At 47.2% G+C, this 1,093,915-nt stretch overlaps 3 protein-coding genes and 2 pseudogenes across 5 annotated transcripts; 3 read left to right on the top strand and 2 right to left on the bottom strand.

Moving 5' to 3' along the window:
- Nucleotides 1-73,251: 73,251 nt before the first annotated feature.
- On the bottom strand, nucleotides 73,252-647,134 carry BCAR1 (BCAR1 scaffold protein, Cas family member). Of its 2 annotated transcripts, none has more exons than XM_086945218.1 (6): nucleotides 646,991-647,134; nucleotides 503,704-504,411; nucleotides 495,790-495,900; nucleotides 400,762-401,766; nucleotides 76,508-76,603; nucleotides 73,252-76,102 (listed from the first exon to the last, which is right to left on the bottom strand). In XM_086945218.1, the coding sequence occupies exons 1-6, from the start codon at nucleotides 647,000-647,002 to the stop codon at nucleotides 75,656-75,658; spliced, it is 2,379 nt and encodes a 792-aa protein (XP_086801344.1). In that variant the 5' UTR covers nucleotides 647,003-647,134; the 3' UTR covers nucleotides 73,252-75,655. The 2 variants fall into 2 exon arrangements, with proteins under 2 accessions (XP_086801344.1, XP_086801345.1); XM_086945219.1 differs by having other exon boundaries at nucleotides 646,880-647,109.
- On the top strand, nucleotides 632,191-636,490 carry LOC147676790 (uncharacterized). Its single transcript, XM_086946473.1, has 2 exons — nucleotides 632,191-633,425; nucleotides 636,463-636,490. The coding sequence occupies exons 1-2, from the start codon at nucleotides 632,191-632,193 to the stop codon at nucleotides 636,488-636,490; spliced, it is 1,263 nt and encodes a 420-aa protein (XP_086802599.1).
- Nucleotides 647,135-830,407: 183,273 nt separating the features above from the next.
- On the top strand, nucleotides 830,408-944,777 carry TMEM170A (transmembrane protein 170A). The gene is made up of 3 exons (XM_086945220.1): nucleotides 830,408-830,620; nucleotides 930,155-930,325; nucleotides 943,396-944,777. Exons 1-3 carry the CDS (start codon nucleotides 830,515-830,517, stop codon nucleotides 943,524-943,526), a joined length of 408 nt encoding a protein of 135 aa, XP_086801346.1. The 5' UTR covers nucleotides 830,408-830,514; the 3' UTR covers nucleotides 943,527-944,777.
- Nucleotides 834,091-835,484, bottom strand: LOC147676792 (syncytin-2-like; annotated as a pseudogene).
- A 70,581-nt stretch (nucleotides 944,778-1,015,358) lies between the features above and the next one.
- On the top strand, nucleotides 1,015,359-1,016,754 carry LOC147676793 (CCR4-NOT transcription complex subunit 6 pseudogene; annotated as a pseudogene). Its single transcript, XR_015302564.1, has one exon. The product of XR_015302564.1 is annotated as a CCR4-NOT transcription complex subunit 6 pseudogene (transcript).
- Nucleotides 1,016,755-1,093,915: the final 77,161 nt, after the last annotated feature.

Genomic DNA, 1,093,915 nt, shown 5'->3' on the forward strand with positions numbered 1-1,093,915 from the left:
CAAACAATCCAGCAATGAATTATCTGTTAAATCATCGGGGGTAGAAGGAGGACAGTGTATAAGCACTTGTGTTTTGGTAGTATTGGGGTTTGGGGTCTGATCTGGGGTACGGGCTGTCGCAAAATGGCCCATAGACGATCTTTTTGCCATTGCTAAGTCTTGCGACACGCGCCGTTCCTTAAGGACTATTCCTTGATCTATAACTGAATTCGCTCTTATTATGAAATTGTCCAAAGTACCCGTCAACATAGCCCCAGCATTCGCAGTTTTGCTTCTACTTTCACATGTAGACATGGTGACAAGTAGGCTAAATATTAATTTAGGAGTTCCACAGCCTAATTAACAAGAAATGAACATATTTCAACTAAAAGAGTTCAGAGAATGGGCCTGGTCTGGTCTCTTACGGTCTCAAACGGGCTACAACGGGCCCGCCCTTGGCCAGGGCTTTGCCCGGCATGCGCCTGCGCACGTCCCGCGGGTCCTAGGTATGGGCGTAGCTAAATAAGGGGAGGTGGGGGCGGGAAGAGGCCCCAGGTGCGGCACATGGAGCACCGCAAAGACTGCTGGTCCTCAAAGTCCCGTGCCCGAAGGATGTCACCCAGCATCAGCCCCAAATACGGCAACAATACCAGGTGTACAAATTAAAGTTTCTGAAATGGCAGGCAAAGATTATGAACACCCAAAGTCCACGACTACAAGCGGCTCCCGCGGAGCGGGGGCCGCAAGTCGTTAAGTAGTGCTGGGAGGTGGGAGCGGGAAGAGGCCCCAGGTGCGGCAGATGGAGCGCCGCAAAGACTGCTGGTCCTCGCAGTCCCGCGCCCGAAGGATGTCACCCAGCGTCAGCCCCAAAATCGGCAACAATACCAGGTGTACAAATTAAAGTTTCTGAAATGGCAGGTAAAGATTAAACACCCAAAGTCCACGACTACGAGCGGCTCCCGCGGAGCGGGGGCCGCGAGTCGTTAAGTAGTGCTGGAAGGTGGGGGCGGGAAGAGGCCCCAGATGCGGCAGATGGAGCGCCGCAAAGACTACTGGCTACAACGGGCCCGCCCTTGGCCTGGGCTTTGCCCGGCATGCGCCCGCGCACGTCCCTCGGGTCCTAGGTATGAGCGTAGCTAAATAAGGGGAGGTGGGGGCGGGAAGAGGCCCCAGGTGCGGCAGATGAAGCACCGCAAAGACTGCTGGTCCTCAAAGTCCCGTGCCCAAAGGATGTCACCCAGCATCAGCCCCAAATACGGCAACAATACCAGGTGTACAAATTAAAGTTTCTGAAATGGCAGGCAAAGATTATGAACACCCAAAGTCCACGACTACAAGCGGCTCCCGCGGAGCGGGGGCCGCGAGTCGTTAAGTAGTGCTGGGAGGTGGGAGCGGGAAGAGGCCCCATGTGCGGCAGATGGAGCGCCGCAAAGACTGCTGGTCCTCGCAGTCCCGCGCCCGAAGGATGTCACCCAGCGTCAGCCCCAAAATCGGCAACAATACCAGGTGTACAAATTAAAGTTTCTGAAATGGCAGGTAAAGATTAAACACCCAAAGTCCACGACCACGAGCGGCTCCCGCGGAGCGGGGGCCGCGAGTCGTTAAGTAGTGCTGGAAGGTGGGGGAGGGAAGAGGCCCCATGTGCGGCAGATGGAGCGCCGCAAAGACTACTGGTCCTCGCAGTCCCGCGCCCGAAGGATGTCACCCAGCGTCAGCCCCAAAATTGGCATCAATACCAGGTGTACAAATTAAAGTTTCTGAAATGGCAGGCAAAGATTATGAGCACCCAAAGTCCACGACTACGAGCGGACCATTAAATACTGGTTTAAAGTGTAACATGGAAATATTTCTGTTAAGTGTATCTCTTGTAACTACAAATTGTCTGAGGTTGTGGGGAGTCATAAGGTTTGTGTTCCTAAATGTTTTTCATATTGAATATTGACTATACACGTCATTTTTAAATTTAAAAGTATTCATGTATGTTCAATTACAGCCCTGATGAAGTCCTTCTCAGGAAAAAAAGCATTGGTTGGAGAGCGATGTTTGATGAACATAAATAAAACTATCATGGATACCTGGTTATGGCTCCAGCTTCATGATGGACTAAATAGAAGAAATAATTATAGGTCAATTACAGGTCAATCCAGCTACAATGAACATTTGTACTATCGAACTCTCTTGAACTTCATAAGCATTCCCTCTCTTGTTTAGTTTTATGCCTATTGGTTCCTGAGCAGTGGAATCACAAGCGGTTGAGCGCTAGCTTTCTACATCAAAGTATTGACACCAGGGGGCCATCAAGGACCAGCAATGCTCTTTTTCCATGAATATGTTTAATATACACTCTCAAGAGAATACTTCACGCACTTTATAAGGCATTGGCACTTTAGAAGAAATATGAGACTGTACCGCCCGGTAAATGCCTTAGCACTTTTTCAATCCCTCATTTCCTGACTTTCTTTATCGCGCACATATTTCCTTGTTATCCATTGGTGTCTCAGGACATCCAGAGGTAAAACAACAGATAAACTGTATTTCTAAATAAATCTTGTCATTCAAAGATTGTGAACAAGAAACCAGAAATTAAAGTCATTATCTGCAAAAAATCAAGATCATGCTGAGATTACATTTCTTGTATTAAGATCAATAAGCTTGTATATAATGAAATGGTAAACAAATCGAAATGTGCTTTACAATTATTTGCTTAGTGATTAGGTCAATGACAGTAACTGCCTATAGATTTAATACGTAAAATAGAAACATTAACTTGACAGCTTTTTCACAAAAGCATAAATGTTTTAGTTGTTTTTATAATGGAAAGTGATGATAGACAAACATGTATTGTCACTTTAAAAAGACTGCTCATGGGGACTCTATGATCCAGTAGAAAGCGAAACGTGTGAGCCATCTTTCCATAATTTTGCACTGTTTGTGAATTATGAATAAAGGAAATTAAGATTATCCTGTTGGCAAATGGTAGTGCTTCTTCCTTTTGCAGCCGTGAAATATAGATATATTACCTACCGGCAGTCGCCAGTAGATAGTTATAGTTAGGACATTGTTTCTATTCAAAATGCGTTTTTCTTTTGACAATATCTTTCGCGCCATTTGACGAATCTCTGCGAAATTTTTAAAACTAAATCCCTGCTCAGGTCAATTCTTGTCTTGAAAGTTTTAGGGTGATTCGTCAAGTAGGGGCCGAGAAATAAGGGAGTCCCAAAACGGATTTTCTCCACTTTCATTTCCATAGGAACCTTTAGACAAGGCTACAGCACGAACTGCTGAACGGAATTACACCAAATTTGACAAAAAGGTAGCGCTTGGTTCAGAAAGCAACCTTTTTTTAAATGGTGTAAATCAGTTCAGTAGTTATTTTAAAAAATATTAGTATCTGGTGACCGCAGTGGATCCGCGAACCCTCCCGAGCACGAGCTGACTTCTGATCGGCTGCCAACATTTGTGCCATCTTGTGACTCTGTTGAACCGAATCACAAGAAAAAAAGGAATAAAGAAGAAAAGGGGGCAGGGTAGATATAACCTAACACCCTAGGGCTGCTCAGGGGGTCCCACAGTACCCTGAGGGCCCAAAAAAGCTTTTTTTTAAAAAGATTTCAGCGGGATTCACGTAGAATCCGCAAATTTGTTATAAAAAATGAAGTGCATTCTCCCGCACTTTATTTTCTTGAAGTCCCCAGGTGAGCCAGGTCCTGGGGGCAATATTGAATTATTATGCGGGGGCCAAGGGGGGCCTGAAGCCCCGGGGAACACCACTGTGGCTTATTATTAAAAATGCACTGCACCTCTTGTGCTTCTTTCAGCATCCCTCTTCCCTCTTTCTGCACTTCTCTTGCCTGTTTCTGCACCTCAGTTCCTTCTTTCAGCAATTATCTTGCCCCTTTTGCACCCCTCTTGCTACTTTCTGCACCTCCGTTTCCTTCTTTCGGCAATTCTCTTGCCTCTTTCTGCAATTCTCTTGCCTCTTTCTGTAGTTCCCTTGCCTCTTTCTGCTCCTCTATTACCTCTTTCTGCATCCTCTTGCTTCTTTCTGTACCCTCTTGCTTCCTTCTGTATCCCTCTTGCCTCTCTAGGCACCCCTCTTGCCTCTTTGTCTACTTCTCTTCCCTCTTTCTGCAAACCTGTTCTCTCTCTCTTTCTGCACCTCTCCTGTCTGTTTCTGCATGTCTATTGCCTCTTCCTGCATCTGTTGCTCCTTTCTGCACCACTTTTGCTTCTTTCTGTACCTCTTACTTTTCTCTGCACCCCTCTTGCATCTTTCTGCAACCCTCTTCTCTCTTTGTGCACCTCTTTTGCCTCTTTCTGCACCTTTCTTCAGTTCTCTTACCTCTTTTGCTTCTTTCTGCTCTTCTCTTGCTTTTTTCTGCACCTCTCTTGCTTCTTTCGGCATCCCTCTTTCTCCAGCTCTTTTGTCTCGTTCTGGAATTCTCTTGCCTCCTTGTTCACCACTGTTGCTTCTTTCTGCACTTCTTCTGTCTCAGTCTGCACCCCTCTTGCCTCTTTCGGTACCTCTTCTACCTCTCTGGTCCTCCTTTCTGCACCTCTTTTGCCTCTTTCTGCACCTCTCTTGCCTCCTTCTGAAGTCCTCTCACCTCTTTCTGCACCTCTTTTGCTTCTTTCTGCACCCTTCCTGCCTATTTCTGCACCTCTATTGATTCTTTCTGAACTGCTCTTGCTTCTTTCTGCACCTCTCTTGCTTCTTTCTGCACCCCTTCCCTCTTTCTGCACTTCTTTTACTTTTTTGTGCACCTCTCTTGAATCTTTCTGCAATTCTCTTGCCTCTTTGTACCCCTGTTGTTACTTTCTACACCTCTGTTCCTTCTTTCGGCAATTCTCTTGCCTCTTTCTGCACTTCTCTTGTTTCTTTCTGCACCTCTCTTGCCTCTTTCTGCACCCTTCCTGCCTCTTTCTGTACCTCTATTGATTCTTTAACTGCTCATGCTTTTTTCTATACCCCTCTTGCTTCTCTCTGCACCCCTCTTCCCTCGTTCTGCACTTCTCTTACCTTTTTGTGCACCTCTTGTTTCTTTCTGCAATTCTCTTGCCTTTATGTACCCCTCTTTCTACTTTCTGCACCTGTTCCTTCTTTCAGCAATTCTCTTGCCTCGTTGTGCAGTTCTCTTACTTCTTTCTGCAGCTCTTTTGATTCTTTCTGCTCTTCTCTTGCCTCTTTCAGCACCTCACTTGCCTCTTTCTGCACCTCTACAGATTTTTTTCTGCACTGCTCTTGCTTCTTTCTGCACACCTCTTGCTTCTTTCTGCACCCCTATTCCCTCTTTCTGTACTTCTCTTGCCTGTTTCTGCACCTACGTTCCTTCTTTCAGCAATTCTCTTGCATCTTTCTGCACTTCTCTTGCGTCTGTCTGATCCTCTATTACATCTTTCTGCTCCTCACTTGCTTTTTTCTGCACCCCTCTTGCCTCTTTATGCGCCCTTTTTGCCTCTTTGTGTACCTCTCTTGCCTCTTTCTGCACCCCTGTTCTTTCTCTTTCTGCATTTACTGTCGGTTTCTGCATGTTTCTTGCCTCTTTTTGCTTCATTGTTGCTCCTTTCGGCACCCCTTCTTTCTGCTCCCCTCTTGCCTCTTTCTGCACCCTTCTTCCCTCTTTGGGCACCGATATTGCCACTTTCTGCACCCCTCTTGCCTATTTCTACACCCCTCTTACTTCTTTCTGCACCCATCTTGCCTCTATCTGCATCCATTTTCCCTCTTTCTGCACCTCTTTTGCCTCTTTCTGCACCTCTCTTACCTCTTTCTGTACCTCTTTTGCTTCTTTCTGATCTTCTCTTGCCTCTTTCTGCACCTCTAATGCCTCTTTCTGAACCCTTCCTGCCTCTTTCTGCGCCTCTATTGATTCTTTCCTGACTGCTCTTGCTTCTTTCTGCACCTCTCTTGCTTCTTTCTGCATCCCTCTTCCCTCTTTCTGCACTTCGCTAACCTTTTTGTGCACCTATCTTGCTTCTTTCTGCAATTCTCTTGCCTCTTTTGTACCCCTCTTGCTACTTTCTGCACCTCTGTTCCTTCTTTCAGCAATTCCCATGCCTCTTTCTGCACTTCTCTTGCCTTTTTCTGCACTTCTCTTGCCTCTTACTGCAATTCTCTTGCCTCCTTCTTCACCTCTGTTGCCGTTTTCTACACTTCTCCTGCTTCTTTCTGCCCCCTCTTGCCTCAATCTGTACCTCTCCTACCTCTCTGGTGCTCCTTTCTGTGCTTCTTTCTGCACCTCATACTTCTTTCTGCACCAATCTTGCCTCTTTCTGCACCCTTCTCTTACCTCTTTTGCTTCTTTCTGCACCTCTCTTGCCTTTCTGTAGCTCTATTGATTCTTTCTGCACTGCTCTTACTTCTTTCTGCACCTCTCTTGCTTCTTTCTGCACACCTCTTCCCTCTTTCTGAACTTCCCTTGCCTGTTTCTGCACCTCCGTTCCTTCTTTCAGCAATTATCTTGCCCCTTTTGCACCCCTCTTGCTACTTTCTGCACCTCTGTTCCTTCTTTCAGCAATTCTCTTGCCTGTTTCTCCACTTCTCTTGCCTTTTTCTGCACATCTCTTGCCTCTTTCTTAACCCTTTATTTCCCCCTTTCTGCACCTCACTTGCTTCTTTCTGCACCCCATTTGCCTCTTTATGCACCCCTCTTGCCTCTTTCTGCACTTCTCTTGCCTCTTACTGCATCTCTGTTGCTCCTTTCTGCACCTCCGTTGCTCCTTTCTGCAAATCTTTTGCTTCTTTCTTCACCTCTTACTTGCCTCTTTCTGCAACCCTCTTCTCTCTTTGTGCACCTCTTTAGTCTATTGCTGCATCTTTCTTGCCTCTTTCTTCAGGTCTATTACCTCTTTCTGCATCTCTTTGGCTTCTTTCTGCTCTTCTCTTGCTTCTTTCTGCTCTTCTCTTGCTTCTTTCTGCACCCCTATTCCCTCTCTCTCCACCTCTTACCTCTGTCCACACGCCTGTTCCCTCTTTCTGTATCTCTTTTGCCTGTTTCTGCACATCTCTTGCCTCTTTCTGCACTTCTTGTGCTTCTTTCTGCACCTCTTACTTCTTTCTGCACCCTTCTTCTTTCATTCTGCACCTCTTTTACCTCTTTCTGCACCTCTCTTGTGTCTTTCTGCAGTCCTCTTACCTCTTTCTGAACCTCTTTTGCCTCTTACTACATATCTCTTACTTTTTTCTGCACACCTCTTGCTCCTTTCTGGACCTCTCTTGCATCTTTCTGCACATCTCTTGCCTCTTTCTGCACCCCTCTTGCTACTTTCTGCACCTCTGTTGCTTCTTTCAGCAATTTTATTGCCTCTTTCTGTACCTCTCTTGCTTTTTTCTGTACCCCTGTTCTCTCTCTATCTGCACTTCTCCGGTCTGTTTCTGCACGTCTCTTGCCTCTTTCTGCACTTCTCTTGCCTGTTTCTGTACCTCTGTTGTTCCTTTCTGCCCTTCTTTTACTTGTTTCTGCACCTCTTACCTGTTCTGAACCCCTCTTTCCTCTTTCTGTACCATTCTTCTCTCTTTGTGCACCTCTCTTTCTGCTCCTTTCCTGCCTCCTTCTGCAGTTCTCTTACCTCTTACTGCACCTCTTTTGCTTCTTTTTGCTCTTCTCTTGCCTCTTTCTGCACCCTTCTTGCCTCTTTCTGCACTGCTCTTGCTTCTTTCTGCACCCCTCTTCCCTCTTTTATACTTCTCTAACGTTTCTGCACCTCATTTCCTTCTTGCAGCAGTTCTCTTGCCTCTTTCTGTACGTCTCTTGCCTTTTGTACTGCACTTCTCTTGCCCGCCTTCTGCTCTTCTATTACCTCTTTCTGCACACCTCTTGCCTCTTTCTGTACCTGTCTTGCCTCTTTCAGCACCCCTGTTCTCTTTCTTTCTGCACCTCTCCTGTCTGTTTCTGCATGTCTCTTGCCTATTTCTGCACTTTTCCTGCCTCGTCCTGTTCCTCTGTGGCTCCTTTCTGCACTTCTTTTGCTTCATTCTGCACCTCTTACTTGTTTCTGAACCCCTCTTTCCTCTTTCTGCATCCTTCTTCCCTCTTTGTGCACCTTGTTTGCCTCTTTCTGCACCTCTCTTGCCTCTTTCTGCAGTTCTCTTATCTTTTTCTGTACCTGTCTTTCCTCTTTCTGTACCCCTGTTCTCTCTTTCTCCACCTCTCCTGTCTGTTCTGCATGTCACATGCCTCTTTCTGCACTTATCTTGCCTCTTTCTTTACCTCTGTGGTTCCTTTCTGTACTCGTTTTGCTTCATTCTGTACCTCTTCTTTCTGAACCCCTCTTGCCTTTCTGTACCCTTCTTCCCTCTTTGTGTAAGTCTGCACCTCTCTTGCGTCTTTTTGCAGTTTTACCTCTTTCTGCACCTCTATTGTTTCTTTCTACACTGCTCTTGCCTCTTTCTGCACCTCTCTTGCTTCTTTCTGCACCCCTCTTCCCTTTCTGCACTCCTCTTACCTTTTTCTGCACCTCTGTACCTTTTTTCAGCAATACTCTTGCCTTCTTGTACTTCTCTTGCCTTTTTCTGCGTTTCTCTTGCCTCTTTCTGCTCCTCTATTACCTCTTTCTGCACCTCACTTGCTTCTTTCTGTATCCCTCTTCCCTCTTTCTGTACCACTTTTACCTGTTTCTGCAACTCTCTTGCCTCTTTCTTTACTTCTCCTACCTTTTTAGCACCTCTGTTGCTTCTTTCTGCAATTCTCTTTCCTCTTTTGTACCCCTCTTGCTACTTTCTGCACCTCTGTTCCTTTCAGAAATTCCCTTGCCTTGTTCTGCACTTCTCTTGCCTTTTCTGCACTTCTCTTTCCTCTTTCTGCTCCTCTATTACCTCTTTCTGCACCTCTCTTGCCTCTTTCTGCACATCTCTTGCCTCTTTCTTTACCCCTCTTGCATCTTTCTGCAACCTTCATCTCTCTTTGTGCACCTCTTTTGCCTCTTTCTCCACCTTTCTTGTCTCTTTCTGCACCTCTTTTGCCTCTTTTTGCACACTTATTGCCTCCTTCTACACCTCTATTGATTCTTTCTACACTGCTCTTGCTTCCTTCTGTACTTTTCTTGCTTTTTTCCTCACCCTTCTTCCCTTTCTGCAACTCTTGTGCCTCTGTCCAGACCCCTGTCCCCTCTTTCTATAACTCTCTTGCCTTTCTTCAGTTCGTGCCTCCTTCTTCAACTCTGTTGCTTCTTTCTGCACGTCTCCTGCCTCCTTCTGCAGTTCTTAACCTCTTTCTGCACCTCTTTTGCTTCTTTCTGTACCTCTATTGCCTCTTTCTGCACCCTACTTGCCTCTTTCTGCAACTCTATTAATTCTTTCTGCACTGCTCTTGCTTCTTTCTTCACCCCTCTTCCCTCATTCTGTACTTCTCTTGCTTGTTCCTGCACCTCTTTTCCTTCTTTCAGCAATTATCTTGCCTTTCTGCACTTCTCTTGCCATTTCACTGCACTTCTCTTACCTCTTTCTGCACCTCTTTTGCTCCTTTATGCATCTCTTACTTCTTTCTGTACCCCTCTAGCCTCATTCTGCAAACTTCATCTCTCTGTGCACCTCTTTAGCCTCTTTCTACACCTTTCTTGCCTCTTTCTGCAGTTCGCTTACCTCTTTCTGCACATCTTTTACTTCTTTCTGCTCTTCTCTTGCCTATTTCTGCACCTCTCTTGCCTCTTTTTGCACACTTATTGCCTCTTTCTGCACATTATTGATTCTTTCTATACTGCTCTTGCTTCTTTCTGCACCTCTCTTTCTTCTCTCTGCACCCCCGTTCCCTCTCTCTGTACCACTTTTGCCTGGTTCTGCAACTCTCTTGCCTCTTTCTGCAGTTCTATTACCTCCTTCTTCACCTCTGTTGCTTCTTTTTGAATTTCTCCTGAGTCTTTCTGCATAATTTTTGCCTCTTTCTGCACCTCTCCTGCCTGTTTCTGCACATCTGTTGCCTCTTTCTGTACCTGTCCTTGTTACTTTCTGCACCTCTCTTGCTACTTTCTGCACACCTCTTCCCTCTTTCTGCATCTCTCTTGCCTCTTTCTGCTCTTCGCTTACATCTTCCTGCTCCCCTGTCCCCTCTTTCTGCACCTCTCGTGCCTCTTTCTGGGCCCCTGTTCACTCTTTCTGTACCTCTCCTTCCTGTTTCTGCACCTCTTTTGCCACTTTCTACACCTGTTGCTTCTTTCAGCACTTCTCTTCTTTCTGTACCTCTCTTGCTTCTTGCTGCACCCCTCTTGACTCTTTCTGCTCCCTTCTTTGATCTTTGAGCACACCTCCTTCCTCTTTGTGCACCTCTCTTGCTTCTTACTGTATCCCTGTCCCTCCTTCTGTACCTCTCCTCCCTGTTTCTGCACCTCTGCTTCTTCTTTCTGCACTTCTCCTGCCTCTTTCTGCACCGTTGTGTTTCATTCTGTACTTCTCTTGCTGCTTTCTGACTCTTGCTTTTTACTGCACCCCTCTTGCCTCTTTCTGTACCTCTCTTGCCTCTTTCTGCACATCCCTGCCTTTTTCTGCATCTCTCTTGCTTCTTTCTGCACCTCTCTTGGTTCTTTTTGCACCTCCTATTTCTTTCTGCACCCCTTTTGGCTCTTTCTGCACCCCTCTTGCCTCTTTCTGCACCCTTCTTGCCTCATTCCGTACCTCTATTGATTCTCTCTGCACTGCTCTTGCTTTATTCTGCACACCTACTTCTTTTTGCACACCTCTTAATTCTTTCTGCACCCTTCTTCCCTCTTTGTGCACCTCTTTGTGCACTTCTCTTGCCTCTTTCTGCAGTTCACTTACCTCTTTCTGCTCATCTGTTGCCTCTTTCTGTACCTCTTTTGCTACTTTCTGCACCTGTTAGGTCTTTCTGTACTTTTCCTGCATCTCGCTTGCTTCTTTCTGCACCCCTCTTGCTTCATTCTTTACTTCTATTGCCTCTTTCTGTACCTCTTGTCTTTCTGCAACTCTATTGATTCATTCTGCCCTGCTCTTGCTTCTTTCTGCACCTCTCTTCCTTCTTCCTGCACCCCCTTCCCTCTTTCTGTACTTCTCTTGCTTGTTTCTGCACCTCTTTTCCCTCTTTCAGCAATTCTCTTGCCACTTTCTGCACTTCTCTTGCCTCTTTCTGCTCCTCTAATATCTCTTTCTGCACCTCACTTCTTTCTGCACCCCTCTTGCTGTACTTCTCTTTTTGTACCGGTCTTGCCTCTTTCTGCACCCGTTCTCTTTCTGCACCACTCCTGTCTGTGTCTGCACATCTCTTGCCTCTTTCTGCAGTTCTCTTACCTCTTTCTGCACCTCTTTTGCTTCTTTCTGCTCTTTTCTTACTTTTTTGTACACCTCTCTTGCCTCTTTCTGCACTTCTCTTGCCTTTTTCTGCACTTCTCTTGCCTCTTTCTGCGCCTCTATTACTTCTTTCTACACCTCACTTGCTTCTTTCTGCACCCCTCTAGCCTCTTTCTGCACCTCTTTTGCCTCTTTCTGAAGTTCACTTACCTCTTTCTGCAGTTCTCTTACCTCTTTCTGCACATCTCTTGGCTCTTTCTGCACCTCTGTTACGTCTTTCTGTACTTTTCTGCTTTGTTCTGCATCTCTCTTGCTTCTTTCTGCACCCCTCTTGCTTCTTTCTGCAACTCTCTTCCCTCCTTCTGTACCTCTCCTGCCTGTTTCTGCATCACAGTTGCCTCTTTCTACACTAATCTTGCCTCTTTCTGTACCCCTCTTGCTTCATTCTGTACTTCTCTTGCTATTGTCTGTGCCTCTCGCTTTTTTCTGCACCTTTCCTGGCTCTTTCTGCACTTCTCTTGCTTCTTTCTGCACTTCTTTTGCTTCTTTCTGCATCCCTCTTGCCTCTTTCTCTTCCCTTCTTCCCTCTTTGTGCACCTCTTTTACCTCTATCTGCATCTCTTTCCTCCTGCAGTTCTCTTACCTCTTTCTGCACCACATTTGCTTCTTTCTGCTCTTCTCTTGCCTCTTTCTGCACCCTTCTTGCCATTTTCTGCACTTTTCTTGCTGCCTCTTTCTGCTCCTCTATGACCTCTTTCTGCAGCTCTCTTGCTTCTTTCTGCACCCCTCTTCCCTCTTTCTGCACTTCTCTTGCCTGTTTCTGCACCGCTGTTCCTTTTTTCTGCACTCCTCTTGCTACTTTCTGCACCTGTTGCTTCTTTCAGCAATTCTCTTGCTTCTTTCTGTACCTCTCTTACCTCTTTCTGCACGCCTGTTGTCTCTCTTTCTGCACCTATCCTGGCTGTTTCTGCACGTCTCTTGCCTCTTTCTGTACCTCTGTTGCTCCTTTCTGCACTTTTTTTTGCTTCTTTCTGCACCTCTTGCTTTTCTGTGCCCTTCTTCCCTCTTTTTGCACCTCTTTTGCCTTTTTCTGCACCCTTCTTCCCTCTTTCTACACCTCTTTTGCGTCTTTCTGCACCTCTCTTGCCTATTTCAGCAGTTCTCTTACCTCTTTCTGCACATCTCTTGCCACTTTCTGCACCTCTTTTGCTACTTTCTGCACCTGTTACATCTTTCTGTACTTCTCTAGCTTTTTTCTGTGCCTCTCGTTTTTTTCTACACCCCTCTTGCTTCTTTCTGCAACACACTTCCCACCTTCTGTACCTCTCCTGCCTGTTTCTGCATCTCAGTTGCCTCTATCTGTACCCCTCTTGATTCATTCTGTACTTCTCTTGCTTTTTTCTTCGCCTCTCGCTTTTTTCTGCACCCTTTTTGCTTCTTTCTGCAACCCTCTTCCCTCTTTCTACACCTCTCTTGCCTCTTTTTGCACCTCTGATGCCTCTTTCTCTACCAGGCCTTGCTACTTTCTGCACCTGTTGCTTTGTTTAGCAATTCTCTTGCCTCTTTCTGCACCCCTGTTCTTTCTCTTTCTGCACCTCTCCTGTCTGTTTCTGCACGTCTCTTGCCTCTTTCTGCACTTCTTTTGCTCTTTCTGCACCTCTTACTCTTTCTGCATCCCTCTTGCCTCTTTCTCTTCCCTTCTTCCCTCTTTGTGCACCTCTTTTACCTCTATCTGCACCTCTCTTTCCTCCTGCAGTTCTCTTGCCTCTTTCTGCACCGCATTTGCTTCTTTCTGCTCTTCTCTTGCCTCTTTCTGCACCCTTCTTGCTATTTTCTGCACTTTTCTTGCTGCCTCTTTCTGCTCCTCTATGACCTCTTTCTGCAGCTCTCTTGCTTCTTTCTGCACTTCTCTTGCCGGTTTCTGCACCGCTGTTCCTTTTTTCTGCACTCCTCTTGCAACTTTCAGCAATTCTCTTGCTTCTTTCTGTACCTCTCTTGCCTCTTTCTGCACGCCTGTTCTCTCTCTTTCTGCACCTATCCTGGCTGTTTCTGCACGTCTCTTGCTTCTGTTGCTCCTTTCTGCACTTCTTTTGCCTTTCTGTGCCGTTCTTCCCTCTTTTTGCACCTCTTTTGCCTCTTTCTGCACCTCTTTTGCGTCTTTCTTCACCACTGTTCCTTCTTTCAGCAATTCCCTTGCCTCTTTCTGCACTTCACTTGCCTTTTTCTGCACTTCTCTTGCCTCTTTCTGCTCCATATTACTGCTTTCCTGCACCTCACCTGCTTCTTTCTGCACCCCTCTTGCCTATTCCTGTAAAAGGAAGACCTTTTACATAGACAGACAGAATCCCTTACGAGAGGTTCACCCAGTTAGAGATAACGCAGGTACACTTCAACGAGTATTTGTTTATACACCCTTAACAAAAATGGAATTATTGGAAATGAAAAAATTACTACCCTGTCATGATAAAGATCCAGCAGGGTTCCACCGTGAATTAAAAGACATGCTCCGCATGGAAGAGTATACATATGCTGATACGATCAAAATGTTAAAAGTCCTGTTACCTGCAGGCTTTTACAAAAAACTCAAAGAAAAAGAATGGGAGGTGGGAGAGAAAAAGATTAACTGGACAGAATTAGAAGACGAGGATAATGCACGAACTCCAGGTACTGGTCTCGGGGATAAGGTTAAAAAATTACCAGAGTTATTGATACAGGTTCTGCCGAGACTATTGACAACTAAAAAGGAGGATTGGGATGCCATTTCAGCCTGCAAACAGAAACAAGATGAAGACACTAGTGATTTCTATTCTAGATTTGAGAAATGTTTTATTATTAACAGCGGCCTAAAAACAAGTAGTGAATCGTATCCACATCTGTTTGTGTCCAAACTAGTAGAGAATTCCTTACCCCTATTAAAAATAGAGTACTGAAGGTTGAAAGTACCTGGCAAGCCAATAGCCCTTCCCAAATGTTACAGATGTTACAATACCACCAGAACCGAATTAGAGAAGAACAGGAACACGAGAAGAGACGCATGAAAGACACAAAAATGAAAGTATTAGTTGCCCAATCAGTTCCAGCCGCTGATGGTCAGAGAAAGGGCGTGCCACCTGTAAAAGGGACCTGTAACTACTGTAAACAGCCAGGTCACTATATAAATGAATGTACTGTCCTGAAACACAATATCGCTACAGGCAAGATGAAAGAAAGACCGCGTCCTCCTAGACAGGAACACATCCCGCAGAACACGCAACCTCCACAGAACGCACAACAGACAGTAGCTGTACCTCAACCTATAGCTGCCACACAACATGTCACGCAACAAATGTACCAGTATGCGCAGTCTGACTACCCAGATTATCAACAGTATTCATGAAACGGCCTAGAGAGGGAGGTTGGCTTGCCCCTTATTGAGGTTCCTGTGGATTAAGAGGGTCCCTATGTGCATAGTCGTGTATTAGGGAAAGACAGAAAATTTCTGATTGACACGGGGCGAGCAGAACTACCATCAGTCATGAGGAGGTTCCAGGGGCACCCCTCTCAGGCTCACAGAATATTTCCCTGGGATTTTCCGGAAAGCCTATTGTTAACGAAGTGTCAAAGCCAGTTTCCCTAGAAGTTGGTCCATTGTCCCGCACTACAGACTTGTTACTTACGAAATCATGTCCAGAAAACTTGCTTGGTATAAAAACATTGAAAGAACTAGGAGCAGTGATTTGTTGTTCTCCGGAAGGAGTGAGATTGTTTTTACGTGATTTTAAGGGACATTATGTGTTGAGAGATTTTGATCCAAGACTTCAGAATGTACCACAGCATTTATGGGCACAAGGTCCGACTGATGTAGGTTACATGCACATTACACCATACCGTGTCACCCTCAAGCAAGGAGTTGTACTGCCCCGAATCCGACAATACAAGTTACCACCTGAGGCTGTAGTGGCCTTACTGAAAATTGTTGACGAACTAATTGCACAAGGAGTGGTTGTAGAAACTGACTCCAATGTATGTAATTCTCCTATCATTCCGATTCTTAAACGAACTGACCCAAATGCACCACCGGTCTATAGACTGGTGATTGACCTTCGAGAATTAAATAAGTGTATAATACCCCAGTACCCAGTGGTCCCAGACATCTCCTCTCTATTGACTGCCATTGATTCTGAAGCTGCGTTCTTTACTGTAATTGATCTCAAGAACGCCTTCTTTAGTGTCCCCATCCATCCGGAAAGCCAATACCTTTTCGGATTCTGTTTAAATGGCCGAAGCTTCAAATTTGCAAGGGCTCCTCAAGGGTTCACAGAAAGCCCTAGTATTTACAGCCAAGCTCTGAAACGAAAACTAGACAGTATTCACATGCCTACTGATACTGCCCTGCTCCAATACGTTGATGATCTATTGATCACAGCGCGGACAGAACATGACTGTGAACGTGCATCACTGACAGTCTTATATTTCCTGGCCGAAAAGGGGCATAAAGTGTCCCCTTCGAAGCTGCAATTCTGTGCCCAGCAAGTGGTTTACCTTGGACACTTGCTGTCCAAGAGGGGTAGACAGCTGACACCAGACCGTATTCAGTTAATTGCACATCTCCCACAGCCCAGGACGCAAAAAGAAGTACGGGCCTTCATAGGCCTCACCTCTTACTGTAGACAATGGATTCCCCAGTACGCATATCTAGCCAAACCACTCATACAATTGACAACACAGGAGGCAGCGACTTCGACTGTCCTCCCTTGGACTCAGGAACATACACTTGCTTTTGATGAACTGAAGAAAGCTCTATGTCAAGCACCTGTTTTAGCGACACCATATTACAGCAAACCTTTTACACTTTTTGTCATTGAACGCGATGGCACAGCATTATCTGTTCTTACACAAGATCAAGCAGGAAAACACAAGCCTTGTGCTTACTTTTCTAGTACGTTGGATCCCGTGGCCCAGGCTCTGCCTGCGTGCCTGAAATCAGTTGCAGCCACAGCTCTAGCTATCAGACAAAGCGATTCCATAGTGTTAGGACATCCCCTGACAGTACAGGTTCCACACTCAGTGGAAGTTCTCTCGAACAGGACACAGACACAACACCTGACCATAGCAAGACTGACAGGATATGAATTGACACTGTTTCAGCCACACATAGAGATCAGACGTTGTAACATATTAAACCCTGCTACACTTTTACCCTCAAGTACATCAGATCCTGCACCGCATGACTGTGTGGAAGTCATTAACACAGTGACGAAGCCAAGACAAGACTTGACAGACATCGCATTGCCCGACCCAGACCAGACACTTTATGTGGACGGTTCATGTATGAGGACAAACACAGGAGAGTTAGTGGCCGCATATGCAGTGACCACCGATACTGAAGTCATAGAAACGCATCGTATTGACACCTTGTCTGCCCAAGCAGCAGAGCTCATTGCTCTGACCCAAGCCTGTATACGAGCCAAGAACCTGAAAGTAAACATATACACAGACTCACAGTATGCATTCGGAGTCGTACACGACTTTGGAGTCCTCTGGCAAGAGAGAGGTTTTTTGACCTCCCACGGTGCCAGGATACAGCACGGTCCCCTCATTCAAGCTCTGTTAGATGCAATACACTTGCCTACAGCCATAGCCATCATGAAGTGCAAAGCACATACGAAAGTCACTGACACTATTTCCCAGGGTAACGACCTGGCAGATCGAATAGCCAAACTTACAGCACAGACTCATACAGATATTCCAGCTGACATGACAAAGACTGAAGTACCATCACTGACGAATTGCATGACAGTCAAAGATCCCACACAAGATGTACTCGACATACAGACACATGCCACTTCAGACGAAATTAAGAAATGGACTGAACAAGGAGGGGTCCAGACAGATCAGGGATGGATGAAAAAAGGGAAAAGCCACATGGTTTCTCCCCGATTCTATGGTTCAAGCTATTATTAATACAGCACATAGTCCAGCTCACCTAGGAGAAAAAGCCATGTTAGACAGCATACAGACCATCTGGTCCAACAAACACTTACGTGCAGCAGCGAAACAGAAAGTACGTACCTGTATGATCTGTTGTCAGTTCAACCCAGGCAAAGGTATTCCCGTGGAACAAGGTGGATTTCATCCTCCTGACCACCCTTTTGAAGTCCTCCAGATGGATTATATCCAGATGGACCGATGTCAAGGATTCAAGTATGTCCTCGTAGTTGTATGTGCCCTATCCAGATGGACAGAAGCGTACCCAGTCCCAGATTACACTGCTGTGACCACTGCCAAACAGTTGGTCCGTGAATTCTTCCCACGATACGGCTTGCCCCGTGTCGTGTACTCAGATAATGGACAGCCATTCTCATCTGAACTTATGAAACAGGTATCGCTCCTATTAGGGTACCAGTGGAAGTTCCATTGCGTACGACACCCCGAGGCAGCAGGCCTCGTCGAGAGACACAATCAGACTCTAAAAACACGACTAGCGAAGGTCTGTGCAGAAAAAGGCGTGGATTGGATGGTAGCACTGCCAGTTGCCCTCTTTTACATGCGTATGGTAGCCCATTCCAGAACCGGACTATCTCCTTATGAGGTTGTGTTCGGTAGACCGCCAAACATGTGGGGTACGCCTATGCCTAGGAAAATTACCGATGTCGACAGTAATATGCTGACAGATTACCTGGCTTCCTTGATGTCTGCACTACTCTCTTGTCGTTCACAGGTTGCCGCCGCTTTTCCAGACAACACCCAGGTTAAAGATCACGCTATTGTTCCAGGTGATCTCGTCCTTGTGCGCAATTTCGACCGGTCAAGCCCCTTGGAGCCGCGTTGGAAGTCACCGAAACTTGTGCTGCTGACGACGAGGACGGCAATCAAAGTGGAAGGACAAAAGGGCTGGATCCATGCCCACCACGTGAAGCGATTTCATGGACTTGGCTCAGATTCCAAAGACTGTTTCGCGAAAGCTTCTGAGAACATTCCTGATACTGACACTAAACTCCCTTTTCTAGAAAAAACTCTGCAACAGGAGTATCGTTCCAAGCTACGGTCTAGTAAGTCAGGCAGCGTTTAATTGTTTAAGTCCCCCTCGGGTGAAGCGGTTAGACAGGTTCCTGATATGTATGAGACTGTAGACCCAAATAGTGAGAGAGATAGACAGAGAAAAATGAAAGTCAAATATTGCAAAATTCTACCCAGCCGGTGCATAGTCACTTTACTCATTATGTTTTTTCTGAGTATTACAATTATATGTATAAGCTTGACGCTACATGTTTTCTTTCCTCCCCTTGGTTCACATTCTTCTTTTAATGATACTGTAGAGCATACATTCAGCGACCTGCCACCTCACGAACTGTCCTATCGACTAGCACTGCGTAACAACACTTTCATCCGTATGTTACATCATTCTCACCAGACCAGCAACGTCACGAATTGCTGGGTATGTGGCCGACTCCCACCCTACCAGAAAATTAAGGGAACTCTGCCCCTTTTTCCTTATCCGTTTTCACACAATGGTTCGTGCGGAGCATGGTTTGCTTTAATGTCATCATTAGACAGTAAGTCCACAGTTTCCCAAGGCGATTGGATATGGGGAGATCTAAACACAGTTATGAATAAGGCATGTTTCCCAGACAAGGACGGTCTTCCCCAAAGGACAGGGACTGACCTAGAAAATGAAGTGTACGAATTAGGAAATTTTTCCCTTAACCTCATGATCCTAAACGTCCAGTCTGAGACTAATACAGATTTGCCGTTTATAACCGTCTTACCAGTAAAAGGTGAATTATGCATTAGAAAAAATGGTTCAGTGCACTTAGGAGACAGTGATTGCAATACTGTGGTTGAATTCAGTGATAAAGGAAAATCTACTTTCAAAGCTTCCCGCCATTCCTATTTTATTTGTGGTCAGACAGCTTATGTACGTCTGCCCTTGGATTGGGGTGGAACGTGTTATATTGCGTTCCTATTGCCACCAGTTTTCCTAGCCCCATCCGATTATCATCGAGATTCCTGACTCGTACATGTAAGACATAAGAGGGAGATTGAGTCCCCAATTGTCGATCAGACTGAGACAACATTGGAGCAATATACAGATTTCAATAAAGGATTTTTTTTCTTCATAGGTCCCATTCAAAATAGTAAATTAATACGTAGATTAACCAGAACTTTGGAAGCAGTAGTGAATGAGACTACTTCTGCCCTAGGTAACTTAACGGAAGAGCAGTCTGCTACGAGACTTGTCGTTCATCAGAACCGCCTTGTTCTTGACGTCATCCTGGCCGATAGGGGCGGAGCTTGTAGAGTGATCGGCTCCAGTTGTTGTGTGTTTATTCCTAATAACGCACCGTCAGTGTATTCAGCAATAACAAGGCTCCATAAAATAGCTCACCAGATACACCAGAATCCTGGCACCTGGACTTGGTCCGGTTGGCTCTGGAGTGTGATATCAGCCTGGGGATGGAAAGTATTGTCATTCCTGGGAATAATACTGCTCATAGTATTCAGTTGCTGTCTCTGTCTGCAATGTGGTCCAGCGATTTGCGGCTTGTGCGCCACTGCCTGTATTCCCAGTCCACGTTCACGTTCCCGTGCTCGAATAACAAGGGACGAGCAAATGATGCTATATGAACAAATAGATGGTCTCATGAAGATAGATATATCCTGAAGGGAACGTAGGGGACAAGGAGGGAATGAGGAAAATGGAATTTTATATGATCTATGTATCCCCTACGTGTACCCCAACGTGTATATATGCATGACATCCATGCACTTTCCCTCTTTGGCCGAAAATGAAGACGCATTAGCTTTTGCGTCCAACGTTAACATGTCATCTACCAGGCCCTCCATGAACAAAACGATAATTCAGCCTCAAAGCCTACGTTGCCAATGCATTTACATGGTATACGTTTTAACATCGAAAAGCACACGTTTTTGTGGCTCAGCCGAGCCAGGCCCTGAATTCAGGCTCTGAGCTTCTTCTGTCTCTGAAAGCTGCAGTTTAGGAATGCATCCCTGACCTCTACCCTACTCCCTGCCCAGTCGAGCGGTGCCCGGCCCGGCCTGGCCTGCCTGCCAAGACGGTATTTTGCCTACAGTCATCTGCTCAGCCTCCGCAAAAACACATTCCAGTCTAGTGAAATAGGTAAACATATTTCCGCCTGCAGAGCATAGGGCCCAGCCTTCCTGTCTCCATGCAAGTGATTTACTGAACCCGTTGCCATAGTAGGCATACGGTCCTTTTCATTGCACGAAGAAATATATGCACTCACTAGCATTCAGTGATGAACGGCCTCTGTCCAAGAGACCTTTTACTTCAGATAATACATCCTCCAAACACAAGATATCAGATATGCCAAAGGTGCAGGTCGTTCTGACATCCCAGACTCCAGTCTCCTCTACTAGTGCTAATGTCAAACCCCCCAGCTCTCCCCAGTTACACGTCAATCTCACGTCATGTTCAGTTGCGCGCACATGTAGGGAAAGGGTTTCTGCTGACCCCGCAGATTTTCTCTATGCATCCACCCACCTATGACACCTCTGTGACTCATCTGGTACACACCTCCGTGTACGCCTCCTTACACGCCTTCTTTTACGCCCATATGTCCTTATCTCTCTCTACTTTCACTTGTTACACCTACTGTATTCATTTCAATTGCACTATTTTACTATATATAATGTGTGATGTTAATAAAACGTTGGATATCCCTTCCTGAACCTTAGTGGTGATGGAACCCGATTCTCGTTGACTCGAGTCATCTTAATTAAAGCCCGTATGACTCAGATACCACGGACTCTGGCTCTCATTTTATGAGCTATTCTTATTGTTATTAATGTATGGAAAAATAGTCCGGTAATTTTATTTACCACAGAGTGAAACAGTAGGGAAAACGTTGGATAGCATAGGGGTAAAAATTACTATTCCCACTCCAGAGAGTGCAACAGTAGGGAAAGCATTGGATAGCGGGTGGGTAAAAATTACTATTCCCACTCCAGTGAGTGCAACAGTAGGGAAAGCGTTGGATAGGGGGAGGGTAAAAATGACTATTTCCACTCCAGTGAGTGCAACAATAGGGAAAGTGTTGGATAGCATAGGGGTAAAAATTACTATTCCCACTCCAAAGAGTGCGTCAGCAGGGAAAGCGTTGGATAGCGTAGGGGTAAAAATTACTATTCCCACTCCAAAGAGTGCAACAGTAGAGAAAGCATTGGATAGCGTAGGGGTAAAAATTACTATTCCCACTCCAGTGAGTGCAACAGGCGGTAAAGCATTGGATAGCGTAGGGGTAAAAATTAATATTCCCACTCCAGAGAGTGCAACAGTAGGGAAAGCGTTGGATAGCATAGGGGAAAAAAACTTACTACTCCCACTCCAGTGAGTGCAACAGGAGGTAAAGCGTTGGATAGCGTTGGGTTAAAATTACTACTCCTACTAGAGAGAGTGCAAAAGTAGGGACAGCGTTGGATAGCGTAGAAGTTAAATACAACATACTTATAAATAATTGTTGTATTTAAAATAATTAATAATTAAATTTTTACATAACTCTACATCATTTACAAATACCCATTAATAATTATTAAAAACATAATTACAATTGAATCATTAACAATAAATTAACAATAAATACCAATAAATATTAATTAATAAATATTAGTTACCAAATAATAAAGATTGAACAATAAAATATTTTTTATAACAAAAAACATTAATTATTAAAAATGTATTAAATGAACATTTTAAACAATAAAATTATTTTTTATACCAAAAAATACTTTTTATGAAACATTAATTACCAATTAATAAAATGTAATTGCCAATTAAAAATATTAAGTGGCAATTAAAAGAATTAATTACCAATTAAAAAAATTAATTATCAATTACAAAAATTAATTACCAATTAAAATGATTAATTTCCAAATAATATTAATTAAAAATAAAATAATTATCAATACCAATAAATAAAAATAAATCATTAGTTAATTACAATTAAATTACTTCCCACCCAATTCCCCTATAAACCCACAGTCCGCTACAGAACTAAAACGCACAAATTAATTTATAATTCCTAAAAATTAATAATTAATTTAGTATAATTAAATTACTTCCCACCCTATTCCCCTATAAACCCACAACCCACTGCGGTACTAAAACATAAAATTGACTTAAAAATAACATTATTAATATATAAAAATAGTACACATATAATTTAAAACAAGTAAAATACTTAACAAAAAACATAACACATACATATTAAATACACAATAAAATACATAACAATATTACAAATATCGATATTAGTAACATCGAGAATAGTAACATTGATATATTTAATATCAATATTACTTACATCGATATAAAAAAAATCAATATTACTTACCTTAGGTCCGATATTCTGTCCAACGATATTCTTGACCTCAATATTCTGTACCTTCGATATTTCCAACTCGATATTTGTGTAGGTCGATATTTAGGAATCAATATTTAGACTGTACACCTTTCGGCACACCTCTTGCCTCTTTCTATAATCCTTCTCTCTTTGTGCACCTCTTTTGCCTCTTTCTGCTCTTCCCTAGCCTCTTTCTGCAACTCTCTTGCCTCTTTTTGCACCCTTATTGTCTCTTTCTGCACCTCTATTGATTCTTTCTATACTGGTCTTGCTTCTTTCTGCACCCTTCTTACCTCTTTCTGCACCCCTCTTCCCTCTTTCTGTACCTCTCTTGCCTCTCACCGCACCCGTTTAATCTTTCTGTACCGCTTTTGCCTGTTTCTGCAACTCTCTTGCCTTTTTCTGCAGTTTTCTTGCCCCCTTCACCTGTTGCTTCTTTCTGTACTTCTTCTGCCTCTTTCTGCACCCCTCTTGGCTCTTTCTGCACCTCTCCTGCCTGTTTCTGCACCTCTGTTGCCTCTTTCTGTACCCATCCTTGCTACTTCCTGCACCTTACTTGCTTCTTTCTGTACCCCTTTTGCTTTTCTCTGCACACTTCGTCTCTATTTCTGCACTTCCTGCTTCTTCGGCACCCCTCTTGCTTCTATCTGAAACCCTCTTCCTTCTTTCTGCACTTCTCTTCTTTCTGCATCTCTTTTGCTGCACCCCCTGCCTCTTTTTGCACCCTTCTTTCATCTTTGTGCACCTCTCTTGCTTCTTTCTGCACCCCTGTCCCCTACTGCCTGTTTCTGCAGCTCTGCTGCCTCTATATTCACTTCTCTTACTTCTTTCTGCAGCCCTCTTGCTTCATTCTGTACTTCTCTTGCTTCTTTCTGCGCCTCTCACTTTTTTCTGCATCCCTCTTGCTTCTTTCTGCAGCTCTCTTTCCTCTCTTGCTCTTCTCTTTCCTCTTTCTGCAAATCTCTTACATTTCTGCACCCTTCTTGCCTCTTTCTGCACCTCTATGGATTATTTCTGCACTGCTCTTGCTTCATTCTGCAGCTCTCTTCCCTCTCTCTGCACTTCTCTTGCCTGTTTCTGCACCTCTGTTCCTTCTTTCAGCAATTCTCTTGCCTTTCTGCACTTCTCGTGCCTCTTTCTGGTCCTCTGTCACCTCTTTCCGCACCTCACTTGCTTCTTTCTGCACCCTTCTTTACTCTTCGTGCACCTCTCTGCAGTTCTTGTAAATTTCTGCACCACTTTTGCTTCTTTCTGCTCCTCTCTTGCCTCTTTCTGCACCTATATTGATTCTTTCTGTACTGCTCTTGCTTCTATCTGCACCTATCTGCTTCTTTCTGTACCTGTCTTCCCTTTCTGCACTTCTTTTGCCTTTTTGTGCACTTCTGTTGATTTTCTGCAAATCTCATGCCTCTTTTGCAGCTGTCTTGCTACTTTCTGCACCTCTGTTCTTTCTTTCAGCAATTCTCTTGCCTCTTTCTGCACCCCTTTTCTGTTTCTACACCTCGCCTGTCTGTTTCTGCACATCTCTTGACCCTTTCTGCACCTCTGTTGCTTCTTTCTGCACAACTCTTGCCTCTTTCTGCAACCTTCTCTCTTTCTGCACCTTTTTGCCTCTTTCTGCACCCTTATCGTCTCTTTCTGCACCTCTCTCGCTTCTTTCTGGACCCCTCTTCCCTCTTTCTGTACCTCTGTCCGCACCCCTGTTCCCTTTTTCTGTACCTCTTTTACCTGTTTCTGCAACTCTCTTGCCTCTTTCTGCAGTTCTCTTGCCTCCTTCTTCACCACTGTTGCTTCTTTCTGCACTTCTCCTGCCTCTTTCTGCACCCCTCTTGCCTCTTTCTGTACCCATCCTTGCTATTTTCTGCACACCTGTTGCTTCTTTCTGCACCCCTTTTGCTTTTCTCTGCACCCTTCATCCCCATTTCTGTACCTCATGCTTCTTTCTGCACCCCTCTTACTTCTCTCTGCACTTCTTTCTGTACCTCGCTTGCTTCTTGCTGCACCACTCCTGCCTCTTTTTGCACCCTTCTTTCATTTTTGTTCACCTCTCTTGCCTCACAGGTCTGTCAGTGTCAGACAGAGAGTGGGTGGAGAAGCATGTTTTTTTACAAAGAAATAAGCACATTTTTAAGGACCGTACCCAATTATTGAGAACACTCAGAATTCAAGGACTTTGGTGCGCTGGGTTTCCAGAAACTCCAACCCTTGAGAACACACAGAGGCGAGAAAAGTAAGCATGCTGTGCCCCTCGGTGATCTGACATCAAAGAGAGAAGTTGTTGCGTTATTTATGCGATTGTTACTCCTCAGGCTGAAATGCCAATTCTTTTAAATTATATTTTAAACCACAATGTCCACGTTACTTGGGGACGAAAGGGCAAATCTAATATTGCCAGTAAGCTCAATTTCACACAACCTGACCGTGAGAAGGGAAGCGCATGGACGGGGTCACTACCTGACGTTATGGATCCACACTATAAAAACGCTGTCTCTTGTGGAGCTCAATCCCCGAGGATTGATTTTCTGGAGGCAGGAGCTAGACGCAAAGACACACCCATCGGTCCTATGTCCCTACAGCGGGACCGCGACTCGAGACCAGAAGTGGGAGGAGATGACATCGGAAGTAATTCCCCGGTTCCAATGAAAGGAAGACGGCATGAAGGAGGGGCATCGATGACCAACGGTGGGGTAGAAGGAAGCAGGAAGCGGAACGAGGAGAAACTGAGGAGCGAAGACGATGACCGTACCGAAGAAAAGGACGAAGACCCAGACGAGCGGTAGAGTGAGGAGTGGTGGTGTCCACCGGAGGAGGCTGGGGAGCGGCCACAACTCAGGAGTTGCGGCGGAGCCAGTGAGTGACAGCTGCTCTGGGGACAGTGAGGGAGGGTACGAGGGAGGTAGGAGGAAGGACAAGCTAAAGGGTACGGGGTAGAAGGGTATAAGAATGACGAGCACTGTTTCTACTCCTTGAAATACCTGTGTGTGGCACAACTCTCTCTTTTTGGTGCACCTCTTGATTTTCCCATCCTGCCGAGCACGGTTTATACTACTTTTCACAATCGTCCGTCTTATCGTGCTTACGCCCATCGTTTCCCTTGTATTAGTTAGTTGTTTGGTTTGAGGAGTACACCCCCCCCCCTTTGAACATTGAGTCGACATCACTCTGGGTGTGGTGACGGGTAATTCCTAATTTCACTTCCCCAAATCAAACAGTGATTGACAGCTTCCTTTTTCTCCTCTCCTATGAGCCTTCGGGGTAACACCAAAGAGACGGAAGAGACAGATTCGCCAACACCCAAACCACATCCAAGCTCAACGAAGACGGGCCAAGAAGAAGAGAGAGAAGGAACCTTATCCATAGCCTCTACTACCCCAATCGCTGATAATAAAAAACGCACCTTTGGAAAATACATTCAGCCTCTGCGTCTGTTTATCCGACCTGCCCTCCTACACTGACAAAACAGAAACCAATTAAAGCACATTTCTTGCTGGCTGTCAAGCAGCTAAAAAGATGAAGTGTCAGAGGATAAAGCATTTTTTGTGGAGATATCTGCACTGGGATTGGCTATGTTGGGTTATGTGTTCAGGATATCCTTTTTTATAATTTACTGAAAATGTGAGAAAAGGTAGCCTTTTGGAACCTGCTCTAATTAATAAAAGTGAAGCATAGGTCCTCTATTCCTGACACAGAACCAAATTGTATGCTCCTCTCATTTCTTTGTCAAATTTGTTGATTGGCATTTTTCATTTCCCACAAACAGTACAATGCACATACATATTCATCCAATACATTACTGCAGTTACATTTCGACTGTCAAATACTTGAGCGCATTATGTCTCTTAGGTACTGCATTGTATTGTGCAAACATTCCCGTAATTAGCAATTGTGCCCGAGTGTATCCAAATTCAAATAAAGGGGGGCCCTATACGACCCAGCACCAGGTACAGAAATGAGTTATATTTCCAAACAGTAAACTCTTAACTTTATTAATGCAACCAAGGGGGGCGTACTGACCCATTTCCGTGCTCAAGTGGAGTAAGGCAAGGGTGCATCCTTGCTCCCTTTTTGTTTTTGTTGTATATCAACGATCTTGAGAGGACCCTTGTATCCCAGAATGTAGACTGCCCCAAAGCAGGAACGCGTCAAATTCCGGTACTTTTGTACGCGGATCCTGCTTGCACGAACATCACAGAGTCTACAACACCTCATTGATGGATTTGTGAAGTTCATGGACAATTTAGACCTGTCGGTGAATCTGAGCAAATCCTTCGTGATGGTGGCTGGTAAAAAACCCTCTAAGAAATTTGTGTTTAAAATAGGGACTCATACATTAAACACTGTAATACCTTTCCCTACTTGGGCCTTCTTTTTGATGGCGAAATCCAGTTTAATTCCCTGATTGAGGAACATTGCACAAAGCTTGTTTCTTCAAACGGTGCAATATTAAATTTTGCCCGCAGGCTGGGTCGCTGGTGTCCCGAACAAGTAATGAGCCTATATGGCTCGATAAGTACAGCAAAGGCCTTGTATGGTGCTTAGGTGTGGGGCTTCAGGGATGCCAAACAACTACAGATAGAGGAAGATAAATTCCCTCGCAGAATCCTAAAGATCTCACAGTCCACCCCAGCTGAGATAGCGCATGCGGAACTTGGGACCCCGTATATTACAGATCAGGTGAAGATGAGGCCGATTATGGCATGGATCAGAACATGGGCCAACCCTGAGGTAGAATTGAGCAGGGAAATTGTTGTAGACTGTCTGCAAAGGGATAAGGGGTTACAGATTCCCTGGCTGAAATACGTTAAAAGTTCGCTAGAGACTATAGATCAACACACCCTTTTTAGCAACCCTGACTCAATTTCTACCAGCTGTAAACCAAGAATTAAAAAGCTGCTGCTAGAAAAATTGGAAACGGTCAGAGTAGATCCTGGACCAATAAAGCAATCAGTAGTAGCTCAATGTTTAGTTCACAATGGGGAGGGCATGGAGCCCTACTTATTTCTCATGCATAACCAGCAGGATAGGTTTTTAATGTGTCGTTTTAGGCTCAATTTGTTACCTAATATTTTAGCTTATCCATCAGGTTTTACTGTAACTATTGAGCAGAAGGGTGCCTGCACCTGGGACAACAGGTTTCCGCAGGACACCCTACACTTTGTACTTTTGTGTCCATTTTATCGGAATCCACGGCGTAGTTTTTTGGTCGACATTTTAAGAGAGAAGGAATTTCGTCATGCTAAAGTTGCACTACTGTTTCTACAAAGAGCTAATGATATGCGCACTTTATGCTCTGTTATAAGCTTTTTAAAAGTAGCAGTAAGGTTAAGGAATACAAGAGACTAACTAATCATGTATATAATATTTATTCCTCTCTATGAATTGTATTAGCTTTGCCTCATTGTTTTTAATGTTTGTTTTTTAATAGAGTTCAGAAATGTAATTTAATGAAATATTTATTGTATAAACTGTATTTTTATGATGATTTTTAATCATCGAAATAAAGATTTACTGAACTAATGCAACCAAGCACAGTGCGACACGGTCTTGAGCATACAGTCAATGTTGTCCCCCCCCTCGCTTCCGGTACCCACCCCGGTCTCCCTCTCCCCCCCCTCCGCCCGCTCAGATGTCCTCCCCCCATCCCCACATGTCTTCAGCTCCCGCCATTCCCCTGCTTTGCAGCATCACGCATTGCACCCTGCAAGTTGCCATGTATGGTGTCCGCTGCACGTGTCCCCCGGTCAACCACAGTCCCGGCTAGCCCTCTACCGTTCCTTCATCAGCGGCTATCCCGGCGACTGTAGGGTGTGAAGCATACGCTCCCAGGTTTCCGCCATAAGCTCCCTACGGAGTCCCACTGTTTCCTCCCGCCATATAGCGGTCCATTCCACCCTGGCTCATGCTGAAGGGACAGGGTCCAAGCCTGCGCGCTGGGTGGGTCCCGCGCCTTCCACCTCTTGGTGGGGAGACACACCGCCACCACCAACCCCAAGTCTAGGAACCGGGACGATGCTTTATCTTTCCGGGGCCTCTTAAACAGATGTAGGAGGAATTCAGGCCAGTTGCATATGTAGTTGGAGAAGCCAGGGTGCCAGGATCACTCTGTTGGCCTTGTAGTATTCGGCTGGTAGGCCGTCGGGCCCCGGGGATTTCCCTGTTGCCAGGGCCTGAATCGCTTCCCGACCTCTTCTAGGGTGAGCGGGGCACAGATTGTCCCGTTCTGGGCGTCAGTGGTATTGGGCAGCGCCACCAGGTCTAAGAACTCCTCCAGCGCGTGCCTGGAGCCAATACCCCGGGCCGTATACAGGTGCCTGTAATGCGCAGTCATCGCCTGATGGATTTCGCACTGCGTGTAGACCATTTCCCCTCCCCCTGTACAAATGGCTCCCACCAATGCTCCCCGGTCCGATCTTTGCACCAGCCAGGCCAGCAGCCTCCCAGCCCTGTCCACCTTAGCATGTGTCCTGGCCGTATGCGCCGCATAATTATGACACCTTAGCCGTTCCATTAAGGCCGCATGTTCCCCTCTCAGTTCCCCCAGTTTGATCGAATGCCTGCCGGCTCCCTCGCCCTCCCTCTCATATCGCAGGAGCTCTGACTCCAGCCTGGTCAGGGAATCGGACACCGTCTTGCGAATGTTCCAGGAGGCGGCTATACAGTGTCCCCGAATGGTCGCTTTATGTGCGTCCCATTCCAGCAGGGGATCGGCCGTCGTCTCCGCATTATCCTCAAAGTACGACAGAATGGCTGTGCCCAGTCAGGAGCGAAACTCTGCGTCCTCAAGGGCGGGCGGCTGCAACCTCCACATGGGTACTGGCGGCCGGTCTGCGTCCCAGCAAATCCAGAACGACAGAGGTTTATGGTCGCAGTGTGTTCTACCTAGGTATGCCGTCTCGGCCAGGAGCGGAAGCATTGACTGGGAGCCCACTATGCGGTCTAGGCGGACATGCAGGCCATGAACTGCTGAATAATATGAGTATATTCTATCGGTGGGGTGTTGTACCCACAGAGGTCATATATCCCCCAATGGGTAAGCCAGTCTTGCAGCGCCTGCGCATTTGACGCCACCGGTGTAGAGCGTAGCGGGGGGAAGGATCGGTCTAGGTGTGTGTCCAATACCATTGTAAAATATCCGCCTAATAACCATGGGAGTCCCGCGTATGAGTGGAGGACTTGATTCAGATTTTCCAGAAATGATTGTTGACCCGCGTTGGGGGCGTATAAGGAACCCAGTAGCACCATCTGCCCGATGAGTTTCCCCTTTGCCAGGAGTACCTGCCCTCCTGATCCGCCTGCGCTTCTTCACATACAAACGGAACTCCGGCCCTTACCCAGATTAGCCTGCCCGCGCATGCGCTGAGTATTCCGTGCCGTATATCTGGCCTCTCCATCTCCTACGGAGCTTCCCAAGTTCTGCTCCGGACATGTGCGTCTCTTGTAGCAGCGCGATCCCCACCCCGTGCCGCTGCAGGGAAGAGAAAACAGAGTTACGGCGCGCTGGGGTGTGCAGGCCGCGGATGTTCCACGTTATGATGTTAGTGTTTGCCATTTATAGTATTGCGTTGCCGCAATGTGGGAGTCATGGGGGCGGGAGGGGCACCAAGCGAGGCCAGCGGGCCGGTGCTCAGGGGATTCGTCTGTATGTCGCTTTTGCATCTTGTAGCTAACTTTTAACAACAGAACATGTGGGGCGATTACCCAACGGGGCATTTGTCCAAACGAACAGTGTGTCTGTCACTCAGTGGGTCGTGTTCTCAGCGCAGTGTTCGCACTGTGGGTTGTGTAGCCAGCAATATAATGGTGTTGCTCCCATGTGTGGGGCCTGTGTGCGTCTAAGAGGTGCTCAAGGATGACTAACGCGCTGTTCATGCAATACACATGATAACCCCCTCCCCCCTTTGTTTGCTCGGGCCCGTCACTTGGTCAGTTGCTCGACACCCGGGACCAACTTTGCCTGTCCGCCTGCTGGAGCACTCCCCCCAGCTTCCAGGTGACGCCCCCTCACCATGCAGCACCCGTGTCGCTGGGTCAGTGTCCCACCCTAACAGCTCTTGCGCAGCAGTCAGGCGAAGGATATGATGTTCAATGTTCAATGGCTGACAGGCGATGACCTCCAGTTCTGCCGCAGAAACTCTCTATCATAGTCACATCAGGAGGTTCGCTGTCTGCGGTGTCACCACTGGTAAGTTGGCGTCGTCTGACAGTACTGTGGACGGGGAGGACGAACTGCTTACATCCCCATCGCTCAGCTGCTGGGCTTCTATGCGTTCAGTGTTCTTGGCCGCTCCCAACGTCGCGACTGCCGCCAGCGCTTCCTGTCTCTCCCGTCTTATCCGCTCCGGACTTGGGGCAGCCTGGCCCGGATCCACGCTCTTTCTGCCCCTTTCCTCTCCTCCGTCTCCTGGACCGTTGATCTTGCCAGCCTCCGACCTCCGGGCCAGTGGGCCTCACCCCTGACCACAGCCCAGTCTCCTCCAGCCAGTCCCAAACTTCAGATGGGGCCTCAAAGAAGCGCGTGCCCTCCTTGGTAACCACCCGGAGGCACAAGGGGAACAGCAGGGAGTAAGGTAGGTTAATTCCCGCAGCTGCCGCTTCACGGCCATGTACGTGCTCCTTCGCTTCTGTACTGTCGCTGTGAAGTCAGGGAAGAACATCACTCGGCTGTTGCCCACCTTGAGATCTGTCAGTTTTCAGGTTTCGCGGGGCACCACGTCACGGTCCCGGTAGTTAAGGAGCTGAAGAGGAATGGGCGAGGCCATGTCCCTGGACGCTGTGCCTTGCCGGCACTCTATGCGCTCTCTCTACTACAAAGTGCGCAGACAGCGTCCCAGGCGGCAGGAGCTCCCTCTAGCCACCGCTCTGTATATTTCTCGGGGTTCTTCCCTTCCTCTCCCTCCGGCAGTCCAACCACCCTGACGTTGTTTTGCAGAGAGCGCCCTTCCGCGTCCTCAGCACGATCTTCTAGCGCCTGGACCCTATCCACCAGATCTTGTAGCGCCGCAGCTTGACTCGCACCACGGGCTGCAGTTCTTGGACCGACTGGCGCTGGACGACGACCTCCTCTGACAATTTACGATGATCTGTATGCAGCAGCATGAAGTCCCACGTGACTTTGTCTATCCGCGCTTCAAGGATGTCTTGGTTTGCGCCAGGGTGGTTCCAATGCGTTCCACCGCCGCCAGTACCGTGTCCATCTTGGCAGCCAGCATCATCGTGAGCTCCGAGTCCTCTCTACTCCTCTCCTGTGTTGGGCCCACGTCTCCCGCTGCCTGTTGCTGCTGCTTCGGCTTGTCCCTTAACCTCCCCTTCGCCAGCTGCTGCGCCGTGGGCATTAATGTACAGGATCGGTGTGCCAGTCTGCGAAGAAGGGGGGGCTCCCGGCTCCGCCGTCGCAGCCGCCTGAGGGGATCCACTCAGGACCAGTCACCCACTGCCGGCCGGTCAGCTCCAGTTGACCGCTGCAGGTACTTCCGTTCTGGCCGGCACAGTCGTTATTATCCTGCGCTCCCCCCGCCCCCGCTGCTCAGCGCCGCTTTGCTAGCACTTTTGCTGTGCGTGACTCACGCCTGCTCTCCGGATATGTGTCTGGCTGATTGATTGGCAAGAGCTCCCCCCTCTAGTTGTCAGCTCAGTCCTGGGGCAGGGGTGTGTGGTGGTCTCTTGTAGCTCTGAGACTGTGCAGGGTGTGGGGCAGCGCTGGCCAAAGCTGCTCACGTTTCGCTGTGCGATGCGCACCCAGTGGAAGTGAATCGCCGCCGCTCCTTTTATACCTTAGCCCACTGGCTTCTCCGCCACTCAGTTGGCTCTGGCCCAACTTGCCCAAGTCATGCTGATGCTTCGCCGCCATGGTCTGCGGGGATATGGGGGGAGGGGCGCCCCCTAGAGTAAATTTTTTCGGCCTCACAGTCAGCGCCCCGGGGGGCGTGGGGACGTGCACAGGCCGCTCCTCCCCGGCCTCGCGTGGGGGCGCACTCCGAGATCCGCGGCGGCACCCCAGTCAGCCGCGCCTCGTCACCACCGTCTGCTTGCACTGTACCGCCTGGGATCTCGCGCCTCCTCGCTCACCTCCGCTCCACAGGATCTCCGGCTCTCCGCAGCTGCTTCAATGCGCGGCGGCTGCCATTTGCTGAGCGCGGGCGCCAACAGATCCGCAGCAGGTCGCCAGGTCCCCCGCCGTCACCAGCGTCGATCCGCGCTCAGCTTCGGTGTGCTCAAGGTCTGGGGGGGCCCTCCTCACCTCAGGAGCAGCGCCTGAAGTGGATGAGTGCCAGGTCTACGAAGGATGGGTGTGGGGTGTCACCTGAGAGTCCCCCGCCAGTCGCAGGTGTTAGCACGCTATCTGCTGCCAGTTTCAAATGAGGAGCGGGCAGTGTGTGTCAGTATGTCCGCTGGCCCCCATTTTAGGGTCAGGCAGGGAGGAATCACCGGGAATTGCAGCTCTTCTCAAATGGGGTAACCCTCCTCCTGCGCACCATCCAGGGCCCCTACCACCATTCCGCCGTGTGTCCAGTGTGGAGCCCCGGGGCCGAGGAACCTGCCGCTCCAGCCTCCGGCGGGTCAGGGATGCAGCGCCATGTTTGCGGGGGCCGCCCCACTCAAGACATCACTCTGTGGGTGATCGCGAGCTACAGGCACCTGCCGGGAGTCTCAGGGTTGGGGCAGCTCTTGTTTTTAAAAATTGCTGTGTTAGACGGACCGGGAGGGTCGGCCGAGGTTACGGGGAGAGGTCTCCAGGGAGAGCCGTCTCCAACGACTGTACAGGTAAGTAACTTCCCCCCCACAGACGGACACCACACAAGGTTGAAGGTTAACGAGACTTTATATGCAATTCTTAGGTTACGTTGGTATGATACAAGGAGGTCTGGACTCAGGGGTCCCCTCGATTCTAGTCTTTGGTTGAGGAAAGGGGTAGCGGGACAGTCTTAGTTACCAATGAGTACAAAATAGCTCTCAATCCTCGAGCTCGGCGTTCTAGGTGATCGGGCCGTGGAGGAGCCAAGCAGGTCCCGAGATGGATGAAGGAAGGACGACGGTCCGCGGCGGAGCCTGCAGGTCCCGGTGAAAGATGACGGTACAACGGTCCGCGGCCACGCCAGCAGATCCCGACGACGATGAAGGATGAAGGTTACGACGGCTGTGGCAGCGCCAACAGGCAGGACGATGGTGCACAGGACAGAGCTATGGCAGCGCCAGTAGTCCGTCCAGGATGAGTTCCTCTTTACGTCTCTCGACTCCAAGATACAACTGCCTTCCTGCTCTGGAGCTGCCCCAGTTATAGGGCTGGTGTGCTTTGATGTCCGGACCCTCGCACTTGGAGGTCGGGAGGTCCGGGATGAGGGAGTCCAGACACCCAGCAGGGGGGTGGAGCCAGCGCCCGGGGAGGCGATGGGCGAGCGGCACTTGGCGGGGGAGAGCCATCGGCACCTCTTTCTCTCATTGACTTGCCAAGTAGCCCGCTCACCTCCTGGGTGGAGGGTGGTGCCGGGATGTCTGAGGCCGGGCTAGGCCCAGGGTTGAGGTCGATCGGGGGCCAGGCGGCCTCGTGGTGAAGTGTCCAAGATGGCGGCCCAGGCTGGGCGCGTGGGCCGGCAGTGGATCGGACCCACGAGGTTCACGTGCTCGAGGGCAGGGGTCCCTGAGGGGACGGAAGACGTGCAATGGTGGTGTGTGGTACTTGCGTGACCGGGCTCGGGCCTGGTTGGGCCGGGGGAGAGCGGCCCTTCATGTGGCCTGTCCAACATGCGTCCCCCCCAGCTGAAGGCGGGGAGAGTTACCCATCCTCTTGGGGACTCTCCTCGTCGAGGCGGAAAAACCGGGACAGGCCATCCGCGTTGGCGTGATCTGGCCCAGGCCGGTGTTCGACTGTGAAGTCCATACCTTGCAAGGAGATGGACCAGCGTAGCAACTTTGGGTTTTCCCCCCGCATATGCATCAACCACTGCAGGGGTCGGTGGTCGGTCTGCACCCGGAAGTGGGTGCCAAAAAGGTAGGGCCGGAGCTTCTTGAGGGCCCATACCACAGCGAAGGCTTCTCTCTCTATGGTGCTCCAGCGTTGCTCCCGTGGTAGGAGTCTCCGGCTGATGAAGGCCACCGGTTGATCAAGGCCTTCGGTGTTCACTTGAGACAGGACCGCCCCAATGCCCTGGTCAGAGGCGTCCGTCTGGACGACGAACTCCCGGCTGTAGTCTGGGGCCTGGAGCACAGGAGCGGAACACATGGCGGCCTTCAACTGTTCGAATGCCGTTTGACACTCTGGGGTCCAGTTCACTTTCTTGGGCTGATTCTTTGACGTGAGTTCTGTGAGAGGCCCCACTATGGTACCATAGTCTTTCACGAACCTTCGGTAATAGCCCGTGAGGCCCAGGAAGGCTCGTACCTCGGTTTGGGTGATGGGGGGCTGCCAGTCCTGGATGGCGGCAATTTTCAGCTGTAGAGGGGCCACTAGGCCGCTTCCCACCTGGTGTCCGAGGTAGGTCACAGACCCTTGTCCAATTTGACACTTGCTGGCCTTGATCGTGAGGCCAGCTCGCTGAAGGGCTTGCAGCACTGCTCGGAGGTGGTGGAGGTGCTCGTTCCAATGGTGGCTGTACACAGCGATGTCGTCTAGGTAGGCGGCGCTGAACCCTTCGAGCCCCGCCAGGACCTGATTGACGAGCCGTTGGAAAGTCGCTGGGGCATTCTTCATGCCGAAGGGCATGACCGTAAAATGGTAGTGGCCATCGGGGGTGGAGAAGGCAGAACGTTCTTGCGCTCGGGGTGTGAGGCCGATCTGCCAATAACCTGCTGTCAGGTCGAAGATGCTGAGGTAGCGGGCAGCTCCCATTCGGTCGACCAGTTCATCTGCCCGGGGGATGGGATGTGCGTCTGTTCTGGTGACTTCATTCAGGCCCCGGTAGTCGACGCAGAACCGGAGTTCTGGTGTGGTTCCGGGGGCGGCTGCTTTGGGGACCAGTACGACCGGGCTGGCCCATGGGCTGTCTGAGGGCTCGATGACCCCGAGCGTGAGCATCTTGGCCACTTCCGCCTGGATGCAGGCCCGTACCCGATCAGGTACGCGGTAGGCCCGGTGGCGGATAGGAGGGCTGTCTCCGGTGTCCACATCGTGTACACACCAGGAAGTGACACCTGGGGTGAGGGAGAACAGACTGGCGAACTGTGACAGGAGGGCTTGGCACTCTTGGCGTTGTTCTCGGGTGAGGGTCTCCGAGAGTCGGACCCCATCCACGGAGCCGTCTTGCTCCTGGGTCCGCAGGAGGTCAGGGAGAGGCTCGGAGTCGTCTTCAACCCCATTGTCTGTGGCCATCAGGAGGCTGAGTTCTGTTCGTGCAAAGTGGGGTTTCAGTCTGTTGGTGTGGAGGACCCGGAGTGGGTTCCGGGAGGACTCCATATCGATGAGGTAGGTGGCAGGACCCTTGCGCTCGATTACCTTGAAGGGCCCCGTCCATTTGTCTTGGAGAGCGCATGGCTCCGTGGGGGACATTACCCATACTTGTTGCCCCGGTTCGAATTCAATGGATGAGGCGTTCTGGTCATACCATTTTTTCATGTCCTCTTGACTGGCCTCTAGGTTGGCTTTTGCTAGGTCTCTGAATCGCCGGGACTGGTTGCGGAGGGTGAGGAGGTACCGGAAGACATCTGGAGGGTTCTTGGCCGGAGGCATCTCCCAGCCTTCTTTGATCAGGCTGAGCGGCCCCCGCACTGGGTGCCCGTATAGCAGTTCAAATGGGCTGAAGCCTAGGGATTTCTGTGGGACCTCTCGGTAGGCGAAGAGGAGGCACGGCAGCAGCACATCCCACTGGCGACGGAGGGGCTCCTCCAATCCCCCGATCATCCCTTTTAGCGTGCGGTTGAACCGCTCAACAAGTCCGTTCCCTTGGGGGTGATAGGGGGTCGTGAATCGGTAGGTGACCCCACACTGTCGCCAGAGGGATTTCATGTATTTAGAGATAAAGTTCGTGCCTCTGTCGCTGACGACTTCTCGGGGGAACCCCACACGGGAGAAGATCCCCATCAGGGCCCGGCCGACCACTGGGGCTGTCACGGTCCGGAGAGGAACAGCCTCAGGGTAGCGGGTGGCGTGGTCCACTAGCACCAAGATGAAGCGATGGCCTTGTTTTGTGCGCGGGTCCAGGGGTCCCACAATGTCTATTCCGACCCTCTCAAATGGGGTCGTGACTACTGGAAAAGGTTGCAAGGGGGCCTTTAGTTTGCGGCCGCTCTTCCCACTGGCTTGGCACGTGGGGCAAGATCGGCAATGCTGGTGCACATCGTTCCTCATTTTGGGCCAGAAGAAGTGGGTCACTAGGCGACTGTAGGTTTTATCTTGTCCCAGGTGCCCTGCCAGGGGGACATCGTGGGCCAGGTTTAGCAGGAAGTCTCTAAAGCGGAGGGGCACTACTAGTACTCGGTTGGCCCCCAGCTCGGCGATTCTTTGCTCGCTGTACAACAGATCATTGTCCCAGTAGACCCAATGAGTTCCGGAGGTATCTCCTGCGCTTTGGGCGAGCGCTTGTTGGCGGAGTCCTTCGAGGGAGGGACAGGTCTTCTGTTCCTGGCGAAATTGTTCTTGTGTGGGCCCCCCCTCTTGGGCCCACTGGTCAAGGTTATCGAGGTCGGAAGGTTGAGCAGGTTCGAGGGGGGTGTCATGGTCGGTGGTCTCGGCTGGGGCGACCGGAGGCGGTGGCGCCGGCCATTCTGGTTCTTCCGGGTGATGGTTGGCACGGACGGCCATGGACCGGGTGGTGACGCACGCCCAGTCCGGGACGCCTAACATCCCCAAGTGTTCTCTTCGCTCCACGGCTGCCCACGGGGAGCTCTCCAGGTCATTTCCGAGGAGGCAGTCCACGGGGGCGTCGTCTCGGACCGTTACCTTCAACATGCCGGAGACCCCTCCCCATTCAAAGGGGACGCAGGCCATCCGACACAGACTTTCCGAGTTGTCGGCTGATCGCACAGGGCAGAGAATGTTCGGTAGATATTGTTCTGGGGTCACCAGGTGACAGCGGACGGCTGTTACACTGGCCCCGGTGTCTCGAAGGGCTTCGGCCCGTCGTCCATTGATGCTCACCCATTGGCTGTACTTCTGGGTGTTAGCGGGTAGGGGGACCCGCGGGACCATGTCTCTTTCCCCTAAGCACGCGAGAGTCATGGCGGCTGGCTCCCACTCTTGATACTCTTGCTCGTCTGTTTCTTGTTCCTCGGAGATCTGTTCTTCCCCTAGTGCCGCGGCGGCCACTTGGCGGGGTTTTGGACTCTGATACTGCGGGCAGCTTGGGTCGTTTGCATAGTGGCCGACTCGTTGGCATCGGTGACACGTGACATTGGCTCTGTACCCCGGTCGCGCCGGGGTGCTGCCCCGGTTGGCCGGGGGGGTGGCGCTGGTAGCGGGGGCGGCCGGAGTGTTGTCTCTTCCTCGTCCTTGGCCTCCTCCTCCTCCTCTGGGTCGGTGGTGACCATTGTTGTTCCTGTTCTGCTCGTAGGACCCATTCCGGCCCACTCTGGTGATCTCCCACCGGTCAGCTTCGGCTGCGAGCTGCCGGGGGTCGGTTAACTTGCTGTCGAGGAGGTGTTGGCGTAGTTCAATGAAGCAATTGTTGGACAGATGCTCCCATACCATCAGATTGAACAGCTGCTCGTAGGTCGTGACGTTGTTTCCTTTGATCCAGCCTTCGAAAGCTCGGCTAAAGTACGTTACATAGTCCACCCAAGTTGTACCCGGGATGCGTGTGCAGTCTCGGAACCTCTGACGGTACATCTCGGGCGTGAGGCCATAGCGGGTGAGGAGGGCCGCTTTCATATGGTCGTAGGAGGTCATCTGGTGGTCTGGGAGCTGTAACAGGGTATCGCGGCCCTCATTGAGGAATCTCCCCCATAGGCCGGCTCCCCAATCGTTTCTATCGATCCGGTGCGCAGTCATAGCGATTTCATAGGCCTTAAACCATTGCTGGATGTCGTCCTCTCGGAAATATTCTCGGACAACATCCTTGGGGATGTGTACTTTTTTCTCCGTGGTCCCTGGGGTGTGTGGTCTCTCAGGCACCCCTAACTCTTTATTCTGCTTGCGCAGGTTGATCTCGGCTAGGTTCCGTTCGTGCTCGTACGCCAGTTTCTTTTCCTCGAGCTCCCTTTGTCTCTGTTTCTCCTCTCTTTCTTCTCGGAGACGCAGGTGCTCTAAGTTGATTTTTTGTTCGGCCAACTTAAGTTCAACGTCCATTTTAAGTCGGGCCATTTCTAGTTCGTGTAGTCGGGTTCTTTCTCTTTCCTGGATCTCGTCTTGCGAGAGACCCGTTCTTTGCCCTTCAGGGGCCGTGGTCGTTTTTTCTACGGTGCTTTGATCAGGGGTTCCGGCAGCCCCGGTCTCTGCCCAAGATTCTAGGGCATGCTTAAAATCGTCCTTGGTACTCAGTCCGGTGGTAGCGATACCCAGTTCGATGCAGAATTGTTTTAGTTCACGATGGTTGTACTCCTCCAATTTCTCCATTTGGAATTTCTCGGTTGATCCGCTCTCTTTCGTGGTCATTGTGACTTCGTCGTGGGGTGAGCTACTCTCTGTACGTTTATGCGGTGATTCGGATCGCGCCGCTGGCCACCAATGTTAGACGGACCGGGAGGGTCGGCCGAGGTTACGGGGAGAGGTCTCCAGGGAGAGCCGTCTCCAACGACTGTACAGGTAAGTAACTTCCCCCCCACAGACGGACACCACACAAGGTTGAAGGTTAACGAGACTTTATATGCAATTCTTAGGTTACGTTGGTATGATACAAGGAGGTCTGGACTCAGGGGTCCCCTCGATTCTAGTCTTTGGTTGAGGAAAGGGGTAGCGGGACAGTCTTAGTTACCAATGAGTACAAAATAGCTCTCAATCCTCGAGCTCGGCGTTCTAGGTGATCGGGCCGTGGAGGAGCCAAGCAGGTCCCGAGATGGATGAAGGAAGGACGACGGTCCGCGGCGGAGCCTGCAGGTCCCGGTGAAAGATGACGGTACAACGGTCCGCGGCCACGCCAGCAGATCCCGACGACGATGAAGGATGAAGGTTACGACGGCTGTGGCAGCGCCAACAGGCAGGACGATGGTGCACAGGACAGAGCTATGGCAGCGCCAGTAGTCCGTCCAGGATGAGTTCCTCTTTACGTCTCTCGACTCCAAGATACAACTGCCTTCCTGCTCTGGAGCTGCCCCAGTTATAGGGCTGGTGTGCTTTGATGTCCGGACCCTCGCACTTGGAGGTCGGGAGGTCCGGGATGAGGGAGTCCAGACACCCAGCAGGGGGGTGGAGCCAGCGCCCGGGGAGGCGATGGGCGAGCGGCACTTGGCGGGGGAGAGCCATCGGCACCTCTTTCTCTCATTGACTTGCCAAGTAGCCCGCTCACCTCCTGGGTGGAGGGTGGTGCCGGGATGTCTGAGGCCGGGCTAGGCCCAGGGTTGAGGTCGATCGGGGGCCAGGCGGCCTCGTGGTGAAGTGTCCAAGATGGCGGCCCAGGCTGGGCGCGTGGGCCGGCAGTGGATCGGACCCACGAGGTTCACGTGCTCGAGGGCAGGGGTCCCTGAGGGGACGGAAGACGTGCAATGGTGGTGTGTGGTACTTGCGTGACCGGGCTCGGGCCTGGTTGGGCCGGGGGAGAGCGGCCCTTCATGTGGCCTGTCCAACATGCTGTTTCTGCTTAGAGGGCCTCCGCGAGTCGCATCCTGCCGTCCAGCCCCCCTCCCTGGGGGCCTCCAGTCCACCTCCGGACTCGGCCTCAGTTTCTCCCGTAGTCCCACGGGGTCTCTCATAACGCCGCCTGCCCCGGGGACTTTCACCTCTGTGCGCGAGCCGCACTCTCCAGGTACCTGCAGCGCTGGTTCTGAGTCGGCTGCGTCCCTCTTGCAGCGGAGTCCGCCTCGTCTCTGGGACCTCCTAGGTGGCCAGGCCGCGACCAGGCCATGGGTGCTTTCGCACCTCTGGGAGCTCCGCCGCCGCGCCGCTTCTCAGTCCCGGCCCCGTCGCCACCGCTCCTGGACACAACGGCCTCCTGGTGTTTCGTCACTTTAGCCCTGCTCTGTCCCAACTTCACAGGAGCACCTCTAGAGCATTTGTTCAGGATAATTAGCGCCCCGTGATCGGAGCCTCACCGAGACACGTCCGCCATGTTAGGCTGCTAGCCATGCCCCCCTTGTATGCTCCTCTTTCATGCCAGTACAATAGTATCTGAGTTTTTAATGTTTTTGCTGCCATTTTTCCACTGATGAGATACAAATCCAGATCTTTGATGCCCTACCTGCCGCTCAGAAAGGGAAATGGTAGAGCATGTTTTGTTCTTTTGCCAAACATATCTTTTCAGCAGGAAAAAGTGGATTATTTTAATCTGTAGGCTCCTGGGTGTTAGAGAATATAACAGTGCCCATCGCATTTTAAGGTTTGATGTAAGCCAACATTTAGTCTTTGTTTATCACCCTCCGTGCTCTCAATGTGGAGGCTGAGGCAAGTGGCAAGTTTTTCATTGGCCATCCCTGTCCCTTGTATTCCCTATGTTTTAACCAAAAGTATTTATTACTTGGCTCATACATTGTGGCTGCATTGTAAAATGTTTTTCCACGTTATCCCATCTTCAAGTATTCTTAATATGTACCTTGACATCACTGTAAGTGTTATTCTGTTTTTAGACACGTATTAATTCAGAAACTGCAGATGGGGCTTGTGTCAGCTTGCCATGGGGTCCTTGAATGTTGTGTGTAAAAGATTATTGTACCTTTACTATCGGAGGGATCCCGATTGGTTTCTTTATGCACTCTGTTAGTGTTTCTGATGTCTAGACTTATATCTAATATTGTTTTGTTTTTATCAATTGTATTTTAGATTTTTTTGTTCATCCAGCGACCCGGTTACTGCTAACTGAAATGTCAATGCATATTTTTACCAACTGTATTTTAGGCGTTTTAACTCTGTGATCCTGCCATTTCCTAAGAACTGAAAAGTTAATGTATATGGCTCATCTACACTTCTATTGTCAAACAACCAAAATAAAGTTTTGAAAGAAAAGATCTTTTATGGTATATCCTTCAATTTTAGGACTCTGCTATGTTTGATTTCTTTTCAGAATGTCTCAGACAAAAGAGCCACAGAACCTAAACGCGGCAGTGAAAACAACCCGATATGAATCAGGATTCATATCGGGTTGTTTTCACTGCCGCGTTTAGGTTCCGCATTCATTGCCCGACCCACGCTGAGACAGCAGACTCCCGGTAACGGCATTAATTCCTGATTCACTCAGGTCTTGCCAGTGCCTCACGCTGCTCAGATGGAAGCCTCACCAAGTACCCCATGACGACCGAGTCTCTATCAAGGATTGAAATCACATCGTCCTCCCAGAGCCTAAGTCACTGTTCTCATCGACAACCCAGTCCTGATGAGGATCCCAACCAACCGGGATCGAAACGCCGTCGACTAGACAGCTCAAATTCCACGACGCAATTCACGTTTTGTGCTCCCATATCAATTAATGTGTTTCAAGTAATGCTTACTTGTCTCTGTTGGGGCCATTATTTGATGTTTATATACTGATTGATGCGTCGCTTATGCTGTTGCTTTTTAAAACACTTGCACACTCACTTGTCACAGTTTTTGTATATAGCACCTGCACCAAGTGTCACCGGGTTGTCACAAGATCCACTCTGTACAGTGCTGCCTTAACTGTATTGAACCTTGAAAAGCTTTCCCTTCAACCTTGAAAAGTTTTCCCTTGTTTTGTCCTATTACTTATGGAAATAAGACTACCCTTTCTCAAAATCCTTGACTCCTTGGTTTTTCCTTTCTTGTAATGCATATTGCATACACTCTTGAAACTGTCTATATAAGATACTCTGAAGACGCCACTAGTGAGGTGGGCAAAAAGTCTAGCAGACAAGTATTACCATTGAAGAAGCTCTGTTGTTTCTTCCCCCACATAGCATTGTCAGTGAGGCAGGTCTAGACACCTCATGATTTGGTGTGTACTTGGCCAGAGGCACTATGGCTTCTGAAGCATTTTTCAACTGAAGCAAATTGGGAGATATCCTCTGTAGATTGGTATGTATGGCAGTCTTTCTTAGCAGCATTGCAACAGTCCGAGAGAAGGGCTGCACTCCTCCTGAGAAGATAGGGTAGCTTCTTGCACTTACTACCAGTGTGCACAGTAATTGTTCGGAAAAGTAAAAGTGAGCTAGACACCATTTTTTTTTATTACCTGCCCTTACCATTGAGGCTTCCAACATGTCAAAGTACTCTCTTCAGATGGGAGGCGCTAGGGGGCGCACAGCGAAATGGCTGGTTAGCTCCGCAGCTCCGCCAGTCAGCCGTAAACAAAAAGGCCAACCAACTAAATGCCCTCCAAATAACCATTGGAGCACAGCAATTTAAATGGGAAGGTATCGCGGGACCAATGCGACGCTTTCCCACTAACAGGATTGCCGATTTCACGAGACTGCAGCAAAATGCCTCTACGGGAGCCAACAAGCACTTAAGATGGCGTCGCCCTAACGGACACCTTATGATCGCGGAACAGACGGTGGGTGCGCTAGCATGATCGTTATGTGCTGACCTGTTCGCCCTGCGCCCATAGCGGAAATCCCGGTACCACTTCACTCCCTAATGCAGAGTTCTAACGCAAGACTGAGCGGAGCGATGTGCCTAGAATAACCCCGGTATGCTAATGCAAAATGCCGGCGCCTGTTGTATCGGAACTGTGATAACTGCCAATAAACACCGCAGTTAGCTCCAAGATCGAACTGTAGTGTGTGAAACATCATTACTTAGCGCCCCTGTCACAGAGCCTAATGCAGGGTATATATTACGAAAACGTGCGATTCCTGGTGACACCGAACCTGCAACGTGGTGTGAAGCACGGGCACGAAAACGTGAACAAAACACACAGCGTTCGATGTCACACGCTAAGCGAAAAGCGCTCCACTGATCTGCCGCTCTTCTGAGTCAATGCATCCTGATTAAATTGGAGCGGATCGTCACCTCGCAACAACGTAAAGTGCACTCGGCATATGCATTGCTGCAACGCATAGGCCTCACTTCAGAATAACCATTGGGGTGAGCCAAGGCACAGTACCGTTAGCGCTACTGGACATGACTGCCCAAAATTGGCGCTCAAAACCTATCATCTACTGCACCTACGACAGGCGCTGTGCTGCTTCAACATACGCCCGACCGCTCTGAGGCAATTGGCTGATATAATACCATTGTATAGACGGCGACAAGCACACACAAGATCAAGATCACGACCACCATCACCGGTCCAGTGTCGGCACTCTCAGCAGACATTTCGAAAACAAAAAAGCGCCAAAAAGCACTGAAGAAATGGCGAGCACCGCCACAGGGGCAGAACATACACCAACCAACAATATGGAAAAGATACTACTAGCTATTCAGTCGAACTTGCAGGACATCAATGGTAAGCTAGATAACCTGACATGCCGCGTGGATAACATGGCGGCCAAGTTGGAGAAACATGGCGAACGATTGGAAACGGCCGAGACGCACATACCTGCAGTTGAGGAGGAATCTGATACTACCACGAACAGATGTGCCGGCATGGAACGCGTTTTAGATATCATCAAAGCGAAAGCAGAGGAGTTTGAAGCGCGCTTAAGACGTAACAACGTACGCATCGCAGGTTTATCAGAAACGACGAACACTGGCCGTATGGAATTGTACGTGGAACAATTATGTAAAGAAATATTCGGAGCAGAGGCACTGTCGCCTATATTAGTCGTGGAAAGAGCCCATCGCTCACTCGCGCCCCGACCACCACCAGGAGCCCCGCCACGACCCATAGTTGCCAGAATATTGAATTATCGGGATCGTGACACTCTTCTGCGACTAGCACGTGAAAAAGGCACTATCACTCAAAGGGGAACCACTTTGAGTTCTACCCGGACCACACCGTAGCCGTCCAACAAGCGCGGAAGGAATTCTCGGCTGTGAAGGCGAAGTTTCGTGATCTGCACATAACTTATTCCATGTTATACCCGGCCAGACTGCGGGTGTTGTGGGATGAAAAGGCGGTCATACTGTCGAATCCGAAAGCTGCGCAAGAGTTCATTAAAAAAGTGGCGAAGCAGAACAAAGAATCGGCGCGCAGAGAACAACAACAAGACTCTGAATGAACATGAGCTGCTGATCTGGCAAGGTTGATGCCCACGCGGCAGTAAGGCCTTCTTATCTTTTTCTTTGCTTGAACCAGGTGCTGAGGCATGGTAACCTCCTACTTTGGCGCCATTCTGACTATCTGCGCCCTGTGCTATTGGCAAAGGAACATTCTTATCTAAATACTACGTCCCTATCTTTTTGTTTCATGTACTCGCATGCCAGCTGTTGACATGGGCGCGATGTGGCGCAACTGAGACTCACTCCCGAACTTTATGAGGGGATTTGACATGTTTGTACTGCATAACCGCAAGCTATGCCTTATGCGCTGATGATCGCAATGAGTCCCCAACATGATCTACATAATTACGACTGATATTATATTTGTTGGAATGGCACATGTTCACCATGTTCTAAGGACATAGCACGACAGAGCGCCCTAAGTTGTGATGAATAAGCTTTTACCTTGCAGTTTATGGTTTCTTCCATAGCATTGTCGACTCTGTTTGACTGTATGGCTTATATTCTCATCGGCGACTGTTAAAGCCAATGAGATTTTTGGGGTACTTGATTCAAAGGTGGTTAACTATGAATATTAAGAGATTATGTGATATGTTGGTTATCCCTGCAATGTACGTTCAATGATGGTGATGTTTAGAGCTGTCCACATCCATTAAGTTGGATGGCGAGATGTGTCCCAAGCGGACCTCCACAAGGGTGATCCCCAAACTAGTTATGTTATTGGGAGTTGTTCTGATGGGTAATAGGCTTCAGCAAGATTGGGTTGCTGGAGTGGGTGGGAACGGGTGGGTGCACTGGGTTGTTAGAGTTCATAGACCAAGTCAATTGAAATATGTGATACAACCTCCAATTACGACAAAGATTGTACTGATATCACATGTAACACCGTACTACCAAAAGTCCTGTGGTTCTGTTCTTGTAATACACCGCCCTAGTATTTATGGATACTCTCCTTCTCCATGACGCAAATGACACGCAATACCGGTAGACCTCATGTAAACATCCTTACGTGGAATGTTAGAGGCTTCACACAACCTAATAAAATCAGACAGATGTTTGCCTATCTGAATAGATGGGCCATAGACCTAGCATTCCTACAAGAAACACATATTGCTCCTGGCACACATCAGACTATAGGCAAACGCTGGGCGGAAACAACATACGCATCCACTTACTCGTCTTACTCTAGAGGAGTAATTACGCTAATTCGTGAGGGCACAAATTTTACAGCCTAACAAGTGATAACAGACCCTAATGGTAGATACGTTACAGTAACAGGCATACTGCGAGGCCAAAGAGTGACACTGGCTAATATTTAAGGTCCAAATGTGGATGCCCCAGAATTTTTTCAGGGGATATGGGAACACATGCACACATTACTAGACACACAGATCATATGGGGTGGTGACTGGAACGTAACGCTGGTGGATAGAACAGACCGATCCTCTAATTCCACCGAACCACACAAACGTGCTAGGGCAAAACTTATACATATATTCAATGATTTATCACTTACAGATCTGTGGAGACACAAACACCCAAATGTACCAGGTGCGACACATGTTAACGTCCTACATAATAGTTGGTCACGTATTGATTACTGGTTAGGCACAAATAGCATTGCACTATGGCTATCGGATATAAGTGTTCTTCCCAGGACACTATCAGACCACAACCCTGTTCTATTGAAGCTCACAATTCCGAACTACACACCACCCCCTTTTCATTGGAGATTCAATTCGAGAGCACTGACAGACAAAGTTTATGCTGACACTATTCTTAAAGCGATCAAGGAATATTTTCAGATTAATGAACCGGAGACGGATGACCCGTTCACTCTGTGGGAGGCGTTCAAGGCCACTATACGGGGGTGTGTGCATGAGCATCACGGTAGGCGTCTTGAGGGACATAAGACAGCAAATACAAAAACGAGAAGAGCGCATGAATGATCTTGAGTCAGCCTTTGTAAGCACGCACGACCTTTCATTACTGGGTGAATTACAACAAGTACACACAGAACATCAAACCTTCGTCGAAGATGAGATGAAATACCTTAACAAGACACACGTGGCCAGAGCTTTCGGGGAGGGTGGCAGACCCGGCAGAGTACTCGCAGCTAAAATATGTGAGGGTAAGAGTCACACAGCAATCTTGCGTGTCAAATCCGCTGATGGCACATTACACACACAAGCGACAGGTATTCTGAAATGCTTCACCGACACATATAGCGCCTTATATAGATCACAGAAGACGGCATCGGCGGATGGCACTTTCGCCTATCTAGAGGACGTGGCATTTGCATAGTTATCGGACGGACAGAGGGAATACCTAGCATCCCCTATAACAGTTGAGGAAGTCACCGATGTGATAAAGGCCTTACCAAACGGAAAAGCACCTGGCCCAGACCGGTTCACCAGTGAATTGTATAAACAATACGTAGACGTTCTAGCCCCTTATTTAGTTGCACTGTATGGCGCGGCTTTTGAGCAGGCAGAACTACCCCCAACACTAAGGGAAGCCGTAATTATAACCCTCTTAAAACCCTCCAAGGACCCGGAGGCATGCGACTCATACAGGCCGCTGTTGCTTATCAATGCAGATTCCAAAATCTTAGCAAACATACTGGCGATTAGGTTGAACCCATTGATAACACACCTGGTACTACCTGATCAAGCAGGCTTTATCCCGACACAATCCACATCGCACAACACGAGGACTCTATTTGCCCTCTCCAACTATCTCACACCTACCACAAGAGACGCAGCAGTGATGCTGGACGCCGCCAAAGCGTTCGATTCTATAGAATGGCGCTACCTAATCACTATAGTACATAGAATGGGCTTTCCAAAACGCTTCGTACAATGGGTATCCCTGATATATACAAAACCACGTGCCAGGGTTAGAGTCAATGGGTACGTTTCGGACGCTTTCGACATTGAGCGTGGCACCAGGCAGGGATGCCCACTATCGCCCCTGCTATTCGCTCTTGCCTTAGAACCGCTAGCCTGCCGGATCCGACAGAAGTACAAATCATCCGCTTTGCAGTTCCCATCTAGACCTCTCCATATCTCCTCATATGCAGATGATAAGTTATTGTATGTTAGGGACCCCACAGTGCATCTGAACCCGTTGTTGAGAGAATATATTAAATTTGGGGGACACTCCGGCCTAACCATTAACTGGTCCAAATCATCAATAATCCCTCTTACCAACACGACTACCCCACACGACTCTGACTTCCCCTTAGAGTGGCAATCGGACCCCATAAGCTATTTAGGAGTCTGGTACCACAGGGATCCAGAGGTAGTAATCCGCTCAAATTATGGGTGCACCATCTCCAAATTAGAAGACAAAGTGAAACGATGGACGCAACTACCGTTATCACTGGCGGATCGCATCGCGATGTAAAAATGAACATCTTACCCAAATTCCTTTATCTCTTTAATAACATACCTATTCCTCCTCCTGGAGAGGTGTTCCGGCGCATAAAATCACTAGTGTTACAGCTCATATGGGCGGGTAAACAGGCTCGCATAGACCTCAGAACATTAACTCTCCCATATGACAGAGGGGGGTACGCGGTGCCAGACTTCCTATTGTATTATCTATGTGCTCAGGCACACTATGCAGCCTACTGGTACCATGAGATACCGTATCTCACCCACACTGCTGTAGAAGAAGGTGACGCCAAACCTATCCCATTTTCAGCCATTTTAACACATGTGCGGCATCCCCTACCTGTGCGCGATATAAATACGATCAACACCACAGGGAAAGCATGGCGTAATCTAGGACAATTAGCGAACAAACTCCCGCTATACGCTCCAGAAATGCCACTACACCACTACCAGGCGCTGTCGGTCACAAGCGAAAATGTAGGAATGTCGCTACTGCGTAGCGTAGGCATAGAAAAGATGGGGGACCTGTTCACCGAAGGGAAATTTGGGAAATTCATCTTGAATACATACAAAACAAAACACAACTATTTTGCTTTACTCATTACAGACTGAAGAGAGCCCTGAAAGAACTTTTTCCTACAGTCCCCAATGAACCAGACTGTCTAAACACGCTGCAACTCATACTCCAAACTCAAGAATTATCACATTTAGTATCAAGGCTGTACGCCACGGCACAGGCAGAAATACCATACACCACAGACAAGGCTAAGACTCGATGGGACGCGGCACTAACAGACCCATTGACAGAGCGCGAGTGGCGACATACCTGCGCCTTAGTACAGATACTCACACCCAACGGAAATCTACGTATCATTCATTACAAGTTCCTCCATCAGGCGTATTATACACCTGCCAAAATGTACAAATATGGGTTGCAAGATGAAGACAGATGTAAAAGATGTGGTGGTGAGGGAGCAGATTTCGCACATCTAGCTTGGTACTGCCCGTAAATTCTCGATTTTTGGAGGGAGGTTGCGGCTAAACTGTCTGTCATGATTGGCGTTGAGCTGGAATGCGAGATACGGTCCTGTGTACTTGGTATCACACCACACGTAAAGGCTACTAAACGCACATTTAGTGCTGTATCATTACTACTTGCAAAAAGACAAACTGCGCAATGCTGGAACAGCAAAAGGGTGCCCACGACCCTTCAATGGTTGTGAGATATGGCAAGCTGCAGAGATAAACTGCTTACGTACGAGGAAGAACTACCACTGGGGTCCAGGTCAAAAGACTACTGGTCTTATTTTACAGAATATATGAACTCACCGGATGACGGGGCGGAAACATGAGCTACCGGAAGAATTGTACTGTATCAACCTACTACATTGTCTATGATAACATTACAGCGCTGTCAGCGCAGGAATTCTGGAGGTCATGCATGTATCATTGATATCAGTTTTGGATTGTACTGGTCGTAATGTATGTTTCTATTGCACTTTCTTTTACTGTTGTACTGTAAGCAGAAAACTAATAAACAAATAAAAAAAAAAAAAGTACCCTCTTGTGGACGTGGGGGACTGGCGGACCGGAATATCAAGCGCGGAGGCCGTATGTAGTGGGCAATGTTTGTTTATTTTTCTCCCACTGGATAAACAGAGTACGTAAGGGTCTTTATAGAATGAACAAAAAAATAGCTCCTCTGGGTGATGGATGGGCTCTGGTCCGGGACACGCGGAGAGCTGGTTCCTCCGGAGTTCGGGTCTGGGTGGTCCTCGGAGGTTCCGGGAGAGAAAACAAAAACAAAGGAGCCGTTAGTCCCGCCGGACTTTGTAGGTTAGAACCGTTAACCAGCACCCGGGTACAAGTGAGAGGGAGGAAATGACAGTGAGGAGGGGAAGGTAGGGTCGGGTCAGGATCGGGAAACAGGACGGAAGTCGAGAGGCAGAATGTGCACTGAGTGATAGGACGTGAGAGGGAAGGAGAGTGCTCTATCTACAGTGCTATACAGGGCTAGGAAGTGCTATACAGTTTAAATACAGTGCTACGGGTGATTGCGTGATTCTACCGGAAGATTTACAAAGGGAGAGTATTTACAATGCACCTAATGTGCTACAGGGGTGTTTCTCGGTCACTCACCCGCTCCGCCGCAACTCTCCTGGTTGAGTTGCGGCCGCTCCCCAGCTACCTCCTGCGGACTCCACCAGTCCTCACTCCATTCGTCTTCTTCCTCGGTCGCCTTCTCCGTCTCCACTCCGGTCTGGGTCGCCTGCCACGAGCTTGATCCGACGTCCGTCTGGTTCCTGGTTCCGGCTTTTCCAGCGTCCGGTTCCTGCATGGGGGAGGTACTTCCGGGGTCGTGATGGTGTGCTTCCGGGAAACGGCTGCTCCTGATTGGCTCCTGGAACAGAGGACAGAAGGTTGGGTTTCTGGTTGGCCGGGTTGTTGCTAGGGACGCATTGGGTGTGGTCTCCATACAACTCGAAGGTCCGAAGAGACGCGGCCCAAGGGAGGTAAGGGATGGCGCCGCATCACACCTCTTCAGATACACAACCAAACTAAACAAGATACTCCTTCTATATAGTCTTCCTTCCAAAGATTTTAACTCTGAAAAGGCTAGCTCTAGGACTTTTCCAAGCTCATTAAGGAATGGTCCTGGGCACCTAAAGTATTTAATTCATGAATTAAGCTACAGCATTTTGTTTTTTTCAGTAGTGCCCACTGGAAGAAGCATGACGACCAGAAGCTAATTGTAAGCGATTTTTGCAGCTTATCAGCGGAATCTTTACTGCCATTGAATGGCTTAAAGACGTGTGCCAAACAAAAGGACAAGAGCCTTGAGGGTGGTGGACATTAGCAAGGGCAGGGCTTGGTTTCATAGAAGACACCACTTTTTGTCTTGTTTTGGCTGCTGTTGTCTGTAATAGACCACCTATGGGTTCCTCGGTACAGATGTTACAACATTTACCACCTATTAAATACATTTTATACACTTTATTCTGGCAGATGACCGCAATCTTAACCATGCTGAGATTTTAATCAGAAATGCCTGTCAGCACTGCAAACAACAACAGCGTTATTAAGAAGTTAAATGAAATACCATTCTGCTGCAGGTTACAGGATCTTCTGATCAATAAAAGTAGGAAATCAACAAAGAAGTCAGTATTCAAACGTACACATGAGATGTAGAGATATTGCAGCGCCAAGAGACCCTCTTTTTTGGCTGTACGCTGCAATTTTATAAATAGACATCTAGAATTGAAATGACAGAATAGGTATATTGGCTGCTCAGGATGGATTGTATAGCTACGTTCAGATCAACTGCTCTAAGTGAAATATCTTTTCCCTTATTTGCTAATATACCAATAACTTAGAAAATCATTAATTAGGGGAATAAAACCCACTCGTTCCATTGCTTGTGTTGTGTGTCTGGGAAAGATTCAACATTGTCTACAAAATAATAAATAATAATAAAAACAGCTTGTATAGCGCCTAGTTACACTAGGAAACAGTGTGTCCCAGCGATGTGTAGACAATAAAGTGAGCCATATTAGAGAAATTACAAATGACTGGGGTCAGTCACAGGGTCTCACAATTTCGGAAAAAGATGTGTTTTTAGTTGTTGACGGAACCTTGTCTCCGATGGTTCCATACAGAGTCCATTGGGTAAAGCATTCCATTGTTTGCTGGCCAGATATTTAAAGGACCTTCCCCCCATACGCGCCCGGTAGATTTTGGGTACTTGGAAAAGCATGCTACCCAGAGATCTCAACTGGCGCTTGGGTTGATACTTGGTCAGTAGTTTTTGGAGATAGATTGGCCCCTTCCCTTGCGCAATACGATGAGCCATACACATTGTTTTGAATACAATGCGCTCACGAATAGGCAGCCAGTGAAGGGTTGCTAAGGCCCGTTTCCCTGAGGACTTTCTAGATAAGTTCAGTGCCAGTCTGGCAGCTGCGTTCTGCACACACTGTAAACGATGGAGACCTTTTTTACTCAAGCCCATATACAGTGAATTTCTGTAGTCTAGGAGGGGAGTCACGAGGGTATGAATCAAAGTTCTCCTACTGGTTGTAGGGAGGGAGTCCAGGGTTTTACGCAGGGTTTTCAGGATGCTGTAGCATTTACCTGCTACCCCTCTAATGTGGTGTTCAAAGGACAGATTAGTGTCCAGTCTGACCCCAAAGTTTTTCACTTGTTCCGAGGGTAACAGGAAGGAGCCTAGTTCCGGTGGCCACCACGCGGAGGACCAGATAGATGGTGCTTTCCCCAACACAAGAAGCTCCGTTTTATTCGCGTTAAGGCGTAAGCAGTTATTATTCATCCAGCCAGCTAGTTTGCCTAGACAGGCCGAGAAATTTGCTGAGGCTTCTTCGGAGGGCTGGGACAGTGTCCCCACCAATTGGGTGTCATCCGCGTAGGACACTATATCCACCCCATAAGTCGCTACTATCTTGGCAAGGGGCTCCATATATAGGTTAAATAACGTAGGGCTCAAGATCGAGCCCTGCGGAACCCCGTGCCTGAGTGATCGTACTTCCGACTTATAGGGGGACAGTGTACTTGAAACTGTCTGTCTGCAAGAAATGAGCGCATCCATTCATGAGCCAGACCCTCAATCCCTGCTTCACTGAGACGAGAGAGCAGTAGGGGGTGCGAGACCGTGTCGAATGCCGCGCTAAGATCTAATAGCAGTAGCGCGGCTGTCTTCCACTCATCTACTCTTCCTCGTAGTAGTTCTGTGGAGAGGAGGAGAGCTGAATCCGTGGAATGGTGCACTCGGAAGCCAGACTGCGAGGGGTGAAGACAATGGCCCTCTTCTATGTGTTTCATCAGCTGAGCATTAACTATCTTCTCCACTACTTTATCACAGAAAGGCAGAAGTGAGATGGGACGAAAGTTGTCTAACAGCATATTCTATTTATTTTATGGAATCGAAAGTATTGTAACTGCATCAACATTGTATTTTTTTCATCACTGTAGGAGAGTAGGGTCTGCAATCCTATGGTCACCCCCGATTTTTGCTTTTTGCTTCACTGGTTTATGACTTCTCTGGCTGTGGGCCTGCTAATCAGACCCACAGCCTAGCTGTGCTCTCTCCACAATTGACAACCATGTACCTTCGGTGCATACCCAATTGGATACTGAGTCACCTTATCAGTCCCTGTACAGTGTACGTTAGGTACCCAGGGCATAGGTGCACCCAGGGCCTACCAGGGGCTGCAGCATGTATTATGCCACCCCTGGCTGGCCATCCAAATCTGACACAACTGGCTGATTAATCAGCTGGGGCAAGGTGGTGTAATCACCCTTTGCTTTAGATATAGTATCCCTATATCTAACCCTAAAATGGACACATATCCTCCTATCAGTCACTCCTATGGCAGGCCTTATCAATCCTCAAGGCAGAGTGCTTGGAATGATGTGAGATGGTGCTCTGGCATGAGTTGAGCCCGTTTGCAGCTTGCGGAACCAAGTCCTAATAGCTGTTCCATGATAACGCTATACCATATACTCTTAAGTGCATTATGATCCTCGCGGTCGAATGCTAACTTTGGTATAGCATTATTAAAACATGTCGAGTAAGGTGTCATACGAATTGGAATACTACCCCCTCGCCAATTCTGGCGACGTGGGTAGCATTCCACCCTTCTAGAGGGACGCGACATGTATGTAACTGTGAACCCCGGTTAAAGTTAACACAAACCTCAGCATCACAAAATGGATACTGCCACCACAGACACAAGTCTGACCTCCTGCTGCTGGGAGTCCTTCCAGCGAGGGAGGCTCGGACAAAGGGTTTCCTGCCTTGGGAGGTGCTAGCACCACCCCAGACAGGATTATGTGTATTAGGTAGGCCAGGGCTGAAAGGAATGAGACATGCCTGGGGCACACAAGGTGTCCCTGTGCATACACCGGTCTAAACCAGTTCCTGGGGCACTCCAGCCCCAGAGCTGGCGCAAGACCGGACAAAGGAAAGGGGGTGTAACCACCCCCCTTCCTGGTCCCACCCAGGGGAGGGACCTAGTCGTAGTGCAGCCCCCTTTAGCTGGATAAAGGTAGGAGCTGGTCCCATTCCAAATTAGATTATCCTGAACAACTTTACAAGAAGAAACTCTGGACTTTGACGTTCTGCTCCACAGAAGACTGAAGAAATCTCCCTTGTGGGCAAGGAGTGTACACCCTGCACAAGCAGGCACCATCAGCGTACCGCAACTTCCCTTTGTCGTCTTCCTGCAAGGATCCAGACTTCAGAGCCCGACGAGACCCGGATTCCCAGACCTCTCCGACCTCTACCTACATCTGCAGCACAGCTGAGATCCGTGGGTGCGACGAGACACGTGGGACCGGCCATCTTGAAAGAAGCAGCACTTCGCTCCAGCACGACTCCTAAGGTATCCTCATCCAAGTGCTCCGGGGACTGAGAAGCCCCGGCCCCGAGCAGCTCCTGCACCAAAGACCAGCCCTCCAGCCTCCACGAGATCTGCGTTGGGCCCTTCTGCTTGCCTGCTGCTCTACGCGTTGTCTGGTCACTTGCCGGCTGGCTTGTGACCTCTTAGACGACGAACTACGAAATCTTCACTGCTGGTCTGGTTGCTCCAGACTGGCCCTTGCTCCCTTCCAAAAGAGGAGCACCCCGGACCCTCCTGGTCCACTCCAGACGCCGTTTCCACTCACCGCGTGGGTTGCCTTTGCCAAGGCCTGTTGAACCCGAATCCGGAGACGTCACCGCCGACAGCGAGAGCCTGCGTGGGACAGCTCGTGCCTCCATCCTGGTCGTCGAAGACACCACCTGGTCCATGTGGCTGCAGAGACAAGCGTCCACCTTCACCTGATCGCGACGACGACATCTGGTTCTACTCCTGGTTCCACCCCAGTCACTGGCTAGTGACTTTGAACATTGTCCCCTCGGCTTTCAGGTTCCTCTCTTCACCAATCCACCCTTGGATTGCACCGGACATCTTCCTCCTGGTCGCCTGCAGCATCTTTCTTCAAGGCTCCATAGACTTTGACGCGGAAACCCGAAACAACTTCGCACCTGTGCACCCGCAGCCTGTGGGTGAGGTAACACGAGCATTTCGGTGCTCAAGGGTAGCTTGACTCTCCTAGTGTCCAGTTCCATTGTCATTTTTATCCTATCTAGTCAGGAACGTCCGTACTCACCTTTTTCTTAAACTGTACTGTCCATAGACCTTTGTACGTATCTCGCGTGTGAGTTCACACTCTGCACACGCGTTCCGTGGGCCTCCTATTACCTACCTCAAGTTAGTATAGCGTGGTCCCAGCGATCCTACAACCTCTGGATAGCTCCATTCCTATTATCGACTTTCACATTCCACTTACTTAGTATATGGTTTGTCGTGTCCCTAGGGCACCATTGTAAATCGTGCAACTTAAACGTATTTTTCTCAAGAGTTTGTCATGTGCTTAGCCCTCTGACCTCATAAAGAGTTCAGGGGCGTATGTTAGTTAATAAATACCTGTTTATTTTCATAACAACCTGTGTGGTGTCCTTTTCATTTGGTATTCAAAGGTTATAAGTGGTAAAACAGCTGGCTTCACATGCCATTCAGAGTTTAGCCTAAAGACTGCTTTTGTCCACGCTACTAGGATAGCTGGTCTATAAGGCTGACTTTACAACCAATCACCATAAGGGTTGTTTGGACTGATACAAGGTGATCACTAGAACTAGTGAGCATCATATATCAGGCCAACTTCTCACATTGGTGTGCAGCGGTTGGGATTTGAGCTTGCTGCTGTTTTTACCAAATATAATCTGAGATATCATTTGAAAAATCACATAAGGTACCATAGGTACATATAACAAGCTTAGAAATACTCTGAGTTCTACTGAACCAGCTGTTGTAGTAGAAAGGGAGTAGCACACCCTGACTACAACTCTTAGCAAGGGATCAGTAGGTAAACCCATAGTGTAGGTAAGTGCACCACTTACACCTCACTAGAAAAGCATGTCTGACACAGAGGAGAACACAGTGACTCCCCTTGTGGCAAGTGACCCTCCACAGGTCATATCAAGATATGCAGCCCTTAGCTTCCAGGAGATGAGACAATTGTGTACCTCCAGGAAACTAAAACAGGGTTCTAACCCTACAAGTAACTTCCTGATAGGTCTCTTAGAGGCATTTGATGACAGAAGGTTCTAAGCCAGTCTGATCCTACAGAGGAAGACATACCCCCACTAGAAGGGGACTCCAATATCCCTGAAACTGATGAAGTGGAGGGAGATGGAGACTCATCTGATGGTGAGGTAAACCATGGTCAGGGAAGAGTCAGCAGGCTTACCAGGACCAACTTATGCATGCATGAGAATGGTACTGGGGGAGCCCCAGGCCCATCCTCAGGCAGGCTTAACCTTGGGAATAGACGAATTAGATCTCTCTCCAGAGGCTCTAATAGATCTATTCACACCCATGTCTCTCAGGCATCTTCTCAGAGAGGGATGACATCCCCCCAGGGAAGAGAGCATGAAGCTAAGATGAGGGAAGTCAATCTGAGGATTGAGAGGGAAGAACTTGCCCTTGCCAAAGAAAGACTTGCCTTTGCCAGAGAGCAGAAATTGAGTGGGGCAGACCCCACTGGTGGCAGCATTATCCTTAGAGATAAAGACAGGAGTTTTGATACTAGACACCTGAGCAAAATAGTGCCCCCCTTTAAACAAGGGGATGACATCCACAAATGGATGACTGCTTTGGAGAGGGCCTGCACTGTACAGTGCGTCCCCCAGAGTCGGTGGGCAGCTATACTGTGGCTCTCCTTTGAAGGTAAAGGTAGAGCTAAGCTCCTCACTACTAGAGCTGAGAATGCTAACAATTACCAAGTCCTGAAAAATACACTGATTGATGGGTTTGGCTTAACAACTGAGCAGTACAGGTTGCTGTTCAGGGACACCCAGACAATTCAGTCTCAGGATTGGGCTGACTTTGTTGATTGTGTCACTAAGGCTTTTGAAGGCTGGTTACAGGGAAGTAAAGTTACTGATTACACAGGATTGTACAATCTAATTATGAGAGAGCAAATCTTAAGTAATTGTCAAAATCAGTTGTTGCATCAGCACCTTATTGACTCCGATCTGACCTCTCCCCAAGAATTGGGAAAGAAGGCAGACAGATGGACAAGGGCCAAGCAGCAGAACCAGAACCAGGGTGGTGGCCAGAAGAAAGCAGACCAAAAGGGTAATGAGAATAAGCAAAATGACCAGTAGTCTTCAACAGGGCCCCAACAATCTAAAGAGGGTGGGTCCCAGAATTCCCAAAAGAAGAAGAATAATGGTCAGAGGAAACCATGGTGCCAATACTGTAAAAGTAATACTCACTGATTTAGTGAGTGCACCAAGAAAGGCCAATCTTCTACCACTACTGCCCCTAAGGCACCTGCAACCCCTAGTTCAGCTAGTAGTGGTAGTGTTCCTCCAAAGGCTTTAGTGGGGTTGACCTTGGTATCTGAGGCAGGCTCTGACTTAGTCAGGGTACCTACCCAGGCTGTTCTTGTTTGTACTGGGGACATGGATTTGGCCCCTACAATAAGTCCCAGTACTCTGGGCAAGTACAGGCAGACGCCTTTAATCAATGGAAAGATGGCTCAGGCCTACAGGGACACCTGTGACAGTGTCACTATGGTGACACCAGCATTTGTGGACCCTGGACAGGTAATACTAGGTTCAGACTACCTAGTGACCAATGCTAGCAATGTCACTACCAACCATAGTATGGCACTTGTTAATTTCTCCTGGGGAGGGGTAAATGGCCTCAAAAGGGTTGTTGTTAGTTCAGACCTCCCAGTGGACTGTCTTTTGGGCAATGATTTGGAATCCTCCCTATGGTCAGGTGTGGAGTATAGGACTCATGTGGAAATGTTAGGTTTGTCAGCACATGTCCTTGCTGTGACTAGGTCACAGGCCAAAAAATGCCCAGCTGAACTAGTGCTGGATCCTGGAACAATGGACCAGACACTAACCAAGAGTAAGAGCAGTAGGGTTAAGGCAGTGCATTCCCCCTTGCCTCAAGTAGATGTTCAGCCCTCACAGGAGGCTGACCTACAGACCCCAGAAGGAACTGTCCTAGAAGGGGAACTTGAACCTGAACAGGTTGAGTTCCTTGGGACAGGGGGACCTTCCAGGGCAGACTTGAGTCAGGCGCAATTAGACTGCCCATCTCTTGAACCCCTCAGACAGCAAGCTGCTGCTGAGGCTGCAGGGAACGCCACAGGTACCCACAAGGTGTACGGGGATGATGGACTCCTTTACTCTGAGGCAAGAGACCCCAAGCCTGGTGCTACCAGGAGGCTGGTCATCCCCTTGTCTCTGAGAGGTTTCCTTCTTACCTTGGTCCATGAGATTCCCCTTGCAGGTCACTTAGGCCAGAACAAGACTTGGGAAAGACTTGTCTCACACTTTCACTGGCCTCATATGTCTGAGGACACCAAAGACTTTTGTCGGTCATGTGTCACCTGCCAAGCCAGTGGCAAATCAGGTAGCACAACAAAGGCCCCCCTTATACCACTACCTGTGGTGGGGGTACCCTTTGAAAGAGTGGGGATAGACATTGTTGGACCAATGGACCCCCCACCAGCATCTGGGCACAGATATATACTGGTGATAGTGGATCATGCCACCAGGTACCCAGAGGCTATTCCCCTTAGGACCACTACAGCTCCTGTTGTGGCCAAGGTCCTACTTGCAGTTTTTACTAGAGTGGGGTTTCCTAAGGAGGTCATCTCTGACAGGGGTGCAAACTTCATGTCAGGATACTTGACTGCCATGTGGAAAGAGTGTGGAGTAAATTACAAATTTACCACACCCTATCATCCTCTTGGCAAAGGGCTTGTGGAGAGATTCAACAAGACCCTAAAAGGGATGATAAGAGGATTACCAGAAAAGCTTAGGCGAAGATGGGACATCCTTTTTTACCCTGTCTTCTGTTTGCTTACAGAAGGTCCCACAGAAGGGGGTTGGCTTCAGCCCCTTTGAACTTCTATTTGGGCATCCTGTAAGAGGACCCCTATGTCTAGTGAAGGAAGGATGGGAGTTACCTCTCAAAAAGCCTAAACTTGACATAGTGTACTATGTACTTGGTCTCGCTCCAGGATGGCAGAGTACATGGAGAAGGCATCTAAAAACCTGGAGGCCAGCCAAGAACTTCAAAAAGCTTGGCATGACCAAAAGGCTGTCCTGGCTGTGTATCACCCAGGACAGAAGGTGTGGGTGTTGGAGCCAGTGGCCCCAGCAGCTCTCCAAGACAGATGGTCTGGACCCTACACCATTATTGAACAGAAGGGAGAGGTCACATACCTGGTGGACCTTGGAACTCCCAGGAGCCCTCACAGAGTACTTCATGTGAACAGGCTCAAGGCATTTGTTGACAGGGAGGCAATGAGCTTGCTCATGGCCACAGATGAGGGACAGGAGGAAGAGAGTGACCCTCTCCCAGACCTGCTCACTCAGAACCCTGATGATGGGTCAGTAGATGGTGTGATATTTTCTGACAGCCTCTCTGAACATCAGCAAAAGGATTGCAAACAGGTTCTTCAATCCTTTAGACAAATGTTCTCTCTGACATGCAGTCCGACAAACTGGTGCACCCATGAGGTGGACAGTGGTGACAGTCTGCCTATAAAGAGTAAAATCTACAGGCAACCTGACCACGTCAGGGACTGCATAAAACAAGAAGTACAAAAGATGTTGGAATTGGGAGTCATTGAACCCTCAGAGAGCCCTTGGGCTAGTCCTGTAGTTCTAGTGCCTAAACCTCACACCCAGGATGGTAAGAGAGAGATGAGGTTTTGTGTAGACTACAGGGGTCTCAATGCTGTCACTAAGACAGATGCCCATCCAATACCAAGAGCAGATGAACTCATAGATAAATTGGCTTCTGCCAAATTCTTGAGTACATTTGACCTGACAGCTGGTTATTGGCAAATCAGGTAAGCTAAGGATGCCAAGGCCAAAACAGCATTTTCTACCCCAGGAGGTCATTACCAATTTGTGGTGATGCCCTTTGGTTTGAAAAATGCACCTGCCACTTTTCAAAGGTTGGTGAACCAAGTTCTCTCCGGTCTGGATGACTTGTGTGCAGCATATCTAGATGATATTGCTGTCTTTAGCTCCACCTGGGAGGATCACCTGATCCACCTAAGGAAAGTTTTGGAGGCCCTGCAAAAGGCAGGCCTCACTATCAAGGCTACCAAGTGCCAGATAGGGCAGAGTCAAGTTGTATACTTGGGCCACCTTGTAGGTGGAGGCCAAGACCAACCTTTGGAGAGCAAGATACAGGCCATAAAGGACTGGGCTCCTCCAACCACCCAGACCCAAGTCAGAGCTTTCTTGGGCCTGTCTGGTTACTATAGAAAATTTGTCAGAAATTATGGAACCATTGTGACTCCACTTAATGACCTGACAAGTAAGAAAATGCCAAAGAAAGTTCAGTGGACAGTTAGCTGTCAAAAGGCATTTGATGACCTAAAGCAGGCCATGTGCACTGCACCTATTCTCAAGAGTCCAGACTACTCCAAACCTTTCATTGTTCAAACAGATGCTTCTGAGTTGGGTGTGGGAGCTGTTCTATCTCAGCTGAATATTGATGGTCATGACCAGCCCATCGCTTTTATAAGTAGAAGGCTGACCCCTAGAGAGAAACGTTGGTCAGCTATTGAGAGGTAGGCCTTTGCTGTGGTTTGGGCCCTGAAGAAGTTGAGGCCATACTTGTTTGGTACTCACTTCAAGATTCAGACCGACCATAAGCCCCTCTTATGGCTAAATCAAATGAAGGGTGAAAACCCCAAACTTCTTAGGTGGTCCATTTCCCTACAGGGGATGGACTTTACAGTGGAGCACAGACCAGGGACTGACCATGGCAATGCAGATGGTCTCTCCAGGTACTTCCACTTAGAACAAGAAGTCTCACCTGGTAAAGGTTAGTTTAATGTCCCTAAGTTTGGGGGGGGGGGTTATGTAGGAGAGTAGGGTCTGCAATCCTATGGTCACCCCCGATGTTTGCTTTTTGCTTCACTGGTTTATGACTTCTCTGGCTGTGGGCCTGCTAATCAGACCCACAGCCTAGCTGTGCTCTCTCTAAAATTGACAACCATGTACCTTAGGTGCATACCCAATTGGATACTGAGTCACCTTATCAGTCCCTGTACAGTGTACCTTAGGTACCCAGGGCATAGGTGCACCCAGGGCCTACCAGGGGCTGCAGCATGTATTATGCCACCCCTGGCTGGCCATCCAAATCTGACACAACTGGCTGATCAATCAGCTGGGGCAAGGTGGTGTAATCGCCCTTTGCTTTAGATATAGTATCCCTATATCTAACCCTAAAATGGACACATATCCTCCTATCAGTCACTCCTATGGCAGGCCTTATCAATCCTCAAGGCAGAGTGCTTGGAATTATGTGAGATGGTGCTCTGGCATGAGCTGAGCCCGTTTGCAGCTTGCGGAACCAAGTCCTAATAGCTGTTCCATGATAACGCTATACCATATACTCTTAAGTGCATTATGATCCTGCCGGTCGAATGCTAACTTTGGTATAGCATTATCAAAACATGTCGAGTAAGGTGTCATACGAATTGGAATACTACCCCCTCGCCAATTCTGGTGACGGGGGTAGCATTCCACCCTTCTAGAGGGACGCAACATGTATGTAACTGTGAACCCCGGTTAAAGTTAACACGAGCCTCAGCATCACAAAATGGATGCTGCCACCACAGACACAAGTCTGACCTCCTGCTGCTGGGAGTCCTTCCAGCGAGGGAGGCTCGGATAAAGGGTTTCCTGCCTTGGGAGGTGCTAGCACCACCCCAGACAGGATTTTGTGTATTAGGTAGGCCAGGGCTGAAAGGAATGAGACATGCCTGGGGCACACAAGGTGTCCCTGTGCATACACCGGTCTAAACCAGTTATTGGGGCACTCCAGCCCCAAAGCTGGCGCAAGACCGGACAAAGGAAAGGGGGTGTAACCACCCCCCTTCCTGGTCCCACCCAGGGGAGGGACCTAGTTGTAGTGCATCCCCCTTTAGCTGGATAAAGGTAGGAGCTGGTCCCATTCCAAATTAGATTATCCTGAACAACTTTACAAGAAGAAACTCTGGACTTCGATGTTCTGCTCCACGGAAGACTGAAGAAATCTCCCTTGTGGGCAAGGAGTGTCCACCCTGCACAAGCAGGCACCATCAGCGTACCGCGACTTCCCTTTGTCGTCTTCCTGCAAGGATCCAGACTTCAGAGCCCGACGAGACCTGGATTCCCAGACCTCTCCGACCTCTACCTACATCTGCAGCACAGTTGAGATCCGTGGGTGCGACGAGACACGTGGGACCGGCCATCTTGAAAGAAGCAGCACTTCGCTCCAGCACGACTCCTGAGGTATCCTCATCCAAGTGCTCCGGGGACTGAGAAGCCCCGACCCCGAGCAGCTCCTGCACCGAAGACCAGCCCTCTGCCTCCACGAGATCTGCGTGGGGCCCTTCTGCTTGCCTACTGCTCGACGCTTTGTCTGGTCACTTGCCAGCTGGCTTGTGACCTCTTAGACGACGAACTACGAAATCTTCACTGCTGGTCTGGTTGCTCCAGACTGGCCCTTGCTCCCTTCCAAAAGAGGAGCACCCCGGACCCTCCTGGTCCACTCCAGACGCCGTTTCCACTCACCGCGTGGGTTGCCTTTGCCAAGGCCTGTTGAACCCGAATCCGGAGACGATACCGCCGACAGCGAGAGCCTGCGTGGGACAGCTCGTGCCTCCATCCTGGTCGTCGAAGACACCACCTGGTCCACGTGGCTGCAGAGACAAGCGTCCACCTTCACCTGATCGCGACGACGACATCTGGTTCCACTCCTGGTCCCACCCCAGTCACTGGCTAGTGACTTTGAACATTGTCCCCTCTGCTTTCAGGTTCCTCTCTTCACCAATCCACCCTTGGATTGCACCGGACATCTTCCTCCTGGTCGCCTGCAGCATCTTTCTTCAAGGCTCTATAGACTTTGACGCGGAAACCCGACACGACTTCGCACCTATGCACCCGCAGCCTGTGGGTGAGGTAACGCGAGCATTTCGGTGCTCAAGGTTAGCTTGACTCTCCTAGTGTCCAGTTCCATTGTCATTTTTATCCTATTTAGTCAGGAACGTCCGTACTCACCTTTTTCTTAAACTGTACTGTCCATAGACCTTTGTACGCATCTCGCGTGTGAGTTCACACTCTGCACACGCGTTCCGTGGGCCTCCTATTACCTACCTCAAGTTAGTATAGCGTGGTCCCAGCGATCCTACAACCTCTGGATAGCTCCATTCCTATTATCGACTTTCACATTCCACTTACTTAGTATATGGTTTGTCGTGCCCCTAGGGCACCATTGTAAATCGTGCAACTTAAACGTATTTTTCTTAAGAGTTTGTCATGTGCTTAGCCCTCTGACCTCATAAAGAGTTCAGGGGTGTATGTTAGTTAATAAATACCTGTTTATTTTCATAACAACCTGTGTGGTGTCCTTTTCATTTGGTATTCAAAGGTTATAAGTGGTAAAACAGCTGGCTTCACATGCCATTCAGAGTTTAGCCTAAAGACTGCTTTTGTCCACGCTACTAGGATAGCTGGTCTATAAGGTTGACTTTACAACCAATCACCATAAGGGTTGTTTAGACTGATACAAGTTGATCACTAGAACTAGTGAGCATCATATATCAGGCCAACTTCTCACAATCACTAAATGCTCTTAGTGAACATTTCAATTGAACTTGGTAAGTTACACATGAAAGCCGAGCATACAAAGTTACATTGCGCAAGGCTCTCACCCCTTTAGCGGCATGATTCATCACTCCGATAGTTATTTCCTAGAGTTGGGCACGGTTTGCCAACAAGTTGTTGTCCGTCTCAAAACGTTTCCATAAACCTTGCATGTTGATGCAGAAACTGAAGCAACTGCACACCAAAGCCAGATTGTTTTCCTTTTCTTAATTGAATCTCTCCCCTCTCAGCAAAGGCAGTAATTCAAATGACTGCAATGAATTTAGAAAGCAAAGAACGCTACAATTTGAAATATTCCTCTGCTATGTCTACCAGTTCTTACTCACTGCTACTCACAATTTGAAATATTTTTAATACCATTATTGTCTTTATTCCGATAGGCTGTAAAACATCAAATAATCACTTTGACATTATCTAGGTTCCATTCTGCTTTTCCACAACGGAACAGGATGCCGCTTAGGCAACAAAGGGGACAGCGACCATTGGTCTCAGGAAGTTTCATTCCAAGCTATTACGCATAAATTTACGTTCAACTTAGCCGACAGGCATGCATGTACCACAATAAAATTAAAACAAATCAAGTCATCCCTAGTGAACTCCGGTGAGGCTCTCCGGGCTGCTAACACACTGCTATATGATCATACTAATTCCACTGACAACCAAATTAGCATATGGGAAATTTTCACAGCCACACTCGCAAGTGCCTTTTTAACTATAGCCAGATATACCTCACCTAACGACCCAATCAACTTGGGGAGGGCCTCGAGCACACAGCGGATCGAATTGGGTGCCGCTCGTAGTCGTGGGTGTCTAACACGCTGAGGAGCTTTACCTGCCCGTTCCTGCACTGCTAAATCGAACTTTGTCCAGTAACCTGGGAGCCCGTGTGCTCGGTTACAATCCTTGCTGGGTGGTGCTGAAGGGAGAGACTACGCCTACGGGAGCGGGACTGCGAGGACCAGAGGTGCTTGCGCCAGGACACCGCGCGCACCTGGTGCCTCTTCCCGCCCCCTCCTCCCTTCAGGCTTCATAACGACTGGCGGCCCCCGCTTCGCGGGAGCCACTCGTAGTCGTGGGTGTCTAACACGCTGAGGAGCTTTACCTGCCCGTTCCTGCACTGCTAAATCGAACTTTGTCCAGTAACCTGGGAGCCCGTGTGCTCGGTTACAATCCTTGCTGGGTGTTGCTAAAGGGAGAGACTACGCCTACCGGGAGCGGGACTGCAAGGACCAGAGGTGCTTGCGGCAGGACACCGCGCGCACCTGGTGCCTCTTCCCGCCCCCTCCTACTACTTAGACCAGCCCAGTGACGTGAACGCGGCGGACGGAAGCGCGGGCGAAGACCGGGCAAAGAGCGGGCCGTTTGAGGCCGTTAGAGACCGGTGGAGACTGAACTGGGCTATTCCCCTTGGCCTCAACTCTGTTATTGTAAATCCACCTGTCAGAGGTGCTCGCAGAAGATAAGGTGCTATGTCCACGCGTGAGTACAGAAGTAGGGCAGCCAAAGGGAAGTTGCAAAATGGGACACTTGATGATTTCATCACCAGGACTAATACCGCCATAGATATGGAGATCAATAAAATGCAGCATAGGGTCTCCTTTAAACTTGATGCAGCTAGAAGGTTATCCCAGGAGCTGGCCATGGCCAAAAAATCCTCGCTAGGTCACTTTGCCCTTGCCAAAACACCTGACCGCTCAATGGGCCCAGCTCCTATTTTAACGCAGGCAGTTATCCACCAGCCAGCAGTCGTACCTTCTCAGCCCCAGCACCGATGGTGGGGTCCCCACGTGCATCCCCCCCCATTCTTAGTCCATCATTGGGTGGGGTGGCTGGGGTTGAGGTCAGGGTTGAGGGGGCTCCTTCAGAGACGGTACCTATTGTTAAGCGTAAGGTAATGAGCGGGAGGATTTCCGTTACCCCTCAAAAGGGTGCCATCCACAAACGAAAGCGAAATAATACTTCTGCCTATTCTAGGAAAAAGGCTAAGGTTGCAAAGGCTCAGTTGCCCATTCAAGCACTACCTCAGGCATCCCACGCATCCCCTCCCATGGGAAATAATTGCCCCTTAGTATTAGAATCCAGTTTAGTAAAATCGGTGGGGGAATATGACAATCTTGTAATAGAAAGTGAGAAGGGTGGGGTACCACTCTGCACGATAGAAGGGAAGGATGTGGAATTCTTAACGATTGTTTGGGAAACGCTAAAAAAACTCTTAACCCCCTTGGAAGTTAGACTCTCGCGAATAGAAACCCAGCTCCTTGAGACAGAAAAAAGCATCCTAACTTTAGCCACCCTGAGCATACCTGATAATAAACCTACTAGCCCACTAGTCGTTACTCATACCCCACCAGCACCTGCTGTTATTCCACCAGTAGCTCCGGTGGTTAAACCCATTCCGAAACCTCGGCATAAGGTCACTACAAGCACTTCCGTTAATAGAGTAGCGGAGGATGCAAATCAGCTGCTGGCTCAATCTGCACCAGCTCTGAAAGCCATGGAAGTCCCGAGGGTTAAAGATCATAACACTTACCACTCCACTACACACAGAATAAAACCTAATAAAAATTACTATAGGGGTTATGTTGATCTTCCCCCCAGATGTAAGACCATATGTAGTTGTGTTAACGGGGGTGCCGGAAATGCCATACCAACAGCAGGAAGACTTTGGGTCATTAAAAAACAAGGTAATCCATTGGCTTAATGTAAATAGGCCGATACCCAATCACCTGAGAAGTTAAAATTCTTATGGTGCGACGGGTCCCTTGGATAGGCACCTCGCACAAGTCTATCACAGGTGATTGCGTTATTGTTTCTTTTGAAGACCCCAACACTGCACACCATATTCATTCATGGAACAATTATGGAGTAAATTCGTCCATAACACCTAGACCCCTAACTTATTTTTATCCCCCGCGTCCACACTCTAATACGGGGGGAAATTGGAATTGGATTGCGGCGAGAAACTGTGCACAGGGTGGGCCATCCAACTATTGGCAGATACACATGGCGGGTGGAATGGGGCACCCACTCACAACAGATGTGGGTGCCTTGAGGATGTGGATTGACTTTCCCATAGGGTTACTGATACACTGTCCTTGGTAGACTCATACTGTTCTCTGTCTTGCTCTTCACCGCGCTCTGCTTCTTCACTATCACAATATCTCCCTGGAAACTGCAATCAAATTACAGGCGAGACTAGGCACACAGAGGGGGATGTTGTTGAACATCGTGCGGGTGGCACATTCCCTGAGCTAATAAACGATAAAATTACCCACCTAGACCTAGCTGGTCAAAACAATAAGGTTAACCTCCTTCCTAAGGCGCCGTATGTAATATGCACGCTGGCAACAGAGGGATTGTCCTGCCCCAAGCACAGTCAGTGCAGGGCAAGCAGGTGTATCCCGGTAACTAATACTACTGTTAAGGCGGGGATCCCGGCGTAATCTCCATACTTTCTTGAAACGTTGCCGGGCTGGCCAACAAACTAGATTCCCCAGAGTGGGCGGAACTCATTGAACAACATGACATATGCTTGTTCCAGGAAACGTGGGCCAGGGAAAAACAGTGCCGCACAGGGTACGCTTCTTTTAACATTCCGGCCAAATGGGGTGGGAAGGGACGACCGTCTGGTGGCCTGTTGATTTGGGTAGGTTCCCACCTCGGATGCAGGGCGAAAAATCTTGAAACCAACTCAGCGGACTTTCAGTGCGTTGTTTTGGAGTGGGCATCTGGTTCGAGTGTGGCATTGATAAATGTATATTCAAGACCGGTTGGGATAACAGGTACTTCGGGGACAATCGAGGATCTAGCTTTGTTCCTCGACTCTGTCACCCTCTGCCCTTCACTTATAGTTGGGGGGGACTTTAATATTCAGTACAAGCCCCTCCCGGATCATCTGGAAGGGGTAACTAGCGAAGAGGATGACCTTTGGGAGATACCACCCTGCCGGGCCCCCCTGTAAAGTCATGGTCACCTCTAGTCACCCAAATAACATCCTTCACTTTATCCCACTCACTGAGGGCCTGTAATGGGCGGCTCAAGGGAGATATTCCTCCTAAGCCCACCTTTAATAGAGCAGGGCAGGAGTCATGGATTGATTATATCCTGGTTTCAACAAAGGATTGGGCTAAAGTGAGGGACTTTGGGATAGTCACAAGGACTGACAGTGACCACAATGTACTATCATTGAGGTTTGCGGTCCAGGGAATGCCCATTGGTACCGCAGAAGAAAATTTAGCATTTTCTGTGGGTTTAGTCGCAACTAGCAACAGACGTAGAATTAGATGGCCAAAACTCCTGGAGAACCCTAATGATATTCAGAGGCTATATGCGGCTGTGGTCCCTGCCCTTGAAAAAGTTGTGGATCTCATCCCTCAGTTGCCCACCCCTGTTGAGCTTACTGTGCTTGGGGATATTCACTCTGAGCTCTGTTCTAACTTAGCAGAAGTACTGAACCCTGTGGTCAAGACGAAAAAGGCCAAGGGGAGAAGAGCCTCATGGTTCAATGCTTCTTGCAGTAGAGCAAAGGCCGAGCTTTTGGAGTCCCTTAAAATTCGGGAAACCCCCAGTACGATCAGGGAAAAGCGGTTGGCCTATAAGCTTATTCTTCGCAATGCTAAAATGGAATGGGACCAGGATAATTGGTCTGAAATGTCGGCTGCTCTCGCACTACGAGATGCCCGAAAATTCTGGCAGATCGTCAAGCATGGTTCTGCTGAACCTATTGCGGCAGTAGATGCAAATATTGCATCTGCTGTATGGGAGGACCACTTTAAAACCCTGTATAGTACGCCCGATTTGGACCAATTGGGGAACCTACCCGAACTAGCAATGGCCCAACCCACTGAAAGTATAGACCCTATGGATGGGTTCACTCTGGAGGAGCTCACTATGGCGATTATGGGCCTCGCTGCTGAAAAGGCGCCTGGCTTAGACAAGCTCCCTGGTGACCTCTACAGGCATGAAGTTAAGATCTGGGCCCCGTATCTTAGGGTGCTGTTCAATGCGATCTTGAATGGCATGACGATCCCCCCAACTTGGCTGGGGGCAGAGATAGTCCCCATATTTAAGAAGGGCTCGCCTCTGCTCCCAGCCAACTACAGGCCAATAAGCCTGATAGACATTTCTCAGAAGCTTTTTACTAGGCTAATTCTGGATCGTCTATCGAAATGGATGACGGAATATGACATTCTGAGCCCATTCCAAGCGGGGTTCAGAAGGAAGGTCTCCACCATAGACCAGGTCTTTCGGCTCGCCCTTATTTTTTGGAAACAGTTGGAGGGTGGCAGCCTCTAGACTGTATTCGTGGACCTAAGGGCGGCCTTCGACCTGGTTCCCCTTAGAAAACTCTGGGAGGTGTTGGCCAAACTGGGGGTCCCTAAGGGTTTGCTGGAGATGATTATTCGTCTCCATACTGCAAACTTTGCACAGGTAAGGTGTGGCAAGGAGGGGGCGCTGTCGAACAGGTTCCCAGTTGACAGGGGGGTAAGGCAGGGCTGCGTGCTTGCACCGACCCTGTTTTGCCTCTACGTCAACGGGGTAATCTCCCACCTGAATGGGGTTGACAACTCTGACGCTCCTAAGCTGGCAGGCAGCAGGGTGCCGGCGATTATGTTCGCTGACGACACCCTGCTGCTTTCAAAGTCTCCGATGGGGATCCAGCGCGTTCTTAACGGCTTTGTGGATTTTTGTGGGGAACATGCTTTAGAAATTAACACTCTAAAGACCAAATTTATGGTCTTCAATCCCCCACCAAAATTCCGCTCTAGCCCTAACATTGGGCAAAGTAGACTCGAAAGGGTGCGAACCTTTGAGTACCTTGGAGTTATGTTAAATGAGAAAATGTCCTGGTGCACACACCAAGAGAAAGCACTGCTCAAATTGGTTCAGTACTCGGGTGGGATTATGAAGCTCGTGGGAAAAAACAGGTCAACCATCCAACCCGTTGGTCCACCTCTCCAGATCTACAGGGCACAGGCAAGGGGGGCTGCCATGTACGGTTCCGAGCTCTGGGGCCACGCAGTTTCTCCAGACCTGGTGAAAGAGGAGAATAAGTTCATCAGGCGGGTGGTAGCACTTCCCTCAAGTACGCCTCTTGTTCCACTAAGGCTAGATCTGGGGATGCGACCTCTTGATGAAGAACTGGCATTGCGTCCCTTGGCTTATTGGCGTAGGTTGTGGGCAGTTCCAGAATTGATTAGTTATAGGCAGGGGCTACAGGAGGTGCTTGCTATGCCTAACACAGGGAAAATCAAATGGCTTAAATTCATTAAAACTGAGTTGGAGGGCCTAGGCCTATCGACCCTACGGTCTGACCCCTTATCCACTTGCCCATTAATTCCCAAAAAGAGACTGACAAAGATTTATCACGACAGCAAAATAGCAGCACTCTGTCGTCGACAAAATCTTGGGACATTCACGGAATCATTTTTATGTACCAAGGACACCTACAGCTTTGAACCAGCCTTGGACAAATTATATCCTGCCTTACTCAGGAAACTCTATTTGCAATGGAGGCACGGGACTCTCCCACTTCGAGCCCTTACTAGCAAGTGGAGCGAACCAGCCGTCAGCTTATGCCCAGCTTGCAGAGTGGCCAATGAATCTGAGCTGCACATCATTTTTTTCTGCCCGGCTTATACCGTGTCTGGAAGAAATGGATTGTTCCTATATGCAGGAATTTGGGGTTTGCAGAGTGCCTGGCCGCATTCAGAGTGCTGAAAACTGACCTGTCGGAACACATTGTTTTTGCCGTGGCTAAATACCTAGGTTCAATGTGGTCTCTGAGAAGACAGTGCCTTAAGGCCGGTCCCTGAACTCTACCGTAGTAAAACTGTGATACCCTGTACCACTGAAATATTTTTATGGAATCCGATGGATGTTGGAATGTTTTAATGTTTTAATCTTTAATAATTTTTATGAAATGTTTTTCAATATCTTTTATGGTGATAAATTACCGAAATAAAGATTTATGAATGAATGAATTGAAACTACATACAAAATCTGTAAACAAACTTCTCAGATCAATAAGGCTTTACCCCGGAGATGAAAACTTAAATTTACTACTTTGTCAGCGGAAAGGCATAATCAAAAAACTCATGTGGGACATCAACAGGTCGAACGAAAATGCATTTTGGGCAAAACTCTACCATGACTCGCAAGCAATCAACAGCACACGATTTTGGGCTACTGTTAATAAAATTCTGCACAGTAAGGTTTGACATCACACAAAACAGTGGACTCACGGACAATCTTTCTGGCATCCCACTTCAATCAGCAAAGGCCTGGATCAAATGCAAAGCCGGATTACCAAAAAGCCCCCCCTACCCAAAGTGAATGGCACCCAGAGGAAGAGGATAAAAAAACTGGCAGAGCAACTATTATGAAGCAAATTCCGAACGGAAGGAGAGAAGGGGTTCCGGGGACAAACGGGATGCCACCTGCCCTTTTTAAACAAGATACCGAGTACTGGTCAGAAATACTGGCCCCTCTCTTTCATAGCGTCAAACAGCCGGGGCACCTACCAGCTTCATGGAAGGGCTCTATTATTTCCCCGATTTATAAATCCAGCGATATAAACCCCACCAAAAAGTATTGACTGGTTGCACTACTAGACATAAAGGCAAAATGCTTCGCTGGTACTTTACTAACAGAGCTCCAGGACTGGGCAAAAGAGAAGGAAATAACCCGCCTTATGAAACAGGGTTTTGTAAAGACACATGAACCTCAATCAACATATTAACCATGTCATTGCTCATCAACATGGCAACATCGACCAAACAGGCGATTCACTTTTGTTTCAACGACTTCAAGGCAGCCTTCGATAATGTTAATCGAGTAAGATTGTGAAAGAAACTGGCGCTTGGGGAATTCCGTCAGCTCTCTTGAACCCTCTAATATATCTCCACACTAACACATGCATACAGGTAAAATTAGGCAATGGCTCACATCTTTCGAGGCGTTTATCAACCGCTAAAGGGCTCAAACAGGGTTGTCTGCTCGCATCAACATTGTTTAACTTGTATACAGCAGATATGAAATCAGTTTTAGGAACCTGCAACTTGCATCCCCCTCGACTCTGTGGTAAAAGCCAGTTCCAGTGTCTTGTCCTGGGAAACAATACCCAAGTTGGCTTGCAACGCTTACTCAACAAAATGCATGAGTACACTGTGGAAACCACCTAGAAGTAAAACTCAACAAAACAAAACCCCTGACAATTAAAAACGGCAAATGATGGTCCCATTCTTGGTACCTGGAAAAAACACCATTTCCGAATACCCTTGCCTATGAATACTTAGGGGTAACCATCGACGAGGGAGGTCAATTTGACAAACAACTTGAGGCAATCAGCAGGAAGGGGATGGCAATAGCAATAACATTAAGGCAGTTAAAAACAAAATTCACAGGCCCTATCCTTTCCTCCCTCCTCCGGGTAGCCCAAGCTAAAATTCTAGCCACCATCTCCTATTGCATTGAAGTACTTAGTGGCAGGGACGCTAAATTGCTGGATACCACCATGACCAGGGCCTATAGAGTTATGCTCAATCTTCCAACGTATGCCTCATCAGCAAGATTCGGCTAGAGTTTGGCCTAACCAAACAACTTCTGGTAAGGCTCCTACATAACGTGCTGGCACAAAATTAAGAACTCTTCCCCGAATGCACTGAATCATCAGCTCTGCCAAGAACTTTGCAATACATCCAATTCGCTGGCCAGACAGTACTTGGAGGATTCACTGGTCACTACCAGGCTATCTGACCTGTGGGAAACTCAAACTACCCATTCAGTCTTCAAGCAAGTAGTAAAAATAGTAACAGGCATATTTTAATTTGGGGTATTCCAGGAAGAAAAAAAGAACAATTCTTAAAATACAGGCTAGGAATGCTGCCAGCTACTCCGCACCTCCCTATATGGCAGAGGGGGAAATGTGCCAGCACTTATTAGACTATGTGGAAAAGGTACAGAGGACATGGCACGACTAATCTGCACCTGTACTAATATAAAGGAGGAAAGGTTAGGTTTACTCAAAGCGCACTTTAATGAGCAAGGTATTCAAACTCGGAGACAGGCTGTGATTGCATGCTTCATCTCCAAGGACCTGCAGCTAAATGGGAAACTAGTGACATTTCTGTCACTAGTGGAAACTAAGCAAGGAAGTGAAGTGCTCCTTGCAAATGCATAAAAAGGTATGAAAAGGAGCTTCATCTCTTACAATCGGAAACTTTAAACACAGTCATTCGAATTTCTTCGGAACATGCCGAGCAAGGTGCCTTTACAGTTGAGACTGTTGTGGTTTTTAGAAACATTTTCAAAATAGCTTTTTTCGGTTTTTAATATTTTTCCTCTCTCTTTACTCGTCATAAAAAAATGAATTTTTAAGTGTATTTTTGTAATGGTTTTAATTCATCAAATACAATAAACTATTACTTACTTACACTTTAACATTATGAATAAAAAATATTGATTTTGTAACCCCGATTCAGCCCATTTCTGCTATCACTGTTTTGTGTGATGTCAAACCTTACTAAAAACAAAGTATTATGAACAATCTTCAAAATATTTTCTAAACAAGTGTAATTGAATACATAAATATTGCTCCTCTGTGATGGCTGCACAGGTGTTTTAGTTCTCAGGTTGCATCTTACTGTATTATGCTCAAACCTTTCGGGACCCCACTGCATAGAAGTCACAATAATACTTCAATTCAAAACCACATAGTGAAAACAAGCATACAATTATAAACAAGTCTTTTGGCAACACAATCAATATCTCAAATCCATAAGATCCAGAAATATCGAGCAGGGAGCCTTGGAGTACCTTCTCAATTTTTCTTTATTTGTAATAATAAGTGACATGCATACACAGCCTAGCCAACGCGTTACGTCCAACATGGACTTCCTCAGGGCTGAACAAACAATTTAATGTATAATTTTTAGTTTTCCTCTATGTACAAAAAGATCTTTTATAAGTTACCTAAGACTTATAAAACCAGATAGACATACAGAAACTTGTCACATATACTTCTGAACAGACAAGTTATCAAATATCACCTCTTTGTGTGCGACCCCCAGCCTATATACATTCTAACCGTAATATCTTAGTGTCAACAATCATTGGAGATGCAGATAAATCTATTTTATTGAGTGGACGGTACTAGCATCGGACTACACTGTTTCTTTTTTATTTTTCAAATAATCAGAAAAGCAACATATCTCTGCTTAAACACGTTCTTTACCCCTTATCAATTGTGATCCTCCAAATTTATCCACGGTATTATATATTTACCATAATCAGATAAGCGCATGTAACAAAAATTATTTATAATTTGTTATGGGCCGCAGTGGTGAAGATCCAAGTGAAAGCTATCTTAGATCCAACTATTGAAGCAAAACCCCAAGGGTTCACAAACATTACACTATTATCTTCAATTACCGGGAAGTGCTTGTAAATTCAAAAAAACATTCAAAAGCTGCAAGGACGAGTCAAAGGCATAATCGCCACTCAATAAGAAACCCTTGAGGTGCTCCCAGCTCACTTGCCATGTTCCATGTTCTAGTCCAAATGCTGTTCCGTCTATCTGAGTAAACCTATCTATTTTGGACCTGATATTTTACTTACAAGCACTTCACGGTAATTGTGGATAATGGTGTAATGTTTGTGAACCCTTGGGGTTGAGCTTCAACAGTTGGATCTAAGATAGCTTTCACTTTGATCTTCACCACTGCGGCTCATAACAAATTATAAATAATCTTTGTTAAATGCGCTTATCTGATTATGGTGAATATAGAATACGTTTTGTCATATTATCTTGTTTGATTATAGATCGGATAAGAAGTCAATCATCCTTATATTATATGAAAACTTGGATACTTTGGGAAATCCCAGCGCTGAATAGTATTGCGGTAGAGAACCAAAACGCCAGTTACCTTGAAAGATTTACCCAAGTGAGTTCCTCATATGGCGATTTGTTTTTGTTTTTTCTTGATATATATTGGTTTAGAGTTTGTTCTATTCACTCCCCTCTTAGATGTAGTTTGCCCCTTTACATATTTTTGCGGTCCGTGCATAAATTTAGAGGATCAAGATTGATAAGAGATAAAGAATGTGTTTAAGCAGAGCTAGGTTGCTTTTTTGATTTATTGAAAAAGAACAAAGAAACACAATGTAGTCTGATGCTAGTACTGTACACTCAAATTGATTTATCTGCATCTCCAACGATTGTTGACACTGATATATTTGGGTTAGAATGTATATAGGCAGGGGGTCACACTCAAAGAGGTGATATTTGATAACATGTCTGTTCACAAGTATATGTGACAAGTTTCTGTATGTCTATCTGGTTTTATAAGCCTTAGGTTACTTATAAAAGATCTTTTTGTACATAGAGGAAAACTAAAAAGTATACATTAAATTGTTTTTACAGCCCTGAGGAAGTCCATGTTGGACGAAACGGGCTGGCTGGGCTGATGTACGCATGTCACTTATGACTACAACTACAAATAAAGAAAAACTGAGAAAAGATACTCCAAGACTTCCTGCTCAATATTTGTGGGTCCTATGGATTTGAGATACTGATTATATTTGACATAAGAATTGTTTATAATTGTATGCTCCTTTTCACTGTGTAGTTTCTCTGTCATGCGTGGCAATCCCTCTGCAGTGAGGTTTGTAGGATATTTCTTTTCTTTTACTTCTGTTGTTCAATCTGTTTCATCATTTCTTAATTAACTAGAGAAATCGTGCGTTTTTACTAGATATGTAGCAAATGCCCCATGGTGGTCAGCTCCTTCACATGGTAGCCAGTTGCCCTAATAATACCTGGAACTGGTGTGTACCCCTTCCGAGTTCTTTCATACAGTCCACCATGTCCTTTGCAGCAGACGGTGAAGGGTACTGAATGGCCGCCATTCTTGTAGCATTCACAATCTCCTTTAGCATGTCACACAGCAGGTTGCTATAGTGCGTGAACTCACTGCGAATGCCCTGGGCTTTGGCTTGGCGGGACAAGGTGTCTCCTATAAATACTAACTTGTGGGCACTAAGGATGACAAACTTGCTGTTAGCCACAAAGATCTTGGGAGGTTGATTGCTGATGACTGAAGTGAAGAAGGCATCAATGGCATTGGTAAGGGTTGTTACGTTGGTTTCACATTGTTTCTGATAGAAGTGGAGCAACTTTTTGTCTGAGGAATTCAAAGGATCGTTGCTGATGGCCAGCCACTCACACTCCTTCATCTAAAGAAAAGAAATGTATTTAGTGCATAGGACAAAATATGATACATTCTCAGAAATCAATTCTTACTACTGCGAGCCACTGATGTTTGGATTTTTAATTTTTTTAACTGTTACTCTGCTATATTATTCACATACAGTTTTAGGGGAATTCACTGTGGAAAGTAAACTGCTACAGCATCACCGCAGTAGAATCCTCTCAAACATTTCACAATCTTAAAGACAGAAACCATACAAGAGATGCAGCAGATCGGTTGCTTACTCATCTGGCATTGTTTATAATCAATGTTTATATGTGTTACAATGTTTACATTTAAAAAAATATATCTATATTCCTTGGAAACAGGATTCTAAAATCCCAATTACTCTTGAGCATAGACACTGCTATAAGGAAGTATCAACACTTGCTTTTTCCAGCTCTTGGTCCAACTCCCCTTCGCTTTGCCTCTTAATCTTTTCTTTTGCTAACAGATCTTCCTCTGTTTTGTCAAACTCTCTCATCACCTAAAAACAAAACACAGAAAGACAGAAGTTAATGTGCCAATTTTAAATAAGGAGGGAAAGTCATACCTCAACATCATAGAAAGGTAATCCTCCCTATATTATCAATTATATTAATATTACTGAACAAGCCTAATTCGAAATTAATAAAAGAAGACCTAAAAATAATATGGAGCGTAAATAAAATACCCTGAATGAACAGTGTCAATCAAAAAATGTGGTGCCCACAAATCATACAAATGAACAAAAATGGCCATAAACAACAACAACAGACCAAACCAACCAAATTAAAGATACTTAAAATATCTAGCTTTGAAAAGAAATATATCATGAAGCAGACAATGCCAGGTGTCATTCAACAAATGTATAAACATTGCAAGGGCCTGGTACTCACCATGTTTATATGAGAAGTATCCCACTTAGGTTGCATACATGGAGATGGCTCATAAATGACCGGGCCATTTCTCTGCCTTAATGCCCAGAATCATATTTATCTTTCTTAACGTAAAGGGTAGGGTATTTTAGACAAAAAAAATGACCCTGCACCCGAGAACAACAGTTATTGTTATGTATGGATGGCCTAGTACATCTTATTTAAGCAAAAACACAATGTATTAATAAATAGCTTCCCAGATGAACAAGACAGATGGTTGCAATACTTGATGGGTAGGGTATTTTAGACTGAGCCCGGGGGACTGTCTGACAATGTACTTTTAAAATTATTTTATTGCTGAGAGTTCATTACACAGTTATTCGTAAAAACAATAAAGTGCTTTCAGTATCCTATAGCCAATATTCAAACCCCTCTACTGGCTATGTTCCCCCAAAACAACAGATTTAGCGTCCTGGATGAAATAGATTGACGGTCGAAGAGCGGCCAGCCCCGGCTCTCTTATGTTGTGGACCAGGACCTGGGTCCGCCAGTACAGTAGTTAAGGTAGGCTCTGAGGTAAATGATTGTTCTACTATTTCACCTAGCCTGCAAGGGGCGAGTGTCCCCTGGAGGCTATTAGGGGAATTGGTATGCGGGGCAGTGGGAGTAACTATGTAGGTGCACCGTTTGGTGTTTTGTCTCTAGCAACAGAGGAGGGGGCAAGCAGGTTTGCAGTTCCGATGGTAGTGGGAGCGGACAGTGACAGATCTGGGGGAGAAAGGGCCACATCCTAGTAGGGGCGGGAAGTCTTATGTTAGGCCATCTGCTGTGGACACAAACAGTATTTTGGTACAGAAGGAAATCCAGGGGGGGAGACTAATGGAAATATAAAGATTCTCTCTTGGAATTTGGCTGGGATAAAAAATATACTAATTTGCCCAGATTGGGGTCTGTTTGTAGAGAAGTGCGACGTCTGCCTAATGCAGGAGACGTGGGCAATGGTAGATATGCAGAGGCGAGGCTTTGCCACTTTTAGTATATTGGCTACAACGATGGGTAGGGGTAGACCTTCGGGGGGATTAAGCATCTGGGTGGGTATGCACCTGGGTGCTAAAGCAGTGCAGATACCAACTAATTCTCCCAATGTACAATGTGTCCTCCTAACGCTCCCTGATAATATACAAATTGCCCTATTTAACATCTATTCAAGGCCAATGCAGAGCGGGCAAGAGTCTGTAGAAGTGGATGATCTGAGGCAGTTTATTTCGACTCTTGACCCAGCAGTTAGTATAATAGTAGGGGGCGATTTTAATTGCCAGTTTGAGCCCCTTACCAATGCAACTATAGATGGCCTAGATGAAGAGGACCAGTATTGGCATATTCCGGAACCTCAGATTCCACCAGTTAGGGCATGGACGCCGCTGGTCCTCCAAATTAATTTGCTTACTCTTTCATCATCTTTGAGGGCATGCAATGGGAGGACAAAATCGGACAGACCGGGCCAAGAGACCTTTAATAGAGAAGGGCATACCTCTATTATAGATTACATTTTGGTTGAATGTAGAATTTGGGATAGGGTTCAGGTTTTCCAGATCTATCCAAGGAAAGATACAGCATGCCCTGGTTATGACATTGAAACCAGGGAGTTGGGGCCTGTCCAATCCCGCACCAGACCCCAATACATCACAATATCCTCTTGTGCTAAATAACAACAGGCGGGGAGTTAAATGGCCACATACACAAGGTTACCCAAATAAATGAGTGCATATATACCAACTGGTAGTGCCACACCTTAGAGAAATGGGAGTGGTTGGTGATAAGGACATGAATTTAGGCATAGATGATAGGCCACTGGAAATACACAAACAGTTGACTTCTAAACTGTTTGATGTGTTTTACCCGGAAGGTAGCACAAAAGCAAAATCCGGTGTGGCCCATCCCTGGTATAATGCTAACTGCCGGAAAGCCCAAAAAGATTTGCTAACTGCTATCATAGCTAAGGACAAGGATTAGGCTATGTAGGCTCAAATATAAACGGGTCACCCAGAAAGAAAAGAAAGATTGGGAAGCCGATAAATGGGAAGATCTTAGAACTGCACTCAAGTGCAAGGATTCCATATCTTTCTGGGCAATTGTTAGCTCTGGGGGGAGGGAGGGTAGGTCGGCGATTGAACCTCATATAGCGGCAGTAGCTTGGGAAGCCCACTTTCGAGCTTTGTATGCATATTCGAGCGTTCCCGATTCTTCAACCCCAGTCCCAGACCTCCTCCATGAGCACCGATTGGAGGGGGCCTGGGAGATCACTCTCTGTGAGGTCGAAGCCGCCATCGCTAGACTACTGCCTAATAAGGCGCCTGGTCTAGACAAGCTTCCAGGGGATCTATTTCGGTCTGAACCGAAAATCTGGGCACCATATTTAAGTGTTCTTTATAATGCCATACTAAAGGGTATGGATCCGCCGGATACCTGGCGTGGTGCAGAGATAGTTCCTATCCACAGAAAAGGCTGTCCTCTTCTGCCGTCCAACTACAAGCCTCAGTTAGATAGATATTACACAAAAACTGATGGGACGGATTATTTTAGATAGAGTCCAGGGTTGGATTGAGGAAAATGGGATCCTGGGCCCTCTTCAGGCTGGTTTCAGGATGTGTACATCGACTGTGGACCAGATTTTCAGACTTCAGGTATTGTACTGGAAAACGGTGAGTGTGGAGGGTGGCAGCCTCTACCACATCTTCGTTGACCTGAGGTCTGCATTTGATCTGGTCCCTAGGGATAAACTGTGGAGTGTACTGTTTGATCTTGGTATACCACCTTATCTCCTGGATGTGTTAATGAGGCTTCATTCTGAAACCTACGCTCAAGTTAGGTGTGGGAAGTACGGAGAATTGTCAGCTCGCTTCCCGGTGAAACAGGGTGTGCGCCAGGGGTGTGTCCTGGCCCCCACCCTGTTTTGCCTATATATTAATGGCCTTATAGACCATTTACTTGGGGTCAAGGACACGGATGCCCCGAGGCTAGTCACAGGTCGGGTGCCCGCATTGATGTTCACAGACAACACTTTGTTGTTGTCCAAGACAACAACAGGCATCCAACGGACCTTGGACGGCTTTGCCAATTTCTCTGCTCGGAGGGGTTTGGAGATAAATTTAGCTAAAACTAAATTTATGATCTTCAATCTGCCTAGGCAGACACGCCCAAACCCATTTTTGGATGGAATTCCATTGGAGAGAGTAAAGACCTTTGAGTATTTGGGTACTACCCTCGCAGAACATCTGGAATGGGATACTCAGCTAGCAAAGGCTGCTCTTAAGTTAAACCAAGTGGCGGGGTGGTTCAGAAAATGCATAGAGTGTCTGAGTTTAAACCAGCTGCCCCTGTTATTGAAATTTATAAATGACAGGCCAGAGCGGCGTCGTTGTACGGGGCGAAACTGTGGGGGCACCAAAGGCCTTTCAACCTGATGAAGGTAGAACATACATTCATGAGGAATATACTGAGCCTACCAATGAGTACTCAGTTGGTACCCCTCCGTATGGATCTTGGGCTACTCCCCATTGAGGAGGAAGTGGCACTACGACCACTCACGTACGGGAGAAGATTATGGTCAGTACCGGAATTAGTTGCCTATAAAAAAGAATTCTGGGTGGAGGAGCCTAACCTGAATCCGAGATGGCCGCCTGATCCCTCGGCTCCGCCGATCCCTCCGCTTCTCTCCCGGCCCGTGACTTTTTCTGCTGCCCATCCTGTTCTTACACTGCATCCTCGGGACCGGGAGACGATTTGCCATCCAGCGGTGTGCTTCCCTGCTCGCTCCGTGGAGTGGAAGTACCGTGACGCCCTTGTCTCTTCCTCGGCGCTGGCGGCAGCTGGACGGTTCCTTTGTTCACGGCATGACCGGCCATCTTTACACTCTCCAAGGACACGCTGCGGAGGCGCTTTGACCGGCAGAGAAAGACAGCAGCGCCGTGTTCAATGCTGCGGGGCTTAGTTTTGCCTCGATGGATATTGCGCTTCGATACATTTGGAACCGGTAGTGTTACATTGTATCTGCGCCCTGGTTCATTCTCGGCGCTGTTGGCTCGCTACCCTCCGAAGGCGGAAGAGTTGATGCCTTACTTAATTGTGCTCCTTGCCCCTGAGATTTCTCCGGGCTGCTGCCAGCGAGATGCCCTGCTGCTCCTACTGCGTTGGCGCCGTGCATGGCGCCGGATTGGCGTGCACTGCTTCTGTGCTCCACGAAAGCACGTATCCTGCACCCGGACTACACGTCTATCCAGACGGGAGAGACGGTGATGACCAGCCTCGCGAGCTGCGACCCTGCTGCAAGCCCATTGAGCGGAGATCTGATGCCCGGTGCGCCTCTGCGATGCCAGTGAGTTTGAGAGACATCATGCGGGCGTTGAGCTCTCTCCGATCTGAAGTGCTAGACAGTGCCCGGGACTTAATGGCTCGCCTGGATGCTTGCGCTCCCCATACTACTCCGGATGTCTCTGATGGCGCCCGTCCGCAGGACGCTTCTCCGCCTCCTGACCCTACTACAGTGGGGAGCCTACCCAGTTGTGTCCATATAGCCTGAGAGTGAGTGAGACTGGTGATGTTCCGGCACGGTTTGATCTCCGTGAGCGGCTACCTGTGGACGGGGATTCTGAGGTGTGGCTGGCGAACTATCCTTGGACGCCATGCTTGGTTCTTCCTCTGTGTTCAGCTGGCATCGATCGCAACTCTCCCCTGATGCGGATGGCTTTGTTCTGGCTGACTGATTCGAACGCTCTGCACCAACAGGGGATCCCCCTTCCTGTCATCGTTGATCGCAGGACTTTGCTGTGGACATGCTCTGCTGGGCGACGTTGTACTATGTCAAGATTGCTCCGTCTATCTCTTCAGTCCACCATGGCCACTGTACAGCCGGATCACGTCGGTGCCCCAGATCGTAGGGGCCAGGGCTGAAGATGCTCTTATTATCCTGATCTGCGGTAGAGTGTACTGTCGGGGTTGTAGGACATAAATTGTGGAGTTGGTTCTTTGTGTTTCTCTGTGGTTCGAGGTTCCGGGTGTGGGTGGCTGAGGGTACACCAGCTGGTTGTTTCCTGACAGATCCTGTTTGTTGGGGTGGAGGGTCGGTGTGGGTTGGGGGGTCAGTGATTAGGTGGTGCTAGCCCTCCCCCGATCTTGGTTGTTCTATGGGAGGTTAGATTAGGGTACTCTTTGCTTCCTCCCCTCATTTCAGGTATGCCCTTATGGACCTAAGTATGGTGGACAAAGGACCTTTTAACGATAGTCGGCGGCCATTTTGGGATCCTGCTTTGTCTTCTACTTTCAAGCGGCCATACTGTCCTATTGTGCACAGGGGGGAGGGCTCTCATGGGAAAGTATACTCAGAGTTGCGTCCACGGTCGGGTCAGGGCTAGGCTGTTTTTTGTCAATAACTGCTTTGCTGGCTGACTGGGATGGGGTTGGAACTGATTACACATTTCATGGGCACACATCGCACGATGGCTTTCTCCAACTGCATTGCAATAGCTGATTGACTCTGTGCCGACGCTTTAGTAATGGACGATATCTTCGCTGTGGGAGTCTGTGGAGGGCCGAGTTCTCCGGGTGACCTGATATCGAGTGGGCTCCTCCCCACCTTTTTCTCTTTGGGAGTTTAGGTTGATTTACTCTTTCTTACTCCCTATATTATAGGTGTTAATGTTATTCTTTTTCCTTTCTCTTCCTTCTTCTTTCTTGTCTATATTTCGGGTTCTTAAAGGGCGACAGGCACTCTGTGGGGGGGGGGGGGGGGGGTAGGCCGTAGCCTCCACAATGTTGCAGGGTGGGCGGGGTAATTTGACGATTTTTTAGTTCTATGGGCCTCCTTTTTCTATTTTCTGCGCTTTCTTAATCTGATTCGATTCTGGGTCCGGGCTGGGGTTGGCAGGGAGGGAGCGGCGCTGGTTGGGGTGCGTAAATGATGGATGACGAGTTGCCGTTGTTTTGCACCGCCATATTATACTTGATGTTAACCTCCATTATTGTTTTCAGCTATAACGCCGCTTACCCATGTTGTGAAGTCATTGTGCGGACTCGAATCTTCTTAGTTCTTATTCTTCACGGACTTATATTATGATGAAAACACAAAAAAAAACTTAAAAAATTAACCTTCAATTCTCCTCTTCCCCGGTGACATGATTCTTCCCAGTGTAACGCTCATTGATTGCTGAACTTTAACTATTGTTGCTGGGGACCTGTATTGCTTGCACCTGTGCTGACGAAGTATCGTGGCCGGCCTGACGGTTGTAGGCCCGTATTTGTTCTTTTATTCATGCACAATAAAGGTTTTCAAAAATTTAAAAAAAAAAAAAAGAATTCTGGGAGGTTTGGGCTGCACTGAAAACAAAGAAAATCCCGTGGCTAACTCACATTAATGCAAAAACCACAGTTGATGGTCAGAATGCAGAACAATGTCATACATTCACCCCAGTACAGAGATCTGGGCCTAAATCCATCTTTTTTTGCACTCCACACCACCCCAGTTCAGACATGGCCATATGCAAATCAGTCTGACCCTGTGCTTCAAGGGAACAGTCCAGCCCGAACTGCCAAGCCATGCCTTTCCTGGACCGGAAACAAGCTTCCGAGGACCGGTTTCTGGCATTCCAGCCGTCTTCAGCCCGGCTTGCTTGAACCCAGTGGTGTGGAGTGCATGGGACTCACGTCTGAGCATACCCATCCCACTCGGGGTGACAAATGCAAAAACCACAGTTGATGGACAGAATGCAGAACAATGTCATACATTCACCCCAGTACAGAGATCTGGGCCTAAATCCATCGTTTGTTTGCACTACACACCACCCCAGTTCAGGCATGGCTTGGCAGTTCGGGCTGGACTGTTCCCATGAGGCACAGGGTCAGACTGATTTGCATATAGCCATGTCTGAACTGGGGTGGCAGAGTGGGCTAAAGAACGGTGATGGATTAAACCCAGATCTTTTGACTGGGTGTGAGTGTTTGATTGGTTCAGATGCTCCGTCCATTACCACCCCCTTTTTTAACTCACATTAACTCACATTAAGGCAACTACTATTAAGATTGGCCTACCCGAGCTCTGGGAAACACCTGATGTAGCTTGCCCAGAACTAAGTAGGGCGGATCTGGTTCGACACTTCAGGCACCATAATCTATTGTCCCTGCATGCAAGTTCCACAGTTGGAAGACTGACAATTGAGTTTCTTCAAGTAAAAGAAGAGTATAAAAAGGAAGATTTTTTAGATTTGATCTACCCATCATTAGCGAGGAAACTATACATACAATTCAGGATGGGTAGTCTTCCGCTTAGGGTGTTTACTAGCAAATGGGACACCAATAAGAACACAGAGTGTCCAGCTTTCAAACACAACCTTGAAAATGAAATTCATGTCCTGTTTTTCTGCCCTGTTTACCAGGCCGTACGGAAACGGTGGGTGATACCAATTTGCAGAAACTTAGGTTTTATACTCTGTGCTCAAGCTTTTAGAGTTCTAAAGTATGACACTCACCCCCTATCGTTTTTGCTGTTTCACGTTTTTTTAATGGGATGTGGCATAAACGCAGAAGTTTTATAATGACTTAATTGGACAGTAGGAACAGTTGCACAGAATGCAATGATTTTCTTCGATAACCATCCTAATGTTTAATTCATTTTTATGAGGATAGATAACTCCTCTGTTTTATCTTTGCGATTAATGTGTATATATATGATTCGGATTGTGTTGTAGTGTTCTATGTTATTTAACTATTTTTATCGTTTTTTTATGATGTATTTTATCTGTACTTTTATGGTCGTTTGTGACCGAAATACAGTTATCGATTGATTGATTGAATGACACATGTCATCTACCAAACATTGACGTACAATAAAGTGCATATTTAGATGTATCGCTGACGTTAATACTTTATAAAAAAAATACAGAAAAATATATATTGCTCATTTCCCCTTAATAACTTAACGTTGCAAGTCTACTGGCTAGCTTCCTATGCACTTCCAGCGTTTCTCGAACTTTGTGTACGAGCCCGACCTTAAAGCAGATCGTCTCTCCAGCTATTTAACTCTATATAGTTTAGACTGCCAGTTATGAAAATATCTATTGTCTATCTGAGGATAAACTCTATGCAGAAAGGATGGAGTCCTATATATCTGCCATCTGGTGTAAAATTGCATTCTCCTGAAATTAGCTCCTCTTAATAATGTTGTGTTGAACTTGTTAATTCTATTCCAGACCGTTCTTGAGATCTGTAGGCCCTCCTTCTCTTGCCATTATTCTCGGTCTTTTTCGCACAACTTTACAGTTTTGTGTTTTTTTTATTATTACCCAACTGCTCATTGGTCTCCATCCAGTTGTTTTTAGTAAACCCTCACTGAGTTCTAGACTTGCAGTAAGTTAGAACAGATCAACACTTTCTAAAAGATGTCTTATTTGAATACAAGGCCATTTAAGTATATCCTCAGAATGACTCAGTCCACTCTATTTCTGGCCATTTTTTCCAAGTAACAGAACTGAGAAAATCTCTCACATAAGTATATCCATTCACCTCCCATTTCTATAAAATTTTAGGTTGAATCAGTCTATACTCCTTACCCTCAAGGTTGGCCAAACACGTAGAGCCATTTATCATAGGTATTTGGAAATACTTGAATAGTTGGGCTTTTTGTTTTAAAAACCAGTGGAGGTACTTATAGCGTACTTTTTTGGGGTTCTTCAACAACCTCAAAGGATCTCAAATTTTGCATTCCTTCAGGGTCTTTATTATAAAAAAGTTATCCATACTTGAGGGACTAAGATGGTTAAAAAAATCTATATGTGGTGTGTGCAAAATTTGGATAGTAGTATGCCCTCAGGTTTGAAAGGGCAAGCCCTACCTTCTCATGTGGGTTACTTGAAGTGACTAGTGCTAACCTCGGTACCTTGTTGGCCCATATAAAAGTTGAGAATAGACCATCTATTTATTTAAAAAAAAGAAATATGCAGTGCACATGGGATTGCTGAAAAAAGAAAAAGAAATAATGGTAAAATAGACATTTAAATTAAAACTGCACGTCTATTGCGATTGAGAGTTGATTCCATTTTGTGAATAAGCGCTTGACTTTCTGCACTAGGGGGACATAATTCAGTATATATAGTTTGTTCACATTTTCTGACACATATATGCCCAAGTATCTCATAGGCCTCGAATTGTGTAATCGCTGAAGATCAGGTATTAATGTGTGGCTTAGGCAGTTACAAAGTAACACTTCTGCCTTAGATTTGTTTATTATGTACCCTCCCGGTGCTTGAAACTCTGAAACAATTGCTAACATTTCTTTTTGAATGTTCTCCCCAGACCTAGGAAATAGAGCAATAACGTCTGCATATAGTTTTATATTGGACATGCCTTGCGATGGTGCTGTTTGTAATGCTTTCTGCCTGATGGCTGCTGCTAGAGGTTCTATAAATAGGGCAAACAAGGTGGGGGATAGAGGACATCCCTGCTGTGTCCCCCTATTAAATGTACAGCTCCCTACGTTTCTCAAGTTAATAATAATTTGTGCCGAACAGTCTTCATAAAGCTTTGTCATAATGAGTACACATTTTTCCTGGAAACCAAATCTAGCAAGAATTAAAAAAAAGAAAAAAAGACATTCCCAGGACACCAAATCAAACGCTTTTTCAGCATTGAAAAATACCACCTGTGCCTCTATATTGTTCTGGGTAAAAGAGTCCAGAGCTTCTATTAAGTACGTTGGGTTTGAGGAGAGCTGTCTCCCTGCTACAAAACCACATCGATCCCTATGGATGATTGATCCCACAATCTTATTGAGTTTATTGGTAAGTAGCTCTGCAAAGATTTTATAGTCGACATTAAGAAGGTGTGGTGATTACACTGAGAAAGGTAAGTATAACAGCACTTCGTTTAATGACGGTTCATCTCCACAGCTTCCAGGGACTACACAAACTGCCCCTTCATATTCAAACCTTCCATCACCATGACAGTGACATCATAAACAGTGATAAATACAGCTGTAGATAATGAATACAGCAATAGGAAGACTACTACAGAAGGCTAATAGGCCTATAGGAATTGATGTTTTCCATATTTTTGTCTTTTTAAAAAAGTTTGACAATGTAAGTTTGTTAGATTACATAACGTCACTGTGCTTACAGTAACAACCTAAGTAAACATCATAACCAAAAAACATAACATAACTTTTAATGTAGCACTCTGTGTACATACCTTTTCACTTTTAAGTACTCAAATAAGCAAGGTTCTCTTCTAATTCTAGTTCATCGTGGACCACCACGTGGCATACTGGAAGACTAAAGAAAGACATTTCTCTTTTTGGGGTAATCTTAAAACCGGGGTCAATATAAGGAAAATATGTTATGCCTTTTATTAAAGCGCACAAACAAAAGCCCTGATAATTGGTTTCTAAAAAGAGGGAAATTAGGCAGACAATGGGAAAGGTAGGAAACACACAAAGAGAGGAATTTGACACACTTACTATATGTCAGACAAGCTACTCAAATGAAACCAAATGAGTGTAGAGTCATTGGAGAATCCATCCACAAAGTAAAAGGAAATGTCACTTCTAAAGGTAGGTCATCTTTGCGATTATCATTAAATGAATAAGCAATACACCCTTCACCCTGGCATTTCAAGTGTTTGCAGAAAGGTATGCTGTCATTTGCTACAAGAGCTTTATACAAAGTCCGCTCTCAAGACTTTGAACTTCTCCAAACGGACAGCGAAATTCAGACCTCACAATTGTTCTCTTATGACCAACTCCAACATGTCACATTTGTATTTCCCCTGCAACTTAGCAGCGCTTGTTGAATCAGGATAAGATCTCAAAAACAAAACAAAACAAGCATTTGCAATGCAATAGGTCTCGCATTAGGAAAGTTTGAGCTATTGGTATTGTAAATGACACATTCTTTATTTAGGTTTTGTTTTTGAAAATAGCTAAATTAATAGCTTTGTCATTTACAATGCCAATAGTTATAACTTTCTCAAATGTGACACCTGAAGCATTTGTAATGCAATATGTGTTGTATTTACGTGCCTTACATGTATTGATATTACAAATAACAATGGCTTTTAATTTTTTTAAATGTTTAATACTTAAATAAAAGTTATTGTAATTTATAATGGCAATAGCCTAAACTTTTGTAAATAACTTTTGCGAAGATTATGTTCAGTGTATTTTATTGTGACGAAAATCCAAGAACAGAACTGAAATATTAACATCTTTTTGTTACATTTGTAATAAAGCTTGAAACATTGAGAGAACATATTTTAACCAGCTGTTGTTAAATAGTTGCACAGATTGATGCTGTGGTGGCGCTGAGTGATGTTGTGATGGCGAACGAGTGATGCTGTGGCGTTCAGTGATGCTGTAGTAGCGCATAGTGATGGTGTGGTGCCCCTGAGTGATGCTGTGGTGGTGCTGAGTGATGCTGTATGCTATGCTATGTTTTGTTTTTGCTATCCTATGTTTTGTTTTGTTACGCTATGCTATGTTTTGCTATCCTATGTTTTGATTTGTTATGCTATGCTGTGTTTTGTTATGCTATGCTATGTTTTGTTATGCTATGTTTTGCTAAGCTATGCTTTGTTATGCTATGCTATGTTTTGTTATGCTATGCTATGCTATGCTTTGTTGTGTTTTGTTATGCTATGTTTTGTTATGTTATGCTATGCTATGTTTTGTTTTGCTATCCTATGCTTTGTTTTGTTATGCTACGCTATGTTTTATTGTGTTTTGTTATGCAATGCTATGTTTTGATATGCTATGCTTTGTTATGCTCTTTTGTTATGATATGCTATGTGTTGTCGTGTTTTATTATGCTATGCTTTGTTTTGCTATGCTATGTTTTGTTATGCTATGCTATGCTTTGTTGTGTTTGGTATGGTATGCTATGCTATGTTTTGCTAGGCTATTATATGTTTTGTTTTGCTATGCTATGTTTTGTTGTGTTTTGTTAAGCTATGCTATGTTTTGTTATGCTACGTGTTGTGTTTTGTTATGCTATGTTTTGTTATGTTATGCTATGTTTTGTTGTGCTATGCTATGTTTTGTTTTGCTATCCTATGCTTTGTTTTGTTATGCTATGCTATCTTTACTTTTGCTATCCTATGCTTTGTTTTGTTATACTATGCTATGTTTTGTTGTGTTTTGTTATGCTATGTTTTGTTGTGTTTTGCTATGCTATGATTTGTTATGTATGCTATGTTTTGTTATGCTATGCTATGTTTTGTTGTGTTTTATTATGCTATGTTTTGTTATGCTATGTGTTGTTGTGTTTTGTTATGCTATGTTTTGTTATGTTATGCTATGTTTTGTTATGCTATGTTTTTTGTGTTTTGTTATGCTATGCTACGTTTTGCTAGGCTTTGCTATGCTTTGTTATGTATGCTATGTTTTTTGTGTTTTGTTATGCTATGTTATGTTGTGTTTTGCTATTTTGTTATGCTATGTTTTGTTATGCTATGCTTTGTTTTGTTATGTTATGTTATGCTATGTTTTGTTATGTTATGCTATGTTTTGTTGTTTTGTTATGCTATGTTTTGTTTTGCTATGCTATGTTTTGTTGTGTTTTGCTCTATGTTTTGTTATGCTATGTGTTGTGTTTTGTAATGCTGCTTTGTTATGTTATGTAATGTTTTGTTATGCTATGCTATGTTTAGTTTTGCTATCCTATGCTTTGTTTTGTTATAATATGCAATGTTTTGTTGTGTTTTGTTATGCTATGCTATGTTGTGTTTTGCTATGCTAAGCTTTGTTTTGCTTTGCTTTGCTATGCTTTGTTATGCTATGCTATGTTTTGTTATGATATGTTTTGTTATGCTATGCTATGTTTTGTTGTGTTTTATTATGTTATGCTATGTTTTGTTATGCTATGTTTTGTATGTTTTGTAATGCTATGCTATGCTATGCTAAGCTTTGTTATGCTATGCTAAGCTTTGTTTTGTTATGCTATGCTGTTTTGATGTGTTTTGTTATGCTATGCTATGTTTTGCTATGCTTCGCTATGCTATGTTTTGTTATGAATGCTATGTTTTGTTGTGTTTTGTTATGCTATGCTATGTTTTGCTATGCTTCGCTATGCTATGTTTTGTTATGTTATGCTATGTTTTGTTATGTTATGCTATGTTTTGTTGTTTTGTTATGCTATGTTTTGTTTTGCTATGCTTTGTTATGTTATGCTTTGTTTTGTTATGCTATGTTTTGTTTTGCTATGCTACGTTTTGTTGTGTTTTGTTAAGCTATGCTATGTTTTGTTGTGTTTTGCTATGTTTTGTTATGCTATGTGTTGTGTTTTGTAATGCTATGCTATGTTTTGTTATGTTTTGTTATGCTATGCTATGTTTAGTTTTGCTATCCTATGCTTTGTTTTGTTATATTATGCAATGTTTTGTTGTGTTTTGTTATACTATGCTATGTTGTGTTTTGCTATGCTATGCTTTGTTATGCTTTGCTTTGCTTTGTTATGCTATGTTTTGTTATGATATGTTTTGTTATGCTATGCTATGTTTTGTTGTGTTTTATTATGCTATGCTATGTTTTGTTATGTTTTGTAATGCTATGCTATGCTAAGCTTTGTTATGCTATGCTAAGCTTTGTTTTGTTATGCTATGCTATGTTTTGTTGTGTTTTGTTATGCTATGCTATGTTTTGCTATGCTTCGCTATGCTATGTTTTGTTATGAATGCTATGTTTTGTTGTGTTTTGTTATGCTACGCTATGTTTTGTTGTGTTTTGTTGTGCTATTTTTTGTTAAACTATGCTTTGTTTTGTTATGTTTATTTATTTATTTATTTATTATAAGTTTTGTATAGCGCTGGCTGGACCCAGGGGTATCAGAGCGCTTCACAACAGGTACAAAAATGTGCCTTATCAGCGATGGGAGATTGATAACTGGAGAACTCAAGGGGGTTGCAAAAAAACAAAATCATACAGATCATAATGAGTACAAGGGTGAGGGGTACTATGAGCATCCCCTTACAGTTCAGGTGGCTTCCAGGAAGAGGGCTTTGAGTAAAGTCTTGAATTTTGGGAAGTGGGAGGTCATTCTGATGTGAGGAGGGATGGCGTTCCATATCCTGGGTGCATTGCCTGCAAAGGATTTACTTAACGTTTTGCGTTTCTGCGATTTCAACGGAATGAGAGGAAGCGTGTTGGAGCTTCTGAGGGTCCTGGACTGGCCAGCCCTTTTGAGTTTCGCAGCCAGGTATTCTGGTTTGCCTGTGTGGAGGGCTTTGTGTGTAAGACATGCTGTTCGAAAGTTGGCTCCTTGTTCAATAGGGAGCCATTTCAGATCCTTGAGCGTGGGGGAAATGTGGTCGAATTTCTTGGCTCCTGTGACCATTCTAGCCGCAGCATTGAGGGTGGTTTTCAAGGGGCCTAGGTGTGATTTGGCAGAGCCGGTCAGGGCTGCGATTCCATAGTCAATTCTGGAGAGCACCAGTGCTTGAGTGGCCTGTTGTAGGTCCTTGGGAGGCAGGAATGGTTTTCTTTTGTAGAGAAGTTTCAGATTGAGGAAAGCGCTTTTGGCAGAGTTCGCAATGTGTTTGTTCATGTTTAGTTTGGGGTCTAAGGGGATACCTAGCGATTTGACCGAATCTTTCGGCTTGAGGGTGCCATTGAGGGCGTCGATGGCTTTGAGCCATTCTTCGATTTGGGGGGTTTCGTCTCTGTTGGAGATGAGTAGAACTTCAGTTTTTTCTTGATTAAGCTTTAAGTGTTATGCTATGTTTTGTTATGTTATGCTATGTTTTGTTATGTTATGCTATGCTATGCTTTGTTATGTTATGCGGTTTTAGGCGGAGTCATATTAAATAGATAGGCGGCCTGGACAGAAGAAAATACGATTCTTTCTGATATTCAGTATGGGTTCCGCCCAGGTCACTCTACCATGGCACAATGTCTTAATCTCTATCTGATCCTCGGAAAGTACACTGTTGCCTGCCAGGGGACAATCTACTTGGCCTTCATGGAGCTTTCCTCCGCTTTTGACTGTGTCAATCGGGGGAAGATGTGGCAGTCCATGAGGGCCATGGGGGTGGAGGCAAATCTGGTGGACTTTCTGATGGATTTGCATAGAGACACGGCAAATATCAGATTCGCTCAGGACTTGAGGGTCACTAGGGACTTCAGGACAGAAAGGGGTGTACGGCAGGGGTGCATTTTAGCGCTATTTCTCTTTAATCTCTATATCAACGACTTAGATAAGACCTTGATAGAAACTGGGGCTGACTTTCCATATATGCGACGCAGGGGCCTGCCCGTCCTGCTTTATGCAGACGATGCAGTTCTCCTGGCACGTACCCTTAAAAGCTTACAGATTTTGCTCGACACCTTTCATAGGTTTATGGCAGAGCGAGACCTGGCCATAAACAATTCAAAATCCAACGTAATGCAAGTCGGGTTGCGCCCCAAGAGGCAGTACACCTTTAAGGTGAACTGAGAAAAAGTGCCTGTAACATCAACTTTCTCCTACTTGTCCTATTGGATGACCGTCTGGATTGGGGCCCTCTACTTAAGAAGAAAAGGGGGGAGGTGTCTAGGACTAATGCAGCGATTTTTAAATTCGCTACTAAAATGGGCAAGCGCCCAATAGCGGCGATGTTAAAAATGTATCAAGCAAAGAGTGTATTGATTGCCAGCTATGGCAGCGAATTGTGGGGTTATACAGGTTTGGAGGGTATTCAGGTGGCAGAAAATAATTTTTTAAAACAGCTGCTGGGGGTTCCTAAAGGGACCTCGAACTTAAAAGTTCATGAAGAGACTGGACTAACATTCATTTGCGATATTTTGGCTATGAGGCCATTGCTTTTCTAGCTCAAATGTTGGCTGAATGAAGATCTTGGCCTTACTCGAGAGTTACTGAAAGAGATTTTGAGCCTGGACCATATGATTGAAAAACCCTGGTTAAAGTATTTAAAGGGTTGCTTTAGAGAGTTGGGCGTCCGGACCTTTTTTAAATACCTGATTGTATTACTAGAGCAGATGTGGCTTTTGTGAAGCAATCTTTTACTTTGCGAAAGAAATTAAAAAGAGATGAGATGGAACTGTCAAAAAATAGCATCCGAAAGCACGTGATGCTTAAATCCACCTTAGATATGGAGCCATATCTCTCGTGGCCTTTGTCGGCTCACAAGCGCTTTTTACTGATCAGGTTCTGCTTGGAATATTTCCATCTTTTACTTGCTGCACCGAAGGGGAGCCACAAAGGACAAGTGTTAGCACCCTGTGGCTGCGACAATATGTCTCCACAGGATCTGCTGCACTTTGTGTTTTTCTGTAGTTTTTATGAAGCCCCTCGGAGGCTCTTTTTAAAATCACTTTTAAAAAAGTTAAATTTTTTAAATGTTCGCCCACTCTCTATTTTTTACAAATATTAAAGCCAGAGTGTGTCCCATTTGTGGTTGGTTTCCTGAACTGTTCTCTAAGGTACAAAAACTGTTTGGAACCCTAAAAGTTAGACGCTGTATTTTATTAATTAACTTTTTTAATTCCGACAATGTGGTGTCCTTATCCTTTTATAATTTTTGTATATAAATTGGGATATTTGTATAGTATGTCCAGCTATGTATACATGTGTTTTGTACATTTTTAAGACGAACTGTAACTTTTTATGGTTTTCTATCATGTAAACCGAATAAAGTATTTTGAATGAATGAATGCATGTTATGCTATGCTTTGTTTTGTTATGCTATGTTTTGTTGTGTTTTGTTATACTATGCTATGCTTTGTTGTGTTTTGCTATGCTATGTTTTGTTTTGTTATGCTATGTTTTGTTTTGCTATCCTATGCTTTGTTTTGTTATGCTAGGCTATGCTGTGTTTTGTTATGCTTTGCTGGTGGGGGTGAGTGTGTGAGGGTGAGGGTGGTGAGGGTGAGGGTGTGTGAGGGTGGTGAGGGTAAGGGGGTGAGGGGGAGTGAGGGTAAGGGTGTGAGGGTGAGGAGGTGTGAGGGTGAGAGGGTGAGTGAGGGTGTGTGAGGGTGAGAGGGTGAGGGGGTGTGAGGGTGAGTGAGGGGGTGTGAGGGTGTATGAGGGTGAGGGTAAGGGGGTGTGAGGGGGGTGTGAGGGGAGTGAGGGTGAGGGTGTGTGTTAGGGTGAGGATGGGTTGTGAGGGTGAGGGGGTGTGAGGGTGACAGGGGTGAGGGTGACGGGGTGAGGGTATGTGAGGTTGAGGGTGTGTGAGGGTGAGGGGTGTGAGGGGGTGTGAGGGGGTGTGAGGGGTTGGGTGAGGGTGTGAGGGTGAGGGGTGTGAGGGTGAGGGTGTGAGGGTGAGGGTGTGAGGGTGAGAGGGTGTGTGAGGGCGAGAGGGTATGTGAGGGTGAGAGGGTATGTGAGGGTGAGAGTGTGTGAGGGTGAGAGTGTGTGTGAGGGTGAGTGAGGGTGAGGGTGTGTGAGGGTGAGGGGGTGAGGGTGGGTGAGGGGGGTGAGGGTGAGGGAGGGTGAGGGGGTGAGAGTGTGTGTGAGGGTGAGAGTGAGGGGGTGCAAGGGGGTGAGGGAGTGTGAGGGTGAGGGTAATGTGAGAGGGTGTGAGGGGGTGTGAGGGTGGGTTAGAGGGTGTGTGAGGGTGAGGGTGGGTGAGAGGGTGTGTGAGGGTAAGAGGGTGTGTGAGGGTGAGACAGTGTGTTAGGGTGAGAGAGTCTGTGAGGGTGATAGGGTGGGTGAGGGGTGTGAGGGTGAGGGGCTGTGAGGGTGAGGGAGTGTGAGGGTGTGTGAGGGTGAGGGGGTGTGCAGCTGAGGGGGTGAGGGAGGGTGAGGGGATGTGAGGGTGAGGGGTTGTGAGGGTGAGTGAGAGGGTATAGAGGGTGTGTGAGGGTGAGGGTGCGTGTGGGGGGGGGGTGAGAGGGTGTGTGAGGGTAAGAGGGTGTGTGAGGGTGAGAGAGTTTGTGAGGGTGAGAAGGTGGGTGAGGGGGGGTGAGGGGCTATGAGGGTGAGGGGCTGGGAGTGTGAGGGTGTGTGAGGGTGAGGGGGTGTGCAGCTGAGGGGGTGAGGGAGGGTGAGGGGATGTGAGGGTGAGGGGGTGTGAGGGTGAGTGAGGGTGGGTGAGAGGGTGTGTGAGGGGGTGAGGGTGAGGGAGTGTGAGTGTGAGGGTGTGAGGAAGGGTGAGGGTGGGGGTGTGTGGTGGTGAGGATGGGTGAGGGTGTGTGAGGGTATGTGAGGATGAGTGAGGGTGAGGGGGTGTGAGGGAGGGTGAGGGGATGTGAGGGTGAGGGGGTGTGTGGGTGAGGGTGTGTGAGGGTGAGAGGGTTGTGAGGGTGAGGGGGTTTGGCTGTGCGAGAGTGAGGGGTGAGTGAGGGGGTCTGAGGGAGGATGAAGTTGAGGGGGTGTGAAGGTGAGGGGGTGAGGGAGGTTGAGGGGATGTGAGGGTGAGGGGATGTGAGGGTGAGGGTGTGTGAGGCTGGGGGGGTGTGAGGGTGAGGGTGTGTGAGGGTGAGGGTGTGAGGGTGAGTGAGGGTGAGAGGGTTGTGAGGGTGAAGGGGGTGAGGGTGAGGGTCGGTGAGGGTTTGAGGGTGTGAGGGTGAGAGAGTGTGAGGATGGGGTGTGAGGGAGGGTGAGGGGATGTGAGGGTGAGCGGGTGTGAGGGTGAGGGTGTGTGAGGGTGGGGGGGTGTGAGGGTGTGTGAGGGTGTGTGAGGGTATGTGAGGGTGATAGGGTGAGTGAGGGTGAGGGGGTGTGAGGGGATGTGAGGGTGAGAGGGTGTGAAGGGGTGTGAGGGTGTGTGTGGGTGAGGGGGTGTGAGGGGGTGTGAGGGTGGGTGTGTGTGGGGTGAGGATGGGTGACGGAGGATGAGGGTGTGTGAGCATATGTGAGGGTGAGAGGGTGAGTGAGGGTGAGGGGGTGTGAGGGAGGGTGAGGGGATGTGAGGGTGAGGGGGTGTGAAGGTGAGACGGTTGTGAGGGTGAGGGTGTGCGAGGGTGTGGGGGTGTGAGGGTGAGTGAGGGGGTCTGAGGGAGGGTGAAGTTGAGGGGGTGTGAAGGTGAGGGAGGGTGAGGGGATGTGAGGGTGAGGGTGTGTGAGGGTGAGGGTGTGAGGGTGAGTGAGGGTGAAAGGGTTGTGAGTGTGAAGGGGTGAGGGTGAGTGAGTGAGTGTGTGTGAGGGAGTGAGGGTCTGTGAGGGTGAGGGTTTGAGGTTGGGTGAGGGTGTGAGGGTGAGGGAGTGTGAGGGTGGGGGTGTGAGGGAGGGTGAGGGGATGTGAGGGTGAGCGGGTGTGATGGTGAGGGTGTGTGAGGGTGGGGGTGTGTGAGGGTGTGTGAGGGTGAGGGTGAGTGAGGTTGGGAGGTTTGTGAGGGTGAGGGGGGTGAGGGTGAGTGTGTGTGAGGGGGTGAGGGTGAGGGTCTGTGAAGCGGAGGGTTTGAGGGTGTGAGGGTGAGTGAGGGTGTGTGAGGGTGTGAGGGTGGGTGAGGTTATGTGAGGGTGAGGGTGTGTGAGGGCGGGGGTGTGTGAGGGTGTGTGAGGGTGAGGGTGTGAGGGTGATTGAGGGTGAGAGGGTTGTGAGGGTGAGGGGAGTGAGGGTGAGTGAGGGTGTGTGAGGGTGAGGGTGAGGGGGTGTGAGGGTGAGGGTGAGGAGGTGTGAGCGCGAGGGGGTGTGAGAATGTGAGGGGGTGTGAGGGTGATGAGGTGTGAGAGCAAGGGGGGTGAGGATGTCAGGGTGTGTGAGGGTGTGAGGGTGAGTGAGGGTGAGAGGGATGTGGGTGTGAGGGTGAGGGGGTGTGAGGGTGAGGGTGTGAGGAGGTGTGAGCGCGAGGGGGTGTGAGGATGTGAGGGGTGTGAGGGTGGGGGTGTGTGAGGGTGTGTGAAGGTGAGAGGGTTGTGAGGGTGAATTATGGTGTCTCAGGGTGTGTGATGGTGGGTGAGGGTGTGTGAGGGTGAGGGGGTGTGAGGGTGAGGAGGGGTGAGGGGGTTTGTGAGGGTGAGGAGGTGTGAGGGTGACTGGGGTGTGAGGTTGTTTGAGGGTGGGGGTGTGGGAGGGTGAGGGTGTGTGGGTGAGTGAGGGTGAGAGGGTTGTGAGGGTGAGGGTGTGTGAGGGTGACTGAGGGTGAGTGAGTTTGTGTGAAGGTGGGTGAGCGTGTGTAAGGGTGAGAGGGTGTGAGGGTGAGGGGTGTGAGGGTGAGGGTGTGTGAGGGTCCGAAGTAAATGGTGGCAGGGCACACAAATGTTAAGATAACAGTGCTCGAAGGGGTTGTGAGAAGGTGGAAATTGGATTAAAGGAGAAAGGATGAAAAGTTAAGTAGGAAAGAGGCAAGAAAGGAGACACAAAGGAGTGGAGTGTGTGGGGGAAACAGGGAAAAGCAGAAAAGAATGAAGATGGATCCGAGAGGGTGCAAGTAGGGTCACATGGGGGAGAAGGAAGACTCATTAGGAGAGTGTGATGAAGCTCTCGGCATTGCTGTGGCGGGGTAGCCGTTCCTTTGAAGGCTGATGCGGGGCGGGGAAGCGGATCCCTTTGAAGTCTGATGCAGAGGCTTGTGGTGTGCTTTGGGCATGCGCCTGGCTCACATGAACTGTACCAAATCCGCATCAGCTTGGGTAGACTTTTGAAAGCCTCACTATAATCTCGACACAAACAAGCAATGCTAAAGCAATGCTGTAGGTCGAGACCTAAAAACAGAATCCTTTGCATTACCATTTGTATGGAAGAGAAGATGGACACTCTATGAGCCATGCTTCCCGACTCACTGTTTAGCCAACGCCATTCCACTGCTAACTAGACAATGGTGGGAATTGGTCAATCTAAGCTTTGTGCCAGACATAGTGTAGAGTATGTGCCAAATAGGAATTTGTAGAAGAGAAACCTAAGACTTTTCCATGCCACTGACCCTCCTTAAGTTTGAGCGTGTGCCCACATTGTCCATTTACTTGTGGCTCGTTCCTACACATTATGTAGGAGTGCCCAGTTGTCGATCTCTGTAGTCAACAGAGCTACACACCCCAAGTACATTAGTGACTTATCTGTGTCCATTTTGATCTCAGACTGTTCAGTCAGAGCTCAACATAAGTTTATGATATATTAATACATTATATTATTAAGTACAACGATCACTGGGCTAAAAGGGCTTCAGATAAACCCCCTCCCCGACCGTGGTGTAACACAATCGGGCCTCTTCAGCTGATACGTGCTCTGGGCAGGGGCGTTAAGACAAGCCTCATCCAAAGTATTTAGCATATCTTCCAAAGGGTGTTTACAGGCAGAGCAGGATTTTTTCGTTTTCATAGTGATTTTCGTGATGCCGATATCCCTTGACTTTGACAGACAATTAGCCCACTTACAAGGTGCCAATTAAAATACATGATAAGCCACTTAAGGAGCGGTTAGGGATCGACTGACAGGGATGAAAGGCCTTGCTATAATATTTCATCACACCCAAAAACACATAGTAGGGTATAACAAACATTCAGAATACAAGATTCCTTCAGTAATTACGTAACAGAGCAAGGAGGAGAGATATGGCAGAAACAGATTGAGAACAATTTTGCCATCCAAAGAGAAAGTACAAAAACGTGTAATAAATTAGAATGGATTTTTTTATTGTTATTTAATGCTTTGAAGCCATTCTTAACAGACAGACACTATTTCAACCGAAACTAAGTGAAGAAAATGTTATATTCTGACATCAGGTTCTAGCAGCGATTCTAATTAAAGCCCCAGCTGTCTGAACTTGTCTCTCCCCTGATCCCAGGTAACAATTGACTTAAGCAAAATGTACAGTGGGTGTCATAAGCTCTGTTGTGCTATGCCCTGCCTGCGCCCTTCCCCTTCCACAGAGGCTGTTTTGGGGGTGAATGGGTGAACTCTTGGGTCTGCATTACTGGGTTTGCACATCACAAGGGTTGCACCCTCATCAATGGGCACTTTACAAGCCCAGTAGTCAATATGGTTCAGACTATATATACAGAATAGTCCAATGATGGTAGCCCTGCATGACCTCATCTATCCTCACATTTTTCTCCTACACCCAAAAGCAGGTAGGGACACATGCTTATTTGTGACATGGTTTGAGCAGTTTCAGTCATACACACACAACATAGGAGAGAGGATGCGGTCCGTCCGCTAGACTGCCCACTTTGGTGCTGGAAAAAAAGGGGTCGAGCCTCGGGGTCGCGTCCACATCCTGTGATTCTGGGCTAATCACTTAATCTCCCTATGCCTGAATGTGTAATGTAAATACGGTGCTCATGTAAAGCGCTCCAATACTTTCGGGTCGAGTTCGCCCTATATAATATGCAAAAAAAATCAAGCACTTCAAACACAGGCCACACTGCCTTTGAATACTTCATGTTGAGGCTACCAGTCATTCACACCTTTTCACTTCAAATTCATGCATAGACACAGGGATAAAACATGATAACAGTACAGATATTTTGCTCACACACAATCAAAAGACTATATGCAGACTGCACGACAAACACACGTTTACATCCAGATATTTCCCACCAAGTAGCATGCTACCCATCCACAAAATGCACGTCAGCACCTCATTAGGATTAAGAAGTGTTATATAAACACTGCCACAATATAATGTACTCAAATCTAGATATGTTGCAAGGCATTAATAATGGCAAAACAAAGCGGGGTTAATCTCTGTTACCATAATCTATAACTGCATTCTTTAGCATTAGACTCTACTTAAGCCCTGAATTCCTGACTGGAGAGTGCTTTCCATCTGCAAGACGGCGGGCACTGAAGAGTGGGCTTTACCTCGCCTACCAGAAGTAGGCCCACCTTGGGGATGTTCTACTTTTTTCTGCCTGTCTTCTGGCAGAAAAGGGAGGGAGACAGGAAGGGTGCCTGCTCCTGATTGCAGGAGAGGCTGGGGACAGCTTTGCAAAGGTAGCAAGACCTTTGAAGCTCCCCTGCCACAGATGGTTCTTTCTGACCTAAGGTAGGTAAATACCTCCGCCCAGGAAAGGATTTGTTTCTGGGCCCAGGGAGGGAAGGCTCCCATCCCAGGGCTTTAGAAACTTGTCTCGTGGAGGCAGGCTGGTGTTCACCAGTCAGGAACCCACCAGTGTTTGGGTTGGTTCAAGGGTCCCCTCTAGAAGGAACACATGAGTGCATGGAATAATAAATCTGACACTGGAATCAGCACAGGATTATTATTTTGATTTGTTGTATACCAAACATTCCAGGATTCAGTGAAGCCATTATGGTGCTAAGAAACTTGTAATGACCAGTATGTAGACCATATACTCGGTATGGCTTTACTGTGCACTTATAATATCTAAGAATGGCCTTAGATATTATATGGGCCTGTATGCTTATGCAGATAGGTCCTCATATTAGGTATAGTGTACCCTGCCTTAAGGGTGACTTACCTATGCCTCATGCAGTGCTGAGTAGGCATGGCACACTGGGAATTAGAATTCATTACATGCATAGAAAACATATTTACAGTATAAAAAGGATCAAGGTGTTTTATGCTTAGTATTCAATATCTACTAGTTGATGCCTCTTTGTCCGCATGGCTAATAAATACTTGGAAAGTGCAAATACGATAAGTCTTGAAGTATCTGTCTTTAGAATTCTAAAAGCATGTGAACAAATTCTAACACCTAAGTTTCTGCAAAGTGGTACAAGCCAATACTTCCTGGACTTAGTATAAGCAGGGAAGAAGAGGACATGGAGTTCGTTCTCTACATCACTACTGAAACCCGGACAAGACTTGTTGGTAGCGTTGGACCATTTGCTTGTGAAAGCTTTGATTGGTAAGGTGCCATGTCGCCATTGAATAAAAAGTTTCCTCGCTAAAATTGGGTAAACGACATCCATAAAATCCTCGAACAAATAAGAATTTTTGAAAACTAAAAAAGAATCGGTCAGAGAGCCAGCATTAGGGGTGCATAGATAAAAGTTCAGTTTCTTTTCCTTGTAGATCCTGGTAAGGGACTTATGTGATACCTCAAGACAGCCACTTTCCGGATTATCCCACATTTCAGGCAGGCCTAAGCTTAAAAATTCCCGCTATATAAACGCCAACCAGGGAATTTTGGCTGCACCATTCAGAGTTAGGATCTGCTTCAGCTCTTGCCTGTAATGGAGCAGATCTGTTGTTACCCATATCCGGCGCCAAAACCTTAGCGGTTTCAGAGCTAACTCATCTTCAATAGAAGTCAGTCCCAGGTCTAGCCTAAGGGGAAGGAGCGGGGTACTTTGGGGGAGAGTCAGCAAACGTCTAATAAATTTTGATTCAATCTTGGCAATCTCTGCCCCGTGAGAGTGTTCCCGCAGCTCTCCGCCATAGAGAGCTGCAGCCCGTGCTTGGGTCTTGTAGATCTCTAGGGCAGGGCTCACTGGCTTAAGAGTTGATGTGTTTGAAATTTTGGATATGCCACCCACCAACTGTGATAGTTTAAGTTGGGATTTTACTTGTTGAGGTCCCCAGGAAAGATTTTAATGGAGTGTGACCCCACGATATTGAAATGTAGTGACCCTTTCCAACCTCACACTGCCCAGAGTCGGATTAGAACGTGTAGATGCCGAAGGATTAAATATCATGAATTTTGTTTTATCGGCATTTATTTCAAGACCGCGGCTTCGACAGAAGTCCCCAAAACCATTCAAAATTTGCTGAATCTCCATTGGGGTTCTGGAAAGCAGGAGGGTATCATCTGCGCACATAATCGCCGGAACCCTCCTGCCAGCCAACCTTGGTGCGTCGTTGTTGGGGACATTATCCAGATAGGAGATTACACCATTTACATAGAGGCAAAACAGGGTCGGGCCAAAACACAACCCTGCCTCACCCCTCTGTCTACCGGAAACCTTGATGACAATGCCCCATTCCTCCCGCATCTAACCTGGGCAAAGTTACCTTCATGTAATCTCATCAGTACATCCAGAATTCCGGGCGGAACGCCCAGATCCTGGAGGACCCCCCACAATTTTCCCAGTGGCACTAGATCGAAAGCGGACCGGAGGTCCACAAACACCATGTAGAGGCTGCCACCCTCAATCTTTGCCGTTTTCCAATACAGAAGATCTGATGCATGGTGGATGTGTTCCTCCGGAACCCTGCCTGAAGCGGACTTAGTACTTCATGGTCCTCCATCCATGCCAGTAGATGGTCGAGGACAAGCCGCGCAAAAAGGGACGTCGATAAGACTAATAGGCCTGTAGTTGGCTGGGAGCAGAGGTGAACCCTTCTTATAAATTGGCACTATCGCCGCTCCCAGCCAAGTGGAAGGAACATACATACCCCTCAAGATTGCATTAAAAACGATAAACAGGTAGGGGGCCCAGATCCCTGGTTGGTGCCTAAATAGGTCCCAAGGGAGTTTATCAAGTCCCGGGGCCTTACCCACTGCAAGTTTTCCTATTGCGTGGGACACCTCCCCCAATGTGAACTCTAAAACCTCATGCTCAATATTTAAAAGTAGAGGTGCCGCTGTATTATCCTCCGCAGGTTCAACTGAGTATAAAGCTTTAAAATGGGATTCCCAGACTGAGGCATCAATGTTGGGCTCTATTGCTGATATTGGTTCCCCCGAGCCTATATTTACTAGTGACCAGAATCTGCGGGCGTCCCTAGTTTCCAGAGCAGTGGTTAAGTTAGACCACCTATCCAAATCCCACTCGCTCCTTGCATGAGCCATTACTTTTTTATAATGCAGTCTGAGTTCACAAATTCTAGTTTTATCTTTCCCAGACTTGACTTCCTCAATCAGCTCGGACTTGAGCTTTCTGCAGGCTGGGTTGTACCAGGATGAAACTAGTGTTCTCTTTTTCCTGTTTGGACCCTGGGGATTAAAAACCTCTTGTAGGCAGGAAATTAAATCCAAGGGGACATGCCGCAGATCCGTATTAAAATCTGGGGATATTGGCTGGGTAATTAAGTTGTCTACCTGCAAGAGTCGAGGGAGAACCAAATTGTACAGTTTAGCCAGTTCATCCTGGGAATCTGCTATTTTACCCCACTTTACCCTGCGTCTATTATTTGAGAGTATCAGCCCAAAGTATTTAGCTGTACCATAACACGGGGGTTGCAATGGCAGTGGTGCAGGTTTGTGGTGAGAGGACTCTGAGGGTGGCATAATACATGCTGCAGCCCTCAGAGGCCTTTCTCTGGCTACCATGCTTTTGGTACCATAGGTAGCCCTCTTACAAGGGACTTACAGGTAGGCCGGGGTTGTGCCAATTGTACAGTTTAGGGAAAAGAACACGGGCCCTTGCAACCTGATTGGCAGGGACTCAGAGCACAATCAAAGTGCATCATCAATCTGGCAAAAGGGGGGGCGGGGTTACGGCAACAGAAACACACTTTCCTACAGAACCACCCCTCAGCCAAAAGGCCAGGAGACTCAGCCAAACCTGGGAGAATCTTCTTAGTCTTTCAGGCGAGGAAGAGTAGGGGCCTACCTCAACAGTTTCAGGACCTAATTCCCAATGTTCCTTTCCTAGCACTTTAGTGTCTTTACCCCATCTTTTTCGTTTGGGTTCAGAGGTGACTACCTCTGCAAATTTTAACTTAGCTAGGGCACAACCCAGCTTACCCACAGAGATTACCCATATCTTGAGTAACCCCACCATGACCAAAAGGGTCAAGGGGCCTAACTTGCTATTTGGCATGGGGCTAGACCATCATGCCAAGAATAGTGCTGCCATGAAGGCTAACACCCAGCAGAGGCCACTGACAGCTGTCAGTGCCCAGAACCACACCTTTAGCTCTTCACTGGTGGGTGAAGGGGCTAATTTACAAGGCTTCTTTATGTGGTTCTGGTTGCCTGTCTGCTGTTCTAGGGTAGAGGGCCACTTCACTTTGTAGTGGACACCCTTCTTCCACCCTCTGTTCTGTCAGCTGAGGAGCCACTAACTCAGGCAGGACAGTTGCCAGACTAGTCAGTTCTTGTTGTGGGCTAGGGAGGACTTCACAGGAGCCAACTTTGGAGTTTTCACATGTTGGGATAAAATCTCACTGGCCCACTGGAACTGTGGCTAACAGTTGTCCACCTTTCCTACATGTTCTCTCCTCTCTCTTTTGCTGCAGGTTCAGCCCCTCAGATCTGGGTGAAGTCTGGCACTGCACCAGTACCTCACTTTGGCTCAGACCAACCTCTGGGTAGTCATTCTCAGAGAGACAATCAATGGGGAGGTCATTATTGACAACCACCTTTTTCCAACTCAGGGACCCAGCTATGTCTAGGGGCACTACTGCCACAGGCCTAACAATGACCTCCCATGGGATAGCCCTTACTCTTTTTGTCTCCTCTGGGACAAACTGGTTTGAGAATATACCAACCTGTTATGCACCATAGTGTGGCTGGCACAGGTATCTCTCAGGGCAGTGGTTGGGATTCTATTCACTAGTAGGTGGTGAAGTGTCTACTCCCCTCTGGAATCTCCAACTCACCGTTTGGGCCTATTTTCCAGTTGAGGGCTATGTGAACCTCCTCATCTGAGAGACTACCCTCATAGTCTTTGTTTTGTTTATAGGACAGCTAGGGTGTGGTGTCCTGTCATTTGACAGCTGTGACACCATACCTTGTTGGAGTCCCAATTCTTACACTGGTACCCAGTTTTAGGCTGTGAGGTGTCTTTGGGCCCACTCTCCTGGACAGGATTTGGTGGGGCTACCTGGGACTTCTTTTTATCTTCAGGATGAGCACCCTCTTTCCCCTGGGAGATTGTGTAACACCTTTCCTTTAGTCAGCTCTAGTGGAGGTTTTGGTCACCCTTGTCTTGACCCAATGGTCTGCCTTCTTTCCCAATTCTTGGGGAGAAATTAAGCCTAGGTCTACCAGATACTGGTGCAATTGTTCATTAGTTAACATGTGTTCTTTCATCAGGTGATTGTAAAGCCCAACATAGTTATGCACATCACTTCCAGTTAACCAACCATCTAGTGTTTCACTGAGTAATCTATGAAGTCAACCAGGAGTGGCTTGGGGTTTTGTGAGCCCCCTGAATCTAATTCTATACTCCTCAGTTGTGGGTCCACAGCTCTCAATCAGCATACCTTCATGAGGTCATGGGACTCTGCATCTGGCCCAGTGAGGGTCAGTAGTCTTTCTCTGCAGCTACCAGAGAACAGTTCCCAAAGTAACCCAGTGGAACTTCTTTCCTTGCCTCATTCCACAAGCCCTCTCAAAGGCTGTGAACCATTTAGTAATGTAATCACCTTCCTCATATTTGGGGACAATCCCTTTGGGGATTTTAGGGTCCGCAGGTTTGAAATTGCTACCACCATTGATGGGCTTAAGCTCATTTCTAAACTTTCTTTTTCTAAAGCCAGGAGTCAGGACTCTAGGTCTAACCTTTTGGTCAACATTGCTAGAATGCAGTTACCAAACAGGGTCCCTGCCCCAAGACTTGATGTTGGCCTCAGTGGTCGTCATCCATAAGCAAGGCAAACCAGTGATGAGATGTGACTCGTATCGCCGAATCTCATTGTTGACCGCTGAAGTACATAGTACTTGTTACCCCTAATGGGGTGTTGAAGCACTTTCTTGGCGAGTAGCACACTATTCCGGAACCCATAAGGATTAGTGGCAATTAGTATAGTGAAATATGAAAGTAATTTGAGTGGTGGATATTAATCAGTTATTTGGATTGAGAAGGATGGCGGAGGGATAGAAGAGAGAAAATGTTTGCATTTATATAGCGCTTGTTACCCCTGATGAGGCGTTGAAGCTTTTTTTGGAGCGGAGTAGCTCACTACTCCAGAACCCACTAAAGGATTAGTGTTCAATTAGTATAGTGAAATATGAAGAGTAGTTTCTTGCACAGCTTTGGGCAGCATGTGGTGCATATTTAAAAGAAGGGAGTTGATTTGGCAGATGCATAGGAATAGGAAAGCTTGAGAAAAAGTCTATGTAGTGCATGTACCGTGGTCTCCATTAGAATATAGAAGGAAAGTAGGCCAGTTTAAACAGAAGTGTTTGCTTAGGAGCAGTGATTCCAGTACTGAAACATAAAACTCACATAAAACAAGTGTAACATACTTGGCCTTGTGCTTGCTTCTGCTAATATGTGCCTGGTACTGCTCCGTCGAGTTGAGAATAATGTTGCAGTCCTCACAAGGGTATGTCTTCTGATATCCAGCTTGTACAGATCAGCAACTCAATTCATAAACTCCAAGTGATTTAACGATGAAACCTCAATATGTGCCTACTATGAATGCCGATGGCAAAGGTGAAGGGTATAACAGCCTTTTAGGGTTTACCCTGCACCTGCAAATGTTTAAAACCCTTAAGTGTAGCGGGTACCCTCAGGAGAGGTTCTGTATCATTCAATCTAGCTAACTGTACAGCATTTTTGCCCATCTATCAACACTTTCCTGACTGGGATTCCCACAAGGTAATATTACGAAAGGTCTTAGTGTTACTCCCCCCAGGATTCCTGTTGGTGTGGATCATGAGGTTTTGTTCAGCTGTCACTGCTCTCATACTGTATGAAGTGGTGTATTCACCTTTTTACAAAATGAAGAAAAAAAAACATAGAATATTCTGCTTTTATGGAAACACAGGATAAGGCTTCTTTTTGGGCTATCCATCCCCTCATCTAGATGCCTTTCAAGTATTTATTTATTTATTTTTGGAACTAATACAGCGCACGGCTACCACCAGCGGAGGTGTCCTGACGCTAAGACAACATATCAAGCATTGGCACAAGAAGAGGGCTAAGTCCGATTGAATAGACAAGTCTTCAAGCCTTTCCTGAAGGCAGATTGCGGTTCCGTCCTTCGAAGACAAAGAGGCAAGGTATTCCAGAGATTTTCGGTTCTAACCACAAATGCGCTGTCCCCCATCCTGGTTTTACGAAAGTGGAGGATAGCGAGCAGGTTCAAGTAGTTGGATCGCAGGACCCGGTCGTGGTGGTAACTTTGCAATCTGAGTCTCAGATATGCTCGGCCCGACCCCTGGTGGCTCTATAAGCTAGTGTGAATGCCTTAAATTCAATTCTCCAAATGACGGGCAGCCAGTGAACATCCTGCAGAAGGAGACAAATGGAATGACGGAAAGGCACTTTGCAGATCAGCCTCGCTGCAGCATTTTCAACAATTTGCAGTCTGCGAATCAAGTATGTGGGGAGTCCTAGGTACAGACATAGCATAGTCCATGCAAGAGGTTACTAGGGTATGCACTACAGTTCTCCTGCAGTCCATCGGGAGGAAACTCTGCCCTTGTCAGCAAAACCATAGTAAATTATACCAGTCAGTAGGAAAATTTTGCACTCCTCTGCTTCCCTATCTCCCAGCACTGCCCTGGCACGTGAAGTACTACTGGCAGAATAACTTTCTCGGCCTCTGTAGATGGCCTTTAATTTTTGCGATATGGACCATTCAAATGAATACTGAGAGACCTTCCCTGTGTGACGAGCTGTGGCTGACGTGGACCTGCTGACGAGCTAACGCTGACGCTGAGGTCGAACGCTTGATGGAGAGAGAGAGAGCAGCGCAAGCAGAATCGAGATGCGGAAGACAAGGTGCGGTAATCAGACTAATCAGACTCGTACCAGGCTAAAATCGCGGAAGGTGCCGTCCGGGATTACAGTGGCCTGCTCGGCGGTACATTGATCACGGTGGAAACCGCTACCGCGGCCGAGGGTCTGCCCCCTGCCCGAGTCCTGCGCTCTCAGCAAGTAGGGCCAGGTGGAGGTGTCAGAGTTTGCGGGCCCCCGGAGCAGGGGAGAAATTCTGCTGGAAGTTGCTGTTGCTGGAAGTTCCCCACCCCAAAACGAAGGCATCACAGTTACCGATCTGCACCCCGAGAACACCGCAACCCCAGCGTAGGAGAGAAACACGGGCTTCTCCCACGAGGATGCCCGAGAACGAGAAAGAAGCCGGCTCCACGAATTAGACCTGGCTAGACTCCGCTTGGATGGGGAACTGCAACTGGCTGAAAAGAAGATAGCCCTTGAGCAACTACGACTACAGGGAGACCTGGAAGAAAAAAAAGAGGCAGAGGGAGCTGGAGGAGAAGAAGCTCGCATACGAGCATGAGCGCGGGTTAAAAGAACTAGAGATTAATTCAAAACACGGGGACACCGGCGTCTCCGGGAGCCGGAGCACCCCTCCCTCTACAGACACCAAGGTCCACATCCCCAAAGATGACGTCCGAGAGTACTATAAGAACGACGACATCCAGCAATGGTTTAAGGCCTACGAGGTAGCCATGACCTCACACCGTGTACCGCAAAAAGACTGGGGTGCCGGGTTGTGGGGAAGATTTGTCAATGAGGGGAGAGACGCCCTGCTACAGCTCCCCGACGCAGAGATGACCTCATACGAACATATGAAAGCCGCCCTCCTCACTCGCTACGGGCTCACCCCCGAGATGTACCGGCAGCGATTCCGAGACTGCAAAAGGATCCCCGGTACCACCTGGGTAGAATATGTGAATTATGTGAACTTCTACAGTAGAGCCTTAGAGGGGTGGATCAAGGGCAGCCAAGTCACCACCTACGAACAGTTGTTCGACCTCATTGTATGGGAACACCTCTCCAATAACTGTTTCATCGAACTCAGGCAGCATCTCCTCGACAGTAAACTGACCGAGCCACGTAAACTCGCCATCGAAGCTGATCGATGGGAGAGCACCCGGGTCCCCCGGAACTGGATGGGAGACCAAGGCCGAGCTCACCAGGGGTCCCACCGACCGCGAGGAGGAGGAGGAGGAGGCCAGGGCCGGGGTAGGGACACCGCCACGGTGCCCCCCACCAACACTCCCCCTTCCTTGGCCGGGAGAGGGGCCCCCCCTGCACGGCAGGGGCCCCGCTCGCACGTTATATGCCACAAATGCCAGCGACCCGGTCATTACGCCAATGACCCCAACTGTCCCCGAAACCAGCCATCCAACCCCCCAGGTCCGCAAAACCACCAGATCACCGCCGCCGCGCTGGGGGAGGAACAGGGCGAAGAAGAAGCAGAAAACTATGAATGGTACCAGACCGAGTGGGAGCCCGCAGCCATGTCCCTGGTATGTCTGGGCAAGAGAGACATGGTCCCCCGGGCCCCGATCCCGGCCAACACCCAGAAGTACAGCCAGTGGGTCACCATTAATGGACGACGGGCCGAAGCCCTCCGCGACACCGGAGCCAGCGTGACAGCCGTCCGTTGCCACCTGGTGACCCCGGATCAAATTTTGCCCAATGTACTGTGCCCAGTACGGTATGCGGATAATTCCGAAAGCCTGTGCCAGATGGCCCGCGTCCCCTTTGAGTGGGGAGGAGTGTCAGGCATGCTGAAAGTGACTGTCCGAGACGATGCCCCCGTAGACTGCCTCCTCGGGAACGACCTCGAGAGCTCCCCCTGGGCTGACGTCGAGCGGAGGGAGCACCTGGGGATGCTTGGCCTCCCTGAATGGGCCTGTGCGACGACCCGATCCATGGCCGCCCGAGCCATCACCCCCACCGAAGAACCAGAGTGGCCCGAGCCACCACCGCCCGTCGTCACCGAAGACACCGACCCTGAACCCGGACCACCGGGGCCCCACGGTGAAGAAGTTACCCCCCTCAGCGACCTCCCGCAACTGGGCCAGTGGCGCCAAGAAGGGGGCCCCACTCGAGAACAGTTCCGGCAGGAGCAAAAAATGTGTCCCTCTCTCGAGGGGCTCAGACAGCAAGCAGCGGCCCAGAGCACAGGGGATGCCTCGGGGGCCCACTGGGTCTATTGGGACAATGAGCTCCTTTACAGCGAGCAGAAGATTGCCGAGCTAGGGGCCAGCCGGGTGCTGGTGGTCCCCCTCCGATTCAGAGACTTCCTCCTGAACCTGGCACATGATGTGCCCCTCGCCGGGCACCTGGGGCAGGACAAAACCTACAGCCACCTGGTGACCCACTTCTACTGGCCCAAGATGCGGAACGATGTGATCAACCACTGCCGAACTTGCTCCACCTGCCAAGCCAGCGGGAAGAGCGGCGGAAAACTAAAAGCCCCCCTGCAACCTTTTCCAGTCGTCCACACTCCCTTAGAGCGGGTGGGAATAGACATCCTAGGGCCCCTGGAGCCCCGGACATCGCAAGGTCACCGGTTCATCCTCGTCCTGGTGGACCATGCCACCCGCTATCCCGAAGCCATACCTCTCCGGACCGTGACAGCCCCCGTGGTGGGCCGGGCCCTGATGGGGATCTTCTCCCGGGTGGGCTTCCTCCGAGAAGTCGTCAGTGATCGGGGCACGAACTTCATCTCTCGATACATGAAGTCCCTATGGCAGCAATGCGGGGTCTCGTACAAATTTACGACCCCCTACCACCCCCAAGGGAATGGACTGGTGGAGCGCTTCAATCGCACCCTCAAGGATATGATCATGGGCCTAGAAGGGCCCTTACGACGCCAATGGGACGTGTTGCTGCCATGTCTCCTCTTCGCCTATCGGGAGGTCCCCCAGAAGTCCCTGGGATTCAGCCCCTTCGAACTATTGTACGGGCACCCTGTCCGGGGTCCCCTAAGCTTGGTCAAAGAAGGATGGGAGGTGACCGCCCAAGATGCTCCCCCCGATGTGTACCGGTACCTCCTGACCCTCCGGAACCAGACTCGGCGGTTCCAGGAACTTGCCAAGGCCAACCTCGAAGCCAGTCAAGAAGATATGAAGCGTTGGTATGATCAAAACGCCTCATCCATTGAGTTTGAGCCGGGACAACAGGTCTGGGTCATGTCCCCGGTTGAACCATGTGCCCTCCAGGACAAGTGGACCGGGCCCTTCAAGGTGGTGGAGCGCAAGAGCCCCATCACCTACCTGGTGGACATGGAGTCTCCCAGGAACCCCCTCCGGGTCCTCCACGCCAACAGACTCAAGCCTCACTTTGTCCGCTCAGAACTTAGCATCCTGATGGCTATCGACAGTGGTGCTGAAGAAGACTCCGAGCCCCTACCAGACCTCCTGAATGCCCACGAAAAAGACGGCTCCGTGGAAGGCGTCAACCTCTCTTCCACCCTGACCCCAGTATAATGCCAAGATTGCCAAGAACTATTGAGACAATTTGCTGATCTATTCTCTCTCACCCCCGGGGTCACTCCCTGGTGCCTCCACAATGTCGACACCGGGGATAGCCCGCCTGTGCGGCACCGGGCCTACCGAGTTCCCGATCGAGTGCGAGCCTGCATCCAGTCGGAAGTGTCCAAGACGCTGGCTCTGGTAGTGGTCGAGCCCTCCGACAGTCCATGGGCCAGTCCGGTTGTCCTGGTCCCCAAGGCCGTCGCCCCCGAACTCAGGTTTTGTGTGGACTACCGGGGTCTGAACGCCGTCACCAGAACAGACGCTCACCCCATCCCCCGGGCTGATGAACTGATTGACCGCCTGGGGGCGGCACGTTACCTGAGCACCTTCGACCTGACCGCGGGATACTGGCAGATCGGACTCACTCCAGGCGCCCAGGAGCGATCCGCTTTCTCTAACCCCGATGGCCACTACCACTTCAAGGTGATGCCCTTCGGAATGAAAAACGCCCCCGCCACGTTCCAGAGACTAGTGAATAAGGTGCTGGGGCTCGAGGAGTTCAGCGCCGCCTACCTGGACGATATCGCGGTGTACAGCCTCTACTGGGCTGAGCACCTCCAACACCTCCGGGAGGTCTTGGTCGCCCTCCAACGGGCCGGACTAACCATAAAAGCCAGCAAGTGCCAGATCGGCCAAAGTTCCGTGACCTACCTGGGGCACCAAGTGGGGAGTGGCCAGGTGGCCCCTCTACAACCCAAGATCGACGCCATCATGGCCTGAGAGCCCCCGATCACCCAGACAGAAGTCCGAGCCTTCCTGGGGCTCACTGGGTATTACCGGCGCTTCATAAAAGACTACGGCAGTATTGTGGGCCCTCTCACGGAACTCACTTCCAAAAGACAACCCCAGAAGGTGCACTGGACACCCCAGTGTCAGACCTCCTTTGAGACCCTAAAGACAGCGATGTGCACCGCCCCTGTGCTCCAGGCCCCCGATTACAGCCGGGAGTTCATAGTTCAAACGGATGCCTCCGATCACGGCGTCGGGGCAGTTCTCTCACAAGTCAACACCAAGGGAATTGATCAGCCGGTGGCCTTCGTCAGCCGGCGCCTGCTGGCCCGAGAACAGTGCTGGAGCACTATTGAGCGGGAGGCCTTCGCTGTGGTGTGGGCCCTCAAGAAACTCCGGTCCTATCTCTTCGGCACCCACTTCCGGGTACAAACTGACCACCGACCTCTGCGGTGGCTAATGCAGATGCGAGGGGAGAATCCAAAGCTGTTGCGTTGGTCCATCTCCCTGCAAGGGATGGACTTCACTGTGGAGCATCGCCCAGGCAACAACCACGCCAACGCAGACGGCCTGTCCCGCTTCTTCCGCCTCGGCGAGGAGAATACCCAAGAAGATTGGTGACTCTCCCTGCCTTCAGCTGGGGGGACGTGTGTTGGACCCGGCCTCGCGGCATGGCCCCACTCTTCCCGTATGGCGGGTCCCTGACTACCTCGACCCCTGTTCCCCGGCCGAGAGCCGCACCATCCACCCTCCACGAGAGCCGCCCCTCCGGGCAGCCACCAGCTCTCCCCCGGTGGAACTCGACAACCTCTCCTCAACACCCTCGGCTGGTCCGAACCCTATCCCGGACCACCCTCTCAGACCCGGACTCCATCTTGGACTCTCCACGACCAGGCCCCGTGGCCTCGGCCCGACCCCAGCCGCAGACCCAGCGAAGCCCCGACATCGAGGCACCACGATCCGACCAGGGGGTAGAGAGACTACTTGACGGATCAATGAGAGGAGTTTCAATGGTCCTCCATCCGTCCCCCGATGCTTGGTTTCGATCGCCCCCAGCCTCCCTGGGAGCTGGCTCCACCCCCCTGCTGGGTGTCTGGACACGCACATCCCGGACCCTCCGACCTCCAAGTGCGAGGGTCCGGACATCAAAGGACGCCAGACCTATAACTGGGGCAGCCCCGGAACAGGTCTGCAGTTGTATCCTGGAGTCGAGAGACACCGAGACGAACTCATCCGCGTGGAACCCGTAACCACCTTGGAGCCCTGCTGGCGCTGCCGCGGCCCATCTTCGTGAAACCATCTTTGGAGTCCTGCTGGCGTTGCCGCGGCCCATCTTCGTGAAACCATCTCTGGAGTCCTGCTGGCGCTGCCGCGGCCCATCTTCGTGAAACCATCTTTGGAGTCCTGCTGGCGCTGCTGCGGCCCATCTTCGTGAAACCATCTCTGGAGTCCTGCTGGCGCTGCTACGGCCCATCTTCGTGAAACCATCCTTGGAGTCCTGCCGGCGCTGCTGCGGCTCATCTTCGTGAAACCATTTTTGGAGTCCTGCTGGCACTGCCGCGGCCCATACCGAAGAACCCCCCAGCTCGAGGATTGAGAGCTGAGCGCAGGGTATCCCTGTACCAAGCTGGTACTAAGACTGTCCCGCTACCCCCTTCCCACAGAGACTAAGCTTGAAAGGATCCCTGGATCCCGTTATCCCTGTATCTTACGATAACCTGCCTAAGAATACTGATAAAAACCTAAAAGACCTATCTTTGTGTGGTGTCCATCTGTAGGGGGGGGTGATTGCTCATCTGTACGATCCTAGGAGAGGAACCTCGCCAGGAGGCCTCTCACACCTGCTCGGCCATCCCTAAGATCCCCTTCCCAACATTCGTTATTCCCTGATTCTGGCACAAGAAGCCTAAGCCCAGGGGAGTCGCCCGATTAGGGGCCCCTGTGAGGACTGGGCAGGTTTAAGGCAGGTTTAAGCCAGCACAAGAGAATCAAAGATCAGCCTCGGTCAGCCAATCAGCTCACAGGGAGGGTAAGTGGTTTTAGATTTGATTTTAACCTGTTTTAATCATTTGGATTAGCGTGGGAGTAGGTAAAGTGAGGGCTGCTGAATTCGCAGGATAACAAGGGAAGGCAGCCTGTGTGGCCTTGACATAATCCACGGAACAGGTGTAGCTTGGATATGGCCCCTAGAAAGGCAAAGCCAAAGGAAATATGCTTAGAGCCACTGGAAAAAGCTGATGAGTTCGACGTGACATCAGTCGCGGAAGGGCCCGAAGAGGCTATAATGAATCCCTCCGGGCTAAACGATAAAAAGGAGGTGAAAAAAACTGCCAAGAAGTCCTCCATGGAGAATAAACTGCAAGGAAGCGAGAAAGATGGCAGCCTTGTGTCTATATCCATAAAAGACTTTGTGGGGAAGCATTTCAAGAGAACACCCACCCCAGGAAAAGGGCTTGCCCAAGCCCAAGAGTTTAATAAGGAGTTACCAAGCGTTGAAGTAGAAGATGTAGTGGAGATTGTGGACTCCTCACTTACACAGTGTGGTCTAAGCCACAGGATGCTCCCCCTTGAACCAACACTCCCATCTTCTCCTCGGATCTTTTCTTCGCCAATGGCAGAGGAGGAAGGCTTGACAGGTCTTGGGTCCAAAGATGTGGGGGACTGTTTTAATATGTCAAATCCAACGGCAAAAACTATATTTGACAGAAGTGTGGACCAAGTCGGGAACCAAAGCCCTAAACCTCTAGATTCTCTAAATGAAATATTACGGAATGGAACTTTGGGCATGGATATTACATCGTCATCCTCTGCCTCGATGTTTGACATTATGTTGATGCTACAAAAAATGCTGCAAGGACTGCTAGAGGTTTCTGTGTTAAATAATACCCTGTTAAATAATCATGAAATACAATTTAAGGAAATCATAGAAGAAGTGCAGGGGATAAGGGGACTGATGCCTACAATGGTCAGAACAGTACAGGACCCAGCGACAGATGGCCAAGTTGAAGAGAACATAGAGCAATTAGTGGAGGGTGGTCCCCTGAATAACGTTTATATTTCTTGATGGCCTATGTTGGTAAGGAAGTGGAGAGAGACCTTTGGGCACCAGAACTTCAGGTATTCCCATAAAAGTCTTCCCCACGTTCAGGGTAGACAGAAGGCCCAAAATAAAGTGAAGGGTAAAGAAATGCAGGCTAGGGTAATAACTAAAGAAAATGTCCGGCGGAAAAACATAAAAATGGAAGGAAGGGAAATAGGGAGGCAATCTGTCCCTGTAGGTGCTGTGGTTGAAGTAGAAAGGAAAAGGGAACCACGAAAAATCACGTATAAACCCACTGGGGAGGTGGCGAGCTCCAAAAACATTAGTAACAAGTTAGGGGAGAAAGCACCCCTAAGAAGCGCAATGGTTGGAGGTAGCATAGCAGACACACTCCCTAGAATAAATGTACAGGAGGGAAGAGGTGGCTGGGATTCAATATCCTCAAATAAAAGCAATTACAATAAAATGTGGATATACTTTAAATCCAAGGAACAAGTGCCTGGAGGGAAAAAACAAAGAAAGGTAGTGCCACTAAACCGTTCCCATCTTTTATTTTCGTTTGCAAAATGCCCGTCCCTAAAAGAAATTGGTTCAAAGGACCTGAGACAGATAGGGTTCTGCAGTGACAACAATGGTGCAGAATATGCAAAGGTACTAGTCTACTCAGGGCTTGTTAAAGCGGCAATCCAGAAAGCCGAAAAAGAAATCTTAAAAGAGGGTATAAGGATAATCCGGGAAGAAGAAGTAGAAGTAGGGAAACAGCAAAAGGGAGGCTTTCTGAGGTTTCACTCATTATTGAGGGAAAGGCAGGTGAGGTGGGTAACCAGGGGTCGGGGGGAGAAGGCCAATATCACCATAGCTGTAGAGAATTCGAAGCTTAGAAAGGACGTGGGTTGCTAGGACATGGATAGTAGTGCTTGCTCATGGGGTCTGAATGAGTCAGGGTGTCTCAGCTAGATCGACTAGGTTACTGTGTTGCCGCATAGCCTGAAGTTATTTCATGGAACATAAACGGGTTGGGAGGTATAACAAAGGCAGATAGTTTAAACCAAGTTGCAAAGTGGGTAGACATCATTTGTCTACAGGAGACTTGGTATGCGGCAACACCCAGGTAGTTGAAGGATTTGTTCATTTTCATAAACCAGCAAGTAAAAAGAAAAAATTTGGACGTCCCTCAGGGGTGATGATGACTCTTGCTTCAACCAGATTTGTGAAAGAGACCAAATTAATTAACTCACTATGTAAATGGTTGTTGGTCTGCAATGTATGTCAGTCACCCAGGCACTGAAGGGAAGGATGCCCATTTGATTATCATACATGTATATATTCAATGGGGGTCTCAAGAAGAATATGATATAGAATTAAGCCTCTTTAAAAAGGACATAATTGACCTGACAGAAAAGTATGGGAATGATACACTGATGATAATGGGTGACTTTAACCACAAACTAAATTTTGGAAAGATTGATTACTGGTTCGAGGACATGCGGAGTGCCTATAACATAGGAGCAGCAATTTTTCCCATTGTGTTTAACCTCTAGCCAGGACGAAGCCCTTGGGAAGTAATTGGGTTCCAAGGGTCTAATATGTTTAAATGGCAGGAAGGAACCGGATCGACGGCGACACAGACCTTTAGAGTAGGAAACCAACAATGTCCAATAGATTATATATTCACCCAGGCATGGAACTATATACTGGTAAAAAAGTTCCACGTAATTAAGCGCAGGGATAGCGATCACAATGCCCTGTTTTGTGAAATTGTAGGTGGGTCATTAAGTAAACGTGAAAGGGTGATCACCCAAAATGTGGAATATCCTAAGCGCATAACTACAAGATTGACGGATGAGTATGTTGAGAAATTGGCATGTTTTCAACAAAACATATTGAAGGATAAGATCGAAGGGCATCAGGTAGCATGGTACGAGGATACAATAGTACAGGCCGTGCAGTGTCTAAGAGTATATCTAAAAGATAAGAAAGACGCCAAGGTAAAAACACAGCTCAATAAAGGGAAGCCCAGGTGGTTCAATCAAGAATGCATGAGTAAAAAAAGTGAGATACGGAGAATAGAACGACGCCAGAGGAATAGTTATGACCTAGGGAACTTGGAACTCCTACTCAGGCTAAAGAAAGAATACAAATATTTAGTAAGGAAGCAGAAAAGGATCTTTAAAGAAGAATGTTGGGCAAACCTTTTAGAGACCATAGAAAATAAAAACATAAAAGCGTTCTGGAGGGTGATACAGGATGCTACAGGAAGGGCACCGGGTATGATGAGTTGTGTTGTGGAAGAGGCAGCTTGGGTAAATTACCTAAGTAACCTATATAGTGCTAAAAGGACCCCGGTAATCGTGAAGAATAAATCAGCTTGGTCAGGGGAGGTAGAAGGATTAAAATTAGACTTCGCAGTAGAGAAAGTAAAAGAAACCATTAAAAAGCTGAATCTATCACGTGCTGCAGGTCCAGATAACCTTCCCGCCGTTTTAAGAAAAACTCAGATAGATTGGTGGGCAGGATTTTTTTCTCACATGTTTGCAGCAATCCTGGACTCAGGTCATTTTCCCAAATCCTGGAGAGGGGCCATAATTAGACCCTTGCATAAAAAGGGGGAAATGAAGGACCCTAAGAACTACAGGCTGATCAACTTGCTGGATATTAGCGAAAAGATTTTCTCAAAAATTATCCTTGTCAGGTTAACGGAGTGGGCGGAGCGGCAGTCAATAGTTCCAATAGAGCAGGGTGGCTTCAAGGAAGGGCACTCTACTGTTGATCACTGCTTCGCACTGTGGGCTGCGAGGAAGTCCATGGAGCAGCAGGGCAAATTGTTTTGTTGCTTTGTTGACTTTCGCGCTGCTCTTGATTTGGTGGATAGGGACTGTCTGTGAGAGACATTGAGAAATTTTGAGGTTCCTGCCGACCTTTTGCTGGTAATCCAAGAACTGCACAGCCAAAATTGGGCACAAGTAATCAAAGATACCTCTGGCGGCCTTACAACGGAAATAGAGATAAATAATGGGTTGAGGCAAGGCTGCGTTTTGGCACCGTTGCTCTTTGCCATATTTTTAGCAGACTTGCCTCCTCCCCTGGGCACAGCCAGAGGTGCAAGCCCAAAAATAAATGGTAAGCACCTGTCCTGTCTGTTGTACGCGGACGACCTTGTAATAATGGACCAAACAGAGGTGGGGCTTCAGAGGAAGTTAAATGTATTTAATGAATATTGCATTGCAAAGCGTCTTACAGTAAACATGGATAAAACAAAAATTCTATGCATCAGGAAGAAGTGTACGAAGTTTAGCTGGTACTTGGGCCAAACTAAATTAGATACTGTAAGCGAATATAAATACCTCGGAATATGGTTTACAAGGTCCCTGAGGTGGGAAACCCACTTGGAAGCTCAGAAATTAAAAGGGCATTTAGCGGTATGCAGGCTGAAAAGATTCAACCATAGCTATGGCGATATGTCACACAAACCTCTATTGACTGCCTTTAAGGCTATGGTTCCTCCGCAATTCTAATATGGGGCAGAAGTAATCTGCATTGACGGGAAAAGCTCTTGGGATAAAGAGGAGGGGAAATGTTTAAAATCCCTTCTGTCTCTTCCTGGGTCGGTAAAGGTCCAGGCAGTTAGATTGGAAGTAGGCCTAACCGCATGGAATGTCCAGGTGCAGATGAGTCTCCTTACATTTTGGAATCGTCTGGGGCAGGGGGAAGTTACAAAGGTGTCACAATGGTGTATGAAAGAAATCCAGACCAGTGAGTTAAAGTGGGCCATGGCAACAAGAAGTAAACTCCGGGCCATTTGTGACCACCTGAATGTGAACATTGACCCTCTGACACTCCAAACTAATGTAATAAAGAGTGTACTAAAAGCGCAGGGAAAAGAAATTTCAAGGGGCACAGACCAAGAGTATTTGAGAAAGAAAGACTCCGTGAAATTTATGAGCCCAGGTTGGGAGAAAGACTTAAGCTTTCCATATATAGATTTGCTACCAAACTGTTGGTTAAGGATAGAAGTTCTTAAGGTAAGAATAGGTATTAACCCAATATTTATAAATAGTGCAATTAAATCAGCTTTAACGCATCCTGATGGCAAATGTGTGTGTAAGTTAGGAATGAAATGTAATATTTTGCACATTTTATTGGATTGTGATATGTTTTTAAATTTACGTAAATAGTTCCTTTGTCCGATATTTTTAAAATAAGTTGTTGAGGTGCGTTCTCAAGCACGGGAGCTTCTAGTTGATATGGAAAACTTAGACATCGCGATAGCCATCGGGAAATTTATGCAGGGTGTTTATAAGTTCCCGGTTTGGCAGGAGGCTCAAAAACAGCAAATAGCTTTATAATCCAAATGAATTCTCGTTTTAAACTGTATAAGGTCGTTTTTAGGATAATTTGACTTTTTATTGATATGAATATGAAATTGTGATATGTTGATTTTATATGACAAAGTAGGAACTCTGGTTTATAGATCAAATGATCTAAATAAACTTTATTTTTGACTTGACTTGTCTTGAATACTGAGAGAAAAATCTTCCTAATTGTCCTACAAAATCATGCCATGCAACTTGCATGCAGATAAATGTACTCTTTCCTTCCGGATCCCTAGGTTTAGTTTCCAAATGACAATATTTTTTAATTTCAAGCTATCATTTACCAAGGATAATTGAAAAAAAGCCACACCGGGTCGTTTTTTCTCTCCTTGTGCTGATGGAAGTGAAACTGAAGTCCATGGGGGAGGCAGGTTTTTGCTACTTGTGTTTTAATTTCTGCTGCAAACATTCTTTCAAGAAGAACGACACAGAGGCCAATGCTGAGAGATACTTTGGGGGATTTTGGGGGTTTGAGAAAAGCAAACACCACCTGCTTGATTTCTTTAGCAACGTATCAAGATTTATTCTTTTGCAATTATTTTTTGCTTTGTTTGGTACACAATTTTTCAGTGAAAGGAGAAGCCAACAATTTCATATATACAATAAAAACGACAGTGAAAAAACAAGAACATAGGCATTTCAAACATTCAGTCATACATGGCCGTCCAGTCATACACAAACATTCATACACATAACAACAATGATCATTAAACCAAGAGAAACAAATGGATCCACGTATCGGTCACAAATAGATTGGAGAAAATCCCTTTTTGGAGATGCAATTTAAAAGTCTTTTAGTGAATTAACACCGGGAAAGCCTTTCTCTCAAAGTTAGCAAAGGTACTCTGTCCTTAACACGGCAACTAAAGACCTGATACGGGGGTAGAGTGGTCGACGCGTTTAGAACCCCACTTGTTATGGGGGGTTCTCCTCAGGACCAAATGGTTCTGAAACAATAAATAAAAAGGGGTACTTAGGGAGGGGTTCTCACACAAAGCATCATAATGAGAGACTCGACAAACCCGTGAGTACAACAGCCTACCTTAGCCAGTAAACCAATCAGTCATCAATATTCATAGGCAGCGAGTAGTTTGAAGGTAGAATGCTCACAGTGGCTGTAACCAAAAAAGAAATAGCCGTGCTATCTTTAGTGTCACGCGCTTACTGTCATTCATTCAGTCTATTCTAATGTGCAGCTGGGCGGGGCTCTTACCTGGGCTTCGACCGGCTACTTGCTTGCCGGCGCCTCCATACTTCTCCTTCGTTCTGTGGGAAGGATTTCTTAGTTTCTGTAAAGGAGGGAGGAGGGACGGTCAGTAATGGCTTAGAACTGATACAAATGCGCCAGCGCGTGGATTAGTAACAAAGCGTCCGCGTCAGACTGGAAACATACCGATGGGAGGAAGGCATCTGTCCTTGATCCCGTAATGCGAGTTGTGAAGAAATTCGCCGTTGGTTAAAACTTGAACTTCCTGTTTTATAGCCCCAAGGCGTTATGGGACTTGTAGTTTGTTTAGGACCAGCAGACAAACAATCATAGAAAATGCCGAAGGCATATAAACTGAGCTGATCTAGGTGGTATTTTTATAGATTTCAGCAATCTCATTCAAGCCTTTTAGGGCTGTATTAAATTTCATAATGAGTAAAGCCTCACGTTGAGATAGTTTCGCGTCCAAGTCTCCTCCCCTTGGATCTTTTTCAATTTTTGAAAGTACTGTCCATTTCAAATCAGTTTGGTCATGTTTCATCCTGGCCCAATGGTTAACCAATGGGGCATTTTCCACTCCTTTCCTGATCCTGGATTTGTGCTGGGTAATCCTATTTCTGACTTCCTGTGTGGTTTTCCCAATATAAACCAAAGGGCACGGGCAAACAATGGCATAAACTACATTTTTGCTTTTGCAATTTGTAAATGTGTCATGCTTCCAATGGATGTTGTCGACACTGAATAAAGAATCTTCGATTGTTTCATTGCAACAAGTGCAAGTTCCGCACTTGTGGTGGCCCTTGGTTGGCGGGAGTCCAAATAAGCTTTTCAATGTTGGTGCTTTAGTTTTAGGGAGGGCAGCTCTGACTATATGATTGGCTATACTCCTTTCTTTTTTGTACGCGAACAGTGGGGGTGCCACGAAATCCTCATGGAGGTCTTTTAGTAAATGCCAGTTAGATAAGATCAGTTTCTTGTATGGATTGGCCGCTGGACAGAATGTAGTTACACAGACCAGTCTTTTTAAGTCTTGTCTGACTTTCTTTTCCAATTGTTTGATGTCATCCAAAGAGGCTTTGACGAAGGATTTGTTGGACCCAAGGAATTATCTTTTTTACAAAATAAGAACCCTCGAACCCCGGTATTTTATGCTCTCCCAAAACTGCATAAAGACGAGTTCAATCCACCAGGTCGCCCTATAATATCTGGTTGCGAATCCCTCTTTGAACCGGTGGCAAAATATATCGATTTCTTTTTGAAGCCCTTTATTGATACGATTCCAGCCCATTTGCGAGACACCACCTCATTTCTCAATCGACTAGGTAACACCACTTTTGACAGCAGAACACAGCTATTGGTTACCCTTGACGTAGTGTCGTTGTACACTCAAATACCGCAATATCAAGCTCTGGAAACCTTAACTTTCTTCTTGGATAGTCGGGAAAGACCAGTAAGGGTCCCCACAGAATTTATACTGGATCTATCTCGCTTTGCATTGCAGAAGAACTTTTTCACATTTGATTCTGAGTTCTTCTACCAGATAAAAGGAGTAGCTATGGGCTGCCCCTTTGCTCCAGAGCTGGCCATAATGTTTATGGGATTATATGAAGAAAAATTCATATATAACAACAATCCATTCAGTCCCCGCATTTCCAACTATATGCGGTATATAGATGATGTGTTCCTGATCTGGACAGGAAACCAGGAGGAACTGAATCAATTCATTGAATGGCTGAACTCTAGAACTGTTGACATCCAATTTTCAGCCACAGCCTCTAACGAATCGATTACATTCTTGGACGTGAAAGTAGAGTCTACAGCACAGGGACTTAGAACCACCCTATTCCGCAAACCATCTGACAGGAATAAGGCGCTACATTTCACCAGTAATCACCCGCGTAATATGAAACAAAACCTTCCTTACGGACAATTCCTCAGGATCCGCCGTAATTGCTCAGACAAGGAGGAATACTTCAAACACGCTGGTGAGCTGAAGGAACGCCTCATACAAAGGGGTTACCCCAAAAAACTTTTAAAGAACTCCCTCAAAAGAGCCTGGTGGACTCCCAGAGAAACTCTATTGGAAAAGAAAGTCAGACAAGACTTAAAAAGACTGGTCTGTGTAACTACATTCTGTCCAGCGGCCAATCCATACAAGAAACTGATCTTATCTAACTGGCATTTACTAAAAGACCTCCATGAGGATTTCGTGGCACCCCCACTGTTCGCGTACAAAAAAGAAAGGAGTATAGCCAATCATATAGTCAGAGCTGCCCTCCCTAAAACTAAAGCACCAACATTGAAAAGCTTATTTGGACTCCCGCCAACCAAGGGCCACCACAAGTGCGGAACTTGCACTTGTTGCAATGAAACAATCGAAGATTCTTTATTCAGTGTCGACAACATCCATTGGAAGCATGACACATTTACAAATTGCAAAAGCAAAAATGTAGTTTATGCCATTGTTTGCCCGTGCCCTTTGGTTTATATTGGGAAAACCACACAGGAAGTCAGAAATAGGATTACCCAGCACAAATCCAGGATCAGGAAAGGAGTGGAAAATGCCCCATTGGTTAACCATTGGGCCAGGATGAAACATGACCAAACTGATTTGAAATGGACAGTACTTTCAAAAATTGAAAAAGATCCAAGGGGAGGAGACTTGGACGCGAAACTATCTCAACGTGAGGCTTTACTCATTATGAAATTTAATACAGCCCTAAAAGGCTTGAATGAGATTGCTGAAATCTATAAAAATACCACCTAGATCAGCTCAGTTTATATGCCTTCGGCATTTTCTATGATTGTTTGTCTGCTGGTCCTAAACAAACTACAAGTCCCATAACGCCTTGGGGCTATAAAACAGGAAGTTCAAGTTTTAACCAACGGCGAATTTCTTCACAACTCGCATTACGGGATCAAGGACAGATGCCTTCCTCCCATCGGTATGTTTCCAGTCTGACGCGGACGCTTTGTTACTAATCCACGCGCTGGCGCATTTGTATCAGCTCTAAGCCATTACTGACCGTCCCTCCTCCCTCCTTTACAGAAACTAAGAAATCCTTCCCACAGAACGAAGGAGAAGTATGGAGGCGCCGGCAAGCAAGTAGCCGGTCGAAGCCCAGGTAAGAGCCCCGCCCAGCTGCACATTAGAATAGACTGAATGAATGACAGTAAGCGCGTGACACTAAAGATAGCACGGCTATTTCTTTTTTGGTTACAGCCACTGTGAGCATTCTACCTTCAAACTACTCGCTGCCTATGAATATTGATGACTGATTGGTTTACTGGCTAAGGTAGGCTGTTGTACTCACGGGTTTGTCGAGTCTCTCATTAGGATGTTTTGTGTGAGAACCCCTCCCTAAGTACCCCTTTTTATTTATTGTTTCAGAACCATTTGGTCCTGAGGAGAACCCCCCATAACAAGTGGGGTTCTAAACGCGTCGACCACTCTACCCCCGTATCAGGTCTTTAGTTGCCGTGTTAAGGACAGAGTACCTTTGCTAACTTTGAGAGAAAGGCTTTCCTGGTGTTAATTCACTAAAAGACTTTTAAATTGCATCTCCAAAAAGGGATTTTCTCCAATCTATTTGTGACCGATACGTGGATCCATTTGTTTCTCTTGGTTTAATGATCATTGTTGTTATGTGTATGAATGTTTGTGTATGACTGGACGGCCATGTATGACTGAATGTTTGAAATGCCTATGTTCTTGTTTTTTCACTGTCGTTTTTATTGTATATATGAAATTGTTGGCTTCTCCTTTCACTGAAAAATTGTGTACCAAACAAAGCAAAAAATAATTGCAAAAGAATAAATCTTGATACGTTGCTAAAGAAATCAAGCAGGTGGTGTTTGCTTTTCTCAAACCCCCAAAATCCCCCAAAGTATCTCTCAGCATTGGCCTCTGTGTCGTTCTTCTAGTTTATTTGGGCTCAGCCTCGCTGAGTTAGGAGTCTAGACCCTGTTTTGTTTTTTTGGCAAACATTCTTTCGGCACCAAGAAGCTATCCAGATCACTGCCCAATTCACAGGGCCAACTAACTCTGGATTTAAAAGACCTCAGGAGAATAAAAAAATACAAACCACACACCACCATCAGCCCCTTTTCACAGGCCAACTGCCGGCTGCAATGCAGTTGACATATCCTGTAGATGTTGGATGTCTTTCTGGTACACATGCAATTGGAATCACAGGCTAGTCTGGGTTTCCATGGCAGAAAATGAACCGACTACCAACAGCCCTGCCAAGTACCATGCATCAGGAGTTAGACTAAGGCATTTTTGTGTGGTGGTCTGCATAACCACACTAAAATGCAAAGCACGCATTTATACGGCCTCCTAAAGTTGCAGACAAGCGGGAGATGGGAGTGCCACTATTAGCAGTCTTAACAAAGACTGACAGACCGCACGCTGCGATGGCAGCCACAGAGTATGTGACTATACTGTGCAGTGCACTGCCCTCCTGGTGTTCAATTTGTACTTAATTTTACATCCTCTGCCTGTGTTCAGTTGCACCGGCCAGGCTGGGCTCAGCTGCCCTCGCTGGCTGCAGTACTACGGCAGCATTCCCGTCAAGTGACAGCAACATTGTCCACTTATTTGCAGAGAGAGGTCTTAAGCCACTTGTGGGTGGGGCCTGAACACGTTATGTTTTAAAGTCGTTCTGCAGCCCGCTGCTACTTGCATCGCTGCCTGTGCCGTCTGTGCCTCTCATGATGCTACAGTCATTCTCAGGTCTGTAATCAGACTGGATTAATGAAATATATTGAATTTTAGAGCATCAGCCTAAACTCGCAGCTCTCCACAGGCTACACTGGCGCCGAGGTTGGAGGCTGCAGCTGCACTCTGCTCTCAGCTGACATTGAGAGACAGGGACTGGCTGAAGGAGTAAGACTCGTTGCAGCCGTGGCTCAAAGTCAGGTCTCTCATCCTAAAATATATTTAATTTACAGAGTCAGCCATAGCCTGTAGCTCCGTGCTCTCCTCAGGCTGTGCTGGAGTGGTGATGCTGCGGACTGGGCTGCGCTCTACTCAGCTACAGCACATCAGTGACTTAAACAATGATTAATTATAGCAGCTTAGATCCACACTGCCGCCTATCAGCCTGGTTGGTGGTGAATTAGTGAAATATAAAAAATAATTTGAGCGATGGATATGTTAGTCTGTTATTTGGATTGAGAAGAATAGTAGAGGGATAGAAGATGGAAAAGGTTTGCATTTATATAGTGCTTGCTACCCCTCATTGTAATTATAATTACATTTATATAACGCTTACTACCCCATACGAGGTGTCAAAGCACTTTTTCGCCGAGTAACACGCTACTCCAGAACCCAAAAGGATTAGTAGTTGTTTGAAAGTGGATTAGTAGTAGTGGCAGATACGCATTTACCACTAGCAATAATACCACTAACACAATATAGTGCTCAGAATAGGTCTTAGAAAATTATTCCCATGCTCAACCCTTGGTAGCTTGGCAGCGAGCAGGCAGGCTTAACTTCACAGACACTTATGTAAAGCATTTAAAAACAGCAATTCAGTAAATAATTAAGACACAACACACAATAAAAATCCAACACCAATTTAAATTTAAAAAAAGGAAATACTTGTATCTTTAAAATGACACCAAGGGGCGTGGCCAAGATGGCGGCGTGAGCAGACGTACTGCTCCGGAGCTCCCGCCGACGGCTTAACACAGCACCGGCTTTCGGGCCGTTCCAAAGACAGTTGGCCTAAGAGTTCGAGGCAACTTTGAACCTGCACGCACAAAGAATCGTTTTGGGTCGGAGGCGGTCGTTGAACTGCAGTTTTTTGCCCACGGCTGCGAGTCGACCTGCCTCGCGGCCAACAGGAGAGGGGAGGCCCGGAGGACTGGAGCTGGGCTGCGCGAGGCCCGAGGAACGGTGTAGCAACCCTACTGGGCCGGTGAGCAAGAGTAACGACTTCAGAACGCCGGCTTGGGCTGTGCTCGCTCGGATGGCGGTGGACTGGCAGACCACCCGTGGCTGCGACGCAGAGTAGGGTGGGGAGGTCGGGCCTGGGCCGCCTTTTTGTGCAGAGCGCGCCCGGACAGACACAGCCGGGAGTGTGGATCCACCGGGGGCTTCAGCGCCTAGAAAACCCTGGGCAGTGCAGTAGATGACGGCCCTTGTGATTTGCCCCACGACAAGAACGACACAGCAAGTGTGACGACCCGGGAAGGCGATGGAGTGCAAGGCCGCAGAAGACGAGTTACAAGGTGCGGAGCTGCGCGGGCCCGGGATTGGGCCTCCCGCCTGGACTGTCTGGAAGCAGATGCGGATGTGGAGGAGTCCGCGGAGTGAGGACAGTGTGCAATGCCGGTGAGTGGGGCTGCGGACCGCCTGGTGACAGCAAGAGAGTATCGGCGACTGGCGAGCCTGGAGTGAGAGGTGGCGTGCCTCGTGGTGCGGCCTAGGGCGCCCTCTCAGCGACGCCGACTGGGGCTGGCTGGCGGATGGTGCAAGAGGGAGCTAGCTGCAGGCGCAACTCCTGGCAGTGCGGCGGAGTGGAGCTGTGGAACACCGAGCAAAGCGCCAGGTAACAACCCAACGGACTGACCCGCCGGTCCTGCGGGGCGAGGCTGTGGCCAGCAGTATTGTTTGAGGTCCCCCCTAGAGCGGTGACGGCCCCGTTTCGGCGTTTCCAGTGTACCTGGGGGAGTGGCTGGTGGTCGCGGGGACAGTCAGCTGCCATCTTTGGCCTGTTGGGTCTAAGACACTGCAGAAGGAGCAGGCCGCACCCGTGAAAGGACCCACTCTCCGGTAGGCCTGGGGGTGCTGAACAGTGGAGATGTGGGGACGAACTGGGAAGCAGCATAGCGGTCTAAACAGCAGAAGATAAGCAGTGCGACAGTCGAGCCCTAGTAGTAGGGTGCAGCACCTTAGGGAACACGTAGCACCCTACCCCAGGAGGAACGGGAGGCCCCTTTTGAGTTTCACTATACGGGCCTCAGCTGACAGGCACTGAAAGAGTTCTGTGGGACCTACCTCGGGGGAAGATTGCCCTGCACAACACAGAGTGACTCTTGTGTGCCACAAAGTAGAGGGAGCAGAAGCGCCACAGAGGGGCCCAGTACGCCCTCCGGAGAACGGTGGAGCATGGCTTAATGGCGTTGGTGGGGGTACGGTGCTACAGGGAGTGGCATATCGGTGTAGCAGGAAGGGGGAGCACTACGAGCCCACAACGGATTGCAAGAACTGCATAAGGTCGCTCTCGGACAGGGCGGAGTGGCAGGTCTAACCCAGGATTGAGAGGGGCACATAGGTGCCCGGATTGGCTCCCACGACACAATCCACATTGGTGGTTACTCCTCAGGTGGGTTCAACCACTGCTGGTGACAAGCGGATGGCCAGGCCTATTGCAGTCGCTGAAGGGAAGCTGGGCTGTGAATGCGTTGGGTTTGCGACTGTTGCGGTGTCCGTAACGCGCAATGTCCACCTCCAGGGGCCGTAAGGATAAAACTGTGAAGGATTTGTTTGCCAAGGTCCAGGCGAGGCAGCAACTCAACAATATGGCTGTGAGTTCCACCCAGCCCGCCTCGGAGCAGGCGGACAGATCTGAGCCCATTACCAAAGCCTTTTTGAGTCACTGTTTACTACATTGAGGGAGGACATCTACACACTAAAGAAGGAGTTCACAGAGGAAATAAAAGAGGTTCGCAGAGACGTGGATGGAATAGGCGAGCATGACGCCAAGCTAGAAGGCAAGAGCGATGGGAAGGACACAGAAATAGCAGCGTTGCAGCAGGAACTCCTTGGGATTCACGATCAACAAGTCGACCTTCAGACACATCTCGAAGACCTGGAAAATCGTTCCCTGCACCACAATGTCTGGATTCGGGGAGTGAAACTGACTGAGGATACAAAGGACCTGTTAGGATACATGAGGGAACTCTTCAATCACATCTTGGGGCATCCACTGGAGTCAGAACTCAGTCTAGACAGGGCTCACTCATAGGGTGGGCCCCGGCGTGCCGCTTCGGCTCCACTGCCAGACATCCTGGTATGTGTGCAGGACTACCGCACAAAGGAAGAGATCCTCCAAAAGGCTCGACGGCTGCACCCACTGCCCTTTCGAGACCAGTCACCAGTCCTGGTTCAGGACCTGTCAGCCCTCACTCTGCAGAAACACAGAACCTTCAAACCAATCACGGCCCATCTACAACAATGTAACATTCCCTACGGCTGGAACCATCCGTTCCGCCTAGTGTTCAAAATAGATAACAAACTATCAGCTGAGATCTCTGTTGGAGGCCTGCTGCTTGTTGGGCATTGACTGTTCTGAGGAGCGCAACTCAACTAGCCATGCTACGGTACCGGATGACTCCAAGCCCCGATGGCGCCAACAGGGTAGACGGCGACGCGTAAAGAAACCTCCTGCAGCCGAGATCACGGAAAGGCCAACGGGTCGCAGTGGAGGTGGTCTCGTCAGATCTGACCTCGTCCCAACCTGGCTGACTCATGATTTTCTACGGCCGACCGTTTGTTTGTTCTATTCTCCAGGCCGTTGGCGGGAGGGGGGCTGTTGAAAGTTAGATTAGCTACATTTCCAATCACCTACGGATGATAGACAATATGTTTGTGCTCTACTTTCTTATTTTTGGGGGTTTTCTTTGGGGTGGAATAGTTTTGGGGGGCTCCAGTGTTCCTTGTCCACCGAGCGCCAGTAGCTGTGATAAATACACCCCGCCTGGGCTTTCTAGAGAGGAGCGACATCCAAGGTCTCAGGTCTCTTTCTCACAGAGTAGATGCCGGCTACGGAGCTTAAAGTACTCAAGCTAAATGTGAGAGGGTTGAATAACCTAGTAAAGCGCAAATCAGTCCTCTTATGACTAGAGCAATCCCATGCCGATACCTGCCTCCTACAGGAGACACGCCTTTTACAGAAAGATTGCCACGCCTCCGGTCTCGGAAGTTCCCTTTTCAGTTTTTCTCTTCCAGCACAACTAAGACAGCGGGGTGGCCATTTTAGGGGCCCAGCGGTTCAAGGGTAAGGTCATGCACAAAGAGGCCGATATAAAGGGAAGGTTGTTGACCTATAGGTTCTTCTTAGGTGATTCCACGTTTACTATTGGCTCAGTCTACGCCCCCAATGAAGGTCAGGAAAAGTTCTTTCATTCAGCCCTCACTTAAACTTCAGCCACACCAGACTGCCACATCCTGTTGGGGGAGATCTAAATTTGGCCCTTGACAACACCCTAGACAGATCATGCCAGCGCACCTCCCAAGCTGGTGCTCTTTTCTCGGAGAGATTGTCCCATTTAAGTGAGTTAGGTTTCAAGGACTAGGGTGGAGATGGGGGTCGCCTCCCTCTCTGACCACTCCGCAGTGACAGTTGTCCTTTCCCTTCCACCGACCCAGCGCGCGCTGTGGACTTGGCGCCTCAGGGAGACATTATTGTACCGCAAAGAGATGGTTACGCGGGTACAGAGCGTTATTACTGCCTATCTTTCTCACAATACCAACACAGACACCACACTCGCGGCACAATGGGCAGCACTGAAAGCCGTCATAAGGGGAGAGTTTATAGCAATTTCTGCCGCGGATAACGTCGAGCGTAAGCAGGAAGAACTCACACAGCAGACTAAGGAGTATGGCGACGGGGGTGTGGCCGAACGAGCAGCGAGATGGCCGCTTAAGTAGCGAGCTCCGCCGGTTGCATCTGAAATCCTGACTTAATCCTGGCTGTTTTTGGCAGCACATGCCAAATTCCAGTACGAAACAGCTCCCTGAGACCTGGGGCGCACTCGACCCGAAATTCATCCTCTGATCCCGCGAAGAACTGATTTTATAGGCCCCGGAGCTTCAGATCGGGACAAGGTCGTGCTGTGGCCTGACTGCGCTGGAGGTCGGACTGGGTGTCTGCCATCACGAGAGTCCGGGGATTATCGGGCCTGGCGGGCTGGAGAGCGAGACCGCGGGAGCCTGCCCACTACATGCACGCAGGGAGGCGGTGTAAAATCATTGCTGTGGCCGGAAGAGGACTGGATAGGCATATTCCCTTTATGGCACAATATGAGTACTGCGCAAATTTGAGGCCGGTCTGGAGACATCGGGACAGTGTAGTGCCGCCATTTTGGATTGGGCTTCACTGTTGTGTGTGTGGGAAAGCATGCGACCTGACTGAGCGCCTTAGTCAACTGGGCACAAGGTGTAAATAAACGGCTAGACTGCATTCTTTGGAAGACTGACCCTCGACGCTGGTGTCTGGGCGGCTGGGCATCGCCGCTGTCGGAGCTGCGCGCGTACGGTGCTGGAGCCGTGCGCGCCAGACCCGACCGAGTGAGCTGGAGGTTGGGAGTTGGCGCTGCAGGGGAAGTCGGACTTTGCCCCGCTGCTGGGAACCGTTTCCTTTATGGTGAATGCTGCTCTAATCCCCTGCAAATAAACTGCGCTATCCTCTGCAGCGCGCTGCGGGTATCGGGGCTCCCCTGCGCCCGGCTGCTCACTGGAGCTCATTGACACTGCTGCGGGGCCTGCGGGCCTTTGGCCCTGGTGTCATTCAGCGTGCGGTGGCCTTTCTATCCTATCGCACAACTGAGGCGAGATGACGTGGGCCTCCCTGCTGAGAAGGCACATTACAGGGGTCTTTACCCATTGGCAACCGCAGGGGTGAGATGAACGCTATTATGGAGCGGTAGGAGGTGTCTGGCCTGCCTGTACACCCCGGGGCGCGCTGTGTCCCACTCTGCACCCCTGGGAGCGCGAAACTTGGTGGGGTGCAGTCTGCCGAAGCGCTAGTGGCGGTGTCCGATCCGGCCACTAAATCATGGGGAAAGGGGACCCCCGCCAGCCAAAGCTCACATTCGAGCAGAGCCGACAATCCAAGCAGGCGGAGCAAGAATCCATGGCTTCGGGGGACCGTCCCAAGAGGCCCCTCAGGAACTAGACGTCACTGCACTGATGCTGGAGGTACGCTCAAGCCTCAAAAGTATTGATGCAAAACTGGATGCAATGACGACGCAGCTGGACAATGTGAGTTCTCAGGTTGCCACGCACGAAACACGCCTCGATAGCCTTGAAAATCGGCACACGGAGTGCTGTGAGTTCCAACAGGCTACAAAATCCCATGTAACCAATATGGAAAAGAAAATTGAAGCACTATGTGCCAAGGTGGACGATTTGGAAGCGCGCTCTCGGAGGTGCAACATTCGCGTCACAGGAATTCTGGAGACCACAGCGATGGGGAAAATGGAGGACTTCATCACAGAACTATTGCATGACATTTGTGACCCTAACCTATCCCAGGTATTCAATGTAGAGTGTGCGCATAGAAAACTGGGGAAAAAGCCACCTGTTCGGACTCCGCCAAGACCGATCCTAGTAAAACTGCTCAACTACCGAGACAGGGACTTAATATTGCTCTTAGCAAGGGAAAAAGGGAAAATAACGCATAAGGGCAATAACATTTCGTTCTATCCAGATTTCACACAACTGGTGCAGGCGGCCCGCAAGGAGTTCTTGCCTGCCAAGAGACTGTTGCTGCAGGCAGAAATTCCATACTCCCTCATGTACCCGGCTAAACTGAGAGTAGTCCATGATAGTACAACACATCATTTTCATGATGCAGGGTCTGCTCTGAAATTTGTGAAGCATGTGAGTGGGCTGAGGTCTAAGAGGAAAGCTCTCACTGCGGTCGAGGCCGGTGGCCAAATGAGTGACAATGACTGATGATTAGATGATCTGATACGCTGTCTCCCACGGGTGAGATGCGCTCGTTGGTGGTATTGTAATGGGGGACTCACTATGATTGTTGCCTTTTGCTCATTTGCTATACAATGGGGCGTCGCTTTCTTATGGATCACAAGGTGTGTTTTGCTTTATTAATTGATCATTGATGCACTGCTTTTCAACAGTCATGTATCCTTCTAGGCTGAGAGTTGTTTTCTTCTTAATACATGTGTAACAGCCTATAATAATGCAGCACCCTGTGCGAGCAGGGTTGTACGCTCGAGATGCCGCGCCTCCGAGGGGAGTCTCTCGCAATTCAAGAGTTCTATTGTTCTGACGCCACTGGCGTTTTAAGGGGGGTATTGACACAACCTAATTGGGGGGTTGGTGTGGGAGGTGGGAAGTGTTGGGAATGGGATGTTTGGCAAGTCGTCAGATCTACATGTATGTGCATACTCTTGCAGCTGTACGCAGTACTAATGAGGGTCAATCGAAAGATGTATACACTGCTTCGGTTAGCGGACTATGGGGGTAACTAAAGTTCTGACATGGAACTTAAGAGGCTTGAATGATGGTAGAAAGTCACGGCTGATACACAGCTATTTACTCAGGCATAACATAGACGTTTGTTTCCTACAAGAAACGCACATCAATTCCACATGCTCGCCTAAACACTCGAGGTGGGGGTCCACATACTCAGCTATTTTTTCTAACTATGCCAGGGGTGTAACTATACTTGTGCGTCGTGGTATAGATTGGACTGAACATAAGATAACTTGTGATACAGATGGCAGATATGTAATAGTGCAAGGGGATCTGCTTCAGAAAAATGTAGCACTGGTTGCTGTATATGGGCCAAATGTGGATGATCCGGAGTTCTTCAGGGAAGTGTGGGCGCAGATAAAAATCCTAGAAAGCCCGACAGTCATTTGGGGAGGTGACTTCAACGTAGTCTTAGATGACTCCTTAGATAGAAAAGGCACTTCCAGACAATTACATCCGCACGCCAGCCAGGCACTAAGAGACATAATAAATGAGGGCTTGCTCGTTGACGTATGGAGATCTCGGAACGCATGTAGCAGGGTGGGAACATGCATCTCGGCGCATCACGCGGCCTGGTCCAGACTAGACTTTTGGCTTGTATCTCAGGACGTAGCCACTTGGACTGTTAATGTTGGGATTTTGGCCCGCTCCCTCTCAGACCATGCTCCCTGCCTATTAGAGTTAGAAATTCCAGGGGCCCCCACTAGGGCTTTTACATGGCGACTCCCACCCCATGCACTTCAAGACATGGCATTTACTGACGAAATTAGGAAAGACATTACAGATTATTTTGCTAACAATGAAGGCTCAGTTACTACTGACTCTGTGCTATGGGACGCATTTAAAGTGGTAGTAAGGGGGCAATGCATAGCGCGCAGGGCAGGAGTTTTAAAAGCCATTAGAAACACAATAGCTGGGATAGAAAGTGAACTAAAAACTCTCGAGCTATCATTCTGCCCTTACCCCACACCAGATCTAGCCACACAGATAAATGTTTAACTGTTAGACTTTGCCGAGGAAGCCCAACTTGAGCTAAAGTTCTTAGGTAAACAAGCTGAGGCTCGGAGATATGGAGAGGGAGATCGACCCAGCAGAACTCTTGCTAGTATGATAAGAAACTATGAAACACCTACGCAAGTGCACACGCTCAGGGATGCTGAAGGGGGCGTGACAGTGGGACAAAGTGAGATACTGCAGGCGTTCACTACCTACTATTCCCATTTATATGAGTCCAAACATGCTATATCGCAAGACACTATGGAGACATTTTTGGAATCCATAGCACTTATATGGTTTAACGATACACACAGGAAATACATTGACCGACCCGTCACCATACAGGACATAGCCACAACTATTAAAGCCCTCCCACTGAATAAAGCGCCAGGACCGGATGGTCTCACTGCGGCATTTTACAAAACATATGTAGATGAACTGGCCCCAAGACTACATGCTGTATTTGCTGAGGCCTTAGAGGTGGGTACACTGCCAGAATCTATGAGAGAAGCCCTCATCATAACGTTGTTGAAGCCAGATAAGGACAGTCAAAGCCGAGATTCATATAGGCCTCTGTCACTGATCAATGTAGATGTAAAAATGTATGCGAAAATAATAGCGGATAGACTCCAACCCTTGCTCCCAATGGTGGCCTTACCTGACCAATCAGGTTTTATACCTGGTCGAGCCACCACACATAACTTGAGAACTGTGTTCTCCACACTCCACTACCTACATCCGGATGTACAAGCCGCAGTAATATTTCTAGCCGCCACAAAGGCATTTGACTCTCTTGAATGGCCTTATCTTTTTGCTATACTAGAGCGCATGGGTTTTGGCCGGCTATTCATCAACCAAATTTGCTTGCTATACACTGCTCCTAAGGCCAGGGTGAGAGTAAATGGCATGATATCTGACCCGTTCCCTATCTCTAGACGTACGAGGCAGGGATGCCCTCTGTCCCCTCTCTTGTTCGCAATTGCCATGGAGCCGTTAGCGGCCAGAATTAGACAACACCACACTGCCAGAGGTCTAAGATTCAGCTCCCGTAATTTACTAATCTCGCTATACGCTGACGACGTAACTCTATATGTGCTTAACCCGGCAGTGAACCTCAATCCACTTTTGAGGGAATTTGTTAAATTTGGTGGACTATCAGGTAGCTCTATAAATTGGACCAAGTCAGTTATGTTCCCACTAACTGAGAACACTTCTGAGGTGCATTCCGACTATCCCTTGCGATGGGAAGCCGAAGAGGTCAAATATCTAGGCATCTGGGTCAGCCGTAAACTCCAAGACTTGTGGACTCTGAATTTTGGCAGAGCGATATCATGACTCGAAAGTAAAGTGGCGATATGGTCAAAACTCCCTCTCTCTTTGGCTGGAAGAATTTCATTGGTACAAATGATTGTATTGCCCAAATTTCTCTATCTATTTGCTAACATACCTATTCCACTGACACAACAGTTCTTCACTTGTCTGCGCTCCCATTTGCAGACACTGGTGTGGGCAGGGTGCCAGGCTAGACTTTCATGGGCACTGTTAACATTGCCGATGAGGCAGGGAGGCATGGGTGCCCCGGACATGCAATTGTATGCGCTATGTGCGCAGGCCCAATATTTGCATTTCTGGGCCTATCCTACACCCTTTCAACCGCCTGTGGTGGTCGAGCTAGACATTGTGGCTCTGCTACCCCTGGAGGTGGCGTTATATCTCAAAGCGCCCAGACCAACAACGCAAGACATTGACTCGGCCAACATGCTTCGTTGGACGTGGCGTGAGCTGCAGAGGCGTGCTGACCTACCCCTGTTATACGTGCCTGCTATTCCCCTTAAACAGAACCCCATGCCCCCATGCCTGGAAGTGGGAGGTGGAGATGTATCTATTGCCGGATCCACACTACACACGTTCGAAGATTTATATCCGGATGGCACGTTCCGGGATCTACAGATTGCGGAAGATGGCCAGTCATTGTCTTTCAAAAACAGGTTTGAATACCACAAACTAAAATCTACATGTAAGGCATTGTGGGACCATTTCCCTGAGGAGCCGCCACACCTACATGTACTCCAGAACATATTAGCGAGGGCGTCCCGTAAGAAACTGGTGTCACGCTTATACAACTCCATGCAAGAACAATCCCCTATTGTGGTGCCCAAATCTTTGCAATTATGGAACAAAGAGCTCGAGACGCCCCTGACTGAGGAACAGTGGACGTTCTGCTGTAGACAGCTGTTGGAACTCTCCCCAAACTATAAACTCCGACTCATACACTTTAAGTTCCTCCACAGGTTCTACCGCACCCCACTAGCTCTACATCGCATGGGTATCAGGGAAGATGACAAATGCTGGAAATGTGGGGAGGAGGGTGCTTCCTTTCTGCATGTGGCCTGGAATTGCTCTGCTCTGTTTGACTACTGGTCGGAAGTGTTTGTTGCTTTAAACCAAATTCTGCATAGAACAGACGTTCCTTTCCCGCTCCTCGGCATCCTGGGGTGGGTGGCGAGCACGGAGCCCAAAAGTCGTAAGTTGCACGCTATATTGCTACTATATGCGAAGCAGCAGGTGGCGATGAAATGGGGGCGCAAAGTCCGGCCTAAATTTGCAGACTGGCTATCTGATGTGACATATGGCCAAACACAATTAAGTACATATTGGGATCTAATGCCGACCGCTTCGCGGCCAAGGGATATTTGGGAGCCGTTCTTGCAGTGGTCACGTGACAGAGAGGGGTCCCCCCCCCATCTGAGCCTGTTAGCCCGAAGACATACATCCGAATTATCGAGTTGAGATTGCCTTAAAGTTGGATCTGTGCAGCTGTACCACTTTAACACCAAAATGGGAATATGATAAGATTTGCCAAGCCTAGAATAGTATGCGCTCCGCCTCAGCGTTTTGTTGATAGCAGATGTGGACACCTGTGTCTGCTGAAGGGGGTATACGATTTGTTCGCCAAAAGTAGATTGACTCCATGTGATATGCTTTTTTATCCTGACTCTGTAGAAAAATGCTAAAATGTCAGATTTCATTCATGTATGTACTGACGATAGCCTTTTCTTGTTGGTTGTTGTTATGTGGTAAAATCGATTACCTATACTTAATTTGCTATCAATAATCAATAAGAATAACTCAGAAAAATAAGAGGCAAAATCCGGGATATTGAGGTTAACTCAAAAGGGTTTTATTCCTGTAAAAGGAATTGGGTTATTGGCTCGAGCCAAGGTGGCATAACCATTCCATCACCACACAGGTTCAGGAAGGGCAGACAGACAACATATTGTTTACAGAAGTACATATATATAGTCAATGCATTACAATGTATGAGCATGTAGTAGGCGTAACAGCTGGAAAAGAAGAGATAAAACATGGAAACGTCATCAAAAAGGCGGTACAATGGGCGTGCATGAAGGCGTGTACTAGAAACGTCATTAATCATGAGGTCACAAAATGGGTGGATACATAAGAGAATCTTGCAATGTCAGCAGAAATTCATGGCAGAGATGCGTGCGCAGCAGATTGACGTGAATCTGACGTGTTACTGGAGGGTGAAGGGGACTTGACACTTAGCACTACAAGTGTAGACATAAGTCTGAGATGTCAGATCAACCTAATCCCAAATCATGTCTGATATCATATGTTTAAGGAACTGTAGTATCTGGAAGGGAAAAGGTCTCTCGGGCGGAGACTACTCTATACTGTCTGCGTGTATATGCAACTACGTGTCGGCATGCGGGGTGAGGGGGCATGGGCCTACCATGGCAACGGAGTCTATGAATTACTTGCACGGAGACAGAAGAACCGGGCCCTCTGCTCCTGCAGCTGGAAGTATGTTTACTTGAGCTACGAGACAGGAATGTGTTTTCGAGGAGTGGAGCAGATAATTCGAAGGTTGAATACAGTCTTGGCAGGCAGAGGTTAGGCTATGCGCCGGAGCCGCGCAAGGAGTAAGGTGGGGGCCACTGGCACAGAGGTAGCTTGGGCTGAGGCCCTCGGAGTCAGGAAGCAGGAGAAAGGCTCGAAAAAGCTCGATGGCATGATCTGGGCCTACTTCGCCAGAGCTGAAAAACGTGAAAAGTGTACCACAAAAAGACGGTGGCACAGCATACATAGGAACTGAATATACATTCCGTTCATGGCGGATCTGAAAGAGGACATGTTAAAGATGGACGCAAATGTATTTGCGTCTTCGTAGCAGACACAGGAGGGAAATCACATGCACTGCAAGCTAGTACATGGAGACGGTGGGGTACTCGCTGGGGAACACTACTCGATCAAAAATTATATTTCCTCATTCCCTCCTTGTTCCCCACGGACCCTTCATGATACATCAATTCTCATCAATTGATCAATCTGTTCACTTAACATCAATTGCTCTTCTTGCTTCTCGTGTTTTGAGTGGGAACTTGGACGTGGAATACATGAAGTGGCACACAGGCCGCAAATCGCCGGTCCACATTGGAGACACAGGCAACAACTGAGTACTACGAGAAAGCCAATACCTAGGAGGGATAGGATCTTCCACCCCCAGGCCGATAGCGTTGTCCAGAACCAACCGGACCAAGTCCAGGTGCCTGGAGTCTGATGAATTAAACTTGCAATCTTATGGAGACGTGTAATAGCTTTGTACACGGTTGGCGCGTTATTAGGGATGAAAATACAGCAGCTTGACCCGATGACCTTACAAGCTCCACCCCTATCTGCCAAGATGACGTCAATAACAAGACGATTTTGAAGAACAACAACCCGCATAGCGGACTGCTCCTCCGTTAAGTTACCTAAGGCTGAAGTGGTCTCAAGCACCACTGCTTCGAGGGTTCTGGTTAGTCTACGGATTAGCTTACTATTGGAAACAGTACCTAAGTAGGGGAAAAAACCTTTATTGAAATCTGTATATTGTTCCCATGTGGTTTCAGTATAATCGACAAGTGGGAGATCTCGTTGATAACGATGCTTAATCAGGTTAGTGTTTCTATGATAGTCAGGAGGGGCTAGGAAAACAGGTGGCAGAAGGAATGCAATGTAACAGGTACCATCCCAATCTAGAGGCAAACGGACATATGCAGTATGGCCGCAAACAAAATAGGAATGACGTAAAGCCCTAAACGTGGATCTACCATGATCACTGAATTCGACTACAGTAGTACATTTACTATGACCTACGTGTACAGAACCATTCTTGCGAACACATAGTTCACCAGTAACTGGCAAAACTGCCATAGCAGGTAGAACAGGAGCAGCTTCGGATTCGACAGATAAGATCATGAATGTAACTGTGTAATTATCTAATCCATATACTTCATTTTCTAGATCGGTTCCAGTACCAACGGGGAGTCCCTCCTTGTCAGGGTAACATACTTTAAGCAAGGCTGAGTTCAGGTTTCCCCAAACCCAGTTACCTTCGTAAATAGCAGCATCAGAAACTAGGGCATTGAGCATTTTAAACCATGCGCCACATGTGCCATTGTGAGTGAACGGGTACGGAAAAAGGGGAAGAACTCCCTTGTTTTCTTGGTAGGGAGGGAGTCGACCACATATCCAACAGTTTGTAGCATTGGTAACCTGATGGGAGTGATGTAACATACTAATGAAAGTGTTGTTGCGCAGCGCAAGCCTATAGGATAACTCGTGTGGGGGTAATTCACTAAAAGAATGTTCAGCAGTAGCATTATAAGCAGATTGTGCACGCTTGAATATCGGATAGTATATATGTAGTAGAATACTGGCAGTGATAACCAGCAAACATAGAAAAAACATAACAAGTAGTGTCACTATACAGCGACTACGAAGTGATTTGCAATACGCCTTTTTCTTATGTTGTCTTTGTCTATCTCTCTCTCTATCTCGATCTAGGGGATACATGTCAGAAACTAATTTAACCGATTCACCTAGGGGAGGACTTAAACAATTAAACTGTCTGACTTGCTAGATCGTAACTTTTGTCTGTAATTTTCTGAAGCAGTTTTCTCAACCAAAGGGAGTTTCGTATCAGTTTGTGGAGGAGGGCAGGGCTTAGTGTCCAAGTCCGAAGGAAGTCCAAAGAATTTTTTAATATGACTGGAATGCAGCCATCCCTTCCTGCCCTCTATCTTAACAGCTGTCCTCGTCGTGAGCAGAACCAACTTCGGCGATTGCCAGCGGGGCTCCAGTGGGCTCTTCCGATCAAAATTCCTAACGTAGACGTAATCGCCAGGAACCACCTCATGGGGCTTCGTCTCGGTGTTGTCGGGAAAGGCTGCAGCTACCTGTGAACGACAAGATTGTAGTGCAGACATCAAGGAGGCAAGGTAATCTGTCAGCATAAGACAATCAACATCAGTTATTTTACGTGGAATAGGCGTCCCCCACATATTCGGTGGCCTACCAAAGACCACTTCATACGGGGATAGCCCAGAACGGGAATGGGCCACCATCCTCATATAGAAGAGGGCGACCGGCAAGGCAACTATCCAGTCTATACCTTTATCTCTACAGATCTTGGAAAGTCGAATTTTCAGTGTTTGATTATGACGCTCCACGAGACCTGCTGCCTCGGGATGCCGGACACAGTGGAACTTCCACTGATAACCTAACAGAAGTGTAATATGTTTCACAAGTTCGGATGAGAACGGCTGACCATTATCTGAGTACACGATACGGGGCAAACCATACCGCGGGAAGTATTCACGAACCAACTGTTTGGCAGTGGTCGGAGCAGTGTAATCGGGAACTGGGTAAGCCTCTATCCATCGGGAAAGAGCACACACGACTACGAGGACATACTTGAATCCTCGACACCGTTCCATCTGGATATAATCCATCTGGAGGACTTCAAAAGGGTGGTCGGGAGGCTGAAATCCACCTTGCTCTACGGGGATGCTTTTACCTGGATTGAACTGACCACAAATCATGCAAGTACGCACTTTCTGTTTGGCTGCTGCCCGTAAGTTTTTATTGGACCATATGTGTTGAATACTGTCTAGCATTGCCTTCTCTCCGAGGTGTGCAGGACTATGTATTGTGTTAATGATGACTTGTACCATAGAATCAGGGAGAAACCATGTAGATTTTCCCTTCGTCATCCATCCCTGGTCTGTTTGGACCCCTCCTAGTTTAGTCCATTCCTTAATTTCATCTGGTGTTGCATGTGATTGTATGTCAATTACATCATGTGCGGGATCCCTAACTGACATGCAGTGTGGTGGTACCGCTATTTGTGTCTGGTCAGTTACATGAGTTCGATTCTGAGCAGTTTGCTTTGCTGTTCGGTCTGCCAGGTCGTTACCCTGGGAAATGACATCAGTAACCTTGGTATGTGCCTTACATTTCATGATAGAGATTGCAGTAGGTAGATGTATTGCATCTAACAGAGCTTGAATGAGGGGACCATGCTGGATGTTGGCACCGTGAGAAGTTAAGTAACCTCTCTCTCGCCAAAGGACTCCAAAGTCGTGAACGACTCCGAAGGCATAACGTGAATCAGTATATATGTTGACTTTCTTATTTCTGGCTTGAATACATGCTTGTGTCAGAGCAATAAGCTCTGCGGCTTGGGCTGACAAAGTGTCAATACAATTGGTTTCAATAACTTCAGTATCTGTCGTGACAGCATAGGCTGCCACTAATTCACCTGTCTTTGTTCTCATACATGAACCATCCACATAAAGTGTCAGGTCTGGATCCGGTAACGGAACATCTGTCAAGTCTTGTCTGGGTTTTGTTGTGATAGTAATAACTTCAATACAATCATGTGCCAATGGATCTACTCCGTTCACTGGCAATAACGTGGCAGGATTTAATGTGCTGCAGCGTCTGATTTCGATGTGTGGTTGAAACAATGTCAGTTCGTAACCTGTCAATCTTGCTATAGTCAGGTGTTGGGTCTGAGTTCGATTTAAAAGAACTTCCACAGAATGTGGAACCTGTACTGTCAATGGATGCCCTAACACAATAGAATCACTCTGTCTGATTGCTAAAGCTGTTGCTGCAACTGATTTCAAACATGCTGGAAGGGCTTGTGCGACTGGGTCTAATGTGCTAGAAAAGTAAGCACAAGGCTTGTGTGAACCTGCTTGTTCCTGAGTGAGGACTGACAAGGCAGTACCCTCACGTTCTGTGACAAAAAGTGTAAAAGGCTTATTGTAACATGGTGTTGCTAAGACAGGTGCTTGACATAAGGCTTTCTTTAAGTCTTCAAAAGCTTGTGTATGTTCCTGAGTCCAAGGGAGGACAGACGAAGTCGCTGCCTCTTGTGTTGTTAACTGAATGAGTGGCTTTGCTAGAAATGCATATTGGGGAATCCATTGTCTGCAGTATGAGGTGAGGCCTATGAAAGCCCGCACTTCCTTTTGCGTTCTGGGTGGTGACATGTTTGCAATTAACTGAATGCGATCAGGTGTGAGCTGTCTCCCCACTTTGGACAGCAAGTGACCCAGGTACACAACTTGCTGAACACAGAATTGTAGCTTCGAAGGAGACACCTTGTGTCCCTTGTCGGCCAGGAAGTTCAAAACAATCAGTGATGCACTCTCACATTCGGGCTCGCTTCGAGCGGTGATCAGCAGATCATCGACATATTGAAGCAGAGCAGTGTGAACTGGCATGTGGATACAATCAAGTTGTTTTTTCAATGCTTGACTATAGATGCTGGGGCTTTCTGTGAATCCTTGAGGTGCACGGGCAAATTTGAAAGATCGTCCATTTAAACTGAATCCGAACAGATATTGGCTCTCCGGATCAATAGGGACACTGAAGAAGGCGTTCTTGAGGTCTATTACAGAAAAGAACGTCGCTTCTGAATCAATAGCAGTCAGCAATGAAGAGATATCTGGGACCACAGGGTACTGCGGTACGATACATTTATTCAATTCGCGCAGATCAATAATTAATCGATAAACAGGTGGAGCATTTGGGTCAGTACGTTTAAGAACAGGAATGATAGGAGAATTACACACATTGGAGTCGGTTTCTACAACCACTCCTTGTGCAATGAGCTCGTCAATTATTCTCAGTAAAGCCACTACAGCATCTGGGGGCAGCTTGTATTGTCGGATTCGTGGTAATACCACTCCTGCCTTGAGTGTGACTCGATATGGGGTAATGTGCATGCAACCTACATCAGTGGGGCCCTGCGCCCACAAGTGTGCAGGGACGTTCTGTAGCCGGGGATCCATATCTCTCGATACATAATGGCCTTTGAAATCTCGCAAAAACAATCGTACTCCCTCGGGAGAACAACAAATAATGGCTCCTAGAGCTTTCAGTGTTTTTATGCCTAATAGATTTTCTGGACATGACTTCGTGAGCAATAAATCTGTAGTCCGTGTCAGAGGACCTACTGCAAGAGGGAGGGGTTGTGATACTTCATTAATAATGGGTTTTCCTGAAAACCCAAGGGACACGTTCTGTGAGCCTGAGAGGGGTGCCCCTGGTACCTCACTGTGGCTTATCGTGGTTCTGCTTGCCCCTGTGTCAATGAGAAACTTTCTGTCTTTCCCTAATACTTGACTATGTACATAAGGACCATTCTGATCTACAGGAACTTCTATAAGGGGCAAGCGGAATTCACTCTCTAGGCTGTTTCATGTGTATCGTTGGTAATCAGGGTAATCGTTCTGTGCATACTGATACATTTGCTGTGTCGTGGTTTGTGTTGCAGTAACGGGTTGTTGTTGGGGTATCGCTACGGTCTGTGTAGATGCTGGCATGGGTGCAATATGTTGTATATTCTGGGGTACTTGTTGTGAGGTCTGATCTTGTCTAGGAGGACGCGGTCTCTCTTTAGTCTTACCCGTGGCGATATTGTGTTTCAGAACTGCACAATCGTTTATATAATGACCTGGCTGTTTGCAATAATTACATACACCCTTTACAGGAACTGATGAATTACTAGATTGATTCGCACCCTTTTTCTGACCATCGGCGGGAGCTGACTGAGCAACTAACATTTTCATTTTTGTATCCTTCATACGTCTTTGTTCATGTTCTTGTTCTTCTCTAAGTCTATTCTGGTGATACTGTAACATTTGTAACATTTGTGAAGGAGTATTAGCTTGCCAAGTACTTTCTACTTTCAGTACTCTATTCTTGACCTGGGGTAAGGAATTCTCGACTAATTTCGTAACAAAAAGATGTGGATATGACTCGCTACTTGCTTTCAGACCGCTATTAATACCAAAACATTTCTCGAATCGTGTATAGAAATCACTAGTGTCTTCATCAGGTTTCTGTTTGCATGCTGAAATAGCACCCCAATCTTCCTTTTTCGTACTCAATAAACGTGGCAACACTTGTACTAATAAACCTGGTAACGCTTTAACTTTGTCTCCAAGCCCTAGGCCTGGCACTCGGGTATTCTCTTCATCTTGTAATGCAGCCCAATCAATCTTTGCGTCTCCCACCTCCCACTCTTTTTCTTTGAGTTTCTCGTATATGCCTGGAGGTAGTAGTACTTTCAGTATTTTCATAAGGTCTGGATAAGTGTAATCGCCCATTAGTAACATATCTTTTATTTCGCGGTGAAAACCTGCAGGGTCTTTATCGTGACTGGGTACTAATTTCTTCATTTCCAACAATTCAATCTTTGTTACAGGTGTATACACGAATACGCGTCTAAGCGTGTGGTCTGCATTCTGTACGCGGTGCACTTCTCGTAACGGATTCTGTCTATCCATATAATACATGGTTTTTCGCTCCATAACGGGTGCTGAATTGATCTGCGGACATAGGAATGTACTATACTTGTGACGGTGTTCTAGAATTACTTTAATTAGATCAGTACTTAGACCTTTCCATCTGTTCGTGACCAGTTCTATTAGTATATCGCGCAGGGGACCTGGATCAGAATGTTGGCTTTTATACAATAAGAGCAGATGTTGTATCATGTACATACCAGCTAAACGCTGCTCACTCGGTGTCAAGTTCAGGAACGTATGTGCTAACGCATCATCACCATATTTCTCAGAGCTGTCAGCCCATTGCACGGCTGACCTAGCTAATTCTTGTTCATCCATAGAGTCAAGTGCATGATACCCCATGCGCTCTTGAAGTACTCTGTCAGTGGCTTGGAATAAGTGTTCGGGAGTTCTAGGATTACACATGGCTTCCTGATATATTCTTTTACATTCTGGGCGCACTGGGCGCATCGAATTATTAAACGGTCTTCCTTTACCTACATACGCTATCATTTCTCTAACTGGCAACTGTGCTGGTGTCTCTGGTTCTTCCTCTGCCTCCTCCACTGTGAATCCGGGTGCCCCCTCCACTGTGAATTCTTGTTTATCTGCATCTATGTCTAGTGCGGCCTGTCTTTTCTCGTGCATCTTAGTTATTGAAGTTCTGATTCTTCGGTACATGTTATCTATACAAGCTTCTTTGTCATGCTGTCCATCGGCTATATGTCGGCCCCATTTGTGGAGTGCTTTCAAATCTTCCGGGTTCGCACCCGGCCTATCTGCTTCTCGAATAAAACAGTTTATAAGAAACCGTAATAACTTGGCTTTAGTATCCACTTTTTGATGAGCCATGGCCTCCTTAATGCTTTCAGGCCCTACTCCTGTCTGCACAAACTTATATATTCGATCCATATGTTCTGTCATTTCAGGTAGTGTCATTAGGAAGTTCGTGACTCGTCGTAAACGTACTGATGCAAGTAACATATCCACGTCGTTCTTTTTACCAGGTACTGGATCATATCTACAATCTGCAAGGCGATCTCCATAAAATGTAATATCTGTTCTAGGTGTACGCTGTTGCGCTATTTCTCTAAGACTCAGGCGATGGGTTGGTGGCGGAGTCTGGTAACCTGCCCCTCCGGCCGCGCCTCCTGAGGCACCGGCTCCGAAAGGGTTAGTCAGATCTGTATCAAGGGAAGTAGGGGGAGGTAGATCAGGAGGAAGATTCCGGGGAGGAGTAGCTTGTCGGGGAGGAAGAGCATAAGGATTCTGACCATTTGGCGCAGGCACTGGCGCAGGCAAGGGCGCAGGCAATGGGGTATTAACATAGGTGGGAGCAACATCATCTAAGTAGGAAGAAAGGAAAACGTCCTTTGCTGTCCTCTGGTGCGTGTTAGTCGGGAGCAATGGGGGTGGTAGGTCCTTCGGTACTTCTGGAGAGGCCTTTGGCAGGCCTTTTGACAGGATGGGGAACATGCCATTCATAAGTGTATTTCGCTGTCTGTCTACTTGTTCTAATTTTACTCTGATACCTTCCTCAACTAATGCGTCTTCTCGGACCTTGTCGGACTCCTCTTTACTCTTTTCTTCTAATCTGTGAGCTTTTTCTGTGCGTCTATGCGACTCTTTACGCCATAACTCGATGGCATCTTTCTGTGACTGTCTGGCTTTCTTTTTCCATAATGCTTCTTCTACTCTCATGATGCAATCTGCATCCCATGTCCCTGCAGCGGGCCATCTCTGATTCTCTGACAGTTCTTTAGTGTAATCCACCCATAAGTCGAGAAATAAAACAGCATCTAGGCCGTGCTTATGGTACATAAAGTACCCTGGAGTGTCCCTAGGTGGAACGGGAACAGCTTCTTCTAGAACCCCTTTACGGGTTTTTATTTGTCTTAGTTTGGAAAACAACGGCATTCTGAAATCTGGCTACTTGGTTCTTACTTAGATATGAACACACTACACATAAAACACATATAAGCACAATAATGAAGATCGGACATTCACTCATACCACAACATTTGAATGACACATTAGAACATTTCAAGAACGAACCACATTAATTGAGTACAATGACATGTAACAGGATGTACCGCTAAACGGCACAGATACACCTTGTGCGGGTGCAAACTAGATATACTGCTTATACAGTACAGATACACTGCTAAACAGTGCAGAACAGGCTCGTGTACCCGAACCCGACTTGACCGGCACAAACTAATGCGCACGTCAGGATGCGTCCCTAGCAACGGTACTCACCAGGAAGCACGGAAACAGAAGGCCTCGGAAACTCTGGACTGGACTGGGCTCGGACTGGATTCGGACTCGACTCGCGACGTAGATACTTCGGAACTTCGGAATCTGGTGGGCCTCTGTATACCTCGGATCTTGCTCTCTCAGCTAGGCTCAGGTCGGGATCCTCCGCACTCCTCACCGCCTCGTCTGGGTGTCGATCGCAGCCTCAGTCACCTCCGTTGGCCTGAGGGAGATACAGGAAATCCTGCGGGTACGCGTAGTTGTCCGTCCGGCTGTGGCAGGGGGCTAGGCCTGCAACGCACCTCCGGCGCGTGGGGTGGGGGAGGGGTCCCTGTTCGGGCGCCAGAACTGTGGTAAAATCGATTACCTATACTTAATTTGCTATCAATAATCAATAAGAATAACTCAGAAAAATAAGAGGCAAAATCCGGGATATTGAGGTTAACTCAAAAGGGTTTTATTCCTGTAAAAGGAATTGGGTTATTGGCTCGAGCCAAGGTGGCATAACCATTCCATCACCACACAGGTTCAGGAAGGGCAGACAGACAACATATTGTTTACAGAAGTACATATATATAGTCAATGCATTACAATGTATGAGCATGTAGTAGGCGTAACAGCTGGAAAAGAAGAGATAAAACATGGAAACGTCATCAAAAAGGCGGTACAATGGGCGTGCATGAAGGCGTGTACTAGAAACGTCATTAATCATGAGGTCACAAAATGGGTGGATACATAAGAGAATCTTGCAATGTCAGCAGAAATTCATGGCAGAGATGCGTGCGCAGCAGATTGACGTGAATCTGACGTGTTACTGGAGGGTGAAGGGGACTTGACACTTAGCACTACAAGTGTAGACATAAGTCTGAGATGTCAGATCAACCTAATCCCAAATCATGTCTGATATCATATGTTTAAGGAACTGTAGTATCTGGAAGGGAAAAGGTCTCTCGGGCGGAGACTACTCTATACTGTCTGCGTGTATATGCAACTACGTGTCGGCATGCGGGGTGAGGGGGCATGGGCCTACCATGGCAACGGAGTCTATGAATTACTTGCACGGAGACAGAAGAACCGGGCCCTCTGCTCCTGCAGCTGGAAGGATGTTTACTTGAGCTACGAGACAGGAATGTGTTTTCGAGGAGTGGAGCAGATAATTCGAAGGTTGAATACAGTCTTGGCAGGCAGAGGTTAGGCTATGCGCCGGAGCCGCGCAAGGAGTAAGGTGGGGGCCACTGGCACAGAGGTAGCTTGGGCTGAGGCCCTCGGAGTCAGGAAGCAGGAGAAAGGCTCGAAAAAGCTCGATGGCATGATCTGGGCCTACTTCGCCAGAGCTGAAAAACGTGAAAAGTGTACCACAAAAAGACGGTGGCACAGCATACATAGGAACTGAATATACATTCCGTTCATGGCGGATCTGAAAGAGGACATGTTAAAGATGGACGCAAATGTATTTGCGTCTTCGTAGCAGACACAGGAGGGAAATCACATGCACTGCAAGCTAGTACATGGAGACGGTGGGGTACTCGCTGGGGAACACTACTCGATCAAAAATTATATTTCCTCAGTTATATAAAAAATTCTTATCCTTCCGAAATATATGGCAGCAGAGCCTATAATGTTTGATTCAACAGACGGACATGTGATAATGCAATATGTAACTGCTGTATTTTACTATGCAATCTTGAATAAGCACATTTAAAAAAAAAAAAGGAGTATGGCGACAATTTAAATCGGATCAGCAACAACTAGCAGCTCTTGACCAGGATAGGGCGGAATTTGCAGCTTTACGGCTGCAGCACGCATATTATACTGGCGGGATAGGTATGGGATTTGCTCGAACCACAAGCTGCGCGAAACAACAGAAAGTGCAGGACATCACGTGTGCTTTCAGCGATTTTTACGCCGATCTTTACACCAGTTCCCGTGTGGGGGACGTGGTTGGAAAGGTGTTTCCTAACTCCGTCCCCCTTCCGGCCCTTACGAAGGACCAGGCAGACCAGCTCGAGCATGACATTCGACCGGAGGAAGTCATTGCTGCCATCTCATGCCTTAAAATGGCGAAAACGCCGGGACCGGACGGCTTCCCCGCGAGCTTTTATGAGACATTCTGTTCCCAAGTTGCTCCCCTTCTCAGGTGTCTTTTAATTCCTTCTCAGAACCAGGGACGATTCCAGGAGATCTCCTTGCGGCTTCTATAGCAGTCATCCCTAAACTGGGAAAGGATCGGTTGCAGTGCAGGGCATACCGTCCTATCTCTCTCTTTAATGTTGATCTTAAATTATACACAGGGATACTGGCTGAATGACTTGCGCTCCACATGGGAGATTTAGTTGACCCGGATCAGGCGGGTTTTATCCCGGAGCGCCAAACCACTGATAATACTAAACAGGCCCTACACCTTATTGAAAAGTCTACACGCACGAAGGGGGAATTCATGATGTTGGTTATTGACGCAGAGAAAGCGTTCAATAGGGTTCACTGGCCCTATTTAGAGAAAGTCCTAGTGAAGGTGGGACTGGGAGTGAAGTACCGTACGTACTTCTTGAACAACGGCCACGGTTCGGGTCAACGGCTGCACATCCCCCCGATTCGATATTGAGAGGAGTACGAGGCAAGGGTGTCCTTTGTCGCCCCTCCTCTTCGCCCTCTACATGGAGCCGCTGGCACAGAGGTTGAGGCTTAATCCGTGGGTAATGGGGATCAAGTTCGGGGGCTACGTCCACACGATTAGTCTCTACGCGGATGACGTCCTGATCTCGTTGTCTCACCCGCAGGATTCACTGCCCGCATGCCTTGAGGATCTGGAGCTATTTGCACAAGCGGCCGGGTTCAAGGTTAACATGAGCAAGTAGGTAGCCCTCAACCTGTCCCTGGAGAAACCCACTCAAGACCTTTTGCAGGGTTCGTTTCCTATCCAATCGACGACAAGTGCGCTCCCATATCTGGGGATCCAGCTGGCCCCCTCCTTGCTGGACACAGTTAGCATTAATTCTGCAGAAACTGGGGTGGTGGAAACATTACCCTTTGTCTTGGCTGGGCAAAGTTGCGGCGGTCAAGATGACCGTTCTCCCCCAGATTTTACATTTGTTCTGCACTATCCCTCTCCGGCCACCACCGGGCTGGATACAGCAAACACAGTCGGAATTAGCTCAGTTTATATGAAATGGGGGGGAACCCGTGCCTAAAGCTGAGGCTGGCGACGCTTCCCCCGGAAGGGGGAGGACTTGTACTCCCAGATTTGATACTCTACTTTCAAGCCGCTCAACTGCGTCTCCTGGTGGAGTGGAGTAGATGGGAGTCTGAGAAGCATTGGCTATTTCAAGATCAGGCGGCAGCCTGTCGACCCCTACAAGAAATTCCATTCCTCCGTAAGCAGCACAGACCCCCCCCAATTTATACGCCTCATATCACTAGGGTTACTAGCGAAGTTTGAGATGATGTCATTTGAGACGTCATCAGTGATGATATCAGTGATGTCACTGACCATGTCATGAATGATGTAATATTTGACATCATCAGCAGTGCATTTTTTAAATGCTAATTTCTAACTATAACGTGCCTGAAACCTATGTTTTTTCAGTGTATATCAAAAGCTTTTTAAATGCTAATTTCTAACTATAACGTGCCTGAAACTTATGGTTTTTCCAGTGAATTTCAAAGGTTTTTTAAATTCTAATTGTTAATAAAACCTTTCTTTCTGTATTTTTAAATTATCATCCCATTCTCAACCTGGTGAAAAGTGCAAATCTCACCACTTTTCCATCGATATCTTCCGCCCAAAAAATTGCCACAAACGAGAGCCACAACTAACGCTAATAATATGAAAGTAGGCGTTCCATGTGCAAAAAAACCCACGAAAACACCACTTCCCCATATTTTCAACGACCAGCCAAATCTGCAATGCGATCCAAAAAGCAGGCGATAGCTGAGTCAGCAGTAACAAATTAACATCAACCTTTAACTGGTGTAAGGAGGTCGACTATCTACAGCGTGAATTGGACCCAAATCACAGCCACATCTAAAGACCAACACGTGATAGAACTACTGATCATGCAGCTCGGACACCCAACAAGGCCACAACACCCAGCGCCACCACTACCAGAACCCCCTCCCTGACCACCCCCCCCTCCTACCACAGAGGCAGCGCAAAACAGGACAGCGGACCTTCCCAAAACGCCATGGCCCCTCAGCCGCTCAATAGCTGAATGTTGGGCGATTTGGCAACCAACTATGTATGAAGGAGGCAAGTCACCCATCAATAATAATGCACACAATGCCAAGTGTAACGCTGATGTGCTGCACAGACCTCACTATGCAAACTATTGATACTTGTAGGGTTGTGCACAGTGGACGCAACCATATTACCTCAGGCAGTGGGGAAGATTTCGGTCATGTAGCTGTGTTGTCCCCCCCTGGAAGCGGAAGCGGAGTGGGCTAGTCCAACGTACGCCACTCCACTGTAGGAATATGAATAAATAGGCCAGGCCCTGGGTGTGGTTCACTTGTGGGAAGACCAACGAGTCTGCAAGAGCGTCGGTCCTCACCCTGGCACGTGGCTGCCACCATGACCGCGGGCCTCCTCCACACAAGCCCCCTGCATACCCAGTGGCATAGCACCACAGACTTATGTCTGTACCGACTACTGCCTTCAATCTATACTGTGGACAGAAGGGCTCACAATTCAGATGCAGTGGCGATTGCAGATGACGCAGCCCAGTACGCAAGACATGTTGCTCCCAGTGCGGCCCGCACAGACCACGCATGATGCTCGCTGCGCACACACTGTGTGCTGCAGGTTGCCACTAACTCACTGCACCATAAGTCATCGCCACGTGGCCTTATCACGGCGGAATTCATTAGACAAAAGACATTGCTCCCAGTGTGGCCCGCCAGGACCACATATCATCGCAGGGAACGCACACGCTGAGCGCCAAAGGTACTACTAACTGTGCAGCTCAACTCAACGCCACGTGGCTGTGCCCCCATCCTGACCGCTGCCTCCGCCCTACACTGGGGTTAGCACGGTTCACAATTCAAGATTAGTAGCAACGCTAATTGTGTAAGAGACTAGAATGGGTTAAGAACACCAAATGCAGCCAATCTGTGCAGCTCAAGTCAACGCCAGTGGCTGTGGGCCTTTGCTGACCGATGCCTTCGGCCTACACTGTGGAAGACCAGCGACACGTGGTGCCAACTAACCCTGTTCAACACAAGTCGATCCCACATGTGTAACTGTGTCCTGAGTGCTGAATGGCAGCGACCACAGCACCAGACTCCTTTCGATCAGCATATGGAAGGCCGGCAACACGTGCTGCCACTAACTCTGTTCAACACAAGCTGATCCCTTATGTGTAACTGTGTCTTGAGTCCTGAATGGCAGTGACCCCAAGTCCGTGGCAGTGACCACTGCACCAGACTCCCTTTGATCAGTGAGGCACATTTCCATCGGCAAGGCCAGCGACATGTAGTCCCACTAACTTTGTTCAACACAAGCAAATCCCACATGTGTAACTGTGTCCTGAGTCCTGAAATGCAGTGACCCCAAGTCAGTGGCAGTGACCACAGCACCAGACTACCTTCGATCAGTGAGGCATATTTCCATATGCAACAGCGGCGACACGTGGTGCCACTAACCCTCTTTAACACAAGCCGATCCCACATGTGTAACTGTGTCCTGAGTCCTGAATGGCAGTGACCCCAAGTCCGTGGTAGCGACCACAGCACCACACTCCTTTCGATTAGTGAGGTATATTTCCATATGCAAGGCCGGCGACACGTAGTCCCACTAACGCTCTTTAACACAAGCCGATCCCGCATGTGTAACTGTGTCCTGAGTCCTGAAAGGCAGTGACCCCAACTTCGTCGCAGCGACCACAGCACCAGTCTCCCTTCGATCAGTGTAGCATATTTCCGTATGCAACTACAGAGTCCAGTAGGCAAGTAACTATCACAGTCCTACACCCTACATAATATTCTTTCAATATCCTTGCTTCAAGAACTTTTTTATATCAGTTATAGCTTTACTACAATGACCAAATTCATCTTCAAGTGCAAACCAACACTCAATAGCAGTCTACACTGCGGGCAGTACAGTCCACAATTCCAATTTTAAATGCTAATTTCTAACAACAAGATTGTACTAAGAAAATACAACACTTCGTCGGTGTATTCTATACTTATTTCATCTTTTCATGATACGCCTACACTGCACTGTCGGGCTCACAGTTAAAATTATTTCTTCATTCATTAACTACAGAGTCTACTAGGCAAGTAACTATCACAGGCCTCAAATCTACATAATATCCTTTTAGTATCCTTTCTTCTAGAACATTTTTATATCAGTTATAGCTTTAGTACAATCTCCTAAATCATTTTCAAGTGCAAACAAACACTCATTAGCAGTCTGCATTGCGGACAGCAGATCTCGCTATTTGAATTTTGGACACCTGGTGCCAACTAACCCTGTTCAACACAAGCCGATCCCACATGTGTAAATGTGTTCTGAGTCCTGAATGACAGTCACCCCAAGTCCATGGCAGCGACCACAGTACCAGACTCCCTTCGATTAGTAAGGTATATTTCCATATGCAAGGCTGGCGACACGTAGTCCCACTAACCCTCTTTAACACAAGCCGATCCCACATGTGTAACTGTGTCCTGAATGGCAGTGACCCGAACTTCGTGACAGCGACCACAACACCAGACTCCCTTTGATCAGTGAGGGGTATTTGCATATGGAAGGCCGGTGACACATGGTGTTACTGAACCTGCACTACGCAGGCCGGTGAGACCACCAACGAATGCACGTGGCTGTGGGCCCTTCCTCACCGCTACCCCTGTCCTATACTACGGTCAGCAGGCCTCACAATTCAGATAGAGTCCCGATTGCACATGACGCAGTCCAGAAGGCAAGACATATTGCTCTGAGTGCGATCGGTCCACAGCAAGCATCATCACAGGCTCATACAGTCTCAATGCTTCTGGTGCCACTAACCCTATTTAACACAAGCCGAGCCCACATGTGTAACTGTGTCCTCAGTCCTGAATGGCAGTGACCCTACCTTCGTGGCAGCAACCACAGCACTAGACTTTCTTCAGTTTTATTTGTTGTTGTTTTCTTTAAATAACATTTTTATAAGTAAATATATACATGACTAAGATTCTTCTTTGTCCAACCGCACAGGGACACTTCCGGCCCCAAGACGGTTGTTGGGGGTAAACTGGTAATGTGGGATGAGGGTGCGTTACCTGCTGATGTGGGGAGAGGCAGCGTCAAAGGGGTATCTCTCAAACAGAAAAAACTCCGGTATGTTTTCACAAATGCCTCGGACAGATGCTAACTGACGGACTGAAACACAAAATGATTTTTCAATACTTATGTAGTGTGAGTTATGAACAGTTCGCACCCAGGCTCGCAGAGGGGCAGCTGCGGCTCATCCGCTCGACTCACAGACGCAGTACTACGAGCCGTCCGCGTCATTGTGGCTATCCCTGCCCTGTTCCGTCGTACGCCACGCCACTCCGATTCCGTTCTGATGTTGGCCCCACATAGCTACCTGTCGCAGGCATACTCGCTATTGGTGTGCAGGTCAGTTGTCTAGTTCTCAACATCTCACAGCCACTCCCTGAGGGCAGGTTTGCACACACACCACACCCATCTGGCACATGCATCACCGGCCATGTGAGCACGCAAATATAATGGATCAACAACATTACATCCTTTATTTGCGGTGGTGTCTGCATGGCGGACGCTCCACGGGTCTTGAATCATAGAGTCCATGAACAGTTGTGCAGAGGGTTAGTCGCACCATGAGCTGTATGGCCATCAGTGGCGCGGACTTGAGATGCAGAGCGTTAGTGCCACACAAAGCTGATGTGGCCATCAGGGGCCTACCACCACGTGGCGCGGACTTGGGATGCAGAGAGTTAGTGCCACCCGAAGCTCATGTGGCCGTCAGGGGCCCACCACCACGTGGCGCGCACTTGAGTTGCACAGGGTTAGCGGCACCAAAAGCTGATGTGGTCTCCGCCATTGATGACTCAGGACTCAGCGACATGTGTGAGATCTGCTGGGCCGCGGAGAAGCTGATATGGCTTCCGCTATTGACGACTCAGGACTTAGCGACTTCTGTGAGATCTGCCGGGCCGCGGAGAAGATGATGTGGTCTCCGCCATTCATGACTCATGACCCAGTGACATCTGTGAGATCCACAGAGAAGCTGATGTGGTCTCAGCCATTCATGACTCAGCGACATCTCTGAGATCCGCGGAGTGTTGACAGGCACATGGAGTGCCCACTGCTGTACACTCCGGTGGCACCAGGTAATTATTTTCCATGAATGTGCGGGGGCGGCAGTGTCTCTCTCTCTCTCTCTTTCACTTCGCTTTCTTCACGCTCTCTCTCTATTCATTCCTTTCCTTCTATCTCTCTCTCCCTTCCTCACTCCCTTTCTTTCCATCCCTCTCTTTTTCTCCCTGGCTTTTTTTCCTTCTCTGTTTCTCTGTGTCTCACTCCTTTGATATGCGCATTACACATCTCCTTTTTTTGTGCTTTATTTTCCAGGCTCTGTTGTCGACATCCATGGCCCCCACAGGAGTGTTCCGCCTTGTTGTTTTGTATTATTTTTGTTAAATTTAGTTTATTAGTTTATATATATGTTTATAAAAAAAATAAGTTTTGAAAAAAAAAACAATTATAATGTTTTTGGTTGTTTTCTTAAGTGCTGTGTGACTCTTGTTCTTATTACTGTTATTTGGTGGAATCCACCATGGTGTTAAATTTTGGGGCAGTTATCGCGGGAATACTGGTGATGTCTGCAGTTTGCACCAACTTCTGAATAGTGTGTTAGATTTATCTCAACTTTAGTTACATTAAAGAGCTGATAATGAAATGCAGAGTAGCTGTTCCCGTGCAAAAAGACACGAGGTGCACCTTTGCGATTTATTCTAAATACCAAAATCCTGTATTGAATTGCACTGTGGTAGTCGGTGCACTTACAGTGTACATAAAAAAATCAATGAAGAAATCTCATTTTATTTATATTGAATGGGAATAGTGGGTCAGGTGCTGGATCTTCACGGGATACACTGCCCAGTTCGTTTATTGTTCTGGACACAAGAAAATAACATCACAACTATCACAACAACTGCAATGCGAAACAAATTCCAGCTATAAGCCGCGTTAGCACCAGGGATTTTACACCTGCTTTCTGCTGGTGTTAAGCAGGACGACTACCTGCAGCATGAAAGGGAACACAGCCAAGAGCCACACCGGAACCCCTACAGGTGGCATAGAGTCAATGAGCATGATACAGGGATACCCATGAGGGCCACAAGACTCATCGCAACAACCCCAGGACCGCCAACGCCCCTCAAACCCACATCAGAACAAGCCTGTGGTCATTGTGTTAGCATGATAGGCACAGGCCCTGCAACATCACAGTGTGCTGTTTTCACCAGACGTTACCATGTCACCTCACCGTTGGCAGTGACCCTGGACATGTAGCTACGCACGCATCCTCCTGCATGCACAAGCGGTGTGTGCTGCTACGTCGTATACAGGTCAGCGCAGGGGTGTGCCTATCCGGCAAGGGGAACGGGGTGTCTCGGACATGTCCGTGTGCAGGATGTGCGGTAAATGTGTCTCTGTTTTCTGGTATGGTCTGCCACAAGGGCCGCAGCAATCGATGTTGTACAGTGGCATGCACCACCTCCAAACGGCACTGTCATGGTGTGGTTGGAATGCCGCAGGACATGCTCAAATAGGCATTACAATGGGTTTCCGTAGGAGTGCACGGGATACAACACTGCACCGTACAAAAGTGTGGGGGCTTGTGGGAGGGAGGAACCGCTGTTTGGCAACGTAACACACAGTGAACCCGCCCATGTGCCACTTGCTGGGCATCTCATCCATAATGACCAGGGTCGCAGACATCCCACAACACCCACGACCTGCCTTTGTACACATCCTGTATAAATGCAGCTGAAGAAGTTACTGTAGGGATGAAAGGTTCTTTGTCTGAGCTATTTTGCGCTAGCACATCTGCTACTCCGAGAAGGAACTTGCAAGTGGCCAGGCCCCCTGACAGATACGATAATATTTGTATCCGTCTCCGACACTACACGCTGCCCGATTTGAGAACGAGTACACATCCCACACTCAAAAGTCCTTTGTCGTAGTTAGCTTGCGTAAAATGGCCTTCTCCCACCACACCCCTGCCCTGCACCCATTGCACAAACACCCGGCTCATTACACCAAGCTGTGCCATTTCATCCACAACACTGGCACACGGCAAGCCAGTGCAGGGACAAGCAGAGCCACTGACGCAATGGCAGGGCATCCCGAACACATGGTCAACTCCATTCACGTCCACCGATACCTTGCACGTCTGCTGCATGTCCTGGGTGCACTGCCTTTGGCAGTACTGCGGATCACTTACCGGCTGAGCTTCCGCATTGCGGACGTCACCTGTATTCAACCTGTATTGCAATGTCGCACATGCCTATCAGAGTGGTGCATGGACGTGTGCCTCTCCAACGAGTGGGTAGCTGACATGGATTACGACGGGTGTGTGCGCCCCCTGTTGGCCCATGACCAGGAGTGTCATGGTGATGCCTGTTTATGATATGCATGGATGTTTGGCATGCATGTTGGGAACTGGGACTGGGAGATTGCAAGTGTTGTAGTATGCAGTGACCAAATTGACCCACTTCCCGATTCTGCTCTGGTGCACATTAGGTACAGTGGTTGGAGTCAGAACATCTGTCCTGGTCACCTGATGGATTAAGTTGACGGCTTGTCAAATATTGTGGCCAACGATCACTTATTAGAGATAGTGGCTTACGCAGCTGCACTTGCGTTCATGGACGAGTGTCAAGGTACCTGCAACCATGACTCGATGTGCCACATTACACGTGTCCTGCCGCATCATTGCACGTTGTACATCTGGTCACATGTCCCAAAACAGTGGACATGGCTGCATTGGCGTGCAATTATGCCCGAGGCGCGGACAACCAATGCTGCTTGACATTGACGTGTGTTGGTGATGGACTACCCAGAGGTGAACATGGACGTTTTCCTACGTTCCTTATTCAGGCATGCTGCTGCATTTGTCTGCATATCGTGGCACTACTCTTGGCCGTACTGACACACACTTTTTTTTATAAAGTTTCCACATTTTCACTTGTCTCCAAATGTGTTGTGTTTTGATTTGTATGCCAATGTGTGTGTCACGCACTCTCTGGCTGCCTGCTATACGTGAATTGCTACCCCATACGGTTTGTACCTATGCATTCTCATGTGCCTCTTTCGTACTGACGCTTTTGGACGCTTATCCGCCACAGGTGAGTGCACTTGTGTCCTGTGTACGATTGTGCGAATGTATGTATTTGGACAACATTGTGTTGGATGTTGATGTACTCTGATTTTGTATGTGTGTGTGCTGCATTATGTTTGAAATGTCCCTTAATGTGAGTTTTAGTTCACCCTTCTCCCTTTCAGGCAGTGTGGTTTTCACTCCTATGCTTGTTCAGTGGTGTGATGTTGGCGGGTTGTGTGACTTGTGCTCCTTGTTGGTGTGTTTCATTGTGGCCATGGTTTGTCTATAGTTGTGCTGTACTTAATTGTGCATGTGTGCCTTTGTGCCCATCTCCCCCAGTCCCCCCACTCGCTGCTTCTTCCTCTTCCTGGTGCTGTTATGTCTGTAATTTTATTGCTCCACACATAAATACATGTAATGAACAAATTAGAAAAGTTCCTTGATTCTTTTAGGTTTCAAAACTTCTCTTTATTTTTATTTTTTATTTTCCATATAAACAGTTTTTAAAATATTCAAACACACATAGAAGTCTGAAGTGCAACGTATTCTATCAACACACTCTCTAGAACATTCTACAACATGTGCAAGTTAAAAGTTCATCAATGTTTTTAAACCTAACAATATTTTTTTGCAACATTTTCTCGAACATTTAACGGCACGTGCAGGTTAAAAGTTCCCGATTTTTTGAAGTTCTAACAGTGCCTTCCAAAAGCAAGTAGCAGGTGTGGTTGAGTTGAGCAAATTTTATCCTATGATATGTACTCCACGTTGAAACTGCTATTTCTTAACCAATTACAAAGATGCTTTTCCACAAAATGAATGTGCACCCTACTTTTAAAAAACAATGCTTTTCATCTCCCAATCAGGTATCGTTTTGTATGGCAAAAAAAGTAGTTCCCCATCTTTAAACATATCTCTTATTCTATGGACGGACTGCATGAGCTACAGACAGCTATCCATTCCTCCCAGCCATACCATCAAAATGCTAGAGTTGATCGTAGGACTTAGCTATGTTTTCTGGTGCAAGAGGTATGCAGAACAGAGACGTATTGACTTAGAGCTAGGTTTACAAAATGTGGACATTAAATGGTTTGGACAGAGAGGACTGAAGTTTCACCAATTGTTGCCTTTGGTTAAAACCTGTTTGCATCTCCAACACCCTGACCTCATGATTGTGCACTGTGGTGGAAACGACCTAGGCAGATTGACTGGGGTAGGTTTGGAAATGCTAATGAAGGACACCTTTCGACAATTGATGTTTCTTTTGCCTCAAACTGTCTTTGCATATTCCAATATATGCCAAAGACAGAAGTGGAAATGGTCAAACCAATTTTGGGCTCAGATTGAAAAATCTAGGAAGAATGTCAATAAAGTTGTGTCTGCATACCTCAGAGACCATAGAATGGGGTCGATCTACAACAACAACATACGTTTTGATATGGCTGATATCTACAGAAGTGATGGAGTACACTTCACAGATCAGGGAAATCGAGTTTTTCTGAATAACCTGAAGCTGTGCATCCGCACTTACATGTAGCTCCAACTCATAAACACAAGGGCTCTTTTTAGAGCCGCCTTATATTCCCAATTTCGGTTCGCAGAGTGACAGCTGCGATCTGACTAGCACAGGAAGACCTGCAGCCTGTCGGGCAGCCTCGCAGAAGGACACCTGCTGCCCATCGGCTCATTTCGCACAGTGTGAGCTACGGCCGTCAGCTCGCAAACACACACCAGCGTGCTGGCTTGCAGAGGGAGAGGTCGGCTCTAACTCGCAAAGGGACAGCCCCTCCTACACCATTCACCCCTAAACTTTTAATATCGGGGCAAATAAAAAAAAAGAGAAACTTTTTGGATAATTTCATAAAGATTCGTCATACAACGCCAAAGTTACAAGCACATAGAAGACTCCACGAGGGGGGCCACGCAACCCCCCTCCCAACATAAGTGAAGCCCCGGGTCTGCGCGGACCTCAGCGGACCCCCACAACCCCTGTGAGCCCCTCCTATTATTTTTCAATAAATACCCCCAGAACCTAGCCCACCTAAGGGCCTCATTACAATGAAACGCGAGAACCTGCGACCCCAGCGCGAGTTTTTGCCGATTTCTTTATTTTTTATTTTGTGGGGCCTTGGGGGTCTTTCTGGGACCCCCTGAGCAAACCTAGGGGGTCAAGGGTTTTTCTACCCTAACCCCTTCTCTTGTATTATGCCTTTGTTTATCCGTTTTCGGGTGACTCGCTTCTAGCAAAGCCACAAGATGGCTGCCAACACTTCCTGGTTTGGAGTGCTAGCAGCCAATCACAGTGAAGCTCGCGCCTGAGATCATTTAACCACCTAGACAACACAAAACATTTCGACCTATAGTTACTAAGCCACTTCCAACGCTCTTCGTTGTAGTCGAAGTCATCGAAGAAATCAGATAAGCCCTACAGACAAAAGAAGTCAGATCTTAGACTTCACCACGTCCATTAAAGTCATCTGAAAAGATGAAGGAGCATTGGAATTTGAGGCCTATCTCTCTGGTGGAGCCTGCATCTGGGCCATCTCTGCACCTCCCACAGTTTGCAGGAACTGGAGCCCCCCCTTCCCCATCGGCCCACGTACAAGACTTTTATGAGGCCATTCGCCACAAATCTGGACTGCCTGTCCCCAGTGGACCCCTCAGGCCCTTTTGGCTTGGGAAGAACTTCTCTGGTGTTCAGATGGTGGGTTCCCCCAGGGCACCAGTGAGCCCCTTGGATCCGTTGATGGATCTGGAACAGTGCTTGTGGAGCTTCTCGACCTTCCCTCGTACCTGCTCCAGTGCCGAAGCCCCATGGCTGCATCATACTTGACTCGGACATTGAGATGGACGGCAACCGTCCGACGCCAGCCCCAGCGTTGACGGGGCAGACCTCTCATGTCGGCGACAATGCCTTATTCTTTTGATAGACCTGGACTTTGGGTGTAAGTGGCGCTTCCGATTCTTAAGAAGCACCCTATTGGGCCTTGTTTATGTGATGGTATATCCAAGCAGAGCACCTTGCACTTTTTATTGTTTTGTAAACTGTACATGAATTTTCGTACTGCTTATCTGAAACCAATGTTTGTTAAATATGGTGTACGTACAGTTAATCAGGCTATGAGTTTAATTTTTAACCTGCAATCCGCCGATATTTGTTTTTATACTGCCACATTTTTACATCAGTCTATCAATGCCAGGAAAAGTATGTGTTTTTAAGAGTTATGTCTGCTAACTCTCTGGTTGTCTTTTTATTCTGAAATTTATTGTATGTATTATTCATGGTATTTTATCCTTGTGCTTTTATGGCCATTTATATGTGCCGAATAAAGCTTCATGAATTGAATTGGGTGTAAGTGGGAGGGGTCTGAGACATCTATGTTTTTCAGTACCCTGCATAAGACGTTGAGGAGAACTGGTATGAGGAATTGGCAGATGCCAATGGTTTAGATACTTCCCCATACACTGACTAGGTCTCTCCCCCTACTGTGGTTGCAGAGGAGGGTGCCTGCGAGTTAGGCTCCACCCAGAAATCAAATCTTTTATTTTATAATTACTCAGCAACTACTGAACGGATTTACAACATTTTTAAGAAGGTCGCTTTCTGACCCACGCACTACCTTTCTGCCAAATTTGGAGTAATTCTGTTCAGTAGTTTCGGCTGTAGCCTTGCACAAAGTTTCCTATGGGAAAATGATTTTTTCACTCTTATTTTTTGAATTTCTAAAAAACTACTGAACAGATTTACACCATTTTCAAAAAAATGGTCACTTTCTGAACCAAGCTCTACCTTTCTGCCAAATTTGGGGTAATTCCGTTCCGCAGTTCACGCTGTAGCTCGTCGCAAAATTTCCTATGGAAATTAACATGGAGAAAACACATTTTGGGACCCCCCTCCTTATTTCTCAACCCCCACACTTTAGGGATAGGAGCTGACCTGGATAGACTTTTTTTAGGGAGAATTTCAGGAAGATTCGTCAAACGGCGCTAAAGTTATTAGCAAATCGAAAAAATGCTTTTCCTATGGAAACTAGGTTCTAACTAGAACTACCTACTGGCGACCGCCAGTAGGTAATATATATATATATATGTATAATATAAATGTAGCCCGACATTTCGCGGAACACCATAACAAAGATATAAACAAATTGCGATTCTTTGGGATAGATCATGTTCCATGCAACCCACGGGGAGGGGACAGACTTAGGAGGCTACGACGCCTTGAATCAAGGTATATTATTGATCTGTCCACTAAGTACCCGAAAGGCATGAATAGCGGGGAGGAAATGGCAGTACACCTTGGCAAATAATGAGTAACAACTATAACATCCCTAGTGTACTGAATTAGGCGACTTAGATGTACCATCTTGCCCAACCTTGGCTGAATTACAAAGGGAGTCTAACATGAAATCAAACATATATCTTTGCCCTTGATTATGATGTGATCATTTGCTCTGCACCAATTTTTGATGTATGAAGGGATCTTCTTTGAGTATCACTACAGTTTCTCTGGCGTATCGATTTATCATTTATTGATAATGAATTATTATTATTTTTCAAGTCCCATTGATGAAATTTCGAAAATTTGAACATGATTATGAAATGTGTTTTTTATCCTCTAATTGCCCTTCAGAATCTGTGCTTCTCTTTTTACAGTGTCAGTGGTATGGTAGCTTTCGCTCTATGACAGACATTTCATTATTTGTAATTATTTGTAATCTATGACTGTTTTATTAATGAACTTCATTAATGATGTTATGAAATGCGCTGAACACCCGTATGCAGTTCCATATATCATATTATCTGTATATATTTGCTACATGGTATCCATCTGTATAGGGACACAAGCCGATCCACGGCTTTATTGTGTTGAGACCCTTCTTTCTTGTGAATACTCCGATTCTCGGGGGTATTCAACATGTTCCAAGATGGTGCCTATTTTGGTGTTTGAAGGGATAGTCCCTTGTTGATGTTTACCACTGCTAGCAAACTTGCATTTAAACCGGAACTGCATGGTATCGGTAAGAAACACCGAGGAAGGCTAACGCCGAAACGTTTGTTTGCTAAATAAAAACACTGTGACTGTCACTGCCGGAGTGCTGTTTCCTTTCTTCAAAGGAGAGGATTGCGAGCGTCATATATAAATATATATATAAATATATATATATATATATATATATATGCATAAGGAAGGTAATGTATGTAGATTAAAGTTGTATTTAAAAAAACTCAGACTTTCAAGTGTTGTTCTACTTTAAATTAATTTATTTGTTTTTATTTTTTGTAGTTCAATAGTTAAGAAATTGTAGATAGTCATGATTAAAAAAATTACTTATTCATGCAGTCAAATCAAATCAAATATATATTTATTCGGTTTTCATATGATAATAAAATAACATAAAAGATAATTTAAAAAAACAATAGTTAAAAACTATTTTTCATTCTCATTATACAATAAATAGTTTAAAAAGTTCAATTTAATTGAGAAGTTCATAACATCATTATTTGACCCTATAGGCATATCCATTTTTTCAGGAGATACCAATACGCGCTTTAAAAGGAGAAGATAAAAAGACTTATCAACAGGACAAAATTCATAAAAGAAGCGACTTTTGTAGATATTTTCTAAGCCTGATACTGATTTTCAAGAATTGTGCAATGTTTCTCGTGAAGCACTCAGCATCTAACAATTGCAATACAAGATAGGCTGGTCGACATTGTCTCAATCCACAAATTTTTAAAATGGATGTTATCCACTTTTTCCTTGGTTCTTTATAGAATTTACAGAACAGGACCACATGCATCGATGCTTGGGGTGATACCTCAACGCAAGGGCGATTTGATAGATTTTTGGCCCAGTCATTCGTTGTGGGGAAACTAACCAAACCATGGAATACGTTTAGCCTGAAGCGTGTTAGGGGAAACCTATCATGCCCACTTAAAATAAACGTTAAGAAAGGTTGAATAGTGAGGCTACTTTGCATTATTAAATTGTTTTGTACAGTTTGCTTGTTTGCCTCCGCTGCAAATCTAAGCTCCTTCATGTGGCTCATACATTGTTTTTTTTTAATTTCCTGGGGATTTGTGCTAACAATGTAGTATTTTTATAGTAATCTTGTAGTCCCAAATCAAACAGGAACTTTTTTACATACTGGAGCCACCCAATCTTCAGTGCGTTCTCAAGGCCAAGACTATCTTTCAACACCTCCCGATTAAAAGTTGTTTTTTGAGATGACCAAATACGATGCCATAGTAGGGCCGGTTTAATTTTTATTGTGTCTGTGATGTATGGTATTCCCAATTCTGTGTGGCAGATAAACGTTGAGTTGCCTTGTGGGACTGCCAACAAGTACCTTAAAAAGGCGTTCTCAACTTTCTGAATTTCGTCCACCACACCGTGACCCAAGACTCCTGCTCCATAAGTTGCTGTGCTAACACATTTGGCTTGGTATATTTGGAGCATCTCCATCGGAGGCCTCTTACCTAACCTCTGCGCAAAATTAACCAAAGCCATTGTTGTCCTCATAAAAAGTAACTTCCTGGCTTTTATTGCTTGGCGCCGTGAGCCCTTGTTTTCAATTAGGATACCTAAATAAGGGTATGTTTTAGTAAACTCCACCTTGATATTTTCAATGTAAATATCCTTCTGTTTTCTTCTACCTGTCCCGCAGGTCATTCCAAAGGTTTTCTTGATGTTTATTTTTAGGTCTAAGTTGGCCATGTATTTTTGATACAGGTTAAGGGCATGTTGTAACTCTATCGATGTCCGGGCCATAATCACTGCACCATCCGCATAGAGTAGGGCTGGTATTGGATGTTTGTGCAGCATGGGTGGGTCCTGGCACCCCTCCAACATGGCTTGCTCCAAACCATTAGTGTAGAGTGTAAAAAGGAAGGGTGCCAGGACACAACCCTGCCTGACCGCCCTCTCCACTTTGAACAGCCCTGTAAGCTCCCCATTTATACCAAATCGCACCCTTGCAGTCGCATTCGCATAGAGTTCCCTTAAAAGTTAATTATGGGGATCTCCACACCCATTACTTCTGGAGTCTTCCATAATTTGACATGGCTTACACAGTGGAATGCTGCTGTTAGATCTACGAATGCCATATACAACTTTCCCCCTTTCGCGTTTACATATTTTCCCATGAGGAGAGTCAGGTTCAGGCCTTGCACAGTGGTACCCAGTCCTTCCCTGAATCCGAATTGGAGTTCCGACAGTACGTTATTGTCCTCTGACCACTGTTGTAGTCGATTGAGGACTATACGACCTGCTACTTTACCCAAAGAATCTAACAATGAAATGGGGCGGTAACAGTCCGGGTTCTGTCAGTCTCCCTTCTTAAATATCGGGACCAGGATTGATTCGGACCATGATTCAATGAGCCCAGCTACACAGGAAGCTTCTAACACCCTTGTTAATATTGGGGTCCATAGCTCCATGTTGTATTTGAAGAGGTCCCGGGGCCTTTTCCCCTTTACTAGCCTTAAGGGCGAGCTCAACCTCTGTTAAGGTGACATCAAGGGCTATGGGAAAGTTTATCGGGCTAGCACTGGGACTGATGTTAACCGTGCCTGGTGTCTCATAGTTCTCCTCGGTGTGTAAACCGAAAATGGTCTACCCAGTGACTTTCGTCTATAGCAATTTCTATAGACGGTGTGTCCTCGGAAACAGAGAGAAAGGGGGATTTGACCACATGCCAAAATGCGGTGCAGTCCTTGTTAATGCAGCTTTTATGTAGCTTCGCCCAAGTTTCTTTTTTTAATTCACTTTTTCTTGTTTTTACAGCCTGATTATATGCCTTTCTGAGCTGTTTAATCTCCAACCTATCCCTGTCCTTTTTGTGTAAGGCAAATTTCAGATCAGCATATGCTTTTGTACTATTCTTATTGAACCATCCCTTACGCTTATCTTTCCTCTGTTTTAGTTGGACTTTCATGGATTCCTTGATATCGATTGTTATCTCCATATAGCTTCTTAAAACTTCATAATGTGGAGTTAAAGGATCTAAGCACTTCATTATGGAGGTTAAAGATTTTTTTAACTACCGCTTTTGTGATCTCCTGTGGGTCAACTTTATTCCATTTTACGGAGTACCCATTTATTTTATCCATTTCCAGTTTTTTTTGCCCATACCTCCTTTTATGCTTACTTTTACCAGTTTTGTACTGTGAGAAGTTAGCCTGGTATATGATGACCACTAATTCTAGTGAGCACCTTGTACCAGTCCAAACGACCCTTATGGTGATTGGTTGTAAGTCAACCTTATAGACCAGCTATCCTAATGGGAGCATGGACAAAGCAGTCTTAGGCTAAACTCAAGAGGGCATGTGAAGCCAGCTGTTTTACCATATGCAATCCTTTAAATACCAAATGAAAGGACACCACACAAGTTATATATTACAAAATATATGTATTTATTTCTAGAATAATCCACTATACTCTTTATGAGCACAGAAGCACAAGCGTTAAACAAAGAACACAGTATAACATACAATAAGCTGCACAAATATGGCTAGGCCGGGTGGCCACTCAAACCATATATTAAGAAAGTGGTATAAGTACCACGTCACGAACAATGAACAGGCCTAGGGCCTTGGGAATCGCTGGGCCTACACTGGACTAACGAAGGTTAGGACATAGGAGGCCCACAGGATGCGGGTGCAGTGTCTATAGGCAACCGCGTTTACCATACAAGTCAATAGTGCGTAAAAATCTTAAAGTTATAGGTTTAGGGGTCTTCCGACTGGACTAGAACTTAGCCACTTAAAACTAGGACACTAGAGGTGTAATCCACTATAGGAGCACCGGAGTTATATCGTTACCTCACCCACAGGAAGCGGGTGCATAGGTGCCAAAGTGTGTCGGGTTTCGTCATGGAGTTCTATGGAGCCTGGAGGTGAAGATGCTGCAGGCGACCATGAGAGAAGAGTCCGGTTGGATCGAAGATGTATAGTACCTGAAAGCAGAGGGGACAGAGTCTAGGTCACTAGCCAGTGACCAGGATGGAACCAGGACGGAACCAGGCAATGTCGGGTTGCGATCAGGTGCGGTAGAGTAGATTGTCTCCGCTGCCACGTGGACCAGGAAGTATCGACGACGACCAGGAGCTGAACACTGGCTGTCCCCCGAAGGCTCTCGCTGTCGGCGGTGTCGGTTCTCGAATCGGAGTCACCAAGCCTTGGCAAATCCAACCCACGCAGGACTCGAAGATGTCTTTTGGATAGGACCTGGAAGGTCAGATCAGTGGCTCCTTTTCAGGGGAGCTGGGGCCAGTCTGGAGCAACCAGACCAGCAGTGTAGTTTCGATGGTTCGTCGTCACAAAGGCCACTAGCCAACGGGCAAGTGACCGGACAACGCGTCGAGCAGGAAAAGTGCAAAAGGGCCCCACGCAGCACTCGGTGGAGAGGTAATCTTTGGAGCACAGGCTGCTCGGGGCTGGGGCTTCTCAAACCCCAAAGCGCGTCGAGGGTGCCTCGGGAGCTGCACAGGAAGCACTTCGTTGACTTTTCAAGATGGCCGGTCCCACGTCTCACGTCGCCTCCACGGATCTAAGCTTTGCTAGGACTGTGGATCGGGTTGTTGGAAGTCTGGGAGTCCAGGTCTTGTCGGTCTCTGTCGTTCTAGCTCCGGCTGGAGCAACGGCAAAGGAAGTCTCGATGCGCTGATGGTGCCTGTTTGTACAGGGTGGCCACTCCTTGACCACAAGGGAGATTCTTCAGTCTTCTACGTTGAGTAGGATGTCGAAGGGTCCAGAGTTTCGTTTCAAAGTTTCAGTCAGGATGATCTGATGTGCATTGGCACAGTTCCTACCTTTATTCCAAATCAAGGGGCTGGATCACCTGCTAGGTCCCTCCTATGGGTGGGACCCAGGAAGGGGGTGGTTACACCCCTTTCCCTTTGTCCAGTTCCGCGCCAGAGCTGGGGCTGGAGTGCCCCAGCACCGGTTTGAACTGGACTATGCAAGGGAAGCCTTGTGCGCCCCAGGCAGTGTCTAGTTTCATTCAGCCCTCCCTGCCCCAATCCACTATCTCTTGTCTGGGGTGGTGTAACACCTCCCTGTGACAGGATACCATTTGTCCAGGCCTCCCCTGCCGGAGTTTCGGTCAGCAGCAGGAGGCCAGACTTGTGTCTGTGGCAGCAGCATTCATTTTGTGATGCTGAGGCTCTGGTTAGATTTAACCGCGTTTAAGCAAAGTAACATGTCTTCTCCCTCTAGAAGGGTGGAATGCTACCCCCGTCGCCAGGACTGGCGAGGGGGTAGTTTTCCAAAGCGTATGACACCTCACACGACATGTTTTGATAAAGCCAAACCAAAGTTAGCAAGTAACCGCGAGGATTATAATGCACTCGGGAAATATCCCAGAACAGCTAAGGGACTTGGTTCCGAAAGCTGCAGACAGGCTCAGCTCATGCTAGAGCACCATCTCACATAAAACCAAGCACTCTGCCTCCAGGATTGTTAAGGCCTGCCATAGGAGTGACTTATAGGTATATGTGTGTCCAGATATAGGGTTAGATATAGGTATAGATATAGGTGGCAATAGGTGCCTAAAGGTTAGGCTGCGTACTCTGCGCTCAAGGACTGCACGTTTCTGCGCTAACGCTGTGATTTTAAATACTGCTTATATAGCGCTGCATTTTCTCTTCGTGTATTTTAAATTCTAAATTGCTTCTACCTGGTTTGCCATAGCGCTTCTCCTGGCCCCTCACTTGCACGTAACAATTACCTTGCACCGCTGTTTTGCGGGCCCGGTTCTGGGGTGGTGAGGGAGCGCCATATTGGTGTAGCAGCTGAAGCCTGACGCCGCCATATTGGTGCGGGTCGTGGCGCCTGGTTCTGTTCACTTCCGCCGGCCTACTTAAGGCGGAACTTGCTCGACGAATCCTCCTGGCAATAGGTGCCTAAAGGTTAGGCTGCGTACTCTGCGCTCAAGGACTGCGCGTTTCTGCGCTAACGCTGTGATTTTAAATACTGCTTATATAGCGCTGCATTTTCTCTTCGTGTATTTTAAATTTTAAATTGCTTCTACCTGGTTTGCCATAGCGCTTCTCCTGGCCCCTCACTTGCACGTAACAATTACCTTGCACCGCTGTTTTGCGGGCCCGGTTCTGGGGTGGTGAGGGAGCGCCATATTGGTGTAGCAGCTGAAGCCTGACGCCGCCATATTAGTGCGGGTCGTGGCGCCTGGTTCTGTTCACTTCCGCCGGCCTACTTAAGGCGGAACTTGCTCGACGAATCCTCCTGGCAATAGGTGCCTAAAGGTTAGGCTGCGTACTCTGCGCTCAAGGACTGCGCGTTTCTGCGCTAACGCTGTGATTTTAAATACTGCTTATATAGCGCTGCATTTTCTCTTCGTGTATTTTAAATTCTAAATTGCTTCTACCTGGTTTGCCATAGAGCTTCTCCTGGCCCCTCACTTGCACGTAACAATTACCTTGCACCGCTGTTTTGCGGGCCCGGTTCTGGGGTGGTGAGGGAGCGCCATATTGGTGTAGCAGCTGAAGCCTGACGCCGCCATATTGGTGCGGGTCGTGGCGCCTGGTTCTGTTCACTTCCGCCGGCCTACTTAAAGCTCCACCTTTTTCAACGCGCAGCGGTGACGCGCAAGGTGGCGCCTTCTCTGTGCCTGAGTCGTGCCAGAGTCCTGCCCGTCTGCGCCCGTCAGCGTTCCGGCAGCAGACGGGGCAGGACGGCTGGCTGGCACTTTCTTTTGGTTGGTACTTTACTTTTCTCAGTTTTAGCTATGTGTTTCTCTTATTCGTCAGAGACCCTTTTAAATCTCCGTCCTCCGGTAGGTCGCTGCCACTCTGTCTTTCCGGGCCGTCGCGTCCCTAGAAAAGGTTGCACTGATTGTGGTTGGCGCGTTCCTATATGCAACAAACCAAAACTGATCCATCAACCGATCAGTACCACCTGCCTACTCCTTAATACACGTTCTCTAGGCTGTCATGCGCTAGATATATGGAATTTGCTCGATAATTCTGATATATCCTGCCTTTTTCTCACTGAGACATGGCTTAGTGATACCTCGGCCCCTGACTTAGTCAACGCCATCCCACCTAATTATTCCATCATTAGGAGGGATAGAACATCTGGGCGCGGGGGTGGTGTGGCTATTATAGTTAACAACCAGCTGCACTGCACTACCTTCCCGATTGACAATATTCAGGACACAGAGGCGCTCGGTTTCACTCTTCATTTGTCTCCCCATCAAGCATGCACCGGTATTCTTGCATATAGAACTCCCGGTCCCTTAGGCTCTTTCCTGGATGAATTACAGGTAGCACTTTCAGTCCCATGTCTTAAATCTGAACATTGTCTACTTCTAGGTGATTTAAACATACACATGGATGAGGCTACCAATCCTGACACAATGAAACTCTTGGAAGTCACAACAACATTAGGACTCACACCTTTCATTCATGCTCCCACGCACAATAAGGGCCATATTTTGGACCAAGTTTTTTCCACCGTTCCGATTAACGTACTTGCTCCTCAGCCGGTATTATGGTCGGATCATTATTTAATCACTTTTATCCTATCAAGCGCCCCTCCCCCTAGATCTAATCCCACTACCTCTGCTAAACGACTTTCCAGGCCTTTTCATCTGCTCTCTAATGAGATGCTACTACAGGCCATGGCATGTTCACCTTGCACTTTGTTAGGTAATGTGGAAATCGATCTAGCTCATTACACTGAATGGATCACAACTATATTGGCTGATCTCGTGCCCGAGAAAGCCGCTAAACCTGGAAACAAACGTCCTTCCGCTCCTTGGTTCACATCCCAGCTTAGAGAAGCCCGTCAAAACTGCAAGAGAGCAGAAAGAACCTGGAGGAAAGACTACAATCCTCTTGAGAAAGAAAAGTTTAAAAACTTAACTAGATCCTACCACAAAATGATTTGGAGTGGAAAAAAAATCCTATCTTGAACGTCGGATAGACGAATCTGAAAATTCCTGTAAGGAAATTTTTAAAATTGTTAAGGACTTCACTTCTCCATCCCTAGGCATCTCTGCTCAGTCTCACTCAGAACCTTGGCTGAATGAACTTGCACATTATTTTGTAGACAAAATAACATCCATTCAAGCCTCTCTTGCTACTTACTCCAAACAGCCTCAGGATGCTGATCTTGGTGCCCTCTCCTCTTTACAACCCACCCTCTGGGAATTCCCACAGCTAAGCCTCGCTGCTTCATTAGACCATCTGACAGGCTTAAAATCGGGCTCTCCTTTAGATCCCTGCCCGGTCTCCTGCCTCAACAAAATAGCCCCTGTGCTAAATGGCCCCATCAATTCCATCCTTAATTCCTCACTGTCTTCTGGCGTAGTCCCTCAGGCTTGGAAGAGCGCTCTTATCCTTCCACTAATAAAAAAACCAGCTCTGGATCCCATCATACACGCCAACTATAGGCCTATCTCTCTCCTCCCCGCTCTGGCGAAGGTGGCGGAAAGACACGTGCACAGATCTATCTCTGACTTCATCGAGAATGATAACCTGTTGCACACTACTCAATCTGGGTTTCGTGCGAATTACAGCACAGAGACCGCGCTACTGGAAGTCACCACCGCCATCAGAGAAGTTCTAGATACTGGAGGAAAGGCCATGTTGGTCATGTTAGACTTGTCGGCGGCGTTCGACACCGTTCCCCATGATACCCTCCTAACTCGACTCTGGGATTGTGGCCTCCGGGGGACGGTGTGGAACTGGCTCAAATCATTTCTAGCCAGCCGTCGACAAACGATCTGGGCGCCACCTCACTCCGCAGCTATGGCAACTCTGGAAGTGGGGGTCCCTCAGGGGTCTATCCTTAGCCCTCTGCTCTTTAACATCTTTATGGCCCCCTTGCTGAGGTTGCGGAGTCGTTTGGCGCTCAGATCGTGTCTTACGCTGACGACACCCAGCTCTTGTTTACTTACAACAAGAATGAGGTGTTCGATGGGATCCGTATCAGAGGCTGCTTAGAAGCTGTCTTTGATTGGTTCAAAAGACACGGCTTGAAATGCAACTCCGATAAATCGGAGCTGCTCTTTTTTGGATGTGTCTCTGAACCAAATTGGAAAAGTTGGTGGCCACAAGACCTGTTTCCTCCTGCTAATGCAAGTACCAAGGCTAAAAACCTAGGTATTATTGTTGACAACGAGTTAACCTTTGGGCCTCAAATAGCCTGTCTTTCGGGGAAATGCTTTGGAATCCTACGGATGCTCAGGAAATTCCTCCCCTTGATTTCTGTGAACCATCGAAGGGTCATTGTCCAAGCACTTATCGGGTCGCGTTTGGACTATGCAAATGCCCTCTATCTAGGACTCCCTAAATATCTCGTGAGGAGACTTCAGGTAGTCCAAAATTCAGCTGCCAGGGCTATTTATGGACTCCCTAGACGAGCTAGTGCCTCTAACTTGTTGAAGGAACTGCACTGGCTCCCTATAGCCAAGAGGGTTCTCTTCAAAAGCCTGACGCTGACCTACAAGGCCCTTCATGACTCAGGCCCTAGGTATATTAGGAAGCGCCTTGCTCTCTACAAGCCGAGCAGAGCTCTGCGATCTGCCTCCTTGTCTAAAATGGTCGTTCCATCCATCAAGCGAACCAGACAAGGGGGGCGTTCTTTTCATTACCTGGCCCCGCGCGCTTGGAATGAACTTCCTATTTCTCTTAGACAGGCCCCCAGTCTGCTGTTTTTTAGAAAGGCATTAAAAACCTGGCTTTTTACTAGTTAATTTTGCTGTTCCTTTCCTGCAGTTATGTTTCCTTTCCTTAAAGGACTTCTTCGCCAAAGCGCCGGGACACTCCAATTGGAGTAGCCGTTGCGCTATAGAAGAACCCAAATAACATAACATAACATAACATATATTATATCTAAGCAAGGGGTCATTACACGACCTTGCCCCAGCTGAGTGATCAGTCAGTTGTGTCAGTTTGGATAGCCAGCCAGGGGTGGCAAAAGATATGCTGCAGCCCCTGGTAGGCCTTGGATACACCTATGCCCTAGGTGCCTATAGTACACTGTACAGGGGCTGATAAGGTGGCCCAATATCCAATTGGAGATGTACCTAAGGTACATGGAGTTCATTTTACAGAGAGAGCAGATAGCCTGGGTCCCTGATTAGCAGGATCCCAGGCCAACTAAGTCAAAAACCAGCTAAACACTAGGCAAAAAAATCTGGGGTAACCATAGTCAGGTATCCACCTTCCTACACAACCCCCCCCCCCCCAAACGAAAGGAGATAAGGCTATCCTTGACCAGGTAAGCCTATATTGCCTAAGTGGCCATATAAGGAAGTACCTGCACTAGCATGGTTACCCCCGGTCTCATGGTCCAGTAAGCAATCCCTCACCCTAGGGGTATCAGAGGGTCTCCACCATCGGGAATCACTACCTGTGGTGTGTTTTGGCAAAGTAAAAGGCTGGTGTGGGAATGGAGTAATGAAGTGAGGCTCCACTAATGTTGGGCTCAGCTTCCTCCAATCACTATCCACCATGGATGCCTTTCTTTCCATGACTGAGTTGCACTGTGCTCTCAGGGTCAACCTCTGGCTACCTAAAGCTGGAGGCTGGGTCCCTTTTGTTGGATTACTGGAGGGACAGGTCAGGTTTGGGGGGTCCCATGTTTGGCTGTGCCCAACAGAATCCATCCGGGGGAGGCTCCTAACTAAGTGTAAGGAAGATCCCTCAGGAGTTTTTAAAGTTTTCACCTTGCTAGGGCTGCTAGCTTTGATGCCCCTAATCTGCTGATGGGGGTGTTTTATTGGACAGGGGGCCCTTTGGGGTCCACTGGCCTCCTTGACCTCCGCTGCCCTGGGCTGACTGAGGCAGGGTAGAGAGGGGCAGGTTACCTGCTCCAGACTGGGTCCCACCTTGGAAGGGTCCACTGACATCGAAGGCTCTGCCAGGCTAGGCCTGACAACCTCTGGGGCAGTTCCTTCACAAGGGGTAAGATCAGTTCCCTGAGGAGGCTGATCCTTTCCTAAAGTCTGGTGGGAGGGTGATTTCTCTTCCTCCTCAATGCTCTCTGTCTGTGTGGAGTGATCCATAGTTTCAGGCTTCACAACACATGAATCTGTTTGAGTTTGGGCTGTGGCCATCAAAGCCCCACCAACCTTTTCAGGAAGGGAACCAGTTTTGGTATGGGCTGTTACCATCACAGACCTGCCAACCTGTTCAGGGAAGGAATCTGCTTGAGATTGGGCTGAGACTGGCACAGGCCTCCTGACCTGTTCAGGGGGGACATCTCGGAGTGGGGCTGTGGCCATCGTAGCCCCACTAACCTGTCCATGGAGATTTACTATTTTAGAATGGGTTTCTTGTTCTACCTCAGCCCAGGCTGAGATCTCTAGATCATTCCCCAGTATACAATCTACAGGCAAGTTTGAGGATACTGCCACTCTCTTGGGGCCAGTGACACCTCCCCAGCTGAGATTTACTACTGCCATGGGATGATCTTTCTGCACTCCATCTATGTTGATCACCTGGTATGTGGCTCCAGGTAAAAGTTGCCTTGAGGGGACTAGGCTCTCAGTCACCATAGTGATGCTAGCTCCTGTGTCTCTATAGGCTTCAACTTTCAGACCATTGATGAGGGGCTCCTGTCTGTACTTGCCCATAGTGTTGGGACAAGCAGTGAAGTTGGCAAACCCCATGCCATTTTCACAGACAAGAGTAGCTGTGGTAGGGGACCTGGTTAGGCCAGAGTCCACCTGAGTTCCCCAAGTAAACCCAGCCAAATTATTGGGGGCACTCCCACCACCTGGGGAATTACTACTAATAGTAATAGGAGGTGTTGGAGTATTACCTGGAGGAATATTCTTCTTATTGCTGGCCTTAGGGTAACTGCTATCAGTCTTCCAATGGCCAGGCTTTTTACAAGCATGGAAATAAGGCTTTTTCACTGTAGAGGAAGTGTCTTGGGACCCACCCCCATCCTTGGAGTTTTGGGGCCCTGGGGAAGTCTTGTCTTTAGATTTATCCCCACCTTTTTCTTGAGGCTTGGTAGACTCCTTCTTCTGGTCATTACCCTGATTTCTAGGCCTAATCCTGGTTCTGACCCATTTGTCTGCCCTCTTACCCAATTCTTGTGGAGAGGTCAGATCTGAGTCCACCGGGTGCTGGTGTAAAAGCTGGTTTTGACAATTACTAAGACAGTGTAGTTCTTTGCATCCTCATGTCTAACAGTGAGGAGCTTGTCTCTCCCTTTTCCTGAAAAGGAGAGCCACAAGATTGCTGCCCACTGATCTTGGGGAACCTGCTGTACCATGCAGGCTCTCTCCAGAGCAGTCATCCATTTGTGAATGTCATCTCCATCTTTGTAGGGGGGCACAATCTTACTCAGGTTTCTACTATCATAGGACCTGTCTTTATCCTTAGGGATACTGCTGCCACCAGTGGAATCTAATCCACTTAATTTTTTCTCCCTTGCCAAAGCAAGTTTAGCTTGGGCCAGGGCTACCTCTTCCTTCTCAATATGGAGTTGGACAGCTCTCATCCTAGCCTCATGTTCTTTTCTCTGGGGGGGAAGTCATTCCCCTTTGAGACCCCCTTGAGGCATTAGAAAGGTTAGATTCCCTGGAAAGATATCTCTCCCTTCTATTGCCTGGGTTAAGTCTACTATTGGGCCTGGGAAGGTGGACACCTTTTCCATTCCCATGAGCCTTAGATTGGCCTGGCTGAGTCCTCTGACTTCAACCTGGTCATCCCCCTGATTATCTGAATCTTCTCCATCTGCATTCTCATCTTCTGGGGTGATGGTTTCATTCTCTGGGGGGTTTCCTTCTCCTATCTTTCCTGAAGGGCCTGTCTCAGTCTCCTTCTCAAGATCAGCTTTCTCTAGGATAGCTATGAGGATAGGGATTGTGGGGTTATGACCCCTTTTCAGCCCTCTTGAGACGCACAAGGCACTCAAGTCTCTAAAGCCGAGTTTTTCATAACTGGATGGTGCCTTGTGAAGGTCACCCACAGGTAAAGAACTGGATGGTTCACCTGTGCCAGCCATGACTAGTGTGGTGTAAGTGGTGCACTTACCTACACTATGTGTTTACCTACTTGAACCTCTCTAGAGGTTGTAGTCAGGGTGTGCTAGGCTCTTTGGTCTACAACCCCTAAGTTCATTAGAACCTAAGTATGTTAAGCTTTGTTTATATGTACCTAAGGTACTTGATGTGATCTTTCAAATTATATTGTCAAAAATTACAATTGGTAAAACAAACAGCAAACTCAAATCCCACCGCTGCCACCAATGTGAGAAGTTGGCCTGGTATATGATGACAACTAATTCTAGTGAGCACCTTGTACCAGTCCAAACAACCATTATGGTGATTGGTTGTAAGTCAACCTTATAGACCAGCTATCCTAATGGTAGCATGGACAAAGCAGTCTTAGGCTAAACTCAAGAGGGCATGTGAAGCCAGCTGTTTTGCCATATGCAATCCTTTAAATACCAAATGAAAGGACACCACATAAGTTATATATTACAAAATATATGTATTTATTTCTAGAATAATCCCCTATAGTCTTTATGAGCACAGAAGCACAAGCGCTAAACAAAGAACACAGTATAACATACAATAAGCTGCACAATTATGGATAGGCCGAGTGGCCACTCAAACCATATATTAAGAAAGTGGTGTAAATACCACGTCATGAACAATGAACAGGCCTAGGGCCTTGGGAATCGCTGGGCCTACACTGGACTAATGAAGGTTAGGACATAGGAGGCCCACAGGATGCGGGTGCAGTGTCTATAGGCAACCGCGTTTACCATACAAGTCAATGGTGTGTAAAAATCAGAAAGTTATAGGTTTAGCAGTCTTCCGACTGGACTAGAACTTAGCCACTTAAAAAGAGGACACTAGAGGTGTATTCCACTATAGAAGCACCGGAGTTATATTGTTACCTCACCCACAGGAAGCGGGTGCATAGGTGCCAAAGTGTGTCGGGTTTCGTTGTGGAGTTCTATGGAGCCTGGAGGTGAAGATGCTCCAGGCGACCAGGAGAGAAGAATCCGGTTGGATCCAAGGGTGGATCGAAGATGTAGAGTACCTGAAAGCAAAGGGGACAGAGTCTAGGTCACTAGCCAGTGACCAGGATGGAACCAGGCTGGAACCAGGCAATGTCGGGTTGCGATCAGGTGCTGTCGAGTAGTTTGTCTCCGCTGCCACGTGGACCAGGAAGTATCGACGACGACCAGGAGTTGAACACGGGCTGTCCCCCGAAGGCTCTCGCTGTCGGCGGTGTCAGTTCTCGAATCGGAGTCACCAAACCTTGGCAAATGCAACCCACGCAGGACTCAAAGATGTCTTGTGGATCGGACCGGGAAGGTCAGATCGGTGGCTCCTTTTCAGGGGAGCTGTGGCCAGTCTGGAGCAACCAGACCAGCAGTGTAGTTTCGATGGTTCGTCGTCACAGAGGCCACTAGCCAACGGGCAAGTGACCGGTCGAGCAGGAAAAGTGCAAAAGGGCCCCACGCAGCACTCAGTGAGTGTGGAGAGGTAATCTTTGGAGCACAGGCTGCTCGGGGCTTGGGCTTCTCAAACCTAAAAGCACAGCGTCGAGGGTGCCTCGGGAGCTGCACAGGAAGCACTTTGTTGACTTTTCAAGATGGCCGGTCCCACGTCTCACGTCCCGTCCACGGGTCTAAACTGTGCTAGGACTGTGGATCGGGCTGTTGGAAGTCTGGGAGTCCAGGTCTTGTCGGTCTCGATTTTTCGAGCTCCGGCGGGAGCAACAGCTAAGAAAGTCTCGATGCGCTGATGGTGCCTGTTTGCACAGGAGGGCCACTCCTTGACCACAAGGGAGATTCTTCAGTCTTCTACGTTGAGTAGGATGTCGAAGGGTCCAGAGCTTCGTTTCAAAGTTTCAGTCAGGATGATCTGATGTGCATTGGCACAGCTTCTACCTTTATTCCAAATCAAGGGGCTCGATCACCTGCTAGGTCCCTCCTATGGGTGGGACCCAGGAAGGGGGTGGTTACACCCCTTTCCCCTTGTCCAGTTTCACGCCAGAGCTGGGGATGGAGTGCCCCATCACCGGTTTGAACTGGACTATGCATGGGACGCCTTGTGCGCCCCCGGCAGTGTCTAGTTTCATTCAGCCCTCCCTGCCCCAATCCACTATCTCCTGTCTGGGGTGGTGTGACGCCTCCCTGTGACAGGATACCATTTGTCCAGGCCTCCCCTGCCGGAGTTTCAGTCAGCAGCAGGAGGCCAGACTTGTGTCTGTGGCAGCAGCATCCATTTTGTGATGCTGAAGCTCTGGTTAGATTTAACCGCCTTTAAGCAAAGTAACATGTCTTCTCCCTCCAGAAGGGTGGAATGCTACCCCCGTCGCCAGGACTGGCGAGGGAGTAGTATTCCAAAGCGTATGACACCTTACACGACATGTTTTGATAAAGCCAAACCAAAGTTAGCAAGTAACCGCGAGGATTATAATGCACTCAAGAGTATATGGTATGGCAATATCCCAGAACAGCTAAGGGACTTGGTTCCGAAAGCTGCAGACAGGCTCAGCTCATGCTAGAGCACCATCTCACATAAAACCAAGCACTCTGCCTCAAGGATTGTTAACGCCTGCCATAGGAGTGACTTATAGGTATATATGTGTCCAGATATAGGGTTAGATATAGGTATACTATATCTAAGCAAGGGGTGATTACACAACCTTGCCCCAGCTCAGTGATCAGCCAGCTGTGTCAGTTTGGAAAGCCAGCCAGGGGTGACAAAAGATATGCTGCAGCCCCTGTTAGGCCTTGGATACACCTATGCCCTGGGTACCTATAGTACACTGTACAGGGCCTGATAAGGTGACCCAATATCCAATTGGAGATGTACCTAAGGTACATGGAGTCTATTTTACAGAGAGAGCAGATAGCCTGGGACCCTGATTAGCAGGATCCCAGGCCAACTAAGTCGAAAACCAGCTAAACACTAGGCAAAAAAATCTGGGGTAACCATAGTCAGGTATCCACCTTCCTACATGTACGGACAGGATATTAACATACTGATTGGAAAATGGTCGCTAATAGCATTTTTATGCATACTAAAATTAAGCAGGTGGGAGGCGTATCTGCTTGATATTAAAACAAAATCTATGATTGTAACTGCTCCTCTACCATTGAAAGTCTGTGTAAATGGGACTGATGGAGAGAGCAGTTCATTTGCAAAACCTAGTTCCAAGACAAATAGCATCTCGTTTAGACAATCACCATTAACTGTGTGGAAAAAATGGGGTAGGTTGCGTTTTTTCTCATCAATTAAACCAGATGTTAAATTATTATCTGTTCCACACAGGAATAGGTTGAAATCGCCCCCCCAAATGAATAAAACTCTTTGAGTACAATTATTCTGAAGTCACTGATCCAGAGTGCACAACAGAGTGCCCCCTTTCTCCTGAATGTTGAAAGGCTGTAGGTGGGATTAGATCCTTTGGTCGAAGACAAGTATCGCCATTTAAAGCCTTAGGTAACGCTTTTCTGATATCTATCCTTGCATCAGCAAGGGGGCTCATAGTTATTTGGGCAAACTCACTCGACAGATTTCCTGTTGGTGCGTTACCAGACTCCTTAGGAATAAGTCCCGCTGGGCTGCTGCTTCTGAACTTAGAGACGGCTCTGGTGCAGATAAATGCGGAGTTTGCCGATTTAGACACTTAGGTTTAGCTGCAACATTGGGTTTGGCTGCAACCTGGACTAGCATTGGCACTGGATTCGCTGGGTAAATAGTTGAGGTCCCCGATTTTGGGCAAAGATTCGCAGAAAGGCCCTCACGGACAGAAGCATTTGATTTCACTTAATTTTCAAGAATACCTAGGCAATCTTCTATCCGGGACAATCTATACGTTATAAGGGAAAGTAGAGTAGACAAGAGATTTTCGAGCCTTCTCCACATATCCTCATTAATGTTCGAGCTATGAATACCCAGTGCTACAAGGTCAAAATCTGGGGGAATCACTGTCTGCGAACTTGTCGTGCTTGATGGAACTGGTTGTATGTGTCCAACATTTTTACGAGTCCTGGGCGCTTTAGCTGTAGATGGCCTTTTAGTTGGAGGATCCAGCATACATTTGTTGACAGTTTTTTTATTCCTTTCCAGCTATCTAGTTGATGAACGTACAGGGACAGAGGAAACAGTAGGTAGATCCGAAGTTGGATCAGACATAATCCCCTGAATGCTTGATAAAGAGGTCACAGAGATACTATCCTCGTTAATGAATGAAAACATATTTGCATTTACCTGGGGGTTAACCTGGGAAAGTGCTGCAGCAATTGTGCCTTTCAAGGATAGACATTGCCCTAATTATGAATTGGTCTAGAGTCCCCGTTATACCGCCTCCACTAGGGGCTTCTAACCTTCTTCCATCCCGCTTACTCATTTTTTTTGTGATGGAGTAAATCGAACTTTGAGCCCAACAACCTTATAATACACAGATAAAGTAGTAGGACGTTAGAAGAACTAACCTTTGAATGCTTAGAAGTTAGAAGGGGGCCCGGCCCGGCCTGCTCTCTGACGAGAGGCGAAGGAGGTGATAGACTAAGTAGGTGCCAGAAGATGTCTCGAGCAGGCTCAGGTGCGGGCTCTCCACTCTGCCCCCTGGGACCTGTAGTGCACAGCAAAAACGTCCTCCTCTGTGTTGCTAGCGCCTCGCCACTCCTGCGGGAGCCGCATCACCAAGTGGGCGCTAAGTGGGCGCCAGAAGATGTCTTGAGCAGGCTCAGGTGCAGGTTCTCCACTCTGCCCCCTGGGACCTGTAGTGCGCGGCAAAAACGTCCTCCTCTGTGTTGCTGGTAATGCGGCTCCCCAATCACAAGTAGGGGATTCACGAATATTGAAACTTTGGGGGGTGAGAATAGTATAACTAAGGTAGGCTCAGTCAGTTAAATTGTCAGACTTGTCACCGACCCATCATTGCTGCAGAAGATGGCGAAAGCCACGGAGGTCAGAGACGCTGCTCGAGCACTCTGACAGAAGAATCAAGAAAGGAGAGACAGAGAGAGAGAAGAGTTGGAGAGATTGCTGAGGAAGGAGAATCTGTCCATCCAGAAGGGGGAAGAATCAAGCAGAGTAGCACCAGAGAGGGATGTAACGCTGGTGTTGCTCTTAGAAGAGATTACCTGTCCTGTCCTGAACCTGTCCTGTCGGCTCCTGACTACTCGAGAGTCCCTTTTCCAGCTCCTTGGCCAGGGGTTGGTCCTCACACCATTCTAGGTAAATATAATTCTGTGTGGTATGTCTTTGTACCATTTCTTTTTCAACCCGTCCCAGGTACCAACGTAATGAGATTTTACTGAGTCTTTACGATTTACTTGGATCATTCTCCTTTAAAGTTGGTGTTTGACATGTATTGGTATTTGACTCACAAAATTATTGCGTAGATAAAGTTTTTAAAACTCTCCCGAGTCTGTGGTAATTCAAAAAAATAAAGGTAAATTTCATTTATACCAATTATGCTAACAACCTGATCTATCGACCAGAGGAAATTAAGAGCTAAGGGGTTGAGATTTGGTAAGAATTGGTGTACAGGTAAAGATACATTTCAAGGTAAATTCAGGTCCTGATCGCCAGCGAATGATTGCCAGCTTATTGTATGAATGTTTTATGGGCCCAGGTGAGTATGTTGTTTTAGAATAAACTCAAGCTAGTATCCTCGCTGCAACATTATTTCTGGTAGCAGAGCTATGGTTAGGTTTAAGTTAAGATAGGTAGTTATTTGTGTATTGGAATATTGATTTATGTTTTAACCAAAACCCATATGTATTGTTTTGTGTTGTCCAGAATTCCCCAGGGATGTTGAATAGCCGGTGGTAAATGGAAGCCACACTGCAGTGAGGTTACTGGCTTTCATGAAAAAGTGTGGAAAGTTAGGTAGAACTTGAAGCACTGTTTAGGGATTATTTCCTTGTATAAAAGTGAGAGTGACTGGTAGCAAAGGAGTTCGCTGGTGAAACTTTGGTCTTATATCACCTAGAAAGGGTAATACTGAAGGAGTAACGAATATGCTACTTACCAGTATGCATCTGTTCTTGGCATGTAGGGCTGCTGACATTCATATCTGTGCATAGATCGTCGCCAAGTGTTGGGTCCGGATGTTGCACATTGGTGTCCTGGAAGAGTCTTCGAAGTATCACGAGATAGGTGGCTCCTCCCCTGGACTACAGTGCGCATGGGCATCGACTCCATCCTCAGATTGTTTTTAGCCATTGTGGCGAAGATGGAGTGAAACTAAGTGAATGATGACCATGCTAGAAGTATATGTAAATTCTGCAGCTGTTTCAGGCGCCGGGGAGGAGGGTGGGCGATATGAATGTCAGCCGCCCTACATGCCAAGAACAGATGTATACTGGTAAGTAGTATATTCGGTTCGAGGCAGGTGGGCTGCTGAATTCATATCTGTGCATAGAATACATAGCAGTCCCTCCATTAACGGCGGCCGCCCGTGCCAGCTGCAGCAGTCTGGAAAAGTGTTTTTAGAACAGCCTGCCCTACAGCTGCCTGCTGTTTGGAGTGCACATCAACACAATAATGCTTTGTAAATGTGTGTGTGGTAGACCATGTGGCTGCTCTACATATGTCCTCCAAAGGGATATTTCCAAGAAAAGCCATGGAGTCCCCCAACTTTCTGGTGGAGTGGGCCCTTGGTGGAATGGTGAGAGTACGCTTGGCTTTTAGATAGCAGATCTGAATACATTTGACGATCCATCTAGCTATACCAGCCTTGGAAATGGGGTTACCTTTGTGTTGTGGCGCAAAGGCAACAAAAAGTTGTTTAGTTTTCCTAAAATCCTTGGTCCTATCGATGTAATACATCAGGGCCCTCTTGACGTCAAGGGTGTGGAGCATTCTCTCCGCCAATGACTCAGGATTTTGGAAGAAAACAGGCAATTCAATAGTTTGGTTAATATGGAATTGAGACACAACCTTAGGAAGGAATTTAGGGTTAGTGCGAAGCACCACCCTGTTAGAATGAATTTGAATAAATGGCTCTTGGATAGTTAGAGCTTGTAGCTCACTAACGCGTCGCAGCGATGTAATCGCTATGAGGAAAGCCACTTTCCACGTCAAGAATTGAATCTCGCAGGAATGCAGTGGTTCAAAGGGAGGACCCATCAGCCGGGTGGGGACCACATTGAGGTTCCACTCCGGAGCTGGTGGAGTCTGCGGAGGAATGACTCATTTGAGTCCTTCTAGAAAGGTCTTAATGGCAGGCACCCTGAAAAGTGATAGGTGCTGCCTGTTCTGGAGATAAGCGGCCATTGCGGATAGATGTATGCGAATGGAAGCATAGGCCAGATTACATTTGTACAGATGGAAAAGATAACAAATGATGTTTTGAATAGATGCATCTAGCGGGTTAATGTTGTGGTCTGCACAATACATGACAAACCGCTTCCACTTTGCCGCATAGCATGCTCTTGTGGTGGGCTTCCTTGCCTCCCGGATGATGTCCATACAGTCAGGAGGCAAGTGTAGGTAGCCAAACTCTAAGACCTCAGGAGCCAGATCGCCAGGTTGAGCTGTTGTGGATCTGGATGCTGAATGTCGCCATGGCTCTGCGTCAGAAGGCTGGGTGTGAGGCGTAGCCCCTGATGCGGTACCACGAACAGTTCTAGAAACGTGGTGTACCATGGCTGGCGAGCCCACGTTGGAGCAACCAGGATGAGAGTCATTGAGTGCTGCCTGAGCTTGCGTGCCACCAGCGATATCAGGGGTGCTGGGGGAAAAGCGTACGCAAATTTGCCTGACCAGTTCATCCATATCGCATTGCCCTGCGACTGTGGGAACCTGGCTGCGAAGCTTTGGCATTTTGCGTTCTCCCTTGTGGCGAACAGGTCTATCTCTGGATGACCCCACCTTTGGAAATACGGTTGGAGTACTGATGGATGTATCTCCCACTCGTGCATTTGGTGGCTGTGCCTGCTGAGCAGGTCCGCCATCTGATTGTCCTTGCCTGGGAGGTGTTCCGCCATGAGGAAGATGTTCCTCTGGATGGCCCACTTCCACATGCTCTGAGCCAGATGAGACAGCTGCGGAGAGTGTGTTCCTCCCTGCTTTTGAATGTAGTACATGGCCGTCATGTTGTTCATCCGGATCAGCACGACCTTGTTGCACAGATGTACTTTGAAAGCTTTCATTGCCATGAAGATCGCCATCAGTTCCAGAACATTGATGTGCATCTTCCGTTGCTGTGGCGTCCATAGTCCCTGCACAGTGTAATGGAGTACATGAGCTCCCCATCCCTGGAGAGAAGCGTCCGTCGTCAGGATGATCTGTGGCACAGGCTCTTGGAACGGTCGTCCCTTGCAAAGGTTTCGTGGATTCCACCAATGCAGAGAGTTGTATGCCCGACCGCTCACCAACACTAGGTCTTTCAACTGCCCGTGAGCCTGAGTCCACTGACGTGCTAAGCACTCCTGAAGCGGGCGCATATGTAGTCTCGCGTGCGGGACTATGGAGATGCAGGAGGCCATCATGCCTATCAACTGCATGAACACTCTTGCTGGAAGCGAGTGTTGAGGTCTGAATTTTTGTATCAGCGATTGAATGCTGCTGACCCTCACTGAATTTGGCTGTGCTGTGGCCGCCAGAGTGTTTATCGTCGCACCCAGATACTGCCGTATGTGGGCGGGCTGGAGGTGGGATTTTAGGTAATTCAGTGAGAATCCCAGATCGTGCAGGAGGTGAATGGTGTGGGACATGTGGGCGGCACACTGCTGGGCTGACTTTGCCTGGATGAGCCAGTCGTCCAGATATGGGTAGACGTGGATGTTCCGTCTCCTGAAGTGCGCCGCCACTGTCGCCAGGCACTTTGTGAACACCCTAGGTGCCGTGGTGACACCGAAAGGCAAAACTTTGAACTGTTAGTGCTGGTTTTGTATGGTGAACCGGAGGTACTTCCTGTGTGAAGGGTGCAGTGGAATGTGAAAGTACGCATCCTTTAGGTCTAAAGTTGCGAGAAAATCCCCCTGGCTGAGCAACGGGAGCACTTGCTGCAGGGTCAACATATGGAAGTGCTCCGACAGGATGTAATGGTTGAGTGGCCTGAGGTCCAGGATGGGCCTGAGGGACCCGTCCTTTTTTGGTATTAAGAAGTACAGGGAGTAGACCCCTGTGCCTCTTTCCTGCACAGGCACGAGCTCTATTTCTCCTTTTTGCAGCATAACGGTGACCTCCTGCTGCAATAAGTGCAAATGCTCGGCCGACATAGGACGGTGTCTTGGGGGCATGTTGGGTGGAGTGGACGTTAACTCCAGACAATAACCGTACTGTACAAGTTTCCTGACCCACCTGTCTGTGGTGATGGACTTCCAGACTGGCAGGAACTGCTGGAGTCTCCCCCCGACCGGTGTTGTGTGGTCGGGGGGCAGCGACAAGGCGTCACTGTTTGTTGGTGGCAGAGGATCTGGAGCTGTTGTTTCCACGACCTCTGCCTTTGGCGCTGTTACCACGATATCCACCTCGACTTTTGTTGGTGTATGTGGACTGAGTGTTGCCCTTGTAGTACTGCGTGGACTGGGAAAGCTGGCCTCTGGAAACGCCTCTAGTGCTTGAGCGACGAAAAGACCCACCCCGAAACTGCTGGGACTGTAAGGCACCCATGGATTTAGCTGTTTCCGTGTCCTTTTTAATTTTTTCTAGGGTGGTGTCAACCTCCGGGCCAAACAGGTGATCTGGGTTAACCGTTTGATTGAGGATGGTGGTTTGGATCTCCGGCTTAAATCCAGAGATTCTCAGCCAGGCATGTCGTCGTAGCATAACACTAGTGTTGACAGCCCTGGCAGCGGTATCAGCCGCGTCCAGAGCGCACTTAATTGAAGCATTAGAGATAAGCTTCCCTTCCTGAATCAGCATCTCAGCCGCCTCCTTGTATTCATCAGGCAGGTGCTGCAACAGGGTCTCCAGTGTGTCATAGTGTGCCCTGTCATACCTCGCCAGAAGCGCTTGTGTGATTGAAATGCGCCAAATGTTGGCTGCCTGTGCTGCTACCCTCTTCCCCGATGCCTCAAAGACCTTGAATTCTTTGTCTGGGGGAGGAGCATCACCCGTAGCCTGAGAATTAGCCCTCTTCCGGGTTTTCGAGACGACAATGGAGTCCAGAGGCAACTGTTGTTTGATGTAGGTAGGATCAGTATGCGCTGACTTGTATTTCTTCTCAATCCTAGGGTTTATCACCCTCGCCCTGGTAGGTTCTTTAAAGATCTCGCCAGCATGTTTTAACACACCTTTCAGCACAGGCAGAGTCTTAACAGTTCTTTCTGAGACTGAGAATGTATCAAAAAAGAAGTCGACATCCACAGGGTCAGCATGGAGCTGGACGTTGTGATTGTTAGCTGCCCGCTCAATGAGGGCATTGAAAGCTGCAGAGTCTTCTGTAGGAGACGTTTTTGCAGAAAATAGTTGAGGGTCTTGTCCTGATTGAGGATCACTTGGGTCAGCACCAGCGGGCCAGGGTTCGTTGGTATCCTCCGGGTCTGTATAGACAGGATAACTGTACTCATCCCCATCATCTCCCTCTCCAACGTCCACATCAGAGTAAGTGGGCGAAACATCATGAGTCTGTGGGGAAAGTGGTTCCACCAAGACGGGAGTGAAAGCAGAGTCCTTCTTTTTCTTGAGGGATCTTGTAGGACTCCATTGGGCGTTAATGGCGATTTTCCGCTTGTGGAGGGAAAGCCTGCCCGTTTCGGCATCGATGAAGTGTTCCTGATGCCCATCCACTACTGAAGGTCGTCGAGGCTGTGAGCCGGGGACCACCGCTGACTACTTCGGCGCCGAGGAGATCTTCTCGGGAACGCTGGCGACCGCCTTAGGAGCGAAAGCCTTCGGCGCCGTCTTCGGCGGCAACGTAAAATCGATGGGCGTGAACGCCTTAAGCGGTTTCTCCACTGGTTTCGCAGGCGGAGGATCATTCGGACCGACCGACGCGGTCCCGTCCCTGATGCGCTGCAGGGAGTCGTCACCTTCTTGGTGAACGCGGCGGATGGGCGCGCCGGTTCCACGGAATCCCTCGAGGCCTCACCTGGAGTCGACTCTCGGGGTGTGCTGCCCTTGGCCCTGTCCTGTTGACACGGAGTCACGAGAACCTTCGGGTTATCCATCCGTTTCTTCGGGTCACCGAGAGCTTTCTTCGGGTCGCCAATAGCCTTCTTTGGGTCGCCGAGGCCTTTACCGGTGTCGACCGTCTTCGGCGCCGACGCGCTCGGCTCGACCACCTTTACTTTAGTCTTTGGCGCGGCAGACTTCGTCTCGACGCCCTTGACTTGAGCCTTCGGCTCGACAGCAACCTTCGGCTTCTTCGGCGCCGAGGGCTCCTAGGCCTTGGAGCCGACCAAAGCGATGCGCACTTTCGGTTTCGAGGACGGCACCTGCGCAGTGTCCGGAGTCGAGACCGTAGGTTTTACTTTCGGTTTCGTTTTGCCAGGGTGCGGCTCAACAGCAATGTCCGTGGCCGAGCCCGAAGGCGGGGCCGTAGAACCCATGTTAAGATCTTGGGTAAGGCCCGAAGGCGATCCCTCGACCTGAGCCTTATGAATTGGCACGGCCCCAAAGTCAGTTTGAGGAAGCTCCTCATCCGAGCTATCCTCCATGGCCCCGAGGGCCCCGTCGTCGTCTCCTACCTCCTCGACGACTTCTTCGGCCTCGAACATCTCTGCATCCACATCGTAGTCGATGTCCGATGCGGGGTTCGACTCAGTAATGTCCTGGATAGATTCGTCCTCGACATCCCCTGCATCGAAGATGTCCACAGGTGCCGGTGCAGCCTGCTGGGCCTCCTGGCGCGCAGCTCGTCGAAGCTTAAGCGTCTTCTTAGACCTGAAGCGTGAACAAGCCATACACTTGGCTTCATCGTGGTCCGGCGACAGACACTTGTTGCACACTGGGTGGACGTCGATGTGGGGATACTTCGAGTTGCAGACGGGACATCTCTTGAATGGACTTCGGTCCATGATGGGCGGTCGATAGGGTCTGAAGCGTTGACTGGGCCTTCCGCGTCGAAACGACGTGGGTGTAGAGAGTCCGGCTCGAAACCGAGCTGGAAGAACTAAGACCGAACGCAAGACTATACCGACGTATAAGACTAAAGACCTTTTGGTCTTAAGAACGTTTTCTATTGATTCCGACAAGAGGGAATTCAAAGACATCCGAACCCAATGGCGGAAAAAAACAATCTGAGGATGGAGTCGATGCCCACGCGCACTGTAGTCCAGGGGAGGAGCCACCTATCTCGTGATACTTCGAAGACTCTTCCAGGACAACAATGTGCAATCATCCGGACCCAACACTAGGCGGCGATCTATGCACAGATATGAATTCAGCAGCCCACATGCCTCAAACCAGTTTCTTTGATGCTTGAGTGAAGAGTAAACGGAACAGGTTATAATCGCATTGTGTGAGGGATAAACGGAAAAGTTTCACTCGCAGTGGTAGAAATCAACTTTTCTTTAAAAATTTGTAAATTAGGCACAGTAGCGAATGCTTTTACGTTAATTAATGAAATGTGTAAGTAAAAATTGAAAGAAATTAAGTTTCGCATTACCTTGCAAAGGAGGGGTCCGTTGCGGGAGTTGCACTGACGTCACTGAAAGCCGCGCTGGGATTGGGAGAAACAGCGGGCGTGTAACCGAGGTAAAATTGTAAAGGAGGGCTAAGTCAGGAGGAGCGAAACTAACGTCACAGAAAAGGCGCACAAGCATTGGTTAAAATAAAGCAGTAAACCAAACGTTGATTGGTCATCAGAATAAAAGACGCGCTGGTATTGGAGAAGCATTAAAATAGAAGTAAACAAATAACTAATTGACAAAATAGAAGTTTCGGTGTTAATAGACCGTGGGTTTTGTATGTGGAGACACAATCCAACTATAATAGGGACTCGCCCGGGCAGAAGATTTATAGGATTTGCCCACGAGCAATATATTAGAGGGAATCCACATTATATGTACGGAGAAAAAAGAAGGATAAACCCATTAAAACTAGAGAAGGAATTATTATCCCTCCCCCCAAAATACCTGCATCATACATGATGATAGAAAGAGGCTACGACACTTGTGTATAGTTAGGAAATGGGATAGAATACACAAAAGAAGATGGAGTATTAGCATTCCCTGAGTACGGAACATTTAATGGGAGAAATTTACACAATTTGCGAACTCGCATGAATGAGTTAGAACCAATACCTAGATTAACTCAGTATCAAGCCTCAGAAGAATGGGAAACAGGCCTTTGAGCGAGACAGATGACATAGTAACAGTAACATGCGTAGATTATATCCTAGGTTTCCTCGAGAAACTCGAGATAGTCAGATGAAACAATGGAGACAAGCTATGATAGTGGAAGGATTATATCAAGTAATGACTACAAAAGAAACGACAGGAAGCAAAAGTACAGAGAAAACAAAACATTTAGTAACTGGTAGTGGAGACTCAGAAGATGATTATTTCGAAGATATTTTAATGAAAAATCCTCCACCTTATCAGGAAGAATTAAATAGAATTACCTCTAGTGGCCCGATTTTTAAAACACCTTTAGTCCCGCAGGTTGTACATGAGACTACAACGGAAAAAGTACTTCAAGAGAAGGAAAGAGAAGCAATAAATAAAACTAGAAGTGAGCTGATTCAGAAAATAACCCAGTTGAATACAAGTCCTGAAGCACTAACGATACCAGTGACTATAGGTCCTCTGGTTCCCTTATATGGAGATAAGCAAAATTGTCCTAAAACACCTGTCCTGACCACACTGATCACACAACCTAGAAAAGAAAATATAATAATTGACTATCAGACAAGTGAGTGTGAGTCAATAATTTTTTTAATGAATTTGCCAATAAACGATTCATTTAGAAAGGTCACACGGATGCTCTAAAGAGGTACAAATTGAAACACTCACAGGGACAAAAAGTGCTACTGTTGTAACCCCAGAAGAAATAGAAAGGTGGACAAGAGAAATAGAAAAGCCAAAAACTCAGCCAAAAGTATTGGATATATTTAAATTAAGAGTAGAATTGGAAGAAATTACAGCTGGAAATGTTGGGATAGAAAGATTAAATGCTTTCAGTGAAGAGGAGCATCATCCGAAATACAAAAATATGAAAAACTAAGGAATTTGGTTTCGGAAACGTGAATTGACATAAGTAAATCTAAAGTATTGCAGAAACCATATAGGGCAGAATTTTCTGACAAAGATTTAGAAAACATGAATATGTCAGGAAGAAAATTACAGATAAAACAATTCTTGACATTGTTGCAGAAATGGGGAGTTTTGGATAGAAAGAAAGTTAGGTGGACAAAGAAAAAGGAAGAAGCACAGGCAAATTGAACATCTCAATATTTAATAAAAGAAACAGAAAAGGTTGTGTCCAATGAGAGAAGTTCCGGGAGGAGGTTATGTACATGTTCCATGGACCCTGACAAGATATTTTATCATGTACAAATGATTTTCCAAAGCTTAGAGAAAAACCAGTAGAATGTTACAGGCATGTTGAATGGTTTGTTAACTTCTCGAAAGTTTGTTGAAAGATTTAGATTGTTTATTTGACATAGTTGTTTCTGCAGATTTATGGGCAGAATGTAAAATTACAGTAGATTGGCCTAATGATGAGTACCCAAGAGATGCAAAAACAGGAGCTCCGTCAGAAGATGTAATGAAAAAATATCATCAAGTAATCACTTACCTGCAAGCGAAGCCCATAGATAAAATCCTTAAATATGCAAACTATTGTGTGGATGAGATCGACAATAGACTTAAGAATTTAGAAGAAAAGGTAATGTGGGCCCAAGTTAAATTAGCAGAGCAGCAAGAACTTCAGTTAAGTAATCAGGCAGAAAATCTAGGAAAGGTCAAGACAAAAATAGTGGGGGCAAACCAAAAGGGCGGATGAGCAACGAAGAGGCTAAGAAAAAGTTTCCCTGTCACGGGTGAGGAAATTTGGGGCATTGGAAAAACAAGTGTAAACTTATATAGAATAATAATGTCCAAAATCAAAATTGAACTCCTCAGACGCAGAATGAGGTGTTAATGAGGCAACCACAGCAGGTTGTACAGAATCAATTGCCACATGCCCCTATGCCAGATTTTGTGAGTCAAGCCAAGTACAGTGTGGACACCAGATTTCGGGAAGGAAGTGGTAAGAAAAATTCTGTAACACCACAGTTTCTTTTGCAGGATTTATTTTTTTGAGACAGAATTACAATGATGGTGCCTGAGAGGGGATGAAGAGGAATGTGTACTTGGTGCATCCTTGCCGGTAGATCAGTCAGGTCAATATGTAGATGGTAAGGTTGAAGGAAATGACATAATCTTCTTATTGGATAATGGTGCTACCCGTTCTACTGTGAGAACAGCAGACATTCCAAACCTACCCTTCTCGGGAGAAGTGATCCAAGTAGAGAGGCATTTCTAATAAACAAATTAGGACCCCAATTACCGAACTAATGGAGGTATGCATTGGCAACTTCAGAGAAATGCACAAGTTTGTTGTGTGTGACTCAAGTTCCGTAAACTTGCTAGGAAGGGATTTATTGTGCAAAATGAACTGCACAATATTTTGCACTCCGGATACTGCTGCAATTCAAACTCCTGATGAAAATAGAGTATACAAAATCATGTTAGCTAATCATGGAACAATAAGTGAATGACATGTTTTCTATGATGACACCAAATAAGTTACCAGATGAGGTCCTAACTACAGTAGATCCTGATGTGTGGGATTTCACCGGCAAAGAAGTAGGATTAATGGCAAATGTCAACCCAGTAAAAGTAACCATAAAAGAAGGTGCAGTTTATCCAAATGCCCGACAATACAAAATAAGCCGGGAAATTAAAGCTGGTGTAGCAGCAGAAATTGAAAGATAGGCCGCGCAAGGCATATTAAAAGAAATAATGAGTAGCACTTGTAATTCGCCTATAATTGGTATAAAGAAGCCTAATGGAAAATATAGGGTGGTCCAAGACTTGAGGAAAATTAACAAAATTGTCGTAACATGTTGTCCGATAGTGCCAAATCCAGCAGTAATCTTGTATCAGATACCGTGGAATGCGGGATGGTTTACTGTAATTTATTTATGCCATGCCTTTTTCTCCATTCCATTGCATCCAGATAGCCAATTTTTATTTTCGTTCAAATTTAATGAGCATGTTTACTTTTGGAATCGTGTTCCACAAGGGTACATTAAAAGTCCTTCGATTTTTAATCAAATTTTGAAGAAATGTTTTGAATATCTGGTGTTGCCCAGACAATCAGTTTTGGTGCAATACATTGACGACTTACTAGTCGCGTCAAAAACTCAAAGTGATTGTGTTAGTGATTCAATTGCATTACCGAATCACCTGGCTGAAGGTGGACATAAAGTGTCGCCAGAGAAATTACAATTTTGCACAACTTTGGTTAACTGTTTGGGACACCAAATAGAAAGAGGAGTTAGAAGAGTGACCTCAGAAAGAATATCAATAATAAGACATATGCAGTTACCACAGACCCAGGGAGAAAAAAGAATTTTTCTTGGAGTTGTAGGTTATTGCAGGCAGTGGATTGTGGGATTTGCAGTACTAGCAAAACCTTTAATACAAATGACCAAGAAACGAGTAGAATGGGATGATGAAAGCATGACAGCTTTTGTAAAATTACAAAACTGTCTGTGTGAGGCACCTGCTCTAGGTATGCCAGATTATTCAAAAGAATTTTCATTATTCTGTGATTAGAGAGATAATTGTGCACTTTCAGTCCTAACACAGAAACATGGCCTAATGTGACGTCCTGTGGCATATTTTTCTGCTACATTGTACCCAGTGGCATCTGCATTGCCATGGGGTCTGCAACATGCATGAGTCTAGAACAAAGTGAATCCATAGTAATGGGACACCCTGTAACGGTGTACGTCCCACATGCTGTCGTAATTCTGTTAACAAGAACTCAAACTCAGTAGCTGACTAAATACTAGCAAGTTATATTAGGGGCTGAGATTGTAACGATAGTCAGATGTACTGTCTTAAACCCTGCAACTCTGTTGCCGGATCCATATTTTGAAGAAGTAAAAGATGAAGTCGATCATGAATACCTCAACTTCACTGAATTGAGTACCAAGCCTCATCCAGACATACAGGAGGAACCATTAAAGAATGCAGTACATAAGCTGTTTGTAGATGGCTCGTGCATGCGCCATGAGGAAGGAGGATTAAGTGCTGCTTATGATGTATGCACATTGGCTGGAATAGTTGAAGCATCCTATTTACCATGAGTCAATTCTGCACAAATAGCAGAATTGGTAGCTTTAATTAAAGAATGCAAAATTGGGAAAAATTGGAGAGTAACCATTTACAATGACAGTCAGTATGGTTACGGGGTTGTGCATGACTTTGGCCAGCTCTGGATGCAAAGGGATTTCATGACTTCTTCAGGAACTCCTATTAAAAATGGAAATTTTGTAAAAGAATTATTTGAAGCAATTCAATTACCAAAAGAAGAGGCTGTGGTCAAGTGTGCAGCTCCCCAGTCTGGAAATGATAAGGTGACAGTTGGTAATCGTTATGCTGAAAAAGTTGCCCAACATTGTGCTAAATACAAAATAGCAGTAAACAAGAAAATTGATGCATGTGGAATAAGCTGCCAACTTATGCTACTTGTGGGTGTAGCAACATGGGAAGAAGTGAGAGATTTACAAGATGAAGCAGACACAAAAGAAAAGGAAGAATGGGAGAAAATAGGTTGTCAGACAAGAGCTGACGAAGGGGTGTGGATTTACCTAGATGTAAGACCTGTGTTACCTGACTGTATGCTTGCACCCATGGCTAGAATGTATCATGGAGACATACACATAGACAGAGATGCTATAATTAGATTTTTCGACAAGATTGGTTTAATGCAAGGTTCAGGAATGTCGCAGAGAGTCTTTGCCAGAGATGCTTAACTTGTCAACAAATGAACCCAGGCAGGAAAACTGTAGTCTGCTCAGGAAAAATTGGAAAGGCTGAGGGTCCTTTTATAGGACTTCAGATTGATTTCATCCAGTTACCTGCCTGTTGAGGATTGAAATATGTACTTGTCATTGTTTGTTTGTTTTCAAAGTGGGTGGAAGCATACCCGACCAGAAGGAATGACAGCTTGACACCCGCCAAACTCTTACTGAGGGAGCTCATACCACGATTCGGTTTTCCAGTAACTATTGAATCAGATAGAGGGTCTCATTTTAATAATGAAATAATTTGATTAATTTGTGAAGCATTCAAAACTGAACAAAAACTGCACTGTGCATACCGTCCAGAGGCGTCTGGAGTGGTAGAACAATGAATGGCACAATCAAGTCAAGACTGGGAAAGGTGTGTGTATCCACCACACTGGAGTGGCCTGATGCTTTACCTCTTGTCCTGATGGGACTCAGAAGTATCCCAGACAAAATTACAGGCTTGAGTCCCCATGAGGCAAGCATGTATACCAGGACACAAGCTGTTGAATATATCTGATGATTTGGTACTTGAGTATTGCAAAGGGTTGGCTGACCAAGTGCGTTCTATCTCTCACCATGTTGGGGAAGACGTTGCTGCTAGGCAGCCAAACCAAGCGCATGATCTGAGTCCCGGTGACTGGCTAGTAGTGAAAAATCATACTTGAGACTTGTGCCTAGCACCAAGGTGGGAAAAGCCACATCAGGTTATATTGGTTACAACAACAGCTGTAAAATGTGCAGGCTTGCCTAATTGGATTCATGCAAGCCATACAAAGAGAGTGCCAGCACCTGACAAAGTAGATCCACATCAAACTCAAGCAGTTAAGGCAGATGATGGTTGTACAGCTGAAGGATCACAAGCAATAGATTATGAAGTAGCTGATCAAGAACAACCTAGCACTAGCCAGGACAACTGGATCCCACTGGTGGACGTACCTGAAATTATTGTGAGAACAAGAAGTCAAACTCGATTAGAAAGGCAGGACGAAAGTGAGGATGAGACAGGAATTGAAGAAAGCACTCAGATTACAGAAAATACTAACTTCGAATCTGAGGAGGACCAGATAAGGAAGGAGCAATATAATCAGACAGAAGAAAATGAAAGCAACACCTGTGAGTCTGAGGAAGACCTGAGCAGGACCAGTTAGGTAAAGAAAAACCAGTTCTGGAAGAAGAAGGAGAACAAAGTCAAATCGAACAAAATCCTGAACAGGGTCAGAATAGAGAAGAAGAACCCATCCAGGCAGAAACAGCTAAGATAATAAGCCCTGGACAAGGTCAGATAGAGAGGAATTCAGAAGACGATAATAATTGAGTTGTGCCACAAATCAACGAAAACAAAAGACCAATAGAAGAAACTGAAAGCACAGTGCAAGCTAAAAGACTAAGGAAAGGTGATACTTGGCCTAGTGTTATCAAGAGACTGAAATATCGCCTTAAAACAATAAGTGAAGAACCTGACCAAGTAAATGAAGTAACAAGCCAATCTGGACCGTCCACTGAAAAGCCAAGAAGGAGAAGTCCACGATTGCAAAGACTGAATAATAAATTCAAGGGGCCTGAATGGACATATGTAATTCTTGAAGATTTCGAGAATCTGGAAATAAGTGGAGATAGTGATGAAGAACTAAATGCTGATCGAACAGACGAAGAAGGGAGACCAAATTGAAGAAAAGAAATTCCTTAGGTAGTACAAAATTTAAAAAGAGGGCAGAAATCTTCTTAATCTAAAATGGCTGATAATAGAGCTGCTGCAAAACCGAAACAAAATTGTCCAAAAAGATGCTGTAGAATGTGTATATGTAGCCTATTTTTAGTACTTATAGTATGGTTAGGACTGACAATAGCCATTCTCTACCTAATGACAGAAAACAAACAGAATGAGACTAGTGCACATGGAAAGGTAGCTAACATTAAGCAAAAACAGAGTAGAGTTAGAAATACCAGTTGAGACAGACTTACTGTTAGGAATAGGTGAATGAAGAAGCAGAATATGAAGTGCAAAAAATCCTAGATTCCCGGAGATATAGAGGCAGACTCCAATACCTCATTGATTAGGTAGGATACCCCCCGGAAGACAGATCTTGGGAGCCTGCAGAGAACATTCATGCTGCCAGATTAGTCAGACAATTCCACTGACTCCATCCTTCTAAACCTGGTCCTGGGAATAGGCCTTTGGGGAGGGGTACTGTTAGGAATAGGTGAGGCTGAGGCTGAGGCTGACGAGAGATCTTGACATATGTGTTTCGTGCCGGAATCTCCGTCCCGTTATTTTGTCCCCATCCCTAACCACTGAGAATGATAGTAGTTTTCAGACGATCCCTAGCGCGCGTAAAGAGGCGCGTCGGAACGTAGCCAATGCTTGGCTTACTGTTCCAGTACCACGCCCCGGTCCTACTTCCTGATTCCAGAACGCGCTGACCTCGGCGTCTCACAGCTCCCTCTTGGTGTTCCGTGTTCTTTACTGCCTGCATTCTGTTGCCGGTATCCTCACTTGCCCAGTTCTCACCGCGTTCCTTTGGGCGAGGTACTTGCCGGGTGTCGGCAATTTTCCTTCGAAGCTCCCGGGCAAGCGCTGGCTGTTCACCCTACCTTATCCCACGCATTTTGCGGGCGTCTTGCTAAGCCTGTGTCTTTATCCCCTATCTCAGTGGCAAACGGAGATTACCCTTTTTCTTTCCTTTTGTGTACTCCTTCTGAGAGTGAGCGCTCCGCCCTGGTTCTCCTTCGGGGCTGGCTGTCTCACCTCCTGAGTGTGTGACTGCTCCGCTGTTCTTGCCCTGCACAGCCGGTCGGTACACCTCATTCCTTCCTGTTTCTGTGGTATGTTTGAGTGTGTGAGTCTTTGGTGAGTTCTGCTCTTACTGGCCTGTTTATTTGGGCCCCCAGGAATTCCCCTTGAAGCTACAGAACTCATCTTTGCAGCATTTATGACCTTCACTTGGGGTAAGATTTCCTGGTAACAATCACACATGTCAATGTTTTGAGTATTACTTGTATGCCTAAAGTATATGATATATGTAGTGCCTCCTGTTCTTTTTTCTAGCCTGGACCTCCATTTGACGTACTTCTTCCTGACCCCCTCGTATGAGGAGAGTGGTGGACACTCCTTGGGTCTTTCCCTCATACTTTTAGGGGAGAGTAGACAGGAGTGTGTTTCCACTCACATTCTTGCTTTTGTGTCCTGGAGGTAGTGGGATTCTTCTTCGTTCCCGTGGAAATTGGCAACATCGTTAACACTTACATCACAGTATAAATAAGAATGATACAGATTTAAATGTTTTTGCTAACCTATAAGTACATTATGTAGAAACCATGGAAATTAGCGATTGTTATGTATGCATGAAATTGCCGACATCTGTAGCAGAAGGAGTGACATATCATCATTTACCATTGACATATGGTATTTCATGTAGTATTTTAGCTAGATTATTTTATAGAACTGGAAAGTTACAATATTATTATTCTAACATAGATGTGATTTTTTCTGAAGTTCCTTTGCGGAAACACATGAACCCTGTCCTTAGTAGTAAAGATTCACAATTCATGGGTGAATATTTTCTAACTATGAACACAATAGATATAGCTGAAGCAGATAAACACAATTTAACATGTAAATTACATGAAGAACAAAAGATATTTTTGAATTTAGTAGAGAAAAGGAGACAGGATTTCCATAGAGAGGGCTTCTGAACCGAAACCTCAGATCCCTTAGTGGGCTGAGAGAGAAGACTTTATTGCAACTTGCAAGACTCATGCTGCTATGTCCCTGGACCTTGAAAAGAAAGGGAAAATCTGTCTCCATAGGTTAAAAACAGAGTATAACAATATATTTATTGGTTCAAGTGAATGTGAGCACAAGTTTCTGATAATAGGGGATGTGGACTAAAAGGGGGAACAGATCCAGTATTTCCTGGAGTCTATTATGTATGTGGGAACTAACCCTGGGCGCAGTACTACGCTACGCTCGCGGAGTGTGCGTAGTTTGCGTTTCTACGCGAATTGCACGTAGCACATTGCAAAAACGTGTAGCGGGCATTTATTGCTTGCTCGCGGGCCTCAACGTCAAGATGGCGACCGGAAGCGAGCAAAATCAACAGCCCGGCGAGACTTTTTCCTCGTTCACGATCAGCAAGGAGTAGTTTCTGTCCTGTAACTTCAGTTCTGTAGTAGGGGTATCTCTGTTATAGTCATAATCTAGTGAATAGTCCTGCCCATGTGCGTGGAACCCGGAGCAATCAAAAATAATCTCTTAAATTGTCAAAGAATTGCAGAACTGCAAAGACACTTAAGAGAGAATTTAAAGACAGATAATGCAGCCTATATCCACAGGCTACACTGTCCAGTACTTCAACTAGAAATTCCACCAAAAACAAACCACGTAAATCTGTTCGCCACCGCCGAAAACAGCAAATGCCGAGTCTTAGCCTCCAGGTACTACCAGCAGGGGACGTTGGGGAATGCCCTATGGATTGGCTGGTCGAACAGCTTTCTGTACGCTTTTCCACCCATTCCCCTGATTCCGGCGGTGCTCATCAAGCTGTCCCGGTCCAGGGCGCTGATGATACTGATTGCCCCGGAATGGCCCAGACAGTGGTGGTTCACGGACCTGCTTCACCGATCTCTCCTTCCTCACATATGGCTGCCGTGCAGGCCGGACCTTCTCACGAAGTTCGGGGGGCAGATGGTGTACCCGAACCTCTCGTCTTTGAGTTTGGCGACATGGCTCCTGAGATATGGCCATTTGAATCTACCCGAAGATTATATGGACATACTGAAGGAGGCTAAGCGACCTTCCACTAGGACTTCCTATGCTTACAAGTGGAAGAGATTCTGCATCTGGTGCAAGTCCAAGAACTATGACCCTACGACGTGTAAGGAGGATGTCCTCCTTCCTTATCTTCTATATTTGGCGCAGTCTGGCCTTAATTTCCATTCCATTAAGGTTCATCTCGCTGCATTGACTGCCTACAGGAAATGCCCTTCACAGGATTCCTTCTTTCAGATCCCTGTGATCAAAGATTTTTTGGAAGGCTTGAAGAAAGTATTCCCTCCTGTCAGGCTTCCTTCGCCTTCATGGGAATTGAATGTGGTGCTGTCCAGATTGATGAAGGAGCCTTTTGAACCTATTCATAAGGCTTCGTTGCAGCACCTGTCTGGAAGGCGGCGTTCCTTGTGGCCATCGCATCGGCCTGCAGGGTGAGTGAAATTCAGGCGTTGTGTTGCCAATGAACCTTATACTGTATTTCATGCTGTAAGGTTGTTATGCGTACTCACCCTAAATTTCTTCCCAAGGTTATTTCGGATTTTCATGTCAACCAGACCATAACTTTGCCTACGTTTTTTCAGAATCCTTCATCTCCAGCGGAAAGGTCTCTACATTCTCTGGATGTTAGGAGGGTGTTGAAATTTTATCTGGATAAAACCAAAGATATTCGTAGGTCAGACCAATTGTTCATCAATTATGGATCACTCAGGACCGGTCTTGCTACCTCCAAACAGTCCATTTCTAGGTGGATTGTGTCCTGTATACAATTGTGTTACCAAAAGGCTAATAAGACCTTAGGGGGTACACCTAAGGCTCATTCCACCAGGGGCAAAGCTGCCACGACTGCTTTGCTGCGTAATGTTCCAATTGCAGAAATCTGCATGGCGGCCACTTGGAAGTCTGTCCATACCTTTGCTAAGCATTACTGTCTGGACACAGATGCCAACACAGACGCTCAGGTTGGGCAGGCTTCGCTGCGAAATCTGTTCGCACAATAGTGGTGTTACTTTTCTTCTCTCCACCGCCCCTTTGGTGTGGGGATGGGCTTGCCATTCTATTCACTAGATTATGACTATACACAGAAGGAGTAGTTTCTGTCCTGTATACCAGTTCTGTAGTATGGGTATCTCTGTTCTAGTCATAAGCGCCCGCCCTCCTCCCCGGTGGAGAGGAATATTCATGTAGGAATGCTACAGGTCTGGCGTGTTACGCCTTCAAAAAGAACTGAAAGTAAAAGGGACCTGCTGTGCATTCTGGGATACTGAGAGAATTCTGGAAAGTTTTCTTAAAGGCACAGTATCCTGTTCTGAGCCACATAATGGCAGCCTATGGGGCTTGTCTGTCCACCACTTTCTCTATCATTCCAGAGGCTTCTGCTGGTAGGGGAAGGATTTTCTATGTGGAGAACACTGGACAGGCTGTGCTGTTTGTGGTTTGTTTTTGGTGGAATTTCTAGTTGAAGTACTGGACAGTGTAGCCTGTGAATATAGGCTGCATTATCTGTCTTTAAATTCTCTCTTAAGTGTCTTTGCAGTTCTGCAATTCTTTGACAATTTAAGAGATTATTTTTGATTGCTCCGGGGTCGTAGCACATGGGCGGGACTATTCATTAGATTATGACTATACACAGAGATACCCTACTACAGAACATCAAGTTGCCGATCACGAGCATGGAAAATACACCTCCAGGCGAGATTCTCAATGCAAGGCGGTAAGGTTTGTTTCAGGTTTGTTATTGCGAGTGGTCGCGTATGCTCGTGACCACTCGCGATGAGAAACTACCAGTCCGCGCTGAGAAAACTGCCGCTCAAGTACAAATCTACTCAAGCAGCAGAAAACGACCGCTTTGAGGAAATAAAATTGACAATTGTGCCCCATTGTTTCCCTTTTCATGCCTGGCAGCCATTTCCTTCAGACAGCACCCATTTTGCGTAGGTCATCCATTTGTCTCCAGACCTACGAACAAGACACCCTGCACCTGGCCCCTCCGTTCATTGCCCGCGCATTCCTGTGGTTCGGCCGATTTCGAGAACCAACAAGATAGTTCCTGTTTTGACTTGAGTAAGCCGAGAGATAAAAGATAGTTCCTGTTTTTACTTGAGTAAGCCGAGAGATAAACCCCCCGGCTAAGGAAGGGCCTTCAACTGAAAAGGGCACATTTCAACACATCGCATGCACTCTCAAGAGCACATTTCAACAAATCGCATGCACCCTCAAGAGCACATTTCAACACATCGCATGCTGCTTGCTGCTTCTTTCTTGCCTACGTGACTGAACTTGTATAAATATTCTGTTGTGTGAATGAAGTTTCAGACCACTCCTTAACCCGCTTGGTGACGGAGCGCTCCCTTAACTCGAGTTATTGAAATAAAACCCACCTTTAAACTCGAACACCACAGACTCTTCTCCTTATTTTATTTTCGTTACTTGATATAGAAATTTGGTTTATAGAGGTAATACTAATTTTATTTACCACTGCTTGCTAGCGTGCGAAGTGCACTTTGCGTAGCTTCTTATAGCTACACGTAGCGCTACTACGCAAACTGCGCCCAGGGTTAGAGGGAACAAAGCTTACTTTAAGCTGCCTGACCACTGGTCTGGGAGTTGCTATTTCGGAAAAGTATTCCCAAAGGTGTATCATGTAAAAAGAATCACTGGAAGCAATAATGAAAATAACGGACTAACACGCAAGCAAAGAGCTAGTTTTTCAGAAATTGTAGGAGATATATTCAGTGCATTGATACCTTCAGTGGGTGTAATTCTGAATACATAAATTATTTGTAAATTATCTACAGTGGTTGATCGCTTATCGACTGACACTGCTGGAGGATTTTTATTGATCAATACCGAATTAGTTGCGGTAGCAAAAGAGGGCGGAGTCTGTAAAATTCGGAAGGCGTAACATTGTTGCACCTATATTCCTGAAAAAAATTGGAAGGTATGTCAAAAATATCCCAAATTTGGAAGAGGAATTGAAACCACTGGAAGGTGATAGTGTATAGAAGAAACCTACAAATAGTATTTTTTCTATAGGTAGTTGGTTTTCTAATGTAGGAAGAAGTATTATAGGTCAAATACAGATGCCAATAATGAGAATAACACTATTAGACTTAATGGTAATGGTTTGGTGCAAATGCTGCAGAAAAAGAAAATGGTATGGAGTGAATGAAAAGGGAAGGAAAAAAAATATGATGAAATTCAGCTGGAAGAAATAAAAGGAGATATTTACAAAAGAATGAACGGTTTTCAAAAGAGAAAGGGAAAAGGAAATCCCAAAGTGATAGAAGAAATAGATATGGGAAATTGCTAAAGTTGGCATCTGGTTTAGTAATTAGTGATGGCATAGAATGCCATCAAAGAGAGGATTGATGGAGCAAGGTTTCGTTTGTAAGAAACTTGCTCGGATTCAATAATCTTGAATAATAAGAAAACAAGTTACTTACCTGTAACTACAGTTATCCAGTATCGGTATCTTTCATAGATTCACATGCCTGAATCATTAGCCCTTGGTTCAGACTCGTGCCTTTTTGGTAAATGGTGTAAATCCGTTCAGTAGTTGCTGAGAAAATCAAAAATAAAATCACATATATATCTATGGCCGCGCAGGATCCGCGCACCCTCCCGATGACAAGCTGTATGCTAATTGGCTGTCAACACTCCAAACCAGGAAGCGTTGGCAGCCATCTTGTGCCTCGGTAGAACCTAAGCACAAGAAAACAGTAAAACAAACGTGCACAATGCAAAAAGGGGGCAGGGTAGAAGTACCCTGAACCCCTAGACCTGCTGGGACCCCCTGGGCCCAAAATAAACAATAAAAAAAACAGCAAAATCCGCGCAGGGTGCGCTGATCCTGCCGTAAAAAAAAACTGAAGCGCAGCCTCCCGCGCTTCCTTGCTATTTAGCCCCCGGAGGGTGCAAATCCCGGGGGCAATATTAATATTGGGTGGGGGGGGCCCAAAGGGGCCCCCGAGCCCCGGGGACCACCACCCCCGGGGCTTCTGAAAAGAGTGGGTGGGGGGCTCAAAGGCCCCCCCAAGCCCCGGGGACCCCCCCCCCCGGGCTTCTATTTAAAAAAATTAATTTACACCTGTGTGGTGGGCTTTAACACCCCCCTCCCACACTCCCCAGGGACCGCCACCGTCCTGGGACACTAAATAATAAAAATTGGGGGGTCCGTGACAGACCACCAAGCCCCGGGGACCACTACCCCCCGGGGCGTTGTACATGGGGGGAGGTGGGCCGCGCGGCCCCCCTCCTGGAGCCCTCGATGGCCCTGGGGACCACCACCCACCAGGACCGGCAACTGCAGTGTCCTGGGGTGCCCACCCCCGGGATACTGCTGTTTGTTATGGCAGGGCGGGAGCCTCGCGGCTCCCGTCCTGCCATAGCAAACTGCTTTGGTTTTTGGAAGACTGCTCTCTCTTCCAAAAACCAAAGCCAATTGCTTTTCCACACGGGAGCTGCAACTTAGCAGCTCACCATGTGGAAAAGCAACGCCGGCCCCCGCAGGAGGCAGGGTGCCGGCGGGACCGTGGGGGGATTGGGACCCCCCACAGTCCCCAATGGAGAGGGCCAGCCCTGGGGAATGGGGTCCCCGGGGCTATTAGTGGCCAGGGAGAGGGCACACGCAGCCCTCCTCCCCATAGAATAGCATAAAAATATATAGGAAGGCCGGCCCCGGGGGATGGGGTCCCCAGGGGCATAATAGGCCCCCCAAATTATAAATAAATATATATTTTTTTAAATAAGAGAAATGCTGGCCACGGGGGATGGGGTCCCCGGGGCCATAAATGCCCAGAGGAGGGGGGCCACGAAGTCCCCCTCCAAAAACAAAAAACAGAATAAGTGACCATGCCCCGGGGATGGGGTCCCCGGGCCGATTATGGTCTTGGGAGGGGGGCCACGCAGCCCCCTTCCCAAATTGGTGATAAACAAAAAAAAGGGGGTCAGGCCATGGGGGATGGGGTCCTCAGGGCCGATAAAAAAGGAAAGGAAGGGGGCCACACAGCTCCCTTCTTAAAAAAAGGATCCCCTCCCTGAAGCACTCTGCAAGCACGCCCCCTGGTGTATTTGGAGATGGGGAGGTAATTCCCCTTGAATAATGGGGGTCCCTGGGGGCCAACTAGCCCACCAGGAACCTCCAGTATGCGCCATGGAGCTGGGTTGCAGAGAGGCGTTTAGAAGCCACGCCCCTTTGTACACCTCAAAAACAACTTAGCTCTGTGGCGCTTAATGGAGGTAGCTGGTGGGCTAGTTGCATCAAATGGACCCTTAGGATGAAAGGGGACTTAATCCCCCAACTTAAAACGCGCCATGAAGGTCCCTTGGAGCCAACTAGCCCACCCGGTACCTCCAATAGGCGCCACAGAGCTGCGTTTCAGAGTGCTGTAATAAGAGGTGTGGCCTCTGAACACCTCTCTGCAACGCAGCTCTCTGGCGCATACTGGAGGTTCCTGTGGCGCATTTTAACTTGGGGAATTAATTCCCCTTCAATCCTGAGGGACCCTGGGGGCCAACTAGCCCACCAGGTGCTTCCAGTAAGCGCCACTGCGCTGCATAGAGGTAGTGCAGGCTGTGCCCCTTTTTAGGGCTCAGACCTACGTCACACACTGCGAAGCAGTGTGGGCGGAGCCAAGAGTCCTATAATCAGGGTCTCCGAAAAGCTACCCAAACATTCCTGAATGCTCCTCATTTTTCGTGTTTGTTTTTTGCCATCTGCATGGCAATTGGGCCTCGCATGCCTGTCTTTTGAGAAGTCAGCACGCAATAGGCCATAGGCTGTAGAGTTGCTCCGCTTCCTGCATATTCCGTGCAAACACGAGCAGCAGAAGGGCATATTTCATCAATTACAAGCTGTCAGGGGCCACGGTAACTGAAGCCAGATGGTCGGCGCGCATTCACCACTTTCCAGTTACTTTTTTTTCAGCTGTGTGTGCGTGCATGCTGGCTCCCTGCCAAAGCTTGTTTAAAAGTGTTGCGAAACACGCAAACATTTTGGCTTTTCTTACTGCTCAGTGCTCATACTAGGTCGAAGTCCATCATTCAGACCTCCACCCTTTTAAAGAAAATCTTCCTTGCACCAGGGCCAGCTATATATTATATTTCGTCACTGCTTTATTTGTAAATGTGCTCAAATGTGCTTTCATTCAATCGCATTGGCTTCGATGTTCATTATTCAATGTAAATAAATTCTAAAAGTATTTTTTGCAAGGAGAAGTTTACACTTGCCTTGTACACTGAGGTAAAACTGAAATTACAAAGGACATTCAGTTACACGCGGGTCACGACCTCTGTGTGTACAACACGTTTTCTCCTTCATTATCTGCTTGTTATGTCAGCAAATTTTTCGGATCCCCGCCTCCTGCCTTGTCTGAAAGGTGCAGAGGTGAAAGCTTGCTAAGAAAACTGTACTGCGCCTGTCCTCCTCGGCTGTCCGCGCGCCTGCAGTGTGTTTAACGTCCTGTCAGGCACTTCATGTGCTCTTTGTATTCTCACTTTGCATGACCCTATTTAGGTGTAAATGAGAGCGCCTCTCTTGAACCGCCGCCTTTGTTTTGAAGAACATTTCAGGGTTGCAGAGTAACACGCACATGCATACTCAGGTCCATCATTCACACCTCGTGGAATGCTCGGTATTTGTGTAAAAATACGAAGTATTAAACATTGCTATCAGTGACACGTTAGTGAAAGACCGCGGCGGAATGTCCCCAGCAATTCGGGCTTTTTTTCTCACTAGATTCCTTTTCCTGATCTACATTTAATAAATAAGTGCAAGGCACATCACTTCATTCGTCTAATCACTCTACATTCTATTCAAATGCAGGTTCAGAGTGCAGTTTCATAGTGCAGATTGTGAGTGCAGATTCAGAGTGCAGAGTGCAGATTCAGAGTGTAGAGTGCAGATTCAGAGTGCAGAGTGCAGATTCAGAGTGCAGATTCAGAGTGCAGATTCAGAGTGCAGATTGTGAGTGCAGAGTGAGAATGAGTGCAGAGTGAGAGTGCAGAGTGAGAGTGAGTGCTGCAGAGTGAGAGGGAGTGCTGCAGAGTGTGAGTGAGTAAGTGCAGAGTTTGAGTGAGTGCAGTGTTTATGGTTTGCAGCTGAGTGCTGCAGAGTGAGAGTGAGTGCTGCAGAGTAAGAGTGAGTGCTTCAGAGTGAGAGTGAGTGCTGCAGAGTGTGAGTGAGTGCTGCAGAGTGTGAGTGAGTGAGTAATGCAGAGTGTGAGTGAGTAATGCAGAGTGTGAGTGAGTGCAGAGTGAGAGTGAGTGGAGAGTGAGAGTGAGTGCAGAGTGATTGCAGAATGAGTGCAGAGTGAGAGTGAGTGCAGAGTGAGAGTGAGTGCAGAGAGAGAGTGCAGAGTTAATGCAGAATGAGTGCAGAGTGTAAGTGAGTGCAGAATGAGTGCAGAATAAGTGCAGAGTGAGAGTGAGTGCAGAATAACTGCAGACTGAGTGCAGAATGACTGCAGAATGACTGCAGAGTGAGAGTGAGTGCGCGGGATAAGACCACACACATAAGACCACACACCTAAAACCACATACATAAAACCACACACATAAGACCACACACATAAGACCACACCCACTCTCACCACCACACACACCATCACACTCACCACCACACACTCACCACCACACACGCAACCACACACACAACCAAACACACCACCAGCCGTCACTGTACACTTTCACCGGGCACAAACACCACCAGCCTTCAGTGCACGCTTTCACCGGGCACAAACACCATCAGCTGTCAGTGCAGGCTTCCACTAGGCACACAACACCAGATATCAGTGCACGCTTTCACCAGGCACACACACCTCCAGCCGTCTGTGCACGCTTTTACCAGGCACACACACCACCAGCCATCAGTGCACGCTTCCACCAAGCACACACACCTCTAGCCGGCAGTGCAAGCTTCCACCAAGCACACACACCACCAACCATCAGTGCACACATCAATTGTTAACGCATCCACAATTAACTATTGTAGCAATCGCAGTATGGTGCACTTTACTTTTAAACATATTCATCTAAAGCGCAGCATGCCACTATTGCTACAATTCCAATCCAACCCACATAATTCCACTACACACCACATGCATACACTCCATAACACATGGCTAAAAGACATTGCCATTTACAATGCTATTAGCTCTAACTCAAATAAATCCGAGACCTATTGCATTTCTAATGGTTGTTACACCTCTCTGCAATGGTGCTTACTGGAGGTACCTAGTGGGCTAATTTGATCCTAGGGACACTCAGGATTCAAGGGGACTCACTCTCCCAACTTAAAACGACCACAGGGCGTGTTTACACAGTGGGGAAGGGAGGGGACGGGGCCCAGAGGTGATGTGTGCAAACACGCCCTGTGGCGCGTTTTAATTTGGGGAAATAATTCCCCATCAATTCTGAGGGTCCCTGGAGGCCAACTAGCCCACCAGGTGCTTCCAGTAACTGCCACTGCGCTGCGTTGCAGAGAGGTGGTCCAGGCCATGCCCCTTTTTACACCTCTGTGCAACGCTTCTCTGAAGCACTTACAGTAGGTTTCTAGTGGGCTAGTTTGACTCCAGGGAGCCTCATGATTCAAGGGGACTTAATCCCCCAACTTAAAACGTGCCAATGGGCGTATTTCCACACATGTCACCTCAGGTCCTCCCCTCCCTTCACCAGTGTGCAAACGCGCCTTGTGGTGCGTTTTAAGAGGTAGTTTTAATCCACTGCCCTATTATATACTAGGGGCGCACAGAGGAGGTCATGCTAATCATAGTGTTCCCAAGTGTATGTAGGTGTTTTAACTGTATTCTAAGTGTCTTTTAGCATAGCACTGGCTCTAGGACTGGCTAGTCAGAGTCAGTTATCAGCAGTACCCATCTGAAAAAGTTGAGGGTACAGGATGATTTAGCAACAAGGTCTCTTTCTGCTCCTCTGTTTGTTCTTTCTGCTCGTCTTCCTTCTTCCTGCACTTTTCTTCGTCTTTGAGGACTTCTGTTGCTTCTTTCTGCATTTCTTTTGCTTCTTTCTGTGTGTTTTTTCTTCTTTCTTCTCATGTCGTACCTCTGTAGGCATTGGTAGAAACTAGCATTTAAAAAACCTTAGAAATTCACTTAAAAAACCATAGGTTTCAGGCACGTTATAGTTATAAATTAGCATTGAAAAAACCTTTGAAATTCACTGAAAAAACCATAGGTTTCAGGCACACTATAGTTAGGCATTAGCATTTAAAAAACCTTAGAAATTCACTGAAAAAAGCATAGGTTTCAGGGGCGTTATAGTAAGCTGGACATTTCACTCGTACAAAACCATTGAAATTCCCCCATTATAGTTAGTTCAGCTAACAATAACTTGCGCACCCGCAATGCACTGCTGATGATGTCACACATTACATTACTCATGACATGGTCAGTGACGTCACTCATGACATCACTGATAACATCTCAAATGACATCACTGATTACATCATTCTTGTGATAGAGTGGCAGACCTCCTCTCACCCTAATATAACCTTTGATACGCACACTCAAAAATAGAAACTAACCTTTTCAAAACAATGGACAAACCAATACCATTTACAACACACCTATTCATTAATTCCAATATCTACACATATCCACTCATTCACCAACAGTCCTATACAGTCACTCATACATATACTCACTCATCATATGTACTCATACACCTATACATCCTGTAACACACCGCCAATCATCCAGTTACTCACACACATAGTCACTCATGCTAATAAAGAATCAAACATCTATTTACTTTCATATACAGTTATACACACACACACACCACCACACTTACTTCTACAAAAACTTACACATACTTATTCTTTAAAACAATCACTTATAGAAACACATACTTATTCTTACAGGAACTCTTCCAATCTCTCACTCTCACATATACTCACTTATATACACCAATACTAGTTTCAAATATATGTAGTTACTTATAAAGACACTATTGAGACAGTCATTCACTCAATAACAGACCCATACACACACTCATCCACCCATACAGTCCAGCACACATACTGTCTCTAACACATACAAACAGTGACACACTCGTTCATGCATCTATGCACTAAGTAATACCCTCCACGAACCATACAGATATTCATACACTCATACTGATACTCGAAAAACCAAGTAATAACCAATATAGGCACTCATGTAGCTACTCACCAACTCATGTAGTCACTTATACACAAAGTGAGAGACTGATACATATATTTACATATTTAAACATTACTCACTAATGTCATGAGTGATGTCACTGACCAGGTCATGAGTGATGTAATATGTGACATCACCAACAGTGCATTGTGGGCACGTGAGTTATAGTTAGCTGAACGAACTATAATGGGGGAATTTCAATGGTTTTGTACGAGTGAAATGTCCAGCTAAGTATAACGCCCCTGAAACCTATGGTTTTTTCAGGCAATTTTTAAGGTTTTTTTAAATGCTAATTCCTAACTATAACGTGCCTGAAACCTATGGTTTTTTCAGTGAATATATTATATATATATATATATATATATTCACTGAAAAAACCATAGGTTTCACACCAGTTATAGTTAGCGGGAAATTTTACTGATATAAAACCATTGAAATTCCACGTTATAGTTAGTTGGACTCACTATAACTTGCGCGCCTGCAATGCACTGCTGATGACGTCACATATTACATCACTCATGACATGGTCAGTGACATCACTCATGACATCACTGATAACACCATCCAGTGAATGTGTGTCTTTCTGAAAAATAAATATGTTTTATATATGTATATGAAAAAGGACGATGGAAGAATAAATGTTTAAATAAGGGTGTTAATGGATGTTTTATAAAAAAAAAATGATTGGTTAACTGGCTTATTGTTAGCGAGTATTGTTTAAATATTTAAATGTTTGTATCAGTGTTTCACTTTGTGTATAAGTGGCTGCATGGGTTGGTGAGTAGCTACATGTGTGTGTATATGGGTTATTAGATTTTTTTTTAGTATCAGTATGAGTGTCTGTATGGTTTGGTGGGGGTGTTACTTAACACATAGATGCATTAATGATTGACTCACTGTTTCTATGTCTTTTGAAGACAGCATATGTGCAGGACTGTATGGGTGGATGTGTGTGTATATATGTGTGTTAGTGAGTGAATGACTGTCTCACTAGTCTCTTTATCAGTAACTACATATGTTTTAACCTAGTATATGTGAGTATTAATGTATATAAGTGAGTATATGTTAGAGTGAGACATTGAAAGAGTTCCTGTTTAAATAAGTATGTGTTTCTATAAGTGATTGTTTAAGAGAGTAAGTATGTGTAAGTTTCCTTAGAAGTAATGTGCTAGTGTGTGTATAGCTGTATATTCAAATAAATGGATGTTCAATAGTTTATTTGCATGTGTGAGTATGTGTGTGAGTAACTTTTGGATGACTGTCGGTGTGTAACAGGATGTATATGTGTATTACTACATATGATGAGTGAGTATATGTATGAGTGAGTATATAGAACTGTTGCAGAATGAGAGGATGTGTATATAGATGGTGGAATTACTGAATTGGTTGTTGTAACTGGTATGGGTATCTCCATTTTTTAAAAAAATGTTAGTTTCTATTTTTGAATATGTGTTTCAAGGGTTACATTACACTGAAAGGAGGTCTGTCACTCTGTCACAAGGATGGTGTCATGAGTGATGTCATGAGTGATGTCACTGACCATGTCATGAGTGATGTAATATGTAACGTCATCAGCAGTGCATTGCAGGCGCGCAAGTTATAGTGAGTCCAACTAACTATAACGTGGGAATTTCAATGGTTTTATGTCAGTAAAATTTCCAACTAACTATAACTGGTGTGAAACCTATGGTTTTTTCAGTGAATTTCATAGGTTTTTTAAATGCTAATTCCTTTCTATATCGAGTTTCTAACCTATGTTTTTTTAATAAATTTGCTGTTTTGTGTAAGTATTCATTTGTAAGGTTTTTTTTAAATCATTTTTTCCTGGGGCGCTCTGGGTGCGCGCTCCGGTAAGCTCTCCGGAAAGCGCACCCAGAGCGCTACTTTCGTTCGTGAAAAAAATATGAATGAAAAGGTAATAATAGCACAAAACATTTCGTACCATACAAATAAAAGCAGTTTTTTTATAAGGAAATGAAAATGATTTTGCATTTCCGTGAAACTATCAAGATGTCACTTCGGCACGCAGCGTAAGCGCCCCCGGAAGCGCCTACGTTCGTGCCGCATACGCGCCCCGGAAGCGCCTACGTTCGCGCCGCGTGTGCGCACCCGGAAGCCCTCCGGTGCGCGCAGCGTCAGCGGGTGAAGTCATGCGACCTTAAAATAACACTTTTCATTGGTTGCTAACAGTTTTTTTCACAAACAATGAAATCCCCACCCATTTCCTTCACTTCTTCTTTCACTTTTGTGACTGAAAGACCTGTTTTTTGCTCCTGGATCTTTCTTGGTTTACCATGGCTGCCAGAGAATCCAGCAGTGATGAAGAGCCTGAATTCATCAATGAAGAGCCTCCTCAGCCAAAGGTGCAGGAGCATTTTATTTGGAAATTTTTTAAAATACCACCTAACCAGAACAAGCATTTGCAATGCAATGGTCTCGGCATCATTAAAGGTAGAGCTATTGGCATTGCTCATGATATTTCTTTTTTTTCCTTTAAATCAAAAATAAATGGCCATTGTCATTAACATTGCCAATACACAGCACTCTGCACTCAACAGCACACAATGCTCTGCACACTTGCTCTGCACTCACTGCTCTGCACACTCACTCTGCACACTCACCACTCTGCACTCACTGCTCTGCACACTCACCACTCTGCACACTCGCCACTCTGCACACTCTCCACTCTGCACACTCGCCACTCTGCACACTCTCCACTCTGCACACTCGCCACTCTGCACACTCGCCACTCTGCACACTCGCCACTCTGCACACTCGCCACTCTGCACACTCGCCACTCTGCACACTCGCCACTCTGCACACTCGCCACTCTGCACACTCGCCACTCTGCACTCGCCACTCTGCACTCGCCACTCTGCACTCGCCACTCTGCACTCGCCACTCGCCACTCTGCACTCGCCACTCTGCACTCACCACTCTGCACTCGCCACTCTGCACTCACCACTCTGCACTCACCACTCTGCACTCACCACTCTGCACTCACCACTCTGCACTCTGCACTCACCACTCTGCACTCACCACTCACCACTCTGCACTCACCACTCTGCACTCACCACTCACCACTCACCACTCTGCACTCACCACTCTGCACTCACCACTCTGCACTCTGCACTCACCACTCTGCACTCACCACTCTGCACTCACCACTCGCCACTCTGCACTCGCCACTCACCACTTGCCACTCTGCACTCGCCACTCTGCACTCGCCACTCTGCACTCGCCACTCGCCACTTGCCACTCTGCACTCGCCACTCTGCACTCGCCACTCGCCACTCTGCACTCGCCACTCTGCACTCGCCACTCTGCACTCACCACTCTGCACTCACCACTCTGCACTCACCACTCACCACTCTGCACTCACCACTCTGCACTCACCACTCTGCACTCACCACTCTGCACTCACCACTCTGCACTCTGCACTCACCACTCTGCACTCACCACTCTGCACTCACCACTCACCACTCTGCACTCACCACTCTGCACTCACCACTCTGCACTCACCACTCACCACCACCAAGCATTGACAAACCCAATACCTTATGTAGACGAGACCTATTGGCTTTTCCAATGCTTGTTTTTAACTCTGTGGTCGCGTCCTTCTGAATATGTTTGAATATAAACGTTCACATTCTATCGCACGTTCGCTTGAGGGCTGTTGGAATTCACTGTATGCTTTAATCCAAAATGTTGATGCGGGTTCAACGAGAGAGAGACAGAATTTGGCAGTACGGCAAGCGATTTTCTTGCATGAGTTCAATCAATGGGTGATGTAAACAAAGCGTCTTTCATCATTGAACTCGCGGCCGCCCCGGAAGTCAGGCACGGTCGCCTGTGACGGGGCGGGGCCACGTTCACACCGGAAGAGGAGGCAGGCGGAGTCGTAGCGTCTCGCGGCCCGGGGCTCCTGTGAGCGGTGTAGAGCCCCGGGGCCGCGCCAGCAGGAGGTTGGGCGCCGCGTGCTGAGGTAAGGTAAGTTCTGGAGCGCGATTGGTGCACTTGTGTGTGTGTATGCTCGTGTGTGTGTGTATGTATGTATGTGCGCGACGGTGACGGCGGGGGAGGGGGGCTGGAGCGCGATTGGTGCACTTGCGTGTGTGTATGGTCGTGTGTGTGTGTGTATGTATGTGCGCGACGGTGACGGCGGGGGAGGGGGAGGGGGGGCCTCGGTGCACTTGTGTGTGTGCGCGCGCGTGTGTATGAGTCAGGGGTGGTGTCTCTGTATGTATGTATGTGCGTGCGTGCATGGGCGCGTGTGTGTGTGTATGCGCATGCGTGTGTGGTGCTTGCGCTTCCCAGGAGACAGCGCCTGGCCACAGCGCGCGTTCCAGTTACAAATCGCCTGGAAGGATGCGCGTGGCCAGGACTGTCTCCTGGGACTGCTACTCGCTGACATAAGATCTCGGCGGAGACCTAAAAAGGTGAATGCTCCAAAAGTGGAGTGCAGGATCTGCAAACAAGTCCTGTCACGGGGTGACCCCAAAAAAAAATACTCTTTTGGGATCTTTTGCCTGGGAAAGTGTCAGGGCTCTGGCACAAGAGGTTCCCATTGATGGGGCCTCTACATCCACCGGAGGAGCAACTACTTCTGGGAGGGGGCAATCGCAGGAGCTATTTTCTTAGAAAAATGAAAAAGAGTAAGTGAAATGGAGTACATTGATAATGGAAAGGAAAATGAGTAAGAAAGAACAGAAAGGAATGAGAGGAGAAAGGAAGTGAAGTAGGGGGACTGAAAGAAGGTGAGTGTTGGGAAGGAAAGTAAGGAGAAGAAGAGTGAATATGGGGAATGTTGATATTCAAACAAAATGTTGAAAAGGAACGGGGGTGTGGAAGGATAAGAAAAGATGCATTGCTGGAGTTGAAGACTGAAGGCCTCATTTATGAAGTCATGCGTCACTTTAAAGCCACCAGAGCGTCACTTTTTGTGACGCATCAGTGCTGTAAAAAATGCACCTTATTCAGTCATATTTACAAAGTGACGCATCTACGTAGTTGCGTCACTTTGTAAGCCCCTGCGCCACATTATTTCTACGTCAGGTGTAATGTATGCAAAAGGGACGTATTGACGCAAGAAAGGGTCGTAGAAGTGACGCAGTGAAATCTATGACATATCACCGCATTACTTTTATGACGCTGTTGCTTCCAAATATTACGCCTGTTTCACAGCAGGCGTGCAGGCCCTTTCACATGGGGCTTGGCCCCATGTGAAAGGATGCATTGCTGGAGTAGCTTCATTTTTGTGACACACTCCAGCAATGCTTCACTTTTGCACGTACAGATACGTCTGAAATACTAACGTATCTAAAAGAACTTCCAACATAATACGTCATAAATTTAATATGACGCATGAGTAGAAGACTGAAAGACTCATTTATGAGGCCATGCGTCACTTTAACGCCACCAGAGCGTCACTTTTTGTGACGCACCAGTGCTGTAAAAAATGCACCTTATTCAGTCATATTTACAAAGTGACGCATCTAGGTAGTTGCGTCACTTTGTAAGCCCCTGCGCCACATTATTCCTACGTCAGGTGTAATATATGCAAAAGGGACGTATTGACGCAAGAAAGGGTCGTAGAGGTGACACAGTGAATAAATTGGGGGCCTCATTTCTGAAAAGTGACGCATCGCTGCGTGAAAACAGCGATGTGTCACTTTTCAGTGCGCACTCCTTACGACATTCCTGATGTGTCATATTTAATGTATGACGAATCATGTCGCAAGGAGTTACAGATACGTCAGTATTTCTGACGTATCTGTAAGCGCAAAAGTGACGCATTGCTGGAGTGTGTCACAAAAGTGACGCAACTCCAGTAATGCGTCCTTTCACATGGGCAAAGCCCCATGTGAAAGGTCTTGCGTCAGTCTTACGCCTGCTGTGAGGCAGGCGCAAGATTTTGACGCAACAGCGTCCTAAAAGTGACGCAGTGAAATCTCATAGATTTCACTGCGTCACTATTACGAGGCTTTTTGCGGGGGAACGCCCCCACTGCATACATTATACCTGACGCAAGTATAATGTGGCGCAGGGTTTTAAAAAGTGACCCATCTACCTAGATGCGTCACTTTTTAAATATAGCGACGCTGGTGCGTCACAAAAAGTGACGCACCGGCGGCGCAAAACTGTCGCAAGGCCTTCATAAATAAGGCCCTGGATTTTCCCCATGCTTTGCTCCCCGGTGCGCTCCCCAGTGCGCGTACCGAGCGCTCCCCTCGCGCAAATCGATTTTTTTTTTATCAATGCCCCGCGGGACCCTATTTTAGCCCCCACATCAAACCTAGGGGGTCAGGGGGGTCTACCCTGCCCCCTTATAGTCATTTCCCCCTTTTTTTTATGCCACCTCTTGTGTCTCGATCCTACCGAGACACAAGATGGCGGCCGCTTCGGACTGTTTCGAATGTTTACAGACACCCGTGAGCCAATCAGCTTTCCATGCGCAAGTCGCGTAGCACGCCCGGTGCGCTCCCCGGTGCGCGTACCGGGGTGCGCCTATAGATATATATATTTTTTTTAACCTAAATTACTCAAAATCCACTGGAGCACATATCTTGAGACATAGCAAAGGCACATCTGGCTACCAGTCCCTACAATTTTACCAAGTTTGGTGTAAATCCATTCAGCCGTTCGGGCTAAAAGTGAGGTCGACCGCCCTATGGAAATTAACATGGGGAAAACGCGTTTTGGGACCCCCCTTTTATCTCGGCCCCCGCTTGACGCATCCCCCCCAAACTTTCAGGGAAGGACCGGAGCTCGACGAGGCCATTTTGAGGAAATTTTCAGGCAGATTCGTCAACCGGCGCCAAAGTTATTCCAAATAGAATTTTGAGATTTAACATTGTAGAAAATCCTAACTATAACTACCTACTGGCGACCGCCAGTAGGTAATAATATATATATATATATATATATATATATATATATATATATATATAAGAAACATTTCTATAAACTTATAAATTGTCGGTATCATGAATAATGACAGCCATAAATATCATTTAAAAGACAGAGAAGGTACCTGAAACTGACCTCAAAGAAAAAGATGGCATAGGACAGCCTGTCCAACCGCTGCATCATCTTGCTGTGCAGATTGAAGACAATAATGCTTCGTGAACGTGTGGACATTCTTCCATGTCGCAGCACAACAGATATTTTCCAGAGTTACTCCGGCAGACAAAGCTGTAGACGCTGCTACTGTTCTTGTCGAATGGGCCTTGGCTTTTCTCAGCAACAGCTTGTTAGTCTCGTCATTGCAGAAATTAATTGTAGATGCCAGCCATCTGCCAATTGTGGCTTTCTTGACTGCATTTCCAAGTGTTGCCTGGCCATAAGCCAGGAACAGCTGGTCAGATCGTCCGATGTCCTTTGTTTTTTGTAGGTAGAATTTTAAACAGCGTTTAATGTCCAGAGAGTGCAAAGCTCTTTCCGCTGGAGTGGATGGGTGTGGAAAAAAGGTTCTCAATCTTATTGGCTCATTTAAATGAAACTGTGACGGAACTTTGGGGATGAATTTAGGATTAGTCCTGAGGGTCACGTAATCCTGAGTGAAGTGTAGAAATGGTTCCTTGATAGTGAAGGCTTAGATTTCCCTCACCCTTTTTGCGGACTTTAGAGCCAAAAGCAGAGAGACTTTCCATGTGAGAAATTTGAGTTCGGCCTTGTGGATTGGTTCAAATGAATGTTTCATTAACTGCGTTAAGACAGTGTTGAGTTCCCACTCCTGCGGTGGAGGCCGTATTGGAGGGAAGGCTCGGAACATCCCTTTCATGAATTGTTTGATCAAAGAAGATGAACAGAGAGAAGGACACTTAGCACTTTTTCTGAACCTGGAGAGTGACGCTAGATGGACCTTGACCAATGAAAAGATGAGTCCAGACCTTGCTAGAGAGAGCAAATAAGGGAGAATTTGCTCCGCAGGAGCTTGAATCAGGTGAATATTATACTCCTCACACCAACAGCAAAAACGCTTCCATTTTAGACGATAAGTCTTGATAGTGCTCTGGGCTCGAGACTGTGTCAAGATTTCACGACAGTCTTGTGGAATGTTTAGGCCCTTGAATTCTAAGACGTCAGGAGCAATGCGTGTAAATGTAGAAACTGGGGGTCCGGGTGAACTACCTGACCTTTGTCCCTTGACAACATTGTAGTCGTTGGAAGAAGGCGAATCGGCTCTTCTTGAGATAGTAACCGGAGTTCTTGGAACCAGTACTGTCGGGGCCACCGGGGTAAGATCAGGATGATACGGCAACCCTCCAGCTTCATCTTGCAGATTACTCTCAGGATTAGTGGTATTGGGGGAAAAGCGTAAGAACAAATCCCTGACCATTGCATGGACAGGGCAATCCCTCTTGAGCCCTGTTGAGGGAACCTGCTGGCATAATATTGGCATTTCTTGCTCTTTCTCGTTGCGAAGAGATCCAGTGCTGGTTTGCCCCAAGTTTGGACCACCCTATTCACTTGGTCCTGCTCCAGCTCCGACTCGTGGCAGTTTGATTGTGACCTGCTCAGCGTGTCCGCCAGGGGTTTGTGGAGACCCCTGACGTGTTCGGCTTTCAGGGTTATGTTGTGGGGTGTGACCCATTCCCAATATTCTTGAGCCTCTCGTGACAAAGTCGCTGATCTTGTCCCTCCTTGCTTGTTTACGTAAAACATGCTGGTGGTGTTGTCGGCGCGGACCAACACTGATGCACCTGCAATCCTTGGAAGGAAAGCTTGTAGGGACAGAAAAATTGCCCGTAACTCCAGACTGTTGATATGCTGTTTCTTCTGTACTTGCGACCATTTCCCTTGTATCTGTAAGTCTTGTAGAGGACCTCCCCATCCTTCCATGGATGCATCCGTTATCAAAACAAAGCGTGGAATGTCCTGTATGAACGTGAGACCTTGTGTTAAGTTCGTCATCTGTGACCACCAATGGAGAATGTTTCTCATCTGTGGTGTGACTTTGAGGATATCGTCGAAGGAACCCATAGCTTGTTGCCACTGAAGGTGAAGCTCCTCTTGTAGAGGTCCCATTCTGAGTCGTGCTAAAGGGATGAGATTTATTGCCGAAGAGCACATCCCCAGGAGCGGAGCAAACATCCGAACAGAAACTGACTTTTTTTAAAATTAGAGTTGCCAGCTTTTGAAGTCATACTTGCCGTTCGTGAAATAAGAATGCTTTGCATTGGACTGTGTCCAGTAGTGCTCCAAGAAATGGAAGGACTTGCATCAGGCGTAACTGCTAATTGCTCTCGTTTATAGTCAGCCCCAGAGAATCGAAGAGATGAAGAGACATAGTTGTGGCAACCTTGACTGCGTGTTCCGAAGGACCTTTGATTAGCCAATCGTCTAAATACGGGAATACTTGGATTCCCTGAGATCTTAAAGTTGCTGCCACAGGTGCCAAGCACTTCGTGAAGATCCTCGAAGCCGATTTTAGCCCAAACTGGATCACTTTGAACTGATAATGGGTGCCAGCTACAGTGAAGCGAAGATATTTACGATGTTTGGGGTGGATTGGGATGTGGAAGTAAGCGTCCTCCATATCCAGAGAAGCCATAAAGTCTCCTTTGTTTAGACAAACTAGAATCTCTGCAAGTGTGACCATCCAGAAACTTTGTTTTTCGAGGAATTTGTTTAGTTTGCGAAGGTCTAGAATCGGTCGCCATTTCCCCGATTTCTTTTTGATCAGGAAGAAACAAGAATAGAAACCTGTTAGTTTCTGCTGTGATGGAACTTTCTCTATTGCATTCTTGAGGAGCATCGTTAAGGCTTCTTTGAATAATAAGTGAAGACGAGGGGGAGGGGGTCCCTTGGGCGGAGTGGTAGGTGGTTTCCTGATAAATTACAGGGTATGCCCGTTGGTCTGAATGAATTTCTTGCCACATGTCCACAAATGCTGAAATGTTCGCACCCATGGGAATGGGAGTTGTTGTGGTTGGCGCTCTGCGGAAATCACTGTCGTCTGTTGCCGCCTTGACCCTGATTTTGTGATCGTTTTCGACCATCCTGACGAGAGAAACCAGCAATATTGGATTGCCCGTAGGATGACTGGCTGTAAGTCTGTTTATACTGTGGTTGGTACTGCCTGTTCTGCTGGGCTTGGTATACTCCTCTTGAGGAAAAAAACATGTCCTCTTGCACCTCTGAAAGAACCTCGTTTGTACTGAAATGTACCTAACGATCTAGCTGTGTTCGTGTCAGTCTTTATCGCTAAAGGGCTTCATGGATGTGTTTGCCAAACAACGATTCGCCGTCATAGGCCATATCTAAAATCTTTGTCTGTACTTCAGGCCTGAAAGTGGTGGCTTTAAGCCAACCCTGACGCCTAAGTACTGCTGCATCTGCAAGCTGGTGAAAATTAGTATTAACTATGTCAAGTGCACAATCTATGGTCTCAGATGCAGCATGTTCTCCTTCCAGCAAGATCTTACGTGCTTCTTGTCTCCGGTCTTCAGGAATAAGCTCAATAAGCCCCGCCATGTCTGACCACATTTGTCGGTCATAACGTCCAATTATTGCTAGGGAATCAGCCGCTCTAATGAAAGCTGCTGCCATGGTTGAGAATTTTTTGCCTATAAGGTCAAGACGACTCCCTTCCTTGTGAGGCGGTGTAGTAATGGGTGTCGCTGGGTTTTTAGATCTCTGCTGGGCAGCTTGAGAAATGAATGAATCTGGTCGAGGATGGCCAATCAGACAGGAAGGACTGTTAGCAGGAGCAAGATATTTCTTGTCTATTCGGGGAAGCACTGCTGGAATAGATGCAGGCGTCTTCATTATTTTCACCCCTTCGTTCCAGATATAGTCAATGATAGAAACAGCTCTCGTGATCTTTCTGGATTATTCCTTAAAGTCATGTAGGAAGCATTCTGTCTGTTCGACTGTGACAGGAAATTGGAATCTGGTTGCCACTTGCTGTATTAAATTGTGAAATCCCCGGATGTCCTCTGGGGGTGAATCAGAAGGTAGAGGAAGCGGTGGAGAAGGCGCCTGGGAACAGCACCTCTTGACACAAAGAGGGGAAGGAGAAAAACCAAATTGCGCAAACAATGTAAAAATCCTACGGTGAAATGCGGGTGGGAATTAAAGCTTGGGAAAATAAATAAGGGGAGGGAACATAGAACAATGAACCTTAGAAAATGACATTACATTAGCATGGTGTGATGACCTCTCTCCATCCCATTGTCCAATCACAAGTAGGGATTCACAAATATTGAAGCTTTGGGGGGTGGTACATACACTGAGAATAGTATAACTAAGGTAGGCTCAGTCAGTTAGATTGTCAGACTTGTCACCGACCCATCATTACTGCAGAAGATAGCGGACCGGGCCCGGGCAAAGGGCGGGCCCTCTGAGGCCCTCCGGGGCCGGAGAAGGCTAGGCTGGGGCTACCCCCCTTAGTGCATTTTATATTATATCAATTTATTTGGTGTATGTAATAATTTATTGCTGTGGACTCTATGCTGCAGAGACGGCGTTGGAGTAAGTTGTGTTTTCAATCCCCCTAGCGGTATATCGAAGTCAGGGAATATCAAATTGGAGTACAGCCGTTTTTGCTACTTAATTTGTTTTTTAACATTACTGGTTTTAGTGCTCCTAGTGGTGATTGGTATTCTCTGAAATGACTGCAAAAAAATAAGGTCTGGGCGTCTATTAGTGGGCAGAACCTGCTCTAAGACTAAATCAAATCCCCTACGAAATAAGGATACTTTTGTTTTACAGTTAAAGGGAAAATGTCAATTATATAGCTTATGGGAAAGGGGAAAGGACAAGGCTCAGAGTGGGGGTTCAAAACCAGAAGATATTAATGGTAAAGGTAAAGAGGAAGGCAAATCTACAATGAAAGGATATAGCAATCAGGATGATCTGGTACATTCAGAAAAGTCTGTTTCTACTGCTGGGGTGGGTGGTCCCCCAGACCCCCCAAAATTGCAGAAGCAACTAAATCATGTTTCTTGGGAATCAAGCTTAAATAACATTGTGCCTCTTCATGGCGCTATTACCAAAACAGTCGAGGTGCTAGTGCACAACTCCTCTCTTCTCAGGGAAAGGTTTAAATGACTCTCCTGGCCTGTCTCTTCCTCTGGTTACCTCTGGTAATGACTTTACTCTCCCTGATATAGATATTGAGCTCCACAAGAGATATACCAATTAAGAACACAACATGGTTTTAGATCAAGCCAACACTCCAAATGTATTAGCACCCTCAGGGCTTCAACTTTATAGTAGTACTCCCTCAAATAAATCTCAATTTTTCCTTATCACAGGCAAATATTTCTTCGAGCCCTGTCTTTAACATTACTGACACTCATCCTAACCCTCCTATTAGGCTTGATAATCCAATCTCTGATTCTCTAACTTTCTTAGAACACCTACTATCCTCTATCTTATTATTACTGGAAAAATTTGTTGGAGGCTCGGATTGTGTGCTAGAAACTGTAACCCAAATACTTAGGGTTTTATTAAATATTAAACAGGGGATCGAATCTAACTTACATCATGAGTCATCCCCTTTAGACGTGAAAGTAAGGAAAGATAAGAAGCTAGAGAATAAGTCTGAGACTGTCTTTCAAGTTCTAGATTTAGTTCGAATTGAACAAGATGAGAATCCTCAACCTATTGATGGAAAGAAACTAGTTGTTACCCCGGGGAATACCCCGGTAGGTATACTAAAAGCAGCTGCAGCTAATTGCATTCTCGAACTTGACCAAGAAATAGAAATCATGACGGACCCCGAAAAAAGGTTGGATAAGGAACTATTCCCTATTTTTAAACCCCAGATAAATGAAGAGAAAGATGATGCTTCGGACTCTTCGAATGAAGGAAAAAAGGTAAATATAGGAAAACATAAAAAGCTTAGAGGGAAAAAGAGGAAACCAACTCGTAGATTTGCACAAAAAAAAAAAGACAGAGAAAAATTAATTTTGATGATAACATAGATACTCCCATAGGTAAAAACCTCCCCCAAGATTATTTGCTTAATTTATCTCAAGATATAATTGGGCAAACTAAATCAGACCAAGAACTTATGACTATTGAACCAAGGGGGTCCTCTAATAGCATTCGATCTGTTGAACAGATAAATCCCTCTAATACCTTATTACCAGCTCTTAATCCCTTAGCCAAGCCTTTTTCCGATATGATTGGAAGTGAAAGGGCTTCCAAATGGTCAAATGCTGCTCCTGAAAAGGAAAGTATAGATACCTTCCATCTAGATTTCATTCCATTGTTCGATACGGATCTTACTCTAAATAGATCTTCACTCCTCAATTGCTTCCGGGAGATTGAAAGTCTGAAACTTATTCAAACTAACGATATAGATGTAGTCTCCATTTTGAAACCAGAGGTTGGGAAGATAGCAAGGGTCAGATTTTACTCTAAACTTGTTGTACATCATATTTTACAATGGTCTGAAGGATTACAAAGCAGGGGGATTGATGTTATTCCATTTTTTGTGGAACCTCGTAATGAAAGACTTGTAAACATGCCTCTACTCCCCGTTGCAGTTTTAGGCAGTACAGATAGGCCCTCCAAAATTGATGAATTAAAAATGTGTATTTCGAAAAATGAACGGCATGTGATATATATGTCCCCCCCCCTGGCAACCGAGTTCGGCAGAAGAAAGTCTTAAATGGAAGTGGTTGCCTGGTGTTCTGTCAAGCAAATCTATGCTTTTTCCCAAACCTTATTCCTATCTTTAACATTGATTTAAAAATAATATTGTGGAATACAGCTGGAATAAAGAATAGTCCAGAAAAATTACTATACCTGCATACACTAGAAGCTGATGTGATCTGTCTCCAGGAGACTTGGTGTGATGATAAATTCTTTGCGGGAAAGGACTATTATTTGTTAGATGGCAGAGCCATTTCCTCTAGGAGAGGCCATGCTAAGGGTGGAGTGGCCTGTTTACTCTCTAATAAGATAAAATGGAACTTTGCCCATTATTTAGATCCTAATAATCTTTTTCAGGCAATAACGCTGTTGAATCTTGTTAACGGTAACCCACGAAAATCACTTGTATTGATAAATGTTTATATTCCTCCAGATGCACGTTTTAATAAAGGTTTAAAGAAGGTTTTCTCATTCATAAAGAATCTTCTCGATTCTGAATCCCCTCCCCATATCATTTTATTAGGGGATTTTAATTGTAAAATCTCTAACTGTAGTTTAGAGCTGTTTAGGAATAAGCTTAAGGAGGAATCATTACAGATACCGCAAGCTCTTTTCCCAGGTAATATTAAGACCAATAAGAGAGGGAAATTATTTTTGGAGGAATTGCTAGAGGTAGATAGCATCATAGTAAATGGAAGCCTTCCCTCTGATATTCCGGCAAATTTTACACACAAGTCTAACAATAGCGAGTCAATTCTTGATTACGTGGCAGTGGGAAGCTCGTCCTTCTTTCTTCTGAAAGATTTGTCTGTCTCCAACACAGTATTTAGCGACCATAAGGTACTCGCTATTACTGTAAATTTAAATCCACCCTTGACGGACTCGTGGCATATAAATAGCGAACTGGTGAGTTTTGGAGCCAATTCTGGGAGATGTTATTGGAATTTTAAGGCTATCAAGGGCTTGGCAAGTATCCTAGAGGCCGCCGTGGAGAATCTGGTTCAATGGAATGGTTGTGAATAAATATGTTTTGCCGATTTCATGAATGTGGTAACCTCTATCGCAAAAAAACCCTATCCTATAGGAAATCCTAAAATAACTCCTAGCTGTCTTCGATACCTTAATATCGAAATAAACTAATTAGTAAGGGAACAGTACCTCTTTAATCCCCCCGAAAGATACCATAGAATAGTCCTATTAAGGAGGAGGAGTAGGGTGAAGGCTAAAATAAAATGAGAGAATGAAGATACCTTATGGATTAAATTACGGGAAGCGGCACATAAGGGTCAAGTTAGAATATTTTGGTCACTAATTGGGTAGGGCTGTGGAGTAAGATCTAGACTTCTGCCAATTCCCATTGAAGAGCAAACTTGGGTTGGGTATATTGAGAACTTATATGCCAGCAATGGATTGGTGCCTGAATATGGTAGAACACATGTGGATAGCTCTCCATATGGACCACCGTCCAAAAAGGACATTGAAATAGCCATCAAGGGCCTGCGCTCTTCCGGCGCAATGGGTCCGGATGAGCTTCCCATTACGGTCATAAAACAAAACAGTGAGTTGTGGAGTAAAATCCTTTTTCCAGTTTTTAGTTTCTGCTTTTTCTTGTAAAACCGTTCTTCCCTCTTGGAGGGGGAGCATATTGGTCCCCCTACATAAGAGGGGAGACCGTGATGCTCCACACAGTTATTGCCAAATTGCCCTTTTGGACGCCATAGGCAAAGTTTTTACAAAATGCCTCCTTAAGTCGATCAATGATTGGGTGTCCAAGGGTGAAATCTTGGCCCTTGAGCAGACGGGGTTTAGACAAAGGCATGGTACTATGGACAACCTGACGGCATTGCAAGTTATAACAGAAAAATATGTCAAGGTCCGAGGAGGGAGAGTCTATGGAGCCTTCATAGACTTCTCCACAACATTTGACAAAGTACATCGATCTTTGCTGTGGAGGAAACTATCAGACCTAGGCATGCCATCCACTCTCCTGGAACTATTACGAGCTTTGCACACTGACACCTGGTGCAGAGTTTTGTTAGGTGGGGAAAGGGGACTTTCTCGAGTAATTACTACAGCCAATGGGTTAAAACAAGGCTGTTTATTGGCCCCCTTATTATTTTCCCTCTATATAGCTGATCTTCCTCATGTTTTGTCTTTAAGTGAAGGAATTGCTCTTGTTCTGGGGGGTATCCCTATTGTTTGTTTACTGTATGCAGACGATATATTAATCCTGGATTTAACACCAAAAGGACTAAATAATCGTCTACAGGTACTCTATAAATACGCGGAGGCACACCACCTGAAGATAAATGTCTCAAAAAGTAAAGTAAAGTGCATGACGGGAAGGAAAAAGTTGAAATATGCGAGCTTTCCATGGTCCGTTGGTGGACAAAGATTGGAAGTAGTAAAATCTTATGTCTTCCTCGGAAAAGTTATTGCTAGTAATTTAAGTGAAAAGGCTCACATAGCAAACAACACCCGGAAAGCAATTGTCCAAGGTAAAAGTTTACTCTCCCTTTACAAGGCTACAGGTAGAAGGCACTTCGCTATTCTGTAAGAGGTGTATCGTGCTAAAATCCCAGCATCACTACTTTATGGTATGGAAATACTTGATATAAGAAACTGGGGCTTCTTAATTACTACGGAAGGCAAAATTTTGCGCAGTCTAACCATGGTCAATACAGCGTGCTCTATAGCCGCCTTTAGACTGGAATTCGGCCTACGTAGTAGTTAGGTCCAGGGCCTAGCTGGGATAGTGCGCTGGGTCTTTAGCCTTGCTGGGGGAGATCCGGGTACCCTAAGACATCTTATAAAAACTGAGTTGTTAGGAACGTTTAAAGAACACTCGTTAATTGTAAAAAACTTTAGAACCGCGGTTGATCTTTTGCAACTTGATGAATCGGTTCTTTTTACCTTATCTGCATATCAGCGGAAGTCCATCTTGAAGTTGGCCTCTTGGAAATTAAGCTTTAAGATGGATAGGGAAGCATGTACCTTGAAGAAAGGCGTCTCTTTGGCCATTGTTGCCTGCCTAATGAGAAAAGCCCAATTATATGTCACCTGGAACCTCCCTCATGGTGTACGGCGATTCTTGTTTTTACTGAGGCAGGACCTACTTCCTTTGAATATTCTTTTGTCCAAATGGTACAGCTCCTCAGCTATGTGTAATCTTTGTAACGATTCAACTCAGGATATTACTCATGTACTCTTTGTGTGCCCGGCCCTACTTTTGCATAGGCGCAAGTGCTGAGACCAATTTGTCTTCAATTAAGCATTTTCTCTGCCACTTCTTTTCTAGACGGCATCTATAATCCCCCCAATGAAATGTTTTGTTATAAAAATGTTAACTTTTTCAAAAGTTTCTTAGCTATATATTAAAAGGTTGGAAATGTTTATTTTATTCTGTATTTTAACTATGATTGTATGCAAATGAATTTATCTTGTCAATCTTTTATGTGGATCTCATTTGAGTTCCGAAACCATAAATAAATAAACTTGAAACTTGTACCGCCTTAGAAGATGTAGCATATATATAGATCTCTGTTCATTGTAAAAGTGACAGAAGAAGGAAAGATGGAGGTCAGATTGCACAGATAAATTATCCCAAGGGCACTGCATCAGTTCATTATAAGAATACTTTGTAGCGGGAAAGCCCAAGATAAGGGGAATTAAATTGGTACAAAAGCTTAGAAGGATGAACCTGTGCAATAAATTTCTTACTTCTTCTAGGTACGAAAATTCGCCCTCCATTAAAGGCGGGGTCAAATAATATTGTTTTACAGACGATTTTTCATAATACCTTTCCTTCCTTAGATAAGATGGCTTTGCTAAAAATAGAGACTTAAGTCTCTTTTTGGGAAATTTGCAGCAGGAGCTCGGATCGGTGTATAGCTCAGGTACTCCTAGCAAGTACAACCTCAATTTAACAAACTGCAACCAACAATTTTGTGAGCCTTATCCAATGACAGACAGTTTTTTATTATAGTCTGGGTATGGCCCACTGTGTCTATTTTCCATATTTAGTGCCATAAGATGATTGGGGATAGTCTCACATTGTCATTCAGCAGTCTGACAAATGTGGAACTGGAGCGGCAGTAATACAGGCTAGAGCTATATACTGGGACTTACTCACTGATTGGAAAAACAAAGGACTCTTGGAGTGCGAAGAATACCAAATCTCAAATGTGATCACTCTAAATTCCAGATTCTTTCCCTACTGCCAAAAATCCATAAAGACACCAGAGACCCATTGTATCATCTATAGGCTCACACCTGGAGAACACAGACAGATACATTGACCATTACCCTTTGTCTCTCCACTGCCCATGTATATTAAAGACAGTAGGGATCTCCTCACTATCATTGATAGTATATTTTAGGAGGAGTTTGTTACCCTGTGCCCATCAAAGACTTTAGAGATATTCTCACTATCACTGACAATAACTTTTGGGAAGAGGATGTCACTCTTTTGACCTTGGATGTGAGTAATTTATAGATCTGTGTCAAACATGAATTGGATATTCAAACTTTTTGCCACTTCCTGAGAAAATGATCTTTGTCATATTTGGGCTCAACTCAGATGAAGAAACGTATGTACACATGTACATTGAATTTTCCGTTCTATCTAGTTTTAACCTTATGTTTTAGAGCCTCATGGGTGGTACAACATCATTTCTTGATTTTAACACATTTTATTTATTTTCATACCTGGATGGATATCACATTTCTCCAGATCATGGAACGGATTATCTATAGCTAAGTATTTTTTACTTTTCTTGATAGATATGGTTAATGTAAAGTATATTGTTGTTCTGAGCCCCTATATACAATTTGAATAGAGGACACGATTATACCACACACATACTTTTTAAGATTTTCATTTGAGTCTACCTAATATTCAACACACATTTAGATTCACTGCATTCATCATCACCATTTACATATATACCTCTGAACCCTTCTTGGGTACACTCATTAAGGGAATTACAATTTTGCATAATTTTTCAAATATTGATAACCCTCTTTTTCCCCACTTGGGTTTTATGGCCCCTAGGACCATTGTTAAAAAATGCAAAAATAAAAAATCTGTTGGGACTTATATGGTATAACCTTTATATGATTGCATCACATCATAGGGTCTCAACCAATCAGGATTTATAAAGCGTGGATAATCACATAATAGGGTATCCATGTGTCTGCAGGCCCCGGTGGCTTAGTAGAACAGCCAGGTCTTGAGGGCCATTGGGATTCCGGAAATAAGATGATGATCCGGAGGTGCATAAGGAAACTGTTCCAAGTCTTTGCTGCGATGTGGGAGGAGCGTCCTCCATTTGAGTTTCGGCAGATGCGGGGAGTATGGGCAAGTGAAACGGAGGTGGAGCATAGTCTTCTTGATGGTTGGTGGAAGTTCAGGCGGTGGTTAATGTAGGTGGGTCCTTGGTTATGTAGAGCCTTGTGTGGGAGGGTCAACAAATTGAATTGGCATCTCTTCTGCACACTGAGTCAGCGTATTTTCCTGATGTGGGTTCACCAGGTAAGGCAGAGGATGAGTCTGGCTGAGGCGTTCTGTATGGTCTGAAGTCTCTTTAGAAGGTGTGCAGAGCACGGAAGCTGTTTCTCCTCAGTTGAGGTGGGTTCGGATGATGCCATGGCTGCGATCAGGATGGTTTTGGTGCTGTGGAAGCCGGATTGGGAGGCTTCAAATAGCTGGCTCTGCTCCATGTGTGTAATGAGTTGATTGTTGATTTGATGATCTTTTTCAGTACCTTCGCTGAGAATGGGAGCTGGGAGGTTGGTCTGTAGTTTGAGTTTGCTGGGGTCATCAGAGTTTGTTTGAGTTGCTGTCTTACTTCGGCGTGTTTCCAGGCATCAGGAAATGTTGCAGTGGTGATAGAGGTGTTGAGTAGGGTGGTGAGTTCCTGCCCGATCCTTAGTTTTCCGAGGTTGAAGATGTCGTGCCGGCATAGTTCTATGGGAGCTCCCGATTGGTTGGATTTCATGGTAGATGTGGTGTCCTGGGTGGAGGGGATGTTCCTGGGGGTCAGTGTGGTGGTTTGTGTCAGTTACGGTGGTGGCATATTTGTCGAGGAAGTCCGTAGGTGTGGGTTTGAAGTTTCTGTATATGGTTGCGATCTTGTCGTGGAAGAAGTGGGCAAGGTTATCGCACAGCTCCGGTGAGTGTTTGATGTTGTTTCTGCTGGCAGCTGGGTTGGAGAATTCCTTAACGATGTTGAAAAGTTCCCTGGTGTAGTTGCCGCTGGTTTCGATGCGTGCAAGAATGGCTGTCTTTGTTGCCCTCAGCAAGGAGTGGTAGAAGAAGAGAGAGGTCTTGAAGGCTGCCCCTATCAGAGGTGTCCTTACTGGTGCGCCATCTCCTCTTGAAGGAAGTGACCCGCATGGGTTCAACCAGGTCAATAGTATACCACCTCTCAGCCTTCCATACCAGATGAAGAGTCGAATGGACAGTGGAGAATATACATCAAAAACTGTTTATTCATAAACACTCAGAAAGGAGCCCCTTCTGCACAGTCTCTAAGAGTGGTACAGAGGGAACTGAAGATTGGCAAGCACAGAGATACATTATGTACATTTCATGATTAGTTGAGAACACGCCCATACTGGAATTTTCCAGGCAGATGCAGCTGGACAGTAAAATAAAAAATAAAAACCTTTGCTCTCGAAACTCAGCATAGACCAAGTCCGTTGCACCCGGTACTACGAAAAGACTACCAGACAAGTGGGAGAGGCCCTCTATCAAGTGGGAAAGCTAAGCGCTGGCATTAACAGTACTTCATTGCAGAAACGAAAATCAGCAAAGAGCATTTCTCTGAAATAGAAAAGATTAGTTTTGATGGTCTTTAAAATGGCGTCTGAACATAAAATGGTGCAGAGGATGCTAACTTGTAAAAGGCACGGCGTAAGCATTAACGGGCATAATCTGTCCGACCCTCCTTTTAGCATGAGCTAAACACATTCTATAGTGTATATAAAATGTAAAATAGTGTAGACAGAATTATTACAATAGGATCAATTCTTCACAAATTGATAGAACATCCAAATCCAGAAACATAATTAGGAGAACATTATTGGCACTCCTTACAATCAACATTAGAAAATGGTGGAGCAAGAAGGGAAGAATCCTCGAATATCACCACATCAATATTCATCAGCTCATCAATATCAGACTGCATCATCATGGCGGCATTTGTAGCATGGGCTGATAGCTTCTCTTTGGGCATAACAGTGGCACAATAGGAACAACAAGAGGGGAGACATTGTATGAGGTCACAACAGAGTACTAATATCACAATAAGGTAAATCATTTGTGTAAGTATCCAACCCCAATTGCCAAAAATAGACTAATTCCAGTTCCCGCTTTTCATTCCCTGCTCATTGTCTATTATATCCATAGTATGTTGCGTTACATTCTTCTCCAAATTTTTTATACCGACCACGCACTGGTCGCAGACCACAGTACATAAACCACCACTCTTTGCCAAGATAAAATCCGTTACATATCTAGTCTGCTTTGAATACACCTGCATGCTTTCTAACTGGGTAATGATATTGAGAAGAGCTGCTACTGTGGTATTCGATAGAATATGTAGCTTACATCCAAAATATTCATTTGCTTTCCCAACCCTGGCCAGGACGGAAGGAAGGATGTATCAAATGTAATTCCATTACTATAGCTATTTAATTCTAAATCTGCAACCCCTTTGAAAAAATTCCTTTGTTAAAGTTCTTTTCACCCCCTCGTTTTGGGTCGAGCATATTTACATGGAACACCCAATAGCAACACCATCCCAAGAGTTACATCATCAGTACCATTGTAAATATTGGAATAAGCCCATTTGACAGAAAGAACCCTGGGTGTGCATATATTGGTACCTCATAATTCACTGCAGAGGATCTAGAGTTCACTCCCAAATTATTCAAATCATCTTTATTAACCAAGGGGAACGTATGTTAAAACAATATTATCCCAGAACAATTAATGTACAGTGAAGTGTCTGTACTATTTATTATGGGGCAACAAGCAGGATAATATCCAGCCTCCCGGGGTTCTGTCAGCTCCTTGTAATGCCAACCCACCAATTTATATTCTGCACTTCCATATAAAAATGATCACAATATGTATTATTATCTTTTTTTAAATGTTTATTTTATTTCTTGAGCGGGACAAGTATACAAAGTACAAACAATTTATCGCTTGGCACATCATGTAGTATGCAGTAAACATGTACAAACATTTACATAGGGGGGCCTGTGGCACTTATTAGTAACTTGCAGGACCCGACCATCTAGTGATTGCCTCTCGGGCGGAGTGCTTACCCTAACGCCTCCAGGCACAAGCCTCCCCTTCTCCCTTATTATTAATTCCAGATTGTATCCCGAGCGTCTTTTTGGTGGAGTTCCCCCCACCTTCTATATACATTCTGCTTGCTCTGTGCGGGTACATAGCTTTTATGTTCCAAGGGACTCTATCTGTTACTAGTCTGCTCGCCTTCGGTTTTGCCCGTCTCTTTGCCAACTAAGTACCTTTGGAGAGGGCTCCAGTAGTTTTGGGGCGACTTTGAGGTGGCAAGATTTCACTATAGGTGCCTGTCTGAGTGTTGCAATATACCATGTTTGTGTACCATTTCTTTATTGTAGGATAGGGGCCCTTTGCTCAACGCATTGCCACTCTACGCTTGGCCAAGAGCAGTCCAATCGCTACCAATTTCCTATTCCTGGCGATAATCCCCTTATCATACCCCAGCAAAGCGAGCATGGGATCAGGTTCTAATTCTGTGCCTGTAATGTTACCCAGTTCCTGGAACACCCTTACCCAGAACCCAGCGACCTCCGGGCAAAGCCACGAGACATCTAAAAAAGTGCCTATGTGCCATCTTTCGCACTCTTTTGTATCACGTAAACCGTACCTATACAGTCTTTCTGGAGTTTAATATACTCTATTAATGTATTTGAAATAAATTAATCTGTGCCTACCATTCAGTGCCACCCTGCGTGTGTCTGCACAACAGTGTTACCAACACCCACATCTATTGCCCTGTATAAATCCCTCTGTCATTCCAGTCTTGCTTTTATCATGTTTAGTCTGCGTGTTTCCTGCGTATGGGCATATATTTTCGTGACTAGTTTGGCTGTGGAGTCCACCTGTATCAGGGCGGATAATGCTGATATGTCTGAAGGTTCTAGCATCTCTCTCCCAGGACTTCTTGTAAGGAGTGCCTCACTCTAATGTACTGGTATATGATCAAAGACGCAGGAGAAGTGGAGTCCCCCAGAAAGGAATCCCATTCTTCCACCACTCCATTTTCGAATAGGTCTCCCAGATTTTCTACTCCCAGGGTGCGTAGTGCCTTCACCACTCACCCCTCCCGGCTAAGCCGAAGCCAATGGCACCAGCTGAACTTCATGTATGGTGAGTATAACAGGGAGCCGGAATAGTATTCCTCTATCTGATGCCAGGCATGTATTGTAGAGTTGAGCGAGCCAAGCGTCCCATGCCGTCTCGTCGGGGCGCTAAACAGCAGTCTGGGAAGGGCGGTAGGGGCAACAACGCTTCTTTCTATATGCAAGTGTGGTAAGACCTGGGACTCAAGTAGCCAATGAAGCGCTAGTGAGCCCTGTGCTGATCTATAGTAGAGCTCCAGATCTGGGGCGTTGAGCCCCACATGTCATATGGCAGTACTAAGGTGTTCCATCGAACTCTGGCTGCTTCCCAGCCCAGGCCAGTAGGAGCATATGGGCTCGCAATGTATTGAAAAAAGAGCGGGGCAGTGACATTCGGATATTTAGGAATAGGAATAGAAATCTAGGGAGGAACACCATCTTCATTATAGCCACTCGCCCTGTCATGGATAAAGGTAATTTGACCTATCTGTCAATATCTTCTTCTAACTTCTGGACTGCTCTGCCATAGTTCTCCCTGAATACTTGTGTGGGGTCAGTGTGTACCTGTATTCCCAAACATCTGAGCGGGTCAGGCGTCCACTGAAGTGGGTACTCAGCTTTTACTTGTGTCGTAACAGGGGTGAATAGGAACATCAGCAATTTGCTCCAGTTAATGCTGGGTCCTGATAACCCTCCAAACCAGACCACCTCTCTCAGTACCGGTGATAGGTTTACAGCAGGATCTCGTACGAATAGTAAGGTGTCGTCCGCGTTTGTCGATATAATTAAGTTGTAGTTCGGGAAGCATATGTCTCTGTGCCCAAGGTATTCCCTTAAGGAACAGGCTCAGGGTTCTGCAACTATGGCGTATAAAAGTGGCGAAAGCGGGCACCCCTGTCTGGTGCCCCTGTGTAGGAAAGTAGGATATGCCGCTTATGGTTACCCCCACTTTTTGCTTGATGTTACACTGTTTTGGACTAGTCTGACCGGGATCCTGCTAACCAGGACCCCAGTCTATCTCCTTTCGCCCTAAAATGTTATGTCATGCACTTAGGAACCCTCCAAATTGGATACTGGGGTACCCATATAAGTCCCTAGTATATGGGAACATGTACCCAGGGCATAGGTACCTTAGAGGCCTCCCTTGGGCTCAAGCTTGTATTATGCCACCCATGAGGCCATGCAAAATGGAACTACAGGCCTGCCATTGCAGCCTGTGTAAGATGGTGCATGCACCCCCTACTTTAGATATAGGATTACTATATCTATAAGTCACTGCACTTAAAACCTATAAGTCACCCCTATAGCAGGCCTTGACAATCCTGAAGGCAGGGTGCTGGATTTTACGTGAGAGAGTGCCCCTGCATGGGCAGAGCACCCCTGTAGCCTTCGGAGACCATTCTCCCGGGTTGTCGTTCATGCAGTCTGACATATAGGTAGAGGTGCATTATATGCTCGGATAAAATGCTATTTCAAAAATGGCTACAGCAAACCATGTTGTGTTTGGTATCAAAGCAAAACCAAACACATTGGAATCATACCCCCCACGGATTCCGAAGGCTCTGCAACACAGGAGGGGGGTGTCTACGTTCCTTGAGGTTGAGCTGCCCTCTCACCAAGTTTGAGGCCTGCATCCCTCGTGCGGACCGCATAACCTGAACCCCTGTGCACTGCGTACTTTTGCAAGTGCATATGCTGGTAGGTCTTCCCCAACTTCGTGAATTGGGCTGTCGATAGCCCCAACCTCCTAGCACATTTCGTAACAAGGACTTCGGCCTCCTCGCACTTTGAGCCCTGCAAGCTGTTTAATTTGTGAAACTGCTAGAGGTCCCCTTGTAACTCCTGTGCTTTTGGCCTGTGAGTCCATTTGAGAGACAACACTGCTTTTCTTGGGCTCCCCAGGTTGCACCAGGCCTGCCCTGACTCCACTTGCTGTGGTGAGTCTCCTGGTCCTTTCTGGGCCAGACCGTGACTTTCCTTGACCTTCTTCGTGGGTTGCCGCTGCCAAGGCTTGTTGGTGTTCCTGCCGAACACCGGCCCCTCAGCACTTAACATCCTCCGTGGGAGAGCTCGTATCCGGCTCCTGGTCGTCCTCAACGTCTCCTGGTCCCTGTAGCTGTAGAGTCTACTTCTTCACACATAAAGCACCCAACATCAGTGGGCATTCGTCTACCGAGCACCTAGTCACTCCTGAGTTTTTTTTGTTGTTTTTTTTTGGTAATCCTCATATATCACAGATGGAACTCTTGATGGGACACTGGCTCCTCCATGCACTGCTGGCCGTTCTGCACCGACCCTTGTTGGTTTTGGCCTGATGCAAGTTGGTTTGCCCGTACCCTCAAGTAGCCACTACCTTCCCCTCCAAACTCCTTTTCTTTCACCGAACCGTGTGCGCCCTTTGCTACTTAGGAGTACGGGGAACCAGCAGGGCTCCAGACAAATCATTGGAAAACCAATCATCGAGATTGCCATGCCACCAAGGCTGCCCACACATTCGTCATGCTTCTGGGATCGCATGCCACATCTGATTTACAAGTTAACACAATCTGCCTCAGGCAATTAGCAAAGGTTGGGGGAGTTGGATCTTTCCATGCCCTACAAATCTCGCGCCTTGCTAAGAGGATGATAAAAAATACAAATTTGGTGGGAAGGTCATTAACTTGATAGTTCATCACTAGCCCAAACATGACTGTGAACCTTGGGAGTGCTATAGGCATTAAGAGGACTTCTTCCAGAAATTTCTTTATCTTCCCCCAATATTCCGCTAAATCGGGACAATCCATAAACATATGAACATCGTCTGCCTTCAAGAGGCCACACCTTGGGCAATTGTAGTCAATATTTGAGAATTTTGCCAATTTCTTCGGAGTTATATAGACCCTATACATAGTGTATAGGTGATTCCTTTTCAACGCAGCCGGCTTGATTACGGCATTCAACACCCTGAAGGAGTCGCGCCAAGAATCCAATAGAGGCCCGTTAGTCGGGGTAAGGGCGTTACACCACAATTTACTGATTTCAGCCTCAGTCACATCCTCCCCTTCTAACATTGCCGAATACCAAAAAGATATTTGGCTTTTCCACTTACCCCTTCTAGCTACCGCATCAAATTTAGGGTTAGGGGGGTTATTATCATTAGGTATCCCAGATCTCGTTGTCCACCAGCCTGACAATTGGTAGTATTTAAACCGCGTCAGGGCCCCCCTAGTTAGATTGGACAATGCGTCCCAGCTTAAGAGTTGGCCATCTCCCTGCAGATCTCCCCACCTCTGCAGCCCTGCCTGTTTCAAAGGTAGTGACAGTTGATCATTAAGGCAGGCTGGGAGGCCTGGTGAGTCCCATATGGGTGCCTGCGGCGCGTAATAAGTAATGTTTAGTTTAATCCTTACAAATACCCAATTTTTCAAGGCTGACCTTAAGATCTTCAACCTTACTTTTTTAAAGAATTTTGGGTCCCCAAACTTATAAAGAAAAAAACTGGAACCCTGAGGAACCTCCTTTAATAGCACAGAGAATAGCAGCCCCATTGATGATTGGTCCATATGACCCGCCATAATTCTAAAATGCTTAAAATGAAAAGCGTGGCAATACAGCATTAAATCTGGAAAGGCGAGTCCTCCTGTCTTGAGACCCCTTCTTAATTTCTTCCATGCTATGCGAGGGCCTTTGGCATTCCAAATGAATGAGCCCAGTTTTCCTTGTAGTTTTTTAATTAAGGGTGCTGGAAAAGATAATGGGATAGCATTAAATAGAAAAGTAACCTTAGGGAGCACTATCATTTTCAGGAGATTCACTCTCCCGTATATATTTAGAGGCAGAGAGGACCAACGTTGCAATAGAGCAATTGTATCTTTAATGATCCTTTCTAGATTAGTTTTGGGGATTTCATCTATCTCATTAACCTGAGTGACCCAGACTCTGTTCCCTCTGCTTTCAGGTTCCTCCCATCAAGAATCCACATGCGGATTCCACAGGACACTTTTATTCTTTCCAGCAGTGGCATTTCTTTGAAGACTCCCATTGAGAAAGACTGTGGTTTCCGACGCCACTTCAGCTCTATGCACCTGGCTTCCCTGGGATAGGTAACTCTGGTACTTTGGTATCCATGGGTTGGGTGGCTCTCTAACCTTCTATGTTCCAAAGGGTTTCCGCGTAATCCACTGGGAAGGGTCCTAAAACAATAAAACTGCAACTGCAACTCTCCCATTGAATTGCACGTAGCACGTGGCCGTGTTCTCACACTGCACCCGTCCTCCTTGGGGTCCCTACTCACTCACCTTGGGTGGTTCCTTGGGGTCCCAGCGATTCTACACCCTCTAGAAACTGTCTTGACTTGAGTTGTGGTTCTTATACCACTATTTTAGTACATGGTTTGGTCTCCCGCTGGAGCCCAGTGTGTGTTAGTGCTACTTACTATTGATTTTATGTCGGGACCAGAGGCCCAGATTATGCTTTTCTTTCCACGCTTTATTACATATAACAAAAACACAGCAGCCAGAAAAGCACTAAAACAAGTTTTTTGTTCCAACATTATAGAAAAAACCATAAGGAAAAACCAGTGAAGTTCGCAAATGACTGCAAATCCCATCAGTCCATAGGGGGATGTGGTAGCATAGTCCTTCCACAGTGTCAATACTGGATAGAAAGGGCATCCATCTTGTGTAATCCCCCTCTTTCTTCGCTGCTTCGCAGACAGTTAAGTCAATTTTTTCCGTTTCTCTTCATGCAACTGTTTTAGTTTGTGTATGGTTCTGGGTTGAGCAGGGCTTGTTAACAGGCGCCTAGGGGAATGCGCGTGTGATAATTGGTTTTCAGCCTGTTTCTCTTCTTCCAGATTCCCCTCAAGGCCGCAGAAGCGTTTCGTCGCTCTTTACGCGGCCGTCCCACCTGTGGCGGTGTTTTGACGCCGTTAGGGGGAGCTCTTGCGTCTCGCTGCTGCCGCTGCGCGGTTCCGCAGATGAGGAGCCGCGCTGCGTGAGCTGCATCGCCGGAGCCTGTCCCCCTGCCTCCACACCACTGACGCCCTAGAGGTTCCGAATTAATCACCGAGTGTTTTCCTTCACGCCAGCTGGGGTCTGTACTTGCGGTTTTGACCGCATAATCACCTGCGGGCAGGAGTGCACACATTTACCTTCCTGAGGCCTGATTTCAGCGCGCCGGGGGGCGAGTATGCCTTGTCAGTTACCTGAAGGCCAGCACGCTCGTGGAAAGTGCAGCCCCTAGCGGTCCTGTCCCGCACCTAAAAGCATTGCAGGCTACAAGTTTGGCAAAGAACGGTTTAGGCTCAGCCTGTCTAAAGCACATTTAAGGATTTCACTCCCTGTCCTTATTGTGAACTCACCTGTCCACTTGAGTTTCTCCAGTAGCAACGATGGAACAGGGCACTTATGAGGAGGAAGAGTTCACTCAGTACCTTCCTGTGGATGATGATTTTTTTGAAGCGGTAGACAGTTCTATCTACCGGTGTGTCAATGAAGTAGTAGGCCCCATGGAGGAGCGGCTTTCCAACCGCATTGTGGCAGAATGCGCCAAATTGGCGCAGGCCCACCTAGGAGTACCTACTCCCACGACAACCCCGCTAGCAGATGGGGGTCCCCCACCTCCTAAGACGGTATGTAGTGAGGGTGGCTCGGAAGGGGTGAAGGGGTGGACAAGGATGCCTTTGAGCACCTGAAGAGCGCTTTCCTGACTAAGACTGTCCCACCTTCCCCTGCGCCGCTTCCGACACCTGAGCCTCAGGTTTCTATGGCACCTGCTTCCCCATGTAACGATGGGGGTTCCCCAACAGACATGGACGATGATGAGGGGTCTTCGAGTTCTTGGCGCCCAGCCAGTGCGTCAGTCACATTGCCCCAGGATTGTGGCGAGCAGTCTTCGCAAGCCACTCGAGAAAGAGGCAAGGAAGTGTCTCAGAGCAGAATGGTCGCGGCCCACTTTGGAGGGGAAGGTAGTCTTTACTCCGGATTTGGATTCGAAGATGGCTACCTTCCTGGCCAAATATATGAAAGACCCCCCAAGGGGATCAATTGTTCATGCGATCCTTTCAGGTTAAACTCCTTGACGCCATAGGTACCTTAACAAAACATTTGGATATGGCGGAAGAGGCTAAAGTGGCGGGCTCCTCCATATCCCAGTTGTCCTGTCGAATTGGGAGCGGAAGGCGGTAATCTTCTTGGGTAACGCCAACTGCGCCCTATCGACTGAATGCCGACGTTCCCTCCTGATCAAACTGGATCTAAAACAGGGTGACTTGGCCTCTTCGGAGGCAGGCGCGGTGGCCCAAGGGGGCCTGTTCTGGGACCCCTTCGTAAAAGAGTTGGGCAAATTTGTAGCCACCTTTACTTCATTGGACAGGGCCCAGTCCAATGTAAAAAGGGTCTTCCAGACTTGTTTCTCCCAAGGGACCGGTCGCAGTAGGGGCCGTGCGACCAGCCTTGGTGGACAGCAGAACAATAACAGGGGACAAGGCTTCAGGAGAGGGCAGTATAACTCCTCAGCCAATTATACTAATTTTTATCCCACGGGAGGGGGGGGGGGGGGGGGGGGGGGGATCAACGCTTCAGAGGCCGGGGCGGCTTCTTGAACAACACGAGCGGCGGTCAGCCAGGCGGTAAGTGTTATGCCTGCAGAGCAAGTGCACATTGGGGGTCGTCTGCCGGCCTTCCAGGTTGCTTGGGCGGAATTCACGTCAGATGCTTGGGTTTTACAGACCATCGTAGGTTTTCACATAGAGTTTTACGATCTACAGAGGCAGGAAAGGCTTCCACACCCCATTTCCTTTTCCGTGGCCAATGCCCAGCTGATCGACGAGGAAGTATCCGAGCTGCTCAGGAAAGGAGCTATTTGTCCATCAGCTCTGCATCCCAACGGCTTCATCAGCAACATATTTTTGGTGGACAAAACAGATGGGGACAGGCGGCCGGTAATCAACCTCAAAGAGTTCAACAGGTGGTTGGTCTAACGGCATTTCAAGATAAAGGGGATTCACCTCCTTTGCGATGTACTCCTTCCGAACGATTGTATGATCAGGTTGGATCTAAGGGACGCCTATCTGGTGCTTCCCATCCATTCCCCACATCAGCGGTTCCTCCAGTTTTGCTGGAAGGGTCAAGTTTACGAATTCACCGCCATTCCATTCGGCCTTTCATCGGCACCATGGTGGTTTGCAAAAGTGCCTCACCCAGTGGTAGAGTTTTCGAGGAGTCAGGGAGTGCGGATGATAGTGTACTTAGACAACATCCTCCTCATGGCTCAGTGTCCCCAGAAATTGACGGCTCAACTACAACTACAGCAGGCGGTTTCCCTCCTGGAGAGTCTGGGGTTTGTCATCAACGGGACAAAGTCGGTCCTTTTCCCTACTCCGAGTCTGATTTTCCTCGGGTTTGTCGTGGACTCTACCCACTCCTCCTTGGGTCTGCCTTCACGGAAGATGGCCAAGATTCGGCACGTATTGAGACAGACCATTGCCAAGTCCCATACCTCTCTCCATCAGAGTGGTGGGTCTCCTCTCCTCGTCAATTCAGGCAATCTTTCCCTTCATTATCGTGCCTTGCAGCGCCTGAAAGTGCATCATCTCAGGCGGGGTCTATCGTACGATCAAATGGTGCCTCTCTCAGCGGAGGTGAAGGAGGAGATGTCATGGTGGCTGTCCCACCTGGAGGCCTGGGATGGCCAAGCGATCTTCGGGTCAACTCCGGGCTTGACAGGCGGCGCTTGGTCGTTAGAGGGGCAGACGTTGCATATCAACTGCTTAGAGCTCCTGGCGGGGTTCTTTGCCGTTCGCTGCTGGACCAGGGATCAAGCAAGATCATGTCTTACTAAAGATGGACAATGTCTCAGCGGTCCGTTACGCCAATCGCCTGGGGGGCCCTCGTTCCCGGGCCCTGGCGGACCTTGCAAAAGAGTTTTGGGAGTATTGTCTGACTCAACATGTCTCAGTGACAGCGGAGTACCTCCCAGGCCAAGCCAATCAGATGGCAGATTGGCATTCCAGGTATCTGAAGGATTCTAGCCTATGGAAGCTGGATGTTCAAGTTTTCAGGTGGTTGAACAACCTTTGGGGTTCGTTCTTGGTGGATCTTTTTGCATCCTGCCTCGACCACCAGCTTCCACGTTTCTTCAGTTGGAGGCCCGAACCTCTAGCGGAGGCCACAGTCGCGTTTCTCCAGGACTGGAACCAGGAAAAGGGGTATGCATTTCTGCCTTTTTCGATAGTGGTGAGGACTGCAGCTCCGATTCGACATCTGGAGGCCGATTTGGTGATGGTAAAGCCGTGTTGGAGGTCTTAAATTTGGTTTCCGGTTCTTCTGGAACTTTCTTGGGATTCTCCAATCCTACTGCCCCCATTTCCTCACCTTCTTCTCAATCCGGATGGGGAGCAGCATCACCTCATCCTCCAAGGCTCTCTCCGCCTCATGGTATGGAGGCTTTCAGGAGACGCTGGTCGTTCCCAGGCCTTTCGGGATCGGCTCAGACACTCCTGGGCAGGCAGTACCTCAGAACGCTATCAGTCGGCGTGGACTAAGTGGATGCGTTGGTGTCTTTGATGAGACTTGGATCCCGTGGTCGCAGGTGTCGTTCCCATTCTGAATTTCCTTTCGGAATTGGTAACAGCCGATCTGGCTTGCCGGTCCATTAATGCGGTACGTTCCGCAATTTCAGCGCCGGATTGTCCAGATGACGGAGCCCTTGTTGGGGAGCACCTGCTTGTCGGTCGGCTTCTGAGGGGCATTCGCCTGTCATTGCCCACGGAGCCAAGATATTAGGCTCTCTGGGATGTCAATTTGGTTTTAAACTTATTCCTGTCTTGGCAACCTAACATGTAGCTTTCTTTGAAAGAGCTTTCAGCAAAGTTGGCCGTGCTCTTATGTCTGGTTTCCTGTCGCAGAGTCGGTGTGAACCCACCCGTCCCTGAGTAAGTAATCAGTTCAGATAATCCTTTACAGTGGTTGTGAGCTGCTTTGTTCGATGTTTTTCATAGACAATGTGATGGCAGTGGAGTTGATCTTGTGGATTCTAACGTGGTGTCTCTCTTTGAGTAACAGTTCAAACAGGACCAGTAATTGACAGTTCAAAACAGGATCAGTAATCGGATGGCATACTCGTGCGAAGAAAGAGGAGGATTAAACAAGATGGACGCCCTTTCTTTTCCAGTATTGACACTGTGGACGGACTATGCTACCACATCCCCCTATGGACTGATGGGATTTGTAGTCATTTGCAACCTTCACTGGTTTTTCCTTATGGTTTTTTCCAATAATGTTGGAACAAAAACCGTGTTTTAGTGCTTTTCTGGCTGCTGTGTTTTTGCTATATGTAATAAAGCGTGGAAAGAAAAGCATAATCCTCGCCTCTGTGTCCTTAATAGAATTGAAACTTACCTTAACTATGCTAGGCAAATTTGGATTCTGTGCTGCAGTATTGTGTGCTTTGTGTTTAGCTGTGCGTAGCAGATACTGTGAGGTATTTAAGGTGTGTTATAATAATAAATATATATTCTTATAACTACTGTGTGGTTCTGCTTTCATTTAACCAATACAATAAGGTTGCACTCTGGTAAAGCAAACTGCTTAACATTCCTTCAAGACTAAGCCTGAAGGCTGCTCTCCACAGCTACCACTTGGATAGCTTTCTAAGGTTATCTTTGACCTCTTAAATCACCATTAGGGCTATTTGGACTGATGCAAGGTGCCCACTTTAATTAGTGGCCATCATATACCAGGCCAACTTCTCACACCCTGGAAACCTCAATTGGGCAGTCGCTGTGTTCCCCACCCGTACTCTGGCTGTAGGCTCATTGTATAGGATCACTATTAACTTAAGGAATTCCTCTCCCACCCCCACTCTACAAAGGACAGCTATCAAGAAAGCCCACTCCACTGAATCAAATGGTTTCTCGGCATCCAAGAACACTGCTGCAGCTTTCACCTTTGGATCAATGTATTGTATGGTGTTGATGAGTGTTCTCAGGTTGTGTGTCAACATTCTGCCCAGGAAAAATCCCGCCTGTTCCGCGCCCACAACCCCTGGCAGCAAGAGGGTCAACCTGTTAGCCAGGACTTTGGCATATATCTTGGTGTCCAAGTTGAGGAGGGACAGTGGTCTGTATAAAGCGCAACTATCTGGGTCCTTGACTGGCTTAGGTAATGCAAACAATAGGGCCTTGCGCATCGTGGGCAGCATGATGCCGTTCTCCGCCATTTCTTCGTAAAGGGTGACCAGATGTGGGATAAGAAGATCTTGATATGCCTTATAAAAGGCGATGGTTAGGCCATATGTTTCTGGTGCCTTCCCCGACTGCATGCCAGCCAACGCCGCCCTGACTTCGGAGAGGTCCAGAGGCGCCTTGAGATGCTCTCTATGCTCAACAGTGAGCCAGGTCATCTCGATATGCTCCAAGTAATCAGGTGTAGCGGCCTCATCGTGAGCAATATTCTTGCGATATCATTCTCTGTAGTAGCACCGGAATCTAGCTACTATTTGTTCAGTGTCTGTGACCAAGCTCCCTCCCTCATCTGCTATGCTTGTGAGTGCTGTTTGCTCTCTGCTAGGTCAAAGTAGTGCTGCCAATGTGGTGCCACGACGTTCCCCCTCACTGTACGTTCTGGCAATAGAGTATTTACGCAGGTGTTTAATCTCATCGCTAGCTGTGTCATGGTATTCAACCACTTTGGTCTGCATTTCTTCCCATGCCTTTGTAACCCTGGTGCGCTTGCGGCACGTCTCCAAGTCAGCGAGTTCCTTTTCCAAGTGCGACAGCCTGCCCCTCATGGACCTCATGACTCTTGTGGGGACAGTACCTATGTTTCGCGCAAAGAATTCTATTGCCTGCCCCATCTCTGCACTTAATGCTTGATCCGTCAACGAGTGGGGGGAAAACGTCATGTGAACGGGGCCATCCAGCAGGGCAGGAGTCTTATTTCCATGAGACTAGGGAGTGGTCAGACACGGTGCGGCGGAGCGGTCTACATCTTCCAACACGGGAAACTAAGCTGTTGGATATGAGCCAGTAATCTATGAGAGTTTGTATGTTGTGTGCAGATGAGTAATGAGTAAATCCCCCTTCACTTGTATGTTGGTTCCTCCATATGTCTACCAAATCTGAGGAAGCAGCAATGTCTGGTATCGCTTTGGTTGCAGCTGATTTGCGTCTAGGTGGCACCCCGACTGGTTCATGCTTGGGTTTGTTATGCAATTGAAGTCACTTCCCCATATCTGAGGGATGTTACCCCTCTGTATTAGTCTGGCGTTAAGATTGTGGTAAAACTGAGGGTCATCATTGCTGAGCCCATACAATCCCACCAGATCTGCTACCAGGTCATCTTTCTGGCACTTAGCTATCACATATCTGCTGCCTTTATCTGTTTGTATGCCAGTCAAGTGTACTCCTGCCTGATTGTTTGCCCAGATAAAGACCCCCCCCCCCCCGAGCATGCAATGTAAATCCTGCAGCGTGATAATACCCATCACGTCCTCTGCTTGGTCAGCATCTCAGTCCCCTGCGGAAGGTGAGTTTCCTGCAGTATTGGGACATTCATAGCGGATGTCTTCAGCTAATGCTAAAACGGCCATCTGTGGACATCTCAGAAATTACGTTAGCATAAGCTGAAGCCATTTTGTTTGTGGCAGCCATTTTAGTTACACATGTGCTCGCCATGTGCTTCTCCCTTTTCCCTTTTCACTGATGCCTGCCCTTGTATTTCGCTTGAGTCATCAACTATAGTTAACTCCTCAGCAGTGAGCCAGAGCAATGTATGCTCAAAAAGGCCTGTAGCTGCTAGAATGCATTTGTCTTAGTGTATAACTGTCAGGCTATTCCAACTGATGTAAGGGTTTTTGTTACTCATCCCACTCTGTTGACTAAGTGATTCTCATGTACCCTTATATGTGAAATGCTATTCGTGTTTACACTTGTACCGCCTCTTTTTGAACCTCCATAGTTACACTGCCACTATAAGCACCATGATTTCTGTACTCCATGAACTACCTCATACAGTGGCCTAAGGGTACCATATTGATGTAGTCTCCCTCGTGAGAGGTTAATACATTTATCTTCTTTAATATTACAGCTTCTGTGCCAATCTCTCTTTTTTTGGTTTTTGTTGAGTCATTACCTCGGCTCCAAGCAGGACTGGCGCGGACTCCCCAGGCTGGATCTGATGTTCTGGCCCCTCTGGCAATGGTTGTAGGGCAGCAGATAACAATTGGTGGTCAGAACAAAAGATCTTTAGACTAGGCATACTATCAACAGAGAGGATACTCTACTTCAGAAAACTTTGTTAGTGGGGCGCCCCATATATTAGCAGGGCACCCAAGAAACACTTCATCTATCTGAGAGTTAAAAAAACACCCTGGACCTATTAGCGAGTATAAAAGGAAATTTTCGGTGAACTGACAAGAGTAAAGAGTTACAAGATTTGATAGGTTTCTCCCAATCCTAAGCAGCCAAGGAAGTCTACTTATGAACCTTCCACTACTTGTACAAGACTGCAGACACTTCTAAAGTTATTTTTCTTATGTAAAAACACCTATATTTTACACTTAGGCCAATGCTCTCATGTTATAGGGGCGGCGGGAAAATCGAAGAACTGCTAATTTAACAGGGATCCTTATTACATAAATAACTAACAAAACCTCAACATAGTGGGTACATGAATTTCTCCAGCAGAACCTGTTGTGGCAAACAAACTCCTATAAAGCAATATTTTCCTTCAAAATGTTTGCTGAGGATCACAAGGGCATCTTTCCTAACATTGTGAACCCTTGTGCATTCTACTTTTCACGATCTGGATTATGTAACATAATTGTTAGAGAAAAAAACCTATTCACCAACTCTAATAAGGGCTGTCAGCTCAATTATACTAACTAATAAGAGACTAGTAATGCCCTTCCAAAACTGTATATAGCATAAGAATAACAAACAATAATGGTGTTATCACAGACAAGTTTAGAACAAGAACTACTCACATATAGTTCCCCTTAAAGGTCAAATAAGGGAACATCAATCTATTCTACTCATCCTTTCATAATTTCATCAGACAGGATGGGCAGTAACATGGCGTCTTTTTTTATTCATTTTATTAATCTTAACCATTTTAAAACAGTATTACTGAATAGCCAATTAGATGTCTCATGGCCGTTCCTAGACAGCTTAGACAGGCTCAAGAGAGAGTGAGAAAAAGAGAGAGCACATAAATCAAGAAAAATTACAATGTGTTACTTAATTGTGCTTACCCTTAATTTGACCGGGAGCTAGTCTCCTTTCCCTCCATTTAACAGTAGGTAACCGAAACAGGTGACCTCCTGTCGACAATATTTACCCCCAATTTTGGCAGCTTGGCACAAACAAACTTGTAGGAGGTAAATAGCACATTGAGCTAACTAGAAAACATTAATAACCAACTACCAATTCCTTTAGTTTATTGAGCTGTGTAACATAATAGCACATTAATGCAAACTTTATTTCATAGCCTTTTGATCTGGCCCTAGCACAACAATTATGAGTGAAAACCAGTATTTATGTATGCATGGCAGAGCTATTCTTTGCATATGGCCTACAGACACTGCTACCCCTTGATGATGTTATTCAATATGATAAACCCCACCTGCAAATCTACTACACTTGTATTATTTCGCAAGAAAACAGTTATATCCCCATGTGCTCCTAACAGAATATTCAATGTTTCCTTTAGCTAATGTTACCTAAAAAAGATCTGTGGTGTCCAATCTTGTTCCAGGAAGGCTTAATCAAGGCCATAAGTTCATTAAAATAACTAAGTAAATTCTTCCATTTATTAAATGTAGTTAAATTACTATTGACAATATCCTAAATATTATTATCATGAATTGAGAATGAATTTTGACCCTAATTTCCCTAGGCACATTATAGCCTCAGACATCATTAGAGCAAAATGTACATTACCTGTAGTGTTTTACCCTACAATGTTAGAAACAGGAAATGTAATTAATACAAAGAAATCAGTTTATTAAACTACTCTTCAACATTACAAGCTTTCATAGTGTAATGTAGAAATCACACACTTCACAGTGGCTCCCTGCGTGGACATTTTACGTTCAGTAGTGCTGGTCAGTTCTAAATACAGACCTTGGCCTCTGGCCCTTAATCCTGCTGTCCCCTGTCTGAGCAAGGCTAATCCATGCGGCCTTTACAATTCAAAGTAACTCTGGAGAAGCACAACTGAAAAGCAGTCCTGCTCCGTGCCTGGATGCTGATAATTTAAAGATAGGATGCCCTTTTGCTGACTTATTTTTGTTTTTATTCCTGTGGAATGTGCGTTCTAGCACCTAAAGAACTTGCTAAAAATGTCAGTTTTCTGAATGCCATCGTGCACCCAGAATTCTTGTGCATAAAAGAATGCATAAAGGCTTGCAATGCAATTTACTTGTTTGTACAGCTACTCTTTGCATAACTTGTAAGTGCATTTCAGACTGCAGCCAGTAGGCCATACAAGGAATCATATTTTAAGTGTGTCCCTAAGATTCAGTAATATTGTCATTGCTAGAGAAACTAATAGTCACCTTTTTAATTTGGTGAAACAACATATTTTAACTAGTTGGAGTGTAGCTTGGGAGCCATGTGTTATTTACTCAGCTGTGTTTCACAACCAGCAGGCGTCAAATTCTACGCTTTATCAGGAGAAAAACCCTTTGCTGTATTCTAATGTCCTCAAAAAGTTTGTAAACCATTGATTACCTCCGTCTGTTCTGACAGACAGCTTCCTTCGGACAGACAGCTTTAAACAGCTGTTTAAAAGCTCTTTTTCTAGCGCCGGGAATGAGCAAGGTTCCGTCTATTTAAAACCCATGCCTTCCAAGCCAGTCAAAATCTATCATTTTGCATTGTGATACAAAAAGGACGGTTTTATTTTAGCAGCAACCAATTACTCTGATGATGTGAATGCCTTTTAATATTTAATATAAAGCATCTAAAGAAAATACTGTAACGTTTTGTATTGAGTCCTAGTGTAAAACACACAAATGTGTTTTTTTTTTCTCTCTCTGTGAGGCCTATTTGTTTCCCTATTGAGTGTTAATTCTAATGTTTCTTTACCATTGCGTCAATATTCACACATCTATACTTTGTTTCTACTTTACTGTTAATGGTAGAATGCAGCTACTTAGCATATGTACTACAATTTATTCTTTGAATTTATATTGTCATTCTTCCAATGACATCTGCAGAACACAATGACGATAACAAACCAAATTAAGCTCATTGCAGACATTTTCAAGAAGGGGGCCACACACTCAGAACACACAACACTTATTGCCAAGGCAAGTCATTCTTACACATAAAACACAGTCGCTACTCACTCCAACAAGTACTTCACAAGCATCACCAGTGGTGTCAGTCCACAAACCACATTGATGCTAAAAAAACAATCAACCCACAAATCAACACTTAGGACAAAAGTAAGAGACAGCCCACAGACTGTACTCAAAATAAACCATTTGTAAATACCAATTGTAAATCATATTTACAAATGAATAGTCTCTAAAAAAAAAAAGTACAGAGACTACACCAAGACAAGTAGACAACCGAAAAATGTGCCATGTTCAAAAAGGCAGGCTCTAGCCCCAGACCTTTTCCAAAATACACCAAATTACCAATTGAGCTGATGGAACACTCAAAAGCACTCCATATCACCATTTACGAATTTTACGTAGATCAGGATCCTCCTTAGTGTATTTGTTCCACAGTGTACTATACATTATGGAAGAAATACCATATTTAATGTACCTAAACCTATTAGGTATCCCCTCTAGGGGAATCAGTTGAGTACTTTCTAAATCCATATTGGTACCATCAAGAAAGCAACACATTCTACGAAGTGTGCTAGGAGCAGGCATGCCAAAAATATTACAATGCGATGTAATATTATAATCAAAGAGTATTCATCCTGAGAATTATCAAAAAGTAGAGACAAATCTCCTCATTACCTGCCTTTATTTGCTGCAGCAAACAAACAAACAAACCAAAATCTTGGCCAAGTTATTTCAAAACAGAAGTTGCTACAACGACCTTACCAAACCAAAGTCTCCAACCTCCACCTGCCAAGCTCTCTGTAACCTAACAGTCGTTTTTTAAATACTCACGCCGAAGAATATCTCAATCGGGACTGGCCATCACCTAGAGGGTCAGATCGTGAAACCCAGAGAAACACGTCGGTCTGCAAAGACAAAGGGTCTCCTCATGCAGGGTACCTCCTCAGTGGATTCCTGCTTTCCGTCACGACCGCACTCTTGGATTGCCGCGTCTCCGATGATTCAGAAAAGGGGGTGGTGATGGACAGAGTGTCTGAATTAAGCAGACCACTCCTACCCAGTCCAAAGATCAGGGCTTGATCCATCACCATTTTTTAGCTCACTGCACCATCCCAGCTCAGAACCTGGCTACATGCAAATTAGTCTGTCCCTGGCCCAGTGCATCATGGGAACAGGGCAGACCAAACTACCAAGCCAATTCTTATACTGGAAAGGAAACAAGCTTCCGGGGACCGGTTTCTGGCATTACAGCCATCTTCGGCCCGGCTTGCTTGAATCCTGATGGTGCAGTGAGCAAGGGATTCACATCTGAGTATACCCTTCCACGCTTATGGTGGACAAAACGATTCAGAAAAGGAGGTGGTGATGGACAGAGTGTGTCTGAATTAAGCAGACCACTCCTACCCAGTCCAAAGATCAGGGCTTGATCCATCACCATTTTTTAGCTCACTGCACCATCCCAGCTCAGAACCTGGCTACATGCAAATTAGTCTGTCCCTGGCCCAGAGCTGGGATGGTGCAGTGAGCTAAAAAACGGTGATGGATCAAGCCCTGATCTTTGGACTGGGTAAGAGTGGTCTGCTTAATTCAGACACCCTGTTCATCACCACCTCCTTTTCTGAATCGTTTTTGGCCACTATAGGTGTGGCAGGGTATACTCAGACATGTGTCCCTTGCTCACTGCCCCATCAGGATTCAAGCAAGCCGGGCCGACGACGGTTGAAATGCCAGAAACCAGTCCCCGGAAGCTTGTTTACTTCCCAGTATAAGAATTGGCTTGGTAGTTTGGTTTGCCCTGTTCCCATCATGCACTGGGACAGGAACAGACTAATTTGCATGTAGCCAGGTTCTGAGCTGGGATGGTGCAGTGAGCTAAAAAACGGTGATGGATCAAGCCCTGATCTTTGGACTGGGTAAGAGTGGTCTGCTTAATTCAGACACTCTGTTCATCACCACCCCCTTTTCTGAATCGTTTTCGGCCACTATAGGTGTGGCAGGGTATACTCAGACATGAGTCCCTTGCTCACTGCACCATCAGGATTCAAGCAAACCGGGCCGACGACGGCTGAAATGCCAGAAACCGGTCCCCGGAAGCTTGTTTTCTTCCCAGTATAAGAATTGGCTTGGTAGTTTGGTTTGCCCTGTTCCCATCATGCACTGGGACAGGAACAGACTAAATTGCGTGTAGCCAGGTTCTGAGCTGGGATGGTGCAGTGAGCTAAAAAACGGTGATGGATCAAGCCCTGATCTTTGGACTTGGTAAGAGTGGTCTGCTTAATTCAGACACTCTGTTCATCACCACCCCCTTTTCTGAAGCGTCTACGATGAGTCCCTATTCGGGCACCAATTTGTGGAATAAAAATATTTTTTAGGGGCTCACTAATTAGTACAGCATTTAGCATAAATACAGTATACGTGCGATTTTACAACGGGTGCTGGACGGGAGGAGTTAGAGGGGGGGCCCGGTCCGGTCTTACACGGGGCCTGCCCTTCGCCCGGGCTTCGCCTGCGCGCGTCCCGCGTATCGCGGGTATGAGCGTGGTTAAGTAGAGAGGGGCAGGGGCGGGAAGAGTCACCAGGTGCGGCCGATGGAGCGCCGCTGAGACTGCTGGGACTCGCAGTCCCGCTCCAACACCACCTCGCAGCAGTCAGTCAGCCCCAGGGTCGGATACAATGTCCAGATGTCCCGGTGTGCAAGGTATGAAAAACAGGTTCCCCAGGCGTCCACAAAGGCTGCTCCATCCTTGAAATCCTCGACTACGAGCGGCTCCCGCGAAGCGGGGGCCTCGAGTCGTGATAAGGACCTGGGAGGCGGGGGCGGGAAGAGTCACCAGGTGCGGCCGATGGAGCGCCGCTGAGACTGCTGGGACTCGCAGTCCCGCTCCAACACCAACTCGCAGCAGTCAGTCAGCCCCAGGGTCGGATACAATGTCCAGATGTCCCGGTGTGCAAGGTATGAAAAACAGGTTCCCCCAGGCGTCCACAAAGGCTGCTCCGTCCTTGAAATCCTCGACTACGAGCGGCTCCCGTGAAGCGGGGGCCGCGAGTCGTGATAAGGACCTGGGAGGCGGGGGCGGGAAGAGTCACCAGGTGCGGCCGATGGAGCGCCGCTGAGACTGCTGGGACTCGAAGTCCCACTCCAACACCACCTCCCAGCAGTCAGTCAGCCCCAGGGTCGGATACAATGTCCAGATGTCCCGGTGTGCAAGGTATGAAAAACAGGTTCCCCAGGCGTCCACAAAGGCTGCTCCGTCCTTGAAATCCTCGACTACGAGCGGCACCCCGGGGCTCACTAATGCACCGGTCTTTAAACCAACGAAGAAGAGAATGGCACAGAAGCTGTAATATTAAAGAAGATCAATGTATTAACCTCTCATGAGGGAGACTACGTCAATACGGTACCCTCAGGCCACTGTAAGAGGTAGTCCATGGAGTACAGAAACCATGGTGCTTATATACTGTGATAGTTGCAGTGTAAGCATGGAGGTACAAAAAGAGGCAGTACAAGTGTACACACGAATAGCATTTCACATATAAGGGTACATGAGAATCACTTAGTCAACAGAGTGGGAGGAGTAACAAAAACACTTACATCAGCTGGAATAGCCTGACAGTTATATACTAAGACAGATGCATTCTAGCAGCTAGAGGCCTTTCTGAGCATACATTGCTCTGGCTCAGTGCTGAAGCAGTTAACTATAGTTGATGAATCAAGCGAAATACAAGGGCAGGCAACAGTGAAGAGGGAGAAGCACATGGCGAGCAGATGGCTAACTAAAATGTCTGGCACAAACCAAATGGCTTCAGCTTATGCTAACGGTAATTTCTGCAATTTCCACACCATGTTCTCTATACATGTTGTCTCTGCCACTCAGCTTTGGCTTTCAGTATTTGCAGGGTCTTATCCAACTTTTTTTTGCCATGGACTCTGCTGACAAACGCGGAGCTTGCTGCCTGTGGATTGCGGATGCCGGTGTTGGAATATTTCAGCCCCCATTCTAAGGAGCTGTAGGAGCGACAAATTCTCCCGCCCTGCACAGTTTTCTTCTACACGCCCGACACGAGTTTACTCTCCTGTTGGTTAGAAAAGTGGACATTGCACGTTTTTGTGCCCATAAGGTTCTGGGCACCAGTCTGAGAGGATTTGTGCCTCGTGCCCCCCCCCCCATGTGTGGGAGTGGCTGGTCCATCGAGTGTTTACTTGCAAGTACCCCTGTCCTGATGATGCCATGAAAGAGTAACCTCTGGGCCCAACTCCACGAGAGTACAAAATCAAAGGACAGTACGCTATTTTGGCGAACAGTCAAGTCCCCATTTTTGGCACATGATGCCGCCTCTTCCCATTTAGATGTGGCGGTACCTGCTGAAAAATGGGTAACCCATTTTTCCCAGATTTTTGGGGATCCATCACCAACTACCAAAGATAACACACCTGGGGAGGCCCGTACCAACAGTAATAACATCTACCCAATAGACATTCACTTTGATCTTGGAGACGTGAATACAGCGCTAACGTCCTCCAAGGCTGGTAAAGCCCCTGGCCCCGATGGGGTTCCCCTAGATATCTTTTTAAATAACCTCGAATTATGGTCCCCAATAGTAACATAAGTTATGTCCGCAGTCTCTCAGGTTGGGTTAATCGATTCCTGGTCCACCTCTGTCCTTCTCCCTATCTTTAAGAAGGGAGACAGAGACAACCCAGCTTGCTACCGACCAATTTCCCTCTTGGACTCGCTGGGTAAGGTCGCTGGGAGACTCCTCCTGGAACGCCTCCAGGACTGGGCAAAGGAGAACAAGATCATCACAGACCTCCAGTTTGGGTTCCAAGAGGGATTAGGTACGGTGGAACAGGCTCTTAACCTCACCTTACTTATGGGGAAATATGCTTGGGCTAAAGGTGGCAGTCTTTATCTGGTTTATGTGGATTTAAGTTCCGCATTGGACTGCGTGATCCACTCCAAGTTATGGGAGATTCTAAGCAAACTGGGAGTAGACCCTCCAATCCTGAAGTTCCTCCGAGAGCTTTATTCGGACGCCAAAGCCTGCGTGAGGTTTGGTATTAACGGAGAGCTAACGGATTCATTTGGAATCACAAAGGGAGTTAGACAGGGGTGTGTCCTTGCCCCTTTCCTATTCAACATCTATACTAATGGCTTAGAACAAGCGATGCTGATAGGGAACAAGGACCTCCCCTGTATAAAAGCCCGTCCGATTCCAGCACTGCTTTATGCCGATGATTCGGTAATATTAGCAAGAACACCCAACCAGCTCCAGCTTCAACTTAACAAGTACTGCCAATATATGCTCTCCCTTGGTCTTAAAGTCAACAAATCCAAGACCTTCGTAATGCATATTGGCAAGAAAGCCCAGAAATGTAAACCCATCTATATAGAGAACACTAGACTAGATAGCGCCAGGCACTATCCGTACTTAGGAATTCTCATTGACCATCAAATGTCGTGGAAACCTGCTATATCTAGTAGAAAATTGCAACTTCAGCGCACAACATCAGCACTTACCTCATTCTCTAGGAAATTGGGCAAGCCTGCCCCTGCAGTAATACTGCAAATCTATCAAGCTAAATGCATGAGTGTGGCTACTTACGGAGCAGGTGTATGGGGCTACGCCCCTGTTCAAGAGCTCCAGGTAGTCGAAAATGACTTCCTGAAGTACATACTAGCTCTCCCTAGAAGTGCCTCCAATTACGGTAGCCATTTAGAACTCGGTTGGGATTACCTATCTGACACCATAAGGTACCAACCGATTCTCCTGTGGCACCGTATATGGACTAAGGAGCAATGTCTCCTAACCCGATCGTTAATAACAGACTGCCTCACCTTGGCCCATTGGAAAAAGATTCCTTGGCTGTTGTACGTATTTAAATTTCTGAATGATTTGAACTGCCTAGAGTTTTTTACAAACCCAACTTCACTTTTGACCATATCTAGAAAGTCTTTAAAGAACCTATGTGTCTCGCATCTGAGCGATCTTCGCTTGTGCTCTGAAATCAGCAAGCAGTCGACTATCCATCTAATGTCAATCCAATCTTCATATGGCCTGCAACCCTATCTTTCTTTTTATTTGTCTAATTATGATAGATATGTTTGAACCCGTTTTAGATTTAATTCTTTTTACCGCCTTATCTCATTTCCTACGCCCTCAGATTGGTCACGTGAATTGGTCAAATGTCCCTGCGATGACTGTACCCCTCAATCTATGCTACATGCAATTTTATTCTGTACCTTCTATGAAACTCCCCGCAAACGTTGGTTGGTCCCTCTGCTTAGATCACTAGGACTGAGAAGATGCAGACCTGCCCTCCTGGCACTACAATGCTTAGACTCTCCTTATGTTGCAAAAACAGTTGCCTATTATATAAAAGCCTGTATCAAAATTCGGTCTAAACTTGCGGCGTCTGCACAGTAAATATTATTTTTATATACTGTTGCCATTTTTTGTACCAACATAAAGAAAACTGATTTTATGTTAGAACAGACGTATTATTGTACATAGCAGTCAACTACCATAGGAAAAGCAAAATGTTGTAAATAACTGTATATGTATTGTATGATTTACTTTTATGATTGTAGACTCAATCGAATAAAGTTATATTTGATTTGATTTGATTTGAGTCTACTGGCTGAAAAGCGACAGCGACTGCGTCGCCACTCTTGTGTTGAAGGAGTCCCCCTATCTTTATTCGTGCTTGTTTCAATTTCTTGCGATCCCTACTAAAACAGTTTGTGAGAGAATTTAGATCTTAGGCGCTATGAGGATTTCCTTTTAGATTGATATCACTCAGAAGAGGGAGTAAATATTTTAGAAAGGTTTCTATTATCTTTCTTTGGGTACACTGTTGTATATGTTTTGTATATATGATATATGTGTATTGTGTATATATTTACTGTATTGTGTATAGTAGGATTCTACATAATTTGTTTGTTTTATTTTTTGATTATTCGACTGCCACTTTGTCTTGTGATACATTTATATGTCTGTACTAACTTGCGATCTAGTAATTCCTTACATTAATTTGGACTGAACAAGATAATTAATTATTTCTTGTGTCTTAACATTAAATATTGAATTAATTCCTCAGTACCGTTTTTTTCTACCTTTCTCATCTTTTGATGACCCTTGCTCCGGTATGGGAGGGTGATGTGGGCAGAACCCCTTTAGTACTTTCCAGGACAGGATATCCTGGGCGTCGGATACTAGTTTCTCGACTGCGTCTAGTCTGTCCGTGTGGTTACCGAGCCTCTCCGACAATTGGTCCATTTGAAATGTCAACGCATCGATTTTCCCATCTATGTTTGTGAGGCTGCGTTGCATTGACGAGAGAATCTGCTTGAGATCCGGGTCTGCTGCCTGACCTGTAGGGTCCAATTCGGGCTCTGCACCCTGTATGTCAGCCTCTTTTGTCCTAGGTGTTCTGGGGGCCTCAAATGGAAGCTTAGTTTGCTTTTTGTACGGTTTTCCCATTTTGTAAAGGCAAAGCTAGCCTGCATGTTCGTTTCAGTTCCGGTGATATGTTTGTTATTGTCGGCGATCCCCTATTGTACGTGCCCCCTGGATGCACACGAGGAAGAGACGCCTTCTCCTCTCAAACTCGTTGTGCGCAGTAGTCTCAGTGCCAGCGCGCCCAGTCGCCCTTCACAGTAGGTTCCGTTTTCTCCTCTGGCCTAGGGTAATGGTGCCACCACTGTGCAGCAATGATGAGTCCGTGATGTGATGATGCACACCGTTAGTGTGGGACTCTTTCCCCCAATATTTACTGACGCTGCTAAGTATCGCCCATGCAGGGCTGTTGGCGGTCTCAAGTCGTTTGTCCCCTTTACAGCGCTCCTGCTCTGCTACGCTGCCCTTTTGTAGTGCCTCGGTTGCTGTCCGTCACGGCGATTTAGTAATCCTTTTGCGCGGTTGTCAGCTATGGCCCCCAGTATGCTCTTACCATACGTGTCACTTGTGTTAGGGGGAGGGCCATCAGATTCCATTTCCTTTTCCTTTCTTCCCGGGGGTCCAGTCCTGCAGTGCCCCATCCGATGTTATCCCCGGCACGCCGCGCACGAGGCAGCCGAATTTTGCGATCACTCAGCGGCTGCCATTTTGGATGAAATGTCCGCTCCAGGCCAAATGTCGTTTGTGCTTTTGCAGTAAATATTTCCAGAGAGGGTCCCGCTCCATTAGTCACGGCTCGTTCCGCATCCAGGCTACACTCATTCCGTGGCAGTTGCGGGCATTGGGCACAGGATTTTTTAAGGATTGTGCGGTCGGGTCTCGGGAGCTCTAGGCTCTGGCAGCCATCTTGGAGCCAGGCAAGCTCCGCCCTTTCCACAATATGTATTATTATCACAACATGGGTAACTCATTCCTCGTGGCTTTTTATGGTACAGACATGGTCCAGGATAACCATACCCAAACACTCCCTTTAGCAAATACACAAACAGATGGTGCACCACTAGAAGAGCATATACACTGGAATTATGAAGTCTGTGCCCAGAGGTATTCTTCCAAAACGTCCTTTATTTTCAATCAAGTCTCTCCCGACTTCACTGCGTTAGGAGGCGAGACTCGGTAGCGGTGTCCTACTGCTTATCATGGTGTGGGACTTTTGATGGCCCTTATTTGGGCTGCTGTTCTGTGTGCATGACCTCATTACTTTTTCTATTTGGATACCTTCGGAGTCCGGTTGTTATTAGTAACACGCACGATTATTTGGCTTTTTAATCAAAGATATTGAATACAGACTTTGCCATACTTGGTCACACTTGTCTTTTTCCGGACATTGCATTTTATTTTATCAGGAGTGTTTTTGCAATTTTCCCGGATGGTGTAGGGGTACCCTTCCCTGGATTGTGCATCATGCAAATCATACAAGTTTTAACTAAATGTGTAGCCGTTCTAGAAATATTATCATTGTACCAAACTGGGGACAATAATTAACATATGCCTTTTGCAATAGTATGAGCCCGACCATGAGCCATAGTAACCACAGGGAGTAAATATGCGTAAGGCAACATCCATTTCTGTTCCCCAGACTTGTCAATCCAACACCCTACTTCATTTAACTGTGCTGTACTTTCCTGCTATTTCGCTAGTTCTTCTACCGTTGCCTCACTTTGCATCTCTTTCACACGATCAACCATATTTTTAAACATGGTGTTCTCAGGAACCCATCTAGCTGTACCTGCAACAAACATCCTCCTCATCTTGCTTCGAGCCGCTTCCTTTGCTGTCTGATCTGCAAATGTATTCCCACTACCTACATCATCTGTAACCTGTCTGTGGCCACTGCACTTGATAATTGCCAACTTCCTGGGGTGTGCTAAAGCACAAGAGCCATGAGTTCTGTCACCTCAGCAGGCTGATAAGGAACTTGTGATGTTTCCACCACCGTGCACAAACTAGTAATGGCATAAGCTGCAGTAGTTGTGCCATCTGGTAATTTAAAACAATAGCCATCGACATAGTTATCCCTCTCTTGACTCTTTCTACACCCCTCTTCCCTCCTCCTTCACCTCTCTTGCCTCTTTCTGCAGTTCTCTTGCCTCTTTCTGCAGTTCTCTTGCTTCTTTCGGCAACTCTCTTGCCTCTTTCTGCACCCCTGTTCCATCTTTCTGCACTGCTCGTCTGTTTCTGCATCTCTCCTGCCTGTTTCAGCACATCTGTTGCTTCTCTCTGCACTTCTCTTGCGTCTTATGCCCCCCTCTAGCCTCGGTCTGTACCCCTCTTGCCTCTTTGTAAACCTCTTCTCTTCTTCAATCAAAGCGGGGGAGAAGGAAATCGACGATCCAACCAGTTTCCTTAGGCTCAAATCTTTAAATCAGTGTGGGGTTGGATCACTTGTCCTGCCAACCTGGATTACTCAGGTATTCTGTACGTCCCTCTGTAAAAAACCCTCATACACTCAAGATGGAATCGTGGGTAGCGGTATATCTTGATTCTCCGCTGGAATTATCGAGTGTCTGCATAATCACGGGGTTCTTTGGTATGCAGCCTCCGCCCGGAGGTAGTCATCCAAGGTTGTGTGTAGTAGTGTCCAGTGATTTGTGAGAGTGGTGAATTTAAAATAACTTGAAGAGCCAGAGAGTGAATTTTATTATTCTGGGTACGAGTTAGCGAAAGTGAAAATATCCTTGGTATGCGATTTGAGAATTGTTAGGGTTCTCTTCGCTACCTATTTTCGTGGGTTAAAAGGTCGACATGTTTCAGCCCTTGTCCGTCAAAGTGATCGTCGGGCTTTCTTCAGGACCCGGTGAATTGGTGAGAAGGGATCATTAATATCTCCTTCCTTATGAGGTCAACTTTTGTGCCTGTGAAAAAAGGGATGTGTCAGTTTTAGGGAGGGTATTAAAACGGGGCGTTTACTTAGTCTATGTTATGTGTTCAAGGTAAATTATTTACCATTCTTAGCTTCGCCACAATCCTGTCTTGGGTAACCACATACTCAAAAAACTTGCCAATTGAGATCACACTTAAAGTCACAGAGTTACTCTATCATCAACCCTCATTCAGAAATGAAGTTTTTCTTATAGCTGTTCGCAAAAATATCACGTGATTTTTATCGCGTATCTTGCTTAAACATTTAGCATTATCCACTAAGATTTTTTCTCTACTGACTATATATATTCTAAACATTTTACAAAATTGATCTCATCTCGTGTTCAGAATGACTTTTTGTTATTAGCCTAAAGCTGTTATATGTTCCAAACATAGGGCGTGTTCTCAATAGCATGCTCGTTACATACCTCCGCACGTGTTAATCCGTGCTTCCACGGGTGCCTTGGGAGTCTGTTGGGAGGTCTTATCTAAAATTTAAGAAAATTTAAGAATGTTGGAGGTTGGGATTGTTAAGATTCAGCGGGGATAGCTGTACTTATCTGTTTTTTCTGGAGTGATTCCCGCGTTCTGCCTGTAGATCCTCCTCAGCGACTTGTGCTGACTCTGCCATCCAGGACCCGGTTGTGTTACCTAGTTCCTGGTTCCCTTTTATCCTCCCCAATGGATATGGAAAAAAGACTTAAAACTTAGTTCGGGAACATTGTAGTAGCTACTAGTAGTGGATCAATGCTAAAGATTAATTATAATTAAATGAGTGTACATCATCTATTCATGCTGGCCCATGGGATGTTATCATTTAGACCGTGTACATCTGTGCCCAATCGGTGTACCCACCTTTGTTCTTTCTCGAACAGTATGCGTTCCGCATTGTGGTCCTTGGTCTGTAATGTTTCTAGGATCACCCACTGAAGATCATCTACTGTGTGTCCTTTCTCCAGATAATGTGTTGCCATTTTAGTTGTTTCCTTCTTACATCTCACGTTGCTGCGATGTTCGCGGATTCTTGTTTTTGCCTTACGGCATGTCATCCCAATGTAAGTTTTACTGCAGGGACATGTAATCATATAAATTATATGACTCGTGTTGCAGTTTGTGTGGCTCCGTATTGTCCATTTGAAATTTGGCAAGAGTTGTAGTTCTTTTGTCGGTCTCGTGAGTGGACAGACCGAACATGAGCCGCATGGGAAGTGTCCCACAATCGGTGGTAAGTTCCACAGTGTCGTTTCTCTTGGGAGTGCAGCAGGTTTAGGTCTCGTGTGGACTAGTTGGTCTTTTAAATTCCCAGTTCGCTTGTTAGCGAAACGTGGTTTAGGCCATGATATATTTGCTGATGTAAGTATTCGCCAATGCTTGTTTATGATTTTCTTCACTTGATTCGCTATTGGACTGTATGTGGTAACACATGTTAGGAGATCTTCTTGTGGGGGGTTTTCCGTATTCTCCAGGAGTCCCTCTCGATTCTGATTCTTAGCTCTCTTGTTGCATTTATTGATAACTCTCTCTGGGTAGTCTCGTGCTCTCAGTTTTGTACAGAGGTCTTTTGCTTGTGATTTATAATCCTCCTTTTTGCTGCAATTCCTACGTAACCGTAAGAATTGACTATAGGGCAGATTTTCCCTTAGTGGGCGCAGATGGTAACTGTTAAAGGACAGGAGACTGTTTTTTGAGGTGGGTTTGAAAAAGGTTTTTGTGTACAGTTGATTGTTCTCTACGAATATAGTGATGTCTAGAAAATCTATACTCTTTTTATCAGCTGTATACGTGAATTTCAGCCATTCGTCTTGTGTGTTCAGCCATGTGTGGAAATTCACGAAGCTTTCCATATCACCTTCCCAGATTAAAAGAATATCGTCAATAAAACGCTTCCAGAAATGGATTTGGTGATCGAAGGGATTTTGTTGGGTATTGATAATCTGTTTTTCCAGGTTGCTCACGTAAAGTCCAGCCACACTCGGGGCGAAAGAACTGCCCATGGATGTACCATGTCGTTGTCTGTACATGGTGTTCTCATATTTGAAAAAGTTTTCGTAAACCTCTCCTGCCTCTTTCTGCACCTCTTGCCTTTTTCTGCAGTTCTTTTGCCTCTTTTTGCAAGCCTCTTGCCTCATTATGCACCCCTGTTCTCTCTTTCTGCACCTCTGATGCCTGTTTCTGCACATCGCCTGCCTCTTTATGCTGCTCTGTTGCCTCTTTCTGCACCACTCTTGCCTCTTTCTGCAAACCTCTTGTCTCTTTCTGCACACCTCTTGCCTCTTTCTGCACATCTGTTGCTTCTTTCTGCAATATTATTGCTTCTTTTTGCACATCTCTTGCCTCTTTCTGCACATCTCATACCTTTTTCTACAGTTCTCTTGCTTCTTTCTCTACCTCTTTTGTTTCATTATGCACTGCTCTTGCTTCTTTCTGCACCTTACTTGCAAATTTCTGCAGCCCTCTTGCCTCTTTTTGCACCTCTTTTGCTTATTTCTGCACTTCTCTTGTCTGTTTTTGCACCTCTCGTGCCTGTTTCTGCACCTCACTTGCTTCTTTCTGTACCCCTCCTCCTTGTTTATGCACCTCTCCTGCCTCTTTCTGCACCTTTCCTTCCCGTTTTGGCACTTCTCTTGCCTCTGTCAGCACCTCTGTTGCTTCTTTCTGCACTTTTCTTCCTTCTTTTTGCAACCCTCTTGCCTCTTTCAGTACCGCTTACCACTTTCCGCACCCCTCTTGCCTCTTTCTGCACTCCTCTTGCTCCTTTCTGCACTGCTCTTACTTCTGTCTGCACCCCTCTTGCATCTTTCTGCATCCCTCTTGCATCATTCTGCACCTCTATTGCTTCTTTCTGGACTTCTCTTCCCTCTTTCTGCACCCCTCTTGCCTTCTGCACCTCTGTTGCTTCTTTCTGCAGTGCTCTTGCCTCTTTCTGTATTTCTCGTGCCTCTTTCTGCAGCAATCCTGCTACTTTCTGCGCCCTTCTTCCCTATTTCTGCCCCTCTACGGTCCCTTTAAGTACCTCTATGGCCTTTTGCTTCAGTTGTATTGACTTTCTGCACCTCTTTTGCTTCTTTCAGCACTTCTCTTGACTAATTCTGCACCCCTCTTCACTTTCTGTACCTCTCTTGCCTCTTTCTGCACCTCTTTTACAGTTTTCTGCAACTCTCTTGCCTCTTTCTGCAGTTCTTTCGCCTCCTACTGCACCTCTGGTGCTTCTTTCTGCACATCCCCTGCCTGTTTCTGCAACTCTCTTGCCTCATTCTGCAGTTCTCTTGCCTCCTTCTGCACCTCGGTTGCTTCTTTCGGCACACATTTTGCCTCTTTCTTGACCTTGTTTTGCTTCTTTCTACACTTCTCTTGCCTCTTTCAGTACCCCTTGCCTTTTTCTACACCTCTGTTGGTTCTTTCTGCTGTGCTCATGCCTCTTTCTGTACTTCTCTTGCCTCTTTGTACACCTCTGTTGCCTCTTTCTGTACATTTCCTGCCTTTTTGCACCTCTCTTGCATCTTTCTGCACCCCTCTTGCCTCTTTCTACACCTCTCTTACTTCTTTTTCCATCCCTCTTGCTTCTTTTTGCATCCCTCTTGCCTTTTTCTGCAGTAATCTGGTTCTTTCTGCACCCCTCAGGCCTCTTTCTGCACCTCTCTTGCGTCTTTCTGTAACCCTCTTGCTTCTTTCTGCGCTCTTTCGCCCTATTTCTGGACCTCTCTAGTCTCATTCTCTACCTCTCTTGCCTATTTCTGCACCTCTCTTGCTTCGTTTTGTACCCCACTTGCACCTCTATGGCCTTTTCCTGCAGTTTTGCCTCTTTCTGCACTTCTCTTGCCTCTTTTGCACCTCTATTCAGCATCCCTCTTGCCTAATTCTGCACCACTCTTCACTTTCTGTACCTCTCTTGCCTCTTTCTGCACCTCTCCTGCCGGTTTCTGCAACTCTCTTCCCTCTTTCTGCACCTGTTGCATCTTTCTATACCGATCTTCCTCCTTTCTGCACCTCTCTTGCATTTTTATGCACCTCTCTCGCCTAATTCTGTACCCCTCTTTACTTTCTGTACCTCTCTTTCCTCTATATGCTCCTCTGTTGCCTATTTCTGTACCAGTTTCCTCTTTCTGCACCTCTCCTGCCTGTTACTACACCTCTCCTGCCTGTTTCTGCACATCTTGCCTCTTTCTGCAGCCCTCTTGCCTCTTTCTACACCTCTCTTGCTTCATTTCCCATCCCTCTCCCCTCTTTCTGCAGCAATCTTGCTACTTTCTGTGCCATTCTTCCCTATTTCTGCACCTCTACTGTCTCTTTCTGTACCTCTATGGCCTTTTTCTTCAGTTTTATTGTCTCTTACTGCACCTCTTTTGGTTCTTTCTTCCGTGTTCTTGCCTGTTTCCTCACCTCTCATGCCTCTTTGTGCACCTCTGTTGCCTCTTTATGTACATTTCCCTCTTTCTGCACCCCTCTTGTTCTTTCTAAACCTCTCTTGATTATTTTTGGATCTCTCTTGCCTCTTTGTGCAGTAATCTTGCTACTTTCTGCGCCCTTCTTCTCTATTTCGGCACCTCGCTTGCATCTTTCTGCCCCTCTATGGTCCCTTTATGTACCTCTATGGCCTTTTTCTTCAGTTTTTTTGCCTTTCTGCACCTCTTTTGGTTCTTTCGGCACTTCTCTTGCCTCTTTCTGCACCCCTCTTGCTTCTTTCTGCACCTCTTGCAAATTTCAGCATCCCTCTTGCCTTTCTGTACCTCTTTTGACTAATTCGGCACCCCTCTTCACTTTCTGTACCTCTCTTGCCTCTTTCTGTACCTCTTTTACAGGTTTCTGCAACTCTTGTGCCTCTTTCTGCAGTTCTTGTGCCTCCTACTGCACCTCTGGTGCTTCTTTCTGCACCCCTCTTGCCTTTCTGCACATCCCCTGCCTGTTTCTGCAACTCTCTTGCCTCGTTCTGCAGTTCTCTTGCCTCCTTCTGCACCTCTGTTGCTTCTTTCGGCACCCATTTTGCCTCTTTCTTTACCTTGTTTTGCTTCTTTCTACACTTCTCTTGCCTCTTTTAGTACCCCATGCCTTTTTCTACACCTCTGTTGGTTCTTTCTGCAGTGCTCTTGCCTCTTTCTGCACTTCTCTTGCCCCTTTGTACACATCTGTTGCCTCTTTCTGTACATTTCCTACTTTTTTGCACCTCTCTTGCCTCTTTCTGCACCCCTCTTGCCTCTTTCTACACCTCTCTTGCTTCTTTTTCCATCCCTCTTGCTTCTTTTTGCATCTCTCTTGCCTCTTTCTGCAGTAATCTGGTTCTTTCTGCACCCCTCAGGCCTCTTTCTGCACCGCTCTTTCTTCTTTCTGTACCTCTCTTGCTTATTTCTGCGCTCTTCCGCTCTATTTCTGGACCTCTCTCGTCTCATTCTCTACCTCTCTTGCCTATTTCTGCAACTCTCTTGCTTCTTTTTGTACCCCACTTGCACCTCTATGGCCTCTTTCTGCACGTCTTTTTCCTCTTTTGCACCTCTTTTCAGCATCCCTCTTGCCTAATTCTGCACCCCTCTTCACTTTCTGTACCTCTCTTGCCTCTTTCTGCATCTCTTCTGCCTGTTTCTGCACCCCTTTTGCCAGTTTCTGCAACTCTCTTGCCTCTTTCTGCACCTGTTGCATCTTTCTGTACATATCTTCCTCCTTTCTGCACCTCTCTTGCCTCTTTATATACCTCTCTTGCCTTATTCTGTACCCCTCTTTACTTTCTGTACCTCTCTTTCCTCTTTATGCGCTCTGTTGCCTCTTTCTGTACCTGTTTCCTCTTTCTGCACCTCTCCTGCCTGTCACTACACCTCTCCTGCCTGTTTCTGCACTTCTCTTGCCTCTGTCTGCACCTCTGTTGCTTATTTCTGAACCTCTCTTGCCTCTTTCGGGACCTCTTTTGCAAATTTCAGTATACCTCTTCCTGCACCCTCTTCCCTATTTCTGCACCTCTTTTGCCTGTTTCTGCAACGCTGTTGCCTCGTTCTGTACCCGTATTCCTCCTTTCTGCACCTCTCTTGCCTCTATCGGCACCCCTCTTGCCTCTTTCTACATCCCTGTTGCTTCCTTCTGTACTTCGCTTGATTGTTTCTGCATCCCTCTTGCCTCTTTCCACACCTCTCCTGCCTCTTTCCGCAACCCTCTTGCTCTGCAGTTCTCCTGCCTGCTTCACCACACCTGTTGCTCCCTTCTGGACTTCTCTTGCTTCTTTATCACCCCTCTTGCTTAGGTCTGCACCCCTCTTGCCTCTTTGTGCACCTATCCTGCCTCTTTGTACACCTCTTCTGCCTCTTTCTGCACCTCTTGCCTTTTTCTACACCCCTCTTGCCTCTTTCTGCACCTCTGTTGGTTCTTTCTGTACCACTCTTACTTTTCTGTACCTCTGTTGCAAATGCATGCGTCCCTCTTGCCTCTTTCTGCGCCCCTCTTGCCTTCTGCATCTCTGTTGCTTCTTTCTGCAGTGCTCTTGACACTTTCCGCTTTTCTCTTGCCTCTTTCTGCACGTCTCTTGCCTCTTTGTGCACCTGTTGCCTCTTTCTGTACATTTCCAGCCTGTTTTGTACCTCTCTTGCCTCTTTCTGCACCCCTCTTGCTTCTTTTTTCATCCCTCTTGCCTTTTTCTGCAGTAATCTAGTTTCTTTCTGCACCCCTCATGCCTCTTTCTGCACCTCTCTTACGTCTTTCTGTACCTCTCTTGCTTCTTTCTGCACCCTTCTTTCCTATTTCTGCACCTCTTGTCTCATTCTCCACCTCTTTCCTATTTCTGCACCTCTCTTGCCTCTTTGTGTACCCCACTTGCATCTTTCTGCACCTCTTCTGCTTCTTTCTGCACCTCTATGGCCTTTTTCTGCAGTTCTTTTGCCTCTTTCTGCACCTCTGTTGGTTCTTTCTGTACTGCCTGCTTCTTTCTGCACCTCTGTTGCAAATTTGTGCATCCCTCTTGCTGCACCCCTGGTGCCTCTTTATGCACCTTTGTTGCTTCTTATTGAATCCCTTTCTGCACTTCTTTCCTATTTCTGCACCTTTCTTGCCTCTTTGTGTACCCCACTTGCATCTTTCTGTACCTCTTCTGCTTCTTTCAGCACCTCTATGGCCTTTTTCTGCAGTTCTCTTGCCTCTTTCTGCACCTCTGTTGTTTCTTTCTGTAATGCCTGCTTCTTTCTGCACCTCTGTTGCAAATGTCAGCATCCCTCTTGCTGCACCCCTCGTGCCTCTATATGCACCTTTGTTGCTTCTTATTTAATCCCTTCCGCACTTCTGTTGCTTCTTTCTGTTCATTGATTGCCTCTTTCTGTCCTTCCCTTACTTCTTTCTGTATCCTCTTTCCCTTTTCTACACCTTTCATGCCTCTTTCTATACCCCTTGCCTTTTTTCTGTACCTCTGTTGCTTCTTTCTGCAGTGCTCTTGCTCTTTCTGCATTTCTCTTGCCTCTTTCTGCACGTCTCTTGCTTCTTTTTCCATCCCTCTTGCTTCTTTTTGCATCTCTCTTGCCTCTTTCTGCAGTAATCTGGTTCTTTCTGCACCCCTCAGGCCTCTTTCTGCACCGCTCTTTCTTCTTTCTGTACCTCTCTTGCTTATTTCTGCGCTCTTCCGCTCTATTTCTGGACCTCCCTCGTCTCATTCTCTACCTCTCTTGCCTATTTCTGCAACTCTCTTGCTTCTTTTTGTACCCCACTTGCACCTCTATGGCCTTTTTCTGCAGTTTTGCCTCTTTCTGCACGTCTTTTTCCTCTTTTGCACCTCTTTTCAGCATCCCTCTTGCCTAATTCTGCACCCCTCTTCACTTTCTGTACCTCTCTTGCCTCTTTCTGCATCTCTTCTGCCTGCTTCTGCACCTCTTTTGCCGGTTTCTGCAACTCTCTTGCCTCTTTCTGCACCTGTTGCATCTTTCTGTACATATCTTCCTCCTTTCTGCACCTCTCTTGCCTCTTTATATACCTCTCTTTCCTTATTCTGTACCCCTCTTTACTTTCTGTACCTCTCTTTCCTCTTTATGCGCCTCTGTTGCCTCTTTCTGTACCGGTTTCCTCTTTCTGCACCTCTCCTGCCTGTTACTACACCTCTCCTGCCTGTTTCTGCACTTCTCTTGCCTCTGTCTGCACCTCTGTTGCTTATTTCTGAACTTCTCTTGCCTCTTTCGGGACCTCTTTTGCAAATTTCAGTATACCTCTTCCTGCACCCTCTTCCCTATTTCTGCACCTCTTTTGCCTGTTTCTGCAACGCTGTTGCCTCGTTCTGTACCCGTATTCCTCCTTTCTGCACCTCTCTTGCCTCTATCGGCACCCCTCTTGCCTCTTTCTACATCCCTGTTGCTTCCTTCTGTACTTCGCTTGATTGTTTCTGCATCCCTCTTGCCTCTTTCCACACCTCTCCTGCCTCTTTCCGCAACCCTCTTGCTCTGCAGTTCTCCTGCCTGCTTCACCACACCTGTTGCTCCCTTCTGGACTTCTCTTGCTTCTTTATCACCCCTCTTGCTTAGGTCTGCACCCCTCTTGCCTCTTTGTGCACCTATCCTGCCTCTTTGTACACCTCTTCTGCCTCTTTCTGCACCTCTTGCCTTTTTCTACACCCCTCTTGCCTCTTTCTGCACCTCTGTTGGTTCTTTCTGTACCACTCTTACTTTTCTGTACCTCTGTTGCAAATGCATGCGTCCCTCTTGCCTCTTTCTGCGCCCCTCTTGCCTTCTGCATCTCTGTTGCTTCTTTCTGCAGTGCTCTTGACACTTTCCGCTTTTCTCTTGCCTCTTTCTGCACGTCTCTTGCCTCTTTCTGCACCTGTTGCCTCTTTCTGTACATTTCCAGCCTGTTTTGTACCTCTCTTGCCTCTTTCTGCACCCCTCTTGCTTCTTTTTTCATCCCTCTTGCCTTTTTCTGCAGTAATCTAGTTTCTTTCTGCACCCCTCATGCCTCTTTCTGCACCTCTCTTACGTCTTTCTGTACCTCTCTTGCTTCTTTCTGCACCCTTCTTTCCTATTTCTGCACCTCTTGTCTCATTCTCCACCTCTTTCCTATTTCTGCACCTCTCTTGCCTCTTTGTGTACCCCACTTGCATCTTTCTGCACCTCTTCTGCTTCTTTCTGCACCTCTATGGCCTTTTTCTGCAGTTCTTTTGCCTCTTTCTGCACCTCTGTTGGTTCTTTCTGTACTGCCTGCTTCTTTCTGCACCTCTGTTGCAAATTTGTGCATCCCTCTTGCTGCACCCCTGGTGCCTCTTTATGCACCTTTGTTGCTTCTTATTGAATCCCTTTCTGCACTTCTTTCCTATTTCTGCACCTTTCTTGCCTCTTTGTGTACCCCACTTGCATCTTTCTGTACCTCTTCTGCTTCTTTCAGCACCTCTATGGCCTTTTTCTGCAGTTCTCTTGCCTCTTTCTGCACCTCTGTTGTTTCTTTCTGTAATGCCTGCTTCTTTCTGCACCTCTGTTGCAAATGTCAGCATCCCTCTTGCTGCACCCCTCGTGCCTCTATATGCACCTTTGTTGCTTCTTATTTAATCCCTTCCGCACTTCTGTTGCTTCTTTCTGTTCATTGATTGCCTCTTTCTGTCCTTCCCTTACTTCTTTCTGTATCCTCTTTCCCTTTTCTACACCTTTCATGCCTCTTTCTATACCCCTTGCCTTTTTTCTGTACCTCTGTTGCTTCTTTCTGCAGTGCTCTTGCTCTTTCTGCATTTCTCTTGCCTCTTTCTGCACGTCTCTTGCTTCTTTTTCCATCCCTCTTGCTTCTTTTTGCATCTCTCTTGCCTCTTTCTGCAGTAATCTGGTTCTTTCTGCACCCCTCAGGCCTCTTTCTGCACCGCTCTTTCTTCTTTCTGTACCTCTCTTGCTTATTTCTGCGCTCTTCCGCTCTATTTCTGGACCTCCCTCGTCTCATTCTCTACCTCTCTTGCCTATTTCTGCAACTCTCTTGCTTCTTTTTGTACCCCACTTGCACCTCTATGGCCTTTTTCTGCAGTTTTGCCTCTTTCTGCACGTCTTTTTCCTCTTTGCACCTCTTTTCAGCATCCCTCTTGCCTAATTCTGCACCCCTCTTCACTTTCTGTACCTCTCTTGCCTCTTTCTGCATCTCTTCTGCCTGCTTCTGCACCTCTTTTGCCGGTTTCTGCAACTCTCTTGCCTCTTTCTGCACCTGTTGCATCTTTCTGTACATATCTTCCTCCTTTCTGCACCTCTCTTGCCTCTTTATATACCTCTCTTTCCTTATTCTGTACCCCTCTTTACTTTCTGTACCTCTCTTTCCTCTTTATGCGCCTCTGTTGCCTCTTTCTGTACCGGTTTCCTCTTTCTGCACCTCTCCTGCCTGTTACTACACCTCTCCTGCCTGTTTCTGCACTTCTCTTGCCTCTGTCTGCACCTCTGTTGCTTATTTCTGAACTTCTCTTGCCTCTTTCGGGACCTCTTTTGCAAATTTCAGTATACCTCTTCCTGCACCCTCTTCCCTATTTCTGCACCTCTTTTGCCTGTTTCTGCAACGCTGTTGCCTCGTTCTGTACCCGTATTCCTCCTTTCTGCACCTCTCTTGCCTCTATCGGCACCCCTCTTGCCTCTTTCTACATCCCTGTTGCTTCCTTCTGTACTTCGCTTGTTTCTGCATCCCTCTTGCCTCTTTCCACACCTCTCCTGCCTCTTTCCGCAACCCTCTTGCTCTCGCGTTCTCCTGCCTGCTTCACCACATCTGTTGCTCCTTTCTGGACTTCTCTTGCTTCTTAATCACCCCTCTTGCTTAGGTCTGCACCCCTCTTGCCTCTTTGTGCACCTATCCTGCCTCTTTTACACCTCTTCTACCTCTTTCTGCACCTCTTGCCTTTTTCTACACCCCTCTTGCCTCTTTCTGCACCTCTGTTGGTTCTTTCTGTACCACTCTTACTTTTCTGTACCTCTGTTGCAAATGTATGCGTCCCTCTTGCCTCTTTCTGCACCCCTCTTGCCTTCTGCATCTCTGTTGCTTCTTTCTGCAGTGCTCTTGCCACTTTCTGCATTTCTCTTGCCTCTTTCTGCACGTCTCTTGCCTTTTACTGCAGTAATCTGGTTTCTTTCTGCATGACTCTTTCTGTACCTCTCTTCCTTCTTTCTGCGCCCTTCTTCCCTATTTATGCATCTCTCGTCTCATTCTCCACCTCTCTTGCCTATTTCTGCACCTCTCTTGCCTATTTCTGCACCTCTCTTGCCTCTTTTTGTACCCCACTTGCATCTTTCTGCACCTGTACTGCTTCTGTCTGCACCTCTATTGCCTTTTTCTGCACTTCTTGTGCTTCTTTCTGCACTTCTCTTGCCTCTTTCCGCACCTCTTTTCAGGATCCCACTTGTCGAATTCTGCACCCCTCTTCACTTTCTGTACCACTCTTGCCTCTTTCTGCACCTCTTCTGCCTGTTTCTGCACCTCTTGCCAGTTTCTGCAACTCTCTTGCCTCTTTCTGCACCCGTTGCATCCTTCTGTGCCTTTCTTCCTCCTTTCTGCATCTCTCTTGCCTCTTTATGCACCTCTCTTGCCTAATTCTGTACCCCTCTTTACTTTCTGTACTTCTCTTGCCTCTTTTTGCACCTCTGTTGCCTCTTTCTCCAGCTCTACTGCCTGTTACTACACCTCTCCTGCCTGTTTCAGCACCTTTTTTGCCTCCTTGCCTCTTTCTGCAGCAATCTTTCTTTCTGCGCCCTTCTTCCCTACTTCTGACCCTCTACGGTCCCTTTATGTACCTCTATGGCCATTTTCTTCAGTTTTATTGCCTTTCTGCACCTCTTTTGCTTCTTTCAGCACTTCTCTTGCCTCTTTCTGCATCCCTCTTGCTTCTTTCTGCACCTCTTGCAAATTTCAGCATCCCTCATGCCTTTCTGTACCTCACTTGACTAATTCTGCACCCCTCTTCACTTTCTGTACCTCTCTTGCCTCTTTCTGCACCTCTTTTACAGGTTTCTGCAACTCTCGTGCCTCTTTCTGCAGTTCTTTTGCCTCCTACTGCACCTCTGGTGCTTCTTTCTGCACCCCTCTTGCCTCTTTCTGCACATCCCCTGCCTGTTCCTGCAACTCTCTTGCCTCGTTCTGCAGTTCTCTTGCCTCCTTCTGCACCTCTGTTGCTTCTTTCGGCACCCATTTTGCCTCTTTCTTTACCTTGTTTTGCTTCTTTCTACACTTCTCTTGCCTCTTTCAGTACCCCTTGCCTTTTTCTACACCTCTGTTGGTTCTTTCTGCAGTGCTCTTGCCTCTTTCTGCACTTCTCTTGCCTCTTTGTACACATCTGTTGCCTCTTTCTGTGCATTTCCTGCTTTTTGCACCTCTCTTGCCTCCTTCTGCACCCCTCTTGCCTCTTTCTACACCTCTCTTGCTTCTTTTTCCATCCCTCCTGCTTCTTTTTGCATCTCTCTTGCCTCTTTCTGCAGTAATCTGGTTCTTTCTGCACCCCTCAGGCCTCTTTCTGCACCTCTCTTGCTTCTTTCTGTACCTCTCTTGCTTCTTTCTGCGCTCTTCCGCCCAATTTCTGGACCTCTCTCGTCTCATTCTCTACCTCTCTTGCCTATTTCTGCACCTCTCTTGCTTTTTGTACCCCACTTGCACCTCTACGGCCTTTTTCTGCAGTGTTTCCTCTTTCTGCACTTCTTTTGCCTCTTTTGTACCTCTTTTCAGCATCCCTCTTGCCTAATTCTGCACCCCTCTTTACTTTCTGTACCTCTCTTGCCTCTTTCTGCACCTCTTCTGCCTGTTTCTGCACCTCTTTTGTCGGTTTCTGCAACTCTCTTGCCTCTTTCTGCACCTGTTGCATCTTTCTGTACCTATCTTCCTCCTTTCTGCACCTCTCTTGCCTCTTTATGCACCTCTCTTGCCTAATTCTGTACCCCTCTTTACTTTCTGTACCTCTCTTTCCTCTTTATGCGCCTCTGTTGCCTCTTTCTGTACCTGTTTCCTCCTGCCTGTTACTACACCTCTCCTGCCTGTTTCTGCACCTCTCTTGCCTCTCAGCACCCCTCTTGCCTCTTTCTATACATCTTGTGCTTCTTTTTCCATCCCTCTTGCCTCATTCTGCAGTAATCTTGCTACTTTCTGCACCCTTCTTCCCTATTTCTGCACCTCTACTGTCTCTTTCAGTACCTATATAGCCTTTTTCTTTTTTTTCTTCAGTTAGATTGCATCTTTTGGTTCTTTCTGCAGTGCTCTTGCCTCTTTCTGCACCTCTCTTGACTAATTCTGCACCCCTCTTCACTTTCTGTACCTCTTTTGCCTCCTTCTGCACCTCTGTTGCTTCTTTCTGTACCCATCTTGCATCTTTCTGTACCTCTCTTGCCTCTTTATATATCTCTCCTGCCTAATTCTGCACTCCTCCTTATTTTCTGTACCTGTTGCCTCTTTCTGTACCAGTTTCCTCTTTCTGCACATCTCCTGCCTGTTTCTGCACTTCTCTTGCCTCTTTCTGCACCTCTGTTGCTTATTTCTGAACTGCTCTTGCCTCTTTTGGCACCTCTTTTGCGCATTTCAGCATACCTCTTCCTGCACCCCTCTCCCTATTTCTGCACCTCTTTTACCTGTTTCTGCAACGCTCTTGCCTCCTCCTGCACCTGTTGCCTAGTTCTGTACCCGTATTCCTCCTTTCTGCACCTCTCTTGCCTCTATCAGCACCCCTCTTGCATCTTTCTGCACCTCTGTTGCTTCTTTCTGGACTTCTCTTACCTCTTTCTACACCACTCTTGCCTCTTTCTACATCCCTGTTGCTTCCTTCTGTACTTCGCTTGCTTCTTTCTGTATCCCTCTTGCCTCTTTCTGCACCTCTCCTGCCTCTTTCCACACCTCCCCTGCCTCTTTCCGCAACCCTCTTGCTCTGCAGTTCTCCTGCCTGTTTCACCACATCTGTTGCTCCTTTCTGGACTTCTCTTGCTTCTTAATCACCCCTCTCGCTTAGGTATGCACCCCTCTTGCCTCTTTGTGCACCTATCCTGCCTCTTTGTGCACCTCTTCTGCCTCTTTCTGCACCTCTTGCTTTTTTCTACAGTTCTCTTGCCTCTTTCTGCAGCCCAGTTGCTACTTTCTGCAGTTTTGTTTCCTCTTTTTAATTCCCCCTTGCCTCTTTCTGCACCTCTGTTGGTTCTTTCTGCACCGCTCTTGCTTTTCTGTACCTCTGTTGCAAATGTATGCGTCCCTCTTGCCTCTTTCCGCACCCCTCTTGCATCTTTCTGCATCCCACTTGCCTCTTTCTGCACCTCTGTGGCTTCTTTCTGGACTTCTCTTGCCTCTTTCTGCACCCCTCTTGCCTTCTGCACCTCTGTTGCTTCTTTCTGCAGTGCTCTTGCCTCTTTCTGCATTTCTCTTGCCTCTTTCTGCAGCAATCTTGCTACTTTCTGCGCCCTTCTTTCCTATTTCTGCCCTCTACGGTCCCTTTAAGTACCTCTATGGCCTTTTTCTTCAGTTGTATTGCCTTTCTGCACCTCTTTTGCTTCTTTCGGCACTTCTCTGGACTAATTCTGCACCCCTCTTCACTATCTGTACCTCTCTTGCCTCTTTCTGCACCTCTTTTACAGTTTTCTGCAACTCTCTTGCCTCTTTCTGCAGTTCTTTTGCCTCCTACTGCACCTCTGGTGCTTCTTTCTGCACATCCCCTGCCTGTTTCTGCAAATCTCTTGCCTCATTCTGCAGTTCTCTTGCCTCCTTCTGCACCTTGGTTGCTTCTTTCGGCACACATTTTGCCTCTTTCTTGACCTTGTTTTGCTTCTTTCTACACTTCTCTTGCCTCTTTCAGTACCCCTTGCCTTTTTCTACACCTCTGTTGGTTCTTTCTGCTGTGCTCCAGCCTCTTTCTGCACTTCTCTTGCCTCTTTGTACACATCTGTTGCCTCTTTCTGTGCATTTCCTGCTTTTTGCACCTCTCTTGCCTCCTTCTGCACCCCTCTTGCCTCTTTCTACACCTCTCTTGCTTCTTTTTCCATCCCTCTTGCTTCTTTTTGCATCTCTCTTGCCTCTTTCTGCAGTAATCTGGTTCTTTCTGCACCCCTCAGGCCTCTTTCTGCACCTCTCTTGCTTTTTTCTGTACCTCTCTTGCTTCTTTCTGCGCTCTTCCGCCCAATTTCTGGACCTCTCTCGTCTCATTCTCTACCTCTCTTGCCTATTTCTGCACCTCTCTTGCTTTTTGTACCCCACTTGCACCTCTACGGCCTTTTTCTGCAGTGTTTCCTCTTTCTGCACTTCTTTTGCCTCTTTTGTACCTCTTTTCAGCATCCCTCTTGCCTAATTCTGCACCCCTCTTTACTTTCTGTACCTCTCTTGCCTCTTTCTGCACCTCTTCTGCCTGTTTCTGCACCTCTTTTGTCGGTTTCTGCAACTCTCTTGCCTCTTTCTGCACCTGTTGCATCTTTCTGTACCTATCTTCCTCCTTTCTGCACCTCTCTTGCCTCTTTATGCACCTCTCTTGCCTAATTCTGTACCCCTCTTTACTTTCTGTACCTCTCTTTCCTCTTTATGCGCCTCTGTTGCCTCTTTCTGTACCTGTTTCCTCCTGCCTGTTACTACACCTCTCCTGCCTGTTTCTGCACCTCTCTTGCCTCTCAGCACCCCTCTTGCCTCTTTCTATACATCTCGTGCTTCTTTTTCCATCCCTCTTGCCTCATTCTGCAGTAATCTTGCTACTTTCTGCACCCTTCTTCCCTATTTCTGCACCTCTACTGTCTCTTTCAGTACCTATATAGCCTTTTTCTTTTTTTTCTTCAGTTAGATTGCATCTTTTGGTTCTTTCTGCAGTGCTCTTGCCTCTTTCTGCACCTCTCTTGACTAATTCTGCACCCCTCTTCACTTTCTGTACCTCTTTTGCCTCCTTCTGCACCTCTGTTGCTTCTTTCTGTACCCATCTTGCATCTTTCTGTACCTCTCTTGCCTCTTTATATATCTCTCCTGCCTAATTCTGCACTCCTCCTTATTTTCTGTACCTGTTGCCTCTTTCTGTACCAGTTTCCTCTTTCTGCACATCTCCTGCCTGTTTCTGCACTTCTCTTGCCTCTTTCTGCACCTCTGTTGCTTATTTCTGAACTGCTCTTGCCTCTTTTGGCACCTCTTTTGCGCATTTCAGCATACCTCTTCCTGCACCCCTCTTCCCTATTTCTGCACCTCTTTTACCTGTTTCTGCAACGCTCTTGCCTCCTCCTGCACCTTTTGCCTAGTTCTGTACCCGTATTCCTCCTTTCTGCACCTCTCTTGCCTCTATCAGCACCCCTCTTGCATCTTTCTGCACCTCTGTTGCTTCTTTCTGGACTTCTCTTACCTCTTTCTACACCACTCTTGCCTCTTTCTACATCCCTGTTGCTTCCTTCTGTACTTCGCTTGCTTCTTTCTGTATCCCTCTTGCCTCTTTCTGCACCTCTCCTGCCTCTTTCCACACCTCCCCTGCCTCTTTCCGCAACCCTCTTGCTCTGCAGTTCTCCTGCCTGTTTCACCACATCTGTTGCTCCTTTCTGGACTTCTCTTGCTTCTTAATCACCCCTCTCGCTTAGGTATGCACCCCTCTTGCCTCTTTGTGCACCTATCCTGCCTCTTTGTGCACCTCTTCTGCCTCTTTCTGCACCTCTTGCTTTTTTCTACAGTTCTCTTGCCTCTTTCTGCAGCCCAGTTGCTACTTTCTGCAGTTTTGTTTCCTCTTTTTAATTCCCCCTTGCCTCTTTCTGCACCTCTGTTGGTTCTTTCTGCACCGCTCTTGCTTTTCTGTACCTCTGTTGCAAATGTATGCGTCCCTCTTGCCTCTTTCCGCACCCCTCTTGCATCTTTCTGCATCCCACTTGCCTCTTTCTGCACCTCTGTGGCTTCTTTCTGGACTTCTCTTGCCTCTTTCTGCACCCCTCTTGCCTTCTGCACCTCTGTTGCTTCTTTCTGCAGTGCTCTTGCCTCTTTCTGCATTTCTCTTGCCTCTTTCTGCAGCAATCTTTCTACTTTCTGCGCCCTTCTTCCCTATTTCTGCCCTCTACGGTCCCTTTAAGTACCTCTATGGCCTTTTTCTTCAGTTGTATTGCCTTTCTGCACCTCTTTTGCTTCTTTCGGCACTTCTCTGGACTAATTCTGCACCCCTCTTCACTATCTGTACCTCTCTTGCCTCTTTCTGCACCTCTTTTACAGTTTTCTGCAACTCTCTTGCCTCTTTCTGCAGTTCTTTTGCCTCCTACTGCACCTCTGGTGCTTCTTTCTGCACATCCCCTGCCTGTTTCTGCAAATCTCTTGCCTCATTCTGCAGTTCTCTTGCCTCCTTCTGCACCTTGGTTGCTTCTTTCGGCACACATTTTGCCTCTTTCTTGACCTTGTTTTGCTTCTTTCTACACTTCTCTTGCCTCTTTCAGTACCCCTTGCCTTTTTCTACACCTCTGTTGGTTCTTTCTGCTCTGCTCCAGCCTCTTTCTGCACTTCTCTTGCCTCTTTGTACACCTCTGTTGCCTCTTTCTGTACATTTCCTGCTTTTTTGCACTTCTCTTGCCTCTTTCTGCACCCCTCTTGCCTCTTTCTACACCTCTCTTGCTTCTTTTTCCATCCCTCTTGCTTCTTTTTGCATCCCTCTTGCCTTTTCTGCAGTAATCTGGTTCTTTCTTCACCCCTCAGGCCTCTTTCTGCACCTCTCTTGCGTCTTTCTGTACCCCTCTTGCTTCTTTCTGCGCCCTTTCGCCCTATTTCTGGACCTCTCTCGTCTCATTCTCTACCTCTCTTGCCTATTTCTGCACCTCTCTTGCTTTCTTTGTACTCCACTTGCACCTCTATGGCCTTTTCCTGCAGTTTTGCCTCTTTCTGCACTTCTCTTGCCTCTTTTGCACCTCTATTCAGCATCCCTCTTGCCTAATTCTGCACCACTCTTCACTTTCTGTACCTCTCTTGCCTATTTCTGCACCTCTCCTGCCTGTTTCTGCACCTCTTTTGCCGGTTTCTGCAACTCTCTTCCCTCTTTCTGCACCTGTTGCATCTTTCTATACCTATCTTCCTCCTTTCTGCACCTCTCTTGCATTTTTATGCACCTCTCTCGCCTAATTCTGTACCCCTCTTTACTTTCTGTACCTCTCTTTCCTCATTATGCACCTGTTGCCTCTTTCTGTACCAGTTCCCTCTTTCTGCACCTCTCCTGCCTGTTACTACACCTTTCCTGCCTGTTTCTGCACCTCTCTTGCCTCTTTCTGCACCCCTCTTGCCTCTTTCTACACCTCTATTGCTTCTTTTTTCATCCCTCTTGCCCCATTCTGCAGTAATCTTGCTACTTTCTGCACCCTTCTTTCCTATTTCTGCACCTCTACTGTCTATTTATGTACCTCTATGGCCTTTTTCTTTTTTTTCTTCAGTTGTATTGCCTCTTTCTGCACCTCTTTTGATTCTTTCTGCAGTGCTCTTGCCTCTTTCTGCACCTCTCTTGCCTCTTTATGTACATTTCCTGCTTGTTTGCACCTCTCTTGCCTCTTTCTGCAACCCTCTTGCCTCTTTCTACACCTCTCTTGCTTCTTTCTGCAACCATCATGCCTCTTTCTGCACCCCTCATGCCTCTTTCTACACCTCTCTTGCATTTTCTATACCACTCTTGCTTCTTTCTGCACCCCTTGCAAATTTCAGCATCCCTCTTGCCTCTTTCTGTACCTCTCTTGACTAATTCTGCACCCCTCTTCACTTTCTGTACCTCTTTTGCAGGTTTCTGCAACTCTTTTTCCTGCCTCCTTCTGCACCACTGTTGCTTCTTTCTGTACCAATCTTGCATCTTTCTGTACCTCTCTTGCCTCTTTATGCACCCCTTCCTGCCTAATTCTGCACTCCTCTTTATTTTCTGTACCTCTGTTGCCTCTTTCTGTACCAGTTTCCTCTTTCTGCACAAATCCTACCGGTTTCTGCACTTCTCCTGCCTCTTTCTGCACCTCTGTTGCTTATTTCTGAACTTCTCTTGCCTCTTTCGGCACCTCTTTTGCATATTTCAGCATACCTCTTCCTGCACCCCTCTTCCCTATTTCTGCACCTCTTTTGCCTGTTTCTGCAACGCTCTTGCCCCCTCCTGCACCTGTTGCCTCGTTTTGTAACCGTATTCCTCCTTTCTGCACCTCTCTTGCCTCTATCGGCACCCCTCTTGCATCTTTCTGCACCCCTCTTGCATCTTTCTGCACCTCTGTTGCTTCTTCTGGACTTCTCTTACCTCTTTCTGCACACCTCTTGCCTCTTTCTACATCCCTGTTGCTTCCTTCTGTACTTAGCTTGCTTTCTTTCTGCATCCCTCTTGCCTCTTTGTGAACCTCTCCTGCCTCTTTCCACACCTCTCCTGCCTCTTTCCGCAACCCTCTTGCTCTGCAGTTCTCCTGCCTGTTTCACCACATATGTTGCTCCTTTCTGGACTTCTCTTGCTTCTTAATCACCCCTCTCCCTTAGGTCTGCACCCCTCTTGCCTCTTTGTGCACCTATCCTGCCTCTTTCTGCACCTCTTCTACCTCTTTCTGCACCTCTTGCTTTTTTCGACAGTTCTCTTGCCTCTTTCTGCAGCCCTGTTGCTACTTTCTGCAGTTTTGTTTCCTCTTTCTACACCTCTGTTGGTTCTTTCTGCACCGCTCTTGCTTTTCTGTACCTCTGTTGCAAATGTATGCGTCCCTCTTGCCTCTTTCTGCACCCCTCTTGCCTTCTGCACCTCTGTTGCTTCTTTCTGCAGTGCTCTTGCCTCTTTCTGCATGTCTCTTGCCTCTTTGTGCACCTGTTGCCTCTTTCTGTACATTTCCAGCTGGTTTTGTACCTCTCTTGCCTCTTTCTGCACCCCTCTTGCCGTTTTCTGCAGATATCTGGTTTCTTTCTGCACCCCTCATGCCTCTCTTATGTCTTTCTGTACCTCTCTTGCTTCTTTCTGCGCCCTTCTTCCCTATTTCTGCACCTCTCGTCTCATTCTCCACCTCTTGCCTATTTCTGCACCTTTCTTGCCTCTTTGTGTACCCCACTTGCATCTTTCTGTACCTCTTCTGCTTCTTTCTGCACCTCTATGGCCTTTTTCTGCAGTTCTTTTGCCTCTTTCTGCACCTCTGTTGGTTCTTTCTGTACTGCCTGCTTCTTTCTGCACCTCTGTTGCAAATTTGTGCATCCCTCTTGCTGCACCCCTGGTGCCTCTTTATGCACCTTTGTTGCTTCTTATTGAATCCCTTTCTGCACTTCCGGTGCTTCTTTCTGTTCATTGATTGCCTCTTTCTGTCCTTCCCTTGCTTCTTTCTGTATCCTCTTTCCCTTTTTCTACACCCCTCATGCTTCTTTCTGCACCCCTCTTGCCTCTTTCTGCACCCCTTGCCTTTTTTCTGCACCTCTGTTGCTTCTTTCTGCAGTGCTCTTGCCTCTTTTTTCTCTTGCCTCTTTCTGCACGTCTCTTGTCTCTTTCTGCACCTGTTGCCTCTTTCTGTACATTTCCTGCCTATTTTGTACCTCTCTTGACTCTTTCTGCAACCCTCTTGCTTCTTTTTGCCTCCCTCTTGCCTTTTTCTGCAGTAATCTGGTTTCTTTCTGCCCCCCTCATGCCTCTTTCTGCACCTCTCTTGCTTCTTTCTGCGCCATTCTTCCCTATTTCTGCAACCGTCTTACTTCTATCTGCACCCCTCTTGCCTCTTTTTCCACATCTCCTGCCTGTCTCTGCAACCCTCTTGCGTCCTTCTACACCTGTTGCTTCTTTCAGCACCCATCTTGCTTCTTTCTACACTTCTCATGCCTCTTTTAGTACCCCTTGCCTTTTTCTACACCTCTGTTGGTTCTTTCTGCAGTGCTCTTGCCTATTTCTGCACTTCTCTTGCCTGTTTCTACACCTCTATTGCTTCTTTGTGCACCTCTGTTGCCTCTTTCTGTACATTTCCTGATTTTTTGCACCTCTTGCCTCTTTCTTCACCCCTCGTGCCTCTTTCTACACCTCTCTTGCTTCTTTTTGCATCTTTCTTGCCTCTTTCTGCAGTAATCTTGCTACTTTCTGTGCCCTTCTTCTCTATTTCTACTCCTCTCTTGTATCTCTCTGCCCCTCTAGGGTTTCTTTCTGTGCCTCTATGGCCTTTTTCTTCAGTTGTATTGCCTTTCTGCACCTTTTTTGCTTCTTTCTGCACTCCTCTTGCCTCTTTCTGCACCTCTCCTGCCTCTTTCCACACCTCTCCTGCCTCTTTCTGCAACTCTCTTGCCCTTTTCTGCAGTTCTCCTGCCTGTTTCACCACATATGTTGCTCCTTTTTGCACTTCTCTTGCTTCTTAATCACCCCTCTCGCTTCGGTCTGCACACCTCTTGCCTCTTTGTGCACCTCTTCTGCCTCTTTCTGCACCTCTTCTGCCTCTTTCTGCACCTCTTGCCTTTTTCTACAGTTCTCTTGCCTCTTTCTGCAGCCCTGTTGCTACATTCTGTAGTTTGGTTGCTTCTTTCGGCACCCCTCTTGCCTCTTTCTGCAGCTATGTTGCTTCTTTCTGCATCACTCGTGTCTTTTCTGCACACTTCTTGCCTCTTTCTGCACCTCTTGCCTCTTTATGCACCTGTCCTGCCTCTTTCTGCATATCCCCATCCTCTTTCTGCACCTGTTTTGCTTCTTTCTGCAATTCTTTTGCTTCTTTTTATACCTCTCTTGCATCTTATGTATCCCTCTTGCCTTTGTGCACCTCTTACCTCTTTCTGCAACCCTCTTGCCTCTTTATGCACATGTCCTGCCTCTTTATGCACCTCTCTTGCCTCTTTCTGCACCTCTGTTGCAAATTTCTGCACCCCTCGTGCCTCTTTATGCACCTTTGTTGCTTCTTGTTGCATCCCTCTTTCAGCACTTCTGTTGCTTCTTTCTGTTCATTGATTGCCTCTTCCTGTCCTTCCCTTACTTCTTTCTGTATCCTTTTTCCCTTTTTCAACACCTCTCTTGTTTCTTTCTGCGCCCCTCTTGCCTCTTTCTGCACCTCTATTCTCTCTTACTGCACCTCTCTTGCCTCTTTCTGCACCTCTCTTCCTTGTTTCTGCACCCCTCCTACTTCTTTCTGCGCCCATCTAACTTCTTTCTGCACCCCTCTTACCTCTTTCCGTCCCTGTCCTGCCTCTTTGTGCACATTCCTTGACTGTTTCTGCAACTCTCTTGCCTTGTTCTGCAGTTCTATTGCCTCCTTCTGCACCTCTGCTGCTTCCTTCGGCACCTATCTTGCTTCTTTCTGCACCTTTTTGCTTCTTTCTGCACTTCTCTTGCCTCTTTCTGTACCCCTTGCCTTTTTCTGCACCACTGTTGCTTCTTTCTGCAGTGGTCTCGCCTCTTTCTGCATTTCTCTTGCCCGTCAGTTGTATTGCCTCTTTCTGCACCTCTTTTGGTTCTTTCTGCAGTGCTCTTGCCTCTTTCTGCACCTCTCGTGCCTATTTATGTTCATTCCCTGCTTGTTTGCACCTCTCTTGCCTCTTTCTGGACCCCTCTTGCCTCTTTCTATACCTCTCTTGCTTCTTTCTGAAACCCTCGTGCCTCTTTCTGCACCCCTCGTGCCTGTCTGCACGAGGGGTGCAGAAAGAGGCACGAGGGTATCCTTTTTCCCTTTTTCAACACCTCTCTTGTTTCTTTCTGCGCCCCTCTTGCCTCTTTCTGCACCTCTATTCTCTCTTACTGCACCTCTCTTGCCTCTTTCTGCACCTCTCTTCCTTCTTTCTGCACCCCTCCTACTTCTTTCTGCGCCCATCTAACTTCTTTCTGCACCCCTCTTACCTCTTCCCGTCCCTGTCCTGCCTCTTTGTGCACATTCCTTGACTGTTTCTGCAACTCTCTTGCCTTGTTCTGCAGTTCTATTGCCTCCTTCTGCACCTCTGCTGCTTCCTTCGGCACCTATCTTGCTTCTTTCTGCACCTTTTTGCTTCTTTCTGCACTTCTCTTGCCTCTTTCTGTACCCCTTGCCTTTTTCTGCACCACTGTGGCTTCTTTCTGCAGTGGTCTTGCCTCTTTCTACACCTCTCTTGCTTCTTTCTGCAACCCTCGTGCCTCTTTCTGCACCCCTCGTGGCTGTCTGCACCTCTCTTGATTTTCTCTGTACCACTCTTGCTTCTTTCTGCACCCTTCTTTCCTATTTCTACACCTTTCTTGCTTAGTTCTGCACTTCTCACATCTTTCTGCACCTCTACTGTCTCTTTCTGTACATCTATGGCCTTTTTCTTCAGTTGTATTGTATCTTTCTGCACTTCATTTGCTTAGTTCTGCACTTCTCTTGCCTCTTTCTACATTTCTCTTGCTTCTTTCTGCACCTCTTGCAAATTTCAGCATCCCTCTTGACTTTCTGTACCTCTCTTGCACCCCTCTTCACTTTCTGTACCTCTCTTACCTCTGTCTGCAATCCTCTTGCCTCTTTCTGCACCCGCTTCCCCTTTCTGCACCTCTTTTGCCAGATTCTGCAACTCTCTTGCCTCTTTCTGCAGTTCTTTTGCCGCCTCCTGCGCCTCTGGTGCTTCTTTCTGCACCCCTCTTGCCTCTTTCTGCACATCTCCTGCCTGTATCTGCAATTTTCTTGCCTCCTTCTGCACCACTACTGTCTCTTTCTGTACCTCTATGGCCTTTTTCTTCAGTTTTATTGCCTCTTTCTGCACCTCTTTTGTTTATTTCTGTACTTCTCGTGCCTCTTTCTGCACCCCTCTTACTTCTTTCTGCATCTCTTGCAAATTTCAGCATCCCTCTTGCCTCTTTCTGAACCTCTCGACTAATTATTCGCTCCTCTTCACTTTCTGTACCTCTTTTTCCGGTTTCTGCAACTCTTCGGCCTCTTTCTCTTGCCTCCTTCTGCACATCTGTTGCTTCTTCCTGTACCTCTCTTTTTTTTTGTAACATTTTTATTTTGAATTACAGAGAAAAACAAACATGGGGCTGCGGAGGCGCAGCACAGTACCCCCCACAGGGGCCAAATCAAAAGTCACATATCAATAGTGTCCCAAGACAACATAAGCAGATCCATTCCGAGGGCGAAGAACCATGTTACTAAAGTGGTAGTGCAAAAAGTCCCGGAAAGCCTGACATTTGGGCCAGTGCAATGCAGATAGACAGTATATTACCTGGCCGGCCCTCGAACTTGCATATCTAGGTAGTCAGGCTATGCACCCGAAGATTAACACCTCCACAGCCCTGAAACCAACACGTTAAACTCCCCCCCCCCTCCCCTTCCCCCCCCAGGTGGTGACGCCAATCATACCAACATTCATACCGCGACCATACTATACTTGAAAGAGGTGTAGTGACCGCAAAGATGCAGGGCATACAGCCGAGGGTAACCCCTTAGGGAGGAAAGTAACCAATGGACCCCACTGGTGCTGGAAGTTCTTGAATTGGCCAAGGAAGATGTCCGCCAATCTTTCCAAGCTGAGCAGCCTCCAGAGTCGCGCGTGCCACAAAGAGATCGCCGGTGCTTCTTTCTTTTTCCAGGCAGCGGCCAACGTGAGCTTAGCCGCTCCGAGGCAGAGCCACAAGATCTTTTTATCCGCCCTGGTCTGGTATTCAAGTCCAGGTTCCCGCAGTCCTAACAGGACATAGGCCATGGAGTCCTCAATGGGATAAGTAAGGATGTCCCTGATGTGCGAGAGAATCTTCTCCCAATATGGTCGAATCACTGGGCAATCCCACCAGATGTGGCGGAAGTCCCCTAGGAACCCGCAGCCCCTCCAGCACTTATCGGAGGTGGCCGGATAAATGCGGTGTAGCCTGGTCGGGCACATATACCATTGCATGACCGTCTTGAGATGAGCCTCCCTCAGATGCAGCGAATGGTTAAATGTCGTCAAGTCCCGCCAAAGCGCCGACCACTCCACATCCGACACATCCCTCCCCAACATCTCCTCCCATTGCCCCATATAGCGAGGACGAGGCGCTATTGTCGATTTGAGCAGAAGCTGATACAGAAAAGAGATGGCCCCCTTCATGGCAGACGTCCGCAGTATGAAGGCCTCAAAAGGCGTCGGTGGTCTCGTAGCCGCCTCCAATACCCCAGGCGACGTGGCCCAGTGAAGCAGCTGAACATGCCGATATTGCTCGGACCGGGGGACTCCATAGTCCCTCATGCAATTAGCAAAGGTGAGAGTGTCCTGGCCATGGAACAGATGTGTCAAGGCCCTGCAACCCCCCTCCCGCCACACGTCGAACGGCCCCTCTTGCAACGCCGGTGGAAAGGCCGGGTTGAAGTGCAAGGGCGTGAAGGGCGAGGGGAATGTGGTCCGGCGGTCGTCCGCGGCGAGCGTGTCCCAAACCTTCAATGTCGTACTTGTAGGAGTACTAATATACGCGTTGAGTGGGCGATCCTTTTTTGGTTTCCAGGCCAGGTCCCAGATCGACCTGCCTGCCACGCTCCGGTCCATATGCAGCCAATGCTTTTCGGATGTTTGCTGCGACCACTCCACCAACACTCTTAGCTGAGCCACTTTGTAATAGAGCTGCAAGTCAGGAAGCCCAACTCCACCCTCGGACCTCGGCCGACGCAAGACCGTAAAGGAGAAGCGCCTGACCCCCCTGCCACACGAACCGCAGTATCTGAGTCTTGAGCCGCCGGAAAAAATCGCCGTCCAAGGGGATAGGCAGTGCTTGGAACAGATACAGGTATTTGGGGAGGAGAACCATCTTTATGGCATGGATTCTGCCAAGCCAGGACAAAAATTTAGGTTTCCACCTATCCAATTCCGCCCGGGATTTCGCCAGCAGGGGTGGGAAGTTAGCCGAGAACAGTCCGCCCACTGTCGAAGTCAAATGGACCCCCAGGTAGACGATCGATCCGGCGGCCCAGGCCAACGGTGTCAATGACCGCACACGAGCCACCTCGGTCTGCGGGAGAGTAAGATTCAGGATATAAGACTTGCTGTAGTTGACCTTGAAGCCGGCCACCTCCTCATATTTCAAGAGGACCTCCCTAACACATGGCAGTGAACGCTCCGGGTCTGCTATAGAGAACAAAATATCATCCGCGAAGAGCGAGATCTTATGTTGCTCCCCTGTGAATGGCAGACCTCGGATCCCTTCATGTTCACGCACCGCCACCGCCAATGGTTCGATGCTCAACGCGAACAGGAGGGGGGACAGAGGGCACCCCTGTCTAGTGCCGCGCGAGTGCGGAAAGAACGCCGATAAATGGCCATTCACCGCGACCCGTGATCGGGGGCAGCAGAAATTAGCCCTCACCATTTTAATGAATGTCTCCGAGAAGCCGAAGGCCGTCATCGTATTGAACAAGAAACCCCAGTCCACTCTGTCGAAGGCCTTCTCGGCGTCTAGCCCCACAAGTACCGCGGGAATATGGAATCTGTCTGCCTTCTCGATGAGATGCACCACCCTCCGCGTATTGTCGTGGGTCTGGCGCCCTTTTATGAACCCAGATTGATCCGGGTGTATGATCGCCGGCATTAGGTCCTGCAATCTATGCGCCAGGATCGCCGAGTAAAGTTTGGCATCAATATTAAGAAGCGCTATCGGGCGGAAGGAAGCACACTGGGCGGGATCCTTCCCTGGTTTAGGCAGGACTGTGATCACCGCTTCTGCCAAAGAGCCAGCAGAAGAACCGGACATGGTCATGTCGTTAAAGAGGGCCACCAAAAAATCACAAAGGTCGGAAGCGTATGATTTATAAAAAGTGGCGGTATAGCCGTCCGGCCCAGGAGCCTTGTGAAGTTTCAAGTTCCTGATGGCATCGAGTACTTCCTCCCTGGTAATTGGGGCTCCTAACAGCTCGTTCCATTCCTTTGATATCTGTGGAAGGGGCAGTCGCCCCAGATACTCCCTTTGGGCTACCGCATCTAACCCGTCCCCCGCGTAGAGGTCCGAGTAAAAGCGGCCGAAAATGGCCGCCTTCGTTTCATCCCGGTGTTGCAACTCTCCCGCCGCATCGCGGATCCCGCCGATATATTCACGTTCTCTCCTATCGCGTAGTTGGCGGGCCAGATGTCTTCCCACCTTGTTCCCACAAGCGTAGGATTGGCGACCCAACCTCAACAGGGTGTCAAGTCAGTCAAAACAAGCTTTATTCGATTACATTTAAAATCATGAATTCAGCCCTGTTATTATAATGTGCTCTCAATTTCCCCCGTATCGCCGTCAGTGGTCGAAGGGTCACCCTTGAGGGGTTGAGTTTATGCGCCCGTTCGAGGGAGGTCAGCTCAGCCTCCAGGTCTTCCCTTTCCTTGCGTCGCAACCGGTTGAGTTGGGCATTGAGGCCCAAGCACGTGCCTCTGATGGACGCCTTAAAGGCGTCCCAAGTATTGGGGACTGAGGTATCCGACGCTGGGTTGAGTTCAAAGAACTCCCTTATAGCTTTCCGTAACGCCCTATTAGAGGTATCGTCCCGGACCACCGACGCCGGGAAGTACCATTTTCGCTGCCCGTCGCTGGTCGAAGACCAACGCAAAGTAAGCACCAGCAAGCTGTGGTCAGAAACTGAAAGAGGCAGAATGGCAGAGTCAAGGACATCTCCTCTAAGAGCCTGGCTGAGAAATATATAGTCCAGTCGTGAGTATGAGTGGTGCACATGAGAGAAGAATGTGTAGTCCCGTGAGGTAGGATGGGAGAAACGCCACCCATCAACCAGCCCCATCTCCCCCACCATCTGTTGTGACACGGTAGAGAACACACCAGTATCTGCCCTGTGAGCGCCGGAGCAGTCCATCGCCCCATCCCATACCAGATTAAAGTCGCCCATGAGGAACAAGTGCCCGTCAACAAAATCACCCACCCTTTGCAGTAAGCCCTGCATGAACTTATTTTGACCAGCATTGGGGAGATACGCCACAACAAAAGTACACAACCTCCCTTGTACAAGCCCCTTCACCATCAGCCAACGGCCATCCTTATCGGTGCGTATCTCTACAGGTTGAAAGTGCAGTGCAGCGCGGAAGAGGAGAGCTACCCCTCGATGCTTCGTGGATGCAGAGGACCTGTATATTAGGGGATAAGCCTTATGCTTAAGGCGCAGCTCATCCTTGCGCGCTAGGTGAGTCTCTTGGAGCCCCACAACATCCAATTGATTGTCAGTTATGTACTTCCACACCTTCTGCCGCTTTTGTGGAGAATTGAGCCCCTTAACGTTCCAAGTCCCTATGCTAACAGGCATAATAAAACATGAAACAGGAACCATCTACGGACACCTCGTCAGACCCCCCTCCCTCGCCGGAAGGTCCCTCGGCCACAAGCAACACAGAGATGGATCCCCAGACACCCCCCCCTGCCCCGCAAGCCCAATGTTGAAGCAACTGCAAGACCGTCACACGCCTCCCCCACCACAGGGATACCACCCCTTCCTTCACACAGTCATACATCACTCTCCACAACCCATCCGCGTCACCACCTCCGGCACCCCTTCCCCCGCAACTCCCAAAACCGACCCCCCAGGCCCTCCCCTCCCCGAAAACCCCCCAGCACAGTAGTATACAAACCAAACCACACAAGAATGAAGGACCAAACCTCCCGTAACAGGTCAGAAGTTCCAAACAAGTCCACCAGGAGCCGGAGGAGAGACACCAACCGGTGCCTCCCAAAGACCACATACCGGGGTGTCTTCCCACAAAGTACAAATGAACCCACGGTACCTGCTTGGTCGTGTCCCTCCGGCGTCCGTCAGATCACCCTCCTCAAATCACGCCGCCCCGGAACCAAGCTGGGAGGTCGACAGCGTGGCAGAGGCAACCGAGGCCACCGCGTCAACCCTTTCTTGTAGGCTGGTAGTCCTGTCAGGCACCCTCCTCCCCGCCTCCCCCCCCACGCTGTGCCATGAGGGGGACCTCCGCCGTCCCCTCGTAGAAGGGCTCACATCGCCCTGCGAAGATTCCGGCTCGTCGATGCCCAAAAGATCCTTTGCAACCTGGAGGGACCTGATCTGTTCAAGCCTGTTTTGCCATCTGAATATGATGCGGAATGGGTGGCCCCAGGAATAGGCGATGTTGCGCTCCCTCAAGAATGCAGTCACAGGCCGGAACTCACGTCGCTTCCGCAGAGTGGTAGCAGCCAAGTCCTGGTATAGCTGAGGGTGATGACCACGAAACTGGAGTGAAGGAGCCTCCCGTGCTTTCTTCAAAATGCGCTCCTTCAACTGAAAGTCGTGGACGCAGACTAGTATGTCTGGCGGAGGGCCCCCACCACGCCTGGGAAGCCCAACCCTATGAGCCCTGTCCATCTTGATGTCGCCAACTTCGTCGTCGCCCAAAATCTGCTGAAACACCGCTAGGACATAGCCCCTCAGGTCGCCAGACTCCCCGTCCCATGGCACTGACCTGATGCGGATGTTGTTCCGCCTGGAGCGGTTCTCCAGGTCCTCCGCATGCGCCTGCAAGTCCAGATTTTGTTCTGTGAGGCGGAGCACATCCTGTTGCAACTGGTGCACGTCATTCGCCACATTAAGATCATGGTCCTCTAGGGTGGCCACCCTCTCGCCGACACCATCCAGATCCCGTCTGACCTCCCCAAGGTCTGATGTGAGCTGATCTCGTAGTTCGGAAATGTCCGCCTTTATGGATGCAAAAAGCTCTGTCATAAAAGCTTTGGTAGCCGGTGCCTCGTCGTCCTTCGACGCGGACGAAGAACTCGCTCCTGGGGACGGCGGATGCTGAGATCCCCTGGTCGGGCCGTCCTTGCCATTCTTCCCTTTCCGCTGGTTGCCCGCCATCCTGGGGCCTCGAGGCTCTGTGATGCTCCCCTGGTGGCGGACGTGCGTAGCCTCCCCAAGATGTATGAGGACCACAACGCCAGGCGAAGCCCGCCAAATGTGCCGGGGCCGTTCCAGCCGCCGTGTGGGTCTCTCTGCCGTCACACCCAAGCCCCACCGTGTCGCTTCCCAAGTCTCTGCTCGTCGGAGCGTAGGGGCCCAGCACGTGAAAGGGATCCACTTGAATCTATGCCTCCGCCGGTCCTCACTATTGATGGCGCCACGTGCGTAGCCCCCGGCTAAATGCGCGATAGAGCCCAGGCTGCAATGGTGGCTTCCATTCCCAACCCCCACTTCGCAGCAGCAGGGAGGTCGTGGAGGTACCCCCTCGGTAGCAGGTCCTGCCTGTCCTTGGCACTCCTGTGTTAAGGCCACTCGCGGCCGCGATCTGCCATAGGTCCCTCAAGTATGGCTGCCCCCACCGGCACTTCCCACGTGGACAGCCCAGCCAGATCGGAGGTCCGTTCCTACGCAGCGTCCGCTGCGCGCTGCAGGGGCCCCTACCGCTCACCAGGCCGGGGGTGTGTGCTCTTCCTAACCCCTTCCAGGCCGTTCACCTCCGCCTGCTCGGTGATTCCTCCGCTCCGCCGAGCTGCGGTCCGCTGTGGCACACTCCAGCACTGCGGGGCTCCGCACTGCACCGCACTCCAGGGGGGGGGACGGGGGGAGAGACCGCCCCTCAACAGTGTCGCCGTCTCCTCCGGGTTCCGCGCTAGCGAGCGGACCCGGCCTCCGTCCTGGACGTCTGCCGCCGACCTGCACTTCCGGTCCGGCGAGCTCGCCAACGCAAGTCCGGGGTCAGCCAGGCCTTCCCCACCCTTCGTCTCCGCAGCGGATCTCGCCCACCAGACGGCTCCGAGGTGCGTCCGCGGCCGCCAGGAATCTGCCCCCGTGCTCCGGCTCCTCTCAGTAAGCGGAACCGTCGGACAAGATACGGTTCCGGGGGTGCTATTCGAAGCTATTCAGAAGTCGGCGCCGGAGGGACAGCAAGGTGCGTCTCACTCCGTCGCCATCTTAGCCACGCCCCCCCTGTACCTCTCTTGCCTCTTTATGCAACTCTCCTGCCTAATTCTGCACTCCTCTTTATTTTCTGTACCTCTGTTGCCTCTTTCTGTACTAGTTTCCTCTTTCTGTACCTCTCCTGCCTGTTTCTGCACTTCTCTTGCCTCTTTCTGCACCTCTGTTGCTTATTTCTGAACTTCTCTTGCCTCTTTCGGCACCTCTTTTGCAAATTTCAGCATCCCTCTTCCTGCACACCTCTTCCCTATTTCTGCACCTCTTTTGCCTGTTTTTGTAACGCTCTTGCCTCCTGCTGCACCTGTTGCCTCTTTCTGTACCCCTATTCCTCCTTTCTGCACCTCTCTTGCCTCTTTCTGTAGCTCTTGCCAAATTCAGCGCAACTCTTCACTTTCTGTACTACAATCCTCTTGCCTTTCTGCACCTCTCTTGCCTCTTTCTGCACCCGTTTCCTCTTTCTGCACTTCTCTTGCCTCTTTCTGCACCTCTGTTGCTTATTTGGTACCTCTCTTGCTTCTTCCTACCCCCTGTTGCCTCTTTCTAAACCCCTCTTGCCTCTTTCTGCACCATTCTTGCTCCTTTTTGCACCCCTCTTGCTTTTTTATGCACCCTTCTTCCCTTTTTCTGCACATACCTTGCCTCTTTCTGCTCCTCGCTTGCCTCTTTTCTGCATCTGTCTTGCTTCTTTCTGCACCTCTCTTGCCTCTTTCAGCAATTCTCCAGCTTCTTTCTGCACCCTTCTTCCTTTTTTGTTCACCTCTCTTGCCTTTCTGCACCTCTCTTGCCTCTTCCTCTACCCCTCTACCCTCTTTCTGCAGTTCTCTTGCCCACTTCTACACCCCTGTTCCCTCTTTCTGAACCTCTCCTGCCTGTTTCCGAACCTCTTCCTGTACCCCTCTTGCCTCTTTCAACACCCCGGTTGCTTCTTTCTGCACCCCTCTTGCCACTTTGCACATCTCTTGGGCCTCATTCTATACCTCTCTTGCCTCTTTCTGTACCTCTGCTGGTTCTGTATGCACCTCTCTTGCTTCTTTATGCACCATCCTTCCCTTTTCCTACACCTCTCTTGCCTTTCTGCACCTCTGCTGGTCCTGTATGCACCTCTCTTGCTTCTTTATGCACCATCCTTCCCTTTTCCTACACCTCTCTTGCCTTTCTGCACCTCTCTTGCCTTTTTTGGCACCTCTCTTGCTTCTTTCTGAACCTCTCTCACCTCTTTCTGCACCCCTCTTCCCTCTTTCTGCAGTTCACTTGCCTCCTTCTGCACCGGTTCCCTCTTTCTGAACCTCTTGCCTCTTCCTGCACATCTCTTGCCCCTTTCTGACCCTCCTTTGCCTCTTTCGTCACTCCTCTTGCCTCTTTTTGCACACCTCTTGCCTCTTTCTGTACCCTTCTTTCCTTTGTCTGCATCGCTCTTGCCTCTTTCTGCATCTCTATTGCCACTTTCTGCACCTGTTTCTTCTTTCTGCACTTCTCTTGTCTTTCTGAACTTCTATTGCCTCTTTCTGTACCCCTCTTCCCTTTCTGCAACTCTTGCTGCTTTCTGCAGTTCTCTTGCTTCTTTCTGCACCATTCTTCCCTTTTTCTATACCGCTCTTCCCTCTTTCTGCATTTTCTTGCCTCTTTCCGCACCTCTCTTGCTTCTTTCTGCACCTCCCGTCCCTCTTTCCATACCCCTCTTCTCTCTTTCTGCATTTTCTTGCCTCTTTCCGCACCCCTCTTGCCTCTTTCATTACCCCTTCTGCCTCTTTCTGCACCTCTGTTGCTTCTTTCTTTACTTCTCTTGCCTCTTTTGCAACTTTTTTTCTGCACTTCTCTTGCTTCTTTATGTACCTCTCTTGCTTCTTTATGCACCCATCTTAGCTCTTTCTGTACCCCTCTCCCCTCTTTTTGTATCTCTTGTGCCTGTTTTTGTAGCTCTCTTGCCTCTTTCTGCACCTCTGTTGCTTCTTTATGTACCTCCCTTGCTTCTTCCTGCATCCCTGTTGCCTCTTTCTGCACCACTCTTGGCTCTGTTGTATCCCTCTTGCCTCTTTCTGTATCTCTCTTGCTTCTTTCTGCACTCCTCTTGCTTCTTTCTGCACCTCTCATGCTTTCTGCACCCTTTTTTCCTTTTTCTGCACATCCCAAGCCTTTCTGCACCTTGCTTGCCTCTTTTCTGCACCTCTCTTGCTTCTTCCTGCACTTCTCTTGCCTCTTTCTGCACCCCCTTCCCTCTTTCAGCACCTTTCTTGCCTCTTTCTGCAATTCTATTGCTTCTTTCTGCACCTCTCTTGCTTCTTTCTGCACATTCCTCCCATTTTCTACACCTCTTGCTTTTCTGCACCCCTCTTGCCTCTTTCTGTACCTCCATTGCCTCTTTCTGTACCCCTTTTTGCTCTTTCTGCATTTCTCTTGCCTCTTTCTGCATATTTCTTACTCTTTCAGCACTTCTCTTGCTTCTTTCTGTATTTCTCTTGCTTCTTTCTGTATTCAAAGGGAAGTGCACTGTGTCAAGCTTAAAGGTCTGCGTGCTCTCAGGACTGAGGCATATGTCTATTTGAACATGTATTCTCACATGCGTTATGCATCTGAAGATGGTAGCTAAAAATGCAAGGTAGCTTCACCGATAGGTGGTCAGATTTTCTCAGTTCTGCTCTGTCATTCAGTTGCACAGGCAGATATGTCTTATGTATATAAATGTCAGCATTTGTAAAGCGCACAGCTACCTCCGACGGATGTGTCCCGGCGCTGGGGGCCGTCGGGAAGATTAAGCAAGCTATTGCCCAGAGTCACATAGTGCTGGGCTAACCTGCCGCCGGAGCCGGGGATCGAACCGTGAACCCTGTGGTCTGGAGTCAGGCACACTGGCCGCTGCGCCAGACCTCTTCCACATGTAGGCATTAAAGAGCCCCTCAAATATACTATTGAATTCCCATGTGCCATGTATTATGAGCACAAAGAAATACATACACCATTTTGTACACAAATTTACGTACAATATGCTGTTTGAAACACAGGTATTCAACTATTTGTAAGTTTATTTTTTTGTAACTTGTCACTAGGTAAAAGCACAGACAGATGTATGCATACCTTCACAAACTTGGTGAGACTTACCACAGTGATATGGTTAGGATTGCTGTTTTACATTTGGAACGCCTAACATTCTGAGCACTCGATGAATAGCGCCCCTTTAGTAAACCTTCGATAGAAAAGTGAGGTTTAAGACATCTTGTGAGAAGGATTAGTGATTAGGCTACTTTGTATGAGTCTGTGGAAAGGTACAGTCAAAGTAGGCCTATTTCTGAACATCTGTTGCTTCTTTCTGCACTTTCTTGATTCTTTCTCCACCTTTCTTCTTCTTCTTTCTGGACTTCTGTTGCCTCTTTCTGCATTTTTCTTGCTTCTTTCTGCACCTTTTTTCCTATTTCTACACCCCTCTTCCCTCTATCTGCACTTCTCTTGCTTCTTTCTGCACCTTTCTTTCTCTTTCTGTACATGTTCTACCTATGTAGGTATATTTAGAAATGAGAATTTAAAAAACCTTAGAAATTCACTGAAAAAAAGACAGGTTTCAGGGACGTTATAGTTAGGGATTAGTGTTAGACGGGGACCTGGAGGGTCGGCCGAGGACAAGGGGAGAGGCCTCCGGGGAGGGCCGTCTCCAGCGATCGTACAGACAAGTAACTTCCCCCCCACAGATGGACACCACACAAGGATAAGGTTAACGCTCTTTATATGCAGTTCTTGAAGCAAGGTATCACGATACAGTGAGGTCGGGACACGAGGGTCCTCTCAATTCTAGTCTCTGGAAGGGAAAGGGGGTAGCGGGACAGTCTTGATACCGATCTGGTATGGAGGTGAAACGATGGATAGCTCACAATCCCCGAGCTCGGAGTTCTGGAGGGTCGGGCCACGGCAGCGACAGCAGGTCCCTACGATGATGTAGATGGTAGAGGGCCGCGGCAGCGCCAGCAGGTCCCTAGGACGACGTAGGTTGCAGAGGGCCGCGGCAGCGCCAGCAGGTCCCTTGGACGACGTAAGTTGCAGAGGGCCGCGGCAGCGCCAGCAGGTCCCTTGGACGAGGAGGAAGGTTGCAGAAGGCCGCGGCAGCGCCAGCAGGCAGGACGATGATTCACAAGGCAGGGCTGCGGCAGCGCCAGCAGTCCGTCAAGGATGAGTTCTTCACGGTGTCTCTCGACTCCAGGATACAACTGCCTTCCTGCTCTGGAGCTGCCCCAGTTATAGGTCTGGCCTCCTTTGATGTCCGGACCCTCGCTCTTGGAGGTCGGGAGGTCCGGGATGAGGGAGTCCAGACACCCAGCAGGGGGGTAGAGCCAGCGCCTGGGGAGGCTGGGGGCGATCGGCACCTGGCGGGGGGGAGCCATCGACACTCCTTTCTCCCATTGACCTGCCAAGTGGTCCGTTCACCTCCTGGGTGGATGGTGGTGCCGGGATGTCGGGGCCTGGCCAGGCCCAGGGTTGGGGTCGAGCTGAGGCCACGCGGCCTCGTGGTGCAGTGTCCAAGATGGCGGCTGGGCCGGGCAATGGTGCTGACGGTGGCCCGGGCCAGTGATACAGAGATGTCCGGGAGCAGGCGTCCCGTAGGGGACGGGTTGTGGGTTGCTTCTGTGGGTCGTCGGGGTGGTTCTTCTGGTGACACCGGGTGAACCGGTGTCCGGGCTCTGTCATGCGGGGAGGGAGCGAGCCCTTCACGAGGCCTGTCCAACATGCGTCCCCCCCAGCTGAAGGCGGGGAGAGTCACCCATACTCTTGGGGACTCTCCTCGTCGAGGCGGAAAAAGCGTGACAGGCCGTCTGCGTTGGCGTGGTCCTGGCCTGGACGATGCTCCACAGTGAAGTCCATCCCTTGCAGGGAGATGGACCATCGCAACAGTTTGGGATTCTCCCCCCGCATCTGCATCAACCATTGCAGGGGGCGATGATCTGTTTGTACCCGGAAGTGGGTACCGAAGAGGTAGGGCCGGAGCTTTTTGAGGGCCCACACTACTGCAAAGGCCTCCCGTTCGATGGTGCTCCAGCGCTGTTCTCGGGCCAGCAGGCGTCGGCTGATGAAGGCCACTGGCTGGTCGACTCCCTCGGGGTTTAGCTGGGAGAGGACTGCCCCAATGCCATGGTCGGAGGCATCCGTCTGGACGATGAACTCACGGCTGTAGTCGGGGGCCTGGAGCAGAGGGGCAGTGCACATGGCGGCCTTCAGTTTCTCGAAGGCCGTTTGACAGTCCGGAGTCCAGTTGACCGTTTTGGGGTGTTTCTTGGATGTGAGTTCCGTGAGGGGCCCCACAATGCTGCCATAGTCCTTCAAAAACCGCCTGTAGTATCCGGTGAGCCCCAAGAAGGCTCGGACCTCGGTTTGGGTGACGGGTGGTTGCCAAGACTGGATGGCAGCGATCTTGAGCTGGAGAGGGGCCACCAGTCCACTCCCCACTTGGTGCCCGAGGTAGGTCACGGACCCCTGGCCAATTTGGCACTTGCTGGCCTTGATGGTGAGGCCGGCCTGTCGGAGGGCGTGCAGGACTTCTCGGAGGTGGTGAAGGTGGTCTGTCCAGTGGCGGCTGTACACAGCGATATCGTCCAGGTAGGCGGCGCTGAATTCTTCGAGGCCCGCCAATACCTGGTTCACCAGTCGTTGGAAAGTGGCGGGGGCGTTTTTCATGCCGAATGGCATCACTTTGAAATGGTAGTGACCATCCGGGGTAGAGAAGGCGGATCGTTCTTGGGCTCTGGGGGTGAAGCCGATCTGCCAGTAGCCCGCTGTCAGGTCGAAGATGCTCAGGTAGCGGGCAGCCCCCATGCGGTCAACCAGTTCATCTGCTCGGGGAATGGGATGAGCGTCGGTTCGGGTGACAGCGTTCAGGCCCCGATAGTCAACGCAGAATCGGAGCTCAGGGGTGGTGCCCGGGGCAGCAGCTTTGGGGACCAGTACGACTGGGCTGGCCCAGGGGCTGTCGGATGGCTCGATGACTCCGAGTGTGAGCATTTTGGAGACCTCATCTTGGATGCAGGTGCGCACCCGATCTGGCACTCGGTACGGCCGGTGTCGGATAGGGGGACTGTCCCCTGTGTCCACATCGTGAAGGCACCAGGGGGTGACCCCGGGGGTGAGGGAGAACAGGCTTGCAAATTGCAGCAGGAGTTTCCAACAGTCTTGGCGCTGCTCAGGGGTCAGGGCATCGGAAAGCCGGACCCCGTCCACCGAGCCATCTCCCTCCCGGGTCCTCAGTAGATCAGGGAGGGGCTCGGAATCTTCTTCTGCCCCACTATCTGTGGCCATCAGTAGGCTGAGCTCAGAGCGGACGAAGTGTGGTTTGAGTCTGTTGGCGTGAAGGACCCGGAGGGGGTTCCGGGGGGACTCCATGTCGATTAGATAGGTGACAGGGCCCTTGCGCTCGACCACCTTGAAGGGTCCTGTCCATTTGTCCTGCAAGGCACAAGGCTCAATGGGAGACATTACCCATACTTGCTGACCGGGCTCGAGCTCGATGGAGGAGGCATGTTGATCGTACAATTTCTTCATGTCCTCCTGACTGGCCTCGAGATTGGCTTTAGCGAGTTCCCTGAATCGCCGGGTCTGGTTGCGGAGGGTCAGGAGGTACTTATACACGTCTGGAGGGGTCTTCAGGGGGGCCATTTCCCATTCTTCTTTAACCAGGCTGAGGGGCCCCCGGACAGGGTGTCCGTACAGGAGCTCGAAGGGGCTGAAACCGAGGGATTTCTGGGGGACTTCTCGGTAGGCGAAGAGGAGGCACGGGAGCAGCACATCCCACTGGCGACGTAGGGGTTCCTCTAGCCCCATGATCATCCCCTTGAGCGTGCGGTTAAACCGCTCGACCAGTCCGTTTCCTTGCGGGTGATAGGGGGTCGTGAACCGGTACGTGACCCCGCACTGCTGCCAGAGAGATTTCATATATTTAGAGATAAAGTTCGTGCCCCTGTCGCTGACGACTTCCCGGGGGAATCCCACTCGGGAGAAGATCCCCATTAGGGCTCGGCCTACCACTGGTGCTGTTACAGTTCAAAGTGGAATGGCCTCGGGATAGCGGGTGGCGTGGTCCACCAGGACCAGGATGAATCGATGTCCTTGTGCTGTTTGGGGGTCCAGGGGCCCCACGATGTCTATTCCCACCCGTTCGAACGGGGTAGTTACGACGGGGAATGGCTGCAAAGGGGCTTTGATTTTTCGGCCGCTCTTCCCGCTGGCCTGGCAGGTGGGGCAGGCTCGGCAGTGGTTGGAGACGTCGTTGCGCATTTCGGGCCAGTAAAAGTGGGTTACCAGGCGGTTGTACGTTTTGTCTTGCCCCAAGTGCCCAGCAAGGGGGACATCGTGTGCCAAGTTCAGAAGGAAGTCCCTGAAGCGGAGGGGCACTACCAGTACCCGACTGGCCCCCAATTCGGCAATTCTTTGCTCGCTGTATAGTAGGTCATTGTCCCAATAGATCCAGTGGGCCCCTGCGGTGTCTCCTGCGCTCTGGGCGAGGGCTTGCTGTCGGAGTCCCTCGAGGGAGGGACAGGTCTTCTGCTCCTGCCGGAATTGTTCCTGGGTGGGTCCACCCTCTTGACGCCACTGAGCCAGTTCTGGAAGATCTTGGAGCGGAGTGGGCCCTTCTCGGGTTTGCTCTGGGGGATCAGCGTTGAAGGTTGCCTCCTCTGGGCTGATCGGGGGAGGAGGTGCTGGCCATTCGGGTTCTTCTGGTCTGGGGATGGCACGGGCGGCCATGGACCGGGTTGTCACGCACGCCCAGTCCGGGAGGCCCAACATCCCCAGGTGCTCTCTTCTCTCAACGGCCGCCCACGGGGAGCTCTCGAGGTCGTTTCCCAGGAGGCAGTCCACGGGGGCATCATCGCGGACAGTCACTTTTAGCATGCCGGACACTCCTCCCCATTCGAAGGGGACGCAGGCCATCCGACACAGGCTCTCTGAATTGTCAGCTGATCGGACAGGGCAAAGAACGTTTGGCAGGATTTGTTCTGGGGTCACCAGGTGACAGCGGACTGCCGTCACACTGGCCCCGGTGTCGCGCAGGGCTTCGGCCTTGCGCCCATTTATGTTCACCCACTGGCTGTATTTTCTGGTGTTGGCGGGTAGGGGAGCCCGCGGAATCATGTCTCTTTCCCCCAGGCAGGCCAAGGTCATGGCGGCCGGTTCCAACTCGGGCTGGTCCTGCTCGTACTCTTCATACTCTTCGGAGTTTTGCTCTTCTCCTAGCGCGGCGGCCGTGACCTGGCGGGGCACTGGAGTCTGGTTCTTCGGGCAGCTCGGGTCGCTGGCGTAGTGTCCAATTCGCTGGCATCGGTGGCAGGTAACGTTGGCTCGGAACCCTGGGCGCATCGGGGGGTTTCCCCAACCGGCCGGGGGCGGGGTGTTGCTGGCGGGAGTTGCCGGGACGGCATCTCGGCCCCGGCCCTGGCCTCCTCCTCCTCCTCGGGGGCGATGGAGACCCTGGTTGTTTCTGTTCTGTTCACTTGGCCCACTCCGGGCCACTCAAGTGCTTTCCCATCGGTCAGCTTCGGCGGCGAGCTGCCGAGGTTCAGTCATCTTACTGTCCAGGAGGTGCTGCCTGAGCTCGACAAAGCAATTGTTGGAGAGGTGCTCCCAGACCATGAGGTTAAAGAGTTGCTCGTAGGTGGTTACGTGGCTGCCCTTGATCCATCCCTCGAAGGCTCGGCTGAAGTAGTTCACATACTCGACCCAAGTTGTACCCGGGATCCGTTTGCAGTCGCGGAACCTCTGGCGGTACATCTCGGGCGTGAGTCCGTATCGAGTGAGGAGGGCGGCCTTCATGTGGTCATAGGAGGTCATCTGGTGGTCTGGGAGCTGTAGCAGGGCATCGCGGCCTTCATTGACGAACCTCCCCCATAGCCCGTCTCCCCAGTCACTTCGATCAATCCGGTGGGAGGTCATGGCGATCTCGTAGGCCTTTAACCACTGCTGTATGTCGTCGTTTCGAAAATATTCTCTGACGACATCCTTGGGGATGTGGACCTTTGGTTCGGTAGTGCCCGGGGTGTGCGGGCGCTCGGGCACCCCTAGATCTTTATTCTGTTTCCGCATTTCTATTTCTGCTAGCTTGCGCTCGTGTTCGTATGCCAGTTTTTTCTCTTCGAGTTCTCTCTGCCTCTGTTTCTCTTCCCGCTCTTCTCGGAGCCGTAGGTGTTCTAAGTTTATCTTTTGTTCCGCCAGTTTCAGCTCTCCGTCCAACCGGAGCCGCGCCAACTCCAATTCATGGAGTCGGCTTTTCTCTCGTTCTTGGATCTCTTCCGGGGAGAGACCCGCTCTCCTTTCTTCCGTCGGAGAGGTGTTTGTTTCTGGTGCCTCGCGGTTTTGGTTCCGGGGTGCAGCCGCACCCGTTTCTGCCCAAGATTCTAGGGCGTGTTTGAAGTCCTCTTTTGTGCTCAGCCCGGTGGTAGCAATGCCTAGTTCCATGCAAAATTGTTTTAGCTCACGATGGTTGTAATCTTCTAGTTTCTCCATCTGGAATTTCTCTGCGGATCCGCTCTCTTTTGTTGTCATTGTGGTTGAGTCGTGGGGTGAGTTACTTTCTGTACGTTACGCGTTGGTTCGGATCGCGCCGCTGGCCACCAATGTTAGACGGGGACCTGGAGGGTCGGCCGAGGACAAGGGGAGAGGCCTCCGGGGAGGGCCGTCTCCAGCGATCGTACAGACAAGTAACTTCCCCCCCACAGATGGACACCACACAAGGATAAGGTTAACGCTCTTTATATGCAGTTCTTGAAGCAAGGTATCACGATACAGTGAGGTCGGGACACAAGGGTCCTCTCAATTCTAGTCTCTGGAATGGAAAGGGGGTAGCGGGACAGTCTTGATACCGATCTGGTATGGAGGTGAAATGATGGATAGCTCACAATCCTCGAGCTCGGAGTTCTGGAGGGTCGGGCCGCGGCAGCGCCAGCAGGTCCCTACGATGATGTAGATGGTAGAGGGCCGCGGCAGCGCCAGCAGGTCCCTAGGACGGCGTAGGTTGCAGAGGGCCGCGGCAGCGCCAGCAGGTCCCTTGGACGACGTAAGTTGCAGAGGGCCGCGGCAGCGCCAGCAGGTCCCTTGAACGAGGAGGAAGGTTGCAGAAGGCCGCGGCAGCGCCGGCAGGCAGGACGATGATTCACAAGGCAGGGCTGCGGCAGCGCCAGCAGTCCGTCAAGGATGAGTTCTTCACGGTGTCTCTCGACTCCAGGATACAACTGCCTTCCTGCTCTGGAGCTACCCCAGTTATAGGTCTGGCCTCCTTTGATGTCCGGACCCTCGCTCTTGGAGGTCGGGAGGTCCGGGATGAGGGAGTCCAGACACCCAGCAGGGGGGTGGAGCCAGCGCCCGGGGAGGCTGGGGGCGATCGGCACCTGGCGGGGGAGAGCCATCGACACTCCTTTCTCCCATTGACCTGCCAAGTGGTCCATTCACCTCCTGGGTGGATGGTGGTGCCGGGATGTCGGGGCCTGGCCAGGCCCAGGGTTGGGGTCGAGCTGAGGCCACGCGGCCTCGTGGTGCAGTGTCCAAGATGGCGGCTGGGCCGGGTAATGGTGCTGACGGTGGCCCGGGCCAGTGATACAGAGATGTCCGGGAGCAGGCGTCCCGTAGGGGACGGGTTGTGGGTTGCTTCTGTGGGTCGTCGGGGTGGTTCTTCTGGTGACACCGGGTGAACCGGTGTCCGGGCTCTGTCATGCGGTGAGGGAGCGAGCCCTTCACGAGGCCTGTCCAACAATTAGCATCTAAAAAAATCCTTAGAAATGTATTGAAAAAAACACCGGTTTTAGGGACGTTATAGCTAGGCTGACATTTCACTCTTACAAAACCAGGAAAATTCAGCCTTTATAGTTAGCTGAGCTAACTGTAACTCGTGCCCCCGTAATGCACTTCTGATGACGTCACATATTACATCACTCATGACATGGTCAGTGACATCACTGATGATATCACTGATGACATCTCAAATGACATCACTGATGACATCATCCACTTAATATCGGATGCACCTCCACACACCCTAATATAACCTTTTGTATACCCACTCAAAAATACAGACTGCCATTCTCAAAACAATACACACCAATACCAGTTAGTACATACCCACTCACTGTTCCATAGGTCTACACACACATCCACTTGCTCACCTATACAGTTACTCATACACTCATATATACAGCCACTGATATATGCACTCATACACCCATACAAAATCATACACCACCACTCACCCATAGAGTTACTCACACACCTAGTCAGTTACCCAAAGAATCAATCACACTGCCATTTACTCACCTATACAGTTATACACACACCACCTCACTTATTCATACAGATACTGACACATACTTACTCTCTTCTACAATCACTGACACAAGCACACACTCATGCATACAGCCACTCTCACATTCACTCACTCTCACATATAGTCATCACTTATATTCTCCAACACTCACATATACTGCCTTTCACATGTGTAGTTACTCACACGTATACTACTGAGACATCCATTTACTCACCAACACAGCCATATGCATACTCACTGACCCATACAGTCCCTCGTAGATCAAGGGGTTGGGGTGGGTGGTACGGGGGCCAGGGGGTCTGGCGAAGGGCGCGGGCTTGGCACGGACGGGCGTAGACGGGCTTACCTTTGGCGCACCTTCGGCGCGGCCGCAGCGCGTGGACGCTGCGCGTTGGGACATCAGGCACAAATGAAGTTTGGAGGGGGCGGAGCGTGGGAGGGTCAGCTGGGAGGCGGGGTCTGGGAGGAGACACGGGTAAAAGTAAAAACAAACTGAGATGGCCGCCCGGTAAGAAATCGAAACTGGGGCACAGCCGGAGCTTGAGTCAATGTAATCTTGATACAAAGTAGACAAAGAAACGCTTCACCAACAATTACATCAGCCGCTATGCAGTGAATTACAATAAAGCAATGCGAGCAAAAACGATACCAAGCGCTGTGATATGAGCAATGCGCTGTAACAGGGCGGCAGGCAGCAGGTATCAGGGCAGGCAAGGCAGGCAGCGAGGAGAAGGCTTCCGTTTTGCGAGCAGAGTGCTGGGGGAGCGACCGGAATGGAGGGAATCCAGACGGTCATTGAAGAACCCATCGGTCATAAGAATTGGCCAATGCCTCTTAACAATAGACCTAATTTGCCTTTCCTGTTTGCTAAAGGATAAAATTAAGCGAGGAGTGTTATTATTTCTGTCTAACTCTTGTGCTTCAGATCTAAGCAGAGACTCTCTAGATCTTTCTCGGCTACGTCTCAATGCACTTTCCAAAATCTTATCATCATATCCTCTTGCTTTAAGTCTGGTAATAGTTATTTTAGCCTCATTTTCAAAAACCTCTGGAGTGCTGTTAATTCTTTTTATACGCAGCAACTCTCTGTAAGGAATGTTGGCAATTACATGTTTGGGATGTTTACTACTGGCATGCAATATGCCATTTCCAGCCGTTGGTTTCCGGAAAAGCGATGTTGTCACCCTGTTGGTATCTATGGTGATATGTACGTCCAAAAAGTCTGCTTTCACTTTACTAATATTGGAGGTGAAAAAAAGATTTTCCTGATTTTTATTCAAAGCATCAACAAAATTTGAAGCACTCTGTTCATCAACCTCCCATATGCAGAACACGTCGTCTATAAAACGCATCCAGTGTTTAACATGATTGAATCCAGGTGTGTCAATGAGACCATGCCCCTCCCACCAGCCCACGTGTAAACACGCGTAGCTGGGGGAGAAGCATGATCCCATGGCCACACCCTGGATCTGTTTCCAAACCTCCTTTGCAAACATGAAAAAATTATTGTGCAAGCACCAATGCATCAATTCACACAACATCTTATTGTGACTATAGTATTCACATGATCTCAAACCCAAATACTGACGAATAGCTTCAATTCCCTTAGCATGGTCTATGGAGGTGTATAAAGACTCGATGTCAAGAGTCACCAAACACCAATTGTCCTGCCAGTGGATCGCGTTCAATTTATTTAAAAAATCACCTGTATCTTTGAGGTAACTCGGTAAGCTTTTAACAATGTCTTGAAGAAAAAAATCAATATAACGGGAGATATTTTCCCCAATGCTATTAATGGCCGATATAATTGGTCGACCCGGTGTTGGAACTTTCTGTTTATGCCCTTTAGGAATCAAGTACAGAATGGGCAATACAGGATGTTCCACGTGGAAAAAGTCAAATTCTGTTTGTGAGATAGAATTGTTTCTTTTATATGTTAATAGTATTTTTTTGAGTTCGTCTTTCGCTTTTTTGTATGCCATTCCATTAGATCTCATATAACAATTGGCATCATTCAATTGTCTCATCGCTTCGATGATATAGTCTTTTCTCTGCCATAAAACAATATTTCCGCCTTTGTCGGATTTGTTGACCACTATCTCGTGATTTTGACTTAATTTATTCATTAGCATTTTGTATTGATTAAGTGCCACATTGCGTTACTGGTTGTGGGCCTGTGACGTGCGGTGTAGCTTTTTTAAATCTTCAATACCACATTCATGATAAATATCTACCGCATCTTTAGGCACGACAGGCAAAAACGTGCTTACCGGTTTAAATGGACTATCACCGGCTCCTTTCTGGCGAATATCCACATTGTAGAGTTCACGCTGTGTGCTCAAAATATCAGTATTTGTAACATTAGTTGCTGGGGTTCCAGATGGAGTTCCAGATTCTCCCAAATCACAAAGAGTTAGTAACAGCCTGGCGTCACAAGCTGCTGGTATTGTAGGGTTACCGATAGATCTTGCTGCTGAATTATTGCTGCCTTCCTTGTTTTTGGGCGTTGGTTTGGAAGAGAAAAACTTCTTTAATTTGAGCTTACGAATAAAACGGAAAACATCCGCTCTGGTGTTAGTGTAATTGAAGGTGCTCTCAGGACAATAATTTAAACCTAGAGCTAACAATTTTTTCTCAGCTGCAGTCAGTACAACATCTGATAAATTGGTTATAGTGCAGTCTTGCATTACTTCCTTTTGCTGTACCATTGTCTCTTCTTTGCTTGCTTTTGTTGCTGCTGCTGTGGCTTTTCGTTTTTTCCTTCTGGCATGGCGTTTTGCGTTCCGTTTTTTGCATTGTAATTCTTTCGTAGTCTTGGACGCAGAGTTTGCAGCCGGTCCTCCACTAAAAAATCAATCTCTTCACCGAGGTCCAGTATTCGGCCTCCTTGCCTGCCGTCAACGCTGCCGATTTCGGATAACGAGGTGCTTGAAGTGCTTGCTAATGAGATTGCATCCGAATCAGAGTTTTCAGTGTTCTCACTCAGTGGGTTGGCTCCGGTAGGTGCACCAGTCTGATTTGTTAACTTCGTCAACTTCGACTGCTTTGCTTTGTCAAACTTGCGAGAAAAGGTATAAACCTGATCCGTTTCGTAATCTTTAAGGTCCCTTGCAAGTTTATGCACCTTCCTGATTTAATTCGTTCTTCATGTTTGTGGAGCCTATCACTGATATCCTTACGTGTATCTGTTATCATAAGTTTTATCTCCGAATCAGTAATTTTTTCAAGCTGCTCGTCCAGAGCTTTAATTTCTTCCAGCAGCTTTTCCCGGTCTATTGCCGCATATTTGATAAGAACCTTGACCAAATTCATTGAGGCCACAAGATTCACCTCGCCCCATTCTTTCAACATAGCAGGGTTCGGATCCTCGAAACTTGGCGCCAGCATTATTCTTAAACCTCGCGGCACTCTACCCGCTTCCACGTACTTGGTGAGCGATTTATGCTCCCACCACTTTGTGATTTCGGATTTTGTTTTCTTTTCAAGCATTTTGAGAAGCTGCTTGGTGTCCTGCTGTGCACCACTGGGCTGGCTGACTTGCGTGACAGTGTTAGTACTGCTCTGAGATATATTGCTGAACAGAGCCTCTGCCGCATCTTCACGCTCCCTTTCCAGACTTGCTGACATGGTGCTCGTGAGAGGAGTTTCTTACTGCGTACCGCTGGCGTTTTGCCACTAACGGTCTTCTTACCACGTTGCCTAGAACTCAGCACCTGGATTCCTTGAATAACGCCACTTGCTATTGGACGTTACACGATCCCAGCCGGCCTGACCAACCAGCTGATTGCGTGTCCCGTCCGCCGGCACTCGCGGCACACTATCCGGTCCAGGGGGTCTCGTAAATTTCCTCTTCGGAACAAAAACTGCAAAAGTAGCTGTAGGACGAGACCTCTTAATGACGAGTGGGTGCCGTGAACGGAGGACAGCACACCTCCGTTACATATAAACACGAATCTTCACAACCTCCGACCTCGGCGAAATGAAGACACGGACCCCAGGCTGTCGGTAAGGTAGATTTTAATAACCTCTCAGGCGACGTGTTTCGAGCATCAAGTGCTCTTGATCACACACCATACACCTGATCAGCTGTCTATTTAAATACATTTTTTTAGTAGTGATGCTCCACCTCTCTAGTGAGTCACGTGTTACCATAAACACAAACAAAATACTAATAAATAAAATGCAGGAATGCACTCTGGGATCCAAAAAGGGCACTCCTGTGTTTCAAATATATATATATATATATATATACATATATATATATATATATATCCAACACGACAGGAAGCACTGAGAGGGAGGCCACAGGAAGCTTGATAAAGTTCAATTTAATAAATCAAACACTTTTTTTGACAGAATAAAAAACCTCACACTGAAAGCTTCCAGTGGCCTCCCTCATTGTGCTTTCCTGGTTACGTTGGATTTGTGGGGCGTGGCACGCCTAACGAGGGAGTCTCACCAGTGTCAGCGGGCCTGTTCGTGAGTTTGCTGTAACGTCATGAAATTACAGGAGGAAGCGGAGCAAGTAGCAATTCAGGACTGCTGCTTGCCAAGGGGTGCTGTCATTAACTACAAAGCAGGGCAATCTTGCTACAAAGCCCAGCGCTTTCACCCACTTGGGATTAATCAATTTTAAAACTGATGAAAGGAGTGAAGGTCGCACCCACTGAGGGGTTAAAGACTACAAACACCACAAGGCATTGCGAATGCCTCGCCCACTTGAGCAGGTGTTTAAAAGCAAGATCGAAATTGCGGCGCTTCATTTCTGCTAAGCTGCCACTGATGAAAGGACTTTGTTGTTCCTGAAACGCGTCTGGCATGGCATGAATGGAAACCTTGGTTTTGTTTGCAGAGGCTGTCGGCAAGTTTTTGACAGAATAAAAAACCTCACACTGAAAGCTTCCAGTGGCCTCCCTCATTGTGCTTTCCTGGTTACGTTGGATTTGTGGGGCGTGGCACGCCTAACGAGGGAGTCTCACCGGTGTCAGCGGGCCTGTTCGTGAGTTTGCTGTAACGTCATGAAATTACAGGAGGAAGCGGAGCAAGTAGCAATTCAGGACTGCTGCTTGCCAAGAGGTGCTGTCATTAACTACAAAGCAGGGCAATCTTGCTACAAAGCCCAGCGCTTTCACCCACTTGGGATTAATCAATTTTAAAACTGATGAAAGGAGTGAAGGTCGCACCCACTGAGGGGTTAAAGACTACAAACACCACAAGACATTGCGAATGCCTCGCCCACTTGAGCAGGTGTTTAAAAGCAAGATCGAAATTGCGGCGCTTCATTTCTGCTAAGCTGCCACTGATGAAAGGACTTTGTTGTTCCTGAAACGCGTCTGGCATGGCATGAATGGAAACCTTGGTTTTGTTTGCAGAGGCTGTCGGCAAGTTTTTGACAGAATAAAAAACCTCACACTGAAAGCTTCCAGTGGCCTCCCTCATTGTGCTTTCCTGGTTACGTTGGATTTGTGGGGCGTGGCACGCCTAACGAGGGAGTCTCACCGGTGTCAGCGGGCCTGTTCGTGAGTTTGCTGTAACGTCATGAAATTACAGGAGGAAGTGGAGCAAGTAGCAATTCAGGACTGCTGCTTGCCAAGGGGTGCTGTCATTAACTACAAAGCAGGGCAATCTTGCTACAAAGCCCAGCGCTTTCACCCACTTGGGATTAATCAATTTTAAAACTGATGAAAGGAGTGAAGGTCGCACCCACTGAGGGGTTAAAGACTACAAACACCACAAGGCATTGCGAATGCCTCGCCCACTTGAGCAGGTGTTTAAAAGCAAGATCGAAATTGCGGCGCTTCATTTCTGCTAAGCTGCCACTGATGAAAGGACTTTGTTGTTCCCGAAACGCGTCTGGCATGGCATGAATGGAAACCTTGGTTTTGTTTGCAGAGGCTGTCGGCAAGTTTTTGACAGAATAAAAAACCTCACACTGAAAGCTTCCAGTGGCCTCCCTCATTGTGCTTTCCTGGTTACGTTGGATTTGTGGGGCGTGGCATGCCTAACGAGGGAGTCTCACCGGTGTCAGCGGGCCTGTTCGTGAGTTTGCTGTAACGTCATGAAATTACAGGAGGAAGCGGAGCAAGTAGCAATTCAGGACTGCTGCTTGCCAAGGGGTGCTGTCATTAACTACAAAGCAGGGCAATCTTGCTACAAAGCCCAGCGCTTTCACCCACTTGGGATTAATCAATTTTAAAACTGATGAAAGGAGTGAAGGTCGCACCCACTGAGGGGTTAAAGACTACAAACACCACAAGGCATTGCGAATGCCTCGCCCACTTGAGCAGGTGTTTAAAAGCAAGATCGAAATTGCGGCGCTTCATTTCTGCTAAGCTGCCACTGATGAAAGGACTTTGTTGTTCCTGAAACGCGTCTGGCATGGCATGAATGGAAACCTTGGTTTTGTTTGCAGAGGCTGTCGGCAAGTTTTTGACAGAATAAAAAACCTCACACTGAAAGCTTCCAGTGGCCTCCCTCATTGTGCTTCCCTGGTTACGTTGGATATATATATATATATACACACACACACACTGTCGATTCTCGAGTGCATCTCGCATTGAAGACACCAGGTTGTAGCAGAAGATTTAGGCGCGGTTGTGCCGCCGAGATACACCACCCTACGTAGTTAGGGGCCATGGGGGCGAGTATACAGCCTGCCTCTGATTGTGGAGTATCGACGCTGGATTGAGGAAGCGTACGCTGACTGAGGCTCAATTGTGGGCTTAACTTACCAACAGTATTGTTTATGCGCTGTGAAAGGGATGCAAATTTTCCCAGCCAATACCACAATTCTCAGAAGACACGGCGCAGACTCATCAAGAGCGGCCCAATAGTGGGCGCGCCACTATGTGTTAAAAGGGATTGAGGTTGGACAGTGCTAGTTTCCTGATACCACCAGCCTCTGAGGAAGAATGACTAATTCGAAACGCGTCAGGCGAAAGTGGCAGCAGGACTGTGAAAGGGATCAGCTGGCTGGTGCTTCCATATAGTGTTATGAGTGCTGAAGCTTGGAGCTCTCCGTCGGTTCTCAAGTGCATCTCGCATTGACGGCACCAGGTTGGAGCAGAAAAAAAAAAAGATATATATATATCAACACGAACTGTCCTGTCGCAGAGGGAGCGCTTAGCTGGTTGGTGCTGGAGTCGAAGCCAGGACAGGGCTCCGTTAGTTTGTATTTGCCACAAAATAATTATTCCAGCACTCCAACTAATGGAGTGCTGGAATAATTCTTTTGTGGCAAATATATATATATATATATATATATATATATATATATATATATATATATATATATATATATATATATATATATATATATATATATATATATATATATATATATGACAAAAAAGACCACTCTGTAGAAAGCAATCCAAGGAAACAGCGGGGTTTTCAAGTGGGAACCCTTAATTCACAGATTGTGGCATAATGCATTTCGACTGCTCCTGCCTTCCTCAGATGCCACGTACCACTAGTCTGCACCTTCTCCCTCCTGTGCTCTTTATACTGCACTCCCAGTAGTGGGAGATCAGCTGATCCTGCTTAACACTGGGCAGCTGTGATCAAATGTTAGACTACAGCCCCCAGCATGCAATGTGTTGGTGAATCCGTAAGCAGGAATAATAGAACTCTTAGTGAGCGCTAACAATGCCTATTACAGGAAGGGCCATGTAGTGCTAGGTGCAGTCCATTATTGACAGTGTTCAGCATTCCCTCAAGTCCCCAACGTCCAAAGCCACAATTGCGAAACAAACGGGCCGTGGAGAAAGCTGCAATGAGCCATCTCCCCCATATATATATATATATATATATATATATATATATATATATATATATATATATATATATATATATATATATATATATATATATATATATATTCACTTAAAAAACCATAGGTTTCAGGCCTTATATAGTTAGGAATTAGCATTTAAAAAACCATTGAAATTGTAAGTTGTACTAACTATATTTTGCGCACCCGCAATCCACTCCTGATGATGTCACATATTACATCATTCATGACATGGTCAGTGACATCACTGATGACATCACTGATGACATCTCAAATAACATCACTGATGACATCACTGATGACATCTCATTTGACATCATTGATGACATCACTGATGACATCATCTAGTGACTGTGTGTTTCTGTAAAGTTTAAATATGTTTTACATATTGAAGAATGAGTGCATGTATAAGTGTCTGGATGAAGGATTTAGTAGGTGCGTGACTGACTGTATGAGTAAGTGATTAAATGTGTCTTACTAAATGCAAGGGTTAGTGGCTAAACTGTCTGAATGTGTGCATCAGTATGTCTGTTGTTGTGTAAGCTGCTGCATGTGTTGATCAGTAGCTATACGAGTGGCTATATGGGTTATTGATTGGTTGCCCAAGTATTTGAATGGGAGACTGAGTGTGTGTGTGAGTGGGTGGCTGGGAGGTGTGTGGCTGTGCATAGATGTGTGAGCAGTTGATTCACTAGGTGTATGAGTTCAAGAGTGCATGCGGAAACAGCTATATGGGCGGTTGACTGTGTGCATGGGTGTGTTGGTGAGTGAATGGATATCTCAGTGCTACATGTGCAAGTAATTACATATGTAAAACACAGTGCATGTGAGAGTTGGCATATATAAATGACTATACATGAGAGCCAGTTAATGTGCGAGTGGCTTTATGGATCATTGTGTACTTGTATCAGTGATTGTATAAGAGAGTAAGTATGAGTTAGTATATGTTTGAATAAGTAAGGTGTTGTGTGTATAACTATAGTTGAGGAAATGGAAGTGTGATTGATTCTTTGCATGACTGACTAGGTGTGTGAGTAACTCCATGGATGAGTGGCAGTGTGTGAGTGTCTGTATAGGTGTATGAGTGCATATGATAGTGTTGCATTGATGAGTGACTGTATGTATGAGTGATTCTATGGGTGAATGAGTGAATGTGTGTGTAGACCTAGGAATCAGTGAGTGCGTATGTAGTAACTGGTATTGGTGTGTCAATGGTTTCAAGAATGGTAGTCTGTATTTAACAGTGGGTGTATCAAAGGTTATATTACAGTGTGAGGAGGTGCATCGTATTATCACATGAATGATATCATCAGTGATGTCAAATGAGATGTCATCAGTGATGTCATTTGAGATGTCTGGGTGAGTGCGTTACAAGGGAAGTAAACGCATCCTTGATATTGGGCACACGCTTTGGGTTCGTCGTGTAAAGACAGACTCCATGAAAGTTGTGACAATCAATTTATTGTTCAAAGATTTATCATATTCATTGACTTCAAAAAGTTTCTGAATGAATATGCTACTTACCAGTATGCATCTGTTCTTGGCATGTAGGGCTGCTAACATTCATATCTTAGCATTAGATCGCCGCCTAGTGTTGGGTCCGGATGATCGCACATTGTTGTCCTGGAAGAGTCTTCGAAGTATCCTGAGATAGGTGGCTCCTCCCCTGGACTACAGTGCGCATGGGCATCGGCTCCATCCCCAGATTGTTTTTCGCCATTGTGGCAGAAGATGGAGTGAAAAGTGTAAAGGATGTCCATGCTAATGATTGAATACAATAGTATATCTGCAGCTGCGACAGGCACCGGGGAGGAGGGTGGGCGATATGAATGTTAGCAGCCCTACATGCCAAGAACAGATGCATACTGGTAAGTAGCATATTCAGTTCGAGGCATGTGGGCTGCTAAATTCATATCTTAGCATAGAATATATAGCAGTCCCTCCATCAGCGGCGGTTGCCCGTGCCAGCTGCAGAAACCTGAAAAAGTGTCTTGAGAACAGCCTGTCCTACAGCCGCTTGCTGCTTGGAATGCACATCAACACAGTAGTGTTTTGTAAAGGTATGTGGTGTAACCCACGTGGCTGCTCTGCAAATGTCCTCTAAAGGAATGTTCCCTAGGAAAGCCATGGATGCCCCCAATTTGCGTGTGGAGTGCGCCCTTGGGGGTACTGTTAAAGTGCGCTTGGCCTTTTGATAACAGATTTGAATGCACTTAACAATCCATCTGGCTATTCCTGCTTTGGAAATCGGGTTGCCTTTGTGTTGTGGTGAGAAGGCAACAAAAAGTTGTTTTGTTTTCCTAAAGTGTTGTGTCCTGTCTATGTAGTACATCAACGCCCTCCGTACGTCTAACGTATGGAGCATTCTTTCCGCCACTGTTTGTGGGTTTTGGAAGAATGCCGGCAAGTCGATAGTTTGGTTGAGATGAAATTGTGACACCACCTTCGGAAGGAATTTGGGGTTAGTACGTAGCACTACCCTATTTGGATGAATCTGAATGAATGGCTCTTGGATTGTGAGCGCCTGTAGCTCACTAACACGCCTCAGTGACGTAATAGCAATTAGGAAAGCTACTTTCCACGTTAGGAATTGTAGTTCACACGAGTGCAGTGGCTCAAATGGTGGTCCCATCAGTCTGGTGAGGACCACATTGAGGTTCCACACCGGAGCTGGCGGTGTTCTTGGGGGAATGACTCGTTTCAGACCTTCAAGGAAAGCTTTAATGGCAGGCACCCTGAAGACAGAGAGATGCTGCCTGTTTTGAAGGTAAGCTGCGATGGCGGATAGATGTATCGGAATAGAAGTGAACGCTAGCTTGCACTTGTAAAGATGTAACAGATAGCAAATGATGTTAGGGATAGATGCATCTAGCGGGTTTATGTCATTGGCTGCACAGGAAATGACAAAACGCTTCCATTTTGCGGAATAGCATGCTCTGGTTGTATGTTTCCTCGCCTCCTTGATGATGTTCATGCATTCAGGAGGTAGGTTGAGGTATCCAAACTCTAAGACTTCAGGAGCCAGATCGCTAGGTTGAGCAGTTGCGGATCTGGATGCTGAATTTCTCCATGGTTCTGCGTCAAAAGCCTGGGCGTGAGGCGCAGTCTTTGATGCGGTACCACAGAGAATTCGAGGAACGTGGTGTACCAGGCCTGGCGCGCCCACGTTGGAGCAACTAGGATGAGTGTCATCGAGTGTTGCCTTATTTTTCTCGCCACCAGAGGTATCAGAGGTGTCGGGGGAAAAGCGTACGCAAATTTGCCTGACCAGTTCATCCATATCGCATTGCCCTGTGATTGCGGGTGTGGGAACCTGGCGGCGAAGCTTTGGCATTTTGCGTTCTCCCTTGTGGCGAACAGGTCTATCTCTGGACGACCCCACTTTTGGAAGTACGGCTGGAGTACTGATGGATGTATCTCCCACTCGTGCATTTGATGGCTGTATCTGCTGAGCAGATCCGCCATCTGATTGTCCTTCCCTGGGAGGTGTTCTGCCATGAGGAAGATGTTCCTCTGAATGGCCCACTTCCACATGCTCTGAGCCAGATGAGACAGCTGCGGTGAGTGGGTGCCCCCCTGCTTTTGGATGTAGTACATCGCGGTCATGTTGTCCGTCCGGACTAACACGACTTTGTTGCACAGATGTACAATGAAGGACTTGAGCGCCATGAAGATCGCCATCAGTTCTAGATAGTTGATGTGCATCTTCTGTTGCTGCGTCAACCATAGTCCCTGCACCGTGTAAGTGAGCAGATGAGCTCCCCATCCCTGGAGAGATGCGTCCGTTGTCAGGATAACCTGTGGCACTGGCTCCTGGAACAGTCGGCCCTTGCAAAGGTTGTGTGGAGTCCACCAATGCAGAGAGTCGTATGCCCGACTGGTAACCAACACTAGGTCTGTTAATTGTCCCTGAGCCTGTGTCCACTGATTTGCTAAGCACTCCTGGAGCGGGCGCATATGCAGTCGTGCGTGAGGGACTATGAAGATGCAGGAGGCCATCATGCCTATCAACTGCATGAACACTCTCGCTGGAAGTGAGTGTTTTGGTTTGAACTTCTGGATTAGAGACTGCATGCTGTCTATCCTGACTTGGTTTGGTTGAGCTTTGGCCGTCAGGGTGTTGATCGTCGCACCCAGAAACTGCCGGACATGTGCCGGCTGAAGATGCGACTTTGGGTAATTCAACGAGAAACCCAGGTCGTGAAGAAGGTGAATGGTAGTTGACATGTCCGCGGCGCACTGTTGTTCCGACTTGGCTTGAACGAGCCAGTCGTCCAGGTATGGGTAGACATGGATGTTCTGCCTCCTGAGGTGCGCTGCTACTGTCGCCAGACACTTGGTAAACACCCTTGGGGCTGTGGTGACTCCGAAGGGTAGGACCTTGAACTGATAATGCTTGCCTTGGATAGTGAACCTGAGGTATTTTCTGTGGGACGGGTGTAGTGGAATGTGGAAATAAGCATCCTTGAGGTCTAAGGTTGCTAAGAAGTCTCCTTGGTTTAACAAGGGAAGAATCTGTTGCAGTGTAAGCATATGGAAATGTTCTGACAGTATATACAGATTGAGGGGACGGAGATCCAGAATTGGTCTGAGAGATCCGTCCTTCTTTGGAATAAGGAAGTACAGGGAATATACCCCTGTGCCTTCCTCCCCCACTGGCACGAGCTCGATTGCTCCTTTTTGCAGCATCACCACCACTTCCTGCTGCAATAAGTGCTCTGCGGACATAGGTCTTTGCCTTGGTGGAATGTTGGGTGGAGTGGATTTTAACTCTAGACAATAACCGTACTGGATAAGTTGTCGCACCCACCTGTCTGTGGTGATGTTGATCCAGACGGGCAGGAACTGCTGTAGTCTCCCCCCGACAGGTGTTAAGTGGTCGGGGGGCAGTGACCGAGAGTCACTGTTTGCTTGGGGTAGAGGAGCGTGAGTTGTTGTTTCCTCTGCCGCGTCCTCTGGTGCTGTTTCCCCTGTAGCCCCCCTTGTTCTGTTTGGGGTACGAGGATTGTGCTCCACCTCTAGAGAATTGTGATTGCTGACCCATCTGTCCTCTGGTGACTCCACGGGCACCTGAGCGACGAAAATTATTGCCACGAAACTGTTGTGATTGTAGGGCCCCCATAGACTTAGCAGTTTCGGTGTCTTTTTTAATTTTTTCTAGGGTGGTGTCAACATCTGGACCAAACAGTCTATCAGGATTGACTGGTTGATTAAGTATGGTTGATTGAATGTCAGGTTTAAACCCCGATATGCGGAGCCACGCCTGTCGTCTCAGCATGACGCTAGTGTTAATGGTCCTAGCGGCTGTGTCCGCGGCATCAAGTGCACACTTTATGGCCGCGTTGGAGATCAGTTGCCCTTCCTGTATAATCATTTTGGTGCCCTCTTGAAACTGCGGAGGCAGGTGTTGCACAATTTGCTCTAGGGTGTCGTAATGCGACCTATCCTAACGTGCCAATAGTGCCTGTGTATTTGCAATACGCCAGAAATTGGCAGCCTGCGCAGCTACACGTTTGCCTCCTGCCTCTAGCACTTTGGACTCCTTATCCGGGGGAGGAGCTTCACCCGTTGTTTGGGAGTTGGCCCTTTTTCGGGCATTTGCGACCACCAGGGAGTCAAGCGGCAACTGTCCCCGAATGTATGCAGGATCTGCAGGTGCTGGTCTGTATTTCTTTTCAATACGTGGATTGACCACCCTCGCCCTGGTAGGCTCTTTAAAGATGTCCGCAGCATGCTTGAGGACTCCTTTGAGCATAGGCAGTGTCTTTACAGTTATGTCTGAAACTGAAAAAGTGTCGAATAGAAAGTCTTCTTCAACTGGGTCAGCATGCATGTCCACATCATGATTAGCAGCTGCCCTCTCAATGAGTGCATGGAAACCTGCAGAATCCTCTGTTGGGGATGCACGTGCACTGAAAGGCTGTGGGTCCTGCCCCACATTTTGGGTGTCTTGGTCCCCAATGTCATCATATGAATCCGGCTGTGAATCTGGTTCATTGACTGGGAAAGTGTATTGGCCATCTTCATCATAACCCTCACTTTCAGAGTGGTCGGGAGACGGAGTTGGGCTCCGTCTTGGAGGAGGCTGGATAGGTTCCATGAGGCCTGAGGCGTCTTGGGGAAACTTTTTCTTCTTCAGGGGTATGACATAGTCCACCGGCTGTGAAGTGATCCTCCTCTTGTAAAGGGTCAATTTGCCAGTGTCTGCATCGATAAAGCACTCAGAATCCTCTTCTGAGTTGAGTCCTCGACCTGAAAGTGCTCCTGCCGTCGAAGAATCCGACTTCTTTGGCGTCGATTTTGTTGAAAAGGCCTTCGGCGCCTCTTTTGGCGGCAGGAGGAAGAGGAGTTTACTCGCAGGCTTGACCGGAATGTCTATCGCCTTCTGCGGCGATGGCGCCGGCACCGACGAAGCAGAGGCCATCTCCCTAATTCTTTGTATTGAAGAAGCGATGGGGGACGCGTCACTGACAGTGGCCTTTGGCACCGACGAGGAGGCCTTGCCTTCGGATCCGACGTCGTGTTGGCCCTTCTGAGTTTTGGACGATGATGCCGCGTCCGCCGACCCAGAGTCCTTGGACCGATGCGCAGATGTGCCAGCCTTCGATCCGTGTGACTTTGACGGCACTGCTTCTACCACGCGTCCGACAACCGAAGTCCCAGTCGGAGCTGGAGCCGTGTCGCTGGCTTTGGCGGGCTTAGCCGGCGCCGCAGCGCTTGACCTGTGCGTGCCACCCTTCTTAGAGGATCCCTCCTCTGGCGCCGATTTCGACACTGTGGGATCGACAGATTTCTTCGACTTCTGTGGACCGGAGGTCGACGGAGTCGATGAAGCAGCGGGCTTAGTCGTTTTCGCTGGTACGGCCGCCATCTTAGGGACGCTCGAGTCTTTAAGTTTCGGTTTCGGTTTTGGCTCGGCCATTTTAGGTGTAGTCGATACCGTAGGTTTCAGTTTCGGTTTCGATACCCTATGCGCAGCAAGTATGTCCGTGGCCGGGCCTGAAGGCGGGGCCGTGGCTTGCGCTACGGGGTCTTGGGTAAGGCCGACAGGCGATCCCGTGACCCGCTCTTTATGTCCGTAAACTTCGGGGCATAGCTCGTCCCCTGAGCTATCTTCCGCGGCCCCATAAACCTCTTCGACGTCCCCTACCTCGTCGACGTATTCAAGGCCTTGACCCACGACTCCGTCGTCGTCTTCCGGATCTGCCTCGACCTCCGTCTCGGGCGGGGAGATTTGAAGATGATGGCTCTGGTCCTCCTCTTCTCGGTCGTCGAAGATGTTTTCTGGATCCGGGGCCGCTTGTTTGGCCACAAGGCGCACCGCGCGCCGAATCGTGAGTGTCTTCTTTGACCTGAAACTCGCGCAGGCCATGCAGTTGTTTTCGTTATGGTCTGGTGAAAGGCATTTGTTACAGACCGGGTGTACGTCTATATGTGGGTATTTGGACCCACAGAGCGGACAGAGTTTAAACGGACTCCGCTCCATGCTGGAAAGTCGCTGTCGAGTCGCGATGAGAAGGCCTCGATGTCCGAAGAGTGCAAATACTCCGCTGATTCCGGCTCCGAGAGACGGAAGAACTCGAGACCGCACGCAAACAATACCGACGTAAAGAATACAAGGCCTTTTGGCCGTTTAAAGTTATGTTTTCTCGGTTCCGACAGAGAGACGTCGAGACCGCATCCGAACCCAATGGCGGAAAAAAACAATCTGGGGATGGAGCCGAAGCCCATGCGCACTGTAGTCCAGGGGAGGAGCCACCTATCTCAGGATACTTCGAAGACTCTTCCAGGACAACAATGTGCGATCATCCGGACCCAACACTAGGCGGCGATCTAATGCTAAGATATGAATTTAGCAGCCCACATGCCTCGAACTTCATGTATTCCCAAGTTTTTAGTTTGATCACAAGGAAATCATTCTTGAAAATTTCAATACAATGCTCCAATGCATTTCGGGCAGGAGATGCCCTTTGTCTAGGAGCTCTGTGAACACAATAAAACGATTTTAGCATCCAAAACAGATCACAAATGGAATACCATACAAATTAATTGCATTTGCTTAGGTGGAAAAGAACATACGTGAAGTGAAGGTTGTATACCTTATAGACCAATGCAAGTGCATGGAAGGTAAGGGAGGGGAAGGTGGTGGGTCGGGGGTGAAGGTTACGAGGTTCGAGAAGAAAACACTTACGTATCAAGGTCAAGGAGTGTGATCAGGCTCTAGGGGTAAAAAAAAGTTGAGCGATCGGTTAGAAAAACAGTGCGGATCCAACGTTAAGCAATGCTAACGCGGGTCTCAATCGGAGCTCCGACTTACTTGAAGGTGAAGGGGTCGATCGGCTCACAGTTCCACGGCAGAACCGCCGGTGGCTTGCGGAGAGTTGACGAAGTGAGAGGGGTGTTGTGGGAAACTACGCGGAATTGTGATCACGGGGTAGGGTCATGGACATAATGGAAGGACTGGCTGTTAAGAGATGGGTGTCACGGCCATCTTGGAAAGGTGTTTTTCGGTGCAAGTATGGTGTCAGAATGTGAACAATGTGCAATAATTTGTTCTCAAGCTCAAAAAACAAAAGATACAGGGTGAAACATAAGTACCATGGACGGTACTATAGGAAGCAACTAAGTTCGATTCGGTCATTGAGGCCGTATGGCTTCATTGCCTGCAGTCTGTAAATCCAAGCAGTCTCGCGCTGGAGAAGTGTTTTATTATTGTCTTTCCCTTCTTGTTTGCGAACAATTTCAAGCACCAAGAATTTAAGTTGAGCCACATTGTGGTTTAATTCGGTGAAATGCATTGCAATGCTCGATTTTTGGTTGTTGGTGCGAATGTTTGATTTATGTTCATTTAGGCAAACTTTAATTTTCCTGGTGGTTTTCCCCACATATATCACACCACATGGGCATTTCAATAGATATATCTAATTGGTTGAGTCGCATGTCGCATTCACGTGCAGTTTGATTTGGAATCCTCTCATAGGGTGGTTAATGCTGTTTCCCTTAATGATATTGTTGCAACTGTTGCAATTGTGGCACAGACGTGTGCCAGTGTAGGAAGTTTGTTGTGTAGGTTCTCTTGACAAGATTTCTTTCAGATTTTCAGACCTGGTGTATGCAAAGATCGGAGGGTTTTCAAATAGGCTACCGAAGTCAGGTTCAGACGATAATATGCGACAATGCCTAAGGATAATACTTTTGTATGTTTTGCTTGAAGTGGAATATTTGGAGACGAGTACTGTTCTATTCTCCTCTTTTTTTGTTGAGCCTTTTAGGGCTTCTTGGCGTGTGATTGAAGATGCTTTAGTGATGGCTTCAGTTATGGGTTCTTGTGGACACCCTCTGTTGATGAACCTTGTAGCTGTTTCCTTCATCTTAGTAATGCATGTTTCGGGATCTGATACGATTCGTTTGATTCTTAACATCTGACTAAATGGTAAGTTTCTTTTGAGTGATTGTTGGTGAAAACTGGTATAGTGTACTGTGTTATTTCGGTCTGTTGCTTTCCGGAAAAGGTCTGTTTTCAATCCTGTTTCTGTAATTCTGACCAAGACGTCAAGGAAAATAATTTCATGTTCATTGATGTTACATGTGAGGATGATGCGATTGTCTTTGGTGTTCAAGTCAGTCAAGGCTGATACTAGGTTTTCTCTGGTGCTTTTCCAAATGAAAAATAAGTCGTCGATGTAACGGACATATAGCATTAGATTGTTTGACCAGTTGGGGTTGGCGTAAATGTGGGTTGACTCAAATTCTGCCATATAAATATTAGCGTAGGTCGGTGCTGCGCAGTTGCCCATAGACATTCCGGACATCTGAAGATACCACTGTTGTTCGTGTTTAAAGTAGCTATGGTATAGTGAAAAAATCAACAATTCCATGAGGAAAGTTTGTAGGGAATCTGTTATGTTGCTGTTCAGCAAGGCTTTTTCTATGGCCTCAATACCACCACCATGGGGGATGGATGTATAGAGGCTTTTACATCAGCTGTACATAAGATGAGATGTTCCTCTGTGGTTATATTTAGATCCGAAAGTTTTTTAAGAAATTCCGTAGTGTCTTTAATGTAACTCTTGAGGTTCCTTACAATTGGCTGTAAGTGACGGTCTAAGAATGTCCCTGTTGACTCATGGAGGGACCCTCTCGTGGACACAATGGGTCAAAACGGGGGGTCCGTCAGATTCTTGTGGATTTTTGGGAGCATAGTTATGGATGGGCTTTTCGGGTACTCTACAATGAGATATTTTCTAGTGCGTTCATCGATGATGCCATCCTCATGTGCTTTGGTGACAAGGTTTATTAATTCAGATTTGTATTGTTCGGTTGGGTTGCCATGTAGTTGGGTGTAGGTTTCAGGATCATTGATATGTTCTTTGATTTTTGCATCTTACATGCTGGTGTTGAGTACGACTAGGGCGCCGCCTTTGTCTGCTTTGAGACATTTGATGGCTTTGTTGCTTGCAATTCTTTTTAAGGTGTCTTTGTCCTTCGTGGTGATGTTTTGATTGATTTTTTTGGAAAAGTTGATTTTAGATATGTCTTGTTTCACGAGTGTTTCTAAGGTATTGATACTTTTATGACTACATGGTGGCATGTATGTACTGGTAGTTTTTAAGCCAAGTAGTTGATCAGATTTTTTGTCAGTAGTTGGTGGGAGTACGTTTTCAAAAAAATGCCTCAGGCGTAATTTTCGGGTCAGTTTGAAAGTGCTCAATTCTAATTCAAGAAGGTTCGTGGAAGTCGTAGGGATAAATGATGTCCCTTTCTGGAGTAGTTTAGTTTCATGTGCAGTCAGTGTGATATCAGAGATGTTGATTACTAGCGATTCCTTCTCCCCTTGGGTTTCTTTGTGACTTGGGGTTGAACTTCTTCCAGTTCTTTTTCCTGATCTTTTTCCCCGCCGGGGTCGTCTGTTTCTTCCGGGCCTGACTCTAAAAAAGGCGCCGATGTTGAAGGGCTGTCGTTGGTTTGACCATGTTTCTGTTTAGGGTCTCGGGGTACCTTAGATGCAGTGGGTTCAGAGGTGGTTTTTCTTGGTGGGCGATTAGTGCTTTCGCTCCCTGAAGATGACGTATCCGTGTTTGTGTTAAAAGGTCTGTTGCGGCGGCGTTGTGCGTATACATCTGCCCAAGTGTATACCTCCCCTAATTTATAGTCAAGGGTATCTCGACGGAATTTGCAAATTTTACGCTCATTAACTTCCTTAGTGTGTTTGTCGAGTTGTTTGTTGATGTCATCCAAAGTGTTAGTCAGTTCCTCTGGTGTGATGAATTCTTTTAGTTCCTCTTCTATCTCAGTGATTTCTTTGTTTAATTCAAGCAAGATTGAAGAGAGTTCTTCCACGATGAGAAGGATTAGGTCAAGGCTACATTTATTCAAAATCGCATTCCACCGTTCCTGAAATAGTTTAGAATTTTTGCATAATGAGGGCTTAAGAGCGATCCGTAGTCCTCGGGGTATGCGCAGAGCTCGGTGGTATTTAATAAGTGTGTTCGCATGTCATTTTTGGTTAATTCTTCGTTTTGAGAGGTAGAGTAATTGTTTCACACATTGTTCCTTTGTTCGGCTTGAGGTGGTTTGAGTTAGGTCTTAGTTGATAAGAGCGTAAATGCGTTCAGTTTCTTCAGTTCCAAATGCAAGGGTACTAGCTCGGGCTTCAGTTGTTTTCGATATTTCTTCGTACTGCATTGTGCAGTAATATTAGGGGCGTGCTGCCTGCCTTGCGGGCGGTGCAGAAGCTACAAAATTGTTGATGAGTGGCGTGGCGCACAGCTAGTGTTTGTATTAAGTTAATCTATAGTTTTTTTACAAACATAGGTTTTATTTGGATTTCGGGTGCTCCAACAAGTGACGTGACCGTCCATGCACGTCGTGGTTGATTGCGTTACAAGGGAAGTAAACGCATCCTTGATATTGAGCACACGCTTTGGGTTCGTCGTGTAAAGACAGACTCCATTAAAGTTGTGACAATCAATTTATTGTTAAAAGATTTATCATATTCATTGACTTCAAAAAGTTTCTGAATTCATGTATTCCCAAGTTTTTTGTTTGATCACAAGGAAATCATTCTTGAAAATTTCAATACAATGCTCCAATGCATTTCGGGCAGGAGATGCCCTTTGTCTAGGAGCTCTGTGAACACAATAAAACGCTTTTACCATCCAAAATAGAACACAAATGGAATAGCATACAAATTAATTGCATTTGCTTAGGTGGAAAAGAACATACGTGAAGTGAAAGTTGTATACCTTATAGACCAATGCAAGTGCATGGAAGGTAAGGGAGGGGAAGGTGGTGGGTCGGGGGTGAAGGTTACGAGGTTCGAGAAGAAAATACTTGCGTATCAAGGTCAAGGAGTGTGATCAGGCTCTAGGGGTAAAAAAAAGTTGAGCGATCGGTTAGAAAAACGGTGCGGATCAGACGTTAAGCAATGCTAACGCGGGTCTCAATCGGAGCTCCGACTTACTTGAAGGTGAAGGGGTCGATCGGCTCACAGTTCCACGGCAGAACCGCCGTGCCACAATTGCAACAGTTGCAACAATATCATTAAGGGAAACAGCATTCCCCACCCTATGAGAGGATTCCAAATCAAACTGCACGTGAATGCGGCATGCGACTCAACCAATTTGATATATCTATTGAAATGCCCATGTGGTATGATATATGTGGGGAAAACCACCATGAAAATTAAAGTTCGCCTAAATGAACATAAATCAAACATTCGCACTAACAACCAAAAATCGAGCATTGCAATGCATTTCACCGAATTCAACCACAATGTGGCTCAACTTAAATTCTTGGTGCTTGAAATTGTTCGCAAACAAGAAGGGAAAGACAATAATAAAACACTTCTCCAGCGCGAGACTGCTTGGATTTACAGACTGCAGGCAATGAAGCCATACGGCCTCAATGACCGAATCAAACTTAGTTGCTTCCTATAGTACCGTCCATGGTACTTATGTTTCAGCCTGTATCTTTTGTTTTTTGAGCTTGAGAACAAATTATTGCACATTGTTCACATTCTGACACCATACTTCCACCGAAAAACACCTTTCCAAGATGGCCGTGACACCCATCTCTTAACAGCCAGTCCTTCCATTATGTCGATGACCCTACCCCGTGATCACAACTCCGCGTAGTTTCCCACAACACCCCTCTCACTTCGTCAACTCTCCGCAATCCATCGGCGGTTCTGCCGTGGAACTGTGAGCCGATCGACCCCTTCACCTTCAAGTAAGTCGGAGCTCCGATTGAGACCCGCGTTAGCATTGCTTAAAGTCGGATCTGCACCGTTTTTCTAACCGATCGCTCAACTTTTTTTTACCCCTAGAGCCTGATCACACTCCTTGACCTTGATACGTAAGTGTTTTCTTCTCGAACCTCGTAACCTTCACCCCCGACCCACCACCTTCCCCTCCCTTACCTTTCATGCACTTGCATTGGTCTATAAGGTATACAACCTTCACTTCTAGTATGTTCTTTTCCACCTAAGCAAATGCAATTAATTTGTATGCTATTCCATTTGTGTTCTGTTTTGGATGGTAAAAGCGTTTTATTGTGTTCACAGAGCTCCTAGACAAAGGGCATCTCCTGGCATTGGAGCATTGTATTGAAATTTTCAAGAATGATTTCCTTTTGATCAAACTAAAAACTTGGGAATAATGAATTCAGAAACTTTTTGAAGTCAATGAATATGATAAATCCTTGAAGAATAAATTGATTGTCACAACTTTAACGGAGTCTGTCTTTACACGACGAACCCAAAGCGTGTGCCCAATATCAAGGATGCGTTTACTTCCCTTGTAACGCACTCAACCAGCAATCAACCACGACGTGCATGGACGGTGGCGTCACTTGTTGGAGCACCCGAAATCCAAATAAACCCTATGTTTGTAAAAAACTATAGATTAACTTAATACAAACACTAGCTGTGCGCCACGCCACTCATCAACAATTTTGTCATTTGAGATGTCATCAGTGATGTCATCAGTGATGTCACTGACCATGTCATGAATGATGTAATATGTGACATCATCAGCAGTGGATTGCGGGTGCGCGAAATATAGTTAGTACAACTAACTATATAGGAGCAATTTCAATGGTTTTTTAAATGCTAATTCCTAACTATATAAGGCCTGAAACCTATGGTTTTTTAAGAGAATTTGCAAGGTTTTTTAAATGCTAATTTCTAACTATATAAGTCCTGAAACCTATGGTTTTTTAAGTGAATTTGCAAGGTTTTTTAAATGCTGATTCCTAACTATATCAGGCGTGAAACCTATATTTTTTTTCAATAAATTTCAAAGGTTTTGTAAATGCTAATTCTATTAGCGGATAACGTTTATATATGTTAATATCCTTCTGGGACCACCTGAGCAGCCATCTTGTTTCTCAGGAGAAGTGAGGCACAAGAGAGCACAAAACAAGAGTGGAAAGCGCGAAAAGGGGGCAGGGTTGAGACCCCCTAGCCCTTCTCAGGGGGTCCCAGAAGGAACACCAAGTGCAAAAAAAAATTATTATAATTTTTTTAAATCGTGGGGTACGCGCACAGTACGCGTACCCTACGCATACGGTGCGCGTACCCCGTGATTTTTTTGTTGATTTTTTTTTTTTGCCCTTGGGGGTCCTTTTGGGACCCCCTGAGAAGGGCTAGAGGGTTGGGGGGTCTCTACCCTGCCCCCTTTTCATGTTTTCCACTCTTGTTTTGGGCTCTCTTGTGCCTCAGTTCTCCTGAAAAACAAGATGGTGGCCAACACTTCCTGGTTTGGACAGTTTGGAATGTTGACAGTCGACTGCCAGCCAATCAGAAACTCGCTCGCGCACGTAAGGGTACGCGCACGTACGCGTACCGTACGCGTACGGTGCGCGCATATAGATATATAATTTGATCAAATTCAATTTTCTCAACAACTACTGGAGGGATTTTCACCAAATATAGAAAAGGCTCTACTGCATACCTGTCCCTACCATTTTGCCAAGTTTGGTGTAATTCCGTTCAGCCGTTCGGGCTGTAGCCATGTCTAAAGGTCCCATAGAAAATGCCATTTGAAAAATTTCAAATTCAATTTTCTCAAGAACTACTGGAGGGATTTTCACCAAACATAGCAAAGGCACATCTGCATACCAGGCCCTACCATTTTGCCAAGTTTGGTGTAATTCCATTCAGCCATTCGGGCTGTAGCCATGTCTAAAGGTCCCTATGTAAATTAACATGGGGAAAACACGTTTTGCCACCCCCGCTTGACGAATCCCCCCAAAACTTTCAGGGAAGGAGCGGAGCGCAGCGAGGCAAATTTAAGGAAAATTACAGGCAGATCCCTCAATCGGCGCCAAAGTTATTCCCTATAGAATGTTCGGAATTTCCTCTGGTAACTAGGTCCTAACTATATATACCTACTGGCGACCGCCAGTAGGTAAGACATATATATATATATATATATATATTTGAAACACAGGAGTCACCGCCGCCGCACCACTTGCCCTGGGTGCTATCAACGCGGTGGTGAGCCGCAATATTTTAGCCACAAAAAGATGCACTCAAGGGTTTGTTCTTGCTGCTATTTCATTATTATGCGGACCCCCCCCACACCAACGGACGCGTTTCGGCGTGAAAGCCTTTCTCGATGTCAGTATTCCCAAGCCAAAAACTGACTTGAGTACAAGCCTATTGGTGCATGTGACAATTACGTGAAGACAATTGAAATAAAAAACAGTTTGGTGGCCTAAATTCATGGCGGCCATCTTAAGACGTGCAAAATATAGTGACAAATTATAAATAAACCGAAATTAGGTATATACAAATTTCTGGGGAAAGCAATGATGGTACATAATTGTTGATCTTATTCAAACAATACCCGGGAGAATATACTGATTATCAATTTCAGCGATGCACACAGAGATTATACATTGTAATGTATCTGAATTCTTGCTTTCCCTCATAATTAAGCCCTGAATGGCCATTAACCCACCTGATAGATCGTGGTGAGGTAGAGCTAATTTACAGTTATCTAACCCTACGTAATATTTCTTGGACCATGATGACCTTCCTCCAATCATGCAAAAGAAAAAGCTACGCTATTTCTCAAACATCTAGTATGTATTAGCAATTAACTAGGCAGTAGCTATCCTGGAAATCCAGATTCGTTATAGCAGTTATCGGATAATGTATAGATGGTCAGCAAAAAAAAGTGTAGATTAACGTAGGAATAAGAAAATATAATATGATCTAGGACAGCTGAAGACATGGTATGGAGGCCGTGTGTATCACCTAAATGGTGTTATTAGATTTTATAATGGAGTGAAGTAAAGGGGAAAACAGGAGATATTAGTCTAAATGGACCCACATTTCTTCATCCCCATTAAGGCTGTCAGGGGTCATTGTTCAGAGCTTGATGATGTATTTAGACTCCAAGACCCGAAGTTTCCTGATTCTGTCTCCCCCCTCTTGTTGTTTTGTACTTGATCAAGGCAAAAGAAACTAAGTAAGTATCTGTTGCTTTGAAGGGCTTCCTCGAAATGGTGGGCGATGGGATAGTTGTTATCTTTATGCGTTATCGCCCGCATGTGCTCCAGAATCCGCTTCTTGGCGGGGTGGATTGTGCATCCAATGTATCGCTTATTGCAAGGACATACCAAGCAGTAAACAGTATATTCTGAATTACAATTAAGAAGCAGATTTATCGTCCACATACTTTTATGTTCCTTTATTGTTGTCTGATAACTGGAGACTTTTTTACTGAACTTGCAGGCCTTGCATCGCATGTAAAGTAAGAAGCACATTACGGGATCTTTTCTGGGATGCACAGACTGGAAATGACTGTGTACAAGAGGATCACCCACAGATTTCCCCCTTCTGTAGGTGATCATAGGTCTTTTGGGGACATCTCCTCGTAGTACCTGATCTGATTGTAGGATTGTCCAATTTCTCTTAAAGATCTGCATAATCTGAGCTGATCTATTGTTGAATTGGGTGATCCCTAACTGGTTCTTTATTGCCACCTTCAGGCAACCTTTTCTTCCTGATATTAGGTACTAGTAGCTAGGGTCTAGGCACGTTCTTCACTTTTGCTTCCGCAGCACGGACGTTATTGATAGAATAACCTCTGGCTGGGAAGCGATTAAAGGCCTCTACTTTAGCTTGTTTTTTTTTTAAACAAATTTTATTCGTCAAAAGAACACATAGAGTGCGGATCTCTGAATCTCAGAGACAACTGCTGCATGTACCATACAAAGAATATCAGCTTTGACCATTTTACTCATTTAAAACAGAAGAATATAAAAGGTGATACATATAAAATCCCCCCACCCATGCACCATCTCCTCATTCCGGAAAAGCTGATCTTTAAACCAAGCTGCCACTGCTCAACATAAAAAAAAACAATGTTTAAATATCGGCTCCTGACATGAAAATAGGGGCATACCATGAAGGACTAATGACAACAGAAAAGACGAACAGGTCACCCCAGGTCCCGGGTCCGGCCCTCCCGCGTTGGCTCCAATTCCAAACAGCGATTATCAGCCCAGCGCCTCCAGATCTTTTAGTTCTTACAGGGACACCCCTAGCTTCAAAGTTGGGAATCTCCAGACCCATACAAAACTCCAAAACCTTTTTCCAGGCCGAGACCGAGGGAGCCACCACTGCCTTCCAGGCTCTATCTATATCTCTCTTTGCCAAGGTAAAGCCAAGTAGCATAAGGTGGCGTTTATATATGTTGCCTCCGAACCCTTCGATCACATGAAGAAGGACGAGTTTCGGCGAGCTAGGCAGCTCCCACCCCAGAACCTCGGAAAGGCAGGTCAGGACCCCCCTCCAGAAACGTGCGAGTGCCATGCAGTGCCAAATAGTGTTAGCAGGATCCCTTCCTCAAGCCCACAACGTAGACACCCCGGGGAAGCCACCAAGCCCGCCACAGCCTAAGCCTGGTAAAATAGACCCTATGCAAACATTTAAATTTAATAAGCGGAAGGCTTACTGCAATAGCCGCCCCACGCGGGGAGGCTAAGGCCTCTGTCCGGTCCTCTTCCTCCAACTGACCTACATCTCCATCCCATGCCTCTCGCAGACGCTGCAAAGAGGGGGAGCAATGCGTGACTAAGGATTGATAAATTGTAGAAATCGTATGGTCTAGGAGGTCGCCCATGAACCCCTTAGCCTCCACAGGGCTAAATTCCGACAAGGATTCAAGACCCTCCAAACTGGGTGATATAGCGTGTCTAAATTGTAGATACTTGAAGAATTGAGTTTTCTGCATTTGGAAGTCCTTCTGGAGATCCTGAAAGGATTTTAAAACCGTACCCAGCATGACGTCCCCCATAGTGGAAATCCCAGAGTTGTCCCAATCGCGAAACCCGGAGAAGTCAACAGCTGCCATTGTGCCAGAGATGGGTCAGCCTATTCCACCAGCCCATCTTCCGTCGAGCCTGCCTCCAAAGCTGTAACACAATCCGTGTGGCTAACGGCAGGGGACGCCTCATCGGGGCAGAATAAAGGAGAGTATGTAGGGAATGGTCCACCATGCAGCACCGATCCGCAGCATAGGCCTGGTCCACTCTGTCCCCATACCCCCGTTCATTTAAAACAAGCTGATGTGATGAGACATAATAGGACCAAATCTCAGAGGTAGCCATGTCCCCACAATATGTAGATAAGAAGCACGTCCAGTGACCGAGCTCACCCCGCCCACCCAATACCCACAAGATGGACTTTTGAGAGTTCATATATAGACCCGAAGTTTCCCCAAAGATCTGCATAATCTGCATCAATCGGAGCCCCCTGCGTTCAAGATTGGTCAGAAAAAACAATACATCAAATGCATACAAGGCGATGCGATCAGAAAGCCCATGTGCCCACTCAAAGCCAGACACCTGAGCGTCCATCCGCACCCAAGCAGCTAGGTGTTCCATTGCTATGGCAAAGGGATACGGGGAGAGCAGACACCCCTGTCCGGTGCCCCGCCCAATGGAAAAGCTCGAAGAAGCGAAACCCGCCTCCCACACCAAAGCCGTTAAGTCAGTGTACAACAAGGTTAGATAGGACAAGAAGCCCAGTCCCAAATTCAGCCGCCGCAGGAGTGCAAATCAATAAACCCAGCTCAGGGTGTCAAAGGCCCTGTCCATATCTGCCAGCAGAAGAGCCGCCCTCTCCCCCAGTCCCTGGATCGTTGCAACAGCCAAATGAGCCTGCCGAATATTATGGCGAGTGGCACGCTGGGGCATGAACCCAGCCTGGTCCGGATGCACAAGTAGAGCTATATGGGGCGGAGGCGGTTCGACAATGCCTTAGATAATATCTTAGCCTCCACATTGAGGAGGGAAATAGGGCTATATGAGGTGTGATGCTCTGGCAGTCTGCCGGGCTTGTGGAAAACCACTATCTGCGCGTGCCTCCAGTTACTGGGCAGACATCCCTTGTCCCTGGCCTCCTCCACCATCCTACGGTAGTGGGGCCCCAACTGTCGAAAGTATTTCTTACAATATTCACAGGGAAAGCCATAAGGGCCAGGGGCCTTGCCCAAATTCAGCTCCACTAGGGCAGCCCCCAGCTCCTCATCAGTAAGCGGGTCCTCCTGTTCCTCCCGCACCTCATCTGGAAGCGCCTTTGGTGGAAGGTTGTCCAAGAAGCAATCAATAACTTCCACCTGGAGGCACTCCGTGGGGGTATATAACTAAGCATAATACTCCGCAAAGCTGCATGCAATATTCAATGCGCCAGATAAAGGTAGCCGACCCCACGATACCCGGGAGAGCCTGAGGGCGTAGCAACCCCTGGCACAGCCGATGTAACATTTTGCCAGATTTGTCGCCCCACTGGTAAATCCTACTGCGGGTAGCCAGCCAAGCCTGACGGGCCTCATCAAGAAGGATACAAGAATATTCCTGCTGCGTCAGAAGTAGCTGATGGAGAGCCAATCGCCCACCCTCTCCCCTGCCACGTGCCTCCAACTCCAGAATATTAGCCTCCGCCCGGACCAGTGCCTCTCTACGCAAACGTCGGGCCGTTGTGCAAAATTAGATGTCTACCCCCGTATAGTGGGCTTCAAGGCCTCCCAAAGAGTATCAACGCCTGGGACCGAGCCCAAATTAACAGCTAGATATTGATTAATGGCATTGTCAATCTGGACTCCATAGTCCTCCTTCTGGAGGTTCCAGACTGATAGGCGCCAGCGGAATGGCCCACTGGCCCTCCCTGCTCGCACAGTAATGGCCACCGGAGAATGATCGGGGAGTCCTCGCAGGAGAATATCCGCCGCCGTCACCCTATTGTCAAAGGCCTGCGGAACAAACAGATAATCCAGACAGGAAAAGGAACCATGAACTGACGAAAGATATGTGTAGCCTGTGTAATACCATGCATCCTACACCAGGGGTCCACCCAATCTAAGCTCATCACCAAGGAGTATAATTTAGTGGAGAGGCGAGTATCAGACACAATCCCGGGCCTCCACCTATCTCTGGCCACCTCCATCACATCGTTCCAGTCCACCCCGACAACCACTAGGCCCTCCGGCACGTCCGCCCACAGGGTCATAATTTTGTCCGCCAGTCCCCAGGAAAGAGGCGGGGGAACATAAACACTCCCCAGAACCAAAATCTACCCGTCTACAATGCCCTGAACAAATACAAACCTGCCCTGAAGGTCCCCCCTGAGGTGCCGGGTTTTTAGAGACCCGGTGGTGCCAGGGGATCACACCCGAAGACCTCTAGGTTCTCCCTGTTCTGGACTTACAGAAACACAGAGTCTTCTAGTTGAAGTCAGGGATCGAGTTTTATTGGCTGCAACCAAGTAACATGTGTCCTAGAAGTACGGCAGCACGGGCCGTAAGTTCTCAGGAGACTGTTCGTTTTTACAGAACCAGACTTCTCCTTATATACACAAATAACAGCTGTAGGCAAGAATTCTTAAGTTTACGATATGGCAATACAAATATTTCCACAACAATACAAAGAGCGAAGTCATGCTGGTCAGCACATATTTCAGATGTCCAGTTGGTGATGGATTACTCCGCCAGATCCAGAACTCCCATCAGATATCGATGAAACACCAATAAGGTCGAGCACCCTCCCATCATAAACGGGTCATAAACAAGAATCATGGACAGGTGTGCGTGTGTATGGGAAAACAGGGTCTGTATGCAGTGAAGGGTTTATGACATGTTGTGCCTTGATGATATCTGGCTCGGCCACTGGGTGAGGAGTTGCCCAAACAGGCTTGGCTGGAGGCAGTGGAGTCAGCTCGGCCAGGTCATGGGGAAGTCAGCTACGGTGGACGTGTCCTTTCAGATCAAAACTCGGCCTTAATCAATTGATTATATGAGGGCAAGTCATAAGATGGATGCCGTTCACAAAATGGCGTCTGAGGGTTCGAGACGGAAACCACGATTTAAGGGTGTCAGCATCACTCGATCGTGACGCAAATGCATAGGGATGACGTCCTAATCATTACCGGTCCGTCGATACCAAATTCGTCATGTTACGACGACATTTGTGACACGAGTGTGCGGACCCAGAGGCTGGTGAAACAAAAGGGTCCAGAATTGCAGTACCACAGTCCCTCCTTTTGCCCTCATATAAGGCAATAACTCTAATCTGAATCCAGATCTGTATTGACGAATTCGTGGAGATGCTGTTGGAGCATCATTTTGTTGCTCAGTTCGTCCCTCGATACAGGTTTCCTTACACATGAAGTGGCGCAGAGGCCACATATTGCAGGAGCGCACTGCACAAACAGGCAGAACATAAACAGAACGGCTAAGATCATACCAATGAAGATCAGAGTTTTCCATCCCCAGGCAGAGATCAGTTCCCAGAACCACCCAAGCAGAGACCAATCCCCTTTCTCCATGTGAAGGGAATCAGAGATTTTGTGTAGTTTGGAGATGGCCTGGTACACCGTCGGAGCATTATCGGGGATGAAAATGCAGCAACTAGATTGGATCACTCTACATACACCACCACGGTCTGCAAGGATGACATCTAGGGCAACCCTGGGGTACTACCCAGACTGAGGATGATTTCTTTGATTTCTGGCTCTCACTTAATGAAATCCCATACTTGGTGATGTTCCACCTACTGTATGGGGTAAACTCATCTTTGGGAGTTGCTCTGATCGTGTCGATATCTCTACTCATGTTCTTGATTCCTGCTATTAGTGCCTTGTTGTTTGAGTTCTCCCCCCGAACGTATGGTTCAAGGGAAAACAGGAACATGGTCTGGAAAGCCCACAAAGAACCGTAATAACTGAAGGGCAGGACGAAGTAAGTGATACCCTTATCGGTTGTGTGCGGCATGAGTCCACATATCCAACAGTTCGTGTTGTTCATAACAGATTGGTGCTGGTGTAGGAGTAGGACAAATGAATTATTTACAAATTCGAGTCTTCTGGCGGACTCGTGTTCAGGTAGGGGATGGAAGGAGTGTGTGGAAATGGTAGGAGAAGGTGTGAGCGGAGTGTGGTATATGAATGGAACTCGAAAGATAGATAGAGCATAGCCAGTTAAAAACATTATTATACTACACAACATTGAGATGCTCAACACTAGAAAACGTCTCTTTGCCATTATAGTGCATATTTTCTTTTCAAAATTCATACGTCTAGCAGGTCTCTCTACCCTCGGAAACTCCATCCTCTGGTTGCTGCCCGCGGTGGGAGGTTGCTTCTGCCAAGATGTGCGCTCCGTCCAGTCCGGGGTGATTCCCTCAGACTGACCAGAACCGTTGACCTAGGCGTCCCCGGCTGCACTCCTCAGACTTCAACCGCGGCCTTAGCAGCAGAACCGGATGGCGGTTCGAAAATCAAAAATGAGCTAGTTCCCTGGGCGAGAGAGCTGTGGAATCAAAAATAGTTCATGGGAAAAGGGAAGATCGCACTAGTTCGAGTATGTCAGTTCTTTGGTCTTGACCTTAGATTATATCGTTCTTTTCCAGGCACGGTGTGATCTTCAAACAGTGTTTCAGGTTTTGTAGTGTCCAACTGCAGCGACGGTGGCACAGATCCTTGCAGAATGCAATCGCTCTCTTTGTTGGTACCAGTTCCTTTTAGTCGTGCATCGCTGAAGGGGACAAAACGTGGTACAGACTCAGTCTCGAAGTCAGCGACTCCTTGCTGGACCCATCGGTCGTATGGAAGGGGCAACGGGACCCTTTTGCAATGGGCGCCGTGCACCCAATGTTTCTTGCCGTGGACACGTACTGCAGAGCAGGTCGACAGCAAAACCTGGAAAGGTCCGGTCCTGCAAGGCTCCTCGTTCTTCACTCGTCCGAAGTTGCGAATCAGGATCCAAGAGCCAGGTTCGATAGCATGGCCTGGATCGTCAGATGCCGGTGGGGAGGAGCTGTGGACCTGTTGCTGTAAAGCATGCAGTTTAGTCGTCAAGTCGTGCAGGTAATTAAACAGTGCAGGGTACTCTATCTCACTGAGCTTTCTAGGCCTCGGTACTCCCCATATATTTGCTGGGCGCCCGAACACGATCTCGTGTGGGCTAAGTCTCAGTCGAGAATGGACAATCATCCTGGTAGACAGGAGTGCTAAAGGCAGGGCGTCTGGCCACTTGAGACCTGTGCTAGCTTGGATCTTGGCCAGTTTCAATTTAAGCGTGCCATTATAGCACTCTACCAATCCTGCCGATTGGGGGTGGTTTGCAGCGTGGAACTTCTGGCGGATGCCTAGACACTCACACACTCTCTTCATCACTCGTCCCACGAATTCACTTCCGTTATCACTCCAGACAATCCTAGGCATGCCAAATCTAGGGAAGAATTCTCTAACGAGGGCTTTGGCAGTTGACAAGGCAGTGTTGTCCTTAAGGGGGTACGCTTCTACCCATCTAGAGAAGGCGCAAACAACAACAAGTACATATTTCAGGTTGTTGCACCTCTCCATGTGGATGAAATCGAACTGCAAGACCTCGAATGGATACGTTGGAGGTGCAAAGTGACCAGCTGGGGTTGGGGTTCCTCTACCGGGATTGTGCTTTAAACATATCATGCAGTTTCTGACCAAATTCTCTGCACATTTCGGGATACCACTATTCTGCCATACTGGGGCCAACAGCTTACATATTCCTTTCACACTGACGTGTGCCAGTCCATGGGCCATTGTCACCACTGCGAGAACATAAGCGTCCGGTAACAACCATCGCTGGTGTTCTGACAGTTCGACCCAACAACCATTCGCGTCTAATCTACCTTTGCTTTCTCTCCATTCATTCATTTCCCTCTCGGTAGCGTCAGCTTGTATAGTCTTTACACTTTCAATCGTGTCTTCACACATACCCACATCAGGGGTCCATCTAGCAGGGCCTACTACATACATCCGACTCATTGTGTTCCTTGCAGTCTCTTTCGCGACCTCATCGGCAAATGCATTCCCTCGACCAACATCATCTCGGATCTTTCTATGCGCGCTACATTTCACAATTGCAACCTGTAGGGGCAAGGTCAGTGACTCGAGAAGGTCGTGTACTAGCTGTCCGTGTTGAATCTTTGCACCATGCGACGTCAGGAACCCACGTTCACGCCACAATCTTCCAAAACTGTGGGCTACGCCAAAGGCGTACTGACTATCAGTGTACACATTCACTCGTCTTCCTTTCGCCAACACGCAGGCTCTTGTGAGTGCGACTAACTCTGCTGCTTGTGCGGAATTGTGGGGGACGCGAGCTGTCTCTACAATCGTGTGTAATGTTGTCACGGCATATGCTGCAGTCGTATCACCATTCGGCAACTTGAAACATGAACCATCAACCCATAAATTATCATTACATTCAGGGAGAGGAGTGTCCTGCAAATCTACTCTCCCTTTTGTCTCTTCTTCTGTCCTAAAACAGCAATCATGTTTGTCGAACTCATCTGTCTCTGCTGGAATGGGTAATAATGTAGCAGGGTTGAGTGTATCACACCTCTTTATGTGAATGTGACTTGCTAACAGGGTCAATTCATAGCTGGACAGTCGAGCACTAGTTAGATGCTGTGTCTTTGTCCTGTTTAGTAAAATATCTACTGCATGTGGGACCATAACGGTCAGAGTATTATTCATGACTAACCCAGCGGACTGTCGAATACAGACAGCCGCTGCGGCAGTGGCCCTCAAGCAACTCGGTAATGCTTTAGCTACGGGATCTAGAGTCGCGGAGAAATATGCACATGGGCGTTGTTTGTCCCCAAAGTGCTGCGTCAAGACTGATAATGCGCAACCTTCCTTCTCGTGGACGTATAATGTAAACGGCTTGCTGTAGTCGGGGTTGCCCAATACAGGAGCCGAACATAATGCCTCACGCAACTCATGGAAACTCGACTTACGCATTAATGCCAGCAAAGGTTTGGCCAACAGTGAGAAGTTCGGTATCCATTGTCTACAATACGATGTAATGCCCAAGAAGGCACGCACTTCTCTTTGTGTCCTTGGGGCACTCAGTCTGCAATTGCCTGTATTCTTTCTGGGGTCAGTCTCCTTCCCTCCTTCGATAAGATGTGACCTAAGTAGGTTACTTCTTGTCGGCAAAATTGTAGTTTGGAAAGCGAGACTTTGTGCTTCATGTCACATAAATGACACAACAACGACAACGTGGCTTGCTTGCAAATCTCTTCAGTATCTGCAGCGATCAGTAAATCGTCTACATACTGGATCAGAGTCGCTCCACCAGGTAGAACAATCGTGTCTAGTTGTGTTTTCAGGGCTTGACTGAATATTGATGGGCTCTCACAGTAGCCTTGAGGAGCGCGTTTAAAGCGGAAGCTTCGTCCTCCTAGATTGAAGCCGAAGATATCTCTGCTCTCCTCGGCAATCGGGATGCTGAAGAAAGCATTCTTCAGGTCAATCACCGAAAACCAATTGGCTGAGGCTGGAACCATTGTCAATAAGGCAGTAATGTCGGGAACGACTGGAAACTGCGGTACAACGATCTTATTCACTTCCCTTAGATCGATCACAAATCGGTACACAGGGGGCTGTGAAGGATCGGTACGCTTTAAGACAGGCAAAACCGGACTGTTACAAATGTTGCCTGTAGTTTCTTCGATGACATCTTTCGCAATCAGATCATAGACGATCGCTAACAAAGCCTTTTCACATTCGTTTGATATTCGATATTGGGGAATACGTGGCAACCTAACATTAGCTTTTAATGTTATGACATACGGTGCTATCTCTAAAAGACCCACATCGTTAGAACCATTCGTCCAAAGTACATCTGGAAGAGATGACAACTCAGTCGGAATTCTTTCTCTTGACAAATACATCGGGGAAATCACTTTCTTACCAAGCGTAAGTTGTACTCCCGAAGGAGAACAGTACAAGGTCGCATATAGTCTCTTCAGTAAATCCAAACCTAACAAATTTTCGCCACAACCTGTGGTAAGAATGAGGGGTGCTTCTAATTCGCATGGGCCAACAGAAAGGGGCATGGGACTGGAGATCGGGTTCCTAACGGGGGCGCCAGAAAAACCTACTGAAACATTCATTTCGCCAGACAAAGGTGCGCCAGGAAGTTTTGAGTGCATAATCGAACTTTTTGTAGCACCAGTATCCAGCAGAAATGGCTCTGACACTCCGGATGTAATCACCTCAACGTAAGGTCCATTCTGGTCTACTGGAACTGAAACAACTCCCTCTCTTTGTCCATGGCTGTCCTAGCAACTATTACCCTCATTCTCGTTTTCTGCGTAATAGTCATCAGCATAGTACTGAGCTGTCCTGGAAGACGCATTATTCTGTTGGTCAAAGCTATTCATGCAATTTTGAGGAGGAAAAGAAGTGGTGTTCTGGGAGAAATTTCCACGGCCCCTACCTCTAGGAACCTGTTGAACACCTCTACCTCTTGCACCGGAAACACCGCTTAAGCGTCGCGCAAGAGCTTGACAATTACTTTTGAAATGACCCTCTTCTTTGCAATAGGCACATTGATTCGGGCCATACGGAGACCGCTGATGGGAAACTCGTTTCTTTGCGCGTTTCTTGAATACTGCTGTGGCTGTTGATAATTGGGCTGACTAGCCGTGCGAGGCGGATAGGCTTGCTGGAGAAGAACTTTAGTTTTTAACTCTTTAGTCTTCTTCTCTGTCTTATCTAGCTCGTCTTTGCGCCTATTTTCATAGTACTGGGCTGTGGCTAAAATCTGTGCTGACGTGGAGACAGCCCAAGCACTCTCTGAATCTTTCAGTTTATTGCATAGTTCGGGAAGCAGGTTATGTACAAATTTGTCTACAAACAATCTTTGGCCACCCTCGGTAGCCATGTCCTGACCACTATGATCGGTGAAAGTCACCTCAAATCTCGTGAAAAAGTCAGACACATTCTCATCTTTCTTCTGCTTGCATGCGGATAGCTTGTCCCAATTTACACGCAATTCAGGCATTAGCGTTTTCATGTACGCAATAATCCTACCAGGAAGTTCTGCTATTAAAGGCTCGGGTTTAGAACCACCGACTTGTCTAGCGTCAGTAGCGGTAATATTAGCCCATGAATCACCTAGTTCTTGATCATGATCTGCATGACGAATTTTACTCTATAAAGGATGCGGAACAACATTCCCAAACAACATGTCTATGTCTGCTAAATTCATTATACATGAGCTGGCAGTTTGTGATAACTCCTTGTAATACCCTGCAGGATTTTTACGCGGATCGGGTAATGTCTGTTTGAGTGCTAGAACTTCAGATCTTTTCCAGGGGACATGTACCCACACACGCTGGAAATGCGGTGGAACAGGTGGTTGTGCATTCGCATCACCTTCCCTCCATACTGGAGGAACCTCTCTCATGGGGTACTGTCGCGCCTTTTTCCTATCTGACACATCATCTTCATACAATGATCTAGAGACATTTCCCTTACTCCTATAGGATAACAATAAATCTATTGCTTTTTCAACATCGGCACCTACAATCATACCTTCATAGAACTTAAAACGCATGCGGAATAATTCCTTAATTTTACGCTTATTTATTTATTTATTTAAAGTTTTATATAGAGCAAACAAGACCCGTGGGTATCAGAGCGCTTCACATAAAAGTAGTTTAAATATTAACAAGAAGATAACCAATTAAACAAACAAATATATATGAGGTAGATAGTTATATGGCTATAGAGAGTGCTTAAGTAGCTACATTCCACTCGGGTACGTCGGTTATAAAACGAATTTGCTTTACAACGTGAGGTTATGTCATTTGTCCTTTTTGTCATACCTATGAGGAAACGGTTATATAGTTTCAGGATGTGAGATAGTTGTATGAATTAGCTTTGACACGAGGTAGCAATTGGTATACAGTTTAGTTACAATAGGAAAGTCGACAGTATCAGACCATCATTATCTTCCATCTAATTCACGGCAGTCCTTCCCTTTCTGCTAGCATTCGTTCTCATAGTGAGACATAACCTTGTCTATATCAGATATTTACTCATTAAGAAGCTCTTCACTTCTCGCTTAAATTTTGAGGTATTAGGAATCTTCCTAATGCTTGGAGGCAATGAGTTCCAAATCCTGGGGGCCGCTCCTGAGAATGCTCTGTCATAAGTTTTTTTCTTTCTGAATATGGCTGGGCGCAGCACCAACTCTTTGGCACTCCTAGCCGGTCTGTTGCCTCCTGATAGCTCAATTTTCTTGGATAGGTATCTAGGAGTATTGTGGTGGAGTGCTCTGTGGGTGATACATGCTATCTTTAGTTGAATTCTGGCCTCATAGGGTAGCCAATTCAACGCTTTCAGGTGCGGGGAGATGTGGTCAAACTTTCTAGATCCGGTGATGAGTCTCGCTGCAGCATTGAGGCAGGCTTTTAGTGGTGCTGTGGATGTTTTTGGTAGACCTGCTAAGGTGGTGCAACCATATTCAATCCTAGAGATGACTAAAGATTGGATTGCCAGTTTCAGATCTGCTTCAGAGATGAATGGTTTCAATTTTCTTAGGTAGTTCAGGTGGAAGCGGGCGTTTTTTGCCGTTGAATTAATATGAGTTTTCATGTCGAGACTCTCGTCTAAGGTGATCCCTAGCGACTTAGCTGAGTTGACTAGAGTCGGGGTGCAGTTGAGCGCAGTCACCAACTTGGTCCATTCCTTTATTTCCGTAGCGCACTTTGGTGGAGAGATTAGTAAGAATTCTGTTTTTTGAGCATTTAGCTTCAGATGATTGGTAGTTAGCCATTGCATTGCCCTTTTTAATATTTCATTCATTCGCTCAATGTCTTCAAGGGAGGTGATCTTTATATATATCTGCGTGTCATCCGCATACATATGATAAGATACCTGTGAGTTACTGAGAATTGTTGTAAGAGGTTCAACATACAAGTTAAATAGATCAGGGGATAGTGTCGATCCTTGTGGGACTCCGGTTGAGTTAGGGCAGGATGGTGAAATTGAATGATTGACCAGGAAACGTTGTGTTCTGTTCCTTAGGAAAGATTTGAACCATTTCAACACATTTCCAGACACTCCCATCCTGTCTTGTAGCCTGGCCAGTAAAGCTTCATGATTTACTGTGTCAAATGCCGATGACAGGTCCAGAAGAATTAGCAAGCATGCTTGATTTCGATCAAGAGCCAGTAGCGCGTCGTCGACAATATGGAGGATCGCTGTTTCCGTGCTATGTCCTGATCTGAATCCTGATTGGCAATCATCTAGTAGGGAAAACTTGTTGATGTGTTGGCTCAGCTGGCCCTGCACGCATTTCTCAATTAGCTTGGCCAATAGGGGGATGTTGGTTACTGGTCGAAAGTCATTCGGGTCTGTAGGATCTGCAGTAGGTTTTTTGATCAATGGAACAACTTGACCAGTTTTTAGACAGTCTGGGAGGGTCCCTTGTGACAATGATGCATTTATTATTTTGGTCCAGATTGGCACCACAATGTGGCTGATTTCTCTTAAGCATTTCGCAGGTAGGGGATCTTGGTAGTGGTTGTTGGGTTTGATTTTCACGAGCATTTTGGCGATCGTGTTCTGATTGTATAATTCGAATGTGTCCCAGTTTGCATTGTTTTTCGTTGTGCTACACACTGTAGTTGAATTGGGATCGTTCGTAGTCAGTGGCTGAATGGGGGGGTTATTTGCTGCGCTTAAGAGCTCTGTTTCAAGCGCTTTGGCTTTTTCCGTGAAAAATGTAGAAAATTCCTCACTACTTATGGATGTTTTTACGTTTTCATGCGCTGTTTTGGTTAGTTTGATTGTTGTTTCAGGATTTCAAACAGTTTCCGTGGTCTGTTTTTGGCATTATCCAGTTCCGATCTTATGAATTCCTTTTTGGAGTTGATGATCTTTTTGTTATATTGGTTCCTAATTTTTCTGAGGGCTTTCAGCTCGGGGGATGAAGGGTTTTTTCTCCATTTTCTTTCGGCCATTCTTAGTTTGCGCCTATCTTCGTTCAATGATCCGTCAAACCATGGGTTCTTCGTTTTTTCCGTTATTCTTTTTAGTTTTAATGGCATGGTTTTGTTGACGATGTTCCCGATTGAGGTTATATAATGCTCTGTCAACTCGTTTGCATTCTGTAAATTGCTAGGTGGCTTTAAGTCACTCTCACAGCTTTGTACTAGTAGTTCAATATTCGTATCTCTAGTGTCTCTGGTCCATTTTTTAACATTGGCAGGTTGAACAGTCTTGCCCCTTTTCAATATGGGTATCCGGAATGTTATTGCATAATGGTCCGACCAGTCACATGGGGCTATTGAGAGGATTGTAGTATTTTTGATATCTGAGATAATCCAGTCAAGTGTTGCTCCTTTTGAGTGTGTGGGTTCCGTGCATGCTTGGTTGAGTTTTAGCTCAACAAGGAAGTCCTTAAGCGTGTTGACTAGCTTGTCATTGCAGTCGTCCCAATGTAAGTTAAAATCTCCTAGGAATATGTTATTGGCATTCGTGTTAGAGTTGGTCATAATGATCTCCATTAACTGTTCTATGAACTTAGCGTTCTCTCCTGGTGGGTGGTAAAACGCATGTAGATTGCATCTTTGATTCGTTGCTGATTTTATATTGAGACCTAAGTATTCGCAAGATTCTAGGGGGTCAGATTGAATTTGATTGACCTCTATCTCCGATCGGTGAATGCAGGCAATTCCTCCTCCTGTCTTTATAGGTCTATCAAGTCTCACAATGTTATATTCAGGTGGTACTAAGAGATCCATGGTTGGGGATGATGATTCCGATAGCCACGTTTCTGTAAGAATTGCCAGATCAATTTCTTTGTTGATGATGAGGTCTGCTATGTCTGACGCATGTTTTGTAGCCGATCGACAGTTGAGTAGGAGGCATGTCAGTTGTTTCCCAGGGTTCTTAATCTTCAGCGTTTCGTGTTCGGAATTAAGCAGGACTTGTTGTAAGTTGTTATGATTAAGCTTCCTATCGTTCTTTCTTGGTATTCTATTAGGGTCTATCGGAACTGTTTTGATGTTCTCCTCTTCTTCATGATCAGGCGATTCATAGGATTTGAGTAAGGCAGTGGCATCTTCCTTCGACAGGGCCTTCGTCCTTTTTGGTCGGTTGTTCCTATTCGCTAGTGATATGTCAATTTCTTTGCTCTTTCTATGTATGGAGTGTACAAGATCTTGAATATTTGTGATCTTAGCATGGGTGCTTGCTGTCATTTCCAGTATTTCTTTCATCGCTTGTAAAGTACTAATTGTGATTTGTGTCATGTTGCTGACTAGTTTCTGAAGATCATTAGTAGCCTTCTGGTTCCTGATTAGTTTCTTGGGGATGGTTAGCCTGTGTGTCCGGGGGTTGTATGTTGCTTTTCTCGGTTTTCGATCTTTTCTTAGTGCCTCAGTCGTTTCCTGTATATCCTCTGTTTGGTCGTCTGTTCCATTCCTTCTTGGGATGTTGTGTGAGTTGTCTGAGTTATGTAAAGATAGGGGTGTTTTTGTAGGTGAGGTTCTACCTGGTTTTAGAGTAGCATTAGCGGTAGGTAGCGCACGGTTGTTATCTCCTATCATATCTGTTTCTTGGTTTACATCGAGCGGTTCACTCGGCACCACTGTGTGTTCTGCGTGGGAAGGCTCGGTATTTGGGAGCGGTGTCAGCTCTTCTCTTTGGAGTTGGTCTTGTTCTTTATTCTCACGACTCGTCGATCTTCCTGTCCGTTCTGTCTTATTTTTCGATATAATCTCTCCTGTTTCAGTTTTCTTTCCAGGTTTAGTCGCTGGCTCCACGCAGCCTCCCGTTCGATTGATATAAATCTTATCATGAGTGACTTCTGGTGGGGTTGGGTGTATTTGGTGTCTTAAGCCCTCTAGTGATTCTTTTATAGCAGGGAATATCTTGTCGAACTTCATAAGTTCACTGTTCGCTGCCTGTATCAACACTATTCCGGTTTTATATATGGTGATGCATAGTTCTGCTCTGCATCTTCTTGATGGTGAGGTCATTATTTTTGTGCCATGTGGGATGTTTTTCGTACCTTTTATGATGAGCGTTCTTGTGAAGGCATTGCGCCATTTAGCCGTTTTATTAGTGTAAAAGATCAAGTCATGCGTTATAGTGCCTTTATCTGAATTAAAGTATGGGTCGGCGAACAGTGAGTCCGCGTTTTTCTTCAAGGTATTGTGCTTAAATTTTTTGGCTCAGTTTTTAGATAAATTAGATGGATATTTTATGACCTGGGCGTTTGAGTCGTCTCGGTACCTTTCGCCCATATTTGGTTCGTGTAGTCGATCTTATGGTGACTTTTCTCTATAAGTCTCTTATATGTTCCAGGGGTTAGAGTTAAATCGTGGCATGCATAGATATCTCATTAGGTAGATTTTTCTTCAATGGTAGTGTTAAATCCATGTTTATCTTTTATTATTAATTTTCTTCTAATATGGTGGTCATGCCAGTTTCTCTTCCAGTTAATTTTCTTGGCACTTTGTTAGTTGTTCTTTCAGGTAACAGTAATTATACAGCCCTTATTATGCTCTAAAACGTTTAAAAACTGGGTATTGCAAAATGTCCGCCGTTTTGGTGCTTACTATAGGCAGGGGCTTTTTCTCTTTTTACTCTATCTTTCATTTAGTCCATTTTTCGTTTCTTGTCTCGGCTTAGACTCAATTCTAGGCTCCTTCTTCTCTGTTTCGACCCTATTTGTCCTTTTTCCCTTTCTTGCCTTTTGGTTGATTACTTCCCGCTTGGGATCGTTTGTCTCTAAATCCTCACATAGATGTACACACATCTCTTCAAATACGTATCGTTGGGTGGGCGCATCCCATTGGCGGAAAACTTCCATAACAGACTGAACATCATATTTAGCAGTGTCAGTAACCCATTTGCGTGCTAACTCATTTAGTACTTCTCTTTCCTCGTAATCAGGCAGTTGACTACGCAACTGTCTACGTCCTGTTTTAGGGGTCGTTTTGGGCGACCCAAAGAAAGGTGATAATAGACCAGTGACAGTACTTGTCACTCTCTGTCGAACGGAGGGAGAAGCTTGCGGAGAAGCAGATGCGCCAGAAAAGACAGCCTGATGTAAAGAAGAAGTCGAGGCAATAGCAGAGGAAGTTGAAGCAGTAGCAGACGTAGTATCATAGTGAATAGTCGGAGCGGTAGGCAAAGTCGTAGAAGCAGATGGAGTGTGGAGCAAAGGCGGCTGCCCTTGAGAAGGCTGCGCCGGAGAAGTAGGAACCAGCTGAAGAGAAGCTGGTTCTTGTGCAAGAGCTGCTTTTCGTGCGCCAGGGCGCGGTATAACAATACGTCTCGGGGGTCCCACAACACTCGATGTATATGGCGGTGGTGAATTCAATAAAGGGGACATTAGTGGATCTTTCTCGGATGTACCCTTTGAGTCTTGTCCCTCATGTGGTAACATCGGGTAGCATTTATCTATTGCTAGTTTCTTGCTTCTGAGCATTTGTTCACTTTCCTGCTCGTCCTCATTATCCCTGTATGCAATGGCAGCTTGCACCATTGACATACCTCTTTTATTCTTCTTTGCTAATTTCATTTCTTTCTGTTTGGCTTCTTTGCGCCATAAGCGAAAAGAGTGAAACATCGCCGGCCGGGCTTTCATCCTGAACAATTTGACCTCGAGGTTGTCTAATATTTCTGAGTCAAAACTACCATGTTGGGGCCATTTTAAAACACCATCCTTGCGGGTGTATTTTATCCATACCTCATTATACGTGATAGGACCTACTCCGTGCTTTATATATAATTCATATGTTGGAGTTCCAATCGGAGGAACCGGACACGAATCCTCTAATCGGGAGTCCTTACTACAACCAAGACAAAACAAGTTTCCAAGTCTGCTAAGACCAGGCATCTTTGCTCACTAGTCTAGCTTCAAACTTCAAGGGATTATCTAATTATGATGTGGTTGTGAATACACGAACCCCGCGGTTTTGGTGCTTGCAAGTACCAATATACAAACCGTATCTCTGGGATACCAAACTAAGAACCAAACAAGAACCAAACTAAGAACTGGGAGACGCTCCACTTATACTTAACTGAGTATTGAAGATCGGTGACGTCACTAGAAGACTCGTCTATCGTTTCGCTCTACCAAGGATCACTGGGTCCAAAACAGGGCGATAGTCAGGGCAGCAGTCCTTCGTAGCCGTCGGGACGCGGGGAACCTTGCAGCAAAGACCTTCGGAACCACGTCGACATGCAGGGGTCGCTGAAGTGGCTGGCCGTCCTCCGGAATTTTCACACGAAGCTCCTCACGAACATCTGGCTTGGACCGTCACCGCTTGATACCGCCTCGAGTTGGCGCCAACTGAGGTGCCGGGTTTTTAGAGACCCGGTGGTGCCAGGGGATCACACCCAAAGACCTCTAGGTTCTCCCTGTTCTGGACTTACAGAAACACAGAGTCTTCTAGTTGAAGTCAGGGATCGAGTTTTATTGGCTGCAACCAAGTAACATGTGTCCTAGAAGTACGGCAGCACGGGCCGTAAGTTCTCAGGAGACTGTTCGTTTTTACAGAACCAGACTTCTCCTTATATACACAAATAACAGCTGTAGGCAAGAATTCTTAAGTTTACGATATGGCAATACAAATATTTCCACAATAATACAAAGAGCGAAGTAATGCTGGTCAGCACATATTTCAGATGTCCAGTTGGTGATGGATTACTCCGCCAGATCCAGAACTCCCATCAGATATCGATGAAACACCAATAAGGTCGAGCACCCTCCCATCATAAACGGGTCATAAACAAGAATCATGGACAGGTGTGCGTGTGTATGGGAAAACAGGGTCTGTATGCGGTGAAGGGTTTATGACATGTTGTAAGTATACAGAGGATCCCTGGAAAGCACAGTTCATTCACTCCTTCACACTAGAAACAATCATTGGTCATAAACTATTTTATACCGTTCACAGACTTTTTTTATTAAAACAAAAGAAAATATACATAAATAGATAAAACTCAGTACACTACAGAATTAATATTGTCATTTAAAAACACAAGGAAAGAAAACAGTCCATACAGTAGATAAAAATCACAATTACAAATTCATTCACCAATTTATATGTGTAAATCAATATACGGCCTAACATATGACAAGGTATAAACAAATCCTAACCTCAAGCATAACAATTTACTGTAAAGAAACAATGTCAACAGTGTGAATTCGAAATTAAACCCCCAAGAGTCAAAAGCAACCGTTACAGTTAAAAATTGTAAGATTCATATAGCCCTGCTGGTGGTTTTTGAACAAATCTCTTTTTTCTTTTTTCTGTACCAGAGATTTACTGGGCTTGAATTCTATGTGCAAAGAAAAAAGCGTCGACGCGTTTCGGTGTCACTGCCCTTGGATATCGGCACACCTTCCTCAGGACAATAATTCAAGTCCCTTGGGGTAAAACTCACGTATCCTCCTTAAAGAAGATGTATTTCTTTAAAGAAAGTCTCTATCTTCACAGATTATGGAGACCTCAAATCCACACTATGGAGACATCAGATCCACATTGAGCTCAGAATCTTTACAACGTGTGGTCATAAGAGGGAGGATATTCTCTTATATTTTCTTCTCTTTCCTTCTGGTCAAAAAACAGCTCTTCTAGCGTTCCCTCAGGATATGGGAATATACCTTTTTCAATGTAAGGCCCTGGATCCGAGCAACGCAGAGAAGCAGACGTACCCGTGGCGAGCCTAGATGTATACGTAGACCAAGGTCAGGCATCACCCTGGACGAGCCACTCACCACCATTTAAAGGTGCGGGGTTAATCTTCAAAAGGGCGAGTGACGCCACGGGAATAAGGCTACTTAAAAAATTACAGAAAAAAGAAAAAAGAGATTTGTTCAAAAACCACCAGCAGGGCTATATGAATCTTACAATTAATAACTGTAACGGTTGCTTTTGACTCTTGGGGGTTTAATTTCGAATTCACACTGTTGACATTGTTTCTTTACAGTAAATTGTTATGCTTGAGGTTAGGATTTGTTTATACCTTGTCATATGTTAGGCCGTATATTGATTTACACATATAAATTGGTGAATGAATTTGTAATTGTGATTTTTATCTACTGTATGGACTGTTTTTTTTCCTTGTGTTTTTAAATGACAATATTAATTCTGTAGTGTACTGAGTTTTATCTATTTATGTATATTTTCTTTTGTTTTAATAAAAAAAAAGTCTGTGAACGGTATAAAATAGTTTATGACCAATGATTGTTTCTAGTGTGAAGGAGTGAATGAACTGTGCTTTCCAGGGATCCTCTGTATACTTACTGTCTATAGCACCCTGTTCCCTGGAACTTGTGGGGTCTTCTCTCTTGTTGTAAACTTATGACATGTGTGCCTTGATGATATCTGACTCGGCCACTGGGTGAGGAGTTGCCCAAACAGGCTTGGCTGGAGGCAGTGGAGTCAGCTCGGCCAGGTCATGGGGAAGTCAGCTACGGTGGACGTGTCCTTTCAGATCAAACCTCGGCCTTAATCAATTGATTATATGAGGGCAAGTCATAAGATGGATGCAGTTCACAAAATGGCGTCTGAGGGTTCGAGACGGAAACCACGATTTAAGGGTGTCAGCATCACTCGATCGTGACGCAAATGCATAGGGATGACGTCCTAATCATTACCGGTCCGTCGATACCAAATTCGTCATGTTACGACGACATTTGTGACACGAGTGTGCGGACCCCGAGGCTGGTGAAACGAAAGGGTCCAGAATTGCAGTACCACACCCCAGGTCTTGACATGCGTGTAGGCAACTCTGCAATGTATTAAAATTGCAACTCCCCTGGAACCCCTCACAAACTCGGAGTGATAGACCTGTAGAAATACAAAGCGTTGAAAACCTAGGGCCTTAGTCCCCATAAGCTGGGTATCCTGAAACAATAATATGTCAGCACAGGCACTCTTGCCCGATTTTAGGATAGCCCCCTTTTGATCTTTTCAAATGCCCCTCTCATGTTCCAACTGAGAACTCGAAGAAGACCCGGGGCCTCACGTGCACTAACTGGCATTCCTACGCTGTGCTAGTCCCATACAGTACAGTGGCAATAACATAAATCCCCCGCAGAATTAAAGGAAGTCCAGAACCCAGGTAGACAGTGCAACGACCCCACAAAACGCCCCTCAAAAACGCAACCCAACAACACCCCCCACCCTGTACCTCCAAAACAACGAAGTGCCTGTCGCGGAAGGCAGAGCAGGCTGACCCCAACAGGAGGTCCCACCCCTCACCCGCCAATGAATCCCCAAAACACAGCCCATTGTCAATTTGCCTCCTCTCCTGTGGAGCCCCACGGAGAGACTGGCATTCCAACACGCATCTATGAAGAATATTTAAGGTGCCTGGTCCACCTGATGTCAGTCCTCCGATGTGTGTGACTGAGAAATAGACCCTTCCCGGGCCGTGGCCCCCCCAGACTGCGAACGACGCCTGGGCTTGGAGCACCTTCCCCCTCTCCCCTTGAGGATTCCGGGCTGACCCGCCCGAAGAGGAACGGACCTCTTCCCGGGGGAGTGTGAGGGCGCAAGCGCACGGTTTCATCCGTCCAGGTGAATACCTCCTCCGGTGTGTTAAAGAAGTGGGTGCAGGACTGATAAACCACACGCAGCCTGGCTGGATAAAGTAAGGCATAGGGGAGTTTAAGTTTACGCAGGGGGCCTTGGTGGCCAGGAACAAATGCCTGCGCTGCTGTACTAACTTAGTATAGTTTCGGAAATCAAAATTTGCGAGTTGTTAAAGAGCAGCGGTTCCCTCGCTCGGGCCTGCTTCAGGATAATGTCCCTGTCATGGTAGTTGAGAAACCTGGCGATGACACCTCGGGGGGGGGGGGGGGGGGTCGGGGTGTTTCTGCATCAGAGCCCTATGTGCACGCTCCACCACGAAACAGTTCGAAAGTTCCGCGGAGGGATCCAGCCCTCCAGCCATTCCTTAAGAAAGCGCTCCATATTCCCCTTTTTGCAGTCCTCTGGGAAACTGACAAAGCGCAGGTTGTTGCAACACCCCCCCCCCCCCCCACCCCCTCCGTGTCCTCCACTCTCAATGCCAGGCCCCGCTGCGTGGTCTCGAGAAACGATACCTTCTGTTGCAGCGTTGACTCGGTCTCTGTGACGCAGGAGACCGCATTCCGCAGATCCTGGCGCAGGAGCTTCACATTCCGAAAGAGCGCTTGCTACACCATTAAAATAAACCCGCACCTATCCTTCTCAGGCATTCTAATTTACAGACCGCCGGGAAGTGAAAGCAACTTTGTAAAAGCACTATTAGAGACAGTCTGTTCATTGGCAGCCGGAACAGCGAATTTCAATATTCTCGGAGACCTGAACATACACTTTGACTGCAGCAATGAGACAAAAATTACTAATCTGCTTGCAGACTTAGCAGGGTTTCAATTTAGACAGATGGTCCAGGGAGCAACGCACACTGGAGGCCATCTCCTAGACCCCATTTTTACTAACATAGAAGAAGCTGTGGTGTCCTTGCCTATACCTATGACATGGACGGATCACATGCTAACTATTATGTCCATCCCCAACCAGGCTAGATCTCAGCCCAGGCCAATACACAAGATGTATAAGAGGCCCTGGAGGAAACTATGGTTAGAAGACTTTACCAATCTGCTAAAAAAACTCCCGTTATCCCACTCTGACGACACTAACCTATGTTACGAAAATTATTGTAATTGGATAACTCAGGCCCTGGATATATTGATTCCTACTTCCTGGATTCAAGCACGCGCTAAGGAGTCAATCCCTTGGTTTGACGAAGAGCTATTAGCCCTGAAAAAAAGCTGTAAAATAGCCGAACGTAAATGAAGGAAACGGTATGACCCCGGCCTAAAAGCTCAATATAATACAATTCAGAAAAAGTATCACAGGCAGGTCTGTAAAACCTGTGCAACTTTCTATGCCAACGAAATCAATGTAAGTTCTAATCCCTCCAAAATCATTTTTAAAATCCTGAAAGATCTGAGCACTAAAAAAACAGAAGTTAACATCTCTGCATCACAGATGTTCTGCGATAAACTGGCTTTGTTTTTTGTGGAAAAAATTGAAAAAATCTATAATGTATTTCCCGCAAAGCCCATGCTCAGCCCTTCTAAAAACAGAAATTATATCTGAACTTACTAACATCCCGGAGCTAAGTCAGGAGGTCTTTGACGGATTCTGTCAAAAAGTCAAATCAGGTTCTCCCCTCGACCCCCTAAAGCCTGAGCAATTCAGGAAAGCAGATACCACAGTACTTGAACCACTAAGAGGCATTATTAATACATCATTGACAACATCAGAAATCCCCATAAAATGGAAGCAGGCATGGGTGAATCCCATAATCAAAAAACCAAATTTAGATCCGACAAAACCTGAAAACTATAGGCCCATATCTCTGCTACCATGGCCTGCCAAGATCACTGAGTCCTACGTAAACACCATCCTTACGGTACACCTCTATGCCAATAACATCTTGGACGCCTCCCAGCATGGTTTCCGTGCAGATCACAGCACGGAGACGGCACTTCTTAGTGTTACAGAACATCTCAGATCCATCAGAGATTCCGGTCAAACGGCAGCGCTGATCCTGCTCGACCTCAGCGCTGCCTTTAATACGGTCTCCCACGAGGTGCTTCTGTACAGACTGGAGGCAGCAGGGGTGAAGAGCGCAGCTTTGGCCTGGTTTAAAGCATTTCTGTCAGACAGATCTTTTCAGGTAGCTACCCCCCCAATTGTTTCTAAAAAGTGTAACATAATGCAGGGAGTACCTCAGGGCTCAGCGCTCAGCCCGACACTCTTTAATCTATATGTCCAACCACTAGCTGAGGTCGCCAAGAGGTGGGACCTTTCCATCGTGTCATACGCTGACGATACTCAGCTGGTGGTAACATTGAGTGATGACAACGGAGCAGGAGCACTGAATTTTAAGCATGGCCTCACTGCAGTAACTGACTGGCTGACGGCCAATTATTTACAACTTAACGCTGACAAAACGGAGGTGTTAATAGTAGGAAAAAATGCCAAAGCTTGGGGAAAGGACTGGTGGCCCGATACTCTTGGCCCCCCCCTGACCCAAAAGCAGAGGTAAAAAACGTGGGGGTGTGGTTCAACTCAACCTTGAGTTTTGTTGGCCACACAAAAAAAGTAGCTGCCACAAGCTTTGGTATCCTACGCAACCTACGACCTATATTAAAAATTTTCGACCCTTCTACACGTCAGGTAATTATCCAAGCCACAATCTTTTCCCGCTTAGACTATGCTAACTCCTTACTCCTGGGAGCCAATCAAGCGGAAAACAAAACGTCTGCAGCGTGTCCAAAACGCGGCAGCGCGGGCCCTAACAGGGCTTCCCAGGTTCGAGTCTGTAACCAAGACCTTGGTAAAACTGCACTGGTTACCTGTGGAAAAGAGAATTAATTTCAAGGCCCTGTGCTTGGCCTTTAAGATTCTAAAAAAATCCTCACCTCCCATGCTATGTCATCTCATAACGCAGTACACTCCGAATAGAGCTCTCAGATCAGAAGGACAAAATCTGGTCATGATTCCCCGTGTCAGACTCGCCCGCACTGGAGGACGTTCCTTTCAATACATGGCTGCCAAACTATGGAACGCACTACCACTGTGGATCCGAAGTATAAATGACCTTCTTGCCTTCAGAAAGGCATTAAAGACCCACCTGTTCTGCTAAGTTGACCTGATAGCCTGTCTGTATGTTGTGCTCTCTCCTGTCTAGTCCAGCGCCGGGACGCCCCTTCGCTGGGGCAGCCGCCGCGCTATATAAGCAGATGTAACATAACATAACAAAACATTCCGAGCCGACTGCCCCAATTTTGGCGTCCAGGACGTCCCTGGACTGGGTAATGGCAGCCAGGGGGGCCGCGTTATCTGGTACAGCGTTCTGGGATCCCCCGGGCGGACCCACCGAAGCCCCCTGACCCGTGAACTGATCCATAGTACTCTGCTTAGACGAGCTCCCACCGGGCTTATCTCTCGTCATGGTGTCACAGTCTCCTCCCAGGCAGAAATCAAAGAACCTCCAGTAAGTAGACACAAGAAGAAATGGAGGGGGAGACAGAGGCAGAGCCCAGGCATGCACAAGGGCCCCAAATCACGCCAGAACCAGGGAGGGCCCTGTTATATCCTGCTCTTCCTCTCTCTTTGTCCCTCCTTAGTGTTAGTGTCTGCTTGTCTATGTCATGTCTCTGTGATGTCATCCATGATTCTACCTGTTGCTATTCAAGGGATTTATCAGTTACCTGGAGGCTGAGCAGGAAGTTATCTGCTCCTGGTGGGGTTTCTTACCATATTACATTCCTACCTGAATGCTGTACCTTCTATCTAATCTCAAGAATAAATATACTACATGAACATTACAACAAGGACCCATCATCTTTACTTTACTGAATTTAACACTGGCGACGAGGTAAAAAAGGACCCATTTAAAGGAAAAGGAACTTCAGTGAATTCAAAGAGATCATCATTGCAACCAAAGACAAGAAGAGAAACGTTTAAAATTACTTTCCTGCGTCTGGGTGCCCCACCGGTGTCTGGTTCCAACGGACAGTCTCAACCCAGAGCATTGGAATAACCTTTGCTGAAGTAATACTACTACTATATCATCTGGCACTAGAGCAAACTTAAAGGACTCCCTGTTTTCATCTAGTGAGTCAGCGTTTTACGTGAGTATCGTTGCTGCTGCTGTCTGTCCTAGGTGTGCCTGTGCTACTTCTGCAACCTCCTGTTTAAATTAAAGTGTGCCTGTGCTATTTCTGGAATCTGCTGTTTAAAAGATTGTCAGCTCACTTTGTGACTTCAGTTTATTGCCTGCGCAACTTGTGCCAACCTGCTGTTTAAAGGTCTCCTGTTTACAAAAGCGCTACTAACTGGGACCGTTACAACCTGCAATTAAAATTAAAGTCTGCCTGCATCAATCTGTGTGAACTCCATGTTTCGGTACCTTGGAGGTTGTGCACTAGCAGTTTGAGTGAAGAGACGGCTATTCTACTTTGTTATTTGGCTTGCCGTGTGGCCTACGCTGAGACCTGATGCCTATTTCTGCCAATCACGTCCTGAGCATACTCTGCAAACTGTGCTGGAATTCACATGCCAGCGCTTGGCTCTACACCATTTAGGAGTCTGTCTACATGCCTGACTTCGAGAATTGGAACTTGATCTGCACACCATTAATTTCTGACATTACACTACGTTTGGATCTGTAACCCGGGTGAGAGATCGCTCACCGGTGTTTGCTGTTTCATGATTTATTTATTTATTTATTTCCCTTGGAAAAAAAATTGTGTTCTCCATCAAGGTACTGTTTGATTTTCTTTACATTTTCCCATGGACATTTCTACAGAGCTGTTTGTGTCTCCCTTCATTCAATTGACAATGGTGACTACTTTTATTATTTTGATTTGTTATGTTTAAGATGTTGTGAACAATTTTGCATATTTCCTAATTTATGCAATGTGTAGTTAGCGCTGTAATTTACCCTTGAGTGCATTTCTTCTAAGTTCTGTGGTGTGCTAAATATCTATTTATATGCTCAATGCTTAGAACTCTGTTTCTAGGTTATGTATGTATGCTGTTACATGTTCTTTTCTGTGTGGATTTGCAAGTGATACATTTTGAAATAATTTATTCTATTACTGCCTACTTTACTGGAGCCACGTTTGTGCTCAACCTTTGTTGAGGTGCTCATTTGCTTTCATTTTGGTGATGATTTGTTTGCGTTATGCTTATTGGGGTCATTTATGTGCTCAACTATGTTGAGGTGCTCCAATTTGTTTTCATTCTTAGTGATGATGAGCTAGAGTGATGCTCAATATTGATGTTTATTTCTGTTATGAACCACTTTATAGTGCTCTATTGTTAGAGGTGTTCATGTGCTTGCTATTAGAAGCCATAGGGGCTCAATTTTATTGTCATTTCAGATGAACCACTTATAGTGCTCTATGGTTAGAGGAGTTCATCTATTTACTGTCAGGAGCCACAGGGCTCAGTTTTATTGCTGATTTTCGGTTACTTACTGTGAGGAGCTGCATGGGCTCAGTTTTATTCTATTGATAGAGAAGTTGTGCATTTTCTGTGAAGAGCCGTTTTGTCATGAACCACTTTTACTGTGCTCTATGTTTAGAGGAGTTCATGTGTTTACTTTGAGGAGTTGGGCTCATTTTTATTGTGCTGTATTTTAGAGGAATAGAAAATATTCGAATTTGAGGAGTTGATATTTCATTTTCTATCCACGGTACTGAGCCATACTGTACCTTTGCTCATTTGTATTGAGATGTTCAGTTTTCATTTCATTTAAGCTTACATTCTTTTGTTAGCTTACGGTGCTTGTACAACCTTTGTACCTGCGCCCCTTTGATATTACCTCTTCTTTCCATCATGTTGAAGAGGGTGTTTATTGCTGGTGTATTTTTGTTCTTTCTTTCTTCTGCCTTTCTGCTTCTGCCATCTTCTGTTTTATCTTATTCATTTTTTCAATTAATGGAGGGAGGTGTGTTATATCCTGCTCTTCCTCTCTCTTTGTCCCTCCTTAGTGTTAGTGTCTGCTTGTCTATGTCATGTCTCTGTGATGTCATCCATGATTCTACCTGTTGCTATTCAAGGGATTTATCAGTTACCTGGAGGCTGAGCAGGAAGTTATCTGCTCCTGGTGGGGTTTCTTACCATATTACATTCCTACCTGAATGCTGTACCTTCTATCTAATCTCAAGAATAAATATACTACATGAACATTACAACAAGGACCCATCATCTTTACTTTACTGAATTTAACAGGCCCCAATCGCCAATGTGGGCCTCCCTCACAGCCCAGGCCTCGCACACCTCACAGCCCTTCCTCGCCGCGGCCCAGACGCAGAGTCTTGCCGAACTCCCCCCGCAAGTGTGGTCCAAACCAGAGGGGCGTCTGTCCCCCACAGTGCTCCCCGCACTGAGCCTGGCCGACAGCCTGTCGACCTCGCCCAATATGGCAAGATGAAGAGGGGAGGGAGACTAAACAATAAGCAGAAGTGTTCCAGCGGGCTGCCCCTCAATAATTTTCCAATGGCAGCCGGCCGCGTACTCCCCCCTGCGGCTCGATCAAGCCGCCGAACCCCCAGCCAAATAGCTCACACAGAGGAAATGAGGGGGGGAGCAGGGAGCCAGGGGCCCAGGGACAGCGGTAAATGCAGTCAGCCGCCCGGCCACCCGACCATGACGAGCGGTTACTCACAGGACTCAGCTGTCCACTGGGAAGGCTCACGATGCGACCAAGGGCCCCAAATACTCTCTGTAATGTGGCCGGCCCGACGCCTGCACCAAGATGGCGGCTGTCCCCTCCGTGATTTTGCACCGCCGCGGCCCGAAATGGTCACCGAGCCGTCACACATCCCCACAGGAGATCTCGAAATACACTAGTCCCCGGAGATGAGGCACAGTGGTGGGGTTTTTTCAGTGTTTTCAAGTGATTTCAATACCTTTAAGAAACAGTTATCAGTGGTTACACATTTTCGTGCCACTAAAAACAACAGAAAAAATGTTTTTCTGGTGTTTATGGAACATTTTGCTTTCATTATTGCTTGCTCTCTGCACTGATCGAACATGGTATATAGACAGTGTATGTATAATGTGTATGAGGTCCAAATAGATTTTTGCAAATTAAGCTTATTGCAGTACACCATACAATATTTCTTCAGTGAGTCTTTTGTCATCTGCGCTCGCTCTTTCCTACCCATGTAAACTTCTTTGAAAAGACCCTCTCGACATTGGCACTTGAAACGGGCAACGCCAAAACAGCCAGTACACAAATTGTTAACTATGGCCACTGACATAGCTTCCCATGCCCATACTAGTGCAATTGAAGATTGCGATTCTCAGGGCAGGTTCAGCAATATTTGCATTGAGCTGGGCGCTTATGCCCTCAGAATTATTGAAGCCGTCAAAAATTAAGCAGCACTTTTGAAACTACGGAGGAAATTACCCTTTACCGAAGGGATCTAGAACTTGCACAGAGTACCACAGTGAGGTTTCATTGACTTCAAATGCCATTGTGGTGAAGGGACTTTTCTCTGCATCATTACAAGCCATTTCTTATACATTGTAAAATAAACATTCCTGAATTGCTCTCCAACATTGCTTTGCTTACCAAGTGGCAAGCACTCTACCATGGAACATGTTGCAGTGCCAAAGTCACTAAAGGTGTCACCCAGCCAGGAGATGTTTCACATCAACACCAATTATGCAGAACACTTGGCAGACAAGGGTTTTTTCAGACTCTACTTTTTTTATTATTTCCACTACAGCAGTTATGTTTTCTTGTAAAAATCCAATAATGCAGTAAAGTGCACTTTTTTCACATCACTATCTTTATGCGACCAAAAATCCTCACATTACTTGCCTTTAGCATCATCACACAGCAAAAATTCTGTAAATGGTTGCCACATTGATAATATAGCATTCATAGCACCTTGGACTGAGAACCATCAGCAAAGGGACACAGTTGGGATGACTCTTTCTTTGATGTCACACAAAGCACGAAATTATAAATATTTGCGTTTTAGTTCCTGTGCATAAGAAAATAGTGTAACAGAATAAACTAAAAAGTCAATAGCATCCCTCATAACTATGAAGATTGTAAAGATGCTTTCAGCATACCATCTAACAAGTGGCAAGTATCTCCTACAGGGAATCACTTCAGCTCGGGTATCAATTTTGACAGGTATTCACACAACTTTTTCATATACATAGCTGAATCGCTGCAAATATGAACAATATCACTCCAATCTTTGTGGATCTTGGAAAGAACCTTTTTTTGCAGAGCATTCCAAGTGACACTGCGTTCCATGTTTTCCAAAAGGCTGGAGTCATGTTTTCACCATTATCCCAGATTGTTAGTTATAGCACTCTTTATACATATACTTGTCACTATACCTTGCATTGAATGTTTAAAGCCTGAGGTGTTACCAATTCCCCTACTATCAGTACTGACCCACAAGAATCTGCGGGCTGATGTATTAAGGGTTTTTACCCATTCTCTGTGGGTAAATGTGATGACACATATTAAGAAAGATTCTTATAAACCAGCCATTTTACCGATCAGTGAAAAAATCAAACACAGCCAAAATATCAAATATGATTTTGATATTTCCTGATTCTCTCTAGTTTATAAAATAATTAAACGAGACCTAAAACATGCTTCTAAACCCTGAATCTTTAGATCAAAGACCACAGTACTGAAAAAAGCAAAAGAAGAAACAATATTTTAGTGGAATCCCTAAACAACAAAACTCAAGCAGAATAATGTTAGCCCAGTCTTTCTTACTGCTAGCTTGTATAACAAAGTTACATTGCATTGGCCCCTTCAGGAAGAAGAAAAATGACTGTTTCACTCTCTTTTCCTTTCTTTGAATGGCATTTAGTTTGTTATTGTGCAGGTGTTTTTTTCAGTGTTTATATGTTTTCACTGGTGAGGACTATTTTTCCTTCAGTGGGGTTTTATCAGTTATTATAGGTTTAAACCTAAAACCCCCACAGCCTAGGTATATTGGAGGTGAGGCGTCTAAGAATGTGACTTTCTGCACGAAGGGTTGTGTTGCCTGAGGTGGGCTTCCTGTACAGTCTGGTTAAAAGTCTGCTATTCTCAACATAGAAGTCTAAATCCAAGCAGCAGCCTGCTTCACTGCTAATGGCGGCTGTAAATACTAGATTCAACTCATTGTCATTCAACGATTTGACCAACTCCTCAGCCGAGGAGTGGTCGCCTTGCCAAATAACACACAGGTCGTCAATGTACCTTGCCGAAAGTGTGATGTTATTAACCCATTTCTCATTTCTGCCTGCCCAGGCCACATGCTTCTCTTACCAGCTAACGAAGAGATTCGAAAAGCTGGGGGCAAAGCACGTGCCCATCGCAGTCCCCTGTTGCTGTCTGTACAGCTGACCTGAAAAATGAAGATATTATTTTCCAAGCAAAACTTGGTCATGTCGAGAAGTATTTGATTATGCTGTTGGAACTTAAGTGGTATCTTTCCCACGAACCACCTGATGGCCTGCAAACCCTGGGTGTGGTGAATGCATGTATAGAGACTAGTGATGTCTAGCGTGATTAACATCATATTTTCCTCCATTATTATCCCCTCAATGAGTCTCAAAAAATCTTGAGAGTCTTGTACATAGGATGCAAATTCTTTGACCATCGGTGATAGGAACAGGTCAATGTAAGTTGAACAATTTTCCAATAGACTTTGCAAGGATGCCACAATAGGTCTCTCCGCGGGATTTGAGAGATCTTTGTGCACTTTGGATAGGTGGTAGAATGTGGGAAGGACCAGATTTTCACAATGCAGAAAGAGATATTCATCATGGGTTATCATACCATCTGTTTCCCAAGTAGTGAGCATTTGATGGAAAGTACGGATACATTCAAGATATTCAGACTTTGAAATAGGGATATGGCATTCCTGATCGTCCATTGTCTCTAGGCTTCCCTAAAGTAATGTTCTTTGTCAAGGACCACGATGTTGCCTCCTTTATTGGAAGGTTTAAAAATTATAGTATCATCCTCTTTGAGTTATTGTAAAAGTTCCCATTCTTTTTTGGTGAGATTATATTGGTTTGTACTTGAGATCTTTTAGTCCATTAAAAAGTAAAAACCAACATAATTGGCATTTTCTGTCCATTTAATGGACAAAAAGATCCCAAGTAAAAACCAACATATTCTCACCAAAAAAGAATGGAAACTTTTACAAAAACTTTTACAAAAACTCAAAGAGGACTATACTATAATTTTTAAACCTTCCAAAAAAGTAGGCAACATCGTGGTCCTTGACAAAGAACATTACTATAGTAATGTTCTTTGTCAAGGTTTCCCCAGAAATTTGTATATACCTTATTTCGGTTTATTTATAATTTGTCACTATATTTTGCACGTCTTAAGATGGCCGCCATGAAGTTAGGCCACCAAACTGTTTTTTATTTCAATTGTCTTCACGTGATTGTCACATGCACCAATAGGCTTGTACTCAAGTCAGTTCTTGGCTTGGGAATACTGACATTGAGAAAGGCTTTCATGCCGAAACGCGTCTGTTGGTGCGGGGGGGTCCGCATAATAATGAAATAGCAGCAAGAACAAACCCGTGAGTGCATCTTTTTGTGGCTAAAATATTGCGGTTCACCACCGCGTTGATAGCACCCAGGGCAAGTGGTGCGGCGGTGGTGACTCCTGCGTTTCAAATATATATATATATATATATATATATATATACGGGGGAGATGGCTCATTGCAGCTTTCTCCACGGCCTATTTGTTTCGCAATTGTGGCTTTGGACGTTGGGGACTTGAGGGAATGCTGAACACTGTCAATAATGGACTGCACCTAGCACTACATGCCAGTATGCGCCAGGGAGCTGCGTTGCAGAGAGGTGTTCAGAGGCCACGCCCCTTTTTACAATACTCTGCAACGCAGTTCCGTGGCGCTTACTGGAGGTACCTGGTGGGCTAGTTGGCCCTAGGGGACCTCGGGATTTAAGAGGAATGAATTCCCCAACTTAAAACGCGCCACAGGGCATTTTTGCACACATATCACCTCAGGTCCCGCCCCCTACCTTCACCACTTTGCAAACGAGCCCCATGGCGCGTTTTAAGTTGGGGGATTAAGTCCCCTTGAATGCGGAGGTCCCCTGGGGGCCAACTAGGCCACCAGGTACCGCCAGTAAGCGCCACGGAGCTGCGTTGCAGAGAGATGTAAAAAGGGGTGTGGCCTCAGAACACCTCTCTGCAACGCAGCCCCCTGGCGCATACTGGAGGTTCCTGGTGAGCTAGTTGGCCCCCAGTGACCCGTGTTGAAGGGGAATTCGTTCCCCAACTGCAAACGTGCCAGGGGGCGCGTTTGCAGAGTGGTGCAAGGAGGGGGCGTGGCCTCCGGCTGCGATCTCGTTTTTTTAAAATAATTTTTTTTAAGAAGGGGGCTGTGTAGTCCCCCTTCTTTTTCTAATTTATTGGCCCTGGGGACCCCATCCCCCTGGGCCTTCCCCCAATTTGTTTAAAAAAACCATAGAAATCGGAAAGGGGGCTGCGTGGCCCCCCTCCCGAGGCCTTAATTAGCCTCAGGGACCCCATCCCCGGGGCATTGCCCTTTTTTCTATATAATTATTATTTTTGAGGGGGGCTGCCTTGCCTTGTGGCCACTTAAGGGGACCCCATCCCTCGGGCCGGCCTTTGTTTACTATTTTTTTTGAGGAGGGGGCCGCGTCGCCCCCCTCCAGGGCCACTAATAGCCCCCGGGACCCCATCCTCGGGGCCGGCCCTCTCTGTTGGGGGCCGTAGGGGTCCCCAATCCCCCCACGGTCTAACATGCTGCTCGCCCTGTGGAAAAGCAATCTGCTTTGGTATTTGGAAGAGAGCGCAGTTTTCCTGTTCTCTCTTCCAAATAGCAAAGCAGGTTGCATGATAGGGTGGAAGCTGCGAGGCTACCGCCCTGTCATTGCAAACTACAGTGTCCCGAGGATGGGCACCCCGGGACACTGCAGGAGCCTGCCCTGGGGGGGGCGGTCCCCAGGGTCATGACAAGGCTCCAGGAGGGGGGCCACGCGGCCCCCTCCCACATTTTACGTGGTGGTCCCCGGGCCTGGGGGGTCCGTCACGGACTGCCCAATTTGAATATTTAGTGCCCCGGGGAGGTGGAGGTCCCTGGGGCATGTGGGGGGGCTTGAGCCCCCCCCCCCCCACAGGGTATTTTAAAAAAAAGCCCGGGGTTGGCGGTCCACAGGGCCGCGGGGGGCCCTGAGCCCCCCCGCCATTCATTTTTTAAAGCCCCGGGTGGTAGGCGGTCCCCAGGGCTGGGGGGCCTGTGAGCCCCCACGCAATTTAAAGAAGCCCTGGGGGTGGCGGTCCCTGGGGCTGCAGGGGGCTGTGAGCCCCCGCCTATGCTATCAGAAAGCCCTGGGGGTGGCGGTCCCTGTGGCAGTGTGGGGGGATTGCGCCCCCAATACTTTTCTTCTTCATGCCCCTGGGCATGTTTAGTCAGATTCTGGGGACAGCGATGGGCACCTGCTTCGCCCCCAGCTTTGCGTGCCTTTACCTTGGCTGGTGGGAGGAGCAAGTGGTCAGGGTCTTCGAGGCCTATCAGAAACATGTAAAAATCTGTGCCAGGTACATTGATGATATTTTTTGTATCTGGGAGGGAACACAATCAGAGGTTGAATTATTTGTTTCAGTTTTGAATGATAACAAATTGAATTTATCATTTACCAGCCATTTCAGTATGAATAGGATTGAGTTCCTTGATGTGATACTGGAGGCTAAAGATGAAAAGCTTGAAACTACGTTGTATCGGAAGAGTACAGCGCACAATAGTTTATTGCACGCCTTCAGTTTCCACCCCAACAAACTCATCCAGATTATTCCTCTGGGTGAATTGTTAAGGGCAAAAAGAAATTGCAGTACCAATGAGTCTTAAAGCAAGGAGAAAGATGTTATGATTACTCGTTTTAGGGCAAGAGGACACTGCATGTAAGAAGGCAGAGGTGAAAAACAGGGATGAATTGCTAATGGTTAAGACTCATGACATTAAAGGCGAAGAGGCTGAAAAAATAAGATTCATTACCACATACAATAACAAATCGGGTGAAGTTTGCAGGTGTTTGGGCAAATTTTGGAATGTCCTTCAAACTGACCAAGACTTCCAGAAATATGTTGGTGACTTTCCATTAGTGACATATAGGAAGGCCCAATCTCTAAAACATATGATGTGTCCAGCGGTGTTACCTAAAATAAACAGATTGCAGAAAAGTACTGTGCAGGGGTTCTTTGTATGTGGCAGATGCAAGGCATGCTGGCACAGTACTAACTGCAAACAGGTTAAACTATCTGCCAGTTGCAGCATATTCAAAGTCTCGAAACACTTAACATGTGATACCGAATATGCTGTGTATGCCCTCAGATGTCCCTGCGACAATATTACATCGGTAGCACTTTACATAAGGCTAAAAAGCAGGTATTGGAGCAACTGAGGGAGATTACGCACCATGAAAAACAATATCCCATTGCTCGCCATTTCTTTGCTGACCACCAACAGAATACCAGTTTATTGTCCTTTGTCGTTCTTGACTGTGTCCCACGTAGGGAAAGAGGAGGGGACAGATTAAAAGCGTTAAGGTGACTCGAGTCTTGGATGATAATAGGATATCATAGGTGATGAAGCACTTGCAGGTTATTTGGGTTGAGTAACTGCGTGTCTTTCTTGTGAAGTAGCTGCTGAATTTTAACTAATGTTTTTATCCGAAATATTCCTTCTCTTAGCTGTATTGTTTGTGTATGTTGTAAATGTTTTACATTTAATTCTAATTTGTGCATTTTCCTTTAATTTTACAGATTGTCACTTGTCTGACCTCCCTTGGAGGTGATAAAGAGCGAAAGTATCTGCAGTATGATGTTAATACTGTTCTACCATTAACTCGTTATGATATGTTGTAGATTATTTGCCCACTTGGGCTTTACGTATTGTGTGTGTCCTCCGCGTACGTAAAATGGACTTTAGCATATGAATAATTACCCACTTGGGTTTTATGGACCGTACATCTTCAAGTCATTTATAGCAAAATTTAGCTACATTAATGATTACCCACTGAGGAGTGTATAACTTTGGATAACCATTTTCTTTCGTTGTTGCAAGAACAAAGCCCACTTGGGCATGATGTAAATATGTATATAAAAGACGTCATGAATTACTGTGACTGTTTTTGGTGGATATGGTAATGGCAGAGTCCAGGATGTACGGGGCTCGAACACACGTCAACTGGGCATTGTGGTTAGTGTAGTCCTGACCGCCGCAATGCTATTTCTTACAGAGTATGCATTTCGAGTTATGTTTGAATGAAAACGATTGTAATTAGATCTAATTACTATTATCATTTAGGAAAACACACACTGCGACGCTCAAACAAAATTGTATATATTGTGATTTTGTAAAACATTTGAGAAAGACTATGTTTGACGGAAGTCTGTCTTTACTTGTTCACAAGGGTCGTGTCACATGATTTGTATAAACTTTATTGTTTTCACCAACACTGTTACTCGTGATCAAGAAGCTGTTAGCTTCGTAACGCGTTGGGTGGTTTTCCATGTAATAAACCTCACTTCTGAAGCAAAGATGGGCCACAGTGTGTTGTCTTTTTAATGTTGAAGACGACGTTAACGTGGAATATACATATATATATAAAACACCAAAGTCTGCCACTCCTTCGCCTCCTCCTCATGGCGGTCGCAATAGAAGGGCACAAACTCCACTTCAGGTACGCAATAGTCTTTATTACACGTTCAGGCAGTCATAACGCGTTTCGGTAACAGCTGTTACCTTGATCACATGTATATACAAATTCACTGTAAAATAACAGGTGAAAGTAACGTTATAGTTAGGATCCATTTCCCCAAGGCCTTTTTTTCTCTTTTTAAGTAATGGGGAAGGGGGCTGCGTGGCCCCCCTTCCCCAGCCTTATTAGTTCCTGAAGACACCATCTCCCCAGGACCACTTAGTTAAATAAAGAGAAGAGGAGAGCGCTTGGCACCTCCTTCCCAGGCCAATGTTGGCCCAGGAAACCCCATTCCCAGGCTGATTTGGGCCCTTGGGGCCCATCTCCTGGTGTGTTTTTTAGCAGGAGGGGGCATACAGCACAAATCCCCATCCCTCAGGCCCGGTGTGATTTTCAGAGGAAGGGGGGCCCACAGCCTGTGTCGTTACCGGCCCCGGGTTGACCCCATCCTCTGGGGACCTCACAGTTATGCGTGGGAGCCCTGGGTCCAACCCTTGACACCCATCATACTCTTGTTGAGGGCCTCTGCTTGGAGGGAGCAGCTACCAATGCTGCTCCTTCCCGGCGGAAACCGATCACAAGGCTGCTACCACTGGGAGCAGATGTGGTGTTTCCTCCTGGAAGCGAGAGCAAACACAGGTTTCCCTGCCAGTGACGGTGCAGGCAGCGAAGCCACTTTTTCCTAGGGGTGGGGTTCCGTGGCCTAGCTTGTTAGACGGCCTGAGGGTTGGGGTTCTCGGGGCAGAAATCGGTCCGGAGAAAGCGGTCACGTGCCCACTACACCTAAGATGCTGGGCCGGGCCCGAACGCGTACTGGGGCTACATGCCCCCTCATAAACACACTGGGCCCTGGCGGATACAGTTCAGGGGCCTAAAACAGCCATGGGGTGCCCCCTACCCCTTATTAACACACCGGGCCCCGGGGGATAAGGTCCAGGGCCCATAATCGACATGCGGAGAGGCGGGTGCCCCCTTCCCCACCTCAAACACGCCGACCCAGGGGGATCAGCTGCTAGGGCCAAGACTGGCCTGGCCAGGGGGCCCAAGCGCACCTCCACCCCCAAAAAATAAACCTGTTTTCCCCCCAGGCCCTGGCCCACCACAGTGGGCTTATCAAAAATAAACACAGGAGTCTGCACTTTTTTTTGTTTTGTTTTTAACCCCTTCGCTGCTCATGACGAGCTCAGCTCGTCATGAGGCACGGTTGAGCTGTGCTTATGACGAGCTGAGCTCGTCATGAACTATGGGGAAACGTCAAAGCAGCCAAGGTGTTAAACATGTTGCTGCGGATTTCAAGCAACATTTTAAAAAACAAACTTTTCTGCCATTAGCCCTAGGGGTCAGGGAATTCCTACCCAGCCCCTTATCTTTTTATGTTTTTACTTTTTTTAGGACTCAGGGCAGAGTCCAGAGTCCTAAGATGGCTGCTACCATGTTAGACTGTCATGCTTAAGGTGATCTTTCCCCAATTGTTTTCCTGCTTACCTCCACTTTTTGCTTTATCTTTTTGTTGGCCTTAGGACCAGTGCTAAAGTGCATGTGCTTCTTAACATTGTGACATTGGCATACATCCGATTGGCATATTTAGTCCCTTGTACAGTGTTACACCATATACCCAGTGTCTAAAATCTAGCTACTAGCCGGCCTGCGACACAGATTGTGTCATCCACACAAGCAGCCTTTCATACCTGTCTCAGGCCTTCCATTGCAAGGCCTGTGTGTACAGTTTACTGGCACTTCGACTTTGGGATTTCAAACCACATATCAAGCCTTAAAATCTCCTTTTATTACACATAAGGCACCCTAATGTAGGCCCTATGTAGCCCTATGGGCAGTGTGCTGTGTGAGTAAAAAGTAGAACATGTACCTTTGAGTTTTACATGTCCTGGCAGTGACAACCAGCTGAATTCGTTTTTCACTACTGTGAGGCCTACACCTCTCATAGGCTATCAAAGGGAATTCAATAAAACACTTTTAAGCTGTAATTCCTGATTGGAAAGGAGTAGCTAAATCATGTTTCATCTCTTTGGCACAGTAACGTTAAATCCTCTTTAGTGGTAAAGTTGGATTTAACATTACTGTTTCAGAAATGCCACTTTTAGAAAGTAGATATTTCCCTGCTTTTAAGTTAGCTGTGTGCCTGTAGCCAGTCTCCAAAACACAGCTGGGCTTGGTGACAGCTACACTTTGTGCATTACCTCTAGATAGCCACAAACACAAGAAGGGTGGATGTGACAGAGAACTCATCAACATTCATCTGTATTCTGATAGCTTTCTTGGGCATGAAGGGGGAGAGGGAGCTGACATCTGAAAAAGCTGTGCCATGTCCCTACACAAAGCACTGATTACCACCACAGATCGCCTGGCAGACAAGACTCAGATGAAAGGGGACCTGTGCATTTTAAGGAGCTACTTTGAAGTCACATTTACTTCAAAGGCACATTTGGATATACATACTGGGACTTTGACCCTATCAAAGCAGTACACTATTGTATAGATGAAGAACTCTGGCAGGAATAACGAATGCTGTGCTACAAGGATTGCCACTCTGCTTGGCTGACTATTCTAAGGAACTGCTTCACTGCTGTGCTGAGCTGTCCCTGCTTATTTCTGCCCTACTGAGGACAGGTTCTAGACCCATCTCACTTGAACCCAGAGTGACTCCATGGGCTTGCCTCCTATTTTCTGAATTCTCAGGGTCATAAAAGACTTCTTGCAACTCTGCTAATGCTGCTGGACTGCCATCTGCGAGTCCTACCCTTGCCTGAGATGCCACCTCTAGTCCTGGGCCCCAGAAATGGGCTATGCAGCTATTTTGCTACAAAACTGGCGCATCGTCACCACTGCGCCGATCGAAACCAAAGCAGTGCGCTTTGACAAATCCGACATCACTGCATGGCTCTGAAAAAATGCAGTGCTGATCCGAGGTCCCAACTGCGAGGCTTGACTTCGACGCAGTGACCCAACTACGTGAATCGGAACCAACACATCGTACTATCGGCGATGACGCTTTGCTCCACAAAAGGTACTTTGTTAGCGGGACATATTTTAGTTCTATTACCGACCTGCCCTCCACCGCATTCGGCTTGAACTTTATATTTACCACAGTCTAGCATGACCTCAAGTAACCCCTTAGCACTATTGACTTCTAAGCACTATTTTTGGTTCACTGTTTAAAAGTTTATAACTCTGGTTCGACTTATTGGATTTTTATCACTTTGGTCTTGTTTTATTCTAAAAATTATACTCTCTGTTTCTAAACTTGTGTGACGTCTTTTTGTGATGTATTCATTGTTTAACTGTGTGTGTGTGTGTGTGTGTGTGTGTGTGTGCGTGTGGGTGCGTGTGTGTGTGTGTATGTGTGTGTGTGTTGGACAAATAGTTTACACATTGCCTCTTTAGATAAACCTGCCAAGCTACCAGAGGGTGAGGACAGGTTATCTTTTTGTGTATATCTAGCTTACCCTGACTAGGATAGTGGTTCCTACTTGCACATACCTTATACATGTTGCTGCTGATTTGCAATTTTATTTTTAACGTATCTAGCCTAAGGGTTAGGGTATCCCTACCCTGCCCCCTTAAGTTGTTTGGTTGTAACTTTTTTTTTTGGGACTCGGGACTGAGTCCGGAGCCGTAAGATGGCTGCCACCACCTCTTGATTGAGATGGTGGCAGTCAATCAGATCTAAGCTTGAGATCTGTAGAGATCCGCAGAGTCTCCATGTCACCAGATATATAAAGTTTCTGAGCATTAATTGCTCAAAAACTACTGAATGGATTTACACCACAACCAAAAGGCATTCTTTCCGGACTAAGATCTAGCTTTCTGCCAAATCTGGTACACATCGGTTCAGGGGTTTAGGCTGTAGCTGTGTCTGAAGTTTCTATGAAAAAATTAATGGGGATACCGAGTCTGGGAACTTCCCTTTTTTTTCTCAGTGCTTGATGGATCGCCCTATGCCTAAACTGGGCAAAAGAGAACACTTTTTTGGAACGTTTCTTGGAGATTCCTTAAACTGTGCCAAAGTTATTAGCATCACAAAAAATGCATTTCCTTTGGAAACAAGATCCGAACTTGAACCACCCAGTGACGACTGCCACTGGATGATCTATGTACATTCACTGAAAAACATAAACCAAAGGTTACAGTGACGTTATAGTTAAGCTAAATTTTAAATGGAAAAAAAAATCCAGAAATTCACCAAAAACAGTTATTAAATAACTATATTTCGCTCCTCAAGGTAACTATAACTTGCGCCATCGCCATGCACTGCTAATCACCCCATAGTACATCACTCATGGCATCTTTTATGACATCCCTGATGATGTCACTGTAACATCTGAAATGAAATTATTGATGAGAATCTATGCATGGTGGCGGTGCAAGTTATAGTTATCCTTAGGGCATGAATTGTAGTTACTACAGAAAACTACAACTGGTGATTTTCAGAGGTTTTTTTTTTCAAATTATACCTAACTATAGCATCACTTTACCCTTTGTTTTTTTCAGTAAATATATATATTCACTGAAAACACATGTGAAGTCATGCATGAGTGATGTAGTATGGGAAGACACTGGCAGTGCATGGCGAGGTACAAAACTGGAAAAAAAGTTAGTCCCACTAAGGCTCATTTCAAATTCCATTATTGTATGTTAGGTGAAAAGGTGTACAGAGTATGGTAATTCCCATAGAAGGGCATACTGGTGCTAGGATCGGCAGAACACGAAGATTTGGAAACTATGAAAAGTCGAGATTTCCACTTTTCTTAAGAGAAGTGGGTAGGGTGTAAGCCTGAGCTAGGAGTAGAGAGTTTAGTCCAGTTTTTCGTCAAAATAAGAAAAGGCATTTCCACCGGAGTTTGAGCGCTTGTTTGTGGAAATTGTGATAAAAAGAGATTAGTAAGAGCAGAGAGTAAGTACATGCAGGGTGGTATAAATTAGATGTTCTTTCTCATGTAAATGTGCCCTGCTTCGTATACTGCTCTGAGTTAAGCATAAGGATTTAAAGATGGGGCGTTGCTTTACCAGCAGCAAATAAGTTCCCCCTGATAGTGTGTGTAGGAAAGTAGGATCTGCTTTCACTGTTACCCCCACTTTTTCTAGTGTCATTATGTTTTCTGACTAGGATCCTGCTAATCAGGACCCCAGCCTCTGTGCTTTGACCCTAAATTGGACCATGGTGAGTACTTAGGTACACCCCAAATTGGCTACTAGTGTGCCCTTGGAAGTCCCTAGTATATGGTACTAAGGTACCCAAGGCATAGGTACACCAGCGGTCCCCCATGGGCTGAAGCATTTATTATGCCACCCATGGGAGATCACCCAAATTGTGACTACCAGCCTGCAATTGCAGCCTGTGTAAGCTGGTGCTAGCACCACTTACGACAGATATATTTTTCTAATATCTGAGTCACTGCACTTAAAACCTATGAGTCACCCTTTAGCCAAGCCTTTTCAATCCTGAAGGATGGGTGCGCGGTTATAAGTGTGAGGGTGCCCCTGCATGAGCCGGACACCCATACAATCCTCAGAGTCCATTCTCCGTGTTGTAAGTGCATCAGCCATTATGATACATAGAGTGGCCATGTGTCATTATGCAATGGTTAAGTCTAAACTGGCAATAACGAACCCTGGCATATTTGGTATCAAACATGTTGGATTCATACCCCAACACCGTAAACGGAGTTGGAGGTATGATTCCATGCACGGCAGTGCTAGTCCGGGAAGCCTTCAGTGCTCCTGGTACCAGTCTTCCAGACCAGGACCGCAAACTATGGCTTCTGCCGACTAAGTTAGAATAAAAATGTTTTAGCTGTACTGTTTATGCATTGTATGTCTTAAGTTAGCAGTCGCTGCACCATTTTATGTTAAGCCGCCATTTTGAGCCATGATCAAAACAAATTTCTCTCTCTCTGCCCCTGCTGAAAGACGTGGGTCCCGTGCTCACTATGCCACTGGAGTCAAGCTATCCTGGCTGATGATGGCTGATAGCCAGAAACCGGTCCCAGGATGCTTGATTCCGGTCCAGGGAAGACATGGCTTGGCAGTTCGGGCTAGACTGTTCCCATGAGGCACAGGGTCAAGACTGATTTGCATAAGGCCATGTCTGTACTGGGGTGGAGTGGTGAGCAAAATAACGATGGATCAAACCCAGATCTGTGACTGGGGGTGAATGTTTTGCCAATGTGCAACATTCGGTCCATCATCTTGTGTGTTTTCCTGCTGAAAGCAGCTGCTTAAATTTCGTTTCTCCAAGGTTGAGCCTTGCTGTACTAATGAATACACTTTTCTTATTAGCGCATACCTTTACCACTAAATAGGCCTGCTCCCACCTTTAGAACTGTGGGCACAGTCAGAACAACCTTGGTGTTAAGATAGCATGTGCCCGGTCTCAGGATCAAAACTCATCCTTCTGTACCTTCTTTGTCTAGCTGCCTCCAACTGAAAATTTCCGGTCAGGGCGTGTCTTTATTGGTTCTGAACTGTACATATTGTATCACCATGTTTGCTGAAGTCAGTCCCTCTGCAGCGATACCAGGAGGCTGGTCAGACTGGACTCTGCTCAAGTGTACCTGAATAAATATACCTGGTTTATATTCTCTACTGTCTGACCAACTCTTCATGTTTGTGGAAGGCTGAGAGGTGGTCATGAGGGACCTGGGTGGCCCTAGTCGGGTCAGTTCCTTAAACCAGAGACACGATTTTGCCCTCCTGCTGCTGAGCCAAGCTCGAGCAGGACAATAGGTTTTCTGTCACAGTGAGGTGTGACCACCTCCCAGATAGTATGAAAGAGAGGTGGGTGGGACCGGGAGCCTATTTATTAAGCAGGTCCTGCACACTTGGCTCCACGAGAGCGTGTAAAGCAAGGAGAGTGCAGTTCCTTGAAGGGGGAAGGGATGGGAAAGACAAATCTTTTGTCATGTTGCCCTCACACACCCCGAGAGGTGTCATGCTTCATCATTGGGCCTTGCTCCTCGTCGGGCCTGCGCTGCAATGCTCGACGGGCTCACCGTTTCCGGGGCTCTTTGTCGGAGATCTTTTTAGGAAGCCGTTGGGTGTGTGCAGGTGTGGGGGCAGTGAAGATGTGTGTGCACAAAGGTGGTGGTTTAAAATAGGTCAGGGACAGTCCTGTCATCAATAATTTTACTGTTAACGGTAGTACCTGCCTAATTAAAATAAAGTGGATGTCCTGTGGGAATATGATGCTCCCGGTGGACACTCTCTAACGTGAGGTCGACATGTTTCGTGCCTGGTCGTTCCAAGAGGAATCACGTGGCACTTCTTCAGGACCTATGATAGGTGTAGTGCACAGCTAAAGACAGGTTCCAAATTATTTACAGGTAGCCTGTCAATGGGCCCCTAGTAGTCAGTCAGTCAAATACACTTTATTTGATTTATAAAAATCATAAAAGGCATAAAAACATATTTATGTACACATATAAAATTTTTGATACATTTGATACAATTTCATTTTCAGTATATAGGATACAATGGATCAAAAAGGATTAAAAGCACATAAATAGATAACATGATAAAAATTAATTATGCCACAGACCGTGGGGCATTACGCAATTTAATCCTTGAGGCCGCCACTAAAAAATTTGCCACACAAAATGTGATGCGAATGCTACTCAAAGACTGAAGAAAAACCAATGCCGGTCTCACTTGCGTGAAGCCAGCCTCCTTCAAAATAGGTCGCAAGTATTTTTTTCTAATGTTCGAGAAGAGCCCGCAAAACATTACAAAGTGCATTGTGTCTTGGGTTGAGAATTGATCACAAATGCAAGGAGTGGCTAGCTCTGGTTTAACCCAATTGGGTAATGACCCAAATAAAAATGAATAAAATTAAACCTGAACTTTACCAATAAAAACCTATGAAATGGCTTAGTGACGGTTATAAGGTAATGCTCAAGAGAGGTTGAGCCCAAGAGCATATAGGGGATCGCACAGTGGGTTTCAACAGTTCCCTATCCTCTCTAGCTAGAAAGGCCCTTTCCATAAACTGTTTTTTAACCCAAATCACATCCGCCTTCTTGATACAGGATGGTGACAAGAAGAGATCCGGGCGTCCCAGAAGGTCAAAAGATTTTCTCAGGTACTCCAACCAGGGCACTTTGTGGGAATTATGTAAGGACATTACATCAGTTAAAATCACATGGTTGAGGGTTAGTTCCTTATTAAGCCAGAATGTTAATGGCGCCAGGTTGAGCCTATCGGTGACATAATCCATGCCCAACTCCGCGTGCATAGAGAAAGTCGGAGTTGACTGGGGCATGGACAACACAGATCGCAGGAACCGGTTTTCTACCTTTTGAATTGTTTCTAAATTTACATGTCCCCATAAGGCCGACCCATACATCGCGATTGAGATGCATTTAGCATTGTAGACCTTGAGCAGGGCCTTGCCCCCAACCTTTTTGTGAAACCCATGAGTGCCGCGGTTGATCTAGCCACAGATAGACTCTTTGCCCTTACCTGAGGGCCCTAGGAGCCTCTCTCGTCAAAGAGCACACCCAGGTATGGGAAAACAGCTACCCTTGTGACCACCTCTCCCTTACATTAAAATTTTTTTGAATTACCCCTATTTCTGTGAAATCCGACCACCATGGTATGAGATTTATTAGCGTTTACCTTTAGGTCCAGCCTGTCCATTAATGCCCCGAATGCATCAAGTAAGAGCTGTAGGCCATTGCCAGTACGGGCTATAAGGACGGCGTCGTCCGCGTATAGGAGAGCAGGGATCTTAGTTTCTCCTATACGCCGGACGTCCCCACCCACCTCCTCCAGATGTTGTCCTAGGCCATTGATGTAAATGGTAAAGAGGAGGGGGGCCTAAATACAGCCCTGGCGCACTCCACGCATAGATTTAAAGCTAGAAGTGCACCTTCCCTCGTTGGTGACCCGGATTTGGGAGAACAGCTCTTGGTGGAGCGATGCCATAAATTTAACTAGAGCCCCGTCAATGCCAAGTTCCAAGAGAATTGCCCATAGCTTGGCTCTGTTCACCAGGTCGAAGGCCGAGGAGAGGTCCATAAAATCCAAGAATAAAGACCTCTCCTTGGCTACCGTATACCTGGCTATCAGCATGTGCAGACTGGAGCACTGCTCCAGGGTACCTCTTTTCTCCCTGAACCCATACTGGATGTTTGATAACCCCCCACACCCCTCAATGCTGTCCCTCAGCTTAACCACAAGGACTCTGCCTAAGATCTTTATTGCAGAATCTAAGAGGGATATGGGTCTATAACATCCTGGGTCGTCACGCCAACCTTTTTTAAAGATCAGCACTATGATTGAGGTAGCCCAAGAAGTAGGAAAAAGGTTTCCATTACCAGCGTTAAATATATTAGACAGTATTCTAGCCCAGAGTTTTGGGGAATGTTTATAAAAATCTACTGGCACCCCGTCTGGTCCTGAGGCTTTATTTTTAGTTGACTCTAAGATTGCTAGCTCCACATCTACTTCGTTAAAAACTACTGGTCCAGCCTCGGGGATTATCCCTATATAACCAGGGGCTGCTGAGTCCAGATCGCCGTAGACTGCTCTGAAATTACTCAGCCATTTATCATCGGGAATGACACAGTCAGTAACACGATTGTCCGAATCCGAGAACTAAGGCTCATTAATTATTGACCAAAATTTGCTGCTATTCCTAAGAACATATATTGAGAGTAGATTATCCCAAGCCGCTGCCTTTATATCGTCCTTCCTTTGTTTGATAGCTTGCTTGTACTCTCTCCTTAGCAGTGTGATGACCGCCTTGTCTTTCGGATTGTGTTTTAAGGCTGACATGGGTGCTCTGTGTGCATTTGAACATTTGGTGTCGAACCATTGACGATGATTGTTTGCCCCCTGCCCTAGTTTGGCTGTCAGGTCCGAAGAGATATGTGTAGTCCTGTACTGGGTGATGTGGTGACCTAGAAAGGAAACCAAAAAACACAACATTGTGTATGGGAATGGACAAGGGGGGAGGGAAAACAAGTTAGAGGAGAGGGCTGGTAACTAACATGGGCAAGCCTACGTTAGTGCAGTTGTTGTAGCATTGTAACTCATGCTCAGTGAGAGGACTGGTCTGGATAAAAGGCCTCAGAGAGGCCGTGTCCGGGAAGGGGTAGCAACCATGCTACGGTAAAAACTTGCTACGGTTAAAACAAGGAATTCTTAGTGCATACATAGTGGCCACTGGTGCCTAACAAATTTGTTAATATTTGAAAGGAGCCAGGACCAGAATTGACGGAATTACCACTGGGGGATCATAGCTTTCATTAACAGGGTGGTAATTGTACAGGCACATGCTATTATGCTGGTGGTGAACTTCCACTAACCACGTCCAGTGTTAGTAGTACATCTGAAATCCTCACTTTTGAAAAGGCCCAGACAACAGCCAACACACGCCAATACCCTATGGGGATTACTCCCTGTCACAGGCCACTTTCCCTGCGGCCAGTGTGTGGCCTGCCCCCTCACTGCCGCAGCAAATAGACTACAGAAAACCCCACCAAACGTTTAACAATAATAATCAACTCAATAGTCTCAGCAGCCCTCAACCAAGGCTGGATCACCCCACATGAGGCTGAATTCCTCATTCAAAAAAACCAGAAAGTCCCCTACTTTTACACCCTACCCAAAACACACAAAAGGATCCTCCCCCCCCCCCCCCCCCCCCCCCCCCGGGAGACCCATAGTCTCCGGGATTGGCTCTATCCTCGAACCCCTGTCCAAGTTGTGCGACTACTTTCTCCAACCCCTAGTTCGCACCATGCCCTTTTTTCTCCAGGACACCAGAGATGTCCTCAAACTAATTGAATCTACCAACGAACAGGGCCTCCTGCCAGATGTACTACTAACACTAGACGTGGAGGCTTTGTATACAAACATCCCGCAACTCAGCGCCCTAGAGGTGGTGGAGTCTATCTTACACACTTACACCTGGAGTTCCCCGACACCAATTGCCTTCATAATTGAATGCGCCCATATGGCCCTTACGGAAAATTTCTTCGAATTTGAAAACAGCCTTTTTCACCAAACACAGGGCACATTCATGGGGAGTACCTTTGCCCCGAGTCTGGCATGTCTCTACATGTCAGATTTCGAGGGCAAACACATCCTCAGCACCACCAATCCCTACAATACCAATATTCTACTGTGGCGTCGTTATATCGACAACATCCTAGTGTTTTAGAAAGGAACTACAGACACAATCACCCCCTTCCTTGGCTGGATTAATGGTCTCAACCCTTATCTGACCTTCACAGCCCACAGTTCCACCAGTGAGGTTCCTAGACCTACTGATCAAAAGACACCCCAACAAACTAGGAACCATAACCTACAAGAAGCCCACTGACAGCCATTGCCCTTTACAATTTAGAAGTTTTCACCCCAAAGCCCTTAAAAAGAACCTGCCCTATGGGCAATTCCTTAGACTTAGGCGCAACTGCATCGAGATAGAGGACTTCAGACACCAAGCCTCCGAATTGAGCACCAATCTGCATAACCGCCAGCACCCAACAAAGCAGATCAAGAATGCCCGAAGAGGGCTAGGAATACCAACCGACTGGCACTCTTAGAGAAAAAAGAAAAACCCAGGACTCAAGTCCTGACTTGCGTCACAACATACACCCCTGAAACCAACCTCCTAAAAAAAGTGATTAATAAGCACTGAAAGATCTTACAGGTGGGGGATAAAACCTTTGAGAAGCCTAGATTTGCTTTCAAAATAACATCGAAAATCAAAGACATGGTGGTCAATACCAGACCCAGACAACAGCCAACATACGCCAATACCCTATGGGGATTACCCCCAAGCACACAGGCCACTTTCCCTGCGGCCAGTGTGTGGCCTGCCCCCTCACTACCGCAACAAAAACAATTGCATTGTTTGCCACATGGGAATGGACACAAACTAAACACACCAACTGCAACACAAAAAACTGCATTTATCTGCTAACATGCCCTTGTAATCTCCGTTACATCGGTATAACTACCCGCTCCATTAAAACCAGAATCTCAGAACACTGGAGCAACATCCGCGGTAAAAAGACCACTACAAGACTATACACACATTTTACAGAAGCAGGACACTCTCCAAATGACCTTCAATGGACGATCCTGGAACACTACCAAAACATCCACAAAGACGCACTTTTTAAAAAAGAACAACGTTGGGTATTCAAGCTGTCAACCCACAAACAAGGACTCAATGATGACATTCCATGGGCATCAATAATTCACTAATACCCAGTCCCCTTCCACAATTCTGTATCCATTACACCCACCACCTCCGTTGATTAACTTGGACTACTACCGTCCATATGGGCCATTTACCGCCACACCGGCCGATGTATAACCATTAATCAAAACTCGTGCAACCGCCCTTGTCCATTCAGCCAAACTTCAACATAACCTTATTGCACCCTCACCAGTGTTTTAAATCATTGGCGCCTTTAACAGTGGTGGGCACCCCACAGGTCTCACTCACTCCGCTGAGCACCCCGCAGACAAACTAGTACACTGTAATTTGTAATTTTTAATTTCTTCATCATTGCCCCTCACTGGGAATATCCTTAAAACTGCGCATTACTTTTGTACACATACATCAGTGAGACCGTTAAAAGCACAAGTAATTACCAGCCATCATATTCTCTCAGTGGTTCCACTCCCGTAACGTCTGGAGTGTCCTAATAAAGTTGTTATCTTGAGATCACCCACCCCAAGATGGTGGCACCAGTTGCCGGTCTAGTGTTCCACGCGTCATCCTTCAGAAATACTACACTTCCGCGTCTGAAACTCACAGGGAACAGGAGCGAGGGTAGGCTTTCAGCAAGTTGCCGCCACCCTTCGGTGAGTATGCCTGCGACAATAGCGTTACCATAAGCGTTTGCAAGGGCCCCTCCCCGCACTGGTATACGATTACTAAGCGTTACTTACTCTTTTTTGTGAAAGAGTGGAGCAACACCGTGCTCCATCGCACCCCCGTCAGGCTGTAGCCTCTGCTACTCGGGTGAGTGCCCTTGGGATCACCGATCCACTATATCCCTGATAATTTGATTGTTAAACTTGTGGTTGAGGGACACTACTTGGTTCTCTGGCACTCCGTTATAGCGGGGCACGGAACTAAGACACATCGCCACTTTTGCATGCCTGCCACACACCATGCAGCGCGTGCAAAACAAACCTTTACCTCTTCATAATTCCTACGGTCACACTGGGCTATCCACACAGCGCTGTTTTCAATTATGATGTCTGACACGTGGTTAGACAGGCGACCACCACGCATGCCTTTACCTTCAGAGGCTGATTTGTAGATATTACGATGTTGTCCCCTTTTGTTACTAACACGCCACCTCTCTGATCCAGATCTATCTGACAAATCAGGTGGGCGCTCACCACTCTTCGAGCCCCCACTTGGTATGCACTACTGGGCACTGCCCACTTTGATTTAGTTCACCGCCAGCATAAGAGCACGTGCCTGTACAATTACCACCCTGTTAATGAAAGCTATGATCCCTCAGTGGTAATTCCGGCAATTATGGTACTGGCTCCTTTCAATTATTAACAAATTTGTTGGGCACCAGTGGCCACTATGTATGCACTAAGAATCCCTTGTTTTTACCGTAGCATGTGCATGGTTGCTACCCCTACCTGGACACGGCCTCTTGGGCCTTTTATCCTGACAAGTCCTCTCACTGAGCATGAGTTACAATGCTACAACAACTGCACTAACTTAGGCTTGCCAATGTTAGTTACCAGCCCTCTCCTCTTAACTTGTTTTCCCTCCCCCCTTGTCCATTCCCTTACGCAATGTTGTGTTTTTTGGTTTCCTTTATAGGTCACCACAGCGCCCAGTACAGGACTACTAGGGCCCCATTGACAGGCTACCTTTAACTAATTGGGAACCTGTCGTTAGCTGTGCACTACACATATCATAGGTCCGGAGGAAGTGCCACCTGATTCTTCTTGGAACGACCAGGCATGAAACATGTCGACCTCACTTTAGAGAGTGTCCACCGGGAACATCATATTCCCATTGGACATCCACTTTATTTTAATTAGGCAGGTACTACCGTTAACATTAAAATTATTGATGACAGGACTGTCCCTGACCCATTTTAAACCACCACCTTTGTGCACACACATCTTCACTGCCCCCACACCCGCAAGCACCCAACGGCTACCTAAAAAGATCTCAGACAAAGAGCCCCGGAAACGGTGAGCCCGTCGAGCATTGCAGCGCCGGCCCAACGAGGAGCAAGGCCCAATGATGAAGCATGACACCTCTCGGGGTGTGTGAGGGCAACATGACAAAAGATTTGTCTTTCCCATCCCCTTCCCCCTTTTAGGAACTGCACTCTCCTTGCTTTACACCTCCCAGATAGCACTTAGTGTATTGAGCCAGGGTGGGGGCACTTGCTAGCGCCACTAGACTGCTTTGAAGGGCATTTTTGGTGCCCTCCTTGCATACTCCAGTTAGAACCAGTTCAGAGAGCTGTTGGCTCCTGCTCTGGCCCGAAACTGGACAAGGGACATAGGAGCATCCTCCCACTGTCTAGCCCCTCCTGTGGGAGAGACCCATGAATCGTCCCAAACCTTCTTCAGGGTCCTTAGGGCTCATCTGTGGGTGGTTCCTTAGCTTCGTTGTGGGACAAGACTCAGATCTGAAACTACTTCATCTTCAACGGTCTGGACACTTTGGACTTAGTTGGACTTTGTTTGGGAACCAAGACTACAACTGGGAAGACTCCTGCTGCTCCTGGTCTCGTTCTCCTGGCAGTTGTCTGTACTCCATACAGGTTCTTCTACAGGCCTGTGGACATCCAAGACACCAGAAGGAATCTCCCTTGGAGTGAAGGAGTCACTCCCCAGCACTTTCAGGTACCGCAAAGAAGCTGACGAATCTGCTGTTCCTGAGCTCCCACAGACTCCGAAAGGTTCTGCAACACAGGTGGCGGTTCTGCAACTCCCCCGAGGCCTGCACTGTCTTCACAGCAACTTTGAAGCCAGTATCCCTCGTCGGAACCGCTGGAGCAGTACCCTTGTACACCACGTCAACTTGCCACTGTCAAGGCTTGTTGACTCTCTTCTCCAGAGATCTTCAGGCTTCAAGAAGCTCAAGCCTCAAGCATCTCTTGCTAACAAGATCTTCATCCTCACATGATCCTCTGCACTGTGGGCCTTCCTTATTAGGTCTCGACCTAGCGTACACTGCGCAGCAGTGTTGGCGCAGGCCGAGATTTTATGTTAGCACAGTATTGGGGACTTTAATCCGCCCCTTCTTCCATTGGCTAGCTCCATAAATGGAGGCTAGCCATTGGAAGAGATGGTTGTCAATCACTCTTTCCCCCGTCACGACGCAATTCGTGGGCGTTTCTGGGTCTTTTTTTAAGTCCCGCCCCATTTTTCGTCAAGCAGTCTTGCGCGTACTACACCTCCATAAACTTTTCTTACTTTAAAAAAATCAAACAGAATGAGTTGCCTTTCACAAATTGCCCCGTTACAACGGACAGAAACTGTCGTAATTGCATCTGTTTCTGGTTAATTAGGGGCAGGAGAGGGAAGAGAGGCAGTGCGTCTCCGCTGTTGCAGGGTTTGAGACCCCACTGAAAGAGACCCGAAGGTGTGCTCTTCGTTCTGTTTCATTGTCACGGACCCGAGTGGTGCCATTTAAATGTGTAATGTTGTCAACAAGGGGCTTTTGTGTGTCGTTGAAGCTGCGAATATGAATGGGGGTGAGAAGCAGTTCATTGCTCATTACCTGACGGCTCGTTTCCAAGAGGCTGAGGGAGGCCCGGCTGACCCGCGGCCTGTCCCGGCCCCGCGAGGGACAAAGGCCTGTGGCCGGCTCCCTTCCCCTCCCCTCTCCTCTCCTCTGTGTGGCCACCCGAGGTGAGAGGCCCGGTGATAAGGAGAGCGCACGGCGGTGCCCTTCAGAGAGGGTGTTTACCTGCCAGGAACAGGAAGCCGGGCTGGGCCGCTCCCGTGCCCCGCAGAGCTCGCCCCTGCAGGTGTGCGCGCACATACCTTCTTCAGGCATTTTGGCAGTTTTAGCACCCTGCATAAACGTGAAAAAACGCCTTGCGCCGTCCAAGGAGATATGAACAGGCTGCTGCTGAACGAGCTCTCGCAGTCTGGGCTCTACCGGAGGAGGCGGGACCGGCCCGACAGCCAGGGACTCAACGGCTTCTCGGAGGACGGGCTGAGGTGAGTGCGCTCCAGGTGACTCGGACGCCATTTTACTGGTCCTGGGCGTCCATTTGTAGCAAGTGCATTCTGGGAGTTGTAGTTTCTTTTACTTCGGTCAAACCTGTGGAGGAAAGGAACATAACTCATATTTGTAAAATGAAAGGCAGAGACTGGAAAAAAAGGTATTGTGTTGTGCTAAGATGGTTCGAGCTGGTGACCTGAGCCATCTCGTGAACCACAAAGTAGCCCCACGGCAGATGTGAGTAGGGTGTCCACGTCTGTTTTTGTTGCCACTCAGGTGTCCGCAACTCTGCTTTTATAATGGATAAGAGAAGCAGGCAGGTAAAGCCAGGACTTGAATAAGGGTGGTCAGGTGGCTCCATGTCACAGAGTCACCACCATTCCAGCTCTGACGCACGTTTTAATTAAGGAAATTGTGTTTTGGGTACGTTAGTCCTGTCGTTAAGTTTTAAGAGTTGTAAGCTGCTGTGACTGTTATATGGACACCCAGGGCTGAAAATGTTGAACTGCAGCCATCGCAAGCTAACCATGAATGGAAAATGACCCCCCTAGATTCAGGTTTCAAGCCGCTACGAGACTGCTTGAGATGGTTGAACTGCTCTCTTTTACGGTACTAGAGGCGGAGGGGGCATTTGTGACTGTTCTTGGAGCCATCGATGAGTGCACGTTAATTGTAGAGCTGAGGAACTGGAAACAGAAGGGCTTCACAGCTGGCATCAGCCGTAGGCAGGCACCGGCAGGCAGTGAGGGTAACTAACCTCCATCATGAACCCTGTGGAGGAAGAGTCCACCTTTCCTGTGCGCTCTTCGAACCCCCAGCAGTGACTATTTTGCAGTGATTTTTGAGTCCCTCAGTTGATGCAGCTGTAATAATTGCAAATTGCTGCTATGTTACGCTTGGAGAGATGACAACTAATAACATACACACTTGTTGATCCCTGGCGCTGTTAATAGCTGTTATATGATCTACTCATCTTTCATACTTACCTAATTAGCTTTAGAAGGATGACATGCTGCGTTTCTCCACCAGCATTCAACCCTGCTGTTTTTAAACAGAACTTCACTGCAGATGCATTAACCAGCTGAGCTGTCTTAAGCACTACCAGATACGTGGAACGCATATTTTGCGAGTATGTTGGCTATTTTTGTGGGGCACTTGTAACTGCCACCTGGTTTCGGAGGGGTGTGCATGTGTGTCGATCTCTGCGCGGCCTGTTAGATCTTGCTTTTCCTTTTTCCATTGAGGGAATTCTTGGCGATTGAAATGGCTTTAGGCAAAAGAATGCCGCTAAAACACTTGTGACCTCTACAACAGCCCAGCCAAGAAACACAGTGCTCTCTGAAAACTTTTTTGTCAGAGGTTTATTGGATCTTGTCAGTGCTCCTTAAATCAAGCAAAGACATGCCCACGTCAAGTTTGTCAGGTAGTACTTACTATCCGACACTCTTTCATCCTCCGTCTCCGAGAGGGCAGCCAGGAATCTGTTGCAAATCTGAGCGCTTTGCAGCCTCTTCAGGTATTCAAAGCGCTATACAAATTCTAGAGCACACTACTACTGTGCGTTAGCCTGTTTCTAGGCTTTTATATGGACTTTCTATATGTTGCTTGGGAAAAGGCGAGGTCTGCAATGATCACGGCGGATTTTGTCTACTCCCCCCACCTTTAAAGGTGACTCCTCCCCCCACCCTTAAAGGTGACTCCTCCGGGTCCTGCATAGGGAAGAAGTGCAGCATTGATGCCTAAGAAGGGATCCTGTTTCAGTGTTGACAGCAAGAACAATGCAGTGAGGGGTGATTCCCACCCCCCCAGGGGAGGCCAGTTTATTTCTAGCCAGCCAGCCAGCCAACGGAGGGCAGCCATTGGAGGAGAGGGGCATCACTCCGTTTAAGTCCCGTCCTTTTGGGATTCGGGGTGTGTTGATAACTTTTTCTCTTTTCTTTCTCTCCTCTTCCCATTGGCTGGAATTTTACCTTCCAGCCAATGGGAAGAGGAGAGAAAGAAAAACACGCCCCCGGATCCCAAAATGACCGTGCGTTTCTCCGAGGCATTTCTGCCTCGCCTCGGAGAAACGTGGTTGTGTGTCACCCCCTCCTCCGCTTCTGCCTCATCCCGTTGCCCCTCCCCGCCCCCTCTCTCACCCCTGCTACCCTTCATTCACGCCACCCTTGTTTTATTTTTATTATAGATAGATCGGGTTAGATTGTGGAAAGAGGCAACAACCTGATATAATCTAACGGGAGATATGACTTAAATTAAACTCTCGTTCGATGTGATGTTCGAGAAGGGAACCATGTTGCGCATTTCACATTATAGGCTGGCTCAAGCCGCCTCAATGAAGCAGCCCAGTGACTTGCAGCTCTCTATCGCTGCTCCGGCCCGCACCTCTCGGAGCGTGGAATCTTCAAAACCAAATGAAGCCGGATTCAATTATGACTCCGGCATCCGGGGAATAGCTGCAAGGAGACAGATATAATGCGAGGCAGCTCGAAAACGGCGCCCTCAAGATAGGAACTCAGAAACAGTATTTGTATTTGCCATCACGCTCGTCTGCCCCTGTCCCTCAAGGAGCGCAATCGCCACAGCGAGATACGGAGTCCAATTAAAAGAAGGAACAGCAGCTCTGCCAGCCAAATCAAACGGAGTGACCAATGAAATGTGCAAACGCTGGCAAGGGATTTTTTTGTTCAAGAAGTGTCTTCTTTTCTTTTAAAAAAGGACAACTTACAAGGCGCTCAAGTAGTGTATGTCCCAGCTGTTGAAATGCTCCGACTGCTGAACAAATACAGACTAGCACACGCTTACAAGCAAAGGAGTGATCTTCGCTAACTGATGTCATTAAGTGCCAATGCTACCACGTGTTACATTGTCGTTCTAGTCAATAGTTATTTGCGGCTCAAACTGAAGACACGTGTATCAGGATCACGTCATCACGGTGGGCTTTGCAGGCGGAGCACAGACCCGCGCGCCGCAGCATTCTGAAATTACAACCCCCAGATGCCCTTGTGAGGCAGGTCACCATGTTGGAGGCTCCGGCAAAACTGCACATGAACACGATAGGGGCAGGGGAGCAGAGCAAGCACGGTCCCGCCTCCACTCCTTGATTGGGCGCTAGCACAGTAGCCGGGCGACTGGTTGGTTGAGCTGCTCTGTCCGTTAGTGCGTCTCCATAGGACAGGGTGAGAGTGTAAGATGAGTCTGTGCTGCTGGGGACTCAAGTGTGCTGCTGTTTAAAGACATGTAAAGTGCATGCGCTGTTGCATGGTTTCCCTAGGAAAATGGGCGAGGTTTGGAGGGGTCTGTCGTGGGGCGATGCGAGCAGGGGCCTCACATACCAGGGCAAATATGTCAGATTGCATTCCAGTGGGGGCATAGTTGGCCTTAGGGGGTCTCCTATGGTGCTTTACAGGGGCTCTGCAGGTTAGTCCTTTGGAATTTTGGGGTGGGGTGAGCCGCCAGAGAAGACGTGTGCGCAGAGGCTGGGCCTTATGCAACAACATTGGGGTATCTGGTTGTAAGCCTGTGGGCCAAACTGGACATTATAAGATTCCTATAGAGTTCTGAGCTGTAGAAGGGGCTTGTGGTGAGCGGTGTGGGAACATGCAGCATGACAGTTATGGCTGTTTGCAAATCAGACTATAGCTTTCACCTCATGAGTCTCCCCTGGACCCATATCTGATTTCAACAGGAAAGGATTATCTTGAGAGGTTGAATGTGAGTACTATGAGCTCAGGCAGCGTTCTTGTCATGGCCTTTTCCATTACTCATGGCCAGAGTGTAGCACTGTGGATTTAACAAAAGAGCTGCGGATTGTCTGTTTTATGGTCTCTAGAAAAGTAATAATCTGGGAGGGGGATAGAGGTGCATGCCTATGCGAGGGTGTTGCCTTGGCATGTAGAGTTTTAAAGTGGGCACATCAATGCATGACTGTTTTGATAAGCTGCATTTCTGGAGAGGGGCCTCGTGGAGGCAAAGGGGGCTTCAGGCTGCTTTTTAGGTAAGGAACTGATGAGGGCTTTGAGGATATTGTTGTAGCCCAAAGGGAGGAACAAGGTATATAGAGTCTAGTGTAGCATGGCAGTGTTTTCTAACTAAACACAAGGACTGGTTGGGGCTTAAAAGTATTCGGGAGAGGAAATGCATGGTGGGCTGGGTTTGGGATAGTGGTCACTATGCACCACCACATCCACCACCACCACCACCACCACATCCACCACCACCACATCCACCACCACATCCACCACCACATCCACCACATGCATCACCTCCACCACATCCACCACCACCTCCACATCCACCACCACCTCCACCTGCACCACCTCCACCTCTACCACCTCCACCACCACCACCTCCACCTCCATCTCCACCACCACATCCACCACATCTACCACCACCACATCCACCACCACACCCACCACCACATCCACCACCACACCCACCACATCCACCACCACCACCACATCCACCACAACCAGATCCATGTGTGTGTGTGTGTGGCTCTCTGTGTGGGTGCAAATGTAATAGGTCTCCCATTTGCGAGAGATTTAGCTATTGGCATTGTAAATGACAATGCCATTTATTTATCTGCTTTCAAAACCAAACACATAAATAAAAAATGTGTCATTTACAATGCCAATAGCTCTAACTTTTGCAAAGGCGAGACTGTTGCATTGTAAATGCTTGTTGGTGAGCTGCTCGAGATCCTCTTGCGACTCCTATGCCTCCGGCCTGTGGGTCCTCAATGGTCTTCTTTGGTTCCAGTTAGCTCCCCTGCTTGCTTGGGGCCTGCTCTGACTTACCTGCTCTTGGTGAGTCCCCTGGACCTTGATGGTCCCAACACTGCACCCTTTTCATCTGCCACATTTGTTGCAGCTGCCAAGGCTTGTTGGTGTGCCCGCCAGCCACTGACCCCCACTGGCTCTTGACATTCTACGTGAGACAGCTTGTGAATAGCTCCTGGTCTTCCACAGCATCGCCTGGTCAACACAGCTATAGCTCCAAGGTCACCATCAACTCTCCTGCATCTTCCAACAACGGTGGGCATTAGTCTTCCATGCATCCTGGTCAATCCTGAGTGACATAGACTCTGTTCCTTAGCTTGAAGATACTTCTCTTCCTGAAACCACCTTTGGGTTCCACTGGACTCTTTCACCTTCTTCACCAGCGGCATCTTCACTGAAGTCCTCCATTGTGGTCTACGGCGGTTTCCGACGTCACTTCGCACCAATGCTCCCGGCTTCCCTGGTGTAGGTATTCTGGTTCCTGGGATATCCCCGGTTGGGTGAATCTCCAACTTTCCATCTTCCACTGGGTTTCTTCAGGGACTTCTGGGAAGGGCCCTTCTTAAAAACTATTAACTTTTATTGAGCACGCAGGCGTGTTTGCACTCTGCACATGGACTCCATGGGGTTCCTGGGTACTTACCTTGGGTTGTTCCTTGAGTCCCCAGCTCTTCAAAGTCTTTTGGGTCTAGTCTCGACTTAGGTTGTGTTTCACATTCCACTTTATTAGTATATGGTTTGGTCTCCCCTGGAGACCACTGTGTATTTGTGCTTCTTACGTGTTCTATTACTAAAGTATTATGTGTATTGTAATTATATCTCCCGTTAGGAGATATTACAATGTGTTGGTGAGAGTCTATAGTAAATACATATTTTTATAATTACACTGTGTGGTCCTTTTTCACTTAACCTACACTATATGGTTAGTACTGGTGAAAGAAGCTGCTTTGCACTCCTTCTGGACTAAGCCTGAAGGCTGCTCTCCACAGTTACCACTTAGAGAGCTTTCAAATGTTGTCTAAGACCACTAAAATCACCATAAGGGTTGTCTGGATTAGTGCAGGGTGCTACACATAAGTGAACACCGTATACTAAGCCAGCCTCTTACATTGGTGTGCAGCGTTTGGGATTCAAGCCTGTGTTGTTTTACCAGATAATTTAGGTGTGGATTAAATGAAAAACTATCACTAGCATTAGACACATATAATATTTTATAGACACAATTAGTTCCACTGAACTTTTAGATTGCTTGTTAAGGGTCTAGCACAACCCTTTCTCCAATCTTAGGAAGTCTAGTTTCCACTGTGGAGAGGTGTGGCTCACTGGTTAGAGGCGGCAGACCCGAGTGCAGAGAACGGCCCGGGACCAGGGTTCGATTCCCGACGCGGCAGGGTCTTGGACCAGTATCAGCGGACTGATAATTCTCGCATCGGTGCCTACTCCGACCAGGGAGCACACTCGGCAACTCTGGGCATTAGCTTGCCTCATCTCCACAACGGCCCCACACAAACGCCGGGGATGCCTGGTTTCACCTTGGAGACCCCCAGGAGGGACTATCTCACAGGGAAAGCCAGGACGGGTTCCCCAGTGGTCTATAGCGCTACGAGGCCTCCGGGTAGCAGTGCGCTTTACAAGACACAACAATTTACACAACAATTTACTAGGGTAGGTAGGTGCAACACCTCACTACATCTAGTGACCAGGACTTTAGTGGGGATCTCAGTTGGTCTCAGTCTGCTAAGTACAGTAGTCCTAAATTCTAGGAACTAAGGACCCTGTGTAGACTTAGACGGTTAAAGGCAGGTAACAACCTCACTACAAAGTACCTCTTGGAGCTACTTCACCAGGATGACCAGAATCCTGGCGAGACAGAGGAACAGGACACTGTGGATGGGGATGCTCCAGGAGAGAGGCCAGGAGGGGTTCCCCATACTTTCCTTAATTCTGAGTATGGCCAGGAGGAGTCTGGGGACTCCACAATGGCAAATTCTGATCCCCCTGCAAATAGTGCAGATGGCAAAGAGGGTGCCCCTAGAAGTAGGTCCCCCTTTATTAGTCCTAGGAGGGTTCAGAGTAGGCAGAGGAGGTCTAGGTGGGGTATGATACCCATAATTGGATCACTGAAGCAGAAAAACCATGGCGGCGGAGGTGACCAGAAGCAGCAAGATTCTTATAAACCCCAGGAGAAGGGTGGGGAGACGGACAAAGACAAAAAGGAGTCTTCTCAAGGGTTCCAAAAACCAGCATCTGTGGGTGAGTCCCGAAATTCCAAGAAGGGTCAAAAGAAACCTTGGTGCTATTTATGTGAAGACCCACTAGACAATAGATGCTGATTGTTCAAAGGACAAGGGACCTACTACCACTTCCCCTAAGCCAACTGATCCCCCTAGCACCAGTACAAGTGGCAGTACCGCAACCAAAGGATTAGTAGCGTTAACCTTGGGTTCTGAGGTGGGTCCTGGTCTAGTCAGAACTCCAACTCAGGCTGTCCTTGTCTGTGATGGTGACATAGATCTGCCACATTATTAGTAAGTCCCACTAACTTGGGCAAGTACAGACAACAGCCTTTAATTAATAGAAAAGAAGATATGGCTTACAGGGACACAGGGGCCAGTGTCACAATGGTGACGGAGAACCTTCTGTCTCTTGAGCAGATCATACTTGGTCAGTTGTACCAAGTAACCAACGCTTGCTATACCAGGACTGATCATTCCTTGGCAGCTGTGAATCTCAGCTGGGGAGGGATACCTGGCCCTAAAAGAGATGTGGATTATCAAGACCTACCTGTAGATTGTCTGTTGGGTGATCTAGAAACTTCAGCCTGGTCAGAAGTAGAGTTCAGGACACATGCAGAGATGATGAGCATCTCTGCGAGTGCATTTGCTATCACCAGGGCTTAGGCCAAATTACTCAGCACTGAGGAAGCATTGGATCCTGAAATAATGGACCCAATTGCTCCTAGGAGATGGAGCAGGATGGGTAAGGCATTATCCACATCCCAAACTCCCAGTGAGGATCAGTCTCCTGAGGGAGATTAAATCATTCCCTGTGAAGGAACTGTCCCAGAAGAACTTGGGCCTGACCGGACAGAGTTCCTGGGGGCAGGGGGTCCTTCCATGACAGACTTGAGTTTGGAGCAGCAATCCTGCCCCTCTCTTGAACGGGAAGTTGCTACTGAGGAGGCAGGGAATGTCAATGGATCCCATACAGTCTACTGAGAAGATGGGCTTCTGTATTTTGAAGGTAGAGACCCCAAGCCTGGTGCCACCAGGAGTTTGGTAATACCCCAGAAGTTCAGAGGTTTTCCTCTCTCCATGAAATGACATTCTCCTTGTAGGACATCTTGGGCAAAGCAAGACTTGGGACAGTATTGTCCCTCATTTTCACTGGCCCCATATGTCTGAAGACACCAAGGAGTTCTGTCGCTCATGTGTCTCTTGCCAAGCCAGTGGCAAGTCAGGTGGCACTACAAAGGCCCCCTTAATTCAACTTACAGTCGTTGGGGTTCCCTTTGAGATGTTAGGGATTGACATTGTTGTTCCCTTAAACCCCCGAAAGGCATCTTGACAGATTTACATCCTAGTCACTAGGTATCCAGATTTGTAAACAAATGAGGGAACCCTGTGAGTCAGAAGGGACTGAGTGTATACAATAAACTGTAAGAAACAAGGTCCCTATCACACCAATATAGGCAATGTTTTACAGAACAACATAATGATCTGTTCAATTTTTAATCAAACAAGGAATTATTTATTTAGACAAGCAATCAAAAAAGCAACTAATTCAACAAAGTGCAGTGGGTTAAAAACGGGGTTGGAAATCACCAGATTTACAGACCTCAAAATTTTTTAAAAAAATGTAGTGACTTGGCAGCAACTTTTTTTTTTTTAAGAAGTCACATTATAAAAGACATCTTGTTCTTCACATAAATCAAGGCAATACAAATTGGAGTCAAGGAGGTTGTGTTTACGGTGTTTCGATCCCTACTAACGTGGGGATTCATCATCAGGACGGCACAAGTTATCCCTGAGAAAATGCCTGTATGGGGCCAAGGAAAAAGAAAAATAAATATGGAAAAAAAAGGTAAAAAGAAAAAGGGATTTTAGGGAGGTTTGGCGATGGATGAGTACAAACCACATTATAGTTTTGCGGAAAAGTGACTATATGTGGTGAAAAGTTATATAGTTAAATTTTCCAAATTTCTAAATCCTTCTGCAACTTTATCAGTTCTACACAGTCTCATTTTTGATCTTTTCTGTAAGTGTTTCTTCATTGACTTCCCAAATACAACCCTTTATCTCAGGCCCTCTTTTTTCTAGCTAGTTGATTGAAAAGCGTCTCTTCACTTATAGTAGCCCGAGCTATACAGTTCTTCTTCTGATTGCATCTATTCCCAGGAGGCATGTGGTACAGAGACTGACATATTAAATACAGATCTATCTACTACTGTTGTCCAGTAGTCTGCCACCTTGGGGATAGTCCCACACCGGGAGAACTATGTGCTTCTGGTGCACCACACTTGTTCAGAGAGCTGCCAAACTGGGATTAATCCTGTGCCACATCACAGGAGTTACATACCTTCCATGAATGTAATTAGAGTCTGCGCCCCCTATATCTATCGCTCAGTTATCCAAAGAGACCCTGAGTTGGCAAGTCAATGGTTCAGTTGCTAATGTAAACAGCAATAGAGCTTGATGGGTGCCTGTGTCTAGTTTGCATTCTTAGAAGATGGCCCCATTTGTTTTCATCGTCGCCAGTGGGCTTGTGTACAGCAGTTTAATCACAGAGAGGAAGGTGGGCCCAAAATGCATAGTGGTTAGTACCGCAAACATGTAGTACCATGAAATATCGAAAGGATATTTCCATGTCTAACTGTTCGATACTATTTTCTTCTCCCTTCCCAAGGCATTCCTTAGTCTTCTAGTATCAAGCACTGTCCATCTTCCCAATATAAAATCCACAATGGTCACTAGCCACCATGCTGCCCACAATATTTTTCAATCTTTTAGCTAACAATTTGCCCGTCACCTTATAGTTGATGTTCAAAAGTGAGAGCAGGCCATAAGCGTTACAAACTAGTGGGTCTCTCCCTGGTTTCGGATAACAATTAGTAATGCCTCTCTACCAGAACACAGTAGAGCACCCATTTGAATAGATTCTTGGTATACCTTCAGCAATCTACTGGCCAACTTACTGTTATATGTCTGATACCACTCAGCCGGGAGACCATCCTCTTTTGATCATGGATGTGACTCTGGACCTCACAATACGTCTTACAAACACATTTAAGGCATCCCACTGCACACCTCCAATATTAGCAGATTTATTTTTTATGGATAAATAATCTGTTATCATCACACCTTTTGAGGACCAGAATTTTGTATCTTTAGTGATTGAAAGTGGTAATTTCCATGTTGGTATACATCTCCTGTATCTGCCTACTGTGTACTCTGCACATTCTATGGAATGGTCTGAAAATTCCCTTCAGATGTCTTTTATATTCAACATATACTGGACATGTGCTTTGTCTATCAGCACAAAATCCAACCTAGAGCACATATTACGAGGATGTGCATAATGTGAGTATTCCTTTAGTATTAGGTTTCCCTCCTATCAGGCTTACACCCAACTCGGGCCTTTTGTCACTCGTGTTCATGAGCGGGATATTCTATGTTTGAATGTGAGTCACGGTGGGGTTCCATCTAATACACCATTCAGGACACAGTTCATTTCTTCTAGCCATATTATAGCTGTTCCCAGATCGGGGGTCAACTAGTGTCTGAGGTTAGTAAAGAAACTATCAATTACATTTTTAGCTTATATTTCAAGTGTAGTTATCTCTTTGCCATTCAGTGATCCTTATATATAACATATGTAAAGTCCTTATTCAATCATAGCTTATTTTCTGTAAATGGTAGATCTTGAGCCAACCACAAATCCACTCATCTTGCATGCGAGGTGTAGCCTGCTGCGACTAAGTGGGTCTCCTCTAAACACGTGATCTATATCCCATGTCTACACAATTACGCCCCTACTCTTACTCTTTTCACATAATTAACATCCAGACAGTCTAAGTTAGTATTCAGATCTTATCCTTGCTTGTTGTGTATGACAATATATCTGTGTCATGTGATTTAGTCCCCTCTTTATGTAGCCTCCTGCATTGTTACCGTAATTCTGTCTCTCTGCCTCAAACTCTAATGTAGGCCGCATACAGGCACACTACTGGGCACCTATCTCTCCATGTTTACATTGTGCCATATAATTAGTATGATTCACTATAGATAGTGATGTGGTATGGGCAATAACAACTTTAACTTTAAGATTAAAATCATAACAAAATAGAAAAAGTACTTAGGAATTAGGAAACAATAATTACAAGTGTATATTCTACATGCTTACACAAACCCGCTCATCCAACCTGCATGGATATTGGGAAGCATCCAAACATCTGGAGGTAGGTACAAAAGTATTGGAGGGAGCAGAGCCTATATCTGGTACACCTTGTGTTTGTAAGTAGACAGCATGACTTCTCTAGGTGTGGGTCTTATACAGTCACATTAGTTAATTTAGTTAATTTGTTCTACACAGACCTACTTTGGGTGTAGCCAGATGCTTCTGCATCCTCTAGCGTGGGCTGATGTGGTTCATGACAGTAATGGGCATCCGTCTCTTTGAGGCTAGACTGCACTGTAGACAGCCAGCGAGCCAGTCGAGCTGTCTAATCTCTTTTATCTATTTGGTTCTCAAGCCAGTCCCATGCATGACTTGCCTTTGTGAAAAAGTGGCTTTGTCTTCATGAATAAACCCGCCTTTTCACTATGGTCACTCCATATTTTTCACCCATTGCTGGACCCTATATTTTGGCTGGCTTTATAATTCTGTGCTCTTTAACCACAACTTGTGTCAAAGTGTCTATATTTTCCATTTAAACATGGTTGAATTGGCATATTTCTATTGATATATTTACTGTATCCATATATCTAGTATATGGTACAAAAAGCACCCAGGACCTGAAAGTTTACCATCACTAGTGGACTGCAGCACATTTGTGCCATTCACTATAGAGACAGTGTAAAAAATGTCAAAGTTAAAAGTCAAAACAGGCTTAATTTGATATATAAGAAAGTATATACATAAAAGCATTCTACATAACAGAAACAAATCATCGTGAGTTATACAGTTATCAATCAATTTTTCAAGTATACATCCTCCTATTACCTTTTTCCCCCTGAAAAAATATTTTAAAAGATGTCACATGCTTCAATAATATAAATACATCATGGCAATCAATTGGTTTTTCATATCAGCACATGGAACTGCAAAAGTCATAAAATACATTTGAATTATGTTTAAAAAGGCCATACAATTTTTTTTCACATCATAGACTATACAACCTATTCATAAACAAGTGATTCCAAATGGGAAAGCTCCTTTCTTCGCTTGATAGCTATTTGAGTAAAGGCAATTACCGCATTACATATATAAATGTGTTCTAGGTCACAAATAAAACAGAAAACGGTGTTATAGGAGTACAGTCTATTAAAGATAAAAAGTGGGTGTCAAATTGATTACCTTAAATCCCTATAAAAATTACAAAATAGTACAAAATGTACAGTGCATTGGATGGATTTACCAACACATGGACATAGAGGGAGATTTGCGCTCCATTTACCCATCGTTGGGAATGCTATTTGAAAATGCAGCGTACTCAACCTTAATCTAGTTAAATAAAATCTATGTTGCGTGCTTCTGATGAAAAAGTAAGGTATGGCTGAATACCCAATGATAAAGTCCTTTCACGGTATGATCTAACATTTGGTTTAGCACACACTACGTCTTCCATTGCTGTTTCCCTTGATTTAAAGAATTTCCTTTTTAGCTCCCCCTTGCTAAAATTCTCAATACTCATTGGGTGTCCAAAATTAGCGCTTGCATCACACTCAGTAATGAGACTGTGGATATATTTCAACCTGGGTATTTTCTTCCAATGGTCAAGGGTTAAGCAATCACATATGTCCTTAGTAAAATGAGTTTCCTCCTTCGTCCAGATTCGATACCATAATGTTAGAGCAGACATTCTGATCAAGTCGCTTATAAATGGTACATCTGTTTCCCTATGGACAATATAGGTAGCAGTGGAATTAGGGACTGATAACACTCTTCGTAAAAATGTATTTCCCAATATTTGTGATGGGGAGGTATCAGCCATATCCCAAAGGGGTCCGTCATAGCATACCCCTGTTATACATTTAGTCCCGTGTAGTTGTAAAATCTCTCGCACTGGCTTATTGCCTATTTTTTGCAAAAATCTAAAAATAGCCTCACTTATTCTTAAAAATTTCAATTTACATAGGTTAATGTGTGCATTCCATGTACCTTTACAATTAAAAAGTAACCCCAGGTAAGAGAAAGTTGATGTCCTTTCAATCGGTATACCATTGACGTAGTGGGTTCTGCTTTTGACTTTACTTTTTCCACACGTCATAACTAGAGTCTTGGACCAATTAATCGCAACATTTTTATCAGTCATAAAATTTGTGAATTTATCAATCAAGAGTTGTAGGCCATTTGCAGCCCTGGAAATCAGGACTGCTTCGTCAGCATATAATAAAACAGGTGTCACACGTTTAACAACGACAGAGGCATCTGCCTTTAAACTCTGTAATAAAAGATCAACTCCATTGATGTAAAATGAAAATAAAAGTGGAGCAAGGACACAATCTTGTCTGATCCCTCGGGTTACTCTAAAGTGCGTCGTGCATTAGCCGTTCTGTCCGTATCGTATCTTTGATATTAAATGGGCATACATTTGTGACAAGACTGCTAATATTGTGTGGAGTTTGGTTTACTAAATCAAACGCGCTGGAGAGGTCAACAAAGCATAGATGAAGTGAGCCCGCTTTTGCCAGGGTATATTTCCCTATGAGCAGTTCTAGATTTACACACTGCTCAACCGTACCGATTCCCTTTCTAAAGCCATATTGGACTTCAGTTAGAATATTTCTGTCCTTTACCCAACATTCTAGTCTGGCTAGCAAAATTCTGCCCAGGAGTTTAAATGTGGAGTCAAGGAGGGAAATTGGGAGGTAAAATTTTGCGCTAGCTTTGTTGCCTTTTTTAAAAATTGGAACAATCACACTTTCGGCCCAAGTTGTGGGTAGCACCCCGTCAGTGATAGCGTTAAAAAAGTTAACTAAAATGGGGGACCAACGGTCAACATTATAATTTAAAAATATCAATCGGGACCCCATCCGGGCCAGTAACTTTCCTACTTGCACTATTTTGAAGGGCAGTTCCAATCTCATCTGCAGTAATGGTTTCAATTTTACTAATTTTAATTGAAATGATAGTACCATCCAAATCTGTTTAGTTGCAGCGTTTATGGGTTAAAAATATCTTCGAAATGCAATAGCCAATCTTCTGGGGTAACTACTGTTTCAACCCTCACCAAGGAAGTGTCCTTAAACAGGGGTTGATCCATAATTTTCCAAAATAGAGTGGAGTTTTTGGTATCAGCTGCCTGGACCAAGTTGTCCTAAGCAATCTCTCTAATTTTTGTTTTCCTAGTGTTTAGGGCTTGTTTAGAACTTTTTCTGAGGCTACTATTTTTTGCTCTATCTCTAGGTTTAACTTTCAAGGCTTCCTTCAAATCTCTATTCAGTTTCGAGCATTCTTGGTTAAACCAGCGTGGGCAGTAATCTCTTTTATTTATTTATTTTTTTTTAATTTCAGATTTTTAATAATTTCTACTGAAATATTGTTAAAAGCCATAACAGTGTCCATATTGTTAGAAGATGCATCTAAGAAAACTTCTATGTCATGATTTTTGCTTGCAGCCAAGTGTTCCATAAAATTGGCAGGGTTAACACTGGTCCATTTAATTGAAATCCCTATTTCTCCTTGTCTACTGATATCGGCTGCAGAAACACATGCCTTTTCAGTAAAATATAAGCTGGAATTTAACGTTAACAAGAGGGGGTGATGATCACTAAGTAAGCTATGCAAAATGTTACAATTGTTTACAAAAGGCCTACTATTCCTTGATGTCAAAAAGTGATCAATGCATGAGGAAGACATAGCCCCCTCACAGGTATATTCCTCAATAGCTCTATCATGGGCGCCCAACTTCGATTCTTCCAGGCCATATTTATACATGACATAATTAAGTTTTTCGCCAAAAGGATTATGTGAGAAGTGAGTGATATGGTCCCCTGAGTCATCTATATGGCCACATTGATCCATTTTCGAAGACTTACAGAATTCGCTGTTAAAATCACCACCCCGTATCACTATATACTCACTCCCCAGCCTCTTCGAGAAGATATCAAGTTCTTCCTCCATCGCAGTGACTATCCCTAATCTAGTTTTATTAAAAATGTTATTATAGTAGTTAATCACTACAATGTTTTGCTTTCCCTTTACACTAAAGAGTAGGAACTCGAAATGGTGTGAATTAGTAAAAGTTTTCTGTAGAGCCAGTGTCGAAGTTATAGATAATAGCACAGCCTCCACTCGCTCTCCCTGCCTTGGATGGAATTGCTTTGGTAAAAATAGGTTTAAAGCCATTTACGTAAAAGGGTTCTACAAGCCAAGTTTCCTGCATTAGAATCAAATTTCGATTCTGATTGATATTAAGCCATGATGTCGGACAGTTTCTTTTTTGCCCCTGCAACATTTCATGACAGGATTTGCAGTGATCCGGCCAATCGACTACTGGCTGGGTCATTATCAATAGGGTAGCTAGATGGTGTAGGATCGTTGTAGGTGCAAGGTGGCATGACTTCTACTGACAAAGTTTCTGTATTGATAGAATGAGGGTGAGAGTTACATCCTACAGGCACTATCTCAGTACTCAGTGGTCCTCTTATTGGTTGATAATCATCCGTTTGAGAAATGTTTATATTTAGTCAGTCCACCTCACTACATTTTCTCAGGATGTCAAACCTATTTGGCATGGTTGGAATCGTTTCATTCATTTTACAATATTGGACACTTCCAAGTTTGAAATATTGCTCAGTTCTAGGTCTATAGAAATACCTGTGGGGTACTGCGATAATATCAGTATGTTGGTGATGGTATTCACTTGACCATTCCTGTTTTCTTGAGACCTCATCTAGTAAACAGGCCACAAAATTTGGATGTCGAAAATTTACAACAACACAATCCCCCTCACAGGTCTTATCCATGTCACCCACCCAGCTCACTCTCCTTAGCATATTTATTTCCTGGGAGAGAACCCCAGTATTGCAGCAAGTATTAGTAGCGAACCAATGTACCACATAATTTTTCAATGCTCCCGGGGTTTCTATACAGTTTTCAGTCAATGTAGGTACATTTCGTAAAATAATAAGGTTGGGGGTTACCTGGGGGGGGGCAATCAAATTTAAAAAGACACCCCAGTTTTGCAAGCAGAATGTTTTTGTAGTCTTTCGATTCTCCCTTTATGAAGTGTACTCAAACCTGATGTATCAGATGTTCCCACTGCACACTTCACGGCATATGTATCATGGTCGGTCTTCCCTATTTTAGTGTCGGTTCCTTTATTTTTATCGGATGGTAGTGGCTTAACGGAGTCTCTGCTTGGCGCGATATTTATGCGTGTTGTAGGGGTATTTTTTTTTGCTTTAGGTCTGTAATCAGCTCTGTTAATTGGCAGATATCCTTTTGTACTGATTTTATCTCAGTCATGATGCGCCTTTCAATAGTGTCAATTTTCCCGTGAAGTTTCTTAAAAAGGGTTTCAATGCCAAGCATATTTGATGGTAAGTCCCCACGTCTTGACCCTATGCCCCTTCCGTCATGCTTTGGGATATTCCCCAGATAGTTTGGGAACAACTTTCCCAGCCGACTTCCCTTTATTTAAGGCTAATTTTCTTTTCCCCATTTCTGTTTTTGTTACTTCAAGCTAACAAGTTTAAGTGTAATAAGTTTGACAACCCCTTACCAGGATATTTGGCTTCAGAATCACCTCGAAGTCGCTCGGCCAAGAGATGTGGCCCGGCCTTGTCCGTACAGGCGCAGACGGGAGCCCTGGCCGCGATTTGAGCGCCTCCTGGCACTCTCCACCACGTAAGCGGCGTGCTCACCGCAAGGGCTGCAGGGATGCACAAGTTACTACTTGTGTAACGATATATCTGTAAGAGACATTAGTTAGTGATAGATTCCTTACCTTAGAATATCCCCAGGCGTCAGACTGGATCCGGAAACTTTTGCGTAGCAGTACCCTTGCGCGTCGGTAGGCGTCGTCTGCGGCTCCGCGTCCGTCGTCGGCGTCGTGGGCGCCGTGATGACGTCGTCGGAGTATATAGACGCCGCCTCCGCGTGATGACGTCAGTTCTTAGCCAAAGCTTTTCCGCGCCAGAAGCGCAGAGCCATGACAAAAAACCAACACTGGTGCCATGAAACTAGGGCCCTGAAAGGGGATGACCTTAACCCTAGATATCGGTTCACAGAACGGGGAGGATGGGTGGGTCGGTAAGGAATCTATCACTAACTAATGTCTCTTACAGATATATCGTTACAGAAGTAGTAACTTGTGCATCTGAAAGAGACACGTTAGTGATAGATTCCTTACCTTAGAATAGATACCCCAGCAATACCATCCCCGTGGTGGTGGGTCTGCGAACCAATAATCACACCAGAAAGTTCTGGAGGACGGAACGGCCAAAGTAGCCGTCCCTCCGGACTTGACTGTCCAGGCAATAGTGTCTTTCAAACGTGTGCAGCGAGGCCCACGTAGCTGCCTGGCAAATGTCCTGCAAGGGCACACCTCGGCCCAAGGCAGTTGTAGTGGCCGTTGCTCGAGTGGAATAAGCCCTCAGCCCAACAGGAGGATCCTTCTTAGCCAAGGAGTAACACGCTTGGATACACAAGATAATCCACAGGGAAATGGTCCGCTTGTGCACCGCTTTCCCTTTCTTAGCGCCCGCGTATCCCACAAAGAGTTGATCATCCACCCAGAACTGTTGTGTGCTATTCAGATAAAATGAGAGCGCACGTTTTGGGTCCAGACGGTGGAGCCTCTCCTCCTCTCTCGAGGGGTGCGGAGGCGGAAAGAAGGTGGGCAAGGTGATAAGATTGCCCAATGTGGAAGGCCGTGACTACCTTGGGTAGGAAGGAGGGCCTCGTCCGTAACACAACCTTGTCCGGATGGACTGAAAGGAAAGGAGGCTTACAAGATAGAGCCTGGAGCTCACTCACTCTCCTGGCAGAGGTGATGGCTACCAGGAAGGCAGTCTTTAAAGAAAGAAGGCGAAGAGGACAGTTGTGAAGTGGCTCAAAGGGAGCGCACATCAGAAACGTAAGAACCAGGTTCAAGTCCCACTGAGGCCTCACGAAGGGAACCGGAGGAAAGGTATGAGTGATGCCCTTCAGGAATCGATTAACGATAGGGGACTTGAACAAAGAAGGTTGGTCAGGCAGCCTCAGAAAGGCTGAAAGAGCTGAAAGGTAGCCCTTGATAGTGCCCAGAGCAGAGCCCTGCTGGGCAAGAGAAAGAAGAAAGAGGAGAACCTCAGAAAGAGGGGCATTAAGGGGATCCACAGCCTTTGCTGTGCACCATGCCACAAATCTGTTCCACCTGCAGTCGTATACCGACTTTGTGGAGGGACGCCTGGCTGCCAGAATGATGTTACAAACTTCAGGAGGCAAGTCAAATGGCCTCAACTGTCGCCGCTCAATCTCCAAGCATGGAGGTGGAGACTGGACAGGTTCGTGTGGAGGACCGTCCCCTGCTGCTGCGACAGAAGGTCCTCCTGAAGAGGCAGATGAACCGGGGGATCGACTGACATACTGAGTAGCTCGGGATACCAGTACCTTTGTGCCCAGTCCGGAACCACAAGGATGACTTGTGCCCGGACGCGCTAGATCTTCTTCAGCACTCTGGGCAGAAGTGGTATAGGCGGAAAGGCGTACAACAGACCGCAGCTCCACTCGCGACGAAAAGCGTCTCCGAGCGAGTGCCGCCTTGGAAATTCCAACGCGCAGAACTGATGACATTGCGCGTTCTCTTCGGTGGCGAATAGATCTAACCAAGGCTCTCCCCATCGCAGAAAGAGGCCTTGCGCCACGTCCGAGTTCAGACGCCATTCGTGATCCATCGAGCACCGACGGCTGAGTTCGTCCGCCCTGGCATTCAGAGAACCTGCCAGGTGTTGAACCATCAGAGTCACGCCCTAATGTTCCAGCCATTGCCAGAGGCGCAGAGCCTCCTGGCAGAGGGTCCACGACCCCACTCCGCCCTGTTTGTTGCAGTACCACATGGCGGTGGTGTTGTCCGTGAACACTTGCACTACACTCCCTCGGACAGACGGGAGGAATGCCTTCAGTGCCAGACGGATCGCCCGCAGCTCCAACAGATTGATATGGAGCCGGGACTCCGCCGGAGACCAGAGTCCTCGGATCTCCGCCTCTCCCAAGTGGCCTCCCCAGCCCTGGAGGGGCGCGTCCGTCACAACTACGTGCTCCGGTTGGGGAAGGGAGGGGGATCTGCCGTTGACCCAATCGCGGTCCGTGAGCCACCACTGCAGCTGTCTCGCAGTGCCCTCCGAGATCAGGACATGGTCGGACAGGTTGCCCTGATGCTGGGCCCACTGAAACTTCAGGTCCCACTGCAGAGCCCGCATCCGCCACCGTGCATGATGCACCAGAGGGATGCAGGAGGCCATCAGCCCCAGAAGCCGCAGCGTCAACCTGACCGAAACCCGGGATAAAGGCCGGAAGATTGGAATCAGAGCCTATATATCCCGAACCCGCTGTTCGGGCGGGTAAACCCGAAACTGCGCAGAGTCGAGAACCGCTCCAATGAAAAGGAGCTTCTGAGAGGGGCACAGGTGTAACTTCGGCACATTGATGGAAAATCCCAGCCTGTGCAGGAGATCCGCCGTAGTCTGGAGGTGGCTGACGACTGTCTGGGGCGATTCCGCCTTTAACAACGAGTCGTCTAGGTAGGGGAAGACTGACACCCCTAACCTGCGCAGGTGAGCTGCGACCACCGCCATCACCTTCGTGAACACCCGTGGGGCACTCGTAAGGCCGAAGGGGAGCACGGTAAACTGAAAGTGCTCGTGGCCTACCGTGAACCGCAGGTAACGCCGGTGGGCCGGCAGGACGGGGATATGGAAATACGCGTCCTGCAAGTCCAACACTACCATCCAGTCTCCTGGGTCTAGGGCAGCTAAGACCTGAGCCAGAGTCAGCATTTTGAACTTCTCCTTCCGGAGGAAGCCGTTGACGTTCCTCAGATCCAAGATAGGGCGTAGGCCCCCTTTGCCCTTCTTGGGTACCAGAAAGTAGTGGGAGTAGCAACCACGTCCTACTTCTGGCCCAGGAACGCGCTCGATGGCCCTCTTGGCCAAGAGGGCCGAAACTTCCTCCTGCAGGAGCCGCAAGTGATCCCCCGATACGCTGTGGTGTTGCGGTGGCATGGCTTGAGGAGTCGTCTCGAAGGGGAGGGAGTAGCCCCTCCGGACGATCTGCAGCACCCACCTGTCCGAAGTGACAGTGCGCCAGTGAGAGTGGTGATGGCGAACCCTTCCTCCCACTGGCGTCACATAGGCCAAAAAGCACGGACTAGGAGGGCTTAGAGGTGGATGCCGCGGGGGCAGGTGTGGACTGACTCCGCCTGTTTCCCCGACCGCCTCCGCGGCGGTTTCCACGGCCGCCGCCGCACTGGACAATAGTTTGCGGCGAGTGGCTGGCGGCGCGTGTGGGGACGCCCCTTCCTTGGCCACGAAAGGAGCGAAAGGCACCCGGTTGCTGGCGCGGGGCCGAGAGGCCCAAGGACATGGACGTAGCCCTAGAGTCCTTAAAGCGCTCAAGCGCGTGGTCTGCCTTGTCGCCAAAGAGGCGACGGCCATCGAACGGCATGTCCATCAGAGTGTTCTGGACGTCTGCCGAAAAATTGGCGGATCTCAGCCAGGCGTGGCGTCTGACCGCCACTGTCGTAGCCATCGCTCCGCCCAGCGAGTCAGTAGTATTCAGTCCACACCTAATGGAATACTTGGCTGCGTCCCGGCCTTCCACAAGGGCTTGACCGAGTTTGGCCCGTACCTCCAACGGACACTCTGGCAGCACTTCCGCCACCGTCTCCCACAGAGAGTGGGTGTAGCGGCCCAAGAGGCATGCGGTGTTGGAAGACTGCAGTCCCAAACTAAGGGACGAGAATATCTTCTTGCCATAATTCTCGTACCTCTTGGATTCCCTGTCCGGCGGGGCTGACGGGAATGCTGTCTGGGAATTAGAGGCCTGGATGACCAGACTCTCGGGGGTGGGGTGGGAGGACAGGAAACATGGGTCGCCCGGGGCCGGGCGGTGGCGTCTGGCCACGTTCCTATCTACGGGCGAACCCGTAGCGGGCCTGGACCAAGTGCCCAAAAGAACGTCGGACAAGGCCTCATTAAACGGCAGCAGAGGCTCCATGGAGCATGACTGCGGCTTAAGGACCTCTGTGAGGAGGTTAGTCCTGACGGCCGCGACGAGGAGCTGAAGGCCCAAGGCCTTGGCTGCCCTCGTCAACACCACACTAGAGGTAGCTCCCTCCTCCAAAGTCACGGTAGGAGGAGAGACAAATCCAGTGTCTGGAGAGGTGTCCAGGCCACTGGCCTCCCCAAGGTCTCCTGCCCAGTCCATATCAGACTGACAGTCTTTGGTCAGAGGGTCCTCAGACCCCTCCAATCCTCCTCATCTCCTGAGATTCAGGGTCGTAATTGTATGAGGTCGGCTCGTAGAAGGAAAAATCTCCAAAGGCGTCAGGATCGGCGCCGATAGGCGTCATCCCGACGTTGGAACCGAATAAAAGGAGGCATCGGGGACGGCGTCGCCCGAGGACGGCGCCGGAGGTGACACCACACGGACCGACGCCGGGGGGGTCGTAATGTCCACTGGTGACGGTCCAGAGCCTGATGAAGATCCAGCGGCGCCCTGCAGCGCCGGGCCCGAAGGCGCCGACGGCGCCGGAGCCGCTGAACCCTGCGGCGCCGGGCCCGAGGGCACCGGCGGTGTCGAGATCGTGGGGCCCTGCGGCGCCGGGCCCTAAGGCATCGGCGGCGTCGGGGCCGAAGCCCCCAACCCACTAGGGCCCCCAGATGGGTCCGCTGGGCCCCAAGGCGCCGCGGAACCCGTCGGAGGAGAAAGGGACCTCATGGCCATGAGGAAACGCTCAATCTCCTCCGGCGTCGCGTGTAGCCCATGGACCGGAGGGTATGGGGCCGGACGCGGCGTCCGCGACTCCCGAGGAGCCGCGTGGGCGGTGTCACCCGAACCCCCGGCCGCATCGCGCGAGCGTCGGGGGGAGTCAGAAGAGCGATGATGTCTCTTCGACTTCTTATGCTTCTTACCTGACGACTTGGACCCGGAGGAGCGGCGCCGACTCCCGGAGCTGTGACGGCTCCGTCCCCGCGACCTGTCCCTCGACCTCCCGTGGGACCGGGACCGGGACCTCACATGGCGCGGGCCGACTGTCGGAGTTCGAGTCGCCTGCGGGACCGATCCCGCCTGGCCTTCCTCGAAAGGGCCCGACAGTCGGAGCAGGCCTCGTCGTCATGGTCGACGCCCAAACACGTCAGGCACAGGCGGTGGGGATCCGTGACCGACATGGTACGGTCGCACTCGTTGCAATGCTTGAAGCTGTGCATCCCTATGGCACCGTTGGAGTCGTGAAGACTTCGAAAAGGATCAAAAAGATCACCAAAAGTTAGTCAAAAATTGACTGGGTTACTGCTTTTTCCTGATCTGCGCTGGCTGGCGCGGAAAAAAGAAGAACTGACGTCAGCACGCGGAGGCGGCGTCTATATACTCCGACGACGTCATCACGCCGCCCACGACGCCGACGACGGACGCGGAGCCGCAGACAACGCCTACCGACGCGCAAGGGTACTGCTACGCAAAAGTTTCCGGATCCAGTCTGACGCCTGAGGATATTCTAAGGTAAGGAATCTATCACTAACGTGTCTCTTTCAGATATGTAGTTCTGGTCCCCTTCGCTGGTGTCAGCCTGTATTTGGAAACTGCTGGGAATTGGGAAACTCTTCCTCTGTGCAAGAAGCGGTCCACTGTGGATCAGGGTGTGGGTGCAAAGTTAAAAGAACATGTCTTCAATCCATGTAGCCTGACTGTGGCAGTTTAAAGACTGCAATTTGACACATCAAAATAAACCCTTTGACAAGTCAAAACGTCTGTTTTAAATACTAAGTCGCCCCTTCGCAGACCTTGCAGTCCACAAAGCAGCGTGCATGGAATTTAAAAGTAAGGCCTGTGATATTTTATGTTAACATGTCCTTACAGTGACTAGCACCATAAAGCTCTTTTTCACAGTGGCAGGCCAAGTTGTCCTGTGTAGAAAACCAGAGTACAGATTAAAATCCTAATACTGTATCTCAGGAATGGAACTAGTTAGAAAAGTAATTAACCAACTATTTTTAATAGTTATTCAAAATCCAAATCAAGGTAAAGTCGGTATAAAAAAATATTTAGGAAAAATAACTTTTAAAAACATACCTTTTCCCTATTTGAAGTTCCTGGAGGCTAACTTGCATTTGTTCTGAAACTATTCCCAGCCAGGGATTAGCATTTGAATAGCTGTCAAAAAGGCTTCTCTGAACGTCACTGAATATGCAGGGTGGGAGCTGTGAGCTTTCTTTTGTATATTACAGTGTCCAAGCCTTCATGCCAGGTCTGCTGGGTTTTCTCTGCTGTGCAACTGAAAGGCAGAACAGGATGCAAGACAATTCATGTGTATTCTCTACCTGGTTGCTGATGAACCCTGCTTTGTTCTACCAGACTTCTGTTATTGTGGACACAGTGGCTGCATCATTTTAGTCTTAGCTGTGGGAGGACACTAGGATTACCATAGTACATTTCCCAAACATAACCTCAACCCTCAGTGCCAAGTTGAGTGTAGTTGAAGACTTTCACCATCTTGAAAATTCCAAAAGTGGGTAGGGTATGCCCCAGAAACATTTACCCCATTGGTTAGGGTGTGCCCCAGAGTCATTCTACCCACTGGCTTGTGCTAGGCATAAATGTGGCATCTCCAGGCAACCCCTTCCGAACAGTGCTGGACCTGAGGAGGAACTGAAGAGGACTGGCCAACGTCTACATGAGCCCCCTCGCGGCCATCGCACGCCAACACAACCTCAACATAATCTCCTACGCCGACGACACCCAGCTGATCCTCTCCCTGACCAACGACCCCGCCGCCGCCAGAGCCAACCTGCACGAAGGGATGAAAGAGGTAGCCGAGTGGATGACGACCAGCCGCCTGAAACTGAACTCAGACAAGACGGAGGTCCTCATCCTGGGCTCCTCGCCCTCCGCCTGGGACGACTCCTGGTGGCCTCCCGCCCTGGGCACCGCACCCAAACCGACAGACCACGCACGCAACCTGGGCTTCATCCTGGACTCCTCCCTCTCCATGACCAGGCAAGTCAACAACGTCTCCTCGGCGTGCTTCAACATCCTACGCATGCTACGGAAGATCTTCTGGTGGATCCCCACCGAGACCAGGAAGACCGTCACCCAGGCCCTCGTCACCAGTCGACTGGACTACGGCAACGCCCTCTACGCCGGTACCACCGCCAAGCTCCAGAAGAGACTCCAGCGGATCCAGAACGCCTCAGCCAGACTCATCCTCGACATCCCACGAACCAGCCACATCTCCGGACATCTGAGAGACCTGCATTGGCTCCCCGTCAACAAAAGAATCACCTTCCGCCTCCTCACCCACGCACACAAAGCCCTACACGACCAAGGCCCGAGCTACCTCAACAACCGAATCAACTTCTACGCTCCCAAACGCCACCTCCAATCAGCCAACCACGCCCTTGCCGCCGTCCCCCGCATCCGAAGAGCGACAACAGGAGGAAGGTCCTTCTCCTACCTGGCCGCCAAGACCTGGAACTCCCTCCCGACCGACCTGCGCCTGACCCAAGACCACCTCTCCTTCAGGAAGAAGCTGAAGACCTGGCTGTTCGAGCAGTAACGGCACCCCCCTCCCCCCAGCGCCTTGAGACCCTACGGGTAAGTAGTGCGCTCTATAAATGCCTTTGATTGATTGATTGATTGGTCCTGCTGTCTGTGACCTGAGAGGAGTTTTGAAGGACTGGAAGATTCTTATGTGAAGGCATCATTGTATAACTATTTGTATTAAAACATATGCTTGCAGAAAGGGGCAAGTTAGTTATGCCAAATTCCAACAAGTAAAATTAGCACCAAAACTATATTAACTGAATTTCACCCAACAATTGGATTCATTTTAACTTTAAGCCTGTGTGCATTTACCTGTAAATGGACGTAATCATAATCTTCCATCATTCCAGACTTCTTGTCTTCCGAGCATCCGTCGGGAGATTCACCAGCCACAAAGTTTGGAGGCAAAGGCAATGGCCTGGACTGTATGTTGGGTTTCTCCCAGTTTCCAGTTTGCTGGACAGACAAATTATTGTTGACCAACTCATTAGCATTGCGAAGTCCAGTCTGGAAATCAAAAGGGACTGACTTGGAATTTGTCTTTTTGAACAACAAGGAAGCATTCCCACGGAGAAATGATGCAAGTTGTTTGGTATCATCTGGGATTCCCCGGGAGTGCATAATAAAGTGGTCCAGGTCATCTACTGAATTTGACTTGTGGGCCATAAGAATGTTTAAGGACCAGTTGCAGCCATCCAAAGCTTGGCTATGCTTCAAAAGTGTTTGGTATACATCCTCCATCTTCTGGAATTGCTTGCTGAGCTTGGTGTACAAGGTTTGGTCAGCTGCTTGTGTAGCATTCCCAACAGCACCTCGTGCAAACTCAAGAAGTTCTCTCACTGCATTTTGCACACTGACGATGGCAGTCTGAATGTCCTGCAAATGAGCCCCTATCTGCTCAGGACTTCTCCATGTACCACTTACAAAAGACATTAGGTGAGATACAGAGGTGGCAACATTGTGCTGGAGCTTAGCAAGCATGACCATGGCCACATCCAAGTCCAGGTCGAGCATGCAAGGCCTTGCTGACCCTACAGAAGTCTCCTTTACAAGGACAACTGCCTGTAAAGAGGTGGGAATGTTACATGTTGAGCTCCCAGTGCTGAACACAGAAATTGTCTTTTTGTCTGTGAGCTCTTCCATGACTTTAGAATCCCTGTCCTGTGGCAGTGATTTGCCTCCTGGTGCCCCACGGGGAAAGTCATACATGCACTGAACAAACAAAGGCCGTTCTTGCTTCCTAGGGGGTGTATCATACGTGTCCTCTCTGGTGGAGAAATAAGAATTACTCGTAGTCATAGATGGAATATTGTAGATCTGCATAAAGAAAAGGCAACAATAATCACTTGTCTTGCAATTAAATGTATTTTGATATCGTCAATACGTTAATGACATTGCACGTTCTTTTGAACCCACTAACACAGCAACAGTACAAGCGGAGCAGGGAGGCCGGACTCTTTTAAACAGATGGTCAATTGAAAAAAAACTCATAAGGAGGGCAATCCCCTACTTCTATCTGTAAGGAAAATACTGGCCTTGTAATACTCGTATCCTTCGAGAACAATTATAGACCTCGGTGGCTCCCTTGTACACATACACACCAAAGAGACAGAATAATCTCAAGGTGCTCAATTGAAAAGACATCACCCCCATCAAACTAATGAAATTAGAAAACTGTCCTGATGAAGGTGTAAAACATTTACCGAAACGCTGCGTCGACAACTTGTGTTTTCTGTTTTTAATCTTTTTAATATGCCTATATGAATTGACACTGTTTTATTCTTGCTTTATGGTACTTCTGTACAGAATTTGTATTGTTATTGAATAAATCTGTATTTTTAATATCACTGTTTTTTGATTAGTTTATTGTTTTAACTAGTCACTATGGATATGTAATGTTGCACTTTTGGGTTGTGTGAGGTCAGTGGATGCTATATATATTATTTCTTTCTTGTGCAAAAAAACCACATCTAATTGATAAGATTGCAGGGACTACTTCTGTTTTACTAATTGCACGTTCAAAGCACATTCTCTCTCCTCGCCTAAATTTGAAACATTCCCAACACTGCAAAATAAACAATCACAGATGAGACGAATGGATGTTCCAATCACATTAATAAAAAATTATAATATATGCCATTGCCTGCATCATTAGGATAAACCTCTAGAAACAATTCAGAAGGTCTGGTTCTGCAAAATAGAAACTGAATAAGCTTAGACTGAAATATATGATGCCTTATGCAGTAAAACCATTCATTGCAAAAGGGAGGTAAATGAACTTGTAGCACCCTTAAGGCTGAATTGATAGAGAACAAAGGATCGGAAACAGGAGACTGGCAGTTTGTAAGTCTCTCAGAGAAGAAGTGAACCCAAAACGAGAAGCAGGGATTGGCAAACTGATGAGATGACCACAGTGGCACCCAAGCATACTGGACAACAGAATACAGCAGACATTTCCACCAGTGTTCTGATTCAAAGAGCATCTAGTCCCTAGTAGAAGCGCGCAGTCACAGAAAAATTTCTTAACTACTTATCACCTCTACAGATCTATGGAGTGAGGATAGCTGATGACACCTTGGGGGAAATTCGGGGACTGCAACTCATTGCTACAGGGCTCTCTTGGTTCCCTCTGTAAATATTTGCACTCCAAGGGACAACTAGCAAGTGTGGAATACATGTTAGAGTTGAAGTTAAGCCAAAGACATGACCATGTGAGGAATGCTTGATATACTTGGCTCCTACTGATACTGCAAGGTACTAGATGCCGGTATGTAGTGCTCAATAGGTGGGATAAAGCTCTCCATGGCATGAATTACTTGGTTGATCCTCCATAACAGTACATTATATGGTTAATGTTATTTTTTGAAACTTATGTACATTCATTTTGTTGGATGTTAAGTTGGACTATACAGAACATTGTTTACTAGGTTGGTAGACACTTATGGATCCACTCTGTGAGGGTGTGGGATGAAAACGTTTAGTAGGAAAGTTTTAAGAAAATTACGGATTGCACATTGTGATGTCTGAGAGAGTGTTATGTTTATGTATGCAGACCTGTCTGAGGGGAAAGCTTGTAGGTTGAGAGCTACACAACGGTGATGACTGAGGTTCAAACAGTTTCCCAAAGATCTTGGAAAATTCTCCTGTGGGATGTGAAAAGGTTGAGGGATGGCATTAAATGTAACATTGTGACCCAATTCTCACAGAGGAAAATAAAATCTTATCTGGTCATGCTCCAGGAGACCCACTTCACAGGGACTACATGCCAGTTTGTGGGCAAAGGAAAGTATGCATGTATTGCAGAAGGGTTATGATATATATATGAAATACCCCAACATTCACTCTGTCTTTGAAATGGTTAGATGCAATGGGGTGCTAGGAGATGTTCGTGGAGGAACAAGCACATTACCGCACCTTACGTTTATGGCCCCTGAAGACTCCAGCGGAATGTACTGTGTAGGATTTCCCCACTAGGAGGTTTTCCCCAGATGTTATGCTTGTTATTGGCAGAATAACAAACCAGCAGGCCTTGCCAATATAACTCTAATCCTGGACTTGAGTGATAGGTGGCACCAATGTCAAATAACCTAAAGGCAATACGCCTTTCAATGTTGAACCCACAGAAAACACTCTAGGATAGATACATTTTTGGGTCCCGATAATGACTTGATCACATTGAATTAGTAGAATTCCTTGACTGAGGAATCTCAGACCATTCTCCCTTTCTCTTGACTTTAGGGGGGAAGGCCCTAGGAATGAGAGGGATATGTGTCAAATGGATGTTCTGGAATTGCCAACTATACTCTCATCGCACACCTGAACACTGTGACAACTCTCTTTCCATAGGAAAAAGAAAGAACAGGTAACTTTCCGGTTACCTTATGGGAGGCATACAAATGGATTCTCTCAAGACAAGTCATCTGTCATCATTCACAAGAAAATTGTCGGGACAGCAAAGCCGGGGACCCTGAGAGAGTTATGCTTATAATCAAGATGGGTGTGCCCACAAACACTGAAGTGAGTAGCTGTCATCTCCTAGACGAACTGAGCAATGAATACAGGGAACCCCTCACAAATGCAGCTAAAGGCCACTTGATGAGGATTAGAAAGAGGTTATATGAAGTGGCAGAGAAAAAAGCAGGAATGCAGACAGCATGCCAGAGAAGCCCTCTAGATGGACTGGTGAGATAAATGTTACTTTAGGTCAAAAGTTCCAGTGTAGTCACTAAAAGCCTTGGTTAACAAATTTCAGGAGAAAATAGTCGGCATCCAGCAATCTTTATTGAGTGGGTCTAAGAAAACTCTGGCTGCTCCTTTGGGGGTGCAGGAGAAGGCACTTTTTCCGCTTTTAGTCCAGTGGATTTAATTACATCTCTTAGAATTTTGAAAGCCCTCAAATCAGGATCGCCGAAAGATCCTTGTCCGGCTAGGCTTCTAGCGGAGGTGGCTGACACAATTAATGGCGAAGTCAATCTAGTGATCAATCAATCACTTTGCGAGGGCTGGGTTCCGCTACCCTAGAAGCAAGCACTAATCTTGCCCCTTCCTTAAGAAACCGTCCCTAGACCCAATGTCCCCGGCCAACTATCGGCCTATCTCGCTCTTGCCAAGCTTGGCTAAAGTCTGTGAGAAGGTCGTGACATCTCAGCTTACCAACTATGTAGAGGTGGCGGGTCTGTTACACCCAGCGCAATCGGGATTTCATGCGGCCCATAGCACGTAGTCTGCGCTTGTGGAGGTGACAGAGGTGATCCGTGAGTGCCTGGATGCCGGCGGGAGAGTCGCTCTGGTCTTGCTCGGTCTCTCGGGGGCATTTGATACGGTGCCCCACTCTTTACTTCTGGATCGCCTAATGGCAATTGGCATTTCCGGTTCGGCGTTGTGCTGGATTCAAACTTTTTTGGCGGGCAGATCACAACAGGTGCGGTTGCCCCCCTGCGTGTCTACGCCGTTACATCTGGCCACTGGTGTTCCTCAGGGGTCATCCCTTAGCCCTCTTCTTTTCAACATCTATCTGACTCCGCTGGTTTAACTTACGGAGTCTCTGGGGGCTAAGGTGATGGCCTATGCAGACAACACACAACTCTTGTTCTCTTGGAAGAGGGGAGAGGATGCGGTGGAGGCTGTGCAGCATTGTCTAGCCTCAGTGTTTCATTGGCAAGCAAGCGCACAGTTGAAGTGTAATGAAGTAAAATCGGAGATTCTTCTGTATGGTTCATTCCCTGAGGACTTCAGGGCTAGGCTCTGGCCCCCTGACTTTCCATGCCCTACTGTGAGCAAGGGCCTGGCCAAAAACCTAGGGGTTTGGTTCGATGAAGACTTGAACTTTTCTTCTCAGATAAAAAAGCTGGCAGGGACTTGTTTTGGGACCCTTAAAATCTTGAAGAAATTCCTTTCTCTGCTGCCAGTGAGCGCTAAGGAGACGGTGGTCAGAGAAATTATTCCGTCTCGCCTAGATTACGCTAACACCTTGCTGGCTGGCAGTCCGGCTTACTTGACCCGGAAACTTCAAGTAGTCCAAAATGCGGCTGCCAGACTGCTACTGGGATTGCCTCGTAGACAGAGTATTGGAATGGTTTGGGGGTGAGCAGAGTGGATATTCTGCAGTTCTTTGTGATATTGCCAGCCACAAGTTTTGCCATTAATATAAACTGTTTTTCTGTTCACGTTTCCACTCTGCCGAAAGTTGGTTGCACAGTTACTTTCACTCACATATGTAGTTCACGCTTTGCGTTCTCAGAATATGAACGTACAGTTGTAATTAGAAGTATTCTGTTTGATGAAATCTACTCATGGAGGCACGGTTTGGGCATTTTGGGTTGGGGTGTCTGTCTGATATGGTGAACACCCAGCCGCTCCGCATGTTTGTGGGTTTTCACAAACGTTTCGCAAGCCCATTTGCACCTGGAAAAGAACAGAAATGTACCCTAATGAAGCACAGGTGCAAACATCCATCTTACAGGGGAGAAAACACTCACAAAATTGGTGGGGTGCAGGGGAATGGGGTTCTCCAAGGAGATAGATATTTCCTTCAGCTGGGAGAAAACAAGCACTGGCATAACCAATAGGTCTCGCCTTTGGGACCTTATAAGTATTTAGTTATGCAGCATAATATCCTTGGTGCAACCACATCAACTGTTGCATGGCAAAATAATTATACTGTCCCAAAGGTGAGACCTATTGGCTATGCCAATGCTTGTTTACATAAGTATCTGGCACCAACGATTCTCATTTTCTGATTGGAGATGGGATATTTTTATAATCAAGGGCCTTCATGGCTATAAGCTGGGGATAATGGGACAGGTTTTAAAAGCATGTACCACATTTTTTTCTGACTGAACAGTATTTAGTGCCCTGACTGTGGTCCGTGTGTTAGTATTATAAGTTTGTATTTATCAATGGCTGCCATATATGGACGTGTAATAATCTCATGTGCTGTACTTCATTTACTGATGCAAGGAATGTGGCACAAAATGTACAACGTGATACAAAGTATGAAAAGTGATATTTTGGACAAAACGCATATTAGGATACAGTTTTGCATTATTTTCATAGGAGCCAGGATAGCAGGGCTAGCTTTAGCGCTGGTGGTGCCTGGTGCAACAATCTTTTTTCGCGCTCCACCCATAGCCTCCTACCCCTCGGATTCCCTCCCTACCACCCGGGAATAGAGCCCCTCATCCTTCCATAACTCCTCTCACATACATTTAATTTGTTTTAAAGCACTGGTAAAGGCTGGGTTTACTAATCCACTCAGCTAGCTTCATAATATACAGTTCTGTTATTTGCAGCAGGCATATTAACCCTCTGCCCTACTTTATGGCGAGTTAAAACTGCCACTTGACAAAAGATCTCTTTCTCTAACAAGAACATTAATCACAAGAATTATCTTGACATTTGTATTGCTGCCTGAAAGTTGGAACACAAGGAACTCTGCAGTAAGTCTCTTTTAAATCGTAAGTTGTTTCTAAACACAGAGCCCCCCCCTCGAGGTCAGTGTCCAGTGCAGCCCCACTGGTCACATCGTCTTAAAGCAAGCCACGCAAGTTAATGTGGCCCTAGGGGCCCTTGCCCTGCCAATAAAACATGAATGGGGTTTGTTTAACCTAGCCCAGCCAGGCCTCAACTGCTAAGGGCTAAGTGTCAAGACGATCGTGTCTTTGTGTACAGGACACCTCAGACCAGCGTTGGCTCTTCCGCATTGGTTGAGGAGCGTTGCCCCCAACTCCCCCCTACCCCCGCCAGCAGCCGCAAATTCAAAAAATAAAATGATAATAACACAGGTTTTATTATCGTTTTCTTTTTATCACAAACAAGTCCTGAGGGTGGGACAGACAATGACAGGCTGGAGGGAAGTGGTGGGCAGCACTTCTGTTAGTGTACATGTCGGTTTGGCCAGCCATCTCAGGAAGGCCAAACCGACATGCTCATTAAAGCTGTCTTAAACCCAGCTGCGCAGGTGTAGAGACACGCTCCCACAAATTCACAGCGCTCAGACCAATCCTGACCCTGCTTTCAAACATGAGAGCAGCGTCAGAATTGCTCGCAGGGGCGCCTCTGCAGTGCAGCATCATAATAGCACCGAGTTGTCGATGTGGCAAGAGGCAGGTAAATGGTTTTATATTGTTTATTTTTTCGTCGCCCCCCCAACTCTGCACTGATACCAGCCGCTGCTGCCTCAGACAGACAAAAGGAGAACTTTTCAACTACAGGCTTTACTCATTACTGCCAGGTGTCTGTTGCTGTTTTTAAAGACCTTGGAAAAGTGTTAGGTGGACGAACCTGCCAATAGATTCCAGTGGAGGCGCATATTCCACATGGCTGGACCTAAAACCCATCTCCTGCATTTATCATAGTATTAGCATTATCTCTTTGAAGATATGCTCAATACATTTGGCTTAGTCCTTGAAAACAGGCCATTTTAAATTATCAGCCAAGAAAATGTTTTCTTTTGTTTTAAAATGTAGCACTTGGTGGTCACTTTAAAGCTAATTTAAAGCTGATTTGCCCATTCATATGTAGAAACTATAGGAGCAACATTTAAAATAGATACACTTACTTTTAAAAGTCCATTTCAAATTCTACCCGTGAAGACATCTAGGGCCCGATGTAGGTATCGAAATACCGGTCGGAAACGGCCGAAAATACCGATTTTCGGCCGTTTCCGACCGGTATTTGGATATTGATATGTAGGGGCATTTCAAAATACAGAATCGGTAATTTTACCGATTCTGTAAAATACCGAATCGGTAAAAATACTGAATCTGTATTTTGGAATGTAGGTAGCACTGAAATCAGTGCTACAGGGGTGTAAGAATTCATAATTTACCACCAACTAGAAGTTGGTGGTAAATAATGAAAACCCTCTAAAAAGCATTTTGTTTGCTTTTTAAACGGTGCCATGTTGCAGACATACATGCCCTTAGGGCATGTATGTCTGCAACATGTGCACCTATACATAATTGAGGGGTGCAACAGGGTGTCAAAGTGACACCCTGCCACCCTTCAATGTTTCCTTAAATTACCGAATCGGTAAATACCGATTCGGTAATTGGCATTCATTCCTATGGGCCTCCAGGCCCATAGGAATGAATGGCAATTACCGAATCGGTATTTACCGATTCGGTAATTACCGAATCATTCCGATTCGGTATATAATTCGGTAAATATACCTACATCCCGATTGCCAGTTCTTAAATACCGAATCGGTATGATTCGGTATTTAAGAATCGGTAATCTGGGATTACCTACATCGGGCCCCTAGACCGCAGTTGTGCACTGAAGCTAACAGGATTCATTCAAAAACCTGCACAGCTGATGTGCCGGAATATTTATAAACGCATGCACAATTTTTAAATGTGCCCTTATTCACCACCTCCACCTTTCACTGCTGCTTTGTAGTGACAGACAAAAAATATAGTGAGGGGATGTGGAGGAAATTTATGGTTTAAATATGGAAAATGGATGTTGGGCCATAAACATATATTTACATGGATATGCAATTAATATATTGCAAAATTTGGTTTCTGTAGCAGAATTTCGTCCAGGTAAATTTAGAGTCCTGTAGTCAGGGGTTCCTACTTTATACCCAAGGAAGGGTTGGGACAAACTCTGAGGACCCACCTATGGGAGGGTCAGGACAGAGGGGTGGCTACACCCGTGTCCTTTGTCCAGTTTCGCACCAGAGCAGGTGCCGATAGCCCCTGCAACCGGTTTGAGCTGGACAATGCACAGGGACACCAAATGTGCCCCAAGTGCAGACATCAAAGCACCCGCCCAGCCCAAATACACTAAAGCCTATCGGGGATGTGGTCACACTTCCCTGTGACAGGAAACCTATTGTCCAGCCTCCCTTGCCGGTGTTCGTCCAGCAGCAGGAGATCAGACGCATGTCTGTGGCTGGCAACATCCATCTTGTGATGCCAGGGTTGAGGAAAGCTGGTACCAGGTAGACCGGTACCCCACATTAGTGGTTCTACCATGGAGGAATCATACCTCCCACACCAGTTACTGGTGTGGAGGTACGATTCCAAGGTGTTTGACACCAAACATGACGTGTTTCTGGCCAGCCGTTTTAAAGTTAGCATTTGCTGCAAGATTATAATGCACTTAAGAGTATATGGTATGGCTGCATCACAGAACAACCCCGGAGAATAGATTCCGAAGCTGCAGAGGTGCTCTGCTCATGCATGGGCATCCTCGCACATAAAACCCAGCACCCTTCCTTCAGGAATGATAAGGCCTACCATAGGGGTGACTGGAAGGTTTATATGTGCAGTGATAAGGTTAGATATAGTGAACCTATATCTAAATAAGGGGTGCATGCACAACCTTACACAGGCTGAAGTAGCAGACCTGTGGAGTCAGTTTGAGTGGTCTCCCAGGGGTGGGATAATACATGCTGCAGCCCCTGGGAGGCCTCTGGGGTACCTATGCCCTGGGTATATTGTATACCATATAATAGGGACTTATAAGGGTACCCCAGAATCCAATCTGGAGTGTACTTAAAGTACATGCAATCAATTTAGGGAGAAAGCAGATAGACTGGGGTCCTGATTAGCAGGATCCCAGTCAAACTAAGTAGAAAACCAGCAAAACACCAGGCAAAAAGTGAGGGTAGCCATGCAGTCACATTCCACCTTCCTACAAGCAGCGCCTGTATAAAGCAATCTAAACACCAGCGACACTCTAGATCTGCTCACCTCAAATGTCTGCTTTTCTATCAAAGTCTTTATGATAGGATTAGCACAGTGTCATCCACGCCGAGATAGAAAGGGACAAAGTCTTTTGCCATTTCTACAGCAAAGTCTTTAAGCATAGGACTTCACAGTGCTGTCCATGCCGAGCTGTAAAATGACAAAAGCCTTGTTGTATGCTTAAAACCTTTGCTGCAGAAATGACAAAAGACTTTGTCCGTTTCTATCTATATACAGGAACTGTTTTCCACCTAAACTTGAGAACTACCCAGAGTTCTTTGCCTCTTTTTTGCATAATGTATGGGTCACTCTATGCATGAAAGGGTATTGTTTTGACTTATACTGGGTGCTCCCATGTGTCTGGATAAAGCTATACCTCTCTGAAGAGCTCTAAGAAGAGCGAAACACAGTGTCAAGGGTAGCTTTTATTGATTTCAGGCTGGCTTGGTTGGTATTTTACCAATTCAAAGCTCTAATACTGTGCCTATGGCTTTTGTCATTTTTCAGCTCGGCATGGACAGCACTGTGCTAGTCCTATGCTTAAAGACTTTGCTGTAGAAATGGCAAAAGACTTTGTCCCTTTCAATCTCGGCGTGGATGGCACTGTTTCAATCCTATGCTTAAAGACTTTGATAGAAAAGCAGACATTTGTGGTGAGCAGATCTAGAGTGTTGCTGGTGTTGAGTTTGCTCTATACAGGAGCTGCTTTCCACCTTAACTTGAAAACTACCCAGAGTTCTCTGTTTTTTTGTGCATAATTTATGTGGCACTCTATGCCTGAAAGGGTGTGTGTGTGTTGTGTAATATATATATATATATATATATATATATATATATATATATGTAACTGTGCGTTTGAATCTACGAGAGTTCTTCACCGATTGATTTGAAATTTTGACAACGTTTAATTCGAATAAGCACATGTTTATATATACACAGCGTTGGATTTGTATACGCCAGTGTCAAATACGCGTGTGGTTTTAATCTACAGGACGAACAGACCCTATCGATTGGGTTGCTGCGCAACAACTACAATAGATACATAGAGACAAAAATCTACATATATTAGGATGAACAGTTGGTGTCAGGATAACAGACCGGGAAGTGAGTGGGGGGAGGAGTTGGTTCACTTGGCAACATTAAGAAAGGACGCATAGAGACAATAGTCTACATATATTAGGATGGGCAGTTGGTGTCAGGATGGCAGACCGGGAAGTGGGTGGAGGGAGGGGGGAGGAGTTGGTTCACTTTGCAACATTAGCGCGTGTTTATATATACACAACCTTGGTTTCGAATACGTGCGTGTCCTATAAGCGCAGGTTTTTAATCGAAAGGCCGAACAGACCCTATTGATTTGGTTGCTGGGCAACAAATACAAGGGACGCATATAGACAATAGTCTACATATATTAGGATGGACAGTTGGTGTCAGGATGGCAGACCGGGAAGTGGGTGGAAGGAGGGGGGAGGAGTTGGTTCACTTTGCAACCAGAACAAACCTTATCGATTTGGTTGCTGCGCAACAAACACAAGGGACACATATTGACAATAGTCTTCATATATTAGGATGGACAAAAACATATTGTATACCCACAAGATTTGTGAAATTAATTATATTAGAAACGTATATATATATATATATATATATATATATATATATATATATATATATATATATATATATATATATATATCCGAATAAACAAATGCCCTTGAGCTTTAAGTATGTTCAAAAATCGCATGCTTAATTTGGAGAGTTTCAGTGTCCTTAAGTAGGATCCCAAGAGTTGTGGAGATTTCTTTACATCCGGCTTCACATGCTTGGCAGCTTAAACCAGTTTCAATCCGCAGCCTCTTCTGTCCGTTACCCGCACAGCGGTGAGAGAAGGTGGTGCATCCTGACGCGGTAAGGACCCTGAACTACAAATATAAATAAACAAATGCCCTTGAGCTTTCCAGGACACACTCGTGTTAGGCCTGCCATCCAGCTTTTCTGGATACTTTTCTCCGACGACACCCAGGTAAGATGTGGTGCCTGACGCGTTTCAGGGCCTGCTGCCCCTTAATCATAGGCGACTCAGCTTGCGATATTGAAAGGCTCTTTTATTTCATTTGATAGCATGCTTTCAATTGGTTCCCTGCCCTTAGTGGGCTACACTTAGTTTGTGTTCAATTCCGTTGCATGCTGGGAGATGTATTATTTACATGCGTGTCAAAATTAATTAGTTAAGTAAGTTCAAATATCGCATGCTTAATTTGGAGAGTTTCAGTGTCCTTAAGTAGGATCCAAAGAGTTGTGGAGATTTCTTTACATCTGGCTGCACACGCTTGGCAGATTGAACCCGTTTCAATCCGCAGCTGTCATATGGTTACTGCGTTTCTATATATTGTGTTAAGTTAGCATGAGTTTATTAAATGTTTAAACAACATATTTTCCTTCGGCTTCAGTTTGCACACAACACCTAATTGTTATTGTAGCTTTCAACCTAGACGAAAGATGTGATTTATTTGAGAATAATATGTTATTGCTCTGATATCAGTTGTGCTTGGTACACTTGGTACAACTGTCTGCACACTGAGAACTGCACCCTCTAAGAATAACCTAACACAAGGTTGCTGGAGGCCTGATCCTCGCACCACATTAGACATAACACAAATAATGTTGCTGCCAACATTGGGCTCTACGCGCGTTTAAGATAGAGTTACAGGGAATGAATCAACACACTTGATGCTTCGCATGCAGAGAGCCGGTAGCTGTTGATGTGATCTTCTCCTACTGACATTTAGAGGTATGGGCCCGCCCTGCTAAAAACCCAAATGAGACCTTCTTAGATATAATCTAGTATGCTAAATAGGGTGCGCGAAATATAGGTGATACAGATTTCTATAGAATTTGTATTATAATATGCTATCACCTTTTGCTTACTATGGATTAGTGACTATGCTTATAACTCTGATTTTTATAATATGTATTCTGGTATTATATAAGATACTGCGTTTGAGAACCTTGCATTGAAAAATAAATATTTCAAACTTGCACGTGTGTTCTTTGACTCCCAGTTTTGGTTTGAAATGATTATATAACGAAAGAGTGTTCATGTGTTCCACGATACCTGAGGTAACCTAAGATCATGTTCTGGTTTGTCTAAGTCATTGGTCAGTTTGTTGTGACCAATGAGACCAATGAGGCACTGTAGCTAGCTCGGTAAGGGGATTTCTGACACTGAGGTGAGTTTTGGGTCATCCTAATTCACTGAGGTTCTAGATCTCTATGCACAGTTCTGTGGGAGAACGGAAACCCTGCTACACAGCCTCTTCTGTCCGTTACCCGCACAGCGGTGAGAGAAGATGGTGCATCCTGACGCGGTAAGGACCCCGCGCTGCAAATATGAATAAACAAATGCCCTTGAGCTTTCCAGGACACAATCGTGTTAGGCCTGCCATCTGGCTTTTCTGGATACTTTTCTCCGACAACACCCAGGTAAGATGTGGTGCCTGACGCTTTTCAGGGCCTGCTGCCCCTTAATCATAGGCGGCTCAGCTTGCGATATTGAAAGGCTCTTTTATTTCATTTGATAGCATGCTTTCAATTGGTTCCCTGCCCTTAGGATGGCAGGTATATATATATATATATATATCACACCAACACTTCCTCGCACGAGAAAGATTACCACGGTCCGTCGTAATCTTTCTTGTGCGAGGAAGTGTTGGTGTGATAGTGTACAGGGCTTCCGGTGCCCTGACCACGGACCGCCCTGTAAGACGGCTTCTTCTACACCGGAGCTGGGTTGCTGATATATATATATATATATATATGCTATACTATGGCTGTATAGCTTTTCTAGGTATTGCAAGATATTCCTCCCACTAAATAAAGTGGGCAGGATTTTTGTTTGCTTGATTGCAAATCTTGTTTCCCTGTATTCCTGCCTTTATATCAATTTTTTACAGGGGCCATCTTTTGGCATTGTTTAGGTAGGCCACATGGCCTGGTTGAGGCAGCCTATCTGTGTGCCTCCTGCACAGGCCGGTTTTAGCACCAAAAACCCCATTACCTGGGTCTGGCACATATTTCAGTGGGAAGGGAGGCATGCAGCACCCTTCCCTGGGCTGATTATTGCCCCAGGAACCCCATCCCCAGGGCCCAGTGCATTTTTAGGGGCAAAGGGGGCACATGTGCCCCCCCAGTCATTGTTGGCCCCAAGGATCCCATTGCCCAGGGCCTGGCACATTTGGGGGGGGCATGCAGCCCCCCTCCCAGGGCCAATATCTGCTACAGAGACACCATCCCTCGTGGTCCAGCCAACAAAGGGTGGTTGCACTGGTGTCCACCCAGGGCACCCACCATACTATGGCTGGGGCCACGGGGGGAGCCCCAAGACCACTGCGACCTTAGCCACCTCCCCACCTCTAGCAGGAGCAGACACTGCTTTCACCCGCAGGGAGCAGCTAACTTTGCTGGTCCCTGCGGGCGGGAGCAATCTTTTCATCCGTTTCCTTGCCCACTTCAGTGCGGGCAGGGAAATAGATAAAAGCCCCCTCCTAGCAGGTGGGAGCTTTTTTCATGCTCCTGCCCGCTGGGAGAGGACTTGGTTTGCTCCTGCTTGGCGGGAGTTTTGAAATTGCTTATGCCAAGCGAAAGCAAATAGGTTTCCCTGCCCGTGCCAGTGGGGCTAGGGAATCCGCTATGTCCCAGGGGTGGACACCCCAGAAAATAACATGAGCCAGCCCTTGGTAAAGGGGTCCCCAGGTCATTAACAGCTCAGAGAAGGGGGTTGTATGCCCTCTCCCCTGTGTAGCTTTAGCAGGCCCCTGGGGATGGGTTCCCCATGGCCTAAATTGGCCAAAGGAAGCAGCCTGTGCGGCCGGTCCTCCCTATTACATATACAGCCGAGCCCAGGGGATGGGGTCCCCAGGCCGAAGTTGGCATAGGGTGGGGAGCTGCGTGCACCCATCTCTCTTTTTGAATATGGGCAGGCCCATGGGTATGTGGTTCCAGGGACAGAAATCGGCCTGGGAGGGGGGCTGCGTGCCCCCTTCTGACTTTTTTTTAAAAGTTTGGGCCCCAGGGGCCGAAAACTGGGACATGAAGTGATGCCACTCGCGCCCACCCCTATATATATATTATATATATATATATATATATATATATATATTTGTCCCCCCCAGTACATGGCCCACCCGGGGGGCTTAAAAAAAAAGTGCGAGACCTTACTTGTTTTTTGTTTTTTTTTTAATTATGCAGTGATCCTTTGCGAATTTGCTGCCAGATTTGAAGAAAAAAAAAGGTTATGGGGCCACTACCAGGCCTAGGTAGTCAGGATATTCCTACCCAGTCCCCTTGTGTTTTTTCTACCTTTTTCTTAGGACTCAGGCTGAGTCCTAAAACGGCTGCCGCCACTTCCTGGTTGAAGTGGTGGCAGCTAATCCGATCTCAGAATGAAGATCTGTGGACCATCCGCGTCTCTAGATATACATACATCTTTTTGTTGTATTACTCCACATCTAATGATCAGATTTACACGAAATTATAAAAAGCAAAACAAAAAATGCTTATTTTGGGCAAACTAGGTCCTAACTAGAACTACCTACTGCCATCCGCCTGTAGGATACATATATCAGCAGTGAGAAAGACCTTAAGCATATAACATGTTGCTGTTTGTTGCTCCATGTTCTACTTTGGCAATTCAAATGATCGGATGAAGATGGCACAATCTGAATTGTACGCAACATATTCCTATGGACCAATTTGTGATATATACATATACACCAAAGCACATATACAAAAAAGATAGTATTCTTAACTTGAGTATTGGGAGCAGGTTAAGTACAACAAAAGACTCTAGTATGGACGACAGGTGTCCTCAACTGAAGCACTTGTATGCACTGACAAAAAGAACGCATGCATTAGGAGCAAAAAAGATAGACTTACAAATGAGTCTAGAATATTGCTTCATCTGTTAGAAATTAAACCACATTTTGAAAGCACTCCAACCTTCCTTAAAAAATTTTTATTGTGTTTTTCTGTATTTTTGTGAATACATTTTTTATCACTGGCATATTTGCCTACTATATACTTGTTTCTATATTTTTGTGTACTGATTTGAGGTTAAAAAGAAAATTTTAGAAATTGCTTAGGCGAGGATCTCCGGCTTCCAGTAGAGGTTCACTGAGGGTCCACTGAAGCCAAAAGGTTAAGTACCGCTGAAATAAAGTATGGACAGAAAGTATTTAATGTAGCACATAAGGAGTATGCAGTTCCTGTAGGGTGGGAATAGAAGAGACAGAGGCTAGGTAGCTCAATACTCCTACTCAGTAGTGGAGTGTGGGTTTCTCCCAATTTGGGAAGTGGGGCCCTCACACCCCCATTTGGGTGTCCTGCTTCATGATAGGGCTTGCTCCTCATCAGGCCAGTGCTGCAATGCCTGACAAGCACCCTATGAGGGGCTCTTTGTCAGAGATCTTTTACCCAAGCTGTATAGGTGAGGTGCATGTGAGGAGCCTAGTGGTGTAGAAGTGAGGTGATTTGAGGAGAAATACAATGGAGCGAGGTGGTGCTTCAAAATGAATTCTAATCTGCAAGTTCACTCTTCTCAATTAAAACCAGAATAGGGATACCGCCGATTATAATGGTTGGAGGTGTCTATATGTGTGTAGTCATAACATACCATAACAGGTGTATTTGTAAAGCGCACGATTACCCGAAGGTGTCCTGGCGCTGAATAACAGATGTTTATTGTTACTCAACTCAATGGTACTTATTTTATCAACCTCAAATGGATGAAAGGCTGAGTGGACCCGCCAGGATTAGAACCTGTGACCATGAGGTCGACCACAGGCCCCTGCAGTGGCTGCTTTAGTCCATGGAGCCACCAGACCCGGCTATAGTCATGGTCAACATGTTTCTTGCCTTATGTGTGTAAATCACTCGGCAACTCTTCAGGACCTATCTTGATGCACTATCTACACAGGTAGTTGGTTATAGAAAATGAACCAATCACTGTGATGACCTTTCAATGAGGTACCTTAATACTACAAATCATGGGACCAACCTAATGAGATTCAAAACAGAAAGAGAACAAGCATTAAAAATAAAATAGGTCCCACCCTTGTTTAAGTTAAAGCAAACCTGTTTGTAATTAGGTGGCTTTTTAGCTTTGCTTTTATTAGTGCTTTTTCAAACTTTCATGTACACAACATGCATTTATGTATATGCATGCATCCATTAATATTTGTATTTAAATGGATATGCAGATGTATATCTATATGTTTATATATGTATGTATGTATATATATCCACATACATATATATATAAATGCATATGCATATATATACATATTTATGAGTATGTATGAGTGAATTTATAGGTAAGTGTTTAGATGTGTGTGTGGATCTACAAATCAGTGAGTGGGTTTTTAGAACGTTGTATTGGTGTGTCATTGTTTTAAAGATGGTACTCTATATTTTATAGTGAGTGATGAATGGTTATACTAGTGTATGATGAGGTGTATCAGATTGTCACAGGGATGATGTCATCAGTGATGTCACTGACCATGTCATGAATGATGTAATATGTGACATCAGCTGTGGATTGCGGGCGCGCGAGTTATAGGAGGAATTTCAATGGTTTTGTACGAGTGAAATGTCCAGCTAACTATAACACCCCTAAAACCTATGTTTTTTCAGTGAATTTCTAAGGTTTTTTTAAATGCTAATTCCTAACTATAACATGTCTGAAACCTATGGTTTTTTTCTGTGAATTTCAAAGGTTTTTTAAATACTAATTCCTAACTATAACATTTCTGAAACCTATGGTTTTTTCAGTGAATTTCAAAGGTTTTTTCCATGACAATTTTTATGTTTAAAGTATTTTATTCATTCAGTGTGACACATCCAAACTTATATACATCAGTATAAGATCAGCAAATGAAAAGGAGCAAAAGTCCAGCATGTCACAACATCTTGGTACAAACATCCCCCACCACCCCAACGTCCCAATGCCCCACCCAACTCCCCCCCCACCCCCCCCACCCCCCCACTGTCCAGTGCGCTACTGACATGCAGCCTATCTCCCAAGGCTATAGGTAATTGGGGAGGAGGGTCTCATCCCTCTCACTGATCTGGCGCTGGCGGGCTCGTAAGCCGTAGGAGGCGGAGGTACCTCGGACAGGTGAGCTCCCTGAACTCTGTGAGCAGCAAAGAGTGGAATAGTTGCCACAGTTCATTAAATTGCGTTACATCCCCAGCCACCACCAAAGACAATTTCTTCATACCCAGCACGTGCCAAAGTCTGTGGAGCCAGCCCGTTATCGTGGGACTGTGTCTGTATGCCAGTGTATCAACATATTCTGAACTGCAGAGCCGAGTGCAATGGCGATCTGCCTGCCTCTTCTGGACTTGAGGGGATACATTAGATCATTTGGGAGTCCTAGCAGGGTATATGCCGGGAAGTGCGGGAGCTCTATGCCGAAATGAGAATCAATTTCATCCAGCACTTCCTTCCAGTAGTCAGTTAAGAGAGGACAGTCCCAGAGAATGTGCGTGAGCGTACCCCGGTGTCCACACCCCCGCCAGCATGTGTCTGTCTTACTATGGTCAAACTCATGGATCCGCTCAGGCGTATAATACCAGTAAGTGGACACTTTAGTAAAAGTGTCTGTGAGGCCCATATGATAGGCTGAGTGGCGCGCCCTATAAGATATGTGGTCCCATTCCTTGGGGCTCAGTGTCCTCCCAAGCTCCCGTTCCCATCTAACCCTCCCTGGGTTATGGAAGTGTGTTGAGGGTAGATGCAAAAACTTATACAGGGCCGAGATTAGTTTCGAGTCCGATGTACGGGACAACAGCCATCTCTCACACGGTGAGAGCATCCTATCCGCCACCTCCCGCACCTGTGGCTGAAGGGCCCAATGCCGAACCTGCATATAACGGTGTCTCTCCGTTTCAGGGAGCGAGAATTCCAGCTGAAATTGTGTGAACGGGATGACACCCTCAGGGCCATACAGGTGACATAATGCTCTGCATCCTGCCTGCCGCCAATGTGTGAAAGCTCCTTTCTCCATCCCAGGGGTGAAGGCAGGATTATCCACTAGCGGCGAAAGCGGCGAAGGAAATGTGGTGAGGTCATACAGGGTAGGTCGCATCCCAGACCCGCAAAGGTACCCTCGTAATGAAGGAGGCGTAGAGATTCTTAGGCCAATGAGTTCGGTGTAGGAACGGTATCTCCTGCAGAGGCCGCCCCGCCACCGCTTGGTCCTGGAAAAGCCAATGCTTATCCGACTCCCACCTGCACCATTCGACCAAGTACCTCAATTGTGTCGCTGAAAGTATTTACGGAAGTCGGGAATGCCTAGGCCTCCAGCGTCAGGAGACAAAAGGGAAAGGGCCCTGCGTAACCTAGGCTTTTTCCCCTGCCAAATGAAACGGGCTACGTCCGACTGCAATTGCTGTATCCACCCCTTCGGCGGCAGCAGCGGCAGGGCCCTGAATAAGTAGAGCACTTGTGGCAAAATCGTCATCTTGACGGCAGCAATCCTACCCAACCAGGAGAGGATGCCGCGATTCCAGCGGCCTAGCTCGGTCTTGATCTTGGCACCCAAGGCCAAGTAGTTGGCTGAGACCATGGCTGGCAACGTAGGGGCAATCTGAATCCCTAGATATGGTATCGCCTCTGAGGACCAAAGTAACTGGAACCTGTTCTGCAAATATGCCTTGGTATCAGGCGCCAGGGAAATATCCAAAGCCACCGACTTCCCCATATTTACTTTAAAGCCCGAGACTGTGCCGAACGCCGCCAGTTCTTCCATACAGGCCGGAAGTGACGTCCGGGGTGTAGCCAATGTGAAGATGACATCATCAGCGTAGAGACTAACCGCATGGGTAAATCCCCCCATCCGTATCCCCTCCACCGCCGGTCGCGTCTGCACCCTTTGAGCGAGCGGCTCCATGTAGAGAGCGAAGAGCAAGGGTGAGAGTGGACAGCCCTGCCTGGTGCCTCTCGATGGGGAAGCTGCGGAGGTGTGGCCGTTAACCCGGACCACTGCTGAGGGCTCCTTATAGCAGTTGAGGATCATAGTGCGAAACCGTTCTCCGATACCCGCCTTCACCAGCACTTGTTCCAAGAAGGGCCAATGCATGCGATCAAACGCCTTTTCTGCGTCAACCGCGAACATCATCCTCTCACCCGGAATCCGGGACGCCTTTTCCAGCAGGTGGACCACCCGTTTTGTATTATCCACCGTCTGCCGTCCCGGAACAAAACCGGCCTGATCCGGGTCGACAAGGCCGGGTAGATGGAGCGCCAGGCGGCTTGCCAAAATCCCAGTATAGAGTTTCAGGTCGACATTCAGGAGAGATATCGGCCTGTAAGATCCACAGTATTTAGGATCTTTCCCCAGTTTGGGGATGACCGTAACGGAAGCCCTCAGGAGGTCAGGCGGGATGGCCCCAGGTTCCGCGAAGGAGTTGAAAAGGCGGGTGAGGATTGGGGCTAACGACCCGCAGAACGTCTTATAGAAGAGGGCCGAGTAGCCATCTGGGCCTGGTGCTTTGCCGTGCTTGAGTCTGGCAATGGCTGTCACTACTTCCTCTATGCTAATGTCCCTGTTTAGGTGGTCCGCCTGTAGTGGGTCCAAGGAGGGCAGAGTGACCGAGTCCAGGTAGGAGGTCATAGCCGGCACCTCCGGCGGGTCACCCGCGTAGAGCCTTCCATAGAACCCTCGGAACGCGGCCGAGATGCAGGCATCGTCTGCCACTGCACCGCCCGTGGGATCAGTGAGTTCTTTCACCAACTGGTTCTGCCTAGTGGCCCGGAGTCTATTGGCCAAAAGTTTGCCATACCGATCCCCCCCAGTATAAAAAGCATGGCGTAGTCGAAGGGCCGCATATTCCGCTCGATCCACATCTAAGGCGGCAAGAAGTTTCCTTGCTTCTTTAAGCTGCCGCCAAATCCTCGGAGCCCCAGTTCTGCGGTGGATCAACTCCAGTTCCCGGACCCTATCAGTAAGCTCATCCCTCTTTATCCTGCGCTCCCTATTTTCGACCGCGGAGATTGACAAGAATTCGTCCCGGAGGACCGCCTTCAAAGCTGCCCACTGGGTGGCTCTGGTGGCATCTGTATTGTCATTGTGCGCTAAATATTCCTGAAGTACCTGCTCAATACGGTCCGTTACCGTTTTCCTGTGGAGCAGAGTATCCCGGAGGCGCCAGACCCTCGCAGGGGCAGCAGACGGTGGCAAGCAGAAGGATGCCTCAACAGGGGCATGATCCGACAAGGAAATAACCCCCATGTCTACGGCAGACGCTAGGGCCTGCACCGGTGAGGTGACCAGGAGGTGATCAAGCCTAGCGTAGGTCTTGTGCGCGTGGGAGTAGTATGAGTAATCCCTGTCCATGGGGTGCTTATGACGCCAGAGGTCCTGGAGGTCCACTTCCGCAAGTCTCGCCTTACAACCAGCTGAGAATTCCCCGACTTGCGGGGAGCGCTGCGCCGATCTGTCGACTACCGAATCAAAGACCATATTAAGGTCGCCCCGAGGATAACATGCCTATCCGGCGAGGCTGAAATCTCTTCCACCGCAGACTGCAAGAACCGCTCCTGTTTGTCATTGGGACTATAAAGGGAGCCTATCGTGAATGTAATGCCCCCAACCCGAAACCTATGTGCCAACACCCTCCCTTTAATTTCTGCAAATTTGTGGATGTGCTCCCCCCTGAAGTGTCGAGCCACTAGAATCGCTACCCCGGCTGTCTTGGTATTACCGGAGGAAAAGAACTGCGTCGAAAATTTACAAGAGCGTAGCCTATGTGCAGTGGCGGCTGGTGACATTTGAAAGTGGTGAGGCGTAAAATGGTAATCATACACCACCGTAGCGAGCGAGCATAGCGAGCGAGCCCGAACCCCCTAAGGAGCGTTCGGGGGGAATTCCCCCCGAGAAAATTTTGAAAAAATCGTGGAAAAATTGTGCATTTTCAAGCAAATTTGAGAAAGCAGGAAGGTTAATAAAGCAATTGTGAAAGTGCAGGTATTACATTATTAAAGAGATGTCATATAACATAGGTAGCTGCTTATTCAGTATAACCACAGAGCTTCATAACAGGTAATAGTGCTGGAAAATTCAAATGCTTTAGACCAGGGGTCTCCAACCTTTTGTGTAGTGAGAGCTACTTCTGGTCAGTGAAAATCGTTGTGAGCTACTAAACCCTAAGCATCTCGTGCATTTTACAGAGAGGCCTCTCCCGCCCAGTTTCAATGACGTTAAGCCTATTTCTTCAGAGCCCATACTGTGGTTTGAACACAATAACACTGAAAGAAAAGACTGTGCATGTGTGCGGTTTAAGACCTTTCAATTAATAATAGCTTCAAAATCAGGACCGTAAGGTGTCAGAACACTTTACATGACACAGATTTACACAGAGACAATCAGTGAAATGTTACATAAGACAGGGGAAAAGAAGGTATAGGAGTGACAAGTCATCCATACTGGTAGGAAGGATAGTTTAAGAGTGCTTGGTCAGGAGAGACAGAAAAATAGTTTTTTTTTTTTAAACCTAACTCCTAACAACATGGTTGGGGGATTCTAATAGGAATTGATTTCTACCCAAATGAACCTATTTTACAACAACTGGGAGAAATCATAATGGTCCACCAGCCCAGGCCAGCCAGCCTATACTTTGCAGTTTTCATGCAGCTCTTTGATAAGTTACTTGTCTACATTAGGATTTTAGCTCAAAGAGCTAGCTAGCAACAATATGCACCTTCTTTGCTGCAGGCATGTTGACTCTCTGTGCTACTTTACTGCGAGTAAAAACTTCCTTTGTATTGTAAGTTTACAAATTATACACAGATCTCTCTCTCTCTGTTTCCAAGAAGTACATTCATCACCAAGTTTGGCATAGGTCACGCCACCATAGCTGCAGTACAGTACATGCAAGGTCTTTTAATTTGAATGTCAGCTGCCGCTGTGCTTTATCACTGGTAAGGCAAATGTTAAAGCACGGTGGCAGCCGATGTTAAAATCAAAGGTCCTTGCATGCTCTGAACTGCTTTCACAGTCATGTAAAGACAAATATATAGCGCAGTGTAGTAATCAATGAAATCCTTTCAGTGATTACTTCACTGCGCTATATATTTGCCTTTGCATGACTGTGAAAGCAGTTCAGTGCAGGCAAGCACCTTGGATTTTTTGTTTTGGCTGCCACCGAGGATTTAAAGAGCGGTAGCAGCACAGTGCATGCAAGGACTTTGAATTTCAACGTCGGTGCCACTGTGCTTCATTACTGTGGGTTAAGACAAATGTAAGCATGGTGGCAGCCGATGTTAAATCAAAGGTCCGTGCATGCTAACCAGGCCTGCTAACAGCTGTCACAGTCATAAAAAGGCAAATAAATAGCGCGGTGTAGTAATCAGTGAAAGCCTTTCACTGATTACTACACTGCGCTATATATTTGCATGAATTTTAAGGGGTTCAGTGCAGGCGAGCACTTAAGTTGGCTGCCACAGTGGTAGAGTGCCTGCAAGGACCTTTGATGTTAACTTTGGCTGCCACCGCACTTTATTCCTAATGCATATGTAAAGCACAGTGGCAGCCGATGTTTAAATCAAAGGTACTTGCATGCACTTTCACAGAATAATCCGCTTTCACTGACTACTACGCGAAGGCGCAAGTGTGGTAAAGTCAGTGAAAGCAGATTAGTGCATACAAGAATCTTAGACTTTTAACATCGACTCCCACCGCAATATCGGCCCAGTGCCTGAAAGGACTTTTAATTTTAACGATATCTGCCACTGCGCTTTATTACCTAAGGAGGCACATCTAATTCTAAAGTGCAGTGGCAGACAACGCTAAAATCATAAACCTTGCAAGCACTGAGTGCTTTTTAGCCGGCGACTCGGCTCATTCAGGGTCAGTGTCTCCTCTTACCTCAGAGCTGCTCCGGGAGGCCCAAGAGAGTGGAAGATGGTCCGAACTCGGAACCAGCCTGGAAAAGGCAGGTGGCGCGTGACTACTAGGCGGAAAGACGTCACGTTCTTCAGCCCGCCCCGCAACAGCTAAGCTCGCTAAAGCCAATCAGAGCAGCTGGTTTGTGTGAGGGCGGGCACGGGCGGAAGAGTTGTGAAAAAGGGCTGATAGTTCTTAAAGAAAATGACGGGATACAAAATAAAATTGTAAATGACGTCGCAATAATTAAATAGCAGCGCAAGCTACTATCAGAGGGTCGGCAAGCTACCGGTAGCTCGCGATCGACCTGTTGGAGACCCCTGCTTTAGACGGTGGACCAAAACATTGTTTATAGGATGTGGCCTTGCCCTCAAAATGGACCACACAATTACTACTGACATATAAACATAACTATAACAATTAACACTGCAGGCAAATTTAAATATTGCAAATCCAAATGTGTTTCCACAATACAGTTGATGCGCATTCAAATTCCACTGACCAAAAGTAACTGTTTACTAGACCTTAAGAAGTCTTGGTCATAACAAATTTTAATAATCAGAATTTTGTAGTGTAGAAAACAGTTGCTTTCTGCGCACCTTAAATGACATAGAAAGCATTGTAAATGATAAAAGCTGAAAAATGTGCTGCTGCTGGCTAGTACTGTTTTTCTGATTTGAAAGTGCGTCATGGCTCGAAGTACCCATCCCTGGGCAGTGCAGTGGGGCACCTCGAGGCGATTTCAGCCTGTTATCACTCCGCATGAGATAGCCTCCCTACCTATCCTCCCCAATCCCCTCCACAGAGATAGAGGACAGATACGGCAAAGCCTTCTGAGACACCAACAGGCTACATAAATACTCTATGATGCTAATAAATGAAGTGCCCCCTTTATTAGAACATTCACGAGATGTTTATCATGGCAGACTTCTCACAAGAAACTAACGTAATAGCAATACATTCTCAGCCTTAAGTCCACAACTGAGAAAATCGGACATTTAATTCGCTTGTGCCAGCAACAAGAACGCATGTCACCCATACAGCAAAATGAATGAGAATTCAATCCACTGAACCCAATAAAGGAATGGGTCAGACTAGACTTTTGGACTGCCAAGGAATGACCACAGAACAGCGAGAATCCTAAGCATAATGTTAGAGAGGAATCTAAAACCCTGCTTTACTGTACATACTAATGTACCGGCCTCCAGTGAATACTCTCATCATAGGAATTATACCAAAGATTAGAAACTATTGCATAAATAATGCACACTTAACATACCAGGAGTAATTGAATCAACACAATAAATGGAGGGCAGCCACTGGTAACAGTTAGTGATCTAAAATTGGTGGGTTGGTTGTATATGGCACTCCACTCACGACTCACCTACTCATAGAGCTTAAAATAATTGTTACAGAAGTTAGGATGCCCTTTTTTTGCCGTTTTACACAGAGCGAACTCGACCAGCAGGTATCAGACTCAGAGAGCTTTACATGAGCACCAGTTGCATTACAGACGGACAGGTTCATATTTTTTTTTTAGGTAGAGGGAGATTAAGTGATTTGCCCAGAATCACAAAAATTATTTGAGCCTGTTGACAGACTCGAAGATGGTTCGCCAGCTGCCAAGTCGGCCGCTCTAGCCCTTAAACCACATGATTGCAAGGCAGTAGTGGCAGCACACTGGGGCAAAGGGTGACGACACGTCACATGGCTAGAAGTCAGCAGTGGTTGAGATTAGAACATACATCGAGCACAGACCTCCCTGGGCCAAGAAGTGCTGAGGAAGTGGTTAGTGAATCACTAAGTGAAAGCACCCAAGGATGCCAGTGTTTCGCAAGTACAATGAGACCTGGTTGTGCAAACAGCTTAACTGGCAGTGTTTGCACCTTGATTAATGGAAGTGTCTGCGTTCCTAAATGGGAAACCAATGAAAAAGAAGCATTGGCAAAATCATTAGATGTGGCTTTCACTGCAGCTTCCACCCATCAAGACATTCATCCGCCCATCCATGTACTTAATCACTAATGATCCATACACTCAGTCACTCTCATGCATCTATTCATCCTCCGGACTCATTCTTGCATTCACTCACTCACCCATCCACAATAAATGCAGAAATTCACAATTCATTCAAGAGTGCCTTGATGCTGTGCTGCTACTTTGTGAGGACTGGTTAGAGTGCTGTTGAGAGTGTCGCGTGGTAATCTGTGAGGGGCGTGAGAGGGCTCCCAGAAGTTTGAGAGGGCAGCCGGTAGTGTGTGACTGACTGCCAGTCTCTGGGGATTGTGACTGTTTTTCCATTATTGTGCTACAGCAAGTCTGGGAGTGCGAGAACACTACTCTGAACAGCGGTAGAGTGTGGTTGGTAATCTGAGACTTGTCATTCAAGGACAGCGTTGCTATCAGAAACTAGCGTGTGTTTTGATGTAAATTTGCATGTAGAAATATGCAGACAACGCTAGTAGATTAGGAGAGGGTTTATTGTAAATTGAGTGGATGCATAAATGACCCCACCAGGAGAAGAAGTAGTTAGATGCTCAGCCCCGGTCTGTCAGACTCACCCGCCCTCCAGGGAACCCACATTATTGGGTAACTTGACTAGCAGGCTACCACCTAGCCTAGGGCTACTCCTTGCACCCTAACCTCCTGTGCTTCTCAGCATGTGCCTACCCCACTCTCTGCTATGATGACCAACCAACACCCACCCACCAGGAGATGGTCAGAGAGCGGGAACCCCTGGAAAGCCTGACAGCAGTTCCTACACAACATCGCAGGAGCGGCAGCTCCCCTTGTGATGTTTTAGGATCCTCCTGTGGCAGCTGTGATTCCCGCTGCACCTTTCACAACACTCCCAAACCTTGGCAGCCATTTTGTGGATCACCAGTAAAAATGCCACACCCTCCCAGCCACAGCACGAACCAATGAAGACCCAGAGACCGGTAGTGAGGAGCAGCACAACAGTGCCCCCCCCCCCCACAACAAAACCACCAGGAGATGAGTGTTTCTGTGCAGGGGCAAAATGCAAAATTATTCCCTCAGCAGAATGCAGGGTCCACTGAGACTCCTATGTCTGTACGATATGCTTAGGCCTTGGGATGATCTATTTCTTCCTGAAGGGGATTCCTGCACAGCAGAGTCTGCAGGGCGGCCTGTGTTTTGCCTCTGTTTCCATGTGATGGTGGGTGCAAATTAGTGTATATCCTATTCCTTGGTGAGTCGTGAGGGTCTGGGACAAATGACGGCACCCTATTGAGAGTGCACTGCATCAGCTTAGTAGGATGCTCTTATCTGAGACACTCTGAACAAGTGTACAAGCACAGTGGAGGGGGTACCTATACACAGCATCATTGCCACTTATTGCTGAGTGGCCCGAGTCCAGTGTGCTACTTATATATAACTTTATTAACTAAGTCTGAGAACACAGGGCTTTACTTGTAAATTTAAACATTTTCCTGGCCAAACGACTTTTATGCTGCAGGTGACAGTCACTATGCTCAAGTAAACAAGCACCTGATCATAAAAAGACATCAATACATCAGAGATGCGTCATGATCTGTTTAGGGTCCTACAAACGAACTCTCATAAGAATGATAAAAGGCCATCTTTGAAGAATTCCTACAAACTAAAGCCTCCAAGATCGACATTCATTATAATAGACTTGACTAAACACATCCGGTATGGCTTCGGGTGAAAAAAACAACCACCACAAGCAAACATCACTCCTCGACCTTGAGATCCCTAGACAGCCTGAATTACATTCATGCGATTTATTGACTGCAATGACCCAGAACCTCTAAGCAGCATTTGTTTTGGTCCCGATCTTCCATGATACATGGGGCTGATATAGTTCCCTTTTGCATTAGATTTAATTTATTTTCTCATATGTAAGCTAGCAGCTTTCTATCACTACAAACATCACTGCTGTATTTACAAAGGCATATATACGCACCTTTTATTAATACAAATAAGTTAGTAATCTTGTTTTTAAATGTTTGAGTCTCCTACATGCTATGGATGGCAATGGCAAATATACTTCCGATTGCTGAATATATCAGCACAAGACAGGCATCGGCAGGTTTATGCTTTACAGTGCTGGAAGTTGAAATGCCAACGATACTAGTACGTGGTAAAAGATGGAGTGCTGAAACGTTTCGCCCCTCGACCCCAGTTAAGAGATCTGAGTTTAATCATTCTTTTACTCACCACAGCACCAGGGGCTTGAATCCAATGTGGCACAGTGAGCAACTAGACAGCTGCATCGCAGCCACCTCCATAATTAGAAAGTACAGCAGCATTGGGCACCTCAGGGTATTATCAGAGGTTAATATACAGTACACAGACGGAGCAGGCTAGCAGCTACCTCCATGATTGAGGCCTGTTCAGTTGCAGCCATCGGATATTCATTAGCCGGGGTCAGACCGTCAGGAGCTTGTGAGAGTTTTATCACTAGATAGAAGGGGGTGCATTTGGAATTGGAACGTGTACTTCAAAGACAAGCTTGTCGACACTAACCAGAACGACGGCGACCATTTCCCTCTCAGTCCTGCCACCGAGGGAGAGCACCGGTCCGGAACTACAGAAAAGAGTTAGGGCCAGGGGTCAGAGAAAAGATGCCGCTGCAGCCTGCAAGTACTGTCAGATCTCCCACCGCAAGCGAAGCAAGGCGTGCTGAGGCCGGGGCAAGGGGTCAGGGTCAAAAGGACAACCAGTATTGCTGGGCAGCCAACTGCCTATTTATCAACGATATTTTCCCACTAAATAAAGAATCTAAAAGAGAAGCATAAAATTAGCATACCCAGGCAGGCCAGTGCAATATAATTCCGTCCGTCTGTAGGCACACTGGCCAGGCACAACAAGTCACGACGAGTCACTGGAGTCACGCGCTTTCTGACTGACTCAACTACTTTCACTATCACTTTCTTTTGTTGTTGCAGTGGCAGGGTTCGCCACGCGCGGTGACGTGACTGCGGCTTACAGAACTGGCCAATCACCTCGACATGGCTTGATATAGCCATATGTGATTGGCCATACTGAGCTGAGCAGCCAACACCCACGCGCGGCACCATCCCTGCTGTACCAGTGTGTCAGTCACCCAATCCTGGCGCAGCCTTAACAGCGCCACTGCGCCAGGATTGGCCTCGTGCAGGATTAAATCTGCCCATAATGAGACCGGGGCTCGGGTCCCTGCCTGTGTCTCAGTGCAATGGGGGGGATGTGGGGGGGAAGGTCTTACACATGTACGCATGCGCAGGCAAGTCTAAAATCTGATGACTCCTGGCTGTCACATGCGCAGCCAGTGTCACCCCGCTGCAGCTGCTAGTGCTTTCGCTACGGCTATACTCAGTGCTCTGGCTGCCGCCTGTGCTGTGTGCTGTCAATCACTCTGCTGCAGCCCCGCCCCCTACGGCCCACTTCCTAAGCAATGCCCGATGCTCTCGGGCTTGTCCCTGGCCGGGAGCGCCGAGTCAGTGCGCTGTGATTTATTTTTAAAAAGTGTTTAAAAATGTACTTGTTATAATGCATGTCACAGTGACGGTCGTCCATGGCTAGTGGGGCAACGCCCCAACGCCCCCCATGGACGCACCGCCACTGCCTATGTGTATCTTGTGGTAACAGGTGGGTTTCCTGAAGAAGGCAAATGTCCGCTTGGGTGTTTTCCAACAGGGAAAGCATCGCTCGCCGCTTAACGGGATTGTTCAGACCCCTGACATTCAAGGTCACAATTTTAAAGGTATGAGGAGGCATAGGAGGAAATGTATGTAAAGGCGCAAGTGTCCTGCGTGATGAACACAGTGGGTGAGCCTACTCCCCCCAAATCAAACAGCAATTCAGTCTCCCACCAACAGTATGTAACGCCTCTCCCCCCTGCGCAGCGCGGCCTAGTACCAACCACCAGCCCCAATGTGACCAATTCGCCCACCACACACGCGCCAACCCCACAAACCACCTCCCCATGCTCCTCCCCATCGTCACAAATCAAAACAAGGTGGAGAAACTCAAGCAAAGCAACAATCCTTAGCACAGCGCACTGGACAACTTCTTCCCCCACACCCAACTCCCACGACCCCTTCCGGTAGCCCAACACCCCAAAACAACCCCTTCCAAACCCAAAACACTGTCCCCGTCCCCCCCAAGAAAGGAGTCAAGGAAACCATTTTCCAAGGCCGGCCCAAAAAGGCAAGTCTATGGGAAAGTCTCAAAAGTTGACGTCCAGCCACAACACCACCCCCGCTCCCCCCCCACTCCCCCAGGCCCCCAAACCTGCAGCTCAAAAAAGAAGAAGCGATGTCGATCTCCCCCCGGAGAATTCCTAGGCTGTCAAAGCAACCTCTTCTGTCGCCGTTTCTCTAGCGACTTCTCGCACAGCATTATCCATCTCAGCCCGGATAGTAGGCGAGTCCGGTCTCACCGAAGAAGTCGAAGACCTGCGGCCAGGGACCGATTGCCAGCCATCTCTAGTGATCCGTCGACGACGTGGAGTGGGAGCATCTTCGTCGGTCGCCGTGATGCCCAATACAGTACAGGTGTCCTGAAGGGAGCGCAGCTGATGCAATATTCCGTTCCAGCGGAAGATAATACGAAAAGGGTGGCACCAAGAATATTGAGTGTCATGCTCCCGCAAGAAGTCAGTCACAATTTTAAAAAACTTGCGTTTCTGTAGGGTGACCACTGAGAGATCTTGAAAGAGGGCCACCCTATGGCCTCTGAACTCCAAGGAGGGCTTAGTGCGAGCTACCCTCAGAATCCTTTCCTTCAGGGGATAGTCCGGCAGGAAGGCCAGAAGATCGGGGGAGGCGCCGGGGCTCTACGTCGTGGGCCCACTCTATGTGCCCTATCAATCCTGAGATTAAAGTCTGCCGGCTCACCCAGGACTTCCCGGAACAGATCCCGCAGGTAGGCGGCTGCATCTTCCCCCTCTTCTCCGAGCGGAACGCCCCGGACCCTGATGTTGTTCCTCCGGGAACGGTTCTCAAGGTCCTCCACATGGGATTGTAGATCAATCTGCTGGTCCCGAAGCCTGATCACTTCCTGCTGAAGCTGTGTGAGTTTCTCGTCCCGGGCATGTCCCACTTCTTCCACGGATGAGACCCTTTCTCCCAGGCCATCAACCTCTCTCCGGACGTCTCGCACCTCCCCCGCCACTTCCTGCTTAAGAGTCTGGAAGTCCTCTCGTAGGGACCTAAAAAGCGACTCGAGGAATGACCTGGTCACTGGAGGCTCCCCTCCACTCGCCCCCTGTGAACTGCTAGACTGACTTGGGGAGGGCTGTCCGCGGTCTTGCCGAGCATTGCTCCTGTTCAGCATCTCCGGTAGGGTGCGGTCACCCTTCCTGTTCCCCCTGTTGCCGGCCATCTTGGGCCGCAAATAAAAGTGTTCAATCCTCACCAGCGACAGTAGCGTTCACTACACCGCCTAGCTACCCGCTGGGTGACCGCCCCGACCGGATAGGTCGTACGCCGCTCCTGTGGTGCAGTCCAACACCCGTTCTCCACCTCCTCGTGCTCTTCGGGCGGCAACTCCTGCCCACTCCACCTTAGTACTAGGCCGGTGGGACTTAGCTTCCAGTCCGGAATGGCGTCCACGCTCCGTAGCACGCTGCCCCGCAGGTAGCTCCCGAGCGGACCCCAATCCGTTCACAATAAGGGAGCTGACAAGACCCCGCGGCCAGCCGTTTCAAAGGCTGCTGAGACTCCACTGGGCCCGAGTGCACCGCCAGGCACCCACCACCTCCTGTTTAGCTTCAGCGGGTGGGACGGTCTCGTGCCCCGAGCCAGGCCAGGCAGGGGCTCTGAAATCCTCGGCACCGCTCCGGTCCCACCCACGGCTGTAACTCGGCCATTCTTCTTGGTGGGGCACCAACTTCTCGTCGCCGCGGTCGCTTTCGTTCAGCGCCATAATCAGCGGCTCCGCACTGCAGTAGGGGGCGGACCCGAGCTGGTCCCCACTCCCCTCTAGGCCAGCCGGCGGCCTCCGCACAGCGCCTCAGGCTCGAGTTTGCTCACAGCGCGAACCCAACGGCACTTCCGGTCGGGCCGCAGCTTTCGAGGGTCGCGGCTCCGCTTCCACAGTCCGCTAACCGTGCCTTCTAGCGCGCAGATTTTCTTCCCAGCAAGGTCCGCTAGTACACCACTGCACCCGCCGTCGCCAGCTAGCGACGATGGGGGGAGATCAGCAGTGAATAAGGTGTTCCGGGGCCTGGGCCGGAGGAGCTCGCCGAGGCCGCATCCTTCTACTCCGCCATCTTGGCCACACCCCATGACAATTTTTAAATGTATTAATTGTTATATTTATTTTTCCGATACTGATTTACTAAATTTTTTTAAACTATATATTTTTAGATATTTTATTTTTTAAATTACATTACATATTTGTAATATAAATTGAATTTTTTTTTTAAATATTGAAATTCTATTTTTATTTTATTTTATATATTTTTATATATATTAATATTATTTTCTTTATTGTAATTTTTTTCAAATTTTTTGGGGGAGTCGCGCACTCAACGAGTTAGGAGTCGTGCACCCAATGCGATAGTAGTCGTGTACCAAGCGCGCTGGAGTCGCGCACCGTACACGTTAGGAGTTGTGCACTCAACGCATGCACACCAGGGGGCCGCGCTGAGCGCCGCAGTGGGTGCGCGACTCCTAATTTTACTGTAAAAAAAAAATAGCACTTATCACTAATTTCTATTCTCCCAGGGGACCTCATCCCCCGGGGCTTGTATACAACGTTGGGGACCGTGTGGGGAGCCACAATGCCCCCACGGTCCCAGCCGGCTCCCTGCGTCCTTCGGGAGCCGGCATTGCTTTTTCACACAGTGGGCTGCTAACATGCAGCTCTCCGTGTGGAAAAGCAATATGGTTTGCATTTTGAAAGAGAGCGCAGGTTTCCCTGCTCTCTCTTTCAAAATCCAAACCAAGTTTGCTATGACAGGGCGGGAGCTTCGGCTCCCGCCCTGCCATAGCAAACAGCAGTGTCCCGGGGTGGGCACACCGACACACTGCAGGAGCTGTCCCTGTGGGGTGGCGGTCCCCAGGACCCTCGACGGCTCCAGGAGGGGGGCCATGCGGCTTGGAGGGGCCTTTGAGCCCCTCCCCAACCTTTTTATTTAAAGCCCGGGGGGTGCCGGTCCCCGGGGCTGGGGGGCCTTTGAGCCGCCCCACCCATGTATTTTTCTTGGGGGATGGCCTTTGAGCCCCCCACCCATTTAGTTTATAGCCCCGGGGGGTGGCGGTCCCCGGGGCCCCTCTGGGCTTCCCATTAAATTAAATATTTTTTGCCCCCGGGATTTGGCCCCCCTGGAGGCTAATTATTACACAAGTGCGGGAGCCCGCGCTTTGTTTGTATTTATTATTTTACGGCGGATCCGCACACCCTGCGTGCCTTTTACTGTTTAAAAAAATATATATATATATTTTGGGGCCCTGGGGGTCGTTGTGGGACCCCTAAGCAGGTCTAGGGGGTCAGGATATTTCTACCCTGCTGCTTGTATACGTTTTTCACACTTGTTCCACTGATTTCTTGAGCCTCGCTTCTACCGAGGCACAAAATGGCTGCCAACACTTCCTGGTTTGGGGTGTTGACAGACTAGTTAACAGCCAATTAGCATGAAGCTTGTGATCGGAAGGGTGCGCTCAGGGTGCGCGGATCCACCACCGCCATAGATATATCTATGATTTTACTTTTGATTTTCTCAGCAACTACTGAATGGATTTACACCATTTAACCAAAAGGCAGGAGTCTGAATCAAGGGCTACTACCTCTGTGCCAAATTTGGTGTAATTCGGTTCAGCAGTTCCCCGCTGTAGATGCGACTACAGATTCCTATGGAAAATTGATTGGGAAACACGATTTGGAACCCCCTCTTTCTTCTCGACCCCCGCTTGACGAATCGCCCAGAGACTTTCAGGATAGGAGCGGACTGGAGCGGGCCACCAGTTTTGAAAATTGAGCGAAGATTCGTCAACCGGCGCCAAAGTTATTGCAAATAGATTGTTGCAGATTTCAAATGGAAAATAGGTCCTAACTATAACTACCTACTGGCGACCGCCAGTAGGTAATACACATGCGCGTAGAGAGCGGTAGAGGTAGAGAGAGGTAGTAGAGAGTAAGTCGTAGAGAGAGTAGTAGAGAGTGTAGTAGAGAGTGAGTAGTAGAGAGTGAGTAGTAGAGAGTGAGGAGTAGAGAGTGAGTAGTAGAGAGTGAGTAGTAGAGAGTGAGTTGTAGAGTGAGTAGTAGAGAGTGAGTAGTAGAGAGTGAGTGGTAGAGAATGAGTAGTAGAGAGTGAGTAGTAGAGAGTGAGTAGTACATAGTAGAGAGTAGTAGAGATTAGTAGAGAATGAGTAGTAGAGAGTGAGTAGTAGAGAGTGAGTAGTAGAGAGTGAGTAGTAGAGAGTAAGTAGTAGAGAGTGAGTAGTAGAGAGTGAGTAGTAGAGGAATGAGTAGTACAGAGTGAGTAGTACATAGTAGAGAGTAGTAGAGAGTGAGTAGTAAAGAGTAGTACCGAGAGTAGTAGAGTGAGTAGTAGAGTGAGTAGTACAGAGTGAGTAGTACAGAGTGAGTAGTACATAGTAGAGAGTAGTAGAGAGTGAGTAGTACAGAGAGTAGTAGAGAGTGAGTGGTAGAGAGGGAGTAGTAGAAATGCAGGCTAATATCAGGGTAATCTTCAGCTCTGTGAAGCTAAAATTCTCCGTTAATACTGGAGAAACAATTTCAGCTTTTATTTACAAAGGTGTTCACTTTATTAACTGAACATCTCCAACGCAACAAAAACGTAATTTAGTTACTTTTAAATGTGAACATTTCACTGAGAAAATTAACCCCGGTGATGAATGATGCATTTACTTCACAAAAGGGTTGCCAAGCTGCTGGTGGAGTTCTTTATATAAAAATAACTTTTACCCACTGGGTTACAACATTGTTCTATTAATAAAATAATATTAAATGGAGGCATAAACCGAACAGAGAACGAAAACAAATGTTATGCCTTGTATGTATTTTTAGACACAGACCTCAGCACGCCAAAAGAAAAAGATCTTCCTGACTGCTGAACTCCCCCTAGAGATTGTTAAAGGGTAAACTCACAATCTGTTGACTGACCAGCCTGTGTTGAAACCTTTCAAGTATGAAAGGCATCAGCCTGTCGGGGATATTAGCTAACCCTACATCTGCAATGTGGTTCGACATATAGAGATACAAATAGCTTTACTCATAGCACAGCCTCACACACACACACACACACACACCATCACATTAGAACCATTTGCCCAAATAATGGTGCTGCTAGAAAACAAAGGCTGGCATGGGCTGGGTTATGAACATTGACCATACAGCTCAATGAAAAATGTTGAACTCATTTGGCGCACATAAAAACATGCATAACACACAATAAAATGCTTGCGTAGGACCAAACACATTTTACTTTCACATTAAACAGCAAAAACATGATATCACTAAATAAAATGATTATCAGATCTAACCATACTCAACCAAACTACCAATGCGCCGAAACAGGCCGATGGAAATGCCAGAAACATACACAAAGAGCACCCAGACAAAGAAAGGACTATAAAACCGCACTAGCAATATATAATGATAGAGATATTTTCAAATATGGTCAAGTTTGGCTTCATTTGGGCCATATTTCATGATATCTACAAAAGATCCATTTAGTGAATTTTATGTAATTAGAGATTATCCTTAGAGCCTGGCATGGATGCCTCCCTTGATTGAAGCATTTATTTTTCTAATCCATTTCTGGGTGGATTTACTGCTGCATGAAAACCCTGGCTGTCAGCTGGGGGATCCGAGCAAAGAAGATTAATAAAAGATGCATTCGGAGCGGTATTGTAATTGGGGCGATATGAATTCAGCGGAGAGACACATGGTGGCTTCCTGCTATTAGCCCGCAGCGCAGCTCTAGCTATCTTCAGAGCGGTATTGTAATTGGAGCAATATGAATTCAGCGTAGAGACACATGGTGGCTTCCTGCTATTAGCCTGCAGCGCAGGTCTAGCTATCTTCAGAGCGGTATTGTAATTGGAGCAATATGAATTCAGCGCAGAGACACATGGTGGCTTCCTGCTATTAGCCAGCAGCGCAGCTTTTGCAATCTTCGGAGCGGTATTGTAATTGGGGCAATATGAATTCAGCGTAGAGACAGACACATGGTGGCTTCCTGCTATTAGCCCGCAGCGCAGCTCTAGCAATCTTCGGAGCGATATTGTAATTGGGGCGATATGAACTCAGCGTAGAGACACATGGTGGCTTCCTGCCATTAGCCCGCAGCGCGGCTCTAGCAATTTTCAGAGCAGTATTGTAATTGGGGCGATATGAATTCAGCGTTTTCTGGAGCCTGACAGTTCCCACTGACCTAGGCCGCACCGTCACCTCCCCACCGAAGGCACATCTAAAGACAGGCATTTTTAGCAATGACGCGGTGGGTTGCAAAACTTACGGCTTGCGGCGAAGGAGTGCGGGCCTCCGACAGGATGATAAAACGCCACGACACCCACTGTTTAGATTGCTAGTCTAGTCCTAAGAATCCAACATGGTTTTTGTTCATGGCCATGGGAGGGGTGCTGTTTTCCCCTAGTCACCATGTCTACTAGTTTCTCTCAGGGTGGGTTGGGTGGGGTTGGGGGGGAAGTGGGTGGGGTATGGGTCCGGCTTTTACTTGGTTTGTCTTTTGTCTTACTATTACATTTTGTTTATTTCTTTTTTTTTTTTTAGTTCAGTAAGACTTTATTGAAATTTTAAGAATGATATTTCTGTCTGTATGTTATTGCCTTCTCTACTCAAGTACCATTGTTCCCAACACAACTGGGGCCACATGTCCTACATCGATGGGTTGCTCCAGTACTCATTTGTTCTCTATGTTCCACTGTGTATTGAGACATGACTGTGTAGGCCATGGGAGCTGGCCGCTTTGTTATAAGCGATACATGTGGCATAACTGGCTGAGTTGCAACCCAAAGTCTGCTAATAAGGCCCAAAACAACTATGTATCTGGCGTTCCACAAATCTACACCCCTACACTCATCTTGCATTCACTTATAACAAGAAGGAGACGAGAACCCAGAGTCCTCTACAGAGGTGACACCACTGCTCTGGCTTGGATCACATTTTTGTTACACCCATGATGGCACACACAACGTCCAAAAACCCAATGGGATTTTCCAGAGTGGATAACCTGAAAATTATTTTGCTTAACGTTAAAGGTCTTAACCATCCGGTTAAACGGAGGGAGATCCTGGATTATCTCCAAAACAGAAGGGGGATGTCGTTCTTTTACAAGAAACAAAAATTGATGCCAAACAATTCCATACACTTAGGAATAGATTTTACAATGAGTTGTTCGGCTCTGAAGCAGCCGGTAAGAAAAACGGAGTTCTGACCCTGATAGCTAAGAATTCGAACATTGAGATTGGATCCTACACGGCTGATACTAATGGGAGGTGGGTCACATCTAGATTAATTAAGGACAACACGGAGTTCTATATCACAAATATCTATGCCCCTAACACAAGCAATCCAGCTTTTTGGGTTGACCTAACTAAACAGATTTAAACTATTCCGGACTCTGCCATGCATATCCTGGCGGGAGACTTTAATCTACCTTTTGATCCGGCTTTAGATAGAGACTCAAGGTGCGCCTCTGTGCTCGCTTTAATTTGCTGGATTCCTGGAGACTACAAAACCCCACAGGCAAGGAATACACTTTTTATTCACATCCCCATGACTCATACACTCGTATCAACTACCTATTTATCACAAGTAACGATTCATCTAGGATCATGGAGACGACGATAGAACCTAGGGTGGTTTCAGACCATTCCTGTATCTTGCTCTCCATCTCCAACGTTAAACCGACCAGTCGTCAATCTCTATGGAGACTGAATGAGGAAGTGTTGGAAAAGGAACAACATAATAAACTAATAGCACATGCTATCCAGCTCTACCTGACGCACAATAAAAGATACAACACTTCTGACCTAAAACGCTGGGAGGCCTTGAAAAGCACCATCAGGGGTGAAATTATTAAAATCAGATCGGCCGTTAATAAGAAATACAATAAAGCCCTTGACGAGTTAGAGAAAGAGATCTCAGTCCTAGAAAGTAAGAATATTGTATTGTATTGTATTTATTATTTGTAACGCGCAACTGTCACCCTACGGGTATCCTGGTGCCCAACAGGAAGTAGGCAGATGGTACTACAATACACTAGCTGTCAAGACATATAGAACAGCCGCCGGATCTATTAAATAAAGTCACGGGGATTAGACTTTGGCGAATAGCCATGTTTTCAGGCTCTTTCTGAAACCCAGTAGGGTGCCAATTTATCTGATGTTCTGGGGAAGCTCGTTCCACAGCCTAGAGGCAGAGATGCAAAAGGCTCTGCCTCCCATCCTCGACCTCCTGATCCTGGTAGTAGCTGCCAGACTCTGGCTAGAGGAGCGCAGGGATCTGGAGGGCCTATACCAGGAGAGCCTTTCCAGTAGAGGGATAGGTCCCGTGTTGTGCAGGGCTCTGTACACAATACATAGGGATTTAAAAACAACTCTACTCCCGATCGGCAGATCTCTTAGCGCCAACGTAGTGGAGGAACTGCGAGGTCTTTTAAGTGCCAGCTTGGCCGCTATAGACTGGACCCTCTGGAGCCCCTGTAGGATGTATAGGGGGGGCCCTAGATATAGAGAGTTACAGTAGTCCAGTCTTGCCAGGATCACACTCCTAACTACTAGTGGCCTGGAATCATCAGGCAGAAGGGGCAAAATCTGTCTGAGTGCTTTCAACAATCCAAAGCAGACACTGATGGTTTTATTGGTCTGAGAGGTCATTTGGAGATCCGCATCAAACAGTACCCCTAAATTGCGCACGGTTTTAACTGGGATACAGGGTTCAGCTCCCGGCGCAAGCCTGATCTCATGGGAAGGTTGTTGACTCAGTTTGGCTGACGAGCAATAGACAACCTCTGTCTTCCCCTCATTAAATTGAAGGGAGTTTATGGTCAGCCACCTGGAGACCCTGCTCCTGCAGTTCTGAAATGTCTCCATGCTCACCGCCTGTCTTCCTTCTAAGGAGAACACCAGTTGTGTATCATCGGCATAGTTTATCAAATCTATGCCGAAGGATTTAATCATGGGAATCAGGGGCTGCAGATAAAGATTAAAGAGAATAGGGCTGATCGAGGAGCCCTGAGGTACTCCATGACTGACCAGGGACTTGGGAGATGAAAAGGGTGCTAGGGTCACCACCTGTTGTCTACCTGTCAGATAGGATTGTATCCATCTCAGGGCCTTGCCCTTCACGCCCAGTTTTTCCAGCCTACTTAGCAGCACTGCATGGCTGACCGTGTCGAATGCGGCCGACATGTCCAACAGCACCAAGACTGAGGAATTGCCGTTGTCGGCTCGCATTCGAAGGGTGTCCAACATGGTTGCCAATGCCGTTTCTGTTCCGTGGCCTGGGAGGAAGCCAAATTGGTCCTTATCCAACAGGCAGTTGTCTTCCAGATATCCTGACAGGGACCTACTGACCACCTTTTCCACAATTTTTATCGGGTAGGGCAGGAGTGATATGGGCCTAAAATGCGCCGGAATAGTAGGGTCTAGCGAAGGCTTTTTAAGCAGGGGAGTAACCACTGCCTGCTTCCATGCATCCGGCACTGTACCTTCCTCAAGAGATTGGCGACAAATCTGATGCATCCAGGGGAACAGCTCTGGCCCATATTCCTTCCAGATCTTGTGCGGAAGGGGGTCTAGAGGTGACCCAGATGACACATTCTGGGCCAGACTGAAAAAGAGCTCCTCTGTAAGAGGGGTGACATTTTCCAGTGATGACAATATTGGTGGAGGTTCCTCTTCTTCTGCCTGTGCCACTGCATCTTTGCAGCTGTCCCTTTCCTCCTTCAGCCCCCCCACAATTTTAGCAATCTTTTCCTCAAAGTAGATCGCGATCTCATCGCATAGTTCTTGAGTAGCGACCACCTTATTACTCGTACAGGTGGGATGTGAGACATCCCTTATGATATTAAAAAGGGTTTTGGTACTATTAGGGGACTGAAGAATAGTAGTGGCATAGAAGTGTGCCTTGGCTTTGGCGATGGCTCCGTTATATTTTGCCTGTTCCACTTTCAACAATTTTTTATCCAACTCTGAATAGCATCTACGCCATTTCTTTTCTGCCTGTCGGCGTGCATTGGGTAGGGATTTCAGCTCCTCATTAAACCAGGGAGCAGATGGTTTCCTCTTATTCTTTATGATTTTCAGAGGGGCAAGTCTATCCAGGGTCTTTGTGATGTGATTACAATATTTTTGATAATTCAGATCTACCGATTCCTCTGGATCATAGGAAACATTGCTCATAAAAATAGGCTTTGTTTTATCCTTTGGTAATTTAGACCAATTCCGTCCCTTCCTATAAGTCACCGGGCGCTCATTTCCATTCCCCTCCGTGGGTATGGAGATCTGGAAGTGGATTAGGGAGTGGTCAGTCCAGGGCTGAGGTAGGATATCAATCATCCTAGTCTCAGTTTGGTTAGCGAAGACCATATCTAGGATATGTCCCCCTGAATGGGTTGGTTTCTGTACCAGCTGATCCAGGCCCCAGTTTCCACAGTTGTCCTTCAGATCCCTCAGGTGACTCCCAAGGGATCCATTGTCCCAAAGATTAAAGTCTCCCAGGATCAGCATTCTGGAGTGGGACAAGGCAAGGGCAGCAATGGTGTCAAACAACGCCTGGTATTGTGTTTCCGCACCAGGTGGTCTGTAGCATATCAATCCAGTCAGGATCCTACCTTTTGGTTCTTGTAGGGAGAACCCCAGTAGCTCTACACCCGCCACCCCGTCGATCTGTAGAGGGGAAAAGTCCCACTTTTCTTTATAGATCACTCCAAGCCCTCCTCCTCTTCCCAGTGACCTAGGTTTATGAAATAGTTTGTATCCTTCAGGGCATGACAAGCCCAACTTAACAGAGGTGTCCACAGTAGTCCACGTCTCCGTTATGAATAGGGCATCCAGGTCCATGTCATTTAGCAACTCAGACACTTCCAGGTGATGTTTTACTAGGGATCTACTATTGATTAACCCACAATCCAGCATTACAGCAGACTGTAGTAGGGAATTTTGGGGTATTCCCTCTGCACTCTTACCTATGGCCAATAGCTTGTCCCTAGAATACCTACAAAAGGCAGCGGTCTTGGCCCTAGGCCCGTCTAGAGATGAATGAACATCGAGAGATGAATTAACACTGAATAAATTGGTGAACAAAAAGTACAAATATAATAAAATAATAAGCAATAGAGCAGGGGTCTGGATAAACAGACAAAAAAGGTTCAAGCTCTGCAAATCGAATAAGGCTGGTAAGAGTTTAGCTGCCGGGAAACACTTTGTGGGTATCTGCGCGCATTATAAGTGCAAAAAATAAATAAATAAATAAATAAATACCTAAAACTTTAAGTACATAAGAATACGATTAACAGTATAAAAGATCACACTAGCGCAACACACTCCGACCCAGAAAAGATTGCGGAAATCTTCAAAGACTACTACAACACCCTATACTCCGAAAATAAAGATGTAGATAACACTAAAATCCAAGAATACCTCAAGGAATGTAACCTACCGTCTCTTTCAAACACGGAACAATCGGAACTTAATAGCCCAATAACCACCCTGGAAATTGAAAAATCAATTAAATCACTTAAATGTGGGAAGGCACCCGCCCCAGATGGGTTTAGCGCAAAATTTTATAAGTGTTTCCCTTCTCTCTTATCTACACCACTACTACACTTGTTCAACTAATTCAGTGAAGCAGGCAAAGTCACAGGCACACTGGCTGAAGCCATCATTGCAATGCTACCTAAGGAAGGGAAAGACCCAACATAACCAGAAATTACAGACCTATCTCCCTTATTAATATAGACTGTAAGCTCTTTGCTTTGATCCTGGCTAACCGTCTTGAAAAATTCCTTCCCAAGCTCATTCACCCTTCACAGGTTGGTTTTTTAAAGAATAGGCTCTCCAGTGACAATACCAGGACTTTAGCTCAAGTTTTGGAGAAGGACAAACTTATTACATCTCCCGCAGTAGCAATAACGCTTGATGCCGAAAAGGCTTTTGATAAAGTTGACTGGACTTACCTTGAAACAACGCTGATTAAGTTAGGGCTGGGAGAAATTTTCATGAAGATGGTAATGTCTCTATATTTTAATCCTACGGCTAGGGTTCGGGCTGGAGGGTCAATCTCATCATCCTTCCCGTTACAACAGGGTACCAGACAGGGTTGCCCCCTTTCACCGTCACTATTTTTACTCGCAATTGAGCCATTCCTATACCACATTAGGAACAATGATCGTATCTCAGGTATACATTTTAAGGTCTATAAGGTTAAGGTCACCGCGTATGCTGATGACGTTTTAGTGGTTTCGGAAGAGGCTAAGGAGGCCATCCCTGCTCTTATGTCCTCAATTGAAAGTTTTTCCCGTGTGTCAGGGTATAAACTAAACAAAGATAAAACTGAAGTAAAATTGCTTAATAACCAAGGTAACAAAGAGATCATGGGGGACTCCGGCCTGACATGGCAATCAAAATGTTTTAAATATCTGGGGCTGGATTTTGACAAGGATTGGATCTCTAGCCTTCAGACCAACGAAAATCTAGTCTTAAAAAAAATCTCCAACCTGCTGGAAGGGTGGTCCCCAAAATACCTTTCATGGTGGGGTAGGGCTGAGACGCTGAAAATGATGGTGACTCCACTAGTGAATTATCTTGCAAGCATGTTGTCGATGACTTTCTCCTTTGACTTTTTAAACAAGATTGACAAGCTCTTTAATACCTTCCTCTGGCAGGGGAAGAAACCCAGAATATCACTGACTAAGCTACAGCTATCTAAAGAAAAAGGCGGTCTGGGTCTTCCTAACTTCAGGAATTATCAAACATCATTTTTATGAAAGGAGCCAACTGGTTGACTGTAAATCCGGACTACAAGCCAATCTGGCAATATGTGGAGAAGTCACTCAGCGACAATATGCCCTTATCTGCCATCCTAACCATGGACCTCTCCCACTTGCCCAACTCTAGATATGTTCTCCTCAATACTAGACGAGCATTCCTGAGATTAGACCAACTATATAAATCAAAATTAAGACTAAACAAATCTAATATAGTTTCTCTATGGCGGAATCCCTCGCTAAAGATTGAAGGTAACATGCTCTACTGGGAGCGCTGGTCACAGAAAGGGATAAACTTAGTAAAAGATCTCTATACAGGCCCTGACCCATTGCCTTTCTCAACGCTTTAAAGCCAACATAATTTGATTCCCATAGACTTTTACGATTTTTTGAAATTAAAAGCCCTACTTTCAGCACGCCCCATTAAACCCTATGGACCATGGCTCACCTCTCAACTTTCACGAATCTTGAAAGCAGGCCATATTGTATCGAAGATATATAAACTACTTCTACCCAACCCTAGAAAGTTACACAGGCGTAACGAGACCCATTGGGAATCAGAACCCAACTCTACCAATCTCATGTTTGAATTGGATCAAATATATAGCTCAGCCATCGCAAATAAAATATCTCCTATCCTGTCTCAAACCAAGTTTATGATTCTTAACAGGACTCCTGAAAAACTCTTTAAACTACGATTAAAAGATAATCCGACATGCTGGAACTGTAACGCCGCTTTCGGTGATCTCGCCAACATGCTCTGCACCTGCCCCTCCTTACAGGTGTTCTGGGATAAAATGTATAATTGTATAAAACACGCATTCAACATCAATCCCCCAGAGAATTTTCATACATTGTATTAGGCGCCCTAGACACAACACTAGTCAATGATAATGACCGGCAGCTGTTGGATCTCATGCTCACCTTAGCTTGCAAAGTCATATTATGCAAATGGAAGAACGCTAAAGATGTGTCCTTTAGAATATGCCAACAGTGGCTGTCCTTCCTAAGAGGGACGGATAATCCGATCCTCCACAACTCCCCTTGGCGTAGATCCCACAAGAAACTCTGGAAGTCCCTAGACGTTTCTTCATTCTCATTTGACCCTCCGTGAGCCCTTTTCTATCACAATAGCATACGTAGTCTTATTGCAACTTCAATGTATTGAGTGTAACCACACTGCTTGTTTACTTGATTGATTGCGTGACCACTTGTAATAGCTATTCCTGTATCGAATGTAACTACAATGCTGATCGCTCGACCATTTGTAATAGCTATTCTTGTTTACTGATATGCTCGCAGTATATGATTATTATGTGGATATTGGGTGTAATCAATAGTTACTTGAGTGCTCCATCATGTACGCAAAAATGTATTTGTACGTATTATTTAGGTCGGACCCATTTCTATTGTTTTCATTTTCTTCCTTTCATTTTATTATTTTTTATTCATCTACCGGTGTCCATTCATATATGCATTTCTTTTATTTGTATTTTTTTCTCAGTAAAAATGACTTGAAGTTTTAAAAAAAACGCCACAACAACGTCTCCTCACAGCACCACGGTCACAGGAAACCGGGGCCAGGGTTAAAATGTGCCATTACAGGTCTGGGGTGACCCAAAATAGTCTGTGGACCTGGGTGACGTACGGTATAGATAATAATGGTCCTCAAACCAATGAATTGAACAAATTATATTAGTTCAGTGTTTTTCTAAGTAGGGAGCTAAAATAAAGTTAGGGCTCCTTTTAGACCAAAAATGTCCAACCATATACCATTTCTAGTTTTGTACATACATCTGTATATAAATTAAACATACATTTTCAAAACATGAGAGTGGATGTGCGGAGACTTCAATTGGTAAGTCAGCGAGTTGAAATGTGGCCTGCTTTGGGATTACAGTCTACACAACCAGCCCGCATTCCGCAGCTTACGAAAAAATAAAATAACCAGTTATTTCCCACTTGCTCACTAGGAAAGTACGAGAAAGAATACCATTCAGTGCTTAAAAAACTAACAGCGTGACATGCCAGGTATGGGAATACATGGGAGAAATATAGTTAAGGGCATTCCCTGCAGATAGTGAGGACATTGTCGGAAGACCCGTGGGCGCGTGAAGAGCCCCGGGTTGAGGAAGATGAACGGGAGCCCACCCCGCATCAAAGAGACCATGCCCTGGTAAATAAGGCTCCGATGCGGACATCAGCAGCCGATCATGACACCCCACCCACATTAGTGACGTAGCGGTACAAGAGAAGCCCCGGCTGCCTGCTCATGTGATGTCCAACGGCGAAAGGAGGCCTGAATCAGCCCCGGGCCGGGGAAAAAAAAAAAAGACCTTAAGGTGCACAGTGTGACTCGCCAGCTCGCCAGGAAATGCGCAGGTCGATCGGTGCAAGCAGTACGAACTGCCTGGTACAGGAGCTTACTGAAGGCGGGAGCCCACCGCGCATCGACAAACATACTGGAGAGCTGTGCCGATGCTCCGGTGGAGGACGAGAGACGTTAGCACAAAGACTGTGCCCAGTAATTGAGTGTGCCACCCCCTGTACTGGAGGCCCCATACCTGCCTGCCATCAGCGCGAAGAGAGGAGACACTTTCCTGAGGCAAGCCACAGCAGAATCTGAGCGGCGAGCCTACACAGCGGGAGCTCGGAAGGCAGGAAATCGCCTTCGGCAGGTCGCTGATGCCTGCCACAGACTGTCCCAAGGTGAGGCAGAGAGCGCTGGGGAGATTTGTTTTACAATGCCAGTAATGCTTTTCAGCTGAATGAAGAACAAGCACGGTCCACTTTCACTTCCTCCCGTCACAAAAGGTTTCTTGTCTTTATGGGGCCATGTGTCTGAAACACATGGCCCCATAAAGATAACAAACCTTTTACGACGGGAGGAAGGCAGACGAGCCAGTCCAAGTGGGACGGCTCAAAAAGAGAAAAGTCCACGTCAGAAAAAGCTCTTTCCCAATGGCTGGCCACTGCGCCGGACAATGCAAAAGAGGGGCGGGGCTTAAAGCCCGATATTGAAGCTGACCAAAAAACATAAAATCTCGCCAGCAAGACTACACATGTGCGCAGCCCACGCAGGCGAGACCTAAAAACAACGGTACATGAATAAGGTATGCACATACAGTAATAATGTCTCCAAAATGAAATTAAAAACATGCCGCAACCACATGCACAAGTGGTTAGTGCAACTCAAGGAACATGGCCAGGCAAACATAATAAGCAGACTTGTAGCACACGTGACATATACAAAACATACTGGTGTCATTGGTGGTATCCAAACACAGTAGGAAATGGTGCGATGGAACTCACCCAATTCGGGTTCAAGTCGGGTTCAAGTCATGCCTCATCAATGGTCAGGCAGAGCAGCGATCATTACAAAAGTTAACGTCATGCTGGTTTTGAGGAGAGAAAGGGGTGGAAAATAAAAACATTATGGGTATAAGCAAAGATGGAAGGTTGCCCAAGGATGAGCATCCTGTCAAAATGGCATAGGTCTCTGGTGCCAAAGGGAGCGGGCGGTGGGGGGAAGACAGGGGAAGAACAGTGGGGACCGCTTACTTTTCCTGGAAAACAAGTGCCGGGAACCTACCCCTCGCTCTGCCTCTTTGGGAGGAAGTGAGGTGTGTGAATCCGGTATGTTTAAGTAGCAGTGAAACGACCCGGAAGTGGAAGGTCGAGGGACAGGCAGCGGCCATCTTTGAAGGTGGTTGAAGCTACAAAAGAGGTGGCGGCCATCTTAGAAAGTGGAATGCATGTGGCATCCACAGGTTGATAAAAATACGGCAGCCATCTTTGAAGGCAGTAGAAGCTTAAAGCTATTGTTTAAAGCTATGTCGGCCATCTTATAACGTGGAATGCGCATAGCATCCAGAAGGTGGGTACTGTATTGGATGGGTCACGCGTGCGTGTGTATGCGCTAAAGAGTGCCCACCCAGGGAGGAGCCTGACCGGCGACCAAGATGGCCGCGTAGGGAATCGGCTCTGCCGGCCACCGTTCCCTGCCCGTCAATCCTGCTAATTATCCTGGCCCATACCCTACTCCCTGACCGCTGAACGGAGGAGACACCCGACACCGCCTCCGGGGTCCAAATCCGTGCCCGGGGGGTGAAGCTACACTGCATCGTAAGGTGACGCCTGGTGCAGCGTGAAAGCCGGGGCCTCACGTGCCTAGAAGCCAGTCACGAGTGCGTCAACATCCGGGGGCGCGACCGGGCTTTCCTCGGTCCGCCCGGAGGCGTGGATGTGCGCCCTCCGGGACTACGGAGGGGGAGTGCTGTGACAGTGCGGCCGGGTGAAGAGAGGTGGGGTGCCCCGATGCCCCATGTGCTTTGAGAGCTGCGCAAGCGGGGGCCTCTTGGGACTGTGACTGCCCTGGAGTGTCTGCCACCGGCCCGGCTGCTGAAGTAAAATTTCCCATAGGACTCCGGGATCCCAGTGGGGGAGTGAGGTTGTCCTGCAGCGGCGGAGGAGCGCAGGCATGGCCGAGGAGCCTGATTGCTGGAGGGGGCCATGAGTGTGACTACATGTGGAGAGCGGAGGAGGCCTTGGTATACCAGTGGGTCACAGCAGTGAGAGGGAGCATTGTTAGCCCAGCAGATTTAAGGCCTGCCGGGCCCATCCTGGGGGCGGTCCGCACAGACAACGTGCGCAGGTAAAAATCCACATAAAACTATAGACATTTGCGGATGCACTGATGGGGCGGAGGGGTGATCCGTGAGTCTGGGAAGCAGCCTTTGGCCTCACATGAGGACACGGAGGTGGAGATTGGCTGAGCAGTGGCACATCATGGGGGAACTACTGCGACATGCGAAGGTCGCCAGAGCCATTGTGGGGATCTAATGGACCGTCCTGTGAGGTGTCCAGTTCGCACGAGTTAAGTGTGGCTGGGGTGTCTGGTGGAGCCACACTAAGAAGGGAATATAACTTTTGGATTGTCCCCGGCTCCCGGGAGGAGTGAAGACTTTCGTGCCCGGCCCTGGACAGATGGTTAGACGTGACCCATCAGTGTTTGAGGGACGCCAAGACGACACCTATCGGATTTGTGCGCGGTGGAGGTTGGCGGCTGATCGGGACGCCGACCTCGAGAGTGGACTGCGACCTGGCTCGGCCCAGAGGGTAAGGGCGAAGTCATGGCGTGGTAAGGGCGAAGTCATGGCGTCGAAATCTGAGGTGGAAAAGCCGCTGACCCGGTCCTCTAAGGGATCCAGGAATGTACAATCAAACCGGTTGGACCGTTACACTGTCCCGAGGGGGTCCCCAGGGGCGCCGTCGAATACCCAATCTGGGAGCGAGGAGGTGGTTACTGCCCCCGCGGAACCGACGCTGACCGATCTGATGGAGGCTATCACTGGGGTCCAAACAACCCTGGGGAAAAAGATGGAAACCATGGACAACAAGCTTGATACAGTCGCCATTGAGGTGTGACTGCTGCGGGCGGACCTTACAAAGGCTAATGAGAAGGTAAAGACACTTGAGGTCAAGACGGCCAGTTTAATAGACGATGTGAACCAGTTGCAACAAGAGGTGAGAGACCTTAAGGCATCGGGTGCACTCGCGGCCCGCAAGCTGGACCATTATGAAGGCAGGGCTAGGCGGAACAATGTACGAATTCTCGGGGTGCCCGAGAAATCGGAAGGGCAGACACCGGATCTCTTTGTTGAAAATATAGTTTTAAACCACCTTAAACCTAAAGGCCTTAGTAACTTTTTCACGATAGAGCGTGCACACAGAGTCCCCGGCGGAAGACCCAGGCCGGGGGCACCCTCTCGACCGATGATTGCTAGGGTCCTCAACTTTCGGGACCGAGATGCGATTTTGCAGGCGGCACGAGCTGGGCCCCCCTTGAAGTTTGAAAATGCTACGCTATCTCTCTTCCCAGACTTTACCCAAATGGTGCAAAGACAGCGTATTAGGGGTTCTTGCCGGTGAAGGAGAAACTGAGGGACAAAGGACTAAAGTATGCCATGATGTTTCCGGCTCGGCTTCGAGTGGAACTCAATGGTAAGGCCTGGTTCTGCGATAACCCAGAGGTGGCGGCGGATTGGCTGGACAATATCCACGCGATGGAGGCGGAGAGAGGCGAGATCGGGAGGATGCAGATGAACAATAGTCCTGGTCATAATGATGTTCGCAGGGTGTATAATGTGATATAGTAAGTTGGGGGTGGGATGGGCTTGTTACAGCCAGTCTACAGTGTTGCTCTGGTATAGATTTTATCGTATTTTGACTTGGAACACTGTAATGGTGGCGGGGCGGGGGATGGTGAAAATGGCGGGTTTGTTTGGGCCCTCCCTCTGTTTTCGACCTTTAGTCTTAGATAAGTGTGGGGGCGACAAGCACACTGCTAGTTGGGGTTTAGCGCAAGCTGCATGCAGGGGTGCAGGGTGGGGGGAGGGGGGTTGAAGTTTGGGGTTTTGTTTGAAACGGAAACGTTCTTCAGGGCATTATTAGCAGAGAATTGGCGAGTAATGTTTTCGGGGTTTTTTCTAGCATCAGATGACCTCGATATGCTTTACTGTCACTATGTCTATTGGTAGACAGGGTCTAGGGATTACGGCGCTTAGCTGGAACGTAAATGGGCTAGGGGACAAGATAAAAAGGGGGATGGTTAGTCAGATGATTAGGAGGCATTGCCCGGATGTGGTGCTGTTACAGGAAATGCATCTGATCGGCAACCGCTGCATGGCCCTACACAGGGGAGGTTATAAGTTGGTGGCGCATGCTGGATTTACAACAGGGTCTCGGGGTGGGTATTCTGGTTAGGAACTCTTTCCCGTTGATTGTTCAGGCCACGTGGGCGGACAAGAGAGGCAGATACATTGGCATCTCAGGGTTGTGGAAGGGTAAAACTGTGACGTTTCTGTCGGTCTATACCCCACCGGGTCTGCAGTCCGACACATTCTGGGACCTGTGCCAAATTTTTTTGTCCTTGCCCGTGGGGCTGCTGGTAGTGGGGGGGGGGACTTTAATGCGGTCATGGGAGGTGAAATGGATAGATACCCGGCCCGAACGCTGGCACCGTCTAGAAACCACCGGTCTTGTAGACGGATGGAGACTTAGGAACCCAGGTGGAATGCATTATACACACGCCTCTGCTGCACATCACTCCTTTTCCAGAATAGATTATGTTTTGGTGCCAGCACTGCAGGCGGCATGGCTTCAAGAGGTGCGACATTTGGGGAGGGGGATTTCCGATCACTCCCCGATCTGGCTCAGTCTGGTAGTGGGTCAGAGAGATGTGAGCAGGATCGCCCTTATCAATGCTTGGCACATAAAAGACTACGATACCAAGAAGGAGGTGGTACAAATTACTGATCGGTACTTCCAGGAAAACGTGGAAACTGTGGATTCGGCGTGGTCCTTGTGGGAGGCATACAAGACGGTCATCAGAGGGGAGGTGTTGTCGTTGGTCAAGGGAAAGAGGAGGAAAGCTTGAGCTGAAGTGGATAGAGTGGAGGCAGAACTGATAGCACTGGAGGGAGAGGTCTCCGGAGTCTGGCCTGGTGGGGTTGCATAGACTGAAACTTCTCCGAGATGAATACCGAAGCCTAGCTAGAGATAGGGCCAAAGTTCAGATCGCAGACACTCAAAATAGGGTTGATGAGCATGGCGATAAGGCTGGGAAATTGATAGCGTGGTTGGAGAAAGGGGAATGGCATCCCGGTTGGTGCCTGAACTGCAGACGGCGGAATCGGGACGGGTGACAGACCCACAACGGATCGCAGATGAGTTCTCAGCGTATTATAAATCAGTCTATCATTTGGCAGGCACCCATACAGAGGCCGAGAATGCAGCCATGATACATGATATCCCATTGCCCGGCCTCTCGGAGGAGGACATGAAGTATCTGGACTCCCCCCTCACGGATGACGAGGTGGCGCAGGCCATTAGGGCTGTCCATTCTGGAAAGGCTTCTGGCCTGAACGGAATCCCCATAGAGCTCTATAAACTTAATGCGAATAAACTTGCACCTTTTCTCTGTGCCATGTTCGTCGAAAGTGGAAAAATGGGCCAGCTCCCATACGACCAGCGCGTAGCAAACATCGTAGTTATCCACAAAGACGGCAAGCCTAAAACGGCGTGCTCGTCTTATCGGCCAATCTCACTACTTAATGCTGAACCTAAGGAGTTGGCTAAACTGTTGGCGAGAAGGCTGGTCAAAGTCGTGTCGACCTTGGTCCACCCGGACCAGTCTGGCTTTATGCCGTGTCGGAATACACCTCTTAATCTCAGGAGGCTGCATGGGGTCCTGGGTGGCGCGTCGAGCATACACGAACCAGCTGTTTTGTTGTCATTAGATGCGACAATAGCCTTTGATAGGGTCGAATGGCCCTACTTGTTCGCAGTCCTAGCAAAAATGGGTATCGGCAAGGAGTTCATCGACTGGGTCCGTCTATTATACATTAGTCCCTTTGCCAGGGTTGTGGTAAACAACCATAAATCCGTCGCCTTTCCCTTGGGAAAGGGCACAAGACAGGGATGTCCCTTGTCCCCACTGCTGTTTGCATTGGCCCTGGAGCCGCTCGCGGCATGGGTCTGTTGGGACCGGTTGATTCGTGGGCTGCGATGGATATCTGAGTGGGAGGGTAGGATCTCCCTCTACACAGATGACATCCTGCTCTACCTTACCAATCCCCGGGCCTCTTTGATAACTTTTATGGACGTCCTGGCCATATTTGGAAGATATTCTGGTTTCGCCATCAACTGGGCGAAATCGGTGCTTTTTGTCATCAGTGGTGACCCTCCGGTCATCGCGAGTTCCTGCCCACTTCGGATCGAGAATGTGGGTTTTCAATATCTGGGCATATTCGCGACCAAAGATCCGAAATTGAGATACGTAAAGAATCTGGAGCCCTCACTTGCCAAGTTCCGAAGAGATGTGGCAAGGTGGAAATCACTGCCGCTCTCCTTGTTGGGTCGTGCGGTGTTATTTAAAATGATGGCTCTCCCCCGCTTCCTCTATGCGCTCCAAAACACGATGGATCCGGTGCCCCCCTCCTATTTCAAGGATATAGAGTGCCTCCAGAGACAGCTTAGCTTCTCTGGGAGGGAAGACCCCGTATCCCCTTCTCCAAACGTACTCTTCCCTGGTACGACGGAGGGATCGGTCTACCGGACCTCCGTAAGTATTATTGGGCTTCTCAGTTGGCGGCAATAAATCATGCCATTTATGGGTCCCCCCTGGACTCTGGGTATGCGATGGACCGCGGTCAGATGCCGGGGGTGATTTCACTAGGGCACTGTATGCTAGGAACGGTTGGTTTCCCCTTGTTGGGCCAGCGGCCCATGCGATTCACGTATGGCATGCCACTAATCGATGCCTTTAATGGGAAGGGAGACTTACTATGGCAACCCCACTGTGGAGCTCGGAGAGGCTGGGTAGCTTGTGGAGGACGAAGGGCTTTGATAGATAGGACCTCCTCGTGATCCCGCAAATAAAAGACATGTGGGGGAGGGACGGGATACTTACGTTTGCCTCATTTGATCCTTTGCGGACCCGGAAGTGGATGCAATTAAGACGCGGCTCTTCAAAACAAACGGTGAAGATACACACGGCCTCGTCGGACGAAGACTCGCAGGCGAAGGCTCTGAATTCACAGCCCAAACAGCCTGAACCTCCATTGAAGAAACGGGAAATCCAGGCTTCTTAACAATACAAGTTGGACATGGACATTCAATAAAAAATGTGTGCTGGCGACGGGGATAACTTCACTCCCTCTGGTTTCTCTGATTGAGAGACTATGGTCCTGATGAGAACTCAAAATTGATTTGAGTTCGAAACGTGTAGACTGTTAAAGCCTGAAATAAGCCAAAGTCTTTAAGAAATACAAACAAGTTTCTGTTGAATATAAGAAACGTTTATGGCTTTGTTGTGAATATTGGTATTCCAACCAGAAAATAATTTACTTGTTTTTTCGCACTGTCTGTTGTATGTACTTTTGTGTGGTATGAAAGTTGTATTATTGACTGTGGGATGAGATATACTTTGAAATATATTTAGAATGTTGATTGTAAATATAAAGATGACTAAATGTTGTTTTTCTTGTATGTTGTACATAAGGTCTTAAAATATAAACTTTGTAAAAAAAATTTAATTTTTTCAAAAAGGTCAAAACTGAATTATTGACTAAAGCAAAAATAAAAAAACAATACTTTTTGATCAAAAAACATTGGTTTGATTTCAGATGTTTTGCAAAAACTAGGGCAATTAACTAGGTAGCAGCACGTGCACTCTCTTTTTTGTTTATTAATAGCCTTACAGGAAAGACATCAGATGAAGGAGTGTGAGCGTTTCCGGTACCTCCAGGTCAGACACGCCCTGCTCGCTAATGTTCAAAGAGACACTGAACTCCCTGAGGCCTCCCCACTAGAGGACCGAGTACTGGATGGCATTCTGCCGACCAAAACAATTTCATTGATATATAAAAAATTGATCAATCACATGAGTGACGCCCTGGTGATTCTTAGGGAAAAGTGGTGCACAGATGGCATAGTTTTAGACGATGAAGACTGGAGAGAGGCGGTTTCCTCCCCGAAATTAGTAGCCATCCAAATGCGACTTAGACTGGTGCAACTGAAGATCCTACACAGAACATACATTACAGGTCCACGATTGGTACATATGGGTCTGGCGGATAGCGGAGACTGTAGGAGGGGATGTGGGGAGATTGGAACGTTCATGCATGTTCTGTGGCAGTGTGCGGCAATACAGGAATACTGGGTTAAGATTCACGAGAAAATCCGAGAGGTAATGGGGGTGGAGCTGGCGGTAGAAACCCGGCGTTCTATATTGAATGTGTGGGAGCCAGCTGACCTGAATTCACACGGGAAGCAATGGGTGACTCTGGCGTGTATGATCGCCAAGCGCAACATAGCTCAGATGTGGGGGGCCAGTCAGGTGCCACAGATTGGGAAATGGATGGAAGATCTTGATTGGTGCATGTTAAGGGAACGATCGGTATACGTTGCGAGGGGCCGGCCCCAGAAATGGGGGAAGATCTGGGGTGCTTGAAATGGCTACAGAGGAGATAATGAAGTCCCCCGAATGTTGACGAAGAAATAGTAGCGTTGGAGTCCCAGTAACCCTTACTGTCATCCTAAAGTATTCTGATACATGGAAATGTATACTTGATTACTGTAAAAGAGATGTATGCCACCTGATGCTTTTTTTTTTGTTTATGTTAATAAAAAGATTTTTTTTTTTTTTTTAAAGAGTGCCCATCCTTAACGCCATAAGCAATGTAAAAAGTGGTGAAGGAAGCACCACAGGTCTGCTACAGTAGCCTGGGTAAGGTGGTGAAGGCACCCCTTACTAAGATTTAGGTTACCTATATCTACCTTTAATGCCAGACACATATAAACCTATACGTCACTCCTATGGCAGGCCTTGACAATCCTGAAGGCAGAGTGCTTGGTTTTGTGTGAGAGGGTGCCCATGCGTGAACAGGACCCTCTGCAGCTTTCGGAATCTATTCTCTGAGGCTGTTCTGTGATACAGCCATACCATATACTCTTAAGTGCATTATAACCCCGCTGTAAATGCTAACTTTGGGATGGCTGCATCAAAACATGTTGTGTTTGGTGTCAAACACTTTGGAATCCTACCCCTCCCCCCTACCACCAGTCCTGGCGGCGGGGGTAGAATTCCACCCTTCTAGAGGGAGAAGACATGTACACACTGGTCTGACCGGTAATAGTTTAAAAGAGCCCCAGCATCACAAAATGGATGCTGCTGCCACAGACACGAGTCTGACCTCCTGCTGCTGGAAGAAACTCCGGCAGGGGAGGCCTGGACAATAGGTTTCCTGTCACAGGAAGGTGTAACCACCTCCCCAGACAGGCTTTAGTGTATTGGGGCAGGGTGGGGGCATTCAGTGAATGCTTTTCAGACAGTGCCTTGGGCACACTTGGTAACCCTGTGCATACCCCAGTTCAAACCGTTTGCATGGGCACTCAGCCCCTGCTCTGGCGCGAAACTGGACAAAGGGGAAGGGGTGTAACCACCCCCTCCCCACGTCCTCCCATAGGTGGGACCTTAGAGTTAGTCCAGCCCCTAAACTTAGACAAGTATAGGAACCCAGTCCTTAAGACTTTAGATTACACCTGGACGAAACTCTGCAACATATATCCTGGAACTTCGACATTCTATTTTGACTAGAAGACTGAAGAATCTCCCTTTGGGTCAAGGAGTGACGCCCCTTTTCAAACAGGCACCAAAGAAGCATCTTGCCATTCTGCATTTCCAAGGCTCCCGTCGGATCCCAAAGGATTTGCGACACAGGACACAGACTTCCAGACATCTCAGAGGCTGACACGAGATCCCAGCAAAGCTGAGACCCGCAGCCAACACGAGAGACGTGGGACCGGAACTCATGGACACGTGCACATTTGCTAGTGCACCTACTTCCCGAGCTTTCCCGAAGTTGTGCATTGGGCTCAGTGCTTAATTTGTGCAGGAGCTTTCAGGTGGTTAGTACCAGTACTTTTTTTAACAGGGCCCGGGCAATTAAATTTTTCTCCACAGTGATATGAGCCCAATAATTATTCAAAATAAATGTACCTATCTGTCCTGTGTCGTCCTCCTTCCGTTTGGATTCATGTCTTGTCTGGTATGTCTTCAAAGGATGGCCCACCCAGGTCCAGGCATAGTGAATGCATCACATTAGTGAGGTCAGTAGTGCACGCCTGGCCTTCAAGTAGCATTTTCTTTCGCATTGGTTAATTATTACAGTTGAGGGCGGGCTGATGGGTGAGCTACGGGCAAGGCAGGCTGGGTCCTGGCAAGTTCCGGTCTCGGCAATAAACCTAATGCAACATCTCCGAAGTAATTAAAAAGTGAGTAGCGGCTTTCTGTTAACAACTCGCAAGCACTGAAATGAAAACCCAGCAGAAGCAGGCCATAAATTATTCCTTTTGACTTGCATTGCAAGCTGATGCCCTTGACCTTGGCCGGGGGCCAACCAAAACAAAATATTTGCCAGCAATCTAATGGAGCCAGTGCCACAGGGATTGCAGGTCACAGGTAAGAGAGTAGTAGATAGTACTCCAACAAATCACTATTAAGTAATCTGGAACAGATTTACTATTGTGTGTCCTCTTCACCAATTTCTTTGCAGCAAATGAATCTATAAGTTTACTCTAAACTCTGCTTTTTCAAGCTCAGCACCTCGTGACTCCACAGCCCCTTTCCTCTGCCACAACTGACCTCCCAATTTATGGGTTCCCAGAGTAAATTGCCAGTGCCAGTGCTTTTCCGCATATGTAAACCGGCATGTTTTTCTTTTTGCAGAATCTGCAAATGAAATAGGGCAGGTTACAGCACTTGTCTGAAGCTGCAGTACAAGTTTTAGGCAGAACCCAGCGACACACGTATGGACAGAAGTTCCTGCAGGTTATCTATGTTTGTGTTTCTAGCGCAAACTGCTCCACTGTAGGACTTCTGACTCTAGCAATTCCATTCTTGTAGTAACCTTAGATTTAAATCACGCAGTTGAATGATTATCAGATGAGCCTTGTGCGTGAACATTCACAGATATTTTAAATTTGCGCATTCATCTCAAAGGCCCGGACTCTGTCACTTTTCACATGGCAGTTTCCATCTGCACTGCTTCCCCGCCAGCACAAGGCAACATCAAATAAATACTACCCTCTTCAGGCAAGCTACTTGGAGAACCTCCAGGCTCCAGTGCTCATGGCGACTGATAGAGTTAAAATAAGAATGACTTTTTCTAAAACCAAGGGGTAGTTTCACATTGAAAAATTGTTCCTTTGAGCATGAAACTAATTTAAACAGCAGAATGTAAACAATGCATGCCTTATTACTTGTGTTTTGGCCCAATAAAAATATACCACTATCACTCTTGCACGCACATTTTTAGCATGCACTTTGTTTCCCTTTCATGTAAATCACACTAGCGCACCCACAGCTATCTTCTGGCTGCCTGGCCACTCCATCATTCGGCAAAGGGATAAATTAGCTCTGTTTCTGTTTGAAGTAATTTGTAGCTGCTTAACTTGGGAATTTCGCAGGAGACTAGAAGGGAGAGGGTTGGTTTGCTGTTGCCTTGATCATTCATCACCACTTTTTCTCACAGTTTACCCAATTTGAATCTTGGAATGGTTAGCGGAGACTGGACTGGCTTGTTTATGTCCATATGGAGTAATGCTAAACAAAACCCTACATTGCATGACGATGAACAACTTAGAGGACCTTATTAAGCAAGAAATTAAATATGAACAGCAATTGCACATAGACCTCAACTGCAACTTTCGTCTATGAAGTATTGGTGCGGCTCACCTAAAAATCATAAATGGTATAAATATTATATATAATAGCACAAAGAATCATGTCTTGTTCTCTGTAGTGGGGCCGAGGCTGCTGCTGTATTTAGGGCGCGAGGGGTTGTGAGACATTACAATATGATCGAATACTGCGACTGTGAGCCTGCGTTCCTGCGAGTGCATTGCATTGATTGATGCTTCTTTTTTGGAGAGTCCGGTTGCAGCAAGGGAGAAGGGGTTGGGCAGCCAGGTGTGAGTAAGTGACATTCCAGAATAAGCATCATCAGAAAGGAACAGCTGGGCTTCAATTTCAGAGTTTACCTAGGTCCGCTTGCTGCCAGCAGTGGACTCCAGACAGTAGCTCTGTCTTCGCATGGCTCTCTACCCACTGCTGGGTACCTGCACTGGTTCTGCAAGTCAGATCCTGACAGCCTGTGTATTCAGGAGCTAATGGGGCCTTGATGGGCTTCCTGTGGGCCAGGGATGTGGAGGTGAGATGTCATGGGTGGGTGCTGCTCAGTCTTCCACCTCTCTGGGTGGATGTGTAGTGTTTTCAGATTTACATCCCTGTAGGTGACAAGTACCTCCTCAGGATCTTACTGTGCTACAGCTTTTTCCATCTGTGCTTCAATGACACACATCTAGTGACTGACTCACAGCCACAGGTGTCCAGTACAGGGTATAGACTGGCATGTCATGCATCCTTATGGCCATGCAACCTGGAGATTTTGGTTCTAACCCTTGTTATGGCAAATTCAGCAATAGTAGTTCTGGCTGTTGGTGGGTGGAGCCAATAGTGGAAATGGGTGGAGCCAGTGGGGGTGAGTGGGTGGAGCCACTGGGTGTGGGTGTGGCCTCCTTAAAAAATGTGAGCACCTGCACTTAATATTTTTCAAATTAAGCACCGATTGGGCTACTTGTAGTCCAAGCCCTGAGCACCATCTGCACCGAAGATTGTGGGCCTACACTCCACGAGTGTTCCGTGGGCCCGCTTCTAGCATTTCTGCTTGAGGCCCCTTTGCGATCCCTGGTCCGTCGACTGGTGGGTCCCCACGAAGGTAACTCTTTTGTTTCTTCGGCTTCCCTGGTTGCTCCAGATGTGCCCTGACGCCCCTCCAAAGGGTGAGTCCCTCAGACCTTGCTGGTCTGCTCCGAAGCCAATCTCTGCTTTCTGCGTGGGTTGCTGTTGCCAAGGCTTGTTGGGTCCAATCCGGATACCGACACTGCAGCACTCGACAGCCGACGTGGTACAGCTCGAATCCAGCTCCTGGTGGTCGTCGACACCCCCTGATCCTCGTGGCTGAAGAGTCAAGCTTCACCTTCTGCACCTGAAATCACCCGACATCGGTTGGCATCTTCTCATCGCCTTCCTGGTCACTGGAAAGTGACCCAGACTATGTCCCCTCTGCTTTCAGGTTCTTCAGATCTTCGATGCACCCTTGGATCCATCCGGACCCTTTCAACTTGGACGCCTGCAGACCTTTTCTGCAGCTCGCCATAGAAAATGACGACGAAACCTGACACAAAAATACACCTATGCACCCGGCTTCCCTGGGTGAAGTAACTCGAGTACTTCTGTGCTCCCGTCGGGGTTGACTCTCGAACTGTCTAGTGCGCAAGGGGTTTGCTCCAAGTCCACTCCTAAGTGTCCCTAATCTTTAAAATTCTAATCGCAACTTTCTCCATAGAAGTCAATGGTGATTCGCAGCTGTGTTTAGACACTGGGCGAGTCCCACGTGAGTCTCCTGCATCCCTACCGTGGGTGGTTCCTGGTAGCCCCAGCGGTTCTACAGGCCCTAGGCCTTGTCTCTATGACTGTAGTGGTACTTATACCACTTTCTTAGTATATGGTTTGTGACGCACCTAGGGCTAATCATATATTGTGCTAGTTTGCTGTGTGCTAAATAAGTTTACTGGATGTACTTTTGCCTCTAGCCTCATGAAGAGACTAGAGGGATGTGTTTAGATTAAATACATATATTTTAAATATATACCTGGTGTGGTTCTCCTTTTATTTGGTCATTCACGAGATTATAGACTGGTAAAACAAGCTGCTTTACATTCCTTCAAGACTTAGCCTGAAGGCTGATCTCCACAGCTACCACTAGGATAGCTTTCTATATAGGTTGTATTTAACCCTACCATCAATAAGGGTCGTTTGGACTGGTGCAAGGTGCCCACTAGAATAGTGGACAGCATATGCCAGGCCAACTTCTCACAATATTGCTTCGGTGCACCATATTCCTCACCTTAACTGTCCTGGTTGTGATGCCAATATACCTCTGTATAGAAGGGCAGGTAATGGTGTAAATACAATTTTTGGTTTTGCAATTGGTGTTCAGACCTTTGGTCCCATCTAAAATTGGGTGACAGCTGTAGTTCTTTGGTTCCCTCAGTAAGAGGGCACGCAGAACACAAGACACACGCTGAGTGACCTGTGACCGGAGGTAGACCCCATAGAGTTGGTTGGTTATTGTGGAGTGAACCAAGAGTTCCTTCAAGTTGCTGGTACGCTTGAACGCAAACCTGGGAGGGGCCAGTGCCAGGTTCCCTGTCTGTAGGATACCCCAGTTCTTTCTAATGATTTGTTTAATCCTGTTTGAATGATCTTGAGTTGAGTGTTTTTAGACATTAAAGTAAACATAAGCCTCAGTAAACAAAAAGATGAAGAGACTCTATAGAACAAGAAAAATATGTATATACGTAAACAATGTGTTTAAGTCAACTATCAATGTTTTGTTTTTTGAAGGCCATTTTGGAGAATATATAAATGTATAGCAATAAAACATGTTGGAGGAATCTTGCACTAAAGAGTAAAAGCAATTTTTTGTTCTGTGTCATCCCCTCGACTATATAATTGTATGATGAAAACGATATGTACAATGAGTGTCCTTAACCTGGTTATTTGTTCGGGTATAACTACTGTTTAACTAAACAAGACTAAAACACTATAGGTGTTCTTGTAGAAAAGCGTCAGAACATAATGCATTTTGAATTAATCTATTGTGTCTCCACCCTCTAGGGAGATCATATTGACCCACTAACTACGACAGATAAATGTTGTCTTGACAAAGGTGGATAAAAACGTGGAAACCCACCGAAACGCGTCGACGCACCATAACAGTATAATTCATGACTCATACACCTTTGTTGATATGCTATTCTGTGGTGTGCATAACATAGGTGTTGTAAATAGAGTTAGAATATACATTTAGTACTGTACAAGCTTCATGTCTCACTGTGTTCTGTCTTTATGTTTCAATCTTGCTGGTCAATATTGAATGTCAAACAGTTTTATTGTTGTTTTTAAAAATTTTGCTACAGTGGTTCTTGTATGTCCACTTCTTTAACATTTGTATTTCCAATAAATTGTTAAGAATTCTTTTTACATTAGTGAATCTTTTCATTGTGTTTTTTTGACCTTCGTGCCTTGTTTATCTAGCTCTGTTCAAGGGAATTCTTTCTTTGTACATCAGTTGGTTGACCCTATTTCCCTTGACCTTGTTTAAGGGGTACCTCTCATACTCTTCCAGCGTTCACCCAACTACAGAACTTGTTGCATGCTGTACATCCCCCTTCCAGAATACCAAGATGTTGACTATGTACCTTCGCCATAGCAGTATGTTCTCGTAGAATGGGTTGGAGATGTCGAAAATGCACCTGGTCTCAAAGGCTGCCATATACAGGCAGGCCAGGCTGGGTGCGAAGGTGCTCCCCATCGATGTGCCCTGTGTTTGGTGATAAAGTTGCCTTTTGAATTGAAAGAAATTTTGGGTCAATGCTAAAGAGGCTCACTCCATAATGAAGCTGATCGGTGTGGGAGAGACCCAATCAACTCACCGCAGTGCTCTTCCACAACCTCAAGTGTAGCCCCCTGTGGAATGTTTGTATATAGGGACTCCACATCGAGTGTCACTAGTAGTTGTATCTCCTGGTCAGTGTCAATGGTATTGAAAAGTCTCAGGACGTCTCGGGGGCGTGGCCACGGCGGCGATCGGAATGGCCGCCTTTCCGTGAAGCTCCTCCAGGCGGGCTCCTGACGGCGGCGACTGGGATGTAAACCGACACTCCTGCTCCCCACATCCTTGCGGATCCGAACACTGATGTCGCCCCGATCATCTGGGTTAATTGGGAGAACGTGGGAGCGGCCTGCGGAGAGTGCACAGCGGAGGAGAAGCGGGGCCTTCGGACCTCGGCGCCATCTTCTCTCACTGCGCCGGATCGCTGGTGAGTGCCGTGTGGTGCCGGGTCGCCAGGCCTTCGCCCCCGCGGGCGTCTCCTGCGGGGTTTCTTGCGCGCTGCCCGTCCGCTTCGGGCTCCCGTGTGGGGGCTACTGGTTCCCGGTGCGGTCTCGGCCCATGGGCCTGGGTGGTGCTGGGACCGGGGCCTCGATTTGCGGGCCTGGGCCGGATGCTAGGCGGCGGGCGGGGACTCTCGGGGGGGGGGGGGGGGGGGGGGACGGCGGGGGTGTGCGGGCTCGGCAGCTGGGCGACGGGGGGCGCCGCTACGAGATTTTCGGTGGCCCCGCCTCAGAAGCACTCGTGGAGCCCTTCAATCTCTCCATTCCTCCTGCTTCAAACGACGGGAGAGGGCCGCTCCCCGCTCCACTACATACTGAGGGTGCATTTTGTACTTTTAACCAGACCTTGGAGCTAGGGCCCTGCTGAGGCTGACTTGGTCCTCATTCACCTGGACCGAGCACAATTCGGTCGCTGAGACCCTACTGTTGGTGGTACTTTCTGAAACTTTCTGGAGCTTGGTGTTATTCTGCCGCTCTCTCCTATTGCCGAGCCACCCACGCCGCCTCTCCAGACTCAACTACCGTGGAGATGGGGAAGAGAGACCCTAACCAGAGGAAACTTAGCTTCGACAAGACCCCCCTTCTTGCTACGGACCCCCCGCCTGGCTCGGCAGCCAGGGCTTCAGCTCTACTGACTTGGGTGACGCTGCGGCTATGGTCGCCACCATGATGGGTGAAATGCACACAGGCTTCAAGGCGCTAGACACCCGCTTCGACAGTCTGGAGCAAAAGCTAGCAGACATGGGCTCCAAGGTGCAGGCCCATGACAGAAGGCTCGATGTGGCTGAATCTCGGATATCAGACATTGAAGATGGCGCATCGAAATCGCTTAAGAGACTGGAGCGGGTTGAGAAAATACTTAAAGATGTGGCCATCACAAACGAGGACTTGGAAGCGCGTAGCAGGCGCAATAACATTCGTATTCTTGGTGTGGAGGAGACGACGGCCACGGGTCGGTTCCACACCTTTGTTGAGACTATTCTGGTCGAGCTATTTGGCAGAGACACCTTCACTGCGGGCTTTGTAGGTGCACGTAGGTCTCTGGGGCCTAAACCTCGCCCAGGCCAACTAGCACGACCCATTATCGCCAGAATCATGAACTTCCACGACCGCGACGCTGTGCTACGTGCGGCACGCCAGGCTGGAGAAATACAGTGGCAGGGCAGTAAGCTGTCCTTTTTCCCTGATTTCACACTGATGGTCCAAGAGGCACGTCGCAAATATAACGGAGTTAAATCCACCCTCCAGAACTTAGGCCTGAAATATGGTATGCTGTACCCAGCTAGGTTGAAGGTGGATGTGAACGGCAGATTCCGTATTTTTGACTCTCCCACGGAAGCGCAGGATTTCTGCCATGACTACAAGAAACAGGGCTCATCGGCTGCTGCCGGTTCACCACCGAACACTCCACCTCGTAACGACACACAATCCAACGTTGACCTTTTTGTTGAAACTGGCCAGGGCTGACCGCTCAGCATGGATTTCTGTTGCACCCTTACCGAAATGCTGTTATTTGGATGTGGATCTTCCAACGTTTATTGACTGGTCTCCGGTTTGAAAACCGCTTGTTGGGAAGCCCGCCTGGAGTGGCGTTGCTACCCCCGATGGCGTGTGCCATGTTGTTTCTATTGTCTGGGGATTTATCACATTTTTGTTTGCGGTTATACTATTTCTTTGAATGGTTATTAGCTTTTATACTTTGCACTATTGCTCAGCTATGGTCCGGGGATTGCCTCTCGTGGGATTCTGGGAGGCTGGGAGGTGGGTGGAGGATGGGATATGTTTTGTTTCTGTGGTCATGTATGTTAGAGCTTAGCTGCGGGTATCGTTGGAGCAGACTGTCGTATGCACACTTGTTGCAGAATATCTTAACTGTGGTGGTATGGCCAGGATAGGTCTACAGTCTGGTCCTTCCAGACTGACTTTGATGTCTTGGAACGTGTGTGGTTTAAACACAAAAAGAAACGCAAACAGGTGCTGGCTTATGCGGCGCGACATGGGGTGGGTGTTCTCTTTCTGCAAGAGACTCATTTGGTGCAACCGGATGTGGCCTTGGTGGCCAGAGGGTGGGGGTCGCATAAAGTGTTTTCCTGCTATAGTAGATATGCTAGGGGTGCAGCGATACTTGTGCATAAACGAGTCCCGTTTGTAGTGACCGGCAGCAAAACTGATGAGGAGGGCAGATATGCGTTTATTATGGGAGTGCTGTTTGGATACAAGATCGCACTGATGGGAGTCTACGGCCCCAACGTAGATTCCCCTGCTTTTTTCCATGACCTGCAGATGACGCTGCTTCACTCCGACATTGATTTGTTGGTTCTGGGGGGAGACTTTAACATATTGATGAACCCAGATAGGGACAGCACCTCTCCCTCTCCTGACTGCAAACCAAAGTCCCGCGCAGTACTGGCGGAAATCTGCTCCCACTTTTCCCTAGTGGACATAGAGGCTAGACTGCACCACCACACACCTGCTTACACGCATCACTCTGGCTTCCACAATACGAGCACTAGAATTGATTATTGGCTCCTCTCCCCGGGTATTGCGGGATGGGTGGATGGCCTTTCCACGCTACCTCGCACCCTGTCAGACCACTCTCCCATTGTTTTGACTCTAGCGGTCCCCAGGTTGGGGGGGTACGAAAAGCAGTGGCGATTTCCTGGTAGGGCTCTGCTAGATCCGACTTTTAAAGAGGACATACGCACCGCCATTGACGACTACTTCGACATAAACACAGTGTAGGAAGGGGGAGGCTCTAGTTGGCGCAGTGCAACACTAGCGACAAGCAGGGACTCTCTCTTCCTCGTCAGGGCTGAGGGTTACCTTCCAGACAACCTCTGCTTACCCTCTAGGTAGTGTGGCTTAAGCAGTCGTAGGCTAATCTTTGGGGCACATAGGGTTAAACACTTGCAACAGTACACCTTTACAACCAACCCACCACACAACGAGACCAGACTGTATTCTTGTAAAAATATATATCTTTATATAGATTTTAAGCAGGCTTGTGAATACAGTCAATAACTTTATGAAGACGGTTGCAAGTTACGTAATTCGGGTTACCACAGTTCTTATGGAAGTTCTCTTGAGGCCCGTAGGCCGGGGTTACTCAAAGTTCTTGTGGAGCCGGCGGCTTCCAAGGGATCTGTCCCACGTCGCGTTGCCTTCCCGGGGTCGCTGATCGTTGCGGCTCTTCGGCCGAGCAGGTCACTGGTCGTCCGGGGCAGCGGTGTTCTGTGGCGGCAGGGTCCTTTCCTCGTCGTCCGCTCCGACCCTGGAGGCGGCGGCTGTGCGGTTGTGACAAGTGGCAGTACGGTCCCCAAGTGCAGGACGTACCCAGCCAAATGTCGGTGCAGCTGTGGGCTCACAGCTGGGCTGTCGGGCAGGCTTACCGACCTTGCGGATTCTCGTAGGGCAACTGTCCGTCCTTGCAGGTGAGTGACTGCTCGCTATGCAGTCACCTCGATAGCTCGGACCGGACGGGTCCTCCTTTGCTTTGCTCTCGGGCTCCCGGTGCAGTTGCGGTCACGGTGTTCGGGCCAGCGGCGGCTGGTCCTCACTTTGCTTCTGCTGTTGCTTTGGGCCCCGGTCACGGTGGTCGGGAGGAGGTTGATGCCTTAGAGGAGATTCCTCCGTCAGTGCTGCGGCGATGGTCAGCACCCGCAGTCGCTTTCCAAGGGGGTAGCGTCCACTGGTCCTGGGACGCTGGTCAGGGGGCAAGTTCAGTTGCAAGCCCTTGGAGATCTCTTTGCAGAGTTTGGCACAAGTAGCACAATAGTCTTTTCGTAGTCTTATTGTCTTCCTCTCCTTCAGCAGCAAGGCACCAGACACAGGCAAGAGTCAGCACCCTTCCTTGTCTCTCACGGTCCTTCTCGTAGGGCAGAGTCTTTCTGTGGCCCAAACCGGATCTAATTTTCAAGGAGCAGGGCTCCGTCTTTTATAGGCCAATTCTTTTGTTCTCGCAGGCCAGGGGGGCCTTTGCATAGCCACTCTCAGTTCTGGAGTACCCCCGCGGGTGTACTCCGGCTTCTGCTTTCAGTGTGAGGGGCAGGCGCATCAGACGCCCCACAGGGGGTGGAGCCAGCATTGTCCGGACAGGAGTGGCCAGAGTACCTTGTTGATGGGAGCTTCGCCCGTCCTGGGCCAGGTGCCGGCAGAGTCATCCGCCGCTCCCCAGGAGGGTGGAGCCAGCATTGTGGAGGTCGAGCACAGTGACAGCTCGAGTCAAGAGGCACTCCTACCTCCCACTAAGGTGTAATCTGCGCATTCACCACCTGTCATCCCTCCAGCCCTGTCACTCACACATCCCAGACAGTCAGATACACACCAGCAGAGGCGGCTGAAATGGTTAAGCAAGCAAATGCTAACTTTCTAAAAGTAGCATTTGCAAACCCAGGGTACTGAAATAAACTTGACTACAAGAAATATCTCCTTATCCTGAGTTCAGGCATACTAAACATGACTCACTACCATGCTCCTTGAGCCTGCGGGGATTATAGGGTGTAATAACCCTCGCAGCTCAGTCTGGCCTAATGGAGCAGGTAGCCTTCAGTAGTGAAATACGGTCTTCGTTGTAAGTCACTACCAGGACATGCCACGCACATCAGGGCTTGTCCTACCTTGCACCTACAACGCACCCGGCCCGTAGGCCTACCATAGGGGTGACTAATATGTAGTCAAGGGAAGGGTCGGTGCTGGCAAGTGGGGACACTTGCCCAGCTAGCGTGACAGTACTAGACCGCACGCGGGTTCTGCGGTCGCAGTTCCCAGACACATCTTTACGGCTGCTCCGGTGGGTGGCGCAACCAGCGCTGCAGGCCCACCAGCAGTATTGGCATCTACAAGCCCCGGCACTCTCTCGTGCGCTTTACTAGGGACTAACAGTAAATCCAATGCACCAATCATGGATACCAATCGTATGTACAATTTACAGTAGGGAGCACTTGCACTGCGGCACGGATCAGCCGTGGCGCAGTGCCCTGAGTATCGGAAAACCAGCAAAACATCGGAGGCACATCAGCAAAAAGTGGAAGGGAGACTCACGCCAAGGTGCCAGGTCTAACACACAGGCTCTGTTACCTCCTGGTCCACACTATGGGAAGGCTACAAAGCTACATTACGTGGGGTTTGCATCACCAAGCGAGTGGGGTCCCTGCACGAGATTCACTCCACCTTGACCCGCATTGAAACAGATATCACTACGATAGAGAAGGAGATCCTGGAGGATCCATCGGTGGATCGTGAGGCTAAACGCCTTGAGCTACTTTTAGAATTTCGGGACGCAGCAGCTAGAGAGGTGAAGTTCATGGGTAAATACTACACTGCGCGACAGTGTGGCGAGGGTGACAGGCCAGGCAAACTATTAGCGCAAATGCTTCAACCGCCGCACAAAGCTGCTTACATTACCGAGGTGATTGATGCCCAGGGCGCACGACAACACTCCACTCCCGATATATCCAACACCTTTCTATCATATTTCAAAACCCTTTACACTTCCACGCTCACGGGTGAACACCGCCACCCGGGACTGTATTTGAATGAAATAGCTATGGTGTACCTGGAGAAAAACATGCAGGAGTTTTTGGCCATGCCCATTACACCGGATTTTATAATTGAGGCAATCGACTCCTTGTGGAGTTCTTCTGCTCCCGGCCTTGACGGCTACACAGCCGACTTTTACAAGGAGTACAAGGAGGAACTTGTTCCGAAACTTGTCGAGGTATACGCGGAGGCACTGGAGGCGGGCATTCTTCCACCTACGCTCCGGGAAGAGGTTATTGTTTTATTACCCAAGTAAGGCCGTGACCCCTCGTTGTGCAGCTCTTACAGACCCCTATCCCTCTTAAACTTGGACTACAAAATTCTGGCCAAAGTCCTTGCAATTCGTTTAGCGCTTCTAGTGGAAACTATAATTTCGCCGGCTCAGTCCGGATTTGTACCACATCGATCCACTTCTCTAAATCTTCGGACCCTGTTTTCTGTTTTACACAGAATAGAGTCCTCCACACCAGCTGCAGCAGTGTTCCTGGACGCGGAGAAGGCGTGTGACACCCTGGAGTGGCCCTTTTTTTGTCAATTATGAGGAGAATGGGGATGCCTGCTATGTTTGTGGTGACAGTGGAGTTGTTGTACTCGGCCCCCACCGCCCGGATACGGCTAAACGGCACCATTACTGACAGCTTCACACTTTCACGTGGCACCCGCCAGGGGTGGCCGCTATCCCCGCTCATGTTCATCATTGCGATGGACCCCCTGGTGCGACACTTCCAAGAGAGGCATCTCCACCGTGGGCTCCAGTTTCGCACCGGACCACTGCTTGTCTCGTTATATGCCGATGACACTGTTTTGTATGTTCGGACTCCCCAGTCCAACCTGGAGCCTCTATTGATTGAGATTTCCCGCTTCGGAGACTACTCGGGCCTTAAAATAAATTGGCATAAGTCAGTAATTTTCCCGCTCACCCCCTCCACCGTGCAGTGGTCCTGCTCGTTCCCTCTTGAATGGAGCACGGACTCCGTGAAATATTTGGGTGTACACATTCACCTCGACACGGTATCTATTGTCAGACTGAATTACGGCCGCGCCCTCGATTTTTTGGAAGACTATACGGAGCGCTGGATTCGCCTCCCGTTGTCTATGGCTGGTCGGATTGCCATCATTAAAATGATTGTCCTCCCCCGGTTCTTGTATTTATTTAACAATATTCCGATCCCCCTCACCAAGATTTTTTTTCCCAAACTTCGCTCCTTACTTCTGCGTCTGATATGGGGAGGCAAGAACCCGCGTGTGGCCTGGCGAAGATTAACACTCCCTTACGAACGGGGCGGCTTCGGAGTAACGTAAATAATTAATTTACTCTCTTAATTTCTATGCAGGTAAGTACTTAATCAATAATAACTCAATCGGAATGAAAAAAGACAGAGTCCGTGGTGTTAGAGTTTCTAAGGGTTTTATTCCTCATTAAGGAATGGTCTTGACCAGGATATCATGTTCTGACCACCACAGGGGTGTCAGAAAGGATAGAGCAAACTTTATTGATATTACATAGCTTATATACTTAATTCACATCATAAGTAATAATGTAAGAGGCGTAACAGCTGAGAGAAGACAAGATAACAGTATACACGTGGTACTAGTACGTGATCAAGAGGCGTGAACTAGGCGTGAACCAGAGGTGTGTGCTAGAAACGTCACTGATAGGTGACGCAAGTGGGTGGCACCAAGGGGTGGTGCTAACAGAATTGTTGCAATGTCAGCAGAAATCGGAAGCTTGGATGCGCGCGCAGCTGCATGACGTGTGATTGAAGGGGTGCAGGGGACTTGACATTTACACTGACGGAAAGAGACAGAAGTCTGGCATGTCAGATCAACTTGTACTTCTATCATATCTGATATCTGATGTTTAGGAACCATACTATCTGGGCGGAAAGGTCTCTAGGGCAGAAGCTATTCTATGCTAACTGTGGATGCGTGTATAAGCGCCTAAGTGTCTGCATGTGAAGCGTGGGGCACGGGGCCTTCCATGGAAGCATGGTAACAGAGGCTATGAATTACTTGCATTGAGACAGGTCGGCCCTTTGGCTCTGCAGCTGGGGAGGATGTTTACTGGAGCTGGTAGGCAGGAATGCATTCTCGAGGAGCGGAACAGATAACTCGAAGGTTATAGTCAGTCTTGGCAGAAAGCAGGCTGAGCTGAGCGCGAGGGGCCGCGCTGAAAGTAAGTCAGAGTTCACGGGTACAGAGGTAGCCTGGGCAGAGGCTGTCAGAGTCAGGAGCCAAAAAGAGGTTCGATGGCAGAAATTCAGGGCCTACTCTGCTGGAGCAGGAAAACATGTAAAGTGTACTACAAAAAGACGGTGGCATAGCATACTTAGGAACGGACTATATAGTCCATTCATGGTGGATCTGAAAGAGGACAAGTTAACGTTGGACGCAAATGTATTTGCGTCTTCATAGCTGGCACAGGAGGGAAGTTACATGCACTTTAAGCTGGTACATGGAGTCGGTGGGGTACGCGCTAGGGAACATAACATGACCAAAAATTTAATTTTCCTCATTCCCTCCTTGTTCCCTACGGACCCTTCATGATATATCGATCCTCATGAATCGATCAGTTTGTTCTTGTAACATCATTTGTTCTTCTTTCTTTTGTTTACTTTTTGAGAGAAAACTGGAGTGTTCAATACAAGAGGTGGCACACAGTCCACAAATCGCTGGCCCACACTGCAGGCACAGGCAGCAACTGAATACTAGGACTAGGCCAATGCCTAGGAAGGATAGGATCTTCCATCCCCAAGCTGTTAACGTTGTCCAGAACCAACCGGACCAAGTCCAGGTGCCGGGATTCTGATGTATCTGATTTGCAATTTTATGGAGACGGGTGATAGCTTGATATACAGATGGTGCGTTTTGTGGTATGAAAACACAGCAACTTGACCCGATGACCTTACAGGCTCCACCTCTATCTGCCAAGATGACGTCAATAACAAGACGATTCTGAAGGACAACAACCCGCATGGCGGACTGCTCTTCTGTTAAGTTACCTAAGGCGGAGGCAGTTTCATTCACTACTGCTTCAAGTGTTCTAGTTAATCTACGTATTAATTTACTATTCTGAACAGGTCCTAAAAAGAAAAAGAATCCTTTATTAAAGTCGGTGTACTGTTCCCATGCCGTTTCTGTGTAGTCGACAAGTGGGATATCTCTTCTGGGCCTATTCTTTACTAGATTGGTATTTCTATGGTAATCAGGAGGAGCTAGAAAAACAGGTGGCAGAAGGAATGCAATGTAACAGGTACCATCCCAATCTGGAGGTAGACGTATGTATGCGGTATGACCACAAACAAAGTAAGAATGACTGATAGCTTTAAAGGACGATTTTCCATGATCACTGAATTCGACCACAGTAGTGCATTTACTATGACCTAAGTGTACTGAACCTTTCTTCTTGATACATAATTCACCAGTGACTGGTAATACTGACATAATGGGTAGAACTGGTGTGGCTTCGGATTCAACAGTGAGAATCATGAGGCTAATTGTATAATTACCTAATCCATACACTTCATTTTCTAGATCAGTTCCTATTCTGGTGGGGAGTCCCTCCTTATCTGGGTAACAGACGTCTAGTAGGACTAAGTTCAGATTTCCCCAAACCCAGCCCCCATCGAAAACAGCAATATCAGGATCTAAGGAGTTAATTATTTTAAACCATGCTCCGCAGGAGCCATTGTGAGTGAACGGGTACGGAAAGAGGGGCAGAGCTCCCTTGTAATTCTGATAGGGAGGGAGTCGGCCACATATCCAGCAATTTGTAGCATTGTTAGTTTGATGAGAATGATGTAACATACTAATGAATGTGTTGTTGCGCAGCGCAAGTCTGTAGGAAAGCTCGTGTGGAGGTAACTCACTAAAAGTGTGTTCAGCAGAGACATTATAGGCAGATTGTTCACGCTTGAAAATAGGATAATAGATAGGCAAAACGATACTGACAACAATAATTAAAATACTCAGAATAAACATGATTAATAGTGTCACTATACAGTGACTACGAAGTGATTTACAGTATGTACGTTTCTTTTCTTCTCTCTCTCTCTCTCTATCTCGATCTAGGGGATACATGTCAGAAACTATTTAACCGATTCACCTAGGGGAGGACTTAAACAATTAAACTGTCTGACTTGCTAGATCGTAATTTCATGCGATAACTTTCTTGAGGAGTTTTTTCTCGTTCAGATTCTGTAAAGTCTTTTTGTTCGACACAGTCTTTGGTGGGGGTGGACGAGTCTCGATCAGGTTTCAGTCCAGAGAATTTTTTTATATGACTCGTGTGAACCCACCCCTTTCTTCCTTCTATTTTCACGGCCGTCCTTGTTGTGAGAAGAACGGTCTTCGGGGACTTCCAGCGGGGCTCCAGCGGACTTTTTCTGTCGAAGTTGCGGACGAGCACAATATCGCCAGGACGGACGTCGTGAGGCTTTACATCAGTGTTGTCAGGGAAGGCTGCGGCAACCTGTGAACGACATGATTGGAGTGCAGACATCAAGGAGGCAAGGTAATCTGTCAACATGTTACAATCAACATCAGTAATCTTTTTCGGAATGGGCGTCCCCCACATATTCGGTGGTCTGCCAAAGACCACCTCGTACGGGGATAGCCCTGATCTCGAATGGGCGACCATCCTCATGTAGAATAGTGCCACTGGCAGGGCGACTATCCAGTCGACCCCTTTCTCCTGACATATTTTGGCAAGGCGGATCTTTAGTGTCTGGTTATGCCTTTCTACAAGGCCTGCGGCTTCGGGATGTCGGACACAATGGAACTTCCACTGGTATCCCAGTAATAAAGAAACTTCTTTCATTAATGCAGATGAGAATGGCTGACCGTTATCTGAGTACACGACACGAGGCAGGCCGTATCGTGGGAAGAATTCACGAACCAACTGCTTGGCAGTGGTCGGAGCAGTGTAATCTGGGACTGGGTATGCTTCGGTCCAGCGGGACAGAGCACAGACAACTACGAGAACATATTTAAATCCTCGACAACGGTCCATCTGGATATAATCCATCTGGAGGACTTCAAAAGGGTGACCGGGAGGATGAAATCCACCTTGCTCTACAGGGACGCTTTTACCTGGATTGAACTGACAACAGATCATGCAAGTACGCACTTTCTGTTTTGCGGCTGCTCGTAAGTGTTTATTGTTCCAGAGATTTTGTAAACTGTCTAACATCGCTTTCTCTCCTAGATGTGCAGGACTATGTGCTGTATTTATCATGACTTGAACCATAGAGTCAGGGAGAAACCATGTAGATTTTCCCTTCGTCATCCAACCTTGATCTGTCTGGATCCCTCCTAGTTCGATCCATTTCTTTATTTCTTCTGAAGTAGCATGTGTCTGAATGTCGATAACATCTAGTGTGGGATCCCTGACTGTCATACAGTTTGTCGGATCTGTTGTCTTTGTCGTATCAGTTGTCTGAGTGTGAGTCAGTGCTGTATGTTTTGCTGTCTGATCTGCCAGGTCGTTACCCTGGGAAACAGAATCTGTGACTTTAGTATGTGCTTTACACTTCATGACGGATATGGCTGAAGGCAGATGTATTGCTTCTAACAGTGCTTGAATGAGAGGACCGTGTTGAATTTTGGCACCATGAGAGGTCAAAAAACCTCGTTCTTGCCACAGCATGCCGAAGTCGTGTACGACTCCGAACGCATAACGGGAATCAGTGTATATGTTGACATTTCTGTTCTTGGCTAGGATACAGGCTCGGGTCAGAGCAATGAGCTCTGCCGCTTGAGCAGACAGTGTATCAATACGATGTGTTTCTTTAACTTCAGTTTCAGTGGTCACGGCATACGCGGCCACTAACTCTCCTGTACTTGTTCTCATGCATGAACCGTCCACATAAAGTGTCAGGTCTGGATTTGTCAATGGAACATCTGTTAAATCTCGTCGGGGCTTTGTTACTGCATTAATGATCTCTATGCAATCATGCGGAACTGGATCTGTCATAACTGTAGGTAACAGTGTTGCTGGGTTCAAGATACTGCAACGTCTGATTTCTATGTGTGGCTGGAATAATGTCAATTCGTAACCTGTCAGTCGTGCTATAGTCAAGTGTTGCGTTTGGGTTCGGTTTAAAAGAACCTCTACAGAATGTGGGACTTGTACTGTTAACTGATGACCTAGAACAATTGAATCGCTCGGTCTGATTGCTAACGCTGTTGCTGCTACTGACTTTAAGCACGCAGGGAGTGCCTGGGCTACTGAATCCAATGTACTTGAAAAATAAGCGCAAGGCTTATGTGAACCTGCTTGATCTTGAGTGAGGACAGACAATGCTGTACCGTCACGTTCTGTAACAAAAAGTGTAAACGGTTTGCTGTAACATGGTGTCGCTAAAACTGGTGCTTGGCATAATGCTTTCTTTAATTCCTCAAAGGCTTGTGTGTGTTCCTGAGTCCAAGGGAGGGCAATGGAAGTTGCTGCCTCCTGCGTCGTTAACTGGATGAGTGGTTTAGCTAGAAATGCATATTGAGGAATCCATTGTCTGCAGTACGAGGTGAGGCCTATGAAGGCCCGCACTTCCTTTTGTGTCTGGGGTCGTGGCATATTTACAATTAACTGAATGCGATCGGGAGTGAGCTGTCTCCCCACTTTGGACAGCAAGTGACCCAAGTACACAACTTGCTGAACACAGAATTGTAGCTTCGAAGGAGACACCTTGTGTCCCTTGTCGGCCAGGAAATGTAAAACCGTCAATGATGCTTGTTCACATTCGGGCTCACTTCGTGCGGTGATCAGTAGATCATCGACGTATTGCAGTAAAGCGGTGTTAGCTGGCATTTGAATACAATCTAGTTGTCTTTTCAGTGCTTGGCTATAGATGCTGGGGCTTTCTGTAAATCCTTGAGGTGCGCGGGAAAATTTGAAACTTCGTCCATTTAAACTGAATCCGAAGAGATATTGGCTCTCCGGATCAATAGGCACACTGAAGAAAGCGTTCTTGAGGTCAATTACAGTAAAGAACGTTGCTTCTGAATCAATAGCAGTCAATAGGGAGGAGATATCGGGGACCACAGGGTACTGCGGTACAATGCATTTGTTCAGCTCTCGAAGATCAATCACCAGCCGATATACTGGCGGTGCATTGCGGTCTGTACGTTTAAGAATTGGAATGATAGGTGAATTACAGATATTGGAGTCGGTCTCTACGACCACCCCCTGGGCAATTAGCTCTTCAATTATTTTCAGTAAAGCCACTACAGCATCGGGTGGTAACTTGTATTGTCTGATTCTGGGTAGGACAACTCCTGTCTTGAGTGTAACACGATATGGAGTGATATGCATACAACCTACATCAGCTGGGCCTTTTGCCCATAAGTGATCTGGTACATTTTTCAATCTGACATCAAATTCACGTAAAACATAATGACCCTTGAAATCCCGTAGAAAGAGTCTAACTCCCTCCGGGGAACAGCATATTATAGCTCCTAGAGCCTTCAGTGTTTTAATTCCTAACAGATTTTCTGGACATGATTTCGTAAGTAACAAATCTGTAACTCGGGATAATGGACCCACAGCTAATGGTACTGGTTCCGATACTTCATTTACAATAGGCTGTCCTGAAAAACCAAGGGAAACATTCTGTGAGCCTGAGAGGGGTGCCCCTGGGACTTCATTATGACTGATTGTAGTGCGACTTGCCCCTGTGTCAATTAAAAACTTTCTGTCTTTTCCCAATACGTGACTGTGTACATAAGGACCTTCTTGATCTACAGGAATTTCAATAAGAGGCAAACCACCTTCCCTCTCTAGGCTGTTTCATGTATATCGGGGGTAATCTGGATACGCAGATTGGGCATACTGGTACATCTGTTGCGAGACTTGCTGAGTCGCGGCAATGGGCTGTGGCTGCGGTACTGCTACTGTCTGCGCTGTGTGGGATGGAGCATGCATAGGCTGTGTGTTCTGCATCGGCTGTACATTTTGTGAGGTCTGTTGCTGGACCTGATCGTGTCTAGGCGGATGCGGTCTTTCTTTAGTTTTACCTGTTGAGATGTTATGTTTCAGGACTGGGCATTCATGTACATAGTGACCTGGCTGCTTGCAGTAATTACATGTCCCTTTAACGGGAGCTGTAGAGTGATTGGTCTGGGCCCCACCTTTTCTTTGACCGTCGGCTGGGACCGTCTGAGCTACTAACATTTTCATTTTCGTGTCTTTCATACGTTTCTGTTCCTGATCTTGTTCTTCCCTAATTCTGTTCTGATGATATTGTAACATTTGTAACATCTGGGATGGCGTATTTGCCTGCCAAGTACTTTCAACTTTGTACACTCTATTTTTAACTAATGGTAGGGAATTCTCTACTAATTTTGATACAAAAAGGTGTGGATATGACTCGCTACTAGGTTGTAAGCCACTATTTATAATGAAACATTTCTCGAATCTGGAATAGAAGTCACTAGTATCCTCATCTTGTTTCTGTTTACAGGACGAGATTGCGTCCCAATCTTCCTTTCTAGTTGTCAATAATCTTGGCAAAACCTGTACTATTAATCCGGGTAATGCTTTAGTCCTGTCCCCAAGGCCTACCCCTGGGATTCGTTTGCTTTCTTCGTCTTCTATTTCTGCCCAGGCTATCTTTGCCTCCCCCACCTCCCAATCCTTTTCCTTTAATTTCTCGTAAATGCCCGTGGGCAACAGTACTTTTAACATTTTCATAATATCATCATACGTGTAATCCCCCATGAGTAACATGTCTTTGAGCTCTCTGTGAAAACCTGCAGGGTCTTTGTCGTGACACGGGACTAATTTCTTCATTTCTAACAGTTCTAACTTAGTCAGTGGTGTGTGAACATACACACGCTTCAAGACTTGATCCGCACCCATAACTGGGTGTACTTCTCGTAAGGGGTTCTGACTTTCAATGCCACTCAGGCATTGCATGTGGTACGTTTTTCTTTCTGGAGGCGGGGGGGGACATATTCAGAACTTATGAAGGTGTTGTATTTGTGTCGTTGTTCTAGAATTATTTGTATTAACTTGGTGCTGAAACCTCTCCATCTATCCATGAGTAGGGCTTCTAATATTTCGTGTAAGGGACCTGGGTCGGAATGGTGATTTCTGTACTTGATGAGGAGGTGCTGAATCATGTATACACCTGCTATTTTCTGTTCTTCTGGGGAAAGGTTCAAGAATGTCTGTGCTAACGTATCATCATGATATATGTCTGGGTTTTCGGCCCATAACACGGCTGACCGGGCTAGTTCCTGTTCATCCATAGAATTGAGTACATGGTACCCCATTCGGTCTCGAAGCCTTTTATCAGTTTCCTGGAACTGATGTTCAGAAGAATTCGGGTTTGTTAAAGCAGAGAGAAAAACTCTTGTTTTCCGGACGGATGCCTTTCCTAAGGTAGTTTCCCTTACCTACATACGCTATAGTATCTGTAGACCTTCCTGGTTCTGTAAGTTCTTCTTCCTCCTCGGAGGAAGCTTTATCATTCCCTTTCTGATGTGCCGTTATCACTGCCCTTCTAATTTTCTGGTACATACTGGCTATGCAAGCCCCCTTGTCATGTTTTCCTTCGGCTATATTTTGACCCCACTTTGTTAGTCCATCTAATTCACTTTGATCTGTCTCGGGCCTGTCTCGTTCTCTTATTAGACAATTTATGAAAAATCGTAATATCTGTGCTTGAATGTCAACCTTCTGTTTATCCATGGCATCCTTGATACTGTCAGGGTCTTTCCCTGTCTGAATAAACTCGTATATTCTATCGAGACGCTCCTTCATTCCTACATAGCATAGCAAGATATCAGTGGCAGATCTTAATCGTAGTGATGCCAATATCATTAGATCGTTTTTTCCGGGTACTGGATCATATCTGCAAACTGACATGTTTTCCTTTAATGCGTCAAGACGGGGAGACTGGAACGCGAAAGGATTCTGCGTGTCCCTTAAATTGAATCTGTGTGTTAATGGCGGGGTCTGAGGACCCGCAGTCGCACCTCCTGAGGCGGATGCTTGGGCATTATCTCTCCGCGGAGTCTGGATCTGAACTTGAATTTGTCGTTTAGTAGGATCAGGTAGGACTTGTTTCGGTAGGTCAATCTTGAGTGCGGGAAGTGGCGGAGCTGGCGGAACAGGGGAGGTCTGTCGCGGTACTGGCGGAACATGATCTGGGGGCGTGGTGCCACCCCCATCCCTGTCAGTAGGCAGGGCACGAACAGGCAGATTGGTGTAAGCTGGTGCTACATCCTCTAGATAAGAATTTAAGAATATGTCTTTAGTAGTTTTATGCATTACTTTAGTTGGAACTAATGGTGGTGGTAAGTTTTTCGGTAATTCTGATAGGCCTTCAGATGTGCCCTCGGCCGCGAGATACATTCCGTTCACAAGATTGTTTCGGGCACGGTCTATTTGTTCTGTTTTTACTCGGATCCCTTCAATAACTAATTCGTTTTCTTGGGCCTTTTCTGATTCTTTAAGTCTGTCTTCTCTACGGAGTGCTTTCTCAGCACGCTTATGTGATTCCTTACGCCAGAATTCTATGGCGTCTTTCTGGGATTGTCTAGCTTTCTTTTTCCATAATGCTTCTTCTACCTTCATGATGCACTCGGCATCCCATGTTCCGGTAACAGGCCATCTGTGTCTTTTGTCTAGGTGCTTGGTGTAATCGGCCCATAAATCTAGATATAATATGGCATCTATGCCATGTTTATGATACATAAAGTTACCTGGAGTGTCCCTAGGGGGAATAGGAATTTCTTCCTCCAGTATCCCTTTCCTAGTTCCTATCTGTTTTAACTTGCTGAAAAACGGCATTTTGCTTACTTATTACTGAATGCTCAATCCTTATTCCTTAATACTCTTGACAGCTAGTTTATACGAGAAACACAATAATACACATTTAAACAGTCACATTCATACCACGACATTAATCACATAAGAACGTTAAAGACATAGATGACTACCCCCCTATACTGGATGTACTGCTCAACAGTACAGATACACTGGTGTAACAGTGCAGAAATTCGGAATACTAGATATACTGCTAAACAGTACAGATACACTGCCTAAAAACAGTGCAGACCGGACTCGCGTACCCAAACCCGTCTAGATACGACCCAGCAATGGTACTCACCGGGAAGCACGGAAACAGAAGGCCTCGGAAAACTCGACTGGACTCGACTCGGTACTTCGGAAAACTTAGGAAAACCTCGGAAAACTTCGGAAAACCTCGGTGGGCCTCTTGACACCTCGGACCTTGCTTCTTTCGGCTAGGCTCTGGTCGGGATCCTCCGCACTCCTCACCACCTCGTCTGGGCACTAATCGCAGTCTTCGTCACCTCCGTGGGTCAGAGGGAGATGCAGGAAATCCTGCCAGTACGCGTAGGTTCCTTCTAACTGATGGCAGGGGACAGAGCTTGCAACGCACCAACCGGCGCGTGAGGTGGGGGAGGGGTCCCTGTTCGGGCGCCAAAATGACGTAAATAATTAATTTACTCTCTTAATTTCTATGCAGGTAAGTACTTAATCAATAATAACTCAATCGGAATGAAAAAAGACAGAGTCCGTGGTGTTAGAGTTTCTAAGGGTTTTATTCCTCATTAAGGAATGGTCTTGACCAGGATATCATGTTCTGACCACCACAGGGGTGTCAGAAGGGATAGAGCAAACTTTATTGATATTACATAGCTTATATACTTAATTCACATCATAAGTAATAATGTAAGAGGCGTAACAGCTGAGAGAAGACAAGATAACAGTATACACGTGGTACTAGTACGTGATCAAGAGGCGTGAACTAGGCGTGAACCAGAGGTGTGTGCTAGAAACGTCACTGATAGGTGACGCAAGTGGGTGGCACCAAGGGGTGGTGCTAACAGAATTGTTGCAATGTCAGCAGAAATCGGAAGCTTGGATGCGCGCGCAGCTGCATGACGTGTGATTGAAGGGGTGCAGGGGACTTGACATTTACACTGACGGAAAGAGACAGAAGTCTGGCATGTCAGATCAACTTGTACTTCTATCATATCTGATATCTGATGTTTAGGAACCATACTATCTGGGCGGAAAGGTCTCTAGGGCAGAAGCTATTCTATGCTAACTGTGGATGCGTGTATAAGCGCCTAAGTGTCTGCATGTGAAGCGTGGGGCACGGGGCCTTCCATGGAAGCATGGTAACAGAGGCTATGAATTACTTGCATTGAGACAGGTCGGCCCTTTGGCTCTGCAGCTGGGGAGGATGTTTACTGGAGCTGGTAGGCAGGAATGCATTCTCGAGGAGCGGAACAGATAACTCGAAGGTTATAGTCAGTCTTGGCAGAAAGCAGGCTGAGCTGAGCGCGAGGGGCCGCGCTGAAAGTAAGTCAGAGTTCACGGGTACAGAGGTAGCCTGGGCAGAGGCTGTCAGAGTCAGGAGCCAAAAAGAGGTTCGATGGCAGAAATTCAGGGCCTACTCTGCTGGAGCAGGAAAACATGTAAAGTGTACTACAAAAAGACGGTGGCATAGCATACTTAGGAACGGACTATATAGTCCATTCATGGTGGATCTGAAAGAGGACAAGTTAACGTTGGACGCAAATGTATTTGCGTCTTCATAGCTGGCACAGGAGGGAAGTTACATGCACTTTAAGCTGGTACATGGAGTCGGTGGGGTACGCGCTAGGGAACATAACATGACCAAAAATTTAATTTTCCTCAGGAGTTCCAGACTTTTTTCTGTATTACTTGGTCGCACAGAGCTCGTATGCATACCCTTGGTTTCACCCGGATGCCAGGATTCCTCATTTGAGACCAGAGGCTGACTTGGCGCTCCCTGTGGCCCTCTCTTCCGTCCTTCTTAGGTGACTTCCCCGAGACCCGCAAGACATACAGCCTTTATCCACTACTTGTCGGACTTGGGACAAAATTCAACGCCTCTTACTCCTTGAGAAACTATACTCGGCTGCACTGCCGTTGCCCAACCCCCACTGGCTCCCCATCACAGGCGAATCGGTGGTGCAGCGCACGCTATCCAAATATCAAATACACACTGTCGGGGACCTTTTCCCGGACGGTCATGCCTTTTCCCTTACAGAAGATCACCGCTTCATGGACAGGACTTTCATGGACTCGTTCACGCGGACTAGACTTCGTTCAATGCTCAGGGCTGAATTCCCCACATTCCCGCTCCCTCCTGATGACACCCCCGCGCTCACATTCATAATACAGAATCAAACAGGGGCGCTTGTCGTATCTAAGTTATATAAGCTGTGTCTGGCCTCAGTTCCCTCACTTGACTCTAAGGTGCGCGCTGATTGGGAGGGCGACCTGGGTACCCAAATCATGGATGATCAATGGGCTGCATGTTGTGCCACCACAAGAGATGTGTCCATTAACACCAGACATAAACTTATACATTTTAAGTTCCTGAGGAGGGCGTACCACACTCCCGCACTTGCCCATAGAATTGACCCCAGCAGACCGCACACTTGCCCTAAATGCAAAGGCCCGCTGGCTGATTTTGCCCACCTTTCCTAGACTTGTCCGAAATTGCACACCTACTGGCTGCAAGTACACCAGGTTTTGGGGGAAATACTTGGCATGGACCTGCAACCCATTCCTGAAATTGCGCTGCTTGGTTATGTCGCTAACTTCCCGCGCCCGCTTCGTAAGCTGGCATCCATCGGCCTCCTTTTAGCTAAACGTGAAGTGGAGCTGCTCTGGTGTGCTAGGCGCGCTCCAACGGTCCGCGCTTGGCTCCGTAGTTGGCTTACTGCAATGTTAACTGCGCTGAGTACTCCGAGATGGTTCCTATCGCCTCCAGACCGCTGGATATATTGGGGCCATACCGGACATATATTGCGAGGCTAGCTCAGGAGACACAATCCTAATCTATCCACTCCTTTGTCTATGCGGGGGTGGGATAGGATGAGCCACACTACCACTCGGGAGCTACCTTCAGCGCTATTTATCACTTGGTGCATGCATGACTGACATTGCTGGGTCACGGAACTGGCCGCCCTGGTGACTTGCTGAATGTTCTCTGCGACCGCATTGAGTGTTGCCTTTCTCACCGTGGGGTTCCGAAATCACCTTTGTGGAGTTTGACAGATGACCGGCCTATATCTGAAAGTTTTGAAGTTCCATTCTCAATGTGCCATGCTGTGGAACACTCAGAATTTTGTGCTGACAGACCTGCTTGATTGTGCTCGCAACATTATCGTCTTGTATCATTCTTTGTACGTGGATGACCGCTTTTTCTTCAGTTATCATATGATTTTCCTTTTTCTTTATCGTTTTGTAAAAAAGCAAAAATGTACCATCGTAATGAGTCATTCAGATAGTTTGCAATCCCACTGTGATATACTACATTTTTTGTTAGTTTAACCGAACAGTGCCTTTCTATTTTTGCATTGTCACATTTGTATGCAATGATTGGATTGCTTTTCTGTGCAATAAACAGATTTACAAAAAAAAGTCTCAGGACGTCTCTGGTGTCCTGCAAGATTGACGGGGTCTTCTAGACCACTGGTTGGAGAAAGTGGTCGCAGAACCTAGAGAGGAGTTTGAGTAAGGAATCAATCCCGGAGACAATTGGCCATCCGGGTGGGGGAATCCACTTTTTATGGATCTTAGGGAGTACGTAGAAGTACGGGACCTTAGGATATTTCTTGACCCGGAAGTCCCCCTCTTTCTTGCTGATCCATCCCTCAGTCTCAGCAGTATACACCATGGAAGTGATACGAGTGGTTAAAACCCCCATCGGGTCTTGATCAATGGGGGTATAATACTGGTGATTGGATAGTTGGGCCAAGCACTCCCTTTAGTAATGGTCAGTAGATAAGATCACGATGGCCCCGCCTTTGTCTGCTCGTTTGATCGTGATAGAGGTGTCATTAGCAAGGGTGTTAACTGCTGTTGTTTCAACATAGGAGAGATTGTAGAAAGGTCATTTCATATTCCCTTTGGTTGCCTCCTTCAGGACCGCCTGCTCAAAAGTGAGGATTTTATGGGGGATTTAGCAGTCATGAGGAGTGAATTTAGAAGGGTTATGTAAACCAGAGTCATCCTGTGAATGTTTTGGGTTGCCCTGGAAGAACGCTCTTAAGCGTATCTTCCTAAAGAACTGGTTTAACTCGGGGTAGGGACAAACCTTTTTCCAGGACTTTAGTCTCAGTCGTTCTTAGAGGCCTGGGGGATAGGTTCACTATTAGTTTAGTTTGCCTGTCTGGCTCCGGGTCTGTACCGGTTGTTGAGGTGGGGCCTGCCACTGTACCCTCTGGTTGCCTCTTCTTTGTCTTCTTCCTCTGCACCAACCTCTGTCTAAACAAGCACTGGCATAACCAATAGGTCTCACTTTTGGGACCTTATAAGTATTTAGTTATGCAGCACAATATCCTTGGTGCAACAAAATCAACTGTTGCATGGCTAAACACTTATAAGGTCCCAAAGGTGAGACCTATTGGCTATGCAAATGCTTGTTTTTAAGTGTAAAAGTGCATCATTTTTCACTGCATTAAAAAAAAACGACATTAGCAGGATACCGTTTCCCATCTCCATAAAAGAATCTTTCTGCTTATCAGTTCTGATCAAAGTTACTGGGGCTATGGACTTTCAAATGCAGCATTTCCCACAGCAATCCCATAAAATTCCTTGGTGGGAGATGCCTCCCACCCTGTAAAGAGGTTCAAGATACAACCCAGTAACAGGACATCAGGACAAAGGGACCTAGTCTTGGATTTTTGTTTGAGAAGTCAATGCATTCTGGTAGTCACAGTCTTATTTTTATTAGACAAGAATGAACAAAAATGGCTAGCACGCCTAATGTAGTAAGGCGTCCAGGACAGGATAGTATGTGCCACAGTGCATGAACCCACAATTTAAAACCAAACGACACTCTCCCAAAATGTCCAGCACGGCATCTCTTCCAGGTTTTTGCAGTCACACAAATGTCATCCTCAATTTTGGGCTTGAAACATTGACAGCTATGTAGTATCTGTCCTACTGCCCAGAGCAACAAAGCAACATCAGTGAAGCAGATTCATATGCCAACTCTATGTTCTCATATCCAGGTTCAGACTTGCTCGTGTAAACACAATAGCTTGGCAGGCATCAGCCCGTACACTACTTTCTCTAGGCATTTTCTCTGTATCTATGGCAGTCAAGTATATTAGGAATTTTATAGAAACAGAGGATGCCCACGTAAATGGGGGGAGGTCTGGAGCAAATGGAATGACTATAGAGGCAAACCATGCCCATGCACGCCGCCAGAGCCTCTGGGGAGGGTGGAGGAAATGCTGGAGCACATTTGATAAAGGAGGGTGGAAGGAAGGGGAAAAATTAAAGGTGCTTTGTGGGGAGTGTCGAAAATGTGATCCTGTACTCTGGTGCAGTATTAGAAAGTCACTTGTGTAAGACTGTAATTGCGTGTTATAATTGAAATAAAAATACATTTAAAAAAAAAAGTATATTAGGAATTCTTTTGATTTCTCCATTCTAGGGGGGGAGGTCTCTTATTCTGTAGGGTTTACTGTGGAGGAGCGAATTGTATGTCTGAGGTAAGAATGAAATTACACAGTGACAAGACAACAAAATGATGGAGGGAAGTGTTATTTATCATTGGAAGGAATGAAGAAAAATATCCATATTATATGTGATTTATTTGAAGAAATGGCAACGTTGCCTGGAATCCACAGTGCATAGGTCTATGTATTGATAGGCTGAAGTATATATCACATAAATCCAGTCTGATCAGCAGTGGAATGCATAAACCTATTGAATGCAATGGCAAAACAAGATGACCACTGGTGTCCAAAGTGAGGCTTTAAAAGCTGTGTGTAAAGCGAGGGGTTGAGCTTCAGCCGCGTCAAAATAGCAGTAGGAGTGAAGAGCTGAGATCACGCCCTCAGCAAAACACTCCCCCAAGGTGGAAATAGGAAGCGGCGCCTGGGAGCTCAAGGAAGCTGCGCGGGTGGAACCCTCACTAAAGATACATTTAGGCAAAGTCAGTACAAATGCTGAATGACAGCGGAGTTTCACCACATGACACCTAGAACAAGGTGGAGATAAAGGTGAGAGAAGAGAAGGAAGCGGACGCCTCGAAGGGCGGTGGTGTCAGGATGACGAGAAAGGCGCGCGCCTCTCGCTAAAGAAAAACAAGCTGCGAGACGCGACCTTAAGGAGAAGTTGCAGTTGGGTCAAACTGGTTAGCTGCGTCACTGTTTACTTCTGAGGAGCACAACACAGCCAAGGCCCGGTGCACTGCTAACTCAACCCTGAATGGCAGGGGCAGGTGAGAAAAAAAAATACGTAGGCCCTTATTCCAGCTACACTCGGAGGTGTCTGTATGCAAATGAAGGCCTCTCACGCTTTCAGTGATACAATAAATCCTATTCTTTGAGGGGGCTGGGGGCATTGGGGCTAACCTGCATTAATAAACAAAAGAAGGAGGGGATTTTGTGTGTGTGTGTGTGTGGGGTGGTGAACAAACAACCTCAAATTTAAAACAAAAGATTTTGAGGTCATCCATTATAGGCAGCAGGCAGGAGCAGTTCATTCACGTGAGATGCCCTCCATATCTATGTGTGAAACGTATTATAAAAATTCACCAGGGTATACTTTCATATAAAACTATAATCCTCAGAATAGAAAGGGTATTGTATTAAATGCTAGGATGGTTTAACAGTCTCACATAGGCTCTTCTTTATCTTGAGCATTATAGCCTTCACTGCAGAATCTGGAGGTAAAGGTGCACTCTTTTTAAAAGTACGTTCAGCAGCGACAGTGAATTTGATAGTATACGCCCTACCAGTTCATTAATTGTTTACTAGACTGTTGAGCATTTGAAGAGAACCCCAAATGACAGGAGAGGCGCCACCAGTGCTTATTGCCAACAATATTAATGTATTGGGTGCGTTTATTCTTCACGACCTGCATACATTAATCCCATTTCAAGATTGGGGACGACAGAGTTAAAATGTACACAATAAAAGCTATAAAATCAATGCAATGATCTGTGGGTTAACCACTTGGCACTAAATATATATATATATATATATATATATATATATATATATATATATACACACATGTGATCAAGGTCCAGGTGGGACCGAAACGCGTCATGGCGGCTTTGATGCCGGATGTTTAAAGAATAAAATTGGCACAAAGAACTTTCTGGGTCCGCGTGTTCATCTGCTTGCTGAGAAGCTGTTTTTGGTGAAGTACGATAATATATATATATATGTATATATATATATATATATATATATATATATATATATATATATATATATATATATATATATATATATATATAAATTTTATTTTCACTGAAAAAAACATAGGTTTCACACATGTTATAGTTAGCTGGGCATTTCACTCATTTCCATAGAAATTCCCCCGTTCTAGTAAGTTCAGCTAACTATAACTTGCACTCCCGCAATGCACTACTGATGACGTCACATATTACATCACTCATGACATGGTCAGTGACATCACTCATGACATCACTGATGACATCTCAAATATATTTTTATATATATATTTTTTTAAGTAGTGCAAAGGGATTGCACTTCACTGTAATGTTACTGTCCAGTTTTCGCCCCAGAAAAAAACACGTGACTTTTGCACATTGAAGACGCTGTAGTGAGTGAAAAACTGTAGTAATCAGATGTGTAAGCACCAATACTGCAAGTTATCTATCATTCCAAGTAGAACAAGCATTTTTGCGTGTGACCGATTTCGCAAGACGCGCAGCCGCGAGACGCGCTCTGTGGAGGGGGTGGGGCGAGCAAAACATAGAGGCAGAGGGAGAGGAAAGACAGATGGCGCCTCTGCTCGTGCCTGTGCGCATAACCGCACGCAGAATGCCACCAAAAAGCTGTGGTAGGACTTTTAAAAACCCACTAACTAAATGTCTCGCAGAGCAGCGCATGTGCTGGCTCAGGCGAGAGCTAAAAAGGAGGGGGAATCAGAGGTTGTGGGTAGAATTGTTGTGGTCCATGTGGGAACACAGGGTATTGCCAATAGTGGGGGCCTGGAGGGTCTTGGAACTGTGGTCCATTGTAACCGAGGAACGGGGTTTGAGGATTGCACCTATTCGCGCCACTCCCCTAATTGTCAGTACTGAAGTTGCTGTTAGATGAGCCTCGTCTGCGAGAGATATGACTCTCGTCTGGTGAAATGTCTCCCCCTGGTGGGGTATAATCGTCCTTGAGGTAAGGTTACACTTTCTCTTTCTAAAATTCTTTTATGTCCTTTTGCAATTTTGTCATTTTCTGTTAACTCTTTGTGATCGGTTATGTCATTGTTGATCTCGCCACTTTATTTTTGTACGCTGTGATCTGGATACTAGTCTTTAATGCTTTCTCAGCGATTTGGATCCTCACTAGTAGGGCATCCGCTGGGCGTTGATGGTGTTGATATTCAAAATGAGCCACTCCCTGCTGCATTTCCATGCTACCAGGGACCATTCTTTTTTTAAAGTTGCATCCTCTAGGAACAACCTGGGGAAGTTACTCACTAATAGTCCTTTGGGGGCAATGTTTGCTCTCAAAATACTCAGTCATGATGGCACCATGAAGGGTGATCTTGACCCACTATTTTTTCATAGCTGTGATAGCCAGTCGCCTCCCTAGGTACCCACGGCACCACTATCTGTTCCTAATAAAGATGGTGTCCGACGAATTTCTGCCACCATGTTATCTCCAAAGCTCAGGCCTTGGATGTTTTCCATCGTGATGAGGGTCTCTCAAGGGCAAAGAGGTCTTAAGAGGAAGGAGAGACTAAAGACTTCCATGTGGGAACGGGAATCCCACGGTTGTTCACTGTACTCAAGTACTCAATACAAATGAGGGAGAAGGGGCACATATAGGTCCAGCATACAGGCCCCAATAAACACAATGTAGCACCGAAGGAGGCTAGGTTGTTCAACACCATTACTCAGTAGTGGAGTGTGGGTGTCTCCCAATTTGGGAAGTGGGGCCCTCACACGCCCATTTGGGTGTCATGCTTCATCATAGGGCTTGCTCCTCGTCAGACTGGCGCTGCAATACCTCACGGGCACCCTATGAGGGGCTCTTTGTCAGAGATCTTTTTCCCTAGCCATATAGGTGAGCTGCATGTGAGGGGCCTAGTGGTGTAGATGTGAGGTGATGTGAGGAGAAATAAAATGAGATGAAGTTGCGCTCCAAAATGAATTTTAATCTGCGAGCCCACTCGTTTAAATTAAAACCAGAATAGGGATACCGCTGATAATAATAGTCGGAGGTGTCTATATGTGTGTAGTCATGGTCAACATGTTTCTTGCCTTATGTGTGTAAATCATTCAGCAATTCTTCAGGACCTATCTTGATGCACTATCTACACAGGTGGTTGGTTATGAAAAATTAACCAATCACTCTGATGACATTTCAATGAGGTACCTTAATAATACAAATCATGGGACCAACCTAATGAGATTCAAAATAGAGAGAGAAAAACAACGGTACATGAATAAGGTATGCACATACAGTAATAATGCTTCCAAAATTACATTAAAAACATGCTACAACCACATGCACAAGTGATTAGTGCAACTCAAGAGGTGCATGGCCAGACAAACATAATAAGCGGACTTGTGGCACACGTGACATATACAAAACATACTGGTGTCATTGGTGGTAAGCAACCACCGTAGAAAATGGTGCGATGGAACTCACCCAATTCAGCTTCCAGTCTCACCTCATCAATAGTTAGGCAGAGCAGTGATTGTTACAAAAGTTTACGTTGTGCTGGTTTTGAGGAGAGAAAGGGGGAAGATAAAAACACGATGGGTTTAAGGAAAGATGGAAGGCTGCCCAAGGATGACCATCCTGTCAAAGTGGAAGAGGTCTCTGGTGCAAAAGGAGGGGGGGGGGGGTGGGGGGGGGGGGGGAGATCAGCAGGGACCGCTTACTTACAGTTTTCCTGGAAAACAGGTGCCGGGAACCTACCCCTCACTCTGCCTCGTTTGGAGGAAGCAAGGTGTGTGAAGCCGGTAGGTTTAGGTAGAAGGGAAATGGCCCGGAAGTGGAAGGTCGAGGGACATGTGGCAGCCATCTTTGAAGGGGGTTGAAGCTACAAGCTCCCAGTCAAAACGGTGGCGGCCATCTTAGAATGGGGAGTGCATGTGGCAAAAATGGAAAGCGACCTCCCCGCCAAGTTTAAGGGGATGGAAGAAAGCAATGGATAGGTGCATGGGTGCCAAAATTGTAGTCTTTCAAGCACGGGAATGCCCACAGAAGAACAGGAAAATTTGGTACCGCTGGATGACATATCGAGGCATTGACTTACCCCCCTTGCCACATTCGACCTTTCATAATCCCCCTAGGCAACATACGGGCCATATTAGCACAACATACACAGATCAAATTGATAGCTAAAAGACACGTCTTTAAAAATACGCAATTACGAATAAACAGCAGGGTGCGGTGTAGTTTGTTAATTATCCGGCCTGGTGTTCTACAAGTCAAGTTGTTATGTTATGATAAAATCAGGTACACTATGGCCCACATGCATCAACATGGCCATTTGCGATTCCTTATTAGCGAAACATAAGGAATCGCTAATAAGGAATCGCAAATGGCTATGCATGAAGAAATTGCTAAATAGATTGCGATTTCTTAAAATTCCTTAATTGCGACTCGCAAATTGCGAATCGCAATTAAGGAATAGCTCCCCATTCATTCCTATGGGCCTAGAGGCCCATAGGAATGGGAAGACATTCTCAATTTGCAATTAGCAATTTGCGAATCGCAAATTGTGAATGCGATTTCAAGGGTGCAGGGGTGTCCAAAGGACACCCTGTTGCACCCCTGAAATCAATCTGTGCACATATGTTGTGCACAAACATGCCCTAAGGGCATGTGTGTGCACAACATAAAACTTTGAAAAATAAAACAAAAGTGAATTTTTCAAAGTTTTCCCAAATTACCATGAGGTTCAACCTCATGGTAATTTGCTCCCCCTAAGTGCGAATTCGCTATTTTTTAAAGTTTCATGCATTGCATTTAAGGAATCTCAATTTGAGATTCCTTAAATGCAATCGCAATTTAAGAAATCGCAATTTTGCGATTTCTTAAATTGCGAACAATACAAAAATTGTGATGCATCCCAAATAATGACATTGCATTCGCAAACGGCCGAATTTAGCGATTCGCACCCTTTGCGAATGCAATTTTCATTGATGCAAGTGCCCCTATGTCTTTTGCACTATATGTTATATTCTTGTCACCCTTCACCCATTTTGTACCTTTAAAAACAAATAAAATTTGTTGTGAAAAAAAAAAAGACTTCAAAGTCAGTATAAAAAATGAATTTCGTACATTGTTAAAGTATTGTTAAAAAATTGTTCCTGAGAACTCTGGGGGCGATATTTGTCCAAGAAACCCATCTGCTCCATAGTGACACACACCCCATGCGCCATGGTCACTTTCCATATCAGTTCTGGTCCTCTAGGAACAGTAAACGGGGAGGGGTGGCTATCCTGCTTTCCAAACATTTCAGAGGTTCTATGTTGGGGCCTGTCGCGGAGATCAAGGGGCGCCTATTAGTGTTGCGCTTCCGCTTGAATTCCTCTTTCTGCACTGTGGCCTCCATTTAGTCCCCTAATTACCGTCCAGAGAGGTTCTTGTTGGATGCCCGTGCTGCACACTCCCGATCATATGGTGGTGGTAGGGGGTGACCTCAATTTAGTGATAGAGGCGGGCTGGATCGCTGTGGCTCGCGGAGTGGGGGCACGGGTGCTTTGTCTGCGCGAGGAAGAGACTGGCTGCGCAATGTAGAGATTAAAGATGCCTGGCGCTGCTTGCACCCTTACGAGCGGGACTTTTCTTATTACTCAGCAGCACACAAGACATATGCCTGTCTTGACCATTTCCTTGTTACTCCAGCCGCTTGGGCCTACGTCACAGACTCCACTATTGAAGCCGGTCCCTATCTGACCATGCACATATTACTCTGACCCTGCGCCTCCCCCTTGCGCGACCTTCCCTCACTTCACACTGGCGATTGAGAGACTCACTACTGCTGACCCCGGACGTGGTAGAAGACTTCAGGCGTTGTTTGACCGACAACCTAGCAACCAGTAATGGGGGCTCCACACCACTCTCCTCGGTATGGGAGACACTTAAGTTGGTCGCGAGAGGGGCTTTTATTGCCAGGGTGGCCTAGGAGAACAAGTTCAGGCAGTCCAAGCGTGCAGAGCTCGAAGCTACCGTTAGAGAATTAGAAGCTATTCACAAAGGTACTGGTGCTCCAAGAATCTGCCGGCGGCTGGAAAAAGGAAAGCCTTCAGCTCTGGCGTCTAGATCTTGACCGGGCTGAACACGCTCTGGCCCGCTTGAAGCACAAATACTTTGTTGGCTCTAATACGGGCAGCCGCATGTTGGCTCACTGCCTGCGCAGCCAGCAAGAAGCGCACTATCAAAACGCTTCGGGATGAGGGTGGACAGCCGATAACAGCCGATGCTGATATAGTGTTGGCCTTCCGATCGTTCTACCAAACCCTCTATGCTGCGGATCCCTCCATGCTGCCCGACTCTAGTGAATATCTGAGAGGCGCGGCGGGGACCCCGCTGCCAGAAGGTGAAGCCGAAGCCCTAGAAGCTCCTAACCGCATTGATGAAGTGATCTCTGCTATCACCCGGCTGAAAGTCCTGAAGGCCCCGGGGCCAGATGGTTTCAGCGCTCTCTTCTACAAAACCTATTGCGTAGAACTCGCCCCACTGCTTACCCGTCTGTTTAATTCCTTCGCTGATACCGGGTCCTTTTCAGCCTCCATGCTACAGGCCTCTATCTCGATCATCCCCAAACCGGGAAGGATCCAGAACTTTGCAGTTCTTATCGGCCGATTTCCCTGTTGAATATAGACACAAACTGCTCCCAAGCATTTTGGCGCACAGGCTGAATTCCGGAATGCAGGGTTTTGTCGACCCGGACCAATCGGGCTTCATCCCCGGAAGACAATGTGGGGACAACACCAATTGATAAAGTACAGCGGGCCAAGGAAGAAGCACTCCTGCTATTGGTTGACGCGGAAAAGGCTTTCGACCGTGTGCATTGGCCGTATTTATTTTCTACTCTCAAGCGTTTCGGACTGGGGCCCCGATTTCGGCAATGGGTAGCAAGCATCTATAGCACCCCGCAGGCGGCTGTCCAGGTCAATGGCCTACTTTCTGATAACTTCGCAGTGGGGCAAGGGATGAGAGAGGGCTGTCCCCTCTCCCCTCTGCTGTTCGCCCTTTATATGGAGCCTTTGGCTCAACGGCTCTGAGACAACCCTTCGGCACAAGGTCTCCCATTCGGGTTAGACCGCCACTTCATCAGCCTCTATGCAGATGACGTTGTTTTCTCAGTAGCGCACCCCTACCGGCTATTGTGGAAGACGTGCAGATTTTCAGCCAGATTTCCGGCATTAAAATTAACATGTAAAAGTCTCAGGTACTTAACCTTACCGCGGGCCAGCCACCGGTTGACGCCCTTCGGGTTCGCTTTGCCTTTGATTGGGTGGCAGATGGTATTACATACCTTGGATTAGTCCTCCACAGAAGCCTAGCTAAACCGGCAGTGGTGAACTACTCTACCCTAATATCTCGGATTCGCGCAGACCTGACCCGCAGGCGGCACCTACCCCTGACTTGGTTTGGGAGGTTGTCCGCCGTTAAAATGAATGTACTGCCATGGGCCCTGTACCTGTTCCAAACATTACCACTAGAGCCCCCGCCATATGCATAGCGCCAAATTCAGACGGCGATCTAGCTTTTTGTCTGGGGCCCGATTTTGCCTCGATTGCAGAAAACTCTGCTTGAGTCACCCAAGAAGGAGGGGGGTCTTGCCTTCCCTAACATTACTCGCTACTTCCAAGATTTACTCTTACGATATCTGGTAGAATGGAATCGTACCATGACAGAGAAATACTGGGTCTTCATGGACCAGACAGTGGCGGGCCACCATATCTGACGGGACGCCTGGCTGCCGAGATAGGCACGCGCAGGGGGACTCTATTCCTCGCCGATCACACGCCCCACAATGCTCACATGGGACAGGATTTCTCAGAGGGCCAACTTAACCACATTACCCTCACCCCTGACCCCCCGCTCTTCTCAAACCCTGCCTTCCCACCGGGAATGGACAATAAGCTTGCAGCGCGCAGGTTAGGAGGGGGTTGTAAGCGCCTAGGGTACCTGTTTGATCTTCAAGGTCTTATCCCCTTTAAGGAACTGCAATTAGACTATAATCTCCCCACCTCCGATCTCTTTCTGCACTCCCAAATGATGCACTGGATCTCTGGGGCGGAGACGTGCTCCCTAGCTCTCAGACTGATGAGGCCGTTTGAGAAGTGGCTAATTAGCAAACAAGACGACCAAAGTCTCATCTCAGAAATATACTTCTTTCTCACAAGGGCCATCTCGAAAGCCCGCACAGCGGGGCAGAAACGTTGGGAGGCGGAATTGGGGTGCACATTGTCTGACAAGGAGTGGGAGGATGTTTTTTATAGGACTCACCACACCACACATTCCATGGGCCATGCCGAAACGGCTTTTAAGATTCTGCCCTTTTCATTTTTTCCACTGCCAATAAAAAATTTATAAAATGACACAATAACGGAATCGATTCATCAGATAAAGACATGATTAATGCTTGAGATCTAACCCCACTCTCCAAGAAATTAGGTCTCGAAACTGTACGTCGAAGCTTAATCAACTTGGGGCACACACGCACTATATGGACTAGGGTTTCCTCTGGCCAACCAGTCTAGTTTAAGCAATTCAGTTTTAATAAGCTTTTTTAAAATTTACTTGTAATTGGGCATTTTCAGATCTTGCAGTGCAATTTGCAGGCCGATGGCTCTTAGGGAAGTTAAAATATAAGATCTCCATTGAGCCGCATAGACAGACTTGTCTATTTCTTGCCAACAAATGTTCCCTAAGGATGCCAATAAAAAACAGATTTAGTACAAAAAAATAGCTCCTGGACACTTCAACATTACAGTTTTCTTAATTTCAAAGATCTCCGGATAAAACGTATTACAGTGATAAAATCTGATTCAGTTGCTACTTGTTGCAGGGAGGCCATAGCTTGATTAAAGTAGATTTAACTTACAAAGCAGTGGTATTAAAAGCATCTACTTGGTGCAGAATAAAGGTTACAATATAGAATAAAAAGTAAAGTGGTCTGTGCTGAGATATTATTGCAAGGGTAACTGGAAAGGTTGGCAAGCCTAGTACCACACTTGGGGAACGAAAATAAAAAATACAAGGTATTTCATCTAAAATGATTCCAATAAAATCCAAACTTGGAATTCTTTTGATATAATAAATAGGATTGGATAGCCCCACTGGGACCAAGCTGCATTCAACTGATGAGCCCCAATTGAGGTGAAACTGGTCTTGGGTTGCTTGTGTTCCAGTTCAGAGAGGACTAGCTCTGGCCATTCGGGCTGGACTGTTCACGTTAGCGCAGGTTTGAGACTGATTAGCATATGGTTTGGTCCAAACTAAGGTGGCATGGTGGGCAAAAGACCAATGGGTTCAACGCTGCCCTGAGTATTTGCCAGTGGTTAGACATATTTCAAGCATTCCTCTCATCGCCTTTTGTATCTATTTAAAAGCAGAGGCATAAAATTGTTCTCAGACCCTTTTGACTGCTCTGATCACATTAGTTATTATGGGCGCCCATAGATTAATGTTATCCATCCATGCAGACTCCACCTGGTCCTAGACCTCACCCCTCCCCCCAGAGGGGCTGCTCTCAATTGCTGTGCTGGCATCAGTCACTTCTATGGAGCACCTAAAGTAGAGGAACCCCTTCCTGTTTGATGGGCCAAGCATTGCTGATAAATAAGGTTGCACAAAGTCAGGTACAAAATCCATGCTAAAATGTTCCAACCATTTTTCTCCTGGAATTATGCATTCCACCTTTGGCGCCTCAATTGCTGCAAAGTAAGGAAGATTTACCACCCTACAAAATGACACATTAACCATGGTACCACTCGCTCTGTCCAGATCCTCCTAGGTCTTCTGCATTATCTCCTTTTTTTCTCAGGGTGATAAGTTCTTTATACCTCTACCTACATATTATAATTTCTTCTTCTCACCTCAGGTAATTTTTTTATGGGAAGTCAAACAGGCTGAGTCAAACCGTCTACAAGGTTGAGCTCCTTCAGACTCTTCTTTTATTGTTACCGAGGATCCCATTGAAGCACAGAGTTATATTGAATGATCGCAGAATGGTAAGCGGATCTGCGTTATGAGCCAGACACATCCAATTTGCCTCTGCATTTGTGCTGAACAGATCTTTCAGAAAATGTATCCCTATGTTCTGCTCACATCGAGCCTCAATAATTTGTTTTTGGGAATAATCTAGACTCTGGCCATTTTACATATCCATTTTGTACCTCTTCTTTGCACCAACTATCGCTGATAGTGGATTATGGTAACTATCACACATAAGAATAATTCCAAAATTCAACATGCAAGTTGCGATGCCCCCGGAAAACATATTAAAATCTATTTTGCTGCCTGCTCCATTCACTTTATACACTTGAGTTAAGGGTTCAGGGAAGGACAGACATCACACGCAAAAAAACTCTGCTTCAATAGTCTATGACTTTGGGCCTCACAATATGGATCATGTATATAATGTGTTTGACCCTTCACACAGATATCAGTTATAACACATACTGGCATATTTCCGATTTTACACAGACTTTTATTGAAGTCTTCAACTCACAATATATCTGGATCAATATGACAACTTGCAAAATATTGGTCCATTTCATGGCTTAGTTCATCAATAACTGTAGTACAGCCATGGTGAAAGAGGTTATGGAAAAGTATGACTTCATGTGGTTGGGTACTACTCGCTTTGCCGCCCTGCAGTACAACAGAACTCAGGTAGAGTTAACGGGTGTCAGGTAATTCTCATCTCGATCCAACTTATAAGTATGGTTAGAAAGTGGAACTGTTCTACTTCAAATTTCCAAATAATGCAAAAGAAATGAGTGGACAGAGTAAATATAACGTCATTTCATGCTACGGAGTAATGGTTTCTTTTCTAATACATTTCTGTTCTGTCCTATCGTTTACTTGGTGTCTGCAAATATTACAAAGCAATGCAAAATACCTCACAAATATACACAAGTTCATATTTACCGAAAGGTGAGGCTGGAGTGGCAAATTCTCAAAACTAGGTGGTACGTCATAGATCTCCTCAGATCGATTTCTGCTTCTATGACCCATCATAGTTGGGGGGCTGTTGTGTACCTAAAAGAATCAATGAAGAGTCAGAGATCACTGCTGCTTCTAGGCAACTTTTAAGGTTTCCATAAGTCATAGTGTTCCCTGTTACAAGTAGTCTGAATCTGAACAATCCTGCCCAAAGACAGTGTATATGAGGGACCTGCAAAGCACGGATCTCCACTGGCACTTAACATAGCTACAGCAACAGCTTTGGGTAGTTCGACAGTGCAGTCATGGTCTAAATCAGTCCCAGGATCGGATAACCCTGGACTCTTTGATAAAGTAGCGTAAAAGCATTACTATGAGTCTGAAGTTCAGCTGAAAAGAGCAAATCCGGCACAAGAGATGGAATAAAGGAGTGTCACTGTTGGGACGATGGCCAAGGGGCTCTATGGAGCTACGAAAGCAGCAAACTAGCCCTATGGTGCATGAACCACTGCTGATGCCAGAAGGATATATGGCTACCTGGTACCTAATAGATTGGTGCAACATTTATGACCTTTAAACTGGCAGGACTTTTAAAATGGAAACTGAATGGGGTAGTGGGGCGGGTGGGGTCAAGTCAGAGGTAAGGCACAAAAGCACACAGCTCGACATAGCAGCAAGGAGACCGGTGTGGACAGAAGCATATGACGAGATAGCAACATGAAGACCAGGAGAGCTGAGAAACGCATAAGGTAGTCTGCAGAAAAACATACACACACAACTAAAAAGAAAACAATAGCACCCAGAAAATGTGTTCAGGAGAGGGACAAATTCATGATGGGGAAGGAGTAGTTTCTGTCCTGTAACTCCAGTTCTGTAGTAGGGGTATCTCTGTTATAGTCATAATCTAGTGAATAGTCCCGCCCATGTGCGTGGACCCCGGCAATCAAAAATAATCTCTTAAGGTGTCAAAATAATGCAGAAACTGCAAAGACACTTAAGAGAGAATTTAAAGACAAATAATGCAGCCTATATCCACAGGCTACACTGTCCAGTACTTCAACTAGAATTTCCACCAAAAAAACACCACACACAACACAGCCTGCAGTTTCTACCATAGAGAAACTTGCCTCCCCCAGTCAAAGACTCTGGAATGATAGAGAGGAAGGTAGGGACAGACAAGCCCCATAGGCTGCCATTATGTGGCTTAAAATAGGATACTGTGCCTTTAAGAGAACTTTCCAGAACTTCTCCCAGTATCCCAGAATGCATAGCAGGTCCCTCTTACTTCAGTTCTTTTTGAAGGCGAAGCACGCCAGACCTGTCGCATTCTTGTATGATGAAACAATCTCCACCGGGGAGGAGGGCGGGCGCTTATGACTATAACAGAGATACCCCTACTACAGAACTGGAGTTACAGGACAGAAACTACTCCTTCTGTAGTAGGGGATCTCTGTGTATAGTCATAATCTAGTGAATAGAATGGCAAGCCCATCCCCACACCAAAGCGGCGGTGGAGAATAATACATAACGCCACTACTGTGCGAACAAATTCCGCAGCGAAGCCTGTCCAACCTGAGCGTCTGCCCTGGCGTCAGTGTCCAGGCAGTAATGCTTAGCAAAGGTATGAACCGACTTCCAAGTGGCTGCCTTGCATATTTCAGCAAACGGCACATTACGGAGCAGAGCCGTCGTGGCAGCTTTGCCCCTGGTGGAATGAGCCTTAGGCTTACCCCCTAAGGTCTTATTAGCTTTCTGATAACACAATTGTATGCAGGACACAATCCACCTAGAGATGGACTGCTTAGAGGTCGCAAGACCCGTCCTGACCGATCCATAATTGACAAACAACTGGTCAGACCTACGAATATCTTTGGTTTTATCCAGATAAAATTTCAAGACCCTCCTCACATCCAGGGAATGGAGAGACCTCTCCGCTGGGGATGAAGGGTTCTGAAAAAACGTAGGCAAAGTTATAGTCTGGTTGATATGAAAATCAGAAATAACCTTGGGAAGAAATTTAGGGTGAGTACGCATAACAACCTTAGCAGCATGAAATACAGTATAAGGTTCATTACAACACAACGCCTGAATTTCACTCACCCTGCGGGCCGATGTAATGGCCACGAGGAACGCCGCCTTCCAGGACAGGTGCTGCAACGAAGCCTTATGAATAGGCTCAAAAGGCTCCTTCATCAATCTGGACAGCACCACATTCAATTCCCACGAAGGCGAAGGGAGCCTGACAGGAGGGAATACTTTCTTCAAACCTTCCAGAAAGTCTTTGATCACAGGGACCTGGAAAAAGGAAGTCTGTGAAGGGCATTTCCTGTAGGCAGTCAATGCAGCAAGATGTACCTTAATGGAATGGACATTAAGGCCAGACTGCGCCAAATGTAAAAGATAAGGAAGGATGACATCTTCCTTGCAGGTAGTAGGATCATGGTCCTTAGAATGGCACCATATACAAAACCTCTTCCACTTGTAAGCATATGAAGTCCGAGTGGAAGGTCTCTTAGACTCCTTCAGTATGTCCATGCAATCATCGGGCAGATTCAGATGGCCATATTGCACTATCTCAGGAGCCATGCCGCCAAACTCAAAGACGAGAGGTTGGGGTGTAACATCCGTCCCCCGAACTTCGTGAGAAGGTCCGGCCTGCACGGCAACCGAATGTGAGGAAGGAGAGACCGGTGAAGTAGGTCCGTGAACCACCACTGCCTGGGCCACTCCGGGGCGATGAGTATCATCCGAGTCCTGGACCGGGCCAGCTTGATGAGCACCGCCGGAATCAGGGGAATGGGAGGAAAGGCGTACAGAAAGCTGTTCGTCCAGTCGATCCACAACGCATTCCCCAGCGTCCCTTGTTGGAAGTACCTGGAGGCGAAGTCTCTGCACTTGCTGTTTTCGGCGGTGGCGAACAAATCTACGTCTGGAGTTCCCCACCTTGCGAAGACTTCTCCTAGTACTTCGTCGTTTATGACCCATTCGTGGTTTTCCTGAAGCAGCCTGCTCAGTGCGTCTGCCTGAACATTCTGCACACCTGGCAGATGGGTGGCCGTTATCGACAGTCCTCTGGCCAGAAGCCAGTGCCAGATCGTCTGCGCCTCCTGAGACAGGGTGCGCGATCTCGAGCCCCCCTGCTTGTTGAGGTAATACATCGTGGTGGTATTGTCCGTCTGTACAAGCAGAGAGTTGGTCCGGAAGGACGGAAGAAAGGCCTTCAGCGCCAAGTGAACAGCCCTGAGTTCCAGGAAATTGATGTGATACGTGGCCTCCATCGGTGACCACGTGCCTTGAATCTGTAGAGTCCCGGAGTGCGCTCCCCATCCCAGAAGAGACGCATCCGTCACGACAGTCTGCTTGGGTATGTCCTTGTGAAAGGGAACCCCTTTTAGGAGATTCTCCGCCGAACACCACCACTTCAGAGACTGAAGAGCATGCAGCGACAGCCGAATCCTGTCGTCCCAAGATCCTTTCCTCTGATCCCACTGGTCCTCCAAGCACTCCTGCAACGGTCTCATGTGCAGCCGTGCGTGTGGCGTCAGGAAGATACAAGAGGCCATCGATCCCAGTAGAGAAGACACCGTCCTCACTGTTGTAGATGGAGTCGTCATAAGAGCCTGAGCCTTTCGAAGGAGTGATAATCGTCGCTCTTCCGAAGGAGACACGCTTGCTGACAGCGTATTGATGGAGGCTCCCAAGTACTGTATGCATTGGACCGGAGTCGGGACAGACTTGGCCATGTTGATGTGCAGCCCCAACTTGTTCAAGAGAACGCACGTCTTCTGGAAGTGTGCTCGCGCTTCCGAGAAGGAGGATGCCTTGATCAACCAATCGTCCAGGTACGGGTAGACGAACACCTTGTTCTTCCTCAGGTGTGCTGCTACCACCGCCATGCACTTCGAGAACGTTCTCGGCGCAGACTTCAGTCCGAATGGGAGTACTGTGTATTGATAGTGATTGGTGCCGACTTGGAACCGCAGGAACTTCCTGTGTTTGTGTGCAATGGGCACATGGAAGTAAGCATCCTGTAGGTCTATAGCGCAAAGCCAGTCCCCCTGTTGCAACTGAGGGTAAATCTGATGCAACGACAGCATGCGGAACTTTTCTCTGCGAATCCATTTGTTTGCCTGTCGCAAATCCAGAATGGGCCTGAACTCGTTCTTGTCCTTCTTGCGAACCAGGAAGAACCGGGAGTACAGACCTCTTCCTCTCTGAGACCGAGATACGTCTTCTATCGCCCGTTTCCTCAACAGGATATCCGCTTCCGCCTGAAGCTCGCGCAGCTGAAACTGCGAGCTGACCGGGGGAATAGCTGGAGGAGGGCTGGTGAACCGAAGACTGTATCCATTGCAAACAATATTCAGCACCCACTTGTCCTGAGTAATTTTTCTCCACTCTGCCAGAAAAAGTTGGATGCTTCCCCCTACCGGAGTGGGTAACGGATCCGGGGGAAGTAAGTTCCTAGGGCCTAGGCCCCGCCTGGCCCTTGGGCGCCGGAGCCGATTGCTGGCCTCCCCTGCCCCTCTGCCGCTTCTGGAACGGCTTCCGGAACTGCTGCTGCTGCTGGGAGTGTCCTGAGGCCTGTCCTCGACCTCGGCCCTGTCCGCCGAACCGCCGTTGGAAGGGGCGGTACTGCTTTTTGTTCTCCTTGGGCTTTTCCAGGCCCACAGCCGTCAGCGTTTCGGCCTCCGCCTTCATGCGGGCCATTTCATCATCGGCATGTTTCCCGAAGAGGGTCTCACCGGAAAACGGCAGATTGGCCACCCTCTGCTGTGCGTCCGGTTTCAGGGACGTAAGCCGGAGCCATGCGTGACGCCGCTGGTTGATCCCGTGGGAAAATCCGTGAGCCGCCAACAGGGAAGAGTCCGCAGCCGCGCTGATTATCTGGTTGGCCACCAGCATCCCCTCACTCAGGACTTCCGTGAAGTCTTCACGCTGCTCCCGGGGCAAATGCTCCGCAAAGCGCTCAAGGGAGTCCCAGAGGGCGCGGTCGTAGCGACCCAACAAAGCCGTGGCACTCGCCGCTTTCATGGAGGTCGCGGAAGTACCACAAACTTTCCTTCCTGCCGAGTCCATCCATCTCGATTCCTTGTCCGGGGGAACCGTGGAGGTCGGGGTGGTGGCATGCTGCTTGCGGGCCGCCGTGACGATGACGGAGTCAGGTGGAGGCTCGGCCCTCAAGAAGGCCGGATCCGATTCGGGAGCTCGGTACTTCTTAAGTAATCTCGAAGGGGCCGCCCTCGTCACAGCCGGGGTGAGAAACAGAGCCATAGCAGGTTCTTCCAGGCCCGGCACCAGGGGCAGGAGAGGACGAGACAGATGCCTCTGATGCAGCGTCTCGAAGATGACCGATGTCTTCGGTGTAGGCACCGTCAGGGAGATGCCGAGCTTCGCTGCGCCCCGCAACAGTACGTCCTGAAAGGCCACCAGGTCATCTATCGGGGACACTCTGGTGTCCGGAGACCCCGATAGGGTAGGTGAATAATCCCTGGTCCCAGAGGACCTCGTGTGAGAGCGAGACTCGCGCCTCCTATGGCGGTGCCTCGATCTCGTGGACGATCTGTGCCTCGATCTGTCCTTCCGCCCAGAGCGAGAGCGAGACCTGCCAGCCCGTGGGCGCTCCTTCGGTTTGCGCGGAGGGGTCTTCCTTGGCTCATCACGAGGCGTCTTCGGCTCCTCCCGGGGTTTCGGTTTCGGAGTCCCCTTGGGAGGAGCAGGCAGGGACGGCAGGGAAGTGGACCTCGGAGGAGGAACCTTCGGCTGCGGTGCGGGCCCATGCGGAGGGACCGGAGGTGGAGGAGTGTCCTCTGAAGGCAGTGGTGGTTTGGGCGGAGGGTCCTCCTTAGGCACGGGGGGAGGAGTCGGAGTCCTGGGCCGGGACGGAGTGTACACTTCCGAGTACACCGAGCCCGGTGTCCCTCCAGGCGAGGGGCGCGGAGACCCATCCCCATCCGCAGGCGACCTCTTCCTCTTGCGACCACCGCTGGAAGCAGCGTGACTCCTGGGACTAGAGTCCCTTTTCCGCCGTTTTGGAGCGGGTGACCTGCTCCCCGACGCTGACCGCTGTCTGCTGGACGCAGAACGACGCTCCTCCGGCGTCGAATGACGTCTCCTGGACTCCGGCGTCGAGCGCCGCCTCCTCGGCGTCGACCGCCTCCTCCTCGGCGTCGAACGCCGACTCCTCGACGTCGACCTTCGGCGTCCTCTCGACGTCGGGCGGTCCGCCCTCGACGACGAGCGCCGCCGTCGCCTTGATGTTCCCGACGTCGAGGAGCCCCTCGACGTCGATCGGCGGCGTCGCCGCGATGGAGATCGACGGTGTCGCCTCGACGACGACCGACGGTGTCGCCTCGACGGCGAGCGTCGGCGCCGCCTCGACGGCGAGCGTCGATGTACGTCACTGTGCCTTCGGCGTCGGTATGACCTCGACGTCGACGAAGACGATGACGTCGACGGCGGCCTCGACGTCGGCTTCTCCTTCGCCGTCGAGCCGTCGCGCCGTCTCGACCCGGAGCCCCGGGGAGAAGGGGAGCACGCCGTCGTCATCCCTCTCGACGCCGTCGTCGATGCCATCGACGCCGACGGAGAATGGGACCGTTGGCTGGACTTCCTGCCCCTGGGGAGCCGCCCAGGGGCCTCAGCAGAGGCAGAGGGATCCCTCCCAGGCTGCCCAGACCCACCTGCAGCACGTTGGCGCCTATCCTCCAGGCCAGCCAGCCTGATCTTCAATCTGTCCCTGAGTGTCCTAGCAGAAAGTTGCTGGCAGATAACACACTCCTCAGGGCCATGATCGTCTGGAAGGCACACGATGCAGACATCATGGGGGTCGCTTTTGGCCTTCTTCCTCTCACATGCTGGGCACTTGACAAAAAGGCCAGGCATTTCGGAGCCCCAAAACACCTAAAAACAGCACAAAAGTGAGAAGAGAACACCAAGCAGTAACAGCAACACTTTTAAAAGTTAAAAGTGCAAAAACGAATTCAATAAACCCTTGTAAAAGGGAGAGCTCAATGCCAGGGTCCTGTAAGCAGGAGCCGGAAAAAAGAACTGAAGTAAGAGGGACCTGCTATGCATTCTGGGATACTGGGAGAAGTTCTGGAAAGTTCTCTTAAAGGCACAGTATCCTATTTTAAGCCACATAATGGCAGCCTATGGGGCTTGTCTGTCCCTACCTTCCTCTCTATCATTCCAGAGTCTTTGACTGGGGGAGGCAAGTTTCTCTATGGTAGAAACTGCAGGCTGTGTTGTGTGTGGTGTTTTTTTGGTGGAAATTCTAGTTGAAGTACTGGACAGTGTAGCCTGTGGATATAGGCTGCATTATTTGTCTTTAAATTCTCTCTTAAGTGTCTTTGCAGTTTCTGCATTATTTTGACACCTTAAGAGATTATTTTTGATTGCCGGGGTCCACGCACATGGGCGGGACTATTCACTAGATTATGACTATACACAGAGATCCCCTACTACAGAACTAAACTCCACACAAGCCATGAAATAAGAAACAAGCAAATGAGACTGACAGTTGCCTTGACCAATAGTAAACACGGGTGTGCTCTAGGCCATATGTAAGCTAACAAAATGTCTCACAAAAGAAAGCGTGTGAACTGCGAGATGTAAAAATCTTAGCTTATGCACAAAATGTGAATATTCCTCAAAATGGGGCTTTAATCTTTGTGGGTCTTTATGTTACCTTTGTATTTGTTGATGTGAATTTTTCTTTTCCTGTTTATTTTCTCCACAAAATTATTCCACTTGGACATTTTAAGGTGTAAATGCAATTAATATATGTGATCACTATTTAACCCTTTTCTTGCATAAACAAATATTTCTGTCTCATTAATACTCCTTACTTCATAAAAATATCACATTATGATTTGGTTTGACAGCTTACTACAGTACCTCTTCTGGTGGTCTTGTTTTGTCCCAGTTTCCCTTATCCATGGGTTGAGGCACATGATAGATGCCTTGCAGTTCTGTCTCCAATAATGGAATGTGCTCAATATCCTGCCCTATCGAAGGGGGCACTTCATAATTATCATGAGCCAACTTAGTTGCTGGAACTGGGACCTGATAGAGCTCTTGTGCTTGGTGCAGAGACAGGGGCACCTGGTATATATCCTGAACATTTCTTTGTAATAGGTAATGAGACACCGATTTCTCATACAATATGGGGTTCTTAGCTATTGGGCTCTGTGCCCTTTGAGGAACATTGTAAAGATCAGTTACTTCTATTTTCTGAGATGGAACCAAGTATATGTTGTCCTCTTCAGAGGCTGAAAAGGCAGGGTGTGTGGGGGCATACTGTATTGAATCAGGTTGCACACTGTTGATAACCGGCTGCTGGTAAGATGATAGAGCTGGTAGTGGTAACAACTGGAGTTGATGTGTCCCTTGCCCAAGAGCAGCCTGTTTCTTGTCATGCACACCAACCAGGATCTTGAGCCGATTTCCAGGTACTATACCCTGTCGCCCATGGAGTGAACACAGCCACCAGCCATCAAGTCCCTGGGTGTTATGTTCCAGTACCGTCAAGATATCCCCCTTGCGGAATGAAAGTTCATCAGGAGATTCTGCCACATTGTCATACAGAGCTTTAGCCAGCACATTCTGCAAACGCAAGAAAACAGATCAAGCTTAGAAATCAGGACACGGTTATATTGGGACAAGCGGATAGAAATAAAGCACAATTATATAGTTTCCTATTACTGTAGTATATATGTTAACTTCATATTTGGAGTAGTTAGACACATTTAGTGGAAGCAATAAGTAAGATCGTCACTGAAAAGGTAACACTGCTGATGAAAAGTTTAAATGTGCCAAATGCTTTACTAAACATTCTAGATGCTTTGGCAGCTAAGATTAGATATTTTCCTACATACTACTCCTTATACTATTTGGCAATCGTTCTGCTACAGCCAACTTACTATAGGACACATTTACATCTGATAAACAGTAGAGACAGTGTTAGAGAAAGCAGGCTAGGCGGTGGGTCTTTTTCAGGAGTCACATGGCATCCTGGAGCTACTTGGCTCAGACTATGTCAATCATAGCCATTTACAACTGTTGCCCCAGAGATTAACCTTACTATTGAACCCAAAACTGAACACCAAGTACACCCCTTTAGTACCTGACCTTCAGGCTAGCGAATTCCAGGCGTTCCAGACTTACGTAGGGAAGTGTGTGTGTTTAGGGTCTCAAAGATTAACAGAATATCCAATAAGAATTTACAAGTCATTGTCCTGCCAATACTAGAAAACAAATAGGTACTTTTTCACTACACACATAGCAATATTTTACATAGTCTTCAGAGGGCACTGTAAGTGATGTACTAGTTGCAATTTATAACCAGTGTAAATTCAGGTGACAGTCTAAATTCTCCAGCGACAGGCCTTTTTGTTGCGGTAATGCTCACTGGCCATTAGCCATCGCGGTGGTTATCAGAACGTTGTCTGTGGTGAGCTCCAGTGACTCAGCTCACCTTGTGCCCAAAAGTCTCCTTTTAGTCCCCAAGACAAATTGTAGTTTCTGCCCCTCCAATATCGCCCCATCCACTCAAGTCACAATGGCGCAGTACCTTTCTGTTCTTTTGATGTCTAAAGGCAGGTCATGCCAGTAGTTCATTGCTGGTAGGCTCACCACTCGTACACCTTGCACGGACCACAGAGAGAGACTCACACCAGCTTTTGTTCTCTGCCTCAGCCGGAGTTAGTTATAGTCCGCAGTAGCTGCACCAGCACACACCGAGCTGTGGGAGAATAGGCAGTTCCAGAACCAGAGTAAATGGGGAAAAGCAGTATGTAAGCTCTGCTGTTCGCAGTCTGGCATGTGTTGCTTTGCAGGTTCTTCCTCAGTCCAGAACAGCAACCCTGTGCCCAAAATAAAATGCAAGAGCCTACCCTACATGACTGGTGAGTCGAATGGTGTCCTTGTCTGGGACAATGGTCATTGCCAGTGAAGGCACAGCTTATTTTGGTTTGCAGACTGCAGTCGGATGTCACCCAGCACCCCACACTTCAAGGTGCTAGCTCTTGGCAATGGAAGAGTCCGCCATGAACTTTGTGATCTGCAGGAAGGTGCAGAGTCCTCATGCACTTCCACAAGACAGCTTAAACTGCAATAACGAGCAGGTCATGTGCACCTCACGTGTTGTCATAAGAGGTACAGGTCCCCACCAAATGATAGTGGATTTCACAGTTTGTCACCTTCTCATGCCGTTTGCTTTCCTCTTCTAGATAACGTCTTACTCAAGCAAGGGCAACTCAAATGCACCACTGTAGCAATCGGTCAACCCCTTCCTTCAAGGCAGGCTGCAAGGCAGCTTCTCCTGGCAGGCTGTCTCACGTCCCCAGATTCTGGTTCTAAACCTAGAAAATGAATTGGCAGCAGATACCCCAACCCTGGCGCACAAAAGTGTTTCTCAGTTGTCACTGGTGTGGGACCCCAGATTTTGTCAGAAAAATGCTTGCATACTAGTGGAATTTTCTAAACATTCTTTATATTATGGTTTCAGAGAGTAGGCATGTGTTCAATCATAGCAGCTCTTAGAATAGTCTTGGGCAGCGGTGCCCTTTTACTCATTCCACTCAGGCGGTTCCATTCAAATTCCTCCATGGAAGAAAGCAACAAACAAAAAAACACGGATATAATGCCTTAATTAACCTTAATTAATGGTAATTACACAGGTCGCATCTCAGTGCATCTTTTGTTTGCTCACCATGCCACTTCAGAGGGACCAGCCATATGCAAATCATTCGTGGTCCTGCTTCAATGGGAACAGTCCAGCACAAGCTGTCAGCCCAGGTCCCCACTGAACGAGGCTACAAGCAACCCCAGCCTGGTTTCGGACTATTTGGGCCTCTTCAAGAGGATGTAACTGGAGTCATATGGCATCGTGAGCTCTGGGACCACATATATCAGTCACACGTAGGGCATCACACTGTGTGTCACAAGGTGTGAGCAGAATGCTGGGGTCGGGAAGGAAGTCTCCTATCAGGAGAAACCCACAACAAGGGAGCAAAAGCAAGGCAGGCTCCCCACATTACTATCCGAAAACCCGGCGGGTAGAAAGTTAGAAGAAAGGGTCAGAAAAGAGCAGGGTGAACCTCGCTAACTTAAACAAACATTGGCATAGCCAATAGATCTCGCCTGTGGGACCTTATAAGTATTTAGTTATGCATCACAATATCCTATGACCCAAAGGCGAGACCTATTGGCTATGCCAGTGCTTGTTATACTATGGAACACGAATGCTGTATGTGATTCATAGAAATTATAGTTTACACCGAATTAAGACTGTCTGCAAAAGTAAATCTGCTAATCTGTGGGACGATGATGAGGCTGTGCATAAATGATAGTCCAAGGGACTTTAGGAGTATATGGGAGTTGGAATCTGTTCTATAGGGCCATTAAGGATGTATGGGAGTTTTGAAGTGGGATTATGCTATTCTTCAAATATTTTCTGTTCTAGGGCCATTATATTCTTGAATGTGACTTACACAGTAAGAACCTAGCTACAAAGCAGCCAAGTGTGGGACCCCATGGGCTGTTCCAGCGTGTAGTGCATAAGAGGGCTCCTGAAATTGTACAGAAGACACAGCCTCCCAGGGTGTGACTCTCAACTAGTAAAACGTGGGGTGTATGTTGTTACGGCACCTGAGCAGGCGATCATATCTGTAGGAAGGTGGATACCTGACTATGGTTACCCCAGATTTTTTGCCTTGTGTTTAGCTGGTTTTCGACTTAGTTGGCCTGGTTCCCTGCTAATCAGGGCCCCAGGCTACCTGCTCTCTCCTTAAAATGGATTCCATGTACCCTAGGTGCATAACTAAATTGGCTTGGGTCACCTTATCAGCCCCTGTACAGTGCACTATAGGTGCCCAGGGCATAGGTGCATCCAAGGCCTACCAGGGGCTGCAGCATACCTTTTGCCACCCCTGGCTGGCTATCCAAAATTGACACAACTGGCTGATCACTCAGCTGGGGCAAGGTGGTGTAATCACCCCTTGCTTAGATATAGTATACCTATATCTAAACCTATCTGGACACATATAAACCTATAAGCCACTCCTATGGCAGGCCTTAACAATCCTGGAGGCAGAGTGCGTGGTTTTATGTGAGATGGTGCTCTAGCATGAGCTGAACCTGTCTGCAGCTGTCGGGACCAATTCCCTAAGCTGTTCCGGGATATTGCCATACCATATACTCTTAGTGCATTATAATCCTCGCGTTTATATTGTAACTTCGGTTTGGCTTTATCAAAACATGTCGTGTAAGGTGTCATACGATTTGGAATACTATCCCCTCGACAGTCCTGTCGACAGGGATAGCATTCCACCCCTCTAGAGGGAGACGACATGCTACTTTGCTAAAACGCGGTTGATTTTTAAAAGAGCCTCAGATCCACAAAATGGATGCTTCTGCCACAGACACGAGTCTGACCTCCTGCTGCGGACCGAAACTCAGCAGAGGAGGCCTGGACAAAGGGTTTCCTGTCACAGGGAGGTGTCACACCACCCCAGACAGGAGATAGTGGATTGTAGCAGGGTGGTTTGAAAGAAACCAGACACTGCCTGGGGAGCACAAGGCTTCCCCTTGCATAATCCGGTCAAACCGGTTCTGGGGCACACCAGCCCCAGTCCCAGCACGGCCTGGATCAAAGGGAAAGGGGTGTATCCACCCCCTTCCTGGGTCCCACCCACAGGAGGGGACCTAGCAGGTAATCCAGCCCCCTAGATAGGTATAAGAATGGGAGCAGTGCCAAAGCACTCAGAATATCCTGATGAAACATTTGATACGAAACTCTGGACCCTTCGACATCCTACTCAGCGTAGAAAACTGAAGAATCTCCCTTGTGGTCAAGGAGTGACCACCCTGTGCAAACAGGCACCATCCAGCACCTCAACGTCTGCTTTGTTGCAGTTCCCGCCGGAACTCGAGCGACCGAGATCGACGAGATCAAGCTTGCCTGCCTTCTTACAGCCCGATCCACAGTCCCTGCAGAGCTGAGACCCGTGGAGGCGACCGGAAGCGTGGGGCACGCCATCTTGAAAAGACCACGAGACGCTGACTGTGCAGCCCACGAGTGACCCTCGAAGCTGTACACCGGGGTTTGAGAAGCCCCAGCCCTGAGCCACTTTTGCACCGAAGCTCACCCCTCTACACTCGATGAGTGCTGCGTGGGGCCCTTCTGCTTTCTTTGGCTCAACGCGTTGGCCCGGTCACTTGCCAGCTGGCTTGTGGCCCCTGTGCCGACGAAAAACCGAAATACGACTTGTGATTCTGGTTGCTCCAGACTTGCACCCGCTCCTCTGAAAAGGAGCACCCGCTCTGACCCTCCTGGTCCGAGTGAGAAGCAATCTTCCAGTCCTGCGTGGATTGCTCTTGCCAAGTGTTGCTTGCTCCGATCTTGAAGCCGACAGCGCCGACGGTGAGAGCCTTCGTGGGCTTGTGACCCGCTCCTGGACGTCGCAGATGCCCCAGAGCCCACGTGGCAGCGGAGAGAAGCTCCTCGACAACCACCTGACTGCGCCCGACATTGCCTGGTTCCGTCCTGGTTCCACCCTGGTCACTGCTGAGTGACCCAGACTCTGTCCCCTCTGCTTTCAGGTACTTTACGACTCTGATCCACCCTTGGATCACCCTGGACACTTCTCCTTCACATCGCCTGCAGCATCTTCAGCTTCAAGCACCAGCAACCTGCGTGACGAAACCCGACGCCACTTCGACCCTATGCAACCGCTTCCTGTGGGTGAGGTAACTCAGCAACGCCGGTGTTCCCACACTGGTACACACCTCTAGGGTCTGTGTCTAAAGTTTCATCCTTGTAGGTTAAGCGGAAGTCTCCTTAAACAGTAACTTTCTAACTTTTACGCACCATTGACTTAACATTGGTGCATGCGTGTGCTTTAAGCGCTGCACCCGAATCCCGCTGGCTTTTCCTGACTTCAGCATTGCTTGTCCCGACTGCTCCCAGCGATTCCCTAGGCCCTAGGCCTAACCACTGTTCGATTGGTGTCTCTTATACCACTTTCTTAATATATGGTTTGAGTGGCCACCCGCCCTCATCCATAATTGTGCAACTTTCATATGGTATACTGTGCTTTTGTTTAAACGCTTGTGCCCCTTTGCTCATAAAGAGTACTGGGGATTATTCTAGTAATAAATACATATATTTTTATAATATATACTTGTGTGGTGTCCTTTCATTTGCTATTACAGGATTGTGATTGGTAAAACAGCTTGCTTAACACGACCTCTTGAGTTAAGCCTTTAAGGCTGCTTAGTCCATGATACCCCTAGGATAGCTTGTCTAATAAGGTTGACTTACAACCAGACACCATAAGGGATTGTTTGGACTGATACAAGGTGGTTCCAGAATTGGGAACATCATATATCAGGCCAACTTCTCACAATATCCATTTATCCCAAACGTGCCTTATTTGGTACAAGGTACCATTCCTGAAGCTGGTGTATTAGACTGATATACTACTGGCTTGCAGAGTTTGGTGCCAAAAGCAACATAGGTACACTTCCCAAAAGTCTGAGGCCTTCTGAAACTTCAGAAGGGCTGGAGTAGATTCACTCGTATGTTTGGAGGATTATCATAATTACCAGTATATTAGCCTCAAACTTGACAGGAACAATCATATCACAAAGCATTCATATGACACCAAACAAAGTAAAGAAATAGATGTTTTTTTCTATTTCTTTACTTTTGCAGCAAACGCGGCACCAGTGCTTTACTCATGTTTAAAAGTAAAGCGCTGGTTCCGGGATTGCTGCAAAAGTAAAGAAATAGCAAAAAAAATCTATTTCTTTACTTTTGCTATATTTGCGGCACCCGAACTTTACTTTTAAAATTAAAAGTAAAGCGCGGGTGCCGAGATTATTGCAAAAGTAAAGAAATAGATTTTTTTTTCTATTTCTTTAGCAGCAATCGCGGCACCAGCGCTTTACACCTGGTTAAAGGTAAAGCGCTTTTGCAGCGACTGCTGCAAAAGTAAAGAAATAGAAAAAAACATCTATTTCTTTATTTTTGCTATAATCGAGGCACCTGCGCTTTACTTTTAGGTAAAGCGCCGGTGCCGCGATTGCTGCAAAAGTAAAGAAATAGAAAAAAATATCTATTTCTTTACTTTTGTTACAACCGCGTCACCGGCGCTTTACCTTTAACCATGTTAAAAGTAAAGCGTAGGTGCCACGAATACAGCAAAAGTAAAGAAAAAAGTCTGTGGTGGGGGAGGGGCATTGAAGCGAGGCGCGCGCGCTTGGCCGAACGAGAGGAAAGCCATATGGCGCCTCTGTTCGTACCTGTGCACGTAACCGCACACTGTATGCCACACAAAGCTGTGGTCATACTAAAAAACAACCAAGAAGAGAGGGAAAAGAATCGTGTTTACTTTATTGTGCTTAGACTTTGTACACTGCTTTAAATTGGGAAACTTCACTTATACTCGACGTGTGCTGGGGAGTGTGAATTGTTCTTGTTGGTTTAGGCCCATCTTTGGGAGGTTGGTGGTTCTCCTCACCTTTCAGCACCCTTACGTGAAATTGGTACATCCAGATATTTATTGTGTGATTCTTCTCAGTGGTGTCATTCACCTAAAATGAATACCACTGTACGGGGTTTCGATCAACTGCACAAAACCAGTCCACACTCATGGTTTCAATCCTCCTGATTAAAACAGCTGCTCTGTCTTTCACTGAAGGTGGACTAACCTTCGAAATGATATGGTAGCACACCAAGAACAAGCATTGGCATAGTCAATAGGCCTCGCTTTTGGGACCTTATAAGTATTTAGTTATGCAGCACAATATCCTTTGTGCATCAACATCAACTGTTGCACGCCATACACTTATAAGGTCCCAAAGGCGAGACCTATTGGCTATGCCAATGCTTGTTTTTCCTGGTGGCCAACCAAAGCCTAAGGAGGGGGAAACTAGACAAATGTAACTATCATCCCGAACCTACAATGAAACCTTTCTAGTACTGGCCCAACTTCAAAAGTAGAGAAGGGGGAGGGGTGAAGAATCTGCAGAAGATAGATTATACACCATAAAAAGAGTTATCAGACACAGGGGATACTTCTTCCCCAGACACCTAATCTTAAGAAATTGTCTCAACAGGCGGCACACAGTGCCAATCAGACAAGAAAATCATGCAAAACTTGCCAGGCAAATATGTTACTGCTCCTCTCCTGAGAAGCCAGACAGTTGTCCTTGGCAATCACCTGCCCCGTAGTTCCAGAGTCAGCCTTGACTTATTTAGCTGTTCGAATCGCTGTCTTTTTACCGAGTGGGCAGAACATCAAGACCGGTCAAGGGGCATGGCAGGGAGAGCTTTGAGACTGTCTGTGGCAGACTGAAATACTGAGGCAAGTCTTTAAGGAATAAGGGTCGGTGTCCCGGGTGATTAGCTTGTCTACACGATTTACAGCAGGCTGCCAGAAACAGATGAGAAAAGCATATGGAATCTGTATTGCACCCACACGGTTCTGAAGCTAAATGGAGCTAAAAATTACACACATCGATTAAAAAGCGTGTGTTGAAAATACATGCTTTGTTCAGAAACATTAACATTTGATTTGCATGAGGAGAAAATACATTTCAATATTAGAAATTATAATGGTTTCTAGGGATATAGATTTAAATAAAACGTATTATTGCCATTAAAGGAAAAAATATTTCTAATCTTACTTTCTGGATGTAAATGTTACTATATTCTTAACACCTTAAATAAAGATATCGTATTTTTCTTGTGTCGTTCAAACAGTACTTGATAGGGAAGAAAAGGCAAGAGTTTCTGGGTGGGTGGAGGAAACAGATAAACAGAGAAAGACGAGTGTGTGTGCTTTAGACAGACAATGCCACAGAGAGCAAAAAAGAGACACGGGGAGAGGATACAGAGATGGAGAGAGAAAGTGCGAGATAAAGAAAGGATGAGAACATGAGAAGGAGGAGAGGACTAGAGTGAGGGACAGAGGGAGTGAAGGAAGGGGAGAGAGAGAGAAGAAAATGAGAGAGACGGAATGTGCGCAAGAGAGTGTAATCCCAGGGTAATGAAGAGTTAAACTTCCGGAGTTTACAATTCCTCACCACACAGAGCTTTGTTTCAAATCCATGATTGTACCCAGTGGTCGAAGTGGGGGGAAAAAGTAGGGGAACTGTGGTCGGAGACTCCGAGGGCGAGAATAACCCAAGGATTGGATCAGTGGGCGGAGTCAGAGGTGTGGCCAGAATGTGCCAAACATCCCAATTTTTAGTATTTGTTTGGCATTTCACGACCAGTTACAGCTTATTGTGTTATTTAATTCAAGCCAATGGATACACTTGATTATTTAAGGTTTAACAAATACTTTCTTAACTGTCGGTGTAGTTTTGCAGCTTGAAGATCTTTCTGGATTCACAATGCTGTGCATTATTCCGCGGTCTAGTGGTTGGGTCCGGAATCGTAGGCTTTTCTTTCTTTTTTTCGTAGCCCATGTGGGCGTCGACGTCCCACCTTTTGGTGTACTTCCTGTGACGTCGGCACGCTTCCTGCGGAAGTTCCCACCTTTGGGCGCCATCTTCTGATTCTTTTTTCTCATTTTGTGTTCTGTTTCGCGAATCCTATGGCAATGTTCAAGTAAGTGATTTTTCCACTTTGTCCTTCAAGGTGTCTGTTTCTGTATTGTCCTTGTATTACCACCTGCTTCTCCAGCCTCATCTTTCTGGCGGAGGTGGGTGGGTTCGCTAGTGAATCCAGAAAGATCTTCAAGCTGCAAAACTGACAGGTAAGAAACTATTCGTTTTGCAGCGTGAATCTTTCTGGATTCACTATGCTGTGCATAGACTTTGTAGCGGTTTTGTCATGCCTGCCGATCCACGGAAGCCGTGGTTGGCAAAGACATGGTTGGCGGAATAGAAGGCATCAGGAAAGCGCATGCGCAAGTCTAGCGCATGCGCGTTCTCGCTATATAGTTTGCCCTTTCCGTCTCGAAGACGCTTTGCGTTCCCTCCGGGTTTCCAGCATAGCTTCCGGGTCACGGTGGTGGCGTTTCGGGCTCCGACGGATTTCCTCTTGTCTCGGCGTTGGTCTTCGGTTCGGGACTCTCTTCTACTGCTCAGATAAGTTAGAGAGTCGCTTATGGTTTCTAGAGTGAACACTCGTCAGTGTTTGCCAATCCGTGTTGTTTTACACGGGGACGTCTTTGTTTACAGACATTAGCTGCAGAAGTTATTGTTCTCGTTTTGTGTTACCTCGGTGAGGTTTATCTCTTTATTTTATCGGAACCTTTGATGTAAATTTCTGAAGTGATTACGAACTTCCTTTACATAGACAAAACAGGTACAAGCGATACCTTACAAATATATAGATGCAGTAGACTTTGCAGAAGATTCCTGATAATATCCTTTATATTTACAGGGACTTACTTACATGATGCAGGATTTACTTTAATGGAGAACAGGGAGTCAACATTCATAAAGGCACTGGAAATGTTAGGTACACTCCATTACCTATACTTATACATATAAGCAGTCTGTGGGCTCTCCCTTATTGATAACCAAATACCCCTATGTTATAGGAATATACATTGTTCATATATCACCCTACCTACCTTACTGTGAGGTCAACAGAAGGAAGATTGATTACAGGTAGAAGCACTGCAAGTAATCATCAGGTACCATACATCTCTGCTTTCTAGCATATACACTCACAGATAGAATTCATTATATTCCTAATCACTCTTTCTTTACCTACAGGAGGGGTTCTGAAGAGACAGTGAGTGTTGACCAGTTCTCTTTGCATCTTGGATTTCGGATTCCTGTGTCTTCCCCATCTTTCCTTGTTTTGTTCCCCTGTGTCCCTGACACTGGCATCTACTCTTTTCACCAAGTATATATATATCATAGGTGTAGAGTGAACCGGTGTGGGGGAGGTCAGGAAGAGCTTTAACTTCACGGTGTTTCCGAGACATCCACCTAACAGGCACGACAGAACGCAAAGCCTTATTAACATATTTGTCGCCTAAACACCATGGAAGTGACGCTAACGGATTTAACTAATATGATGGGTAATCTCCAGCTGGAAACCCAGGCCTTGGCTACAAGACTAGATAGAATGGATAGGGAGGGAGCTGGGACAGCTTCGGGCTCGCAAACACCTGTTATACAGGTAGTTACCCCTGCTCCCCCTTTGCCTCTTGCTCCCCCGGAACGATTTTCAGGTGAACCTACGAGATGTGCTGCCTTTATCAGTCAGTGTCAATTACATTTTATGTGTAAACCCGCTTGTTTTCCGACTGATCAGGCCAAGGTGGCATTCATGATTTCATACTTGGGTGGCTCCGCTTACAATTGGGCTATACCATTGATAGAAAGAGACGATCCATTACTTTTAGATTATGATAGGTTCAAGGGCGAACTACGTAAACTATTTGATAAACACACCTTAACCCACGCTGCCGATACAGAACTACTTCTGTTGAAACAGGGAAATAAGGATTTGCCTACTTATATAGCCACCTTTAATCGTTTAGTGGCAGAAGCTAGTTGGCCACAGGACAAACGTAGTGCTTTATTTTATAAAGGGCTCTGTGATGAGCTAAAGGACGCCTTGGCACATGTGGTAGATCCCCCTGATACATGTCCTGAGTTGATAGATCTGGTGGTCAAGTTAGATCACCGTTTGGGTGAACGTAGAAAAGATAAGAATAGATATGATTATAGTAAAACATATTATAGAGAGAGAAAGACAGAATCTGAATCCTCTACGGGCTCTCCCTCGGAAGGTGTTGAACCCATGCAAATAGGGAGTATCAAGGGGCCAATCAGTGAAGCAGAAAGACCGAGAAGACGTGACCATAAGCTATGCTTTTATTGTGGTAAGGCAGGTCATTTCTTAAGAGAATGCCCTATCAAACCTAAGCAAAAAAAAAGGTCGGAAAACTAGCAGACCCGAAGCCAAAAGAGACTGAGGCATCGGGTCATTCTGGATCTATAGTCTCTTCAACCTCTCACAGTCAGAGTCATTTCTTAGTGCCTTCTTTATTGCAGTGGCAACAGTCTAAGACACAAATCCCTATCATGCTTGATTCCGGAGCCTCTGGTAATTTTATGGATCAGGAATGGGCTCATCAACATAAGATTCCTGTAGCCTCAAAGGACATCATAGAAGAAGTTTGTACCATTGATGGCAGCACGCTTAAATCAGGTCCTATTACACAATCCACTGATAACATCCTAGTTACCTTACTGGATGTTCACACAGAGAACTTGTTATTTGATCTTATACAGTCACCGCAGTTTCCTATAGTATTAGGACTACCTTGGTTAAGAACCCACAATCCCTCGATTGACTGGCAGAAGGGCAGTATAGAGTTCGATCCCAAAGTGTGTAGTGATCATATTAAACCATTGGAGTTACAAGACTTACAGGAAACCACAGAAGAACCTGCCTCTTCGTATCAGGACCAGGAGTTAATGCATATAGGTTGTAGTGTTATTACATATACAGAGTTGCAAATAGATGAGCCAGACACCTTCCTGCCTACAGTCTACTCACCTTTTTCGTCTATTTTTGATGCCAAGGAGGCCACTTGTTTACCCCCACATAGGGTATATGATTGTAGAATAGACTTACAAGCAGGTGCTCGCATTCCTACTAGTAGGGTCTATGGGTTAACCGAAAAGGAAAATGTGTACTTGAGGGAGTATCTAGACAAGATGTTGGACTTGGGTTTCATTAGGGTGTCTAGATCACCCGCTTCTTCAGCCCTTTTCTTCATACCGAAACGAGAAGGGGGTCTACGGTGTTGTATCGATTATCGCTCCCTCAATGCTGTTACAATCAAGAATCGATACCCGCTCCCTCTCATTTCCTCTTTATTGGATCAAGTAAAGACGGCCAATTTATTTACCAAACTGGACCTAAGAGGTGCTTACCACCTAGTAAGAGTTAAGGAGGGGGACGAATGGAAAACGGCTTTTTGTACTAAATATGGACTTTTCGAATATCTAGTCATGCCGTTTGGTTTATGCAACGCTCCCTCTGCCTTTCAATTTTTCATAAATGACATACTGAGAGACATTCTAGATCAATGTGTCATTGCCTACATCAATGACTTACTGATATATTCAAGCACATTGCAGGAACACATCCTTCATGTCCAATCTGTCCTAAAGAGGTTACGAGACAATTACTTGTTCTGTAAGCTGGATAAATGTTTTTTCCATAGGTTACGAGTATCCTTTTTAGGATACATCATTTCCTCTCAGGGATTGGAAATGGACCCCAACAAGGTACAAGCGGTAGTGCAATGGACGGCACCCACCTCTGTGAAGGAGGTACAATAGTTCATTGGTTTTGCCAACTTCTACAGACTCTTCATTAATCACTTCTCGGACATCGTGACACCCATTACCAGATTATTGAGGAAGGGTATTTCCTTCATCTGGACGGCTGAGGCAGAAGAAGCGTTTCAGAGATTAAAGAATGCTTTCACTAGTGCTCCTGTCCTGAGACATCCTGACCAAAACAGCCCTTTCGTGGTGGAAGTGGATGCTTCCCAAGTAGCGGTAGGGCGTGTGTTGTCCCAAGTTCATCCTGACACGGGTGAATTACATCCAGTGGCGTACTATTCTCACAAGCTTACAGCACCCGAAGTCAATTATGCAGTGGGAGAAAGGGAGCTGCTCGCAATAAAGAAGGTACTAGAAGAGTGGAGACCTTATTTGTTAGGCTCTAGATATACGGTCACCATCATCACTGACCATAGAAAGCTTCAATATCTGAAGACTACTAAAGCCCTGTCTATGAGACAGTTAAGGTGGACTCAATTTTTCAATGGGTATGATTTTGAGATACATTTCAGATCAGGACGAAAGAATGGGAAAGCTGATACTCTTTCCAGATTAGGTTTTGATCCCTTGCCCACTATGGAAGTACCACCTTCTATTCTTGAATCCAAGAAAATCATAGGGGCAATCCGTATGAAAGAGAGATTCCTGAAGGAGGTCAAAGACTCACAGCAGAATCCCCAGACCCTGGAATATTTGGGGGATCAAGAAACCCAATGGAAGGAAGGGCTAGGATATGTACAAGGAGGTTTATATATTCCCACAGAACCATTAAGACAAAAGGTCTTACAGTTGTGTCATACTCAAGGTTTAGCAGGCCATCCTGGATGCAAGAGAACTATAGAACTGGTAAAAAGGTATGGTTGGTGGCCCAGTATTTCTCAAGATGTACAGAACTTCGTGAAGACATGTCATGTATGTGCACAGAGTAAAGCAACACACACCAAACCTGTGGGTCTGTTAAATCCAATTCCGACTCCTCCAGGTCCATGGCATACAGTATCTATGGATTTTATCGTAGAACTGCCTCGTACTAGCACGGGGAATACTACTGTATTAGTGGTAGTGGATTTGTTTACAAAGACTGCCCATTTCATTCCTCTGTCTAGTTTACATACTTCAATGAAGCTTGCTCAAGTATTTTTACAACACATTGTTCGGTTGCATGGCATACCCTTTGTTTTGATCACGGATAGGGGTACTCAATTCGTCTCCCGATTTTGGAGACAATTATGTGAACTTTTACAAGTGGATGTACGGTTGTCCTCCAGTCACCACCCTCAAACGGATGGACAAACCAAAAGGGTCAACCAGAGTCTAGAACAACTAATTAGATGTCAATGTCTCCAGTCTATGAAAGAGTGGGACGAAGTCATCTGGTTAGCGGAGTTGACATATAATAACAGTCACCACTTTTCCACCTTATTCACTCCTTTCTATGGGTCTCATGGTTTTCATCCTCGAGTGTTACCTATACCCCTTTCCAGTACTTGCAACACTCCCTCGGTATCTGCTTTGGTGCAACATCTACAGACTATTCACAATTCCGTTTCAGACAATTTAGACAAAGCCAAGATACAGTATAAGAAGGGGGCAGATGCACATCGAACACCTGAACCAGTGTATAAGGCGGGGGACAAAGTATGGCTGTCCTCCAAATACATTGCATTGAGAGGTGCATGCAAATTCCAACCTAAATACATTGGCCCTTTCCTTGTCTCTAAGGTTATCAACCCAGTTGCCATGAAACTTGACCACCCTGTGTCCATGAAGATACACCCTGTATTTCATGTCTCGCTCCTGACGCCAGTCACACCGGGTACTCAGTTACCTGTGAGCCCGCCACCTGTTATAGTGAATTCAGATGAGGAATACGAGGTGGGAAGTATTATTGACTCCCGTAGGAGTAGAGGCAGACTGCAGTACCTCATACATTGGAAAGGCTATGGCATAGAGGAGCGTAGTTGGGAACCTGCAAGTCAGATACATGCACCCAGATTGGTGCGTTTGTTTCATAGACGCCATCCTGGAAAGCCCAAACCTGTTGGGGGCAGTTTGGGAGGGGCGTACTGTCATGCCTGCCGATCCACGGAAGCCGTGGTTGGCAAAGACATGGTTGGCGGAATAGAAGGCATCAGGAAAGCGCATGCGCAAGTCTAGCGCATGCGCGTTCTCGCTATATAGTTTCCCCTTTCCGTCTCGAAGACGCTTTGCGTTCCCTCCGGGTTTCCAGCATAGCTTCCGGGTAACGGTGGTGGCGTTTCGGGCTCCGACGGATTTCCTCTTGTCTCGGCGTTGGTCTTCGGTTCGGGACTCTCTTCTACTGCTCAGATAAGTTAGAGAGTCGCTTATGGTTTCTAGAGTGAACACTCGTCAGTGTTTGCCAATCCGTGTTGTTTTACACGGGGACGTCTTTGTTTACAGACATTAGCTGCAGAAGTTATTGTTCTCGTTTTGTGTTACCTCGGTGAGGTTTATCTCTTTAGTTTATCGGAACCTTTGATGTAAATTTCTGAAGTGATTACAAACTTCCTTTACATAGACAAAACAGGTACAAGCGATACCTTACAAATATATAGATGCAGTAGACTTTGCAGAAGATTCCTGATAATATCCTTTATATTTACAGGGACTTACTTACATGATGCGGGATTTACTTTAATGGAGAACAGGGAGTCAACATTCATAAAGGCACTGGAAATGTTAGGTACACTCCATTACCTATACTTATACATATAAGCAGTCTGTGGGCTCTCCCTTATTGATAACCAAATACCCCTATGTTATAGGAATATACATTGTTCATATATCACCCTACCTACCTTACTGTGAGGTCAACAGAAGGAAGATTGATTACAGGTAGAAGCACTGCAAGTAATCATCAGGTACCATACATCTCTGCTTTCTAGCATATACACTCACAGATAGAATTCATTATATTCCTAATCACTCTTTCTTTACCTACAGGAGGGGTTCTGAAGAGACAGTGAGTGTTGACCAGTTCTCTTTGCATCTTGGATTTCGGATTCCTGTGTCTTCCCCATCTTTCCTTGTTTTGTTCCCCTGTGTCCCTGACACTGGCATCTACTCTTTTCACCAAGTATATATATATCATTGGTGTAGAGTGAACCGGTGTGGGGGAGGTCAGGAAGAGCTTCAACTTCATGGTGTTTCCGAGACATCCACCTAACAGGCACGACAGGTTTGTTATGTTTGCGGCGGCTGGGTAGAAGACGAACGTTGGTTTTTGAATATATTTTGAAGCACCTTCAGTCCTACTTGTGCTTCCTTGTTCATTTGTATTTCCAAACAGTAGTGCTTAGTGAACATGTGCACTGAAGCCCATGTTGCCGCCAGGTATATGTCTTGAATGGGTGCGTTAGCCAGGAAGGCTATCGTCGCTCCTTTTTTCCTGGTAGAGTGGACCTGTGCCCCTTCTACTAGTTCTTGGTCTGCCTGTCTGTGGCAGAATTGTATAGTTTGTGCGATCCATCTTGCGATGGTTCCCTTTGTTACTGGTCTACCCAGGAAACTGCTTGCGGAAACAAAGAACTGTTTTGTTTCCCTATGCTCCTTGGTTCTTCCTATGTAGTGCATTACTGCCCTTCTAGCGTCCAGAGTGTGCAGTGCCCCCTATGCGCTTGTGGTCAGTTTCTGAAAGAAGCTTGGTATTTGTACTGTCTGGTTGATGTGGAACCTTGACACCACCTTTGGCATAAAGTGTGGGTAAGTTCTCATCACCACCCTTTCATTGTGTATTTGGATGTAGGGTTCTTGTAGCTTCAGCGCCTGTAGTTCGCTCACCCTGCGCAGCGAGGTGATTGCCACCAAGAAGGCTGTTTTCATTGTCAGCATTTGTAGGGAGGCCTTATGAATGGGTTCAAAGTACGCTTTCACGAGCTCTGTTAGGACTAAATTAAGGTTTCATGCCGGTGGCGGCATCCTCTTTGGTGGTGCGATCCTCTTTGCCCCTTCCATGAATCTCTTTACTATCTGTGATGTAAAGAAACTTTTCCCCGTTTATCCTCTTGTGTAGGCTACTATCGCTGCTAGGTGTACTCTTAGCGAGGATGAACTTAGTTTCGCCTTTAGCAGGTGTGTGAGATATCTTAGAACCTTTGATTCCCTTGTCATCTTCTTGTGTAGCTTCCTCTTGCTACACCATTGTGTAAACCTCTTCCATTTTGCCACATAGGTTCCTTCGTGTGCTAGGTCTCCTTGCCGCTCGTACTACCCGCAGGGTGCTCTCAGGTAACTTCAGGTGTGCAAACACTATGTCTTCAGGATCCATGTTGCTAGGTTGAGGCTCTCTGGCTCTGGGTGTAGTACTTCTCCGTTTTGCATGGAGAGTAAGTCTTTTCTTTTCCCGAACTTGTGGGGAGCCCCCTGTGCCATTTCCATTATTTGTGAGTACCAGGTCTGCCTGGCCCACTGGGGTGCCACCAGGATCAGGGTCATGTTGCTGGTTCTGCACTTGTTGAGTACTCTGTGTATCAGTGGTATCAGGGGGAAAAGCGTAAGCAAATGTTTTTGACCAGCTTATCCATAGGGCATTCCCCAGGGATCCTTCCCCTGGTTGCCTGGATGCGAAGTTTCGGCATTTTGCATTCTAGTGTGTAGCAAATACGTCTATTGTCGGTGTTCCCCACCTTCTGAATAGCCTTTGCGTTTCCTGGGTATTGAGCTCCCACTCGTGGGATGCCGATGTCTGTCTGCTGAGCCAGTCTGCTTCCACGTTGTCCTTCCCTGGTAGGTGTATGGCTAGCAGGTCTATTTTGAGTGGGATGGCCCATCTCCATATCTCTTGTGCTAGGTTCCATACCGGGGCTGATTGTGTTCCTCCCTGCTTGTTGATGTAGAACATTGTTGTTGTGTTGCCTGTCTGGATCAACACTCTCTGGTTGTACAGTTTTGTCTGGAAGGGTTTCAGGGCGAGGAACACGGTCTTTAGTTCCAGGTAGTTGATGTGTTTTACAGCATCCGCTGGAGTCCACAGACCCCTCACCCTGAGCTTGCTCATGTGTGCTCCCCATCCCTTCTCGGATGAGTCTGTGGTGATGGTCACCGTTGGGGTTGGTGGTGTTAAAGGCTTCCCTTCTGTTATGTTCTCCTTGTTCCACCACAAAATCTCCTCCTGCACTGCGTGTGTTACAACCACTAGATCTTCCCAAATTCCTGTAGCTTGTGACCATTGTTCTTGCAGCCAATCCTGGAATGGTCTCATGTGGAGCCGTACATTTGGGACCAGATGAATGCATGAGGCCACCATGCCCATGATCTTGCTCGCTGTTCTCACTGTCAGAGCTCGCCCCTTCTGGTAGAGGTGCGTCACCTTCAGCAGGGCCAGTCTCCTCTTGTCGCTGGGGAACACCTTGCTTTGTATGGTGTTGATCTGTGCTCCTAGGAAGATTTTTACTTGCTCTGGTTTCCCCCAGTGAATAGAGAATCCCAGGTCCACCAGTGTACTTGTCACACGCTGTGCGTGTTCTTTGCATGTCCTGTGTGAACTTGCCTTTATTAGCCAGTCGTCCAGGTAAGGGTATACATGGATCCCTTCCCTCCTTAGGTGCGCTGCCACTGCTGCGAGGCACTTGGTGAAGACCCTTGGTGCGGATTTTAGTCCGAATGCTAGGGCTGTGAACTGGTAGTGATCTCTGTTGATGGTAAATCTCAGTAGATGTTTGTGCTGCCTGTTCATTGGGATTTTGATGGCGGCCCCTACTTGAAATACGGACGGTTGGTATTGTGCAGGACCCCACGTGGAGACGCTGATTTTATGTTTCCAAGGGCATCGTGTTCCTGGTGTTTTTAACAAAATAGCTGCAACTTTGGGATTTTAATATCCGGGTTTAGTGTGATTGAGCAACAGACTATCTGCAACTTCGCATCAAACGAATTATCAACTAACGATGGTGGCAGGGAAAAACCATCTCCCGGATGACTCGTATTGAATAAGTTGATTGATTGTTGAAGAAAAAGGAGGACCCCACACAGTATTATAAGGGAATGGTGGTTATCTTTAACGTCCGCTATCAACATATATATCGGGCCCTTATTTCGGAGTCCACTTTACAGATACAGAATTTTAGTGCAATAGACGGTTTCCTGATGAAGGCAGCAATGCCGAAACGCGCGTAGTCTACATCTACCGCATTGCGCCCATCAACTTCATGTCTATCGTTTAATGATAATGCAATTTTATATTGAGCAGCATGAATTAATTTATGTAAATTTTGTCTCACATTATTTATACAAATTGTTTTGAAATGAATTTTTTGGCCAGTTAAATACAAAAAGAAAAAAACGATAATTTAAAAATATCAATAAGACTGAATAATAAAATGAAAAAGATTTTTTTAGACATATGTGTGTTAATTTTTGCTTAATTGGTGATGGTTCAATTGAGATTATTTTGTGGTTACACATTATAATAAGACCTAGAACTGCTTATGTCAATTCATTGACCTAACTAGCTACAGACGTTTACTTAAAGTGTTCATTGGGATGAGCAGGTAGGCATCTTTAAGGTCTATGGTGACCATGAAGTCTCCGTCCCTTATCTGAGGAATGACCACTTGTAGGGATGTCATCTTGAAATTTTGTGTTTTTATGTACTTGTTTAGGAACCTTAGGTCCAGGATGGGTCTCAGTGTTTCGTCTACCTTTGGTACCAGGAAGTAGGTTGAGTACACACCCTTGTTCCTTTCTCTGTATGGTACTGGTTCGATGGCCTCATTTTCGAGGAGTTCCTTCGCTTCCTTTTGAAGTAGCTCTAGCTCCTTTCCTGACTGCGCCTTCCTTTTTCGTTCTACGCAGTATCTGAATTGTATGATGTTGAGTATCCATTTGTCTGTGGTTATCTCCTTCCACTCCTGGAAGAAATGACGTAGCCTGCCTCCTACTGGTGTTACATGTTCGTTGATGTTTGGTCCATGTAACCCTCAGTTGGTCTTGTTGTGCACCACCCTGGCAGGAGTTGCGTGGGTGGGCACGTATTGCGTGACGGAGTCACTTTGAGGTGGGTTGCTGGCCCCCTCTTTTATTTTGTCCACGTCCGTTTGCCCTCCCGCGAAAGGACTGGCCCCTCTGCTGGTAGTGCCAGGTTTGTTTTTGATGTCGCTGTTAAGTTTGGCTGTCGCCCTGGTGGGACTGTTAGAATGTCTGGTGTGACGTTCCTGGCTGGTTTCCCCCTCTTCAGTTCGGTCTTCGTGACGGGGTACCCCTTTTCATCCCCATAAATTGTAAGGCCCCCATGGACCTTGCAGTTTCATTTTCTTTCTTGAGCTGGGTGAGCTTTTCATCCACCGGTGCCCCAAACAGTGTCTTCCCATTGAACGGGGTGCTTAGAATGTTGTGCTGTACCTCTGGTTTGAAGCCTGAGATCATGAGCCAGGCCTGCCTTCTCTCAGATTCCAAACATCATCAGTCTGCTGGACGTGTCAGCTCCATCCAAGGCTGTTTTGAGGCAAGAATTTCCCACATTTTTCCCCTCCTCCACAAGGTGTGAAGCTCTTTGTTGGTACTCGTCTGGGATGTGCTTGATCAGCTGTCCGATCTTGTCCAGAATTTGGTACTGGTGATGGAGCAAGGATTTGCACATTAAGCGACTTGCTTGTTTCAAGAACCTCAACTAACCTTAATAGACTAAATCAACCTGTTTGTGTTACTAATATTGCACATTTTACACTACACGGGGTGTCCCAGAGACGCTTGCCTATGTGTTTACTAAAAGGTAATACGCTTGCCACCTAAAATGGCTGCTGCTACGCGGGAATTTAGTCTGCGCAGGAGTCAGTCACACCCAGGTGACGTGACGTACTCGCAGTTCTGGTGGGAATTTGTTGCTCATGCGCAATACAGCTAAAGATGGCTGCTTTATGTTCTCACATGCTTTATGCTTGCATTGCCGCTTTTGCAAAGCTGTCTGTACTGCCTAATAAATAACGCTATAGTTTATTATAAAGTAAGGGATGTAGTATAGCCATTCATGGTATACACTGTAATCTTTAATTCTGTGTTTCTAAATTGTTTTCGCTTGCTTTTCATGTATCATATTCTTTGGGCCTGGGAGGTGCTTACTACTCCATCTTGGAAAAGCCTGTATGGTACCAGTCACGTGATGGGGGAAAAGAACCTTGCAGCAGTGGAACTCAGCCAGCTGGCCGCCACAGCTAAGATGCTCCTGGGAACCGACCTGTAACCCAGCAAGACGAAGCTGACTTGTATCTGAATTTGTTACATTTGTAATAAACTGCTGTATACTTTATTGTCCCCTGTAAAACATATGCCATGGGAAACTAGAATTTATGGGGTGGGTACAAAAAACTGAATATTAAGCCTGAGAAAGTCTGAAATGTAGGTGGTGTGATGACTTCACCTCCTCGTTTGTCCAATCAGAATTGGGGATCCTTACACTTGCAACATTTGGGGGGTGGTACACTGACCCGAAAAACAGTATAACTAGCGTAGGTTTAGCTAGAGAAATTGTTCGACTTGTCCGAATAGCTGACCTGTCACTGACCCAACGAATTCTATAGGTGACTGATACAGAGAGCTGCAGAGCACTCTGTCCGAATTTCCACAGACCCACTCGGGTTTTGGGAAACCTTAAGTGCTGGCGAAGCACTTTGCTGGGAGGTTCGAGAACCCAATCGGGGTTATTGGCAGATTCCTTGCAGAGAGGGAGTAGCGCAGGCGTTGCAACCGAAGCTGCGGGTGTTGGTCGTACCCTTTGGTGAACCCGGTCCTGATCCAAATCCTGGGGTTATCCTGTTCTGACTGTCCATGAGCTGTACCTGCTCGCCTACTGGCACCTAAGTCCTTGAGGGTCCTTTCCCGTCTTTCCAAACTGACCCATGGCCAGGGTTGGTCTTCAATCTATCCTTGGTAAATATAAAGTCTGCGTGGGTGATAGTTTATCTAAAATTGCATTCCTAACACCTCGAATAAAGCATAATTGCATATGTTCCTTTTTCTCCCCTGTCCTTTATAAATGAGATTTCATTCATTAAATGTCTATTAGCATGTTCCACTTTTCTACCAACCTTTAGTCAAATACTATATTGTTTGCATATATACTTTATGTTCCATTCTTACCCTCCCTATAGAGAATAAGCACATCTGGATAAATCAAATTGCATAAGTTTCATTTCCTTTGAACCGTTAGTGTAGTTCGAAAGTCTACTTTGATTTAGCATGTTCCCTTTCTTTACCCGCCTTTAGTGAAGTTGTGAAAGACTGTTGATCTAAAATAGAGATTTCTAAATGATTAGTATTCTCAGCCTCATTCATAGCTAAACGATTTTCTAATTCTCGTTATAGTTTGATCTGTGTTAATCTTCTACTCATGGCATATGATGATGACGATGATTAGATAAAGGTTTTTAAAACTTCCTGAGTCTGTGGTTATTATAAAAGAGTACAAACATTTTCAATTGTATATTGTATTGTGTTGTCTACTTATTTTGCAGCTAGCTCCTTGATCCATTGTGATCTTAGGTACCAGTGACCAGGACTGGTAAGTCAGGTACATTGAAATAAATAAAAAGGAACTGAATTGCTGGTAGTAGAGTGTAGGTTACCCGATTAAATAAGTATAAATAAATTGAATTTCATGGGTCCAAGTGTGCTTACGGTAAAATTGTTAGCCGGGTGACCTGCGCACTCTATCAGTAATTTTCTGGTAGCAGTAGTATGGTTAAGGACTAGTTAGGTTAAATTGCTGATAACTGTGTAAAATATAATTGCTGCTAAAATGTTATTGCTGTAAAAGTATTGATCGATCAATTGCGTTGAAATGTAATGAAATGTTATGAAATGTTTTGAAATGTTTTTTTTATTGAAATGCTGCTATATTGATATATGTAATTAACAAACCCGATAGTGATTGTTATATGTTTGTCTGGAATCCCCGGGGGCAGAATAGCGGGTGGTGAGGAGAATCCACCTCGCAGTGAGGTCAGTGGCTCGGGGAAAATTAGTGCATGGTGAGGCAGAACTGGAAGCGCTAATTAGGGTTTTCTGTATGAATAATTGAATGAATGATAGCAACGAGTTCGCTAACGAAACTTCAATTGTGATATAACCTAGTAAGGGTCACACGGAAGGAGTAATAGGTTCATCGAAGCTTGAGTGATAGCAAAAGGGTTCACTAGTGAAACTTTAGACTTAGTATATATCCCGAAAAGAGTGGATGAGTCAAAGAAGTAGCAGGTTCTCTAATGCTTGTGTGAAGGATAGGCAGAAGGGATCTATCCGCAGTATATGAAAAGTAGACAGAAGAGGTTTACTTGCAGTGAAACAAATCTTTCTTTTCTAGACACTCGAGTACAGTGGCGAATGTTATACGTTGTAAATTAAATAAAGCACTTGCACTTTAAGAAAGAAATCAAGTTTCTGTTACCTTGTAAAGGAAGGAGTCAGTCGCGGAGTGTGCGCTGATGTCACTCTGTGTCACGCTGGTATTGGTCGAAACAGCGGGTGTGTAACGGAGCTGGTATTGTAAAGGAGGGGTGTGCGCAGGAGCGTAAGAACGCGTCTCACGGAAAGGTCGCGCACCCATTGGTCGAAATTATTTGCAACCACCGTGTTGATTGGTTATCGAGAATTGAAAGACGCATTTGTATTGGAAGTAATGTTTGTAAACAGAGTAGTTTGCGAAAAAGTATATGTGGTATCCAACTCATCCCGATACTCGACCTGATCCAAGATATCAAGATTTTGTGAGAGATCAGTGGAAAGGTCGTAGACTGAACGGGATGTACGGAGGCAAGAGAAAAATGACTCTAGTAGACAAAGTGAAGAATTATTTTTAAAAAGACAAGCCAATCAGAACTAGAGAAGGAGTCATTATTCCACCACCAAATACTCCCGCATCATTCATGATGTTTGACAGAGGGTATCATGCTTGTGTGTGGTTGGAAAATTGGGTGGAATACACTAAAGATGACGGAATTTTAGCATTTGCCTTAGAAGGTATCTTTAATGGTAGGATTCTGTTTAATTTGAGGACTCGAATGAATGATTTGCATCCCAGACCCTGCCTAACGCAATATGAGGCCCTAGAAGAATGGGAAATAGAGGCTTTTGAGAGAGACAGACCCAGAATGGACAAAAGGGTGAGCAAAATGTTATCCAAAAGCAAAAAGAGAGACTCACGAGAAAAGAATGAAAGAATGGAGACAGAACATGATGGTGGAAGGACTATTCCCAGTATTAACTGTAGACGAACCCGTAGGAGGTAAAAGGACAGAGAAAACTAGACACTTCATGACTGCTGATGATTCTGAGAATGAATACATGGAGGATTTATTAATGAAAAATCCACCACCGTATAATGAGGAGCCCAGGTCCCTGAATACGAAGAATCCATTCTATAGGCCTCCCTATAATGAGGGGTCGAGCATGTCAGAGCTGACTGTTCCATATTATAGGCCTTCCTGTAATGAGGGACCAAGTATGGCAAATCCAAGTGCACCGAATCTTTACCCTCCCTTGATTCCACAAGTAGTACACGAAACTACCATGGAAAAGATATTACAGGATCGAGAGAGAGAGGCTTTAGTTAAACAGAGAACTGAACTTATCCAGAAGATTTCCTAGTTAAATACAAGTCCTGAAGCTTTAACAATTCCAGTAACTATTGGCCCAGTTGTTCCTCTATACGGGGATAACCAGGCTAGTCCAAAAACTCCAGTTATTACTCCAGCTGTAGTGCACCCAAGAAAAGAGCCCTTAATAGTTGATGATCAGGCAAGTGAATGCGAATCTGTAATTTCCCTGATGGATTTACCCATTAGGGAATCAGAAGGCAATTCTCAAAGAAAGAACATTCATATTGGTTCAAGAGAAGTCCAGATTGAGTCCTCGTCTGGTACTAGAAGTGCCACGGTAGTGACTCCTGAAGAAATAGATAGATGGACCTGAGAATTAGAGAAACCCAATCCTCAGCCAAAACCATTAGATATTTACTAGCTAAGAATAGAATTGGAAGAACTGATGGCTGGGAACGTAGGATTGGACAGGCTGAAAACCCTAAGTGAGGAAGAATTACTATTTATTTGCAAAAATATTACCAGAAACACCAGAGTGTTCCATGAAAAATTAATGGACACAGCAGCTAACATGGGAATAGACGTCAGCAGATCCAAAGTATTGCAAAAACCCTACAGAGCAGAATTTTATGACAAAGATTTAAAAAACATGAATGTGTCAGGGAAAAAGGTGCAGATAAGAGAATTGCTGAACCTGTTACAGAAATGGGGAGACTTAGAAACATGGAAAACTAGGTGGGCCAAGAAAAAGGAAGACAGTAGATCAAGACAAGTGACTTCTGAATATGTCCTAAAAGAGGCTGACAAGGCAGAAAAATTATATCCTATGAGAGAAGTGCCAGGTGGAGGATATGTACATGTTCCATGGTCCAAACAAGATATTGTGTCATTTACAAATGATTTCCCAAAATTACGAGAGAAACCTGTAAAGTGGTACAGACAAGTTGAGAGATTTGTTAAAGTCCAGAAATGCCTCCTGAAAGATCTAGATGGGTACTTTGACCTTGTAGTTCCCGTAGATTTGTGGACAGAATGCAAAATTGCTGTTGATTGGCCAAGTGAAGAATACGCAAGAGACCCAAAGACAGGAGCTCCTTCAGGGGAGGTGATGAGGAAGTATGACCAGGTCATATTATACCTGAAAGGAAAGGTGCCTGCCAAAGAAACTGATTGGACACAAATAGATAGAACTACCCAGAATCGAGATGAAACTGTGCATTCATATTATGAAAGTCTATTACAAGTGTTCAAAACCTACAGTGGGCTAGACAACATTGAGATGAAGGACATGACCCATTTCATTTATAGATTTGTGTTAGGATTAAGACCTGAAATTTCACAGTGGATTAAAGATAATAAAATCAGTTGGCAAGCCAAACCTATAGATGAAGTCCTTAAATATGCAAAATACTGCGAAGAGGAGCTAGAAAATAAGAAAAAGGAATTAAAAGAAAAAGTCATGTGGGCAGAAGTAAAATTAGCAGAGCACCAAGAACAGCAGTTAAATAAAATGACAAATACACAGAATCCGAACCCTGGGGTGGAGGAAAACCAAGAGTAAAAATGAGTCGGGAGGAAGCCAGGAAGAAGTTCCCCTGCCATGGGTGCGGAAAGATGGGGCACTGGAGGGACGAGTGTAAGGCTGTGCAGAACGATGATGTACAAATTAATGATTTAAATCCACAGGCACAGAATGAGGGACCACGGAAGACACAACAACAGATAAAACAGAATCAGTTGCCTCGTGCACCTAGGTCAAACTATAGGAGCAAAGCACAACAGGGTGAGGAAGCAGAGGTCTGGGAAGGAATGGAGGATAGAAATGCAGCAACTTCGCAATTTCTGTTGAATGATACTTTCCTCTGTGACGAACCTTTCTGACGGTACCTGAGGGGGAAGGACGAGGAGTGCGTGCTTGGCCCCGCCTTGCCGGTAGACTAGTCAGGGCCATACATTGAAGGAAAGGTTGAAGGAAATGACGTCACCTTTCTGTTGGACACTGGTGCTACCCGTTCTTCTGTGAGAACAGCAGACGTTCCAAACCTATCCCTCTCTGGAGAAGAGATCCAAGTAGTGGGCGTTTCTAATAAATTAATTAGTACCCCAGTTACAGAACCCATTTTAATTAAAATAGGGAATTTCAAAGAAATGCATATATTCGTTGTTTGCGATTCAAGTCCTGTGAACTTACTAGGACGAGATTTGTTGTGCAAAATGAACTGCACCATCTTTTGCACATCAAAAGGCGTTGAAATTCAGACCCCAGATGAAGACGGAATTTACAAGTTAATGTTAATAAGACCGGACTCAGAAATTAAAAGGCTGACAATACAAGCCTTGCCGGAAGAACTCCAACAGACAGTGAAACCAGAAGTGTGGGATTTCACTGGGAAAGATGTAGGATTAATGGCAAATGTGGACCCAATTAAAATTTCCATAAAGGAAGATGCAGTTTACCCGAATACTAAACAGTATAAAATGAGTGCAGAAGTGAAAGCAGGGGTTGCTATTGAGATAAAAAGGTTGCAGGAGGCAAACATCATACAGGAAGTAATGAGCAGTCCTTGTAATTCGCACATAATTGGAATAAAGAAACCGAGTGGTAAGTACAGGGTAGTGCAGGACCTGCGCAAGGTAAATAAAATTGTCGTTCCTTGCTGTCCTATTGTGCCAAACCCTGCAATGATCTTGTACCAAATACCATGGAATGCTGGATGGTTCACTGTCGACCTGTGCCATGCTTTCTTTCCAATTCCATTGCATCCAGAAAGCAAATTTATTTTCTCATTTGAATTTAACAGTCATGTTTACGTCTGGAATCATGTCCCTCAGGGGTACACGGAGAGTCCTTCGATTTTCAATCAGATTCTGAAAAAGTGCCTTGAATCCTTGGTATTGCCTAGAGAATCAGTCCTGGTGCAATACATAGACGAACGCTTGGTGGCGTCTAAAAGCAGAAAAGACTGTGTCATTGATACCATTGCCTTACTGAACCACTTAGGTGAAGGGGGACATAAAGTGTCACCAGACAAACTACAGTTCGGTACCTCTTCAGTGAAATATCTGGGGCACCAGATAGAGAAGGGTATTAGGAAAGTTACCACAGAAAGAATTAGGATAATTCGAGACATGCATTTACCCGATACTCAGAAAGAAATAAGAATGTTTCTTGGAGTTGTAGGATACTGTAGGCAGTGGATTGTGGGATTTGCAGTCCTAGCAAGACCATTAATAAAAATGACAAAGAAAGAAGCAAAAGACCCAGTGAAATGGGATGATGAAAGCATGACAGCTTTTGTGAAATTACGAGACTGTCTATGTATAGCTCCTGCATTAGGAATGCCTGATTACTCAAAAGAGTTTGCATTATTTTGTGACACACGAGACAATTGTGCACTTTCAGTTCTGACCCAAAGTCATGGTTTAACTAGACGACCTGTAGCGTATTTTTCCTCTACTTTAGATCCAGTGGCTGCTGGATTACCTGGATGTCTGAAAGCAGTAGCTGCAACTTGCATGAGTCTTGAACAAAGTGAGTCTATCATTATGGGACATCCTGTAACCGTGTATGTTCCACATGCAGTTGTAATTTTGTTGACCAGTGTGGTAAATTTAATTACCGTACTATTTTTCCGTATAATTAATGACAGGTAAAAGAATAGCTCAATCAAATGAGAGGCAGAGTCCGTGGTATCTGAGTCATACGGGCTTTAATTAAAATGGCTCGAGCCAATGGAGATCATGTCCATCACCACATGGGTTCAGGAAGGGATATGCAATGATGTCAACGTTTTATTAACAGTACACAATATATATAGTAAAACTGTACAATGGTGATGGATACAGTAGGCGTGAAGAACACATGTGCGTAGCAAGAAGGCGTGTACAAAGGCGTACACGGAGGTGTGTGCTGGAAATGTCACAGAAAGTGTCATAGGTGGGTGGATGCATAGACGTCATAGAGAAATTCTGCAGGGTCAGCAGAAACCTTTGGCATAGGTGCGCGCGCAATTAGTATGACGTGTGATTGACGTGGAACTAGGGAGAGCTGGGGGCTTGACTTTAGCACTAGTAGAGGAGACAGAAGTCTGGCATGTCAGATCGACCTGTTCCTATAACATATCTGATATCTTGTGTTTGGAGGATATTTTGTCTGAAGTAAAAGGTCTCTCGGGCAGAGGCTATTCTATACTGTATGCATATGTGTCTAAGTGTAATGCGCGGGGCCATGGGCCTACCATGGTAACGGGAGCAATGAATTACGTGAAGGAGACAGGAAGGCTTGGCCCTTTGCTCTGCAGCCGGGAAAATGTTTACCTATATCACTAGACTGGAATGTGTTTTCGAGGAGGCTGTACTGATAACTTGAAGGCAGAATACTGTCTTGGCAGGCAGGCCAGGCTGAGCCAGGCACCGCTTCGCTTGGCAGGAAGTAAGGCAGAGGTCAGGGAAACATTTCCATGCTGCAGCTTTCAGAGACAGAAGTGGTTCGAAGTCAGAAATCAGGGCCTAGCTCGGCAGAGCCAGGAAGCGTACAAGTATACCATGTAAAGACGTTGGCATGGCATGTTTAAAGACTGAATTATCGATCCATTCATGGTGGATCTAGTATATAACATGTTAACGTTGGACGCAAATGTATATGCGTCTTCATATTCGGTCATGGAGGGAAATTACATGTACTTCAAGCACGTACATGGAAACGTTGGGGTACACGTTAGGGGACATACTTGACCATAAAAATTTCAATTACCTCATTCCCTCCTTGTCCCCTACGTTCCCTTCAGGATATATCTATTTTCATGAGACCATCTATCTGTTCATATAACATCATCTGCTCATCTTTTCTCATACGGGAACTGGAACGTGAACTTGGATGTGAAATGCAGGCCGTGGCACACAAGCCACAAATCGCTGGCCCACATTGTAGGCATAGACAACAACTGAATACTATGAGCAGTATGATTCCTAGGAGTGACAGTACTTTCCATCCCCAGGCTGATATTACACTCCAGAGCCACCCGGACCAAGTCCAGGTGCCTGGATTCTGGTGTAGCTGATGAGCTATTTCGTGAAGCCTGGTTATTGCTTTGTATACTGATGGTGCGTTATTAGGAATAAACACACAGCAACTGGATCCGATGACTCTACAAGCTCCGCCCCTATCGGCCAGGATGACGTCAAGGACAAGGCGGTTCTGAAGAACAACAAGTCTCATAGCAGACTGTTCCTCTGTTAAGTTACCTAAAGCAGAAGTAGTCTCATTCACTACTGCTTCGAGGGTTCTAGTTAACTTGCGTATTAGTTTACTATTTGAGACAGGACCTAAAAAGAAAAAGAATCCTTTATTGAAATCTGTATACTGTTCTAATGTAGTTTCAGTCTGATCGACAATTGGGAGATCTCTCTTTTGTCTAACGTGGGTAAGATGGGAATTCCTATGATAATCAGATGGGGCTAGAAAAACAGGCGGCAGTAAGAATGCAATGAAACAAGTACCATCCCAGTCTAGAGGTAAACGTATATAGGCTGTCTGACCACAAATGAAATAGGAATGTCGGGAAGCTTTGAAAGAAGACTTGCCTTTATCACTGAATTCGACCACAGTAGTACAGTCACTGTGTCCTAGATGTACTGAACCGTTCTTTCTGACGCATAATTCACCTTTTACTGGTAAGACTGATATTGATGGCAAGTCTGCATTAGTCTCGGACTGAACATTCAGAATCATGAGGTTAAGTGTAAAATTACCTAATCCATACACTTCATTTTCTAGATCGGTCCCTGTCCTTTGTGGAAGACCTTCCTCGTCTGGGAAACATGCTTTATTCATAACTGTGTTCAGATTTCCCCATATCCGATTGCCCTGGGAAACTCTGGATTCAGTGTCTAAAGAGGATATTAAACTAAACCATGCACCGCAGGAACCATTATGTGTAAACGGATAAGGAAAAAGGGGCAGAGCTCCCTTGTAGTTCTGATAGGGAGGGAGTCGGCCACATATCCAACAATTAGTAGCATTGCTGGTCTGGTGAGAATGGTGTAACATACGGATGAATGTATTGTTGCGCAGCGCAAGTCGATAAGACAATTCGTGTGGGGGCAGATCACTTAACGTGTGCTCTGCAGTGGTATTAGAAAAAGAATGTGCAATAGGAAAGAAAGTATGTAACATCCAGCTTATGCAGATTATTGTAAGACTCAGAAAAAACATAAAAAGTAACGTAAGAATGCAACGACTTCGGAGATTTCTACAATATCTCTTTCTCTTGATCTCCTGTCTATCTCTCTCACTATTGGGGTCTATCTTATACATGTCAGGAACCTGTCTAACCGCTTCACCCAGGAGGGGACTTAAACAATTAAACTGTCTGACTTACTAGACCTCAACTTTGACTTGTACTCCTGCTGCGGAGTTTAGTATCAGTGTCTGGAATGTGGCAGTCCTGGGAAACAGTTTTTGGCGGAAGTCCATAAAATTTCTTCACATGGCTCGAGTGCAGCCAGCCTTTTCTTCCTTCTATTTTCACAGCGGTCCTTGTGGTCATCAGAACGATTTTAGGCTCCTTCCAGCGGGGCTCCAGAGGGCTTGATCGGTCAAAATTGCGTACCACGACGATGTCACCGGGAACAAGTTCATGTGGTTTCACCTCGGTGTGGTCTGGGAAGGCTGCCGCGACCTGTGAACGACATGATAGTAGTGCAGACATCAAGGAAGCAAGGTAATCTGTCAGCATAGAACTGTCAACATCAGTAATCTTACGGGGCATAGGCGTCCCCCACATATTAGGAGGCCTACCGAAGACCACCTCATACGGGGATAGCCCTGTCCTAGAATGAGCTACCATTCGCATGTAAAAGAGGGCAACTGGCAAAGCTACCATCCAATCTACACCTTTTTCTGCACATACTTTAGCAAGACGGGTTTTCAGAGTCTGATTGTGTCTCTCCATGAGACCATGCTGCCTCGGGATGTCGAACACAGTGGAATTTCCATTGATAGCCTAACAAGAGTGAAACCTGCTTCATAAGCTCGGACGAGAATGGCTGACCATTATCTGAATATACGACACGGGGCAAACCGTACCGTGGGAAAAATTCACGAACCAACTGCTTGGCAGTGGTTATGGCAGTGTAATCTGGGACTGGATATGCTTCTGTCCATCTGGATAGAGCACATACAACTACGAGGACATACTTGAATCATCGGCATCTGTCCATCTGGATATAATCCATCTGGAGGACTTCAAAAGGATGAAATTCACCTTGTTCCACGGGAATACCTTTTCCTGGATTGAACTGACAACAGATCATGCAGGTACGCACTTTCTGTTTTGCTGCTGCTCGTAAATGCTTGTTGAACCAGAGGTTCTGCAAACTATCTAACATGGCTTTCTCTCCTAAATGTGCTGGACTGTGTGCTGTATTAATGATAACTTGAACCATAGAGTCGGGGAGAAACCATGTGGCTTTTCCCTTCGTCATCCATCCTTGTTCTGTCTGGACCCCTCCTTGTTCAGTCCATTTCTTGATTTCGTCTGGAGTGGCATGTGTCTGTATATCGAGTACATCTTGTGTGGGATCCCTAACTGTCATGCAATGTGTCAGTGAAGTTACTTCAGTCTTTGTCATGTCAGTCGATTTATCAGTTTGAGTCTGAGCTGTAAATTTCGCTGTTCTTTCTGCCAGGTCGTTACCCTGGGAAATAGTGTCTGTAACTTTAGTATGTGCTTTGCACTTCATGATGGCTATGGCTGTAGGCAAATGTATTGCTTCTAACAGAGCTTGAATGAGGGGACCATGCTGGATCTTGGCTCCGTGAGAGGTCAAGAAACCTCTCTCTTGCCAGAGAACACCGAAGTCGTGTACAACTCCAAATGCATAACGTGAATCTGTGTATATGTTTACTTTAAGGTTCTTGGCTCGTATACAGGCTTGGGTCAGAGCAATGAGCTCTGCTGCTTGAGCTGACAGGGTGTCAATGCGATGTGTTTCTATGACTTCAGTTTCAGTGGTCACTGCATATGCGGCCACTAACTCTCCAGTGCTTGTTCTCATACATGAACCATCCACATAGAGTGTCAGGTCTGGATCGGGTAATGCAATATCTGTCAAGTCTTGTCTGGGTTTCGTGATTGTGTTAATGACTTCCACACAGTCATGTGGAGTAGGGTCTGTTGTGTTTGACGGTAAAAGTGTAGCAGGGTTTAGTGTATTGCAGCGTCTGATCTCTATGTGTGGCTGAAACAATGTCAATTCATAGCCTGTCAGTCGTGCTATAGTCAAGTGCTGAGTCTGTGTTATGTTTAGGAGAACTTCCACGGAGTGTGGAACCTGTACTGTCAGCTGATATCCTAATACTATGGAATCACTTTGTCTTATTGCTAGAGCTGTTGCTGCAACTGATTTTAAGCACGCAGGCAAAGCCTGGGCTACTGGATCTAATGTACTCGAAAAATAAGCACACGGTCTGTGTTTGTCTGCCTGAACCTGAGTGAGAACCGATAACGCTGTGCCATCGCGTTCTGTGACAAAAAGTGTAAAAGGTTTGCTGTAACATGGTGTTGCTAAAACAGGTGCTTGACATAAGGCTTTCTTTAGTTTGTCAAAAGCTTGTGTGTGTTCCTGAGTCCAAGGGAGGACAGTCGAAGTCGCTGCCTCCTGTGTTGTCAACTGTATGAGTGGCTTAGCTAGATATGCATATTGAGGAATCCATTGTCTACAGTAAGAAGTGAGTCCAATAAAGGCTCGTACTTCCTTCTGTGTCTTGGGTTGTGGAAGATGTGCAATTAACTGGATACGATCAGGTGTTAGCTGCCTACCCCACTTGGACAGCAAGTGCCCAAGGTATACCACTTGCTGGGCACAGAATTGCAGCTTCGAAGGAGACACTTTGTGTCGCTTGTCTGCCAGAAAATATAGGACTGTCAGTGATGCACGTTCACAATCTCGTTCTGTTCGGGCTGTGATCAATAGATCATCGACATATTGGAGTAGGGCAGTGTCAGTAGGCATGTGAATACTGTCAAGTTGTCGTTTCAGTGCTTGGCTATAGATGCTAGGGCTTTCTGTAAATCCTTGAGGGGCGCGTGCAAATTTGAAACTTCGGCCATTTAAACAGAATCCGAAAAGGTACTGGCTTTCCAGATGAATGGGGACACTAAAGAAGGCGTTCTTGAGATCGATTACAGTAAAGAACGCTGCTTCTGAATCAATAGCTGTCAATAATGACGAAATGTCTGGGACCACTGGGTATTGTGGTATAATACATTTGTTTAATTCTCGAAGATCAATCACCAATCGATAGACTGGAGGTGCATTCGGGTCAGTATGTTTAAGAATCGGAATGATAGGGGAATTACAAACATTTGAGTCGGTTTCTACAACCACTCCTTGTGTAATGAGCTCGTCAATGATTTTCAGTAAAGCCACTACAGCATCAGGTGGTAACTTGTATTGTCGGATTCAGGGTAGTACAACTCCTTGTTTGAGAGTAACACGGTATGGTGTAATGTGCATACAACCTACATCAGTTGGGCCTTGTGCCCACAAATGCTCTGGTACATTCTGTAATCTGGGATCAAAATCTCTCAACACATAATGTCCTTTAAAATCACGTAAGAATAACCTCACTACTTCCGGAGAACAACAAATTACAGCTCCTAGAGCTTTCAGCGTTTTAATACCAAGCAAGTTTTCTGGACATGATTTTGTAAGTAACAAATCTGTAGTACGGGACAATGGACCAACTGCAAGGGGAACTGGTTTCGATACTTCGTTAACAATAGGCTTTCCTGAAAATCCAAGGGAAACATTCTGTGAGCCTGAGAGGGGTGCCCCTGGAACCTCGTCATGACTAATGGTAGTTCTGCTTGCCCCTGTGTCAATCAAAAATTTTCTGTCCTTACCTAATACCTGACTATGTACATAAGGACCCTCTTGATCTACAGGAACCTCGATAAGGGGCAAGCCAACCTCCCTCTCTAGGCCGTTTCATGTATACTGCTGATAATCGGGGTAATCGGACTGTGCATACTGGTACATCTGCTGTGTGACATGTTGTGTTGCGGCAATGGGTTGGGGTTGCGGTACCGCTACGGTCTGTTGTGGAATCTGCGTAGGCTGTACATTCTGCGGAATATTTTGCTGGACCTGATCCTGTCTAGGTGGACGCAGTCTTTCTTTCGTTTTACCTGTGGCTATATTGTGTTTCAGAACGGTACATTCATTTATATAGTGACCTGGCTGTTTACAATAGTTGCAGGTCCCTTTAACAGGAGCTGTCGGATGATTGGACTGTGTCGTACCCCTTCTCTGACCATCAGCTGGAACTGACTGAGCCACTAAAACTTTCATTTTTGTGTCTTTTATACGTCTCTGTTCATGATCATGCTCTTCTCTAATTCGATTCTGGTGGTACTGTAACATTTGTGACATTTGGGAAGGTGTATTTGCTTGCCATGTACTTTCAACTTTCAATACACGGTTCTTAACCTGGGGTAAGGAATTCTCGACTAATTTGGTCACAAAAAGATGTGGATATGACTCGCTACTTGTTTTCAGGCCACTATTAATAATAAAACATTTCTCGAATCTGGAATAAAAATCACAAGTGTCTTCATCTTGTTTCTGTTTACAGGCTGAGATTGCATCCCAGTCCTCTTTTTTAACCGTCAATAATCTAGGCAAAACTTGTACTAGTAATCCTGGTAATGCTTTAGTTTTGTCCCCAGGACCTAAACCTGGGGTACGTGTCTTTTCCTCGTCTTCTAATTCAGTCCAGATAATCTTTTTGTCTCCCACCTCCCATTCCTTCTCTTTCAGTTTTTCGTAAATCCCTGCCGGCAACAATACCTTTAACATTTTAAGAATGTCTGAATACGTGTAATCTCCGATCAGTAACATGTCTTTTAATTCACGGTGGAACCCTGCAGGGTCTTTATCGTGACAAGGTACTATCTTCTTCATTTCCAATAATTCCATTTTACTTAAGGGTGTATATACGAATACGCGTTGAAGCGCACCCCCTGGAGTCGTCTGGACGGGATGAACTTCTCGTAAAGGATTCTGTCTGTCTATGTAAAAGGGTTTCCCTACTGGAGGTGGAACGGGAACAAAATGTGGAGTCAAAAATGTTCTGTATTTGTGACGTTGTTCTAAAATGGTACTAATCAAATCGGTACCCAGGCCTCTCCATCTTTTCAAGAGTAAGTCTTGCAACATATTGTACAATGGACCTGGATCGGAGTGCTGATTTTCATATAGTGTAATGAGATGTTGGATCATGTATATACCAGCTAGTCGCTGTTCGTCTGGGGAAAGGCTCAAAAACATTTGTGCTACTGAATCATCTTTATATACGCTGTCATTCCCAGCCCATTGGACTGCTGACCGGACTAGTTCCTGATCACGCATGGTACTAAGTTCATGATAACCTATTCTTTCTTTCAGTATTTTATCAGTATGTTGAAATACATGTTCAAGGGAACATTGTTCTGGTATGGGGGAAAGGAAACGTTTCTTGTTTTCTCGACGAATGGGTCTGTCAAAAGGATACTGTTTAGGAAGCTTCACTCTACCTACGTACGCCATTGTATCTTGATTCTCTACTGGATTCTCTATTTCTTCCTCCTCTGAGGATTCATTCTTGTCTGACTCGGCTTCCCTTTCAGCCTTTTGTCTATCATGCATCGTTATTATTTCTTTACGGATCTTTCTGCACATGGCATCTATGCAATTTTGTTTATCATGTTTACAATCTGCAATATTCTGACTCCATTTTATCAGTGCATCCATCTCTTCTTTGACAGTACCTGGCCAGTCTCGTTCCCTTATCAAACAATTAATCAAGAATCGTAAAATAAAACCTTGTGTCTCTGTCTTTTGATATGCCATGGCCTCACGAATACATTCTGGTCTCTCCCCCGTTCTAATAAAATGATATATGTTGTCTAGATGGTTTGTCATTTCTGGTAATAGCATCAAATAATCTGTAACACGTCGTAGACGTAACGAGGCTAACATCATGTCTCCCTCTTTGCCAGGTACTGGATCGTATCTACAGTCTGTAATATACTGTCTAAGGTTTTCGTATGCAACCGCTTTCGGTGTACGTTGTAATGCTAATTCTCTGATTGTCATCCGTTTCACTTGCGGCGGGGTGCGGAGGTGGCCTCCTACGGCACCTCCTGAAGCGGAAGCGAGGGCATAAACTGACTGAGTTGTAGCTGTTGAGGTCATGGCGGGTATAAGAGGTATATGTAATGGGGTGGACTCTGGATTGCAGTTGTCGCAAAAGGATTGAGAGGACCAATAGTAGGGGGAACAGTAGTAGGGGGGCCAGTAGCAGTAGCAACAGCAGTAGGGGAAGTGACAACAGGCGCGGGAAGATGGTGACGTGGAGGGGTCGTGACTTGAACAGACGGTGCAGGCTGTTGTACATTATTAACGGGTGGTACGGGTACATTGGTATATGCAGGAGCTACGCCATCTAAATAAGAAGAAAGGAATATGTCTGCTGCGGTCTGTTTATGACGTACTTTAGTCGGAACCAATGGCGGCGGCAAGTTACGGGGTACTTCCGGGGTCGCCTTGGGCAGGCCCTCGGCAAGAACTGGATACATGCCTGTAATGAGTGCATTTCTTTGACGGTCTAATTGTTCTAATCTGACTTGTTCGCCTTCTTCTAGTAACTCCTTTTCTCTGGCTTTTTCAGATTCTTCTCTACTTTTCTCTGCTTTTCTGATTTCTTTCTCTGTCCTTCTATGCGATTCTTTACGCCACAATTCGATGGCATCTTTCTGAGATTGTCTGGCTTTCTTTTTCCACAGTGCTTCTTCTACTCTCATGATGCACTCAGCATCCCATGTCCCTGTAACAGGCCATCTATACTTCTCTTCCAGGTCTTTGGTGTAGTCCACCCATAAATCTAGGTACAGCACGGCATCTAAGCCATGCTTGTGGTACATAAAATGTCCTGGAGTGTCCCTAGGCGGGACGGGAACTGCTTCTTCGAGTATCCCTTTCCTAGTTCCTATCTGACGTAATTTCGAGAACAGAGGCATGATTACCTTTACTTGAACGCAAACACAATAAACACAGTAATGAAATGCAAACAATCATTCACACCACGACATTAAACACATTAAAACATTTTCGAACAGATAATGTCTAGTACATAATAAAACACGATACTGGAAAGAGACACGTCGGACCGTATCCACCTAGGTGAACACGTCAGGACCAGGTCTGTGTACCCAAACCGGTCTTTACCGGGCACAAATTAATGAACCCGTCTAGATGCGTCCCCAGCAACGGTACTCACCGGGAAGCAAGAACGGAAGGCCTCGGAAACTGGACTGGACTGGACTACTACGACGTTTGGTTACTGCTACGCACTACGCATGCGCCTCGATGCTTCGGAAACAGGTGGGCCTCTGGACACCTCGGACCTTGCTCTCTCGGCTGGGCTCTGGTCGGGATCCTCTGCACTCCTCACCGCCTCGTCTGGATGCTGAACCGCAGTCTCCGTCTCATCCGTGGGCCTGAGGGAGATACAGGAAAACCTGCAGATGCGCATAGGAGTCCGTCACGGCTGTAGAAGGGGTCAAGGCCTGCGACGCATCGCCGGCGCGTGGGGTGGGGGAGGGGTACCTGTTCGGGCGCCAAATTATGTGGTAAATTTAATTACCGTACTATTTTTCCGTATAATTAATGACAGGTAAAAGAATAGCTCAATCAAATGAGAGGCAGAGTCCGTGGTATCTGAGTCATACGGGCTTTAATTAAAATGTCTCGAGCCAATGGAGATCATGTCCATCACCACATGGGTTCAGGAAGGGATATGCAATGATGTCAACGTTTTATTAACAGTACACAATATATATAGTAAAACTGTACAATGGTGATGGATACAGTAGGCGTGACAAGTGAAAAGAATACGATAAGAACACATGGGCGTAGCAAGAAGGCGTGTACAAAGGCGTACACAGAGGTGTGTGCTGGAAACGTCACAGAAAGTGTCATAGGTGGGTGGATGCATAGAGAAATTCTGCAGGGTCAGCAGAAACCTTTGGCATAGGTGCGCGCGCAATTAGTATGTCGTGTGATTGACGTGGAACTAGGGAGAGCTGGGGGCTTGACTTTAGCACTAGTAGAGGAGACAGAAGTCTGGCATGTCAGATCGACCTGTTCCTATAACATATCTGATATCTTGTGTTTGGAGGATATTTTGTCTGAAGTAAAAGGTCTCTCGGGCAGAGGCTATTCTATACTGTATGCATATGTGTCTAAGTGTAATGCGCGGGGCCATGGGCCTACCATGGTAACGGGAGCAATGAATTACGTGAAGGAGACAGGAAGGCTTGGCCCTTTGCTCTGCAGCCGGGAAAATGTTTACCTATATCACTAGACTGGAATGTGTTTTCGAGGAGGCTGTACTGATAACTTGAAGGCAGAATACTGTCTTGGCAGGCAGGCCAGGCTGAGCCAGGCACCGCTTCGCTTGGCAGGAAGTAAGGCAGAGGTCAGGGAAACATTTCCATGCTGCAGCTTTCAGAGACAGAAGTGGTTCGAAGTCAGAAATCAGGGCCTAGCTCGGCAGAGCCAGGAAACGTACAAGTATACCATGTAAAGACGTTGGCATGGCATGTTTAAAGACTGAATTATCGATCCATTCATGGTGGATCTAGTAGATAACATGTTAACGTTGGACGCAAATGTATATGCGTCTTCATATTCGGTCATGGAGGGAAATTACATGTACTTCAAGCACGTACATGGAAACGTTGGGGTACACGTTAGGGGACATACTTGACCATAAAAATTTCAATTACCTCACCAGAACTAAAACTCAGTACCTCACACCAAGCGGCTGACTAAGTATGAGAGAATTCTTGTAGGTGCAGGAAATGTAACCATTGCCCGATGTAATATTTTGAATCCAGCCACTGTCCTACCAAGCTCACTCACAGCAGGAGTGAGGGGAGAAGTTGAGCATGACTACCTAGACCTGACAGAGTTCAGCACAAAACCCCGCCCTGACATAAGAACAGTACCCCTAACTGATGAAGTTTATGAGCTGTTTGTAGATGGCTCATGTATGAGACATGAGAGTGGAGGCTTAAGTGCGGCCTATGCGGTGTGCACTTTAGGAGGTCCAGTGGAAGCAGCTTGTTTATATGGAGTAAAGTCTGCACAAGTAGCCGAATTGGTTGCATTGGCAAAGGCCTGTAAATTTGGGAAAAACATGAAAATAACCATATACACTGATAGCCAGTATGGTTATGGGGTTGTGCATGACTTTGGCCAATTGTGGCTGCAAAGAGAGTTCCTGACTTCTTCAGGTACTCCTAGCAGAAATGGAAACTTTGTGCAAGAATTACTGGAAGCAATCCAGTTACCAAAAGCATTAGCAGTGGTCAAATGTGCTGCTCACAAATCTGGCGATGACAAAGTGACAGCAGGTAATCGATATGCTGACCAACTGGCCCAACATTGTGCGAAATACAAAATATCAATCAATACAAATTTGGGGGTGAGCGGAAACAGCTGCCAACTTATGGTGTTTGAAGACATAAAAACATGGGAAGAACTGAGAGATTTGCAGGATGCCGCAGAACCAAAGGAAAAGGAAAGGTGGAGAAAATTTGGTTGTCGCAGAAGGGATGAGGATGGTGTTATTGTTTACCTTGATGAAACGCCTGTGTTGCCAGACTGCATGCTTGCTCCTATGGCTAGATTGATACACGGAGATACCCATATAGGAAGAAATGCAATGATTGGTGTTTTTAGACAGACATGGTTCAAGTTGAAATTCAGAAACATAGCAGAGGCACTCCGCTGAGAAACATAGCAGAGGTGTTTGATATGTCAACAATTTAATCCCGGCAAGAAAACAGTAGTTTTACCAGGTACAATTGGAAAAGCAGAAGGTTCTTTCATAAGATTACAAATTGACTTTATTCAGTTACCCCCTTGTCGAGGAATAAAATACGTCCTCGTCATTGTCTACTTATTTTCAAAATGGGTAGAAGCTTATCCTGCACGCAGAAACGACAGTATCACGGTAGACAAATTGTTACTGAGGGAACTGATACCAAGGTACGGTTTTCCAGTCACAATTGAATCAGACAGAGGTGGGCATTTTCAAAGTGAAATAGTAGGACAAATCTGTGAAGCATTCAAAATCACGCAAAAACTACACTGTGCATATCGCCCAGGGGCTTCTGGAGTGGTAGAACAACTGAATGGCACAATCAAATCAAGATTGGGAAAAATGTGTGAATCGACTCAAATGGATTGGCCAGATGCCTTGCCCCTTGTCTTGATGGGACTTAGAAGTATTCCAGACCAGAAGACAGGCTTGAGTCCCCACGAGATACTGATGGGAAGAGCAATGCGGCAAGCATGGGTGCCAGGACACAAACTGATAAACATAGCTGATGATTTGGTGCTAGAGTACTGCAAGCAACTGGGTGACCAAGTGCGTTCTATCTCTCACCAGATTGGGGAAGACGCCGTCGCCAGACCAGCAACTCCAGCCCATGACTTGAACCCTGGTGATTGGGTTGTAATTAAGAAACACACTCGGAAGAGTAGCCTTCCACCGAAGTGGGGAAAGAAAAGACAAGTGATTCTTGTTACCACAACAGCGGTGAAGTGTGCAGGTGTGCCACGGTGGATCCATGCCAGCCATACGAAAAAAGTGACAGAAGACGAAGAAACTGAGGCTGAAGGTTGTGCAGCTGAGGGGTCTCCAGAAGTTGGTCCTGAAGTAGCTGAAGAAGAACAACCGAGCACCAGTCAAGATGATTGGGCCTAGTAATCGACCTGACACTCGACCCAATAAGAACCAGAAGACAAACTTACCTAGATAGAGAGTGGGATAGTGAGGACGAGACAGGAATAGAAGAAGATAATCAGATCATCGAAATCCATGTCAAATCTGATGATGAGGAAGGCCAGGTAGAGACAGAGCAGGTTATCGACACACCTCCAAAAACTCCTGAGCATGAAAAGGGACAGATAGAAATCAGAGCAGAAGTTCAAGCGGAAGAAAATCAAAAGTTCGAAGTGCTTGAACAGGATCAGATAGAAATAGATAAATGTGTTCAGGAAGAATAAATTGAAACAAAACAAAGCCAAATTCAGCATATACCTTAACAAGGCCAGCTTAGTGACCAGGCAGAAGAAACTGAAATAAGACCTGGAACTAGTCAGACAGGAGGGGAAGAAAAAGACACTGAAGCAGATGTGCCACAACTGAACGAAAATAAAAGAGCACTTGAAGAAAGCCAAATTACAGTGCCAGTTAAAAGATTCAAGAAAAAATATAGAGAACCAAGATTCGTCAAAAGACTGAGACTGAGACTAAAAATTATCGACGAAGAACTTGAGCAAGAAAATCAAGACTCCAGTAAAGCTGACCAGTCTGGAGCAAAGCCTAAAAGAAGAAGTACCCGAATAAAAAGACTAAATAATAAGTATCAGAGTCCTGAATGGCCTTATCTGGTGTTGGAAGACTTTGAAAATCTTGACATATGTGACGAGAGTGATGAAGAATTGATTGCTGGTCAGACTGACGAAGAAGTGCAACCAACCTGAAAATTGCCCTATGTAAGCAACCTGTGTAAAGTTACAAAGAGGGGTTGAAGCTTCTTTTGAGCCAAAATGTCTGATTTCAATGTGAATGGAAGACCAAGACGAAATTGTTGTACACCATGCTGTAAAGTATGTTTATGTAGTGTAGCATTAGTAATTATATTATGGATAGGACTAACAATAACTATTCCTTACATGATGAGTAAAGATACTAATTTGTACCCTACTAAACCAGTGACAAAGGACACAGAAGAATTGCAAACAAAAGATGCACCACAAAGTGTAGAAGGGCATTAGAAAGCACTTAGCCTTAAACAAACTAGAATGGACTTAGATGCACCATATGAGGAAGGACTACATTATCACAGAATCAAGAATAGAACTCATTTAAATGTATTTGCGAACCTTCTAGTACATTATGTAGAAGCAATGGAAATAGAAGACTGTTACGTCTGTATGAAGCTACCTACTTCTGTAGCTGAGGGTGTGACATACCATCACTTGCCACTAACATATGGAATTTCATGTAGTATTTTAGCTAGTCTATTCTATAAAAGAGGACCGTTACAGTATTATTACTCTAACTCAGACGTGATATTTTCTGAACTTCCTATACGTGGAAATCTGAATCCTGTACATACTAAGAGTGATGTAACACGTTATATGGGAGAATATTTTCTAACAATAGGTACAATAGATTTAGGAGAAGCACATAGAGATAACTTAACCTGTTCATTACATGAACAAGAGAAAATGTTTCTAAATATGGCAGAGAAAAGAAGAGAAAGTTTCCAAAGCAAAGCGAATGATAAAAGATAGAAAACTCTTAAGTGGGCTGAAAATATGGGGAGCACCTCAAATGGTGGAAGTAATGCTGTGTTGTTACTGGATTTCGAAAAGAAAGGGAAACTTTGTCTTCACAGAGAAAAGACTACTTATTATAATAATATATTCATTGGTTCCAGTGAGTGCGAACACAATTACAAGGTAATTGGAGGTTGGGGTTTCAAAAATGGGTCAGAACCTGTGTTTCCCGGAATTTAATATATATGTGGAAACAAGGCTTATTTCAAATTGCCAGATCACTGGTATGGAGGCTGCTATTTTGGAATTGTCTTCCCAAAAATATACCATGTGAATGAAATCGCTGGAAGCAATGATTAGTGCGTAGTAAGAGAGAAAGTGTAGGAGAAATACTAGGCGATATATTTAGTGCATTGATACCTGCAGTGGGAGTAACTCTGAATGCACACAGAATTTGCAAATTGTCTACAGTGGTAGATCGGTTATCAACTGACACTGCTGCAGGTTTCCAGATGGTCAATACCGAAATGGTTGCGATCAGATCTATGGTTTTACAAAATAGACTTGATCTTGACACTCTATTGGCAAAAGAGGGCGGAATCTGTAGAATGTTGAAAGCACAACATTGTTGCACTTACATTCCTGACAAAAGTGTTGAAATTAAGAAATATGTGAGAAACATAACAAATTTGGAAAAAGAGCTCAAACCACTGGAGGTTGACAGTGCATGGAAGAGACTAACTGATGGTCTCTTCTCTGTAGGTAATTGGTTTTCTAACATAGGTAAAAGTCTTGTGAGTAAAATACTGATGTCAATAGCGGGAATAGGCTTAGTTGTGCTCATAATAATAATTTGCTCTAAATGTCGAAAACACAAAAAGAAGTATGCTGTGAACAAGAGAGGAATGAAACGGAATGTTGATGAACTTGAATTAGAAGAGCTGAATAACAAGATCTAAAGGAAAATTAAAAATTATCATCCAAGTAAGGATGCAGAAAAAAGGCTGAACAAAAAGTTTGAAGAAATTGAATTGGGTGAAAGGTGAAAAGTTGGCATCTGGTTCCATTAATAGTGATGATAGTAAATATCATCAAAGAGGGGATTGATGGAGCAAGGATTCGCACATTAAGTGACTTGCTTGTCTCAAGAACCTCAAATAACCTTAATAGACTAAATCAACCTGTTTGTGTTACTAATATTGCAAATTTTACACTACACGGGGTGTCCCAGAGACACTTGCCTATGTGTTTACCAAAAGGTAATACGCTTGCCACCTAAAATGGCTGCTGCTACGCGGGAATTTAGTCAGCGCATGCGTCGGTCACACCCATGTGACGTGACATACTCGCAGTTCTGGTGGGAACTTGTTGCTCATGCGCAATACAGCTAAAGATGGCTGCTTTATGTTCTCACATGCTTTATGCTTGCATTGCCGCTTTTGCAAAGCTGTCTGAACTGCCTAATAAATAACGCTATAGTTTATTATAAAGTAAGGGATGTAGTATAGCCATTCATGGTATACAGTGTAAACTTTTATTCTGTGTTTCTAAATTGTTTTCGCTTGCTTTTCATGTATCGTATTCTTTGGGCCTGGGAGGTGCTTACTACTCCATCTTGGAAAAGCCTGTATGGTACCAGTCACGTGATGGGGGAAAAGAACCTTGCAGCAGTGGAACTCAGCCAGCTGGCAGCCACAGCTAAGATGCTCCTGGGAACCGACCTGTAACCCAGCAAGACGAAGCTGACTTGTACCTGAATTTGTTACATTTGTAATAAACTGCTATATACTCTATTGTTCCCTGTAAAACATATGCCATGGGAAACTAGAATTTAAGGGGTGGGTACGAAAAACTGAATATTAAGCCTGAGAAAGTCTAAACTGTAGGTGGTGTGATGACTTAACCTCCTCGTTTGTCCAATCAGAATTGGGGATCCTTACACTTGCAACATTTGGGGGGTGGTACACTGACCCGAAAAACAGTATAACTTGCGTAGGTTTAGCTAGAGAAATTGTCCGTCTTGTCCGAATAGCTGACCTGTCACTGACCCAACGAATTCTATAGGTGACTGATACAGAGAGCTGCGGAGCACTCTGTCCGAATTTCCACAGACCCACTCGGGGTTTTGGGAAACCTTAAGTGCTGGCGAAGCACTTTGCTGGGAGGTTCGAGAACCCACTCGGGGTTATTGGCAGATTCCTTGCAGAGAGGGAGTAGCGCATGTGTTGCAACCGAAACTGCGGGTGTTGGTCGTACCCTTTGGTGAACCCGGTCCTGATCCAAATCCTGGGGTTATCCTGTTCTGACTGTCCATGAGCTGTACCTGCTCGCCTACTGGCACCTAAGTCCTTGAGGGTCCTTTCCCGTCTTTCCAAACTGACCCGTGGCCAGGGTTGGTTTTCAATCTATCCTAGGTAAATATAAAGTCTGTGTGGATGATAGTTTATCTAAAGTTGCATTCCTAACACCTCGAATAAAGCATAATTGCATATGTTCCTTTCTCTTCCCTGTCCTTTATAAATGAGATTTCATTAATTAAATGTCTTTTAGCATGTTCCACTTTTCTACCTACCTTTAGTCAAATACTATATCGTTTGCATATATAGTTTATGTTCCATTCTTACCCTTCCTACAGAGAATAAGCACATCTGGATAAATCAAATTGCATAAGTTTCATTTCCTTTAAACCGTTAGTGTATTTCGAAACTCTACTTTGATTTAGCATGTTTCCTTTTCGTTACCCGCCTTTATTGAAGTTGTGAAAGACTGTTGATCTAAAATAGAGTGTTCCTTATTTTCTCTTTCCCTTTATTTTTCGATTTCTAAATGATTAGTATTCTCAGCCTCATTCATAGCTATACGATATTTCAAATTCTCGTTATAGAAAGTTTGATCTGTGTTAATCTTCTACTCATGGCATATGATGAAGATGATGATTAGATAAAGTTTTTTAAAACTTCCTGAGTCTGTGGTTATTATAAAAGAGTACAAACCTTTTCAAATGTAGATTGTATTGTGTTGTCTACATATTTTGCAGCTAGCTCCTTGATCCATTGTGATCTTAGGTACCTGTGACGAGGATTGGTAAGTCAGGTACATTTAAATAAATAGAAAGGAACTGAATTGCTGGTAGTAGAGTGTAGGTTACCCGATTAAATAAGTATAAATAAATTGAATTTCATGGACCCAAGTGTGCTTACGGTAAAATTGTTAGCCGGGTGACCTGCGCGCTCTATCACTGGTGCCTGTTCAGCAGGGCGTTAGAGTTTGCAATGCGCCAGTGCATCGCCGCATTTCTTTCCATCTTTCTCCCAGATAGGTCCATCTTCCTGCTTTCCTTGTCTGGTGGTGGCCTTGATGTTGTCAGCACATTTGCCCTTTTCCGGGCAGTCGCCGCAATAATGAAGGTCGCTGTGACTGATCCTCGGATGTAGGGAGGATCCTTAGAGGAGTGTTTATATTTCTTCTCTGTCCTAGGCGTAATGGAGGCGTAACGGACCTGCATGTTGCCGGTTCCTTGAACGCCTCTTTCCCCTGGGCCATGACACTCAAGCATTGGGAGGTACTGGCTCCCAGTTTGTGTGGGGAGCAGGGTCTCCAAGAGGAAGTCTGCTTTTGGTTTTTCCTCATCTAGCTTGACTCCAAAGGCCTTTGCGGCGTTCTTGATAACCATATTGTAGACCCCAATGTCATCGGGCGGCAAAGGCCTCGAAGGGTACGTGTCCACGGCCTCTTCTGGGCTTTCGGTGTCTAGGTCCTGCCACTCCAGGTCCTGTGTCCCCCCCGAGGTTGCCCATCCGAGGGTCGTCCGCTGATCGTCGTCACCCTCCTCCTCGTAGTAGAAGGCTTCTTCCTCTGGATGGTCCTGGGTCTCTGGACTTTTCGACGGCTCTTCGGCGTCGAAGTCCTCCTCCTCTTCTATTTCAACGATCACCGGCTTTGGCTTCTACGGAATCGCGAACCTCTTCATCCTTTCGTCGAACTCCTTCTTTCTTTGCAGGATGTTATCCATTTCGGCCTCGAGCCGTCTTTTCTTTCTCTCCAGTTCAGCGGCCTGTTCGGCATCAAACGGTTCGGCTGATCTCTTCGACGTATACGTCAACGTCGAAATGGGCTTCGGGTCCTTCACGACCCGAAGCGACCTTCGGGTCCTTCTCTTTCGAAGTCGAACGTTCCTTTTCGGGGACGTGCTTTGACGACCTTGGCTTTTCGCTGGTCTTCGGCACCTGGGAGTCCTTTTCGAAGGATCCGCTGGGCTGTTTGTCCTTGGATGCAGCTACGGCCGTCGAGACTTTCGGCGCCAGTGCTCCCTTCGAGGACTTAAGACTCTGTTTTTCTAGAGTCTGACTCAGACGTTCGAGGGTCTGTCGGGGGCTTTGGGGTCGTTGACTCTCCTACCTCTTTAGAAGTCTTCTTATCTGTCTGTACGACCGCGTAGTCGCGGTCTTCTCCGTGACGTTGTTCTCCTCGTCGCTCGAGAGCCCCAGGTCTCGAAGGGACGGCGGTTGACCTTTGCCTTGCATGCTGTAGTTGGCTCTTCTCTGTTGCTCTCTAACCCGGAGAGTCTTCGGTGTGAAAGGCGGAGCAGGCGTTGCAGTCCATGCTCTTGTGGTCGACCGGTAGGCAGAGGTTACAAACCGGGTGCTGGTCCTTCTGCGTGTATTTGTGGTGGCAGTTACGGCAGAATTTAAAAGTTGTCTTGTCCATTTCTTGCGCTCAGGGGGCCCGAAGTTCTGCTTCTTCTTCGTCGTCCCGGCTTGATGGTGTTGTTCCTCGTCGTCTTCTCAATCTTTTCCGTGCAAAAATCGACTTTTCTGCGTCGTCTTTCCTCCAAAACTCTGGAGCCCCTCGGGAACGATCCAGACCAAACGGTGGAAAAAAGAATCTGAAGATGGCGCCCAAAGGTGGGAGCTTCCGCAGGAAGCGTGCCGACATCACAGGAAGTACACCAAAAGGTGGGATATTGACGCCCACCTGGGCTACGAAAAAAAAAAAGAAAGAAAAGACTACGATTCCGGACCCAACCACTAGACCGCGGAATAATGCACAGCATAGTGAATCCAGAAAGATTCACGCTGCAAAATAGGAGTTATTGGCATTTAAATACATTCACAAAGTGGAATGTATTTCCAATCACACAATGTCCCAAATACGCTTAAAAGTGGAATCACAAGCCATTTGTCTCCAAGCCATGCAGTTTCTCTCATTAGCACTTCTCCTCCCTTCGTCCACAAGAGCAGTTCAAACATGAATGGCAAAATATCCTAGTTTGCAAATGTTTTCTATATAATTATGGCTCTGCCATATTTGTCACATAATACATCATCCACTGCATAATCTTGCAGTTTTAACTAATCATTTTTGTAGCTCAAATGGATAAAAAGTTATCAAAAAACGTGACTTGAGTTGCTGCAAAGTGGACGGCCCTTTGCAAAGGTTGACTGATCACTTTTCTCACTGCTGCATTTGTATGTTATACTGATACTAATGAGGCAGATTCTTTGCAGAGACTGAACATCTGTAAAAATGTCTAAATAATAAAGTATAAGAAAATATATTGCATTACGCTGCAGCATTTTTTTGTTGCATAATTTAGTCAACATCGCGGCATCATTTTGTCCCCCATTGCTGCGTAATTCCAGTGGCTCCAGAGCAGGTAGCACATGTTAAAAGTGCTAGTGCAAGAAGCAAAGAGTGTAAAGTTTGCAAACTTAGTTTGGTGTGTGTGCAAGTCCTGCATTGCCGATCCTTGGTGAGTTGCAGCTACTACTGCTAAAACAAGGCCAATGGAGGTACCAATGGAGAGGCAGACTGGCCTCGAAGGCAGGGCCGGCTGTAGTGCTGGTGGCGCCATGTGCGACAATGTTTGTTGGTGCCCCAAAGATCACCTACGCCTCAGACACTACACAGAGACAATGATATGATAAAATGATATGATAAAAAGGACTTTTATAGTGCTCGTTCACCAACGGTTTCTTGGCGCAATCATTTATACGTGTGTAAATCACTGTATAGGAAATGTTACATAAAACAAAAGGACTACAAGGTGTAGAAGTCACATGACAACCATACTAGTAGGCAGTATAGTTTAATAGCTCACTGTTCTATGTTAGGATTTTAACTTATAAACTGCAAGTAACAAAAGGATCTCTCTGACACAAGCAGTAACCTACTAACCTAGTTAACATTATGTGCACTTTCTGATCTACATGGTACATGCTCTTTGCAGCAAGCACATTAACCCTCTGTGCCACCTTTCCAGGAGTCAACCCTTCCACTAGACAAAACTCTGATCTTTCTCTAGGAAGAACATTAATCACGGAAGTTATCATGACATGTTTATTGTTGCTGAAAGTTGCTGGAGGCCAGGAAGAAGGCAGCAAGTTTTTTTTAAACCATAACATACTTGCAAACACTACGCACCCACCCGAAATAGGTACCCAGTGCGGTCACACTGTTCGCACCGCCCTAACCTGCTCAAGGTTTATGTGACCTCAGTGACAGATTCACAGTGACTGAATCACTGTTGCTCTAGGGTGTCCTGCTTCGTAGGCCTGCCCGCAAGGCTGGAGGTGAACTTCAGTATGGATTGTGGTGGACAGGCCTTCAAGGTTAACCCACACTTGCCACTGCGAAGGTCCACCTGCTGGTGCTAAGACATCTGGGCTTCTAAGGTCTAGTGGGGCTTTCTAAGGTCTAGCATATGAATGTGCTCCCTCAGGAGAATGGTCTGGGGGATTGGTCATGAAGGCTGAACCCGGCTCTCCGGTTCCAAATTCGACAGCTCTGGTCATAGTGCCACATCCTCTCCCCCACTGAACACCATACTGTCGCACTGAGAAAAAAAATTCACACTGCCTTCAGCTACAACCCAATTGTGCTCCGCTATAAACACCAGGATGTGACTTAATTCAAATTATGCATTTGATAAGAATAATTCGCTGCCTGAAACAAAAATGTAAAAGCAAACACTCATAGGGAGTGCAAGATTAAGTAAAGCATGTGAAATGTAAGCAGAAACAATATGGTTACCTTAACGATCTCTCACTCACTACTCAGAAATCAGCAAGTGGTTTTACCTGAAAAGTTAAGGACATGACTACAGGGCCCTGAAGGGAACTGTTTCAATGTCCATTGCTTATATCCTTAATAAACGTAAACAGTATGGTTTAAAAAGACCACATCCATAAACACAGAGCCATGGTACACATTTTGTTTTCCAATCCACCCATCAACCAGGTATTGCAATACATCCAGGAATGGTGCACTTCCCCACCTGGGGACAACAAGGCAGTTCCAAGAAAGACGAGAAAAGAAAAGTAGTTCTTCACTGCAAAGTCTGCAAAGTGAGGCTGATTTGTTTGGATGTGAATAAAACCAATCTGGCCACTTTGCAACCACTCTGTCTTACTTTATTTAGTTATGTATTTATTTTTCATATTTAAAACCTTTTATTTCTCTCCATCCAGATGTTGCACTTAATAATAGAAAAATGTCAGAAAAATGGCATTTCCCGCAGGAGTGTTTTTCTTTTTGGGATCCATTTCACAGGGAATCAACTAAATAAAAGAAGGAAAGAGGTTTGTGAACCGTTTCTTCAAGTCACGGTTTTCAGTAAGTGAGGAGCAAAACAGAAAGAGAGGAAATAATAGGAAAAGAGCTGGGGGGTCAGCTGCCAGCACAGAAAAGAAGAGGACATTGTCTGTGCCTTCTCTGGGCAGTAAGGAAGGGACAGATAATAAACAGTGTATTCCCTTAGCAACTGGTTCACGCGAGCGTGCAACCACACTCACACATGTTGCCTCCTGCCCCCCTCAGAAGTATTCTCAAGCCTCATTGCGTTACAGCCTTAAGAAAAGAGGAAGAAGGAGAGGGGGAGAGAGGCGCGCGCTTGTGCGCGTAACCGCAAGCTCTAGGCCACCACAAGCAAAAGCGTGTGGTAGCATTTTCTGGAGCCACACAGTAAATGTCTCGCAGAGCAGCACAAGCAAAGTACAAGATTTTTTGTTAACCCATTTTATTAATTTTGTTATACATGGATATAATCTTTGTGCATCATACACAGGGATTTTTCATAGTGTATCCAATAAACAAAGGCTTGTCTGTCTTACACAGCTTAGTTAAGAGAGAGATTCTTCAGAATGCTACACAACCCGAACATCTGAGCAACCTCACTACAGTGCAGGCGCTCGGCTGTTCACTAGTAGCATCTTGTGTTACAAGAATCATCTCCTTCAGAGGGTAGGACCTTGGGGTACAGTTCTGAAATTGAACGGGTAAGGTACATTTCATGGTTGCACGTTAAATATAACAAGCATTTACAAAGCAATAGGTCTCGCAATGACATTGTTTTGAGCTATTGACATTGAATTAAATTGTTTTCCCTTTGTGAAGCATTAATCAAGTAATGGCGTTGTAAATTGCAATGTCTTTTACCCCGCATACAGACATACATAGAAACAGCACTACAAACGAGCACACATGCATGCACACGCTGAGAAAATACACGTACCCCGTAAGACAGACACACTAATACATAGAGGCACACGGGCGCACCGAAGCACGTGCTCACACACGCAGGCACACTGAGTCAGAGGCACACTGATGCTTTGGGTCTGGCAGGCTAGCCGACACACCAGACAAATACACAAACCTCTCTCATCAGTCGTGCAGCCTCTTTTTCAGTGCATTAAAAAATAAAACTAATACAAAGCGAATAGCTGTGGGAAACAAAAAGCGGCGTGCTAACAGTATAATTTGCCACCCTTCCAATTAATCAGTTCTCACCCCCTCCCACTAACCTTTCCCTGTCAGATTGCGTTGTGACGTCCTTCGTTATTGTAGCTCCACCTCACTCCCATTCGCTCAGCATATCCCACGCCGCACCCAAGCACCGACATGCTTATCTGAGGGTTCTGGTGGGCACCGTGACCTTGGCACGAGATCAAGGCGTAATTACACACGAAGCACGTTTCTGTCACCTGGTCTGTAATCAGCATGCTTTGCCTTGAAAGGAAGTAGAACACTTTAACCTCACGAGTTTCTATAGTTATTCTCCCTCGCTGGATTGAACCCTCGTAACAACCACGTACGTCACAGCCGCAGTGCACAGTAGTTACTTGCCGAGTGGACCGCGAGGCGCTCGATCTCAAGATGCACTCGCTTTCAGTTAGCTGCGATTTTCCTGTGACAAGCCTTACACAAACTGTAGATTACTCCCTGAAAAAGCTTTTAATAGCTCAAAAATTATTTTTTTAGGTGATTTGGTAATGCCGGTGTTATAAACCTAAAGTAGACACGACGGAGAAGTGAACTCACGGCACAAGACCTAAACTGAAGCAAATATCCTTGATAACTCAATCACTGGACCGATGTCCCTTCATCTGTGGTTCAGCTGATAAGAATCCACTTAACCCCAAACAGATAACGAGTTCTGACCTGTCAGCCAACTGCCGCTGTGAGTATTTCAACGGAAGGCCTCTATGCTTTGGCCATAATGAACTGTCAGGGCTGTGATGGGATGGCCGACACAGCAAACTATGCTGCCATACATCTTCCACTGCATAACTGTACAGTGGCATGAACCGGGCCATTTTTTGGCGGGTTTATATTGCGCGAATTCGAGCTAAAGGTATAAGAGCACTTTACACAAGAACCAGTTGCTTTATGGAAAGACTTTTTTATGCACATGGAGATTAAGTGATTTTCCCAGAATCACAGGAAGTTGAGCCAACGTCGAGACTTTAAACTGGTTCACCAGTTGGCAGCTGAGCTGTGGTCGTTACGCCACATCCTATCCTAATGCAGACAAGGACAGACAGCTGCAGTACAAATGGGAAGACCATTCCTGTTGTGGCATTATAACTGCTGCAACAATACTTCTATTGCAATAAACGCATTGCTACTGCTGTAATGGAATACTTTCCTGTAAAAGCAACTTACTTTTGCGGTAGCACCATCAGCTACGCTACACTGAAGCAAAAAAACCTTTATTTATTTTATTTGCAGAGTTTTATATAGCGCTGGCTAGACCCAGAGGTATCAGAGCACTTTACATGAGGAACAGCGTGTTAAAAATTACAAACATTACGACAGTTACTAGAACATAGTGAAACATAGGAAAAACAAACAGTGATACACAGTAAACATGGGTTACTACAGCAAAGTAAAACATAAGTTACTGGAGTATAGAATTACAAGGACACATGTCCTAAGGGGCATAGAGGAGAGGCGGGGGGAGAAAAAGGGGTAAGGAATGTAGATCGGAACAGGCAGACCAATAAGGGAGGGAAGTACTTCAGGGGACAAGGTGAAAGATAGGCAGACCGGCTGGGCAAAGCTCAACATCCAGTGAATGGGAGACAGAACAAGAAGAGAGGGGTGTAGGAGACTTAAGGGGGGAGGTCAAGCTGGCAGATCGGGAGCAGTCCAGCGTCAGAGAGGATAAGTTAGACGCTACTAAAGAAGGAAAGAGGTTTGTGAACCGTTTCTTCAAGTCACGGTTTTCAGTAAGTGAGGAGCAAAACAGAAAGAGAGGAAATAATAGGAAAAGAGCTGGGGGGTCAGCTGCCAGCACAGAAAAGAAGAGGACATTGTCTGTGCCTTCTCTGGGCAGTAAGGAAGGGACAGATAATAAACAGTGTATTCCCTTAGCAACTGGTTCACGCGAGCGTGCAACCACACTCACACATGTTGCCTCCTGCCCCCCTCAGAAGTATTCTCGAGCCTCATTGCGTTACAGCCTTAAGAAAAGAGCAAAGCTCAACATCCAGTGAATGGGAGACAGAACAAGAAGAGAGGGGTGTAGGAGACTTAAGGGGGGAGGTCAAGCTGGCAGATCGGGAGCAGTCCAGCGTCAGAGAGGATAAGTTAGACGCTACTAAGATGGAGGGCCCGAACAACGGGCGCCGATAGCAGCATTCTCAAAATGGCGGGAGACCAAAAAATCCAATCAGGAGAAATAACAGGTTAGCTGGCTCCACGGAGTGGGGCAAGATGGGGGAGGCAGCAAACCAGATAGGGAGGATGGAGGCCAAGGAGATCGACGTTCAGGATAGAGTTATCAATGTGCACAGGTTCCGGTGCAGACGTGTTTGTCGTTAGGTACGCCACAAAAGTCTGGGGAAAGTCAGCTTGAGGCGCCAAGGCAGCAGCCATGGAGAAGGGAAGTTGCAGCAGGGCCCAGGAGGGCGCGACTCCCCAGGCTCGAAAAATAAAAGTACGCAATGTCGCAGTACTCACCTCTGCTGTACTCTCGCTGTGGGGAGACAAGATTCGCTCAAGTCGTCATTCAGGAGGCGAAGCAGAAGGATTAAATAGTTGTAGTTTGATACCGGAGGCAGAGGGACGTCTTGGAGGGGAGAACCCAACCCATACCCACCATAGCCATCCAGACCTAGATAGCCAACTATGGCCATCCACTGCAACTTCGAAGGCTGATTTCAATAAACTAAGCATTATTGTTTCAGCAAGATGTAGTTCTTACATCGGCTTGCGAGACCGTCTAATTGCAGGTGGCTAGAACTTCTAGTGAAATACAGTCATTGTTAAACACCAATCTTCCCCTGAATTTCAGAGAATTAGTTCATCAAATCTTTAATGTCTTAAAAAACAATGATTCCGCACTCCAAGTCAAGAGGTCAACATAACTTGCAAATACAATCAACATAAGAAAAGGCACATGGATTCAGCAGCAGCAGCAGCAGCATCGCCGTACTCGCAGTGCTACGGCCTCTCACTCAAACATTTCAGATATTTCCAAGCACAGACTGCGCCACAGAGGTCTTTTTTTCCTGTGGTGATTCATCTTACTGTAGAAAAATGCTCTGTACTCCACGTCACTTGAATACTTCCCTAACAAGTGCTTGCCATTGCGGGAAGGCAGCTGCTTGTTTATATTTGCATCGCGCTTTCACTTTCACATTAAGTGAAAGCGCGTTGCAAAAATAAACATGCGGCTGAGAGAAAACAGATGGCCCTCTAAAGATAAGAAATTGCTTCGCGACCGCCGTGAAGCAGACGATACAGTCTGGATGGGCCGGATGAAAAGGGGAAAGGGCGGCAACAAAAAAGGCTCGGATCAAATCCGAGGCCAGCATTTTAAATAAACGAAAACACCAGCACAAAAAATTGAGGGGGGAGGGGCTTCAAGTCCCCTTCTGAAATCTCCTTATTCACAATATGTCTCGCCGAGCGAGCAGAGCATGTGCTGCAACGCTACGCGAGACCTAAAAATAGTGGGAAGGGGGCATCAAAGAGCAGCAGGGCAAGGTGGCTGCTCACTAGTGAGACTCTGCTGGCCAGTCATTTAATATATCTCCATTAACTGACACCAGAGTTCATCACCACCCTGGATATGTGGTGCCTTTGTTAGGGGTGCTCGTGGCTCCACCCTGAAAGCGAAGTAGGCGGTCCGGTTGGCCGCTAATGAAGTATGACATCAATAATGGACAGTGAGCCCTCCAAACAGAAGGCCGTAGTGTAATCTGACTGTGGCGTAGATATCGGACTGTGTGGGGTGTCAACAGTGGCGGCTCCTCTATGGGGACGTTTGGGCGCCGCCCCACTACTTTCTCGCCGTGCGAGAAGGCAGAAACAAATGGTAGTTATTACCGTAATAACTACCATTTGTTTCTGCCTTCTCGCACGGCGAGAAAGCAAAAGTTCCTGGTTGAGAGTGGGCGGTGTTACTCGAGGGCAGGGGGGAGTGGCTTGCCCCCTGTTGTTAATACTGTCTGTTCGGGCGGCCTCAAGCTGCCCAAACAGACAGTATTAACAACAGTGGGTAAGCCGCTCCCCCCTGCCCTCGAGTAACACCGCCTACTCTTCCTGTTCTCTCTGTAGGCTGCAGCATACAGAGAGAAAATGAGCGGGTGGGGCAGCGGCCGGACCAATTAAAGACGCCGCGGTGGAGGGGAGGGAAGCTGCCTGCAGCCTTCCTGTTGACGAGCAGCACCCTGGGAATTCGGAACGCAGTACGGCGGGAGTCGGGAGTCTGGAGTCTCTCGACTTAAAGGCGGGAAGCAGGTAAGTTTGACTTTTATTATTTATCCCGCCTCCCCCCATCCCCTCCGCAGCGCGACAACACCATTTCCCCCCACCCCACCCGCCCATAATGCCGGCCGCGACTACAGCGGAAAACAATCATTGAAATGCGATGGGTTTGTGCTCTTCTGGCTGCTGACGCAGCAAGGCTGCTGCATACGGGGGGGATCAGAGGAGGTGGTGCACAGGGGTAAGGAGAAAGCGAAGGAACACTTAAGTTCTCTGTATTTCACTCCTTTTGTTCTTGGCTGCTTAGCATGTCATGTTTTCAATAACCGGTGCGCTTGCTGTTGCTACAGTGGGCGTGGATTCTTAGTTGTAAGTCCTGCAGGAATCCAAGTTCGGCTGGTCGCTGCGTTTACTGGGTGTTTCATATGGACTCAATAACTTACTTAAATCATTGCTCCCGCTGCTAGTCCACTTCAGTTTACCCTCTGTTTATCAAAACCGTACATACAGCGTAGCAGCAGCAAAACCGAAAGGACAAGCGCCAAGAAGCAGCGCCTGTCAGCACAAAGGTTAGAGAGGACTCGAGCAAGTAGCCAGGCATGTCAAAAGGCCACCCCACCAAGCACAGAGGCAGCGGGGTGCGTGAGTCTGCTGACAAACCCAAAGCATAAATTGGGTAAATGTTGAACTTGCATTACAATCGTGCGTGGACAGTGTAACTGTAACATCCATGTGGGCTGGAAACCATAGGCACTCTACAAGTATGTTAGTTCACACTTGGAAACACATTTTCAGAATGCACTGGTGTGTTAAACGAATGCCCAGGTCTGGGAACATCTGTTCTGCACGAAAGAAGACTGGCGGGACGTACTCTGACTGACGCACAAATCATAATATATACTCCTGTGCAGCCATGTGCCCCAGAGCCTGCGCTGCCGGAGGCCCGGATATGTTAGACAGCCCCAGGTCGCCACTTTGCTCCCTCCATGCCTCCCAGCCCTTGTCGTATTGTGCCCTCTCCCTGTCAAACCAGCTCTTACCACATACACTCCTGTGGGAACTTCTTTCGTATTTATTTCCTGCTCCATCTGAAGCTACTATACCAGTGCTCCAGCACCTGTACCCTTGTTCTGTCCCTGTACCCTTAATATCCCCCAGCCTCCTACATATTCCCCGTATACTGGGATGTGTGTGTAAATGTATAGGCATTTATATAGCGCACTACTTACCCATAGGGTCCCAAGGCGCTTCGACCGCTGCGAAACCCTTCCTGGCTTCCCTGAGAGATGGTCCCTTAATGGGTATCTCCAGGGTGAGACCAGGCATCCCCGGCGGTCTGGTGGGGCCGTTAGTGAAGATGAGGCAAGCTAATGCCCAGAGTTGCCGAGTGTGAACGCTGATCAGAGTGGGCACCGAGACGAGAGAATTATCGAGTCCGCTGACCGTGGTCCCGAAACCTGCCGCGCCGGGAATCGAACCCTGGTCCCGGGCCGTCCTCTGCTCTCGGGTCTGCCGCCTCTAACCAGTGAGCCACACTGCTGTTTGCACATATGAAGGAAATAAAACATGTACAATTGGCAATGGACTGTGTCGTCGTGCTTGCCCGTCAAAGGCAAGAGCCTGGTGTTTTCTTCACCAACAGCTTTACAGCAGGTCATGCGAGCCCTGTATTTATGGCCTGACAAATAGCTTGTAGCTTGAATAATAAAACTGGTTTGCCAAAAGCAGGCTCTTCCACCCCTTACAAATGCAAGCAATAAATTCAAGCCATTTTTTCAGGACATAACCAAAAACATGGACTGCCTGGTAACATTTCAGAAACATTGGTCTGTAGTTTGTTTGTTTTATAGTAAAGCACTCTAACCCCTTTAGGTAATGTCTGCGCGTTATAAACCTTCTTCCATTCTCAGATGTGCTTTAAAATGCCCATTTGTGCACTCTTGTTTTTTTCTCCAAATTTCCCAGGGGGAGAACCCCCCTCCGAATCCTGTTCACATTAGTCCCCAACTTTTACGCCCTACCACTTTCAGATATCACCAGCCGTCACTGGGTGTCAAACAAATAAAGCCATAAAGCAGCCTCTTAGTGTTGGCGAACTATCTCCTGCATCAGCAGAGGAGACAGACTGTCAGCCCTGACCTGTTCATGCATGCAGCATATTGGGCATCGAAAATGACGGGTGGTGGAGTTGGGGCAGAAATGGGGATGGCCGGCCCTCCTTCATGGAACTGAGGAGCAAGGACCAAGGTTTTGTATACAACCATGGGCCCAGGATCGCAGGAAACAAGGAAAATAACATCATCGTCCAACACACTCCTCCTAAATCAACATAACACTGTAGGTGGGTGAGGATGGGGGGGCAAATTAAGATGAGGAGAGGGCAATGGGGACTAATACCATCTAAAAGGACTATGCCCTGAACCTGGATAAATAACTTGATTAGCGTAAACTATGTAAAGATCCCTAACTACAATAGTGCCCTGCACTGCACCGGCTGGTGCACACAAACTCTCCACCAGAGATCTGTACTTGCAGCTACCAAAGGAGTCATTCTTAAGTGGTAGCAATAGATACGGACTGGGCGCTACATGTGAAGGGAAGTCTTGATAGTGACCAGGAAATCCAGAGCACGCTAAGCATTCCTGCTACCTTAACATCCTCAACCGTAAACCAGGGGGAGGCAAACAAAAAACAGAATGCAATACCATATACAACACTAGGGGCATCCGGAGCACCCAAAATCAGACAAGCAGGAGAAATTGAAATTTACATCTCGGCTGCTACAGTGACAGGTTGCACCACGATGGATCGGCTCGTCTTAGAAATTGTAGATGAAGACCTCTCATACCAAACATGACCTTTTGTTCTTATAAAGCAATGTCAGAGGCTTCACTGCCTGAAGTAATTCTTTTCAGTCTCATAAATTGAGAATAAGGTGAATGTTGTTTTATGTAATTTGGATGAAAACTTGTTAACTAAAAACCATAATTCCTGTATATATTGGATTTACCAATCCTTACTGTAATATACCGGGAAAGTAATTTGATTCTTGTCAACATGATGGGTAAATTGAATATGAGGATTTTTGGTGTTAGTTTACATGATGTCAGTGTGCAATTTTTATAGTAAATTCTTCCAAAGAATGAAAATATCATTATAATAATGAAGATAAAGGAACAATCTTTGCCATCCAATGTTGTTTAAAATGTGGTCTTGCTCAAATTTAGCCATGAATACATTTCTGTAGTTGGGTGCTCTGGTAAACCCCATATATGTTCCATTGAGTTGCAAGTCAAATGGATTGTTCTACTGGAAGTAACTGTACTGAAGTGTGTAGTGTAGTGTTGTGGTTCTAACAGAAATACTTTATTTGCTCCCATTTCGTTCTGCTGTAAAAGTGCCCACTCAACTGCTTCCATACCGTCAGCATGGGGGTTCAAGGAATATATAAAAATTAACATATACTGTGCATAACTAAACTTCTTCATGCACCATAATATCGACTGGTTGTTTCTTTAGGAAGCCTGTAGTGTCTTTTATGTGAGCGGTCATCTTTCGTACCGGAGGTTGCAAGAATTCATCCAAGTAAATATCTATAGATTCATATATGGACCCACAAGCTGACACTATGGGTTAAAAAGGAGAATTGTTCAGGGATGAGTGGAGTTCAGATTTCGGTGTTGTTTTGGGTTCAGGGGTCGGTGGAGTTTGGGAGTGGTCAAAACTGCCTCAACACAGGGCTGCAAATCCCAGCAGACCTGTCTGCTGGAGGAAGAGGGGATGCATCCTTAACACTCGTCAGTCTGCGGTGGGATGCCAAAACAGCCGCCATCAGGGGACTGCAAGTCCCGGGAGACTGTTCTGCTGGAGGAGGAGGGGACGCATCCTCACAGTGCTACTTAGCCCTCACGAGTCTCCCGTTGTGCAGGACGCACACGGGTGGAGACCAGGCCAAGAGGGGGGCCTGTCTCTACTTATGTTCGGCGTTTGGGCCAACATGATACAAAGACAACAGGTCAGGTTATCAATAAGGTCACACACTGGTTTCACACCCACCTTATATGCAAGAACAAGCTGTTAAACATATTAGTTTTGCTCATAGGGTGGATTGGGTGGCCCTTCTGGCTAAAGAATTTTCTGGAGACTGCATCATTGTTAATTTCCCACCGTTTCATTTATGTTGGTAGCATACTGTTAGTATTTTTATTATTAACTTTTATAATGACAATTTCAATCATAGTATGCTACATTATTTGTTCTTGGGTTGAAGGGTTATACTACAGTCAAGATCAAAATGGACGTGAGCTTTATTCTTTTCGGTTGCTCTTGACCTTCATAATGCTTTGGTAGTGGCTGGTTTACCCCACTCCACAGACCTTATTTACACAGGAGGGGGGAACACTACTACTATGGATTACATCTATCTTGAGATCCCTTATGAACTGCATTACTGATGGGTCTGTGGAAGACTCTGTTTTTAGCGACCATAATGCTTTCACCATCTCCCTAGAGAGGCTAGGGATCATCCACGATAAGTCAAGGATTGAGTTTGAGACCTACTCAACACATGATATGGGGAGATGAGTAGTTTGTAGCCAGTTAACATGTCAACTGCTCAGAACATTTTGTTTCATTTTCAGCTGTCTTTTGTGTGTTCAGGAGAGCAGAAAAGGTATTGTTGCTTGAACATGAAATACCTTGAAAAAAACTGAAGACATTTGGCAAAACAGTAACAGTACAATTAATTAAACAATGCAGCCGGGAGACAGTCACAGGCATACGGTCTGAGAACTGTCTCAATTTACAATCGGTCAAACGTAGACTTTTATACAGTTCATTAACTGCAATAAAATAGTTCAGACAATCCTTTTTTAGTAAGGAATGTGAACCTCTGTCTTTGGAGCCATAAAGTAATGTAATGGATGAGGAATCAAGGTGGGCCTCGACCTTGCATGGACACAATGCAGCCAGTGGGTTATGTGTCCAGGTGTCTGGCATGGGGAACGCGTGATCAAAGCGTGTACTGTGTGGGCTGTGTCCTGATTGGCTATGTGTTCCTAACTTCATGTGGCCTCTGACTTTATAGTGTTTTGGGATGGGTGCATATTCCTCCGGCCTTGAATGCTTTATTGGAGCCAATTTCCCTGTACCATTGTGGTGTAGCTGCACCTGTCTGTGGGATCAATCCGGAGTTTCCTGTTTGCGCGCTTGTCTGCTGGCTAAGTGCCACCCAACCTGCGATCTGTAAATGATTGACCTGGGCATGGGTCTCAGGGCCAGCCTAACTTCGTCTTTTTGAGTCATGCTGATGTGGTGTTCACAACTGGCGAATTTGTCAATATAGATGCAATTTTGTTTTTATACACGAATGTATCGTTATTAATACTGACATCGACTTTCTCAATGTTAACATTCCTCACTCTAGCTGAATTTTCAACTACACTATCCAACCCATACTACATGACAGTTACTTTATTGAGAACCTCTTCTTTGGTTTTGATAATTACCATTTTTCCAAGATACTTGCATTCTACCCAATTCGAGGGATGCGTTTTTACAGTAGGAAATCCCCAATTGTATGGAGCAACACAAAAACAAGAACAGAGATAACTGGCAGCATCGATGAGCACAGACCGGAAAGCCACTGCAGGAGCAAGGAGAACCAATTCGAGAACCACTCCTACTCTGGGGCACCTCCCTCCTTACACATGTCTCTTTGTAAATGGTGCAGTGATTGTCTGGGAAGAGTCAATGTCCCATTATCCAGTTAATTTCCTGGGATACATGTGCAGCAAGACAAATCAACCTTGGCACACAACCCTCCATCTATTGCGGTCATTAAGTCTAGCATGTACCAGTGCTGCATCACCATGAGGCTGATTGCGCTCCGTTTTTTTTTAATCAAATTAAGGCAGGCTCAGTGTTGTTCACCCTTTTAAGCATTTTCCATCTGGTGAATTGGAACCAGCGGACACTGGCTTTCGTCTGCACGACCATGAAGGGTGTAGACCCTCCCGCTAATACTTGTGAGTCCAAGAACAGTCTAAATTCTTTTGGAATTCCCTTGTGCAGAGTCCTACCAAAATAATCTGCATTCATTTTTCACTAGTCTGATGCAGCAATGTTGTCTTCTTCCTTAATGGTTGAAGGTACAAGTCCAACATTCCTTCTCCCGGAAGGACCAGGGTAGTACTGTGTATGGTTACCAGAGAACAGAGTCCACTCCATTCTGGGACGAGCTGAATATAGGCAAACTCGCCGCACTGCCAGTACATATCAATCAGCGTGGAGGTACCACCATGCATATCCAAAATGTGCAGGATCATTTGCAGTTTTCAGTTGTGCCCAGTGGAAGTGTTTCTTTACCTCTGAAACATAAGGAATACAGTGTATGTTTCCGTACAATTGGGGGTTGCCCCTTCCATTCTAGCCACGTGTATCCACCCACCTCAGTATTCCAGATTTCCTAACATGCGGTATCTGTGCTTTCATTCAATCCTCCCCTACAAGACCCATTTGCCTTCGTATCATGGAGCTGGATGGCCCTACACAGGAAGTCCATGTTGGAGGTCCAGTTGTTAAAGAAGACTGCCCCAATACGCTAAGGGCCACGCTTGGACCACAAATGGAGACCGGAGCAGATGCATTTTTGCATCCAGCTGGGGGTTTTGTTACCTCCAAGAATCTCATGTCTGAAAAGTATCGGGTCTAAACAGTATACTTCCCTATGGTGCCTTTTCTGCGCATCCTGTCTAGCTCAGTTTGGATATCCCTAGGCTCAGTGAAAATGTATAGAGCTGTTGGGTTGGTCTCATAATGGATCAGATTCACTACTACTCTGAGGGGTTATAACTTGGGTTGGATTTTGGCCCTGATTCTGAATAGGTATATGTGGAGAAGGCATTTAGCTTTTTCAGGGGCTCCCTCTTGAGATATGTACAGTCTGTGAGCCTGCATGTGGTATCAGCGAACAGACCTAACAAGACCTGGCTGATGTTTTAGAGCCCACAGTGCTCATGTGCGGATAGTGTGTGTTGTGTAAAAGGGCGTTGTGTAGTGCATGTGGAATGCTAATTTAGGTTCGAGTATTTGTAAGCAACATGGGAGGGATGCCTACGCAAGTGCTGTGATGGTTTGTGAATGGACTCCATTTGACCAGACAGTTGGTTAACGGTGAATAGGTGCGGCAGCATCCAACACAGAGGGTACACGGAAGTGCCAAAATACATAACTTGTAACTGAACATTGCAGGTCTTTGATAAGGATCCAGGGGAGAGGACTGTGGTCCTCTGGTTATCAGGTGTTTTCGTTCAACAGTGCGATCAAAAAAGTTCCCAGTGCCGTTCGTAAGTTTGATTCGCACACTTTAGATCTGCATTGAGAAGTTGATGTGACAGCTGAAAGATGGTGTACCTGGAGGTTCGATTGTAGACCTGTTGGGTAAGAGCTTGGGTCATTTCGGTTAGTTTGGTAAACATTGCATGTGTCATCATCAATGTTATTTCTTCAGGGTTTCTGTACTTCCCTTTGGGGAGGGGGGGGGTGATCTCCACATTCCATTTACGCAATTTTTAGCGAGGCATCAGAAGTTGGCCCCCGGTCATGGTATCTTTTTGATAGTTAAAACTAAACTTTCAGGTGGCTTTTTGGTAATTAGGTAAATTTATCTACTTCATGACCTAACTGGAAGCTTGGATTAGTACGAAACGTTCATGGAGTAGTATTGCGTCCATAGGGATAGATTGTATCACTTTTTATCTAGGGCTTTGCCAAGACCCTGTATCTTCTGGTCTTTGCATGGGGGCAACATCGTGTGGTCTGTTTTCAACCCACACATGCGCTGAACAATGCGAGGAGCGGGCATGCCACGGAGTGTTATTGGTGGCTGCAATTTCTCCAGAGATCGCATGTTTGTATTTTTCTCCGTCTTCGGGATGTAGAGTGCAACATGCCCTTCCCAGTCGTGCCGGATCTCTCTGTAGAGCAGATTAATTTTAATCTATCTGCTTGGTGCAGGGTTACCACTCTTGCCACAGGTCCTTATCAAGTTAGAAGGAATCAACAGTGGAGCGAAGTACAAACTAATTTATTAATCATTCATGAATGGGTCTCCATCCAACGAGCACCATGCAGTTACTCAAGGAGAGAGCACGCTTGAACGATGGTTACATGGGTTTTTATAGGGACGATCACAGACAAGGAACGCCCAGAGGTAAATAGAACGTTGTAAAGAACACACAAATGAGGTAAGGCAAGAATCGACAGCCTGTTTCTTGTGCAATTGCTATGTTTTAAGGATGAACAAAAAGATATGCTATTCTGAGTATACTTTACTTGAGGATTAACTATTGCCTGAAAACCTTCGAGCAAGCTGACTCTGCATGTTTACACAGCTTACAATGTCCCAACCTGCAATTCTTTACTCATGTTTATACAGATACGGTGTCAAGAAGAGAACCAGGCTAAAAGTAGGGCAGGGGTGAAAATGGATGAAGCACAGCTTAATTAAAACGAAAGAATCAGATTTTACATTTCCAGAGCCCTTCCTTTTCAGCGGTGCTGAATCCATTCTAAGAGGTACACGTATTAATTGTGTACATTAATATTCATCAATTAATTTCTCTATTCAATTCATCAACATTAATTGGGGAGGCTTGATACTGTTACAAGTAGCTATGTAAGCTGTACATGTCACATGGGCATACTGAATGCAGCAACAGCAAGTGAGAAAGATGGCTCCTGTACTCACTATTCCCATTAATAATTTCCAGCCCCAAGCAGAAACAATACCTCAAAACCATTCTAACCAAGTCCATGTTTTTTTCCCTGGGGTATTTCTGCAGCTATTTGGTGAAGCTTTTGATGGGGCTCAATTAACATTAGGCCGTTTATGTATTTGACAGTGTGAATTCTTAAGAGAGGACAAGGTGAAGTGATAATGTTCAGATGCGGTAGGAGTAGGGGGCACTAGGCTATGAACAGGGTAATATGTTTTAAGCCTCAGAAATAGACCCAAAAATCGCAATACTAACAATAGAAAACATACAAATATTCCTATTCTTCTCTTTCTAATCCAAAACGGTCAGCTTTTAGCGGGGGCATACAGGGCAAGTACTTCTATTCCTCCTACTAGGTCAAAAAACACCTTTCCAAAGGGCCTTAATGGCTGTTCGATAACTCTACCCATTTCAACCTAATCTGAATACAAATACCTATTTCAGAAGAACACCTAACACTATTCCTTATACTGATCTTTTATATTCAACCTGTATGTTTCTTAACCTTCCTTCCTCTTACTGTAGTATTTATTGTTTGATTGCCAAGGTAACAAAGAGCAGCGTAATGATCAGCCAGAAACAGAGTAATGTAATCTCAATTCTCCCAAAATTCCCTCACTACACTATCAGAGAGCATTAAGTCCCCAGTGTCTTCTACTTCAAAGCCTCACTGGCAAGCTTATGTACCGGTCCAGACATTGGCGGTCTTGATCACTGGCAGGGGTTGCTACCTCTCCAGAGATAGTTTCTTCAATCAAAGGCTATAGTTCTCTTTGGTCCTTGGCTGCATTTGGAGCCCCTAACCAGCTGGGGGAAGTCTGTGGGTGACGACCGGACAGCGCAGGTGCGCTGAAGCCCAGCGCTAAGTGATTCTTGTCTGTGGGGCTAAAAGGGAAACGGTCCCTGCTCACGTTTTTCCTTATAGGCCTGAGACTGAACTGGTGACCACAAACTTTGCCTAAAGACTTATAGAACTTGCAAGACTACTTCCTTTCACCCAGAACACTGTCAGAAAGCATTGCAACTAAGAACACAGGATATATGTGGATTTTCTATTGATTTGGCCTTGCCTAAGACTTTAGATAAAGATATTTATATTTTTATAACTAACCGGTGTGGTGTCCATTTGAGGTGTTTCACTGTGTTATGGTGGGTGAGTGTTACCCAAATACTTTCCACATTGCCTTGGGGATAAGCCTGAACGCTTCTGCCAAGCTATCAGGGGGGGTGAGCAGGGGTTATCAACAGTGTGTTCCCCCTTACCCTGACTAGAAGCAAGGGCAACTTGGTCAAAGGTACCTATATCTGCCAACTAGAGACCCCCAGTTCAAACAAAAGGGTTTAGCGATAATCAGAGGTTAATAACCCATTCCTGCAGAATGCCCTGCGGACACGGGAGGCAGGTGACTCCCTTGATGTGGCTGAAATACTTCAGGAAAGATGTAAATGTGAAGAAATATACAAACGTCCGCCACCAAGGCTCTAGTCGCCAGTCAGGTCACCCAACTACCACAGCAACCGTAAATGGCAGCCTCCTATGTGACAAGGAGAAGGGCGTTGAAGTTGTGATTGAATGGACGCCAGGAAAGCTACTCTGTGATTGGGTATAGGTGGCAAGGGTGACAATCGTCTCTGTAATTGGCCAGCCGTTCACACCTTCGGATTGGAGTGGTGTGGGTATGTTGGAGAAGGTTTTGTGAAAGAGTTTTAGGCGGAGCGAAAAAAAAAACCATCAAACAAGAATAAAAAGCTCAAATAAAGACAGCACGTTTGTCAAGGAGGTAGGGAAGAAAAAGACATGAAGGGGAGTGGATGTGGAGTAATGGTCAGAGCTGCTGACTCGGGAGCTGGGGAACCAGGTTTGAGTCTCGGCATTGGCTCAACATCCAGTGATTCTAGGCAATCACTTAACCTTCTCAAGCCTACCAAAAATGAATGTTACTGTGTGTAATAAATGTGGTGCTCATGTAAAGCGCTCCAATACCTACTAGCCGAGAGAGCACTGTATAAAACTGCAACAACAACAAAATTAATGCTACCCTGTGTAATGAAACCGGTGCTCATGCAAAGTGCTCCAATATCTACAGGTCGAGATCGCTTATATACAAGCTAAGGTGCGGGAGGAACAGCAGGGGGGCAGCAGTAATACAACTGTGGGATGAAGAGACAGTGAGAGGAAAAATGCTATATTTAAATGGAAGCTGAACACAAACAGTAACACAGCAGGAAACCAAGAAATAAATAGTCCCCCAAAGAACAGATAAAAAAGCATAGAGGAAGGAGACCATACTAAGTCCCTGCTCTGTGGGAGGAGCAGAAGAGAGACAGGAGGAACAGAGGCAGGACTGGCCAGTAGCAAGCAAGAATTTTTAAAGGACATAGACAAATGAAAAGCAATGGCAAGAAGGAGGATGGACCTGAAGCCCACAGTCTCATTACAGCAGACCTCAAAGAGACAGCACATGCGCTGTCTAGCTCGACATAAAATTAGTAGCACTTGAGAGAGAACAATATGGGCGTAGGTCGGGGGCAGAGAAGTACAGGCTAGAGAGGGCGTGAAGCATGGAGCTTGCACAGAAGCATACTGTGTTTGGGAGTCATGAAAGAGTAGAGAATCATTCAAGGAAGGCCTCCAAAAATCTACTTGCTCATTCACTATTGTGAGTTCGTTTTTATCAGGGATAGACATTTTTAAGGCTTACTGCCCTATTCTGGAGAGAAAGCTCAAGGCAAAGAACAGGTGTTCTGTTCATTCAGAAAGTGGATGAGCAATAAAGATGCCTTTAAAACTTGTTCTTATCTTTACACATTTGTTGTGCATTCACAGACAGAGGTCAAATGTCAGTTTATGTCTTATTACAAATTGCTGCTTATTTTATCTTGGAGATAAAGGTTTGCTTTTCTTTCTGACTAAAAAATTAAAGGATTCTGTAAAGTGGATGGTATCAAATCAAAGAACATTTATAAAGCACACAGCATCCTCAGACGTGTTGTCCCGGTGCTAGTGCAGCAGGCTACAGAGTTTGAGGCACGAACAACTATTCCCCTTGTTTAAAGAGCCAGGTTTTCAGCGCCTTTCTGAAATCCTGCTCCGAGTTCAGCATACGTAAGTGGTGCGGAAGGGCATTCCAAAGTTTGGCGGTCCTAACCGAGAAAGAACTCCACCCATGCCTCGCCTTGAGAAACCTGGGACAGCAAGGTAACACCGATGGTTAGATCTTAATGTCCGCTCCTGGCGGTACAGGCTAAGCTGCTCCTGAGGTAGCCAGGGCCATTACCCTGAGAGGCATGGAAGGCGAAGGGGAGTGCCTTGAATTCGATCCTCCTGGCTACCAGGAGCAAATGGAGTTATTTAAGGTAAAGAGAAATGTGTTGACGCAACAGGATCTTGCAGATAAGCCTAGCCACCGCATTCTGCACTGTCTGCAGCCTTTTGATCTAGAACTCGGGCATTTCCAGGTGAAGACCGTTTGCAGAGTCAAGGTGGGAAGTCACCAGGGCATGGACCGTGATCCTCTGGCTTTCTTCAAGCAGGAAGCCAAGGAATTTCCTGATAGCTCTCATCTTACCGAAGCAAGCTGCTGATAGTTACAGGACAGTGCAGAAAGGGTCAAATCCTTATACCATAGGACTTCGAGGTTTTGAACCGAGTCCTTAGGGATGGGTAGGGAGCCAAGCTCCCCCGGCCACCAAAGCCCGGTGGGGGAATGCTTGACTGAAGAATAAGACCTCAATCTTATCAGCATTCAGTTTCGAGCAGTTTTCATTCATCCACTCTGCAATGTCTTTCAGGCAGCCTTTAAACAAATCAAAAGTTGCAGTAGACTGATCTTTGAAGGAGAACACCAGCTGGGTGTCATCCGCGTAGGAGACCACCTTGACCACTCCCCTAGAAATGAGGGCTGCCAGCAGAGCCAGGTAGATTTTAAAAAGCAGAAGCTTAAGGCAGGGCCATGGGGCACACCGCAACAGAGTCGTTTAGCTGAGGAAATGAAAGGGCAGAGAAAGACTTGCAGGCCACGGCCTTTAAGATATGAAGAAATCCATTTGGGTGCAGTCCCCTCTACTCCTATCTGTTTAAGTCTTTACAGCAAGATTGCATGCGACACAGTATTGAATGCCGACGAGAGGTCTAATAACACCAGCATGGCTGAAGAGCTGCCATCCACTGACAGTCGAACTGAGTCTGCATTTCGAGCAATGTAGTTTCCGTGCTGTACCCCGCACAGAAGCCAGATTGAGAGCTGTGTATAAGATTATTGGCTTCCACATAGTTGGCTAATTGTTGGTGAGCCATCTTCTCTAGTACCTTAGCCGGTGCAGATAGCAGGGAGATAGGCATGACGTTGCTAAGTACTTCCAGGTTGGTGTTGGGTTTCTTCAGAAGAGGTAACAAACAAGCATGTTTCCATAAGGCTGGGGAAGATTCCAGTCTTAAGTGAAGCGTTCCAATTGTGATTAAAGACTGATTAAGCCACTTAACCAACAGCCTGAACTGCTGTACCGGGCAGGGATCCCCTGGCGAGCCCGATTTACATTTCTGAAGTTGAGCCAGAGACACCTCAACAGAGATTGGAAGAAATTTCGCAAAAATATGCAAGTTATTGGGGCGGGGGCCTTGGGCCTCTCCCATTACTCTGGGTTCTGAAACAGTGGGAAAAGAGGAGTAGAGCTGCATTATCTTCTCTTCCAAAAAATCCGAAAGACTGGCGCATAGATCCTGCGAGGGTTGGAAACCGCATTCTAACGCTGAGGTTTTGTGAAGGATGTCACTATCCTAAAAACTTCCCTAGAGGAGTTTTTAGAGCTGGCGATATGGTCAGCCGGGGATTCCCTCCTCTTAGAGTTGAGTAATTTATGATATTATTTCAAGGTGTTTTTGTAGATGTTTTTAGCATCCGGCGAGTATGACTTTCTCCACTTGCGTTCCAGTCTTTTACACTTGCTTTTTTCCCTGTCTAACTTCCTCTGAAAACCACAGGGCAGACCTAGATAAGGTAACAGATCTTAGGGGGGCAGTTTTGTCAAGCGCTGCCGTCAGCAACGTATTAAAACATGCAGCATTGCGGTTGAGATTGTCAGTTAAGTGTGGCCTTGAGCCGTTGAGCACCGGGCCCAGGGTCTCAGTGGTAACTCTGCTCCAGTTCCATTTGACTTCACTAGATCTTGTAATGGCCATCGGCATGGTCCTGAGACTGCACCGGAAAGGGACAAGTAAGTGGTCCATCCAGCTCATATGCAGCGGTTTGTCGACCCTCAGTTCCTGCATATTCGCGCAGATGAGGTCAAGTATGTGGCCAGCCTTATGGATAGAGGATGTAATCTGCTGGACTAGGTTGAAGCCTGCAAGTGTAGTTATAAAATTCCCACTGTAGGGGCATTGGGAGTCGTCAACGTGAAGGTTGAGATCCCCCAATACAGTAAAATTGGCATAGCGTGTGGATATCGGAGCGATGGAATCAGTCAACTGCGGTGTGAAACTATGGGAGCAGTCTGGTAGCCTGTAGAGCAGCAGTCCCAAAAAGGAGAAGGAGGGGGGTATTTTAATACAAAGGAAGAGTCCTTCAGTGTTGCCTATTTGGTCCAGGTTGAATGTCACAATCTCCCAAGAGTCTTTATAGACAATGGCCACCCCACCTCCATACCCGCTGCCACCCTTATTGGTGCACACTATGCGAAAGCCTGAGGGTATCGCCAAAGTCTCAACTGGGTTTGTGTCTTCCCTTAGCCAAGTATGACAATCATGCTGAGATACAGGCAGTGTAAATGAAAGGCTGTACCAGTCTCTGATAAAGGGCTGGCCACTGAGCTCCACAAAGTTATTTGTGTCTTGTATGACCATTCTGGCAAGGCGTCAGGTCGTGACGGGAAACCCATAGATGTCTGTAAGTCTCATATCATGCTATGGTCTCCCTCACTTACCAATGTTTTTAATAATATTTTGTATAAGCACATGCTAAAATCATGGACAGTATCTACTGTAGTACCAATGATCAACAAGCTTGGAATAGCCAATAGGTCTCGCCTTTAGGTCTATATAAGTGTTTAGCCATGCAGCAGATTAACCTGGGTGCTCCAACATCTATTGTTACTTAATGAGCAGCACATTATCCAGTGTGTGTGTGTGTGTCTGTTAGGGTGCACTATTCCAGTGTGTGTGGTCTATCCCTGACTGCACTAAGAGCACCATATGAATAATGCATTGTTTACAGTCTGTGTTTGGCTGTATTGAACAGAACAGATGTAGAGAAAAGATATCAAAGAGTGAGTACTGTCAAATTCACTCTCATTTAACAAATACCGCTTGTACTACACAACTACCTGGAGGCTGATGTTGTACTGTTAGGACATAACCACTAACATACAAGCTCCGAATAGTCCCATCACCACCACTTTTCAGAAGATGTAAATGCTTAAACTAGCTCTACCATTCACGGATCCACAATATTATTTGCTGTTTCAAGTCAGCCTTTGTGCATTTGCAGTGGAGCAGCAAAGGGTGCCATGCGCCCTAATGCAAGCAAGAAATTCCCCCCACCATCATCTGGAGTGGCCGGGAGTAAAACACAACTTCAACTGTAGTAGAGGGGGCCCTCACACTGCTAGGCCTGGTGCCACAGTACCTGCTGCACTTTGGACAACTACAACCAGTGCATTTATAGTCCCGGACTGCGCAAGGATAGCCCCTAAGAGCTCTGTGTGGATTCCCAAATTACACAGAAAGAACAGCTTTATAACATGCCTCGTATAAATCTATAACGTCTTCAAAGGGAACACCTTAAAATGAAAACGGCAGGGAAGAGAAGCATTGCCCTGCACTGAGCAACTGCCTGGCGCTTCCCTCTATGCATGGATCGATGGTATCAACACCTGAACGGCAGACCTTGATTAAATGTTATTCGTCTGATTATATAACAACAAAAACAATGAATTGTGACCAAAGTCTGAGTAACTTAGTTATACCCCACAAAGAAATATATTGGGTTGGCAGGTACCCATCCCATCTGCTCCTGTCCATTCTTACCTCTTTGCTGCTGGCCCAGCACGACCCTTGCCCAGAGCAGCAGCAGGAGGACGGTCCTTTGGTGGGACATCTCTCACAGGCAGGCTGGTTCCAGTCCTGCATCAGGCAAAGGATGAATGTGCAGCCTGCTGTCCCAGTATCCCTGGCGACCCCTGTGATTCACAACCAGGCTTCTGAGTCCTCACCTTGAACAACAACCTTGCTAAAGGCGCAACTGGGTCTTCCAAGTAACTCCTGCCACCTCCGGCTGGAAGAGACCAAACTGAGAGACCATCTGGCCCTGCTAGTCTGGCAGCCCGGGGATCTTAGTATCCCTTCCAGCCCTTCAGCGTCTATTCTGTGATGCATGCTGCACTGCCCTGAGGCACATCTTCACCACAAAGAGTAGGCCGATACGCGCTGGAATTGAGGAATGGGGTGGGAAAACAAATGTCCAGTCCTGAAGCCCCTGAAACCTTCCTCAGCCGCAGATCTTCTTGTGTATTCACAGATACACGAAATCGGAGCTCCAATGCTCTCACCACATCATTAAGTGCCATAAAACCAGAGAAGGGTACATTAAGGACAGAGGGAAAAGCAGGATGAAGCTGGAGTGAAAAAGGGATAAGGGACTGAGCAGGCAACGGGGAATTTTTAGGGACGTGAGGACAACGGACACAGAAGGAAAAGAGGAGAGAGAAAACAGGGTGAAGCTGAGGGGAAAGGGTGGCAAAGAGAATGACAAAGGTAAGACACAGGAGAGAAAGTACTAGGGGGCAGATAGAAGGCGAAAGGGTGGGAGGGAAAAACCCCTTATAGAGAGGTCTAAAAAGGGGAGATGTAAGGGGGCAGACAGGAGGAAACGAAGATCAGATGAGATAAAAGAAGAAGAGACAAAAGGAAGAAGAGATAAAAGAAGGCGGGGTAAAAGAAGATTAATGGATTGGACAGATGTGGAGAAGGGAAAATAGAGAATGGTCATAAGAGGCAGAGAAGGGGCAAAGAAAGGCAGAGAAGGGTCAAATGGGCGCAGCTATGGCAAACGGTGGCTGGGTGACCAGCAAGGCATAGGGGAGGACAAATGGGTGGATAAGAAGGAAGAAAGGCCAGAGAAGAGGCTACATACACAGAAAGATTGCGAGGAATAGAGGAGGACGCAGAGATTGGAAGATCGGGAGACGCCAAGAAATGGTTTACAGCAAATGTTACAGAAGAAGAGAAGGGAAACCACGGGCAGGAAAAGCAGACACATAGCTCCTGCCTAACCCCCTGAGATCTGAGAGGGATTATTACATGGCACTCTGTGGTTAAACCAGAGATCACAGATCCAAAACATCTACCACCAGAGCAGGAGCCAACCGCGAGAGCAAAGGCCAAGTGCTTGCGAGCAGCGCAGCTGTCACTCACTAGTGTTCACCCTCACAGGCACACGGATCGCACACATATACACACTTTTCAGTCATTTACGGGGTTCACTTACACACAAGCACACGGATCACTCAAACAGGTGCATGGTTATTTCAAACACACAGGCGTGTGGTTTACTTCGCACGCAGTCGATTCGTGAACATAAGCACTGTTCTCTCACATACAGGCCTGACAAACAGTTCACGTGCAAACTCACAGTGGCGCACGCTGATGCGTACAGATAAGCGCGTCGGTGTAAGAACAGGCATGCCGTTTACTCACACCACGGCACCCAGTTCTCACACGCACACTGGGAGTTCATCCCGCTGTCTATCTCGCATAGTACATCACACTAGCGCACAATCATGCAGTTGCCAAACGCAGCTGTTTACTAGCCCAGTTTAAAGACATACGTTCTTTAGTTGGTTTACCAAATTTCGTTTGTGTGAGAATGTTGTATTTTTCTCACACAACAGGAACACCAAACACTGAGGGTGCAGTTCACGAAGGCAGTTCATATGTGCTCCCCTCCCCCATCTCCATGGGAAAGAACAGCAGGAGGAACAACTGCCTGGGACAGGAAGTGACAGTCGTTGCTGCCCTCAGAGCTCTCTGCAGCAGTCGGATCTCTTCATCTGCACCACAACATCAAATTCCAGACTCTCTGAACTCCGCCAGGGTGTCTGCACGCCTTCAGCAGAGCGCGCGAGAAGCAAATCCGCCATGCAGCGGAATTAGAGTTTTTTGCAGCGGAATCAGAGTATTTTGCTGAACTTCACACTTCCAGTGGAGAAAGCAAAACTTTGCAAACTCCGCTGGCGGAGCAGAGTTCACAGCACATCCCTAGTTTTTAGGTCTCGCTGTAGCCAATGCGCTTGCGCATTGCTTCTGCAAGAAATTATGTAGGGGCTCCAGGAAAGCCTAACAACAGGGCTTTGGAATGCGGATTATGGCCAGTGCATGTGAGGCATTCAAGCGTGAATCTGGTATCTGGACTGCTTTCCCCAGCGCGCGCTCGGCCTCACTTCCTGCTCCCCCTCTTACTTTCGTTATCGCTCACACCCCATATGCTCGTTCCCTCCCACCCTTCCCTTGATGTCAGAGGGCTTTGAAATGCGGATTATGGCCAGTGCATGAGCCTCACCATTTGCTCCCCCGCCCACCCATCAGACTTCAAAGGCTGCCGCTCCACTGCCCCTCCCCCCCATCAGACTTGAAAGTAATACACTCCCCGCTATCTTGCTCTTTTAGACCTACACTCGCCATGCATTAGCTAAAGCTCACCAGTGGGCCTTTTGCCCCTCACTAAAAGCTCCTCTCCTCACGTCTCTTTCTCGCTCTCGCACCCACGCTCCTTCTGTTACTCCTTGCTCTCTTTATCTCCATTCCTCCCCTGTAGTTCTCTCTCATTCTCGCGCTCTCCCCGTAACATCCCTCTCGTTAACCTACTTCCCTTTGAATGCTGAATATTGAAAAATATAAGCAGTCGCCGGGTGTTTTTAACTCAATTTTTTTCCCTTTCTACGCTACGTGCGCACCACTAGTGTGTTATTTTTTTTCTCCTCCTACCCCTCTCTCTACGTCTCTTTCTTGCACCCACACTCTCTGTTACTCCTTGATCTCCCTCCAACTCAGACTCCACCCTCCAACTCCAACTCCACCCTCCAACTCCAACTCCACCCTCCCCCTCCAACTCCACCCTCCCCCTCCAACTCCAACTCCACCCTCCAACTCCAACTCCACCCTCCCCCTCCAACTCCACCCTCCCCCTCCAACTCCAACTCCACCCTCCAACTCCACCCGCCAACTCCACCCTCCAACTCCACCCTCCAACTCCACCCTCCAACTCCACCCTCCAACTCCACCCTCCAACTCCAACTCCACCCTCCCCCCTCCAACTCCACCCTCCCCCTCCAACTCCACCCTCCCCCTCCAACTCCACCCTCCCCCTCCAACTCCACCCTCCAACTCCACCCTCCCCCTCCAACTCCACCCTCCCCCCTCCAACTCCAACTCCCACCCTCCAACTCCAACTCCACCCTCCCCCTCCAACTCCACCCTCCCCCTCCAACTCCAACTCCACCCTCCAACTCCACCCGCCAACTCCACCCTCCAACTCCACCCTCCAACTCCACCCTCCAACTCCACCCTCCAACTCCACCCTCCAACTCCACCCTCCCCCTCCAACTCCACCCTCCCCCTCCAACTCCACCCTCCCCCTCCAACTCCAACTCCACCCTCCAACTCCAACTCCACCCTCCCCCTCCAACTCCACCCTCCAACTCCACCCTCCCCCTCCAACTCCAACTCCACCCTCCAACTCCACCCGCCAACTCCACCCTCCAACTCCACCCTCCAACTCCACCCTCCAACTCCAACTCCACCCTCCCCCTCCAACTCCACCCTCCCCCTCCAACTCCACCCTCCCCCTCCAACTCCACCCTCCCCCTCCACCCTCCAACTCCACCCTCCAACTCCACCCTCCCCCCTCCAACTCCACCCTCCCCCTCCAACTCCAACTCCACCCTCCAACTCCAACTCCACCCTCCCCCTCCAACTCCAACTCCACCCTCCAACTCCAACTCCACCCTCCACCCCCCCTCCACTCCACCCTCCCCCTCCAACTCCAACTCCACCCTCCAACTCCACCCGCCAACTCCACCCTCCAACTCCACCCTCCAACTCCACCCTCCAACTCCACCCTCCAACTCCACCCTCCAACTCCACCCTCCAACTCCACCCTCCAACTCCACCCTCCAACTCCACCCTCCCCCTCCAACTCCAACTCCACCCTCCAACTCCAACTCCACCCTCCCCCTCCAACTCCACCCTCCAACTCCACCCTCCCCCTCCAACTCCAACTCCACCCTCCAACTCCACCCGCCAACTCCACCCTCCAACTCCACCCTCCAACTCCACCCTCCAACTCCAACTCCACCCCTCCCCCTCCAACTCCACCCTCCCCCTCCAACTCCACCCTCCCCCTCCAACTCCACCCTCCCCCTCCACCCTCCAACTCCACCCTCCAACTCCACCCTCCCCCTCCAACTCCACCCTCCCCTCCAACTCCAACTCCACCCTCCAACTCCAACTCCACCCTCCCCCTCCAACTCCAACTCCACCCTCCAACTCCAACTCCACCCTCCCCCCTCCAACTCCACCCTCCCCCTCCAACTCCAACTCCACCCTCCAACTCCACCCGCCAACTCCACCCTCCAACTCCACCCTCCAACTCCACCCTCCAACTCCACCCTCCAACTCCAACTCCACCCTCCCCCTCCAACTCCACCCTCCCCCTCCAACTCCACCCTCCCCCTCCAACTCCACCCTCCCCCTCCAACTCCACCCTCCCCCTCCCAACTCCACCCTCCAACTCCACCCTCCAACTCCACCCTCCAACTCCACCCTCCCCCTCCAACTCCACCCTCCCCCTCCAACTCCAACTCCACCCTCCAACTCCAACTCCACCCTCCCCTCCAACTCCAACTCCACCCTCCAACTCCAACTCCACCCTCCCCCTCCAACTCCACCCTCCCCCTCCAACTCCAACTCCACCCTCCAACTCCACCCGCCAACTCCACCCTCCAACTCCACCCGCCAACTCCACCCTCCAACTCCACCCTCCAACTCCACCCTCCAACTCCACCCTCCAACTCCAACTCCACCCTCCCCCTCCAACTCCACCCTCCCCCTCCAACTCCACCCTCCAACTCCACCCTCCAACTCCACCCTCCAACTCCACCCTCCAACTCCACCCTCCAACTCCACCCTCCAACTCCACCCTCCAACTCCACCCTCCAACTCCACCCTCCAACTCCACCCTCCAACTCCACCCTCCAACTCCACCTCCACCTCCACCCTCCAACTCCACCCTCCAACTCCACCTCCACCCTCCAACTCCACCCTCCAACTCCACCTCCACCCTCCAACTCCACCCTCCAACTCCACCTCCACCCTCCAACTCCACCCTCCAACTCCACCCACCCCCCCTCCAACTCCACCCTCCAACCCAACCCAACTCCACCCTCCCCCACCAACTCCACCCTCCCCCTCCAACTCCACCCCTCCCCCTCCACCCACCCCCTCCAACTCCACCCTCCCCCTCCAACTCCACCCTCCCCCTCCAACTCCAACTCCACCCTCCAACTCCACCCTCCAACTCCACCCTCCAACTCCACCCTCCAACTCCACCCTCCAACTCCACCCACCAACTCCACCCTCCAACTCCACCCTCCAACTCCACCTCCACCCTCCAACTCCACCTCCACCCTCCAACTCCACCCTCCAACTCCACCCTCCAACTCCACCCTCCAACTCCACCCTCCAACTCCACCCTCCAACTCCACCCTCCAACCTCCAACTCCACCTCCACCCCTCCAACTCCACCCTCCAACTCCACCTCCACCCTCCAACTCCACCCTCCAACTCCACCTCCACCCTCCAACTCCAACTCCACCCTCCCCCTCCAACTCCACCCTCCAACTCCAACTCCAACTCCACCCTCCCCCTCCAACTCCACCCTCCCCCTCCAACTCCACCCTCCCCCTCCAACTCCACCCTCCCCCTCCACCCTCCCCCTCCAACTCCACCCTCCAACTCCAACTCCACCCTCCAACTCCCAACTCCACCCTCCAACTCCAACTCCACCCTCCAACTCCAACTCCACCCTCCAACTCCAACTCCACCCTCCAACTCCACCCTCCAACTCCAACTCCACCCTCCCCCTCCAACTCCACCCTCCCCCTCCAACTCCACCCTCCAACTCCACCCTCCAACTCCACCCTCCAACTCCACCCTCCAACTCCACCCTCCAACTCCACCCTCCAACTCCACCCTCCAACTCCACCCTCCAACTCCAACTCCACCCTCCAACTCCACCCTCCAACTCCACCCTCCAACTCCCACCCTCCAACTCCACCCTCCAACTCCAACTCCACCCTCCAACTCCAACTCCACCCTCCAACTCCAACTCCACCCTCCCCCTCCAACTCCACCCTCCCCCTCCAACTCCACCCTCCCCCTCCAACTCCCACCCTCCCCCTCCAACTCCCAACTCCACCCTCCCCCTCCAACTCCACCCTCCCCCTCCAACTCCAACTCCACCCTCCCCCTCCAACTCCACCCTCCCCCTCCAACTCCAACTCCACCCTCCAACTCCACCCTCCAACTCCACCCTCCAACTCCACCCTCCAACTCCACCCTCCAACTCCACCCTCCAACTCCACCCTCCAACTCCACCCTCCAACTCCACCTCCACCCTCCAACTCCACCCTCCAACTCCACCCTCCAACTCCAACTCCACCCTCCAACTCCACCCTCCAACTCCACCCTCCAACTCCACCCTCCAACTCCAACTCCACCCTCCAACTCCACCCTCCAACTCCACCCTCCAACTCCAACTCCACCCTCCAACTCCAACTCCACCCTCCAACTCCAACTCCACCCTCCAACTCCAACTCCACCCTCCCCACTCCCACTCCACCCTCCCCCTCCAACACCACCCTCCCCCTCCAACTCCACCCTCCCCCTCCAACTCCAACTCCACCCCCCCCTCCAACTCCACCCTCCCCCTCCAACTCCAACTCCACCCTCCCCCTCCAACTCCACCCTCCCCCTCCAACTCCAACTCCACCCTCCAACTCCACCCTCCAACTCCACCCTCCAACTCCACCCTCCAACTCCACCCTCCAACTCCACCCTCCAACTCCACCCTCCAACTCCACCCTCCAACTCCACCTCCACCCTCCAACTCCACCCTCCAACTCCACCTCCACCCTCCAACTCCACCCTCCAACTCCACCCTCCAACTCCACCTCCACCCTCCAACTCCACCCTCCAACTCCACCCTCCAACTCCACCTCCACCCTCCAACTCCACCCTCCAACTCCAACTCCACCCTCCCCCTCCAACTCCACCCTTCAACTCCAACTCCAACTCCACCCTCCCCCTCCAACTCCACCCTCCCCCTCCAACTCCACCCTCCCCCTCCACCCTCCCCCTCCAACTCCACCCTCCAACTCCAACTCCACCCTCCAACTCCAACTCCACCCTCCAACTCCAACTCCAACTCCACCCTCCAACTCCAACTCCAACTCCACCCTCCAACTCCACCCTCCAACTCCACCCTCCAACTCCACCCTCCAACTCCACCCTCCAACTCCACCCTCCAACTCCACCCTCCAACTCCACCCTCCAACTCCACCCTCCAACTCCACCCTCCAACTCCACCCTCCAACTCCACCCTCCAACTCCACCCTCCAACTCCACCCTCCAACTCCACCCTCCAACTCCACCCTCCAACTCCACCCTCCAACTCCACCCTCCAACTCCACCCTCCACCCTCCAACTCCACCCTCCAACTCCACCCTCCAACTCCAACTCCACCCTCCAACTCCAACTCCACCCTCCAACTCCACCCTCCAACTCCAACTCCACCCTCCAACTCCAACTCCACCCTCCAACTCCAACTCCACCCTCCAACTCCAACTCCACCCTCCAACTCCAACTCCACCCTCCAACTCCACCCTCCAACTCCAACTCCACCCTCCAACTCCAACTCCACCCTCCAACTCCACCCTCCAACTCCAACTCCACCCTCCAACTCCAACTCCAACTCCACCCTCCAACTCCAACTCCACCCTCCAACTCCACCCTCCAACTCCAACTCCACCCTCCAACTCCAACTCCAACTCCACCCTCCAACTCCAACTCCACCCTCCAACTCCACCCTCCAACTCCAACTCCACCCTCCAACTCCACCCTCCAACTCCAACTCCACCCTCCAACTCCAACTCCACCATCCCCCTCCAACTCCACCCTTCAACTCCAACTCCAACTCCACCCTCCCCCTCCAACTCCACCCTCCCCCTCCAACTCCACCCTCCCCCTCCAACTCCACCCTCCCCCTCCACCCTCCCCCTCCAACTCCACCCTCCCCCTCCAACTCCACCCTCCAACTCCAACTCCAACTCCACCCTCCAACTCCAACTCCACCCTCCAACTCCAACTCCACCCTCCAACTCCAACTCCACCCTCCAACTCCAACTCCACCCTCCAACTCCACCCTCCAACTCCACCCTCCAACTCCACCCTCCAACTCCACCCTCCAACTCCACCCTCCAACTCCACCCTCCAACTCCACCCTCCAACTCCACCCTCCACCCTCCAACTCCACCCTCCAACTCCACCCTCCAACTCCACCCTCCAACTCCACCCTCCAACTCCACCCTCCAACTCCACCCTCCAACTCCACCCTCCAACTCCACCCTCCACCCTCCAACTCCACCCTCCAACTCCACCCTCCAACTCCAACTCCACCCTCCAACTCCACCCTCCAACTCCAACTCCACCCTCCAACTCCACCCTCCAACTCCACCCTCCAACTCCAACTCCACCCTCCAACTCCACCCTCCCAACTCCAACTCCACCCTCCAACTCCACCCTCCAACTCCAACTCCACCCTCCAACTCCAACTCCACCCTCCAACTCCAACTCCAACTCCACCCTCCAACTCCAACTCCACCCTCCAACTCCAACTCCACCCTCCAACTCCAACTCCACCCTCCAACTCCACCCTCCAACTCCACCCTCCAACTCCAACTCCACCCTCCAACTCCAACTCCACCCTCCAACTCCAACTCCACCCTCCAACTCCAACTCCACCCTCCAACTCCAACTCCACCCTCCCCTCCAACTCCACCCTCCCCCTCCAACTCCACCCTCCCCCTCCAACTCCACCCTCCCCCTCCAACTCCACCCTCCAACTCCACCCTCCAACTCCACCCTCCAACTCCACCCTCCAACTCCACCCTCCAACTCCACCCTCCAACTCCAACTCCACCCTCCAACTCCAACTCCACCCTCCAACTCCAACTCCACCCTCCAACTCCAACTCCACCCTCCAACTCCAACTCCACCCTCCCCCTCCAACTCCACCCTCCCCCTCCAACTCCACCCTCCCCCTCCAACTCCACCCTCCCCCTCCAACTCCACCCTCCAACTCCACCCTCCAACTCCACCCTCCAACTCCACCCTCCAACTCCACCCTCCAACTCCACCCTCCAACTCCACCCTCCAACTCCACCCTCCAACTCCACCCTCCAACTCCACCCTCCAACTCCACCCTCCAACTCCACCCTCCAACTCCACCCTCCAACTCCACCCTCCAACTCCACCCTCCAACTCCACCCTCCAACTCCACCCTCCAACTCCACCCTCCAACTCCACCCTCCAACTCCACCCTCCAACTCCACCCTCCAACTCCACCCTCCATCACTCAGGGACACCACCACATCACTCAGGGACACCACCACATCACTCAGGGGCACCACCACATCACTCAGGGGCACCACCACATCACTCAGGGGCACCACCACATCACTCAGGGGCACCACCACATCACTCAGGGGCACCACCACATCACTCAGGGGCACCACCACATCACTCAGGGGCACCTCCACATCACTCGGGGACACCACCACATCACTCAGGGACACCGCCACATCACTCGGGGGGCACCACCACATCACTCGGGGGACACCACCACATCACTCGGGGGACACCACCACATCACTCGGGGGACACCACCACATCACTCGGGGGACACCACCACATCACTCGGGGGACACCACCACATCACTCGGGGGACACCACTACATCACTCTGGGACACCACCACATCACTCGGGGACACCACCACATCACTCGGGGACTTACCTCTGTCCCATTCACCGACAAGTACCTTTTGAAGTCCAGCTGAGAAATCCAGTTTTGTGGGCGGATTCTGCCCAGAGCTTGTCTTGCTCAGAATAAAGAATGGAGAACGGAGGTACATTTTCTTTTTAAGTCTTATTTTGGGGTCCACTGAGAATGGGCAAATGTAAGACGTCTGGCGCAGGTATCTCATCGCATAAAACTAGTGCAATAGATACCATGGTGGCCAAAGCAGTAGGGGCGTTCTCTGATGAAATAGTCTTGGTTGAACATAGACTTTCCATGGATGTGGCGCATTACAAACATATTGCATCAGACGCAGCTCCTAAATCGCCCAGCTTAATCTGTAACACTCCATTATTCAAATACAGTTCTCCTTCAAATGCTAATGCATGCGCTGAGCCTATACTGCCTATTGCCTCTTCATGTTTAGACTCCTCTAAAACCTTTGACAATAACCAACCTGCTAAAAAAAATTGAGGAAACCTCCCGGAGCTATTAAGGGAACCAGTCTAGAGGCTATACCTAAAAAAAGTCACAGAGAAGTCCTGAACATAATTGAAATTATCACTGCTCTAAATCCCATGGTGCGATTCAGACAACTCAAACAGAGGTTATTATGACTGATAGGGTACAAATTACCATGATCTCCAAATTTACTTTATTACTTGATCAAAAACTCTGCCCAATTATCAGGCGACTAGAATCAATCGAGAAATCTCTTGTTAAGTACTGAGACTCAAATAATGTAACCAAGGAAAGACCCACTGGATCCTCTAACTCATACCCCATCCCAACCTATCCTGCTCAATAGCAAACAAGGCTGACCAGTCGTACAGAATCAATAAATAAGTCTTAAAGGAACCTCTCTCATGACGAAGAATCACTACCCAGAAGAAATCTGGTCCCACAAGCAGCTGTCCCTACGATCATCAATCCATCTTGAGAGATACCATCCCAGGGAAAAATCATCCTGATCCTTCTGGTGAAGCTAACGCACTTATCAATCCTATGAAAAACTCACTGAGCCTCGGTCGAGCTGCTTGCCCATATGTTTTGATATTGGCTGGTGTACAGCCGTTGAAGACTGGCTCAGTTGAGACATGATCTCAGTTAAAAAACAAAAAACTGTACACTGGTGGAATAAATACAAGCAGTTTGAGTTTGGAAATGCGGATGAAATTATCATAAGGAGAGTCCTTCAAACTCCTTTTGGGCATCGGAGATTTACTTGCTGAGACCCTTCTGACTTCTGCTGGTTCCTTGAGGGCTTGACACTCGGATACACGGCCCCTACACCCTGGTGGGACTCACAGTCCCAGGGTGCATCGCGCTGCCACGGACGCTGCCTGACAGCCTAATTTACTTCACCTGCTGTCACTGGGGGAGGCGCTGACATCGCGCTTAAAGCGCCGCCTTACCCCACGCAGCGCGGGGCCCTTCAAACTCCTTTTGGGCATTGGAGATTTACTTGCTGAGACCCTTCTGACTTCTGCTGCTTCGTGAGGGCTTGACACTCGGATACACGGCCCCTACACCCTGGTGGGACTCACAGTCCCAGGGTGCATCGCGCTGCCACGGACGCTGCCTAACAGCCTAATTTTCTTCACCTGCTGTCACTGGGGGAGGCGCTGACATCGCGCTTAAAGCGCCGCCTTTCCCCACGCAACGCGGGACGCGGGCGGCGCCGGGAGAATCCCAGGACAAGGGCGGGACCGTCTGTGGCTGTCGTAGGCCGGGCTGGGCCACCCTCCTAACCTCCTTCCTACTGCTTGGAACTCTGAAAGGTATTTGGACAACTTGTATTGACATTTGCATCATATCCTATTGTTGTACCATCGGGACCCTTGAGTTATCTCTTGATAAAACTATTGTTCATGCCAATGTCTACACGCTCTGGAAAGGGAAGGCGGGTGGGGGGGTTGCGTTAGTGGTACGCTTGACCAGTTCATCACCCGAGCATACTCGATTCTTGAACATGAAATCGCCATCACTGAGCGTCGCCTCTCTATAGAACCACTAATTCGCAAGCGTTCTTCCCTGGGTCTACTAGCATTGGCAGTATACCCCGCTAACATTGATGTGTGTACTGAAGGTGTTATGCCTGGAAAAGCATTGCCCAGCCCACGTACTATAGGGGTTAACCTGGAGAGGTCTAATGTGTCAAGGGCCCCCAAATCAATTGGATCTTCTGATTGTACCAGAGCCAGATAATTTAAACAGGGAATACGATTCTACCAGCACCTCCATACCCCCCAATTAGTGCAGTCAGAGCCAGTGACTGTCACAGGACCCAGAACAGCGCCAAATAAAAGGAAAAGGGTTGGTAGTGGGCAGAGGGGGGGGGACGCCCCAAGTCCTCAAAGAAGTTTAAACCAAAAACCTATAAACCAAGCAAGAAACCATCGGGTTTAGGGAGACCACCGAAATCCTTGCCCACAATAGCAAGAGGTGAACTTTTGGCTGGCAGTCAGGCTTCGCGAAACTCACTTGAGCTGGTAAACCCTTGTCCAAAGCCACCCTCTACTATAGGTACTTTGCATCGGACTCCTCTCATTGCCCACATAGAGCAAATTGTGAAACCCCTGATACTTCCGGTACTTGAGAGGGTAAAGGTATTGTCGGAGAGGCTGGACAGATTCGAACAAGCCACACTCGGCAATTTCTTTTCCCTCAAGACACTAATCAAGCTACACTCCAAGAATAGACAGGATGTGTGTGAACCTAAGGAAAACCTGCTGGTGGATTCCATACCTACAGTTGCGATGGTAGCTGCAACGTCCGATGTAGTTTCTGGACCCTTGTCCGGAACAAACTCTGTAGTAATAGTCACTCCACCCCATTGTGCTCAGCAAACTAGAAAAACCACTAATTCAACTACGGATAAAGCGGTAAAAGGACTCTCCCAAAGTGTACCCGCGCAGGGGCAGGAAACGAACACCAACCAAAGTAAAATAGCGGGACATAGTAGCGATTTACCTGTACTAGTCCAAAAACCCAGCACGGCAGCAACCGACGATATTAACCCAACCCACATTAATCTACCGCCCGAATGTCTGCTCTACGTAGTTGTGCTCACTGGAGTTCCACAGCTTAAGGCCGGCAAATTGGAATCCTATCATGAGCTTAAAAATAAAACCATGTAGTGGCTAAATAAGAATAGACCCCTTCCAAGCCAAATTGATGGTCAGGTTCTTTTTGTAGGAAGGGTCTTTTGGTCAACAGGTCCAAAGATATTCCGGGGGATTGCATCCATGTCAACTTTAGGGACGCTCGGGTTGCAAGGTTTATATTTAACCAACAGTACGGTAATGATAGTAGAGGAATTGGCACACATGACCTGAGCCACTTTCTTTTGCAACCTGCTTACATGCAACACACACAGAATGTCCGTTATCCATTTTGGGGGGGTGCAAGGCGGTCCCATTCTCAATAATTACTATACCCATACTGCCTTTGCTCCCAATAGAGGCCCAGAATTCTATGGAATAGACTGTGGTTATTGACATGGTGATCACCTCCCTTACAAATTACCACCAAGTTTAGCTGATATGACCCGGTCTAAAGGGTTGAGGACGTTTGTCGAGTCACTTGGGATCACCCATACCTTTGACAGCGTTCTTCCTTCGAACGTTCCTAGCCCCATAAATAGGCTAGTGTCTGAACTTCCATCTACCCAGAACAGCTGTAGGATCGCTGAAACAGAGGGACCACTGCAAGAGACCACAATTGGGACCAGCAGGATTGGCATACAGGCCGTCCAGGGCAGTCCTATAGAAACTAGTTTGACCCCACCAGAACAACTTCCTAGATTGGGAGCTACCTCTGGTTCACATGTTGCTAATCTGTTGCATTCGACAACAGAGCTCACCGGGGGCCGTGATAGTTTGCTTCTAGTATTAAGACACCCATCCCAAGAGCCAGCTGTAGCCGACATTGTTTTTTTTTTTTTTTTTTTAAATATATTTTTATTGCAGGAATCAGTAAATCGTTACATATTCGACCAGCATTATAGATCAGACAAAATCAATGAAACGCAACCCTCCGTCCCCCAGCAGTATGTACTCTTACACAGCCATTCAGCCCACAACCCTACGGTCGGGCGGCGAAATTCAATGGGGGCTCAGCAGGAAGGTGAAGCTGGCCTGGATGATCCACTGTCCGTCATCTGCTTTTCCAAACAAGCCTACAAAACCCAGAAAGTAAACCCCACCCTCAAAAACACTATAAACCAAAGTAATCCCTCCCCAACCCCGCCATCAGTGCACGGTAACAACCGCATTAGGATCTGTGAGAGGACCCATGAGGAAAGCAACAGAACTGTAAAGTGCAATCGTCTATCGGGACTCGGGGCGAGCTGCTTCCTCACCTTCAGAGTCGCTGGGGGTGCAATAATCCCTGAGGGCCTGCACTAACGTCTCCCATTCTAGCGCTGCCTCCTGTGCCTTCTCGTTACGCTGTCTCCTAGCTAGCTGGTATCTCAGTGTGCTTTCCCCCGCTGCCCACTTCAAGAGTTCGCTGTGCCACCGGCTCCCCGTCGGACCAGCCCGTGCCTTCCAGTTCCTGGTCACCTCTCGCTTAGCAAGGAGAAGCCCCAAGTCGAGGAATTTGCTAGTAATCTTGTTTTTGGGGGTATGTGGAAACCAGTGTAGGAGTCCCACTGCTGCATCCATCGATAAGGATCTCCCTGTCACCTCCTCCAGGGTCTTCCCCACTTCCATCCAATAGGAGGACAATCCCGGGCAGGACCACAACATGTGGAGAAGGTCTGCCTCCGGCGCCGGGCATCTGGGGCAGTCCGCCGAGCCCGTAGCAAAATATCGTTGGGGTCAGATATGCCCTATGGAGTACGTAGTAGTGGACCAATTGAAAGCGGGCGTGGCGTGTGCCCTTCCAGGCTCGCCGCACTGTAGCCGACATTGTTGTAAAGATTCTCAGCTGGAATATAGCTGGCATCTCCAGGAAACTAGACTTGCCAGATTGGAATACCTTGATCGAGTCTCACATGATTTGTATTTTCCAGGAGACCTGGAGCCTGGAGCCTCACCATAAGGTCGGCTATACCACCTACTTTTCACCAGCAGTTTCCCCCCCTACAGGGAGAGGCCACCCTTCAGGAGGGCTTTTAATATGGGTTAGTATCGCTCTCGGATGCCATATCTCGCAAAAGCAATCTAATTCCCCAGACATTCTAAGGATTTCAGCAAGGGGGCTGCGGAGAGGGCGAACCCTAGAAATATTTAACATATATATGCCAGGGGTACCAAAGGTGGCTCCCCATCCCCTATAGTTACCATTCTGGAAAATGAACTTGGACAATGCCACGATAGCATGCATGTCCTGGTTGCCGGGGACTTCAATTGTACATTCGAGCCCCTCGCGGCAGAGGACATTCTGGATATCACTGAGGATGATGCAAGGAGGGGTATACCTACTCTTGCAATCCAGCCAATAAAGAGGTGGTCTCAACGGGCCATACAGTTGAACACCCTAAATATGGAATTTGGCCTACGGGCGGCAAATGGTAGAACTACCTCGGATCCATCTGGGGCCCATACGTACAACAGGGTTAACCATTCCTCAAGGGTTGACTATATCCTCCTAGACTTCAAGCTATTGCGTTTTATGCAGAATATGGAGATCCTCGCTACCACAGATAGTGACCACAACCTGCTCTCTCTGAGTTTACATCCCTTGTGGCTGTGAGCAAACGGACCGGTCGCATCTACTAAAATAATGTCAACCTCAGAAGTTTGTCCATCTAATTGCGGGAGGCGCATTAAATGGTGCAAAGTTGCCCTGGACGAGGGGAAAGTCCAGAGCATAGGGGTCCTTTTGGTAGCTGCACTGATTAAGTTGGACACTACTACCCTGGATCCATCGGGGGTATCTGTAGTTTTTCGAGACACTGTTAATGCGTTGGGCAATCTATTCCTAGTACAAACCAGATGTACTGCACAAAAGGAGCGCCAAAGGCTCAAGGGACACCAGGGCTGGTATTCAATAAAATGTCGACGAAAGAAATCCGCACTAATTAAAAGCAGTCAAATGCAAGTCCCCCGAGCTGATCCAGTTGGCTAGGAAAGAGTATAAGCGAAAAAAGAGTGGGAGGACCAGTATTGGCAAGCACTAAAGAAGGCCAGTGCTGGGAGGGATGCTGGTAGTTTTTGGAACATCATAAGAGCTAAGAATAGTCCTGTTAACGACCTTATTATGTGCAATATTACTGATCAAATGTGGCTCGACGACTTCTCGAAATTGTACATGAACCATCTGGATGGCTCAAACGAGCCCACCCCCACCCCCAAACTTCTTGGAATCCCCAGGGGAACCTGAAAGCCACCCATTTACAGCAAAAGAAGTGGAAAATGCGATTAAATGTATAGTGCCACATAAAGCAGCAGGCCCAGATGGGATCCCTGGGGACCTGCTCCGTCTTGACTGCATCCAATGGGGAAGGATTATCTCAATCTTACTTAATGCCATCAACAATGGCACTGCAATCCCAGACTCATGGGAGGGGGCAGAGGTCGTCCCAATCTTTAAAAAGGGGCGCAGGGACGACCCAGCCAATTACCGTCCAATAAGCTTAATCGACTCCACCCAGAAGGTTGCCAGAAAAGTGGTACTCGGGAGACTTTTGCAGTGGGTTGATGAAAATAAAATTCTATCGGACTACCAAGTATGATTAAGGCCGGCACTGGGACCATTGAGCAGGCATTTAGATTGCTGCTCATTTACTGGAAGGTGGTTCTTATAGGCAAAGGCAGTCTTTACCTCGCGTTTATTGATCTAAAGACTGCCTTTGACCTGGTGCTCCGGGACCGATTATGGGGAGTGCTGTCAGAAATGGGGATTCCCTCGTACATCCTGTCAATATTAGTGAGTCTCCATGCTGAAAATTTTGCTCAGGTGAGGTGAGGTATACAGGGGCAGAAGACAAGCAGAATTCCAGTGAATAGGGGTGTCTGCCAGGGTTGCGTTCTTTCTCCCACTCTGTTCTCACTCTATGTGAATGGTGTGGTGGAGCACCTGCTGAAAAATCCATCTGATGCACCTTCCCTGGCGGGCGAGCGAATTCCAACCCTCCTATTCGCTGATGATACCCTCCTCATCTCTAAGTCCCCTGTCGGTCTCCAGAGCCTCCTAGACAGTTTTCAGTCCTTCTGCACTCGGAAAGGGCTCATAATTAATACTGACAAGACTAAGTACCTGGTGCTGAATCCCCCTAAAAAACTCGGGCGATCCCCAGTCCTGAATCATGTGTCCTTGGAAAGGGTCACAGAATTTGACTATCTAGGCTTACGCATTTCCGACACAATGCAGTGGAACCCACATTTACAGAAGATGTTATTAAGTCACAAAAGGGTAGTGGGGGCGCTCCTTAAGGAACAGCGCTCTTCCTCGACCAGACCCATTGCCCCGGTCATTGACATTTACAAGATGAGAGGAGTTAGCTCGGCCCTCTATGAGGCGAAACTGTGGAGTACAAGTAATATAGAACAGCTATCTAGATCAGAAAACAAATTTCTTAAGGATCTAAAGGCACTCCCACAGAGCACCCCCACTGTACCACTGCTACTCTATTTGGGGTGCCACCGATTAAAGATCTGGCTAAGGTCTGACCGCTCCTACTATGGGCTCAGCTATGGCGAGTGCCAGAACTAGCAAAGTACGCGGAGGGTCTGGCGGAGGTAATGTTGATGTCGGGTTGGCACAAAATCAAGTGGCTCAAAGATGTTAAATCCTTGCTTGGCGAGTTGGGCCTTAGCGATGCCTGGGAAACTAGATCTGCCCCCCTCAAAGCAGTTTTGAAGAAACTTTACTGGAGATGGGTATCCAGCAAAAACAGCTCTGATCCCAAACTTGGCAGACTAACAGATGACTTCTTGAGGATCAAGGATGTGGCATTCCGGGAACCCTACCTTGATTTTATTCTGAAGCCCATTGATAGGGCTTTGTATTTTAAATTTAGGGTTGGAATCCTTCCAGTTCGCGAACTGACTGCCCGGTGGAAAGTTCCATTCCAAACGTCTCCCTTTTGTCCTACCTGCGAGTCCAGAGTAGAATCCATTGCACATATTTTGTTCGCATGCCTGGCATATAAATCACTGAGGAATTGTTGGCTAAAACCATTATGCAAAGATCTGGGTACTAGACATCACATTGTAGCATTGTGTATTTTGATGACAGATACTCGGTCGCTGTATGTATGTGGACTGTCGAAATTTTTAAGATGGGCTTGGTCCATCAGATCTAAAAGGCTTAGTGAAAATATTTAATTCGAGATTTTATACCTAAGTTTATGCAGCCTTTTATCTTTGTTTTTGTATAGTATTTTTATCCCATTTGTAATATGTGTATTGAATCATCTTTTTTGATGTTAAATTATTGCATAACGCCATGCTTTTAAGATATGTTTTTATCGAAATAAAGCCTTATACTACTACTACATAAGGAGAGTTGGATGGGTAGGACAGGGGTGTAAGGATATCCCAGGTGATTGTATCAGTTTTAGAGGTCCAATCCATGTGCACAATCTTTTAAAACACGGTGAACCACTGCTACACACTAGATCGCAAATCGTAGCACTTTCCCTCGGCTATTTTTACAAGTCAGTAATTTTACCAACTCTTTGCAATCCCTTCATTAAGTACAGACATTACTGAATTGTAACAACAGATTATAAGTTCTTAGCACACTGGAAGACACAGAATGACTCCCAGGGACTACTGCCCCCATACACACCAAGCCTAATTCTATAAATAAACCCACCTATATATCTATTGCCCAGGCTATTTCGGATAATAGGCTGCACATTATAAGTTGGAATGTTGCAGATATCCGATCTAAGATATTTGTCCCGGAATGGTTTGCTTTCATTAAAAAATGCGATATAATCATGTTACAGGAGACATGGGAGGTGGAATCCACCGTATTAGATTGGTACCAGTGCTATAACATTCCTGCTATTAGTTCCCGCTCTTATCCTGCATCAGGTGGATTGTCAGTATGGCTGAATATTGCCCTGGGCGGTCACGTGGAAGTCTTGGAGACAGCTAGCACTAGCTTTCAAGTACTGTGCTGGAAAACCTATTTGGTCAATTTTTATTGTAACGATTTTAATAATGTTCCTAACCCAATATTTTTAGTATTAACCAATTTTCCTACTAAGCTGACTGATAAGGTTGTTACCCAGGGCCAAGGATTATATCTATGCCAGGTTGGTGACTTTAATTCACACTTCTCAAATGACAGAAATACTATGGGGAATATACGGGGGTGGTCATAGAAGTCAGGAGCTTGGGTTAATAGTGGAATCCCATGACTTACCAGACAGTATGGCAACTACAGGGAAACCAGACAGTATGGCAACTACAGGGAAATACTTAATCATGCCTCCCACTTATTAAGGAAGAGGGTCTCCATCTAAGATTGATTTCATATGTATCACTTGGAGACTTGAACAAGTTCTGCTCCATGGGTCGGTGGTTGAATCTACCTTTAGCGATCATAACAAACTAGAGGCTGTTTTCCTAATGGCCCCAAAGAAAGAATATGAGTGGCAGATAGGGGCTTGCAATCTCCAACCAACAACAGATAAGTTAAACTTGGTTTGGCGAATGCGCGATCCAGCACAAACTCTAGAAAAAATTGTGAAAGAGAATAGGTCGTCAGTGGAGACCTGTCTATTTTTAGAGGATGGTGCCATTAACATAGTAGATGCTTTTAGCAAACTCTGTCTTGGTATAAAAAAAATTTTTTTAAAAACCCTTCTTAGACCTATACGCCCATCGAATAAATTACACGCCTGGTTTGACCATGACTGTACTGAAGCAAATCAAGAATTAAGGAAGGCTCTAGGGAAGAAGCCTAGAAATAATGTACTGATCACTGCCCTGAGAAAACATTATAAGACTGTTACAGCCAAGTGCCGGCAACAGGTCCTCAGGGACCAATGGAAGACATTAGCACAGGCAGCTAACATGAAGGATAGTAAGCACTTTAGGGCCACAGTTTCTGGTATGAGATGTAAAAACCTGACGGCTCCCCAATTCCTTGCCACATCACTATTGAATCCTGAAAAGACTATTTTAGCAAGGTTGAGGTTTCCCCTCTTAACGCAGACAATTTTATTGTAGACAATAGTAAGTGGATGGAAGTTAGAATCACAGTAGTAGAGGAGGTAGAAGAGTCCCTATCCCAAAGCACGGGAGGTTAGGCGCCGGGCCCCGATGGAGTACCAATTGATCTACTAAAACTCAATACTAAACTTTGGGCTCCAATCTTAACTAACATGTTTAGTCAACTACCTTATTATTGTCCCTATATTCAAGAAAGGTAATCAAGAAGACTCCAGTCGCTATAGGCCAATATCGCTAATTGATAGAACTGTAAAAGTCCTGGGGCGTGTTACAACAGGATCCAGGAGTGGGCCCAAACAAAGTCAATTTTTTTAAATCCTGCCCAGTATGGATTTAGACGTAAGTTAGGGACAGCTGCACAATGTGCCAACTTGAACCTAATAATAGGCAAGTACACAGTTGCGTAGCGTGTGCCTTTATATATGGTATTTATGGATTTAAGAGACACTTTCGACTGTTTGAACCGGTCGAAACTATGGCACATGTTGATACTCAAGGGTTTGGATGACCCCATTGTTCATTTTCTTGCATTTCTACATAGGGATATGAAAGCGAAAGTTAGAATAAATACTAATGGGAAAGTATCTAAAGGCATTGATATTGGTAGGGGAGTTAGACAGGGGTGTGTGTTCGCTCCTCTCCTGTTTATATAATATATTAATGATCTCAACCAAACCGTATCTCCTATAACCAGTGATGTCCCATCTGTTAAAGGGAGAACCATTCCTGCACTTTTATATGCGAATGTCGTAGTTTAAACGGCTCAGACTCCCATGGCATTGCGTCTTCTAGTGTTGTCATTTATCGATTTTATGTCTAATCTAGACCAATGTACAAATTTTGCAAAATCACATGTTATGGCATGTGGGCCACATTGTATTCAACTGTCTTCTATACAGGTAGGAAACAACTCCTTGTGTTAAGAGCTTCCCTTACCTAGGAGCATGGTCACCTAACACTGCACATCATATAACTCTATTTTCAAAAGCAGTTGGAACACTGCTTTCTCCTCCTCAACCTCGCTGCAGGGGACAGCTGAAAACAATATTACAAATATATAAGTTGCAATGTGTTCCAATTGCTACTTATGGTTCCGCCATTGGGGTGGGGGGGGGAGTGGGAACATAACAATCCGAGGAAAATAGGTTCTGCAGGCGCCCGTTGGGTGTACCACCTCCTTCCCCTCATGTTATTTGTCACAAAGAGTTAAATTTGCTATGCATATCCGATTTTATTAGAGCGAGACCATTGCAACTTTGGTTATCCATTTGGAGTAACGATCAGGCGTTGCTCACAAGAGATATAATAAATGATTGTATCTCTTGTGATAACGGCTTTCAAATTCCATGGCTGGCATATATTAAATCGGAATTTGGGAAGCTAGGTGTGGAGCAAGTTCTTACAATGAGAGATTCACGCCCTACCTATAACAAAAGGTAAGTAGCTTCAGCTTTTTATAACCTAGCTCAAGAAAATCTTCTTAATAGTGTAGTAGGGAAACCTTTGAAAGCTGCATATCTGTCTGTGATGCTTTTCAAAATCCGGGAGGGGGAATAATAAATAATACAACGTTTTTAATGAGGTACAGGAACTTCTTTTTGTTCGGTGATAAACTTCCAATGCACTTTCTCAGTCTTTTTATATAAGTCTCTTCTCTTGTCTCATTTTGTTTCAGGGTCTTCACAGTCAGTCCCTTGATTGGAGGCCTTCCAGCCAGTATTTTTCCCTAGAAAAAATGGAATTTTGAGGTAAGTGCCTTTATCTGCTTTACTCTTTAACTCAAAGGGAGGGGGGGTGAGGGTTCACTAGTCCCCAAAAAAGAAAATACCCGGTGAAAGGACAATGTTTCTATGAGAGAGTGAGGGAGAGGGAGAATGTCCTCAGAGGGAAGGAGAAAACTCGGGTGGAGTAGCTGTACGGCAAGAGCATGTAGAAGGAGAAAGGAGCATGAAAACAAACAGGCGGCCTTTTCTTATTTTCCTCATTGTCCACACTCTAGCACTCCTTTCCCTTGCCCTCCACCTCCATCAGGCTCCCCCTCTGTTTCCCGCCCAGAATACTCCTTACTCGTCCACGCACCTGAAATAGCCACGACACTCAGGGGTCATGGCGGGACGTCTTTCGCTTTTTCTGGGATCGGTGGGGCAGCCTCCTCGGGTTCGCCTCGCTGTGTAGCCTCTTGCTCCTTCTCCCGTGTGCTCTCCTTCTTGAAAGCTAGGACCGCCTTCTCTGTCGGGTCCCCTTCTGTTCCTCGTACAGCCCGGTCCGGCGTCTTCCGTCTCGCTCCTTCCTCTTCTGGTTCATGGCTCCTCTTCTCTTGAACCATGTGATTACCCACGTGGTGTAAGACAGCGTTATCCTAAAAGGGACCAGAACCAATTTTCTCGTCTTCCAGTGCATAGGAAGGAAACTTCAGTCATCAGGTTCCACGTGGGCTGTGAATACAGATAGGGAGAGACATGAGACGGAATGGGATTGTGAAAGACCGTCTCAGGTACGTCGTCTTCACTGTTAGGGGCCAACCCCAGTCTTTGCCTGTTCGGGGGAACAAGGATTGCGTGTAAGAAAGTCTGCATTCTCGTTATTGGCTCCTTTACGGTGCTTCACGTCAAAGGAATAGGGTTGTAGGGATAAGAACCACCGTAAAATACGTGGATTATTACACTTATTACAACTCATCCACCGTAGGGGAGCATGGTCAGTATATAATGTAAAATGGGATCCTTCTAGATAATAATGTAACTTTTCAATTGCCCATTTAACGGCCAGGCATTCATTTTCAATAGTCAAGTACTTTTTTCTCTCTTGGGAACAGCTTACGACTAATGAAAAGCACAGGTTGTTCCATATGGTCTTCTGCATACTGAGAAAGAACAGCCCCAAGGCCTGTGTCTGATGCATCTGTTTAAAGTATAAATGGTTTCCTGAAGTTAGGTGATATCAGAACGGACTACTACATGTGAAAGGCCCTTCTTGCAGCCTGAGGTGGGTCCACTAGGTCTCTCTTTCTTACTTCTTTCTTTAGCAAGTAGGTTAGTGGCGCTGCTATCTCGTAATAATTAGGTATAAACCAACAATAGTAGCCTATTAGACCGAGAAAGGACCTAATACGCTTTTTTGTACAGGGGAAGGGGACGTCCAGTACTGCTTTAACTTTCTCCTCTTGGGGTGCAATAACTCCATCCCCTAAAAGATAACCAAGGTATTTTACTTTGGAAAAGCCTACTCTGGATTTATTAGAGTTAATATGTAGGCCTGCCATTTTGAGTATTTGGAATACCTCTCCGCAGTGAACAAGGTGTTGTTCCCAATTATGGCTAAATATGATGATTTCGTCAATGTATGCTGAGGAATAGGCTTGGTGTTGTTGAAGCACCTTGTTCATTAGACGTTGAAAAGTTGCAGGGGCCCGTGTAACCCAAACACGGTAAATTTGTATAAACCATTAGGGGTACTAAAGGCAGTTTTCTCTTGATCTTCCTGTTTTAACGGAACTTGCAATATCCCTTAGAAAGGTCAAGTGTGGTTATGTACTGAGCTTCGCCTAATTCCTCTATTAATTCATCGACTCTGGGTAAGGGATAATAATCAAATTTTGATATGGAATTGACCCCTCTGAAGTCTATACAGAAACGGATAGTTCCATTGGGTTTTGGAACCAAGACATTAGGGGAGGACCAATTACTGTGGGATGGCTTAATGACTCCTAACTTTAACATGTTTTCTATTTCTGTTGTAACATCGGGTCTCCTAGCTGTTGGGATCCTATAGGGAGGTTGTTTCACTATTTTTCCTGGCAATGTGGTGAAGGTACGTTCAATCAATAACGTTCTACCAGGACCATCGGAGAAAATAGAAGAGTAAGAATCTAAGAGTTTGAGGGGGGATCCCTTTTGGTCTTGGGTTAATTTTTCGTTCATAATTATTTGACTTACGGAGGAGGTAGAAGGGGAGGTTTTTGAGGTAGTTATCTGGACGGCTTGTGGAGGAGGCACTAACCATTTTTTTAGACGGTTTATATGGTATATTTGGAACCTCGTTGGTGTTATTTTCAAGAGGTAGGTTGCAAGACCTATTTTATCTACAACTTCATAAGGCCCTGTCCACTATGCCTGTTTGTGGGGTAAGGATGATGGTATCAGTACGAGGCCCCAATCATGTATGTTTAATTTTCTCCACTTTGTTCTTTTATTATAGTAGTGTTGTTGACCCTTTTGAGCTTGCTCTAAGTTAGCAGAAGCAAAGTCTTGTAACTTCTGGAGGCGTGATCTTAGGGCTTGGGTATACTGGAAGCTCAGATGGAGAGCAACCCAGACTACTCTGAGTTTGGCTACGGATGACAAAAAGGGCGAGGGGCAAGAGCAAATCCCACTCCTTTCCTTCAGTAGACATCATCTTTTTTAAGGTAAGCTTCAAGATAGCATAACACCTTTCACATAGACCATCTGTTTGAGGATGGTAGGCAGATGTTCGTATTTAGGAAATATTTAAAGATTTACAGACTTGTTTCATAAGAGGAGATACAAAGGGAATCTCCTGGTCTGATAATATTTCTTTAGGAAACCCTACCCTAGAAAATAATTCTAACAGTTTCTCACTAATGCTTTTAGTATTTAGTGTTGTTCTCAAAGGAAATGCTTTGGGATATCTGGTCGCATAATCAATTATGACCAGGATATATATGTACCCCTTTTGTGACTTAGGGAAGGATCCCACTAAATCCATACCAATTCTTTCAAATTGTTTCCCTATGGTAGGTAGAGGTTGCAACGGAACAGGCTGTGGTGTACAAGGATTTCTCTTTTGACATACCTCGCATTCCTTACAGTACTGGTTTATATTGGCATATATACTGGGCCAATAAAAATATGTTAACACTGTTTGAGTGGGTTTTGTAGTACCACTGTGGCCAGCTAAAAGATGTGAGTGGGCAAAAAACATAATTTGTTCACGGAATCTCTGAGGGACCACTAGTTGGGGAGATTCATCCGGTTTTCCTACTCTATATTATAACTTGTTTTTAATTATAAACTGGGGGTAAAAGGGTGATGTTGTAGTATCTTGGGCTTGTTGCCAGGCATTCTGGAGAGTAGGGTCTCGGCTTTGTGCATATTGAAAAGATTTATCAGACAGCCACGGGGCTTGCGTTAGAAGAATGGGAGTTTGAGCTGGGACTTACTTTAAAGTACTTTTGAGTAAAACGTGAAATACAGGATTGTCTGTTCCTAAAAGTAGCTGTTCTGGAAGGGTATCCATTACCCCTACGTTAACTTGCATAGTGAATCCATGGGGTAATAAGATAGGGACCTGAGCTATGGGATAGATACAAATATCTCTGTGTACACAACGGATAGGCATTTGTTCGCCTGGGCAGAGTTGTGATTCTTTCACAAAAACACTTTGGACAACAGATTGCCTACAGCCAGAGTCCAAAAGGGCTTCGACATTGTTTCCGTTCAGCAGAAGACTTACGTAAAAACAGGAACCACATTCTTCTGTATACAGGATACTTTTTGGAATACAGCGAACGTCCATTGGCTCTTCTGTAATCTTCTTTTGGAGGACAGAACCTAACTATGTGCCCCCATTCCCCTAATTCATAACATTGTGGACCTTTGAACGGCGTCTTATCGTTTTTGTTGGTACGTCTCCAGGTGTTTTTTTTTTCATGTCGTCCATGTCCTGCAGCTAAACATTGTATTTTTCTTAGGTTCATACAAAAATGGTTTTGGTTGGGCTGTTGCGAAGGACGTTGCCATATCCACCGCTTGTTCAAAGGTAACATGGGACTGTTGTCGTAGCCATCTTTGGGTAGGTGTCGGCAAGGCTTCCAGGAACTGTTCTAAGTAAATTAACGCCATTATGTCTTCCTTAATGTTCTCCTGGGGTCTGAGCCACTTGTCAGCAGCTGCCTTTAGCCGAAAGAATAGAGTCTTTGGGGTTTCTCCAGGATGGCCTAGTTTTCTAAACCGACCCCTAAATGCCTCCAGGTCCACCCCTAGGTGATCTAAGATGATCACTTTTATTTCTTTATAACTGGTATTTCCTGTGGGGTTTGCTACTTGGTAGGCTGCTTGAGCTTCCCCCGTTAACAATGGCGCCAAAAAGAACAGCCATTTCGTCTCAGGCAACCCACACGCTTGAGCAGCCCTCTCAAAATTCAAAAGAAATGTATTGGGATCCTCACCCGGTTCGTATTTCTGTAAGGATATGGTAGGATACCCTGCTTGTGTCCCTTATCGGGTTTGCTGTCTCGTAGAAGGTTGGGCCTGTCCTTCGGCAACTCTTTGAATACAGTCCACCTGTTGTGTTAAGGATGCCTTCAACATGTCTCTATTGGCTTGGGCAGATGTCATTTGTCTTTCCATGGCCCATTCTAATTTTTCTTGGGTGCGTATTATTTGTTGTATAAGATTCTCCATTATTACAGACTAATGGTGGTCTGCCTGCATTCTCCACCAAATGTGATGCTTTTCAACATGCATGTGGGAGAATAATAAATAATACACCGTTTTTAATGGAGGTACAGGAACATCTTTTTATTTGGTGATAAACTTCCAATGCACTTTCTCAGTCTTTTTTTATATAAGTCTCTTCTCTTGTCTCCTTTTGTTTTAGGGTCTTCGCAGTCAGTCCCTTGATTGGAGTCCTCCCGGCCAGTATTTTTCCCTTGAAAAAATGGAATGTTCACGTAAGTGCCTTTATCTGCTTTACTCTTTAACCCAAAGGCAGGTGGGTGAGGGTTCACCAGTCCCAAAAAAGAAAATACCCGGTGAAAGGACAATGTTTCTATGAGAGAGGGAGAGAGAGGGGGAATGTGCTCAGAGCAAAGGAGAAAACTCAGGTGGTGTAGCTATAAGGCAAGAGCATCTAGAAGGAGAAAGGAGCATGAAAACAAACAAGCGGCCTTTTCTTATTTTCCTCATTGCCCACACTCTAGCACTCCTTTCCCTTGCCCTCCATCTCCCTCAGGCTCCCCCTCTGTTTCCCGCCCAGAATACTCCGTATTCGTCCACACACCTGAAATAGCCACGACCCTCCGGGGTCATGGCGGGACGTCTCCGCTTTATCTGGGATCGGTGATGCAGCCTCCTCGGGTTTGTATCGCTGTGTAGCGTCTTGCTCCTTCTCCTGTATGCTCTCCTTCTTGAAAGCTGGTACCGCCTTCTCTGTAGGGTCCCCTTCTGTTCCTCGTACAGCCCGGTCCGGCGTTTTCCGTCTCGCTCCTTCCTCTTCTGTTTCGTGGCTCCTCCTCTCTTGAACCATGTGATTACCCACGTGGTGTGAGACAGCGTTATCCTTAAAGGAACCAGAACCAATTTCCTCGTCCTCCAGTGCATAGGAAGGAAATCCCGTCATCCGGTTCCACGCGGGCTGTAAATACAGATAGGGAGAGACATGAGACGGAAAGGGATTATGAAAGACCGTCTCAGGTATGTCGTCTTCACTGTTAGGGGCTTCTTGACTCTGTCCCAGAGCATTTCCGAGTTACCACCTGTCTATTTAGAACATTCTCATGGGAGATAGGAGCGTTCCCTGTTATTTAGATTCTGTGCCGATATGATAAAATATTTACTGTGCTTTCCTATTGGGTACAAAATGAACCTCGCTGCCATTCCCTGTCCGCGCAATAACGAGTCAGGCCAAACTACTATACATTTTTTATTGTTTCGTAAATTTCAACTACTATACATTTTTTTATTGTTTCGTAAATTTCATGAATTATATACAAGGACATTTTTGCTTCCACTTTCAAAAGGAGATATCCCGGCATTAGAGTGGAGCAATGTCTCATTAATTTTTCAACTGTCCGATAGTGAAACCGCTCTACATGTAGACTCATTTTTAAGACATGCTGTGAGGGCACGTGGCACTTTATTATTGTAATGACTCACTACTATTCCTTGTTCTTTAAATTATGTTTTAACATTTATGCTATGTATAGATATGTTTTTATCAGAGTTATATTAATTAGACGACGTACCCAAGTGGCTGTAATGTTGACTGTTTTATATGCATGCGCTTTTATGGAAGGGTGAACTATCCGAATAAAGAAACGGAAACTGAAGCATAGTTCTGTTTGAACTGAAGCATAGTTCTGTTCTAAGAGTAAATGTAAATGTAAATGTGTTGTACTTGTAAAGCGCACGGCTGCCCCAGCGACAGGGCGTCCCGGCGTTGCACTTATACCGCTGTGGAACCCTTCCTCGCTTTTCCCTGTGAAATGTCCACTCCTGGGCACCCCCAAGGTGAAGCCAGGCATCTAAGCGCTGCTGGGGCCGTTGTGGAGATTAAGCAAGCTATTGCCCAGAGTCACAGAGTGGGAAGCATAATTAGACTAGGCACCGAGGCGAGAATTATCAGGTCCGGGGAGATTGAGTCCAAGAGCCGCCGAGGCGGGAATTGAACCCTGGCCCCGGGCCAGACCTCTGCATCAGGGTCTGCCGCTCTAACCATTGAACCACACTTCTCCACAGTAAAATACCTGAAACATGGCGCCACCAGCGTTTAGTGTAGTACTTACTTACGGGAACCCAGAGTAGTGCTTTTGATGGTCTACAATACCCTAGCACCTTTTCCCAGAGACTTCTGTGGTGCTGTGGGTATCTCCTCCGCAGTTATTAGCCAGCACAAAGTTCTGTTGGTTTTTCAAGCTTGAATATGAAAAGGTTTTTTATACCCTGATTGTGCTACATTTTAAATCCGTTTTTGGTACTTTATGGCTCATCACATACCTATTGCTGTTGATTGCCACCCATCAGTGACTCAGCATTTAATGCAACACAGAGTTCCTGATGCAGGAGCGGCAGTGATTTTTGGAATTGACGCGGAAGCTGCGTTCCGCTTTGAAGTCCTTTACTCATGGATCACTTTCCAGGCTGTTGATGCTAATGATAATACTTTTCATGAATATACAGTAGCTCCTGCATATCGAACTTTTAACTCCATTCCACTTATGATTTGGGAACAGACGACTTGGTTTAATGGTGCCCTTTCCCATGTTCTTGGCACTGCCGAAAAGGGCCCCTGGAGTATTGAAAGGGCCACCTGGCCGGCACTGGAGGGCTTTAAGTCATATTCGGATTTAGGTAATATCAATTTAGTGCAGACTCTTGCTTTATATAATTTTCCTGTTGTCTTAAATCGTCAAATGACACAATTTATTTCACCACCTAGCTGGCTGGCCCCGCTAGGGTTGCTCTACAAGGACAACCTCAAGTGCCTGCAGGTCATGTTATTAGTCTTGTGATTGTTAATTCAGTTATGGTCAAACAACCAACAAATCATGAAGAAATACCCTTTTCGATTACCCAAAAGATAGATCAACCTGAAGCTGTGTTTCCCCCTACTGGACCACTGGACAAGCACAGAATTCTGACCATGTGCTTACTCAAAGGCCTGGTTCCTCCTCTAGCAGACTGCAACACCTTGGGGAATATTTTTGCTATAGTCTATACTCTTTGTCATGGAACCTCAATGACGGTTCTACCCAACATTCTCAAACAGATACAGAATGAGCATGGGGCAGGTCCTACCCTTGATTTGGGGATGAAACTTGTGGGTAATTTTCCCCATTGTCTACGAAATAATTCTTTGTAATGTTAAAGGTGAAGCAGCATCTTTGGCAATACGCCAACAACTTTCCACAGTGGCGGCCATCCGCGAGTTGCTAGTCATTCGTGCTAATGTACATACGTCTTTAGGACGTATAGTTTGGCAAGACCTTCAGTACCACCGCTTGGCAAGTATAGCTCTGACAAGGATACCAGACCTGCTTGCGAGTTCCCTAAGAAACCATGGGACAAATCTAAACAACAGCTAAAACTTACAACTACACAGAGGTACTCTGCCCCCAGAATCCTCTGAGGGACGATATGATTTTCATGATTGCACAAAAATTAAAACCCCAACAGGTATCAGATTCCTGATCCCTGTGCTCCTCGTTCTTTTCAGGACTCATCTGACCAACAGTACCACAGAGGAGGGATATCTGATCGCAGACAGAGTACGTGCAACCGAAACGGGAATCACAATGCTCATCTGACAGGAGGATAAAGGAGGACTGACCTCCTCCATACAAACCCTCTTTTCAGGAAAAGGAAGTTGCAGCATTCACAGCTAAATATGCCACAGACCGTGAGAGCCCAACCCATAAACATGAGTTGGGCGATGACTGAACAGCACAGCAGAGGTCCCCATACTACTGCGGAATCTCCACCATGCAACTGAAACATTTATTACAGTAAAATAGCAGACACCCACTAGTCCCCTCCCCCCATACAGAGCATATCTTTTAGCTATTCAAATTAAAGGGGACGTTAAACGCACCATTATAGCAATTTTCTGGGACAATTTAACTACATCGTGTGATATTCTCTCGGCGGAGGTCGACTGCTTCCTACCCCCCCTTCTGTCTTGCATGCCCCCAGGGCGAAGACGCCTTTCTCCCTTCCTTTTCCCGTCTTCTGCTTGATGGAGTTAAACAAGCTTATGCTTCTGAACGGGCCCTTGCTTTAGTCCAGAGCTTTATCGTAACCATACAGGTGGTATAAGGATTCTCCTTTACATGTTATTCATATATGATCTACACCTTGGGGACTACAATATCCTATCAGGCAGGACACAAAGACACCTGTAAAGGAAATTCTTTCCCAATTTGAATACCTTGGAGTGACTGGACCTTGTGTCTCTCAAATGAATAATCCTCTTTTTCCGTTTTTTAAAAGCCTCATCATTCATATAGTATTGTCTTAGATTACAGACATTTGCATAGTCATATGCGCGTGCGCACCTTTGCAGGTCATAATACTCATATTACGGCACTTATTAATAATATTGTCCATAAAAAATATAAAGCCAACATAGACATCTCCAACGGTTTTTCAGTCACAATTTGGTTCGGCAGAACCACGGCTGGTCTGTATTTAGCTCCCTCGAGTTTCAGAGGAGCTACGCCCAACTTACAACAGGCTATAAGAACAGCCTCCTGTTTGCAGCACACATTACGTCGATTCTACATGAGATCGACCCAGATACACTATCCTATGTTGATGATATTTACCTAACTGATGATGAACTAAATCCCCATTTGCAAGAGTGGATCGCATTGGTTTGCGATTTACTAAACTTGGTTACAAGTTTAACTTCAAAAAGTCTTTAATAGCTTTTCCTGGTTTAATTTTCTTAGGATAGGAGTTAATTAATGAGGGAAAAAGTCTTGCCCCTTATTTTCTAGAACAGTGTGCTAAATTACAGCCACCGAGTATGCTTAAAAAAATTGCAGTCTCTGGGGGGGGGCGGAGCTAGCCGGCGTCCATGAAATACGTGTGAGCGCTGAGCTCCTCGCCTAAGCCCCGATAAAATCCGCCAAAATTATCCTTAAGGCACCCTAATTGCCTCAAAAGTAGGTGAGAGCTTCCCTGCTACTCTCCGGAGCGGGCGGCGGTCTTTATCCGCCCGAAAAAAGTGCTGTCGGAGCGTTACTGGTGCGAGGAGTTTGCTGGGGCGGACCAGGCCGCCATCCACGGACTGGCCTGCGGCGGAGCCCCGGCTGCTTCATACTGCGTGCGGCGAAGGAGGGTGAGGACGACCCGGCAGTGCGAGCCCGCCGACGAAAACGAGATGACACATCGCTCTGGTGCGCCCGACCTTCTGTAGTAAGTGCGGCACCCACGTAGGCCGGGACTGTGGCAGAAGGGTGATTTCCAAGGAGCTACCGAACACGGCGGCGATGGACTTACGGAATAGCGGTTGGTGGTTGGATTTCTCTGGGAGAGCCCGCCTATTGCACTACTGCCATCTGGCCGGGCAGTGTGTAGCCCTGGGGCCAGTAGGCTGGGGCAAGTGAGCGGGTGCAGGACTGGACACAGCGGAGGTATCCTTAACCACGGGCGGCCGGTGGTGGACGGACCTGGGCCTGGAGAAGCGTGGGGGAGGTACCCCTGGGCTCTGGCTGCACGGTGCACGGGAGAAGCAGGCAGCTTGTGCAATCAGAGCTAACAACCGTGTTCCCCCACGGATGTGGTGGAGAGGGGGTGCCCTTGTTGAAGAGCTACTGTAAGACATTTTAACGTGGCCTGCGCTTGTATGCAGGTCCCACGCAAGGCCGCCATTTTGTGTTATTCTTTGCTGTGTAGCGGGCCGCTACCCGGAGTTTGAGACCTGCAGGGGGCCACTTGGGGACACTGGCTCACCCTAGCCACGTACTGTGATTGGCGGAATTGGAGACATTAATGTCCAGGCGGAGCACCATGGGGAAGGGTGACAGAACACAAGCTAAACTAACGTTTGAACAACGCAGAACTAAGGGGCCTGATGTGACGGCCTCGGAGGCATCACAGCGAAGCGCTGCCCCAGACAGCTCCATGTGCGCAGACATCCGAGAAATGCTGGTATCGATGGAAAAGGGTCTTCAAGACAGCATGGCATCGATTGGTACTAAGCTTGATGCTCTGACATACCGCATGGACCGCATGTCGGAACGTGTAGACAAGCATGCGGAGCGACTCGACATGGCGGAAAGACGCCTGACAGAGGCGGAGGAGACACAGTCGGCCTGGGATAAAGATCGCAAACAGTTTGGCAGACTCCTGCAAGTCATTCAAGACAAGACTGAGGATTTGGAGGTGCGATCGAGGTGCTCCAACGTACGCATCACAGGGGTGGCAGAGACCACACAGACTGGCAAAATGGAACTGTTTGTGGAGAAACTCCTGAGAGCACTGCTGGGGGATGACGTCTTTTCCCCTATGTTCATAGTGGAGAAAGCCCATCGCTCATTGGAACCGAAACCACAGCCGGGAGCACCAGCGCGGCCAATAATAGCGAAACTACTGAACTACCGTGACAGGGATACGGCGCTACGACTGGCCAGAGAAAAAGGGAAGCTGCAATATGAGGGAATGGATATCTCGCTCTACCCGGACTTCACGGCAAAGGTACAAGAGGAAAGGAAACAATTCGCTCCATACAAAAAAACAGTTACGCGATCTCGGATTGAACTACGCGATGCTATACCCCGCGAAACTTCGAATAAACAGACAGGGGCACTCGCATTTCTTTACTGACCCCAAGGAGTTGCAGAAGTCGCTGAAGGAGTGGTCTAAAGAACGCAGGAATAGCCAGAGAAGCCAACAGGAGGAACCTACTGCCTCTTCACATCTGGAGGAACAGGAATGAGCAGCTTGTAACCGTTTGGTCCTGCTGGTGTGTACCTTTTGAGGGATCTTCCCTGGCTGGGGAAGTGTGCCTCAGGTTGGGTCTTCTCGCCGGAACAGTACTATACAGCGGAAACTTGCACCCAGAGGGGTCACGTAAGAACACTAAGTGATTAATGCTGGGTGAGATCTTACTGGTTTATATATGTTCAACTATGTGTTTGGGTACTTTGCCATTGGTGAAGGCTTCTGGAGGGAGGGGCACAGACTCCTAGACTCTATACTTTGGATTTCACAAGGAAACGGGGGTACAAGAAGTCTCTGTCATCGTGGAGCGGCCCCTCCCCTCCTGGGCCCTGTTTGCTCTCTCCCTTTGTTCCCTTTTATTCCCCACCTGAGTTTGTCTTGTGACTTCGCAGAGCACAGTGTGCTGTGGAAAAGCATACTCTTTGCAACGGGGGGCCGTGTGGAGTGGAGATTGATGCTCACAGGAATGTGACAGGTTGTAGCCTACATAAGGGGGAATGCACCTATGTGACAATTGGTCAAAGTCTACTGTGGGCGCCGAATGCTAGTAGGGGGCATGGTTCAGGAGTGCTTCAGCATTGGAGTATCAGACTTGTGTTTAACAGCTCTTAGCCTGGCAACTTCTGCCCCCGCGCTTTCGGCCTCGAGGCTCTGGATAGGGCCAAACAAGGGACTGTTGAGTTAATTTGTTCCTCAGGAGGGATGGGGGGTGGAAGCGGGTACTGCCTGACCAGGTTGGGGGTGGTCAGCTGTGGGTGGGGGGGTGGCGGTTTCTACATGACCAGGTTGGGGACGGTCAACTGGGGTAGTTGGGATGTTTCGTTTCAGGGACACACCGTTCCAAGTGGTGGGAAGGTTACTGACGCTTCTGGGGTTCTGCCTAGTAAATCTGTGTGCCGGGGTCCTAATGTGTGCAAAATCGCCGTACAGACTGGGATAAGATGGCGGATTCTGAAGTCCTAGGGTTGGACAGTAGCCCCAACCTTGTAAGAATGTTGTCCTGGAATGTCAGAGGGTTGAATGATTACCGCGAGCTCAGGAAGGTAATGAGCTACCTACACAGACACCAAATTGATATAGCTCTCCTGCAAGAAACGCACCGCCCGCTCACAAGTAAAATGTTAACTGCAAGAGGCCTAGGTGGTAATAGTGTTGCAGCGGGCTTCACCACTCACTCCAGGGGGGTGGTCACGTGGGTCAATCCCAAATCGCAGCTGGCGTTATCACTGCTTGCCGCTGACCAGGAGGGTCGATATCTCCTTGCAAGATGTACAGGTAAAGGGCACGATTTACTGGTTGTGAATGTTTATGGTCCCAATTATGACAATCCCAAGTTTTACTCTACACTAGCAGACATGTGCAGGTCGTATGTTGGTTCATGAATGTTGTGGGGGGGTGATTTCAATTTTGTGCTAAGCCCGGAACTGGATAGATCGGATGGGTCGACCCGCAGCCCAGCGGCATCTGCTTTCCTCGTGCAGACGGAACTGATTAGGCTAGACATGGTGGATATATGGAGACACAGACACCCCGGGAGGGGAGGGTGCACACATTACTCGGCCTACTATAACATTCACACAAGGATTGATTATTGGTTCGCATCACACTTACTCCTCAACTCTGTGAAGGGCTGCGTAATACTCCCCCGCACTCTGTCGGACCACTCACCATTACTGCTGCTCCTGGACGCTCCGGCTAGGAGAATTCCCCCGTTCACCTGGAGGTTTCCACCCTATTCATTGTTAGACTAGGTCTTCAGGGGGGAGTTGGCAGAGGACATAGACACATTCTTTGAAAACAATGTGGGGTCTGTGGACAGTTTTCAGACGATGTGGGATACCTTTAAGGTGTATATCCGGGGCATGTCGATAGCAAAACACTCCGGGGTGCTTAAATCCATTAGGCAGCGGCTAAAACACCTCGAATCACAACTGTCGGACCTAGAAAAACAACTTAGGCATGCACCGAATAGTGACACTGAAGAGCAGATCAAAAAGCTGATTATAGAGTTTAATGAGGAAGCGGATAGAGAGGTTTAACATTGGGGAAATATTCCACGGCACGCACGTACGGGGAGAGGGACCGCCTTGGCTCATTACTGGCTAGACTAATACGTAATAGCAGACGCCCGCTAGTAGTTGAGGAATTGATCACATCCAGGGGAGAGGTGGTTACGGAGGAAAGCGACATCCTTGCAGAATTCCAGGATTACTATGCTAGGCTCTATCAGTCAAGGTCTGGACAACTAGAAGCGGAAATTGACGACTACCTCAGTTATATCACTATGCCCTTCCTGGCTAACTTCCAGAGGGAATTCCTAATGATGCCCATACAGAAAGACGAGATCCTGGAGGCGCTGGAAGGGATGAAATCAGGCAGCGCTCCAGGCGCAGACGGGCTTACAGTAGCCTTTTATAAGGCATTCATAGATAAGCTGATCCCGCATCTGATGTCTCTCTTTGATGATATCTGTCAACAGGGTAGTATGCCGAAATCTATGAGGGAGGCCCTTCTTATCACAATACCTAAACCGGGAAAGCCCCCCAATGAATGCGAATCATACAGACCGCTCTCCCTAATAAATGTGGACGCCAAACTGTAAGCGAAGGTTTTGGCTGCACGGCTTGCTATACTGGTCCCGGAGCTGGTTGCTCCGGAACAAGCAGGGTTTGTTCCTTCGAGGAATCTGACATATAATATACGAACTGTGCTAGGCACCATACAACATGTGAAGCAAGACAACAAGGCGGTGGCTATATTTTTAGACATGGAGAAGGCCTTCGACTCTGTGGAATGGCCCTTCATGTTAAGAGTGCTGAGGAAATTTGGGTTGGTCAAACCCTTCTTACAGATGCTGGGAGCCCTATATTACAAACCTTCGGCCAGGCTGAAACTAGGAGACACGGTCACTGCTCCGATAGCGATAAGCAGAGGTACTAGACAGGTTTGCCCCCTTTCCCCTCTCTTATACGCACTCGTGGCAGAACCTCTAGCATGTGCGATCAGGGAATACCATAGGTTTGAGGGGATCAACTTCCCTACTTATCAGATTGGCATATCTACGTACGCAGATGATACCCTACTGTATGTAAGGTAACCAGAAGTAAATCTGTCATCTGTGTTGAGGGAAGTGGTGAGGTTTGGTGCGCTGTCTGGCCTACGAGTCAACTGGGACAAATCAGTGGCACTTCCCCTGACGCCGGCGACTCACCCAGTTGACTCGGAGTATCTGCTACAGTGGACCTCGGATTCCATAAGATATCTGGGGATACGTTTGCACACGGACCCCGAGATACTAGTACGCGAGAACTATGGAGTGGCATATGATAAACTTGTGGACGATGTGGAGGTGTGGTGGAGGCTCCCTTTGTCCCTGATGGGTAGGATAGAGATAATGAAGATGGTGGTGCTGCCCAGGTTTCTATTCCTATTCACTAACATCCCGGTAGTACTGTCTAGAGCCTTCTTTCGACAACTCACGCAGACACTTATCAGACTTGCGTGGGGGGGTAAGCAACCCAGAGTCCAATGGAAGACATTAATGCTCCCCTATGAAACAGGAGGTCTGGGAGCACCGGACCTGGAGCGTTATTACAGAATGGCGCAGGCGGCGCATCTGCATACGTGGATTCATGGGAATCCTGATATTCCACATGTAAAGTTAGAGCGTCTGTTTGCGGATCCTACCCCTCTCCCGGACACATAATGCACACGACACCAGTGACTCGGCAGGCTGTATGAGAGCAGTTTCCTGGAACGTTAGGGGGCTTGGCAAACAAATTGTTTTTGCACTCTATCTAATAAACAAAACAAGCATTTACAATGCAATGGTTTTGCCTTTGTTAAAGTTAGAGCTATTGGCATTGCTCTTGACATTATTTTTATTTATGTTTTTTTAACATAAATAAATGGCATTGTCATTTACAATGCCACTAGCTTTATCTCTCGCAAATGACACACACAAACACACACAGAGCCCACCCACACAGAGCCCCCCACACACACAGCCACACAGAGCCCCCCACACACACAGCCACACAAAGCCCCCCACACACACAGCCACACAAAGCTTCCTACACACACAGCCACACAAAGCTTCCCACACACACAGCCACACAGAGCCCTCCACACACACCCACACAGCACAAGCAGGCAACAGGGGCACACAGAGGCACAAGCAGGCAACAGGGGCACACGGAGGCACAAGCAGGCAACAGGGGCACATGGAGGCACAAGCAGGCAACAGGGGCACGAAAACGGAGGCATAAGCAGGCAACAGGGGCACACGGAGGCACAAGCAGGCAACAGGGGCACACAGAGGCACAAGCAGGCAACAGGGGCACACGGAGGCACAAGCAGGCAACAGGGGCACACGGAGGCACAAGCAGGCAACAGGGGCACACAGAGGCACAAGCAGGCAACAGGGCACAAAAATTGAGGCACAAGCAGGCAACAGGGCACAAAAATTGAGGCACAAGCAGGCAACAGGGGCACGAAAACTGAGGCACAAGCAGGCGACAGGGGCACACGGAGGCACAAGCAGGCAACAGGGGCACACGGAGGCACAAGCAGGCAACAGGGGCACACGGAGGCACAAGCAGGCAACAGGGGCACACGGAGGCACAAGCAGGCAACAGGGGCACACGGAGGCACAAGCAGGCAACAGGGGCACACGGAGGCACAAGCAGGCAACATGGTCATGAAAACAAGCACAAGCAGGCAAAAGGGTCACAAGCATGAATTGTAATTTAGACGGGGCTGAAGTGGAGAACGGTCAGTAGGGAAGTAGTGCGGCTGGTGCAGTGGTACCAGGCCGAAAGGTGAGAGGGGCTGTCTGCACCCCAGTTTCGACAGTTTCCACTACCTAACAGGGATTGGTGGGAAAGGGGCGTACTTCTTGCTTGCTTTAGGGCTGTTACTTAGGGGATGCAGTGCCCGCTGCTGCCTGCTGCCGCCGGGACACGACAACAGGCAGAGAGAGTCAGTGAGAGAAGGAGAGTGTGGTGAAAGGGAAGAGTGAGTGACGGGATGAGAGTATGAGCAGAAGAGAGAGAGGCAGTGAGAGAAGGAGAGTGTGGTGAAAGGGAAGAGTGAGTGACGGGATGAGAGTATGAGCAGAAGAGAGAGAGGCAGTGAGAGAAGGAGAGTGTGGTGAAAGGGAAGAGTGAGTGACGGGATGAGAGTATGAGCAGAAGAGAGAGAGTCAGTGAGAGAAGGAGAGTGTGGTGAAAGGGAAGAGTGAGTGACGGGATGAGAGTATGAGCAGAAGAGAGAGAGGCAGTGAGAGAAGGAGAGTGTGGTGAAAGGGAAGAGTGAGTGACGGGATGAGAGTATGAGCAGAAGAGAGAGAGTCAGTGAGAGAAGGAGAGTGTGGTGAAAGGGAAGAGTGAATGACGGGCTGCCGAAGATCACACGCGGTCCCTCGCCTCATGATTGGTTTCCCTGTGGCTCACATTACCCAGAGCAGGGCTGCTCCCCAGTGTGAGGGATCGCGGATTGCAGTGGTGCTGGGGGTGGGCGTCTGTGGGACCCCTCCCCGCCTGCCGCCCCCCCTTCCTGAAGTGTATGCATCTCAGCTGGAGCCGCAGCTTGTCAAACTTCACTCCCCCTCCCTCCTGCACCCCCGCCCCAGGCCCTCTCAGCTGGCTCTCGACCCCTTCCCGCCCCTGAGGTGCTACTTGTACACACTCACGGGAGCCAGAAAACCCTCCTCTCAGTTCTCCATTTATTTGTATTTTTTCAGTTTTATATAGCGCGAACTCCGCTGTATTAGAGCGCTCTGTGCCTGTGCCTACACAAGGCCAGTGTTTGTTTTAAAGGTAACGGGGAAATTAAATGATGTGCCCAGAATCACGGGCTGTAGAGCCGGCGCCGAGACTCAAGCCTGGCTGGCTCCACAGTTCTCAATAGCTCTATCGTAATGCCTCATCTTCTCCAGTTTTGTTCCCGATATTGGTGATAATTCTGGCTTTCAGGATGAGTGCAGATGTGCTACCGTGTGCTTTGTCTGTGACCCGCCCCGCGGCCACCGATCTAAAAACAGAAAGTGCAACACCGGGTCAAGGTACTGCCTGAAAAAACATCTTTAATACTAGTATAAGCATCAGAACATTTAGAGAGCATGATTTGTAACTCGAGAAGAATGCGTTTCTCACCAAACCGCTTAGCACGCTGGGACTTGTAGTTTAGTATGACAAAAGTAGACCAATGACGTGAAGGTGGAGAAAAAAATAAATCGAGGACAGGGCTGGATTAGCTGTTGGTGACTGGACCGGCCTAACTTCAGAGCTTTGCCTAATATATTTGGACACTGACAGCGGGAGGGGGAGGCGGGAACGGACAGCGGGAGGGGGGGTAACGGACAGCGGGAGGGGGGGCAACGGGCAGCGGAGGGGGGGCAACGGACAGCGGAGGGGGGGCAACAGACAGCGGAGGGGGGCAACAGACAGCGGAGGGGGGCAACAGACAGCGGAGGGGGGCAACAGACAGCGGAGGGGGGCAACAGACAGCGGAGGGGGGCAACAGACAGCGGAGGGGGGCAACAGACAGCGGGAGGGGGGGCAACAGACAGCGGGAGGGGGGCAACAGACAGCGGGAGGGGGGCAACAGACAGCGGGAGGGGGGGCAATAGACAGCGGGAGGGGGGCAATAGACAGCGGGAGGGGGGGCAACAGACAGCGGGAGGGGGGGCAACAGACAGCGGGAGGGGGGCAACAGACAGCGGGAGGGGGGCAACAGACAGCGGGAGGGGGGCAACAGACAGCGGGAGGGGGGGCAATAGACAGCGGGAGGGGGGCAACGGACAGCGGAGGGGGGCAACAGACAGCGGAGGGGGGCAACAGACAGCGGAGGGGGGCAACAGACAGCGGGAGGGGGGCAACAGACAGCGGGAGGGGGGGCAATAGACAGCGGGAGGGGGGGCAATAGACAGCGGGAGGGGGGCAATAGACAGCAGGAGGGGGGCAACAGACAACAGGAGGGGGGCAACAGACAGCGGGAGGGGGGCAACAGACAGCGGGAGGGGGGCAACAGACAGCGGGAGGGGGCAACAGACAGCGGGAGGGGGGCAACAGACAGCGGGAGGGGGGGCGGGAACCTAACGCTCTGCGCTGAAAACCACATTTCGTGCAAGCAGAGGCTGCCTTCCATTTCCCTCTCCCCTGCATCTGCCCTGCTTCCCCCGGGGCTCGCTGCGTAACAAACTTGAATGCCTCTGCTATTCAATGAAAGGCATGCTTGTCAGCTAAAGGGAGTTAAAATCCTCCAGCGAACTGAAAGAATAGAAGGTAATGTAACGATTTCAGTTACATCCAACAGTGCTCGCCTCGGAAGCAAAAAAGCACAACACCACGAAGGCATCCCATAAAGACACGAAATTCCAATGGCAGCAGAATATCGTTTTATGTAAAGAGTGTGTGCGAGGACTTGGCACGGGGAGTTGTTGCGGGAGCTGGTTATTAAAGAGCAGGACTGAAGATGTTATAATGTAAATGAGGTGGGACAGACGGCCGGAGACACGGACAGCGGGAGGGGGGGTGCGGGAAGGAACGGGAACACGGACATTATGGAGCTGGGGGGCCAGGGTCGAGTCTCGGCGTCGACAACATAATCTGTTAGGATAGTAAAGAGGCCATTGTGCAGGGAAGAGAGAATCATGAATCTTAACATTTCAAACAAATACCTTTATATCTATAAATCTCAGAAAGCGAGCATGCAAGCATGTATCTGACAGCTGATCACTTACAAGACAGCGTGCCTTTGGAGGCTAATAATACTTCTCAGCAGGAACCTCTAAAACGAAGACATTCTCGAATGGATCGCGGATTGGAATGTTTGCAGCACTATTTTTGGCTAGACATGCCTGCTAATAGACAGAAATAGTCATCTTATTTATTATTTTTAAAAAAGCCAAAGACACGTACACATTGGCAACCCCCCCAGGCCATGTGCAGAATCCCTCTAGTAATGGTGAACCGGAGTGGCTCCAGGGTGCCCCTGTGGCACTGCACAAAACAATCCTTATTGCATGCACCCCCTCATTCTTGTCCCTTCTCACGCAAGACCCTGCCTTAAATAATCCTGGGAGGGCGCTAAACATGACTCAATAATTGAGGTTAGCGTCTCCCTGTCGGCTCCTACTTATTAAATGAGTGTCATTTCTGCTTGCATCAAAATTAGGTGTTTAGATGAGGGAGATGCGGGGGATCCTCGGGGAGCAATCAGGGAGGTCGGGAAGGGTTAGAACTTGCATCGGGCAGCCCGTACCAAGTCCACCAGACTTGCACGTTGTAATATCCCCAATAAAGGGTGTGAGAGCCGGAGACGCAACTGTGCTGGTACACTGTTAGAGGAAGCGAATCCTTCCCGGAGAAAAACTACACGGGTCCGATTCGGAAACGTTCCTGTTTAAAATTAGTTTCTTCCGGTAATAATATTGAGGATTATTATACCACAATAAGGACAAAATGTTACTACAATTTATAGTCCGTATTGATATTGTAGTCTTCTCTAACCTGCACGGCGATGCTTTCTGCATGCACGACACAACTCGGTGAAATGCACTCTGTCACTCACCATCTTCTGCACAGCTGGAACTTGTGCACGCAGCGCGATTGCCCACGTTCACACAGTGCGGTCTAGCAGGAAGCAGGGAATAGTGTCCACGCCACTACCACCTCAGAGCTAAGAACCAAAAAAAGGGCTTACTTTCTAAAAAAAAGAAAAAAATTGTCATGTTTTCCTCTTACTAACAGATAAACACATTGTCGTGAATTACAGATGCATTATGTAAGTGCTCGCTAACCGAGTCTCTGATTCTTTCACTCACTTGTTCACTGACTTTTTATGCACTAAAGGTTGGGTATTTCCCTCGTTCTCTCACTCAATGTTTTTGTACTCACTCACCGACTTTGCATTCGTTGTCTCGCGTGCCAGTGACTTTCTTGGTCTGCAGCCTGGGCCCCGCACTTGCAGTCTCCGATTTATAATGGGGAAATTCAAACTACAAGGTCCAGAAATCAGTGGGCGGAGAGGAGCTGGACACGCAGGACACGCTGCAGCTGTCGTAAATTGCGTTTACTATCGTTAGGGTCTACTGCAATTCAATTCATTTTATATTTGCTTTTATTTGGTCAATGATGTCACTTGAGCAAAAGCGTGTGTGGCATGTGACAACACTTCTGTGCTGTCATAACACATACCAATTAGTTCTCATGGGTAAGAATGTTTACAACTTAAAACCTCGGAGAAGGCAATTGCTGTTGGCACTGCTCCCGTTTCAGGTTGAGATCAGGGGCGACATTAAATTAAAGACAAACTAAACGTGCAGCCGTCAGCACGTGACACCTGCAGAGAGAGGGTTATTCCAAGAAGGAATCTGGGAGGGTTTTGAAGGGGGTGTGGAAGAGGGCCCCTCTCCCAAACAGAAGTGGCACAGTTTTCCCATAAGAGCGCAAACGCTGTTTTGTTTCAGTTGCAAACTGCATCCATCATGAGTCTTTGGGCCACAGGGGGAAGGGACAGAACCCCCCCCCCCTGCCCCCCCCCTCCACTCCGTGGGGACCAAGAGGTTACCCACCAATGAATAGAGGGCAAGAGGCGCATTAACACCAAAACGAGAAAACAACGCGCACTGCGTTCCCAGGGCACCGGAAAACCACACGCATTCCCTGAACAACCCCGCTCACTGACGCGCGTGTGAAAAAGAATGAAAATGAATAACGTACTGCAACAAACAAAATAGGCGTACTTTCCGCATTGCTCGTGGTAGGAAATCAAGTAGAATAAAAAAATAATAAAAGTAGAAACGTCGGAACAATAAAACAAAATTCTTCTGTGATGAGAAGGGGGCACATGAGGGGGCTGGGGATGCCCCCTCCGCCCTGCTATTTATGGCCCTTTCTGTGACTGAAACATATTGAGGGGGAGAGAAAAGGGAGGCATTAGGAGCAGATTCGGGGGCGTTCCCGAGGGCTTTTGGCTGACGTAGCGTGACGTAGCCAAAAGCCAAAAAATCTCGGGAACGCCCCCGAATCTGGTCCGGCATTGACGGACAGGCCCGTCTTCCAATGGCTAGCCTCCACAGGGATGTGGAATTTTTAAAAAAATGTACTTGTCCAAGGGACAACATGCTACAGAAATCTACTTGCCCTGCAAAGAAACCAACTTGCCCAGCCTATTGCTTAATTCAATTAGATGAGCTTCCAAAGAAAGTGCCTATTATTTGTAGTGGAGACTATGGCACTATTGCTTTACACTGCGACGCTTTTGACTTTTGATTGGGTAAAACAGTATCTGTTATACATTTACTTGATGTGTATGTACTGGAAAAAACGACATTACATATACATTTTGCACTAGGTATTGGAAAATAAAATACAGAGAGAGAACAGACAGAGAACAATAGACATGTTTTCCTGATCTACTAAGGAATCAAACAGGGATCATGTCTGCGGGGTGATCTGACCCAAAGACCACTTGCTTACCTGCAGGCGAACAAGAAATTGACCCAGAGTCTGGCATTTCTAGATTCAGATACACTATGGTTTAGGCACACTATGGTTTAGGCAGGAGCCCAGGAAGAAGAATGAAGAAGGTGGCTGGTCGGAGAAATCTCTAAGCAAAAAAGCTTAAAAGATCCTGTGTCCTCAAAACACTCCTCAGCTGTTGAGTGGAAGGTGATTGAGAGGATGCTGGGACATGTTTTGGGCCTGGATTTGGGGTTGGAAAAGGAGAGACCAGCCATACATGGGCTTGTGAATCAGTTTTACATTGCGCTTTGCATGTCAGGAGACTGGGTAACTCAGAAAGAATTTTGATACCTTATTGATATGTAAGACACCACCAGCAGCTTTAAGAAATAATGGTGTGTTGGAGGGTAGGAAGTTAATATGGGGAGAAGTAGAGATGGGGTGATTGGGAGTGTTGGGGCATTTACATGAAAGGAAATGACACAGGAAGGTATCTGGGTTGGAGGTAACAGTATTTGCCACATATAGTAGTCCTCATATTTGTATGAGGAGGTTACACCAACTTCCAACATCCAAAAAGTGACTGCATCCTCAGCTTTTCAAACTGTGGCAGTGTCTTCCCGAGGACAGCAGCTAAAGAACAAGTACAAGAGACCACAGATTTTGTTGTAAAGCCTGTGCACTAAAGTAGGGAGGGTAAATGCAAGCAATTGGGTTCTGCCAGTTAATCATATGATCCAGGCACGCCATGACACACAATCATGTGACACTCATGTCATTAAATGTATGACAAAACCAAAGACACTTCAAGACATTCACATCACAATTAGTGAAGTGAGGCAGTTTTGAGGGGTTCTATAGATGGGTAAGGGAATACATGGAGACTGAGGGGTCACACAGGAAGCCAGGGATGTCTTGATGGAGTTACACCGGCAGCCTGTGCTAAAGTAAGATTTATAAAGCGAGCCAGTAGTTGCCCAGGGATTCTCAACTAGAAATGCCTTAAGTGTCCCTGAGAAGCTGTTGATGGCTTTGTGGTTACATGGGGTGTTAGGCTGGTGGCGGGAGAAGAGTGAGGGATAATTGAGAGGTTAGCCATAGAGTTAGAGAAAGGAGGGGCGTTTTAACAGGGAACTACAAAATAGCAGTAGGCTTTAGATAAGAAGAAAGAGAAGAGTTGGAAGTTGAAGTCCTGAAGGCATGGTGAAAGGGTTACACTAGGAACTAGAGATGGGAGAAGGGTTGGGGTTGATGGTGTGCAAGAGACTGGAAAGATGTGGATAGAGATGGTTCAAGAATTTGCTATGATGCATGAGTAGATAGATGTGTTACCGTTGATAGATATAGTGGAGGTGTTAGGTAGGGCACAGGCTATTTTTGGTGCATTCATTGTTTGTTTTTTTTACCAAAGCTGGTAACTAGCCTCTGTAAAGAACACTACGTAAATGCATCCATTTTGTTTTCTAGCTACTATCTTACTGAATTCCTGTACTGAGCATTGAAATGTTGGTTCTTCCTTTATCAATGGTCTTCAAACTTTAAAATAAAAAAAACGGGGCTACAAGTGTTTTTATTTATTTATTTATTTGGACATTTTTAAAGCGCCTGGTGACGCCAGAAGGCGTGTCCCCGCGCTATGATAAGTGAGCAGTTGCCATCCCCCCCTCCCCCAGGAGCTACCTGCTAAAAAGGTAAGTTTTTAATTTTTTCCTAAACAGGGCCTCTGATGGCTCAAGACGCAAGTCTGGGGGCAAGACATTCCAGCACTTGGGAGCAAGGTATCTGAAAGATCTCCCCCCCCATCCGCGCCTTCCTAACTCTGGGCACCACAAGTAGTCCCGTCTGAGAGGACCGTAAATAACGCTTATTCTAATACATTTGCAATGTTTAAATATTTCTATATGTCTAACATTTGAATATTGCAGTTAAGATATACTATCCTTTTTTAAAAAGCAGTCAAATACACGATTGCCATACATTCTGTTCTGGTTAGCCAGGCCTTAAGAAAGTGTAAAAGTATTCACATAGTGATTATCAGTAGTGGTGGGAGAGGGGGGTTTAAGGAATATATAGAGTCCCTTCCCTTTTGACATCTACTACGAGCCAATATATAAATGACAAAAGGTGTTAGTGATGGGCCATTACCGAGTAGCTTAAGGATATTCATTTTTTCAACTTGAAACAAAGCACTTTTATCTGCATGAGCCTAGCACCCCCAGTTTGAAGACCTCTGTACTAGATTTCAATTCTTTTAACAGGACCTTCTACTTGTATTTACCTAATTTGTGTGCTAAATGTTTTAAGCACAATAGCTTCAGTGCTGTCTGTCTGGGAGTTAAAGCCTGTGTGCTCTGGGTGATTTTTTAAGGTTAACCCTAGTGCAAGGTGTAGGTGTTAGAGCACATTAAAAGCACTGGGAAGAGAAGCCAACTCAAAGGACAGACTGTTAGACATACGGATGTGTTTACAGCCTGACAGCTAGACACTTCTAAGCCTTAGTGATGTGAAAGAACACCCAGGCCTCTTTAATATATCCACTACAAGCAAGAGACTGAGTTGAACACTTCAGTCCCATCATGCTCCTTCCACAACTAAAGCAAGTTCTCCAGCGCCATTTTAAAGAAACTCCTTTTTATGTGCTGCATTAACACATTGTTGGGCATTTTACAGTGCGCCATTTGGGGTATGTCTGAGATATACTTAATGCTAAGGTGTTTGCCCTCTGTATGCACACAATACATCATGTTTCTTAAGATGTATCCTTGCTGCCAGATTAGCAATCAAACGAGGGAGCTCCTTTTCTAATGCTGCCCACTTAACTACAAGGTGTGATCTTGGGCAAATGTTCTATTCTACTGGGAATCTTCCTTTACCTGTCAAAAATGCTTGCACTAGGCTAATGCCTTTGTGTTATGCTAAACAGCTTGGCATTTACATAAGTGTACGTAACTACTTGAGAACACAACACCACCATTTTTAAAACATTATTTAAATGGTTTTCTTACTGAGACCTAAAGTTTTCTAGCTTATGTCCCTGTGAGGATTGGGAGGCGCCTATATTGACAGCAGCTGTTGGTTGCTGTCCTGCCTCCGCAAAGTTATGCTCTGCACTGCACTGAAACTCCTACAAAAGCTCCTCAATGTGTTCAATATATGGCATTAATGGAAAATTTACTATAGGAAAACTGTCTACAGGCAAACCTTTAAAAGTATGCACTGTCTTTTCATGTTTTCTTTAGCATACCTTTTGTTTATAGATGCTGCTAGAGTGAAGTACGGCCGAACAAATCGTTTTCACAAAGCACCTGATTTTCTACTTATTACACTAACTAAATAAAATGCAGGCAAGCAGGAAGCACAAGAGGGTAATGGGAAGCAATAGCGTTTGCCTCCAACATCAGCTCAGATGTGACGGTCACGGAAAGTAAAAGATAACGGAAATGCCCACTATGAGCAGACTTGTGTGGACTCCAAGAGGCCCAGGGAGGAAAATGCCAGACATATGCCCGCCTGGCAGACTTTGATGATTCGACAAGGTCCAGAGGGCGCAAGGGCAAGAGACAAGCCCAAGGAAATGCACGAGGAGGAGCAAAGTAAAGGTAATCGGGCAAGAAACCGAGGAGCAGAACTGAGAGGTCCTCCATTCCTCTCCTCCCCTGCTTTCCTTTCTTTTATTTGGCAGTCCGAAGCGAGCTGTGCTATCCTGCTCCATGACGTGTGATTTATAGTCTGCAAAAAAAGCCGCTCTATTTTGCATTTCAACAATCTTAATTTCACAACGGCAGTCTCGAGCCCATACAAATAGTGACTACAGTCAGAGGCTTTCAGCGAATAATAGGCCTTTAATCATTTTAGTTATTGAAAGCATCTGCTTCGGATTTCTTGATTAGCTGTCAGCCGGTGAAAGTAGCAGTTCTGTCCCTATTTGAACTAATATCAAGTCTGCTTGTCCTTTGGACAAAAAATACATTTGAACCTCTTGCCCTGGTAATAAATCTAGATGTCTCAGGCGTCGGGCGATACAAATTCCTCATCCCTGCCTCCATTTATGGAGCTAGCCAATGAAAGACGGGGGCGTTCCTGTCTCCCGTACTATTCTCATCAGGTTTTCGCCTGCGCGAAAAAGATGCGCAGAGCGCATCTTTTTGCCAGGCAAAACCTAAAAATGGGTAGTTCGTCTCAGTCATACTTATTTCAAATGATCAGTGCAAAATGTTTGCAGTCTTTGACTTATGGTTCGGAACTCCTCAAGAGCAAGGACGTAACGATCCTACACGCTAAAGTCAGTCCTGCTCAAAAGCATCAACCACATACCATGACACACCTGCCAAGAGCGCTTGGAATTTGGACTTGAGCACCAGTTCCCGCCGAGAATGGCTTCTCTAATTAAATTGTGCTGAAAGTTGTGAGCCGCCCCTCCGGAGTCCTTGGGCGTTCTATGTTGGTCTGAAATGGAAAGCCAGTAGGAGTTCAAACACAGCTGGCTAACCGCGCTCCGCAAAGCTTTGTCTTCCCTCAACTCACAAGAGGCCTGGGAGCTAAATATTAGCCATGCAGCATTAAAAAAAATGCCAAAAAAGCCGCCAAATTAAAATCATGGTCCATGGATAAAGCTGAACTGGCAGGAAAAAAACACAGCTGGTCAGTTTTATAATCGTATAGCAGATGGTGGCCCCATTCATACCTCATGTGCCACATTTCTCAAACCATCCAGCACTTTTATTCAAAAACACAAATGGGTGCCTTTCCTTCAAAATATCAGATGCCGCCCTGGGAACAGAGCTGGTCGAATTCTCTCTGCCGACTTTGCAGTCGATTTGACGAAAGTCTGTTACATTTTCTGTGTATCTGCCCGGCTGTTAACTCTCTATGGCAGAAATAACTCTGACCTGTTCTCCGGGCACTTAAAATACGATCATGCCGAATTGCAGTGCTGACATTACTAAACAGAGAATCAATTCGGCTTTCCTGCGGGGCCGGCAAGTTCCTTCTACGAGTGAATGCCTTACTTCCATCAAATGGGCCCCCCAGAAAGACAATAGTAGTCCCAGTGTGGGAATCATGAAATGAAGATCTTGAAATCAGCCAGTTGAACCGTGCTTTAATTTCCTTTTATCGCAAAAATCCTCCTCATCAAAACGCACATATTTTTTTTACTGCGCTGCGATTTACCTTTACTAGAGAAACCAATGTTTTTCCTTGTAAAAACGTCACTTGCCGCTGTCCAGCCCCCCTCCCTTCCGGGCACCATGCTTCAATTCAATTTTATTTTATTATGTTTTGGCTCTCAAAAGAGGGCCACATAAAATTTACAAGATAAAAGCAGAAGACAAGAACATATCAAAGTTATGAGATTTAAGAAACATATTTAAGTACAAAAATAACATACAATGACAAATCTACAGCAGGTCGCAATGTCAAACATCTCCAGAGGCATATTAATAAATAGCTAAAAAACCTTTCAAAAATTAAAAATATGGAAACAGAACATTTCATTAGGAGGCCAATAAAGTGCATGGAGAAAGCCGTTCAAAGTGGAAATGCCCAGACGGATACAAATAAATTGTAACCATCTGAGACGCAATTTACGGAGCGCAGGGCAGATCAATAAAACATGCATACAATCCTGGGTACTCAATTTACATAAATTGCACATAGAAGAAGAACCATACCATTTGGATAAAAGTAGATTTAAAGGTACTAGGTCGTAACGTAGAAGAAACCAAAATCTACGAATACCATGCGGCAGGTTCCATGTAACATAGGGTTGGGCCAACTTCATCACATAGGAATTAAGGAGAAGGTCTACATTCCTTTTTTCACAGATTAACTTTTTATCAGACTGAAAACATAGATCCCACGAGGCCTGTTTTAAAACGAGTTTTAACTCTAAGGGAGAATACAAAAACAAAGTGTTTTCATCTAATTTTAGAAGGGTTACGGCTTTTCTAAAATTCCTTACAAGTTGAGAAAACTCTTTAAAATTACCCAGTAATTCGCTTCTGAGGAGAGCTCTCATCGTCCCTAGTTCAGCTCTAGCCAGGCAGGCTACACATCTTACTAGGGCACATAGTCCCTGTACCCAGCTGCTCCTGAGACCGAAATCGAGCCTACAGGCGGCCAAAGAGCACGCAGTATTTAGGGAAGATAGGGATCTTAGGAGTTTCCCCTCAATCTTATGGCAAAAGTCCCAATATTTCACCTCTATAAGTTCTATACCATACAATATCGTTGCGGAGATTTTAGACCTATACACCTCCAATAAACACGAGATGTGCCTTTTCCCCGTAGCCTGATAGAGGGAATTTAAACCTTTGCCATGGGCGAGGGCTTTGCGTGAACTATGCTCAATATGGGGCCTCTCACTCAAGTTAGCCGTGATAATTTTCCCCAGTAAGGTATAGGAGTTAACAACCTCCAGTTTTTGGCCGCCGATATACCATCCAAAATTTACAGATCGGCACTTCTTCTTACCGGCTATGCACATGACTTTACTTTTGGATATATTAATCTTCATGCAATGGGCAGCAGCAAAGACATGAAGAGCATGTAGCCGATTTGTAGGTCCTTTAGGGGTCAGTGCTAAAATAAGGACGTCATCGGCATACATCAAGCAGGATATTGAGGTCCCCCCCCACCACCGGGGCAATACCCTCTCTGGCAGACAAGGCGGCGGGTAGGTCTACAGTATATAAGGAGAACAAAAGGGGAGCCAATAAACAGCCTTGTTTGAGGCCATTCAAAGACGGAATTTGGTGGGATAGCCCCCTTTCGCCCCCTTGCAAGACACTACACCAGGTCTCTGTATGGAGAGTCCGAACCAGCTCCAATAGATAGGCTGGAACACCAAGAGCTGCCAATTTTCTCCACAGCGTTCTGCGATCTACTTTATCGAACGCTGTGGAGAAATCAATAAAAGCCGCATAGACCACCCCCCCTCTCACCTGCACGTATTTATCAGTAACCACATGGAGAGCGGTGAGGTTGTCTAAAGTACCATGGACCCTACGGAAGCCAGTCTGTTCAAACGGCAAAATATTGTTCTCCTCGACCCAATCGGAGAGGGAATTTAAAAGACATTTCGCAAAGACCTTTCCGATAGAGTCGAGGAGGGCTATCAGACGATAATTGCTGGGGCTATCCCTAGTTCCCTTCTTAAAAATAGGGACCAAGATACTTCCCCTCCAGGAGGCAGGTACAGTTTTAGACAAAAAACAGGCTTTAAACAGTGGATACAGGATTTTACTCCACCTTAAAGGATCCTGTTTCAGGACCGTCATGGGGAGTTCGTCAGGACCCATTGCCCCAGAGGCACGCATGTTTTTTATAGCCATCTCAATTTCTTCCTCTGTGGGATAATTAAGGAGTCCTTCGGGTGTTGCATCTAGGGCGATATCTTCACCTGTAATACCATTCCCTGCATAAAGGTCCCGAATATAAGTAATCCATACCTCTTCAGCTATAGGAACAAGTCTTTCGACGCAAACTAAAAACCTTGCTGTTTCCCAAACATTAACTTAATTAAAGCCTCCCTGCTGGTCTTTTGGACGGTTCTGTACCTGGTAACCTCTCTTGCGATTTGACCTGTAATCTCAGCGCCGGGACACCCCCGTCGGAGGTAGCCGCGCGCTTTACAAGCTTCTAAAATAAATAAATAAATAAATAGGGATGGGAGAAGGACTTATTCTGGTACCACATCCCTTCCCGATTATTGCCCAAAATTCTCTAATCCTACCATGAACAACTGATTCCCTCAAGTTGATCCAAACAGTATCATCCTTTTCCTTTTTTATTTTCACCTTTAGTCTGCATCTCTTTCTTTTTAGCCTAGAAATTTCTTTTTCTCGTTCCATAACTCTATCTAGATATTGCTCACAGACTAGTTTATTTATTTCCTTGTTCAGGATGCGCAGTATACTAGGCACCACTACCCCTTTTCTAGGGCGAGAAGTCTTTTTTACATGTAAAATAATGTTTTGCATGAATTTTTCAAAATTGACTATTTCATGCCCACGCCACTCATTTAATTCTATTAAAGTTTCAGATAATAAATCCTGTACCCCATTAATGGCGGAAGGATTCCAGAAACACCTTCCCGAGGAAGCGTGGAAGGCAGCATCACTGCCGTTAAGAGACCATGGCGCAGTGGGCATAGGATTTAAAGAAATAGTTATAAGCAGTATACTATGGTCGCTCAGAGATGTAGGAATAATCTTAAGATCCTGAATATAAGGAAACAAGCCATAGTCCGAGATTGCATAATCCAAGATAGAAGACCCAAAAGGAGACTTATGTGTGAATTTGGCAGGCACATCGGACGGGAATCTCCCATTTAATATAAGTCCCTCAACGGCCGCTAGTTCTTTTAGCAGAATCTTCCCTCTTTTATTAGTCACTAACTTATCTGGGAAGAGTGGTTGGGGAACAAAATGCGCCTCTTCTTTAGATTTATTTCTAAAAAGTTTCAGACTAGCATTGGAGATTTTGCAGTTCAGATCTCCTACGAGAATAATTTCCGGAGGGGATGAAACATTTTTAATTTGATCAATATATCGAAATACCTGCTTCAATATGAGATTAAAACGCTCTTCTGGGGGAATATACACATTAAGGATAACAATGGATGACTTTATACAATTACTAAACAGATTTTCAATAGTTATAGCGTGAAAAAATTTACTTGGGTCGATATAATGGGAAAATCTCCACTGCAATTTATTTGATAATAGACAAGCAATTCCCCCCCTAGCGTGACCTTCCTTGGAAGGGGCAGCTGGCACTTCCAAGGCATAGAAATCCTTCGAAACATCCAGCATATTAATACACCAGGTTTCCTGTATACAAATCACATTTGCTCCTAGAGAATAAAAGGTCAAATTTCTCTGGGCTACTGTGAATCCCTGCCGCATTCCAAGAAATAATTTTCAATGGGATGTTAAAGATGATGAAACAATTTGGGGTTATCTGTGGTCTTTGTAGATAAAGCACTGTGCAGCCAATTCCACCGATTATTATCCTCTATGAGGGAGGAATTCTGAGGCAGCGGGAGTGGCTTTACCTGAGAGACCGAACGTTTCCCCTTAGAGACCCAAATCTTCATGTCTCTAAGAGGGGAGGCTACCCCATTTTGTTTATCACCCCTTAGTACCATCCCAAGGGAAGGATTTGTATTACCAAGGTTAAAAATAGGGAGAACATCAATACCTGTGCGTTGAAAATTCTCAGCTTGCTGTAATATCAAATTTACAATGATAGGTGAATAAAATTTAACCCTTATACTCAGTACCCTGTCTCCACCAGACAAAGAGACTAACTCAATGTCCCTAGATTGAATAGGGTGAAGACTTTCAATCTCGCTAAAACGCTTAAGTAGCCATGCTCTGTTTAGGGGTAAGTCAGCATCAAATAAAGGTAAAAAGTCTAACACAAGAGTATCCACATGAGCCTTTGAGTTTTTTGAATGGCGCGCAGGAAGAGAGCGGTCTCCAATCTCTAGGGCAGGAGAGAAAGAAGGGGCCAAAGGGTTAAGGGGCCCAAGTGGATATAGGATTGGGGCTCTTGTCGCAGTCGATGGAGAGGAACTTGGAAGAGGGCCCTCCATTTGCGGCATAACTTCCAAAGACGTTGGTGGGCACAATTCACTTTCCACCTTTAGAGATGTAGAAGTGGGATCCAAGTCTATTTCTTCGTTCTCCAAGGCAACCAGAGAGTTTTGGAAGATTATCCGTCGTTGCCTTTTCTTCCTGTATTTTCGGATTGGTTTCCTTTTATTCCCTTTATTATTTCTATGTTTACCGTTTTTTACCTTTACCTCTTGTTTATCTTCAGAAAGTTCTTTTTTATTTTCCGACATGAAGATAGGGAATAAATCTTGCACCACTTTAGGGCCGGAAGTAGATTTATTTTCTTCCTCAATCTCTAGAACCGAGTTCTTAACACAATTAGGCACTGCGGTTAAAGGCTGAACTGCAGTATGCATTTCATGAACTATTGCTGCAGCCTTTATGTCAGAATCCACTATGGGCGCATTTATTTTCCCCTTTGGAGAACTGGGTTCAGCCTTGGAGGAGGAGACACTCCTCGTATCTGGCGATTTTTGTAACAATGTCTTCAGTATTTGGGTAACTGAATCCAGGATACAATCCGAGCTGCCTACAAATTTCCCCAGGAGAAATAGAATGGAGGCTAGTAATTGTTCCAAAGCAATCATGGATTCTGAGATCGGTTTATCACTAGCTTCCGCTGGACGACAGATACCAGATAGATTGAGACCCGGGCTCCTGGAAACATTTAACAGATCGGACATGTCCTGTCCGTTTAACGAAGGGGTACTACTATATAACATTAACCCAGAGGGAGTAGCACCCCCCGAAGGCTTAATAGGATCCTGAGTCTCCAAATTAGCTGTATTTACATAGCGTCCACAAAGTTCAAGATCAATGGATAACGATGACGAGTCCCCACCTAACCTGTCATTCAAAATAAGAGCTTGAGGCATAGGTGGTTGATTCTCAAGTTCTCCTTCAGATACAAGAACTCCGAGATTACTTTCCCCCTCCCCTTCAGGATGTACAGGGCAGGGATTCACCGCTGCTGCTGTTTGCGGTGGCGCGGTCAGCCAGGACGGAGGCAAAGAGTCTGTAACACCTTGAGTATGATCCTCCTGGACCGCGGTGCGGAGAGCTTTCTTTACAGCAAAATTAGACTTCTTAGCCGTAGGAATGTCCCATAGCTCAAAGAGTTGGCATTGACCCTTCAACGGGGGATATTTTCACAGATTTATTTCTTGTGCGGATGGTATCTATTTTTGCACCAGGTTTTCCTCCCACTAACCTTCCTGAACGTAGTTTTTTAGACATCTTCTGCAGACTTATCCCACAAATCAATGTTATACAAGTAGTTTACCTCCAGAAGAATAGTCACGAGATAATACAATGTTCATAAAATAATAAATATAATTCTGGAGATGCAGCAGTAACTGACCAGCAGTAGATGGCAAGGAAGCGACGTAGTAATTTCACTGAATGATCCTTCCTCTAACTGCCAGACGTATATAATATGAATAGCGACAAAGTCAAAGAAAGTAACAGGGCCCAGCCCAGCCTACCTCAGCCACTGAGGGCCACAGAGGGCTTTTAGGAGAGTAGCGCTATACTTTTCCAGCGATGTCCTTTCTTCCAGCGAGGGCTCTGCCTCCACGCACAGCAACCAGGAACAGCAGAATATCGGCAGTATCAGCGGTAGTCACCGCTCTCCAGCGCTCCTACTGCCCAATTATCGCCAGGTGAGTGGGGCGTGGCGGGGAGGTGCTCCAGGGCCAGATGGCTTGTGGTTCTTTTAGTTTTGCAGGACTCCCAAACAGCCGACCAGCCAGCCAACACGAGTGTTTCCCGCGAAGCGGGAAACGCGAGCAGTTAAGACAAAGCGCTGCCCAGTAGCGCTTTTAGGAGAGTAGCGCTATACTTTTCCAGCGATGTCCTTTCTTCCAGCGAGGGCTCTGCCTCCACGCACAGCAACCAGGAACAGCAGAATATCGGCAGTATCAGTGGTAGTCACCATGCTTAATGTTGCAGCACAGTGCCCGCTTTAACTTCTACAACACAAGCACACACATTTAACAATTGCGCCAGTGGCTCACTTAATTCTATGTCAGTCCACGGAGGCTCTGATTATGCTTCTCTTATCTTTACTGACAAAAACAGCAGCCAATAAAAACTTTAAACTGGCATGACCCCGGAAGGACAACCCCCTCCATCAGTCTGCACCAATCACTGTCCAGTCCCATACATAACAGTCCATGCAAAACCGGAAACTTCCTCTTTCTTTGCTGCTGCAGTAGAGAGTTAAGTGCCTTTCCCTTATTTGCTTTGCGGATGGGGGTTTATGGTGTATGACTTTATAAAGGTGTTTGAGTGCTAGAGTGCGCAACTGATTGTAGCACTACTGCGCTATTGGTTTTTGCGCTTTTGCGATTGTTTTTCGGCGTCAGGTTTCGCTTCCCGGTCCGCCGTCCTGCGGTGCGCTGTGTGTCTGAGCGCGTTAGGGGGCGGTGGAGCAGGAGGAGGCAGACGCGGCTTCGCCGCGCACAGGGAGCAGTCGAGTGTGTGCCCCCAATGCAACGCGCATGCGCGAGGAGCCGAGTTCCGTTTTTACATTACCGGCTCCTCGCGATCTGCACGTTAGTGACTGCATCAATCCCTGGCCTTAGTCTAACGCTGACCGGAGCGTGTCCTGAGTAAGAGCTTTGCTCTAGGGGAGTTTTGGTTGTTCTAGGGGTCTCCTTCCACTGTGTAGTGACCTGCCTCTGTGGTGTGTTGGCAACTGGGGTTGCGGAGTGTGTGTAGAGGCACCCCTGGGTTACTCCACCCCTGTTAATCTCCTCCTCACCTCCTTTCCCCTTGGATATGGCGTATTACGCCGAGGAGGGCGACCAGTGGGTCGAATTTAATGAATATGAGCAGTATGAGCCTGAGGAAGAACAACTGGAGAAGAACTTAGGTGAAGCCCTGGCTACCCACTACCAGAGCTCTGTCAGTAAAGCCCTGATTAAGGCGTTAAAGCCTTTTACTAAGTCCCATCATCCATCGGGCAAGAGGAAGTTTAAATCCTCACGAAAGGGGGATACTTCAGATCAGTCCCAGGCCCACAAGTTAGCGCAGATGGCCAAGTCAGTGATGAGGGACCATGGCTCTATGGCTTGTCAGACCTCGGGGGATTCCTCCTCGACGCCACCTGGTACTTCAGACTCGGAGGTGGATTCAATAGCTTCTAGAAAGAAGACTAAGAAAACTAAGCACACGGCATTCAAGGCAGATGATAGTCAGATCCCTAGGAACCTTCTGTTTGACCCCAATAATATAGTTCACCCTAGATCCACGGAGTGGGTGCCCTGTGCCGAGGTTGCGCATTATGTCACCAATAACTTGCGGCAAGGCTTTGAGAGTGGGCTACGAGCCACGTTGAGATCGGAATGCCCCAGACCTTCAGTGGCAGGGAAAGTGGCGGATACTCCAGCGCTTGACCCTACCATGACAGCGTTCATGAGGAAGTTTGCCAAGGGTCCCAAAAAAGGACTGGATAGGGCATGGCGGGGGTGCCAAGACAAATTACTGGACGTCTCTGGACCCCTTACTAAGATTCTGGAGGCCGCAGTCAAGGCCAAAGAACAAGGCGTGCCTATGGACACGTCTGATATCATGGAATGGGCCCAACGCGCCATGTGCTTTTTGGGGAACGCGAATGTGGCGCTGTCTACAGAGCGGAGACGCTCTTTTCTGATGCGTATTGATTCCCAATTAGCAGAGATGGCCACCAACGAACCTGGTTCTATGGCTAACGGCATGCTCTTCGGAGACAAGTTTGTTAAGGAAATGGGCAAATACGTCGCCACCTTTTCCGCGCTTGACAAGGCGCAGACCACGATAAAGAGGGTGCTTCACACCGGTGTTTTTGACAGGGCCGGACGTCAGCGAGGTCGAGGGTCCGGCCGAGGTTTTAATCAGACCTCACGTGGAGGTGAGCAGAGAGGCAGTGGTTACCAGCCCCCCAACTTCTACCCCTCCCGTAATCGAGGAGGTCGTGGCAGAGGACAGAAAGGAAATTACAGAGGACAGCAAAATAATTCAGGAGACAATTCCTAATAAGGTACGAATTCTTTGTGCAACAGAACACAAGGTGGGAGGCAGGTTGGCCTTATTTATTCACAGACGGCGGGAGCTAACAACAGATCCCTGGGTGTTACAATCCGTCCAAGGGTATCACATAGAGTTTTATGCCTCCCCCGCGCAGCGTCAAGCGCCCGCGCCACTGCATTTTTCCCTACAAGAACAGAGTTTCATAGACGCAGAGGTGCTGGCTTTGCTCAGAAAGGGAGCAATAGTGGAAACTTTGCCACCCGTTCAAGGCTTTGCGAGCACAGTCTTCGTGGTTCCAAAGAAAGACCAGGGCTTTCGATTAGTTTTAAACCTCAGGGATTTCAACGCATGGGTGGTGTATCGACACTTCAAAATGGAAGGCATACACCTACTGCGAGACATTCTGTTAGAACAGGATTGGATGGTACGTCTGGACTTGAAGGACGCTTACCTGGCGGTACCCATTTTTCCACCGCATCGACGGTTTCTTCAATTTCAGTGGCGCAACAAGTGGTTCGAGTTTGCCGCCATGCCCTTTGGCCTCTCGTCCGCTCCCTGGTGTTTAACCAAACTGATGAAACAAATAGTTCAGTGCTTAAGGGAGAGGGGCGTAAGAATGATCATCTACCTAGACGACATCCTGATTTTGGGATGCTCTCCGGAGATTATTTCGCTCCATTTGTCCTGGACGGTTCACCTCCTTCAAGAACTGGGCTTCCTTTTGAACTTGCAGAAGTCCATTCTGACACCTTCACAGGTTAGGGAATTCCTGGGGTTCCAGGTAGACTCTGTCAAGGCGAAAATTGCTCTTACCGCTCAAGAAGAGGGTAGCAATCAAGAAGGAGTTGAGGAAAGCGCTTGTCTCTCCGACAATTTCCTTGAGGACCTTAGCTCGCCTGGTGGGGCTGTTGGCCTTGTCCATCCAGGCGATCTTTGCGGGCCCCCTGCACTACAGGGCGATGCAACAATTGAAGGCTTTGCATCTTCGCAAGCGCGTGACTTACGACCAACAGGTTTTGTTGTCGACGGAAGCTCGCACGGAGATGAACTGGTGGTTGGAGCATTTGGAGACCTGGAACGGCAGAGCCATTTTTGCTGCCACCCCAGAAGCAGTGATAGAGTCGGATGCGAGCCGTTGGGGCTGGGGAGCCCGTTGCGGCTCGGTGGAGACCGGGGGCCGTTGGTCCCGCGAAGAATTGAAACTCCACATCAATTGTCTGGAACTCCTGGCGGGTTCATTTGCGGTGCGGACTCTATCCCCTCAAAAGATCTCTTGTTGCATTCTCCTACGCATGGACAATGTGTCTGCGGCACGGTACATAAATCGCCTCTGGGCACCAGATCTCGTCTCCTGGCGGAGATAGCCAAGGACTTTTGGCACTATTGCCTGGACCATCAAATATCGGTGACGGCAGAGTACATTCCGGGATCTGTCAACGTGACAGCGGATTGGAATTCTCGGTATGTGAGGGATGCCAGCGATTGGAGGTTGCATCCCAGGATTTTCAGGGCTTTGGACCACCTTTGGGGTCCGTGTGTGATAGATCTGTTTGCCTCACGACTCAACAGACAGTTGCCCCATTTTTTCAGTTGGCGCCCAGATCCGTTGGCGATCAGCTCGGACGCCTTTCTTCAGTCATGGACGATGGGCATTCTTTATGCTTTTCCCCCGTTCATCATGATCCCGAGGGTTCTAGCTGAGATTCGGAGGCAGAAGGCAGAGGTGATTTTGATCTCCCCATGTTGGAAAACCCAAGCGTGGTTTCCGGTCGCGATGAGTCGTTCCCAGAACTTCTGACGGACCCTGTGGGCCTTCAACATCCGCTGGTCCTTCTGGATCAGTTGTCTCTCATGGCGTGGAGACTTTCAGGAGACGCTGGCAAGTGCCGGGAGTTTCTCAGGACACTCTATTTTTCTTGTCACAGGCATGTGCGCCTTCCACCCACAAGCGTTATGAGTCAGCTTGGAGACGTTGGGTTGGTTGGTGTAACGAACGACAGGGAGATCCGGTGGGATCCGATATCTCTATGATTGCGAATTTCTTGGCTGATTTGGCTCAGTCAGGCTTGGCATACAGATCGGTGAACACTTTCCGATCAGCTATTTCGGCGGGACATCCGCACGTGGATGGTAAACCTGTCGGTGAACACCCACTGGTGTGTAAGGTTGTCAGGGGGATCTGGCTGGCGAACCCTCCTCAGCCTAAGTATACGGAACTTTGGGACGTTTCTGTTATCTTGCGTTTTTTATCGGCTTGGCCGGCGAATGAGGGTCTGTCTAGGAAACCGCTCTCAGCGAAACTTACGATTTTGCTGTGCTTGATTTCCTGCAGAAGAGTCTCGGACATTCGAGCTCTGGATTTGTCAGGTAGAGTATTTACTCCCACGGGAGTTTCCTTTACTATTTCAAAACGTACTAAAACACATTCAAAATGTATTTCCTATCCTGCTTTTCCTCACCACAGTAAATTGTGTGTAGTAAAGTGTTTGAAAGTATATGAGGATTGTACTAGAGAGTTTAGGAACGATTTTGGTCAATTATTGATTTCTTTACAGAGACCTTTCCGCCCAGTCGCAAATGCTACTCTGGCCAGGTGGGTTTCCTGGTTGTCGAGTCTGGCGGGTATTGATTCCTCCAAATTTGGAGCTCATTCTGTTAGAGGGGCTATGGCCTCAAAATCCTTTGGTGCCGGTTCTCGGCTTCAGGACATCACGACTGCGGCTGATTGGTCATCTGAATCTACTTTTAAAACGTTTTATCATAAACCTATTGTGGATGTGGTCTCGGTGGTGGTGGAGAAACTTTAAACTAGCATAATCAGAGCCTCCGTGGACTGACATAGAATGAAAAATTGTCTAGCATTCGCGACAAAGAATTTTCAATTCTATTAAGGACACGGAGGCGAGGATTATCCCACCCGAGTTGACAGTGATGTACTTTGTATGTCGATTTGAAGATGTGATGTATTTTACCCACCCGAATGATGTTATGGCTTGTTGTATTCCTTGATGTTGGAATAGCCATTACGATATATCTTTTCGTTTCAGGTGTTCAGCACAAACAGACCTGAGTAAAGATCCTGTGGACTGAGCTGGGTCTCAGCTGAGGAGAAGTTTTCCCTTCGGACAAGAGGATGCGATAGTTGCCACGTTGGGCTCCAGTCTTGGTTGGACTGCGGAGGACATCGCAAAGAAAGAGGAAGGTTCCGGTTTTGCATGGACTGTTATGTATGGGACTGGACAGTGATTGGTGCAGACTGATGGAGGGGGTTGTCCTTCCGGGGTCATGCCAGTATAAAGTTTTTATTGGCTGCTGTTTTTGTCAGTAAAGATAAGAGAAGCATAATCCTCGCCTCCGTGTCCTTAATAGAATTGAAAATTCTTTGTCGCGAATGCTAGACAATTTTTCATTCCCCTTTATATTCACAGAGGATTTTTATGTGAGTGATAAGATTTTAAAAAGAATGCCCTTCAGGCTGCCTGCAGCAAGCATTGCTGCGTGATAGGCTTGGGTTTGCAGCCGAGGGAGGAGGAGCAGGCTCGGAGCTCTTCTTTCTTCCCTGCAAGTACACTGAAGATCCGAACCCTCATTCTCTAAGCACCAGTGGTCAGCCTTTTTTCTGCTTCTACCAGCAACCAGCAAGGGAAGGTGACGGCGCGTTAGAGCCCTGCATCGAAAACAAAGTTGTTGTGGTAAAAAATGTTTTTTACCTTTTCCCACTTACCTCGTATACCATGTTTTCGGCATCACCAAAATCATTCCTTAACTTGGCGTAGCGTCTCAGGTTTCAGATTTTCGGCGCCCCTGCCTCCCTCGTAACTTTTCAAGAAAAACTTCCGCTGGTTGCAGTAGTTACAATAGATAGAATACCTGCAAAACTAAAAACTTTTCTTTGCAGCAGAACGTTTCATGCATTTAAGAAGCCCATTCCTTGTTCATATTTTCTGTTAGGGAGTGACTCCAGTGAGGAACAATATGTGATGTGTATGTTCATGTTGGCGGGTGTTGGATTCACAGCCAAATGACAACAGAGGATGTTAGTGGCGGCCACGTTGTCTTGCCCCTTTCCCTGAAAGCCATTTCACACACTTCCGTGCACTCCAGTTTCAGAATACACGTGAATTTATGATCTAAATATATTATGAAAACGCTTCTTTAGAAACAAACACATTTGAGGGGGAAGAGGCGATTTAGTTTGATAAAATGGAGGGAAAGACAAGTAAGGAACTCTTGTCAAAACATTGATAACCAACACAACTGGTCAGGGGAATTACATGTTCAGGTATGCTCTTGACCGGTCACATCAATGGGAGAAATTAATTTGTGTTTGCACAAAAGAGTTCAAAATGAAGAGGGAAAGTTAGGGAGAAGTACACAATAGTTAGGGAAGTTTTCGTATTAAAAACTTAACATATGTTAACTTTTCACATTTAGGATTTTATTGTATTTGAGGGATATTTCAGGGCTTGTATGTATGCTGCTTCGCGTTTAGTTATAAGCTACCAAATCAGAATAAATAAACTATGCATGTATGCAGGCTTATATTGTGCAAGCTTTATTTTTTTTATTTTTTGCAAAGCACCATTATGCTGTACAAAGGTCCTGTATTGTTTATATGTCGCTTACTACCCCTATATGGGAAGCTGAAGCGCTGGCCTGCCGAGGGTAGCACACCATGTGTATGCAAGTAATTATTTTTTTTTTAATCCTGTGTGGGATGTGTTATTTTCCCTTGTCATGCACACTGACCATCGAGATGTGGCTATTGTGTTATGGTATGCAGCACTCAGCAGTGTGATGAATGAAAAAGTGTGTCAGAGAGGTGCTTAGTTTATGGTTTTCAGGTAGCTGGTAGTGTTCAGCATGTCTTTAGGTCCGTTTATGCCACTGCCCATGTAATCAGATACACTTAGAAAATATCCGTTTTTTTGTTCAAAAGAAATTGGATAGGAATGGTTAGTTTATCAAATGACCCCATGTCCCCCAGAGAAACATGTATAGTTCTAGACAAATCTTTGTTTTTTTAAATGTGCATGTTCAAGTAGTTAAATTGACCCAAAATTAACAAAAAAATAACAGGGAGCCAAAGTCAGGAAACAAGATGTCGTGTTCTCTTGAATGCCTCTTCCAGTCTTGAAAATAAGTCTTAAAATAGCTGCAACATTTCTGAAGTGCTTACGGGACAGAGCAGCGAGGAGCTAAGTAAACTTTTCATTTTTATTATACTTATACCCTCTTGCCCCCCACCCACCCGAGATCCGTGCTGGCCACCACTGCAGCATTAGCCAACAACTAGCAAGTATTGGCTCACTTTTGGGCGCATGTTATTCTATGGCTGGTCCAGGTTGTAGTTACTGCAGTTTTGCAAGCTGCTGCTTTTTAGGGCTCGCCTTAGCGAAAGCGTGCTCTCGCTGCGGGGACTATAGCCGTCGGCTCAGCCGACAACGAGGGGAGACAGGAGCTGGCCACGCGCACCATTAAGAAGCATGGCAGAGTCGGATTCCGGCGCGCGCCTTGGGATTGGGTCGCGCGCGTGAGCTTCTACCGTAGACAGCTCATGTGACGTCGCGCGGCCCAATCCCAAGGCGTGCGTCGGAATCCGACGCTGCCATGCTTCTCCCACAAGGTTTCGGTTTCTTGTTTTACTAGTTAAATGGAACCAGAATTCGGACAGTTACAACTCTACGCTGACACCGGAGAATGCGCAACGCCACGTTCAACTGTACGGCGCCTTCAAAGTAAGACACATTTGCATGTTAAAAGTAGGTGGGCACTGTACACTTTTGACACGTAAGATGGCGTCTTTGCCCACCCCGCTGCTGTGCAGCACTTTAATGTTCCGACGTGGTCCCGTCGCAGAGCGCTACATTGTCCCGGAGCTGGCTTTCATGTGTATTATTCTACCTTGCCTCAAATCTTGGCCACTCACTTCAAGCAGCCGCTTCATGTAAGGACTCATTCCTGACGCAGGTTCCCGGTGCAGTCTGGGCTGATGCTCCGCCGGGGCAGCTGTGTGTCTCATGGGTGTGTGCTTCTCGCTACTCGCACTGTGTTGTCTTTGGGCGCACATCGACCATCAGAGCAAAGTGAACTACCTATGAAATGAGTGTGGGATTAGGTCCATTTACCAGCTGTGTGGTGGATATTGCTTTTCATGTACATTGACCGTTTACGGCGAGCTCCCCCCTTCTCTGAGCCCTGCATAACCCAGCCGTGGTTACTCTTCAGCAGAGTGACGGGAGTGAGGCCCTCGTTGGAGGAATATTATAGCGCCCTCACCCAGTCGCCCCAGCACCATTCAGTGGGGCTGAACAATCAAAAAAGTGTATCAGTCCATTGAAGTGTGGCGCGTTTCTCTCTCTTTCTCGTCAGTAGTGCCTCCGAGAGCTTCATGTATTTATTCGCAGCCGCCCTATTCCGAGCACACGGTTTACCTCTCACTATGCAGGCAGCAGCCCTGTGATGGTTGGAAGGCAGTTTGTCTGCCTGTGTGTGTAGGCAGAAGCCGTGTTGTCATGAGGAATACGAAGCGCCTCTTTTACCATTGCCACGCCGTGAGGTGAATAGTAAAATGTTGTTTGTTCAGGTACCTTCTACCCGGCATACGGCGTTCACTGGAGGTGTGCTGGGAAAGGGCTGGGAGTCTCCTGTAGGTGTGGCTGTCAATTAGACGAACCCTTTAAGGGTGTGTTAAATGAAGGAGCTAGGTGTGTGCCCCAGGGGTTCTGTGGCGTGAAAGAAATAGGCGCGTTAATTTGAGTGTCATGGGAGGTGAACAAATCGGGCGTGTCCTGTGAAGGGCGTGGTGGCATGATCAGGCGTACCCCCAAGAGTGCAGTGCAGATACCAGTCAGTTGTGCTGTCAATGATCCAGAGATCACATTTGGATATTAAATAGTAGTTGTGGGATTATAAATCTACAAATGCCCCTCACTGGTCCTATGCCAGCGGACCGAGTGCATCAATTATTGATCAGGCTGTAAGAGTGAGAAAGCCAGCATGCCCTCAGATGTCATTTTTTCGACAGTGTGTTGTGACTTTTGTTTGCTTTCATTGGCCGTTGCACAGGGAATGGTGAATATGCACACACATACTTGTTCGACACACCATCGAGTGACAATATAGAGCCCTACAAGCGGGAGAGATAGTTGCTAGACTGTGTGCCAATGTCCCAGTTGATTAACCTGTCTTATTACTTACTACCAATTGTTTCCCCAGGTACATTCTGTGGTTCTCTGTAACCATTGTTTTTTAAAGTAATTCTGCCTGGTCGGAGAGATCAGCAATCTTACCCCCTTGGGTTCCTGTTGAGTTTTGCTTGCATGTTTATTTTTATAAGTACCCTTTTTATACATGTTTTACCATTTTGTTTTGAAGTTTTAAATAGGGTCATTAGTAGACCCACTCCAAGCATGAAATGCTGCCCTAAAAGTCTTTTGGGGAATTGTCTGATAAAGTGCAGCCTAGGAAGAGGGGTGAGACGCGTGCTTTGCAAATTTACCTACCATAACATAATGCATACTTTCTTGCTTTCCATCTTCCTTAGTTCATGTCAGATTTGTGTACATATGAATCATACAACAGCGGTGATGCACTCAATGTTCTGACAGTAAACCTAATATACCATTGAATCCTGTGGCATCACTGATTAATTTCTGTGGGGCCCTCTGTAAGGTAGACCTCGGCTGCACATCAGGTGTGCATGGGCCCTGGGCCCTATGCATTCAATCAGCATTGCAGCCTTCCGATTTCAGTGCATATTCGATTATATGAGCCGTGCAGTGCTCTAGGTCTGTGAGGGTGTCTGTTAGCAACAGCTAACCAGTCACAAACAATATTTATATACCAATTGCAAATTTAAAAAAAATGAATGCAAAGCATTGTCATTTACAATGCCAGTAACTCAAACTTTAATGCTGCAAGACCTATTTCATTGCAAATGCTTGTTTGTGCAGCCGTTATATTATCGGATCAATCATTTTCTCTTGCTATCCTATAATGTAACTTCTCCACCCTAAAAACACAATACATCCGTTAGGAACAACACATGTTGCTTTAACACCCCACCTTCTTTAAAAAAACAATGTTTCTGAACGATTTAACTATATATATAGCCAGTGTGACTTTACTAACTGCTGTTTGATTTGTGATGTCAGATTAACTGTTAAGTCACTGTGTTAACAAAAGGCTACATATAGGTTAGGATGGATGATTACTTGCCAAATACAGATAAACGCTATGATTTTAAGTTGCACGGCTTGATAGAGTTGGAAGAGTCGAATCAAGTGGAGGGTAACACCCCCAATCTTTGTGTTGATAGGCTGAAAAGTGATTTATTAGACTTTTCGGACTGTGATTTACTAGGCAATAGATAGTCATTTAAAGATACGCATTGAAAAAGCATTGCATTGGGATATCACTCATCCAAAGGCCTCGTTCACTTAGTCCTTGTTTGTTAGGGCTCGCTCCTTGCGATGCAGTGCGCAGCACTGCTCGCACAGGCGAGCCCTTTCGTGCGGGGTTTGAAAACGGACCCTGGAATCGCACATGCTTGTGCTTTTCATTTTGGGTTCCGCTATTGGGCTTTGCGTGCTTGTTTTTTTTTTTAAACAGAGCACGCAATAGGCCAAAGGCAGGCGCATTGCTCCGCCCATTGCCTATTGGTGTCTGTTACGCGCACCAAAGCCCATATGTTTTCAATTATCGTGCCCAGACACGGGCGCGATCATTGAAGACAAATGGCTCGCAGTGGCGCACGTGCACCACTCGCGGGCGTGTTTTTTTTTTTTTTTTACAATAGCGATCGCTTTTGCAATCACTTTTAGTGCCGCTTGTTTAAAGGGTTCCTAAGCGGCTTGTTTCCGTCTGCCATTGTGATGAGCGCTCTCCAGTAAGCCAGGAGATGCACAATTCAAGGAAATCGGCCACAACTTCTTCTATGGCGGGCAGCCTCAGCCTGATGCAACGCACTGGGGTCTGCAGCGCTCAGAGTATAGTCTGGTCATAGTCAAGGTGCTGCAGTCCTGGAGTTAGTAAATCCAATCAACATCAGGCCTGAGGCTCACCTTTCCACTTCTGACACCGCCGTCGGACAGCACATACGAATGAAAGTTCTGGTGAATCCCTAGTAACTCCATGGGACTTGTAATATGCCCACTACCAGCCTCAACAAATGCCAGAGGTGCCAGGGTTCTCAGCAACTGAGCTTCCCACTGCTAGTAGTAGCATGCATATTGTTTAGCCCACCACAGATTGAACTTCAAGGAGGTCTGGGGGATAGGAGGAAGAAGGCAACTCCAAATTATGTTCCACTAATGGCGACACAGCGAAAAGCAACAAGCTGCCTGCCATATTGATTACTCCTCGAGGCGTGCTGCATCTGTGGGCCGGGTGCATCCCCGAAGCGCCAGAGTTCCAAGAAAGAGGAGAGATGAATCGCGAACCCTAAGAAGCTGAGCCATCCTGAGTGTCAGCCGGACACACCCCTGAAAGCAACTCTTCTTAACTACAATGTTCACTCTACTTCAGAAGGGTCTTGCTTTCAGGCAGGCAATGTGTAGAAGTTAATACTGTTATGGACTATTTCACAGCCACCAAATTCACACTAAAATCCACAAAGAATTATTAGCTTGCAGTGTGCACAACGCAAAATAATCTACACAAATATCAGTGAACAACAAGAATCTTGGCTTGCACAAACTCTCCATAAAGAAAAGCAACTTACATTCAATAATACAACGACAAAGACGTGACAGTCAATTAAAAATGTGCATAATGCTTTTAGCTCCCACAGAGGTTTTCTTGAGACATTACACAGATTAAAACGAAATGAATCAAAATAGATTAGATTTCAAATCACTTGGTGTGTGGAATGTGAATAATACTTGAACGAGATAAGCATTAGGGAAAGTGGGGCAGGCACTGGCCTTATGTCAGGCAGAGAGAGATAGAAAGGAGCCTGCTGCGGTCTGGAAGTAAGGCATGCATGCAGTTCAATAAACATTATGAGCATACATATGTCACACCCACATACCAAGATTACAGATATCCTGATTCTAATTTCAAAACTGTCGAATTATGTTCCCATTCTGCATTAATGCGTGTGGCGATGTCCCTGTTTTCACTATGCTCAATGAATTATTAACTGTCTCTCCTATGCACAACCATAAACAAGCATTTGCAATGCAATAGGTCTCGCATTTACGCAAGTTCAAGCTATTGGCACTGTAAATGACAATGCCTTTTCTTTATGTTTTTAAAACCAAAACATAAATAAAACGCATTGTCATTTTCAATGACAATAGCTCAAACTTAAGTAAATGCGAGACCTATTGCATTGCAAATGCTTGTTTTTTCTCCCACTAAGCACCAGCCAAGTACTGTATCCTTACGCTTTAAGTGTCCTTTGGAGACTACTTTTTTTTATTCTTTTGTTTCCTGCCTCAGCACAGTGCACGCTTCTACGCCACTACTCTCAACTCTGCGCCACTCTACTGCACTCTACTCTGCATCACTTACCTCTATGCCACTCAAATCTTTTCTGAATCACTGCACACCACCCCACTGCACTCTACACCTCTGCACTCTACCCTGGACCACTTCTCTCTACCCTGCACCTCTCCACAATGCACAATACAATTCCCTATAATTAAGTCCATCACACACAATCTCACTTTACATATTTCTATTACAGTTGATACCATTCAATTACTATCCATTTAATTTCACAGCGCACTTTATTTTCCGTGGCTTTTCAACATTTCCATCTGTCAAACACACGCTCTTCTCCTCTTCCTAGGGTGTCTTATGAGTTTACAGAAGCTCCCTCTTTATGCGTCTATGGTGAGCTCTCCCCTTCTTTCCATCTTTCTCACACACACTTTCTGCATTTCATTCACCACTTCGTGCACAAACTACCTATCCCTTTCTATCTTCATTTTTAAGTCTCTCCTAGGCAGCGCGCATGTGCTACTCTAGGAGGGCCTTTAGCCATTGGTCCTCTCTTTCCAAGCACTCGCACTCGTGCTTGTGGTGGCATCCACCTTGCGGGAGCGAGCAGTGGCGCGGCCACGGTAATTACAAACATATGGCCGCTGCTCTCTCCTGCAAGGTGGATGCCGCCACAAGCATGAGTGCTTGAAAAGTGAAGACAGTGAAGACCACTTGTTTACGTCGTGAAGCACTTCCACCCGTCATTGCCAATGGCAGCCGTGCGCTTTTCTTTTCTTCAGCGCTTGTTTGTTTCTAATATTCGACTACTTTCTGCTCTCTCATGTGCACCCTTCGAGAGCCTCCTCACCTTTTGCATTCTGCCAGCACCCTCTTACCCAATAGTCGTCCACCACCACCACCACGTCCACCACTTCCACCACCACCAACACGTCCACCACCACGTCCACCACCTCCACTTCCATCACCACATCCATCACCATGTCCACCACATCCACACCACAACGTTCACCAACACCACCACGTCCACCACCACAACGTTCACCAACACCACCACGTCCACCACCACCACGTCGTCCACCACCACGTTGTCCACCACCACCACCACGTCCAACCACCACGTCCACCAACACGTCCACCACCACCACTTCACCACCACCACCACGTCCACCACCACCACCACCACGTCCACCACCACCACCACGTCCACCACCACGTCCACCACCACCTCGACCACCACATCCACACCACCACGTCCACTGCCACCACGTCCACCGCACTCGTTCACCAACACCACCATGTCCACCACCACCACGTTGTCCACCACCAAGCCCACCACCACCACCACGTCCTCCACCACCACCATCACCACGTCCACCACCACCACCATGTCCACCAACACGTCCAGCACCACCACCACCACGTCCACCACCACCACACGTCCACCACCACGTCCAGCACCACCACGTCCACCACCACCACACGTCCACCACCACCACATTCACCACCACCATGCCACCACATCCACCACCACCACGTCCACCACCACCACCACGTCCACCACCACCACATCCACCACCACCTGTGACGGGTAAAGTGTCACTGGAGGGCAGGGGTAATAGAAGTGTCAACCCCAGCTGTACATGGGACATTTAAGGATGCATTGGATCCGGCAATAGTCCACCACCACGTCCACCACCACCACGTCCACCACCACGTCCACCAACATGTCCAGCACCACCACCACGTCCACCACCACCACCACACGTCCTCCACCACCACCACGTCCACCACCACCACGTCCACCACCACCATGCCACCACGTCCACCACCACCACATCCACCACCACCTGTGACGGGTAAAGTGTCACTGGAGGGCAGGGGTAATAGGAGTGTCAACCCCAGCTGTACATGGGACATTTAAGGATGCATTGGATGCGGGAATAGGGGCTAGAAGTATTACACCAAACCCAAGATACTTTTTGAAGAGGCGCAATGTCACAGGGGCTCCTGTAAAAGCACATGCAGCATCTCTGCCTCACATTGGTATACCTGCACGAGCCACTCACTCAAAACAAGCATTGGCAGAGCCAATAGGTCTCGCCTTTAGGACCTTATAAGTGTTAGCCATGCAACACTAGATGTTGTTGTACCAAAGATATTGTGCTGGATAACTAAACACTTAATCAATCATGATTGATTGATGATTAACTAACACTTATAAGGTCCCAAAGGCGAGACCTATTGGCTATGCCAATGCTTGTTACCTATTCTGTGCAGCTCTCACCCCTGTCTATTCACCATGCCACATAATTCCACTGCACAAATACAAAACACCACACCATTCCACAACGAACAATACCAACTCAGCCCACATAATTCCACTCCACACCACAAGCACCCACTCCAGTCCAAAAAAAATAAAGACTTGGGTATAAGACATTGTCATTTACAATGCAAATAGCTCAAACTCATGCAAATGCGAGACCTATTGCATTGCAAATGGTTGTTAAATATTATATACAGGCCATAGTAGCTGCTTATTTATCTTATGCACCTAACAACCATTGACAAAGCCAATAGTCCTGACTTGTTTTAGGTATGATGTTACTTTTTGTGTCATATATCTGGATGCAATGACAGAATCATCAAAATACAAGTCAGGCGGCACAGTATGCTAAGCACAGATTGTTAGCTCGGTATTTTTAAGCCACGCCCTTAATTACATTGGCCATGCCCCTTTGAGAGCCCCCCCCCCCCTTTTCATCCTACTTAAAACCCTGCCTCACCTACATATTCTGGAGGCAAGGTATGCATCGTTAAAAGCCCCGACAAGTCGGAGTTCAAAGCAAGGACGTGAATTATGCGCCTGTCTTTTAGTGCGGTGAGGGAGTTACAGGTTCGCAGTCGCACTCTGAGATTAAAAAAAAAATGTATTAAAAAACTACCAGCTCTCCACAGAGCAAATTTGAATTGCCATATTACAGAAGGCCCTTCCTCCATTACTCACCATCCCTTCCGGACCGAAGGGAACACGCAGGGTGGAGAGGACTTGAGGTTGTGCGCTGCCAGAGAGCAATTGATATCAGGCTGTAAGTTCCATGTATTACGCTTTGCTCACCAGATAGTTCATGACTTCGCTCGATTTGTCTTGGAAATCGATTTGCCTCGAGTCCAAAACCGCACTCAGACCATGAAGGCCCCGCTCCACCTTTTTAGTCACTGCTAACCTTACGTAAAATGTAGCCCAGACGGGGAGGAGCGCTTGTGCAGGGTTAAGGTTTTGCCCGCACACGTGCATTTCGGGAAGCACCCGCTTAGATTGGCTGACAACCTGCAGTCTGCCATTGGCAAGCGGCCTCGCAGAACACTTCTTTGCTTCCCTCATTGGCCCACCAAGGTAAGGCCTCTCCAATGTGCTGAACGGTTTCAGTTTTGTAGTGATGTGCTCGGCGGGCACGACTAATACGCAAATAGCCTACCCCGGGTCTATGCATGCTGCGTATAAGAAGAGACGGGCAAAGTGTTGATGAATGTAAACAAGCACCGGAAAAGCCTATGCGAGATCTATGGCTTTATCTTCTTTTTACGTCACACAATTTGTATGATATAGCAGTCGATATTTTGATATTACGAATGATGTTTAATTCATGTTGCATTCATTTGCGCAAACCATTGCAAAAGAAATACATAAATCATTTCTATCATTAGTGTACTTTGAGTCACCGGATGCTTCAGATCATCTGATTTTTTAATTCGCTGGTTGGACGTTAACGAGCGATGGCACTAGGTGTAGGGTGACCAACTGGCATGGGTGAAAATTCAGGACAGTAGGTCAACATTCAGGACAAACATGTGCGACAAAAGGTACGTTTTACAGACACATCAGTGGAGGTCGCGCAATAGTATATAAGTAAGTAAATAGACAACCAACATAAACATGAAACACTACTCTGAGTGATTTAAGGGTCCGCCACAATTAGGTACCCCCTTGGGGCACGTATTACATTCTGCTTACAGCAGGGGACCCACCTACACTACACTCAAGACACCTATCCGATGAAGAGGCGTTTAGGAAGCTGGGTTGCATTTTGGCTCCATTCTTAGATCTCCCATTACTTGCGGATGAACTAGCAACTGCCAGAGATATCTGAGCCCGGATCATCCAGATCTGTAAATAATTAAATTCATTCTGACTTATAACAGCTCTGTTATGGAAACATATGAGTTTGTGTCTCTTATGAAGTGATTATTTAAAAATAATTTCTTACAATTTAAAACTAGTTTAACAACTTATGTTTGTGTACACTATGATTTTTTTGTGTATTAGGCAAATCAGAATTTGCCTTGGTTGATATCTGCGTGTTTTGATTTCGTCCAAATAATTTACTCTGTCACGATTAGTGTCAGATAAACAGATTTCATAACAGAATTTTTAGTGGTCCACTCATGGTATTTGGTTAAGATTTCCACCTGTGATCCATCTACTCCGTTCCATTTTAAATGGACCATTACTTGATCATCCACTGACCACACTCCCCCACACTAGCCTGTCTTGAAGTGTGCAGCCCTGTATTCTTTAGTAGCTCTAACTACAAAGTTGGAGCCTTGAAGCCAGCTCTACTTTAAACATAAACATTGTTCAGTAAAAATAACCCACCTTTCATGAATTCCAACAATGGTGTACACATTTCATCCTGTATGGTATTGTCATGGTAATGAGGTGGAAATGCTTTAAGAATGTTGAAGCTCTAGATATTAGCAAAGCTGGCACTTTTTAGGAAACAGCGGTTATAAAAAAAAACATTGATAAAAGCATATTCTTTAATATTTTGCAATGAAACTTATACAAAGGTCTTCTTACAACCAACCTTGCACCCATTTCCCAAGGAATTTCCCCTACAGTACTCCAGTAAATCAAGACCTTTAGTTTGGTCTCTTTCACCCTAATTGCGGGGATAAACGCGCTGCTATACTACCTAGATCTTGAGTTTTAGAAGGTGTTATTGGCCTGTGTGATTTGCTGAAACTTTCAGTGATAGGACAACTTAGGCACAGATTAATGCAAGAAGCGACTATAGGCAGTCGTTTTACATGCAATTGTGAAATAGCACACCAGCTATAGAATGGATGTGCAGCTCATGGGGCCGAGAAATATATTGGATAATTAGGTAGAGAAATGGCACTTGATGGTGAAATATTTTCTCCCTTTTAGATGCAGAACTAAATATGTTTTTTTAAAAGCAGCCCTTCTGTAAACCAATAGCATCTCAGATGTTTCAAAACTGTGTATCTGTGGTAATCTATTATGCTTGTGACTTGTTTTCAAAAGAATAGAACTTTTTTAGGTTTCACTGAGCTAACGTGCATGCGTTGCTCTGCGAGAGTTAAGTAAGGGCTCTCAAAAATGCTCCCAAAGTCTGCAGGCGGATCGGGCACAGTGCATGTGCGCCGAGCGCGCACACCATTTGTCCGCCTGCAGCCTTTGGGAGGACTTTCGCTGCCGCTTTGATGTGAGCCGCCCGGCCACTGAGAACATCAAAGCAGCCGCGAAAATGCACACCATTTGCCACCCCGTCCCTTATCCCACTTCCTGCTTGTTTTTGTTGCAGTGACTCCCATGTAAGTCCCACACTATTGTGCATAGTCCATTGTCCCCACGTTTCTGTGCACATTTCAATACCGCTTTTCTGAGCCTCGTACATGTATTCATTTATTTTTCGTTGCAGTTACTCCCATTTAATCCCCACTTTTCTGTGCACTTTCATTGCAGCTATTCTGTGCCTAGTAGATTTTTTTATTTATTGTTTGTTGCAGTGACTTCCACATTTGTGTGAATATTTCATTGCCGCTTTTCTGGGTCGGTACTTTTTTTTTGTTATTGAGGTGACTCTCGGTAATCGCCACTTTTGTGTGCAAATTAAAAAAATGTCAGTGCTTTTTCCAAGGGCTTTGAAAGCACATTCCGATTGACTTATCTGTGGTGAAAACGTGCACATTTTGGAAAACATTTAACTACCCAAATGAGGTATGCGTTCTGCAAGGGATGCACTCTAAAATAAAGGTCCTCAGATAATCTCTGCACAGTGCACATTCTGTCCCTTCTGCTTGTCGGCAACTTTCGTGCCTCGGGCACGTCCACTTACATAAACCGCTTTAAACAAAATGGCGACCGTCCACTCTGACGCACAATTTTAAGATGTTTTTGTCCTCCAGCCGCCCCTGGAACAAACTATGGGTTAAAATTAATCACCCCCCTTCACCTGCAAGGACAGAGGGGCTGGTGAAAATAGTGTCAGTCCACACTCAACATCGTCGTTATAGATTTTGCCCGCACACCTGGAGGAGCCCACAACCGGAGGAGGAGGACTGCAACGTCCATCAGTCCCCGCGCGCAGGTCGCGCTTAAAATCACAGCGCTGACCCGCGGCGCATTGTAGCCGCCTGTTTGTTTGTTTCTTGCCCGCACGCCTGGAGGAGCCCACAACAGGAGGAGGAGGACTGCAACGTCCATCTGCCCCAGCCCGCAGGTCGCGCTTAAAATCACAGCGCTGTCCCACAGCGCATTGTAGCCGCCCGTTTGTTTGTTTCCTGCCCGCACGCCTGGAGGAGCCAACAACAGAAGGAGGAGGACTGCAACGTCCATCCGCCCCAGCGCGCAAGTCGCGCTTAAAATCACAGCACTGACCCGCAGCGCATTCTAGCCGCCTGTTTGTTTCTTGCCCGCACGCCTGGAGGAGCCCACAACAGGAGGAGGAGGACTGCAACGTCCATCAGCCCCAGTGCGCAGGTCGCGCTTAAAATCACAGCGCTGACACGCGGCGCATTGTAGCCACCTGTTTGTTTGTTTCTTGCCCGCATGCCTGGAGGAGCCCACAACAGGAGGAGGAGGACTGCAACGTCCATCAGCCCCAGCACGCAGGTCGCGCTTAAAATCACAGCGCTGACCCGCAGCGCGGGACATGCCCGGGCCAAGGGCAGGCCCATCCATGCCCGTCGGAGCCTGGAAGAGGCTGGGCTGGGTCCCCTCCTCTAACGTCTACAGAAAACTCCAGAGAAGCTTAAAGGTAAAAGCGTTTTTTCCTCAAGTGTGATTGCGGGTGTTACTTGAGACAGACATCACCACTCCTTGATTGCCCCATTTACCGCCCCTCTGATTGCATCGAAAAGTAAAGTTAAGATGAGCAAACGAGAGGGCCAAAATTCCCGTGGGGGCACAAGCATAGTGGGGACACTTGACTCTTTTTTAACAAGGGCTACGTCAGTCCTGGCACATGAAATTGAGATAACGGAACGCCGATTATCGCTGGAGCCCCCAAATCAGAAAAGAATATCTTTGGGGGGGACCCTACCAAATCATAATCTAATGGAACAACTGCTAAGAGACTCGATCACTGAAGAAGCCAGCAGCTTAGTACCTACACCTCAGGATATAGTCTTGACTGGCAGCTCGCAAAGAGTCTCATCAAGGGTGGCTGCAATGAAAGGACTACCAAAGAGTAGTAATGACACTGCTGTAAAGAGAAAAAGGGCGGGGGCTTGCAAAGACCTAAACCATCAAAAGCCCCAAGACTTAATATTCGGGAGGGGAACGCAATGTTGGGAACAGCACAGCAGGAACAAACTGACGGAGAGACAAGAGACATGGCTTCCTGCTCCCTGATGACTGAACCAATGTGGCAGAGATTAGAAACATTGGTTTATACAATGCTAAACCCTATTTCACAAAAATTAAACTAGATAGGGGAAAAGCTAACTGCCCTAGAACTCCAAACTAAAGAAAATTCCCATGCATTAGAGGTAGTTCTAAAAACGTGCACCCGAATGACCCCCCCAGAACAAGCCTGGAATCGGACTAGGCAGCAGCACAATGATGCCAAACACACTCCCTGGTTTAGTAAATAGGGCTCAACAGGCAAATGAAACACAAGAGGCAACAACTTCTAACACAGCTCCAATTATAATTACCCGTTTGGCCCCCCGCAACACAAAGCCTCCCTGTGCGGAAAATTATATAGAAATGGCTGATACAACAAGCCAGGAAGTGGTAAACCCTAATATATTTCCCATAGGCCAGAATAGCACACTGGTAGGGGGGGGGGGGCGACCAGGACAGCTTGGCAAAAGATAGAACCTCTGTCGTGACTAACCAGGTAAAGGAAGCACAGATTCTACACCTACCCCCAGCAGCGGCTCCCTTGGCCGGAGTGTTGGGGAATGTCCCACCATTACATTACGGGACGGACAAACAGAATCAACAACACAAATAATGTCAAAATCTCTCCACTGGTATAACCAAAATTTAGATATGGTGGGGCCACAGGCAGGAATATTGGACCAATTAATCATGGCAAGAAGGGTATCGTGGGTGGGCCCAGCCAGGAAACATTTGATGGGAGACTGTGTGGTATTAAACTTTATATGCGAACTTGTTGTTGGCTTCATCCTGGAGCACCTGGGTAACATTTATGAGAAATTCACACATTATTGCCTTACCACTAGGATACTTCTATAGATCACCAACACTATTAAGATCTGCGGGACATTTACAAACCAAGGAAAGACCATTAGAGAGCCAACCCTGGGGTAATCGTGGGACTATGGACTAGAGGTTAGAGAATAGATATGCGCCCCTCTCTGACCTTGATGCTTGTGACTGACTACAGTCAGCTTGCACAAGCACACAGAAGATTTCAAAAAGGCAATCCCCCGAAACCCCGGTAAACATGGACCGCTCACAGCCACCTACTTCACAGGTATCTAGTTCACATTTATTTGTTACAAAACAGGAGAAACAAAGAAAGGTATGGAAAATATCCTCGTGGAATGTGGCTGGCATCACCCACAAGTTGACTGATACAAATTGGTTACAGTCATGGGACGATCAGGAAATAGTATGCTTTCAAGAAACATGGGCACTTGACCAGATTTTCATTAATGGTTTTAGATCCTTTCAGAGTGAAGCAATTCCATCCACTTCTGGGAGAGCAAAGGGTGGCATTTTGACCTTAATTAGGAATGACCTAATGGTAAAAGTAAAAACAATACTACAACCAAACCCAAATTTCCATATTTTGGTACTGGAAATACAGCAGGAAGGGATATGGGTCCTAGTAAATTTTTATAACAACCGATTTGGCCCAACTATGCATACGATTGTGGGTGAATTAGACAAAGCCATATCTGATATTGTATATAGGAACAAGTCTCAGAACACAAACATTATATGGTTAGGTGATTTTAACATACATCCCTGTAATCATAATACAGCCCATATTTGTGGACTCAACGATATAACATTTTGTCCACAGTGACCATGGTAATGGCCTAAACAAGCTACTAGCGTCTCTAAATATGGAAATAATCTGGGACCCGGATTTCATTTTAGATGTCCTCCCGGAAACCTTCCAAAGAAATGGGGTGGGTTCAACTATCGAAAACATACTATTGACGGCCCTGCTTATTGCAAGGGTTGCAAAGGTAGATACCACCTTTACAACTTTTAGTGACCATGCTATAGTGTCAATGGAATTGAATGTACTAGTACCTGAGAGTCAACAGAGAAGTAAAGTGGACACACCCATTGTGGCTAGAAAAAATGGGGTACCGGTCAAATGGGCACACATTAACAAAATCAAGTTGGTCCCAAAAGTCATAGAAAATACCCAGGAAGATATCTATCTATGTTTAGACCCAGACGCTCAAGCAGATGAAGTTGTACCAGCCTTCTGTAATATCTTGGGGAATATAAAATCAGCCCTAACTAAAACAAAAGTGCTAAATAGAGGCAAAGATGGGAGCTGGTTTGACCCTGTTTGCACAAAAACTAGGAAGGCTCTGCTATACGCTTTAAAAGCTAAGCCGAGGAACTATGAAGAAATAAGAACATTGCGGGCCGCATATAAATTAGCAAGAAAAAAAAGAGAAAAGGAAATTAAGGCGGACCTATGGGAAAATCTGGATGAAGCAGCTTAATCTGGAAACCGTTTTGAGTTCTGGAAGTTGGTAAATGAGCCCCATTTTAAGACCCCCAATGATCCATCTTTAGACATACACATTGAGGAGGAGGCATGGGTACTACATTTTGAAAATATCTTTACTTCACATCCATGCACAACAAATTGGCGTGCACCAATGCAGAAGTCAAGCCAAGCTCCCCTATCATTTTCACTAACTGAAGTTAAAGTAGGGCTGGACTCATGTAGTTCGGGAAAGGCCCCAGGACCTGATGGAGTCCCAATAGACTTCTTTCAGGATAACCCAGATTTATGGATCCCATTACTAACAAGTGTTTTAAATAGTATACTACTGGGAGCCCCCCCCTACGTGGTCCACAGAGGTGATAGTACCTATCTACAAAAAAGGGGACAGGGCAGACCCAAAAAACGACAGACCTATTTCCCTACTAGATCCAACATCAAAGCTTATGGGCCGCCTTCTCCTTTCTCGTTTAGAGGATTGGGGAAGAGAAAATAAGATCTTGATCCAGGCCCAGTACGGATTCCAGCAGGGATGGGGACTGTAGATCAGTGTCTAAACTTAGCACTGACAATAGAAAAGTATACCAGAATGAAGGAGGGCAAATTATATATGGCCTTTATGGACCTTAGCGCAGCATTTGATTGCGTGGCCCATGAAAAGCTATGGTCAGTAATGGAGATGATGGGGGTTGAACCTGCCATATTAAATTTTATCAGGCAATCATATGCAAATGCAACGGCATCAGTGTGCTTCACCAAAAATGGAGACTGTACACGTCCTTTCAGAATCTCCCGGGGTGTAAGGCAGGGTTGTGTATTGGCCCCCTTTCTCTTTTCCCTGTACACAAATGGAGTAGAAAAGGCATTGACAGTGGCTACTAGGGATGTCCCGACTTTGACAATCAAATGCTACCTTTATTGGCTTACGCAGACGATGCGGTTTTAATCTCCAGAACAGGGATTGGGTTACAAAGGTTGATTAATGCATACGTCTCCTTTATGGACTCACTTCAGGTAAAAGTGAATCAATCAAGTCGTTTGTATTAATAGCAGGGGCGGCAAAGACAGAAAAGGTACTGCACTTTTGTGCAGGGGTGCAAAAAATCGAGATAGTCAATTCGTTGCCATATCTGGGCATCCTCTTTGTCAAAGATTTGTTATGGGCAAAATTAATGGAGGGAAGAAAGATGGTGATGGAGAGGGGTATCGTTGCTCTGAAAGGTTTTGCCAGAAAATTGGGGGCTACACCACTAACACCGATAAAAAACATCTATCAGGCCAGAGTTAAAGCAGCGGCAACCTATGGTGCTGTGGTGTGGGGTATGGTAGCAACGACACTACTACAAACTACTGAAAATGTATTTTTGAAATCTGTAGTGGGTTTACCCTGCTCCTTCTCAAATGGTATCTTCCACTTGGAACTGGACATACCTTATATTTCGGATTATATCCAGTTAGCCCCACTCCTCCTCTGGCATTCAATTTGGAGGCGAGATACAGTTCCATTGAACCAGTCAATACTAAGGAGCTGTTTGGCAATGGACAAATGGAAGAGGTCTAAGTGGCTCTACTACGTAGAGTCACGGCTAAGGAAGATTGGTCTTCATGAGCTCTTTAAAGACCACCTAGCCTGTAAGAAGGTTTCCAAACAGAGAGTGAGTGACATGTTTATGTCGATGACCAAGTACAAACGAAGGGTACAACAAAATGAGACATATACACCCGATGCATATAGCCTCAACCTACTGCTAACGGGAGGAGATTTTTCATATCTAACTTATGTAAACAGGATGCAACATAGATTTATATTATTAAGGTTCCGTACTAACTGATACCTTTAATGATAGGCTATCCGGAAAAAAAACATATAACCATGCTGACCTAAGTATGTGCCCCTGTGACAATTTATCACCTCAGACAGAATTACATATACTCCTATTCTGCAGCCTATGCGAGAGGGAAAGAAATGTCTACCTCAAACCAATTTTAAAGAAAATGAACTTTAAGCAGTGCCATGTAGCATTGTATTTTCTAAAAACACTTTCCGACCCTCTGGTTTGCTATTCAGTTGCGTCATTTCTGTGGGCTTGCATGAGGAAGAGGAAAGGGCCAGCATGAAGGTCACTGAGTATGTCAAAATGATAACCTAAGTACCCAGAGTTAGTACATGAAAAGGCTTACTTCTCTTTTTTCATATTATATGTATTTCCGTCTTTATCTTAGAAATTGTGATGATTTATTTGTATCTTTTTTAAATAGAATTATGAAATTAATTTTAAAAGTGACTTATTTTTATGTGCTTTTATGATCCTTTTAATATGATCGAATAAAGATGAATTGATTGATTGGTTGATAATTTCATAACAGTAATTTTCTCTTTGGGCTATTACGTCATCTCAGCCAGGTCTCCGATACTGACGGTACACTTATCTCGATTTAAAAGAGAGACTTCTGTGCGCGCATTGGCTTTATTTATTGTGCAAGTAAGAACAATAATATATATATATATATATATATATATATATATATATATATATATTCACTGAAAAAAACATAGGTTTCAGGTCATATATAGTTATGAATTAGCATTTAAAAAACTATTGAAATTGCTCCTATATAGTTCGTTGTACTAACTATATTTTGCGCACCCGCAATCCACTGCTGATGATGTCACATATTCCACTCCTGTGGAAGTGGGGGTAGTGATGGAGGAAAGATCCACTCATATTTCTTTGTTTATATTCGTGTGAATAGTTGGGGGTATCCCCGGAGACCATGCTGTATGAAGACTACACAGGTAGTGTATGCATGAATCAACTAAGTGGGTCCTGAGAAGGACAACCTCTCTCAACAAGCAGTTGCTCAAAGTAAGCAGTATCAGACTACAGGAGGTAGCCCATAAACCCCATGGAGACCAGTGCAATAATCTGTAACAAACAGTGTCTCAAGGGTATTATTAGCAGGTCAAGTATATATGGCACAATTAATTGCAACAGATTAAATCCAACAGCGCCAAGACGCCCATGGGCAATCGCGCGCTATACAAATTGATAAATCAAATCAAATCCAATCAATCCAAAGGGGGAGAAATCTAGGGTGAATGTAAAATGTATTTCAATCGACAAACATGTTGGACATATTAAACTTCATATGTGCAAGCACTGCGTTACAATGAATTGCATGTAACCAGCAAAATACTGTGCTCAAGTGCTCGTGAATTTTACGGCGCAAGTGACATGTGACCTGGTATGTACAGCGATGGTGGTAGGCGCAACAAAAGACAAGTGGGATTTTAAGAATTGCTTTACATATTCGGGATACCCAGGCAATTTATGGTACATGAATACAAAATTTCAGATGAATGGGGTATCCGGTTCCCTTTTATGCGTCCTCTCCCCAGTTCTTCCCCCAACAGTCTCTTGACTGCGCTTCCCTTTCGCTAAGCCTCCCTAGTTTGCGGACCACATTTGGATTCAGATCACACCAGGCCATTCACGAGACACCCTTCCACCTCCCTTGCTGCCTCCACTGTAGTGTAATTCCTATATTCCCAATAGGCTCTGCGCATTGGAATAATATATCCTGTAGTTTAGACGTAGGACTGAGATCCCAATACAGCGATTGCACAGAATTATCTAGATAAGAATATTAGAGATAACCGAAATATTCCTGAGTCAGATCAATTGTCGGAATATATTACTTTATTGGAGGTTAGGCAAGCGGTCCTTTCTTTACCTTCGGGAAAAGCAGCAGGAGAAGATACCCTCCCAATAGAGGTATAAAAAATCTGTCTAGAAGAATTATCACCTCTATTACTTTAAGTTATTCAATCTATCAGTGTTAATGGAAAAGCCCCCAATTCTTGGAATGTGGCTAAAATATATTTTTTTCTTAAGAAGGGTAAACCAACAGAAGAATGTGGATCCTATAGACCTATTTCTCTTATAAATACGGACGCTAAAGTATTTGAAAAAATGTTGGCTACTCGACTGGCTCCACTTATGCCTAAAATTGTCAACCCACAGCAACATGGGTTTGTGATGGGGAGGGACACTACAAACCATATTAATATGGCCATAACCGCATTCGATATAGCTGAGACAGAAGCCACCCCACTCTGTATGATTTTATTGGATGCTGAGAAGGCTTTTGACCGAGAGGGGTGGGATTATCTCTGGTCTATTATGACAACTTTCGGGTTTAACGGCCAATATGTTAGATGGATACGAGCCATATATGATAATCCCATAGCAAGTATCAGTTATGCAGGGTTGACCTCTTCTACCTTCTCTATCCTTCGGGGCACCCGGCAGGAGTGCCCATTATCACCATTATTATTTGCTCTTTCAATGGAGCCCTTTCTTTATGCTTTGCAGGTACAATTTCGCATTATTCCTTTTAGATATGGCCCTCACTCTCTGAATATTACTGCTTATGCCGATGACATCGCCATTTATTCCTCGGATGTTGTAGAAGCATTACAAGGGATAATGGCTGAGGCAAGTAGATACGGAGCTGTATCTGGATATAAATTGAATTTAAATAAAACACAAATAGTTGTCAATTATGATCCAATTATGATCCATTGGTAGCGGTTTCTGGGATATGTAAAACTGCCACTTATTTGGGTGTCAAAATCTCATCCAAAATTCGTGATATGATATCAATGAATTATGACGCTTTATTGAAAACAACTATCCTAACTTTAAAAAAAGTGGCATTAAGTCCCCCTGAATATAATTAATCTGATTAAAATGAAAGTGCTCCCCAAATTTCTTTATTTATTTAGGTCCATTCCTTTAGCACTTAGTAACTGTTTATATTCAACTAAGAATAAATCTCTAATTAGTGACGGTTATGGGTGCCTCAGTGCTTATAAAACCAATGATACTCTAAACTAGCGGAGAAATGGAGTATCAAGATGAGAGTTAATATAACCCCCAACCAGATTCGAGCCTCTCTTTCTAATATTAATAATTGTGTTCAATCATCTAGTTTGAGATTACAACAATTTAAAACCACGTGTATGTTATATCATACACCCGAAAAGATCTCTAAATGGTCTACTAATATCTCTTTCAGTGATCGTACAAAATGTCCCAAGTGTGATTTAGTAGCGGCAGACCTAGAGCATATGCTGTTTTCTTGTCCGGTTTTGAGTGAGTTTTGGTTAGCTTTAGATAAGGTTCTGAAGCTAAAACAGATAAATTTGCCTTCTCTCACTGCCTTAACAGTATTACTTGACATACACTGTTACTTCACCTCAGAAAGCTTTGACTACGATACTGCTGTCTTGTGCTAAATTAACTGTGGCTAGAGCCTGGATTTCCCCGAAACCCCCTCACATCATGGAATGGTGGTCTCTGGTAAATGAAATTTATGTTATGGAGCTTGCCCTTGCAAAACTTAGAGGTGTTCGTTCACTAATGAAATGTGAAAGAATGTGGTGTAGCTTCATCTGAAATATGATAAATTCTTTACATTTTTCGTATTTCATTTTGAGTAAGTGGGTCAAATATCCTGTTGTAATATATTATCTGTTTTTTATAGTCTCTTTTTTCTCTTTTGTTCTGCTATTATCTATTTAAGCTCAAATCTGTACTAGCAATTGCTTGTATTTTCATTCCGATTTATGGTTTAATCCAACTGTATTGTATTGTTTTTCTCCTGTTTGAGTTGTCAATAAAAATATAAAATAAAAAAAAAAGACGTAGGACTGAGGTCAACTAGGTCTCTACCGAATCTATTAGACTTAATTGTGAGTGCCAGCTAGCTCCGAGGTCACTAGAAACTTTCTCGAATTCACAAGAAGGGATTAGTTTCTGACAACCGCATAAACATGACAACTCTGTTTCCCAAGAATAAAAAATCAATCTCTAGAGTCGCGGAAACAATAGATAGCTATTTTCCTCAGTCAATCGTGCATGCTTCGTTTCACCAGAGGTGCTGAGAAAATAGAGAGACGGGCGTTTTCAATAAAAAGGTATTTATTGAACAGTCTTCTTTTTCAAGCATAAGAAATGTACTGCTACAATCGTAATACTGGTCATAAAGTACAAGGCATATAATACGAAGAGTATGATAAAATAGCACTGTAAGAGCATGATATGGTTTCTAAGCCATAAAGATGCCTAAAACATATAAAATGCATACAATGATAAAATAATGACTAAAAGTACTCAACTGGTGCTTCTAAAATACGCCTACCCCGGTGTACCTAACCTAAGTCTGGTACAAGGGAAGAAGTAAGTGAGGTGTAGTTTAAGTTTAGTATTTTTTCTGCCAAGAATCTATCTGAGAATTCTCTACTGGTCTAATCAGCTCTGTACCTTGGTTTTAGAATGAAGGAGGTCTTGTATCTCTCTCTCAGGACTCGATTTCCCAGCAACCCGCAAGGGTAGCCTGGAAACACCGGAGCTGGATTTCTCGGCAGGAGAAAAGACAGCGTCTCTCAGTGCGTCAGCTGGAGGGTCAGCTTCCTTCGGCACTTGCTGCTGCAGGGCGCGTCGGGCAAGTAGATAGTCGTTCTGCTTCAAACCACTGTGTGTTTGTCTGGGCAAATGTAGGCATATTTATACCTTGAAGGTGCCGAGTTTGACGTATGATTGGACATTATAACGTCATCAAAGACTCAGTTCTTTGAAAACTCCAGGATTTCCTAAATACATTAGTATTCAGGCAAGGGGAAGTCCCTAGCTGCTGACGGCGGGTTTTTCTAAGAAATCGTTGTGGATTCTTGGAACTTAGTGGAAGTAGCCAAGCCGTATTTGGGCTGCATAGGCTCAGTCTAAATATGGGTATGATTTCTATGCCTATATTAGGATCGGGTGATTTATACCTATATATGGGCATGAATCGGGAAAATTACACTAGGGTCCTAGATTCGTACATAACACCCACTCCACAATATTAAGTTCAATAAAACTAAATGTATAAGCACTGAACATATCTGAGGCAAGTGTTTACAATCCCACCCAAAATACAAATTGCTTTTGAAAAGGTTTGTTCACATGAAATGAGTATAGACTGTTTCGACAATAAAAACAAGTCTCAACAGATATGAAGCATATTATGAGAGCATATATTCTAATATTTACGAAAATACCAAATTATATTCATGAAATGTCTCTTAAGTTACAGAAAAAAATTTGAGACCATCCTATAGCATAATATTTAAACTGGTTTTTTTTTAGGACAAGGCCAAATATTGCCATTAGGAAGTTTTCAAAAGAAATCTTGTTCTCTAAGAATAGTTCTACTTTAAGCAGATTTCCTTGTGCCAAAAGTTCTATTTTGGAAAAAGTTCAAATTGTTACATCGTTTGTTTTGAAAAAATTAAGGCCGAATTTTAGAGTTCAGGGAACGCTGTGTGAATGATTCAAAAGTTATTCTCGGTGTCGGGAGAAAACATCAGATCGTCTAGGCTGGCAAAGAAACCATTTACCATAGTAGGTGAAAGTGGAGCCACTTCAGTTAGCAGGTCAAATGTGCATAGATGAGGATCATTGCCGTCAGCGTTTGATGCATTAGCAATGTCCGTAGTAGGTGGTACCTGTGTGCCTGTAATGTCGCGTATCTCACCCTCAGTTAGACTTGCAGGTGAGACCTTAATGAATGCCGTCATCAGAATTGGCAGCCGTTGGGGGCAACACAATGCATGAATCGTTACCGGACCTAGCAAAGCGTCAACATCCGATTGCAGGACTGATGGACGTGTAAGACAAATGTCCAACACGCATTCCTCTCCGCAAAGCAGGCATCGTAGAACAGGTAAGATGCAATCTTGCCAGATTGGTCTGAACGAAAGGAACCAGGTGGTGTTCAGATCTCTTAAACGAGCCAAGCCAAGAACCTGTGTAATGCGTTCACGATACCTCATGGCAAGGAGGGCTTGTTCCATGGTAGTCTGGGTATCGCTGACGACTCAACTTGCCATATCGGAGCAGAAGGAATAAAAATAGAATTCCTGCTACGAGACCCAAGATGAGAGGCAGGCCGCCGAACACAGAGTTCACGAAATTTGGAAAAATGCTGAGGATCTGCTTCAAATGGTGTTAACAGTCCTGAAAAAATCGTCTTAAATACATGTGCGATGCCACTGGTATCAGACATGTTTAAGATTTGACCTAACATTTCTGCAAAATGTACTGGGCAGTTTGTTGATAATAACACATGTATCTAAGCAGAAGTCCTTGCAACTTGCAGATCATACGTTTCTCTAGATGAGGTCAGTGGCACGGTTTTTGCAAAAGAATGACTTTTATTCTGCTTAAAGTATCAATTCGTATAGAAGAGATATTCAGTGAAGGCTATAACGCCGTCTCCCTGTCTGTCTTGCTCTTTGGATACAATACTTGCATACAACAAGTGACCCTGGATGCCACACTAACTAGATATGCTTTTCCTGGCAACATGCCACAACAGCTATCACTGTGGAGGGTGTACCGTGCAGGTGGCAAGAGAGGTTATTTGCAGAACCCTCGCAGGCTCCATGTAAATTAATACCTTGGCACAAAAGTGTACCACTTAGTGTGTTCTTACAATTTTTACCACTAAGGAATACCTCTTTTCCCCCATTCCAAAATTTGTGTGTGTAAGGTAAAGTCCAGGTCGACTTAATGTATTCTTCACCCAACTTTTCATACAGGCCCGCTGGTATATGCTGTAGACAATACTGAAATTGGAAAATCGTCACTGGTATTGTGATGGTGCCATGTATTATCCATTCAATGACAGGCTTCTCAGAAACTGTCAATGGTAATCTTTCCAGTTTTTCAATGCTCAGCACCGTATAGTCTGCTCCTCTTTGTGCCAAAGAGATTTGTTCATCTGTAAGGTTAAATACAGTAAACAATGACGTTGTGTTGATTAGACTCCATGGCACGTAGCCTGAACAAAGATTTTGTAACGTCCAGCCTAGCTGCATTATAGAACATAATTGAGACTGGCCATGTTGTAACATTAGAAAGTCCTGCTCTATTATGTCAATTACAGATGATACAATGCTGTTCAAAGAATATATTCTGGAGGACAGAGTCGTTAATCCATTGTCCACTACAGAGAGAGTTTTCTCTAAATCAATATGATCAATTTCTCGTATTCTTTCTGCAGTTGCCATTTGCGTTATTTTCCAAGCTTTGTTGTACGCAGCGTATATACCGGCGTATATGAAACGTTTTTGACATGGTTTGCGAGGCCCCATTAAGAAATCTCGCAAATCATTGCCTTCTTTGAGTAAAGATAAGTGTTGTTTGATTTCTGAAAGTGTAGATTTCTGTAGCCACTCAAGGCATTTTCTTCCTACACTGTAAGTAGTTACTATCCCTGGATGTTGTCTCTGGGAATATCTTGGATCTGGCCAATTCACTGTGAAATGTATATTGAGGTTAGTGTCACTAACTTCTAGACTGGGCTCTCCAAATTAACACGAAAACACTGTTTTCTCGTTACATTATTCACATTTATTTGCAGTTCACGTTGTTTTCAATTTTGATTCTTAGATTGAATATTTACTGTTGATGTATATTTCCAACATAATAACATCTTATGCTGTATGCACAATAGTTGAATTCATCCAAAGCTTTCAACGTTTCACAATACCCAATGCATTTCGGGTCAAACCATAGCCAAGACCCTTCGTCGGGGGTCTGAATAAGGGAAAACAAACAGGACCAAATTAGTCACCCGGCCACATCAACGAAAATATGAACACCTAGCTGAGCCTTACACTAACGAAGAAAACGGAAAAAAGGGTGCCATGGAAACCCAGTACAGCCCAAGATTTAACTCTGAAGCGGTTGACTCGATACAAAACAAACGAGCCCAAGGAGGCTCCACCATACGAAAAGTGAGTAGATCTTACGCATTACTGGTAGGCTGGAATATACACACGCTCGCATAACAGTTCACTGTGAAAAAACTTACAGGTTTGAACGCGCGTGGACGCTTCTATGGGAGTCTGCTGGATAACAACTGTCTAACAAGCTGCATGCTAATAGGGAGAACTGCATGTCACATGATCGCGGCTGCAACCAATAGCGTTGCAGCTGCGCGGTCACATGAAATGAGTGCGAAGGCTTCAAAACAAACAGTGGGAAACTGGCGCAATGCCAGGACTGAAGTGAAGACATGGCAAAATAAAAGCGTAAACATAACGTGCATAATCAAACCCGAGTGGGCTGATGAAATAACCAAAATAAAAGGCAAAGCTATTAATTTACGAAATTTCAAGGCAATTTAACAGGTTCTGAGGGGAAACCAGGATTGGAGAGCAAGTCGATGCATTATAAGACCCACGCATATTCTATGCGGTCATTCAGCCCGATGGGCTGGGCTGAGTTCAGTTTTTTCATCCAAAAGTACTCTGCTTTAAGTCTTTGTTTCACAGGATCCATGTCAGGGCGCTGATGGATGACCTCAAGAACCGTGAATTTTAACTGTGATATTTGGTGATGAGATTCATTCCAATGACATGCTATAGCTGACTTAAGGTTGCTAAGCCTGATATTGCTTTTGTGTTCTGTGATTCTAATTTTAACTTTCCGCTCAGTTTGACCAACATAAACCTTGCCGCATGGGCATTTTATTAAGTATATACAGTTCGAGGTGTCACAATTGCCGGAATGCTCTAGTTCGATGGGAAAGCCTTTAGTAGGGTGCATCAAAGTGTTGCCACAGATGACATTGTTGCAGTGGATGCAATTAAAACATTTAGTCATTCCTTTCCAGTTCTTTTTCTCTTTATTGGGAGTGTTTAACAATTCCTTCAGGTTTTTTGATCTTTGATACGCGAAAGTTACATGATCATTGTATATGTTTTTCAAATCTGGCTCGTTTTGTACCAAGTGCCAATGTTTATTGATAATTCTTTTGATTTTAGAAGCATCTGTAGAATATTTCAATACGCACACTGTTTTTTGCATGGTCGATTTGTTCTTTGGTGTCAATAAATCAATTCTCTTAATTTTGTCGACTTTAGATAAAGCTTGAATGAGAATGTCGTTAGGATACCCTCGTTTTTTGTACTTGACTGATTGTTGCAAAATTGCTTGTTTCGCTTGTTCTCCATCAGAAGTTATTCGTTTTAGTCGAGTATACTGTGAGAATGGCAAATGTTTTTTCAGTGGCTCCGGATGGAAGCTTTGGAAAAGTAAACTTGAGTTTCTATCCGTGGGTTTTTGGAACACTCTAGTGGTGATCTCATGGTTAGAAATGTTGATGAGTACATCCAGATAAGATATTGCATCCTGGGATATGGTGTGAGTAAATTTAATCCTTTCATTTTGAACATTTAGTACCCTGATATTTTCTTCCAATGTTTCTCTTGGACCACACCAAATTAGGAAAATGTCATCAATGAATCTTTTAAACATGGTGAGACCTTCAATCCAAGTGCGGTTGCACAGTATGTAATCATTTTCAAACTTCTGCATAAAAATGTTCGCATATGAGGGGGCCCCCCCAAAACCCATGGATGTTCCATTAGATTGATTATAAAAAACACCATTCCATTCAAAATAACTGTGATACAGTGCGTACTGCATCAATTCCAATATCAAAACTCTCTGGTAGTCTTCCAAGTCACTGTTCAATAAGCTCCATTCCAGAGCTTCAATGCCCTCTTTGTGTGGAATTGAAGTGTATAATGCTACAACATCAATTGTACATAGCCAGTATGTCTCGTTAGGTGATAATTTGACACTGTTTAACATATTCAAAAACGCAGTGGTATCTTTGATATATGTGACACTTTTCTGGACCAGCGGTTGTAAAAACTTGTCAACGAACTTGCCAATTGGTTCTGAGATCGACCCGCAGGCCGAGACAATGGGTCTGAAAGGAGGTCTCCAGGGATCCTTATGTATTTTGGGCAACATGTAGAGTTGCGGTCTCCTGGGAAATTTAAGGTGAAAAAAGGCATGAGTCTTCTGGCTTATCCATTTCATATTCAAAGCGTGGTCCACAATATTATACAAAATTTTTTGATATTCTATTGTAGGATCAGATGTTAGTGGTAAATAAATGTCAGCATTCTGAACATGCTCATTCACACTGGATGTGTAAAATTTGGTGTCCATAACAATAAGGGCGCCGCCCTTATCGGCTTTTTGGAATGTGAGATCTTTGTCATTACTGAGGTTTTTGAGCGTGTTCCATTCTTTCGTGCTTAAGTTGGGCTTATTGACTTTGCTGAAGGAAATTTTCTGAATTTCAGACATCACTGACCTCTCAAATGCCTCAAGTGTTTTGTGAGTGGTTGAAGCACAGAAGGTGCTGGGTGGTTTGAATTCCTGATCCCACACTGGGATAAGATCTGTTTGACTGGTGTCTTTAAAGAAATATTTGAGTTTTAAGATCCTGAAGAACTTGAAGAGAGAGAGTTCTGTCTCTCCGATGTTGGACCTATAGGTAGGTACAAATGTGGTTCCTTTGTTAAGTACTGCCAGCTGCATGGAGGTCAACGGTTTCTCCGAGATGTTAATAACTAGGTTGTCTTCTGTACTTGACTGCGTGTTCGCTTCGCGATTTCCTCTGCTGTTTCTTTTCCTTTTTGCCCTTCTTGTTGCGACGTGGTTGGAGGGGCGTTTGCTGCTGGACTTATGTCTAAAAAAGATGTTTGTGACACGTCTGTTGGACCGGCTGATGTTGTTTCCGCTGGTTTGGTAGATTTCTTTAAGGGTGGTCTGTTTTGCGCAATATCCCCATCGGATACTACACTTTCTTGAGAGGAGGTGGTTGCTGATTGTTTTTGTTGAGCTTGTGGTTGCCATTTCCTTTTGTTGTAAATTTCAGCCCAAGAATAAACCTCTTCCAATTTGTAATCTAGTGTATCACGACGATACTTGCGGATTTTTCTTTCGTTCACTTCCTTTGCGTATCTGTCGAGTTTCAAATTTGTTTCCTCCAGTAATTTTTCTAGGTCGGGAATGGTATTCAATTGCTCTTTCACAGTTTTAATCTCTTCTTCAACTTCTGTCAACACTTTCGATAGTTCCTCAACTATCAACAGTATCAAGTCTAGAGAGCACTTGTTCAAAATTTGATACCACTTTTCCAAAAACTTTTTATTGTTCGAGCAAAGCATCAGCTTGAGCGCTATCCTGAGTCCCCTAGGGATCCTTTGGTTTTTGTGATAATGTATGAGGGTGGTTGCGTGCAACCGTTGATTTATTTCTTTTTTGCTTATGTATTCGAATTGCCTGAGAATTTGCGCGGTGGTCGTTTTTTGAGGGGTGATGCGTCTGGTCTCCTGGATGAGTCCGTAGATTTCATTGGCGGCTTCTGAGGTATATACTAGAGTTTCAGCTCTGTTAGTGGTGGAAAGTGCTATGTCATCCAGTTGCATATTTAAGGATGGTGCTCAAGGATTAAAGAGGCTAAAATCCTGTGACAAACGATATATGTTATCCTGAGCACTCTGTAAATCGTTTCAATGAATGTTGCTTTAACTTTTCAGGTGGGTGCCCTGGTCGTCGCACGTGGCCTTAACGTGCCTTAAAAACTGCAATGTATATTGAGGTTAGGGTCACTAACTTCTAGACTGGGCTCTCCAAATTAACACGAAAACACTGTTTTCTCGTTACATTATTCACATTTATTTGCAGTTCACGTTGTTTTCAATTTTGATTCTTAGATTGAATATTTACTGTTGATGTATATTTCCAACATAATAACATCTTATGCTGTATGCACAATAGTTGAATTCATCCAAAGCTTGTTAGACAGTTGTTATCCAGCAGACTCCCATAGAAGCGTCCACGCGCGTTCAAACCTGTAAGTTTTTTCACAGTGAACTGTTATGCGAGCGTGTGTATATTCCAGCCTACCAGTAATGCGTAAGATCTACTCACTTTTCGTATGGTGGAGCCTCCTTGGGCTCGTTTGTTTTGTATCGAGTCAACCGCTTCAGAGTTAAATCTTGGGCTGTACTGGGTTTCCATGGCACCCTTTTTTCCGTTTTCTTCGTTAGTGTAAGGCTCAGCTAGGTGTTCATATTTTCGTTGATGTGGCCGGGTGACTAATTTGGTCCTGTTTGTTTTCCCTTATTCAGACCCCCGACGAAGGGTCTTGGCTATGGTTTGACCCGAAATGCATTGGGTATTGTGAAACGTTGAAAGCTTTGGATGAATTCAACTATTGTGCATACAGCATAAGATGTTATTATGTTGGAAATATACATCAACAGTAAATATTCAATCTAAGAATCAAAATTGAAAACAACGTGAACTGCAAATAAATGTGAATAATGTAACGAGAAAACAGTGTTTTCGTGTTAATTTGGAGAGCCCAGTCTAGAAGTTAGTGACCCTAACCTCAATATACATTGCAGTTTTTAAGGCACGTTAAGGCTACGTGCGACGACCAGGGCACCCACCTGAAAAGTTAAAGCAACATTCATTGAAACGATTTACAGAGTGCTCAGGATAACATATATCGTTTGTCACAGGATTTTAGCCTCTTTAATCCTTGAGCACCATCCTTAAATATGCAACTGGATGACATAGCACTTTCCACCACTAACAGAGCTGAAACTCTAGTATATACCTCAGAAGCCGCCAATGAAATCTACGGACTCATCCAGGAGACCAGACGCATCACCCCTCAAAAAACGACCACCGCGCAAATTCTCAGGCAATTCGAATACATAAGCAAAAAAGAAATAAATCAACGGTTGCACGCACCACCCTCATACATTATCACAAAAACCAAAGGATCCCTAGGGGACTCAGGATAGCGCTCAAGCCGATGCTTTGCTCGAACAATAAAAAGTTTTTGGAAAAGTGGTATCAAATTTTGAACAAGTGCTCTCTAGACTTGATACTGTTGATAGTTGAGGAACTATCGAAAGTGTTGACAGAAGTTGAAGAAGAGATTAAAACTGTGAAAGAGCAATTGAATACCATTCCCGACCTAGAAAAATTACTGGAGGAAACAAATTTGAAACTCGACAGATACGCAAAGGAAGTGAACGAAAGAAAAATCCGCAAGTATCGTCGTGATACACTAGATTACAAATTGGAAGAGGTTTATTCTTGGGCTGAAATTTACAACAAAAGGAAATGGCAACCACAAGCTCAACAAAAACAATCAGCAACCACCTCCTCTCAAGAAAGTGTAGTATCCGATGGGGATATTGCGCAAAACAGACCACCCTTAAAGAAATCTACCAAACCAGCGGAAACAACATCAGCCGGTCCAACAGACGTGTCACAAACATCTTTTTTAGACATAAGTCCAGCAGCAAACGCCCCTCCAACCACGTCGCAACAAGAAGGGCAAAAAGGAAAAGAAACAGCAGAGGAAATCGCGAAGCGAACACGCAGTCAAGTACAGAAGACAACCTAGTTATTAACATCTCGGAGAAACCGTTGACCTCCATGCAGCTGGCAGTACTTAACAAAGGAACCACATTTGTACCTACCTATAGGTCCAACATCGGAGAGACAGAACTCTCTCTCTTCAAGTTCTTCAGGATCTTAAAACTCAAATATTTCTTTAAAGACACCAGTCAAACAGATCTTATCCCAGTGTGGGATCAGGAATTCAAACCACCCAGCACCTTCTGTGCTTCAACCACTCACAAAACACTTGAGGCATTTGAGAGGTCAGTGATGTCTGAAATTCAGAAAATTTCCTTCAGCAAAGTCAATAAGCCCAACTTAAGCACGAAAGAATGGAACACGCTCAAAAACCTCAGTAATGACAAAGATCTCACATTCCAAAAAGCCGATAAGGGCGGCGCCCTTATTGTTATGGACACCAAATTTTACACATCCAGTGTGAATGAGCATGTTCAGAATGCTGACATTTATTTACCACTAACATCTGATCCTACAATAGAATATCAAAAAATGTTGTATAATATTGTGGACCACGCTTTGAATATGAAATGGATAAGCCAGAAGACTCATGCCTTTTTTCACCTTAAATTTCCCAGGAGACCGCAACTCTACATGTTGCCCAAAATACATAAGGATCCCTGGAGACCTCCTTTCAGACCCATTGTCTCGGCCTGCGGGTCGATCTCAGAACCAATTGGCAAGTTCGTTGACAAGTTTTTACAACCGCTGGTCCAGAAAAGTGTCACATATATCAAAGATACCACTGCGTTTTTGAATATGTTAAACAGTGTCAAATTATCACCTAACGAGACATACTGGCTATGTACAATTGATGTTGTAGCATTATACACTTCAATTCCACACAAAGAGGGCATTGAAGCTCTGGAATGGAGCTTATTGAACAGTGACTTGGAAGACTACCAGAGAGTTTTGATATTGGAATTGATGCAGTACGCACTGTATCACAGTTATTTTGAATGGAATGGTGTTTTTTATAATCAATCTAATGGAACATCCATGGGTTTTGGGGGGGCCCCCTCATATGCGAACATTTTTATGCAGAAGTTTGAAAATGATTACATACTGTGCAACCGCACTTGGATTGAAGGTCTCACCATGTTTAAAAGATTCATTGATGACATTTTCCTAATTTGGTGTGGTCCAAGAGAAACATTGGAAGAAAATATCAGGGTACTAAATGTTCAAAATGAAAGGATTAAATTTACTCACACCATATCCCAGGATGCAATATCTTATCTGGATGTACTCATCAACATTTCTAACCATGAGATCACCACTAGAGTGTTCCAAAAACCCACGGATAGAAACTCAAGTTTACTTTTCCAAAGCTTCCATCCGGAGCCACTGAAAAAACATTTGCCATTCTCACAGTATACTCGACTAAAACGAATAACTTCTGATGGAGAACAAGCGAAACAAGCAATTTTGCAACAATCAGTCAAGTACAAAAAACGAGGGTATCCTAACGACATTCTCATTCAAGCTTTATCTAAAGTCGACAAAATTAAGAGAATTGATTTATTGACACCAAAGAACAAATCGACCATGCAAAAAACAGTGTGCGTATTGAAATATTCTACAGATGCTTCTAAAATCAAAAGAATTATCAATAAACATTGGCACTTGGTACAAAACGAGCCAGATTTGAAAAACATATACAATGATCATGTAACTTTCGCGTATCAAAGATCAAAAAACCTGAAGGAATTGTTAAACACTCCCAATAAAGAGAAAAAGAACTGGAAAGGAATGACTAAATGTTTTAATTGCATCCACTGCAACAATGTCATCTGTGGCAACACTTTGATGCACCCTACTAAAGGCTTTCCCATCGAACTAGAGCATTCCGGCAATTGCGACACCTCGAACTGTATATACTTAATAAAATGCCCATGCGGCAAGGTTTATGTTGGTCAAACTGAGCGGAAAGTTAAAATTAGAATCACAGAACACAAAAGCAATATCAGGCTTAGCAACCTTAAGTCAGCTATAGCATGTCATTGGAATGAATCTCATCACCAAATATCACAGTTAAAATTCACGGTTCTTGAGGTCATCCATCAGCGCCCTGACATGGATCCTGTGAAACAAAGACTTAAAGCAGAGTACTTTTGGATGAAAAAACTGAACTCAGCCCAGCCCATCGGGCTGAATGACCGCATAGAATATGCGTGGGTCTTATAATGCATCGACTTGCTCTCCAATCCTGGTTTCCCCTCAGAACCTGTTAAATTGCCTTGAAATTTCGTAAATTAATAGCTTTGCCTTTTATTTTGGTTATTTCATCAGCCCACTCGGGTTTGATTATGCACGTTATGTTTACGCTTTTATTTTGCCATGTCTTCACTTCAGTCCTGGCATTGCGCCAGTTTCCCACTGTTTGTTTTGAAGCCTTCGCACTCATTTCATGTGACCGCGCAGCTGCAACGCTATTGGTTGCAGCCGCGATCATGTGACATGCAGTTCTCCCTATTAGCATGCAGCTTGTTAGACAGTTGTTATCCAGCAGACTCCCATAGAAGCGTCCACGCGCGTTCAAACCTGTAAGTTTTTTCACAGTGAACTGTTATGCGAGCGTGTGTATATTCCAGCCTACCAGTAATGCGTAAGATCTACTCACTTTTCGTATGGTGGAGCCTCCTTGGGCTCGTTTGTTTTGTATCGAGTCAACCGCTTCAGAGTTAAATCTTGGGCTGTACTGGGTTTCCATGGCACCCTTTTTTCCGTTTTCTTCGTTAGTGTAAGGCTCAGCTAGGTGTTCATATTTTCGTTGATGTGGCCAGGTGACTAATTTGGTCCTGTTTGTTTTCCCTTATTCAGACCCCCGACGAAGGGTCTTGGCTATGGTTTGACCCGAAATGCATTGGGTATTGTGAAACGTTGAAAGCTTTGGATGAATTCAACTATTGTGCATACAGCATAAGATGTTATTATGTTGGAAATATACATCAACAGTAAATATTCAATCTAAGAATCAAAATTGAAAACAACGTGAACTGCAAATAAATGTGAATAATGTAACGAGAAAACAGTGTTTTCGTGTTAATTTGGAGAGCCCAGTCTAGAAGTTAGTGACCCTAACCTCAATATACATTGCAGTTTTTAAGGCACGTTAAGGCTACGTGCGACGACCAGGGCACCCACCTGAAAAGTTAAAGCAACATTCATTGAAACGATTTACAGAGTGCTCAGGATAACATATATCGTTTGTCACAGGATTTTAGCCTCTTTAATCCTTGAGCACCATCCTTAAATATGCAACTGAATGACATAGCACTTTCCACCACTAACAGAGCTGAAACTCTAGTATATACCTCAGAAGCCGCCAATGAAATCTACGGACTCATCCAGGAGACCAGACGCATCACCCCTCAAAAAACGACCACCGCGCAAATTCTCAGGCAATTCGAATACATAAGCAAAAAAGAAATAAATCAACGGTTGCACGCAACCACCCTCATACATTATCACAAAAACCAAAGGATCCCTAGGGGACTCAGGATAGCGCTCAAGCCGATGCTTTGCTCGAACAATAAAAAGTTTTTGGAAAAGTGGTATCAAATTTTGAACAAGTGCTCTCTAGACTTGATACTGTTGATAGTTGAGGAACTATCGAAAGTGTTGACAGAAGTTGAAGAAGAGATTAAAACTGTGAAAGAGCAATTGAATACCATTCCCGACCTAGAAAAATTACTGGAGGAAACAAATTTGAAACTCGACAGATACGCAAAGGAAGTGAACGAAAGAAAAATCCGCAAGTATCGTCGTGATACACTAGATTACAAATTGGAAGAGGTTTATTCTTGGGCTGAAATTTACAACAAAAGGAAATGGCAACCACAAGCTCAACAAAAACAATCAGCAACCACCTCCTCTCAAGAAAGTGTAGTATCCGATGGGGATATTGCGCAAAACAGACCACCCTTAAAGAAATCTACCAAACCAGCGGAAACAACATCAGCCGGTCCAACAGACGTGTCACAAACATCTTTTTTAGACATAAGTCCAGCAGCAAACGCCCCTCCAACCACGTCGCAACAAGAAGGGCAAAAAGGAAAAGAAACAGCAGAGGAAATCGCGAAGCGAACACGCAGTCAAGTACAGAAGACAACCTAGTTATTAACATCTCGGAGAAACCGTTGACCTCCATGCAGCTGGCAGTACTTAACAAAGGAACCACATTTGTACCTACCTATAGGTCCAACATCGGAGAGACAGAACTCTCTCTCTTCAAGTTCTTCAGGATCTTAAAACTCAAATATTTCTTTAAAGACACCAGTCAAACAGATCTTATCCCAGTGTGGGATCAGGAATTCAAACCACCCAGCACCTTCTGTGCTTCAACCACTCACAAAACACTTGAGGCATTTGAGAGGTCAGTGATGTCTGAAATTCAGAAAATTTCCTTCAGCAAAGTCAATAAGCCCAACTTAAGCACGAAAGAATGGAACACGCTCAAAAACCTCAGTAATGACAAAGATCTCACATTCCAAAAAGCCGATAAGGGCGGCGCCCTTATTGTTATGGACACCAAATTTTACACATCCAGTGTGAATGAGCATGTTCAGAATGCTGACATTTATTTACCACTAACATCTGATCCTACAATAGAATATCAAAAAATGTTGTATAATATTGTGGACCACGCTTTGAATATGAAATGGATAAGCCAGAAGACTCATGCCTTTTTTCACCTTAAATTTCCCAGGAGACCGCAACTCTACATGTTGCCCAAAATACATAAGGATCCCTGGAGACCTCCTTTCAGACCCATTGTCTCGGCCTGCGGGTCGATCTCAGAACCAATTGGCAAGTTCGTTGACAAGTTTTTACAACCGCTGGTCCAGAAAAGTGTCACATATATCAAAGATACCACTGCGTTTTTGAATATGTTAAACAGTGTCAAATTATCACCTAACGAGACATACTGGCTATGTACAATTGATGTTGTAGCATTATACACTTCAATTCCACACAAAGAGGGCATTGAAGCTCTGGAATGGAGCTTATTGAACAGTGACTTGGAAGACTACCAGAGAGTTTTGATATTGGAATTGATGCAGTACGCACTGTATCACAGTTATTTTGAATGGAATGGTGTTTTTTATAATCAATCTAATGGAACATCCATGGGTTTTGGGGGGGCCCCCTCATATGCGAACATTTTTATGCAGAAGTTTGAAAATGATTACATACTGTGCAACCGCACTTGGATTGAAGGTCTCACCATGTTTAAAAGATTCATTGATGACATTTTCCTAATTTGGTGTGGTCCAAGAGAAACATTGGAAGAAAATATCAGGGTACTAAATGTTCAAAATGAAAGGATTAAATTTACTCACACCATATCCCAGGATGCAATATCTTATCTGGATGTACTCATCAACATTTCTAACCATGAGATCACCACTAGAGTGTTCCAAAAACCCACGGATAGAAACTCAAGTTTACTTTTCCAAAGCTTCCATCCGGAGCCACTGAAAAAACATTTGCCATTCTCACAGTATACTCGACTAAAACGAATAACTTCTGATGGAGAACAAGCGAAACAAGCAATTTTGCAACAATCAGTCAAGTACAAAAAACGAGGGTATCCTAACGACATTCTCATTCAAGCTTTATCTAAAGTCGACAAAATTAAGAGAATTGATTTATTGACACCAAAGAACAAATCGACCATGCAAAAAACAGTGTGCGTATTGAAATATTCTACAGATGCTTCTAAAATCAAAAGAATTATCAATAAACATTGGCACTTGGTACAAAACGAGCCAGATTTGAAAAACATATACAATGATCATGTAACTTTCGCGTATCAAAGATCAAAAAACCTGAAGGAATTGTTAAACACTCCCAATAAAGAGAAAAAGAACTGGAAAGGAATGACTAAATGTTTTAATTGCATCCACTGCAACAATGTCATCTGTGGCAACACTTTGATGCACCCTACTAAAGGCTTTCCCATCGAACTAGAGCATTCCGGCAATTGTGACACCTCGAACTGTATATACTTAATAAAATGCCCATGCGGCAAGGTTTATGTTGGTCAAACTGAGCGGAAAGTTAAAATTAGAATCACAGAACACAAAAGCAATATCAGGCTTAGCAACCTTAAGTCAGCTATAGCATGTCATTGGAATGAATCTCATCACCAAATATCACAGTTAAAATTCACGGTTCTTGAGGTCATCCATCAGCGCCCTGACATGGATCCTGTGAAACAAAGACTTAAAGCAAGTACTTTTGGATGAAAAAACTGAACTCAGCCCAGCCCATCGGGCTGAATGACCGCATAGAATATGCGTGGGTCTTATAATGCATCGACTTGCTCTCCAATCCTGGTTTCCCCTCAGAACCTGTTAAATTGCCTTGAAATTTCGTAAATTAATAGCTTTGCCTTTTATTTTGGTTATTTCATCAGCCCACTCGGGTTTGATTATGCACGTTATGTTTACGCTTTTATTTTGCCATGTCTTCACTTCAGTCCTGGCATTGCGCCAGTTTCCCACTGTTTGTTTTGAAGCCTTCGCACTCATTTCATGTGACCGCGCAGCTGCAACGCTATTGGTTGCAGCCGCGATCATGTGACATGCAGTTCTCCCTATTAGCATGCAGCTTGTTAGACAGTTGTTATCCAGCAGACTCCCATAGAAGCGTCCACGCGCGTTCAAACCTGTAAGTTTTTTCACAGTGAACTGTTATGCGAGCGTGTGTATATTCCAGCCTACCAGTAATGCGTAAGATCTACTCACTTTTCGTATGGTGGAGCCTCCTTGGGCTCGTTTGTTTTGTATCGAGTCAACCGCTTCAGAGTTAAATCTTGGGCTGTACTGGGTTTCCATGGCACCCTTTTTTCCGTTTTCTTCGTTAGTGTAAGGCTCAGCTAGGTGTTCATATTTTCGTTGATGTGGCCGGGTGACTAATTTGGTCCTGTTTGTTTTCCCTTATTCAGACCCCCGACGAAGGGTCTTGGCTATGGTTTGACCCGAAATGCATTGGGTATTGTGAAACGTTGAAAGCTTTGGATGAATTCAACTATTGTGCATACAGCATAAGATGTTATTATGTTGGAAATATACATCAACAGTAAATATTCAATCTAAGAATCAAAATTGAAAACAACGTGAACTGCAAATAAATGTGAATAATGTAACGAGAAAACAGTGTTTTCGTGTTAATTTGGAGAGCCCAGTCTAGAAGTTAGTGACCCTAACCTCAATATACATTGCAGTTTTTAAGGCACGTTAAGGCTACGTGCGACGACCAGGGCACCCACCTGAAAAGTTAAAGCAACATTCATTGAAACGATTTACAGAGTGCTCAGGATAACATATATCGCAATTCACTGTGAACCCATGTGTTTTGTTCAGGAATCTATCTTGACAGTTATTCGTGTCTGTGGGCCAGAATAACCATTTTTTCCAATCAAGATTAGTTCTGTTTTTTTAAAAAAATATAAGGTACGTCTACCTCCTCTTCTGTAGTATCATTACTGTCAGATGTGGGTTTAGGTATAGACGATTTATTTAAATCTTTTATCTTAGCCAAGACAAGAAGTTGTTGAACAGTGTCATTTAAAAACATTATTTTGGAGAGGCTGTGGAGGGAGGGGCACATTGGTTCATTTGCTTTGGGACTGCCCATGCCTACAGGACTACTGGAGCAAAGTACTGGATGAGGTGGACCTACACCTGGACACTACACTTCCAAGGTTTCCCGCATACGTACTGCTGGGTTCTCCCAATCCTGTTACCTATCCTCTGCGCTCCCACCCGGGCAGATTGATAGCGATAGCCCTGGGATCTGCGTTGCAAAATATACTCACGTTCTGGAGCTCTGCCCACATCCCTACCTTTCAGGGTTGGTTACACCGTCTCTGGAACGTTCTAGGGATGGAAAAACTGTCTTTGGTGGCCGGGGGGAGGGGGATAAATACCCAGACTTGTGGAGTCCCTTTTTAGCTCTCCTTGCTACAGAATTCAGGGAAGTGACCTGTCCCAGGTTCCTGCGGCTTCTCCGGCTGCTGGATGATCTTGCTACGGAGTCGACAGAGTAGTCGACAGCACCTACAGTGCGTGTGGTTTGGACCTGGAACGAGGGTGGAGGGTGGAGAATGGGCCGGGGGGGGGGAACGGGAGTTAGAGGGGGCAGTTTGATGGCGTTTTTGTTTGGAGGGATCAGGGCAAGCAGCACTGGAGGGACGGGGCTTGCTCAGCTTTTGGACCGCGTTAACCCAGTGGGTCCCTTTTTCCTCATTCCGGGTTGAGCTCTATGGGCTGGGGTTACCCAACTATTGACCTTGGCTGGGATCCCCGGTGTACATATGCTGTGTTATGGCTCTCCCTCATGATTGCAATTGTTTTTGCTGTAAAAAAGCTGTATCATCGCTAGTGGCCGAATGTTGACGCCGCTTAGTGGATAACGCATTATATTGTTCTTCATCTATGTGTGCAGCACAATAAACATACTTTAAACAAAAAAACATTATTTGTTCTGGTATAATGCAGGCTCTGAACAGGGCTTCTAAACATTGCACCTGCCAGTCTTTTGTGCCACAGACAGTTTTTGTCTCAATGTTGTCTTTCCAAAAGTCAAAATCTAATGTAAACAGCTGAGCATAAAAGTTTGCAGAGTAAATTTGTTTTGTATTTGTCAACATTGTTTTCATTACTGTCTTATTCATATTTTTAAAATAAAACGTTTCTGGATTTGTAACATTAAACCCTGAGAAGTACGGAAACTTTTCATAAAATGTTTTTGAGCTACCCTTTGGTGGCGTAGTACAATGTTCCCATTGATTATAAGTAAAAACATTTCTAGGGCTTGCAGATGTATACAAATAATGTTGACCATAATGATTAAAACAATGCATTTGTTCATAATCTGATGAACCTTCTAAGTATTCATGTTCTGTAAATTTAGCTGATATTTCTAAGTCTGTCATCATGTTATTAACAGTGTCAAAGTCCCAATCATCACTAAATGTGCTGGGTGATACAAAGTCACTAAAAGAAACCTTGAACTGGTGTGGAATCTTCAACAATTCCACTGGGCCTTAGATGTCATAATCAGTTCTGTCCCATGCTATACCACCAGGTATAGGGAAGGCTGTGATGTTTACTGATGATATGTCTCTTCGTTCACGATGAGATGATTTGTGAGGCTTCAGGAGCAAGTTGATTTTTTTTTGCTTGCTGTGTCCATTGTACTGTATTTTCCAGCTATCATTTTTCCCAAGCTTAAAACAAGAATGAGCCAGAGCAGGAGGAAAAGTACGCCTAACACAATCCAAAATTCAATCTATTGTGAAACCAGATATGTTTTTTCAAGTTGATGAAAGAGTTCTGTTATTTTTTCTTTGAAAGTTTTATTTGCTGGCGTATTTTTTGGTTCACTGGGATCCTCAGAAAATGTATCAAAGTTGATGAAATAGCCAGAGGCAGTTCTGTCAATTGTTGGAGTTGCATCAGGATTGTTATTAATCTTTGGAGCTGCTTCTTCCTTTGTCATATTTGTATAGTCAGAGGCTACATCATTGTAGACAGGAGTTTCTTGACGAACTGTTATTTGGGTTTCAAGAGGCACAAGTTCCATGGCTTTGTTGCATAGTCCTTCTTTTCTTACTGCAGGTTTATCAAAGGTGATAAGTCTTTCAGTTTGAACCTCTTGGATTGTAGCAAGATGTGGTCTTCTGCTACTTCTTGGGAGTCCACTGGGCCTACTACTTATTATCGGCCACATGATGTGGTTTGACCAGGTCGATGGATACAACTCTGTTCTCCCTTTTACCAGCAAGGGGCGGTAGTAATACTGATCTTGTTCCGTGGATTGCCAAGACAGGTACTGCTTTTCTGTAAGAAGGCCCAAATTCCTTCTTTCCCGCAATCTTTTCCCTGACTAGATCCCCAATCTTTGGAATCCAGACAGGTCTTGCTGGGACAGGTGGTTTTTCTTCAGTGGTTTTTGGCTTCTGTATTGTGTTACTCAGACTTCTTCTTGCTTCATTTAAGTCCTGTAAAACAGCCAAACAATCTTTGACATCAAAGGGTTTTTGTTCCACCACTGAAGTCTGACAATCGAGGTCTTCGATTACCATTCTAGTACCAAACAGTAATTCATATAGAGTGATTTCACCCAGAGAATTCCTTGGCAGATTGTTAAGACTACGTTGGACACTTATTAGATGTTTGACCCACCTATCACCCAAACCTAATACCTTAGCTGTTATGGATTGCTTTATGTCACGTTTTTTTCTTTCCACTACCGCATTATCCTCAGGATGGAAGGGACTAGAATACCGCAATGCAACGCCCAAGCTAGCCATGGCCTCTTTGTAAGCTCGAGAGCTAAACGCAGGACCCTGGTCAGAATATAGCGTGCCGATTGCGTATGTGCCGATAAAGACTCGCAAATCCTTTATATCAGTTCTGGCGTCAGCCGAGCACTGGGGCCACATTCAAATAAATCTTGTGCAAGAATCCACTGCGACCATGATATATTTATAGTTACCATCCCTTTGTAAGGGACCACAGTGGTCCAGGTAAATACATGCTAGTGGTTTATCTGAAATCAGAAGGGGCATCTGTGCAGGTCGCTTCACTGTTGAAACTTTCATTTTCTGGCAGATTTTACATTCTAGAACATAGTTTCTAGTTTGTTTCCTCATGCGTGGCCACCAGTACCTTTGTTTTGATAATGATACTGTGGCGGAAATTCCTGCTTGTGCAGAAGCTAGTCCTTCGAGTGCTGCTAAGATCAGTCCTATCCTATGTTCCATGTTTGGAATTGCCCTATCCCCCACTCCAAGGATTCTAGCAAAAGGAACATTATGCGCATCAGTTATATATGAGTACTTTACTGGAAAGCCTTTCGGTAGTGTCTTACCACTGTCTTTTACTGAAGCAGTGACAGCTTGCATTATTTCGCTGTCTATTTTTGTTTTTGACCGAGTGATTGCCGCTACGGAAACCATTTGCACAGCTGCCTTAACGGCCTCGTCAGTCAATGAATTCCTTGCAACGTGAACGCCATCACGCTGATGACTCAGTGTGTGAATCACGTGAGTCTTTTGTAGTTCTTTCTGTAAAATAACTATTTGTTCCCAAAGCATTTTGTGCTTAATTGTGCCACCTTTTGCATCTCTGAAACCATTTTGAACCCAGTTTTGCAGGTATTCGTTGTAAGACTGGAGGCAGTAATATGAATCGCACACTATTAGTGTGGGGAATTCGCGATCGGTATTTTCAAGCGCCATCTTGAAAGCCTGAAGTTCAGCTCGCTGAGCTGTACAGTCTCCGAGTGATTGAATTTTAGTGACGATCGGTCTAAATTTACCTTCATGCCAGCCACCTTTAACAATCGCGCACGCAGCACTATAGGCTTGTTTACCCCCAATTACGGGCTGTGCTGACCCGTCTGTATAAATTATACATCCGTAATGTTCTAGAGGCAGAATCTCGGTCTGTAGAGGACATTCGTGTTCGTATTGTAGGAAATCTTGTGTCTTCAAATAGGGGTCAAAGACGTATTTAACGTCTGTTGCAGCAAGAGAGTTAACCCATTGAATCCATCTCGGATGTAAAGCTTTAGCATTGGGAATGCTTGCTTTCGTCACTGCCTCTAAGACAGGTACAGGTGTAACGATCATTATATGTTTTCCCTGCGCGAGAGCTCTCTTTTGCTACTGAAGTGTGAACCGCTGTCAGAATTATTTCTGTTGAAGTGAATTTTATTTTAGCTTGTGTGTACAAGTGTGATTTGTATGCTAATGGTACCTTTTCACCTTCATTAAAGGTCATGTACATGAATCCGCATCTCCCTGGGATGATTCGGATCATAAGATTGCGCACATTGTCTCTAACTGTGTTTTTGCTAACATGACTGTTTGCACTGAACGCAAAATTTCTGTATGGTTTCGAGTCCAATTTGTTGGTTTAAAATCAGGTTTGATTAGTTCATAGAGAAGTTTAACCCTTTCTGCGTAATTCAGAACATAAGTTCTTCAGAAATTCAGGAAACCTAGAATTGATTCTAAGTTTTGCAGCGTTTTTGGAGGTTGGAGCAGCGCACATTTCTCTAGAAAGTTATCTGCCAGGCTTTTGCCTTCACTTGAAAGTTCGTACCCTAAGAATAGGAAGTTGAGGTGGGCAATTGGTGATTTCTTAAAATTGAATTTGTACCCCTCAGAAGCGAACCCAAGTATTATGGTGTTCACTCTTTTCAAGTGCACATCCAAATCGTCGTCTGTAAGATAAATGTCATCGACATAAGATAACGCCACATCATCATACATTTGTAGTAACTCTGTTACCCTGGCTGAAAATAACCCTGGACTATTCTTGAATCCTTGGGGGAGACTGCAAAATTGTCTCTGTGTCCCCATTATTGAAAAAGCGGTCAAATGCCTGCTTTCAGGTGCAATGTTTTGACAGAAAAACCTAATTGAAATATTTAATGTGGTTTTATATTTTTTCCGTATGATGTTATTCATCAATGCTGCACTGTGTGCATTTTGTACAGCAAATGTTTTGCAACAGGAGTTTAAATGTCTGTAATCCAAAACTAGACGATATGAATTGTCCGGTTTGGAGCCAGGAAACAAGGGATTGTTCATTGACGAGGTGCATGTTTTAATCACCCCTTGGTATTCAAGTTGATTTAAGATCTCCCTGACTTGTTTTTTAGCTTCTTGCTTAACTGGATACTGCCTTTGTTCAGTAGCCTGATTTTCTTTAACTGGATTTTATGGTGAGGTGAGTCATCATCCCATCCTGCATGATTTTTATATAATGCAGGAGCTTGAGCTGTTGCCCATTTCCTGGCATATACGTATTTTTTATGAATTGGAATGTGATTTGAGAAGGCTGGCATAATTATATCTTCGCCATGTGGGCACTCCCTGTCAAATTCAGGTGGCCAGTCTTGTTCAGCTAGAAGAATGTCATAACCATTTGATAGCTTCTCCAAAAAGAGTGCTTTTATTTTCCTAGGTATGTCCCCCTCCATCCGGAGCGTCATTTCATATCACTTGTGAGGTACACTAACCCTGGTGTCTGCAGTTTCAACTTGAATGGATTCATCAAAGTCCACTGTCTCCAGATGATCCTTCAGGATCTTGCGAGCTATGGTGACTTCTGCTGCGCTATCTAGCATTGTCTGGGCCCACTCCCCTTCTTGAGTTGTGTCCTCAAGATCCTTGGCATGTATGATCTTTACGCTTGCTACCTTCTTCTTGGTGAATTGAGTTTTCTTATTTTTTGGAACGTGCTGTTCGTCTTTGGACTTCACGCATTCTTCTTTTTATTCTGATCGTCCTCTCCTCTCGGATTTCTGTGAGGAACTCTGAAAGGTACGAGAGGAACATGTATCAGTATCTTGATATCTGTCAGGTTTCCTCAGATTATCCCTATTTCTAAGGTTATATCTTTTTCAGAGGGCTCCCGTTGTGGAGACCTACCTCCCCGTTGAGGAGATCTTCCTCTGGACTGAGAACGCTTCTCTTTAGGAAGTGTCTGTTTAGTATTTTCCCACTTCTTTTTAGGAGTAGTGTTATTATTTTTAATAAAAACTTTTTCAGGATTTTCTGTTAGTTGGGTTTTAATGGTTTCCCCCCCAAACTATCTCTACCTAGTTCTTCATATGATTTTTCAATAATTCTTGCAAGCTCATATGGTTGGTCTGTTATATCTGTTTCTTTTAATTTTTTGCGGAATGCGACGGATGCTGCTCCACCTTTAATGTTAGCTAATAGTATAGCCGAGACCTGTTTGAAATCTTTTAGTAATTTCATACCAAGATTTAAGGCCGGTTCTGGACAGTATCCATTTTGAATCTGTCTCAGAACGTCTGGTATTACCGCCATGGACGGTACACCATGTGTTTTTGTGTAGATTGAAGCAAAGACTGTACCCCAAGTGTCACAGTCCTCCACATGTGGTGCTATCCCCATTGGTAAACAGATTGTCATAATTCTGTGTTTCTCATGAGGTGTACTAATAGGGAATACTACCTCTATCTGAGTGATTTTTTGTGCTAGCCAAAAGGGAATTTGTTCCCTCTTTGCGGGCAATTTACCAATGACTGATTGTATAGTCTGTGGTGTGATTTTATTTGTGTTCCCCTGGTGAGGGGTGTGCTGTGGAATCCTTACAGTAGGTTGGACTGTTAAAGTCCGCATGACATATTGAACCAATTGTCTATGTATTTTAATTAACTGTTTTTTTTTATTAGTTTCAAATTGGCATATCAAGGACATATCACAATGATATTTTGCAGAGCAGAAAAACTTGCAACCAAAACACCCAACCCCCCCCCGCCCGAGCCACTCATTCTACACTCTATAACATACAGTGTCATCAGGTGTCCTTTCCTGTTTGTTTGGTGCTAATGCCTATACAGGTAAGTACAACATTATAGTAAAAGCACATGTGGCTCTCAGCAGTCCCATCATATAACAGTATCCGGGTCAACCAGTTTCAGTGTCCACATCGTCCCCAGATTGCTCACTACGGGCCAGCAAGTATTCCCTCAGTGGGGCCCATATATCTTTAGGCCTAGACATTTTCGGCAGTTCCTCCGCGTAAAGGATCAGTTGTTCTTGACAGTACACCATGTCAGTAAGCCACTTGGCAGATTTCGGGCCCTGCCTCCCATCCCACGTGAACAGCACTCGCCTTTTAGCCAACAGTAGTGCCACTTTCACAAAGCGACCCAATACACCCTTTACCTCAAACACATATCCTAACAAGCATATCAGCGGGTGCAGTCCAGCAAATGCCCAGTCATAGTGTAGAGCAGCTCCAACACCTCTACCCAGTATGAGTGTACCCTCCTTCATCGCCACGCTAAGTGTACAAAGTCCGCCCCTACCTGCCCACACCGCCTGCAGCAATCCATATCTCTAAGTCCTATTCTATGAAGTTTTGCGGGGGTGTGATAGGTCTGGTGCAAAAACTTCAGGTGTATAATGCGTAGGTTACTATTAGACGATAATCTCCCTGTCACCATACAAATCTGTTCCCACATAGCCAACGTAATCTGTGGGTCTAAAACCTTATTCCAACGCCCTAAGCTTTTATCTTATGGAAGCACCGTCTCTTCCTGAACCGCCCTGTATAGTCTGGTGAGTTGGATGTTTCTTGGTGTCCGCTGTTATAACCAACTGCAACGCCTTGGATACCTACGGCTCCTCTGGGAAACTAGGATAGTGATCCCTGATAGCCCTACACAGCCGATAGCAGGTATACGTAAAGAGAGGTGTAGGGCTAGAATATTAACTCAAATCATACCCGGTAAGATATTTCCCATCCCTATATAGGTCCCCCATAACAGAAATGCCTGCCTCCTTGAGCGCGCGGATCGAGCCCCGCTCACTCGCTACCGAAATAGCACTGTGTCCCTCAATAGCCATACCCGGAGCGTACAGTGGAAGTCTATCTGTCCGCCTGCCAATGTCTTGCCACACCGAGACTGTGGCATCGATGGTATTGATCTCCGACCTAGGCGTTAGTCTCTGAACATGGGTAATGATGCCTTGTAAGGGTACATCGCCCGCGTCCCCATCCTCTACCGCCACGTGGGGAATAAAGCCACGTGGGCGATACCAGAAAAACGCATATTGGGCCAGACCACAGCGGTAGTACAAAAAAAAATCTGGAGCACAAAACCCCCCTTGTCGAACAGCAGTGTCAGCGTGGTCCAGCTAATTCTCGGAGGCTTCGCTCCCCACATCAGCCGAAGCAACTGAGTCTGCACAGTTTTAAAAATTGTTTGTTTAACCTTATGGGGATGTTGCAAAATAAATACAAAAATTTAGGTATAACAACCATTTTGATCACCGCAATGCAATCCGCTAGCGACAGGGATAAGGCCATCCTTGCTGCACCAGTTCAGTATAGGCCCTCCCATAATTTTCCCGTATCACAGTCACAGGATCCCGATGGATCCAAATGCCCAGATATTTCACTGGGTCCTCCGTCCACACCAATGGATAGTCCACCTGCGGTGATTTGGTGGCAGGTGTGAGAGGAACGATGACAGACTTCTCCCAGTTGATGGTCAATCCAGAAAATAGACCAAATCGGATGTATTCCCGAATGACCTATGACAAATATATTTGCGGCTCCCGGACATTTAGAACCATGTCATTCGCATAAGCAGATATACCCACTGGTCTATTGAAAAAATTCAGAGCAGCTGCCCTGTGAATTTGGTGAATTCTACATGCTAGGGGCTCTAGAACAATGGCAAAAACAAAGGGCGACAACGGGCACCCCTGTCTAGTGCCTCGCTGGATGGCCAACGGATCTGAGGTAAGACCGCCTACCCTCACTCTTGCCGAAGCATCTGTGTAAAGGATTTGTTATCCAGCAGACAAAAACAGAAGGAAAGCCCATTCTATATAAGATAGATATCATGTACTTCCATTCAATCGAATCGAACGCCTTGGCTGCGTCCAGTAACACGGCCACGGCAGGCAACTCCGGATTCAGAACATGAAACATAGCAAATATCGTTCGGAGGTTCCAGGCTGTGGAGCGGTCTGGGATAAAATCAGATTGGTCTGGTAAGACCAAAAGAGGCATCAGGGGATGTAATTTAGTAGCCAACACCTTGGCGAGAATCTTAGCGTCAATATTAATCAAGGATAAGGGACGATAGGATTCGCACCGAGTAGGGGTCTTATCCTTTTTCAACAACGTCTCAGCGAAGGCGGAAGATGTCTTTAGGAAGGTGGATACCTGACTATGGTTACCCCAGATTTTTTGCCTTGTGTTTAGCTGGTTTTCGACTTAGTTGGCCGGGTTCCCTGCTAATCAGGGCCCCAGGCTCACTGCTCACTCCTTAAAATGGACTCCATGCACCCTAGGTGCATAACCAAATTGGTACTGGACACCTTGTCAGCCCCTATACAGAGCACTATAGGTGCCATGGGCATAGCTGCATCCAAGGCCTACCAGGGGCTGCAGCATAGCTTTTGCCACCCCTGGCTGGTTCTTAAATTGACACAACTGGCTGATCACTCAGCTGGGGCAAGTTGGTGTAATCACCTCTTGCTTAGATATAGTATACCTATATCTAAACCTAAACTGGACACATATATACTTATAAGTCACTCCTATGGCAGGCCTTAACAATCCTGGAGGCAGAGTGCTTAGTTTTATGTGAGATGGTGCTCTAGCACGAGCTGAGCCTGTATGCAGCTGTCGGGACCAATTCCCTAAGCTGTTCCGGGATATTGCCATACCATATACTCTTAAGTGCATTATAATCCTTGCGGTTATATGTTAACTTTGGTTTGGCTTTATCAAAACATGTCATGTAAGGTGTCATACGATTTGGAATACTATCCCCTCGACAGTCCTGTCGACGGGGATAGCATTCCACCCCTCTAGAGGGAGAAGACATGTTACTTTGCTAAAACGCGGTTGATTTTAAAAGAGCCTCAGCATCACGAATTGGACGCTTCTGCCACAGACACAAGTCTGACCTCCTGCTGCTGACCGAAACTCAGCCGAGGAGGCCTGGACAAAGGGTTTCCTGTCACCGGGAGTGTCACACCACCCCAGACAGGAGATAGTGGATTGTAGCAGGGAGGTTTGAAAGAAACCAGACACTGCCTGGGGAGCACAAGGCTTCCCCTTGCATAATCCGGTCAAACCAGTTCTGGGGCATTCCAGCCCCAGTCCCAGCGCAACCCTGGACAAAGGAAAAGGGGTGTAACCGCCCCCCTTCCTGGTCCCACCCATAGGGAGGGACCTAGCAGGTGATCCACCCCTCAGATTGGAATAAGAGTGGGAGCAGTGCCATAGCACCTCAGATCATCCTGAATCAACTTGAAAATAAGAAGACGACTGGACTTCGACATTCTGATGCACAGAAGACTGAAGAGCATCTCCCTTGTGGCCTAGGAGGGGCCACCCTGTGAACACAGGCACCATCCAGCAACTCAACGTCTGCTTTGCCGCCGCCTCCCGCCGGAGCCCGAGTGCAGAGCCCGACGAGACCCAGACTCCTCACAGCCCGATCCACAGTCCCTACAAAGAAGGGACCCGTGGAGGCACCGAGAGACGTGGGACCGGACATCTCGAAAGACCCCCGAGACGCTGACTGCGCAGCCCCCGAGGCACCCTCGGTGCTGTGCTTTGGGGTTTGAGAAGCCCCACAACCGAGCAGCATTTGCACCAAAGATCAGCCCTCCAGCATCTCCACGATCTGCGTGGGGCCCTTTTGCTTTGTGCCACTCGACGCGCCATCCCGGCCACTTGCCACGTGGTCAGCGGCCATCTTGGCAACGAAACCTACGACTTACACTGCGGGTCTGGTTGCTCTAGACTTGCCCTCGCTCCTGTAGAAAGGAGCACCCGTTCTGACCTTGCTGGTCCGGGTAATAAGCCTTTTTCACTTTCTGCGTGGCTTGCATTAGCCAAGGCCTGTTTGCTTCAATCAAGTCGCCGACACCGCCATCAGCTAGAGCCTTTGTGGGACAGCTCGTGATCGACTCCTGGATGTCCTTGACTTCTTCGTGTCCACGTGGCTGCAGAGAGAAGCAACCCCTGATCACCTGTTTGCACCCGACATTGCCTGGTTCCAATCTGGTTCCACGGTGGTCACTGGTCAATGACTTTGAACATTGTCCCCTCTGCTTTCAGGTCTTCACCACTTCAGATCCATTGACCTGCGTGACGAAACCCGACACTACTTCGCACCTATGCACCCGCTTCCTGTGGGTGAGGTAACTCAGCAACGCCGGTGTTCCCACACTGGTACACACCTCTAGTGTATGTGTCTTAAGTTTGGTCTTTCTAGGTTGAGCGGAAGTATCTTTAAACAGTAACTTTATAACTTTTACGCACTATTGACTTTACATTGGTGCATGCCTGTGCTTTAAGCGCTGCACCCGAATCTCGCAGGCTTTTCCCGACTTCAGCATTGCTTGTCCCGACTGCTCCCAGCGATTCCCTAGGCCCTAGGCCTAACCACTGTTCGATTGGTATCTCTTATACCACTTTCTTAATATATGGTTTGAGTGGCCACCCGCCCTCATCCATAATTGTGCAACTTTCATATGTTATACTGTGCTTTTGTTTAAACGCTTGTGCCCCTTTGCTCATAAAGAGTACTGGGGATTATTCTAGTAATAAATACATATATTTTTATAATATATACTTGTGGGGTGTCCTTTCATTTGATATTACAGGATTGTGATTGGTAAAACAGCTCGCTTAACACGACCTCTTGAGTTAAGCCTTTAAGGCTGCTTAGTCCATGCTACCCCTAGGATAGCTTGTCTAATAAGGTTGACTTACAACCAGACACCATAAGGGATTGTTTGGACTGATACAAGGTGGTTCCAGAATTGGAAACATCATATATCAGGCTAACTTCTCACAATGTCCCATCTCATGCGCCTCCGCATACATTGCCAGAATGTGTGGCGTAAGCAGATCAGCGTACTGTTTATAGCATTCTGCCGTCAGCCCATCAGGCCCCAGCGCTTTTTTATTAGGTAATATTAAAATGGCCTCCTTGATATCTGCCTCATCTATGGGGAGGCTAAGGAATTTTCTATGCACATCCGATAGCCAGGCGCATGCTGTATCAGACAGGTACTCACTCAAGGCAGATTCAGACATGTCCCCCCGGGAGGCATATATTGTCTCATAAAATGTGCGGAAATTACCTAATATATCGTCAGGAAAAAAATGGTCAGCCCCGTGTCATCCACTATATGATCTATCAAGGGGGCATCCGTTCGTTCCCAAAGCCGGCTGGCCAGTACCCTACCCGTCCTACCACCCTCCCCATATGCCCTCGCCACATATCTCTTCGATAGATATGTTATCTCCGAGTTCGCTAGTGAGTTGTATTCCTCAGCATATTCTCTAATGTGTGCCAGTGTGTCAGGTGTGGGCGATGCATCATAAGAAGCCTCCAATTCACGCAGTCGTTCCTCAGTACGACGTAGTTGTCCCCTCAGGTCACGTAGGATGCCCGCCGATGTACATATGCACTCCCCCCTTATTGTAACTTTGAATGCTTCCCATAGGGTAGCTGCACTGTCAACCATGCCCACATTAACATCAAAATATTGTATGATGGCCTTCCGGATAGTATCCTCGTATACAGGATCTAGAAGGGAGTCTGCCCGAAACCGCCAAGTGAAGGGGCGTCGCACATTATGTGGCACCAGTATCTGAAGCATGACTGGATTGTGATCCGAGAGGGTCCTCAGCAGTATGCAGACCTCTGTCGCCCACCCATTAGCTATACCATCTAACAACCAATAGTCCAGACGAGACCATGTATTGTAAGCCGGATTGATGTGTGTGCCCTGCAAAACCCCCTCATGTCTTAGACGCCAGGCATCAGTCAGACCCATTTCTTCCATGAAGTTCCGAATACATTGAGCAACTTTGACCATAAGGGTGCTAGTGGAGGCACACTTGTCCAACTGTGGATCAATATGAATAACGCCGTCTCCGGCCTTGTACGCAACACCTGGAACAGAGTCAGGAACGACGCTGGCTCATCAACCACCGGCCCATATACATTTACAATAGTCACCTTTACCCTCCCCAAGGTGCCACGCACCACCGCCCAACGGCCCCCTCCATCTACACAGGTTTCACATGGTTGAAATGGCATCCCCTTCTTGATTAGAATCAGTACCCCTCGGGCATAATTAGAGTAGGAGGAAGCCAGCCGGAAGGTAGCCCATCGTCGTGCTACTGATCCCTCGGTATGTTTAGTTAGGTGGGTCTCCTGCAGTAAAGCGATATGCACACCATGCCTGTCCAGATGTGCGAGCACTTGCCTAGTCTTCTTGGGTGTGTTCAGGCCCCGCACATTCCAGGTAATACATTTGTACCCTTCACCCGTCATTTAGCAAGCCATCAAGTAGTTTTGAGCCAGCATCGTCCCTTAACAGCAAGAATTTTATCACCTGCGCACTGCACTCCAAGTAGTTATCCCCACCCCAAAACCAATCCTTCAAGCAGAAAGTAGGCCCCCGCCCCAACCCCCCCTCCCATTTTGGCAACCCCAACCCACCAAAGACATAATCACCCGCCCCCCTGCCCCAACATCAACAACAATAGCATCCATTATACTTTTTGGGTCATACCCAACGGGGACTGTAGCGGCAACATACACTCCCAACACTAGGCGGGAGTGGGCCACCGCGCCCATCGCATTGTAACCCACACCCCAAGGCCAGCCTGCAGAAAATAGTACAGGTGTCAATCAGGGAGCAGCCATCACATAAGCAACATACCCCAGATCAAATAATCGTATAACTTCCCGTAACACTCCACATTATAACAGATCTATCACCAAGTGCTAGGCATCCCCAGGCATAGCATCCAGAGTGAAACAACCTTCCGGGCATCCCCACATAAGCTCAGCCAACCCTGGAGCCCCAGGAAGCAATCAATACGTTATTCTATACAGTCCAAAACATCTCATATTCATGCAGCCAATAAATTTTCATAACTCAGTCCTCAACGTCTGATGTGGAGCCAGGGGATCTGCGCCGTTTCTGCAAGGATTTAGCATACGCCATCGCCTGCTTCGGTGTCGCGAATATTTTGCCACCCTCAAACTCCCCGATGCGCAGCTTCGCTGGGTATAGCATGGCATACGGGTTCTTCTCTTGCTGGAGCAACCGCTTCACGTTTTGAAATTCTTTCCGCGCCGCCTGTACTTGCGCGGTGAAATCCGGATAAAACGAGAGCGGATTATTTTGATATGTAATCTTGCCCTTCTCTCTAGTGATACGTAGGACAGTGTCCCTATCTCTGTAGTTTAACAGACGAACAATTATATGTCTCGGCGGAGTGCCAGGAGGTGGATGAGCCGCCAACGACCAGTGGGCTCGCTCAACCGCAAACATGGGGTACAACTCGTCTGCACAACATTCTCACGTAGCATGGTCTCGATGTAATCCTCCAACCGCCCAACATTTGTCGACTCCGGTAGGCCAAGCACGCAGATATTATTGCGCCTCGACCTCGCCTCGATGTTTTCATTCTTTGCTTGAATGACCGCTAGAAGCCTCGTGATATCTGACGTTTTTTCTGCTACTTGCTGGAGTCCATCCTCTGCGTCAGTAATCCTCTGCTCCGCTTCACCTATACGTGCTGCCTGTTTGTCCAGTTTGGCAGAGAATTGGTCCATGCGGCCATTTAGAGCCTCGATCTTCCCGTCTATTGCCAGTAGGCTAGACTGTATAGCAGCCAGCGATTTCTCCAGGGTTGAAGAGCTCTGCGAGGCAGCATCCAATTGTAAATGTAAATGTAAATGTAGTGTATTTTGTAAAGCGCACAGCTGCCCCAATGGGGCGTCCCGGCGCTGTATAACGCTGTGGAACCCTTTCTGGCTCTCCCTGTGAGATGCCCCTCCTGGGCACTCCCAAGGTGAAGCCAGGCATCCCAGTGTTGTAGGGGCCATTATGGACATTAGGCAAGCTATTGCCCAGAGTTGCAGTGTGGGACCCATGATTAGAGTAGGCGCCGAGGCAAGAGAATTATCGAGTCCGCAGACATTGAGCCCAAGACCCTGCCGCGTCGGGACTTGAACCCTGGTCCCGGGCCTGATCTCTGGTTCAGAGTCTGCCGCTCTAACCAGTGAGCCACACTTCTCCACTTCAATCCAGTCAGAGGCCTCAGTCTGGGCTGGTTTGCCGCCCTTGCAGAGCTCAAACGTTAGTTTCGGCTGGGTTTTATCCGGCTTGCCCATCTCACACTCTTGCAGCGGCAATCAGTACGAACGAGTAGTCCAGCCACAGCCTCGTCCTCCTGCAGAGTTCCAGTCACCCCACCCTTGACCCCCCCGATATAGACAGGCAGACCGCCCGCACTTTCCACAGGCTCAGCGCCTTATTCTGCCCGTCGTCGCTGGGTTCTCCCTCTATATGTTATGTTATGTTATGTTATCATCATTTATTTTGTGCACAGATGCTCCAGCTAAGGAGCGTCCTGGCGCAGGGAAAAGGTGAACATAACACAACGCAAAAGGAAACAGAAAAGTGTAGGAGTCAGTATAAAAGAGGTTAAAATAGGTGAGTTTTCACTGCCCTACGGAATGCTAATAGATCCTCTAACAGGCGGATTTCCAAAGGGAGAGAGTTCCAGAGAGCCGCAGCTCTCACACGAAAAGAACGACCGCCCATCCGGCTAAGCCTGAAACGCGGGATAACCGCAAGGGATTGCCCGAGAGATCTGAGAGAGCGAGTCGGGACATAGGCGGATAAGAGATTATTGAGGATCTCAGGTGCCGATCCTTTTAAAATTTTAAAGGCAAGGCTAAGGGCCTTAAAGTGGATTCGGCTTTTAATTGGTAGCCAATGTAGGGACCGCAGAGTGTTGGAAATGGGACAGGACCTCGGCAGACCCACCAATGCTCTCGCAGCCGCGTTCTGTACGTGCTGCAGTCGAACACTCTCAGATTGGTTAACTCCCAGCAGGAGCGAGCTGGCATAGTCCAGCCGGGAGATGATCGTCGCTTGGATGACCAACTGTCTCGTCGGAGCATCAAAAAATTTGAGCACCGGCCTCAGCCCACGCAGGACACCAAAACAGCATGCCGCCACTCTCTTAGTGTGGGTAGTAAAGCAAAGGGTGTGGTCAAGCCACACTCCCAGGTTTCTGAGTTCCATCACCGGTGTAGGGGCCGGCCCTAGCTCCAGAGGCCACCAAGTGTCCCCCCAGCGATCCGTTCTCCTTCCAACGATCATCACCTCAGTTTTTTTCGCGTTCAGCTGGAGACAGTTGTTATTCATCCAGCTGGCCACCTCTCTCAGCCCGTCTCGGAACCTGGGGGCATCCTGTTCGGCATCCCCGCTGATCGTGACCGCTAGCTGCGTGTCGTCGGCATACGAGACCATGGTTAGGCCCCACTGCCTGGCGACATCAGCCAGCGGCCGCACGTACAGATTGAAAAGCGTGGGACTCAGCGAGGAGCCCTGAGGGACCCCCAGGTCCAGCTGATGGAATTTGGACTGAAAAGGAGGGGTGGCAACGCAGAAGGAGCGATCGCTGAGGAAGGAACGGAACCACTGCAGAGCAGAGCCACAGATGCCAATGTCCTCCAGGCGGTGCAGAAGGATGCGATGGGACACCGTGTCAAAGGCAGCGCTAAGGTCTAATAAAATAAGCGCTGCCGTTTGACCTGCATCCAACACACTCCGCAGATGTTCTACCATTGCCAGAAGGGCGGTCTCCGTGCTGTGACCAGCACGGAACCCATTCTGCGTAGGGTCGAGGACATTGGCCCGGGCCAAATGCTCGGATAGAGCCAGGTTGACATGAGCCTCCATGACTTTGGCCGCCCAGGGAAGCAATGAAATCGGGCGGTAGTTTTCCGGTTTTAAAGGATCCAATGATGGTTTTTTCAGGATCGGGGAAACCACCGCCTGCTTCCACTTGGCAGGGACAGTGCCTGAAGTCAAGGAAAGGTTAATCAGTGAACACACTACAGTGCGCCCCTGAAAAGACGGATCTCTAAAGAGGGCAGGTCTGAGCGGATCCGCCGGAGAACCAGACTTGACTCGTTGTGCCAACTTGACAAACCCATCCCAGGAGAGAGTAGGGAGAGAATGTAATGCCGGGCAGCTGCGAGTGCCATTCAGAGGAGTGAGTGGCAGCGTCGTACTGGGAAACGACTGATAAATGGTCTTAACTTTCTCCAAGAAGAAAGCGGCCAAGGTCTCACAATGGGAGGTAGAACCGTCCACTGGCGGAACCGCTCTCTTAGCCATCAGATTTTTTTAGGGCTTTGAAGATGGTCTTCGAAGGGTTGTGGCTGTTACGGAATTCCGTCGCATAGAACGCCGCGCGGGCTCTACAAATAGCTCGATGATAGAGCTTGACAGAGGCCAAATACGCGTTTTTTTTTACGGCATCATACGTCTTCCGCCACTCCCTTTCTGCCCGTCTACATGAACCCTTCAGAGCGCGGAGGGCACTGTCATACCAAGGACTCGACTGCCTGGAGCTGGATTTACTTGAGATGATGGGCACCAATCTGTCGAGCGCCTTGGTAATCCAGCTGCAGAATTGGTCGTAGCCCAAGGTGGCGTCGGACAAAGGGCCTAGTGGCTCTTCAGCCATGATGTAATGTAGGTCCTCTAGCCTGAGCTTATTCCAGTGCCGCCGAGGGATCCACTTAGGAGATGGAATAATGGGGGTTTCGGGGAGAGGTAGCCAGATGGACACCAAAAAATGATCAGTCCAACCCACTGGAGAAATAGCCAAAACTTGGACATCCGGTAACTAGTGAAGAACGGGTCCAAAATGTGACCAGCCACATGTGTAGATTGAGTGACAAGTTGGGTCAGCTGAAGGGCCTCCAGATCCGCCAGAAAACCACTGATAGCCGAGGTCTGTTGGTTGTCAAAATGGAGGTTGAGGTCACCTAAGATGCAAAAATTGGTGCAGTCACTAGCTAGCGTACTAACCGCCTCAGGGAAAGCTCCCCTGAAAGCTACATCACTGCCTGGGGGGCGGTACACGACCATCCCAGACAGCGTGAACTGGGGACTGATGGTAATCTTAAACAGGGCGCTTTCGCACCCTGCAATATGCAGACCCGTCCAAGAGCACGCAAAGGTAGATTTTATAGCTAGGGCAATACCTCCACAGACGGTTCCACGTAAAAAGTGAATATCCTGGGGGGCAAGCCAAATTAATTATGGCTGCATCTGTGTCCTGGAGCCAGGTCTCAGTGATGATAAACAGATCTGGCTCCTCGTCGGTGATAAGGTCCATGATAGACAGATGATGTTTAACCATATGGCAGCGTGATGGGCCAATGACGCACCCTTTTGCGGCAATCCTGAGTCAGAAAGTCTCATCACAGGCTGCTGGCTTCCAAATGAGCGCCCGCGTCAGCGGACTCTGCAGGCGTGTCCGCCGGTGGCCCCCACTGATCAAATCAATCCGATGTGTATCAACTAGTCCAGCAAGTGCTCCAAAAAGGGGGGGGGGGGGTCAACATCACATCCACCTGAATCTGGAAGTCGCTTTTCTCAACCGCAGCTCCAGTGCCTCAGAGTCCAGCTGCACCACCCGTATGTAAACCGCCCCGGGGGAGATACGGCCTTCTTCACACACCCTGCGCACCTCACGCGCGTCCGCCCAGTGACCAGCACACTTCGCACCAGCCGCCGCCTTCTTGTAGTCTAGGGAGAGGGTGTGCGGCAAAGGGGCAAGAATTCTCTGCGGCTGCGCCCCCAGGCAAGTTCAGCAGTCTAGGCCCAGTTCTTGCGGCCCACCGATGGCCTGGTGCGGTCTCTGGAGCCGGCCGCTCGCGTGATCCCACAGCCCAGCTCCTGCAGCCTCCTCCCCACACCGCCAAAATCGAGTCCCGCTCCCCGCCGAATTCCACTTATCTGGGATCGGCTCGTCTCCTCAGGCGCGGATTCTCTCTACAGCTCCACACAAGGAATCCTGTCCGCCACAGCATGTGAAGGTGCCTAGGGAGCGAGATCCTCAGATGCACTTGCACGTCCCGCCGCACCAATGCGCAGCAGGCCCGGCTCCCAAACTGTCAGCCGCTGTGCTCACAGCTCGTTGTCACCAGGCAGCACTAAAAGGCACCACGGCAGTCGGGGGAAGATATTGTCAGTCCGCTCCCCTCCAAAATATTAAGCAGCTGGCCCGGGTAGGGCAGGATACTGAAGGATTTTACACGGTGGCCGGCAGAGCAGCACTACAGCGCTGCCATCTTGCTGCGCACCAAGCCACGCCCCTCATTAACTGTTTTAGTTGTACTAACAGTTCTGGACCTGTCATTTTTTCAATGTCAGGATGTGGTGCATATCTGGCTAGTACCGGCCATGTTGCTCCTGGTCTACCTAGTGGACCGAGCTTGGTTATGTGATTTTCATGTTGTAGGGGACCTTTAAACCAGAGCTGATGCTCTTGGTAAGTTAATGGAATTTCAACGTTCTCGGAAGGAATGTATTCCTCGGGAGGTTCCTCTACTTTGTAGGAGTGGAACTCGTGTGTCCCTCCATCTGCTAGAGGAAAGTGAATCCATGAATAGAATACTTCTGTCTGCCGATATTCATGTGCCTCTATAACAAAGATTACTTTACCACCTCTCGATGATACTCCATTATTTATGAGTTTGTAAGGTATAGTTTTTCTTACATTTACCGGGAGGGTTCTAACCTCCGGGTAATTCTCTAGCAGATTTCTGTCATCTAAGGCTGCTTGTGCTGCTGCTGCAGCTCTTACTCTTTCTCTCTTGTCTTCACTTTCCGACATTTTGTTGACAGAAAGTTTGCAGAGCAAGTTTCAAGGAAACAAAGATTAGGTGCACAATATTTTGGAACACTGTATCCTTTAATGTTGAACAAACAAAAAACTTATACATAGGATTTTTGTCCTACTCAGTTTTGGCCACCCACTCCAGATGTCTATTGAAGTATTTTATGGGAAAAAAGGGGTCTGTGTGAAAAGCACGACTGAGTTACTCTAGTATCTAGCGTTAAATTATCGCCTTACCAAACGTTGGGCGTCATGTAGTGTAGTTTAGACGTAGGACTGAGGTCGACTATATCTCTACCGAATCTTTTAGACTTAATTGTGAGTGCCAGCTAGCTCAGAGGTCACTAGAAACTTTCTCAAATTCACAAGAAGGGATTAGTTTCTGAGAACTGCATAAACATGACAACTTTGTTTCCCAAGAATCAGAAATCAATCTCTAGAGTCGCGTAAACAATATATAGCTATTCTACTCAGTCAATCGTGCATGCTTCGTTTCACCAGAGGTGCTGAGAAAATAGAGAGACGGGCGTTTTCAATAAAAGGTATTTATTGAACAGTCTTCTTTCTCAAGCATAAGAAATGTACTGCTACATTCGTAATACTGGTTATGAAGTACAAGGCATATAATACGAAGAGTATTATAAAATAGTACTGTAAGAGAATGATATGGTTTCTAAGCCATAAAGATGCCTAAAACATATAAAATACATACAATGATAAAATAATGACTAAAGTACTCAACTGGTGCTTCTAAAATACGCCTTCCCCAGTGTACCTAACCTAAGTCTAGTACAAGGGAAGAAGTAAGTGAGGTGTAGTTTAAGTTTAGTATTTTTTCTGCCAAGAATCTATCTGAGAATTCTCTAAGGGTCTAATGAGCTCCGTACCTTGGTTTTAGAATGAAGGAGGTCTTGTATCTCTCTCTCAGGACTCGATTTCCCAGCAACCCGCAAGGGTAGCCTGGAAACACTAGAGCTGGATTTCTCGGCAGGAGAAAAGACAGCGTCTCTCAGTGCGTCAGCTGGAGGGTCGGCTTCCTTCGGCACTTGCTGCTGCAGGGCGCGTCGGGCATGTAGATAGTCTATCTGCTCCAAACCACAGTGTGTTTGTTTGGGCAAATGTAGGCATATTTATACCTTGAAGGTGCCGAGTTTGACGTATGATTGGACATAATAACGTCATCAAAGACTCAGTTCTTTGAAAACTCCATGATTTCCTAGATAAATTAGTATTCAGGCAAGGGGAAGTCCCTAGCTGCTGAAGGCGGGTTTTTCTAAGAAATCGTTGTGGATTCTTGGAACTTAGTGGAAGTAGCTATGCCGTATTTGGGCTGCATAGGCTCAGTCTAAATATGGGTATGATTTCTATACCTATATAAGGATTGGGTGATTTATACCTATATATGGGCATGAATCGGTAAAATTACCCTCGGGTCCTAGATTCATACATAACACCACCGGCCCTTCTCATGCAGAGTTATGCCTTTACACCGTCTCTGTCAAATTCCAAGTAAGTGCACCTTCCTCCCCTCCACTACCCGTGACCCCACTATCACCCACCTCACAATTTGGTCTTTTTGCGCATAGGTTTCTTCAGTGACTTTCTAGTAACCTTCTTGGACGAAGCCCCCCTGTTTATCTCGAGTAGGTCCATTTCCAGAACAGTTTTCTTTGCGCCTACCCACCTTCTTCCATGAACCTAGTCATGCAGCATTTTCTGCAGCGTCCCCTTCACCCTCCTCCCCTTTACCTCGTTTGGGCTCCAATTTCCTCTTTAAAACTGTTCCTTTGACCTACCTTTCCTTCTTGGTCCACCAAGTTTACGTACAAATATGGAAATATATCTATCCTTCTATCCCCAGCACTCTAATTTACAATAAAAACATAACCTGGTCCTGATGATGGACTAACACTTCTGCAGGCTAAAACGCCGTCGACTTCGACAGCGTAACTCCTGGTACCCAAATTTACGGATACCCCACTCATCTGAAATGTTGTATTCATGAACCTTTAATTGCCTGGGTACCACGAATATGTAAAGCTCTTAAAACCCCACTTGTCTCTTGTTGCGCCCACCACCATCACTGTACATACCACGTCATGTGTCACTTGCGCTGTCACTATACTTCACAAGCACTTGTGCACAGTATTTTGTTGGTTACATGCCATTCATTGTAAAGCAGTGCGTTATTCCTCTAGGACTACTAATCTGCAACGTCCCCACGATTTTCACACAAGACCCTAAATTCAGGTCAGGATTCAGCCACTTGGCCACGACTTGCTCCAGACAATGGATGGTCTTGTGAATCGACAAAGCACTGGAACAATAGCCGAATTGGAAAAACTCATCTTGGAGGACAGTACCATCACAGATGCAAAATCCCTCCTGGACAAACTGAACGCAACTATATCTAATTTTGACACATTTGAACAAAACAAAAAAATAAACAAAATCCAAAAATACATCTGAAATCACAAGAGCGAGCAGACTTACCTGTACCTGAGGGACGAATTCTATGATACACTCTACCAACCTCCTAGACAACAGAAGAATTTTGGAACATTCTATAACCATCAACAAGTGTCTTTTTCTGAATCCTCCAACACCTAAGCTGAATAATCCAGCCCTGGGGAGGGACCGAGTACCTCAAGACCACAAAGAGTCCAACAACCAAGACCCCAACCATTGTTACCAGCCGGTATTTTAGACACAAATCGAGGCAGGGGCAGAGGCCGCCGAGAGGGAACTATCAGTACCAGTACTCTGGGGAACGACAAACCAGACGCAAGTACTACCAATGGGGCCTGAATTAACAACATACAGTACCAACATGGACACCACTAAAACGCTTCCTATATTCAACTTATCCCAACATGACCTCTCCTCCTACGAAATCAGACTTCTAAGCAAAGGACTATCTTTCGTCCCCACGGATAAAAGCAATTTCTTCGAAATACAGGGGAACATACTCCAATTCTTTAAGAGGATAAGACTCAAGCAGTACTTCTCAGAAAGATCACCACGTGAGCAAAGAAACTGCTCACCATTCCAACCTCCTTCGACTTTTGATCCACCCTCAGTACTGATGCCAACCAAGATATTGACTTTTGAAACAAGGGTTCTGCACAAGATGAAGATCCTCCAACAACAACAAGAATATGTTCCCTACAACCTCTCACTACCAGAGAAACAAGCACTTAATAGCCTCAAAATCAACAGAAACATAATCATCAAGCCCTCCGACAAAGGCGGAGGCATCATCATCCAAGACCAAACTAAATATGACACCGAAATCCGACGTTAACTGGACAACAAGGAACACTACCGCACTCTACCATCTGACCCGCTCCCCGGAATTAGGGCTAAAATCCTACTAGTGACTGAACTAGAAAAATCCCATGACATCATAACAGACAAGGAAGCTGCATACCTCAATAACAGCCATCCCCGCACTCCTGTGCTGTATGTCCTACCGAAGATTCATAAAGATCAACAGAACCCACCAGGCAGACCTATCGTGTCAGGCTGCGGTTCAATCAGAAATACATCACAGCATAATTAAGGAATTTGTTCCCCTCACAGACACTTTCGTCCCTGACAGCATGGATTTAATCAACCTTATCGAAGATATCCCCTTCACACTAGGCACTGACTTGATGGTTGGAATGGACATTGAGTCATTATACACCAATATACCGCACCAAGAGGGCCTGGCGGTAATAAGAGGGATTCTAGACACAAGACCACAATCTATAAGGATCCCAACTGACTTTGTGATGTCCTTCCTAGGAAATAACTATTTTCTATACAAAGATATTTACTACCTTCAGATCAAAGGGGTTTCAATGGGCTCTTGTTTTGCCCCGATTGTTGCCATCCTCTATGTCCATCACCTAGAAAGTACTACCATTCTCACTAACCTCTATCCATTCAAGGACAACATAACCTTCTGGCGTTCTTACATAGATGACATTCTATTCATTTGGTCAGGAAGCAATGCCACCCTCCTCCAATTTGTAGATTGGCTACACACCTGCCAACAACATCTGAGGTTCACCATTGACCCCAAAGAAAACAACTTACCCTTCCTTGATCTATCCCTACAAGTAGAAGATAACAGAATCGGGACAGCATTATTCAGAAAACCTACGGAGCAGAATACCTTATTGCTCTACTCCAGCTACCATCCGCGATGGCTTACCGTTTGGGGAATTTTTACAAATTTGCCGTAATTGTAAGTGGAGAAAGGACTTTTTCAGGGAAGCCACAGTCCTCACTGAAAAACCTATCTCACGCGGCTACCCCAAGAAATTGGTAACCAGAGCAAGCAAACGTGCATGGTTCAATCATTGTGAAACCTTACTCACACCCAGAGAGAAAAGGGTAAACTCCTGTATTCCTTTCGTCTCCACATTTTCACCTACCAGCAATAAACTCTCGAAGATCATCAAAACGAACTGGAATACACTGGCCCCACTCAACATATTCAATGAACCACCACTGTTCCCCTATCGGAGAGGAAAAACCCTCTCAGACCATATGGTGCACGTCATCACATGGCCACAAACGAAGGCCAGAGAGAAAACAGTCAAAGGACTATGGGACCTCCCACCACTTCTTGAACATTACATTTTTTTAAAAATAATTTTTATTAGAGAGTAACAACATATCAGAGTAAACATCTAAACAAAAAAGAAACAAAAAAAACAAAAAAAGATATCACAAAACATTTCATCTTTGTCATTACTCACAGTATTTTTGTTTTTTACCCCCGAACCCCCCCAAACCCACCCCTCCAAGGATTGCTACGGGGAGAGAGAATATAGACAAGACCTAAAAACCATTGATAAGACAAGTTAGTCACATTATGTCACACTATCCACAATATATACAATATATACAGTTCATCCGGGCTTCCGTCCTTCTCACTAATCATGAGTTTACACGATCTAACCAATTAATTACAGGTTCCCATACTAATTCTCCTTCCCTGCGAGCCCGTGGGCCTCTCCGCTTGAAAACCAGGAGCTCCCACTTCCCTACATTTAGAAGTTTGCTAAACCATTCGTGTTCTGTCGGAGGAGCAGGGTCCAACCACACAGTTGCTAAACATAATCTGAGCAAGGCCATCGCGATATAAAATAATTTCCGCTCTGATAACGTCATATTTAAGTCCACTACCCCCAGTATAACAGCTTGAGATGTTAATAAAATCATAAATCCAAAAACTTGCTCCAGCCGTAGTTCAATTTTGTGTAACAATGGATTCAAGCTAGGGCAGGAGAAAAACATATGAATACTATTGGCTGCGTACTCCCCACACCTAGAACAGTTGACTCCCGTAATCCCACCCCATTGTTGTATACGATGTGGGGTTATATACAGATTAAACTAAGTTTTAAAACATTGAACCTGGAGGTTTGTGGATATAGTAGCAGTATAACTAAGGCATAATGAATCTTCGCATACCTCTTGCCCGGCATGCAATCCAATCTGCCAACGACTAAAATGTTTAGGTAGATCATCGTTCCTCTTTTCATTTATCATTGTATAAATCACAGATATAGTAGAATGCCCTCCCTAATAGCCTCAACTAATGGAATAGAGACCCAGCTAACAGTTTTCCTAGAAAGAAAATCACGAATCTGTAAGAACTTAAATAAATTGCCGATTAGTAATATTAAATTTCTGTCTAATATATTCAAAGGTCCGTACCCCCTTGTCTGAAATCAAATCCCCTAGCATAGTCACCCCATGCGTCGTCCATTCTCTAAAATACCCATCTACAAAGATTGCTGGGAGAAGGGCATTTCCTATTACCGGAGTATATATATGTAATCTTCCTATATTGTATAATTTCCGAACGGGAGTCCAAACTTTAAAGGCTGCTACTAAAACCTTAAACTTCACACGTTTGAAGTACGCAAAATCAATATGTCTAAATAATAACCCCTTCACCTCTTCCCCATAAATTAAGCTATAAATTGATGTCTCACGATCCTCTAGATTTGTCAATCCAATAATACAGCAATATGTCTCAACGTAATTGCCCAATAATAAAGCTGAAAATTAGGTAGAGACCAGCCCCCCCTCTCTCTCTGGGTAACGTCATAAATTTAAAGGCTCGTCTAGGTCGTTTACCTGCCCAGACAAACCACGAAATTATACGTTCTAATTTTTTAAACCAAACTTGTTCGAATAATACAGGGATAGCTCTAAAAAGGTACAGAATCTTTGGTAGAAAAATCATTTTGACAACATTACATCTACCCATCAATGTTAGCTGAAAGTTATTAATCCTACTCAAATCCTTTTCCATCTTACATAATAAAGATTTGAGGTTGATCTCCACACTTTCCTCTGGAATAGAGCTTATCACTATTCCTAAATACTTTGCCTTATCAGTGACCCGAGAGTCAAGCAGAGAGATTTTATCATTACAAATAATCTGGGTCTTCGAGTCATTTAGATGATATCCTGACACCTTACCAAACTGTAAAGTCAAATTTAGGATTTCTGGCAATGCAAACTGAGGAGAATCTGTCAGAATAGCAATGTCATCCGCATACCCCAATAATTTGGTATCCCCACCCCTGGATCTCACCGGCCAGACCGTGTCATTCAAAAGAACTTTTCTAATTAGGGGGTCTATGTAAATTGCAAATAATAAGGGGGAGCAGGGACACCCCTGCTGTGTGCCTCTTAAAATATGAATTGTATCCGTCTCCATCCCCATAACAGAGATTTGAGCTATTGGTTGCTTGTACATGCTCCGAATGGCCCTTATAATACTATCCCCAAGACCGTTTACAAATTCGCCGTAATTGTAAGTGGAGAAAGGACTTCTTCAGGGAAGCCGCAGTCCTCACTGAAAAACTTATCGCACGCGGCTACCCCAAGAAATTGGTAAGCAGAGCAAGCAAACATGCATGGTACAATCATCGTGAAACCGTACTCACACCCAGAGAGAAAAGGGTAAACTCCTGTATTCCTTTCGTCTCCACATTTTCACTTACCAGCAATAAACTCTCGAAGATCATCAAAACAAACTGGAATACACTGGCCCACTCAACATATTCAATAAAACCTCCACTGTTCCCCTATCGGAGGGGAAAAACCCTCTCAGACCATCTGGTGCATGTCATCACATGGCCACAAACGAAGGCCAGAGAGAAAACAGTCAAAGGACTATGGGACCTCCCACCACTTCTTGAATATTACAAATGCCAAACATGCTCTGCATGTCCCACCACACTCAACACAAAATGTTTTGAACATAATGGACAAAAACATGACCTAAAATCATTCACCAATTACAGATCACAGAATTTTATCTACTCAATACACTGTCCTTGTAATCTCCTGTACATCGGTCAGACCACCCAGATGGGCAAGGACCGTATCCTGCAACACCGTAGTCGAATCAGGTGTGGTGCGCATAATGACAATGAAACCGATTTCACCTGGATGGTGATTGATCAACCATCCATACCCAGCAGGGGTGGCGATATCCAGAGAGTCCTGATCAGATGCGAGTGTCGCTGGCTAGCTCGCCTTAACACCATCGAACTTGGTCTGAATACATTGGATGAATGGAATACCACACTCACATAATCATCCTCTAAATCATACATTCAGCCTATTTCTCTCTCCAGATTGTACTGGTATTTCTGCATCTCCCACCCTAAATCGTGACCACCAGACCACACGAGGCTTTTGCCACCATAACCTGATATTTTGGTTGACTGTAAATAATGCATGAATGTAATACAACTTTCTACCATTACAAACAACCTCTCGCTGTACGTTACACAGCAGCAGTGTCCCCCCAAAAAACGCATTCTTCTTAGGGACCTGATTTCATGCATATTATTTGTAATTTATTTATGTGTTTATGTCGATCAAATGTACCACTTTGTGTATTTAGGTCACCTTAAAATCCATGCGTAAAATGATGCATTTTCATCCAACTGTGATCAATCTCCAAACTTTAGCATATGAACTGTGCTCTTGCCTAGTCTGTCTTCTTTAGGTCTCGCCTGTCAATGCGCATGCGCATTGAGCTTGCGAGACTATAGGGGCTTAAACAGACTTTAACTAGACTGGCGATTTGATGCAGTGCATGTGCGCTTTTAGCTCAATGCGCAAGCGCAATGAGTTAAAATGCGCGTGAACAGCATCAAATCGCCAGCCATCTGTTGCCCAGCTTGGTGCCGCCAGCAGTAACGCATTTGTTACATCTATATTTAATGGACTGCAAAGTTATTGGACGCTCTGTGTAACATGATAGCAGCGCCGTTACTAAGGCTGCAGGAGCCAAACTGTGCCGAATTTTTATCCAGACCCGGGGTCTGTATTTTTCCCCCACCAGCCCTCCCATCCTCTTCCTTCTCCCAGGACTCGTTCCTTCTGCGTCCTTCCTGGTCTTGGGCTCCAGCTCTTCAGCAGCACTAACACTTTCAGGCAGCTACTTTTTCTCCTCCGTCTCATATGTTTTCTTTTCAATCTTGCTCAATCATGCACTGTTTCTTTTTGCAACTCCCTTCTCTGCTACGGGCTCTGGCCTGCAATCTCCTCTGCTCACTGAATGAATGGAGGGTTAACGGCAGCCCTGCTGCCACATATGTAAATGCTGCTGCCCCGTGTACCTCAAGCCTCTGTCTCTCGCCCTCAAGTCTTCGCTGCACTTATTCACAACTGGCGGCAGAACCAGCCTTCCATCCCCAAGTCAGTTTTATTAGGAGCCACTTTTTTCATCTCTTCCCTAGATCCACCCCCCCCCCCCCCCCGGAATGTCGTAGGTAGTCATTTTCAGAAATACCCCAAGGGGGGCTTCATCCGGTGAGAGACTGAAAAGGACCCCACCAATCTCGGCTGCAGGTCAGTTCAACTTCTTTCGAGCAATGCTGTTTCTTTTTGTTCAACTCATGAAAGTAAAAACAGCATCATGTTTACTTATTTATTAATTGTTTAATTTATTTTTTACCAGGGGTCATGATGTCACTGACACGCATGACCATGGGTAGCACGAAACAAACACTTAACGGCTGGAGGACACTGCAGTCTGTCTTCTTGCATGCTTGCTAGTTAACGTTTTCGCGCAATTTACATTCTCCATATTTTCGGCTTCCCAGGCTCACTTGGGCAATTCTGCCTGGATATCCGATACACCGAGACCAAGATTCTAGGTAAGCACTTTTGCACAGCTTTGCCGACATAGACTCCGGGCATTTTTATTTAATTTCATTTTCTTTACAGCCCGCACTCCCCTTTCCCCCAAGCAGATTTTAAAACGTTTGCTGTGGCTCACTGCACTTATACTAAAAGACACCCCGCCCCTCCTGGCTTCCCACAGCCATCATTTATATACATGCGCCGGTCCCTTTACTGTCCTTCTGCCTCGTTTCCATACGCTGCCCCATTCAGTTTTCCCATAGTCACTTTCTAAGCATCTACCTCACTTGGTTAGAACCCCCCATATACCAGCACCACCAGTGTGCTATTTCTTGGCCGGCAGCGTTATTGACGACCAGCGTGCATTCTGGCCCCTCGTTTCTCCGCAAGCCTGTTAGCTCCTGGGGCTGAGTGCTTCCCAAATTCCGTTAGCACACAGCACCCACGGGCCACCACCACCTTTTCGAGGCATCATTACCATGTCAGGCCGCTACACGCCACTAGTGCAGCTGCACGTCACCGCTTACTGGTGACTAGGCTCCTTTACCCCTGCGCCATCGTTCACATCCCATCATCCGAGCATATTGTGCCAATCCGGGGTCAACAGCCTTCGCTGCCATGTTTGCTCACCAGCCCTCTGCCCGCACCGCAGTGAGGCGCTTACCTTCGGCTTCTTTTCATCACATCAAGCTAGTATCCACGGGCTGACCATGACTGACCCTGATTCACAGGCTCTCATTTTCTTCAGGTCTCTCATCACCGGCCCTTATCAAGGTGGCCACTTCACCATTGCCAGCACTGAGTGCTGCTGATTCCGTTCCCACACACCAGGAGCGGCCCAGGCTGGGCCCACTGCACCCATACTTTAAAGCCGCCCCATCACGTGATCGGCAGCATGTCCTTATCCCCATCTGTCATCGCCCTCATTGCTACAGCCTGACTTATGCCGGCCATCACGATTCATTCCTGCCGACGCTGCTGTCATCAAGTGAGTGCCCCACTTAGATAGTTTTCTCCCAGCTCCTGCACTTTAGGGCCTTGATGCCTCCCACGTAGACCACCCTACCAGCTGCGCTCATGCCCAACACAGGTCTCTCTTTGCCACGGATTTCCCCTACGTCTCCCATTTTTTTTACCCCCGGAGGCAGCCCTACCAGCCACGCCCACGCCCTACATGAGTCTCCATTTGCCGCGGCTTTTCCCTACGCCCCCCAGCTTTCAGCCCGGAGCCTTGACAGCCCCCCAACTTTGCGTTCCTCTGTTTTTGCATGCATTCTCCTTTGTTCCCCCACAGTCCAAATTTCTCTGGATTATTCCACCCCGTATGTACAATTTTCACAAACACACGTCTAAGCGCTGATTTTCCTTTTACGCTTCCTCTCCCCAGTTCTTCCCCGACAGTCTCTGGACTGCGCTTCCCTTCCTCTAAGTCTCCCTAGTTTGCGGACCACCTTTGGATCCAGATCACACCAGGCCTCCACCGGCCAGCACTCCGCATAAGGCACCGTCTTGTTGTTACGTCAGGACTCCTCTTTTTAGTATTGAGTACCATTGTTCTTTACTCCATAGACGGTATGCACAACAATCCTTCTCATCCAGAGTAATCCTTTTATACCATCTCTGTCAAATTCCAAGTAAGTGTACCTTCCTCCCCTCCGCCAACCGTGACTCCTGCCCTTCCCCACCATCACGCGCCTCACAATTTGCTTTTTTGCACATAGGTTTCTTCAGTGACTTTCTAGCATCCTTCTTGGACAGAGCCCCCCTGTTTGTAAGTCCACTTCTGGAACAGTTTTCTATGCACCTACCCACCTTCTTCTTCCATGAGCCTAGTCACGCAGTATTTTATGCAGCGTCCACTTCACCCTTCTCCCTAGAACCTAGTTTGGCTCCAATTTACTCTCTAAAACAGTTACTTTGGGGGCGTGGCCAAGATGGCGGGGTGAGCGGACGCTTCTTCCCGCAGCTCCTCCGACCCGACTAGGCCCTAGCCCTTTTTCGTCAGCTTCTCTCCCCCCGCTGAAGCTCAGCGGCTGAGGGACGGGCGGCGGAGATCCTGGGGCACACATTGATGCTACTTTGGCCCCGATCGCTCCGGCAAAAGCACGCTAAGAGACCGATAGCCAGACGGTGGAGCGCCTTGGAGGTGGAGCGGAGCGGGGCGCTGTCCGGGAGCCTCGGCTGGGGCCTGGTGCTGATGTCTGGCGCTCTGGAGTGGAGTTCGCCCCGGTACTCGACGGGGATCGTCAGAGGGACAACTGCCGTGCGACATCGCTGAGCGTGGGCCCTGCTGTGTGATCGTAGTGGTGCTTGGACCTGCGGTGGTGGCCTCTCACGTTGTGCGGGCCTCGGCCCCGTCGCCAGTTGGCGGCGGTGCTTAGGATTGGAGCCAGGTCTACTGTTTCTCCTCTCTGGCTGGACGGCCCTGGATAGAACTTTCCTCTGTATACCTGACTCTTAGGGTGGCCCTGGTGGCATCGCCGGGCCTGGACGATCTGCCCGGCCCCGCCCGACCGCCATCTTGTCTTCACGGCGACGGTGACGCAGCCCTCCTCCAGTGTCGCCTAGGGTCGTCTCCTGCACCTCTACCCTTGCACAGCTCTTCTTTCCTGCGGGACGCGGCAGCCTGGGTTCCCCCTGCGGGGGCCTATGTTGGAATTTTGGCTGGGCCACGAACGGCCCTCTGCGACTGGACTGGCCCGCCATTTTGTCGTCTGTGGCGCAGGGCCCCTGGTGTCCCTACCTTAGCGGGCGTTCCCCCTGGAGGTGCTCTGCCGAACGTTAGAGACTCATCGAGGGCCGAGCCTACTGCTAGTGGCCAGAGCCAGTGTTCCTGCCTCAGTTGAGTGCGGCAGCTTACGGGGCACGAATGTCCGGAAACCGAGGATCGAGGAAAGGGGACCGCACCCTGCCGGACATGCTTAGCGGGGCCCAGCAACAGCGGGACAGGGCACAACCGTCTCCGAGATCTTCCCGGGCTGCTGCGGACCCGACCGGGGGTGAGCCCCCTGTCACGAGGTCCTTCATGGAGGAACTGTTCAGCTCGCTTAAGGCTGACTTCCAGACGCTGAAGCAGGAGGTGGCCAGTGAAGTACGCGAGGTCCGCAGGGAGGTGGAGGGCCTCGGCGAACGGATGGAGACGGTGGAGGCGGCGGCCCAACGTCCGGACGACGAGATTGTCCATTTGCAACAGGACGTTCTCCGTCTCAGGGAGCAACATGTTGAACTCCAAGCCCATAACGAGGACCTGGAGAACAGGTTGAGGAGGAATAACATACGAGTACGGGGAGTGCCGTCCGCAGATGAGGGGACAGACCTGGTGGGCTACCTGCAGGACTTGTTCCGGGAGATTCTGGGAGAGCCCGCGGACTTCCTGATCCGCATCGACAGGGCCCACAGAGTTGGCCGACAGCGACAGTCGGCGGCACCTCCGCCGGACATCTTGGCCTACCTCCCTGACTTTCCGGTGAAGGAGCGCATCATGTCTGAGGCCCGCAGAAAACAGCCATTGACATTCCGAGAATGACCTGTGGCGCTGTATCAGGACCTGTCTGCCATCACACTACAGAAGCGTAGGTCCTTCAAGATAGCAACCGATTTCCTGCGAGAGCACGAGACACCGTACTCATGGGGACATCCCTTTCGTTTGATATTCCGTTGGAACGGGGTCCTGCACCAGCTGCGCTCCTTGCAGGATATCTGCGGTGTCTTGGGTCTCACGGCTACAGAGGAGGATGGAGCAACACCGACCTGGAGGCGCTCGGATAGAGGAGGACGACGGCGGTCGGCGAGGAGGAGATCGGCGGCGAGCGCTGGGCGACCTGACTCGCCCACCATTAGAGCGGACATGGCCAGCGCTCTGCGAGAAGCGGCCAGGGACTCGGCCGCCACGAACAGTGTGGCCTTGACGGCATAGACTCACTCCGGGGGGAGATGGACATAGCTTCTTCTGTGCCAGGTTTGGGGGTCGGAGGGAGGGCCGGGGGAGGGAGCGGAGAGCGAGTGGCCGGACGTCCACATTTGGTACTTTCTGCAGACTTGTCCGTTTTGGGACTTGGCTGGGACAATGGGTTGTTTGTGTATGAGTAGGAATTTGGCTAGTTGCCACTGGTTAGTTAGGGGTGGGGTTGGGAGTTGTTCAGGGGTTGGGAAGGAACCGTCCAGTATTTCATATGTTAACGCTTGGTCCTATTTTGCTTGTCCTGCGCTGCTGCCCTGCGCCCCTCCCCCGCTTGTTGCCCACCCGCGGCATAGCGTCTCCGGACCCTGGAAGGTATGTCGTCCCTGAAGGTGGTGACCCTTAATGTTAAGGGTCTGAATAACCCTGTGAAGCGCAGGGCGATTTTATCTCTGCTGGAGGGGACACAAGCTGACATATGCCTCCTGCAAGAAACCCACTTATTGTCCCGTGATTGTCACAGAATGCGCTCTGCCAAGTTTCCCACTCAGTTTTTCTCCTCTGCTGCGTCCAAGACCGCGGGGGTGGCTATTCTGCTTTCGAGCTCCTTCAGGGGGGAGGTGTTGTACAAATTTGCCGAACAGAAGGGGAGGCTTTTGGCATAACGCCTCCACCTGGGGGACACGTCGTTTACCATTGGTTCCTTATATAGCCCAAATGACCATCAAGAACGCTTTCTAGATTCGGTGCTGGTGGACGTGACTGCCTCCCCTGATCGTCATGTCATACTAGGGGGTGACTTAAATATAGTCTTTGATTCTGCATTAGATAGATCGGCGCAGCGATTCCCGCAGACTGGGGAACTTTCCCAGGCCGAGAAGGCCCGAATCACTGACATGGATTTGTATGATCTTTGGCGCACCCTCCACCCTACTGATAGGGACTATTCCTATTACTCGCATGCGCACCGGACCTACGCACGGTTGGACTACTTTTTGGTTAGTGGACCGATGCGTGCCGCTGCTACGGCGGCGGACATTGGGGTCCTGACACTGTCTGATCATGCGCCGGTCGTGGGCACGTTTGCGTGGCCGACGGCCTCCCCCTCTCGGGGGGTGTGGCGCCTTAGGGACACCCTTCTGCACAAAAAAACGGTTGTAAAGCATATTGAGGGGGCGATCCGGGAATACCAGGCACACAACGATAACTCGGACACTTCACTGGCGACACAGTGGGCGGCGCTGAAGGCGGTTCTCAGGGGGGAGTTCATCTCCATCTCCTCGGCAGAAAATAGAGAGCGGCAGCGCAAGAGGGAGGAGCTGACTTCCCAGGTCCAGGAACTGGAGCAGGTCCACCGCCGTACGGGAGCTCCGAGGGTGTGGAGGCAGTTGAAGGCTGCCAGGAAGCTCCTGTCGGCGCTGGACATGGATAGGGCGGAATACGCAGCGTTGCGTCTGAAACATGCATTCTACACAGGGGGGGATAGGTGTGGCAAACTCTTAGCAAATAGGCTTCGTGTCGCGCACCAGCGTAACGTGGTGAAGGAAATATTGGGTGCTGACGGGGTGGCGGTTTCTGGTGATGCAGCGGTTGCGGAAACTTTTTGTAGCTTCTATGAAGCGCTATACGCCGGGGAGCCCCCTTCGTCGCGGGATGCCACGGAATATCTGGAGTCCGTGACCCTTCCGGCGCTGGACCCCGCTCAGGCGGAATACCTTGAGCGTGACATCCACGTAGAGGAGGTGATTTCTGCGATAGCCAGACTTAAGCACGGGAAAGCTCCGGGCCCGGACGGTTACACGTCCCTGTTTTATAAAACCTTCTGCCCGGTTGTGGCCCCTATCCTCGCCCGGCTGTTCAACTCCTTCTCCGAATCAGGAGCCATTCCACCAGACCTCCTGAGAGCAACGGTCTCAGTGATCCCGAAGCCTGGGAAGGACCGGGCCTTATGCGGCTCATATAGGCCCATCTCTCTCCTGAATGTCGACCTCAAATTGTACACGGGGATTCTGGCGTCCAGGCTGGCCCTGCACCTCCCGGGTCTGGTTGAGGCCGACCAAGCTGGCTTTGTGCCTGGTAGACAAACTGTCAACAATACTAAACGAGTGGCGCACATCCTGGAGAAGGCTTTGCGGATCCCGGGCGAGCGGATGCTGTTGGCGGTGGATGCTGAGAAAGCTTTCGACAGGGTTCACTGGCCTTACCTCGAGCAGGTGCTCAGGAAACTGGGCATCGGTGACAAATTCTGCTCGATGGTCTTCAATTGCTACAAGTACCCTTCGGCGACGGTGAGAGTCAATGGGTGCAGCTCCCGTAGCTTTGTAATCGAACGGGGCACTAGGCAGGGGTGCCCACTTTCCCCACTCCTCTTTGCTCTTTACATGGAGCCGTTTGCCCAGAGGATCCGCCAAAACCTGGATGCGATCGGGATCAAGATGGGGCAGTATGTCCACACGGTCAGTCTTTATGCGGATGATGTCCTGTTGACCCTGAACGATCCCAGGAGGTCCCTTCCCACCTGTATTCATGAGCTAGACGCTTTTTCGCGAGTGGCCGGTTTTAAAATGAACATGGGCAAGTCGGTGGCTCTAGATGTGTCTCTGGCCGCGGATACTAGACGGGACCTCCAGCGGCTCTTTCCCATGCAGTGGTCATCATCCCTGGTGCCATTCCTGGGGATTCTACTGGCGCCGACGTTGCCAGAGATGGTAACGGCCAATTACGCCTCTCTTAGCAAGAAAATCAAGGAGGAGCTTGGCCGCTGGAGCAAAAACCTGTTGTCCTGGCTCGGCAGGATTGCTGCGGTCAAGATGACGGTTCTGCCCCAGATTCTATACCTTTTCCGAGCCTTGCCGCTCCAGCCTCCAGTGGGTTGGATCAGGCAGACGCAAGCTGACATCGCACGCTTTGTCTGGCAAGGCCGCAAGCCGCGGATGAAGAGGGTTCTCTCCACGCTCGCCCCGGAGGCGGGGGGCCTTGGTATCCCGGACCTCCGGAAATATTTTCAGGCGGCGCAGTTGCGCTACCTTGTGGAGTGGAGCAGGTGGGAATCCGATAAGCACTGGCTCTTTCAGGACCAGGCGGTGGCGGGGCGTACCCTCCAGGAGGTTCCATTCTTGCGCCGGGTTCACCGCCCCCCCAACCTCTATGCTTCCTTTGTCACGCGGGTTCCCCTGAGGGTGTGGGACACAGTTTGTGAGGTTCGGGAACTCACCACGTTCCCTTCGCCTTTTACACCGATAACGGATAACCCTGATTTCTCCCCTGGGATGGAGCCAGGCGCTTTTTCCCACTGGAGGGCGGCGGGCTGCCGAGCGCTCTTTCAGATTTACGGGTCGGAGGGGGTGGTCCCCTTTCAGCAACTTCAACAGGAGTTCCAACTGCCGGAGTCAGATAGACTGCGATACATGCAGGTCCGGCACTGGGCGCTTCAACCCCAGGTGCGGGACACCGCTGATCGTCAGATAACACCATATGAGCGGTGGTTGGTGACCCGTGCCTCCGATGCTAAACTGATCACCGATCTATATAAATTCTTGCAGCCCCCTCCGTTTCACTACTATAACCCAGGCAGAGAACGATGGAACAGGGAATTGGGTAGGACACTTAGCCATAAGGAATGGGACCAAATTGCACACCGTGCGAGACACTCGGCATATCACACTGGCCTCACCGAAACATTCACCAAGGTGTCCACATATTGGTACTACACCCCGGAGAGACTGCACGAGATGAACAGGCATATCGAGAGGGAGTGCTGGAGAGGTTGTGGTCAGGTGGGGACCCTTTCACATATTCTTTGGGATTGTCCCTTGTTGGCAGCTTATTGGAAGGAAGTTCTTGATGAGATTGATGTGCATTTTGAAATCAAATTGCCGCGCTTCCCGGCGTATGTATTGCTGGGCCTTCCTAATGGTCTGATGTACCCGCTGAAGTCCCGCAGGGGCAGGCAAATCGCGATAGCACTGGGCTCAGCGGTTCAGAACATCCTGATCCACTGATCAGGATCGCACCACCACGGTCCCCTCCATCACAGGCTGGTTGCATAGGCTCTGGCATGTGCTGGGTATGGAAAAATTATCACTCATGGTAGCGGGGGATGTGGACCAATTTGATGAGCTATGGCAACCCTTTCACGCGCTTTTAACTACGGAATTTAGGGAACTCACCTGTCCGAGGTACCTCAGGCTTCTAAGATTGACACCACCGGTGATTTCAGCTGACTAGGGGGACAGCAGGGCTGGGCTCATGGGGGGGGGGGGGCGTAGTGGGAGGGCAGGCAGTGTCCTTAGTGGAACATTGGACGGGGGGTTTGGGGGGGAGTTGGGGTGAGTTGGGGTGTTCGGGGGGGGGTTTAGGGGATGGTGGGTTGGTTTTCTTTGTGTTATTGCTTTCCTTTTTCTGCTCAGATTGATGGTGTTGATTATGCTCAGATTGATGGTGTTGCTTATATTTGGCCTTTCTCATTTGCCGTTGCTTCCTTTTCCACAGCGGACTAGTCCACCATCGCACTCATAGTATCATGTCTAACTTCTTTTACTTGAATGTATATACCCCTACCTCCTGTTCCCTCCCCCTATGTTTTTGTCTTAATAAAATGCTTTAAACCTAAAACAGTTACGTTGACCTACCTGCCCTTCTTGGTCCACCAAGTAAACATTCAAATATGGAAATATATGTGTCCAACTATCCCCAGCACTTCAATTTAAAATGAAAATGTAACCTGGTCCTTATGATTGTCTAACACTTCTGCAGGCCAAAACGCCGCCGACTTCCACAGCGGAACTCCTGGCGCCCCTATTTACGGATACCCCACACATCTGAACTTTTGTATTCATGTACCATTAATTGCCTGGGTATCCCGAATATGTAAAGCAATTCTTAAAATCCCACTTGTCTCTTGTTGCGCCTACCGCCATCGCTGTATATACCACGTCATGTGTCACTTGCGCCGTAACTTCACGAGCACCTGTGCACAGTATTTTGTTGGTTTCATGCCATTTATTGTAACGCAGTGCAACTTCCCCATGTGCTTGTACATATGAAGTTTAATATGTCCAACATGCTTGTCGATTGAAATACATTTTACATTCACAAGAAAATGTTTCCCTGGTTTTCTCCCTCTTTGGATATAACCCCTTCGCTGCATCTGATGGCCAACGGCCGTCTCGCGCACTACCTCCGTAGTGCTGCGCACGTCCGTTGGCCGTCGTGGCCCCGCCCACTACACTAAACCGCCGCACCACGGCCGAATTGCAACCGCAGTTAAGCGGTTAATCCGTTGCAATTAATTGTGCCATTTATACTTGACCTGCGAATAATACCCTTGAGACACTGTTGTTTGTTACACATACCCTGTGGACAGGAAAAGATCTGCTGAAAGATGCGCTAGCCCGCTCCCTTGATGAGAAAAAGGCATTCAAGGGCATAGAGATAGGGAATTACCTTTTTGCCTCTATGAAACGCTTCAAGCTCGGCGACAAATTCATCTCCAAGGTCCACTTACTTTTTGACTCCCCAGAGGCCCAGGTCAACTGTGGAGGGTTTCTGTCAGATACTTTTCGGATACAGAGAGTAAAACGTCAGGAATGCTCACTCTCTCCCCTACCGTTTCTCCTGGCTTCTTTCATTCATCACTTGTCGAGAGTAACAGGCCTTCCATAGCGGCTGGCTTCTCTAAGATATATCTGTACGCAGATGACATACTACTCACCCTCACAGACCTATCAAGCTCCCTCCCAGCACTTCTGGAACTCATAGAAGACTTTGCGACCCTGTCAGGCTATAAGGTAAACTGGGATAGAAGGGAGGCCCTCCCGCTCTCCTCAGGAACCATGAAAGCCGCGATACAGGGGTACCCTTTCCGATGGAAGTCCTCTCAGCTTAAATACCTCGGAGTGCTAGTTAACAGAGGCCTGGAGGGAATGGACGTAGATAACCTCATGCCCCTTACAGCACAAATGAAAATAGACTTTGATAAATGGTCCCTACTAGGATTCTCCATGTGGGGCACGGTACAGGCTGTGTGCATGGTCACACTTTCATGCTTTCACGTATATCCTAGGTATGCTGCCCATGGTGATACCCCTGTCACCTCTACACACTATCGATGCGAGTATACAGGCCTTTGTCTGAATTTTAACCCCTCCAATGCTCATGACGAGCTCAGCTCACCCCCCCCAGCACAGGGGGAATGTGGCTAGCAGCCAAGGGGTTAAATGTATGTGATCTATTTTTTTGTATAAGTATTGTTTTTTAATATGCGTTAATTTTCTTGTAGTTATCAATTTGATTTTAATTCAATTTTGTTTTTTTTAGTTCTATAGCGGGTTTTGGGTTTATAGGGGAATTGGGTGGGAAGTAATTTAATTATAATAAAGTAATTATTATTTTTTATTTTGTCATATTTATTTCATCTAGATTTTATAGTGTTAATTGTGGAAAGTAATTTATTATTAATTAATTATAAATTGGTTGTTATTAATTAATTGGTACTTAATCATGGTAATTGTGTTATTGCTTTAGAAGCTTGTTGTGTGGTTTATGGGGTAAAGGGTGGGAAGTCATTTAATTATCATAAATAATATTTTTAAAAAAATGTTATTAATATTTATTTAATTTAGATTTTACAGTCTAATTGTAGGAAATAATGTATTAAGTAATTATTAATTCGTTGTTAATTATTATTAATTCATTATTTGGTAATTATGTTAATGGCGCCTTTTTTAGGAGCAAGTTGTGGGGTTTACAGGGGTATAGGGTGGGAAGTTATTTATTTTTATTTTTAAATCAATAATTATTTGGTAATTAATGTTAATTAATTAACTAAAATTTACATATGGTTTTGTGTAATTAATTTTAGATGTGAGTTGTGGGGTTTATAGTGGTAAAGGGTGGGAAGTAATTTATTTTTAATTAGTTATTAAGTAGTTGTAAATTGTTATCAATGCATTATTTTAAAATTAATTATGGAAATTGTGTAATGATTTTTAGGTGTGAGTTGTGGGGTTTATAGGGGAAGAAGGTGGAAAATAATGTATGTTTAATTAATTAATTAGTTGATAATATTAATTCATCTATTGATAATTAATTAGAGAAAGTGTTTATTTTTTTTGTGAGAGTTTCGGTTTTTTGGGGTAACGTTTGGGGAGTAAACTCATTTTTAACTGTTTTAATTTGTTTTTAATTAATAATATTTCTTTAATTGATAGTTAATTATTTCAATTACGGAGGTGCATATTTTTACAATTTAGATGTGTGTTGTGAATTGTGCGGTGTTAAAGAGTAGGAAATAAAAAAGATTACATTCATGTAATAATTAATGTTTTTGTTTATAAATAATTTCTAATTTAAAATAGTAATTCTTTTTTAAATTATTTTAAAATTAATTTAATATAATATTTCTAGGTATTTGTCATATCTATTTAACATTAAAAAAGTTTCTATGCTTTAGATTGTTAAAGTATTATATATTTTTTATTTTATTTTTTAATATTTTGTGATAGTGATATTTTTTATTTTTTTATTTTTAACTAACTGGAGTGGGTATAGTATTTTGACCCCTCCGCTACCCAACACTTTCCATACTGTTGCACTCACTGGAGTGGGAATAGTCATTTTTATTCCTCCGCTATCCTACACTTTCCCCACTGTTGCACTCACTGGAGTGGGAATACTAATTTTTACCCCTCTGCTATCCAACACTTTCCCTATTGTTGTGCTCACTGGAGTGGGTGTAGTATTATTACCCCTAAGCTATCCAACACTTTGCCTACTGTTGCACTCACTATAGTGGGAATAGTAATTATTATCCCCCCGCTATCCAACACTTTCCTGACCGTTGCACTCACTGGAGTGGGAATAGATTTTTTTTTACCCCTCCGCTATCCAACACTTTCCCTACTGTTGCATTCACTGGAGTGGGAATAGTAATTTTTACTCCTCCACTACTTTCCCTACTGTTGCACTCACTGGAGTAGGAATATTATTTTTTACCCCTTCGCTATCTAATACTTCCCTACCGTTGCATTCACTGGAGTGGGAATAGTAATTTTTACTCCTCTGCTATCCAACACTTTCCCTACTGTTGCACCCACTGGAGGGGGAATAGAATTTTTTTAACCCTCCGCTATCCAACACTTTCCTTACTGTTGCACTCACTGGAGAGGGAATAATAATTTTTACTCCTCCGCTATCCAACACTTTCCCTACTGTTGCACTCACTGGACTGGGAATAATAATTTTTACCTCTCAGCTATTTAACACGTTGCCTACTGTTACACTCACTGAAGTGGAAAATGTAGTTTAATATTTTCATTTATTATATAATGTTTTTTATTAGATTTTATGTTATTGGTGTATGTATATATATTTTTTTTGTAAATTTTCATATATACAATTATAAAATAAATTGTTAATGTTAATAAGATTTTTAAAGCGCTCTTCTACCCTGAGATGTTCTGCCGCTGTACACTACCATCTGAGGGACTCTTATAACTGGCCCAAGAGGGCGGAAACAGTTTACCTGAAGAGACAGGTTTTAAGTCTCTTTCTAAACGAGAGCAGCTCTGTCGTATTCCTTAGTGAGAAAGGAAGACTGTTCCATGCTTTGGCGGCACAATACCGAAAACTCCTTCCACCCCAGGTCTGTTTCATGACGCGGGGAGGGTAACATGTTTTGCTTGCATGGAACGTAAGGCTCTTCCAGGAACATACCAATGAAAGGATTGCTTCAGAAAATCAGGGCCAGTACCATTTAGGGCTTTAAAGACTAGACACAAAGCCTTAAACTGAATCCGGGATTCGACAGGGAGCCAATGAAGGGCTCCAAGTTTTGTCCTTACTGAGGCAAACTTAGGGGTCCCTGAAAGCAGTCTGGCTGCCGCGTTCTGCACAACTTGGAGTCTAGCCAGTTGTCTCTTCTGGATGTTAATGAAGAGAGCATTGCAATAATCCAGACATGAGAGGTGGAGCGCCGTGACTGCTATTTTCATGCTATCTTCCGGAAGGAAAAATGTAATCTTGCGCAAAATGCGCAGGACAAAAAAACAGACCCTGCTGACCTGATCACAATAGGCCAGTTTCGAGTCCACAATCACCCCAAGGTTTTTTGCCCTGTCCACCGGAATTTGGGAGCATGCCCATTGTATATGGCCACCAATCCGGTGTCCACACTTATGCCGTGTTCCCAAAGATGATAACCTCAGTTTTGCCTGCATTAGGTTTAGGGCAGTTTGACACCATCCATGCAGCAATGGCCTGCATACAATTATGGAATTTTACACCAGTCTCTCCATCAGTGCCTTTTTTGATAGATAACACAATTTGTGTATCATCAGCGTAGGAGGTTAGCTGGAAACCAAATGATCTGATCAAAGGTGCCAGTGGGGCAACATAGACAATAAATAGTGTTGGGCTGAGCGAGGGAGGGAAAAAGGCTTAGAGCTGTCTCTGCCAAGATCCATAGTTTGTGTTATATTGGCCAAAAATGATTTCAAGAGGTCCCAGGCCTTGCCATGGACTTCGACGGTCCATCAGAACTTTACGATGGACCATATCAAAAGCGGCCGAGAGAACCAGCATGATGAGTATGGCGGCCCCACCCTGATCTTAGGTCTCTCTGATCTCATCCGTAGATTTTATTAGCGGCAGCTCAGTACTGTGCTCCGGACGAAAACCAAACTGCGTGATGTCTAGCAGGGAGTTGGACTGAAGAAAGCGACTAAGTTGACCATTCATGGCCTTCTCAATCATCTTACCCGGGAAGGGAAGACGAGAGATAGGTCTATAATTACTCGGGTCTGTGGGGTCCAAATTAGGTTTTTGCAATAAAGGCAGGATAGAGGATGTCTTCCAGAGGCCAGGGAAGTGACCAGTATTAAATATGGAGGCAAACAGTGGAGTAAGAACTTCCCCAACGGTTTCTGGAACTGCTTTCAACACAGAGACTTGACAGGGGTCCAAAGGAGAACCGGACCGAATTTCTGACATCAATTTTATGACTCGTTGCTGCTCCTGCGGATTAAAATGATCAAATCTAGGGGAGCGCTTTTTCTGCTCAGCGCTCGCTGAGGAGCCACACCTCCTTAGAGGCATTAGATGTGAGAATAAAAGAGGAGAAAATGTTTTCCACCTTTTGTAAGAAGAAAGTGGCCAAGGTCTCACACAATTCAGTGTTGCTTTCTATCCTGGGACTGGGGGCCGTAGTGAGCATTGAAATAGTTTTAAACAAGGCTTTAGATGACGAACTGGCCAACCTAATTTGTTCTCCAAAATAGGCCTTTTTGGTATCGCTGAGCACTTTCTTATAACTAGCAAGACCCCGTTTGTACTCTTCTCTGTCGTGGGTCTTGTACTCTCTCCTCCAGACTCTCTCCAGTTTGTTTACAGTCAAATGTGTGGTTTTTTAGACTTTTGGAGTACCAGGGGGCTGAAGACGCATATCGCTTGGAGATGCACGGCTTAATGGGCGCCAGTGTCTTACAAGCAGAATCCACCCAGTCTGTGTAATCAGTTGTAGCTTTCTCTACGTCAGAGGAGGGTACAGGTAAAGAATTTATTTAGCATATTATCCAAAGCAGCATAATCAATGTTCTTCCAAGCCCTTGTCATTAATGTTGCCTTGGTTGAGGGTTTGTGCGGACTATGCATGGCTTGTTTGAGCTCAAATATCACCGCCGAATGATCCGTCCAAGTGAGTTGTTCTACATTAGAGTAGATCACGTTAGGGTTGTTAGAGAAAATGCCATCCAATGTGTGGCCAGCAGAGTGAGTGGGATCAAGCACTAACTGCCTGAGTCTTCAAGATAAAAATTAAAATCGCCCATTGAATGTGTTGTCATCCGAGGTTTGAATATTAACTGCCAGTGCCTGGCATGACTGATTAAATACTTTAGTAAAAGTGGATTTTAAAGAATGGTGATAAATTACTGTCAGACCCTCCACCTCTTTTAAGGAATCTGTCCTGTGTATGGCAGAGATAGCCGGGGGCGTGGCTTTAACAAGCTCAGGCCCTGAGGCTTCATCCGACCAAGATTCGGTGATACAGGCTAATTTGATATCATGATCTTCCAAGAGCATTGCACATTCCACGCTATGCTTGATGAGTGACCTGGCATTAAGCAAAAGACATTTAAGGGGCATTTGACGTACTTGTATAGAACTAGTACAAGATGTGGTGGCGCTAGAAATGCCAGAATTTGCCACAAAGCACGATAAAATTGAGACACATTTAGGAATTTAGGACAACGTTTGACCCGTGCTTCTAGAAAGGCATGGGGAGTGAGCTTTAGACAACAAGCCCTTCCACCCTTCGGGTCCAAGCCCAGGAGTTGATCTCTGGAATAAGTTTGACAGGCAATCAAGCTTGGACCAGGGGGACGGGCCCTGAAATTAAAATTAATAGTTTAATTATTGTTTTAAAGTAAATAGATATATATTATATTTTATACATATATGTTTATATTTTTTAAATTACATGTAATTGTTACATTTGTTAAAATGTATATTAAATCTAATTTATTCTTTAAAATTAATTTTATTATTTAATATATTAATATTATTTTTTATACATTTATTAAAATCGATATGTTGTACAACTATATTTTTTACATCAATATTTTCTTCAGATATTTTTGTACTTACCATTATAAATATAGGATGTCGATATTTTTTACATTGATATTTATAACTCTATTTGTGTATGGGGATATTTTGGGGGTCGATAGTCTATCAGTGAATCACCCCTACTGAAGGCTCGGAGAGACCTGCAGTTGTAACACTGTCTAAAACGATGCTCTTCCATCTACCCCGGTGGTGGAATATCTGTTGATCTGGGGCAGACATGAAGGTGTCATGTCCGGACTCTATGGTATCCCGATCAATCACTTGTTCTCGCAAATGGCGGGCCGGCTACAACACACATTTGCGGCGGAAGTTTGAGCAGATATAGTAGAAGCCCTAGACAAGGGATCTTGAGAAGCCCGATTAAAATTTGCCTCTTTAAAACTACACGACTGGTTCTGGACCCCAGTGAAACTGAACAGGGCCGGCCTGCTACCACATTCCAAATGCTGGAGGTTACCAGGCGTGCAATGTGTTCTCTCCCATATACTCTGCAAGTGTCCCTCTGTCCAATTGTTTTGGTCCGTTGTGGGGACCACCCTGGGGGCGGTGATACCCCTCTGCCTACCTCTCCAACCCCCAGTTATAGTCCTGCATGAAACCAGCGCAATGACAGAGTTCACAAGACCACAACATTGTCTCCTTCATACAGCACTGTCTACAGCTAAACTCTGCATCTTAAGGAAATGGAGATCACCTGACCCTCACTCCCAAGAGGTATGGATGGCGGCGTCATACAAACGTGTTATATATGGCCTGCAGGACCAGACGGAGGTAACTACGCAGACATGGGCCCCCTTTCTCAGAGAGACCATGGACTAAGACTCTGCAGCTCCACCCAGCCTGACTCGATCTGTCAGTTTGTTAACCACAGCTAGATGAAGCGCCCATTCCCCCGCCATAAATGCCACCTGGTCCCTTTCCTATAGTAACTGTCTTTCATACGTCCTCTACCCCCTAATCCCCCCTTCACTTTCTCTCCTCTTGCTATCACTTCTGTTTTTCACACTCCCATCCAGACTTCTTGGTAGGCCCTCAGCTACCATCTGAACAAGCAGGCGGGCACCCCCTTTGCACAATCTCCCCCTCCCATCAAGAGCTGATAACCACTATCCCATCCCAGCATGCTGGTGTGCAAGCATTACATGTGGGACTGCGGACTACCCTGCCTACTCTTGGTTTTGTGCCAACACCCTATATACCCCGAGACTCAGACACACCCTTTCCCCCTGCATCACCCCTCATGCACAACATTTTGTGCCCAACCTCTTCTCTTTCCTACCAACGATACCACCCAATAATTATTGCTCCCCCTATGCCCGAATAAGACCAGGGGCTGCCTGACCTCGTCCACTTATCACCCTCACTCCTACCAGCTCCCCTCCCTGCTCCATAATGATCATCGACACCTCCCAACACGAGGATTCCTCTACCTGTTTTCCCTATTTTCTGTTCTGTACACGAACCATTGTACTCATACCACAGGCTTTATTGCATGCCATATGTTGGCAAATGCTCCTGCAACATGTAGTCTCCACACCGGATACCTTTCACATATAGACGATCATGATCCTCTGTATTCTTATTGTTGTTATCACACTAATAGAACTCTCTTATACAGTGTATAACCTTGTATGCAATGATGTACTCAGTTCCATAGATATTGTTGTACTGATGTGCCCTGGTCTTATTGTCTTGTATGTATTACCCTTGTGATGCAAAATAAACAATTACGAGGAAAAAAACTCTCTTGGCCAAGGGAGCTATAGAGAGGGTTCCCGAGGCCTGAAGTAGGCTGTAGTTATTATTTCCACTATTTTCTGTGCCCAGGGAAGGGCAAGACTACTTCTACAAAAAGGAGATGTTTAAGATGCTCACCCTAGCTCGGGTCTTGCCTGCCTTGGACCCAGAAGCCTGGATGGTAGCGTTGGACTTGCAGGATGCCTATTTTCATATCCCTGTCCTGCCAGCCCATTGTCGTTATCTGCGATTTCCGGTGGGCCATGAGCACTTTCAATTTGCAGTGCTCCCCTTCCGCCTCACCAGTGCCCCTCAGGCGTTCACAAAGGTGATGGTGGTGGTTGAAGCCCATCTGCAGAGATCAGGGGTTCCAGTCTTCCCCTATCTAGACAATTGGTTGTTGAAGGCAAGCTCATCCCAAACAGTCGCCTCCCACCTCCAGACTACTGAAGAACCGGGATTTAAACCCAGCGGCGCCAGGGGAAACGCCCGATGTCTTCGAGTTCACCTGTCTTGGCATACAGAGACACGGGATACTCCTTGGTGACGTCAAAGATCAAATTTATTAGCTGCAGCCAGTAACAGAGATCCTAGAAGTACAACACGGTGTATGTTCTCAGGAGACTGCTCAAATTCATAGAGCGAGACATCGTCTTTTATGCCAAAAATCACATTCCTGGCTAGCATCAATTACTTACAAACTGACCAATCAAACAGTAACATTTCAAAAGTATCGCATAACGACAATCCCACTTTCAGTTGTCCAGCCACCAGAAATGACAAGGCAAATTCCAACATTCTTGCTCGGACAGGCCTGACGAACCTATAATAGAAGGCCTCAACCCAAATCATAAATTAAGCCATAAAGGAAGGAACCGAAGAAGATGAGAAGTAAGATAGAAGGGTGTGTGCATGTACCATAAACTCAGCAATGTCCTGCTCTTTGATCTCTATCTGGCCAGCTGCCTAACAAGGAACTGGCTCAATGAGGTCAGCCTCGGGCAAGGGAGTCAGTTCGTTCAGGTCAAACAGAAGTCAGCTAAAGGTGTACGTGTCCCAAGGACTCGCTTGGCCACAGTCATAAGCCTATGTGAGGGCAACCACAAAATGGCCGCTATGCACAAAATGGAACCCAAGGGTTTCAGAACGAAATCGTCAAATACATAGTGAATCCATTGGTGTAACATGACGAAAACACTCATGCTTGCCGCACTCGTCATTTGCGGTTCACTGATACCAAAATCGTCACGATACGACGACCTTTATGAAACGGGTTCAGAATTCACGGAACCTCAGACCCTCCTTTTGCCCTTACATAGGCAATAAACCCAAACTCACGTCAATCTGAATCCAGGTCTATATTCATCAGATCATCAAGATGTTGCTGTAGCATCATCCTAGTACTTAGTAACTCTCTCTGGACAGGTCTCCTCGAACACGAAGTAGCACAAAGGCCACATATAGCAGGAGCACACTGTACGCAAAGACAGAACAGGAAAAGGATAGCTAATATCATCCCAATGACCATCAGAATCTTCCATCCCCACGTAGATAACAATCCCCAAAACCATCCCATTAACGACCAATCTCCTTCGTCCACATGTACAGACTCGGAGATCTTATGTAGCTTGGAAATGGCTTGGTACACTGTCTGAGCGTTGTCTGGAATGAAAACGCAGCAGCTCGATTAAATCAATTTACATACCCCTCCTCTATCTGCAAGTATGACATCTAACGCAACTCTGTTCTGAAGAGTCATAAGGCGATCCGACTGGAGCTCAGCAGTCAAGTTACTAAGGGCACCGGCTGTCTCAACTATGGTGGACTCAACCACTCTCGTCAATTGCCGAATGTTCCTGCTGTTAACCATAGGTCCCCAAAACGGCAGAAAACCCTTTAGAAAATCTTCCAATTCTTGTCCAGCAGTATCTTCCTCACTGAAGACACCTCTAACAACTCTCGTCTTGTGGTAATCTGCTCTATACGTAGGAGGCAACAGGAACGAGACAAAACATGTGCCCGAGAAATCAGGGGGCAACCATGTATAAGCTCTGTCGTAACAGACAAAATAGGTACCCTTAGCTGCTAAAAACGCTGGGGAAGTCTTCCCTAACTGAGTTCTCGGATTCTTGCCATTACCTTGCAGACAGTAATGACCCTGATGGGGTACAATCCAAATCGGAGAGGATCTTTTCGCTTGCTGGTTCTCCCTCAGACTAACTCCATATCCAGTAACGTTCCATCCAATATACGCTAGTGTCTCATCTCTCGGGATAGTCTCATAGGAACTAATTCCTCTAATCATATCGACTATACCCTTAACTAGAGCACTATTCTTCGGACTATCTTTCACAGAACGTAGGGGGTAAACTTCACGAGCATAGATGAACATCGTTCTGTATGCCCACACAGAACCATTATAGCTAAAAGGCAGAACCAGGTAAGGAATACCTTTATCGGTAGTATGGGGCATAAAACCACACACCCAACAATTAGTTGTGTTCACTACTAGCTGGTGTTGGTGCAGAAGCTGAACAAAGGAGTTATTAACAAATTCCAATCTCCTAATGGACTCATGTTCAGGCAGAGGGTGAAAAGAATGCGAGGAAACAGTAGGAGGAGGCATAGGTTGCGTAGTGGGCACAAACGTCACTTGAAAAGAGAATGTCACATACCCAATTAAAAACATCATTAAACTAAACAACATAAACAGACATAATATTAAAAAACTTTTCTGCTCATTACTGCACATATTTTACTCTTAAAGCTCATTCTTTCAACAGGTCTCTCCATCTCGAAAAACTCCATCCTCTAATCGTGCTGTTCGCGGCAGTAGGGTGTTCCGTGCTAGGGAATGCGTCTGTCAGTCCAGGGAACGCCCTTGGACCAACCAGAACCGTTGACCTAACGTCTTCGGCTTGCACTCCAAAGACTTGATACCGCGACCCTACAGCTGAACCCGGATGGGGGTTCGAAAAACAAAAATCAAAATAGTTCCTCGGAGGAGGGCTTAACCTTAAAAATAGCAAAGAAAGAATTTATTTTATTAGTCCCACGACTCTTGGTCGCAAATTATAACGCTCTTTACCAGGCAATGTCTGTTCATGAAACAAGGGTTCAGGTTCAGAAGTGTCTAACAGAACTAATGGAGGCACAGCTTCTTGCAGAAGATCGTCGCTTTCTCGTTCAGAATTTGACCCAATCAAACGGGCATTGCTAAAAGGCAGAAAACGAGGCACGGTTTCAGTTTCAGAGTCTGGAAGTCCTTTCTGGACCCACCGTTCGTACGGCAGAGGCAAAGGGGCCCTCGTACAATGTACGCCGTGGATCCAGTTCTTTTTACCGCGCACTCGCACTGCTGAACGTGTGGACAAAAGCACCAAGTAGGGTCCGTTCCAGCGGGGCTGTTCGTTCTTGGTCCGCTGGACCCACGATCCAGGTTCGATAGCATGTCCTGGATCTTCAGAAGCTTGTGGCAGTGTATCCTGAACCTGTTGATGCAAAACACGCAATTTAGCCGTCAATTCGTAAAGGTAATCAAGCAATACAGGGTGCTCTATCTCGCAAAATTTTGTCGGCCGCGGCACTCCCCAAATATTTGCCGGGCGACCAAACACAACCTCATACGGACTAAGTCCCATTCACGAATGCACAGTCATCCTTGTGGACAGAAGGGCTAACGGCAAGGCATCTGGCCATTGTAGACCGGAGCTCGCCTGAATCTTGGCTATTTTTAGCTTAAGGGTGCCATTATAGCACTCTACTAAACCAGCTGATTGGGGATGATTTGCAGCGTGAAACTTTTGCCTTATTCCTAAACCATCACACACTCTCTTCATCACTTGACCCACAAATTCCCTCCCATTGTCACTCCAGACCATTCTCGGCAAACCACACCTAGGGAAAAATTCCTTAATAAGGCCTTTAGCTGTGGACAAGGCAGTGTTATCTTTCAAAGGGTAGGCTTCCACCCACCTCGAAAAAGAGCAAACAACAAATAACACATACTTCAGGTTGTTGCACCTCTCCATGTGGATGAAATCTAGCTGCAAAGCCTCGAACGGATACGTTGGAGGAGCAAAATGACCAGCTGGAGTTGGAGTTCCCTTACCAGGATTGTACATCAAATACACCATACAATTCTTAACCAAGTTCTCTGCACACTTAGGGATACCAGCATTTTGCCATACTGGAGCTAACAACTTACAAATCCCTTTCACACTGATATGAGCCATTCCATGCGCCATCGTAACCACTGGAAGTACATACGCATCGGGTAACAACCATCGCTGATGCTCTGATAACTCAACCCAACAACCATTCGAATCCAATTTACCCTTACTTTCTCTTCAGTCATTCAACTCTTTCTCTGTAGCTTCAGCTTGGATTGACTTCACGCTCTCTATCGTATCTTCACACATACTTCTACCCATCTCGCCGGACCCGCAACATACATTCGACTCATCACATCTCTCGCAGTTTCTTTCGTGACTTCGTCTGCAAACGCATTACCACGACCAACATCATCAGTAATTTTCTTATGCGCACTGCATTTCACGATCGCAACTTGCAACGGCAAAGTAAGAGATTCAAGAAGTTCCTTCACCAACTGACCATGCTGAATCTTAGTCCCATGCTAAGTCAGGAACCCACGCTCTTTCTACAAACGTCCAAAACTATGAGCCACACCAAACGCATACTGGCTGTCAGTGTACAGTCACTTGTTTCCCTTTCGACAACACACACGCTCTTGTCAATGCAATCAACTCTGCTGCTTGCGCTGAATTATGTGGGATACGTGCAGCTTCAACAATCGTATGCAAAGTCGTAACAGCATATGCCGCAGTCGTATCACCATTCGGAAGCTTGAAGCACGAACCATCAACCCATAAAGTACCATCACATTCTGCAAGAGGAGTGTCCCTAAGGTCTATTCTCCCTTTCGTTTCTTCCTCTGTCCTAAGGAAGCAATCATGATGCTCAACAACATCTGTCTCAACTAAAATCGGCAACAACGTAGCTGGATTCAACGTGTTGCATCTCTTTATATGCACATGACTCTCTAAGAGTGTCAATTCGTAACCTGACAACCAAGCATAGGTTAAGTGCTGTGTCTTTGTTCGATTCAACAAGGTATCTACTGCATGTGGAACCATTACAATCAAAGTATTATCCATAACCAAACCAGCAGACTGTCGAATAGAGACAGCCGCGGCTGCTGTAGCTCTCAAACAACTCGGCAACGCTCTAGCTACCGGATCCAAAGTCAATGAAAAATACGCACATGGACGTTGCTTATCGCCAAACTGTTGAGTCAAAACTGACAATGCACATCCCTCTCTCTCGTGGACATAGAGTGTAAAAGGCTTACTGTAGTCAGGAGTACCCAACACAGGAGCCGAACACAATGCATCGCGCAATTCTGAAAAACTCTTCTGACATTCGTCAGTCCAAGAAATAGGATTCGGAGTATCCTTAACAGTAAGAGCTATCAAAGGTTTCGCAAGAAGTGAAAAATTCGGAATCCACTGTCTACAATACGACGTAATACCCAGGAAAGCACATACTTCTCTCTATGTCGTACGCACACTCATTTTCGCAATCGCTTGAATTCTTTCTGGGGTCAATCTTCTTCCCTCCTTCGATAAGAGGTGACCTAAGTAGGTTACTTCTTGCCGACAATACTGCAACTTCGAAAGAGACACCTTATGATGGAAATCAGACAAATGACGCAACAACGACAAAGTAGCCTCTTTACAAATCTCTTCATTGTCAGCAGTAACTAACAAATCATCGACATACTGAATAAGGGCAGCACCATCAGGTAAGACAATCGTATCAAGCTGTGTTTTCAAAGCCTGACTATAGATGGATGGACTCTCACAATAGCCTTGAGGAGCGCGCTTAAACCGGAAACTTCGGCCTCCTAAAGAGAAACCAAAAATATCCCTACTCTCCTCGGCAATCGGGATGCTGAAGAAAGCATTCTTCAAGTCAATCACCGAAAACCAAGTAGCAGAAGCTGGAATCAAAGTCAGTAAAGCAGTGATATCCGGCACAACTGGGAATTGCGGAACTACAATCTTATTCACCTCGCAGAGATCGATCACAAACCTGTACACAGGCGGCTGTGAAGAATCAGTACATTTCAGAACAGGCAAAACCGGACTATTGCACACATTACCTCTCGTTTCTTCAATCACACCTTTCTCAATCAGATCATAGATGATCGCTAAAAGTGCTCTTTCACCATCACTGGAAATCCGATATTGGGGAATGCGAGGCAATCTAGCATTCGCTTTCAATGTCACAACATATGGTGGAATCTCCAAAAGACCCACATCATTAGGACCAGTAGCCCAAAGAGAATCAGGAAGAGAAGACAATTCTGCTGGAAGTCGATCTTTAGATAAATACATCCGAGAGATCATTCTCTTTCCCAATGTAAGCTGTACTCCTGAAGGAGAACAGTGTAGCATCGCATACAATCTCTTCAACAAATCCAATCCCAACAAGTTCTCACCACAACCCGTCGTCAGAATGAGGGGTGCTTCAAATTCACAAGGTCCAACAGAAAGAGACAAAGGACTAGAAATCGGATTACTAACCGGGGCACCAGAAAAACCTACTGAAACATTCGTTAAGCCAGACAAAGGTGCGCTAGGGAGTTTAGAGTGCATAATAGAACTCTTCGCAGCACCAGTATCCAACAGAAAAGGCTCTGACACACCTGATGCAGTCACTTCAACATAAGGTCCACTCTGATCTACTGGAACTGAGACAACTCCCTCTCTTTGTCTATGGCTGTCCTAGCAATCATTACCATCCATATTCTCACCTTCGACATAGTAGTCGTCCGCATAGTACTGAGTCGTCCTACCAGACGCACCATTCTGCTGATCAAAGCTATTCATTGAATTCTGTGGAGGCAAGGGACGCGCATTCTGGGGAAACACACCACGTCCTCTACCTCGTGGAGCTTGCTGAACACCTCGACCTCTCACACCAAAAACACCATTCGTGCGCTGCAACAAAACCGGACAACTATTCTTGAAATTACCCTCTTCTTTACAATACGCACACTGATTAGGGCCTACAGGAAAACGCTGTTGAGAAGACTCGACCTTTGCGAGTTTCTCTGATTTTGCTGAGGTTGCTGATAATCGCGCTGATTACTACGAGGCGGATACGCTTGCTGCAAAAGAACCTTCGTCTTTAACTCTTTAGTCTTCTTGTCGGCTCTATCTTTCTCGTCCTTATCTCTATTCTCATAGTACTGTGCAGTAGCCAAAATCTGTGCTGACGAAGAAACAGCCCAAGAACTCACAGAATCCTTCAACTTCGTACACAACTCGGGAAGCAAATTATGCACAAACTTGTCAACGAACAACCGTTGACCACCTTCAGTACTCATGTCCTGACCACTATGGTCGATAAACGTCTCTTCGAACCTAGTGAAAAAGTCAGACACACTTTCGTCTCTCTTCTGCTTACAAGCAGACAATTTGTCCCAGTTGACACGCATAGCAGGCATCAAAGTTTTCATATAATTAATAATCCTACCAGGAAGTTCTGCAACTAAAGGCTCAGGTTTAGCACCCCCAACTTGTCGGCCATCTACGGCACTAATATTAGCCCATGTATCACCTAATTCCTGCGCATGATCCGTATGACGAATCAATTCCCATAAAGGCTGTGGAACAACATTCCCAAACAACATGTCTATGTCAGCTAAGTTCGTAGTGCATGAGTCTGCAGTCTGAGATAATTCCTTATAGTACCCTGCAGGATTTTTACGTGGATCAGGCAAAGTCTGCTTAAGGGCCAAAACTTCAGCTCGCTTCCATGGAACATGTACCCAAACACGCTGAAAATGTGGCAGAACAACTGGAATAGCATTTGGATCTCCCGCTCTCCAAACTGGGGGAACCTCTCACATCGGATATTGTCGCACTTTTCTCCTAACTGAAGGATCAGGCTCGAACAACGCTGAGAAGGAGACTCGCTTCTAAACAACAACAATGTCGCAACTGCTCTTTCAACATCAAAGCCCACTATAGTTCCCTTCGCAAACTCAGACTGTACAAGGAACAACTCAGGCGGAGTCTGTCCTAGATCACCATCTTCCCATTCTTCACGAAGGAGAGTACACATTGTCCCAAAAACATATCTCTGCGTCGGTGCTTCCCATTGACGGAAGACATCCATAACAGACTCAAAATTATACTTCAAAGGATAAGTAACCCATTTACGCGCTAAATGATCCAACACTGTCCGTTCATCAGGACCAGGCAATTGGCTACGCAATTGTTTACGCTCTAAAACAGGGGTCATACCCAATGACCCAAAGAGAGGAGAAAAGAGACCAGTAACAGTATCGGTCATTCTTTGTCGAACAGAAGGAGAAGTTGACGAAAGAACAGGAGGAAAAACGGGATGAGCAGAAGTATGCATAGGAGCAGTAGTAGAAGGAATAGACAATACAGGCGTAGAAGTAGGAGACGAAACAGGTAGCAAAGTCAGTGACCCTTGAGAAGGCTGCGCCAAAGGAATAGGAGCCAACTGAAGAGGAGCTGGCTGTTGTAGAACCACAGGTGTCAAAGCAACCGGAGGTTGCGCAACTAAAGGTGGCTGAGGTGCTGTAGCACTCTGCACATAAGGGGATGGCGAACTCAACAAATGTGACATCAAAGAATCTTTCTCAAGGTCCTTCGCTGCATCTTGCTGATGAGGTGGCAAAGCTGGATAACATTTATCAATCGCCAGTTTACGTTGCCTTTGCAACTGCTCACTTGCTTGCTCTTCTTCGTTATCTTTAAATTGTATAGCAGCTTGCATTATTGAGATACCTTTCTCTCTTTTATTTCTCTTCGCTAATTTAATTTCTTTCTGTTTGGCTTCCTTTCGCCAGAGGCGGAAAGAGTCAAACATCGCCGGCCGGGCTTTCTTCTTGAACAGTTTAACTTCTAGATTATCTAAAATCTCTGTGTCATAACTACCATATTGGGGCCATTTTAGGACACCATCCTTCCTAGTATATCTAATCCATACTTCATTATATGTGATGGGGCCCACGCCATGTTTTAAATAGAGCTCATAGGTTGGAGTTTTAATCGGAGGCACCGGACACGAGTCCTCCAATCGGGAATCCCTATTACAACCACAACAACATATCTTATCAAGTCTGCTAAGACCAGGCATCTTCTCTCACTAGTCTAGCTTCAAACTTCAAGGGAATATCGAATACGATAGCCTCGTGAATACACGAGTCCCTCGGCTTTGGAGCTTGCAAGTCCCAAATCAAAGATCCCAAGGGGATACCCAAAACAAAACTAAGGACTGGGAGACGCTCCACTCATACTTAACTGAAGTATCGATGACGTCGCCAGAAGACCCGTCTATCGTCTCGCCATACAAATCATCAAAGGGCTCGAAGACAGGGCGACAGTCAGGGCAGCAGTCCTTCGTAGCCGTCGGAAAGCGGGGAACCTTGCAGCAAAGACTTTCGGACGATGATGACATACAGGGGTCGATGAAGTGGCAGGCCTTCCTCCAGAATTTTCACACGAAGCTCCTCACGATCTTCAGGCTTGGACCGGTACCGCTGAAGTCGCCCCACGTTGGAAGCGCCAACTGAAGAACCGGGATTTAAACCCAGCGGCGCCAGGGGAAACGCCCGATGTCTTCGAGTTCACCTGTCTTGGCATACAGAGACACGGGATACTACTTCGTGACGTCAAAGATCAAATTTATTAGCTGCAGCCAGTAACAGAGATCCTGGAAGTACAACACGGTGTATGTTCTCAGGAGACTGCTCAAATTCATAGAGCGAGACATCGTCTTTTATTCCAAAAATCACATTCCTGGCTAGCATCAATTACTTACGAACAGACCAATCAAACAGTGACATTTCAAAAGTATCGCATAACGACAATCCCACTTTCAGTTGTCCAGCCCACCAGCAATGACAAGGCAAATTCCAACATTCTTGCTCGGACAGGCCTGACAAACCTATAATAGAAGGCCTCAACCCAAATCATAAATTAAGCAATAAAGGAAGGAACAGAAGCCGATGAGAAGTAAGATAGAAGGGTGTGTGCATGTAACATAAACTCAGCAATTTCCTGCTCTTTGATCTCTATCTGACCAGCTGCCTAACAAGGAACTGGCTCAACGAGGTCAGCCTCGGGCAAGGGAGTCAGTTCGTTCAGGTCAAACAGAAGTCAGCTAAATGTGTACGTGTCCCAAGGCTACAGTCATAAGCCTATGTGAGGGCAACCACAAAATGGCCGCTATGCACAAAATGGAACCCAAGGGTTTCAGAACGAAATCGTCAAATACATAGTGAATCCATTGGTGTAACATGACGAAAACACTCATGCTTGCCGCACTCGTCATTTGTGGTTCACTGATACCAAAATCGCCGCGATACGACGACATTTATGAAACGGGTTTAGAATTCACGGAACCTCACTACGGCGAACCTCCTGCATTTGCTGGGGTTCACTATCAACATGCAGAAGTCATGCCTGCCCCCCCTCTCAGGCTCTCCCTTTCATTGGAGCGGTTCTGGACATGGTGCAGTTTCGGGTGTATCCTCCTAAATGGCGAGTCCATGATATTCAGGCTATAATGCCAGTGTTTCAAACTCTATCCTGGCTTTTGGTGAGAATGACTATGAGCATGTTGAGCCTCATGGCCTCTTGCATCCTTCTGGTGCCCCATGCATGGTGGCACTTGCCGGCTCTGCAGTGGGACATGAAGTTTAAATGGGCACAGCATCAAGGTAATCTCGTTGACCTTGTTCAGATTCTGGAGGGCACTGTGAACGATCTGCAGTGGTGAGTAACAGACTGCGATAGGATCGAGGGCAGACCCCCTCTCCCTTCCCCACCCAGACCTTACACTAGTGACAGATGCATCCCTTCTGGGATGGGGTGGCCATCTGGGAGAGGTGGAGATCAGAGGACTCTGGTCTCCGGCAGAAGTCAAGCTCCAAATAACTCTGTTGGAGCTTCTGGTGATCCGACTGGTACTGAAAACCTTTTTACCATCCGTAAAGGGAAGGCTGATACAGGTGTTCACGGACAACACTACCGCCATGTGATACTGCAACAAATAGGGCAGAGTGGCTAGAACAACAAGGCATTTTCCTGATGGGTCAAAACTAGCCGGTTCTCTAAACCCCAGGGCTGACAAGCTCAGCCAAAGGTGCCTTGCGTATCATGAGTGGCGTCTCCATCTGTAGGTGGTACAGGGCCTCTTTCAGCAGTGGTGAGAGCCTTGCTTAGATCTGTTCACTTCAGAACAGAATGCGCAATGTCAGCAGTTTTGCACTTTGGAGTTTCCAAGATGGCTCTCGCTCGGCGATGCTTTTTGCCGCAAGTGGAGCTCAGGCGTCCGAAATGCCTTTCCACCGATACCACTCCAGTCAGAGTGTTCAAGAAGATCAGGAGTGACCGGGAACAAGTTATTCTAGTGGATCCGGATTGGAAAGGAGAGTTTGGTATCTCAAGCTTCTAAACATGGGTATCAATCCTCCGATAAGGCTGCCTCTTCGGGAGGATCTTCTGTTGCAGCAGCAGGGAAAGGTCCTTCACTCAAACGTGTCCACTCTCTGCTTTCTTGCATGGAGATTGAGCGGCGACAGTTGACAGCTTTTGGTCTCCCTCCCGAAGTCTGTGAGGTTATTTTGACAGCTAGACGTTCCTCCACAAAATCGGTATACGCCTGCTGATGGAACAAATTATGTAAATATTGTACAGAAAGGTCCATTGACCCCTTGTCTTCCTCACTGGCAAATATCCTTTCCTTGGCCCAGCAGGGTTCTGCCTTGGGCACTATGAAGGACTATCTTTCGGCCCTCTCAGCTGTTCTTCAGCTACCAGATCAGCCTTCACTTTTCAAGTCCCCCAAAGGTTTTTAAAGGGGTTAACCCACTTGTTTCCCCATTCTCCCTTTCTTATGCCACAATAGGACCTTAACTTGGTTCCCACCTTCTTGATGTGTGCACCGTTTGAGCCAATGCACAAATGGTCTCTATGGCTGATCACCATAATAACATCTTTCTTGGTGGCAATTACCTCTGGTAGGAGGGTGAGCGAACTGCAGGCACTGTCATCACAGCCTCCTTACACGACAGTTTTTCCTGAAAACGTGGTACTGAGAACTAGGGCATCCTTTTTGCCCAAGGTTGTAATTCTCTTTCATCTGAGACATTCAGTTACCCTGGACACTTTTTATGCACCTCCGCATCCTTCCATGGAAGAGGAGCGTCTCCATTGCCCGGACCCTAAAAGGGCATTATCATTCTATCTCAATTGCACTAAAGAGTTCTGGGTGGATGAAAAACTCTTTGTAGGATACGTGGATGCAAAGAAGAGGCATGCGGTTCAAAAGAGGACCATCTCTTGTTGGTTCATCCACTGTATAAAAATCTGTTATGCCTTGGCTAAGAAGCATATGCAAAGAAACAATTGATGGACGGAATGCTGGACAATGCAAACATTCACCCCCAGTCACAAGAATCTGGGTTAAATCCATCATTCTTTTGCTCAACACACCACCCCAGTTTGGACCCAGCCATATGCAAATCAGTCTTGACCCTGTTCCTTGTGGAAACAGTCAGCCCGAACTTCCAAGCCAGGTCCTGCCTAGTCCAGTAACAAGTATCCTGGGACCGGTTTCATCGGCCAGGCTAGCTTGAATTCAGGGGTGTAGTGAGCATGGGACCAATGTCAGGGCATACCCTTCCCACTTAGGGGGACACATAAAAAGAAACAATTGATGGACGGAATGCTGGACAATGCAACCATTCACCCCAGTCACAAGGATCTGGGTTAAATCCATCATTCTTTTGCTCACAACACCACCCCAGTTTGGACCCAGCCATATGCAAATCAGTCTTGACGCTGCTCCTTGTGGAAACAGTCAGCCCAAACTGCCAAACCAGGGCCTCCCTGTAGGAAGGTGGAATCTGACTATATGGTTGCCCCCACTTTTTTCCTGGTGTTTTGCTGGTTTTCGACTTAGTTGGGCTGGGACCCTGCTATCCAGGGCCCCAGCCTATCTGCTTGCTCTATAAAATGAACTCCATGTACTTTAGGTACATACCAGATTGGGTATTGGGTCTCCTCTGTGAGTCCTTGTATAGGGTACCATAGGTACCCAGGGCATAGGTGCATCTAAGGCCTACCAGGGCTGCAGCATGTATTATGCCACCCCTGTCTGGCCCTCCAAACTGACACCACAGGTCTCTTCACACAGCCTGGGTAAGGTGGTGTAATCACCCCTTACTTAGATATAGTATACCTATATCTACATATATATATATAGACATATATACACCTATAAGCCACTCCTATGGTAGGCCTCGACAATCCTGGAGGAAGAGTGCTTGGTTTTATGTGAAAGGGTACCCTAGCATGAGCCGAGCCCCTTTGTAGCTTTCGTAACTATCTCCTTATAGCTGTTCTATGATATAGCCATACCATATACTCTTAAGTGCATTATAATCCTCGCGGTTAATGCTAACTTTGGTTTGGCTTTATCAAAACATGTTGTGTAAGGTGTCAAACACTTTGATATACTACCCCCGCCAGTCCTGGTGGCGGGGTAGCATTCCACCCTTCTAGAGGAAGAAGACATGTTGTTACTGTGAAACCCGGTAAAAGTTAAACAGAGCCCCAGCATCACAAAATGGATGCTGCTGCCACAGACATGAGTCTAACCTCCAGCTGCTGGATGAAACTCCGGCAGGGGAGGCTTGGACAATAGGTTTCCTGTCCAGGGAAGTCCTAGCACCTCCCCAGACAGGCTTTAGTGTATTGGGGCAGGGAAGGCTGCATTCAGTGAATGCTTTCCAGACACTGCCTGGGGCACACAAGGTGCTCCATGCATAGTCCAGTCCAAACCGGTTGCTGGGGCACACAGCCCCAGCTCTGGCGTGAAACTGGACGAAGGAAAGTGGGTGTAAACACCCCCTCTCCTGTTCCACCCATAGGAGGGACCTAGTCAGGTAGTCCAGCCCACAAACTTAGTATAAGTATAGGAGCTGTGTCCCTAGGACTTTAGATTACCCTGGACGAATCTTTGTAAGACATATCCTGGACCTTCGACGTTCCATTTCGACTGGAACACGGAAGACATCTCCCTTGTGGTCAAGGAGTGACCACCCTGTTCAAACAGGCACCAACAGCAACTTTGCCGGTCTGCATTTTCAAGGCTCCCGCCGGATCCCACAGAATCTGTGACACAGGATACAGACTTCCAGACATCTCTGACCCGACCCACATCCACGGCAAAGCTTAGACACGTGGCGGACACAAGAGATGTGGGACCGGAACTCCTGGACATCCTGCATTTTGCTAACTGCATCGACCCCCGAGGTATCCTCGCAGTTGTGCATTGGGGTATGAGAAGCCCCAGCCCCGAGCACCCTTTGCACCGAAGCACAGGCCCCCACACTCCACAAGTGTCCCGTGGGCCCCGCTTTTGCATTTAAGCTTGACGCGTCTTCCCGGTTCCTTGCCCGTTGGCTAGTGAGCCCCCTGAAGGAAGACTTTTGTTTACAACAAACTTGCTTTCCTGGTTGCTCCAGGCTTACTCCAGCTTCCCTCAAAAGGAGAAGCACCACAGACCTTGCTGGTCTGCAACAGAGCTAATCTCGACATCCTGCGTGGGTTGCGGTTGCCAAGGCTTGTTGGGTCCAATCCGGATACCGACACCACAGTCAACTAGATCCGTCATGGGACAGCTTGAATCAAGCGTCTGGTCATCGTCGATGCCTCCTGGACCTCGTGGCTGAAGAGACAAACTTCATTTCTTCACCTGCAAAGCACCCAACATCGCCTGGTTCCTTCCCGGTCACTGGCTAGTGACCCAGACTCTGTCCCCTCTGCTTTCAGGTTCTTCAGATCTTTGATCCTCCCTTGGATCCACCCGGATACTTTCCTCTGGTCGCCTGCAGCACTTCTTTGCAGCTCTCCATTGACAACGACGACGAAACCCGACACGAAAAGACTCCTATGCACCCGGGTTCCCTGGGTGAGGTACCATGAGTACTACATTGCTCCTGTGGGTCTTGACTCTCGAGGTATCCTAGTTTAAAAGGGTTCCATCCTAGTCCATCCGGAAGTGTCCTTAAATTGTACTTTTATAACTTCTTTGTTTCCCATAGAAAGTCAATGGTAACCCGCGGCTGTGTTTAGACACTGCACCTGTCTCCTGTGGGCCTCCTACTTCCTAACCTTTGGTTGTGTAGAGTAGCCCCAGCGATTCCACAGGCCCCAGGCCTGCTTTCTATTCCTCACGTGGTTTTTATACCACTATTTTAGTATATGGTTTGTGAGGACCCTATGGCATAACTGTATTTGTGCAACTTATCGTACGCTAATTGAGATTCTTGTAATGTACTTTGACCTCTAACCTCATAAAGAGTGCAGAGGAGTTGTGTTTAGATAAAATACATATATATTTGATATATACCTTGTGGGGTGTCCTTTCATTTGGTACTCAAGGGATTATAATTGGAAAAACAACTTGCTTAATACGCTCTCTGAAGTCTTAGCCTGATGACTGCTGGTCCATGCTACCACTAGGATAGCTTTCTATAAGGTTGACCTTACAACCACCATCAATAAGGGTTGATTAGACTGGTGCAAGGTGCCCACTAGACCTAGTGGACATCATATGCCAGGCTAACCTCTCACACTCCCAGGATCGGAAACAAGCATCCTGGGACCGGTTTTAGTGCATCACCCTTCATCGGCCAGGCTAGCTTTAATCCAGTGGTATAGTGAGTATGGGACCCACGTCGGGGCATGCCCTTCCCACTTAGGGCGACATATACAAAAGATGTGGTAAGCAAGAGAATGATGGATTAAACCCAGATCCTTGTGACTGGGGGTGAATGTTTGCATTGTCCAGCATTGCGTCCATCAATTGTTTCTTTTGCATATTGGCTAAGAAGCAGCATCCTGTGGCTGCCTTTCCACCAGAGCAAAGGCAGGCACCACAGAGCTTCAGCATGGGGTTCCAATTGATGATATATGTTAAGCTGCCACGGAAGTGTGTCTCCACACGTTTGTCAGGAACTATAATAATAATTCACATTTATAAAGCACGAACAATCACCCGTAAGGGACTCTAGGCGCTGAACGCCGTCGGGAAGATTAAGTAAGCTATTGCCCAGAGTCACATGGTGCTGGGCTAACCTGCCACCGGAGCTGGGGATCGAACCGTGATCCCCAGATTCCAGCGTCAGTCGCCCTGGCCGTGGCACCACACCTATCACACTACTGCATAGGTACGCTGAGAGGACCTGTTTTGCTGCTCTGTCCTGCAGGATTTTCTAGTCTAAAACTTGTCCACAGTCCCTCCTCCAGGGAAGGTCTTGTTAGGTATCCATTCAAAGGTAAGGAATCTGCAACTAGATGTCTTGATTAGATGGACAAGTTACTTACCTTTGGTAACACCTTATCTGGTAAAGACATGATTTAGCTGCAGATTCCTTATCGGTCCGCCCATCCTCCCCGCATTGCGGAACGGTTTGTAGTGTCGAGGCTTATCCTCCTCAGGGCCTTAGCTTCTTTTTATACACACCATGGTCAGTCACTTCATGGCTCTGTGCTTCTTGTGTGGAAAGTCGTGAAAAGTACTTATGTCAGCGCGCCGGAATGGGGGTTATATTGACGTGTTTGTGACAATGATGATGAACACGATGCTGACAACGTCATGCAGAGTCAACTGACGCCAACTACCGACGTGCAGGAGTGCTGCTAAGAAAAATCTTTCGGATCTAGCGTGGCGCCTGGAAGTTAAATGGTAAGGAATCTGTGGCTAAATCATGTATCTACCAGATAAAGTGTTACCGAAGGTAAGTAACGTATCCTTCAATAGCTAAAGGGTAACCCATGAAAAGTAGGGGATACGCAATATTACAGCCTCGTGTACAACTGACTTATGGTATGCCCATAGTAAGAGTGTTAGAAAACTCATGGAAGGGTGTCAGTTGGCAGACAAATACTGCGCTCATCAAGCCAACATAAGACCATGTCCAATTGACTCCTGGTAAGTTGTAACCCTAGAAACCTGGGGATACCACAAAGCATTGTTTGTACGGGCCACTATATTTGGTATCCCCATAGGAACTGAATGTGAAAGCTTGTGGAATGAAATAAAAAAGGGGAAAAGAGACTGCAATCTGGTATCCATTAAAAGGCAAATCCAGTTGTCAATGGCTAAACAGTAACCCTTGAAAAGTAGGGAATACAAGATATTACAGCAAAGGGTAACCTATGAAACATAGGGGATACAAGATATTACAGCAAGACTTCGTCCAATTGAACCCTGGTAATTCTAACCCAAGAAACACCGGGGATACCAGATATTATAGCCAGTATAGGCCATTATATTTGGTATCCCTTAAGGGAACCGGATGTAAAATCTTGTGGAATGATGTAAAAAATGTAAAAAGTTACTGTAGTCTGCTATTAAATAAAAGGCAACTTCAAGTGGTCAATGTCTACAGGGTAACCCATGAAACGTAGGGGCTACAAGATATTGCAGCAATGCGTGAGCCATAATATTTCGTTTTCCTATTGTAAACAATGTTGGAAAGCAAAAGGAATGGTGCAATTTGCCATAGAAATACTGTGCTCATCCATCAAACATAAGACCATGTCAAATTGAATACTGGTAAGGGCCTACCTCAGAAACACAGGGGGTACCAGATATTATAGCTGGCATAGGCCATTATATATGGTATCCCCTAAGGGAACTGGATGTAAAATTTAGAGGAATTATGTAAAAAAGTGAAAAGAAACTGTGCTCTGCTATCATATAAAATGCAACTTCAAGTTGTCAATGGCAAAAAGGTAACCCATGAGACATTGGGGATACGAGATATTATAGAAATGCATAAGATATAATATTTGGTATCCCTATAGTAAACGATGTTGGAAAGCAAAATAAAGAGTGCTGTTTGGCATAGAAATATTGGGCTCACCTGTCCAAAATAAGACCATATCAAATCGAATCCTGGTAAGTTCTAACCCGAGAAACACAGCGGATACCAAATATTATTGATGTCATAGCCCGGTATATATGGTATCCCCTAAGGAAACCAGTTGTAAAATCTTGTGGAATTATGTAAAAAATTTGAAAAGCTAATTGTAGGAGAGTAGGATCGGCTTCCTATGGTTACCCCAACTTTTTGCTTTGTTTTACTGGTTTATCGACTTTAGTCTTTCTGGCCCTGCTAATCAGGACCACAGCCTAGCTGTTCTCTCTCTAAATTGATACCATGTACATTAGGTACATACCAGATTGGTTACTGGGTTACCCTTGTGAGTCCCTGTATATGGTACCTTAGGTACCAAGGGCGTAGGTACCCCAAAAGCCTATCAGGGGCTGCAGCATGTATTATGCCACCCCTGGGAAGCCTTCCAAAATGGTACCACAGGTCAGCACTTGCAGTCTGGGTAAGGTGGTGTAAGCACACCTTACTTAGATATAGTATACCTATATCTACCTTTACATATAGACACATATTAACCTATAAGTCACTCCTATGGCAGGCCTTGACAATCCTGAAGGCAGAGTGCATGGTTTTATGTGAGAGGGTGCCCTAGCATGAGCTGAGCCCCTCTGCAGCTTTCGGAAATATCTCCTTATAGCTGTTCTATGATATAGCCATACCATATACTCTTAAGTGCATTATAATCCTCGCGGTTAATGCTAACTTTGGTTTGGCATTATAAAAACATGTTGTGTTTGGTGTCAAACACTTTGAAATACTACCCCCCCACCAGTTCTGGCGGCGGGGGGTAGCATTCCACCCTTCTAGAGGGATAAGACATGTACACACTGGTATACCCGGTTAAAGTTTAAAAGAGCCTCAGCACCACAAAATAGATGCTTCTGCCACAGACACGAGTCTGACCTCCTTCTGCTGGATGCAAGTCCGGCAGGGAAGGCCAAGACAATAGGTTTCCTGTCCAGGGAGGTGCCAGCACCGCCCCAGACAGGCTTTAATGCATTGGGGCAGGGTGGGTTGCATTTAGTGAATGCTTTTCAGACACTGCCTGGGGCACACAAGGTGCTCCATGCATTTCCCAGTTCACCCCCTCCCCTGGCCCTCCTACAGGTGGGGCCATAGAGTTAGTCCATTCCCTAAACTTGGTATAAGTATAGGAACCCAGTCCCTAGGACTTTAGATTACCCTGGACGAAATTTTGATACAGAAATCTTGGACCTTCGACATTCCATTTCGACTGGAAGACGGAAGAAAGCTCCTTGATGTCAAGGAGTGACCTACCTGTTCAAACAGGCACAAAAGAAGCATCTTGCCGGTCTGCATTTTCGAAGCTCCCGCCGGATCCTGAAGAATCTGCGACACAGGACATGGACTTCCAGATATCTCCGAGGCTGACACGAGTTCCCAGCAGAGCTGAGACCTGTAGGTATCACGAGAGATGATGGGACCGGAACTAAAGGACATCCTGCAAGTTTGCAAGTGCACCTACTTCCCGAAGTTTCTCGAAGTTGTACATTGGGCTATTTACCATATACTCTTAAGTGCATTATAATCCTCGCATTGTGACGTGTGCCCCAAGCACCTTTTGCAATGAAGCTAAGAGGCCTACACTCCACGAGTGTTCCATGGGCCCTGTTTTCTTCACCACAGCTCGATGCTCCTTCGCGATCCCTAGTCCGTTGGCCAGTGGGTCCCCATGAAGGACAATCCTTTGTTTCTTGAGTTTACCTGGTTGCTCCAGACGTGCTTTGACTCCCCTCCAAAGGGTGAGTCCCTCAGACCTTGCTGGTCTGCACCGAAGCCAATCTTGTCATCCTGCATGGGTTGCTATTGCCAAGGCTTGTTGGGTCCAATCCGGATTCTGATGCTGCAGCACTCGACATCCTTCGTGGGGCAGCTCAAATCCAGCTCCTGGTCATCGTCGACGCCTCCTGGTCCTCGTGGCTGAAGAGTCAAGCTTCACCTACTTCCCTTGAAAGCACCCGACATTGTCTGCCATCTTCCTGTCGCCATCCTGGTCACTGGCTAGTGACCCAGACTCTGTCCCCTCTGCTTTCAGGTTCTTCAGATCTCTAATCCACCCTTGGATTCCCCCGGACACTTTTCCTCGGGTCGCCTGCAGCACTTCTTTGCAGCTCTCCATTGGAATCGACGACGAAACCCGACACGAAAAGACACCTATGCACCCGGCTTCCCAGGGTGAGGTAACACGAGTACTCCATTGCTCCCGTGGATCTTTACTCTCGAAGTGTCTAAGTCTAAAAGGGTTCCATCGTAGTTCACCCCTAAGTGTCTTTCATCTTTAAATTTGTAACTCCGATTTCCTCCATAGAAGGCAATGGTGATTCGCGGCTGTGTTTAGACACTGCACATGTCCCCCGTGGGTCTCCTGCATCCCTCCCTTGGGTGGTTCCTGGTTGCCCCAGTGGTTCTACAGGCTCTAGGCCTTGTCTCTATTTCCACAGCGGATCTTATACCACTATTTTAGTATATGGTTTGTGAGGCCCCTAGGGCAAAACATATAGTGTGCAATTTATTGTATGCTAATTAAGTTCCTTGTATTGTACTTTGGCCTCCAGCCTAATAAAGAGACTAGAGGGGTTGTGTTTAGAATAAATACATATATTTTATATAGCTGCTTAACATTTTTTCAAGACTTAGCTTGAAGGCTGCTCTCCATAGCTACCACTAGGATAGCTTTCTATAAAGGTTGTCTAAACCTACCATCAAAAAGGGTCGTTTGGACTGGTGCAAGGTGCCCTCTAGAATAGTGGACATCATATGCCAGGGCAACTTCCCACACTAATGTAGTCTGCTATCAAATAAATGTCAACATCAGCTGGTCAATGGCTGAATGGTATCCCATGAAACGTAGGGGATACAAGATATTACAGCAATGTGTGAGCCATAATATTTGGTATCCCCAGAGTAAACAATGATGGAAAGCAAAAGGAAGGGTGCTATTTGGCATAGAAATACTGTGCTCACCCATTCAACATAAGACCATGTCAAATTTAATCCTGGTAAGTTCTAACCCGAGAAACACAGGAGATACCATGTGGCATAGCTCATTATATATGGTATCCCCTAAGGCAGAGCTTTCCAAACTATGTATCGCGACACAGTACTGTGTCGCCTGACATGTGTGGGTGTGTCGCGCGACGGTGCTCTAATCAAGCATGTACGTCTATCTGTTTAAAACTTTAGACTTAAAGATTTAAGACACATACATTCTCGGGTATCAGTGACGCAGTACAGTACGCGGAGTCAGGAGAGGAGTGTGTGTGCGCGGTGGGTTCCTTTGCCGCGCGTGTCGATTGGTGAATGCGCAGTATTTTTTTAACACTATAAAATACTTGAATCAAAATGCGCATCACGACGTCTGCGCATGTCAGTGACTCAGTATGGTACGCGGAGGCAGGAGAGGAGCGTGTGCGCGCAGCCGGTTTCCTTTGCCACGCATGTTGTTTTGCCACGCATGTTGTTCATTGAGGGTGGAATACGCAGTGAGTTTTTTATGAGAATTTTATTAGGTACAATTGCACAGACTAGATTCCTGGAGTACACCCTGTCTAAGGACAGAGGACTCCTGAGCCGTGGGTGGATCTGGTTTCCCAGGCGACCCTTGGCCGGGTTGTGTGCTGGCCCTCTCCCTCAAGTCTTCATCGGATCTGTTTTGATAAGGACGGGTCGGGGTGGGTTCGTTGTTATGGGTGATTGATTGTCTTTTTTGCAAGTACATTCCTCCAAGATACAGCGATGCGTTTAGTACTTGCATATTGCAGGTACATTTTGTCTTTTTCATAGCTTCTAATCTACGGCCTTGTGCGGTTGTAAGGACATATAATTTTGCCATTTTGTTCGGTCATTGACAAAGCTTAGCTCCTCTGACATAAACCAGTGCACGCAGAAGAGGTACCCGTTTTTAGCCACGAAGGGAGTATCTTATGAATAGTAATGCACTTAAACCAGGGAGTGTGCTATACTGTTGTGGGAGGGGAGCTGCATTGTGACGTGTGAATGGGATACCCTTGGTGTACAATAGGCAGCGAGTGCAGCTCCCTGCTTCAGATGCAGACAGTGTACATGTGGGGGTGCGGGGCAGGCGGGGTGGGTTGTAGTGAAACACCAGCTTGATGAAAGAAGGAAGAGGGTGACAGAGAGGGGTGATCTGCTGTGCCACACACTCTGTCCTTGAGCTGTCGGTGATCAGCCATGCTTGCTCTGAGCACAACCACTGTCTGTCTGAGGCCACCCATGCCTGCTATGTGCTCAATAACACGCCTGATGCACAGCCTGTCTGAGGGCAGACATGCCTGCAAGGAGCTCAATAACGCACACTATGCACAGCCTGTCGGAGGTCAGACGTGCCTCGTTCTTGAAAGATACTATCCATTATGGCAAAATGCATGTTGTAATCAGCGCACTGCTCAGAAAATGTTCATTGCATGCATTTCCTTCTATGTAACATCCCAGTACCAAGTGTGCAGCAGCTAAATAAGCAATACCGAAGTTTTTTGAAAAAGAAATACATTCAGGGTTGCATATGGATCTATGGCTCTTCTGCGCTTAATGTTATTTACAGCTATTGCTAAAGCGGACAGTTTGTGAGTGTGCATTATAAATGATCCATATTTTAGTACAAAGCTGTTCTACCTACTTATCAAAAATATCATAGGACCCTGAATGTAGCTCAAACAGTGGAGACCGGGCATACTGCTAATCTAGATTCAGGTAGACGGAGCACGTGTGAGAGCGGCGCTCGCGGTAGCCTTCTGTCTGGCCCTGGTCTGGCCAATCCACGGTGGGCATTCCAGACCCTTCCAAATTCATCTGTGATTCCTCTGCAATAGCTGCTGTTTGTCCCGCGTATTCCACCAGTCAGACGGGGTCTGTGCACTGCAGAGGCAGGTGCTGAGTGTAACGGTGAGCAGGAGGGGCCTTTAGCCAGTATCAGCTTTTTCTGCCTTACACCCTACTGAAGTTCGTATATGTGCCCCTTTCCCCACTGCAGCCTCTCTGTTGTACCTATCTCGCCCCTGCCAGCCCTCTGAGCCCCTCCACCCCCAAAGCTCCTGTGTGTAACTGCCTATCCCTAACCCAGCCTGTTTAACTCCAAGGCCTGCTACCCTTTTGTTTGTGCTCTGCCTCATCTCATCAGTGCAGCCCCTCTATGAGCTAACTGTAGTGCTTATGTGAGGTAAAAACCTAACCTTGCTTACACCCAGTTTTGCCAGTCACTGTCTTTGTTAGAACTTTGGGGGAAAACTTCCGCTTTTGAAACAGGGCTTACCGTGTCTTTGCTGCACTGCTGAGAGAGGAGCTGCCTTGCCTTCCGCCTCCTGCCTCCCGCCACACGTCTCCAGAGCCTACAGGGAGGCTGCCGCTGAGGAGTGCGGGCACCGGGGAACTTCATCCCCCATCCACCATCAGGACAGCGCACTCGGCGCTACGTCATCCAGCGCCAGGAGGCGCATAAATTAAGTGCCACACCTGCAGAGCGGGGGAAAACTTCCGCTTTTGAAACAGGGCTTACCGTGTCTTTGCTGCACTGCTGAGAGAGGAGCTGCCTTGCCTTCCGCCTCCCGCCTCCCGCCTCCCGCCACACGTCTCCAGAGCCTACAGGGAGGCTGCCACTGAGGAGTGCGGGCACCGGGGAACTTCATCCCCCATCCACCATCAGGACAGCGCACTCGGCGCTACGTCATCCAGCGCCAGGAGGCGCATAAATTAAGTGCCACACCTGCAGAGCGGGGGAAAACTTCCGCTTTTGAAACAGGGCTTACCGTGTCTTTGCTGCACTGCTGAGAGAGGAGCTGCCTTGCCTTCCGCCTCCCGCCTCCCGCCACACGTCTCCAGAGCCTACAGGGAGGCTGCCGCTGAGGAGTGCGGGCACCGGGGAACTTCATCCCCCATCCACCATCAGGACAGCGCACTCGGCGCTACGTCATCCAGCGCCAGGAGGCGCATAAATTAAGTGCCACACCTGCAGAGCGGGGGAAAACTTCCGCTTTTGAAACAGGGCTTACCGTGTCTTTGCTGCACTGCTGAGAGAGGAGCTGCCTTGCCTTCCGCCTCCCGCCTCCCGCCACACGTCTCCAAAGCCTACAGGGAGGCTGCCGCTGAGGAGTGCGGGCACCGGGGAACTTCATCCCCCATCCACCATCAGGACAGCGCACTCGGCGCTACGTCATCCAGCGCCAGGAGGCGCACAAATTAAGTGCCACACCTGCAGAGCGGGGGAAAACTTCCGCTTTTGAAACAGGGCTTACTGTGTCTTTGCTGCACTGCTGAGAGAGGAGCTGCCTTGCCTTCCGCCTCCCGCCTCCCGCCACACGTCTCCAGAGCCTACAGGGAGGCTGCCGCTGAGGAGTGCGGGCACCGGGGAACTTCATCCCCCATCCACCATCAGGACAGCGCACTCGGCGCTACGTCATCCAGCGCCAGGAGGCGCATAAATTAAGTGCCACACCTCCCTCGCGGGACGCGAGCGGGACGCCCGGGGCTAAGCCCGGGCAAAGGGCGGGCTGTCTGTGGCCGTCCGAGGCTGGACTAGGTTGGGTTGGGCTAGGGACCCTGCCCGAAAATTCCTGCGAATTCTTCCTGGACACAGACTGGCTTGGACTACATTGGGTAACTGAAACAATTAGTGAGTTCTGTGAGTAAACATATTGTTCTGAGTGTATTGCCCATTCTAACTATGCCCGGGAAAAAGCAAACCCCAGTCAATAACACCATAGACAACTATCTCTTCCAAGTTGTGGCAAAAATAAATAGCGACAGAAGATCCTCGTTGGGATTGGATTCATCTAATCAATCTCCTTTGAATGATAAAGAGATAGAGGATCCTTTTGCACTAGATAATAGCAGTACATCTGGTGTGGTACATGATTCTCTTAATGATATAAACACTATCCAGCCTAGTGGCATAGTGGCTATTACTGAAGATAGTAGTCACAGTGAAGTGGAGACAGTGATATCCACCAATAACGAGTCTCCTCTCCCTGCCCCAGCCCCTGTTCCAGCCCCGAGGGTTACTGGGGGCAAAAGAAAGGTTATGCCTAAACGGGGGGGTTTAAGGTCTGGTAGAAATAAAGTTGCAACCCCACCAAGGAAAATACTTGAGGAGGAGGAGGTTGATCTGACTAATGAAGCTTATGTGACCCTCTCCAATGCTCAATTTAATAAACTATGGAGCATGATGGATATAAAAATTAAAGGTATAGTCAAACCCCTGGTTAGTAAAATAGACAAATTAACCGCTGAGGTTAATAGATTGGGTGGCTTATTAGAGAAAACACTGGTGGAGGTAGAAAAACTCCCTGAAGAAGTTGTGACTAAGGTAGAGTCATTAATGAGTAAAACACCCTCTGGCGAAAATTGTGGACCTACTCCTATCCCTGTGCCAAATCCGTTAATGGTACCACTGACTGATTCAGTTGGTAGTGCTTTAGGTGTTGTACCCCCCGTTCCTACCACTGCTGATTTCAATACTGGGAAAGGGTCTTTTGAGCTTGTGGTAGAAGCTTCTCCATTAGTTCTCGTTCTTGCAAATGTCCCCCCATTGGTATCTAGGGAGGTTGAAACTACATCATCTTTAATACATAAATCTTTATCGTGGCTTACTAACAACATGGTAATATCTCCTTGGGGAAGGCAGCAATTATCTGAAGAACTTGTACATGCCAGAAGGGTAGAGTGGATTGGTAATAGGGTCAAGAGGTATAAGGGGGATTGTGTTGTCCTTAACTTTTCTGACCCTGAGGTATTGTCAAACATCTTTCCCAACATCTTACCTCCACAGCGAAGATCAACTACGATTGTTCCACTGACTTTGGATTTTTTCTACCCTCGGAAAGGAAGAGGCCCGAATCCTAGTACTTTAAGAACAAAATGGAACGTGGTGACCAAAAGGGGTAGTAATGATGTTGGTTTTACTGAGGGGGGACTAGGCTTGCAAAATAGATTCTCTGCCCTCTCAAACCTGAATGCCTGTGATTGACTACCATTTAACCCTAAGCCTTTGTTGCAAACTACATTTGATGCATGCACTACAAGGGAACTTGGTGATCTAGTAGGCGCTCGAACTGAGAATGTCAACCCTGTGGACACGGTTGGACCAATCAATGAAAATGTAAATAACAATGGTATTGACGACATGGTGTTGAGTGGGTTTGTCTCTAGCCCTAAACTTGAAACGGCATATGGTACTGGGAACTTATTATCCTGGAATGTGGCTGGGCTATGCTCCAAGCTGGTCTGCGGAGACTGGTTTGGGTTTGTTAGCAAGTACGATGTTTGTATTTTCCAGGAGACATGGGCCTGTGATCCTGTTTTTGCTCTGGGGTACTTAAATTTCTATGTACCAGCCACCAAGGGCCCAAAAGGGCGTCCGATGGGGGGCCTTACTATATGGGTCCAACAGTCCCTAAAGGCTGTAGTAAAAAGTGTGGCGCTTGATCAAAAAGATATCCAGCTCATTAGGCTCATGAGTGATACATCCATTTCCCTTGATATCTATAACATATATGCCAGAAGTGGAAATACAGGAAAATCTGAGGTCCTTCTTACCCTGTATAATCTTCTTGAGACACATTCTAGTAGTAAGAACATAATAATTGCAGGCGACTTAAATCGCACGTTTGAACCTCTAGATACCGGTGAGGCTTTCTTAGGTACAGAGGAAGATAAGCAATGGGATATTCCCATATTAGATACTACTCCAGTAACTCGCTGGACCGAGGATATCTTAGGTCTAAATGCAATGTGTCTCGAACATGGGTTAAGAGCTCTGAATGGTAGGACAAAGTCAGATAGAGTACCAGCTATGACTTTCAATAATGGGAGACACAAAAGCCGCATTGATTATGTTATTTGTAGCATGCCCCTTTGGTCAACTGTTAGTGACATGGTTGTAATGGAAAGGCTTGAGAGTGACCATAACCCTCTATGTGTTTTTCACAAATGGTGGTTGTCCGATGGTATTGTTTCTAATCCCCGTGATGATCTTCTACCCCCACTGATTGTACCAACAAATGACATGCGCAGGTTGAGGTGGACAAGTGTCAGGACAGACCAGCAGGTCTTAGAAAAAATAGGAGTTGCGACTGACAAGGCTATCATGGCCTTAGAGTGTGTGGCAGGGGATCCTGCGGGTCAAGATGGCACTACAAAAGTACATGAGAATTTCTTTAAAGAAATTAAATGTTACTTTTTAAAACCTGTAAGTAGAAAGAGGGTATGTGCTTATAGACCTGCTAAGTGGTATAATCATGATTGCAAGGTGGCACGAACCTCTCTGGGAGCCGCAATTAAGAGTACAAATTTGGGGGCTATTCGATCTGTCAGGAAGATTTATAAAATCTGCATTGCTAAGGCGAAAAGAGATTGGGACGAGGCCCATTGGAATAAGTTGAAATGTGCAAGTGATCGAAAACATTCTAGATTATTTTGGCACATTGTAAAATGGGGTCAAGAAAGGTCTGAAGAGTCAAGTAACAACAATGTCCCACAGTATGCCTGGGTCAAATTCTTCAGTGACCAGTATGCTACTAGGGACCAGATTGTAACTAGTACTTGCCCTATTCATCTATTTGTAGAAGACAATGTCTTCACGCAGAGTGAAATACTGTCTGCCCTCAAAACTGTACATAGCGGTCGTGCTCCCGGCACAGATGGGGTCCCAGCGGACGTTTTTCTAAATGACACTGGAAGGTGGTGTAAATATATTTACTTGCTAATAAACCACATTACAAAGGGTGCAGATATCCCAGTATCATGGCGGGGGGCTGTAATCATTCCTGTGTACAAAAAGGGAGATCGTGCCCAGCCTTGCAACTATCGCCCAATCAGTTTAATTGATACTGTCCAAAAAATTGTGGGACGAGTGATTGTAAACAGATTGCTCGACTGGGCGGAGGAACACAATATTTTATCTCCCTTTCAGGCTGGTACTGTGGATCAAGTCTTTCGATTCCAATTGATCCAGTGGAGGACCGTGGTGCTAGGTGGAGGCAGTCTTTATGCGGCATTTGTCGATTTGCGGGCTGCCTTCGACCTGGTACCAAGGACGAAGCTGTGGGAAGTGCTTGCGGCTTTAGGGGTCCCAGGGGTCTTGCTGACCTTGATCATGAGATTACATGAAGGTACTTATGCCAAAATTCAATGGGGTGGGTATGGCAATGACACTGCCGAATTTCCTGTTGAGCGTGGGGTTCGGCAAGGGTGCTCAATGGCACCAACATTGTTCACCCTTTTTATTAACGGCATTGTCCCCCGCATGCAATCACAGGTAGTGGATGCTCCTTCTCTTGCAGGTGTAAAAGTTCCTATTTCAATGTTCGCCGATGACACGTTAATTTTATCTAAAACCCCAAGTGGTTTGCAAAAAGCATTGGCTATTTTTGATAAGTTTTGTGGGGATCACGGTCTGGAGGTGAATGCGTCTAAATCTAAACTCATGGTTTTTAATCCACATAGAAATTTTAAATCCAAAATTATCATGAGTGGACGCATTCTTGAGGTTGTAAAATCATTTACTTACCTGGGGATCCATATCTCTAATGATAATAGGTGGAACCAACATTTAAATATTGCAACATTAAGGCATAAGCAACTAGCTGGTACCATTATAAAGGAGCATAGGAAATCGCTGACCAAACCGATTAAACCACCCCTGATTATATATGAAGCAAAAGCAATTGGGTCAGTACTGTACGGGGCTGAGTTGTGGGGGCATGAAAATCTGCATGAGCTTCAAATTTCAGAGAACAAGTTTTTTAGGAAACTTACAAGTACTCCACAGAGTAGTCCGTTATTACCTCTGAGATATGAGCTTGGCAGGAAAGAAATCTCGGAAATGGGAAAACTACGACCGATTCTATACTGGCGTAGGCTCTGGACTACGCCTGAGCTCTCCCACTATGCGGATGGGTTTATTGAAGTCATTAAAGCAGATCGCTTTTATAAAATTAGCTGGTTCAAATCATTAAAACTTGCACTATTTGAACTAGGGCTAAACGCAATGTGGTTTGATCCAGCTGGGGCATCATTCCCCACTAAGATAACCCTAAAAAATATCTTTTGGGGACGGGTTGCTAATAGGAATTTGCTCAGTACCAACAGCGGGTCCATGACCATCAGCTTCCTCGAGGTTAAACTGTTCCCTGTATATGAATTGTATTGGGATTACATATCCAACCCTATGGATAGGAAATTGTTCTTTCAACTGAGGGCTGGCTCTCTCCCTCTCCGTAATCTAACATCTAAGTGGAGGGTAGGAGGTTCAGCTACTTGTCCAGTCTGTGGGGAAGGAAACGAAACCCTTGGTCACTTTTTGTTCTCCTGTAAAGTATATTCTGCTCCAAGGCGAGTCTGGTAGGCACCTATGTGTAAGAATTTGGGTACCAAAAGCAGTATGGTAGCTTTGCGTATTGTTAGGTCTACTACTCTGACTTGGATCACAATTGCCACCGCAAAGTACATGGGGTGGGCGTGGGTATTAAGGCAGAGATTGCTAGTAGGGTAACTACTCTCTGATCAGTCGTTCAGAGACTGCTAGACCATTGTCTATTCTCTGTATTGGTATAATTTACGTGTCATTTTGAATGAAATTTTGACGACTTTAGCTCAATGATATTGTAATCTTTTTTAACTGTTTTTTAATAGTAATGAACTTTACACCTGTGATTATGTATATTTTGCTTGGTAGATAACTGTTTTTTAATGAGGCATGTGCTTATGTCAAATACGACTTTTGTAAATTTAATTGTCTTTTTATTACGTGTTTGTATGTCTGCTTTTATGAGTAATAACTCGAATAAAGCACTTTTGAATTGAATTGAAAGAACAGATTCACAATTGCTTTATTAACCTTCCTGCTTTCTCAAATTTGCTTGGAAATGCACCTTTTGCCCACTATTTGGTGGTTCGGGCACGCTTGCTGCGCTCGCTCGCATTACCATGTCCCTAGTTGAAAATTCTCTAAAAGGTGTATCACTGACATTAAACGTTTGGAAAGCTGTGCCCTAAGGGAACTGGATATAAAATCTTGTGGAATGATATTAAACACGTGAAAAGATACTGTAATCTGCTATCAAATAAAAGCCAACTTCAACTGGTCAATGGCTAAATGATGACCCATGAAACATTGGGAATACGAGATATTACAACAATGCATGAACCATAATATTTTGTATTCCCATAGTAAGAGATGTTAGAAATCTCAAGGAAGGGTGCCAGTTGGCAGAAAAATATTGTAGTCACCAAGCCAGCCTAAGACCATGTCCAATTGAATCCTGGTATGTTTTAACCCTAAAATCCTAGGTGATACCAAATATTATAGTCTGTATGATCCATTCTATTTGGCATCCCCAAAATTAACTTGATGTGAAAGCGTGTGAAATACATTCACAAGTACTAAAAGATAGTGTAATTTGGTGTCACATACAAGACAATTTCAACGTATCAATTGTTAAAAGGGAAACTGTGAAAAGTAGGAGGTACCACATATTAGTGCAAAAAATGAGCCATAATATTTGGTTCCACATAGAAAGAGACTCTGGAATACACAAGAAAATGCTGTGATATGACAAAAAACACTCTGTTCACCAATGACATGTCAAATTGTGTCCTGGTAAGCTTTAACTCTAATAACATATGGAATAGTGAATATTTTTTTCCTGTATTGGCCATTATATGTGTTATCCCCCAATGGAACCAGATGTTAAAGAGTGTGGAATGCAATTAAACGTGCTTAAAGATACTGTAACCTGCTGTCATATAAAAGGAAATTTTAACTTGTCAATGGTGAAAAGGTCACCCTTAAAAAGTAGGGGATAGAAGATATTGCATAACTGTTTGCTCCATAATATTTAGCATCTCCATTGAAAGAGGGAGTGGAAAACATACAAGGGTGCAATGTGTCAGAAAAGCTCAGTGTTTTCCACACCATTATAAGACCAAGTCAAATTGTATCCAGTACGTTTTAACCCACGGAACATTGGATTGCAAATATTATAGCCCTTTTGGGTCATTATATTTGGTATCCCCTAATGGAACCAGAAGTGAAAGCTTGTGGAATGATATAAAAAGTTCTAAGAGATACTGGAATCTCCTATTGAATAAAAAGCCATTTCAGCTGGTAAATAGCTAAAACGGTAAGCCTTGAAATGTATGGGATACAAGCTATAGCAATAAATGAGCCACAATAGTTGGCGTCCAAGTAGAATAAGATGTTGGGAAACACAATGAAGGGTGTGACTTGGGGGTAAAATACTGTAGTCACCAGGCCAACCTAAAACTGTTTCAAATCTTATCAAGGAAAGTGCTAACTCTTTAAATGTAGGTGATACAAAATATTATAGCAGCATACAGGTACATATATCCTCCACAAGAACTAAGGGGGCCATTAGAATGACGGGCGGACTTTGTCCGCCCGCATCCTATTGGAAAACGGGACCACCCGCCATAAGGGCGGGGGTCCCGTTGGTGGTATTAGGATGCGCCCGCCACAGTGGCGGGCGCATCCTGTATTTTTAATATTGCTGCGGGTGGTACTGAATGCACCGCCTGCCGCAATGTCAAAAATACATGTTGTGCATTTCAAAGCACAACGTGACAGGCACCGCGCGTTTCCTTCCACGTTGTCCTTTGAAATGCAGGGGGGTACCATAGGTACCCCCCATGTGCACCCCCCATCCACCCCGGAGTCCTTGGGGGCCCGCAACGGGCCCCCAAAGTAGACTCCGCATGCCTTTCCAAAGGCATTGGAAAATCCCATGGTAATATGGCTGGCGGTGTCTGATAGACACCGCCACCATATAAACCCTTTTTTGTTGACTATTGCACTGTTGATGCCCACATAGCATAGTTAGTGTCCTTCTCATTTAGCCATATCAGTACTTTACGTGCTATTATTTTTCAGCTGTACTATCAGTTTTGAAAGAGAAACTTTACCAGTCCCAGAATACAACATGGTGTAAATTAAGAAGTGAAAACTGCTATCTCACATGACATACGGGTTACAATCGGGTAACACTAGAAAAAAATATTGTTTGCTAACGTTTGCTATTTCGGAACAGCCAAGAGCTGGTAGTTGAAAACAAATTTGTGCAAAATGCTCAGTCCTCATTGGTAACAATAATGCCTCTGTTTCCTTTAATAAGTATTGAAAAATAAGGCACTTTTTAATGATTTATTCACATACTTGCTGTTTTAGGTTTATAAAGAGAACAGAATTGAATGCATTTACTTTGTTGGTCTTGCCTAGGCAGAAATGCGCTGTGAATTTGAGATCGATTTGAGCCCACTCACTCATTGCTTACCATTTTTTGGCTTCATTGTCACTCCCATTTGTTTGCTTTTTACTGGTAAGATGCTGTAGGCTTCCTTATCTTTTGAGTGTTTGTCCCTCCACTTGAGCATGGATATATTACTTGTATCCTTCCACTGCTAATACTTTTAAGCATTACTTTCTTTGCCTTTAAGCATTATACCAGAGTGCATGTTGTTCAGCTGGCTCCCTCATGTTCTTCTGACCCTCAGGGTCCCTTCATCATCCATGTTGCGTGCCCACAGTCCCTCCTTCCATTTGTCCATGATGTTGCTTGCCCCACCTATCCAACTTCCATTTGTTCTTGCCAGTGTTTTTGCTTGCAACACCCACCGTTCCTCCTTCCATTGCTGCCCATGTTATAGCTTCCTCCACCCATCCTCCTTTCTTCCTTCTAATGTTGCCAGTGTTGTTGCTCGCTTGCCTCCACACTCCCTCATTCCATTATTGTCCACGTTATTACTTGCTTCTACCTGTCCACCATGCTCCCATTGTTGCACTTGTTGCTTGCAACATCCAAACTCCATCATTATTCCAGTGTTGCCTATGATGTTGCTTGCTTCCATCCACCCTTCCTACTTCCGTTGTTGCACCACTTACTGTTGCTTTCCCCACCAACTCTGTTTTCTTCCGTTTTTTTCCTGTGTAGTTGCTTTCAACGCCTACCCTCATTTAGTTGCTGCCTGTGTTGCTGCTTGCCTCAACCTATACTAACTTCTTCCGTTGTTGCTTGCAACCCCACCCTCCTCTCTCCTTCCATTTTTCTGGTGGTATTGCTTTCCCTACTCACCCTCCTCGGTTGTTGCCTGTATTGATCCGTACCTCCCTTTGTTGTCAGTGTTGTTGCCAGTGTTTGCATGCACCCAACATGCTTTATCCATGTGCTTGTTGTGAGCACCTCCCTTCCACCATCCATTGCACGTTTCCCCTAATTCACCCACCCACCCACCCATGTTGCCTCCATAGCCGCTTATGTGCTGCTTATGTGTGACATTTCCATGGTTTAAGTGTACTTATGAATGACATTTTACCATCAAATATGAGATTTTGAGCAGTGAAGAGCTCCAAAACAATCTTGAAACAGCTGCTAAGTACCTCAAATGGAAGGTCACTATCACACCCACCCTCCACTATACAAACATGAGAAACTCCTGGACCAGCCACTCCTTACCAGGACTGCCCTGGCTTTTGCAACACCATTGACAAATGATGGCATTACTGTCTCCGGAAAGCGAGGAATTGCCTGGTCATGATGTAACTTCGCAACATAAATACATCTTTTATCACAACTTAGAAATTGGATTTGAAATCTCCTTTTCTCATTGTTTTAGAGAACCACGATGTGACATACAAGAATGATCATCCCAAACATTACAGTGACAGACAGATCACTTTGTCTTTCTCTTAATAGTTGCCCTGCCTGAAAGTTACCCACTTCTCTGCTGGCCCTTTGCGGGCTGACTCTCATGCTATAGCTGTGTGTGGACTCATACTAGCCGCCTTATGACATTCAACTGGTGCAGAATTGCTGCTTGTCTGCCGTCATGCACTACTGCTCAGTGCTGCTGTTGACGATTTGGAGCAAGAGTAGATGTAGACCTTGCGCTCTTTTTCATGGGCGTACATGGGGACAAGCTCCCTACTCATTGAAAGCCCGACACACTTTGCAGCCGCAACAGCTTTTTAAAACATGGCAGCGTGGCTGATCATTGCCATGACTAGTCACAAGCAGATAGCCATCCTGTATCCTCTCTCTTTTTAATGCTTGTCCAGAGTCGCATGTGTGACACAAGTCAATTGTTGTTTTTCTTGTGCTGGCAGTGATGCCATCCTTGGGTCAGCAGGAGGCTTTTGAAAAAGTGTTCTGGTGCCAGTCTGTCAGTGTGCCGACACACTAGCGCATAAGGTAGTACAAGCACAGCACTGCCAAATTAGGCCGAGGGTCTGTAGCGCTGCGTGGTCTGAGAGGTGCAGGCACTCACTCTGTACTTGCGGGGGAGCATATGGCGTGCCGCAACACAAAAACAGTTTTGCCCACCAGTTGCCAGGTCAATTGCCAATCATCATCCAATCACTGACTTGTTTGTGGACTTGAGTTAAATGTCACTAACGGTGATGTGCAGGTGGTGCCAGTTTTCGAAATACAACAGGGCAAGTCGCCATCCCCTGGAAAGATCATCACTCTCAGTCTCAGCCTGAGCAAGGGGTGGTGCACTGCTGGGTGGTCTCATGGTGATTATCACTCTCCAGAGAGGATGTAATTGTCAGAGTCGTTTTGAGAGCCTGAGCCATGGTATGTCTTGAGTACCTGAGGTCCAGCTTTATTGTGCACTACAGCCTGAGTTTGAGGCTGGCACTGCGCCACGTGATGACAAATTGTGTTCTTTATTGTGAGTTAAGAAACTCAACCTTGAGGGCAGCACTGTATAATGCACGCTCAATGGCTGCACAGTATGCACAGCACTTCTCAGCAGGCAGCCTGCTGCTCGAGCTTTCGTAATGGCCTGCTCCTATTTGCAGTTTCTTGTACCTCGTAGTTCCTACGTGTTAGGAGGTGCTAAAAATGTATGACTACGCATTTTAGTGTATGATGAGGACTATCACACTAAACTGCATTGGTTTTACCACTGATGCATAATACTTGGCAGAGCTGTGCCTCCCAAGTGTTTTTATTCCCATCCCCTCCATTGTCCTTCTTACCTCGATATCTATCCCTTCCCTCCCTCCTTGTGCCCCCTTCCTTTCCTTCTACTCAGCCAGCAATTAAATTAAGGGTTAAGACCATATCATATCTCCTTTTTAAGTGGAGCCTAGAGTCTGTGTGCATGTGCTGCTCTGCGAGGCATGATGTATCTACAATATAGGCTTTAACCAAGTTCATTGATTGCCATTCATTCTTTATGTGCCTTTTAGAAATGCTGTCTTTTTATTGGTGCATTGCTTGTAATTGTCACTTCTTTGGGTGCTTGGTTCACGCTCAGGTGATTTTACTCATTATTCTTTCGGATAGGTCAACAGGTGTTCATGGTTCCTCCTGGTCGCCCATTGCAATGTGCGCTTCCTCTGCTCTTTCCCCCTTTATCAGCGCGGCACGCAGCACTTTATGCACAGCATGTTGAGTTTCAACTTTAAGCATGGACGCATTTGTACTATAAACTGCATGCTTCAAACAGACAAACATCTTGACCGCTGCATGTTTCTCTGTGTATTAGGCATGTTTCTGCTTAAGGAAGCGTTATAGCAGGTGAGTCTTCCTTTCTTTTTCAGACAGCGATTGTGAGTCATGTGGGGGGGATCTGCCAATGTGGTTGTTGGGCTTGTCAACCATGGCGTTGTTTTCCCTGATTTTTTGCCTCTACCTCGTGTATTTTTGATGCTGTGCTGGACTTAGTTTTTGCTGGCTTAGATGTTTTGGGAACCTTGCCACTCATGATCAGTGTCAATTTGTAAATGCTCCCTGTATAAATTGTTATTGCAATTGGTTATCCCTGATTGGTATATTTTATTTGCTGTTAAGTCCCTAGTACAGTTCACTGTGTAGGGCCAGGGCTTGTAAATCAAATGCTGCTAGTGGGCTTGCAGCACAGAGTGGGCCATCCACATGAGTAGCCTTGAAAAATTATCTCAGACCTGCCACTACAGTGCCTGTGTGTAATTTGAACATGCCATGTCGACCTGGCAAGTGCAACCACTTGCCAGGTCCTTACCTTACCTTTTCTTAAATGTAGGATCACCCCTCATGTAGGCCCAAGGTACCCCAATAGGCAGGGTGCAGTGTATGTTAAAGGTAGGACATGTACTAGTGTGTGTTATATGTCCTGATAGTGAAATACTGCAAATTTAGTTTTTCACTATTGAAAAGCTATCTGTCACATAGGCTAACATAGGAGTTGCTTTATAACATCTTAAGCATAACTTTCTATTGGGACAAGATAGAGAAATTGAGTTTTTGGTTCTCTAAACTCAGAATTTAATAACACATCTTTTAGTAAAGATGGCTTTTAAATTATGTGTTTGAAAATGACACTTTTAGAAAGTAGTGTGAACACAAAAAGATGTTGGACGGAGCGCTAAAACTTTTCAGACACTCACCCAAGTCACAGTTCTGAGTTGTATCCATCATCATTCTTCAGCTCACTTCGCCACCCCTGTTCAGTCCCAACTATATGAAAATCAGTCTTGACGCTATCCTTCATGGGGTCAGTCTAACCCGAACTGCCAAGCCAGATCTACTCTGGACCGGAAACAAGCATCCTGGGACCGGTTTCGGGGTAACACCCCTCATCAGGCAGGCTAACTTGAATCCGGTGCAAAGTGAGCAAGCAACCAATGTCTCAGCATACCCTGCCAACTTAGGGCGAACAAAGCAAGCACAAAAAGATGATGGACGGAGCACTGAAACTTTCTAGACATTCACCCCCAGTCACAGAGCTGGGTTGAATCAATAATCATTCTTTAGCTCACTTTGCCACCCCAGTTTTTGTACTTCTAGAAGGTAGGCATTTTCTTGTTTCACCATTCTGTGTGCCTCTTCTGCTTTGTGTATTGACTGTCTGGTTTTGGAGTGACGGGGGCTAGGGATGTGCATTCACTGTAGACGGCACCGGGAGGGGTTGAGGTGCTTCCTGCCTCTCCTGGGAGACTCATTGCTGGGCTGAATAGACCGTGGCTAATTTAGAGTGGTGGGAAGAGTTTCCCTTGCACCTAAGTAGGCTTTGTCTCCTTTACACAATGCTGTCTCCACCTCCTGTGGTCCTGCTGCACCGGAGAGGACAGAACTGGTTTAATCTAGGCTCAGAGACACTTGTCACAAAGACAAAATGGGGTATAAGTAGAGGATCTTAAACTCCAGAGAATTAGATCACTTTTGGGCTCAAGAGGAACCTTTGCCAAGAAGAAGAGCTGGAGAGCTGTGAGGAAGAGTACTGCCCATTTTCTGGGTTGGCCTGCAGTTGCTGCTTCTGCCAAGAAAATTACAAAAACTGGAACTTTGTTGAAAAATCTGCTTGAAGACGAATCTCCATGGGCTTGTGTGTGCTAGCCTCCTGTTCTGAAGTCTCAGGGACACAAAGATTTCCCACTGACCAGCACCTGGAATCCTGTCTGGACTCCTGCATTCAAAAGAGCACCAATTACAGTTCCTGGGCCCTGAGAATTGTGTGGTTGGTCCTGCGACACAAAGAAAACCATCTCCAACACTGACAGCGCCGCCTCAACCTGCAGCGAGGCCCCGCCCATGAAATGCATGATGCACGGACCCATCTACACTGTAGATCCGGCTTTCGACGCCTTCAATTATTGGTCTTTCTGACGCCAGTGCTCACACCAACACCGTCACCACCAGTGCCTGCATCCCATTACTGCAGAGTCAATAATCAACAAGGATGAATTTACGAGTCTTCAATTTCGCATCGCCTCACAGGAACCAATGCCTCAACGCGACTCAACTGACTACTCTTGTCCTGAGCTTGATGCATCTCTTCCTCATGGACATGATGCCCCGCCTCACCCATGGCAACAAGGGAACAGGCCTCAACCTCTGCACCGATGCCTCACCTCCATGACAATGTGCATCATCCAAAGACTTTGTTGTAAGGTACTGCTGCTTGAGGGTCCATGTAACTCCGTGCATCTCGCAGTTGGCGCTGTACTTTGGATTATTGCCTGTCACAATGTCATAATAGGCCCAGGTGGGGCTATTTTTTTCTACAATTTCTATTTTTGAGATAACTGTTTTAAAGTTGTATTTAAATACGTATAGGTTGGTTTTTTTTTGGTATTGTTTGGTTTAGATAAAGGTACTTTATTTTTCTAAACAGTTGTGGTGTTCATTTCTGGTGTTTTCACTGTGTTACTGTGAGTTTGGGTACAAATACTTTAAACATTGCCTTTGTGTTAAGCCAGTCTGCTTATGCCAAGCTACCAAGGGGGTGAGCAGGCGTTATCTAAAGTGTGTATCCCACTTACCCACAATAGAAGCAAGGGTTCGTACTTGGACAAAGGTGCATACCTCTGTCAAATATAGACCCCCATTTTTAACAGTGCTCTTATATTTAGACCTGAGAGACCAGTCACCTGACGCACAAAAGACAAATAGAAATGTTACTTGAGAGATTTAGACTGAGAGGGCTCTGTGCCCTGCTTGCTTGTGAGTATAGATTGCTTCTGTAGAACTGATACTGTATGTTGTTTCAGAACTGTAACTTTTAACACACATGTTCCCTTGTTTATCCAAGATATAGTGTGAAGTTGTTGGACAATTTGTGCTCTCTTATGAAATCACACCCCACCATGTAATATGCATTTTGTAGTTCACCTTCAAGGGCTTTGTAGTCCTCTCTTTCCTACAAAAATTCTCCAAGGCAAACAGTGGGTACCAAAGAAAGTTACATTTTGCGCCTCTTTCATCTCCCATACTCTTTGCTAATTTTCCGATTATGCAGATGGTCTTCAGCTCCTCTAGACTTAAGGCAGCGTCCTGCTCTTGCCTTTTTCTTGAAACTGAATCTGGAAGACAACCTTTTTCATGCTTAACCTCCACTCCATAGCGTGCCTTCCACTGCGGCTAGAATCTGTCCATAGTAGTGATGATGTGGTTCTTGGCTCAGTCTGTTGTCAGGCAGGCTTGCCTCTCCTCTCACCTCTTCCCGAATGCGCTTTCTATTACCCTTCTGACTAGCCATCTGTTTTCTGCACCATTGCCCGATAGTCATGTGAGCAAATTAAATCCACACATTTCTTCTCTGTTTTATTTTGGAAATAGAAGAGCACAGGTGATATCTACAGCTGATTACCTGCTAGGTGCACCTGTTGGTCTTACCATCAAATAAGAAACTGGTTATTTTTACAGTGCTTGCATGTGTTTACGGTTTATTGTGGTATGAATAACAAGTGATCATTGTAGGAAGGTGGATACCTGACTATGGTTACCCCAGATTTTTTGCCTTGTGTTTAGCTGGTTTTCGACTTAGTTGGCCTGGTTCCCTGCTAATCAGGGCCCCAGGCTCTCTGCTCACTCCTTAAAATGGACTCCATGCACCCTAGGTGCATAACCAGATTGGTACTGGACACCTTGTCAGCCCCTATATAGTGCACTATAGGTGCCATGGGCATAGGTGCATTCAAGGCCTACCAGGGGCTGCAGCATATCTTTTGCCACCCCTGGCTGGTTCTTAAATTGACACAACTGGCCGATCACTCAGCTGGGACAGGTTGGTGTAATCACCTCTTGCTTAGATACAGTATACCTATATCTAAACCTAAACTGGACACATATATACCTATAAGTCACTCCTATGGCAGGCCTTAACAATCCTGGAGGCAGAGTGCTTGGTTTTATGTGAGATGGTGCTCTAGCATGAGCTGAGCCTGTCTGCAGCGGTCGGGACCAATTCCCTAAGCTGTTCCGGGATATTGCCATACCATATACTCTTAAATGCATTATAATCCTTTGTGGTTATGTGCTAACTTTGGTTTGGCTTTATCAAAACATGTCGTGTAAAGTGTCATATGATTTAGAATACTATCCCCTCGACAGTCCTGTCGACGGGGATAGCATTCCACCCTTCTAGGGGGATAAGACATGTTACTTTGCTACAACGCGGTTGATTTCTAAAAGAGCCTCAGCATCACAAAATGGATGCTGCTGCCACCGACACAAGTCTGACCTCCTGCTGCTGACCGAAACTTGGCAGAGGCGGCCTGGACAAAGGGTTTCCTGTCGCAGGGAGGTGCTACACTTCCCCAGACAGGAGATAGTGTATTGAGGCAGGGTGGGTTGAATGAAACCAGACACTGCCTGGGGAGCACAAGGCTTCCCCTTGCATAATCCGGTCAAACCGGTTCTGGGGCACTCCAGGGGTGGGTTGAATGAAACCAGACACTGCCTGGGGAGCACAAGGCTTCCCCTTGCATAATCCGGTCAAACCGGTTCTGGGGCACTCCAGCCCCAGTCCCAGCGCGACCCTGGACAAAGGAAAGGGGGTGTAACCGCCCCCCTTCCTGTTCCCACCCAGAGGAGGGACCTAGCAGGAGATCCACCCCTCAGATTGGAATAAGAGTGGGAGCAGTGCCATAGCACCTCAGATCATCCTGAATCAACTTGAAACTAAGAAGACGACTGGACTTCGACATTCTGCTGCACAGAAGACGGAAGAGCATCTCCCTTGTGGCCTAGGAGTGGCCACCCTGTGAACACAGGCACCATCCAGCAACTCGACGTCTGCTTTGCCGTCGCCTCCCGCCGGAGCCCGAGCCCAGAGACTGACGAGACCCAGACTCCCAGACTTCTCACAGCCCGATCCACAGTCCCTGCAAAGAAGGGACCCGTGGAGGCACCGAGAGATGTGGGACCGGACATCTCGAAAGACCCCCGAGACGCTGACTGCGCAGCACCCGAGGCACCCTCGATGCTGTGCTTTGGGTTTGAGAAGCCCCACAACCGAGCAGCATTTGCACCGAAGATCAGCCCCCCAGCATCTCCACGATCTGCGGGGGCCCTTTTGCATTGTGCCACTCGACGCGCCATCCCGGCCACTTGCCATGTGGTCAGCGGCCACCTTGGCAATGAAACCTACAATTTACACTGCGGGTCTGGTTGCTCCAGACTTGCCCTCGCTCCTGTAAAAAGGAGCACCCGCTCTGACCTTACTGGTCCGAGTGTTAAGCCTTTTTCACTTTCTGCGTGGCTTGCATTAGCCAAGGCCTGTTTGCTCCAACCAAGTTGCCGACACCGCCATCAGCTAGAGCCTTCGTGTGACAGCTCGTGATCGACTCCTGGACGTCCTCGACCTCTTCGTGTCCACGTGGCTGCAGAGAGAAGCTACACCTCATCGCCTGTTTGCACCCGACATTGCCTGGTTCCAATCTGGTTCCACGGTAGTCACTGGCTAGTGACTTTGAACATTGTCCTCTCTGCTTTCAGGTCTTCACCACTTCAGATCCACCCTTGGATCCACCGGAACTCTTCACATCGAGCCGCCTGCAGCATCTTCAGCTCCAAGCACCATTGACCTGCGTGACGAAACCCGACACTACTTCGCACCTATGCACCAGCTTCCTGTGGGTGGGGTAACTCAGCAACGCCGGTGTTCCCACACTGGTACACACCTCTAGTGTCTGTGTCTAAAGTTTCATTCTTCTAGGTCACTCGGAAGGTTCCTTAAACACTTAACTTTGTAACTTTTACGCACCATTGACATTGCATTGGTGTATGCGTGCACTTTAAGCACTGCACCCGAGTCCCGCGGGCCTTCCCTGACTTAGTCACTGCTAGTCCCGATCAGCTCCAGCGATTCCCAAGGCCCTAGACCTACTTCCTTTCTGATTGGTATCTCTTATACCACTTTCTTAGTATATGGTTTAGGTGGCCCCTAGGGCTCATCCATATTGTGCAACTTTTGTATATTTAAACTGTGTTTTGTTTTAACGCATTTGCTTCTGTGCTCATAAAGAGTATAGGGGATATTTGTAGTAAATAAATATATATATATATTCAATATATATCTGTGTGGTGTCCTTTCATTTGACATTCAAGGGGATTGTGTATGGTAAAACAGCTTGCTTCACATGCCTATACAGAGTTTAGCCTAAGACTGCTCTGTCCATGCTACCATTAGGATAGCTGGTCTATAAGGTTGACTTACAACCAATCATCATAAGGGTTGCTTGGCATGGTATAAGGTGATCACTAGAACTAGTGAGCATCATATACCAGGCCAACTTCTCACAATCATCATTACCAGACTCACTTAACTGATTTTAGAACTATGAAACAGTCAGTTGGCCATGCCACTATCGAACTTGTGACTTGAGATTGATGATGAAAGTTTTATATAGTGTGTAATGCCAGAGGTTTGCAGCTGTAGGCTCTGTAATAACAAGTGTTACACAATGTAATGCTACTCGTTTTATCTATGCTGGATGGATGCTGGTCCTGCTGGAATTCAACCAGGTAGGTCACACAGTAATATCATCAGGAAACACGTAACCTACTGAGCAGACACGCTAACTAGGGTTCATTGTGCAGAAAGACTAGAATATCACTTGAATAAGACAATTTCTCAGGAAGTAGAGTAAAAAGAAAATCACAAGTCTTCCAAGCCCTCTGGAGAAAGTGTAATTTATTGTTTTTGGCAGTTGATCTAAGTCACTAGTGGCGAATGACCATCTCAAACATATCAGCCGTAAACACACGAAGCAATCACACTGGCGTAGAGGCAGGTCAGCATCATAATAAAAGAAACAAAACTGCCCCAGCGAGATCCAACCCCCCATCTCACGTCTCAAAAGTTAAACAAGGCAATTATAGATTGAAAATGCAGCGAGGAAATGGTCAGGATTAACAGTAACCCTACTCTGTGCAGCCAGAAGCAATGATGCGGGTGTCTTCACTCTTTAATGGGACAAAAACGTTCATGCTTGTTTTTTTACCTTGCTCAATAGCTATCTAATGCTGAGGCGTTTAATATGTTTACAGTTTCACAAGCAGCCCACTCTCTGCCTGCTGACCAGTGAATTAATCAAAAGTACCCATGAATCCCATACACATCTATGGGTGCTTTGTTTGGACCCCCAGATTCAGAATTCCCATCACAAATGTGCAAGGCTGAGTTTAGATGAACATTCACCTCGCCACAGATGTGCAGATCCCTAGCACCATTAGCAACCCAAACAGCACCCCACATTGTTCAAGCCCTCCCTAAAATTCACCAACACAAATGTCTCTGGGCATTCAATATGCATGTTTTATTTGAGATATTTGGCCGCCTTTCTTTTTAATTATGTTTCATCATTTTAAAACTTGGTAAAACAATCCACACAAATACACTCCATGCCATTGAAAATAATTCAAATCAGCATAATTTCACTCAACGCCACACACTTCCATGCCACACAATTCAACTCTACACATTTTCATTCAACACCACATAATTGGACAACAAACTACATATTTCAACTCAACAACACAATTACACAACACACCACATACATCCACACTACACCACAGAATTCCACATCATGCCAAAAAATTCAAAGGAACACTACATTATTAAAATCTACAACATTCAACTCCACAACACAAAAGGCCATTCCACATAACTGCACTCAGTGACACACAATTACACTCAACATAATTCCAGTACACTCAATACCACATAATTACTATACACATATTTCAACTGCACAACATTCCACTTAATTCTACTACACAAATCCACTCTACACCACACAATTCCAATCCTACCCACATAATTACACTGCACAACACATATAACCAATCCACGCCAATCCAAAACACAAGCGAAAAAGACATTGTAAATTACGGCGCCAATCCCTCTAACTCTCACAAATGCGAGACTAATTTGCATTGCAAATGCTTGCTTTATTTTCATTCATGCTGCTCTACAGCCATGCTGCTACACAACATTACTTACATATACACAAATAACTCCACATAGGCAAACCATATTGGCTTTGCCAGTGCTTGTCTTAATGGGCACAGGCACAGAAATATAATGCAGGCTGGTGATATGTCAGTAAGGAGGCAGCCTTATTATTATACGTATAAAATGGAAGAATCACTGTTATGCAGTTACAGTGTCAGTGAAATGTTTTGAGAACAGATTTGAAAATTGTTCATTGTATAAAATCCGAAATGTTTTATTTTTCCTTTTTCCTCTCCTACTTTTTCTCATTGCCTTGTTATATCCGTCACACTTTAATATTTTCTCTGTATTGATGTGTTTTAATCTTTTAGGATTTTTTATCTCTGCAATTGTTTCCCTTCTCTGTCATTCTCTCTCCTCGTGTTTTAGTTTACAATCTAATCCATTTCTTGCATTTGTAATTGTAATTTTATGTATAAAGCGCTTTCTACCCCTTGCCGAGGAGTCATAGCACTTTTTGGCAGGTAGCACGCTACTCTGGAACCCAAAAGGATTAGTGGTGGATTAGTATAGGGAAAGGTTTTTATTTTTTTCATTTTAAAAGATTTATATAGCGCTAGGTTGACCCGTAGGTATCAGAGCGCTTTACATACACACAGTAAGCAGCAGAAGGACATTACATTACATAGTAGGCCGGCAGTAAGGAAGCAAACCGCAGACAAATAAATAAATATGCAGTGCAGCGGACTGGGAGAGAGCAATAAAAGAAAAGGCGAGAGTGACATAGTCCGGTCACCCACTATCCTTGAATGTCCAGAGAGAGAGGAAACAACGCAGATAAAGGAGACTAGTTTCGTTGAAGTTGATCATGAAAGTATTTGTTTAAGAGATGGAGTTTCAGCTCCCTTTTAAAACAGGAGAAGGAGGGGTTGCATCTGAGGACTCCAGGGGAGCGTTCCATATCCTGGGACCAGAAAACGATCGGTATTGGGTGGTTTTCTATTTCAATTTCGGAGGAATAAGAAGGAGTGAGTTGGAGCTTCTTAGTGTTCTGGATTGACCTGCTCTACTCAGTTTGTTATTTAGGTAGTTGGGGTCAGGAGAGTGAAGGGTTTTGTGTGTGATGCAGGCCAATTTATAGATACATCTCCCTTCCATGGGAAGCCAATTGAGGCAGTTGAGAGCTGGAGTGATGTGTTCAAATCTTTTAACTCCACATACGAGTCGAGCGGACATGTTCAGCACAGCTATTAGAGGGGCTAGGTGAGCTTTAGGAGTCCCTGTAAGGATGGCGTTCCCGTAGTTGATTTTAGAGAGAACTAGGGATTGGACTACTGTCTTGAGGTCATCGTGGAGTGGAAAAGGTTTCAGTTTCTTGAGGTGTTTTAGAGAAGAGAGCACTTTTTGCAGAGTTTTTGATGTGAGCCTCCATTGATAAATTCTTGTCAAGGGTGATGCCTAGAAACTTAACTGAGTCGGATAGGGTAAGGGGGCAGTTTAGGGCAACCAGATTCTTGATCCACTCTTGGATTGGACGATGGTTACTTTTTGGAGCGAATAGGATTAGTTCCATTTTGTCTGGGTTGAGCTTTAAGTGGTTAACGTAGAACCAAGTTTGGATCTCGGTTAGGGTGGTATTGAGGAGTTGGATGTCGCTGGGCGACTTGATCCTGAAATAGATTTGGGTGTTGTCCGCGTAAAGGTGGTAATTCACTACAGCTTTTTTCAATATGATTGTGAGGGGCTCCATGAAGAGATTGAAGAGTGACGGGAGAGGATCGAGCCTTGCGGGACCCCAAGTGTGACTTTAGTTGGCTTTGAGAGACAGGAGTTCATTTTAATTTGTTGCGAGCGGTGTTGAAGGAAGGAGGTGAACCATTTTAGTACTGTGCCATTAATGCCAGACCGTTTCGACAGGGTCTCCAAAAGGGCTGGATGGTTTACTGTGTCCAATGCCGCAGCTAGGTCAATAAGGATGAGTAGGCAGGCATCACCTTTGTCTAGGGCCTTGTGAATGTCATCGACGACGTTGAGCATAGCTTTTCCGTGCTACAGCCTTTTCTGAAACCAGATTGAAAGGCATCAAAGAGGTTGAACTCATCAATGTGATTATTGAGTTGGAGGAGAACACATTTCTCCAATGTCTTTGCAAGGAATTGGAGGTTAGAGATAGGTCTGAGGTTGTTAAGATCATTAGGGTCAGCCCCAGGTTTCTTGAGAATGGGTGTGATTTGTCCAAGTTGAAAGAAGTCTGGGACACAGCCTGAGGTGAGAGAGGCGTTGAGGATTTTTGTCCCGAAAGGGGAAATGGTGTGGTTGAGTTATTTTATGATTGTGGAAGGGAGGGGGTCCATGGTGTGGGAGGAAGGTTTTAGATTGGAAATTATATTGAAGACCTCGTTTATGACATTAGCTCAAAGTTGGACCAATGCGCATTGTTTTTTAGCTGGAGGTAGGTCTGATTGTCCTTGTTAAGAGCTCTTTCCGAGAGGTCCAGGGAGGTTGAAGGGGGTAGGTTAAGGGGGAAGGGGGGTTAGCAGTTTGTAAGAAGGATTGATCAATTTCAGAGACTTTATTGGTGAAGAAGGTGGCAATTTCTTCACATCGCTCATTGGTGGCTTAGATTTCTTGAGAGGGAGTGCAATTAGTTTGGCTTTTAACAATGTTGAAGAGTTCTCTTGGTCTGTTTTTTGCCAGATCTAGTTGGCTGCGGAAAAAAGATGCCTTTTCACTGAAGATGTGTTTTTGTATGACCGTCGAGCAGATCTCAGATGTGTTAGGTGCAGGGACGAGGGGTTTTGTCTCCAAGACCTTTCCGTTTGTCTGAGTTGGTGCCAATCATCAGTCAGCTCCACGTTAAACCAGGGTTTTGATTCGGTTCTCCTCAGTTGTTTGAGTTTGAGAGGAGCTACTTGGTCTAAGACCTCTGTCATTCTTGAGTTGAAGTGAGAAGTGAGGTCATCAGCCGTCCATGATGAGGGATGGAGTTGAAGATGGGGATGAATCTTGGCTTCAAGTTTGAATAAAGGTATTTCTTTGATGTTTCTGGTTAAGAGTTTAGGATTGACAACACAAATAGGTTGGAAGCTGGCAAGAGTGTCAATCTCGAACAGAATGGGGTGGTGGTCGGACCAGTCAATGGAAGTAATCTCTCTCAAGGAGATCAGATCGTTGTTTGTTATGATCGCATCTAGTGTTGCACCTTTGATGTGAGTTGGTTTATTGCAGAGTTGCTTGAGGTTGTATATTTCCAGAAGGTTGGAAATGTTCAGGACAGTGGAGTCTACTGGGTCGTTCCAGTGGATATTGAGGTCACCCAAGAACACGTCTTTGGTGTCTGTCAAGGAGAATCGTATTATTAGGTCTGTTAGTTCTTCTGGGAAAAGGGTACGCTCTCCAGGAGGATGGTAGATGGTGTGGAATTTGATGGGTGGGGTGCCCTTGGTGGTGAATTCAATGCCTAGGTATTCAAACGATAGGTATTCTGCAGGTTTGAGTTTGGTAATCTGTATTCCATCTCTATGAATGATGGCTACTCCCCCCCAGTTTTAACCGGACTGTCTTGTCTGATGAGGTTGTACCCTGGAGGGGTGAGAATGTCAAGAATGGGGGTGGATTGGGCATTGAGCCAGGATTCTGTGAGGAAGACGATGTCAATATCTTCAGCGAGAAGAGCTTTAGCAATGTCAGTGGCGTGTTGTACTGCTGATCTGCAGTTTTGGAGCATGCAAGAGAGAGGACGGGGAGCCTCGATGTTGGGGGTAGTTAGGTGTCAAGAGGTGTAATGAGCAGGGGTCTAGGCGAGTGGACAGTATTCGAGATTCTGTTAGTGCTGATAATAACAGGGATGTGGACAGGGGCTGACTTCTGGTCCAAAGCGAGGTGGGGGTCGTAGAATTCAGTAGGTTTCAGTACCGAAAAGGGCTGGCTATCCCTGTTGGGACTGAGGGCCTGGCTCGAGGATGGGCTGGAGGGTCAAGGGTTGCTCTGTGGGGCTATGTGAGATGTATTGAGTGAAGTAGGAGCACAACACCTCTGGGGGAGTGAGCAAGGAGGCTTGGCCCTGTTGAGAAGGTCTTGTTGTAGGTGAAGGAAATCAGCAGCAAGGGAGTTAATTTTATGTTCCATTCTGTTCAGTTGCTGTGCTATAGATCTGAGGAAGTTTAAGGTTTTAGGCAGGGGTCGGGATGATTGGGGTCTATGGAGGGAGGTTGAGCAGGGGTGCGGGTTTGGATGCAGTCATTGGGAATAGGAGAGGGGGGACGTTGTATGCGGGGAGTTGGTATTGTCACGTTCCTATTCATGGAGTTCAGTGTAGGAGAGGTGGGACTGGTGTCCAAGTGAGGAGGGAGAGAAATTCTGCGACGGACGTCAGGGTTCCGGGCATTGTCAGCTAGATTGGCGGTGGAGGCAGGTTGTGAATGTGGGAGTACGACATCGGAGGGGGGGGAGCATGCAGTGGTAGGAGAGAGACCACCAGATTGGAAATGACGTTAGTCAGGGGGGAAGTAAGGGTCGGGGGAACAGGGTCTGTGTAGGAGGTAGGGGAAGGTTGTGGAGGAGGGTTCAGATTCTCAGGGGTGGAGAGGGTAGTGTCTGTGGGGATAAGAGTTGTAGGCGGACTGAGTTTAGAGACCAAGCTTTTGAGATTGGCCTTGGGGGGATTGTTAGTTGTGGGATCAGTAGAAGTGAGAATGGTGGGTGTTTGGCGACGAAGAGTGAGAATAGGGGTGATGTGATTGTAGTGAGTGATGGTGGAAGCCCAAGAATTGAGGAGAGGGTCGTCAGGGCAGGGAGATTGGATTAGTTCCCCGATATTTTTAAAAAAAAAATTTATTCCAAGACCTTTATTGATACAGTACGTCAATGGTACACAGCTTGGTGCCTACAACCCCTCGTGGGCCGGCAGCGTGTCAAATCGCGAGAGGAATGTAACAGTACTAAAGTGTGATCTAAACATATCAAATACACAGCAAGTCGCCTACAACCCTCGAGGGCCGGCCGCGTTATCAGTAACATTTGGTCTCAGATTTTGCTTTATCCAATATAGAACAGTCTTAAACCATAACTGGATCATTCCACTACTGCACTCCTCACCCAACCGAGATTAAAATGTTAAAAAGCAAGTGGTGCCTACGCATTACACCAATAACGGGAGGACAATTTACATTACAGACTTTCAAAATTACTCAATCATCTATATGTGCATTCAAGTAGGCGGTAAGGTATATCCAATAGTCTCTAGGTCTGGATCTAGGCGGCAGTGATTCTTCGTAAGTCCGGAGTGTGTCCTGGCAGTGCGCCATGTCCTTTAGCCTCTGCTTGACCAATGGTACCCCAGTGTTTTCCCAGCATATGAAGATTCTCCGCTTAGCCAACAGCAAGGCCACTGCGCAAAACCTGCGTTTCGTGGCTTTCACACCTCCCAGTAACCCCAGCAGGCAACAGCGAATTGTACATTCAAGAGTAACTCCCACCATTTCGGACAATTTAGCCATGACCTCGAGCCAATAGGTCTGTATCCCCGCACAGTGCCATGCTAAATGAATAAGGTCTGCTTGGCTGTAACCACATCTCTTGCAACGTGCCTCGTCACGTAGACCATACCTATGCAATTGGAGCGGCGTGTAATATGCTTGGTGCAGGTATTTGAAATGTATTATACGCAAATTGCCATTAGGCGTAAGCATCTTGGTTAGCGTGCATGCTATCTCCCAATCTTTTTCTGTGAGGGGAGCCTCCAGCACTGCGTTCCACCTATCCTGAGCCCTAGTCGCTGTACAGCCTATTTCCGCCTGTGCGCGTTTGTAGTCGTGAGACCAAGTGTGTGTTGTTAGGGTTCGTTAGGAGAAATTGCAATGTATCCAAGGGTACCGGTTCATTAGGAAAGATGGGGTAATGCTGTTTGATCGCCCCCTTTAATCTGTGGAATGTAAAGTGAAACAATAGCGTCGGGTTTTGTACATAGGCCAGGTCTTGCTCCGTGATGAATACCCCGTCTATATACAAGTCACCCATTGACACTATCCCCACCTGTTTTAGGAGGCCCATGCCGACAGGTTCAGCCGTGACCGACAGGTTCGGATGATGGTGTAATGTCAGCGCAGGAGCATAGAGGGGTAGTTTACGCGCCAGTTGACCTAATCGTGTTCATGCAGCGTTTGTGGTGTCAATCGTATTGATGTCATTGCTATGAAGTGGGGGTCTGCTGTGTGTAATGATGGCGTCTAGCGGGACCGGTTCAGCGTCACCCTCCTCGACAGCTACGTGTCAAATATGGGGTTTTATGTTACCAGTGTGTGGCATATTGGGCCTGGGCACATAAATAATAGAGCAAGAAGTCAGGTACCCCCCATCCACCCTTGTCATAAGGTAGGGTCAACATAGCCAAGGTAATACGCGCATGTTTACCCGCCCATACCAATGTTGTCAACCGCTTGAAAACTTCCCTTGGGGGTTGGATGGGGATATTATTGAAGAGGTAAAGGAGTTTGGGAAGCACGACCACCTTTACAATCGCTATTCTGTCAGCCAGTGACAATGGGAGCTGGATCCATCAACTGACTTTGTCTTCTAGCGTGTCTATTGCCCTGCTATAGTTCGTTCTTATTACTAACTAGCAGCCCGCCCCAGCGTTGCCTGGGGCAGAAAGGGGCTGGGGGCAGTACACCCGCTCCCGCCCGACCCCCCCCCCCCCCCCCCCCCATTCTGTTCAGTTGCTGTGCTATAGATCTGAGGAAGTTTAAGGTTTTAGGCAGGGGTCGGGATGACTGGGGTCTATGGAGGGAGGTTGAGCAGGGGTGCGGGTTTGGATGCAGTCATTGGGAATAGGAGAGGGGGGACGTTGTATGCGGGGAGTTGGTATTGTCACGTTCCTATTCATGGAGTTCAGTGTAGGAGATGTGGGACTGGTGTCGAAGTGAGGAGGGAGAGAAATTCTGCGACGGACGTCAGGGTTCCGGGCATTGTCAGCGAGATTGGCGGTGGAGGCAGGTTGTGAATGTGGGAGTACGACATCGGAGGGGGGGAGCATGCAGTGGTAGGAGAGAGACCACCAGATTGGAAATGACGTTAGTCAGGGGGGAAGTAAGGGTCGGGGGAACAGGGTCTGTGTAGGAGGTAGGGGAAGGTTGTGGAGGAGGGTTCACATTCTCAGGGGTGGAGAGGGTAGTGTCTGTGAGGATAACAGTCGTAGGCGGACTGAGTTTAGAGACCAAGCTTTTGAGATTGGCCTTGGGGGGATTGTTAGTTGTGGGATCAGTAGAAGTGAGAATGGTGGGTGTTTGGCGACGAAGAGTGAGAATAGGGGTGATGTGATTGTAGTGAGTGATGGTGGAAGCCCAAGAATTGAGGAGAGGGTCGTCAGGGCAGGGAGATTGGATTAGTTCCCCGATATTTTTAAAAAAAGTTTTTATTCCAGGACCTTTATTGATACAGTACGTCAATGGTACACAGCTTGGTGCCTACAACCCCTCGTGGGCCGGCAGCGTGTCAAATCACGAGAGGAATGTAACAGTACTAAAGTGTGATCTAAACATATCAAATACACAGCAAGTCGCCTACAACCCTCGAGGGCCGGCCGCGCTATCAGTAACATTTGGTCTCAGATTTTGCTTTATCCAACATAGAACAGTCTTAAACCATAACTGGATCATTCCACTACTGCACTCCTCACCCAACCGAGATTAAAATGTTAAAAAGCAAGTGGTGCCTACGCATTACACCAATAACGGGAGGACAATTTACATTACAGACTTTCAAAATTACTCAATCATCTATATGTGCATTCAAGTAGGCGGTAAGGTATATCCAATAGTCTCTAGGTCTGGATCTAGGCGGCAGTGATTCTTCGTAAGTCCGGAGTGTGTCCTGGCAGTGCGCCATGTCCTTTAGCCACTGCTTGACCAATGGTACCCCAGTGTTTTCCCAGCATATGAAGATTCTCCGCTTAGCCAACAGCAAGGCCACTGCGCAAAACCTGCGTTTCGTGGCTTTCACACCTCCCAGTAACCCCAGCAGGCAACAGCGAATTGTACATTCAAGAGTAACTCCCACCATTTCGGACAATTTAGCCATGACCTCGAGCCAATAGGTCTGTATCCCCGCACAGTGCCATGCTAAATGAATAAAGTCTGCTTGGCTGTAACCACATCTCTTGCAACGTGCCTCGTCACGTAGACCATACCTATGCAATTGGAGCGGCGTGTAATATGCTTGGTGCAGGTATTTGAAATGTATTATACGCAAATTGCCATTAGGCGTAAGCATCTTGGTTAGCGTGCATGCTATCTCCCAATCTTTTTCTGTGAGGGGAGCCTCCAGCACTGCGTTCCACCTATCCTGAGCCCTAGTCGCTCTACAGCCTATTTCCACCTGTGCGCGTTTGTAGTCGTGAGACCAAGTGTGTGTTGTTAGGGTTCGTTAGGAGAAATTGCAATGTATCCAAGGGTACCGGTTCATTAGGAAAGATGGGGTAATGCTGTTTGATCGCCCCCTTTAATCTGTGGAATGTGAAGTGAAACAATAGCGTCGGGTTTTGTACATAGGCCAGGTCTTGCTCCGTGATGAATACCCCGTCTATATACAAGTCACCCATTGACACTATTCCCACCTGTTTTAGGAGGCCCATGCCGACAGGTTTAGCCGTGACCGACAGGTTCGGATGATGGTGTAATGTCAGCGCAGGAGCATAGAGGGGTAGTTTACGCGCCAGTTGACCTAATCGTGTCCATGCAGCGTTTGTGGTGTCAATCGTATTGATGTCATTGCTATGAAGTGGGGGTCTGCTGTGTGTAATGATGGCGTCTAGCGGGACCGGTTCAGCGTCACCCTCCTCGACAGCTACGTGTCAAATATGGGGTTTTATGGTACCAGTGTGTGGTGTATTGGGCCTGGGCACATAAATAATAGAGCAAGAAGTCAGGTACCCCCCATCCACCCTTGTCATAAGGTAGGGTCAACATAGCCAAGGTAATACGCGCATGTTTACCCGCCCATACCAATGTTGTCAACCGCTTGAAAACTTCCCTTGGCGGTTGGATGGGGATATTATTGAAGAGGTAAAGGAGTTTGGGAAGCACGACCATCTTTACAATCGCTATTCTGTCAGCCAGTGACAATGGGAGCTGGATCCATCGACTGACTTTGTCTTCTAGCGTGTCTATTGCCCTGCTTTAGTTCGTTCTTATTACTAACTAGCAGCCCGCCCCAGCGTTGCCTGGGGCAGAAAGGGGCTGGGGGCAGTACACCCGCTCCCGCCCGACCCCCTCCCGTCCCGACTCCCTCCCGCCCCCACTCCTCCCGCCTGCCCCTCTGAGCACACCCGCTCCCCTCCCGTCCCGACTTCCTCCCGTCCTGACTTCCTCCCGCTCTGACTCCCTCCCGCTCGGACTCCCTCCCGCCCTGACTCCCTCCCGCCGCGATTTCAATGTTTACATTACCTGAGCTGTCGCTCCGCTCCTCTTCGCCATGACGCGCCCACGCTCCTCAGCTCCATGTCCGCCGCTCCAACACGTTGTCATCACGCACGTCGTCGCGTCGCGTCACGTCCAGCGCTAGGTTCCGGCCGGCGCTACTTTCAGGGGGCTACTTTGTTTACAAATTTAATTTTTTTAATTTACTTTTTTTTAAAATTTATATAGCCTATGTCCATCTACACACCCTGACATTTTCATAGATGTATCGGGTGTGTAGATTGGCACTGTGGTTCCTGAGTTTACCTGGCCAAAAGGTGCAAGTTCTCTCTTTATAATAGTAGTATAGATTCCGGGTCCCTGTGGAACCATATACCCAGGTATCGTATTGGATCCGTCTGCCATTCTAACGGGTATTCCATCGGGTGTGGTAGGGTAGTATCAGTCAGTGGGAACACAGAGGATTTGTCCCAGTTTATTTGTAGTCCCGAATATCCCCAAATTTGATGTATGCACGTAAAAGGGTATCTAGGTTTATTGCGGGGTCCCGAACATATAGCAGCATATCGTCCGCATATAGGGAGATATGTAGGGGTCGGCTCGGGAATTGGAGTGCCAAGTGATGGTGTTGCTGCCGCACTATACAGGCCAGAGGTTCCAAAGCCAGGGCAAACAGGAGAGCTGACAGGGGGCAGCCCTGCCTTGTCCCTCTTCCAACGTCAAAGGCCTCCGATACATAGCCATTGACCTTAACCCTAGCCTTGGGTTGAGTGTATAGCAATCGGATCCATTAAATGAAAATGAGGGGGAAGACCATGCTGTGAAGTATCGTGATTAGATAGGACCATTCAATGGAATCGAACGCTTTTGCGGCGTCTAGCATAACCGCAACAGCTTTCGTGGTGGGGCTCAGGTAGTGGGAGACCGCAAATAGTGTCCTGGTATTGTGTGTGGTATTTCTAGAAGGTATAAACCCTGATTGATCCGGGAGGACCAGATTTACCATTAGTGGTTGTAATCGCAGAGCGAGAGTTTTAGCGAGTATTTTCGAGTCCACATTTAGCAGAGACAAGGGGCGACAAGAATTGCATCTGTCAGGGTCTTTGTCGTGTTTTGGAAGTGCAATGATCATTGCTTCGCGCAGTGTAGCTGGGAGTATCTGATCCGCATAGGCAGCACCAAACATTTCAACTAATTGAGGCGCCAGTATATCCTTATACGTTTTGTAAAATTCACAAGTGAATCCGTCAGGGCCCGGAGCCTTTCCGTTGGGCAGTGACTGGATCACCTCCGTAACCTCCTCTAAAGTTATTGGCAGGGCCAAATATTGTCTTTGGGAGTCGGAAAGCCAAGCTATGGCAATGTCTTCTAGATAACGCAGTGTGTCACATTGTGTAGCTACCGGTTGTGGTGTATACCAGTTTCTGTAGTTTTGGACAAAGCTCTGCAGTATTCCCACCTGATCCGTATGTGTAATATCGTCGTCCCCAGTAATCTGTGTTACAGTGTGTGTTTTACGGCCAGTACAGATTTTAGAGGCCAGTACTCGCCCAGGACGGCCTCCCTCCCCGTATGCCCTGGCTATGTGTTCCTTACTTAAGTATTTAATCTCATCAGCTGCGAAAGCCTGATGCTCCGTTAGTGTGTCTCTGATTTCACTTAGTATCGACAGTTGTGGTGTCCGTTCATACTGTCGTTCTAGCGTTCTTAGCTTGGATTCGCAGCATGTCAGCTGCGCCCTAATGTCCCGCAGTATCCCCGCGTTCGTGCTGATGCATACACCCCGTATCGTGGCTTTAAACGCTTCCCATAAGAGGCCAGCATCGTCCGTCGAATCTTCGTTCAGCTGAAAGTACACCCTAATGGCCCTCTCTATGGTATCAGCATATAAGGGGTCAGCCAGCGCTGAGGCATTAAACCGCCAACTGTATGGCGGTGGTGTATAATTGGGTATTTGTAAGGACAGTTTAATGGGTTTGTGATCTGACAAAGTTTTGGGCATGTGTGTGACTGCCTGAGTCCACAGTAATATTTCAGCAGAGCCTAACCAGTAGTCTATACGCGACCAGCTGCTGTGTGCTGCTGACGTGTGTGTCGCTTCTGTAACACCCGGATGACGTGCACGCCATAAGTCATGTATATCTAGTTCCATCATGACATCTTGCAATTTGGTTCTTGCTTGCGTGTGGTGCTCCGTCGTGTTACCTGACCTGTCCACACTATCATCCAAGGCGATATTTAGGTCACCCCCCCCATAGAAGTACTCCGTCAGTCTCAGAAGTTAGCTGCAGCCCAATCTCATGAAAAAAGTCAGGGGCATCTGTGTTGGGACCGTATGTATTAACCAGTGTCAGTGGTCTACCACGTAGTCTACCTCTCAGAACAATGTAGCGGCCGTTCTCGTCTAGTCGATTTTGAAATTTGTGCCTTTCTTCACTAGTATGGAGACCCCTCTAGAGTAAGAGGAGTATTTGGAGCAGTGTATCTATTCCGCCCATCTCCGTCCCACCTGTGCATGTGAGTGTGGGGCTTCGTGTGTTTCCTGGAACATAACAATATCAATATGCCATCTGTCCAGACATGCGAAAATCTGACGTATCTTTCTCGGATTAGTATAACCCCTGATTTTCCAGGTGAAGAAGTTTAACGATGATGGAGTCAGTGTAGAAGTAGCCATTGAGTCCGTCTGTGTAATCCGTGAACCTTCCCTGTCTGATCTAGACAATAACCCATTATGAGGGATAACAGATAATGCATTAAGGCACGATAAAGCAAACAGTAGGCATATCCTGGCCGGGTAAAGGCAGTGCTTCCCAAGCAGTCTGATCCATAAACTAAAACAGAAATCCTCATGTCCCACCCACCACCCACAACAGCAGCCCAATCCTGCTGATGCCATACCCCAAGTAAACATCCCAATTGTATAGAACTTTCGTGGGGATCACCCATTGGGGGGTCCGCTCAGGCTGCACATCTCCATCCGAACTAGCGGATGTGGACGGACAATACTATCTTTTAACAACCAAATTAGAACATCATATATTACAGTATGAGGAATCATCTGTGCAATGTATGCATGCCACCGGTTCCACAGTAGCCATCCATCAAGGTAGCCTTTCCTCTACCCCACAGTCAGTTGCGCTCATCAGCGTATCATCAGCTTTGAACCTGAGAAGAGGTGTATGTAGCCCCAGAGTAAACAGATGTGCTTGGGATCAGTCGATATTTAGCACCGACACTGAACAACCTAGACATAACAGGTAGGTACACCTGTCGGCTACCCTAAAAATGTACGGTAATAGTAACATCTAGTAAGCCTGTGTGGCTCATCTCCCCGCCGCCCTCAACAATGTAATGACAAGTAATGCCAAACAGGGCTTGAAGCCGTAAATTATCACTAGCAGTTAAATGTCTCTTCTGCATCAGCACAGTGTTCGCCAGATTTCAATGAAAACACATCTGCCATATAGGTACATGTAGTTCGACTGTAGACGGTGTTCCCTGTGGCATCCACACACAAAACAGAATCGTGTACCCAGCAGTTTTATCAGTCCCTTCTCTCCGGCCTCCCCATCAAGGCGTGCAGAAGCCATGTAACTCCCAGCCCCCATCTGTGGTCGAAATCGTCCCCAGTGTCCCAGGAGATGTATGCACAGTTCCGTAGTTCAAAGGTGGTGCCATGTATGCCACTCTATCAAAAATAGTTCAGAGGTCACAGAGGCAGAGCAAAAGGGAAAAACATGAAGGGGTGTTCTCTTGCTAAACAGAAATCAAAAATTCAACTCACATCAGCAGCTCACCCATACTCAAAAATACAGATAAATTTATTCAAAAAAGTTTTTAATTTTCATTTTTTGTACATATAAATATCAACATACTTTTTTTAGATAAATAATTCCATTTGGACAGTAAAAAACATTAGAAAGAATTGACAATCATGAATGCTAAAAAACTAGGACACGCAATGACAATTCAAAAAAAGGCACCAAATACATCCATTCATACATACAAACATCACTTTTATACAGTCAATTCCACACACAGGCATTCACATCCATATCACTACACACAAGGACAGGAAAAGCGCCGACGCGCGTTTCGGACAAGTGCCAGTAGAGGCTTCCTTCATCAGGGCGCACTAAGGAAAGACATGGGCAGACACAGTAAATGATGTCTGTAACAAGGTCCTGAAAGGCGGTCCTAGGTGACAGCAAGGCTGAGGGAGGGTGATCTGTGGGCAAAAAAGACAAATTCAGGACTACTACGAATAGAGTTGATAAACTACAACAAGGTGGCCTAACATAACGAGTCAGCAAGACAAGAAAGTTCCAATCAACCAAATACATACATATCACTAAAAGAAAAATATCCTTATATCCCACAAGTTTCAGCAACCGAAAGCAAAGTGAGGAATAAATTAGCAAAGTGTGTAAAAAGATCAGACCATGCATCAAATAATTCACCACAAAGAAGGTGCACCTATATTCAGAACCAGGTTTAAAGTAGAGCAGCCTACCTAAAGACCCTAAAATGACAAGACCCTTTAAGATATGTAAGAGGGTCTGCAGATAAGTAGAGGACCTTATAAATGCGGGAAATAATCTCCAGGTTCCACAGGTCAGGAAGTCACAATTTAAAAATAGCCCCGCAGGGGATCCAGGCTTTCAAAAGGAGCAAGGGTGCAGGTGCAATTCCGTAGAAAACATCCAAATGTCTGATAGGGACATGAAAAATAAATACAGGAGTAACACATCTCTAAGGATAACAATCATGGCAGAGCAAGGTAAAATAAATGAGAAAAAAGTGGGAGAAACTACCTCAAAGAGAATAGCAGGAGCTGTTTTAATACAGGAAATAACGTAGAGGCCTTTAAGGAAATAAGAACGACCTGTAAAGTAGTAGATAAAAAAGTATGTAAACTACACAACACATGAGAGTGTCGTGCTTCTAACATGATACACAAACCAACGTGCAGCAAACTACACCATACCTCAATAAAAAGGTACTCAGAAGCGTTTCGTTTACGGTCGGAAAAAGACGAGACGTATCCAGCTAGTGCAGCACATCAATTCAAAAAAAGGTACTGGGGACCTGGAAGGACAATGAAACAAATAAGTTTCGAGACTCCAGAGTAGTAATAAGGAGCAAGCACAGGTAACGTGTAACGCAGTTAGGGAAAAAAACGAGAGAAACACAAGATCGATTCGACTGACCTGATGCGACCCGAAGGTCTGAGTATAAATAGCGTCCTCGATGACAGTAGACGCGGAGCTCCTTCTCCCTGCAGCGCGAAAGTTCGTCTGTAAGAGAAAGGCGGGGGGAAGGCGGGATTAAATACAAAAGCCTGAACGGAAAATGACGAACACCTGAACGCCATAGAAATAAACGATGGGCAAGGCTCAGTGTTAAGAGTAACGAACATAGACAAGGGGCTAGGAAGATTCACAACACCGCAAGAATAAACAACAAAAACAGACTATTCGAACCAACTAACAAAAGAGATATACAAAAGGTTCGAAACCGGCATCAAAATAACCTGTTTAAAAAAAGGGGGAAAAAAAAAAAAAATAATATAAACTTCAACCAAATGCAAAAAACAACCGAATATAGACGAAAAAAGGGGTATGTACAGCAAGGGAATAAGGATAAATTCAGAAAAAGGCTCTATCCCACAGGCAACTCTTTTCTAACAACAATCCAGCCCAAAGGAGCTGAAAGAATATAAAGGAACATGAAAATGAACATGGAGATGAAAAATCTCCAGGCAAATCACTGTATGGCCTTCTCCCAGGGAATAGATTCATTAAGTCCTGAGACAGCCGTCTCAAGATAAAAAATCCAGAAAACTTCTCTTTTGGCTCTAATGGCATCAGTGTTGCCATCCTTCGGGTGTTTTATTTTTTCCAAAATAAGCCATTTAAGATCTTCCAGGGTGTGATTAAGGGCTTTCCAATGTGCGACAAGGGGTGCTCCAGGGCGCAGGTTTCTAATGCATGATTTGTGCTCCGATAGCCTGGTCCTGAACTCCCTACCTGTTTCTCCTACATAGCCCTTGGGGCACGGACATGTGATGAAATATACGACGTTGCTGGTCCTACAATTCGTCATATCTTTCAACATAATTCTTTTTTTGTTCCAAATAAACTCAGGGGCAGTCATGATGTTATCACAAGCGTGACATCCGCCACATTTATGACTCCCAGTAATGGGGTTAGTCCCAGTGATGCTGCGTTGGTTGACCATGGGCACATCAGGGAGAGAAGCTCTAACCAGGACATTTCTGAGATTCCTATTGCGGCGAAACGCAAAAATGGGTTTCTCAAATTTTTCCATAGTTTTGTCTAGATTAAGAAGATGCCACTGTGAGTTGATGACATATCGAAGTTTCTCATTAAAATTAGAGTGGGTAGTAACTAACACTAACCTGTCATCAGTTTTTTGGATTTTGGATTCCAAGAGAGCCTCCCGGTTGTAATATTTGGCTCTTTTATAAGAGTCCCTAATAAGCCTATTAGGGTATCCCCTGTCGAGAAATTTCTTCTTCATTACAGTGGCATGAGCTTCAAAGTCCCTCGGATCAGTACAATTCCGACGCAGCCGAAGGAACTGGCTGAAGGGTATGCTGTTTCTTTGAGTACGGGGATGGAAGCTATCGTACATCAGGAGGGTGTTGCGTGCTGTGGGCTTGGTGTAAAGGGAAACCTCTATGTGTCCATTCATGACCTGGATCCAGATGTCTAAAAATTCAATTTTAGAGGAGCTGATGTTAGCTGTGAATTTAAGATGGGAATCACAGAGGTTTATCCATAGAATAAATTCATCAAGTTGGTCTCGTGTGCCTCGCCAGATAAAGAAAATGTCATCAATGAACCGGTTATAGTTCATGACATTTTCAAAAAACGGAGCCACCTCATTATAGATGTTCTTCTTTTCAAAAATCCCCATATAGGAGTTAGCCACATTAGGGGCACATGCCGCCCCCATGCTGATCCCAAGAACTTGTTTATAGATGGATTTGTCAAATTCAAAATAGTTTTCCTTTAGCACAATAGCTAAGCATTCGAGAACAAACAGTTTCTCAGAGGGGCATTCAGAGTCTCTAAGAATTTCCTTAACAGCTTGAAGGGCACCCTCTTGGGGAATATTAGAGTACAGTGCCTCAATGTCCATGGAGACAAGTAGGTCGGAGTCGATGTTAAATTCTAGTCCCTCAATTTTAGTAATGAGGTGTCCAGTGTCACGGACGAATGCAGGGAGGCCACTCACAATGGGAGAGAGACAAGAATCTACAAATTTGGAAAGGGGTTCGGTAAGAGACCCAATGGTAGAAACAATCGGCCTAAAAGGTGGACAGGTGAGGCTTTTGTGCATCTTGGGCAGTCCATATAGGACTGGTATTTTGAAGAAAGATTTATTCAAAAAATCTAATTCTTGCTTGCAAATAGACCCGCGTTGCAAGGCACTATACGTGACATTTGAAATCTCAGTCATTATTCTTTTAGACGGGTAGTTAGCCACTCTGAGGTAGTGTTCTTGGTTGCTAAGCATGAGCAGGATATGTTCCTTGTAATAGTCGCTGTCCAAAACTGTGATACCACCCCCCTTGTCGCTCGGTTTCACAGTAAGACTGCGATCAGTCGACAGTTGTTTGAGGGCCTGGTACTCATCATAGTTCAGATTGTAAGATGGTTTGGGGACAAACTTGATAAGTTTGGAAATTTTAGAGCTGACGCTTTTCTCAAATATCTCTACCTCGGGACCAACTTGCTCAATGGTGGGCGTAAAAACTGAAGTAGGTCGAAAACCAGAGATATTATTCTCCCCTTCAAATTCTCTTCCCATAAAAAACTTCTTGAGGCGGACTTTTCGAAAGAAGGCTTGTATATCCTTATTAAGTTCGAATGCATTGAAAGGGGCACTCGGAACAAAGGATAATCCACGAGATAGAACTGCTACAGTACTTTCTTTTAGAGGTTTTTTTGACAAGTTGAAAATGGGGATAAGAGACTGATTAGTAGAAATCTCTAATTTCTCCAATACCGATTTTGTCTTGTCTCCAGAAAACGTGGCTGGTTCTCCGTCTGATGGAAACCTGTATTCTGATAACGTCCCCTTTCCGATGGTCTGAATCGCACACGATTCGTCCCTCGGCGATTCCCTAAAAAATGATGAGATCTTTGAGGGTCATCAAAGTTGTTCCTTCTATCCGGAGGGTTTTCATTGGAGGTGGATCCACCTTCATCAGATTCAGAGGTGTTTGAGAAAGTCCGTACTTGCCTATTTGACCAATATTGTCGGTCATTTTGTTGGTACGAGTCCCGAGTAGTGTAGTATTGGGCATGTAAATAGGGGTATACTCTTTCTTCTGAAAAGAATCGAATATCTTTTTTAAGCTTCTCAGCCTTCCTTTTGACTATATATTCATTAAATGAGTCTAGTTCTAGGTTAACTTCTTCAAGTTTGCGTTTGACATCGCCAACTACATCATTTTTAAGGAGTGACTCTTCCATTGCTGTAATTTCTTTAAGCAGTTCAGCTACTACCTCTCTAGCTGTCTCAATAATGAGTAGCATAAGGTCTCTAGAACAACGATTGGCAATCAAAGACCATCTTTCTAGAAAAAGGCGCAATTCAACGAACAGGCCGGGTATATTTCTGATACGCAACCCATTGGGTATGACTCCAGCTTTTAGATATTTAATCATAAAGTCTGCGTGGGACTCTGTCCTTTTTGATTTCTTTTTCAAGTTAAGAAGTTTGAGCCATTCATCATTTGCACCATTGCTACGCGTGAAGGGTTGTTCAGATGAGGTGGTAGGCCCAAGTAACCTGGTGAAGTCTTCCTCACTGAAGCCGAAGGTTTTAATGGCATCCATAACCAAAAAACAAGAAAAAAGGGGAAAGAAGATATCGCAGAGGAGGGCAAAGCAGAATGAATATGTGCTACAACAAAATATTCTAACCCTATAAAAGAAAAAAGGGTTTAAAAGTGAATAAAAGAAAAAAGGGAAACGTGAACCTGGAAAAAACAATCATACAAGTGTGAAAGAACCAGCAAGTTGTGGTCCTACAGGCAAACCGGTCTTGCTAGACTCAAGGCCAAGGAGAGGGACCTATCTAACCCTCACGGCAACAGGGCCGGGAATCAATAATAAAACAGAAGAGGGACCCTGTATCTAAGGAAATACTGCAAAGGGGAACAACCCGCCAGGGCGAGAACAAAAGGGAAAAACATGAAGGGGTGTTCCCTTGCTAAACAGAAATCAAAAATTCAACTCACATCAGCAGCTCACCCATACTCAAAAATACAGATACATTTATTCAAAAAAGTTTTACATTTTAATTTTTTGTACATATAAATATCAACATACTTTTTTTAGATAAATAATTCCATTTGGACAGTAAAAAACATTAGAAAGAATTGACAATCATGAATGCTAAAAAACTAGGACACGCAATGACAATTCAAAAAAAGGCACCAAATACATCCATTCATACATACAAACATCACTTTTATACAGTCAATTCCACACACAGGCATTAACATCCATATCACTACACACAAGGACAGGAAAAGCGCCGACGCGCGTTTCGGACAAGTGCCAGTAGAGGCTTCCTTCATCAGGGCGCACTAAGGAAAGACATGGGCAGACACAGTAAATGATGTCTGTAACAAGGTCCTGAAAGGCGGTCCTAGGTGACAGCAAGGCTGAGAGAGGGTGATCTGTGGGCAAAAAAGACAAATTCAGGACTACTACGAATAGAATTGATAAACAACAACAAGGTGGCCTAACATAACGAGTCAGCAAGACAAGAAAGTTCCAATCAACCAAATACATACATATCACTAAAAGAAAAATATCCTTATATCCCACAAGTTTCAGCAACCGAAAGCAAAGTGAGTAATAAATTAGCAAAGTGTGTAAAAAGATCAGACCATGCATCAAATAATTCACCACAAAGAAGGTGCACCTATATTCAGAACCAGGTTTAAAGTAGAGCAGCCTACCTAAAGACCCTAAAATGACAAGACCCTTTAAGATATGTAAGAGGGTCTGCAGATAAGTAGAGGACCTTATAAATGCGGGAAATAATCTCCAGGTTCCACAGGTCAGGAAGTCACAATTTAAAAATAGCCCCGCAGGGGATCCAGGCTTTCAAAAGGAGCAAGGGTGCAGGTGCAATTCCGTAGAAAACATCCAAATGTCTGATAGGGACATGAAAAATAAATACAGGAGTAACACATCTCTAAGGATAACAATCATGGCAGAGCAAGGTAAAATAAATGAGAAAAAAGTGGGAGAAACTACCTCAAAGAGAATAGCAGGAGCTGTTTTAATACAGGAAATAACGTAGAGGCCTTTAAGGAAATAAGAACGACCTGTAAAGTAGTAGATAAAAAAGTATGTAAACTACACAACACATGAGAGTGTCGTGCTTCTAACATGATACACAAACCAGCGTGCAGCAAACTACACCAAACCTCAATAAAAAGTACAGAGGCAGAGCAGTCATGACCGTTTCCAACTAAAAAAAAATGTACATATTAGACTTACCAATTCTAGCGCCGCCCCTGTGCCATAGTACCCAGTACCGAGTGAAGGAAAGAGTGCGGCACCCACTGGTCCGACGATCCAGATCACCAAGTGTCATGAGAGCGGATTATCACCGCCTTGGCCGTTCAGTCTTCATCCTGAGCTTGGGTCTGTTGTTTACTTTCTTTACGATTGTTAAGAATCTTCTTTATGAAGTCATTTGCTGCCTTAGGTGAGAGAAGCAGTGTTGAGTTTCCTTCCCAGGTGACCTTCAAGCGCGCCGGGTAGAGCATGGCGTATTCAATATGTAGGTCGCGTAGTTTTGCCTTTGCACCATTAAACTCTTTGCGGGCCTGTTGTACAGCCTGTGTGTAGTCAGGGTAGAACTCAAGTCGGTTATTCTGGTAGTGTACATCTTTCTGCTCCCTCGCCATTCTCAAAATAACATCGCGGTCTCGATAATTTAAGACACAAGCTACTATCGGTCTGGGTGGAGCGCTGGCGGCGGACGTGGTGCCAGCGATCTATGCGCACTCTCCACTATGAAGACTGGGGACAGTTTCTCCTTACCAAACAGAGCGAGACACATTTCCTCCACGTAAGCTTCCATGTTGCCGATGTTGGTCGATTCCGGCACGCCTGCTATTTGGACGTTGTTGCGGCGTGATCTAGCTTCCAAATCTTCCGCTTTGGACTTGATCACCTCCAATATCTTCTCAAAACCGGTGCATTTGGAAGTACTTGCGTGTGCCTCGTCTTCCACCGCAGAGATCCAAGTTTCTGCGTCGCCTAGTCTCTCGCCATGTCGATCCACCTTGGTCGCCATGGTGTCCATGCGGGTGGTGAGATGGTCTAACTTGCCATGGATATCTTGGAGGCTTGTCTGAATGGCTTTCAGCATAGATTCCATGCCTTTGGGCGAGGCCTGCTCCGCTTCAGTTTCCGTGTCCGAATGTGATGTTGGGCCTCTGGTCGGCCTTCGTTGTTCAAAGGTGAGCTTAGGTTGCTGCTTATCTGGCTTCCCCATTGTTAGAATGTAAGTCCGCGCCAGAAATTCGAGGCAGTAGGGAAGATGTTAGATCTGCATTTTCCAAAACAGCACAACAGTGGCACCGTGGGGTACGGCGAGGTCTTGAAGAATTGGAACCGATGGCGGCTTGGTTACGGGATAGACCTTCACCTCGATCCGAGGCGGTGGCGGCCAGTGGCAGCTGGGTGTCACCTTGTCAGAGAGGTGTTGAACGGCGACACTGCCCCCTACTCCCGAGTAAATAGTTGGTGGGGACGCGAGGTAATTCCCAAACGAGACAGCACTGGAGCTGTCTCATCCGGGGCTGTATTCACAGATCCCAGGTCGTGTACTGAAATGGCTCACCGAATAGCACTGGCGAACAACGACTATAGCAGCTGTCTGCAACGATCCGTCCTGCACATAGCCTTATCGCAGCTCGTCACCTCAGTGCACAGTGCGGCTCGCTGGGCAATCTTCGATGAAGCAGGTATGCCGTCCTGCGGTGTTGTCTGGGCCACAGTCGCCGTTATGGCTGCGCTCCGAGTGTTGGCTTGGCCTCCAGTGGAAGCAACTGTGTCGCTCTTGGTGCCAGGGTCGTGTAGTAGTCGCCTCAGTCCTGCACCTCAGCCACAGCGCCTGTGTGTGCGTCCCCGCAGCTGTTATCTTGTCGTCAGTGGAGGTCGTCGCTCAGTGGTACAGCCTGCGATGAGGCTGGTTCACCCACGCAGGTCACCATGTGCAGTCACCTCATGTGTCGTGTAGTAACTCACGGCAATCCTCCCGCAAACTGTACCCTAGATGGTGGGAATCATAGTGGTAGTAGTCTTGCCCGAAGGTCAATGCAAGTGGGGTTATAGTGTACCAGGGACCACGGTACCATCTCCGGCGGTCCTGCAGCAGTCGCCTCAGCTCGCATGTAGGTCCCGGGGCGCCGCCATTTTAATTTACAGTAAGGACGCGGCATACAGAGCGTGGGAAGCAGGACGGTGCAAGTCAATTGTAGTTTACAGCCATCCGCTTGCAGACCATACCGGGATCCATTGAGTTATGAGGTACAGAGAGCTGAGACTGATCAGCCATGCAATAGCAGTGGAGCCTTTGCAGCGGTGGTTTGCTGTATTATCATGCTTTGTCAATTTTCCCTTATGCAGCCTTGCAATTATTAGTACGCCTCTGTCCCGCCGCCAGCATGCATTGCACTCTCGATAACATCAGCCTCTCAGGAGCAATCTCACAATTGTGGTAGTAATCGTAAGGGGATCTACAGGGGCGCTGCCATTTTGACTGCTGTTTTCGCGCCGTTTATATCCCTGTGGTCAAGTATGGTTATAGCGCTTAACCCGTATCATTAGTCAATACAGCCTCCGGGGGTATGGAGACACTCACTGATCTTCGCGCTGTCCGTCTGAGGCGACCTCCTGTGCCACAGCGGTCACTAGCGGGGCAGGATTACGAACCGTTAGGTTCTCCTAGGGTCGCCATCTTTGCGTCCGTGTCCGATAGAGTCTTAGAATGCCACAGATATAGCCTGGGTTCACGGGGAATCGCTGCTCGTTGGTATTATTGAGGAGCGGCAGGCGTTGAATTTCCTGATGTGAAGGTGTGCGTCAAATCTCCGGCTTGGTAGTGCGCGGTGTCTGGTAAATCAGCGAGATGCGGGCGCCATCTTACCCGGATCACACAGGCTCGCATTCAGCTCTCCCGGCACAATTTACTCCTCCTTTGCCTTCATTCCCCGGCGGGAGATGGCTTCTATCAGGCGCCTCGCTTATTCCCCTTTCAGACCGTGATGATCATTGTCACAGTCGGTTGCTGCAAACGGGAGAAAACGGGTGAATTAGTGCCCATCCAGCGGAGCTGTCATTTCAGCCAGCCATCCCGCAGTGCGCCCTCTAGCGCCCCCCTAGTTCCCCGATATTAGTGAGGGTAGTGGGGGATAGGGATAAAGGGTTTGATAGCTCAGTTGAGTTAGCGAGGAGAGAAGTGTGGGGAAGTGGCAGTCAAAAGTGGTGAGGTGAGGGTCAGTGGCTTGTATGAGAATGGTTCCAGTTCTGTAAATGGAAATGGTGAGATCCCCTTTGAAGGTCGAGGAGATGGTAGTGGAGATTTTTTCACCAAAGGGAATTGTTACTGACCTGGCGATTTGAAGGTGAAGAGAGAAGCAGTTTTTCCATTGAGCCGGGCGATTAGTGTAGAAAATTACGTTTGTTTTCGTGCTACCGTTGGTCGCTGAGTGATAGTTATCTACAATGAGTGCTTCAGGGTGTTGTTTTAGAATGCTGTGCTTGAAGTTCTTTTTTGCATTACTTGTAATTTTGTTAGGGTAATTAATGTACCAGGAGTTGGGTCCGTAACGCGCTAGATTAGAGTTCCGGGTGGGGTTAGATGGGCGCATGATTGAATGGTAAGAATGTTGAGACCTAACTAGCCATCAAGCAGTGGGCTGGACGCACTCTTGAGGAGCCACGAAGGTAGGGTGGAGGAGGGCGCACAAGAGATTATAAAATTTACACAGACTAGAGAGTAACAACATGCAAAGTAGAGGGTCTTTGAAAACCACGTAAGTTATGTTAGGCAAATGAATGCACATCATCAATAACAAAATCAAATTATACAATAAAATAAATAAGAATAAAATAAAAACAGAAAAAATATGTAAAATATACAGACACTATGGGGGTCATTAGGATGACGAGTGGACTTAGTCCGCTCGCCATCCTATCGGATTACAGGACCGCCCGCCATAAGGGTGGGGGGTCCCGTGGGGGGTATTAGGATGCAACGCCACAGTGGCGGGCGCATTCTGCATTTTTAACATTGTGGCGGGCGGTGCTCTCAGGACCGCCCGCCACAATGCTAAAAATGCATGTAATGCATTTACATACACAAAGCGGCAGGCACCGCGCGGTGCCTGCCGCATTGTGTATGCAAATGCAGGGGGGTACCACAGGTACCCCCCATGTGCACCCCCCACCTCGCCTTCACCATGGGGGCCCGCAGGGGGCCCCCAAAGTAAAGACCACCTGCCTTTCCGTGGCGGCATTGCCGCCACAGAAAGGCATCTCCCAAAGCCCATCATAATATGGCTGGCTTTGTCTGATAGACACCGCCACCATATTAAACCTTTTCCGCCCCGGTCGCCTTGCAACCGTGGAGGAAAAGCGGCGGACGGTGTTTCCGTCCGCCGCGGTCCCCCGGCCATTATCCTCATTGGGAGGACCGAAAGAAAGCATACCATCAATTGGAAAGTCAATTTTAAAATATAATACAGTAAAAAATAAACAGACAGTGTCTTAAAAGTTTCAGACGGAACACTCGGCAAAAGAAGTCCAGGTGGGGTGAGCAGGAAAATCTCGCTATGGTCTAGCAAGGAGTGCACAGCTGCTTACCATCTTGTGGTGCAAGTTAAGGGGGCCTCCGCCATTTTATAACGAGAAGGCAGGACGGTTTCAGTAGCAACAGACCTCAACAGGCCCCGCTGCAGGAAATGGAGAAGCAAAAAGAGAGTCTAACATACGATCCCTCACTCTACCAGCCCGGGCCCATCTCAATGACAACAGCATCTGCAATGAAGCGTGAACAAAAGTGCAGGCCCTCCAAGGGGGGGGGGGGGAGAGGTCACAGGGCAAAGTCAGAAAGGAGCGCCTGAGACGCCAGACATCTCCGCGTTAATGTGCAAGGACGTTGATGTGCAAGGACGGGGAGATAAGTGTAGGAAGGTAGATACCTGACTATGGTTACCCCAGATTTTTTGCCTAGTATTTAGCTGGTTTTCGACTTAGTTGGCCTGGGATCCTGCTAATCAGGGCCCCAGGCTATCTGCTCTCACTGTAAAATGGACTCCATGTACTTTAGGTACATCTCTAATTGGATATTGGGTCACCTTATGAGCCCCTGTACAGTGTACTATAGGTACCCAGGGCATAGGTGCACCCAAGGCCTACCAGGGGCTGCAGCATGTATTATGCCACCCCTGGCTGGCCATCCAAATTGACACGACTGGCTGATCACTCAGCTGGGGCAAGGTAGTGTAATCCCCCTTTGCTTTAGATATAGTATTCCTATATCTAACCTTATATCTGGACATATATACACTTATAAGTCACTCCTATTGCAGGCCTTCACAATCATGGAGGCAGAGTGCTTGGTTTTATGTGAGATGAGGCCCTAGCATGAGCTGAGCCTGTCTGCAGCTTTCGGAACCATGTCATTATAGCTGTTCTAGGATATAGCCATACCATATACTCTTAAGTGCATTATGAACCTCGCGGTTAAATGCTAACTCTGGTTTGGCTTTATCAAAACATGTCGTGTAAGGTGTCACACGCTTTGGAATACTACCCCCTCGCCAGTTCTGGCGACGGGGGTAGCATTCCACCCTTCTAGAGGGAGAAGACATGTTGTTCCTACTAATCCCGGTTAAAGTTAACCAGAGGCTCAGCATCACAAAATGGATGCTGCTATCACAGACACAAGTCTGACCTCCTGCTGCTGGGAGTCCTTCCAGCGAGGGAGGCTTGGACAATAGGATTCCTGTCTTGGGAGGTGCTAGAACCACTCCAGACAGGCTATAGTGTATTGGGGCAGGAAGGGCTGAATGAAATGAAACACTGCCTGGGGCACACAAGGTGTCCCATGCATAGTCCAGTTCAAACCGGTGCTGGGGCACTCCAGCCCCAGCTCTGGCACGAAACTGGACAAAGGAAAAGGAGTGTAACCACCCCATTCCCTGGTCCCACCCATAGGAGGGACCTAGCAGGTAATCCAGCCCCTAGATATGGTATATAGGTAGGAGCTGAGTTCCAAGATTTTAGATTTGATCCTGACTGAAACTTGAATCGAAACTCTGGACCTTCGATGTTCTACTTGAAGATAGAAGACTGAAGAAACTCCCTTGTGGTCAAGGAGTGACCACCCTGCACAAGCAGGCACCATCAAGCGATCAACGGTTTGCTTTGTCGTCGCTCCCGCCGGAGCCCGAACACAGAGCCTGACAAGACCTGGACTTCCAGACTTCCTTCAGCCCGATCCACAGCCACAGCAAAGCTGAGACCCGTGGAGGCGACGCGAGACGTGGGACCGGCCATCTTGGAAAGCCAGCGAATTGCTTTCCGTGCAACTTCTGAGGCACCCTCGAAGTTGTGCATTGGGGATTGAGAAGCCCCAGCCCCGAGCATCATCTGCACCAAAGATCATCCCTCCACCCTCCACGAGTGCTGCGTGGGGCGCTTTTGCATTTTCCTGCTTGACGCGTCTGTCCGGTCACTTGCCCGTTGGCTAGTGGCCTCTGTGACAACGAAATCTTGAATCTACACCACTGGTCTGGTTGCTCCAGACTGGCCCTTGCTCCCCTGAAAAGGAGCAGCCCATCAGACCTTGCTGGTCTGATTAAGAAGCCATCTTCGATTCCTGCGTGAGTTGCCTTAGCCAAGGCTTGTTGTCTCCAATCCGGAAGCCAAGACCGCCGACAGCGAGAGCCTTTGTGGGACAGTCCGTGCCTGACTCCTGGTCGTCGTCGACACCTCCTGGTCCACGTGGCTGCAGAGACAAGCTTCACGACATCACCTGATTGCTTCGCGACATCGCCTGGTTCCTTCCTGGTCACTGGCTAGTGACCCAGACTCTGTCCCCTCTGCTTTCAGGTACTCTTCATCCTCGATCCATCCTTGGATCCAACCGGACACTTCTCTCCTGGTCGCCGGCAGCATCTTTCTCCAAGGCTCCATAGGATTCAGCGACGAAACCAGACACACTTTGACACCTATGCACCCGCTTCCTGTGGGTGAGGAAACGCGAGTACTCAGGTGCTCCTGTGGGTATTAACTATCCTAGTGTCTAACTTTCAAGTAGCTTTCTCCTAGTCCATCCGGAAGTGACCTAAAAGAACTAGTTTCCAAGTCTTTCGTTCCTATTCTAACTCTATGGTAACTTGCGTGTGTGTTATGTCTCTGCACACGCCTCCCATGGGCCTCCTACTTCCTATCCCTTGGTAGTACAGTGTAGTCCCAGCGATTCCATAGGCCTATCCTTTGTTCATGACGTGGTTCTTATACCACTATTTTAGTATATGGTTTGACGAGCCCCTAGGGTGCTACTGTATATTGTGCAACTTATTGTATGATAATTAAGTACCTTGTATGTGCTTGTGCCTCTGATCTCATAAAGAGCTCAGAGGGGTTGTTTAGAAATAAATACATATATATTTTATATATATCCTGTGTGGTGTACTTTCATTTGGTATTCAAGTGGTTACATATGGTAAAACAGCTGGCTTTACATGACCTCTGAAGTTTTAGCCTAAGACTGCTTTGTCCATGCTACCTCTAGGATAGCTGGTCTATAAGGTTGACTTTACAACCATCACCATAAGGGTTGTTTGGACTGATACAGGGTGCCCACTAGAATAGTGGACATCACATATCAGCCCAACTTCTCACAATAAGCAACGTAGCCACTGCACATACACACAAAATTCCTCGGTGGGCAGGCGGGCATTGCCCAGCAGTCCGTGGCGGAGCATTGGGCATGGAAGGGGGAGGCAAGTCAAGTCGTAGACCTCCTCCAGAAAGCAGAGGGCTGGATGGGGTTGGCCGATTCGGACTCCCCAGTGGTGGGGCTGGTCAGGGCTCAGGGGCTATGGAGGCGTGATTGTGATCACAAATTCACCAGGGACGGAAACCAGCAGGAGTTCAGGGACTCCACAATGTCGGGCCCGGCCGGAAAGGCGCACTAGGCAATTAATTTTAGCGGCTGAGGAGACGGGTGAACAGTGTTCCAGTGCCCAGATAGTGTTGTTCGGCCAGTGGAGCAGCGGGGCCGATGCCTGGCCAGCCCAGCTGGCCAGCTCAGCGACCGCTGAGCCTGTAACCAGGCGAGGTCGCCCCCACACACCGCTGCTTCTGCCTCGTTTGCCTGCCTTGTGTACTGCTGCCTTCGGTTCACCCTCCATTTTGTTTTTCCTTCACCTGCCCTGTGTACTGTTGCCTTCGTTTCTGCCTCCATTGTGGTTCTCCTTCACCCTGCCTTGTGTACTGTTGCCTTCGTTTCTGCCTCCATTGTGCTTTTCCCTCACCTTGCCTTGTGTGCTGTTGCCTTCGTTTTTCCTTCACCTGCCCTGTGTACTGTTGCCTTCGTTTCTGCCTCCATTGTGGTTCTCCTTCACCCTGCCTTGTGTACGGTTGCCTTCGTTTCTGCCTCCATTGTGCTTTTCCCTCACCTTGCCTTGTGTGCTGTTGCCTTCGTTCTGCCCCCCTTTTTTTCCTTCGTTTCTCACCCCCCCGGACGACCCAGCCGCCGCTGAGCCGCCCTCGGACCTCCTTTCCCGACGCGGACTCCCTGCGGCTCCGCCCCCCTCCTGCCCATTCGCCGCCCGCTCCGGCCACCCAGCTGCTCCTCCCTCCCGGCTCCTTACTTAAGGGGACCGCATAAAGGTGTAGGGAGCGACCGCTGAGCCTGTAACCAGGCGAGGTCGCCCCCACACACCGCTGCTTCTGCCTCGTTTGCCTGCCTTGTGTACTGCTGCCTTCGTTTCTCCCTCCATTTTGTTTTTCCTTCACCTGCCCTGTGTACTGTTGCCTTCATTTCTGCCTCCATTGTGGTTCTCCTTCACCCTTCCTTGTGTACTGTTGCCTTTGTTTCTGCCTCCATTGTGCTTTTCCCTCACCTTGCCTTGTGTGCTGTTGCCTTCGTTCTGCCCCCCTTTTTTTCCTTCGTTTCTCCCCCCCCCGGACGACCCAGCTGCCGCTGAGGCGCCCTTGGACCTCCTTTCCCGCCGCTGACTCCCTGCGGCTCCGCCCCCCTCCTGCCCATTCGCCGCCCCGCTCCCGCCACCCAGCTGCTCCTCCCTCCCGGCTCCTTACTTATGACGCCCACGTCCACGCGCAGCGGGCGCGCCGATTGTGCGCCAAAGGCAAGCCCGTCTGCGCCCGTCCGCGCCTGGACCTCGCCCAGTGCCAGGACCCCTGGCCCCCACCGATGCAAAACGACCTGACAGACCTACGACGCCGCCACCCTCAACGCACTCAATGCCGGCCGGAACCCCGCCTGCTGCGGGGCCGCCCCGAAACGCATCCACGGACCCTTCACCTGCAAAACCTGCAAGTTCTCCTGCCTCCAGACCTGCACCGCACCCGCCAAGCTAAACTCCAGCAGCAACCACCTCAAGTGCATCCTGGTCAACACCCGCTCCGTCCACAGACACGCCGTGGAACTCTGGAACCTCCTCTACACAACATCACCAGACATCGCCTTCCTCACGGAAACCTGGATGAACGTCTCCTCAGCCCCCGACATCGCCATCGCCATCCCGGACCGGTACAAGATCATCAGGAGGGACCGCGTCAACCAGACCGGAGAAGGTATCGCCATCGTCCACAAGAACACCATCTGCATCACGACCGACTCCAACGACGCCTTTGCCGCCGCCGAGCACCTCCACTTCCAGATTCACACCGACCCAAAGACGACCCTCAGAGGCACCCTCATCTACAGAACCCCGGGACCACGCACACAATTCAGCGAAGACATCACGGACTTCATCAGCCCACACGCCCTCCCCTCCGCCGACTACATCCTCCTAGGAGACCTCAACTTCCACCTGGAGAACAACAAGGACCGCAACACCGCCGCCCTGCTGGACAACCTCGCCAACCTCGGACTCAAGCAACTGGTCAACACCCCCACCTACTACGCCGGCCACACGCTTGATCCCGTCTTCTCATCCAGCAAGCACATCACCTTTAGCCACTCCACCGGACTCCACTGGACCGACCACAGCTGCGTCCACTTCAGCTTCAGAAGAACCACAACCCACCACCACCCGCAACAGGCTCCTCACAGGAGCTGGAGCAAGATCACCGCCGACCAGCTCACCACCTCCCTCAGCCAGAACCCACCCGCCAGCACAACGGACCCCAACGAAGCAGCCCGCAATTTCACGCAGTGGCTGACCGCCTGCGCCGACGACCTCGCACCACTGAAGAACCCTCCCAGCAGACCCAGAAGCAAGAAGGCCTCCTGGTTCACCGACGAACTCAAGGACTCCAAGAAGACCTGCCGCACTCTCGAGAAAGCCTGGCTCCTCGACCAGACCACTGACAACATGACCACTCTCAAACACGCCACCCGCAAGCACCACCAGCTCATCCGCACCACCAAGAAGAAATCACTGAGGGAACGACTGGACAACAACGCCCACGACAGCAAGGAACTCTTCAGCATCGTCAAGGAGTTCTCCAACCCCAGCACCGGCAACAACGACATCACTCCCTCACAAGATCTCTGCGACTCTCTCGCCTCGTTCTTCTACCGCAAGATCGCCGACATCCACAACAGCTTCCGCGCACCATCCACGCACCCAACCGTCGAACCAACGCCCCCCACCGCCACCCTCCGCACCTGGACCACGGTGACCACCGAAGACACAGCCCGCACGATGAACACCATCCACTCCGGATCTCCAACCGACCCCTGCCCCCACCACGTCTTCAACAAGGCCGACTCCACCATCGCACCCCAACTACGGAACATCATCAACACCTTCTTCAACACCGCCACCTTCCCGGAGAGCTGGAAGCATGCCGAGCTCAGCGCCCTCCTGAAGAAACCAACAGCGGACCCCACCGACCTCAAAAACTTCCGCCCCATCTCACTCCTCCCTTTTCCTGCCAAAGTCATTAAGAAGATCGTCAACAGACAGCTTGCCGCCTTCCTCGAGATGAACAGATCCCTCGACACCTCACAGTCCGGTTTCAGAGCCAACCACAGCACCGAGACCGCCCTCATCGCAGCCACCGACGACATCCGTGCCCTGCTCGACAACGGAGAAACAGCGGCACTCATCCTCCTGGACCTCTCTGCAGCGTTCGACACTGTCTGCCACCGCACCCTAGTTCAACGCCTCAGCAACATCGGCATCCAAGAGAAGGCACTGGAGTGGATCATCTCGTTCCTCGTCGGAAGAACACAGAGAGTCCGCCTCCCCCTGTTTCCATCCGAGGCCATCGAAGTCATCTGCGGCGTACCGCAAGGATCATCACTCAGCCCCACCCTCTTCAACGTCTACATGAGACCTCTTGCAGCCATCGCACGCCAACACAACCTCAACATCATCTCCTACGCCGACGACACCCAGCTGATCCTCTCCCTCACCAGAGACCCCGACAACGCCAGAACCAGCCTCCACGAAGGGATGAAAGACGTCGCCGAGTGGATGAAAAACAGCCGCCTGAAACTGAACTCACACAAGACGGAAGTCGTCATCCTGGGACCATCGCCCTCCGCCTGGGACAACTCCTGGTGGCCCCCAGCCCTGGGCACCACTCCCAAGCTAACAGACCACGCACGCAACCTGGGCTTCATCCTGGACTCCTCCCTCTTGATGGCCAGACAAGTCAACGCCGTCTCCTCATCATGCTTTCACACCCTACGCATGCTTCGCAAGATCTTCCGATGGATCCCGACCGAAACCAGGAAGACGGTCACCCAGGCCCTCGTCACCAGCCGACTGGACTACGGAAACACCCTCTACGCCGGAACTATAGCCAAGCTACAGAAAAGACTCCAACACATCCAGAATGCCTCCGCCCGAGTCATCCTGGACATCCCCGACGTAGCCACATCTTCGGCCACCTGAGGGACCTGCACTGGCTCCCCGTCAACAAGAGGATCACGTTCAGGCTCCTCACCCACGCACACAAGTCTCTCCACGACCTGGGCCCCAAGTATCTCAACGACCGCCTGACCTTCTACACGCCCACCCGCCAGCTACGGTCTACTAGCCTCGCCCTCGCCGCCGTACCACGCATCCGAAGAGCCACCGCCGGAGTCAGATCCTTCTCCTACCTGGCGGCCAAGACATGGAACTCCCTCCCCATTCACCTTCGGCTGACCCAGGACCATCTCGCCTTCAGGAGACAACTCAAGACCTGGCTGTTCGAGCAGTAGCGGACCCCTTCCCCCAAGCGCCTTGAGACCCTTCCGGGTGAGTAGTGTGCTATACAAGTGTTATGATTGATTGATTGATTGATTGAGAACTCACTGTGTCTGTGTCACGGATCATCCAGGGACGGAGACCAGCAGGACTCCAGGGACTCCACAGCCGGAGACTCCAGGTCGGAATGTGAACAATGAATTGACTGAGCTGTTCCTAAAGAAGAGGAAAAGGACAAGGTCACTATGGTAGGAGGGATAGTGCTCGATGGAGGACCACCCTTGGGTAGCCAATTAGTTGGATATAATGGCCTCACACACCCTTGCGAGTGTCATGCTTCTTCATCGGCAATGCTCCTCATTGGGCAGGCGGTGCAATGCCCAACGGGCTCACCTCAAAGAGGGGCTCTTTAAACAAGGTCTTTTATCCAACTGCCTATGGGTGAAGTGTGGGTGAGGGGCCAGGACAGAGTAGATAGTGTGGGTGAGGATAAAATGTGGCACAAGGTACCGGAAAACAATTTTATTCTGGTGGTCCTCTGCTGCAAGTAAAATCAAGGATAGTCTGTGATCGCTGGAACTGAGGTTTCCAAGGAACGATACAGAACTAACGTGAAAATGGTGTGGTCAACATGTTTCTCGCTTTTAGTGCATTGACTGCGATTCTTCAGGACCTAATAAAAACTACTATCAACAAACATGACCTGTAATAGTATCAGTTTAAATACAGTACATATGTTGTACTACCTGTTTGACACTGCTCTTGCCTAAGGGTTAGAGTATAATGGTGTCAACAGTACCTGGTAGGTCTGACATCACAGGGGAAACCATAGTGGTAGAGGTTTCTGCTGCCTTTGTCAGTGCCCGTTGTGCCTCCCCATCACTACCGGACCCGGTCCCGGTAGTGATGGGTAGGCACAACGGGCACTGACTAAGGCAGAAGAAACCTCACCACTATGGTTTCCCCCTTGATGTCAGACCTACCTACCGGACTAATTTGGTATTCCCCAACCCGGGAGCTCGTCAGGAGAGCTCCTACCTGGCGGCCATCCTGCCTCTTGCCATCTAGCATAGTATTAGTATTAGTAGTAAGTTGAGGTCTGGGATGAGTAAAGGAGAGATGGAGGAGGGACAATCCTCTAGTAAGGGATTAGGGAGAAAGAATCAAGAGTAAACAAATTAGGTTTGGAATGAGTCAAAGGACAGATAACAGGCAGAATTTAGTAGGTTTTTTTTGGGAGATCCTAGTAGTACATTGATGTTTGGGGTGAGCCAGCCAGGAGGTGTAGAGGAGGTCCTCCTCTACACCTGCCCACAATCCAGCATAATGTCATCAGGAACAGGGATGTCGTGCACCAAGGGATGAATGAGACTTGTAGGGCTATGAAGCTGTATCTATTTCCTTTCACTCAATACATGTGTATCCAAAACAACCAACCATGTGTGGCTTAAGAGAAAACTGTTTGTTGTACATTGGACTCATTTCACTCACTTACTACTTGTTTACAAAACTACCAATATCATACTCCTTGGATGAAAGGTGGACTAGCAACAGAGGACTGATTACAACATATTGTAATAACACAGGAAGCACTTAACCCCTTCTGTAGCTCGTCATGAGGCACAGTGCTCGTGTGCTCATGACGAGCTGAGTTCGTCATGACCACACCCATCTTCATTGACCTCCAGCACAGGGGAAGAATATCGCGAGCAGCCAAGGTGTTAATAAGTCCAGGTGGCAACTTCTGAATTTAAATTAATGAACTCCAATTGTGTTTCTTGATTTCTCAGTACAGGGTGGAAGTCCACTACAGAGACTACCATCCTACACCATGCTTTAACCCCTTGTATGCTGATGACGAACCCCAGCCGTCATGCACTACGGTGCTCGTGTGCTGATGACGGCTGGGGTTCGTCATGGCCCGCCCCTGTTCTTTTGTTTACCGCACAGCGGCGGAAACGGGCCAGCAGCGAAGGGGTTAAACATGTTTGTCTATGTACTTTATCATCACCATCAAAATAACCTTTATAGTACAGGTTAACTTCTATACATGTTACTATTAAAAAAATGCTAGAAATTTAGGCTTAGTACTGACAACTAATATATTTTTTAAGCGGCCGAATAAATGTTTATGGAATGAGTCATGTAGCCTGTTTCATGATAAAAAAATAAAAACAACATAACTGAAACTGTAGAATGAAGTTGGAGGTTGTGGATAAACAATGTGTCATATTTCCAAAAATTATTACATTTGGTGGATGGTTCCCTTTACATCATACAATTGGGCGTTTAATGGCATTTAATGCATTTTTTCGTCAAATTGGAAAATGCAGGCGTTATAAGTATCAGATCCACTTACTAAGTGCACGTCTGTTAATTAACTAAAATAACAAAAGACAAACAGTAAATATGAGCCCTGAACAGAATATACAAACATAAAACAATGCATTCGATATTTCTTGAGTTGCATTCCAGTCGTTAGGAACACACAAAAATGCACAAGGTCCTGCGAAAGGGTAATATTTATTTTTTTAAGAGTAAGAAGCGGATCTATTTGAAAGTCTCAAGAGTAACCTGCTGTTGTACTTTACTACTGCCAGCATTCAGGTCGTGGCTAGACACAGCCTCTCATCCACCAGGGCGTTATCACTATTGACCAAGAATCTGGCTGGTTGCAAATGTCAAAATGGCACAGTTTCATATATAGCATTCTCATAATCCAATTGTACTGATAAAAGGGATTCATGGAGGGGAATTAAAAGGGTTTGATGTTCATTAAATCCAAACAGCAGTTAAGACAAGAAATCTAACCCTGATTAAGGTGGCTGATATATTGAAACGGGTGTTAATCTTGCACCACAAAACACTTCTTATTCAGTTTAGTTCTTTAGAGGAGCCCTACACAGGAGCATAGTGAGCGGCTGGGTATTCTGTGCCTTTTTACATCGTGCCTGGGCAGCACATGCGCTGCTCTGCGAGCCATGCTGTATTGGAGTATGTACTTGAAGTCCCACCCACTCTCCTCCGATATTTATCCTTGTTCTTCGTAAATGATAGCTTCTGAATTGCTATTAGGCTTGTTAGTCCCTCCTTAGTACTGCCTTGTCTTCATTTGCAATCTCCCATGAGGAATGGTCCTTTTACTTTGGTTGTTATATGGTATGTCTTCTTTAGCGTGTAAGCACTATTTTCTTTAATGAGTTTCTCTTACTGCAGGAGGGTCTCTCATGCGTAGTTGTGACCACCGGCTTGTTTATTTAACTTGTAGCAAACAGGGAGCTCTTCAGGGGCCATGGGAGAAAAAAAGGGGAAACTCATTGATAAAAACATAAATAAAAGGCATTTTCCTTTACAATGCCAATAGCTCAAACTTGCATAAATGCAAAACCTATTGCATTACAGATGCTTGTGAAAACAGGGACCGAGCAGCACTTGAATCATGCAAAAAAAGTGTATTGTCATCTGTTGGCCTGCAGCAAAGTTTTCATGAAGTACATGCAGATTCATGCTGTGCATACAAGGAAATGCACCTGCTTTGGTATTAGCTAGGAAAGCAGTATGCAAATATGCTTACTTCTACCCTTCAAAGGCACTTTGACTATATACTGTAATCAGATCCTTCGGGTTTGAGTTAACATCATACGCCGATGACACTCAGATTGTGGTCTCGGTGCTCCCGGGGACTGAGAGGGAGGTGGCAGGCAGGTTTCAGGATTGCATGTCGGCAGTCAGCTCTTGGATGGCTAAAAGTTGTTTAAAACTGAACTCGTCAAAGACTGAGGTGATCATTTTTGGCACAAGTACCAACCTTTGGAGCCCTAACTGGTGGCCCACTGATTTGGGGGCCCCTCCCATCCCTGTTACAAAGGTGAAGAATTTGGGGGTCGTTATCGATAACCTTCTCACCTTTAAACCCCAAGTCAATGCGCTGAGCTCCTCAGTACATTACATTCTGAGAATTATCAGAAAGGTTTTACCGTACCTCCCTGAGGGCTGTAGAAAGACGGTGGTGACTGCCCTCGTTTTATCACGCATTGACTATTGTAACAGTCTTTTTCTTGAGGCACAACAGGGAGTGCTCAACAAGCTTCAAGTTCTACAAAATGCGGCTGCCCGCCTGATTGGGGGTTTGCCCAAGTTTTCCTCAGTCTCTAAGGAGCTGGATAAACTGCACTGGCTTCCGGTACGGAAACGAATTAGGTTCAAGGCCCTTTGCATTGTCTTTAAGGCACTGCATGGCCTTGGCCCAGTGTTTCTTCAAGATCTTTTTCAGTGGTATAAACCAGGTAGACAACTGAGGTCGGCCAGTCTGGGGCTGGTTAAAACCACCCGATTCAAGAGGGCACGCTGGGGTGGAAGGAGCTTTGCCAGGGGAGCTGCGAAGGCGTGGAACTCCCTCCCTCTCTCCCTCAAACTCAATACAAATCTCCTGGCATTCAGGAAGGATCTAAAAACATGGCTTTTCTCCCAATAAGTACCTAGATCTTTGCTTCTCGGGAACTATCACTTTAGCGCCAGGACGCCGACCGGTATCAGTGCGCTCTATAAGTGTAAAAATAAATAAATAAATAAAATAAATAAATAAATAAATATACTCAACCGATAACTACATAGTATTAATGGCTATTGCCAACTGATACAAGACTCAAATATGGAACATCCAGTCTATAAAGCCTCCTCCAGACTCATATGCAAGACAGAATTCACATGACTGTGCCAAATAAATTCCAGCAACCCTCATTTCTTTCTACACAAGGGATGGGATGCATTATGCCAACAAGGATGCAGAGGTACTAAATTGTGCCAGCAGTCAATTTACTGCCTTGTACAATGCCCTTGCAAGCACAACTCTCTAGTGTCTCCATCCATAGCAAAATCAGACCTGTAGATCACTTCCCAAGTCTTACCATGACAGCTCCACCGCATGTTATAATCACACTCTCCAAGCTCAAAAACATCTTACCATTTATAAACCCTAATCCTACAGGACTGCAAGATCATTTTAAACTGGACATGCTTCGCATCAGTGGTGAATGGAAGTCAATAAATGCACACTGGACCACATTGCCAACCATCAATGTAAAAGACAAACATGATTTGCAAAATACTGGTTAGAAATGTCAATGTAAAATCCATGTAATAAGAGTGTATTCATATAATGTGGCCATTAACTGCGCGTCCATACACTGTCGCCTCTCGTGTATTCCATTCTGTGACTCCGTGCATGCCTCCCTTGAAAATGTATTCCATTATTTGACTCCGTGCATGCCTCCCTTGAAAATGTATTCAATTCCGCTTAATTCTTCATTTATTTCACGTTTATTTTCTTTGTGCTACTCGCGTTTCCTTCCGGTCTCTTCTTGAGCAGCACTGACTTCAATATTAAAGAAATGTTGAGTAATTAATAGCCTGCTCCGTTAGGTATCCCGTGAAATCTTGCATCCCTGCACTCAGCCCGAGCAGAGATGGAGTGCTTCTGTCTGATCCTGCTGAGTATATTCTCCGAAGACCAGGGGATTCACGATCCCAAGGGGATACCAGATATTTCATAACACCGGAACCTAGCAACTGACAGTGCCCTCGCTGGGCTGGGTTCGCTGTTCTCTGTGCCCCGTGTAACTGTGAAGCACAGGGTCAGGTAAACATAAATGAGTCGAACCACGTTAGTGTAACGACATTCAGTCCTGTCAAGTGTCACGCATCAGGCGCATTTCAGTGTGGTACTCCGCATTACCGCACTGAAATACATTGTCACGCATATGCAGGTAAACTGTTAAGTGTGGCAGAGTGCTGTCCGTGGCGTACTCGCTGTTCTTGCAGCCAGTGTGAGGCTCCCAGCAGAGTAAAGGCTGGCTGGTGCTCACTCTCTGTCTGTCACTGGAAACCCTCTCCAGCCCTCCCTCTCCCCTGGGACTCACAGGAGTCAAGACAGCCCCCGCCTGTGGACAGCTATCAGCAGGCGGGACGGGCGGCAAATCCCTGAATTTCCCCGGCCCGTGGTGGCTCACGGCCTGCAGCAGCCAGTGCTGCAGATCAGAGACTGATTAAATCAACTCTCTGCTCCGGTGCCCGATTTATGAATTCACAGCTGCCAAGGTTTCAGATTGCTGTGTGTGACATTTTCATAATTCCATTGAAATTATGAGTGACATTTCAACAACTATGAGTGACAGACACTTTCTTGCGAGCAAAATCATGCAGTGAACATGAGGGAAACTACATATAAATATCAGTAATTACACTCATTTGAGTAAGGAGAACCTCTTAAAAGATCTTAAAACTACTACAAAGCACCAGAAATGGAAGGGCATTAACAGACTGTGTGCCTGCAGTTTCAGTAGCAAAAAGCAGGCAGGCACTGATGCAGAAGATGGCATTGATTTGATCATTCGTGAGCACGCAATAGACTAAAAACAAAGCTCATAGCATAGCAAGTGCAACTAAGAGATTATACCCTAAATCGGGATTCTCTGAGACTGGTCAAACTGAAAGAGAAACTAACTTTGTTTTTCATTTCTGTTTGAGAACTCACTGACTAGAGAAAATGCTGAACATTTAACACAGCAGACACGATCGTAAATGCATATATCTGTTAAGGCGCCACTTTCAATACTGGGAGTCAGGGGCCCAGTCGCACTCCGAGGGTAGAGGGGGTGTAGTTATGCGCCTGCCAAACACAAAATAGTCCCTGGATATTAGTGCACATTGTTATTACAGCCTTTCTTTCACCTTGCGTTATACAAGTTAAAAATAATGGCATGCATATTTAAAGTGCTGCAAGAGGCCGGGACTTCGTAGCACTTCAAGTACATGTCACTAATCTCTAATGCATCAACCAGGGTTCAATTCTGTGTCAATGATGTTACAAACACAGCTGCCGTGATTACATTAACCAGAAGTCTCAGCACTGCACCTCGGTCCACACATGAGCATCACCTGCTGTTCCAGAACAGGGGCCCACCCATACCACTCACTGTCCGTTATCTTACTCTTATAATGCTCCGGTGGTGCTAACAAACATAGGACACTGCTACATATAGCACTGGTAGCTTGCGTTTGCCCAGCACCTGTGCACCAACCATTTAATGTACCTGTAAAAACTTTGATTTGTTGTTTACAGCGGTGAGACTTCCTTGTCCTGCCACACTGCCTTGAATGTGACTGGCCCCATGATCTCCTGAATACCAGGCTGCACATGTGGGTCGGGGGTGCTGTGGACTAAAACGTGCCACTCTGGCAGACGGCGACTGTAGGAAAATCAAAGCTGCCTACTAGCTTCCCGTCTCTGTCTGTCTCCGGCCAATAAGGGCACCGAGTCCTTTCCGGAAAAACAACAGACAAGGCGCCAGATCCACAAGGGGCTGCGGGCATGCACTGTCATCTGGATCGAATTCACTTGTTTGACAACAGAACACTGTGACACGTCACGTGGAAGGTTCCTTATCTGTGGAGGATCTGAATTCATAAATCGGGCACCGGAGCAAAGAGTTAATTTAATCAGTCTCTGATCTGCAGCGCTGACTGCTGCAGGCCGTGAGCCACAACGGGCCGGGGAAATTCAGGGATTTGCCGCCCGTCCCGCCTGCTGATAGCTGTCCACAGGCGGGGGCTGTCTTGACTCCTGTGAGTCCCAGGGAAGAGGGAGGGCGGGAGAGGGTTTCCAGTGACAGAGAGTGAGCACCAGCCAGCCTTTATTCTGCTGGGAGCCCCATGCTGGCTGCAGGAACAGCGAGTATGCCACGGACAGCACTCTGTCTTAACTCTGCTAGGAGCCTCACACTGGCTGCAGGAACAGCGAGTATGCCACGGACAGCGCGCTGCCACACTTAACAGTTTACCTGCATATGCGTGACAATGCATTTCAGTGCGGTAATGCGGAGTAACACACTGAAATGCGCTAGTGTCACGCCTGATGCATGACACTTGACAGGACTGTGAATTCAGATCCCCCACAGATAAGGAACCTTCCACGTGACGTGTCACAGTGTTCTGTTGTCAAACAAGTGAGCAGCATTCTCAGAACAGTAGAGAGAGCCTGGGCACAGGAGCTGCTGGCGTGCCTGGCACAGGTGGCAAAAATGCGTGACAAATGCATTCAGTGCGGGGATGCGGATCACCGCACTGAAATGCGTGAGTGTCACACCTGTTTCGTGACGCTTGGCAGGACAGCTCCAGGCGGATCTAAACTACAGCTCCCTCCTCTACAACAAAGACACCATTTGTTCCTGGAAGTGGGGACACTCGAGCTGCCGGTACTGAATAATGAACAGGATTGCTCTCCTTGTTTAAAAATAGTGCACAGCTTCGCGCAATGCATGCCGGGCTTAAGTCAGGCCAGTGACAGCGAGGACGCCACGCCTATGAAAACTTGTGTTTTTACTTTCACTTTCTTTGACTGGCGTTGCTCTCTCGCCTATTCGCTGCGAAGCTGTGCACTGTTCTTAGAGTCCTCACCTCTCTAGCTTGCGAGGCTGAGATGTAAACGGGCCCTGGCACTGCGACTAGTCATCAGCTGCCCCTGTCTTTTCGTGGCCCGCATGAGCCTGGATTGCCCCACGTGGTACGTTGGCTGAGTCAGCAGAATGGCCACTGGCTTCTCGTTCGGGGGCGGTACCGCCACCGCCACCCTGGGGGCGACCACAGGAGGCACCTCCACAGGTGGAGGGGGCTTCTCATTCGGAGCGGTGGTGCCAAGGTAAGGAGATTTGTTGAGTCTGCCCTATTTGTCTGTTTTCGAAGTTAAATAACCCGAGGCTATTCAACACCAGTGCTGAAGTTCTCGCTCCTTTTTATATGTACTCCCACCCTTGTTGTAGCCCCCATCTTCGAGAATTGCAGAGGATGGCTAGATGTGTTTTATTAAGCTGTAACCTGAAACTTGTTTCTCTTTGTTGCAGTCTGTGTGCCTAGTTTAACTCTTGTTGCAGTCTGCCTGGCCAGTGTGTATTTATCATTTGTACTACGTTCTGCCTGATGGGTGTATTTTTACCTCTTGTTGCCCAATGTGCCCGGCGAGTGTATTTTTACCACTACCTGCTTATTTTGCTTGGCTACTTTTTTTTTCTCTATGCTTCACTGTCTACACACCTATTGTATTATTAACCTTGCTACACAGTCTTCCTGGCTAGTGTGTTTTTTACCTCCTGCTGCACATTCTGCCTGGCTAATGTATATGTATCATTTGATGTGCATTCTTCATGATTAGTGTATATTGCCATTTGCTGCCTATTCCGCCTGGCTAGTGTAATTGTACCCCTTGCTGCACATCCTGCCTGGTTAGTGCATAGCTTCCATTTTCTGAACATTCAGCCTGGTCAGTGTATGTTTACCTCCTGCTGCACATCCTGTCTATGTTATGTTATGTTATGTTATGTTAAATGACTCTTGTAACGCGCACTGTCACCAAAGGTTTCCTGGCGCTCTTTATAACAGGATGGAAAATGAAGAGTTGACACTGACCAGATTAGCCTAGGGAGGGGAAGAGAAATGTCTTAAGCAATTTTCTGAAAATAGAAAGGGAGGTGCTTGACTTGATGGAAAAAGGAAGGGAATTCCAAAGGCAAGGGGCCAGATGGGAGAAGCGGCGGCCGCCGTACTTCTTGGTTTTGACTTTGGGAGCAACAAGCATGTGAAGGTAAGCAGAACGGAGGTTGCGTGACGGGCGATGTGGGGTAATTAAAGATTGCAAGAATGCAGGACTAGTGCAGTGCTGGGCTTTGTAAGTGAGGCAGGCTACCTTAAAGGCTGACCTTAATCCCATCGGCAACCAATGAAGGCGATGCAGCAGGGGTTTTGCCGATTGCCATTTAGGGATTTTATAGATGAGCCGGGCCGCCTGGTTCTGAACCACCTGGAGACGATGCAGCAGGGACTGAGGGAGGCCATGGTAGATGGAATTGGAAAAGTCCAGGCGGGAGAGAACCAAAGAGATGACTGTGAGAAGTTGGCCCGATATGCAACGTTCGCTATTCTAGCGACCGCTATGTATCGTTCCAACGACCCTTATGGTGTTTGGTTGTAAGTCAACCTATAGACCAGCTATCCTAGTAGCGTGGATACGAGCAGTCTAAGGCTAAAGACTCGAGAGGGCGCGTTAAGCCAGCTGTTTACCACACATGTACCCCTTGAACACCCAGTGAAAGGACACCACACAAGTGTTATGAAAATAAACAGTATATTTATTAAGAATCACAACAGCCCTGTACTCTTTATGAGGACAGGGTACTAAGCACAAACCAAATCTCTTTAGCAAATACTTCAAGTGCACAATTAAAACAAGTGTCCGAGGACACGGAAAGATTAAGGTCTCGGGCGGACCCGATAAGGCAAGTCGGAAGCGAGGGACTCAGGACCCTAGAGTAAGGAGGCTATGCAGGCACCGAAATGCCGAGTTACCTAGCCACGAGGGCTGCGGCCGCACAAGTCTTACAGGCGTCGGGGTCTTCGCTGACGAGCCAGGAGCCGGAAGAAAAGGAGTTGCTGGCCGGCGACCAGTGCTGAATAGTTCGTAGAGATCCAAGCCTGGATCGGAGATTGATGAAACCTGAAAGCAGAGGGGACCAAGTTCGTACTACTAGCCAGTAGTCAGAGGGTACCAGGAAGGCACCGGTTGGCCGTCACCTCGACCAGGTGAGTGGGCGACGCTAGGCTCTGCAGTCTCACGGACCAGGAGGCGTTGTCGGCGACCACGGCGGAGGTGCGAGCTGTCCCACGAAGGATGATGCTGTCGGCGTCGCTGGGCCCAGGATGGGGCAACAAGCCTTGGCAGATCTCAGGGCCACGTGGTGGGCCTAAGATGGCGTCTTGAGTGGACCAGGAGGGTCCGGGGTGCTTCTCGCAAAGATGGAAGCAAGGGCCAGTCTGGAGCAACCAGACCAGCAGTGATGATTCTCGGATGTCGTCACAGAAGGGCACAAGCCAGCGGCTAGTGACCAGACAACGTGCTGAGCAGCGAGCAGAAGGGCCCCACGCAGATCGTGGAGATTGTAGGAAGGTACATCCTGACTATGGTTGCCCCCAACTTTTTGCCCTGTGTTTTAGCTGGTTTTGGACATAGTCGACCTGGGACCCTGCTAATCAGGACCCCAGGCCTACTGCTCTCTCTTTAAAAATGGATTCCATGTACCCTAGGTGCATTTCCAATTGGTACTGGGCCACCTTATCAGACCCTGTAACTCAGGGCATAGGTGTACCCAGGGCCGCCAGGGGCTGCAGCATGTATTATGCCACCCCTGGCTGGCCTCCTAAATTTGACACAACTGGCTGCATGACAGCTGGGGCGAAGTCGTGTAATCACACTTTGCTTTAGATATAGTAGCCCTATATCTAACCATACAATGGACACTCGAGTTCCTATCAGTCACTCCTATGGCAGGCCTTGACAATCCTGAAGGCAGAGTGCATGGGCTCGTGTGAACTAAGCTCTGGCCCGAGCCGAGCCCGGTTGCAGCTTGCGGAATCAAGACCCAATGGCTGTTCCATGATAACGCGTACCACATCGGTAACTTCGGTGTCGCGTTATCAAGACATGTCGAGTAAGGTGTCATACGAATCGGGATGCTGCCCTCTCACCAACTCTGGCGACGAGGTTAGCATTCCGCCCTTCTAGAGGGACACGACATGTACGTAACTGTGAACCCCGGTTAAAGTTAACTAAAGCCTCAGCTCCACAAAATGGATGCTGCCACCACGGACACAAGTCTGACCTCCTGCTGCTGGGAGTCCTTCCAGCGAGGAGAGCTTGGACAAAGGGTTTCCTGTCGAGGGCGGTGTTCGCACCGTCCCAGACAGGGTTTGTGTATTCTGGGTAGGTAGGGCTTTTGCGAGAAGGTGACTGCGGAGTGGCACCCCGGTGCTCACTACGCATCTGCCGGTTAGAACCAGTTCCAGGGGCGCCAGCCCTGGCCTGGGGAAAGTCCGGCAGGGGAGAGGGGTGTAACTACCCCCCTTCCTGGTCCCACCCTTAGGGCAGGACCTAGTCATGTACCCACCCCTTTTTTTAGGATAAAGACCGGAGCGGGGACCCTTCCAAATTAGATCATCTTTGAATCAAGAATACTTTCTACGAAAGGACTTCAAGACTCTTCTCAAGATTTCTCCCTTGTGGCTAAGGAGTAGTCACCCTGCATCAGCGGGCACCATCTAAGAACTCTGCGGTTTGCTGTAAGTCCTTCCTCAAGGAATCCGACGGCCCAGCTCGACGAGAACCGGCTTCCCTGGCACCTCTGACCTCTACCCACGTCATCAGCTCAGCTGTGATCTGTGGGTGCGACGAGACCTCGAGGGACCGGCCATCATCAGAACCTGCACGCTCTTAAAAACCAGCACGACCATCGAGGTAACTCTCTGGTGAGTGCTCTGGGGTCCGAGAAGCCCCGACCCTGAGCCGCTCCAGCACCGAAGTGCAGTCTCCCAGCATCTCCACGATCTGCGTGGGGCCCTTCTGCTCGCTGCTCAGCACGTTGTCTGGTCACTAGCCGCTGGCTTGTGTCCTTCTGTGACGACATCCGAAAATCAACACTGCCGGTCTGGTTGCTCCAGACTGGCCCTTGCTTCCATCTTTTCGAGAAGCACCCCGGACCCTCCTGGTCCACTCAAGACGCCGACAGCGACATCCGTCGTGGGACAGCTCGCACCTCCACCGTGGTCGCCGACAACGCCTCCTGGTCCGTGAGACTGCAGAGCCTAGCGTCGCCCACTCACCTGGTCGAGGTGACGGCCAACCGGTGCCTTCCTGGTACCCTCTGACTACTGGCTAGTAGTACGAACTTGGTCCCCTCTGCTTTCAGGTTTCATCAATCTCCGATCCAGGCTTGGATCTCTACGAACTATTCATCACTGGTCGCCGGCCAGCAACTCCTTTTCTTCCGGCTCCTGGCTCGTCAGCGAAGACCCCGACGCCTGTAAGACTTGCAGCCGCAGCCCTCGTGGCTAGGTAACTCGGCATTTCGGTGCCTGCATAGCCTCCTTACTCTAGGGTCCCGAGTCCCTCGCTTCCGACTTGCCTTAACCTTTCCGTGTCCCCGGACACTTGTTTCAAACTGTGCACTTGAAGTATTTGCTAAAGAGATTTGGTTTGTGCTTAGTACCCTGTCCTCATAAAGAGTACAGGGCTGTTGTGATTCTTAATAAATATACTGTTTATTTTCATAACACTTGTGTGGTGTCCTTTCACTGGGTGTTCAAGGGGTACATGTGTGGTAAACAGCTGGCTTAACGCGCCCTCTCGAGTCTTTAGCCTTAGACTGCTCGTATCCACGCTACTAGGATAGCTGGTCTATAGGTTGACTTACAACCAAACACCATAAGGGTCGTTGGAACGATACATAGCGGTCGCTAGAATAGCGAACGTTGCATATCGGGCCAACTTCTCACATTGGTGAGCAGCGGTTGGGATTTGAGCTTGCTGTTGTTTTACCACACGTATCCTAAGAATATCTTGTTGAAAGATCACACAAGTACTGTTAGTACATATAACTAAAGCTTAGAATACTCTGAGTTCTACTGAACCAGCTGTTGTAGCTCCTCAAGGCTTAGCACACCTTGGCTACAGCTCTTAGCAAGGGAAAAGTAGGTAAACACATAGTGTAGGTAGGTGCATCACTTACACCACACTAGAAACAGTATGTCGGACAAAGGAGGAAACTCTGAGTCTCCCCTTGTGTCAGTTGACCCTCCACAGGTCATCACGTCAAGATATACTGCGCTTAACTTCCATGAGTTACGACAAGTATGTACCTCTAGGAAGATTAAGCAAGGGGCTAACCCCACCACCTCCTTTCTGATTGGTCTCCTAGAGACTTATGATGCCAGAAAGGCTGAGAAGCTTCTTAGCCCTTCTAATCCAGAAGGAGGCATGCCTCCCCTCGAGGGAACCCGGGACGATCCTGACCTCATTCACCTCGCAACTGAGAACGAAGATGGCGAGGAGGATGAGGATGAGGATCTCTCTGGGGACGAGGCAGATAAGGGACAGGTAGAAGTCGTCAGACTGACACGGTCCAACTTAAGCAGACATGATAGTGGTACTGGGGGACCCCCGGCGCTACTGTCAGGTGCGCTTAACATTGGGAATGGACGAGTTAGGTCTCTATCAAGAGGCTCTAACAGATCCGTTCGAACCAATGGCTCTCGCAACTCTTCTCAAAGAGGGATGACGTCCTCTCAGAGGAGAGTGTACGAAGCTAAGGAAAGGGCAGCTAATCTGAGGATCGAAAGGGAAGAACTTGCCCTGGCCAAAGAAAGGCTTGCCTTTGCTAGAGAGCAACAGTTAAGTGGGGTAGTCCCCACTGGTGGCAGCAATGTACCTAGCAATAGGGAAAAGAGTTTCGATACGAAACACCTTGGTAAGATAGTGCCCCCCTTTAAACAAGGGGACGACATCCACAAATGGATAACTGCTTTGGAGAGGGCCTGCACTGTGCAGGGTGTTCCCCAGAGTCAGTGGGCAGCTATCTTGTGGCTCTCCTTTGAAGGAAAAGGAAGAGACAAGCTCCTCACCACAAGGGTGGAGGACGCTAACGATTACCAAGTCTTGAAAAATACACTCGTTGAAGGGTTTGGCCTAACCACTGAGCAGTACAGGGTGCTGTTCAGGGACACCCCGAAAACGCAGTCTCAAGATTGGTCTGACTTTGTTGATTGTGCCACTAAGGCTTTTGAAGGCTGGCTACTGGGTAGTAAGGTTACTGATTTTAAAGGATTGTATAATCTAATTATGAGGGAGCAAATCTTAAATAATTGTCAGAACCAGTTATTACATCAGCACCTGGTAGACTCTGATCTGACCTCTCCACAGGAATTGGGTAAGAGGGCAGACAAATGGGTCAGAACCGGGGTTAGGCCTAAAAACCAGGGTGGTGACCAGAAAAAGGAATCAACCAAGCCTCAAGAGAAGGGTGGGGATAAATCCACAGAGAAGACTTCCCAAGGGCCCCAAAACTCCAACAAGGGGGGTGGGTCCCAGAACACTCCTTCAGAACAGAAGAAACCTTATTGCCATACCTGTAAACAGGTGGGCCATTACAAAAGTGATGCCAAGTGCCCTAAAAATAGCAATAAGGAAAAAATACCCCCAAGTAACACTCCCAGACCTCCTGTTACCACTAGTGGTAATCCCCCAGGTGGTGGGAGTGCCCCCAAGAATGTGGTGGGCATTACTTTGGGCCAGCAGGAGGACTATGGCTTAGCCAGGTTCCCTGACCACACTCTTGTCTGTGAGACTGGCATGGGGTTTGCCAACTTCACTACTGGACCCCACATTTTGGGCAAGTATAGACAAGAAGTTTTAGTGAATGGTCAGAAAGTTGAGGCATTCAGAGACACAGGGGCCAGCCTCACCATGGTGAGTGACCATCTGGTCCCCTCTGCTCAACTGACCCCTGGTTTTACTTATCAGGTGACAGACATTCATGGAATGAAGAGAAGGCATCCCATGGCAGTAGTCAAGCTCAGCTGGGGTAATGTCACAGGGCCCATGAGAGTGGCAGTGACAGATAACCTACCTGTAGATTGCTTACTGGGGAATGACCTGGAACTCTCAGCATGGGCTGAGGTGGAACAAGAAGCTCATTCCAGAATGATAGGCCTATCCAGACAGGTTAGTGGGGCAGTAATAGCTACAGCCCCAGTCCAAGCACCAGTCCTCCCTGAAAAGGTTGGAAGGGCAGTGGTAGCCACTGCCCAGGCTCAGACAGACTTTCCAGAGCAGGATAGGAGGGCTGTGACAGTCACAGCCCAAACACAGACTGAGTGCCCTCCTGAAAAGGTTGGCAAGGTTGAAATGGTCTCAGCCTCTACTCAGACAGATAGTGAGGTTGTGAAGCCTGAAACAATGGATCACTCCACTCAAACAGAGAGCATTGAGGAGGAAGAAGAGTCTTCCCCCTCCCAGACACTAGGTGAGAGCCAGCCTCCTCAGGGAACTGACTCTACCCCTGTTGAAGGAACTGCCCCAGAGGTAGTCAGGCCTAGCCTGGCAGAGCCCCTGATGGCAGTGGACCCTTCCCAGGTGGGACCCAGTCTGGAGCAGGTAACCTGCACCTCTCTACCCTGCCTCAGTCAGCCCAGGGCTGAAGAGATCAGGGAGGCCAGCAGTGGACCCAAAAGGGCCCCCTGTCCAAAAGAACCCCTTAATCAACAGATTAGGATCACTGAAGCTGGTAAACCTAGCCAAGTGAAAATAGAACAGACTCCTGAGGGATCCCCCTTAAAAGTAGTGAGGGAACTCCCCCAGCTGGACACTGTTGGGCGCAGCCAAACATGGGGCCTAAAAACCCCAGACCTGACCTGTCCCTCCAGTAAGCCAAACAGAGGGACTCAGCCTCCAGCTTTAGGTAGCCAGAGGCTGACCCTGAGAGCTCAGTGCATCTCAGCTAAGGAAAGGAAGGCACACAGGATGGATGGTGATTGGAGGAAGTTGAGCCCAAAGGTAGAGGAGCCTCACTTCGGTACTCCATCCCAGCATCAACCTTCTTCTTTCCCAAGACACACCAGAGACAGAGATTCCCTATGGTGGAGACCCTCAGATGCCCTTAGGGTGAGGGGTTGCCTAGTGGACCATGACACAGGGGGAAACCAAGCCAGAGCTGGTCCTTCCTTATATGGCCACTTAGGTAATAGAGGCTTACCTGGACAAGGATAGCCTTATCTCCTTTCGTTTGGGGGGGGGGTTGTGTAGGAAGGTACATCCTGACTATGGTTGCCCCCAACTTTTTGCCCTGTGTTTTAGCTGGTTTTGGACATAGTCGACCTGGGACCCTGCTAATCAGGACCCCAGGCCTACTGCTCTCTCTTTAAAAATGGATTCCATGTACCCTAGGTGCATTTCCAATTGGTACTGGGCCACCTTATCAGACCCTGTAACTCAGGGCATAGGTGTACCCAGGGCCGCCAGGGGCTGCAGCATGTATTATGCCACCCCTGGCTGGCCTCCTAAATTTGACACAACTGGCTGCATGACAGCTGGGGCGAAGTCGTGTAATCACACTTTGCTTTAGATATAGTAGCCCTATATCTAACCATACAATGGACACTCGAGTTCCTATCAGTCACTCCTATGGCAGGCCTTGACAATCCTGAAGGCAGAGTGCATGGGCTCGTGTGAACTAAGCTCTGGCCCGAGCCGAGCCCGGTTGCAGCTTGCGGAATCAAGACCCAATGGCTGTTCCATGATAACGCGTACCACATCGGTAACTTCGGTGTCGCGTTATCAAGACATGTCGAGTAAGGTGTCATACGAATCGGGATGCTGCCCTCTCACCAACTCTGGCGACGAGGTTAGCATTCCGCCCTTCTAGAGGGACACGACATGTACGTAACTGTGAACCCCGGTTAAAGTTAACTAAAGCCTCAGCTCCACAAAATGGATGCTGCCACCACGGACACAAGTCTGACCTCCTGCTGCTGGGAGTCCTTCCAGCGAGGAGAGCTTGGACAAAGGGTTTCCTGTCGAGGGCGGTGTTCGCACCGTCCCAGACAGGGTTTGTGTATTCTGGGTAGGTAGGGCTTTTGCGAGAAGGTGACTGCGGAGTGGCACCCCGGTGCTCACTACGCATCTGCCGGTTAGAACCAGTTCCAGGGGCGCCAGCCCTGGCCTGGGGAAAGTCCGGCAGGGGAGAGGGGTGTAACTACCCCCCTTCCTGGTCCCACCCTTAGGGCAGGACCTAGTCATGTACCCACCCCTTTTTTTAGGATAAAGACCGGAGCGGGGACCCTTCCAAATTAGATCATCTTTGAATCAAGAATACTTTCTACGAAAGGACTTCAAGACTCTTCTCAAGATTTCTCCCTTGTGGCTAAGGAGTAGTCACCCTGCATCAGCGGGCACCATCTAAGAACTCTGCGGTTTGCTGTAAGTCCTTCCTCAAGGAATCCGACGGCCCAGCTCGACGAGAACCGGCTTCCCTGGCACCTCTGACCTCTACCCACGTCATCAGCTCAGCTGTGATCTGTGGGTGCGACGAGACCTCGAGGGACCGGCCATCATCAGAACCTGCACGCTCTTAAAAACCAGCACGACCATCGAGGTAACTCTCTGGTGAGTGCTCTGGGGTCCGAGAAGCCCCGACCCTGAGCCGCTCCAGCACCGAAGTGCAGTCTCCCAGCATCTCCACGATCTGCGTGGGGCCCTTCTGCTCGCTGCTCAGCACGTTGTCTGGTCACTAGCCGCTGGCTTGTGTCCTTCTGTGACGACATCCGAAAATCAACACTGCCGGTCTGGTTGCTCCAGACTGGCCCTTGCTTCCATCTTTTCGAGAAGCACCCCGGACCCTCCTGGTCCACTCAAGACGCCGACAGCGACATCCGTCGTGGGACAGCTCGCACCTCCACCGTGGTCGCCGACAACGCCTCCTGGTCCGTGAGACTGCAGAGCCTAGCGTCGCCCACTCACCTGGTCGAGGTGACGGCCAACCGGTGCCTTCCTGGTACCCTCTGACTACTGGCTAGTAGTACGAACTTGGTCCCCTCTGCTTTCAGGTTTCATCAATCTCCGATCCAGGCTTGGATCTCTACGAACTATTCATCACTGGTCGCCGGCCAGCAACTCCTTTTCTTCCGGCTCCTGGCTCGTCAGCGAAGACCCCGACGCCTGTAAGACTTGCAGCCGCAGCCCTCGTGGCTAGGTAACTCGGCATTTCGGTGCCTGCATAGCCTCCTTACTCTAGGGTCCCGAGTCCCTCGCTTCCGACTTGCCTTAACCTTTCCGTGTCCCCGGACACTTGTTTCAAACTGTGCACTTGAAGTATTTGCTAAAGAGATTTGGTTTGTGCTTAGTACCCTGTCCTCATAAAGAGTACAGGGCTGTTGTGATTCTTAATAAATATACTGTTTATTTTCATAACACTTGTGTGGTGTCCTTTCACTGGGTGTTCAAGGGGTACATGTGTGGTAAACAGCTGGCTTAACGCGCCCTCTCGAGTCTTTAGCCTTAGACTGCTCGTATCCACGCTACTAGGATAGCTGGTCTATAGGTTGACTTACAACCAAACACCATAAGGGTCGTTGGAACGATACATAGCGGTCGCTAGAATAGCGAACGTTGCATATCGGGCCAACTTCTCACAGAGATGCTGGGAGACTGCACTTCGGTGCTGGAGCGGCTCAGGGTCGGGGCTTCTCGGACCCCAGAGCACTCACCAGAGAGTTACCTCGATGGTCGTGCTGGCTTTAAGAGCGTGCAGGTTCTGATGATGGCCGGTCCCTCGAGGTCTCGTCGCACCCACAGATCACAGCTGAGCTGATGACGTGGGTAGAGGTCAGAGGTGCCAGGGAAGCCGGTTCTCGTCGAGCTGGGCCGTCGGATTCCTTGAGGAAGGACTTACAGCAAACCGCAGAGTTCTTAGTTGGTGCCCGCTGATGCAGGGTGACTACTCCTTAGTCACAAGGGAGAAATCTTGAGAAGAGTCTTGAATGTCCTTTCGTAGAAAGTAGTTCTTGAATCAAAGATGATCTAATTTGGAAGGGTCCCCGCTCCGGTCTTTATTCTAAAGAAAGGGGTGGGTACATGACTAGGTCCTGCCTAAGGGTGGGACCAGGAAGGGGGGTAGTTACACCCCTCTCCCCTGCCGGACTTTCCCCAGGCCAGGGCTGTCGCCCCTGGAACTGGTTCTAACCGGCAGATGCGTAGTGAGCACCGGGGTGCCACTCCGCAGTCACCTTCTCGCCAAAGCCCTACCTACCCAGAATACACAAACCCTGTCTGGGACGGTGCGAACACCGCCCTCGACAGGAAACCCTTTGTCCAAGTGCTCCTCGCTGGAAGGACTCCCAGCAGCAGGAGGTCAGACTCGTGTCTGTGGTGGCAGCATCCATTTTGTGGAGCTGAGGCTTCAGTTAACTTTAACCGGGGTTCACAGTTACGTACATGTCGTGTCCCTCTAGAAGGGTGGGATGCTAACCTCATCGCCAGAATTGGTGAGAGGGCAGCACCCCGATTCGTATGACACCTTACTCGACATGCCTTGATAACGCGACACCGGAGTTACCGATATGGTACGCGTTATCATGGAACAGCTATTGGGTCTTGATTCCGCAAGCTGCAACCGGGCTCGGCTCGGGCCTGAACCTAGCTCACACGAGCCCACGCACTCTGCCTTCAGGATCGTTAAGGCCTGCCATAGGAGTGACTGATAGGAACTCGGGTGTCCATTGTATGGTTAGATATAGAGCTACTATACCTAAAGCGAAGGGTGGTTACACGTCTTCGCCCCAGCTGTCGTGCAGCCAGTTGTGTCAAATTTAGGAGGCCAGCCAGGGGTGGCATAATACATGCTTCAGCCCCTGGCGGCCCTGGGTACACCTATGCCCTGCGTTACGGGGTCTGATAAGGTGGCCCAGTACCAATTGGTAAATGCACCTAGGGTACATATCGTAATTTAGAAAGAGAACAGCCAGGCTGTGGGTCTGATTAGCAGGCCCACAGCCAGAGAAAGTCGTAAACCAGTGAAACAAAAGCAAAAAATCTGGGTGATCATAGGATTGCAGACCCTACTCTCCTACATGACCCCCCCCCAAACGTCGGAACAATAAGCTAACCTTGACCAGGTGAGTCTTCTTGTTCTAAGTGGAAATATCTGGAGAGCCCATCGGCATTGCCATGATCAGTACCAGGTCTATGTTCCACTGTAAAGTCCATCCCCTGTAGGGAAATGGACCACCTAAGCAGTTTGGGGTTTTCACCCTTCATCTGATTTAGCCACAAGAGGGGCTTATGGTCGGTCTGAATCTTGAAGTGAGTGCCAAACAAGTATGGCCTCAGCTTCTTCAGGGCCCAAACCACAGCAAAGGCCTCCCTCTCAATAGCTGACCAATTCTTCTCTCTAGGGGTCAGCCTTCTGCTTATAAAAGCAATGGGCTGGTCTTGACCATCAAAATTCAGTTGAGAAAGAACAGCTCCCACACCCAACTCAGAAGCATCTGTTTGGACAATGAATGGTTTGGAGTAGTCCGGACTCTTGAGGATAGGCGCCGTGCACATGGCCTGCTTTAGGTCATCGAATGCTTTTTGACAGCTCGCTGTCCACTGAACCTTTTTTGGCATTTTCTTACTTGTCAGTTCGTTTAATGGTGTCACAATGGAACCATAGTTCCTGACAAACTTCCTATAGTAACCAGTCAGGCCCAAGAAAGCTCGAACCTGAGTCTGGGTGGTTGGAGGAGCCCAGTCCCTGATTGACTGTATCTTGCTCTCCAGTGGCTGAACCTGACCTCCACCTACAAGGTGGCCCAGGTATACAACCTGTGTCTGCCCTATCTGGCACTTGGTGGCCTTGATAGTGAGACCTGCTGCTTGCAGTGCCTCTAACGTCTTCCGCAGGTGGACCAGGTGATCCTCCCAGGTGGAGCTAAAGACAGCGATATCGTCAAGATACGCCGCACAGAAGTCATCCAGCCCAGTAAGGACTTGATTCACCAACCGTTGGAAGGTGGCAGGTGCATTTTTCAGACCAAAGGGCATTACCACGAACTGATAATGCCCACCAGGGGTTGAAAATGCGGTTTTAGGCTTGGCGTCCTCAGCTAACCTGATTTGCCAATACCCAGCTGTCAGGTCAAACGTACTTAAGTAGTTGGCCGAAGCCAATCTATCGATAAGCTCGTCTGCCCTTGGTATTGGGTGGGCGTCAGTCTTAGTGACTGCATTGAGACCCCTGTAGTCTACGCAAAACCTCATCTCTCTCTTACCACCCTGGGTGTGAGGTTTCGGCACTAGCACTACGGGACTAGCCCAAAGGCTATCCGAGGGTTCAATGACTCACAGCTCCAACATTTTCTGCACTTCACTCTTGATGCAGTCTCTAACGTGATCAGGCTGCCTGTAGATTTTACTCTTGACGGGCAAGCTGTCACCAGTGTCAACCTCATGGGTGCACCAATCGGTCTGACTGGGTGTTAGAGAAAACATATGTCTGAACGACTGAAGAACCTGTTTACAGTCGCTCTGTTGATGTTCGGAGAGGCTGCCACAAAAGACAACACCATCTACCGAGCCATCGTCAGGATTCTGAGTGAGCAGGTCGGGGAGAGGGTCACTCTCCTCTTCCTGTCCCTCATCTAGGGCCATGAGCAAACTCATGTCCTTCCTGTCGACATATGCTTTTAGCCTGTTGACATGAAGCACCCTGTGGGGGCTCCGGGGAGTTCCCAGGTCGACCAGGTAGGTGACCTCTCCCTTTTTCTCCAGGATGGTGTAGGGCCCGGACCATTTGTCCTTGAGTGCTGCTGGGGCCACTGGCTCCAACACCCACACCTTCTGTCCGGGCTGGTAAACAGTCAAGACAGCCTTTTGGTCATGCCAAGCTTTTTGGAGTTCTTGGCTGGCCTTAAGGTTTTCAGATGCCTTTTCCATGTATTCAGCCATCCGCGAGCGGAGGCCAAGCACATAGTCCACTATGTTGGCTGCAGGCTTTTTGAGAGGTCTCTTCCATCCTTCCTTCACCAAACACAGGGGTCCCCTTACAGGATGCCCGTACAAAAGTTCAAAAGGGCTGTAGCCAACCCCCTTCTGCGGGACTTCTCTGTAGGCGAACAAGAGGCAGGGGATCAGGACGTCCCATCTACGCCGAAGCTTTTCCGGTAGTCCATGAATCATCCCTTTTAGGGTCCTGTTGAATCTCTCAACAAGCCCATTGCATTGTGGATGATAGGGTGTAGTGAACTTGTAGTTAACACCACATTCCTTCCACATAGCAGTTAAGTAGCTCGACATAAAGTTTGCACCTCTGTCGGAGACGACCTCCTTAGGGAAGCCCACTCTGGAGAACACTCCAACTAGGGCTCTTGCCACAACAGGTGCTGTAGTGGTCCTAAGGGGAATAGCTTCAGGATACCTGGTGGCATGATCCACTACCACCAGTATAAACTTGTGCCCTGATGCTGTAGGTGGTTCCATGGGACCGACGATGTCGATCCCCACCCGTTCAAAGGGCACTCCCACCACAGGCATTGGTATAAGGGGGGCCTTTGTCGTGCCACCTGACTTACCACTGGCTTGGCAAGTGACACAGGAGCGGCAAAACTCCTTGGTATCTTCGTTCATGTGAGGCCAGTGAAAGTGTGAGACAAGCCTGTCCCACGTTTTCGTCTGGCCTAAGTGACCTGCTAAGGGAATCTCGTGGGCCAAGGTAAGTAGGAAACCACGCTGAGACAAGGGTACAACCAGCCTCCTGGTCATGCCAGGCTTGGGGTCTCTTGACTCAGTGTACAGGAGTCAATCTTCCCAGTATACCGTGTGGGTACCTGTGGCGTTCCCAGCAGCCTCAGCAGCAGCCTGCTGTCTGAGGGGTTCAAGAGAAGGGCAGCCTAACTGGTCCTTCCCCAGGTCTTCCCTTGAGGGTCCCCCTGAACCCAAGAATTCAACTTGATCAAGTTCGAATTCCCTAGGCTCAGTTTCCCTCAATTCCTGTAGGTCAGCCTCCTCTGAGACTTGATCCTCGACCTGGGGCAAGGGGGAAGGCGCAGCCTTAACCCTACTGCTCTTTTTCTTGGGAGGTGTCTGGTCCGTTGTTCCAGGATCCAGCACCTGTTCAGTGGGGCATTTCCTGACCTGTGACCTAGTCACAGCGAACACATGTGCTGGCAAACCTAACATTTCCATGTGAGTCCGGTGCTCCACTTCTGACCATTGTGACGACTCCAAATCATTGCCCAACAAACAATCCACTGGGAGGTCTGGACTAACTACAACCTTCTTGTGGCCAGTTACCCCTCCCCAGGAGAAAGCTACAATTGCCATACTGTGATTGGTAGTGACATTGCTTGCATTGGTCACCAGGAATTCTGTACCTGGCATGATCTGTCCAGGGTCCACAAAGTTAGGCGTCACCATGGTGACGCTGGCACAAGTGTCCCTATAGGCCTGAGCCATCTTTCCATTTATGAAAGGCGTCTGTCGGTATTTGCCCAAAGTATTGGGGCTTACGTCAGGGGATACGTCCGCGTCCCCTGTACTGACAAGGACAGCCTGAGTGAGTGTGGCAACTAAGTTGTCACGCCCCTCAGAACCCAGGGTTAACCCTACTAAACCCTTGGGAGGCGCACTACCACTGCTGACTGTACTAGGGGGCACAGGTGCCTTAGGGGCGGCAGTGGCAGGAGTCTGCCCTCCTCCTTTCTTGGTGCACTCACTAAACCAGTGAGATTTACTTTTACAGTACTGGCACCATCTTTTGGATTGGCCTTCTTTCTTCTTTTGGGGAGCCTGACCCCCACCCTCTTTGGGTTGTGGGGGACCTGTCGAAGACTTCTGGTCATTTTGTTCCCCTTTAGAATCTTTACCCTTCTGGTCTGCTTTCTTCTGACCACCTTGATTCTGGCCCTGGTTCTGTTTAACTCTTGTACGAACCCATCTGTCTGCCTTCTTTCCCAATTCTTGGGGAGAGGTCAGATCCGAGTCGACAAGATGCTGATGCAACAACTGGTTCTGACAATTGTTTAAAATTTGTTCTCTCATCATCAAATTATACAATCCTTGATAATCAGTAACCTTACTGCCCAGCAACCAGCCCTCAAAAGCCTTAGTGGCACAATCGACGAAATCAGACCAATCTTGAGACTGCGTTTTCTGGGTATCCCTGAACAGCACCCTGTACTGCTCAGTGGTTAGGCCGAACCCTTCAACGAGTGTATTTTTCAAGATTTGGTAATTGTTAGCATCCTCCACCCTTGTGGTGAGGAGCTTGTCTCTTCCTTTTCCTTCAAAGGAGAGCCACAAGATAGCTGCCCACTGACTCTGGGGAACACCCTGCACAGTGCAGGCCCTCTCCAAAGCAGTAATCCATTTGTGGATGTCGTCCCCTTGTTTAAAGGGGGGCACTATCTTACCAAGGTGTTTCGTATCGAAACTCTTTTCCCTATTACTAGGTACATTGCTGCCACCAGTGGGGACTGCCCCACTTAACTGTTGCTCTCTAGCAAAGGCAAGCCTTTCTTTGGCCAGGGCAAGTTCTTCCCTTTCAATCCTTAGATTGGCTGCCCTTTCCTTAGCTTCGTACACTCTCCTCTGAGGGGACGTCATCCCTCTCTGAGAAGAGTTGTGAGAGCCATTGGTTTGAAGGGATCTGCCAGAGTCTCTTGACAGAGATTGGGCTCGTCCATTCCCAATGTTAAGCTGACCTGATAGTGGCCCCAGGGGTCCCCCAGTACCGCTATCATGTTTGCTTAAGTTGGACCTGCTTAGTCTGACGACTTCTACCTGTCCCTTATCTGCCTCATCCCCAGAGAGATCCTCATCCTCATCATCCACCACATCTTCGTTCTCAGTTGCGAGGTGGATGAGGTCAGGATCGTCTCGGGTTCCCTCGAGGGGAGGCATGTCTCCTTCTGGATTAGAAGAGCTACGAAGTTTCTCAGCTCTTCTGGCATCATAAGTCTCCAAGAGACCAATCAGAAAGGACGTTGTGGGGTTAGACCCCTGCTGAATCTTCCTGGAGTGACACAGTCGTCTTAACTCCTTGAAGCTCAGCACAGTATATCCTGAAGGGATGACCTGTGGAGGGTCAACTGACACAAGGGGAGACCCAGAGTTTCCTCCTTTGTCCGACATACTGTTTCTAGTGTGGTGTAAGTGATGCACCTACCTACACTACGTGTTTACCTACTGTACCCTTGCTAAGAGTTGTAGCCAAGGTGTGCTAAGCCTTGAGGAGCTACTACAGCTGGTTCAGTAGAACTCAGAGTATTCTAAGCTTTTAGTTATATGTACTAACAGTACTTGTGCGATCTTTCAACAAGATATTCTTAGGATACGTGTGGTAAAACAACAGCAAGCTCAAATCCCAACCGCTGCTCACCAATGTGAGAAGTTGGCCCGATATGCAACGTTCGCTATTCTAGCGACCGCTATGTATCGTTCCAACGACCCTTATGGTGTTTGGTTGTAAGTCAACCTATAGACCAGCTATCCTAGTAGCGTGGATACGAGCAGTCTAAGGCTAAAGACTCGAGAGGGCGCGTTAAGCCAGCTGTTTACCACACATGTACCCCTTGAACACCCAGTGAAAGGACACCACACAAGTGTTATGAAAATAAACAGTATATTTATTAAGAATCACAACAGCCCTGTACTCTTTATGAGGACAGGGTACTAAGCACAAACCAAATCTCTTTAGCAAATACTTCAAGTGCACAATTAAAACAAGTGTCCGAGGACACGGAAAGATTAAGGTCTCGGGCGGACCCGATAAGGCAAGTCGGAAGCGAGGGACTCAGGACCCTAGAGTAAGGAGGCTATGCAGGCACCGAAATGCCGAGTTACCTAGCCACGAGGGCTGCGGCCGCACAAGTCTTACAGGCGTCGGGGTCTTCGCTGACGAGCCAGGAGCCGGAAGAAAAGGAGTTGCTGGCCGGCGACCAGTGCTGAATAGTTCGTAGAGATCCAAGCCTGGATCGGAGATTGATGAAACCTGAAAGCAGAGGGGACCAAGTTCGTACTACTAGCCAGTAGTCAGAGGGTACCAGGAAGGCACCGGTTGGCCGTCACCTCGACCAGGTGAGTGGGCGACGCTAGGCTCTGCAGTCTCACGGACCAGGAGGCGTTGTCGGCGACCACGGCGGAGGTGCGAGCTGTCCCACGAAGGATGATGCTGTCGGCGTCGCTGGGCCCAGGATGGGGCAACAAGCCTTGGCAGATCTCAGGGCCACGTGGTGGGCCTAAGATGGCGTCTTGAGTGGACCAGGAGGGTCCGGGGTGCTTCTCGCAAAGATGGAAGCAAGGGCCAGTCTGGAGCAACCAGACCAGCAGTGATGATTCTCGGATGTCGTCACAGAAGGGCACAAGCCAGCGGCTAGTGACCAGACAACGTGCTGAGCAGCGAGCAGAAGGGCCCCACGCAGATCGTGGAGATGCTGGGAGACTGCACTTCGGTGCTGGAGCGGCTCAGGGTCGGGGCTTCTCGGACCCCAGAGCACTCACCAGAGAGTTACCTCGATGGTCGTGCTGGCTTTAAGAGCGTGCAGGTTCTGATGATGGCCGGTCCCTCGAGGTCTCGTCCCACCCACAGATCACAGCTGAGCTGATGACGTGGGTAGAGGTCAGAGGTGCCAGGGAAGCCGGTTCTCGTCGAGCTGGGCCGTCGGATTCCTTGAGGAAGGACTTACAGCAAACCGCAGAGTTCTTAGTTGGTGCCCGCTGATGCAGGGTGACTACTCCTTAGTCACAAGGGAGAAATCTTGAGAAGAGTCTTGAATGTCCTTTCGTAGAAAGTAGTTCTTGAATCAAAGATGATCTAATTTGGAAGGGTCCCCGCTCCGGTCTTTATTCTAAAGAAAGGGGTGGGTACATGACTAGGTCCTGCCCTAAGGGTGGGACCAGGAAGGGGGGTAGTTACACCCCTCTCCCCTGCCGGACTTTCCCCAGGCCAGGGCTGTCGCCCCTGGAACTGGTTCTAACCGGCAGATGCGTAGTGAGCACCGGGGTGCCACTCCGCAGTCACCTTCTCGCCAAAGCCCTACCTACCCAGAATACACAAACCCTGTCTGGGACGGTGCGAACACCGCCCTCGACAGGAAACCCTTTGTCCAAGTGCTCCTCGCTGGAAGGACTCCCAGCAGCAGGAGGTCAGACTCGTGTCTGTGGTGGCAGCATCCATTTTGTGGAGCTGAGGCTTCAGTTAACTTTAACCGGGGTTCACAGTTACGTACATGTCGTGTCCCTCTAGAAGGGTGGGATACTAACCTCATCGCCAGAATTGGTGAGAGGGCAGCACCCCGATTCGTATGACACCTTACTCGACATGCCTTGATAACGCGACACCGGAGTTACCGATATGGTACGCGTTATCATGGAACAGCTATTGGGTCTTGATTCCGCAAGCTGCAACCGGGCTCGGCTCGGGCCTGAACCTAGCTCACACGAGCCCACGCACTCTGCCTTCAGGATCGTTAAGGCCTGCCATAGGAGTGACTGATAGGAACTCGGGTGTCCATTGTATGGTTAGATATAGAGCTACTATACCTAAAGCGAAGGGTGGTTACACGTCTTCGCCCCAGCTGTCGTGCAGCCAGTTGTGTCAAATTTAGGAGGCCAGCCAGGGGTGGCATAATACATGCTTAAGCCCCTGGCGGCCCTGGGTACACCTATGCCCTGCGTTACGGGGTCTGATAAGGTGGCCCAGTACCAATTGGTAAATGCACCTAATTAATTAATTGTGGGTTTATATAGCGCTAGGATAGACTCCCGGAGGAGTATCTCCGCGCTTCGACCGCTGCGAAACCCTTCCTGGCTTCCCTGAGAGATGGTCCCTTAATGGGTATCTCCAGGGTGAGACCAGGCATCCCCGGCGGTCTGGTGGGGCCGTTAGTGCAGATGAGGCAAGCTTATGCCCAGAGTTGCCGAGTGTGATCGCTGATCAGAGTGGGCACCGAGGCGAGAGAATTATCGAGTCCGCTGACCCTGGTCCAGAAACCTGCCGCGTCGGGAATCGAACCCTGGTCCCGGGCCGTCCTCTGCTCTCGGGTCTGCCGCCTCTAACCAGTGAGCCACACTACTGCACAGGGTACAGGGTACATATCGTAATTTAGAAAGAGAACAGCCAGGCTGTGGGTCTGATTAGCAGGCCCACAGCCAGAGAAAGTCGTAAACCAGTGAAACAAAAGCAAAAAATCTGGGTGATCATAGGATTGCAGACCCTACTCTCCTACAATGACAACCTGAGTTAGAGCAGGAGGTGGTAAAAGATGGCTAACTTTGCGGATCTTTCTCAGCTGATACATACAGGACGAGATGACAGCGCCCACTTGGGCTTTCAAAGAAAGCTCTGCATCAATAATCACGCCCAGACTTTTCACTGATTTGACCGACGGTGGAAGGGGGCCAAATTCTGTGGGCCAGAACTGTGGACCCCAGTGAGCAGAACTGGAGCCGGGAAGGAGCAGCTCGGTTTTTCCTGGATTCAACTTTAATTGATTCTCATTCATCCAATATAGGATGTGAATCATAGCAGTGCGAAAGGTGTTAACAGCATTGGAAGAGTTGAGGGGAAAAATTATCTGCAAATCATCGGCATAATTATATACCGTGATGTCCCAGTTCTTGAGTGAGTGGATAAGTGGGCGGAGGTAAAGATTGAATAATAATGGCGAGATGGAAGAGCCTTGGGGTACTCCACAAGACGTGGAGGTTTTTGCTGCGGTGTACGGGCCCAGACGCACTGCCTGAGTACGTCCAGTTAGAAATGACGCAATCCATTTGAGGGCAGTACCCTGTATGCCTGCCTGGCCAACACGGTGGAGAAGGATGTTGTGGTCCACCGTGTCAAATGCGGCAGACAAATCCAGGAGTACAAGGACTTGAGGAATGCCCGCATCCGCGTTTCTCCTCAGTGTATCCAAGGCCGCGAGGATAACAGCCTCAGTTGAATGGGCGGGTCTAAAACCGGCCTGGTTGGGCTCCAGGTAGCCAGAAGTCTCAATGAAATTAGAGAGACAACGGGTGACGTATGCTTCTGTTAGTTTAGAAAAGTAGGGAAGAAGAGAAATAGGGCGAAAATTTGAGAGATCGCCGGGATCAGCTCCGGGTTTCTTGAGAAGGGGCACTAAAATGGCATTTTTAAAGGAGTTAGGAACAATGCCGCTCCCCAGAGAGCCATTCAGTAGGGATAGAATGTCGTCCGGTAATTTAAGGCAGATATCCCGCAGTACTGATGGCGGACAACAGTCGTTGGGGGAACCCGACTGAACCCGGTTAGCAAGGCCCGCTAAGGAAGTAGAATCAAGGGCGGGAAAGGTCGTGAAGGTCAAGGGATTATCGGAAGAGGGTTCCGAAATGTATAACTGAGGACAGGAAGGAATAGAGTTTTTCTAGTGTATATCTATAATTTGCTGCACATTCTGCTTGGCTAGTGTAATTATACCTCTTGCTGCACAGTCTGTCTCGCAAGTGTATTTTTACTTCCTGCTGCACATTCTGCCTGGCTAGTGTATTTTTACTTCCCTCCGCACATTCAGCCTGGCTAGTGTATATCTACCTTGTGCTGCACGTTCTTCCTGGCTAGTATATATTTGACATTTGCTGTATACATGGCCTACGTATTTTCTTGCCTATGTTCCCTGGTTGTGATTGTTTTTCTTGCCTATGTTCCCTGGTTGTGCTTGCTTTTCTTGCCTCTCTTCCCTGGTTGTGATAGTTTTTTCTTGCCTCTCTTCCCTGGTTGTGATCGTTTTTTCTTGCCTCGGTTCCCTGGGGCGTTACTGGGCAGAGGTGGGCGTGTGGTGAGGGGCAGTGAGTGCCGAGGGCACGGACGCCAGCGCCCGCTGACCTGTGGCTCTGTGTGTGTGTGGCTCTGTGTGTGTGTGTCTGTGGCTCTGTGTGTGTGTGGCGCTGTGTGTGGCTCTGTGTGTGTGTGGCTCTGTGTGTGTGTGTGGCTCTGTGTGTGTGTGTGGCTCTGTGTGTGTGTGGCTCTCTGTGTGTGTGGCTCTGTGTGTGTGGCTCTGTGTGTATGTGTCTGTGTGTGGCTCTGTGTGTGTGGCTCTGTGTGTGTGGGGGGGGGCTCTGTGTGTGTGTGTGGGGGGGCTCTGTGTGTGTGTGTTGGGCTCTGTGTGTGTGTGGGCTCTGTGTGTGTGGGGCTCTGTGTCTGCTAATACACTTGACTACTCTCTAATGCTCACCTATTGCCATTGTAAATGACAATACCATTTATTTATGTTTTTTAAAAAAATGAAAAGAATGCCATTTGCAATGCCAATAGCTCTAACTTTAACAAAGACGAGACCATTGCATTGTAAATGCTTGTTTAGGCTATTGCGCGCTCACGAATAATCAAATCAATGCCATCTTCAGAGCAGCATCAGTGCCTGCCTGCCTTTTGCTACTGAAACTGCAGGCACACAGTCTGTTAATGCCCTTCCATTTCTGGTGCTTTGTAGTAGTTTTAAGATCTTTTAAGAGATTCTCCTTACTCAAATGAGTGAAATTACTGATATTTATATGTAGTTTCCCTCATGTTCACTGCGTGATTTTGCTCGCGAGAAAGTGTCTGTCACTCATAGTTGTTGAAACGTCACTCATAATTTCAATGGAATTATGAAAATGTCACACACAGCAATCTGAAACCTTGGCAGCTATGGACACTAGAGGGCCCCATGCAAGGTACATGGCGGGGCCGCGAGCCGTATTTAATCAGGAGCCCTTAGTCGCCCCCGCCTCCTCCCCGCAGCACGGGGCATATGAGACGCCCCTGCCACGATTCCACCAGGATGAAGAGGAATGTAGTGGGTCAGGTTACACTACAGTGACGTCAACAAGTTCAAGCATCGTGACGCGGCGGCGGTGACTAAAGAGTAGGAGGAGACGGTGTTAAAGGACGCATAACTGGTTGTATTTCCTCCGCCCACAAAAGTTCTGTGTGCAGGGGACCCCAGCAGCAACATTACACCCACTTCAGGCACAAAAACAGCAAACATTAGTGAAACAACCAAAGCTGCCGTCTTTAAACTGGGGAACCGAGTTCGAGTCTCGGCATCGCTCCACATCCTGTTAATGTGGGCAAATCATTTAATCCACTCGAGTCTACAAAAATACACTAATAAGAATGTGCTCTTGTGTGATATACCTAGTGCTCATGTAAGTGCTCCAATATCTTCGGGTCGACGTCACGCTAACTAAACTGCAAAAAAATATAAAAACATCTCTGAACTGCGAGGAATCCACGAGGATCTATCGGACGGCTGAAGTAAGAGAGGACTCTACAACCAATGACCACCACTGTGTTCTACATAAAGGCACTTGGATTGGTTAAATTGCAGACAAACTGCAGTACCAGCCCTGTTTAACGCCACGAGCTCCGCCTTCTTCCAGATGACACCTAGAGTGAGTAAAGCTATTTGATTGGCTGTCATACGACCCGGAAGTTATGAAAGACGAAAGTTTCGCCTCTCAAACAAAGGCTAACTGTTAACTGTGGGTCTGGCTAAGTTTAAGGACAGACCATGTAATTAAAGAAAGGTCTGGTCAGCAATGGAGAGCAGCGGACTTCTGCACCAGATTCTCAGCCTTAGCCTCGTCCCCCGCGTTGGAAATGCTACTATCTGTCCCAACTCTGCTTCACTCTGCTCGTTCCCTGGTGAGACTTTTGTTGCCTTCAGCATTAGCAAACATTGGAGAATAGTTAGCTGGCTCGATATCAGGAAGAATGTGCAGATAAAATAAATGACTCGCAATTAAGCCTCAGATGAGTTTATTGGGTACGACCATAATCTAATTACTAGTAATATTGAAGATGATTACTTGAATAAGAGGAAAGGCTACACACCTTGAGAAAGGGCAGGGCTTTAAGTGGGCCGGGTCTCAAGGGGTCTGAGCACCGGTAGTTTTTTAAAGGGGGCCTCGAAACGGGTCTCTATCGGGCTCTGTTTTGAGCCCTGGCACAGGTGGTCCGTGTTTTTTCCCGGACTGCAGTGACAGCAGTCCGGAAAAAAGTGCCAGGGCGCAAAACAGAGCCCGTTAGAGACCAGTTTCGAGACAGCAGGCACGTCGTGTGCGCTGCTCACACTGCTCACTCCTCACCAGTGGAGAAGTTACGGCATGACGTCTTGCCAGGTGAGCGCCCTGGGGGAAAGAAATCTTTTAAAGACTAATGTTCTTTATGGATTTCCCTTTTCTTTTTGAAAGAGCAGCAATATTATGGTAGGGTCTCCAGGGCTTTAAGTGGAAGCTTTTTCAATATTATATGTAACAAGCCATAGTTGCAGCTTATTTATCTTATGCAACTAATAACCATTGACAAAGCCAATAGTCCTTACTTGTTGTCAGTATGATGTGACTTGTTTTTATCACATATCTGGATGCACTGACTGAAACTGCAAAATACAATCCGGGTGGCACACTATGCTAAACAGAGATTTCTTGCGTAAGTGTTTTAAAGCCACTCCCTAATTACACTGACCACGCCCCTTTGAGAGACCCCCCAGTTTTTTCATCCCACTTAAAGCCCTGAGAAAGGGTATTGCTATTGTAAATGCATTTCATATAGCACTTTCGGCCCCTGACAAGTAATTGAAGAACTTTTTTTGTGTGAGTTGCGCGCTCCTCGGTAACACAAGATTAGTAATTAGTAGGTTAGTAACCTTTTTAGGTCTCGCGACCTATCAATGCGCGCAAGCGCATTGAGCGGAGCGAGAATTCAAGTGCTCGAAATCCTCGTCAAACCAAGGGCTTCTTGCGCTGCGGTTTTCATTAAGTTCACGTGAATCACGTGACCAAACAAGCACACGCATTCACCGCCGCACAGCACATCAAAGGGCTTCTCCCAGCGTGCGCTGTGCGGCTTCTCCTCCCCTAATTATTCATGGCCGGCCGCAGGCCGGCCGTACTTTCAGTTTCCCTAATTATTCATGGCCAGCCGTACTTTCAGTTTCCCGGCCGCTCTGCATTATCAGGTACGTGATGTTTTTTTCATTTTGTCTCCGTGCGTGCGTCTCCCTCGTGGTTTTCCCCCACCACTCGTGTTGTTCTCTCCCTTGTGAACCACCCAACCCACCCCCACCCCCTTGCATTTCCCGTACTTGTTTTCCTTTATCGCTTTATTTTCACTTTGTCTCCGTGCAACAGACCTTTTGGAACGTGTCTTTGGAACGTTGCCCATTCTGATGCACGACAATAAAAAGTTGCAGCCTGTACTACAGCCAAAGTTTGCACAGTCGTGGATTTATGGATTTATGATGTGCTTAATGCGCTAAGTTTTTAGCATCAAGCGGCTTCTGGCTTTCCGACTTCCCGCAGTTGCTGAATTGCAAGCCATGTGTAAACGATGTGTTGCATAATTTGCAGGCTTTTCCAAATTGCAAAAATAAATTCAAGCTTAAACGCATGAATAGTGCAACAAACACTGCAAAACGACATTGGGCGGTTGCGTGCATGCGGGGAACTCTGTGAGCCAGCAGCCTCTTTATTAATTAGATAGTGCGCAGCACGCCACGCCCGATTGATGATCAAGATCATAGTCCCCTCCCGCTCGTTACTATCATCTCCTGCAGTAGATACAGCATGTGTCCTGCAGGCATCGGACATCACTTGTTCGAGACATGTCACTCATATAGCATGTCGGAGGGAAAATTAATTGTGGGCAGGAGGGGCCAGGGGACTCGGTGCAGCAGCTCAGAAGCCGCGCTGGGGAGACCGTGAGAGAGAACTAAGGGAAATGGGACAGCTTAATTTGCACCGGGTTAGTCCTGGTACTCTTGCTCTAAAAACAGGAATAAACGGATATATGAGCCTTGGAAACTGATTCTGAAAGTTGAACAAGTTTTATTAGAAGGCACAGCTTCTAGAAATATTCAATGATAGCATAAAAACCACATAGTACTTGATCATGCTCCTAGCATTCTCTTGAAAGTCGCATGGACCAGTTTGGATTTACAAAATAGTTTACAGCTGCTATGAGAGAGAGGCTTTGCTTTAAGTACACTTTTGAGCTTGGAGGCAGATTGCATAGAAAAGGTCTAAGCACATATTATTGGGCACACTCACCACTGTATGTAAGATATCCTGAAATAACAGGTTTAAACACCTTAAATGCAGTAAAGATAAAATAAAGTCAGAGAAAACCTCACATATCAAATAGTGAAATATAACTTTAAAATGCAACAAGGAAAAAGCATTTCATTACACAGAAAATACAATAGAGGAGCAGAACCTAAGTACATGAAACAAGGGCTATCTCGAGTAACCCCTGGGAAAAACTCCTGTCCGACACCCTATGTGCAAACGAGGAGTAGTTCAACGATAATCTGGCGGACCACCCTTTTATATTGTTCAGGGGTGAGAAACCTATGGTCACGCCATATCACGTCACCCCGAACCACATATCCTTCTATCGCCTCTCACGCCCCCCTGCCTGATGCCTTCCCATCATAAGTATAAATGTGGCCCCTTATCGTAATTGTGTGGCATGTACGCCAGCCTAGACTGATTTCCTGCCATTCTGACTGGAAGTTTGTCATTAATCAGAAATGTGTTATTATTGCTTTGAAGGATTCTATTCATGCATTATTGTGCCAGTCTGCGATACCGATTTGCCACATTTATCCACATTTATCCTCATTTATCGGACAGGCTCGAGAAGTAGCTTGTGGTGGGAACTTCCCTTATCTCCGTTCACAGCTTTTAGGTGGGGTGCTTGGGGTGTGTTGCAAGAATAAGAAGGAACTTGAACTTCAATGATCGGAACCTAGCATACAGTGGGGTGGGGGCTATAAACAGGAGTGCTGAGCTTCGCAGAAGTGGAGCTGGCAGAAGCCTGGGTCAGACCTGCTTTCTGCTTCGGTTTAAGCTGAAAGAAAATGGCAGTGCTCAGGCCAATGTAACTGGGGCCTATAATTTCTAAGCAGCAGGGCCTACACAGGGTTCATGCTTAGCTAGTGATAAGAGTGTCCTAGGATAACTATGCAGTGAATTTTTCTCCCTCTGTCACTCCCCCCTCTGGTTCATATATGAACCCAATCAAACGTCACACGAACTGCATACTTAGCTGGAGATGGGGGTGGCCAGGGCGAGTCTAGGAAGGAGTAGTTCCTAAATCCTCATCTGGTCCCTCTAATCTCTTACACATGGTCTCATAGGGAGGTACTGACTTTCAGAGGGGACCTGCGCTAAGTGAACGTCAGGGATGGTACGCTCTATGTTCAACACTGCTATCTCTACATCTTCCCCTTGTCCCCTGCGTATACCTGTATAGTTCATCTCAACTTTCTTAGACCTTAATCTTCTAGCATAATGCAACATGATCTGTGTTCCAAAATACACAATTACAAGCACACATAATATAGGCATTATACATTTTAGTACTGCAGATAGCCATGAAGGCATCCAGTCCAAGTTGGACCAATTACTTAAAACATCTGCTTTTGCACTTCCATCCTCAGGCATCTGTCTCCCCAAATTGTCCAAGTCCTCAATGGCCCTTGTAAGTGTTCCGTTATCAGCATCATCGGCCAAAATGAAGACACAGCAGGACGATTTTCCCATTCTGGCGCATCCACCACTATTCATCGCAATTAACTGGTCTAGAACATAGCGTTGTTCCAGAACCATGAGTCTCAAAGGTCGTAGTTCTTCTTCCACGGCGTTGAACCCATCACGGGTGTTGTTAACTAGCTGTATCAGTTCATATCTCGTTACTTGGAGCCATTGAGCATTGGCTTTGGTCTGGAACATTGGGATAACTCCCCCAAAGTAAAGTTCAGCATCGTTGAAATCTTCCGGAATCTCATGAAAGGTGTCATCTGTGGAGTACTTTTTGACTTCTCTTTTTCGGTGGTGGGGCAGGTTGACATCACCTGCCATTGGGTGTGCATGGATGTGGGAAATGTTCGCTGCTGGGACGACGAGATGCCATTCATGCATCGTCACGATAGAACAAAGTCCTTGCCAGTGGGGAGGCAACTGCAGATACAGATTTTCTCCGCAGATCCAGTAGATACCAATGAGGATGGATGTGCCGTACTTCAGGGTCGAATTAAAACTAGTGCTCTTGCAATTAGTATTCCTGCCCACAGGTACCGTTCCATTACCTAGGAAGCAAAGGAGAGGAGACTTTAGCTTGTATGCTCTTTTCTGTGTGTATGGTGTACCCTCACTGGACGTGTATCTTCTAGTTTCCCTACCCCATATCTCAGCACACTCTCTATCTCCACATTTAAACTATGTTTGTGCTCTTGTCCTACAATTGTGCTACCTAAGGAGGCTGCCTTACATATTAAGTCATGTGGACCATTCCACTTATTGTTGAAATAAATGTTGGCCTTCAGGTGTAGAATAGGTCTCCACTGACAAGGGCATGTGTCATGAGTGTGGTTACATCGGTGATGTTCAGGTGAGTGGCATTTCGATGGGGGTGTTGGGAAGGTGAAGTACCCTAGTTTCTTATAGTGACGTTCCCAAACCTGCATTATGTCGGCAGGTACTTTCATATCACGGTAAACCTCCATTCTCCTTTCAATTTCCAATGTATTAGTTATCACCCTAAATGTTACAAACTTGTCATCCCACTCTGTGGTATTTACAAATGCATCATCCACTTTGGCTGAGTGGAGCTATATTTGACCATGTATGCGGCAAAGAAACAAGTGTAAAAGACATTTGGCTGTGGGTGGTGGAACTTCTTTAGGAAAGATAAATTTATCTGCGCCTACAGCGTGTGGAATGTGAGAACATACAAAGCAGGACTCATTTGTTACCTTTCTTCCAACCTCCCTCATGTCTCTGTACCACATGTTATCTAACAATGCATTGTGTATACCATTATCCTCTGCACTCTCACTAGGGCGCTGGGAGTGGAAATCAGGCATAGAGTGCTGATCGAAGGTGTAAACAACTGTGTCTTGGAGATTACTAACCCAGTCTGCCATAAGTCGGGTACGCGATGTATACCTAACTGGCACTATCTCGCGACTCATTCTATGTCTAAGACTTCTTTTATTTTGGCGGGATCGTCTTGGTGTACCTGGCACAGTGGGGCTCAAGATGATATCGAGTGCCAAGTCCCTTCCTGTAGGGTCAGCTCGGGGTACAGAAGGTGTCAAGGTGGGCACAGAGGTGTCATAGCTACTACTGGTGCTTATCCCAGTTTGCTTGTTAGCAGGAAGTGTCTTGTGCATGGGAAGCTCTGTAGTCGTGACAAAAGTGATATCACTAGTAGCTCCTCTCTCTCTCTCGGATCGCACTGCTAACCAGTGGAATGCTGTTACTAAAACTACAAACATAACAAAGAATATTATTACTGTTGTACATATCTTTTTCATTGAAAGCTTGACATGGAGGGTGGTTCTGTTACTGCGTCTCAGTCCGTAGGCCATCATACGATCTCCATATTCTTTATCTTGGATAGTTAGTTGGTACATGATGTCCTTCTCTTGGTCAATGTTCAAATCTGTGACGGTGGCGGGTGAAACCATTCCTTTCTGGCTGTTCGGACAGCTGTGGTTGAATAGTCAATTTGCAAGTGTTCGTTGAATTTGAGGTCTCTCCACTTCCGGACTGCTTCTTTTACAAAGATGTGTGTCCCAAAGCAGATAGGCGGAAGTTCATCAGAGATAGGACCCTTGTTCTTTTCTTCGATATCTGAATGGAAAGGAACTTTGGAGCACGCATTAGTGCACATAAATGATCAACAATTCATTGCTTACAATATCAGAAGAGGGCCCAGTGTCTTGTTTTAAGTCTGGTGGAGAGAACAACCATATTCATTGATCTGTCAGTGACAAGCCGGTGAGATGTGATATGATGATCAGAGCTGGGAGTGTTTCGAAGTGTAGACAGAGCAACGGGAAGGCAATAGAGCCATTTCTTCCCAATTGGGCACTCTCTTACTGATCGTGGCTTTGAACAGGCCGTTGAGGCGCTCACCCTAACATTGTCGCAGTTGTTCAAAAATGATGTTTGAAAAATGACTGTCACTGTCACTGCGAGTCACTGCAATGGCATCCAGTAATCCTCAGTGACATATGACCTCATGAAGTAGGAAGTTAGCTGCGGCCTTTGCGTCATAATAGACACACGGTCCTGCTTAAATCCACCCGTAAAAAAGGGCACACCACTAACATGATGTGTATTCTAGGCATCTGTCAATCATGTCTACATAGTTAATGTGGAGCTCTCTAAAAAAGGACCCTAAAAAGGGATACAAAGAGTTGTATCTGTTCATGTGCACTGGGGATGAACCACTCTGTTTGCAGAGTTGTGGACATGACATCACGAGAAATGTGTAGGAAGGTGCAACTGACTGAGTGCTATTTGCAGAAGGGCCTGTGGCACAACAGGCTTCCCTGTCATTATCTGTCTATAAACGAAATCTGAAACATCCTGTTGTACTCCCCTCTCCTTCCACAACTTTTTTTCTTCAGGTGGGGCACTTCTCTGTATCTCTCTAAGGTGCAGCTGTGCAATGAAACCATAGTGCTGTGTATTACCAATAGTGTATGGGCATGATGGATCTTCTTGCACTGTCGAGGGTGTATTTTGGGCAAGCAGAATGGGGGAGCATTGCTTACTCCCTGCATACGTCCTTTTAACATTGAATGTACTTTATATCTGCATTCATTTGTACTTTCCCAGCACTGGGCATGTGTGGAGTAATAACTGTACACAGCGGTGCATATCTGAAAACGTATTCCTCATCTCCTCTTATCCATCTTAACATACATCTTAACATACATACTAATTATTTTACCAAACTGTGTGGTCTTAGGCCACTCAGTCTTCTTGCTCATTTCCATAGACCAACGTATTTTTACACATACATTTTCCTTTCTTATCAATCTTATTGTTAACTGTCAACTACAGGACGCCTTTTTAGGTCTCGCCTGTCGATGTGCATGGGCATCGAGCAAGCAAGACTATGGGGGCTTATCCACTCTTTGTCCAACTTGCAAGGAATCGTGGCGATTCCTTGCAGTGCCCGTGACTTTTAAGCTCAATGCGCATGCGCATTGAGCTTAAAAGCGCGTGCACATGCCCCCAGCCGTATTTTCCCTCAAGGCGCACTCCTCCCACACCCCCGCTCCGCCCCCCTCCCTGCCCACCGTGTCGCATTTCTCCTCCCCCTCCCCTGCCTTCCCTCCGTCTTGTCTCTTCACTTCGCCGTGCCTACCCTTCTCCTCCCCCCTCCTCCTCCTACTCTCCTCCCCCCTCCTCCTCCTACTCTCCTCCCCACTCTCTCTCTCTCCCAGCACTCTTCTACAGTCTTTCCGCTGCAACCTTGTTTCTAAATATTATGTTTTTTGTATGGAGACCAGCGCAAATAGTACGTGTTGTTGTCAACATATTGGAACTTAACCGCCTATTACTGCATTTTATATAAGTTGTTTCTTCTACAACCCTGACTTTTTTAGGTGCGCGTCACTTCTCTTCGTTGGACAATATGTAAAAGGACATGCACAGACCATTGATTCCTATGTACTAGACATTGGGTTCAAATGTTGCGGGTTGTGCCCCAGTTTTTTGTATTTATCAATGAGAAAGGAGGCATTAAAATTGTGTAGTGTGCACGGCGCTTGGAAATGTGAAAGGCATTGGCAGCAACACAACCATTGTTTACAAAACATACTTAAAATACGCGAGCGCACGCGCGTAGCATGCATTGGAAATACAGGGTACGCAAACACTCTCTGAGGTAGGCACACCAAGACAACAACACACGAACGCTAACTGGACATGGGCGCACCCCACCAACACTTGAACTGCACAGAAGCGCAGGCACGCTAACGGACACATAATCGGAAATAAAGACACCAGCGCTCTTCACACAAACACACACTCACACTAACATCACACACGTCAGCATCTCACGACACGGCAGTCACGCAGTCCTACACCACAGAACAGCGCGCACACTCCACACAACCAAACACAAACTCACTAGCACAAAAAAAACTACATGTTCGTAAACCACCCGCTCCTCAGGTTGCCCCGTCCGCCTTGATCTCGGAGCCGATCCTTCTCCTTCCCTCCCCCGATTATGTTTCTCCTTCGTGTCGCCCTGGTGTTTACCTTCTTAGGCTCGCCGTCACCGGTCAGTCTTGCCTGCAGCTTCTCTACCGTTTCCAGCACCCCCACGGCCGCCATCTTTAACTCTGGCAGGGCCGTAACAGGAAGTGACTTCCAATAATCCCACCCCCATCGCTCTGACCAAGGGCGCCATCTTTCTTATGGGCATGCGATTATGACCCAGAAGTAGAAGTGTCAGCTGACCCTGTTTGTTTTGGGCATTTACCAAGGGATGACTATTTCCGACACCGGAAAAGCCGCCATTTTATCCGAAGCAGAAAATCGGAACGCCTGCGCGGTTCAGTCTGGCATTAAAAGAGACACTTGTGTTGTTTAATCTAAACAAGAGTAAAAGCCATGATCGGAGCGCACCTCTTCACCTTCTTAGAAGTACTTAAGAGGCACCTTCGTACCCCCTCCCTACCCTACCCCCAAAAAAGCTTGCTGATGTTAGTGCCGATGTCCTGTCTGCAGTTCAGAGCCTCAGAAAAGCTTTGCCCTATGCGCTGCGAGCCACAATGAACTAGCTGTGGTCATTTTAACGACCCCCACGTGAGTCATACTTGAGCCTATTTTAGATTTACGACTCTTGGAGCGGTGGAAACATTCCTTCCTAACTAGTGACCACACCCTCACCCCCTCACCCTCACTCACCCTCAACCCCAACCCCTCACCCTCACACCCTCAACCCTTCACCCTCAACCTCTCACTCACCCTCACTCACCCTCAACACCTCAGCCTCACCCTCACTCACCCTCACTCACCCTCAACCCCTCACACTCACTCACCCTCACTCACCCTCACCCTCACTCACCCTCAACTCCTCACCCTCAACTCCTCACCCTCACTCACCCTCACTCACCCTCACTCACCCTCACTCACCCTCACTCACCCTCACTCACCCTCACTCACCCTCACTCACCCTCACTCACCCTCACTCACCCTCACTCACCCTCACTCACCCTCACTCACCCTCACTCACCCTCACTCACCCTCACTCACCCTCACTCACCCTCACTCACCCTCACTCACCCTCACTCACCCTCACTCACCCTCACTCACCCTCACTCACCCTCAAACCTTCACCCTCAACCCCTCACTCACCCTCACTCTCACTCACTCACCCTCACTCTCACTCACTCACCCTCACTCTCACTCACTCACCCTCACTCTCACTCACTCACCCTCACTCTCACTCACTCACCCTCACTCTAACTCACTCACCCTCACTCTCACTCACTCACCCTCACTCAGCCTCAACTACTCTCACTCACCCTCAACCCCTCACCCTAACTCACCCTCACTCACCCTCAACACCTCACTCACCCTCAACACCTCACTCACCCTCAACACCTCACTCACCCTCAACACCTCACTCACCCTCAACACCTCACTCACCCTCAACACCTCACTCACCCTCAACACCTCACTCACCCTCAACACCTCACTCACCCTCAACACCTCACTCACCCTCAACACCTCACTCACCCTCAACACCTCACTCACCCTCAACACCTCACTCACCCTCAACACCTCACTCACCCTCAACACCTCACTCACCCTCAACACCTCACTCACCCTCAACACCTCACTCACCCTCAACACCTCACTCACCCTCAACACCTCACTCACCCTCAACACCTCACTCACCCTCAACACCTCACTCACCCTCAACACCTCACTCACCCTCAACACCTCACTCACCCTCAACACCTCACTCACCCTCAACACCTCACTCACCCTCAACACCTCACTCACCCTCAACACCTCACTCACCCTCAACACCTCACCCTCAACACCTCACCCTCAACACCTCACCCTCAACACCTCACCCTCAACACCTCACCCTCAACACCTCACCCTCAACACCTCACCCTCAACACCTCACCCTCAACACCTCACCCTCAACACCTCACTCACCCTCAACACCTCACTCACCCTCAACACCTCACTCACCCTCAACACCTCACTCACCCTCAACACCTCACTCACCCTCAACACCTCACTCACCCTCAACACCTCACTCACCCTCAACACCTCACTCACCCTCAACACCTCACTCACCCTCAACACCTCACTCACCCTCAACACCTCACTCACCCTCAACACCTCACTCACCCTCAACACCTCACTCACCCTCAACACCTCACTCACCCTCAACACCTCACTCACCCTCAACACCTCACTCACCCTCAACACCTCACTCACCCTCAACACCTCACTCACCCTCAACACCTCACTCACCCTCAACACCTCACTCACCCTCAACACCTCACCCTCAACACCTCACCCTCAACACCTCACCCTCAACACCTCACCCTCAACACCTCACCCTCAACACCTCACCCTCAACACCTCACCCTCAACACCTCACCCTCAACACCTCACCCTCAACACCTCACCCTCAACACCTCACCCTCAACACCTCACCCTCAACACCTCACCCTCAACACCTCACCCTCAACACCTCACCCTCAACACCTCACCCTCAACACCTCACCCTCAACACCTCACCCTCAACACCTCACCCTCAACACCTCACCCTCAACACCTCACCCTCAACACCTCACCCTCAACACCTCACCCTCAACACCTCACCCTCAACACCTCACCCTCAACACCTCACCCTCAACACCTCACCCTCAACACCTCACCCTCAACACCTCACCCTCAACACCTCACCCTCAACACCTCACCCTCAACACCTCACCCTCAACACCTCACCCTCAACACCTCACCCTCAACACCTCACCCTCAACACCTCACCCTCAACACCTCACCCTCAACACCTCACCCTCAACACCTCACCCTCAACACCTCACCCTCAACACCTCACCCTCAACACCTCACCCTCAACACCTCACCCTCAACACCTCACCCTCAACACCTCACCCTCAACACCTCACCCTCAACACCTCACCCTCAACACCTCACCCTCAACACCTCACCCTCAACACCTCACCCTCAACACCTCACCCTCAACACCTCACCCTCAACACCTCACCCTCAACACCTCACCCTCAACACCTCACCCTCAACACCTCACCCTCAACACCTCACCCTCAACACCTCACCCTCAACACCTCACCCTCAACACCTCACCCTCAACACCTCACCCTCAACACCTCACCCTCAACACCTCACCCTCAACACCTCACCCTCAACACCTCACCCTCAACACCTCACCCTCAACACCTCACCCTCAACACCTCACCCTCAACACCTCACCCTCAACACCTCACCCTCAACACCTCACCCTCAACACCTCACCCTCAACACCTCACCCTCAACACCTCACCCTCAACACCTCACCCTCAACACCTCACCCTCAACACCTCACCCTCAACACCTCACCCTCAACACCTCACCCTCAACACCTCACCCTCAACACCTCACCCTCAACACCTCACCCTCAACACCTCACCCTCAACACCTCACCCTCAACACCTCACCCTCAACACCTCACCCTCAACACCTCACCCTCAACACCTCACCCTCAACACCTCACCCTCAACACCTCACCCTCAACACCTCACCCTCAACACCTCACCCTCAACACCTCACCCTCAACACCTCACCCTCAACACCTCACCCTCAACACCTCACCCTCAACACCTCACCCTCAACACCTCACCCTCAACACCTCACCCTCAACACCTCACCCTCAACACCTCACCCTCAACACCTCACCCTCAACACCTCACCCTCAACACCTCACCCTCAACACCTCACCCTCAACACCTCACCCTCAACACCTCACCCTCAACACCTCACCCTCAACACCTCACCCTCAACACCTCACCCTCAACACCTCACCCTCAACACCTCACCCTCAACACCTCACCCTCAACACCTCACCCTCAACACCTCACCCTCAACACCTCACCCTCAACACCTCACCCTCAACACCTCACCCTCAACACCTCACCCTCAACACCTCACCCTCAACACCTCACCCTCAACACCTCACCCTCAACACCTCACCCTCAACACCTCACCCTCAACACCTCACCCTCAACACCTCACCCTCAACACCTCACCCTCAACACCTCACCCTCAACACCTCACCCTCAACACCTCACCCTCAACACCTCACCCTCAACACCTCACCCTCAACACCTCACCCTCAACACCTCACCCTCAACACCTCACCCTCAACACCTCACCCTCAACACCTCACCCTCAACACCTCACCCTCAACACCTCACCCTCAACACCTCACCCTCAACACCTCACCCTCAACACCTCACCCTCAACACCTCACCCTCAACACCTCACCCTCAACACCTCACCCTCAACACCTCACCCTCAACACCTCACCCTCAACACCTCACCCTCAACACCTCACCCTCAACACCTCACCCTCAACACCTCACCCTCAACACCTCACCCTCAACACCTCACCCTCAACACCTCACCCTCAACACCTCACCCTCAACACCTCACCCTCAACACCTCACCCTCAACACCTCACCCTCAACACCTCACCCTCAACACCTCACCCTCAACACCTCACCCTCAACACCTCACCCTCAACACCTCACCTCAACACCTCACCCTCAACACCTCACCCTCAACACCTCACCCTCAACACCTCACCCTCAACACCTCACCCTCAACACCTCACCCTCAACACCTCACCCTCAACACCTCACCCTCAACACCTCACCCTCAACACCTCACCCTCAACACCTCACCCTCAACACCTCACCCTCAACACCTCACCCTCAACACCTCACCCTCAACACCTCACCCTCAACACCTCACCCTCAACACCTCACCCTCAACACCTCACCCTCAACACCTCACCCTCAACACCTCACCCTCAACACCTCACCCTCAACACCTCACCCTCAACACCTCACCCTCAACACCTCACCCTCAACACCTCACCCTCAACACCTCACCCTCAACACCTCACCCTCAACACCTCACCCTCAACACCTCACCCTCAACACCTCACCCTCAACACCTCACCCTCAACACCTCACCCTCAACACCTCACCCTCAACACCTCACCCTCAACACCTCACCCTCAACACCTCACCCTCAACACCTCACCCTCAACACCTCACCCTCAACACCTCACCCTCAACACCTCACCCTCAACACCTCACCCTCAACACCTCACCCTCAACACCTCACCCTCAACACCTCACCCTCAACACCTCACCCTCAACACCTCACCCTCAACACCTCACCCTCAACACCTCACCCTCAACACCTCACCCTCAACACCTCACCCTCAACACCTCACCCTCAACACCTCACCCTCAACACCTCACCCTCAACACCTCACCCTCAACACCTCACCCTCAACACCTCACCCTCAACACCTCACCCTCAACACCTCACCCTCAACACCTCACCCTCAACACCTCACCCTCAACACCTCACCCTCAACACCTCACCCTCAACACCTCACCCTCAACACCTCACCCTCAACACCTCACCCTCAACACCTCACCCTCAACACCTCACCCTCAACACCTCACCCTCAACACCTCACCCTCAACACCTCACCCTCAACACCTCACCCTCAACACCTCACCCTCAACACCTCACCCTCAACACCTCACCCTCAACACCTCACCCTCAACACCTCACCCTCAACACCTCACCCTCAACACCTCACCCTCAACACCTCACCCTCAACACCTCACCCTCAACACCTCACCCTCAACACCTCACCCTCAACACCTCACCCTCAACACCTCACCCTCAACACCTCACCCTCAACACCTCACCCTCAACACCTCACCCTCAACACCTCACCCTCAACACCTCACCCTCAACACCTCACCCTCAACACCTCACCCTCAACACCTCACCCTCAACACCTCACCCTCAACACCTCACCCTCAACACCTCACCCTCAACACCTCACCCTCAACACCTCACCCTCAACACCTCACCCTCAACACCTCACCCTCAACACCTCACCCTCAACACCTCACCCTCAACACCTCACCCTCAACACCTCACCCTCAACACCTCACCCTCAACACCTCACCCTCAACACCTCACCCTCAACACCTCACCCTCAACACCTCACCCTCAACACCTCACTCTCACTCCCACTCCCACTCCCACTCCCACTCCCACTCCCACTCCCACTCCCACTCCCACTCCCCCTCCCCCTCCCCCTCCCCCTCCCCCTCCCCCTCCCCCTCCCCCTCCCCCTCCCCCTCCCCCTCCCCCTCCCCCTCACTCTCACTCTCACCCTCAACCCCTCACCCTCACACAGTGCAATAGGTCTCAGACCATTTCAGTTAGAGCTTTAAGAAATGTTTATGGCTTTTTTTCTTTGTAATTCTTTAGCATTGGCTACAGGAAACAAAAATGCTAAACATTTACAAAAAAACCCCATAAACAATTCTAAAAGCACTAACTCTAATGGTGCGAGACCTATTGCATTTCCAATGCTTGTTCCTGTTTGGCTCTACGCCCAGAATATGCACTCGGCCAGGAAAGTTACTTATGAACATGGCCCGAAAATAAAAAAAACTCTCAATTAGCTTTTCAGTACTTTTTTAATATCTGAAAACATGTGTTGTCTCTAATTGCAATATGCAAAATATACGTATCGTACTATAGAAATAAAGATGGCTTATTTTTAATGCACATGTTCACTCAGAATTGTATATTGATGATAAATAGCAGATCCCTATTGTCCCCAACTCAAGGTATTCCTTGAATCCACCTTAGAAGGATGAAATGCCCAATAGGCCTAGCAGTACATGATCCCGTCTCTATATCTGAAAAGAAATGGGATGCAACTAGTGTGCATTCCATTCCATCATTTTATCTTCGGCTTGTGCCTGTGTCAGCTGCTGCTATCTATTTCTGGATGAAAATGCAAACATAGAATTGACAGTCTGCGTACACTTGGGAACTGAAAAGGGCTTTGTGCCTTTTTCATTGAAACATATTCTTAGCTTTCATATTTAATTTGGCCATCAGATCATGTGGACTGTGGTGAATAAATTAGACGCTCCCCATTACCTTTATCTCCTATTTCTATTCATACTTGTTCTGTGAAAGGGACTTATATCGCCTCAGAGAAATCTAGTGTGTTTGCGCTCTAGTTGGAAATGGGCAGTGCCCTCTCCTTGATACAGTGGAATATGGCACCTGTGTCAATCAAAAACTATACGTGTTGTTGTTAATCATGACATTCACAACAGGGTCCTCTCTAATCTTTGTGAGACATGTCAATAAGGGACACACTAGAGTTGTCTGTGGGCTTATCCTAACTTGAATTGCCTCCAGCCTAGTGCTGCTGGGTGGTGCCCTGTGAAACCGAATTGATGGGGGGCAGAACTGAAGCTCCCTGTGGTATCGGGGCTTGTGTCTGGGACACCATTTTGTACACAGGCATGTGTTACTGAGGTACCTGTTGTAACTGATGTGTTGTTACCTGTGTGTTACCTCCTGGCACATTTAAGGCACTTTGTGAGGCATTAGTGACAGTGGTCACTTGACTCACTGGTTTAGCTACCATAGCTGTATCAAGAGTCTTTCTTTTCTTTAATTTCTGCTGTTCTAGTTTAGCAGCTGTGTTCTCGATAGCTAATTGCCTTGTTTGTGACATTAGAGATCCGATGTCTGAGACATCTGGAAACTTCTGGCGCAGTTCGTTCCATAGCGCTGATCTTATTTCATTGAAAGGATCACCATCTAATTCTTAATTAGTGGTGCAAAGCCTTGTGTTGATGCGTGAAAACATATCCTCTGCATCCTCTCCAATCAGGGATGTGAGAAGGCTTTTCATATCCCAAATAGCCAATGACACACTTGAAGTGTCATTTTCAAAGGCTTCTATCCACTTTCCCGCACCCTCTGTGAGGGGTGGGAGTTCCTTCTTCAAATTTTCTTTGTCCGTTAGGGACCAAGTTACTGAGGTAGGGGGGTCATTGACCTCCTTGGACAGCAGGGGCAGCTGGTGTGTTACCTCTGTGGGTCTTGTGTGACAATACCTGCGTGTGTATTTCTTCCAGACCCTTAGGCCTTGGCGCATGTAGGTGTAGTCCCAATCGTCATTTCCTTCTTCCTGCAAGATACATTCTTCAGCAGTGGCCATTTCATCTGGCTCAAAGGACCCCTCTCGAGGCCAAACCTTCATTTGAGATGCATTCGCTTCTGTCCAGTCTGCCAATTTATCTGAGAATGGATTGACATAAAGGTCACTCCCTTCTTCAAGTATTACTATCTCATTTGGTGTCAGACCATTGATCAGTGGTGGTCTTGGCCTGTCAAGGGTCATATGGTGCAGTACTCCAGATCTGGCGGTGTGCAGACGTGCTGTACCTGATGCATCATATTCCTGTTGGACGTCATCCAGTCGCCCATAGTTACCTAACACTGCAAGACTTTCTATCTCTCTTCTTCTCTGCCTTCTCCTCTTTTCTGCCTGTTCGAACATTTTTGGCAGATCCAAATTGTCTTGCTCTAGCTGTGGTCTCTCTAGCCTACGTGGTGTAACTACTGGAGGTGATGTCTGAGGCATAGGCGTAGGTGGTCGTGTCACCTGAGTGTTATAATTAATTATTGTAGACGGAGCTTGGGGCACACTTAAGTAGTTGGCTGTGAGAGAAGCTGCTATGTTGATCTGTGGTGGGGCTGCACTTTGATTTTCCTGATGTAAGTCTATCCATGGCCCTTGCTGTGGCATGATAGTTGGGACTCCACCACTGTGTGGCTCTACCTCCTTCACACTACTAGCTACTTCATTTGGTGCCTGTTTTTTCTTTGCACCCATCTGTTCAGTCATTCTATCCCCTATACTCGCTAGGTATAATGCAAGTTGCTGGAGTGTTGCTGTATTTTCTGTGGGGCTTCTTGAGTACTGTTTGTGTGACATGTCCCCTTCTTCTTTACCTGTTCTTTGGCATAGGTCACTTTCTGTCCTATTCCTGCTAATGTCTCCCTCAGTTACTACCTCAGAGGGATACTGTTCGCTGTCTCTCTTTACTTCATTGAACTGTAGCAGGTGCTTTTCCTCTCTATTCGGACCTGTGTTAAGGGGCTGCCACTCATTATACTGACTCTGTGTATTGCAATGCTGGTGGCTCGGGAATCGAAATGGGCCATAATGTCTTGTTCTTGTTCTTGGGGTATCGTGATCCTCAGTGAGGGATGTGGGTGCTGGGCGAGTGTCATGTGGGAGCTGTGCTGTGACCCACCAGAGGCCTCATGGCTCTCTTTGTTTTCTTCCTGTTGGGGGCTGCAGAGTTGGATACGTCTCATTTTTATTATCAATAGTGTGTCAATTTGACCTGGCATTCCTGAAGCTGCATCCTGCAGTACTGGGCTTTGCGAACTTAGGAATAGCTGGCCTAATGTACTCTCTGGTGTACTATCTTGTGAATTATCTGAGATGTCTGGGGCTAAGGCATCGTCATGGCCTATGGCTGCCTGGACATCTGATAAGAGTTCTATGTCAGTCTTTATACCCTGTCCTAAATTAATGTCATCTGCGTCATAGGCTGGTGGATGTGCTGTGGGTGTTGACATTATCCTTCTGTGTTGTGTGTAGGCTGGCGTAAGTGTGCAACACCACCGGGCGTTATTGTCAGCCTTACCTGCTGTAAGTATGTTATGTCAATTCCTAGGGCTGAGATTAGCGTCAAAATGACTGTACATGTCAGGGGTGAGACAGACTCCGGAGATGGTGCTGTATCTTCAGAAAGGGCAACAACACAGCCGTTCACTATGTGTACCGTGATCTGTAGTCTTGGGTCTTGTGTGGGCTGTCTGCTCATCTCCTAGAGTTGAGTTATCTTTGAGGTGGGCAATCCGTGGCAGTGAATGTGGCAATACTAATCTCCTTTTAACATGCAGCTTTGTAAATATGCCCACATTTCTAGATAATGTGTCGTGGAAGGGTATCTTTGTAATAGTTCTGTGAGACTTGGTGGTGGCTGCTGCTGCAGCTGGTCATGCAACTCGTGGGCGTGATGCTCACAGCCTAGTGGAGTGAGGGTATCCTGTGAATCTCCCTACCCCTCCAGGCAGCTGGTGCTTGGAGGAGGCGGTGTGAGTGAACACTGGTGAGCAGTATCCGGGCTTCCGCTACTTACTACACTACCTGCTGACTGAAGTGTGAGTTGTGTGTTATCAGTGAGGGATGTATACGTTGGCACTGGGAGGCACAGTCTCACTAGATGCAATGTAGATGCCCTTATCTCAGTACCCTGTGTGAGTGGGATTCCCAATAAGTCCCAAGCTCTAGATATTAAGGATATTTCCTTTTTGTTAAATTTTCTGTGAGTTTGTGCGCTAACGTTCTGTACTGACACAATCCATCGGGATGGAGGTAGTCTCGTACGCAGACGACACTCAAATCCTCGTCTCTCTTCCCCATTCAGATGAACTAATCGCCTCCAAGTTTAGATCTTGTATGGAGGCGGTTGGTCAATGGATGATCCAGAATTCTCTGAAACTGAATGGGGAGAAGACTGAGGTGATGGTGTTTGGGGGGAAAGAAAACATCTGGTCAGTCAATTGGTGGCCCGACTCACTTGGAACATGCCCTTCCCCCACATCCTCTGCCAAGAATCTCGGGGTGCTAATAGACCCTGCACTTGACCTAGGCAGCCAGGTGAGCAGAACTGTTTCCACCTGTTGGGGCCTGATTCACACCCTACGCAGGATCAGGAAATTTCTCTCCTTCCAGGCAAGAAAACAAATAGCCGTTGCTCTCATCGGCTCGCGCCTGGACTACTGTAATGCGCTGTATGCTGGACTTAACAAAGGACAGCTGCAGCGCTTACAGGTAGTCCAAAACGCCATAGCCAGATTTGTCCTGGATATTCCCAGACGCTCCTCAGCCACTGCAGCCAGGAAAACGCTGCACTGGTTGCCGGTAGAACACCGTATCCGGTTTAAAGTTCTGTGTATGACCTACAGAGCCATTGCCAAAAAGAGCAACACTGGAATAGGATCCATCATCTCCCTCTATGTCCCCCGAAGGAACCTGCGTTCCTCTGGGAAACTGCGTCTGGCAGCCCCCCGTGTACGAAGAGCCAGATGGGGTGGCAGAGCCTTCTCCACTCTTGCTCCTAAGTGGTGGAATGACCTTCCTTTGGATCTGAGATCTCTCCCGTCCTTACAAAACATCCGCACTGCTTTAAAAACCCATCTCTTTCAGCAAGCATATGTGTAGGGTTTCATGTTTTTTTTCTGGATCACTCTCTGATCTTTTTGCTAGGCGCCTTGATACCTGCGGGTTATTGTTTTGCGCATTATAAATCTTCTTTCAATTCAATTCAATTCAATTCATTGTTCAATATGTGTAGAACTACCTCAACTATTTGTTGTCCCCTATAGCTCATCTGTACTTTCTTGGTTATATGTACATATGTGTACCGGACATCTGGCTGACCTCCTGTCAGTTGCTTTCTGGGGTGGGGCTGTTTACCACAAGCTCATCACCCAATGCTTCTATAAGGACGGAATAAAATGCTTCTCTAATTTCTTCCTTTTCTGGACCGTTGTAAATACCTTCTGGGGAACTGTCAGGGAATTGCAGGGCAGTAGGGTGGTTACCAAAACAAGCCTCAAGGACCTTGCTATGCAAAGGGTTGCGAGGCCACAATGATGTCACAATAACTGGTATCTCTAATCCTGGTATTGTCATAAAAACCTGCACGTGTATGGCGTGTGTCGTTTTGTATGTCCTATAATCATGTATCCTATTCATTTGTGTGGAATGCAGTTAAAAAAAAGCAATTTATGTCATGCTATACTAAATGGCACCCAGTCATCCAGAAAGTGCAGAGTACTTCTGTGTCCTCCCTTGTGGATCCTGCAGTGCTCGTGGAGGGAGGGGGCGATCCTGAATGCCAAGTGTGCACTCAGGAGAGTCTTCTTTATGGTGGATACCGTGCCCAAGTTTAGACCAAGCCTTTTGGTTCTCTAAGGCTCGTCGAGAAGCTGGTTGCAGGCACCCGATCCCTGTTAGCCCGGTGCAAACCGCCCTTAATTGAAGTCGTGTCGTAGTCCTATCTACAGTCCAACACTCTGAGTCACTATGAGCACGCAGTTTCTGTGATTAAACGTAAGGGTGAATGCAGCAACCAAACATTTCTTTTGAAGTGTAAGTGACCTATTCCCCCCCTTCCTTAGTTGTTGGCAAAGTGCATAAAAGTGCCTTGAAACCTTGTTTCGGTACCTCTGTGCTAGCCATACCATAATACAGAACCCCCCCCTCTCTTAACAGAACTCTCCCCCCTCTCTTAACAGACCTCTAAGCCTAGTTTATTTTTCTGTGATCATCGGCATAGAAAATGCGTCTTGTTTGTTCGGTCAGCAATGTATTAAGCTTTAATGTTATGGAATGTCATGCATTAACAGTATGTCGACAGATTATTCCTTTCGAATGTATGTGTGTTGGCTTAGACACCTCCGTGCTCTATCTGATGTCCTTTCTAAACCTGCATGTGCAGTTGCCCTGGTAGACGCTCTAACAATTATGTGGTTTTGAATGGCACGAATGACTTTTCATTGAACGACTTGGTGTGAAGGGATTCTTTATTTTGATGATTATTGCTTCTGTTTTTCCACGCTGCAATCATATGTAATTTGCTTTTCAAATCACTCATTAGTTCCTTCTTAAGTATTGTTTCGGTGATAAGTTCTCTGAAAACTAGACGTTATAAAACATATTTAGTAGGTATTATGTCAATTGTTGTGAGCCTCACGTGGGAACATGTTTCCGGGTTGGTTGTTCTGTTCTCTCAAATGTTAAGAGCACAGTGATTAATTCTCGTGAAGCAAAGGCACTGCTTCCGTGCGGTTTCGTATTTTAATACCGATTGGATAAATGTACGTTTAGAATTTGTTTCCTGCTTGGAATAACGCATATATCGTTTTGTGCATGATCGTGTGTTTTGCTATGTAGGCTTACTGTTCCTTTCATTTTTACTTTGGCGATTTGAGTTGGGAATATTTTAGTGGAATCTATCACTGTCGTTGTTTAAAGTTATGTGGGTTTGTGACTACTGTACAGTGCAAACAAATCTCATTACACATTTAAGACCCAGCCTCTCACCTTGACACACAAATTGACCATGACCATACACAGAACATAATCTTCACAAAAGGTATTTACAACTGTTTAAGCTATTGCCATTATAAATTACAATCACTTTTATTTAAGTATGAATTATTTTAAAAAAAATTAACCATTGTTATTTGTAATATCAATACATCTAAGTCACGTAAATACAAAACATTTGCATTACAAATACTATGAGTGTCACATTTGCAAAAGCTAAAAGTATTGCCATTGTAAATGACAAAACTATTAATTTCGCGATTTTCAAAACCAACACATAAATATAAAATGTGTCATTTACAAAACCAATAGCTCCAACTTTCCTACTGCGAGACCTATTGGCAACGCCAGTGCTTGTTGTTTATCCTTGTGCATTAGATGTTAGGTTTTTTCCTCTTGATTTCAAGCGTGTATAGTAGAGTTTGGAGTAGGTAAAGAAGGATAGGAATGGATTTGAAAAGGGGGAATTTGAAGTAGGGATATAATGATTGGAATGGAATTGAAACGAGGAATCAGTACTTTTTAAAAATAAGTAGTGGCTGTATGTGTGCCTGTTAGTTGGGTGGCTTGGCTAAATAAAAGGGTTGAAAATTTGACAAGGATGTTTGGGAGTTCATAGTAGTCAGAAAGGTTTGGCATCAGACAGAGGGACGGAAGGGATTTTCTTTTATTTTTTTATTAACAAATTGTAATTATATATATATATATATATATATATATATATATATATATATATATATATATACATACATACATACATATAGCGACGCTCCCAAGACTTGCTCCTTCCGCTCTCCCCGCCCTCTGTAGCAGGATCACAAACGTCCGTAGAGTGTGCCGGACCTTAAGTCACAATTAGGTACAAAATCAAGCGATCACTCAGGGGGTTTCTCCAAAAGCTTTATGTTTAATCCAATAATTCGTTTCAAGTATCACATACTCTTGCCCACACACTGGATGTGAGTAACCCGGTAGAATACATACAATTTCTCTGACAAAAGAGTGAACAAAACCGAGAGCTGTAATACACCAGAGAACATGGCATCCATTTTGGAGTGCGCAAACACCCACTGTCATGGTGCCTAGTACTTCAGTTTACCTTCAACATTATGATTTGTTCTATTCTGACATATCTATAAATCACATAGTGTTATTGCATATAAGGTCATTGTTATCACACTCCTGAGGCGGAAGCCGGGAGAGCGCGTAGCGCATTGCTTTGCTTTGTTTTAAAATTGATTTTTTGTCACTGAATAACGTGTGCTAGCGTTTTAAACTCACCACAGCACCCTGCTACTTCCAACAAATCGAGCACTTGACCCAGCCACGTAGCGGATTCTAAAGCTGCCAGCTGACACAGAAACTGCTCCACTCCTCGGACGCTCGCAGCGCGAGGAGTCAGGCCACGCCCACTTGCTTGGCCACGCCCCCCCGAGCCGACTACTTAAACGCTGATTGAAAGCGCCAGGTAGTAACTGATCACACTCCTGAGGCGGAAGCCGGGAGAGCGCGTAGCGCATTGCTTTGCTTTGTTTTAAAATTGATTTTTTGTCACTGAATAACGTGTGCTAGCGTTTTAAACTCACCACAGCACCCTGCTACTTCCAACAAATCGAGCACTTGACCCAGCCACGTAGCGGATTCTAACGCTGCCAGCTGACACAGAAACTGCTCCACTCCTCGGACGCTCGCAGCGCGAGGAGTCAGGCCACGCCCACTTGCTTGGTCACACCCCCCCCTCCCCTTCCTTAGTCAGCCTCTATAAAATGTGCATATGGCGGAAGCGCAGCGGACGAGCGCAGCGGGAGCGCCGTTTGCGCGCCGAAGGCGCGCCTAAGGCAAGCCCGTCTGCGCCCGTCCGCGCCAGACCGTGCCTAGGGCCCCTACCCCTGGCCGTCCCAGATACACCCCGAATTAAATACTCACAAAAAACTCTGTGCCAACTCAGAGATACGTCAAACACCAGATGTAACTGATCTATTAGCCCGGAGCAGGAGCTTCTTAGCTGCCCTATCTGCGCCTACAAAGCTATGCCCCTATCCCACTTCGAACCTGCCGGCCTGGAGATGGCTCTGCTGAATTGCAGGTCACTCCCTAAACATCATGTTGAAATCAACCTTCTATTAACCGAGTCAAACTTGGACGTTCTGTTTCTAACAGAAACTTGGCTGTCCGGTAGCTCCGACCCGGACATTATCCAAGCACTACCTCCTGGGTATCTCATTAAAACCCTCAATAGACCTACAGGAACGGGAGGCGGCATCGCGATTATCTATCGCGACAACCTCACTTGTCAATTCAAAGACAGCCCCATTCTCGACAGTGAAAATATTCTCTTTTCTTTACACCTGCCACCTTCCACCACGCTAACGGGGGTGTTAATCTACCGCCCGCCAGGACAGGTAGGACGTTTCATAAACTCACTCATTGATGTCATCTCCTCCCTGGCCTGTTGAACCCCAAACTTCACCATCCTCGGGGACTTAAATCTCCACTTCGATGACCAAAACAATAAACTCGCCACAGACCTAAAAACCGAACTAAATTTTTTGAATCTTCGACTACTCAGTAGCGACCCCACTCACTCTAAAGGGCATCTACTGGACCCCATCTTCTCGAACCTCTCCCAACTCTCTGCTCATATTCCTCTCCCTCTCCCCTGGTCTGATCATTTTTTGGTCCCTTTCAAATTCCAACTTCCAGGGAAGATCACGGATATCCCTCTCCCACGGGCCCTGTCACGCCCATGGAAAAAACTGGATGCTAACCTATGGGAACGCTCTGTCCTCCATTCTACCCACAGTTGACCCCGACCCCTCCATAGCCGAAACTCAACTACACAACTGGATTAGCGACTCTCTCAATATAGTCCTACCGTTAAAAATCCTCCCTCCCATTAGGAGATCCTCCAAACTACCGTGGTTCACCGAGGAACTGCGCGAATTAAGACGGAAAGGCAAAAGGATTGAACGCCAATGGAGAAAGAAATGGAACACAGACGATAGAAGTGGATACAAGGCCCACATTAGGCTCTACAAAAACGCCTTAAAAACTGCACAGGCCGTCTACTTTGAGGACCAAATTGCAGCGGCAACCAACTCCGCAAAAGAGACCTATCGGATAGTCAAAGGCCTCTCCAAAATCCAGGAACCCCCCTCACCGCCCGACCTAGATGGCTCAAAATGCAACCAGATGGCCGAATTTTTTTCGAATAAAATCGAAAAAATTCTCAACTCCCTTCCGGCGGTGAGTACCACTCTAAAAAGTCCTCACCACTCGATCTCCCAAAACACCCCGAGGTTGCTCTCCTTCCCCCACATCACCACTGAAATGTTTCTCAACGTCCTGCACAAAGTCAAAAGCGGCGCCCCTTCAGACCCAGCTCCTATCAGTAAACTGAAACAAGTTGCTTCCACTATAGCCCCTCCTCTCACCAACCTGATCAACACCTCCTTTGAACTTGGCACAGTCCCAGCAAACTGGAAAAAAGCCACGGTTAAAGCCCTTTTAAAAAAACCGCATCTTGATCCAGCAGATCCATCAAACTTCAGACCTATCTCATTGCTGCCCGCAATGAGCAAAGTCGCAGAGAGAATAGCGAACCAACATCTTTCTGAGTTCCTAGAGACCAACCACCTCCTCCGCCAAACCCAGACGGGTTTCAGACCTGGACAAGGGACGGACACCGCATTGTTAGCCGTGGTCGAAGAAGTTAGGGGCATACTTGACGTAGGAGGATCAGTGGCAGTGATCCTCCTCGATCTAAGTGCCGCCTTCGACACGGTTGACCACGCAACCCTTGTTCACCGTCTTGAACTAACCGGAGTGGCGGGCTCCGCCCTAGCCTGGATCTCATCTTTTCTTGTGAACAGGTCTTTTCAAGTAACTGATGGGCATTCCTTCTCCAAAGCTCAGGCACTCAAGTGTGGGGTGCCTCAGGGTTCCTCCCTTAGCCCCACACTTTTTAACGTGTACATGGCACCCCTCGAGGATGTTGTCAAACCCTTCGGGATTAAATCAATAATGTACGCTGATGACACCCAGCTCGTCGTTTCCCTAAACCAACCAGACAACGCCCTCACCAACTTATGTAGCTGTCTGGAAAAAGTGCACCAGTGGATGTGCGAGTCTCGGTTGAAACTGAACGGGGAAAAATCGGAAATACTCCTCTTAGGAAACCCAAATAAAATCCCCACTCCTCTTCCCTGGCCACCATGCATGGGATCTCCACCATCCCCAAAATCTGAAGTAAAAAGCCTAGGGATATGGCTAGACCAGGATCTCAGTTTCAAAACACAAGCGAGGAAAACTGTGGGAACGTGCTTCGGCCTCATAAAGATGGCACGAAAGATTCTCCATCTTCTCCCCCCTCAATCCAGGAAGCTCCTGATGCAGGGGCTGGTGAACTCCAGATTGGACTATGGCAATGTCCTATATCTGGGGGCCCCAGTCTCGGTAGTCCACAGACTCCAATGTGCACAAAATGCTGCGGCCAGAATACTTACTGGAACCGCGGCAAGGAATTCCGCTAAGCCAGCTCTCAAAAGTCTGCACTGGCTACCAGTCAAGGAAAGGGTCGACTTCAAGACCCTGTGCATTACCCATCGAACACTGTACAATGAAGGCCCTTCCCTACTTAGGCCACTGGTGTCCCACCAAACATCTAGCAGACATCTCAGATCTAACTCCCTTTCCCTGGCAAAAATCCCCAGAATTTCGAAGGCCAGAACAGGTGGTCGCCAGCTCTCGTACAATGCCCCCAGGCTATGGAACGCCCTCCCACTCTCCCTTAGGCAGGAACATAACCATCTCAGATTTAGGAAAAGACTGAAGACCCTACTTTTCCCTTGAGCGCTCCCCCACATGACTTCCCACCTTCCAGGATGTGTTCACCAGCGCCGGGATGCCTAAGGGTAGCTGAGCGCTCTACAAAACCCAAAATCAAATCAAATCAATCAGTCACAATAATACCTACACACATCGCTCTCACCGAATTGTATGTGTATTCCTAATGGTTTATGGCATCCATCTTGAAATGTCTACTAAACGTCTGTATTTCTCATAGTGAGATACTTAGGTGGTAGGGAATGTGATGTAAATATGGGCTTCATATTCTAGGAGAAACGCCTCGACCCGTGTAGGGACTAAGGCTAACAAGTCTCGATGTGGGTATAATACACATGCAAATCAAGGTGATAATTGCTACGGACTGTCTGTTCATAAGATAGTTCTGTTGGCATAGTGCCCCACTTTACCCCTAACACAATATGTCAGCCATAGTGGCGAGAATCTGGAATGCTCAGCATACTACCATCATCTACACATAGCACTTATGAGACCGCAATAATAACAAAAAGAAAATCGTATGTTCTGCAAAAAAGCAACCTAGCCAACTGCATGTTTGCATATCATTATTCTAAATTTAGTGGTGTACGTCTTGTGCTAAAATAGATTAATTGTGAAATAATTATGATAAAAATAGGATTAAAAGGGTTTTTATCTTATCTGTGATGTGCCACTCACCACTTCCGTGTGATATTCGAAGAAAAGGGTAGGGACCCCTGATAATCACATCCTTTGTGAGATGGTCCCTTCCTTTTCTCTTGTGATATGAAAGAAGAACATAATTTATGCAATTCATGTAGTATGCATATGATAAAATCAAAAACATATATACGCACAGAGAACATATCAGACTTCAAATATATACAGATTTTACGCAGTTGTAGGAACCCACATCTAGTTACCTGAAGGTAATCTGATTCTAGGTGTATATACTTGCTAATGTTCCTAGTTTTCCTGTAGGTTGATACCTAATTCTTCATCTACGTTGTGCCCCTTGGGGAATCTGCATTGGAAATTGAGAATGTGCCTGGATTCCCTTTTCCTGAGCTGTAGGGTTCTGTTTTCACCTCTATAATTCTGGCGTACCTGCTCAATGATGAAATACTGCAGTAGGGAGCTGTTGGATAGGTGGTACTCAGTGAAATGTCTGGCCATCGGGTAGTGTGGATCTTTCTTATTTATTGCCCGCATGTGCTCCAATATTCTTTTCTTTGTGGGAAAGATAGTGCTACCAACATACTGTTATTTGCAGGGGCACTCCAGTACATAGATCATGTATGTAGAACTGTTAAGAATTGGGTAATGTCTCTTGCACCAGTAGGTGTTTCAGATTATTTTTTCATGTAGCTTGTCCGGCACGCCTGACAGTGGCCACTTGGAAAAAGAAACTCTGCAGGCCCCGTTGGAAGGTGTGTTGTTTTCTGGTTATATCCCCTTTGACCAGTATGTCTCTAAGGTTTCTACCTTTCCTGTATGTCATCAAAGGTCTTTTGGGTAGATTTTGTCCCAATATCGGGTTACTCGTCAAAATGTTCCAGTTACGTGCCACTATTCTTGCAATTTTCTTAGATTCTAAATTGTAATTCAGAATGACCCTGGGTGTAGCATCTTTGTCAGTATTCGCATGTTCCTCCTGTTTATCGAGGAGAGTTTCTTCCTGTGTGATTCTACCAGCCTTGTCTCTGGCTCTATTCAGTATACACTTGGGGTAGCCTCGTTCTGTAAATCTTTTCATCATGGTTTCTTGCTCCCTCAGATAGCCGTCCTCAGTGCTGCAGATCCTCTTTGCTCTCAGTAGCTCCCCATATGGAATACTCCATTTCAAGGTTTCTGGGTGACTACCGATAGCATGCAGGAGACTGTTGCCAGAAGTTGCTTTCCCTTGCAGTGTGGTTTTAAGTTTGTGGTTCTCCACCTTGACTTTAACGTCCAGGAATTCAATGCTTTCCAGTTTTATGGTGTAGGTTAGTTTGAGTTTTTTTTTTGTTTCTGTTCAGGTCGTCTACTGCTTTTACTGAACTTGCCTCGCTGCCTTTTCATATGACAAAAATATTGTCTATGTAGCGCAGCCATTTGATCACTCTTCCTTCCCTATGTTCTGATTCTAAACTGTTCAGGATTTCCTCCTCTCAAACTCCCAGAAAAAGATTTGCAAAGCTAGGGGCAAAACATGTCCCCATAGCAGTTCCGAGAACTTGCTTGTAGATGGTTCCATCAAACACAAACATATTATTGTGTAGACAGAAATTCATAATTTCTAGTAGCATGTGTGTATGGTCATGGTAGCCGATTTCTCTAGTCTTCAGGAAGTAGTAACATGACTTTATACCCAGAGAGTGATCGATTATTGTGTACAGGGAGTTGACATCCATACATATTAACAGATAGTCATCCTCCCATTTCATGCTCTCTACTTTCCCTAGGGGTTCGTTTGTATCCCTTATGTATGAGGGGAGTGCACTAACGTTATCTCTGAGGAAGCAAACTACATATTTTGATATGTGTTCCGCTACGCTTCCTATTGTCAAAACAATCGGTCTGTCTGGTGGTACACTGGCATGTTTGTGAATCTTCAGTAGAAGATAAAACACTGTCAGCTTGGGGTAATCTCTTTTCAGGTAGCAGTATTCCTCCCATTGGAGGATTCTACTATCTTTCCAGCCCTTGACCTAGTTCCATACGCAGATAATGCTCTCATTATACTTGGTTATCTGCGTTTTACATAGAATTTGGTATCATGCAGCTGTCTCGTTGCTTCAGTTCTGTAAGATTGTTTGTCCCACAGTACAATGTTGCCCCCTTTATCCGCTGGATGTATCAAGATATTCTCATCCTCTGAGAGTGTTGTAATCACTTTTCTTTGTTCCTTCGAGAAGTTCTGTGATAGGTTAATCTTTTTCTTCTGGAGGCGTAGTTGGATCAAGTCATTTGTCACAGTGTCATGGATTGAGTCTATATTATCATGTGCTGTATGCAGTAAAAAGGTTGATTTAGGTTTAAAACCTTTAGCTGCTGACCGGTCTGTTGTGACTTGTGCTTTATCTCGAACTCTGACCTCATAAAGAGTGCAGAGGCGTTGTGTTAGTAATAAATACATATATATTTGATATATACCTTGTGTGGTGTCCTTTCATCTGGTATTCAAGGGGTCGTCTCGCTATCCCACCATGAAAACGCGGCAGAAAGATTTGGGTGTTGTCTGACAAGTATCATGGCGTGGATGACAGAATCACGGCTGAAACTCAACGGGTCCAAAACGGAACTTATGATGTTGGGTAATCTTTCCACCTCCCTTCCCAAAACCATGTGGCCCCCCTGTCTGGGGGAGGCGCCCCAACCTAAGAATGAAATTAAGAGCCTGGGGGTATGGCTGGAACCCGATCTAACGTTCAGAGTACAAACTAAGAAAGTGGCAGGGATCTGCTATGGTCTGTTACGCTCTGTCCGGAAGGTGTTGCCTCTTCTGCCCTTTAGCTCTAGGAAACTTTTGATCCAGGGGCTAATACTGTCTAGGCTGGATTATAGCAACGCCTTGCTGCTCGGTGCCCCTGAATCAGCCATTAACTCCCTTCAGCGAGTACAAAATGCGGCGGCCAGAGTACTGACCGGCACGGCGAAAAGAACCTCAGCCAAACCAGCTCTTAGAGCTCTCCATTGGCTCCCCATCCGTGAGAGAATTAAATTCAAGGCCCTTTCCATCGCCTTCAAGTCTCTCCAGGGAATGGGTCCCCCTATTCTCAGAGACCTTATATGTCCATACAAATCCATCCGTGCCCTCCGCTCCGATGGGAGCAATCTATTGACCATCCCCAGAGTGAGGAGAGCACGCTCAGGAGGGCGGAGGTTCTCTGTGAATGTTGCCAAGACCTGGAATGGTCTTCCTGCTGCCCTCCGCCTGGAACCCTGCCTCCAGAAGTTTCGGAAATCTCTAAAGACATTCCTTTTTCCAAGAGGAGGTTGAGTCCGCTGTTTGAGGTCATGGAAGCTTATGGTGTGTACTAGCGCTGGGACGCTCTTGGGCAGCCATGCGCTTAAGAAATCTATTTTCATTTCATTTCATTTCATTTCATTATTATTGGTAAAACAATTGGCTTCACATGCTCTCTGAAGTATTAGCCTAAGACTGCTTTGTCCATGCTACCACTAGGATAGCTGGTCTATAAGGTTGACTTTACAACCATCACCATAAGGGTTGTTTGGACTGATTCAGGGTGCCCACTAGAATAGTGTACATCACATATCAGGCCAACTTCTCACATTGGTGTGCAGCGGTTGGGATAAGAGCTTGCTGATTGTTTTACCATAATATCTTTTTTTTTTTTTTAAATATTTTTATTGCAGACGCTCAAATGGGAAGAAATCCACAGTAACATACATGTTTCAAAGTACGCATAAGTACACTACAGAGTAAACCCACAGAGTCCTCCGCTCTGCCCTAGGATAATAAGCGAAAACAGTCCGGCGATAACAATGTCCAATTCTCCACATATCAACGGCTTAGTGAGGGAGGCACTCATGTGAACCATTCAAGCGACTGCTTTTGTTTTTTTGTTAATTCCCCCTCCCCCCTTCCCTTGAACAAACAGCATAGTGTGTTTGTAAAAATCATCTTAACATCTCTTGTTCAGAACTAAACTGTGCAGTCATAACATTGGCACCATACATTTCCTTCAATTTCCAACCTCCCATCCCGCCCGGCAGGCATGTGTGTAAGAATGCTCAACTCTCAGTGCGGTCCTGTTGCATCAGGTTCAATTCAAGACAAGTATCTCGGTCCCCTTCGCACCCCCTTTCCATCTCACCAATCATGAATCATATGCCCCCCAATCCCAGCCCCCCATCCATCCCGTGATAATGTCTCCATTTCGACCAGACTCTCTTAAACTTGTTCGGGCAGCCCCTGGCCTTGTATGTCACACGCTCTGCTGCCATGTAAAGATCCAACCCTCTCCTCCACTCCTCCACAGTAGGGACTGTCTCCACCCCCCAGTACCTTGCAATATCCCGTTTTGCCACCACTAGCGCCAAGGTCAGGAACACCAGCAAAGGACGTGGGAGATCAACATAGTTTGTCATGCCCAAGATGGCGAGCTTGGGCTCTAGCTCCAGTGGTACCGACAGGACATCTTTAAGTTCAGCAAAGATTAGGGTCCAGTAGGACTGTATTTTATCACATGTCCATAGTGTATGGAAAAAATCCCCTCTCTCGCCCTGGCATCGGAGGCATGTGGTGTCCATGATTCTCCCCATTCTCCCCATTTTAAACAGTCTCGCCCTATCATAGTACGTTCTATGTAGTACATTATATTGAATTATGCGAAGCCGGGATTTAATGGCCACCTCCCTGGGGTGCATTAAAACTGTGTCCCAGTCTATGTCCTCAAGTGTGCCCACATCATTCTCCCATGTCGTTCTAAGGCTCGCAAGGTCCCCTAGCATATTATTGGTGAGTGTTTTATATGTAAGCGATACAGCCTTGCTTGGTATTCGTTCTTGTAGCAGTCTGCCTTCCAGCGGGGCATACTCGGGGAGACCTTCTAAAGTCAGGGACTGTGCTCTCCATGCATGCCGCAGTTGGGTGTATTTATAGAACTGTGTTCGGTGTAAACCATATTCTGCCTGTAGGGTCGCAAAGGGTTTCAGGTCACCTCTAGCGATTACGTCGCCTATCGTGGATATCCCTATATCATCCCATCTCCTAAACCCGGTAAGTTTATACAACTCAGGTAGCCACTTGCAATGCCAAAGCGGGGTCTGCCTCGTGGGTCGCTTGTCCCAGCCTGCGCTTCTGGTGGCCATTCTCCAGGCTCGGAGTGTGATGTTTGTGGCCGGGAGCAGCGACTTCGTCGCTGTTCTGCCATATAGGTACGTTAGCAAAGCATGGGGGGATAGTTTGGCCCGTTCCAGTGCATACGTGGGGTGATCCGCTGGGGCGTGTAACCAGTCATTAATGGGGGATACGTGTTCTGCCCAATAGTAGGCTTCAAGGTTGGGGAGCAAGATTCCACCACTATATTGATGTCTTTGGAGAGTGGTCAACGCCACTCTCGGCTGTCTGTCTAACCATATATAGGCTCGGAGGTCTGCATGGGCTTTACGTAGTACGCTGTCTGGGAGCAGATAGTACTCGTTTTGGAGAGCGTAGAGGTACTTAGGTAGGATGATCATCTTGTACATCGCTGCCCTGCCCAGGAGTGTCAAGGGGAGTCGTCGCCAGCGGTCCATGTCCGAGGCAGAGTTCAAGAGTATTCTGTCTACATTTTTGCGACGCAACATTTGCCTGTCAAGCGTGACGTAGATCCCTGAATATTGAAAGCCCTCCTCAGAGACTACCAGTCGTTCCGGAAGCACCTCCACTCGCGCACCTCCACTAGGGTCGTAGAGGACAGATTTGTGCCAGTTGATGGCATAGCCGGAGTGGCTGCCATAGCGCTCCAACTCACTGAAGAGTTCGGGCACTGTAGTCCGCGGGTTGGTGATGTACAGAAGAATATCGTCCGCATATAACGATATTTTTTCCTGCGTGGCGTCCGCGGCAGCGATCCGGAAGCCTGAGATCCTGTGGTTCTGCCTAATCTTGGCCGCCAACACTTCAATGGTAAGTGTAAACAGGAGCGGTGATAGGGGACAACCCTGGCGGGTGCCCCTTTGGATATCAATGATGCGGGAGAGCCTCCCATTGACTCTCACTCTGGCACGTGGGCTGGTATATAGAAATCGTATCCACGCACAGAATTTTGGGCCAAGGCCAAATTTTTGCAGCACGGCCTCCAGGAATGGCCAATGTACTGAGTCAAAGGCCTTCTCTGTGTCTAGGGAGAGGAACCAATGCGGCAGCTCCCTATCCCGCACCTCCTGCAGCCAGTTATGTGTGCGTCGGAGATTGAATTTCGTGGCTCGGTCTGGCAGGAAACCAGTTTGGTCCAGGTGTATCAGGTCAGGCAGTACCGCCTTTAACCGTCGCGCCAAGACCGTGGCGAGGACCTTCACCACCGTGTTCAATAGGGAGATAGGCCGGTACGAGGCGCAGTCCTCTCGAGGTTTGCCCTCCTTATGTATAGGTACAATGATTGCCATGGCGAGGTCAGCCGGCAGGCCTCCTTCCCGGTAGGCCGCAGTAAAAAGATTTTGCATGTGGGGGGCTAGTATGTCCATTGTACCCTTAAAGAATTCAAGGGGAAATCCATTCGGTCCAGGGACCTTACCCGGTTTCAGCTCCGAGATGGCGATCTTCACCTCCTCCAGGGAGATATCAGCCTACAGTGCCGGAAGGGCCGCAGCGTCCACCACGGGCAGGGTGACCTGTGTCAGGTAGAGTAGGGCGTCGTCGCACGTGCCCAGTGGTCTAGCTTCATAGAAGCGTGCATAGTAAGCCGTGTATGTGTCTGCAATATGAGGGTCCGTGCACACCATCCTTCCCCTGTCGTCCCCGACTCCCTCCACCCATCTCGCCGCTTGCTCTTCACGGCTAAGCCACGCTAGAAGTTTGCCCGACTTATCCCCCACATCATATAATCTATGGAGTGTTGCTAAGTGTTGTGTTTTTGCTTCCTCTAAGACCAAATTCCGGCCTCTGAGTGTCGAAGTTTACGCAGCACGGTAATGCTTTTAGTACGGAGGTGTTCCCTCTCGAGCTCCACTATTTCTCTCTCGACGTTTCCCACCTCCTCCTGTTGCCTCCTCTTCTCCTCCCCCAGTCTCCCATTTATTCTGTCCCTCATTACCGGCTTCAGCGCTTCCCAGAGGGTCACAGCTGAGTCTACCGAGCCGTCATTGTCAGCAAAGTAGACCCGGGCGTCGGCTCTAATGCCTTTAAGTATAGTTTTATTCGTGAGGTCCCAGGCGGCCAGGCGCCACGAGGTCTCTCCTCTATGTCTAGAGCGGCCTAGCCATACTAATAGAGGCGAGTGATCAGAGAGACCCCTCGCCAGGTATTCCGCTGTGTCCTCCATGGTGAGCTCCTGCCTGTGCATAAACACATAGTCCAGCCTAGAGAATACCTTATGTGCAGCTGAGTAGAAGGAATATGCAATGGTGTCCGGGTGCAGCAGTCGCCAGACATCGGTTAAGCCTATGTCAGACATTGTTTGGGCGAGGGGGGTCCGCAAGCCATGGGTACTGGGCGTTCCTGACCTATCCATAGTCTTATCCATTACGTCATTAAAATCTCCACCCACCAACTGAATAGAGTCTGAGGTGTCCAGGAGTATGGTCGCTAGCTTCTTCAAAGCCGTAGCCTGCAGCTTCGGGGGTGCATATACTGAAATGAGTGTATGTGCGCCTGCGCCACGTTCCCTGTACTCCCACACACATTCCTAGTGGGTCATCCCAGGTGCGTGTGACACGGAATGGGAAAGTAGTCTTGACAATAACCGCCACCCCCCTGGAGTCAGTCATGTAGCCCGCGTGTCCCAGCACTTTATATCTACCCCTCGATATAAAGGCACAAGCCGACCCCCTGAGATGAGTCTCCTGTAGGAAAACTATGTCTGGGCCTACTCTCTTCAAATATTTATTCACCAGACCCCGTTTGATTTTGTTGCCCAAACCATTCACGTTCCATGTCAGAACCCGTATTTTCTCTAAAGCCATGTCTGGTGTCAGCATTGCATTAGCCATCCGGGCGTTAAGGGCGGGAGACCTCCGGCGTGGAAGTACAGCACATAGTACCAATCCGTCTGACTGCAAAAAACCAACGTACCCCCCAAGCACTTAACCAGAACCCTTCCCCGCAAAAAACTGTAGCAACTGTTCCCCTCCTACCACCCCCCTCCCCACCTTTTCCCCCCATCCAGTCCTTCCAAGAAACCATGCGCCCCTAGGACTTTCAGGTAGTAAAAGGTCTGTCGCCCACCCAATAGGACATCTATCAAACTAGCCCCAGGGCTCAAAACGTGAGTTCCACAGGGGCTGCCAGCTTCGTGGGTGTGTCGTGTCCCGAGGCCTGTCGTATCTAGAGCAAATCAGACCACATGTCCCACAACCGCAACCCAACAGCCCCAACTGAGTCCATATAATGAAGAGAAGGAAAGTACATATAACTTGCGTGGTGTCCGCAGCGGCCCGCCGCCAACACGAATGTAGGTTCCAAACCACTTCACGACTGTTAGTCTTGCGTGTCAATGTCTTGTTCCTGTGTTCCACCTGTCGCCCCCTGCTCCATCTCCCGAATCAACACCTCCAGAGGGTGCGTCGAGCGGTCCGTCGCTTCCTCCATCTCCGATAATGTTCCGTTGTCCAGTTCTCCCTCGTCCGTTGAGAGCCGAAGGGCCCGACCACTGGATCTGGTCTCCCGTTGGTCGGTAACAGCAGAGGACGCGTCACAGTCCAGCAATCCTCTGTTATTCTGACGGGGGTTCACATATGGTGACGGGTGTGAGCCTCTCCGCATTCGTGGAATTTGGGATCTCTGGGGCTTCGGTGAGTTCCTCCGAAAGTTGGCTGCCGCGAGCTCTGTCCGGATTCTGCGGCCCTCTTCCTCAGCCTCTCGAAACAGGGGTCTCTCTTCCAGCCATTGCCAGGCCTCCTCCAGGCGGCTGAAGTGCGATTTCCCTTTAAAGATCACCTTCAATTTTGCCGGGAAGAGCAACATATACGATCTATTCAGATTCCGGAGTTTTGCCTTGACCGAGTCTTACGACCTTCGCAGCTTCTGGACGTCTTGGCTGTAGTCCGGGAAGATCATGATGTGCGTGTTTTCGAAGTTCAGCTCACCCGCCTTCCTGGCTTCACGGAGGATGAGGTCCCTATCCGCGTAGTTTAGGAAGCGCGCCTCGCCCCCTCCGGCGGCCTCGCCAGCAATGCCCGGTGCGCTCTTTCGATCACAAAGCAGGTAGAGAACTGGGCATGCGGAAAGGTGGTACGCAGCCAGCCCTGGAGGAAGGCTGCCGTGTCAGTCCGCTCAATCCCCTCTCTAAAGCCCACAAAGCGGAGGTTATTTCTTCGTGCCCTATTTTTGGCGTCATCTACTCTCCACAGCAGCTGCCTGTGGGACGCCTGTAGCTCCGCCATTTCTTTGCGAAGTGTGGCGACGGAGTCCTCCGTCTCCCCGATTCTGGATTCCGCTGTGGTTACCCTCTCAGTGAGGTTGCGAAAGTCCTGACGTAATAGCAGCACTTCGTATCCTACTTCGCCTATTTTAGTTTCCAACGCCATTCTGGAGTCTTTAATGTCGATTCTAGAGGCCTGGATCGCCTCCAGAAGCGCAGCCATGTCCGTGTGCTTTTCCGGGGGATTCTGGGGTTGCTCTTTCTGCGATTTTGCCATTGTGTAAGTCTCAATGGATTCTTGTCGGGCAGTTCGGGCAGGCGGGTCTCTCTTCCTCATCGTTCCCCACCGGTTAGGTACAAATGTCCGGGAAATGCAATGCACGGTGGGTGAGGGGGGTCAATCTCAGTGTCTTCCTCGCAGCTCGCCAGGTCTCACACAGCGTGCACACAAACGGGTGCCCCCCTGGTGGCTCACAATGAAGATCAGGGGTGAGACCACCAAGCAATATATGTTGTCTTCCGCCACCCAGGTGACATGCTGTGGGCCCCCCGCTGTTCAGGCTCGTCCCGATGTGCAAGAGCCTCCTCCGTGGCCCAAGATCCGGGGGGGTGGTCCGCTCCGGCCGAGGCCCCCGCAAAAACGGACTTTCCAGCTCCCTCCGCGGCGGTTGCAGTCACTGGGGGGGGAGGGGTCCAGGGAAGCGCCGCCGGTCTCGAGCCCAGGCTTCCCCGTACCAAGGCAGGTGTGGTACTGTGAATTTGGACCCTGCTGTTTCACAGATATCGAGGCCCAACACCCGTATTATAAAATATCGTCGTACCATGACGAATTTGGTATCTACGAACCGGTAATGATTAGGACATTATCCCTATGCATTTGCGTCATGATTGAGCGATGCTAACGCCCTTACATCGTGGTTTCCGTCTCGAACCCGCAGACTCCATTTTGTAAACGGCATCCATCTTATGACTTGCCCTCATATAGTCAATTGATTAAGACTGAGTTTGATCTGAAAGGACACGTCCACCGTAGCTGACTTCCCCATGACCTGGCCGAGCTGACTCCACTGCCTCCAGCCAAGCCTGTTCGGGCAGCTCCTCGCCCAGTGGCCGAGCAAGATATCATCAAGGCACAACATGTCATAAACCATTCACTACATACAGACCCTGTTTTCCATACACATACACCTGTCCATGATTCTTGTTTATGACCCGTTTTATGATGGGAGGGTGCTCGACCTTATTGGTGTTTCATCGATATCAGATGGGAATTCTGGATCTGGCGGGGTAATCCATCACAAACTGGACATCTAAAATATGTGCTGACCAGCATGACTTCGCTCTTTGTATTATTGTCGAAATATGTGTATAGCCAAATCATAAACTCAAGAATTCTTCCCTGCAGCTGTTATTTATGTATATAAGGAGAAGGCTGGTTCTGTAAAAACGAACAGTCTCCTGAGAACTTACGGCCCGTGCTGTCGTACTTCTAGGACACATGTTACTTAGTTGCAGCCAATAAAACTCGATCTCTGACTTCGACTAGAAGACTCTGTGTTTCTGTAAGTCCAGAACAGAGAGAACTCAGAGTTCTTCGGGTGTGGTCCCCTGACACCACCGGGTCCCTAAAAACCCGGCACCTCAGTTGGCGCCCAACTCGGGGCGATATCAAGCGGTGACGGTCCAAGCCAGATGTTCGTGAGGAGCTTCGTGTGAAAATTCCGGAGGAAGGCCAGCCACTTCAGCGACCCCTGCATGTCGACGTGGTTCCGAAGGTCTTTGCTGCGAGGTTCCCCGCGTCCCGACGGCTATGAAGGACTGCTGCCCTGACTATCGCCCTGTTTTGGACCCAGTGATCCTTGGTAGAGCGAAACGATAGACGAGTCTTCTAGTGACGTCACCGATCTTCAATAATATTCAGTTAAGTATAAGTGGAGCGTCTCCCAGTCCTTAGTTTGGTTCTTAGTTTTGGTATCCCAGAGATACGGTTTGTATTGGTTCTTGCAAGCACCAAAACCGAGGGATTCGTGTATTCACGATAATATCATAATTAGATAATCCCTTGAAGTTTGAAGCTAGACTAGTGAGCGAAGATGCCTGGTCTTAGCAGACTTGGAAACTTGTTTTGTCTTGGTTGTAGTAAGGACTCCCGATTAGAGGATTCGTGTCCGGTTCCTCCGATTGGAACTCCAACATATGAGTTATATATAAAGCACGGAGTAGGTCCTATCACTTATAATGAAGTGTGGATAAAATACACCCGCAAGGATGGTGTTTTAAAATGGCCCCAATATGGTAGTTTTGACTCAGAAATATTAGACAACCTCGAGGTCAAATTGCTCAAAAAGAAAGCCCGGCCGGCGATGTTTGACTCTTTTCGCTTAAGGCGCAAAGAAGCCAAACAGAAAGAAATAAAATTAGCAAAGAAGAATAAAAGAGGCATGTCGATGGTACAAGCTGCCATCGCATACAAGGATAATGAGGAAGAGCAGGAAAGAGAACAAATGCTCAGAAGCAAGAAACTAGCAGTAGATAAATGCTACCCGATGTTACCACATGAGGTACAAGACTCAAAGGGAACATCCGAGAAAGATCCATTAATGTCCCATTTGTTGAACTCACCGCCCCCATATACATCGAGTGTTGTTGGACCCCCGAGGCGTATTGTTATACCGCGCCCTGGCGCACGAAAAGCAGCTCTTGCACAAGCACCAGCTCCTCTTCAGCTGGTTCCTACTTCTCCGGCGCAGCCTTCTCAAGGGCCGCCGCCTTTGCTACATACTCCATCCACTTCTACAACTTTGCCTACTGCTCCAACTATTCACTATGACACTACGTCTGCTACTGCCTCGACTTCCTCTGCTGTTGCTTCGACTTCCTCTTTACATCAGCCTGTCTTTTCCGGCGCATCTGCCTCGCTGCAAGCTTCTCCTTCTGTCAGACAGAGAGTGGCAAGTACTGTCACTGGTCTATTCTCGCCCTTCTTTGGGTCGCCTAAAACGACCCCTAAAACAGAACGTAGACAGTTGCGTAGTCAATTACCCGACTACGAGGAAAGAGAAGTGCTGAATGAATTAGCACGCAAATGGGTTACTGATACTGTAAGATATGATGTTCAGTCTGTTATGGAAGTCTTCCGTCAGTGGGATTCATCCACTCCAAGATACGTATTTGAGGAGATGTGTGTGTACCTCTGGGAAGATTTACAAGACAATGACCCAAAACGCAGAATGCAGGAACTAGCCCGCATGCGATTCAAATTTTACGAAGGTATGATTGTAGGTGCCGATGTTGAAAAAGCAATTGATCTGTTATCTTATAGGAGTAAGGGAAACCGCTCTAGATCGTTTAATGAGGATGATGTGTCTGGTAGGAAAAAGGCGCGACAGTACCCCATGAGAGAGGTTCCTCCAGTATGGAGGGAAGGTGATGCGAATGCACAACCACCTGTTCCACCGCATTTCCAGCGTGTATGGGTACATGTCCCCTGGAAAAGATCCGAAGTTTTAGCGCTCAAACAGACACTACCTGATCCACGTAAAAACCCAGCAGGATATTACAAGGAGTTATCACAGACTGCCAGCTCATGTATAATGAATTTAGCAGATATAGACATGTTGTTTGGGAATGTTGTTCCGCATCCTTTATGGAGTAAAATTCGTCATGCAGATCATGATCAAGAACTAGGTGACTCATGGGCTAATAATACTGCTACTGATGCTAGACAAGTCGGTGGTTCTAAAACCGAGCCTTTAATAGCAGACCTTCCCGGTAGGATCATCGCGTACATGAAAACGCTAATGCCTGAATTACGTGTAAATTGGGACAAGCTATCTGCATGCAAGCAGAAGAAAGATGAGAATGTGTCTGACTTTTTCACAAGATTTGAGGAGACTTTCACTGATCATAGTGGTCAGGACATGGCCACCGAGGGTGGCCAAAGATTGTTTGTAGACAAATTTGTACATAATCTGCTTCCTGAACTGTGCAATAAATTGAAAGATTCAGAGAGTGCTTGGGCTGTCTCCACGTCAGCGCAGATTTTAGCCACAGCCCAGTACTACGAAAATAGGCGCAAAGACGAGCTAGATAAGACAGAGAAAAAGACTAAAGAACTAAAAACTAAAGTTCTTCTCCAGCAAGCGTATCCGCCTCGCACTCATAGTCAGCCCAATTATCAGCAACCGCAGCAGTATTCGAGAAACGCGCAAGGGAACGAGTTTTCCCACCAGCGTTCTCCGTATGGCCCGAATCAATGTGCATATTGCAAAGAAGAGGGTCATTTCAAAAGTAATTGTCAAGCTCTTGCGCGGCGCTTAAACGGTGTTTCGGGCGCAAGAGGTAGAGGTGTTCAACAGGCTCCTAGAGGGAGGGGCCGTGGAAATTTCTCCCAGAATACCACTTCTTTTCCGCCTCAGAATTCTATGAATAGCTTTGACCAACAGAATAATGCGTCTTCCAGGTCAGCTCAGTACTATGCCGATGACTATTACGCAGAAAACGAGAATGAGGGTAATAATTGCTAGGACAGCCATGGACAAAGAGAGGGAGTTGTTTCGGTTCCAGTAGATCAGAATGGATCTTATGTCGAGGTGATTACATCCGGAGTGTCGGAACCATTTCTGCTGGATACTGGTGCTACAAAAAGTTCTATTATGCACTCAAAACTTCCTGGCGCACCTTTGTCCGGCGAAATGAATGTTTCAGTAGGTTTTTCTGGCGCCCCTGTTAGAAACCCGATCTCCAGTCCCATGCCCCTTTCTGTTGGCCCATGCGAATTAGAAGCACCCCTCATTCTTACAACAGGTTGTGGCGAAAATTTGTTAGGTTTGGATTTACTGAAGAGATTATATGCGACCTTGTAGTGTTCTCCTTCGGGAGTACAACTTACCCTTGGTAAGAAAGTGATTTCCCCGATGTATTTGTCAAAGGAAAGAATTCCGACTGAGTTGTCATCTCTTCCAGATGTACTTTGGGCGAATGGTTCTAATGATGTGGGTCATTTGGAGATAGCACCGTATGTAATAACATTGAAAGCTAACGTTCGGTTGCCGCGTATTCCCCAATATAAAATTTCAAACGAATGTGAAAAGGCTTTGCTAGCGATCGTCTACGATCTGATTGCGAAAGATGTCATCGAAGAGACTACAGGCAACATTTGTAACAGTCCTGTTTTGCCTGTTTTTAAAGCGTACCGATCCTTCACAGCCCCCTGTGTACCGATTTGTGATCGATCTAAGGGAAGTGAATAAGATCGTTGTACCACAGTTTCCAGTCGTCCCCGACATTACTGCCTTATTGACAATGGTTCCAGCCTCAGCCAATTGGTTTTCAGTGATTGACCTCAAGAATGCTTTCTTCAGCATCCCGATTGCCGAGGAGAGCAGAGACATCTTTGGCTTCAATTTAGGAGGACGAAGCTTCCGCTTTAAACGCGCTCCTCAGGGCTACTGTGAGAGTCCATCAATATTCAGTCAGGCTCTGAAAACACAACTCGATACGATTGTTCTACCTGGTGGCGCGACTCTGATTCAGTATGTAGACGATTTACTGATCGCTGCAGATACTGAAGAGATTTGCAAGCGAGCTACGTTGTCATTGTTGCGTCATTTATGTGATATGAAGCACAAGGTCTCGCTTTCCAAATTACAATTTTGCCGACAAGAAGTAACCTACTTAGGTCACATCTTATCGAAGGAGGGAAGGAGACTGACCCCGGAAAGAATACAGACAATTGCAGAATTGAGTGTCCCAAGGACACAAAGAGAAGTGCGTGCCTTCTTGGGCATTACATCGTACTGTAGACAATGGATACCGAACTTCTCACTGTTGGCCAAACCCTTGCTGGCATTAATGCGTAAAGACACACCCAATCCTTTGCCTTGGTCTGAAGATTGTCAGGCGAGTTTCCATGAGTTGCGTGAGGCATTATGTTCGGCTCCTGTGTTGGGCAACCCCGACTACAGCAAGCCACGAGAAGGAAGGTTGCGCATTATCAGTCTTGACACAGCACTTTGGGGACAAACAACGCCCATGTGCATATTTCTCCGCGACTCTAGATCCTGTAGCTAAGGCCTTACCAAGTTGCTTGAGGGCCACTGCCGCAGCGGCTGTCTGTATTCGACAGTCTGCTGGGTTAGTCATGAATAATACGTTGACCGTTATGGTCCCACATGCAGTAGATATCCTACTAAACAGGACGAAAACGCAACATCTTACTAGTGCTCGACTATCCAGCTATGAATTGACCCTGTTAGCAAGTCACATTCACATAAAAAGGTGCGATACACTCAACCCTGCTACGTTATTACCCATTCCAGCAGAAACAGATGAGGTCGACAAACATGATTGCTGTTTTAGGACAGAGGAAGAGACAAAAGGGAGAGTAGACTTACAGGACACTCCTCTCTCTGAATGTAATGATAATTTATGGGTTGATGGTTCATATTTCAAGTTGCCGAATGGTGATACGACTGCAGCATATGCCGTGACGACATTACACACGATTGTAGAGACAGCTCGCATCCCCCAGAATTCTGCACAAGCAGCAGAATTAGTCGCACTCACAAGAGCATGTGTGTTGGCGAAAGGAAAACGAGTGAATGTGTACACTGATAGTCAGTAGGCCTTTGGCGTAGCCCACAGTTTTGGAAGATTGTGGCGCGAACGTGGGTTCCTGACGTCACACGGTGCGAAAATTCAACACGGCCAGCTAGTACACGACCTTCTCGAGTCACTGACCTTGCCCCTACAGGTTGCGATCGTGAAGTGCAGCGCGCATAGAAAGATCCAAGATGATGTTGGTCGAGGGAATGCATTTGCCGACGAGGTCGCGAAAGAGACTGCAAGGAACACAATGAGTCGGATGTATGTTGTAGGTCCTGCTAGATGGACCCCTGATGTGGGTATGTGTGAGGACACCATTGAAAGCGTGAAGTCCATACAAGCTGATGCTACTGAGAAAGAGGTGAATGAATGGAGAGAAAGCCAGGGTAGGTTAGACGCGAATGGTTGTTGGGTCGAACTGTCAGAACATCAGCGATGGTTGTTACCTAACGCATATGTGCTCGCGGTGGTAACGATGGCCCATGGAATGGCACACATCAGTGTGAAAGGAATATGTAAGCTGTTGGCCCCAGTATGGCAGAATAGTGGTATCCCAAAATGTGCAGAGAATCTGGTCAGAAATTGTATGGTGTGTTTGAAGCACAATCCCGGTAGGGGAACCCCAACCCCAGCTGGTCATTTTGCACCTCCAAAGTATCCGTTCGAGGTCTTGCAACTCGACTTCATTCACATGGAGAGGTGCAATAACCTGAAATATGTCCTTGTTGTCGTTTGCGCCTTCTCCAGGTGGGTAGAAGCATACCCCCTTAAGAACAACACTGCATTGTCAACTGCCAAAGCCCTTGTCAAGGAATTCTTCCCTAGATTTGGCATGCCTAGAATTGTCTGGAGTGATAATGGAAGTGAATTCGTGGGACGAGTGATGAAGAGAGTGTGTGAGTGTCTAGGCATCCACCAGAAGTTCCATGCTGCAAATCACCCCCAATCGGCAGGATTGGTAGAGTGCTATAATGGCACGTTAAAATTGAAACTGGCCAAAATCCAAGCCAGCACAGGTCTCAAGTGGCCAGACGCCCTGCCTTTAGCACTCCTATCTACAAGGATGATTGTCCATTCCAGATTAGGACTTAGCCCACACGAGATCGTGTTCGGGCGCCCAGCAAATATATGGGGAGTACCGAGGCCCAGAAAGCTCAGGGAAATAGAGTATCCTGCACTGTTTGACTATTTGCACGAACTGACAACTAAACTGCATGTTTTACATCAACAGGTCCACAGCTCCTCTCCACCGGCGTCTGACGATCCAGGCCACGCTATCGAACCTGGCTCCTGATTCGGAACTTCAGACGAGCAAAGAACGAGGAGCCTCGCTGGACCGGACCTTTCCAGGTTTTACTGTCCACCCGCTCTGCAGTACGTGTCCACGGGAAGAAACACGGCGCCCATTGCAAAAGGGTCCCGCTCCCCCTTCCATATGACCGATGAGTCCAGCAAGGAGTCGCTGACTCCGAAACTGAGTTTGCCCCAGTATTGGAACTTTCATAGATTCCCATGCTTTGTATCATTCCCCGTCGTCGGAATGGGAGCCTCGGTAAATAGTAAAAAACTATAGTAGTAAGCACAAAGTGAAAAAATAGGCCTAGGCCTCATCTCATTTTGTAGCTTATCCACCTCTTTTTGTAAAAGAGACCAAATTTCTGCAGCAGCCAATCAGAGCCGCCTCACCCCATAGAACCTTCCTGAGAGAAGCTCAGAGCCTCAGATTTTCTACTGCACGTTGTGCAAGGGAGTCTCCATTGAGCTCTGCTCAGTTTTCTTCAGTTTTTTCTTCAACTACTTGGATTTTTTCTCAGCATGTCGGAGAGGAAAGCCCTTTTTAGAGCCTGTGCCACCTGCTCTAAGAAGAGGTTGTTTGTCGAGGACAAACATGAGGATTGTATCTACTGTTTATATCCGGACCATAAACCAACAGACTGTCCGATTTGCAGATCCTTCTCAGCCAAGACCCAGAGGGACAGGGAAGGACGTCTCCTCACATGGCTTCAGAAGGTGAAAGACCGGAAAGACATTATCTCTTCGGACAGTGAGGACTCCTCGTCTATGGTGTCCTCCAGAAGGTCTCAAAAGAGGGGTAGGTCCCCCCTTTCTGCTTCAGACGAGTCCCGTCACAAGGCCTTACCAGGGACCTCTGACAGGTCTGACAGGCCGGCTGCCCAAAAATCTCCTCACCGAGGTGAAAAGGAGAGGCAGGGTAAGCCTGAGGAACTTCTGGCCTCAAAAAAGGTGAGAAAGGCTTCTACAGTCTCTTCGCCTTCCTCAGAGAAGGATCGTGGGGTCAAAAAGCCTTCAACCCCGACTCCAGAGATCGCTTCAGACAAGAAGCAGAAACCGTCGACGACTAAACTCCCAGGTACGTCGTCTACGAGTGTTAAGAAGGACAGCTCTACCAAGGTTGCCTCGTCGACGGGCTCGTCGACGAGGGCTGCGTCGACGCCTACACCGTCGACTGTTTTCAAGGCTCCGGAATCCTGCTCGTCGTCGACGAGGGTGACCACCTCCACGTCGACGACAATGTCTGCAAAGCTGCCGTCGACGGCGGTGTCGTCGACGAGAACGACTTCGACGACGATGTCGACGACGCCGGTTGCCATGTTGATGACGACGAGCTCGTCGACGGTCCCGTCGACGATTCCACCATCGTCGACGATGAGCTTCACCTCGTCGACGACGCTATCCTCGTCGACGAAGACAGTTTCTATGTCTACGCTTCCACTGTCGACACAGTCACAGAAGACCTTCCCGTCGACGACGGCCTCGTCGACGACGGCCTCGTCGACGACGACCTCGTCGACGATGGAAATGGCGGGAAAACAGGTTTTTTCGCGGAAAAAGAAACAGATCACGCCAGAGATGACGTCTCCTCGCCAAGTTCAGAAGCTACCACCAACACTACTATTGGAGGATGACTCTGAGGAAGAGACTTTCAGTGAATTTGGGCAGGCCTATAGCCCTTCTGACCTCCAAGTTAAGGTGCAGGAGTTTAGCTCTGAGGAGGAGCAGATGGAACGACAGCACTATGCTCCAGAGCATTATTATGAGGAGGAACGTACCAGGCACGTACCTCCGCAACAACCGATGCGTCAGTTACCTGAGGGTATGGTGGCAATACCATCCACTTTAGTGGCGGATTTACAACTTATGTTGCGGGACTACAAGCAACGTTTCCCGGCGCCTCCGGAAGCCCAACAAGTGCGCCCCACGACACCTCCGCCTCAGACATTACGTCCTGTGGCAGACCATTCTTTACCCCCAAGAGAGCGTGCCACTGCGCTGGAAGTACGCCCTCAAGAGGTAGTACAGGTGCAAGATACTGATGATGATGACGCTGCGTCTTCAGATGCAGACCAGCAAGCGGATCCTGATCAAGATCAACAGGCGCCATGGAATACTGCTGACCCTATAGATCCGGACAACACCGACCCGGATAATATTACTTCGCCTCCAGCGGACGTTGGAGGGTTTCACAACTTGATGGACAGGGCATCCAAAAGATTTGGTCTCCCAGTGACCACAGTGCAATCGGATTGCTTTTTGTATGACTTTAAAGAACCATTCAGAAAGTCAGTGAGGTCCATTCCAATCATTGAGCATGTCTGGTCTGAGGGCTTGAAGGCTATGCATAATCCGGCCACAGTCCTCCCGGTACTTCCGAGACTGGAAAAGAAGTATAAGGCACCGGATGGCAGTCCAGCATGTTTACTTGGCCAACCGAAACCGGATTCGGTCATTTCGCAGGCTGCCCAGAGCAAGTCCAAGAATCCTTCTACGCCGATGACTACGCCGCCGGATAAGGAGGGCAGGCGCCTAGACAATGTGGGCAAGAGGTTTTCAGCTATGGCCAGTCTCCTGGTTAGGGCAGCCAATGCGTTAGCGATTCTGGGACGCTATGATCGACAAATGTGGTGCGATCTTGCCCCATTTGTAGACGAACTGCAGGATTCGTCTAAGGAAGATGTGAAGAAGATTTTGCTCGAAGGGGAGCGGGCCTCTTCGGAGGTCATTGATGTGGCAATGGATATTGCAACCACCGCATTCCGAGCACTAGCCGGCTCGGCGGTTCTGCGACGCCAAGGGTGGTTAAAGGCCACATGGTTCAGGCAGGAGGTGCAGAATAAGATCTTGGATCTGCCATATGACGGTGAGATGCTATTTGGCAAGCACGTCGATGAGGCCCTGCAAGGAATCAAAAAGGACACGGATACAGCTAAGTCCTTGGGTACATTGCAGTATCGTAAGGTGCCCTTCAGAGGAGCTAGAGGAAGAGGTTTTTCTTCTTATCGTGGAGGTAATCAAAATCGCTACTCTTCTGGATCTCAGTCCAGCCAGTCGTATAAGCCACAATACTCTCAAAGGGGCTCTTTCTCTCGCCAGCAGCCTAAAGGACGTCAAGGGCAGCAAAGGAGAGACAACACCAGGAAACAATAGCGGCCAGGTGGCTCTTTCCACTGTTCCTGTTCCCTCATTCACACCTGTGGGGGGCAGGATTTCCCATTGCCTACACAACTGGATGATTATTACATCGGATCAGTGGGTCCTCCAGATTGTCAGAGAAGGACACACATTGGAGTTTCAAGACCTTCCTCCAACAAGAGCGCCGGATGCCTTCCCTCCGAAACATCTCAGGCTCCTTCATCTCGAAGCCCACCAACTTTTCACCAAGGGGGCAGTAGAGCCTGTACCCCTTTCGCAGAAGGGGAAAGGGTTCTATTCCAGGTTCTTCCTGGTTCGGAAGACAAAGAACAAGTGGCGTCCAATTTTAGATCTACGGCAGCTCAACACTTATCTCGTGAAGTTGTCCTTCAGGATGGTCACTCTTCAGGACATCCTTCGCCTGCTCAATCCGGGGGATTGTATGGCGACCCTCGATTTGGAGGACGCCTACTTCCACGTTCCTAACCATCCAGCTCACAGGCAATATCTGCGCTTTACAGTGGGCAAGAGTCACTTTCAATTCAAGGTACTGCCATTTGGTCTCCGGTCCGCCCCACGGATCTTCACAAAGGTTCTCGCTCCGGTGGCAGCTTTTCTCAGAAAACAAACTATTCAGGTGTTTCCATACCTGGACGATTGGCTGCTGAAAGCTCCATCTGTTCAAGAAGCGTCCAGTGCAGTCCGGACGTGCAAAGATCTGTTCGAGCGGCTAGGTCTTCGACTCAACAGGGAGAAATCGGTTTTATACCCATCCAGGTCAGCAAGGTTCCTAGGGGCCATCCTGAACACGGACAGTTGCTTAGCCCTTCCATCGGAGGAGCGCCAGACCAAACTAATGTGTTCAGCTCGTCTTCTCCAATCTCGAAAGACACTGACAGTTCGCAAGTACAAGTCACTTCTCGGATCAATTTCATCTTGCATTCCTTTAGTTCCGCACTGCAGGCTCAGGATGCGTCCACTACAAGAGCAACTGGACAGACAGTGGCGGCAGGTCACAGGATCCTTCGACGACAAGGTTGTCGTTACCAAAGAAATGAGAAAAGCAGGCGGCTGGTGGCTGGAAAAAGACAATCTTTCCAAGGGCTTATCGTTCCTCATTCCTCCATCTCCCCTGATTGTAACAACGGATGCTTCCATGGAAGGATGGGGTGCGGTCCTCCAGGAGCTGAAGGTCAGCGGTCACTGGAGTCCAGTGCAACGCAAGTTCCATATCAACCTCCTGGAACTTCTCGCGATCCGCTTGGCTCTTCAAGCTTTTCTTCCGAGGATTCAAAACAGGGCAGTGCTGGTTCGTACGGACAACACTACAGCCATGCACTACATAAACAAACAGGGTGGCACAAGATCCTCCACCCTCTCCAAGGAAGCCCAAACGATATGGAATTGGTTAATACAGAACAACGTCTCCCTCTCAGCAGAACATCTAGCGGGGACACTCAATGTCAAGGCGGACGCTTTGAGTCGTCAGAGGACAGTCTCTCACGAGTGGGAACTGGATCAGACCGTTCTGGAGGAACTCTTTGCTCGATGGGGGACACCATCAATCGACCTGTTTGCGACTCCCCAGAACGCCAAATGCCTGTCCTTCGCAAGCAGGGTTCACCATCGGGAATCCTTGGGGAATGCGCTTTTGATTGCCTGGTCAGGCGCCTTTGTTTACGCCTTTCCTCCCATTCCACTGATTCCGAAGTTGGTCAGCAAACTCAAGGTGGAACCGTGCAGGATGATTTTGATCGCTCCAGCATGGCCCAGACAAGTTTGGTACTCGGAGCTTCTTCTCCTCTCCCAGGACCAGCCAGTTCTCCTACAGCCTGTTCCAACTTTGCTAACAATGTCTCACGGTCAGGTTCTACATCCGGACTTGAAGTCCCTGCGATTGACAGCGTGGCTCCTGAGTTCAGAGAGTTCCAGGGTTTAGATCTCTCAAGTGAATGTAGAGACATTCTAGCTCAGGCTCGAGCCCCTAGTACCAACAAGACCTATCGAGCCAAATGGAAGAGATTCTGTGTTTGGTGCCAGAAGGAAGGTTTACACCCGTATACTTCTTCTCCACACAAGCTCTTGCCTTACATTCTTTCACTGGCGAAATCGGGGTTGGCTCCATCGTCAATAAAGGTCCATCTGGCAGCCATCTCTAGATTCAGACGTTCATCTTCAGGGCCTTCCCTATGGTCGGCCAGGATTGTCAAGCAATTCCTGAAAGGTTTATTCAGGGTTTTTCCTCCAGTCCGGCCACCTCCTCCGACCTGGCACTTGAATCTGGTTTTGTCATCCCTCATGAAAGCCCCTTTTGAACCTGTGCATAAGTCTGACCTTAAGTTTCTTTCCTGGAAAGTGGCTCTTCTCTTGGCCCTGACATCGGCTCGCAGAGTAAGTGAGATCCAGGCTTTCACGATTGAGGAACCATTTCTCCAGTTTAAAAATAATGTGCTGATTCTACGGACGAATCCTAAATTTATCCCGAAAGTTCCTTCGGAATTCCACCTAAATGAACCCGTGGTCTTGAAACCATTTTTTCCAAAACCTTCTTCACCTGCGGAAAGAACTCTGCACTCTCTGGACATTCACAGATGCCTGAAATTCTATCTGGAGCGAACGAAGCAGTTCAGGAAATCTTCACAGCTCTTTGTTTCCTTCAGTGCTCCACGCAAGGGTTGTGCAGTTTCTAAGGCTTGTATTTCCCGTTGGATTTCCAGTGCTATACAATTTTGTCACCAGGCGGCTGGGAAACCTCTACAGCGAGCAGTTCGTGCTCACTCTACCAGATCCATGGCTTCATCTGCGGCGTTATTCGCAGGAGTCCCTATCAAGGACATTTGCAGGGCGGCAACGTGGAGCAGTGTCCACACCTTCACCCGCCACTATTGCCTGGATTCTTCTGTGAAGGAGGATGCAGCAGTGGGCCAAGCAGTCCTGAGGAATCTTTTCCAATAAGTCGGTGAGCTTTCCTTTCTATCCCGCCTTCCTTTGCATATTTTGTATACTGCATTATTGTCATATTTCATGATCCTATGTGTTCTGCTGTTTTTTACAGAGATGTGTCACATTTTCAGGTTCAGGTATGACAAAATATGTTTTTCTTTACTGCTAGTTACTCTGATACAAAGCATGGGAATCTATGAAAGTTCCAATACTGGGGCAAGAAAACAAGTTACTTACCTGTAACTTTGGTTCCCCAGTATTGGTAACTTTCATAGATTCCCATGCGCCCACCCACCTCCCCTGGGAAAGCTCACTCTTCTGATCTTGGTGGATAGCTGTATACAACGGCTACGAAAATCTGAGGCTCTGAGCTTCTCTCAGGAAGGTTCTATGGGGTGAGGCGGCTCTGATTGGCTGCTGCAGAAATTTGGTCTCTTTTACAAAAAGAGGTGGATAAGCTACAAAATGAGATGAGGCCTAGGCCTATTTTTTCACTTTGTGCTTACTACTATAGTTTTTTACTATTTACCGAGGCTCCCATTCCGACGACGGGGAATGATACAAAGCATGGGAATCTATGAAAGTTACCAATACTGGGGAACCAAAGTTACAGGTAAGTAACTTGTTTTCTTATACCCCGTTTTGTCCCCTTCAGCGATGCACGACTAAAAGGAACTGGTACCGACAAAGAGAGCAATTGTATTTTGCAAGGATCTGTGCCACCGTCGATGCAGTTGGACACTACAGAACCTGAAACATTGTTTGAAGATCACACCGTGCCTGGAAAGGAACGATATAATCTGAGGTCAAGACCAAGGAACTGACATAATCGAATTAGTACGATTTTCCCCCTTTTTCCCCATGAACTATTTTTGTTAGGTCTCGGCTAAAAGACGCGCGTAAGCGCGTCTCCGCCGAGATCTTATGTCAGCGAGTAGCAGTCCCAGGAGACAGTCCTGGCCACGCGCATCCTTCCAGGCGATTTGTAACTGGAACGCGCGCTGTGGCCAGGCGCTGTCTCCTGGGAAGCGCAAGCACCACACACGCATGCGCATACACACACACACGCGCCCATGCACGCACGCACGCACATACATACATACATACATACAGAGACACCACCCCTGACTCATACACACACGCGCGCACACACACAAGTGCACCGAGGCCCCCCCTCCCCCTCCCCCGCCGTCACAGTCGCACACATACATACACACACACACACGAGCATACACACACACACACAAGTGCACCAATCGCGCTCCAGCCGTTTGGAGCTTACCTTACCTCAGCACGCGGCGCCCAACCTCCTGCTGGCGCGGCCCCGGGGCTCTACACCACTCACAGGAGCCCCGGGCCGCGAGACGCAACGACTCCGCCTGCCTCCTCTTCAGTTCCGGTCTGAACGTGGCCCCGCCCCCGTCACTGGCGACCGTGCCTGACTTCCGGGGCGGCCGCGATACGTGCCTAAACAATAGCGATGCGGGCCACTTCATCTTTGGATTTTCATCCTAATCCTCTGGGGGCAAACATACATACAACTGCCCAACTATTTCCAAAAACGTACCCTAACAAAATGACAGATCTATTGGCTTTACCAGTGCATATTTTGTAATCCTTGCGTATTATTCAGAAAATACATATTTTTACTGTTTCTTACAAACGTGTTTTGACCTTCAAGTTATGCTAACTTTAATGATGCTTTAAATGTTTGTTGCATAATATATCCCTCACAAATCTCTGAAGAGTTCTGTGCTCCGCTATGTTAGCAAGTAGGCTCAAATACCTTCCAAGTGGCCTGGTTTCGCTGATAGGGAGCTCTGTTGCAGCTCACATAAAGACAGTGACCTCTCACTGCCTTGCCTTCGTGTCGGAGTACCTACTTTTATTAAGCATTTTACGTTGCTTTTATATTGCACATGCTCAAAAATGGAAAGTTAAGTGGATTCCTGTTTGTCGAACAGTGCAGAGTGCGCAGAGTGCGCAGAGTGCGCAGAGTGCGCAGAGCATTGTGTGCAGAGTGCTGTGTATTGGCAATGTTAATGACAATGGCCATTTATTTTTGATTTAAAGAAAAAAAAAGAAATGTCATGAGCAATGCCAATAGCTCTACCTTTAATGATGCCGAGACCATTGCATTGCAAATGCTTGTATTTCACAGCTCTCGCCCAGGGAACTAGCTCATTTTTGATTTTTGAACCGCCATCCGGTTCTGCTGCTAGGGCCGCGGTTGAAGTCTGAGGAGTGCAGCCGGGGACGCCTACGTCAACGGTTCTGGTCAGTCTGAGGGAATTACCCCGGACTGGACAGAGCGCACATCTTGGCAGAAGCAACCTCCCACCGCGGGCAGCAACCAGAGGATGGAGTTTCCAGGGGTAGAGAGACCTGCTGGACACATGACCTTTGAAAAGAAAATATGTACTGTAATGGCTTGAAGACGAACTCTAGTGTTAAGCATCTCAATGTTGTGTAGTATAATAATGTTTTTAACTGGCTATGCTCTGTCCATTTTTCGAGTTCCATTCATGCACAACACACAGCTCGCACCTCCTCCTACTGTTCCCACACACTCCTTTAACCCTCTACCTGAACACGAGTCTGCCAGAAGACTAGAATTCGTAAACCACTCATTTGTCCAACTCCTCCACCAGCACCAATCTGTGATGAACACTACGAACTGTTGGATATGCGGACTCATGCCTCACACTACGGATAAGGGCATCCCTTACTTTGTCCTGCCATTTAGTTATTTCGGTTCTCTGTGGGCTTTCCAGACCATGTTCCTGTTTTCCCTTGAACCATACGTTCGAGGGGAGAACTCAAACAATAAGGCACTAGTGGCAGGAATCCGAAATATGAGTAGAGATATTGACACGGTTAGAGCAACTCCCAAAGATGAGTTTACCCCATACAGTAAGTGGAACATCACCAAGTATGGGATTTCCTTAAGTGAGAACCAGAAATCAAAGAAATCCTCCCCAGTCTGGATAGTGCCCCACCGAGGTCACTTATGTCTGCAAGGTATTGGCAGGGATCCCAAAGCACAGTTGGGGAAGAGCATATGCACGGAAACCTATGTATTTGCCTCCCGAACTTCCCCTCCATTCTTGGCGGCTAAAGGCACCTATTTCGTCTGCCATGACAAAGCCTACACATGGTTGCCCTCTGACTTCTCGGGCACATGCTTTATCTCGTTTCTGCTTCCACCCACCTACACGGCCGGGGCAGATTACCATCGGACAAGGACAGTTAGGGGTGTCGTGAGTCAAGACGACACTGCGGGTCAAGAATTTAGAGACTTCGCAAAGGGTTTTCTGCCATTTTGGGGGCCCATGGTGAACAGCAGGAACATTCGGCAGTTAACAAGGATAGTTCGGTTCAAAAACTTTATTCGATTAAAAAAAAAGAATCATAAAAGTCAGGCATTTACATTTACAGACATGATTTAGAATTCATTTTTAAAATAGTTTTACAATTAAAACACTAAACAAACAGATAAGACACATTAGTTAATATAATCACTGATGGAACCCATAACATTTACTTTCAATCAAATTATGATGGTTCATAAGTTATTCATACTAGGGCATGCATCAAGGGGGCAAAGGGAGGAAAAAATCACGATACAGCAACATACATGACAAAGACAAAGGTTCTTGGGGCCAAATTAACCATACCGTTTTCTTATCAAAAGTGACACTCGTATAAAATTTAACATCGCACAACAGACACCAGATGATGACAAAGATAACAAGTAGTCGTAACCCTCTTTATAATGACAGGGATGCTTTTCCTTCAGAACGGGCTTAATAAACCTAATTCTTGGGTCCTTATATAGGGAACAGAAGAGAACAACATGCATCGTGCTCTGGCTATCTTTATTGTTACAGGGACAGGGGGGCAGTCTCTCACACCAACCCCCTTGTTTAGGAAACGCAAAAAGAAAATGCAAGATGTTTAACCTAAACCTTGTCAGATAGAATCGCCATTGCACATGATTTGTGAAGGTTAAATAAAACTGATGCTGTAAAGTAACCATAGGACCGTAAGGCCTGACCAGGGAATGTACAAGTGAGGATTTCCAATAACTAGATTTAATGACAGTTTTAATGTCTCCCTGTATTTTTTCAGGGTTATCGAAAATGTCACCAAAGCCTATTTTGTGAAGCATTTCATTGACATAAGATAGCCAGGGGATCTGTTTCATATTTTCCAGTTTTAAACAATCCAGGAGGATATCTCTAGAAAGCTGTAAGTCCTCTGAAAGCCATATTTTGCCCCATAATAGTAGGGGTGAAAGGAGAATGGTGTCACTCACGTAGCTCAGACCTATTTCATCATGGGCAAATTTGTTTGAAGAACCTGATGGAATAGCCAATATGCGCTTTATAAATTTATTCTCCATAATTTGTATCATGTCAGGGCTTTCAGTCCCCCAAACCCCTGCCCCATAAGTAGCTACCGACAAGCATTTTGATTTGTACAGGGTTTTTAAATGTGTAACAGGTTTTTGACCTAGTTTGCCACAGAAGCGAAACAGACCTTCTATAGAGCGACTAGCACTCTGGACTCGAGTCTTCATTAGCGGGCCCAACTTAATTTGTTGTTAAAAAGGTTTCCCAGATATTTAAAATTTTCAACCTTTTCGATAGTAGAATTGTTTACTACAAACTTTCTGGATTTGGTCCCCTTCGGGCCACAGACCATAGCAAAGGATTTGGTGAAGTTTACCTTCAGGTCTAGGTCCAGCATGAAATTGTGAAAGGCATCAAGGCAATGCTGCATACTGTTTCCTGTGAGTGTCATAAGTACCGTGTCGTCGGCATAAGAAAGCATTGGTATGCTTCTGCCGTTGACCTTCGGAAAGTCATGGCAATGATCCAACAGGTACTTTTCCAGGCCGTTTGTATACACAAGGAACAGAAAAGGGGCTAATATGCATCCTTGTCGAACGCCCTCAGTTGAGAGGATAGATTTGGTTTTTTCTCCCCCTGGCCCAAACCTTATCGCTACAGTTGTTGAATCATGCAGTCTACGGAGCAAGGTGACCAAGGGTTCCTCGAAACCCATAACCCCCATCATTTGCCACAACTTGCTCCGACACAGTGTTGAATGCACTTGAAAGGTCCATGAAGGCAAGGTGGATGGAAGAATTCCTTGCCTTCGTGTACTTCCCTATGATTAGGGCCAGGTTCAGACACTGTTCGACAGTTCCTTTACCGAACCCATATTGGGAATTCACGATAAGGCCCACCGAATCTGCCCACGTTTCCAGTCTAGCTAGGATGACCCTACCCAGTATCTTACACGATGCATCGATTAGTGAGATTGGGCGATAGCATCTGGGATCGGATCTATCGCCCTTTTTAAAAATCGGCACCACTACTGCCTCCTTCCATGATGCTGGGACACGACCAATAACAGCTGCTCTAAACACATTTAACAGCGGGGCCCAAACCTTGACATTATGCTTAAAAAAGTCCAAAGGCACTAGATCGGGGCCGGGGGCCTTTAATAGTATGCCTTTCGACAGAGCATCTTCCACCTCTTGCAAGGTAAGTGATGAGCTCAGGGACAAAGATGATTGAGAGACCACCGACTCCCTAGCGTCACCCGATGATGATTCATGGGGTAAGACTCCATGTGGATTAAAGATTTTCCCAAAATGTGCTTCTCATGTTTCGCATGTAATCTGCATGACGATGTTATCCTTGCCATTGCTCGTAAAGAGGGCACGGTTAATAACTTCCCAAAAGAGCCTGCTATCTTTTAATTCCGAGGCCTTTTCAAGATCTTCCCAGGCTAGGTTTTTTAGGTCCTGCTTCCTTGTTCTTATGGCCTCTTTATAGGCCAGCCTGGATGCTCTAACCAGCTCTTTGTCCCTTGGTTTTTGTTTTAATGCTGTTTTCAGGGTTCTATGTGATGCCGAGCATGCAGCGTCAAACCATCTGGGACCTTGCCTTTTATTTTTCCCAATTGGTTTTATGAGGCGCTCGGCTACATGCCTACATAAGGATTCAAAGTTCCCTATGACTTTTTCGGGATTAGCTATGGATGTTAGACATGCTTCATATTCAGAGCTATATCCATTTAGGATCTCTGCCTCTAGACCAGCAGCATCTATTTTGCCCCATTTAAGAGTAATTCCTTGGTTCCTGTTATACTTTATAGGTTGCTCCCAGACAAGATGATTGGGTTTAACAGGACAAAGCAGGGATAAGATTAGAGGGTTATGATCGCTGGCAGCATTTGCAATTACTTCCAACTTGTCAACATAATGAAAATACCCACTGGACACAATTACAAAGTCAATAAAACTCATCGTACCTCTGCTTCCCTGAAAAGTTGGTATCGGAGCCGAATTTGGACCAACCCAGGGCTCCGCTATACATAAATCATTTAAAATAATGATATTATTTAAAGCGTTCCCCTGTGGTGTATGTTTGAAGTGTGTCAGGGGATGATCATGGGAATCCTTCAAACCACACACATTCGAGTCCCCATGGCTGCATAACGAACAGTTGAAATCTCCCACCCAGATGATAAAAAGTAGGGGTTGTTCGCAACGTGCCCTGGCTATCGCCTCCTCCAATTTCGACATTACAGCTGTCTCATTATCATCAAAGATGTTATAATACCAGTTAATCAGTAATAGTGGTTCAGGGAACAAATTGACCAACATTAGCAATTGAAACCATGGGGTATCAACAATCTTGGAAGTTACAAGTTTACATAATTTTAAAGAAATCGCTGTCATTAGACCACCTTTTGCCCTACCCGCATGTGAAGGTACCGCTAAAACATTAAATGATTGGAAACCATCAATATTCTGAGTAGATCGGCTCCATGTTTCCTGGAGACACAGAAGATCGCGGTCTCCCACAAAATCTAGCCAGGCCTCATCCTCTAGTCTTGAAGCAAGCCCAGCGATGTTCCAAGAAATTAGGCACAACCTTAATTCACTTTGATTCTTACTAACTAGTTCTGGTATTGCTTCCCAATTTTGCCTTGAAGTGATTAGAGTTAGTTCACTTTTTTGGGTAAGGCTAACCTCAGGGTCTTGTGGGTTGGAAGTACGATCGTCACCTACGGAAACATTCTCCCGCAAGTTATCGTTACCCATTTCCCCTTTCTCCCTCTGGCTAGGCTCTCCTATTATCAAAGCATCACCAGGAGAATTTTGTGATGGTCAATCTAGCTCCTCCATACCCACGAGTGGGTCAAAACGGTTTCTTAGGGGGATGTTACTTGGGAACCATCCTAGATAGTCTTCTCCCTGAAATTTTGATCTTGGGTCATTATGCCAAGTTTGCAAAGAATTGTTATCACATATTGAACCCCTAAAGAAGCCATCACCCTGGTGCCATGGTCTCCAGTTGTTTTGATTCGGCCATGCGGCCCTATTTCTCCGGACCCACCCAGGGTATGTTTCGCTGTAAGGGGTCTGCCCAGAATTCTTGTGGAACAGAGTCGGGGGGACAAAATTCAAATTTGGATAAAAGTATTCCAGGCCTATACATTGGATATCCCCAACTCTAGCAAACCTTGGTTTACTACAGATGATATCTTTTACCCAGGTGTCACTGAAGTTAATCAGGATACAGTCCCCCTCTAAGTCCTTCTCACTTGGGCCCACCCAGGGGACTCTAGGTACACTGAGTATTTTTGCTTTAGAATCGGGAGGAAGTGGTCTATTATTATTGAGCCAATATGTAGCCTTGTTTTTTAACTCCTGATTTGATTCCGTTTTATTGGGCAAAACTGGGGGTACTCCTGTAAGAATTACCATAAAAGGAACTGAGTCTGGGGGCAGGTTTACTGGTGGTAGTTTCTTTTTGTGTACTCTGTCATTGTCTGTTACAGGTCCCTGCAATGGTATTGGTTTGGGCCCATGGGTAGTTCCCTGTTTAGTAGTTGTTGCTTCAGATGTTGGTACTGTACTGGCCATATTTTGGCTTGGAGGCCCCACAGTGACCGCCACTGTAGGTTTGGTACGTGCTAGTGGTACAGGTTTGGTTCGTGCTAAAGGGACCGGTGCTGCCTTAGGATCAGCAGATGCAAGTGTTTGAGGTGTTTTACTAACATTTTTACTCTCTCCCCCTTTTCTTGAGTTGCTATTGTTGGTGTTACTATTTTTGATATTATTATTATTAGTGCCCCCCACCTCGGGTGATTTGCTCTTGTTTGCTAATGTTTAGAGGGAATGGGTATTAAGTGAGATAAGGTGTTCCAATTGGTCTAACTTTAGATTAACAATTTGGGTTTTCTCTAAAAGGGGCAACAGAAGCATCGGGACCAATTTCTCAATTTTCCCCAGAAAATCATCATTATTAATAGTGTTAAATGAAAAGATTTTCTGTCCCGCATCAGCTAGGTGGGTGCCCTTTTGTTTAGTGGCATTTGCCAGAGCTCTAGGTGCAACTGTCTTCGCTAACTTGGTTCTAGTTCCTTTTTTGTGATTCCCCCCTCTTTTCCGTTTATTCGGATTGTTGGATTCACGCTCACAGTCTACGGCTCTAGCATCTGAGGGGATGGGCCCATTACTGCTCAAGTTGTAGTCTAGGGTGCTCACCCCGTGATACCTGATGGAATAGGTATAGGAGTGAGTGTAGGTGCTTCATCTTGGGAGTCCCCTAAATCTGCTACCATGATTGTCTGGGAGTCAGAAATGACAACTAGATTTGGACTAGCCTCCAAGTTGCTGTCTGCACTCTGATCAGGGATAGGAGCCTTATTCGGGGTAATTGTTGAACCAATACGTCCCAAGGAGGAACGTTTTCCTGTTATTAGATCTAAAGACAAATGCTTTTCAGTAAGGGCAATTTCTTTTTCTAAAATCCCCGTGGCCCGGGTTATAAAGTCATCTAAGGTACCAGTGGCTTTCCCATTGTTCGTTTTTACAGTTACCTGTCTACCCTTCCCTGAACACAAGGACATCATGTGGATTCGGTATATTGATATTCCTATCTATAAACAACCAAATATATAATACAACGTCTTAAAACCAATCAAATGAAAAAAGTTCTGGGATCACTAATGAAAGAGTGGACCCAACCCGACCTTGATCGTCCTTGGACGGCCTTAGACGGTCCCGCCCTTGTCCCGGGCTTCTCCCGGCGCGCTCCCGCGCTGCGGGTACGCTGCAAGCTTTTATTACAAGTGTCGCGATTGGCGGGTGGGCGTGTCCGGCAGGGAGAGCAGCCCAGCTGATGGCAATTGGGCGCGCAGGGACTCCTGGTCCACGGAGTCCCTGCCTGTGCTCGCAGCCCTGCCGGTCCTGATACACCAGCCCCTTGCAGCCCCTTGCAGAATGGAAGTGAGAGCAACAGCTGCCCCTCCTGGGCAGCCACGCTGCGGGACCCGCGAAGCGGGTCCGGCGAGCTGTAGGCGCTGTGTTTGTTTTCTCCGCTGGCAAAGTCTCCCGCTGCTACGGTCCGTGAGGCGTTTGATTAGATAGTTTGAAGGATAGTTGAGTCCGCCGTGACTGAAACGGCCGGTGCCCTTAGCAACCTTCCAGCTGAGCTTCAGTCGGATCGACTTATGACCCTTCAGAACAGGGTTGCCCTAGATGTCATACTTGCAGACCGTGGTGGCGTATGCAGAGTGATCCAATCTAGTTGCTGCATTTTCATCCCCGATAATGCTCCGACAGTGTACCAGGCCATCTCCAAATTACACAAAATCTGATTCCCTTCACATAGCGAAAGGGGATTGGTCTCTGCTAGGGTGGTTCTGGGAACTGATCTCTGCCTGGGGATGGAAAACTCTGATCTTCATCGGGATGATCTTAGCCGTTCTGTTTATGTTCTGCCTGTTTGTACAGTGCGCTCCTGCAATATGTGGCCTCTGCGCTACTTCATGTGTAAGGAAGCCTGTATCAAGGGACGAATTGAGCAACAGAATGATGCTACAGCAGCATCTCCATGAATTCATCAATACAGAATTGGACTCAGATTAGTATGAGTTATTGCCTAATATGAGGGCAAAAGGAGGGTCTGTGGTACTGTAAATTTGGACCCTGCTGTTTCACAGATATCGAGGCCCAACACCCGTATTATAAAATATCGTCGTACCATGACGAATTTGGTATCTACGAACCGGTAATGATTAGGACATTATCCCTATGCATTTGCGTCATGATTGAGCGATGCTAATGCCCTTACATCATGGTTTCCGTCTCGAACCCGCAGACTCCATTTTGTAAACGGCATCCATCTTATGACTTGCCCTCATATAGTCAATTGATTAAGACCGAGTTTGATCTGAAAGGACACGTCCACCGTAGCTGACTTCCCCATGACCTGGCCGAGCTGACTCCACTGCCTCCAGCCAAGCCTGTTCGGGCAGCTCTTTGCCCAGTGGCCGAGCAAGATATCATCAAGGCACAACATGTCATAAACCATTCACTACATACAGACCCTGTTTTCCATACACATACACCTGTCCATGATTCTTGTTTATGACCCGTTTTATGATGGGAGGGTGCTCGACCTTATTGGTGTTTCATCGATATCAGATGGGAATTCTGGATCTGGCGGGGTAATCCATCACAAACTGGACATCTAAAATATGTGCTGACCAGCATGACTTCGCTCTTTGTATTATTGTTGAAATATGTGTATAGCCAAATCATAAACTCAAGAATTCTTGCCTGCAGCTGTTATTTATGTATAGAAGGAGAAGGCTGGTTCTGTAAAAACGAACAGTCTCCTGAGAACTTACGGCCCGTGCTGTCGTACTTCTAGGACACATGTTACTTGGTTGCAGCCAATAAAACTCGATCTCTGACTTCGACTAGAAGACTCTGTGTTTCTGTAAGTCCAGAACAGGGAGAACTCAGAGGTCTTCGGGTATGGTCCCCTGGCACCACCGGGTCCCTAAAAACCCGGCACCTCACAGGCACTCACCGATCGGGGGGAGCGATGACCGGGCGCCCGCCCATGCAGTCTCCGATTTCCTCCGGCACTCGTCTCCGCCCGCCAGCAAGCTCAAGGGGCGCCAAGCCGGTTCCTCGCTCCGGTCACTGCTGGGTTTGTCGGCTCTCCTGGGGCGCCATCTTGCCGTCCCAGCGCGGCTCCAGCCTCCGATGTTTTCCAGGCCGGTTGCGAGCTCCAACCTGCGGGGGAACCGGCGGAGCCGCGGTCAGGGTATCCGCACTGGCTCCGGTTACCGTCTCTGGTTTTAAAGTCGTTTTGGGGTGAAAGTATATGTCGGATTTAAGCGGCGGGCCAGGAGCTGAGCTGAGGCACGTCTCACTCCTCCATGCCGCTAGCCACGCCCTTACCATAATATCTTGAGATCATTTAAAAGATCACATTAAGGTACCTTGAGGTACATATAATACAAGTCTTAAAATACTTAAGTTCTACTGAACTTAGTTGTTGTAGAGCAAAGGGCCTAGCACACCCGGACTACAACTCCTAGAGAGGTTCTAGTAGGTAACACTTAGTGTAGGTAGGTGCACACACCACACCTCACTAGATCATGTCTCTTAGAGCAGAACCCAGTAGTTCTCTCCCAGTGGAGGTAGATCCTTTAAGGATACCTTCCAGCTATGATACCCTAACTTTCCATGATTTAAGGCACTTGTGCACATCAAGAAAGTTAAAACAGGGTTTAAACCCTAACCTCAAGCACCTGATTGAGCTCCTGGAAGAATATGATGCTCAGAAAACATCTAATACAGTTCTGTCAGGAAATGCAGAAGAGGGACACCCTCAGCAGAAGATTCCCCTGATCAGAATCTAATTGATGAAGATGAAGTAGAAGAGGAAGTGGATGAGGATAGTGATGGCCAGGTCCAAGTAGGAGTACTTAGCCAGGCCAACTTAAGCCTACATGGGGCTGGAGGGGGCATAGCCCCATACAGACCCCCAAGCAGGCTTAACACTGAGAACAGGAGGAGGAGATCCCTGTCCAGGGACTCTCAGCACTCTAGAGTCTCAATAGGGTCAGATGCTCTCAGGAGAATGACTTCCCCTGAGAGAAGAGAACATCAGGCCAGAATGAAAGAAGTTAATCTGAGGATTGAGAGGCAAGAACTTGCCTTGGCCAAAGAGAAACTAGCTCTTGCAAAAGAGCAGAAATTATGTGGACTAGAGTCCACTGGTGGCAGCAATACCCCTAAAGATAGGGAAAGATCTCATGACCATAAAAACCTAAGTAAAATTGTCCCTCCCTACAAAGTTGGGGATGAAATCCACAAGTGGATAACTGCTTTGGAGAAGGCCTGTAAAGTACAACAAGTCCCCCAGAGTCAGTGGGCAGCTATACTATGGCTCTCCTTTTCAGAAAAAGGTAGAGATAAGCTCCTCACAGTTAGTGATGAGGATGCTAACAACTACACTGTCCTGAAGAGTGCTCTGATTGATGGGTTTGGCTTAACCGCTGAGCAGTATAGGTTGCTGTTCAGGGATACCCAGAAGACAGACTCAGGACTGGACTGATTTTGTAGATTGTGCTACTAAGGCTCTGGAGGGCTGGTTTTATTGGGCAGCAAAGTACATGACTGTACAGGATTGTATAATTTGATTATGAGGGAGCAGATCCTTAGTAATTGTCAAAACCAGCTTCTACACCAGCACCTGGTGTACTCTGATCTGACCTCTCCCCAAGAATTGGGTAAGAAGGCAGAGAAATTGGTCAGAACCAGGATTAGGCCTAGAAATCAGGGTGGTGACCAGAAGAAAGATTCTACCAAACTTCAAGAGAAGGGTGGGGATAAATCTAAGGACAAACCCACTACAGTGCCCCAAAAATCCTCTGAGGGGGGTGGGTTCCAAACTCCTTCCTCTGAAAATAAGAAACCTTATTGCCATGTCTGTAAGCAGCCTGGCCATTGGAAAACTGACAGCAGTTGCCCCAAGGCCCCCAATAAGGAAAACATTCCTCCAAGTAATACTCCCAAACCTCCTGTTACTATTAGTAGTAAACCCCCAGGTGGTGGGAGTGCCCCCAAAACTGTGGCTGGGTATACTTGGGGGAACTCAGGTGGACTCTGGCCTAACCAGGTCCCCTAATACAGAGACTCTAGTCTGAGGATGGCGTGGGGTTTGCCAACTTCACTGATTGTCCCAATACATTGGGCAAATATAGATAGGAGCCCCTCATCAATGGTCAGAAAGCTGAAGCCTACAGAGACACAGGGGCTAGCATCACTATGGTGACTGAGTGACTAGTCCCCCTCAGGACAGCTTTTACCTGGGTTCACATACCAGGTGATCAATATTGATGGAGTGCAGAAAGATCATTCCATGGCAGTAGTCCATCTCAGCTGGGGAGGTGTCACTGGCCCAAAGAGAGTGGCAGTGTCTACAATCGTGCCTGTAGATTGCCTAATGGGCAATGATCTGGAGATCTCAGCCTGGGCTGAGGTAGAAAGAGAAACCCATTCCAAAATGGTAGGCCTTCCTGAAAAGGGTAGTTGGGCTGTGGTAGCCACAGCCCCAGCTCAATCAAATTTCTTCCCTGAAACGGTTGGCAGGGCTGTGATGATCACAGCCCAAACCCAAACAGAGTTCCTTCCTGAAAAGGTTGGTAGGGCTGTGACACTCAAACAGATTTTAGTGTTGTGAAGCCTGAAACTATGGATCACTCCACTCAGACAGAGAGCAATATGGAGGAAGAAAAGTCTCCCTCCCCCAGACAGTAGGTGAGGGTCAGCCTCCTCAGGGAACTGATCCTACCCCTTGTGAAGGAACTGCCCCAGAGGTAGTCAGGCCTAGCCTGGCAGAGCCCCTGAGGTCAGTGGACCTTTCCAAGGTGGGAACCAGTCTGGAGCAGGCAACCTGCCCCTCTCTACCCTGCCTCAGTCAGCCCAGGGCTGCAGAGATCAGGGAAACCAGTGAACCCCAAAGGGCCCCCTGTCCAAAGGAACCCCCCATCAGCAGATTAGGGGCACCCAGTCTAGCAGCCCTAGCCAGGTGAAAATTCCTCAACCCTCTGAGGAATCCCTCTTACCCTTGGGTAGGAAACGCCCTCAGATAAGCTCTGGTGGGCACAGGCAAACCTGGGTCTCAGTGGCCCCAAACCTGACCTGTCCCTCCAGTAGTCCAACAAAAGGAACCCAGCCTCCAGCTGTAGGCAGCCAGAGGTTGACCCTTAGAGCCCAGTGCAACTCAGTCCTGGAAAGAAAGGCATACATTGTGGAAAGTGATTGGAGGAAGCTGAGCCCTACATTAGTGGAGCCTCACTTCACTGCTCTATCCCAACACCAGCCTTTTACTTTGCCAAAACACACCACAGGTAGAGATTCCCTATGGTGGAGACCCTCTGATACCCTTAGGGTGAGGGTTTGCTTAGTGGACCATGAGACAGGGGGTAACCATGCTAGTGCAGGTACTTCCTTATATGGCCACTTAGGCAATATAGGCTTACCTGGTCAAAGATAGCCTTATCGCCTTTCGTTTGGGGGGGGGGGTGTAGGAAGGTGGATATCTGACCTGACTATGGTTACCCCCAACTTATTGCCTAGTGTTTAGCTGGTTTTTGACTTAGATGGCCTGGGATCCTGCTATTCAGGGACCCAGGCTATCTGCTCTCATTGTAAAATGGACTCCATGTACTTTAGGTACATACTTTATTGGATCACTCTTGTGTACCATAGGTACCCAGGGCATAGGTGCATCCAAGGCCTACCAGGGGCTGCAGCATGTATTATGCCACCCCTGGCTTGCCATCCACATTGACACAACTGGCTGATCACTCAGCTGGGGCTAGGTCGTGTAAACACCCCTTGCTTAGGTATAGTATCCCTATACCTACCATTACATATAGACACATATATACCTATAAGTCACTCCTATGGCAGGCCTTGACAATCCTGAAGGCAGAGTGCTTGGTTTTATGTGAGATGGTGCTCTAGCATGAGCTGAGCCTTTCGGAACCATGTCCTTATAACTGTTCTATGATATAGCCATACCATATACTCTTAGGTGCATTATAATCCTTGCGGTTAATACTAACTTTGGTTTGGCTTTATCGAAACATGTAGTGTAAGGTGTCATACGCTTTGGAATACTACCCCCTCGCCAGTTCTGGCGACGGGGGTAGCATTCCACCTTTCTAGAGGGAGAAGACCTGTAGTTGTAGCTTTACCCGGTTAAAGTTAAACAGAGCCTCAGCATCACAAAATGGATGCTGCTGGCACAGACACAAGTCTGACCTCCTGCAGTTGGGAGCCCTTCCAGCGAGGAAGGCCTGGACAATAGATTTCCTGCTTTGGGAGGTGCTAGCACCTCCCCAGACAGGCTATAGTGTATTGGGGCAGGGTGGGTTGAATAAAATGAGACACTGCCTGGGGCACACAAGGTGCTCCATGCATAGCCCGGTTCAAACCAGTTGCTGGGGCACTGCAGCCCCAGCTCTGGCGCGAAACTGGACAAAGGGAAAGGGGTGTAACCACCCCCTTCCCAGGTTCCCCCCTTAGGAGGGACCTAGCAGTTAATCCAGCCCCTTAGATTGGTATAAAGCTAGGAGCTGAGTCTAGAGACTTTAGATCAGGGGTCTCCAAACCGGTCCTGGAGGGCCGGATCCATGCCAGATTTTTAAAATAACTACATGTATCTCAATGGGGATATCCAAAAAATCTGGAATGGATCCAGCCCTCCAGGACCGGTTTGGAGACCCCTGCTTTAGATTATCCTGAACTGAAACTCTGAAACGAAACTCTGGACCTTCGACATTCTACTGCAACTAGAAGACTGAAGAATCTCCCTTGTGGTCAAGGAGTGACCACCCTGTGCAAACAGGCACCATCAGTGACTTGCCGGTTTGCTTTGTCGATGCTCCTGCCGGAGCCCGAAGACTTAGCGACGCAGCCTCTGGAATCTGACTTCTCTGACCCCGACCCACATACTCAGCAAAGCTGAGACCAGTGGTGGACACGAGAGACGTGTGACCGGACCACCTGCAGTACCTGCTTTTTGCTAACTGTGCAGCTTCTGAGGCGTCCTCGAAGTTGTGCATTGGGACTTGAGAAGCCCCAACCCCGAGCCGTAAGTGCACCGTAGCTCAGCCCTCCACACTCCACGAGTGCCGCGTGGGGCCTGCTCTTGCATTTCTCCTCGACGCGTCTTCGAAGTTGCTAGCCCGCTGGCTAGTGTCCCTCCTGAAGACATCCTTACGAAACACCGCTTGCCTGGTTGCTCCGGGCTTGCTCCTGCTTTCCTGTAAAGGGGAAGCTCCCCAGACCTTGCTGGTCTGAACAGAAGCTGATCTTCCCTTCCTGCGTGGGTTGCCTTTGCCAAGGCTTGTTGACTCCAATCCGGAAGCCGACACCGCCAACAGCGAGATCCTTCGTGGTGGGACAGTCCGTATCGTCGTCGACGCCTCCTGGTCCACGTGGCTGCAGAGACCAGCTTCACTTCTTCACCTGTTTGCAGCTCGACATCGCCTGGTTCCTTCCTGGTTCCTTCCCGGTCACTGGCTAGTGACCCAGACTCTGTCCCCTCTGCTTTCAGGTACTCTTCATCCTCGATCCACCCTTGGATCCAACCGGACACTTCTCTCCTGGTTGCTTGCATCATTTCTTTGCAGCTTTCCATAGGATTCAACACAGAAACCCGACACGAAAAGACACCTATGCACCCGGCTTCCCTGAGTGTGGTAACGCAAGTACTCCGGTGCTCCTGTGGGTGTTAACTATCCAAGTGTCCTAGTTTAAAGGGGTTTTATCCAAGTCCATCCGGAAGTGTACTAAATCAATTAGTTTGTAAGTTTTACGTTCCCATTATATCTCCATGGTAACTTGCGTGTGTGTTTAGACACTGCACACGCCTCCTGTGGGTCTCCGACTTCCTAACCTTTGGTTATCCAGTGTAGCCCCAGCGATTCCCTAGGTCCTATTCACCTGTTCTGAAGTGGTTCTTATACCACTTACTTAGTATGTTTCATGAGGCCCCTAGGGCAGAATTGTATTTGTGCAACTTATAGTATGCTTCTTGAGTCACTTGTGCTGTATCTCGAACTCTGACTCATAAAGAGTGCAGAGGGGTTGTGTTAGTAATAAATACATATATTTTTGGTATGTACCTTGTGTGGTGTCCTTTCATCTGGTATTCAAGGGGTTATTATTGGTAAAACAATTGGCTTCACATGCTCTCTGAAGTATTAGCCTAAGACTGCTTTGTCTATGCTACCACTAGGATAGCTGGTCTATAAGGTGGACTTTACAACCATCACCATAAGGGTTGTTTGGACTGATACAGGGTGCCCACTAAAATAGTGGACATCACATATCAGGCCAACTTCTCACAAGCTCTACTAAATAGAACTTTCAAATTTCTCTGGTTTTGTACGAGTGAAATGTCCAACTAACTATAACGTCCCTGAAACCTATGGTTTTTTCAGTGAATTTCTATGTTTTTTTTAAATATATATATATTTTCATTAAACTTCGTGACAGACATACAGAAATTACAGATTAATGATATTGACTGGTTACTCTCATCATGGTACATTTTACAGAGGATGATAAAGCAATTGCATTAAGGAGTCACATCTCTAGTTTTCCCACACCTGGCTGCCTTGGGTGGCATAACAGATCACAGCCGATCGTAGTATTATTAAATCAGCAAAACCCAGTTCCTGGACAAAATTTTTGCTCAATTTTTGTTGAATTTGGAAGATTTTTTTTTTTAGCGTCTCTAATGTTGCACACAATAAAGCCTCCAATTATAACACTGCAGGGGAAGGGGCAGTCGGTACACGCGCAGCGCTCGCTGCAAAAAATAAGGAAATGCAGGGTGCTCAAGATTCTGGGAATTTCGGGCAGAGCAAAGATGCATCTCTGGGTCACCAGAAGATACCCCAAATGTTCCAGCTAGCTGCTGGGCCAAAGAAAATCAACGAAGCTGCTTCCAATTCTAGCTTAGCGGATAATGTAACTGGAAATGGAGAAGGTGTGAAGCCGCTTTCTGGGGCACCTCATATACTGGTAGAGACTGAAGAGATCAGAGCAGGGGCTAAAGTCTCCGGAGTATTGGAGGATGGAGAAGTCTCGGTCAGTGATGAAAAAATCCAGGAGCCGCCAAGTAGTAAGGATGGCAAATTTTATTCGTTATCAGAATAGTCCGAAGGATCAGACATGGAATAAGCTTCACTTCCAGTAGACGGTGATGGAGAAAATACCCCAATCCCGCTGGAGGGTAGTTTACATAAAAATACCTTCTCCGGGGGTACCTCCGCTCAAGTTTCTACTATTCGGAAGAAGGACAGGGGAGGCAGTGAAGGATCTACTTTAATTACCACGGAAACGATCAACTGGGATCTTTCTGTAGGCACACAACTACTGGAGAGACTAGATCTATCAGGTCAAGCTAACGGGGGTACAGTTCCAGTGGCATCCAGTCAAGCGCCCAGTCCAGTATCGTTGGAGGAAATCTATAGATCTATTAATGACCACAGGCTGGAGGCTCGAGCTGAACACTTGAAAACACATACTGCATGTAGAAAGTTACAAAATACCGTCCGACGCTTGGCCAAAACCTGTAATGATTTTACGGATAGAATGGTGGAAGCGAAGGCGCGGATATCATCGCTAGAAGACCAGATGGTGTCTCAAACGGCTGATGTCGCTGAAATAAAGGCTTATAAGGATGATGTGCAGGACAAGATTGCTGAATTGGAAAATCGCCTTTGCCGTAAAAATTTACGTTTACTAGGGGTTCCGGAAGGTCTTGAGGGACAGGATGTATGCAAATTTGTTGCAGATCTATTTGAGGAAGCACTTCCCAAAGTAACAGAACGGAACTGGAGCCCTGAGATTCAATGGGCCCATAGATTTCCATTTCGGCACCTATGGCAAGAAGTGGGCAAACAGGACCCCTGCAGCCGAGGGCCATTTTGATTTCATTGAACAATTTTTTGGCAAGGCAAGTACTGTATGATATGGCTAGACCTGATAGGAAGAGAACTGGCAAAGGGATACAGTTTTTTGTTCAGCCTGATTTTTGCCACTCCACCGTTGAGAAGCGATGAAGCTACAGCAATTAATTGTTCCTTTTCAAATAAAGGGTCTACAAGTACTCTTACTACAACCAGCAACTTTAAAAACCGTCAATAAGGGCTTTACATCTGAAGCTGCTGCGAAAGAATACTTGCATACTTTGGTCTGAAGGTCGACGGACTGATATAATGCCCATACTGATTAAATATTGATTCTTCCTGTTTCTATATTCTGTGGGTCCTGTTTTTTTTTGTGTGGATATAGTGAGCTGAGTATCAAGAGAACCACTCACCGAACATCATAAGGGCGGTTGGCCCTATTGCCTTAATTAAGGGGGTGGTCACCTTGGGGGGATGTGGCCTGGTGGTGTGTGGGTGGGCTAGGGGGCAGTGGGGGCCAGGGGAGAAGGGGGGATAGGGGTAAGGGTGGAAAATTATAAAAAGTCAGGTCATAGCATTTGTGTTAAGAAATGCAAAGTAGATTTAGTTTCTTGGTTAGCCACTAATGACCAGCAATCTATAAGTTTTGATGATGGCTAGGAATTTACGAATCTGCTCCTTTAATGTTTGTGGTCTTAATAATGCTTTGAAAAGGAAACGCGTGATTAATGAGCTACGCCTAATTAATCCTGATGTTTTCTGGTCCAACTATAAGATTTTATCTGAATTGGGATTTACTTTGCTAGCTGTATCTAGGCAATCTACTATGAATAGAGGCGTGGCCATAATGGGCAGTCGGGCTGTCGTCGGTACGGGTAGGATGCGGGTGGATAATCTTGGGCGGTGGGCGATCACTGAATGTATAGTAGGGGGTACAAAGGTTACAATATGTACAGTGTATGGCTCTAATTTAGATGAGGCTGAAATCCTGGAGTTTTTAAACGTTGAACTTGCACAGTGGGTAGCCCCTTTGCTATTACTTGGGGATTTTAATGTACATGGAGACGCCCATACATGGGATTCTCACTTTCAGCACTATAAAGGCCGCAAGCCAAAGGTATACAGGGCTTTAAGCCAGCTGCTATCACAACATAGATTAATCGACGGCTGGCCAGTGTTAAAACTTAGGAATCCAGGGTATACTTTTTTTTTCTTCTCCCCACTCTAAGCTGGTGAGGTTAGATTACATTTTTTTACCCCGATGTCTTACTGTTGGTGCAAAGATGGAAGTAATGCCTCGGATTACTTCTGATCATAGCCCGGTAGTTATTGATTTGACTTGCTTCAAGGTGAGACGTGAAGTACGAGTATTTACCTTTAGTAAAAAGCTTGTCAGTGACGAGGTATATATAACTAATATCAAGGTGTGGGCTAAACAGTTTTTTTAATATAATCGAGGCACTGCTACTCAACCAATGGTTTGGGACTCCTTTAAAGCTGGCCTTAGGGGCAAAACATGCAGCTATGGCTGGGCAAAACAAAAACAGCAAAAAGCCTTGATAGCAGGTTTGATTGAGGAACTTAGTGTGGCTGAATGTGAACTTAATGATACAATTCGATCCAATACTGACTCAAAAATTGCACAAACTAAGGTTGCTAGCTGCAAAGCTAGGATTAATGGGGTATGGAGTCAGGACATAGCTACTCAGTATAAGATTTATAAAGCTGAAAGATATGAATATGGAGAGGCAACGGGCAGATGCATGGCCCAAAGAATGCGGGGTAGACAGGCGGCTCAACGTATTGAGATATTGGAGACTGATAAAGGGGATTTGGTAGAAACTATGGAAGGTATCATGGAGGTATTCCGTGAGTACTACAAAGTGCTATACACTCAAGATATGTTACTCAGGATCTAATAGATTTATACCTCCAGGATTTTGACTTTTGCAAACTTGGGTCTCCTGAGTGGGAAGCGCTGGAGGCCCCGATTTCCATGCAAGAATTACAGTTGGCAGTGGAAGACTTAGCGCTGGGGAAAGCATCCGGCCCGATAAACTTCCTTTGGAGGTTTATCGACTGCTATTTGGTACTATTAAGGAGGACATGCTTGCTACTTTAATCGCTGCTCAAGGTGGAAATTATCCGGTATCTTGGGACAAGGCTAATATAATAGTCTTTAAAAAAAAAAAGGACAAACCCTCTCAATCTCCTGGCTCGTATAGGCCCATATCATTAATTAATGACGATGCCAAAATATATTCTAAAATATTGGCGACCCGGCATGTCCAAGTTCTTCCGCCACTCGTATCTCAACATCAACATGGGTTTCTCCCTGGTAGAAGCAAGGGCAATCACTTGCACAGGGTTATATCATTGATCGATTATGCAACCGCATTACAGAAGAATATCAGTATTATTTTTTTAGATGCTGAAAAAGCATTTGATCGTGTTACATGGGTTTTTTTATGGGCTATTATGCGTAAGATGGGATTTGGACCTCTGTTTTTAAAGTCCTTACAAATCATGTATAAGCGTCCTCGAGCTAAATTAGAACATTGGAATGTTGGGAGCTCCGTTGAAAACAATGAAGTGCTCTGGGCTTATAATGCTCTCCACTGCTTTTTGCAATTTATATAGAGCCACTACTACAGCGGTTGGAGTTTACTAACTCTATACAATCAATGTTAGTGGGTGAGTATGAAGTTTGTGTCCTTGCTTATGCCGATGATATTGCGGTTGTGACATCGGATCCAGCGACCGCATTAAGCGAGGTTGAACGCCTGACGCAAGAGTTTGGACAGGTTGCTGGGTACAAATTAAATACTTCCAAAACCCAACTTGTGTGCACGGCAGGGCTGTGCCCAGGTGAGCCACGAGTAACTCCAGAGGCTGCATATTTGGGGATTAAAATTAGGATGTCCATTCAGGAAATAATTGAAGTAAATTGGGCTGATATATTAGGGTCGGTTTAAAGACAGCTAGAAAAGGTAGAATGCCTACACTTGACAATGGTTGGGCGTCGTAATGTGTTGAAGATGTGTATACTCCCAAAAGTGCTTTATTATTTTCGGACAGTTCCCTTGGAGTTGTCACGGACACAATTAATCCAGCTGCAATCCATTACGGATAGGTTTATATGGGGGTGGAAGAAAGCCCGCCGGGCTTTAAAATATATGACCTTACCATTAACCCGCGTGGGTGGGGTGTCCCAAACTTTATTTTATATTATTTAGTGTGCCTTGTACAAAATTCAAAGTATATGGTAATAGGGGGGAGGCACGGCTGTTCGAATCACCTAATATTTACCAGATGCTATTAGGGAACCAGGTTAGTGAAGCTCTGTTTACATTTTTCGAGCTGAGCTATTTCAAACGCACTAGATTTAAAATTATGATTGCTGCTTATAAGGGGTGGAAATTACTTTGTAAATTCTTAGCTATAAGAAGGATTAATTTTTATACACCCCTTGATTCTATGGAAATATTTCCGCTGATATTTTGGGATGCAAAGATAAAAGCATGGAGACAAAAAGGGGTTCGGCGTTTAGGAGATATTTTCAAGGATGGGGCACTGGTGTCCTTTATCGATTTAATGGAAATGTATACAATTACCAAGAATGATATCTTTAAATATTCATAGCTGCGTGATTTTCTATAAAAACATTGCATAATCATAGGGTATTGTATGTAATGAATTTATTGAAGCTTTGCTAAGAGGGGCAAAGATTGGGATGCTATATGAAATATTACTTTCTAAGCAACAAGATGATATTGCTATTCATGATACAAAGTGGCAGATTAGACTGGTTAATGCAGGTTTTGTGATGCAAGAGTTAATTGAGATGGCGGGTGAAGTAATTCTGTCTGCAAATCTACGCATCCAACATTATAAAACTCTTTTTAACCTATATCACACGCCAGCTAAAATGATGAAGTGGGGTGGTATTCATGATGGACAATGCTTCAGATGTCAGATGGAGGCAGCAGATATTGTTCATGTATTTTTTGATTGCGATGCACTTTCTCAATTTTTCTTATCTATCGAGCAATTCTTGCTAGAAACAACTAAGGTGCAATGCTCTATAAGTAAGGAAATGCTGCTTTTTGGGGTGGGCAAAGATGAAGAAAGTATGCAGATTTGCTACCCTTATCGTTATTTTTTTTTTATGGCAATGGCAGTGGCTAGATTATGTATTGCCACGATGTGGTTGAAACCAGAGGCACCAGCATATGAAATGTGGCAAGCCAAATTTTATAATGTTTTCCATCTCGAATTTAATTTGTACCGTATTAAATCTTTGAAGAAGAAACAATTAGGGCTGAAAATATGGCAACCTATGCTTCAACATTTAGAGATTTCATTGTAAAAAATGCTATAATTATATATTTACCTCTCTGCTCTGAATGGCACTTGATTTGAATGTTATTTGTGTTATTGTCTGTGGGCTTGTGTATGCTATGAACTGAACAATAAAAAGTAAAAAAGAATTCACATCTCTGTCCACATTCCTGCGCATTTCTAACTCCACCACTGGCGACACACGTCACCTCTATAAACATTCCATTTGGCCCATTTTCTATCCCATTTTTTCGGGCACCCCGGGTTATAAAAACTTCTTTCTCTGCAATCATTTATCTGTCTAGTTTTTTCAACCATATTGATGCGGAAGGCGGTGCCACTCCGCCCCATCCTCTCGCCAGTTCCCTCTTCACCAGCGTGTATCCCAGCGTCACTAGCTGTTGTTCAATTTCAGTTAGATCAGTGGCTGCCCAGATGTTTAATAAGCCCAATTGCGGTGTCAGGTCTACCGTCTTTCCCATTGCAGACTGTATATGATTTGTGGCTCTCTCCCAGAAGCAATGTACCAGTAGGCACTCCGACAGTGTGTGATAGAAGGTAGCCGGCTGCCAGCAACCCTTCAAACAGAGGTCATCCTGTCTTGTGCCTATGTTTGCGAGGGTTATCCCCGTCATATAAGATCTGTGTAAAACCCTGAGTTGTATCAGTCTAAATCTAAACGTGATGGCCGCCTCCCTAGGTGACATAATGGCTGATTGCCAATCTTCCTCATCTATTGGTCCCAGGTCTTTGTACTACTGCTCCTTGAGCTTGCCAAAACTGTCCGGTAGATTATTACTAAGTTTCTTGTATGTTAAGGTTATGGCTTTAGACTGCAGTGGCCCATCTAGCAGACGGTCTTCTGGAGGCGATGAGTCCGGTATGTCTTCACAGCTCGGGAAAGCCGCCTGCAGGGCATGTCTTATTTGCAGGTATCTGAATACCTCTCCTGGAGCTATCTTATAAATCCTTTGGAGGTCTTCAAATTTGAGTATCGCACCTTTTTTTAACTAAGTCCTTCACCACTGAGATCCCTATCATATCCCATCTATCAAACCCTGGTTGATAGCACAACATGCCTAATTATTGAGTATACCACAATGGTGTCCCCTTGGTGAGGGTGTTAGCCCAGCCCAGCCCAGCCGTGAGTTCGCCTGACGCCAAATCTGTATTGTGTGTTATGTTGTACCGATGTATCTCCTGTCTCTAGTGTGGGAGTATAGGGCACCCAGGTAGCCCAAGCGGTCTGTCTGGTACCTATCCAAGGCATAGGCCAGGTCAGTCGGCGGGGAATATATCCAATGATTCACAGCCACCAGCTGTGAGGCACAGTAGTACGACCTGAAGTCTGGCAACGCTATCCCACTGTCATGCCACCCTTTCCTTAGTTTCTTAAACACCACTCTAGGGGCCCTGCCATCCCACAGCAGCGTTCATATGTCCCCCTCCACTGCTACAAAGTATGTGTCCGGGATTCGGTGTGGGCAGTTCTGAAGAATATACAAAAATCGCGGGAGCACCAGCATTTTGAAAAGAGCGGCCCGGCCCACCAGAGATAGAGGCAATGACCTCCAGTGCTTTTCGTCTGCTCGCAGTCTGGCCAACGGCATTGCTAAATTACGACTATAAAAAAGAGCTGGTCCGGTGTAACAAAGACTCCTAGATATCTAAATCCTTCTAAAGCGACTTCTAGTTTGCAGTCTTTGGGGAGACAGGGAGTTTGTCCCTGATGCACAAACAGCACAGACTTGCACCAGTTAATTGCATATCCCGAGTATTTCCCAAAGTTTGTAAAGATATTTAAAACACCGTGTATGGATTTATATGGGGAGGCAAGATATAGTAATATGTCATCGGCATATAGGGATAATCTGTACTCATGATTCGCCGTCCACCGCAAGCCACGCACCATCACATCCCGACGGATCCAGTCCTCCAGGGGCTCCAGCATAAGGGAGAACAGCAGTGGGGACAGCGGACATCCCTGTCTGGTGCCCCGTCTCAGCGTGAACGCCCGGGACGTATAGTTATTAACTCTCACCTGTCCCTGTATGTCAGTATACAACAGTTTCACCCATCCGAGCCCAGTCCGACTCTAGTGAGAACTTCAAATAAATACGGCCACTCTATGGAATCAAATGCCGTGGAGGTATCTAAGGACAGTATAACTGCGTCCTCTGCCATAAATTCCCTGCGCGCCATCACGTTATGGAGTCGGCGTATGTTAAGAGCCGTATTTCTTCCTGGCATAAAAGCAGACTGATCTAGGTGTACCAAGGAGAAAATCACACCCCCAAGTTGTGTAGCAAGAACCTTTGTCAAAATCTTTGCCTCCACATTTATCAATGAAATAGGCCTGTACTAGCCACAGTTGTCTATTGGTTTTCCAGCCTTGTGAATAACAACAATGCTAGCTATACGTTGGTCTGCCGGCAGGTGCCCCCTCTCATAACTTTCCTCGTACAAAGCCCGAAAGTGCGGGACCACCTGAGAGGACATGACTTTGAGGAACTCAATGGGGGTACCATTCGGCCCCATCGCTTTCCCAGACTTAATTTGACCGATGGCTTTCTGGATCTCTCCATTTGCTAAGTCCTCGTCTAGTGCGTCTCTATCCAGTTCCGAGAGGGTCGGCATGTCACTATCCAATAGGAGCTGACGTGAGTCTTCTGCCGTGTACTTAGTGGAAGGAGAATAAGTTCTTTTGAGGTGATCTGCGAATGTCTCCGTGATATCTTTGGGATGATTGAGTATCTCCCCATTAGGCAGCATCAGTTGAGGCACCCATCTTGTACCCTGCTCTCTCCTTTCCAACCATGGCTGTTTGGCGAGCACTTACTCTGCTAGGCTCGTGTGCTGACTACTTTAGATTTTTAAAATCCCGCTTTTTGTCATTTATTTTAAATATTAATTTTGATCATTTTACCCTGGTTTTAACTCCCCGCGCGCACACTTGCACATTAAATTGGTTCCTCACCGCTACTTTGGCGGCCCGGTCCCTCGCGCTCACGATTTGGTGAGCGCCAACTTGGGTGGGTGCAGGAAACGCAGGACACTCCCGCGCTCTAGCAGTCAGGAGGACTGGCTAGAGACTGATGCCGGGAAGTGCTTAAAAGTAGGTAGGAGGAAGGCTCTTCCTGTTTGGCGAGCACTTACTCTGCTAGGCTCATGTGCTGACTACTTTAGATTTTTAAAAACCCGCTTTTTGTCATTTATTTTAAATATTAATTTTGATCGTTTTACCCTGGTTTTAACTCCCCGCGCGCACACTTGCACATTAAATTGGTTCCTCACCGCTACTTTGGCGGCCCGGTCCCTCGCGCTCACGATTTGGTGAGCGCCATCTTGGGTGGGTGCAGGAAACTCAGGACACTCCCGCGCTCTAGCAGTCAGGAGGACTGGCTAGAGCTCTACTTAAATCAAGCACGATGACGCGCAGCGTGTGCGCGCAGCGTGATCGCGGCAGCCACGCCGGAGTCACGCCAGAGTCCAGCCCGTCTGCGCCCGTCCGCGCTGAGGACGGGCTGGACGGCTGAACCACTGGCCAGGATAAGGTAGGCTCCTATTCCTTTAAATATTCTCTACAGGATGTACTACGGCACATAACCCACATCTGCCCCCTGCTTCCATCGGTACATCCCTGAAGACTTTCCAACACTTCTGGGTTGTGCTTGCTTTCAGATAGATGCGGAGGATCCTAAACTATTCTTCCCTCCCACTCCTCCGGAGTCTTGCCCTCCTCCGGCACTCAAAGGGCCGAGCGAAAATTGCCTTCTCCTTAACGCTCGCTCGCTCATTAAGAACAACATTGTCTTTAAGGAGCTCGTTTTAGATAGGAAACCATCTTGGGTTTTTATCACCGAGACCTGGGCTAAAGACTATTCAGGCCCTGATCTTGTAGAAGCGGTCCCTGAGGGCTACTGCTTAACACGACAGGACAGAATAGGCCGTGTTGGTGGTGGCCTGGCTATTCTGTATCAGGACAGGTTCCATTGCCACACTATACCTCTCTCTGACCCTAAGGATGTGTTCCAAGTTTTATATTTTTCCCTGTCTGACTCTTCCAACCCCGCGTTCAATGGGATTCTGCTCTACCGCCCCCCCGGCCCTAGAGCAGGTTTTGGGCTGAAACTGATGCAGGTCCTGGAACCCTATTTCGGCCGACAAAATCTCACTATTCTAGGTGACTTCAATTTTCACCTAGAGTTACTGGAGGCCCATGACACTATTTCCTTACTGGAAGTAATGTCAGCCTGTGGACTCACCCAACTAGTGAATGGTCCCACCCACCGAGCGGGGCACACGCTCGATGGAATCTTTTCGAATGATCAAAGGCTGACAGTCACCAACCCTTTCCATCTTTCTTGGTCGGACCATCTGGCCGTTCCCTTTAATATGACCCATCTGACTCAGGACTCTGTCAGAAGGGTCCCAAGTACTATGGAAGTGCGAAGGAACTTCAGAAACATCAGGGAAGATTCTTTCCCTCCGTGGACATCTAGCTTGTCCACTACTCAGGAGACGGACGCTTCCTCAGCGGTCCTTAAATATGAAAAGACCATCTCGGAGGCCCTGGATGAACTGGCCCCAGCTAGGTCTTGCTATTCAGCCAGGAAAAGACCCTCAGCTCCCTGGTTCTCAGAACAACTAAGGCTTCGTAGACAGGAAGTAAGGAGACAGGAACGCCTATGGCACTCTAGCTGGGCCCCTAAGGATAGAGAAGCTCATAAGGTCCTGCTTAAAAACTACAAATTGGAAGTGATTAAGACCAAGCAAGAATACTTCACGGCCCTCACTTCCTCACTTTCGTCTCCTAGAGAGCTTTTCAGGATCGTTGACTCTTACTTCCCTCCAGATCCCAGATCCTGTGGTTACCTCTCAGGAACTGTGCAACAAGATAGCTTCCTTCTTTCAGTCCAAAATTGCGGACATTTACACTGCCCTGGAGGCTCAAAGATCCTCTACCGCTGTGCCTTCGGTGCCCGCTCTCTTGGAGCCTGATGATGCTGAACCATCTCGACTTCTGGATCTGGAATCCTTTCCTCCTCTCTCTTGTCAGGATCTTGAGATCCTGCTCAACAAAACTAAATCTGGCTCTCCGCTAGATGTCTGTCCGCTAAAGATCCTTAAGCAGTGCAGAGAATCCCACCTTCCCCCACTGGTTGACATCATGAACAGGGCGATGAAGGAGGGCATTTTTCCCCAGCAGTGGAAAAACGCTGTGGTAAAACCTCTGCTCAAGAAGCCCTCTCTTGACCCTGGGGTATTAAAAAACTTTTGCCCCATCTCACTGCTCCCGGCTCCCGCGAAGATGTTAGAAGCCCATCTTAATAAACATCTGGCTGCATTCGTGGAGAGCTCGGGCTGTTTGTATCTTTCCCAGCATGGATTCAGGAGGGAACATAGCACCGAGTCTGCCCTCACCATAGTGCTCGATAACAATCGCACACGGGTTGATGAGGGACAGACCTCCCTCCTGATCCTTTTAGATCTCACAGCTTCCTTCGACACCTCGACTGAGGGAGATTGGGGTCCGGGGGTCGGCCCTGGGACTCCTTTCCTCTTTTCTCGATCACAGAGAGCAAAGGGTGATGCTGGGCCCGTTCCTATCTCCATCCCTCTCTGTGCAATGTGGGGTCCCACAAGGGTCAGCGCTTAGTCCTACCCTTTTTAACATTTATGTGACCCCCCTTGCCAGACTTATTAGATCTTTCGGGATGGAGGTAGTCTCCTACGCGGATGACACCCAGATCCTCGTCTCTCTCTCCCAGTCAGTTACGTCGACTGCCGCCAATTTTAGATCTTGTATGGAGGCAGTCTTCCAATGGATGATTCACAATTCATTGAAACTGAATGGGGAGAAGACGGAGGTGATGGTATTTGGAGGAAAGGAAGAGATCTGGCCTGCTGAGTGGTGGCCGAACTCACTGGGTGCCTGCCCCGATCCTACCTCCTCAGCAAAAAATCTGGGGGTTATGATCGATCCCACCCTTAGTATGTGCCAACAGGTCAACAGGACTGTATCGACCTGTTGGGGGATCATCCATATACTAAGAAAAATCAGGCACTATCTGTCCCTTCAGGCAAGAAAGCAACTAGCCGTCGCACTTCTGGGCTCCCGTCTGGACTATTGCAATGCACTGTATGCTGGACTGAATAAGAGTCAGCTACAGCGCTTGCAGGTGGTCCAGAACGCGGCAGCGAGATTTGTTCTCGACTTACCTAAACGTGCCTCTGCCACCGATGCCCGGAAGCAGCTCCACTGGCTTCCTGTCGGGGACCGTATCCTCTTTAAATCCATGTGTATGGTGTACAAAGCCGTAGCTAAAACCAGCCCTACGGGCATTGGTTCTATCCTGTCTCAGTACAATCCCGGCAGGAATCTTCGTTCCTCACATAAACTTCTTCTTTCTGTGCCTCGTGTCAGGAAGACAAGATGGGGAGGCAAGGCCTTTTCCAATCTGGCCCCAAAATGGTGGAATGCTCTCCCTCTGGAAGTAAGGTCCCGCCCCACTCTACAAGCCTTCAGATCTGCTTTAAAGACACACCTCTGTACACGCGCATACCTGTAGTGGTGCTCTGCAAACTTTCTGATCTGTTTTTGATAGGCGCCTTGACACCTTTGGGTTTAGTTTGCGCGATACAAATTGCATAATAAATAAATGCCTGGGTTTTACCTGCCCTGTCCCCCAATTCGTATAGCCTATGTTGGGTGGCACGATATTTAGCCATCATGTGTTCACGTGCCTTGAGTCTATACTCCTCTTGTTTCAAGGTCAAACTATGCTGTGTACAGCTGGAGGGATTATTTGCGTGGTCCGCCTCTAGACCCCAGAGCTCCTCCTCTATCTGAACCAATATTTGGCGCCGTTTTGCAATATACCTCGTTTTCAGTGACGGGTATACCCCTTATCCCATTGTGGAGGGATGTTGGTTGTGGAGGTTTAAACCCAAGGCGCTGGGAAACCCAGAATATGCTATTGTTTTTTCACTACAAACTGTCACACTGCAAAATCTCATGGTTTGGAATGGGGAGGGTTACTAAAGGTGTGCGTCTTGGCAGGGCATTTGGCATCAGGAGGAAGCTAAAACAGGAGTTGGGAGGAACAACTCGGGGAGCTGCAACGTCAACAGCATGGGTAGGAATTGGGCAAGGAATCACTAGCGGAGGCACATAGAAAGGTGGCTACTGTCTGGGACAGACTGGAGTGCCATATCCAGAAAGATAATAGGCAGCGCCTCCATAGAGAGGGCGATAGATCAAGTTGAATGTTAGCCTGGCTACTCAAAAGAGAACTTCCACCACAACTAATTTTTGCCCTTTGTGGACCAAATGGTTCAATGGTTATGGATCAGATGGCCATTACCCGAATATTAAGTGAGCATCTCACTGAGGTATATACTATTCTGGCACATGTGGAGGCTTCCGGAGTGAAGGAGTTGGAGGCTTCCGGAGTGAAGGGGTTGCTGAATCAGGTGGCTGTTCCCAGCTGACTGAGGCCCAGATGGTGGTGCTCGAAGAGGTCATAACTTTGGAGGAGCAGGGTATAGCTCTTCATAACATGGCCAGGGATAAGTGTTCAGGACCTGATGGGCTCTCATATGAGTATTATCAGGCCAACACCGCCACCTTCCTGCACTTCTGGAGGCACTTGAGCTCAGCAAGTTCCTGATGCAACTGTGGGAAGCTGTTCAAATTATGGTCCCCAAGCCGAACAACGACCCTTTGGAGCCAGAATCATACAGACCGCTATCTATGTTAAACGTAAAACCAAGCTGCTCGCAAAGGTTTTGGCGCTCAGGTTGGGTCGAGTTGTCACACACTTGGTATGGAAGGTTCAGTACTGCTTCATGCTGAGAAGAGATAACCACATTAATTTGCGTGGATTTTCACACGTGTTGCATGCAATTCGGACTTCCAACTTTGGTGCGGCTCATGTGTCATTGGACATAGAGAAGGCGTTCGACAACCTTTCCTGGTCATATCACTGAGACGTCCTGCATCGTATTGGACTGGTAGCTGGGTACCTGTCATGGGTACAGCTTCTGTATAAGTCGCCTACAGTGAGATGCGGTTAGGAATTGAGGTGTCTGAAGTCTGCGACAGGGATGCCTATTGTTGCTGCGTTTCTTTACGGTGGCAGGGGAGCCACTGGAAATATATATCTCGGAAACCAGCTGCGGGACTGTGGCGTTCAGGTGAGGGATAGAACTCACATTGTGTCCATGTATGCAGATTACACATTGATCTATGTGATCTAAACACTCCGTCCCTCTTCTCATGCAGACGAACTTTGATACAATGTCAGGACTCTGCGTCAATTGCCACAAGATGATGCTCTACCCCCTGGCAGCCCTTGACAACCAGGATGGAGCTGATCTCCCACTGGAAGGCATTCCATGGAAGGCTTGAGTTTTCAATATCTAGTCCTACAGATGGCTCATAGTCCGCCCCTGCAATATGAGTTGAATATGGGCAGAGTACAGATAGGCTATCTGGTTCTAGACTACATTGCCCCTATCAGTGTTGGGCAGAGCAACTTTGAGCAAAATGGTTCTCTTGCCCGCTGCCTCCATACGCTGCAGAAATATCTCTGGTTCCTGCTGTCCGGGAAGTTTCCTCAGATAGATAAACTACTGATGAACCTTATTTGGGTGGACTTGAGGTGTAGTTCGACTGGAGATCCTAAAATTGGACCTCAGCAAGGATTGTCTTGGACTCCCCGATCTTCAGCTGTATCATTTAGCAGGCCTCTTTAATACGCCGTGATGTGGTGTGAGGACTGCCCCAATTTGGAGAAGGATTGCTTTCTAGATCTACTGGAATACATGAGCTTCCCAATCTGTTGATGAGCGGTAATAGGCTCCCAGTGGGAACACCATTTATTAATAATGAGGTGGCACAAAAGTTTGAAAAAGGCTATCACAAAAGTTCTAAAGTGGGCGCCATACACTCAGCTCCTCCTGCTTAGGTGGTTGCGCCCCTTCCTTCGTGTTTGTGATTCCATGGACATTACAGGTTGGTTGGAGGTGCTGTTGGAATGTAGGAGATTTGTTTCTGAATGGCAACTTTCTGACCATTGAGGAAGTAGAGGTGTACTATGAAGCAGATCATAGGCAACTTTTGCGATATGCAAGCATATCGTGTACAGCCAGTGAGATTTGGACTGGAGCAGAAGCAGGTCCTGCAGGTGATACTGGAGCCCGTCTCATTTAAGGGTCCTATATCTGAGGTTAAACGTAGCCCTAAAATCCAATGGACAGGCAAATATCGACTTGAAACGAGTAGCCTGGGATAGAGAATTGAAGTCTCCTCTAACGGGCGGATAGTGGAGTAGAGCTCAAGCGCATGGGCACTAAGTGGCTAGTAACGCCCTGTGGGAGGGCAGGCCGGATATACCGACGCGGAGGTTGAATGTATTGACAAACAGGGGTTTCTTTATTGTCAGTTGGCACAGATTTAGGTTTTACTACAGGGTCCAGAGTCTATTCCTCTGCTGGGGTCTTCTCGCTTCCTGATGGGTTGGCTGAGGAGGCCAGCGTTGTTCCTCCCTCTTCGGTTGGAAGACGGTGCTCTTGGGGCGTTGATGTGTCCGTGGCATAGGTTTCACCCGGAGGCTCACCAAGGGGAGAGAAAAATGGAGCCTGTCAGTTTTCTGGCCTCAGAGTATATTACCTTCACCTACACCCGGTAGTGCTCAGAGGTATGGAAATGATAGTGATTGGGGATACAGATAAGGTAGCGGTACAAAGGGGTATGAATCTACAGAAAGATATCTAGGGAATTGAGTTAGGACTAGAGGAAGATAGGTGCGGCTAAGTACAATGTGGGCTATCAGTGTCATAAATCACAAGCATCAAGTAGTGTGGAAGATCACGAGCTTCAAACAGTGCCAAAAATTACTAGCTTCAAACCGTGATATTTCCCGATTATACCACCCCCAACAACACCCTATTCCTCCCACCATCCTCAACAGAACTCTATTCGTCCTACCACCCTCAACAGAACCCCAGGTGCGGTGTCAGTCACCGACCCCGCCGCAACTCTCCGGATGCGCGGCTCGCTCTCCAGCCTCCTCCGGGGGATACCACCACTCCTCTGTCCAGGGGTCTTCGGTCTCCCCGTTTCCTCGCTGTCTGGAACGCTGTCTTGGCTCCCGGCGTTCTATTCCGACTCCCGGCTCCAGAATTCGACCTCCTCCTTTACACGGTGTTCCTCCTCCGACCTTGACTCCGCCTTCCTGTTGGTCCAAGACGCTTCTTCCTGGATTGCGTCTCTTTTTACTGGTGCCTCACTGCCTCTTCCGGGGTCAGCTCCTCCCCTCGTTTCCGGACTCCGCTGCGGAGAAACAGGAGAGGTGGGTGTCTCTTTCCGTGCTCCCAGCTGGGGTCAATAATGCTGCCGTCCTGTGCATGCGGGGAATTCTGGGCGATGCTGTTCGGGGATAAGGTGTCTCCGGCGGGCCCCCTCTCACACGCCCGATTTTAAATTTGTGTAGTTATATTTCCTTTTACAAGCACACCTGACATCACATTGCCTACATAGAGCATACCCAACAAAATCAGCAGGCTGCACCAGGTGCAGGGTGACACCTGCCGATTGTTGTCATGTTGCATGGGGCAGCTACACACGTATTGGAGCAGAGTGCACGGGGAGATAAGTAGGGTGACAGGGATAACTGTAGAAACTCTCAATACACCACTGCCTGCTGGGGCTGTTACCTCTTCCCAAGAAGGGGAGACAGATTCTGTACAAATTTGCCAAATTAGGCTTAGAGCTAGCGCAGAGTTATGTAGCATACATTGGGCCAGCCCTGGCTCACCAACTCTATCTAAGTGGAAGACTAACTTTCTGGAATAGGTGGCAGCTGAGGAGTGCTGGCTCTGGAAAGTATACACTGACAATTAAGCAGAAAGGTATCTCAAAGTCTGGTGCAGCATGCTGGACACATTGGGTGAACATGGGGTGGAATTGGGAAGCGGAGTAGGTCTGAGCATGGAGGAGGAGGGGGGGGCGACAGTGCCTGCACAGGGGAGCTAGGCTCAGGGACTGTACCAACTGGGCGCATATCGCCTGGGCGCAGGCACTCGCTGTCTCCCAATGAATCCAGTGGGTCCACTTCAAAATAGAAGCTAATTTGGTCTTCTACACTACTATCCATGAATCACACGTCAGTATATGGAAATCTGATTATCGATTGAATGATTGATTGCTCTGTCTGCTGTCTATCTCTTTGCTTTCCCTTGAGACTCTCCTGTTCCTGCTTCGTCACACTCTGCGTATTGATCATTTGAATGTGCTTGAATAAACTATACTGCATTGTTTTTTATTTTTAGAATTGAATAAACAAAAAATGTTTACAAAAAAGTTATAAGTCTAAAAATACTTAGGGCCTGATTACAATGCTAGTCGGACCGACTTCAGCGGTTCTGTCGGAGGTGGTTCGAGGCAGTCGGACTGCCGCGGTCTAGTCAGAAGCAGTGAGTCTGACCACCGGATTACAATGCATGCATCCTGTACTCAGACCGCCTCTGGAAGCCGGCTGACTCAGACAGCCTTTCTCCGACCGCCGAGATGATGGTCAGAGAAAAACAGCATCCATAGGGCAGTACAGGGATCTTCAACCACCGTCCGGATTACGATGTGGGTTTGACGACCCAACCGTAGTGGTCCGACCGACTGCCTCGGGTGGTCGTAAACTATGTATTTGGGGTGCATACTCACCTAAATCCGCTTCTCATCAGCAGCCTCCGCGGTGTATACCTTCATCCAGGTCCCCCTACACCTCAGCTGGCTGCACTCTGATGACTACGATCCTGTGGGAGCCAGAATCCTGGTAAGTCATTATGCAGTATGTATCCACGGCAGAGTTAGTTTTGAAGCTGGAACTACCATCTGATGAAAAAGCTGCTGGTTTAAATATTCCCCCAGATGATAGAATAAGCCTGACAAATATACAGCAATCCCGCGATAAGATGGCTTTTCTGTATGACTCTGTGATCCTGTGCCTAGTGGCAGCAGAACAGTCTATTTCTAGTGATGGTACATTTGCCTCCCTTATGCGAGTTGCTGAGACCCATGAGGTGCTCGTTTTCACCCTGGATGATATTTTTTCACCAGTAAAACGTCCAAGAGGATGTAAAAAGCCTAAGCATCCCTGGTTCGAGCATATCTGTTGAGTGGCCAAGCTGGCTCTGATTGAGACAATTAAAACCAAAGACAGACTCCTACTTAGGGAAAGAGAGTGATATACAAAGCTAACACCATTGAAGCAAAAAAACTATGGGAGCTGGACAAGTGGGATACCTTGAAACAGGCACTATCCACTCGTGATATGAAGGCTTTCTGGTCTATAGTCAACACAGGTAGTAGTGAAGGGAAGTTGGCCATTGAACAAAACATCGTAGCTGATGTTTGGAAGCAACATTTCAAGGCCCTGTATTACATGTCAGAGGATGAGGGCATTAGCAAAGCTAAAGTCCTATCCGTACTGCAGGTTCTCTGCTCTGAAGCACCTCAGTTTACGCTCAAAGAGGAAACCAATGCTATTAGCAAAATTGCCCCCTCCGAAAAGCCCCTGGACTATAAGATCATAGGTGATCTCTTTCACATGGAACCTGTTATTTGGGGCTCATATTTGTGGACATTGTTTAGGGCTATATTGCAGGGAATGGCAATACCCAAAAACGTGGGCTGGCGCGGAAATCCTGCCGGTTTACATGACGGGTTCACCACTCCTCCCTCTAATTATAAGCCCATAAGTTTATTAGATGTCAGCCAGAAAATCTTTGCTCGGGTACTGTTGGATTGTCCGTTCAAAAGATGTCCCGCGTGCAACTCCAAATATCCCCACATCGACGTCCACCCGGTGTGCAACAAGTGTTTGTCGCCGGATCATGATGAAGCCAGCTGTATGGCTTGTTCTTGGATCGAAAACCGGAAGACGCTTAAACATCGATGCGCAGCGCGCAAGGAGGACCAGCAAACTACGCAGGAGCCAGTGGACATCTTCGATGCCGGGGAAGATGAAGAAGCGGAGCGGGAGGTTCAAGAGAACCTATCGGATCCCACGTCGGAGGTCGACTCCAGCTACTACGATGATGTTGAGATGCTTGATGCGGAAGACGTCGTCGACGAGGTAGGAGACGACGATGGGGCCTTTGGGGCCATGGAAGATAGCTCGGGCGAGGAGCTATGCCCACAAACTGACACTGGCACTGACACCGAAACGCATCATAAGGCTCAGGTCGAGGGATCGCCACAAGGCCTTACCCAAGATCTTGCAAAAGGTTCAAGGGCCCCGCCCTCGGCTTCGGACATGTCTAAGGAGCCGCAAACATCAAAATCGAAACCGAAAGTGAAAGCTCCGGTGTCGACGCAACCAAAAACACTTGGGACCACATCAAAACCAACCGTGCGTATTACTCTGGTCGGCTCGACGTCCTCGGACCTGTCGGCACCGACTAAGCAGAAGAGCGTTGTCGACCCTAAGAAACCGCTGAAGGGGGCCGAGACGAAGTCTAGCACGTCAAAGACAAAGGTCAAGGCCGTCGAACCAAAGAAGTCGGCGCCGAAGACAGTCGACACCGACAAAGGACTCTGTACTCAGAAGGTTCTCGAGACCCCGCGTCGGCAGGACAAGGCCAAGAGCGGTAGTACCCCCGAGTCCACAACGGGTGGTGCCGCGAAGGATTCTGTTGAGTCGACGCAGCCGTCCGCCTCCTTCTCGAAGCAGGTGGCAGACTCCCTGAAACGCATCAAAGACACAGCTTCGACTGTCGAGCCTAAGGATCCTCCACCTTCGAAGCCTGCCAATAAACCTCAGAAGAGGTCGGCGCCCATCCACTTCACGCTGCCACCGAAAGTGGTGCCGAAGGCTTTCGTCCCTAGAGTGGCCATGGACGTGCCCAAGAAGGTATCCTCGGTGCCGAAGCCGACACCTGTGGTCCCAGCCGCAAAGCATCGACAATCCTCGTTGGAAGAACAACAGGAACAGTTTATCGATGCCGATACAGGCAAACTTTCTCTTTATAAGCGAAAGATCGCCCCGGAACACCCGATGGAGTCCTATAAAATACCACTAAAGAAAAAGAGATTCTACTACAACACCTGTTCTTGTAGAACCTGTATCTCCAAGTGGCCATGATGTCTCACCCACTTATTCAGATGTGGATACTGGGGATGGTGATAATGACGAATACAGCTATCCTGTGGACACTGATCCAGATGATACTACTGAAACTTGGGCAGATGCTGCTGATCCTAATGACCCACGCACTGCCCCAGACACTCATGTGTATACTGTAAAAACGTCGCCTACTGAAGATTCGGCAGCGTTTAATGCCCTTATTAAAAGGGCAGCCAAGAATCATGAGGTCCAGCTCCATGCTGACCCCATTGAAGTGGACTTTCTTTTTGACACCTTTTCCGCCTCAGAGAGGACTGTCAAGACTCTGCCTATGTTGAAGGGTGTCTTGAAGCATGCTGGGGAAATATTTAAGGAGCCTACAAGAGCCAGGGTGATAAACCCCAGGATTGAAAAAAAGTACAAACCAGCGCCTGGAGACCCTACTTACATTAAGGGACAGTTGCCGCTGGACTCTCTTGTTGTTTCTAATGCCCGGAAGAGGGCTAATTCACAAACAGGTGATGCTCCTCCCCCAGATAAGGAATCTAAGGTGTTCGAGGCATCAGGGAAAAGGGTGGCAGCTCAAGCGGCCAATATCTGGCGCATTTCAAACACTCAGGCACTCTTAGCCAGGTACGACAGGGCACACTACGACACACTTGAGACCCTGTTACAGCACCTACCAGACGAATATAAGGAGGCAGCTGAGATGCTCATCCAGGAAGGGAAGCTCATATCAAATGCTTCTATCAAATGTGCACTGGACGCAGCAGACACCGCAGCCAGAGCTGTTAACACTAGTGTTATGTTAAGACAACATGCCTGGCTCAGAATCTCCGGGTTCAAGCCAGAGATACAGACCACCATTCTAAATCAGACCGTAAACCCTGATCATCTCTTTGGCCCAGAGGTGGACACCACCTTGGAAAAAATCAAGAAAGACACAGACTGCAAAGTCTATGGGGCTCTGCAGTCGCAACAGTTCAGGGGTGGTTCTTTTCGTCGCTCAAGCAATAGAGGGGTTTCCAGAGGCCAGCTATCCCAGAACACACAGTACTATAAAGGTGGCGCGCAAACCACATATACCAAACAAAGTAGAGGTGGTTATCGTGGAAACAGCGCCAAGGGCAGAGGTCGTGGAAACAACAGCTCCAGGTCCTCCGCCACTAACAAACAGTGACGCCTTGTCACTGCCCCCCGACCATCCAACACCTGTCGGGGGGGGAGACTTCAACAGTTCCTGCCAGTCTGGAAGTCCATCACCACGGACAGGTGGGTCACACAGCTTATCCAGTACGGTTATTGTCTGGAGTTGGCATCCACTCCACCCAACATACCCCCAAGACACCGTCCTATGTCATCAGAGCATTTGCACTTATTGCAGCAGGAGGTACTCGTCATGCTGCAAAAAGGAGCAATCGAGCTCGTACCAGTGGAAGAAAGCGGCACAGGAGTTTACTCACTGTACTTCTCAATACCAAACAAGCATTTACAATGCAATGGTTTCGCCTTTGGAAAAGTTAGAGTTATTGGCATTGTATATGCCAAAATTTGTATTTATGTTTTTGTTTCGAAAACAGATAAGTAAATGGCATTGTCATTTACATTGCCATTACCTTTTTTTTTGCAGTCACTTGGCACTCTCTAGCACTCCCTAGTACTCTTTATGCACTCTGCATTTCTTATGCACTCTGCATTTCATATGCACTCCCTGTGCACTCTGCACTCCCTATGCAGCACTCTGTATGCACTCTGTACTCTATATGCACCCTGCACGCTCCACTTCCTATGCACTCTGCACTTTTTATGCAGCACTCTGTATGCACTGTGCACTTTGTATGCACTCCACACTTCCTATGCACTCTGCACTCCCTATGCACTCTGCACTTATCATGCACTCCCTATGCAGCACTTTGCATAGAGAGTGCAGAGTGCATAGAGAGTGCAGAGTGCATAGAGAGTGCAGAGTGCCTAAAGAGTGCAGAGTGCACTCCCTATGCACTCTGCACTGTCTATGCACTCTGCACTCCCTATGCACTCTGCACTCCCTATGCACTCTGCACTCCCTATGCACTCTGCACTCCCTATGCACTCCCTACGCACTCTGCACTCCCTATGCACTCTGTATGCATTCTGCATTACCTATGCACTGTCTATGCACTGTGCACTCTGCACTTCTTATGCACTCTGCACTCCCTATGCACTCTCTGCATTCCTTATGCACTCTGCACTTCCTATGCACTTTGCACTCTCTATACACTCTGCACTCCCTATGTACTCTCTCTGCACTTTGCACTGTCTATGCACTCCCTATGCACTCTGCATTACCTATGCACTCTCTATGCACTTTGCACTCCTTATGCACTCTGCACTCTCTATACATTCTGCACTTTTTATGCACTCTCTCTCTGCACTCCTTATGCACTCTGCACTCCTTATTCACTCCCTATGCACTCTGCATTCCCTATGCACTCTGCACTTTGTATACATTCCCTATGCACTTTGTATGCACTCTTTATGCACTCTCTCTGGACTCTGCATTCCCTATGTACTCTGCACTGCCTATGCACTTTGCACCCTCTATGCACTCTGCACGCACTCTGCACGCACTCTGCACTCTATGCACTCTGCACTCCCCCTGCTCTATGCACTCCCTACTCTGCACTCCCTTTGTTAAAGTTTGAGCTTTTGATAAATGGTGTTTTGTATCTTCATTGAATTATGTGTAAAACGTTGATGTGTTTTACTTTACACAGAAATCTGGAGTGCATTTATAATGCAATTATTTGCAGAGAGAGGGAAGGGATGAAAGAGGCCAGGAGTAAGAAAGCTCAAAAGGAAGCGAGTGCAGGATAGAGAGGGAGGGCAGGAGGGAAGGAATAGACGCAGGAGAGAGGGAGGGCATAAAGGAGTGTGAGGGCATGAGGGAAGGTAGGAAAGTGTGAGAAAGGCAGAAAGGAGAGGGCGGCAGGTAAGAGAGGGAGGGCGGAAAGGAGAAGGAGGGCTAGAGGAGGAGAGAGAGGGAGATGGAGGACAGGAAGGTGAAAGAAAGAGGTGGAAAAGGGAGGGCAGTCGAGACTAAGAAGGCAGAAGAGAGAGATAACAGAAGAGTGGCATTGTAAATGGAGAGGGAGATGGAGGACAGGAAGGTGAAAGAAAGAGGTGGAAAAGGGAGGGCAGTCGAGACTAAGAAGGCAGAAGAGAGAGATAACAGAAGAGTGGCATTGTAAATGGCAATGTCTTTTCGCCATGTGTTATGGAGTGTATGCATGTGGTGTGTAGTAGAATTATGTGGGTATGATTGGAATTGTAGCAATGGTGGCATGCTGCGCTTTAGATGAAAATGTTTAAAAGTAAAGTGTGCCATACTGCGATGCTCCAATAGTTAATTGTGGATGCATTAACAATTGATGTGTGTACTGATCGCTGGTGGTGTGTGTGCCTGTAGAAATTGTGCACTGATGGCTGGTGGTGTGTGCGCCTGGTGGAAGCGTGCACTGCCGGCTGGAGGTGTGTGTGCCTGGTGGAAGCGTGCACTGACAACTGGTGGTGTGTGTGCCTGGTGAAAGCGTGCACAAACGTCTGGTGGTGTGTGTGCCTGGTGAAAGCGTGCAATGACGGCTGGTATTGTATGTGCTTAGTGAAAGCGTGCACTGACAGCTGGTGGTGTGTGTGTGGGTGTGTGTTGGTGTTCCTGGCGAAAGCGTGCAGTGACGACTGGTGTTGTGTGTGCCTGTTGAAAGTGTGCACTGACGGCTGGGTGTGTGTGTGTGTGTGTGTGTGTGTGGTTGTGTGCCTGGTGAGTGTGTGTGGGGTGTTTGTGTGGTGTGTGTGTGGTCTTATGTATGTGGTGTTGTGTGATCCTCTGTGAGATACCGGGGTCTGTCGTCTGGAATGGAAGCTTTGGTCAGATGGGGGGAGCATGGAAATGTTGTGCTCCTGTGGAGTGTCCTTATTTGCGCGAATGTTAAATGGCATATATGTTAAACAATATTAAATGCAACGTGCGTTTAAAGCTGACAGATGTGCACTGAAATACATGAATGTGTGGAGTATATGACATTCAATCCGAGGTAGGTGAGCACAAAATTCCATCAAGACTATCACTATCCAACAACCACGGCACTGGCATTGGCCACCATTCAGTAACACAACTGGACAAGGGGTGCAACTCACGCCCAATAAATAACATTTGATGCATGACGCATCTGCGTTTCTCACTTACCACGGACCGTCGTTGTACAGTAAAACACGTTTAAAATGTTTCTAAAACGTTCTACTGAAACATTTTTGTTTTCATTCGCACCGGAATCTTACGGTTCCACTGTAGTTTCTAGAATCGTGAGAAGCAGCGTGGACAGCCGGTGGCTTTGGGCAGGGGATGGGAGTGAAGCCGTACGCTGTTGTCATGGAAACGAAGCAGCAGCAGCGCCGCTGCAGGATGTGAGGCGGGTCATGTGCTAAGGCAAGATGGCTGCCCGGAGTCCGGAGGATGCTGTCTGAGCGCATGTGCAAGCCTCAGCCCGAGAGTGATTGCCTGACCCCGGCCACCGTGACCGCACCGCTCCAGGCGCTTACAGTATCCCGAGTCTGCCCCTGACGCTGCCGCCATGAGGACCGGCTTCCCGTGGCACAGCTGAGCGTGCGGTGCTTACAGTCAAGAGCACGCCTTTGTGGGCTGACTTGCCCTTAACTTTGTGTTGGTGCAGCATTTCCTGCGGAGACCGCTTTTTTGCGCATTGGCAGCTGGTCTTCACGCGCTGAACCTAAAGCCTTACCATGGCACTGACTATGTTTGGTAAGTCTGACGCACAATTTATACTTATCGTATCTGAAGTGGCTATATGCCGTTGTGACTGATTCGGAGACGGTGACAGTCTGAGATACAGTGCGTGTGTCTGCCGCCTGAGACAGTATGACTGTCTGAGGAGAGCTCCTTCCCATTGTTTCCTCGGGCAGAGCCCATGGGCGTGTACTCCTGCTAATTTTAGCCCCGCTACGGCTAGTCCACTGAATCTTAATAAAGATTTGGCTGTAGGAGTGCTCCATTTCCAGCCGTTGATGATTTTATTATGCACAGCTGTTTAACTGTCCCGACATTTACCTGTATTTCACATTCCCATTGCATGCGCGTTTTATACAAGAAAGTCGGCCAGTGGTTAAATCGATCCTTTTAGCCTCCAGCTGTTTTTCAAACACGTGAAAGTAGAATGACGTTTTCACTGCCATAAGTTAACCCTCTGCCCTGCCACAATCGCAAGCCCACCATCTGAAACAATTTCAGCAACCCATGCACTTCAGCGCTCGTCATTTATTTTACTGGGCCTAAAACAACTACACTGGCTGCCTGTTGAGCAACGGGTGGCTTTCAAGACTGGTTGCATTTTATTTAAGTCCTTACACCAATCCGGCCCCACATTCATCAGAGATCTGTTCAAAAAATATGACCCCTCCAGGAATCTTCGCTCTATGCATAAACATCTTCTGATTGTTCCTACTTATAAAAAGAAGCGTCTTGGAGGTTGCTGCTTTGACCATCTTGCGGCGGCCTTCTGGAACTCCCTCCCTTTTCACCTTAAAACGTGTGGAAACATTCTCAGTTTTAGACACTCTCTCAAAACATGGCTTTTCTCCCAAGCGTTCTGATGAGCTCCTTTTTTGCTCTCTCTGACTGATGCGTTGTGTCCCTGTCTATAGCGCCATGAAGCCCCCGGGCGAACGAGCGCTCTACAAATACATTTCAATATCAATATCAATTTTAACACGCTGGCCTCTCTGCTCTCTTTCGTCAAGACGTTTGGGACGGCAGGCCGGGGGCACAGGGGCACTCACGGTCTCCTCGGCGGGGATGGGTCTCCTCCGGGAGGCTCTTCGTCGTGCTTCAGGTGCAGCTCCTCCGCCGATTGCCCAATCAGGTCGCTGCTTTGCAGGCGAGCCCTCACAACCACCCGGGAGTCAGCCAACGGCAGTGCGGCTCCCGGGGCAACCCACGATGACGAACCTTGAGCGGCCAATCCCTGCACAGCTTCAGTAGTGACGCGACGGCGCACGGGCCAATCCCGTCGCGGCGTCAGTGAGGGGGCTCGACTCCTGTGGCCAATGGGAGCGCGGCGGCTTCGATCTCAGCTACCGCAGCTCCCGGTCACGAACACAGCTTGCAGAGGGTGTTTCTGGCCCCGGGCCGCGACGGTGATTTAGCGGCCAGAGATTTTCGGGCCGCAGATCGCGGTCAGCCTGCTTCCTCGCCAGCAGATCGACACGGGGGATTATAAGGCACAGGGAAACACCACGGGTCTCCCCTCACCCCTGAATCTGTGCCGATGAGCACAGCGATCGGGCCAGCTCTTCTCGGGGGCGTTCCCGGCTTTTGGCTGACGTATCATGACGTAGCCAAAAGCCAAAGATTCTCGGGAACGCCCCCGTGTCTGGTCCGGCATTGACGGACGCCTCTCTGTTCCAATGGCTAGCCTCCATTTATGGAGCTAGCCAATGAAGCAGAGAGGCGTGTTCAAGTCACCCATACTAGAAACTACAGATTTCGCTGGAGGAGGAGCCTAACGGCTCCGCCCCCCAGCGAAACCTAAAAAGGACGGGTCCCTCAGACCCATTCTGGACCTCAGACCCCTCAATCAGTACATTCTGTCAGAGCATTTTCAGATGCTAACACTACAGCAAGTCCTACCGTTGCTCAGTGAGGGAGATTATCTCGCAACATTAGATCTGAAGGATGCGTATTTTCATATCCCACTACACCCGTCACACAGAAAATACCTCAGGTTCACCATCCAAAATCAACAATACCAGTTCAAGGTACTACCTTTCGGAGTCACCACGCCACCCAGGGTGTTTACAAAGTGCCTGGCTACAGTGGCGGCACACCTACGGAGACAAAACATTCACGTCTACCCTTATCTGGACGACTGGCTAATCCAGGCAAAGTCAGCCCAGCAGTGTGCCGCCCACATGTCTAACACCATTCACCTTCTTCACGATCTGGGATTCTCACTGAATTACCCAAAGTCCCACCTGCAACCCACCCACATACGGCAGTATCTGGGTGCGACGATGAACACTCTGGCGGCCAAAGCACAGCCAAATTCAGTGAGGATCGGCAGCATTCAATCGCTGATACAGAAATTCAGACCTCAACACTCGCTTCAGGCCCGAGTGTTCATGCAGTTGATAGGCATGATGGCCTCCTGCATCTTCATAGTCCCGCACGCAAGACTACATATGCGTCCGCTTCAGGAGTGCTTAGCACGTCAGTGGAATCAGGCTTACGGCCAGTTGAAAGACCTATGTTGGTAACCGGTCGTGCATACAACTCTCTGCATTGGTGGAATCCACAAAACCTTTGCAAGGGACGACCGTTCCAGGAGCCTGTGCCACAGATCATTCTGACGACGGACGCATCTCTCCAGGGTTGGGGAGCTCATGTACTCCACTACACTGTGCAGGGACTATGAACAACGCTGCAGAAAAAGATGCACATCAATGTTCTAGAACTGATGGCTATCTTCATGGCAATGAAAGCATTCAAAGTACATCTCTGCAACAAGGTCGTGTTGATCCGGACGGACAACATGACGGCCATGTACTACATCCAGAAACCGGGAGGTACACACTCTCCACAGTTGTCTCATCTGGCTCAGAGCATGTGGAAGTGGGCCATTCAAAGGAATATCTTCCTCATGACAGAACACCTCCCGGGCAAGGACAATCAGATGGCGGACCTGCTCAGCAGGTACAGCCACCAAATGCACGAGTGGGAGATGCATCCATCAGTACTCCACCCGTACTTCCAAAGGTGGGGTCATCCAGAGATAGACCTGTTTGCCACAAAGGAAAACGCCAAATGCAAAAGCTTTGCCGCCAGGTTTCCACACCCACAGTCGCAAGGCAATGCGATATGGATGAACTGGTCAGGCAAATTTGCGTACGCTTTTCCCCCAGCACCTCTAATACCGCTGGTGGCACACAAGCTGAAGCAACACTCGGTGACGCTCATCTTGGTTGCACCGACGTGGGCACGCCAACCATGGTACACCACGTTTCTGGAACTGTCCGTCGTACCGCATCAAAGGCTGCACCTCACACCCGGGCTTTTGACGCAGAGCCATGGCGACATTCAGCATCCAGATCCGCAACAGCTCAACCTGGCGATCTGGCTCCTGAAGTCTTAGAATTTGGCTACCTCAACTTACCTCCTGACTGTATGGACATAATCAAGGAGGCAAGGAAACCCACCACCAGAGCATGCTATGCGGCGAAATGGAAGAGGTTTGTCAGTTTTTGTGCAAACCACAACATCGACCCGCTAGACGCATCTATTCAAAACATCATTTGTTATCTCTTACATCTATACAAATGTAATCTGGCCTATGCTTCCATTTGTATACATTTATCCGCAATGGCGGCTTATCTCCAGAACAGGCAGCGTCTCTCCCTTTTCAGAGTACCTGCCATCAAAGCCTTTCTGGAAGGACTCAAACGAGTCATTCCTCCACGGACCCCACCAGCTCACGAATGGAACCTAAATGTGGTCCTCACAAGACTGATGGGTCCCACTTTCGAGCCACTGCATTCATGTGAAATTCAGTTCTTAACGTGGAAAGTGGCTTTCCTGATAGCGATTACGTCGCTACGACGAGTTAGTGAACTCCAGGCACTAACTATCCAAGAGCCATTCATACAGATTCATTCCAACAGGGTGGTGCTTCGCACAAACCCGAAGTTCCTTCCTAAGGTAGTTTCACAGTTTCATATCAACCAGACTATAGAACTACCTGTGTTCTTCCAAAATCCTGAGTCCGTTGCGGAGAGAATGCTCCACACGCTTGACGTCAAGAGAGCCTTGATGTACTACATTGATAGGACCAAAGATTTTCGGAAGACAAAACAACTATTTGTTGCCTTTTCGCCACAACACAAAGGCAACCTCATTTCCAAGGCTGGTATAGCCAGGTGGATCGGTAAGTGTATTCAGATCTGCTATCACAAAGCCAAGCGCACTCTGACGATTCCCCCGCGAGCCCACTCCATCCGGAAGTTGGGGGCCTCCATGGCTTTCCTTGGAAATATTCCTTTAGAAGACATATGTAGAGCAGCCACATAGTCTACCACACACACATTTACGAAACACTACTGTGTAGATGTGCACTCCAAACAGCAGGCAGCTGTAGGGCAGGCTGTTCTAAAAACACTTTTCCAAACTGCTGCAGCTGGCACAGGCGGCCGCCGCTAATTGAGGGACTGCTATGTATTCTATGCACAGATATGAATTCAGCAGCCCACATGCCTCGAACCGAATATGCTACTTACCAGTATGCATCTGTTCTTGGCATTTAGGGCTGCTGACATTCATATCGCCCGCCCTCCTCCCCGGCGCCTGTAGCGGCTGCAGCACTCACAAATACTTCTAGCATGGTCATCATTCACTAAGTTTCACTCCATCTCTGCCACAATGGCTAAAAACAATCTGAGGATGGAGTCGATGCCCATGCGCACTGTAGTCCAGGGGAGGAGCCACCTATCTCGTGATACTTCGAAGTCTCTTCCAGGACAACAATGTGCAATCATCCGGACCCAACACTAGGCGGCGATCACAGATATGAATGTCAGCAGCCCTACATGCCAAGAACAGATGCATAATGGTAAGTAGCATATTCGGTACCCGCCATGATGTTTGCTGATGACACTCTCCTGCTTTCAAAGTCACCAATGGGTATATAGAGAGTCCTTGATAACTTCAAGGCCTTCTGTGATAGCAGGGCTCTAGAGATTAACTGTCAAAAGACCAAGTATATGGTCTTTAATCCAAAAAGTTCAAACCGGCCCAACCCAAGTCTACATGGCATCCCATTAGAGAGGGTCTCTGTATTTGAGTATCTTAGGCTCATCTTAATGGAAAAAATGGATTGGGGGACCCAAATTGATAATACAAGCCTGAAGCTAGGGCTGAACACAAGAGGGTTGCTGAAGGTGTATAGGAATATTTTCCTCAAACCTATTGGTCCACTCTTAGAGATCTATAAAGTGCAAACAATGGGCGCTGGAATGTATGGGGCTGAACTGTGGGGGCATGCAGTGAGCGGGGAAATTACCATGGCTAGCGTATGTCAGGAACTCCTTTGTGGGGATGGGCAGAGCTAGTCTATGGCACAACCCTGATGTAGCTTGTACCACAACTTCTAGAAAAGAACTGGTTCAAGGCTTTAGGGAAGGTAAACTTGCCCATTTACAGGGGAGCCCAGCAACAGGTTCACTGACAGTTGCGTTTCTGAATATAAAACTACAATTTCAGCGGTATGTTCCTCGGAAACCGCTCCGCTCTTCTGAAGCTAAACTGGTGTCAGTGCCCTTTGTAAAGAAGTCCAACTGGGGAGGCAGAAGTTTTGTGGTTGGAGCTGCCAAGGCATGGAATGACTTTCCGTTGCAGCTTAGGTGCCTGACAAACCATCTTGACTTCAGGAAGTCTCTTAAGACGTGGCTTTTTGCTGTCTAACAACTGGCCTTCACAAACCCTGTGTTAGTAACCTCTGAAGGACATCATACGCAGTGCCAGGACACCTTCTGGTATCAGTTCGCGCTATACAAATATCGATAACATTAACATAAAAGATGAGTAAATCCTAGAGCCTTCCCTGAAAGAAATACAACCTGCTTTACCAAGGAAATTGTATATTCAGTTCAGACATAGGATCTTGCCGATGCTTGTTTTTTCCAACAAATGGGCAGGTGCACTTGCTCTAGGTTATCCAACCTGTATCACCATTGACTGAACTATGCACATTTCGGCACACTCCAGCAATGGGGGTACATGATGCACAAGGCATATTCCCACATATGTTATGCATGTGTGTACAATTCACATGTTTTCTGTGATTTTGTACGCTTTTGGAGAGACATATTCGGAGATATGTGCTCTGCTGTAGATGCATCGTTATACCGCGGGGGAAAACTTCCCAGCCTCGAAAGTCGGAAAGGGCCCGCGAAGACTGCGGTCAGATGGTCAGTCTAACCGGCATCATAATCAGGCCCATAGTTATAAATTGTGCCGCAGTATGCTGCTGTATTTTTTAGGTATCTTGTGGTATATGCAGATGACAAGGCAGTATATAGTTGGCTAATAGCTGTATACAAAACTTAAAAGGCAGCCATGGCTGTGTAATAGTGCTTTTTAAAAATAGTTTTAGCCACACTAAAAAAAACATCCTTGCTGCTGTACAGCATTGTTATAAAATATTGGCAAAGCCAGTAGCTCTCATAGACGAGACCTATTGGATTTGCCAATGATTATTTGATGCATGGTGCAGGCTCAGTAAAAGCGAAGTAATAAAGTAACAAGGAATAGAGAGTCAGTCTCCAAATTAGGAGCATAAAACGGGGTTAGATGATCTCCAGACAGATAATTCGTTTTCAGATTTTGGTTTCTGTGACTTTGGCACAAACTATATTTATATATTTTCTTAGTGGCCTTTAGAATCTTCTTTACTTTGAAGTATATAAGTAAAAAAATGAATACCTACATATGTTAATCTTACATATTTTAGATGAAACTTCATGTTTGTTATGAGATGTACATTTTTTGGTGGGTGTGTCTGCAAATTGTTTTATGGTGCACATGATCACCCACAAAGTTCCTGATGGTTGAAATGCAAAGGTGGGAAAAATGTATGGCTGTAAGTCATGGTACGGTACAACTTCGTAAGATCCGGTATTTCAAATCTGTAAATCAGTGTGTTCTGTGGTGGCTGCTTGTGTATGAGAAAGTGCCTTTGGTGCCTATTGTTCATGAACCCTGTGCACAGAGGCAATATTTGAGGCACTGCCTGACCTGTAGATCATTGCACTTTGTGAGTGAGGTTAGGGTTCCGGTTTGCCTACAGCTAAGATTGCCATTGTTTAGTCAAGTAATATTCATGTTTCTGTCTTTGGTTTTACAGAGATGTGGTATGGTGTATTTCTGTGGGCCCTGGTCTCCTCTATCTCCTTCCATGTCCCTGCTGGGTTACTGGCACTGTTCACACTCTGGCATCACAAGTACGGGAAGTTCATGTCTGTGGGTATCCTGCTGATGGGCATAATCGGACCAATTTCTGCTGGTATTCTAACAAGTATGTGTTGAACCTATTAAAAGCAGCTAAAATGTACACGTTTCTCTTTTTGATTATACATTTATGTATGCCTTATAGCAGGTATCAAAATAGTTGCTCCCTTACTGAGAGCTTCGAGAACTCCCCGACTGTTCTTTTACATCCTGGTTCTTTTTGATCCTGATTCTTTTTCATTCGTAGCCTGTTTATCTCTGTCACCTATTTTGGGGGCTGTAAACTGCTTTTTAAGTAAATAATACTGGGTTCTGTGTGCTTTTACTTACTGTGAACACGTGTGTATAATAATTGGCATGCACCCATCCCTGTTCTAGGCTCACCAATGGTTGTCCTGCTGAATGCTGTATCTTGGATAGCGCTTCTCCTCATTTAATGAATAAGTTACTCATGGCCAAGAGCAAAATAACTTTGGGTTTTACTGTGCTGCCACTACAGTCTGAAGCGGTACAAAAGGGGGTGGGGATGGACGGAGCATCTGAACCAATCAAACACTCACACCCAGTCAACAGATCTGGGTTTAATCCATCACCGTTCTTTAGCCCACTCTGCCACCCCAGTTCAGACATGGCCATATGCAAATCAGTCTGACCCTGTGCCTCATGGGAACAGTCCAGCCCGAACTGCCAAGCCATGCCTTCCCTGGACCAGATTCAAGCTTCCTAGGACCGGTTTCTGGCATTACAGCCGTCTTCAGCCAGGTATGCTTGAATCCAGTGGCAAAGTGAGCAAGGGACTCACGTCTGAGCATACCCTGCCAACTTATGGCGAACAAAGCGGTACAAAAGGGGGTGGTGATGGACGGAGCATCTGAACCAATCAAACACTCGCACCCAGTCAACAGATCTGGGTTTAATCCATCACTGTTCTTTAGCCCACTCTGCCACCCCAATTCAGTCATGGCCATATGCAAATCAGTCTGACCCTGTGCCTCATGGGAACAGTTCAACCCGAACTGCCAAGCCATGCCTTCCCTGGACCGGATTAAAGCTTCCTAGGACTGGTTTCTGGCATTACAGTCGTCTTCAGCCAGGCTTGCTTGAATCCAGTGGCAAAGTGAGCAAGGGACTCACGTCTGAGCATACCCTGCCAACTTATGGCGAACAAAGTGGTACAAAAGGGGGTGGTGATGGACGGAGCATCGGAACCAATCTAACACTCACACCCAGTCAACAGATCTGGGTTTAATCCATCACCGTTCTTTAGCTGGGGTGGTGTGGTGAGCAAAAAAACTATGGATTTAGGCCCAGATCTCTGTACTGGGGTGAATGTATGACATTGTTCTGCATTCTGTCCATCAACTGTTGTTTTTGCATTTGCCACCCCGAGTGGGACGGGTATGCTCAGACATGAGTCCCTTGCTCTCCACAACACTGGAGTCAAGCTATCCAGTCTGGAGACTCTGTTGTGCCGCATTGCCGTATTCCCGCTGCGAGCCGTGACCCCGTGACCCGACGCGACGCGTGACGTGTGTTTCAGAGCGCGAGGAGCGCGAAGGGAGCCAGCCGATGTTGAAGTTGCTGGAGCCGCGTGGAGGACCGTAAAGAACTCGCAAATAGCAGCGCGAGTCATATAAAAACTTTTAACTTCACGAACATAATATTACTCCCCAAAGAGGTGCGAGGAGTAAGTGGAGTGGGGGAGCGAGGCATCCAGTGCCTGTGGGACCCGTGTGTCCAGGCTGTGCTCCAGCCCTCACCCCCACCCTCGGAGTACTGATCCCAGAGCCCCGGGCCAAAACCGGGTGGCCAGGAGTGGAAAATTAAGCCCCCAAAGAGGTGCGAGGAGTAAGTGGAGTGGGGGAGCGAGGCATCCAGTGCCTGTGGGACCCGTGTGTCCAGGCTGTGCTCCAGCCCTCGCCCCCACCCTCGGAGTACTGATCCCAGAGCCCCGGGCCAAAACCGGGTGGCCAGGAGTGGAAAATTAAGCCCCACAAACCCAATCTTGCTACATCCTCCGTAAGTGAGGATGTGATAGAAAAACTTGGACTACTTGGCAGAATAACCTGCTTAGCCCAGACATATATTATTTTAAAGAAAAAGTGGAGAAAGCCACGGATCACGAGCGCAAGGGCAAGGCACAACAGAGGTAAGTGGAAAGAATTTTCATCAATTTTCATTTATTTCAATTAAATAGTTTTTTTTAATTGAAGCACAAAAGGGAAGTGATTAAGGATTAAAATGGCCCCACGAAGAAATAAGAGCACACTAGGAACATCTAGGAAAGCAAAGCCTAGCAGCGAAAATAGACAAGACGACCAAGAGAGCCCGAGATCACCTGTGGTCAAGGAAAAAACAAAACGTCCCCAAAAGAACAAAGAGAAAACTCCCAATAATATCCAACAGGGAGGAAGTAAGGGGATTGTAGCAACCCATACAATTAAAGAATTTGTGGGAAAACACTTCAAAATGGTTTTTTCACCGGCTAAGACTAATGCTACTGAAGAGGAGGAGGAACCATGGAAAGGGGGCACGTCACTAATCTTTGATGACCGATTGGTAGACTCAATAGATCTAGTTGACCGATCAGTACAGTCCCTGCCAGGCCAGAAGGGGACAATAATGTCACCGCGACTTTCTTCCTCACCGCAACTTTCTTCCTCTCTGCGATTCGTACGACAGACGCTGGAGGATGTAGTTAGCCTGAGTTCGAGGCACAGTGATGAAAAAACCCCAAACATAGATGGAAGTTTTAATGGCTCAGGAAAAATGGCATTTTCAAGCAGCAATGACCCTGTGGGCTTGGTTAAAAATGGTGACACAAATGGGGAAAACCAGCATCCTGAGATAAACTTGGAGTCGTCGGAATCCCCAGCATCTTCAATCTTGGAATTGATGTTCATGGTGCAAAAATCGTTACAAGGTCTGCTAGAAGTAACAATGTTAAATCATGACATTTTGAAAAGTCAAAAAATGCACCTGTCTAAAATTGAGGGAGAATTACACGGGATTAGGGTACAAATGCCCTCAATGTTAAGACCCGTCGCAGACTCGGTGATGATGAGTCAAGAAGGGGAAGAGGAAGGTGGAACAAGTAAACCCCGATCAGCAAGCCAGACTGACATAGCCCCTTCCGGGGAAAACCAAGTTTATGTGTCAAGATGGCCAATGCTGGTAAAAAGAAGAAGCGAATTTATGAGTCACGGTATACTAAAGAGAGTCAGAGTGGCAAGAAGGAGGGTGAAAGCGAAGCTAAGTAAAAGAGCGATAAAAACCAACAAAGAAAGGCGTGAGTCAATAGAAGTAGTAGTGCATGACCCTAAGCCCCAGCCGCACAAGATGGCGAGTGTATCTAGATCAATGAGATTAAGACCTGAGAATCGGGACAGGGGCCTAGTGGATGAGGAAAGCAGTTGTAGAAAGCAAACCCTCCAGGAAAAAGTGATAAAACATAAGAGACAGGTGGCTTTAGAGCAAGTGACTACACCCGCCCGGAAGGCCACAGCGAAAAAGAAGGTATACTGGGAAACCAGCCTAGAGGAAGGTTGTAGAATTAATACAAAACTACACCAGGGTGAAGGTAAATTTGGAGAGGAGATGAATAAAGGGAATAAGCTACTCTATTTCGAACGAGTGAAATTGGGAAGGGGCGGAAAAAAAGCAAAAAAGTGCGCTCCTTTAAATAGGTCCTACCTTCTTAATATGTTCGCACTTTGCCCAAACCTAAAAAGTATAGGTACAGAAGACTTGAAACAGGTGGGTTTTCAAGCAAATGGCGATGGCAAGGAGGTTACTAAGGTACAGTTCTATCCGCTCTGGCTGTAACAGCAATGATAAATGCAGAACAGGAGATTCAAAAAGAGGGGGTTAGACTAGTGCCCAAAGAAGAGCTAGGACTAGGTCGGATGGTGTCCCAACAGAGAACCTTCTTAAAGTATCATGCAGGGCTAGGAAAGAGACAAGTGAAATTACCTGGAAGAGAAATGGAACAAGGGCGGGAAAATATCAATATAGTGATAAATAATTCGGACCTAGTAGAGTCCTGGAAAAATTGGAGTAATATTGAAAGCCCGGCAGGCCCCTCACAAAGCTATAGGGAAGAATCAGAAATAGATGATCCCCTAAGCGATGTAGAATAGGAAAGGGGGCAACCACGGAGCACAAATATGGTCTCTTGGAATATAAATGGGATGGGTACCCAAGTAAAACAGGAAACTCTGAAGGAACTCGCAAAAAAGTGTGAAATCATTTGTATTCAAGAGACCTGGCTCAGTGGAGAACCCCCAATAGTGGAAGGGTTTAAACAAATTTACCGCCCAGCAGAAAAATCTACATCTGGTCGCCCTGCCGGGGGCTTGCTGACTCTGATCTCAACATGTATACTAAAAACGGCTTTACAGATACCTGTGACATCTAAGTGGCTTTTGGCTTGCAGAATACAAACATCATTTGCTGATAAAAAATATGAATGCATGTTGATCCTAAATGTGTATATGCAGTGGAGCTCAAGGAAGGAATATGGGGATGAACTGTTACATTTTAAAAATGACATGGATATGCTGTGTGATAAGTATGGAAATGATTTAATGTTGTTAATGGGATGATTGATCAGTTGTATATTGAAATTTTAGATGCTTGTGATGTGAAAAAAGCAGAATTCCTGGAAACTAAAATAACTGATGCGGCCAACTTGGGCAACTTCTTGGCGACAAAAAGTTTATTCTGTCTAAATAGGAGGATAACGCAGGATTGTCCCGCAAAGAAAACTTTTAATTATGGGACGCAAATATGCCCGATAGATTATATTTTTATGTTGGCTTGGAATTTTGAATTGATAAAAGATTTCAGGATTGCCCCTGCGGAATGTAGTGATCATAAAATGTTAAAACTAGAGCTTGTAATCGCCCAACATTTAGCATGTGATATAGTTATCCCCCAAGACTGTGGTTCCCAAACTGTGCGCCGCGGCGCCCTGGTGCGCCGTGAAGGGAAGCCAGGGGCGCCGCGCACGATGTGGGAAAGGAAGTGTTTAGTGTCACTTTCGCCCCCCGCCTCCGTGATGAATAGGTTGCTCTGCCCCTAGTGTCTGCCTTTCTGAAGCAGAGCATCACGGCGGCGGGGGGTGCACAAACAGCGCACACAGGCCTCGGCTACAGATCCAGGCACTTCTTACTTGAAGGCAAAAGATGATGCCCTTAATCCCGCATTTTGGCGCCTGGCAGTTCTAACCATTAAAAAAGGCAATCAACTCTTTCAGCTGCTGATGAGCTGTGAAAGAGATGCTGGTCAGTGGCAGAAAGGAAGGTGTTGCAGCACAGGAGGGGGTCATGCTCCTTGTGGAGTCATGAGCACCTTCGGTTATTTAGATGCAAATAGCATTGAAAGAGTAAATTAAACTAATGTTTTCATTTTTTTTCCCCTCAATTTTGATATAGAGCAAACCCAACCCAAACATATTGGAGTGCTTTATATGAGCACCAATGACATTTCAGAAAGGACATGTTACTTTATTAGATACGGAGGGCCTCATTTATGAAGGCCTTGTGCCACTGGTGCGTCACTTTTCCCATTTTAAAAGTGACGCACTGGCGGCGCAAGACCTTCATAAATGAGGCCCGGAGAGATTAAGTTATTTGCCCAGGATCACAGGATGTTGAGCCAAAACCAGAATCAAACCTGATTCCTCAGTTCTAAAGTGGTAGCTCTGACCTCAAGCGCTATCTTCTCCCCTCCTCTACCCATGCTCAGGACCTGTCCAGGGAGTACACTCTTAATATCTATGTAATACATCTGTGGTTCCCAAAGTGTGCACCGCGGCACCCTGGTGTGCCGTGAAGGGAAGCCAGGGGCGCCGCGCCACTGTGCAGGATGTGGGTCTGAAAAAAATATATAATTATCCTCAAAATGTAGTGAAACTGCGAGCTGCCAATTTTGGAGCTGGGGAACCGGGTTCGACCCTTGACGTCAGCTCAGAATCCTGTGTCATTCTGGGCAAATCACTTAATCTCCCAGCGCCTACAAAAACAGAATACATGAATGTATCCTTGTGTAACGTGACTGGTGCTCTTCGGGTTGAGTTTGCGCTATATAAATCTGCAGCAAAAAAAAAAAATCCAGCCGACCAAAACACAGAAAAAGGGTAAAACTTTTCAACTGTCAAATGACATTCACGAACGTTCCTATTATGACGCTTTTTCAAGTTCACGTGCAACGTTGTACCAAGTCCATTATCAAGCAGAAAAATCACATTATTGAGGACATATATTTTGGATTCTTTAAATGGTGGAATAATTTAATGATTGGGAGAGAGAGAGAGGGTGTTCGTGCGCGGCTTAATAAACCTGTGGCGGTATCCCAGTGTTCTCTCTGGGAGCACAGATACTCATAAAATGACTGTCTTTAACCTCCATTGGGTGGCTGGGTGCAGGGTCCTGGTGGAGAGCATTGGGTGGGTGGATGCAGGGTCAGGTCCTTGTGGAGAGCATTGGGTGGGTCAGGGGCCTGGTGGGGAGCGTTGGGTGGGTGGGTGCAGGGTCAGGGGCCTGGTGGAGAGTGTTGGGTGGGTGGGTGCAGGGCCTGGTGGAGAGCATTGGGTGTGTGCAGGGTGAGAGGCCTGGTGGAGAGCGTTGGGTGGGTGCCTTATGCCCTGATGCAGCCACACTCTGCCAGCTTCTGTCTTTGCCTCACGTCTTGTTGAGGAGTCGTCACTCATGACTGCTGCTTGTTGGAGAGTGTGATGGGGAGAATGGTGCAAGGCAGAGGGGAGAAGGGTGCAAGGCAGAGGGGAGAAGGGTGCAAGGCAGAGGGGAGAAGGGTGCAAGGCAGAGGGGAGAAGGGTGCAAGGCAGAGGGGAGAAGGGTGCAAGGCAGAGGGGAGAAGGGTGCAAGGCAGAGGGGAGAAGGGTGCAAGGCAGAGGGGAGAAGGGTGCAAGGCAGGGGGGAGAAGAGTGGAAGGCAGAGAGGAGAAGGGTGCAAGGCAGAGGGGAGAAGGGTGCAAGGCAGAGGGGAGAAGGGTGCAAGGTGGAGGGGGAGAAGGGTGCAAGGTGGAGGGGGAGAAGGGTGCAAGGTGGAGGGGGAGAAGGGTGCAAGGTGGAGGGGGAGAAGGGTACAAGGGGGAAGGGGGGAAGGGTGCAAGGCAGAGGGGAGAAGGGTGCAAGGCAGAGGGGAGAAGGGTACAAGGGGAAGGGAGAGAAGGGTGCAGGGTGGAGGGGGAGAAGGGTGTAAGGCAGAGGGGGAAAGGGTGCAAGGGGGATGGTGATGAAGTTAAAAATTCCCCCCCCCCACCACCGAAAACATTTCTGCGGATACCCGTGATCAGAGCCCACCTCACGTAAACTTCTTGTAATGCCACAGAGCTCCTTGAGCCTTTCTCTAGCCTGGTTACTTTTAGTGGGAGTGCTTTATACTACTCTATGTATGATGCATTGAGATGTACTTTATAAGATCTTTGTGATTGCAACTATAGATTTATGACAGTGATGGCGACTCTCTGAATCCTTCATCACGTCTAGGCTTCATTCTTAATGTAGGCCAGTGGTTCCCAAAGGGTGCGCCGCGGCACCCCGGTGCGCGGGTAAAAAAATGGTGGGGAGCCACGGCCAACTGCCAATGAGCTCAAGGGAGCCATGGGTCAAAAAAGTTTGGGAACCACTGCCCCAAAAGATGGATTATCCAAAGCGGATAACCACTCGTTTAACTGAAAAATATATCGCCAGGTTGACTAAGCTGCAACAAAAGGTGCAATTAGGGCACTTGTGTGGCCAAAATTTACCTTGGTATGTTGAGAAAATAACTCAAGTAGTGGAAAGCATAAGCGTAGAATTAAAGTATGACGTAAGCGCCAATAAGAATAACGGAAGGTCACAAGCAAAGCGAGAAACTTGGTTCAATCAGGAATGTTTACTAAAGAAAAGAGAAGTTAGGCGAGAAGAACGTAGCCTACGGAAAAAATTCGTGCAAACCAGGGCAGAAAACCTAATAAAAATAAAGAAGGAATATACCACTCTAATCCGTAATGCTAAAAGGACCTATAAAGAAAAGTGTTGGGGCAAACTATTAGAAGCAATCGAAGCCACAAATATACGGCAGTTCTGGGAGTTAATCCAGACAGCAATGGTACCTACGGTTGCCCCGATGAGTTGCATAGTGGAAGAGGGGGCGTGGACTCAGTATATACAGCAATTATATGCCCCAAGGAGAGGGACTGGAAATGAGGTAGCTGGGGACTGGCATGGCCAAGTAGAGGATCTAAAACAAGAATGTTTAACAACAAATGTCCTTAGAATAATAAAGACACTGAACCTAACTAGGGCAGCAGGCCCAGATAATCTACCAGCCCTGATACTAAATTCAAATCCGACTTGGTGGGCGGAATTCTACGCAAAAATGTTTACTTTAATTTTAGAACAAGGGATTATGCCCCCAAATTGGAAGGGAGCTATAATAAGACCGCTACACAAGAAAGGGGATGCATATGCCCCAAAGAATTATAGGCTAATCAACCTATTAGATATAGGAGAAAACATTTTCTCTAAAATAGTCCTTAGTTCAAGTTCAAAACAACTATTTCGATTCATGACGAATCATAAAAAGTACACAGACACAAATTACATAATCATGAGGTACAGTTACGTTGAATTGTCCTTAGTAAGTTAAAAGTCTGGGCGGAACATAGATCTATCATCCCGGTTGAGCAAGGGGGCTTCAAAGAAGGCCACTCTACGATAGACCATTGTTTTGCTTTGTGGGCCCTGGCTAGGAAATCGATGGAACAAAATGGCAAATTATTTTGCTGTTTCGTCGATTTCCGAGCGGCGTTTGACACAGTAGACCGAAATAGCCTTTGGGAGGTACTGGAAAACTATGGAATGCCACAGGGCTTATTGAACATCTTGAAAGAATTACATAGTGGTAATTGGGCACAGGTTATTAGAGATATAAAGGGTTCCCTAATCCAAAAAATTCCTGTAAAAAATGGCTTTAGACAAGGTTACGTTTTGGCACCCTTGCTTTTCTCAATCTTTTTGGCAGACCTCCCAGAAATTGAAAAAGGTGCGAGCCCTCGTATGAATAATAATAAAGTGTCATGTCTCTTGTACGCAGATGATCTTGTGATTTTGGATCAAACAGAAATGGGCCTACAAAGGAAGCTAAATGTGTTCAATAAGTACTGTGATAAAAAGCTCTTAACAGTGAATATGGAAAAAACTAAGATCCTATGTTTTGGAAAGAGGGTAAACAATTTTAATTGGTTTTTAGGACAGGATAAATTAGAAATAGTAAATGAATATAAATATCTAGGCCTCTGGTTTAATGGCGCATTAAAGTGGAATACCCATTTGGAGGCACAGAAGGCAAAGGCCTATTCGTCTGTCTGTGGGCTGAAAAATTTTAACAAAGATTATGGCGATATGTCACACAGACCGCTTTTGAAGCTATGATCCCCCCACAAGTGCTTTATGGAGCTGAGGTGCTTTTTCTGAGTGGTAAAAATGGGTGGGACCGGGAAGAAGGAAAAATTGTGAAGATGTTGTTGTCCTTACCAAATAGCTCCATGATTCAAGCAATTAGAATGGAGGTGGGTATAACATCATGGGAGGTAAAGTCCCAATTGTCTCTAATAAGATTTTGGAACCGACTGGAGCCTGGTGGTGATGAGAAGGTTTCAATCTGGTGTAGAGAGGAAATTCGAGTAAGCAGCTTACGCTGGGCGCGAGATGTGAAGAAAACCCTCCAGACGGTAGCTGCGAACTTGAAATTGAGCCTTTCCCAACCACTGTTAAATATAGTGTGTACGAAAAAGATGCTTAGAGACCAAGGGCTTGAATACTCTAGATCAAAAGATATGGACTATCTAAGGCTAAAAAAATCAGTGAATTGGGTAAAAAATGAGTGGGAAAAGAAGGTTTGGTTCCCATACCTGGATTTACTGCCTAGTAGATGGCTAAGATATGAAATTTTGAAGATTCGGTGGGACTAAATCCATGGAAGATTGAAAGAAAAATAAGTGTGGTCCTGATCCATCCGGATGGAATTTGCAAATGTGGTCTAGGTGTAAGGAATAATATTTTACATATATTGTGTGATTGTACGTGTATTTTAGCAATTCGGAAAAAAAAATTACGTCCAATTTTTTTTTAAAATGAGGTGTCCTCACGGGCTGAGGCTATTGACCTTCTCACAGAAATGTCTTCTTTGGATACTACAATTGCGTTGGGGAAATTTCTGAAAGCAACACGAGAATATGTAATGGAGACAACAAAGGAGAATGGGAGAGTTTGAAATTATAGAGTATCCCAATTTTATGTATATGGCTCTCATAAGTGTTGTAATTGTATAAAATGAACTGTGGTTTTAAGTATTGTATGTTTATGGTTTTACAAGTGCTGTAAATATATAAAATGAATTGTGATTTTAAATGTCTTATCACGATACGCGATCCATTGTTCTATGTATGGTTTATAGACTTATGGTCTAAATAAACTTTGTGTTAACAGTAACAGTTAACAGTCTGAAGGCGGTTGATAGCCAGAAACCGGTCCTAGGATGCTTGATTCCGGTCCAGGGAAGACATGGCTTGACAGTTCGGGCTGGACTGTTCCCATGAGGCACAGGGTCAAGGCTGATTTGCATATGGCCATGTTTGAACTGGAGTGGTGTGGTGAGCAAAAAAAAAACGATGGATTTAGGCCCAGAACTCTGTACTGGGGTGAATGTATGACATTGTTCTGCATTCTGTCCATCAACTGTTGTTTTTGCATTTGTCACCCCGAGTGGGACGGGTATGCTCAGACGTGAGTCCCGTTTTCTCCACGCTACTGAAGTCAAGCTATCCTGGCTGAAGACCGCTGATAGCCAGAAACCAGACCTAGGATGCTTGATTCCGGTCGAAGGTAGACCTGGCTTGGCAGTTTGGGCTGGACTGTTCCCACGAGGCACAGGGTCCAGGCTGATTTGCATATGGCCATGTCTGAACTGGGGTGGTGTGGTTAGCAAAAAAACGATGGATTTAGGCCCAGATCTCTGTACTGGGGTGAATGTATGACATTGTTCTGCATTCTGTCCATCAACTGTTGTTTTTGCATTTGCCACTACAGTCTGAACACAGTAAATGCATGAAGGCACTTCTGTATTGTGCTTTATAATTTCAAGGTAAGATATCATCGGAATTCAGGAAGACCCTCTGAAATCCAAAGATGGTTACAATGAGCACTCACCAGAAGATACGAAGTTGCAACGTACTTGAGGTAGTAATCTTAGTTCTGAGTTACGTTGCACTCTGCAACGCAGACACAATGTTGACCAGAGCTGTATCTTCAGGGTTCAAGGATTGCATTTAAATATTTTAACTGTGTTTGCATGTTCTGTTAATTATATGGTATACTCACAACAAGCACATAATACAAAACAAAAACATTTGAAACACATTGATACGCATAAAGGTAGTTCATGTTTATCTGGCTTTTACATGAGCCATATTCTTTTATAGAAGATGCGAGACCGTCCGTCGCAGGTTGGCCAAAGGGCGACCTGTTAAACTTTGATCTCCCTCAAAGTGATGGGCAGGTATTGTAAACTGGATACAGGGTTCGGTTGAGATTATCCCAGCACATGCCCCGAAGACTCTTATTATACATTTTTATAACTCCTTTGATAAATCAGTTGCTAATGAACATTTATGTAGTCTAAATCACTTTTTAGATACTTATAGAGAGAAGCGAGTTGTGCAGTTCTCGATCATTTTACTTGGAGATTTTAATATTCACATGTGTAATAAATTGTGTCAGGTCTTTGATGAACTTGCCTCAGGTGATAACCTAGAGACCCATTTTGAACATTCCACGCAAGGGATATACTTAGAGGATACTCTTGCAGATTTTGGGCTGGTTCTCCCACACATGATAGAGGAAGGGGTGGGTATTCCCACCTTTAAGGGCAGGGGTTTGGTCTCCACGAATGTATGATGTTACAACGCATACATTCACAATGCATACCATCACAACGCAACTTTTACAACGCAGGATCCATTACAACGCATGCCATTACAACGCAGATGCTGTTACAACGCATGCCATTACACCGTAGGTATAGGTAAGTATATAATTTAATTAATAATTTATTTTTAATTTAATTACAACTTTTTTAAATAATTAATTTAACAAAAAAAAATTTAAATAAAATTTTATTTACAATTCTAACTCCAGGGGAGTGTAATAGTAGGGTAAGTGTTGGATAGTGTAGGGGTTAAAATTACTATTCTAACTCCATGGGGGAGTAATAGTAGGGGAAGTGCTGGATAGTGTAGGGGTAAAAATTACTATTCTAACTCCAGGGGGGTGTAATAGTGGGGTAAGTGCTGGATAGTGTAGGGGTAAAAATTACTATTCTAACTCCAGGGGGGTGTAATAGTAGGGTAAGTGCTGGATAATGTAGGGGTATACATTACTATTCTAACTCCAGGGGGGTGTAATAGTAGGGTAAGTGCTGGATAGTGTAGGGGTAAAAATGACTATTCTAACTCCAGGGGGGTGTAATAGTAGGGTAAGGGGGTACATTAAAATGCATTTATTTCTAATTATTTAATTTAAATAACATTAAATTAAAAAATGATGTTTTAAAAAATTAAATTAAAATATTCAAATGTATTATAATAAATTAAATTATAATTTTTTAATGAAAATTAATTTAAAAATAAAGTAATATTATTTTAATTAAATACTTACCCATACTTACGTTGTAATGGCATGCATTGTAATGGCATGCGTTGGAAAGGATCTTGCGTTGTAAAAGTTGTGTTGTGATGGTAGTGCGTTGTAAAAGTTGCGTTGTGATGGTTGTTTCCCGTTCTCCACTATTGATTACATATTTTTTAGTACTGCTTTACTCCCATGCGTGCTAGACTATGCAGTATATTGGACTCATTTTAGTGATCAGAAGCGCTGTCTTAACCATATGTCGTCTTGCGTGATGAAATGATGATGTGTAAGGTTCCTTTATACTTGGTTCTCAATTGTAATCGGGTTTATTCTCTTGTGACAGGATTACTTTCTTGCATCACGTGACACTTGAAAATGCTTTTTGTTTTTGTTTCCAGATGTCTTCTGACGAGCACTAAGTAGATATATTTGTCTCGTAACAGGTGCAGCCATTGCCGGCGTTTATCGAGCGGCTGGGAAAGAGATGATCCCCTTCGAAGCTCTCACCTTGGGTGTAGGACAGACATTTTGCGTTGTCATTATTTCTTATTTGCGGATTTTAGCGACACTTTAGAGCTGCACTGGAATGCTACACTAGAGAAGGAAGTGTGAAGGGCTTTTGACGGAATTATGGAGATGCTACATCTGCAGGAGTCTAACATGGCCGTGGTAACCACGTTGTGCCTCGTATTGAATCCTTACCCCACTATGAAAGAACGGTGTTTTCCCTACAAATGTACTGTTTGCCCTGCAATGAGGCAATGATCATAATCTTTTTTTGGGGTGCTGTAGATGTTGCATTTCATTTTGCGGTGCCAAACGACCGGTACTTCATTATTTTATTGTGTCTATTTCACATTATAAGTTCTGAGCTTCAGTATTATGGAATATAAAAGCAATACTCTGGTTAGTTAATATCCATGTCTCACCTGAAGTTATGATGGGAATCCATCTCATGGCTGCCATCAGTGTTTTTCCAATCAGCTTTTGTGGAACCCATTCCTGTGATGTGGAGTCATGATGCACTTCTGTACTATTGGGTCCATTAGTATTGTTAAATGTCAGCAACATTTCCATGTTCGGATCCTGTGTAATATTAGATATGAGCGCGACTCAACAAGACCTTTAAGCAATTTGTTTGAATGGTGCACACATTGAAGGATAAGGAGTGAGTAATAGCTGCTATAATTTCGGGAGGGCCATCTGCTAAGATGTGGCAAATTGCGTTTCCTGGTTTTATTGTTAGCTAGCCATCAGCCTTCCAGACCTGCTCTGCAAATTGCTCTGCATATTACTATTGCTGTGCAAGGAATTGCAGCAGTTAATTTATACATTCTACTGCTTATTGGTCACAGGAAACTGGCCGTACCACCTGTTCCCTGCGTATAGCAAGACAAAGATGGGCCCTATTTAGAATTCGGTGGAGGGGTTACTCCGTCACAAAAGTAACATATATCTTGTGCACCTTATTACAAGGGCCTTTTAACCTAGGCACTTCTAATAAGGCAGGCTGGAGGTACGATATGTGTGTGATGGAGTGACACGTCCGCCAAACTCTAAATCATGCTATCTGTTTCTATCTGAGGTGATTCCATATGTATCTGATAGTAATAACCCTGTTCAGTCACCACCTTATGCCTTACTTTGTATTTAAGCTAGTACAGAGGACTGGACCATGTAAGATTATTTAATGTAGTTATCTAGTCTTTCATCTCCAATCCTATTACTATACCTTGTTTATATAACCTGTTAAATTGATGCAATTAAGTATGTCTTTGTAACCTTTCTCATTTATTCTTTAATGAAATTCACATCATATAACCTATGCAATATGTATTTATTTAACTAGTCTCATCTAATCTAATGTTTTTGATTAATCTACCTCATCGTATCTGTTCTGGCAACTTTCGTGCAAACTGTTAATCATCATATTCTAAGCCCTTTCTTCGTTTTATCAATTTTACTCTCTTTAATACTGATGAAAGCAAATGAACCAGAGGTCTGCCAAGCACTCTACATATAAGTGGCAGTGTGAGTCTGTTCATAACCTGGTTGTTAAACGCCCCTCACAAATCATTTTCATCTTCTTCTTCATGCCATACTGCTGCTCATATCATATCCTGTACAGTCAAAGGCAAAAGTCTATAAATGACTTGTATATGCTATGACTCTGTTTCCTGTATAGGGACACCATATTTCATCTCGCAGAATTTTCGACTACCTGTTGGGGAGAGCACTCTGCAGCAGGCAGTTGTTGCCGCATATATATATATATACTTTGTGGTTGCACCTATTGAAAGTTTATATTTGTATCTCTCAGAGGTTGTGTAAAATTATCTTGTGTGGCCTAGTCTCTGAAGATCAGTTCCTACCTGTCATTGTAAAAGGAAGAAGCTATCAGGCTGAGGGTATTTTTATTCAGTGGTCTCTTGAACTCAGGTGACGCAATCAACTGCCTTGGCCTTTAACCCGAAGAATATCTGAGGTGTCAGTTGTATTTTTGTGTGTTCTATTCCCACAACTGACTCACTGCTGCATGGAAGTATGCTTCATGAAGTACCAGTCAGAGAAATGTAGTGCCTTCTGATTATCTAAGAAGTATTTTCCTGATGCTAAATCAACCACAGTGGGCATGTGATTAAGTTAGTGCTGGAGCTTCAGAACAATTTCCAAAGAAAGATACCTTTTGATATGTAGACAGTAAATATCCTAGACATCATCAAAGCCAAACATGAAGATAATGGATCTAGTCCCGTAATGTCGGGCGTAACATTTCTCCTCATATTATGGCCAGCCAATCAGAGCTCTTAGTCCCACAGGACTGATCAGAGTCCTGTGGGATAGACCAATCAGAATGCTTGGATTTTTTAATCTGATACTGTCGGACTCCCGTGGGAGTTCCTCAGCACTAGATATTTCACTTTTTTGAGCCATAACTCACCTCAACATTTTTTAGGGAGGAGCTGAGGTGTTTTTGATCTGCTTTTTTATGTTTTGGAACGTTCATGAAGATTTTTCAATTGTTGCCAAAGTTATTAGTAACACAAAAACTCTCTTCCTATGCAAACTCTGATGTGCATAACTATACAGTGGGGAACGCCAATGTGCAATACAGAAGTTAGGATTTGGGAGACTCCCTTTGGCTTGCACTGCACTAGTATGACAATGATCATCAAATATTTAGTCTGTTGCTTGAGCCAGTCTGGCCGTCCGCTGCCACCTTGTCTCTTTTGGTGCGGATTGTCGTTTTAGGTTTTTCAGGAAGATGACTGCCTGTTTCGGGTCTGTTAAGAGGTGGGGCTTGTATTGACATGTTATCTTGAAGTGAATTGGGTAAAGCCTAGTGTATACAATGTTGGTTTTCTGCAGTTTTATCTTGACTGCTTCAAAGGTGCAGTGTGCCTCTTGGATTGTAAATATGAAATCTGTGACGAGTGACCTATATGGACCTTGGCAGGAGAGATGTTGATTCTTGCATACTTAGTGTAGTAACTTCATGGTTTCTATAGTTTCCACAAATATATCCGCCCTTCCAGTGGCTATTTATCCAGTCACCTCTTTGATGTGAATATTGTTCCTCGTAATGAGGCTTCAAGATCTGCATTCTTGGCTTTGAAGAAGTCTAGAACTTCGTATGTTTACATGCGTCTTTTCAAATCATGTTCAATTTTAACGATATGGTGCTCCCCGTTTCTTTGTAAGAGATGTGTTTATCTAGTCTTTCTTTCATGTGGTTGATGTAGAAAATTATTGTCCGTTTTGTTATCAATGGCAGTGAGGCTTTCACAGTGAATAGCAACACTTTGACATCATTGTCCTCGATTATTGCGTCATCATTTCTTTTGTTAGTGGTAGCTGCGGTCGGTCTGCTGATCTTGTAGATTTCCAATAGTCCAAAGTCAGTTTTTAAAAAAAATATCTCTTTTGACCATGATTGCCAAACTGGAGGTAATGAGTTTGTGGACACACATTTTGTATGGTCCCACTTTTTTTTTAGAAGGATTAAAAACACTCTATCAGGTTTTAGTTGCCAGCCCGATTATACAGGCATCTCCAGTTATATAAACATGGCAATCTGTATGGATTGCTCTTGTGAAGAGCACATTTCGTGTAGGTGCTGTCTTCACAAGTGTCTCAGAAGTGCTGCAGGTTTGCGTAAGGGCAAGCACCTACTGTCATCTGTTGGGGCCTGCTTGAACAAGCACCAGCCAAAAAGGACTTACTGGATGGCTGATTCATTGTTGCTGCCTTCGTTCTGAGTGTCTTCAGATCCACCCAGAAGGCGTCCCCCTTGCACCTAGGGCCGCATTTTCTTTTGCAGTCATAGGAGCAGGCCGCTGTTGCCAAGGCCAGCAAGTGCCACACCATGCGGCCTCATCACGCAGACAACGTGTGCTGCTCCCCCACAGAATACGCATACACTGCTGCTGGTACCCATCCTGCGGTCACATTTTCTGTGCTCATTCCCCAGGTGCAGGCAGGCCCCCTGGCAACACCACCGGAATTAGGTAGGCCTCAGAGGGTATCGGACCCATTCCTGGCACTCAAGAGGAAACAAGGTGTCCCTATGCCCCTTGAAGCCCATGTGTACTGTAACTGTTCCAAAGGGATTGCCCCAGCTGGCCTGGGGCCTGATACCTCACAGTGGGGAATGCCTCCTGATGGGTTTGGGCTGCGTCATTGGTGCCTTAGCTGGTTCTGCCTCATAACTGTTTTCCACAGTTCATGTCTTCCATAACTCACTCAGGCGATATTGCAGGAGCTCGCCCGCCACGGGCTTCATGAACCGCATTCCTCCATCATGGTGCATAGATGACAGAGCTAATGCGCCCAGGCCGAAGCAAGATATAAAGTTGATCCCTTAGTACACAGGCATAGCTTAGTATTCTGAGAATTCCATGCTTTCAGATCACCTCTTAATTAGTAAGCCTATGATGAGGCATGTTTGGTTCTACCATGTTTAGCATCCCACATCCCCAGTACCAAGCAACAAGTTAGGGATACAGTAGAATGGTGTAAAGGGTGATAGGAACAATGCAAAGATTCTAGATGTAGCTACTTTACTTTAGGTGCATATTGTCACTCTGGTCACGGATAAAGAGTATACTCCCATGTCTTTGAGCTAGCCACAGTACTATCCATGAGAGCATTTGATATTTTATGGTCTATGAAGCACAACTGCTTTGTCACGTAGATCCTGCCTTACTCCACCATATATCTCATTGAGTCACTTGAAAGTAGAACAGTAGGTTGGGAATGACCATACAACCCCTACCGGCCCACCCAATATCTGCTGGCAGGTAGAAACATTGAGCTAATTTTTTCGGATCTCCTCTTTCTGCATACAAAGGTGTCTATTGTAGACTGGAACTGTTTGATTAGTTTGTATTGATAAGGCGATATCATGAGATCTATAAATGGTTCTAGAGTAAATATTAATTCTGCCCAGTCAAATAATTGTCCACAAATGCCATGATTATAAAGACTGTAGTGTTTCACACATTAGGGGTGAGAAGTTCAAGGGCCCAATCTGAGTTGTGAAGAGGGCATTCTGGATCCACAGGTATGTAATGGCCTTGGGTGCCCACTTAATCAGAAGAGTTGTGTCCGGCGTTGTCATTTGATCTGGGAGCCATTAAGTGAGAGCGTCTCTGATTTCTGCAGGTTAATTTTGAAACTTGAAATTTTGAGAACCACTCAAGATCAACCAGAAAAAGTGATAAGGAAAGTACCCAGTCCACAAATGATAACATGATGTCGTCCTCGAAGATTGCATGTTATAGCTGACCACCTCCAATATGAAACCATTTTATAGTGTCATGAAAAGGCAATTTACAAAATATTTTAATGTCCGCAATAACAGAAGAGGAGATAAGATAAACCTTATCATGTACCTACCTAATCAAGATGTCTCTTGAGGATATATGACAGTTAATATACTATGATTCAGGTGCAATTTACCATTGATGGATGGCCTGGTTGTTTTTTCAGTGTCACAGATATTGCCACATGTTCAAATTAATTATTATGTGACATAAATGAGTCTGATACTTGTTGGCCTATGGTATCACTCAGCAAGAAGTAATATTTGAGTTTATATGTTGTGTGAGCAGTGAAGTTGAATGTACAGCAAAGCTCCTCTTTGTGCTGGGCCCTCGTATGTCAAATAGTCCTGCCCAGTCAAGCCGTTCTCTGAACTATCCTGTCACCGCCCCAGCAGTGCCACACACTGTTGTAATCTGTCAATAAGAATTTATTATTGTGATATTGAGCCGTCTCCGAATCAGAACTCAACCCTTTGCTACGGAGAAAATAGCAGAAATCGATTTCTTGAGTAGAATTTCTAAGTGGCCATTCGAGTCTTATCGCATAGAAACTGTAACCGTCAGGGTCCTTATGTTGATTGATATGCTTAGTTGTCTACCTGCATTGCCATCCAGCACTTTTTCAATTTTTCCCAGAAAGTTTCAGGAGCACAAGGTAACCACCACTGTTTTTTTTCTGGCCCTGATGAGAAGTACCTGACTGTGAACCAACTTGACTTGAGTGTCCTCCACCCAATCATTTTAAGCAGATGTGTCTCTAGTGTGGTTCATATATCCCTCTTAGCTTCTTTTAGCTGATTTAGAACTGCCTTGTTCTTTACCAGAGTGCTTACCCTATAACATTATAGCTAAATATTTTCACCAATCACGAAAGGCTCTAGGCTTAGCCAAAGCTGACTTCACTTTTCTGATTAAGCAACTAAATGGATAGCACAATCTGCTGATTTTATTTTCCTTCCTCCCACATCCTCAGAGTGGTTCTCCCTGATGCAAACCACATTCGAACAACAAGTACACATCCCCAAACATAATCATTGCATATTGTCTCATTCCACCAGGAGTCCAACCTATGTACTCAAGTGATCTATCCCTTCATCACCACTGCCATGTCTAACTTTGCTCAACATACAAGATAAAGCTTTTGAATGTGCCTGTTTTGAGACTGCATAAAGTCTGCCATGGAAGTTCTGTCTCAGGGGAGCTTTCTCCCGAAATGTCAATTCTGCCCCACTCCACTGACCTTCTCCCCCAGTACCAGGGCCTCCCCTTTAGCTTTTGCAGTTGCTACTGTTGACAGACTCTTCATGTGATTTGATCTCACTTTTCACACAGGTGCCTGAAGCAATGTGCTGCTTCCGGTGGTTCTTGCAGAACAGTGTTTTCTTCATCTTTCTCCAGGTTCAGATTGGTTGGCCCCTTCAAGTGTGCAATTTACTCTTTTTTTTTTTGTATCCTATTAGGTGTTGAAAAATAGACAGAAAGGGTGACCAATTGTAGGGGCTATTTTTGTACAGAAAACCTACGGTCAGTCTAAAGTCCCTCTTCCTTGAATATTGTGTCCTTGAAATACGATAGTACCCTTGGTGCACACAAGTGCAATGATGTCTTCCTTTTAATTGTAGAAGTGTAATCTTGTTGGTATGTTCTGTGGGTTGTCCTTATGTGGTCCCTGTGCAATGAGTCTGTGTTTATGGTTGATCCGTATCGCAGTTTTATCAGGCCGCTCCATGATCAAAGAGTGCAGGAGATCATGGACATAGACCTGATATCCGTCCCTTCCACTTTTTTCAGCAGGCCTTGAATTAGAATGGAATTGTGTTTAGATCCATTTTCAAATACTTTCTTTCCGGTTGCTAGGTTAACTAGCTTCTCTACCCAGCTTGGGCAGTTCTTTGTAGCAGCTATCTACTGTTATTTCTGTCATCCACATTGATGCCAGGTTCACCTTCACCTTTTCTAAGTTCATGAAGACATGGCTTGAGTTCACTTTGATTGTGTTTATTTGTGACTTGATTTCTGTCAGGAATTTCTAAAAGTAGTTTTACATAATCAGCAATGCTTCTTGTGCATCCTCTGGCTTCTCAGGAGACATCCTTGCTGGTCCTGATCCACAATCTGTGTCTCTCTGCTTCCTTGGCAGTCAACATTTCCTTTACAGAGGTGCCACTTTCTTCCTATTGTTGGCCCTTCAAGAGTGTTAAGTATGCCAGTACGGACTCCACTGTTTATCCTCTAGTTCACTCCTAACACTGGCCCTTTTGTCTCTGTTCCAAATTCCCTAATGTGCCCAAGGGTGATGGCTGTCAGTATCTTGCAGCAATTAGTCAGTCTCCATTGCCATAAAGATCCTGTCTGTAGGGAGGGTCCCCTTCTGAAGTTAGGCCTGTTAAGGAGGACCGAAGCATCTAGGTCTGTTTTATCTAAAGAGGCTTACGTCTAGTTTTCATCTGGGCTGAGTGGTGTAATAGGCCCCTAGGTCATAGGAGCAACAATCCTTCGCAGTTATTCTTATTTGTGAAGGGCTGGCTGGAGCAGAGCCTTGACAAATCAGGAGGCCCCTACCGAGAGAGAAGTGTCCCCTTCTAGTAAGCCCTTGATCAGTGTTGGGCCTGAGCTGCATTTCTTTTTGCTTGTGATGTCGGGAGTGTAGCCTGACCTCAGTATACTGTGACTTCACCCTGCCCCTCGCGTACCTATCACCGCAAGGCTTCTCTAATCCGGTCTACTTACTGTTTTCAGTGGTTCTCAGCACAGACGGGGGGCTGACTCCTGTCTGTGATCCCACAGATTTGTTCTGCCATTGGTTTAATTAGTGTCCCCACTCCAGCGTATTATTACCAAAGAGTAGGCCTTATGTTAACATAGATCCCTAGGCACACTGATACTTATACTAAAAATGTATACCTTATATCTATTTTTCTTTTGCGCCCCCACAAATTCTAGAGCAATTCTCACCAAAAATGTTTATTTTCCATAAATTCTTACATAGTCTGTGATCATTCGTTAATTCATTGTATTCTAGATATATTGTTCTCATAGAACATTTACAACAAAAACTTAACCAAGAAGACCAATCATTTATCCTCTATATTTTAAACTTCAAGGAGAGAGTTGCAAAAACATGCAGTATTTCTTTCATTGCAGTAACCATATTACATTGTCGATATAAATCTCTCCCCACTCTTCTCTTGTAGCCTTATCTGTTTTCCTCTTCCATCAACTATGAATTCATAGTTTCGCTGTGTCAGTTAAAGGTGAGGCTTGCCGGGATGAGCAATATGTGCCATAGTGTAGGAGGAAGGCCTCGCGGCCAAAGCCGTGAAGTCATGAGGACCCAGGCTGAATCCAGACCGGGTCAGAAGAGCGACCCCCCGAGAGATGGAAGCCCTGATGGCTGCGGCAGTTCCAGTCACTGATGAGCCCCAGCTAGGTGACGGGTTGATGGCATTGCAGGGCACCAGTAGGTGTCCTAGCAACCCTCCCTGGGAGACCCATACCTCTGGAAGGGCAGACACAAGCCCAGCTGAAATCTCTGGAGGGCCACGACCATGCACAGTGAAGGGCAGACCACACCATACCCGGAGAGGGACCCGGCAGAACATCGGAACCCTAACACACCCCTGAAGGAGGAGCGGAAATAATGGGGGCACTGGCCAGGGGCTAAAGGCAGGTGAAGGCTAGTCGAATAGATGAGAAAATCGAGGGGGCCCAGGAGGGCAAATTCCCCCAGTGAGCAACAGTAAGGCTCAAGGCAACTACCACGAGAAGGAAGGATGGAAAATTAGAGGGGACTGAAACACTGGTGGGTGAGAGAAGCGGATTGGACACTCCTTTAGTAGTTCCTCGTCCCTTCCCCCACCAAACCCTGGTATGCTAGTTCTCAGTGCGGATGGAGCTAACAGGAACACACACACCACAGTGTGCATGGAGCTAACATAGACACACAACACCAAGGTTCAGGAGGAGAGGGGTGATGGGGAGACCCAAGCACATCAAAATGGTGCAAACTTGTGGTGGGGGGATGGCGGGGTTGGGCCCAAGCCCTAAGCAGCAATTCAGACAGACGAGAAGGACCCTTTAGAAGAATACATGGAAACCTTGATGGCCGAATGAGTTGCTAAAGCGACTCTGGGACACCAGATTAAGTCAGTGGCCCGAGACGTGGGTCGAATACACCCTTACTGAAAAAAAGCTACCAGAAAAGGTAGCAGATACTGTAAAATAAATGGCCGACGTTGTGCTGCTTGTGATGGAGGGTGCCGCCCAGATCCAACAAATGTAACCGGCTATAAAACACCTGTCCGACAGGCTGGAGGATACAAAAGGTCTCTCCAGACGCAACGTGCTAGTGATCGGCATCCCCAAAAAGACAGAAGGCCCCTGCATAGAAACGGTTTATTGAAACCTGGCTACTGAGACCATATTGGGTGGCGGGCATCAAACCTGTACATGATGGAGCGCTCTCACTGTGTCCCTGGAAGGGCCCTCCCCTGTCCTGGGTTTAATGATAGATTACGCAACTACGGAGACCACTATCGTATCCTGCAATTGGCCTGATCACATGAACAATCAAGAGCAGTCAAGTGAATATATACCTGGATTACACAACTGCAACCCACATACAAAGGAAGACTTTCCTTCCAGTCAGGGGTTACTTGCACGTCCTAGGTTTGAAATATGCCCTGTTTGTCTCCTTACCAAACTGCGGGTCTCCACCTCTGCAAAGTTGCAATTCTTCACAGAGGCCTGGGAATGGCTGAAGCAGAAGGGGCATTTAATGCCAGCAACAACAGACTGACGACCCCAGAGTGATGCGTGACAACGCACTCCGAGGCAGGACTCACCCTGAAAGGAGCAGATGGCTCCAACCAAGGCTCAAGCAAAGCTGGAACAATCAAGGGTATTGCAGAAAGTGAAAGAGGGTCTCCTGGGGGCAAGGGGCAGCCGATGGTTGGCTATACACAGAGACTCTACGGACTCGGGAATCAGCAGGATGCCTCGGGTCTAGAGACCGAGGAGGCAGAAAAACCAAAGGTCACGCCAATGACTGCAGATGAGCACATCTACGAAGTTGGGTCCAGGGGCTTCAGTCACAGCAGCCACACACCGAGGGCAACCAGGGGATTTGACCTGTTTGTATGGGGGCCTGGGCCACCTGATATATACCGGCTATATACTCATATTTTAGCTGGGGGAACTATAGAGTGTTCAAGGCTGGCTGACCGGTATTTAACAAGCATTTACAATGCAATGGTCTCGGCATTCTTAAAGTTAGAGCTATTGGCATTGCTCATGACATTATTTTTATTAATGTTTTTGTTTTTAAAACATAAATAAATGGCATTGTCATTTACAATGCCAATAGCAGGGCAGGAGAGCAAGCACAACGAAACAGGGAGCACGACAGCAAGCACAAGCAACGAGGGGGCAGGACAGCAAGCACAAGCAACGAGGGGGCAGGACAGCAAGCACAAGCAACTAGGGGGGCAGGAGAGCAAGCACAAACAACGAGGGGGGCAGGAGAGCAAGCACAAGCAACGAGGGGGGCAGGAGAGCAAGCACAAGCAACGAGCGGGCAGGACAGCAAGCTCAAACAACGAGGGGGCAGGACAGCAAGCACAAGCAACGAGGGGGGCAGGAGAGCAAGCACAAGCAACGAGGACAAGTAACGAGGGGGGGCAGGAGAGCAAGCACAAGCAACGAGGGGGGGAGGAGAGCAAGCACAAGCAACGAGGGGGCAAGACAGCAAGCACAAGCAACGAGGGGGCAAGACAGCAAGCACAAGCAACGAGGGGGCAGGACATCAAGCACAAGCAACGAGGGGGGGCAGGAGAGCAAGCACAAGCAACGAGGAGGGGCAGGACAGCAAGCACAAGCAACGAGGGGGCAGGACAGCAAGCACGAGGTGGCAGGAGAGCAAACACGAGGTGGCAGGAGAGCAAGCACAACAAGCGAGGGGGGGCAGGAGAGCAAGCACAACCAGCGAGGGGGGGGCAGGAGAGCAAGCACAACCAACGAGGAGGGGGCAGGAGAGCAAGCACAACCAACGAGGAGGGGGCAGGAGAGCAAGCACAACCAACGAGGGGGGGCAGGAGAGCAAGCACAACCAACGAGGGGGGGCAGGAGAGCAAGCACAACCAACGAGGGGGGGCAGGAGAGCAATCACAACCAACGAGGGGGGGCAGGACAGCAAGCACAAGTAATGAGGGGGCAGGACAGCAAGGACAAGCAACAAGGGGGCAGGACAGCAAGCACAAGGTGGCAGGACAGCAAGCACAAGCAACGAGGGGGTAGGACAGCAATGACAAGCAACGAGGGGGCAGGACAGCAAGCACAAGCAACGAGGGGGCAGGACAGCAAGCACGAGCAACGAGGGGGGCAGAAGAGCAAGCACAAGCAACGAGGGGGGACAGGACAGCAAGCACAACCAACGAGTGGGCAGAACAGCAAGCACAAGCATCAAGGGGGCAAGACAGCAAGCACAAGCAACAAGGGGGCAGGGCAGCAAGCATAAGCAACGAGGGGGCAGGAGAGCAAGCACAAGCAACGAGGGGGCAAGACAGCAAGCACAAGCAATGAGGGGGCAAGACAGCAAGCACAAGCAACGAGGGGGCAGGACAGCAAGCATGAGGTGGCAGGAGAGCAAGCACAAGCAACAAGGGAGGGGGGCAGGAGAGCAAGCACAAGCAACGAGGGGGCAGGACAGCAAGGACAAGCAACGAGTGGGCAGGACAGCAAGCACAAGCAACGAGGGGGCAGGACAGCAAGCACGAGCAACAAGGGGGGCAAAAGAGCAAGCACAAGCAACAAGGGGGGGCAGGACAGCAAGCACAACCAACGAGGGGGCAGGACAGCAAGCACAAGCATCGAGGGGGCAAGACAGCAAGCACAAGCAACGAGGGGGCAGGAGAGCAAGCACAAGCAACGAGGGGGCAGGAGAGCAAGCACAAGCAAAGAGGTGGCAAGACAGCAAGCACAAGCAATGAGGGGGCAAGACAGCAAGCACAAGCAACGAGGGGGCAGGACAGCAAGCATGAGGTGGCAGAGCAAGCACAAGCAAAAGGAGGGGGCAGGACAGCAAGCACAAGCAACGAGGGGGCAGGACAGCAAGGACAAGCAACGAGGGGGCAGGACAGCAAGCAGAAGCAACGAGGGGGCAGGACAGCAAGCACGAGCAACGACGGGGCAGGGGAGCAAGCACAAGCAACGAGGGGGGGCAGGAGAGCAAGCACAAGCAACAAGGTGGGCAGGAGAGCAAGCACAAGCAACGAGTGGGGGAAGGCGAGCAAGCACAAGCAACGAGGGGGCAAGACAGCAAGCAACGAGGGGGCAAGACAGCAAGCACAAGCATCGAGGGGGCAAGACAGCAAGCACAAGCAATGAGGGGGCAGGATAGCAAGCACGAGGTGGCAAGACAGCAAGCACAAACAAAGAGGGGGCAGGACAGCAAGCACAAGCAACGAGGGGGCAGGAGAGCAAGCACAAGCAACTAGGGGGCAGGACAGCCAGCACACGCAACGAGGGGGGCAGGACAGCAAGCACAAGTAACGAGGGGGCAGGACAGCAAGCACAAGCAACTAGGGGGGGCAGGAGAGCAAGCACAAGCAACGATGGGGGGCAGGAGAGCAAGCACAAGCAATTTATTTATTTTCGAAATTTTTATAGCACAACAAATACTCTGGGGTGTCTCGGCGCTGTAGAGCTACTAGAATCAACCATCATCTTACTGGTTAAACAACCATGTTTTTAAGAGCCTGCGAAAGCTCATCAGGTTAGGGGCGGTCTTAATGGCCAGTGGCAAGAGATTCCAGAGTTTTGGAGTGGCCACCAGAAAATACCTGTCTCCCCATGTGGCAGTTCTTTTACGCGGTACAGGGAAGAGACTGGTGTTTGCCGATCTTAATTGCCTCTTGGGAGTATAAGGCTGAAAAGCTTCGGTGAGGAACCTGGGTCCTATGCCATGTACTGCTTTATAGGCAATGCAGAGGGCCTTAAATTTAATGCGGCTCTCAACTCTCAGCCAGTGGAGGTGGCGGATGGCCGGGGTGGTGGGCTTGCGGCAAGGGATATTTAGGAGAATCCTTGCAGCCGCATTCTGGATAGACTGCAACTTTGTTAGGACGCGCTTCTGAGTATGTAGAAAGAGAGCGTTCCCGTAGTCAATTTTTGAGAAAACTAAGGTAGAAACCAGAGTTTTCCCAGCTGAAGTAGGGAGGTAAGGCAGTAATTTCTTAATTTTTTTCAAAATAAAGAATGATGAGGAGACAACCTTATTAGTGTGGAGGTCGAAGGACAGTTTACTGTCAAAGATCACTCCCAGGTTTCTGGCCTTTTCCACTGGGACAGGTGGAGGGCCCAGCTTTTCAGGCCACCAAATGGAGGACCATTCGGGGGAGAGCCTGCCGAAGGTCGAGATCTCGGTCTTGTCCGAGTTAAGCCTCAGACAATTTGAGGCCATCCAGGTGCTGACCTCAAGCATGGCTCTTTGGAAGTTAGCTGCCACAGTGGGGCCATCTCTGTGGATAGCCAGAACCAGCTGGGTATCATCTGCGTAAGATGTAAGTCGTACCCCATGGGCCTTTATTACCCTCGCCAAGTCCGCTACGTAGATGTTAAATAGCAAGGGACTTAGCGAGGAGCCCTGTGGGACTCCACAGGGGAGTGCAGAGATAGGGGAATAGAAATCTCCCAGCCTCACTGTCTGGGTACGGTTTTCCAGGAAAGATGAGAAGATCCCTGGCCAAACCGTTTATCCCCAGGGCAGTGATACGGTCGACCAGAATGTTATGGTCGACCGTGTTAAAGGCTGCCGATAGATCCAGGAGGATCAGGACAGCCGCCCCTCCCAGGTCCATGATCGCCCTGATCTCATCAGAGGCCTTTATCAAGGCGGTCTCGGTTCCATGCCCTTTCCTGAACCCAAACTGCGTTTCGTCGAAGTTGGTGGGCCTCGACGAACTCCGAGAGTTGTCTATTCATCAGGAATTCGCATACTTTGGCAGGAAAGGGCAGACACGCAATGGGCCTATAACTGGCCACAGCTGAGGGGTCTAGGGAAGGTTTTTTTAAAAGGGGTTTTATGACAGCCTTCTTCCACAGGCTGGGGTATTGACCTGTCTGGAATGCAGTATTGCAAATTTCCATGAGTGGACATGAGATCACTTCTGTGAGTTTTGCCATCACAGAAGGAGGACAGGGGTCCAGAGGGGAACCTGACTTGATGGTGGAAAGAAGTCTGATAATGTTATCCTGTGTGGTGGGTATGAAACAGGGAAAATTATCATAATTGTGATCAAAGATTACTTCTTCCCCAGTACAGACTCTATGTTTAGTTCTGGTATCCCCTTCAAAAGATGCATATATATCTGCCACCTTTGTGGAGAAGAAAGTGGACAGTTGATTACAGAAGATCTGTGAAGGTTCGACCCCGGATCCAGTGGAGGGGGTGGACAAAGTCGTAACAACAGAGAACAGCTCTCTAGCAGAATTTGCGGAGTTCTCTATTTGTGCCGAGAAAAAAAGTTTTTCGGGCGATAATCGCCGTTTTATATATTCTGAGGGCATCTTTATAAGTTTGTTTGGCTATGGGGCAATAGACTTTCCTCCAGCGCCTTTCTAGGTTCCTACAGTGTTGGCGGTGAAGTCTAAGATCTTCAGTGTACCAGGCGGCCGACGGAGATGCCCTGTTAGGTCTTGTGAGTTTCTCCGGGGCCACTAGATCGGCGGCACTTCGAATCCAATCCTGGAAGTCTGAGGCTGATAGTACAGAGGTGTCTCCTCCCTGAGGGCAGGAGGAGGCCAGGGAATCTAACATCTGAGGGATATCCGCGTTTTTCCAGGCACGAGTCCCTACCCTGGTTCTTGGCCTGGATAGTGAAGGATTTGCGGTCCGGATGTATAGCTGAAATATAATAGCCCTATGGTCTGACCACGTAATAGGAATGGTGTCCAGTACAGAGATGTCAGGGTCATTAGTGAACAGACCGTCTAAGGTATGTCCCGCCTGATGTGTGGTGCCCTTGACCAATTGGTGCAGTCCCAGATTGGAGAGATCAGCAGTAAGTTGGATAGTGTCATGGTTGTCCTGCTCTTCCAAATGGAAGTTAAAGTCTCCCAATATCACATATTTCTCAGAGCTTATAATGTGATCATTTAAATCGGAGAAAGTGGAAAGAAAGGGGTTTCTAGGGCCGGGAGGCCGGTATAGTAGTATGCCTTTCAGGGCTTGTTTGGAGTTAATCCTAATAGCAAAGGTGGCTGATTCACAATTAGCGGAGTTTATGGGATCCAAGGTGGTGCGGTATTTGTCCTTGTAAATAATAGCGAGTCCGCCACCTCTTCCTATAGGTCTGTCATGTCTGGCTACACTATATCCAGGCGGGGTTGCAGCGCAAAAATCCGGCCCTGACCCGGCATCTGCCCAGGTTTCAGTGGCAAATAGGTCCAGGTCATGGGCGAGTATGAACTCGCTGATCTGGAGACTATGGGCTGGAAGAGAGCGTGTGTTAATAAGCGCTGCTCGACAGCTATGAGAGACAGCGTTATCTGGAACATAGGATGAAGTGTAATTAAGATCTAAAGGGACTGATGGATAAGAATGAGGGAGTTGGTAGCAACAGCCCGGACACGGGGGGGGACAAACGCCCACCGCCGTGGTAGGACTAACAGTAATACAATCGTGATGTAGCTTACCTAGGTTCAGCTCTTTTAATTTCTGAGGAGTATAGCGCAATCGAGGACCAGGGGTTGTGGCCCTGGGCCGTGTCCGGCCGCTGACGGGCGCAGACGGGCTTGGCTTTGGCGCGGCTTCGGCGCGCGCCCGCTGCGCCGTCTGGTCATGGTGTTCATTTATTGGCCGTGAGGAGGGTCGGAGGCCAGCGCGACTAGAGCGCAGCCCCAGCCCACACCCAAGATGGCGCCCGCCGCCGCCTACAGTGAACCAAAGCGGCTAGGCGAGGCGAGAGAGAGCTTAATAGCGTGAGGAGGGGTGTTAGAGTGCCTCAACTACATTCCCGGTAAGCTAAAAGAATAAAAAGCCCCCAAACACAAATTTTCAACACGAAGTATCAAAAGTTTTAAAAGACGAAATTACAACAGTTTAAAAATGCAGCAATGAATGTAATTGATTCCAGGTAGCTCGCAGCCCTAGTGCTCACACAGGGCTGCAGGAGAGCAAGCACAAGCAACGAGGGGGCAGGACCGCAAGCACAAGCAACCAGGGGGCAGGACAGCCAGCACAAGCAACAAGGGGGCAGGACAGCAAACACAAGCAACGAGGGGGGGGCAGGAGAGCAAGCACAAGCAACGAGGGGGGACAGGAGAGCAAGCATGAGCAACGAGGGGGCAGGACAGCAAGCACAAGCAACGAGGGGGCAGGACAGCAAGCACGGGCAACGAGGGGGCAGGACAGCAAGCACGAGCAACGAGGGGGCAGGACAGTAAGCACAAGCAACGAGGGGGGCAGGAGAGCAAGCACAAGCAACGAGGGGGCACGAGCAACGAGGGGACACGAGCAACGAGGGGGCAGGACAGCAAGCACAAGCAACAAGGGGGCAGGAGAACAAGCACGAGGTGGCAGGACAGCAAGCACAAGCAACGAGGGGGCAGGACAGCAAGCACGAGCAACAACGGGGCAGGGGAGCAAGCACAAGCAACGAGGGGGCAGGACAGCAAGCACAAGCAACAAGGGGGCAGGACAGCAAGCACAAGCAACAGGGGGGGCAGGAGAGCAAGCACAAGCAGCGAGGGGGGGCAGGACAGCAAGCACAAGCAACGGGGGGGGCAGGACAGCAAGCACAAGCAACGAGGGGGCAGGACAGCAAGCACAAGCAACAAGGGGGCAAGACAGCAAGCACAAGCAACGAGGGGGCAGCACAGCAAGCACGAGGTGGCAGGACCGCAAGCACAAGCAACAAGGGGGTGGCAGGAGAGCAAGCACAACCAGCGAGGGGGTGGTAGGAGAGCAAGCTCAATCAGCGATGGGGGGGCAGGGGAGCAAGCACAACCAGTGAAGGGGGGGCAGGGGAACAAGCACAACCAACGAGGGGGCAGGGAAGCAAGCACAAGCAACGAGGGGGGCAGGAAAACAAGCAACGAGGGGGCAGGAGAGTAAGCACAAGCAACGAGGGGGCAGGACAGCAAGCACGAGCAAGGATGGGGCAGGAGAGCAAGCAAAAGCAACGAGGGGGCAGGACAGCAAGTACAAGCAACGAGGGGGGCAGGAGAGCAAGTACAAGCAATGATGGGGGCAGGACAGCAAGCAACGAGGGGGCAGGAGAGCAAGCACGAGCAACGAGGGGGCAGGACAGCAAGCACAAGCAACGAGGGGGCAGCACACCAAGCACGAGGTGGCAGGACCGCAAGCACAACCAGCGAGGGGGGGCAGGGGAGCAAGCAGAAGCAACGAGGGGCAGGACAACAAGCATCGAGGGGGCAGAACAACAAGCAACGAGGGGGCAGGACAGCAAGCATTAGCAACGAGGGGGGGCAGAAGAGCAAGTACAAGCAACCGGGGCAGGACAGAAAGCACAAGCATCGAGGGGGCAGGACAGCAAGCACAAGCAACGAGGGGGCAGGAGAGCCAGCACAAGGTGGTAGGACAGCAAGCACAAGCAACGAGGGGGCAGGACAGCAAGCACGAGCAACGACGGGGCACGGGAGCAAGCACAAGCAACGAGGGGGCAGGAGAGCAAGCATAAGCAACGAGGGGGCGGCAGGAGAGCAAGCACAAGCAATGAGGGGGCAGGACAGCAAGCACAAGCAACGAGGGGGCAGGACAGCAAGCACGAGCAACGAGGGGGCACGAGCAACGAGGGGGCAGGACAGTAAGCACAAGCAACGAGGGGGCAGGAGAGCAAGCGCGAGCAAGTACAAGCAACGAGGGGGGCAGGAGTGCAAGCACAAGCAACGAGGGGGGGCAGGTGAGCAAGCATGAGCAACGAGGGGGTAGGACCACAAGCAACGAGGGGGCAGGACAGCAAGCACGAGCAACGAGGGGGCAGGACAGCAAGCACAAGCAACGAGGGGGCAGGACAGCAAGCACAAGCAACGAGGGGGGCAGGAGAGCAAGCACAAGCAACGAGGGGGCAAGACATCAAACACAAGCAAAGAGGGGGCAAGTCAGCAAGCACAAGCAACGAGGGGGGGGGGCAGGAGAGCAAGCACAAGCAACGAGGGGGGGCAGGACAACAAGCACAAGCAACGAGGGGGCAGGACAGCCGGGGGGCAGGACAGCAAGCACAAGCAACGATGGGGGGGCGGGAGAGCAAGCACAAGCAACGAGGGGGGGCAGGAGAGCAAGCACAAGCAACGAGGGGGGCAGGAGAGCAAGCACAAGCAACAAGGGGGCAGGAGAGCAAGCACAAGCAACGAGGGGGCAGGACAGCAAGCACGAGCAACGAGGGGGGGCAGGAGAGCAAGCACAAGCAACGAGGGGGCAGGACAGCCGGGGGGCAGGACAGCAAGCACAAGCAACGATGGAGGGCGGGAGTGCAAGCACAAGCAACGAGGGGGGGCAGGAGAGCAAGCACAAGCAACGAGGGGGGCAGGAGAGCAAGCACAAGCAACGAGGGGGCAGGAGAGCAAGCACAAGCAACAAGGGGGCAGGACAGCAAGCACGAGCAACGAGGGGGGGCAGGAGAGCAAGCACAAGCAACAAGGGGGGGCAGGACAGCAAGCACAAGCAACGAGGGGGGCAGGAGAGCAAGCACAAGCAACAAGGGGGGGGCAGGAGAGCAATCACAAGCAACAAGGGGGCAGGAGAGCAAGAACAAGCAACAAGGGGGCAGGACAGCAAGCACAAGCAACGAGGGGGGGCAGGACAGCAAGCACAAGCAACGAGGGGGCAGGACAGCAAGCACGAGCAACGAGGGGGCAGAAGAGCAAGCACGAGCAACGAGGAGGGGCAGGAGAGCAAGCGCAAGCAACGGGGGGCAGGACAGCAAGCACGAGCAACGAGGGGGGGCAGGAGAGCAAGCACAAGCAACGAGGGGGGGCAGGACAGCAAGCACAAGCAACGAGGGGGGGCAGGAGAGCAAGCACAAGCAACAAGGGGGCAGGACAGCAAGCACAAGCAACGAGGGGGGGCAGGAGAGCAAGCACAACCAGCGAGGGGGGAAGGAGAGCAAGCACGAGCAACGAGGGGGCAGAAGAGCAAGCACGAGCAACGAGGAGGGGCAGGAGAGCAAGCGCAAGCAACGGGGGGCAGGACAGCAAGCACGAGCAACGAGGGGGGGCAGGAGAGCAAGCACAAGCAACGAGGGGGGGCAGGACAGCAAGCACAAGCAACGAGGGGGGGCATGAGAGCAAGCACAAGCAACGAGGGGGCAGGACAGCAAGCACAAGCAACGAGGGGGGGCAGGAGAGCAAGCACAACCAGCGAGGGGGGGCAGGGGAGCAAGCACAAGCAACGAGGGGGGAAGGAGAGCAAGCACGAGCAACGAGGGGGCAGGACAACAAGCACAAGCAACGAGAGGGGGCTGGAGAGCAAGTACAAGCAACGGGGGGCAGGACAGCAAGCACAAGCAACGAGGGGCAGGAGCAATGAGGGGGCAAGACAGTAGGCAAAAGCAACGAGGGCAGGAGAGCAAGCACGAGGTGGCAGGAGAGTAAGCACGAGCAAGCACAAGCAACGAGGGGGGGGCAGAGAGCAAGCATGAGCAACGAGGGGGCAGGACAGCAAGCACAAGCAACGAGGGGGCACTGCCTTTGTGCAGTGGGTTGAATAATATTTATCCTCAACTTTGAGACAAATGTGCTTGCGAGAATATTGACCACCTGATTACGGCAAATAATACATACTATCATAGCACCAGATCAGTCAGGATTCATACCCCACCAATCGACCAGACATAACTTGCGGTGCCTTTTTGGATGTCTGGCGCGGAGTGGGGACCTATGTGAGCTGGCTGCACTGCTGGCACTAGACGCCACAAAGGTATTTTGATTCTTTGGAATGGCCCTATATGTTGACACTACTGGAACGAATGGGCTCTGCCCCTCCTTCTGTGTATAGGACCTGCTTCTCTATACTGACCCATAACGCAGGTCTGAATTAACGGCACAATGTCGAAGGAGATTGCTATGGGAAGGGGGACGAGACTGGGGTGCCCCAACTCTCCTCCTTTTCTCGATAGCAATGGAACCGATCGCCAGTTTGGTCTGTGGAGATGCCCTGGTTAGAGGGCTGCGCTGGGACCATGATTGCGACCATTTTGTCTCGCTTTATGTAGACATGTCTTGCTGTAGCTGGCAGGCCCAGAGAACTCAATCAATTGGATCCGTAAAATCTTCGGCCAGTTCACTGGACTGCGCAAAAACTGGGACAAATACTTTCTTTACCCCATGGTGGGATGGAGGTTTAGGGGTAATTGTAAATGCCTGGTATCAGCGGAGGAGGGTGAGTTCTTCTACCTGGGTGTCTACATAACCAGAGATCAACAGCTTTTCTTCTATAAGAGCCTTGATAAAATCCAAGAAGACTATAAATGAAATGTGGTCATTGGTGCAGGCCACCCCTGTCCTTATTGGGTCATGCAGCCCTATACAAAACGATATACGTTCTCAAATGCCTGTAAGCACTCCAAAACTCCCCCTTTGAGAAGCCTGAATGTTTTTGAGCTAACGAAAGCGACGATCTGGCTTCTGCTAAGGGACCGAGGGGTGCCACGCATAGCGCTGACAACACAGACCCAAAAAACTTTTGACAGGGGAATTGCCCTACCAAATCTATGCCTTTTATTATTGGGCAGCACGATTGTGGAAATTGAATGACTGGTCATTTGCAGAACAAAGCGAACCAGTTCTACTGGAAAACAGATGGGACATAGACTCACCGGGATTTGTAAGACATGTATCAGAGGGGGAACTGAAGACACTGCCGTCACTCACAGCAGTGGTGATCAAGGCATGGAGGATGGCCACACACCAGATCATCTGGTGAGGCAGATTCATTCTAGAAATAACCCTACAGTATGCAGCAACATTAGCCCAATACAAGCATTGGAGGGTGAGAGAAAGTGGGATATGCTGGGAATATCGAAGGTTTGGTACCTGTGGATAGGGACAGGCGTGATGACATTCAGACCTCCAGTCCCAATATGAACTCATGGGGGCCAATATCTACAAAACATACCAACAAGAAAAGCACATCCTACAGAAATACATTCCCTACCCCAAAGAGGTGCCATCGGAGAGCCCAATAGAATACAGAGTGATTGGGTCTCCACTACATCGCCATGCCATATCACTAATATACGCCACCCTACTGGCAAATAGCAGCCCCCATTGAGAATGCTATGCAACAGATAGGAGGAAGACCTTGGTATAATAAGAGGACGCATGGAGCGATGCCTTGAGATACTTGAGCGAAGTAGCGATCAGAACGGGCTTTAGAGTGGTCCAACTTAAAATCATAGAGCATACTATACAAGGAGGAAACTATTTGCAACCGTTAAGACCTCATAAGGTAGGTGCCTGAGGGGGTGCACACAGTGAAGCACATTGAAATACACATTATGGGACTGCTAGAAGCTACACCAGTTCTGGAGGGGGATCCAAAGCAGACTATTGCAGGCTGTGGAACTCCAGCTAGAGTTTGGTCCTGAAGTGGTTCTGCTAGGTTTCGGGGGGGGGGAGGGCAAACCCTGAACAGATATGCACTCATATTCTGCAACATGGCCTTAATGACTGCAAGGTGAGACATCATACAACAGTGGGGGGGGCACCACCGCCCCAACCGTGGATAAGTGAGAAGTGAACATGGACTGGTGTATGCGAGCAAGACATCAAATATATAAGGTCAGGGTTTGCCCTAGCAATTCAATTAAGATTGTGGGCCTGTGGAAGGGATTGGCAGAAGATATATAGTATGACAGACACCCTCAGAGCGCTGGGCACTGGTTTGGAGCCTTGAGCAATGGAATGCACTGTCATCAGTTTTTCGGCATGTACCAACCATATTTTGTGAGTCAGCAACCTATTATCGACTCGTAAAATAGGGTTTGCAAATTCGCTATTAGGAATAATAGCGAGTCGCCCTGGTATGTAGGAATGTTTTGCAACCGGGAATGCAGTCGCACAACATTCACAGTTACCGCCAACTTGAAGTTAGTGGTAAGCCATTTGCAAACAGGAAGGTGTCCCCAAAGGACCCCTTACTCTTTTTGAATGGGGGCACCAACATTTTTTCAGAGCAGACAGTGGTCCCACGGACCTCTGCCTGCTCTAAAAAATGTTAAAACTTTTTTTTTAAATGCATCCCCATTTTTTTTAAAAAAACTGATTAATTTAAAAAGCAAAAGACACAGATGATGGACAGAATGCAAAGCAAATCAAACATTCACCCCCATTCAATAGATCTGGGATAAATCCATTGTTCTTTTGCTCCCCATGCCACCCCAGTTTAGACCCAGCCATTTGCAAATCAGTCTTGACCCTGTGCCTCATGGGAACAGTCCAGCCCGAACTGCCAAGCCAGGTCCTCCTGGACCAGAAACAAGCATTGTCGCCATTTCAGAGCAGCACCCCTCACCAGTCAGGCTAGCTTGAATCCAGTGGCACAGTGAGCCCGGGACCCACTTCAGGGCATACCCGGTGCACTTAGGGCAGGAAAGCAAAAGACACAGATGATGGACGGAATGCAAAGCAAATCCAACATTCATCCCCAGTCAATAGATCTGAGTTGAAACCATTGTTCTTTTGCTCACCATGCCACCCCAGTTTAGACCCAGCCATATGCAAATCGTCTTGACCCTGTGCCTCATGGGAACAGTCCAGCCCAAACCGCCAAGCCAGGTCCTCCCTGGACCAGAAACAAACATCCTGGATCGGTTTCGGGGCATCACCCCCTCATCAGCCAGGCTAGCTTGAATCCAGTGGCACAATGAACCTGGCTCGCATGTCTGGGCATACCCGGTGCACGTGAAGTGAGAAAGAAAAAGGCACACAGATGATGTACGGAATGCAAAGCAAATCATACATTCACCCCCAGTCAATAGATCTGGGTTAAATCCATTGTTCTTTTGCTAACCATGCAACCCCAGTTTATACCCGGCGATATGCAAATCAGTCTTGACCCTGTACCTCATGTGAACAGTCGAGCCCGAACTGCCAAGCCAGGTCCTCCCTGGACCAGAAACAAGCATCAGTTTCCGAAACACTGTTGTATAGAGCTGTTTGCGATTTCCTAATTGCGTATCACAAACATTTCAGTTAGAAAATGGCAAACTTACTTTTTGGTACATCTGGCCCTAAGTGCTTACTCTGCAGTGGTAAACATGGGTGAGAAAGGGATGTGTGTATATTTATGTAAAATGTACAATAAAGCCTCTTTTGTGAACATTCAGGATTGTGCCTAGTATGAACTCGCATTGGATCAAATGTTTCTGTAATCTTGAACAAAGATTATTTTTGCAAGTAAATTGTTCATTTTTGTATTGTAATTTCTTATTTTTGGTTAAATAAATGATATATTTCTAGGAACAAATGCGTCTGTAGTCTTTTAACTAGAGTGTTCCGGACAAAAAAGATCGTTTTCAAGTGGAGGTTCTTATCTTCACCCATGTTTGCATGAATAATATGAAGGGTTCTGGCAGTGTCTCAAACAGCTGTGTACTTGGTAACACTAGAAGATTTTGAGTGAATATGGCTGCTGCATTGACATGTCTGAACGATTTCCTGTTGTCCTGTTTCCCACTTGCAGCTACGAGGAAGCTTCTTAGTATGTCAAAGATAGGGTTTGAGTTTTCATTCTGGTCATGATCCCATTGCTATTTTCCCTCCATTGTCCCACTCTTGTTCAGACCTAGCCGAGTTCACTGAATCTCGGCCTGCTGGCTGTGACTGCTGGTAATTGGCCTACGTTCTCTCCTTTGTATTGGCTAAAACTTTTCTCTTAAACAATGTTGAATATGCTGTCCTTGGGACGAGCACTAAAGGCGGCGAAAATCGATCTCCCTTCTCACTTGGGGTTTAGCTGGTGGATGGGTGGTATAGCCATACTCCATGGGAAGTTCTTGAGCCAGGAACCCAGTCTCTGTATGCTCAAAATCACAAGTGTTGGGGTGACCGTGCATATGATTATAATTAATAATTGCAGTGCTTAGAATGAGTCTCAGCGCTATTGACAGTCATTGCTTACCCACCTTCTGTGATGTTTGAGAATGAAAAAAGAGGTCCTAGTACTATTATTTTGCCCTGACCCCAGATGCTCTATTTCTAGGGAGCTACTATTGGCCCTCAAAAGACACCAACAGCGAACTCTTAGGCAAACATACTTACACAGGGTTTTTTGGCACACTTTCGATTATGATCACAGGAAGTAAAAACCGGGCAGTTAGTTACAGTGCCTCATTCAGTGGATTTCTTACCATTAACATTTTCGGTGGCTTTCTTACCATAAACATTTATAACATTGGCAACATTATTATAAGTGCCAACCATCTCAACATAGCTATGTTTGATTCCAGATTCTTCACATTAAGCCGCGACCATTTCTTCTGAAAATATCCCCATTCAGGAGGCTAGACTCCACATGCAGGAACTTAAACAGCTACTAAACAAAGAAAAAATCCCTTGGAGAAACCTATCAATATCCTAGGATGTATGCATTTACATCATTGTAGCCCAAGTATAAGAAATAGATATTATCACATCATACATTTTTCTTTCGGTTATCTTTTTATTTAATTTTTTTTTTTTTAAGAGAAATTTTTATACAGTCTGTATACAAAGTTAAAAACAAAGCATCACCAAATACATAAAAAAACAATTATAATGTCATTACTTCGTGTTAAAATCAATCCTTATGTGAAGAAGGATCTCCTAATTAAAAAGAAATTATTGAAAGAAGGGGAAAATGGATCAAGAGAGAGTATTAGGAGAGAGCGAAACAGACAGTATTCTTTGTCATTTAGATACACATCAGGGAACCTGATTTTTAGAAGCCACTCCAGGATACATAATTATTTTGTTATCTATGGAGTAAGCTCAATCCCTTGATTGTGTTTGCATTCGGCGTCGACCCGTTTCGATGGTTTATTTTTAATTGACCATCTTTATCAAGACCAAAACTGATAGGCCTCTCCTGTTACCAGGCACTGGGTGGTTGCCGTTTTCAAGAAAACCTGTAAATAGATATACTTAAATAAGTATTCTTTTGGCGATAAATCAAGCCTATCTAATACAGTGATCACACTCGATTTTCAATCATGGTACCTTGCATTATATCCATTCTATTAATGGTTCCATATATATCTGTTTGTAAGCTCATAGCAGTGCATTTTCTCAACATTTTGGTACATAAAAATAGCCATTGTGATAATTTATTATGATACGTTATTCTCTTTTAACATTTTCATACATTCCAAGCTTCAAGTTATGATATTTCTCATTTCTTATATGTGGGCTCTTTGTATTTCTCATCATTGGCCCTTGTTATCCCTCCCCGAGGTTTTATATTTCGGTGACCCACTATGTTGGTGCCTTCTATTCAGGCCGTTCTGGAGGTATTGCTATGTTATTCACCTTATATCATCTTTAACTCTTTTCTTCCATTTGTCCTAGTTTCTTCTGGTTTTGTTATGTTTAAACCCGGAGCTATGAATGACAGAAAAAGGTTTTTTTTAATTTCTTTCTTTATCAAGATATTTTACCTCTTTAGACTAGGTTAGGCTGGCCTGGGTTTTGTTGTTCTGTTTTTACCTTTTTTTTAAAAATCAATGGTCTGTCTTGTATTCTGACTCTTATATTCAGGCTTTAGTTGATTTCCTGCTGTCCAGGGGAGATATAATGTTCCCTTTCCGATTCTGAAATAGAATGTGATTTCAGGTTTGTTGTATCTAGGTGATGCTCCTATTCTGCTCGTTATTCTTACAGCTAGTTCTCAAACCATCCACATACCTTTTTAGGGTTTTGATTTCTACTTCCCAGATGGATCCTCCCGGTTCCCGGTTTTTATACTCCTCTGGTAGTTTGTTTTGTATAATATTCTGTATCTTCTGCGCTAGAAATTAAAGGAAAATAACCCTGAGTGTTTGAGTCGAAATTGCCTGATTTGTCAGTACCTACATCTCATTTGTGTAACATCTTTTTTCACTTACATTAAAGAAAGGGGGTAGGTGGAATCTTCTCTATTGGTCATGCGGCCAGGGTGGTTTCCCTTTAAAATATCTTGCTCTGCTCGAATCGTTCTAATTGGAAGAAATGGATATTATTTAAATCTAGCCCTCCTTAGGTGGTTGTTTGAACTAATTCATAAGGAGCATGTTGTCACTTACACTAAAAGGGGGTAGATTGAATCCTCCCTGTTGTTCGTGCAGCCAATGTCGTTTGTTTTTAAAATCCCTCGCTCTGCTTGAATCGTTTCTAGTTGGAAAGAGAAACAGATATTTATTTATTTATATCTACCCCTCCTTGAACAATTCGCTCGCTATCTGAGCCTATCTCTTAGTTTAGGGGAATGGTCTCATTTAAATTCATATGAGCGAGCGCCGGGTCCTGCCGCAATCTCAATTTTTCCTTCCACGGTCTCGATGTGCCCAACAGGTAGCTATCTGTGGTCTGGCAGAATCAGTTTTTTATACGGTAGGCGCTTCAGTCTTATTGGTTTTCCCTGGCGTGAATTCAGCTGATATCAAGTACATCTCCCACTTTCTTGATCTAAACCGGAAGTTCTATCACGTTTCACTATTCACTCCGGAAGGGAAATATTTCCTTATCTTCTATTTGCCAGGGATACCAAGCCTCTCTTTCATACTGCCCTATTAGGCGGGGACGTTTTTCTGTGCCATGTTTACACGCAAAATGCGTTGTACATATAGTTCTGATTTCTATCTAAATATCCGTTTCTCTTTCCAACTAGAAACGATTCAAGCAGAGCGAGGGATTTTAAAGACAAACGACATTGGCTGCACGAACAACAGGGAGGATTCAATCTACCCCCTTTTAGTGTAAGTGACAACATGCTCCTTATGAATTAGTTCAAACAACCACCTAAGGAGGGCTAGATTTAAATAATATCTCATTTCTTCCATTTTGAACGATTCGAGCAGAGCAAGATATTTTAAAGGGAAACCACCCTGGCCGCATGACCAATAGAGAAGATTCCACCTACCCCCTTTCTTTAATGTAAGTGAAAAAAGATGTTACACGAATGAGATGTAGGTACTGACAAATCAGGCACGTTTCGACTCAAACACTCAGGGTTATTTTTGTGAGAAGTTGGCCTGGTATATAATGCTCACTAATTCTAGTGATCCCTTTGTACCATGCCAAGCAACCCTTATGATGATTGGTTGTAATTCAACCTTGTAGACCAGTTATCCTAGTGGTAACGTGGACAAAGCAGTCTTAGGCTAAACTCTGAAAGGCATGTGAAGCCAGCTGTATTACCATACACAACCCCCTTGAATACCAAATGAAAGGACACCACACAGATATATATTGAAAATATATATTGATTTATTAACTATAAAATCCCCTGGACTCTTTATGAGCACAGAAGCACAAGCGTTAAATCACAAGACAGTTTAAAATACACAAAAGTTGCACAATATGGATGAGCCCTAGGGGCCACCTAAACCATATGCTAAAAAAATGGTATAAGAGATACCAATCAGAACGGAAACGGGCCTAGGGCCTTGGGAATCGCTGGAGCTATTCGAGACTAGCCGTGACTAAGTCCGGAGAGGCCCGCGGGACTCGGGTGCAGTGTTTAAAGTGCACGCACTCACCAATGTAAAGTCTATGGTGCGTAAAAAGTACAAAGTTAGTTAGTTCGGAACCTTCCGAGTGACCTAGAACGCTGAAACTTAAGACACAGGCCCTTGAGATATGTACCAGTGTAGGAACACCGGCGGAGCTGAGTTACCTCACCCACAGGAAGCGGGTGCACAGGGTTGAAGTAGTGTCGGGTTTCGTCACGCAGGTCGATGGTGCTTGGAGCTGAAGATGCTGCAGGCGGCTCGATGTGAAGAGTTCCGGTGGATCCAAGGGTGGATCTGAAGATGTGAAGACCTGAAAGCAGAGGGGACAATGTTCAAAGTCACTAGCCAGTGACTACCGTGGAACCAGATTGGAACCAGGCGATGTCGGGTGCAAACAGGCGTTGAGATGTAGCTTCTCTTTGCAGCCACGTGGACACCGGGGGTCGAGGACGTCCAGGAGTCGGTCACGAGCTGTCCCACGCAGGCTTCTCGCTGTTGGCGGTGTCGGCAACTTGATCGGAGCAAACAGGCCTTGGCTAATGCAAGCCACGCAGGAGTCGAAAAAGGCTTAACACTCGGACCAGCAAGGTCAGAGCGAGTGCTCCTTTTCACAGGAGCTTGGGCAAGTCTGGAGCAACCAGACCCGCAGTGTAGTTCGTCGGTTTTGTCGCCAAGATGGCCGCTGACCACGTGGCTAGTGGCCGGGATGGCGCGTCGAGTGGCACAATGCAAAAGGGCCCCACGCAGATCGTGGAGATGCTGGGGGGCTGATCTTCGGTGCAAGGGCTGCTCGGTGGTGGGGGTTCTCAGTCCCCAAAGCACAACGTCGAGGATGCCTCGGTTGCTGCGCAGTCAGCTTTTCGAGTGTCTTCCAAGAGGTCCGGTCCCACGTCACTCGGTGCCTCCACGGGTCCCTTCTTTGCAGGGACTGTGGATCGGGCTGTGAGAGGTCTGGGAGTCTAGGTCTTGTCAGGCTCTGGGCTCGGGCTCCGGCGGGAGGCGGCGGCAAAGCAGACGTCGAGTTGCTGGTTGGTGCCTGTGTTCACAGGGTGGCCACTCCTAGGCCACAAGGGAGATTCTCTTCAGTCTTCTGAGCAGCAGAATGTCGAAGTCCAGTCTTCTTCTTCTTTGTTTAAAGTGGATTCAGGATGATCTGCTGTGCAATGGCACTGCTCCCACTCTTATTCCCAATCTGAGGGGTGGATCACCTACTAGGTCCCTCCTCTGGGAGGAACCAGGAAGGGGGGCGGTTACACCCCCTTTCCTTTGTCCAGCTCCTCGCCACGCCTGGGTCTGGAAAGTCCCAGGACCGGTTTGGACTGGCTTATGCACGGGGACACCTTGTGTGCCCCGGGCATGTCTCAATCTATTCAGCCCTGTCCTACCCAATACACAAAACCCTGTCTGGGGTGGTGCTCGCACCTCCCAAGGCAGGAAACTCTTTGTCCAAGCCTCCCTCGCTGGAAGGACTCCCAGCAGCAGGAGGTCAGACTCGTGTCGGTGGTGGCAGCATCCATTTTGTGATACTGAGGCTCTGGTTAACTTGAACCGGGGTTAAGGCTACACACATGTCGTGTCCCTCTAGAAGGGTGGAATGCTATCCCCGTCGACAGAACTGTCGAGGGGATAGTATTCCAATTCGTATGACACCTTACTCGACATGTTTTGATAAAGCCAAACCAAAGATAGCATATAACCGCGAGGATTATAATGCACTTAAGAGTATATGGTATGGCAATATCCCGGAACAGCTTAGGGAGTGGTTCCCGACAGCTGCAGACAGGCTCAGCTCATGCTAGAGCACCATCTCACATATTTCCAAGCACTCTGCCTCCAGGATTGAAGAGGCCTTCCATAGGAGTGGCTGATAGGAACATATGTGTCCAGTTTAAGGTTAGATATAGGGATACTATATCTAAGTAAGAGGTGATTACACCAACTTACCCCAGCTGAGTGATCAGCCAGTTGTGTCAAATATGGAGGCCAGGCCAGGGGTGGCACAATACATGCTGCAGCCCCTGACAGGCCTTGGATGCACCTATGCCCTGGGTACCTAGGGTACACTGTTACAGGGGCCAATAAGGTGAACCAGTTCCAATTGTGTATGCACCTAAGGTACATGGAGTCCATTTTAAGGAGAGAGCAATCAGCCTGGGGCCCTGAATAGCAGGATCCCAGGCCAACTATGTCAAAAACCAGCTAAACACCAGGCAAAAAGTTTGGGGGTAACCATAGTCAGATATCCACCTTCCTACAATTTTCCTTTAATTTCTAGCGCAGAAGATACAGAATATTATACAAAACAAACTACCAGAGGAGTATAAAAATCGGGAACCAGGAGGATCCATCTGGGAAGTAGAAATCAAAACCCTAAAAGGTATGTGGATGGTTTGAGAACTAGCTGTAAGAATAACGAGCAGAATAGGAGCATCACCTAGATACAATAAACCTGATATCACATTCTATTTCAGAATCGGAAAGGGAACATTATATCTCCCCTGGACAGCAGGAAATCAACTAAAGCCTGAATATAAGAGTCAGAATACAAGACAGACCATTGATTTAAAAAAAAAAAAAGGTAAAAACAGAACAACAAAACCCAGGCCAGCCTAACCTAGTCTAAAGAGGTAAAATATCTTGATAAAGAAAGAAATTTAAAAAACCCTTTTTCTTTCATTCATAGCTCCGGGTTTAAACATAACAAAACCAGAAGAAACTAGGACAAATGGAAGAAAAGAGTTAAAGATGATATAAGGTGAATAACATAGCAATACCTCCAGACCGGCCTGAATAGAAGGCACCAACATAGTGGGTCACCGAAATATAAAACCTCGGGGAGGGATAACAAGGGCCAATGATGAGAAATACGAAGAGCCCACATATAAGAAATGAGAAATATCATAACTTGAGGCTTGGAATGTATGAAAATGTTAAAAGAGAATAACGTATCATAATGAATGATCACAATGGCTATTTTTATGTACCAAAATGTTGAGAAAATGCACTGCTATGAGCTTACAAACAGATATATATGGAACCATTAATAGAATGGATATATTGCAAGGTACCATGATTGAAAATCGAGTGTGATCACTGTATTAGATAGGCTTGATTTATCGCCAAAAGAATACTTATTTAAGTATATCTATTTACAGGTTTTCTTGAAAACGGCAACCACCCAGTGCCTGGTAACAGGAGAGGCCTATCAGTTTTGGTCTTGAAAAAGATCGTCAATTAAAAATAAACCATCGAAACGCGTTGACGCCGAATGCAAACACAATCAAGGGATTGAGCTTACTCCATAGATAACAAAATAATTATGTATCCTGAAGTGGCTTCTAAAAATCAGGTTCCCTGATGTGTATCTAAATGACAAAGAATACTGTCTGTTTCGCTCTCTCCTAATACTCTCTCTTGATCCATTTTCCCCTTCTTTCAATAATTTCTTTTTAATTAGGAGATCCTTCTTCACAAAAGGATTGATTTTAACACGAAGTAATGACATTATAATTGTTTTTTGATGTATTTGGTGATGCTTTGTTTTTAACTTTGTATACAGACTGTATAAAAATTTCTCTAAAAAAAAAAAGTTTTAAATAAAAAGATAACCGAAAGAAAAATGTATGATGTGATAATATCTATTTCTTATACTTGGGCTACAATGATGTAAATGCATACATCCTAGGATATTGATAGGTTTCTCCAAGGGATTTTTTCTTTGTTTACTAGCAACTAGTACCCTAATCCCCTGGTTGTAAGGGGTCTCTCCCATATTTTTATACACTTAAACAGCTACACCTTTGCGAACTAGAATCCCATTTTTAATGGTAAGATCAATGTCTCTTACTGATCCCCCTAAGATGCGTTTGAGTGTCCACTGCCCATGCTTTCTTCAACAGCCTCCTAGACATCCACTGTTCTCATATGTTTTAGACCTAACCACATACCCTAATTTCAGATTAAATCATCTAATCCATTGTGTTCCTCCTCACCTCTCGGCTCGAAAAGATTACTGCTATCTTCAATCCTCCACCTCAAAAATGCATTAGTCAATCCCTTTCCATCTGAGACTTGTTGACATGTGTTACCTCTCTAGGTCAACCTGCCATTAAGGCCACCTGGTTCTCAAGAAGCACTTATGGGCCTGTACAGCTACCTTTCTGGAACTGCACAGTACAAAGTACTCTCGCACGATTCACTCATCTGCTATCAAATCCCGGTATGCAAGATGGCTCCTTTAAATACCAAATGCTTGAAATAATAACCAGCATATTCATCTCTCTCCAATGTGCCCTGTTGCATCACGCCCTCAGCCCCAAAATGAACCTTAACATTGCAGAATTTTCCTCAATTCTTCAGACAATACATTTATTCTTGAATTCCTGCACATTGGAGAGAAAACACATACATTATGTATGCCCCGAGTTGTGCGAACCTTCTGCCCTGAAGTCAACTAGCAAATCCTACTCCGGCGGGAAGTGCACAGCTTTAGTCTCCTCTTTTTGATATTCAGGAATTGGATATGACAGATATTAAATCCTCTCTTGGTCAGAACAGAACATAATCAGTTTTCTAAGTCTTATTGAGACTGGAATAAAATATTTACCTCGAGAGAACCTTCAAACTAGCCCATTCAGTTTTAGAGTTTAGACCCCCAACGTCCCCCAACAGAAGAGCTATGCTATTTGGAGGACACCGTCATGCAAGAAGCTTTTGACCAATTACACCCACTTTAAAGATCACCCATATAAAGGCTAGCAACAGAAATAGAGGGAAATAACTAGCTCACCAATTATTTTCACCATTTTAAAAGAAGAGGCAGGCATATCAAATATCAGTGGATCAGGTTTTGATCTCGGCAGAACTGAACTGCCTGCTGTGCTCCTGTGTGCTGTTGCAAGTTTAGTTGCGCATGGACTAAGAAAGTGAACTACAGGCGCTCACATTGCAAAAGCATCCAACCATACTACTGAAAAGTTTCTCAATGACTAGGAGTATAGTAGACTAACGCAGAGACTATTTGCTCATTCAAACTTACTCTGAAACTAGCCCTGGTGATCTTTCCCAATGAACTGAACTACATCAGAGCACATTGCGCTAGCAACTGCACCCACACATCGATCTGGGTTGTCTGCTGTGGCTCTATTATAACTACATCGATTTGATTTTTGCATTTACAAAGCACCCGATTACCCCAGAGGGTGTGTCCTGGCGCTGTGCAGGAAAGAGACACAGACCATGTGAAGCTTTACAGATTTGAGAAAAATGTAAACTGGAGATTTTTCAGCTTTTATTTTTTTTGAACCGTGAAAAAAACAAGGTTCACTACGACGATTAAAAAGAAGTGCATTGCATAGTATGAGTCCAAAATATGAGAATGCACGACATACTATTTTGTGTTTACGAATTTTAGGTATCTAAAGGAGAGACCACTTGTGGACCCGGCGCCCTCATGCCTACGTTACTCAAGGGGCTGCGGGCACGCACTGTCATCTGGATCGCATTCACTTGTTTGACAACAGAACACTGTGACACGTCACGTGGAAGGTTCCTTATCTGTGGGGGATCTGAATTCATAAATCGGGCACTGGAGCAGAGAGTTCATTTAATCAGTCTCTGATCTGCAGCGCTTGATGCAGGGATGTGTGTACCAAGTTCTGCTGTATATACACAGCACCTGTTCTATTGACTATCATTAGAGTTTTTCTAGCTTGAACCATTCTTCGTCGTCCTTAACATGGGAGTCCCATTACTTAAAAATATTCCTAAGCTACCTGAAAGGGCGCAATTTGTTCAGGAGGCTCAATTGGCCGAAACTGGGCACAGTTAATTCTTGTTCCCAGTCAGGTGGGATCTGGCTTTGTAGTCTGGGCTGGACTGTTCTGATTGAAGCAGAAATAAGGAGGATTTGCTTGGGGGGTGTGGCTTTGCCGAGAAGCAAGATGGCCGCCTGCTAAAGGGGCTATGCCAGCTGGGGGTTATAATCCTTCACAATCCCTGTAAACCCTGCTACTGAGCCAACTCCAGCACACCGCTGGGGACACGATTTTGCCCGTCACCGTGTGAGCCTGTGGCTCGGAATGGCGGCTACAGACTGGGAGACGAAGATGAGGCACGGGCGAAACCGATCCGCTGCTGTGGCGCCCTTACCAGCGCTCTCCACCCTAGCACTCGCTGCACCTCCGAGCCGCTTGGTACCGCTGCCACCTCCCGTACACACCTATCTTTGGACGACCATCAGCGGATTGCCGGGGAACTCTGTTTTGTTTTCTTTAAAATAGGTTTTTATTGTTTTGAAATTACAAACAGAGGACAATACATTGCCATGAAACACATTGTTATCGTCAGTAAATCTTGGAGGGATTTGTAAATCGTACCATTTTAAATGCAGACCGTATAGTAGAAAAAACAATATGTTTGCAAGTGCAAATGTGTAGTTAGGCCATATATGTAGTTCAGACACTTATAAAAGGTCAGCGTACTACTCGAACTGTTACCGGAACATAACATCAGTACCTCCATTAGTTGTCAAACTAGCAGTCCTATATATAATCGGTAGTGCCCTAAAGCAAAAAACATAACATGAACTCAAAACATCATACCCCCCTCCCCAACTTCCCCGTGCTCAGTTCCTATTATTCAGTGACAATGTGTTTAGGTTCCTGTTCTCCTGTAGTGTGCAAAGTGTAGTGTTATCGGTCAAGAGACAAAAGAGGGTCCAAGGGAATATTTACCGACCCGGCATTGTTACCATCCCTAACAACTGTAAATACCAACAACTAGAGTAACAATGGGTCAAAAAGCAAACTATTTGTAAACTAACTGTGTATGTGTGGGATACAACCGAAAAATCCACTGAGAGTATGTTAAGGTGGAATAATTGTTCCCATCAGATTACCAACCTGTACCGCCCTACATCATTTGGGATCCTTCACCCTGAAGGAAAGTGGTTTTACCCACAGCAGATTAGACGGATGTGGCCCAATCTAGTGAAAATATCTCAAATGTGAGTGTGGTATCCTATGGTATCAGGGGGTAAACTGACTAGCAGTGCTTATGTGAATAAATGATATGTGCTAAGTGCGTGAAAATTGTTAAAATTGGGTGGTGGAAATGGAAAAAACTATTTTAATAGGGTCCTATCCACTCCCAATGGTTAAAAAACAGTGCATAGTAGTGTAAACAAATAACTACTAAGGTTGAAATTTGGTCGACATGTTTCTGCAGTTGGTATGAAGCCTCGAGGTCTTCTACTGCTTCCTCAGGACCTTAAGTAATGCTACTGCGTAATGTGGATCAAGGTGTAAAGAAATATACAATATCACCTGGGATTCGCCTGATGAGGTAGTCCACAAGTCACCCAGTGTCAGCAGATAAGTATGTGAAAAAAACACACAAAATATACACATAGTGAGTTACAAATAGTGACAATATGTTCAAAGTATATGTATTGTGTACATGTTGCTAACTCATTTTGCTGGTCAAAGATTCTATTTCAGTAATCTAGTCATTGCCATCGTATTATTTAGGCAAGGAGATCAGTATTATTTCCACTCACCTATATTTTAGGGAATGCACTCTCCACCCCACCTGGCTACAGCTCAGGTAAAACGGAGCACCGCTCTATAGAAGGGAAAAGAAGGAAAGTCAAGGAAGGACTCAACGCTGCGTGGTTCGTATGAGACTAAAACGTATTGGTCTGGTGTCACGTGATGGTAACCAATTTGACATGTTCTCTCTGTTTAAGAACTACAGACGCCCCGCATGATTAGGGGCGCTGTTTCCTTATTGTTCATTTGAGTGCCACGAGTTCAAATATCAAGGGGCCAGACAAACAGATCACGGATGGATTAAGTGTCTAGAAAGCGCCATAAACTATTATTGGAGCCCTTTCATGTTTAACGCTCAGGCTGTTATGGGCTCGGATTTTCGAAAGCATCAGTTGCAGCTTTAGACTTTGCGAGATATAATGACATTGCGCTGTGGATCGACACAATGCCTGGCAACAAGTACTCATATCATGCCACCAATATAGAATTGTGGAATCGGCACTAATGGAGTAGTATTGATTCAAATTCAGAAAAGAACTGATTTCCGTGTTGCCGTTTGTATACTAGACTGACAACGCGCTAGAGCCGAGGGCCAAAAGATGCATGAAATGAGGCACTCGTGGCACGCCACCAATGTGAATGTGCAAGGTCGGCGCTTACCTGTCCGTCGGTACCCCGGACATCCGTCTAGGCTGTCTGGAGGGAGGTACACGACCGGTCAGGAAGCCACCATTCATATCCGCCTATGGGTGAGTCCCGTATCACGTGATCTACGTGTTCACAGAAGAAATGTCTGGGAGTTGTAGTTCACAATCCACCCGCTTTCTGGACCAACTCGTTGGACATGTTATTATGCCATTCGGTCTTTTCAATTGTCACTGCCCTGGAAACTTAGATTGTATCTCCATTAAAGGTTTCTTTAAAATCGCAACGGGTAGTTCCAGAAATCCAAATTATGAAAAACCGGAGTTAGTGTTCCACAGCCCTAGAAAGTCAGGTATTATCCCTGTTTCGATTAGGTTAGAACTTCTCAATAAGCAATTACAAGGTAGGAAATTGTGAGAAAACAGATTGTTTACCTCTTGATATAATTGGATCGGTTGATACTAATTTGCATTTGTGAGAAAAGCGGAGTTATTGAGTCTCACAGTCCTAGAAACTCAGATTGCATCTCTGTTGAGATAATGTTAGGCTATCTAAACAGGTGAATATAAATTCACAAAATGTGAGAAACCAGGATGTGTATCTCTTAATATAGTTATTAAGCCGGTGAATACAAATTCACAAATGTGAAAAGCCGGAATATGTATGTCTTAATATAGTAGGATGAGCTAATGTCGATTTGACACTCTGGGTCGTCTTGAAAAAGGGCGTCAAATCGCAGAGTAGACGTGTTCCTCTATGCGAAATGATCGATACATGACCCATTAGTTGTTAGTGTCTGTAATAATCGGTCTAAAGACATATCACAGCGACATCCACGGGATACCCTCATTCAGTCCCGTCTTGTCCGTCTGTAACTTATAAACCCATTTTTGTTCTCGTTTGAAGAGAAAAGTATTGACATCTGTTATATGGTGTTATATCATAGGCTGTTCCAATACAGTCCAATGTAAATCTGTTGGTAGGTGGTGTGCTTGGATAAAATGGTTGGTGAGTCTGGTGGCTTGTCTACAGCAACGTATCGAGCTCTTGTGTTCTGATATACGTAGCTTGATCTTCCGAGTCGTCATCCCCACGTACTTTTTGTTACATGGACAAGTGATCAGATAGATCAGGTTCATGCTATTACAGTTTGTGAACCGGCGTTGCTGCCATGGTTGGTCTGTGCCGATGTCAATAGTCACAGATCTTGATGTCTGGGGCAAGCAGCACACTGGCCACATGGGTGATGGCCGGTCACCGCGGGCATGTCCCAAAGGGTGCCTACAGCTCGGGGAATCTCACTCTTTGGTCTTGTGTGGACCAATTTGTCCTTTAAATTTTGGCCCCTCTTAAAAGCAAACAGTGGGGGGGGCATTGTGTCCTTGCCTGTGTTCAGAATGCACCAGTGTCTTTTTATAATCTTCTTGATTTGATTTGACTGTACACCAAAGGTGCTAACACAGGTTAACCGATTTGTTTTAGGTTTAGGTGGTAAAACTTCTAATAGACTGGCTCTGTTATTGTTTGCGGCTCTCTTTTTTGATTGTTGAATTAACTTCTTGGGATACTCTTTTTCCACCAGATCTTCTGTCAAGCATTTTGCATGGATTTCAAAGGAGGTTCTTGTCGAGCAGTTTCTTTGAATTCTTAAGAATTGCCCATAGGGCAAATTGTCACGTAGTGACTTTGGGTGACAGCTATTATAATTGAGCAAGGAGTTGCGCGCCATTGGCTTGCGGTATAATTCTGAGGCAAGACCAAATGGGTTACTCAAAATTCGCAAGTCCAGGAATGCCAGTTTGTGGGCATTGTATTCCATCGTGAACTTCAGAAATTGGTTCCTCTGATTGAGCCATTCGTGGAACATATTCAACTGATCTATTGTACCTCGCCACACGACGAAAATATCATCTATGTAGCGTTTCCATGACCGCAGACACCTTAGATGGGGGTTGGTGTCTGCGAACACGTGCTCCTGTTCGAAGCTATGCACGTATAGATTAGCGCGACTAGGGGCAAAAACACTGCCCATACTAGTCCCGCTAATCTGCAAGTACAGAGACTCCTCAAAGCGAAAAAAGTTTTCGGTCATCGCCAGAGTAGCTAATGTCATAATCAGTCTGGCTGGTGTTATTGAGTTCAACTCCCTGGTCGCTAGTAATCCCTCAACAACCTCTAAGGTCTCCATTTGTGGTATCGAAGTATATAGACTTTCGACATCAAACGACACCAAGATGTCAGTTTGTTTATTGAATTCAATGTCAGGCAATAGCCTTAGAACATCTTTGGTGTCCATTATGAATGTTGGCATTTCCCTTACCATGGGTTTTAAAAAGAAGTCGACAAACGCTGACAGGGGCTCAAGGAGAGACCCTATCCCTGATATGGGACGTCCAGGTGGAGGGCGTTGGGTTTTATGAATTTTGGGTAGTTGGTAAAAGTAGGGTGTTTTAGGATTACATGTACAAAGGTACTGGCCTTCCTTGTTGGTAATCCACCCTTCTGCAAGTGCTTCCTCAACAATGTGCCCAATTTCGATGGTTAATCTTTCAGTCGGGTCTGATGTAAGTTTACGATCCGCTTTTGTGTCGTTGAGTTGACGTAGGCATTCATTTCGGTAAGTGTCTACATCTAAGAGTACCACTGCACCCCCCTTGTCTGCGGGTTTAACCACAATAAGAGGATTGTTAGCCAGTTCTTTCATAGCTTCTTGTTCTCTTTTTGACAAATTGTAAAACGGTCTTGGTTTATTTTTAAACAAATCTTTTAGGTCATGGTCCACCGCCTCCTCAAATGTTAGTACTTTCGGAGGTAAGCCCATCACTGTGGGATTAAAGGTAGAAGCCCTTTTCAAGCCAGTATTTTCATTATTGCCGATGCTCTCTAGTCCTTTGTTCCTTTCAGCAAATAGATAGTGGAGTCTGATCTTCCTGTAGAATCTGCCCATTTCAATTTGGGCTAGGAAAGGGTCTGTCATGTTGGTTGAGACAAAGCCTAGCCCCTTGTTTAGGACTTGTTCTTGGATGTCACTAAGTGGGTGGGAACTTTATTACTAGACTGGTCCTGCTGATGTCCCTGCTTGGTCTTGGACTATCCTCTTCCCACTCCGCAAGTCCATGGTCTGTGGAGGTAGGTTCCAACGGACCTGTCCCTGACAGGGCGTCCGTTGACGACCCCGGCCTCTCCTGCCCGACCCTAAAAAAGACTGCTGGTTAAAGTTTCCATAGAATTGTGGTGGACCATATGGATTCATCATTGGTGGATAGGGAGGGCGCTTTCTAGACACTTAATCCATCCGTGATCTGTTTGTCTGGCCCCTTGATATTTGAACTCGTGGCACTCAAATGAACAATAAGGAAACAGCGCCCCTAATCATGCGGGGCGTCTGTAGTTCTTAAACAGAGAGAACATGTCAAATTGGTTACTATCACGTGACACCAGACCAATACTTTTTCGTCTCATACGAACCACGCAGCGTTGAGAGTCCTTCCTTGACTTTCCTTCTTTTCCCTTCTATAGAGCGGTGCTCCGTTTTACCTGAGCTGTAGCCAGGTGGGGTGGAGAGTGCATTCCCTAAAATATAGGTGAGTGGAAATAATACTGATCTCCTTGCCTAAATAATACGATGGCAATTACTAGATTACTGAAATAGAATCTTTGTCCAGCAAAATGAGTTGGCAACATGTACACAATGCATATACTTTGAACATACTGTCACTATTTGTAACTCACTATGTGTATATTCTGTGTGTTTTTTTCACATACTTATCTGCTGACACTGGGTGACTTGTGGACTACCTCATCAGGCGAATCCCAAGTGATATTGTATATTTCTTTACATCTTGATCCACATTACGCAGTAGCATTAATTAAGGTCCTGAGGAAGCAGTAGAAGACCTCGAGGCTTCATACCAACTGCAGAAACATGTCGACCAAATTACAACCGTAGTAGTTATTTGTTTACACTACTATGCACTGTTTTTTAACCATTGGGAGTGGATAGGACCCTATTAAAATTGTTTTTTCCATTTCCACCACCCAATTTTAACAATTTTCACGCACTTAGCACATATCATTTATTCACATAGGCACTGCTAGTCCGTTTACCCCCTGATACCATAGGATACCACACTCACATTTGAGATATTTTCACTAGATTGGGCCACATCTGTCTAATCTGCTGGGGGTAAAACCACTTTCCTTCAGGTTGAAGGATCCCAAATGATGTAGGGCGGTACAGGTTGGTAATCTGATGGGAACAATTATTCCACCTTAACATACTCTCAGTGGATTTTTCGGTTGTATCCCACACATACACAGTTAGTTTACAAATAGTTTGCTTTTTGACCCATTGTTACTCTAGTTGTTGGTATTTATAGTGTTATCGGTCTTCACTTATCTGTGTTATAACGTTGGTTGCTCTGTACACCCAGATGCACACTGTGGGATTGGAGGTGCGCGCTGTCGGCTCCAACATTATCCATGGAGCATACACCACAAGATGGGGTGCGCTCATCAGACAGTGACATCCAGTGCAGCGAAATCATTCAGTAACGCGTGCCATTCTAATGAAATAGGCGTCCGCATCTGTCCCCTATATTCTTCTCTGCACAATTCCGCCCCTTCTGCACTACCCCAGCGAAGCACCTCTGCATGCCATTCCATTGGGGATGGGGGTCTAGTCGACTTCCATCGGGTTGTCACTGTTCGTTTGGCCAGGAGAAGCGCAAGATTAGCAAAGCGCACAGAGGGATTACCTTTCTTTGCACGGGGCCCCAGTCCCAGGATGCAATATTCCAGGGAATCATACGGGTGCGCCGGAATCACCGCTGCTAGACTGTCACTGACTATCTCCCAATAACCTTGTAGCTTAGGGCAGGACCATAGCATGTGCAATAAGCCCGTCTGTGGTGATCGGCATCTCGGGCACTCATCTGATGCGTCTGGGAACATAGCCTGTAAGGTCAAGTATGCTTATGCAGCAGCATGAGCTGTATGAACTTAAATTTAGGGTTTCGCAAGATCTTTCTAGGGAATTCTAGGATCTTGTTCCATTCTGTGTCCTTCAATGTGCGGCCTGCATCTCCCTCCCATTTGTCTCGTGTTAGTTGCAGGGAGAGCTTTTTTTCGTTCCTTATCCCGTGGGTCACCCATTTTACCAATCGAGCACCATTACCCATCATGTACTGCATAGTGAGGAGTGCATTCGTGGGTGGTTCAGCCCCGGTAGGTCCCCATGTAGTGCGAATGTAGTGAGTAATATGGGTATGCAGTAGGAATAATGTGGGTGGGGTTCCATGCGTGCGCACGAATTCCGCGTGGGACATTAAGGTGCCCTCCCGGAAGAAATCTCCCAGAGTCATGACACCAGATTCTGACCAAGCCCTAGGTGCACGGTTAGTGAACGTGCCCGATCTAGTGGGCACGCCGAGTAGGGGTATAGTAGGGGCCTATAGTATTAGTTTGCTAGTATATCTCAGAGCGCTGCGCCAATAACCAATCGCCAACCGGAGCAAGTGCGGTAAGGCCGGTGTTATGGGAGCATGGGGCAGGAGTAGCCTATGAATTAATCCCATATCCTTGTCACGTTCCGTCAAGTCCAGCTCATGGAGATTCCGTCCAGCTATCCAATACGCAAGCCATTGTAACTGACATGCATAACTGTATGCCCGCAAATCCGGGACTCCCATGCCACCCTGGGTGGTAGGCATCTGTAGTTTCGCCAGACCGACACGACGCCGTCCCGTGGCCCATATAAGTTCTGTCAGTAGAGTGTTCATTAGTTGAAAAGTCTGTGTGGGAATAGGCAGTGGGAGATTAGTAAAAAAATATATCAGTTGTGGCAGCATCACCATTTTCGTAATGGCTACTCTACCGGCTATTGACAGAGGCAGGGAAGCCCAGAACTGGATGCGGGATCTAAGCGTCGTAAGCGCTCTGCCCAAGTTCCCGTCTAGGAGGTCCCGGGTATTACGGTAGACATGTATCCCTAAATATTTGAAGGTAGCAGGTGCTATCTGGAACACTCAAGGGCTGAATCGCACGGTGCCCTCATTCTGCGCGTCGTCAAAATAGTATGCATGAGACTTAGATTCATTTATAGTGAGGCCAGACAGTGTGCTGAAGGCAGCAAATACATTAGGGATCGGGTCAAGATCTGCACCCAAGTCCTTCAAGTAGAGTATAAGATCATCTGCATAAGCAGAGACAATGTGGGTTGTAGAGCCACGTATCACTCCCCGGGGGGACGCAAAGGTGCGAAGTCTGTTCAACAGGGGCTCTAAAGCTAAGATGAACAGTAGGGGGGGATAAAGGACAGCCTTTTCGCGTCCCTCGAGCAATCGTATATTGCCCGGAGATATGGCGGCCTGTACGGGCACGTGCAGAAGGGTTCATGTACAATAAACGTACCCACGCAATGTACTTCTGTGGTATGCCGAAGCACACTAGGGCACGAAACATGTAATCCCATCGCAGAGAGTCAAATGCTTGTTTAAGGTCGAGGGAGATGCATCCTTCCCCGTTGCCCGGTATGCAGGCACCCATCATAATCTGATGTAAGCGCCTAATATTGAGGGCTGTACTACGACCTGGCACAAAGCCACATTGGTCCGGATGTATAAGTAAAGGGATGAATTGGTTTAATCGGGTGGCCAGCAGACGATTAACGATTTTATAGTCGGTATTAAGAAGGGACAAGGGTCGGTAGTTGAGGATGTGCAGGGCATCTCTGCCAGGCTTTAACAACAAGACCACCAGCGCTTGTAGTGTTGTGTGTGGTAGACTGTTGCACTCAAGAGATTCCTGGTAGAGAATTTGCAATTGGGGTACTAGTATGTCAGCAAACGTGGCGTAGAACTCTGCCGGGAAGCCATCGCTTCCTGGAGTCTTATTGCGTGGCAAGGCCTTAATAGCATGCCGTATTTCTGCACCCGTTATGGGACGTGCCAGGTCTTTCTGTTGATCCCGCGTCAGGTGAGTCATATATATGCCATCAAAGAAGGTGGCAAAAGGGTCATCAATCTGTGGTGGGGGTGGGCCATAGAGGAGTGCATAATAGTCTTTGAATGCGGTGTTAACCTCCTCACCAGCGCTGTTGTGTATGCATGTGATAGGGGTGGGAGCAGGTGTGTTGCGAATTAAGCGCGCAAGTATGCCGGGGAACTCTGAGGGCTGTCGGCACTGGGCAGAGTACAAATACAGGGCTACTTGTACAAACGGAAGCCTAGAGGGAGTGAGGCCTACGATTCGCCTTGTCAGGCCCCTGCTGCTCCCCGAAGACGGAAGATCATGCTGAGCACATACGCCTTTGCTGGCGAGATTCCATCCACCTACCTGGTTACAGCAGACTCCAGCCGCAGCAGGAACGTGCGTCATACAGGTGACAGAGGTGGTCGCTGCTGCTGCCGCAGCGGTGCCCCGGGGAGAGACGCGTGCACCTCCTAACTGCACGATCCTGTGGGCTTGGAAGGCAGGCCACATGAGTAGGCCTTGGGCCACAATGTGCTGCTGATTTGGGTGCGGGCGGGCAGGGCCTCCAATGTGCCAGGGGTGCTGCACTAAGGCACTCCCCTGGTGATAGGAGACACCAGTTAGCTGCTGGCTTGATTGTGACTTTGTGGGCCTAGGAACACGGCGCTGGGAAACGTGAGCAGACGCTGGAGGAACGCCGGGACGGTGCGGGGTGTTGTAGTCCCAAATAGCTCTCTGCTGGCACAGGGGCTGCTGCACGTCCGTGAGCCCTCTCCTGGCTAGACTTCAGTCGCCGTGACTCACTCCGTCAGGCGATCTTGGGCCCTCATGAAGCCAGTTGTTGTGCAGGGCCCGCAGCTGAATACACACATCTTCCTGAGGCAGCGATAGCACAACAGAGCAGGCAGAATACTCCATTCTGTACTCAGCCAACTTTACCAGCTTATACCATGGATAAAAATGACCCCAAGCAGTCCAAACTAACATTTGAAAACTGACAAGATGTGAGTTTTGTACTGCAATATGAAAATATGCTATGTATACTGTAAAAGCATTGAACCTGGCTATCTGTTAGCAGTTGTTTTTTGTACGTTGACATGACTTAAACGTTGTAAAATCAATAAATAAAATATTTAAAAAACAGAAAAAAAAACATTTGAAAATAAATGTCACACCCGCACTGGAGATACTAACTCGGAACCTGAAACTGAACCTGTCCAAGGTGGCGACAAACAAGAAGACGACTTGGAAACCATTATGCTGGAGGTCCGTACAAATCTTAGAGCTATGGACACCAAAATGGACGCGCTAGCCTCAGGGCTAGACACGGTAAAGAGTCAAGTGAACACCCATGAGACCAGGCTGGACGCACTTGAGAACCATGCGGCGGAGGCACATGAGTACCAAATGGACTCTAAGAACAGCTCCTCAACATGGAAAGAGTCCTTACAGTGATCAAAGCGAAAAATTAGGGTTTGGAAGCGCGCTCCTGGCGAAACAACCTACGCTCGCCGGAATTCCAGAAACCACAGCCATACCAAAAATGGAACCATATGTTGAAGCTTTGTTACGCCATCTCTTCCCAACTGCACTCTCTGTAGTATTTGTGGTAGAATGTGCGCATAGATCTCTAGGACCTAAACCACCCGTTGGTGGCACGCCTAGACCCATAATAGCGCGATTATTTAACTACTGCGATAGAGACTCAATATTAAGCATGGGCGTAAGATCCGTTCTGCTCGCGGATTTAGCGGATTTTCGGTAAATTCGCAATCCGCGAACTCTAGCGAATTTGCTGAAAATCCGCAAATTCGCACGCGGCTGATTTTTTTGCTTGGTGATACAATATTGCGGCGCGCGGCGTTCACTTACTGTCATTCAGCGTTTGCCGAGTTGTTTTTCTCGATATTTTGCGAGTGCTGCGCCATTTTGGATCTTGCTGCGGGATCCCGCGGGAGTTTGGCGACCGCGATTACGTAATCGCGGCTTGCCACCTTGCACAGCAGCCATCGCGAGAGTTCGCAATTGCAAACACGTAGATGCGGCGGGCAGCAACAATCTCGCACTCGCGAAATTACAGAATTTGCAATTCTGCACAAGAAATCCACCAGCAAGCAGCATAAACCTTCTGAAAATGATGATTTTTATGAGAATAACTCCTCAGGTTGACATTTGCCTGCACTTTTTTTTGCAAGGAGTCCATTTTTGGGGGGGGGGGGGAAGGAAGTGCCCCACAGTCTCCAACTTCCTGTTCCTGTCCAGCAGGCTCCTCCCAGTGCTTTCTACAAGTGCTGGTCACTTTCATTCGGATCTTGACCTGGAAGGATTACTTTTTGTGGATGCTGCTGGATATTTGGATTTGAGGCCTTTTTGACTTTCTTTGGATCACTTTTGGATTAGAAATTTCACAAGTAAGTTTGTTTGGGGCATTACAGTTGCTGCAACTACAATTTTGGAATTTTCGATTTTTGGGCTGTTGTTGGGGCCTTTTGCCCAGGGGTAGTGAGTGGTGCATGGACTGAGTCTTTCTGTGGGGTCTCTTTAATGTAAACATCATGGCGGGTATGGATGGAATGGGATTGTGGTGATTTTTCTGTGTTTTTCGATTTTTGGGCTGTTGTTGGAGGCTTTTGCCCAGGGCTAGTGAGTGGTGCATGGGCCTAGTCTTTCTGTGGGGTGTCTTGAATTTAAACATCATGGAAGGCATGGATGGCATGGGATTGTGCTGATTTTTCTGTGTTTTTCGATTTTTTGGGGGTGTTCATGGGGACTGGCCATGTGGGTGGGGGCCATTTTGAGTGCTGGTACAGGCAGGCCCTGGCCATGTGCTGGGAGGCAAGGGGCCATTTTGAATGCAGGCAGTGTTCTCAGGCCTGCACCCATTTTGCCTAGCTTTCATCCATTATGCCCAGGGCTAGTGAGTGGTGCATGGGCCTAGTCTTTCTGTGGGGTGTCTTGAATTTAAACATCATTGAGGGCATGGATGGCATGGGATTGTGCTGATTTTTCTGTGTTTTTCGATTTTTTGGGCTGTTGATGGGGACTGGCCATGTGGGTGGGGGCAAGGGGACATTTTTAATGCAGGCAGTGTTCTCAGGCCTGCACCCATTTTGCCTAGCTTTCATCCATTATGCCCAGGGGTAGTGAGTGGTGCATGGGCCTAGTCTTTCTGTGGGGTGTCTTGGATTTAAACATCATTGAGGGCATGGATGGCATGGGATTGTGCTGATTTTTCTGTGTTTTTCGATTTTTTGGGCTGCTGTTGGGGCCTTTTGCCCAGGGCTAGTGAGTGGTGCATGGACTGAGTCTTTCTGTGGGGTCTCTTTAATGCATGGAGGGTATGGATGGCATTGGATTGTGCTGATTTTTGTGTGTTTTTCGATTGTTTGGGCTGTTGATGGGGACTGGCCATGTGGGTGAGGGCCATTTTGAGTGCTGGTACAGGCAGGCCCTGGCCATATGCCTGGGGGCAAGGGGCCATTTTTAATGCAGGCAGTGTTCTCAGGCCTGCACCCATTTTGCCTAGCTTTCATCCATTATACCCAGGGGTAGTGAGTGGTGCACGGGCCTAGTCTTTCTGTGGGGTGTCTTGGATTTAAACATCATTGAGGGCATGGATGGCATGGGATTGTGCTGATTTTTCTGTGTTTTTCGATTTTTTGGGCTGCTGTTGGGGCCTTTTGCCCAGGGCTAGTGAGTGGTGCATGGACTGAGTCTTTCTGTGGGGTCTCTTTAATGCATGGAGGGCATGGATGGCTTTGGATTGTGCTGATTTTTGTGTGTTTTTCGATTGTTTGGGCTGTTGATGGGGACTGGCCATGTGGGTGGGGGCCATTTTGAGTGCTGGTACAGGCAGGCCCTGGCCATGTGCCTGGGGGCAAGGGGCCATTTTTAATGCAGGCAGTGTTCTCAGGCCTGCACCCATTTTGCCTAGCTTTCATCCATTATGCCCAGGGGTAGTGAGTGGTGCATGGGCCTAGTCTTTCTGTGGGGTGTCTTGAATTTAAACATCATTGAGGGCATGGATGGCATGGGATTGTGCTGATTTTTCTGTGTTTTTCAATTTCTTTGGCTGCTGTTGGGGCCTTTTGCCCAGGGCTAGTGAGTGGTGCATGGACCTAGTCTTCCTGTGGGGTGTCTTGAATGTAAACATCATTGAGGGCATGGATGGCATGGAATTGTGCTGATTTTTATGTGTTTTTCGACTTTTTGGGGTGTATAACTGAACTGATGTTCCTCTGTCTTCCATTGCTTTTAGGTGCACAAGACTCAAGAGAACCACCAGTGCCAGGAAGAAGTCCTGCAGCGGGTGTGTGTGCAGCATAACGTTACGCAACGTCACGTCTGGCCACAGACAACTCTGCAACTCGTGCAACTTCGGCCTGCTGTTCTGACCTCTGAAGAAGATGGCCCCAAAAAAAGTTCCCCATAGCTCCTCTAGCAAGAAAGTTGCCAGTAAGGAGCAGAAGAAGCAAGTTACCAAGGAGACTGGTGTGCCGCCCGCCACATTTTTTGGGAATAAAAAAAAAAGTACGCCTGCAGCAGCAGCGGGATCTGCTGGGGACCAAGTTGGGAGCAGCACCCCCGCTCCTTTGGGCTCAGTGCCACCACCACCACGCCAACTTAAGTCCAAGCCCTTGAGTGCTGCAGAGGCAGCCAGTCTACTTGTTCAATCACCATCGACCAGTGATGTTGGCTCATCGCAAGAAAGTAGCAGCAATGTCCCTCAATCAACACAGGTTGTTGTAATTCATCTGACGAGTGTTGAACAACCACAGCCGCAACAACAACCACATGTGCAAGTACAAGCCCAAGTACATGTGGAAGGAGATCCAGCGCAAGGAGATGCGCAAGCAGAGGTGCATGGAGGGGCACAAGTGGCCACAATAGTTGTTCCATCCGAAGTAGGGGCACATCAGGAAATCGACTATCAAGCCGAGGTATCATTTGAGGAAGCCAGTGCCACTCCTCCTGATGATCATTCATTGTCTTCCACATCCCTAGCAAGGAAAAGATCAAGGGTGGTGTCTACATCTTCTTCAAGCCCACCTCCTTCTGATGATATGGATCTAAATTGGGAACCACCACAGCCGTCTGAGAGTGAGGCACACTATGATCTGACAAAGGTAGCTAAGCGTAAAAGGAAGGTCCACGAAACTCTCGTACTTATGGAGTGTGGTGATGCCGCTCAACAAGAAGTGGCGTATACGCCTGCTGATGAAGACTCTCACGACCACGACGACGCAGTCATCAGAGACGTCACTGATGCCCCAGCGGGCATGCAGCAAACAGACATTTTTACCCTATCCCGAAAAGCTGCTGAGCTTGATGTTGTCGACGAGGAGGCAATGGGAACACCACCATCATTGGAGTTAACTAGTACACCATCACCTACCGCTTCCATATTTCTTCCTCGCCAGAAGGGACCTCCATCCACCTCGACCTCAATTAGTGGAATTGGGGGTTGCCCAAGTCTCAAAGGGGGTAGCATGGCATCAAGCGGGCAGGCCAAACTTGGAGGACATGTGAAGCATTCACGCAGTACACACAGACGACCCACCAATCACACTACAAAAGAGTCAAGACACCACCTTTGGTTGGAAAAAGATTACGTTTAGTTATGTCTCCAACCTGCAAGGTAAAAAGAAATAGACTAGTGGTAGTCACAACAAGGCGCCAACTGGCGCCAGAGCCAAGTACATCATGGGGAATTATTTACATGGGACAAAAAGGGTTGAGTCCAAAGTCCATGCTGTAATAAAAATGGTTGGTTAAAGGAACCTTAGACCTGGGGCCAATCTGGCGGGGCCAACTCAGGGTCTCATCCTTAGGGGTAGGCTGTAATTGCGAACTCTAATATTATGCATTAATACACTTTATGCGTTATTACGCCAAACCCCACCCCTGTAAGGGAAAACAGAACATCACAGAACCTTTAGTATTAGACAGGAGTACCTGTAATAAAACATCAGGTTTCTTCCCCCCTCCACCTAGGGAATTACACATCAGGCAGGGCCTACTCAGGCCTTCATCCTTGAGAGGTTGGCTGAAATTGTAAGTTGCATATTAGCATAACTACACCTCATGCGTGACAACGCCAACCCCACCCCTGTAAGGGAAAAACAACAACAAAGCATTACAGCACATACTAATCAGGAGCACCTGTAAGAAATCAGTACGGCAGGCTCATTAACCAGGGGCATAACAGGGGCCTGGAATAACTCTTCAGGCCAGCATAGGGGCACCACGGCACTAACAGGGCGCAAAAGCATACGATCACCCATCAGGTGTAAAACCACAGTATACCTAGGCCTCAATAACCTTAGTGTAGGCATAACATTTGCATAACCACCTTAGCAGGGTAATCAGTAGACCATAACACTAGGCGCAGTGGCGCATCACACCTGGACAGGTAACATGAAACGCTGCGTTACCCTAGGCAACCAGCATCCTGATCAGAAATGAACATGGCAAATAATCATTGCAGGGCACAGGGGTCAACAAGCCATTAACAACCAGGCTGAGTTACCCAGCCCTTCACTCTGCAGGGCCTGACACCTAGCTAGGGGTTAACTTGTCCCTCTACCAACCCCGGGGAGGTTTCAGTAATGTCCCAGCCCAGTCTAGAGGCTTAAAGAGGAGATCAATAGGGCCAATGAAGATCAGTACCGTTTCCAGGGGCGAGCACCGACCCTGTGCCCCGACCTCCACACAGTTTAATCCAAGCCCCACTCACCAGGCTCAATAGGTTCTGGGGGGCGTCCTTTGGGGTCTCCTCAGCAGGGGGGGACCAGGCACCGACAATATGCCTCGAGGCCCCCCTTTCCGCGGCGTCACTCGGGGCCCAGGGGTTCCAAAACGGCCTCTGGACGGCCACTCTCTCCTCACCCGGACCTCCTTCTCTCAGAGGGGCCTGGGGCTTCAACACGATGTCTGGGCACCCGTGGGGGAAGCCTGCCTGGCTTTCCTCCCACGTTCCAAGGCTCCTTCAGACGGCTTCGTTGGAGGGGGCGGGGCTGGCACCGACAATGTGCCCCGGCCCCTCACTGAGGACCACAGACCGGCGGGGTGGCCTCCCGCTTCGGTCGCTCCAATTCGGGCTCCCTCCTCGGCACGGGGGCCCCGCACCAACACTTCACCTGGGTCCCCTTGCCTCACGGGGACCTAGGGCTTGGCGTCGCTCTCCTCGCTCTGGCGGGCCGGCACCGACAGCGTGCCCCGGCCCCGCCTTCTCCACCGGCCCCTCGCGTGGGGCACAGACCAGCGGGGTAGCCTCCCGCGACGGTCGCTTCTCTCGGGGCTCCCTCGTTGGCACGGGGGCCCTGCAACCAAACTTCACCCGGGTCCCCCTCCTACCTCACGGGGACCCGGGGCTTCGTATCTCCTTCTCCTGCCTTCCCAGCCGTCAGCCAATCCCTGCGCGGCCTCCGGGGTCACGGCCGCGCAGGCCAATCCGTGCGCGGCGGGGGCGGGCCGATGACGCGGCCGGGCCCCCGTCACGTGATAGGGGATCTGCCGGCCTCAGGGCCTAGCGCGGCCCTTCCTTCACTTCGGCGGCCCTCTCCTCACACCGGGGGCCGCCGCAACGATATTCACGACGGTGGGGGTCCCTGAAAGGCGGTGCCGGGCCGCGGTGGTGATTTTCACCAATTTACAACGGGCGCAAGGCAGCGCCAACACTCCTCGGGCTGCGGCGGTGAAATCGGCGGCAATAAGGGGTAGGCTCCCTTTTAATTAATTATTTTCAGGTAACAAGCGCGCCTCCTCAATCAGCGCTATTCACAGGATGCCAGTCTCCTCACGCAGAGCGCGCGCCACAACGAGGGGTAAGCTCCCTCAGCGCTATTCAGTCAACGACTTCCTCAGGCCACACAGCAGGCACAGCGCTATCACTGGAAGGGGGCGCTTTTCTCGGAGGACAGCTCCTCCCTCAGCCCACACAGTCCTTTGGGGGCACAATCCTCCCCAGGTAGCTCCACAGGCAGCAACAGTCTTTAGACATCCAGCGCTTATGGGGTGATACGGCAGTTTACGCCTGTCAGCTGTCCACAGCCCTTCACCATAGGCACCTCACAGCCCAGCGCTTCCAAATTATAGCGCTTCTCACGGAGGGGGCGAACAGCTCCACAGCCAGCCCCAGGGGCACACTCCTCACCTCCTGGGGGGTTCAAGCCCACAGCATTCCTCCTCTTCTGGGCACCTTTTTCCCTCAGCGCTGGCGTAGTTCAAGGTCCCACGGCGTCAGGGACCTATGAAGAGTCCTCCCTTGTCAGGGGCCCATGGGGACAGCAGTGGGGGGGGTTTATAGGGGTGCAGGGCCCAGCTCACAGGCCCATGTGGCGGTCGCACCTCACAGCAGGTCCCCCTCCCTTCCTTGTCCCAGCGCTGACTAAATCTCTGGTGACACTTTCCCCTATTTATACCCTCCTCCCAGGCAGTGCCAGGACCTTCTAGAATGTTGGCACATCTAGCCTAAACTGGTTCTAGGGGAGGGGGTGAGCACCCTGGGTGCCAGGCTTTCCCTCCAAAAGCTAGGGGTTGCTGGGTAATGTTATCTAGACAGCTGACCTATGTCAGTCAGGTGGCAAAACCCATGGCCATGGCATCCATTTTAAAAACAATACATTTCAGTCAGGTGCGTTTTCAAAATGGGGGATATTTACAAGTGTTCACATTATGTCAGGTAATTACATTTTCACAAGGTGTCTCACACCACTCATGGCCTATACAGGTTTAATCCCATGGGGGAGACAATCCAGATAAGGGGGTCAAAAGCGAAAAATTTGGGGGAAAAAGGCCAAGTCCAACAGTGGTGGTGCAAGTGCACAACGTAGTAAAGTTCGCCAACACACATCCTCCACTTCATCTGGCATTAGCAGCATGACCACCACCAGTATCGCCTCCTCCGCCCCCCACAGACATTTCAAGTCCGCAGTTTGGGACTTCTTTAGTGTTTGCCCAAAAAAAGGAAAACATAGCCATTTGTAGCATTTGTAAGCTTGGAGTTAGTCGTGGTAAGTTTGGTACCAACTATGGTACCAGAGGCCAGAGAGGTCATCTTAAGAGACAGCACGCTGTCCAATGGTTTGCGCACCTAAAGGAGATCAAGGAAGCCCGAATTGCAAGTCAACAAAACGTTGATGTTTCATCTGATGTTGACGAGGAGGAAGAAGCGTCAAACACTTCACTTACACCCAGTACCCCTGTCAGCACACCCCCTGTGAGCCACACTAAGAGTGTGGGAGAGAGTGAGACACCAATGCGAAAAAGTTCATCAGCGAGCGTAACTGGGTCGAAGAATTCATCATCATCATCCCGTAAAATGGTCCAGGCCAACATTAGAACCATGTTGTTTTCAGAAGCGCCATATGAACGCAACCACCCACTGACGCGTCTGTATAACACTAAGCTGGCTAAAATGCTAGCTCTGGACCTTCTCCCTTTTTCTTTTGTAGTAGGGGTTGGTTTTCTAGAATTAGTGGCAGCGCTCAGCCCTAAATGGAAGGTTCCTAGCCGGTTCTATTTTGCCAGAGTTGCGGTTCCAGCACTACATGAAGATGTGCTGGAGGTGATTGGGGCAGCTTTGCAGAAGAGTGCTGTTCACACTATACATCTGACAACAGACATGTGAACCAGTGGTGCAGGCAATGATTACATGTGTATCACTGCACACTGGGTCTCTTTTTCAGGGGTTAAAGCAAAGCTAAACGCAGGTGTTGACCCGTACCAAGTTTTTAAAGCTGCTCGGAAACATGCAACACTAGCCATGTTTGACTTGGAGAAACGTCATACAGCAGAAAACATTTTGAATGAGTTTAACACAAAGGTCTTTCACTGGCTGTCCCCAAAAAAACGCAAGATTGGTTATGTTTCCATGGATAATGGCGCCAATGTAGTTAAGGCCATGGAGCTGGGTAAATATTTCAGAGTGCCGTGTTTGGCGCACTGTATAAACCTGGTTGTTAAAAAAATTCTTGAGTGAAGACAGTCCAGTGTGCGAGGTAGTGGCCATCTGCCGAAGAATGTGCAACCATTTCAGCCATTCTTTTAAGGCCCGAAAGCATCTGAGGGGCCTGCTACATGAACGTCGAATGCCAATGAAAGCACTCATCCAGGAGGTGCCAACACGTTGGAACTCAACCTTCTACATGCTTGAGCGTCTGTATGAGCAGTTTACGGTACTCCATCAGTATTCTTAACACTGGGTACAGCTCAGAAGGACCTGAGGCTAGATGCGGCGCAATGGAAGCTAGTTAAAAGCCTGACAGACATGCTTCGTCCTTTTGAGGTCTTCACGCGTGCAGTCAGCAGAGAGGACTGTAATTTGGGAAAAGCTATCCCATTGTTGCGCATGCTGGAGCACCAACCGAAGGCGGTGTCTTCTATGTTTCAAAAACATGAAGAAAAGCAAGAAGCTTTTGTTTTGGCGGAGAAATTATTAGAGCGCCTACTTGGCGATGAACGTCTTCAAATGATCCACTCAGAACAGCATTACATTTGTGCTACTATTCTGGATCCACGCTACAAAAAGGCGCTGGCAGGCAGAGCATTCTTTCCTTTTGGTGACGAAGATGTTACAAAGTACAAACATTTGCTAGCCTGTCAGCCATGAGGTTTGAAAGAGAACAGCAGAAAATTGAAGGAAAAGGCAGTACATCAGCATCAGCAGGCCATCCCCAGTCAAAAGAATCCACTTCTGCACCTGTGGCTGTGGCAGAAGTGACCTCTCAGCCGTTAAAGACACCGGCAACCGGATCATCTGCACCAGACACAACAGTAACATTGGATGAAGAAGAGGATTGGCTAACTCTGCTTGGGTTTGGTTCTCAAAAGGTCCCAGCAAAAAGTAAGCAAAGTGGAGGAACCGTGGAGAACCTTGAGTCGATGGTGCAGGACTATCTGAATGACTCAACAGAGGTCTATGTTAATGCTGACCCATTGGCGTATTGGCATGGGAAAAAAGAATTGTGGGCACAGATCTCCAACCTGGCTATAAACTACTTGTCTTGCCCACTTTTTTTTTTTTTTTTTTGAAGTTCAACAAGATCTTTATTGACAAGTTTTAGGCATAATTGACACAGCCTTAGGCCTACAACCCTGGGGCCGGCCGCGAGTTGCAGAATCTCAGCATCAATAAACAACACAGCCTTACAGCTGGCAGCCCGGGGGTCCAGCGGCGTATCATTGGAAACCAAACAGTGATGTATCATAGTCGTGCGGGGCCAGTGGCCAGCTACTAGACATGCAACTTCATTTTTGGGGGTGTTTAGCCCCTTTTTTGAACAATCATAACCATCAACCTAAGAACCCCTGGGCAATTCTACACTCTGACATCCTCCGTGTGTAACACGATATATGTGTGTGAAATATAGGTCTAGATCCCTGAGCAATGTGGAGAGCATATCAGTCCTGATGTGGCAGGGAGTGAGCTATATAAAATGAAACCGATCTATATCTCCTCTACGTCCCCCCCAACGGTCAGTAGATAGTCTGTCAGATAACACCAATAGTTCTTTGAGCGTGATCTTCTGGGCAGTTCCTCTTCGTATGTTTGCAGCATGTCCCTACAATAGGTCAGGTCTGTTAGCCATGTTTTAACATCTGGGACCTTTTTCCCTTCCCAGCACTTGGATATTTGTCTCTTAGCAAGTAACAGCGCCACAGCACAAAACCTACGCCTCCTTGCTTTAACACCTAGCAACAATCCCAGCAAACAATTTTTCACAGTACATTCCACCTCGATCCCCACCATTTCACCCAGAGTGGCTGTTATCGTGCCCCAAAATACATGTATCTTCTGACAGTACCAAGCTAAATGAATAAAATCCGCCCCATCGTATCCACATCGTCTACACCTGGCATCCTCTCGCAGCCCATATCTATGTAACCGGTGTGGCGTATGATACGTTTGATGTAAGTACTTAAGGTGTGTAATGCGCAGGTTGCCATTTGAGGTAAGCAGTTTGAGGAGCGTACAAGCAATAGACCATTCACGCTCCGTAAGTGCTTCTGGTAGCAAGTCATTCCATCTTTGTAGGGCTTTGTCAGAATTATGTGGGAGCTCACTTTGTGCCACTTTGTATAGTCTAGAGACCATATGGGAAGTGTTCGATGAGGTGATTATAAATTGTAATGATTGCAAAGCGGGCGGCTCCTCTGGGTAGTTCGGATACAAATCCTGAATCGCCCTCTGCAATCTGTAGTGTGTGAACTTAAATAGTAGAGTCGGATTGCTGACATATGTCAGGTCATCAGCTGTGCGGAAGACCCCCTCGTGATATAAATCCCCAAATGTATCTATGCCTATATGTTTTAGTATGTCCATTCCCACCTTTTCGCTGGTCACAGATATGTGCGGGTGAAAGTGCAGTGGAAGCGCAGGGGCATAGAGCGGCAGCTTGTGTGCCATCCTCCCTAGCGTTCTCCATGCGTGAGCCGTGGTGTCAATCGTGTTGATATCTTTTGAGTGTAACGGTGGTCGTTTATGCGACACTATCGCGTTCAATGGAATCGGTGCTGCATCTCCCTCTTCCACAGCCGTGTGTGTGAGATATGGGGTGGGATGGTACCAGTGCACCGCGTATTGTGCCTGAGCACACAGATAGTAGAGCCGGAAGTCTGGCACACAAAACCCACCCTTTTCATAGGGTAGTGTTAAGGTGCGTAGGTCAATGCGTGCCTGCTTACCCGCCCATACAAGCTTGAGCACCAGGGATGTTATGTGCTTGAAGACTGCTTTGGGTGGTGTAATCGGTATATTGTTGAATAAGTACAGAAATTTCGGAAGGATATTCATCTTGACTATTGCAATTCTGTCTGCTAAAGAGAGCGGTAACTGAATCCACCTATCAACCTTACCCTCTAACTCTGCAAGTACCCTCCCATAGTTTGTCCTGATCACTTCTTCGGGGTCCCTACTAAACCATACTCCCAAGTAGCGTGTGGGGTCAGTCTGCCAGTCCAGTGGAAAGTCCGGGGAATACGGCGTGGTGGAGTCCGTGAGTGGAATGATTAATGACTTCTCCCAGTTAATCTGCAGCCCAGAATGGCGACCGAATTTCACATACTCTCGCAATAGTGGGCTGAGATTTTGTTCCGGGTCCCGCACATAGAGAAGCATGTCATCTGCATACAACGAAATATGCAGAGGTCTCCCGGGGAAGTGTAAAGCAGAGTGGTTGTGCGTCTGTCTAATGGTGCACGCGAGTGGTTCCAGGGCCAGTGCAAATATTAAAGGCGATAGCGGACAAACTTGCCTTGTCCCTCTAGCAATATGGAAAGGCGCCGATATGTAACCATTAACCCTCACTCTCGCCACAGGCCTTGTGTACAGGAGAGACACCCAGGATATATACCGAGCCGGGAACCCCATTCTCTGTAATATCGTGTGTATGTAGGACCATTCGATGGAATCGAAGGCTTTGGCTGCGTCAAGCATGACGGCCACCGCCCTTGTCCGGGGGTTAAGATAGTGTGAGAGTGCGAACAAAGTTCTCGTATTGTGGGACGTGGCACATGTTGGGATGAACCCTGCCTGATCCGGGAGTATAAGGTTCGTCATTAAAGGCTGCAGTCGTTCAGCCAAGAGTTTTGCTAAAATTTTAGAGTCGACGTTCAAGAGGGACAGGGGGCGGTATGATTCGCAAAGGTCCGGTTGTTTGCCAGGCTTTAGGAGAGTGATGATCACTGCCTCACGTAAAGACGGCGGTAGCACTCCCTGGTCAAAGGCCGCGCCGTACATCTCGACCATGTGAGGGGCAAGAATGTCAACAAAAGTTTTGTAAAACTCGCATGTATAGCCATCAGGCCCTGGTCCTTTCCCGTTTGGCAACGCCTGTATAATGGCGGTGACCTTTTCTACTGTGATCGGTTGGGCCAGGTATTCACGCTGGTTGTCGGACAACCACGCTATTGCTATGTCGTGTAGATAGTCCCGCGTTTCCTGTGGTGGTGTGGGTTGGCGGGAAGTGTATAGGTCTGCATAGTTTCGTACAAAGCTATCAAGTATATGAGCGGGAAGTGTGTGTAGGTTGCCGTCTTTGTTCTGTACTTGTGTAACTAATTGTGAGTCCCTCCCCGTACATATTTTCCTCGCTAGCACCCTGCCCGGCCTACCTCCCTCACCAAACCGCCTGGCCATTGGCCGCTTGTTCACATACTTCAATTCATCCTCCGCATATTTCTGATGGTCAATGAGGATATGCTTAATTTGACCCAGTAGTGCCACATTTCCAGTAAGTGCATACTCCGTCTCCAGCTCTGACACCTCACGTTCTAGCCTGGCTATCTGTGTTTGTATGTCTTTAAGTATCCCAGCTGTCGTGCTAATACAGGTGCCTTTAAGCGTCGCCTTAAAAGCTTCCCATAGTATGCAAGGATCTTCAACGGAGCCCTCATTTAACTGGAAATATTCCTTTATAGCCTTCGTTATAGTGGTTACATATAATGGGTCCAGCAATGCTTGTGTTTGGAAACGCCAGCTGAAAGGGGGTGGCGTGTAGTGTGGCATCTGTAGTGTAAGTTCCACCGGGTTGTGGTCGGACAGCGTCCGGGGGAGCGTCGTAATCTGCGTAGCCCACAGGACCACGCTGTCCGTCCCCAACCAATAATCAATTCTTGACCAGCTACCATGGGACATGTTCACATGTGTCGCACCTGGTGTCGACGGATGTCGGACCCTCCAAACATCCCTGAGCGCAAGTTCAACCACAATGTCCCCCAGCTTGTCCCTGGCTTTCCTGTGTGGTTCTAGGGAGGCATTGGAACGATCAACAGAGTCCTGCAGTGCCACATTAAAATCCCCACCCCAGAGTATCGTTGTGTCAATAAATTCCAGCAAGTGATCCCACATTTCCTGAAAAAATTCTGGAGCATCAATATTTGGACCATATACATTTACTATCGTCACAATTTGCCCCCTCAGCATACCTGACACAATTACATATCTACCTTTTGTGTCTACAATTGTACGTGTTATCTTGTAATTGGTGCCCTTTTTGACCAATGTCATAACTCCCCTGAAGTAGGAGGAGTATGCTGCCGAGTAGTTCGATTCTGCCCAGCGAGTGCCAATAGGTCTACATACCTTGGGGTCCACATGGGTCTCTTGAAGCAATGCTATGTCTATGTGGTGCCTATCAAGACATGCAAATACCTGTCTGACCTTTTTGGGATTGGTGAGGCCTCTCACATTCCACGTTAGGAGTTTGAGGCTACTTCTACTCATGATGTACCTCGAGGCAATTTGTTCGTACCACCCGTAACCTCCCTCCCCACACTTTGCAGCTCAGTATCACACCTGATTATGATGTAGGTTATCGACCAGTAAACAACATTCGCATGCCGGCGTACAGCAGTGCATCTTGATCGCCCAGGTAGTTCCAAAAAAAACAAACCCCAACGTCCCTCGTGCCCACCCACTTCAGCAACCCAATTCTGCCGAAGCCATTGTATCCCTAGAACTGTAATTGTCAACATAACTAGTCGGGGACTGCCCTAGTGGAGGTCCGCCGAGGACGCAGTGCTCCATCCTAGTGAAAGGATGTGGGCGAATCCGTGTATCACGATTAGATCGCCTAGGCCTTTAGGCAACACAAGTCTAATTGTACATTCGTGGAGCAATAGGCACCTGGAACAGTGTTCCTGCACACATCACAGAGTACGTAGTCTATCCCCCTTGTTCATAAACATGGTGTAGTTCGGCATATCAACATAGGTCATACTGCAGCAAAGTGTCATGGTCCATTGTCAAGCGTACCATACAGGGTGTCCCCACAAGTGTCCAAAGCACGCCATGGCACTACACGATGTTCCCAACCGCCATCGTCACACCATGCATTACAGTCTGTATATAAAGGAGACACATGGTGGGCAATTGCCCTTCAGTGGCGCCCGGTCCTTCCCCCCACACCCCCAAGCCCGACAACTGGGCAAGTTCAATGCAGCAGGCATCAGCGAGGCTTACCTTTCAGTCTGATTCAGTGTTTCTGTCTCTACGATTGGACCTTTTACCTTTCGCAGCCGCGGTTTTGATGAAAGTCAACGCAGCTTTCGGTGTCGCAAAGAAAAGCGGTTTATCCTCCCATGTGACTCGTAGACGAGCCGGGTACAACATGGCGTACGGGATCTGCAGATCTCGGAGTTTAGTTTTGACCTCGCTGAATTCCTTGCGTGCTTGCTGTACTGCAACCGTGAAGTCTGGGAAGAACTCGAGTCTATTTCCCTGGTGGTGAATCTCGCCTTTTTCCCTCGCCAGCCGGAGTATGGTATCCCTGTCGCGATAGTTCAGGACTCTCGCCACAATCGGTCTGGGCGCGGCCCCAGGTTTTGGCTTCGGCGCCAGGGATCGATGCGCTCTCTCAATAATGAAGAGCGGTGAAAGATGTTCTGGGCCAAACAGGTCTTTGCAAAGTTGTTCCACATAGGTCTCCATGCGGCCAGTGTTGGTGGATTCTGGTAGACCAGATATGCGTACCTTGTTACGTCTCGATCTGGCTTCCAACTCCTCGGCCTTGGCTTTGATTACATCTAATACCTTCTCCATTCCTGTACATTTGGCCACCGTAGTGCGCGATTCGTCTTCGACCGCAGAGATCCTGGTTTCGGCTGTATCCAGACGTTCGCCCTGTTTGTCCAGTTTGGCCGCCATGCTGTCCACGCGGCCCGTCAGATGATCAAGTTTACTGTTTATGTCCTGCAGGTTGGCTTGGATGGATTTTAAGATACCTTCCATGACGGTGCCATCTTGTGAGTCAGTGTCCGGATCTTCCTCTGCTGCCCCGGTCTGGGTCTTTGGTGGCTTCTGCGCCTCAAACGTCAGTTTGGGTTGTTGCTTATCTGGTTTGCCCATGTTGTGTGGCAAGGGAGATGCTGGACTGGTATTCCCTGAGATGAATGCCGTCTAAAAGTGTTGTGCAGCACCTCGGGGGGAGACAGCGAAGGCCTGATCCCGTATGAACGATATCAATTGTATGGCAGAAGTGCACGGCTATTTAGCGTTGAGGTGTCAATAGGGCTCCATGGTGTCGCCAATTGGAACGCGGGGAGCAGGAGCAGGGCTCAGCTCTGGCCGGCGGCCTCCACACGTCACGCCGGGATTGTGCGCTACTGGTACCACAGTTGTGTAGCAGGCGCCCAGTCGCAGCTGCAGTCGCCCCTCCGAGTTGCAGATGGAGCTATACCAGCGGTGGCGGTCCGTGAGGGGGCTCAGCGCCAGGTGCCCGACACCAGAAGATCCTTGCTCCTCGCACAAGGGACCCACACCCTGCGTAGATATAGTTGAGCCCCACGAGGTGCGCCAGGGCGTCAGGTGGCTGGTACTGTGATATGTCTGGTCCCCCAGCGCCCAGGTATCACCAGGGCGCGGCGCGGTCTCAATCACGACCGTGTGCCGCCATTTTGTGTCACGCCGAGCCCCTTCCTTCAACAGTGTCCCAAAGAGTACCAGGGGGGAAAACCGCCGCCGGCGCTGGCATCACAACACCATATTATACGGGGAAAGTCGAGGGGATTGCTGACCGCCCATGTAGTCTCGCAGGGTGCAACGCGGTAACAACTCAGGCACTCTCCAAGACCTTCATGCCTGGTAGCGCTCCGCCATGCTGCTGCAATGCCGTACCTCCATTAATAAAGTTCCTCGTCCTAGCGCTGCAGGTCCTGTCCGGTAAGCAGAGCAGGCGGCACCCTCACGGAGGAAGCGCTCCGATCGCCAATCCGTTCTCCTGGGCATAGAGCCGCTCTGGACGGCGCCAGCTCACTCAGTCCTCATACGGCACCGTCCAGCGCTGTCCGCCATGTTGGGTCGCAGGGCTCGTCGGTGTACACGGGTCGTGTGGTGAATCCGCCGCGGCCCGGGTCCTCACTGGGCGCTCATCACACACCCGACCCCTTCCCACGCTGTCCGGTGTGCTTTTTGCCTCGCGGCGATCTAATTCAGTGCAGTTTATCAACGATATCAGGATTCGCCCGGCGGAGCTGCACGACTAGGCAGCCATTCCGCTGTGCGCCCCCTAGCGCCTCCAACTACTTGTCTTACCCACTTGCAAGCGTGTCTTCTGAACGTGTTTTCAGTGCTGCTGGTGGCATTGTAACTTGCAAACGGACCCGCCTATCGCCCAAAAATGTGGAGAGGTTAACAATGATCAAGATGAATCAGCACCTCATACCACCAGATTACAAAGTACGAGAATACACGTCGGAAGACAGCAACTTAGATGAGGGAATTTCTTCTATGTTAGGTGACACTGACCTACTCCTGCCTGAATTTGCAGAGTATGAGGACGAACTCTTATTCCCTGACACCGAGCCCTGAAAATGAGCCAATGAATCAATAACTTTCTTTTTCGTCCTTATTCACTTTTATTCCTGTGTGTCTGTCTTTCTTTCTTGTGCACAGTTAATATAATTAAAACTTTAATCACCTAATCACAAAAACAAGTCTTCACTTATTTGCTTATTGATTTGAAGGTGCTGCAGACGCAGTCTGCATTCCTCAGGTTCACCAGTTCACAAGAACATGCTCCTCTATCCTCCTCCTCCAGACTCCTATTTCCCTCAAAGCAGAGGGCTGGATTATGCCCAATGAAGAAAGACTCTGCACTTGTGGGGGTGTTCTACTTCTTTGCGGGTGAGTTGGCGGGTCTTGGGGCATTGCTGGGAAGGTCTAATACCGGATAAAACTGGTTTTGACCAAATCAGACTTGAAAACGTTTTTGACTTTTTGCTCACTATCAAGTTTTCAGGGGCCTGTTTGGGGGGCTTCCTGGTGTTTTTGGGTGGGTTTTGGGGTCTGGGAGCACTGCTGGCACAGTCTAATTTTGATTGCATTTGCTTTTCAGGAAATACATGGTGGAAAACGGGAGTTATGACCTAGCTGCACAGCGCGTTTGAACAGAAGGCCGAAAAATATTGTAAGTATGAGATTTTCCTTTTTGGCTGTTTGAGGGTGTTGTGCTTTTTTGCGGGTGGGTTGGCGGTCTTGGGGCATTGCTGGGAAGGTCTAATACCGGATAGAAGTGGTTTGGACAAAATCCATGAGGATTTTTGTGTTGCTATATCTGACATTTCGCTCAATGTAGCGTTTTCGGGGGCCTGTTTAGGGGGCTTCCTGGTGTTTGTGGGTGGGTTTCGGGGTCTGGGAGCACTGCTGGGTATGGATACTTTTGATTGCAAGAGGTTTGAAGCAAATCCATGGTGGCAGAGGGGAGTTAGGGCCTAGCTGCAGAGCGCGCGCGGAGTGATTTTGGATATTGCCATGAAAACGACTAAGTCCCCATTTTTGTACTTTTGCTTTTTGGCTGTTTGGGGGTCTTCTACTTGTTTTCGCCTGGGTTTACGGCTCTGGGGCCATTGCTGGGAAGCTCTAATACCGGATAAAAGTGGTTTGGACCAAATCGAAGGCAAATTTTTTTTTGCGTTTTTGCTGACTTGCTGGTCTTTGAGGTGCTCTTTGGGGGGGTTCCGGGTGTTTGTGGGTGGGATTTGGGGTCTGGGAGCACTGCTGGCACAGTCTAATTTGGATTGCATTTGCTTTTCAGGATATACATGGTGGAAAAGGGGAGTTATGACCTAGCTGCACAGCGCGTTTGGACAGAAGGCCGAAAAATATTGTAAGTATGAGATTTTCCTTTTTGGCTGTTTGGGGGTGCTGTGCTTTTTTGCGGGTGGGTTGGCGGGTCTTGGGGCATTGCTGGGAAGGTCTAATACCGGATAAAACTGGTTTGGACAAAATCCATGCGGAAAAGCCTTTTGGCACTTTTTGTAACTTAGGGTTTGTTAGGGTTAGCCTGAAGCAGCAGGATTACATGTGTTTCAGGTTGTTCTAGATTTTTACATCTGAGATCTGGGGTCTTAGAGCACTCGTGGGAATGTGTAATTTTGGTTGCAAGTGATTTGAAGAAAATCCATGGTGGGAAAGGGGGGATTTGGCATAGTTAAAGAAAGCGTTTGCCACTATTCTTAACTTAGGGCTCATTAGGGTTAGCAGTATTTGTATTGCATGTGTTTGGGCGGGGGGCTGTTTGTGGGGGGGTTTGCGAGTCTTGGAGCGATGCTGGGTATGGATACTTTTGCTTGCTTGCAAGTGGTTTGAATACAATCCACGGTGGGTAAGGGGGGATTTGGGCCTACTTTTACTTTCAAAGTACGTTTTGTCACCAGTTTTCTACTAGGCCTCGTTTTTGGAGATCTGATTGGGGGTCTTCTACATTTTTGCGACTGCCTTTAGTAAGGGTCTGGGTGGGAGCACTGCTGGGAAGGTCTAATTTTGTTCTAAAACACAGTTTACAGTACACCTAGCTTGAGGGGAAAGATCCGCTAAATTAATTTGGCCATACTTATTTATCCTTCAAAAGGTGAGTCAGACAGAGTACGCACTTTCAGAAATATTGTACTGTCTATTAGGAAACTCAAAGTGTGACTTTTTGCACTACACAGCGTACATACCGTATATTTATTTGTCAGTGGTGTTCTAATATCACTTCCTGTTTTTCCATCAATAATTACAGGCCGGGTTTCATTCTGTGCAATGGGAAAAAAAGGATGAAGTCATGCTTCACATTAGCGAGCCGCAATTCAGCATCCGCCAGGCAGGCAGTGGACAGGGTGTCTTCTGGTCACCAACATTGATGGACGGAGCGTCAGCTGGAATGGAGGAGTCCCGCTAATAAGAGGAATGGTTTGATGCGTGCAACTTACCAAATTCAACAGGACAACTACAACAACATACAGATACAGTATCTGTTATTTTCTAATTATCTTTTAAGTAATGTTATTGCTGTGAACTTCTATGAGTGTGACTCTGCATTTCTTGGATCTCTCTCTGCTTCTAAATTGATCCCTACAGCCATTCTATAGGTTTTACTTCGGCTATTTTTTAAACCTAATTTAATGTAAGAAGTGTTTTTCTGAGTGCAGAGATAGGCAAGTGAAAACGCTGCAGCCCTGTACTGACGCATTCTGTCATTCACGGTTGTCGAAAGTACTACTTACTTACTTTTCAGTAACAATGCATGCAGTAGTGCATGCACTTCCTTTATGTCACTTAAAAGATTTATGGTTAGCTTTGTACCCAAAGATTTCTTTATCTTCAATTATTGTTTGTCCATGCTGTGCTTTTTTTTCTTCTCTCAAAAAAACTTTCCCAAAATCCCCCATTCCCATCCATTTTCCAAACCCTAACCCTCTTCCCCCGGGCTCTGTGGTTTTGAATGATGTGTGACTAAATGACAGCAATAATTCCACACACTTGCTGGGGAGGATAAGGTCATAGCAACAGGCTGGTGAAGGAATCCGAGGATATATTCTATTCTTACTCAGCTTCACACTCAGTCACTATTGGCAAATGAAAGCAGATTTTCATGTGCGCCATCAACTTGATAGGTCATCTCAAGAACATCCTCCTCCTAGAAGTGGCAAATTATTATGCTGCTGTGTCCTTCACCTTCAGTACTATTTCTTGTAGTAGTAGCCAATGTCAAAGAAATTCAACGCAAGTACTAGTTATACTTTCAATACTTTACCATTTGTTAGGCTACATTGTGGCACTGTTCGAGTGTACTGTCACCTGCTATATTCTCTATCGTACCGTTCTAATGCTACGGTAAGGACAAACAAGGTTTCATTTTCTTTTTTTTCAGATGCTGAAACTGCCACTGTGTAACCCCAATAGTACCAATGCAATGATGACATTTCATCCGCCCCGGATTGCCAACCTTAATCGCCATTTGCCGTGCGGCCAGACCTGTGCCTAGCCCTATTTCCAAACACAAATTACAGGTAAGATAAGTGTTTGGGGGGAGGAAGTATAATGGAGCATTAGGAGAGACGAGAGACTGACGCTAGTACTAGTAAAGTCCTAGGACTATTGAATTCACCACTTACTCTGTGAGAGGCACATAGTTTTAAAAACATTTGGGCAATTAATTACACAACTTGAATCAAGATGCCACTTAAGTTTCACCAAAACAAAGTTACTGTTAAACCCCCACCCACCAGCCTCAAAAGCAGTAAAAAAAACCATGTATGCTAAGATAAAGTTTAAAGTATATTTATATTCCTGACAAAAATAATCTCCCACAAGACCCAACCCACCCCCACTCCCTAACCCCAACGAATGTCCGTGAAAAGTCCAAAAAAGTGAAAAAACCCAACTCCCAATTCCCACCCCCCAGAAGTCTTTAAAAAAGGGGCAAGGGACAGTCTCCTCCTACTGCTGGCTGCTGCTGTTGAATTTCCGGGCCAGGTCGGAATGCTCCTTGCGGAGGGTCTCGAGCAGGGTTTTCGTGTTCAGCAGCTCCTGCTCGAGGTAGGAAACCCTCAGGGAAAGGCGGTGCATACGTTTCTTGCAACTGCTGTGGGGGGCAGCTGATTTCTTTGCTCGGCGGTGGCGGGTGGCTGCGGTACCCCGGCTCCGTACCGCTGGAGACCTGTGCTGATTGGGTGACCCAGGGAGCGCGTAGGAGGATGCAGCTGTCCCGGTAGATGTTGTGGTAGTGGTAGACTGCGTGTCCCCCTCCTCCTGGGCCACCAGCCGGCGATATTCAGCTACAGTGGCCTCCAGCCTCAGTTGCCGGGCCCGTCTAGCCAGCTCCTTCCGGGTTGGTTTGGAAGGAGCATCTATATGAAGAAAGAAAGTCATAGTCTGTAACAAATGCTCTTTAAGATTAACACAAAATGATTCAGCAGAAAGTTGTGTCACAGTAGAACTAGCAACTTGCAAGTGCAGTACATAACTATTGTGGCCAGTATCTATCTAACCTCCCACTTCTTCACCCTTGCTCTAACATTAGTGGGAGTTCAGTTTAAGGAATCAATTCTACGAGCACTATGGACTCACTCCATTAGAGTCGACTATGATAGTACACCAGTCTTATTCTTCTTCTTCTCTCTTGTTTAGCAAAATTGGTACGTTAACTTCTGCAAGCCGGCATAATGCCAGCGCAGTCAACTTGCACCCAAGAAAAACAGACGCCCGCCATGATGAGTGAGACAGACTTGCATTACTGTACTAGTCCAGTACATGCAGGTGGTGATGCTCTTACTTTTCTATTACGGGTGGCACTGAGAATACTCTGTTACAAGGGCTACTGCTTAATTAATTTAACTTTCACCCTACAGTGCCAATGAATACTAGAAAAGGAAAATGAAGAAGATAAATAATCTGATTATCTATCACTGCACATGGTATGTATTTACTTACATATGGGATGACTTTAGGTGCTTTGCTTTTTATTGAGTGAACAGTGATACATCCACACATGAATGACCGAGTTCTACAAAACTTATTAACAGAGGTAGTGAGGGGCCATCGTAATAGCCGGATATATGCTGTGCTTGCAATACAAACTACTGCTACTATTCATGGTAGTATTCGGACAAAATTACAACTACTTTTCCTTGCCTTTCCTACACTGGGACGGACGTGCGGGTGCGGTGTTACATGCTCTTCAAAGTAACACTTAGTTCATCCAGTGACCGTCTACTCTCTCTAGATACACATATGCTATCTAAGAGTCAGATAGTACCATGATCCAGGCATCCATCCATCCAGCGGTGCCTGCTGCTTTGTGCATGCAAATGCACAACTTACATTTTTATCATTGTGGCGGGTGCTGCTTCAAGCAGCACCCGCCGCAATAATAAAAATACAGGATGTGACCGCCAGGGTGGCAGTCACATCCTAATTACCACGGAGGGACCGCCGCTGCCCCTGCGGACGGTCCCTCCTACTCTATGGTGGCAGACAGACTCGGGTCCGTCCTCCATCATAATAGGCCCCTAAATGTCAATCATTCTTCTTCATGTCTCTCATCTGGACAAACCTTACGTTTTCTCACGGGGAGCAGCCCACTATGCAGTCTGCAATCTCAATAAGTAAGGAATATAAGAGCTTACCACTGCCCGCCACTACCGTGGCAACCCGCACAGCAGTTTCCTCTGGCACTTCCACCGTCTCCTCCCCAGAGCTTTCCTCCACCTCCGCGCTGGGCCCAGCACCAGATGTTCCACCTACAAAGTACATTTAAGAATGTTAGATGTCATAGACATACACCACTCACTAGTATTTTGTCTAGGAATGAAGAAATGTGAATACAGAAACCAATCTAATAATTTGTGACTGTCTACTGTAAAGTAAAAATGTCCCTTTTTCCAGGGAAGAAAAATGAAAGTTCAAACCAGGTGAGGGCTCGGCTCGCCCACAATAAATGTGTGGAATAAAAAATGAGTATAAGCACTTTTCCATTTTTAATCAACCGTTTGTTTTATGACAAGCTTGATTTTAATAAATATTTTTTCTTTTAATAAAGCTTTAAAACTTAAATAGACTCTGTGGTTTTTGGTCATGAGTGAATGAGCAAAAGGTTTTGCAATTTGCAAGCATGAGTCCGTGCCTCTGACACTTCTGGACTCTGACTCCGTACTCTTGTCCTGCGTTGGATAATCATCATTGGGTATCAATCATTGATGAATTCGGGAGCTAAATGACTCTGCCACACTATCTAGTCAGTAAGGAGATTGGGGGTTCTTCAAAGTCTGATATCACTGAGGTATGTGGAAAGTCTACCTGTGCCTATTATAATTGATAAACAATGCACTATTTAGTGTCCATAGTTCTGTTTGTGCAGATTTGTTCCTGCAACAGTAGTAGAATGGATTGTCCTCCTATCCAAACCAAACGTAAAGTAGTATCTTATTCTTTCTTGGTGGTCATTCACCTTTTTTATTGTTGGCAATTGTCAAAGCATAAACATTTAGAAGGCTTGAATAGACATTATGGACAATCCCAGAGGACTGCACTCAGTGCATAGAGCTATTGCTGACTAGAATGGGAGTCCAATGGAATTGCCAAATGTGCAATCTTAGTTAGCTACACAGACAGACTAATAAGAATAATCTAGTAATACCATAGGGAGTCCTAGTCGAGGCAGGATAAGAATTTAGATACAGTCTACAAGAAGATCAAAGACGATTTAGAAAACAACGAATGAGGAACGCTAGGAAAAAATAGGTACTCTATATTAAAATTAAAACTTACAGGGGCCAGCAAAGGAGCCCTCGCCTGACCGATCCTGTTCAGCAGCAGCAGCAGCCTCCTCCAATGCCCTCTTGCCCCTGGGGGGAGCTGATGTACAAAACGAAAGAAAGAAAGACCAGAAAACATGGATGATATTTGTCAACCAAATCAAACATTTCAAAAGAACAATAACAAAATATTTTGGCGAAATAGCAAATAGACAAGTATTCCACGGGATATGTAATGTAATGTGGCGTATTTGTATAGCGCGAACAGTGACCCGGAGGCATCCCGGCGCTTGTACTCCTACCACAAGGGAACCACTCCTGGGCATCCCATGGTGAAACCAGGCATCCCTTGAGCATCGGGGGCCTTTGTGGAGACTAAGCAAGCTATTGCCCAGAGTTGCAGCGTGGGACCCATGCTTAGAATCGGCACTTAGGCGAGAATAACCGGTCAGAGGAATTTAAGCCCGAAACCCGCCGAGGCGGGAATCGAACCCTGGTCCCTGGCCAGCGTTCTGCATCAAGGTCTGCCGCTCTAAGCATTGAGCCACACTTCTCCACTTATATATTGACCTATCTCATGTGGTCTACTACGATATTAGTATTGCTTGATTTGCGGACCGTCAACTTACAAAAGTTATGTTACTCACTAAAATAACTACTAAAAAGGTTCGCCTAGGTCTGGCAGGCAGCAGTCCGCAGCACGCGAAGTGACAGACAAAGTCCATCGTGATTGCAGATCAGCGACAACACTAAAAAGTTTCCTACTACATTAACCAGTCATTAAAATACTCAAACTATCAATCCACCACCACTATTTCTTCTTATTGCCAGGTGTACAAAGGAAGGACTGGACTTGAGTCTGTAGGGGCTGATTTAGAAGCCCCTTGAAGCTCTTTTGCTCCATTGTTGCGTGACTTTTGTGACGCAGCGGTAGAACAAAAGAGGCGCCATGGTGCGCGTATATTAACAACGTGACGCATATGGGAGATGCATCACGTTGTAAAGCCCTGCGCCATCAGGGGGCGTTTCGGCGCAAGGGAGGGCGTTCCTGCGCAGGAACGCATCCTAAAAGTGGCTGAGGGAAATCTACAAGATTTCAATCAGTCACTTTGAGGACAATGATGTGTGACTCAAACCCTGCGCCTGCTTGAAGACGTACGGCTTGACGCAGCATTGGGGAGATAGGGCACCCCAGAGCATTGCTGGAGCTGCGCCATCGTTGCGACGCAACTCCAGCAATGCGCCGCCTTTACGCCACAGATGCGTAACGCTTCGGTGATGTTTTGGGCCCATGGTGCGTCGCATTGTAAATACGGCGCACCATGGGTGGTGGTGGCGTGGCGCACAATTACTGACGCATCCCTGCTACTTTGCAGGGATGCGCCGGTAATTAAAAATCTGACCCTTAGTGTCTAGCAGCATTACGCAGTTCTTTAAACTACACTTATACATAATTTCACAGGCCAATGAAATGAACACAAAATCGAAAACAAATAAGCATAGTAGCAACGCTACTGAGAAGGAGAGCAGTGCACCTGAAATGCACAGAAGATTTTGAAATATAATTTACCTACAATGTAATCAGCAGCATTATTGCTCTTGGTAAAAAACAAAAAATTGCAATATAATAACACACAGAGCAGGAGAAAACAGAGTAGTAAAGAAATAGCTACTACTACTCACCAAGCCCGGGGATCTCAAGGCCGAGCAGGTCGAGCAGATCGCGTTCCCGGTCCAGGAGATCCGTCCAACGGTGGGTGCCCTGGTTGTAGGTGCGCCGGACCCGAGAGTGTTGGTACATGGCCCGGCACACCTTCTCCCACCGCTTCCGGAGTCCGTAGCCGCTTGCGATCCTGCCGCCTGCCATGATGGTCCTGGGGAGGCGGCGCTGAATATAATGAACTAGTGCGGCCACCTCCTCCGCACTGAAGATCTCCCAGGCTGTGACTGTCTCCCCCCTCAAACGCCCGCACAGGAGCCGAGCACGGGGTGCGGGACCCTTCCCCTTCTCAGGATGCTTCCCGGCTCCCTTTACCATGGTCTGGGCAGAAAGGAAGCTAAATAATAAAGAAGAAATAGAATAGGGAAGAAGAAAAGAAAAGAGTTTAAAAAAGTAGTTTAAAATTAACCAAAAGTAGCAGAAAACACAAAAATATAGAGCTAGAAAAATAGAGGGATAGATAATAAGTAAAATAGATTAAAAAAAACTTCAAACAAGCAAAGGATGGCAGAGATTCAGAGAGGATACAGAAAGCATGCCCAGAACCATAGCAATGAATGAGAAACAAGATGGCCGCGCCCGTTCACGACCGCGTGGGTAAGTTCGCGCGAGATTTTCCTCGCGATCACATGCGAAATTGTACTAGCGAGCCGCACACTTTGCGAGATTACACATCGCGCCCGGAAACGGAAATACGTCATGCAAACAAGATGGTCGCGCCCGTGAGCGACCGTGAGGGTAACTTCGCGCCGTTGCGCTACAAGCGGCTCGCTAAAACGCACAAAGCATTGCGAACTAACACGCCGCAAAAATCAAATCGCATATTCGCATGAATTATCGGCTTCCGAATTCGATCTCGCGCAAATTCGCGCCCCGCGAATCCCGCGAAATTGCAGAAAAACGAGTTTTGCAAAACTGAAAGCACTCAGCAGGTGCAAAAGTTCAAACTCATCATTAGTAACCATTCCCTGTAGTGCTTCCTGAGGGGCCCCTCCAGAGTTCAGTTGCCTACTTGCAACTATTCTATGACCCTGCTCTGACCCTCACAGCAGGCTCATAGAATAGCTACAAGTAGGCCACAAAGGTCCTGGGGAAAAAAATTGCACTGCAACAGAAATCAAATTACAGATAAGGAAGCAGGTGCCAGACTGGAAGTTTAAATTCAGTGACACATTAATCAACCCCAAATTAATTCATGTCAGTTGAAGCAGGGCAGGTGTGCTTGCTATTCACCCCCATAATCTACAGTGATGAACCAGAGGGTGACAGTGATGTACCAGAGGGTGGCATGGGTGAACCAGAGGGTGGCAGTGGTGAAGCAGAGGGTGCTGTGAACCTGTCATGATGAACCAGACGTAAAAACAACAAAGTCGCGACCGTTGCGAGCCGACAAGTAAGTTCGCAATTGCGAACTGGTGCAAAACCCTCGCGAACTGGCAGAAACCCTTGCGAACACAAAAAAAATTAAAAATTCGCGAGAGTTTGTGGATTTTGCGGATTGCGAATTCGCGAACACCAGATTCGCAAAATTTGCCCATGCTTACTCAATATGAAAAGCAGCCAGAGAACACAACCCTATCAAACATCAAGGCAATAACATTTCCATCTTCCCAGACTTCACTCCCTTGGTCCAAGCCGCACGGAAAGAATTTCTCCCCGCGAAACTACAGCTACAATGTGCCGAAATCCCGTACGCAATGCTTTACCCAGCAAAACTGAAAATCACGCACAATGGCCAAGTACACTTCTTTACCGATGCCAAGTTAGCGCTCAAGTTCGCCAAACATGTCTGCTCTAGACTGCCGCCACCCCACGCATCTCAACAGGTTGAAGCGGCGGACAGACTGAGTGACAATGATTAATAATGTGAACACTTTTGTAGAACGTATGTCGTTACACCTGGACCAAGCCGTCACAACCACTACTTGTCTGTTTTGTGACTGATACCCAAACCTAAGGAATTGTACAACCTTGTATATCTGGATCTATCTTCTAATAAAATACGAAACTTACCAGCTGAGCTTGGAAATGTTGTCTCTCTCAGGGAATTGCTTTTAAATTACAACTTGCTACGAGCTCTACCTTTTGAATTGGGAAAACTATTTCAGTTACAGACTTTAGGTCTAAAAGGAAATCCACTTACGCAGGATCTCTTGGACCTCTATCAAGAACCAGATGGAACAAGGCGGCTACTGATTTACTTGCTTGATAATTTGTCAGTTTCGACAGAACAGCCACCTCCAAGATCTTGGATTATATTACAAGAGCCTGATCGAACAAGACCAACAGCCCTGTTTTCCGTCATGTGTTACAACGTTTTGTGTGATAAATATGCAACCCGGCAGTTATATGGATACTCTCCATCATGGGCTTTGAACTGGGATTACAGGAAGAAATCGATAATGCAAGAAATAATGAGCTTCAATGCTGATATCTTGAGTCTGCAAGAGGTTGAAACGGACCAGTACCACAGTTTTTTTCTTTTAGAATTAAAAGAACATGGCTATGATGGATTCTTCTCTCCAAAATCTAGAGCGCGAACAATGTCTGAGCAAGAAAAGAAGCATGTTGATGGTTGTGCAATATTCTTCAAGACTGAAAAGTTTACTTTGATTCAGAAGCACACTGTGGAATTCAACCAATTAGCAATGGCAAACTCTGAAAGGTCTGAAGCTATGCTGAACAGAGTTATGACAAAGGATAACATTGGGGTGGCAGTATTGCTAGAAATACGAAAGGAATTCCTGGAATTGTTCTCTGGAAAGCCGTGCAGTGATCTGGATAAGCAGCTTATACTTGTAGCTAATGCTCATATGCATTGGGATCCTGAGTACTCCAATGTGAAATTGGTGCAGACCATGATGTTCCTATCAGAAGTAAAGAACATTTTTGATGAAGCCTCTCGCAGACTCAAGCCTGGTGGATCAGGAGAAGCCGGTGGAACCATTCCGCTTGTGCTCTGTGCAGATCTTAATTCTCTTCCAGACTCGGGTGTTGTTGAGTACTTGAGCACTGGAGGAGTTGAAACAAACCACAAAGATTTTAAGGAACTGAGATACAATGAAAGTCTTACAAACTTCAACTGTAATGGAAAAAATGTAACAACTAATGGAAGAATCACACGTGGATTTAATCTGAAGAGTGCTTATGAGAATGGCCTGATGCCTTACACAATTATACCTTTGATTTTAAGGGCATAATAGACTACATTTTCTATTCTAAACCTCAGTTAAATGTACTCGGCACTCTCGGACCTTTGGACCATCACTGGCTTCTAGAGAACAATGTAAGCGGCTGTCCACATCCACTCATTCCTTCAGATAGCTTCTCACTTTTTTCACAACTGGAGCTTTTACTGCTTTACTTGCCCCAAATAAATGGAATCCATCTTTCTGGAAGGAGGTAGTGAGGGGACCTTGTAGGATTTTCTATTGATTTCATACTGTAAAGTTTAAAAGAAAATAGGAGTGAGAGTTGGCCAACAGGGATTATTTTGTTTATTTAAACTTAATATTAAATCTCAATGTTTGATACAAACAAAAATGATCAGCTGGGTGTCGTCGGCATAGGAGATGATGTTGAGGTTATGTTGTTGTGCGACGTAGGCGAGCAGTGCCATGTAGATATTGAACAGCGTCGGGCTGAGGGAGGATTCCTGTGGGACGCCGCAGATGATCTCGGTGGTTTTTGAGCGGAAGGGTGGGAGGCGGACGCTGTGGGTTCTGCCGGAGAGGAAGGATGTGGTCCAGGCCAGGGCCTTCTCTTGAATTCCGGCGTCATGGAGTTGTGCTGATAGGGTGCGGTGGCAGACTGTGTCAAAGGCTGCTGATAGGTCCAGGAGGATGAGGGCGGCTGTCTCTCCTTTGTCCATCAGGATCCTGATGTCGTCAGTGGCGGCGATGAGGGCGGTCTCGGTGCTGTGGTTGCTGCGAAAACCAGATTGGGAAGGGTCCAGGATGTTGTTGTCTTCGAGGTAGCGGGTTAGCTGTTTGTTGACCATCTTCTCAGTCACTTTTGCCGGGAACAGGAGCAGGGAGATGGGCCAGAAGTTCTTGAGGTCTTTGGGGTCTGCCTTGGGATTCTTCAGAAGGGCGTTGATCTCGGCGTGCTTCCAGCTTTCCGGGAAGGTTGCGGTCTCGAAGGAACTGTTGATTGTTTTCCTGGAGGTGAGGCGCAATGGTTGTGCTGTCTTTGTTGAAGACGTGGTGAGGGCAGGGGTCAGATGGGGATCCGGGGTGGATGGAGTTCATGGTTTTGATGGTGTCTTCATCGTTGACGTGGGACCAGGTGGCTGGTGGTCACAGGGGTGGTGGACTCGGTGGTGGGTGCAGGGGTGTCGGAGTTGAAGCTGTCGTGGATGTCGGTGATCTTGCGGTGAAAGAAGGTGGCCAGGGAGTCGCACATGTCTTGTGATGGTGGGATGTCGTTGGTGTTGGAGCTGGGGTTGGAGAGTTCTTTCACGATGCTGAAGAGCTCTTTGGTGTCCTCTTGGCGGTCTTGATGAGTTGGTGGTGTCTGCGGGTGGCGTTCTTGTGGGCTGTGTGGCTTTCTGGTGTCCGGTCATGGAGCCATTTCTTCTCCAGCTTCCGACAGGTGCGCTTGAAGATCCGGAGGTCTTCAGTGAACCAGGCGGCTTTCTTGTTGGTGTGGTTGGTTGTGGAGGTCTTGAGGGGGGCGAGGGTGTTGGCGCAGTTGTTGATCCACCGTTTGAGGTTGGTCGCGGCAGTGTTAGGGTTGGTGGGGTCGGCGGGTGGTCTCAGTGGTAGAGAGTTGGACCTTGGTGACCTTGCCCCAGCAGCGGCGTGGTAACTGTTTGGTGTGGTGGTGTGTGGTGGGTTTCCTGAAGGTGAAGCGGACGCATCTGTGGTCGGTCCAGTGGGGTTCGGTGGTGTGGTTGAAGGAGACGTGGGGGCTTGTGGAGAAGATGGGGTCTAGCGTGTGTCCGGCGGCGTGGGTGGGTGTCGTCACAAGCTGTTTGAGTCCGAGGTTGGCGAGGTTGTTGATCAGGGCGGTGGAGTTGGCGTCGTTGTTGTTCTCAAGGTGGAAGTTCAAGTCCCTGAGGAGGATGTAGTCCGTGGAGGCGAGGGCGTGGGTGCTGAAGAGGTCGGCGATGGCGTCGCTGAACTGTGGTCGTGGTCCGGGTGGTCTGTAGACAAGTGTTCCTCTGAGGGTGGTGTTGGGGTCGGTGCGGATCTGGAAGTGCATGTGTATGGCGGTGGTGAGGGTGTCGTTGGTGTTGGTCGTGACTCTGAGGGTGTCCTTGTGGATGATGGCGATTCCCCCTCCAACTCCGTTGGTGCGGTCTCTGCGGGAGATCTTGTAGCCCTGCGGGATGGCTATGGCGATGTCTGGTGCTGAGGTGGCGTTCAGCCAGGTGTCCGTCAGGAAGGCGACGTCGGGAGCGGTGAAGTCTAGGAGGTCGCAGAGTTCGATGGTGTGCTTGCGAGCGGTGCGGGTGTTGAGGAGGATGCAGCGGAGGTGGTTGGGTTCTCTGGCTGGTGGTTTGGTGGGCTGGATGCTGGGGAATCTGCAGTTCCGGCAGGTGAAGGTCCCTTGGGTGCGCTTTGGGGTGGCCTGGTAGCAGGGGTGGTTTCGTCCGGTGTTGAGTGCGTGGAGGGTGCTGGAGTCGTAGTGCAGTCTGGTGTTGCGGGGGGCGCGGGTTCCAGGGGTTGTGGCGCTGGGAGCGGTCCAGGCCCGGACGGGCGCAGACAGGCTTGCCTTTGGAGCGCCAACGGCGGGCCCGCTGCGCGCGTCCGCTGCACTTCCGCGCGGCGCCCTCCATAAGAGGCGAAGTGGGAGGGAGGAGCAGCTGGGAGGCGGATGCGGGCGGCCAATGGGCGAGGGCAGGGAGACAAAAAGGCAAAAGGGGGCGGGCAGCGGCGGGAAGCGGGGGGCAGCTTAGAGGACAGTCGCGCAAAAGGAGCGCCTATGCAGAGAGACTAAAAGCAGCAAAAAACAAAAGGCAAGATACAAAAAACGAATAACAAAAGGGAGGTTAAAAAGACAAATGAGGGGGGGATTACAAACAAGTATAGCAGTACAGCCAAGCAGTCACCAGGGGCGGCGAACCCTCGGCAGCAGCGGGAGAGGGACACGAGACACGGGCACCTAGGAGGAGCCGTGCGGCGTGAGGAGTGACCCGAGGTCAGGTCACAATCACTGCCGTGCGGCGCCCTCCTTAAGAAGCCAAGTGGGAGGGAGGAGCAGCTGGGAGGCGGGAGAGGGGTGGCCCATGGGCGAGGGCAGGGAGACAAAAAGGCAAAAGGGGGCGGTGCCGCAGTGGAGCAGCGGTGGGAAGCGGGAGGCTCAGAGGACAGTGGCGCAAAAGGAGCGCCTATGCAGAGAGACTAAAAGCAGCAAAAAACAAAAGGCAAGATACAAAAAACGAATAACAAAAGGCAGGTTAAAAAGACAAATTGGGAGATAATACAAACAAGAATAGCAGTACAGCCAAGCAGTCACCAGGGGCGGCGAATCCTCGGCAGCAGCGGGAGAGGGACACGGGCACCCAGGAGGAGCCATGCGGCGTGAGGAGTGACCCGAGGTCAGGTCACACTCACTGCCGTGCGGCGCCCTCCATAAGAGGCCAAGTGGGAGGGAGGAGCAGCTGGGAGGCGGGAACGGGGCAGCCAATGGGCGAGGGCAGGGAGACAAAAAGGCAAAAGGGGGCGGGCCGCAGGGGAGCAGCGGCGGGAAGCAGGGGCGGGGGTGCTCAGAGTGTCATGAAAACTTGAACAATGACCATTTTCTCTCCTGGATACACAAGTTACAGTGCAAATAAGAAGATGGTTGGTTTTAGAAATGCTTGTTTAGGTTTTCTACAGCATTATTTCATAAGAACATTATTGCTTGGGACAATGCTTGTTTTCTGCCAAGGAACTGTTGACTCGCTATGAATATTCATAAAGAACACGTTGGGCAGGTGCGCTGAACCGACGCTGCTCCACACGTGTATTGAAGCCTATAAAAGGCTTGCTGACTGGGGATTAGACGCTTCGCTTCTCAGGCAGACAAAGCATCACGTCAAGAGCTCCAGACTTCACCCAGCCCCGCCCGCCGGCTTCGACCCCCGCGCGCCCCGCCGGTGGGTCTCGAGCCTGGCTAGCTCTCACCTGATTTCCCTCCAAGGACCTTGCGAGCCAGCGATCGGAGGTTTCCTTTTCTTTTCGGTCTTCCGGCTCCTCTTTGAGCTCCGTCTAGAGCGGCACCTCAGACTTCCGGTTTCGCCGTCGGAACGGATTCCAGCCGGACCAGTCGGTCCCTCACCATTTTCGCTTCCCCGCACTTCAAGTTCCGCTGACCCGCAACAAAGTAAGACAATTTAGTGCATTTGCTGCATCAGGAGGAAAGAAAACAAGCCTTGCTAAAAACAATTGTTACGAGCAGCTTTTCTTGAAGAAGACTTTCTTAATGTCTAAACATATTAATGTTTTTGAGTTCAATGGTAACACTCAAAGGTGTAGCAGTGATTTTTAACTGCAGGGCTAACTAGAAAGTGTAAACTAGAATTTACAAGTACCTAGTTTGTATAGACTTGGGTTCTTTGGGTCTGTGTTCTTTTCTTGTTGTATCCTACAGAGCCCAGTTACAGATCCACGCATTAGAGTGTAAGGTAAGACTGAGTCAATGCATGCAAGAAGGTTCAGTTGTGTGTTATACTAACCAGTTTATAGACTTAGAGTCAAACCTGTGAAAGTGAGATTATTTACTTGATTCCTTTATTATTTAGGGTGATGTTGAAAGCACAATTACGCTAAAGAAGCGCCATTGAACTTGCACATTGAATTATAGAAATGGGTTTAACTCATTGTTGGTATGTATGTTAAGAGATCCTATGGTCACACTCATAGCGAGCTTTTGGGAACTGTTGCTTGATTCTAATTATTGTCAATCCTCTATATATTGTTTTAGCTTTAACAGTGATTACACAACTGTTCAGAGAAGCCCGGAATACTTCAGGGGAAACAGACAAACATCTCAAGAAGAGACCCTGTGTTGTTGTTTCTCTCTTTCTCACTTTCCTTTCCCCAATCCACTACCCTTTCCCTTCCCCACTTCCCTTTCCCTTTTGGGGCCAACTGGTTGTGTCAAGTGTTGAATTCCTTGCCACACTAGTTGGTTCTTGGAGGTATTGGGATTAGTCATCTTCAAGAAGGAAACACCTGGACTCTTGCAGTGGCACTCCTGACAGAAAGCGAAGCCAAACAAACTGCCAAGTTTCCTCTTGTAGTTGATTAATCTCATGGATCCGGTTGATATGGATGTCACTCAGTTAGTAGAGTTAGTGCGCAAAATGAATGATGAGATTCAAGACTTGCGTCTAGAAAATCAATCTCTTAGGCAAGAGCTGGATCATACCAGGGAGGAACTAGAGAGTACTAGAGATGGGTTTACAGCTTGGAGGGACAAAGGGGAACCAAAACGACCCGTTTTATCACACCTAAATTTGGGGCTCCATTTCCAGCTCAGAATTTGACATCAGGTTTAGGTCAAAGCCAGCCAGCCCAGATCACAGTTGTGTCCCCGCAACTGGTCCCTTTAGCTAATCCTGAACGCTTTACCGGAGATAGTTCACATTTTCAAACTTTTATGAGTCAGTGTCAGTTGCACTTCTTATGCAAACCTCATATTTTTACTTCAGACACTACTAAAGTAGCTTTTATCATCTCTTATTTAGGAGGTGTGGCGGCAATTTGGGCCATGCCCCTGGTTGATAAAAATGATCCATTATTGCATAACCTAACACTCTTCAAAAATGCAATGTCTAGTTTATTGCAAAGCATGTTTTCCTACAAGCTTCTGACAATGAGTTATTAAATTTGCGTCAAGGTTCTCGAGACTTAATTTCTTATGTGACTACTTTTAATCGATTGCTAGCTGAAACACAGCGGCCAGAAGATAAAAGAATATCCTTGTTTTATCGAGGACTTAGAGAGGAGTTGAAAGACTCCTTAGCACATATTGTAAATTTACCAGATGATTTTACTGAGTTCCAAGATCTTGTGGTCAAGCTACACCATAGGTTAGGTGAAAGAAGGACAGAAAGGCCTAAGCGGATTTCAGAACTTTACACTTTAAGACAGAAAAGAAAAACAACGAAGATAAAAATGCTCAGGTAGAACCCATGCAAATAGAAGGCATCAAAGGACCCTTATCGCAGGATGAAAAAGATAGAAGAAGAAAAGCCAACCTGTGCCTATATTGTGGAAAGGCAGGTCATTTTGCCAAAGAATGTCCTTCTAGACCAGCTAAAAAGAAACTTATGGCCACAATTCAAGATGCACCTCAGGAATCGGAAAACTAAGTTTCTCGAGGGAAGGAGAGATCGTTCCCTCGGGAGATAATAAAATCAAGATCTCACAGTATTTAACCAGCATTATCAATCATGTACCGCGACACTTCACCATTAGAGTAGTCTTAATTCTAACTAACCAACAAAAGCACAGTATTCCGGTACTGATCGACTCAGGAGCTACTGGAAATTTCTTTGATTTAGAATTCGCTAGAAAATTAAATCTTACTAAAGTCCCCAAGAAGGAACCAGAACCCGTGCGGGCAGTTGATGGATCAGCACTTTCGTCTGGTCTAATTAGATTTCATACACAGCCTCTGCTTCTACTATCTGAAAATGGTCATACAGAATTGACTGTTTTTGACCTCATTGACACACCGGACTTTGGGGTCATTCTGGGCATCCCTTGGTTAGAGCTGCACAACCCAAAAATCGACTGGGTGAAACGCACAGTAACTTTGGACTTGACATATTGTAAAACACATTGCTATCAAGAGCATAGAGATCCTAAGCAACCTCTTATCTGTGCTGTCTCCCAGTCGGACCCGATAGAATTGCCACTCGAATTTCAGGATTTTTCTGATGTTTTTGACCCTGTAAAAGCTACCACGTTACCTCCTCACAGGGTTTATGAATGCAGGATAGATTTAATTCCGGGAGCGGTTCTACCCTGTAGTCGAAAATCAATACCTACGAACATACCTTGACGAGCTCTTGGAATTGGGCTTTATTCGCCATTCCATCTCTCCAGTCTCATCTCCGTTATTTTTTGTAGCTAAAAAGACAGGAGACTTGAGAGCCTGCATCGACTATCGTGCAGTAAATAAGGCTACTATTAAAAATCGTTATCCACTACCTTTGATACCAGTGCTTTTAAACCAAGTAAAGGGGTCAACTATCTACACCAAACTAGATCTGCGCAGAGCATATCACTTAATTCGCGTGAAGGAAGGTGATGAATGGAAGACTGCCTTCCGCACGAAATTTGGACTTTTTGAATATACAGTGATGCCCTTCGGCCTTTGCAATGCTCCAGCAGCATTTCAATATTTTATTAAAGAAGTGTTGCTTGACCTATTGGACATCTGTGTCATTGAATATATCGATCACATTTTGATCTTTTCTAAAACTCCTGAGGATCATGTGGTGCATGTTAGATCAGTCTTACAAAAACTACGAGATAACGCCTTATTTGTCAAACTGGAGAAATGTGTGTTTAACACTCTCAAGGTTGAATTTCTAGGTTACTGGTTATCCCCTGAAGGTATTGTTATGGATCCAAAAAAGGTAGAGGCAATTCTGGATTGGCCAACTCCTACTTCTATCAAGGAGGTACAAAGAATTTTAGGGTTTGCCAATTTTTACAGGAGGTTTATCTCGAAATTCTCAGAAATCGTTGTACCAATTACTATCCTGTTACAGAAAGGAAAGAAGTTTCAGTGGAACGCTGAAGCAGAACACGCTTTTGACATTCTGAAAAAGGCTTTCACTTCTACTCCCATTTTGAAACATCCAGACCCTGATAGACCCTTCTTCGTCGAAGCAGATGCTTCACAAACAGCAATTGGAGGAGTTCTATTGCAAAAAGATGTAAACTCTGGGAATTTACACCCAATAGCCTTTTACTCTAGGAAGTTATTACCAGCAGAACAGAACTACACAATTGCTGAGCGTGAACTTCTAGCTATCAAGGCAGTCTTCCAAGAATGGAGACATCATCTCCTGGGAGCAAAACATACAATAACGATCTTTTCTGATCATAAAAATTTACAGTTTTACTCCACAGTGAAAGCTTTCACACCTCGACAGATGCGATGGTTACAATTCTTTAGCGAGTTTGATTTTATTATCACTTATCGACCTGGAACCAAGCAATTACTATCAGACACCCTTTCACGCTTAGTTTGCGATAAACACAAGGAGTCGGATAAGGGGGAAAAGAGTATTATTCCAGAAGAGAAGATCTGTGCAGAAATTTCTCAGGGGGATTTCTTATCCATACTCAAGGATCAGACAAAAGAGTTGAATCAAAAGGATTGGCTTGCATGAAAACAGACTACTGTATCAGACGGATTGTTTTATCTTAAAGATAAACTATTTATTCCTAAAGAAGATTTGAGGGAACAAGTGATAAAATGGAATCACGATTTAGCTATTGCAGCCCACCCTGGCATTAGCAAGACTGTAGAATTGTGCCAAAGGTATTTTTGGTGGAAAGGCATGAAATCAGACATCCAGCAATATGTCCAAGCTTGTCCTGTAGGTGCTCAACAAAAGAATACCCATTCCTTCCCTATGGGTTTATTGCAACCTTTGGAAGTACCTCCAACGCCCTGGCACACTATCAGCCTGGATTTCATAACAGATTTGCCTAAATCATCAGGTATGACTACTATTTTAGTAGTGGTAGATCTGTTATCAAAGATGGGACATTTCATTCCTTTACCAAAACTTCCTTCAGCAGTTGAATTCAGCAATGTGTTTCTGGCCATGGTTTACCACAAAAAATCGTCTCAGACAGGGGTCCATAATTCCTGCCTAAATTCTGGAAACAGTTGAGTGGTCTATTAGGAATAGATCTGGCATTATCATCGGCCTTTCACCCCCAAACAGACGGTCAAACTGAAAAAGTTAACCAATATCTGGAACAAAGTTTGTGCTGTTTAACCACAACTTTATCCTCAGAGTGGATAGAAGCTTTGACTTTAGCTGAATTCACATACAACAACGTAAGTACACTCATCCCTAGGTTGTTCTCCGTTTTATTTCCTCACTGGCCAACATCCCAGAACCCTGCCAGTAATATTCCCAGAAAAAAGATCCGATATGCCAGCAGTTTCTGAAAGATTAGCTAGTTTACGGAAATTCCAAGAAAATGTTAAACAGACTCTGATTAAGCAGAAAGCTAGAATGAAGGTTTATGCAGATCAACGTAGGAAACCAGCACCTGATTATAAACCCGGGGATCTGGTTTGGCTATCAACCAAGAACATACAATTAGAAGGACCTAGGAAACTAAAGCCTCGCTTCATTGGCCCATTTTCCATTGAAAAAGTAATAAATCCAGTCTCTGTAAAATTGAATCTTCCCCAAGATTGTAAGATCCATCCAGTATTTCATGTATCCCTGATCAAACCTGTTCACCCAGACACTCGTCCTGATACGCCACCTCCCCCATTCATAGTAGGAGATCATGTAGAGTATGAAGTCAAGAAAATTCTAGATTCTAAGCGAATTAGGGGGCGTTTGTATTATTTAATTGATTGGAAGGGTTATGACAGTTCAGAAAGATCTTGGGAACCAGAGACCAATGTACATGCTCCCCGTTTAATTCGTTCTTTTCATGCCTTGCATCCTGATAAGCCACGACCCCTGAGAAGGCCTTCGGGGGGGGGGAACTGTCATGAAAACTTGAACAATGACCATTTTTCTCTCCTGGATACACAAGTTACAGTGCAAATAAGAAGATGGTTGGTTTTAGAAATGCTTGTTTAGGTTTTCTGCAGCATTATTTCATAAGAACATTATTGCTTGGGACAATGCTTGTTTTCTGCCAAGGAACTGTTGACTCGCTATGAATATTCATAAAGAACACGTTGGGCAGGTGCGCTGAACCAACGCTGCTCCACACGTGTATTGAAGCCTATAAAAGGCTTGCTGACTGGGGATTAGACGCTTCGCTTCTCGGGCAGACAAAGCATCACGTCAAGAGCTCCAGACTTCACCCAGCCCCGCCCGCCGGCTTCGACCCCCGCGCTCCCCGCCTGTGGGTCTCGAGCCCGGCTAGCTCTCACCTGATTTCCCTCCAAGGACCTTGCGAGCCAGCGATCGGAGTTTTCCTTTTCTTTTGGGTCTTCCGGCTCCTCTTCGAGCTCCGTCTAGAGCGGCACCTCAGACTTCCGGTTTCGCCGTCGGAACGGATTCCAGCCGGACCAGTCGGTCCCTCACAATTTTCGGTTCCCCGCACTTCAAGTTCCGCTGACCCCCAACAAAGTAAGACAATTTAGTGCATTAGCTGCATCGGGAGGAAAGAAAACAAGCCTTGATAAAAACAATTGTTACAAGCAGCTTTTCTTGAAGAAGACTTTCTTAATGTCTAAACTTATTAATGTTTTTGAGTTCAATGGTAACACTCAAAGGTGTAGCAGTGATTTTTAACTGCAGGGCTAACTAGAAAGTGTAAACTAGAATTTACAAGTATAGACTTGGGTTCTTTGGGTCTGTGTTCTTTTCTTGTTGTATCCTACAGAGCCCAGTTACAGATCCACGCATTAGAGTGTAAGGTAAGACTGAGTCAATGCATGCAAGAAAGTTCAGTTGTGTGTTATACTAACCAGTTGATAGACTTAGAGTCAAACCTGTGAAAGTGAGATTATTTACTTGATTCCTTTATTATTTAGGGTGATGTTGAAAGCACAATTACGCTAAAGAAGCGCCATTGAACTTACACATTGAAGTATAGAAATGGGCTTAACTCATTGTTGGTATGTATGTTAAGAGATCCTATGGTCACACTCATAGCGAGCTTTTGGGAACTGTTGCTTGATTCTAATTATTGCCAATCCTCTATATATTGTTTTAGCTTTAACAGTGATTACACAACTGTTCAGAGAAGCCCGGAATACTTCAGGGGAAACAGACAAACATCTCAAGAAGAGACCCTGTGTTGTTGTTTCTCTCTCTCTCACTTTCCTTTCCCCAATCCACTACCCTTTCCCTTCCTCACTTCCCTTTCCCTTTTGGGGCCAACTGGTTGTGTCAAGTGTTGAATTCCTTGCCACACTAGTTGGTTCTTGGAGGTATTGGGATTAGTCATCTTCAAGAAGGAAACACCTGGACTCTTGCAGTGGCACTCCTGACACAGAGGACAGTGGCGCAAAAGGAGCGCCTATGCAGAGAGACTAAAAGCAGCAAAAAACAAAAGGCAAGATACAAAAAACGAATAACAAAAGGCAGGTTAAAAAAACAAGTTGGGAGAGAATACAAACAAGAATAGCAGTACAGCCAAGCAGTCACCAGGGGCGGCGAACCCTCGGCAGCAGCGGGAGAGGGACACGAGACACTGGCACCCAGGAGGAGCCGTGCGGCATGAGGAGTGACCCGAGGTCAGGTCACACTCACTGCTGTGCGGCGCCCTCCATAAGAGGCCAAGTGGGAGGGAGGAGCAGCTGGGAGGCGGGAGCGGGGCGGCCAATGGGCGAGGGCAGGGAGACAAAAAGGCAAAAGGGGGCGTGCCACAGGGGAGCAGCGGCGGGAAGCAGGGGGCGGGGGGGGCTCAGAGGACAGTGGCGCAAAAGGAGCGCCTATGCAAAGAGACTAAATGCAGCAAAAACCAAAAGGCAAGATACAAAAAACGAATACCAAAAGGCGGTTAAAAAGACAAGTTGGGAGAGAATACAAACAAGAATAGCAGTACAGCCAAGCAGTCACCAGGGGCGGCGAACCCTCGGCAGCAGCGGGAGAGGGACACGAGACACTGGCACCCAGGAGGAGCCGTGCGGCATGAGGAGTGACCCGAGGTCAGGTCACACTCACTGCTGTGCGGCGCCCTCCATAAGAGGCCAAGTGGGAGGGAGGAGCAGCTGGGAGGCGGGAGCGGGGCGGCCAATGGGCGAGGGCAGGGAGACAAAAAGGCAAAAGGGGGCGGGCCTCAAGGGAGCAGCGGCGAGGGGGAGGGACTCAGAGGACAGTGGGGCAAAAGGAGCGCCTATGCAGAGAGACTAAAAGCAGCAGAAAACAAAAGGCAAGATACAAAAAACGAATAACAAAAGGCAGGTTAAAAAGACAAGTTGGGAGAGAATACAAAGAAGATTAGCAGTACAGCCAAGCAGTCACCAGGGGCGGCGAACCCTCGGCAGCAGCGGGAGAGGGACACGAGACACGGGCACCCAGGAGGAGCCGTGCAGCATGAAGAGTGACCCGAGGTCAGGTCACACTCACTCCCGTGCGGCGCCCTCCATAAGAGGCCAAGTGGGAGGGAGGAGCAGCTGGGAGGCGGGAGCGGGATCTATGTGAGTGTAGTTAACAGAACTGACACATACAAAAATGCCACATAAAAAATGCCAAACCCAGTCTGATACCCATGAACTTGGCCGTCGTGTTGTCCAGATTGAAGTACAGCCAAAAGTGTGTCATACTGCATTACAATTTTGGCCTTTTCCAACTATGAAAGCTTGTGTATATTTATTGACTCATAAGTCAAAATAAATCTTTCTGGTAGAGAGGGGAACCCTCACATGTCAAGTGATGTTTCAAAAGGAAAGGTCATTTCTTAGTATATATATATATAAATATATATATATATATATATATATATATATATATATTACCTACTGGCGGTCGCCAGTAGGTAGTTATAGTTAGGATTTTTTTCAATGTTAAATCTCAAAATTCTATTTGGAATAACTTTGGCACCGGTTGACGAATCTGCCTGAAAATTTCCTGAAAATGGCCTCGTCGAGCTCCGGTTCTTCCTTGAAAGTTTGGGGGGGATACGTCAAGCGGGGGCCGAGATAAAAGGGGGGTCCCAAAACGCGTTTTCCCCATGTTAATTTCCATAGGGCGGTCGATTTCACTTTTAGCCCGAACGGCTGAATGGATTTCCACCAAACTTGGCAAAATTGTAGGGTCTGGTAGCCCGATGTGCCTTTGCTATGTCTCAAGATATGTGCTGCAGTGGATTTTGAGTAATTTAGGTTCAAAAAAATATATATATCTATAGGCGCTCTCCGGTGCGCGCACCGGAGTGCGCTCCAGGCGCGCCACGCGACTTGCGCGCAGAAAGCTGATTGGCTTTCAGTTGTCTGTAAACATTCTAAACAGTCCGGAGCGGCCGCCATCTTGTGTCTCGGTAGGATGGAGACACGAGAGGTGGGCAAAACAAAGAGGGAAATGACCATAAGGGGGCAGGGTAGACCCCCCTTTGACCCCCTAGGTTTGATGAGGGGGCTATGAAAGGGCCCCGCGGGGCATTTAAAATATTTTTTTTTTCGTTTTGCGCGGGGGAAGCGCCCGGTACGCGCACCAGGTAGCGCACCGGGGAGCGTAAAATTAGGGAAAAAGATGACAGAGTTTTTAAAAAATGAAGTTTTTATTTAGAAATTGGAGGTAGTTCTAAAAAGAACTTTTTTTTTTCTTCTTTTTGTTGTTTTATATTTTGTGTTTTTTGAACTTTTTGAACTTTTTTTGGCTTTTCAAAACAGTTTTATATTTTTTTTGTATGTTTTTTAGGGGGAGAAACAAAAAAAGGGAATTGAAACTGGCTCAACTGGAGCAAAAAAATAAAAAACCCCATAAATTACTTCTTTTTGGGGCACTTGTGATTATCACCTGCAAGGACGATGAGCTTAACGCTTTTTTCACCATAGGCGATAAGCTTGCCACATGCAGAACAAGTGATTTTAAAATCAGCAAATCTTGGCTGAATGCAAGGCATCATCTCGGATGTTTCTGGTCCCGATGAAGTGGGTTGGTTTGTTTGGGAGGTGGTCCTTGACGACTGGGGGAGGTTACTGGCCAGTTCCCTGAACTCAGCACGAGAGTAGTTGTTTGGGTGCTTTCTGGTCATATGACGAATCATGGTATAGTTACCAAATGAATATTTTTTGTTTGGGTTGCCCCGTGAAAGTTCCTCATTGCAGATTAGGCAAGTTACCTTGGGCGCATTCACTTTTTTCTTGCCCTCTGGGATTGAAAAAAACTCCCCTACAATGTGTGGCTTGGGTTTGTATGGGGTATTTTCTTCAGGCAGCCATCTTCTCCTCCCCTCCTCCTCTTCCTCTTCCTCCTCCTCCTGTTCTTGACCACCAATATAATCTTGAGGTGGTCCTCTTGGTGGTTGTGGTGGGGCAGATGCACCAGCTGCTGCTGCTACTGAAGCCATTATTAATATCAAAAAGGTACAGAGATGTACAAACAGGTCTTCCTCAGTCAAAGGACAAAGTCAGAATAAGGAAAAAAGGTGGGGTCTTTCATCATTTAGAAAAAAAACTGTCCTGAACCAATGAGAAGTGTTATTTTCAGGTCACATGACCCGACGCGCTTACGCTACGCGCCCCCGGGCGCGCCCGGGGGCGCTTCGGGTCGCGTAGCGTAAGCGCGTCGGATGTTTACGTTGCACGATCGTATTCGCTCGAGTACTTCCGGGTGCGCTTACGCCGTGCGTATCACGCGGACACGCGATACGTCATGATCATGTTTTCGTTCGCGATATTGGCGCTTACGGGACGCTCCTCGGAGCGCGCCCGGGGGCGCTTTATAAAAGTACGCTTTTCGGGGCGCTCCCCGGGAAGCGCACCGGGAGCGCTCCAAAGCAAAAAATAAAAAAAAATAAAAATGGGAAAAATTGTAGGGACTGGTAGCCCTATTCTTAAGTGGTTTTTACGAAAATTAACTTTGATAAAATATATATTGTGCTACATTGGGCTATATATATATGCCAAAATGCCAAAATGTAACCCAAATGTAGTCCAATGTAGCCCAATGTAGCCCAAAGATGGCCACCAGAGAACAAAAAATGTAAATGTAGCCCAAATTTCAACTAGATGTAGCCCAACTGTAGCCCAATGACAGAATGTACCAGAGTGTTCTAAAGAACAACTAGAGTGCTAACAGTCTTATTTATAAAGTGAGACTTATAGTTAGGAATTAGCATTAAAAAAACCTATGAAATTCACTGAAAAAACCATAGGTTTCACACCAGTTATAGTTAGGAATTAGCATTTAAAAAACCTATGAAATTCACTGAAAAAACCATAGGTTTCAGACCGGTTATAGTTAGGAATTAGCATTTAAAAAACCTATTAAATTCACTGAAAAAACCATAGGTTTCACACCAGTTATAGTTAGCTGGAAATTTTACTGATATAAAACCATTGAAATTCCCACGTTATAGTTAGTTGGACTCACTATAACTTGCGCGTGCAATGCACTGCTGATGACATCACATATTACATCACTCATGACATGGTCAGTGACATCACTCATGACATCACTGATGACATCATCCTTGTGACAGAGTGACTGACCTCCTTTCACTGTAAAGTAACCCTTGAAACACATATTCAAAAATAGAAACTAACATTTTCAAAAAAGTGGAGATATCTATACCAGTTGCAACAACCAATTCAGTAATTCCACCATTTATATACACATCCACTCATTCATCAACAGTTCTATATAGTCAGTCATACATATACTCACTCATCATATGTAGTGAGACACCTATACATCCGTTAACACACCGACAGTCTTCCAAAAGTTGCTCACACACATACTCACACATGCAAATAAACTATTGAACATCCATTTTTTTGCATATACAGCTATACACACACTACCACCTTACTTCTAAAGAAACTTACACATACTTACTCTCTTAAAAAATCACTTATAGAAACACATACTTATTAAAACAAGAATTCTTTCAATCTCTCACTCTCATATATACTCACTTATATACATCAATACTCACATATACTAGATTAAAACATATGTAGTTACTGATAAAGACACTAGTAAGACAGTCATTCACTTACTAACACATACATATACACACTCATTCACCCATACAGTCCGGCACATATGCTGTCTTCAAAACACATACAAACAGTGAGTCAGTCATTTATGCATCTATGTGCTAAGTAACACTCCCACCAAATCATACAGACACTTATACTGATACTAAAAAAAACATCTAATAACCCATATACACACATATGTAGCTACTCACCAACCCATGCAGCCACTTATACACAAAGTGAAACACTGATACATATATTTAAATATTTAAACATTACTCACTAATATATGTATTCACTAAGATACACTTAATAAGCCAGTTATTCAATATTTTTTTTTTTTAAAACCATCCATTTAGACTTTTATTTAAACATTTATTCTCCCATCGACCTTTACATATACATATATAAAACATATTTATTTTTCAGAAAGACACACATTCACTGGATGGTGTCATCAGTGATGTCATGAGTGATGTCACTGACCATGTCATGAGTGATGTAATATGTGATGTCATCAGCAGTGCATTGCACGCGCAAGTTATAGTGAGTCCAACTAACTATAACGTGGGAATTTCAATGGTTTTATATCAGTAAAATTTCCAGCTAACTATAACTGGTGTGAAACCTATGGTTTTTTCAGTGAATATATATATATATATGTGTGTAAATGTATGTATACTTGTAAAGGCATCCTGGCACTGTATACCGCTGTGGAACCCTTCCTGGCTTTCCCTGTGAGATGCCCCCTACTGGGCACCCCCAAGGTGAAGCCAGGCATCCCAGCGCTTTCGGGGCCTTTGTGGAGATTAAACAAGCTATTGCCCAGAGTTGCAGAGTGGGACCCATGATTAGAGTAGGCACCGAGGCGAGAAGAACAAGTTACTTACCTTCGGTAACGATATATCTGTAAGAAACATTAGTTAGTGTTAGATTCCTTACCTTAGAATATCCCCAGGCGTCAGTCTGGATCCGGAAACTTTTGCGTAGCAGTACCCCTGCGCGTCGGTAGGCGTCGTCTGCAGGCGTCGTCTGCAGGCGTCCCCTGCGGCTCCGCGTCCGTCGTCGGCGTCGTGCGCCGTGATGACGTCGCTGGAGTATATAGACGCCGCCTCCGCGCGCTGACGTCAGTTCTTTGTACACAGCTTTTCCGCGCCAGGAGACGCAGAGCCATGAGAGAACCAACACTGGTGCCATGTAAAACTAGGGCCCTGAAAGGGATGTCCTTAACCCTAGGTATCAGTTCGCAGAACGGGGAGGATGGGTGGGTTCGGTAAGGAATCTAACACTAACTAATGTTTCTTACAGATATATCGTTACCGAAGGTAAGTAACTTGTTCATCTGAAAGAAACACGTTAGTGTTAGATTCCTTACCTTAGAATAGATACCCCAGCAATACCAACCCCGGTGGTGGGTCTGCGAACCAATACATTCCTACACCAGAAAGTCCTGGAGGACAGAACGGCCAAAGAAGCCATCCCTCCGGACTTGACTTTCCAGGCAGTAGTGCCTCGCGAAAGTGTGCAGCGAGGCCCACGTAGCCGCCTGGCAAATGTCCTGCAAAGGGACTCCCCGGCCCAAGGCAGTAGTAGCCGCCGTGGCCCGAGTGGAATGGGCCCTCAGCCCAACAGGAGGCTCCTTCCGAGCCAAAGAGTAGCACGCTTTGATGCAGAGAACGACCCATCGAGAGATGGTCCGTTTATGGACCGCCCGTCCCTTCTTCGCACCCACGTAGCCAACAAACAGTTGGTCATCCACCCGGAACTGGCGTGTGCGATCCATATAAAATGAAAGCGCACGTTTTGGGTCCAGACGATGGAGCCGCTCTTCATCCTTTGAAGGATGCGGAGGCGGGAAGAAGGAAGGGAGGGTGATGGACTGCCCGATGTGAAAGGCCGAAACAACCTTGGGCAGGAAAGAGGGTCTAGTCCTCAGAACCACCTTGTCAGGATGAATGGACAAGAAAGGAGGTTTGACAGAAAGAGCCTGGAGCTCACTCACCCTCCTGGCAGAGGTGATGGCAACCAGGAAAGCCGTCTTTAAAGTCAGGAGACAGAGAGGGCAAGAATGAAGGGGCTCAAAGGGAGCACACATCAGAAAGGTCAGAACCAGGTTCAAATCCCACTGAGGCATCACAAACGGAACAGGTGGAAACATGTGAGTGATGCCCTTCAAGAATCGAGTTACAATCGGGGATTTGAACAAAGAAGGCTGATCAGGAAGCCTTAAAAAGGCTGAAAGGGCAGAAAGGTAGCCCTTGATAGTGCCCAGAGCAGAGCCCTGCTGGGCAAGAGAGAGAAGAAACAGAAGAACCTCGGAAAGAGGGGCAGAGACTGGATCCACAGCCTTTGCTGTGCACAATGCCACAAATCTGTTCCACCGACAGGCGTATACCGACTTAGTGGAGGGACGCCTGGCTGCCAGAATTACATCACAGACTTCAGGAGGCAAGTCAAATGGCCTCAACTGCCGCCGCTCAATCTCCAAGCATGGAGGTGGAGACTGGACAGTTCGGTTCTGCTGCTGCGACAGAAGGTCCTCCTGAAGAGGCAGGCGGATCGGGGGACCGACTGACATGCTGAGTAGCTCGGGATACCAGTACCTTCGAGCCCAGTCCGGAGCCACAAGGATAACTTGGGCCCGGTCGCGCCAGATCTTCTTCAGCACTCTGGGCAGAAGTGGTATAGGCGGAAAGGCGTATAACAGACCGCAACTCCACTCGCGCCGAAAGGCGTCGCCGTGCGAGTGCCGTCTTGGAAACTCCAACGCGCAGAACTGATGACATTGCGCGTTCTCTTCTGTGGCGAATAGATCTAACCAAGGCTCTCCCCATTGCAGAAAGATGCCTCGCGCCACGTCCGAGTTCAGACGCCATTCGTGATCCATCGAGCACCGACGGCTGAGTTCGTCCGCCCTGGCGTTCAGGGAACCCGCCAGGTGTTGAACCGTCAGAGTCACGCCCTGACGTTCCAGCCATTGCCAGAGGCGCAGAGCCTCCTGGCAAAGGGTCCACGACCCCACTCCGCCCTGTTTGTTGCAGTACCACATGGCGGTGGTGTTGTCGGTGAACACCTGCACTACACTCCCGTTGACAAAGGGGAGGAATGCCTTCAGTGCCAGACGAATCGCCCGCAGCTCCAACAGGTTGATATGGAGCCGGGACTCCGCCGGAGACCAGATGCCTCTGATCTCTGCCTCTCCCAAGTGGCCCCCCCAGCCCTGGAGGGACGCGTCCGTCACGACAACGTGCTCCGGTTGGGGAAGGGAGAGGGATCTGCCTCTGACCCAATCGCGGTCCGTAAGCCACCACTGCAGTTGTCTCGCAGTGCCCTCCGAGATCAAGACGTGGTCGGACAAGTTGCCCTGATGCTGGGCCCACTGAAACTTCAGGTCCCACTGCAGAGCCCGCATCCGCCACCGGGCGTGATGCACCAGAAGGATGCAGGAAGCCATCAGTCCCAGCAGCCGCAGCGTCAACCTGACCGAAACCCAGGATAGCGGCTGAAAGATGGGAATCAAAGCCTGAATATCCCGGACCCGCCGTTCCGGAGGATAAACCCGAAACTGCGCCGAGTCCAGAACCGCTCCGATGAAAAGGAGCTTTTGAGAGGGACACAGGTGTGATTTCGGCACATTGATGGAGAACCCCAGGTCGTGTAAGAGGTCTGCCGTCATCTGAAGGTGGTGGACGACTGTTTGGGGCGAGCCCGCCTTCAACAACCAGTCGTCTAGGTAGGGGAAGACTGAAACCCCCAACCTGCGCAGATGGGCTGCGACCACCGCCATCACCTTTGTGAACACCCGTGGGGCGCTGGTAAGGCCGAAGGGAAGCACGATAAACTGAAAGTGCTCCTGGCCTACCGTGAACCGCAGGTAACGCTGGTGGGCCGGCAGGACGGGGATGTGAAAATAGGCATCCTGCAAGTCCAACGCTACCATCCAGTCTTGTGGGTCTAGAGCAGCCAAGACCTGAGCTAACGTCAACATCTTGAACTCCTCCTTCCGGAGGAAGCCGTTGACGTTCCTTAGATCCAAGATAGGACGTAGGCCCCCCTTGTCCTTCTTGGGTACCAGAAAGTAGTGGGAATAACAACCACGTCCTACTTCTGGCCCAGGAACGCGCTCGATGGCCCCCTTGGCCAAGAGGGCCGTAACTTCCTCCTGCAGAAGTGTCAAGTGGTCCCCCGACACACGGTGGTTCTGCGGTGGCATGGCTGGAGGAGTGGTCTCGAAGGGGAGGGAGTAGCCCCTTCGGACGATTTGAAGCACCCACCTGTCCGAAGTGATCGTGCGCCAGTGAGCGTGGTGATGGCGAACCCTGCCACCCACTGGCGTCACGTGGGGCCGAAAGCACGGACTAGGAGGATTTTGAGGCAGATGCTGCGGGGGGAGGTGTGTACTGACCCCGCCGTTGTCCCCGACCGCCGCCACGGCAGTTTCCACGGCTGCCACCGCGTTGAAAGGATTGTTGCGGCGCGTGGCTGGCAGCACGTGTGGGGGCGCCCCTTCCTTGGCCACGAAAGGGACGAAACGAACCCGTTTGCTGACGCTGGGTCGAGAGACCCAAGGACTTGGCCGTGACCCTGGAGTCCTTGAAGCGTTCCAGCGCGTGGTCCGCCTTGTCACCGAACAGGTGACAGCCATCGAACGGCATGTCCATCAATGTATTCTGGACATCAGCCGAAAAGTTGGCGGATCTCAGCCAGGCGTGGCGACGAATCGCCACCGTCGTTGACATAGCCCTGCCCAGCGAGTCGGTCGTATCAAGACCACACCGTATCGAATATTTCGCTGCATCTCGGCCCTCAGCCACAGCCTGACCGAGTTTTGCCCGCACCTCCATGGGGCATTCTGGCAGCAGTTCCGCGACCGTGTCCCACACAGAGTGGGTGTAGCGGCCCAAGAGGCAAGCGGTGTTGCAAGACCGCAGGCCCAAACTAATGGACGAGAAGACCTTCTTGCCAAACTGGTCATACCTCTTGGATTCCCGGTCGGGCGGGGCCGACGGGAATGCGGACTGGGAGGTCGAGGCCTGGATCACCAGACTCTCAGGAGTGGGGTGGGTAGACAGGAACTTGGGGTCGTCCGGACAAGGACGGTGGCGCCTGGCCACGTTCCGATCAACAGGTGCACCTGAAGCGGGCCTGGACCACGTGCCCAACAGAACGTCTGACAAGGCTTCATTAAACGGCAGCAGTGGCTCCTGTGGGCATGACTGCGGTTTGAAGACCTCAGTGAGGATGTTAGGCCTCACGGCCGCGACAGGGAGCTCAAGGTGTAAGGCCTTGGCAGCCCTCATCAGCACCACTGAATATGCAGCTCCCTCCACCGATGCCACGGTTGGAGGAGAGATCAAACCAGGGTTAGGAGAGTCGTCCAGACCACTGGCATCCCCCAAGTCACCTGTCCAGTCCGGGTCATACTGGCACTCGCGTGACAGAGGGTCCTCGGACCCCTCCCAACCTTCACCGAACTCTTCATCCTCTCCGTATTCGGAGTCAACGATGTAGACCGGCTCCTCGGGGTTCATGGGCCCCATCGGCGCCGGGACCGGCGTCGAGCGACGCCGGTCCGGCTCCGCGTCCGGCGTCGGGGAAGGTAGGGGAACGGCGCCGCCCGGAGCCGGCGTCGGAGCCCCGCTGCCGGCCGGAGCCGGCGAACCGGCGCCGCGCGGGGGCGGCGTCGGGGGTAACCCCGATGGTAACGGCGCCGGAGAGGCCGGAAGGCCAGCCGGCGCCGATCCCGAAGGCCCTTGCGGCGCCGGGGTCGGAGCCGTCGGCGGCGCCGGGGCCGGAGCACCCGACGGCGCCGAGGCAGGGACACCCGAACCGCCAGGGCCCCCAGACGGTAGCACTGGGCCCGAAGGCGCCGTAGGCCCCGTCGGAGAAGCGAGCGCCCTCATGGCCATGAGGAACGCCTCGATCTCATCAGGCGTCGCGCCGTGCCCAGGGACCGGAGGGTATGAGGCAGGCCGCGCCGGCGACTCTCGCGGAGCCGCGGGGTTGGGGTCACCCGAGCCCCGGTATGATGACGACGCCCCGACTTCTTGTGCTTCTTACCTGATGAGCCTGACGAGTGGTGTCGACTTCCGGAACGCTCGGCGCGGCTCCGCGACCGCTCCCTCGAACGCTCTCTCGACCTCCGGCCGGACCGGGACCGCTCCCGGTCCCGACGTGGGGCCGACACCCGGAGCTCCAGTAGCTTGCGGGACCGCTCCCGCCTAGCCTTGTTGGTGAGGGCCCGGCAGTCGACGCAGGAGTCCACGTCGTGGTCGGGGCCCAGACACCGGAGACAGAGGCGGTGATGGTCTGTGACCGACATCGTGCGCTCACAGTCATCACAGTGCTTGAACCCAGGCATCCTATCAGGCACAAAGAGAAATAACTATCGAAAAACTTGGTCAAAAGACCGGAGTACTGCTCTTCAGATCTGCGTCCACTGGCGCGGAAAAAAGAAGAACTGACGTCAGCGCGCGGAGGCGGCGTCTATATACTCCAGCGACGTCATCACGGCGCACGACGCCCACGACGGACGCGGAGCCGCAGGGGACGCCTGCAGACGACGCCTACCGGCGCGCAGGGGTACTGCTACGCAAAAGTTTCCGGATCCAGACTGACGCCTGGGGATATTCTAAGGTAAGGAATCTAACACTAACGTGTTTCTTTCAGATTTATCGAGTCCGTGGACATTGAGCCCAAGACCCTGCTGCGTCGGGAATTGAACCCTGGTCCTGGGTCAGACCTCTGCATCAGGGTCTACCGCTCTAACTATTGAGCCACACTTCTCCACCAGAAATATATATATATATATATCCAGAAATATATATATAAGACAATACTCAACTGGGGCTATTTCAAAGCCCCTGTGTGAGGTACTATGGTGCAACATAGGTGACCTGATCTTTACCTGCATGTAATGACCCATTGATTGGAATAATGTAACCTGGTTACAGGTACAAGAAATTCAATCCTTCAGTTGGTATGAAATGGGTAGTTCAATAAATGGAGTATCCCCTCTCCATAGCTTGATGGCTATCCTATTCAGGGATACCAATTTATCAACTATGTATCAACCCGATCTTTACCTAGCAACAACAGGTACGTCATAGCCTGTGGTGTAGCAACTTATACTCCCCTTTACGTCCAGGTTACGACACACAATAGACATCTAGGACCATACAAACTTGTCCAAGGTATATCATTGTCAAGACCCCTCACATCGCTGTGCAATCTAAACACCCATTTCTGTTCTCTGATGAACAAGTATTCAGAAACATCACTAACATGTGGAGGTATGAACAGTTTTTCGAGAACTGTCCATCTGAAATCTTCTGCATAATGATTTTTCTCCACAAAATGACGCATGAGCTTAGTTAGAGTTTTTTGCTCCTAAATTAACTTTTATGTTCCAGCATTCGCGATTTTACCTTACGGGTCGTCATCCCAACATACTGAACCTGACAAGGACAGGTCAGCAGATAGATGAGATTATCACTATTGCAATTTGTGAAGGTGGATTGGACCCAAGGTCGTTCAGTCCCTATATCAATAGATATGGAATATTTAGTTTGGGGACAGACAGAACATCCCTCACAAGGATGATGTCCCACTACAGCCGGCTGGCCCCACAAAGTCCCTAGTGGTCTCTTTGATACTGGATTCGGACGTGTGTGCACCAACCGATCCTGTATGCTTACTGATCTTTTGAAAGCAAACAATGGCGGAGCAATTTTCCCATTACAACAGTTCAAAATCCGCAAGTGTTTTCAAATGACCCTCTGGATGTTGTTGGCCTTCGTGCAGAAAGTGCTCACAAATTTCAAGCGATCAAGGGTTGGTTTGATAACTGGAGGTTATTCCTTGCCCGTTTTAATGAGCGTTTTACCAATTTCCCTGGATAAGGTCGAGCCAGTAATTGATCGGTCAGGCCCTCAGCATGGAATTTGAAAGAACTCTCTGTCGAGCAATTTCTTCGCACACTGAGAAATTGCCCATAGGGCAAATTGTCCCTTAATGCTTTAGGATGCTGACTCTCATATTGCAGTAGAGAGTTACGTGCCATCGGCTTCCGATACAATTCGGTCTCTAAACCAGCTGGTGTTGAAAAAAATTGACAAATCTAGGAAAGCCAATCTCTTCTTATGGAACTCCACCGTTAATTAAAAAAATTGGTTCCTAGTATTTAACCACTGGTGGAAGCGAAGTATAGAGTTGTGATCACCGCGCCACACAACCAACACATCATCTATATAGCGCTTCCACAGCCGGATTGACGTGAAAAATGGGTTGGCCTGGGTCAGTACATGTTCTTGCTCAAACAAGTGCATGTACAGGTTCGCCAGGCTTGGCGCAAAAACTGCCCATACTGGTCCCAGAGGTTTGCAAATAGATGGTGTCTTCATATCTAAAAAAGTTGTCTTTCATGGCCAGTTGGGCTAGTGCCATAATGAAGTGCACCGGAGTAATAGAATAAAGGTCAGCTCCTACCAAGATGGATAGTACTGTCTCCAATGTCTCATCTTGTGGAATGGAAGTATAGAGAGACTCGACATCGAAGGAGACTAAAAAGTCTCTCTCCGTGTCGTATTCAATGTCTGGTATTATGCGTAGCACGTCTTTTCGTATCCTGTAGATACGTCAGCGTCTTGTGGACAATAGGCTGTAAAAAGTAATCAACAAAGGTGGACAAAGGCTTTAAAACAGAGCCTTGGCCGGAGATAATAGGCTTCCCCGGTGATGGTCTTTGGGGTTTGTGCACCATCGGTAAGATGTAAAAATATGGTATAGTAGGATGTTTTGTCTGTAAGAACTGAGCTTCAAGGGCAGTTACCCATCCCTCAGTCAAAGCGTCATCCACCATACAAGTAATGATCTTACTTAGTTGTTCAGTCGGGTCTTCAGGCAGAGGTAGATAGGATCTCCTATAGCCCTATTGGCGAAGGCATTCTTTTCTATAGTCTTCTGTATCTAGAATCACAATTGAACCACCCTTATCGGCTGGTTTGATCGTAATTCCCTGATCCTTAGGGTGTGTGGAGCTTGTTGTTCACATCCTTGGAGATTTTTATAAGAGCTTTGATGACTCTCACACAGCTTAAGTACATCCTCTCTGACCGCCTTTTCAAATGTCAACAACTGTGCTGGTACAGTATGTGCAGGTGGATTAAAAGTAGACCTTTTCCTCAGACCTGTATTCCTATCATGCAGGTCAGTTTCCAACTCTTGCTTGTCTTTGAAATAGTGGAGTCGCAATTTACGAAAGAAATGAGCCAATTGGCACTGAATTTGGAACTAATCACCCGCAAAGGTGGTAACAAACCCAAGGCCCCTATTAAGAACTAGTTCTTCATCTTTGGTCAGGGTCCGTCCGAGTACTTAGGTTTACTACAAGGCTGGATCCATGCTGGTCCCCGCTTGTGGAGGATTCTTCCTGGTGTGGCTCAGAGTTCCTGCATGTGGAACTACAGCCTCGTCCCAGTGTACCTGTGCTCTCTGGTTTCTTCTTCTGCCCCTCGATCTATGTGGGCCATATCCTAAAAAAGACTGGTTTGTGGGGGTACACCAGAGTGGAAGTCTGGACTCCTTCTTTCTTTGCTTTTCTAACTCTGTTTGTAGTAGATTAAAGCACTTGTTGGCTTTAGAAGTAGTAGACCCCCAGTTCAGTTAGTTCATTTCAAATTTCTTTATTTCGGCTTAGTTGCCATAAAAGAGTCACAACACATTCATTACATTTAAAAAGACATTTTAGCATAAAACTTTAAATCCATCAGCTAAAATACATTTCATAATAAGAAGCAATCGAAGCACAAGCATCATTAGGATACTAGAAAGGACCCCCCACTAGATACTAGAGGGTAAACTAATTCTGTCTATAAGGATATTTTTCATTTACAGATGTTGCCCCTTTTTTTTCCTTAGGAAAAAAATTGAATATTGAAATCTACTAACACTGAATATTATTGGTTGGTTTGTGTTAGTTGTAAGAATTCTCAAAGCCAGTGTACATGATCTCACACCCAACAATAGGCATAGTGGTTTAATCCATCTTTTTCTGGCCAATACATAAGCGGGACAGAAAAAGAAAATATGAGACTCATTTTCAATCTGGTGACATTCGCACATGGAACAAATTTCATCTGTCACTAGTGATGGGGTATTTGACCTCCTTGCCCAACGCGCCAAGGTTGTTTTTATTAAAAGATTCCCATACCTTAATTTTTGGAATAGGGTTTTGGCAAGGGGGGGCTCTATCTCATCCATAAATGTCTCGAATAATGGCTCATCCTTAAAACTAAGGAGGTTTGTTACTAAGGTCCCAGCAGTTGAAGCACTTATAGTCATGTTGGCAATAAAGGTCCAAAAGGCCCTTTTTAAAATTAGTTTCGGGTTAGGCGGAAGTTGCTCGGGGTTCTCCCAAAAGTGTTTTAAACCTGTTTTGCTGAGCCAATTTTTAACGTGCTTAAACCATGGAATGGCTTTTGAATTGTCTAGCTCCATAATTTCTTTTAGCCCGTCTCTGTAGTCGTGTAATTCAGGCACCCGCCATAGTCTAACCCATAGCATCAGTGGGCGAATTATAGTGTAGTGATCAGTTCTTTTAATGTTTAGATCAAATTGAAGGGTCACTAAAGGAGTGCCTCTTGGGACCCTTACCAGGCTTCTCATAAAATTATTGTTCTGGACGCTAAAAGTGTCCTTAGACCCTGGTCCCCAAATTTCTGCACCATATAGCACTGCTGGTTGTACCTTGAATTTGAAAAGTTCAATCGCCGGGGACACAGCTTTGCTAGTACTCCGGCTTTGTTCCCTAAGGATTGGCTTTGCATTCTGGGTGAATGCCAGCTTACCCTTTTCCATTTGTGCTCTCCAGGAAAATTTGGAATCTAGTGTTACCCCTAAGTATGAAAAATGGTGGACCGATTCTAGTTTTACTCCTTTCAATATTAAACAGCCTTTATCGGTTTTTGTTGGATTTAGGGCCATACATTTGGTCTTTTTCCCGTTTATCTCCAGTCCTTTCTTGCTACAATATTCACTAAAAGAATTCAATAGTGCCTGGAGACCTTTTTTTGTTTGGGAAATCAGAATAGTGTCGTCAGCAAATAATAAGGATGTTACCCTTTCTCCGTTCAGTTTTGGTGAATCATTTTTGCATCCCTCTAAATGTGACAGGATGTCATTCACGAAAAGGGAAAAGAGCGTGGGGGCCAATACGCAGCCTTGGCGGATGCCACGCTCGATAGGAATTTTTTGGGTTAATTCCCCACTTGGGCCCCATCGGATTTTCGCAAAATTCCCTTCGTGTAGCTCTTTTATCTGAACTAATAAACTGTTTGGCAACCCTGCTGCACTCAACGTTTTCCATAAAAGATTGTGTGGCACTAAATCAAATCCTGCCCTTAAATCAACAAAAGCAACATATAAATGACCCTTTTTAATTTGTACGTATTTCCAATAAAGGCAACAAAATCAAAAAATCTGATCTATTGTGCTTACTTTGCATCGGAAACCAGCTTGGAATTTAGTTAGAATTGCGTTTTCCTCCACCCAGTCACTGACACAAATTAAGATGTGTCGTGAGTAGATTTTCTGGAGGATATCCATCAGGCTGATTGGCTGGTAATTGGAAGGATCCATCCTATCCCCTTTTTTAAAAATTAAAACAATTTCAGCTCCCCTCCAGCTTTCGGGGAAATCTAAAGTAAGGGATAACTTGTTGCACAAATAATTTATATATGGTGCGCATACTTTTAGATCATGCTTATATAAATACCCTGGAATCTTATCAAGGCCTGGAGCTTTGCCAGGCTTTATTTGGCTAATTGCCAACTTGGTTTCGCCTAGTGTAAAGTCCAGACAGTCTGTGGGAAGTTCATAGCATGGGGCATCCATATCCAAGTGAGCATCATCATACTTTTTATAGAGGTTGGTAAAGTGGTTAATCCAGGTTAGCTCGTCCAAATAGACTTCCTTGACCACTCTCCCTACATGGTTTCCATTGGCTACTAGCCTCCAGAAAGCTGCGTTATCACATGTTTTGGCAGCCAGCAGCATATCAGCCCATTTTTCTTCCTCCCAAGCTATTTTAGAAGCCTTTTGTACTAACTTGTAGTTATTCCTTGCTATTTGTATGTCAGATGGTGGCTTGGATTTAATTGCTAATAAAAGAGCCCTTTTAGATTCTCTACAGGTTCTGTCATACCAAGGTTTGCTATGGGACAGATTCTGTATCTTTTGTTGGTTCTTCTTGGGCATTTTGGTAACTAACATTTTTAGTTCATTAAAAATTTTTTGGTGTAGTGACATAAAATGGATTAAATTTTCCTCGTCTGCCATAGAACCTATGTATGGGCCAAAGGTCCTTGCGAAGAGTATATATATTTCTGCGAGAATCTCACCATGGTCCAGTATAAATGGCCATTTGAGTGCTCGCCTATTATTACTGATATGGATCTCAATATTGTCACCATTATTTCCGTCTGCTGGGGGTAAGGAAATTGCTCCCTCAAACAGGGAAGCTTCCATTGAGAGGCTTAAAGGAAAGTGGTCACTCTCTAGCCTGTCCTTTACCTCAAGGTCTAAAATATTCGGCCAGATGGATATAGAAGCAATCACAAAGTCTAAATTACTTTTGCAATTTTTTCTACTAAAGGTTGGTTTTTTCAAGCTGTCAGACGGTAACCGTCCATTACAAGCCCTGAGACAATACTCCGTACATAATTTTGTCATTTGGAGTGCCAAAACCGAACATTTTACTGGTTTGGCATTCTCCAGGGCGGGAATTTTGTTCGCTTGGTCTTCCTCTTCAAAAATATCACTAAGGCCCAAGACTGGTTCGTAGTTGCAATTTAAGTCACCAGCCAAAATAATATGATCCTCCCTACCATCTAGTCTACTTAAAAAACAGTCTAGTTTGGTTAGTATTAGTGATTCCATTGATAAGGGTGATGGCCTATTGTAGACATTTATTAGGAGAAGATTTTTCCCTTCGCATGTAGTAATTTTTAACGCTAATATGTCAAGAGAATTTGTGTCCACCACCTCAATTTGTACCCTTAAATTTACTTTCACCCAGATTAGTAATCCACCCGAGGGCCTTCCACTTCTGGATGGGATAGCACCAATTCCAAAGGACTTATACCCTAGTCTGTGTGGTGTGACTACTGCCCAGGTTTCCTGTAACATACAAAAGTCAAAAGTATTAATGAAACTGGCCCATTCTGGGTCCCTTAGGTTTTTTGAGACTCCGGCTATGTTCCAGGAGACTAATTTTACTGGCTCCCTTGTTCTAGTTAGAATCTCGGGGACTACTTTTGGTGGCTCCCTAATTCTGGATAGGGTCTCGGATTGTGCTACCAAAGGTACTTCCTCAGTTGTTAACATTCTTTTAGGGTTATTTTGAGCTGCTCCTAATACATTTGAATGTTTACAGCTCTCACCCTGGATAATTCCATCCCTCGCTACCAAATTGACCAAAGGTGAAAACCCGGGATTCCCAATCACTTCAGCTCCATTGTCAGCACCCTCTACACAGAGTATGTATTCCACTTTCCTCACCCCCCCATCTCGGGAAACATCAATCACAATCGTCTAGGCCACTAAATATGTCAAATCTATTTGTGGTCTCCAGAGGTGTGAATGGTTTTAAGTGATCCATTCTCCTGTTGTTAGCGTTGTTGGATCTAGCTGGCACATAATTCCACCCATGGGGATCTGGGATCGACAAAGGATAAGGCGCGTATTTGAGGGTTCCTAACACTCTGTGTGGTCGGAGGATAGGGCACGTATTGAGGGTTCCTAGCACTCTGTGTGGTCGGAGGAAAGATGTTCAGATGAGTTTGTGTTGTCATGTGCTGTGGTGGTTGGTGCTGAGTTGGAAACACCACTGATCTTGGGTAAAAGTACGTCAGTGGTCTAGGAATTATGCAGTTGTTAGTACTACCTGGTGGCCAATTTAATATAAATTGGACGGCATTTGGGTCCCTAAATTTCACTACCACCACATCACCCTCGATATCCTTGGGTCTGCCCCCCAACCACTGAAGACGGCGAACGTGAACAATTTCGCCACTGATGTGATTTGCAATTGGCCTGAATAAACTCAGCCAATGCATAATCTTATTCTTCAATTGTGCAAAACCCTCCCGCTTATTCGGTTCCAACACAGGCACCCCTGTAAGGAGTACAACAAAAGGTACTGCCTCCGGCGGGAGTTCGGGAAGTGGAGCCCGTTTTAGGTCTCCCCCAGGTGTGCCTAGTACCTTCCGCCTCCCTTGTTGGTCTCCCCAATAGTGTATTCGCCATGCCCTTAGATGGTTTACTGGCTGGAATAGCCGGGATCTGATCAGGTTTATCTTGTGACAAATTGGAAGGTGGGTTGTGTTGTTCAGTAATTTTATTTTCTGGATGCTTCAAAGTGGATGGGTTCGTGTTTAGAACAGAGATTGGGGCAATTGTAGTAGGTTGTGTTGGTAATGTAGTATTTTGTATAACATTGCTTGCAGCTGCCTTAATGGTAGCTTCCTTACTTCCCAATACCTGCTCAATTTTCCCCAATCTGTCTTCCACTTTGTTCAGTCTCTCTAAAATTGCTACAGAGTAGCTTCTAACTAAACTCTCTATGCTATGCAGTGTAACGAGGCCCTGTAGTGCTTGGGGCACATTGTCAGCCACACTGATGTCTAAGCTAACCTCCTTATCTATAGGCATGTTAGGTGAGGGTAGAGGTGTAGTGTTAATTCCCTCTGTTACAGATATCGAGTCCTTAGCACTTTCAACGGAAATCTTTGCCTTTTTTCCAAAATCAGAGTGGCTCAGCTTTAATTGTTGTGAATCCCCCCTTTTCCGCTGTTTTTTATTCGGGGGTGGACCATATGTTCTAGGCGGAGGCATTATTTTTTGACCCTATGTCGTGTTGTTTTGCCTAGCATATGGGCAGAAGCAGTCGATTCCTTCGTTAAACTAGGAGTACTAGTATGATTAATAGAGGGAGGGCCATTCGTGTCCAGCTTGGGGCAAGTATTTGGTGTAAGTGGGGTATCACTCAATACCAGGGGCTGGCTTTCCAGTGGAGGTACAATATCATTGACATTCTGACTGCCTTCATCAATGGAAGTAACAGGTAAAGGTGATAATATCACTGACCTGTTCTTCATGCTTTCTACGGAACGGCGGCGTTCAGCTCGTCGCTCTGCCAAAGCAGTTTCCTTTGGGATGTCGGCAGAAGACTTTGTAAAGTAATTGTCCAAGGTTCTATTTAACAAACCCCCTTGCTTATCTGACATGGCTAGGTCTGAACTTAACGATGTTAAAGACATTTATCACGAACTAGCCGCTATAGATAAATAATGGAGCAGTATAACCTCATTAGCAATAACACTGGAACGGATGGCGACCAAGGGGCTATGCCCAGTCCAGTCTCTTCGGGCCACAGAGGGCCCGCCCTTTGCCCGGGCTTAGCCCCGCGCTTGGTCCCGCGTGCGTCCCGCTGCGCGGAATGATTAGGCCAGTTTTTAACCTCCCAGGCGTGGGGGCGTGTCCGCTGCGGGAAGAGGCTGCAGGTGTGTTTCAAACTGCCTCGCAGTCCCGCAGCGGTGAGGGCGTTGTAGGCGGGTCCAGCAGTCAGCCGAGGAGCGGGTGCCAAGACCGGGGGCCAGGAAAGCTGAGGTTTGCCAAAGGGTCCAAAGTCAAGTTGCTGCCCCTTATTTTGCCACCAGTGAGTAACCAGTTAGTTAGTTACTGTGTATATGCCAGTGATGGAAGATTTGCCTCCTGCACAGCAGGAGCGCTAATGACCTTAAATTATTGAAGTAACCTATGCTACGCTGAGTAGAGATAATTTTGAAGCCAGACCTGGGAAACCTCAATTAAAGAGTAGGAAAATGGAAAACTCTAAGAAAGCAGCTGATTCTTCTATGAAGATGGAGTGGCAAAACAAGAAGCACAAAGACAAGACTAAGGGCCAGATGTAGGTGGCCATTTACCGACCGGTAAATGGTCATTTGTGATGTAGGGGCCCTATTTTACCGATTCGGTAAATTTACTGAATCGGTAAATTTACTGAATCGGTAAATTTACCGAATCGGTAAAATACCGAATCGGTACTTTTACCGATTCGGTAACTTGCAGATGTAGGTGAGACTCTTCTGAGTCCCACAGACCTTACAGAATCGGTATTTTACCACCCAATCCAATTGGGTGGTAAAATACCGAATCCAGGTGTGCATGCACATGTGTGCATGCACACCTATGCCATGTGACAGACAGACATGCCTTTAGGGCATGTCTGTGTGCCACATGGCACACGTGCCTGAATTCGGGGTGCTAGAGGGTGTCAAAGTGACACCCCCTGCAACCTTGCAACATTCGGTATTTACCGAATCGGTAAATACCGATTCGGTAATGCCCATTGATTCCTATGGGCTTCAATGCTCATAGGAATCAATGGGCATTACCGAATTGGTATTTACCGATTCGGTAAATAATTCAATTAAAGATTCTACCTACATCTCCCCCCTTCTATTTTACCGATTCATAAATACAGAATCAGTAACATTCGGTATTTATGAATCGGTAAAACAGAATTACCTACATCTGGCCCTTAGTCACTGGGTGGGTCTCATCAACAAGAAGCCAATGAAAAACGCTGGAACTTGTGAATTTGTGATAATATTAGATTGCCTGACAGGTATCTTGTTTCTTTCACGATTCATCCGATAAACCCTCAGAGAGAGGTGGCCAGTCAGAGCGCAGATTGGAAGAGCATGTGAAACCGAAGAAGGACTAAAATCGCTCATTTGACTACATAATCAAACAGAAAGACAAGCCGCGCCTCCCAAGCCTCAATTCAAAAAGAAGAAGATGGCCGCACTTAAGGTCATGCCCCGTATATTGAGTACTCTGCTTCTGAGTGGGGAATGTGCAGTGACAAATCTGGACCGCTTGGCAGTAGTCACAATAGTTCACCAGAACCTGATAGATTGTCTGGTGGGAGTAGCGCTGAGTAAGTATATCACAGTGGAAACATCTGATACCAGGGTAATCGTCTATATGAAATCCAACTCCAGTTGGAGGAGAACGTACTCGGAAACATCAATGTCCTCTTTTGAGAAAAAGTAACAAGGCTTAACACTAGGTTACGATATTCTTATGGCTTTAAAGGATTGGCCACCTGATTTCATAATGGAATGTCCAATGGAAAACAGTAATTTTACCTGCTTTCAACCTCATTCCAGAATCAGTAAAGCGCTAGCTCCTGCATTATACCGCAACAATGTGGGATAGGCGGTCAGTACCACTGAGGACAAACCCATAACCTCAGACAATATCCTATCAAGCATGAAACTAAAAAACAAGTTGGGGAAATCCTTCAACAACATGAATATCAAGGTTTGACAGAAAGTTGCCACTCATCAGTGAATAATTCCTCTACTATTAAACTATAGACACTTAAACACAGCTTCTTGCACATTTGCAGTACAAAATGCACACAGTGCTGCTCTTATGAACAACATAGTGTGAACGAAATATAAAACAACCGTTGATATCTCAAATGTATTTTTCTGCCAGATTATAGCACCTGGAAGCAGATATCTGAATGCATTCAGCACTCTTGAATCTCAGTGGCAGTTCTGTTGATTACCCCAAGGGTATTAGAGTAGCCTCAGGCTATTTCCAGCCAGAGTAACAGCACTAGTACAACATTTTGATGACAAGGCATTGTTCTATGTCGAACATATTTACCTAACTGATGATGACCTTTCGGAGCGCTTGACAAGAGAAGAAGGCATAGTTGTGGGGTTTGCTCACATGGGCTACAAATTTAATTTTGAAAATTGCCCATCTTCATGTCCTTTTTTCTGAGATAAGAGCTGTCGAGTGAAGACAAAAGCCTTGCAACACACTTCTTTAAGAAGTGTGCAGTAATTCAACCTCTGACAACGTTGAAGAGATTATAATCCATATCGAGATTTTAAATTTTGGCAGAATTTACATCCCATAATATGCAGAATGGGTAAAATCATTCTACGACCTAATATGTCCAGACTGTTCCAAACATCTCACGTGACATGATAGCTTCAAAATATTTATACACGCATGTAAACACAGCGAACCTGGTGATCTGTGTCATCGCAGAAAAATACAGGTACACATATGTCAAATTCTGTAAAGAAATAATGTGCAGTAATTCAACCTCTGACAACGTTGAAGAGATTATAATCCATATTGAGATTTTAAATTTTGGCAGAATTTACATCCCATAATATGCAGAATGGGTAAAATCATTCTACGACCTAATATGTCCAGACTGTTCCAAACATCTCACGTGACATGATAGCTTCAAAATATTTATACACGCATGTAAACACAGCGAACCTGGTGATCTGTATCATCGCAGAAAAATACGGGTACACATATGTCAAATTCAGTAAAGAAATAATGCCCCTAGAACACTATGAATACATTATTTATACTGATGATTCTGTCCGGCATGATGTAGGGACAAAACATCAGTACTCAGCAGCATGCACTATTGTAAAAGGGCCCATGCACGGTGGATGCACCCTGATAAAACCTACACACAGTCACTGGTGACTGCACTGCGCAGCTGGCATAACTTAGGGCTCTAATACTGGCACTTGCAAGTACAGATCCTGGATATTGTGTGCGATTCATTTTATTGTGTCCAGTCGTATAATGAATAACTACATTATTAGAGCCAGAATGGGTTCAGAGACTCAAAGGGTTGCACAATCAAGCACAAGCTGCTTTGCGAACAAGTGGCAAAGCTGAAAAGATTGCTTGCCATGTACTCATGGTATGCACACATTGAGATATCAGTGTGCTGTGTACACATTGCAGGGAATTCCATGACTGATGAAGCCGCAAAAGCAACAGTTCGCACTGTTGCAATTTCAGCAATTATTCGTTCCAATTTGAGGATAGACAGACATCATGGTGGCTGCCATTGCTGCTCGCAACGACACCGATTTCACAAGAGGCTTTCCACTCAAGTACTCCTACAAGTTAAATGCACAAAACATTCTGTATGCTAACATTCTTGGAGTGGGGGATACAGTAATACCAAACACCGATCGCAGGATGGGTTTAATCCTAGCTGCACACAAGGGTCTGGCATCAGTTCACGCTACAATTTAATTATTGCAGCAACATACTGGTGGACCGGTCTTTACAAACAGGCCAAGGACTCCACCACAGACACCTCTACTGATTTCAAAGAAGCCTCTGGCTTGTGTTTGCTGGGACCACTGCAAGGCCCTGTCATCGGGTGGGGCTTACAAGTACATCTTGGTAGCAGTGGACTCCTTCTCTCTATTCCTATGGGTATGGTGACAGCGGTAGACTGACACATGAGCTGTTATAAAGAACCTGTGATCTTCATCGGGACATATGCAGTTGGCACAATACATTCTGACCAGGGTCTGGTGTTTAGATCTAGGGCTTACAAAGAGGCCACAGGAAGTTTGGGTGTGACCCTGCATTTCTCATCTCCACATCATCGTGGGAGAAATGTGGTTGTGGAGAGGAACCATAACTTAAAACAGTCTTTAACAGCTAGGGTATTAGGCTCAGGTCGCAGTGAGGTCCATCACTTATATGGGGTCCAGAGGGCACTCGACAACCTGCCTACAAAATCCCTAGGTGGTCGAACTCCCTATGAAGTCTTGTTTGGGGTAAAGATGTGGGTTCCAGACCTTGACAATCCCAGCATATTAACGGCGGAAACACTGGTTTACAGGCTGAGTTACGGGACAGACAAAGCAACGTCCAAGTAAAACGCACCGAAACTGGGAAAGTGAAGGAAGTGCTGTCAAGACCTGCCTGTGTCTTAAAGGTTGGGGACCTGGTCAGGGAGAAAATTGTGGACAAGAAGGAATTTGGGCCATTTTACAGAGCCATACACAAATTACCTGGTTACATAGAACAATACAACCTTTCAATGTTACATCAACAGCAGAAAGCGGGGCATTTTTTTAATGTATATACTCCTATGTCAGGTTTCTCTTGTTTATAAGTTGTGCCCAACTCCAAGTGTTCTTTATTCTAAAAGTTTACAGTTTGTCACCCCACCATACACACGCTCACATCAATTATATAGATGAAAAAAGGTGTGAGAAGTCAGAAAGTACCTTACTTAAGCACCACCTGTGACAGAAGTATTGAGGTGGCTGCTTGTTGGTACTCACAAGTTTGCTCACGTTGTCATAATCAGTAACTTTCATGACAAGAAAAGAATAGAGAAAAGGGATTTTTTTTGCCCAAATCTTGAAATCATGTAAGAAAAGGTGAAGAAAAATAAGGTGTTGATGATCTTATCATCCGTCAGCCATTTGGACCCCATTTTACGGAGCGCCTGTTTCTGTACCAGCTGTTAAAGGTACCATAACTGTGCTGCTTCCGCCCCATGCCGGGTGCAAAGACAAAAGATTTGTCTCCATTGATCTGATCAAACCACACTATATGGCCGATTCTCAATAGTAAGCCACATGGGCTCCTGGGTAGCTATCTGCCTCCTTTCGCTATGAAGAGGGAAGTTCAGATGGAAGCTTTGACAACTAATGATGCATCCTCTCTCCAATGAGAGACTACAATTAACAACAACAAAGTATGCATTCTACCTGTTGCTACAACAACTGTACAATCAACTAGTACAGAAACGCAGATTTCAATTCGGAAACCTAAAAAGAGCACAGCCTACAACAAAGCTAGGTGCGAGAGTGTTGGGGGTTCAGCATCTAGCAGAAGGGAGGGGGACGACGAGGGGCACATATGGAATAGTGAAGGGGAGCACTCCAATAATACTTTTCCCCCGAATGTCCTCACATGCACAGACACATAATAATAGCAAAACTACTGCTACCCGAGTGCCCTGCCTAATTAATGAATGGAAAAGGGAGGTTGCAAGCATTAATTAATACTCATTGAGAAGAGGAAATTCAAAAGATATTCTCTCAAATCTTCCTTCTCTTTATATATATTTTTTTCTTCTTCTGATTGTTGCTATAGTTTCCCTATAAAATAAATTATATATATTTTGGGCACATTATTTATTTTTTTGGCTGACAAAGAAATAATATAAGGATGAATTTGTTTCTCCCTAAGGAGCGAGAAACACAGAAAAACAAAATATGTCCTTTTCACCCACAGATAGAAAAACACGCACTTTCAGTCTGAATGATAGAGGCAGCAGCGGTGGAGGATCCGATGCGTCAGAGGAGAAATCCTCAAAGTCAATGAAATAGCCAGAGGCTGTTCGATCTATTTTTGGCAGCTCAGCAGGTCTTGTAAAATTGGGAGAAGGCTCGATCTGTGGTATATCGACTCATCCACTTTTGTTACTCAAGGGTTGCGGGACGAGAGGAAGAGACTCAAAGTGTGCGCTAATACTTACCGCCCGCTTGCCTTGTGCCTTGTTTTTAAAATTTTCTTTATATCTTCCTGACACCTCGCTGACATCTAACTTGGTTAAATACCCTGAGGAGAAGAGAAGACAACACTGGCTAAATGTCCTCTGGAATTAGCTACCATTTTATTTTAAGAACATACCCATTTTCCATGCACTTTATCTTTAGCAGAGACATCACTAACCAACCAACTACGCCTTCTCGCCTTTACCTTGGACCCAGCCATCTAAAACCCCCACAGGAGGACAGGCTGTAAAACTTATGGCTTCCATTGAACATACCAAACTGCCAAGGCACGCCCCAGTGCTGCGACTGCAAAACTTTCCTTCCCAGTACCTGATCCCCATGCACTAGTGTCGTAATGTGCAGCCACAGACTGCGTGCCCCGCAATTTTCACGGATTGTCTGTAAATTTAGTGTAAAGTCCATGAAGGAAGTTTCCACTGACAGCATTTGTCCGAAATTTGGCCTATGAGCAAAAGGACACATTTCCACAAGTTGAGATGGCTCAGCTAAAGCAGGATGGAGGGGGTCTCCTGTGCAGTGATTCAGAGGGAGAAGCAGCCAGGGCGCAGGGCTGCTTCAAAGAAATGCAAAGCAGGCAACTGGGGAATCTGCACATGTAAAGCCTGCTTGAATTTGAAATAAGTGTTAATTGCTAGAGTACACGTTAAACTGCCTGAAGTGAACCATTGCTTCTTTCTGTTGTTACTGCAAATGAGGGAGCTGTAGGAAGGTGGATATCTTACTATGGTTACCCCCAAACTTTTTGCCTGGTGTTTAGCTGGTTTTTGACTTAGTTGGCCTGGGGTCCTGCTATTCAGGGCCCCAGGCTAATTGCTCTCTCCTTAAAATGACTCCATGTACCTTAGGTACATACACAATTGGATCTGGTTCACCTTATAGGCCCCTGTAACAGTGCACCCCAGGTACCCAGGGCATAGGTGCATCCAAGGCCTACCAGGGGCTGCAGCATGTATTGTGCCACCCCTGGCCTGGCCTCCATATTTGACACAACTGGCAGATCAATCAGCTGGGGTAAGTTGGTGTAATCACCTCTTACTTAGGTATAGTATACCTATATCTAAACCTATCTGGACACATGTTAACCTATAAGCCATTCCTATGGAAGGCCTCGACAATTCTGGAGGCAGAGTGCTTGGTTTCATGTGAGATGGTGCTCTGGCACGAGCTGAGCCCGTCTGCAGCTGTCGGGAACAACTCCCTTAGCTGTTCCGGGATATTGCCATACCATATACTCTTAAGTGCATTATAATCCTCGCGGTTACTTGCTAACTTTGGTTTGGCTTTATCAAAACATGTCGAGTAAGGTGTCATACGAATTGGGATACTACCCCTTCGCCAATTCTGGCGACCGGGGTAGCATTCCACCCTTCTAGAGGAACACGACATGTACATAACCTGAACCCCGGTTAAAGTTAAATTCGAGCCTCAGCATCACAAAATGGATGCTGCCACCACAGACACAAGTCTGACCTCCTGCTGCTGGGAGTCCTTCCAGCGAGGGAGGCCTGGAAAAAGGGTTTCCTGCCTTGGGAGGTGTGATCACCACCCCAGACAGGATTTTGTGTATTGGGTAGGACAGGGCTGAATAGAATGAGACATGCCTGGGGCACACAAGGTGTCCCTGTGCATAAGCCAGTCCAAACTGGTGCTTGGGCTTTCCAGCCCCGGAGCTGGTCCCACCCAGAGGAGGGACCTAGCAGGTGATCCGGCCCCCAGATTGAGAATAAGAGTATGAGCAGTATCCCAAGACTTCAGATCATCCTGAACTCGACTTGAAACTAAGAAGAAAACTGGACTTCGACATTCTGCTGCACAGAAGACTGAAGAGCATCTCCCTTGTGGCTAAGGAGTGACCACCCTGTGAATACAGGCACCATCCAGCAACTCGATGTCTGCTTTGCCGCCGCCTCCCGCCGGAGCCCGAGCCCAGAGCCCGACAAGACCCTGATTCCCAGACATCTCAGAGCCCGATCCACAGTCCCTGAAAAGAAGAGACCCGTGGAGGCACCGAGAGGCGTGGGACCGAACCTCTTGAAAGACCCCCGAGAAGCTGACTGCGCAGCACCCAAGGCATCCTCAACGCTGTGCTTTGGGGTTTGAGAAGCCCTTACCACCGAGCAGCATTTGCACCGAAGATCAGCCCCCCAGCATCTCCACGATCTGCATGGGGCCCTTTTGCACTTAGCCACTCGACCCGCCATTCCGGCCACTTGCCACGTGGCTAGCGGCCATCTTGGCAACGAAACCTACAAACAACTCCGCTGGTCTGGTTGCTCCAGACTGGCCCTCGCTCCCCTGAAAAGGAGCACCCGCTCTGACCTTACTGGTCCGAGTGAGAAGCTTGCATCGATTCCTGCGTGGCTTGCATTTGCCAAGGCCTGTTTGCTCCGATCAAGAAGCCGACACCGCCATCAGCTAGAGCCTTCGTGGGACAGCTCGTGACCAACGCCTGGACGTCCTCGACCTCTTCGTGTCCACGTGGCTGCAGAATAAAGTTTATGGCCAGGAACCCAAGGTCACCAGGACTCTAGCACGCACTACAATAAATACGCACAAAAGCCGGATTCGCAATAAAACAGCACTTCTCCTTTGGCGAAACATTGGATGGACGCAGGGCATACTATATCCCAATTGAGATTTCAAATTATTGAGCTAGTTCCGCAACGATTAGGACAGGATAATGCAAAGATCCTTCTACAAAGAGAAGCCTTCTGGATACGTAAATTACAAACTTTGACCCCTAACGGGTTAAATGATAAAATGGAAATGATTTGTTTTCTGTAAATAATTTTGCTATAAGACCCTCGAGGGACTCGAACCCACAGTGATGTGTATGCACACTCGACATAACAACATGCCTCTTATACTCTTTTTACCATAGAAATACAAGTAGTCACACATGAGTTTGAAAAGGGCATACTAGTTTAGGATTGAGGTTCAATAACAAAAGATTGTAAATAGGCAGGATGATGCATTTTTACCAATGCTTATAATTCGTTTGATCTGCACCCATCCAACTTTTCTGTTCTTTCTTTTTCATTCTATTTCACTCTATTTTATTTAAATTTATTTTTTAAATATTCGGATATAAATTGAGAAACGCTGTATTCAGCCCGCATTAATCAAGCAAGGAGTTCGCATTAGGACTTAATAGCCGACTTTCACCTCTTATTACTGGCGCTCGTTAAACCATCATGTGGATAAGTCCGTTGTCTAGTAGACTATAGCGAGTAACAAAAAGAAAGGACTTTTAAGCCAGGCCCGATTCGATCGGCGCATTCATACCTGGATATCGTACTCAACGAGACGCTTTCACTTAAACGGTAAGCTCATAACCCTGAGCAAGTACTTACGCGTACTATATGGACTTGAGAGCAATTTTTTAAAATGCGTTCACTTTTATACCTACAGCGGAAGGTACAGATTGAAGTAGCGAGATCAAGATATTTCTTGAAGAAGCTCGCAGGTACATTTCACTTTAAATTCGAGACCACTTTGAAACTAGATTCGTTTACCACATCACATAAAGCTTACTAGTGTTCGCATTTTTTTACTTTATACAGGGTTTACCGCATAAGCATTTATAAGACTTTCAACAGGTGAGCATTTTTTAGACCCGCTTTCCTGAAGGATTCATATACAGTGTAGCTAATAAAGCTTTGTCTTGTTTTTTTGTAATTATTACCCTAATATATTTTGTTGTAGACACCCAGTTGGTAAAGAATACTCAGGTAAACTGACTTTCAGGTAAGATAACTAAAAGGCCCCTGTATTTTCTAAAACATAATTATTAAAGTGGCATTTTCTTTTTAGATGTCACGTTGTCGGACAATAAAATCATCCTAAACAAGGAATTGTGTGACCATATACTCGTGGTAAGAATCGCTAAGTTGCATAAAATGTAGAAGTCACATGTTCCTCCCAGGCATTAAGAGTAACTGAGTTTCTTTCTCTTTTCTTTTCTTTTCTTTCTCTTCTAACAGACCCCTGACGAAGGGGCTCCAGCCCCGAAATGCATTGGGTTTTTTACTGTATATATTATGTAGTATGATTCACACAAACAATGATATAATGGAAATTTGAATTGTTTATTGTGTACAACATTATGTTTGATAACAAATGAACTTGTGAAGCCTTTCCTATAATAGTTTGATAAAATTAATTTGAATGGATTATTGGAGAATTTGAATTTATCGTAGTGCGTGCTAGAGTCCTGGTGACCTTGGGTACCAGGCCATAAACTTTATTATTGTACAGTGAGCAGGCACTAATCTAGCGCAGCACACGTATCGCATAGACACTAAAATAGTGATTAAACGAGTGCAGTACCCGTACTCATTCATTGTCATACATACTGCAAACAACGGGCACTTGCACCACAGCCAAAATGTCGTTTGATTCAATTGCAGCAATCACAGATAACAGAGCGAATACTAAAGTGTACACTGCAGATGAAGCTAATCAAATCTATAAACTCATTAAAGAAACAAAGACTTTTGATGCTCAAGGAGGTTCTGTTGCACAACAGCTTAAGCAATTAGAATACTTAGCAAGGCGTGAACTAAACCAGCGCCTACACGCGTCAACACTCATACAATATCACCGGGTGAAACGAATCCCAAGAGGCCTCAGACTGGCCATTCGTCCTATGCTATACAGATTAAACAACAATCCACAATTCATGGAAAAATGGTTTGAAATATTGAATAAATGCTCACTAGATTTGATATTATTGTTAATAGAAGAGCTTGCAAAAACAATAAGAGATCTACAAGAGGAAATATTCAATGTCAAAAAGGAACTGTCTGCAAGAATGGAAGAAGAACCATGGTTCAATTTCTTAGAGGAAATAGAAATAAGACTTGACAAGTATGAAAAGGAACTCCAGGAAACAAAATTGCGCAAATTTAAGCGCAACACTATTGCTTATAAGCTGAATGAAGCTTACACTTGGGCGGAAATCTACGCGAAAAGGAGATACACCAGTAAGAAACAACAAGCAGCTTCGTCCGAAGAAAGTGTAGTTTCAGATAGTGATGCAAGTATTTCCAGGCCACCCATTACCTCGCAACAGCGTCAAAAACCAGGTTCGCAAGTACCCACAACAACGGATTTAGCAACTACATCTACATCAGATGCTTTTTTAGAGAAGAGCCAACCTCAAGGCAAACCACCGGACCATTCATCCATTCAGCCGAGTGAAAAAAGACGCGAAGAGGAAAAGGAAAAGGAAAAGGACAAAGAGAAGGAACTAGCGAAGAAAACTGGATTACGGAGTCAAACGAAAATCACGTAATTAACATCTCAAAATATCCTTTGTCTAAATTTGAAGAAAGACTGTTGAACAAAGGGACAACTTTCGTTAGTACGTATCATACCAATGAACTGGAAACCGAAGTAGCGTTCTTCAAATTTATGAGGGTGTTACGACTAAAACATTTCTTCACAATTTTGAACCCTATTGACACAGCAGACAGTACAGAAAAACAATTCAAACCTAAAAGTAGTTTTTTAGAGGGGGGCGTGGCTGGCGGCCGAACATGGCGGCAGCATAGAGGACTAGCTCCGGCAGGGAAGCGGCCTCTCCATCTATCCGCACGATAATCTGTGACTACTTCTTACCTCCAACGGCGGCACCGAACGCCCGAGACCGGGCAGAACTGGTAGCAGGTTCCCGGACGGAAATCGTGAACTGGACGGCGAAGTTATCGTCGAGTGCTGATCCGACCGGACCACAGGCCCACCTCCGGGCACTCTAGTGGCGACTGAGGCCGACCGGAAGTGCAGCCCGCTCGGCGACCGCAGACAGGAAGTGATCGGTGCTGGAGGACCACATTGAGTGACGGTCGGCGGGTGGACTCCCTGCCCAGAAACAAACTGCTTACCACACCCAGCGGAGGATCATAGGCAGGGTGCCCGCAGGTGGTCAAGACAACCATCCGAACTTTGTCCTGCAGTCTGACCTGCGAGAACCATCGGGGCGTCTCCCTCATTGCAACGAAAGCCCTCTTCACATTAAACTGAGGAACGCACCGTGACGGTGATTTCTCTTGATATCCCGTCGAACCGACAACCTGTATTCTCTCCGCGACCGAACAATGGCCGGGAAAGGTGTGAAAGGCGGTACAACCCAGACTCGTATTGACCGATTCACAAACGATAGAACCGCCTCCCCTCCGGCGGATGGGAAAAATCCCCCCGTAAAACCAGGCGAGCCTGCGGGGACGAAGAAGGTGACGCTGGATGACGTTATGAAGGCACTCTCGCAGGTCCAAATGACGGTGGGCTCTATCTCGGCCGAAATCACCCTTATCCGAGCGGACTTCCACAAAATGGCTGAAAAATTAGGCTCGCTAGAGCTCGTCACGAAATCGCTGGTGGAGGATGTCTCGGAATTGCAGACGGCCATGGAAGCGGTCATGGCGGAAAACAAGCTCCTTAAAGATAAACTCGACGATCAGGAGGGCCGTTCCAGGCGGAACAATGTACGCATTCTTGGCGTTCCGGAGACTGAGTGTGTAAGAGCGATGGATTTATATGTGGAGGACCTCATTAAAACTCATCTTCAACCTAAAGGTCTGTCGGCCTTCTTTTCAGTGGAGCGGGCACACAGAGTTCCGGGGGGTCAACCTAAACCAGGGGCCTCGCCTAGGCCGATCCTAGCAAGACTGTTCAACTACCGCGACCGGGACGTCATCCTCCAGGCGGCACGAGTATCACCACCGGTGAAAATCCTCAACTCAACTGTGGCGTTTTTCCCGGATTATACGGCAGAGGTGGCCAGGCGACGAAAAACCTTCTTGGATGTCAAAAAGGAACTTAGAAAACGTGAACTCCCCTACTCTATGATCTTCCCGGCCAGGCTCCGGGTGGTGGCGGAGAACAGGACCTGGTTTTTTGACGACCCTGGAACTGCACGAGACTGGCTGGATGGCTGGCGCCCGGCCTCCCACTCTCGCCGCCCTGGACGGACTAAGAACGGCTCACATCAACCTGACCAAAACGATGTTGGGGAAGCTGGTACGAACAGTGGCAGAAGCTCGCCGGTAAGGGACGATGCTGACCTAAATCAGGAGGTGGACCCATGAACATGTATATGAGACATTGATGTTTGGGACTGCGGCTGGAACCGCCAAGGACACTGGGCCGAGGGCCTCCGTGGAGGGTACGAGGGGTCGCTAATTCCGGAGTACTCCTCACCTCCAACGAGCAAGTAACTGTGTGTTTTCTTTGGGATGGGTTTAAGCACTCTGCTAAGTTGGGGTGGCGGGCAGTTTGGAGTCCGTGTAGCAGGGAAGCAGGGAGGGTGGGGGTATTGGGTATGGGGGGGTTCTGTTGGTTAGCTTGTTTGAATTGTTTGGCTCTCTTCCTCATTTTGGAATTGCTAGTGGTCACATATGACCGTATTCCTGGCACCGGGTGTGTCGGCTCTGATCCTCTAACACTACTATGGCACAAACGTGTGAATAATTGCACAGGGTTGGGAAATTCTTTGATCACTATGGCTCCGTTCTACCCCATGGGACACCAACTCGCACGCATGTCTACAAAATGGCGGATCTCTCACGATCTACTACCGTAACACCTGACACTGGGGTGGGGTCTGTGCCACCGTTACAGGTAATGTCGTGGAATGTTCGGGGGTTAGGAGATAAAGTGAAGAGGGGGCTGGTCCTACAATGTATTAAGAGATTGAATTGTGACATCGCCCTTCTGCAGGAATCACACTTAGTGGGGCAGCCACCAAAGCTCTGGATAGGAGAGGATATCGCATGGTAGTATATTCGGACTTCACTTCAGGGTCCCGGGGGACGGGTGTCTGGGTGAAAAGAACATCACGCTTCATACATCACTCCACGAAAACAGACAAACATGGCCGCTTCGCGGCAGTGTGTGGACAATGGGAGGGCGTGCCCATTAATGTGGTGTCTGCGTACATCCCACCAGCGCTACACTCATCGGCACTTCCGGACCTGGGCAAATTTCTTTTGGAACTCCCAGAAGGGGACCTGCTGGTGGGCCAATACTGACATGGACAGATTTCCGGTTCGCTCCCTCCCCACTGGCCCAACGAAATTCAGGGACTTCTTGGAGGCACAGGGTCTGGTTGACATCTGGAGACAGCTCCACCCTACTGATCGCCACTACTCCTACTACTCATCCACTCATGACTGCCTGTCTCCCATTGACTATTTTCTCACATTGGGGGGCGGCAGACTCACATTTGCTGATGTACAGATTGCGCCACAGGGTATATCAGACCACTCCCCCTTGATCGCTACCCTGTCTTGCACAACCATGGCTCGTAAACGGCTCTATCCCATTTACCCCGGTTATCTTAAAATCCCTCCGGTCCGAAAATCCCTCAAAACCGCCACCAAGCATTACTTCCAGGAGAACTCCGGCTCGGTGTCTTCACCGACGACACTATGGGAGGCATACAAGACGGTATTGAGGGGCCAGGCAATCGCGACCATAACCGATCATAAACGTAAACAAAAACAGGAACTGGTAGGGCTGGAACTGCAGTTAGAACAGGCTAACGTAACCCATATGACCGCACCGTCAGAAGACACTCGACACGCGCTGTCCCTTTGTCAGCAAAGGCATGACGACTTCCTCGGCCGACGGGTGTTAGAACATATAGAGTCGACTGCTTGCAGAGTTTATGATGTGGGCGACAAAGCCAACAAATTACTGGCCTGGTTGGACAAGAAACGGGACGGAGGTAGGCACATTCTGCAGTTGCGGGACCAAGAAGGGACGTGTCACACACACCCTCCTAAAATCGTCGACCTCTTGGCAGACCACTTCCAAGGGGTATACACTCCAGAGGTGGTGGTCACGGCAGAGGCGGCAGCGTTCGCACTCCAAGATGTAGAGGTAGAGACATTATCACCAGAGGCGATGACCGAGCTGGAAGCGGACCTCACGGTAGAGGAGCTCCATATGGCGACAGGTGCGCTGCATACAGGTAGAGCGTTGGGCCCCAATGGGATACCAATCGAATGGTTTCAACTGATGTCAGACATACTGGACCCGCCAATGCTGGCCATGTTTGAGAACTGCCGTGAGACCGGAACACTGCCTTTAGACCAACGCGTGGCGACGATAGTAGCTATCCCAAAACCTGACAGACCTCCAGAGGACTGTACGTCTTATCGCCCGATCTCGCTCATTACGCAGAGGCGAAGATCCTGGCGAAATTGATTGCTAATAGGCTGACTCCATATCTCTCCCAGTTGATCCACCCTGACCAATCCGGCTTTATGCCGCATAGGAGTACAGCGCTAAATCTCCGTAGAGTGCACGGTGCACTGGCACGAGCACATTCCCTGGAAGAACCGGCGGCCATTTTGTCACTAGACGCCAGAATGGCTTTTGACATGGTAGAGTGGCAATACCTGTTCGCAGTTCTGACCCGGATGGGCTTCGGACCGAAGTTTCTATCTTGGGTCCGACTACTCTACACGGACCCCGTAGCCCACGTGGCGGCCAATGGCCACATCTCACGAGCGATTCCTCTAGCGCGTGGGACTCGCCAGGGCTGCCCCCTATCCCCATTACTGTTCGCACTGGTCCTTGAACCTCTCGCGATTGTTATTAGAAAGACTCCACTATTGAAGGGTATAAGGTGGACGGAGGCCTGGGAAGACAGAATATCATTGTATGCCGATGATATGCTGGTCTACTTATCTACCCCCGAATCGAGTGTTCCGATACTATTGGCACTCTGCGATAAACATGGCTCGGCCTCCGGCTATACTATTAACTGGACAAAATCGGTCCTTTATGTTCTGAAGGGCCCTTGGCCAGTCCTCCCTGAACACTGTCCTTTAGTGCTGACCGATGTCTCCTTCAAGTACTTGGGCATCCATGTCATCAACGATACGGCCGTATTCTACGACCGGAACTTGGCACCCCCCCTCCTCCGTCTAAAGGCAGACGTACGACATTGGTCATCCCTGCCGCTCACGCTCCTGGGCCGCGCTGCCCTGTTTAAAATGATGGCGCTTCCACGCCTCCTGTACGTTTTGGAAAATACCCCAGATGTAATCCCGCCCTCCTACTTTCGTAGAATCACCGCAGTTATTACCACCTTGCTATGGGGTGAGCTTCCTCCGAGAATAGCTCACCTCAAACTTAACCGCGGTTGGTACGATGGGGGAATAGCGCTACCGAATGTGCAGCTCTACTACTGGGCATCTCAACTCAAGGTGCTCAACCAGGGGCTCCATGCATCGCACGATGACCCGGCATATCTGGCTGACAGGGCCAAACTGGGAACGCAAAGTCTGTTGGCCCCTTTATACAACCCAAGTCTCCTCAAAGACCTGATTGGCCCTACCAAACATACAGTCACCTTATGGTACAAAGCGCTCACTAGGCTACAATGGAAGGGGGTCATCACGAAGCTTACTCCGCTTTGGGATACCAAGAAACTGGGCTGCCTCAGGACCAGTAAGGGATTCACCCAGTGGGATAATATAGGCATTTCTACGGTGGGGGATCTCTGGTCGTCCACAGGGGTGATTCCCTTCGAACAACTACAACAACAATATGCCTTGGGCCCCACTGAAACATACAGATACATCCAAATCAGGCACGCTCTCCTGGCGGTGCTGGAACCAGGGACTACGGTCCCGGAGTCCTCACCCCTGGAAGACCGGCTTCTTACAGACTTTTTACAATCACGGGCCACCTCACTCACGTACCGCAAACTGCTGCATAATCTTCCAGACCCCCTACAGAAACTGCGAGAACAGTGGGAGGATGAGTTGGGAGCTATGGATGAGACGGACTGGAATGCTGCTATGGCGTCTCCAAGGGAGGCTGGGGTGTCGGCTAGGTTCAGGCTGATACAGTTAAAAGTGCTGCACAGAGTGTACTATACAAGGACCACCCTACATAAAATACACAGGGCTGATTCCCCTCACTGTCTCAGGGGATGTGGGGAGGACGGCACATTGTTACATACGCTGTGGGACTGCCCTCTCATTGCTAGGTATTGGCAGCAGGTCATGCGCACAATCTCACAGGCCCTTGATACCTCCCTCACACCGGAGCCACGCCTCTGTCTCTTGAATATATGGGAGGGCACTGATCTTAACCTCAGACAACAACAGTGGGTCACGATTGGTACGATGGTGGCTAAGCGCGATGTGGCGCAGAGATGGGGGGTGGCGGAGATACCTACTCTGGCGTTATGGTGCAGGACCATGGACAAATTGATGCTAACTGAAAGAACTGTCTATAAACTCAGAGCGAACCCAAAGAAATGGAATAAGGTATGGGAGGCGTGGAATAGGTATAGAGGGGATTTGTGCGACCCGCTGCAGGAGGATGACGACGAAGACTCGGATGATGAGGAAGAAATGATTGATTAACCTGTAGGGTGCCTTGGGGTGGGATTGGAAATGTAACCTTGTTGCTGAGAATTCGATAGACATTGTGCTTGGGGTTGAAGGGGTATGACCCGGGGGTTGGGGGTCGGCGTGTTCTACTAGTAACCCTTTTTTCCATATTGATTTATGTCTATCCATTACGAATGAGCCACTACGTTTGGTTTGGTTTCTATTTTCATTAAAAGGAATTAACAAAAAAAAATGGACTTAAAAAGTAAGACTTCATGGCTCCGAAAAATGCATCCTAACAGATCTGCCGTGTCATCCTCACCATGCGCTGCCGGACCGGAGGGTTGTCGGCTGAATAGCTGTGTAAACGTACATAATGCTCTTATACTTCACGTCATGCTTCATGTATAACTGTACTGTTGTTACCTGGATGATGACCGTCAATAAAAGTTTTACACCAAAAAAAAAAAAATGTCGTTTTTTAGCTCCAGTCTCACAAAAGAGTCTCGATACATTTGAGACTTTGGTCACAGCTGACATGAGTAAAATCCAATATAATAGAAAGTTGAACAACTTGACAAGAGCAGAACGCAGTGCCCTACAGGATTTAGCAAAAAACAATACAATAGCTATCCAGAAGGCAGACAAAGGCGGAGGATTAGTTATAATGGATTCGGATTTCTACATGCAACGAGGCAATGAACATGTTCAAGATACAAATACTTATGCCAAACTTGAAAGAGATCCAACTCTTGAAATTTCCCAAAATTTGGACAAAATTCTAGAAAAGGCAGAAGAACTGGGATGGATCAATAACACAACCAGACGTTATTTAAGGCAAATCTACCCTAGAAGACCACGGATATACTTTCTACCGAAAGTGCATAAAGACTTGAGGAATCCACTGATTAGACCTATAGTGTCTGGATGTTCATCAATTTTTGAGAATTTAGGAATTTACATTGATGCCCAGATGCAACCATTTATCCAAGAATGGCCAACCTACTTGGAAGATACATCTGATTTTCTCAGAAGCCTTTCAACCATTACAATTGAAGAGGGCATGGAATTGACATTATGCACCGTAGACGTGACATCTTTATATACGTCAATCCCTCATAAGCAGGGACTGGAAGCCATGGAATGGGCCCTATTGAGAACAGATAAACCAGATGAACAAAAATACTTGGTTTTGATACTATTGGAATTTTGTTTAGAAAATAGCTACTTTGAATGGCTTAATGAATTTTATATCCAACTCACTGGAACAGCAATGGGATTTCCAGGTGCATGTATGTACGCTAATATCTTCATCGCAAAATTTGAACTAGACTATATTCTTGAAGATCGTACCTGGCAAGAAGGAATTGTGTACTATAAACGGTACATTGATGATGTTTTTATAATTTGGAAACGGCCTTCCTCAGAACTGTTGCAGAACATCAAGAGTTTGAATTTAGCTAACCCAAGAATTCAATTCACTCACAACATCAGTACAACATCACTACCATTTCTGGATGTCATGGTAGAGTTAGTGGACAACACAATTCAGACCAGATTATTTAAAAAATCAACTGATAAAAACACAGCCTTGCTCTATGGAAGTTTTCATCCAGCTAGTCTAATTAACAACTTACCAATATCGCAGTTCATGAGGATAAAGAGAATATCATCTGATAAAGCAAAATGTGAAAAAAGCCTAGAGGAACAAAAGCAAAGATACTTAGATAGGGGATACCCCAAAAAATTGTTGGAGGCGCAAATCGAAAAAATTAAAACAATCCCAAGAACAGAACTCTTGCAAAAAGATGGGAAATTTTACAAGTTGAAAAAGATTTTGGATCATTATTCATTGATAAGCCTTTGTTTGCTTATAAACGAGCCCAGAATCTGAAGGAACTGCTAAATAAACCACTAAGAGAAGAGATGAATATTCAACAGCAAGAAACCTTCAAAGGTACGACTCGATGTTTTAATTGCAAGAACTGCAATAATGTTATACTGGGGAATACTTTATTGCACCCACGTACAGGCGAAAAAATTCAACTGAGGCATACTACTAGTTGCAACTCAGAACACGTAGTTTACTCAATCAAATGTCCATGTGGGTTATTGTACGTTGGGAAAACGAATAGAAAACTCAAACTACGATTGTCTGAGCACAAAAGCCGGATTCGCAATAAAAACAGCACTTCTCCTTTGGCGAAACATTGGATGGACGCAGGGCATACTATAGCCCAATTTGAGATTTCAAAATATTGAGCTAGTTCCGCAACGATTAGGACAGGATAATTCAAAGATCCTTCTCCAAAGAGAAGCCTTCTGGATACGTAAATTACAAACTTTGACCCCTAACGGGTTAAATGATAAAATGGAAATGATGTGTTTTCTGTAAATAATTTCGCTATAAGACCCTCGAGGGACTCGAACCCACAGTGATGTGTATGCACACTCGACATAACAACATGCCTCTTATACTCTTTTCACCATAGAAACACAAGTAGCCACACATGAGTTTGAAAAGGGCATACTAGTTTAGGATTGAGGTTCAATAACAAAAGATTGTAAATAGGCAGGATGATGCATTTTTACCAATGCTTATAATTCGTTTGATCTGCACCCATCTAATTTTTCTGTTCTTTCTTTTTCATTCTATTTCACTCTATTTTATTTCAATTTATTTTTTAAATATTCGGATATAAATTGAGTAACGCTGTATTCAGCCCGCATTAATCAAGCAAGGAGTTCGCATTAGGACTTAATAGCCGACTTTCACCTCTTATTAATGGCGCCCGTGAACCATCATGTGGATAAGTCCGTTGTCTAGTAGACTATAGCGAGTAACAAAAAGAAAGGACTTTTAAGCCAGGCCCGATTCGATCGGCGCATTCATACCTGGATATCGTACTCAACGAGACGCATTCACTTAAACGGTAAGCTCATAACCCTGAGCAAGTACTTACGCGTACTATATGGACTTGAGAGCAATTTTTTAAAATGCGTTCACTTTTATACCTACAGCGGAAGGTACAGATTGAAGTAGCGAGATCAAGATATTTCTTGAAGAAGCTCGCAGGTACATTTCACTTTAAATTCGAGACCACTTTGAAACTAGATTCGTTTACCACATCGCATAAAGCTTACTAGTGTTCGCATTTTTTACTTTATACAGGGTTTTCCGCATAAGCATTTATAAGACTTTCAACAGGTGAGCATTTTTTAGACCCGCTTTCCTGAAGGATTCATATACAGTGTAGCTAATAAAGCTTTGTCTTGTTTTTTTGTAATAATTACCCTAATATATTTTGTTGTAGACACCCAGTTGGTGAAGAATACTCAGGTAAACTGACTTTCAGGTCAGATAACTAAAAGGCCCCTGTATTTTCTAAAACATAATTATTAAAGTGGCATTTTCTTTTTAGATGTCACGTTGTCGGACAATAAAATCATCCTAAACAAGGAATTGTGTGACCATATACTGGTGGTAAGAATCCCTAAGTTGCATAAAATGTAGAAGTCACATGTTCCTCCCAGGCATTAAGAGTAACTGAGTTTCTTTCTCTTTTCCTTTCTTTTCTTTCCTTCTAACAGACCCCTGACGAAGGGGCTCCAGCCCCGAAATGCATTGTTTTTTTTTACTGTATATATTATGTAGTATGATTCACACAAACAATGATATAATGGAAATTTGAATTGTTTATTGTGTACAACATTATGTTTGATAACAAATGAACTTGTGAAGCCTTTCCTATAATAATTTGATAAAATTAATTTGAATGGATTATTGGAGAATTTGAATTTATTGTAGTGCGTGCTAGAGTCCTGGTGACCTTGGGTACCAGGCCATAAACTTTATTATTGTACAGTGAGCAGGCACTAATCTAGCGCAGCACACGTATCGCATAGACACTAAAATAGTGATTAAACGAGTGCAGTACCCGTACTCATTCACGTGGCTGCAGAGACAATCTTCACCTTTTCACCTGTTTGCGCCCGACATTGCCTGGTTCCCTCCTGGTTCCACGGTAGTCACTTGCTAGTGACTTTGAACATTGTCCCCTCTGCTTTCAGATCTTCACCTCTTCAGATCCACCCTTGGATCCACCGGAACTCTCCTCGACGACCCACCTGCAGCATCTTCATCTACAGGCTCCATAGACCAGCGCGACGAAACCCGACACACTTTGAGACATATGCACCCGCTTCCTGTGGGTGAAGTAAACCGGGCACTCCGGTGCCACTGTGTAGCAATGCACCTCTTCTGTCTATGTTCCAAGTTGCTAGGTTCTAGGTAATCCGGAAGGTTCCCTTTTCACTAACTTTGTAACTTTTACGCACCATTGACATTGCATTGGTGTATGCGTGTGCTTTAGGCGCTGCACCCAAGTCCTGCGGGCCTTTCCGACTTCTTCACTGTTAGTCCCGAACAGCTCCAGCGATTCCCCAGGCCCTAGGCCTACTTCCTTTCCGATTCGTGGTACTTATACCACTATTTTAGTATATGGTTTAGGTGGCCCCTAGAGCTCATCCATATTGTGCAACTTTTGTATATTTAAACTGTGTTTTGTTTTAACGCATTTGCTTCTGTGCTCATAAAGAGTATAGGGGATTTGTAGCAAATAAATATATATATATTTTCAATATATATCTGTGTGGTGTCCTTTCATTTGGTATTCAAGGGGATTGTGTATGGTAAAACAGCTTGCTTCACATGCCTTTACAGAGTTTAGCCTAAGACTGCTTTGTCCACGCTACTAGGATAACTGGTCTATAAGGTTGACTTACAACCAATCATCATAAGGGTTGCTTGGCATGGTACAAGGTGATCACTAGAACTAGTGAGCATCATACACCAGGCCAACTTCTCACATTGGTGAGCAGCGGTTGGGATTTGAGCTTGCTGTTGTTTTACCATTACAATCTTTGAGAGTATAATTTGAAAGGTCATACAGGTACCTGCTAGGTACATATAAAACAAGACTAGTATACTTAAGTTCTACTGAACTTAGTTGTTGTAGAGGATAGGGAGTAGCACACCCTGACTACAACTACTAGATAGGTTTAGTAGGTAAACACCAGTGTAGGTAGATTGCAACATATCCACCCACACTAGAGCAATGTCTGGAGCAGAGGGGTCCACTGGACCTGTCCCTGTTGAGAGTGACCCTCCAAAGGCACCATCCAAATTTGATATGTTAAACATTAAAGAACTGAGGCAGCTCTGTACCTTAAGAGGTCTCAAGACGGGTCCAACCCCTACCACAGACCACCTCAGATAACTTTTAGACCAGTCTGAAGTTCTAAAGACCTCTAAAGCAGACCCCACAGGGAATGTTGAAGGAGGCTCTCCCACTGAAGATGATAATACTGACACCCCTGTCCCTGTTGTCCAGATAGATGAGGATGACCAGGTCACTGGAGATACTAAGCCTGAGGAGGAGGAGGACGAAGAGGAGACAGAAGGGGAGAGCAGTGATTCTGATGATGGCAGAAATAGTCAGGTGCCAGCCAGAGGGCTTAGCATGGCTAACTTAAGCCTATTTGGGACTGAGTCAGGGGTAAACCCATTCAGACCCCCAAGTGGACTTAACCAGGAGCACAGGAGGAGGAGGAATCACTCAGGTGAATCCTACACCTCCCAGGCTTCTAGAGGTTCTCATGGTCACTCCAGAAGGGGGATGACTAGCCCTCAGAGAAGGGAACATGAGGCCAACATGAGAGTGGCTGAGCTTAGGATCCAGAAGAGAGAACTGGAAGTTGCTCTGGCCCAAGAGAAACTTGCTAGAGCAAGACAGCCTAGAGAGGGTGGATTAGGATCCACTGGTGGCAGCATTATCCCTAAGGATAAAGACAGGTCATATGATCATAGAAACCTGAGTAAGATTGTGCCCCCCTACAAAGCTGGGGATGACATCTACAAATGGATGACTGCACTTGAGAGAGCCTGCAGAGTACAGCAGATCCCTCAGGAGCAGTGGGCAGCAATCTTGTGGCTTTCCTTTGAAGGTAGAGGCCGAGACAGACTCCTCACAGTTAGTGATGGGGATTCTAGAAACTACCTGGTCCTGAAGAGTGCTCTGAACAGTACAGGTTAATGTTCAGAGAGACCCAGAAGACACAGACTCAGGACTGGTCTGAATTTGTTGAATGTGCCACTAAGGCTCTGGAGGGATGGTTGCTGGGAAGTAAGGTTACAGACTATACAGGATTGTATAATTTAATTATGAGAGAGCAAATCTTAAGTAATTGTCAAAATCAGCTTCTACATCAGCACCTGGTGGACTCTGATCTGACCTCTCCACAAGAATTGGGTAAGAGGGCAGACAAATGGGTCAGAACCAGGATCAGGCCTAAGAACCAGGGTGGTGACCTAAAGATAGAGACTACCAAGCCTCAAGAGAAAGGTAGGGATAAAACCAAAGAGAAGACTTCCCAAGGGGCCCAAAACTCCAAGGATGGGGGTGGGTCCAAAGACACTTCCTCTACACAGTAAAAGCCTTACTGCCATACCTGTAAACAGGTTGGTCATTGGAAAACAGACAGCTGTTGTCCAAAGAATGGTAATAAGGAAAATATACCTCCAAGTAAAGCTCCAATACCTCCTGTCACTGTTAGCTTTGGTCCCCTAGGTGGTGAGAGCACCCCCAAGAATTTGAGTGGGTTTACTTTTGGAACACAGGTGGACTCTGGCCTAACCAGGTCCCCAACTGATCTTGTCTATGAGACTGGCATGGGGTTTGCCAATTTCACTGATTGCCCAAACACTTTGAGCAAGTATAGACAGGAACCCCTCATCAATGGCTTGAATGTTGAGGCCTTTAGAGACACAGGGGCTAGCATCACCATGGTGGCTGAGAGCCTAGTCCCCTCAAGGCAACTTTTACCTGGTGCCACATACCAGGTGACAAACATTGATGGAGTTCAGAAAAATCATCCCATAGCAGTGGTAAATCTCAGCTGGGGAGGTGTCACTGGCCCCAAGAGAGTGGCAGTGTCCCCAAACTTGCCTGTAGATTGCCTACTGGGGAATAATTTGGTTGAACAGAAAACCCATTCTAGAATGGTAAATCTCCATGGAAAGGTTAGTGGGGCTGTGATGGCCACAGCCCCAATCCAAGATGTCCTTATTGAAAAGGTTGGTAGGGCTGTGCAAGTCTCAGCCCCATCTCAAACAGATTATTTTCCTGAACTAGTTAGCAGAGCTGTTATGATAACAGCCCATACCTAAACTGAGTCTCCAAACTGCAACACTCACCGCCGTGACGGGAACGCTTGTCCAGCAGCCAGCTCCCTCATCCACTCCAGCACGCCGTGAAGTAAACGGACAGCGAAGACCACAACTCCCAGGTGCCCCAGTGGCAGAGGCGCACCTGGGACGTCAGACACAGCGCCCGGAGGCGCCAACAAAGAGCGGAGCGCCGAGCGCTCTGTGGGGGCAAACTACAACACTCACCGCCGTGACGGGAACGGTTTGTCCAGCAGCCAGCTCCCTCATCCGCTCCAGCACGCCGTGAGGTAAACGGCCAGCGAAGACCACAACTCCCAGGTGTCCCAGTGGCAGAGGCGCACCTGGGACGTCAGACACAGCGCCCGGAGGCGCCAACAAAGAGCGGAGCGCCGAGCGCTCTGTGGGGGCAAACTACAACACTCACCGCCGTGACGGGAACGGCTTGTCCAGCAGCCAGCTCCCTCATCCGCTCCAGCACGCCGTGAGGTAAACGGCCAGCGAAGACCACAACTCCCAGGTGCCCTAGTGGCAGAGGCGCACCTGGGACGTCAGACACAGCGCCCGGAGGCGCCAACAAAGAGCGGAACGCCTCCTGGCCCACGGGACACGCGCAGGCGGCGCCCGGCTGAGCCCGGGCAGAGGGCGGGCCGTCTGAGGCCGGAAGAGGCTGGGCTGGGCCACCCACCTTGGCAGCCCCTTCCTACCATCCTCGGGACCTACTTCAGGTCAGTGATAAAGCATATTATATTGTCTAAATAACAGCTTTGAACTATGGGGACAAAGACACCGGCAGTAACTAGGCCAAAAGACTCGCTTAAATTGGCTCACCCATCAACTACTACCACCCTGCGGCCAACATTGACCGCCATTGATAAAATGCTCCAGAAGACAATTGATGTTGTTGCCACTGCCATTCAGAATACAGAAAGGCGCTTTTCACTCCCATCAAGCCTGCCCCCCCCTTCTGTTGAACCAAGATAATTCAGTGGACGCCTTACTTGTTGCTTCCTACGCAGGACTTCCAGGCATAGAATCTAACGAGAACTGCATAATTGTGGACACGGCCTCATTGGCACAATTCACCCCAGGTAGCAGGTTATCATCAACTCCCACCCTGCTCAGGCCTGACATGAATATCCGTCAACATTCCTGCGCACTATCGGTAAACGACCACCCACGTTTAGATGGTAACGACTCACACGTGGATTTTGATATATCAAATACTGAGGGAGACAAAAGCGATAGCATCCCTGTGCGAACCCGGGGCCAAAAAGCTAAAAGAAAACTGAAGCACCTAGACACTGAGTCATCACTAAAAACACACAGAACTAAAGGAGGGCGCAAGCGCAACCGGAGGGCTCTTGCACCCGCAGAACAGGAAAGGAACAAGGGAGAAGATGAAATCATGGCAGCCAAAACCCTGCCCACAGAAGTTACCGCAGCATCAGGGAATGAGGCATTTTGGGGGAGGATGGAGACATTATTGTCCACCCTCCTAGGACCAATTAACCAACAAATCCTAAATCTGGATAAAAGGCTGAGAGTGTTGGATGATCGTGTATCAAAATTGGGCATAGGGCAGACTTTAACAAATAAAGCTGATGTCGGGACACTAGGTTCTATTAAGGCTAAAAATAGTGGTCCCAATATTAATACCAATTCAAAAACAGTGGGCCATAATAAACCAACCCCAACTACGCCCGCACCTAGTACAAGTAAAAATCAACCCCCACCCAAACACGCTCCTAATCTAAATACAACTAAAACAGCCAGTGTGGCAAGGACGGACCCTAACACTGATAAAAGTAAAAGGGCCCCAACCCATCAACCCAAGAACAATCCCCAAAACCGCCCCATAGTTCAATCCGAATCCAACATGGCAACTAATATGAAGAAGATGCCTACCCGCATCAATCTTCCTCCTGAATGCGGGGCATATGTGTTGATTCTGGTCAATGTGCCTAAACTAAAGAATGACCAAGAGGAAAACTATACAACTCTCAATAATAGGATCCTACACTGGCTATCCACTAATTGTAATTTTCCAATGGAAGGAGCGAGGGAGATCATTCAAACACAAAGAGTTGGGTGGGTGGGTCCACTGAGAAAAAAGTTTGAGGGAGACTGCGTAGTCATAAATTTTAGGTCCCCTCAGTGGGCTCAAAAAACCCTCGCTAATGCGCCACTACCCTCATCCTGGGAATTTAACACGACTTTGCTCCCCCTGGGTTACTTTTAAAGACATCTAGCCCCAGCTCCCAATCCCATGTTTAATCCGGCCGCACAACTTCAGGAGCGAAATCTTGGAATCAGGGACCTATATCCATCCCACCAACTGAACCAAGATTTCAACCTCATGAATGGCCCATCCCAGCGCTATCAGGCTGAATCCATGGGATATTCGACGCCATATCCACACTTCCCCATCATGCCCCCACACAATTACAGCGAGAGGTCATACTTCAGTCCCAGTGTAAATTCCAACTCTGGTTACAATGAGTTGAGGCCTATATACAACATCCCAACCTATAACCGATTTGAATATGCCTACTCAAACTTAGAAGAACAGGACTGACTGGGGATAAAGGGAAGTAGTGATGAATGCCAAGATGCAAGCGTCGTTATTGAGGAATATTTACCCCCGGTGTCAGCTATTTCAACTGGGGAAATATTGGTACAAAGCCATATTATTACACCTGCAATTACACAAGAGGTTGTACTTTTTACAACAACTACCCCTACGCAGAGTACAGCTAAGAATGTTAGAAGCAAACCAATTAGACATACTAAACATTGTGATCTATCCATTATTTGCTGAAATGTGGCAGGGCTAGAGTCAAGATTGTTAAACCCAGAATGGGCTCAGATACTGGATGGCAAAGACATTATTATGTTCCTGGAGACCTGGGCTGTGGAGAACCTACATATTGAAGGGTATCACTGTTTCAGTGTGACAGCACCCAAGCCAGACTTTGGACGTGCAGTGGGAGGCTTGTTTATTGGCATTAATACACTGGCCGGCGGCACAATCACAGACCTTTCAAGAGGACACCCGAATATACAGATTTTAGAGTTCAAGCGAAAGACCCGGATTTATTTAATCAACTTTTATAACATAGATTTTTGTTCTGTCCCTAACAAAAACTTTGAAGCACTCTCTAAGACTTTACGGAACCTTGAAACCAGTTCCGTAACTGGGGAGGAAATAGGGATCCTAATTGGGGGGGATTTTAATGCAAAAATTGTTAAGAATTGTAGCATTAAGGACAGAAATCACTCAAACCAGGCTGAGCGCAGGGGTATTGAACTAGCTAATATACTAACCGAGCACACTTTAAGTAATGTTATGGATATAAGCCATACTCCTAGCGAGTTCCGTGCCCCTACATTCAGAGGGCGGGACTGTTCTTCTACAATTGATTTTATTTTTATGTCCCCCCAATTATTAGACTGTGTGACAAAATCAACAGTGATAGAAACCTCGTTTGGTGACCATAACCCCCTCACTGTGACGTTAAAATTAGGCCGCAATAAGGTATATGCTAACTTAAATGGGGCAAGAGATATTACACCCACAGGCGATGGCCTGCGCCTGAAATGGAGGGGAGTCGACAGTGGGGCCATACTAGAAAGTGTAAACAGGGTACACCTCAACCTAATTACTTCCTGCCTAACTATGGATGGGAACTGCCACAGGATAATCGATGATTTCGGTAAACTGTGTTCAGCAATAAAAGCTTCTTTGTCAGTCCCATTACCAAAAGAGCGGAAAGAACCCAGGTGGTTTGACTCTGCCTGCTCACTAGCAAACAGGGAACTGCGCAGGGCATTACTCACTAAACCAAGGTGTCTAGCAGAGGTCCAAGCAGCCAGGAAATTTTATAAATTTAAGATAGCCGAAAGGAAGGCCGCATTATTAACAGAACAATGGGAGTCGCTGGTTTGGAGCGCTAATTTGAAAAACAGCGGACTTTTTTGTCAGCTGTCAGAAAAACGCGTGAAATGGGCAAACAACTAACCCAAATTAGTTGCAACATAACCAGCAACTCTTGGGAGGCCCATTTCTCTAAAATATATGCTGCCCCACCTGAAGACACACCTGGCTCTCCCTGTGGCCAGCTTCACGGCTTAAAAATAGATCTCCACGAGGTGGTGACAGCCATCAAAGAGATGGGGACTGTGGGGAGGCTGTTAAAAACATTGAGGAGGATTGGTGCCCATAGGTCTGGACTATGCTTAATTACATCTATGGGTAGGCCATCAGGACCTGGCGCCTTTTTTGTAGTATCCAATCCGCACCTGATGTTATACTTCGCTGCGTCCCGGCCCTCCAGCAGGGCTTGGCCGAGTTTGGCCCGTACCTCCAACGGACACTCTGGCAGCACTTCCGCCACCGTTTCCCACAGAGAGTGGGTGTAACGGCCCAAGAGGCAGGCGGTGTTGGAAGACCGCAGTCCCAAGCTAAGGGACGAGAACACCTTCTTGCCATAGGCCTCGTACCTCTTGGATCCCCGATCGGGAGGAGCCGTCGGGAAGGCGGTCTGGGAGTTAGAGGCCTGGATATCCAGACTCTCGGGGTGGGGTGGGTGGACAGGAAACATGGGTCGCCCGGGGCCGGGCGGTGGCGTCTGGCCACGTTCCTATCTACAGGCGAACCTGTAGCGGGCCTGGACCAAGTGCCCATAAGAACGTCTGTCAAGGCCTCATTAAACGGCAGCAGAGGCTCCATGGAGCATGACTGCGGCTTAAGGACCTCAGTGAGGAGGTTAGTCTTCACGGCCGCGACGGGGAGCTCAAGGCCCAGGGCCTGAGCAGCCCTCATCAGCACCACACTATAAGTAGCGCCCTCCTCCGAAGCCACGGTAGGAGGAGAGACAAATCCAGTGTCTGGAGAGGTGTCCAGGCCACTGGCCTCCCCAAGGTCTCCTGTCCAGTCCATGTTAGACTGACATTCCCTTGTCAGAGGGTCCTCAGACCCCTCCCAATCCTCTTCTTCCCCCATCTCCTAGGATACAGGGTCATAAGCAAATGAGGTGGGTTCATGGAATTGAAATTCCCCGCACGGCGTCGAGAGCGGCGTCGGTAGACGTCGTCCCGACGTCGGAACCCAGTGAGAGGAGGCATCAGGGCCGGCGCCGCCCGAGGACGACGCCAGAGGGGACACCATACGGACCGACCCCGGGGGGGTCGTAAGGTCCACCGTGGACGGTCTATCGCCCGACGAGGGTCCAGCGGCATCCTGCAGCGCCGGGCCCGAAGGCACCGACGACGCCGGGGCCGCTGCATCCTGCGGCGCCGTGCCCGTGGGCACCGGTGGCGTCGGGATCGTGGGGCCCTGCGGCGCCGGGCCCGAAGGCGCCGGCGGCGTCGAGGCCGAAGCACCCGACGGCGTCGAGGTCGTAGCCCTCGACCCACTAGGGCCCCCAGACGGGTTCACTGGGCCCGAAGGCGCAGTGGAACCCGTCGGAGAAGAAAGGGACCTCATGGCCATGAGGAAACGCTCGATCTCCTCCGGCGTCGCGTTCAGCCCAGGGACCGGGGGGTATGGGGCCGGACGCGGCGCCCGCGACTCCTGAGGAGCCGCGTGGGCGGTGTCACCCGAACCCCCGGCCGCATCGCGCGAGCGTCGGGGGGAGTCGGAAGAGCGATGATGTCTCTTCGACTTCTTATGCTTCTTACCTGACGACTTGGACCCGGAGGAGTGGCGCCGACTCCCGGAGCTTTGACGGCTCCGTCCCCGCGACCTGTCCCTCGACCTCCCGTGGGACCGGGACCGGGACCTCACACGGCGCGGGGCCGACTGGCGGATTTCGAGTCGCCTGCGGGACCGCTCCCGCCTGGCCTTCCTCGAAAGGGCCCGACAGTCGGGGCAGGCCTCGTCGTCATGGTCGACGCCCAAACATATCAAGCACTGGCGGTGGGGATCCGTAATCGACATGGTACGGTCGCACTTCGCGCAATTCTTGAATCCGGGCATCCCTACGGCACCGTCGGAGTCGTAAAGACTTCGAAAAAGGATCAAAAGATCTCCAAAAAACTTAGTCAAAAAGTGACTAGAGTACTGCTCTTTCCAGATCTGCGCTGGCTGGCGCGGAAAAAAGAAGAACTGACGTCAGCACGCGGAGGCGGCGTCTAAGTACTCCGACGACGTCATCACGGCGCCCACGACGCCGACGACGGACGCGGAGCCGCAGACGACGCCTACCGACGCGCAAGGGTACTGCTACACAAAACTTTCCGGATCCAGTCTGACGCCTGGGGATATTCTAAGGTAAGGAATCTATCACTAACGTGTCTCTTTCAGATAAAGAAAAACGCCTTTTCCAGAAAGATGACTCGAAGGAGGGCCGGAAAGAATAGGCCATAGCGAAGGCCCAGGCTACGGAGTTTCTGCTTAACTTTGTCATAAGTGCGATGCTGGGTCTGCACCTCCCTGATGCAGTCTGGGAAAATCATGATCTTGCTGTTCTGGAAGGCCAGAGGGCCCTTCGTCCGGGACTCCCTTAGGGTAGCGTCCCTGTACCGGAAGTTGAGGATCCGCAGGATGATGGGCCGGACCGGAGCTCCTGGCGGAGACCAGGGAGCCAGGGAGCGGTGGGCACGCTCAATAGCAAACCATGGGGAAAGGGAGTCCTTAGGCATCCATGTGCGCACCCATGTCTCCACGAACGTGTCGGTGTGGCCTTGCACCACTCATTCGGGAAACCCAATAAGGCGCAGATAGTTCGTTTGTGCCCTGTTTTCGGCGTCCTCAGCCCGACGGTGAAGCTCCGAGGTCTAAGTCTGGAGACAGGCCACCTGGGTCTTGAGCTGGCCTATATCCTCCTCGACTGCGGAGAAACGCGACTCGACTCCGAGATCCGCGCAGTGGCGTTTCGCAGGTCTTGCCGAATAAGGGCCATGTCGACCCATACCTCACCAATCTTGTTTTCCACCGATGCCTGCGACACACCAATGGCCTGGAGAATAGTGGATAGATCCCCCCTAGAGGAAGCCGGTGACGGCGGGTCCTACCCCAGTGTCACCCATGGTGAATTTGTCCATTGTTGTTTGGGTGTGGGAGGCAGAGGTCTGTAGGGCGCGGGTCCTGCCCATCACCACCGAAGGTGGGGGTCAACCATCACATGGGCGGGTGGCAGGCAAGCACCCTGAGGGTCGGGCCAGGGAGGTGAGAGGTGGCGGCAAGAACCACAGGCGCCCCTCACGGCGAGCCCCGGCCGGTCACTACCCAGGAAGGAGGGAGCGGGTCGCTAGAAGCACCCCACTGCCCGAGACAGCGGTAGACAGAGGCCGGCCAGGCTCGCCAGGAGAAGGCCCCACAGGTCCAGGCAACGGCGGCGAAGCCTGAACGACTGCACAGCATCCAGCCCGCACCCCTCCCAGCAGGACGGGGGGAGACGGAGGGCCCGTCAGATCCCTGGGAAGGAGGGGGCACTCCTATCCAAGATGTAGCCTCGGTGGGACACCCCAGGGTCTCATCAAGTGTGGTCAGATGTAGTCACACAAGACGCTAGGTCGTCCCAGAGGGCCGGGGGGCAGCACCACCCCACCAGCCCGCTGCTCAATAATGCAGCCGAACCCCGGCCCACCCCTCACTCACCCGTGAGTGCAGAGGATTTTACGGGCCACCAGGCCACAGGGATTCTCCCAGTCTGAAAAGCAACGTGGGCCAGGACAAGGGCTGATGCCGGAATGGCATTCCTACGGAGGGAAAGTGTGTGGCAGGAAGAGGCACCCGCTGCCCGACACGTGCTGCCGGTGGATTCCTGTACCAGCATTCACAGAGATTGCCTCAACATCGTGTGGGACCTGGAGGACAAAAGGAAGGGGCCCTGGGATGCCTAGTGCCAATCCCACGCACCGCCACCCGGCTGGTATCCGCCGCAGGTGTGGGCTGGGCTCCCGCACCCCAATGTGTTGGAGAAAGGTCACAAGAGCAACTAGAGAGGCCGGATCAGGCGCTGTGGAGTTGGTGAGTCAAGGGAAGGGGCCCGGCGCTGGTGGTCCTTCCCAGGCAGAAGCGCCACCTATTGTTAACAGGCCCCAAAGTAGGACCCTACCTTGTGGTCCAGGCTCCCCAGTGAGTCCGCCTCAGGTAGGGGCAGTGTGACTGCTCCCCCAAATACAGGATTCAGCCAGCAGGTATGGGGAGCACCAGCCAGTGGAGGGGGGGCCGGGCCAAATCTGTCAGCCCCCCACAGGGCTACCCGATTAGGCAGCCGAGCCTCAAGTTGCCCCCACTCACTGGCACCCGGCCGCAGGTCGGCCCCTGTCAGAAGGCTCAAAGGGGATCTCCCCGCCTAAAGCACCACAGTTCCGGAGGGAGCCCCTGCACGCCGGTCTCCAGTAGATGTTGGGTGGGCACCTGGGTCTCCTCAGTTTATTGATGCAGGCGCCGCCGCTGTAAAGGATGCTGGGGGTGGGCTCGACCGCGAGGGAACGCCAGCAAGTCAGGACAGGACTCGGGAGCTCGGCCAGCAGACAGAGGGTGGTGCCGCCAGCTGTCTCACGGGCAATGATGCTTCAGGCACTGCTTGGTGCAGTGGCCGCCGCCATCTTGCGACCTCCAAGTTGCGAAAGGATCACCAAGCCCAGGGGTGGGCAGAACCAGCACCGCCGCTGGATGTTACTATCTGGGGCAAGCCGGTGTCCGAAGGAGGCCGCAGGGCGAATCCCTCATCCCCGGCGAGCAGATGCGGGGGCGCAAAGTATCAGAAGGAGGAGGGGGGAGAGGGGCACATCAACCACACCGCCTCTGGCCTCCAACTGCCCGTCAGCCCGCACCCCACTCACCAGTAGTCCACCGGCAGGGGAGGGGGGTCAAAGGGGGCTCCACTGCCTCAAGGCCGGCCTCCCAGGGGGTCGGGACGAGGCCGCAACTCCACCACTGCCCTAAGCCACAAGAGGGCCCAGGTTCGTCCAGGATTGGAGGCCGCAAAGTTGTAGCGGATGACAGGCCCCCGGGAGGGCACAGCTCTGCAGAACTTCAGGCGGGTCCCCGCAGGCCGCTGGTGAGCGCCGTCCGGAGGGCAGGCCAGGCCCGGCGCTCAGGGATGAAAGGATCCGGATTGGCCAGGGGAGGGAGGAGGCCCAATCTGCACACCCCGCTGCTTTGCGGCACCCCCAGGCGCCAAGGGCACCCAGGGAATCTGCCGAGAAATGCAGGCGGCCCAGTAGACGTGGAGCAGCCGGGCCGCCTCTAGCCCCTCACACGCGGGACGCAAGCCCCACGACCTGGTGCAGCACCAACGCAGCACCGCCACCCCATGAAGGGGCGTGCGGTGCTGTGTCTCAAGCCCCGCCAGAGAGCACTTACCGCTCTGGAGTGACCAGGAAGGCTCAGGAGGGGCGTCGGGGCTCAAAGCAGCCAAGGCCCTACCAGTCTGCAGAGGGAGCCACCATTTTAGCCAGGCCAGACCCTGAAATGAAGAAGGCCAGACCACAGCCCGAGGCCCCGGACAGCCAGAGAGCGGGACCGGAACACAGCTAGAGGGCCACAGGATCGCCGCAGACCGGTGGAAGGCTTCAGAAACAGCAGGTAACGGGCGGATGAAGGCGGATGACGGAGGGGGGTCCAGAGTGCGACCGCCATCTTGACGCCTCAGCTAGTTAGCCGTTTAAGAGGAAAAAAACTGACGTCAGTGTGGCAGGGGAGGACTTATATGGACTCTGTTGATGTCCCATCTGGTGGACGACGTTGTTATGGAGTCGCTCAATGCTCTCTACAGTCAAGCAGAGGTGTTGTGGAAACATTTCCAGATCCAGTCTGGCACCTGGGGATAATTCAAAGGTAAGGAATCTGCGGCTAGGCGTCTCTATCGGATAATATAAATATCAATCAATCAGGGATTTGTGAAGTGCACTTCTCGCCTGCAAGGGTCTCAAGGAGTTGGGGAGAGGGTTGCATGCAGCTTCATCTCATCCATACAGCCAGGTCTTGAGGCTCTTCCTGAATGCTTGCAGTGTGGGGGTTAGTCTCCTGCTGAGAGGGAGTTCATTCCAGGTCGTGGCTGCGATGTAGGAGAAGGATCGTCATCCCACTCTGGCTCTGCAGATGCAAGAGATTTCGGCCAGGGCAAGATCGGCAGATCGGAGGCTTCTCTTGGATGCCTTAAAGGAGACTTTTTTGTTGAGGTATTGGTGTCCAATGTTGTGGAGGTATTTGTAAGCGTAGGTGAGGAGCTGGAAGGTCACTCTCTTTTCGAGAGGGAGCCAGTGGAGTTCTCTTAGGTGTTGGGTGATGTGATGTTGTCGTGGGATGACAAGGACAAGTCTAGCTGCAGCGTTCTGGATAGTCTGGAGTTTGTGGATGAGAGATTTGTTTATTCTGGCATAGAGGCTGTTCCAATAGTCCAGTCTGCTGGCTATAAGTGTGTGGGTGACATCTTTCTGGATTCCGGCGGGAACCATTTGAAGGTTTCAAGGAGGATGCGGAGGGTGCTGAAGCATGTGACAGATATGGCATTGATCTGTCGGTATCCAGGGCGAGGACTTCTATTTTCTCAGAGTTGAGCTTCAGGCAGCTGTTGTTCATCCAGGAGGCGATGTCTTTCATACCTTCCTGGAAGCTGTGTCTGGTGATGTTGGGTTCGTCGGTGAGGGAGAGTGTTGGAACCTGGGCTGTCAGGTCACCTAGGGTAGCCTGGCCTAGGGTAAGACACAAATACTAGAGGCACATGTGTGAAGGTTGCAAACCACCCAGCAGTAAATCAACGCAATAACACACAAAAAGGACACTACACCAATATTGGGAAAATACGAGCTTGTTTATAAAAATAATATTTGCTGTCTTGACTTTTAAAATCACAGCTCAGTATTGTACATTTTATCCTGTAAATATTCTTAGACTTTCAAAGTTGCTAAATCATCACCTTAAACAGTTTTCCTTTTAGAGTTAACAGCTCAATACGGTTTAGTCATGAGATTATTACAAATCCTTTTGCAGTTGCTAAATTATAATGCTGCTCAACATCAATAATACATTACATTTGACTTCAAAGTTTGCTGAGACTCAACTTCTGTGAAGTACTCTATTGCTCTCCCTCCCAACCACTCTAACTACCACAATGGGACACAACCAAAGAAAGGTTTCAGTTGTACAGGAATGTGCATCAGCAGCCTCTATTAGATACCTATTCTCCTACTTAACTAGCAGGTACTCTTAGAACAGCATCATTGGCCACTGCTTATTCCCTCAGTATCTACTTCCAAACCTAGACTGGCTCTTCTGGAGAAATGACCTGCTATAAGCAATGAGCCAGTCTGGGTATTCCAGGTAAACAACTGTCAGTGTAGCCCCTTTCAGGGATTCCTCATGGGCGCTGTACACTTTAGATCAGATTCTCAGCTAAAGTACTGGCTATGTCTCACTTCCCCTTTTGAATCCCCTCCTTACTTGTAGTAGTTTGGTCGGTTAGGATCTTGAGTCACCAGAGGCAGGGGGGAATCACCCGGCAGGACAAAGGAGCCGAACGCTGTTAAGGCTCACCAGCCTCCAGGGCCCCTCAGCTTCCCCCTCCTGCTCGAGCCAGCTCCTCCGTGTGGCTTCCGAGCAAGGAAAGGAAGTTTCCGCAATGCCTTCGAGCCGCTGCTGGGCTCCTCAGCTCTCCCCTCCCGCTCGCGCAGGCTCCTCCGTGAGGCGCTCGAGCGGGGGAGAGACGATTCAACAATGCTCTTCAGCCGCTGCTGAGCTCTCGGCGCTTCCCCGCCTGCTCCCGCCTCCGCCTTCCTGAAGGGAAGCGGCGCAACCGGGCATGCGCGGAAGAACAGCGGCTTTGCTTGGAGTCTGCTCGGTACTGCCTCCTCCGATCCCGCCCACAAGCGCCGGCTGACGCGTTCCTTGAGCCGGACCAGCGCTGACAGGGGACAGCTAAGGACGATCCTCTTCATGCAGCGACCGCCGCAGCCACTGGTCTCAGTGCACACAGGCGGGCTGAACAAGCGGCCAGTGCACTATGTGGCGCCTCGCGGAATACACGCTACCAGCCCCACTACAGTCACTTGGAGATCACTTTAGCAAGGGCGGCCCCAGGTAACAGGGAAAAGGGGAAATAGGCTTGAGATTTATGGCGATTGACTCCTCTCCAGCTCACAGTCCTTATAGCCACTGTTCCTGCTGGGTAGGGAAGGGGAAAAAGGCTTCCCTCAGAAACAGTCTCCCTCAAGTCTCTTTACTGGGCAGAGGACTGCGCTCCGCAGCGCTGCAGTCTCCTTCTCCTTTTTACACCCCCTGTGTGGTTAGACTAGGGGTTAACTAGGCGCCCAGGGTCTCCAGTCATCCAACGCAGCAGGGCCAGGACAAATAACCCAAGGGAGGAAGGGTGGTGAATCAATAGGTTAACCCTCTGACTATCCTACCCCCACCTTAAGCTACAGCCTGTCCTCCAGCTGACTCTCTCCAGTAAGACAAAATGGCTGTCCAGCATTCCGCCTTTTATAGGCTGACCCTCAGGAGTCCAGAAGGGACCAGAAGGTTCTGGAACGCCCTATTCTACTCTATGGGACAGGTTCTGGGTTTGGAAGTTGGGACAGTTGGTAGCCACCATTTTGTGACTCCAACTATATTCCTGTCAGAAGAGGCCTCTAGGCCTGAGGTGAAAAACTATGAGGGTGAAAGAACACCTATCCCCTAGACCAACACCTTGAAAAAGCTAGTGGACACAAAAATTAATAAAGGTATGAGGGGCAAAAAGGGGACAAAATAAATAATGAATTGGAGGGACTACGCAAAAAGCCAGACAGGTCTAACACGCGTCCCCCCCAGCTGAAAGTGGGGAGAACTACCCAACCCCTTGGGAGTCCTCATCACTAAGGCGGAAATACCTGGAGAGACTGTCTGCATTGGCGTGGTCCACTCCAGGCCGATGTTCCACCCGGAAGTCCATTCCCTGTAGGCAGATGGACCACCTCAACAGCTTGGGATTTTCCCCCTTCATTTGCATCAGCCACCGAAGGGGTCGGTGGTCAGTCTGAACCAGGAAGTGCGAGCCAAAGAGGTAGGGCCGCAGCTTCTTCAGAGCCCACACCACCGCAAAAGCTTCACTCTCAATTGCACTCCACTTCTGTTCCCGGGGAAGCAGTCTTCTGGATAAGAAGACCACAGGCTGATCCAGGCCCTCTTCATTTAGTTGCGATAACACTGCCCCAATGCCATGTTCTGATGCATCTGTCTGGACAATGAACTCCTTGGAGAAGTCTGGGGCCCTCAGGACCGGTGCTGCACACATTGCCTGCTTCAGTTTCTCAAAAGCTTGCTGACAAGCGTTCGTCCAAACTACCCGTCGAGGTTGTTTCTTAGAGGTGACCTCTGTGAGAGGCGCTACAATAGTGCCATACCCCTTCACAAAGTGACGGTAGTAGCCTGTGAGGCCCAGGAAAGCTCGGACCTCAGTTTGTGTCTTGGGGGGTTCCCAGGCCATGATTGCCTCAATCTTCGCCTGCAGGGGCTGCACTGTCCCCCTACCCACCAAGTGTCCAAGGTACACAACCGACCCCTGCCCAATCTGGCATTTGCTGGCCTTGATGGTCAATCCAGCTTGTTTCAGGGCCTGGAGAACTGCTTGCAAATGTTGCAAATGGTCCTCCCAACTGCTACTGAAGACAGCAATGTCATCCAGGTAAGCAGCAGAGAAACTCTCCATTCCAGAGAGGACCTGGTTCACCAGCCGCTGAAATGTGGCGGGGGCATTTTTGAGCCCAAAGGGCATCACGCAAAATTGGAAGTGTCCCTCAGGCGTGGAGAAGGCTGACCTTTCCTTTGCTCCATCTGTCAAGGAGATCTGCCAGTACCCCGAAGTGAGGTCAAAGGTACTTAGGTATTGGGCAGCTCCTAGCCGGTCAATTCATTCATCCGCCCTAGGGATCGGATGAGCATTAGTCTTTGTAACTGAATTCAGTCCCCGGTAATCCACACAGAACCTCAGTTCTGGTGTGGTGCCTGGTGGAGCGGCTTTTGGAACTAGCACCACCGGACTGGACCAAGAGCTGCTGGAAGGTTCTATAACTCCCAGCTCTAGCATCTTGGCAACCTCTCCATGGATGCTAGCCTTCACCTTGTCAGACAGCCGGTAGGTCTTCGACTTCACTGGTGGGCTGTCCCCTGTGTCCACATCATGGGTACACAGGTGAGTCCTTCCCGGGACAAGGGAGAACAACGTAGAGTACTGCTCCAGTATCTGGCGGCAGTCCTCCCGCTGCTCAGGAGTTAGAGTGGGAGAGAGAATCACTCCCTCCACTGACCCATCCTTCTCTTGAGACGAGAACAAGTCTGGGAGAGGTTCGCTTTCCGCTTCCTCTTCCCCATCAGTCACCATCATCAAAATGACCTCGGGCCTCTCATGGTGGGGTTTGAGTCGGTTGGCATGCAGCACCCGTAGGGGCTGTCGAGGGGTCTTAAGGTCCACCAGGTATGTGGCCTTACCCTTCTTCTCCAACACTTCAAATGGGCCTGTCCAGCGATCCTGAAGGGCACTAAGCTCTCCAGGCTCCATCACCCACACTTTCTGGCCAGGCTCCAATTCCACCTGGTGAGCATTGTGGTCATACCACTCTTTCATGACTGCCTGGCTGGCCTCCAAGTTGTCAGAAGCTTGCTTCCACAACTTCGCCATTTGGCTCCTGAAGGCCAGCATGTAGCTCACCACATCCTGGGGGGGGTTCCTGGGAGACTTCTCCCAACCATCCTTCACCAGGCTGAGAGGACCGCGTACAGGGTGCCCATACAGAAGTTCAAAGGGGCTGAAGCCCACTCCCTTCTGTGGCACTTCCCTGTAAGAGAATAGCAAACAGGGTAGGAGGACGTCCCATTTCCTCCGCAGGCTTTCGGGCAGACTTCTGATCATGCCCTTCAAGGTCTTGTTGAACCTCTCAACCAGTCCATTCGACTGGGGGTGATAAGGAGTGGTGAACCGGTAGGTCACTCCACACTCCTTCCACATCGCCCGCATGTAAGCTGACATGAAGTTGGTCCCCCTGTCAGACACAACTTCCTTGGGGAATCCCACTCGGGTAAAGATCCCCATTAGGGCTCTAGCCACCACAGGTGCAGTGACTGTCCTCAGAGGAATTGCCTCTGGGTACCGTGTGGCATGATCCACCAGAACCAGGATGAACCTGTGACCAGCTGTTGTTGGTGGATCTAAAGGCCCTACAATGTCGATGCCCACCCTCTCAAAGGGTGGGCTAACGACCGGAAGTGGTTCCAGGGGAGCCTTCAGCTTCACCCCTGTTTTCCCACTGGCCTGGCAGGATACACATGTCCGACAGTAAGTGTTGGACGCCACTTTCATCTGAGGCCAGTAAAAGTGGAGGACAAGCCGAGCAAAGGTCTTGTCCTGGCCTAAGTGTCCTGCCAAGGGTATAGCATGAGCCAATTCCAGCAGAAAGGCTCGGTATTGTTGCGGGACTACCAAGGCCCTTGACGAACCAGGTAAGGGTACCTTGGGTTCACTGTAGAGGAGTCCATCCTCCCAGTAAATATGGTAGTGTCCCGTAACATCACCTGCTGCCTGGGCTTCAGCCTGACGCCTCAGTCCCTCAAGGGTAGGGCACTCCCTCTGCCCCTTACAGAATTCTTCTCGGGTAGGACCTCCCTCCACATGCCACTCAGCAGGGATGGGTAAATCCTCCAGAGAGTCTACTTCCCCCTCCACGGACTCTTGGTCCACCACCGCAGGTGGCCGATCTGTCACATGGGGTGTGGAAGCCGAAGCAGGCTCTTCCTGTCTCCGGGTCTGTCCCTTTTTGGCAGCGGGTTGGGCCATTGTTCCAGGCTCCAACCCAGGCGAACTCCCTCTCCGGGCAGTCGCAGACCGTGTGCTCACACAGGCCCAGTCAGGTGTACCCAGCATCGCAGAGTGCGTCCGGTATTCCACCTCTCTCCAAGTGTTGTGCTCCATGTCATTCCCCAGCAGACAATCAACTGGCACGGCAGGGCTTACGGCAACTCGAAGTGAACCTGCAACCCCCTCCCACTCAAAGGGAACCTCAGCCACTGGATAGTGGCCCATTCTGCCGTCAGCCATCGCGGCGGGGTGGAGTACATGGGGAACCACCTGCTCTGGAGACACCAGTTGACTTCTCACCATAGTCATACTGGCTCCTGTATCTCTCAGAGCCTCCCCTCTCTGGCCATTGATGGTGACCCATTGCCCATACTTTGCAGTATTTGGGGGCACCTGGATCTTTGGAACCATCTCTCGTTCTCCCAGGGACACTAAGGTGACACCCGCCCACTCACCCCCCTTATCTAAGGGCAACTCCAATTTCAATCTCCTCTCCTCCCTCCTGTCTTCCAGCTCGGCGTTAGTAAAACTCCTCACCGAGACGCTGCTGCCCTCCCTCGAAAGTGTCCTGGGACCTGTCAGCAGATTCCCCCCTTCAGCTTGGTACAGCATTGCAGTCTCAAGGACAGTGTCCCTATCACCCTCTTCTGTGTCCTGTTCCTCCTCTATATGAGCTTCCACCCATGCCCTTATGCTTGTCAGTAACTCGCTTTTCTTGGCACCTTTTTTGAAGAATACCCCCTGTCGCTGACACCACTCTTTAAGTTGGGTCACAGTGTAGGACTCTAGCTCGTCAAGGTTTAATTCCATTCTTCAAATATGGGATTAAATGAGCACTCAGGAGAGAACTAGGAAGCGTGATCTGAGGATAACCTCCACCCACCACCAGGAACAAATTTGAAAAAACAAAAAGTCAAATTAGGAGGTCCGCAAGGAGAAAACTCCTGGTGTAGGCCAGTGTATTGCGTTTAATTACTACTGAGTAGCTGCAACCACAGTCAGGATCCCACCGCTAGACACCAATTGTTGGAACCTGGGCTGTCAGGTCACCTAGGGTAGCCTGGCCTAGGGTAAGACACAAATACTAGAGGCGCATGTGTGAAGGTTGCAAACCACCCAGCAGTAAATCAACGCAATAACACACAAAAAGGACACTACACCAATATTGGGAAAATACGAGCTTGTTTATAAAAATAATATTTGCTTTCTTGACTTTTAAAATCACAGCTCAGTATTGTACATTTTAACCTGTAAATATTCTTAGACTTTCAAAGTTGCTAAATCATCACCTTAAACAGTTTTCCTTTTAGAGTTAACAGCTCAATACGGTTTAGTCATGAGATTATTACAAATCCTTTTGCAGTTGCTAAATTATAATGCTGCTCAACATCAATAATACATTACATTTGACTTCAAAGTTTGCGGAGACTCAACTTCTGTGAAGTACTCTATAGCTCTCCCTCTCAACCACTCTAACTACCACAATGGGACACAACCAAAGAAAGGTTTCAGTTGTACAGGAATGTGCATCAGCAGCCTCTATTAGATACCTATTCTCCTACTTAACTAGCAGGTACTCTTAGAACAGCATCATTGGCCACTGCTTATTCCCTCAGTATCTACTTCCAAACCTAGACTGGCTCTTCTGGAGAAATGACCTGCTATAAGCAATGAGCCAGTCTGGGTATTCCAGGTAAACAACTGTCAGTGTAGCCCCTTTCAGGGATTCCTCATGGGCGCTGTACACTTTAGATCAGATTCTCAGCTAAAGTACTGGCTATGTCTCACTTCCCCTTTTGAATCACCTCCTTACTTGTAGTAGTTTGGTCGGTTAGGATCTTGAGTCACCAGAGGCAGGGGGGAATCACCCGGCAGGACAAAGGAGCCGAACGCTGTTAAGGCTCACCAGCCTCCAGGGCCCCTCAGCTTCCCCCTCCTGCTCGAGCCAGCTCCTCCGTGTGGCTTCCGAGCAAGGAAAGGAAGTTTCCGCAATGCCTTCGAGCCGCTGCTGGGCTCCTCAGCTCTCCCCTCCCGCTCGCGCCAGCTCCTCCGTGAGGCGCTCGAGCGGGGGAGAGACGATTCAACAATGCTCTTCAGCCGCTGCTGAGGTCTCGGCGCTTCCCCGCCTGGTCCCGCCACCGCCTTCCTGAAGGGAAGCGGCGCGACCGGGCATGCGCGGAAGAACAGCGGCTTTGCTTGGAGTCTGCTCGGTACTGCCTCCTCCGATCCCGCCCACAAGCGCCGGCTGACGCGTTCCTTGAGCCGGACCAGCGCTGACAGGGGACAGCTAAGGAAGGACGATCCTCTTCACGCAGCGACCGCCGCAGCCACTGGTCTCAGTGCACACAGGCGGGCTGAACAAGCGGCCAGTGCACTATGTGGCGCCTCGCGGAATACACGCTACCAGCCCCACTAAAGTCACTTGGAGATCACTTTAGCAAGGGCGGCCCCAGGTAACAGGGTAAAGGGGAAATAGGCTTGAGATTTATGGCGATTGACTCCTCTCCAGCTCACAGTCCTTATAGCCACTGTTCCTACTGGGTAGGGAGGGGGAAAAAGGCTTCCCTCAGAAACAGTCTCCCTCAAGTCTCTTTACTGGGCAGAGGACTGCGCTCCGCAGCGCTGCAGTCTCCTTCTCCTTTTTACACCCCCTGTGTGGTTAGACTAGGGGTTAACTAGGCGCCCAGGGTCTCCAGTCATCCAACGCAGCAGGGCCAGGACAAATAACCCAAGGGAGGAAGGGTGGTGAATCAATAGGTCAACCCTCTGACTATCCTACCCCCACCTTAAGCTACAGCCTGTCCTCCAGCTGACTCTCTCCAGTAAGACAAAATGGCTGTCCAGCATTCCGCCTTTTATAGGCTGACCCTCAGGAGTCCAGAAGGGACCAGAAGGTTCTGGAACGCCCTATTCTACTCTATGGGACAGGCTCTGGGTTTGGCAGTTGGGACAGTTGGTAGCCACCATTTTGTGACTCCAACTATATTCCTGTCAGAAGAGGCCTCTAGGCCTGAGGTGAAAAACTATGAGGGTGAAAGAACACCTATCCCCTAGACCAACACCTTGAAAAAGCTAGTGGACACAAAAATTAATAAAGGTATGAGGGGCAAAAAGGGGACAATATAAATAATGAATTGGAGGGACTTAGGTCTTTCGGGTCTGCAGTGAGATTCTTGAGGAGCGACTTGACATCAGCATGTTTCCAGCTGTTGGGGAATGTGCCTGTTTCAAGCGAGCAATTGAAGGTGCGTTGACGTTCAGGTGCAATGGTGGATGCGGCTCTGTGGAAAATGTGGGGTGGGCAGGGGTCGGAGGGCTCCTGGGTGTATGCCTCTCATGGTCTTGCAAGTGACTTCTGTGGTGACAAAGGTCCAGGCGGTGATGTTAGGCTGGGTTCCATTGTCGGCTCGTCAAAATTGCTTTAGAGAGTCTTGATCTTGAAATGGAAAGTGGGAGCCGAGTTTGTTGCAGAGGTCCTGGAAGGGAGAGACGTTGAAAGATTCACTGGGGGTTTGGTGAATTCTTGTATGATGCTGAAGAGTCCTTGGAGGTGCAGGAGTTGGTGAGCATTCTGTTCTGGATGAAATTCTTCTTTGTGGTTCTGATGAGTTTGTGGTGTTTTGTTATGGCGGTATTGTAGGCGGAGTGTGCTTCTGGGGTTTTGCTGTTTCTCCAAGTTTTCTCGAGTTGTCGGCACGTGCGCTTGGATTCTTGGAGGTTGGTAGTGAACCAGGTGGCTTTAGTTATGCGTTGTCTCTCAGAGTACTGGAGGGGTGAGAGAGTGTCTGCGCAGTCAGTGATTTATCTGTGGTTTGTCTGGCCGCAGAGTTGGCGTCAGTGGTGATGGGAGGAGAAGCATGGTTGAGTGCAGAGTTAAGGTGCTCTTCGGTGATCTTGCTCCAGTTCCTGCAAGAGGGCGAGGTGTGGGCTTGTGTGCGGTGGGTTCAGAAAAGGAGAAGTGGACGCAGAGGTGGTCCAGCCAGATGGGTTGCGTGGTGTGGCAGAAGCGAATGCTGTGTCATGTGGTGACAAGCTGTTTCAGTGCGATGTTGTCAAGGTTGTCCAGGAGGGTGGTGGAGTTGTCGAGGTAGAAATTCAGTTCTCCGAGGTATACGAAGTTCCTGGATCCGAGGGCGTGGGGCGCAATGAGGTCTACGTGGAGGTGCTGAACGTTGCACGTGGTCCGGGAACTACTCTACGCGGCAAGGATGCCATGAAGAGTAGTTCTAGGGTTGATCTGAATCTGGAAATGCAGGTGTGCCATAAGGGATGTGGAGTCATTCAAGCTGAATACGGTGAGTCGGAGGGAGTTTCTGTGTACGATGGTGAGTCCACCTCCCGGGTGGTCCTTTCTCTGGATCTTGTATGCGTTGGTAACGGCAGTAGCGATGTCGGGTGTGGAGCTTGTGTTAGTCCAGGTTTCTACGAGAAAGCCGACGTCGGGCGAGAGGGTGCTGAGGAGGTCCCAGATTTCAACTGCATGTCTGTGTAGGGATCGAATATTGAGGTGGATGCAGATCAGGGGTTTGGGTGCGCTAGCCTCCTGTGGGTTGGCGGCAGCAGTGGGGGTCCGGAGGTGGGTGAATGTGCAGTGGCAGTGTCGGAAGGAGAACTGGCCTTGGGTGGGGTTTGTGTCGACAGCTGGCAGCTGTTGTTTCTTCCGGGGTTGAGTGCAAGGAGGGTTGCTGAGTCGTAGTGCTGGTGGGTTGGAGGACCAGGGTTCTTGGCACTGGTTGCGGGCGGGTGCAGTCGAGCTTGCCTTTGGTGCACCAGTGGTATGCCCTCTGAGCAGCAGCCGCCATTATGTAGGGGGAGGGTGTGAAACAGCTGGGAGGTGGGGGTTGCTTCGGGAGCAGCAACAGCAGAAGGGTAAAGAGCGGGAAAAAGCATGGAGAGAGAGGAAAAGATGAGAAAAGGGAAGCAGGACAGGGAGGGAGAGGGGGAGGAAGGAGAAAAAATGTAATAAAAAGGCAAATAACTCAAATAGCAGGCGAGATGCCAAGAAGGCAGAAAAAGAAAAGGTCAAGAATAAAGGCACAAAAGGGGGAATAAAGGCCAAGAATAAAGGCACAAAAGGGAAAGAGTGGTGAAGTGGAGAGTCACGGGGACTTGAACCGTGCTTGGCTGCAGTGGGGGGCTGAGCACTAGCAGGCAGGGCTGAGGTGGACCTGTGTGCTGGGAGAGCAGATCCCAGGGGTTCTTGATATTTGAACAGTCCATATTTCTAAAAAAAAGTTAATGTGGTTGACTTGACCAGGGCCATCATAGGGAAAGTGTCAGTTAGAAATGCAACCTGAAAGGCTAAAATGGAACTACAGACACTACAGTAGGAAAGTGATAAAGTGGGCTTACTAGAAAAATGGTTCAGGAAGAATGTTGGAGGAATCAAAAAGGCTACTGTATGAATTGAAGCAATATTAGAACATTGGAATGTAGAGTGTGCCATTGAAGACAATGGAGTGCTCCAAGCTTCTAATGCTGGTAGAAGCCCAGAGCATCAACATTCCAATGTTTGTTTCACAGCTATTGCTGTGAACAAAGGCCTCACTGAGCCTAATGTGATTTCCAGCTCCCTCGGGCTCTGTGAAGCCTTTATTTTACAAATGAGAACATTCTATCCTCTAGGGGCAGAATGTTCTACTAGCATTGAAGCCCTCCGTAGCAGGTTCAATGGCCACCCTAGGCCCGCTTCCTTTTCAAAGACCTTTCACACTGGAGCGAGCTTTTCAAGGCCGATAGAGCCTGCAACGGAAGGCGCTAAGGCTATAATGTTTGACCTTGGTGTATGATTAAAACCAGGGGTGGACAAGCCATAAAGGTAAAAGGCTTTTACCAGGGTGTAAGACATGTAGGCCACTCAGCCTTTTGCATAAGTTCATTATTGCTTAGTTTAATAAAATAT

The sequence above is a fragment of the Lissotriton vulgaris genome, chromosome 12 (genome assembly GCF_964263255.1).
Source record: "Lissotriton vulgaris chromosome 12, aLisVul1.2, whole genome shotgun sequence".
NCBI lineage: Eukaryota > Metazoa > Chordata > Amphibia > Caudata > Salamandridae > Lissotriton > Lissotriton vulgaris.

Bases quoted from the DNA above. Each gene is read 5' to 3' on its own strand.
- LOC147676790 (XM_086946473.1), top strand. From the start codon at position 632,191: ATGGCGTATTACGCCGAGGAGGGCGACCAGTGGGTCGAATTTAATGAA. The intron at 633,426-636,462 runs ATAAGGTACGAA...ATATCTTTTCGT, and splicing joins AATTCAGGAGACAATTCCTA to TTCAGGTGTTCAGCACAAAC.
- BCAR1 (XM_086945218.1), bottom strand. The intron at 495,901-503,703 runs GTACTGTAGTAA...TGATTCTTTTAG, and splicing joins AAACAAGACCACCAGAAGAG to GTACACAACAGCCCCCCAAC. The intron at 401,767-495,789 runs GTAAATATGAAC...TTCTTTATGCAG, and splicing joins CACTCCAGCCTCACCTTTCG to ATCTACAATATTCCATCTAT.
- TMEM170A (XM_086945220.1), top strand. From the start codon at position 830,515: ATGGAGAGCAGCGGACTTCTGCACCAGATTCTCAGCCTTAGCCTCGTC. The intron at 830,621-930,154 runs GTGAGACTTTTG...TTGGTTTTACAG, and splicing joins TTCACTCTGCTCGTTCCCTG to AGATGTGGTATGGTGTATTT. The intron at 930,326-943,395 runs GTATGTGTTGAA...GTCTCGTAACAG, and splicing joins TTCTGCTGGTATTCTAACAA to GTGCAGCCATTGCCGGCGTT.